At 45.5% G+C, this 1,013,483-nt stretch overlaps 41 protein-coding genes and 7 long non-coding RNA genes across 72 annotated transcripts; 13 read left to right on the plus strand and 35 right to left on the minus strand.

Moving 5' to 3' along the window:
* Positions 1-269: 269 nt before the first annotated feature.
* On the minus strand, positions 270-37,472 carry LOC135368592 (stearoyl-CoA desaturase 5-like). 3 transcript variants are annotated; one of them, XM_064601979.1, is made up of 6 exons: positions 37,313-37,472; positions 17,416-17,574; positions 9,253-9,442; positions 5,781-5,911; positions 2,038-2,243; positions 270-1,391 (listed from the first exon to the last, which is right to left on the minus strand). In XM_064601979.1, the coding sequence occupies exons 1-6, from the start codon at positions 37,364-37,366 to the stop codon at positions 920-922; spliced, it is 1,212 nt and encodes a 403-aa protein (XP_064458049.1). In that variant the 5' UTR covers positions 37,367-37,472; the 3' UTR covers positions 270-919. The 3 variants fall into 3 exon arrangements, with proteins under 3 accessions (XP_064458049.1, XP_064458051.1, XP_064458050.1); XM_064601981.1 differs by lacking the exon at positions 37,313-37,472 and adding an exon at positions 29,364-29,435; XM_064601980.1 differs by lacking the exon at positions 37,313-37,472 and adding an exon at positions 28,148-28,698.
* Positions 37,473-57,153: 19,681 nt separating this feature from the next.
* LOC135367864 (microtubule-actin cross-linking factor 1, isoforms 6/7-like) lies at positions 57,154-60,089 on the minus strand. Of its 2 annotated transcripts, none has more exons than XM_064600967.1 (5): positions 59,938-60,089; positions 59,571-59,630; positions 58,797-58,989; positions 57,410-58,234; positions 57,154-57,292 (listed from the first exon to the last, which is right to left on the minus strand). In XM_064600967.1, exons 2-4 carry the CDS (start codon positions 59,583-59,585, stop codon positions 57,414-57,416), a joined length of 1,029 nt encoding a protein of 342 aa, XP_064457037.1. In that variant the 5' UTR covers positions 59,586-59,630; positions 59,938-60,089; the 3' UTR covers positions 57,154-57,292; positions 57,410-57,413. The 2 variants fall into 2 exon arrangements, with proteins under 2 accessions (XP_064457037.1, XP_064457038.1); XM_064600968.1 differs by lacking the exon at positions 59,938-60,089 and adding an exon at positions 59,743-59,903.
* Positions 60,090-62,388: 2,299 nt separating this feature from the next.
* LOC135368595 (uncharacterized) lies at positions 62,389-64,289 on the minus strand. The gene is made up of 3 exons (XM_064601983.1): positions 64,169-64,289; positions 63,121-63,526; positions 62,389-62,542 (listed from the first exon to the last, which is right to left on the minus strand). The coding sequence occupies exons 1-2, from the start codon at positions 64,178-64,180 to the stop codon at positions 63,125-63,127; spliced, it is 414 nt and encodes a 137-aa protein (XP_064458053.1). The 5' UTR covers positions 64,181-64,289; the 3' UTR covers positions 62,389-62,542; positions 63,121-63,124.
* A 1,271-nt stretch (positions 64,290-65,560) lies between these two features.
* Positions 65,561-67,940, minus strand: LOC135368594 (collagen alpha-2(I) chain-like). The gene is made up of 2 exons (XM_064601982.1): positions 67,869-67,940; positions 65,561-67,090 (listed from the first exon to the last, which is right to left on the minus strand). The coding sequence occupies exons 1-2, from the start codon at positions 67,881-67,883 to the stop codon at positions 66,398-66,400; spliced, it is 708 nt and encodes a 235-aa protein (XP_064458052.1). The 5' UTR covers positions 67,884-67,940; the 3' UTR covers positions 65,561-66,397.
* Positions 67,941-74,759: 6,819 nt separating this feature from the next.
* LOC135367879 (uncharacterized) lies at positions 74,760-212,562 on the plus strand. 2 transcript variants are annotated; one of them, XM_064600981.1, is made up of 3 exons: positions 74,760-74,805; positions 92,093-92,149; positions 211,551-212,562. In XM_064600981.1, the coding sequence occupies exons 2-3, from the start codon at positions 92,123-92,125 to the stop codon at positions 212,487-212,489; spliced, it is 966 nt and encodes a 321-aa protein (XP_064457051.1). In that variant the 5' UTR covers positions 74,760-74,805; positions 92,093-92,122; the 3' UTR covers positions 212,490-212,562. The 2 variants fall into 2 exon arrangements, 1 of the variants encoding a protein (XP_064457051.1); XR_010414561.1 differs by lacking the exons at positions 74,760-74,805; positions 92,093-92,149 and adding an exon at positions 204,855-205,042.
* Positions 79,150-81,164, plus strand: LOC135367865 (acanthoscurrin-1-like). Its single transcript, XM_064600969.1, has 3 exons — positions 79,150-79,340; positions 80,175-80,852; positions 81,010-81,164. Exons 1-2 carry the CDS (start codon positions 79,335-79,337, stop codon positions 80,847-80,849), a joined length of 681 nt encoding a protein of 226 aa, XP_064457039.1. The 5' UTR covers positions 79,150-79,334; the 3' UTR covers positions 80,850-80,852; positions 81,010-81,164.
* LOC135367866 (uncharacterized) lies at positions 81,801-83,324 on the plus strand. The gene is made up of 3 exons (XM_064600970.1): positions 81,801-81,991; positions 82,294-82,829; positions 83,211-83,324. Exons 1-2 carry the CDS (start codon positions 81,986-81,988, stop codon positions 82,825-82,827), a joined length of 540 nt encoding a protein of 179 aa, XP_064457040.1. The 5' UTR covers positions 81,801-81,985; the 3' UTR covers positions 82,828-82,829; positions 83,211-83,324.
* LOC135367868 (uncharacterized) lies at positions 86,747-88,702 on the plus strand. The gene is made up of 3 exons (XR_010414559.1): positions 86,747-86,852; positions 87,618-87,872; positions 88,569-88,702. It is a non-coding gene; the product is annotated as an uncharacterized LOC135367868 (long non-coding RNA).
* On the minus strand, positions 92,661-94,916 carry LOC135367869 (uncharacterized). Its single transcript, XM_064600971.1, has 3 exons — positions 94,807-94,916; positions 93,417-93,799; positions 92,661-92,798 (listed from the first exon to the last, which is right to left on the minus strand). Exons 1-2 carry the CDS (start codon positions 94,819-94,821, stop codon positions 93,428-93,430), a joined length of 387 nt encoding a protein of 128 aa, XP_064457041.1. The 5' UTR covers positions 94,822-94,916; the 3' UTR covers positions 92,661-92,798; positions 93,417-93,427.
* On the minus strand, positions 96,210-104,356 carry LOC135369093 (uncharacterized). Its single transcript, XM_064602755.1, has 6 exons — positions 104,252-104,356; positions 102,985-103,774; positions 101,171-101,298; positions 97,933-98,019; positions 96,798-97,245; positions 96,210-96,354 (listed from the first exon to the last, which is right to left on the minus strand). The coding sequence occupies exons 1-5, from the start codon at positions 104,297-104,299 to the stop codon at positions 96,811-96,813; spliced, it is 1,488 nt and encodes a 495-aa protein (XP_064458825.1). The 5' UTR covers positions 104,300-104,356; the 3' UTR covers positions 96,210-96,354; positions 96,798-96,810.
* LOC135367870 (uncharacterized) lies at positions 107,297-108,375 on the minus strand. Its single transcript, XM_064600972.1, has 2 exons — positions 108,274-108,375; positions 107,297-107,856 (listed from the first exon to the last, which is right to left on the minus strand). Exons 1-2 carry the CDS (start codon positions 108,283-108,285, stop codon positions 107,473-107,475), a joined length of 396 nt encoding a protein of 131 aa, XP_064457042.1. The 5' UTR covers positions 108,286-108,375; the 3' UTR covers positions 107,297-107,472.
* On the minus strand, positions 109,855-111,440 carry LOC135367871 (keratin, type I cytoskeletal 9-like). The gene is made up of 2 exons (XM_064600973.1): positions 111,334-111,440; positions 109,855-110,602 (listed from the first exon to the last, which is right to left on the minus strand). The coding sequence occupies exons 1-2, from the start codon at positions 111,343-111,345 to the stop codon at positions 110,117-110,119; spliced, it is 498 nt and encodes a 165-aa protein (XP_064457043.1). The 5' UTR covers positions 111,346-111,440; the 3' UTR covers positions 109,855-110,116.
* Positions 120,181-122,252, minus strand: LOC135367872 (major centromere autoantigen B-like). Its single transcript, XM_064600974.1, has 2 exons — positions 122,147-122,252; positions 120,181-120,614 (listed from the first exon to the last, which is right to left on the minus strand). Exon 2 carries the CDS (start codon positions 120,503-120,505, stop codon positions 120,203-120,205), a length of 303 nt encoding a protein of 100 aa, XP_064457044.1. The 5' UTR covers positions 120,506-120,614; positions 122,147-122,252; the 3' UTR covers positions 120,181-120,202.
* LOC135367873 (uncharacterized) lies at positions 127,220-128,240 on the minus strand. The gene is made up of 2 exons (XM_064600975.1): positions 128,137-128,240; positions 127,220-127,792 (listed from the first exon to the last, which is right to left on the minus strand). Exons 1-2 carry the CDS (start codon positions 128,146-128,148, stop codon positions 127,409-127,411), a joined length of 396 nt encoding a protein of 131 aa, XP_064457045.1. The 5' UTR covers positions 128,149-128,240; the 3' UTR covers positions 127,220-127,408.
* Positions 128,742-130,476, minus strand: LOC135367874 (ctenidin-3-like). Its single transcript, XM_064600976.1, has 2 exons — positions 130,181-130,476; positions 128,742-129,479 (listed from the first exon to the last, which is right to left on the minus strand). The coding sequence occupies exons 1-2, from the start codon at positions 130,190-130,192 to the stop codon at positions 129,003-129,005; spliced, it is 489 nt and encodes a 162-aa protein (XP_064457046.1). The 5' UTR covers positions 130,193-130,476; the 3' UTR covers positions 128,742-129,002.
* Positions 131,919-137,423, minus strand: LOC135368596 (protein suex-1-like). Of its 2 annotated transcripts, XR_010414827.1 has the most exons (3): positions 137,297-137,423; positions 133,217-136,942; positions 131,919-132,499 (listed from the first exon to the last, which is right to left on the minus strand). XR_010414827.1 is itself a non-coding variant. In XM_064601985.1 (2 exons), the coding sequence occupies exons 1-2, from the start codon at positions 133,226-133,228 to the stop codon at positions 132,050-132,052; spliced, it is 462 nt and encodes a 153-aa protein (XP_064458055.1). In that variant the 5' UTR covers positions 133,229-133,678; the 3' UTR covers positions 131,919-132,049. The 2 variants fall into 2 exon arrangements, 1 of the variants encoding a protein (XP_064458055.1); XM_064601985.1 differs by lacking the exon at positions 137,297-137,423 and having other exon boundaries at positions 133,217-133,678.
* LOC135367877 (spidroin-1-like) lies at positions 140,540-142,365 on the minus strand. The gene is made up of 2 exons (XM_064600977.1): positions 142,256-142,365; positions 140,540-141,132 (listed from the first exon to the last, which is right to left on the minus strand). Exons 1-2 carry the CDS (start codon positions 142,274-142,276, stop codon positions 140,638-140,640), a joined length of 516 nt encoding a protein of 171 aa, XP_064457047.1. The 5' UTR covers positions 142,277-142,365; the 3' UTR covers positions 140,540-140,637.
* On the minus strand, positions 145,650-147,209 carry LOC135368603 (keratin, type II cytoskeletal 1-like). The gene is made up of 2 exons (XM_064601992.1): positions 147,120-147,209; positions 145,650-146,219 (listed from the first exon to the last, which is right to left on the minus strand). Exons 1-2 carry the CDS (start codon positions 147,129-147,131, stop codon positions 145,782-145,784), a joined length of 450 nt encoding a protein of 149 aa, XP_064458062.1. The 5' UTR covers positions 147,132-147,209; the 3' UTR covers positions 145,650-145,781.
* Positions 150,083-153,231, minus strand: LOC135368601 (uncharacterized). The gene is made up of 2 exons (XM_064601991.1): positions 153,125-153,231; positions 150,083-150,641 (listed from the first exon to the last, which is right to left on the minus strand). The coding sequence occupies exons 1-2, from the start codon at positions 153,143-153,145 to the stop codon at positions 150,168-150,170; spliced, it is 495 nt and encodes a 164-aa protein (XP_064458061.1). The 5' UTR covers positions 153,146-153,231; the 3' UTR covers positions 150,083-150,167.
* On the minus strand, positions 155,170-159,353 carry LOC135368597 (hornerin-like). Its single transcript, XM_064601986.1, has 2 exons — positions 159,239-159,353; positions 155,170-157,491 (listed from the first exon to the last, which is right to left on the minus strand). Exons 1-2 carry the CDS (start codon positions 159,257-159,259, stop codon positions 155,728-155,730), a joined length of 1,785 nt encoding a protein of 594 aa, XP_064458056.1. The 5' UTR covers positions 159,260-159,353; the 3' UTR covers positions 155,170-155,727.
* LOC135368604 (ctenidin-3-like) lies at positions 163,022-164,163 on the minus strand. The gene is made up of 2 exons (XM_064601993.1): positions 164,056-164,163; positions 163,022-163,438 (listed from the first exon to the last, which is right to left on the minus strand). Exons 1-2 carry the CDS (start codon positions 164,074-164,076, stop codon positions 163,154-163,156), a joined length of 306 nt encoding a protein of 101 aa, XP_064458063.1. The 5' UTR covers positions 164,077-164,163; the 3' UTR covers positions 163,022-163,153.
* On the minus strand, positions 167,802-169,946 carry LOC135368598 (uncharacterized). Its single transcript, XM_064601987.1, has 2 exons — positions 169,556-169,946; positions 167,802-168,728 (listed from the first exon to the last, which is right to left on the minus strand). Exons 1-2 carry the CDS (start codon positions 169,640-169,642, stop codon positions 167,823-167,825), a joined length of 993 nt encoding a protein of 330 aa, XP_064458057.1. The 5' UTR covers positions 169,643-169,946; the 3' UTR covers positions 167,802-167,822.
* LOC135368599 (uncharacterized) lies at positions 173,587-176,501 on the minus strand. Of its 2 annotated transcripts, XM_064601989.1 has the most exons (4): positions 176,362-176,500; positions 175,355-175,778; positions 175,073-175,312; positions 173,587-173,830 (listed from the first exon to the last, which is right to left on the minus strand). In XM_064601989.1, the coding sequence occupies exons 1-3, from the start codon at positions 176,371-176,373 to the stop codon at positions 175,086-175,088; spliced, it is 663 nt and encodes a 220-aa protein (XP_064458059.1). In that variant the 5' UTR covers positions 176,374-176,500; the 3' UTR covers positions 173,587-173,830; positions 175,073-175,085. The 2 variants fall into 2 exon arrangements, with proteins under 2 accessions (XP_064458059.1, XP_064458058.1); XM_064601988.1 differs by having other exon boundaries at positions 175,073-175,778; positions 176,362-176,501.
* On the minus strand, positions 178,532-180,707 carry LOC135368600 (uncharacterized). The gene is made up of 3 exons (XM_064601990.1): positions 180,605-180,707; positions 179,098-179,734; positions 178,532-178,710 (listed from the first exon to the last, which is right to left on the minus strand). The coding sequence occupies exons 1-2, from the start codon at positions 180,614-180,616 to the stop codon at positions 179,144-179,146; spliced, it is 603 nt and encodes a 200-aa protein (XP_064458060.1). The 5' UTR covers positions 180,617-180,707; the 3' UTR covers positions 178,532-178,710; positions 179,098-179,143.
* LOC135367878 (uncharacterized) lies at positions 185,599-193,611 on the minus strand. 2 transcript variants are annotated; one of them, XM_064600979.1, is made up of 3 exons: positions 193,539-193,611; positions 187,406-187,770; positions 185,599-186,630 (listed from the first exon to the last, which is right to left on the minus strand). In XM_064600979.1, exons 1-2 carry the CDS (start codon positions 193,542-193,544, stop codon positions 187,429-187,431), a joined length of 348 nt encoding a protein of 115 aa, XP_064457049.1. In that variant the 5' UTR covers positions 193,545-193,611; the 3' UTR covers positions 185,599-186,630; positions 187,406-187,428. The 2 variants fall into 2 exon arrangements, with proteins under 2 accessions (XP_064457049.1, XP_064457048.1); XM_064600978.1 differs by having other exon boundaries at positions 187,388-187,770.
* Positions 212,563-215,038: 2,476 nt separating the features above from the next.
* On the minus strand, positions 215,039-224,943 carry LOC135368605 (5-phosphohydroxy-L-lysine phospho-lyase-like). 2 transcript variants are annotated; one of them, XM_064601994.1, is made up of 11 exons: positions 223,658-224,943; positions 222,056-222,177; positions 221,620-221,779; positions 221,458-221,532; positions 221,287-221,380; positions 219,676-219,884; positions 217,508-217,608; positions 217,255-217,379; positions 216,562-216,716; positions 215,650-215,739; positions 215,039-215,563 (listed from the first exon to the last, which is right to left on the minus strand). In XM_064601994.1, the coding sequence occupies exons 1-11, from the start codon at positions 223,729-223,731 to the stop codon at positions 215,248-215,250; spliced, it is 1,521 nt and encodes a 506-aa protein (XP_064458064.1). In that variant the 5' UTR covers positions 223,732-224,943; the 3' UTR covers positions 215,039-215,247. The 2 variants fall into 2 exon arrangements, with proteins under 2 accessions (XP_064458064.1, XP_064458065.1); XM_064601995.1 differs by lacking the exon at positions 223,658-224,943 and adding an exon at positions 222,527-223,651.
* Positions 216,640-391,843, plus strand: LOC135368606 (la-related protein 7-like). Of its 2 annotated transcripts, XM_064601996.1 has the most exons (14): positions 216,640-216,744; positions 248,991-249,097; positions 275,385-275,437; positions 324,051-324,104; positions 385,144-385,285; positions 385,376-385,454; positions 385,558-385,658; positions 385,715-385,960; positions 386,917-386,977; positions 387,573-387,804; positions 389,296-389,587; positions 389,667-389,817; positions 389,933-390,027; positions 390,339-391,843. In XM_064601996.1, coding segments are annotated over exons 4-14 (1,467 nt in total). In that variant the 5' UTR covers positions 216,640-216,744; positions 248,991-249,097; positions 275,385-275,437; positions 324,051-324,102; the 3' UTR covers positions 390,405-391,843. The 2 variants fall into 2 exon arrangements, with proteins under 2 accessions (XP_064458066.1, XP_064458067.1); XM_064601997.1 differs by lacking the exons at positions 216,640-216,744; positions 248,991-249,097; positions 275,385-275,437; positions 324,051-324,104 and having other exon boundaries at positions 385,043-385,285.
* On the minus strand, positions 247,763-252,417 carry LOC135368609 (uncharacterized). Its single transcript, XM_064602000.1, has 5 exons — positions 252,303-252,417; positions 251,980-252,144; positions 251,775-251,868; positions 249,410-249,582; positions 247,763-247,954 (listed from the first exon to the last, which is right to left on the minus strand). The coding sequence occupies exons 1-5, from the start codon at positions 252,303-252,305 to the stop codon at positions 247,868-247,870; spliced, it is 522 nt and encodes a 173-aa protein (XP_064458070.1). The 5' UTR covers positions 252,306-252,417; the 3' UTR covers positions 247,763-247,867.
* On the minus strand, positions 258,717-345,247 carry LOC135368607 (bone morphogenetic protein 2-like). The gene is made up of 6 exons (XM_064601998.1): positions 344,837-345,247; positions 305,518-305,595; positions 283,582-283,727; positions 276,345-276,504; positions 271,559-271,711; positions 258,717-260,494 (listed from the first exon to the last, which is right to left on the minus strand). The coding sequence occupies exons 1-6, from the start codon at positions 345,138-345,140 to the stop codon at positions 260,109-260,111; spliced, it is 1,227 nt and encodes a 408-aa protein (XP_064458068.1). The 5' UTR covers positions 345,141-345,247; the 3' UTR covers positions 258,717-260,108.
* A 448-nt stretch (positions 391,844-392,291) lies between the features above and the next one.
* LOC135367880 (H/ACA ribonucleoprotein complex subunit 1-like) lies at positions 392,292-395,750 on the minus strand. The gene is made up of 6 exons (XM_064600982.1): positions 395,640-395,750; positions 394,922-395,205; positions 394,065-394,213; positions 393,899-393,958; positions 392,917-392,998; positions 392,292-392,532 (listed from the first exon to the last, which is right to left on the minus strand). Exons 2-6 carry the CDS (start codon positions 395,199-395,201, stop codon positions 392,375-392,377), a joined length of 729 nt encoding a protein of 242 aa, XP_064457052.1. The 5' UTR covers positions 395,202-395,205; positions 395,640-395,750; the 3' UTR covers positions 392,292-392,374.
* A 290-nt stretch (positions 395,751-396,040) lies between these two features.
* Positions 396,041-397,953, minus strand: LOC135368613 (cytochrome c oxidase assembly protein COX18, mitochondrial-like). The gene is made up of 5 exons (XM_064602007.1): positions 397,289-397,953; positions 397,046-397,193; positions 396,849-396,973; positions 396,592-396,702; positions 396,041-396,321 (listed from the first exon to the last, which is right to left on the minus strand). The coding sequence occupies exons 1-5, from the start codon at positions 397,748-397,750 to the stop codon at positions 396,142-396,144; spliced, it is 1,026 nt and encodes a 341-aa protein (XP_064458077.1). The 5' UTR covers positions 397,751-397,953; the 3' UTR covers positions 396,041-396,141.
* A 205-nt stretch (positions 397,954-398,158) lies between these two features.
* On the plus strand, positions 398,159-412,113 carry LOC135368611 (piwi-like protein 1). Its single transcript, XM_064602004.1, has 20 exons — positions 398,159-398,324; positions 399,327-399,449; positions 400,595-400,751; positions 401,069-401,192; positions 401,292-401,396; positions 402,169-402,373; positions 402,471-402,670; positions 404,018-404,131; positions 404,202-404,390; positions 405,162-405,246; positions 406,306-406,398; positions 407,299-407,439; positions 407,535-407,648; positions 407,849-408,037; positions 409,497-409,709; positions 409,778-409,972; positions 410,082-410,273; positions 410,576-410,643; positions 410,778-410,955; positions 411,819-412,113. Exons 1-20 carry the CDS (start codon positions 398,322-398,324, stop codon positions 411,903-411,905), a joined length of 2,775 nt encoding a protein of 924 aa, XP_064458074.1. The 5' UTR covers positions 398,159-398,321; the 3' UTR covers positions 411,906-412,113.
* Positions 412,114-412,755: 642 nt separating this feature from the next.
* LOC135368612 (protein spaetzle 4-like) lies at positions 412,756-422,783 on the minus strand. Of its 2 annotated transcripts, none has more exons than XM_064602005.1 (6): positions 421,957-422,783; positions 418,734-418,876; positions 416,945-417,327; positions 415,801-416,134; positions 413,911-414,033; positions 412,756-413,018 (listed from the first exon to the last, which is right to left on the minus strand). In XM_064602005.1, the coding sequence occupies exons 1-6, from the start codon at positions 422,005-422,007 to the stop codon at positions 412,802-412,804; spliced, it is 1,251 nt and encodes a 416-aa protein (XP_064458075.1). In that variant the 5' UTR covers positions 422,008-422,783; the 3' UTR covers positions 412,756-412,801. The 2 variants fall into 2 exon arrangements, with proteins under 2 accessions (XP_064458075.1, XP_064458076.1); XM_064602006.1 differs by having other exon boundaries at positions 418,734-418,872; positions 421,957-422,019.
* A 731-nt stretch (positions 422,784-423,514) lies between these two features.
* LOC135368615 (ragulator complex protein LAMTOR3-like) lies at positions 423,515-425,003 on the minus strand. 2 transcript variants are annotated; one of them, XM_064602009.1, is made up of 6 exons: positions 424,953-425,003; positions 424,480-424,514; positions 424,314-424,372; positions 424,071-424,204; positions 423,946-424,009; positions 423,515-423,809 (listed from the first exon to the last, which is right to left on the minus strand). In XM_064602009.1, the coding sequence occupies exons 1-6, from the start codon at positions 424,959-424,961 to the stop codon at positions 423,736-423,738; spliced, it is 375 nt and encodes a 124-aa protein (XP_064458079.1). In that variant the 5' UTR covers positions 424,962-425,003; the 3' UTR covers positions 423,515-423,735. The 2 variants fall into 2 exon arrangements, with proteins under 2 accessions (XP_064458079.1, XP_064458078.1); XM_064602008.1 differs by lacking the exon at positions 424,953-425,003 and adding an exon at positions 424,835-424,936.
* A 191-nt stretch (positions 425,004-425,194) lies between these two features.
* Positions 425,195-634,079, plus strand: LOC135368610 (cell adhesion molecule DSCAM-like). 3 transcript variants are annotated; one of them, XM_064602002.1, is made up of 20 exons: positions 425,195-425,326; positions 511,563-511,666; positions 608,088-608,492; positions 608,735-608,896; positions 610,185-610,478; positions 614,231-614,350; positions 617,091-617,264; positions 622,408-622,555; positions 623,473-623,621; positions 624,776-624,910; positions 625,682-625,846; positions 626,556-626,626; positions 627,217-627,457; positions 627,842-627,940; positions 628,056-628,241; positions 629,594-629,887; positions 631,183-631,356; positions 631,640-631,801; positions 632,223-632,380; positions 633,244-634,079. In XM_064602002.1, exons 3-20 carry the CDS (start codon positions 608,177-608,179, stop codon positions 633,367-633,369), a joined length of 3,174 nt encoding a protein of 1,057 aa, XP_064458072.1. In that variant the 5' UTR covers positions 425,195-425,326; positions 511,563-511,666; positions 608,088-608,176; the 3' UTR covers positions 633,370-634,079. The 3 variants fall into 3 exon arrangements, with proteins under 3 accessions (XP_064458072.1, XP_064458071.1, XP_064458073.1); XM_064602001.1 differs by lacking the exons at positions 425,195-425,326; positions 511,563-511,666 and adding an exon at positions 521,648-522,142; XM_064602003.1 differs by lacking the exons at positions 425,195-425,326; positions 511,563-511,666; positions 629,594-629,887 and adding an exon at positions 521,648-522,142.
* An 11,914-nt stretch (positions 634,080-645,993) lies between these two features.
* Positions 645,994-646,811, minus strand: LOC135367881 (uncharacterized). The gene is made up of 2 exons (XR_010414562.1): positions 646,704-646,811; positions 645,994-646,556 (listed from the first exon to the last, which is right to left on the minus strand). It is a non-coding gene; the product is annotated as an uncharacterized LOC135367881 (long non-coding RNA).
* Positions 646,812-648,354: 1,543 nt separating this feature from the next.
* On the plus strand, positions 648,355-649,884 carry LOC135367882 (uncharacterized). Its single transcript, XR_010414563.1, has 3 exons — positions 648,355-648,450; positions 649,518-649,755; positions 649,861-649,884. It is a non-coding gene; the product is annotated as an uncharacterized LOC135367882 (long non-coding RNA).
* A 6,570-nt stretch (positions 649,885-656,454) lies between these two features.
* Positions 656,455-658,888, minus strand: LOC135367883 (uncharacterized). Of its 2 annotated transcripts, none has more exons than XR_010414565.1 (4): positions 658,086-658,888; positions 657,925-657,983; positions 657,757-657,814; positions 656,455-656,504 (listed from the first exon to the last, which is right to left on the minus strand). It is a non-coding gene; the product is annotated as an uncharacterized LOC135367883 (long non-coding RNA). The 2 variants fall into 2 exon arrangements; XR_010414564.1 differs by lacking the exon at positions 656,455-656,504 and adding an exon at positions 657,169-657,470.
* Positions 658,889-659,456: 568 nt separating this feature from the next.
* LOC135367884 (uncharacterized) lies at positions 659,457-660,897 on the minus strand. The gene is made up of 5 exons (XR_010414566.1): positions 660,853-660,897; positions 660,685-660,742; positions 660,524-660,581; positions 660,356-660,413; positions 659,457-659,916 (listed from the first exon to the last, which is right to left on the minus strand). It is a non-coding gene; the product is annotated as an uncharacterized LOC135367884 (long non-coding RNA).
* A 7,422-nt stretch (positions 660,898-668,319) lies between these two features.
* Positions 668,320-668,900, plus strand: LOC135367885 (uncharacterized). Its single transcript, XR_010414567.1, has 2 exons — positions 668,320-668,548; positions 668,712-668,900. It is a non-coding gene; the product is annotated as an uncharacterized LOC135367885 (long non-coding RNA).
* Positions 668,901-681,715: 12,815 nt separating this feature from the next.
* LOC135367886 (RYamide receptor-like) lies at positions 681,716-774,898 on the plus strand. 3 transcript variants are annotated; one of them, XM_064600984.1, is made up of 5 exons: positions 681,716-681,834; positions 761,786-761,978; positions 764,001-764,156; positions 769,318-769,539; positions 774,580-774,898. In XM_064600984.1, coding segments are annotated over exons 1-5 (654 nt in total). In that variant the 5' UTR covers positions 681,716-681,832; the 3' UTR covers positions 774,661-774,898. The 3 variants fall into 3 exon arrangements, with proteins under 3 accessions (XP_064457054.1, XP_064457053.1, XP_064457055.1); XM_064600983.1 differs by lacking the exon at positions 774,580-774,898 and adding an exon at positions 770,578-771,148; XM_064600985.1 differs by lacking the exon at positions 774,580-774,898 and adding an exon at positions 770,582-770,749.
* Positions 774,899-804,406: 29,508 nt separating this feature from the next.
* On the plus strand, positions 804,407-907,752 carry LOC135368616 (methylcytosine dioxygenase TET-like). Of its 4 annotated transcripts, XM_064602010.1 has the most exons (14): positions 804,407-804,734; positions 855,912-856,011; positions 857,311-858,539; positions 893,111-893,188; positions 894,027-894,182; positions 894,806-896,480; positions 900,260-900,341; positions 901,323-901,625; positions 902,342-902,486; positions 902,554-902,643; positions 902,763-902,900; positions 903,178-903,300; positions 903,422-903,571; positions 904,075-907,752. In XM_064602010.1, exons 1-14 carry the CDS (start codon positions 804,669-804,671, stop codon positions 906,274-906,276), a joined length of 6,537 nt encoding a protein of 2,178 aa, XP_064458080.1. In that variant the 5' UTR covers positions 804,407-804,668; the 3' UTR covers positions 906,277-907,752. The 4 variants fall into 4 exon arrangements, with proteins under 4 accessions (XP_064458080.1, XP_064458081.1, XP_064458083.1 ...); XM_064602011.1 differs by lacking the exon at positions 894,027-894,182; XM_064602013.1 differs by lacking the exon at positions 855,912-856,011.
* A 1,719-nt stretch (positions 907,753-909,471) lies between these two features.
* On the plus strand, positions 909,472-915,199 carry LOC135368617 (growth hormone-inducible transmembrane protein-like). Its single transcript, XM_064602014.1, has 7 exons — positions 909,472-909,581; positions 911,475-911,687; positions 911,776-911,887; positions 912,198-912,339; positions 912,996-913,293; positions 913,374-913,545; positions 914,961-915,199. The coding sequence occupies exons 2-7, from the start codon at positions 911,489-911,491 to the stop codon at positions 915,043-915,045; spliced, it is 1,008 nt and encodes a 335-aa protein (XP_064458084.1). The 5' UTR covers positions 909,472-909,581; positions 911,475-911,488; the 3' UTR covers positions 915,046-915,199.
* Positions 915,200-920,537: 5,338 nt separating this feature from the next.
* LOC135367887 (uncharacterized) lies at positions 920,538-921,774 on the plus strand. The gene is made up of 2 exons (XR_010414569.1): positions 920,538-920,588; positions 920,655-921,774. It is a non-coding gene; the product is annotated as an uncharacterized LOC135367887 (long non-coding RNA).
* A 1,589-nt stretch (positions 921,775-923,363) lies between these two features.
* LOC135368618 (SH2 domain-containing protein 4A-like) lies at positions 923,364-971,159 on the minus strand. 6 transcript variants are annotated; one of them, XM_064602017.1, is made up of 10 exons: positions 970,987-971,159; positions 951,429-951,485; positions 928,127-928,303; positions 926,519-926,678; positions 926,230-926,440; positions 925,966-926,104; positions 925,382-925,598; positions 925,200-925,318; positions 924,139-924,359; positions 923,364-924,070 (listed from the first exon to the last, which is right to left on the minus strand). In XM_064602017.1, the coding sequence occupies exons 3-10, from the start codon at positions 928,293-928,295 to the stop codon at positions 923,969-923,971; spliced, it is 1,338 nt and encodes a 445-aa protein (XP_064458087.1). In that variant the 5' UTR covers positions 928,296-928,303; positions 951,429-951,485; positions 970,987-971,159; the 3' UTR covers positions 923,364-923,968. The 6 variants fall into 6 exon arrangements, with proteins under 6 accessions (XP_064458087.1, XP_064458085.1, XP_064458086.1 ...); XM_064602015.1 differs by lacking the exons at positions 951,429-951,485; positions 970,987-971,159 and adding an exon at positions 935,667-935,870; XM_064602016.1 differs by lacking the exons at positions 951,429-951,485; positions 970,987-971,159 and adding an exon at positions 928,720-929,057.
* Positions 971,160-976,802: 5,643 nt separating this feature from the next.
* Positions 976,803-989,120, minus strand: LOC135367888 (chromosome transmission fidelity protein 18 homolog). The gene is made up of 22 exons (XM_064600986.1): positions 988,911-989,120; positions 988,681-988,815; positions 988,290-988,582; positions 988,042-988,122; positions 987,735-987,923; positions 987,514-987,657; positions 987,398-987,430; positions 987,189-987,286; positions 987,000-987,123; positions 986,709-986,830; positions 986,519-986,612; positions 986,205-986,303; positions 986,014-986,141; positions 985,861-985,923; positions 985,300-985,411; positions 985,039-985,209; positions 984,704-984,853; positions 983,641-983,771; positions 982,912-982,996; positions 982,650-982,778; positions 982,530-982,587; positions 976,803-977,018 (listed from the first exon to the last, which is right to left on the minus strand). Exons 1-22 carry the CDS (start codon positions 988,975-988,977, stop codon positions 976,912-976,914), a joined length of 2,613 nt encoding a protein of 870 aa, XP_064457056.1. The 5' UTR covers positions 988,978-989,120; the 3' UTR covers positions 976,803-976,911.
* Positions 989,121-990,722: 1,602 nt separating this feature from the next.
* Positions 990,723-1,002,643, minus strand: LOC135367889 (collagen alpha-1(I) chain-like). Its single transcript, XM_064600987.1, has 58 exons — positions 1,002,489-1,002,643; positions 1,002,207-1,002,395; positions 1,002,032-1,002,097; positions 1,001,778-1,001,840; positions 1,001,545-1,001,619; positions 1,001,365-1,001,436; positions 1,001,204-1,001,260; positions 1,001,001-1,001,054; positions 1,000,831-1,000,884; positions 1,000,656-1,000,709; positions 1,000,123-1,000,176; positions 999,980-1,000,033; positions 999,789-999,833; positions 999,641-999,694; positions 999,197-999,241; positions 999,035-999,088; positions 998,877-998,921; positions 998,722-998,775; positions 998,589-998,633; positions 998,458-998,511; positions 998,325-998,369; positions 998,104-998,211; positions 997,971-998,024; positions 997,861-997,914; positions 997,717-997,770; positions 997,594-997,638; positions 997,409-997,462; positions 997,199-997,297; positions 996,361-996,414; positions 996,176-996,229; positions 996,002-996,055; positions 995,814-995,867; positions 995,554-995,643; positions 995,411-995,464; positions 995,268-995,321; positions 995,128-995,181; positions 994,966-995,019; positions 994,816-994,869; positions 994,635-994,688; positions 994,498-994,551; positions 994,329-994,436; positions 994,145-994,252; positions 993,956-994,063; positions 993,767-993,874; positions 993,613-993,666; positions 993,479-993,532; positions 993,269-993,322; positions 993,067-993,174; positions 992,932-992,985; positions 992,819-992,872; positions 992,548-992,601; positions 992,337-992,444; positions 992,217-992,270; positions 992,096-992,131; positions 991,963-991,998; positions 991,856-991,873; positions 990,955-991,641; positions 990,723-990,886 (listed from the first exon to the last, which is right to left on the minus strand). The coding sequence occupies exons 1-58, from the start codon at positions 1,002,525-1,002,527 to the stop codon at positions 990,749-990,751; spliced, it is 4,365 nt and encodes a 1,454-aa protein (XP_064457057.1). The 5' UTR covers positions 1,002,528-1,002,643; the 3' UTR covers positions 990,723-990,748.
* Positions 1,002,644-1,002,689: 46 nt separating this feature from the next.
* On the minus strand, positions 1,002,690-1,004,510 carry LOC135369456 (collagen alpha-2(XI) chain-like). The gene is made up of 3 exons (XM_064603045.1): positions 1,004,297-1,004,510; positions 1,003,027-1,003,218; positions 1,002,690-1,002,937 (listed from the first exon to the last, which is right to left on the minus strand). Exons 1-3 carry the CDS (start codon positions 1,004,463-1,004,465, stop codon positions 1,002,690-1,002,692), a joined length of 609 nt encoding a protein of 202 aa, XP_064459115.1. The 5' UTR covers positions 1,004,466-1,004,510.
* Positions 1,004,511-1,013,483: the final 8,973 nt, after the last annotated feature.

Genomic DNA, 1,013,483 nt, shown 5'->3' on the forward strand with positions numbered 1-1,013,483 from the left:
GTAAAAACAAGGAAGAAGTTTCAGACAGCCTATAAGAGGTGCAAGCTTGTTCCCATGTACTTGTAGTGTTTACCATTCTTGAAGACAGGGGCTTGTGCATCCAGCTTCTGTTGATTGGAGCTGATGAGTCTCGAGGTTTGTTTTAGAATCTTCTGTCTTTTACGCTTCCCAACTATGTATAGACCTGCTCAGGTCTTCCCTATACTGCTACCCCTGGAACTAAGTACTACTACGAAAGCTACGAAATCAGCCAAAGAGTAATTACTCTGTACAGATACGCATATTTATTTCTCTTTTTAATACAACTTTATACTATGTACAAATGAGGCACTAGTCTCCGTTGACCATCTAATCATGTCTGCTAACAACAGATTGTGTAGCCACAAGTGGCAACAGACAAATCGGAGTGCGTTGAACGGGACTCACAATTTCACAAGATCGTACGGCCGCACTACCTGGAGTAGAATCCTGTGAAATACTCAGTGCTAAAAACAACGGCAGTGCTCGCTCTTATTTCAAGAAGAAGAAGAGAAAAAAAATACTCGAGTATTAAAACGTATCATCGAGTTGTCATTTCGAAAATAAAAGACTCTGGGTGCTGTTTTCGAGCTACGCATGTGGCGCAAAGACAACGAACCCTGTACCTTAACTTCCTCTCCCTTTGCAGCGATAGACGACCAAGTTATTCCATTAATTTCCTCGAGAACGCGTTTGCAACCAGAAGGAGAATGCGATTGCCCTTTTCCCCTAAAGTGTGAGGGCTCTGCACGTTGTCGTCATGGGACGAGAGTATAACATGTTATGCAAGGGCGGCACGCTGTCGGTGTTTCACAAGTTCTTTCGATCTAGCAGTGGTATGCCACAACACTATCTAGTGACTTGATATGTGTTGATGAAGTAGGTGGATCGTTGAGTGGTTTCAACCTCGATGCTCAACATGCCCGTTCTGGTGCTGCTGGCTACGATGGTCGTAGCTGTGGTCTCCCGTTCTGGCTTTCCTCTTTTCGACGACGTCTTTCGGCACTGTCTTCAGGTCGTACGCAAGGCCAATCTTAGACATGAAGTCGATGAACATAGTGGTGAAGTTGATCTCCCAGCCCAGTTCGCTCGTGGAGTAGTCCCAAGGGAAGGTGTGATGGTAGTTGTGGAAACCTTCGCCCATGGCGACCATTGACACGAAGCGGTTCTCCACGGGCGAGATGTGCTTGTCGTAGGGCTTCTGGCCCCACAGGTGGGCTGCGCTGTTGACGAACCACGTGAAGTTGAGGGAGAACACGTAGCGTAGCATGGTGGAGACGAAGAAGGCGTTCCAGTAAGATTCGCCGAAGAGGTGATGAGGAACGATCGTTGGCAGGTAGAAGCAAAAGAACGTCGCCAGTAGGACGTAGTACCTGTGAATATAAAAACACGGAATTGAACGCGGACGCACAAGACACAGAGCTCGCAAAGCATAAGAGTGATCTTGCTAATATCAACGGGGGCTGCAAGATGAATCACATTGCACTGTACCCATTACAATAGCGTTATTCTTTCAGACACTTGGTACCAGGTTCACGTTGGTGGCAGAGAATGGGCGATAAGGTATGCAAATGTATTCAACGATGGTGCTGTTTTGACTAGAACTGGTAACTTGTCCTTTGAAGGAACTGTTTAAAATATATTTATTAGCAATAGACTCGAATCGGCGTTTTTCTGTACAGCCCAGTTCCACTGTGGGCTCCAGGTTCGAGTCTTTTCTTTTCGCTCAGATTACTAATACAGAGCTGAGCAGGCATGAACAGTCGTTTTCTGCGTGCGGCAACACACTAATGCGGACTAGCAGGTAGTCACAGCTGCGAGGAACATCTCCGCAACTCACCGTTACATAACTACCTCCCACCGAGCGTTCCAGTGCTCATGGAACGCTGCTGAACCTAATGCTTCTTGTCGAGCAAGTTTGATATCATATACTCTGTTGCATTTAACGCAGTCATCGTGTTACATTCGCACCGAGTAGTTACTAAGTGATGACGGTTCATGGAACTTTAGTGTACTTACTTCTTCTGGAACCTAATGACGGGATCTCTGAGTAGGTCCGAGCAGTCGACTGCCTTGCCCTTCTTCATGACGTCTGGATGCTTCTTGCACATGAGCCAGCCCATGTGCGCGAAGAAGAACCCGCGGTTGACATTGTGAGGATCGGCGTGCGTTTCGGAGAATTTGTGGTGCACGCGGTGATCCCGAGTCCACTCGTACAGATCGTTCTGCAAGACAAAGCAAATATTTTTAAGGACGGTGATGCACGTAAACGAGACTTGGAGAATTGAAATGCGAGTTCACGTCACAAATTCATAGGAACGGACACAGAGCTACAGAAGCAAATGGGTACCATTGTGTTCCTGAACGCCCTTACCCAAGCAGAACAACACCTTGGACCAACCTTGGACCAATCTGTTGTGCTGCTCGGGTACAGTCATTGAAATTTAGATTATGCAAAACCCTATATACTGAGAACTGTGTGCCTAAAAACCACAGAAGTAAGCGTAAGCAAGTTTCAGATGTGAAACACTTGGGTGTGTTGCGCTGTAGTCATGTTTATGAGCCAATTTACACTCGCCATGCCTCTGGATTCTGGATTGTTGTCAAACTATATCCTAAGGGATGACCCTCAGGACGAGAGCCACTACTATTTCGAGACTGTTCTTCTGGGCCAGGAGAGTCAGGAAAGGAAATGATGATCGTTTGATCCCTGGACCCTGCTCGCCGCTTCGCTGTGGCACGGTCCATATTGATGGTGATTGATTGGAGTATTGCGAATAAAACAAACAATGGCGTCGAGTTGGTGAACGTTCGTACTAGAATAAGAAGCCAGGGATTAAGGGGCGCGAAAAGGGCTACTGGACACGAAGGCTTAAAACCAGGCTGGGCTTGAGCCTCCCCCCCCCCCCCCCCCCCATGAACCTTTCCAGTTCCGACAAATGCACCGATGACTTTCTCATACATTTATTGCCAGAAAGTTTGATAGGGAACACCAACATGTCCAAGTTCTAACATTATTTCATCTATAAAGATGATCACCTTCCACGCAGAGGCTGGGAGTGAGTTGGGTTGAGGTAACACCGGCTATGTTATCGAGATGCGTTTCCCTTTTTTTCCGTTTTAAGGCAAATATCGACATAGTTCCCTGTGAAGTCTGCCCAGGACGTACTATCCATCAGAACAATATGCCGCTGTACACGCGCAGGCACTCCGCTCGTTAATAACACGTCACCAACCGACCGAAACGCACATTAAACGAATTTTCTTTAGTCCATGTTCAGTTAACCGTTTATTTACACGAACGACATTCCCCAGAATACTCCAGTGGAAGATGCGCGAAACATCATTTCTTTCTCTTGCGACACGTCCTGTCTTTTCGTGCTCTTCTAACCGCAAGATATTCCGTAGCAGACGACAGGGCCGATGGTGTCTCATGCGAACATGGCAGACGACACCATCGGTCATATCGTCTGCCGTCGCTGTACGTCACTTCCTCCCGATATTCCGGCGGCGTGTGATTGGTCAACATCAGACGCGGCGAAACTTCCGTTCCGTTGCAGATTTCTCGTTTTTCTTCCATTAGAATGTTCCCTGGGGGAGGCGCTCGTGCAAATGTGCACGGATACAAGGCAAAACGCAGAACTGGCTCGCATCGCCTCAGCACTTCGAAGAGGCCACGCGGTTAATATCACGTCTCCACAACAAACCTCCGTCCACCATTGAAGACAATGAATGGGTGACCGTAAACGCCGATCCCGCCTCGTGCAGAAGACGTGACCGCCTGCAGATACGGCGCGGTCTGGCAACCCCGCTTTTTTGGGTGTTCCATAGCTGCGGGAAGGATTCATGCAAACAGCCAACACGAAACCGGATGGAGGGAGGGAGGGAGAGGAGCGGCGACAAGGTCAGTGCCGTCACCGGTCGTTGCCTCACTTAGTATGTCTGACCTACATTCCCCTGCATTCAGACGCACACTGCTAAACGCTTCGGTTCCCACACCGATGTTACGGGATGAACCTCACGCGGATGCTTCAGGTGCATAACACAGCGCACTGCTGGGGTATTACAGTCTATTTAGCGCATGGCGCCGCCGATAATGTAGCTGCATAAAGATGCGATAAAAAGCACAGAGGGAAATCACGCAGTCAGGTTAGTGTACAAAAGTAAAGGTGTAGGAGGGGAATATGTGTGTATTCCAAGACAGAACGAAAGAAGCAGTAATGGTGGTTCAACGAAGGAGAAAGGTGGATCGTTGCCATGCTCTCCCGTGGCTATTTTCTTTTTCTTTTTTTCTTCTTACATCTATTCTATTCCCCGTAGACGTATTGGTCTTTGCGGGACTGCTTTGTTTTGGGAATACGACATTGCACTGTTCGAAATAATGTTCAGTTGTTGTTATGTTGGTGCTCCGGGCTTTGCCTCAAGGAGCAGTCTGCTAAAGAACCCTCAGACTGGGATTACCGTAGTGGTGTAAAGCTAATGGAGAGGTTTCCTTTCTTAATTTCGTCTCTATTGCGAAAGACGCGGAGTGTGTGCGTCATCGTCTGGCGGATGAATGTGCGCGGGACTTGCACAGCGCTTCCTTTTATTTTGAAGTGGTTGGGTGCCCTTCGCACGTTACAGGTGAACGAAGAGTGTTTTGAAGTAATGTTTATGTCCCACAGTGATGAAATGCTTCAGCCATCATACTTAAAATAAAGTATGTTGCTCTTATAGCGCAGAGCTTGAACGTACCATAAAATAGCAGACAGGTAGTTTATGCTGACGGCGTAGCTTAACAGCTCGCTTCTTCTGGAGCCAGCGCAAGTTGCAAATGGACGTCTGGTGGCAAATAATCTCCAATCCGTCGCGCAACAGCACAACCTACTAGATTATAACGAGCATGTCATAATCGGCAACCCCTATGAAGAGCCCGTCCGCACCATCCGCTATGGGCGCTACTCACCGGCCCGCGAGATCTACATCATGATCAGACAATGGAAATTTGAATGCGCAGAAGCAGACGTACGACTACCGTAGCAGACGACAGCAACTCCTATGAAAACGTGTAGAATGATGATGATAATCAACTTTAGGAAGCAACCTCTCTCGTGGGACATCAACCGCTTGTACAAAAATACTAAGGATAGCTGAAGTACAAAGTATTGCAGAAATCGAAGAAGCAATACCCGGGCCGATGAGTAGCGCCCCCACTAGCTTCCCAATGCGGCGCTGGGAAGGGGTGCCTATGACATGGTTGTTATAATCTACTAGGTCGTGCGTAACAGTGACAGTGATCCATGTTCCTGACTGACTGACTTACTGGTCCTGATGGCTACGTAGCCGATCTCTTGCCAGTGTTGCCCGCATGCAATGCATTTTTTCGCCGCACTTGTTGAGCAATGCGCAATGCACCACTTCGACACAGTGTTGCCCATAATTTGAAATTTTAATGTAAAAAAAAAAAAGAAACCGTGCCATATTACGAAAATTGCAAAGTAAGAGTACTGAGGTCTCAGGCATCGAGTAGATGAATCTTCTGTGATTGCACATCGACTGTTTTAAGGCATAATGATTGTCGTGGGGCCCGCTTCACATGAACACGTAGAACTATCAAAACACTTCAAAAACTTGTATCTACCGCAGATGTTGCAACTGAAGAACGAGGATGTTGGGTGCATTCGAAATTGGGCGAGTAAACATCTTTGCACAGACAGTAATTTCTGGTATCAGGCTTCACGTACTACACCGGTAAAATGTTGGCTAGTAAAAAAGATACGTACCTGGCATGCCATGCAGTTGAAGATCATGAGGACAACCCTAAGTGGAAAGCGAGCTTTGTATGCCCTGTGGGACCATAGCCTGTGGGCTCCTGCTGTGACACCCAGACCCGCGCACTGGCCCCAGACGAAAGCTGTAAAGAGGGAGCACAAAATGCCGAAAAACGCAGGAATAGGTAGGAAAATCTGTGTGCACAGTGTTGAAGAAACGAGCATATCAGTCTCGAACAGTGGTCTTGGACATCTCGTACCTCGTATCTCGGAAGCACCGAGTCATGAAAAAAAAATCAGTAGCATATCAGCTTTTGCAGGTCTATTATTAGCCTTGCTTACACATTTGGAACATTGCATTTGGCAAATACGTTTGATGTATAGAAAATGACAAATTCGGACGGACTTCCCGCCACTTCATCATTGGGAAATATAATTGTTGTTGTTTGGACAACCAATGTTCCTCTCACCGCTCACACGCGCTCGAGAAACAACATTATTCTGTACCGACAGGAACATCGCTTGTACCCCGCTCTTAGTAATGCTACTGATGCCTATTACTCGACATTTCAAAACGCATTACACATAGCACATGCCACCACCGCGGTACACCAACAATTGCCACACATTATAGGGTTCTCTCTTCTGATTCGAAGAGGGAGGGAGGGAAGGAGCGTACGCCTTTGTGTCAGTTTGGATATATGATAATTGACACAAAAGGGCGTACGCCCCCTCTCTCTTCGAACGAGAAGCCATAACCCTACACTCTTAAAAATGAGGTGGTGGTGCATTCTAAAAACAGAACTTCACCACATAGCACGCTCTGCGCCAACCTTTATCGCCAACGGTTATCGCTTCTGATTGGAAGAAAGAGGGGGCGTACGCCTTCTTGTGGAAATTTTCATATATACAAATTGCCACAAAAAGGCGTACGCCCCCCTCTCTCTTCGAATGAGGAGCGATGACCCTATCTCTAGCTCTTAGCACGATTCTAGCCAACCGTCATCCCGAATGACATAGTTCTCTCCACTGATTTGCAGAAAACGGAAGGCGTACGCCTGTTTTGGGACACTTATGCAGAAATGTTAATTGTCACAAAAAGGCGTACTCCCCGTGCTTTCCACAAATCAAGAGTGGTAGAGTGGTAGAGGTATCATTCTGTACAATGATTGGCCTTCGGCAGGCTTTGTGGTGAAGCTTTGTTTTAAGAGAGTACCATTCGTGGTTAGAGCACCAGCGTGCTATGCGGTGAAGTTCATTTTTTAGAGCGTGGGACGGACATTTCGGTCATGCTTTCTAAATGTTCATTACTATTAACCTCTGTAATTGATTGCCTTCAAAAGACAGACGTAGCTAATTTCTACAAAGCCAACAGAATCTGATCTCGTTCCATGTTTAAGATGGGTCATCGCTGTTCCCACATGCGATGAATCCCGTGAACTGGGTCCGTTCGCACGCTCGCATTCTTCTCACGTTGAGTTCCTTCAGGAAACGAAAGCTGTCCTCACGTCCGTCAGGCGGCGCGTCATTGTATTCGTGCGTGTCGTGTGCGCAGCTTACTAGCTGCAATCCATGCGACACTACACCAGTGGACCAGCGGCATGGCCGAGTGGGTGAAGGTGTCTCGCTCGCTGGTGTCGTGCTGACTGGGAGGTGGTGGGTTCGAAGCCTACCACCGGCTGTGCTGTCTGAGGTTTTCCCTGGGTTTTCCGAAGACTTTCCGGACGAATGTCGGCACAGTTCCCTCTGAAGTCGGCCCAGGACGCATACTAACCCCCCTGTCCCCCACCCCTTCCTGCTGTCATCTCTCCATCTGTCCTTATCTGTACGCCGCTCATAGCCATAGCTGCTTCCCGGCGCTAACACGAAAGTTAAAAAAAAAACTACACCAATGCTTTACCAACGGGTAATTTTAAGGTTTCAAGCGTTCCATCTTGTATTTCCGGCTTCCAATTACCTCAGCATAAAATTTACGAGGTCCATCACAGAAAACCTGCAAAGTACACTTAAGAAGTAAGATTGCAACAACTCAGGAAAAGCCTCGGCCAAATCTCGTTGTCTACACTTAAGATGCCCGATGGTCAGGGGCGTATGACTAAGCAAGTAACTTTTCCTCGCGCGGAGTTGCCACAACTGCACTTGTGTCCTTCTGGCCGGTAGTGGCCCAGCGTTGCTCTGCAAGATACGAGTAGCTAGTACGCCTACTGGTGAGGTTTGCGGCGCACTACAGAACGCGGAACACCTATTCTTGTTCGTTATCAGCACTTGTCAACTTCATAGTGAGCAGTGATATCGAATCTGTATTTTAGGAACGCGTCCTAGGCATGTGTGGTCGAGTTCCTCGTTCCTGTTATAGTTTCTCGCAATTCCTTTCACTTCTAGGGAATGCAGCTACGCATGTGCAAATACAGTTCGGTGACCGGAGGGGGTGATGCTTTTATCGTTTTATCTTTTCATCTTTCATCTTTCTTTTTCCTTTCTGTGGGGTCCATCCATTTAGTGGTTCTTTACGGGAGTACGGCCGTTGTTATGCGTCGAGAATGTCGAACAGCCGCGTTGTAGAGCAGGTAAAAGTAAGAAATCTTGCGAGTTCCTATACGCCCTAATGTGTCACATCACGCTTCATACGCGATGTCTACGATAAACCCCGAACCTTTATAAACTTGGTTTTGTAGAGTTACGCACTTCGGATAACGAAATACATTCAAGATTGGTCCGAAGTTTCGATAGGGAAACTGGCTGCATGTTTGAGCAACGTAATTTGCAAACTGGCAAGCAAATTTAAACGCAGTGCTATTGTAGGGCCACACTCTTCGAAACGAACTTCACCGCATGGCACGCTCCTCGCCAACCATCATCTCGAATGATATCGTTATCTGCCTTGATTTGTTGAAAATGGGAGGGTACGCCTTTTCTGTGACACTTATGCTGTTCATAACTGTCACAAAAAAGGCGTACGCCTCCCGTTCTCAACAAATCAGGGCAGATAACGATATCATTCGAGATTATGGTTGGCTAGGGGCGTGCTATGGGGTGATGTTCATTTCTTAATAATTGAGGGTTTACGTCGAGAGACAACTGAGATCATGAGCGACGCCACAGTGGTCGGTCTGTGGATTGCTTTTGCCCACCTGAGGGTTCTTTAACGTGCGATGAAAGCCCGTCACACGGGTCCCCGTATTTAACGTCCCTCACGGAAGACGGCGTGTCTAAGCAACTTGTACCCTGCCACCAAGTTGCTGGCGTCCTCGGCCGGGTGATGTTCATTTCTAAGAGTGCATTGTCGACGGTATATTTTCGGTACCGTGGTCCTTAAAGCTATCGACGTACCTTCACGGAGGTGGACCCTATACAGCTAACGCTAAAATAACTGGGACATCCTTCACAGCCCGAGTGTAATAATCATAGGTCCGGCCATATGGCTAGCACAAAGTGAAACTGACGCCTTACATACAAGCAAAAAGAAATGCACATGCGAACTCACCAACCAACCACGTTGTCCACATGGCATGCACCAAAGACACGTAAAAGCCATATATGGCCATGGAGTGCAGGGCAGCGAAGATGGCTACATTCCTCCATACAACCTGCGTTCGGAACTCTTTCTCAGGAACGTCCTTAGGTGCGGGCTTGATAGGCGCCGTTGTCGTTGTCGTCGGCTGGGCATTGATGATCTGCACAGTACTCGCCATTTAGAAAGTCAGGAGGCACACAGCACTGGGGCACTGTTTTAGAGTCCACCGAGAACAGCCACCCGTGGAGGTGGAGAGGAGAGACTGAGGATTGATATTGGTTGAGATTCGATTTTTGAGCGGGTCTCCATCAAATCTGATTACGTATTTGGCGTTGCTGTTCTATGTCTCATCCTCTCCTGCCTGCACCAATTGATCAAGGTAATATCCTCATTTTTCGGAAAAACGTTTGACGTAGGGTTTCCTTGTGTGCAGCGGGATATTGATCCTGGGAAGACTGACCCGGAAGATTTATCATTAAATTAAGATGGAGCGTGGATATTCCGCACACGCGTGTCCATGCGTGTATGGCCGTGATACAGTGATGGGTTTAGAGGCAATTAGTACGCTGATGATGTGAACAATCTTAACGAGAGAGGTTAGTGTTGAATAATTCGGACATAACTGAAGATTCGGACACACAACAACGTTCCAGAAAATTCTTTCATTTGTGTATTCATAATGTGCGGACACATCTACATGAAGTGAAAAAATAAATACGCCTTGAACAGCAAGAGCAGGGAAAGTAAGAAACAACGTTATATTTTTCTCCATATTTTTCTTTTTTACACCAACAAACCAACATTCTATTTTGTGACCGACCTACCATAAGTATGTACTAAGGATGACATCAGACCTCTAGTATTTGCATATATAGGTTAAAGGACCGATTTCTCATGCAAAGTACCTTTTAATCGCCAAGACCTTCCGAGATATTAGTCAGTTTTAGTGCATCGCACTAAAATTCTCTATTATATACTGTCGTATCTGACTTCCCAAGCTGTTCAAAAAAATAAAAATACTGTTGCCTCTACGGGTGTAATAACGGCTGACCCTAGCAGGTTCGCGCTTTCCGAAGGGTGTACCAGTAATCCCAAATCCTCATCTACAGTTGATGATAATCGCAAGTGGTCCAACGCAGTTTATTCGCACCACCCCAAAGAACAAGTGGGTACTCACTTCCTTTTTGGAATCCGATCGCACGACGCAATACGTCTGCATGAGTAATTGGGAATGCATGAGGATCGGTCGGGCACACTCAAGAAGCACGTCAACTGGAACTTAGGTGAACTCGCGTCCGCGCACGGTATTTAAGTCCCCCCCGGTTGAAACGGAACCGGAAGGAGGGAACCTTTACGTGCCGCTATGCTGTGCGAGGGAGAGGAGGATGGCGATACAAACGTAAAAAAAATCAGCCCTGCCAAAAGTGGTCGTTGCCTTCCGACCGCTGTCAGTGCCAAGGTCGACACTTTTCTGAATGGCTTTCCCCAAGGACTAAAGGGACGTCACGTACTTGGGGTCCTACCTGGGAAGCCGAATTTCGTGAGCACGTTGACCGCCTCTTTTGGCCAGCATCGGGGGAAAAATATACCGAGCGTAACAGAGAATGTAATCCTCATTACGTGGCGATTGGAAATGACGAATTTTTTTTTACTTGCGTCGGAAAATGATGGGTTTGCAGGATTTATACATATGAAACGTTTGTGGCCGTGAACGGTGTTTTGGAGTTTTATGGCAAGGGGAACAAGGGGTCAAATAGTGCCGCCATCATACATGACTAGTTGGCACAGTGTCCACTTTGCCGCACGGAATAGTCCGTTATAGGAGATGTTACAAATTTCATGACGTTTCAACGACTGTTTTCACAAATTCGTGACGTCTCAACATATTTCATGACGTTTCAACGACTATTTTCCACAAATTCTCCCGAGCGGATTCCTAATTCATGTGGTGAAAGCCCAATAGGCATTCCAATTATAAGGCACTATGAAACGAGCTTTCCGGGTTGCATAATGTGGCACATACTGTACAGATTAATTGCCTGCTTATACTGTTCATAGAGAAAACTGGAGTGAATCGCTCGTCCTCATCTCAGCCGCAATTTCACTTTCCTCCTTCCTTACTGCCGGACTCACTTCGGACTCAACTCATGCACCAGTCCATCTGCAGAGTTTTATACGATGGATGAAACACGCGAAATTGTGACGGCATCAGCCAAGGATACGCGCGACATCTTCCGCGACGGAGAATGCTTATACTTAGGGGGTGGGGGGGTATGTGTTTATTTTTTTAAAAAAGGAAGGAAATGTTAGCCAGCTTATACTTATAGATCTAGAATGATGGAAATGATCGTGGGTAAAAAAAAAAAAAAAGGAAACAGAGTAAGACATGCGCTCATAGCACCTTGCTTCGTAATCCAATAGTTCGACGTAGTAGTATGTGGCCACATGTGTGCTCGCGTTGTAGTTAACACTTAACCTTTTCTGACATTGAACAGAAAGGAAAGGCGTTGTGTGTGAGCGCGCTGGTCATAGTGGGTAAGTTAAAAAAAGAGAAAAAAGTAACGAATGCCTGCAAAAATGGTAAGGGATATACAGTGACAGTTACTCTTTCTGAAACGAGACTAGTTACCATTTCGTTACATTTTGAAAATGCCGAATATATGGAACTAAAAATGCATTTTAGCGCTTGTACAGTCCAAGCATATAATTATACCGTAAACAGAGGATTTCCTATGGGCCAGTCTAAGGCCATGGGAGTTACTCTAAGGGCCTGGCATGCGTATGAGATGAAAAAATTCGTGGAATTCCTGGTTCAAGAAAAAAAAAAAAAACTTCAGGGCATGTGAAGCCTCGACAAAATGACAATAGAGAAGTGACGCGCGGAAAATATTGCAATACCTCTGTAACTTAGTTACATTTTACAATTACTTTAACCAAAAGCAGTAGCTAGTTAGTTACTCTTGCATAAAAGTAACTTTGTGCCAAAGGTAACTGGTTCATGTTACTTGTAACTTAGATTCCACTGAGGTTTTCAATCGGGGTAGTTGATATGTGATACTAGAACCTGATAAACCTTAGCCATACCATAACCTTAAACTACTAGACCATAAGTACTATCTGATAAAGACAAGAGGGGAAGAAAAATGTGTCAGCACCCCTTTCATAGATTTGAAACGGGAGGATATAAGGTTCTTGAGCAATGATAAGTAGTGGCAGAATTGATGCATGTTGTTCTGCAGAACTGCTGCTGATGTCACACTGGTATCTAAACGTGTCTCAACATTACAGTTCTTTCAGCTGTGAGTATGCAGTAGCGTTGTGCTGGCCTCTTTCTCTATCCGTCCCTGTGCGTTTGCTGCGTGTAACCATAGTAGCTAAATAACTTATTTAATGGTGAAAGATGAAAGTCACTGAAAAGGTTAGCCAGCTGTAGGGATCGAACCCACATTGAGGCTTTGTTTGTATCTGTCCCTTCTATGTTGTTCCAGCCTCAGAACATTAGTTTCTCTCTTATTTAATGGCTCTGCGTGTAACACGTCTAGTGTTAGCTACTACCCAAGACTAGTATAGACATAATATTACGAATATTTTTTTAGGTGGTGCGGTTTACATAGGGTTACAGGTTATGGAACAGGGATTCGCCCAGGATTTTAACAACGTAACAACAACAACAAAAGTGTGACGAGTCACGATTGCGCGTGATCACGTGACATATTTGGTAGCTCTGACGTTCTTCTGCCGAAACATTGCGCACTATCGCAAGTCACAAGGGACGGATATGAATCTACGACGGCAGAGAACAATGCAGTAATTTCTGGTGCGATTGTGCAACGGGTGTAGGCTAATTGGATGGAGGTAGGTTCGTGAAATATCATGCATCCGTTTTCTGTGGACAATACTACTTCCGTGTTTTCGGTAAAATTCAGACAATCCAAGGGCATCCGAAAGAAAGAAGAAACTTTCAGTTTGAGACCAGTTTGGAAACGAAGCAAAGAAACCCGTTTTCCCACAATGTGGATTTGAGGTCCTGCTCAGCGTGGGTCTGACGTTTCGGTTTACCCTAGCCATACGGCAAACTTAATGCATTAAACGGAATGGCAGTAGCTTCACCTCCTAACCAACCATCATCTCGAATGACATCGTTTTCTCAATGTTTTCTCAACGATGTTTTGTGTCAATTATGCAGGACATTATTGTAACAGAAAAGGCGTACGCATTAATTAATGCATTAAGTTTGTCGTGTGGTCAGGGTATAAGTTGCGCTGTTAGTGGAAGTGTTAATAACGTGGGGAACTTCACGGAATAAAATACCGCCTTTTTGTGTTCGGTGTTCACATGAAGTACGTATTATGAGCGTTTTTTTTTTTCTTGTTGCACAAGTACACTTAGCAATCGTGATATATGATAAACACCCGGCCGAGGACGATGGCAACTTGGTGGAAGGGTACAAGTTGCTCAGGGACGCAGTCTTCCGCAAGGGACGAAGAAAAAGAAAAAAAGAAACGCGAAAACACGTAAGCTCAAACTATCAAATAAAGTTTATGGAACAAATATGAGACGAACGAAAGAGAAAAAAAAAGCAGGACAAAAAGAAAGCTTTTCTTTCTTCGTATGTTCGTTCAATATACCTCAGTTGATAGTTTCAGCTCGTGCGGGTTTGTCTGTCCGCGTTTTTGTTTGCCCTCCCTGCGATGATGAACTCCGACCAACTTTCCCGTCTCTCCACATACGGCATGAACTTTGCACTTCGGAACTGCACACATTCTGAGCTTCTCGCGCTTTGAACTGCAGTATAGTCGTACAATTAAGGCTACGAATAGTCCCAAAGCGTTGTGTAGGCATTGTTGAAATCTATTCACTCAAAGCGTACGAATAAACGAGGGTGCGTGCGGCAAACACGAAACTACAGCGTGTTGCGCTACCGTTCTCGTTTAACCGTGCGCCATATATATGCCAAGGACAATCGTATTTCATTACGTCTTCACATTGTATGGTGGTTGCGTTGCAGCAATGTGGGCGAGAACTAGAAGTTGCTCTTGATGACCTACTGCCAGCATTTTCCCGGTGGTGCATTTGCAAGGTATACCGCGCGAGAACTTTTTCGCTCCGTATGTGCGCAACTGCATTCAGCAAACGAAATTAGGTGTGTGAAAAACGTATAATGAACGGGAAAACACCGCAGTACATCATCAGTCATAATTTAATTGTTGTTTAGTAAAATTGTTGTTTCTTCTCAAACTATACTTAATAAGGCTCTAGGACATTTCGGTACAGGACGTTCCGGACCGAAACGTCCCTGTACCAAAATGTCTGTACCGAAACGCCGTTTTTGGTTGTTGTTGAGACAACGAATACAGTTTTAGTCTATCGCGTATGCGTTGTCGCGATAATTAACTAGTCTGGCAAAAAAAAAAATAACAGTCAGCGTTCTGGACTTAAGGATAAATGCGCGAGTGCTATATAGTGTGGCATCATAGTAAACCAAATGTGAAGCGCCGCAGAAAGCAGCCAGCTTTGAGACGGACTTCGTTGAAAGTAAGAATCATATATGGGGTTTAGGACGCAGCCCCTGAAGCGTGGGGTTTGTTTGTCCACGAAATGTGGATATCAGTGTTTTGAACTTGCGCGTCAACGTGCATTTGAGTCACGACAGTTATTTCAACGACAAAGGTGCTCTAAAATGCATAACTAACGCACAGCACTGCATTTCCGAGAAGCGTGTCGTCCCTCAACCTTGAAGGTCGATTACACGCTTGATCTGGTTGTGTGCCACTGCGCTTCTCTCTTCTGCCTGTGCACTGGGGCTGAGCATAGACCAACAAGAGAGACAATTTCACCCAATTGCTGGACAGAGAACTAATGAGCCGTGCTAATAGCACTGTGTAATGAACAATCGACGTACTGGTTGTATGTTAGTTGCGGGGGTTTCAGAAATATAAGCAATAGGCTACCGCTGTCCGAGGTCGGGAAAATGAAATACACGTTTATTTAGAGGCAAGTTTAGCGCTGGGCAGGCTCTGGAACTGGTGGCAAGGGACGGGAAGGTACGGGAATATGCTCGTACAGGGTGTGTGAGAAAAACGTAACCCGCATGTAGGCACTTAGCTTGTTGTCTACCTAACTAACGAACTTCCGGTGGCGCACGATGGCGCATTCATGCGTTCGAAATCTGCAGAAAAATCGTGGAAGCCATACTCAGCTTAAAAAATAAACAGAGCAACGAAAACGTCGGCCTCCGTGCATCAGAATAGGGCAACATGACGGACGCAGGAGAGTTGTGTTCAGGTTACGCTAGGGGAGCTATCGGTGCAGAAATCGAAACGATGTCCCACATGGATGCTCATCGGTAGTGCTCCTAGCGGTGCCTGCACATAACTCTCCTGAGACCGCCATGCACTACCATGCACTGTAATGACCGCCCTATTCTAATGCATGGAAGCCGATGTTTTCGCGCTGTTTATTTTTTGACGCTGAATATGGCTTCCAGGATTTTTTTGTAGCTTTCGCGCGCATAAATACGCCATCGTACGCCACCGGAAGTCCCTCGGGTAAGTAGACAACGAGTTACATGTAAAAATACGGGTTACGTTTGTCTGCACACACCCTGTACATATGTATTCAATATGTGATTAAAGTTCCTACAATAACAAGTTAACTTCCAAGATGAAACGCACGTGACGATATAAATTAATGTAACAGTTCAGTAGAAGTACGCGTAGCCTAATCACCACGAAACTTCAAGGAAGCACGGATAATAACGTCAGCTTGTGTACCAGCATTCTTTATGCACTTGCTTACTGGTCAATACATTCCGTTTGATTACTCAATCCAGATAAGGGTTTCGCAGTGGTTCATCTCGACTTTCCGCGATCATCCCAAGCGGTGCTCAAGGGCAACTGCGAACCGTTTCGCTCCAGAGGACGAAACGGGGCCGCTCGTCTCGCGTCGGTGATCCTTCCTTCTAAAAAGAGTCGTGCTCAGTGAACGCAGCCTTTGGGCAAGGCACTCTCATATGCTTCGCAATGCGGAAAATGGCCGCTCGAGATCTCTGAGGAACGGAAAGCCGCGGTGACGCAATGTGGTATGATACAGGGCGTTTTTTTTTTTTTTTTAAGTATTCGGCGCAGAATTTTAAGAAAATCGCTGCGAGAACAGCGCTGATGCCACCTTGGCAGGCGCACGGTTATGCGGTCAGGCGGGCATTTTGTAGGACGGTGTACGCAACCACTGGACGACTAATTAGCTAAATTAATTAAGTTAGAGGTTTTCTGGGGAATGCGAGGAGAATTGGAGCCAGTCATTATTTAAATCCGTCGTCCTTATTAAAAGGGCCGTAAACAGGCCGCCAAACATTTCACAAATAATGGTACCCCCATGAAAGAATGCGGGTCTTAATGCAAAAATATACATTTCGTTCGGCTCGTGCCAGCTTAGTGACCCATATAAATGCTTTCGAAGATGAGTAACCAGAGCGCCTTTCTCCATCACGCATAGGTCACATGGCTACATAGCCTTTTGCCGTCCAATCGGGGGGCCGAGGTCAGAACATGACGTTTCAACGTACGAGCCAATAAACAGGCTTCATGATCAGCTCCCTTTTTCTGTGTGGAACTACATTTTCCGCTGCGTGGTTCCGAAATTCAGCGTCATGACATCCCCAACATCTTCGGCTGGCGCAAACGTCAACAACTGGGCTGCTATCATATTACGCGACTCGAACCCGGGTACCTCCCAGTCACGACGTGACATGGCCAACAAGCTAACCACTGTGCCACGCGAGCTGACGACGCGATGCCGCGTGGCTCAAACGAAAGTACGGCAGTCCAGTCGTCGGAACCATTCGAAGATGACGAAGATAACCCATCGCGCACCTACCTAAGATTCCGGAACTATAGCGCCGGATATTCATTCGCGCTCGCGTTGTGTTGCGTGCTACTGCGCGGAAAACGTAGTGCGCGTGTGATATCTAAATTGAACGCACTTCTGGAATAGAACTGTGGTGTTTTACTTGCTGAGCGGTCTACCCGCCGGTGTTGTTTTGCCCACCAATAGGACACGACACGTGTGTGACTGTTCTCGGTGGAATGCTTTTGCTTCGAGGTATGACGAAATGAGACTCTACGTGGTGCTTACCTCGCCCTTGAGAAGTTCTCCCTTTGGCAACGGTGCGTATTCGGTCTGTTTGATGAGGTCTATGGTGTCTGACAGGTTGTGGCGCTTCTTCATCCCTGGAAGGTCAAGGTCGATGACGTCTGGGTGACCCCTAGTGATTTCGGTCGTCATTTCAGATTTCTGTCGAAAATAACGAAAGCGATACATCAAATACAACGTCACATTGTAATAGCCAGTGTGAGTGACTGAGAAAAAAAAAGAAAAGAAAAAAAACTGACAGGTGTGAATACGGCAACATATACGTGATGACGATACGGGTGGAAAGGTGCTAGGGCCAGTTGGCTACATTTTTACGCATGTGTTCTAGATTAGGTTCAGATTGAAACTAACGCCTAGAAAATGGCAGTCATGACACAGAACTTTTTTTATTCGCCGTGTTAACGCCGCGAAGCAACTGTGGCTATGAGCGGCGTACAGATGTGGACAGATGGGGAGAAGACAGCAGGAAGGAGTGGGGGACAGGGGGGGGGGTTAGTATGCGTCCTGGGCAGACTTCATGGGGAACTGGGCCGACATTTGTCTGGAAAGTCTTCGGAAAACCCAGCGAAAACCTCAGACAGTACAGCCGGTGGTTGGATTCGAACCCACCACCTCCCGGTCTTCGGCACGACCTTGGCTACAACCAACGAGCAGGATGCCTTAACATGACGAAAAACAAGTCAGGAAAATTGTCTTTGCGACATTTATTTATCATGGTGTAGCCTTGCTTCGTGCAAGGATTTACATCTTCTGCACCTTATCTTGTATCTTATCTTCTGCACATTAAACTATAGCCTATGAATCATGCAAAATGACCGTTTGACGATAGTTCAACTCATGCGACTGATGGAGCTGTTAAGTCCCCATCACGTGCCTTTGTTCCCTTACTTTCCCTTCCCTGAAAGACAGCAAATTACAATTCAATTAATCTCTTTCTATTTATCACTCAATTTAGCAACAGCTTCAATTCGAGGTTTAGCGTCAAATGATGCAAAAATAAGCTACAGGCTGCGCTCATAACCCATCTACACAGTGTCCCTCCAACTCCGAGTGAACGTTGATAACCCTTCCTGCGGAAGACCTTGAGATTCGCCCGCACCTGTAAAATGAGAGAAGCAATTTTCCCTGACTGTTAGGGAAAGCGGTCGTATTCCCTGCCTACGTGACCGAGAGAACGTCCTAGAGAGGGTCCCCTTCACAGTTCTCCAGAAAAATGCTCACCTCGCTATCGTCAGTTCTGAATGACACTCCTATTATCCCCACCCTCGACCTGTTTGTAAACAATCTTGGTATCCCTTCCCCGCGAGAGACAAAGGAAGAGGGTAGCCGCGAGCGCACGGTACCGAGGGTGGTGACCAGAATGGATTCCTCCGTGACTAAAGAAAAAACAGTAATTTTGGTGGATCAAACAGCGCCGCGCAGACCTTCTCTCTTTTCGCTGTTCTGGTAAGGAGAGTGCACGAAACCCCCCTGCCTGTCAAGTTTGCCGTACGGATGGCAGACTTTATGCACAGGAAGCTCATGATAACGTGCATGGTGGAGAGGTGTCCGTAGGGGAAGCCCGTGATTCTTCGTGCCTTTACACGAAGGGGTCCTGGGAAGGTGCGTAGCGAACGGACGCGACATATAAGCCAATATATTTGTAATCTAGTCTGCTTCTCAACGTACATGCGAAAATAAGTGGGAGTAGATTTGCACAAAACCTACAGGCGACCACAATGTGTGTTTTACCGGCCTTGTATTTCAGGGGCAGCTTTTCATGTTTTTCTAGTGGCTTGCTTTGGGTTCACGCGTCAGTAATATATCGGCCGCTTCTTTTTGCTTGTTAAACGCGAACGATTTTTGTCAGATAACTAAATGGAACCACCTCAAGCTAAGGTAAGGAGGGGTTGCTTGTGCAGCGGATTGAGATTAACGAAAGAAAGTTTTAATCCAATTGCACATTGTATTTTCGTATTGCAGTCTAGTAAGCTTTCTTTTTTTCTGTAAAGCGCCGCAGTTTGAAGACGATACTCAAAAGTTTGTAAAATTTTCGTTAATGATCTACGTAGTAAAGCAGGGGAAAGAATATTTCGAAGACGTGTGACTAGCATGCCATTAGTACACCGAAGGTGATATGGTATGAAAAAGAATAAAAATGTGGACAGCTTTGCCCAATATTGTGCAGGCTACTCCAGCGCGCCTACAGTGTATACCATATTCTGTAGGAGGACGATGTATTTTGCACGGGAGTCCCGAGGAAGGAAGTCTGAGATTGGAACGTAGAGCTTGCCGATAAAGCGGTTCCGGCTGGGCCTGTCAACGGGTACTTTCTTGATGTCAGAGGGTAGTCGACCGAAGTAGCTCTCGTCTACACAGTTCCCGGCAAATTAGCCGGCCCCAAATTATTCCTAAAGTACCGACTACTACTCTTGCTTTCACATAAACGGCGATGTAATGAAATACAGTTAAAAGTATGATGCTCCCCGAAGAAATATATGGGCTTTCTAGTTCTTTCGATTGCTTGTATAATAAAGGTTTCTTCGAGGTGCTTGTTTCATAACATCCCGCTACAGCATTATTACTTATTTGTAGGGTTCCGGGTCATCGGAAAAAATCCCAAAAACGTACGCCGGTAAAAAAAAGAAAAAAAAAAGAAAACGTTACTTCGGGGGATTCATCCGCGAAATTCCGCTTTCGTGATGTTAATATCTGAGTTATCAGCAAGAAAGCTGTGCATTGAAGACGTATTTACAGTATTTCGTGCGCTTCGTGTTCCGCCGCGAGTGCCCGGAATCGCGCGTCATCAGAACTTTCTCAAACACGTGGAATCTTCCTTGTACGGAGACACCTGCCACTTTTCCTTGTTCGTTCTTTCTGTGAGTGCCATATGTCACAGCACCAATTTCTTCCTCCGGATTTCAGCGACTAACCGATGTAAAAAAAATATGAAAGCTGAAAAACTCCGATTCATCAGAAAATCGTAAACTCCGAAAAACACCCTCCGGTAATGACTAAAAACAAACTCCGAAACCCAGGAACGCTACTTATTTGTCGCTTCATACCTTGAACTGTATTTCATTTCATCGTTTGCCTTCTGGACTGCGTCTTCTCTTTTATAAACGACGAAGTATTCAGTGGGTCGAAAATGCATGGCTTCTGCTATTTCAGCGATCCACACATGTTCTGCGACACAGTAAACGAAAATATATGGATTGTTTACGAAATGAACCATTTTTCAATAGGTGCGTCTCACGAAGACGAAAGTGAAGCTCGGACACCGGTAACATTGCCGACTTCTTTATATGTGCCGAATGGAGATAGAAATATTTTTGCGGCTCTCTTATAGTCGGGGAAGAAAATCAATCGCGAAGTACATGTCTAAAAGCTAAGTAATAATTTTCCCAAGTCACGATAGACCAACTCTAGGGTCGGTCAACGAGCGGAACCCGACGTATTACTTATCTCGTCCATGCCAAAGTGCAACGTGTCAATGAACTTGTAGTCATAACTGGCGTATTAGGGCACGACTTCTAACAGAACAAACAGGACCCTAACAGAAACACCAGCTGCTGAACACCATATAACGGTAAAGCTGGCCAAGTTTGCTGACGTCCGACTACCAATATTCTGGCAGACCAGTGGTATACATGCAGTCAACGTCTACCCGAACGCATAATTAACCCGGCAACTAGAGAAAAACGTCCCTACCGTGCTCTCAGTCCCCCAGCTGAAGATGCCTGCAAGCTCTCATGGCTTTCATGTAGACTACTTGTACACTTTGCTTGTCATCGGAGCAGCAGAGCATGCGGCATGACCATTAGTAGCGAGGCAACCGCCTTCTGTCAATCTAAATAACTCTGGTCCCGCCATTGTCCACATGCAAACTCAACAGCGTGACAAGTTACTTGCTGCATACATTCGTCATTCTTTTTTCTTTACGTAAGTGGAATGGGCTTCCGGCACACACATGCTTCTTCTCTGCGCCGTACAGATGAGAATGTCGTCGTTTTTGTGTGATGCAGATCAGATTCCCACGTGTTGTTATGGGTACATGTTCTCATCCAGCCTGGTAGTCGACGTCAGCAAGTACAAGAAAGGTGACTGAAACGACGACTTAAGCTTATCTCCATCTTTTTAATGTGAGCTACTGTGACAATACAGTGCTCAGTATGAGATATAAGCTTGTACAGATCTGTAGATACAGATAAGATTGTATAGAGAGGAGGATCCTGCCTGGAAGTTTCAGCCTATCCCAGGCAAACCACTGGATACTGGCACGCAGGGGCGGACCCCCAGATCCCAAGCCGCGCCCCCTTCATTCTCCCTCCGCCACCACCAATTCATGCCCGAGTCCCAAAAATTCAGGATTCGATTCAGGGGAAGGGTTTATGGAATTTTATTCGCATGCTGCACTTGAGGTAACACTTTGGCGCCTCACCTTCCTGACCTCCATGGGAATTTCGCGCCCTCTTCACAAATGGACCTTTTTCACCACGGCCTATGCGCATGCGCATGACCTTGAGGGACCGGATAGGGTTATCTCCGTCTTCACTAGATGGCGGAGTATGGGGACGACAGAAGCGGGAACCAGTGGGGAGAGCTCGCGAACGGCGCGAGCTCGTCGGTCCCGCTCCGTGCCGGTTTTGGCCCTTTGTGCTACCCACGTGGGTCTGTTTTGGCGCGCGCCCAGCGTTCGCGGGAGGGCCTCTAGGACACGACGCGTATGTGAAAAAGGTCTATTCAGGGGGTCTATAGTAATCCCTGTTACCTCCCCCCTACCGCCGCCCCTGCTGGCATGTACATCTGAACTGCCAGCAACATATACTATCTACATATACTACAATTTTCTGAGGAGTCATTGAAGATATACTTGGCCCACCAACTGGCCCAACTCACCGTACTATGAGAAACATACCGGCATGTTTTCAGGTATTCGCTCAGTTGTCGAAGCACAGCACCATTCTTTGCGTATGTCGGTGGGAGCTCCCAAGTAGTATATCGAGTATTCTTCGTTCATCATTTGCTCGATTTCAGTTAATATGGTCAAATATCGTTTCTCTTTAAGAGTAATTCCTCTCACAGAAGTTTGAGTTATGTTCCTTTGACCGTTTCTGCATATACAGCATTAAAAGTGCACTAAAGGGCAAAAATTGCTCCTCGCGAAATGAAAGATGACGTCAAGTTGACGTCAACATAAAATTAACTGGTTTTATTGGTTGCGTCGTTCATGATTTATGATTGATTGATAGATTTGATGTTTGCTGGCGCAACAACAGAAAAAGTCGCGTTATTTATGAGCGAAAGGAACCGCAATATACGCTCTTTCCCTCTCGATCTCCTTCTCAACACGCCCGACAATGCGGACGGCGCTCTCATTGGTCGCCGTAAACAATTTGCCCCAATCATCGAGGGAGATCGCTTGAGCAGACCAATCCGCGAGAAAAAATCTTCTCACTTTAGTTCCCCCCAAGGGATCCGAAAGCATGTTCTCCGGAAAGCTTGCAGCTTTGAGACGCACAATAGCTGTCACACATTGCGTAGTTTTTGAGCAATCGAATTTCAAAGGTTGCTGCGCCTAGCTGGCTCCCTCGCCTAACGACACTGCATGATACCACCTGTTGAGAACACAGGCGATAATGTCTGTTCTTCACAGTTTTTCATTGTACGTATACCATCAGATCAATGTAATATTTTTTTAAATGTGCAATAACGTCTGAACCACTTTTACTCCGATGCACTTTTCTCTGGAATTTCGTGACACAAAACGCCCGTCGCGGAACACGACCGGTTTGGCGTATCCAGAAATACTACAACGTTGCCCACACATCCGGGCGAATCAGCTGGAATTTTTGCACACGGTGTAGACGGGAAACTGGCATATACTTTCTGGTTACCCCAATCATGTCGGATACAAACGAGGCAGTCGGATCTGATCTTCACGACACCTTCTTAGGTCAGAAATAATTACCCGACCTAAGCCAACCTATATCCGCAGTGAACAAGGTCTTCCTCAAGTGCTCCTCACGAATTAAAGCGTTCAAAGACCGGCTGCCAGACGTTGCACCACCACCCCACCCCAGCCCATTATTTACTGATGGGGTACATATGCCTGAGAGCAATACGGTACTTATCTTCGCAAGGTGTTGTCTGCATAGTTTCTCGTCTGATGAAGCTGACTTCGTGAGATCTGCTGAGGATGCTTTCGCAAGAACGAACGCTGGGTGAAACCTGATGTTCGCTTTCTCACCCCACACTTCACTGAGCGAGACAAATACTCCAAAGGAAGGGGAATGCATACTTCATCGTATTAAGGTATTGCGTTAAGCCGGAGTAAACGCAGTTTTTACAGTACTTCAGTGAGTATAAAACATCTGGAGCGACTAAACAACACGAAGTGATGGAAAGCGTAGAGCACTTGAGGCCCTCCCAAATACATACTACACATACTGGTGCAGAAAGTGCGCTTCGACTGTTGCGATGATATTCCTGGTGACTCGCGAGTACTCTTCTTTTTAAGTGTTGAGAGAGGTCAGCCAATATTTGGCTTGCTACTCTTCAAGAAAAAAAAAAAGAAAGCACACACCGATCTTTGATCGACGTGGATACATTATTCTGTGTACGAAATTCTGTTCGATTATTGTTCTGTGTCTGGGTGACAGGAGGCAGAGCTGCATCTCATTGTCACGATTTATTTGTTGTTGTACGTCGGAACACTTTAAGAAACGGTGCTGGTTACTTACTGCTTCTATCCATTCAACAAGGAGACAGCTGACAGTTTCTAAGATCTCACGTTACCTGCTGTGACACTTAACCTCTTTTATCTTTACTTTCGTAATTGAAGTTTGCGGATGGATTATCATAATGTCTGTAGCTACTTTTCGGATACGACGTTGGCTGAAATTTCCGTAGTACGAACCAAGGTCAAGGATTAATTGGCGAACTAAGGTTGGCCATCTTATCTTATCTTGCGTCAGTTACTGTCACCGAAGAGGTTCATACGTCTTTAGAGAAAGGATCTGGCACATCCTATCTATAGAATGACATATCGGATCACTCCCTCACGGACGCTATACCGCAGTGTTACTAGTACCTGTTTCTTAAAAAATACGTGCCTTTTTAGGCGCCTACAACGAAGTTTGTTAGTGCCTAAAAATTCACACTCTCGTTTTCACAGAGACCAATTTGAAATAGTACGTTTCCAGTCTGTCAGCAAAGCAGAAACTAATGGAAATATCATGCAAGAGCAAACTTATGCGCCTTTTGTTGTTATTAATCGGGATGGGAAAATAAAAACGGGGTGAGCTCGGTTTGTCTACCGACGAATAGACGACTGGGTGTTTCTAAACAATATGCGTCACAACTTGTATTTCACGAGATGTCCGCCAGATGTCACGACCCACCGTCGGCAAAACAAAGCCACGTGCGTTGGGTTGTTCCCGATTATGGATGTGCGAAGGACGTACAGCTCCCGTCAACCTTAATAATAACACTGGAAAAAACATGGTCTCACTCCCGAGCGCGATTACAGCAACCCTTGGGGCACTAGAGGAATATTAAGTGAACAAAATTATTGTTAGTTTAACGCAATGATCTTGTTCACTTAACATTCCTCCAGTGCGGCTGTTATCGCGCTCTGAATTGAGGCAGATTTCTTCCAGTGTTATTATTAAGGTTGACGGGGGCTGTACGAAGCAAAACTTCATGCAGATACTACCATGACCTCACCTCACGAAACGCGAAAACGACGAAGCTACACGACGGTAACGCCACCGTGCGCTGAACAGGGACATATTCGCGACCACTACATTTCGCGAGCTCCTGGAGCTCCTCGATCTATACCTCTGTTTTGAAAATTTCCCGTGCCCTTAAAATTCGCGAACTTTCTCGATTCGCGAACATTACGAGCTTGCGAAAGAAAAGGGTTTTACAGTATTGGTGCCATACACCCACTTCCAAATTAACTTGTCGTCAACCTGGCATCTTTGTTTACGATGGAAATTGATGTTCTGAGGCTTGAACACACAGAGAAAGGACAAACACACAAGGCCTCAAGTGCCTAAGAACAACGAACGACGTAGGTTCGAGTCCTGCAGCTGGCTAACCTTTTCAGTGACTTCCTTCCTTCATCTTTCATCTTTGTGTACTTTACAAGTACGGTACATCAGAAGAACGCGCGCTGTCTAATCACGCGGATCTTTTTGCCAAGTGAAGGGTGACAGTTGCCCTGTGAATCCGAGGTAGGGAAAAATAAAATCAGGGAAAGCAACGACCCAGACAAAGCATTCAGAACAGAGGATCATAGAATATGCAACACCGATAACTACGTGATTTTCTTTTTTTTTTTTTTTTCACACAGATGTACTGGGTCAGTGCTTTTGCATGGAAACGTTTCCTGGAGTTGACACCCTTCACGCCGAGTAGGGCTAAACCACGGGCTCTGCGCAACCACGCAGCCAAATACTTTTAAGAGGCGACCGTAAAAATTCTGGTACGTGGAATCCAGCGAGGATCCCTAACCCGCACGAGTCAACCTGCTTGGAGTGGATCGCAGAGGCGCACTTATGGGGACTGGCCGTTCACGCGACCTTGGAAGGATGCGCGTGGTCATTTATTCTTCCGCGTCCGCAGCGCCTGCGGGCTTCTTCTTCTTTTCTTTTTTTCGTTTTGATAGCGCGGGATGTTTGGATACCTGCCGTCTATTAATCGCCCTTCCTTATGCCGCGCCATACGCGAATAAACCGTGCCGCCAGAAACCTAAGCATTTGGGAGCTCTTGATAACAGAATGTGGGAGAGAAATTGAAAGGAGAGCGTTGGCGAAAGCTAGAATCGCGGGAATGTTGTTGAAGACCACCCTGTGACAAAAATAGCCGGAACGTGGGTAACAAATAAATTACTGCTCGCAAACAGCGGAAATATTTGCTTTCAGCAGCTTTCGTGCGCCTTCATTCGTCGGTGTTTTGGTTTCCATCATTAAGAGTGCAAGATAAGGGCGATAGGTCCTACGATAGAACACTAATATCGCATACCATTCGTGTTGCAACAGTGATCATTGCTGGTGCGCCTCCGTGACTGCATTTATCCCTCCTGTGTATGTCCTCCGCCAATGTACATAACCCATGCACGCATTCGTTTCATTATCATGTACGTAGCCACATATTCTACGGAAATAGTGCTCACGAACATTTCGTAACCATGCGACAAAGTTGTATTCAGCGCCAAAATACCATTGTGTTAAATTTCCTTAAACAATTAATTGTGACAATTAATGAATTCATCGCGCTGCTCCAGGTGGCGTCAATAGGAGTTCGTGAAGCATTGTCCAACAAAAACTTGCGTGAGCTATGCTAAAAAAGAGAAATGAGAAGGGAAAAAAGAAGTCATCCAGTATAGGCTGTATAGCGTGTAAAAGAAAGTGGCACAAAGAAACGAGAGAAGACTTCAAATTAGATAGCGCACACTCAGGGCCTGCATGAGCGCCTTGAGGAGGGCACGACTCCTTAGCCCATATTAATCTCTTAGTACATAACTTTTGTTGACAGGGATTTTTCCCTAAGCTTTGTTCCGAAGAAGAAACCCCGCATGCGCGAAACTGGGGTAAAGAGCCATCGGCCCCTCCCTGCGATTCGACGAGGAGAGAAGGGAGCATTCATTGTCGCTAAGAAATGAACCAGGAGACCAGGAAGAAAAGATGCCATAAGGAGCACAATTCCAGGGGAAGATTCACCTTAGCTTACACAACCCAAGCGGAACAATGTATCGAGCATTCAGGTGCATAAGGGACTGCTGGCACATGCCAGTGTCCTTTGTGTGAGCACGTCAGTCGTCAAGAGAATTGATATGGAACATTTTGCAAACTAAAGAGGGATTCGTCCTCGCTTCCCTCAATGTCGGTCGTTCCATTTCACATTATATTATAGCATTGAAGAAAAAGAAAAAAAGTAAATGTACGCTCCGTCAACATGGATGCCACCTGCACTTATTGCTACGTGCAATGAACGGTAATAAATCAAACATAATAATAAGCAAGTTTATTGGAATGTATGCGATTAAAGAGACAAATTGACCGTCCGCCCCAATATCTTCAAGAAATAATATATCGGGCTATCCAGAGCGTGCCGGCTATTGGGAGGCGGCCAAAACTATCAAAATATCCCACCTGTGCATATTTGTATCGTACGTCCCGGGAAGTTTGGATAGTCGTCGCACTTTCTTCTACTGCTCTGTTTCGCGTCCCCTTTCTTTTCCTCTCTCTCTGTCATTTTGCACGATACCTATCCCCCATGCACCCGAATAACGTAGAAAATTTGACTTGTTGGTAGGTCATGATCCATCATCATCATAACAAGCGCTTACTTCCAAACACACACTGCATTGAAGGCCTTAGATAGGCCTTCTAAGGTCTTCAATAAAGGGTGTGTAGTGATCACGATCCACTCTGTGCGTGATCAACATTGCCAGGGCATCGGCGCATTCCTTTTTCTACCGGCTTACTGACATCCACTTGTCCAAAACTGTTTCCGAAGTAAACACTTGTGCTTGTCCATTCTGTCCCTGTCTAGTACTTACGCGTTTCAAGTTACCGCACTTACATCATCTCCATGCAACACGGCCAGTATACAGAAACCCTGCGGCGCACACGATTTAAGTCCACTCTCCCCACTTGACTTCTTCAGATTGCCTTAATTTCGCGTAACAAATGCAAATTTGTTTGTGAGAAATATTTGAACTCACCTGTTTGGTTATATGAAACAGTCCGGGAAAACCACGTGTTTTTAGACCTCTTGCGGATAATCTAATACTCCAACTCGTCACTTTCGAAGAGCACCACCTTTATCACAGTGTAGCACAATTAAAGCTGACCAGCGGAACATGGGACGACAGACGACGTTGCTATGGCACGAACAGAACCGTTCCAGCCGAAAAAACGGTTCCTCGTTTCTTTCGGCTCACGGGCACTGACGGAGGAATGACCCGCGTTAGATCCGGCGGCCGGAAAGTTCGTGGGAGAGGAGGAGATTTCGTGTTGGCCCAACAACTCGGCGAATCTAGGTCTGGGTCGCTTGCTCTCGGCGGCGAGTGCTGTGAATGGATGCCGTCACTGGGTTTTCAGTATGTAGGTTGTGTGTAGAATCCACCCTTACAGGTGACCCGCTCGGTGCTTTTATAACATCAGCCGTAGCCTCGGACCCATGTCACTTGTGGACGTCATTTCTTTTTTGGGGCCACGCAGGCTGGGGGGAGTTTGAGGTTTTCGGGCTTGCTTGCTCTCTCCCTTCTCTCTATCTATCCACCCTTTCCACATCAGGTTTTGTCTACTGTGAAGGTGCGACAGGAAGGAAGTTACACGTTTAACTGATGAAGTTTGGTAGCGTGCGTAATGATACTGGGTGGGGCCTTGGGTGTCAAAATGTACTGGTTGATCCAGTCAATGGTGGTACTGCACACACATCAAGATTGTTTATGATACCTCGATGATATAAAACTATTTATTGCAGTTTGATGTTTCTCCCCCCAACCCTATTTGTACGTTTAGGGGTTTATGCGTAGCAACAAAGGTTGCATCTATGCCAGCTTTTAATGTCATTTTAACCCGCCATCATACTTGACTCATGAATGGCAACGCAGCGAAAACACCGTGTGATGCTAACCATGCCATATACTTCCTCCAATCGTTATTCCACTAGTAATATCCGCGGAGCTGCGCTATACTATACGGCAGAAGGCCACATATTCTCGAACGAATGTAGTGCCGTTAACTTTTCCCACAGCATTTTTGTGCTTCCTCGTGCGGGCCTAATATACAGAACGTTTGGCTATCTACATCAATCCCTCAACAACAAGCGGTCGCAGTGAATGCGAAGCATCGTGATGTTGTATCCTTATGTATCAGAAGAAGAAGAAGTAGAAAAACAATGAAAATAAAACGTGCACACTAACAAATTCTCACCTGAACGCCGTAAGCGTTTCGAAGCAAAACGTAATAAAAGTTCCTTCTTCGAACACTTCACCAAAGCATGTACCCAAGCAGCACAATGTACTCAAAATCGAGTGCAATAGGGGTGGACGGTATGTGTCTTATCAATGTTCTGTAGTTTCATGAATCTGTTCAAGGTCTTTCACCTATCCGTCCACCCCTATTGCACTCGACTTTCAGTGCATTTTGCTGCTTGGGTAGCTGCAGCAACCACACCCCCAAGCAGCACGCTGTAGCAAAAGGGGAAGTGCATAGGAGTGAACTGATAGGTAAAGTTTCTTTCTTTCTTTCTTTTTTTTTTCATACACACGTACATCTACAAAATGATAAGCACCACACCGATAAGGCACCTGCCTGCCATCCCCTTGCACTTGAACTTTCAGTACATGGTACTGTTCGGAACTTCTGATGTTTCGGTCATGACCTGAAAACGCGCAGAGAAACGGCCATCCATCAAACCATTCAGCATGTCCAAGATATTTGGACCTTATTGGCGCGATCCCTCACAGCTGCGCTGGGCTCTTCGATCGCTTATGGATTGTTGTTTGTTTGTCCAAAAAGGGGAAATTGAACTCGCCTCCCGACGTGTTCTGCTACTCCTAACAAAAACCTCCCCCCCCCCAAGAAAAAAAGTAACAGAGAAAAAGTAAAAAAGAGACTATGACTCAGAGTTTATTTGCTCACGGGACTTCTCACAAATCTTAGCAGAGACTTGCCTACAACTTAACTTTCGACCGTCATCATTTCATCATGTCATCTCATTTCATCCCGGCTACAGTCGTGACGCTGCCCACATGAATGAGACCAACAACGACAAGCCGGTCTCGTCACCACCACCACCGCCCTCACCATCACCACCACACTCACCGAGAGTGCTTACGATCTACAAAAACTCTTCTGTCTCTCCCGTCACGTTCAATAATTACCGTCGAGAAGAGTAGTAAAGTAATAAATAAAGTAAAAGATTACAAGTTGGTAAAAGCACCGGCTTGTTGGTGCTAGCCAAGGTCGTGCTGAAGACAGCAAGGTGGTGAGTTCGAATCCTACCACCGGCTGTGTTTTCTGCCTGAGGTTTTCCCTGGGCTTTCCGGCAAACTTTCCAGACGAATGTCGGCACAGTTCCCCCTGAAGTCGGCCCAGGACGCATACTAACCCCCGCCACTCCTTCCTACTGTCCTCTCTCCACCTGCCCACGTCTGTACGCCGCTCATAGCCACAGTTGCTTCGCGGCGCTAACACAGAATTACAAGAAAGCAATAAATTACTCCCACAGAGACGACACATACAGATAAGTTAACCTGACAAGTGCCTGATTGTCAGTGAGGGCAGTTGCATAACAGAAAGAGAGGAAAACCATGACGGCGTAATTCAGGAACCTTGATATCGGGAGTTTTGGGGTCGACGTACGTGCAGTTGGCCCCGTTCACCCTTCAGATAACGCTCAGCTTTACGCAAGCACGGTTTTCCCGTTGTCGTGCAACAGCCCGCGCGCTTCGCAAACTTTCTACCGCACGACTGATGATGCAACCAGTTAGTGCTCTCCCATCACAGCCTCACAGGCCTTAATAATGCTGAAACCTGCGGCTGATTTAACAGCCGGTGTGTCCTGAGACTACATCGACGAACTGCGTTGAACTCTGAAGGATTCGTGACGCATAACGACATGCGTGTATTCCTGCGAACTTTTATAGGTTTTAATGCTATCACTACCTCGTGTATTCCGGGTTTCGAGAACAGGTTCAAACTAAAAATGGCCGGACATGGATTAACGTGTGAATAATCACAGTTCTTACTCGAGTAGCAACAAACTTAGTTTTTAGGTTTTCGGTTTCAGATAATGCTTACTTACTTGCTTCGTACAGTTACTCGTAAAAGCAGCATACCCGACACTCACAGTCGTACACACGTGGCCATTTTATTAAGGCTTGGACAAACTCATCTCGCACACAGCAGACATACGATAAGAATATGATATTCTTATCGTATGTCCATTGAACCACTCCCATCGTCATCGTCATTTTCGAGAGTTTTATCAGTATTGTTTGTCGCTCAATGGAGCTCTGTTGCTTTGTGATGAGGCGTTTTGACCTTTTGTTTGACTTTACAACTTTTTTAGAGACCATAGATGTTTAAATGCTTTGTAAGTTGATATATTTTCTACTATATCATATCAAGCTCTACGTTTTAAACAAAAATGTGCTGGTTTTAATTAAGTCGTTTACACTTGGCTAGCCACATCCCTCATCATATTGTTGGCGCACGATAGTCTCTGTTGCTTGTGCGCCATAAAAAATCTAATCATCATCATCTCTCGTACTCCCTCTCTAGAGTAGGTTACGTCCGCAAAAAGCACAAAATGTTATACTTGGCCGCGCGCACCAGGGCGGACGAAACCACTTCCAGAGAAGGTTACGTCCACCCTGCTGCAGCCAAGAATAACATTTTAAGCTACTATTTGTTTATTTGAGTGTCAACGAAAAGCTATCTGTACATGCGGCTGGTCTCATAGCTAAATAATATCAAATTCCGTTTGCACAGACGCAGCGCTATAGCACGAAATCACCTGAAATAGTGACCGCATGTGATATTGTGACATGCAACGCCAGGAATTTGTTGTGTTAGCTCTGTATGGGTGCAGTAATCAGTCGAGCGCTCTGCGGATATTCTTTTTTCCATATGCATATAAGTATAAAAATTTTACGACGTACTTTGTTGCATCCGAACATTTATTAAATATATTCAGGTCAGAAATTTTAAATAGGCTACTTTCTAGGTTTCTATTTCGCTCTCGTGGTCAATTTTCTTTATCTATTTAACCTTTCTATCCCTTTTGAATTACACAGGTGTGTATTTGGGGTTTCTTTTAGGCAGGTTTAGTACACGCGAATTCGAGGTATATTTCATGTGGGGACACAGGGAAGTTGATGACCCGTCCCATACCATGTAAGTAAGGATGCCACGCTGGTATGTGACCAGTACTACCCATTTCGCTTTTGAGAGGCGAATGGGGACAATCCCAGTGGAGAGTGAAACTCGCATCGAGCTTTGTTCTTCGACATATTGGTAGCGGGCCAGAACGGACCAGCAAGGAAGGTCCCTCCCTTTCCATTGTCATTTTCTTTTTGAACGCAACTAACGACAGCTTGAAAGATAATCGGTTCAGTGTAAGCTCTGTTTGCTAAGTACATTATTTTTCAAAGAAAAAGGAGGAGGGCTGACGGACGGGCATTTTAAAATAAAACTCCTGCCAACAGCTAATAGAGATACGCTTTAAAAGAATACAGTAGACAATTGGACGACTGATGCTCTTGAATGTCTCCTAAATATTTTTGAAGTATTTACTATATTCTACTCTAATTATTTTCATGTCTGAGTAAATACTGATGACGTACTGTATGGTTGAAATATGGCAGTCGTCGAAAAATCCAGACAGCGGCGGGATTTGAACCGTGCATCTCTCGATTAGTGTACTGTATCTTAGCTACATTTAGGGAAGTGCCTCAGGAAGACAGCCGCCGATATTGCGAACAGAGACTACATCTGTTCGAAATATCGGCGACTCTCGTCCTGAGACATTAATAGATTTTCGGATTTTCGATTTCGGATTTTCGACCCTTCTGTCCTGTGAACGCTCTTTGAGTGTGCATTATCTGTTGTTCTTTTTTTTTTAGTTTATTTTGGAGTAGCAAGCCGACCTTTTCTCTGACTGACCTTTCCTGTTTCGTTTAAGGGGGTTTCGTATCTCCCCTTCTACTCAGAATGGACCACGGAATGGATTCGCGTTTATGACGCTCATATAAGTACTTGACCTTTTTATGTCAGCTGAACTTCTTTTTTTAGGTTGCCAAGGCTGCGTTCACACAGGGCAATTTGTTTCAGTAACTCGAACCAGCGTCTTATGAGCAACTTCGAGACTGCGTTCACACGTAACAACTCGGTATAGCTTCACCCACAAGCAGCCTTACGGCAACCGGAGAATGTGCACGGTTTGGAATCCAACAGACGGTGCCTTTTCTGGAGCTGCTATTACTCAGATCGAAGTCCGTTTATTACGCGAAAAGATCATCATTGCCTATTGATATGCTTTTTCTGGAGTTAGTAAAAAAAGAAAGGAGTTATATCTCAGCTGCACCAGCAGGATTTGAACCCCTGCGCCCACGAACGAAATCACATCGCACCATCGGGATTCACGTGGCAATGCTCCCCTCGCTGATTGGTCACACGGTCAACTTTTGAGGGAATTTATTCAACTTCTCAAGTTTTCGCTCGGTGAGCGATCCCCAGCAACTCGAGTTGCTGGATAGTTGCCGATGTCGGCAGACTGCCAGCAACTCCAAAATTGATTTTAAAAAAAAGTTGCCCCATGTGATCACAGCCTAAGGTTGAACGCTTCCCGCAGACGTCTAGTTCTTACATCCATAATTAAAACCCAGGCACGCATAAACGACACTCAGTCTCTGGGCTTTAATTACGGATGTCTGTCATCACCAGCTCGCCTGCGTGCTCGCCATCTTGCAAGTTTGCTAAGCTCTGCTTCCAAAGACATGTGCCAGTTTTGAAACCACATGGTGTTTATTTTATCATCGTAATGGCTTCAGAAGCGGATGCATCTCCCCACGGCTTCTATGTGTCTTGGATGATCCTGGCGATCGCCGCAGGTATGACACAGACGTTTCCGACGTGCCTGCAAGTGGACTACATCTCGCCTCACCCTCTTCACTGGTGGATTCCTAGATCTATTTGAAGCAACCTTAGAAAGCTAAAAAAAGAAGAAGTTCAGCTAACATAAAAAAGTCAAATATATGAGCGCCATAAACTCGAAATAAAATCACATCACATAAAAACGCGAATCAAAATCACAATATAAGTGTGGTGAAAGAGGCCGCGAGCAAGTGGCCGTCTTCAACGGTTCTGTGGTGAGCACTTGTCCGTATTTAATAACCATTCGGATACACCAAAGTACATCGTTCTTGTATACGTTATATTACGATGCGGAACAATACTATGCAAGCAGCTAATACAGATTCAATCGAATCAGCTTTGTGCCCCTCATTTATGTCCGTGTACCGAAATACCCCCCCCCCCCCCCCCCCCCCACACACACACGCACACAGATATTGGATGATGATGAGGTGGTGATGTTCTAGTTCGGAAAAGTAAAAACGGTCTGGGATCGAACAAACATTTTCTCCACAATATACGATATAAAAGAAAATGAGGGACACAACGCTTGATTCGAGATCAAAAATGACTTCCGTCTGAAACGTGTGGTTCCCAACATATAGATAACGCAGTAGAAGTGTCGAGCACGTGGTTGGCTCCCTCACATAATGTGTTTACGGTGTCTTATACTTAATAAAAAATAATATAAAAAATAAACAAATTAATTTATGGTTGGCATGTTCGAGTATACTCTGAACACTGTAAAACCCGGCAGGCGTTTAACAAGGGCACATCCCTGTGCTAAATTTAAGTCCGTACATTCGCTTCCCGGTCCTAATGAGGTGGGCGAGCGATGTGACGATCTTCCTAGATATCGCCCAACACCGCAAAAGCGAAAGTGCATAATATATAGCCCTTTCGCCCAAACGACATCGCGGAAGCGCTGCGCGACACTGTGCATGCGAGGCGTAATTTGGGAGGGTGTTTACCGCGGACCTGCCAAAGTCTTGTTGTCGCTCACTGTATATATGTACAGTAGCGGATTCCTACGCACACACCCCGTGTGTGATTATGAAGGGAGGTCCGCCGGCTTTAAAGAAATATATAACCTCAGATTTATAGTTAGAACACGGATTGGGGCCAAACTTATTTGTCTCCAAGAATTTCAACACGCCCATGAGTATACGTGTGCGCACGGAGTTCTCAGCGCTGTGACGGTACGAGAGGGCTTTATATCATTCGTTGGAGGCTTTAAACGTGTCTTTGAAGTTTTATAGCCTATGTACATTGTACGTGGACACGCTGCAAATAAACTGCATTTTACTCCTTTTTCCTTACCTTTCACACCTTCCATCTTGCGTACGCGTATAAGGAAGGTTCGTGGGGTGAGGAATTTTAGAGCGGCTTGGGTGATTTGTACAACCTTCAAACCATGACGGACGTCACGTACTTTCCTGACCCAAACGGCCCCGTGCTTTCAAGTAAATGCTGTGGGATTATACATAAACTGGAGGTGCATGATTGTAATGTGTGTAATACGAGGAAAGTCTGGTGATAAAACAATACGACCTTCGTCGGAACCACAGCGCTATAACTGCAGAAGCCCAGTTGAAAGTCACCTGGTGCTTGTTGAATATGGGTACAAGGATCCACGTCGCTATATCTTTGTCGCACAGGAGCCTCTTCCTGGGTATTCCCTAGGCACTTCCAGGTAAACGTCCGCATAGTTCTTCGTGAAGTCGGCCTAAATCGCGCGAGCAGCTTGCTTGTCGTGGCAAATGAACATGAGAGATAGAGAGAGACAGGGGTGCAAACCCCCTATGCAATTCTAACACCCCTAAGATGAAACCTTGCGCGGAGCCCTGCTTGCCTAGGACGGCGAGGGACTCTGCCCTCGGTGTTTACGTAGTTAGCGCAGCGATCTGCATTCTGTTTCCACCAAGCAATTGTAGCTGTTTGCGTACGAGACATAATTGTGTCGTTATTAGTAATGTAATTGTCTCATAATTAAGGTAAATACGTTTCATGAGGAAATCAAATTACCAAGCGAGTATCGAAAGCTGGTAAAACTGGTTGTGACATTTTGATAGATATCTGATGGATTGATAGATCATAAACGCATTGGACTCTATACGCAGGAGGATCGAGGAGGAAAAAATATTTTTGTACATGTAGTTGGTCGGCGGGTGACAAACCCCTGAACCTACTTCCGCGTCGAGCTCTGACGTCGGTCGAGCGAGCGCCTCCGTCACACCGATTGGTTCTCGTAAGCACGTGATTGGAGCGTGGCCCCTTACTGGTGAAGCTGCTCGTGATGTCACCGTCAGATGAGTTTAGGCATTCGCGGTGCCAATTTTCTATGCGACCCCCTTTGATGCAGTAACTGGAACGCAAGTTCACGTCGGTCCAAATAGCCGTCTTTTACATTTATTCGCTCGGGGCGCAGTGTAGCTACCCCTTTAATAATCCCGACATCGAGATTAATTTGACCCAATCATAACCTGAATTACTACCTAAAGTACAACCTAAACTTGACTCAACCCGCTAAACTAAAATTCCAAAAGAGGATACGATTAATGTAATTAATGCGGCGGAAATGCGTTAGCATTGGACGTATTCTCTTCTGTATTTTTAATGCGTTAACATTAGAACGGTGGTGGTGGTGGTGTAACTGCTTGCCGTAGTCTTAGTATTAGAACGGTCATGCCGTAGTATTAGAACGGTCATGCCGCATGCGAACCAGGAGAAAACACCAACTACACAACGAATTTTGGCCTCACGCCAACCTCTCGAGGTCCTCCGCGTGACGCCCTTTCCAATCCTCTGTACACCGACGGACGACACCGGGTTTTCGTTGCATGACCGTTCTAATGCCAACGCATTAAAAACATCTGAAGCTACATAGTCACCTAGTCTAGCCTAGCAAAGGAACATCTGAGGCTCGATAGCTTTTATTCCTGCCTTATATCAGCACGACGCAGACAACTCAACGATTAACATTTAAAGCGACGCGGAGACTGATATCTCTCGGTACTATACCGGAAAGTGTATATTTAGTAGTCAAGGAAACCGGCTACGTATTATGCGTGTGATAGCGATTAGAATGCACAAACACGGGCCTTTCGTATAAGGCCGGACTCACGCAAAAGTGACTTTTCTTGCGCCCGTGAAAAGTGGATCTAACAGGCGCCACATTCGTGCACGAACGATAGAAAGCGTTTCTTGTGAGTCCGGCCTTATTTAGAAATCCGTTGGCTCACCTTGAGGAACAGACGACCCATGGCGTATTCTTGGCTAACATAGCGTCCCACCATCACCACCTGTTGCGAGTAACACCAACACTTGCACAATATGCACTTGATGTAACCACAGCCGTCACTGAACCCTTCACATGCGGGCCCCTTGCACTGCCAAAGTATCCGCAAGAACTTCATAGCATAGACTGAGTGATCGCACCTTCCTCCATGAACAGATATACTTCTTATCAGCAAGATTACCCTTTCGATGCCTCGCTAATATTTTTTTGCCGGACGTCGCGTTGCTATTTCGGAAGGAGTTCAGATTTAGAACGATGAACCGGCATATAGTGGCCATCGCTTCCTTTTCAAATCATCGGAAAAAGCGAACGAAGATAAGGATCGGCTGTGCCAGAGATCGGTTATCGCTTCTGGAGGATATCCCCCACCCAGCAAACGGGTTCAGTGTGGACACGCGCTGTTCTAGAAAGTGGGTGCGGAAACCCCGGTGGTGTTTCAGTGCTTTTATAGAATAAGGAAGGAAGGGCCTAGTTGGAAGGAAGTCATTTTGAGACAACGATAACGCTTCGTGTCTGAAAGAAGTTCGACTACCACACGATGGGCAAATTGACAATGTCGCGAAGCAGAGAAAACGCCCTTTGAAACTGAGCAGACTCTGACGATCTCGCACTTCGATTGTGCAGCAGCTATGCCTACAGTATCTGAAAAGAAATCGCCATGTCCGTGGGACTGCTTATCTAAAGGCCCGCTTACATTGTAATACCCTTGTAATCTCTCGTATACCTTCACAGGCTGTCTTCTATGTTTTGTGACTTTTGTTTCGGGTTGGCTCGGCGTCCTTTTTAGAATTGTGTTCGCTTGCGATGAAACCGGATGGTTGAAAATGATGAATTTTCGCGTTTCTCTCTCTCTTTTAAGGAGTATGTTTTGAATACGTGAAAAGTGGGCGTCTCAAAATGGCCGCACATCACAAACTATAGTATATCTCAGGACTAACTGTTATTTTCTTCACAGTTATTCTTCTCTCTGTGCCACGTCACGCTGATGATCCTTCATTGGTTTAATGAGCTCGTGATGCTCACTTCCTTGTGCAATTTTATAAACGAGATTGGCGACTCAGATAGATGGCGATGGAAAGCTAAATGTAGAAAAAAAGGAGACGTAAGTCGACTCATCCTACTTCAACTGGTTAAGTATAGGGCCTACAATTACCATTTATCATTATCGTTATCATAATTATCATTTCCTCGTACCGATTTGTATTCGGCTCGCATATGTCCACTGCTACATATACCACAGGTCTGTCAGTGCTGTAAGTTTAATGTTTTATTCGTTGCAACTGCGCGTTTCGATGGTCGAAGGGTGTATCCGTAGTACACTGAACACCTAACTGGCTGAAGAGAAACAATAAACTTTGTGCTATTGTTTTTGAAATGTTTTAATATTTTTATGATTATGAATTGTATTATTATTATTATTATTATTATTAATATCATTACTAATTTTTATTTCTATTATTAATTTTTCTTTGTTTTTTAATTTTGTAATCGTTGCAACTGCGCGTTTCGAGGGTCGAAGGATGTGTCCGTACTTCCACGTATTATTAACCTCAGCTCATGCGGTATACTGAACACCTAAGTGGCTGAAACTTTGTTTTATTGTTTCTTTTTTTCTTCTTCTACAAACGTGCTTTCGCTTATGATTGAAGAGTTCATTCGTTTCCAGATGCATCACTAAAGAGCAACTATTCATAATTTAGAATGCACTGTGACTGCACACATTTCCTTTCGTGTTTACGATGTTTTCTTTCGTTTTTTTTTTTTTTTTTTTTTGCGTCAGCTCAAAATTCCCGAAACGAAATACAAATATGTCGTTAGGTCTCTTTTGATGCGACGAGTGTCTCACGGGGTACCGAAGGGTTTTATGCAAAATCCCTTTTAGCATCGTAATGGCCCACCTGAAGACCTGCATTTTCCCCAGGATCTGTGTATATGCCGATAACATCTGCATCTGGATTGTTTGGAAATCGAGACCTGCAATTCAGCATCATCTTCAGCACTCCTTAGACAGAAATTGGCAGCACCTAAGAGGAGCAGGCATATATATATATATGTCAGTTGAAAAAACAACAGCGCTGGCCTCTACTGGAAGGGCATGCACCGGTATCGGTTTTTCCTACGTAATACGTCATTTAGTCAACATCAGCGTCATAGGTTCCTGGGTGACACGTCATCTTAGATTTGTCCTGGAAACGGACATATTACCTGGGGACAAAGACGCAACAGTGGACCTATCATCCGTCATCTTGGTGACGTCGATGGTGGAACGGATGAGAAGTCTCTTCTTGCCATCCACGAATTTGTACTTCGTGGAACACTTTTATATGGCCTGCCTGTCTTACACGGGATTTCACAGGCGCAAGAACAGCGGTTTTCATCGTTTTGCACAGCTTTTTCAAATTTCTTTGAACTGATACCATGTCTTTTTTAATTCATTAAAATTTGCGCCATTGACAAAGCGAACACTAAAGTAAAACTCAGCGGTAAAGCTCAATGGTAAAACTCAGCGGTAAAACTCTAGCGAACAAGCTGCGCTCGAAGAAATGAAGCACGAAGTACGTACAAGCATTCACCCTTCTGTGTGCAATTTGATAATGCGAGAGTACGATAGCCGCATAGCCCTCGCATCAACTGTACCCTGCACCTCTCCCTGCACACGCTCAACCTTTTTCCAATGGCAGCACAAGGGTTCTTTGGGTTATTTATTCAAGGCTATGAAACATTATACTGCGTAGGGTAGGCACTGGCACATTTATACTTTTATAATATTTCCACACATCCGTATTTTCCCCTACCACCACAACCACCATCATCGTCAACAACATCCTTCTCCTCCTCATCATCATCAACAACAGCAACACCATTTTGTTCGAAATGTATTTCCGGCAAAGTACGGGTGTTCTGCGAGCCGGCTGGACCAGAGATATGAACCTGCACGTATTAAAGTATCGAAATACCACACGCGGCCTTTGCAGAATAACGAAAATACCCTCATGTGAACTTAGCAAACTTCTTTTGCATACGAAATGAGGCGGAGGAAAACGGACGACGTGCCTTCTTCCTCCAATCGCAACCTTCATCAGCGTCAACATAAACAAGACAACGGACAAGGTTCCGATGCCCGAAGCAATCCGTATCTCTGCTGCTGCGATAGATGCAGCATGAGATAGAGTAACTCCGGTGGAGGTAAGGCACATTAACCAGATAGAGGGTAACAACTTGCTTACAAACAAGACGATCTGGATGGCTGTTCAGGTTTTAAGTTTTTCACACGATTCTGTGACCATAGATACGTGTATAGGCTGCATGCAGTCTCTCTAGTGATAGGTGTTAGTTTTTTTTTAATTCCGTGTTAACGCCGCGAAGAAACTGTGGCTATAAGCGGGATAGGTATTAGTACAATTCCTTCACAATGTTTACAAAATCTGAATTGGTTTTCATGTCGCAATGACGTTATGTGACAAGGCCTGCTAAAGACATCGACGTTGCACTGCTAACTTATTGACATTATTTAAAATTCCCCATTGTCTCTCAACATCTTACTCAATACCTTGCACACATCTTTTATTTCCACACATCGTTCCTATTCCTTTTCGTCATATTCGATGCCTCCACAAGACAGCCTGTTTCCTCATACTGTAGCCTCACGTCTCAGTGCTATCATTCAGTGAGTTTCGCTTGTTCAATATGAGCAATATGGCAGAATACCATTCAATGTCCCTTCTTAAAGACCCTGCTCTGTGTGCGACGTTGTGGAGGATGTGGAGTATACATAGTTTCCTGTGAACGCTACTCTGAAGTCTGAAGCTCATCGCCACCTACAAGAAATAAAGCTGCACAGTGATACTGGTTGAAAAAAAAATTAGGACCTATACGACAAATTATGAGGACTAACGGTATTACTGGAAGAAAGCAGTACTAACCGGCCTTGCTCACTTATCAGCGATTCCATTCTGCCTCTAACTTGTTAACTTTCTTTTTTTCTCCAGTCACCCTTTCTTTAATTATTTCAATTCTATCCTATCCCATCCTATCCTATCCCACCTTCAGCAGGGTGACTTCCTTCAGGTTGTGCTATCACCTGCGACACAACACAGCCTCATTGCGTGCTTTGGCCTTCTGCGCGACACTACCACGTGCAGTTCCGTTGACCCTGACGACGCAACAATAGGTACTCGCAGCGCACACTCGAGAACCTGGAATTCAAAGAATATTGACATCGGTTGACCCGCAGGAAGTCACTTCACCTCCTTACCTTATTGCCCCTCTCAGTAGAAGGTATAGAGCGACTCAAACATATACCCGTTTTCCACGCCCCTGATTGACACTGACGGTTCCGGCAAGAATGCTCCCGGAAAACAGGGGCTTCACGGTCAAGAGTACGGGAAGCTGTAGGGCGTCTGGAGTCGGCATAGGAGCACATTCATCATTGTGCCAGGTGGTAACGGAAGCGACTATGCAGGAGACAATTCCTTGTCCCGAATCCTGTAAGACCGGCGCAATGCTGGATTAGGTTAGGTCAAAGTGGGTGAGGTCAACAAAAGAAAGAAATTACGTTCTCGATCCGGTTGAACTGCGGAATTTTGGAGTCTGGCATCCACACTCTAAAAGCAGAGGTTCACCGCATAGCACGCTCCGCGTCAACCATTGCCACGAATGATATGGTTTGTCGCTTCTGATTCGGCGAGAGAGGGACACGTACGCCTTTTTGTGGCAATTGCCATATACTGTACACGTATTTTTATTCGCGATGTATTAATTTTCTCGATTTTCGCGATCGCTAAAGAATGGCGAAAAATTGTACTCGCGAACACAGCTTGACGTTGATTCCGCGAAAGGAAACAGCCCTGGAATCGCGAAATTAAATGCTCGCGAATAACTTCGCAAGAGACTGAATGCGCGATTCGCGAAAATTAATGCATCGCGAACAAAAATACGTTCACAGTGTTCAAATTGCCACAAACAGGCGTACGCCTTCGAATCACAAGCGATAACCCTATCATTCGTGGCAATAGTTGGCACAGAGCGTGCTATGCGGTGAAGTTCAGTTTTTAGAGTGTAGGAGTCCAGGTCTGTACGTTGATGCTGACGTTGGCGAGAAAAAGAAAACAATGAAAGGGAGAGATTGAATTCATCGCACGACGAATTCGTCTACTCCCACAAACAGAGCGAAGTCTCAGCAGGTCGTTCCTTCACAAGGCACTTGATTATGCATCGCTGTTCCACAGCTACAGACACACTCCGCCGCCACGATAGCTGCCGCTGCTGCACCTGCCGCTGACCCGAGAATGATTTCACTTCGTTCACCGAATGCTTTATTCAGTTACACTTACTCACCGTTTTTCTCGAGCAGAAGTCTTGGTCAACATGACCTTTGTAGGGCAGACACGGTATGCTCTCCTCGTACCATATTCACAATAGGTATTATCAAAAATTTCGAAATTCCTACTCGAGTTATAAAAGTCCCTCCCGCGTTGTTCCCGCTTTCTGTTGCAGGAACGCTGTTTTTATCTATGCTAAGCGTGAACGACTTCTCGCACCAAATTGCGTGCCGAACAATGTACGAATCATTGTTTCCCACATACTATTTGACTTAGATGGCGGAGAAATTTTCGCGTTTGAAACGCGCCCTCTATGGGGAATTACGATGTTCCGTAATAAAGGATTACGACAGCTACAGGAGTGTGTTCGTGTCTTAGCACTATAGAGTGGCCAGCCTTCATCAAAAGCTACAGCCACATTCGGTAAACTTCCTTCCTTTGGTTCCATCTTTTTTCTTCTTATTTTTTTTGTACAGAGTTGCCAGCAACATCATTGCACGTTTGTGCCGCGGTGCCTCGAAACTCAAAACGCGGCAAATAAAAGCCGTCAAGGCGTCGCTCGATTTTTTTCGCCCAAAGATGCAACGTACGAATGCGAGTTGAACTCACAAATGAAGCTAAAATGGGCGTGCGCTTCGTTCTGGTAATGATGCAATGACGATGCAATAATGATGACCCTAAGGAAACGAAAATTTAGGACGTTTCTCTCCGTTGGAGAGGACAGCGAGGTCACGCCGCTGGTAACTTCTAATTTTATGATTTTTATTTATTTAGTTATTTTGATAATTAAATCAGCCAGCTATAATGAGCTAATTATAGAGGAACGCGAATCAATCACGCGAGTTTAGCTATTTATTTCTTCGATTAATTATACACTTTAATTAATTAATTGATTAATTTCATTCATCATCATAAACCTCCGCACCAGCGACACGGCCGCGTAGGACACACCGTCCGCTTTGTCCTGGTAGCTTCAAGGTCATGCCGAATACTGGAAGGTGACGATCTAGAATCTTTCCACTGCGTCTGTGATTTTCTCTGGCAAGCTTTTCGGACGAATGGGACTCCCCTGAAGTACCCCCTGATAATTTAAAAGACTCATACTAGACCTTCACAGGCTATGTCATCCTCAGCATTTGTTGCTATAACCATTTACAACGGTCTGCTGGTAGCTCTTTCATGTGTTCAACGGAAACGGGTTACCCGCCGATCACGACATCATCATCACGGATCACCGTGGTGGATAATCAACGGCATCCTTCTGAGAATGCTTTGAATTCCATACTTCTTGGTGCAGTTCACTGAAGGAGCCATCTGGAATGTTCAGCGGTCAAGCGTGACACGGATGGGGCGAAAAATGGACCTGTGCTAGAGCACTGTAGCCTCCGTGGAAGGTCATGTGTGAATAATCCAGCGCACCGCACAGGGTATCAGAGCATACCCTTCTCAACGAGCACACAATGTGCCGAAAATGCGAGTGCATAGGGGTAGGCGGCTAAGATCAAAGTTGCGTTTTATGTCGTTGTTCTTTTTCCTTGGGCAGATCCGTGAAATGGACCGCGGAGCTGATAGGACGCTTGCCTGTCGGATCCCGGACAATTGCTCACCGGATATTAGGTCCCCCCACAATCCCTCAAAAAAGAATAAAAAAAGTAAAAGAAAAAGGCTCAAGGCGTACAAATGCTCTCTAACCATATCATCCAACTGTTATGCTGTCACTTTATTTGTCAGGTTTCGTGGCCTATATAGCAGAGCAGTTATTTTCATTAATATAGTCCGTTATTGGAAATGAATGAATGAATCAACTTGTGAGATCTAAGTGAATCTGATGAGGAGCTTGCTTCTTGAAGCTGTAGTTTCAATTCGTTTCTCTGTAGCCCTCATACAAATGCAAATGCGGTTACGCACGCTTAGTACAAATGATGATTGTCATCTCTTATTGTTTCTTACTGTTTTGTTTGTCGTGAGTTTTTGTGCGTATCATGTATACAGTATACTTCGGCAGTGATGGACGCTGACAACCTTTTTTTATACGGGAAGTGAAAATTCCCTGGCTGATATAATCAGAGAATGGATGTTTCCAGGAGACCACGGTTTGTGTACGCGAGGTTGGGTTCTTCCCTATGGATTCCTACCCATAACAATGGAAGGTTTTCCCTTCGTTTCTTATGAAAAGGTGAGTGCCTGTGGATGGTCTCGGGAACATTTTTAGGCTCAATACCTAAAAAGAAAGAGAGAAAGAGAGATGAAGAAGTGAGTCGTGATCATGTACTATATAAAAGGCGAAAGTGACTGAGAGCATCAGACATTCAGACCACGTTGATTCTAGAAGAAGTTACCGCCACAAGGGGAAACCGAGGCTTTAGGTTCGAAAAGAGCAGAAACTGCAAGGGAGCCGTCACGAGGAAATCAAAGCCTCAGGGTTGGCTGTAGGGTATCCTATAAAGAGGTGAGCAATTGTCGGGCTTCTGCTTTTCATTAGTGAGCAATCGTCCGGTGAGCAATTGTCCCCGACCCCTGCCCCCCTCTGCCTGCCCGCCCTTCCACGTACTCGAACATTCAGTAGGGCTGGTTTCACACGACCATTATGACTAACCCTCATCATCATCATCACGTGACCGTATTTGTCGTCTGTTTGCTTCAAAAATCGGAACTAAATGCAATAGCTCCGCAGGTTCCGATGGGTCCATTTTGGGGAAAATATTTTGTGGGGAAAACGAAAAAACGAGAAAAACGCTCGTGTGAAATCGACTGAAATTGTGCTGCTTGGGTGCAAACGAGGAGTCAATAGTGAGGTATTGTATCTCAAATCGCGCCCTGCTTTGTGATTGAGTTGCGATTGCAAATTTACGATATGCAGTGAATGGGCAGTGAGAGGAAAGAATGATCAATGATAAATATTCCGTTTCTTGTCCACCTTTGTCCCCAATGTTTCTGTCTACGATTTGTTTCCGACTCTCCTGCGTTTTGCTCCTCGTTCCAACAAGGCTTGTTGGTCACGTAACTCAGTGCCTTCTATTGAAATCTTGTTCGCCGCCAGGGGCTCACATATTATAAAACCAAGGAGGATTATATATCCTCCTTGTATAAAACCTGCACGCTGGATTCGTATAGATTTCGATCAATGCGATGACTGAACAGGCTGTGCAATTCCGATCAGTCATTGTCGTACAGATCTGTTCAATGTAAGTGTAAGCGAGCTTTTTTTGATAAACATCGCGATTTAAAAAAAAAAAGTCTACTATTATAGGTATAATGAACCTTTTGTGAGCCCACGTCAATGCTTTTTTTTTTTTTTTCGTCACGAATAAACAGAAACCATCGCCAACGCGATGATCGCAATCGCATCCGTCCGACCTAGATGCAGAAAATGCATTCAAAAATGGTTCTCCTGGTCGAATGATAAAATCCTTTGCCAGGGGTCACTGGCGGGGACGATTCCCAAACGATTTGCGTGTTGCATTTGGATGAGGCTGTGTTCGTTCTTTCCGCAGTGAGACGCCCGGAAATACTGCATCAGACGCCGAAGCAGTTAGTGATTGACGGGTCCGGTGATTTTTTTTTTCCTTTGCATATTAGAGTTAACGACACGAGATCCATGCTGATCTACGAGAGCTCAGACAAATTAATGGCATTGTGGTTCCACCCAAAAGTAGTAGCTATCGCAACGCGGATTGTGATCGAGGACCCTCGGAAATGCCTGCCCGACATGAGAAGGTATCACATTTTCAAGGTATTAGGTGTTTCTTTTTAGCTGCAACAAATTTTCGTAAAAAGGGTAGTTGCCCTATAGGACGCTTTTACTTTTGTCATTGGATTAGTCGACGGGGCTGCTACTAGGAAACTTTATTTTTTCTCAGTAAAGGGTCTAATTAACATATATATTATAATAAACTTTTAATTATTGGCTTTAGGGAGTACATTGCAATTGCGAAATTAAAGCCTGATCTCCACATGATGCGCTCGACTCACTGATGAAACACAAAAGTAATCACAGCGCGCTACAGACCTATGTATTTTACTTGCGTCGTCTGCTGTGCACGGCAAGTAATCTGCAAAGGAGCGACAGTGGGGTTACAGAAAGACGTCACACGCCAATTCAGGCAAACACTTTCCGCGGTATGCCTCACAATCTTTGCTTTTCTTTTTTTTATTTTTCGCATCACCGCTACATATCAACGCTTATCGCACCGGGAAGGGTGAGAGCCGTGCCCAGCAGAATGAGAGGAGTGATACGGCGAGCGACTCCGAACACGTGAAGGAAGAAAAGAAAGCGAAAAAGAAACACGAAACAAAGATCGTGAAACATACCGCGATAAGGGTACCCTACATCGCGTATGACGTTTTCCTATGACGTTAAGTGAGGGCGGAGATATCGATCTCCCCCTCCCCCTCGGTTTCGTTCCCTTAGAAGTCGGCCCAGAACGCACATTCCCCCCAGGGCGTCAGTCGTGACATTGTGACTTTGTGAGGTCGACAACGGCGAGCGCTTTCACCACCACCCCACGACCACCACCACCATCGGAGTGTACACGCCTCTGAAATCATGCTCCGGAATAGATTAGTTGACTGCATTTGGTTGGACTGTACACGTCAACTCTATTTTCCTGCTGATCAAGTTGAGCAGGTGTCTTGGCTTGGATTGCAAATAATACTATCATATGGAGAAGACATGTCCTGTAGTTACTTTGCAGGCAGGTTTAGTTGATTGGTATGCCATCTCGATCTGCTCCCTAGTAGTATATTCTTACTGTTCACACGCTAGTTGATACAAGATGTTCACTGTCCTCTTATTCTTCCATTTATCATCATTATCACCATCGCCATTGCAGCACTGGATTCCATCCATCCAACCGCCCTCTTGCAGGATGTAGCATGCGGCTGAAGTTCACCACTGACTCACAGTCAGGAACATGTTATTTGCACATAGCAGCCTAAGAACCGCATGCTACACTGCTTCCCAGTACCCAACAATCATATCCAGCAAAGTCTTTCCTCCACCTGGAGGAAAAACGTTCCCGTCTAATAACTTCTCTTTGCGGAAGATGTCAATACGATAGGTCCTGATATTTTGCGCTATTACGCCAAACCTCCTTCGAACTTTTCCCCGCACAAGACTTCTGTCATCTTTGAGACGGAGTACAGCCTTTCTAATAGAGATGGGACGAATGCAGGGTTTCTCTAATCTGAATCTGAATCCAAGGAATGTTCTGAGAATCCACGAATCTTAGGAATCTCGAATCTTTGGAATCCTTTCTTCGAAGAGAGTTTAAAAAGCAAGGAAAAAAAAAACTCTTCTACTGAAAAGTGTCTGGAAGGAGAATTTGCTATATTTGTTTAATAAAAAACAAATTTCGGGAGGAGACAAACCCATCTTATACTTCTTCCTAACTAAGTGTAACTTATTTGACGTGTTGTTCATCGACTACAGGAAATACATAAACTGAGGAGTCTGAATTCCCTCCATAAAACTAAGAAACAATCAAAAGCAAAACCGTGTTACTTTTAAACTTCTAACATCGGAGCTTTATGTTGTGGTTTTGGCGCGCCCCGGGGGCCGCCGGCCAAGCAGGCTTGGAGGCGCCGATTTTAAAAAGAAACAAACAAACGTGGTTGGTGGATTCGAAAGATTCGATTCGCTGTTTTTTTGGGCAATGGGATACGGATTGGCGAATCTCGAATCCCTGCCTAGGATTCGAGGATTCGCGGATTCGGTTGCCACATCCTTACTTTCTAATATTCACGTACTGAATGCCTCATCCGCGTGCACCATTCTCTCTAAGAACGCCGTTTACGTAACGCAACTCGCTGTCGCATCGACATCGCCTCCGTCAACCTGGATTTTAGCTGGCGTTCCTGGCGTCCCTGACATAGTGAGCGGCCAGTGCTCGGTGGAAACTAGTCCAACGCGGCGGATTGCTCCTTCTGAGTGAGGGCCGGCCCGCCCAAGGTCGTTCAATGGCTCTACCATCCCCATTTTGTGATTGGCGTCATCCACCGGAACCCACGTATTTCCTCGGGGGTCAAACCTCGTTGCATCCGTGCTTTTCTTCTTGTTTTGTCACTAATCGACAGCAATCTAAGTAGGTAATGGCGAAATGTACTTTCGTGTATGGCGAAATGTAAGGTGGAGCTATATTGGAAAGAGAAGTACGTGGATGCGATTTGAGCTTACCGGGTCGTTGGTCTTCATTTCCCCCTGTCCTCTTCGTTTGGTTTGACTGTGTTTCTGATGTCATGTACGGGTTACTTTGAAGGAGAAGACAAATGCGGTTGTGGCGGCGGATCAGGGGGTAAGTAGAACAGATAACGAAATGTTGTAAGCGCGTTGTCGTTTATGTAGATCGGTGACATAGTTCGACGCTTGCATTGTTTTGTGGAGCTGGATGGATGCATCGGCGGCGGGTTTCGAAATGATTGTGGCGAAATATCGTATCTCGTGTTAAGATGTCCGGTTTGAAGTTGCGTGAAAAAAAACTAACGAGTTGAACGGCCGTCGGACATGGATTGGACCTGCTTACGCACTAATGTTGATATTATGGGCAATGATCAAAAGGTTACGACGAAGGTTCACCATGGTGGATCTTATCTCTTTCCTTTCTGAATGCTTAACTCGACTGGATTGTTCGGAAGGGTGTAATATATGTACGGTCGCATTAGTGACCGTAATGGTGTTTGTCTTAATTGCTTTCATGCAAATGATAATGTAGGTGCTATAAGGTCATCGTCCGCAACGCTCTAACTTACAGGCCTCAGTACATTTCATCACGGCTGGATTACATACATTTCCGGCTCTAGGATACGTAAATAAATCATTAAAAAAACCATTATGTGACGTATGTATTATGTATCACACGACAAATCCGGCTACTCCCATAAACGCCCCCCCCCCCCACACACAAAAAAACAAAAGAAGAAAAAACAAAGAATCGCTACGTAAGATAGGGTTTTTTGTATCCGTACTATCGTGTCCACTAACTCCATACTTTGAATGATTGTCTCTCCCCTCTGTAATGCTTCCAGACCCTGATGGTACTTTCACTAATATATAAAGGAATAGCGCCCAAATCTTCGTTTTGTTTTCTTATTTTTCTTTTTGTTCTGCTTTTTTTTTTTTTTTTTTTTGAGGTTAATGGTTTGTTTTGGTTCAGGTGGACTCGGTGACAGGGCAAAGAATGTGATGGTGCAGTGATTCACCCAAAATGTGGGTTCCACGTCATGTACTAAGTGGACCATGAAATGTGCGTCACCCGGAATGCCTGAAAACGCGTATGCACAGCGGGATTCCTAGACGTGAGTGTTACGCTACAGCAGAAACTCTGAAAGGGATGCAAGGCGACACGCAGGTATGCACATGCAGGTGAAGCAGGTACGCGCATAAACGCCTTCTGCGATAATTAGTGGGACGAATTCAGGTACGAATTGAGCTACAGACTACACGGTACGTAGAGTCGGACTTTCGCACAACTTAGCTATAGGTGGAGGCCGTATACTGCATAGCACTGTAGTACACTGTCCTGTCCTATCTTCTACGCTTTCCGTGTGTCCTTGGCTGCATCAACCAGTATGTATATAAACTATAACCAACTACCCCGCATCGTCGCTCTACTGTATAGCACGCTGGCAGACTGCACGTATGATCATGGAGTAGCTAGCTGGATTTGGCTACAATGACAATATACGTTACCTGGCTGTATTATTACTTTTTGCGTTTCCACTTCTTTTTTGCTTTTTTCTGCTCTATAGTACGTTTCTCGAACTCTGATGTTTGCAGCTCACCGGCAAACTGTATGTACACAGGACCATAGATAGCGCTTCTGGCGGCCCAGATTCCTGACATTCCCTTCTCATATGTACTTAGCGCCATACTAGCCTCTTTTACCGTCGACGAACTCTTTCCTCCACGCATGTTAAAGTTTGGTGGTGATGAATGGCTAAATAGTGCGGAGCGAAGTTCAGTTTTGCACAGCGAGCGTGGGCGGTCTGCTGTACAGAGTATCACATTTCTTGCTGTGTTCAAGAGTAGGAAGCTTGGAATTTCATGAGTTTTGAAAGGACAATAGACACAGAAGCAGATGCGCAGAAGACAGTCCCCAGTGCCCGGTTCCCAAGCGCCTGGTGCGTCTAATAAAGCATGGGTTTCGACCTAAAGCTTTGGGGGTGGCTTTCGAATATGTTTCTCACTTGGTTACGAGATATTCGGGATGTGACGTCAAGGCCATGTGACGTCACACATGTGACGTCAAGGTCATTATTTGCATCGATGTGACCTTGCGTTCCAACTCTTGTAGCAAAGGGGGTAATAGACGAGCAGAGAACCGGCACCGCGAATACCGAAACTCATGCGGCTCTGACGTCACGGTATGCGTCTCCGCCAGTGAGGAAGCGCGAGGGACGTCACGTGCTTACCAGTACCAATGGGAATGGCAGGAGATGTGATGTCAGAGCTTGACGAAAAGTACGTGTGTTCAGGGGTCTATATCTCGATCACCAAGTACGACACGTAGAAGAATAATTATTTTTTCCTCAATACTCTAGCTAGCGAGGAATACAATGTGTGCCTGATGTAATGAACCACATCTGTTAAATCACAAACCCTTTAATCGACCAATTTCCTTCAAACAGGACCTTTATTATACTCGTATTGTCTTTCTCGCGAACTGTCGAACGCACGCTTGGAATACGCCCGTTTTCCATAACGAAATATGTCGTTAAGAGATCCCCACATTCCCTGCAGATATAATAATAATAATAATATTTTTTTCGCAAAGTTTGTTAAGTATGATAATCCTGTGCTCAATGTTCTTTAATCGTTCTAGGCGAGACTTGTAGTTGGTACTTTTTACTTTGTTGTAGCGTATATTGTCTTTTCACAGGTGCTGCATGTGATTTACGTGTGTTTACATGCGTTTGTTCTCTGATATTTTCATTTCTGTTATTTACGTATTCTAACGAATTGTTGGAGCCTATATAATGCCTTGTAATGCCTCCTTGCCCTCCTTCATGTAACGCCCCCTCTTTTTTACCCTTGGGGTGTAAATAAATAATAATAATAAAGCGGAAAGCAAGGAATATTTCCTTCATAACTTGAAGCACTTGTTTGGAAACCTCTCATTTGGTGTAAGAGAAGTGTGACATATGACTTACCATAAAGGTGCCATACAGGTGGCAAATTGTGCTGAGGTGTGGGACATCTCCAAAAGTAGTGAGGAACTTAATGTCTAAATGTGCTTTAAGTACTGCTGCATATCAAGTAATGTACGTTGTACCTCAAGTGCCTCACATGTAATATTACATAAACATACATTGCCTAAGTCGTACAGTGGCGCAATCTACTCCAGGGAAGTGGTCGGCAAAAGGCCCAGAATGAGTAAAGGCGTCCGTGTTCGTCATCACATACAGAAAGAGCAAAATACGCCAAAGCGAAAAATTTTCCTCCTTTGTCACTCATGTTTTTCATCCGCTGCAGAATATAGTCCTGGCGACATTTGCTTCTTGATTTCTTGCCACGACAGAGCTTTCCTGTGGAGCGATTTATTTCGCAGACGATGTTGGGAAAACTTCTGTAATTATCGAAACTCTGAAACGCTCACTGTATGTCATAGTATCTGTTCGTCTCTCCTCTGTAGTCTACCGAAGTCTGATGGAGGAAAATAAACGTAATAAGATATGCCATGAAATATAAAGAAATGTAGAAATACCATCATCAAGCAACGCAAGTACAGCTCAAATTACTTATTGCGAAACTGTACATCAGGGAAACTCTAAGTAATGATACATTTAGTGTGCCTACAGATGGTTTTAGGAAGCATCTCCGGTGTGCGCGCAGAAATTGCGATCTATTCTTACAGGCACAAGTCCGGTCCTTTGCGTGTGGTACTATTTCTAACCTGACACTAGCTTCGGCTCTGTCGTTCTTGAAACCCAGTACTTCCAACATGTAGTTAAATTCTCTTGAGCCGGTGACAGTTAAAGGCGGATGCATAAAATGAATAAGAATGAGTAAGTGAAATCTGGCTTGGACAGAAACGAAAACCCGAGACGGAGGAACACAGAGACACAACAGAATCTCATTTCCCCGCAGGCGTGCTGACCCTCCACCTCCCCCGTACGCCCATGATTTATTTTTTTGTTGTTGTTGGGCATGTTCACGTGCACGGTGCGACCCCATTGCGAAGTGTCAAAATCTCTCTTGCCGAGTCTTCGCAAAAGAAATAATGCCTGGATTTATATAAACTTTACGCCATTCCTGAATGGCATTCATTGGACCATTACGCTTTTCCAAACCGTTCTCGCGCGTGTATACTTTCACGAAAATAATCCCACAGGTAGGGTACCGCGCCCCAGGGCAGAGAAACACACCGCGCTCATCATGTTCATCTGCACGGTGCTTTTGTTTGGGTTTCCAGCTGTGATCAGCACAAGTTTCACTGCTGATGATCACTAATCTGCATCACTTGCTCAAGTTTGAGCACACTTTTCTTTAGGGTGACGTCAAACGCAGCGACAATCCGGATGTGGCGCCACCTTTTGACGTTTCCAGACACTAACTGCGCTTACTTCCCTTTTGATGGAGCACATCCGCACAAAATACCGTGTTTTTTTCTTTTTCTCTTGTTGTTGTTACCGGCACTCAAGCGACACCTACGGCACAATATTCTTATATAAGTACTTTTTATCAATATATGTGAGTGCAAAAGCTTTCACAGTTCAAAGGGTGTAAACGACTGTTCGAAGGACTCAGGTATATGTATTTACGCCTCCTTGGAGTTGGATGAGCTACCGTCGATGTACAAAAGTGGAAGCGCAACGTTTATTAATGTTTCAACAGGTACAAAAGCGATAAAGAAGTGCACGAATGTCAGGCAGCAGCTGGCGCCCATAGTTCTTGAGTGTCCGAATGTCCGTCTTCCCTGCGGCTGCAAATAGAAGAAGAAGAATGAAAAACGTGTTAGTAAGCGGTCAATATAAAATGCAAAAACAAGGTTAAAATCTCGGCGGGTTGGTGATGCATTCAAAAATCGTTAAAACCCCAGTGCAGGTGAAGAGAATACAGGACAAACACGAGGCAACATACACACTGATCGTGTCTGAGTAGGACGGTCAGTGCGTGTGTTGTCTCTCGTTTGCCCTTTATTGTCTTCCCCTGCACTAGGGTATTAACTATTATGCAGATCACCTTAGATGTCAGCAGACAAGAAGTGAAGACGAACTTCGCTGCTTGTGGACACAACACGCTGACAATAATTTTTACGGGGGTTTTACGTCGTGAGACAATTCTGCAAATTTGACCAAGAACGTTACGACAGAGTGGTCCATCCGCGGATAAACTTTGCCCACATAAGGATTCTTCAACCCGTGGTGCAGTCTCAGCGTTTTGTACATGCGGGATGTGGTGAATGACACGGTGCGGGATCTTTCGTTTTTGTTCTGTGCGTCTTGTTTCCCATCAAAACGGTCTGCATCTCATTAGAAGCGTGTAAAACCAGGCTGCCTTGTTGTAAACAGCATCATTGATGCCTTTTTCAAATTGCCCTGTTGTGTCAGTCTCTTAAACACAGCATGAAATTGGGAGCGCTGTTATATGCGTTACGCTCTGTTTTCTTTTCGAGATCTTTTAGAAATCCCATGGTGAGATCTCTGTCTACTCTAAAAAATAGTCTTGCCCCATCCATGTGCTACGGATACATTCGCACCAGAACGCGCGGAAGTGGGTAGATGGATAACTTGGATGGATAACATGGATACACAACAAGCGCAGCTGGTTGCCCGCGAGCGCGCAAATTGAAATTTGTTTCATTTGTAGCATTCGATATTACTGATTAAACAGCGAACCAGCGGTGCTTCGTAACTAGAACTTCTAAGGAGCCTAATCGAAGTGCCATTACTGGGCGTTTGGTCTCTGCTTCTTCTTGATATTCTTTTTTGTTTGTTTCTTTGTTTCTTTTACTTTTACCACCAAGCACTAACTTTACGGTTAACTTCGTGCGTACATTCGTGTACTTTGTGATTTATATAGGTTCAGTCGCGGTGTGGTGCGTTGTACTCTAGCTAGAATGCCAATGATTATTAATAATTATTGGTATTTTGATACCTTCGATTAACTATAACCGTGAGATACTTCGTCGATCATGGGTTATAAAGCCGAGCAATTAGAGCGTCCGAGGATCAACGTCGCAGGTGGCGGTAGCATACCGCTCCTGTAAAGGGTGCTTTGCCGCAGTATGAGAAACCGCGAGGCGAAGCCTACGGTCTGCATAGTAACCTTGCAGTAGTAACCTTGTTCGCACCATCCTGTGATTATTGACAGTTTTCTCATCTCTATATCTACGTCGTATTTATATTTATTTTCGCTCAATACTACAACCTACGAACACATCCAGCGACGCGTCATTGATAATGTTTGGAACATTTCGCTGGTTCCGTGGGTGTCTCTTGAGAATGTCTTTGTGCGGGCTACGGGTCAACTTCCTGTATTGTAAAGTCGTAAAATTTTACGTATTCTACGTAACACATTCGCACGTAATCAATGCAGCTAAAATCTATGCAGTTTTCGATACAGCAGTGTGGTTGCTGAATATTCTATAATGCACGTGAGCTGTGAGTTGTGTATAAATACACACATTCCTAACTTGAATTGAAGGCTGCTAACATAATGACGGAGCCCACGTAGAGGCAACGTCGTCTACATTTTCCGGCAGGAAATGGCAATGAACGTGATTAATAAATTCAGACCAAGCAATGATCGTAACGCCATTGGCTACGCATCCTTGGAATCGAAGTTCGTTACCTCTTAACGCTGAACAGCGTCTAAATGTCCTGGAACGGACAAGGAACAAAACAAAACAAATATCGAAACAGAAGTGGGTAGCAGTAAGTAATATAGTGCTTGCTACCCCAACAACACCGAATATCCTCTGGATGTACGAATAATGTCCTAACGAATTCGTACGTCCGGGGTATCTAGTGGCGGCCTTCTTCGTTGCACGCTTTTCCGAGGTGAGTCTGGGGGACCTGTTTGCCAACGACGAGTAGCGACATCTGGCATTGTGACGTAGACTGTTTGCAAGCAGCGGATGGTCTATTGGCTTGTCAAGTTTTCGGATACAGTATCGTGAAACTTCTACGTTTTCGTAAAACTCGCCAACATGTGTGACGAACGGTACGAGGAAGTTGCAGTTGTATTCCAAATTAACTTGTATATCACGCAACCGTAAAGTACGCAGTGCGCGCTGCCCTCTGCTGTGGATAGGAAAAATCAACTGGTTCTCGGGGAGCGTGTCGTCATTGTACTACTCCTTGCCAGATGGCGACACTCTACTTATACCTACGAGAAGCCCCAGAAATGCACGGGGGGCATGAAGAATTCCATGTTCTTTTGCTGTCACTGCACCTGTGTAGTATCGCAGTGTTCTGTGACATCTGCACATGCGTGTGCTTGTCGTGAGAGAACTAAATGGGATATATTCGGTTCGTCACTCGTGAGAATGAACTTCGTTTTAATTGTTGTTAATAGCAGAAAGAAAAAGGATAAGTATATAGGGGGATTATGTTTAATAAAAAAGAAAAGGAGATAAAGGAAAGGTTGTCCAGGCAAACAGCCGGCTTGCTTTCCTAGATTATGTGCTCGCCGCTTATCTTGCCTGCATATTCGGTTTTCTTGGTTTCCCAACGCGCACACACATTAAAATATGATGCACATAGAATATGTTGCTTGGTCGAAGATAGAAAGACTGACTTTCCATCCTCGAACCTTTTCTTCTTCTCTTCTTTGCAGTTGATGTTTTTAAACTTGACACTGTTAATGAAAATGTTAGCTTTGTAATTTTGTTTTCACGTAGATTGATTGATTGATTGATGGAGAGTTTACATCTTTCAGATGGTTTATGTGACTGACACTATTTCATGTCACGTTTTGGCGTTACGGTTTGGTGTAGGGATAAATTAATCTTCAAGTATCAATTAGTCAAGTAGTGTAATCAGCAAAATTAAATAAATAAGTTAATTTAAAATTCATAAAAACAAATACTACGACCAAAACCTGGCGGCCTTCTCCAACGAAGGACCCCAAAATTTCTGGTCTGAGCCGTTAATGAGATAAACGTGAAAATTCCTTCATATCTATTTTGTTTTGATTTACAGGACCGGAAGATGCTGACGATATCTGAGCATCAACGTCTGGTAAGTTTGTTCACTCTGACGTATAGTATAGTGTAGTATATAGTATACTAATATATTATCGTATAGTATAATAATAATAATAATTGGGAATACACTTACGCGTAAGTCCTGTATAATAATGCATTATACGAAACAGATCGCATGGAATATACAAATATACGTTAATTATAATAGCGAAAAATAAAGGTGAGCTCTAGGGCAGATGGCCTTTACTAAAATGTTTTAACGCGACGTTGGTGTGTTGAGGTTTGCTCGCGGCATAGACTGTCCAATCCGAAGCGCATACTTTTTTTCATAAATTTCTTTTTATTACCACTATGTTTCATCAAGTTCGCATAAATAACGGTGAAGTATAAGTTTTCCATGCTGTGTCTATACGTGTCGCAACGATGCTGCTCCACAAGGTCCCGCATGAATACGTTCTGAAAAGGTACGAAGAAACAGTTATGATTATTCAATCCAACTTCTGTTGCGCAATTCTTTATGAATGCTGCATCATAAAAATTGTGTATAGACAGCTACATGTGTGCAGAACTAACCTTGCTAGGGCACGAAGCCGTAGTTTAGAGCATTCAGTGCGTTTGGATTGCCGTGCACACCGTAGTTTGTACCATGAGCTGCAACGCCGTAGCTCTGTTCCTCACCACTGCTCTCTTGGGCGTGTCCAGCACTGCCTTGAAAGTTACCGGATCCCCACTGGTTCTTACTTTCGTGTTCGAAACCACCCGTGTTCCTAAAGCCTTCCTGATGGACAAAACCGTGGACCTCTTTAGCCTCGGCACCTTGCGCGAAAGCGCCACTTCCTTGAGCGCCTGCTTGCTCCGACGACTGGAAGTTATGTTGTTCAGCACCTTCCTGTTGAGCGTGTTCCTGGTGAACTACTTCGGCACCTCCCGCTGCTACGGGTACTGTGCCAGCAACCGGCACTACGGGCGCTGGAAGAGGTGCGCCGGCCGCAGGTACGGCACCTGCTGCTAGAGGAACTACAGCTCCTGGCACAGGTCCTCCTGTCAAAACTCCAGCGACGGGTACTGGAAGAGGTGCACCTGCCACGGGTACGGCACCTGCAACTGGAGGGATTGCAGCTCCTGGTACAGGTCCTCCGGTCAAAACTCCAGCGACGGGACCGACGGCTGCATGTCCTTGCGGGAACTGACCGACGGGCTTGTTCGCGAGTTCGCTCCCAACCTCAGCAGCAGGAACGGATCTCGCATCGGGAGGAAGTTCCGGTTCAGGTTCACCAGAACCTTCCGAACCTGACTCTAACTCGTCTGCACTTGGTGCAGCTGGTTCGGGTCCTTCTGGCTCTTGTGATGCTGACTCCGGTTCTCCAGGTTCTTGCGGTGCTGGCTGTGGCTGTTCTTCTGCGTGCACGTATAAATTTTACTTGCATACCGAGATAGAGCAGCAAAAGGACATAGGTGTACACAACTCCACTGATTATCAAGCGATCGCATTGGCTTCGGTAAAAAACGTTTAGTCAGGGCTACCATATTCGCATGAACCGTATTACAAGGCGGTCACCAGTGAGACCGTATACTCAGGGTAACGTGCCTTGTGAATAACGCCAGTGTGTATTCGTGTACCTCAGTCATAATTTACTTCAGGTCTGTTGTAGATTTCTCCCAGCAGCTAATCAGCACTCTCTGGAACCGCGCATTAAGATTTAGGAACATCAAAGTCCCAACGCGACATACTTCTACCCCTAGTTTTGCCATAATACTCTCTACAACCCTGCAAGAGACATGACGTCAGCGACTCAGCATGAACCTTAACTACACTTGACATCGCACGTCCTTGAAATAAAGTTCACTGAATGTGCACGGGTAAACACAGAGCGTATAATTATTCTAATTTTTCATTGAAGCCGACTACGATTCACGATCGCTCAGTGATTATACTTGTACTGGAAATATATCGGGGTACCTTCTGAAGGTTGTTCTTCAGACGGACCTTGAGCTGCTGCTTCTAAGACTTCGTCTCCTTGTGCGGGAGATTGCCCGGATGGTGACGGAAGTCCTGGCTTAGTCTCTTCGCCGACATTTTCGGCTTCTGCAGCCACGCCTTGCTCGTCCACAGGCGCGCTTTGAGCAACGGCTAACAGAACGGCGAAAACCACCTGCAGTCACAATGCGTCACAAGGTTTAGATGAACTTATTAGGTGCCGGATGACGTGTGGATCTATGCTCCTAGTACAATATCCATACATATATACACAAGCATCGTCCAATCAATTCGTGATCAATTTCGCGGTTGTTTTCCCTTTTTGTTTGTTTGTTCCTGTTTCGTTTTTTTTCTTTGCTGTGAATAGCAAGCCGCCGAAGCGCAGGCTAACTTTTAGTAATAAGCATATCCACCCCCCCACCCCCCGCCCCACCGCCCATTCATTGTTCTACACATGCATTGCTTACGAGCGGTCGGTTCCCAGAGCTGCAATGGAAAAGAAGTAAAGGTACTTATTGGACTATGAAAGCTAACATGTACGTATAATGTTCGCAATGATCCGTCACGGCTTCATAGGATAAGGTCAGACAAATGTTTGTATAGCTACTGGAGAAAGGTACGCGTTTGCATGTAACTCCCATTTCTTTCTCTCTCCAGTCAACCAACCTATATGTGTAACATAGAACCTGCTAACCTGAAACAAGGTAATTTGAAAGATACAATTGAACTAAAAACAAAACTGCAAACAACTCTTACCAGAAACTTGAACATGACTTGTGAGTCCACGAATCCTTCCGGGAAGGATCTCCTTTATGTCTGCGTGCACAAAAAGAAAGTGTCAACCAAAAAGTTTAACGAGAGATGCTACACCCACATCAAGATCGCCCTAGAGCAAACCAAAGCGATTACACACTCTCTCTTCTCCTACCTGCTTTCTCAAAAAAAAAAGCTTTTGCTGCGAGACCACTTGAAACGGCTCGAGGTATGGTTACCAGCGCTCAGTGAAATTCGAAGCATGCACACTCACAGGTCTCGGAAGAGTTACAGTAATTCCACACAAAACGTGAAAGACACGGCTCTTTATACTCACAGTGGAAAAATACTGAGATTGATACCAACTTACCATCAAACGAAGCTGGGTTCTAAGAAAAGTTTTTAGTGACGTGCGTACACAGCAGTTGAACCCCCTTTCCCCTCTTCTTCTTTTCTTTTCCGGATGAGAACAGTTTCATTGAGCGGTACCAGCTTGTCTAGTCTATGCAGGAAGCATCTTCCTGTCTCACCGGCAACGGAATGGCACCCAACGGAAAACTTGGGTGTTCCTGTAGTTTTCCTTTGGAGACGTCGGGACTGTGACACTGTGTGCGCCCATTGATAAGAACGCATGTAACGTTCGTCCGGTTTCCTAATACAGGCAGCACGTGAACTAAGCGCGTTCCCAAGCAGCACAATATCCTGGCCCAATATTGGCTGGTCATCGGCAATACTGGTCTAACGTTTGACCAATATCGCCAGTATCGAGCCAATACTGGGCCCAGATGTGGTGCTGCTTGGGCTGTGCTTTGCGCTTCTATTGCGCGTCGTGTTACGAACAGAGATGCATGTTAAATTTATAGCATCACATGTCAGGTGATGATGATTTGTTGCCGGGGAAGCCGGTTTTGCAATCCGGAAAGTCTACCGACAGACCGCGTTGCCATGTCCCTGTTTGGCAAGCTGAATTTGCAAACTAATGATATTATTAAACCCGACTCGCGTAGATCGGTTTATTGAATCTCCTGTACGTATTAATAGCATTGTTCAGAAAAGGTCGTTGAATGATGAGCTCCTTCTGGGATCTTTTAATTTGTAATGAAGAGGCACGAGCAGACATCCGGTTCGCAGCGCTATTAATTCTCGTCTATCATATGCATGTCCTTGCACTGCCTTTGCAACTTTACAACGTAAGCATTAGGGACGTTTTCCTCGTCAACATTTCTTAACAATTAATGTTCAGTGTTAAAAAAAGTTGTTAGCAATAGGAAGTGCACGTCTATCGCGTTGTCTAGATAAGGACAGATGATTGAGATATGCAGCTTCAGATTGCCACACGCCAACGGAACGGTAACTCTGAGACACAGGAAAATACAAGGTCGACATGGACGACAGATTGCTCTATTTCGGGGTTTTCGTTCCTATCATGTTTCACCAGCTAGCCTGCATTTTGTGTCTTCTCCACACACAGTAGTATATTGCGCGGTCCTCGCATATAGCGATTGACGATCGAATGGGTGATAACGTCACCGCGGCGATAATTATTTCCCGGTGCGTTTCTGAACTACATACATCCATCGATGCCAGAACCTTCACCGATGTGCCACATAGAGGTTAATGTCAGCAGGGTATGTTAGATGTCTCTGGAGCCATGCCGGGATAGTGACATAGCGCTTCGACTAAGTCGGTGAATAAAGCATCTATATACAACTGTACGACGGCGACAAGAGATTCAGAAACGTAGTTTTATGAGCCATCTTTCCGGCGTGGAACACCAGGGTTTCTTAGGTTTAGCCTGCAAAGCCGTCTACCAAATCGCGGACCTGATTGCTTGATTAATTAATTGAAAAATAAAAAATATGGAGACGTGAGACCAAAATCACGGACTTACCGGTTGCTTCGGGCACTTTTTTTTGAATGCTACTGCTAAATTTAATCCATCTTATCTACTGTCATCGGCATACTGATTTAATGTTGATGGCAAAGCCTTGAGACGGAATATATAGATTTCATAGACATGCCACAAAAATAAAGCCACAAGAAGATATCTTGCATAATATTTTATTCTACAGTACGAAATGTTGCAGCTTATGCATGCTGGTCGGAATAATTGCTAAACAACACGCTCACTCAGAGGATCTACTGGCAATCTTTTGGACGTATAACACGCTTGACGAATCCCATAGCCGGGTGTACTGCGCGCCCGATAAGCCCGGTCACATTCGCATAGCAGGAGATGGAGAGAGATGGCAATATGCTTAAAGGAACGCTAAAGACGCAGAAAATTCTCGCACAATGAAAGCTGTCGTTACCTTGAAACCAGTACAACAGGAACGGCATTCGCCGGGCGCGTCGTTCGTGATTAATGATTGACAGAAACAAAATACAATTAACGCCTTCCCCCCGTCTCTCTCTCCTTCTCAAGAAGGCCGACAATGCGGACAGGCCTCCGATTGGTCTCTTCAAATGATTTCGCTGGGATGATTGGACAAATCGCTTGAGGAGACCAACGAGAGAGAGCTCCGTATTGTCGGCCATCTTGAGGAGGACAAGGAATGGGAAGGGGTAAACTGCAGGTTGTTTCGCTCATAAATTCTGAACGACGTAACGAATAAATATTGCTCCTTTTGCATTGCCGTCAAGGTAGCAGGATATTTTGTTCCGCGACGAGAAATTTTCGTACTTTAGTAACCTTTAACAATTTTGGTCGGGCGATTTCAAACATGTACCAAGCTTACATATGTTGCCCCCCTCCTCCCCCCCGTCCCACAAAAAAAAAAACAAGACAAAAACAATAATAATAATCCATATGGTGCCTACATACTTAATGAAATATCAAAATGCTTTATTGCACGGTTTTTGTACAAAAGTGGTTGGGGGTACTAATACAATGGGGTGTCATCCATTCCATGATTCCAGCTCATCTTCACATATATGGGATCCTTGTTTCTTGTTCGGTCCGAGTTTCGCACAACCTGGAAAATTATGGCAGTGCGTGTCAACAGAAGGTGTCTTGCCTGGCAAACAGTGTGGCTATACAACGTTAAGGAAGAACGAAATACGGCAGTGGTCGAAAAAGGTATGCAACGGTGGAAATCTAGCCACGCACCTCTCGATTGTCTGCCGAGCGTGCTAAACACTATGCACTTTTGTCGCTAGTACACGCTCCAACCACTACGCTGCGCTGGCACGGCTTGCCAACGAGACACGCACTCACTCTCTTCACATTCTGTCTTACATGTTCTTTCTCTCCCTCTCTCTCTCTCTCTCTCTCTCTCTCACACACACACAAACACAGATATGCGTGTGACACAGGGCCAGGCAAACGTCATCTGATCATGATGGAAAGCTACCGAGGCTTCTGTTGTGTCGGTCTGTCTGTGTGTTCAAGCCTCAGAACAGTTACTCTCCATTACGGGAGAGTGTTAACGTTAGCCCTATACTGCCTGTAAAGTATACGCAAATCAGTTAAATAGGTTACATTCGCGAAGTAGAACTGGTCCTCACGCAACATGTCTGAACAGAGCGGAAGGGAGCAAGAGGAAAGCCGTACCTATTTAGCCCAAGTGTCCGAACTGGTTGCCGTAGCCCTGAGACCCGTAGGCACCACCTGCACCGGCAGCTCCTTGGTTGAAACCACTGGATCCCTGGCTGTGGCCAGCTCCGTAGCGGTTGCTGTCAGCCGAGTTGAAGCCAGAGCTGTGGCGGTAGCCGGTAGAGTCGCTGTAGCCCTGGACGTTCTTGTGGGAACCACCGGCTGCGAAGCCACCGCTTCCTTGCTGGTGACCAGCAGCGCCAGATTGGAATCCTCCCTGCTGAGCTCCGGCACTGTGACCATAACTGCCGCCTCCAACACCTAGGCCGCCGCCATAGCCACCAAGGCCGCCGCCAAGGCCGCCGCCATAGCCAACCCCAAGACCATAGGCAAGGCTGGCGCAGACGCCCAGGAGAACAAGGGACTGGAACGATACACGAGGAATTGTTTTTGCAAACTTCCCAGTTCAATCTTTTTCTTAGGGCAACGTACGAACATCTTTCGAGTCATCCCCATATCATCGTCATCATGTATTTCTCTCTCTCTCTCTCTTTCGACTAATTGCATTATAAATGCTAGGTGAAGTAGCGCGGATAACTGTTGCAAATGCAACGGAAGAACTGTCACCATCACTATCACTATAATCATCATGAGAACGTGGTACGCTTTCTCATACCACAGCACGGGACATATTAGAATAAACTTCACTGTTCAACTAAACTGTTCCTTTCTCAACTAGTCTTAACACTGCCAAAGCAAGAATTAACGGGTTAGCCTGGCAAAACCGGGTCTCTAGTTCCACGTTGGTCGCACACAACTACATACCTGAACGAATCAAGAATTTTACATAGCAGTTTCACTCTGCGCATTTAATGAGCTAATTACTTCTTTCAACTTTGCTGGTTTGTGTTTGTAAGCCTTCTGGCTCTGAGATTACCGAAATTTAACTTTTGTGCCCTATAGGAGTCGGCATTAGTACTCCATCTGCAATGCTGAATGACCTAGCTCAATGAACTCAACGAACTCAGTGACCTAACACTTCCCAGGCTATCTCATGTCAACTTACCAGCTTCAACATTGTCACAGGACCTGACGAAAACAGCGAAGGCTACCTTCTGAGTGGTGTCCCAGAAAGGAGTGCGGGATCTTTTATAGCAAACTAATTAACACGCGGCAGGAACATGGTTCCATTCCTTTCTCTTTTCGATATCAAAATCGCTCAGTTGAAAGAAGGAAAATTCCTCTCCCTCTTCGCAACCCCACTAAAGAGAGGAAGTGTGATGCTGTGCTGCCGCCGGATTTCCAGGATGCAAGGGGAGGTATGATAAGGTGATTGAAGGAAAAGCTGCCTTTCCGAACGGAGGTAAGGAGGCAAAGAAAAAATCAAGTCCCACAGGAAGTTCTGCTGGCGTAGGATATCATGTTTGATACGAGCTGTTGTGATTGAGTAACATGACATTCATTCATTGGTTGGTTCAATGCCCTCCTACGGCAGCCAAATCTCAACCAGATTCTGTTGCTTGCGGTACACTCTAGAAACAGAACTTCACCGCATAGCACGCTGTGCGCCAACCATCGCCACGAATGATAGGGTTATCGCCTGTGATTAGAAGACAAAGGGCGTACGCCGTTTTGTGGCAATTTCCATATATCCAAATTCCCACAAAAAGGCTTACGTCGCCCTCTCTCTCCGGATGAGAAGCTATAACCTTATCATTCGTGCATTCTAAAAACAGAACTTCACCGCGTAGCACGCTGTGCGCCAACCATCGCTACGAATGATAGGGTGATCGCTCGTGATACGAGGAGAGAGGGGGGCGTACGCCTTTTTGTGACAGTTATCATATATCCAATTTGCCACATAAAGGCGTACGCCCTCCTCTCTCCTCGAATCGGGAGCGATAACCCTATCATTCGTGGTAATGGTTGGCGCACAGCGTGCTATGCGATGAAGTTCTGCTGTTAGAGTGTAATTGTTTTGTCTTTTTGTGTTTTCGTCTTTTTGCACTTCTTGCTTGATGTTTCTAGCCTCTTGAACCATTACATAAAATCTAGCGGCAGCAAAGTGACGCGAACAGAAACGTGACCAAACCTTGCCCTTGTTTTCTTTAGATGGGCCATCATCCAGCAGCTTTTTTCTCAACTGTCTGTGCGTTGCTGTGTGTTCACCTCTCATATGTCGGGCTTTTATTCCTCTGGGGAACGTATACTAAATATTTTCTGAGAGCTTGTGATTATCAGCTTGTGATTACCACGCCTTTACAAGGGCACAAACCTGCATCTGCCATTGTATCCAACTGTTACAAACGACTCGTTAAAATCCTCGTTACAAACGACTATTCGCAGTTCAATAACATATGTATGTGCTGTACGGACAGCACAGACACGTATCTGGGAAATACACATCGTTGCGGGAAATAAATACAATTTATTCAGCAAGAACACAAATACGCACGAGTACCGACAAAGTTTTAATTGGAGTTCCCATCAATCAATCAGCCGTCAATGATTTATTTGCAGGCTACGAACTCATCAAGTCGCTATGGTGACCTGACGTTGCTTATGACGTATATATTGCTTGTGTTGCTTATGGTGACCTGACCTGCTTATTAGGTGCACCAGTTCTTATTTTTTAAAGTAATTTGGAGTATTCGGCTCCTGTGTTTTGAGGAGCCATCATCTCCATATATTTCTTCTCTAATTGTAATATAATTCTAATCGTTTCTCCACGGATCGCGGCACAAACTTTTGTGGAAATAACTTTCATTGACTCATAATTCAGTATGTTTTCTGCAAAACTTAGTTAGCTCTGCTACCCACATATGTTTGAAACGTCTAACCTGTTCACCTGAGAAGTGTGAAATATGACGAAACTTTCAGCAAAACGCATCGTTGAAACAAAAGCCTTACCAACCATGTGACGTTTTCCGTTTGGCCACAGTCATGATGTCAGCAAGATAGCCACATATTGCCACTACGGGGGTGTGGAATACATGCTTTTGTACGGGTGGGGGTGAAAATATGGCACGTGCATAAAGCACGTGACGTCACGCCCACAAGTTGCCCACGGAGTGATTCCACTCGTAGGAACAGAACATAATTGTAGTAGTATTCTGAAAATAACATATTGATTCATTTGTTCCATTCATGAATTACGTTAATTAATAATACGTTAATATATTGATCAATTTGATTGACACTCAAGATCGGTGCAGCTCAACTTGAACACCACTCCAGTTATCACACTCGACACTTGGTCCAGGCAGATTCTTGCTGTCTCAGTTCATCTTTTCAGTCATCGTCGTCTCCCAACGCCACTCACAGAACCTCCCTGGTGACCTTTTTCGTTGAACTTTCCTGCTGACTGTTGGTTAAACCCTCCCTGAAATGCTCCGGAACCTGTGCCGTACCGGTTGAAACTGGTCTCCTCAAAGCCTTCAACCGTGCGATAACCTTCCGTCTGTCTGAACCCTTCAATTTTCGTGACCTTGCTACCGGCTGCAAACGCGCCGCTGCCCTGGTTGAAGCCTTCCGCTTGCTTGTTGAATCCTGCTTGACTAGACCCTTGGGCATAGCCGCTGCCCACAACGCCGGGACCTCCGACAACTCCAGGTATTCCTAGAGGACCAGGTCCGCCCACGATCCCACTTGCGATTCCAGGCACCCCAGCGGAGCTAGGGTCTCCAATGGCGTGTTTGCCAGGGCCGTGAACATGTCCTGGGTCACCGAGGTAACCAGGATCTCCGATGTATCCTGGATTTCCAAGTTTACCGTCCTGGCCGAGGCCTCCTGGACCACCTCTTCTGCCATGCCCGTTTTTTCTGCGGCCATGACCGTGTCCCCGACCACGGAACCTGCGACCTTCGATGCCACCATCTTCCTCTACCTCCTCCGCAGCTGCAGTGGAGGCATCCCTGCCAGGCTTGTCTTTAGGTTTCTCACAGCTCACGAGGCAGAGAGCGACAGCCAACGCCACAAGTAGGACAACCTAAAGCAGTGGAAGAATTGTAGAGAAGTCCTACAATTTCAGCTTTCCTCCTTTTATTCCAGTACCGCTGACGTAAAGTTTTTGGTGCATTTTGACAGCGTCACATTTATGCTCCAGAACGAATTCTTAAGTTCCAATTGAAGATTTATTGTGTGCAAGATTTTGACGCTACATTACGTTAACTCACAACAAATAAAAGTGTGTGGTTCACGTGGGACATAGATGTTCAAACTCATAGTTATCTGTGTCCCTCTGGCAGCAGAACTCTGCGATATCTAATCGAAAAACACTCATGTAGAGATAGAGAATCAACATGGGACTGACGGGTATATTATCTGCTGAAGACTTGACAAATCACTTAATAATGTGTATAGGTAACATTTGCTTGCAAAAGCAGAGACACGTAAAAATGTAGATTACGGAGGCAGTCAACATCGACAGCGCACTGTAACCTTTTCTGTTTAAGTTAATATATAACTTTTTCTGTAACTATATCAACGTTGAATCACTAGACGTCCAGGTACCACCATAGCAAAACTCATCGCCACACATAGAGGTATATTTACCGGAATTAGAAACATATAACCATTCTTGCGAAGAGCAGCAATACAGAAGAGTCAGTTATAACGGAAAAAATCTTGTGTACTAATTGTTTGGTTTCGAAGTAGAATAGAAGTTTTCATATATCTCACATTGATTGCCTCGCTGTCTATTAAGAACATTAACGTCGAACTTCCATTCGTTTGAGTTGACAAACAATGCGCTGAAACGTACTTACAAGTTTCCTAGCCATAACGAAGCCTAGCGTCGTCACACAGGAACAGACTGACAAGAACTCGTGGCACGTGGATTTGCTTTTATATGCATAATTCAACGCATGTCACTTACAGGCTAAACCGGTTTTGTAAACGAGAGAAAGTATATCTCCTAGTGTGATCCACGTGCCTAATAGCTACGACATTTTCATGGTCATCTTTCTCAATATGGGTTTCGCGATAAAGGACGTGGTCAGCGCGAGCACGTCTTTTACTACTCATCACGGAAATGCCAACTGTAAGGTGATCGTTCAAGTTTCCAATCTGGTTTTCAGTCAGATGGCTCCGGAGGATCAACTACGCAAAAGGCATAGCGAAACTTTTGTTGAACTGAATTCAACGAACATTCCTTCTCATTAAGACCATCCGCATCATTAATATTCTTTTCTGCTTTTTTGTCTTTCGAGTGTCAAATGCGATTCAAATCGGCATAAAATGGTAACACTTTGTTCCCGCAAATAGTTCGCGCATGTTAGGGCGACCGCACCGTACTGCACGAGTGCGTGCGGTGAAGCCACCTTAACCGCCACAGAATGTCTTTCGAAATAGCTTTGAAATTAACATATTTTTATGTACGATAATCAGTGATTATAAGGGTGAGTAACATTTTTGAAGTAATAACCTGTGCGCACGTAAAATATTGCTGCATTTACAGTAAATCGCACGATGGTTTGTACTCTGGCGGGAAGCTGTTTGAGTTTATGCAATATGAACGTAGTTCACCATGAAAACTCCACCGACCAAGGTTGGTGGAGTTTTAAATTGGGTGCACGGATTTTCTACAGTAGTACCCTAAGTCGTCCTAGCCCCTATATAATATTTATTCTCTCGGGTGTTTCATCGTGCGTTGGGAACTCGTAGTAGGTGAGACCGGGGAGAGATGTCACACGAGCCAGTTGTCACACTCGCTACTTAAAGAAAACGAAGCAGAGCAGCTGTTAGCGGTACGCGCAAGCACTAACTGAAGAAACTTTCATTGTCATGGAAAGTATGGCAAGGTACACACAGCACAAGACTTGTTTCAGTCACGAGTAAGTAAAATTTTCCGTTCTTGCAATTTTCAAATTTTTCACGGCGTACACTAAAGCTCTAAAGAATGCACGTGTTCGTAATGTTTATTCAGCATTCGGATATATTTTCGCGGATTTTCAGCGGAATATACGTTCCACAGGTAAGTCCACTGCTGAGGTAAAGTCACTGCGGGTGTCCTATAGAGGTCAGTTGTCCCATATCAGGTGGGGTAGGTTGTCACGTGCTTCAACCGGTAGAGCGACTGACCGCACGAGCTATATCTGCGCGAAAGTGTTTCAGTAGCGTTTTTGGTACATCTTAGAGATTACATTGTCAATGCCGGTCAACAGCCAGTTATGTCTAGCACGTATGAATCCTGTACAGCTAGGACAGACGTGTAAATATAAAACTGTAAGGCTTTCTTCTCTGCTGGTTTAGTTTGCTTTCCATATGCGCTTCCAATGAGTATTCCATTCGATACACCTCCACAATAGAGATCACGAGAAAATTCAGCTGAAGCAACCTGCCCCATGCAGCCCGTGTGACAACCTGCCCCGCTACTGGGGCGTATTGTCACACTTGACGACCTCCCCGCAAATGCTTTTTATATACTGTTTTTGAGAGCCAGCGTTAGTTTAATATGTGCGTTGTGTAGTCAGAGATCACATTAAAATACAGCGTTGGTTTAATCAACCTGACGAACGTACTCTCGTCACAGCAAAATCAGGAGTAAAAACTGCGACAACTGTCCCCGGTCTCCCTACCGTTCGAAGCGTTTAACGCCACTTTAGATATATTCCCTTTCAACCTTCATGCCCAACAACAGTAACAGTTTGTAAAAAGAGGTAGACACATCGCACGTCTCCTAAAAATTTATTACGCGTGTGACTTTTAGGAAATTGTCACGCTCCTGCCACTTTGTGTTTAGGAGAAACTTAATCGTCAGTCGAATGATTACAATTGGAGAGTGAAACAAAATTGTGATCAGAAGTCAGAAAAAGAATGTTATAACTCGTGACCTGTCACTCTGTACCGAACACGCAATTAAAAAAAAAAGCACAAAGAAAACCTCTGAACCGCATGTTCATGCAGGTCAGTCATTCGTACAAGATCTGCGTAATTATTATTTACATTGTTATTATTATTAATTATTTTCACAGCTAGTAACTAGTTTGTCTGCTGTACCTAACCACTGGGCCCGCTTGTTGGAACGTTCAGAGAATTCCTTAATGACGTCGTAAGTAGCTTCGGTAGTGCTTCCGGCAACCGTTACCATCCTCAATGCTGCTGTTTCTTTGTGCACTGGCAAAACTACGGAGGACGGCAGAGGAATTTCCTCAACGTTCGTGTGAGCTGACACTGTTGCACTGGACATTCCTTCGTCAGCCTCACAACAATGTGATCTTATGACGCTCTTCAAATTAACAGACAAAAAGTGTGTGTATGTGTGTGTGTGAGAGAGAGAGTGATAACTGAAAATGGAAGGATATCAGCTGCATATCAGCTCCGTTCGGTCTCGTTAGTAGAGCTTGTAGTAACCAAAGTAGTGAACAACTTGAATTCCGTACAAGGTGCAGCATTTACAGTCACGCGTTCGATAAAGCTCGCATAAAACTATTTTCGAACTCTTTTCCTTACTCTTGTTGCTCCATCTGTCCTTGAGAATGGCCTTAACCTCTCTCTTCACAGCTGTTGCAGGCGCTCGAAGGCATCTGAATTATGTATCGCGCGAGTTTCACTTTTTACGCGAATAGTGTAACACCTTGTTCTCGGAAAGCGCCAGTTCTGGGCGCCCTATTTCACTGTCTTATTTCGCTAACGTCAGCAGCTTCGTAATTGCATTATTTATCTTGAACTTCGTAAAATGGCGGAGAGCGGTTCCCTTGATGAAGCAGGGAGCAACATTTCCGAAACTGGTTCCCCCGTTGGTTGTTTTTTATTACTGGCTGGTGGCGCTGTTGTTGTGTGTGGTCATTTGTAACACCTGCCGTGCTGTTTACGTTGCATGGGTAGCCACTAAATCGCTCGGTGCTTAATCAGGAGACATTGCTACAGTTTGTTTCGCGTGACTTCACTAATTAATTAATTAATCTTCATAAATTGGTATTGAATTCGATCAGTTAATTACTAAAAAGTAAAGCACGCACACGATTTTTTTTTGTCACTCACAGCAATCATTCTAATGCACTCGATGTAAAGTAAGGCTAAACTGACTAAGGGGCGGGAAGACGGTAATACGACTGGCACCGCCAGGTATTCTCTTAGGTTAAGATGGCTTTCTAGGATCGCTAGCCTTTATCCACTAATCGCAACGATGTCGTGACTGGGTATTGCGCTGACTACTTGTGTATATACAGGGTGCTTGCTCTAACGTGCCCAGAAATTATATTTAAAGCGAGCGATAAAAGAAAGCAAATGGTACTTTTCTGCTACTTGAGTACGAAACAGGTACTGCTTCACTTCTAGCGCCTGTTTCTTAGTCAAGTAACTGAAAAGTAGCGCTTGTTTCTCTTTTATCGCTCGCTTTAAATAAAATTTCTAGACACGTTAGAGCAAACACCCTGTAGGTCGATGCATCGACTGAGTTTTTTTTATTATTTTTTAGGTTAGGTGTTTTGCATAATGCACGCGTTCGAGACTGAGGTTAGATTCAGAATCTTTGGGCATAAATGGCACGCGATCGAGACTGAGGTTAGATTGCTCCCTAGATTGAACCCTCCAGGCTCTGGCGCCTTCTGTGAAATAGAAGCGATTCGATGAAACGGGCGTCACAGTTTCGATGAAACGGCGTTCGATGAAACGTTCACTTTTCGACGAAACGGCGTTCGATGAAATGTCGCGGAACCTCGCAATGTGAACCCACAGTATGAAACACATGAAGGGGACTACAGTTCGCGTCACTGAGGGGCAAGGTGATAGCTTACGGGCAGCGAGGGTGTTGTTACGAACAAAACAAAATGACCTGCCATTGTTTCCATGCAACGTGGAGATCCCACCACAGGGACACTACTTGTCATGATGAGATTCTGCAGTCGCACTAAGAAAACAAAGCAGTTACAGAAAAATCGCTGCAGAGGGCGATTATTCCAGTTTTATCTTTGCGGGACCAGATAGCTCAGTGTAAGGTTGGGTCAGTTCCTCTCTATGTCTTCTTTACAAAGCGAACAAACCTGTTTTATCTTTATCTAAATCACAGAATAATAATCAAAACGCCATTAGCTTGTGGAAAAGTGGCTCCCAGTTATCTTGGTGTATGCGAGAGAGTGAATTGGATTGGGCATATGAAGAAAAATAAATAAATAAATATGCATACATAGCGATGGTGGTTCCACAAATGTGGATCCTTGTGGATGTGGAATCGAGGTACTCCGTGACGCTGAGTGCTCAGCGTCTGCTTGAGACTGTAGGAGAAAAATGTCAAAAAATTAAAATTTGAACAAGTAAAAGGAAAAAGTAACGAAGGAGTAAAGTTACTCTCGCACGAGAGTGTTCGAAAATAAAAAGTAAGGAATAATTAAGCGAAAATATCAGGTGATTTGATGAGTTCCACTGTCCCTCACTGAGGTTCCTATAGCTCCAGTGAAAGTGATTCCAGTGCTCTTACCGTGGTTTCTTTCTCAGATACCGCGACCGCGATAGCATCTCATTTCGGTCAAAGTCTGGCTCATTACGGTCAATGTCTCATAACGGCCAGATGTCTCATTACGTTCAAAATCTCAGTTCGGTCAAAGGGCGGTCAAATTATTGGTCGTAATGAGACATTGACCGTAATAAGGGAGGGGATGACGACGTTCAATAAGAAAGTAAAAGAAAAGGAAAAAGTCCGCAATAGGACATTGAACGAAATGCGATACAATCACCGCGACCTGTTCCGACACGTTTGCACAGGTTTCCCGTATGGTCAGCAGGGCTAGTTCAGCAAACTGTCCAGTGTGTGCAACTGTGGAAGATTACTTGGATGTTGGCGAAAAAAAGAGGGAGGAGCGACTGAATTCATGCCACGATTAATTCGGCTACTCCCATAAACAACCCCCCACCCCCGCACCCCCACTCCCCAAAAAAAGGAAGAAAAAAGAAACGCCACTTTCGCTCGTCCTACGTGGAGGCGATAGAACAAGCACAGACCAAATCACGGGAACTGTGGAGAACACGGAGCACATCCTCATGCACTGCAAAAGGTATGCACCCCAAAGAACTCGTACATTGAAATCTGCTCTCGACCACTTGGACAATGGTAACCTTCGATATAGGAAATGTGCTGGGTGTGTGGGAACCCAAAAAGCCAGATGCAGCGTTCCCAGCACTTGTAAACTTTATAGTGAGCATATCGAAGCAGTCTTTTAGAACCGCCTGCTAGATATACCTCGTATGCGTTGTGTGACTTATTCCAGTTTTAGTCTTTCGCGATTCTGTGCACTACGTACTAGGGGATGCAGATATGCGTGTGCATATGCAGTTCGGGAGGAGTGAGGGGGTGATGTTTTTCTCTCTTTCTCCCTTTTTGTGGGTTTGATTCATTGAGGGGTGCATTATGAGAGTAGCAGAATTCATAAGATGACGAATTCGAATATATATATATATATATATTTGTAAAATTAGAACTGAAACTCAACTATTTCTCTCTTTCTTACCTTTGTCGCAACAACTGTGCACTTGTGCATCAGTAACCCATCGTAACCCATTAATGGCGCCACATGCGCACGGTAATATCCCTGCGGTTTCTTCCCAAGGCTGCTTCCGCGCTTACTCACAACTCCGCTAATCTCCGCTCGACGCTGGCCTTCAAACTCATGGTGCGCTTTGTAAACTGTGGATTTCCTGCAGACTATTTGCAAATAGAAGACAATCAGTGGCCGCCGTGTTTGGATACACCGAGGGAAATTCCCATCCCGCTAGCGCTGATGGAGTTCACAGCCAGATAATGCGGTTGTCACGCATGAGTGCCGAAGTTCTTTCACGTGTTTTTGTCATGTCGCTGGCCCTCTTGGAATAGAATTAACTGGTTGAATGCTCGGAGCCACTTCGGAGAACGCGCTGGAAAACCCCGATCGTTTGCTTCAGGGTGTGGTGTGTGCTGATAGGTTCTTGAACTGAAGCTATTCATGGGGGGGGACAAGGTTCACGTTCGTTTTGTTGCTGGGTGCAGTGCATGTTGTAATTGACAAGCGCTAACGAGGGTATAAGCTAGCAGGGACAAAAATTGATATCCTGAAACGTTTAAGCAAGAAGAATTGATTATATACTGGGACTGGTTATACTTTGAAGATGACAGATAAAAAATAGGGACGTTAGTTGCGACAAAGTCTACGCTAGTAGTAATTAATTTCCAAATACTGTTTTGCTGTATCTTGTCGAGGTGAAGAGTGGTTCACATTTTGAGACGGAACGATTAGAATATTCAACAATAATTATATTTTGTACAAACTACTTCTGTTGCCGCACAGACCGTTATTATAGAACTTGAACAGAACCCGAATTCTACGAACGGCGTTCCTGCATGTACGACCAAGCCAGAAAGCGCACAAGCAACAACTACAACAACAGCTTTATTTAAATGATGATGTGTGAGGTGTTTCATCGCCAGGAGCGATACCATACCCCATTACTGGCAGTAATGTGGTGGAATGGAATATTGAGTCACCTCACAGCATGAGGACAGCAATTCAACAGTACAAGCAGAAGTACGTATACGGTGATAGAGATGTTCACTTGCACTTAGACACTGGTTATTCACACTTGTCGCATTCGGCTGCGTAGACACTTATCTGCAGCACAGAGTATTGTATGCCGGTGTGGATTCAGTGTAGAAAAGAACGAAGAGCGAACGGAACAACCAACGAAGCTTGAGGCACGTTGCACTGACGCGACTGCATGCACATGCAAGTCACTGTAAGTGTTTCTGCACTACAACCACCATTGGAGTTCGAAATAAGATAGGTTTCGTCTCAGAGTGGCCTTCACCCCGACTTTTAACTGTGCTGCGTTTGGCAGATATGGAACATGTGACCGTGGGCTATGATCTCTATCGCAGTGCAAGATAGGTTCTGTGCGACACCTGTCGTGCGTGTGAGTCTTGCGTCCACTATTTGCGCCGTGTCTAGCGAATGTTGAAACCATCTAGCCCAACATACACCCCTTGTGGGTTCTACGAGACCGGTTGAGCAGCATTACTGAGGCACCGTTCGCGCAGGCATCAGTCCCACCTGGTCCAATGTCATGGAACACCGTTCATACACTGTCTTGATTCCCGTTCCTCTCTTAGGGACACTGGTCCTTCTTTACACGCTTTAGTTGGTCTCAACTCATATTGTTACTTTTATGCATTGTGCAACGACGTTACTTGGTCATTACCGAGTTCATGCGGTAACTGTGACGCTACAGATGTTGCGCGGCGTACGTAACGTTACGTCATACCAAGGACGTTGATAGTTACCCAAGCAGCACAATGTACTGGAGGTCGAGTGCAATAGGGGTGGACGGTATGTGTCTTATCAACGTTCTTTAGTTTCACGAGTCTGTTCAAGGCCTTCCACCTACCCGTCCACCCCTATTGCACTCGACTTTCAGTACATTGTGCTGCTTGGGTATTCCCTCATAATCTCATCATTTCATATCACGTACTGTGCAGTGTGCCCCGGGGATGTGAGCCACAAATTAATAGGCACATCTCATTCATGATCATTCTTCGTGTGTCTGTTGTTGTTGCCGCGTTTGGAGAATGGTTTATTTGTTGCCACAAACGGCAGGAAGTCGTATTGGTAAGCGAGCAAATCATGATGCAAGTCTTTTCCGGAGCTGCGAGATTCAGCAGAGCTGCGCGTAAGTGATAAAATTGCCAAAGGAGCTACATCCGCTCTTCAAAGAAAACCTCCAGAAGATATCCAGGAGAAAGCGGAAAGGGAAAGGAAGTGAGGGTGACATTTCTGTCTTGATGGAGAATTACGGAAGTGATATGCCCTGCTAACGAAAACTGCCAGCTTTTATCGAGATTGTGTCACCTTGAAACATTCGGCGGCGTTTTTGTCGGCACGTATCATTGACCAAATAATATTGTTCTTCTCTGATTGGATGCGACTACAAGCCGAGAGAAATTTTGTAGAAGAATCTAGATATTTATTTGATTCGATTTGATTAAGAAAAATAAAACGGATATTTTGGCTTCACTCGTATGAGGCCCGCAACTCCACGTTACTTGCACCAGTTACTTTGGCGGGAAACTCCTGCAAACTGTCCAGTGTGTGCATCTCTGGAAAACACGGAACACATCGTTATGCATTGCACAAGATATGCATCCCAAAGGTCTACATTGAAGTCTGCTCTAGACCGCTTGGACAATAGAACCTTCTATATAGTCAAGGTGCTGGGTGTATGGGAACCTGGGAAGAGAGATGCGGCGTTGTCAGCGCTTGTCAACTTCATTGTGAGCAGTGAGATGGAATCTGCATTTTATGACCGCATTCTAGGCATGTGTCGTCAAGTTCCCCGTTCCTGTTAGTTTCTTGCACTTCAGTTCACTTCTAGGGGATGTGGGTACGCATATGCACGTACAGGTCGGCGACTGGGAGGGGTGATGTACTTCTATTTTTACCTTTTCATCTTTTCAGTTTTCTTTCTCCTTTCATTCATTTCATTTCCTTTGTGGGAGTAGCAGAATTCGTCAGTGACGAATTCAATATCTTCCGTTTTTTTTTTTCATCTCAATACTCATCAAACTCTCATATCTACTCTCATTTCAAACTCTCAAACTCTCCTGCAATGATGATGCCAATAAAGAGGATGATGATTGCGATGATGATGATTAGTAATGGCGGTGATTCGACAGAAAAGAAATGCAAACGCACACTGAGTTGTCACGGAACACGCAAACACGCAAACAGTCCAACAAAACCCACACTCACAAAGCCCTCATAGGCTCAAAACTTGTTGTCTGCTTCAATGTCCCGGAAAAATTTCATTACGGCGGAGAACAGCCGGTGTCTGACACTGCGATGCCAGGGCCCAAGTACTTTTGAGACACTGAGTGACGAGCTTCGGTGTACCGTACGCAGGACATCAAGATGTGCTCGACATCCTCCACAACGTCGCACATGGAGCAGTTTGGGGAGGTGGTTTTTCGATCATATGTAAGAAGCGACGACTATATCGACAACCTGCGAAAGCGCGTAGGATATTGGTACGAGCATGCAACTTGCTCTTGAAGCTTAGGATTTCAGGTCTCCAGGAGAGCGAACGATCAACGATGACTCCAAGGAACCGGTGATGTGTAACTCCGTGACACGGCATATCCATTTACCTCCAGCTGTAACCTCGGCAACCGTTTCCGCGTGAACGGAAGGAAGACCGTCTTTACCGGAGAGACTTCCATACCCCGCTGTGTGAGAAATCTGATCACCAGGTCAAGGGAGCCCTGCAGCCGGGACTGCAATGCCGGCCATTACTTTCCTAAAGTCCAGAGACAGATATCATCCTCATAGAAACTGATTTCCACTCCCCGTGGTAGCAACTGTGGCAAGAACGAGAGTATAACATTGAAGAGCAAAGGGCTGAAAACATCACCATGAGCCACCCCCGTTTCCTGTGCATGATAGTGGCTGTCACCGCTGCCTGTGCGCATGAACACCTTGCGATCCTGCAGATATGCCGCAATCCACCGAAGTGAACGTCCAGTTAAACGCAGCCTATACAAGAAGCGTAGCACATGCACATGTGTGACACTGTCACAGGCACTCTTAATGTCAAGGAAAACGGCGACCGTTAGTCGTCCGTTAGCCCGTTCTTCTTCAATACTTGCAGCTAGGTCGAGTAGGCATGCCATTGCGCAGCGGGACCTCCGGCAACCCTGCCATACAGTCAGGAAGGAGCCTGTTCGACTCCAAGTACCATTCGATTCTGTTGAGAATTAAACGCTCCATTACCTTGCACAGGCAGCTCGTCAGAATGACCGAGCGAAAGGAACCCAGCTCTCGTGGAGACTTGCCTGGTTTTAAGACTGGAATGATCTGAGACGTCTTCCAGGATTCGGGGAGGACACCTTCACGCCAGCTGTTGTTGGTCAATACCAACATCAAGTTTAATGTATGAGGGCCAAAGCTAGCGATCGCTTTGTAGGTAATCCCATCAGGACCTGGTGCAGAGCGTTTTCTATACGAACGGATTCGTTTCATAGAGTAAACAGACGTATTGGTTTGTTTGGTTGGTTTAAAAGAGAAATGTGGAGATGTTGGAACAACTCTATACCAAGGATCGCTACCAAGGATAGCGTTCACCATTGTTTGACACACTGTAGCTTGGTTTGCTTGTGCGCCATAAAAATTCTAGTCACGCTCACCATTGCGAGCCATTTTGACAACATATTGCAATGACAAATACTAAACAAAAGGAACACAAAGCAAAAAAAAAAAAAAATACTGGTTTCACTCCGCTGGAACGACCCCACTGTTGAGACGTTTTGAGCGTATAATTTACTTTGATGACTGTTAAATTCATTTTTAATTGCTTAATTAAATAATTTTATTAATTTATATTCATTAATAACTAGAACTAAGTTATTTACCACATTAATTTAATTAATTTCACCCTACACCGTACCGTAAGACTTAAATGTCCTAAGTGCAAGCTACATGAACAATCGTAAAGACGTTAAATTCTAAGTAAAAAAGTTCCTTTATGCGTCTCGAACGTGGGCAGGAGGGGGATATTAAAAAAGGTCATGCAAGGGATTGGTCACAAAAAATTAGAACTCGCTACTCTGCATTCATAGGCTGTAAAGCCAATCTGCTTTGACTCGCGCCCCCCTGATGTGCAATTCCAGCATGATATACACGCATAGACGTTCCAAGGATCCAACAACTTTCAGACGATTTCCACTGAATCAAATAAATGAAGAAAAAATTATCCCGCACAGTTATCTGCAGGACGCTCTGTTAAAAAAATAATATCACGCCTATAGGATGATTGCAGTTGATGACCCGACCCGGACGACATCTTTTCATACATCCCCACGTAATTTGCAACCTCGAACCCTTCAGGGCTATTAAGACCCCCGTCGCATTCCCTGAAACGACGTTACCGGCGTAAGCTGCAATACTGCTCCGTGTATCGCCGGTGGGAACCAGTTCCGAAACACAGTTGCACTTGCAAGAAAAAGGGAAATGTACCAGCTTAGTTCTCCTGTATTTTTATGTACACAACCTTCTCGCAACAATGTAACGTCATCCGTTTTGTTATAATACGAATTAGTCTCGTGGGAAAGCGGGATGCCTTTTACCTTGTCGTGACGTTGGAACTTTACGTGAAAGCCTGGGAGACTTGGGTATAAAAAGGACCCACAACATGGCAGAGGCATCACACAACTTCAGGTGGATCTCTTACTTGCTACCTCGACTTCTAGTACTCAAGAAGATCTCTCCAGTCTCAGGATGAAGGTAAGATATTATTTCACTATTTTGGGGCGCAAAGTTCCATGGTCCACGTTGGTATAAAAGTCAAAGCACAATGTCCACAAAATTACGCTTTACGGTCTATGGAATAGAGAGGTCCTTCATGCCGAATATGTTCTGTATATACAGATTATTGCATCTTTATTAAATTCTTTATTGGAAAAATCTTATTGAAACTAATTGCCTTAAGATATATTCGCTTGTAAAGCAACATTTGCGAACGTCTTGTAGCTTGACGCACGTAGGTTCTAGGCCCCTAGCGCTGCGAGCGCCAGGATCACCAGAAAAGTTGTTGACAGGGCCTTACTCGGATAGCCGCCAGACTTAGCGGCAGAGATTGTGGCACTTACTGCGAATGGAGCTCGAACTAGCGTGCAGAAAGTGGGTCATTTGTGGTATTCGACATCGAGCCTCAAGTACTTGTCTTCTCAACTCAAAGCAGCCAAACATCACATGAGTCTTGTTTACTCCCAGTAGCGCGATATCATCAAGTTATCTCCGGGTTTTGAGCTTGCCTGTGCTTGTAGCCTATGAAGAGTAAACAGAAAGGGTTGGTTTTGAGAGCGACTGGCGTGTTGAAATTTTGTAGACCAGACGATAACATGTCATGGTACAGGGCAAAAGCAAGTGGGCGGAGCATGTTGTCTATCATCTCGTGAAGGAGCTACCCTTTAAATGATCGCTTTGGGCGTAACACACTCTAGAAACCGCAAATTTGTCACCAGCCTATTGGCCAGGAAGACGTCGTTCCATTTTATATTGGACAGAGCACGGTATTTTATCCTAATGTACCAACTCAAGCCGAACCACTTTTCTCAGGCATTCTACACCGTAGCCCTTTGTGCTCTGCTCTGCGTCGCCTATGCCGAAGAAGCTAAGGTGGAAACCAAGGCTGAGGAGAAGAAGGACGGCAAGGTAGAAGGCCGTGGGGGCCTCGGAGGTCTCGGAGGTCTCGGAGGCGTTGGGGGCTACGGCCCAGGACTTGTAGGTGGCGGGCTCGGTGGAGTTGGACTTGGTGGCGCTGGGCTAGCTGGAGCCGGACTTGGCGGCGCTGGGCTGGTTGGAGCCGGACTTGGTGGTGCTGGGCTGGCTGGAGCCGGACTTGGCGGAGCTGGTCTCGGTGGTGTTGGCCTTGGTGGACTCGGTGGACTCGGTCACCACGGATTCGGTGGTCTGGGCCATGCCGGTAGCTTTGGCCAGAGCGCTGGTGGATTCCAGGGTGCTCAGAAGGCAGGTGCTGGAGGATACCAGCAGGGAGCCGGTGCCTTCTCTGGTGGAGGATCCGCATCCAAAGTTGGAAGCTTCAGCGACTCTCAGGGTTATCGCCACACCAGTGGATTCTCCGCTAGCGACGCCAAGAATTTCGGTACCGGTTTTAACCAGGGCGCTGCAGGATTCAACAAGGGAGCCGCTGGACACAAGGCAGGCTTTGGATCTAGCGGATACGGCAGCAATGTTGGCAAGGCCGTTGGAGGAGTTGGAGGCGTTTACTAAAAAGTACGATAAAGTTTTATCGTGTGTTAGTTGTTGGTGGCAGGATACCCTTAGAGCTTAGTGACAAAGATACAACACCACTGGCTCATGCGTTTTCTGAGTATTGCCTTTTGAAAACGACGCAAAACACATTTATCTAGAGACGTCTCTTTCTCTTTAGATCTCCGAGACCCAGGCTAGTCAAGCTCGCCAAGCACCAAGTTGGAAGATCCTGACACAGCCAACGAACCCAAAGCTTCATCCTTTACCAACTTTTGTTGTTATGTCCTGTTTCTCTTTTGAACCGTGACAATAAACTACGATAACTTTTACTCACTCCTGTCTACCCTCGTTGTACTGCTTTACAGATCAGATTAAACACAGTGCATGCTCCACATTCGAAAGGTGCCGAAGAGAAAGTGACGATTGGGAAAGTGTCGTGCTAAAACGAGCGAAAGGGTAAGATCCTGACTTTTCGTGGATCGTAGACATGGTACGAACGCTGGATGCGCAACTCTTGCTCTATCTGGCTGACTCTCAGGCCTGCTTTGTTAGCCTTTCCTCGTTTGTCACAATGGAGCACACTAAAGTATTAGATAATATATTATTAGTTAATTCTTGCGGCTTTCACAAACAAAGAAACAAGCAAATACGTCGCATCGGTATGAACTTCGCCCTTGTATGCGGAATCTCACAACATCTGACTGTGACGTTGGCATCGTATTCAAAGAAACGGGGGGACATTTCCCAACGCACTGGACGATCCCGCTTCCCCTCCTAATTGAAAGAAAACCTGTTTCTGTAAAGGTGATTTGGCGATACCATCAAACCGCGCTTGCATTTCTTTCTGGCAGAGTGCGTTTCTTGTTTTATTGAGTGAGCTTCCTCCTCTCATGTACGCAAGGTCGACCGCGGTGAGTGTCGCCCAATGTCCGGCAGTCGTGCTGCCTGAAAGGCGGAGAAAGTTGGGGAAGATCACCTGATTGTTTGTTTGTCTTTTTCTAGTCAAACACTTCTCTCTTTCTTATTGTTCTTTGATTTTTCTGTTTGGGCATTTTCTTTCTGCGTTTTCGAAATGGGGTATATATAGAAGACCGACGGCGATTTTTGGAACTGTTCGCTTCGTGTTCAAGACTGTCCTGCCTGCCTTTACAACCATGAAGGTAAGGGTCGCCAGTGTACTATATTTCTGTATATTATAACATATCTGACGTAACAAAAGGCTGTCCTTTTGTGGAAGTGACCCAGCTCGAATTGTATGCAAAATAAACAGTTCTTTGTCAGAAAAAACAAAACCAAAAAACGATTAATTTTACTCCAAAAAGTAAGATGGAGCAAACTCGAGCCATTAACTTTCACAGGTGTGCATTGAACGGCGCCGTTCAAATTGAATAATGATAACGGACGTTGCTTTGGAGTTCGCTCTTTGTTCTATTTCATGCTCACGTTTTTACTGCTTTTTCAGGTGCTCTACGCTGCCGTTATCTGCGCAGTCTTCTGCTTCGCCCTTGCAGAAGAAAAGAAGGAAGCCGAAAAGACTGCAAAAGCTACGGACGAGAAGAAGGACGAGAAGAAGGATGAAAAGGTCGACGGACGTATCGGTTACGGTGGAGTCGGTTATGGGGGAGGCATCGGACACCCTATTGGTGGCGGCGGCTTGGGCTACGGCGGAGGCTATGGCCACAATGCCGGTGGATTCCAGGGAGCCCATCAAGCAGGAGCTGGAGGGTACCAGCAAGGATCTGGAGGATTTGCTGGTGGCAGCGCCCATAGCAACGTAAACCGCTTCAGCGATTCTCAGGGGTACCGCCACAGCACCGGGTTCTCATCAAGCGACAGCAAGAACTTCGGCACTGGTCACCACCAAGGGGCCGCTGGATTCCAAGGTGGATCCGCCGGGCACCAGTCCGGTTATGGACAGTCTGGATACGGGCACCACGGAGGTGTTGGAGGCATTGGACACGGCATTGGACATGGCATTGGACACGGCGGTTACTAGAGGTGAGTACAGCATTTCCAAACGAATCTGTAGCGGCTAAGAAAAGTATTAGTCAGTGCATAGCAGTGCGCGCGCCTAATGACAGGAAAGTTTTTTTTTACACGCTCTAATGGCTTTTTCAATTGTGTCCCTCATTGTACTTCACATATCGGGTCCTATCGTTGAAGTACGTTGATCTCGGACTTTATGAGGTAACGGTAACTTTTTGTCACATAAAGGGCAGCACGGCCTATAGTTTTACACCCTCCGCGTTCTCAGGTTGTCAGACAGGCAAACTACAACTCCTAATTTTTGTCGAAGTTTCAGCAGGTGAAGCTATCATTGCTGTACACACCAGAGATATCAGGATGGAATGGATGTAACATGTGCGTTTTCCATTGCAGGGCCAATATACACACAACCTAGTCACACCACGTCATCAAGTACCTGTTAAAAGAAGCGGTCAAGTTCGTGGCATTGGAAACTAAATTAAGCTTCAATAAAGTATTTATATTATATCTTCCTGTCTTGTGCTGTATTGCTTTGTATCACGTGGAAGTATAGTCTTTGTTGCGTTTGTTTACTTGCAAGCGGCTTTACAGCGTCACCTATATCCTTCTATCATGTGACACAAAGTTGAGAACACGGTTCGCGACAATAGACGCACTGTTGGGCGAGCAGATATGATGGTCGATTCACTTGAAGCTCTGGGCTAGAAAAATGGAAATGTCGTATAATTCGCACTCTTCTTCTTCTTCTTTCTTCTTCTTTTTTTTTTTTTTTGTTGTTAATTGGAAGTCAGCTTAGGATATCCGGGTGTCGTTATACTCAAAAGTTCTACAGGACCGCTTGCACGAAGGTTGAAAAGATTCCTCAGTAACTTTGGTAGTCGTCTACGCACGAGCAGATTGAGGACCGCAGCGCATCTCCGAAGCACTATCGAAGCTACTGAGGACACCGATGAGGAATCTCTTCAGCGTTCGTACAGACTTACCCAGCTGTTATATGTGGGTATCGTACGTTCCCCTCGTTTGACTCTGTGCTCATTCAGTTGGATGAACCATATTGCACTTTGGAAGCATATGTTAAATCTAATTATGGTAGGATGGTGGAGGGTTCAAAGAAAGAATGCAGGGAGATGATGATGAAATGATGCCTGATGCCATATGTAGCCGGCCTGATGCCGGATGAGATAAGTGTGCTTTTCTGAAGCGTTACGCAGTCTAAATACCAGATATTTTCGAATTACATATTAGTGTAATCTGCGTGAGTGGCGTATACAGAGGGTTGCAAATGTGTGTCTAGTAAGGTCTTATTACAAGCTGCAGGCTAATCTGGATGTTATTATTCGTTCCGTGTAAGGTATAGTTTGATGTAGACCAAAGGGGCTTTCCACGTACTTCTCAGCAGTTTACAAAACAGATGACGCGATTGACACCTATTTTGTCTTCGCGTCGGTAGATAAATCTCCTATTGCAATGCTCACAGACATAAGTGAAGTCATTCTAAATACGTGTTCTGGGTCGACTTCACAAATACTGCTTATAACGTCCATTCGTGATCACTACCTTTCATTTTCTCTGGCTTCTAAATCTCATCGGATGCGGCAAATTATGTCGCTTTTACTGCTCAGTGACAATACCACTTGTTCTGAGTGGTCTCTCCTAGATGACAACACTGTGGTGACTTGGAAAATCTGGAACACATCATTCCTCATCGCCCGAACAACGAGAGGCTTTCGAATAACGCTTACAGTGTATAGATGGACTCTCACTCTCATCTGACTGTGACAAAATTACTCAGTCCGCGGTCGAATTCAGCCCGCCAACACTGTGCCCTCAAGGCGCTACGAACCCTCCTGGACAATGTTGGACTTCTATCCCAACTGTGAGGTCCATCATTGCATTATCAGCAAATTTCTGCGAGCAATGGCGTCGAGTATGTATATCGCATGCGGCATCATCATCATCACCATCATCATCGAAATAAAGTTGATGTCGCATTTAGAAGACCTCTTCTCACATGATCGCGTGTAATTTTGTTATTGTTGACTCGTTTCATGAGTGAAAATTTAACAGCAGCAACAACAACCTTGCCTTGTCTGTGTTGTGTCTGTTTCTGAAACAATTTTGGCGCTGTTTCTGACTGTTATTGCGACAGCCTTGCCTGTGTTGTGACTGTTGGGTTGAAACCGTTCCTGAAACAATTTTGGCGGCGTTTTGTGACTGTTTTGATGGGAGGTTGCTTTCCCCTCTGGGTCTTTGTTTCCTGTCTGTTTGTTTGTTTGTTTCCCTCCTGTCTTTTTTTCTTTTTTCTACTCCTTCCCCTTTCCCAATTTCTCGCCATATTTTTCTTTGGTGTTATGCCAAGTGTATACGTGCACCCGTAGCGTCTTTAAGTGAGTACGTGCCATGGAGTAGCTGGTCTCCACATATATGGAGTCAATTTTCTCCATTCTTTTTTATAATCAATCAATCAATCAACAAAAACGTACAACAAACAAAAATGAAATGAATGGAATAGAAGAAGAAAATGAAGTAACGAAAAGACGATCTCGTCATTCTTTACATCTTTGAAGAGGGGTAGGGTTCTGCGACCACAGCGGGGAAGCATTCCATGTCATCATCACTTCTCCTTCATTCATTTATTGTTGTTGTTGTTGTTTACCAACACACTGTCTTTTCCGCCAATCTTCTTTTCTATCGATGACTTTGTCTACATTCGAGTCAACAATTGAGGCCAGTTCTAAAATTCTGCCTCATTGCTTTTGAACTGAAATGTAAATGAACTTCGATCGCCGGTGGTCAGCAGGTCGCTGGCACAGTGCCCTTGTCACAGCCTGCGGCGCGGATATACTGTGGACAGTACGCTGTCAGGCTGTGACGCACCGACGACGTTGCACGCCGTTATTCTTGTTGCTGCGATGGTTGCGCGTTAACCTCGTCAACTTGTCGGACTTGTCTGCGTTGCGGCAGGTCACCTTCAAGCGGCTGTATTGTTCACATCCATGTATTCCTGTCGTTGATGGACGTGTCATCGTGGCAGGCACTTCTCCCTGAATGTACATATTGCACCTCATGGGGTGTTTTGTTGGAAAAGCGTTACTTTGCTGTACATACTGGACCTCTCTGTTGCTGTTTTGTTCGGTGGACGTCTTGCTGTTATATACCTAGTGCTACTGCTGCTGCTGCTGCTGCTGCTGCTGCTTTATTGTAAATGCTAGGCGGAATCGTTGCTGTTGTATTTCGCTGGCGGGGAGGTTGCCTGCTCTGAACAGTACATAGTCTGACTCGTACTGGCTAGTGTTCTTCGTAGTTGTTGTTAGCGTTGCTCTAAATATTTACTTGAAAGTGTTGCCGTTGTACTTCTCAGGCTGAGAGCATGTTCTGAGATGTACTATTCATACTGAACTGTACACAGTCTTATAATAATAATAATAATTTATTTATTTCCACATAGCATAACATGTGGCGGGAACTGTTAAAAAAAAAGTCACCTTGGTGACTTGGCGAGCTCACAGCTCCCGTGATATTCATACTGGTATTGGATATTGGATGATAGTATTCATACTGGTTTTGTGTTCCCGTTGTCACCCTTGTGTGCATGTTAATATGTGCCACATTACATGTTAATACCCCAATTTTCCCCTAACCAAAAATGTAGCATCTGGTCATTTGCTTGAGAAACTCTTTTATGAGACAGACATACAAATTAGCGAAGCAGTTTATTCTGGAAAGGCTGCACAAATGTTTTCTGCCTATAAGCAGCATAAGCATATGCGGCACTGCACACGTTGTCGTTGACAGTGTCTCACATGCAAGGCCATCAGCGTCTCTAATCAAATGTCCGCTATCCAATTGGCATGCAAGGCGGATTAGGAACTCGTTTACTGGTTGCTTGTTGTTTTCTCTCGATGGTGAACGATTTGCATTTCCTTTTTCTTGGGCTGGAAAATGCAATAAAAGTGCAGGCGACCATCGTTTTGTGACCGTCGTTATACCAGCTGTCTACAAGTAACGCTGTCGTCCGCTTGCATCATCATGAAGGTAAGAGGCATTGGTTATCGCTCTAAGCCAATATTGATACTGAGCTTAAAGCATGGACGTTTCTTTGTAGTTATCGCTAACCATGCGTTTTTGCATTCTTCGCTGTGCCGTCTGCTATATCGAGCTGTTCAGTTGAGTTGTGTTCTTGAGTTCGTAACTGCCGTTTTCGATATATAATTACCCGTTTGTTCCTCTTCCATTCATGTTTTGCTACGTTTGTCGGCGTCTATAATTTTCTGGAAACAAGGATTCCTTCGGCATCGAATTTTAGAATAGGACTAACCTTATATTTTTACTAGCACTCTGCGCCGTCAAGGACTGTGTGGCCCAATCGAGATATACTTCAAAAACTAAACATCCGGAAAAGTGAATAATTAGCGTTCGTAGTGAAATAAGTGGTAACAATTATCTGACGCATTTGATAACGCTTTTTGACGCACATTGATGTGTCACGGGAGTATTAGCATGGCAAAGTGAGGCTCGAAAGAATATAAAGTGGAGTGATCAGAGTAAAGACGGAATAAAAGAGTACAGAGAAGAGTAAAAGTCGTAATTACTCTACATTTACTCTCTCCCCCTTTTTTCCTGAAGCTGCAGATACTGCACCAGAAAAAAAAAAGTGACGAACATTCCATTCGAATGTCTTTAGTTTAGTTCAGTTGAGGTGTCGCGACTTAGTCCCTATTTTTATGCTTGTTATCATTATCATCATCATCATTTCATCGGCAATACACCGCAATTAATACTAGCAATGTTTTCTCGCAGGTGTTCTGTGCTATCGCTCTCTGCGTCCTATTTTGCCTGGCTCTCTGCGAAGCAAACAAGAAAACCACGAAGAGCGATAAACCCACGGACCTGAAAAACGACGAGTCCTTCGGAGGACGCATTCTAGGAGGCGGCATCGACGTCGGACAGGACGGTGGCTATGCAGGCATCGGTCACCCAGTCGGAGCCGGTAGAGATTTCGGCCACGAGACAGATGGAGTGAAAGAACACCACAAAACCACCTAAGCGCCTAAGGTGAATAGGTTAAATCCACTCAAATCCTGTTCACATTGGCAAAGCGTAAGGTTATGAGCGAGCATAAAATGAGTCAGTATACTCAATGTATACTCATTACTGCACAGTAGAAACAGATAATTACAGAACTGTCGCAACACAGATACAAAATGATGAGGATGACACAAGTGCGTCCTCGTCATTTTGTATCTGTGTACCGGAATTTTTCCCAGTTACCCCCCCCCCACACACACACACACAGATACAATGGCTGCCAAAAAAAAAAAAAAGCACGAAAGGCCAGCAGATACTGCTGGTACGCACCCCTACGCGTTTCCAACACCATCCTGCCATGAAAATGCTGTGCCGAAATCCCTATTTGTGTTCCTCAAATTCAAGGAAATGTTTGTCTTTCTGTAGCGGTTTCGCACAACACACCAGGTCACTTGCACCGTTTTAATCTATTTATCGACTGAACTGTAGATTCAACTATAGATTGTAACAGTCGATGAACCAGGCACACTGGGAGCATTACAACAAACGCAAACGTAAACGCGGCCAGTATTCAAAGTAGGTTTTAAACGTGATTTCCAAGCGTTGAGTAAATGTAGGGAAATGGAGTAGATTTACGCGTAAGGGTTGAGTAACTGTAATACAGGCTAGTAGATTGGATGCTTGATGTGCGGGTGATTGTACGAATCTATTCCTTCTTTCCAGGGCTTCTACTTGGGGACAACGGGAATGACAGTATAAACAGAGTACCTGCTGGAAAGGAGTTTCGTTTATTGAAGAACACCTTCATGTAGTCAATATGTCAATAAAATGTAGGACTTCTTATGTTGCTATGCAAATCAGAGTGTTTTCTTTGTGTCAGTGTGTGCGTGTGCGTGCGTGATCTGTATAGGTACATTCTTGTGCAGCCCATGATATCGCTTCACCGCGATTTCTGGCTGTCTATGCAGTATTTCAAGAGCACTATGTCGTGTTATCCATTCAGAAATCCGCCATGTATTCGACGGTGACGCGGTAATGGCGACTGCAGGCGATACGAACTCGAAGTAATGCAAGTGCCAAAGGGTTGCGAAATTCTGAAGGGTTGTCGCTGTTATGTTTATTGTAATTGGGCTGTTTACGCTCCACGTGCTCCACGCAACTTACTCGGTCTGTGCTGTTTTATATTTTCAGCAGTTAACGCGTTTCTAGAATTACTGAGGGCTCATCTAACAGTTACGAAATCCCGAGGCTCTCCTCTTGGATTTCATAAGTTTACTACTATTCCTGGAAGCGTTGTGCGCGGTCTTAATATTCACGACGCGTCGCGCAAGAATATCACCCTACGGAAGGGCACAGTGACGCGTCTACATTGATTGTATATGTGATAAAACCAGCAGTTCTTTTGAGTATAGTTTCGCAAGCCATCGCCTCGTGTAACAAAATGCTGGCGACCATCCAGTCTATGGCAAGATGAAATCCACGAAATGCGTATAAAGTGCTTCACGATGCCCTCGTATGTTTCATGGTTTCGAGAACAGACGACATCCTGTCGGAGTTGTTGTTTCTTGCAATGCGCTGTGCACAACACACCGTCACTGTGTATTTCTCAGCAAAGGCAGGGTACCTTTTCGTATGAATGTACGTGTCGGTCGTCAATCGGCTCCACGTCTCCGGATCTATTCCGACAACTGAAGAGAGAATAGAAGATACCAAAGAATAAAGTAAATAAATCAGAAAAGACTCCCCCCGCGGATGCGATGCTCTGGTTCCTGCCTTTCGAGATTAAGCCTACCTTGATATCAGTAACACCTTCCACATAACCGGATGTGTGCTTGACGGATACAACGGATGGTGGCACTCCGGTTTCCGTGTTCCTGGCGCACTTTTTTTTTTTCCTGTGCATCGGTTAATTTCAGAGTATACGATCATGCCAAGCGCTACTTGGTGAACTTACATTCATGACCTTTTTGGGCGGCGTATAAGGGCTCAGGTCCTCGTTATTTCATTTCCCGCATCACCGTCAACACCTCACCACCTCATCACCATCCAATGTACGTGTGTGTGTGGGGGGGGGGGGGGCAGGGTATGAAACTCCCCAATAATTGTCGGACGGAACCCTAAAAGCATCTCTGAACGTTCGACTTTTCAAGCCAAATTCTCCGAGACAAATGCTCAGGGACAGTCGGTACGAAGTTTTGTTTGCAAAATCAGACCTCGGTTTCTCCCATCTTGATTTGTAATGTAAGATAACTTCAACCTCTTAGAGTCAATGTGAGAGCGCAATGTGCACGACAACGCGAGACACTTCAACATTGAAGGTTAGGGTAGCCCAGTTGTAGAAACTGGCTTGTTTTTGCTTTGGGCAGAGCGAATAAACCACCATTTTCTTCCAGGAATGGCGTTCAGACACAATGACCTTGTGTGGAAACTCAGTTGCCTGGGCTTTTGCAGAGAAAAAGATATGCAATGCTAGCGGGCCCTCGTAGCCCAGTTGCCTAAGAATGTCCATTGTATCTCATCCGGCATTGTATCTCACTGTATTTCAGCTACCTGCAAACCTTCCATGAGGACATCATGTCACACTGAGGGGAAGGCACTAAGCGGCACCCCTACGTAGCCACCGTATCAGCCTGATATCGCTAGAGAGGGAGAGAAAAAAAAATCATATACAGACCCTCTTGTTGGTGGTGGTTATTTGGAAGCTGCAGTCAAAACGCTAGTTTCATTCGGGGCACACCTTTGGGTCTCACTCCGTTTCTGTTTTCCGGCAATCGAACTCACCAGTGTTTTTACTTCTGTCACCAGATGATGAACTGCACGTTCCTCACTGAGTCGAGCATGTTGTTACTTTTAACTTTTGCGTGGTTTTATCGTGTGTGTGTGTGTGTTTTTTTTTTATATAAAAAATATCATTAAAGCTACAAAACAGTAGCGTAGCCAGAAAAACGTTGCGGTAGGGGTTCTACGGAAACTTTACATGGGGATTTACATGAGGTCATTTAGCCCCTTCTCCCCCTCGCCAAATGCACTTTCAAGCGTACGATTTCAGGGTGAGGGCGTTCAACCCCGGAACCCCTGCTCTACGTCACTGCTAGAAACCATCAATTGCACCTAGTTTATTTTTATTTCTCTCGTGTCAGCATATCGCGAACGTTTGGCTCGTATGATGCAGGATACGCCGGTGTTCTCTAGCGATAAATAAAACTTATCTCAGATTAGCATTTCAGCAATAACTCGTTCGGCTTATCATTGGCTGCAAAACTTGCATGCGGGTGCATCAAAAGATTCTGAAGGCCGTCCATCTTCAATTAATTCTACTCATTCCTTTTCTTTCTGTTTTTGTTGTATCGCCAATCGCAGAAGGGACTTCCACACTGTCTATGTGGAAGCTACGCCGTGTCCTGAGAGATAATTATTATCATAATCCCGATACGACGTCACCAAGCACGTGCGTCTCGCTGAAAGCTTCGCTTCTGCCAATTTTGCCTTGAAATATCGAGGTTGATGATGGGAACGATAAGCAATGCATAAAGGTTTGCAGCGGGATTAGCCCTCGGGCGGTTCTCAGCGCACGTGTTGAAAACAGCAGTGGAAACAGGAAACAGTTAAGCAAACCAGCCAGAAAACAAGAGTGCGCAGCCAGAAAACAGCAACGATGACCGACTTTATGTCCACGGGTGTTGTTCGTCTACCATAACGTTTTTCTTTTTCCTTTTTTTTTTTCATGAGCCAAGAACGCAGAAGTGTTCTCTTGTGTTGTGCTCTCTGTGAATTACAGTGTTGTTGGAACCATGTGACGTAAGATATCGTCCCTAAGAAACTGCGAAAACATTCTTTCGGGGTCTCGCAGTACTGCTCCATGAGTACGAAGTAGAGCCAGTGTTGTTCCTTATTCCCATGGGAGAGAGGGGAGGTATGTTTACATCCCCCATCCTCCGTACCAACATCATCTAAAAATAAAAATGGCTCTGGACCAGGATGTCCAATACTCGAATAGGAGTCGCTGGATACGTTGTGAATTGTGATGGCTGCCTGATGTTGTAGTGCACACCCCCAAAACAAAACAATCATGTGTTTGAGAATGAGGACTTACACCAGGGACTACAGCATATATAACCAGAGTCGTGGTGTGCTGCTACCCTTGTGTAAGCCATCATTCTCAAGTTCCTGTGTTAAGCTCACACTAGCTGACTTGCTTTTTATTGTTCTTTCTACATTCTCAACTCTCTCCTGTCTTTCTTTTACAGAGTACGGATACGTGCGGAATCATCAGGTAAATGCTGTTGTTGCCAGCACAGCTTGTGGTAAGCCATGTATAGCTCTTAATAATTTAATTGCTTCACTTAATACCCGTGATGTGTTGGGTCGAGGCAGCTCCCATGTTCCTTATCAACGAATGAGAGTGTATGCATTGTCATTGGCCATATGCTCCGCGATAAGGACCTTCAACGCGCACCTCCACTTTCTGGCCCCATGTGGGAGAAGATGGGAGCAGATGGTTTTATCATAAAGCAGATAACAATAATTACTGCCTGTTCGTATTTACACGCAATGAGACTGACCTCTCGAGTTAAAGAAGTCGCTGGTCTTGTTCTGTCCCGGATTTACAAGTCTACGCTTCCCTTGGATGAGAAATTACTTGTGCCACGGAATCCTTCGCGAAGCAGACGTAAATATCCGCGCGGTGATAACTAGGAGAAGTTTACTTTGATATCTTGCTCAACGGAAACTACGTTTATTCTTTTTCTCCTTTCTGATTGACGTATTAACCCTGATTACGTGCGACATATTGCAATATACGTTACTGGACAATGCTTCACCCGTGTAATAAATATTTATTCGTCTGAAAATTATCTTTTGTACAGTAATGTGGGCCATATTATTTCAGTGTAGCGCCTTCCCGACGTCTTGTTCTCGAAACAGGAATGTCGCCGATTTGTGGTTTCCTGTTTCCTGAAAACAAACACACGCAAATATATTGAGATCGTTCTTGCAGCAGTCTCTCAACCCCTTATGGATGAATTCAGATATCACAAGTTCCTCCTAACATAAGCTGGAATGATGAGAATAACAACGACGATAAATTAATGATGATGAATGGGGAAATTCGGCAGATGAGGTGCGGCCCACTACCCCAAGGCACAACGGGAAGGATGAGATGTGTCCTGATGACGAGATGATGAACAGCGCTGAACAGGGGTCGATAGTCAGTGTAGTCTGTGAGAAGGTGGTAGGCAGAGGAGACATTTTTCGTCGAACAGAGATGGAGTGTAGAAAGCATCAATGATTGAAAGAAGACGTAAAGTTTTCATGCACAAGCGATGAGTGAAATATAATAGGTTGGTTGATTGATTGATTGTGAAACAGAAAACATAAAGAAAATTGGATCCACATACACGGAGACCAAAAATAGGATAGGTAGTTATATGAACTCTCAACAGTTCTATGTAGACTAGCTAACATGGCAGTTTTTTTTATATTTTAATGCTGCCGAATGATGCTAGGTGCTTAATATTTTAATGTAGATGCAAGCCAAGCTAGAACATTTGTATAATTTGTCACAATGCTTACAAGGGTGGGGCTTAGCCAAGAAATCCACCACTCTGCTGTCCGTGTTGGTTGAAACGTCCTGCGGATCCCTGGTTGTATCCCGTGTTGAATCCTCCACTCCCAGAGCCGTATCTGTTGAAGCTACTGTCATCGTACCCCTTGTTGGTCCTGTAGCCTTCCCGGTTCCTGAAGCCCTGGGCGTTGTTGTAGCGATTTCCCGTCTGAAAACCTCCGCTGCCCTGGTTATATCCGCCGCGGTTGGTGTTGTAGCCCTGTCGGTTGAAGCCAGATCCGTGGGAACTTCCTCCACCGAAGCCGATACGGCCTTCGACGTCGTCTTCCTTTTTGTCGGCGTCGTCAGCGTAGGATATGGCCATCAAGGTGCAGACGGCAAATATGAGGAACTGAAACGTTGGAAGCAACACGGTGAACATTGTTTACACTAAGAAGTGGCTTGTGGCTGATTATCCTATATTTCCTCTCTAGTGTAACAGACTGTGAGTGATTGTCCTTATCTTTTTCACGAATTATAGGGTTAACGATGATGTTTCTCCTTCTCTATTCGGTAAGAAAGAGAGAGGTAGATATAGGGGGAAAATGGAGACGTATAAGGTCGCTCTAGTGAAATCAACAGCTTCAGAAAACTAGGTGTGTGTACTTAAAAGGGGACATGGATGATTCGTGCACCGAGTTGTCAGGATGTTTAAGACTTACTTCAAGCGTTCTAACGGCTTTGGACTGACTAACAAAACGGTAATAGGCATATAGTAGAAAATGATTGTCATGTCTTACTCTATCTCCGGTGATAAGTTGATAGTCAATTTAAAAATATATATATACGGAGAAATTGAATTCGGCACCCGAGCAATAATGCAACTAAAAACACACACACACACACATACAAATAAATATTAAAAAATAGAAAGAACAGAAACGCGCATCATAGCACACGCACCCACCAAAACATTGTCTCGGGGCCACAATTATGCACAAAGCGATAATACGTGCGCAACATCAACGACAGCGCAATCTCCGGTGAGTTATCTGCGGCTTGTGCATTATAATAGCTTTCAAGCTTTCACCTCCGACCTTATGTGTGGAGCTGTTCCTTAAGGTTCCAAGTTTATTCTACTATATTTGTTGACCAGAACGTACCAACAAAGCTGCCAGCATCTACCAACGAATTTCTCATTCATTGATTCGTTATCGTCCACACAATCCGCAATGCGTTCAAACTGACTACTGCACCTATACGTATATACCGAACGATTACAAAAAAAGAAAAAAAAAAAATCCGCCATCATTTGTTACATAGATTGCGCACGTTCATGCTGTGGAAGGCGTTTCAAAACAAGGATTAAGGAAACGGCTTGGACGCGATATAAAAGCAAGTGGAGCTGATGGTACTCACAAGTCTCCCAGCCATGGTCGAATTTGACGGTTGTCTGAGCACGAAGCGGGCGGCACGGGAGTCAAAGACGTGGCTTCCAATCTGTCTGTTAGCCTTTTATGGGGCAGTTTCCTAAAACATTCATTCAGTGACTGGGGGGTTTCCTTTCCCTCTTTCTCTCTTTCTTTCCTTCCTTCCTTCCTTCCTGTAGCTCAATCCCGTGCAGACCGAAGGAAACGAAACTTTATTCTCTGCCAAGGGAGGCGTTCTTTCTCTCTTTCTTTTTTGCGTTCTTCGAATTTCGGGAATGGCACTGTTCTTTAATATGTTATATTCCACTCCCAATATCAAACAAAAATAAATTCTCATTGCTACGTTACACTCAACCTACCACTAATTTTGTGGCTATAGTAGTGGCTGTGTGGTGCGGTGGCCCGTGATCTAACCTACGCTTTACCAGGTCGGTTCACAGCAGGATTAGCCGCACAGAAGCAATGCGAGACAGAGATGTCACGCAGGGTTGCTGGACGGGTGCTTTTCAGACGACAGGATTATACGAGGCGGTAAATCACCCTGTGGGTGAGCCTACTCAGCGTAAATGCTCATTGCTAATGGTGCGGATGTCTCCATATTGAAGAAACGCGAAGGAGTAAAGATTAGAAGAAAGTAGTACATGCGATACCAGCACCAGGGGACACACGGACAGACATATGTGTCCTGCGTCACGATGCAATACCAAGAAGCCCAAAGATTTGCTCTTTTAAAGCTACTTTTACTTTACTTTAAAGTTACTTTTGGTGAGGTAGTTTTATGGGGTATCGAGTATCATCCCTGGCGACGAAACTCCCCATTTATCATCACGAAATAACGTTGTTGTTGTTGTACTTTTGAAATTACTTTTTAAGCAGTAGTTGTTTCCCAAAACGACTGGTTACTACACGACAATACCGACCACTAAATATAAATTGTAAGCCCCAGGGATTGATTAAGATGGTTGTTGAGCGGCGCGTTTTAAGTCGGTTCAGAAATGCACGTACCTACGCAACAATATAATAATCTTGGATCGATGTGGACTCTAAGGGGGAAAAAAAAAAGACATCTTTTTCTTTCGTATCCAATCCAATCCAATCCAAGGGTAAAAAAGGAGCAATTTTAGTCTCTTTGGTGACCAGGTACTTTATTTTTTATTTTTTATTTTTTGCTACAACAATTAGACCCTTCAGGGACGAAATATGCGCGGATGGATTATGCAAAGTCCATGGACTATTTTCAGTGCAGGGGAGTAAGTTTCAAGGTCAAGGGACTAAAATTTGGAGTAATTGCACTCTGGCGGTACTGAGCCCTACAGTTGTTCTCAAATTAATTCCTTTTCATCTTCTTCTTCTTCTTCTTAGTTGTGTGCAGAGAAACAACTCACAACTCTGTTTGTTTCTACTAATAAATATTTATTTAGCTGGCAGCATTATTTACAAATTCTGTAACAGATGTTTCCAAAAATGACTGTGTCGGTGAAATGTAAATCATGTCGTCCGGGTGGCGTCCGGGTTGTCTTCCCTGGAATTTTTGGTCCTGAAAAGTGAAGCAGAAACATATGAAGTGTGGATATGATACCCAATGCGCTAATGTTGTCATTCACCATCGCTTCATGCTATTCCTGCGTATCTCATACCAGTAAGTATTCGCATTACTAGAATAGGAGCGTGTAAAAGTAGGCCCAGGCTACGCGGTCAACAAACCTCTAGTCATATGCCTAATATAATGACGGCAATTAAGCATACTACTACTTATCCTGCTGTAAGGTACCCCATCATGTAGCTTTTATGCTGCGATATTTGTCGTACTGGTGTCCATGATGTGCACAAACGCACAAAACGAACAAAAACTTGTACTTTTTCCCACTTTTTCCATCCCACCACCAGTCAAACAAAGTTGTCCAACCTCCGAATGACGCCAGTGTCTTTAACCATATAACAATAAAACAGTTTCATGAATTTCGATGTCGCAATGCTTACACTTCATGGCTAATTAGCCGAGGAATCCGCCCTGCTGCCCGTATTGGTTGTATCCGCCACCAGCTCCTTGGTTGTAGCCAGTGTTGAAGCGAGATCCTCCAGATCCATAACGGTTGAAATCGCTTACGTCGAAACCCTGGTTCGTTCTGTAGCCGTCGCGGTTCCTGAATCCCTGAACGTTGTTGTAGCGGTTATCGCGCTGGAATCCTCCGCTGCCCTGATTGTATCCACCGCGGTTGGTGTTGAACCCTTGACGGTTGAAGCCGGATCCGAAGGAGCTGCCGCCCCCAAGGCCACCGTAGCCACCGAATCCAATGCGACCCTCTACATCATCCTTTTTGCCTTCCTCTGGTTTGGCTGCTTCCTTTGCTGGTTTCTCAGCAACGTCCTTTGCTGGTTCCTCAGCGTAGGTGAGGGCGAACAATGCAAAGAGCACGACAGCGAGGGTCTGGAAGATTGAAAAAGGCAATGATTGTTTTTGGTTCATGCTGGAACGTAGATTTTTCAGGTCTGCTTAAGAGGTGCCTGTGTCCACGGAGAATGCTTGTTGCTCCTTGGCACTTTAACGGTATATCAAATTATGACAACTTCCCACGCAACTTTTCTATTATATAGAAAAGCTAAATAGACGGTGGCATTTCATTTACTAACTGTCTCCGTTTTTTGCATTACAGCAATTTACTTGCATTTGACGGCCTCGTTTAACACGGAAAAGTTGTTCCTTAAGTGTGCTAATTGTCATCACGTCTCGATATAATGGTAGTAAACAATTTTGATGGTACAATTTTATTCCGCCAGGTGTATCCGTCGTGCGTACCTATTAACTCAATATGGGTACAGCAACACAGCAATGAATAGAAGTGATGATCAATCAATCAATCAATCAATCAATCACGAAGAAATTTTTCGCTTAATTTGTGGCTCACTACCACAGTGTACACTTGTCAGCATGTGATATGGCATGATGACGTGATCGGTTAACGATGAACCAAATCCTTGGTATATGAGTAGCCTAATAATGCATAGTACGAAACATCTTACTGACTTAACCGTGATCACAGAACAACTCCCGAAAAACTCCGTGACACACAAAACGTAATTAAGCCAGCCATAAGGTAACAATAGTACTACTCACAACTTTGCTTGCCATGACCGAGTCGGCCGGTGGAAGAGATCGACGAGCAACGGAGGAGGAATCAAAGGTGTTTCTCCACGTCTTCTGCTATACTTTTATAGTGTAACTCCCGAAAACGTTGATTCATTGGCCAGGATTTCCTCCCCCCTCTCCCATTTCTCGTAAAGCAGCCTTCTTGCGGAGATATGGTCGGTTGATAACCGCAAATGGAAAAGCAGTTTGCCTCCACGAGGCGGGGAAGGGATCAGGAAAGGGGGAAGGTCGTTCAAGTTCAAGAGAAACTCCTTTGACGTGTTGTTTGTTTTGGAAATTCTCCGCACGCGCTACTGCGTCTCGGCTGCGGCGTTACACGGTTACACCACGGTATTTCCCTCAGTGCGGGACACAGCTGTGGTCGCAACAAATTCCTCTGTAGGACAATTGAAATGTCAATGAGTTGTCTGAAGTAACTTGTCACGCTTGAGCAGGAATACGCGTTAGTGGCGTGTGGCAGCTCGACGTGCAATCGTCTTCGATCAGGGAGGGGTTCGATATTCCCAGTCGCGAAATCCGCGATCTCAAAATTCTGAAGATCTGAAAATCTGATTACTTCGTAAGATGATATGCCGTGTTCGAAAAACGCTACGTCACTACTTAACCACTCAAATTCACGGGTTTTCGATGTCTGTCGTATTAGAGCCGAACCTTCTGCTGAATATTCTGCTCGACCAGAGGTTTTTTTCTTTCCTTTTCAATGAAATAACAAGTCAGCTTTGCGTTCAACTGACTTTTCCTGCATACTTTTTGAATAGGCATATACCTGTGTCATCGTCTCACCATCAGGTCACATCTCATTCCGTCCATTGCACCTTGGGTAGGGCCGCACCTCATGTGGCGAATTTGCCCAGCCGCCATCATTGATTTATTTATTGTTGTTTCCCCTATACTCATCTCCTTTATAATTCGTGTTTTACACCTTTGGATTGGTTTGGATGAACTGACCCAATACCAATTCAACTTCGAAGAATTAGTTCCAATATGTTCAAACAGGTGCTTGTGCTTTAAATACTTTTTCTAGTACTCTCTTATCAAGTACTCATGTACCCGACTGAAAATGCAAAGACAAAGGAAATGGGAAACCTTAAGTAAGCTTTGCGTCTATGGAAGCAGTGTTTTCGAATAAAATGGATAGCTGTCCTCCTTTTTCATAGTGTACCAAGAGATGCAAGGATGAATAAATCAGGAAATGGGAAATTTTTGGCTACACGTCTAAGGACCTATAGCGAGGACTACAGCGAAACAGGAAGTGGACAGGGCTGCGCAGTTTTTCAAGCACTGGTTCATCTTTTAGTGTCAGTAGTTCATCTTTAGAGTGCTAGTAGACCCTAGACCGTTAGTAGTTTTCGTGGTGGCGGTGGTGGTGGTGACGGTGTTAGGGCTTGCCGTTGTCGGCCTCACGTATGTGGGCAACGTCACGACTCACGCCCTGGGGGAATGTGCGTCCTGGGCCGACTTCTAAGGGAACTGTGCCGACATATGTCTGAAAGCGTCTGAGGAAAACCCAGGAAAAACCCCAGACAGCACAGCCGGCACCGGGATTCGAACCCGGGTACCTCCCAGTAGTAGTTTTCGTTAGGTCACCGTACCCGTACCGTAGCCAATGGCAGGGCGCGTGACTCAGAATCTTGTTCATTGATTGGGTACGGTAGATACGGTATACAGAAAGAGAAAGCTACGTTATCACTATCAGCAGTCTGAGAGTTTTAGTGCATCGTAAGCTATCGCCTTTGCGTACGTGAGAGATAGCGTGGTGGTTCTGTGCAATGCGCGAAGCTCTCTTTATATTTTGCGCGTGCGCAAAAGCACCAACGCTATCCCTCACGTACGCTAAGGCGATAGCAGACGATACACTAAAACTTGACTATAATGACCAAGACCCGTGAAGCGACTCGTCCCCGTGTTTCGGCGCTGTAGTGTGCGTGCGTATTCGTTTCCCGCATGTCTCGTGGTGTGTATTTGTAAAATGGCGCGTCAAATTCCTTTGTTTATTTAATAACATTACTTTCAGGCGAGCGTTGACACCTCACACATGTATTTCCTGTCAGGAAAACAACTTTATTTTGACGACAATAATTGGGCCCTGTGAGGGGTCGGCTGCATTTTGGCTAGTGCAGGTTTTGCCATGTGGCAACCCTGGGCGAGTTTCAATATTCACAGTTCCAATTTTCTGGCCTCTATTAGGGTACTCCGTTTGCTGTAAAACTTGAAACGCGCAGGTTCACAACGATGCACATAACCGTATTTTACATCTATCTGGCATCATCTGGGGCGAGTGTCACAATGTCCTTAATTTTAGCCTTACGGTGGTATATGCAGCAACCTGTTTTCCTAAATAGGAAATAGTTACCAAATACTGAAAAGTAAATGGCCTTCCTTTCGTGCTAATCAGAGGTGAAGAGTTCTGAACAGTGACTGAACAAATATTTTCTGCAAGCACCCATGGGTGTACTGAAAGTAGCAATATATCGCACGTCCTGGACGTCAGGGCCATGTCATCATCACTTCTTCTTCATTTATTGTTGTTGATGATGTCAGGGTTTTTATCTTGACAGTAGATGACCGAGCGTTGGCTGATTTATAATGCTGTATATGGGCCATTTAGAGCCCGACAAGTGAATGATTGATTCATGATCGATAAAACAAGTTATCAGGCACAGAGAGGTAGAATATCCAGGGAACCGCCACCGCATTCCGAACAGAGACTGTTCTTCTTCTGGATGCCCTCCCCTTCATTGACATCGCATTTAAGGGGTTAGGCATAGCGTGATAATTTCTTCTTTTTTTTTTGGGGGGGGGGGGTATTATACGCCGATAGCATGCGTATGGGGAGAAATACAGCTCGGATTTTTCTCTATCTACGCATGCTGTGGGCAAAAGAACCATTAACACGTCATCTCCAACCCTCTAAATAGTGATGAGGACGGTAGTGATAGTGATGAGGATAGCCAGTGATGAGGACGGTGTCCAGAAGAACAGTCGTTCTCTCGCTGCCCTCGTCCTGAGGTCCTTCCCTTAACAAGTAATGTAGCAGTTTACTAACTAGAGTTCTGTCACGTGCACATTTCATTATGTCCCCTTACCTTATGAAAAGATGCGTAAAAAAAGAAACGGCTGTTTGGATTTATCCTGAATTAGAGTCTCTAGCACGAGGATTCCCGATAAAGTTAGTTACAGGTGTCGTTTTCTACGCAATGTTCACCTGCATGTGTGGTATAGTTTCATCGACGGGATGAACATCACTACCTTGGTCGTCATAGACTTCAACCAGCCTCCCCAACGGGACGTCACTATGTGCGTCCCGCTTTGGGATTACTGGTAATCCTCCTCCTTGCAGAATATACCCGCTGCCATAATCAATGCGTCAATCGCTGTCATAAGCGGCCGTGCACCTCCTCTCTTATGCAAACTAGCACGTTTCACAACGTCAACGTTCATCTTTTTGCTTGTACAATCAAGGTAAGCCTATAGTACGTTTCTCTTCAGTGACGCAACCCTGGTCAGTTCGCAGGCGACGTGCCATCAAGGCCACCGAGAGTGCCAGAAGGAAATTGCCTCATGCATTTTGTGGAACTTTCAAATGGTCCGACATTTCGAAAGTTTCCATGGCTATGAGCGAACTCGATGGAAATGTTTTGCCTGTAATTTGTGAGGGAGTTTGACGTCGTATAGGACTGACATCGACGCGTTCTCAGGGACATTGGGTGACGGCCGTAAATTCACGAGGCAAACGTAGTCAAGAAGGTCAGGGATGAAAGTATCATCAGGATGGGACATCGGTGTTCGGAATTGAAAGGCGGTTATAGATGTATAATGGACCCCGAGCTTTCGTTGCGTAAATCTAAATGGGGAGTTCTTATATGCCCTATAATTGCAAGAATGGTGGATGAGTTTGGCAATATTTCAAAGCTATAAAGTTGCGGTAGGTCTATTCTGCCTTCTACGCAGCACAAGCTATGAAGGACAGCTAGCGAAGGTACGAAAAATACAATAAGGAGAAGTCACGAAGCGGAATCCAAACGGTTATGGCGTAATGTCTAAGCAAAATAACGCCCGTAATATAAGGGTGGAAATTTTGAGGTCATGTATTTTGTGTGTTACCTCATGATTATGTTGACTAGAAACGAGGCGAGCGCAAACGCTTCCCTCAAGAGGGTTTTCAAGCCAGACAACTTCTTACAGAAGCACAAGCGTTCCATTTTGTTGTAATGCACTGCGGATGACAGCTCTTCTTACATCAGGAGCACACATTCATTGAGGAAGCACAAAACGATTCGTTGGCTTTAACATCCTTAACCTACTACGCCCTTACACTTCACCTTACCTTGAAAGGTGTAATATATACCGTGATTATGTCTCCAGAAAAGCAGTATGGAAGGAAGTGCCTCATTAATAAAATTACAGCTTTTGTTACAGGCTGCTGCCCTCGACAGCTTTTGCCTGAACCACTCGCCACATCTGTTACCGCGGGGATTTCCCCGAGTTAACAACCGAAGACATAACACGTTTCTTCATGAGTCATAATCTGGCTCTCTTCTGGTCAACGGACTGGAACTGTCACTTTATTAGCCTTGCTATAGGATGGTCACCAGACCGTGCAAGTTTCATGTGTATTTTGCACCCACTGCCTTAACTATCCGGTACGAAAAAGTTCGCGTAACGAGTGGAGGGACCTCGAGAATATTTAGTAAATAATATTGCTTTATTTTTCTTTCTTGATGGAGGCAGCACTTCGCATTATCTTTATAAACAGTTGCTTCGATCACAGTTGACACTTTCCAGGTTTTTCAATGCATATTCTTCGTTTCGGCTGTGAGGTTACGATTTCCTCCTGTATCTGCACACAAAAGAACAAATGGTTATCGCACAAAGTGTCAGATAGGAGCATCAACGTTCCAGACAACAAAACTGTTAACGCAGAACTAGAGACTGCATACGTCTGACTCCATGTTCACACTATTGCCGCTAAATGTCTTTATAGTGCATCATTGTAGCAAATACTCACGTTAGATCAACCTAAAACCTTTGTGGATTGTCCAGAGCTGTGACTGGAAGCGCCCGAACCGCCGGCAGCCTTGTTGAAGCTGCTTCCGTGACTTCCCTGTCCTTCAGCTCTGTTGAAGCCTTCGCTCGAGCTCAAGCCGAAGCTCTTCTTGTCACCGTACGCATCGCTGTGTCCGTAAGCCTTATTGCTAGATTCGCCCGTGTTGTACGCGAAGTTTCCTTGGTGGGCTCCTTGAGCCCCAGAGCCCTGCTTGAAGCCGCCTCCTTGCTGGAATCCAGAGAAACCAGAAGATCCTCCTCCAAAACCTCCGACTCCATGGCCAAGCCCACCACCGTAACCGCCACCGACTCCATGGCCAAGCCCACCACCGTAACCGCCACCGACGCCAAGGCCAGATCCAGCGACCAATGGAGCACCAGCACCAGCAAGTCCTCCAGCGAGTCCAGCACCTCCAACAACAGGCTTCACGCCGACAGCTCCGACTCCTCCAGCACCTCCAACAAGAGGCTTAACACCGACTCCTCCGACTCCTCCGGCTCCTCCGAGTCCAACACCTGTGCCTAGTCCAACACCTGTGCCGAGTCCAACACCTGCGCCGGACCCAACACCTGCGCCATACCCAGCACCTTTGCCGTACCCAGCACCTGTGCCATACCCTGTTCCGAAGCTGGATCCATAGCTACCGCCTGCGCAGGGACAGGAACAACCTCCGCCAACAAGACCACGGCCTTCGACTTTTTCTTTCTTCTCCTCCTCCGCCAGGGCAGCCGTGGACAGGAGGAGTACAGCAATGGCGGACACCTGGTGCAAAAATTAATAATCAGTCATGACTAGAACGAAATGTTTGCTTAATGACTCCTGTAACTACTTCACTATACTGTAGCCCATTTTGTCTCATGCAAAAGAGAGCTGCAGTCGCTCATTGCGATGACATTATGTAGCTAAGCATGGTGAATAGACCTGCCATGCTCGGTGCGGACTGTAAAATTGAACAGAATCACGTGGCAGCCGCTGCTCCAGAATAAAATGTGCTTTAGACGCGTTAAGGGAGTGTTTTAAGAACGTGAAACGGTCATGTCAAACTTCAATTCCCCTCCAGTTCACGCTTGAATTTCCTTGAAGCACGCATTACTGAAGAATGTAACCTACAAACGCTCACATACTACCACCCGGGAAATTGGAGTATACGCAGTTGCCGGATGACCACAAGGAGGTACGATGTATGTCAACTGCAACGCAACTAATAGGCATATTGAACAAAGTAATGGTTGTACTTACAAAAGCCTTCATTGTTGAATGCCGAGAGAAGCGATGCCTGTGGTGCATGATTTGCTCATTTTATATTCACCGATTTCGAAGTTTGAGGGCGAGGAGGGAAAGGGACCCGGTCCCTCTTCTTCTCGGAAGCCGCTGTGCCCTTTATCGACCATTGCAGCAGTGCGTGTACAACGGCATCTTGCGACACTTCAGCCGTTCTCTGAGAGCATCCTCCGGATGGACAGCGTGTTTATCGCCAGGTAGTTGACGGCTGCCAAAGGATGTCTCGTCCGGAGACGGAAGACTGAGGTTGCGTGATTGTGCCTGCCACGCGCAGGGCGTCTTTGGTCTGACAAGAGTGTCACTCCTATGTAAGAAGAGGTCGAGCTGATACTTCGTTTGAGTATTGAGCAATGTAAAACGTACGGCCTCGTTTGTAGCCGTGACCTTGTCATTGGTGTCACGTGGTGACACCAATGCCAAGGTCCAATCGTTTTGCAAGAGTGCATGGCACAACAATGGTTACCGTGTTTTCTGAAGCCAGGTGCACGGTTAACTACATCCCCGCTCTCGTTGGCCGCATCCTTCATTCATTCGTCGCTTAACCTCTTCACTCCGCACGTATTATTGATACATATTGTCTGCAGGAAGCATTTGTATAGTGCACTACACTCTAAAAAAAACATAACTTTACCGCATAGCACGCTGTGCGCCAACCTTTGCCACGAATGTAATGGTTTCTTGTTGTATCTCTTGGTCCACATGTTGCGCCCGTTATGGCCTTATTACATTATTATTTATTTGTTACAATACTTGTTAGTATTTGCTTACTTGTTTGAGGCAATTTATTTATTTATTTATTATTACTTGCTCATGTCCTTTTAGTCCAAATATCTGGGAATATCTGGAAAATTCAGATAAACACCTTGCAAATTTTCACACGTGGAGACTTTGAGGGGTCGGAATTATTGCCATTTGGAGACGGCACAAAATACAGGCCATCTAGTGCAGTGTAATCTAGTGCACTGCACTGAAAAGAAAACCCGAGACAGAGGAGAACACAGAATCTGTTGTGTCATCCCTATGTGTACCTCTGTCTCGGGTTTTTCATTTCTTGTGGTTATATCATATAGTGAAACTATGGGTGCTACACACTTGTTTATTGGTAGGGTATCACTGCAGCAACAAAAACACATCCTTTCTTCCTTTTTTGTTGTTGTTGTTGTTGTGTGTATAGTGCTTATGCCATATTCTGCTTAAAGCGATTGCTTATACGTTTTCTGACCACGACCGTTTCAACTTCGCAGAGTTTTTCTCCAGTTTGGAGAGGGGCGTCTGTTTCTCCTTAGAAATCTCACTGGGTCATGAAGTTGAAATTCACTCTCGCACTGATGGCAACAGCATGCAGCTGAAAATTTAGAGGAAACCACGTTATCTCTTCTATTCCTAACGTGAAAAGCCCACTCTAATTATTATTCTTAGCTTCTTCTTCTTCCTTTTTTTTTCGTGTGCCGCATATGTCGTAGCATAAATCTTACAATGGCCACAGGTCACTTTCAATCCTCACCGAAATATTATAATTGGATAATATAATTGAATGAAACGTACACTAGTACTTACTGGTAGTTAGTGATTAAAGCGAATGTGTTGAGAGAAGCCCTATTTGCATGATGTAGTAGGAGGCAAGCGAGTCTGCGAAATAGACTTCGAGGTAACACACTAATTCCTTGAGTAGGAGGAAGAAAACGAATACTATATTGAGATATATCTCGTTGAGTGGCGTCCTTGCGTGTTGTTATCGATGCTCTTCTTCTTCATACGCAAAGCATAAAAATGAATGAATTTTTCGCGTATTGAATGCTTTTATTTGTGTACATTGATAAATACAATGTGGGAAAGTCACAGAACAAAATGATGATAGAAGCAGTTTGTGCAGCGCAATATGTCACTTTATACATCATGTGTACATATCATATATATATATATATATTTATACATCACGTGTCACTTCCTATTTCCGTGTGACTGTTTCTCTTTCTTCTTTCTTCCCTCCTTATTTTAGCATTCCGGCTTTTAAGATATTAGGTAACCAACCATGAGTTTGAATATCGTCGTACCACCACCATGAATTTTTCTCGCCTTCATATAGGTACGCATATCCTTACCGCCTTGGATTTACGTCAGTGGACCAGCGCTCGCTCTGGAGGTCTTCGAGCTCGAGCGAGGTCTCGAGGTCGAGGTTGTGTCCAACGGCATACCGGGCTGTAATTTCAATGCATTTTCTACCGCACAAGTGCCGGTACGTGCCTGTGCGTTGCTGTTGGAGTAGTTACTCCGTGCATATATGATTCTGGAAATACCGTTTTCTTTCTTGGGACACTCTCAATGGACGTTTAGAAATGCTCTCGGTGGTTCATTATGCTTTCATCTCTGGACATGATGTCTTGATAGTAGGCATGCATAACATGCGATAAACGCTCATGAGTATTTAACGTAGAACGGTACGCTGTTCGGCCTGGGGGCCTTTTTCGTTAAGGTAGGCCGAGAGTTCTCGGAGAGACGGGTTTGTCTTTAGCAAGGGTCTTTCACGTTCCGGTGTCCTCCCCTATTACTGTTACCGGACGGTGCTATGCACAAGTGAACGTCCCACGGTTCAGCGGAAATCCTTTCACGCAAGCGATCGCTTCAGCTGCTAAGTCCCTGTGCGACGAAGGTCAACTCTTTCAATATCGTGGGACACACTGTAATAGGACACACTGTCGTCACTTGCGCCACATGTGCCACCTTTAGCATAAGCTCCACGTAGCGATTATATACCCTCAGTATTTCACCAATTCTTTATATTCTTCATGAGAATGCTTTATTCTCTCACTCGTTCATTCCGTCCTTTGATGTAAGTTGATATTGTGAAGATCCCGATCACGCTCATCCCTACCGCTCTCACCATCGCGCCTTACTGCGCGCAATTCATTCCCGTTTCAGCAGTCATCCTAACGGCTCCGCCTGTGACTGCGACTGTGTCTACTTCCTGCCTAAGAATATTAATTAAGAAACACAGAGGCAAGACACGTTTTTCTGAAATAAATTATGCTTTATTGTAACCACATGGCTGGCATAGTCGCCTTCAGAAAACTTTTCATACTTATTATTAGACGTCTGTCCTGTCTTAGTGTCTAAAATGCGGCCTTCGAGAATCATAATCATTCGTCTTAGGAGTGTATTTGAAAACTTCGTACTCGTATTTAGCCGAGGTAACCTCCTTGCTGGAATCCATGCTGCGACCCGCTGGCTCCACCTGCCTGAGTGTTGTAACGGTTTCCGTGGCTTCCCTGTCCAAAAGCCGAGCTTCCACCTTGGTTGTGGCTTAGTCCGAAGGACTCTCGGTCACCGTACGTCTGACTGTTGCCGTACCTCCTACGGTTGGATCCACCAACGTTGTAGTTGAAGCCACCTTGCCCGTAACGGTTTCCGGAGGCTCCCTGGTTGAAACTTCCACCTCGGTTGAATGAACTGCCACCGAAGCCGCCACCGAACCCTATGCGACCTTCGACGTCCTTTTTTTCATCTTCTGGAGCCGGGAGTGCAATAGCCAGGCTGAGGATTGCCAAGGCGGTGAAGAGAAGGAGCTAAGGAGAGATAGAGACAAGCGGATGAGAACGGAGAAGCTTCGATTATGACAACCTAAGGGTTATGAACAGACTTAGATAATACTCAGGAGGGATGTTGTGGAGAACGCCTGGAACGTATACATCACCATGCACTATGTGCGTGGCAGTTTAACCATACTAACTGTCCCTGTCCTCCTTCTCGCTTGCTACCTCTCTATCCTCGCGTTATCTGTCCTGATAGTTTAGTTCATCATGCCTTTCTCTTCTCGAGATCGGTAGCAGATGTCCCAGGGAGGTAAAAAAAAAATTGAGATACAGTCGTCGACAGAGGCGTCGGTATGTTACCGACTCATCGCGAGCATGAACCACGTTTATAGCTATATCCGCTGCAAAAATGGAGTCCTTGAATCCCTTAGGATGAAGTCAAAGACTCACCAAACGGTTCATCTTGCGCAGTTCGACTTTGCCTCTTGATCTCTGAACCAATGTGTGGTGTGAAGCGAGTCTGTTCTCGATATTTTAAAGCGTCCGTCGGAAATTTCCAGGGAAGCAGCTTTGAGCGAGAGAGGGATTTCCGTCAACCCCAGCTACTACAGAAACCCATCGCCTCCTCACTTTCAGTTGCAAAATTCTTCCATTTAAAACTCTAAAAGTGTGAATGGCATCGATTACTTTCTTTTATTAATGATTCCCTTCGAAACGAAACGTCAGTATCATTGCGTTTCGAGATCTCCACATCATTATCCAAGAAAACCTGACGCTCAATAGATGCTTAAAGGTAGTGTAAAGCAGCACCGATCAAATGTCATTTGGTGTGGCTATTCGATAGTCCAAGCCACCAGGACAAAAACTGCGCAAGTTTCATTCCAATCAACGGTGCAATTAATTAGAAAATTACAATTAAAGATTACGGGTAACACTGTACTAGGTATTCGAAATGAATCCGTACTCCTGCCAGATACGGCGGCAACCACATTGCATGCGTAGGACACTGGGCCCGACAGAACAATCCATAAACAGGGAAACTAATATTATGGTTACTAAAATAACGAAGTTCCGATGTAATAGTGTGTAATACCAATTTTCAATGTTGCCCGCTGTACAGGGGGTTGTTTCACACCAGGCGTCGCACCGCTCCACTACGCCGCATTTTCCATGGCAAATTAAAAATATTTATAGCGCGTTGTCGGTCGTATGGTTCCGCATATGGTATTTAGGAGCAACAAAGTCTCTAGTCACATCACCGGCATATCATGCTTGTCTACTGATTTACAGTACCTCTAAATAAACAGGTCACTCATGTCACATGTCACATGTCAAAGCTTTTGTAGAAGCCAATATAGAGTATACATGAGTGTTGCCCGACATTCAATTGTAGTCCCAGTGTCTAGTCTTAAAAGTCCTAATAGAGCCCCAGCTCCTCTATCCCTCATTGAGGTATACATATAAAGCCTATACATACAGTAGGCATTCCATACACGAACTTCAACATCAAGCTAACTTGGATAGTATAATTCTAGATTTAAGACAGAAGACTGCTTTGTTTTTTCAGTCAAATTCTAAAGGGTGTACATAGAATAACCGTACAGACCTATGCAGAACCTGTTAACTCGCGTTCGACGAGACATACTTTCATATCGAGACTTTCAAAGAACCTCCTTCGAATAGACTCTTTCAAATATTATTTCTTTACAGGTACTACATACATGATTGGAATGAAGTTCCTTAGTCTATAACTCAATATCAGGTGCGACAAATTTTGAGTAGTTTCTTGTGGGGATGCACGGCAATTTGCCTATACCTGATGTGAAATACACATTGGACTTATGTGGGCATTTCCCCGTGTGCTCTTTATGCAGCTTACTCCTAGGTAAGCACCAACAGAGGGCTTGTAGTGTATGCAAATAAATGTCAGTAACCACGTCTCCTACGGTACTTGTTTCATGAGGAACGCCATGTGGCCTTATTACAAAAATAGGTACCACACCTTAAAAGAAGTCCGTATAGACACGCACGTTTCCAAAATAAATTAGACTTTATTCAACCATAAAGTTATATGTACAGTCTTTTGTTTTGCGGCTGTGATGATGATGATTGTAAAACAAACAAAAAACATAACATAGAGGTTGTAGTCAAGACGTTTGTACAAATGCCTTTGGAAGGAATCTTACATTCATATTAGTTCACGGCAGTTGGCGTCCCATACACAGTCGTCGTACACTGAAGATTAAAAAGTACACACTTTAGTGCGAGAACTTCAAAGCCGCGCCTCTACCATTTAACCCTGGAACCCATGCTGTCCATATTGAGTCCCAGAGGCCCCTCCAGCTTGAGTGTTGTATCGGTTTCCGTGGCTTCCCTGTCCAAAAGCCGAGCTTCCACCTTGGTTGTGGCTCAGTCCGAACGAATCGCGGTCACCGTAGGTCTCCTTGTTGCCGTAAACCCTGCGGTTGGATCCTCCAGTGTTGTAACCGAAGCCCCCTTGTCCGTAGCGGTTGCCGGAAGCTCCCTGGTTGAAGCTACCTCCACGATTGAATCCACTTCCGAATGCGCCGCCTCCGTGACCACCCCCAAATCCACCCCCGAATCCACCCCCGTAGGGCCTTCCACCGAATCCACCGAATCCAATGCGCCCTTCCACGTCCTTCGCGTCTTCAGGCTTGGTTTTTTCTACGGTTGGTTCTTCCTTGGTTTCCTTTTTTTCTTCCGGAGCAGGAGCCGCGAAGGCGAGGGTGAGGATTGCCAGGCCAGCGAAAAGGACAAACTGTGGGGAGATAGAGATATACAGTTGATACAGGAAACCTTAGATCTTCTCTTTACCCATCCATCCATCCATCCATCCACAGAAAGCCAGATTGAAAGGACAACAAGAAAATGAATAACTCCACTGATGCCTGCACGACGTAGACAAATAATGACAAAAGCAACTTAATGTCCACAGTTCAAGATGTCCTCAACAAAAAGGAGCACTGGCTCGGCAAGGTGTACAAGAATACACACACATAGGCTTGTGATGTTGCGTTCGGTTCCTGTCTTAGGGCAGTTAATTCCTGTCGGTTCCTGTCTTAGGGCAGTAAATTAGGGCAATGGTAAAGAACCAACTGCCAAACTAGACCACGGGTTACTTAGCAGGGACTGGACGCAGGGAACAATACATTTCCGAGCCAACAGTTTGTTGCTAATCTTGACACTTTGGTTTCCGCTGTCTATCACGTAAGGAAACTAACTATGATCGCGACGGTAATACGGATTGTGTTGATCATTGTTCATGCTCCGCCAGTACTTTTCCAAAGCATCTTATAATAATCCCTGTCACTACTATCAATCCTTCTTATGTTAATTTTTGTTTTGTACAAGTTTACTCTTAACACCACCGTATTCAGACTAATAGCTCAAATATAACATGTGCGTAAAAGTCATCAATGATCTGCAACAGTATAAACAACACCAAGAGCTAGCCGTGATAGCCTACCACGCATCAACTTGATAACTCACCAAGCGGTTCATCTTGAGTGGCTCGGTCGATGCCTGAAGTGATGTTTGATCTGCACTGGGCTACGCTCCTGCATTTATAAGCGACCGCTAAAAATGCTCTGGCGACAGCTACAGACAAGAACAGGATTTTCCGAAGACCCTCAAGTGCAGCAACACTTTCTCCCGTTCCCTCTCTCTCTCCTCGGAAGGGTTGCAAGGGCAGATCGGAAGGATTTTTTGTTTTCGGATGAACCAGAAAAATTGCGGACACACGGACACTCGGCGATTTTCGTTAGGTAACTCGAAATATGGGGTGTCATAGTATCCACGAGGTTATGACACGTGGTATTGTCTTAACTACGAACCTGGTTCCAAGTTTACTTTTTCCTCTCCTGTCTGAGTAAGGATAAAATTTTAAGCAAAGAGAGCACTTGATGACTCAATATGAAGTGCGAGGGCGCGTTAACTAGCGGTCCCGGAGCGCATGGATCGCGCTCCTTTTTGGTAAACGGGACATTTCCTTTTGCGGAGTGTGGTGCTCCCGCGCTCCTACCCAAAGGTGACGGCTCTATATAAAGCGCTCTGCTTCTATTGGGAGAGCAATTTTTGCCCCGCGCTGCATTCTAAGAAAAAGTAGGAGTAAAATGGGGAGCAATTGCCGCTTCTAGTCCCCTTGCTTGCAATTACTCCCCATTTTAGTCCCTTAACCCTGACATTTACTCCCCAAGGTTGGAAATAGTCACTGAATTTCGCAAGTGGACTCCTGAATGCAACAGCCTATGCGTAAATGTGTGCTCTTCGATGATTTCGTGGAATGAGGTTACACACCACCAGCTTTTGTTGCAACTTAGCTGACTTAGCAATTTTCCACTCACGCAGAGGAAAAAATAGGTAGAGGTTATTTCTTGCGAAACTGTGCCCTATGCATGTCGAAAGATTTTATATCACTCGACATATCACGGTTGACGGTTTAATTCAAAGAATTTTCATTCATGCACATGGATTATGTATCTACCTATGTATGTATGTACCTCGGACTCTTAGAATAACAGAGCGTGGAATTCAGTCCCCGGCCTGTGGCATTCATTTAGTTCCGTGCATTTACTCCCTAATGAGACTAATTTTTTGTGGCAACGCATTTAGTCCCCAGAAGGAGTGAAATTACTGCTTTTTTCTTTTAGGGTGTGAGTAAAAACTTTGATCCAGCTCTGCTAATGGAATGCGCCATCAGTGATATCGAGGCGCCATTTCGGCTGGACGTCCCCCACGGCCGCGCGTTTCTACGCCGTATCGGGGTAGGTCCGTCACGAGACTCCATCCAATGCGGATTGCTAGAGGACACTGAACATATACTGCTCGGCTGGGAGCGATTCGCAGCAGTCGTGAAGCTACCCGGGATGCCTTGGTCAGACGGCCCTCTTGACATCAAGAAGGTACTCGGTGACTGGCCAGCGGCGCATCGACGTGTTCCACACTCTGTGATCTCCTTCCTTAGGACTTTTGTGAAACGATCATCTTTTTAGACTCCATGGTAGTCAGGCTTCGCTACCATGAGGGTACTGGAGTAACCGGCCCAATGTAGAGTTGAGCCAACATCTCCATGTTTTTCTTTTTCATACCCACCAACCAACCAACACCGAGGGACCTAGGGGCGCTTTGCACACATCACGTGCACACGCAACGGCAGAGGCTCCGGCGCGAGGGGGACAGAGTGGATGCACATTTACACGTGGTGATCGGTCCAGCGATTGGTGGCGACCTTGAAGGGTGCTGGGCTGCTTCTTTTCGTGTTTCCTTTTCTCGGTATGACGCTTTCCAAGTGTGGATTACTGGAAGGGGAGAGGATTTCGAAAGGCTTCCTGGTGTACAAACTCAATTACTTCAAAAAATTAGATATTTGTTAGTGCTGAGTAATATTCTTTCCATCTGTAACGCTGAGAATATATTGCGGCGGATGTTACTTAGTAGGAAATAATGATTTGGAAAACTGAGAAGCAGGAATCAGTGTACAATTTTTGTCCCTCTGTGTCTCTTCTGTACACGCCTTCTGGTGCCATGAAGAGGGTACATGATACCCATTCTCTCCGAGAAAGAGGGGAAGCAGAGAAAGGAAATGAGTAAACGAGGTAATAAAATTATGGACTGCTGAGAAATGTACCGCCAGTTTGAGTAAACACATAAACTGATGAATCTATAATTTATGTTAAGCTTTGAAATGGAGGAAAGAACAATCATCAACCAACCTCCTCATTCATCTATAGCACCCGTCGGTTTAAATACTTCCTTGCTCCTGCCAGGGTACTTTCACGTCTCCTTGTGGGTAGTCACACGGAATCCTTTGCATTCACGCCTGTATTTGTGTATTTCCAATAGCAAATTGTACACGAAAGTGCCCCCACTCCATAGCCTAGCGGAATCCTCAAATATCCGGATCTGGGAAATATTCTCGTAGTACTCAAAGTAATCATAGTACTATGTTTTCCCCGGGCTTGACCATTTTTTGAGAACCAAGTGTAGGTTCATTTTTTTCTCCAGTACCTCAATTTTTTCTTCCCGCGGACTGTGATCGATTGGAATTCTCTTCCCCAGGCATTGGTCAGCATCACGAGTTTCCATATTCCAGAAACCTTGAAACTAAACTAAACCAGAAACACCTTGAAACTATAAGTGCAGCAATGGCTCCTCGCAATGGACCATTTCCATATTCGCGTCGCCCCTGGCGGCGGAACGTCGAACGTCGTGTCTTTCCCCTCAATAAACATGGTGACGCTTTTCGGACTGGTACGTTGCATGGGAAAGTAGCAAGAGAAGATTGGAAGAAGAATGCGGAAAGAGTGAAAGCGCATTGCGCTCATTACCGGTACAAAGTGTTGTCGTAGACCTCAAACGTCCGCGTAACCTTGAAACAGATTATCTCCCCCCAATGAACGTGACAGTCGCCCGCAGCTGGGTCCATAGGGATGTTTTCCATTCAAAGATGGCGGACGCAAGGGCTGGGCATGCGCATACGCGTTGTCGCAAATGGTCCATTCAACATCTTTCTGGCTCAGGATGGGGCTGTGATCAGCGTTCCCTGCTCGCCGTCCACGCGGCGTTGGTGAGGGCGACTGTGCTTTACAGCCTTACTATCCTGCACAGGATATCAACAACATCATTAAATACCCTTCGGTCCCTGTTTGCTCGAAGCCTTCGTCGCTGCCTCGGAGTTCCAAGAATGGCTGAAACACGGCAAGTCCTGGCTGAAGCTGGTGAACTCCCGGTTGAGGTCCTACGTGAACGTGAAACCGCTCGGCACTTCCTACGTTTGAGTGCTCACATTCCCCGTCACCCGCTTCCCAGGAAAATTCGATACCGCCTTGAAAGCGACTTCTATCGAGTAGCGTAGAGGACGCGCCAGACTCTCACTGGCTTTCGTAGCTAAGGACATTACTAAACCGCATCCCCCCACCCCCCACCCCGTTCTCTGCCGGTACCGCCGACTTTCGTAAGCCTTCCGAATCTTCTGGAAATAAAAGATCAGGTCCCCCCTCAAGTCCTTCGAACCAATTTTCACGCTGTGGGAGACGAGAAGTTTTCTACGTTTACAGCAGCATATACAGATGGTGCATCCCGAAACAACAAGTCCGCGTCAGCATTCGTCATACCATCCGAAGGCGTAGTGCAAGGACGACTCGTTTCACATCCAACCTCCTCAACAGCTGCGGAACTCTATGCCATCATTTTCTTCCTACAACACATCGCTCATTTTACCCCGCGGGTATGGGCAGTCTTCACAGACTTCAAATCTGCACTTCACGCTATTGAAAATTCCGGCATACGAGGCCCCTCCGCACCCCTAGTCACGGATATGTTAATGGCCTACCACACTGTCTACGCAGCAGGCCACATGCTAGTTCTCCAGTGGGTTCCAGCCCATTGTGGTGTCGTGGGGAATGAGCAGGCCGACAGCGCCGCAGAAGCAGCACTCTGGTATCGGAAACGGACCAGTATCGTTCTGCAGAGAGGAGACCGCCGTTCCATTCTGCGACGCCTCGTGACACTCCTGGCGTCCCGCCAATGGACAACCGACACTCTCCCCCCATCTATGTTCAGCAGAGTTGATCCAACGCTCGCTTTCCGCGTGCCACGAAACACCTCTCGTCAAGATGCTGCATTAATCCACCGAACGCGACTCGATGTGGACTTTAGAGCTCAGTGGCGTTACTGCTTGAGACAAGTTGACTGTCCCACCTGCTGCCACTGTGGTGCTCTAGAGGATCTGGAGCACATTCTTCTTCATTTCCCCTACTACCAACCTTCCCGAACCGCACTCTCCGAGTCTCTTAGTCAGCTGGACTCTCGCCCCTTCTCCCTGTCGAAAATGCTTGGTCCCTGACCGAATCCAGCCCAGCAACGATCTGCGCTCAAAGCTCTTTTGACATTTCTGGACACCATCGGACTTCGATGGTTATTGTGAAGGGGCTCATTATCTCATTCCCCACATCCCGACCAGCAATGTGGTAGAGTATCGCCTCTGGCGATGAACCTCCCCACACTCCGTCTCAAATTAAAGTTGTTGCTGTTGTCATATTCCAGAAATGCTCTGGCCGTATATTCGTATTATCTAAGTTTTCTCTTTCTGCGTATGTTGTGATATCCCTTCCAGATGTAATGTTGTATGTGTCCTTGAAGCACCACCATAAATAAATATATTGTCTCCGTATTTCGTTAACGACGACGAATGTTTGGCTCCATAAATCCATAACATTTGAAACATATCACACATAGATGAAGTGTATTTCAATAAATTAACATTTAATCAAAGATCTGGCACTGTATGTACAGGTTCGTGGGAGTGTCTTCGGGAAGACTTCCGTAGAATGTCGAGGACATGAGTACGGTCGTTGACGAGGCAGAATGGTCTTCCCTACCCGTAGAAGCCGTGCTTGTACCCGTAACCTTTTCCACCTACTCCACCTGTTTGAGAATTGCAATGGTTCCCGTAGCTTCCTTTTCGGAATGTGGAGCTTCCACCTTGATTGCTGCTCAATCCGAACGTCTCGAGGTCACCGTAGATCTGCTTGTTGCCGTAGACCCTGCGGTTCTATACGCCGGTGTTGTATCCGAAGCCCCCATGTCCGTAGAGGTTGCCAAATGCACCTCGGCTTAAGCGTTCTCCCTGGTCGAACACGCCGCCGTATTCTCCTCCGTATGGACCAACACCATATCCAATGCGCCCTTCAACGTCCGTGTCTCCTTCAGCCTTGGGTTCTTCTTTGGCTTCCTTCTTGTTTCCTTCTGCAGTCGGAGCAGCGAAAGCAAGGCTCAGGCTGGCCAGGCTGGCGAAACAAACAAGCTGTAAAGGTCTACATGTTACATATTCTACATAGGTCTGCATAATCGACATGCTTACTGCTATATATGGTTAAAGCAGAATACGTATAAAGTCGCCGCAAAGAGGCGCAGTAAACAACGTAGCAAAACATCTATCGATGAGCAATACTGCTATGGTGTCTACACATAAGAGTTAATGAGAAGGAACTGGTAATTTTGGTGCTCTCTAAAGACAAACGAAGAAGCGATGTCTCACGAAAAATCAACGACTTTTTAACTGCGCGGTGAATGCTTGTTATACACCGGGTGTTCTTTTTCTTCTTTTTCTTTTTTTTACTGTGAGATGACGACTCGAAGACGCGACACGTGTGTGCGAAGACGCTTCATGAAAGCATACGACCGCAGAACAAACAGGAGCAACACGGCCAGCCCTTTCAATCGTCCTTTTGCGTGCAAGCACAGGCAAGAGTGCTTTGACGACAATGACCCGTATGTGTTGCCAGCAAGTCTAAGTGAGCGGTTGTGGTTGTAAAAGAACCATAAACTGCTAAGGAGTAAGCAAATGCTTTCGCTCGGTGAGGACGAAGGACTGACAGCAAAATCGGTCTTGGAGTGGGGACAACTAGAGTCAGGGCTTAGGAGGTCGCGTGATGTCACCACTAGTTCTCACTCCTATCGTCTCCATCCAGTGCCATCTATTGAACACGGAGATGACCTTGTCCGGCGCACCTACCCAAGCGGCACAACATCTTGGCGCAGTATTGAACCAATATTGGCAATACTGGCCCAATTGGACCAAGATAGCATCAATATTGGGCAAGTAATGCCAATTTTGCCAATATCCAATATTAATTGGGTCAATATGTTGTGCTGCATGGGTAAAGTCATCGGCGCCACCGCGCACAAGCATAAGCAGTTGTGAAAGATGGAAGTCACTGAAAAGGTTAGCCAGCTGTAGGGATGGCTAGCCAGCTGTAGGCTGTAGTTTATCTCTTGATAAGCAGTTGTGTGTTTCTTTGCAAGACACAGCATGACCCTGACAGCAACCAATAAAGTCGCCGCAGGACATAAGCTTGCTCAATCTAAAATAGCAACAGAAGGACGAGTTTCACTGCAACGACTCAGAAGCCTTATCTCGTTGTTGCCAAGTGGCTCCTAATTACTATTTTCTGGTTGCCCATAAAAATCACTTTGAGAGGAAAGGCATCCTATGACGATCACGAGTGCATGCACAAACAGATCCTTAAGATTGCGCAAAAGACTCACCAGGTGCTCCACCTCCTCGCTCGCAAAGACAGGCCCCCGGCTTTTCTAAGCAGTCGCAAAAAGTTGAGATGTAAGAGGAAGATTCTCTTGAACGACACAGGTGCAACAACTCTTCCTCCTATTACTCCTCTTAATAATGGTATTGAGCTGGACTAGTTGTTAGGACATATTACGTATAACAGTATAGCAAAGGACACGGACGATAGGAAAGAGTAAAACGCAAAGAGAAGTCCACCGACTGCAAAAGCAACGTTGTGTGTAGTATCCCCCTGTCCTGCGGGAAAGCATATATGGGACAGACATGGCGTTGTATGAATACTAGACTTATGAAGTACGGTGCATCTTTGGAAGGTATGCCCTCGCGACACCTTAGCGTCCATTCCAAGAGATGCTGGTGCAAGCGGCAGCTCTGTTCGAAATAATAATGCTGCCCTGATGTTACACGTAACGTCTGTCTGCCTGTTGTATGGCGACACGTTGCACGTGCCGCAGGGTAGGACTGCGGATAATTTCGACAGCCTGCGGTTTTTTTTACGTGCACCCGAAATCTCCGACACACGGTGCTGGAAGCCATATGTTTACCGCCCCCACATATCTACTGTCCTCTTTAAATTACCTAATAGTGACTGGTTAAATTAATTAAGTTAAATTAACTACTATTGACTCATTAAATGAATAGAAAATAACGAGAAGATCGGGAGGAAGTAAAAAATACGATACGTAGTTATGTTTGAGACTACGAAAAGTCTCGACCCTGTCAGTATCGAACCCTATCCCACCATTTCCCACCTGTCGTGTGTCATTGAAAGAATCTCCTCAGAAGAGGTAGACCTAGTTGCATTGTTGTGAATCATGACCCACGAAAAAAAAAAAGTAGTTGAACTTAGCCGTTAAAGTTCATGTGAACAAACACTTTGTTCACACCAGTGCACAAACACTCAAGATATCGCACAAAAGGGTGTTTTCTTTTTTCTCGCCCACCTTGTGATCCTGACGGCCCGTGAAGGATGAGCATACGAAAGTGACGGACATCAAGGTCAGCGGGCATTCACTTTTGTGGTAGACCTTGAAAAGTGCAGACACGCAAACCGACTGGTAAGCGGGACGGCCAGGATCGCCATGACTGCTGACGCAGTTGTCTGGACCCTGTTGACAGACGCTCTATCGCATGGACTAATTTTATAATTTCACGGCAATTTGACACCCATAACGAGAGGATAGCGATGTAGCAAGCGAGCTGGTGGTATAGATCCATAACTTAAAAACCCGAGACTAGGGGACAAACGACAACAAAGACAAGGTCTCAAACACAGCTGAAAGTTTACTTAACAGCACAAACATATAAGGAGTTTAAGTGGGTTAGAAAGAAGGGTGAGAAGAACGTAAGAACATCCCCACAACCGGGCTAGGAAGGGGGGGGGGGGGGCTCGAGCCCCCCCTACCTGCCACGGACCGACCCACGCAAATCGTGCAAATCGGAGGCGAACATAATATATGGGGGTGGGAGGGGGACCAGACCGACGATCGCGAAAGTTTTTGCAGTTCATTCCGTCTATCTAGGCAGCACCTTGAATGTTTGAAAGTTTTCGTATCGAACCCCCCCTACCTTGGAGGTCTTGCTACGCCACTGCCGGGGTGTTCCTACAAGTGTTTTCGTTTGGTCGATCGTGTGAGTGTTTCGCAGCAAGCTGTTCCCGTTGTGATTCACCTAGCGATAATATGACGTAAAGCAGGCGCCTCCTTGATTTTTAGGATGTTGTTTTCCGGCTCTCTTTGAGTATCATAAATACCTTTCTCAATAGCGCTTCCTGGCCATCACCATCTGGATCAGTGTCACTTCACAACCAGCGGAATGGTACATAGATTAAACAAAAGCCTCGGGTCTGGAACTGTCGATATTCCAAACAGAGACTGTTCTTTTCCTGAGCACGTCCTCATCGCTGGCATTGTATTTAAAGGGTGAGGAGGTTAAAGAAGTGTAGGGCATTGTGAGTCATCTGTTTCCTTGACGAACAGGTTTTTGCCTTCGATCAATCTTCACCGGGTCTCTGAATTTTCCACTTTCGGAACGGCATGTGGTGCGCCTACGTTTCCAGTGTATGTCTTGTCACTTTCTATACCTACACTACACTGCGCTAATCCAATCCCCTTTGATCCCCTCTTCGGTACACCAGTTCCCCCCACCCTTTTTTTCTCTCTGTCTCTACACTGCGCTACTCAGGTACAAGGACATTCTTTGTACTGTCGTGGACGTGGCTAGACCGTCACAGCCAGGGAGTATATAATGAATGCAGATGAAGTACATTTTATTTCATACTATGTACAAAATTTTCTTCTCGTGCGTCAACAAAGTCCTTTTCAGCATGACTGACTTAACCCCTTCCACCCCGTCCTCCTCTTCCACCTCCTCCACCGAATCCGCCTTGTCCTCGTCCACCGTGTCCCCCGAATCCACCTTGTCCTCCTCTTCCACCTCGTCCACTTCCCCCACCGAATCCGCCTTGTCCCCCGAATCCACCATGTCCACCTCTTCCACCTCCTCCTCTTCCCCCACCGAATCCGCCTTGTCCTCGTCCACCGAATCCTCCTGGTCTTCCCACACCATGTCCACCATGCCTTCCACCGTGACCTCCGCCCCCTCGTCCACCCCCTTGAGCTCCAAATCCGCCCTGTGCGTTGGCCATCAGGGCTGCCACCAGTAATATCAGGGCTAGTAGCAAGTACTGCAAATGAAATGAGAAATATCACCACGTGTTGCATTTGTGCTTATGCCATAGCTAATTTACGGCAAGGGATATACAAAAAAAAACGTGGAGACAGTCGATATGGACAGTGGACATGAATATTAAAAACAACAGTGCTGTGTGTGTGTGTGTCGTCCTCCATAATAAGTGTTACCCTGCACTGCGGTTTTTAGTCATTTTAAAACACGTAGTATTTCGTAACATGTAGATCGTACCACGCATTCATTACACGTTAAAAATGTTATTCAATCAGCCATTTACTAATGCCATGTAGACCAGAAAGATGCTGACATATTTTGACATTATGTGACCATGTTGTGAAGGATGCGAATACACGTCTTCTCTAACCGTGTTAAAAAATGAGCAATGAGGTGACATTTAACATGGCTCGAAGCCCTGTCTCATGTGTCAAGCCGTCCATCAGGAGTTACTATGCAAAATACTTTCGCACTGCTGTGTATTATACCTGCGCAATCGAATTTCCAAAAACAGTCGGAGAAAGCAGAGGCGGACGGCGGACACGATCCTCGCGCGACGTGGAACCGTTTAACATTAATGCACACGCCATTCATCAGCATCATCAATTAATCATAACATCAGTTTATTTATTTGAAAGTGCCAAAATGTAGCAAAGGAAATATACTTCTGGATGGTGCACTATGTCATATACGAACGACATAAGCAAGAAATAAAAAGTCTTACATACGTTGCAAGTCACGTACTACACGATACGAGACAGGTTAGCCAGACATCGTCTATAGGGTACAAGGGCTGATAAATTTCAACACTGAGAATGTTGCATTGCAGACGTGCTGCATACAAGTTATAGAGAACTAGAACTAGAAACTACGTTGCATACCAATGTTTTCAACTTGTTATTAAATATATTCTGAACGGAACTACAATTTTAACATACAAGCAGGGTAGAAGAGCGAGAAGAGGGAGCCTACAAGGACCTAGTTAAGAACCTCGGCACATTCAACGGTTCCATGAGTTGCCTGATGACCCGTACAAAAATAGAAAATCACGTACCGCTCCATATAGAATGGAATGCGCCAGAAACAGAGGCCAAACTGACATACTACAACATATTAGTTACGTATCATCGCACGGTTGTGTCAATTCAAACTTTGCTTGCTATACTTAGTCCGTCCATCTTGCTATACTATCTTTCACGAATCCCGACGTAGCCTAGAGGTTCATTTCATGGCACGTAAAATTTTACAAAATCACGTGTTTGCTGACGCTCCTCCAGAATTCCCGGCTTTAGACGCGTTGAGGGAGCACTTTAAGAATGTGAAACCGGTCATGTCAAACTTCAATTCCCCTCCAGCCCACACTCGAATTTCCTTGAAGCACATATCATTGAAGAATGTAACCTACTAGACCTCACAAAATACCACCCGGGAAATTCCAGTACGGATGCCGACTGACCACAAGGAGGCACAGTGTATATGTCAGTTGCAACGCAACTAAAGGACTATTGCACGAAAGTGTTGGACTGTACTCACAAAAGTCTTCATTGTCGAATGCCTGGAGGAACGATGCCTGTGGCACCTGATTTGCTTATTTTATATTCACCGATTTCAAGGTTTGAGGGTGAGGAGGGAAAGGGACCCGGCCCCTCTTCCTCTCGGAAGCTTGTGTGCCCTTTATCGACCATTGCAGCAGTGAGCTTGTACAACGGTATCTTGCTTACACTTTGACCGTTCTCTGAGAGCATCCTCCGGATGGACGGCCGGTTTATCGCCAGGTAGTTGGTGGCTGCCAAAGGATGTCTCGTTCGGAGACGGAAGACTGTGGTTGCATGATTGCGCCTGCCACTTGCAGGGCGTCGTGGGTCTGATAGAGCGTCACCCCGAGGTCAAGCTGGTGCTTGGTCTGGGCACTTTGCGATGTGAGACGTACGGCCCTCTGTCTAGCCGTTTTCTTGTTCCGTTTCTTGCGTAGCCTTTCTGCACAGTGCAGGTAAATATGCGATTGATCCTACAGGGGCTGGCGAGGGTAGTCTCGACACAGCTGTCGGGGTGGGGGCATGTTCCTCGTAGAGGGACTCTCACCCTTGGCTGCAGAGGAATATGACCTCCGCATGACGCAGTCAACAGTGGCATGACCATTGCCACACCGAAGACACGGTGCCCCGAAGCCAAGTGTATGGTGTCCGAAGACTGCGCTTCTTTCACAGCGCTGTATTTTGCACTCACTGCGGATATGACCCTCTGTGCCACATCTCCCACAGACCTTCTTGGTTCCTTTATTGTCTATGATTGCTGGGTCGGTTTCAACAGTAAAGAAATTGGGTATGGGCTGTTTCATCACGAACTTCACTATAGACGAGTGCCATTTTGAATAGTCGGGACATCTTTATGGGCGGGGAATAAGGAACCCTTCACCGTGCTCTACAGCGCCAAGGCCCAGATGACTAACTCGTCTGCGACGTACTCAGGAAGTCATCTTGATCGTTAAGTACAGCGTTCTTTCAGTGAACACAGGAACGAGAGGAACTTCAACATCATCCGCTACGACTCGACTAGTTTCAAAAACTAAATCTTGAGCACGCTGCTTCGTCACAACCACTTGGAAGGACTATCCACCTTCATGTTGTATGGAATGGACATGGTCATCACCGACCAAGTCACAAGCACGTAGACGGTGTCATGGACCCAGGGGCAGACCACAAGGATGCAAACACCCGGCTTGCAGGGGCTCAGAGAATGCACGTCCGTTCAGAACAACGTCATCGTCGTCCATTAAACGCGTTAACCTTGTCTTAACGTCACGATAGCACATGCTATAACCCTCTTCAAGAGAGCACATCCAACGTTCATGTGGCGCAGGGTGAGGAAATGAACGCACGGATGACTCCGTCAAATGCCTTTTCGAGTTCTAGCTGAATTAAAGCAGCTCTCAGTCTGAACAAACTACAACATTCGAGAAACGATCGCACCACATGTACCATTGTGAAAATTGTACGGCTCCGAATACCAAAGATTTGATGCTCTCCAGCAGCATACGGTATACTATAGCTCTTGGAAGCGAGTAGTCAGTGTTTTCGCGTAAAAATTGTATAGTCCACATTCGCTAGTGTTTTATCGCCCAATATTTGCTAGCAATATGCGGTAGTTAGCATCACGTTTGTTTGGAATGAAAACTGTGCGGGAGCTCGTGAAAGACGGTGGTAGCGACCCTCAAGAGAAAGGAGTGTTGAGGGCCCTAGTCAGTATCGGCGCTAGCAAATCCTTGAAGTGTGGCGCTAGTAAATCTTTGAAGTGCTTGCTTGTAGAATTCAGAAGTCAAACCGTCGGAACCCGCAGCATTTCCCGGCTGCAGATCAGTGATGGCCCTGACAACCTCGTAAACTGTAATGGGACCACGTAGGGAGTCCACAACACTGCGGGGTGCCGTCGGCAACAGCGCAATCAGTGAACTCGCAGGAGAGGCATTCACCAAGGGCACTTCGCACCCCAGTATTCCCGAGAAATAGTTGCGGAATCAATTTAGAATATCCACAGATGATGATGCAAACCGACTACCCACGCTAAGACACAAAATGTGGTTATCCGTCGCATCGCGTATTTCAGCAGCGACATAAAACTTGGAGGTCCGCTCACTATCGATGAGTGTCCTTGCCCATGCCCGCACCGCAGCTCCGTTGTACCGTATATGCACCAGAGCGTCCATGTCTCGCTTCAGCTGCCTAATGTCCTCAGAAAAAACCGTGGAGCTCGCGCCTCCAGCTGCATCAACTCACGACACGTTCAGTGTCTGCAAAAGCTGTTTGTAGTTCAGCAACAGCTCTCTGTATTCACGTGCCGCAGTTACGCCAGCTCGAATTGCCTTCCACTTGAGGACTCACTTGAACTCTTCCCAGCCATCTAGGACACCAGTACACCGCAGCAATGACGCAAGCATACCGGACTGTAGCTCTATATGTATGTGTGTGTGAATGATAAGAAATATAGGAGGGAGTGTGACAAGAGTGAAGGCGTGTACCGTCTGTCAAATGTAGCCCTTGACAAGTGGTCCGAAAAGCAGGTGCCAGCGTGATCGAATTGGTCAAGGTGCTCGACCGGTAATCGAGAGACGCGTTGTTGAAATCCCGCCGCAGTCTCTCGCTTTTTCGATGACTGCCATATTTGAAGTGTTCCTCTGTCTCGGGGGTTTTCGTTTCTATCATTATTGTCATCTCTTGGTCATACCATATAGTAAAGCTGTGGGTGTTACTCACTTGTTTATTGGTAGAGTACCACTACAGCAACAAAACACACATGATAAACATTTCATTATACTTTATTTTTTCGTGTCGTGTTTGTGCCATATTCTGCTTAAAGCGATTGCTAATACGTTTTTTCTGCCCACGACTGTTGCAACGTCACAGAGTTTTCCCTTTTTCCGGAACTTTTTCGCAATGCTGTCGCGCAGTAACAGGCAATTAGTTCGGTGTGTGTGCTTGAACGTGGTTTTGAAAGGGGCGTCTGTTTCTACTGAGGCGTTATTTCAACGCGTGCAACAGAATTAAAAGGAAACTCTGCAAAGTCATTGCAATAGGGAATCTCACAGGGTCATGAAGTTGAAATTGACTTTCGCACTGTTGGCAACAGCATGTGCCGCGTATGCCGTAGCATAAATCTTACAACTGCCACAGGTCATTTTCTATCCTCCCCAAAATTTTGCAATTTCATAATACAATTGAATGGAACGTATACTGGTATACTTGCTGATAGTTAATGGTCAAAAGGAATGTGTTGACAACTGCCCTCTTTGCATAGAGTAGTATAGGAGACAAGCGAGCTAGTGAAATGAACTTAGAGGTAAGACATTCCTTTAACACGAGAAAGAAAAGGAAGATGATATTGAGAAATATCTCGTTGAGAGCCGTCTCTTCGTTCCATCTTTGTTCTTCTCCCTCATACGCCAAGCATATAAATGAATTAATGGATGAATGATATATTGATAAATACAATGTGGGAAAGTCACAGAACAAAAAAGCTGCTAGACGCCGTTTACGCAGCGGAATATGTCAGTTTATACATCGTGTTTCACTTCGTATTTTCGTGCGACTGCTTCTCTTTTTGCTTTCCCTCCCCTCTTCTTTTAAAATTTCAGCTCGTGAGATTAGTCCACTAGCCATGAGTTTCCTCGCCTCTCTATATACCCATATTCTTACCGCCTTCCATTTACATGAACCAGGGCTCGCTCTCAACGTCCATTTTTACGGCACAACGAGCTGTAGTTTAAACACCTTTTTCTGTCGTGCGCGATTCCACGGTATGTGCTGGATCGTTGCTGTTGGAGTCTTAGGGGTTATTCCGTGCCTATATGATCCTCAAAATGCCGTTTCCTTTCTGTTTGAGAAAATTTATTAGACGACTCATACTATAGAGCACACTACGAGTACTAATACTATTATTATTAATTACACACTACTACTACAATACAATACTATTAATATTAATACACGCTAATACACTAGTTGGAATGAGTTATAATGCACAAGATACAATGTATATATGGTTGCATGACTATGGGACTGTACATATATGACTACACAACTGTGACTATGTACACATGACGACCATATTCGTCACTGTGGCTATGTACATATGAGGTGGCCTTTATACATTTATGGGTTTCCTTTCTTCAAACACTCTCAACGAACGTTTAGAAAAGCTATCCGTGGTCCATTACGTTTCCACCTCTGGACGTGCCTCTGGTAGCAGGCATGAATAACATGCGATAAGCCAATGAAAAAATGGCTAGGAAGCAAGCGAGCTGGTGAAGATTTGAGACTTCGTGTTGTGTCTGTCCCTTCGTGTTCCCTAGTCTCGGGGTTTTTACATTATACATTATGCGATAAGCGCCAGTAGCGTAGCCAGAAAAAAATATTTCGTGAGGGGAAGAGGAGGATTTCACCCTCTTTTCCCTCTTCCAAATGCATTACGAAAAGTACGGTTTCAGGGGGGGTTCGAACCTCCCAAACACCCCTCGGGCTATGCCACTGTTAAGCGCTCATGAGTATTTAGCGTGACAAGGTACGCCGTTCGGCCTATGGCATTTTTGGAGAGACGGGTTTGTCTTTAGTCGGTATCTTTCACATGCTCCAGACCCCTGTTCAGTTGTTGTTCCGACGGAGCTACTGACAAGCGAAGAACAAATGGTTCACCGGAAGCCTTTGCAGGCAAGCAATCACTTCAACTGCAAAGTCGCTGTGCCACAGAGATTTTTTTTCAACGACGCTGGACACAGTGTAATACGTGATCGTTTCATATGCCACTTGATGTGTCACTTATGTGTAATTTAATGTGTCACTTTTATTAAGTTCCACGTAGCAATTAATGTGTCGTGTGTTTAATGTGTCATATAATTTTCAACGACTTTGGACACAGTGTAATACGTGGTCGTTTCACGTGTCACTTAATGTGTCACTTTTAGTAAGTTCTACGTAACAATTATTTAGCCTTAATATTTCATCAATTCTTTATATTCCGCATTAGAACGCTTTACGTAATACAGTTTATTCTCTCACTCGTTCATTCCGTTCTTTGAAATAAGTTGAGTTAATTAAGGAACACAGAGGCAAGACACGTTTTTCCGAAATAAAGTATCTTTTATTGTAATCACTCTTAGTGTTCACATGGCTGGCGCAGTCGCCTTCAGAAAACTTTTCATACTTATTATTAGACGATCTGTCCTGCCTAACTGTCTAAAAACGCGGCCTTCGCGAATCACGATTATTCGTCTTAGGAGTGTATTTGAAAACCTCGTACTCGTATTTAGCCGAGGTAACCTCCTTGCTGGAATCCATGCTGCGACCCGCTGGATCCACCTGCCTGAGTGTTGTAACGGTTTCCGTGACTTCCCTGTCCAAAAGCCGAGCTTCCACCTTGGTTGCGGTTCAGTCCGAAGGACTCTCGGTCACCGTACGTCTGACTGTTGCCGTACCTCCTACGGTTGGATCCACCAACGTTGTAGTTGAAGCCGCCTTGCCCGTGACGGTTTCCGGAGGCTCCCCGGTTGAAACTTCCACCTTGGTTGAATGAACTGCCACCGAAACCGCCACCGTACCCTATGCGACCTTCGACGTCCTTTTTTTCATCTTCTGGAGCCGGGAGTGCAATAGCCAGGCTGAGGATTGCCAAGGCGGCGAAGAGAAGGAGCTAATGGGAGATTGAGACAAGCGGATGAGAACGGAGAAGCTTCATGATGACCTAAGGGACATGAACACACTTAGGTAACACTCAGGAGCGATTTGCTGTACAGAAAGCTTGAAAGGTATATACCACTATGTACTATGTGCGTGGAAGCTTAACCATACTAACTGACCCTGTTCTGATAGTTTAGTTCATCGTGCCTTTCCCCTCTCGAAATCGGTACTAGCAGAAGTCCCTGGAAGCTAGAATATCTCGAGGTACATCGACACAAGCGTCGGTATGTTATCGACGCATAGCGACCATGAAATACGTTTATCTAATATTTGTCTGCTGTCAAAAGGGAGACTCACCAAACGGTTCATCTTGCGCAGTTCAACTTTGCCTACACCTCCTGATGTGTGAAGCAATGTGTAATGTGAAGTGAGTCTGTTCTCGTTATTTTAAAGCGTGCGGCGGAAATTTCCAGAGAAGCAGCGTTGAGTGAGGGCAGGATTTCCGTCAACCCCAGCTACTACAAAAGCCCGTCACCTCCTCACTCTCGGTTGGAAACTTAGTTCATTTAAAACTCTCAAAGGGTGAAGGGCATCGATGCCTTTCTGTTCCTTCTATTACTGTTTCCGTACGAATTGAAATGTCAGTATCATGGTGTTTCGAGATCTTATAACATAATTATGCAAGAAAGCTATGTTACGCAAGTCTCCTTGACGTTCAATAAATGCTCAAATAGACAGGGCACACATTTATGCAAAAGCTTTTCTAGAAGCCAGTACCGAGTATTCATTGGTTATGCTAAACTTTCAGTTGTAGTCCTAATGTCTAATCTCTGAAGTCCTAGTAGTCATAGACTGCCATATCGCACTAACCATATCTCTTACGATATTTGTCTCGTGAGGAACATCATCTGGTGTTGTTACAAAATGGATAGTACACACTGAAGGAAGTCGATAGACACACATGTTTTCAAAAATAAATAAGACTTTATTCAACCATAAAGTGGTATGTACAAGTCTTTTGTTTTACACCTGTGATGATGATGATGATTGTATAGCGAAAAAAACAAACATAGGAATTAGTCAAGACGTTTGTACAAATGCCTTTGGAAGAAATTTTGCATATTAGTTCACGGCAGTTGTCGTAGGTCCTTACACAGTCGTCGTACACGTACGATTGAAAAGCACACGCTTCAGTGCGAGAACTTTACAGCTGCTTCTAGCATTTAACCCCGGAACCCATGGTGACCATATTGCTGCCCAGAGGCTCCTCCAGCTTGAGTGTTGTAACGGTTTCCGTGGCTTCCCTGTCCAAAAGCCGAGCTTCCTCCTTGGTTGTGGCTCAGCCCGAACGTTTCGCGGTCACCGTAGGTCTGCTTGTTGCCGTAAACCCTGCGGTTGGATCCACCCGTGTTGTAACCGAAGCCCCCTTGTCCGTAGCGGTTGCCGGAAGCTCCCTGGTTGAAGCTACCTCCGCGGTTGAATCCACTTCCGAATGCGCCGCCTCCGTGACCACCCCCGAATCCACCACCGAATCCACCCCCGTAGGGCCTTCCACCGAATCCAATGCGCCCTTCCACGTCTTTCGCGTCTTCAGGCTTGGTTTTTTCTACGGTTGGTTCTTCCTTGGTTTCCTTTTTTTCTTCCGGAGCAGGAGCCGCGAAGGCGAGGGTGAGGATTGCCAGGCCAGCGAAAAGGACAAACTGTGGGGAATTAGAGAGATACAGTTGATACAGGAAACCTTATATCTTCTCTATACCCATCCATCCATCCACAGAAAGCCACATTGAAAGGGCGAAAAGAAAGTGAATAACTCCACTGATGCCTGCACGACTTAAACAAATAATTAATAAAGCAACTTAATGTCCGCAGTTCAAGATGTGCTCAACAAAAAAGAGCACTGGCTCGGCAGGATGTATACAAGAATACACACACATAGACTTGTAATGTTGCGTTCGGTTCCTGTCTTTGAGAAATTAGGACGGTGGTAAACATCCAACTGCCGCACCAGACCACGGTTCACTTAGCAAGGACTGGATACGTAAGGAGCAATACATTTCCGAGCCAACGGTTTTTTGACCTCAATAATCTTGACACTCCGATTTCCATTGTCCATCATGTAAACGCAGTAACGATATGATCGCGACGGTAATATAATGCCTGTGTTGTTCATTGCCACTGTTCCGCCTCTGTTTTTCCAATGCATCATATGATAACCCCTGTCACAACTATAAATCCCTTTATGTTAATTGTAATATTATAGTATGAGTTACCTTTAACGCCACCATATTCAGAGTAATAGCTCAAATATAACCTGTGCCTAAAAACCGCCAACACCATCGATTTGTATCAGTATAGACAACTCCGAAAGCAAGCCATCATAGGAGACCAGGCATGAACTCACCAGGCGATTCATCTTGAGTGGTGCGGCTTAGAACAGTCGATGCCTGAAGCGATGTTTGTTCTGCGGTACGCTACTCTCCTCCATTTATAAGCGACCACTGAAAAAGCTCTGGCGACAGCTAGAGGCAAGAACAGGATTTTCCGAAGACCCTCAAGTGCAACAACACTTTCTCCCGTTCCCCCTCTCTCGTCGGTGGGGTTGGAAGAGTAGATCGGAAAGATTTTTTCGGCTGAACCAGCAAAATTGCGGATACACGGTCATTCGGCGACTTTCGTTGGGTAACTCAGAATATGAGGCGTCATAGTATCCACGAAGTTTTGACACGTGGTATGATCTGAGCGGGAAACCTGTTTCCAAGTTTTCTTTTTCCTCTCCTTTCTGAGAAAGAACAAATTTCGATGCAAAGAGAGCGCTTGATGACGCAATATGAAGTGTAACCTTTACACGTGGTGATCGGTCAGACGATTGGTGGCAACCTTGAAGGATGCTGGTCTGCTTTTTTTGTTTGCGTGTGTTTCCTTTTATCTGTATGATGCTTTCCAAGTGTGGATTACTCGAAGGGTACACTAGAGAGGGCTTTTCTGGTGTGCGAACTCAATGTCTTAGAAATATTAGATATTTGTTAGTGCTGGGTAATATTCGTATCCATCTAGAACGTTGAGAATAATTGTGGTGGGCGTTCTTACTTTTGTCGCTGCCGCAGAAAATGGTGATTAACGAAACTGCGGAGCAAGAATCAATGTACAATTTTTATCTCTATGCTTCTCTTCCGCACACGCCCTCTGGTACCATGAAGAGGGCACATGGCACCCATCGTCGTCCGAAAAAAGAGGAAGAGACAGAAACGAAATGACTAAACGACTGTACGACATTATGGACTACTGAGTAATGTACTGCCAGTGTGAGGAAACACATCAACTGATGTATGAATCTATAATTTAAGTCAAAATTTGAAACAGCCCATAGGGAAAAACAATAAACCAACCAATCAACCGCCTCTTTTGTTTGGTACGCGTCGATTTAAATTCCTTCCTTGCTCCTGCCAGGATACTTTCACGTCTTTTTGTGGATAGTCACATGGGAATATTTGCATTCACACTTGTGGTTGCGCATTTTCAATATCAAATCAGATACCTAAGTGTCCCCGCCCCTTGTTCTAGCGGAATCCGAAGGGAAATATCCCCCAGACTCGTGTCCGGGAGCCACCCAGAGCAAATCTAAATTACAAGTCCTATGTAATCATGGTACTATATTTCTCGGAGGCTCAAACGTCCTTTGAAAATCAAGTGTCTTCCTAGGAAGACGCAGCAGTACCTCTATTTTTTCTTCCCGCTGGCTGTGATCGATTGGAATTCTCTTCCCCATCCATTGGATACTGTCATTGATTGCCATCTTTTCAGGAATGCTCTGGCCAATTTTCTCTGTATCTAAAAGTGTTTTCTCTTGCTTTGTGTGGTCTCGTATCAATCCCTCATATAATGCCCCATGTGGCCTTGAGGTACTACCACAAATAAAGAAATTGCATTCGTATTTTGCTAACGGTGACAACAATGTTACTAAAATAAAAATTAAAAAAAGCAGTGCAGGGCGACACTTAAAAGACGACACAGCACTGACTGTCGCAACACAGTTTTCATCGATTTTAATGTCACACCAAACAGCCCAATTTTTAGCCCTTTTCAACAATGTTACCTCCACAAATCAATAACCTTTGAAGGACATCACACATAGACGAAGATTATTTCAATAAATTAGCTTTTAATGAACCATCTGGCGGTATGTACAGTTTGTTGGGAGCATCTTCTGGAAGTCTTTTTGTGGAATGTCCTGGACACGAGTACGGACATGGACGAGACAGGATGGTCTTGCCTACCCGTAGAAGCCCTGCTGGTACCCGTACCCTTGACCACCTAGCCCACCGGCTTGAGTATTGTAACGGTTCCCGTAGCTTCCTTGTCCGAATGCGGAGCTTCCACCTTGGTTGTGGCTCAGCCCGAATGTCTCGCGGTCACCGTAGGTCTGCTTGTTGCCGTAAACCCTGCGGTTGGATCCGCCAGTGTTGTATCCGAAGCCTCCTTGTCCGTAGCGGTTGCCGAATGCTCCTTGGTTGAAGCTACCTCCCTGGTTGAACCCGCCGCCGTAGCCGCCGCCGTAGCCGCCAAATCCTCCTCCGTAGGGACCAACACCGAATCCAATGCGACCTTCAACGTCCTTGTCTCCTTCGGCTTTGGCCTCCTCCTTGGCTTCCTTCTTGTCTCCTTCTGCAGTCGGAGCAGCGAAGGCAAGGCTCAGGATGGCCAGGCCAGCGAAACAAACAAGCTGTAAATGAAGGTTGTTTTACAATAGTCTACATCCTTACTGCTATATAAGGGTAGATGTTTTTCACGGTGATAAATTTCACCACGCTTTATGAAACCAAGGCTCGTCTTGGAATTGTACGGTCGCCGAACAAACAGAAGCAACACGTACGGCCAGCTTTTTAGTTGTCCTTTTGCGTGCAAGCGCATGCAAGACGAAGACAATGACCAGTATCTGTTGCCAACACCTCTTAGAGAGTGGTTGTGGTTACAAAAGAACCATAAAGTACAAAGGAGCGGGCAAATACTTTCGCTCGGTGACAACATAACATGGGCCAAAGTCCCTCTGCGAAAAAGCACTGATTGGGGCTAACATGAGGAGCCGTAACAATTAATAGTCAATAAGAGTTATTATCTACACGATTTTAGCGGACTCGAGCATTTTCTAGGCAGGTCGTTTCATTGTGTTTCATTCACTGTGTATGAAACGCAGCGTTACCCTAACCGCTGTTAATAAAGCCGCCAAATGACAGAAGTTTATACTCAATCTAAAATAGCAACAGCAGGACAAGTTTCGTTGCAACGACTCGTAGTCTTTCTCGCGTTGCTACCAACAGGCTCCTAACTAATTGCTATTTTCTGGTCGCCCAAAAAAAATCACATTGAGAAGAGAAACATCCTACAATGACAACCAGCACATGCTCTCATAGATACTGAACGTATTGCTTAAGAGGCTCACCAGGTTCTTCATTTTTCGTATTCCCGCTCGGCTTGCACGTCCTCACTCCGGGAGCGATGTGCCACCCGCGAAGACCGGCCTCCTGTTTTTATAAGCCGCCGTATAAAAAGTTCCGGTGTACGAGGAAGATTCTCCTGAACGGCACAGGTGCAACAACCCTTTCTCCTGTACCTTCTCTCGTTCTCATCTTTTCTTTTTTTTGGTTGGGGATCAGATAAGATGTGCTTTTTGAGTGAACCAGCCGAATCTCGCGCGGGGTTTTCTTTCAGCTATCCCTCTTACGCAAGGCAGGAAATAAGATGTCATTGTGTGGCAGAACTGCGAATTAAATATTGCGGCTACCCGGGAAAAATCCACTTCCCACGTGTATTGTATTTCCTCCGTATGTGCGCAGAAGTGAAGGCTAGAGGAAGCGAACCTACACGGTAGAGCAGGGATGACGTTATCCACTATACTCACTTTACAGACACGCCCTTTCGACGTTTGCGACGTGGTCCAACACTGGTTTTACGTATTTGACCAGCAAGCCTGCTAATATTATAAAAGTTCGTGGCTTTATGTTGCGAAACAACTGTGATCATTACCTGAATAAACAACAACTTTATCTTGAGATGATGCATGGGGAGTTTCATCGCCAGGGGCGATACCCTACCCCATTGCTGGTGGTGATGTGGGGAATGAAATAATGAGCCCCTTCACAATAAGGATCGAGGTCCTATGGTGTCCAAGAAGGTTAAAAGAGCTTTGAGGACAGAGCGTTGGTGGGCAGGATTTGGCCAGGGACCAAGCAATTTTGAGAGAGGGTTTACCTGAGGGTCCTTTAGACGTGCACCGAAATCCTAGCACGCTGCACACCGTATTCAACGTCCGTCGGGGAAGACTCCGTGTCTGAACAACTTGAATGCTGCCACCAAGCTATTGGCGTCCTCGGCCATGGTCGAACCCGCGACCTGCTAATATGGCGTCGATAAATACGCCCGCTAGTCAAATGGCGTAGCGATAAGCCATATATGTCAGGTGCAAAATGCACTTGCTGGTATGCATGAGAAATCCTCCGGCTAGTGGACGACGGGAATTAAGCGAAGTGAAAGAAAAACACATGACTGTGGTTTGACCTGAGTATACAACAGTCTGCTTCATGCCACCTAAAACAAATATTAACTAAATTAATGGAAATAATGCGAAGATCAGGGGAAGTAAAAATATGTGATACGTACATATGTCTGACCCTAGGAAGTGTCTCAGCCGTGTCAGTATCCAGACCCTATTGATGTAATAACATCGGCCCAGCATTTCTAAACTGTCATGTGTTATTGAAAGAATATGCTCAGCAGAGGTACATCAGATTGCATTGCCATGAACCCGCCATTATGACTATAATGAAAGAATTAGTTGAACTTAGCGAACAAACAAACCCTTTGGCCATTCCAGTGCTCGAACGCTCCAGATACCCGAGCTCCCGTAGCATAGTGGTTAGGATGATCACTTTCCTCGCCGCGACTGGGAGGTGCCGCGGGTTCGAATCCCTGCACCGGCTGAAGTTTTCTCTGGGTTTTACACCAGACTTGCCAGACGAATGTCGGCACAGTTCCCCCTGAAGTCGGCCCAAGACGCATCCTATTAACTAACCCCGCTAACTAAAAACGCTCCAGATTCCCGAGCTCTCAAAGGAGTGTTTTCTGACCTCGCCCATCTTCTGAGAGTCCACCAACGACGAGCATGCGAAATAGACCTCTCCCTGTTTGTAAACAAATGACGTCATAGTGTTCGACAGCGCCACCAATTTGGTAGACTTCAATTACGGTGGAAGCTAGGAGCGAACAAGGTCGCGCCCGAAAGCCACGGTCTTGAGGTGATTACGATGGTCCCTGAAAGGGACGCGACCTTCGGCCCTACTTTTCTTTCAATATTGGACAGCGAACAACTGCCCATTCGTGGAACCCAGCTCTCCCCTCCCGATTCGTTTCGGTTTAAGTCTGTCTACCAACGTCATGATGACGTTTCTCGGGTAGAGGTCCTTTGGGAACATAAAGGTCAGCGACCATTCACTTTCTTGGCAGACATGCTTGCAAGCCGACTGGTAATCAGAAAGGCCAGAATTGCCATGACTGTTGACCCAGCGGACAGACGGTCTATCGCATGGCCTAATGTTGTTTATAATTTCACGGCAATTTGACACCTATATGCGGTGCGTCATCAAATACGTAGCAGCTGTATCTATAACGAACGTCAAGGTTCTTTGCAATGCGTGGAACTCTATGACAGTTTCTTCTTTTGTCATAACCATGCAAGACCGCTACCAGTGGAGAACTCCGTTCCACGGTTGAGAAGTTGTATGCAAGGCCTGGCTGTCGCTCAAGCGTTCATAAGGTGTAGGTTAAAGAGGAAGACAAGTGCTGCCGGGTTTTCCCGCAAATGTTTTCGTTTGGTCAATGTCAATGATCGTGTGAGTGTTTTTGAACGGTCCGTTCCGTTGTGATTCATCCGGCGAGCTTTCGCGAAAGCATTACGTAAATAAGCAGGCACTTCCTTTTTTCCAGTATGTTGCTTTCCCGCCCCTTTTTGAGTATCATGAAGACCCTCCTGAATAACCACTTCCTTCGCCTGGTAACCACCATCTAGGTAAGTTCCTCTTTACGACGAACGTCGACGGAACCGTCGACATTCCGAACAGACACTGTTCTTTTACTGAGCACCGTCCTCATCATCGTGATTGTATTTAAAGGCTGAGGGAATAAAGAAGCGTAGGGCATTGTGAGTCAGCTGTTTCCTTGACGAACAGCCGTTTGCTTTCAATCAACCTTCATACCGGGTCTCTGAATTTTCCATTTACCACTTTCGGAATGGCATGTGGTGCTCCTACGTTTCCAGTGTAGGTCTTGTCACTTTCTACCTTCACTACACTACGTACAAGGGCATCCTCTGCACTGTCGCACAGGTCAATATTCCAGCACACTTAAGAGCTACCGTCCCATCTAGACCATAACCACAGCGACTGAATTGCTATAATGAATGCAGATGAAATATTCCCTTTCATACCAAGTACACAATTTTCTTCTCGTTGGTCAACATAAAGTCATTTCCAGCGTGGATGACTTAACCTCTTCCACCTCCCCCGCCGAATCCGCCTTGTCTTCTTCCACCTTGTCCATCGAATCCTCCTCCTCCTCCTTTTCCACATTATCCCCCGAATCATCCTTGTCCTCTTCCACCTTGTCCACCGAACCCACCTTCATTTCCACCGATTCGAACCTGACCTTCGGCCCCTGCACCTGATGAGTTGCCGGAACTGTGGACGCCACCTTGACCACCGAACCCACCTTCTTTTCCACCGAATCGAACCTGACCTTCAGCTCCTGGTTCACCTGATGAGCTGCTGGAACTGTGGACGCCACCTTGACCACCGAACCCACCTTCTTTCCCGCCGAATCGAACCTGACCTTCGGCCCCTGGTTCACCTGATGAGCTGCTGGAACTGTGGACGCCACGTTGACCACCGAACCCACCTTCTCTTCCACCGAATCGACGCTGATCTTCGTCCCCTCGTCCACCAAGTGAGCTGCCGATACTGCCTTGTTCGTCCAAGTTTCCTGGGCCGTGGACCCCACCCTGACCGCCTTGTCCACCGACGCCGCCAATCCCAGGAACACCTCCTTGTGCTCCAAATCCGCCCTGCGCGTTGGCCTTCACGGCTGCTACCAGTAATACCGGGGCTAGTAGCAAGTACTGCAAATTAAATGAAAAATGTCAATACACGTTGCATTCATGCATACATAATTTACGACAAAGAATATAAAACAACATGGAGAACTTTAGAACATGTATAGATCATGGTTATTATGGTTATTAAGTATGTTCTGAACGGTAGAGAGTTCAACTATAAGAAATAACGCGCGAGCCTACAAGCACGTAATTAAGAATCTCGACACATTCAACGGTACCATAAGTAGCCTCGTACAAAAATAGAAGAGCACGCGCCTTATACGATGCAATACATCTAAGCCACACTGATCGCGTAGATGCAGTATACTGCAACATATTACTCACTCATGTATCAATGTCAATACAAGCTGTGCTTACCATTCTGCTTGGTCCAGCCATCTTGCTTTGCTGTCTTTCACGAACACCGACGAAACCCAGTGGTTCATTTCATATATATGCACGTCTTTCTCTTAACTACCACTTGCCTCTCTTGTCAGGTCGGGCAAGAAGGGCAGCACCGATGTAATCTTATGTGCGCATCAAATAGTTTACCTGTTTTTACTTTCATGGTAGCCTTACGTCATCGTCTCAACGTGTTTACTCGTTTACTCAATACGCGTAGTAACGTTCATAGCCTTGTTATTTATGAATCTCTTTCATGTGCTTCTATTCCCTTGGCACTGCTTTCAGAATTCTGATATTGAAGCGAAGTGCGTTACTTTAACAGAATCAATTCCTAAAAATAGAATAAAGCTGGAAAACAAAGAGCAAAGCTTGTTTTTCACGATCTGTAATCAGTTGCACGGGTGAAGTTGTTTACTTCGATTTGAATATTGTGCTCTTCCACCTTCAGTTACGTGCGGCGGAAACCTGTTTCAAGTTAGAAGCTGTTGTCAGAAGCTGTAAATTGATAATATTGGCGATATACTTGGAGTCAAGTGTGGTGAAAGTATTGTGCATATCGTAATTATATTAGCGGTGTTACCTTTTTTTTTTTTTGTTCGTCGTTGAGAAGGCAGACACATATACAGGATACTCTCAGTTAACTTATTAGTAATGGGGAGAGGTACACTTATTATAATCCTGTTGTTCCTTTCGGCTGTGATATACAGGTATAGCCATTAGTTGTTGAAATGGAGGCTCTACGAGAAGTTTCTATCGGCAACATGCTTATACAGGGTGTTCTTTGTTATCTGTTACATAACTTTTATAAAAAAAAAAGCCATGCGAGCAACATAGATATCGTTTTTGCAGTTGAATTCTACGACCAGGCTGACATCCTCTCGAAGAAAGTATGCAACTACAATAGGACTAATTACCTAAAATTAACTCTTTAATTAGGGGATATCGGGCAAAAGCGGGATAGCAGAATGAGACACTATCCCAGTTGAAAGCCATTCCACGTTTAAAAAATCCTGAAACACGCACCTGCGTTAAGATAGCCATCCCTGAACTTTGATATGCAAATGAGCCGAAACTGAAAAAGCGCGCCCGAGAAACGCATCACCTTCGCCGACGGAGGCTTATCTGGGCGGGAAAGCGGTTTATCTGGCCCGAAGGTCGGCACCTACTCCAATCATCTCCGTCGCTCCAAATCACATGGCCCTCTGACGTGAAATGAGGGCTGTACCTCCTGCGTTCCAGGTCTCCGCGGTTTCGGTTTCGGCCTATTTGCATATCAAAATTTGGGGGTGGATATCTTCATGCACGTGCGTGTTTCGGGATTTTTTAAACGTGGAATGTCTTTCAACTAGGATGGTCTCTCATTCTGTTTTTCCGCTTTTGCCCGAAATCCACTAATTAAAGAGTTCATTAATGCATTTTAGGTATTTAGGTAACTAATCATCTTGTAGTTGCATACTTTCTTCGAGAGGATGTCATACTGGCCATAGAACTCAACTGCAAAAACGACATCTATGCTGCTCTCATGGCTTTTTTTATAAAAATTCTGTAACGGAGAAGAAAAAAGAAAAGGACAACACGCAAAGCCTCAAGTGCCTAAGAAAAAATGAAAGGAGGAATCACTGAAAAGGCTAGCCAGCTGCAGGACGCGAACCCACATCTTCTGGATTACGGGTCCAGGGCTTTCCATCGTGTTCAACAGATGCCCCAGCGAATGCCCCGAATGCCCCAGAAGCCCCGTCGAATGAATGTGTGTGCGAGTGAGAAAACATGTAAGAGTGAAAGTGGAGTGAGTTTGTGGACGAGGTTTGTCCCCTCAAATGACGCACTCTTTGAAGTGGCTGGGGAGGTGTGTTAGCCTTAGCTCAATTCGTAGGTCCCTCTTCAACGCGGTTGTGGCGTGACTGCAGTGGGTGTTCACAACCCTTGACTATCTTTAACACCTGCCGCCTAGTTCACCGTCCTACACAATTTAATTTCGTAATATATTTTGTTTTGATGTCTTATGTCTTATATGTCTTGATACTTATTGTCGTCTAGCGTCCACCGCCGAGGCACTCCGAACCACTGGTTGAATGGACTGGGCTGCTGCCGCTTGCAAGACATCCTGGCTTTGCAGTAGGCAACGTGTTGCTTTCCTGGCCACGTCGTTGATTCGCGTGTTCGGTAGAACTCCTTTCCTGGCCTTGTCTAACTTCTAACCCTCTGAGTCTAAGCCCTCCAGGCTGTCCAACAAGATCATAACTGTTGGTACCACTGCTGTGTCCACCGCTAGTATTGCGGCCCACAGTGGAGTAGACGCGAACGAAGCTGCTTTGAGTTGGTTACTGATCTATCGCCAATATCTGTACTGTTGCCACGTGTGCCGCTGCCAAGTATGGGGCCTATTGCCTATTGCTGTCCCATTGCGACTGCCCCCTAGCGGCCTACTGAAACTGTTTTCGAGACCGCCGCTCCTCCCGAGACATCCAGGGCACGAGCGTTTTTGCCGGTACCGCTAGTATCACGTCCGCCGTACCTTCTTTCATGCCTACTGTGGTTTCTGCATCCCATGCGACGTTGGCCTTTGTTCCCGTGATTAGCATTGCGGCTTCCCCTAGCAAAGCCTCTACCAAGACCATTTCCTGTAACATCGTTTCATCTCGCACCAGGACTGTGCTCGCTTAACGTTCCCTCTCACCATGTCCACCTAGACTGCCGTTTCCAATATACTACACCGGATTCCGAATATTCTTCCGTGGGTACCATGATTTCCATATGCTCATATTCCTTGGAAACTCAATCGGAACATGAACATTCAAGTCGAAGGTGTGCCAGTAACCTCGTGTTCTCCGAGTGTTCCACCTCCACTGTCAATGCCAGAGCTTCCTCCTTGACTACCACTTCCTGGCCCACCTACAGCGCCACGATGTCCTTCAGGAGGATGTTCAGTACTGCCCGGAAGTTCAGGTTCCTTGGTGCATCATGTTTGGTCACATCCACCGCCAACACTGCTTGGTCTCTGACTTCTAGTGCGGTCGTGCGATTCAGAGATTGCGTGATGTACTGAATCACGTCCTTCAACATCACCACCCTGAACTTTCTACCTTCTACTTTCGACCTTCACTACACTGCGCTATGCTAGATACAAGGACACCCTCTCTACTGTCGAACAGGTGAATGTTCCAGCACACTTAAGACAATACCGTCCCCCTAGACCATAATCACAGCGACCGCAAGTTGATATAATGAATGCAGATGAAATACATTGTTTCATAGTATGTACAAAATTTTCTTTTGGTTTGTCAAAGCACAGAATCAGTTCCAGCATGGATGACTTAACCTCTTCCACCTTGCCCACCGAATCCGCCTTGTCCTCGTCCGCCTTGTCCACCGAATCCGCCTTGTCCTCGTCCGCCTTGTCCACCGAATCCGCCTTGTCCCCGTCCGCCTTGTCCACCGAATCCACCTCCACCACCTCTTCCACCTCTACCGAATCCACCTTGTCCTCGTCCACCTTGTCCTCCGAATCCACCTTGTCCTCGTCCACCTTGTCCTCCGAATCCTCCTTGTCTTCTTCCACCTTGTCCACCGAACCCACCGAATCCATCTTGGCCTCCGCCCCCAAGTCCACCTAGTGAGCTGCCGAAACTGCCTTGTCCGCCCAAGTTTCCTGGGCCGCGGACGCCACCTTGACCTCCGAATCCACCCGATCCGAGCCCACCTTGTCCGCTGAAGCCGCCCAGCCCAGGAAGACCCCCTTGTGCACCAAATCCGCCCTGTGCGTTGGCCGTCAGGGCTGCCACCAGTAATATCATGGCTAGTAGCAAGTACTGTAAATAAAATTGATGTCACCACATATTAATTTACAACAAAGGATACGAAAACAACATGGAAAACTTCGAAATATCATCGTACGATGCGTTCATTACACGCGAAAAAAAAAGTTCTAGCCAGTCATTCACTGATGACATGTAGGCCAAAAAGTTGACGAACAGATGACATGTAGGCCAGGGGACGATCCAGACCACGACGGGGGACGATCCACGACGACCAGGGGGCGCTACTCTACCCCATTGTTGGCGGTAATGTGGGGAAATGGACTAATGAGTCCCCACACGATGAGGACGTTTAAACTTACTTTCATAGTACTTCCAGGCCAGAGCCTTAGGTGGGCTGGTTGTACAGTGCGGGACAAAAGTTCACGGAACACGCTCTGGCGCATGCCTTCCTCAGCGTCACACGCCAGCAACGAACGGTACTGGACAGACTTGCAAACTGGCGACTGGGTTACCTATAGGCACATGTCTGTAAGCCCGTACGGCCCTATGCGCTGCTAGCGTGCCAGAGCGCGTTCCGTAAAGATGTAATGTATAATTTTGGGTTCTTCGTTTTCCGGTTAAACCCGACTTTTCACCGATAGTCCCCCCCCCCCCCGATCAAATTTTCAAGAATTCGGGTGAAACCCGGTATCTACCCGAAATCCTTGCGGTCCTTCAACTTGTTGTTCACGGTGTACCGTCGGAAAAGTGAATCATAACATCAGTAAAGAGAGCTGTTTGTGGCAACCTATTTGTCCTCGGTTTATGATCCCCTCCTGCAGGAGTCAAAGACGAGCTTTTGTGGAACGCGGGTGAGTGTTTGAATACCGCGGTCATTCGCTATCCCAGTTCTGAGCGGAAATTGTGTTGATTAAAAGGTTATTATTGATAAAAGATTATTGTTTCTCGTTGCAGTGTCACAAGTGTGGTTTGTGTTATATGCCTTTCGCTTCATCCGAAAATTCATCCGGTGACATATAAAACAGAGGTCATAGCGCCCGATTTCTCCCTGAATTCTCGTGTGTAAATAGCACCCGATGTTTCCCTCCTGAATTTGAAAAACGAAAACGAAGAACGCTATATTTAGTCCCTCGCGTTTCATAGCACGGATAGTGCCAATACAAACTTTGCTTACCATTCTTCCTGGTCCAGCCATCTTGCTTTGCTACCTTTCACGAACCTCGACGAAACCCAGAGGTGCACTTCATATATATATACACGTGTTTATCTTAATTACCACTTCCCTCTCTTGTCGAGGTCTATCCAAACCACTGCGCTTTGGCAAGAAGGGCAGCATCGATGCTATCTTATGTGTGCATCAAATAATTCACCCGCATGTACTTTCCTGGTAGCCTTACATCATCGTCTCAACGTTCGCGTACTATACGCGCGTAGTAACATTCATATAGCCTTATTATCTATTGATCTCTTGTACGTGCTCCTATCCCCTTGGCACTGCTTGCAGGATTCTGATATTGAAGCGAAGTGCGTTACATCAGCGGAATGAATTCGTAAAAATGGAATAAAGCTCGAAAACAAAAAGAAAACAAAACTTGTTTTTCACGATCAGTGCGCGGGTGAAGTTGTTTGCTTGGATCTGAATATTACGCTGTTTTGCGTTGAATTATAAGTTCTGCGATAACCTTTTTCTAGCTACGAGCTGTTGTCACAAGCTGTAAATTGATGATATATGTGATAGCTCAAAGGTGATATAATTGGGGTCAACTTGTGGCGGAAGTATCGCGCAATCGTCGTAATTATGTAAACAACGAGAATTAGCCGAGGCAAGCTACAAGCATGGACGACACAAACACATAAGCCTTCATTAGCGAAGTGAGCTTATTTTTATTCATCGTTGAGAAGGCGGACACATACAGGGTGTCCCACCGTAACGGTCGGCAAGCTCTAAAAAAACACACACGCGCACAAAACGCAGCTATCTTCGTAGATGAAACAAAGTGCAAGTTGTTAAGAGTGGCTGAGCTGATAGCCAGTAGTTTATTCGTTTGTGCTAATTAGCTAACAAATGAAATTACTTAATTTTTTAAATTAGTGACTTCAGAACTAACGTGTCAATGAACAGGTTGTAGAGTAAGCTGAGACATTTTCGAATAACGTGTTCTCAATTCGGTACCCTTTACGGGATTCTTTTTCTCCTGCCAAAAAAGAAAGCCCGCGAAATTTAAAAGAGTACCGCGAGACTGCCTGCTCGTGCGTCTAGCGCGCGTCGCTCTTCGAACGCTCTCACGAGTTTGTTAGACCAACAATATCCACCTTATCTCACCATGCTCTGTATAATCTAATTTATCAAGGGCGTTAGTTTAAAGTAAGTAAGTTCAAAGTAAGTTCAAGTAAGTTTAAAGTGTTTTCTGACAAGACCCGAAGTGCCGACAAGTGACCAGCACGTGCTCCTTGTGCTCCAGGGTTCCGCAGGGTTCCGCATGGCGAGGTAACGACACCAATCTTATGAAGGGATGGTGCTGTTAACGAGACGTTTGAGTCGCAGGCGACGAATTACGCATTCGAACGACCATTGCATCTTAGATTGCCCCCTTGGGTTCCAGTTCCTGGCCCATCTACAACGCCACGATGTCCTTCAGGGGGTTCAGTGCTTCCTGGAAGTTCAGGTTCCTTGGTGCCTCCTGTTTGGACACGTCCACCGCGAACACTGCTTGGTCTGTGATTTCTAGTGGGGTCATGCGATCCAGAGATTGAGTGATGTACTGAATCGCGTCCATCAACATCACCACCCTGAATGTCAGGTCGTCTTTCATGACCACCATGAGTGCATGATTGTCCACGACCGTACCTTGTGGTTGATAACGTCCGTTTTCATGACTGCATGGCCGGTCGAAAGACTCGAAGAGTGAACAATGTTTACCTCGCACCCTCAGCGTCAGGCCGTCCTTCGTGACCCCCAAGTGTGCCTGGTACACCACGTCCTCCAAAGCTTCCTGTTTCGCGTCGTCCACTTCCAAGACCGCGATGTTCTCTATCGTCTCTTCCAAAGCTCACACCATGACTTCCACTTGCCGAGCGACCATGGTGTCACACCTGTCTCCTTGATCGCAGTAGACACTGTCTATACTGGGAAGCTCCCGTTCCACTGTACCATCTCCTTCCCCAAATTCTAGCGTGACGTTCCTGTTGGCGAGGTGGCTTGCCCATACTGGTGCCGTTTCACTCCTCGCGCCTGTCTGCTCTGTGTGTCGGAGGAAATATATGTTACGTACGCTCCCAAAAGTAGCATTCCTGTCGTGTTCGTTGGGAGGACATCCAATGTCATCGATATATCTGTTACTGCTTACATTGCTGCCATCGTTTCCAAATGCGGCAGATGAGGGCACTCCGTTTCCACGTCCTTGGCTTTTAGTTTTGTTTTTGCGCATGCCGAGGCCAAATCTAGAGATCTCGTGGATGTGACAGTAGAGATGAAACAGAGCAACTTACTACCATCTCCTTGCATGCGGGTCTGTAGCTGTAGCCAAAAGAGACACTCTGAAGCTACCGCGAAGAGGCAGATCCGTAAGCCAGGGTGTGCCGTATTACTCACTGCACCCTTGCAACAGATCGTTGGTTGGTCTGTGGCATGTTATTAAATACCTTCCTTGCTCCTACCAGAATACTTTCACGTCTCTTTGTGGATAGTCACACGGAAGCCTTGCATTCGAATTGTCAGTTCTATACATTCCGAATACGAAAGCGGTCCCGAAGGTGGCCCCTGCACAATGCCCTAGCGAAATCCGCAGGGAAATATTAAACGGGCAGGCAAGTACTATTACCGACAAATCCCTGCAGGCGTACCGAAACCTCCCATAGCAAATCGAAATTGCGAATCCTATGTGATGATAGCAGCATATCTCTCCCATGCTTGACCATCCTTTCAACACCAAGTGTCTTCCTTGCAAAACGCTGTAGAACCTCAATTTTCCTTCCCGCGAACTGTCATCGATTGGAATTCTTCTCCCAATGTGTTGGTAACTATCACTGATTTTCGCGTGTTCAAGAATGATCCGGCCAATTTTCTATGCATCTAAAGTGTTTTCTTCTCCTTCGTGTGGTCTCATGTAACGCCCTCCAGGCCCTTGAGGTTTTTATTTTTTATTTTTATTCCGTGTTAGCGCCACAAAGCGACTGTGGCTATCAGCAGCGGACGCGGACAGTTGGAGATAGGACACAGCAGGAAGAGTGGGAAGTGGGGCACAGTGGATTAGTACACGTTCAGGGCCAACCTCTGGGGAATCTGGGCTGACATTTGTCTGGGGAGCCTGCCGGAAAACCCAAGGAAAACCTCAGACGTCGTAGCTGTTGGCAGGATTCGCACCCACATCCTCCCAGTCTTCAGCACGAGCTTGGCCGCCACAAACGAGAGGACGCTTCTTACTCATTCGGCGATGCCGCTGGTAGGCCCTTAAATAAATAAATAAGTAAACAAATAATTAAATTCTCCCCATATTTCGTTAACGGCGACAACAATGTTAGCTCCATAAGTAATCAACCTTTAAATGACACCACACATAGACGAAGCGTACTTCAATAAATTAACTTTTAATGAACCATCTGGCAGTATATGTACAGTTTGGTGGAAGTGTCTTCGGGAAGACTTCTGTTCAATGTCGAGGACACCGAGTGCGGACGTGGACGAGACAGAATGGACTCGCCTATCCGTAGAAGCCCTGCTGGTATCCGTAACCTTGTCCACCTAGCCCACCGGCTTGAGAATTGTAACGGTTCCCGAAGCTTCCTTGTCCGAATGCGGAGCTTCCACCTTGGTTGCTGCTCAGACCGAAGCTGTCGCGATCACCGTAGGTCTGCTGGTTGCCGTAAACCCTGCGGTTGGATCCGCCTGTGTTGTATCCCAAACCCCCTTGTCCGTAGCGGTTGCCGAATGCTCCTTGGTTGAAGCTACCTCCCTGGTTGAACCCGCTGCCGTAGCCGCCAAATCCTCCTCCGTAGGGACCGCCACCGAATCCAATGCGACCTTCAACGTCCTTGTCTCCTTCAGCCTTGGCCTCCTCCTTGGCTTCCTTCTTATCTCCTTCTGCAGCAGGAGCAGCGAAGGCGAAGCTCAGGATGGCCAGGCCGGCAAAACAAAAAAGCTGGAAAGGAAGATCATGTGTGCATGATAACTGCTCTATACTACTATATAAGGCAGAATACAACTAAAGTTGCTGCAAACAAGTCTCAGCAAGCAACTTAACAAAACAGCTACTGATGAGCAATAGCGCTATTGTGCCTGCGTAAGTAGCGTAAGAGTTTCGGGAGAACATGGTAGAGGGCAAGAAAGGAAGAACAATTAATTTATTAGTTAATCGGGACGGAGAACAGTTAGGATGCCCTCTGAACACAAACGAAAAATAAACGAAATTTTAAATGCGAGATCAATCCTTATGGTAAATCGGGAGGATTTTGTTATTTATTTATCTTTTCAGAATTCGTCTTGACAGTTTATTTTTTATTACTAGTACGAGGATCTCAGGACTTCATAAAAGTATACGACCACAGGACAAACAGAAGCAACATGGCCAGCTCTCTAAATCGTCCTTTTGCGCCCAAAAGCGCAGGCAAGTCTCTGCAAAAAAGGACAGCTCGTCGAGACTAACATGAGAAGCAGCAACAAATAATGGGACGTATTATGCATACAATATTACGTGACTTCAGCATTTTCTAGAAAAGTCGTTTCATCCAAAACTGGACTGCTCTAAATGTACACCACGCTGTTGTGTAAGCGAACGTCTTCGTACAAGACAGGGCATTATCCGGACCCGGCTGTCAACAAAGCTACCGCATGACATAAGCTTATGCTCAATCTAAAATAGCAGCAGAAGCACCAGGTTCATTGCAACATCTCGGAGTCTTTCTCGCGTTGTTACCAACTGGTTCCTCCTCTAAGTGCTATTTTCTGGTTGCCCGTAAAAATCACGGTGATAGGAGAGACGCCCTGTAATGATCACGAGTACATGCAATAACAGATTGCGAACACTGCGCGAAAGACTCACCAGGGGCTTCATTTTTAGTGTTCCCGCTTGACTTACACCTCCTCACTCCCGGAGCGATGTGCGACCCGCGAAGACCGGCCTCCGGTTTTTATAAGCAGTCGCTTAAAAAAAGTTCCGGTGTATGAGCTTCTCCTGAATGACGCAGGTGCAACAACTCTTTCTCCTGCACCTTCTCTCCTTCTCATTATTTTTTATTTATTTATTTATTTTAATTTTATTTTGTCTATTTCTTTTCTTTTTTGTGTGGGTGTGTGTGGAGGGGGGACGAGATAAGATGTGCTTTCCGAGTGAACTGGTTGAATCTCGGGGGAAAAAAATGTCCTTCAGCGATCTCCCTTGCGCAACGCAGGAAATAAGGTGTCATTGTGTAGCGGGACTGCGAATAGAACGTTGTGATAGCTGGGGAAAATCCTCATACTACGTATACTGTGTTTCCTCCATATGTGCGGAGAACTGAAAGCTAAAGGAAGCGAACCTACCCCCAACAAAATCGAACTGACTTTACTTAACGCTTACTCACTTTACACACACACACACACGCACACACGACCTTTCCGTGTCCGTGAAAGTCCTATTCGACCACCGACAGACCTGCTTGTAGAAGACCTGCGATTGGTCTATTCAAACGACCTCACGCTGTGATTGGACAAATCGTTTGAGGAGACCAATGGGAGCCCGCTCCCCATCGCCGGCCATCTTGAGAAGGAGAAGAAGAGGGAAAGCTTAAACTGAAGGTTCATTTCTGTCATAAATCACGAACCACGCAGCGAATGAATCTACGCCTTTTGTATTGTATTTGCATTTGTTTTTGTATTGTATTTGTATTGTATTTTTATTGGCCCGCTTGAGGGGTTCTTGAACTTACACCAAAATCTCCGCATACGGCACACCGTATTTCCTGTCCTGCTAATACGGTGTCGATCAGGGTTGCGGAATGGGATCTCCTATTCCGTTCCGAAGAATGGAGATTTGCGATAATTCCATTCCTTTCAATTCCTCGGAATGAAAGGTATGGTCAGTTCCCACTCCTGGAATGGCTTGGCAATTCCCAATTCCATTACGTTAATTCCCTCAATAAAAGAAAAGGACCGGTAACCATACTGGCAAGTCCAGCAGTGCTGGAGGAGATTGACATTACCAAGCACGGAAAAAGCACAAAGATAAGGTTATTTCACTCTTGACCGTGTGTAGGTGCGGTGCAAAGGGTGCGAGGGCAGGAACCAGTACGTTGAAACCAAAACTGCCTCCGGGGCACCAAGACCATTCCATTCCCATTCCTAGGACAGTTTCCACCACTCCATTACAATTCCATTCCGGGCTCCGCTAAATCTGGAATGATTCCGGAATCATTCAAACTCCGGAGTGGCAACTCGGCAACCCTGATGTTGATAAATGACCGTTAGTCAAGTGGCGTAGCGATAAACCACGTGTCACGTGCAAAAAGCACGTGCTGGTATAGGTGAGCGACACTGTGGGCTAAGCAGCGCGGACGATGAAGAGAATTGAAGTGAAGTGAAATGAAGAGGAAAAAAACAAACAAAAAACGAGTGATTTAACCAAAGTATAGAACAGTTTGCTTCATGGCCACACAACTTTGAAACTGATGAAATTTATGGAGTAACGCGAACATCGAGAGGAAGTAAACATATAGCACGTATAGATATTTGTTTGAGCGTATAGGAAGTGTCGCAATCATTCTCTGTTTGCAGTCTCTATACGCGCAATAGCATCGGTATAACATTTCTCAAACTGCCATGTGTTATTCAAAGAATCTGTTCAGAATATGTAGTTACGAATACATTGTCACGGAGTGGCCATCTCACTAATGCAAGTGTTAGTTGACTTACTGCCGTGAAAGCTCATATGAACAGACCCTTTGGCCAAACCCAGTGGATCAAACACCCCAGATATCGTTTCGAAGAAGTGTTTTCCTTTGCGGCTACCTCTAGAGAACCCGTCAACAACGAGCATGCGAAATGGGCGAGCCTCAAGGTCAGCGGGCATTCACTCTCGTTGCAGACCTTGAAAAACGCGTAAACCCACTGGTAAGCAGAACGGCCAGAAATGCCGTGACTTTGTTGACCCAATCGACGCAGTGTTGCTAGCCTAATGTTGTTTATAGTTTCACGGTAGTCTGACATCAATATATGGTGCGTCACCAAATACGTAACAGGTATGTCTATATAAACGTCACGGTCGCTTGCAGTGCAGACTGCATGACAGCATAACAGCTAAAACCACTCAATTCTTGTGTCATACCCTGCAAGGCCGCCGCCAGTGAAGAACTCTTTTCCACGGTCGAGAGGTGATGTGTAAGGCGTGCTACCGTTCAAGCGTCTATAAGCTGCAGATCAAAGAGGTGACAAGTGCTGCCGGGTTTTTTCCCCGCAGGTGTTTCCGTTTGGTCAATGTCATTGATCGTGTGAGTGTTTTGCAACGTTCCCGTTTCGTTGTTGTGATTCATTCCGTGAGCTGTGGTGAAAACATGACTCAAAGCAGGCACTCGTTTTTTGTTTCTGTTTTTGTTTTATGTTGGTTGTCGTCTCCTTTTGAGTGTTATAGACGTTTCTGAATAGCACTTCCTGGGCATCGCTATCTGGATAAGTTTCTATTTATAACGGATGGAATGGTGTGTGAAGCAAAAGCATTAAGTCGGTAGCCGTCGATATAGCGAACAGAGACTGTTATTCTGTTGACTGCCGTATGACTGGCGTTTTACATTGACAAGCAGCTTTCCCTTCATTCACCCTTCACCTTATCTGTGTATTGCCCTCTTTTCGGAAGCGTATGTGGTGCACTATATTTGCTGTGTAAACCTTATCACCTTCCACTTTCAGTACATTAGGTAGAAGGACATCCTCTGTTTTGCCCCACACGTGTCTGGGGCCGAAAGTTCCAACATATCGAAGAGTATACCGCTCCCTCTAGACCATAGCTATATAGCGACTACGTTATTATACCAATGCATATGAAATTCGTTCTATTTCACATTATGTACATAGTTTTCTTCTTGTTCGTCATCGTAAAGTCCCTTCCAGCATAGGCGATTTAACCTCTTCCACCTTGTCCACCGAATCCTCCTTGTCCTCCTCGTCCACCTCCTCCACCGAAACTGCCTTGCCCTCCTCTTCCACCTCCTCCACCGTGACTGCCTTGCCCTCCTCTTCCACCTCCTCCACCGTGACTGCCTTGTCCTCCTCTTCCACCTCCTCCACCGAAACTGCCTTGTCCACCTCTTCCACCTCCTCCACCGGATCCGCCTTGTCCTCTTCCGCCTTGTCCACCAAATCCTCCTTGTCCTCCTCTTCCACCTCCTCCACCGAATCCGCCTTGCCTTCCACCGAGGCCACCCTGACCTCCGCCCCCTCGTTGACTTCCTGAGCCACCGAAACCACCCTGTCCGCCCAAGCCTCCTGATTGGCGGGAGCCACCTTGACCACCGAGTCCACCTTGTCCACCGAAGCCGCCCTGTGCGTTAGCCATTACGGCTGCCACCAGTAATACCAGGGCTAGTAGCAAATACTGCGGAAAGGAGAAACGTCACTACATATTGCCTTCGTGCTTGTACGATACTTTGCGGCAAAGGAAATAACAACAACACGGAGAACTTTAGAGCATGTAGATCGTATCATGCTCTCATTATGCACAAAAAAAAAAACAAGATAAAAAGGTCTTCAATCAATCAATCACTAACGGTATGTAGGCCAGAAAGTTCCTGACATATTGAGATGTTATGTAACCTCGATGGGGTGAACGATGCCAACCCACGTTGATGGTATCTTTGTTGGAGCTATGATTATTTCAATTTACGCAGCTCATTTTTCGTAAGATAGCTAAATTGGAGCTGCGTCTATTAATTGGGTAGGCAGGCATTAGTCCTCTAAAAGTCCTGTTTTCATTATTTTATAGTGTGAATTCCCTAGCTTCTATTCCAAGTTTCTTTTTCTTGTTTTTTTTTTTTTTTTTTTTTGTCCTAGTCACACATGTAGTACAGCTCCCGTCAACCTTAATAATAACCCTGGAAAAAATTCTGCCTCATTTCCGAGCGCATTAACAGCCACCCTGGGAGCACTGGAGGGAATGTTAAATGAACAAAATCCTTGCGTTAAGCTAACAGAATAATTTTGTTCCATTAAGATTTCCTCATGGCTCCATAGAGGTAAGAAACGAAGGAGAGGGCTATAAGATCGGAGGGCCGTGGGACCCCTCTAGCGGTCGCTCCTGGCAATACCACGCCCATAGTTGCCCGGTCACGTGGTCCCCGCATGTTTCGGCGTTATGGCTGTCTACGCGGAGGCCTGGAAGTGCACGAGACCACATTTTTTTCAGTATTATTATTAACTTTGACGGGAGCTGTACATATGGGATACATACATACTGACATACTGGTGTGCATGTCAAATACATGTTTCGGTTGAATGCGATTGGAGCGCTTCTCCTGGAATGACCCGCGGGGAAAGGACTGTTTGAAATCTCAGCTTTTGATCTGTGTGACTGACAGTTGCACGTACAATTCCAAGGGGTACTCGGAGTTATGCTGGGCAGGAACGGGAACATTTGCCCCGTTCCGTTTTTTTTAACATCTCTGTGATCCGCGAGAGCGTTCGCGAAGTAGAAAGCGCGAAAAATACTAATCGATAATACCCAACATCAAATTTATAATTCAAATTTCCCAAGGCTTGCACGGAACGCATGCGTGTAACAACATCAGCCACACTGTTCGCACAACTCATGGCGTTTTATTCTAGGTGCCACTATAGAATCTCAGAAGGTATCCTGACAGCTGTTCTGAATATTTGATTGACAACGTTACACTCGGGAATAAGTAACGGACCTAATTAATTACATACATTTTCCTTTTCACTAATACCATAACAATTAAAATAGCGCACCCGTGATGGTTCACCGTTACTGTATATACGAACTATCGCTATTTGTATGCACAAATAACTAAAAGATATGTACAATCAACCATTCATATCTACTCATATCAGACAAGATTCGTCTATACTAGTCGCAGTAAAACTAAGGCCTAATTATTTACACTATTTATACGGTCACGGTGAGGTTCCTCAGGGCAACGTGCCCATCCTTTACGCATTTGTACCACTGGCCACTGACGCTGGAACTGTACTGGAACTCCTGTTCACCTATAGCGAAAAGAGACGGTGTTCAAGGTAGTCACGGAGCAGACTCGACAGCGGCTTGACAATCCCGAGTTGCAGATGAAAGCGAGAAAATAAACTGCGTCGAACTCTAACCCTTGATGCCAATCGATATACCTGAACTCACGCCGTATCAGCACTAGTAAAATGCTCGAGACCGGCTTGTTGGACAGGAGAAGGTTCACCACGAACGCGCTAGCCCATAAGCAGGGTTCCGTGTTTTCGGTTTTAATCGAAAAACACCGAAAAACATACGCCGGGTAAATTTTCTCTCATTCTGTTTTAATCGAAAAACACCGAATACAGAGGGACTTTCCAGGACATGACAGGCATAAATTGCTGCATGTTCCCAGCAAGTTGCTGATGCAGATCAGAAGACCATACAGAAATACGGTGGTTGTGAAAAATTTCCGTTTACTTTTTCGTTAGCCGCGAACAACGCCATGTTGGACGACCGTCATAGGGAAATTACATTGTGATTTCTATTCCCCGATAACTGTCAGGTGAACCATGTACACGCCAGGTAAAACATCGAAAAACGCCGATTAAAATCAATGAACATCAATAAACATCGAAAAACATACGCCGAGTCTGCCCAAAACTTAAAACCGAAACCCCCGGAACCCTACCCATAAGGTACTTGCGTGCAGACGGAATTGAGAGGCTCCAACGGTACCATGAATAATGTTATGCAAAAGTAGAAAATCACGCATACCGCCCTACAGAATGCAATACGTCTAAAATAGAAGCTACACTGACCGCTTAGGTTTAGTGTATACTGCAACATAATAGTCACTCAAGTATCACTGAAGAGTTATGGTCAATGCAAACATTGCTTACCAATCTGTTTGGTGCAGCCATCTTGCTGTGCTATCTTTCACGAATCCCGGCGAATCCCGGAGGTTCATTTCGTATATATACACGTCTTTCTCTTAATTGCCAGTTTCCTCTCATCTCAAGGTCTAACGAAGCGACTCCACTTTGGCTCGAAGGGCGCCATCGATGTAATCTTAGGTGTGCATCAAATAATTTACCCGTTTTTACTTTCCTGGTAGCCTTAGTTACATCATCATAATTGTTTGTGTATTCTTCCCGTATAGTAACATCCATAGCCACGTTATTTATGAATCTCTTGTATACGTGCCCCTGTTCTTTTGGCACCGCTTCCAGAATTCTGGTACTGTAATGAAGCGCGTTCCTTTAACCGACCACGTACATAAAAATCGAATGTATGTGGAAAATAAAAAGCAAAGCTTGTTTTTCACAACATGTAATGAATTGCTCGGTGTTTACTTCGATTTGAATATTGCGCTCTTCTGCGTTGAATCACGTTCAGCTATAACCTGTCTCTAGAAGCTCTTGTCAGAAGCTGCAAACCCATGTGAACCCTGTTATTTCCAGATGGATATAGAGCTGCTAACTGAATTTAGATCAAAGTGACACGGGACATTAGACGAGGAAGAGATACTGTTTTTGGAACTTTGGAACGTCTGGCTCGACTCTAGCTTGTCGAATGTCCAGTGTCACTTTGATGTAAACGAAATTCAGTTCGTTGCTATCCACCTGACCATATAACATATCTGTAAATTGATGTAGTGATATCAATTGGTGACGAGGATAGATCGAATGTGATACAATTAGGATCAACTTGCAGGCGACAGTATTGTATAATCAGTATTCTGTAATTTTAAATATAAGCAATCTATCAACCTATATTATTTTTATATATGTTCTGTTACCTACGTGTGTATAGTGTAAGCTGTGATTGTATTCTCGATTTGCTCTCGGATGCTTTAAACTTTGAGACGATCAGTGATGTTAAACAAGCCCTATCTTCTTTGATGTATAATGATGTGTTGAATGGGGCTGATAATTTTACTGTCTAGTTGTACTACTTTGTTTGCTTGGAATTTTTTTCAGTTTGTGTTTTGCCACGTGACCGCAGGGCTCTGCCCACAAACCTATCACCGGCGATATCACCTATATCGTCGTCACCACCATCACCACCACCAGCACCACCAGCACAACCACCATCATCATCATCATCATCATCATTGTGGCCGTGTGTCGAGATTTCGGCGCACGTTAAACAACACTCAGGTGGGCAAAATTAATCACCACCACTGTGGCATCGCTTATGATCACAGTGTCTCTCGGCGTAAAGCCCCGAATTATTATTATTATTACTATTACTATTATTTTGGTTACATCCCTCTTTGCGCCAGTAACAAGTAATTAGGAGAGGTACACTCATTGACAATACTGTTGCTCCTTTCGGCTGTGGTGCACAGGTAGCCATTAGTGGATGAAATGAATTAACGCTTCACGTGCAGTTTCTATAATAAATATTAATTAGCATGACGTAATGGTACTCGGGAGTCGGGAGTATAGGGTCAGCTCGTGATTGCAGAAGGCGACTAACTGCCAGAAGAAGCTGCAATATCCTAATGCGTTCGTTTGTACTAATCGGGGAATCGTGGTTATCCATATTCTGTGTCTGCGCCATATGGAATCGTGTCAAAAAGTTTCTCGTGAAGTCGGCCCAACACGCAAGATTCCCTCGAGCAGCTTGCCATTGCTACCAATGCAGAGTACACGGTAAAACAAACATCGAGAGGGACAGAGAGAGAGAGAAGCTAAACACAAAAGGACGCACTCGGAAACTGCAGTTTCTACTTTTCCCTTTTTTATATGTCCTTTCTCTGTCCAGTCTCTTAAATGTTTCAAATACTTTATTTCTTTGAGCGTTTTGATAAGTTTTCTTTTAGATCCCCCACCTATACTGCTTCATTCTTCTTTTGTTATACGCATCGTCAATACGTTTTGTTCTGTTTCTTCAAGCAAACTTGCAAGCAGTGAAAGAAAAGAGACATGAAAGCATCAACCATAGTTCTACAAAGAATTTATTTACAGTATTTCGATATTTCATTCTTCTATGGCGGTCCTTCTCTGTCAATTCACGTTAAGTTGAGGAGGAGGATGTATTAATTTTGGCAGGAAGAGTCTGCCACAAAGGACGGCTTGCTATTCCTTGCTAAATAATGCCTTAGTGGGTAGTCAAGTCCCTGTGGTAGTTAGAGTCAGAGGTATGTACTGATTGCAAGACGCATCTCTCGTACTCTGACGGACGTTTTTTCTCTACTTTTTGTTGTTTCTTTCAAGGCAAGAACATCCGAACCAGCTCGGGTTGAAATATGTAGTTAATTAACAGAATGAATGAATTCGAGATGGCTTCGACGGACACATCCGACTACATTCATTTTTCCTATACACTCTTTCATGCCACAATGTGACATTAAAGATCGCTCCACCACGCCGTTGTAGCATGACCACATTGGGTGTCCATAACCTTTGGCTGTCTTTGACACCTACCACCTAGTTCGCGGCCCTAGACGCTTTCGTTTCGTATATTTACATGTCTATTACATATATTTACATGTCGTCTAGTGGCCACTGTCGAGGCGCTCCAAACCACGGGTTGAATGGACTGTGCTGCTGGCGCTTGTAAGACCTCCTGGCTTTCCAGTAGACAATGTGTTGCTTCCCTGGCGATGTCGTTGATTGGCGTGTTCCTGTCCTTGTCTAACTCCTGACCCTCTGAGCCCTCCAGGCTGTCCAACGAGACCATGACCATTGGTACCACTGCTGTGTCCATCGCTAGTATCGCTGCCCACAGTGGAGTTGACGCTGCCAAAGCTGCTTTGAGTTGGTTGCTGATTTCTACCGCCAATATCTGTACTATTCCGGCGTGGTCCGGTGCCAAGTACGGGGTCCTCTTGCCCTGCGGCTGTTCCATTGCGACCTCCCCCTAGTGGCCTACTGAAACTGTTTTCGAGACCGCCGCTGCCCCCGAAACCTCCAGGACTCGAGCGTTCTTCGCCGGTAGTGTTACTGTCACGTCCGCCGGGTGTATGGCCACGACTTCCGTGGTTTCTGCTTCCTATGCCACGCTGGCCTTTGCTCCCGTGGTTACCATTGCGGCTTCCACTACCAAAGCCAGACACAGTTCCTCCAAAACCTTGACCTCCTTGCCCATGAGGACTGTGTTCGCCGAACGTTCCACTGTCGCCGTGTACGCCTAGACTGTCGTTACCAATACTACCCGGGTTTCCGAATCTTCCTCCGTGGGTACCGTGGTTCCCATTTTCTAATATTCCTGGAAAGGTCGTCCTGTTTCCATTAGCATTCGATCCGAAAAGCGTGCCAGGAACGTCGTGTTCTCCGGGTGTTCCACTTCCACGGTTGATGCCAGGGATTACCCCTTGACCTACAGTTCCTGGCCTGTCTACGACACCACGATGTCCTTCGGGATGTTCACTACCGCCTGGAACTTCAGGATCCTTGGTGCCTGCTGTTTGGTCACGTCTACCTCCAACACTGCTTGGTCGGTGATCTCTGGTGGGGACGTGTGATCCAGAGATTGCGTGATCTACTGGATCGTGTCCTTCACCATCACCACCCTGAAGTCCAGGTCGTCTTTCATGACCACCAAGGGTGCCTGGTTGTCCATGTCCAACAGTGCCTTGTGATTGATCACGTCCATTACTTGGCCGGTCGGAAGACCCGAAGAGTGGAGGATGTTCCGAACCGCTGCCTCCGAAGCTCGTACCTTGAGTGTCAGGTCGTCCTTGGTGACCTCCAGGTGTGTCTAGAATACCATGTCCTCCAGTGTTTGTTGTTTGGCCTGGTCCACTTGCAAGACCACGATGTTCTGTATCGTCCCTTCCGAAACTCACACCACGACTTCCACTTCCCGAGCCACCGCGGCTATCAGTCCTGTTACCTCCATCGCGGTGGACACTATCTGTACTGGGAAGTTCCCGTCCCACTGTGCCATCTCCTTCCCCAAATCCTTGCGTGACGTTCCTGCCGGTGGGTTGCTTGTTCACACCCGTGCCGTTCACCCGGCGGCCCTGACTACTTTGTGTGTCAGAGGAGATATTACGTCCACTCCCAAAAGTAGTATTCTTGTCGTGTTCGCTGGGGCGACTTTCAGTCTCATCGATATTTCGGTTACTGCTTCCGTTGCTGCCATCGTCTCCAAATGTGGCAAACGAAGGCACTCCACTTCCACGTCCTTGGGTGTTCGTTTCGTTTTTACGAACGCCGAGGCCAAAATCTGGTGATCTCGTGGATGTGACACTCGGAATATTGAGAGCGACAGCAGTAGAGATGAAAGCGAGCAGGATTGCTGCTGCAGTGATGTGCTGCAAAAGGTTTAAAAACAATTTTGAGTGTTTTGATTAGTACTGCAGGCAGTCATTGCCGAAGATTTCGAAACAATTATTAACAGTTCTGCAGATGAACCCAGGAGCAGGGCTTAGGCTTATGACTTTCTATAGCCAGCCACAGGCCTACTTCATGAATTCTATTTGTCCTGCTACATTCGCATACGTGTCATGTTAAATGCGTGGAACGTTTTTCCAACGGTTTCACCATGCGCGTGCGCACGGCGTGCGTGTGACTTCGGAGAAAACAGTTTTCCAGCGCGCGGGGGAGAGTATCTAACGCGCGCAGAGAGTAATGCGCCGTGTTGACTACAGATATTCGCACGCGTCTGGGCGCGTTTTCCAAGGAGTGAACAGTGCGATGGCCGTCGTGCGGCAAATAAAGTTGCGTATGAGTAGTTCGCAGATATTTTTGGGACAATTTCCGCCACACTAAACTTACTTCTACATTTCAACGATATCTGGAACGAATGAAACGCAGAAACCGTAGAAAGCAACAGCACCGGCACATATCAACAAACGCTTGCGATCGACGAATATTGCAACACTGGTGCGCGTCACTCGCTCTGTAGATGCTCTGTACAGCTGGATTCACACATGCGTTTTTTGAGCGCGTTTCGCGGCGCGTTTCCAGTCGCTTTTCGCGAACCGCTCCGTGCTGCAGCTTCGGAGGGCAGAAACGCGAACGCTTTTCATCCGGCCAGTCGGAGCGCCTTCGGAATGGTTCATTTTGACGCCCCCAGCAAAACAGATATACCACGCGGGGAACTTTTGTCCTTTTGTGTGTGTGTTTGGTGCGACCGTCGTTGTATTTAGCTGTCACCGGCGAGCTGGGAATTAACGCAAGCCACAGAATCGACGAAAATAAATGGGATTTTGAGCGTGACCATGGTGTGTTGGTCGCCGGCAGGTAAACGTGTGCCTCGCATCTTCTGCAGCTCCTTTTTTGCGTATGTATTTGCGGCTTTAGTAGAACGCGTTCACGATAACAGTTGCGGAAACATCAGCAGCTTTGAAGTGGGTGACAGCACATTGCTCAGCTTGGATCTGATAGCTTTCTTTATCGTATCGTTATCATGGAGTTCTGCTGACGTAAAATGTCGCTGTTATATATTGTGTCGTGTCTGTCTGTCGTTCCGATGATTAATGATGCAAGCGGAAACGATTCACAATGTAAATTTGAACGGAGGCGCAAGAAATGCAGGTGCAATCTTGACATAGCAACAACAACGAAACGCCTTTGCACACTGGCGGCAAACGAATGTGTGACCGGCTGCTCTCAGCGGCGCCACGAACGCAGAGGCGGCGGCGCTTTTTGAAACGCATGTGTGAATGAGCCTGCGTGCGCTCCGAGTGCTCGTATCGCGGGCACTTCTTCGCCGCGCGTGCTAGGCCACGGCGTGCACGCGACATTTTGACGTTTCGTGCTTCAAAACAGGGGTGAACCTCTTCGCCGCGTAACATGCTCCCAGCTAACCATCATCCCGAGTGACAACGTTCTCACCCCTGATTTGTTGAAAATGGGAGGAGTACGCCTTTTTGTGACGTCTATATGCAGTCTTCTGAATTAATTCTTTCTTTTCTACGAGTGCACATCTATTTGCGCGTAAATTTCTCGCAACCGACGCCAACTCACATTACGTAACGTGACACAAAGCAGACACCATCCCCCACACGTCAGCCGTACCTCACCAAGAACACTTTTAATAGAATGCGCAAAACGTACCTTCGTCTGAGCGAGTTGCATCTCCAGCGTCGTTCTTTCGAAAGCACTGACCAGAAGAAGAACGATGACAACTTGATAAATATGGCTTTTATAGCCAAGAAACCGTCTCCCGTATCAAAGCCGTTCAAGGACTGCGAATATACGCGTACGCACGGCTCCTCTGCTCGGTCTTCAAGGCTATAATTGTCAGATTGCGTGTACACTGTATTTTGCGTGCAAACTACTCAGTTGCAAGTCGTCATGAATAAACATGTTTACGCATTTTCCTGGAAAAGCGATTGCGTTTTCCGGCGAGCCCTTGTTTTTGTTGTTATTTTTCTCCCCATTTGTATTGCAATGGTGGCGTAATGAGCATAATTAGATGGCTGTTAAAAGTTACTCGCTGTCGCTATGTTTTTATTTTTTATCAATATCTTTTTTTCTTCTTTTTGCGTAACTTTATTCGCGTGAAATGCCAATTACTGGTGCAATGCATCCTATGGGCGCAACTTTGTATGCACGCGCCTGACGTCACACTCTAGCGGTGGCGCTGCAGTCAGCAGATCGTCCGCTTGGCGTGGGCAAAACAGCAATCAATTGCAGTGATTGAAGTGATCATTTTCATGCAAAGTGGTCCTGCAGGAAAGCCGTGTATCTTTTGAGTACACAACCCGATGAAGAAAGGGAGGCGAAATCACTTTTCATCAGTTTCCGCGCTACGCAGAACGAAGTAATCATTTGATCGCTGCAGTTAAACGGCAAGATTCCCTGACATCGCCTTTGTGAGATTCCCTCACGATACCTGTGTACAAATAACGCTAACATGAATCGGTGGACGGTAGCAAATCAGCGCTGTTTTCAGAAACGCCCCGATCAAACAGCTCGCCTAAGGTGAAGTAATATAGTATGCTTTCAGTGACTTGTACGCTTGCACAGTATCAGCAGTGAACTGGCTCGGTGAAAATTAGATAAACTACAATGCGATTCTGATCGGCGGCATGTTTTGTGGCTGGGCTGCCCAGTTGTCGATGTGCAGCGCGAAGTCGATCGTCGTGTTGTATGCCGTTCCGACACTTGTCTGATTCGTTCAGAACTCTAAATTATTAGAGTATTGTGGAAAGAGACAGTCGAGAGCGGTGTAGCAGTGCGACACAGCCGATGTTGCACTTGATTGATTGATTGACTAGTTCTGCTACTCCCAAAACAAAACAACAAACAACCAAAAACAAACAAAGGATGTTGCGCAAGGATGTTGCACTTGCGGAAAGCATTCGTACACTGCGTTCAGTGTGTCCTGCCCACACCAAACCCGCGCATGCACGAATAACGCATCTTGTAAACAGTGAAGTGGTGTATAAATCTACACGTACTTCGATATACAGGTATTTCTTGTGTGAGGGACTTTATAAGTGGGAATAAGTGCAGAAATAGCAAAGTGTGTGTGGGGGGGGGGGGGGTTAACAAAGTAGGTTATAGCACCCCTGCCCCATCTCTTTCTCTCTCTCAAGCAAATACACCGTGTTCGTGTTCTCGACAGTCATTCGTCGGGGAGAGGGGCTGCTGAATTATCGAAACTAGAGCAGTTACTCTTTTGAACCCTCACTAATTCTGTAAAGACATTCGAGGTTGTGCCTTCGTTCTAATCTAATGGTATAAGCGAAGGCACTTGCGCGCAGTGTCGAAATTCGTTAGCAACGACAACAGTTAAATAATGAGTGATAATGTCATGGGGGTGTTTCCACGACGTTCGCTAGAGCGGCAGAAAACTACATATTACGAGATTTCTTATATATATCACAAGCCCGCTTCCCTTGATGTTTTCTGGCCAATTGGTGACATACCGGGCATACCGGGCAATGACCATGCTGACTCTCTGGCAAAAGCAGCTGCAAGAACCAGGCCGAAAGTCAAAGCTCCCCCAAGCAACTTCTGCTGCTCGAAAGCAATTAGGGGGTATGTGTGGATGCTGCGCCCTGACAAGCGCACGGGACACGGATCTGCACCACCACTCTGTGCTACTGGTGGCCTCTTCAGGGCCGAGGCTTCCCTCCTTCTCCGCATCCGTTTTCGCAGTGCCTACATACGGGTCCACGTCTTCAAGCTCGGCCGTACCCCGAACCCTGGATGCCCACACTGTGAGGAAACAGAAACGGAGGAGCACGTTATTATGGATTGCCCAGCCACATCAGATGCAAGACGCAGGCTGCAGCAAGCTGTGCAGCCTACCGGCAAGCCTGAACTCGGGGAGATTGTCTATCCTCGTGGCAACCTCCATCGTCGGAAGCTCATCGAAAGAGCTCTTCTGGACTTTTTCAAGGTCGTCGACCCACAAGGGCGACTGTAGGAACACGGGATGCATAGCAGCAACTAATGTAACTGTTCTCCCCCTTTTCCCTCCCCCCGAGCAACATGCCGCCAGCTAGGCAGGCAGACCGCTCGTCTATCCAACGTTACCCCCACCCCCACCCCCCCGACCCCGGTGACATAGCGTACGCGCCAATAAGCTTGTGGATCGACATGCCGAGCCTGCAAATGGCAAGGCAGCGTTGCTGTTCCAAGGACACCAGCTACTGATAACGGATTCGCACGCATAAAAAATAAACTCCAGAAGAAACTCCACATGTTGACTATCAGCAGACAGATGCAACGTGCAAAGGACGATCCTCCTGCGATCTACAAGTCTAATTATGAACAAGCTACCTAATCCAGCTACTCCCCCCAGCCGACATCCAAGCGGAACATACTCCTCAACTAAACGAAATGGAGCAACAGACCCCATATTCGGGCGTCACCAAGCTCCAAAACGCAGCTACTTCTACTCTATTCTCTCTCTCTCTCTAAAGAATAATACCCGTGCCACACGGGCAGAAAAAAATGACATTAGCGTGTACTGTGAGTCGGGTCCCGAATGCCATTTCTTACGATAGTCGTGCTATACATGTCAGATTGGAATGACAATAAACGCGATGATGCCGGTCTCCCACTAGCGGTACTTGAGGAGCGAGAACATGTTCAAAGAGATTGAGAATGCACATAATATTCCACAAAATGAGAAAATTTGCTTTATTTCATAACCGATGGTCTGTACTATGTCGGAAAACTGTTGTCATCTTGTCTGTCTGGCAGTGTACACTAAAAGCAAATATATATATATATATATATATATATATATAAAACTCGTTACAAACGCCAGTCACTTTGCCAAAAATAATGCTTGTTTTGGTGAAATTTATAAAATGATTGCGCGGTGCGCAGCATAGAGTGTTGCCCCGTTTTTTTCAGGGCCCCAAAGCACATGGGTACCATAAAACTGCTTGGTGTACATACTGTTGAGAAGCTGCAGTAATGCGTATTTTCTATGACGTCATGAGCGGTACACAGTTCCACGATATTTTTGTTGTCATTCTTTCTTTCCACGCCACGTGGATTGACGAATGCGTCCTGTGTGGGAACAAGTCAGGTTCTGTTGATACTAGATTATGAGGGAGGGGGTGCTGTTGTATTTTATCTTAATTTCCCGGATGGGTGCTTCCGTAGCCCTTGCTTTCAAAGACAACAACGTACTTTTGTCGTAAGTTTCAAGGATTCTGAATGGAAGTTTATCGGATAACAACGCGGAAGCCATAGTTCCGTTCTGAAACTAGACATGATAAATCTCGTTCCTCCGCGTGTGTATGAAGACAAATTTTATGATTTCATTCACATGTGTTCGAGAGTTCGAGCATTGTGGTCCACCCTGCGGATGCTTAACAGAACACAAACAAACGTAATAAAGGAACGAAGAAACGAGACTTCGGCAAGATCGCCATTTGATACGATGCAAGTCGATGTTTAATTCCCGGGGAATCATAACAAAACAACACTTCATTTCACAGAATGTCCCTATATTCACAGACTTTCACTCCAAAATAAGTCCGCCTGCGATAGCGTGTATTATCAGTAGAAATCATCATAGCCGCCACCACGGCCGCCACCACGGCCACCACCACCACGCCCTCCGCGGAAGCCTTTGCCTTTGCCCCCACGACCACGTCCCCTGCCTCCTCCTCTTCCGTATTCTTCGCTGCTGTCATAGTCACGGTCGTATCCACCACCACCACCAAACCCTCTGTCATAGCCTCCGATCCCTCCGGGGTATCCACCGCCGTAGCCTCCTTGGCCCCCGTAGAGCTGTGCTTGAACTGTTGCCACAATGACCAGAACCGTCAGCAGAACTGCGAGCTGTGCATGAAAGATAACAGTCACTTATGCCCGGTTTCATCAATGCCGAAGTAACACTTGAACCGATATCGTCGGTCCCCTAACTTGAATTTAAGGCTTAACTCTGTTTCACTAAAGGGGCTTATTGTCACTGAAATGTTCATCACGTCACCAAATATCGTTTGTAAAAAATACCTGACTGTCGACTCAGTTTTAGCAACCCTTGATATCGGTTCAACGTTATCCAGCGTTGGTGAAGTCGGGCCGGGACAACTGATTGAATACAAATGCACGAGCATGTTCTCCTCAATACAAAACTTTTGGGGCGATACTCGTTGAAAATGAAATGCCTCCTAAAGAGCATCCCGTTAATAAATAACGATAAATGCAATAAAGTTTCGATTCTAAAATCCCATTGTTGTGCATGATGGATTACGGCTAAGTTGCGCCGTGAGTCACAAGAGAAAAAGCATTCCAGAAAACTGTCCAACTCGTTCTCTTCCAATTGAAAGAGAGTTGGCTAATAACTACAACATAAGCATTCCGTGTGATTGCACCCGTGCCGGGACCAGGGACACGGTGCGGTTTGGAGAAAAGCCCTTTGGATAAATCTGTGTAAGATGATAGGCAGAACTCACCATCTTCCCGGTGGTAGCCATCCTCCCTATGCTATTGCGGAAACTATTGGATCTTTATAAGGAAGGGCGGTGCTTATATAGGCTTGTCATACAAGAACCAGAATCGTCAAGGACGAGAAAATCGCTCGACCACAGCTCACGTGTATAGTTGCCCAACACAGAGTACGCGATTTGATGCCAGCGTAATAGTGTTATACGTATCGCCATAAGCATACTCGTATAACCCGATGTTGTGAAAGACCTGTCATCGGATATTGTGACAGTGAAATTAATGAATTAACAAATCGTATATTTCTCGGGAAAACCCGGCCTTGGACATTTGGAGGTGGGGACCGTGGGGACAGTGTCGTCTGGGGCAGGTGTGGTCAGCCGGCTCTGAACGGCTCGGTGGACCAGCAGGGGAAAGGGGAAAAGCAGGTGTGAAAGGAAATATCTATGATAGGGAAAGAGAGAGGGGTACACAGTCCCTGTTGCTCTTCGATTCGAGTGTCCTGCAGTGAGTGTTCCAACCACAAAACACGTACGAACATCCCTCACTAGCCGTCATTGACATTAGTTTACCTAGAATCCCAAGCGCGGAGGGGTGTTGGAAATAATTGGGAGGGGGGTCATTATTATAGTTACGTCATTACAGCTTAACATATCATTACCGACATGTGTCTAAAGCTGCAATCGCAAGGGCACCCCCTGTAGACGGTACACAGGTGAAAAGGTTAGGGGAGTGTCACTGAACATTGGGGGGGGAGGTTAGGGGGGGGGGGGGTCTGGATAAATCACTGTCCATTGGGATTCTCCGTGCACTAGGGTTGCCAGATTTGGCTATACTTTGCGCCAAATTGACTACTGTCTGTCGTGGCGCCGGAATTCGGGCAATGGCAACTTGGCTATTTTCTGGCTACTTTTGTGGGTACTTCTTCGTAATACGTTTGAGACTCTTGTGCACCTATATCGCTATAGCTTTCATCGTGCAACCACAGAATGCCGAAGTACGAAGATCGGCTTTCTATCAGACGGTATGATGTCCTTCGGACTACTGTTTCGTTTGTGTGTTACTCGTTAAAGTGTCCCCTCGATCCAATTTGAAACTGGAATTTGTCTACTTTTGTCTACTTTCTCATGACGCGTTGGCGTCTGTTCAGGATCTTGACCTGAGCTATCCTCCTGTCGGCCCGATCTTCACCTTGTCGTTATGACACAACGCGGTGGTGATGGTGGTGGTGATAGTGAAAGGGCTTGCCGTTGTCGGCCTCACAGAGGTGGGCAACCTCACGACTGACGCCCTCGGGGCATGTGCGTCCTGGGCCGACTTCTAAGGAAACTGTGCCGACATTATATCTGAAAGAGTCTGAGGAAAACTCAGGAAAGGAGGCGTGATTGTGATTGAACGGTGCATGCAATTGAAATGTCTTTTCAACCTATCAGTAAAAATATCCTATATACGCAGGACACTGTTTTTCTGAAATCCACTCATACTATGTTGAAATTGAGCTAATGCAGAACTCATCGCTTTTGTCGATCCAATCATGGTGACTGTAGCCGTAGCTTCTACGTTCTTTTGCGCAACACAAGTTGGTTTTATAGAAACTCCTTTACACGTGGAGGGAGTCCACAGATAATATCGACGTCAGATTGCGAAGAGTCATTTAGCCCCTGTAGTAATTGTGCATGCGATCATTATGTGCGCACACACACACGGGCATATTAATGCGGACATTACGAAATCTTTACATCTACATGACCGCAAACGCACCAGACGCAATCTATAGATATATTAAGAGGCAGACTGCAGCTTTTCAATCTCTGAGCTACGATGACTTCATTTTTGTAAGTCCTTCCAAGGCAATTGCGGGATGTATTAAACAATAAAAAATCGTATGGAAATCTGGTGACACATCAGTATGCGGTATCAGGTGGAAATCTCGAAACGCAAAGGACATGTTCTGATAGTAACAAGGGGGACACGCTCTAAATCGGGGCCCACCGATATTCGGGAAGTTTCTATATGTCCCTACACATTCCCCACGCTTTTCACTTGTTTAATATTCCTTACCCCTTCCAATAGTTCTAATCCTTCTTGCATGGAATACCTGCATCAAGTCCAGCTAGGAAATTGCTCCCTTTGGGTCTCGTGTTTGTGTATTACTTTTTATTAGTGTATACGTTCGTAACTATGTGAGTTCCCTTCGTGCCATTGAAGTAGGCAAGAGGCTCAATAAAAGATTCAGTAGACTAAGCACTCGGGCCTGGGGAGCTTTAAACTTTTTTACCCATGCCCGCGAAAAGCAAGGCGTTCTAAATAAACATACTTTTTCAGTGATATTAGTAAATGGAATGAATTTTATAACAAATTGTGCACTTATATGGTACCAGTCATGGTCATTCAGCAGCGCATTTTATATCAGGTAGCGAGTAAATCAGTTTTGCAATAGGTTGGAAACACAAACTATTACAGAAAAGAGGTGGACTGCCATATAATACGAGCGTGGATCAAATATAAACGAGACTTTTGTTGTAGAGCGCGTTCTGTCAATTGGCCCGCGCTGCCGCTTGTGCACGTGCTAGGTAGGGGGGTCAGTAGTTACGTGAGAAGCCAGCCGGTCTCGTTACATTTCCTCAGTAGTCCGCCATACGATGTCTCAGGAAGAGGCACACCCGTCGACTGCGCAACGTATTATTATAAAGTTTCTTGCTCGTGAGGGTGTAAAACCGACCGAAATTTTGCACCGATTGACGGCACATGCAGTTCGCGAATCAAACACTGTCAAGGAAAGGTGTGTTTCCCTGGCATAAGTGAATTTGTGGAAGGACGTGACTAGGTTGAAAAAGCCCCTGTCAAAGCCAAGACTCGGCTGTCAGCTGGCAAGGTGCTTGCAACTGTTCTTTTTTTTTTTTGGGGGGGGGGGGGGACCAGCGCGGCATTTTGCACATTGAATTCTTGTCCGATCGTCGCACCATCAACGTTGCATATTACTGTGAACATTCGAGTGAGGTTAAACTTGCTTATCGCAGCAAAACGCCTGACCAACCAACACGTAAAGCGATTCTCCTCCATGACAACGTCAGACCCCACATTGCAGCCGTCACGTCACATGTGCAAAATTAAGGGATATGGGCTGGACGTCACTGGAACACCCTCCCTATAGCCCTGACTTATCGCCTTGTGACTTTCGCCTGTTTTGGCCACTCAAGCAAGCACTGAGAAGCCAATGATTCGGCGACGATGACGCGGTGGAGGAGTTTGTGCGCATCTGGATGCTGACACAACCCACTTCTTTTTATGAAGAGGGGATAAAAAAGCTACCGACCCACAGGGAAAAGGCATTTCTACACCGGGAGATAATGTAGAAAAATAATGCACACTTGGTTTATTTCTTTTTACTACAAATAAAAAATTATAAAATGAAAGTCTCGTTTATACTTGATCCATCCTCGTACACAGCAAACACCGGGATGGTCCGAAGGCTTGTTGCGCTGTGAGCGCATGGTATACATAACCACCCCTACTAGTCAATGGAAGGGAGAAAATCGATTACCTCTATCGGTAAAAGGTCCGTGTACCACGCCGTACAGCGCAACTCTGAGTAAAGATGGTAGTGCTTCTGTTGCCAACGGCACTTCCTACGCAACCTGACGTGCCCTTCCCACTCACCAGGCCTGATATGATGATTCTCACCTGAACACGGGGGTTCAACATTCCCACTCAGCTATTTCGCGCAAAAAACTGTAAACACTGAACCACACAGCAGTTCGTCACCGTACTTTTCATTTTATTTACCGTATGCTCTGTTGCCACTGTACCCGTATCTAGGACCCGAGAGACCCGTGTCATGAACCTGCTGCACAGAACGCGCTCCGTTGTACCCGAAGCTTGATGGCTTGCCATAGATGAACGGTTGAACATTTGATTCGCCAACGTCAAGATCAAAACCCATGAATCCGCCGTTCGAGGCCTGCACTGACTTTCTTATCGCGTCTACATTCTTTGCAACTTCCGTCTGAATGCCATCAAGGCCAGGGTGTAAACCACTGAACCCAAAGGACGTTGGCTGTGCTGGGTTGTGAGCACTCGGGGAGCCGTAAGGCTGCACATGTGCACGTGGTTCTTCGGCTACGAAGTCACGGTCACCATTGTGTCCTGTCTGTCGCCTCGGCGTGTCGTTATTGTGTCTCGAGTCATGTCCGTTGTGAGAGTGTCCACGATTGCCACTGGAAGCTCCAGAAGCACTATTCGAAGAGCTTGGTATTCTGTAAACGCCATCACGGTCTTTGGAAAGTGGTCTCAGCCCTGGTGTCGTCCCTGAAGAAGGCGTCTGACGGTTTGGAGGGCCACTGTGCCCTGTGGTCTTGTTTCGGAACGGGTCCGTACGGTCACTCGGGGCAGCTGTCGGTTTTTTAAACCCTGATGACGGCCTTTTTGTTGACGTGCCCGCTGATACGTTGTTACCTTCGGGTCCAGACTGTCCTGACTTCGGTGAAGCGAACGCTGGAATCCTTTTCCCACGGGCCGTTAGCAAAGTAGCCGTCCTGCCTCCCACTATTCTTCCGATGACATCTTGTGGTCCTGACTTCAATTGGTCGGAGCTGGCTATTTCGTGTACTTCAGAGGCATCGTCTTTGTCGGGATTGCCCGACGTAGTACAAACGTACACCAGGAGCAGTAGGAGGCATGGGACCTGCGAACATGAACGTTATCATTACTATAAACAAATCTCCGGTCTTCAGAGTTTGTTCGCTCTCATCCCTCCTCCCCAAAAGGGGCCACGCGTGTGCTTGGGCATATACAGTATAAAAGAAATTCCAACTGCGTCAGATGTATATGAGGAACAAAATTGAGGATGCAACATCAGGCTTTGCCACTGCAAACCATAAACGTGAAACGGCTCCCACACACGATCGAGCTGGTTATCGTATCGGCTATATAGCACAATGTACTTCACAAACTCATCGATGCTATACACATACGTCTAGTGTCACTTGCAAAGTTGCACAACCATTACCTCAAGTACGACCTTACATCATAGAAAGAGATAGCAACATAGAGCAAAGCGCATATAGCGAATCAACGCTAATATCATGCTTACACAATGCGCGCACAGGGATCGGGTTCCACACGTCTAGCAGCTCCAGTCAAGTACAGATCACACGTGAAGTACCAGATGTTAAAGACATAGGTTAACTCACCACATTTGCACATATTGCGCTGGCACGTACTAGGGCCTTGGACTGCAACTTCCGACTATACGCTTTAGAGTTGGATTATTCACATTCCCATCAGTCAAGTCTCAATGACTTGTCCCGCCGGAAAATTCCACTTACACAGTCTTACGAAATTTTACAGCTCTTCTAAGTGCGCAGCAGAAAGAGCCCTCAGCTGTCATTACTTTTTGACTCCATCCATCTTTATTGCAACCTCAGCCGCCCCACCTCACAGAAAAAAAAAAAAAAGTCATGAACAGCAAAGCTCGAGGAAAGCCCCGGTGACAAGTATCAGGAAACTTACCGAGAACTTGTGCATTGTCGCTCCGACAAGGTGAAACCGTCTTCCTGGCGAAGGATGTCCCGCAATTTTAGATATTCGGCCAGGCATGGAAGCCAGATAAATACGCTTTCCTGTTTTTGTCCCTTGCAGCCCGGTGTACGCTAAGAGCAGTGGCGGGAGTTTCCAGGGCAGCCGCAATAAGTGCGTGCGTACACCACGACCGGAAGGAGCCCGTCAGACGGACGCTATACGTGGTGTTCCCTGAAAGTGGTTCCATTTCAAATTGCCCTTAGCGAACTGGCGGCGGTCAAGGTAAAGCATGGGGGGTCTCATAGAACTGCAGCTCTTCTTCTAGGGCGCCGATGCGTTGCCGCGAAGAACCTGACCGCGAAACGTGATAATGATGGGGTCATCGATGGAGGCTGGCGCTTGTTGCGACGTTTTCGGAGAATGGTGGGGAAAAAGTATCGGTTTTAAGAAATTTGAATGTTCTGAAGATAAGAATTCGTCAGGGGGGGGGGGGGGGGGGAGGTAGCGTTGTCACCCGTGTGCAATGCGTCTACTTCTGTCGAACTGAGAATCTGATTGACTATATACATGCAGTGGACTCGATCAGTGGACTCGTTTAAAAATGTTGCGTGGGGAGCCCGTAAGGAACGTTAATGAAATGCCGCGACAGCATATAGGAATTTAGTATAAGCAGTACCCTATCAGTTGAAAAGACACGTATGCCTTTGCGAACCCATGGGAGACATCTCGCACATATGCATGAGAAGCGTGTAGCATTATAGTAGACTACCAATATGAAGAAATCGGTGGGGATGTATTCAAATTCTGAATCGAGTATGGATCTATTTTTTCGAAAGTTCTCCGAAGCCGCTCTCGTAAGCCCAAAACACGGTCAGAAGAGAGAGTACAGAACGAAGTGAGTGCTGCTGCATTCAAAGATCCGTATGCACATATAGCACGTATGTATATGTATGCTGCATATCCGTGTAGTGCTCTAATGTGTTCGGTCCGAGTATATTACTATTCGCTTCGTAGCTTCGTATTGCTAGCAACGGTTGCTATTGGCTTCGTATTAGCTTTGGTTACATGACTATTCGCTTCGCATAAGCTTCGGTTGTCAAACTACTTTTCGCACAAGCGTAGAAATTGGATACCAGATGAATCGAATTGGATTGCATTGGATTGGATTTGATGCCGCATAGCGATGTTAAAAATACGGTTGCGAACATGAAGAGGGAGAGAAAGGGTTGAACTACTCACCTGCCACACTCCATGATGATGAATGCCTGAGCCTCAGACTTTTTTCATCATGGAGTTTCCCCACCAGCTCACCTTCGTTTATGACTATTTTACCTGTTTGTTAACTGCTGTAGACTTTGTGTTGGTATATGTGCTGCTGCCGATAGAAAATCTGACAGAGAATGCGACGGGCATGTGTGCAGTTCATTTCCCGCGTGTTTGCACATTCTGAGGTCCGTATCGACCCTTAATTTTCATTCTTCTACATATCAATGGCTCCAGTCGTGGATCGCATGCTGCCATCTATGAGGAATGTCACAGAACTTCACTTTTTCTCCTTCATTTTCTGTTTCGTTCACGCTTTTTGACTCCCTATTTCTTATCGGGAACACCACATTTAAGAATTTTCTAGATGTTTCAGACAGAGTGAAATCCAGTACATATATTTTAGCTTGTGTTAACGGCAGTGTCCTCAATAAAAAAATTCTTAAACGTCCTCCAGCTACTCTGAACGCATACAAATCAGCTAGCAGGTGTGTGCATGCCGTTGTTGCTTCTTCGAAACCTGTATGTGACGTCGCAGAATATTGGGACGAAAGCAGATGGGACACCTTTAAAGCTTTCAGGAACACCAAACAGGACACGGTCTGAAATTTCGCTTGTACATTAACTTCCACAAATGATTACAGATGACGTAAAACTGACGTCATTTCCTGTTCTGAAAGAGGTTAGAGGACAGCCGACAGCTGCATGTCGTTGCCGGACGTCCAAATCGTCGCGGGGGTTTTCCTGATGCGTGACCAGATTATCTAACACCATGGAGCGTGATATCCCGTCTCTATTTATAATTTGGCAGAAAATTTGTTGCTCGGGAGAAAGACTACAGTCACTAAGGTCCTTTTTAGAGTCACTAAATAAACTACGCATAGCTTATTTAGCGATTCTAAAAAAGGCCAACCACGTCGCGTTGTCAGTAGACTTTTTCATTTTGTTTCATTAGTGTTTGACATAATAGTACCTGTCCCATCCCAAACTCAGTTTGGGGCCGCCGTACAATCAGTTGCACTGGTATGACGAATCACTTGATAGAAGAAATATGGAGTTCAACGTTAACATATCACACTATGTTCTGTAGGAAATGCCGACTAACCAAATACTCTAACCGCACGGGGTACTCGCCAAGCGTAAGTGCAACGGTAGACCAGGGACGAAGCGAAATGACATATACAGAGTTTTCTCGATTATCCGGACACCTCGGGAGTCGTCTCTTTTGGTGCGGATGACGAATTTCCGAATAACCGAACCAAGCAGACCTTCCGGGGAAACCCGAAAAATTTGGGAGACCTCCTTATAGTTCCAGAAAAGGAAAAGATCGATCGTTACTTCAGAAAATCCTGTAAGTGAGCTGCTTGAAATTAGTAAGCACGCGTGTGACAGAATTTTGGTCACAGCCACGGCACCCGCTGCGTCACCCTGGCTGTTCAAAGAAGGGTAATATCTCAGAATGTTGGTCCCGAGCACATGTTTCTGTCTGTGTGCAAATGTCTTTGGCATAGGCCAAAAGGCAGGCGTTGCTTTCGGACGACCTGGATTGGATTGGATTGGAAAAAGAAAGAAAAACGACCTGAACATTAACGTTCACATGTGGATTTCTTGCGCTCGGTGGATACAGGGCACCTCTTCCGCTTATTAGTGAGTTTTAGTACATCGTACGCTATCACCTTAGTGTACGTAATGGATAGCGTTGATTGTTCTGCGCATGCCCATAAGAGAAAGAGATCTTCGCGCAGTGCGCAGAACCACCAACGCTATCTGTTACGTACGGTATCACCTTTGCGTACGATGTACCAAAGCTCTCTATTGTCTACCGCCTCTACCGTGTGCCCGCAAACACGAAAAGAGAGTGACTTCTGAAGAAAGCGGAGTCAAACAGTACAGCATGCCCCAATGAGGTGTCCTTTTTCCGGAACAATGCGGACACAGCACATGTCAGGGACATAGGACGTTGCTACTTTTCTACATATGCAAATCAGAACTACATAGGCCCTGGAAGATTGGTCCCCATACTTGCTGTCCGGATACGGCGAGCTTAACGCAGCATTAAACACGCGAAACGCTTGGCACGAACCTCAAGCATATACTGTACTTCGCAAACCTTTTAGTTTCACGATGAGGAATAGCCTGAGACAGGAACGAAGAAAACGACGACACAACGTAAGTTCTATACAAGTTCTCAGTGCATAGTTCATGCCACGACCTAGTACTGTACTAGTATAGAGTAGTATACTATAGAGTAGTATAGAGTAGTAGTATAGTAGGTCATAGTTCATGCACATCATACGAACATGGGGCGCCATCTGAGACCGACTAAGGGAGCTAAACAGTCACCCGGGGAATCACCACCTTAATTACCAGGTATGTTAGCGGTGCGCGTCAGTATGGTGAACTTAACGTGGGGAAGACCTTTCTGACGCCATCGTTCATGGACTGTGAATTCCCCTGCACACGTTTCTTTTTCTTTTTTTTCATGTATGTTTCATAGCTTGAGCATAAGGTCTGGAGCTGACTAAAGTGTTTTTCTGGTGCATGTAAACACATGTTTCGGCCCAAAGTGCATCCAGAAATAATTTGAATACCGAAGGATGGAATATGGCTAAAAAGATGAAATTTGGGGCTGGAATGGGGAAAAAGTACGTAGTTTGGACTTACGCGATTGTATCCCAGCTATATTGATATCGCGAGCTCCCAAAATATCTTTCATTTTGCTTTTTGTGCTACGGATCCCCCGAGACAACAGAGCATGATTGATTGTGTTTGACGTTGTAATTCCACTTAATTTACATGATACATGGCACGCATGGCGAACCAATGCAGCAAATCACGCAGCAATGGTCGTCCCGTTGTATGCTGCACGTCCAGCTGGTAGTCCAGCGAAGTATAACGTAGGAAGCAGGAAACGGGACGTCTTCTTTTGGTTACACAATCCAAGAGGTCGTCCTGGAACAATGCCTGTTGGAACACGATCAGTGCAGGGCCTCTGCAGTGGTCCTGAAATAGAATTGTAATATAATAAACTATTACGTACTTTAAATACTTAAAACAGTCAAGTAAAAACTGCGCTTATCGCTTGTCCCAATGTGTAACCTTATAGGGTTCACATTTCATTCGCTAGAAGGCGGGACAAGCATATAGACGATGTTTAATACCACTGTCACACGGGCAGTCTCGAATGATCGTTGAAACGAATGGACATTGAACATGTGCGTAGCGCCATCTGGAGTGGGACGTGTCAACCTGTCAGGGGGCATTGGATACAATACTCTTTGAGAAGTTGACACGTTACACGCTATGTGGCGCTACGCACATGTTCAATGTGCATTTGTTTCAATGACCATTGAGGACTGCCCGTGTGTGAATGCACATCGTCGCAAACCAGCTGCATGGCCTAGCGAAAAAAAGCTTCCGCTCCTTGGTGGTAGCCAAGGTCGTGCTGAAGACTGGGAGGGGGTGGGTTCGAATCCTACCACCAGCTGTGCTGTCTGAGGCTTTTTCCTGGGTTTTCCGCCAGATCTTCCGCCGAATGTCGGCACAGTGCCCTTGAAGTCGGCCCAGGACGCGCACTAACCCCCTGTCCCCCACTCCTTCCTGCTGTCCTCTCTCCATCTGTCCACGTCTGTACGCGGCTCACAGCCACTGTTGCTTCGCAGCGCTAATAGGGAATTTTAGAAGAAAAAAGAAAACGTCGTCGTAATGTGCCAATCAGGCTGTGACAGAAGTGTCGCTGTCCAGGATTTAATGGAAATGCGTGTTTAAGTAAAAAGAAAAAATAAATTGAAAAACGAACTCTCCCCCGTTCTGTGGCTGTTTTTCATCCTGCACGTTGGGTCCGTGAAGTCTGGGAAAAGTTTTATGTGATTCCCCTTATTACTTTTGTGAAGATAGGTTTTAATATCTCAGTGTGTATCGTTTTTGGTTAAGTATATAAGTTTTCTTATTGAGTTTATCTATCTTGTTTATCTCTAAGGCTTATAGACTGTCAGTTGAGATGATACTGTGTTGATGTACTGTGTTAAACAGACAGCTGTTTATTATGAAGTTACCACTCTTTCCCTTTCTTCGCCTCGTCTTTTCACCCTGCGAACATATTTCTTCGTCTTGTTGCTTTCCCCCCAGTGTCATCGTCTAGCCCGCCGCATAAATATTGCTCTATCACTTATGGTCCATCTTAACCTTGAAATGCAACCTTGGGCCGTAATTGCGGAATGAACTCGATTTACAGTATGCACTTACCTTCTAGTTGTCCTCAGTAATCGTCTCCATAATCGCTGTACCTTCCGCCATGTCCACCTCCGCTAGCTCCTCCGTACCCACCGCCGTAGTCACCACCATAGCCACCTCCAGAGCTACCACCATAACTACCTCCAGAGCTACCACCATAGCCTCCACCGTAGCCTCCACCATATCCACCACCATACCCGCGTCCATATCCCCCACCGAACAAGCGACCAAATCCTCCGAAAGACCCAAGACCTCTAAATCCAAAACCGCCAAAGCCGCCTAAGCCACCTTGACCCCCTAGTCCAAAACCACCATTGAGTCCACCAAAGCCACCAAGACCCAGGCCACCCAGGCCTCCGAAACCTAATCCACCTAAACCACCGAAACCTAATCCACCTAAACCACCGAAGCCCAGACCCCCTGCTAACCCTAAGCCTCCCTGGCCTCCAAAGCCTCCCTGGCCTCCAAAGCCGACAGCACCGAAACCAGGACCGCCGAAGCCTATGCGTCCATCGACGTCTAGCTTATTCTCTTTGCTGGGTTTCTTGCGTCCGCCCTTGACCTTTTTGAACTCTGGAGTGCTTGTTGCAACGTCTTCCTGCCCTTTTTTGTCTCCAACCTTGTCGCTTGGTTCAACGGTGGTTACTGGAGCGTCGGTGGTCACACCTTCAGCGCAGGTTACCAGGCCTAGAAGGGCAGAGCCCACCAGCACCACGATCTGTAGAGAAATATTGTACTTAATGACTATATGGCGTTTCATGTGTGCCACGAATGTCCGCATGGTGTTTCTACGTTTTCATAAGGTTTTGTATCTACAAAAATACTGTCAATTTCTTGCAAAGTTGGAATTCGGTGTTAGAACCATGACGATTTGCGTGACCCTTTCATGGTAGCATTAATTCCTACGACTTACAAAGTAGCATGTCCTAAAACGACATGTATGGTGTTTCTCAAGCATATCCATCAGTTACGAATGATCACATCTGGATCTCTGTATAAGCCGTTCTCCACTACTCTTGGCCACAAGGCATAACGTTTCTTCAAACACACTTTACCACTTTTAGTGCAAGACACTTACGGAGAAGCGTTATACATTATTACAAGACGCGCAGTGCTGCATGTGAGCTCACACAATGTCGTAAAACCAACCTTGACTAAACCGACAAAAAGATCATCATACTTTCTATTTATTTCATCTGCAACGCTACAAAACGCCACAAATGCTTTTCGAAATCAATGCTGATCTCTCAGATCAGTTCTCAACCCTATCTGAAATCAAGATAAAGAGAAACAGCACTCACTGCGAGTTTCATATTGAATCCTTCTTCTGCGGAGCTGCTGTGAACTTGCTGCTGTCTGTAACTCGACTGTCGGATCAGGTTGAGATTTTATGTGTTGAGTTTCTAATGTGGCATCATCGCAGCATAGAAAGTGATGCATCGATGAGATAATAAACGGAAAATCCCGTCTCTCCAGCCCAATATAAATTTGACCCTGTGACGTAATCAAAGGTCGAACCGGTTTTTCCCCTCCCAACATTTGTTTAAATTGGTATGCAGCCTCCAAGAAGGTGAGTCACTCCGTGGCATCGGCTACTTGTAAACAGATTACCAACTGATGGATATCCCGCAGGCTCTCATTACTGCTTTACATTGTACATGAACACATTACAGCGAATCTGTTGTCTGAGCACCTTAAATTACCCGTGCAAGCTCGTGTATTATTTCTCCAGTCGCCTGTGCCTCACCCATTTTCTTTGTTCAGTCAGCAACATTGACAGGGGCACGTGCCATCCACCTTCATGGAAGAAGAAGGGTGTTGACCCTTTTCACTTTTTCTCTTTACGCTGCTGGTGCCTCACCAGTGCTGAAGAGGAAGCGAGAAAGAGAAATAGTTCACAACGTGTTCCAAAATTACCGCGGCTCCAATGCTTTTGAAGCTCTTCAGCGGTTTCGTAGAGTAGTTCTTTTCCGGGCTCTTCGCTTCTTGCGGAGTTCCTCCTAACTGTTCAGTTCATAAAGATTCCACTGTATTCGTTTGCACAAATATTTGGATGGTACATGTAAAATGTTAAGCTCACAGCCCATAGTCGAGGAATTTACCCCCTCCCCCCTTGATTGTCTGTCTTGTCTGATTGTTGTCTGATGACTTGTTTGTCTTTACTGCTCGTTTACTTGCGTCATGTAATTTCTCGACTTCAGTCAACCTGAGGCACCACTCCAATGAGAAAGAAAAAGAAATCGCCGGAAATAAAATCTGAGTGCGGGTAAAGCCCCCTATGGCTCGAACGCCATTGTCATTTCTACTGGTAGTAGCCAAGGTCGTGCTCAAGACTGGCAGGTGGTGAGTTCAAATCCTACCGCCGGCTGTGCTGTCGGAGGTTTTCCCGTTTTTTTCCGGTGGACCTCCCAGACAAATGTCGGCACGGTTACCCCTAAAGCCGGCTATGGACGCATACTAACCCTCCTGTCCTCACCTCCTTCCTGCTGTGCTCTTCCCATCTGTCCACGTCCGTATGCGGCTCACAGCCACTGTTGCTTCGCGGCGCTAAGACGAAATTAAAAAAAAATAATTTTTCTAAAGTGACATCTTGTACACAATCCGTCCAAGGTACAGTGATATCATCAGCTTGTGACACGATAGCTGCTTGGCATGTATAATCGTGTAGACTGTAGAGCATCCAGGAGGCAAAGCATTCAAGCATTCAGGTCCTCACGAACCCTACGACACAAGATTTTCTGCACCCCAAAGCAGACGACAGTCCCGTTGTCTCGGCCAGAAAAGGGTGTAAGGTAGCAAGTTGTGAAATTTGCCCCTGACTGAAGTTCCAGGAAGCCCTTTAATATGATAAACGTATTCCCTCACTAATCCCAAGTATACGGGTTCAATTCCAGCCAAGGACGTCAGCAACTTGATGCTGAGGGTACAAGTTGCTTGGATCGCCGTCTTCCGCGAGGGGCGTTCCATGTGCTGAGATTTCGGCGCACTTCAAAGAGCCCTCAAGTGGGCAAAATGAATCCGCAGACCGAACACTGTGGCGTTGCTCATGATCATTGTTGTCTCGCAACGTTTTCTTTCAATAATCATCATCATCATCGCAACGTAAAGCCACGGGTTCCGAATCGTTACATGTTGCGGAGCCGTGGTCTTCCAAGAAGGATGCGGTGAGCTGAGACTTCAGTCCACAGACGTGTCTTCCATTAGTGTATGACTACGCAACACAGTTTAAACGTTACGAATTATCATCGACACTGCACTGATTAACAATGGCTATGCCCTGAAACGGTGGTTTCTGTATTTACCAATGTATATTTTTATTCATTCCTTTGCAGGACCTTGACTTCTGCGTATGCTCTTACTTTTGCTATATCGCTGGCGCTTTCGTGTGTATCGAAATGTCCTCGATAAACTGAGCGTAGTTGGAGCTTACAAATGAGGATTGCGGGATTGCTGAGAAAATGTTCTTCAAGGTGGTGTGCGAGACTTTATTTACAGTTTCACATAGAGATGTATCGGCGTAGAAGGAGAGTTGGGGTGAGCAGGGAGAGCTTGGAGTTGCATAATAGCGGTCCTTTTTGGTCGAAGAAGTAGAACATTCCCCAGATTGATGTTCCTCACAGAGATAGTCGTTGGGAATCAAAGATGTACACCTGACATAAAAAAGGAGGCATTTGTGATTTTTTTTCCTATTGACGCTACGACGCAGTGGGTAATATAGGATGAATGATAAAACTGTGTGCACTGGTTTCAAACCATTTAAATGTGATCCTCAACAATCGTCAATTATTTCAGATAAATAGATTTTGTAGGCATTTCTTCTGGGACAAGCCTCTTGTTGAAATTTCAGACATTGAGCAAACAAGATAAATATGTAAAACTTTCGATGTCGGAGCTATTTTCCTCGAAGGATATTCGCTAGGCTAGAGTTTCAGGATGACTTCAATGGCTCATGGAGCTCTCTTATACTATTTCTGAACTGCGAATATTCAAGTTATATAGCTTTGAGATAAACGAGAAGCACGCAGCCAGGTACTGACCTGCTATGACTTTACCGTCGGAACCATTCACCGCGCTTGAATGACTCTAGTAGCCTCCTCCGACTCCTCCGTAGCCGGCTCCGCCATAGCCGCCACCATAGTTGCCATAGCCTCCCTTGTTAAAGCCTCCTCCGTAGCCCTGCTGACCGCCGCCGTACGAACCTCCAGAACCAGCAGAGAGCCCGAACGTTGATGAATGGCCATATGACTGGGTCTGCCCGAACAGCTTCTTGTGCGATCCACCAGCTCCGTATCCGTAGCCACTCTGTCCATATCCACCACCGGAACCGAAACCTCCATAACCACCCCCGTAGCGACCGTATCCGAGGCCACCATAGCCAAGACCACCGTAACCAAGGCCACCGAAGCCACCTAGGCCTCCGTATCCGCCACCGTACAGTGGGTAACCTCCGTATCCACCACCGTATCCACCACCGTATCCGCCACCGAAGCCGAGGCCTGGCCCTCCAAAGCCGAAACCTCCACGGCCTTCAACCTTTTCTGTCTTGCCGTCCTTTTTGTCCTCTGGTTTTCCAGTTGCAGTTTCCTTCTTGTCTGCAGGCTCTGGAGCCTTAGCACTGGGCACGTCAGCCGAGTAGACGAGGCCAACAAGGCACAAGCCCAGGAAGAAAATGACCTGCAAAGAGGAGATCTAATTGAATCATACTTATCATACCAGTAAATCATGTTTCTCCTACTGACTGTTTACTTTATGTGGTTAGATTGATGCAGTGTCCAATGCTGCTCATGGAACGCAATGTCTGAACAGTTTATGGTGTTTTCAGTGGGTAATATGTTTTCACGATCGATGTGAGTGTAACGAATGAAAGCGAATGTCAAAGATGATTAAACTGTGTAGTCATGTGATAAAGACTTCTGGTAAGAATGAAAGTCCTGATCTGCAACACCCACCCCACGCTCTTTTATCCTGATCTTGTCTTGCTAATGTTTTCATTATTAACATAAAATGAAATATGCAACGTAATGAAAGACGGTCGTTCTGACATGCTCATGTAAAAGTTTTACGGTCGTTCTCTCAGACTACAGCAATACTGTCGCTATTGTAATTCACAAGTGTGAAATGATTGCAATCTAGATCATTTATTCTCTTCAAGTTCCCTGCAATTTTTAATTATTTAATTTCATTTGACACTTAATCCATCACTTATCACGTGGTTGACGCCGTATGGCTTTGGTTGACTTTGTATCAAAAACATCAGTGAATCAATCAATCAGTCATAGCAGCTGTTCACACACAGCTTTTGAAACGCTCTTTTTGGTATTTCCTTACAAAGCACAACCGAAAAGTCAGCTCTGCTCTACCGGGAACTACATTAACACTAATATAATTCATTATTCAGTAAACGGAAGTACCGACCACAATCCCATAAGATCATGAAGTATATTCCATCCCATACCATCCCACGATACATGGTCCTACATGTTTTCCAGTATGAGGCTTGTATGCCTCGTGATTTTAGACTTCGTAATTCTCAAACGCACTCACCGCAGTTCTCATGTTGTAACGTCGAAGCACACCACAATGAGACTTCTCAACGTCTGCTTGTCCACTGTACACTACTACCTCGTATATATATAGCACTTGTCTTCGTTCTCTCCCAACATGACTTTCATTTATATATCATATCCCAACCTTTACACCCCCTGAGTTTTGCTAATAAGCAGCAAGGGGAAAGCATCCGAAAGGGGAATTCGTGAATACTCCCCCTCTCCCACACTTCGCACGCGGTGGTGGGAGAGAGAAAAATCACTTTCTCTGCTTCAGCTGGAAACTGATAATAACAGAATTTCCCGGTGCAAGAGTACCAATGTATGACGTCGATGAAGGTCGAACCGGTTTTGGTTTTGAAACGATTGTAGTGTCGTCTGTATTGCAAGAAGGGGGATTGGCATGCTACAGTGGCTTTTTTGTTCGTCGTTTCAATGGTATACGATGGTTGGGTGTATACATTAGTAAATAAATTATTGCATCCGTTTGTGACGTGGACATGATCCATTCGTGCCGTCGCCGCCTTGTGTGAGCAGCTCAGTGGCGTGTCCCAAACGGGGTTTACCAATACGTGAAATACTACGTGAAAGTCCGTCTGATCTCACTCCATGGTAGCGACGTTTGGCAGTGCCATGTGAAGGTTCTCAATAGGGTACGTGTTGTGATCTCACCCTACAACAAAGAGTAGGACCAGCGGCATGGCCGAGTGGGTTAAGGGGTGTCGCTCGTTGGTGTCGTGCTGAAGACTGGGAGGTGGTGGGTTCGAATCCTACCACCGGCTGTGCTGTCTGAGGTTTTCCCTGGGTTTTCCGAAGACTTTCAGCGCGAATGTCGGCACCTGAAGTCGGCCCAGGACGCATAATCACCCCCCTGTCTCCCACTCCTTCCTGCTGTCCTCTCTCCGTCTGTCCTCATCTGTACGCCGCTCAAAGCCACAGTTGCTTCGCGGCGCTAACACGAAAGTAAAAATGAAGAGTAGGCTGACTGTGTTGTCCCCTTCTCTGGCGTACATTCGAAGGCGAATTTGAAGGGAGGCGATAAGAGATCAGGTGCTTATATAACGCAAAAAGATTTCTGCGCGGAAACGTGTTCGAGCTTTGTCAAGCTACCAGTTAGCCGTCGAAGAACAGTCTCATAGGCCCGGTTTCACCAACGCCGGTTAACTTTAAACCAAGATCAAGCGTCCCCTAAACTTGAAGCTAGCGGTCAATTCTCTTTCAATAACGTTAGCTAGTGATGAAAGGTGAATTCCAGTAGCACTTTCTAACGTTTCAGAAAGATGGTTGAGTCGTAATTTCAAGTTAAGGGACGCTTGATCGCGGATCAACTCTTAACCGGCGTTGGTGAAACTGGCCCATAGACACATTATGGAAAGTCAGATTCTGGTCTTGGCCATCCCATTCCTGATCAGATACTATTGTATTATACCAGCTCCCGTGGCATATTGGTTAGGATGATCGCCTTCCAGGCCGACACTGGGATGTGACGCGGTTTCGAATCCTCGCACCGACTGTGCTGTCTGAGGTTTTTCTTGGGTTTTCCGGCAGAATTTCCACACGAATGTTGGCACAGTTTCCGCTGAAGTCGGCCCAGGACGCATACTAACACCCCCCTGTCCCCCACTCCTCCTTCCTGTCCTCTCTCCATCTGTCCACGTCTGTACGTCGCTTATAGCCACAGTTGCTTCGTGGCGTGTACACGGAATTAAAAAAACAGATACTATTGTAGTTTCGTGGAACCTTTTGTAGGAAACTGGCAGGCAAAAATGGGTGAAGTCTAGCACTCGCAAGGGAATAAAATAAGTATTTAAAGAGATTGAAACGTTTATTTTACTGGAAAACAAGCTTTCGGTACGGAGTCCGTCCTTCATCAGGTGCGAGGCCCTTAACCCTTTGTAGTGTGCATAATCGGTTTGTCTCCTTTGTTGCTCCTTCCTTTCATTTTATGATAGGAATTAGGGATTATTCAGTCGCGATAGTTTGTGTGTTGAACATGAAGCAAACAAATGTTTATCTAAAAAAACACTTGTTAGAAAAATGGCAACCCAAGGATGCAGGAGGCATCCTCGTCCGGAAACAGTTGTTTATCTCCAGGTGACTTTCTCAAGGAAATGCGCCTACGTTACACTTTGCATCCTCCTGCTCTGTTTATCCCCCTTGGGAAGACTCTCTCTAAAGACGACAACTTCCTTCGTGTTTTCAACGTATGTGACTTCAGAGTACCGCACCTTATTAACCGCGTAGGTAACACTGACATCTACGAAGAAATGAAGAAACGCGCGCATTATTGTTCCGCGGAACACAAGCATCCTGTGCGTCAAGTCGTAGTTTGGATTGGGACCATAAACGGCCATTATGATACTTTCGTCTTAGTCTTTCCTGCGATTCTTTCCCTCTGCTTTTATGTTGTGCACCACACCATCCGAACGACGCTTGCAAATGTATAGAAATGTATTTACATTCACCAGTGTCCGTTTTCTTTCTTTAATAGGGAGTTTTAGCGGACCGTTGATAACGTGACTAGCGTCTCACCGTATCAACCGGAACCAATCAGTGGATAAGATTCTGAGTCACGCATGAGTGCGATTGGTTCCGATAGAGACGATAACTTTATCAACGGTATACTAAAACTCGCTATTTTCTCAGTCTTGCGCGATATACGTACGTCCTGAACGATATCGGAGGAGTGTGGGCTAACGGTTGCCAATGAATGACCCTCACAGCCGTTGACCACTGTCTGGAGCTCCAGTCCTCGAACCGATTTATACTGTTGCTTCGCGTATATTACGCGTATTTATCGTCAGGAAAGAACAGTCAATTTTTTTTATTCCGTGTTAGCGCCACGAAGCAACTGTGACTATGAGCGGCGTACAGATGTGGACAGATGGAGAGAGGACGGCAGGAAGGAGTGGGGGACAGCGGGGTTAGTATGCGTCCTGGGCCGACTTCAGGGGGAACTGTGCCGACATTCGTCTGGAATGTACTCGGAAAACGGAGGGAGAACCTCGGACTGCACATCTGGTGGTAGGTTTCGAACCCACCACCTCCCAGTCTTCAGCACGACCTTGGCGACCACCAAGGAGCGGGGCGCCTTAACCCGCTCGGCCATGCCGCTGGTCCAATCAATAAATGATAGTAAGACATTGGTAACAGTGGTAATTATACGATGGCTAATGGACGATAGTAATGGTACAACATTATTTATGAAGACTATACACATCAATTTGTCCGACCTGTCACAACTAACGCTGCCACGTAAAATTGCCACTTTCTAAGAACAATCACTTTTAATGTAAGAGCTCCAAGAACAACGCTTGGTATACGGCATCGATGCACGTGCATCGAAACGAGATAAGCCTGTAAGTACATTCCACTAAATGGTTTCTTCAGTGTTGTGAAATGTTCTACGAAACATCGGGAAACCCCCGCAAGAACGCAATGGCAGTCAACCTCGACCTTGTTACATCAGATAAAACGGTCGGCTGGCTAGGTCATCAGACTGTGCTACGCGGAGGATAACGTCCATTGCAATACACATGCGACAACGTGACCGAACTGCAAGACGCGGCGCGAACCATTCTACCCGGCTATGGTCATTCTCGAACTAAGCGACTTTCACGAATTCGGAAGATATAGGTGAAATAGGATGCTATTTCTCTGTCGGGTGTTATAGTAATATAAGTAAAAAATGCTTTTGGTCACCATTCCACCAAACTGCATTGGCATTACGCAATGTAGAAACAGAGTATGTACATTAGTATTTCAGCTACAACATTGCCCCTCGTTGTCCTAAAAATGTGTCGAGCTGCGCGCTTTATTTATTTGGTTGTTTTTATTCATTTTTAATGTAGTACTTCATAATCCTTGCGAAATGTGGCACTTAAGGTGTACCGGTGTCCTCCATCTCCTCACTCTGGACTCACCTACAGCCTCATGTCGGCACTCATGGACTAACCGGCATGATGTCACTAATACTTATAGTCAAAGGGCACGACTGGAAAAGTCAGTTAAAACCACCGTTACTTAAAGAAGCCTCTGCAAAGACACCGATCTCGCGACAATAATGAGCGGAAGAAAGCTGCTGAGCGACATTTTCAGAGGCCTGACAACACCTTTCTGTCTTCGGGAACCAGAGAGCTTGCTAAGAGATGTGTTAAGTGCATTGATTCTCATGGGACTCAGTTGAAAAATGAAGCTATGTCTTTGTTCACGTAATGTTTATTTATGGTTAGACTTTGAATTTACTGAACTCCTCTCGTATGGGCGCCGCTGAGCAGCACAGCGTGATTCGTTGATCACTTGGATACTTTTTTTTTTACTTCTGTTCTATTGCCACGTCACTATACGTCACTCACTCACACGTCACTCACTGCTACACGCAGATTTGCAGAACAAAGGTGGTTGGTAACCATTGATTTAGAGGAGGCATGGCTTGCAGAACTATAGTGGACTATCGGTTCTCATCGGTGCACATTTGTTGGCTCAAGCATGGAAACGAAGTTACAAAGCAAAGGAATGATATGCAAGCGAACTGGTGTAATGGACTGGTGTAACACCAACCCAGGTGTTTGTTAACCTGTACTTATGCCGATCGTTCCTGGAGCCGTTATCAACCACAACACTACATTGTGTCTTGCAAAGACTAAAAGAAGAAGAAAAAGCGTCAGAAAGGCCATTCATGGTAACAAACAATCCGGTGACTTCAATTGCTTATCATGAAGAGTCCTCGGACTTGGAAAAGTCCAAGGACATTCGCCCTGACGATCTTTCCACCGTATTCAAGTGTGCACCTCCTATGATTGTTGACGGTTAGACGACCATCAACGTACCATCGCTGCTGCATCCTGCTCTTAACGACAAAGACTTGCAGCTTATGCTATAAATGACAGAGGAAACGGTGCTTCCTTACCTTGAAAGGTGGGCAGAGTGCCACTTCCCAGATGGTGTGTGGTTCCGTTTCCAAGAAATAATGTTCCACACAACCGAATACTATGCAGTATAACAACATTTTATTGGTCTTTTCATGTGAGCTCGCTCGCAGATCCTACGCATGATTGCATCGGTAGGAAACAAAATTACAAACTACGTTACTGTTTAGCTATGTACTGCTTATTGAAGAATACGGACATCTGAAGTATAGTCTGCGCACTGGGAAGAACCCTGTCGTTTCAGGCTCCTAAATAAATTTTCTCCCAGACCAATTCAGTCGAACAATTAGCCGCAAGTTACGCATTAATAAAACGGTCTCTAACTGGAGCCAGACAATGCACATCTCGTTCGTATGATTACCTGCTGAGTGCACTTACATCATTTGTAAAAATTGACGACATTGGCGGCACCAGGACCCGACTCCAAGTTTATCTTTAGTTGTCCCCTTCCCATCTTCCAACAAAAACCCTCGAAACTGGACAAAATGTCAGTGTTACGTTAGTGACGTATCAGGTCTCAGGTCAAAAGTCATACGAAGGTCGCGTCTTCCAACCTTGTCATCATGTGTTACATGGTCCACTGTTCTTGTGCAACTTGCGGGGCAATGATCCGCTATTTTCAACTTCAGCGCTTTTTACTTTTATATGTGTATTATATGTTTACTTTTCCGACTTTGTACTTCCACTTTTATCATGGTCTAACCCGTCTTTACTCTATTGTCGATGTTCACCAGGATAGGTGGCGCTCAGCTAGCTGATAATCCGTCAAGGAAAGACATAGCTTTTTACTTCTCCTATAGTACATTCTTTTACGCCTCTTATGGAGTTTGCCTTCCTCTTCTTTTTTGTTAGCGTGGACTGCCTTCAAAACGAAACTTTGACCTGGGATGATTATTGGGGATGATGTGACAACGTGGCAAAGACATTGCGTCCCACTTGCCTGACATATGATTGACTTAGTTCATACACGTAATGGAAAACAACCGAGGTGATGCAATGTCAAGAGAACTTCACAGAGTCCACTATTGATGGTAATTCCTCGGCCGTTGCTTCAACGATGAGGTAAACCTGAGAGGTGGCTCCATACCAGCAGAGCCTGAAATGCACAAGCGTACATTATCTTCAAATGACATCAAAATGCACAATATTTACAATACAAAATATCTACGCCATGACGTATCCTCTGCAACATTGTACTGGAATTTCACAAGACAATTCTTGTCATAAAGTGCATCAGGGAGTAAATGGTAGCTAGGTCAGTCCATGTGGTAATCGTGGTCATGTCCGCTATAAGTATTATTATCTTTTTTGTTTTTCCCGGCAGCGAGATCAAGGATTCAAGTAATATATTTTCACCAAAAATACCGACTTCACTACATCAAATATAATCCAGTTGGAAATTCTGTAGTACACACCGCACGGTAGAGTGACGGTCGGTCATTGTACTGCCGTAGTAGCCGTGTGTATACCGACTGGCAGATGGTTTCTTCACATGAGGTATATGTACCACTTGGTCTTTTGCCTCCCGATACGTGTTCAATGTATTCCTATGTATACAGGACTGCAGTTAACGACACACTAGTAAGTTCTGGTCGCGTATGCTGTTTACTCGTACTTAACGCGTACAAAAACAGTAACCCTTCCAACTTCGCAATGGAACTACCTATCATAAAAGAGACCAACAACAAATTCCTGCCACCGCAAGCAGCACAACCCTGTTGAACGTTCAGGTGCGTAGAGTGGCTGGCAGATACCTTACCAGTGGGGCTCTAGATGCACACGAACAGCGTTCAGCTACCCGCCCAACCCTATGCCCCTCGTACTTTCAGTGCAACGTCCAGCGTGTGTCTCACCTCCAAGGTTATCCATACCTCTCGACCCTCCTGTCCACCACTCATCCTTGAAGTAGCGCAGGCCTCCGGATGAACGATCCTAGGTTGGCGAAGCTGCCGCTGATCGCGGGCCTGAACGGCAGGTTTGGCACCAGGCTACTCAGCGTGGGCCTCAGGTTGGTCAGGGCAGCCTGAGATAGGAATGTGGGCCGCAGGTTCTGCAGTCCAGGACGCAGGCGGATGATGCTGGGCCGAAGCACGCTGATGAGACCCCCAGGGCGTTGAATGAAATTGAGATTGGGCCGCCGCATCCAGACGCGGATGGCCCCCAGCAGAGGCGTGGCCTGGTTCTGTGCTCGGCTTAGGTCAGCCAGTAGAAAGATGCACAGGGCTAGGTAGACGGCCTACATGAGAAAAGAATGTTTGGTCATCCATAACGGTAGGAAAATGTGCTTCATGGAAGGTTAAAAATAGTGTGCTAGACGTTGGATGTCCACGGCCGTGTGAGTCGGGGCGGTCATTGGAATTATGGGGGTGACAAAGGTTGACCACGAGAAGAAGTTCGAGTCGTAATAATGATAGTTATTACACCCTCGAGCCTCTTCTTGCTTGTTGTGTGAGGAATAGCGAATCGAAAATATTTTTGTTGTTTGCACTTCAACGAAAGCTAGTATTAAGAAGTGTTCTTGCGACCGCAACTATCTGCATCAGTGCAGCAATCCCCAGCTTGTGTATTTCCTCTCTCTCTTTATGTCGCTTCAACTTCTTGCGCCCCATAAACATGTTTGTGGAGCGCATTTGCATCGTTTTTACATTTTGTAGGAAGGGACAAGCACAGGAGTCCAAGGATAACTATCTTTTACGGTCTATTGCTTGTTTATTCCATTGAATAACAATGCAAATTGCCAAGAGCATCTCATCCCGGATAGCAGGCACTGCACGTTGTTAGAGCAGCTTCCTCGGGTCTTAATACTTGCACGACATGCACATGAGATATGGATATGTGTGCTTCCTCCAAGTATCCCTTCACTGATTAGCCCTCTGAGCAGGTTGATTTTTATCTTACTACTGCTTTTTTCTTCTTTTTTTTTTTTTGTGAGGTAGTTTCTGAGTGCATTTGTTCTCTCACTGCTACCGATGAAATGTGTAATCAGCGTCTTCGGAGCGTCACTACAAAGTGAACAATAGTAACAGGAACTGCAGAAATGCATATGAGAGAACACGGCGTGTTACCACAAACTTAGATGAAAGAAGAAAGAAGGCGACGAAATTTGGGTGCCTTTCTTAAAACACGTCCGCAATCTGTCATTTTTTATTGTTCACCAAGAGTAAGCCCCTTTTCCATCAACTGTCAACTATCTCATTCAAGATTTCTTTGTTCATCTGAGCTATTCTTAGACTATTAGCTATTACACTAAGACTATATATTCGCAGACTCCGGAAACTGTTACCAGCAACTGGCATACATGGCGTTTGCAACATATACCTGAGCCTATAGGCTAGCTAGGACGCTATAGCGACAAAGAAAGGCACTGAGCTTGTTCTTATAGTGTTCATTCTGTGTTCTCTGCACTTGTCTTTTCCCCGAGAGCGACATGTTGCTCACGTCAACTCGAGGAGGTCCGCGAGAACTCTGGCGCACATGGTCATATACAGGGTGTTTTCTTTTTCCGTTACAGAATTGTTATTAAAAAACTAGCAGAGCGAAATAGATGCCGTTTTTGCAGTCGAGTTATATGGCCATGCGAACATTCTCTGGAAGAAAGTATGTAACTTCCAGATCACTAATTACCTCAAATTCATTAATTAAGTCTTTAATTAGGGTATTTCGCGCAAAAGCGATGTAGCAGAACGGGAGATATTCCTCGTTGAAAGTCATTATATGTTTAAAAAACCCTTAAACGCACACGCGTGTTGAAATACCCATCGCTGAATTTCGCTATGCAAATGAGCCAAAACAAGAACTACGCACTTTTTTTGCGCCGAAATGAAGCGACCTTCCTTATCTGGTGGTGGTGGTTGTGAAAGGGCTCGCCGTTGTCGGCCTCACAGACGTGGACAACGTCACGACTAACGCCCATGGGGAATGTGCGTCCTGGGCCGACTTCTAAGGGAACTGTGCCGACATATGTCTCAAAGCGTCTGAGGAAAACCCAGGAAAAACCCCAGACAGCACAGCCGGCACCGGGATTCGAACCCAGGTACCTGCCAGTCTCGACTGCAGTCTCCCAGTCTTTATCTGAGTCGGAGAGCGATCTATCTGGCAGCTCCAGATAGCTCCAGGCAGCATCAGATTAGCTCCTACACGAATTAGCTCCATCGCTCCAAAGCGCGTGGCGCTCTCATGTGGATTGCCTGTCGGTCTTTCTGCGCTCGAAAAGTGCGTAGTTCTTGCTTTGGCTAAATTTGCATAGCGAAACTGAGTGATGGATATTTCAATAGACGTGCGCGTTTAAGGGCTTTCTAAACATGGAATGGCTATCAACGAGGAATATCTCACGTTCTGTTATCTCGCTTTCGCGCGAAATCCCCTAATTAAAGAGTTAATGAATGAATTTTAGGTAATTAGGGATCTTGTAGTTACATAGTTTCTTCGAGAGAACGCTCGCCTGGCCATATAAATCAACTACAAAAACGGCACCTATTTTGCTCTGCTAGTTTTTTAATAAAAATTCTGTAACGAATAAAACAAACACCCTGTATGCTCAACAAAAATGTTGCTGCGCTTTCGCAGCCGTTGTCCAAAGCTTGCTTCGAACTAACGACTTTTTTCCTGCTTGCGAGAGTGCTATAAAATAAAGCAAAAGTAGGATTCCGCGGACGAAAAAAAAAGATTTTACGATGTAGAAAGCAAAGCGGGTGACCGAAAAGGAAGGGCGATTTCAAATATCTCGTTTTCATTTTGACTGGGTCATTGGGTCCTGTTTCACGCCACTGGGCATCAGGCACTTCATGCTCGGTTTGAGTGAGGGAAGAAGTTCTGTAATGGAGATTTCGCGTGGCGCTCAACTGAAGAGGTCTTGATGTGCTTCGATTGACAGCTCGTGTACGTGCACGCGGCATCTTTGTGAGAAGGATAATACAGGGGTGCGTTTCACGGGGGACGCTGTGCAAAGGAATCGGGTGGTTGGGAGTCTTTGAAGCGTGGTTGTCTGTATGTCTGCCTAACGGCGAAAGGGTTGTTAGAACGTGACATTGATGGATGCACGGACGCTACGAAAAGGGTTGAACTCTAGGAGATGGATATTTAATAGGGCAGGTATGGTTTGATACGTATGAGAGGCGATGGCGGAGAATGGGCTTTCGATGAGGTTCGACGTCCATTGAATTCAAATTTAAGAAGTGAAGGAGGGGGAAACTGTCTGCCACTTGTGGATATTGATTATGCTGATTATTTTTATGCACTTTTCGTTCTTTCTTCTTTTCTCTTCTTTTTTTTACGTGAGGCAAACATACGAGACGAATGAAAACTATGTCGCACAGACGCCGAGACATAGGACTCTGTCTGAGGGTCCGTAAGGGAATTTTCGTACTGACGTACTCTGAACAAGCGCAGAAACTATGACAACAACCCCTAAATGGAAATATCAAGAGCAAAACGGCTGTATCTATTTATAGGAAATTTACGACTGACGTTTAGTCCGACGGAACCATTTGCAACGGCCAAAACCGCTGCACTGGTGAACTGGCCAAGTAAGCAAATTCCAAATAAATAGATTCCCCTTCCCCACCGCCAGGCTCCTATTATATTGTTACACTTCCAGCTGTCCATCTACAAAGCAAGATTGTAGATGTTATATTATTACGCTAGGTAAATAATGGTATTTTCTAAGAATACTATCGCAATGAGTGTTAGCTAACCCATGTCGTTGAATTTATCTTATTCAAATGAATTATTAGCATCACAACACTCCTGTGTCACTCCTCCGCCATCTGAGTTTCTACATTGAAAACCTTCTGGAACCCAGTCGTAGCCTCGTGTATGTCTCACTTCTTTCCTTTTTTGTTTTACATTACACTGACCCCCCCCCCCCCTCCCCCCCCCAACTCGCGAAAAGCAACACGAAATTTCCCCCGGGTGCTCAGACATGGTACAGACAGGCAGACGACGACATAAGTGGTCCACTTCGTCAGGAATTCGCTCCCAGACATTCTCCACTTTTTAGCTGGGGGTGTATCATCGGGGTACTGTGAGATAGAGGAGCTTTCACTTGTAGATATTATCATATTTGCTCGAGGCAGTCATTGACCTAGAAAAACGGACGAGGTCGTTGGAGCCGAGAGAAGATCGTTGCCGTTGCAGGTAGTGCTTAGTTCTTAGCTTAGTTGGAAGACGAGACAGACGATGAAGTACGACGTGGTGGAAAGACCCTCGCGAGGGCACCGCCCGCCCGCCTGGCTGTTGCCTTATGGGTACATGGAGGTTTTGAGGATAAGATGGTCGGGCGTTGTAAGCTGTCACGAAATTGGAACTGGGAAGATGATGAGAGTCTTGATGGGGGAGAAGATTCGATCGCATCGCTTTTGGGTGTATATTGGTTCATGGCAGGTTCATATATAGTGGGATCATACTGGGTGTGGTGTCGATAAGGACGGCGTTCGACTGGAAGGGCCGCGTGTCCTTCTAGATTTTGTGAGCGTCTTTCGCTTGTGTATTGGGCGTTTCGATATCGATATTTAGCAAAATCACGAAACGAAATGAGACATATACAGACAAAAATAATAACTTTGCACTGTGTGGTGGTACTTTCTGTTTTCAATAATAAGCCTGACAAATATTCAAATGTCTGATCGTCATTTTCTTTCTTTCCTTTCCTTTTCTTTTTTTTTTTTTTTTTTTTGCTGCCTTCACTGCTGCAAAAATGTGTTATCTTTCGATCTATAGTTTAACGGTTTGAAGAATTTCTATTGATTACACAATTTGGTTGCTCAATATCTGCAGTACCTTTATGAACAGTATATTGGTGCTTATTATTTTTATGTGCTGTCGTCGCTTCGCGTTCATCATAATTCATTCTCTCATATTAACCTCTGTGAAATGTGGGTTAGGGTCCTGTGGCTACCACTGGGAAACATCCCATGTCATCATCACTTCTTCTTCATTTATTGTTGTTGTTGTTGTATGTTGGAAACTATTAGCGTTGCTGGTATAATCTAGTGCTGCCTCAGGCTTGGAAATCCGAAATAGGAATCATGACGAAACACTGATGATGATGATGATGGTGGCGGTGGTGGTGGTGGTGGTAGGACAAAAAATATGGAGATGTGAGCCCGCTTACGAAACACTGAGTTCGCAACCACTGTCGTTTTCTCTTCAGTATCTGGGAGATCAGACGACCACTCTTAACAATTTCTTCTACTAACTTCAACATAAGAGACTGAACGTGATGTCGCCGTCTCGAAAAGGTTCGTGTGTCGGAACGGAGACTCCGTAACATGTGCTTTCATTGATGGCATGCACAATTATGAGACTCGCATTATGTGGCTTTCCATTATGTGGATTAGGTGGATTTCCCTAGCGTAACACTAGTTCGGCGGCGTATTTGTCATCGTGTGATTTAACTGCGATTTTGATTCCTTGAAGTGACAATAACCGCTTTCGCGGACACTAACGTTGTTTCGTTCATAGCGTGTGTGAGCTCTTCGCACTTTATAATGTATTGCCGTTATATCTGAACAAGGTACTGTATAATGAAGTTCTGTTTGCACAGAGATGCCGTCGACCGTCACTTTAACTCTTATGCGTGACTCTTCCTTAATGTGTTTCTTGTCACTTCCACTGTTTACTTGCGTCTTGTTTGTTTGTTGTGCCATAGCAATGTCTAAAGCAGACAGGGGACTTTGAACAAAGGCGTAGACGTTCCAATCAACCTTGAACTGAAGGGTTCCTATAAAAAATATCTGTGTCCGAACTCCGAAGGCAATATCTGTGCAAGCCGATTTGTGGGGAGGACTTCTAATATAAAGCATACATAGCAGAAATTTATAAAGCATCTATAGCAGGAGGGTAGCACGATACGCATTTGCGAGTTTGGGTCGCGCCTTGGGACTGCTCAGCCCTATATGCCCGGTTCTGTCTCAGGGACCTCCTAATTTCTTCGTACAAAATACGTTACGATCGGAATCCGTCTGAAAACATACCGGCGCAGTTAATTCAAAAGCTGCGACTCACCTTCATAATTTCCTACCAGTGCTGTGGAGAGGACTCGAGGAGAAGCACTGAAGCACACAGAGACACACACAGCTTTTGGAAGAAATAGGGCGGCCAATGCTGGTCCCTGGCGATGAAGATGGCTTTCTTAGCTCTGTGGAGAGGAGGCAAAAATGCTGAGATACACTGCTCTATAAAAAGCAGTTGGATCCCTGTATGCGAGGGGACGTGCGAGGATTTGGGCCACTTCTAATCAATGCCCACGGGTGCCGCCGAAACACAAAGGAAGGTCCACGATGGATCTCCACATCGGCCGAGTTCATTCGAAGCAGACGACAAGGAAAGTTGTTTCTCTCCTTCTGCCAATGCCAAGGGCCAAAGAGTCAGGAAGTAGAGAATCTCTGCATACATTGCATTGTTCCATGGGAGCAGCAGGAATGTTGAGCGACCTAAGGGTCAGGGTTCGCGACATTTGTACGGGGGATGTTGATGTCAAAGAGCGTTCCGTGAGGGATGCCCTTTTCTGGAAGGGCGAGATTTGAGGGTGCGAATGATCATCTCTGGTATGGCGACAATGGCAAGTGTGACTTTTGTAATGGTTGGTGATCCTGAGCTTGTTATTGCCCCCTCGCAAATGAAGCTACGAATGTCTGCAAGGTAGAACAACTTTAATTTCGAAGAAGGGAAACAGTTAGACCGTTATTGAATGTCATTCTCCTCACTCATGTTATAGTAAGCACATGAACGCTTGACTTGTATGCTATGTTATGGATCAAACTATGGGTTGGCCTGCCGACGTTTGCTTCTTTCTTGTAGAATCTAATAGAGAAAGTCTCACTTTTAGACATATCGACGAACTTACATCGGAACTTCGGAAGACGTCGGCGAACTATACCGTAAACGTACTTTTATTCGCGGTGCATTAATTTTCGCGAATTTCGCAACCGCTAAAGAATCGCGAAAAATTGTACTCGCGAACACAGCTTGACGTTTATCCCGCGAAAGGAAACAGCCCTGGAATCGCGAAATTAAATAAATTTCGCAAATGACTGAATGCGCGATTCGCGAAAATTAATACATCCCGAATAAAAACACGTTTACGGTAAATGTTAAAAGCATTTTCTCACATTGCCAGTCATCCCACCTTGGCGGAAACGGAAGACGTTGCAAGGGGAGAAGAAATGAGGGCTTTCTTGCACTAAATACAAACCTAATGCGCTTATAGTGCAACCACATAGTGGCGGCATAAGACAGGTCCACGATTTTGCTGGAACACGCTATAACACCGGACCTTTCGGCTGTGTTCTCAAATGCTAGCAGATGTCCTTTCACTACTGGAAAAGGACTGAAACCCGTGTTTCATCATCCGGCGAGCTGCTACGAGCACCAATGCCGTTTCACATCATGATAGAGAAGGAGATTTCCATTAGCTTCTAATAGGAATGCGCCAACCGATTCCGCGAATCCTGGAATCCTAAGCAGGGATTCGAGATTCGGGAACCCGAATCCCAGTGCCTAAAACGGCGAATCGAATCTTTCGAATCCACCAAGAAGGAAAAACTTTTGTTTGTTTCTTCTTCAAATTGGCGCCTCCGAAGTCCGCCGAAAGCCTCATTGACCGACGGGTGTTTTCTTGTTTGTTTGTTTACATTGCTCTGGACTGAAAGAGTTCAGACAGGAACTGTTACATTACAAGTTAAAAAGTAACCTGGTTTTGCTTTTTGATTGTTGCCTTATAGTTTTATGGAAATAATTCAGACTCGAGAATTTGTGTATCTCTTGTAGTCGATGAACAACAGTTAAATAAATTACGTTTAAGCAGAGCTATATGGGTACATTTTCTCCTGAAACTGAACTATTATTTGAATTTGATGTTCATTAAACAAAGGTATCATATTCTTATATTATATTCATTATATTCACTATATTCATTAAACAAAGGTATCATATTATCCTTCAAAACACTTTTCTTTTCTTGCTTTTTAAACTCTTTTTGAAGAAAGGATGCGAAAGATTCAAGATTCGTAAGATTCGTGGATTCGCAGAACCTTCATTGGATTCGGATGCGGATTCGGAAAATTCTGGAGTCGTCCCATCTCTAGGTACTAATATTTAGTATCTATACCATATGTTGTTCCGTAAACTGTTAACTAAGTATTGTACTGCTTCCCGGCTGTGAAACACCCCATGTCATATATAGTCAACATTTATATGCTGTTGTTGTTAATTAATCACACTCTTTGAAGCACTTGTCACGAGCTAAGTAAGAAATTACATCTCAATATTTTATCCATCGTCATCATTATCTTTTATCGCCATTCGTCCCAAGAAAAGGGAAAACATAGGCCAAATACGAGGATAGAACAAAGAAATCGTCAATTAAACGCTTCAAAGCCGCGTTTCGCTGTCAAGCGTTAAAGAAAACATTCGGTCATTGCTTGTGGAGTCACACTTTGCACGTCGTCCGTTATGCGTGATTTTGATTATTCCTCCAGATAACCACATGCAGATTAAAAATAAGCGGAGACAGGCCTGTTTTTACTGCTTGTTTTTTTTTTTTTTTTTCTATCCTTATCTTTCCTATCTTCAGCATTTAGCTGGTGCTGCATGTGCAGCGATAATGTGGATCAAACACATGGTATAACCGCATTCCTTTAGACTATTTATTTTAGAGCATTTTACAGTATGTGCTTTTAATACACTTCAATTCATTTTTTTATTTACATGGCAGGACGGCATAGCTAAAAGTTGCCAAACGGCAAGTTGACACGTTGAGTACGTGAGATGACGAGTGAAATGCCAACAACCCCTGCGAGCTCAGAAGATGAACGGAACGCTGTCTTCTGTTTTTGCGTGTTTTTAACCCAAATACTCCTTACTGATATTTCGTCGATAATTAGACAGACGCTAATAATAAACGTAAGATCGTAAGTTCATATCCGCGTTTTCACGAAGATGCTGCCGCTTTCGGTATACGACCAGTCCTTTTTCCTCGGCTGGTACAGCACAAATGCTCGCTCCTCTTTCCATGCGTTAAGTGCACGACTTCTCATGCATGACTCTGTCCGTTTGTATTGAACGCAACTACGCCTGTTTTCTTTTCTTTTTGTTTATTTTTCCTCGTCGCTCGTTTCGTGAGAGTGGCGACACTAATGTCTTTAAAATGTCTTTATAACATAACATATATTTAAGTTAAGTGGCTCGCGCGGCTGAGTGCTTAGCGTGTTGGCTATGTTACGTCGAGACTGGGAGGTACCCGGGTTCGAATCCCGCTGTGCTGTCTGGGGTTTTCCTCAAACGCTGTCAGACATATGCCAGCACAGTTCCCTTAGAAGTCGGCCCAGGAAGCATATTCCCCGCAGAGCGTTAGCCGTGACGTTGCCCACCGACAACGACGAGCTCTTTCAACACTGCCACCACCACCACCTTACTTTACTTTACCTTTTACTTTACTTACCTTTTTACTTTAATTAGAGTAAAAAAAAGGCGTATTTTGGCATTGTGCCAAACGCGTTTAAATGTAGCACCTTTTTAGGGTCATCTTGTCGGTAAATTTTATGCGGTAAATTATTTTTATTTTTGTTTCCGCATACTGTCAACCCATCTAAGGGTCTTAACAGGTGTGCGCGACACTAACACAAACTAAAGAATGCCAACAATAGTACGCAACATAACGTAATACAATGCTGAAACATGCATATGTTGAACGCTTATAAACTTTAAGTAAGAATTAGTGCATACACAATAGAATTATTCATCAGATTGATCTAGAAATAACAGGCTTATCATATTGGGAAAAAAAAAATGTTGTACCTTCGCATCCTACTACTTCCTCTGGAAGCCTGTTACAGCCTTCTATTGTACGGCGAACCAATGTATACTTGAATGCACTGTTACGTGATTCAAAGGGTCCTGATTTATTGTGTTGCAATCAAAAGAAGCGGTAAGTTGGTTTTGATACGTTACCTGTATTGAGTCTGGGTTGGTTATGATAAAGCTGATGGAAAAAGGTACGCTTGAAAAATCAATTTTCTTTTCCGTCTCGTTTCTTTCCGTCTGGAGGAACTTGAGAGTTCCTCCAGGTTATTTTTGTTTAAATTTGTTTACTTGTGTTGTAGGTTAGCTTGGTTTAATTTAATTTAATTTATTTAATAGCTTGGTTTAATAGGGAAGCGACCGGTTGTCTGCGATTGTAGTCGGAGTAAATGAATTGTGCGCTTGAAGACTGAACTCTTTCAAATTTCGTAATGAAGTTGTCAGTGTGTGGGTTTGGTGACGAAGGCCGGCATAACAGAAAGACAGATTTAAGAAGAAAAAAGAGACACAACGACTGCCACCGTTGCCAAACAACTGTGGGTCACATATAATTGTAGCATAGTTAAGAATAGGTCGAACTATTGATTTGCTGGTCAAAATTTTAAGATCTGGGGGTGTTCGTGCTAACTTACGTCATAATCCGTGCACGGCAGCTCCGGTTCTTATTACTGCGTTAACATGTTCCTCCCAGTTGCGATTGTGAGACATTCAATAACACCTAAATATATGTGAGACATCGCTCTTGTCAAATTTGTACCGGGAACGTTGGAAGTGTCGGCCCATATAACCTTTTTGTTGCTTACAGTCATGTAGACAGATTTAGCGTCATGTCATGCCCCATTTCTCGCACCAAATACGTATGTTATCTAAGGCTGCATTTAGCTTGTTTTGATCATGTGGGTTCTCAACTCTATTGTATAATACACAGTCGTCCGCATACAACATTAGTTGCACTTCGGTGGATGCGCAGGAGTAAATGTAATTGATGTACAATAAAAACAGAATGGATGCCAATACTGACCCTTGAGCTACCCCTGACAAAAGCCTCTAAAACTTGGGAGTTGATCCAGGATATGAGCCAATTTTTAAAATGGCACTTTATATTCTTATTGAAGGCCCTTCAGTGTTTTGTGACATCGTTTAATTTCTTTGCGGTTTTACTATAGTGTTACACAATTTCAGCATATCAAATTAAATTAATTAAGTTAAATTTTTCATTATACTAATTTTTATTAAGAGCCCTTCACTGTTTTGTGACATCGTTTATTTTCTTTCTTTCAATCGTTTTAATTCGATTAATTTCTTTGCGGTTTCACTGTGGTGGTTACACAATTTCAGCGTACCGCAGACAAAGTCTGGTGATCACGTGTTGGTGACATGTTATGTGACAGGTCACGTGCCAGGTCACGGACGTACGCCCACGCGTGGTTGTCCCTATAATCCAATACCCCTGTTGCCGCCTGTTCGGTTTGATTTCGTTCATGCCTCTCGCGTCCGCGCCACAAAGCGTGGCGTATCCCAAGCTGCCCCTCATGGATCCTTCGCCAGCCTGATGTTTGCACCGTGGATATCCCTGGTATAACGAATAGAACGAAGGGATCCCCACACCAACACCCCCTTGCTTTTATGCAACACCCCTCTCCTTGAAATTTCTGAGGTTGCTCAATACAGCTCGGCTACCAATGCGTGTACACATAAGCATGTGTCCACATATACCATCCCCCTCTATGGAAGCTCGGTACTCCCCCCCCCCCCCCATGAGGTCGATTTCTATGAAAGTCACTGCACTGTCCTGAACGCCGTCCAGAACATTGCCAACCAAGCAGCACCTGATGAGTGGTCAGTCCTGTCCGATTTCAAGAGCGTTCTTCAAACACTACGCGCATCTGTGGCCTTATGTGGTCTTACGATCATACTGTACATCATCATCTCATACAATGCCGCTGTCGCACAAGGGCACACGACCAAGCTCCAGTGGATCTCCGGTCACAACGCCATTGCTGGGAATGATGCTGCTGACAAATAGTGACTATGTAAATTGTGTACATAATCACAACCAATTTCTCAGTCGAATTTTACCTGATACGTACGAATGGTAGATTGTACATATTGTACTTACATACTTGTAACGATAGTCTGCGCGTAGAACATTTACGTTGTTAGTGTGTTAGTTAAAAGCAAGGTGTAATCTGGGCAGTTACTTGTGTAATTAGATAACTATGTTAATAAAATATTCTGAACAGAAGTACGTGATGCTCACCAACGCGGTCGCACGCAAAATATATACAGGGTGTTTATTTTTATCCTGAACAGAATTTTTAGTAAAAAGCTATGAGAGTAGCACTGATGTCGTTTTTGCAGTTGAGTTATACGGCCAAGCGGACATCCTCTCCAAACTATGCAACTACAAGATGACTAATTTATGGCAAGACGACTACGACTAACAAGATGGCTGCGATTTGCATCAACAATTTGTACCAACTCAACTGCGACGTATATACGCACCTCGCGGTGCAGTTTTATGCGCGGAATGAAATCTAGGCCAAAGTAAGAGCAGTTGGAGGATGTTACAACGCGCCATGAAACATTACGCCATTCATCTCGCGAGAGGAACATCGTGGGCGGGAAAACGAGCTGGGAATTACCGAGCGCGCGACATTAGCGAAAATTAAAGTGGGTCGGTTTACCACGCCGCCTGTGCGCCTCGTGAACGTGCACCCTTTATTTGTGACAAGGCTACGACAGAATTCTCCGAAAAGTCACGAGTACGAACGGGGCAGGGTCGTTTCACCTTGATGAAATTGTTTGCGTGTTTGTTTAACGCTCTGTAATCGTCGTTTTTGCAGCTCGAGCGAAGAAGAATTGAGTCGCGGGTACGTTGACTATCTGATGAAGTCGATGCCATGCTTTCCCGTTCTTTTTTTTTCTACGCATTTTTTATTCCATGTTAGCACCGCGAAGCAACTGTGGCTATGAGCGCTGTACAGATGTGGACTGGTGGAGAGAGGACAGCGGGAAGGAGAGGGGGACAGGGGGATTAGTACGCGCCCTGGGCCGACTTCAAGGGGAACTGTGCTGGACTTCGTCTGGAAAGTCGTCAAGAAAACCCGGGGAAAACCTCAGACAGCACAGTAGGTGGTAGGATTCTAACCCACCACCTACCAGTCTTCAGAACGACCTTGGCTACCACCAACGACGCTCGGCGATGCCGCTGGTCTCTACACATTTATGTGCTTAGAGACGCGTACCGTAATACTTCTTTGTACCTGATTGGTTGTGTTGGTCCTACTTCTGGTGCGTTACCACAAGTGCAGCACCAAAACTAACTGCAATCCGTACCTCCTCCACCCCTGGTACTTTGAGACCATCCTCAACTACGAAGTTATTCTGAGACCATCTGCGAGGATTGCCTTCTGCTGATATCCTGACACAGCTTAGAACATTCTATAATTCATAGTACTGAATTCAGCGCCTCTATACTGAGCACTACATATTGAATATTCCGTCCATAGCTGCCCGGCCCTTTCGCAACGCACTCCTTCGATTTATCAATTTATTAGTTTGAGTTATTAGTTCGTTTGATTGATCTAGTAACGATTCGCACTAGTCCATTTCAAGGGGAAAGATCGTAAGAGATTATGTAAAAAATTTAAACGGTTTTATTGATAAATTAAAGCCCGAAATATACTTTCATTAGATTATAAAGCTTATCCTGTTTTATCAACTGACAGCTGATAACTCATTAATACCTTATTGAGTCTCGTTCTCTTCAACTCACTGCTTCACTTGAATCACTCGCGAAGTGCTTATACCTGCAGGAAGTATACGGTTCGATATAGCAAAAATACCTTAACCATTCGAAACGTGCATTTCATATCTTGATAACGCAGGGCATCCTCTCGCGCACTATACTCACTCCGTTGGTACGAGGCATCGAACTAGCCTTTTGAGGTGAACGTCTTCCCCGTACCTGAGCCACTTCAAGGGGAAAGGTCGAGACGTTGCTCGCTTTGGATTTCCCGTATAGCTCTCTGTAGGTATCGCACTGGGCCAGTTTTCCCCTTCGTCGGCCTTGCTACGCTTGCCTTAGTAGCCGGAAGCGTGGAAGTGACTGCCCTTGTGCTTGCTGATGGCCGAGACGCCCTCACGTTCACGTATTTATAGAATCCGAGAGAAAGTGCCCTGTCCAGGTGAGCTTGATCCCTGGTGTCACCATAGGTGTCGCTGTCTCACTGCTGCCGGTCGGTGCGGTCCCTGGGGGGTCCTTCCAGCATTCTGATCGCGGACACTTTTGTTTCATCGAGGCTTCTAACGTGACGTTTTTCTCGTTACTGTTACTGTGTTGATGTCAAAGTAACGACATCTTTCATACCGCATGGAGAAATTTTTGCACTTTCGTGCCCCTTTAAGAGGGGATACGAGTGAAGCGGTATCTCCGATTCACGATTTTTTCGCGTGTAGATGGCGCCACACGAACGTACGGGTCTCAGATTGGTGAAAGCTGTAACCATTACCCTTTCGTAATGTTTTTAAGCTTTCGTGAGGTTCTTAAAAACATCTGCAAAAGAAATGTTTCCATGTCTTCAATACGAATTGTTTGAAATTCGAAAAGCTATCAAACAAGGCCACTTTTGTCCAAATCGGTTCAGTATAGCTGCGAAAAATCGCATTGTTTCTCCCATAGCGAATACACGGGGCCGCCGGGAGGTCGTATCCCCTCTTAAGAACATAACAGTGACGTACTTGGGGTTAAAGCAAAAAGCATGAGCAGATGTTGATGCTGATGTTGGCGTAGAAAAATAATAAAGAGAGACCGCGTTCATCACACGACAAATTCGACTATACTCCCAAAAACAGACCCCTACCCCCCAAGAAAAAAGAAAAACATGAGTAGAACAGCAGCATAAAAGATAGCTTTCCTCTCATTTTGCCATGTAACAGACCACATCAGACAAAAATAATTAAAAGCCGAAACACACAATGTATATAGTTATGCGCTGTGCGAATCGAAGCTGCATGCTGTACACGAATTTTCACCGCATGCTACGCTGAAGATCTGTGTTTCAACGTATTTCGCACCAGAGCTCGTGCTTAGTAACTCGAACCGTTTTGATCGCGAAAGTCAATAATCGCTTACACCCGCTCCCACAGCGGTGTTCAACCAAACGTGCATGCTTTTCTGATTGCCCAAGTCCACCAATGGCAAGCACCACTGGTTTACAAATTCCCCAACTCTGTCCATTACGATCCAGGAAAGCGTCAAGGTCAAAATAACCCCGTTCGAGAAATTTGCTAGCAGGTATAGGTCGAATTTCCGGTCAAGTGACCGAGTATTCTGTAAAAACCAGATGCTTGGTAATCATTTTTCCACTGAGAAAATAATATTTTTTTGTTAGCAACTTCCTTCGGGTGTGACTTCGACTTTATACAGGACATCCGGTCGTAAGTACAAAAAACCGTTCATTGCGACCACGTGTGACTTAATGCAAGCACTGGTTAGCATGCGTGACCATTAGACCTGATAGCTCCCTCACCCGTGCTTTGTGCTTCTCTTTTATTTGTTATGAGTCGAAATGGCTGTTGATATCGTTTCGGCGTAGGCATGGCGCGGCAAATAATACTAAGGACAAACACAGAGGAAGGCAGGACACGACGTTTGTGTTTCTCCCTAGTCTTATTTGCTGCGCCACGTCCAACTGCCCCAAATATCTACTGCCACCTTGATTGCCCCCTTGATTCCGTGCTTTGGCTTCATTGGATTTGAAATTTCCTGTCAAGAAGATAGGGATGATCAAGCCGCGCCGGTCAACGTTGTTAGTTGTATTCTAAAGTTCAGTTTTAGTCATGTATGTATACAGGGTGTTTGCTCTAACGTGTCCAGAAATTTTATTTAAAGCGAGCGATAAAAGAGAAACGAGCGCTACTTTTCAGCTACTTGACTAAGGAACAGGTGCTACTAGTCAAGCAGTACATGTTTCTTACTCAAGTAGCAGAAAAGTTCCACTTGTTTTTCTTTTATCACTCGCTTTAAATATAATTTCTAGACAAACACCCTGTAGGTCGCCACTGGCTATATAAAATGCCTACGTCTGAGAATGTCTGCACTTGTTTCCAGCGAGCGATATTAGATTTTCACAACAGATAGTCTTAGTAGATCGTACGCTATCGCGTGTGCGTACGTAAGGGCGTACTTAACGCAGTGCGCAGAACCACCAACGCTATCCCTTACGTACACAGAGGCGATATTGTACGATATACTAAAACTCACTAACATGTCCTTGCCCACATCGTTAGGCCTTGGTTCCTTATTGTGATGCATGTATGCAATTGTATATGTATATGTATTTTAATAACCGAAGTGCCAGGTGCCGATAGGAATCACTGACACGTGCGCCTATTTCCGTTGTGTGGCCCTGGCGTATAGAGTCGCATGACACGCTACGTGTTTAGCTATCCTATTCACATCTCATGGAGAGGGCCTACTATTTAGTCAACAGTTTCACTCAGTCGGAACGCACAGGAGACGACAGGAGAGAGAGAGGTGAATTGTCTGCAATTTCCTTGATTCAAACAGCGTGCACCAACGAAGTGTGCGCAATCTCCTCTGCACGAACCGGATCTCTTTGCGCCTGTTCTGGAGCCCGTTGATACTATAGGAGTTGTCTGATGTGGAAGAACTGGCGTGCTCCATTGAATGTTTGCCTTGGCTGATGTGCGTGATATTTTATATCACGGTTTTTGTTTTTTCCGATAACCTAAATTCTTTTAAAGAAATGTGTAATGAACTGTACTTGTTCTAGTTTTGTTGTTCGTGTTGAATTGTTCGTGTTTCACGTAGTCATTTGCGTTATTTTGTGTTTTCTGCTATTGCCTGACAACACAACAACAACAACAACATAGATGAATGGATTGCCTGAACTTCACGTATTTATTTGTACTTACTGGGTTTACTGGGTAGTATTGCGTACTTGCGTAGTTATTTGCGTTATGTTTACGTTAAATTGTTTGTATTCCACCTAGTTTCTGTTTCTGCTTGTACTTCAAGTAGTTATTTGCGTTATGTTCACGTTGAATTGCTTGTATTTCACGTAGTTATTTGTACGACCTTATGTCATCCACATGTGCATCCCCCCCCCCCTTATGTAATGCCGTTAAGCCCTTAAGGTATTAAAATGAAATGAAGTTAAGGGCCTGTTCTCGCATACAGCACTTTGCTTCAGAGCGAGTCCGACCAAAAGAATACAAGTAACGGCTGACTGATTATGAATAGAATGGCGCGCCGAAAGGTAGCAAAAGTATCGAGAAGTAAAAGAATTCACGCGATGACAAAGTTGTGTATAATGTATCTAAATTTCAAGGTTGCAATTAAAAGATGAGGGCGGCGCTTTAGTCGAGGATGAGTCGAGGGAATCCTGCAGAGCTCTGTGGCGCGCACTAGTCGACAGTCTTGTAAACCGTCGTCAGTCGACCTTATAAAGGGCTGTTTGTACTCCGTCGTAACTTCGACGACCGAGTGCGCGCAATGATGATGGCTGCCGTTGTAGTGTTTATACTCGAGCGGCAGAGAACGTGCACAGTCAATCGGCGTGCTCTGGCAGGAGCACGCTGCACGACGGTGGTCGACACTGCACGAGCTGCGCTGTTTGCTGTTGGAGTGTATAGACAGCCCTTAACGACTAGTCGACTGGGGCCTTCAGTCGGACATATCCGTCCGTGTAAAACGCGGCTAACTACTACTACGTTCTAGCTATACCTACTAGTTACGTACTAGCATAGCTTCCTATATACTAGAGGTAGTAGGCGGTATGATATACAGGGTGGGTGCAGATAAAGTAGCCCCACATTTTTGCGTGTATTGTGTTCTCTGCTTACCGCATGAACTTCCGGTGGCGCGGGATGACGCATTTCTCAGATGAAAACGAACAATAAAATCGTAGTAACCAAACTCTACGTAACAAAGAAGTTATCCATGCAAACGTTGCTCTCCGTACATCCCGATTTTCCTATGCAGAAGTCAATATGGCGGTCACGGCACAGTTGCGTCTAGCTACCGCTAGGCGTACCAGGCCTCGTTTTGTTTCTGCGTGAGTGGCACCCCCAGCGGTAGGACGCTGCAACTGTGCTCCACTGCCATGTCCCATTGGAAATACACGGAGCGAAGTTCGCGTTGCTAGCGATTTTATTGCACAAAGTTTGGTTAGCACGATTTTTTATCTCAATTTGTACCGCATAAATGCACCATCGTGCGCCGTCGGAAGTCCGTACGGTATGCAGGGAGCGCGCTATGTGCGAAAATGTGGGGCTACTTTATCTGCATCCAGCCTGTATACATATAGGAGGCTATGATACTACTTGCCTATACTACTTCGTTCTTTTCTTCGTTCTTCGGCACTTTCCCATAATTCCGGCACTTTCCGGAATTTGAATTTATGCTGCGTCTATAGCATATCTGTTGTGCTGGATCCTCTGATACATAGCATAAAAGAATAGCAGTTAAAACCAGCTCACTACAATCAAATAGTCCGATGCTTTCACAGGTACCGGATATCCATGTGTGTGTTTGCTTGTACATCTTTACCAAAACGAAGAGGCCACATATTCTACCATAGTTTTAGCTAAATACTTCGCAGTTCTACGAGTCGGTGTCCTTGCAGAGCCTGCTAGGGGAAAAAATCAGCCGTCGCCTGTCTGACCGGTTCGATCCAGACTGGTAATTACCTCCATAAGTGGTTCAGTTGCACCTGCAAGTGTCAACAAAGGGTCTAGCACGAACCCGATATGACGGTGGCTTGCCCATGGTTCGTTGAAAGTTAGTGAACCGTGTAGGTCAGAGACGGCTGTGGAGACGGCACAGACGGCTGTGTAGGAGGACCGTTTGGCCTTTTTGGAAATTTTCAAACTTACATTCTTTGGTTTCGGGGCAGCTCAACAATACTCTCTGTCAATGTATTTTTTTGTCACAGTTTAGAGCGCAGAAAAGACATGCGCAAAAAATTAATAGAGCTGATGTTATACAGTATTTGGATGCTGGTCTGTGGGTTACCTAGTGCAGGCCATGCACGCAGTTGTGCAATTTTTGAAATCATGTGACCTTCTCGACACCCTCCTCCTCGGCTACTGTCTTAACGACAGGGTACGTTATGCTGTTCATTGAGGGTCATCGCTGTACTTTGTCTATGGACGTTTGAAGTATTGTCTCGTTAACTATGGACTCATTCATTAGTTGGCCCCTGCTTATGGTTTTCCAGTGTTGTGTCCCTTCGGACATCTTGCGGTTGCATTTGTTTCGTTTTTCTACTTTCTCGTCTTACGTGTTCTAGAGCAGCCTGTTCCCGACTTTCCAGATTTTTTTCTTCTCTCAACCAGTCAAACATATACAGCATTTGCACACGCATTCCTTGCACGTCAACGGTGGGGCCGGGTAGATTATGCGTTGTTGGTGACTGGTGCCAAAGGTTGGGACAGGTGGCGGGGTCCAATCCTATCACCTACTGCGCTGTCTGCCGGATATCAGTACAGTTCCCGCTGAAGTCAGCCCAGGAAACACCACCTTAAGTAAATAAAGCCTGGTCGTTGAGACGACATGACAAAGTTATCAAAGGAGCATGGAAGGGTTAAAAAATTGTAGCGGGAGGACTAAAAATTAGGATTACAATCTCTGGGACCCATTCGCATAAAATGTAGGAGTGCTGAGCGCAATCCTGGTGCCCAGGGGAGCTTTCAGTCTCGGGGGTCAGAAAAGCCTCTTCCCTCGGCATCTAGTCTCCGATGCCACGTCATCCGCCGAATAGTGAGGCACGCTGTTTCTTTCTCTTTTTCTCTCTCCTTTCTTTTTTTTCTTTTTTTTGCGGTTGTATTTGGTGCCGCCCGTCCCGCGTCTGACGGTCGACCGGTCGCCATGCTCCCGCGCTGTAGCAGACGATTCTTGGCAGCCAATATAAATGTGCGGATGATATTACATCACAATACACTATAAGGAGCTGGGAGAGGTCGCCGCCGCTCCGCGCACTCCTGTAAGCTAATGTTCTCCGGAGGTCCTAGATCCTACCGCTCCGGCGACAGGTGCAGTGTACGTGGACGAAACTGGACCTTGATATTCCGACGTCGCATCAGAGCATCAATGTCTGATGTAACGTCATCAACCTTCAATTTCGCAGTTCTACGAGTCGGTGTCCTTGCAGAGCCTGCTAGGGGAAAAAATCAGCCGTCGCCTGTCTGACCGGTTCGATCCAGACTGGTAATTACCTCCATAAGTGGTTCAGTTGCACCTGCAAGTGTCAACAAAGGGTCTAAATTAGGTAAACAAAGCAAACATCACACCATTGAGGTCTGATGTCAGGACATTAAGGTCCCACATTACAGCCCCATTTTGGTGTCCCTGGTGTGCCTTGAAGGGTCCCCTGAAGCTGAGAGGTATCTAGCCTGGGAGGTCCCGTCAACCTGAGGTGTCCTCTCAGCCTAAAAGGTCAACCTGAGGGACCCTCTCAGCCTGAGGGGTCCCATAACACATCATACCTGAAGGGTCTTTTCAATAGGGCCGTGCTTTTAGTGGGCGTAGCTATGCAGACACAATGAGCCACATTAGCAGCCACTAGTATCCACAACAAGCCTGTGCTTGAAGTTGTCTGCTGCGATTGGCTCGATGCAGACGACATCCTGACTTGATATGTCACGTTATACAAAGGGGTTGCAGAAGGCACTAATCAGGCCTTCTGCATCTACGTGGCCTCACTAAATAGAGCTTTGGCCCTAGTCTCATACCAACCGTCCCGTCTCACGCTGCATCCTGTTTTGCTCTCCATCTGTGCATGTCTGTAGTCCGACTATGACCACATTTATCCGCGGTTTTGCTTATACCTTAAAAAGAAAACAAATCCCTACCAATGAGAAAAAAAGTAGGGAGCGAAAAGCAATAGTGTACATGAATGAAATACCATGGACCCTTCAGGCCCCGTGGTCATCTCGTTAAGTCACCTCGTTAGAAAAAAAAAAAAAAAAAAAGTCCCATGGCTTAGTGGCTATGATGACGGCATTCCGCGCCTTACTGGGAGGTGAACCGGGTGCGAACCCGGCGCCGGCAGTGCTGTCTGGATGTTTTCCCCGGGTTTTCCTCAGATGCTTTAAGACAAATGTCGGCACAATCAATACCCCGTGAAGTCTACCCAGAACGCACGATTTCCCCCCGAGCAACATGCCGCCACACCGGCAAGCAGATCGCTCGGAAATAGCGCACCACCACCAGCACCACCTTCAGGTGCAGGAGTATACAATTTTGACAGGGCACAGCATGTACCGTGCATCAGCGGCTACAGGGTCGCCGCCATGATGCATTGTGGCCCTGATGTCCTCGTACTGTTCGATTGACAAATGCGCTTCTCAAAATTCGATAGCTGGAATTGAGCAAACTAATACAGAGACAATACCATAGACGTAAACGTAAATGTGAACGAGTAAATCGCATAGGTGTCCGTGGCGACGGAGAACGTTCGCGAGACCATGGAAGTGGGTGAGAGCTTCTTCACTCATTTGGGCCGGAACGTCCCACTATGTTGAAACTATTTGACAGCTTCATTAACCCTGCTACTTCCTTTAGAAATCCCTCTCCATAATGTCGCGCTGTCTCGGCTTCTCCCTGACGGTTTCGTTTTTTTCTTTGTTTCCTCCGATTTTTTTTAGCTAAAGACGAGCATGGTTGGCAAATTGACGCAATCAAAAAGAAAAGAAAAAAACAGGAATGAGTGAATCTTGGCGGGTGCCTAATTCTCTCGACTTCAAAGAATAAAATAAGAAAACAGCACAGGGGTGAGCACGAGTGAGCAGTCGTGGGAGGGAGACCATATAAGAGACAGCTCGACCTAATGACACGTGTCAGACAGCGGAAGGATTTTTGTCTGCCAACATGCGTACTATAGTGGTAAGTACGCTCACCTCAGTAAGTTTCATGAGGCATCTACTTCCGTTTCCTTAACTATGTAACTCTCCATTTTTGTGTGCGTGTACGTATTCTGGTTCCTGGTTCTGTATACTGGTTCAACAAACGTTACCAGCTATAATGAGCTCTTATGATCAACATACCCAACTCTTCTGTGCGTTTCCTGATACGTTCTGTTGCGGATTGCTCGCCTTTACTTCAAAGTGAACTACACTCTTAAAAATGAACTTCACCGCATAGCATGCTCCTAGCCAACCAACGTCTCGAATGATATCGTTATCTTCCCTGATTTGTTGAAAACGGGAGGCGTACGCCTTTTTTGTGACACTTATGCGGTTCCTAATTGTCACAAATAAGGCGTACGCCTACCGTTTTCAACAAAGCAGGGAAGATAACGATATCATTCGAGATTATGGTTGGCTAGGAGCGTGCTATGCGGTGAAGTTCATTTCTAAGAGTGTAGGTTCAGAGAAATGTAGTTCTTAACTAAGGTCGCCATTTTGGGTATTAGTAGTGTAAGTAGTACTTAACACCTACAATGCCTTGTCCTACCTTCACGTTGCTGCAGATAATGGTACTTCCATTCATCTACCTATACTCCTCTGCAAAGAAGTGAAGATGCTTCACACGGAGTGTGGTCACTATATCCTCGATGCTAAAGCGATGCGCAGCATGACGGGCTTCGATACAATGATTCATTGACGGCCTCCAACAGCCATTTTCTGGGTCGCTTAATGCGAACATACTCTTGTTCATAAAGCCCTACGGAAATCTGCTCCTCTTCAATGCTCATCGATGCAAGTCCCAAAGCAATTTGTCCTATTTAGGCGAGTGAGGAACTCGCCCGCTGTCCCTACTACATCGTTTGGCCGGCGGCTTCATGAGCTGCAGAAACCAAAAGCTCGCCAGGATTTCGAGAGTGAACCGAACCTAATTACTTTTCGTAATCCTCGTGTTCCTTCAAGACTTTCGCCCAAACAAGCCCATTTTATCCTCCTCGTTTCGGCTTCCGCGTGCGACCACTTAACGCTTTCATTTCGTCCGGTTCTCTGGGTTTCTCTATTTTCGTTTTTATCCCCAGGAAGGCTTCCCGCTTCTAGTAGCACGTACGTACGCCGGCTTTGGTAGGCCTCGTGCCACTGACGTTGAGACACTGGAGGACATTGACTTCGACGTGTAGACTTCGATTGTTTGTGACTGCTTATCAATGCATCAACCCTTATCCGCCCATCAGCCCTTATCCGCGCTAACTCTGGGCGCTTCTGCCCGTATATCGTTAGATCGCAAAACGTGACCTGCCAAACATTGTTTATCGCGGACGTGCAGCTGTCCTGCGTAAAAGCCATAGACTTACTGAACTGGACTAACCCCTTACCACAGCAGTGAAAGCCTATGATTTTCTTACACATAGCAGTGTTGGATGCGAAAGATAAAGTAGCAACATCACAGTAATACACTGATGGGAACATTCCTTGAGACTGAGGCAAAAAATGAAACAAACACGAGACACCAACTCTGGCTCTCGTGTTTGTTCCCTCCTTTTTTGCCTCGAGTCCTACAGCTGGCTAACCTTTTCCCCAGTGACTTCCATCTTTCATCATTAGTTTCTTAGGCATTTGAGGCTTGTCCCTTTGTATGTACTTGTACTTTCTATATGTGTTCCAGCCTCAAAACATCAATTGTCTCATGTTTTTTGCCCCAGACTCAATGAATGTTCCTTGCAGTGACTTCACACCAGCTCGCTTGCCCCACTGAAGTGCAAAGAAATGCCGTTACCTTAAGACCAACACTAAAGGAACGGGATTCGCCCGTTGCGTCGCTCGTAATTTACGTGCTAAAGAAACCGCAATTTACCCTTTCCCTTCCCGTCACCTTCCCATGCATGCAGTGGTGGCTCTACTATACACAGCTGTCAATACGGATTGCTCATCAACCTCTCTAGGATATCAGCAATACTAGAGAGAAAGTTCAGATGCCTACGACAACCGCGCTTGCGAACAAGCTCTGTGCAAGATGCATACTGGTTGATTTTGAAACAGAATTATTTTTTTAAATGATATCACGATATATCACGATAAACAAGCACGTGCACATAACTTTATTATTCGCTATTTACTATTCGTTATTTAGATTGTTGCATTGAAAGCCGATTCTCAAGAAAGCGTTGCACCCGTTCGAGCTATTCAAAAATCTGTCCGGACTTGAAGCTCGCAATTCAGAGCTGAATGAAGCATACCTGCTCACTTTCTAATACTGAAACCATAAATCGTTTTCATTACCATCAGGTAGCTACACTGGTGGCCACGCTGTGCAGTGGTTCAGTATGTCACGATCCACCGCAATCCACGTTCCCAGTGCATTCATCGACGGCCACCTCGAGAACCTTCCAGGACCGAGGTGGCTTTGCTCACACTCAGATCCTTCCCTCTGGACCAACTTATCACCGACCTACCCATATCCAACGGATCGTCGCCACTGAGGCTCACCACCCCATCATCCACGCCACAGCCCACCACCCTATTCTGCACGCATCACCTGCACAAATTGTAACTGTACAGAAGGCCAGTCCTCTGCTGTACAGCCCTTACCTGACCTACACCAAGTCAGCGTACGAAGCAGCGTACCCAGCAACAGTGACCACCTATAAACAGCCGGCCTTAATTCCACTGACATACAAGCAGCCCATCACGACAACGAAAGTCATTGAATCGCGTCCTCATGTCTCGTCGCACACGTACGTCCCTCCGGCCCCAACTGGGCACGCAATTGTCACGAGTTACTTCAACATTCCTGGTTCTGGCTTTACAAAGACGTCGGACTATTCGGGTTCTTTCGGTAACACTGGATCCAGCTCGTTCGACAAATTCGTGTCTCAGCAAACGCAAGCTCACGATCATGCACAGGGTCAGTACCCTAGCCAGTCTCAAGACAGAATGTATGGACAACAAGGAAGACCGCAACCTTCGTATCAGCGCACGCTTTTCCCAGAAGACAACTACGCTTCAAGTCGGGCGCGAGTAAGCTACACACCACAGAACGACATCTGGTCGAGCGACTTCCGTCAGAGTTCTTCACAGGTGTCATCCGATCTGCTCGCATCATCGACGCGCGAAGATTCCCGGTACAGATCAAGTTCTGTGTCACAGAGCAGTGCCAATGGTGGCGAAGAGCAGAAAAGTGCAGAGTCTGGGCGTCAAAACCGCTCTGGAGGATACAAGTATTGATGTAATCAAGGGTTTTAGGGCCTTGTGCTCTATATCGACGCAGGGAGCAGAAAATAAAGCGTACTGGTCGTTACTTCAGATGTTGTTTTCCCCACATGCCGCCTAGCCGCAGATGTACGTCATGTGGGAGACACCACGTGTCCTATTTGGAGTAGGGAGTAGTGGACGGGAACCTGCGGCCCAGCGCAGACCAAGCGCGCATTGTTGTTGTTTCCCTAACGAATGTTAGGGAAACAACAACAACAAACATACAAAAAACAACGCTGGTAATATGAGCATCCAGCATCACCAAACAATTTCGACATCGCATTGTTTTGACGAAAACGTTCGTCAAACAGTGCACTGCCAAGTATACAGACACTGCTGCCAACGCTTACGGTTTCGGTGTCTAGCGTCCCAGAGGACGCGAGCGCCGCCGCGTGGTTGGTATGCTTGGTAGACGCTTGAGTAACTGTGGCGCGATCAGTGTTCTAGGTCGTGATGGCAGTAGATTACAAGCAAATAGTGAATAAAAGTTAAACGAACCGTAGTTTGCTTTGCTACACATGTTCCAATGGCAAGAGACAGCAGAGTAACGGAAGTCCTGCTTTTTTAAAGGTAGATGTCCATCCTCCATTGTTTCAATGCGCCAAGAGTTATGCTCACTGCTGACAGAAATCAGGAATAGGTCACGATGCTGTTGTTTCGACCGTTGAAAATCAGTCTAGCGGACGAAAAGAATAGGCCAGTTATCCTTCGCTAACCGAAATTTCCCCCCAAGGACATTAGCATAGGAAGGGAACATGGAGGCCCGATGTGTCCCAATATGGCGGACATTATATGCAGGAAACAGGATCAGCAGAGTGACAGGTGAGTCTTTGCTCACAATGATGCTCCCGCATCTGTGCCAATAAACTAGCATGTTGCACAGAAGTTTGGGCGTCAGATAGGATATCTATATCATGGCTGGCGGAGATCTATATCTCCACGTGGCGGCACGCTGCTCGGAGATATCGTCCGTCTTGGGCAAACTTCGCACGGAACTATGACGACATTTTTCTTAAACAGGCTGAGGAAAGCTCAGAAAAAGCACCCAGGCAGCACAAAACGTTGTCGTGTGGAACGTGAACTTGAAGAAATGTATGTTTGCAAGTTTGGAAAAGCTTTGCTTTCAGCCTTTTTTGCCGCACAGACGTGAAGTATCGCTGTCGAACTTCAATTATTTTAGCCGAGAAAAATCTGGATCCACCCCTGGTCTTGGCTGCAGGTCCTCTTGTACTACATAGTGTTGTCGGTTTCAAGGAACGTGAAAAGCATGCCTCGTATTCATCGGACAACAATGCCTGAACTTTGGGAAGTGGAAGAGCTCCTGCGTTACTTTTAGATACTAACAGTAGCAGTATTGCTTTACTTTTTTAACTTTGCAGCAAAGCTAGTATTGTGCTGTTCTCGAGTGAAGTAGCATGTTTTATGTACTCAGTTTCACTAGCAGGTATGACACCAATTACAGTCCAGCACGACATATGCTTTGTGGCAAATGCACGGTGGCCATGCAATATGTGTATCGCAACATGCTTATGTAAGATGGTCAAAAGCAGTCTCATGATAAGACATGATACTGTCACTTCTCTCTGACATGCTGTAGAACTGCGTGTTGAACTCAATGTCTTGTGGCAACTTCGGAACAATATTCCGGCTGGAATGCTAAGTGGCGTGACAATTTTGAAAGGGCCTGAATCACAAAGGGGCATGTGCATGTGGCTTTGGATCTGTCTGCACAATTTTATTAATGCGTTAGCATTAGGAGTGTCAAACTGGAAAAATCTGTGTAATGTGAGTGTATGTGTCCATGTGCGAGATGGTGAAGCCTCAGCGAGGCAGAGGTATAAGTGGACATATAGACGGGATATAAGAGGTTAAATGTAAATGGAGGTAAATGATTTGAAATTTAAGTAGTCAAATGTAATTAAGAGTAATTTAAGGTAATTAGAGTTAATTAAAGCAAGAAAGTTGAGCTTAGAGGCAATGAATGTAAGATATATATGTAATTAAGAGAAAGATTAAATGAAATTAAATATTACAAAAGGTAGTTAACAGCAATTAGAGGGGAATTGAGAGTAATTAAAGCACATAAACATAATTACAGGCAGTTAAATGAAATTCAAAATTATCTCAGATAACCTGCACTTACCTTCGGTAATTGAATGGTAATTACAGGGTAATTGAAAGTAATTGAGGCTAATTAAAGGTTCATTAAATGGACTTACACATGGCAGTTGAAAGTGTGGAACCGGAAGTCAAGTATAGACCGGAGGTGGACAACAGGAAGTGAAGTTCTATCGGGAGTGGACAACCGGAAGTCGGGTTTAGACGGACGATCGGCGTAAGATTAGACCGAAAGTTGACAACCGAAAGTTGAGTTGGACTGGAAGTATAGACGGGAAGTGGACAATCGGAACTCGGGTTTAGACCGTCAGTGAACACCCGGAAGTCTTAGTTTCCTAGAATCATTGTTGCCCTGACACACAACACTCAACCAGTGGATGAGTGCAAAATAATAAGATCGCATGTAAGTAAAACTGCATATTTTATTATGTTTTAATAGCATAATGTGCAGAGTTTGTACGATCATGCAAAGGTCATGCATTACAATGACAGAAATAAAATCTGTTAAAAACCACAGCTGGCTACCAGCTAAAAGAGAAATTTAGAAACAATTCTACGACTGTCTCTAAATATAAAATAAGTTACTGACACAGTGAAGCACGCGTGTCCTCTGTCAGCAAGAAGAGAGTGGCCGATTATCGGGCATTTCGATTGACGAGGCAGACGACAACTCTCCATCCGATGTCAAGTCTTCGAAGGGCCCCGTGGAATCGGATTCAGTGAGGGAATCGGCACTGCCCGCGAGAGCGGCAGAGATACACGTCAACGAATACGTCAGTCCCCTTGCTTTCTCGATGTTACCGAGCAAAACGTTGAGCTTGGCCACAACATCGTCAACATTCTTTTTCGTGAATACCATTGGTGGCTTGAACTTGAGGACGTTACCGTATTTGCCTTCTGTGCTTAGAAGAACGTGCTGTTCTTTCAGCCTGCAATGACATTGTAAATGAATGGTCATTACAATGTGTACGCTTCTAATCTAAGGGGCGAGCAGTTCCGAGGTAGCTCGGCTTACTTCAGTGACAGGTGCTGAGCTTCTTCGGTTGCCGGTTCCTTTGTGTGTCTGTCAAGTACGAGTTCTACCCCCACAAAGAGCCCGCAGCCACTGAAATACAGAACAATGGAAGACAATAAGTTTGTGCATGGTATCATGAACTGTCAAAAGATATCAGTCAATCAATCTTGCCCATCTCGCATAACTAATGTTTAGAGCCTGAAGTTTTAGGGTTTTACCCGATTCTTCTCCGAATTTGCACCCCGAAATGAAGGTTGCCTCTTTAGGTTGAAACCCGATTTTTACCCAGCAAACTGCCCTCACTGGGACGTCTGTAGGAAGGCACTAACTTAATTGTTCCGTAGCAGATACAGTTACATCACCATTTGTACCAAACCACTACAGTTAGTTTGAGTAAATGAGCCTGATTTCTCCACGAATTTATCGTACTGGAAGTTTTTTCACCCGAATTTGCATGAGTTTAGTGCACATGTTTATTTACCCGATTTTTACCCCCCGAATGTAGGAAAAAATATTTCCCGAAAACTTCTGGCTCTACTAATGTTCTAAACACATCTGTGCACCTGGTTTGCTCTTATTTCACGCACTTATACCCGTTTCTGCTGCTCTGTTCTACGTCACAAGTCACATAATAGGCCCTGCCAAGGGGATAGGCGACGTCACGACATACCCTCCTCCTTTCTTTGTTTTCTTACGTGCTTTTGCAAAGAATGGAAATATTTTAAAAGGTGGGGGAACAGAGGCTTTGCACACACACACACTATAGGTCAGTAGGTCTACACTATAGGTCTCTATTATATAGGACACTATAGGTCACACTATTCCTCTGGTATTATAAGGCATCTAAAATTTACGTAAATGATTGAGGTAGAGAAACAATAGAAATGGAAATAAAAAATGACAAACTCTTACCGAACATCTCCAATCAATGGATGCCTGCTCTGCAATTCTTTGAGCGAATTTATGAGATAGTCACCGACTTCTTTCGCATGTTGTTGCAGGTTCTCCTGCTCGATGACATCGAGCACCGCAGAAGCTATAGCCACGGAGACAGGGTTGCCGCCATACTATACAGCCAAAGGAGAAATCGCCAAGGTAAGAATGTTTTCACATTCGCTAATGCCTCGTGTAATGGTAATATATATATAAAATAGGAGTTTGACATTTTCCAGTGAAATGCCTTTCATGAAGAGGTGGTGAGGGGGAACCGGCACTATTTAAGTCTGTAATTCAGGGGTGAAATCATGTGCTATTGATACATTTTGGTGTCACAAGTTATTTTTTTCTTTCAATCTAGCAAGAGGCCCACAGTTAAAAGTGCATTGGCCATACATGCATTCTCGTGAGTTAGTCACAAGCACCACGTGTGGTACACCCAGATGTGCTTCGCATAGTTTAACGTTTCACTCAACTAGTATTTCCATCAGGCATGCATATACTAGACTGCTTCTAAATAGTGTATGTGATACAAAGTAACACGTGATTGGGCGTACAGCAAGAAATCGGATTTAACTCGAATCGTTCTGAAACTGGTTTGTGGGGGAATAATGAAAAGGAATTGGGTTTAACCCAAAAAGGTCACATCTTGTATATGAAGCGACATACCGTGTTGAAATATTCCACTCCCAAGTTTTCGAAGCTTGTGGCAATGTCTCTTGTAGTCACAACCATTGCAATGGGATGGCCATTACCAATAGGTTTACCCAAAGTCACAATGTCTGGGCAGACATCTAGAAAACAGAATAAGGCTAAGCAATTCACACACGCATACGCATATATTGTATTTCAAATGAAGTACATTGGCGCTGTAAGGGCACGCAATTAAAATTGCATAAGTATGAGCAGTGAAAGAGCAAACCTTCTCCTTGGAGTTGAAAGCCCCACATGTGTTCACCAATACGTCCAAATCCAGTCTGCACTTCATCAGCGATACAGACTCCACCGGCATTGCGTACATAGCTGAGAACAGGAGAGAAAGACATAGATCAAGTTATGAAAGTAGTACTCATACATTGTTACATAATAGCTAGAGCCTGAAGTTTTCGGGAAATATATTTTTCTAAATTCGGGGGGTAAAAATTGGGTAAATAAACGTGTGCACTAAATTCGTGCAAATTCGGGTGAAAAAAACTGCCAGTATGCTAAATTTGGGGAGAAATCGGGCTCAGTTACTCAAACTAACTGTATTGGCTTGGTACAAACGGTGATGGAACTGCATTTGCTGCCAAAAAAGCAAGTTAATGCATTCCTACAGACATCCCAGTGAGGGGAATTTACCGGGTAAAAATCGGGTTTCACCCTGAAGGGTGAACCTTCAATTCGGGGTGCAAATTCGGGGAAGAATCGGGTAAAACCCTAAAACTTCAGGCTCTAATAATAGCGAGCACCCGACGTCCACCCAGCAAATGGGATTAGCTGCGTTCGTTGCAGAGTACAAAAAAGAACTGCGGAGCAGAAGTAACAGAAGTTGTTCCCCCTCGACTTCACTTAGAGCACTGCGCGGGTCGCATTCTTAGGCCCAGGCACAGCCTTCCTTTGATATACCTGCCTGGGCCCGGCCCAAGACTGAATAATTTCTACATTTCTTGGCCCGGTCTGAGCCCAAGCAATTTCTAGGCTACCTGGCCCAGCCCAGTGAAACGGGCTGTAAAAGTTGACTGTGGCCAGCAAAAAGTGGGGTTACAGTGGTTACAGGGTGGGGGCTGAGTTCGGGCAAGCCCGAGTCCGTGCGGTGCTTTAACTTCACTCCTACACTCAAGTTCTTCAACGCTCAAAAACAGAGTCTACTGTTTTTGAGTGTTATTCGATCTTCGAGGACCTGACTTTTCCTTCCATGCTGCTATGTCTCCTGAAGTTTTGCCAGCAATCTCTGTCATCAATATATTATTTTCTGATTACAAAATAAGTATTTATTTTTATAATATATTTTTATAATTTATTTTTTCAATATATATTTTCTGATTTGGTCTGCCTTCGTGAAAGGGTGGAATATGTGGCCTTCTAAAGTGCTTTGAAAATGTAAAGCACATGCTTCATTAAATCTTCTTAAAGCACATGAGGTTCTGCATATTTGATGGATTTTGTTACAGTGTGAAACACGACTGAAGTATAGGTTCCCTAATACAGGTTGCCAGGCAGTTGTGCGTTGATTTACAGATACGTGTTGATAATACGGCAGTATACATTCGGCATACGTTACCGCATATCCGGAAATTCGGTTTGAGCGAGTTCGCCTTAACGAGAGTTCACTGTAATCGCACGTGATGTTTGTGCTAACAGGGCCTACACAGTTAGGACAACTGTAATGAACATGACTAAGATGTTGTGACTGTACAGCATGCACCGGACCTCTGTATGCAATTAGGGAATAAGTCGACTCACCCCCTTATTACTATTTTTGCTGTAATGACATCTACGTACCAGTATGTGCCTGCCAAAGAAAATTTAATACCGTATTGCAATTTATTGGTCCACTCCATGAGGGTAAGAAACAGGAAATGCACGTGTGTCAGTGGGATGGGCAATCAGATCATGCCCCTTTTCTCGGTTTGGTATTTTTCGACTAATCCCCTTATTGTGTACAGAGGTTCAATCGTCCACTTAGAGAGCTTCACAGTGGCCCAGCACAAGTCATCTTGTTGTTGGACGACTTCTTTGTAACACAAGGCTGCTTCAGTCGAGAGCTAGCTAAAATGCTACGAATTTTTAAAAAAATATGCATGCTCAGTGGCATTTTAACTACACTTCTGTTAATGCGATCCTGCCTGGAGACTTCGTGAAAGCTTATGTGCAATGGTACACAATAGAGCCAGTCGCTAATGATATTCAAAGGAACGGGATAGCCTATCATTATGAAGGCCTTCCCATACTATACTACAGCTATTCTCTTCATATTTTTCGTTTTTTTTTTAACTGTCTATTTGCGCAGCCGCAATAAATAATCATCCACAAATGCAACAAACAGTCAAATCCAAAATAATCAACATTAACAGCACTCTCTCATAGATGTACAAAATAGGTGCCTACTTGTAAACATTCCTCATGTAGTTCTCTGGAAGAGGAAACTGCCCACCACAGCTAACGAGCGATTCACAAATAAAAGCTGCAACGGAGCGTCCAGCAGAATGAATGCTGTTAATAATGTTCTGCACTTCATTTGCATACAAAAGGCCAATGTCTTTTCCATGATGGTCATCTGCCTTGTATTTTCCCCTGTAGGTGCATGGCAGTGGAGCCTGAAGAAAATTAAATGAAACCCATCATTAAATGTACCCCCGATGTGCTCCATACAAAAATGCTTGATTTCTTAGATGTTGAATGCCCTGTGTGAGTAATGTGTACCAGGTCAGCTGTGCACCTTGGGTTTGACCATCTCGAACACTGCTGCAAGTAGTGTGGCCATGCGCGGAGGTGGTACTTCCAAGTATTCGACTACATTGTACTGCCACACTAAAATGCCCACAACACTTTATATGCCCATAATAGTGTTCACAACTACGGCCAGGCTTTTAGGTATGAAATAGACTGTCCAGTTACTGGGAAAGTCTGACATACGAGACTGTCGTGATTTCGCTATCACAATAATGACCAGGTTATCAGAGCTCTGGACTTTAAATTTTAATGAGATGAAATGGTGATGGGTTCCAGCCCAGTTTTGTCGCCTTGCAACCATGCTCCTGGTCTCGTGAGAGCCTTGGTAGTGACAATGGGCTGGCCGTGGGTGCACGATGATGATTGTGACCAGAGGTTGGCATTTCTGGCCCCTGCTCACTCATCTCAAGCTCAGCTCTGTTTACTCACTCACTCCCTGCTCAACTCATTCGTCACATTGAGCATGAGTGAGCATACTCACGCGTGTGGATTTTGTCGAGTATATCATGTTCCTCCGTGTAGCAGCTGAATGTGTTTTGACCATGACACTGCCCTTAGCCCATGGTGTTGTTGCTGCCATTTTAACTATTCAGGATATTGAGAAGGTCTCAATGGACTATTACAATGTTTAGATTGGTACTGGGGAGGGATCTACTTAGTGGTACTCGTCCGGCTGATCTACATAGTGCCCGCAGTAGTCGGAGACTTTCGTTACCGCTCACTACAGCGTTTGCTCACTCAGTCCCTGCTCAGCTCTTCACATGCTCACTCATGCGCAACTCATTTGCCTCATTGAGCATGAATGAGAATGCTCATGAGTGAGTTTCGCCGAGGTATAATCATAACAGGACCAGGATTTGGCTACAACAGATTTCCACAGAAGTCCGACCCAAATTCACAAGCCAGATTTGACGCAAGTCCGTAAGCTAATGTATGTCCAACATATGAATCAACATAAGATGAATGAACAACCCACATTCACTGTCACGCGAGGTAGATGTCATTGAGTTAAACTTGCCAGATAGGAATATAGATACATGTGTACTGCACTATCTAGTGCAAATCTGCTGCACTTGCCTCAAAGCGATGTAGGGCATACAGTTAACTATTTTTATGCACAGTGGCTGAAGCTTAGCCAATAAAAGTGGAATTTTTTCCTTAAAATAAAAGTTTGGACTGCTGCATAATTATGACAAATCTGTGGCATTTTGAAGTTCGTGAAATCAGTCATTTACCACAATCGTTGAATGATCGAGAAATGCTTACCACATGCACAGACTTCTTTTTCTTGTATCCCCGAATGTGACTGAACTTGTAAGGGCTGATGGCAGTTGTTGACGTGAGGTGACCATGGTATGCACTATGGCATAAGAGGAGAAGAGTGTTTCACAAATTGACTAGATAAGGACATAAAGAAAATACGATGAAATCTCTTACCCATCAAGACAAATGACATCTTTATTCTGAGTGTGAGCCTGCGCAAGTCTCAATGCCAAGTCATTAGCCTCAGACCTGAAGAGAGCAACAAAGGGAGTTTTGTACCATTCGAAACATCATGTTGTTCATTCAAATGGTGAATGAAGTAAGTTGAGACCTTACCCAGAGTTGACAAAGTAGCACACAGAGAGCTTGTTGGGGAAATAATTTGTGATTCTTTGAGCGTATAAGACCAAATTGTCATGCAGGTAACGAGAGTTTGTGCTGAGATTTGCCATCTGCTCCGAGCCAGCCTTGACAACGTGGGGGTGGCAATGGCCGACTGTAACACAAAAAAAGGAAATCCATGTTGTGTGCAGCAAATTTATCAACCGCTTGTGCCACATGCTTGGCTAAACTGTAGAACTCTATAGCGAGTAAACGCGCTTATTTATGCGTCGGTTATCAGTAATCAGTCGAAGTAGTATCAGGTCGAAAATCAGTACGAGAGGTTCCGCAGAGCATTACTATCCTGTTTGCAAGACCAGCTTCGTGTTCTTTGTGTCCTTGTATACAACACGATTAGGGCTGTTGGCTTTGTGGCCTGTTAGTCACTCACCGTGTGCAACGTTGTTAATGCAATCCAAGTACTCGTTGCCCATCTCATCATACATGTACTGGCCTCTGCCCTGGACAATCTTGAGTGGACCATCGTTTTTGAAGAATACCGTGCAAGACGTCCTAGACAGGAAAAATCCACAAACGCGGGCGTGAGTCACAGAGGCCGAAATGGACAAGCAAATGCACTGTTAACAATCTTGCAAGCTGCAGACCCAGTGTTGTAACTTTGCAACAAATCAGAAAGGGGTCCCCTGCAGCAAGCAAAACCAGCACACAGTACGTGACCTGTTTGGGGAGGGGAAGGGTGTCATCTGAAAGGAGAAAACGCTGCTGGAAAAACAAAAACGGAACCAGACAGAGCAGCACTCCGCAGGACCGTCGGCATGTGCCGGCTGAGCTGCAAACTCGCCAGTTCAAACACGCACTGAAAGAAGCACGAAAGGAGGAAAGGAGGAAAACAAAAATTTACCTTCCCCTCTCTGAAAGTTAAACCACGGATGATGAGCATGTGCCGCATCATGATGGAACAAATGCTCTTTAAATCTGCGATTGAAGCGGCTTAAAAGTTCGCCGAGCATGTCACGAGTCCGGCTTGGCGATGCGTAGAAGTCAGTCATCCGTGGCGGAGTCTGCGGAGGCACTTGGGGTCGGGCAGTCGAAGTTGGGTGTTGAGGACGAATCAGCAGCGGTTTGTCGGGGGATTTCATCTTGGTAGTCGAATGTCAGACAGTGGGCAACGTAAGGTGGTTGTTAAGACTTGTGGGGTGCCTATAAGGAAACTAACAGGTTGAAGTCTGGTTAGTGACAATCATCGAAAGATGGTGGGTGGGCAAAGACAGGAGAGCGTGCGATCACTTTAATGGCACAGAAAGAGTGCTCTGGTGCGTGCAAACGGCAACTCTGAAAACAACCATGTGCTTCCTTCTTATCACTTTTTCTGGAAAGGAACCACCTGTGAGATGCCTGTGAGTCACAGAGAGGTTTACTTTTGGCAAAACCGTTTAGCTAGTTGCCGATGGCAGCAGTGCTCGGTTTGAAGATGCTTGTCGGTTCGTCTCAAGTAGTGGTCCTACTTGCAATGCTTTGTCTACGCAGACGAGACACAGATGTTCCACAAGACAGTTCACGATTACTTTTTGAATCACTGTGGGGGTTTGAATCACTGTAAGCTATCGTGTGCCCAAATCAAGCCTGCAATTGTGCCACGGGCATCTGTTAAACGGGGATGTGCACTTATTTTACAATTGTCTCCTCAGATAGTGATCAAACGAAGTAATGCTGGCTATCCACCATTAACTGTGTTAACTAACCTCGACCGATTGCGAAATCTGTACAGAACACCTCTAACGTTTGCCTGACTCTGAGTCGACGAAATTTTCGCAAAACAGTGGCAATTTCTGCAAGTCGATGCACATCGCCGTGTGAAAATTAAAAAAAACTACTGATTGTTGCCATCCGAGGAGATATACTAAAAATAAGATTGGATCCTGCAGAGTACGAGTACTCAAGCAATCACGAAACTCAACGTATGTTCAGATAAAAAGGAGCACATCAGCTTGAATCCACGAGGAGCATGAATGCATGAGGAGATTAGACTTACCCAATGTACGTTTCCCGGAGACGTATAGTCTCATCTTTGCTTATTTTCTGCAACGCAACCTTCGTTGTCTCCATTGTGAGTGGCGTTCAGTTAAGATCAAAAGATCCGGAAGACAAGGAATATGGCGGTATCAGTAAGCACTGAAGACAACGCTTACTCTGCACCACGTACTCGTACTGCCCGTACTGTGTACACGTTTACTGTTGCTTATAATGAAGGCCCGGACGGCAGAAGCAGCCGCGGATTGGCTAATATGGGCCACTCTCCCATTCACAGCCAATCCGATCGCTCTCCCGGATGACGTGTTGTTGCCATGGCACCCTGCAGCAGATCCACTCAGAGGATGGAGAGAAATTTGTCAAATAACGGAGATCACTGTTGTGACAAAATCGTTTCTTTTACATTTTTGATTACCTCAATCTGAAATTAGCATTTTGAGCGTCAAATAACAGGAATGCAAATTGCGGCAGATGTGGTACAGCGCAATGCACGGCAGCCGGTGGCTGTGTTTGGAGTCGGACAGCTGGAGTGGGAACAACACATGCTGTGCACGTGATTAGATCATGACGCGGGCGTGGTTCCCTTGTGGGGGAATGTTCTGCGTTCTGCCTTGCGACCTGCGCGGCGCGGCGCGCGGCTTGCGAGGATATGGATGCGCAGTGGGTGTGGTAAAGTGTAACGAGTAAGGACATAGTAGATAATTTGTGTCTGTGGGGCGCGCAGTCCCATGTCGAAGTGGCAATTTCGAGCGTCGCCTGGAGGTCTAGAAAGAAGGCAACAGAAGAAAATTGGGAAAACGACAGCACGTGTCGGTAGCGGTACGTCAACTAGCTGGGGTCAACAACACTGTCTGAAAGCAGTACAAACGTTCGAAGCACCAAATGTCACTCGCAAACGGGGCAGTGATCTGAACGAAATGTGCATGTGTATTGTATACTTTAAGGGGGTGTAGACATATCGCAGCAATTTAAACTGGCACACAGCACAGAAGAATCGTACGCTGTCACTTTTACGCACGTAAGGGATAGCGTACGATGTACGAAAACTCTCTAATATATAATTGGGCGAACACTATAATGTTATATAACACTATAACATAATATATAAAAAACTATAACACATTCATTGGCTGACTGAAGCATGACGCAACTACGGCATCTGGACTAGTCACACTCCCGATTGATGAACACATGCTACTGTTTGAGAGACTACAATAATATCTAGTTAAACCAAGAAGAGAAATCTACTGAAAGTCCAATTGCATTGTGGTGGCTGGCAGATATCGTATCGCTGCGTAGCACTTCATGATGCCTATAGTCGTACACTTGAGGAACAATCTCCAGCTATCCCTTCTCTCCATGCACTCTGTTAGGTCGTCGTTAGTCGAACGTCATCTCGAAAACGATTTATTAACAGATTAAACTGGATTACAATAGATGAACGTTTCATGCATGCTGCCTCCCATCTTCTTCTTGGCGATGATGATCATGACGATGTCTTCGTCGATGGCGCTTCTCCTCCTCGCCTCCCGACCCGCACCTAGCGCCGGCTAACACGTCCCACCGTGCGAGATTGCGTCCTCGCGATCATCGACCAAATAGTCTGCCATCCAGCGTGGGGGTCGCCGGGGACGTCTCGGTCGTGCTGTGTTAAGAATTTCCTCGGTGTCGGTGCCAACGTCCAGGATTGGTTGGTCCGAATATGACTTCAGTTGTGTAGATATCGCCAGTCTCTTTTGCTTTGCACCCTCCGGCGTCGTCTTTTCTATCTCGTATGCGCCGTGGTTGATTTTGGTTATCTTGTAGGGTCCGTCAAAGGCAGGCGAAAGTTTGCCTTCGCGAATATGCGTACGGTACAAAACATCGTCACCAAGTGCAAAAGTTGGATCACGGTGCCTTTGGTCGACAGTTTTCTTCATTTGGGCTAGGTATTCTGTGAGGCTTGCGCGTGCCGCTTCTCTCCTCTCTGTGATATTTTCATCGCGGGCTTCTTTATCGGTTTCGAGCTCGTTGTCGATGGGGTATCTAGGAGAAAAATTGAAGAGAATTTCAAATGGAGTGATCTGGAGGCCTGCGTGAAGTAGGTTGTTCACTTGGAACGTTGTTCTTCGCAGGTAGTCGCTCCAATTGTGGATGTCTCCATTGACGTTCTTTCGTAGAATGTGCAAAATTTTGCTATTGGCGCGTTCCACGAGCCCATTGGTTTCTGGTGCATACGGGACTGTCAGTACTCGTCTGATGTGTCGGTCTTCAAAGTATTCTTGCGCTGCTCGTGATGTTAGTACCTTGTCATTATCACTGATGATCACTTCTGGTGTTCCAAAAGCCTGTAGGATGTCGTCCTCGATGAATCGTAACAAGTGTTCTGTGGACTTGTCTCTGACGGCCCTTGTGATTATAAATCTCGTTGCCAGGTCTACTGCGGTGATGAAATACTTATTTTCATCATTGGAGTTGATTGGTCCCACGTGGTCTATTGCAATTGCCTGGAATGGTACGTCTGGTGGTTCCCTTGGTAGCAGTCTTCGTGGCTGCACGCCAGTTGGTGTGTTGTATTGCTGGCATTGATCACAGCCCTTGACGTATGCAGTGACGTCACGTGACATTCCTGTCCAATAGTATCGTCTTTTGATTCTGGAGATAGTGCGCTGAGTGTCTCCATGACCGCCGTTGTCGTGGTAGCACTGTAACACTGCTTCTTTGAGAGATGATGGAATCACCATCTGTAGGACCTCTTTCCCATTGAGCGTGGTAACATACATTAAAGTTCCGTTTTTAAGCTTGTAGTCCTTGTGGCTCTCTTCGTCTCCTTCGAGCGCACTCATGATCTGTTTCAGATCTTTGTCATTTCGCTGTGCTATGTTGATGCGAGAGTCTTCAGCTCGTATCACACACACATGTTGGACTTTGGTAGGGATGCGTGAAAGACCGTCGGCCATTACATTATTTTTCCCAGGCATGTGTCGTAGTGTGAAGTTGTATGTCGAAAGGTCTAGCATTATGCGAGCGAATCGTCTTTTCGGATCCTTTTTGGACATTATGTGGCTGACTGCCCAGTTGTCTGTGAAGATGTCGAAAGCAGGCAGGCCTTGTAGATAGTGGTGGAACCGCTCTGTGATGGCCCAGTGAACTGCTATTGCTTCAAGTTCTGTTGAATGTTTATGCTGGTCGGCATGAGGTACCTTCTTACTTGCATACTCAACGACTCTTTCGTCAGATCCGTGGAGTTGAGTTAGGACTGCTCCAAATGCTGACTGCGATGCGTCCACGTACACCTTTGTTGGCAAGTCTGGGCTAAAGTTGGCTAGTATAGGTGCTTCCGTTAATTTTTCCTTAAGCGTGTCCATTGCTGTTTGGCACTCGGGATTCCATGTCAGTGGTGTGTCATTTTTTGTCAAATCGGTTAGGGGTTTAGCGATCCTGGCGAAACCCTTGATGTACTTCCTGTAATGCGACACAAATCCAAGGAATGAGCGCAGGTCCTTCTTGGTTCGTGGTACATCATAGTTGTTTACGGCTGCTGTTCGTGCTGGGTCGATGGCAATACCATCTTGTGACAGAATCAGTCCCAAAAAGGGTATGCTCTTTGACATAAATATGCATTTGTTGATGTCGATGCGCAGTCCAATATTGAGGATGTTCTTGAGCGTGCGGTCAAGTAATTTGACATGGTCTCTCGTGTTGCTGGTGAAAATACACACGTCGTCCATATAGACAGCAACATGTCCCGTTTCGACGAGTTCTCGTAGTCCCTCATTCATTATGTTTTGCATGGTGGCAGGTGCTGTTGTTAGCCCAAAAGGCATTCGTAGTGGTTCATAGTGTCCGCTTTCTGTCACGAATGCAGCTTTGTGAATGTCGGTCTCTTTGATAGGTACATTAAGAAATGCTTTTTTGATGTCAAGCTTGCTGAAGAACTGTGCTCCAGATGTCTTTCTCAAGATGGAGTCTATTCGCGGCATGGGGTATGCTCGTTGAACGGTCTTGGCATTCAGAAATCTGTAGTCGATACAGAGTCTCTTTGGTGTAGAGTCATGATGTGGTTGATCTACAACGATCACCGGTGAGGCGTAACTCGATGTTGAGTGACGGATGATTCCTCTGTGCAACCAGTCATTGATTTCCTTCTCGATGAATTGTCTGTTGGTTTCCGTTGCGCTGTATGGTTGCATTCGTACTGGCTTGTCGTCGTTTAGCTCAATTTCGTGTTGAACCGTGGTGCACTGACCCAAATCGTCGTCAGGTTTCGTGAAGACTGATGAGTTTCTTCTGAGCACGTCCTTCATAGCTTCAAACTGCTCAGTTGTAGCGTTGGAGGCATTTTTGAGATGCGTCACGAGGTGTTCAGCCTCATTTGGTGTCGGAAGTTGTCGAGAGTCTTGCTCGATTTTGATGCTGCCGGGTGACATGGATACTGTTCCGCATGACATATACATATGGGGCAGAGTTTCATCGTTTGTTGTGGGTACTCCTGGTGGTCTTTTGAAGACTTCTATCAGATTTGTATGTGCAACTGCCAGTGCCACTGACTCTTTTTTCGTGAAGTCTGCCTTTGGTATCCACTCAACACTGAAGCTGTTCTCGTTGCAGCGTTCAACATAGTCGAAGGGGATTGCCTTTCTCCAATCGAGTCCGATGATTACTGAGTGCGGTATTTCCCGGCTCACACAAGCTTGGACAGTGGCTGTAGCGCATCCTATTGAAATGAGCGCTTGAGTGACTCCTAGTGGCTGGCTCGTGTTTCCAAATGGTCCTCGCAGCACAGTTTCGTTATCCGGGACGATGTGGAAGTTGTGGCAAGAGGCGAAGTCTTCGGATAGGAGAGTTGTAGCAGAGCCTGTGTCCCACATCACTTCTGTTGCAATGCCGTTGACTGTTGCTGGCAGGACAATGACATTCTGTTTACTGCTTGGGTGTGCAGTCACAACCTTGTTAACATGCTTCTCTGAGGTGATATGTTTCGGGGGTGTGGTGCGATCAGTGCGTTGTTGCCATCGTCTTGTTGCCGCGGCCTTTTGTTCTGGCGTTCGTGTGTCTGGCTGGTCACACTGTCGGGCTCGGTGTCCAGTCTTGAGACATCTTGCGCATGTGTCTGATGGTATTTTCCCAAGTTTAACAGTTGTCTCGGGAACTTGCGGTGCTGGTGGGCTTTTGTGGCTCGGTACCGTATTTGGCGTTTGTTGTTGGAATCGGGGTGCCCCGTTTTGCACGGCAGTGCTCTTGTTGTGACCTCGGTTGTACTGCCCTTGTCTCTCGATCTGGCTTGCATACTGCAGGAACTCACTTAAAGTTCCTTGACGTAGATCGTAGTAAGCGGCAAGAATCGGTTTCTCTGCTGCATTTGACACACCTTGTATTAGCCAGTCGACGATGTCTTCGTTGGACAGATCGTAGTGCCCTCTTCGTATAAGTTCCAAACGAGAGTACATGTAGTCCACTATTGATTCATTCGGCTGCTGTCTTCTATTGTTAACTTGTGCAATCCATTGACAGAATAGGAGAGGCCTGTCAAATTCGTTCTCCAGGGCTGCCACCCATTCGTCCCACTTTTTGTGAGCAATGCCGTCTGTCTTCTGCCACTCCATTGCGCGTCCTCGCAGTCGTGTAATTGCAGCACTCAATGTTGCGGCCTCACTCCATGATGATAAGTCGCGCATGGATTCCACCGCCGCAATCCACTCTTGTAAGTTGTTGTCCGTTCCGTCATACGTGGGTAATGTCGACGTCAAGTCGGGTCCTGTCGTCACGTGGACGGGCCCAGCCTGTCTTTCGAGAACGTGCGCTATCATTGACATTGTGGTGGCTAACATACTGGCAATGTCGGAGTCTGTGTACATTCCTTGTTGAGGTGATGGTGAAGCTGCGGCCTGGGACATAATCGTTTGGGGCTTGGTCTCGCCTTCATTGTCCTTCGTGCCGTGTCGTGGGCTTTCAGGCTCCTCTTGCTTCTTGTCGCTTGATATGTCCATTTTCCTTTGGCTTTTTCTCGTGATGCCCGATGACTGTAGGGCGAGCACGTTTGTCTTGACGAACTGGCTCATACGTGCACCTCGTGGTAATGGCTCTCAGGGTGTCCTCTCATTTTGGTGGTTTTCGATGCTCTATTTGATGACGTGATTGCTTCGTGGTCGTTTTCCTCGTCGCCATGTTAGGTCGTCGTTAGTCGAACGTCATCTCGAAAACGATTTATTAACAGATTAAACTGGATTACAATAGATGAACGTTTCATGCATGCTGCCTCCCATCTTCTTCTTGGCGATGATGATCATGACGATGTCTTCGTCGATGGCGCTTCTCCTCCTCGCCTCCCGACCCGCACCTAGCGCCGGCTAACAACTCGTACACTCGGCGCATTGTGCTGCTTGCATTGCAGCAGCACATCGATAACATATTGTTACAGGTTACAATAGGTCCGAGTTTGTAGAATACTTGGTTCTGAGGATAACAAGTGGCATCCCCCACCAAGTCACGTTATCTGTATGCACACAGACCCAGCAAAAACCGTGATGAAAACTGAGAAGTGAGTTGGATATATATATATATATATACAAAAGCGCTTCTAATGCCTCGATCCAGCAAGGGTCCGTTTGGTCTAGTTTTCCAGGTATATATATATTTTTTTATTCCGTGTTAGCGCTGCGAAGCAACTGTGGCTATGAGCGGCGTACAGATGTGGACAGATGGAGAAAGGACAGCAAGAAGGAGTGCGGGTTAGTGTGCGTCCTGGGCCGACTTCAGAGGGAACTGTGCCGACATTATTCTGGAAAGTCTTCGGAAAACCCAGGGAAAACCTCAGACAGCAGGACCGGTGGGTGTCCAGGTATACCGAATGCAAACGAGTTTCGCCGAACAATGCCGTCTACCACATTCTTTTAGCGTAAGGTTGCGGGTTCGATCCCGGCCGAGGACGCCAGCAAGTTGGTGGCATGGGTACGGCTCGCGTCAAAGTTAGCTTGAACACCGCTCGAGCCTGCGAAGCGGGAAGGGAGTCGCCCAGGCAGCGCCTATACATTCTTAAAAAAAAGCGGTGAGCTGTAACTCCTTTTTTGGGGAGTACACCCTTGCCATATATATCCTTTCGAGAGTAATTGTACACCCCGAAGGGAGTGATATATGTGGCAAGGGTGTACTCCCAAATAAAAGGAGTTACAACGCACCCTTTTTAAGAGTTCGGCAGAAAACAACGGCTACATAACGAGGGTCACCCCCTTAAACATTACCAAAACAGCATCTGCCGTTATTTCTACCAAGCACCACCAGGTTGCGCGGGGCGGAATGGCGTTCAACTTAACTCTGATGCGAGCTGTACGTTGCTTAGATACTAAAACGGCAAAGTGGGGTTAGTTGGTAACTGGCAGTGGCGGATCCGGGGGGGGGGGGTAAACTTTAGTTTATACATTGGGTCTCCTCTCTCTCCCCTCCCCCACTACGCGCTTCGACAAAGAACCCCTCCCCCAAAGTGCCAAAGTGAGGACTGGATCCGCCTTTGGTGACTAGTAGATATGATATATATAAGCAGCGTGAGTTATGAAATACTGCGTAAAATATAGTGTACCGTGTGGTGAGATTTCCGTGCGTGTCAAAGAAATGATCATCGTTGTCTCGCGACGTAAATAGCCACGCATTCTAAATTATCGTTTAGCGGAGCTTTTCGAAAGGGTGTGTTTTTGAACGACGCTTCCCCTGACGCATTTTAGCAACAGATGTTTTTGAGACGTGCAACATTTACTGCGCCGTAACAAAACATCCGCGTCGTTCACGTGCCGAACAAACGACCTCTGTTATCGGGAAGGGCAAAAAAATAGGAGGTGCGGCGATGGGCGTTAACTTCGTTAGCTGGGAAGGTGCCAGCGCTCCCATCTTGCGTCTTCCTTGGGACGCGCAGAAACACTATATCATAGCGTTTCCGAGATAATTCGCGGTCTCACAGGTCTCTGAAACACTATATTATGTGCTTCGTGACGCAAATAAAATGATACAGTTGCATGACGATACGGTGTGCATGTTGTGAACACGTGTACGATATAATAAATAAATAAATGAGGTTTTTACGTCGCGAGACAATTGAGCGTGTACGATAGTATAATGACTGGGATTGCACAGCAGCGCACTGACCAACAGTGTTAACTACTTCCAGTTCTATAGCTTGTAAAGAACGTGCCTCTCATGCGTTGAGAACCACCACGCGTCAAACATTTTGTTTTCCTTTCTTGCAGTAAGTAGTAAGCTCGTACTGACTATGGCTCGCTGTCACCAACGCCGATTATCATTTGAACCCGAGATCAACGGTTTCCACTAAAGAGAGTTACTGTCACTGAAGCATTCATGACGTCACCAACTAACGTTTGTAAAAAAGAATGAGTGTTGGCTTCAAGTTTTAGCAGCCCTTGAGTTCGGTTCAAAGTTAACCAGCGTTGGTGAAACGGGGCCTATATGGGGAATATAATCGTCAATGCATATCTCTGTAGCGTATTACAGTGTACGATCTCTGCGAACTACATACTCGTAATACAAAACGAGCTGATGAGAGTACCACGCTTTAGTGACCCCAATTGACCTGAGTCTCCCCAACTAACAGTAATGTCAGTAAAGTTAATTTAAAAGGTGAAATGAACAAACAGACTCTTTCAGCACGAATTCATTTTCGCCCTTGCAACTGTTTGAATTGCTCTGTCATGGTTTTTGCTTTGCACGAACTTCCTTTGAATTATTATATAGTAGCTACTTAATGAACTCTTTCCACACCCGTGTCATAGTCATCATTTATCTCTTGTTGTTACTTCCTTCCGCACAGCCATTTCTATTGTTCATGTACTGGTAACTGGTAAGTGAAATTGGTAGCTCACCAGCCAAAGAAACAGATTGGTTGTTCACACCATCGAGACCACCTCCAAAATTAGTCTCCATATTTTGTTTATATATCTGACCTAGTCCAAACAGTTAGTCACCTACCCTGAAAGATATGTACGACCAGATGTAATCGACATCAATTAATCATGGACTATATATTCAATCAAGCAATTGTCGATTGACCACGATCGGTGAAACGAAATGGTCTGCCACCACCAGCATCCACTGTCAGCTTCCGGTGGCTCCCCAAGGTCACGAAAATCCATCAGACCCCCCCCCCCCCCTCCCTGACCGTCAATGAAACCCCACCATCGATATCCTCGCCACCTTGGGGTGTACCAGAAGAGCCCATACTGTTGTCGGTTCAGTCAATTCTTTGCTTGTACTTCGACTTTTGAGCCATGAGCGTCGCCAGCTTCTTATCTTTTCAAGTACATACCATAACAGTGGAGAAATTTTTGAAAGAGGCGCCCAAGTCCACTCGTTGAATGGCTGGACGCATATTTCCGTCAGCATTGATAGTACGCGGAAAGAAAGGTCCGCTTGACTCCGTGTTACCTTGCCACGTGTGTAGGGAGTCTAGGGACACTCCTGCACTGAGCGCTGCCCTGAGAATGCCATACTTAGGTCTCCCTGCCACAATAGCGATGGCGGTTATATCGCGCATAAGGCGACGACACAGTTATGCGGAGCACGTGGAATCGAACAGTATATAGGAGATATAAGGCAAACGGCTGCCGAAAGAATTAAGCTTTCATACACGATGAATGAACAACAACAATTACATAAATGACGATGAGAAGAGGTGTCTCACCACAACAATTGCGGTACCATACCTCAGTGCATGTGGGATAATATACGAGTGGAGTGACGATGAAAAAGATGGGGCATACACACATGACACACGCAAATGAGATATCACACACGCGGGTGCGTCGTAACTGATGGGTATAGTAGTTCATCCGGTCGGCCACCGGAGGTGAATGAGGAAGTTGAATGAAAAGAACCAGAAGAGCAGGAATCATATGAATGCTCGGGACATTCAGAGTAGTGAGACGATGTCATGCCGAATTTATCCGATCCGCCATCGCGACGTTAGCATATTTGGTGCAAACACGAGCAACGTTTTGTTACATTCCAGGGTGGGTGCAACGTTTGTCAGAAGTTTTTCTTTCGTTTCCGGGAAGTCTTTCAGGACGGACGTCGGCATAGTTTCCTCTGAAATCAACCCAGGGCACCGCTACCCCCCTTTGTTCATGTCCGCGATACCGCTAAAAGCCACAGTCCCTTTCTCGGTGCCGACAGGGAATAAGATCTCTCAACTCAGGTGACTGCTGGGCGCGACACCCTCCAGCGTCTATGGTAGGGCAGATGAGCCGAAGACGCCATTTTTCTATGTGTTTCTTCCTATTCGGCTCGTCGAACGGTGGCGGGAGCCATATTGTGGCCCATTGTTATCAGCACACACACACACACAAAAAAAGAAAGAAAACTCACCCAAATCTGGCACTATGCGGCATTGGGCCAACTTCGCGGAGCACAATGCATCCTCTTTTCTTCTTTGGCTGACCACTCTCATCTCATACCAAGTAGAAGAACGGATGCACTGTGCTCCGAAGTTGGCCCAATGCCGCATGGCACCGCGACGAATTATTCAGTTTTCAGGAGAATGTGTCTTGGCTGGTATAGATTTCAGTGTTCTCTAAAGCGTAACGAGACTAGACTCCCGGCGCGTGAGCCTTAGAGAACTCCTTCAGAAAAAATAAAATAAAATAAAATGGTATTTCGTGCTTTGTTCACTTTTCTGATCCGTTCACAAAAGAAAGATGCCCAGACGAGAGGTCTAACCTCATTATAGGCACTAGAAAACATGTCTTAAATCAATATATCCACCAATATTTCCTCTGCGTCGAGCCATCTGCCCAGGAAGGCTGGCAAATATTCCGTATTCAAGCTTGGTGCAAGATGCAACATAGTGACATAACAGGTACTGCTTGCGACAATGTTGTCTGGAATCGCCTGTCAGTAGTTCTGCAGCCCATATTTCCTTTGTTGCCCTCGGAAATGTTATTCCAATATTGTACTTAAAGAAAGTCCATATGCTTGCACGTGTTTATTACTAAAAATAAATGATCTTGCAACACCTGGAGATTTGAGATGGGATAAACTACAGGGTGCTGATTTCAGGCAAGCGTGTCGCAAGCAGTACATCACGCCTAAGAGGGTCATAACAGAACCCTGCTATCGTGCGTGGTTGGAGAAACAAGGACGGAGGTTGCATTCTTCCCAGGTTCCTTCATTATTTTGCACGGCATTCCCGCAAACATAAAGACCGCTTTTGCTTTTGTTCCAACCTTACGTAACGTTACTTTATTTCCTGCTTATCGCTATCCTGTTTCTCAGTGTTGCGTGGGAAGGAGCTAAGTACGTGTTCCTACAGTGTCAACAGGATACCGCCTAACGAAGAGACGGCTTGCACTTCCTCGTTACACGACAACAACATGAATGGACATTGCGCATCGCAACAATCATGTGATGGCGATGTGGGCTAAACGTTGAAGGGGAACAAATCATACAGGCAAATGAACTTGTTATTCGAGTCACTGCCTTCCCACTGTGCTATTTATTTATGAAAGGCATTGGAATATTCATCACTTAGCATATTATACGTGGTCACTTTTCTTCGTGCATGCGCGCACCGAAAATCTAACTACTCGACTGTTCGTGCAAAGCCAAGTGGACTAAAGCACGTGTGTACAATACATGTTGAGATTTTGCGGTGTCTCTGTCGGCATGGTAATGAAAAGGGTACAGTACTACACAAAACAGAGTAATGAAACCCACGCTAGCTCTATGTATTTTGAATGTGGCCTCTCTCTGCGCATGTTTGGCACAGAGACAAACGTTTCCTATAATACATGAGCAGTGATATCTTCAGCTCTCGGGTACATCGTTGAGAACAATCTGTAGAGAGCGTGTCGTATACCCTCTCGTGCAGCTATTTTAACACTTTGTGGGCAACCAGAGCACTTCATTTTAATGATGACAATGTTGTCCCATCCTATACAGAGGGTTATACAAACGTGATGTGAAATCAATTTCCGTTATGTCCGCATCTCATGATATTTTCAGCGCAATCAAACCCTTTCGTTTCCGAGAACCATCTTATCTTGCAGCTCGATATTAGCTCCCACTGAACACGCGTGACGGCGAAACGCTGTTGAAGTGGTTGAAGTACGCACGTACTGCGTTGTGAGGGGAAATACGCGAGTCAGACTGTCTTGGTACATGTCCAGCTGTCATTGTAACTGGCAGGTAGTACAATAAATGATTACGGTCCCTACAACCGACCCTTGCGATGAAACGCAGGTAGCAGGGCTCAGTACACACTCTTAACTCGGTACCCTTTATTGTAACTTTTAGCAATGTGTAACCTTTATATAGACGTAGATTTCCAAATATCGTAGAGGTTACACGGCCGATACCTCTATTTAGAGGTTAAACATGACTTGTAACGAGACACTGGAGGAGCAATAGAGGTTACTTCGGTGTTCAACGGAAATTCAATCGTCGTAACTTATAAATGTACCCTTTATAGGAACGTTGTAACTTCTAAACGAATTCCACGTTTGAATTTCCTTCGTTTGTTTTTCTTGTTTGCTTGCAGGGTAACCTGTATAAAAGGTACTGCTCAAAAGTCACTGTGCTCTCGTTCAAGCCGCACATTCAATCATTCAGTACGAGAGTGTCGGATCAGTGTGCGTTACATTTCGGGTATACAGTGCGGGTATTTCTACGGTATGTTCACTACAAAGTGCAGTGAAAAGACCATCACCATCAGACAACGTTGACTATGGAAGTCGTTACAGTGGAAAATCGAATCATTTGGACGGTTAGGAATATGTCAAGAGGTCGCTAAAAGTTATTGGATTCGACGGCAGTGTCAATTCCAAAGGAGCAGAAACTGCAAGAGAGCCCTTGCGAGGGAATGAAAATCTCAGGGTGGGCTCTAGGGTATTTTATAATGACGTGAGTAATTGTCCGGCTTCAGCGTTTCATTTGTGAGCAATTCCGTATGTTGCGCGTGCGGGATCACTTTTTAGTGGCCTAAATGTTATTCGGGTACGGGACGTTTGCGAGTTTCTTCTCGTCAAGAAATTACGCTTTGCGAGTGATGTTTCTTATGTTCAATATTCAGCAAATGTAAGTAGGCATACGACAACACATCATATGCGACATGAATTCTATTAGAATATCCCGGCATTCAGAACTGAATATGACGCGTTTGAAACATAGCGGGTTCCCAATGTTATGTCCAGAAGTGTACTAAAAAAAAAAAAAAAAAAAGACATTTTGTACGAGCGTCACATTAGATGCGTTCATTCGTTTCGAATTTGGCGTCGTCGTAGCGTCTCACCCGGTGACCTTGGTCATGTTATCTGCCAACTCAGAACTGTACTTTCATTTTTCTATGCTTGCTGCTACCCTGATAGAGGGAGGGGGTATGGATGCTATCAAGCTGCTTCATTCTTTTTCTCTGTATTTCTTTCTCCCGTAAAAATAAAATAAACGAAACCACTTTCTAGGAAACGTTACTAACCTAGCATACTAATTCGCTGCTGGCCTCATCGTTATTCTCGCTTACCTCCTTCTGTGTGACCGACCTTGAGCCTTACCCCTTGCTCGTGATCATTCTCCGTATCTCGGCCTTGTCGCTCTAATATCTGGACAAACTATGGATAAACAGAACAAGGGTTGCATTGGCCTAGATAGGTTCCGTCAGTGGTCACCCCTCCCTGTCCTTTAAACGATTGCCACCACTCTTCATGCCAGATTTCACCGTCCTTGATTCTCCATCCTCTATAGACCTCCTCCCTCACCCCCCCCCCCTCCAAAAAAAAAGAGAAAGAAAGAAAAAAGGCAGGAGAGAAAAGGGCCCAGTAGGAAAGATCAGACACTAAAAAAAAAAAAAAAAAAAAAAAAAAAAAGAGCAAGTAACATTTATGTACTCCCTTGGTGCATCCCGCTGGTCGCTTTCGTGCACTGCAGTGTGCCGGTGTAGGTATAATGGTACATAGTATAGGTTTTTCTGCACTACAATGACTTATGGAAAATCCACATATACCTTTCACTAATCTCTGTTTTTCTCCTCTGAGCTGCGGTTTCGTGACCTTGGACGTGGCGAGACACCAATGAGCCTCTGTCCCGGCTTGTACGTATTTGAAGTTTTGTATTTAAAATACCTCTCCCTGTTTGTAAACAAATGACGTCATAGTGTTCGACAGCGCCACCAATTTGGTAGAGTTGAACTACGCTCGAAGCTAGGGGCGAACAAGGTCGCGACCGAAAGCCACGGTTTTGAGGGGATTACGATGGTCCCTGAAAGGGGCGCGACCTTCGGTCCTACTTTTCTTTCAATAGGAGGCAGCGTACAAGTGCCCATTCGTGGAACCCAGCCCTCCTCCTCCGATTGGTTTCGTTTTCAGTCTGTCTACCAACGTCATGATGACGTTTCTGGGGTAGAGGTCTATAATTATTTGAGTATTTAGTATCTTACTAGTTACTTTTTTTCTGAAAAGTATTTTGTACTCTATCTCAAAATACATTCCTTTTTTGTTCTAGTTTTCTACTCGGTATTTTAATTACTTTGTCTCTCGTCTTCGTGCTGCTGCAAACTCTTTTCTTTGCTTTTCCCGTGTCATTGTATACTGTGCTGTTTTTCTTATCTGTCCCCTGGTGTAGCATTCTGACATCAAAGGTAACTTTATGTTGCCGGCTGTTTTCATATGGGAGATTTGTCTTGACTAGCTTTCAGGTCTTTCACCTGTGAGCACGTTGAATCGGGTGATTCATATTGTGCAGTGTTGACTTGCTGCATGGGCCAGTGGCCAGTGCTGACCTTCTTGTCCATTGAGGGATATAAGGAGACCATTTAGTATGGTTGCCATAGGAATTTTATGGAGGCCGTGAAGAGGACAAGAGTGCCAGGCGCGAACTTGGCCCATACAATGGACGACGAAGACGTCACCTAACGGCAATATTAAACTACTCGATACTGCACGAACTCTTCCTGAAGTACAATTACTACTAAGATCAGATTTTCAGCTACATTTCAGCGAGATTTTTAAATCTCGAAACGGTACCCGCGACCATGTCTTCTTTTTGACCGAAACTGAAGTATCTTAAGTGTTTGATACTCTACTTTAAATGGTTTTATTTTCGAGTATTTTGTACTGTATTTTAGTTACGTTCTGCTCTTGATATTTACTATTCAGTTTCAAAATACTTCCTTGCGGTATTTTGTACTTGTCTGACTCTGTCCACGTGTAGCTCCTTGTCCTCTAGAAGTTGAACTGTGAGCTACTGCCATTCTTCCAAACGAGAGTCTGGATCACTTGGCCATCACTTCAGATTCGAGAAGCGGACCTTACGGACTCCCTCCGCTTCATGGAGGTTCGCTTTTTCTTCTTTTATTTTTTTTTTCTTTTGTCTCGGTTAAGTTCTTCCCCGCTGCGTCCAGCATATTTTATATTTGGTGACCCGCATAACGCTGACTTTGTCCAGCAAGTAGTCTCGCCCAGAGTCCGACAAATGCACGAAGCAGCCGATAGAGCACCCGTGCCGCCTTATTTGTTTGTTGCCCGAGCCCAGGCTGTGTTCTCCATGGCCGACATTATGCTTTCACGCTGAGCTCCATCCACTTTCCTTTGCCACCGTGACGGTAACCCACGGAAGCCGTTGTTCTGCCCACCCCGAAACCGTGCATATCAGACGGACTCAGCGACCTGGAACCTCGCAGAGTACATGTACAAACAGAACATACTACACAACTCGTGATATGCATGCTGATTAGCAACGCGGCATCGATTATGCCGCGTTGGCACACGAACAAAAGAGAAACCCCTTTTCTTTTTTCTTTTTTTGCGCATTTTCTTTACATTTCTGATTCGTGCTTCAAATGTCCTGTGGAGGAGGTTTCTATGCACTGAAACGGTGAATGTCTTTCCCGAATTGCCACCGCTAGGAATCCACCGTTTAGATTTAGAATCCCATATGCTGAAAATCCCAAACGGCGCTAGCGTGCCGTTGCGTGCGTGCCCAACTATGGGGAGCCCCCAACGGCGTGGTGAGCTGTCAAAAAACACCTAAATTAACCTATCCTCTGAAAACTAACCTAACCTAACCAAAAGCTAATAATTTTTGCTGCTCTGATGTGCCCGCTATGCTGAGCGTAACGGTCGCCAAAAATCTGGGTTTTATTCACGACAATGACTTCTACTGACGTCGAAATCACGCAATACCACGATGTTTGTCAGTAATATGTATTATTCAACACTATCATTCCGCCATTCTTCATATTATAGCTTTAATTTAGAAATCTGGGATTTTAAACGGTGGATTCTTAACGGTGGAATATCGTGGCATCCCCTTCGAATGTGCTGGTGATCGATCAATTAAAAAAACAGTATACAGATTGACAGTTAGACTCTATAGGTTGCAACGAATTCGCTTCTACTTCGGTTGATGATTCACATTGTGTTTCGCGTGTAGGGGTTTTTTAATTGATGTGATGTTTGGCATCACGTCAACCTCGGCGGAATTTTATTGCAAAGGTCAAACGTTGGATCCAGTCTGTTATTGTCTTCCTGATTATCATTCGCAAATGTGACTGAGTACTAGACTTCGAGTCAGTTATTCGGACAGTCGTATCGAGTCCACTACTCCATTATAAAACGTAGCGCTAATGCCCACACAGTTGACGTCACAGAAGTGACAGAGGTCAGTCATGGAAGACTGCACCTTTCGGACGAGCATGCAAGCAACGGATGCGGTTTCGTGGTGTCAGGATATCGCTGCTCGCAGGGTATGAGCATGCGTCGTGACACGATACTTTGTTGTGTAAATGATCCTGGGGAAACTCCACCGCACTCCCGACGCGTCATTTGGTCAACGAACTGTTGTGCTATTTGCCGTCTGATGGCAAAAAAAAAAAAAAAAGAAAAGACCGGAGTCCTCGTGTCGGAGTATGCACGCTGCGATTCCATGAGCTCGTCAGGAAGATGCGCTGGACGGCAGGCGGCGTTTTTCCAAAGTCCTGATGCGATTATGGTTCGTCAAAAACTTTGTTTCTATCTATCATATTTCCAGAAGATGTGTTCTACCTGCTGCACGAAACGGTACGAGACCGATAGCTTATCTACGGGCGACAAAGGAAGCAGATACAGTACAACTCCGAGAGTGGCCTCTTCTGCGCCTGCGGTGCATGCATTGCCTGAATGAATGGTTCTTGAAAGTGCGTCTGTGAAACGCTTGCTATGCCCGTTATGTGACGAGTCCCCGTTATGTGGATAAGGTTTTTTTTTTTTTTCGAATTTGTGACATCTGTTATTTCCCGTCCAGTGGAATTCAGGAAGCAAACATATGCGTAGACGAAACACAGGACACCCATCCACTCACCCGCGACACTTGCGCTTCGCAGTTGGCACAGGGGCCTTTGATTTTGTTATTCTTTGTGTGAAGTTGGCCGAGATCCATTCATCTGTTTATCACCCGTACGCAAAGCTACTGGGCGCATGCAGGTGTGGTTACGGGAAAGTTGATTTGTGTGCCCAAACGGGGCAATGTTTACCATGACTATTTGTTAGGAATACATATAGTCTATTCAGCGTCTCTTTATGCAGTAGTTAACCCGGGATCGCATGCACGAGGGACGAGGGGGGTTGCAAAAAAAGAAAAACTGAGGGCATTATTATAGTTTTACGTTGTAGTAGCAGCTTTACATGTCATAGCCGACAGCCGTCTGCCGCTAACAGGTAACAGAGTCCCCCCCTCCCTTTTTTTAGGGGACGTGCGCAGGAAAAAAAGGCAAGAGGTGTCATCAAAGATTTGGGGATGTAGGGGGTCCTTGTATACAGTGATTCGCGCAGGACTTTCATTTGTGCGGGTGTAGGTATTGGAATTGTTTTGGGAAGATGCGACACTCGCCTCATTAGGCAGTGTTTTCTTTTTTTTTTTTTTTATGAAAGAGATCATTATTGGAAAATTCTACGGAGTCAGTCAATTAAATCAATGTGTAAAATCAATGGAAGGATGTTGCGGAGTATGTCGGGTGCTGGAAAAATCCCTGTCTGTGTGAGCTTTTCATGAAGGAAGTCCGCCGCCCTACGCGTACGAAGAACATCCACTTCAGCATTATGAGGATAATACTGATAAGGATAATAGATAAGACAAATATGAGAAACATGCACGAATTCTTTCTGGTCCTTGAATGCGCTCGCGGGACACTGCCCACCTATTGTGCATGTGGAGTACATTGTACATAGTAATGGAGTGACGCGTGCCTGCCTTAGTCTAACCTATCTTTGCTTCCCATCCCGTCGTCGAACTCTATTGTTCTCCTATCTTGTGACACGCGCCAGAAGCCTTAGCAAACAAGGAAATTCATTATAACAGGTGCAAGTTCGTAGAGTTCATGCCAGCCACATATGTGAACGTGATATTTATTTATTTGCACATGATACGTATTTATTTCATCACTGAATGGCAGGGACAAAAAGCCAATGTCCGTAGCTTGACGAGGTCACTGGTCCCAGTACAGTAGCAGCGTCATGAGTACATAAACCGCATACTACACAGAACAATACAGTTACTAAGTATTTCCAAAGAACGAAAGAAAAAAAAGTTCAATCTACTAAAATATTTTACGATAACTCTTTTGGGGGGCTTGAGCAGTTCCAGAGCAGTTCTGTTCAAAGGTCGGGGAAGTGTCTGCTGAACCATTTGTGCACACTGCACCATCATATGTTCTGCACCTCCTGACAATCCATTCATGTTTGTGACAGGACGGACAACGGCACAAACAACAACAACTGTATTGTGAGATGATGAATGGAGAGTTTCATCGAGAGAAGAGATACTCTACCCCATTGCTGGTGGTGATGTGGGGAATGAAATAATGAGCCCCTTCACAATAAGGATCGAAGTCCTATGGTGTCCAAAACGGTCAAAAAGAGCTTTGAGCGCAGAGCGTTGGTGGGCTGGATTCGGCCAGGGACCAAGCAATTTTGATAGAGAGTATGGGCGAGAGTCCATGACAATTTCCATGACGGATATATACGTTTGGAAATTGGATGGATTAAATTGAGTGACCACTGGATTAAATTGGGTGACCATTGGATTAAAATGAGTGAGAAAAACTGAATACAACAGAAACATACATTGGTTATCATTTTTCTCATGTGTTGAAATAAGAATTAATTTAATATTTGGCATCAAATAACAGAAATGTCTTGAAATGACCTGGTGGCCTTGTCAGGGTGACCAGCGCGTTGGTGCTCAATTCTTTTTCTTTTTCATTCACCGCAAATACAATATTTGGGCCACCAGCAGTAAAAGCTTTTAGTACCACAGGATTTTAGTTCAAAACAAGCTATTGCTCATGCTTTATTATGCACTTTTCTACTCTCACATACTCTCACATAAATTATTGCTTTCTCGTATGGTGTACTGCAGCAAAGGTAAGCACAGCCTTCTCGGATTGACAATTGGATTAAAGTGAGTGAGAAAACCTGTAGTTCCTTCTTTGCCAATGAAAGAGAGATGCTGTGCTGAAACGCATGTCCATTTGCCCAATCAGAAGCAGTGGTGTAGTCGGTAGGAAATTCAACCCCCCCCCCAAAAAAAAACGTACCTTTAGTAGTGCATTTGGGCGAGAAGAACGAGGTGGAAATCCTCCTCCCCCACTTAAAGTACCCATAGAACCCCTCCCGAGATATTTTTCTGGCTACGCCATTGATCAGGAGAGTCTCCAAAATATCCTTTCCCTTCTGTTTTCCAAAGTGTGCTCTTATCATAGTGCCCCTAAGACCTGTAACCTCTTTACTTATACCCCTGTCACACGGGCATTTTCGATCCTGACCAAACCTGCTTGAACCCAATGCAGATCGGATGGTGCTACACGGCCGCTTCCAAGCAGGATCGAACTTTGATCCTGCTTGACTCAAGACAGTTCCCACTGCTCGACGGCCGCCATTTGCATCCTCGGCCCCGGTGAACTGTCATAACTTAAGACGGACATGCGCGCGAAGCTACAAATGATGCTTACATCGGTATACGATAAATTACCACTAATATCGCTGTTATATAGGAAACGCGAAATTAATGAGTTCCGTTTATTCATTTGCCTATGCGCATCAATCAATGCGCATTGAAAGTGGCCGTGTAGCAGCGTCAAAACTCGAGCGTGCTCGGGAAGTTCGATGCAGATCGGATTCGAGAAGGATCGAAATGCCCGTGTGACAGGGGTATTACAAACGACACTTGTGTTCATGTACCCAATAAGTACGCTGCACGGACAGGGGCGTCGGAATGTGAATGGAAAGAGACGGCCCCTTCCCCTAATGTATCGTTCCCTTATGCCCCTTTTGTGGAAACGAGAAGCTCCATAGAAGGAAGAAGGATCGTAGATGTCCTCTTTTGCACTGTATGTCATTCACGGTAGGCGCAAAAGTCTGTGACGTAGTTGGCTAGGGGATGGATCAACATATATGGATGGATGCAGATTGAAACTGCTTCTACTTTGCTATTAGTGCCAGACGCGCGAGGAACAGACCCTTCCAGTGAAGTTAGATAGAGGACGTAGGTTGAAATGGGATGGAAATACAGTTTCGTAAGTGGTTTACTAGGCCAGAAGCATCGGTCGCGAGGAGAACGACACCTGCGACAAAGTTGGCAAGAGGATGGATGCAGACTGAAACAGATGAATACCCAAGTTCTTGCGTCGTCTGCTTGGCTACAAGCGTCACTCACGTTGAGAATAATCTCCTCGGACGAAGTCGGATGGACGACGGATGTTGGTCTGTATGCCGCCTGCGTGGCCACGAGCGTCAGAGGCGCGAAGAACGGACGTCTCCGATGAAGTTGGAAAGACGATGGATGCAGGTTGGACATGCAAGGGTCATTCAAGATTGACAGAGGCCTGTGCTCGAGAAAAATCAGTGAGTAAATGTAATTGAATAAAACTTTCAGGACAAAGTGCAAACCTTCTCGGGTCAGCAGCATGTGCAGCAGCAGCAGCTGTCATGGTGGCGAACAGTGTGTACTGTAGCTACGGAACAGCGATGCAAAATCAAGTTTTTTTTTTTGCTTGAGTTGACTTCTTTTTTGCCACAAAATATTGGAGAATGTATAAGCTGTGCTACACAATCTGCAGGTTGCTGCAGCTGAAAATCTGGAGTAAAAATTGTGTGCATTTGTTTTGTGAATGCGTATGGTGGTGTGAAGTGAGTAGTACTTTTTAGGGGGTTCCTTCGTTGCATGGTACATGTTCAGTGTAGGATACCTGGGTCACTTCCCACCTCACTAGTATTACACTACAGATATATCACAGACAAGTATTCCTTCCTTAGTGTTTCACAGCATGAAGTTCATGAACATTTTATTTGTAGTGTAATCCAACTGCACACTAGCGTGACCATGTGATCAACTTCGTAAACAACTGGACTAGTAGACAAAACTGCAAACATAGCATACATGTAAATTTCTATGACTGCACACCCTGTTGCTTATTTCACACGTATTTCTCCTCCTTCAACCCATTCTCCAACAATAAATGTATGTTCATACTGATATGCTGTGCACCATCTATGTAACTTGTTTTTTTTCCTGACTGCATGGCTGAACAGATAATTAACACGGTGCATTCGTGGGCAACATCTCTAATCTCAAATAACCACAATTTACGAGTGTGTAACTATACATGCAGTTCTCACATACAGAGTCTTCAATGTTTGTCCTAAGTGTGCGTTATCTATTCGAGGGCACGATCTGGGTATGGTTTGGTTCATGAGGAATGTGGTCCCTGGTTCTGGAACACATCATGGCTGTGCAACTTTTGGAATAGGCATCCATGTGAAACGGTCCCCCTTGAAAGAAAAGAAATAGATGTCCTATGATTTACGTCCTTGGGTTAAACCTGAAGCAGTGAAACGAAAGCGATCAGAAGAAGAAAATTTGTTTGTCGCAGGGGAACATACTTCGTTCTGGCTAGAGGGATGACTGGGGGAAACATCAAATTTGTGTGTCATGTTTTCAACCACACGCACAGTTGAAGCTCCCTAATAGTAATTCATGCATGTGCACAAGCATAGAAGCATGTAGTAGGACTCACATGACAGTTGGTTATGTTGGTAAAGGCAACGCCACTTAGATACTACAGAAGGCCTACTTATTGCCTCCTCTCCCTGCTTCGCTACGTGGGCATATACAGTCAAACTCCTGTACAACGAAACTCAGGGGACAGCAAAAAAAATTTGCAGTGAAGGTATTTTCGTTAAAAAAGATGTCCATTATTGGACCTATAGGGCTCCAGCGGGACCGCAAAAAATTTTGCTGTAGTGGTATTTTCGTTAAAAAGGTGTTCGCTATAAAGGAGTTTGACTGTATAGTCAGAATTGTCTGCTATTGCGATTCTGCATGACTCTCATGACTGATTCGCCGTTCTGCGGAATTCAAGAACTCGGAAATGATTGCAGCTATAACTTTGAACCTGTAGACAAAAAGTGCAACACACTTTCCAGAAAACCAATCTTGAGAAAGATATGGGACCATTTTGAGCTTTATTTTTAAGTCTTCCCATTTAGTGCGCATGGACGTTCCATCACTGCTCGCAGACGACTGTGATTCGTCCTGCTACGACTGCTGAAAGCTCGTTCGTAATTCGCTACCGCTGTTGAAAACACAATCTTGATTGGCTGACCATTAGTTGTTACGTCACGTCGACGAGTAAGCAGGCTTTCTCTATCTCGGTGGTGTTGGTAATAGCGGAGCTTGAGTGTAATACTCGAGGGCATTTATTGGTCGTTGATTTATTTTAAAAAAAATATCTTTAATAGTTCCAAAGCAGACTGGTTTAACTAGTGAAAATTTTGTGTGCCTGACAAGTGCAAAAGCTTATAAAAATAATGCGTATCAATTGTGCTTTTATGAAATGCTGTGAGGGTAATATTGGGCTTAGTGCCAAGTTAGCTAATCCAGCGACAGAGTTTAACCCTAACTTCGCAAAATTGCAGTGGGCACACACATAAGCCCTGTGGACGCTTCATGAAAATATGGTGCCGCAAAATTGATTTTTTTTAAATGCTTCAGCACCTAGTATATCGTGGGACGCTGTCGGATGACTCCATGGCATAATCCTGCGAGGAATGTAAATTCCCTAAGCAACTGAGCCTCGGAAAGGTCTTTTTGTGCTTAATGTCTCAGGGAGTGGTGCTGCTTTGTGTGTGAGGTGGTGTTCCTTCTTCTAGTATTTTCTGTACAGATAACTAACACTGGAAGGTTATGCCCCTTATTTCCTCTTTCCTTGGAAAATCAGTACCACATAAATGCCGACTAAAAATTTTAGGTTCGATACCTTCAAACAACAAAGAAAAGCAAGGTGTGGCCACGGCTATAAAGGGCCAAAACGACTGACAGCTGTCATACCTTCCGTTATGGAAGTCATCACCTCCACCGAGGGAAGTCTGAAGCGTTTTTTTCCGCAGCTGTCGGACGATGCATTTGTTTCTAAAAGGTTTCAAAAATACAATTGTGCTTTGAAAAATACTACGCTTATCATCATTCATTATTTCACACAGTGGAAAAAATGAACATAAATTATGAAACTGTCAGGGTGGGCTCATGGTAAAGAGAACGTGGTGAGCAAATAATCTGGTCTCAGTTCTCGATTGGTGAGCAAATGCCTCGTGAGCAAATGTCCGGTGAGTAATTGTCTGGTGAACAAATGTCCATTGAGCAACTGTCCGCTCCCCATTGTGGATATGCCCAAGTGTGCCCAGGCATGGCAGAATAACCAGTCCTAACAAAGAAGCAGGGAGGGAATAGCAGCGTGAGACAGGGAATATATGCCCCTCTGTTGTACTCCTTCTGTACTCCTTCTGTGTACTTCTGTACTCCTTCATTCCTGGGCCCACTTGCACAAGACTGTTTGAGGGAAATACTCAATGAGCTTTTCACTCAAGCATTACTGCACCTGGTGTGCACTGAGTGAGAAATTCGGTGATTATATTTCCCTCAAACAGTTTCCTGCAAGCAGGCCATGTTCTCCTTTATTCATATGAATGCTTTCTCGGCATACATTGTACTTTTTATGCCCTAACTTTCTCACCATACATCTGAATCCCATCACTTGAGTCCCATTCAGTGCTATTGGGGGTTGTGCTCTTGCAGTGGAGAAGTTTGTTCCATTCCATACCTTTGTTTCCACACTTTGGAATGTGCACTAGTATCGTGATGTCCTCTGCTGAGGTAAGCTGAGTATCAGGGAACCAGGGAGATTTCTCGAGCTTCCCTGGCTGTACTTTAGTCAGTATGGGAACACCATTCGCAGAAGGAATAGTGAACGCTGGAGTTGCTGACCGGCAAGGAAGTGCAGGATTGGCCCTAAAGAATACTGGGAAAAAGATAGACACACATATAATTGGCAAACATGCATCCTGATGGTTGTACATCGTGTAATCAGGGCATGGGATGAGATGAACTGATTGCAGAACCTAGGAAAGCAACACCTGCTATTCAACATTCCACGAAATGTAAACAGAACAGTTTGTCCCTAAATAATTATCTTCGTTAGTTTTGGTAAAATAATGAAGATTCATCCTTGACTAAACTGGAACGTTCATTATCTGGCATATTAACCCCCTGCTGTCACTCCACGACAAACTGTATGGGTAGAATATCTTGATGTGCAAGCTCTGACATGTATGGCACAGCAAAATGGCTACGGAGATATTGTTTTATTGGGACATCATACTCAATATTGTTTTCAAAATTCAACAAAACATTACGATGTCATTGCAAATTGATATCATAGTTTGAACCGTGTAATATATGCCATGCTACCATGGCATTTCTTACCACTATGAGTAAGTTATATGTCAAGCAGCAGTGTAACATCACAAGCTCCTTAAGAGATTAGTATATCATTCATAAAGCAATGCAATAAAAAGCATTATTATTATTATTTAAAACTCCAAGAAATTGTGTCATCATAACTGTTTATATGATGGGCATGTAGTGCATATGTGTAGAATTGAAAACTGGCAGCTACAGTGTGTGCACAGTGATTCATTCCCTCAGTAAGCAAAGCCACATGCATGGGTATGGGTGCCCCTCAACCAGTTGGCCCAATAACCCATTGCATGACCAATTGCCAAGATGGAATCAGAGACATATTAAAAAGGAACAAGCAGCCAATGTGGAACACACAGACATAGAAAGGACAGGACAACTGCTATAGCAGTCACAGTATAGCTACAGTTTAGCACAACTGCTATAGCAGTTGTCCTACCTATGTGTCCTACATCGGCTGCTTGTCCCTTTTCAATATGTCACATCACCATCTACCCAGCCTTGCGACAAATTGTAGAATCACAGAATTAGTGCATTTGGCCTAATCATGTGTGTCATATTGTTTCTTCCCTTTACAGAATTCCTGCCATTTCTGTGCTGATGGCCTTCTTTAGGACCGATCTCAGCCTCTTGTTGAACACAATAACATGAGCTGCAGCAGCTTTGTCGGCACAACCATTGCCAGGTACGATGATTGGAGACAGCTGAGTGTTAAAGTGTAGCCTTTGGTGATAACTGTACCCACTTGCATTGTGCTGTCTGCACCAGAAGATTCGCTCTCGTCTGAGGACTATGCATGAAATCAAACTAAGAAAGTCTGTGCATATTATATAGCTGGCTTGACAAGATTTTGCAATATAATCGCGCGCTACGATAACAGCATAAGCTTTGGCATTGAAAACGGATATGGATGTGTTTAAACGGTGTGACCTTGGAGCAGCCCACTGTGCACGTCAGCCCGCTATCAGTCATGTGTCAGTGTAGAATCTAGTGGTACCTGATAGAGGTAGCTGAATCTCCTGAAGGACAGTCGCACTTCCATTCTGCACTCATCTTCTTTGGTTTCAAAGAAATGAAACTCCACGTGTGGTCTCAGAAAGAAGTCGCTCTCGACAATGACGTTTTTACGTGGTGCATAGTCAACTACCCTGTACATCATGTCGTATTCTCCTGAAAGAGTGAAACGGGAAATTAGATTCTGCTGAACAGTGACAGCAAAGCTTTTGGAACATCTTCGCATAAACAGTGGCAGAATGCTACAAGTCCTGCACTATATGTGGGCAGTGGCTAGACTTGCTTGTGGGATTTTTGTTGTAACATATTGATGGGGTAGGACTCTGATACAGTAAACAATTTGACTGACCACTTGACCATTGGAGCCACAGTTCCAAAAACGGCATTCCCCTTCCACTATTCTTCCTGTACGATGTTACGCTTGTGGACAGTAAAAGGCATACATCTGGTTTGCTGGTGCTGCTATTTTTAGAAGCTTGATAAGCTCTAGTGTTAAATTCCACAGTCTAGCAGACGTGAAAAGATTCAGCATGCTGAAAAGTTTGTACTATCAAGTTGCCACCCCAAAGATGCACAAAGTAGTGTTATCAAATCTTTGCGTTCCTCTGTCATTCAAAATTGTGTGAATGCACTCTTAACTTTCCTGTTTGTCAGCAAGCAACAAGGCCAAAACAAGCATTTTTAAAGCCTAAAAGTAATTTGTAACCAGTTAAAGGTACTCTAAAGCAGCACCGATCAAATGTCATTTAGTGTGGCTATTCGATAGTCCAAGCCACCAGGACAAAAATAGTGCAAGTTTCATTCCAATCGACGGTGCAGTTAATTAGAAAATTACAATTACAGATGACGGGCAACACTGTACTAGGTATTCGAAATGAATCCGTACTTCTGACACATATGGCGGCAACCACATTGCATGCGTATAACACTGGGCCCGGCATAACAATCCACCACAATCCACCATAAAATCCGGTCCTGCAATCCACACAACGATCCACATCTGAGGATAAACGGATAAGCGAACTGAAATTAAATGCTGAGCCGTTGAAAAAAATGTGTCAGACGTTCAGGAAACCAGACAGCGTCGGGACTTGTTTGTTCACAGAGGTTCACAGAGAGAGTTTGTTCGTTCGAAAGAGGCCGCGAACAAAAGGAGCGCGCAGGCGCAGCAGAGAAGTAGGGAGAGCCCCCATCGAACAGCGGCCAGCACTGGGTTACTTCGCAAAAACGGGGGTTAACAGGGGTTTCAGAATGCATAGGTAAACAGGAAAACTAATAATATGGTTACTAAAATAACGAAGTTCCGATGTCACAGTGTGTAATACCAATTTTCAGTGTTGCCCGCTGTACAGGGGGTTGTTTGACACCAGGCGTCGCACCGCTCCACTACGCCGCATCTTTCGTGGCAAATTAAAAATATTTATAGCGCGTTGTCGGTCGTATGGTTCCGCATATGGTATTTAGAAGCAACAAAGTCTGTAGTCACATCACCGGCATATCATGCTTGTCTACTGCTTTACAGTACCTTTAAAAAAGCTCCCTCACAGGGGAAGGGGCAAGTTTCAACTCACAACCACAATAGCCTTAGTGGATGTCAAGTGTTTCAATTATAGCAGCATCAACAGTTAGATAAATAGATTTACCATGTTTGCAAGAAGCAGCGATAATGGCATGATATGGTGAGGGTTGTGCATGATATACCATGGGGCCATATTCCTGAACAGTTATCTGCATACATGGCTATGAACCTCTCTATGTTGTACAACATGTTCATGTATAACATATTCAAAGTACACAAACATTTTTGTTTGCACAGCACATCAAAAACAGCAGTATGTGTGACGTCACAAACCTCGACAACTGTACTTCGAAGCAAAGCCAGTGAGAGTTATAGCCAGTGGCGTAGCAACGGGGGTCTAGGGGGTTCAAACTCTCCAACCTCCCAAAATTGTGCCCTTGGTAGAGTATTTGGGAGAGGGGAACGAGGGGGAAATCCTCTTCCCCCACGTAAAGTCTCCATAGAACCCCTCCCGAAATATTTTTCTGCCCACACCACTGGTTATAGGTCTGGGGTTTTCCTGTTTTCTGGTGTCATTTCAACTATCCTGGTGCGTTTATCCTCAGAGAATAACTGGAGTGTAACCCTGAGCAGCTCATGTTGAGTAAGAAAGTACGATCGTCTTATTGGAGTCCGTGCTTTGCACGCATGCTGGTTGGAAACCGTACCACACTGATTATCTTTCGCGATTTGTGATGGAATAATTGCTCAGTCACAGCTTATAACTTTTTTCTGTATTAGAAAATTATCCCCACCTCTGTTTATATAAAGGCACTCACCTAATACTCACCTAATATAGGAAACTCGTAAGTGGCTCGGTATTTTTTGCCGATGCCCATTTGCTTGCCGTCTGCTTCTCGAACATAGCTGACAAACGGTAACCACTGAAGAAAAAAAAAGACATGGTTAAGACACTGTAGTGGTGGTATAGAGCCAGCTCAGATGCTGGATAATGCAGCTGAGCCACAAAGGGAACGTAAATCGCATATATTTACTTTGTTCATGTAGTCTGCTGTCGTCACAAACGAAAAGGCGTCGTTTAGTTTCGCTTTGAGTGTAATTGATTTTGATGTAACCCATTTGTTTTTCTCGACCTCTATGCTGTAGAGAATTGCGATTGCAGCAGAACAAAGCGATGCGAAAGACAACAGCCTCTTTCCCTGAAAACGACAAAATCAAGGCTGAGGTGTGCAGACAATGACAAGGATTATGGCGGCCCTTCGGCGGCTTTTGATTGCGTTTTTCAGTGCCTTCAGCCGCAAGCATTATTTCCAGTTACCGCGTGCAAAGTAAAGGTTTCAAAATAAATTGATCTTACCATAATACAAGTAAAGTATGGAGAGCACCGCTCCGTTGTTTACGAATCTGAGCGCATCACCATGGTCACGCTTTTGACAGAGGTTGCCAGATGCGCAGAACGATGGCCGCTGGGAACGGTTAAAAATATCGAAAAATTTGCGCTAACTGCCGTGCTATGCAGAGGCGTTTTTAACCTAATGATTTCTGCTATTTAGTACCAAAAACAGGTGAAAAGACCTTGCACTGTATAAAAAAGGGCATCTGTAAAGTTATTTCATTGGACAAAAGATTGACTATTCAAAGGAGACAAATGACGTCATAGTGTTCGACAGCGCCACCAATTTGGTAGAGTTGAACTCCGCTCGAAGCTAGGGGCTAACAAGGTCACGCCCGAAACCACGGTATTGAGGGGATTACGATTGTCCCTGAAGGGGACGCGACCTTCGGTCCTACTTTTCTTTCAATAGGAGGCATCGAACGAGCGTCCATTCATGGAACCCAGCCCTCCCCTTCCGATTTGTTTCGGTTTCAGTCTGTCTACCAACGTCATGATGACGTTTCTCAGGTAGAGGTGTATTGAACACTCATGGGGGAAAAGGAGCCTTGGATAGAGTTCGCCTCGACGAATTTTTATTGTTTATCTTGTCACTGTTTGTACTGTGCTACGTACAGTAGACGCTTGCTCCATCGACGTGAACCCGTAATTAAAGGCACAGCTCGCTTTCCAATCACTTTTTTTGTAGAGTTTTGTATGCATTGGTAGCGCACTCCCTTCACTCTTCCCCCTTGAGTGGATTAATTTATTACCGCCATGAGAAATCGTTGAAGTCCAAAAGGTTTGCAATCACAGCGCAGAGAGACACTTGCGAAACGGAAAGGAGAATCGAACAGACCTTCTCTTGTCCAGGAGACATCGCCTCTGTCCACTCGGCCGATTAGTCGCTGCTTCGGTGGTGTGTCTGCCTATACTGATCCCGAGGACGTGGGTTCGATCCCGGCCGAGGACGCTAGCAACTTGGTAGCAACGAATTATCAATTATGATATTGTCCAACCACGTACCCTTCTCTTGCACCACAGGAGGATACGAGGTCCCGTTCCCGCCACAGACGTAAGCACGCTGTCAACAATTATTTTCAGTTATCTTTCTGTAACCTGTGTCCGTTTCTCAGCATGTGCTGTGTTTTCCTTAGGGCTATGTGAACACATCGGAACATATATGAGCGGAACATCGAACGTGCACGCAAGAGTTTATTTATTTATTGTTATTGTTAGCTGGAATCTTATCAGTACTTTTATGTGTTTCAATCATTTTCGTATCACTTACGTCGTTTCGTGACACTGTAAGGCGACTCCTTGAGGACATGTCGAGGCAATATCTGGAGATCGTAATGTCTATAGATACCCGGCGAGGATACGGAGGCCGTAGTGAAATGGTTGGAAACTCTAAACTTTTACGATCAAGACGTAAAACTTGGCAGCCATTTTTTGTTTGTTTTTCTTTTGTTTAGAGTTTATGTACTGTGCTCGCAAAAGCCGATGCGTTTAATATATACTGTAGCCTCTACGCAAACTGTGACATCATTCTTCTATGCTTGCACTTTCCTATCCTTCATGACAAACGCATCCACCTCTCACACACGTACGTGCGCACACCTGCTCGTTTCCGTACTGTGCATCGTGAGTGTGCAGTGTGTGACTTTAGCTATGTTCCATCGCATACGGAACTGCATCATTTAAGACGCTAATGGCCAACCATTGCACAGAATTAAACCGTTATCACTCCTGATTTGTGGAAGATGCGGAGAACGCCATAGCTTTTTACTCTCACGTAAGCGCGAGTCGTGCACGTGCACGTCCTGTCTTCACGTGCACTATTTACGGTGGGGAATATGCTGCCGACGAGACGACACAGCCACAAGATATTCCGTAGCAGACGACAGGAAAAGGCGCTGACGGTGTCGTCTGCTAAGTGTCGTCTGCTAAGTGCTCAGTAGGCCAGTCCCGATATTCCGGCCCCGCGTGAATGCTCAACATAACACGGGGCGGAACTTCATCTCGTGAGCATTTTTTTGCTTTTTCTTACACTAGAATCTTCCATGAGGATCCGTGTGTGAATACAGGGTAAGTGTCACAAACGCGTTCACGCCTTCAGTTGTCAACAAATCAGGGCATTCGGGATGATGGTTGCCTTGGGGCGTATTATGCGGTGAACTTATCTGCTAAGAGTGTTTTTAAAGCATTCGTACTCACCTCTTGTTATGCATGACAGCAACGAGTACTGTCTCAACGAGAGTCTGTAGCGACATATGTCTCCAGTCATGGGAACAGGAAGAGAGTAGACACACGCAGCATCGATTGCGTATTCGCTTTGTGTGCCAAACTTTATTTATTTATTTATCTATTTACATTTAGTGGCTGAGAGTAAATCGGGCACCGGCAGTAACTAAAAAATAATTCGTGTGCATTCGAGTCATAATCTCCCGTGCGGGTAGTTAACATCGAGACAATCACATGAAACAGAAAAAGGTATCAGAAAACTACGTAACACATCATAGAAGATTCAGTAAGTAGCAATCAGCAGGCTAGATGGCTATCTTCAATCGATCTTCGGTACGAGTAAAAGGAAATGAGTAGATGACCATGTGAACTTTTTCAAACGAAGCAAGTTCTCGTTAAAGGGACTATAAAACTTTTTTTTAATGTTTTTATTCGATAGAACGTATGCCTCTGAGCACATTACAAAATTTTTCTCTTTCGGAAAGCGGATGATTTTCTCACGAACGAAGTAGCGAATGTAATACACGTGGCGCCGCACCGCGGTGACCGCCGGTAGGACGGTCGTGCGGAGAAATTTGACCTCACCAATGACATCACAGTTCCTCGCTTGATACTCCTGTATTGAGAACGCCAGCAACGTAGAGAACCGGAGAAGCTTCATCCTCATCCATTCTTGTTCTTCTTTCTACGAGCCGTGTGCAAACACAACGTAAGGAGTCCCCCTGGACCATGCGAGAGGAGGATCATGGAGGAGAGGTTGGCAGCCGATTTCAACTGCGCGTGGTTGAAATAACGGCGCACTTTAATCGGGGAAAATCTCCGAGCTGCTCGATAAGAAAAAAAAATTCACTGGGGTGTTCACAATATTTCATAGTCCCTTTAATAAGTTAAATTACCAGGGTGCAAACGTTGTGTGTTAGACAACGTGTATTCTTATGTAATGTCGAAAAAAAAAAAAAACGTCTGGGTTCCTCAGAACGTTCGATAGAAAAGTCAAACCGCAGTGAGCATAGAGATGCTAAAGATGTTACAAGAGAGAACATGTGTTCGAGATCAAATTGTCGGGGGAGAGAGTGGCGATTTATTCGCGAGAAGATCCTATTTGAAGAGTGGTCTCAGTTGTACTTTGAACTCACTTCTGAGCTAAGAAGTTTTTCCATCGTCTTATCCGGTCGCGTTTCCAATTTTTAAAGCGATAGCTTCGTACGGCCAGCCAACGCCGACAGCCGCGTACGTTCTTCACGTAGATCTTATTGCGTAACATGCTCCTGCACTCTGAAAACAGAACTTCACCGCATAGCACTCTGTGCGCCAACCATTGCCACGAATGCTAGCTATTAAGAAAGAGGGTTTCACAGGCAAGCCTCAGCCCGTTTCCCCCTACGGCACTCTACTCTACACTCTTTAAAATGAGTTTCACCACATAGCACGCTCCTAGCCAATCATAATCCCGAATGACAGCGTTATCGCCCCTGATTTGTTGAAAACCTGAGGTGGACCCTATTTTGTATCCATTATGCCGGTGCATAATTGTACAAAATATAGGCTCCGCCTCACGTTTTCAACAAATCAGGGGCGAAAACGATGTCATTCGGGATTATGATTGGCTAGGAGCGTGCTATGTGGTGAAACTCATTTTTAAGAGTGTACTAAGAGAGAGGGAGGCATACGCCTTTTTGTGTCAATTTGGAATATGTATGATAATTGTCACAAAAAGGCGTACGCCCGGCTCTCTCTTGGAATCAGAAGCGAGAATCATATTATTCGTGTATCAATTATTGACGCAGAGCGTCCTGTGCAGTGAAGCTGTGTTTGTAAGGTGCAGCCATAGCCTCATCGCGTCATCATCGCCTCATAGCATGATCGCGAGTGACATCGTCCTCTCCTTCGGTTTTTTGGAAACAGGAGGCGTACGCTCTTTTTATGACACTTGTGCGGCTATGTTAATTGTCACTAGGAGGCGTACGCCCGGCGTTTTCCACAAATCAGGATGGATAACGGCATAATTCTGTGTCATGGCTGACCTGCAAAGTGTTATGCGGTGGAGCTCTGTTTTGAGAGTGTAGTTCCGTCCGTAACAGGTTTTGGAGAGGGTTAAGGAAGAATCTAAAATGGGATTGAAGCGCTCGAGAACGGGCGCCCGAAGATCAAGATCGGAAACGCGTTCGGCAGAATGCCAGGAGATGCAGCTATTAAAATTATTATTTGTGTTTTACTTGCCGGTTACAACTTAGCGAATAAGCGCGTTAACAGTGTAAGAGGTGCGCGACAGCAGTCATATTCAGGCACACTCTTGCGCATTCAACCGTGTAAACAATACACGCCCTGAAACTCGCTGTATATACCTTCTGAGAAATTGTGGTCTGCCTTCCGTCCTTATATAGAACACTGACCCAGGACTACACGCCATAATTTTAAATCCTGACACGTCGCGCGACGAGTATCATTATTTTAGCACAATGTGGACGGACCACGCACGTTCTTATCACCTACCGCTCTCTATATACGGCATCGATTTATGTAAAGTTTAAATATTGGTGGGTGTGTTAGGTTCTGACGCGGGGAGCGGCGAGCCCTAAAGCCCGTACTGTCTAAGAATCTTGTGGACTGTTCTGGGACGTATATGCTGCGTGGGTCACGGTTCCGTCGAGACGGAATAAAAAAGCATCGTAACTATTCATGGCCAAATAGTGGTAAAGACAGACTGAAAACACCCGTAACGCCTTCTAGCCTCTCTGTCTGTCTCTCTCTCTCTCTCTAGGATCTGTATGCTGCATATACGAAATGGATATGGATCGCGTTGCTGCCATGCTTCCGATCCGTGACGATGTCTACAACATATGGCAATAATGGGGGCTGGTGGGAACGAGGATCTAAAAAAAAAAACAGTAAAATTGAACTTACTCATTTTCAACACGAATACACTCACGAACATTCAGTGAGAAACATATAAAGTGTTAAACCTGTGCTGTGAGGAAGGCGTTCAGCTACGGCAGAGTTATATAGTGACACAGTTAAGGGAAATGCAGTCTTGTCATGATATTCAATGAGCTATGGCACGTCTCGCAAGCGGAAAGATCGACTACAGTCTATAGTGACAACAATTGTCCACTTGCATCGTTTTTTTTGTCTGAAGAGTTGTGCAAGTTGACGTATAGAGCTCCCGCATTACTTAACATAAACCTACGCGTTGAGGCCATGTTGTAGAGAGGTACGTGGAACCTCAACGCAGGCATCCTTCCGTCTTACAACACTTCGAAAGGTTCAAGTACCTCCACACTGCTGTGCTTGCGAGATTGAAGCTTAAGAAATTGAGCACTGAAAAGCGATTCGCAGTGACGCGCTATTGTATAGTTTTATATGGGCGATACCGCTTTGTATCTCTTAAATGTACACGTTATACTGTCGCTGGAGAATGAACAACGACACGCGCAACCCGTCGCGCAAGGTGTCCCCCAAAGTAGCCGCGTTAGTTCAAGAACCTCAAGTATGCACTCTTAGAAAAAAAAAGGGTGGAGCAGTCACACTTTTTAGGAGGTAATAGTTGTCGCATAGGTTGTGCCTAAAAGGTTGCGAAGTTCTACCTGCTACACTCTTAAAAATGAACTTCACCGCATAGCACGCTCCTAGCCAATCATAATCTCGAATGATATCTTTATCTGCCCTGATTTGTTGAAAACGGGAGGCGTACGCCTTTTTTGTGACACTTATGCTGTTCATAATTGTCACAGAAAAGACGTACGCCTCCCGTTTCCAACAAATTAGGGCAGATAGCGATATCATTTGAGATGATGGTTGGTTAGGAGCGTGCTATGCGGTGAAGTTCAGTTTTATGCGTGTACCTACGAATGCTAGGGTTACCGCTTCTGATTCGGTGAGCGAAGGGGGCGTACGCCTTTTTTCTAGCAATTTGGATATATGATAATTGCTTTTACCACCCCTTTTCCACCCTTTATCAGATGTTATGTTGACCTACACTCTTAAAAATGAACTTCACCGCATAGCACGCTCCTTGCCACCATCATCTCGAATGATATCGTTATCTGCCCTGATTTGTTGAAAACGGGAAGCGTACGCCTTTTCTGTGACAATTATGAACAGCACAAGTGTCACAAAAAAGGCGTACGCCTCCCGTTTTCAACAAATCAGGGCAGATAACGATATCATTCGAGATGATGGTGGCAAGGAGCGTGCTATGCGGTGAAGTTCATTTTTAAGAGTGTAGGTGGCAACTATAGAAGTTACCATCTTTTCACACCCTTTTGCCTTAGAGTGTACCGAACAGACTGACGTCACCAGTCCCCCGTGACATTCTTTTGTACCGCGGGTTGCGCGCCTCGGATGCCAGCAGCGAAGATGAAAGGAAGGAAATTAGGGGAGGGAGGGACACGAAGCGGATTGCTGTGAGGACTCGCGAACAGGTATACGTTAATTTTCAAGCGGTAAAAGCATGGCGTTCAGTGTATCTAACTATATAGAGGACATAGCTCGAAACAAAAGTTGGGCAGCTGACTTGGTAAATTTCATAGTCCTCTGCAGACGGGACACGGCTTCGAGCTCGAAGGGAAGGGGGTCAGGTGTACGCTTTCTCTGCTTCGGTGAACAGGAAAGGGTGGCGTATAATAAATGTATGCGAGGACGCTTCCTGGTGGAACTACAGTGATAACAATAGTTACAGAAAAACTCACGGTATAGCCACACTGACACTACCAGGAACAGAACAAGCATAACATCTGAACTCTTCCGAAGGAAAGTCACGGCGACACTGAATACTTAAAACGGGCGTAATAAGTCTACGTAAATTGCTTGGTCCATCACATTCTCTATCACTACGCCCATTCGCATCTTTGTAACGTATACACATGCAGTCACGCTAGACTTTCATCTCGTTTAGTCTCTGGGGATGAAATGCCGCTGCCAGATATGCTCTAGCAGTTCACTTCGCACTCCTTCGTAACTGAGTCATCTACAGTTACAACAGTGGGGGGTTCTGTGCTGTCATTCGAGTTTGAGTGGCGATAAACCACGAGGTGGCAACGTTGCCCACATGGTAACCATAGAAGTACCACCGGGACGTCTTCATCGATCTTGTAATGTCGTCCTTACTTTCTTGACGGCTCGGGTCTTGAAGGGACGCTAAAGGTGTCTTGAAGACGAGGTTGTGTCTTTGGTACTTTGAAAGAAACTTCCGAACAGTACACCGGTGTTCAAAGCAGAATAGAAGGCTTGGAGACAGCTCGAAGACGTCTTGTAGACTAGTGGTCTTGCACCATCGTGAGACGCCTTCAAGTCAGTCCCTAGACGCGAACCCAGGACTGAAACGCGCTCATCTGAAAAGAAAGAACTTCATTTTCCTGAACATCTTGAAGAAGGCGTAGCTCCATGTTAACAGTGTCTGGAGTCAGCAAGACACAAGGATGTGTGCTGGTAGATATTCTCACTTCCGTATCCAAAGTACGAACTAGTCGTAAATGCAAATTGGACAACCTCGGTTTAGAGATATTTTGAAAACGGCGAAGGTACGATGACTACTATTGATGGCATCATCTAGTGGCACCCACAGCTGGCAGCGACCATGTCGTCGTACTGCTTGAGGACGACGTTATCGCTTTCGTCGAAATAAAGCAAGCTGATCGGATAAAGCTTGTTGGGCACGCAGCAAGGCTTGCCGTAACCGGGATTCAGTTCATTCACAATACTCTGCAGGGTGGCGTGGTTGGTGGGCCACTGGTTTTGGCCTAAAGGAAACGGACACACGCCACGACAGTAGTAGGCGTTGTATCCCATCGGGGATATGATCCACGACGTCCAGCCGATCTGTTCAAAGTCCACGTACATCTCCTGGCGGGTGCAGCTTAGCGGCTCGGTATCTGTGCTCGTCGCCCTGGCGGTGCGGTTGTTTGGGCTGGCTGGTTGCGAAGCAGCTTTGTTACCTGCGGTGGAATAAATATAGTAGCGGGTGAATGGAAGTAACCACGCGGATGTTTTTGTGTGCCTATAGCATGCTAAAGAAAAACCGAACAATGAGAAGCAGTTGAGGACAGCCGCCGATATTACGCCCAGAAGAGGAACGGTACGTCTATGTCCGAAATATCGGCGGGTCTCGTCCTGAAACAGTTCCCCTAAAGGGAGACTTCGGACCGCTCCCTTGATACCGATTACAACATTTGAGTTCATTTTGTGCGAGTAATTAATTCGTAAATGATGACAATACCAAACCGAAACCAAAATGCAAAGCGCGCAGCGGTTCGCCCGGAGGAAGATACTGTGACGTCACCCAGCATTGTCGTCTGCTATGAAGCTTGGGTTGCGTCAACTGAAACAGCGCTGGCGGCAGTTGCAGAGGGCGCTGTTAGGGGCAGCACTTGCTGGTTTAGTAGACGTGTTTCGGTCTCCATTGAGATGACGGCTGCGCTGCAGACGGCGCGTAGGCGTAGTTCTCGAGGTAAATGAAGAGCTTTGCCTAGATGGTGTGGTTTCCACAGTCAATATAAAACAGTCGATTAAGCAAGAAGCTGAGGACCTGTATGCAAATGTGTATCCAAACGAATTCTTGCAAATATGTCTCGTATGAAAATAAAGAAACCATTGTGCTGCACCCCAAATACCATTTCTGCCCCCGTAGCCAAAACTCCAAGGTTGGGGGGGATCGATACCCCCCCCCCCCCCTCACGCAGCCGATCCTAGGGACGCTCACACACTCATACTTGTGCATACTGCGAGATGGGGTATCATAGATATGCGGTGTCATAAGCGGTGAGGCCGCCTCACGCGAGTTCACGTCTCACGGTATTCATGCATGCTGGCTGCCGAGATAGACGCCGGCAGGTGCAAGAACTGTTTCCATCGTCACGCTGAACCCCCCCCTCCCCGCCCCATATAAATTTTTCTTCTCCGATTTGCACGATTTACGTGGGTCGGCCTGTGGCTCGTAGGGGGGGCTCGAGCCCCCCCCCCCCCCCCCCGTGAAACATCAGTGTGACTGTACATTTTTGTAGCACCGCGCTATAATCTAAGCTGGGACGCTTGACTTAACACGCTAGCAGAGAAGCACTAACCAACAGAAAAGACCAACCAACCAACAGAAAAACAAATCAGTTTATACATTCCAGGATTGAGTCATTTTACTTCCCCTGCCGATACCAGTGCAGTGATCAGCAATTCCTCTGGCGCACGTATGCAATCTGTAACCAGCCCGGCGGTCGAAGTGGACGCCATTTTCAAACGACGCGGGTGAAGCTTCTCCATCGTCTGCTAGTGTGACGTCACGCAGCACAGCAGAAGCGCGCATCACCTCCCAAACTTTCCTCTGTACGCGGGTGAGGAAAAAGGCTTCGCAGCAATCTGTCCTCATGCAATCTGCCCCCACATCGTTTTTTCTCCCCGGCATACAGAGGAAAGGAAAACGGGAGCGCTTCTACTTGAGCGTCGAAAAACGACCACCAGATCGTCTTCCATTATTTCCAGGCCCTCCCCTCGTGCTATAACTGTCTCGATTTTTGTTCTGAAAACGGCAATGTTACCAGTGACCCCAACGGACTCGATCTCCCCATTGGGTCAACCGCCTATCTTTCACAATTAAAAAGTTAATTAGCGAAAGTTAATTAATGCATCGCCACACAAGCTTGCCCGTGCCCTCTTAAGGCGGCCCCTTAGACATGGAGTGCATCGCCGTTGGTTAAAACTGGGAAAAATTGATTTTTCTAATTTTAAAAATTACTTCTATAGCTATGGTGCACACCCTGTATATGTATATACGATCTCGACATGAACGAGCACTGTGTACCTTCACACACATTCACTCTGCAGCACGGTGTAAGCTTTGAAATGAAAACAAGCAAACGAATCGGGGATTTCAATACACACATGGTATCCAGAAATCTTCTAACGACGGCTCTTCAGATACATCTGTGTATTTCTCCCATACGGGCCGTAGCACGCTAACGACCCTTCGGTCCTTCCAAGGTTTAAGCAACCGAGATACGACATAATCGATATCCACTCTACCAAAACTGCTTTTCAGACACGAATACGGGAGGGGGTTCCTTCTGAAGACGAGTCACAAACTCTAGTGACACTCAAAACAGAACCGAACGAGCTCGAGTGATATGATACTTTGCCGCTGTTGGGCTGAGGAGAGGCATGTCGTATATACGAGGTAATTGGCTGCACTGTACCGGTACACTTGTGAGGGGAGCAATGGGCCAAATTTCCGCTGCTTGACGGCCCTGCTGTGCGGTGATGCGGGTTAATTGAGGAACGTTCCAATTGAACGGGAATTCGCGAGTGTGCGCGCCAGCTGACGCCAATTAGGAAAGCTCGGTTCCTGCGTGGCCGCCGCCATATAAACCCTCCTGTGTGCGGAACAGTGGTCTCAAGAGTTGGAGAACGCTTTTGTGATATCGCGCTGTGTCTGGAGGGTGTTTTCGATGTCGACGTGCGTCGGTCCAGCGGGCTCGTGGTGGTTCAGTTAGGCGTAAACAAGGGAGAGGAAGAGGTGGAAGGGCGGCAGGTGTGTGCAGTATATATGCAGTATATATTTGTATTCGGGATATGGCGGCGTGTTCAGGGAATGCACACACGCTAAGAAGAAGAAAACATCTCTATATTTTTCTTTCATTTCCAGTCCAGTCCAGAAGAAGAAGAAGAAAAAAGTAATACTTGGGGACTAGGCACATTGCCACGACCGTTCGTCCCTTTCGGGACCAAACGCAAGAAGGTTATGCGCGGTTTTGGGCAGGGAAGGGTATCGGTAATGGTAACGGAAACAGAAACGGTATATTAGCGAATATTGCAGATGGTAACAGAAACGGAAACGCATATCACTGTCCTCCATTACCGGAAACAGAAACGGAAACGAAAATTATCATCCGGTATTGAATTCCGGTAATGGTATTTTACTGTTGTGCGATGACATTTCAGTGACTTTTCATTTTATTTTTGTATTTTGATGACTTTATTCCCTGTAATGATCTAAATATACTACACGACAGCATGGAAACAAAGCGCAATATTGGATATCGAGGGTGCATCACCCGCTTACCTACTCGTGACATTACCTAGCTACATGACATCGAAGACATGAAACTTGCACAACATAGGCTCCACGCACTGTACTCCACCATAGCACAGGGATGACAGCATATGATTTTTTTTTTTTTACTTTCTTCATTTCACCGTGGCTATGGCAGTATTGTTTACTACTGAGAGCGTCCGCCTATGAATGTGACATTGGATGAACGTTACGCCCATCTTGGGTTACTGGACTCAGAGTGACTGAAGACATATGTTCCTACACTTCTTTAAAAATCTTGCAAGATGTGCGCAACCACGTAAAATTACTTGTGTCGTGTGTACGCGTGACACCGAAGCAGCACTTTGGCAAAACAGGGTTGCTGACAGACACTGGCTGTCCTTCCGCCAGCTCTGTAACAGCCGTTCCATTACCGGAAACGTAATGGAAACGAAATTAAAAGCTGGTATCAGAAACGGACAACGGACACGAAAATATAGCAGTAACGAAAATGGAAACGGTAACGAAAATGCTACGGTACGAAACGAAAAAAACGGTAACGTGCTTTATCCTTCTCTGGGGGACTACCCGCATCCTAAAAACAGAGCTTCGCCGCGCAACACGCTCATATAGCCAACCATCATCCCGAATGACAACGTTCTCTCCCTTGACTTGATGAAAACGGGGGGCGTACGTCATTTTTGTGGCAATTATGAACTGCGTAATGCCACGAAAATAGAGTACGGACCCCCCCCCCCCCGCCCCCCTTTTTTATCAGCAAATCGGAGGAAGAACGATATCATTCGAGATGATGGTTGGCTAGGAGCGTGCTATGCGGTGAATTTCATTTTTAAGAGTGTGGAGTGCCAGAGAGTAAGTCCAGGGGACAACAATTTTGAGTAATTGCATTCTGGGGGGCAAGTAATTGTTCTCAATTTACTTCTTTGTTGTCCTTGTTGTTGTTGTTGTTAGGGTGCAGAGCAGTGTTGAAGCCACTGCACAACATGTAGGCATGCGTACTGATGCCATGCACGTGGTACAACGTCCTACAAAATAAAAATGATCTGTCTTGGCGAATAGATTTTATTTGAAACCTGAACAGGTATCTGCTGAAAGGTGCTCCGGCAGTTAGTAAATACAACTGCAAATACAGATGATTTTTTGAATTTTGATTACTGCGCAACCTATAGTTTCTTAACACAAAAAGAAGTACAATAAAAAGCTCGCAGTGCTTTCTATTGTACTTTCTTTTCTTTCATTTTTTTTCTTAGTTATTGGCTCACTATAGAGAGTAGCAGTACTGAGGCGGCCAGTTCGGCCTTGTCACGACTAACGTCCCTCCCTTTAGTCGCACCCTCCCTTTGCCCTTTAGTCGCACGCGAAACACCTGTACTGCGAAGTCACACGCGATTACGATTCGCACACACACAAAATACGTTACTCAATGCCTTCAAAAAAATAAAACGAAAAAATACAACGAGTAAATGTTGCCTAAATGAGTCTAAAAGAGTGCCACCAATCGACAGCTAGGCGCGCGCTCAGAGGCAGATCACACTCAGTATGACCTTTCCCTTTATCTTTCCTTTTTTTTTTTTTTTCTGCCAATATATTCCCCCTCTTCCCGACCCCGTACTTCTGCTCGTTCGTGGCATACGGTATACGGATTTCCCTTGGGCTTTTCTTCACCGTTCATAAGTTAATTTCCTCTTCAACGTCAGTGGCTAATGGCGACTGCTCTGGTGTTCTCGGAAGTAAAGACGAAGCTTTGTCAGATACGAGGAAGATGTGCCTAAAAGAGGAGCCGCAAATAAAACGCAACAAAATCCGATTTTGCTTCTCTTCCTTTGGGCACATTCCTTGTTTCCTTTGCTCACTGCTTGATAAAATCTGTATACGTGGTGTATGTTTTAAGGCTGATTCACATTACAGCGTTTACGGCTGCGTACGGAGTCCTATACGTGTACCATCGTTCCATCCTGAAGGATGTTCCACTGCAATGATTCGCTGTCAGCTGGCGTAACAGGCAAGCGCAACTACAAACGCAGCAGTGTGAATCATACTGTAATGTCCTCATCATCGTCGACGCATTTTGCATTTTTAGCTCGGTCGTAGGTAGAACTGTAGCAGCTCACGTGGACTGGCTTTCGCTTGATCTGCGACATTCTCGCACTGCTGATACTGTCCCGAATATTTCCCCATGCGCTTGACAACACTAACGCGCACAACACACATACGCACGCACGCACGTACACATGCTCACAACCTTTTACACGTCGACACAACCGCATCACACTGCACGATACCACACTCTAAGAAAAAAAGGTAGAATTTTCTACCAATCTCGGTAGAGCTGTATTGCAAGCACATTTCTACTCAAACCAATTTTAACTTTTGGGTATATAACTGCAGAGTAGAAACTGTCATCCTACCAGCCTGGGTAGGAAATTATACCTTTTTCTTCTCTCTCTCTCTCTCTCTCTCTTTTCTTTTTTTGGGGCAAACTTGAGAGAGAGAGAGACAGAGAGAGAGGAGCAAGGGAAAGGGATGCCGCCACCTATACTCGCGGAGGGGAAGGCGCGCGTGGATTGACCTGAAATGATAGAAGTACTATTGTTCTACCAGCTTGAGTAGGAAATTCTGCCTTTTTTTCTTAGAGTGCACCACCGCCACCGTAAGAACTGGCGGCATCGTAAGAAACGCGGTGGCGTACCTGTCACTCCGATTGAGAAGGTGGCCGTGTTACGGACGGACACGACGGGACAAATTGAGCGCACTACCTTCGTCCACAGAGGAGAGAGAGAGAGAGCAAGAAAATAAATGTAATCTACGTTATCATACGATCTGCAGTCGATTAAATGATGGCGCATGATGAAAAGGCACCAGGTAGGGGGCTTCGAACCCCCCCCCCCCCCTCCGATTTCCGGTGAGCGATGCTGCCGGTCACATCATGCTAGCTTCGTCCTTCTATATTTTATTGCCTGAGCTATACAACTGCGTTACTTGAGAATCATCAGTCGGCCTCAGAATCATCACAGAAACTGTCGTGTATGTGACACATCGGCATGACGAGTTCACTGGATAGCTCGATGCCTCGCTAATGCAACACACATCTCGACGACTCAGTCGGATACAGGACAACTTCCTCCTTTCTGAAACGACGCTTAGGAAACGCATCCGTCTATACAGAACGAGACACTGGCACTGACGCATTAGAAAGGCACCCCTTATTTATAATTCAGCTTCAGTCGCACTAAAAGGGACACAATAAAGCACCGGTCAATGTGTTTCGACTTCGCTGTAGAGAAAGGCGGCCTGTCAGTGGTACCGAACGAACTGCACATTCGTTGCCTGTCACACAGAGAAGACTGCGCGGGAAGGAGAAAGGATAAGGAATCCGAAATGCGAGCAGGTGCATATTGTCGTCTATCGATTGCTGCTGGGATCAAGAGGACCCTTCTCTTTATCGCTCTCTCTGTCTGTCTCTCTCCGCTCGGCTCGCACGAACGCGGCTACAAACTTCCGACGCTGTGTTGCAATGAAACGCGAGCATTTTAGGTGAGTTATAGATGAGCAAACAAAGTAGCTCGGCGTTGTCTCATGCTAGTTGTCTCATGGATTATGGAAAGTTCGGATATCTCACAAACTATCCACCCTTTGTGTCCAGGTTTGAAGCTATCGGCGAAAACAGGAAGCACGTGTCTGTATTGTTTTGAAAGCTTATGTCTGTCTGTACGCGGGTGCGTGTACCCTCCCAAGCAGCACAGTGTACTGAAAGTCGAGTGCAATAGGGGTGGCCGCTATGTGCTTTATCAATGTTCTTTAGTTTCACAAGTCTGTTCAAGGCCTTCCCTCCTACCCGTCCACCCCTATTGCACACGACTTTCAGTACGTTGTGCTGCTTGGGCTCCTACGCTCTCGCAATCATGAAGATACATGAAAGACAAAATTGAAAATGGCGGCGGTCGCGTCACGATGCCACTGTAACCGCGCGGCCTCTATCGGTCGTAGTCGTCATGCTTTTGAAATACGCAGACCCGAAATTCGTCGTTATATGTCTCCATTCTTATCTTTCAAAATTTTTGTCTCTCATCCCTTCTCGTTGTGGTAAACATTTTCCAAGTACGAACCATTATAAAGATAAAAAGTATGCAAAATTATCTCCGTATGGATAGCTCTTCTTTTTTTTTCTTTTTTTTTTCGCAACATGCCCTTGCCCATAACCAACACAAAGTACATGACCACACCGCGAAAGTGCGGCATTCTTTACAAGCGGAAAAACAACATGATCCTCTGCGCCTCCCCGTCGATTTCTCTAACTGTCCCGATGGAGCGCTGCAGATGGGGGTCGGCTCTTAGCAAATGGAGCGAATGCCGTCCTAATCATTGCACCATTCGTCTTGTTCCCCCTCTCACGGTATACTCCAAACCATGTTCGAAAGTAAAAGTACTCCCTAAGATAAAGGCTACTGTGAAATGGCCACCACAGGGCCGGCCCCGTGCGAATGGACGCGCGCACCTCTTTCTTTCTTCTTTTTTTTTTCTTCGTTTGCTGGAGTTCATCTACACTCTCCGAGGCCAAGAAAAAGGGTGGTGATGGTAGCTATATCTTCTTCCTCTCTATATACAGCGCTTGGGGCAATCATTATCACATTTTGCTGTATTGTTTCGCTAGCGGTACTGAAAGACGGAGCTGTTGGGATACGAGGTTGATTGTTTTGGTCTTTTTGGTTGACTCCCGATTCATCGATCGATCGCTCCGTCGTGGAAAGATTGCACTCTCTTTGTCTTACGGGTGAGCTGCGGGAGTGCGGCGAAACTTCCTGTGATTTGATTCGACGAGATTTCAGATTTAGCGCGGTGTGCGAGTTAAGCTTTTCCCGGGGACGTTTTCCGACGGTCGGTTGGGATGGTTGTGAGGTGTATTTGGATTTGAGGAAATTTTGTCTGGGAGGAAGTGAGGTCCGTCTAAGAAAAGGAAGCAAGATTGCGTGCTTGCACCATCTTGAATCTGTTTTCGGTATCGGGAAAGAAATCAGTAGAGTAACTTGGTTAGTAATGAAAAGGAAATACGGCGAAGGGCTAAATCACAACACCAATAATAATAACAGAAACAACACTAAGTATCTTGAGTAGCAACATTGAGTAGTCTTAGCATTGACCCATCCAAAAACGGAAAATACGGACAGTTGTGAAAGACATAACTATAGCCATGAGTGACCATATCAAACACCCTCTCCCTCGTATCTCCCTCATGTATCACTTTCAAACAACTTGCATATATACAGGGTGTTGCACGAGAGAGTGACCCCTTAATTATTAAAAAAAAAAAGAAAATCTAGGTGAGATAAAAATTGGAAACTTTCTGCACGGCACTTGTGAAGGTTTTTGCACCCAAACAGGTGTGTTCTATGAGTGTACCTCATTAATTGTCTAATTAGCTTAATTGAACTCAAAAATTTGCCAACGAAAGGTAACGTTTCTTTTGCGTTAATTAGAAAGCCCATGGCCATAACACACCACTTCAGTCACAAATACATGGTCTTTCACAATGTTTCCACAAAAATTTGGCACACGGAACAACCGCCAGAAAAACTGTCGCTCGTCTAGACGCGCATTGGGCCTACACTCTTAAAAATGAACTTCACCGCATAGCACGCTCCTAGCCAATCATAATCTCGAATGATATCTTTATCTGCCCTGATTTGTTGAAAACGGGAGCCGTACGCCTTTTTTGTGACACTTATGCTGTTCATAATTGTCATAGACAAGGCGTACGCCTCCCGTTTTCGACAAATCAGGGCAGATAAGGATATCATTCGAGGTTATGGTTGGCTAGGAGCGTGCTATGCGGTGAAGTTCATTTTTAAGAGTGCACCACCACCACTTCCACCTCCACCATCTGTCTTAAAGAGTAGCGTGATCCAAGCGACTAAACCCATACCAGCGGCATGGCTGAGACGGTAACAGCAAAATAGAATGGTGCAAGCGAGCTGGTGGACTGTAGAGTGAGGGAACATTTCCTTGAGTTTGAGGAACACACAATTCGAAGGACAACACAAGACTCAATGGAGTCTTGGGTTGTCCTCTTCGTGTTCCGCGTTCCTCAAACTCCAGGAAGGTTACCTCATTCAAAAAGGTAAAAGCGTCCGCTCGTTGATGGTAACCAAGGCCGCACTGAAGATTGGGAGGTGGTGGGTTCGAATCCTACCACCGACAGTGCCGTCTGAGGTTTTCCCTGGGTTTCCCGGCAGACTTTCCAGACGAATGTCGGTGCAGTTCCCCTTGAAGTCGGCCCAGGACGCATACTGACCCCCCCTCCTCCTCCCCGTCTCCCACTCCTTCCTGCTGTCCTCTCTCCATCTGTCCACATCTGAACGCCGCTCATAGCCACTGTTGCTTCGCGGCGCTAACACGAAATCTTAAAAAAAAGATCTGGGCACTCATGTTTGGGTGACAACTGTCACGTGTATACCTGGCGCGGACGCAGAGCTAGCAATTTTTGAGCCGCTGCGCCGTTTTGTCATGCTTTCACGAAGCGAATTCGCCATTAGTGAGGTTAATTTATAATACGAAATCAAATAAACGTATCATTTTTTTTCTTTAGCGCCCGGTGGAACTTAAAAGCGGTCTTCAGGATACTCCGGTGTACAGACATCTCACATACTTGTTTCAGATTTAATGCATTGCGAAACTAAACAGGGCTACAATCGCTGTAGAACCACATCAACGTCGTAGAATAATGATGTTATAAAAACAAATTAATTGAACCCAACCGTTGCAGATCGAGTCAAATGCAATAGTACCCGAAGCGCGTAGATGTAAAACGGAAAATGACCGTTACCCAATAAAAGCAAAACTCGCGAATTGACTTCGTTATTCACATCTTCCACGTATAACGATATGCCGTAAAAGAAGTTCTATTTACACAGTTCCTTTCCTAATGTCGGACGGGCTCAATTTAATGAGCTTTGCTCTGCGAGAAGGCTTTTGGCACCCGGTCCCAAATTAAAGCCGACATCCAGTGTAACTGGCTCGATAAAATTCCGAACTAATTACCGTCACTGCCTCCTATTGGATTAAGTATTTCGTTCTCTTCTCTTTTCGTGCCCGTTATCTCGTGTTTCCATTGTGTCGCTAATATCCCCCCCCCCTCCTTTATCGCTTTTGCTCCTGCAGCGATATGAACGCTAGCGCATAGCTGAATCAATTATACTGTACGTCTTGCGCCTGACTTGCTCCTCCGATGATAGCAAAATGCGTTCCTCGCGAAATCGCCTCGTTTCGTCGTCCTTATTGAGCGCACGGCTTTGTGTACATAGAGATACAGCACCCAGGCGATATGGCTTAAAGGAACGTGGGCTCTAAATTCAATTTCCTTTTTTTTTTTTTTTTTTGCGCCTTATGTCCCCTGTGCTTTTTAACACTCTTTCTTAATGCGCTAAACAATAGCGTCGCTAAAAGTCATTAAACGCGAAGGACTATCATGGAACGAAATCGTTCCGTCGCATATATCTTAGTTAGGAAGCGCGAAACGTTTGACGCGATCATTGAGGTTTGAGCGAGATAACCGTGCTTTGAAGTTTAATATTTTATCAGAGGAAGCAGAGGTGTTTAAGAAGATGTGTAACGCCTCAAATGTACATAGCACAATTAGGTGCTTTGTTAGTTTGCTCTGTTAATAAGTGTTACTATAAACAGGAAGGTGTCCTTCTATGAGCAGATTAACGCAGGAAAACTATTTCACTACCACAAATGGAGTGTGATTATACAATATCGTATCGTGTATATAACGACACATGTACGTACCATTATATCAGAATGGTGCATAATATAAAAACAGGCATGGATGAATAAAGGTATGAATGAGTTCGTCGTTTCTCGTTATCGTTATCGTTTCTGATTGAGACCCATTGAATGCTGACTCGCTTAATGAGGTCAATAAACTGAAATATCACTGAGAAGGTTGCGTTGTGCGGATACCCACCTGTGTACGGTAATTCGTGCTTGGGTCGTCCATCGTCACTGAAGACCACTAAGATGGGCTGCTTGTTGACGTGGCCTTGGTTCCGTTTGGCGAACCTCAACACCCCGTCCTCCAGGCGCTTCCCGCTGGCTGTCCGAACCGTCATCAACAGTCCTGCATTTAAAGCGATGAAGTGCATATAAGAAATCGTCCTATCCTTCTGCCGTTGTATACACGCTGAGACAAAAAAAAAAAAAAAAAAAAAAACACAAAGTGCGTTAGTTAGCACTTTCATGATAATGCTTACGTCATCGTCATTTCACGCGCAGCTATTGTCCGTCCTTTGTCGCACCTTTTTCTAAACGTTTACGACTCTTTACCACTCAACGCAGCGGGAAATGTTGTCAAACCAAAAAACTGTAAACAAAATGAGTTGTTTCTTTCGTGGAAATTTCTTGAAAAGTTAGAAAACAAAGAACGCAGTGCCCAAAGTTAATTGCCCCATCAAGAAGGCCAGGCCCCTGTCTCATTTCTTTCGCGTTATTCTCAGAGCCATATCACGAAGGATATTTCGTGGCGACGGCCATTTTGATTGCCAGTCCTTTTCTTATGGGCGACCGCCGTCTTTATACTTCATTCTTGTGTGGCTGCACATCTGGAATCTCTGCCAAGGGGCTTTAGTGCGTAATGACTCGTGCACATAGCCGAGACCCGTCCGTTCCTCAGAGAAAAACAGTTTTTTTCTTTCTATTTCTTTTTACGGCCGATCGTCTCGCGTAGGACGTCCCGTTCTTCCGAGGCATTAATAAAGCTCCATGTGCACGGCAATCTACGGCGGACGCGACTGCAGCCCACAGCGAATGTTACTTGGCTACAGCATACAGCATGGAAGGGCGCATCGGTGTCGTAGAATACTGGGATGTTCAGTAGAGAGCTCTAGTACTACGTACAGAATCGCTTTGCGTACGCATTGAAATATCGGGTGCGCCCTCCGCGTGCATGTGCAGTGTGAACGCGGTACCTCCTCGCGTACGCAACGCTACCGTTTGGGTCTTAGATATGCAACGTTTTGAAAACCTCGCGAATAACTTGCGGATAAGCGCGACTTAGCGGTGGGCACGGATATCGGCAGGTTATCCGCAAACAAGCATTAGTAGTGAGTTTTAGTATAACGTACTCTGTCGTACGGTCTCTGGACTCTGTACTCTGTATAACGGTTCCGCGCAATGCGCAAAGCTCTCTTTATGTTCTGCGCGTGCGCAGTCCGCAGTGCATGCGCAGTTCTGCGCGTGCACAGAACCACCCACGCTACCCCTTACGTACGCAAAGGCGAGAGCGTACGATGCACTAAAACTCCCTATTATATTCCGGAACAGTTTCCGTGCTGAAACGTAAAAACATTTATAACATGCCATTTTCGTCGTGTAGATTTTTTTTTCTACAAACGCTATGACGCGGATGTGCGGATATACTCAATATCCGCGCGGTTATGGGTGCGGATACGGCTACTTTAACTAACGCTGTTGCGGATGCGGTCGCGGATCTTACATGGACGGGTTGCAAATACAGTCAATATTATCGGCGCACCCATCTAATCGTATCATACTATTACTCTTCCCAGCTGAACGAATATACGGTAGAACGTCGTCCCAGCACGATTATTGCAGCACAGCTCCGCATTTCTAAATTAAAACTGCAGGACATTTTCGATCACGGAAATTAAGTGTCCCTCTCCTCCTGAACTGTTCGGAACTGTTATTAAAATTTGCGAAGTCAGTTTGACTTCTAACTTCCCCCAATACGGCGCCGTATTTGCTGTTTTAGGTATATGACTGTTCTGACACAGAATGTCTGAACAAAATTGCTAAGACGATCTAAGATCTGCGTTGGGTAGTGAATCTATGAAGTGAGGGCCTCCATTCTTTGTTCACAAGTAACGAGACAACATGATCGATTGATTGATTGGTAATAGAAAAAAATGGAGATGTTAGTCCCAAACTACGCGAGACTGGCTACTCCAGGCCGCGTTATTTAGGGACAACAAGTTGCACTTTGAGACATCCGTGGAGCATGCATAAATAATATTCACGGAAATTCAAAAGGACGGCTTTTAACCAGCTCATCCAAATTTGTGCGAGCCTTTGTGATCACCGCGTAAATTCAAGCGAACTCGTTTATTGGGTGGATCCTGCAATGTTGTACGTAACGTCCAACGTCTTGACAACAAGTCAACAACCCAATCCGACAAGCAGAAACCGCGAGCATGCTTGGTTGATTCCCCGCGTCTCTCTGCAACGCAGCACCAAATGTCTATATTTGGACGATACCATGTTCGAACGCTAAGCTTTAGACATCCAGTACTAAGCCTATTTTCTGCTCCTTTGCGCGCACCCAAAGTAAAAGGGAGATAACTCGGCTGGAGAAGCCCCGCGTTGGATGGCCACGTTTTGCTACGCTGTCACTATCCCCGGCATGTCTAGCGATCGGCTGTGTATGCTCCTTCGAGTGGAATAGACGTAAGGGGTTAACTCGGGCGAAAAATTTGAACCTGTAAAATCTGTGCATATTTTTCTTTTCCTTTTTTCGGCCCGGATGGAATTGAAGAGGTCCCGTCATTCGTTGTTCCTTTCACGGGAAAAGTTTCCGTATATTTCGGTGCTGGCGTAATATTTTGCTGCGTGCGCTGATCAGATTTTATCCGGTTGTTTACGCATGGCTGTTTCGTTCGTTCTTTCTCGTGGGTGACGCGAAAGTTCTTGGGTGCTACGACGGGGTTGTTTGCTCTGTTCCTATTTTTCGCGATACGTTTTACTTTTCGGGGAGTTTTTAGGATACGTGTTTCTTTCCATCATATATTTCTTACTTGTTCTCCATTTCTTCTTTTCGAATCCAGGGTTTTATTTTAGGTCAGAAGGCACGAGACATGTTTAGCTTTGAAACAGAAAAGGAATGGAGCTTGACACGTGACCTGCTGCCGTGGCTAAATTGAAAACGTTGAATGGCACATGAACTTAATTAGCCTTATTATAGCTTTGACTCACGCGGTTTCCTTAGAAAATATCACAGACGTAATGAACGAGAAAGTAAGATTTGGCCCGCCTAAGCTCTTTCCCGAGGAATAGTAATATAATATTATGCCGAGAATTATTCTAAAGTTTCGGGTAAGAAGCCTTGCGACACGAAATTTGGTTCCCTTGTTTGTTTGTTTCCTTCCTTCCTTCCTTCCAAATCCCTTGTTCCTTTGCGGATGTTACTATAAGGACCACCTGGAAAGTGTTTGAACAACTCTAAGACCTGTACCAACACTGTGGTCAAAGTGCAATTTTGGAGGCTTACTTCTGCCTGTCGCATTCCACGAGATTACACATTAGTGTTTGTGTGCCAGGACGCACCGTGATATCATAAACTCTTGCTCTAGTTAGTACTCAGAATGATGCAACAACGCAACACCCGAAACCTGCATTCTGTTGTCCTTTAGCATCACACGTGCGTAAAAAAAATAGAAGCAATAGAGATAACGAATAACACGAGAGAAATCTATAGAAAACGGTTCACGCGCAAAGTATATTTCCATTTTTTGTAAAGTTGGCTTCACCTCAGATACATCTATACTGCAGGGAAGCACGCTTTACAGGTGAAGATCGAGGGAAAAAATTGCCCTTACATCGGCAGACAAGCAACGGTCGTGAGAAAATTGCCTTATCTTTCTCTTATCTTTCATTTTGAACGGACAGGGGAATTGTGCAACATATTGAAACGCTTCAAACTTATTCGAAACTGAAAAGCGGGCAAAAGCTTTTCGTCCATAGAGAGTGTTGCTTCGCTAATATACACGTATTCGATCCAGGTTCGCTCACTTGTACAAGGCGGTCCTGTCTATAGATTGTTGCAGAAGAGATGGTAAGTGTATTTAGGTCTCTTTTCTAAGATAAAAAAAGCGTGTGCAATTTCCGCATGCTTTCGTTTAGCCTAGCCGGAGTTTTCCTTTTTTCAAAGGTGTCGTAAGGAATATAACGTACCATGTAACGACACATGTCGCCTCATTGAGTGAGAATACTTCGCAGTAATCACGTCAACGAATTTTGCATATCACGCATATTGGAGATCAGTGGCTGCTTTTGTAGTGCTCCTATCACGTCCAGCACACTTAAAACTGAACTTCACCGCATAGCACACTCCTAGCCAACCATCATCCCGAATGATATCGTTGTCTGCCCTGATTTGTTGAAAACGGGAGGCGTACGCCTTTTTTGTGACAATTATGAACGGCATAAGTGTCACGAAAAAGGCGTACGCCTCCCGTTCTCAAAAATCATGGCAGATAACGATATCGTTCGAGATGATGGTTGGCTACTAGCGTGCTATGCGGTGAAGTTCATTTCTAAGAGTGTGTGTTCAAGGTACGACCACTCAACCATTTCAACGCGAAACAGATCACTACCATGGTCACGAGACACTAAAGTTTTTAAACGCAACCTATTTCAATGAGTACTACAATGTAATGCCTCAACGTGTCTCAGTTGCTGAATTTAAAAGACGCGTAACAGGTGCTTTGCTGTAGATCATTTCCAGTGCTTTGCCATTTTTGGCGCGTTACAGCTGTTGGCGTATTTTTCTGCATGTTTACTTTTTTGTACTAGTGGATTTCTTTCTTCAGCACCGCCGTTACATATCTTTGAACTCCCGGTGTGCCTCCGTCACGGCGAAGACTAATTTCTCTTTTATATAGTGACACACGATAAATAAATAAATACTAATAAAATGCGTGCTCCGAAATAGCTTTGAATGGATACGCGTGTATATTCACCTAGATTGGTGGCCGGCTCCTTGATCCAGTCAACGACTGCAGCTTTCACGTAGAACACTTCCCATCCCATAGAATTGTACGTCATTCTTCTGACGTCCAATAGGCGATTGCCTTCTTCTTTGATGGGCGGAGCACCAGGCATCACTTGGTAGACTCGAACCTGTAGAGCACAAGTATTATTATTGCTTATAGTCACATAGTATTTGTCGGCTTCCAGTCATCCATAAAGTCGTGAACTTCTGCTTCTTGTTCGATCCTTTCCGAAGTTGTGTTCCCGAAAAGAATGTTACGACAACGCCGCCAACCAGCATATAGAGCTTACCCTCAAACAACAACCCCCACATACAACTTCACCGCATAGCACGGTCCTACATTCTTAAAAATGAACTTCACCGCATTGCACGCACCCAGCCAACCTTCATCTGGAACGATATCGTTATCTGCCCTGATTTGTTGAAAACGGGAGGCGTACACCTTTTTTGTGACACTGATGCTGTTCATAATTGTCACAAAAAAGGCGCACGCCTCCCGTTTTCCACAAATCAGGGCAGATAACGATATCATTCGAGGTTATGGTTGGCTAGGAGCAGCGTGCTATGCGGTGAAGTTTATTTCTAAGAGTGTACCTATAACTATCGTCCCCAATGACGTCGTTCTCGCCCCTGAATTGTTGAGAACGGGAGGCACACGCTTATGCAGTTTCGTTAATCGTCACAAAAGGGGTGTACTCCCCGCGCATTATCACGCGCGGTTATCACTCCACAGATCAGGAGTGATAGCAGTATCATTCTGTGCAGTGGTTGGCCTTCAGCATGTTATGTGGTGCGGCGAGCCCTTTCATCAGCACCCCCCCCCCCCCCCCTGGTGGTGGTTGGCCTTCAGAATCTAGTCCTCATTGGTTGCAGTCGCTCCCCATTTTAGTTCTTCACCCTCAAATTTACTCCGGAACGCTGCATCTATCGTACGCCTTTTGTGTCAATTATAACATTTCTAAATTGTCACAAAAAGGCGTACGCCCACCTCTTTCTTCGAATCAGAAGCGATAACTCTATCATTCGTGGCCATAGCGCTTGCACAACGTGCTATGCGGTGAAGTTCTGTATGTAGAGTGAAGGCTCTTCCGCCGCAACACGCTCCTGCAATCTAAAAACGGAACTTCACCGCATAGCACGCTCTGCGCCAACCATTACCCACGAATGATCGCTTCTGATTCGAAGAGGGAGGAGGGCGTACGCCTTTTTGTGTCAATTTGGATATAAGATAATTGCCACAAAAGGTGTACGCCCCCCTCGCTAACATCCTTAACATCCTGCGTAACATCCTTTGCCCGAAACATAAAGCAGCATGGAAGGCGAGCTACGCTTGCATCGCTCACCCAAAGTGACATCATAGACCTTCATGGCGCTAATGGAAGGCGAAACTTTTAAATTAAAGCATTATCGGTGCTGCCACGTCATATTCGCTGCAATGCAAACACGATTTTTCGTGTCACACTTTCCGAAACTTTCATTTAATTTCCTACACATCGCACACCCGCCCAGCACTTTACGCGGGATGCAGGCGAAGGACGTCGGGCAAGAGCCTGCCGTTTACGACTTTACCAGAAAAAAAAAAAAAAAAAAAAGATGGAATTTGCGGACACGGTTCCTCTCTTTAGTAACCACTTCGTAATTTTTCCGAACGGCCGTCATCTGTCGTCTAGCGTGGTTTGCTTCCTCCAGCAAAAGTTTACTTTCCGCGTCGTTCTAAAATGGAAAGAAAACGGTATGGTTAATTCCTTCGAAAACGGATGCCGGAGGATAAGAAGAGAGCCCGAGAGACATGCAGAGTTTGTTACTACGTCGGCCCGTTAATCTGGACCGAGAGCTGTGCGATGTCTTTCTAATTAAACTGTCATGCGGGGAAGCGCTGTAATGAAAAGAACACGTAAATCTTGTTTACTAGCTCTGTATATTCTTATTACCAAAAGAAGAGAAAAAAAAGAGAGTGAGAGAGATAACAGAAACGGGCAGTGAGTGAGCGGGGGGAGCAGGAACGGGGGGTAAGCTTGCCGTGTTCTTTGGCGTACGGATGAACGCGTTTGATAATTTGACTCGCGTGTGATGCTGCCTAACGAGTTGATTGCGATTCGCGAGCGGGGTAAATTGGGCTATAATTTAGTGGGAGGGTGTTAATGTTCAGGATGGTGGTGAGACGCTTTAGCCGCCTTGAATGAAACAGGTGTACAAAAGGAAGGCTGCATTTGGTTCTTGGGAGGAGGAGGAGGAGGAGGAAGGGCGTCTTGCTTGGATGGTGCAGTTGTTATGCGGTCGAACCATTCAGTCTGCAGTAAACGGGTCTAGTGCACACTTTACCTGGAATGAAAACTTTGGACCTATACGGTGTTTCATTTATAAAAGTATCGAATAAAACTGCGTCATAATGATACAAGTGTTGAAAAACCTCACTTTGGTCTCTGTGAAGGTGTACGATGCATGATTAGAAAATTATTATAGTGCTTTGTTGTTGTTTTTTTTACTCTTTTAACGTTCTTCTTTAACTCCCTGCGAGATTTAGTCGCTTTTTCCGTAGCGAAAATCGTATCAAAACATCCAGAGATAATATTTTCTATAGCCGTGTTCAACTTAAGAAGGAAAAGAAATCTAGTCCGTCAGTTCTCAAAATATTACTGCGCCGCGGATAGGATGGCTGGACACGCTCCCTCCTTGCGCCAGATAATGTAATCCATCATACTCACTCTGCCTCCGTATTGGCTGCTAAGACTGGCCGCGTGACACTACGCTGCGGCAGAAAGTGCGCTCTCCTACCGATGGCGCATGGTGGCGCTGCAGTATTTCTCCTGGTGCCCTATCGCTTCTCCTTATTTCCAACGGCGTATGTAGTTGACGGACTAGATTTCTCTTCCTTCGTGACTTGAACACGTTGAGCACGATGAACACGACTATAATAAGAACCGTACTCCGCTCTACAGCCTAAACCACCTCTTTTTTTTTCCCGAGCACAGCGATAGTCCTATATTGCCTCCATTCGAAGAAGTGCCACAAGGCGTTATTCCATTGCCTCATCATCATTAATATCTTCACTTCACACGTCATCCTGCTGCTTCATGAAAAACGACGAGAAAGCCTTTCTGCGAGAGAGCCATTTTCCTAAAACAAATTCCCCTCCTTACTGATTAATGTGTGGCAGTTTTTCGCTTTCCCAAAGAATGATAATAGGCGTGGAGAGAGTCTCATATATCACGCGCGAAGGAATTATGACTCCGCGTATACATATTTTCGCTATCCGTCACTTTCTGTAAGAAGCGCTATCGCTATATGTGCACGAGGCAGCGGGATCGGATTCGTATACCGTGCCACGCTTCGCTGCATTTAGTGAGACTTTAATTAAAGTGGAACTTGGGAGCCTAAGTGTTTGCGACAGTTTGGAGTTAGTAAATGACTGTCGTTCATTGGATGGGCGCATTTCGCGGCGAATGGGATTAATTAATTTGCGCGCGTGGATCCCACTACACTCTTAAAAATGAACTTCACCGCATGTAGCACGCTCCTAGCCAACCATCATCTCGAATGATATCGTTCTCTGCCCTGATTTGTTGAAAATGGGGGGCGTACGCCTTTTTTTGTGACAATGATGCGCAGCATAAGTGCCACAAAAAAGGCGTACGCCTCCCGTTTTCAACAAATCAGGACAGATAACGACATCATTCCAGATGATGGTTGGCTAGGAGCGTGCGCTATGCGGGTGAAGTTCATCTTTAAGAGTGCGGGTATGCTTGGACGCATTAAGACAAATGTCGGCACAGTACCCCGTGAAGTTGGACCAGGACGCACGATTCCCCCACCCTATCCCCCCGGCGATATTATGACGTTGCCCTGTTGACTGTTCGTGACCGACTACGGCAAGCAAGGCGTTTTCTTTTTTGAAATCTCTCCCCGAAAACCTGCTTTTCCACCTGATATCGTCCGATTTCAAACCTAGCACCTAAAATAAAGCTCTATATGTTTGCCAACTTAAAAAAAAAAAAAACATGAACCCGAAAGCACAGGGGTCTAACGGCGGTGTCACATTTCGAGAGCAGCGTACGAGGACCTGTTTTCTGCACTAGGGCTTTATCGCTCGCCTCGTGGTATACAGCCATTATCGATTTGTGACAGACACAGGTCGCCTGTCAGATCATAAAAAGGTAACAACACGTTTTTTTCGAAGTCGTTGCTACATACACATCCCAAGCCTTTCGAATACTTGGAGGCGTTGAACCAAAGGACACGGTTTCATAGCCTCTGTATACGCTTCACAAGCGACCTGTTCCCATGCCCCTATTAAAACCAATTTATCTCTGGAATTTCGTATAAAGGTTAGAAAGGAAGTAAAATAAAACGCGTCTAGTTACGGCTATATACAGTAGCATACGTAAAGTCACCAGCCTTGAACTCTGCGCAGCAAGAACACAATTACACGATATAGGGACTTTGTCACTTTCAGTTTCTCGCGTCTCATCTCGTATTCATGTCACGCGTTCGATACCCCGTGGAATGCTTGTGAACTAGGCGTCCTTAAGATTGCTAGCGTATATAGCTCACGTATCTATCTCCTCGATGAAAGGAAAAAAAAAAAAAAAAGAATCCCCGGGACGAACGACTAACACAGTTCGTGCCGTGAATTGATGGGGCTCGGCCAATTATCGACACTGAAGGCAGACAAAGCCAGACATCAGCCTCAGAGTACAGCGGCCGCTATTGTTGTGTCTTCGAGAAGGGTAAACAACCCCCCCACCCCCCGACACACATACACACACAGCGGGTATTGCCTGCTTTCGACACCGTACGTGTCGATGCATGCATGCACCGCGTGCCCCGTTTATGTTGCATTATGTGCTGATGGTAGCGGGTGCGACAGATGATGTCGATTATGCTATATTGGCTGCTAAGACTGCGCTCCAGAGCTCAATGCAGAAACGCTTTTGTTTTCGTGTTCGCGACCGTACGACCATTTAGTAGCCTCGAGCTCGCGTGCTTAATTTAATCGCACCGTGTCCACGTATCCTCAAATTGGCACTACGGGGAGTGTGCCTCGCGGTCACGTGACCGCCGCAGGGCGTCGCCCCTTTGGAAGGTCTCCTGCACTGCAGATCTTGTAAGAAGCATTGATGGTGCAAAACGAATTTAATGACTAATTTAATAAAGGGACCTCTTAAATCGTGACAGCCACACCGTATAGCATGAACTGTGCTACTTCTCCAAGGTGTTTCGTTCTACGGCCTTAGAGATGCGTTTTAATGACTGTAATGCTGCTGGAATTTGCCAGTTGGAGAACGCTTAACTGCTTAACCACTACGAAAGAATAGGTAAAGCGGTTTTCTGTCTTGCGTAGAAGGAAAAACAAGAAGATGTACGGCCCGCACAGGTATAGGAACCTTCGAGGTGGTGTCTGCCTTTCATAAAATATGCATTGTATGGGGGCGCAGTTCTATAAAAGCGCGTGTTCTACCTGCTTTTCGAACAGAACCATTCGTGGGAGTGAAGACAGATTGTTTGTCCGATTGTCTGATGCGCTCGCTTTGTTTGCACTGCGGCGAAACGAGATAAAAAACGACGTCTGTTTGACGTTTCTTTCTGTATTCTTTTCGTGTTGCTTTTTTATTCGGCCTATATAGGTTCAGTTATGCGTGTGTACATGGGTTTTCATGTTTCTTTCCTCGATGGCAATCTTTGCGCCCCGGGGCACAAGGTAGGGGAGTCTGCAACAGCGCCAGCTTCGATACAGTGCTGTCATGTTCATCTCAATGTAAACAACGGTGATTTTAATCCAGTCTCCCGACGTGATCAGGCGGAAAGCACAGCGCGTACATTGGGCGGCGGCACTCTATCAAAGTGAACGCCATCTAGAGTATGCGGAGATGACTTGCAGATGATACGACATACGGTTGCGCGTTGGTTAAGATGGGGCGTTTGCACTGCCTCGCGATATGGTGGCATGTAGGTCGGGAGGACTTGCGTCATGGGCCGACTTCACAGGGAAGCTGGACGATATCTTACTTTACAGAACTTCAAAAAAACTTCAGAAAACAAAACTTCGCCGCATAACATGCTTCTAGACAACAATCATCCCGAACGACATCGTTTTCTCTCCCCTGATTTCTTGAAAACGGGACGCGTACGCCTTTTTGTGACCCTTCTGCAGTTATGTTAATTGTCACAGAAGGGCGTGCGCCCCGCGCTTTCTACAAATCATGAGTGATAACGATATCATTCTGCGCAATTACTGGGTCAGCCTTCAGCGTGCTATGTCTTGAAGTTCTGTTATAAGAGCGTGCAGCGTCTGGGGAAAAGTACACTATTAAAAACTGAACTTCGCCACATAGCACGCTCCTAGCCAACCATCATCCCGAATGACGACGTTCTCGCCCCTGATTTGTTGAAAACGGGAGGCGGAGACTATTTCGTTGCCATTATTCACGGCACAGAATAGGCTCCGCCTCCCGTTTTCAACAAATCAGGGGCGAGAATGTTGTCATTCGGGATGGTGGTTGGCTAGGAGCGTGCTATGTGGTGAAGTTCATTTCTAAGAGTGCTAGACAGCAGAGCATGCAACGGGATTCGAACCGGCGCCACCTTCCAGACACGATATGAGAGGCGGGTATCTTAACCCCTACATAGAAGGTCGCAACGTGCTGAGGTCGTATTGCGGCATAATGTTCTAAGCGAGCATCTTCATCACGTCAAAAATCTGTATCGTCTTGAATGAAGTTTCAACGCGCACTCCCCAGCAAACCTGATTTGGACAAATTCTGTGTACAAGGCTACACCGCAGAGCAGCCGTTGTTACATCCTTGTAACTGATATAGTAATTTGCTTCTGAGATGTATAAAACTTTCTTTTAAATTTTCAAATTCATTGTTGTGTCGCTACTGATCAGCACGTGGGAAAACATTAACCCTTTTTTTAAGTTTGAGCCGAAAGTTTTAAACATGTCCTTCTTAAAGCGCCAGCGAGCCAGGACTGTGAACGTCACAGGCAGGAAACACACTCCAAACAGAAGATACGTAATTCTGATACACCACCGCTGCGCAAATATATTTCTCTTACTGCTTCCAGTGCACCGAGACCGCTATACGATCCGTTGTGTTCGTCGGAATGCCATAAAAGCGCGCGAGGCGTAATATTTGAGGCGTCAGTTTTGAGTCCTTTTATCAAATGCATCAAGAGGAACCCCCGGATCTACCGAACGCTCTTACCTCGAGCAGATGGGCAGCTGCATCTCCCATCTTGTCCAGCAGTTTATGTCTAGGCTTGAGCTTGTAGAGGTGAAACTCTGCCTGGAGCACTTCTTCCTTGTCTGACTCGTTCGGGGTCACGTTGAAGAAGAACCGCAGATGCCCCTCTGTGTAGAGAGAAGAAGTCAACTGTTATATCGAAGCGTTTCATTTAACGCAGGATAATCACCAGTATACACTCTTAAAAACTGAATCTCACCGCGTAGCACGCTCTGCACCAACCATTGCCACCAATGATAGGGTTATCGCTTCTCATTCGAAGAGAGAGGGGAGCGTACGCCTTTTTGTGTCAATTTGGATATATGATAATTGACACCAAAAAGGCGTACGCCCTCCCCTCTCTCTTCGAATCAGAAGCGATAACCCTACACTCTTAAAAATGAATTTCACCGCATAGCAAGCTCCTAGCCAACCATCATCTGGAATGATATCGCTATCTGCCCTGATTTGTTGAAAATGGGAGGCGTACGCCTTTTCTGTGACAATTATGAACAGCATAAGTGTCACAAAAAGGCGTACGCCTCCCATTTTCAACAAATCAGTGCAGATAACGGTATCATTCGCGATGATGGTTGGCTAGGAGCGTGCTATGCGGTGAAGTTCAGTTTTTAGAGTGTATCATAATCACCGCAAAAAAAGGAGAAAAGAAAAGGTCGTTATTGCATCGTAATGGTATAATGTGAGTCGGGGGGGGGGGGGGTATGTCTATTATATATAAAAATAGGAGGGAAAGGTTAGTCACCGCTACGGCGGCTTGCTATCAAAGTCGGGGTAAACAAAGGGGCCTATTAGTAAGATCAGAGGGGCGTTAAGACGATGCAGACACACCTGCTTCGGGTCAGTATTTTTTAAATATTTTTTTATGTACGCTGCCGTCTTCCCAAACCAATTCTACATATCAACTGACGAAAACACACACACACACATACAAAAATTACAGGACGTTTAGGATTGTGTAACGCAAATTTCAGCGCGGTAGCTGTTGTGTGTGGATGTTGACACTTTTATTGCTGATACATGCACAACTACTGTACAGTGACGAGTACTACCTTGTGAAGTGAGTGGTGATGTGTAGAGCTGGGATTAGCGGGTCAAAAATTGTACTAAAATCGGGACAAAAGTGGTACAGGAAACGCTGAAAACTCTGGACACTTTCTGGAACAATGTGTCCATATCTGAATATGTCAAAACTGCTGTTATTAGCTTTAGATTATTTTAACTTGTTTTGCATCACCGAAACCGAAGATTTTGTGATACAGTCACATTTCCGGAGACCTTCCTGTTAACAGCTACCGCTGTACAAAGATAAGTAAGTGTGTCTCTATGCCTAGTGTTGTGGAGATATATCACATAAGAGCCATGCAATCCTGAACTTAACCCAACAAAAATTGTCATTTCAACCACAACCACGCAGGTTGGACATTTCCTTTAAATATTTCTCCGAAGCTGACAGACGTTACATGCAATATATCCTCAATCGCGGTCCTGCCCCCCGGCGTCCCTGTGACAGGTACTATACATTTACTGAGACATTCCATTTCGCATGCACCACAAACGCAATAAGCACAATGGTATAAGGCCTGAGCTCTCCGCTCCACGCGCTCAATAACGGAGACTCACTCCAACGACATGGTGTAGCTCGGTCTCGATATTCGAGGACCAATTGCACGCCGTTGTTGTACCTATCCTCTCTGTACGCATTTCGCTGGCGTTCAATCAACGGTCCTCCTTTGAAATTGCTTATTGATCCGCGAAAGAACTACCTGAGAAGGTCGTTGCAGCTATTTTCGGCCAACGAGACCCCCTTTCCCCCTTTTTACCCGTCGTGCGGGTGACGTCAGGCCGCGTGGATGTCGTGGGTGTCGGTAATTAAAGGGGAATAAAAGCAGAGTGGTGTGTAGCGTACAGTGTCAAATATCCCTCGTTTTCAATTAGCTCTCGCGCGTTCATTAACGGGGTCCTTATGGGTGCGTATCCGGTACCACTTTCCCGCCCAAAAGTGGTTCTTAGTTGGAGCACGTGATGCGAAAGCTATTAGGTGTATAGTTACTGCTATATACGTGTATATGTACCTTTGCTGACGCTGCGACGGGAAAATGCGAGTCGCGAATGGCAGCGCGGCAATTCGAGTTTTATATACATATTGAAAGTGAAGTGTCTAACTTTGTGTGCTCAAAACTGAAAATGACAAAAAGAAAATAAAAAATATACAGCGAAGATGCTCTCTAAAAGTTCCAGTTATTCACGGTGGATTGTTCGTTATTCATTCGAGACCTCACGCGTGCAATTTACCGGCGGAAACAGATGCACCTTGCTTGAGGACGTCTACATAGTATCTTCCTCGTGTAACGTTGTTGTGCACTCTTAAAAATGAACTTCACCGCATAGCACGCTCCTAGCCAACCATTATCTCGAGTGATATCGTTATCTGCCCTGATTTGTTGAAAGCGGGGGGCGTACGCCATTTCTGCGACACTTATGCTGTTCATAATTGTCACAGAAAAGGCGTACGCCCCCTGTTTTCAACAAATCAGGGCAGATAACGGTATCATTCGAGATAATGGTTGGCTAGGAGCGTGCTATGCGGTGAAGTTCATTTTTAAGAGTGTGGATGTGGCCATTAAATATATAGGACAAACACGACGCGAGCCTCACAACACCCTGTTGCAGAAAGGGCGGCGTACGCCCATTTTTATCAATTTGGCTATATCACTATTGACACAAAAAGACGTACGCCCCCTGCTCTCTTCTATCTCAGAAGCGATAACCCTATCATTCGTGGCAATGGTTGGCGCAGAGCGTGCTATGCGGTTTGAAGCCCTGTTTTAAGAGTGTCACGGTTTCTATTTAGGGTGATGTAGCCGGATGGGCCTTCACTCTATACAGTCACAGCTTCACCGCATGGCACGTTGTGCGGCAACTATATGGCCACGAATGATAGAGTTATCGCTTCCAATTCGGAGAAAGAGGGGGCCATTTTTGTGTCAATTTAGGTATATGATAATTGACGCAAAAATGCGTACGCCGCTCTCTCTCTTCGAATCAGAAGAGATAACGCTATGATTCGTGGCAATGGTTGGCGAACAGCGTTCTACGCGGTGAAGTTCTGTTTTTAGAGTGTAGAATCGTTTGCGAAGCTTTTCAAGATTACAGAAGTGACAAGGCTGCTGATAAACAAACACGCATCTCTCTCCTGTTGCTTTTATCGTATCACGCTAATTTCTGAGCTGGCACCAACGGCCCTTCACAGCAGCCCGTCCGTGACCACCCCAAAAAAAAGGGAAAGACCCATTCAGCTAAGAATTTTTCTATGACCCTTTAATTACAGCACACTCCACTGCACAGAGAGAGAAGAAAGATCAGCACCTTTTTAACAAAGCGCCTCTTATTAGGAGCGGGGCACACTATCTTCCGCACTAACAAAGTTAACCTCGGAGACCCTTAAATTTCCACGTCAAGAACCGTAGCTTCTCGTGCGCGCTGCCGAGACGGAAAGATACCGTCGAGCTTTCTTTTTCTCGGTACTGCTAACAAGTACACCCACACATTTGGTCCGTATATTTGAAGTGCAGAACATGGAGTCTGTCACTATTACGCAATTTCGCCCCAGTCAAGCAGCGCGCGTTTTGACGTCTTTGTTCAAAACGTCGCTTTCTGCGAACCTCATCATTTGACAGGTACCGGCTTTTATGACAACATCAATTTGCTGTAGCTGTAGCAACTTGTGAAAACTGGAATAGGTAATTGGAAGGAATCACAATAGCAGATAGCAGACGCTGAGAACAGAACTTCACCGCATAGCACGTTTTGCGCCAACCATTGCCACGAATGATAGGGTTACCGCTTCTGATTCGAAGAGCGAGGGGGGCGTACGCCCTTTTTGTAGCAATTTGGATATATGATAATTGCTAGAAAAAGGCGCACGCCCCTCCCTTTCTTCAAATCAGAAGCGATAACCCTATCATTCGTGGAAGTGGTTGGCGCAAAACGTGCTATGCAGTGAAGTTCTGTTCTGATTTGAAGAGAGATTTGAAGGAAGAGAGGGGCGTGCGCCTTTTTGTAGCAATTATCATATATCCAAATTGCTGCAAAAAGGGCGTACGCCCCATCGCTCTTCGAATCAGAAGCGGTAACCCTAGCATTCGTGGCAATGCACTCTAAAAACAGAACTTCACCGCAATGCACGCTGTGCGCCAACCATTGCCGTCAATGATAGGGTTATCGCTTTTGATTCGAGGAGAGAGGGAGGCGTACACCTTTTTGTGGCAATTACCATATATCTAAATTGACACAAAAAGGCGTACGCCCCTCTTTCTCCTCGAATCAGAAGCGATAACCCTATCATTCGTGGCAATGGTTAGCGCACAGCGTGCTATGCGGTGAAGCTCTGTATTTAGAGTGTAGTTGGCGGACAACGTGCTACGCGGTGAAGTTCAGGTCTGAGAGTGCATAAAGCGTCATATTTCTATCGCAAACGAGCACTCTTGAAACAGATGGCGCTGGTGGTGATGGTGAAAGGGCATGCCGTTGTCGGCCTCACATATGTGGGCAACTCACAACTGACGCCCTGGAGAATGTGCGTCCTGGGCAGACTTCTGAGGAAACTGTGCCGACATATATGTCCTCGGAAAACCGAGGAAAAACCCCAGACAGTGCAAGCCGGCACCGGGATTCGAACCCGGGTACCTCCCAGTCTCGACGTGACATGGCCAGCACGCTGACCACTGAGCCACGGGACCTCTTAAAACAGACCTTCACCGCATAGCACGCTCCTACACTCTTAAAAATGAACTTCACCGCATAGCACGCTCCTAGCCAACCATATTCTCGAATGATATCGATATCTGCCCCGATTTGTTAAAAACGGGAGGCGTACGCCTTTTTTGCGACAATTATGAACAGCATAAGTGTCACGAAAAAGGCGTACGCCTCCAGTTTTCAACAAATCAGGGCAGATAACGATATCATTCGAGGTGATGGTTGGCTAGGAGCGTGCTATGCGGTGAAGTTCATTTCTAAGAGTGTAGCCAACCGTCAGCCCGAATGACCTCGTTCTCTCCCCCGATCTGTTGAAAATGGGAGGCGTACGCCTTTCTTGTGACACTTATGCAGTTATGATAATCTTCACAAAAAGGCGTACGCCCCGTGCTTTCCACGAATCACGTGTGATAACGGTATCATTCTGGGCAATTGTTGGCCTTCAGCGTGCTATGCGGTGAAGTTCAGGTTTAAGAGTGAGGATGCGGCGTCCGCGGGGATATACTCGTATAGCCGCACCCGCGCACACTTCTACACTCTAAAAACAGAACTTCACCGCATAGCACGCTGTCCGCCAACCATTGCAAAGAATGATAGGGTTAGATAGAGAGAGGGGGGTGTACGTCTTTTTGTGTCAATTTGGATATATGAAAATTGCCACGAAAAGGCGTACGCCCCCCTCTCTGTTCGATTCAGAAGCAATAACCCTATCATTCGTGGCAATGGTTGGCGCGCAGCGTGCTATGCGGTGAAGTTCTGTTTTTAGAGTGTATGCGAGTAGTAATGTAACCGAACCAAGGACACACACAGATATACACCATATGCATGATATACCTATACGGAGCTTTATATGAAGCGACACTGACTTTGTTTTGTATACGCTCTTAAAAATGGACTTCACCACATAGCATGCTCCTAGCCAACCATCATCTCGAATGATATTGTTATCAGCCCTGATTTTTTGAAAACGGGGGGCGTACGCCCTTTTTGTGACACTTATGCTGTTCATAATTGTCACATTTTTGGCGTACGCCCCCAGTTTTCAACAAATCAGGGCTGATGACGATATCATTCGAGATGATGGTTGGCTAGGAGCGTGCTGTGCGGTGAAGTTCATTTTTAAGAGTGTACCATCTCTTCTGACGTTCTTGGACTATTGGAGTATATTCTGTTTGGGAGAGACATCGGTTCGATTCGGAATTAGAATTCAATACTCAATTACTTCGCTTCGGTATTCTAAAAATCAGAATTTCCACTAATTGAAAATCGACTACGAGAATCTAGTATATAGGGCACGGCCCTATATAGTACGGGATATATTTCTCTTTCGAGAAGCATCCTCCCATACTGTGAGCAGTTGTCGCAAACGTAGCGTACACGAGAAATGCGAGGAAGGCGATCCATTTTTTGTAAAGTATATATACAGTTTTGTCAGGGATACTTTTTAGGTGCCAGTAATAGTGATAGTTCTAGACATGGTGACGACATACGGGGGGCGACGTTGAATTGTTGCATTGTCAATGACCGGTGGCCATTCTTGCAAGTTGCGTTTCCCAGTGCAAAACTGATAAAAAAAAGCATGGGCTCTATACAGCTGGTACAGCCAGAGTTAATAGAACAACGATACAACAGTAGTTACACAACACAGAGTAGATATCGCCTTTACTTTCGAGTGTGCTTCCTTTCAGGAGATAACTAGAACATGTGCGCTATCATGATTACCCGTCCGGTCTATCATAGTCCTTTTCGCTCCCCTTTTAAACTCGGTCCCATTCCTCATCACTGTTGTCGAAACGGGCATTCTATCACTTAATTCATCCTGTCACATCTTCGAAAAAGCCTCCGACAGAGGAACGGCGGATAACTCGATAACCGTAACCACGTGACCCTCATGTCTCGCTCAAGTGACGTCCACAGAGCCCCCACGTAGCAACGCCACCACTTTATCTTCGTATTATCTGTCTCGAACTTCTAACATTACTCTCTCCTTGACCAACTGGATGACAATAAGGAAGCAGGAGTCTGTGCACCCCAGGGACGCAGAGCGTGCTTTCTGGTGAGTTCTTCCCAATTTGAGCTCGTCGCACGCTGACAGTTTCTCATGACGCAGTGGGACGCAATTCCTCCCCTGAGATAGATAGAGAGAGAGAGAGAGAGAGGGAGATAGATCAGGGTCTGTCGAGTCTCCTCTTTTGCTCGCAAGAGGAAAGAAGTTTGCCTTTACCATTTCACCTTGCCTCACTTTGGAGATCAAGGAGGAGGTCGCTGCACTTTGGCTCGATTTCTTCTTCTTCTTCGTTGTTTGCCTTTTCGTTGTCGCGGTGTTTTGTATGGCGTGACGGAGGATGTTTACACTTGGCGGCTGATAGGAGCGGGTTCACTGTTTGTGAAAGCAGAAGTTTTGAAGTATTGAAGCATCGGTGTATGTTCCCCGTTTTGTAGGGATGTGGCGACTTTTGTTGTACTGCCCTGAAAGGCGGCTGTTGATATTAAAACCAGCTTTTGTGCCGCATACGGGGTTCTGGGTCTGAATATTATGAAATTTTGCTCGGCATCTGGTAAAGATTTGATGCCGCGGCTCCTTCTGTACAGGGACCAGCAGTTCGGGAATCACACGCCTCTAGTATGGCTAACCTTTCCCCTTTGTGTGTGTTTTTTCTTTTCTTTTCTTTCAGCCATTAAATATATCCCCCCGAAAATAAAAAAGAATACAGGACAATTACGATTGTGTAACGCGAGTTTCAGCGGCAGCTGTTGTGTGTGGATGTGGACACTTTTACATATGACACTGATATATGCACGGCTACTTTACAGTGACGAGTACTGGCTTGTGATCTGTGAAGTGAGTGGTGTCGTGTAGAGCTGGGATTAGCGTGGTCAAAAATATTACTAAAATCGGGACAAAAACGGGACAGGAAAGGCTGAAAAATCGGGACACTTTCCTGGACGACGTACCCATCTCTGAGTATGTCAAGACTGCTTTTATTAGCTTTCGATTATGTTAACTTGTTTTGCATCACCGAAACCGACAGTCAGCAGACAGAAGAAGAAGACGGAAGGAGATAGAGAATATAAGCTGAAGTTTTTGTGATACAACCACAGTGATTTCCCGATACCTTGCCGCTACCAGGTACCGCTGTAAAACGACCCGAAGCGACTTGAAAATTTCTATACGATCCCTAATGTCACGAACCATCCTGAGGACGTCACGATCTCTCGCGATCATTCAAAAAAAAAAAGAAAAAGAGAAAAGAAAGAAAGCTCGCTTTATCAGTTTATAGACAAAATATTCTTGAACGAGTGCATCGTAACCAAAGGCCTTGCATTGAGAGTCGTACGAGACCGATTTTGCAGGCACGCAGAGCGCGAAGTAAACAGAGTGGAAGACGAACTCTGCAGAAAACCAACTTTACGCTTTGAACCTATTTCCTACGCGATATATACCTAAGAACAAAAATATTCCGAACGCGAGAGAATAAAAGCACCTAGCCGAACCGTTACCTAACGCATCTGCCCCAATCTCATAAGTCATAACACAACACAAAATCTTTCTGCAAGATCGAGCTGTCTCAATGTAGAAAAGGCTTCGGTAACAATGCGCATAAATTGTGAAAATCCGTCCTAACACAACAAAACGAAACTGTAAAGGCCGAAGAAAACCAATCCTGCCAGCTGCAACCTCGTGTACTCCTATCGAAAGCGATGGATTTGGTTGGCAATATAGCGTTGCCTACGTAACTGACGCGAAGCTCTCTCGAATAAGAAACAGGCGAGGCTGGACACTGTCCGCCAGGTAATATAAGACGACACGGGCGTCAGACGCTCGGGTCGATAGTGTTTTGTGATTATGCTCCGGGAGGGGACTCTGACGCAAACGGTAAACCTCAGGAAAATCTGGAGCCCCCCGTGAAGAAACGCAGGAAATGAAGGTTTAGTAAGGTTCTTGGACGGTGTTGGTGGGCTCTCCGTGTATTTACACGAGAGGCCTGTTTGCACGACGTTTGGGGGCGCTCCGAACCGTGTAGAGGTTTGTCCGTACACAGGCATGTATCGCCTACACTGCGGCTCTGAAAAAAAAAAATAAAAAAAAATCGTGGCACATTGATTTCCACAAATAAGATGACGATCCCGGTCAGGAAGGGAACACGTCAGACACGACTGGCTATATAGTATGGACGCTCTGCTGAGGAGGTGTTGGCGCTTCGGTCGCCGGGCGAAAAAAAAAATCGGGAGTACACTCTTAAAAATGAACTTCACCGCATAGCACGCTCCTAGCCAATCATCATCTCGAATGATATCGTTATCTGCCCTGATTTGTTTAAAACGGGAGGTGTACGGCTCCCGAAACACAGGGGTGACATTCAATATATTGCTCCATAGACGAAAGCGTGCTGGGCGAACGCAATACATTCTGGACAGGTCCTGTTCGTACGTCACAGCAAACGTCAACGCACACGTGACCTTAAAGATGGCCGCGCCCGTTATCGGCTGCAAAATCGTTTGTAAACAAAGCATTTACTGTCTCTGTGCACCGTTTCGGGCGTCTTTCGACCCCGGTAATTATTGTCATCAGATAATCTCGGATTAAACGCGCAGTTTTGTACATGAGGCCTCGTACTGTTGACCACTTCCAAAGATGCGATAACGACCCGGCATTATGACACACTGAGCCGATGTTATTTAATTAAATTGGGGAGAAACGGGCTACCATGTCGCGGAAGAAGCACCGTATGGTTTACGCTGGCAAAATACGTTCGTCTCTTTGCTTTATGCCGATCGGAATATGTTGGCAAGCGCTAATTAAAACGATAAAACAAAGTCACATGACCTCAAAATGACGTTTCCTATGACGTATGGCCAGGACAAGATGGCAGTTTTGCGAAAAGCACCCGCTTGAGGATAGTTACAACAATGGCAGGTTTGTGTCACCCCCTGCGCCACGAAATAACCACCCGAATTCGCCATTAACGAATTCGTCACGTTTGAGTGATTGCGCTTTGTTTACTCTCTGTGATGTTGGTCGAGTTTTCCTTTTTCTTCTTTTCTTTTTGGTATAACTTTTTTCTGAGTTTATAAGTTTGGGTGCGTCACCTCATATTTCAGCGCATACACTGTATTATTGTATCATATTAGTTACTGTTGTTTTGGGAGTGTATTTTCTTTTTTTCTCTCTCTCTCTTTTCTTTATTTGTTCGTCAGTTCGGCGGACAGGAATCGTCCAATACGGGGAGGGCACGCCGGGCTCTCGATTTGCTGCCAAGGTAAAATACAGCTGAGCAAGTATATAACATTGAAGAGTGTCCAGGTGGATTTTGCCGGTCTAAGCCGCTTCTTGCTGTCGTTCGGCTGCGAAGGAGGGCTTTCGGAGGCAGCTTTTCGTCAACGTGGCAGCAAAGACAAAACAGAGAGAGAGAACTGACCTAAGCTACAATACGGGTCGAAGCCAACGAGGGAAATAGATAGAGGGAAAGCTGTAATGGTCCCACCAGTTTCGTTATCTTGTTGCGCGAGCCTGACAGTTCTGCGGGGCATCTGTCAGGTGTCAGGCGCGTAAAAGATCAAATTAATCCACTTCTCCTTTTCCCATCTTTGTCTCTGGGATCTCCAATGTGAGGACGTGTGACGCTCTGTCTTCGATACCTTGACCTGCCGAGTGAGTTAGAAGGGCTACAGCGTGCGGTTATATTGACCTTTTTAGTTTCAGTTGAAAGCCTGTATATTGACGTTGTTAAAAAAAGAAGGCGTTACCTTTTTATATATATTTCGTGATCACATTGAAAATTCATGGCTTAAATGCGAAACAAGAACGCTAATGTTTAAGCAATACTCGTACGTATGTTATGCTTCTTGTTTTCATTTCGAGTCGATTCCAGCGTATTCCAGCGATTCTAGAGTAGCAGGTAGAACTTTGCAACCTTTTAGGCACAACATATGCGAAAACTATTACCTCCTAAAAGGTGCAACTACTCCACCCTTTTTTCTAACAGTGTAGCGGCGCAACAATGCGAGCCGGCGTCCCATTGGTCTCCCAGCTCGCGTTGCTCAGTGGTTAGCGCGCTGCTCATGTCACGTCGAGACTGGGAGGTACCCGGGTTCGAATCCCGGTGTCAGCTGTGCTGTCTGAGGTTTTCCTGGGTTTTCCTCAGACGCTGAGACCTCTGTGAGGCAGTGTTGTACGTAGCGCCGCTACTAGTAACGGCGCTACCGTATCCGTTACTTTTTTCGGTAGCGGAGTAGAGATCGCGCTACTTTTTTAAACTGGTAACGAAAGAAGTACTTCCGCTACAAATTTGCGGTAGCGCAATCTTTGAACGCTACCGCTACTTTCCGAGCTGGGGTTCGCGACAACTCGACTTCGACCTATCATCAAACCTCCACTCTGCCTGCCTTCGATCAAGCTTCCCGATATCACAAGTTGTGATATCGGGCAGCTTGATCGAATAGCCGAAAGGAGGGCACAGAGGCTGTTATCTTACAAAGAGGATGTGTCATCCACGTGTTCCCTATTTGGGATAAACCTTCTTGAAGATTTGGTGCATTGTCGGAGTTGTCTGCAAACTGACGTCACTCCATTCTGGAGCCGTCCTCGCCAGCTATGAGTCATGACATTGCACCACGTGCGCTCAGGTGCTTGACAGTTGCCATTTCTTGTCCGCTGCAATGGAGGGACCATGGCCTGCTACAGTACAAAACAGTAGCGCGGTGTTCAGATGTCTACTATGCGCCTCGGTGGGAAAGCTTTATCTGTGCGTCAAGGAAGTCAACGTCCAATTTGAAAAAGCACACCATGGTATGTTTACTAACTTCTCGTTCCGGGCAATCCGAGTTCTTTTTGTGACAAAGCTGCTGAGCCTTTTATCGGTAGACTTGCTTTGTGCTTTATTTGCTTTAGAGGAAGAAAAAAAGATATGCAGGATACCGAGTAGGCTTTAGTAAATCTGTAAAAAAAACGGTTTTCAAAATTTTAGCTTTCAGGCAACCTACATGTAACCTCCATTGGACGTCGATTTATTATTTTGAGATATTGTTTTATTTTATGATTTTAAGACGTTTGAAGTACGTCATCAACGATACTGTTTGTTTCTTTCTTAAAAAGTAGCGCATGAAGTATCGCGTTACTTTTTACGGGTAACGGTAGCGGTATTCCGCTACTTTTAGGTACGTATAACGATATCGGGATTTCATTACTTTTTGCTCAGGTAGCGCGTATCGGTATTGCGCTACCTTTTTCGGGTAGCGGGTACAACAATGCTGTGAGGTCGACAACGTCGAGCTCTTACATTAGCACCATCACCGCATCTTTCATACCGCGAGGGGGAAGTGTTACACTTTAACGTCGAATGTGTCACGTGGCATATAAACGGGCATATTCGCTAGAACCATTTGAGGTGGCACGTGAAAAATAGTTCCGAACGAAAAAGAGAAGCACTTCTACAGGGGTGACTTCTACAATATTCCGACTCCAACAGCAAAGAAATTGTTATGTTTTATCAAACCACAGAGTCGCGTGCACTTTCTTACTCTTAACCTTCGCTACTATGCGTTGGAACCTGCCTCGACGATCTTTTTTTCGTTTCTTCTTGCTCAAGTTACACGAGGAAATATGCACCTCGTACCTTCTTATTCGACTGTGCGTCCTTCACATTTCACGCTCCATATCCGTATTCAGCGTACGGTCGCTATACGCTGTGAGAAGACAGCCGCTCATGTACGCGTGACAAATGCATGGAGCCCTACGGTGTTCCACTGCCGTGGAAGGACGAGTTGCGGTGTTTCAGTGTAAGGAAGAATATTCGAATATAACACCTCTGAGAAAGCCCCGGGCGCAGCTGCAATTGACGGCTCTGCCTCACAAAAAAGGACTGCATGCATGGAAACTGGGGAAGACGACTTTGCCGAGGGCAACTTGGTCGAAAGGATGGAGACGTGTCGAAAGAAGCGAACATAGAACATGCGTCACAGACAGACAAGACATCAGGGCAGGATGACTCGTATTTTAAGAGAGTATTGGACAGTGATGGCCACTAACTACTTCTAGAGTAGTTTAACTATAGCTACTAACTACTTTGCGATGGAGTAGTTTAACTAGTTGTTCAACTACTTTTCGGGGGAGGTAGTTAAAACTACTTCTTTAACCACTGCAATGTGTTTTAACTACACCTCTAACTACTTAACGTTGTCCATCAACACCAATCCCATTCTATAGTGTTCTTGAACACCTAAATATGAATCCCAGGCAGTGATAAAAGTGAAGATTTAGTACACATGCGCGGCACAATTGCTCTGCACCTCCGTTCTCATCAAACAAGTAGCTCAAGGTAAAAGTCGGAAGCGCGTGATGTGTCCTGTGTGTGCCCCCGGTGATTCCGCCACTTTACTCTAACTTGGGCGCAGCTCTTGAACTTTTGACCTACATGTTGAACTCCATTATCATCTCTGTTCGTCTCTGGACATCATCCTTTTTCGTTTTCATCATCTCATCATCGGATTGAACTTTCTGTATTAAGTGTAGTGGGGTAGCCAGTTTGACTTCGTCGAAACTTACATCCCCATTTTTTTCTTTATTCACATCACATCACATCACATCGGAAGCGCAATCGTGCCGTAAAGCTTCCGGCAAAATCGGAAGTAGTTGGCGCCTGCAGTAACCTAACACCTGTAGTTAACAACTCGAAATAGTAGTTTAACTAGTAGTTGCACACTACATTTCTGCAAGTAGTTGATAACTACTTTTTACTACAATCAGGTAGTCGATGTCAGCGCCGCGAAGGAACTGTGGCTATAAGCAGCGTACATATGGAGAGAGGACAGCAGGAAGGAGTGGGGGACAGGGGGGTTAGCGTGCGTCCTGGGCCGACTTCAGGGGAAACTATGTCGACATTTGTCTGGAAAGTCTTCGGAAACCCCAGGGACAACACCAGACAGCACAGCCGGTGGCAGGATTCGAACCCACCACCTCCCAGTGTTCAGCACGACCTTGGCTACCACCAACGAGAGGGACGCCATAACCTGCTCGGCCATGCCGTTATGGTGCATAAGATTGCTCGCAGGTGGGCAGCTCTCCGTCGATCCTTAACCGTTCACAATATGAATGAGTCAACAGCCATTATGATATTATCCTAATGACGCAACATTATTTAACGTATAACAACGACGATGAAGCCCATAAATAACAGAGGGGATTTGTGGTTGCGCCCTCAGGCAGCGTCAATTGCTCTTCCGGTTCAGAATCTGTGCTGTCTGAAAGCGGCGTTCCCTAAAGCGTGTCATCTATTATCTGTTGATTTCGTGTTTTTCCGCGTAGTTCGGTAAAGAATGCATTCAACTATAAAGGCCTGTTCCGACATATAGCGATTTGCTATATAGCGCTAGAAAATGGCGCGATATTTTTGTCCTCGCAGTGCTCCAAACCGCTAAAAATTAGTCCAGTCACGGAAAACCGGCAAAATCCAATCCAACCGGCAAAATCCAGTCACGCTTGCCGGAGTTCAGCTCGTGTCAACTTTTTCAGCGCTAATGTTGGCACTACATTCGTGTTGGCCAATGAGGAGGCCCCTCAGCGATGACGTCGCGGAAGTCGTGGAGCTGTTTTGCTTCCGCATTTCACGGCACAGCGATAGCATTGGAACCGATGGGTCTGTCATCCAAAATGTCTGGTAATTTTTCGTTCAGTCAGTTCATCGAACTTGTTCGTCCGCATGCTGTCGAACCCGGCCAGGAGGTGTAATGATGGGGAAAAACAGGAAACGGCCACCAAACTTCCGCTAAATTATAGCGCTAGCGCCGCTTTGCAAGTGTGAACCGTCCAAGGACAGCGCTGTTTTTACGCCGGCTGCTATACGGGGTGTTCCACCTAAAGTGATAAAAAATTCGAACTGCCGACGTGCTCGCCGGAGGATTGTGAGACTTTCGGCAGTTACCCTCTGGAAACTTTTGCCACCATGGAGGAAGGCTTTGGACAATTTTTAATTGCGGGTAATTTATTTTTGTCGATTGAACTTTGAAAATTGCCAAGCGAACCTCACCTTTTTTTTTTTTTTTTTTACAGGAATATGAAGCCTTCCACGGATAACCCCAGACCTAACATAAACAATGCACAGTATCGCAACAGAAATAGTCGAAAAAAAGTGAAAATTACGCTTTAGCCCCGCATGCTTGTTTTTCGCAAAGAAGCGCGCGCGAAATGTGCGTCTAGAGGAGGAAGTGTCCCCGCCTTCATATGTTTTGCTTTCTTTGTGATAAGATGGTTGTCACCGCTTCAAAAAAAAAAAAAAAAAAAAAAAGAGAAAAACAAGAGGCGGGAACACTTCCTCCTCTCCCCGCATCTTCCGTGCGCTCTTCTTTGCGACAATCAAGCAGGCGGGGCTAAAGCGGAATTTTCACTATTTTTTTTTTCTTTCGAGTATTCCTGTTGCGATACTGTGCATAGTTTTTGTTGGGTCTGCGGTCATCCGTGGAGGACTTCATATTTCTGTAAAAAGAAAGTGAGGTCCGCTTGGCAATTTTCAAAGTTCAATTGAAACAAATAAATTTTCCACAATTAAAAATTGTTCAAAGCCTTCCTAAATGGCGGCAAACGTTTCCAGAAGGTAATTGCCGAAAGTCCCAGTACGTCGAGTATACGTCGAGTAAGTCGAGTACGTCGCCAGGTAGAAATATTTTTATCACTTTAGGTGGAACACCCTCTATGTCGAAATAAGCCAGCCATGCAATATAGGACGCGATAGCTGTAAGCCTTTTGCTGGCAGTAGTGTTCCTTTTCAAGAGACGCATATGACGGTATTCTTCTGTGTTACCTTAGCCTCGAGTGGTGATGTAATTTATGAAGAAACGCAATAAATTTTGGACTATTCGGTGGCGTTTCCTCGCGTTTCCTTTCTCCGTCGCTGTGTGGGATTCGATTGTCGGAGCACACATCCAATGCTACGTTCAGAACGGATATGACTTCGTTTCACGGGCTTCTTTCGCAGGAAATAACCTCCACGCAGACGCTCCTGCGCCAATAGCGCCTAGTTTTGCGGAGGAGCAGCAGGATAGCGTAGTAGTGAGGCGCAGATCACACGCCATGTCATCGTCATCATCGTGTTATTCTCTCCTATTTCGTTTTGCTTCTACTTACGAAGTGGGTCGTGCAAAACTGAGATTGTTCTTCATTCCAGGTGTTATTCTTTTTTGTGGTTGCCTATACACTCTTAGAAACGAACTTCACAGCATAGCACGCTCCTAGCCAACCATCATCTGGAAGGATATCGTTATCCACCCTGACTTGTTGAAAACGGGAGGCGTACGCCTTTTTTATGCAAATTATGAGCAGCATAAGTGTCACGAAGAAGGCGTACGCCTGCCGTTTTCAACAAATCAGGGCGGATAACGATATCCTTCCAGATGATGGTTGGCTAGGAGCGTGCTATGTGGTGCAGTTCATTTTTAAGAGTGCAGCGCTTCACTAGGGGTATTACACTCTTAGAAATGAACCTCACCGCATAGCATGCTCTGATTTGTTGAAAACGGGAGGTGTACGCCTTTTTTGTGACAGTTATGCTGTTCATAATTGTCACAAAAGAGGCGTACGCCTCCCGTTTTCAACAAGTCATGGCAGATAACGATATCCTTCGAGATGATAGTTGGCTAGGCGCGTGCTATGCGGTGAAGTTCATTTTTCATAGTGTACGTCTCCTGTCACGCGGCTTCCGAATTCAAGCAACTCAGACGTCTCTATACGGAAGAGGACATCTTTGAAATTTACTTCTGCTGTAAACGGTGATACTGTTCGAGAAGTAGGACGTTCATGATTTACTTGGATTGATCAGCCAAATACTTAGACACGAAGCATTTTGTAGAGTCATACAACATTATTGCCAGCCGATGCATTTCTCTAGCTTGCAAAAACCGTAAAGTAAAGCGTAAAAAGTAAAAATGTAAACGTTATTCGAGTATGTGTATGAACATATGTATGCGTGCGACTTTGTGCATACTATACATTTTAGCTATTCTATTTATGTTGCACATCGTAGCGCACATTTGCAAAAGCAAACAACAACGCCGACATCTTGATGATAATGAGCGGAGTGCCTCATCGGCACAGGCAATGCTCTACCCCATTGCTCGCTGTAATCTAGTTAAGATAAGAGGTTCACAATAAGGGCTGAAGTCCTACAATGTCCAGAACATTGAGCTGCACTTTCAGTGTATGGCGTTGGTGAGCTGGGTTTGACCGTGGACCAAGCAATCTTGTCTCACTGACAACGCGGGAATCCAGCTGATTTAAATCCTACACACCGTGAGTGTAGTCCTGAAATTTGGCAATACGGACAATGGAGATGGATGTGGTCCAGATCCACCAATCAACCACAGCGGCGGCAGCTCGGACAGTCCACCTGTCGCGAACGATAAGCAATAGATAGTAGTGATGACTCACTTCACTGCGTAACGTCATACCGATGCGGTGGCGCTGCTGCCCTGTTTGATGGGCACAGATCGCACGATCATCAATTAAGTCACCGGGTGTTTTCTGTCATTATTACAGGCATGACGCAAAGTGGCGTTGCTATTGGATGTGCTACGCGGTAGAGAAAGGCCAAATATGCCGTACACACAATGCAGTTTCATACCGCCTTTGGCCACCAGCGATGTCTGTTCTATGCGCCCTCTTGTTTACAAATAGTAGAAGTGGGTCTATGGAGCAGTAAACACGATATTGGGTCGCAACCGTATTTAAAATCACCTTCCTATTTTTGCTCCTTTCGTAGCAATCGCAAGCAATACTACAGAGTTTCCACGGCGGCTTCTGTTTCCACATGTTTACCAGCGATGGCTGCAGCATGCAACCGCCTTTCTGGCACGAGGCACGCAATCCGCGAGCGGGCAAGGACGGAGCTGGTCGAACGCCACCGCTCTCTGCCAATTATCGCCATTCGCAGTGTATTCCCCAGCTGTAGCTTGGAGCCTCGAATTCCTCGCCTCTAAATACAGCGGGAAACAATGAAGGCGGCCGAAAACATTGCTCGTGTTCCTACGCGAATTGATCAGCCATATCCGGGTGGTTTCGATTTGAGCGGGCCGTGTGGTGGGTGGAGATCGTTTTCTGGAGCCTCTCTTCCACAGCTGAAAAATTTTTTCGAACTGTTTTTGCGCGCCACTAAGCGGTGCGCGCAATTACAGGGGAGTTGGCTTCGCCCCCACGGACAGCTATTTGTCTCTATAGGTGGTGGCCGAGTCAAGTTTGCCCCGCGGTGGGCTTCAGGTTCTCGGTTTCGAGCGCGCGTGTGTCTGTTTCGTCAATATCCGGATGCATAGATTGCATTTAATATGTATAGTAGACCATGGAGGTGAAAGTTCACGTGACTTCGAGTTTTCAATGCGATGTAGACCACATAGATTGGCCATGTGACTGCATGCTCCGCGTCCTGAATTGAAACGCTTTGGGCTATGTGAATAATTGGCATTTTTCAAATACGGAAGCGAATAATAACGGCGCATTCGATTCGAATTTCTGAACAAAGCGATGTCACTTCCAATCCGAATGTATCTGAATACTTCCGAAGCAGCACTCGCAAGCCCAAAAAACGCCAGACGAGAGAGTGAAACAAAGCGAGTTTTAAAAATGAACAAAGGGAATGAAATAAAGTGCGTGATACGAAGATCCGTGTGCACACATGATCACGTACATATGCTGTATAGCCCTTCATCTGCTCTATGTGTGTTCGGTTCGGTTATGTAACAATTTCACTTATATGTATTAGCATTCGCTTCGTATTTACCTCACGTTATGGCGCACTATGGGCTGTCCTTGCGCATTAAAATTTCCAATAATCATCATCATCATCGTATTGGTCTCGTGTATATAACTAGCAACGATTAATACACTGATATTCAAATCTGTGAAGAGTAAAATGCGCGAATGTCGAAAGAAAGCGAAAGAAACTGCACGTGAGACAGCACTGCTAAAATAGTGCAAGTACAATTGTAAAGAAGATTCTCAATCCATGGAAAAACATAGCACACGCAAACCCAATATGTAACAAGCGACTTCATGCTAGTCTTTCTACAAAGCGCGAGTGAAGACAACGCGTGTGTCCATGCTGGTATCATGTAATGTGCTCTTTCGGTTCCCCTCTCCACTTCCCCTTTCGAAACAAGTGACGAGCGACAGCACGAGTGGTATCACGTGATGCGCTTACTTCGGTTCCCATTTCTATGTCGGTTCCCCTCTTTACTTCTCTTTGCGGCGCAGGTGGCGAGTGATATCAGGAGTGGTATCACGTGTTGCGCTCCCCTTCGGTTCCCCTCTGCACTTCTCCTTTCGGAGCAGGTGGCGAGCGATATCAGGGGTGGTATCACGTGATGCGCCCACTTCGGTTCCCCTTTTTACTTGTCCTTTCGGAGCAGGTGCCGAGCGATATCAGGAGTGGCATCACGTGATGTGCTCACTTCGGTTCCCTTCTCTACTTCTCCCTTCGGAGCGGGCGGTATCAGCAGTGGTTATCACGTGATGCGCTCACTTCGGTTTCCCTCACTGCTTCTCCTTTCGGAGGGAGCAGGTGACGAGCGATATCAGATGTGGTATCGCGTGATGCGCTCACTCCGGTTCCCCTCTCCGCTTCTCCTTTCGGAGCAGGTGGCGAGCGATATCAGGGGTGGTATCACGTGATGCGCCCACTTCGGTTCCCCTTTCTTTCGGAGCAGGTGCCGAGCGATATCAGGAGTGGTATCACGTGATGTGCTCACTTCGGTTCCCCTCTCCGCTTCTCCCTTCGGAGCGAGCGGTATCAGGAGTGGTCATCACGTGATGCGCTCACTTCGGTTTCCCTCACTGCTTCTCCTTTCGGAGGGAGCAGGTGGCGAGCGATATCAGATGTGGTATCGCGTGATGCGCTCACTCCGGTTCCCCCTCTCCGCTTCTCCTTTCGGAGCAGGTGGCGAGTGATATCAGGGGTGGTACCGCGTGATGCTCTCATTTCGGCCCCCTCTCCACTTCTCCTTTCGGAGCAGGTAGCGAGCGAATCAGAGCTGGTATCGCATGATGCTCTCACTTCGGTTCCCCTCTCCACTTCTCCTTTCGGAGCAGGTGGCGAGTGGTATCAAGGGTGGTATCACGTGATGCTCTCACTTCGGTTTCCCTCTCCACTCCTTCTTTGGGCGGCGCGGTGTAGCGGGGCCAACAACAACAGCACTTATATTCTGACGATAAAGTGGGGAGGATTTCCACTCTAGGAGTGGAACGCTACCATGGCAAGCGAGGCCATGCGCTTGCTTCAGTCTCCAATTCCCGACGAAATTGCGTTACAGGAACTTCTCAAACTTGTTTCTCGAAAAAAAAAAAAAATTTCCCCCTGAGCTTTCATCCGTATAATGACTCATCACAAGGGCAAACACATAATTCTCCATTGTCGCTTTCTTTTCCTCTCCCGCTCACTTAGAACCATTTGTATTGGGTATAGAGGGCGACGGAAAACATTGATCCGTGCGTCATTCAGTGCAGACACGCTTAATGTCACCCGTGGGCTCATGACGGAAAATGTCATCGACCACTTTGGACTCACTCAGGTGAGCCATGCATGTCAACCCCTTTCTTTCCACGGATTTCGAGCGATACCCATAACAGCGTCGCAGTATTCTTCTTTCTTGTTTTGTGCGCTCGCATCGTTGCGTATTGATCGGTTCTTCGAAATGGGAATCATAGACGGGAACCGTTATAGTTGTTGTATACGTCACCGGAAAATTTTCGAGAAGAGACAGGTGAACGGGCTGCGAAATCGAGCTGGGATTTTTGCGTGGGCGGCCGTTGATTCATAGTAGGAGTATGCTCTGAATAATTATGAATCTACCTCCGAAAGCATGAATGTGATATGCGAGCGGTATTTTCCGAGGCTGGCTGGATCGTTTTATGGTCAGAGCTTTCGTGCTAGCTACGGGCGATACATAAAGTAAAGTACTTTAATATTAGTACTTTAGTATTAGTAGTACAGTCAAACTCCTTTACAACGAAACTCAGAGGACAGCAAGAAAAATTCGCAGTGAAGGTATTTTCGTTAAAAAGGATGTCCATTATTGGACCTATAGGGCTCCAGCGCGGGACCGCAAAAAAAAAAATTTGCTGTAGTGGTATTTTCGTTAAAACGGTGTTCGCTATAAAGGAGTTTGACTCTAATTGGGGGTAGACCTACACGTAAGGTATATGTCAGCCTATTTATGTGGCGACATGGTGCACGTGTCGCAGGGTGGGAATGCGAGTAATTTCGACCACCTGAGGTTCTTTTGGCGTGCGTCTGAAATCCCCGACGCGCGGCTCTGGAAGCAATGTTTATCTCCCCCACATTACTATACCGTCCTCGGCCGGGTTCGAACCCACGATCTTAAGCTCAGCAAGCCAACACGTTATCGACTGAGCAGCATATTAGTAAAATATAAACAAAGCGATTTATTTGGATATTAGTAAGCTCTTTGGATATTAGTAAAGATTCCATATCCTTCGCTTTTCGTATCACATGTACAGTAAACTCTCGTTATAGCGAAATCGCTTTCTTTTTTTTTTTTCCCCCTTCGAATTATTGCTTTATTCGAAGTCTCACGCTGGCCGGACCGAAATGAAGGCTTTACGAACCCGGTTATTCGAAGTGTCCTGCCAGCCGTCTCTGCTTGGTGCGATGGGCAAGCCGGCGAAAGTCTGTGCGCCAGACCCAGCTTATGTCTTATCTGTCTCTCTTTGATATGCTCTCTGTCTTTGATATACTAAATGAGAAGGCTGTCAAAGAGTTCACCAGCAAGGTTCCCTTTTTGAATAGTCTTTGAAGGCTCTTGCGGTGTTTCCGATGCCACTGTGACTGATTCCCTGGTGGTAACTTTTGTCGAATTGCCGCTTATCAAACTTCTGGTCCCGTTGGCTTCGTTATAACGGTGGCCTATACTGTGTATTGAGTCACATAATAGCAAGCACCTCTAGCTTTGGCCCCTGCTGACCGACATGCTGGTCATTCCTAATTTTAGTACTCGGGACAAACTTAGACCACCAAATCTCCAGCACACGGCGCTGGAAACAGCGTTTTCCTCCCCTCTATTGCAACCGGTAAAAAATGCATCTAACGAAGAACTGTGCTCTGTCATCCATCCATAATGCGTGAGTACAGAGATCGAACTCACCTTTAGGTTTCTGGTCACCAGACTTCGTTGGCTTCACGTCTTTGCTCTTCTTTCGACCTTTCTTGTAATGCCGTCGAACTGAAAGGCAACCAAATGTACCGCATTATTATAAGCGGATATGCAACAACAACAGCCGACAACAGTTTTCGATTGCAAAGCGCATACCATTGAAACGCATCATCGGACCAGCATCTTGCTACATAAATACAGAGCTATTTGTTCGCAACGCTTTGAGGGGCCCTCCCATAGTTCAGCTGCTATTGCTGCGTGTTTGACGATGACGAATTGCATGCTGAGCGACTGCTCCTTACTTCTTCGTAGCGCCAGCGCTCTCGTACATAGAGTGAGTTCCATGCTCCGCCGTTAGCTAAAGCGGCAAGCTTTTCTACGTTCTTTCTTTGTCTTTTCTCGACGGTGATAAATCATGCTCTGAGCCATACATTTTGCGCGTTCCTCACGGTTCGTGAACTGCGTTTTGTTCCAACGACATTCATCAACAATAGCGTACGAGTCTTTGTTGGAGCGGTTCATTTTATTGTAAACGTTAATTTTCGTTGTATGGCCGTCATGGCGGAGTTAATCCTGCGCGATTGTTTTGCCGTTACTTTGTCTGTTATGAACGTGTGTTCGAATTATTCGTTATTTCCTTCGTTGTTTTCGGTACTTTACTCGTGCTTACTGTTTCTCTCTTTATTTACTTATTTATTTATTTGAAACACGTTAAAGGTCCTAGAAGGCATAACATAACGTATAGGAGGGACTCGTCACTAGCTGTATTACGATTCAAAGCAACAATACATTGTTACACGGTATGCTTTTTTGCAGAAACTACAATGGAAACAATAATGGAGAAAATACGCTTAATTATAAACAGTGAAATAATAGAAAATACAAAATACATAATGAAGCAAATGCACTTAGTCACAAGTAGAGTGAAAAGAAGTTAGCATTCGATAGTGTAAAAGTTACGGTGTTACAATTTGTAATAACATTAATTACCCAGAATATGATTAGACACAGCTGTCTTGAATTCGTGGTGGTAATAAATTACAGCAATGCTGCATCGGGAGATCATTCCAGTACTTCGGGATTCGGCATAAAAAAAGAAAGAAGGAGTTCAAGAAATAATCGAGATATGGCTGCGTGGTCACGTCGCGTTGAGACAAACGGTGCTGTCGCTAGCAGGTCCGTGTCTAACGTGCTGTTGAGAAAAAAATTGTGAAACAGACAGAGTCCGTCAACCTTACGTCGTATAGACCTATAATGGGAGGAGTGAAAGGAGGAATTTCAATGACGAGATACTAACAGTGGGGTCGTAATTATGGATAGCGCGCTGCTCGGTTCTGCACCTTCTCCACTGCGCGGGAAAGGTTCTCGTGATAATGATCCCATATAGGTGAGGCATAATAAGCGCTCTATAAGCAACTTTTTTAACAGGCGCTGGGCAGTAGCCGAGGTTGCGGCGGGGGTATATCCGAGGGGACGGCTAGCACTTGAAACGACTTGGGAGATACTTTGGGACCAGGACATGTCGCAGGTGAAATGCATGTGTTGTAATGTTTTAACGTTGAACATGTTTTAAGTACGCGCCATCCATCTTCGCCTTTGAAACCAGAGCTTATTACATCATTTTCTTTTCGCTAGGAGTGTATACTGTTGATGGATATTCACCCGTTACAGTATGTATACTCTATACTTTGTGCATGCTTTATACTTTCACAGCTCCCACCACAATCGCTTTTGTGGAAATAATAATAATAACAACAATTATTATTTGAGTTGATAAGAAAAGAAAAAAAAAAACGAGAAATAGGCACTCATTACGCACATACGCACAACTGTACCTATTACAGTAACAACAATTATTAATACTGTAATAGGTAGAGTTGTGCGTATGTGCGGGGATGTCCGCGGATCCACGCGGATATTATCCGCTCCACGTCCGCGTTTGTGGATGAGGAATATAACGTTTTGAAAATCACACGCCTCTGCGGTGCGAGCGGATATCCCTAAAAAAGTATGTGACCCGGATCTTACTTGCGCGGATACCAAACAGATGCGGATAGTTCGCGCTCTCCTCTGGTTATAAGCGTAGACGGGTCACCATCACATTTGTTTCGTTATCCATCCGGTGCTATAGGAATCCCTCTATCCAAAAATACTAGCACAGTATCGAAAAAGTCATTTCAATTACAAGAAACACGTCCATGTAAATTTCACAGATTACCCCTCGATTACTTTTTCCCAGACGTATATCATAGTTTCCTTTTTCCGTCGGATTGGGTTATTACCATTTCCATTTCGTTGGCTGTTGAAATTCGGACGGTGCGCTATGATCATGCGCGATAGAAGCAGACGATAAGACCGGGAAGTTTGTCGGAGAAATGGGAAATCGACTCAAATGGCTTTCACGGTGATAAGTAGAAGAGCTTTTGGGCCTTTAGAGAGACAGCGCACATTATGAGCGGATCTTGCCAGCCCATCTAAATAGCGTTGTGTTATTGCGGACGTCATTATTAGCGACTTGCAAAGAACGCGATACTGTGTCAGCCATGCTGATGGGCTTAACGTGTCGTCTGCAAAAGAAACTGGCGATCACGCGGTAACAACGCAAAGAAAAATGTAGAAGTAACTAATAGCGAATTCGGGTGGTCATTTCGTGGCAATACGGCCTAGCGCTCGGAAACTGCTAGGTCGGCGCCCGCGCTGGATCACGTGACCGTTGCCATCCGAACACGAGTGCCAGGAATCTGGCGGTTTTAGTCGCTTAGATCACGCTAGGGGCATCGCAGTCGCTCGTCTACGGGTTCCGTCGTCTGCTAACCCACGTGAACTTCTACGTGTGGGCCAATCAGAGCTCTGGGGCCAATGAGGGCCCTCGCCACCCTCGCGGTGTGGACGTGTGTTAAACCAGATTTAAAACGCCTTTTCGTGTGATTTTTATTTTGTAATGCTGTAAGTGTCCCGGATGTCCTCCCACGCTGCACTGATGCTGGATTTCGAAGATTCCTGTGCGCTCTAAGAAAAATGGGAGTCGTTTTAACCCGCTTGGGAAATGAATACATTGCCACAACCATTAGTGCATGGGACTAAACGAATGTCACAGAGTCAGCACTACTTCACGCTTTGTCCTCAGTCCTATATGAACATAATCGCTGTGCATAAGTGAAAATGTGCTTTCACTTTAAATGATATGTCAAGTTATAAAACCTTGTGACATACTTACGGCACAGTTTGTCAAGAAAGGGCCACTAGCTGTTTCTTATTCTATATTCGCTGTGAGATCGACCTATAGGGGGCGAAACAGTCACCTTTCTATTGTGGATATCACGCCGGCCGACGTTCGGAGTTGATGGTTCTTTTCCGTAATTCTTGTGTATATTCACCGGAAGATCACTTGTGTCGCGATGTTACGATACTGTTCGGTTCCCCAATGCTCCACCTACTGCGCTGAACGCGGAAAATGAACGTGTAGAAGCAGACGACGCAACGAAGCTACCCACACTACGGTAGTTCATCGTTTCTCCGCAGCGCGCCGACACCGTTCGATCTCCGCGCGAATATTGCTTAATACAGTGTTTCTCAAACTGTGCGTGCCGAAGGGTACGAAGGGCCTACATCATGGCTAACCTTTCCCTTCTTTTTCTTTTTTCTTTTTTATCAGCATTAAACATATCCGCCCCCGAAGGGTAAACATTTTCCTATATTGTTGCATTCAGGGGAGACCATTTGCGCAGTTTAAGACTATTTGCAATGCTGAGGAATAAATTTCAGTGTCAGGGGACTAAAATATAGGGAGTAATTGCAATCTAAGGGCCTAGAAGCTGTAACTGTCCCCCAATTTGCTTTTTCTTTTATTTTTTCCCCATAGTATTGTCGCGGCTCGGACAAAACTGAAGCGCATTACGGATCTTTTTTTTTTATCATTATTCCGTTAGCGCCGCGGAGCAACGGCGGCTATGAGCGGCGTTCAGATGTGGGCTGCTGAGTACAGCAGGAAGGAGTGGGGAATAGGTGGGGGTTAGTATGCGTCCTGGGCCGACTTCAGGAGGAACTGTGCCGACATTCGTCTGGTATGTCTTCGAAAAACCCAGGGAAAACCTCAGATAGCACAGCCGGTGGTAGGATTCGAACCCATCACCTTCCAATCTTCAGCGCGACCTGGGCTACCAAGTTACAGATCTATAGAAGGAAAAGGTTTCAGGAGACGTAGGCGGAATTCAAAACAAACTTCGCATAGGTGTGCTTTATTTTATTGTATTTTTATTGTTGCGTAGTACAGTGAACCCTCGTTAATATGACCCGCGATAATCTGACATACGCGCTTTACGACCATACTCTTGGGAAACAATGTAGTGAATCCTCTGCAATATGACCCCCCGTTAATATGACCATTCCGCATTATGACCAAAGTTTTCGGGAACGACCATTGTCATAATAACGAGGGTTCGCTGTAGAACAAACACTGGCGATTAAAAGTAGTTATTCGTACTACGTCAAATAGTGATCAACGTCCACTTTATTTTCTCTGCATAAAAGTGGCAGACCATTTCGCAAAAGTCCTCTTCACACTCTTCAGTCCCGATACACAGACGCGACCACGAGTTCCCGATGATCCAACGGTGTCCCCGTGTTCCAGCGAGGTCACGAACTCGCTCGTACACGCGCCTAACACCGCCTCGCACCGGCACAGCAAACGTATCAATATCCGAAGTATCGTTTTACCCGCGCGCTGGACGTCATGAGATATCTCTCTTTTGGGTGGTAGGAGGGGAGTGTTGCCAATGATTGGGTCACGTGACCTGCACTAATCGTGCCGGGTGGTGTCCGAAGCATCTGCTGCGGTTCAGCGATCAAACAGCGGCCCCGTTTACTGGAACCCTTGTATCGATTAGATCGGGTTCTATACTACCACCACTACCGTCAGTGGGTGCCGTGTGCATCTTCTCTTGCCTCCTGTTCCCTCACTCACTCGCTCACTCCCGTCCTTCCTTCATTACTAGCACTTTCACTTTCTCTCTTTCAGCATGTGTGCGAGGAGGAAGAACGAATTCTTCTAAGCAACGCCCTGTAATTTGCTGTTCCGCGGGCCTCGAGTGTTTTATCGGAACGTGATTTCTATTTCCGCTGGTATTGTATGCCGTGTCTGCGTGAATAAATTTCGTTTCGACGAAATTTTGTTTCAGAAAAAAACACGGAAAAGTTTCGCTCTTAACGAAGTAAGTTATGTGTCGGGTTAAAAAATATATGTATAAACCAACTCATTGAAAGTAAAGGAGGAGTTTTTTGTTTGAGGAAAGTGAGGAAAATCGCTCTCAGCAGCTTTCAGAAACTGTGTAGATTTTTTACGGCAATATTCAGCTTGCGTATTATGTCGTTCGGGTAGCTTCGCGTGCCATGTTTGAATGAGGTAGGAAGGAACAGAAAAAAAAAAAAAAAAAAAAAAAACGTTGCATTGCACGGGGTCTTCAGTCACTGATGTATCATTAAGTGGTATTTTAAAGTAAATACTTTCTTAAAGAGGAAAATGTAGATCTTGATACTTCTGAGAGAGCGTGGTGCCCTGAAAATATTACTTTGGAATGCGCTCTATTTGGGAAGCGACTGTATAGTGTTCAACATTTCATGATTCGTCTCAATCTAGTATAGCGTTACCGTACCGTCAATACTGCTTCAGGTAGTTTATGCAAGCTCCACCTGCGTGTTTATTTCAGCATGTGTCTAGCTGTTGTAACTAGCCAATCAGCATTCCTCTTTTTTTTTGCAACGGTATGCGATTCTCGTAACTTGAACCTTGAAACAGATTTTTCTTTCGCAGACTGATTTTCAAGAAGGCATTACCTCGCTAGTGCTCGACAGCGTCGCAGATTTAATTTCCTAGTTTTCGTTTTATATTTCTTTTATATTTATCGAAGCTCCCGCTGCTGTATAACGAGCCTACATATCAGGGCGGTCGTGGTTTATTCGAATCCATTTATCACATACTTCTGCGGGAGGCCCTTCGACGACGTTCACTTTATTAAACGTATAAGAAACTGGCACGGCGAAACACGAACTGAAGTAATACCGGGTGCAGGCAGGTACGATTCTAGCATATCCTCATGCGGAAATACAGTAAAGCGCCGTCGCCTGCAATATCTGCCGATTTCGCTCCCGTTATGGAATTCAGGGACTTTGCTTCGAACTTTGTGATGATGACAGTGTGTGTAGAGGAAAATCGGGGTGTATAGCCTGTAGGGAGTGACTTTTTCGGGTTAAATGCCTTTCTCAGACTCGGTGGGTCTGAGGGTGGGGGCGCCATTTTTAAATCTGTAATTTGGGGAGAATTCGAGCGATAATTGTGCCTTCGGGTGTTTTTGTTTCTCCTCTTGTCTATTAAGTCTCTTCCATTTCTTCCTTTCTTTCTTTTTTTTTTGTGACCTACCAGTGCTAATTCCCGAATGCATAGACAGTGCTGACACACATGGGTGTATTTCTGGGAGCGTAACGTAACACATTCTTACATGTGTTACACGTGGTGACCTTGGTTCGTCTTCAGTGGAAACGTCACTTGAGGATTTCGTAGTGAATGCAACTCGGGTAGAAATCGGGTTTAACCCGAATCGGTCGGAGAGGTCAGTTCGGGGGGGGGGGGGGGATAACCGTGCGGAATCGGGTTTAACCCGAAAAAGTCACTCCCTATGTATAGGTGATTCTCGAATGGGCCGCAAGGCGGCTTAATAGGGAGTTTTAGTGCGCCCAACGAATCGTGTTCCCGTCCATAACTGCCCCGAAAAAAAAAGGAAACGACTCATGATTCGGGAAGTAATTTCCGCGACTCCCCATTTCCGTGGTTTAGCTGGCGGCGCGAAAATTCTCCGATAAAGCACACACGACTCATTCCAGCCAGCGTAGCACAGAGCGCTATCTGTCGTGAATCTTTTACAGAAGATTAACTACTGTTTCGGCATTAAAACGCCCGTAGGTGACATTAGATACATTTTTGACGTTTCATGCGACTATAGGGTGAATGTTGGTGATTGGGAACGGTGACTTTTCCTGCCACAACAGTACCGGGCACACTGTTCGCCATCTTGCTTTCAAAGTTTTCTGGTGACGGAGACACACACGAAAGGCTTCCGATAAATCCCGGTAAATTCCGATAAATGAGTCGGAGTGCGATAGCCTTTCGTACACGAAAACCTCTCCCGCTCATCTGGTGCATGCGCAGTCGCGGCGGCACTGAGTTGGATCTGAAGTGGTAAAGGGGACAATTTAAACTCCCCATTATGTGGTTGCATTTGATAGTGCCATTTGGCATTTTTAGTGAACTTAACGAAAGTGCATGATGTCCAATTTATTTTCTAACGGCATTTTGCACGTTCATCGCATGTACTGTATACATGTCTTGGAAAGAAGAACTGACCAGACCAGAACAAATTCGGTGACCCTCAGTACAAAGAATTGGACACGGGAGCGCTGTCACGGCATTACGTGATGTAAAATTTATCCGATGTCTTCCTGAAATACTCACGCACTCCTTGTATGAGCCAAGCGTCACATACTGTACTACAGAGTTCATTCACTGACGTCGCACCTCTAGAGGGCACTAGCTTTGACGCGAGATCGCCGCCGTGATGCAAGTCTGGCGAAGCTTGGTTTCGGTTTTCTCTCGGTGCCGTATACGCTATTTAGAAGACTGTTATGAATGAATGAATGAATGAACGCATCTTTTATTCACATTAGTCACCATCTGGGGAGCTCAGAGCAAAAAGCTATTAACGTTGAAAATGTCATGGAAGTTACTGGATATGGCAAAGATAATATTCGCGTAGTAAAAGAACTCAGAAAAACCACATGAAGGACGAATATGATGACGATGATGAAGGTCTGGGCTGTCAGGATCTGAGGCCCTACATCATGGGGGCAAATCCGTTAGCAACTGTGCCCCCCCCCCCCTTCCTGCGAGTGACGTCATGTAAATAAACATTATTGCCCGAAGCTCTAACCGAGTGCCTGAGCAGCTGCAGCTGAGCTCTGTCAGCCTCACGCTTTGAGAACATGCTGGAAGCATAGGAGGCTTTGGAACGACTGCCAAGCCGAGTCTTTTGCGCATGCGCTGATGTAAAATCACGTGACGCATGCTCGGACTGTGGAAACTGGTATTGCGAGCCCAACGAACGTATTCAACGCTTGATACTCCCATTGTACATTTTCGTTTTCCAACGTTTCTCGCTACGTAACACGAGTCTCCTGCGCATGCGCTGACGCAAAATCACGTGACGCACACTCGGACCGTGGAAACTGGTTTTGCGGGCCCAACGAACGCACGAATTCTACGTTTGATGCTTCCATTGCACATTTTCGTTTTAGACATTTTTCGCTACATAACACGCGTCTCCTGCGCATGCGCTGACGTAAAATCACGCACGCACGCTCGGACGGTGAAAACTGGTATTGCGAGCCAAACGAACGTATTCTACGTTTGATGTTTCCATTGCACATTTTCGTTTTCCACATTTTTCGCTACATAACACGCGTCTCCTGCGCATGCGCTGACGTAAAATCATGTAATGCACGCTGGGATCCTGGAAACGGGTATATTGCGAGCCCGTATTCTAAGTTCAATGCTTCCATTCTGCATTTTCCTTTATTCTTTCCTTTTTCTGTACATTTGTGTTGAGTGCACTTCCCCTACACATTACACGCAAGCCTCTGCAATGCAAATGCCACAATGCGACTCCTTTTCAATTACTCACGGGCGCCGCTCTTCGCTTGACTCCGCAGCAGAACTTCGCGGAGACGACCTTATGGGAAAACAGGCCTTCCTCATTCTTGTAGAAAGAGGGATATGTGGAGTGCCGTGTATCGTATAGCACGAGTCTTTCGCTGCCATAAAGCGCGATTTCACGTTACGACTTCTTGAAGTCCAGTCTCTATTCGAGATTTCTCGCCGCTGCTGCTGCTAGCAGCGGCCGTTATGGGAGGCCTGGGCAAATGGCAATAAATTCGGTGCCGTCATAAATAAAGGAGGCAATAAAAAGGGGGCAGTCTTGGGAGCAATCGCTTGTCGTCGTGGTCAGGGTTCCCCCCCTTTTTTTTCCTTCAGCTGCCACGCGTCTGGTGTGGATGAATTTTCTTTTTTATACACATACATTTCTTTATTACGTAGGTCTCCACATTTTATATGTTTTTTTTTACGTTTTGTGTTTCTCCCTTTTTAAGAAATTCTGAAGTTGCTTCCTTGAGAAAGAGAGAGAGGGAGAGAGAAAAAAAATGTCGGGTTTCGTTTCGTTGCAGACTTTTGGGATAGAGAAGCAGGATGTTTTGACGTTCTGAATACATATTTCTTTTAGGATGAAAACGTAGAAGAGGTCGTTGAATAGAACTCCGTAGATTGACGCGAATATCTCGAAAAGAGGTTTCCTTCAAATGGCAGGACTTTTGTTGTGGTGCGTGGTGGTGGTGGATTCGAAATGATAAGCCGAGGTTGAGTCCTTTGGCCTTCCAAGGAAATTTAGGTATACAACCCTGCTAGGATGTCCTGTAATGACCAGCGGCAAAGGAATGCTAATTAAGCATCGTGATGTGATGTGATGTGAATAAAGAAAAAATGGGGATGTTAGTTTCGACGAAGTCAAACTGGCTACCCCGGTACACTTAATACAGAAAGTTCAAACCGATGATGAGATGATGAAAACACAAAGGGATGATGTCCAGAGACGAACAGAGATGATAATGGAGTTCAACATGTAGGTCAAAAGTTCAAGAGCTGCGCCCAAGTGAGAGTAAAGTGGCGGAATCGCCGGGGGCACACAGGACACATCACACATGTCATAGGATGTCCATAAGCCCGGTTGCATGCAAAAAGTCTTCAAGTGCCCTCAGCGCCTTGTCGGACGGAGGAGGACCTAACAGTTTCGTGATGTCGAAGGCTCGGGAGTCCACACGAGAGAGGCTTGTGTCTAATGTCCTTCGGCATCGACGTATTTCTGACACCTGAGAAGGATGTGTTCTACATCCTCTACAACGCCACACTCACTACAGTTCGGAGAGTCTCGCTTTCCGATTTTGAAGAGGAGACGTGCGCTGTACGGTACATTGAGCCGTAGCCTATGCAGGACAGTTGTCGTTTGTCGCGTAAAGGAAGGTGGTACTCGAAGGCGTAACCCTGGGTCGACCTGGTTAAGTATCGTATAGCGGGACCACTCGCATGAACAGGCTAGGGACGCGGTACGGAAACGATAAAAAAGTTGGTCCGACCGACAAAATGGATTTCAGTGCAACCAAGCCACAGAAAAAGAAAACAAAATGACTGTGCTGTCTCCTGCAATGACCTATTTGAATAAGTGATGACTCAATGCACAGACTCTGTTAGGTTGATAAAACTGAAAGGAGGACGATTAGCTGGTAAATATGCGTCTTAGTAGAAACCTTGAGCTTGAGGACCAAAATAGAGTGAGGACACGACACTGGTCCGCTGGAAAGCGCGCTGTATTGCACTGAAAGCACCACAGTGGAGTTCGTGCCGACTGCAATCTGCGGATTGTTCCTGTCACCTTTACATTTCTGTTCCGTGCATCTTGTGTGGGGAAACACGTGACTCGATATGGGTATTGCGGTGTAGCCAGGCAGTGGGTCAAAGGGAGTTACAATGTTCATATTTTCTTCGTGCACAGTAAGTAGGTAGCTTCTGTAACAATGCGATACGGACGGCCACGAAGAAAAAATAAATTGCATGCGGACAGCAGTACACTCTTAAAATGGTCACTTCCACAGACAAAAAATGTATATGCGTTTTTACCTCTAAAAGTTGAAGGTATGCGATAACCACGGCATTGCACAAGATCGCGTAATACTGGGACGTGTTTGACCGTCAAGATCGAAAGCGCGCCGAAAATACACTGAAACTAATTAAATTAATTCTCAAGTCCGCTCTTTCTCTGCACTGTACGCGGTAATGTTTGTTCACATAAATTTATGAAATAGGATGTGACTACTTCGTCTCGCCGCACAAATCTGAAAGTATTCCGCTGGCACAGTGCACATAAAACCATCATAAGCGTTACCGGTTTATATTTACGAGTAACAATTTGTTTACGGATTACATCCACCACATTCTCAGCGTGTAACCCATGCGGGTTATCATGACTCTGCCTGTACCCTCTGGCCACCAGAGAGTTTCGTCTAAGCTCGTTACCCATTATGTAACTTCTACTGCAGGAGTTATCCGTTTTCAGAGGTAACGTGTGAGAATTGGCAGTTTTAAGACTGTACCTTTTACTTTTAGAGGTAAAAACGCATATACATTTTTTACCTCTACAATAGTACAACTAACAAGTAACAACCTATTTATTAACGAAAAAATTTGCTGGTCGTTTTCGTGAAAAGCAGGGTAGTATGCCAGTGATGGTGGTCATGGTGATGGTACGAACGAACGAAGAGCGAATAGGTACGACCAATGAAACGTCACCCACTTTGCACTGAAGCGACGAGTGTATGCACACACACTCTTAAAAGTGAAATTCACCACATAGCACGCTCCTAGCCAACCATAATCTCGAATGATATCGTTATCTGCCCTGATTTGTTGAAAACGGGAGGCGTACGCCTTTTTTTGTGACACTTATGTTGTTCATAACTGTCCCAATAAAGGCGTACGCCTCCCGTTTTCAACAAATCAGTGAAGATAACGGATATCATTCGAGATGATGGTTGGCTAGCTGCGTGCTATGCGGTGAAGTTCATTTCTAAGAGTGCAAGTCGGTGTAACGTTGTCTGAGCTACAACGACCAGTTGAGTTTCCCATAAGCGATAAACCATGTATAAGCAACTGCTAGCGGGCGAGATAACAAAAATTTCGACGTCGCAGCGGAGACTTCACCGCTGCAAAAGCCAGCACGTTGATTACTGAGCCAGGCACTATAGCATAGCTATAAGGATGTCTAATATGTTCCCCATATCGCCGAGGAAATCTCCAAACTATATGTACAGCTCTATGTACACACTATGTACGGGGAATATGCCTGTGTATGTGGGAAGTAACAGGGTAATATAGGTTTTCGATAGCCGATATCTTCCTGTCGGTTCCGATCTTCGGTGTCGTCTCTCGTATTCGACGCGCTAACGACGGAGAAAAGTTTGAGCTGGCAAGTCGAAAAAAAAAAAAAAGCGAGATCAATAGCGAGCTTTCGGCGAGCTCATCATTCATAGCTCCCTCCCACCCCTCCTCCTCAATTTTCTGCTTGGTCTGCTGATGACAACCGCGATTTTCAAGTTCGAAAACCTCCCGTATTCAATCTTACTCTTGGGAGCGCCGAATATTTCGATGTGTGCGGGGAGAGAGCGAGAGAGACTCATCAATGCTTCGGGAATTATTTCTCGCTTCGCGGAAACTTTTGAGCGCACCTAATCATCGGTTCATATCGACTAGCTTCTGGTTCATTTGAAGAGTTTTAAGAATATTTTGAGTTCCTGCTAACTGTAGTTACGGGAAATGAAAACGACATGTGCACGCCCTCGTAGAGGTGCGTATAATTGCGGTTGTTTACACCTCGGTGTGAAAGGTGTATTGATGTATTTATTATTATTTCACGCGAAGGTATAAAACGCTTGATACACGTGCGACAGAGGAACTAGTGGGAAATCTAACGGTTACAAAAAGTATTAATGCGACGAGTAAATTACAAAGAATACAACAAGCACAACAATGATAACTACATGATACAGCAGCAATATCAGTGGGGTTACATACATATGATGAAACGTTGCACTTTTTTTTTCTAAACAGTGAAAAATGTGTACAGTTGTTTGTCTCTGGTGGCGGGATCCGTTCAGTTGCGCTTCGAAAAAGAAATGTAAGTTTGCCCAAATCTGTTTCAGAAATTGATAACTTTAGTATGTACAATCTGTTCACTCTTAGAAATGAACTTCACCGCATAGCCCGCTCCTAGCCAACCATAATCTCGAATGATATCGTTATCTGCCCCGATTTGGTGAAAACGGGAGGCGTACGCCTTTTTTGTGACAATTATGAACAGTAAGTGTCACAAAAAAGGCGTACGCCTCCCGTTTTCAACAAATCAGGGCAGATAACAATATCATTCGAGATGATGGTTGACTAGGAGCGTGCTATGTGGTGAAGTTCATTTTTAAGAATGTATTGACTTGTTTTAAATTCAATACAATTTAGTACGGATGAAGTGAATTAGTTTTACATTGTAATTTGTAAGATATGCTTCGTATGCTGTACGTTGCGTTAAGTGTGTTAGAGCTATATACAATAAGGATGATGTATGTGATAAATATGATAAGTGGTTTAGAATATGTAATGTAATATGAATATGTTAGAACCGTACACTCTTAAAAATGAACTTCACCTCATAGCACGCTTCTGGCCAACCATCATCTGGAGTGATATCGTTATCTGCCCTGATTTGTTGAAAACGGGAGGCGTACGCCTTTTCTGTGACAATTATGAACAGCATAAGTGTCACAAAAAGGCGTACGCCTCCCGTTTTCAACAAATCAGGCCAGATAACGATATCATTCGAGATGATGGTTGGCTAAGAGCGTGCTATGAGGTAAAGTTCATTTTTAAGAGTGTATATCGGAACATCCCAGCGCATGTACATGCCCATTGCAACGAACCTGCTGGTAAAAATAAAGAAAAAAGACCCTTGTGCCCAAGCGTAGGTCCACCCTTTTATCACGCGCCAAAACAGAGCAAGACGTAATCTGTATCAGATAAGTAGAAGTAATTATTTGTTATATTGGCGTCTTATAAGCAAACAATACGCAAAAATTCAGTTACGAAGATAGTAGAAGGTATAATACTAATAGAGTATCAATACGCGACAGCATCCCGGATATACCTCAGGTAAATAAATGATCCTCGTGGTGATATGACAAATGATACTCCGGGATCGTTATTCTATTCCTCGGCGCTACCAGCCGGCGCTTTCTAATTGCTGATATTTTCATTACTTGCCTTATTCGATTAGTATGCTAATTTTGATCGTTATAGCAACACTTATCTTCGTAGAATACGAAAGCTCGTATTATCTTTGTAGTTTTGAGATATAGACTCACACTGCATGGTTGCTATTACATTCTCGATGACAAAACATTTAACGTCGTACGTCATTGTCATGTCAAGTGAGAACATGCGTACAAATCGTAACGATCGTTTTCTATAGCTCTTATATATAGCTATATAAGTAGCTAATCTAATATAGCTATTATAATATAATATATAATAAACAAATATATATGAATATACCCAACAATTCGGTAATCCAGAAGATGTAGGGTTCGAGTCCTACAGCTCACTAACCTTTTCAGTGACTTCCATCTTTCATACCCAACTGGTCCGCTATTCCGTTTCAGCTCAATGGGAAAGAAAGAGAGCAAAAAAGAAACAAACAAACAAAATGTGTCATGGCACGAGCACGTCCGTTCGAGGAAATTCCATATCCAGTCTCGCACCATCCAATTAAAAGCGGCGTCTGAGGAATGCAACACGCGAAGAAAAGCTCATTAACGCGTTTTCAAGAGCACGAAACAGACATAATGGCTCTTTACTGCCCCCCCCCCCCCCTCCCGTCTTCTCTCTCTCGCGCACATTGTGGATATCTCCCGGACGACGTGCTACTCGGCCCCCCCACGAGAGATAGAGGAGAAAGAAACGGATTCCGTTACCGTATGGGCTCGTACCTTCCTTTTTCTACTTAGCTCAATTTTACTTTGTTTCGAAGTGGGTGAGGTGGGAGGGTAAGCTGATCACGAAGAAAGGCATATAGTCTGAACCGGCAGGTTCGAAAGTGATAAATGATGTGCAAGCAAGTGGTTACAGCAGGGGGTCTGCGAACGAACTCTGACTGTGCGCGCGCTCCGGTGAATATCTGCCGATGAATTTCCGTTCTCTGATGGGTGTTCTGTTTATGCTTTTTAAGGTTGGTTAGCTATAGCCTATCGGTGAGTCAAAACGTCAGATGGCGTGATTTCCTCGCAACGTTGTTTTTGCCCACATTCATTTGCTCGTCTTATTTAAGTTTCTTGTAGTGAACCAATAGCCGACGGATGGGTGATCAACATTTTGTACCGTAAGATTAAGCGTGCACGATAGTCTGAAGTACACCGAACGTGTGTGTGTGTGTGGGGGGGGGGGGTATGAAGATATATAAAGAAAAAAGAGGAAAGGTCAGCCACACAGAGGTCGGCTTGCTATTCAAAAAAAAGAAAAGAAAACGAAGGAAGGAAATATAGAAATAATAATAAGAAAAAAAAAACTGAAAAATCACACACACGATCACAAGGCCTTGATAAGGTCCGAGCGAACGTGGAATATCACTGTTCCCTATGCGTTCCCTAATGCTATGGCACAAGTCCTCAAGGGGATGCGATTAGGGACCACATGGACGTGACACAAAAAACGCGTTGTTACGGATCATGCATAGGATGTTGTGGTGTGCTCATCTTAACTATCGAATTAACTCAATCACGTATTTGAGGGGTTAATTGTTGATTAATTGTTACTTTTAATTGTTTCAATGTATTTGTACACGAACAAAAAGGGATAAGACAGCGTCAGGACCCCCTGCTCCGCACTCTTAAATCAGAACCTCACCAGTACTCCTTTTTGTGACAATTAACGTAACTGTTTAAGTGTCATAAAAGGGCGTACGATGTCATCCAGCATGATATTAGGTTAGGGGCGTGTTATGCGGTGAAGTTAAGGGTGCAGTGTCTCTGCTCCAACAAAACAGAAAAAAAAAGAGAAAAAAGGTTTGTCACTTGCCTAAATTATAGGAAAGGTTTTAGTCAGTCCAACAAGAAACAGCAGATGCATCCGTGACGCAGTGTATGCATTTAGGGGGCTTTCCGCACAACTGCAGATAGACATACTATCCGCAGTATCATTCCGCAGTGTACAAAGCTTACTGCAATTATTGTTCGGGTCGACTTTTGTTGCACATGCCTTCGAACTTTTCAGCCAACTGAGAAACTTGTGACACGTGTCGTTTGGAGCTTTTCTATCTGTCTGTCTTCTTCTTCTTTTTTGCTTTCTCTTTTATGGGCGCCTGGATACACAGAAATATACTGATTGCTTACTTCTCCACTCGTGCTGCAAAATCGATTCTGCTTTTTCCGGTAAGGGCCGGTATTAACGTCGGATGGCAAGAGAAACAGACTGAACGTAACCTAATGCTTTTGCTTGCGTTCTTTCCGACATTGCAAAACCTCCGGTTCACAAATGAGAAATGGTTTTAAAAGGCAGTACGTATTGTGTTCCCATCCTATACCTGACATAGGGTGAAGCATCATTGTTTAATTTTGTAAGATTTTGATTTGTAAGATTTGTAAGATAAGTGATTTTGCGAATCACTCCTGTGAGAACTATATATAGTTATCACAGGAGTGATTCGCCCTCACACTCTTAGCCACAAAAAAGATGCCACAAAATGGCACATTGACGCCTTTTGTGACACGCAGTTATGTCGATTGTCACAAAAGGGTGTACGCCCTGCGTTTTCCACAAATCGAGAGGGATAACGTTAGGGATAGTTCCTATTGTGGGATAACGTTACCTTGGGCAGTGACCTTCCGCGTATCATGTACAGTAAAATTCTGTGTTAGGGACGCACACTCTTAAAACAGAACTTCACCACATACCACGCCAACCACACTCTTAAGAATGAACTTCACCACATAGCACGCTCCTAGCCAACCATCACCCCGAATGGCAACGTTTTCAGCAAATCAGGGGCGAGAACGTTGTCATTCGGGATTATGGTTGGCTACGAGCGTGCTATGTGGTGAAGTTCATTTCTAAGAGTGTAGGAGCGTGCTGTGCGGTGAAGTTCATTTTTAAGAGTGTGGGCCAGATTATCTTGTCCCAGATATGCGCCTCCCCCCTGTTTTGAACAAATCAGGACACAGAATGAGATTATTCGGAATGACGGTTGTTAAGGAGCGTGCTATGTGGTGAAGTTCTGTTTTTAACGGTGTGTATCATCACTGGGGCGAGGTGTATGGCAAATTAGTCGTAAAATGATTACAGGGTACAGCGCCTGCAGATTCCCACCTCGTCTCGCATTTCCGGTGTATTCAGTAGCGATTTTTTTTCCCCACGCACTCCTAAATGTTAAATGCCGCAATGGCAACGAACGCCCGTTCCAACGAAGCGACGACAAGCGTGTGGGCGAGAGACCCGTGAGCCGACAACATTAATGACCTCCAGACGAAAGAGGCGGCCCGCAAAAAAGTAAGGGTGGCTCACGGGGCAGCCGTTTTTCGACTGGGTGGGCCCTGCTAGAAGCACGTGCCACGCAAGGGCGTCACCCTGTACAGGCGAGGACTTTGGTGACATGCGTTGCTTAAAAAGAAAAAAAAAAAAAAAAGAAATAGAGAAAGAAGAGAAATACATCGGTGTTTAACTCAAGGAGTAGCTTGATGCGGTTTAGCCGTCTCTTTGTACTAAGGCCGCGAAGCGACGTCTCTTCCAAACCGAATATATGTATTCGAATTGTTCCAGAGCTGTACTCGTAAGCACCAAAACAAATTAGGTGCCGCTGCGTACATGTTCTGTATATCCGTATATTTATTCATTTACGCATCCTGTGGCCTCGAAGGCTATGTAAAACATAACTCTTGTGCTATAAGATCAAAGCGTAGTGTACACTCTTAAAAATGAACTTCACCGCATAGCACGCTCCTAGCCAACGATCATCTCGAATGTTTTAGTTATCTGCTCTGATTCGTTGAAAGCGGGAAGCGTACGCCTTTTTTGTGGCACTTATACTTATTGTCACAAAAACTGTGTACGGCTCCCGTTTTCAACAAATCAGGGCAGACAACGATATCATTCGAGATGATGGGTGACTAGGAGCGTGCTATGTGGTGAAGTTCGTTTCTAAGAGTGTAGGATACATTGTGTGGAGTTCGCTGCTTCGGGTATGTAATTGCTCGCTTTTTATTCGCTTCGGTTTAAAAATTACTATTCTCACAGCCCTACTTTGTTGCCTTACACTTTGTGATCTTAAACGCTCCGCATCAGGCTATGCGAAACAGTAAAGGCGCAGATATAGTCCAACGTTTTTGGCGTCGCAGTCAGCGACAGCCGAAGTCAGGCACGCCAAGCAAAGCGATCGGGGAAATATGGGTTTATAGTCTGACACGCGTCAGCAGTGGCCTGCGACCGTTGCGCATGCGCAAAGTCGCTGTGACTGCAGCAGCGCGACTGCGACTGCGCTGATCTGACTGCGCGAACGCGGTCGGCGAAAAATAGAACATGTTCTATTCTGCGCGGGCGACGTCCTAGCGCGTTGAATGCCGCCGGCCGCGCTAGCCACTGGACTATAGAGGGTGTGATTTCCCCTGGCGTAGCGCAACTGTGCAGCGCGCGTACGCGCAGCACAGTTACGTCGTACTATAAATGCGCCTTGACTCAAGATTTTGCCAGACTGCTTATGGCACTGTCGATGGAGTAATCCATTCTTGTAGTACTACGCAAAGATAAAGTGATCCATCCTTTTTTCTTTTTCTTTTTGCAGATAAGAAGACTGTAGAAACATTGCTCAATGTCACACCGTGGACTTTTCAACAATGTAAGTTCAGCTGCAAGTGTTCTGGAACAGCCGGCTTCACATTCAGAGAACCACATCTCCATATTATTTTCTTTTCAACTCAACTCAACCCAACTCAACTCAACCCCACCTAACTTAACTAGCTCAACTTTTCAGTTATGAGAGCTGCACAGCACCAAAAGCCAATTTGGTTGGAGTTCCAACGCAAACGTTCTTTAGATTGAGTACGCCCAAATTGTCATAATGAGGAAATGAAAAGCTTTCACTTGTAACGTGGATATGCTCAGCGGTGAATCCCACATAAGCATGTTTTAGAGCCGAGGTACCTTCCTTGCTCAACACTCTAAAAACAGAACTTCACCGCATAGCACGCTGAAGGCAAACATTTGCACAGAATGATACTTTTATCACTTTTGATTTGTGGAAAGCGCTGGGCATGCGCCTTTTTGGGACACTTAACATGACTACATAAGTGTCCCGAAAAGGCTTACGCCTCCTGTTTTCACCAAATCCACAGTGATAAAGGTATCATTCTGAACTCTAAAAAACAGAACTTCACCACATAGCACGCTGTGCGCCAAACATTGCCGCGAATGATCGGCTTATCACTTTTGATTCGAGGAGAGAGGGAGGCGTACGCCTTTTTGTGGCAATTGCCATATATCCAAATTGCCACAAAAAGGCGCACGCAACCCGTCTCTCCTCGAATCAGAGGCGATAACCCTATCATTCGTGGCAATGGTTGGCGCACAGCGTGCTATGCGGTGAAGTTCTGTTTTTAGAGTGAGCTGCCTGACGCGTAGCGCTGTCACCGCTACGTTACTAAGGACGTAAAAAAAAATCAATGCGACATGAAAAGAGAAAACGAGCAAATACGCTAATCACTGAGCACGGTCGATAACAATGGCCGGCTGCTTGCGAGCTGGTTTTGCCACACTTGCACTCGAGTTGCGGGAAAGTATGCTTTACGGGCTTGTGCTTTCTTTCTTTCTCTTGTCCTTTTCATTCTTCTTTGTACACTTTTGAAAGTGTTGACGAACGAGAAAAAAAAACGTAGAAGCGGACTCTGTATACATATACTAGAGACACAGTAACTGTAAAAAGAAAACCAAATCAAATTACATGCGTACCACCTTACGATGCGACAAAGTGTTGATTTACACCGCGTACAACGACGTTTTGTTTCTGAATGTCCCGCATTCCCCTCTTATTTACTGCCGTGCGGAGAAGGGAGCTGCCGTCGTACGAGCGCGGAATTTCAATGAGAACGCGGGACAAGCATGGAACCCCCGACGACGACGACGCATAGGAACTCATTTGCGTAAAATGTTGATCTTGCGAGTTTGCTTTGGCGGTCTGGAAGTCGACTGCCTTGTGCGCGCCGGACCCCACACACGACAGAGGATGGGTATATACAATGGCTCCCTCCGGTCCATGGAGTTTCTGCGTAAACTCAACAGCGTCGCGTCGCGATAACCTTTCGTTCCGTGTTCAGCCTATATATTGGTAGGGGGGGAATGTTTGGCTGGTACGTGATGAGCACTATGGCCCGTATAGTCCTATGCCGTGAAGCTTCGGGAAGTTCACAGGTTCTTTTTTTTTTTTTTTTCAGAAATATGGTTGCTCCGAAAATGGTTGCTCTTTTTTTGGCCGTTTTTTGTTGCCAAACTTGCAGAGTAGCTGCAATAAACGGGACAAAAAGCAAAAAAAAAAAAGAAAAAGAAAACCGCCGCTAATAATTTTTTTTCGAGTTTATATGTACATGCTGCCTGTATTCGTCCTTTCCTCGATCTCTCATGTATGCGGTAGACCAAAATTTGTCGTTTTTCTCTCCCTGCCCGTTTATTACGCCATTTTACCTCCCTCCTGCGCAGACTCCGATTTTCTTGTTCCTATCATCATCAGAAATGTGTGTGTTCTCCTCACTTCAATAACAGCAGATTCCCCACCACTCTGGTTCCTGCATACGTGGCAGCACCAAAGAGGTTTTCGCAAAGCGTTTCATCTATTTCTGCATGTTCCATGTCCCACCGCGTATTACATATCACGATGCGAGCAAACGGGCACTGGAAACTGGAATACAGCGAGCACTACGGAACGAGAAACGTCGACGTTCTTGCCTTGAAGCGAAGTGTAGTTACAGCAGGGAGAACAAACAGGCGATTCTCGCGTGCCGGAGGGAATCGACTGATCAAGCTGCCAAATACTCTCGTCGACTATCCGTTCGCCCTGTATAGGAGCATGACAGCGTCTGATCAGGTACGGCCTACGGGCAAGCCTCTGTTCGCGATATTGCGCTGTGAAGTTCGCTGTCGGTTTGGATTCTGAGTGATGCACGTTACGTGTTGCCCTTTGCAATAGTAGCTTTCCTTTTTCCTTTTCCTAAGCTTTGATTACATCTATACAAAATTTGTTCTTTTTTTACAGAACTCGGCATGCGTACAATTTTCAAAGCACAGCAGTGTGATCCTCAGTGTGAGTCGGTATCACTCTAAGAAAAAAGGGTGTGAAAAAGTGGTAACTTCCATAGTTACCACCTACACTGTTAAAACGGAACGTCACCGCATAGCAAGCTCCTAGCCAACCATCATCGCGAATGATATCGTTATCTGCCCTGATTTGTTGAAAATGGGAGGCGTACGCCTTTTTTGTGACACTTATGCTGTTCATAATTGTCACAGAAAAGGCGTATGCTTCCCATTTTCAACAAATCAGGGCAGATAACGGTATCATTCGAGATGATGGTGGCAAGGAGCGTGCTATGCGGTGAAGTTCATTTTTAAGAGTGTAGGTCACCATAGCGTCTGATAAAGGGTGTAAAAGAGTGGTAAAAGCAACTAGTATATATCCAGGCTGCTACAAAGAGGCGTACTCCCCCTCCCTCGCTCACCGAATCAGGAGCTGTAACCCTGTCATTCGTGGCAATGGTTGACGGACAACGTGCTATGCGGTGAAGTCCTGTTTTGCGAGTGAGGTAGCAACCTTTTAGGCACAACGTATGCGACAATTATTACCTCCTATAAAGGGTGCAACTACTCCACCCTTTTTGCTAAAAGTGTATATAGCGCGGCCCCCTGGCTGATCCCAAGATCGCGGGTTCAACCCCTGCCGAGGATGGTGGCAGCTTGGTGGAAAGGTACAAGTTTTGCTCAGACACGACGCCGTCTTCCGCGAGGGGCGCTAAATGTGGTGTGCCGTTTGTCGATATTTCGGCGCGCGTTACAGGCCATGGTTAAAGGTGTCGCTCGTGATCGCAGTTGTCTCGCGACGTAAGGCCCCGAATTATGAACTGGGCAGATGGCCAGCCGGACGAACATCGCCAGTGTCTTAAAACAGAACGCCTCACCTTTCTGCATTATCATCATTCGTCGTGAATGTGTCTGTGTGCGTGACTACAGCCGCTAGCGCGGATCGTGTGTCAAAGAGGCACTAAAATGCAAAAGCAACTTGTTCTGAAATGAAAGTCTGCGTTTCAATTAGTTATGATGCAAGCAAAATTATAGTTCATACAGCGCTACCGTTTAGAAGAAAGACGCAATGAAAACTGAGCCGGCAACGAATGGATCCTGTGGAAGCAGAGATTGACGGCATCCAATCAGACAGCAGGAGAAGCGCGCGCATGCCTGTCGTGTGCGTGTGGATTTGGAACGGATCCGGTCGTATACGTGACATTCTCGGGTAAACATAAACAAGCCCCCATCACAACTTCCGGTGCCGCGAAGATTTTCGGTCCTTCCGCGACTAAAGATGCTCGGAACCAGCCACCATGCAGAATGATATCGGTCACTTCCCTGATTTGTTGAAAATGGGAGGCGTACGCCTCTTTGTGGCAATTTGAATTGCCGTAAAAAGGCGATAACTGCCCTCTCTCTCCTCCAATCAGAAGCGATAACTGTATGAATCGGCATTGTGGTTGGCGCAGAGCGTGTTTGCTGCGAAACCGGATGTCGTTTTGACAACAAACCGGAAGTGGTGCAGAAAGGCGTGTATAGTGTTGTGTACATGCGCGGCATGACGCGCATTTTTGCATCTTTCAATATCGATTTATTGAATTGTAGCCCACAACAGTAATCACAAATGTTCTAGTGACAACAATATTATATTCGCGTCCTTCGGACAGCGACATCACCAGTTCCCTTGGTAGTCACACTATGTTCTTCGCCGAAACCTACACTCTTAAAAATGAACTTCACCGCATAGCACGCTCCTAGCCAACCATCATCTCGAATGATATCGTTATCTGCCCTGATTTGTTGAAAACGGGAGGCGTACGCCTTTTTTGTGACACTTATGCTGTTCATAATTGTCACAGAAAAGGCGTACGCCTCCCATTTTCAACAAATCAGGGCAGATAAAGATATCATTCGCGATGATGGTTGGCTAGGAGCTTGCTATGCGGTGAAGTTCATTTTTAAGAGTGTATATACCGGAACTGCTCCATGGCGTGGAACGCGCAGCATGGGCTAAAAGCACCGATGTACGAGCTGAAGCGACGTTCACTGCTTAGTGCCGAGGCAAGAAAGAGCTCGGAATAATTCTGATTGTATAGCTTCATAACGGAATCAAAATTTATGAATTACGACAACAAGTGCGAAATTAACATAGCGTGTAACGTAAATTGAAGTGAACTTGTGCGAGCATTTTAGTGCCCTTCGCTCTAATAAAAAAAGGAGTAATTTTACTCCCTTCACGGACTAAATGCATTGCCACAAAAAATAGTCCCTTTCGGGAGTAAATGCAGGGGACTAAATGAATGCTACAGAGTGGAGAATGCATTTCACGTTCTGTGTTAAGAGTCCCAGGTACATAATTCGTGTGCATGCATGGAAATACTTTGAATCAAACCGTCAACCGTGATATATCGAGTGATATAAAATCTTGCCACATACATAGAGCACAATTTGCGACAAAAGAATACGCTAACTGTTTCTTACTGTGAGTGGGTGGGAAATTGCTAAGTTGGCTGAGATATACAGCCTTATGCCATCAAATTGATGAAAGAACACATATTTACGACTGTTGCATTCAGAAGACCATTTGCGCAGTTCAGCAACAATTTTCAGTTCTGGGGAGTAAATGTCGGGGTTGGGGGACTAAGATGGGGAGTAAGTGCAGTTTAAGGGACTAGAAGTTGCAATTACTCCCTATTTTGCTCCTTTTTTTTTTCTTAGAGTGTTGAACGCCATTTTTTGTGTGTAATACACTGAAACCACCTCCGGCATTCCTGCGTATGTGTATACGTGTAATGTTTTCACCAGACATCATTGCAACAACAATAACAAAGGACAAATGATGACGATGTCTATAACGAAAACCCGAGATGACGGTGACCTGGGGCGTTTCACCGGTGATGCTATCGCAGAAACTTTAGCAACGTTCTCGCAGTGCATCTGGTCGTAACGCTGCTGTTCAATCCGTTCCCACACCATATCCCAGAAGAAACGGGCATCACGTGCCGGCACTCAGCTCTATTCCTCGTTAAGGGGCATCCCCCCACACACCGATATCTCTCCTGCAACGGAACTCACCAATACACGTTGCGACAGCCCGCACGTTGTCAGATATAAGTTATAAGGCGGAAATTGCGACCCTCGATGCCCTCTTTCTCCCTTTCTCTTTTTCTCTTTTGGCGTCCGAGATGAGTGTCTGCATTGGAGCTGATTTATATCGTCACGATCTTCCTTTAGATTTGTCCTTTTCTCGGGCGACTTAAGCCGAAAAGTGGCCTGACAACTTTTACGGCAAGGAGCCGCTGTCGATTTTGATGCGGCTCAAAGACGTGAAAACGTCCCCGCACGATACAATACCCCGCTGGGTGGGAAGAAAGAAAAAAAAGAGCAGACGTGGGAAAAGTGCCTCCGCCAATCGCGGCATTGTTGAAACATATGACGCAAGGTGAGTGCATTTAGAAGCGTCGAGATAAATCCAGGTGTAATTAATAAGGCACGCGTGCGTTGGGTTTTCATTGGAAGAATATCAGGTTTTTGCGGCCGGAAGAGGAATATATATCATATGAAAGGAGAGCGCCTTGGCTTTTGAAGTCTTGTGAGGATGAAAGGTGAAGCATGGTAGGAAAGGGCAAGCCTGAAGTGTGTGAGATTGGTCGAAGTTCCGGGAATTTCGATATATATATGAAGGAAGATGCCGTGAGTCGTGACTATGCACTTTAGATTGTTAGGTTATTGCACGTAACGGATTATCAGTAGTCGTTCCTTCTTATTTCTTTTTTTTTTTTTTTTGTGACTTCCAAATTATTTGGTTCTCCCGAAACATATAGGCGCATTTTAGCCACATACCATATCTATTTAGATGGAATGGATGTTAGACATTTGCAGCTGATTTTTAACGGGTACAGCTTAAACGTAAGCTGTTCCAATGAAAGACGAGAACTGATAGCCTCGGCTGTGTTAATTTTTCCGTCGCCGATTTAAAAGCACTCATTTCCGACACTGGTGTGCCTAATTTATATTATTTACTAGAACTGCACTCGTACTGTGACTTTTGTTGAGACCGTCTGTGTGTGTCCGTTTTTCGTCGCCTCTATAGTCTCGTTTGTTTGTTTGTTTTTTTCATAATCTTGTTATCATGTGACCTTTATGTCTTTGCGCACCGACATTATCTGGCTTCATGTCATACCAAGGACTTGGATGTAGTACCGTCACTCACCTATCACTAATCTCATCGTTTCGTACCTGATACTGGTGAGCGACAAATTAAGCGGCAGATTTGAACACTCATCGTCACTATGTGTTTATTGCTTGTTGTTGCTTTCCATCTTCTACATTTCGCGATAGCTTGACGACACGACTAAGAACCACCCATCACTCCACACTCCAAACTTCTTGAGGCAGAATCCATATTCGCTGAAATGATAACACACTGTACTTCCATATGCCCAATCCGCGACCTCTGCGTGGGATGTCCACATAATCCCCCGAACAAGATCCCTATACATGTAGCCGCATTCATCATATTCCTCTACATCCATTCATCCCAACGCATCGCATCATGAAAATACATATACAGGGAAAGAATATCGTCTTGATACAGAGCCACCGCAAACAAGATCACTCATGTACCCTGTTTTCTCCGCGAGCGATGGGCATCAAAGTCCGAAGCACTAGATGCGTTTTTGCTTTTCGCTTCCATGCATGGTAGAAAGGAAAAAGGCCGCATCGTCCGGCCACTGCATATCAGTTGGTCCTCTAGCCACACAGGATTTGCTTGCATCTTCTTTTTGTTACTGGTGAAAAAAGAAAACAGCGTTTGTCTTTTGTGTACAGCGACGAGGAGGACCAAGTCCGTTTTGCATGAATACTTCGTGGCGCCGCTACGCTGTCTTTGAATGGATGCCGCCACATACAAACCAGAGTTGCCCGCTCGTGGCTGCGATTTAGTGCCCGCGATGGATTGCCTGCCCGCGTTTAGACCGAACTGATATTACATATGCAAGGATGCTTTCGCCCTTTTAATCCGAGCCGTCCGCACGAAATAAATTCCCGCGGAGAAGGATTACGCGGGTAGCGTGTTCTGTTAAAGTAACAAGGGGGAATATATGGGATTTACTAGTGGAAACACTAATCGTCTCTGTGTGTACTTCCGGATGGTGCGGGGATTCGAGCTGCTTGCCTTACGTGCTGTGTAGACATAAATTTAATTGGGAGGACGGGATTATTATAAGATAATACTTGTGCGACGTGGAAATGTATGCTGGGAGTATTGCCATATACGCTTTGCTATTAAGTCGATAAGGGTCAAACTCGATAGCGCAGTCCGAAAGGCTACTTAGTGTGAACCAGACGGAAAATTCTTGAGATAAAACTCTTCCTTTTCTTTTCTTGTTATCTTATAATAACGCTGCGTTAAGCGCCATGCTGAAACGTGATTTACGGGGAAAATTTTCAATCTACGGGTACTGAGTCTATATCAAACTCAAACATACTCACGAACAACCATATCGATGTATGTATCTCCTTTTGTGATTGAGCAAGCAGCGGCATAGTTTGGCGAAGTTTGTGTAATCCAGCGTTTCTTTAACGTGTTAGCGTACTACCAAATATATCACGTTGGTAAAGAGGTTCCCCCTCGACAAGCGAAAAAAAAAAAAAAAAAACTATACTCGTGTTCAGTTTAAGAAGAAAAAGAAATCTAGCGCGCCACCACGCAGTGTAGTGTCATGTGGGCAGTCTTAACAGCCAGTACGGAAGCAAAGTGAATACGATGGATTACATTTTCTGGCGAAGGAGCGAGCGTGACCTCTCTGTATCGTCCAGGCCACGTGGTCCAGGCATCCTATCTGCGGCGCAGTAATATGTTGAGAGCTGCCGGACTAGATTTCTTTTCCTTCTTAAGTTGAACACGACTATAGGTGACTAACTGTCAAAAGAACGAAAAAAAAAAAAAAAAAGAATGTCGTGTGCAGGTTAAAGGTTACCTCTAAAAGGTAATCGAAGGGACATCGCTTGAAACGAAAGTAAATTATTCACGGTTAATGTCTTTTCCATTTCGACAAATGTTCTTTTCGCTGCACCTGCGCCGTTTCGTCAATGAATGCAGCAGAAGTTATTTGGAATCATTTTATTTATTTATTTCGTAGGGGAGAGGCAGGTGCGCTACGCATTTAGAACAAGTTTGCTCAGTCCAAACAATTTTCAACGGATCTTATACCTCGTGAACTCTGGTACTGAGACGCGCACACGTAGATATTACTGAGTTAACGTACACAGTTGCTCGCCAATTTTCCAAGTGTAACTTATTGCGAATAGACGATTTTAAAAAGATGCGCGCGCCACCACGCGCGCGGCGCAAAGCAGCGTGGGAACTTTGAGGTACACTTCTCTGTCGTCTGCTTCGGTTATGGTTTACCCCGGCCTATGTTGTTGTTTTTCCTTTTACCTCCGCCTCTGGCCGTCTCGTTCCCATGTTTCCAAGGGCTCAGTTCAGGGCTCAGTTAGTATACGTCCTGGGCCGACTTCAGGTGGAACTGTGCGGACATTCGTCTGGAAAGTCTTCGGAAAACCCAGGAAAAACCTGAAGGCAGCACATCCGGTGGCAGGATTCGAACCCGTGTCGCCTCCCAGTCTCGGCGTGGAAAGCCATCATTCTAACCACTATGCCACGGGAGCTGGTATAGAAAGTAACGTGACGACAGGCTACTCGGTCGGGACCGGAGGTTACGAAGGCGGTGTGCTTTTTGTGACAACGCACGTGTGTGTGTGTTTGTGTGTTTTGAGGTGGGTGGGTGCAGCAACCCATATTGCAGTCAATTCCTCTTACTTAGTTACTCTTCAATTGCTGTTTCGTAACACTAAATATTAAATATTTTCTGTTTTTGTGACGACTTGCCACAACAAGCAGAGCCCTACACTTTTGGTTAAAAACGGGATGCGTACCCCTTTTTGTGACACTTAATTGTGCCGTTCTGTTAATCGTCACAAAAACTGTACGCCCCGAGCTTTCCACAAATCAAAAGCGATAACGTTTGATTCGTACTAAGAGTGATAAGTTGATATGTGAAGGGTTCCATTTTAAGTGTGCATTGCACAGAATGATACCTTTATCACTGCTGATTTGCTGGAGACGGAAGGCGTACGCCTCTTTTGTGGCACTTATGCAATTATCTTTATTGTCACAAGAAGGCGTACGCCCCGAGCTTTCACAAGAAGGCGTATGCCCCGAGCTTTCTACAAATCGCGTGTATTAACTGTTCTGTGCAGTAGTTGGCGTTCGGCGTGTTACGTGGTGAAGTTCCATTTTGAAGAGTGTACATCTACACTCGTAGAAATGAACTTCCCCACATAGCACGCTCCTAGCCAACCATCATCCCGAATGACAACGTTCTCGCCCCTGATTTGTTGAAAACGGGAGGAGGAGCCTATTTTGTGCCATTATGCACGGCACAAAATAGGCTCCTCCTCCCGTTTTCAACAAATCTAGGGTGAGAACGTTGTCATTCGGGATGATGGTTGGCTAGGAGCGTGCTATGTGGCGAAGTTCATTTTTAAGAGTGTACACTCTAAAAACAGAACTTCACCGCATAGCACGCTCTGTGCCAACCATTGCCACGAATGATAGGATTATCGCTTCTGATTGGAGGAGAGAGGGGAGCGTATGCCTTTTTGTGTCAATTCTCATGTATCCAAATTGTTCGTGGCAATGGTCGGCGCAGAGCGTGCTATGCGGTCAAGTTCAGTTTTTAGAGTGCATGCCGTCCTCGCGTCAAGCCGACTGCTAGGTTATGAGGCTCCTTTTCCGCGCGCATTCGAGACGTGGGCCGTCGCTTTTTTAACGATAGAGAGAAGAGATGAGAGAAGCGGAGGCAATATAGGCAAAACAGGCTATATGACAGTACATGGGATGAGGAGACGGAGAGTCACCCTTAACGAAAAACTTTGAAAATAAGTGAATGAGTTCCATCGTCAAAGGGCCTCTCCATAGTGCCTTCTGCTGTCGTCCTCAATTCGCTTGAACGCAGGAGAGCACTATGAAGGCAAATTCAGGATATACCGCGTGAAAAGGGAAGCAAAGGTTTCCTGACAGAAGGAAGAAAGAGCACGGCTGGCAAATTAATCCGGTCATTCGCTATATATTGACACTGTTGTTAAGAGTATTATGAGTTGTTATGAGTGTCGATATTATCGGTTATTACGAACGATAAAACTGGCATATATAGTAGAAGAAACATATTTGCGAGCTCCGACGTTCATTTCGCCTGAGTTTGATTACTACCAGAAGATACAATCATATTAGTGCGCAGTGCTAAAACAGAACTTCACCTCATAGCACGCTGAAGGCCAACAGTTGCACAGGACGGTACCGCTGTCACTCCTGATCTGTCGAAAGAACGAGGCATGCGCCTTTTTGTGACGGTTAACATAACTGCATAAGTGTCACAAAGTGGCGTACGGCTCACGTTTTCAACAAAGCAGGGGGCAAAGCGACGTCATTGGGGATTATGGTTGGCTAAGAGCGTGCCATGTGGTCAAGTTCCGTTTTTAGAGTGTATAGGTTTGATCACTATCAACAACAACAACAATAAATGAAGGACAAGTGACGGTGACATCGGACGTTCCCCGTGGTAGCCACAGGACCCTACCCCACTTCACAACGGTTAATCCGAATATTACATAACCATACTTTTGTAGGACACGCTTTCAAGGGTCTGTTTCTTTCCGAAACCCGCGGGCGCGCGCAGGATCCTAACCAATCAACATCGGGAATGACGTTCTTCTTTCCCCTGATTTGTTGAAAACGAGTGGCATATGCATTTTTATGACACTTGTGCAGTTACATTAACTGCCGTAAAAAGGCGTACTCCCAGTGCTTCCCACAAGTCACGAGTGATAACGGTAACACTCTGCCCAGGTCACCTTCCACGTGTTATGTGGTGAAGTTCTGCTGCGAGAGGGTGGGATATGCTCTATATCGGGTGTCAACTTGTGTTGAGAAATACCTTCTGATCATGCTTCTTTCTGTCGTGTGTGCTATATACGTACACTCTCAGAAGAGAGAGAGAGGGTGGCGTGCGCCTTTTTGTAGCAATTATCATACATCCAAATTGCTACAAAACGGAGTACGCCCACCCTCGCTCTTCGAATCAGAGGCGGCAACCCTATCATTCGTGGCAATGGACGGCGGACAACGTGCTATGCGGTGAAGTTCTGTTCTGAGAGTGTATGAGAAAAAATGAGTAATTTTAGTCCCTTTGGTGACTATAGATGCATTGCCACAACCGTATAGTCCCTTTCGTGGCTAAATGCACGCAAATTCATGTGATGTTTAGGGACTATGTGCAGTGCCTGGGAGTAAATTTTAGGGTTAAGGGACTAAAACGTGGAGAAAGTAAAACCTAGTGGATCAGAACCTGTGCTTCCCAGCTTACTTTTTTTTTTTTTTTTCTTAGAGAGTACCATTTAAGAAATTTCTCTTTTCTTGTCGTTGTATTATTTCCTTTGCTATATACCCCGCTACCGTAATACCATTGGCTGTATGTAGCGTATGAACATAAATAAGAAAATAAAAATTATCTTTCGTAATAACTCCTTGGAAATTATACCGCAATCAGTGTGCACACAAGCATTGGGGAACGCTCCTTTATTTTCGTTCCATACGCATAACCGAACTAAGGAACACAAACGTGTAGCTTAACGCCGTAGCGACGTAATCCACGTTAATTAATTATGGCTGTCCGTACGTCCCGCGTCATTCATTCTAAAATCTGCATCGCGACAGCGCAGCGACGACATGCTGGGTAATAGATAAGTATATAGCGAAAGTCCTATCTCGCATGCACATCCATGTCCCGTGAGTAATGAAGTTTGCCCGAATAAATAAACATTGTAAAGCCTGAGCCCCAATGCGCAGCTCTTTTGCTTTTCTTTCCGCCGATTATTCACCGTGTGAATAAATTTGTTGAATACACGAGCGCTGTCCGTTCGCGCGTGAACGCGCAAACGATGTTTTGTTAATTCGACGGGCGCTGTTGCGGCGACGACGACTTACGTACAGCAGAGCCCGGCTCGGTATAGCTCACTCGGTAACGTATTGGCTTTAACGTGTTGGCGGTAACTTTCACACAGCGATCGTTATCGTTAGTGTATTTAAAGTTCGCGCGCTCGAAAGCCGCTGTGGTATGCTCGCGCAAGAGGTCGTGGCGAATCGCGGGCCGAAGTGAAGCCTTGAACGCGCGTTATGGGATAAGGACGAGTTGAAGATCGAGGCCCCTGGATCGCGGGTTCAATCTCGGCCGAGGGCGGTATAGCAATGGGGGGGGATGTAAACGTGGCTTCCAGCACCGCGTGTTGGAGATTTCCGGCGCAAGTCAAAAGATCCCCGGGGAAATTATCCGCAGTCATACTTTGTAGCATGCCGTCACATTGACTAACACCTTACGTGTAAATCCACTCAAATTACATATTTTTTTTATGTACAGCAGATTGAAGTAAAGTTAAAATGTTGAATAGCTGAAGTGGTTTGCTATCACCGTATGAGTTCAATCGGTAACGTGTTGGGTTGCTGAGCCCAAGATCGCGGGTTCAATACCGGCCGAGGACGGTAGATCTGTGGGGGAGGTAAACATGGCTTCCAGCACTGTGTGTCGGAGGTTTCCGGTGCACGTCAAAAGAACACCAGGGAAAAAGGAATGTCACGCGAGCTCTTGATCCTGCAATCTTCGTGATAAAGTATAGATAAAGCATGAAGAGTGCAGGACCAAGGGCTCCACTATTGGTTGAGGGCGCGTGACATTAATGACCAATGACAGGCGAGACACAAAGTGATCGAGGTCCATTACATTGACGAGAGTGGGGCCCCAGGCAGTCGAAATATATCCGCATCAGTCCTGCACTCTTAAAAGCGAACTTCACCACATAGCACGCTCCTAGCCAACCATGACCCCGAATGACAACGTTCTCGCATTAGATCTGTTGCAAACGGGAGGAGGAGCCTATTTTGTGCCGTGCATAATGGCACAAAATAGGCTCCTCCTCCCGTTTGCAACAAATCAGAGGCGAGATAGTTGTCATTGGGGAAGATGGTTGGCTAGGAGCGTGCTATGTGGTGAAGTTCATTTTTAAGAGTGTACCCTGCGACCCGCACTCTTAAAAATAAACTTCACCGCATAGCGTGCCCCTAGCCAACCACCATCTCAAATGATATCGTTATCAGCCCTGATTTGCTGAAAACAGGGGGTGTACGCCTTTGTTGTGACACTTATGCTGTTCATAATTGTCACAGAAAAGGCGTACGCCTCCCGTTTTTAACAAATTAGGACAGATAACGATATCATTCGCTATTATGTTTGGCTAGGGGCATGCAATGCGGCGAAGTTCATTTTTCAGAGTGCGTGCAGCATCTCGCCGCACGAATAGGCTGACACACTTTATGTCAATGAAAAAATGGCTAGGAAGCAAGCGAGCCGGTGCATAATGTAAAAACCCCCGAGACTATACACTCTTAAAACAAAGCTTCACCACATAGCGCGCTGAGGGCCAACCATTGCCCAGAATGATACCGTTACCTTACCTGATTCGTGGAAAGCACGGGGCGTACGCCTTTTTGTGACAATCATCATAACTGCATAAGTGTCACAAAAGGGGCGTACGCCTCCTGTTTCCAACAAATCAGGTAAGAGAACGATGTCACTCGAGATCACAGTTGGCTAGGAGCGTGCTATCCGTTGAAGTTCTATTTTAAGAGTGTATAGAGAACACGTGTTCCCTATTCTCGGGGTTTTTACATTATGCAACACTTTATGTGTAAATTTACTCCAATTACCGCCTGGTTTCGCCTCATTTGCATGCCAAAGTTTCGCGATTGTATATCTCAAAGTACGTGCTCGTTTCAGCGGATTCTTGAGAAAGAGGGTGGATTCCAATAATGGACGCCTCCAATCCTGCTGTCTCGCATTTTCACGAAACTGACGTCTAATTAAAAAGTTAATTAATGAATTTTAGGTAATTGGTCGTCCGAAATAGTTACATAGTCTTTTCCACAGGACGTCCGCATGGCCGCGCGTAACCCGACCGCAAAAATGTCATCAGTGCTGCTCTCACAGTAGCTTTTTTTTTTAAGTCTGTAACGGATTTTTTTTAAAGATTCACCTTGTATATTCAAGTTGACACAAAACGGCGTACACGTCCTGTTTTTAACAAATCAGGTATATAAAACAGAACGATGTCATTTCGAATCATGGTTCATAAAGAGCGTCCTGTGCCGTGAAATTATATACAGGGTGTCCCAGAAAACGTATCATTGAATTATAATAAAAAAACTACACCACCTAGAGTCATGCGGTCAATGGCATTTGTCTTTACTGGGTTTTTGCCACCTCCTCATGTGAATGTCGTGTAACGTAAGTTTAATTATGTAAATTTTTGCGAGCTCAAGTCGGAAATTTGCCTAGTAAAGGTCACTTTTTTACCCCAACAATGTGAAGAGCGTGTCTAATTTAGTCAAATTAATGGTAATTGACAGCGAGAGCGATTGCGCTCAAAAAGTCATCGCGCGCTATGGTCCGGTGCTCCGAAAAGCATGATATTCGGCTATTCTTTCCGATGGGATAGCTCGTAAATATCACTGTGAATTATCATGAATTTGAGTGAATTCGGCACGCTCTTCGGTGGGGTAAAAAAGTGACCTTTACTTGGCAAATTTCCGAGTTGAGTTCGCAAATATTTACATAATTAAACTTGGAGTACATGACATTCACATTAGGAGGTGGCAAAAACCTAATAAGAACAAATGCTCTTGACCGCGTTATTCTACATGGCGTAGTTTTTTTTTATTATAATTCAATGACACGTTTTCTGGGACATGCACCCTGTATACTTTTAGAGATGGCAAGGGGGCCGACATCGTTACCACAACCACGTGTATTTAGAGTATAGGAAAGAAAACATGAAGGTCTGCATGAATGATGATTCGATATATAACCTGTTAATAAACACATCAATGCCATCCGTCCCCATGTTGCTGGGAGAAGTTTCACTTAGTTATAGCGTAAGATAGCCCTATTCTTAAAGATTTGCACTATTTGCGAGACGTGCTCGAGCATCGAAGTGCACAGGCAACCATGCACTTTGAGAGGCTTTAATCGTAGATCGCTAATTAAATTACTCGCCGCGGAACCGCCATGTCCTCCGCTGCCCGCCTGCACCATGGGCACGTTCGAAAAGGAAAAAGCGACGTGCATCAGAACGCAGGCACATCGTATATATTTTTGCCTTCGTGCGCGTTGCGTGCATCCATACACAGGGACAGCGGTCGTCGGTTGCGGCGGCGACTGTGGCCTGACACGCCTTTCATTGATTTGTGCCGTGCACTCAATGCGACTATGAGCGACATACGCCTCTTCTGCGTGCGCTGGACATGCTTTTCGTCTCCCAGCCCTCGCCGGTCTTCCTCTGAATATGTCTACCCTAGTATACGCCGAGTATGCCGTCACCATTATTCGAAAATGCGAGCGAAAAGTGCACAGTATACATTGTGCAAAAGAGGGACTATGCTAGTCGGTGGCTCATTGGCTAACTTTTTTTTTACTCCGTGTTAGCGCCGCGAAGCAACTGTGGCTATGAACAGCAGATGTGGACAGATGTAGAGAGGGCAGCAGGAGAGAGTGGGGGACGGAGGGGTTAGTATGTGTCCTGGGCCGACTTCAGGGGGAACTGTGCAGGGGGGAGTGTATATGACGCTGTATTTGCTGTGCACCATATATCATGCTATATTTCTAAGAACGTCGACGAGGGTTTCCATTCTGCCAAGTTGTCGTCCCCATTTCTGTACAGATTCTAATGTGTATACGTATGATGACGACAAAACAGATGTACCCCAGAGTCTAGTCTTCGACATTATCTCATCTCAATGTCTACACAAATATGCTGTGTTACGCAGCCAGGTTCACTTTTTCAAAGGTAACATTGTACCACTAATCCGAACCTCCTCGCTTCGGCGATTTTCTCACTTTGTCCACCTCGGGGTGCACGCAGAGGATGAAGCGAGCCTCATACAGATGACAGCACCGCAGTACGGAGCTCTCTATATTTTCTTGTTTCTTCTTTTTGTACGCGTATGACCGTCATGGTGTGTACATTGGACTTGTCGAGAGATGCATTCTGAATACGTGTGTAGACTCCAAGTTCCTTCGCTCCTCGCTTTACATTTTTTCTTCATACAGGAGCTCCATCGCCGTTTGTGCACTGCATTCAAAATATGTGTCTGCGTGCATATAAGACGCTGCTTCGTGACGCACTCGCGGTTCGTTTCGGCGCGCGTCCAGTATAAGCGTACAGCATAGTGATAAAGGTATGTTTCCCTATCGGCTCTACGTGCATGCTGTGCTAAGCGAGACGACTCCATGGCATTCAGATCGACACTTGATCTTGATACAAACTGCGATTGAGGTGGCAGTGATGACACTGCACTGCACTAGCCTCACAATCTGTAACACTTCACTTCGTTTGGAGAAACTATGCACTCTCGAACCAGCAGGTCCCACAGTGCCGAATTCCGGGAAACTTTTTGATGTAGTTCCCAACGTACCTTAAGGGACGCAAAACAGCAGCAAAACAGGAGAGTGGGCTAGCTGGTAATGATCACTAATGAGGTCCTCTCGTTCTTCCCTTTTTCTCCCCTCTGCGTCCGGTCTTCTAACCACAAAAATGAAGTGGAAATGGAGCAAAACGCCTTCGACTGCTGATTACATGGTGCACAACAACAGGAGTACAACGACGATTGTAGCGTGTACAGGTGCATGTACAGAAAGGTCATACTGCACGGGACATAATTTTTGTTTTTGTTGCTATCATGAAGAAGGCGGAGGCTCAATGTTAACATCCCCGGTTTTTGTTTTAAAATGGCTGTTCAGTTTTTAAACGAGTTTTTTGCTTTTTTTCCCATTCTTGCTGTTCGCAGCTCATTTATTTTCTTCTTTTTTAGTTATATCACTTCTTGAACGGCCGACCGCGGACTTTCTAACACATTTACGTGAACATTTTTCTTCCGTGCATTTTCTTCCCCAGGGTAAAATCTATCCGACTGATACACGCGCGCATCGAGGTAACGCAATGCCCACACAAAGCTTGGAGCACGCTATTGCCAATCAGTCGGGCGCAACACGCTCCTGTCACATAACAACAGGCCCGAGCACCTCCCTCCACAAATTACAATAGCAATACAAAATATTACAGTATACAGGGAGTCGTACACAGGGGCGGACGTAAGGGGGGGGGGGCGGTCCGGATGTCCTGACCCCCCCCCCCCTCAATTTCAGTCGTTACGTAGAGTTTCAATTGACATTGGTAGTGTAGTAGCATACTGTCCATGTGTACACCCTCAGAACGGAACTTCGCCGCATAGCACATTGTCCGCCAACAATTGCCACGAATGATAGGTTTATCGCTTGTGATTGGAAGACAGAGGGGCGCGTACGCCTCCCCCCCCCCCTCCAACCACCACCACCACCACCACCACCACCACCGCCTCTCCCTTCAAATCAGAAGCGATAACCCTATCATTCGTGGCAATGGTTGGCGTACAGCGTGCTATGTGGTGAAGTTCTGCTTTGAGAGTGCACTCTTAGAAATGAACTTCACCGCATAGCACGCTCCTAGCCAACCATCATCTCGAATGATGTCGTTATCTGCCCTGATTTGTTGAAAACGGGAGGCGTACGCCTTTTTTGTGACAATTATGAACAGCATAAGTGTCACAAAAAAGGCGTACGCCTGCCGTTTTCAACAAATCAGGGCAGATAACGATACCATTCAAGATGATGGTTGGCTAGGAGCGTGCTTTGCGGTGAAGTTCATTTTTAGGAGTATGTGTGGTGTATAGGGTTACCGCTTGTGTCTCGAAGAGCGAGGGTAGCGTACGCCCTTTTGTAGCAATTTGGATGTATGATAATTGTTACAAAAAGGTGTATGCCTCTCTCTCTCTCTCTCTCTTCAAATCAGAGGCGATAACACTATCATTCATGGCAGTGGTTGGAGCACAACGTGCTATGCGGTGAAGTTCTGTTCTGATAGTGTATAGACAACCGTCATCCCGAAGTGAGAAGTGCTTGCCATCATCCCGAATGACAGCGTTCTCTCCTGTGATTCGTTGAAACCAAGAGTGCAGTTGTCGTAGATTTTTGTTAGTCATAAAAAGGCGTATGCCCGCGCTTTCCACATATCAAGAGTGATAACAGTATCGTCCTGTGCAGTCGTTGGCCTTCACCGTGTCTGGTCAAGTTCTGTTTTGAGAGTATAGGGCCAGTTTAATGACGTGTGATGGCGTTAAGTTACGTGAAACGACGCTCTTTGTATAGAAGTTACAGAATCGTTTACAGAAGGCTCAGTTGTGAAGTTAGCAGAATTTTTCGTTTCTGGTTTATCATCCTCACGTGAACAACAACAACAACTTTATTGTAAGATGATGAATGGGGAGTTTCACCGCCTCACGTCGGAGCCCATAATTAAGCATCAGTTCCAATGAAATCTTGGTATATATGGCGCACAACCCGCGGCATCATAATGTAATTGAATTGTCTTTGGCAAGGTATTCAAGAGTATACTTGGTAAATGTTATCGCTTCCAACCGAAATGATGTCGATAAATCCCCGTAGGCAGTGGTAACAGTAAATCGTATACTTCAAGAACCTATACTCGTTCAACTATACAACTCGTTATACATCAGCAAAATACGAGGTAGCTAAATTGACGCCGCGATTTACTCTCACTAGCCCCATCGTATAGATCCCTCCACCCCCGTGACAAAATAACGACGGATGACTGGGAAATGGGATCAAAATAGGAAAGAGCCCAAATGATGCACCTTCTATCATCCATCACCAAAATCTCTTTCGGTACTAAGCTACTCGGGATGGTCGAAAGAGATGTAATATTCATAGTATGAATGCTCTTATATGGATATTATCTAATAATCAGATGTATATAGGGAAGTAGTAGTTACGTATCACTAATTTCCTCTGCACGCGCGCAGGCCAGCAGGCTGTGCGCTGCCCCAGTGCCATTTGTAGATAGTGAGAGATGATAATGGAGATGAGGATTCAGCACAAAATAATCACCGTAGATTGCATAATGCAGTCTTCCATTATATCATTAAGTATTAGGACGTTAATAAATATCGCGAGGAGCCTGTAGAGGGCGTACTCATACTATAGGCGCTTATTCTTGCTGCCTCAGCCGCACCAGACTAATAGGCCTCCTTCCCTATAGGATGAACGTGCAGGGGTATCACATGAAGCCTCTCGACGAAGCTGAAGTTCGCGTACCGCTGTATCAACTGGATGTATTACATTATGATGTATTAGATTAGACGGATCTAATCTAGATGTACTCCCGGGAAAATTGTAGTATGCGTGAAGGATCGTTGTCTCGCTACATGAAACGTTCACTATTATTTACGTTTTCGTGTACCTTCGACTTGAATTTGGACATTGCCTTGCATGTTCGACAATGTCGCTTCGCGGTCATAGCCTCCGTAGCGCGTACCATTATTGGGTTTATGCCTCCACACTTTGATATGACTTCTAATTTAACGAAAATGTGAGGTCTGATAGCCTTAACGTACCGGTAAGTTCTCTGGTCGACATACCGGCTCCGTGAATACGGTCCACTTTTGTTAAAAATACACGTACACAGCAGTATTTTTAGTACTAATCACACGCACTTTTCTGTAAGAATTTGAATGTTGTTGTACAACTGTACATCATTTGAGATATTCAAATGGTTGGAGCGATTGCGATTTATCATCCACGAAAATGTCATACGTGCCAGTGACACCCGCACTAACATTTCCGTCATCGCCCAGAAGGGCCCTTGAGGTATTATTAATAAATAAATAAATAAATCGCGAAAGATGCAGAAGCAGGCGAAACACTCCTGTACAAGAGCGGTATAGTTGTTGTTAGATTTCCTGATTGATTGATTGATTTCCTCCTTTCCAGCCTTTCCCCTCTCCTCCTACGCACTTTTAAAACTTCACCACATAACATTTTCCTGGCCAATTAACGATCGTCCCGAATGAAATCTTATTATCTCCCCTGATTTGTTCAAAACGAGAGGCGTACGCATATTTGTGACACTGATGCAATTATGTCGATTGTCGCAGAAGGGTGTACGCCCCACGCTATCATTGTCTGCGACGGTTGGCCATTAGCGTGTTATGTGAAGTTCTGCACCTTGTCTCGAGTTATGCTTCCCAGTCACACCTTGCACTGAACACCAAGCGCACGAACACACAACATGGCTCACCTTTGTCGGGAAAGCTCCTCACGAGATTGGCATTGTAGGGGTTTGCCGTGCGGGTGATACCGCTGGCTCCCGCCGTCGCATTGTACAGCTGGAGCATGTAGAGTGGCGGTAAATGGTGTCTCTCTCGGCGCCGATGCCCATGCTGCTCCCGCATACCAAACACCTGCAGCAACATGCGGGACACGGCCTCCGACGTATCTTCGCTGGACGATACATGTGGTTCGGTGGGCTGAAGCGGCGGCGGGGCCGTCCGCCCGAGGCATAAGCCCAGCACAAGAAATAACAAGACCGGTGTGAACCTCATGCTGCGTGCTGCCTCATGGCTGCGGCGAGCGGAGGGAGGCTCGACCTCGCCCTACACACGCTGGATGGAAACTGCGCGGACGGACGGCGAGCACAACGGTCTGGGTAGCGCGCGCGCGGTGGTTCGGCGGCGGCGGAGCGGGCGGACAACCGCTGGGAGAGGGGGAGCTGAGAGGAGGGGTAGTTTATGTGGTGAGTTCACGGCTTGGTGGACGACTGGGGGATATTTCGTTGTTGTTTTTTTATTTATTGTTACTCATTCTTCCTCTTTCCAAAGAATGACATCGTGTCATCATTCCCAAGGTGTGCACTGGCACACCTTTTGAGGGTGTGAGGTGCGACACTCGTCTTCCCTGCCTAATTAGGCGGTCCTCACAAACTTGAAAGGGTGCAACGGGCTGTGATGAGGGCATTTTAGAGGTCGCTGATAAAATGGCACAGTTGCAGACCAGCTGGTGGATAAAGTTCACACTGTAACAAGCCCGAGTGTGGGCACACGAAAAATATGTATAACGCAGTGCAGACGACTCGAACCAGCAAAACATTTGTTGTGCTGGTTAAGGTGCGCCCATGCTCAGAGGTTATTATAGTAGGGAGTAGTTTAAAGTTCTTAAAATTCGCTTGTTAGTAGGCTATAACCAGCGTAGAAACCTTAGTGGTACCAGCGTACTAGATATCCAACGTAGTTGAAGTGCACTTACGGGGGGTGGGGTGGGGGGTATGCATTTCCATCACCATCCAATGTATGTGTGTGTGTGTGTTTAATATCGCACCGAGGGATTAGCGCCAGTTGATAGAGGGCGCTTCTGATTCAAAGAGAGAGGGGGCGTACACCTTTTTGTTGCAATTATCATATATCCAGATTAACACAAAAAGGCGTACGCCCCCCCCCCCTTCCCTTTCCTCTTCTCGAATCAGAAGCGACAACTGAAACAATGTAACAGTGAAACGTTTGTAACAATGGTAGGCGCACAGCGTGCAATGGGGTGAAGTTCAGCTTTTGTGGCACAGCCGATTGCGTGTGCGCGCAAATGCAAATTATTCTGTCTGCCTCATTCAATACGTATGGGAAAGTAGACAACTATAGTCGTGCTCCGAAACCAACGCTTTCAAAAGATGCCACTCAAAACAAACATACATACACTGCGTTTGGCCTGCTCCACCTTGTTTCACGCTAAACAGTAAAGCCTGCGGAATGATACAGACTATAAGCTCTGGGATGCATCGGACGAGTATCGTACTCTATTTCTGTTTGTATACTTCGTACTAAAGCACATGTGCGGTATGGTACTTCGCATTCTGCTTGAAGTACTGGATGTTGCCATGAACGTTCCGAGTTTTATTTATTTGTCTGTTATTATTTATTTATCTTTTTGTTTCTAGTCCAGCTCTCTGCTTAAATTAACCACGATGTCTTTGTGCCTCGGCGTGCTTTCGCGACCACTGGTGATTACGATTTATGCGTGTGCTTAGCTCACGGAAATGACCAGGTCCAGCGTGCTCTCGCACGCTCATAAAAAAAAAAAAAAGAACTCCGCTCTCACACAGAGCTTCACTACATAACATGCTGTGCGCAACCATAGCCACAAATGATAGGGTTAATTATCGCTATTAATTATTAGATTATAAGAGAGAAGGAGGGGACTTACGCCTTTTTGTGTCAATTTGGATCTATGATAATTGATACAAAAAGGCGTACGCCCCCCCCCTCTCTCTCTCTCTCTGTCCGAATCAGTAGCGAGAACCCTATCATTCGTGGCAATGGTTGGCGCACAGCGTGCTATGCAATGAAGTTCTGTTTTTGGAGTGTTGCCAACCGCCATCTCGAATGATGTCGTCCCCTTCCCTGATTTGTTGAAAACGGTACGCGTACGCCTTTTTGTGACATTTACCCCGCGCTTTCGACAAATGAGGTGTCTTAACGGTATCGTTTTTGCGCAATGATTGGTCCTCGGCATGTCATGTGGTGAAGCTATGTTTTGAGATGTCGGCACAGTTCCCTTAGAAGTCGGCCCAGGACGCACATTCCCCCAGGGCGTCAGTCGTGACGTTGCCCACATACGTGAGGCCGACAACGGCAAGCCCTATCACCACCACCACCACCCACCACCTATGTTTTGAGATTGCGTTCGATGATATCCGAAGGTAACCGGAAGTCTTCTGCCGTTAGAGGATGTTCTAGTCATCTGAAACGTGATCGCAGATTTTCTTTTCATTTTTTTTCCCCTTTGTTACTGTGTAAAATCGGTTTATATCCCTTTTATATGCAAGACCTCTCAACGCGGTAGAAAACTGAAGTTGCGACATCTGAGAAAAATAAAACGAAGCAGGTGACAAACTATGGGGGAAAGAATACATGATATGCTGGACACGACAACGCGGAACGTGGAAATTCAGCAGCGTTTTTATTATTATTATTTTTTATTTTCTAAATGTCGCTATATAGTTTACTGCGTGGCCAAACAGTTAGAGTGTCACTTCCTGCGCCCAGGCTGCCGACGTGACACGAGTTTGAATCTGAACGTGGCTGTGCAGTCTGCCGCGTTTCCTGTGTGTTTTCGGCAGACACTTTCAGACAGATCGCTAGCCATGCATATGGAAATGGAAGCAAAAAGAAAAACACAGAGTTAGTTAGGCTCCATACATCGATGTCTAACCCTACTTCGCGTATATAGAGCTGTTAAACGTTAAGAAAAAAAGTACACTTATACACTAATAAGTATAGTATACTTATGAATAAACATAATTACAGGCCTGGCCTCGTGGTCTCGTATTTTTTGTACTCTATATTGAGACACAATAAACCTATCAGTATCAGTAATTGAAGAGGTGTGTGTGAGAGACCGGGACTCTGATCAGTTGCAGGTACCGAAAGCAAGCGTATCAAAAAGTACGCCGTAAAGACAGAACTTCACCACTTCACCGGAACTTCACCAAGTCGAACACTGTGGGGGCGAACCATTGCGCAGAGTGATTATCACTCCTGACTTGTTGGGAAAGCGCGGGGCGTACGCCTTTTTTGTGACAATTAACGCAACTTCATCAGTGTCGCAAAAGGGCGTTCGCCACTCGTAAACCGTCGCAATATCACATGGCCGGCTATCCAGTGCCGCGAGCGAAGATGGCAACACACATTCGTATCGAACCTATATGGGGCCGTAACGTTTACTCTACAACACGATAGATTCGTTATGTACGATACCAGTATATATACGCATATATGCACGCGCACGATATATTATTTATTCACAACCTGAGTCTGTGTGAAAGTTTCATTGGTCATTTCTTCAACTGAACGACATACACGCGCCAGCAGATGACATGCATTGGTTGACTCTCGATATCCGTGGTTTTCCTTACTCCGTTCAACGGCAAGCCCTTTCACCATCACCACCACCACCACCACCTTACTCCGTTAGCCCTTTCACTTTTATACCTGAACGTGCACCCGTTGGCCCTCTCATTTGCCTCCGTACCTTTCTTTTTTATTTTTTTTTTATTTCCAGTATTACTTGTTTGTCCGGACTTCCCCGTACTGAGTTTGCCTGTTTATGGTTCCTCGTAACCCGTAGCAACCGCCCTTTGGAACGACAACATATCGGCGCCGTGCTCACTCTACTACATGTACAATAACACCTTCGTGATTTCCCGCTTCACTCCTTCTTCGTATATCTCTCTCATTTATCATTCGTGCGGCAGTTACAATCCGATCTCATCCATCACACGTATATCGAAATGGGAACTTGTCGTATACATGGCCCCATGAAGGTGTGTCTCGTACAACGCTATATACAGTGTGTCGTTGCTGCAGAGAGCTTGTGTCATTGCAAAGAGAGCGAGAGAAAACGCGCGTTCCATTTTGTGTGGCTCGTTCTGATCATTCTTTTGCTCGTGCAGGCTTAGAAGCGACGGTTCTTGCGATATCAACCCGAATGGTCAGAAAGAAAGGACTCAAGGGTGTAGACTGTTTTTCCTGTACTGCTCGCTTAAGGGCATCGTGCACAAACACATAGTGCATCGATGGTGAAACACCTCCATGTCGTCGTCACCATCTCCGTGTTGTTCCGAAAATGGGAGCTCAACGCGAGGCAGGGAGGGGTGCAGCACAGTTAAGTAGGCTATTTTATAAACAAAAAGAAAAGAAAAAACGGTCCAATTATATTTTATTTATATTTATAGTATATATTATATTTATATCTTAGTTTTATTTATATATATATATTTATTATACTCATATTTATACTGACTTAAAGGGACGGTCGCGTCCGTTCCAGTCGATTTCGAAACTACAGTGTCATTTTATTCCTCGTGGACCACTGGCTACGGTATCGAAAATCCCACTGGAAATAGTGGTGTAGTTTGACTGTTATTGGATGGAGTACATAACAAGAGCAGACGCCGGATGTTGAGAGTATGCCGGAAGTCGCTCTCTGGAAAAAGGAGAAAACGTCGCTCCCTAAGAACCAATGAGGGCCTTGACCTTGAGAAAAAGACTGCCGCGGCCGTGCGTAAGGGCGACTCAGAGTTCCGGGGCGTCTGGACGGCGCCTTTCCCCAACTGCGTCACCTGACAGTGAGTTTGTGTGTACGTCGTTGCACGTTTCGCTTCTGGTGAGTCCTCGTGTCCCCAGTTACGGGCTTGTGATTTAGCCATAGCGAAACCTCTCCCATGTTTTTCCAAACGCCAACTGTCCGACAGGTCAATTGCGCATCACCATATAAATCACGCAACTGAGCAAATATAAGAACAAACGAACCAATCAATCCTGGTGCAAATCCGTGTTCCACGCATGCCGTGTGCCAAACGGCTCCTGCGTGTGTTTGTGCTCTGTGTTGACTAAATTGACGGCTACGAAAAGATCGCCCGCGTGATGGCAGCACATTTTGAAGACCACGGTGCAGCATCGTTTCAGTGCCGGCGGTAACCGAATATAAACACACTCTCGTGGCGTACTGGAGGCCAAACCTTCTTTTTCACTTGTTTTGTCAGCGGCAGAATCGCTTTGGCAGCCACCCAAGACAAGCAGGCCAGCCGTCCCTCGGTTCTTCCTATTAGCAGTGTACGTTTTACTGGTTTCCAATTTAAGGCAAGGCAAACAGAGGGGTATGTTTAACAATGTTGTACGAACATAAACCACCGAGAGAAGCCGCGGAGCTTTAAGCTCTAACAAGCCTCGATAAATTGACTCCCTAAGTACTTGCGCGCTCTTCTGGAAGTTGTGTGCTCTCTCTCTCTCTCTTTTTTTTTTTGCCCTACATGTGTGCGCGTTTGTGAAGAGAAAGAATGTATATCACGTATGTACATATACTTTCAAAGGCTCTTGTAACCACGCTTACCTTTCCTCTTTTCTTTTCTTTCTAATAAACATATCCCCCCCCCCCTCTTTCTTGTAACCATTTCGTCTGGGAGAAGTTGGAGCCTCGGCCTCAAAGTCGACATCTCTAGTTTTTTTTTTTCCTTTTTTTTTTCATGAATACTACGTGCACAGTGTTGTTCGCTTGTTTCCCTAACCCGCAGCTTATTTATTTTTTTACTTACATCTGTATTATGATCTCAAATACCACGGAGTGATATGCTGAGTAACACTAATAAAAATGAGTTTCACTACATAGCACGCTCCTAGCCAACCATCATCCCGAATGCCAACGTTCTCACCCCTGATTTGTTGAAAACGGGAGGCGGAGCCTATTTCGTGACACTTATGCAGTTCATAATTGTCACAAAAATGGCGTACGCCTCCCGTTTCCAGCAAATCAGGGGAGAGAACGATGTCATTCGAGATGATGGTTGGCTAGGAGCGTGCTATGCGGTGAAGATCGGTTTTAAGAGTGTACGGCTTATACGTCTAGTGCGGGGATGGAGCTTTCATTTTCTTTAGTTGTTTATTTATTTATTTATTTTTACTGTTCGTGGAAAACTCTCTCTCGATATCGAATGCTTAGAGCTCGCATACCTCGTGTGGTTCTTGGCGATAAGCTTCCTCGCGTGCAACCGTTGTTAGTCAGGAGACAGCTGTGACGGAACGTACGAGGGCAAACTTGACGTACTTCAGCCGTACAGCCCAGATTCTCGAAGCCCATGTCAGCGCATCACATATGATTCACTCGCGGCTGTGTCCTCCGCTGGCAGAGCTATGACAGCTGCCCACTCCATCACCATTCGTCTGAGCACTGTACAGCCGGTATGTATCACATGTATGTAATACATGGCAGAGCGTGCGGACGTCGTATACGTTTGTCTAGTGTAGGAAAAACGCTGTGATGCCCATTAGCTTTCGCTCTCTCCACTGAAGGAAGAGAAGGATTAGAGGATGGATCGTCAGACCGGACAAGGTGTCAAGAGGAAGAACTCCATTTATAGGAAGACATCAATCTTACGCAAGGGTTCATAGCGTCGGTGGTGCACTTCTTGGTACGTTTAAGCCTGCAATGTAGGATCCATATCCGTTTCGTGTGAGATCCATCAGGGAATACTGGGAATAAGACGTGGGAGGGTTCTGGAGCGGGGATCTTTTAGGTTCTTTCGGCATGAGTGCGCGATAGCAACCATGCTTGAATGCGCTGTTGGAAAAGGGAAATCTACGTTGGAAGTCATTGTTACCTTTTTCTGCGTACCCATATAGTCATATGTCCCCAAAGCTCCAATGAAGCGATGCATGAAAGTAACACGTCGCCATGCATGTTGGTTAACGGCTCTGTAGCCTTCATATAGAACTCTCATAATACCTAGAAACCAATGTGGCGAATAGGGACATATCAGCAACTGAGCCGCTATATAGATACAGTATAGCGTGTAAACTACGTTCCGAGCTATATTTCCTACAAGCTCCGTACCCCGTTGTCACATGTCGCAGTAGATGGTTGACACGTTCAGTACCGCTTCATTACGGACTACAGGAAACAATTCAAGCACGTCCGATTATAGCAGACACGAGACGGACACACCTCACGCACGGAGCCCAGGACAAAAAATAATACATGGATTGGATCGGATACCAGAAATGCCGAGGAGGAGTAACGGTCATGCGTTCAAATGCCGTATCTATCATGGTGGCTCCATGACTTGCACTTTGGGGGAGAGCAACGCGCATCCCTTACAGGTCCTTTGCTTTTCCCCATGTCTCTCTCTCCCCCAGCTTTTCTCCTAGCCTGTCTCCTTGTGGTTTCTATATGGTAGCCCTACAAATCGTACTCCCACGAGGACCGTCATGCCCAACTCTTCCTATACTATCTTTCCTTACAGATTACTTCCTTCTGTTCCTCTTGGCTGCTGTGCATTATTACTGGATGGGCCAGTTGCGACGTTTCCGGGATTTGCGGTGCATTTGGTATGCACGTCTAAAAGACACTGAGGGCATCGTCTCGGGTAATCCGAGCGCTGTGCGCCCGCATTGAAGTTATACGTCGCTCCAAATGAAGGCTTGGCCTGGGATTAGGCTGCGTGTTCCAGAGCTTTACTGTTCCGGACGCATTGACCGAACGGATGACCACTGTGATCCCTTTTCCTTCACCGCGGATTCGAGGAATGGTACGCTCTCTGGAGGCTTGAGTTGTTACACTGCATCCCAACCGGTCCCGGGTGTGGTGCTGTGTCTCCTTTGCATACACGCGGGCAGAGTTCGTGGATTCCCGCTGCATCCATTAATTCTTCCATTCTTCAAGCTGAGAGACTGCCGACGCGGAAGCATAGCATGTCTGCACTGCGGACGGCAAAGTCAACGACTTTTTATGTCGGGAAGGAAAATGGACCTCTCGTGGAGGATGTAGGTAGCACAACAGCACCGAATATCCTTTGGATGTACGCATAATGTCCTAATGAATTCGTACGTCCGATGGATATCCCTCAAATATCCATCGGACGTACGAATTCGTTAGGACATTATTCGTAGGTTCAGAGGATATTTGATGTTGTTGGGGTGATAGTCTTCGCGAACCGCGCTCGGAATGGGAGCAGAATGATAAGTTTCTCCACCGCACTAGGTTGACTGTTATGTCGTACACAGTATAGAAACAGAACTTCTCAGCATAACACGCTGGTAGTCAACAACGCTCTCCCCTGATTCGTTGAAAACGGGAGGCGCGTACGCCCTTTTGTGACACTTATGCACTCTAAAAACAGAACTCCACCGCATAGCACGCTCTGCGCCAACCGTTGCCACTTCCAATCATTCATCCGTCAATGAATCAATGGCAATCATTCATCCAAATTTCCATAAAAAAGGCGTACGCCATTTTCTCTCTTCGAGCCAGAAGCAGTAACCCAATCGCTCGTGGCAATGGTTGGCGCCGCGCGTGCTATGCGGTGAAGGTCTGTTTTTAGAGTGTGCGATGACGTTAATTGTCATAAAAAGGTGGCATCCCGTCTGGTTTCCGAAAATCACGGGAAATGACGGTATCATGCAATGGGCGATGATTGGCTTTGAGTGCGTTACGTGGTGAAGTTAATCTATTATTGCGGCTGTACGCCGAAATAAATATTTTAAAATAAAACATTAAAAAATCCACGCTTAAAATCCCACCCTTCAAGATCCATTTTCTGGAATAAACCGCTTACAAACACACGCCGTCGAAATAAACGCTGATAAAATAAATCATGGTTAGGCTTAGCAAGGTAATGTTCCGTATGATAGTTTATGGGCGACACGTTGTCCTTTTCGGCGGAGCATGCTATTATGATGTTTCTTCCTCATGTTTGTACTGTTATCAAGTACATTTCTTCAAATAACTTTGGATTTCTAAATATCCAGTTTAAAAGTGATGAGGACGACGCGCGTATGAATACAGGAGCAGGACACACACTCTTGACCCTTGAACCAGCTGAGAGCTGAGCTGTGAACGAGGATAACAGGCTTTGGGGTGGGGGGGGGGGAGATGGCTATGGCGGTGTTGTGAACGGATTGCGCGGCGACGGTCATTCGCACTGGATGTTATTATGCCAGAGAGAGAGAGATAAAGCCAGCCAGGATACAGGACCGATAAAATTCGCCAGCCGCCTAATCAGAAAACATTCCCTCCACTAAGTTAGGAACGCTGGCCACGGGTCACATACAGAGAGACAACCTACTTCCGGTGTAGAGAAATCCGGAATCACAGTTCTTGCCCCGGCTAGCCCTAAGCGCGAAGAGCGCACTGTTTTCCGCGGCGGACGTAGAGCCGTCGGCTGTCCACCAATCAGGGGCTGTGGATTTTAAAAGATTTATTTCGAAGCGTTTATTCTTCAAAGTTTATTTTTCGGCCTTTATTTTGACAGCGTGGATTTTCTCATGATTTATATTGAAGAGTTTATTTTGAAAGTTTGATCTTTACGATATTTATTTTTGAACGTTTTATTTTTACATGATTTCTTTCGGCGTCATCCCGTTATCACATCATCTCATCTCATCCTGGCTACAGTCGTGACGCAGCCCACATAAGTGAGGCCAACAACGGCAAGCCTGTTTTCGTCACCACCACCACCACCACCACCACCTGTTTTAAGGTGACCGTTTTCCCGAATTTGTTGAAAGTGAAAAGCTACACCTTTTCGTGATATTGTCCACTCGTGTGATTGGTCGAAGAAAGGCGTGCGTCCCGCTCTCTCAGGAATGATGAGGCCATCGTTCTATTTTATTGGAGCGGTTTATTTTAAACGGAGTACTCCTTTAATCAAACGAATAAGCCCTAAAGTTGGACGTCGACCGAGGCACCTGTGAGCCCACTTGCCACGAACGTTGATGAAATTCTTGAGTGCCGTCCTCAGTAGCTTTGGCAGTGCCGTACGCGCGTGCAGCGATGAGGACTCTATAGCGCGTGCCACAAGCACTACTGGAGCTACTCAGCGCACCAGTGAGGAATGTCCACAACGCTCGTGCAAACGGGTGTAGTTCCCGTATTTAAATTTCATCTTTTAAAAACCTTTGCTTCTTCTTCCTCACTTGCGCAGTTTCTTTCGTTTTACTTTGTTCTTCTTTACGTTTTTGCTTTTCATTTTCTTTTTCTAATACCCATTCCTTCTGCTCCAAATGCGTGTGGAAAGTCTTAATCCTTTCAGTTTTTTTTTTTTTTTTTTCTGTTCGTGATACTTTGCATTCCTTCGCGGGAAACTTTTAATCTCCACTGAAATAGCCAAGACGGTCGTGAAAGGAACAACCTCATTTCTTAATGGGTCCGGGTCTAGAATCCAAGAGGCTTTCACCACATAACAAATAATAGGATATTGGAATAATATTGGCACAGTTCTTTCTCTCTCTCTCTCTCTTCTTTTCCTTTTTTTTTTTTTTTTGTTCGCGAGAAGTGGAACATAGTACGTTCTTACTGCTCCTGCATCCATGTTTGCTCGAGAGAAACGTGTTCTCGAACATGATAATCTTTTAATGTGCGCAGGCCCTTATACTCTTTGGAGGTGGAGAGTGCTTTTCTCGTATTCCGGAACATCTCTAATTCGGCCTTAAATCTGTTACTGCTTATAGGCATTTCGATGTCTTCCACTTTCGACTTTGAAGACTTAGGACGAAGCACTCGGAAACATCTGATTCGTTGTGCGCTGTCGTCATCGAAATGCTGGCTTGTCTTATTCTTCTTTCGGTACACATACGTATGAAGCTCCCCATTCGTCATCTTAAAAATAAAAAGTTGTTGTTTCTAAACATAGTTGTTCTTTCTCTTTTTCTTTTTTTTACTTCCGTGTTAGTGCCGCGAAGGAACTGTGGCTATGAGCGGTGTACAGGCGAGGATAGATGGCGAGAGGACAGTAGGAAGGAGTGGGATTCGGGGGGGGGGGGCTAGTATGCGTCCTGGGCCGACTTCAGGGGGAACTCGTATCACCTCCCAGTCTCGGCGTGGAAAGCGATCATCCTAACCACTATATACCACGGGAGTTGGTAGTTGCTTATTTGTTCAGACAGCAACAGTGTCACGCGTGATACAGAATGCGCTGTGATAGGAGAGTTGGGAGCATCCCATGAACTTCATATGTCCCAGTCGTACGTTGACAGTGAGTCGTTGACTGCAGATCGCTGTCAAGCAGAAATAAAGAACAAACAGGGTCCGTTTTCCCGTGCATATCACATTTAGACAATTTCAAAAGACGCAGCCAAAAACGCAGGCAAAAGAGGCACGCGACGAACTGCGAACTCGCAGTTCGTCCCGTCCCTGTGCGTGTCTCTTTTGTCTGTGTTTTTCGCTGCGTCTCTTGAAATTGTCATGTACCGACTTTCGCAGCTTAAGACTCTTAGTATCACATTTAGCCCGCATTAGTGTTTGATAATAAAAGAACGAGAGAAAGCATCTCCACTATACTGTATACTCTGATACAGAGAGTGTACGTATATGCGATAGGTTTGACAACATGCGCGAAGTCAGAGCGTTCGCGACCGAATCCTTCAGTCGGAGCACCACCGTTTCTACATTCTCTCTCTCTCTCTGTTCCTTTTTCTTTTTATCCTGGGAATATATGCAGTACTCTCGGCAGGGATGCGAAGTGGGAGAACACACCTCACGTCTGCCTTCTCTGCCAAACCTCTCCATTCCAAACTCAGCGGGTGGCGACAACCGGCCCTTCGTACGCATGTTTTTTTTTCCTTCTCTCCCCTAAGATGCTCCTACACCTCGCATCATTTACCATGCTCACTGCCGTTTTTCTTCTTTTTATCTATTCCTTTTTTATTCGTTATTATTCGTTGCTTTCTTGGCATTTTCGTTGTCATTTCTTTGTTTTCCTTCTTATCGTTCGTTCGTATTGTATCTTCGCTAGTCGACATTCCAAGCTTTTGTTCCCCGGGACAAAGGCACAAGTGTGTACGTTTCGTTCCGCATTTTGCCTTTTATTCTCTCTCTCCCTTTCTTTCGGGACGAGAAAGCGACAGTTGTATAGTAATGTAAACTTTGTGGTTTCTCTGTGCGTTGAAACTGGGAATCATCGCTGTCATTGTTGTTGTTGTTGTTGTTGACGTTCGATGTAGGTCGATGGAGGCTCGTTTGCTCGTCGAAATCGAATTAATTGAAGTACACGGGAGTGTGATTTTTGTGGGGACAGGGGAAATTGTTTCGTCATGTTAGCAGAAAGATGGAAGTCACCGTTTGAAGTTCAAAGGTTGCGCGAACTAGAGTCACTAAACAAGCTGCCGTTCTAAATAAGCTAAGCTGCCTCTAGCGCGAACATGTCTTTGAACTGTGAGGCAACAACAACATCAAATACGTGTCACTTAATTTATGGCTCGCGATAAGGCCAAGCAAGCTCTGTGTTGCGGAACGAACTATGTAAGGTATTATGTAAAGTAGTTTTTATGATGGGTAATATGAAACCTTGCAACACAACTTCAAAATTCATTATTTCATTTACACCGAGTAGTTTTTTCCTATAGCACTGTTTAATCGTTACCTAATCCGCCTCGCACTGCTATATGAACGCCTACATTTTCCTCGCAGGAAAAGAAGGATAGGAAAGGCAAGGCAATAAAAGCGAGCAGTTTAGAAGCACCTTTTTTTAATTATTTTGCCCGCGCTCACCAAAAGAGAACGGGGCTTTGAGATCGCCAGACGAGTGCTTTCAAACGTTCAAGTCGCGACAATCGGGAAATGACACTTTCCGTTTCGTTTAGCTTTTGTTTCCACGTTTCTTCAGAAATTTCTCGCTTGAAATATTGAATCTCCTCTTCCGACGACACTAATGCACACAACGCACAAAGCACACAGAGAGCGTCACTGCTGCAAAAGCGGCTTAACAATACGTCCTTTCACGCCTCACATCTTCCTCGTTTTCATCTTTAACCACCTCAAAGAAACGAATTTAACGTCGCTCTTTGAAACAGCGGCACCGTTCCCCATCTATCACGTACACCATCTTCGCATCCATTACCGTCGACCAACTCGCGGGCACGACGAAATCCCCGATGCTTGCGCAAACGAAGCGATCTTTTCATCCTCTGCAGCTGTTGAGCTCGCCTGAATTGAAACCACTTGCCAAGAGGATTCCGTTACATTTCACGAAACCTTTCGCCATGCGCATTCGACTGGAAAGAAACTCCGCACTCGTATCTGCTACGCACATTCGATGGGATTCCAAAGCAGACGACGGTAAAAAGTAACATGTTTGGAAAGCTTTAAATCCTGCGCAGTTGTTCCCTGGCATTGGGATTTTCGTGGAGCGGAACAGCCAGCCTTTTTCGGATACAAATTGCCGGGCGTGCACGGTTCGATGGGGTGGGGGGGAAATGCCGATTTCTACGGCGTGTTCCGACAGTGATTTGTGAGGATTTGAGTGCGTCTTTTGTTTTATGAACAGTATATAATGCCTGCGTCCATTGACGAAAAATGAGGTACAGCGGCAGATAGCCGTGTTTGTCGCGTTGTACGCTGCGGCCAGCCTGGCGCAGATGTTTCGAAGATAAAATGTCTTTAACGAATAGTAATTTGGATTTCTGACTGAGTGTGTACTCGGTAGCAGCAGCAGCAGCAAAGAGACACTGTGAAAGCAAGCAGTAATTTTAGTCCTTCTGGAGGCGATGCATTGTCATAATTCGTATTAAAAGGGATAAAAGCGCGCACAGAATAACACGGACGACACAAACACCAGCGCTTTGTGACCAGCAAAGACAAACGCAGTGTCCTTTGTGTAGTCCGTGTTATTCCTTGTGCTCTCTTATCGCTTTTAATATGAACTTGTACCAATAAGCCCAATTTTATGTCCTTCTTTGTCATAATTATTTGTCCCTTATGGGACAAAATGCACGGAAGCGGATATGTGGAGTTTAGGGACAATTTGCCGTGCTAGGGAGCAAATTTCAGGGTCGGGGAACTAAAATGGGGAATAATAGCGATCCGTGGGAATAGACATTGTAATTGCTCCCTAATTTACTTAATATTTTCCTGGAGTGGATAAGGATCTCAATTTTTGACAATTCTTTCGTTCATAACAGTATATTTCGAAATGCATGCTGGAAGTTGTCTGTACGATTCGATGCCATCAAGTTTTGGATTCATGTCATCGTGAGGCTGAGTCTATACTTCACATTCTGCTGTACTTGAATAAAGTACCAATTTGGGCCTGTTAGTCATACATAATAAAATCGCTAAAACAGTGCTAAAAACAATAAGGAAACTTTTGATGAAAACCTATGACCAAAACCTTTGTTGAAAGTGCAGTGCGTCCGTCCTGTACGTGTCGTCCTTATTGTTTTTAGCGCTGTTGTAGCGATTTTATTCCGCAGTACTAATACATCAAAGCGCGATAGCATTTTAAAGTTTCCGCAGTATATTCCATTGCACCAGTCACATTCCTGTAGTATTCTACGCGTATATCCTGTAGTGCCCGTGCAGTCCACATTCAACCTGATTGATCAGTCTACATTGTCTGTAATACAGCGTTACATTTCGATTTCTAAGTAGTGTGTCTGGATGTCACTTACAAATACACGGGAACGAAAGAATTTGCATTGATACATGGACGAAACGGTCGACCTGCGCATTTGTCATACAAGAATCCATCCAGTGCACAGACGTTATGTTGTCAGTTTATCACACAATTCCTGTGCTGTCATCATCACCACCGAAACCCCGAAAGCTTTCTCATTTCGCTCCAGCGCCGTTTGGCCATCAGTTTGAGAAAGCTATCAAACCGCCGTTGGGGATTATAGCCTAAAAGCTTAATAATGCAAGCTATCGCTAAAACTCTAGTCATGAGGCAGGCGCTGCGTCATTTGAGAATGCCCGAGATCGAAGCATCCATAACCAAGAAAGAAGAGAGGAGCATGAGAGAAGATCAAATATTGCACACGGTGCTTATCTTCGAGCCACAGGCAACAGGTTGGCGCGCGAGCAAACTGATACGAGGGGAAGAAAAAGCTATTTTCCTCCACAATAAACTCATCCCCAACAAAAGAAAAGTGAGGCGACGATTGAAAGCAAACTGCTTCATATAAATGATAATGTCGACCCTGTACCCCTCCAAAGGTATTTATGATATCAAGTTGGCTACTATAAGATGGAGCGCCCAAGAAAGGTTAGGTACTCCTTTGAGAAAGTGTACTTTATATATTTCATGAATCTGTGAGGGGATAGGTCCCTTTCCCACTCTTCGGGTGAAATACACTTTGGTTTCCTTGAAAGCCCGGCGGTCATCGCTTCGTATATCGATCGGCTTAAAGGTCGAGAGGTTCACCTGAGAGAGCAGCTCTTGTCGATGTACACTATAAAGAAAGTGGATGAAGAAAGTTGGACAAAGCGTGGCCTTCCTTTTGTTGCAGTTGAGTCCGGCGGGCCGACCATTGCACGTGTTACAAAGCGGAGGAAAGAGGGGCATCGTTTGTTGTCAGATGATGGCACTGAGAAGTTATCTTACGGGGGGAGAGAAAAAAGCTCCCTTTTTCCTTCTCAGTTGTTCCTACACTCTTCAAACAGAGCTTCACCACATAACACGCTGGAAGCCGACCATTGCACGGAATGGTACGCTGTTATCAATCCTGATTTTTGAAAAACGTGGGGCGTACGCCTTTTTGTGACAATGAACAAATCAAGAAACTTTATTCGCTTTCTGCACGAGGCGGGTCTTGCCCCCCAACGACCCCTCTAGCCCTTTGCACTCCCCGACGGACTCACGCACCCCCTACGCATCTCTACCCTTAATCCTCCGTCCGTTTTTTTTTTTGCGTATTTGTTTTTTTTGTGTGTGTTTTTGCTATAGTCGTGACGATGCCCACTTCTGTGTGACCAACCACGGCGAGCCGATTCAAACATTACCCCCCCCCCCCGTCCCTTTGTGACAATGAACATTAGTGTTACAAAAAGGCGTATACGCCCACCTCTCTCTCTTGGAATCAGAAGCGATAATCCTAGCATTCGTACGGCAACGGTTAGCGCGCCACGGGCTATGCGGTGAAGTTCCGTTTAAAGAGAGCATGCGCGTTGCGTAAGAAGAGAGATAAACCGGGACGACCACGAACAGCGTCTTTCTTCCAAACACATATCCAAGCCAAGAAACTTGACTCCCGCCTCTCATTCGTCGCCCTCACTTTTCCTTCCGCGGAACCTCGTTTTCAATTAACTCTACCGAAAACGGCATCCTCTTTCCTCTGAGGCAAACCGCATCCCGCAGATATAGGAGGAAGCAAACCGACAGCGGAAGATCCACGGCTAGACTGACTCGCGTGCATCTGAAAGGGATGGTGGGTGGGGAAATGGTTTAGAAATAATGAATTAAACATGAACCAAGCGTCGGTTTGCCACAGCCGACGACATTTGGCAACTGGGTGGGATGAAAGCCTCCGTCAGCGAAATCGCCAAATCGATAGAACGGTCCACCGCGAAGGGACGCGGATGCACCACCTTCTATATCTGGGGGAACTACTATTCTGGCCCCAACGTTGTATGTGTTGTGTGGCTTTGTGTCCGTTGTTAGCGGGGCTCGCTGCTTTGGAAATGTTTGCGCTGCGTGTTCGTGGAGACATACCGCCAGAGCACCTGTGTCCCTGCGTTGTTGCAGATCACATGTGGAAAAGAGGGGAAAGTGTGGTGTTTGCGAGCAACAAATTGCTATACCGTATACGAAAACGCAGTGTTGTGGACTCATGCATAGGGAGCTTATAGGATCGACAATTTACAGCGAAGCCTATTTCTATAAGTCTGCACATATACCGTATTTTTCTGTGTATAACGCGCACTCGTGTATAACGTGCTCCCCTAAAAAAACGGGCCGAATTTGAAAAAAAGTTCGATGTATGACGCGCACCGGTGCAACATTGCGGTGCGCGTTATACATCGAACTTTTTTCCAATTCGGCCCGTTTTTAGGGGAGCGCGTTAAACACCGAAAAATACGGTATTCATAAATCATGCTTGCAGGTATGCATGCACCGCGGTTCCGCCTGGCAAGTACTATAGGATTGCGATAGAAGGTGTATGCTACATATTTAGATCGAGGCATTCTACAAAAACGTTACAATAAACAGTGCTGTCAAATCGATTTTTTTTTATTTTTCAATCAATCAATCGATCAAATCGAAGTTCTGCAGTGTGATGTCATCCACTTTAAAGGGGTATAATGTTTTGCTCTGCAACGCGTCGACTAACGCCAGTTCAGCCTTGCCAAAATTCTCGGGCCATGATCGGACCCCTCACATCAGATGCAAGGCCTATGCGAGTTGTTCCTGAGTTCCTATCCAGCACTGGAGTAATGGACGAACCCTAACAGGACACTTTTCCATCATCATCCCTTTCTCATCCCTTACGCAAGAGCATTGGGGCACTGTACCGCCATAGTGGATGTGAATGATCCACCACGTCATCATCCTATTTATGTGTGTGTCGTCGTCGTGTTTTCGGAACCGTTATTGTGAACGCCTTCCGATCTACTTCTTACCGGGTGTATTCTCCGTATCCTCGCGATTTGAGAGCTATCGATATGCAGCCCATCAACTGCGAAATGCTACCCCGGGAGGTGTGGCGAGCGACCACGACTATCACATGGTCCGGGAGAGTGTGTTCCGATGTATGAGGGGAAAGGGCAGTAGCACGTAGGAAGAGAGGCGTTGTGAGTGAGGAGGTATACTGTTAAAACAGAACTTGACCACATAGCACGCTTACAGCCAACCATCATTCCGGATGATATCATTTTGTGTATTGATTTATTGAAAATGGGCGGAGGCGCCTATCTGGGACACATTATGCATGTCCCAGATAGGCGCCTCCCCCTGCTTTGAACAAATCAGGACACAGAATGATATCATTCGGAATGATGGTTGGCTAGAAGCGTGCTATATGGCAGTGTAGAAGCGTAGCGGACGGGTCGGGACACTCTCACAATATTCTTCCCCTTCATACACTGTAAAAAGGGGAATTGCCCTGCTCTTCGCACATCCCCATTTTTTTCTTTATCACATCACATCACATCACATCGCACAGGTGGATTGTGTATGGATTGTGCAATGAAGGGTACCCTGAGTGTGTAGGGTACCAGCTATAGCAACAGCAGTGTTTACCAAGACCAAAAAGGGTCTTCAGGTACCCCGAGACCCAAGGCCACTGAAGAGAGGCGAACATTCCATACATGCACAGGCTGCCACATAATTTAAATAAATAAATAAAGACACTATATGTCCGAGTGGTTCCCGTAACTGTTTTGAAACTGGTTACTGAAAACTGGTTGAAGGGGGAAATTGAAAAAGATGGTGCAGCAGATGCCAAATTATCGACACCAGCAAGCTCGTATCAACCGACAAAGGGTTTGTATAGTGCTGCTTACATGCGACACATTGTGGATCGGGTAAACAGGAAAGTGTCGTAATGTGAAGCTGAGGAAACGTTGAAAGATGAAAGTCACTGAAAAGGTTAGCCAGCTGTAGGGATCGAACCCACATCTTCTGGATTACCGGTCCAGGGTTCTACCAATTGAGCTAAGGAGGAAACGTGCTGTGTCAACGAACACAGCACACCAGCAGGGCATCTCCTAATGCTCGTATATTATCGTGCGCTATTTGGCTAGAAATTCTTCGTGTGACATCGTCGAAAATCCACAAGAAGCAAACTCAATATTTTCTTTCTCTCTTTCGCATTCTCTCTCTCTCTTCTGCTTTCTTTTCGTTCTCATTTCTGTGCTGTCCATTGGAAAACGTTTACTGCTTACTCTGTAAAACAGAGCTGCGTGTTGGAGCTGACGTTTTCGCCTGTTTGTTACAATAGGATTTCGTTTCCTTTGAATTCCCAAAAGGATTCACGTGGCGCGGATCCATTAGAAAAATTGCTTCCTGGCGTTGATATCCGCCGTGGTGGTACCGCTTGTGCAGCATGAATGCTATTCATCGTACAATCTATTGTCATGGAATGCTTACTTCATGACATTAGCTTAGGTTTTCACTGCGTACTTTCGTCGTCTCGTGTTCACGCTTTTACGACCAGTGACGTGACCTGGTGGTTGCACCCATTCGTATAGGTGGCACAGCTATATGCGTCAACGGGGATAATGCAGGGAGTTGGTGGATTCGAATGCCATTACAGGCTGTGCTGTCTGACGTTTCGTTTGGATTTTCGTGCATCATACTTTCGAGACAGATGTCCGCCACAGTGTCCCTTGAAGTGGCCCCAGGACGTACGCTTGCACTCACTCTCTCCCACTTCTTCCTGTTTCCTTCTCACCTGTCCACATGCCTGGCTCGCAGCCACAGTTGCTTCGCGGCGCTTACACGGAATTAAAAAGGAAATACGTTTTCAGACGAAAGTGTGTGGACATCTCTTTCGCTTCTTCCACTTCATCTTCCTTTCTTTTTTTACTATGGATGTAGTGCTGGGCATCGCAACCCCCTTTTGTTTGTTTGTTTGTAAGTCATTGTTTCATTTATTAATTAAGACCCTTAAAGGCCCGAGGGCATTACAAAAGGGCTGCTACAACAGAAATAAATGCACATATAATTAATAAATTTAAAAAAAAAAACGTTCGAGCAGCTCTTTCTGGAGACGTGACATTTGTAGAAAAGCTGTCATCTTCCCTATATACGTATAACTGTATAGCACCATGAGTGACTGTTGTGACGTTTCTCCAGCGCGTTTGTGTGTGAAAGGGGCGCTCACTTTCTTACGTTAGTAATGACAGCCGTGTAGGAATTTCGCTTGTGGCGAGAGAGAAAAGAGAAGAAGAATGAAGAAGTTACACAGTGACACGGAAACGAGCCAGCGGGCGCACGAAGATCAGGATGGGAAGAAGGCTCTATCCCTGTATTCACACGAGCGACATTCCCCAGGATATTCCAAGGGGAAGATGCGAAAAACGTCATAGGTTTGTGCTGCCACGTCAGCGCGAGCGGTCAACGTCGTGTCTTCACGTACACTGCTAACCGTGCGGAATATCCTGCGACACTGTCACAATATATTCCGTAGCAGACGACATGAAAAGGTGCTGACGGTGTCGTCTGCGAAGTGTCGTCTGCTAAAGCGCAGTGCGCCACTCCCGATATCCCGCACCGTGTCCATGCTCAGCATAACACGGGACGGAACTTCGTCGCTCTGAGCAGTGTGTTTTCCGGCTTTTTCTTCCACTAGAATGTTCCGCACTCTAAGAAAAAAGGGTGTGAAAAGGTGGCAATTTCTATAGTTACCACCTACACTCTTAAAAATCAACTTCACCACATAGCACGCTCCTATCATCTCAAGTGATATCGTTATCTGCCCTGATTTGTTGAAAACGGGGGGCGTACGCCTTTTCTGTGACACTTATGCTGTTCATAATTGTCACAAAAACCGCGTACGCCCCCCGTTTTCAACAAATCAGGGCAGATAACGATATCATTTGAGATGATGGTTGGCTAGGAGCGTGCTATGCGGTGAAGTTCATTTTTAAGAGTGTAGGTCAACATAGTGTCTGGTAAAGGGTGTAAAAGCGTGCTACAGGAAATTATCATATATCCAAATTGTTACAAAAAGGCCTACGCCCCCCTCGCTCACCGAATCAGAATCGGTAACCCTATCATTCGTAGGTAGGAGGTAGAACTATGCAACATTTTAGGCACAACATATGCGACAACCATTACCTCCTAAAAGGTGTGACTGCTCCACCCTTTTTTTCTAAGAGTGCGAGAGGATGTCACTGGTGTGCATATACGGATGAAGCGTTTGGCAGGAGTCTCATACTTCTTTTTTCTTTTTCACTTCTTTTTTTTTCTTCATTTTTATTGATGATCTTTCAGCGCTTTCCCTCCTGTCAATCCAATACTGTCTGGAGAAGACGGGCGCGCTTATACTACACTGCATTAAAACACTCGCACACATAATCAGGATGTCCCGCTTTCCTGCGTATACCACTTCTTTAACGAATCAGGACGGTTGTGAACGTTGATTACTCTGCGGATGGTGAAGTTCAGGGTGCATTGACTCGCGCGAAACCTATTTGCGCGTCACATTATGAACTCGGTGTCTCAGGCGGTCAAATTTTCGTTGCCCGCATGCGTCACGTACGGGATGATGAACGCTCGTCGTCTGCGCTTAATTGCTCACCCCTCACCCCCACCCTCTGTACACGTTGAGGGAGGTTTCTGGGCCCGCCGAATCAGCGCTGGTCCGCCCGTCTCAATTTAGAGCGCGGTGAGGCACAGTTAAAGTCGGCAATGAGTGTGAGTGACTGTGTCGCTTCGGCTCTTTTCAAATGGCCACACCGAAAATGTCTGGCTGGTCTGGAGGTATAGTAGTAGTGGCCGTAAAACTTTCTAATAGGGAGTTTTAGTGCACCCATAATCTGTAGTTTCCGTAAAACTTCCTAAGAGGGAGTTTTAGTGCATCCATAATCTGTAGTTTCCGTAAAACTTCCTAAGAGGGAATTTTAGTGCATCCATAATCTGTAGCTTCCGTAAATCCCCCTGATAGGGAATTTTAGCACAACCGCAATCCGTACTTTCCGCGAAACCCCCTGATAGGGAGTTTTACGGATACTATGCTAAAACTCCCTGATATAGGGATCTGTAGCACATCCGTAATCGGTAGTTTCCGTATCTCCCCAATATGTGAGTTTTAGTACATCCGTAATCCGGAAAACGACCGATGTGTAAGAAGTTTGAAGAAGTGTGGGGTAAATGAACCATCATGGTGGTATACGGACGATTTTTCTTCAGCTTCCCTACTTCTTCTTCTTTTTCTTTTTTTTTCTCTCAGCCGAGTCCGATGTAATCCAATCATATTACGTTCGTGGTTGAGCGCAATCGACAGGTTCATCTGTTAATCCGTTCCAGGTCGGAGTGAGGTTTGGTTACAGGAAAACGGCAGAACATGCCGTTCCGAATATATGCCGAATATTTCCCGGGGCCAGTATAAACACACAAATAGTCTTTTTTTTTTTAGGCAGACTAGGTAATGAAAACCATAATCCTATTGCCAGGTCTGCATGAATGTTTAGATAAATGATTACCTGCGTCATAGTACTGAACGAGCCATCATAAAGATATCCACGGATTAGATTAGTTGTGTCTGGGAACACGATACGGAAATTTACCTAGGACAATTCTAATGGTAATATGGATCACGGGCGGTCGGAAATCCAAATAGACGGGCAAATACGGATACGGGCAATTACAATACAGGCAAATACAAACAGACATGCTGAAAGACAGGCAAATACAACGTTTTATATTTGTTTCTTTGTTTCTCATAACATTTCAACCGCATAGCCTCGGGTGCTGACGAATACAACAAATTACCGAACCGTTTGGTGGGTTGCCGTGTTCGCGAGAGAGAATAAAGCGAACCATACTACAATCGAACTCGCCATTTCCCTTTACTGCGTCGAGGGCCCGAAGAACAGTCGGTGTACAAATATGGAGGGTATACGAACTATGATTGTACGAAAACATGCGCACACGCGTGTACTGGTAAAAGAAGCAAAATACATACGCACCGCGGCCTCTATTCTTGCGCTTCCATGTGTCCCCGGGCAACTCATTAGCATTCCCTAGAGCGCCTCATCACCTTCGCTGTTTGCTCTCTTCTCTGTGTTTATACGTATGTGTATATAAATCGAAGAGCTCAACTGTGGGGAATAGTAACTTTCGCAGGTCGCGGTGGTAGCTGTCAAAAGATGTTTTTTTTTCTTCTGATTCTGTTGGGTTATGGAATAGGTCGGATAACGCGAATTGCAGACACTGTCAGCAAACCCAAACAATGGTACACACCCGTGTTGAACACAGAAGTAAAATGCAAGCGAGCTGGTGTATACTTGACTTTGGCAGCATATCCCTGAGCTTTGGGGAAGGACAAAATAGCCTTTTTGAGCCTCGTCTTGTGCGGTTCGTTTGTGTGTTTTGTCCTTCCTCGAGCTCTGGGACATGTTGCCAACGTCACATCTGTATCGTCGGGTGTATGCTGAGGTGCAGGAGAAATCCGGAAAACACCTCGGACACGGCAGGGTGGAATTGTACGCTGGACTTCCCGCGGGCTCTCTCACTCAAAGGTATACTCAGAAACTCACAGCCTAGTCTTCTTCCCCCAGGGAGCGTGACCCACCCAAAGACTATGACCCAAATTTTACACGGTCAGGGGAATTGTCACTAATCCTAGCAGTGACCGGTCTACAATTCGGTTCAATTTCTTCTCTCTTTTTTTTTTCATTACAAACAAACGAACAGAAAGCTTTACTTTCGTCCATCATCATTTTAACATCTCATATCGCAACATCCCATCTCATCCTGTCTATACAGTCGTGACGCTGTCCACATGAGGTAGGCCAACAATGGCGAGCCGGAATCGTCACCACCTCCACCCCTCTGCTGTAAAGGAGCAGGGATGTGACATTCAACATACTCGTAGAAAGCAGCCTCGGACTGACGTCATGATCTCCTCGCGTGACGTCGGCAGCTCCCCGTTCCTTTACTCTCAGCTCACGCGATTTTACCCTCTTCCGCTGCTCCGGTCTACGTCACGACTCGCGTGCGGACTCACCCTGGGGGTGCGGTGGGGGGGGGGGGGGGTTGCTCACGTCACGAAGTACCCTCCTGCTTCCCTCTGTCTCTTACATGCTCTTTCAAAGAGTTGAGGTTCAAATTTTTTTAAAGGTGTGCAGAGAAGAGGCCTCGGAAACGAAAAACAAGGAAAAGAAAAAGAAACGAAAAATGGAGGGTCGCCCTACTGCTGTCTTTGTTGTTGGCACCCACACGGCATAGTTGCTGACAGCACAGCTACAACGATGTGCTTTCTACAGCGGCATCTAATCTGCATCGGGCAACCTCTCCTCTCTCTCTCGTGCACGATGTTATGAAACTGCACCATACAAAGAGCAGCAGAAGCAACGTGGTAACATTTTCTGTCATACCGAGGGGGGGGAGAGAGAGAGAGAGAGAGAGAGAATATGTTTATTAAAAAAAGAAAAGGAAAGGGTGTATGCTGCCAGCAACCGTGTGAGGGCCGCAACTCTTTATGTTGATACTTTCACTTCTGCATATTCTACTTCTATAGCCGAAGCATAGCAATGTTGTTCGCCTTGTATATAAAGAATGCGATGATGTAAGCAACTTTTATGCATTCTGGCAAGAGAGAATGAGAGGGAGAGAGAAAAACTGACAAACACAGGCATAGAGAGAGAGAGAGAAAAAAAAACGAAAAGAAATGCGGAATGGAGCATTCCTTTCCCAGAAATGTAGCTTCTCTTGATGCGGGTGCTGAAAGAATTATAATTCAGCTCATCCTAGTACCGGAAATGACTGCAGATTCTTTTTCTCTCCGCTCCCCTCCTCTCTCTTTCGCGCGCTCAATGACATTTTGGTGTTTGCACGCATTTACCACTCCGTCAAAAGAATACGCGGGAGTCGGGGAGAAGAAGAAGAAGAAAAAAAACTTTGTGTGCACACGGGCATTAATCGTGTGGAGCAAACTGCACGTTTCCCTTGCTTTCCGTCGTAAACGTGTGTTCCTTCTGACATTATAGTAACGCGTTGCGTTGATAATAAATTGTGCAAAGAAACATTACGCTTAAAGATTTACGCTGCGGAACTTGACTCCGTTGGACGCTGTGGATTTTGATTGATTGTCTGGATGTTGTAAAGGACTGGAAGTTGTAAAACTTGGCATAAACCAGACGAAAAAGTTTAGCGTCAAGAGCTCCCTTTTCTTGTTTGCTCGAGAAAGTATACTGGTCTTTAGTCTGTTCAGCATAATATTGCGAGCGAGCAGTAAAGGGGATAATTTGCGTACTTGTAAACACAAAGATATGAGCGCGGACCTTGTTGCCAACTTTTACAACACCCACTTATCCTCCTTTCCTTTTTCTTTTTGTTCTGGCACAAAAACTACTCTACCAATTATCCGCAAGGACCTTTGTGGTGTTACGAAATACATCGAACAAACAAATACTATCAGTGCAGTGTTTCTGGCTTTTTGGCATTTATTTTTGCGTAAATTTGGCTATTATTTATCGGTAGTTATATCGCATAGAAAAAACGGATTTTTTCGACAATGAAGTTTAGACTGAAAAGAAGATGAACGAATTCAGGTGTTGTACTATATTACGGGCAAAAAAAAAAAAAAGGTCACGAGTTGGCCTTTCGATGTAAACAGCAGAATACGAACAAAGAAAAAGTCACGTAATGCATTTACACTGCGGAAAATGCCAAACGCAAAGAACTTGTTGTAGTACACACGTCATAGTGCTGCCATCCGACATGGCAGCGCGCTTCTTCCGGTTAACAACAGGCAGTTTCGAAAGCGCGCATTCCACATTTGCAATAGAAACTGGAATGTAAGGAATTGCTTAGGGGCACATTTTGACAATTCGGTGCTTATGACCACGTTCCGGCATGGAAATCTCAAAATCGAGTGATATAATTACATTGTCTGGGAGAACATAGAGCAGGTAGGTAACTGAGAACCTTCTTTTCTGTACAAAATTGGCTAAATTTCTCCCCGAGACTTCCCATCGCTGTCAAAATATTCGGGATACACTTCACAACTGGAGGGGACACATTCTGACTTTTTGGAAAACGCCTGAATTCCAAGAAGAAGAAGAAAAAAAAAGGCGTTCGTCGGCTGCTATGCGGCATCTTTCGGCGAAGGCCGCCGACTACCGACAACCAGAAGCATTACATATGTGTATTCACATGAACGACATCCTCACGGAATATTCTAGTGGAAGGAAAAGCAAAACCACTGCTCACAGAGACGAAGTTATAACGAAGTTCCGTCCCGTGTGCTATGTGAACATTCTCACGGTGCGGAATATCGGGAGTGGCGCAATGCGCACTTAGCAGACGACACTTCGCAGACGACACCATCACCGTCTTTCCTGTCGTCTGCTACAGAATATCTTGTGGCTGTGTTGCAGGATATTCCCCACGGTTAGCAGTGTACGTGAACACTGGACGTTGAGCGCTCGCGCTCAGAAAGCTATGACGTTTCTCGCGTCTTCCACTTCTGAGGGGAATGTCGCTCGTGTGAATACACGGATATGTGAGGCTTCTACTCATACGTACATACATACATATCGATAGTAAACTATAGTACGCTCATATTGGTACATGGTATAAGTATACAGTGTAATGTTGTTCGACCTCATTACAAATTCTATCGGCACATCTCGTTCCCAGTGTTTGGCAGAGTGATTATTCCGCCCATTTGAGATCTCTTCCTCGTTCCATAGGCATATGACAAAATCAACATTTTGTTGGGTGAGAGCCCGCGTTACCCAAGGAATCTACGCGGGGGTATGTAACGTGTGTAGGTAATCGCTTAAGAGCCACGGTGGACATTCCGCAGACTGTCTCGTCTCCCTTAATGTATGTTTATTGATCTGTTCGTGAGCAGACAGCGCTTGCGACATCCTTCGCGAAAAGGATATGAGCCTCTACGTGTGCCGACGTGGAATCGTATGGATTTCTTCCAACGTTGCATTGAGTGCCTATAGTATTGATATCGTTATCTATACGCTTGAACTCTGAATAAAATTTAAGTTCTGTCCAGCACCGGTACTTCTTTTTTCTTTTTTGATGGCGGTGTGTTTTTTTTTTACTAAATTTATTTGTTTTGTAGAAGTGTTGTGGGGAAGAATCCAAAGAGCTATTTAGTTCCCCAAGGACAACACTGGTAGATAAGCCGTGAAGGAGGTTTATGTTTCGCGTGTTATCTCCATATATCTGTGGTGTTTGGCTGTAACATGTTTATTTATTTATTTATGACAAAACCTCAAATGCCCTCCTGGGGCGATACATGAGGGGGGGGTGGAATGCATAAATATGCGTACAAACTTAATGCTGGCTTACTCTCAGCATTCAAGAAATTCAACAAGATTACGACGAAATGAGGCAAAATTAGTGATAGATATGAATGACTGCGGCAGGTCGTTCCAGTCCGGTTTAGCTTTGGGAAAAAACGAGTGCATGAAGTTGGAATTGTGACAACGGATGGGCTCTACTTTACAGGAATGATCTAGCCTCGACGAGGTGTAGTTAGCAGCAGGACGTATGAAATGAGGGCGAATGGAAGAAGCATAGTAGAGTTTGTGAAAGAGACATAAGCGGGGGAACATTTCCTTCGTGATGAGAGTGAAGGTAAGAGTAATTGGAAAGGATAAACCTGGTGGCGCGATTTTGAACAGATTCTAGAAGACCGATGTGATTAGCATGATGAGGGTACCAGATGCTGGATGCGTATTCTACTTTGGGCCGAACTAATGTCTGATACGCAAGACACATGACAGAGGCTTGGGTGCTGATTTATAGAGTAGTAATTAAAATTTCTAAAAACTCTGGATAAAATTGTGTGGATAAAAAAAAATCCATAGAATATAATCTATGTGGATTAAATCCAAACAACCCTGTGTAGTAGTAGTAGTAGTAGTTGTTGTTGTTGTTGTTCATAGCGCGTGCGCCTTTCGTATCGACGCGTAAGGGAGATGGGTCTTAGATGAAAAATGCCGAGAATAAATAAATAAATTTACGTACATACTATGCGTATAAGAAAGGTACACCCACGCTGAAGTGCAGACAGCGAAAGACAGTTTTATCCGCCACCACCGTCAGACCGGCATCATTCCGTTAATGCGTCGAGACAGAATTTCAGGCAGTTCAGGTATATATGCCTTGCTGTGCTGTTTGACGGCATATATTAGTCTATTTCATCGGCCTCTCGGTATCAACCTTCTGAACATCCAACCACACGCGAAAAGGAGAAAGAGCTACCCGACGGTAAATTTAATGAAAATGGTGTCTTCGTATACACAAGAAGAACGTACCCAGCAACAAACACGAACCTCAGCAGAAATTTACTACGCTTTTCATTCGTATCAGAGAGTGCAAATAAAGAAACGTGGATCGTAACTGTAGCCTCGGCAGAGCAACAGTTAGTGCGCATTCGACGCCGCCTAAACTGTAGGTCGTAAAATTTTATATACCTTTTTTTATTAGATGTATACTGTCCGTGCACGTCACTGCCTATATAAAAAGAAAATAAGGTTTTGCAACGCGACTTCATTTAAACAGACACATATGTGCCCTCTCTGCCTGTCTGCTTTATCTTGTTGCCTAGTCGCGGTCCAGGTATAGTACTATCCGTCACCTCCATGCGCACAAAGATGTGATTGATTGATTGGTTGATTGATTGGTTATTTGGTTAATTTGTTTGTTTGTTTGTTTGTTTATTGATTGATTGATTGAAATGGAGACGTTAGCCCCAAACTACTCAGGACTGGCTCCTCAGGACGCGTTATTTAGGGCTCATTATATATGTAAAGCAAATGAAGGGAAAGGGGGAAAGAGGAAAGGGAAAAATATACAAATCTATACACTTTGTGAGGCACACATGCCGAGACGCGAGTTCGAAAAATTCAACAACAACTACAACAAATAAGTAATGAAGATGTAGTGGGATGTTTCGCCGCTGACGCGGTACCCTATCCCATTGCTTGAGGGGGAGAAGATGGTGAATGATGATGAATGTTCAGAGTTCACGCATGAGCCCTGTTGCTACTAAGAAGGTGATGAGGGCTTGAAAAACTCAGTCAAGTGCGAAAGTGCGAGAAACTCAATGCACGAAGATATGCATATATGACAGGTGGTACTCTATTGCGTGGCTTCGTAAACAAAACCGTGTTCGTTAACTACAACCTGAGGGTATTATGTACGCGAGCATTTTGTTGTTGTTTTTAGACGAGCTCTGTGTCAGCCGCAGGAAATGCTCACTATGCCAAGCAGCACCTGATATTGTTACGATAAATAGGGGAACACGAGGTCACGAAGTCCTGACGACAACGGATGTGACAGAAATTTCCAGAGCTAAAATATCGATTAATGCTTATATCGCCGTTCCATTCGAATGCGTATTATTATCGAATGTCGTTCGTCCAGATCGACTTGACCATACGCTGACGTCTGGCGCAGTTACAACATGTTATAACATTGAGAAAATTAAAATTACTTTTTCTCGACTATGGAAATCGAATGAAATAGAGAGTGATTGTCATACGGTAGGATATATGGCCTGTTTCTGCACAGTCTTATACTGGTGTCCGCCCATTTCATCGAACGTCGTTTCGTCGAAGCCGTTTTATCGAACGACTTTTCGTTGAACGCCGTTTCATCGAAGCCTGACCAAGGTTAGGTCAGGAGATCCTTTTCCGTATTTCACACATTGCCGCAAGAAAAAGCGGGGGGCCACGGATTCGATGAAACGTCCATTTTCGACGAAATGGCGTTCGATGAAACATCGTTCGATGAAATGTCACGGAACCTCTTATACTGCATAATTCGCATGTGAATGCATTGTTTCACGTCATAGCGACGCGATCGAATCTGTATTCCGCATACAGATGTACGCCAACACGGAATTAAAATGAAAAGCGACTTCCCTCGCTGCCTCCCGCCGCAGTTTCCTGGACATTTGTACGCACTAAACTTTCGCACTATACATCATAACACGAAGGCTCTGAACGATAGCAATCAGCTCGAGAGTTTCCCTCTGTTGCTTCGCGGGTGGCAGAAAGCACCGATGGAGTGAGTACCTTGATCGCGATGAGAATCTACTACCTGTGTGCCGTACGGGCTGGTTTGCGGTGCATGGCACTAAGCCGCCGCTCTTCTTGCTGCGCTCCCCTGAGCCTCGTAAATTCGCTGCCGGATTGAGTGCGACCGAGCTAGCTGGGGTGGTCTCTGCGGATGACATGCGTGACCCCGTGGCATGGCCGAGACGGGTGATGCTTCATTGCTTCAGGTGGAAGCATTAGAGGAAATTGAAAACTGTGCAAAACTATGTTTTTTGTGTAGGAACACACCGAACGCATACGAAGAGTCAAAAGACTATATAATTTTTATGGTAATTATAATTTTTAACCTGTAATCGACAGAACAAGAGCCGTTTTTCACTAAAAAGAAGATAACTGATTGATTAATTAATTGATTGACTGATCGATAACACAATCGAGGCCAACCATTGCACGTGAATGACACCGTTATCACTCTGGATTTCTAGAAAGCGCGAGTCATGCGCCCTTTTGTGACAATTAACAGAAATGCACAAGTGTCACAAAAAGGCGTACACCTTCCGTTTTGAACAAATCAAGGGAGAGAACGACCCAAAGGAGCACGATATCTTGGCACAATATTGGTTGGATATCGGCTATAGTGGTTCAAGGCTGGTTCAATACTGGGCCAACGTCCAGCCAATATTGCACCAAGATGGGACACTTGGGACGAAGGTTTGCTATGATCGTGTTATGCGGTGAAGCCAAGACGCTGCCACTCTCTGATACGAATGAGACAGCAGGGCGCTTCATGAACCAAGCCATGCCAAAGGTATATACACCGTATTGCAGAACATCGTAATAAAGGCACGAGCGACTGATTGACAGTTGCCATCTTAGAATCACAACGTGATCTCTAAAAGAAATAAACACAGCCAACGAGCTGAGACTAGGGAAGTGTATAATTTGGCTGGAGTGGTTGGAGCGCAGCCAGTAAATGACGTGACAGGTTCCCGCAACGCAACCTCGCCAGGGAAATAAACACGTACAGCTCTCACACGACTCAAACCGTGTTCCGCGAAAATGAGAGAAAACTGAAGAAAACCCGGGGTGGATGAAACCAGGAACTACTTGCACTCTGGGATACATCGCGGCTGATCCATTGACAAACGCGAGACAGCTGAAAGGAGAAAAATAAACTTGTACTTGAGCGACTGTTTAGACTGCATCGTAACGCTCTGCGGAACGTTGGCCCTCGTTTTGATCGGCACCCGTAGACTGAATTGAAATGTCCGTGAGAGATTGATGCTGAAGGTGCAGTGGTGTTCAACCTACGAACGGCATCACGGGTGCTGAAGGAGAACTTGAGAATATATTATCATTACATCTAATGGGGTTGGGACACGTTCATGGATGTGGTTCATTACATTATGGACGCATTGCGCGGCACGCCAGAATACTGAGGAAAAAAAGAATTATTATTCTACGTGTCGTACTTAGCGAGATACAAGCCGTTGAACACACTCCCGAGTAAAGCGCAGACGACAGGGAGCTCAGAGTTGCATCCATCCCCATTGGCAGCCATAAGCACGTGACTTCTCGTACGCCGCCTCAGTGGCGGCGCCTCGCGGCTGTGATGTCAGAGCCGCATGAGTTTCGGTATTGGCGGTGCCCGTTTTCTCCGCTTCTGTTACCCTCTTCGCAGTCGAATTTTCAATGCAGGTTCACATCGGTGTAAGGAACCGTCTCTTACGTTTATCTGGGATAACGTGGGATGACCTGTCGCAACCCCTTTAACTGAAAACAACCTTTGTCAAACATGAGCATGACTCCAAGAAATGTTATAATATAACAACGTTTCAAGCAAGTAATGGACCGGCAATCAGAGGATGTGGGTTCGAATGTCACTGCTGGTGCCTTCTCTTCAACTGACATCATTCAATTGCCGTTCTTCGGTGGCACATGACTATGGAAACGTTACATGCGGAACATTACATAGTAATAGCTTCCTGTATTCATTTTTCCCTCCTCTTCAACGCATCGCGTAATAATGGGGCTCTGGACTGTACCTATCCTTTAAACATAAAAGGTTGGGCTCTTTCATAAAATTGGCCGGATTTGTATACTTTTCTTCTGCATGTCTGTCTGTGTGTAGGGGTGGGGAGGTTGCCCTTCACGCTATAGGCCTTGGGATGTTTTCTTTACACTTAACTGTGAGCCACCTGTCATAACTGGTGTGTCTGTATGTGTATGCGTGAAATGTCAACCCGAGTCCGACCACGTTACTCAGTTACGGACGGATTGCTCAAACGGACCTGCATGGGCGAATATTCGAGTTGTTGGAATACCGCAGTGTTTTAATAGAATTATACCGGTTTTAAAATAATTATTCGCACATGCCTAACTGCACCATTGAAATAAGGGGGGGGGGGGGTAATGGCAGGATCGGCTCGCCGTTGTTGGCCGTTGTTGGAAGTGGGCGTCGTCACGACTATAGCAAAAAAAAAAAAATTGATAGAGGACCAAGGCCCTTCTAACACTTTGCTCTCCTCGACGAACTCATGCACCCTCTACGCATCTCCACCATTGAAATAGAACTTCACCACATAACACGCTGAAGGCCAGTCATTGCGCAGAATGATAACGAACGCTGTCACTCTTGATTTGTACAAAGCACCTTGCGTATGGCTTTTTGTGAAACTTAACCTAACTGCATGCGTGCCATAAAGAGGCGTACGCCTCCCGTTTTCAACAAATCAGGGGAGAGAACGATGTCATTCGGGATTGCGGTTGACTACACTCTTAAAACGAAACTTCCACGCACAGAACGCTCCTAGCCAACCGTTATAACGCCTTTTTGTGACACCTATGCAGTTATGGTAATTCTCACAAAACGGCGTACGCCCGCGTTTTCCACAAAATACCCCCCATTCTTAGAAATAAATTTCACAACGTGGCGCTCCTAGCCAACCGTTATAACGCCTTTTTTGTGACACATATGCACTTATGATAATCGTCACAAAAAGGCGTACGCGCCGCGGTTTCCACAAATCACACTCTTAAAAATAAATTTCACCACATAGTGCTCCTAGCCAACCGTCATCGCGGGTGACATCGTTCTTTCCTCTGATTTGCTGAAAACAGGAAGCGTACGCCACTTTTATGGCATTATGCAGTTCATAATTGCCACAAAAATGGCATACGCCCGCCGTTTTCATCAAATCAAGGAAGAGAACGTTGTCATTCGGGACGATGGTTGGCTAGGAGCGTGCTATGCAGTGAAGCTCTGTTTTTAGAATGCAGGGGTCATAACGGTATCATTCTACGCAATGGTTGGTCTTTCGCCGTGCCATGCGGTGAAGTTCTGTTTCAAAAGAGCTTGTCACGTGATTAAGTTTGTAGAAGTTCGCTAATACAACCTACTAAAGAAGGACACGTGGAAGCAGGGGCGGACACAGCCCCGCCCCCAGACATACCTCTACCCCCCATTCCGGCAGATTTTCCTGCCGCACGCTCCGATATGAAAGCGTGAAATGAAATATGAAATGAAAAATGAAATATGAAAGATGTGAAATGAAAGCCCAGCAGCTCGCCGTCTTACATGGCGACCCCCCCCCCCCCCCCGCCTTCTCTATTTTTTGTTTAGTGCCCCCCCCCCCCCCCGAGGATCTTCCCTGGATCCGCCCCTGCGTGGAAGGAGAGTACAGATCACTATCTTCTCCGCCGTGTCCGTTATCACAAGTATGACTTCTCCTTTTCATATCTTCAATCCTCCCAGTGAAGAGAAACCTCAATTCACTCTAACTTTGTCTCGTTGTCGTCGCACATATTTTTCAACATAAACGCGCTATGGAGTAATGAGCCAGTGCAACACTCTCGTCATTTTAAAATTCGTTCGCACGCATCTATATGACTTGTGCACGCGGCGCACAAAAATATGAGGAGCACTTCATCAGGCTAAACCAAATTATCAACCGAAACTTTCTGCGTCCCATAAATCTAGCTGACATGCCACTTCGCCCGTTCCTGATTAAAATTCATCATGGACACTCGGACGGCAAAAACTCATAAATACGAGGACGGACGCGAAGCAGCTTTTGAAATCTCCACGCCGTTGTAGCCGCTGCCAGACATGCAAATGCATTCGCTATATCGCTCTGCGAATAGTGCACTCAACTTCTGCGAAGAGGAGAAAATTGAGTTACACGAATTTGTCACTCCTTAATGCAATTGTACCGCCGCTCTCCGCTGATGTGCAGAACTGCTCTCCGTGCCGGTTTTTCTATGACTTCCTCCTTTTCAGCTGGTGATCAGTGTGAGGAAGGAGAGCAGGTGGAGACTACGATTTGCCTTCCCAATCATGTGGCTGTCGTTGCTCTTGAAATGTACATTGACGTAGGTTTTCAGGTCCGGGAATTTTACTTTTACTTTACTTTACTTTACTTTTTTTACTTTTAGAAGTCATCACTGCATTCACATAGCTTGCTCCGTTTCAACGTGCTCGCCTCTACGTCGTCATGAATTCAAAGCTATAGGGGGTATATCGTATATATCCTCTTCTTTGTTACATCTGCTGAAATGGTGACAGAAAAACGAGGCACGTGGTTTCCCTCTCGCTCTTTTACGCTTGCTTCTTGCCACGGACGAAGACAGTAGACGAGCGATCTTTTTCCGTCTTCTATTATTTTTTTATTTTTATTTGTTTGCCGTTTCTCAGCCGAAGAAGCGCGAAAACTCTGCTCAATTATTACATTATGTCCTATGAAGCAAAACGCCTTGCGTTTGGTTGCCGTCTACTGCGCATTTTAGCTTTTTTTTTTTCTTTTCTGCGAAGCCGCATTTCTGCACATATTTTTCGTATCACCCAGCCTAAGGCCTCTCCAAAACGTTACCTCAAAATCTGCTCCTGCTGGATGATATAGTGCATCGGACTGCACTAGCTCAAGGATATTTTCGTGCGGTGTGCAATGGGGCTGGAAAGTCTGTTTTGACGCAGGATGGTTTATGAGGGCTGGCTGTGTGATAGAAAGTAATGATGGGTTCAAGCAGGGGAGCGAAAGGCCTGGCGTCGGGACTGTATTTCTGTTTCCTTTGCTGGAATTGGACGCGGAAGTTGCAAGTTGGTCTATTTCTACATATCTGCATGGCACAGCGACGAGAAGAAGCAGCTTAGTACGTGTCGGGGCATACGCCGTTACTTCTCATTCTGGCGCAGGCCGTTTCACGTTTTGCAGAAGCACGCTCCCGATATTTTTTTCTTCTTCTTTTTTTTTTTTTTTTTTCATGGACGCGCGAATGCAACATTATATATATAACGGGTACTAATATTACTTGTGCGGTACACAATGCAGGAAACGGGAATGATACTATAGATTTCTGACGAATTCTCACTTTCTCTCTTATTGGCCCAACTACGTCATCGTATACGACCATGTCTTAAAGCCGTTTACGCAGGCCCACCGGTCTCGTCCAAAACATCACGTGTCCTCCCACTGTATAGTTTTTGCCATAAAAACAGTTATAAGCTGTCAACAGCGACTGATTTTTTGCCCCAAAAGGGCGCAGCTTCGTAATCAATATTGGCTATTCATACGTCCGTAGACTTATAGCGCATTTGCTGCCGGGTATAGTCCAAAGTGATTTTCTCTGGTCACCCACTGTCGGGAACCGAAGCGCTGCGCGGTCAAGGCACCTGCGGCTAACTAAGCGCTTGTTCTTTCCATGCACTTTGTGGTTATATGGTGTAACTATGCCTGTTGCACACCGAACAACGGCATACAGCGCCGTTCAAGCGCGCAAGTCTCTATCAGTTCACGTGAACCTCAAATCCTCGTCGGAGCTGCCATTGCAGACGTACCATCTGCTGACGAATGTCCATGGTTGCCAGTGGAATTTTCTCTGACAGGCTCTCACGTTGGATCGACGGTATATACTTCTCCTGTGCCATCAGCCCGAGCTCGCCCTGGTGCAGAAGCTGCACCTTTCCTCCCCGGCAGCACATGGTGGTCAGTAGATGTCTTTTGGACGGATAATTGACATTTGGTCTAGGCCTAGCCATTCTATAGACATCCCTTTTTTTATATATATATTTAGACGTCATATAGACGTCTATCCCACCATGTGCTGCCTGGACTTGCGCTGTGTGTCCTCTGATCATGCGCAACACGTTTTCCAGTTACTGATCCTATACTTCCACGGCGACTTTGCCCTTATAGGGTCTATGCTTACTGCGATGTTTTATATTTCGCACTAACCTAGCACAACTGTGTTTTATTGTACGTCGAAGGAATGGAGGCCTTTAATGTGGAAGGTGAACAACTATACAAGAAAAACGACGACCCCACGCCAGAGCCGTAGCTGACATATACTTCGTGCGTCCGAATATATCCCTTGATCCAAGTTTTCGAGCAGCGCGTTTCCTCCCCCATAGGGGAGTGACCGGAAGATATCGAAGACTCTGTAATTGGATTCCAGCTGGACTTCCTCTGGCACCTGTCCTAATTACAGTGATTCTTTCCGTGATGGCTAGAGAGGGCGCGTTTGTTTGTGCAAGATTAATCCTCCTCACGTTCGATAATACAGTTCTGTCCAAGATGGGCTTAAGAAGCCAGAGCAGCGTCTCTCTCTCTCTCTCTCGCTTCTCCCGAGACAAGCTTACGCAGCGGAATCACCTGTATTGATCCAGCATGGCAGACACCAATATATGCGTCAACACATGTCCCCCTCCATCATGAACATCCTCACATTGAAAAAAAGAAAAAAGACGAAGAAGAATAAGAAAACGAAGACCGCATAACATGTTCCCATCCAACCCTAATTCCGAATGATGGGATTGATTTGATTTGATTGATCCGCCTATTTTTGGGGCACTTTGCATGTTGCATGTGTCCATAACACTGCGGGTGTCCCTGAAGGGGGAATCACTTCTTCGCAAGACAATAGAGAAAGTTTGTTCGCACAGCGCTCAGAAACGGCGTAAAATATCGTCAAAACAGAAGTACTGGCGTGTTCCCCTTGCTTTGCCCTTGTCAATGACACATTTTGTAGAATTCCAGGACTATCCATTGATTTGTATTGAGCCCGAATTCGCAAATGTTTTAGTGCGCGACACTCTATCGAGATGGCAGCACATGTTCGAGACGCACCAAACTTTAATGTATTAAAAATAAACGGCTCAACCTTGTCCTCTAAAAAATACGTCATTGACGAGAGAAAAGCTAGGGGAACACGCAGTACCAAGAGTAGAGCGTTCATGTGTCTTGTGCGAACGAAAATCACCCATAGATTTCTGAAGGAGTGATTTCCCCTTAAAGCGGACTCATGTGGACTAGTTAACGTTCGCTTCCGGAAAGAGTTGGCTGCACAGTCCCAAAATTTCTTTCTTCGCTTTGCTTTCCTCCCGCACTTTAAGGAAGTAATGTAGTCGGCGCCAGCGTGCATAACATGACAGCAAACGACAAAGCCATTATTTTCATTCGCAGGGATCTGGACAACCGCAATAAGCTTGTCGAATTTGTTGATTGCAATCAATTTCCCGACTGCTACTGTAGGGAATGACATCATTTTGGTCGAAATATCGCGGGCAGGCGTGCCGAGAGAAGCGATTTCGTTGCATCTCTCACATTCTCCCATGTATTGAAAATTTGACAAACCTTAATTCGCCAAAAATCAGTGGATCGCGTCAGACCTTCAAGAATTCCTGTCATTCGCTAGACAAACTCGAGGGGAACATGCCAGTACCTGTTTCGTGTATAGAAATTTAGCGAGGTTTATGAGAACCCTGCGAACAAATATTCCCCATAGAAGTAAGTCCGCCTTAAGCTATTCTGGTCTATTCTTCATAGCCTTCGACGGGATGATTATATCACCTTTGCTCGGCGCAAAGCGCACTTCGAGTATCCTAAGTATGTACAACAATATAGGTTTCGAACAAATTGTTTTGATTTTTTCCTTTTATTTTTCCCTTTGTATCCATGATTGGAATTCTCTGCCATCAGAAGTCATCGCATGTGACTCTTTGTCTTCATTTAATGCAGCCATCTTTGCTTACTTGGCAGGTCAGGGTGGGTGACTACCTTCGCTTTCTCGTGCTTATTCTTTTTCTCTCTCTCTCTCTCTCTCTTGAGCTTCATTGTATAGTTGCACTGATGTTGAACGTGTTGTACTTGCCCCTCCTTCTATGGCAACCGCCAGAAGTATTATAAAGAAAGAAATAAGCAAAAACTTTATTAGTGGGACCAAAGCATGGAAATCCTGTTGGCGAGCGCACGCGGTATAGTGCACCCTTCGCTCGGCAGGTTACCAGTGCTTTGGAATTGTTTGCACTACCTAAACGAATAAGTAGCCACGCTATACAACTCTCTATCCCTTTTTTCTTCTTCTTCTTTTTTTTTTTCTTTGCCTGACATTTTTCGAAGGAGAAAGAACACGTACGCCAGCGGCTTAACCACACAGAAAGCTTCGCTACCTTGTGTTTGTTTTCCTCAGACCAGAAAGCCTGACAGATAGCTCGAATGTGCAGACTGGAATGAGGAAAGCACAGACGGCACGTCTGCGCTCTGCTGGGGATTTGCTTAATCGGATAACGCAGACTATATTAGATATAGAGAGTACCCCCCCCCCCCCACCCACCCACGCGATCTCAAATAAAAAGCCAAGACACAACTGAGAAATCTTTGCGAAGAACGCCGGAAACGGGGGTTGTTCGCGAGGGATTGTTTAATGCTGCATGAAGTCGGGTAATGTGCTGAGAAACGGAAAAGTATTTCGATGCTGTTTGGTTTATTTTAGTATGCATGTATCGTAATGTTTTGAGCGTGCTTCGTGAATGGGCGTGATGTTTGCGTTGTCGTCAAGCGCGCGCAGGGATTCTCTCCCCCCCCCCCCCCCTCGAAATTTATGAGATTGCGCAGTACCGCGCGGATCGGTGCAAGCTGCTAGTTTGTGTATGCCATACTTTGGCGATTTGTTCTCTGTTGTTACTCATTCTTACTCTCGCACTCTAAGAAAAAAATGTAGAATTTTCTACCCATCAACGGTAGAGCTGCATTGCAACTATACATTTCTACTCAAACCAATTTGACCTTTTGGGTATAACTGCAGAGTAGAAACAAACTACAGAGTAGAAACTGTCGTTCTACCAGCTTGGGTAGAAAATTCTATGAAATTCTACCCCCCCCCTTTTTTTTTTCTCTCTTCTTAGAGCAAACGTGAGAGAGAGAGAGAGAGGAGCAAGGAAAAGGGACGCCGCCGCTTATACCAGCGGAGGAGAAGGCGCGCGTGGATTGTCCCGAAATGGTAGAAGTACTGTCGTTCTATACCAGCTTGAGTAGGAAATTCTACCCTTTGTTTTTTTTTCTTACAGTGCACACTTTATTGGTTTAAACAATTGCTTTGTATACTTAGTTCTATTATTAGTTGATTCAAATGCTACGTTGATGCCTTGATGCTTACCACTCGCCCATGTAATGTCCAGTAGTATACCCTTGGGGTTTAACGAAATACATTGTGGGGTTTAACCATATACAGAGCTTGCGGTTCTGCGCACTCTAGCTCGTCCACCGGGTGGAGAAGGCACGTGTGCGTTTAACCTGCCGAGGTGACCAAGAAAATTGTTCAGGTTGGTGCGTTCGGGTCCAGTTGAAAAGGCGTGGACCACTACACGGTCTGTGGCTTACGCAAGAATGATCCATGCGTGTACTCATCCCGCTCCTTGTAGTCAGGGGCGGATCTAGGGGAGGGGGGGGGGGTCCGGATGTCCTGACCCCCTGTCAATTCCTATCGTTACTAGGGTTGCCACCAGGCCGGTATTATACCAATTATACCGGCACGGCCGATTATTTGCTTCCTCTGCCGGTTGCCGGTAGGAAGGTGATACCGGCATCCTTTTGCCGGTATTTGTGTGTCAAGACCTTTCATAATGGCTTTTACGGGGTTTTCCCTTCAACATTCCACTACAGCTTGAATAAATCTGGAGCACAGACCCAACTCCGTAGTCACCAGTCGTTTTCTTAGTTATTCATTATATTATTATTATCACTGTTGTCTTGAGCGAGTACGCTTGTTCTTTCTTTCTCTCTCTCTCTCTGTATGCTCTCCACCCCTCACCTACTTTCTCTTTCCTGCGAAAACTTCCTCCTTTCCCTCTATTCCACCTCCTCTGCCTCAGCCGGTATTTTTCACTACGAAAGGTGGCAATCCTAATCGTTACATAGAGTTTCAAATGACCTTGGTAAAGTAACAGTATGCTGTCCAAGGCCGTACCCCCCAAGAAAAATACTGGATCCGCCTCTGCCTGTGGTTGACAGGCCGGGCCCATACAGGTAAATCAAAGGAAGGCCATATTTTCAATTGAATAAGGGTCCGCGTTCCCTTCGTCTCTCCGTAGGTACGGTAGGTACACATTTCCTGTTTTTTTTGCCGATCTGTTCTAACTGTTCAATACTCAGTATCTGATATCGCTGATATCCAATGTCCGATAGGCTCGATTTTTATACGCTCCGTTTCTGACGGAAACGACAAACGCGTCTGGCAACACATATGGCGCGCATTATGCGTTTCGTTCATTTTCGATGAACAGCGAAGTAACAGAGTGAAAGTATCTCAAATATCGAATTGCAGGCCACGGTACGCGATTATGGGTGACGTATCCCAGCAAGGTGTAACGTTTGAAGATCGTCAGTCTCCTGCCACTACCACAAACAACCAGAAGAAACGAGACCGAAGGCGCAAGAAGAAACTTTACAAAGATATTCGCGAACAGGTGATGCACTGTTACTCGTGTCATCACTGTAGCAGCACCGCTAGTTTCTTGAAATTGCATTCTCTCATCTGACTTCAAACCTTTTTTCAGATGGAGTTTTACTTCAGTGACGCAAATTTAAGGAAAGACAGATACATGTCTGAATTAGTCCAAAAACGCGAAGACGGCTGTAAGTGCCCACGAATTTTAGAAAAATTTCTTCCTCGTCATAGAAGTATGGTGCCCAAAAAACTAGATCCATGAAGTGTGGAATGCGTGTTTGCTTCTTTCAGACATTAATCTGGAAGTCTTCTTAACGTTCAGCAAAATAAAGAGTCACACAAATAGCGTCGTCGATATAGCCGCAGCTCTTGCAAATTCGACATTCCTTCAGGTATGTGATCTCTAAATTTTACTGTAGCTCATTACCTTGTTTTTCTGAAATGCCAGTTAAATGAAGATAAAACACAAGTGAGGAGGATGACTGCTGTCGAAGATAAGGAGGACACAGATGACTGCACGATATATGTTGAACGTCTGCCACCCACAGCTGATCATAGGTGGTTGAAGACCACCTTCGACAAGCACGGGAAGGTGGTTTATGTAAGCTTGCCTAAGTACAGGCACAATGGAAAAATGAAAGGGTTTGCATTCGTGGAGTTTTCAACTCCTGACGAAGTCGAAAAAGTCTGCCAGGTGAGTTCAATTACATATCTGGTGGATAGACGTTCCTTCAGTAGAATACATTATTGTTATGTATATAGGGTGTCCCAGAAAACGTGTCATTCAATTATAATAAAAAAAACTACTCCACCTAGAATCATGTGGTCAACGGCATTTGTTTTTACTAGGTTCTTGCCTCCTCCTGATGTGAATGTAATCTAATTTGAGTTCTATTATGTCAAATTTATGTCAACTTACTAGAAAATTTGCCAAGTAAAGGTTGCTTTTTGTCCCACGAATGTGAAGTTTGTGCCAAATTTACTCCAGTTTATGATAATTGACACGGATATTGAGGATACGGAGGAGCTATCCCATCAGAAAAAATGGCCGAACATCATGCTTTTCGGAGCGTCCAGAGCATACTGCTGGACGAGTTTTTGTGTGCCCTCATTGTCATTCCCAGGAAAGGAGGTTGCTAAACTGAGCCCTACGCAGGGATAGTAGAAAGAGATAAGACAAGGATGGGCTTATCGCATCCGGAATCATACTTTCCCTCTCCCAATTTCAAGAACTGTCACTTTTTCTACATCCCTCTGTGGGCTGGGTTTAGCGTAAGGCGACCGCCTTAGGTGCCGCGCACGAAGCCCTCAACCAGGGACTAGTTTTTTTTTAAATATCAAGTATGCACTTGAAGCAGGCCCCGCACACCCCTGGCACCGGCCCTGACCAGCGTTGTAGTCAATGAGAGTCTTTAGTTGGGGTAGTCGGTACACAATAAATCGAAACTGCAGCCACGTTTGCCCACAGATTTCGTCTGGTGTCTCGTGGCTGCGTTTTCGGTTTATTTGACATTGCAGTCACGTGACTTGCCCTAAACCTGAGCTTGCATTTTCACCCAGTGGGTTGCAGGCTGCAATTAAAGTAGTGCTACTTTTACAGTCTATTGTCATCATCGTTTAACCCTGTTTCCCTTTTCTTTTTGCTTGCAGGCATTTGGCTTCGTCAGCCCATGCGTAAGAGAAGTAGATTTACCCGAAGAGCAGGACGAGTGTAAGCAATACCACCCATTATGACAAAACGGCTTTATTCTATTCACACTTCCTCCGTGCACCATAATGTGGACATCCCTGTGCGGTGTCTCAGTTAGTGGCATAGCGAGGGGGGAGGGGGGGCAAGGTTTTTTGAGGCGCAAGCTATCGACAGAGAGAAAAAAAGCGCAGAATAACAATGGTGAAATTGCTTGTCACTTGAAAACATCTGCTTTTGGGCGCAAATTATCGACAGAGAGAAAAAAAGTGTGAAATAACAACAGCGAAATTGTTTGTAACTTGAAAAAAATTGCAGTTTTTTAACATTGGACGTTGTTGGAACGATCTTCTGGGCGCCTCAACGAATGAGGCGATTCAAGCAAGGTTCCACATACCATGCCGGTGTAAAACTGCATCCTGTGTGCTTCGGCAGTAGACTGTGTGTGTGTTGAGAGAGCAGCGCATATTCTCAAAGTGAAGCAACCGAAACGTGTTTGGGGGCGCGATAGTCGTTTCGCCCTGGGCGCTCGGAAGCCCACGCTTCGCCGCTGGTCTCAGTATACTATACCTTCTAAGGTATACGCTTGACCCTAAGACCTTTAATTTGCTCTTTGCAGCGCACTCACGTAAAAGGAAACTGAGTGAGACACAGGAAGATACAAAGCCACCTAAACTACCCAAGGGCTCAGAAAAGACAAACGATGAGAGGGAACGGTTGGAAACGTTGGTCGAGGAAGGCAGTGCTACAGAGGAAGGCAAAGCGTCAAACAAGAAGCTTAAAAGGAAACGAAAGAAGAAACTCCAGCACCTGGATGCCAAGGAACAGAATCCGCTGCTGGTCATGCCAAAGTGAGCACTTCATCCTTAGAACCTGAAGTTTTCTGGAAATATTTTTTTTTTCTAAGTTTGGGGGCCAAAAGTCGGGAAAATAAACATGCGCCCTAAATTCATGCAAATTCAGTGAAAAAAAACTTCCAGTATGCTAAATTTTGGGAGAAATCAGGCTCAGTCACTCAAACTAACTGCACTGGTTTGGTACAAACGGTGATGTAACTGAATTTGCTGCCAAAATTGTCCATTGTGTGCATAGTGTGCATTTCTACAGATGTCTCGGTGAGGGCGACTTGCCGGGTAAAAATCAGGTTTCTCCCTAAAAAGGCAACCTTCAACTTGGGGAAAGAACAGGGTTAAACCGTAAAACTTCAGGCTCTATTCATCCTATAATATTACGAATGGGGCCTTGTATTTTAGGGTTAAACCAAAGTGCAAAATCACCTTGGGCACTGGACAGCGCTAGGCACTGCATCTTTAGCACAGTCACTCGTGTTCGTCTTAAGGCTGAACCGCATGGCACGAAAAACTGTCCGAAAACTGTCCGAACCGAAATCTGGACCGAACTTTTTTTCTGTGCATCACCGCATGCTACCGAAATGCACCCTGAATTTCGGCCGAAGGCTTCTGACCTTGGGGGACATCGCTTTTCATCCATCCAGTTCAATGAGATAATCCCTGTATTCATAGGGGTAGAAGTCGCACACACGGTAACAGTCGACCCGATTGCTACATCATCATTGTTGGTTGCTACATCATCATGGTTCTCCTTCCGGCTGAATAGCCATTGGATGCTTCTACTTTTTCGGTTGGCGTCACTTCCCATTTCGGAGGAGAAATCTGGTTTGGCCAAATTGGGCCCAAAATTCTGTTCTCCGAAAAAAGTTTGGTCCTGAATTCGGTTCGGAAAGAATTTGGGCACTTTTCGGGCCATGCGGATCACGTTTAAGATGCAAGAAGTGCCTATGTTCCACCCACAAATCTGCTTTTCCAACCAAGATTGCTTAATTTTATCCTATTTTGCAGCTCCTGAAATAAAACCCAACTTTCGCCTCCCAATTTTCAGAAACATTAAAACACGAAGACACAGGGATCTGCTTAGGAAGTATTTACGCTTAGAATGTGCTTCGTGTCAGTGGGGTGGCGATAGTATTAGTGAATACCGTAAGCTCATGTGAAGAGATTTCCCATACATGGCAGAATACTACCTGCAGTAATTGAAATTCATTCAGAATGCAAATTGTGTAAAGATCTACCGTATGAAGAAGGGTACCAGACACACTGTCCGATTTCTATGCATGAATACATGAAATGGACCCCCAGAGCCTGAGCTGAAGAGCAGTAATGTCCCCAGAAATCGACTTCTCAGGGGGGAACATGTTTGTAGGTATGTGCATTGGTAGCTGAGCTGTATTGGGCAACTTCAGGGGGAGGGAACAGTTGCCCGCTCACAGTTGCCCCTGGTTACAGCTCCACAGGAATGACTATCCCAGCATGCCTCTGTTTTAGGTGGGAGTGGAAGAGGTTACGCAACAAGTACCTTGCGCTCCAGAAGCAGACGATGGCGCAGATCAAGAGGTCGCTTCTACCAGCAAGCAATGCATACCACTCACCGAGGAACGTGCCCTCTCCATCGTGCGCAAGTCCAGCAGACGACACGCCCGTCCCTTCTGCTGCTACTGTTGTCAGTACGGAACCCGAGGGAAACACAAAGCTGCCAGTTCCTCCACTGGAATTCCAGGCAAACGTAATTGTGAAACTGACAGCGGAAAAGCCCATTACCAGTGCTGTGGAGTTCAAAGTATGTCAGGGAGGAGTTTTTGCGGGGCAATATTGCGCTAAACTCTTCCACTACTAGAAACTGTGCTTTTGTTCCGCAGAACAACCTTCGGCACTTGACGTATGTGTCGTATGTGGACGTAATGGAAGGAGATACAGTCGCGTACGTTAGGTGCCCCGATGAGGACAGTGCAAAAAAGTTCATCAGAACAGAGAAGCAGTCCTTCTGTGGATCGCTGGCATTGTTGTCTGGTGAGTGCTTTTCTTGTTCCGCTGTTGTACAGTGATGTACTTCCTTCATTTATCTTGTGGACTTTTCTTTGGTCCATGACTGCACTGCTGCACAATTTTCTTCTTGCCTGAAAAGGTGATGAAGAGCGAGAGTACTGGAAGAAAATAAATCAAGACCGAAAAACAAGACGTAGCCAGAAAACGAAACAAAAGAAAAGAGGAGTTGAAAAGGTAAGGTCACGACAAAACTTCGTTTTGTCGCGTTTCCTTGGCCCCAGTCTCTCGGTGACATCTGTGCCATGCCTACAGGACGAAAGATGAAGGGAAATGTGAAGGTTTCCATTATATGGAAATGGTGCATGAGCTGCTCCATGATTATTCAATGTCTGTGTTATTGATCTCAATTGCTGCAGTATTGTGATAAAGCTGGTTTATTGCAGGCTACAGATAGCCATTGATATGTGATGCTAGAGTTGATGAAGCAGTTAGGAAACTTGTGTCTTGTTCCTGTTTGTAATTTAGGTCGCACAATTGCATTTCAGGTCATGGCTAAAGCACAGAAATTGATGGAGAAGAAGAGTAAACACACACATTTCGAGGACCTATAAGTCACGTCGCAGTGGTGTACAGTTTGACAAGTCTTCATTTCAAGCAAACCATATCCCATACAAAACACAGGTGATGATCACACTTCATTCGCACCCCAGCCAGTTGTGCTGTGCTCATTGAAGCAGTTGTGTGGTGTCGCAAAATTGCGGAACGTATGCAGTTTTCAGAAATGTAAAGTTAAAAAAAAAAAAAGACATCCTTCCTTCAACAATATGGTGTTTACTCTGGTGGCCAATAGTGCTGCAAATGGTGCTCCAGTCTGAGAGGGGCAATGGCATATTGGACAGTTGCTATCATGGGGATGTAAAAACAAACAGTTTTGTGGACAATAAATAGGGTCTGTAGTTAACGTTTCCTTGGGTATGGGTAGAGCCCTGTGGTGTTTTAGGGCAGGAGGACCGGGGAGCAGTTTCAGTTCAAGGAGACCGGGGAGGATTCAGTCCTGCTTTGATCTCTGATCCGCCTTCGAGCACATATAGCAACAGCTTGTTCCCTAGGAGTGCGTGGATCGACGCCATGATCCACGTGCACCTCGGTACACGCAGCGCATGTCGCACCAGAGGTCGCTGGCATGCCCTGCACCCCAGAGCCGTATATTAAAAGGGAGTCTGGCCACTGGGAGGAGTCACAAAAAGAGGCTCGACCTGTCAATCACAGTTTCGCTCCTCTGATTGGTTTGCTTTCTACCAAGGGGGTCGCCATGACACCATACTGCCACCCAAAATGGCGACGAAAACAGACACTGTGAAGCGGGGATTTCGTGACAAAAAATTTGACCTTGTCAGCCAACCTAGTTCTATAATTTTTGCACATTTCTTAGAATATGTTTTCTGAGGTACGTGGCATTCAGCCTTGAAATTTTTATCCATGTAAAATCGGCAACCAGTTAGGTATAGTTTTGGGGAGTTAAAGGGAGACTTTGCGAGGATTTGAAAAAAATTACGAGACCATCATACCGAACACAAACCACTATCTCGATACTAAATACAACATTCGCATTCACTCCACGCGAGTAATTAATTCAGAAATGATGATAATAGCAAACCAAACTGGGAAGAGCTCCATACTACGGCGGTTCGTCCGGAGGAGGATACCGTGACGTCACCCAGCATTGTCGTCTGCTTCGAAACCTGCATTCTCCCTTGCGTTTTGAAGGAAACAAAAAAGGACATCCCATGTAGTTGCCGTTTCCGTCGTGTAGCAAATCTCTTGCCGCAACCACTCATGCAACTTATTGAGCCGACCATTACAGTGTCGATTGCAATGGGACAGAAGGGAGTACGTCTTGGAAAAAGGTTGTATCCTTCCAAAACACGAGCAGGTCAAATGAAGTAGTGCCGGGAAACGATGCCGGATGATGTCAGCAGTGTGTTGCTTTCAGCACCCTCTCGCTTTGTAATAAATTCATTTGAATAAAATCTGCGCAGTTTTGGAATGAGATATTTCATACACATGTTCCCGACATCCCAAAGGTTACGGATATACCGAACCTTTGTGGTGATTTTGTTGAGGGCACATTTGAATCGTGCAACTACAGTGCCTTCAGTTCAATGAAGGCTTCAAACATCGTTCTTCATTATGGCTCGGGAAGAGAAGAGCACGCCCACAAATAACTTCATTTTTGCGTTCTAATTGAATGATGGCAGTATGCAATTGGGCATTGCAAGGTCTGTGTTGTGTTTGTCCTTATAAGCTTAATTGACTCATCCGCTACAATGTTTGGTGTTCTAGTTTGACACCCTACAAATTACCCAATACGCAAACGAAGTGTGGGAGAGAGACATTTGCTGTGGTAGACAACAATGTGCATCCTCAATATGTGGCACCTGTCAGACCTATTAAGGATTCTTTGCACTATAGGTTTGAAAAACATGACTATGTCTACCTAAATATAAAAGATGCTTTACTCCACTGAAACAGATGAGAAACTTTGTACATGGGTCGTGAGGCAGCATTTATGTTGTGAAGTTTAACGGAATGATCGTCCTCGTCCTCGAAATCCGCCGCCGCCACCTCCCCGTCCCCTGAACCCTCCTCTGCCTCCAAATCCACCACCTCTGCCACCAAATCCGCCTCCGCGGCCTCCAAATCCTCTGCCTCTTCCGCCACCACCGCGGCCTCTGCCACCTGGAACACAAAGTAATAATTTTACTTTGCCCCTACAACACCAAGCACTAATTCTGTGGCCTCTTAGATATGAAGCGTACACCATGTACTGATTAGTACTCTGGTTGTCGCGGAAGGTTGAAGCCACTGCCCCGCTACATAAAAAGGTGACATTTGGTATGGTATGGAACGCTTCTTCATGCAGTGATTTTGGGCCATAATTAAGGCCCTTCTTTTTCTGCTCCGGCAAATCCTGAATTCCGCAGCAGTACCAATTACTTTATTATTATTTATTATTACCAATTTAACCGGGGCTTGGACTTAACCAATATCTCATTCGCGGGGCAGTAGCTTTCATACAATCATGCTACAGTACGGCAGAGAAAAAGCAAACGACCAACGTACCGCCACCTCGTCTGCCAGCTCTGTTTTGGTTACCGGGCAGAAACCTCTGCAAGGGCATTAGCTTGTTTGGGTCAATGTAAAACTGAAATTGAGAAGACAGAGAAGTGAGAAAGCACATCCATGTTGTCTTACAAATCTATATATAGGGCCTGACTTTTTCGGGTTTTATTTTTGGCCAAATTCGGGGGGTAAATATCGGGTGATATTTTTGATTTGAAAATTCGGGTGTATTCGGGTTAAATCCCGTTACGGCATATTCTGTCGTCAGGAATTCGGGTGTATTCGGGTGATTTTTTTTGTTTAATAAAAATTTGTCTTAACATGGAACTAATGTTTAGCAATGTTATCAAAGTTTATTTTAATGCACGCTTATGAGTGTGCCACGCGACCCGGATGTTTTCGGGTAGATTCGGGTTAAACCCGAATTTTACAGATTTCGTTCGGGGGGTAAATATCGGGCAGATACGGGTTTAACCCTAAAAAGTCAGGCCCTATCTATATACTGTCTGTATTGGAATGGACCTTTCCAGAAAAAAGCACCTGTGCCCCCTAGTGAGCGGCGCAAGCAGTCTTGGGTTGTTTGAGAGACGCTGTCTGCTTTTTTTTGCATCCTGACGGACCACGTGGGATGTGATACATTTAGCGATTGTTTTACTTTGTGAACAATGTTGTGCACTGCTGCTCTCTTTTGAGAGTTCAAGGCATACCAAGAGTGCATGGCTTGCTCTTGAGAGCCCTCGCTATCTCTTCCATGTCCGTTACAACTGGTAAGTTCTAACACAGAACACAATAATCGCAGCAAATGATCACGTTCCACACAGAAATGCAACCAGAGAAACTTCTGCATGGCGTCTCCTGACTGGCGCTCCAATTTCCCATGATACCTCGCGTGCCACAGGTGGTGCTGGCTTTTCTCAAAAGGTCTATTGTTACAGAAGACCGGAAATGTGTTTTTCAAAGTTTGAGTTTTTCTCTTGCTCACCTTTTGTTTCTCACTGAACGAGTGAACTTTGACTTCATCCTGAAGCTTTACGGACACAAACTAAAATGTACATCAAGGGCAACATAACTGGTAGAGATGAATGAGTACTGTAATTACATGACAGCGGAATAGCAAATATAAAAGAAACATATTCTCGTAAGGATACATAGTCCTTAATAGGACCAAAAATCTCGTCCACTTTCCCAATCTGCTGCTTGTTTTGCAAATAGAGTGGGGCGTTGAAGAACGGAACCCTTTCTTCCGTCACTTTGCAAACCAGGTCATCTTGACATGGGTGGCTGAAGAAGGCAAATTCTGTGGGGGTACAAAGGAAGTTGGGTACAAAAACCAATTGAGGAAGCTTTCTATTTGCTAATCTTGCATGTACCCTAGTCAGACAGCACAACCTAAGGCCTCAAATGTTACAGAATAACAGGACCATTGACAGCGGTTTTTGGAGTCTGTGATTCCTGGTAGTTCCTCCTGATATGCTTTGAAGGCTCTAGCCTCCGCTTCCGTCGACGAAGCTTTTCGTTGTCAAACGTTAAAATTTTAAGCTGATTGCTAAACAGTGCACTGTAAAGTGCCGTTTTCCCTGCAAAGACAACAAGCATGCATGGGCAATTACATCTGGTGTCGAGAGTATCCGAGTCCGCTTGCACAAACCTTGAGGACATTTTTCAGCGGCATCCTCAGTAGCTGTGGCAGTGCCTTATACACGAGCAGCCATGAGGACGGTAGAGCGTGCCCGAAGAACTGCAGAACCTACTGCGGACATCACTAAGGAATCTCCTCAATGTTCATGCAAGCAGGCCCTGGTTTCTTCCTACATTCCAAAGTAGGCAGTTTGGAGGCTACAGAGTTTCGGGAGCTCTGTAGCTTTTGTATCTCAGTTTCTCCTCGAAGGCCCTGTCGCTGATATCTGGCGTGACTTCACTCTCAGGTTTTGTTTATGGCCTTAGCATTTTGAGGCCTTAAATGTGCCTGTCTGACAGGGATAATACATGTGCATAAAAAACTTACCAACTACTTCCTCCGGTGGACCCTGGTCGTACCCACCGTATCCCCCTCGTCCTCTGCCACCTCGGAAACCTCCTCCTCCTCTTCCTCCCCCGTAGCCGCCACCACCACCTCTACCTCCATAGCCTCCATTACTACCTCTACCTCCGTAGCCTCCATCACCACCTCCCCTTCCCCAACCGCCGCCTCGGCCCCCTCGGTCACCACCACCACCATACCCTCGGCCTCTGAAGCCTCCACCCCCACCATAGTTTCCACCTCCGCCGAAGCCCCCTCTGCTCATGGTTCTGGAAGGAAGGAAGACAGAGTACAAATTGTGTTTCTCATTACATTATCTAGCACGGTTTTGGTTAAATGCAGTCTCGAGAGAACTTTAGCTTGAGTCGTTTGAGGGAAGTTGACCGAAAAAGATGTTGTCACTATATATTTAATTACCTCATCCACTCCAAAGTTCGTCCTCCTTGGAGTCCGTCGATATTTGGATTCGGGATTCGATTACCACTGATTACCAACCGCAAGGTTACGTTGTGTATATGAAACGTTAGACAGCTGTCAAGAAGCCAATAAAAATGCTTTGTCATTTTGTTATTCTATCAGACCAAGTGGGGATACCGATTCTGCTGTGCCGGTATAGCATAATGATAATTAACAGGCACACGAGGTATTGTCTGAAGAAACAGTACCCGTGTATCTTTTGACAGATTCAGTGTGTGGTGCTTACCTTTCTGTTAATCTGTTTCTTAAACTATAAGTTACGTAAATCCTCTCAAACTTTAAACACACGGACACGTGCCGGCCCAACTCACAGCGCCCTTAGTTGCCAGACAGGAATGCTATTGCTACTGCCGCCGTTTGGGAACGCACGCGTTTTTCTAGGGAACCTCAGTCGTTCCTTTTGGCCAACTTCGCGTACAACTAGGATTATACAGCTGATAAATTTAGATACAAAGATTTGAACAATCATTGTACACGCACATGTGGGTGCAGCAGCCAGCAATTCCTACGAAACTACGCCTTCAATTGTTCGGTTTCGCAATGGCGGACAGTTCGATTCCGGTTTTGTTATTGTCGGGTTTCCTGCATGAGTAGCTCTAGCTCGTTATCAAAGTCAAATCGCCGCAGTCTCTATGTACAACTTTATTGTGAGAGTAGCTATTGGATGGACTAAATCTGTATGCATAGCACACACCTCTACATAAGGAGGCATACAACTAACAAAAGGACTATGTAACAGCCTTCAATCTCAAACGTTTCTTGAGATTCTGACAAATGTCTTGGAAAGGTGTCTGGCTTTCTCCTGCAACCACTGGAATTCTACAGAAACGTCTAAATGACGGAGATGTCAGGGCAACATTCTGTCCCAGGGCAAAACCACTTGAGCACAGCCAGTACAGTGCAACATCCTGCAAAAGAAAAATGTAACGTGCAATGCAACAATATATAACAATGCAAGCAAGCTGGTCTTGATGTTGGCAACTTCTTCCCGAGTCTGAGGGAACGGCAAATGTACAGAACACAGAAACGGACAGCACAAGTTCATTCTGTGTTCTGGGCATCTGTCTTGGCCAAACTTGGGAATACGTCGCCAAAATCAAAAAGACAAAATTTCTCGAGAAGGCAGCGTGTGTATTTAGACTCACAAAATATGTAATAGAAACCTTTTTCACACTTACCGAGGGCATCATAGAGGCAATGGGAATCATGACCAGGGACAAAACTCTGAAAACATTGGTAACCACCTTGGCATATCTTGTTATGTTCCCTGCTCTCTTCAGAGCATTCATCTGTGACAAAGGAAGATCACAAGTTGCAGAAAGCATATTCCTGTGCAGTAAGTTAACCTATGAGCTGCTGGGTAGCATGGCACTTATCCATTCTTAAGAAAATGTGTTGCCATTCAACATCCCATTTTCTCTGAAAAGGCTATTACCTCAATATTAAGCAAGTTGACTGCTCCAAGAAGAACTGGCATAATAAAGAGTGGATCAGGTACAGTCAGATTTGTAAACCATAGTGCTCCTCCAACAGAAAGCTCTAGAAAGAGGGCTTGAGCAGCTGAAAAAGAAAAGAAAAATAAATTTGTATAGGTGTGCAGTATCTTTTATGGCAGGAAATAGAAATACATACCCATATCCTGATAGGGCATCATAAAAGCCATGTTTCTTAGTGCAACGGAGAAGCTGATCCACACTGGAATCTGGACCAACATAACAACTGTAGATTTAAAAGGATGACAGTTATCTCTGATGATGAGCTTGTTTATTTGTTTCTTGAGCTAGAGTAGGAGACATAAGAGTGTGAAAACTCTGAAGCCAACGTGCCAAACATGAGCACAACAAACCCCTTCACACAACACAGGGGCCAACCTACGCTGTGCTTGTACAAGAGCTTTGCCCGTTTCTCACTGAGCTTGAACATCTTGACAGCAAGATTGGTTTCATTCCTGAGCTCTGGCACAAGTTTTGCAATCTCAGGGTTCAAGTTCCTGAGTCTAGCTAAGACATGATTCTGGTAAATTGCCAATGGAAAGGTGGTGACTGTTCGTAGCGCTAGCGATGTCAGTATAATAGTATGACACCACGACATTCCTGTGGTCAGGTGAACGTATTCCAGTAGCTGTTGTGCGAATGCCACTGGCTCCGAGCGGGATAGAGCCAATGCCCACGACTCAAAAGAAAACCGACGGTGTACATTATTCTTGCTGTTGCTGGACGTGACGGGAGGGTTGAGCAAGCACGAAGCCTTCCTTGACGTTACAGCAGAAAACTGCCGGTGCAAGTGCACGCACTTGCGCACTTGACACAGTCCGTCAAACGTAACTGTTCTGTACATCTTTGCAACATGCAAAGGACAGGCAAATGCAGCTGCAGCTTCTGTAGTTGCTTTTGCCTCCGCACAGATTTATGTTGTATTATTGCAGTATCGTTCTAACATGAATCTCTGCACAACTCATTGATCACACAACAGCAATTCCAGGAATTAATTCAATATAAGGCGCCCGCCATGGATCAAGTAACCACCGGCAATGCTTCCGCTTTGACTTGTACCGTCAAAGTTTTTGAGCGCTCGTTGAGGTAATTGATAGACACCTCAGAGTTTTATAAGCATTCTAAACACTTCTGTTAAATAATTTTTCCGCAAGGAACACCACAATTCCATTATAGAGTTCATGTTTATAATATTTTTGTGCCGTCGGCATGGTAGACATACAGCGCCGCCGCAGCCAGTGGCTAGTTCTAAGTCAAGTTCAAGCCCATCTCTCCCCTGCTTTCATTTGTTTTCAAAAGTTGTTCCGTGCTTGCGTTTTTTGTTGAGTTCATTTGGGATTCTTGCATGTCAGTCACAAAAACGCGTGCGCGGTGCTTCGTATAATAGTGGCAGCCTCGAAGGCAGTTTTATACTCATGGTAAGTACACGTGTTGCACAGTCGTGTTGCAAAAACCATGCTGAACATCGTCGCCTCTTTCATGTTGCCATTCGCTGTCAGATATAGACACGTGATACACAAATATAGTTTGCAACTTCTTTTTGTAACTACCTTGTGTTACAAATGACATCACAAGTCACTCCGAGCGAATTCCAAATTGGCTTCGTTTGCTGTTTTAAGAGCAGGCATGTAAAACACGATGCTGTGCCAACACGGACGCCAAACTTCTGGCGTATGTTTAATGTGGCAAGAAGCCGTAAACTTGCGTAATTCCTGCATAGATGTCTTGTACGGTGTATCTGAAACTACTAACTCGGATTGATGTAGTCACCATTTGTTGAACTCGGCACCTGCCTTCAAAATCGAAACTAACATTGGGGTCACTTTTACCTAGACGTAGTTGATATTGTACAGGGTATGTGCAGAAAAACGTGACCCGCATTTTTACATGTAACTCGTTGTCTACTTCGAGGAACTTCCGGTGGCGTACGATGGCGTATTTATGCGTGCGAAAGCTACAAAAAAATTCTGGAAGCCATGCCCAGCCTAAAAAAATAAACAGAGCGCGAAAACATGGGCTTCCATGCATTAGAATAGGGCGGTCATCACGGTGCATGGTAGTGAATTTCAGTCTCAGGAGAGTTATGTGCAGGCACCGCCGATGAGCATCTATGTGGGACATCGTTTCGATTTATGCACCGATAGCTCCCCTAGCGGTACTTGAACACAACTCTCCTACGTCCACCATGTTGCCCTATTCTGATGCACGGAGGCCGACGTCTTCGTTGCTCCGTTTATTTTTTAAGCTGAGTATGGCTTCCACAATTTTTCTGCAGGTTTCGCACGCGTAAATGCACAATCGTGCGCCACCGGAAGTTTGTTAGTTAGGTAGACAACAAGCTATGTGCCTAAATGTGGGTCATGTTTTTCTGCACCCACCCTGTAGAATACCGTTTCACCCCCCTATGACTCTTGATACAGGAGGAGAATGAATTCAAGTCATGTGGCCGGGGGGGCCGAGGTGCTCGCCTCCTTGCAGCTCTTCAGCAAGTGCGCCGTCCTGGAGAAATACCTTCAGACGGTTCTGGGGACGCTGCACCGGCAGTAAGTTATGTCTCACAGAGTTGTACTTTTCTCAGTGCTGCCATTTTTTGCTGAGAGATTGGAGACCTATCATCTGGCATCACATGCTAACAGGTGCCCTATATTCTCATCCAAAGTGATCCACCAGATTACATTACATGTCAGATTACACCATATGTAATACAGTCATGCTATGTACTGGTCCTGACAAAAGTTTCTGGAACACTCGAACGGGGCATTTGGTCCTCCATGCGACATTCTACTGGCGAGCGGAGATGGGCTCCTTTACTAGTTCAGAGGGGTGAGTGGGTGCGCTGGTAGTGACACACTGCTGTAGTTTCGGTATCACTTGAATGTGATCGTATCGTGGTTTGAATTGGTGTCGCTGTCGGCACGCTCCTCTACCCTTTTGAACGAGTGAAGAAGCCCGCTTCTGCAAGCCGCTAGGGTGTCGTAACCGAGTGGTAAAATATATATTCGCGTGTTCCGTAAGCTTTTGTTGGGACCTGTACCATGTTTGAATAGGCTGCAAAAGGGGCGCCACACCGTACGCTGTGGCTTCTGTGAACAACGTTGCTTGTTCTAGTTGTCCCCACAGTGCCCCTAGATTTTCCCTAGCTCACGGTCTCATGTTAAGACGTACATAATTTTGACATAGGTGGTGACGTAGTAGTTACTTTTTGCACTGAAAAGTAGTCGGCGAAAGAGGGCCGATTACCATGAACAGGGACAGCGGCAGCAATGACTATGGCACGCATGCCTCGGGTAATGACTTGTTCCTAGCTTCAAATCCCTTTCAAGACGTTGGAAATGGTGCAGGGTGTGTAACTTTGCATTTCATCGGAATAATGATTGCATTTCGTTTGCAATGATCTTTGCATTTAGTTGTTTATATCTTGTACGCGTCAGTTGAGGATCTTGAGTACTGGACACTCCTGTCTATCTTAGCGATACCCGATACCCCAATATCTCACCCCATGGTTGGTCAGGAGGGTTACCTGATACACGAGATACCCATGGTCTTATCTTGGGAGCTTTTGTGCATGTGTGTTTTCTTTTGGTGGAACGCGTTATGCACAAGTCTGCACATGCTGTACCAATTTCAATATTTTACTTTGCTTCGCTTTTTGCCAGATATGTCTTCTTTAATATTTTGTCTTGCGCAGCAACAACAACCCAGCACATCTACTGCAGAGGCACCGTTGAGCAGACCCAGCCCCACCCTCCCTCCTGTGGCTGGAAGAGGTGCCCTCCTGGAAAAGCTTATGTTACAGTCTCGCTCTTCATCTGCGGCGTCCAGTGACTCTGGTACTACAAAAGTCGGTAAGTTTCTCTTGGGCATGCTGCGGTGATGTTTTAGTTGTAAAGACTGTTTAGAAATTTTGGGTTATGAAACACCAATTCTCGTATGTGGACACATTGTTTGGGCACACGATAAACGTTTTGAGACAAATATGTTTTGTTTTGGACGTTGTGTCATATATTCTGTGTTCCCTGGCACTGGGGTTTGACTGATTTTGCTATGGATAACCGAACGGCCCAGTTTTTAGCAATCTTACTTTTAGTTACTTAGTTACTTTTTGTGCATGGGTCATGTTGCAAATGGTAGGGCACTAATGTGACACAAATGTACGACACAGCCCCTGGAAGAGGCCTGTTGACTGCGTTGGGCAGAAGCATTGCGCACACACCTGTTGGACGGGGGATTTTGGCACAAATTCGACCACCGTCTGAAGTCGGGTCGACATCGTCTGTTACGACAACGTGAGTGGAGAAGTGCACATCATAACTTGCGGATCAAAGATGATTTTGGTTCGGGGATTTGTATCTTAACATGACCACCACCACCACCACCCATTCTAGGCCTGCTCCCTCTGTGACAGCTTCTTCACGAGCATCACCAGAGCCTCCGGTTGAGGAGATGCAACAGTTAGTCGTGAAAGAGTTTAGAGGCAAATCTGGAAAGCCGTGAGTAAACCCTCGCTGCTGTGCGCTGCCCAGACCTTTGGTGTACATTCGCCCACCGATATTTCAGACTTCAAAAATTTGGGCCTCCCAATTTTTGGGACAAAACTTTTTTGCACCGTCAAACGCCCAATAGAGCGCCGACGTATTTCAGCTTCCAATATTTCGGACAGACTGCCCGGTTTTTTTCGTGCTCATTTCGCTCCGAGCATGCCTATTTTTTTCGGACTTGTTGTCTTCCATGAGGCAAAACAAACGAGAACCTACGAGAACAACAACTGAGAACCTACGTGTGTCGTCTTCTGTGTCCGTGTCTCTCGGTCTTCTTCATGGAAAACAAACGTGCTACAGTGCGTTTTGGGAGTCGATATTTCGGACCGCGCCACAGAGGGAAGTGCACCGACCCTATAAAGTTGTGCGTGTGTTGCCCCTTTGTTTCAGACGCATTTCAAAACTTCAAGATAGCTGACAGAACCTCGTCGTCAAATGAAGATGATCAGACGAGCTCGCGGAAGCGTATCACGACAAGGCGATGCTAGCAGAAATTAGCCGTGATGCATTATCCTGTGTCCGCGCCGCGAAGCAAACTCGTGTCGACAGCTATTTCGAGCCGGTGTGAGTGCTCAAACGAATTTAAAAAAAAAAAACATTGCGGATTTAAGCCTTTGTCTAAAAATTCGGACTGATTTTGTGGCTGCATCAAGTCCGAAAAATCGGTCGGGCGGTAGTATGCCGTTGCAGCTAAAACGTGATTTGACCGCTATTTCCGCTTCAGCGTCCCAGTAGAGGTGAACTATGTGAGGTTAGAGACCATGCCTGGAATGGGAGTGTACGAATACCATGTGGACTTCAACCCGCCGATGGACTCCAAAAACGTGCGCTTCCAACTCATCCGTAGTGACCCAGTGGTGGAAGCGATAGGGCGTACAAAAGTGTTTGACGGGGCGAAGTTGTACCTCCCGGTTAAGTTGCCTAACAAAGTAAGTACCTTCGACCCTCCCAGCTTACTTTTCTTAACGGCGCACCTGGTGATTGTGTTGGAGAGTTCGCTCACGCGCCTTTCGTGTTTTCGTGCAGGTTACGAGCATAGGGTCGCAGCTACGTTCAGATGGCAGCGCTGTGATGGTGCACATAAAGTTTGTAAAGAAAACACCTCCGAGCCAGTGTGTACACCTCTACAATGTACTCTTCAAGAAGGTGCTGCTTTGCCTGCAGCTGACACAAATTGGGCGTAATTATTTTGATCACAAGGGAAGGATTCCGATACCACAGCACAGGCAAGTAACCAGGAGATAGCAACAAGCACTGCATTTTTTCTTTATTTTTAATTACGTTAATTTTTGCGAGAGCAGAGAAACGCATTTTGAGCATTAGATGCACATACAGTTGAACCTCGTTGCTCTTCCCTTTCAGCGGCAAAAACGACCATTTTTGGGTGGTTCAACAAGTATGGTTTTTGTGGCTGACAGTATCGCTTCAGAATAGGTTGCGACAGAAGAAATTGTAGCTAAATGAATGTCCTATCGAATGATATAGGTTTTAGAAAACCAGCTGTCCACGTATTCCCCAAAATTAATTTGGGGACAAAAAAAATTTAAGAAAGAACTCGTGAGGATACACTTGTATCTTGAACAAAAATGTCAACCTTGAAGTTCCAAAATATATAAAATATGGGAAATTTTGTCAGAAATAATGTCTGAAAATATCAACGCTTTTGGTCAAGAAGTTATTGAGTTGTGGAAAAAAACGCTGACACTCATGCAGTACATGCCATTGTGTGATGGAGTTGCTTGAAGGAGTAAAACAGGAATGAACATCCTAATTTCCAGAAAAGATGTCAGTTTCATGCTCAGCTTTCCTGTTCTTGTACCACATTTTGCTGTGTCACTGCTTTTCCGTTATTTTCTGGTTAGTTTCGAGGCAAGAAGAACAGCACCAGTGCAAGTTCTACGTATCCTTATATTCGGGACAAAAATCCGGTTATCCGACATCTTCAGAGTCATTGTTTGCGTTCTAATAAATTAAACAGATCCCAAATATGTTTAAAGTGTGAGTATTGCGCACTTGCGAATGAGGTGCGCTGCAGGAAAATGCTGCTGTGACAATGACAAAATCTCCATGCCGCCTCTTTGGCGCAGAGCCAGTTTCACAAATCGCTACCATGAGGACAAGTTTAAAACAAAACTAAAACTGAATCTGTAGTGTTTAGAGTATCCACCAAATGTCGCCGCTTGTCCATATGTGCTCTGGAGGCTGCGTAGCGCGGCTCGCAAACTGTTGCTCACTGGTGATCAACGCTCTGTGGGCAGGTAAGGAAAGAGTTACCTCAAAGTCGGATATATATAAATAATATCAGTTAAGTCTAAGGTTTCTTGAGTCGTGGAATTGTCTCCTATAGTACTTGCCGTGTGTTCACTGATGCTTATCTCGAAAGGTTTTCGAGACCAAGTTTGGATATCTCGAAATTTCATCAGCGAAAATTTCACGCTTCACATACTCATGCCCCAGGCAGTACATAGTTCACGTCAGGACGGCTCCGATTTAGCTTGATCAATCGATGGTTGGTCAATTTGAGGTCAAGTTATCTCCTTTCGTGATGACTAAAAACATTTGTTGCTCCTTAGGTTGGAAGTTTGGCCAGGCTACATACAGTCTGTTGGAGAATATGAAGGTGGCCTGTTGCTTAACTGCGATGCTTCGTTCCGCGTACTCCGCACCATAACAGCACGAGATATACTGTACGTTCATCTTTTTTACTTTCCCTCGATGCAGCCTCCTCAACTGTGACTCACGTGTGACTTATTGTAGGTTCGAAATCTACAATGCAGCACCAAAGGACTACAAAACAAAGGCTGTTCAGGCACTTGTAGGAAGCATAGTGATGACACGCTACAATAACAAGACATACCGCATCGATGATATCAGTTGGGACCTCAAGCCAACGTCATCTTTTAGTGCACGGAATGGAGAGGAGATCACTTACATGGATTACTACAAGTAATGTCCAGATCACATCGTGGAGTTGTTGCTGTAGAATCCTCGAGCTAGAGATGATTTTTAAGTATTGCATTAAGGTATCGTATCATATATGCTGTCAGATCACAGACACCTTGGATGTGTCTTATTAGTTACCTGATAAGCTTTGTAAGCGGAACTAAAATTTAATGTGGTGGAAGTTCCAGTGCAATCCAGTTAATTTGAAATTTAATATGAACTGGTGCTCTAATCCCATCAAAGTCACACGTATATTTCAATAGGGGAAAACGGCCAGTAAATCGGAACTTAAATACAGTAGAACCCCTTTGTAGTAAACTCTCTGGGACCATGATGAAATTTTACTATATCAGGAGTTTTATTATATCAGGTGTGCCATTGAATGTATGGGATTCTATCGGGACCGCAGTTCTCGTTTATTATAAGCAGAGTTTCACTACAAGAGGAGTTACTATAAAGAGGTTCTACTGTTGTGCACATAAATTTATTTGAAGTGCCTGTTCAATACATACAGGTGGAGTATTCTGCATCCGCTTTCCTTCTTAGAGCCCGATACACAAACTGGGTAACCAGCGATTAAGCTCATGTGGCACATTGATTTTACTTTAAGATGTGCAGCGCAGATTGTGCACATGCATGTTCACCTAAAAGTCTGGGCTCCTAGAGAATGAAAACCAAATTTCTAGCTTTTATTTAGCTGGGGACTGGTTGTATTTCAACTTTGGATTGTTGCACCATCTTTGTTGCCATAACACTGTTCTTTAATGCCCCTAGGAAAATGTACAACATCCAGATCAGTGATACAGCACAGCCCCTTCTTATTCACCGGCCAAAAGAACGGAAGGGAGTTGAGGCACAGGTTAGCTATGGATGCACATCCTGTTTTTTTACTTCAGCATCGTACAGCATAATGCGTTAAGGGAAGATGTTAATCCGATACACTATGCAAGCATGTCAGCTGTTCACACCACTCCCCAGTTTCTCTCTATCCCTATTGGGCGTGGAGTGACCTGATTGGTCCCTCTCCCAAATAAGGAGGGTATTTCGAGGTTGAGGCGCACACGGTTTCTTTGTGGGCCCATGTCTGTCTATGAATACCCCCTTATTGCTGCCTTGTAATTGGACAGACACTCTGTCACATGGTTTTCAAAAACTAAACCCTTTCCCACTGTCGTAACGTATTGCTTCACAACATTTCTGTGCGCCTCCATTGGAAAACATGATTATCTGGTAACTGGACGATACCTGGCAAGGACTTGGTTTCCCCACGCTTCAGTCAGTTTCATTTAAAGCATTAACAATTTATAGCCCGATTTATAGCATAGCCCGATGTCAAAACCAGCTTGCAAATCTTTTGTGTATCAACTTCAACTGCTACTTCAGGGGTTGTCAAATGTAATGTCCCAATACGGTTAAGTTGCCATTTGCCACTGTTATCAAATGCAGACAACGATAACCATACGTTAAGTCTTCAAGCGTACTCCGCATCGCGCATGGCTGCAATGAGGAAGCTCCGCGAGGAAGTGATGCGTGAATTTTACTGTTTATTCCGCAAATAATACATTAAGTACAGGTCCACGCTTCACAAAAAGAATGCACAATGGGGTGTTTGTAGTGGGATTTTAGGGAATAGCTGTATGAATGTGCACAGGGCCTATGTTGCCAGTGGGGGGGGGTTCCTTGCTATGCCAACAAACACAAAAGGGTTCCCTGGGCTGTCAAAGTTTGAGAACCCCTGTGCTATGCTAGTTGTCAATAGTGTTGGAAAATACAGGTGCGTGACTGGCCAACACGATTATTAGATGTGTAGATTTTGATGAAATAGAATCTGGAGAACACCTTAGGGAGTCAGCTTTGCACAGCTTCTTTGTTTTCAGTGCTAGAATGCTATTGCTAATTCCGAGATGCTGTCATGCAGGCGGAGGAACAAAGGCTAATCTGCTTGGTGCCAGAACTGTGCCTCTTGACTGGCCTCACCGACGAGATGCGGGCTGACCACAGGATCATGAAAGTAAGCACCGAGAATGTGGCGCCACTGTTACGGCCTCCGGCTTAGGAAATTCTCCGGCTTAGGAGATCAATTCAAATTTTTCCGCAACATGTACAGTCAAACTCCTTTATAGCGAACACCTTTTTAACGAAAATACCACTACAGCAAATTTTTGGCAGCTGTATCGGAGACTCGTCATGGTTCGCTACGCCTCGCCACGCCTCGCCGTACGTTCGCGCCGGAATATGATGGTGGATGTGCAAGAGGCTCATTCTTTCCAGAATATTTATTTACATGCAAACATCAAAACATCTCTGGGGCAGAAAATAATCTGTTACACGTACTTGTGTTGATTGCTTCAGCCGTGACTATGAATATCGTTTTGACGTCAAGTCCAACCCAACCCGGGTTTCACCCTAAAGGGTGAACCTTCAATTCGGGGTGCAAATTCGCGGAAGAATCGGGTAAAACCCTAAAACTTCAGGCTCTAACCATTGGTGATTCGTCCCTTGCTCAAGTTCCCTCGGGCAGAAGTGATTATATTTTCAAAGGTATTACAAGATTGGGTGGAGATATGTGACAAAGATCAGTTGGCCTGGTATTTTGTCATGTTATAAGCCCATTCAATCTTGTACCACTGTAATTTTTTTTTAAGTATATGCCGTGTTTCGGGGCGTCTCAAATTATAATCGCGGAGAACCCTGCTCATAAGGAAACTTAACGCTTAATAAATAATAGTCGCTCTCCCTCCGACACGCGGCTGTGCGCTTCCAAGCAGAAGCGAAATCTGGTGAAGCACGGCATTGCACTGCATTTTGGTTTTGCAAGTTACTGCAGCAAGTGAGCTGATCTCAATTTTTTTTTTTTTTTTTTCAAAAATTGTGACAGAAGAAATACTTACTTTGCTGCTCTTGGTCACAGGACATTGCAGGTCACACACGGGTAAATCCAACGCAGCGCCAGCATGCTCTCATGCAGTTTGTGAAACGTGTCAATGATTGCCCGGAAGCAATGAAAGTCCTCGGAGACTGGGGTGTCAAGCTGTACAACAGCGCTGTCACGGTAAGCCACGTGCCATCACCTGTATCCCGTCAACATGTTCCAGTGTAGTTGTAAAGCAATTGCTCTCTCTCTCTCTCTCTCTCATTTCTTTCTAGCTGGACGGCAGAATTCTCCAAGAGGAGAAAATAATGATGAAGTCGAAGAGCTACTTCCATAAAGGCACTGCTGACTGGGGACGTCTGTTGTCACAAGACTCTGTCATACGCGCGGTAAGTACTGCATGTCTACTGTATTTTGTATTGCTGTTATGCTGACAAGGAGAAAGGTTTATCTTAGTTAAGATTAAGATTGTGTTCTGCACAACTTTATCGCTGTTGTCAGAACACCGAAAATTGCGGTTCACATCCTGAAATGCCAGGAGCAAAAGTGCAGCAATGGCTGTTACAGTGTCGTGCATTTACTCATATAGGTGAACCTGGAGAGTTGGGTAGTTATATTCTCCAAGAGGGACACCCAGCGTGCCAAGGGATTCATGGAAATGATGTCTCGCATCTGCCCGTCCATGGGAATTCAAGTCCAGCAACCCCTCACTAAGGAGCTTCCGAGTGATAGTACAGACAGTTACTTAAGGGCCATCAAAGATGTTCTCAGCCAAAGGGTATGTACATGCATGCACACAATACATATGCTCTAATAGCGAGACTGGTCGAGCTAGAATGAGCACCCTTGTTTGCTGCACAGCAACAAAATCTTGTATGAAAGGAAAGACAGTGCAACAGAATTGAGCACGAAGGGACTGCATTCGAACCCACAAGGGAGAACAGTTGCACTACAGGCTCCCAGCCAAGAGCTTGACAAGACATGTTACATGTTGATATTAAAATTGCCTTGAGTTTGAGGGGAAAAAACACAGGACGAACACAGGACGAGATGAACAGATAGTGTGTTCGTCCTGTGTTTTTTCCCCTCAAACTCAAGGCAATGTTAATATCAATTCAACACCAGCTAGCTTGCCTGCTCCTGCTATGTTCATGTTACATGTGTCTGGCAGTCAACAGGCCTGTCCCACGCATGCTGTTGCTCGGCCTTGCACAATGCACAAGTGATGGTGGTGCATTGCTGGGGTTCAGGCTGAACCTGAACATTCCTGTTGTTAGTTGTTACTTTTCGTTGTTGGCTTTGTTTTGCAAAGACTTTTGATGCTGACCCCTTTGGCATCCTTTACCTGCTTTTCCACCCTCCATCTCCTCGTACCGGCTCCGACGCTTCTTGAGGTGGTTGCTTAATGGAGTTGTCATGCACGGAGTTTTCATTCGGGCATTACACGTGTCTCATATTGCCTCCGAGGGAGAGAGCTTCATGAAGAAACGCCACACAGAACTCATGCTTGATGTTACAGCCCAGTGTTGATTTGACAGTCTCAGATTGACAGGCTCTTGGTAGAGCTGATATTGACGTTATCACTGCATTGTGCAAGCACGAAAGAAGTACCCAAATACCGCGCAACCACAGACACTCGGGAGGCAAAGTGCCAGCTCATTACTGCTCGTATACCGGTGAAATGCGTCGAGACGCTGCTGAAAGGTGCCGCTAGTCGCACTTGACAACCGAAAGCACGCTATGTTTGCCAGCTTTATTAAGGCTTATTTGTTGTAAGGCTTGCCCTAGTGTGCTTGTCCAGCGTTTCTTTCCACACTTTGTAGTTCGAGTGACAGTATCGCCCATAGCGTCAGTGGACCATCACCCGAAGGTGTGCGCAAATTAAACAAAAGCACCGCAATAACTTCGGTAGCACTAACAGCATTGCGAAAAGCAATCGCCCACGGTCGCTGAGACGCGCGTGAAAACGTGGGTGCGCAAATTACGCGATTTTTGTTTTCTTGTCATTTTTTAGTGCTAAACTATGGGTGTGCAAATTCTGTGATGGCGCAAAATATGTGAGCAAATACGGTACTTCGAATATTTGCTGCTTTTTATGTGCTATCTTAGACGGTACGGGGATTCTTACACGCGCGTGCGAGCCTCTGGCAACCTGCTTGCTAAAGGTCAGCAGATTTTCTAGACAAGGTTCAGGAAATTTGGTGCACTTAACGGCAAATTGTGTGTATCTTCTGCAGACGCAAGTTGTGGTGTGCATCTTCCCCACTAGTCGAGATGACCGCTACAGCGCTGTGAAGCGCCTCTGCTGTGTGGACATGCCCGTGCCGTCGCAGGTTATAATTTCCAACACTATTGGGAAGCCGGACAAACTGAGGAGCGTGGTGCAAAAGATAGCTTTGCAGATAAACTGCAAGCTCGGTGGAGAGCTGTGGGCTGTGGAGGTGCCAATGGTACGAAGTTTCGAGAATTCGTGCCCAGTCATCGGTGCAGTCGTACAATTGGATTGTCCTTTTTGCAGACCAACGTGATGGTTATCGGTGTGGATGTGTACCACGACACCACAAAGGCCAACAGATCAGTGTTGGGGTTTGTGGCGAGTCTGAACCAGCCTCTGACGCGATGGTTCAGCAAATGCTCATTCCAGGACAAAGGGAAGGAACTTGTCAACTGCCTAAAGATCTCTATGCTTGAAGCTATTGTTAAGTACTACGAAGTATGTATAACTTTGTATACCCTTCGCTTGTGCTGCGCTTAAGACTAGTTGACATATAGTTACACCATCTCAAGTGTGATATTTTTAACTAAGTCTTCCCTTGAAACAGGTCAACCACAAGCGACCCGACCGGATTTTCTTTTTCCGTGATGGGGTGGGTGACGGTCAGCTCAGCTACGTGAGCGAATTTGAAGTGGATCAGCTGATACAGTCGTTTGTGAACATCAGCCCCGACTACAGCCCAAAGGTGGCAGTCGTGGTGGTGCAGAAACGCATCAACACGCGCATATTTGCCAAAGTGGTTGGTGTCTGTCTCATTTCTCTGGTCTACTTTTTAGTTTCTACTGCTGTGTAAATGTATTCTGAATGCCTGTTGCCATGCCAGGACCTGCTGACTCGATATTGTGTTAAGTGGGTTTTACCGTGATTAACGCTAAAACACAAGGCTCTATGCACCAACAAGCACTACCAGGAGCTATTGTATGCTTGATCTGGCATATCCATTTTCGTACTTCCTGTTCGTGTTCCTAAATCAGCCTCTTCAGTTCCATTATGAGACCGTACACTGTGCGGGTTGTGAGTTATGACAACCTTCTTCTGCAGAACCGCGGAGAGCTTGACAACCCAATGCCGGGCACAGTTGTTGATCACACAGTCACTCGCAGGGAATGGTAAGGATGGATCTTTAATTTTTTTAAAATATATTCGTGACTACTTAAAATTGCATTTGTGCTTATTGAGGAAGGCTGTCTTACAGTGATGCTATAGAGAAACAGAACTCATTGCTCCCGCCTTGTGGTTGCAGGTACGACTTCTTCCTCGTTTCCCAGAAGGTCAGGCAGGGAACAGTGACCCCAACTCACTATGTAGTTGTTCGGAATACTACAGAGCTTTCACCAGACCAGATGCAGCGCTTGTCCTACAAGCTTACCCATCTGTACTACAACTGGCCAGGAACAGTAAGGGTCCCTGCCCCTTGTCAGGTGAGAGCAATCATGGTGGAATACTGGTGGTATGATATCTGTGGTCAGCGTTTGTTTTGCGATTCATATGTGCAGTTGCAAAGTGGGGTCAGACTGGGACCAACTTTCTTCTTTTCCCCTCTTCAATTTCCATTTCACTGCCCAGAGAAATTGCTTCTCTAGGTCTGTAAAATGGTAATGCAGCCGGGTGCGTTTGACGGGCCGATGGCAGGTGTCAGCGATACGAGCTGAGTGCACCGAGCTACTTGGTGAAAGGGATTGTGTATCGATATGGGTTGTACTTGCTGTAATCATATCATATTTGCTCACAAAAAGTTGGCTCATGAAGCTTTTGAGCATCTAGTAAGAATCGGGTCATGTTTTAATGCACACGAAAATTAAACATGAAGCAAGGAGCAGCTATGTAACATGCGATCCCCAATCAAAGCCAATTTTTGCAGAAGCTAAAAAATATTGCAACATTCAGTGTGATACTTAGTCCCTGAAACAGATTATCGGCGATACACTTGATAATACATTGCAGCAGCATTTTCAATCTACAGTGTGTGAGCATGCTGTCATCCTTGTGAATGTCCATGTGCCCCTTTTACCATGTTCCCATCATTTGTCACGTCATAGCGCATGACACTTGACGTTGCATGAAAAACAGAGAGCTTGGACAGGGTCAAACGTCCCTTCTGCACCCCGCAAATTCTTGTATAACGCCGCTATGTAGAGAGAGAACATCGTACCATAATCGGAAATAGATCTGTAGAGTGTTGCATTACTGCTGTAAGTTTCGCTTTGGCACATGCTGGTGAGCAACATCTGAGACATGAGTCAAGCGGCTGCAAAATAATCTGTATATTGTGCATCCTTCACAGTACGCACACAAGCTTGCATACCTAGTGGGTGACAACATTCACCGGGAGCCTTCCTCACTGCTCTCGGATCGCCTCTTTTACCTCTAGGAGGCTCATCTGTGTTCACCTTTAGGGAGACTTTTTTGTGGTCGTTGCAAAAGTCAGCGTCATTGTGCAACGTTTGTGTTTTTCGTGAGCGAGTTGCTGTCCTGGATCATTTATTCACTCACAAAAGTGTGACTTACATGAGAGACCCATTTTCATCTGTACATACTGGCAATAAAACACGTTTTTTGTTAATGCTCCTCCATAAAAATCACCGGCTGTTCACTGAAACGACTGTGTACACCGTACGTCTGCGTCGACAGCAGGAAATACTGCGAGAAGTTCTGTTATGTGATACAAAAAGGGTTAGTTTGACAGATTTGTGGAGTGTCGAGGGTTGGAGAAACATTGTACATATAATTCGTCGGGAAAACTTTACCCACACAACTCGGTCACCGGTACGTACCTCTAACAGTCCATGACAAGGGCAGCTCCTTGTGTCCTGGAAGCTAACAATGCAGTGTATGGCTATGAAGGTTTTTCCAGTGTTTGCATGCTGCTTAGGGCAATTGCTTAACGCACGTAGAGTATTGTGTTTTCTACATAAAAAGCTCCGAGTGTGATTCAATTCTAATAACTTCCAAAGTGAATGAGCATCATGGTGCAATCTTATATAATGTGAAATGTATGAACCCCGTAGTCCAAACTTTGCAAATGGTGGCATTGCGAAGAGCAACTGAGCTCTGCAAAAAAGTCCCTATCAAAACCTTCTAGTGTGCAGTGCCCCAGGTTTGCTTCCTCACTGGTGGATGATGATACCTCTAGAGACTTAGAAGTGCACGAGTTTGTTGCCACACGACAAAGTCCCATTTTTTATCTAAATATGAATATTGTGCAGGATCATGAGCACACCTAAAAAGAAACTAACTTTTATTAAAACGCATAAATATTTTCTGGCACTAGTGGTGGTTTTCGGCGACAGTCTGCCTGCCCGACCTGTACATGGAAGGAGTTCCGATGTCGTAGCAGATACAAACGCAACATGATGGGAAGCGAAACCAATCTGCGAAGATTCCGCGGCACTCGTTACGGGGGTCGAACGCCAGCAGCCGATGAAGACGGTATTGTTGCTCACACCGACAGCCCTCGCGGCAGAACATCTTGTGGTTCTCGAACCTACAAGCATAACAGGAAGAGGTCAACGTGAATTTTATAATGGACCCTTTGTAGCAGGTGTACGCGAACATCTGAGCAGGCCTGTGCAAGATACTCACAAAAAGTATTTAAGTTATGGAGTACCTGGCAAAGCAGTAACTGAGTAGAGCATAGGTGTTAAGTTTTCAATCTGCCTGAGGGGGGTCATATCCCCCACCACCCACAGAAATGATACCTTTGGTAGTGCGTTTAGGAGAGGACAACGAGGGGGAAATCCATGTAAAGTTCACATAGAACCAGTCCCGAAATATTTTTCTGGCTATGGCACAACGTCCCCTCCCCCTTCCCGGCAAAAATACCTCTGCAGTGATCTATTCAGACCCCTCCCCCATTGTTTTCGATCCTGGATAAACTACTGTGCCTCAGGTTATGGGGTATTGGCCCCCCTCCCATGCTCCCATGCACAGCGGTTGGGCAGGGTGTCAGGGCTTCTGTGTCAGTAGGCAAATTTTTGCAAGCTTTTCAAGTTCACTTGCACAGCGCATGCAATTCGTCGGATATCCCTTGGAACGATCATTTTGAGTGTCAGCTGGGTGTCCTCTCGGAGAGGGCGAGCAAGCCCCGTTGAACTACATCTATTGTTTTAATCAACTGTTCATTTCAAGTATTAATATTTATAGCCGTCCTCGCTCACTAAAAAAAACACAAAAGCGAGTATCTGAGGATGAACTCGGGAAATATAGTTACACGTTACTGAAAAACAAAAAAAAGTTTAGATACTAAATACTGAATTTAAAGGTATTTGTAAGATTCCAAGTTACTCCCAAAAGTATTTAAGATCGGGTATTTGAGGTACCTACAAGTTTGCATCAGAGTATGCGTGTACATCCAGGTGTTGAAGTAGAGAACTTACGCGCATTTTTCGACGTGAATGTATTGCTCGAAGGGGTACACGTTGAGCAGTGCCAGCACTTCTCCTCGTGTATTGTTTGCCCAATATGGTGCTAGAACTTCTTGCTTCACTGGACAGGCATTCCTGAAAAAAAAGGAAAAAAATCAGCTTTGGGCATTGTGTTAGATGCGTAGCCTTATGGCTAGGGTTCCTCGTTTAACCGAAAAATGCCGAATACAAATTAATGTCCGAGGAAAATTGGGGGCGATAGAGGGCGTTCTCGATGTTGCGCGTGTAAAGAGCGTGCAGCGACGTCAGACAAGAACCTGGGGCAAGTATCCCTGCGTCTATTACAATAAATTTAAATGAACTCTGCTTTCAGGATTTAGGTACCGCCACTTCTCTGTGGAGCAATAAACTTTTCCTTTTGTGTTGTATCACAGGGGCTAATTTTGTATCGGTTTTCGGTTGTAAGGCTGCGCTGAGACGCACTCTGTTGAAATTACGTTGCGATTTATATTCGCCGATAACTGAAAACATGAAAACCGCCGAAAAACCCCAATTTCACGAAAATAAACACCGAAAAAAAAACCCCACAGAATCCGCTCGTAAATAAAAACCAAGAGCGCGGAACCCTACTTATGGGGCTATAGTTCGGCGGTAAATTATTGCCAAACTCTTTGAAATGCTATTCAGTTTTTGAAGAAAGCATTTTGATGATTTATGAAATAGTTTTTGAACTTTTATCTTTGCGTTGTTACTTTCGTTGTCACACAGTTTCAGCCTACCGCAAACAGAACCTGGCGATCACGTTCGTGGCGGTGGCACTTTCACGTGGGGTCACGTGACCCTATAAAACAACTGACGGACCTACACTGTCGTAGACCCTATAAAGTGGTCGCTTTAAAAATATATAAATAAATCGACTTGTCTCGCAATGCCTTTTGGAGGACATTCATTGTAATCTCGCGAAGCAGAAATCGTTCGGATCGCTTGCATATGGGACTGGTTGTATATGGGACTTCATGGGCTTGTATATGGGACAGGCTTGAAGTGTTGCCAGTACAGAACTCGTGCAGCTTTCGTTTCTCACACGAGACAAAAACAAGGGCGTCCAGCCGAACTAGCGAGCTTAACACATTTGTTAGCACATCACATTGAATGCATTGGCTACCTGCCAAAAATAATCATTTGCACGTTATCTTTCATACCCGTCCTTGATCACACCAGCCAGCACTTTACAGCCGCGTGAGATGGAAGTAATGAATGATAAGGCCCAACAGTATAGTCCTCTGTATGGAGTAATTGAGAGGGTACATCAGGTCAAGATCACATGCCCATAACCTATTTCGAGCCGTAATGTGTCGTGGGCATTCGCAAGATTTTTTCCGGGAGGGGGTACACCCTTACCTTTTTTTCTGGAGACGCACACTGCGTCTGAGAAAAATGACGCCCTATGATACAGAGTACACAATTTTCATGAGTGACTATGAAGCTACAGGGGTGTGATACTGCCCCCCCCCCCCCCCCTCGGTACTCCCATAGTTGTAATAGAGTCAACCCTCGACTTAGGAATTTCCTCGCTTTATCAACTGTGCCCTTGGGGCATTAACTTTCCCTTCTTCATTCCAAACCGTTCATAAATCTGTCACAGTATTAACGCACAACATTTTCCAAACTTGTACAGTGGCAAAGTGTCAACAAAAAATATGACAGAAGTTAAGTAACGTTAAGCTGCAAGACATTGTTGAGCGCAAAAACGTCACACTGCACATGACTCTACGCTGTAGCAGTTTTTCTGGCGCAATCGTCGAATTTTCTTCCCTGCTGTATGATGCAGTTGCTTGGCGCAAAAAAAAGAAAAAAATGAAAACGAAAGACAGCTACGATTATCAAACTGCAGTTACTTACATTCCTTTCCGAAGCGGAACTCCTTCCGTGCTACTCTCCGTCTTAGCATCCTCGGCGGCAACCATTTCGTCCTCCTCAACTTCTACATGAGCGTCTCCGTCAACCATGTCAATATGATTGCTGTCCACAACTGGCGTTCGCTTAGGCTCGAACGGGGGCTCTGTCACATGAACCGCAGGACCGGGATCTTGCGTCAGGGGAACGCCTGCGGCATACGATGGTCCGTCTTCTTTGTCAGCGGCCGTGGTTGCCTCGCTCGAAGGCATTGTTGTGGTTGTGGCGTAACCTGATGTTGTCGTCGGTTCGCGCTCTGCACTTGTGTTTATATTTGGTCCTAAACACAGTAAAAAGGGATGATGTAGCTTAGCTGAGTAGCTCCCGGAGCCAGTGGCGGATCCGGGGGGGGGGGGGGGGCGATTGCCCCTCTCAAAACGTCAGTTTATATATTGGATTTCCCTCCCCTCCCCCACTACGCGCTCCGACAAAGAAACCGCCCCCCCCCTCCCCAACTGCATCCGACCCTGCCCGGAGCCCCTCTTCTTATTGCACCGGCACCGTCTAGGTGTAGTGTACCCAGCACTTTTTACACCCCTTCCCACCAAACCCATCCCACACACACCGGCGGGGGCGGATCTAGGGGGTCCGGATGTCCTGACCCCGCCTCAAGTTCTGTCGTTAGATAGAGTTTCAAGTGACCTTGGTAGTGTAACAGCATGCTGTCCAAACAAGGACCCCCCATGGAAAAATCCTGGATCTGCCTCTGGGCACCAGATAGAAGGTTGCGAAAAGGCAGCCGCAGCCTTATGTCAGCTCGTCCGGTCTCCTGCACTAGAACCACTAAATAAGCTTCGCTTCAGAATATCGACACTGAGGTCGAAGGGAGAGCAGGAGCGCCATCTTATTTCCCCACCACATCGGTACGATCCCCAGTTGAGGATCAAAGGGAAAGCAACATGCAAGAGAAAGGAACATTTCACCCGCGCACGATAGATGGCATCGTGCGCTAAAGTGCGCGTGGGTAGCGTGGCGCGGAAACAAGATGGCGCATGCTCGCTCTTGGAACTCAGTGTCGATACTCTGAAGCGAAGCTTATTTAGTGACTATATCCTGCACAATACGGGACATAATCCTAAACAATACCAACCTGTTTCACCTTCATCTGGACGTGGACCCGCCGAATATGCAGGAGTTGTTGTCGTAGCCTTCCTGTCTTCGCTAGCCGTTGTCAAGACTAGAGAGGGTGACGGTGAAGTAGAGATCTCAGAAGGCGTGGTCGTCGTCGTCGCCGCAGACGAGGGCTGTGGAGAAGGTCTGGGCGTTTTTCGCCGTGCAGCGTATCGACTGTTTGGCCGAACTCTGGACACCGATCGGCCAGCTGCTGAGCGATGGCTGACTAGAGAGAGGGAATTGTCATATCGCAGTCTCGCCTCCTCGATCTCGCTGGAGACGATGAGGCTGTGACGCTGTTCGCCGTACATACGACGCATCAACCCTTGGTTTTCGAAGATGTAACGTCGCACGGCGTGCCTGGAAATTTTTTTTAAATTAAAAATACGCATCCTCCATGCTAACGAAATAACTTACTACTCTATGCAGTGTAGGACGCTATCAAACAAGTATATATATATATATATATATTTTTTTTTTTACTATTGTCTGGCACATCATGGCCACAGTAGTCTTGCGCCATTTAACCTCATCATCATCAACGCTTTTTTTCTCCACGTATTTCTGCAAGTTCCTTGGAGGCGCCTTCTAGGTCATATCAGTATTTATTCTATGTTGATTGAGATTACGCACTCCAAAGGGGAAGAAAAGTAATGAGTTTTCAGTAATGTTAGTTCCTTTCTGGACTAAATGCACGGCAGTTTGTGGTATTTTTAGTGGTGGGAAGTAAATTTCAACTCATGGGACTAAAATAGGAAGTAATTGCAGTCTAAGGGACTAAAAGCTGTATTGCTCCTCAATTTACTCCTTCCCTTTTTCTTAATGTGCACATACACTGTCAAAAGAGATGGTGGTGGTGGTGATAGGGCTTGCCGTTGTCGGCTTCACGTATGTGGGCAACAGAACTTCACCACATAGCACGCTCCTAGCCAACCAGCATTCCGAATGATATCATTCTGTGTCCTGATTTATTCAAAACAGGGGGGAGGTGCCTATCTGGGACAAGCATAATGTGTCTCAGATAGGCGCCTCCTCTCAACCAATCAATGCACAGAATGATTCATTCGGAATGATGGTTGGCTAGGCTATGTGGCTGTGATGGTGGCTAGGCACCGTGCTATGCGCGGTGAAGTTCTGTTTTAACAGTGTACATTCGTCGTAGACTCGAAGTATTTTTCCAACTTAGTTTGCTAAATTTAGATTTTCAAATTTTGTGATCTTCGACCTGTTTTCCCGACACTACGGGCGTGCTTCTTTTTTCGTTTTTCTTCTAAATATATCAAACAGTATGCTGAAACAACTCGCTTGCACAACAAGCCATACGCAGGGCCCAGTACGAGAACGGTGCAACATAATAGAGAGTTTCAGCAGACCGTTGATAACGTAGCTTGCGTCGAACCGTATCAACCGGAACCAATCAGTGGATAAGATTCTGTGTCACGCACCACTGCGATTGGTTCCGATAGGCACGATAACCTTATCAACGGTATACTAAAACTCACTAATAGAGAGTTTTAGTACATCGTACGCAAAGGCGATAGCGCACGTAACTGATAGCGTTGGTGGTTCTACGCACTGCGCCAAGCTCTCTTTCTGTTATGGGCGTGCGCAGAACCATCAACGCTATCCCTTACGTACGCAAACGCAATAGCGTACGATGCACTAAAACTCTATAATGAAGAACAAAAGCACCGTAAAATGTAGCAGAGTAGCGGAAGACTAGGAGCTATACGGGGCGCAAAAACTATATCATCACGAGTACCTACCAGGGATAAGCGCTTCCGGGGACGTTGCAGAGGTTGTCATGGCTCATGTCACATGGAAGGTCCAGGAGAAACCTCGCAGAGACGCGTGGCCCACAGCTCTGACCGGAGCACCATCGGAGGCCGAGGACCGTCCAGAGGACTGCCTGGAACAAAGCACTCTGGATACCGTGCCTCATCCGACACAGCACTGTTTCTACTGCCACTAAGTGACCACCCTTTTGTCAATGACCGGCGGATGACGAACGCGATGCAACCACGTGCGGAGCTGGGCGCGATACGTACATTCCTTCCTTCCTTCGCGCTGCTCTAGAGGTAAAGTCCTTCTCAATCCTAGAGAACATAGCGAATATGGGTAAACGAAAACGTGTGCTTCCACTGGGCAGTCTACGTTTTGGATCTTTGTGGACAGTTGTAGACGCCGGCATGCAGCACCTGGAGTGTAACTGTCTCAAGACTCATTTGCACAGACAAACCAGTTCGTGCATACAAATATCGAGCTTCGTAAGTCGTGTTTCTTGTACTACCCGTCCACTTGTGCAAGCATGCCAAGAAAATCATTTGATGCTGGACGGTTTTGGACCCCTCACGTGCTTCAAGGCCGCTGTGTTTTGCCATGAGTGCACTAGGAATCGTCAAGAACAAGACCACGAGTAACTGCCCACGAAACAAGCATAGAAAGTTATGGAAGCACGAAAGCCGCCCCTCCTCTTTTCATGTTTTCCCGAAGTAGGTCTGTCGTTCCGCATCAGTTTGTCCGTGACTAAGGTGGGGCGGTCGCCTTCCAGGTCGTTCACCCTTGACTCCCACTGGAAGTAAGTGTGTCAAGGACACTCACATGGGCATTCCCTTTGCGTGAGTGCTGCTTTCCAACACCGCCCGCGACCTACCTTGACGCAGCGGCCTATTGACCTCTATTACGTGGAGTAAACAATCCGGAGGAGTGATGTAGCTGTTAAACTGTTGTGGTTTATGCCAGGATGAATGCATGCATTGAGTGCATGTTGGTGCCGTTTGCGTTGACATTCTGAGGCTTTGTGTTCGCTTATAAAGGTATCATTTATCCATGCGGAGATTGTTGGAAGAGTGGTTTGCGCAGTAATTTTTTTTGCGCCGGCCCAGTGCGAGTCTGGAATGTGCCACGTCCTTGTCAGAGCACTATGTCTTATACAGCGCTGCGCCTTCCAAGACGTCCAGGTGACCCCCAGCGCTAAAGAAAAAAAACTTTCTATTTCCACCGTCTGTGCCGCCTGCAACCTGCCATGTTTTCCTTTAGTGTTCTTGTTTTTTTCTTTATACAGGGCGTTCAAAATTAAGCTTTCACTAGCACTTTATAAATAGGCGAACAAAAGAAAAGTGGTGCTTATTTTTCTGTTCCCTGAGTAAGAAACAGGTGCTACATAATTAGCAGCACCTGTTTCTTACACAAGTAGCGTAAAGTTATCATCCGGTTTCCTGTCATCGCTGTGTTTGCGTAGCGCTCGTGAAAGCTTAATTTTGGACACCCTGTATACGTCTTCCAACCCTGACGAGGGGTTTCCACTGAATTTTGCGAAAAAAATGCTGTTGTCAGACCTTAGTGTCAAGTGGCACATCCTGGACTGGTCCCCCCCCCCTCCCCCAATTTCTCAGATTGGGGAACACAGTTGGGCTGCCAGTACATATACTCATGAACATCTTCCCAAACACATGTTCCTTTTCTTCTTTTTTTAGTTTTATTGCGGTACAGGGGAAGAGATACATAACACGGTACCCGAAGGGAGGTTACAGGAGGGAATGAGCATGGCCGCACCGTGCTCGTTAAAGTACCTACACCTACGTGACTGACTCGATCTCTTCAAATAATCTCTTCAAAATTCAATCCATTTAAATACTTCTCTTAAATATTGTGATCGCTAAAAATGAAGTGGCGGATGTTATCCTGACCCGAGTTGAACCCACACGCAAAGCCACGTCGCCGAAACTAACCCAGAAAGTTGTAAGACAACGTTTTTGACCGTAAACAACGGGGACACATTCAACTTTCGAGGGACTGTGCTTCGTTTTTCTTTTCTCTTCTCTGTTCTTCTTTTTTCTTTTTTTGTCCGATATATTTAGACGAGCAACGTGTTCGACAGTGCCTCCAAACAGTTATGGGCTGACATGTGACAATACAGATACACATGCTGAAGCACTGAAAAAAATAGAAAATGGCACAAGGCGCAGGAGTCGGAGTAAACATTCCCGCGAACCGACGGACACCACCCAGAACAAGATTATTACGGCACTGGGGATTTCACGACGAATCAGATGTACCTCATTGAAAAGCGGACGTGCACGAAGTTCGCAATTTCAAGGCCGGCAACTGTACCGCCTCACTGGCAAGCATGATCACCATATAGCAGCATCACCATAACACACGGAGCAGTTGTGTTATCTCGGCTTCGAACCCGAGAAACTCCTAAAAAAAAAGGTGCGCAAAATTTTTTTCAAGGCCATCTGACAAAAACAGGCAGCAACATGAGGAAACTTGTTTCCGCGTTGGTACGCTCTATGTGGCCATTGGTCAGCGACTGTGCAATTGCCGTGATTACACATGTCGTTGCCCACCTGAGCGAGGCGGACTACGGCAAGAAGTTCCATCACCACCACCTACGCATGTGAAAGGGCGAATCATCCACGCTAGTTTCGCGAATAAACCGCACGTGGTCATGTAGATCCTGCTCAAAGTAACAATCATTTCCTCCTCTTTTCGTATGACGCAGAGTAGGCACAAGATCCCATTCATGCAGGATCTCCTCTTGACGCGCGTACCATGTACCCACAGTGTTTGTAGCCACACCTAACACAATCTTCACCTTTATTGTCATATTTTGTATTTATTTTTTACGAATTAGTTGATCGGGAAAAAGATATGAAATTGCCACACAGAGATAGTCACCCACTAGTACTTCGGATACTACACGGGGCGTGAAACTTGCAGGACTATAGTTATGCGACAGATAAAGGTTACGTTCTTTTTCTTCTTCAAGTTTGAGGAAGCAAACATTGACACAAGCAAAGTGGACAGTTTCGTTTTTGTCCCAGCGTTTATAGTTATCGAGAGTTGATGTGGCTTCTATCCGCAGTACACCTGCTCACCTGTGCCCTCTTAATTTGATCGTCTGTTGCGTAAAGAGCAGCCATTGCGTCACTCCCATGACCCACAAGTCCTCGCAGACGGGCAATTTCTGCCCCATTCACTTACCCAGTGTAGCGCAGAGCGCGGGCGATGACCGCTATCCGGACGAGCCTCCATGATGCACCGAAAGAGTTAGCGAAGCGCGCAGTCCAGCAGGACCGGGTCACTTGGCGAAGTCACACACCGGCCGGGTTAACCAAACGCCGACCTCTTCCACATCGGGTCCACGGACGACGAGTCACGATTCGTAACCCAAAAGACGAACTCCGAGGCACAAGAAATCCAAACTGTCACCAGGCGATTCCGCAAGTTCGTCTGTGCTTCGACAACCCAGTAACCGTTCGCCGGCGGGTGACTGTTGGCCGCTGGATCTCTTTTCCTTCCTTCCTCATCCAGAAGCTGCTTTTTGGTGTTGTTTGGCAGGCTGCCTGTTTGCACGAGCGGAGGAGAGGGAAGAAATGTGCCAGAAGGGGAACGAGAGGGGCGATCGGCATGAATGGTGACCTTGTTTTACGCTAGCCAGGAGGGGACGCCGCTGCCGGTCTTGGTTGATGCCGAAAAAAAGAAAAAGAAGGATCGGTTTCTGATGGCAGGTTCTGTTCTTCGTACGCACTTGTCGGAAGTTGACATGCGCGCTGTAATAGGTTAGCGTCTGTGGCAGAAGCGGTGATGTTGAGGAAGATGTGCAGGCAGTTCTGACAGGAGAACGTCATCGCACGCGTTCGTGGACCTAGTGTACATATTACTTACCACTAGGGGTAGTTTAATTTTGAAAACTATGGGATGAATTGCAGTTTGTAACATCTGGGAGCTGTTATTTGTGTGGATTATCATTTTTGTGAATATGGAAGGGAGGAGGTTTCTTTCATCAGTCAGTCTTGCTGAAGAGCACTTTGCCCCCTTGTCTCCAAGTCATAGAAAGGTACTCGAGTGCGAGACTCTCAGATTCCAAGTCATAGAAAGGTACTCGAGTGTGAGACTCTCAGATGCATAACTAGTAATTGGCTAGCTATAGATCGAACATGTTTCTTGTAGAGGGATGCAAAGTATAGGGAGGAGAGATATCAAAGTAGAGGAGGAGAGCATCAGAGCTTGTGTTTGTTCCTGCTCAGAATGCATGCGCAGGAGTGTGCAGCCCAAGTTTTTGGCTATGAGTATGACTGAATGTTACATAACCGATTATACGCACCCTCTTTCTTAGTGAGCGAGCATTCCATTATTCCCAATTGTGGTCGCAACGATTTGCTATTGATCTTCATAAGAAGACGCGAACAGTGGTATATCCAGAATCGAAAGCATGGTGTGGTGTTGCAAAAAATGAGAGGTGGGGGGTGTCATTATTACAGTTATGTTATAACAGCTCAATGTACCGTTACCGACATGTGTCTAAGGCTGAAATAGCAAGGGCCCGCACAGGAAAAAACGGTAAGGGGGGTATTGCCAAACATTGAGGGGGGGATGTCTGGATACATCGCTGGTCGCAATTGTCTGTGATGTTGTAAAGATTGCCTCTATCAGCAATGCAGCTAGGAAGAGAACAAGTACTCAAGGAGAGCATAGAGGCTAACTGATTGATTCTTTATCCCGAGGTGTAAAACAGCGGCTGTAGAGAATGGCGCATTCAACAAGTTTGGAATATTTTATTATACAATGCCACATGTGGATATATAATTTGTAATGACAGAGTGCACAGCATTACGGCAACCTAAAAGCAAAGACTCTCTGCAGTGCGAGCCTTTCTTTGTTGTAGACTTCAATGCAAAAATTTTCACTTCCCAAGAACTAACAACATAAAAGAAAGATAATGCTGTGGACTGCAATGCACAGACTGACACTATGCAGAAGTCAAGAGGTCTCTACAACATTTCGAAGGCCATGTAAGATTGGTTCCAGGTCCCTTTCATGGTTCAGGATCATGCCTAAAATGACAATTCACAATCATGACAATCAACAAGAATGGTGAACTTCCACGAGACAACGTTCACACTACCTGTGAAACAGGCCTGCATCGTTCTCAATCAACATGATACCTGATTGCAGTTTTCGCTAACCCACCTGTATTGGCACCGTTGCTAGCGAGGAATGTCAGTGTGAGAGGCTGCTGGTTGATGCTGATCACCTAGCAGCCAGTAAAGACTTTTAGCATTTGTGTTCAGAACCAAAAATTCTACGGGACTTACTTGATAGTTTCCATAGGATGATATCATTTTATTGCACCTTCCTAACCCAAGCTTATTGGCTTGAGACATCGCCATTCCCATCGTGGACAGGAAACCAGGACGCATTGCATGCTCTGGGGCACCTTCGTTGCTTGCTGCACAAAATTGGTGACTGAGAATTGGTGACTATTGAACAGAAACACAAATGCGACCGTGCTGCAAAGTGACAGGGCAACATATTACATATGTGTATCATTTTCTCACCTTTTAATAACGGAACGCCATCACGGTCTGTGATTATAATCGCATGTAGTCCTGGTGTCCTGAAAATCACAAATTTTATCTTTCTGTGTGCCTCTTTTTTTTTTGGTCGCGTGAAGATAGCTTAAAAGCACGGACATGCGATTGTGTGGGGTAGGCTGGAACTTACCTGGACATAACGCCGAGAAGATGCTTCCGCAATTCCTAAAATACAAAATGACATATCATCAGGAAATCTCTGACCGAGTTACATATACAAAGTTTTCAGCCTGCGGATCCTCTATTTTCAAAATTCGCGCCAACAACATGTAGGAAAGCCGAAGAGACCTGTGAATTCCCTAGCCTCACGTTCAGAAACGTTTCATTACATCACACGCCGTACAAGAGAGAGAGAGAAAAAAAAAATACGTGACAAACGAAATAAATGTCGCGTTAAGGAGTTTGTTGTTACACGGAGCAGTTCTGTCACACAGCGTTGTTTGGCGGTTTTCGAAATGTGCAGCTGCTACAGCTGGAAAACTCACGCTCCCTGTATCAGCAAAAGGGAACGTAGACATGCCATGCTGTTTTCCAATCCCCATGACTCAGACTAAACTATTACGCGAGCTTGTAGTCAGAATGTTTAAAAGTCATATGACTTACGTCCGCCATGATGTTTACCACCCTCTACGCTTGGCGCGCCACAACACGGCTACTTGAAAAACTATCGCTCGCAACGAAAACTGAATTGTGCTGAATTGTCGAGTCGTAACAAAAAGAATAGCAGCAAAGACGAATTTGAAAGACGAATGTCCATAGAAGTGCGCTAAAACGCAACGTTTACAGAAACACAGATAGCATAAAACCAAAACCTAATTTTACCGATTTTGCCTCTCGGTAGGTGGCAGGACCTGCACCGAAGGCAACGTCATGGCAGTTCTCGGGCGCGATGCTTGACTTGCAGCGCGACTTCTCCTTCGTGTGTGCAATCGCACCTTTTCAAAGTTGGCTGTTAAGAAACTGAACATTGAGAATGAGTAAGTATATGCGACGTGCATGATGCGTTATTAACATATATAGTATTTGCTGTATTTCGAATGCTCTCTCGCTTACATCAGGTTTTGTTATCATGCCGTGAAGCATTAAAGCTGGGCATTAATGTCCCCAGAAACCGACATTTGGGGGAAGGGGGGGGGGGGGAGGCGCATATGTTTGTTGAAGTCCTCGTCTGCCAAATTTTTGTGCGAACGGAGAACACCACAGCACGTTGATGGCATGTCAACCATGACCTCTCATGTCATCATCACTTTTCGATCATTTATGGTTGTTGTCAGTAAGGTACTTCTTATATATATATATATATATATATATAAAGAGGGGAAAAGCCATTCAAAAAATAAGTAAATGATGCTAGACGTGTTTGAAATTCAAACATTATATATATATATATATATATATATATATATATATATATAATCTGAGGACTCGTCGGGACGGATGAGTCCCAAGTAGGACGAAACGGCTGTCCGCGGCTGGGAGTGTACGATCAACTATTGTGAACATACTATTTACGTGCAGCCACAGAGCTCCGGCTATTTTTCACTGTGTATATTGTGTGTTCCTTGTATCTCTCTCTCTATATATATGTGTATGTATATATATATCCGCACAATATATTACGACAGCGGCTCTACAACGAGTACTACAATTGACTAGATGCATGCAGTCATAAAAATACAAAAGGAACACAAGATTGTCTCACGCGGCTGTGAAAATTAGATAGCCTACGATGAGAAGAACAGCAGAAAAACGAGAAAAAGAGCGGTGGTGATTGCGTAAAGGTGTGCAAATGGTGCTTCATATTATATGCGGGTTAAAGGCGTTGCAAAAGTTTGTTCCAAATTATATTGGAACAATGCACGATACGGTCATTTGCATGGCTATGAACTTGTCATTCAAGTTCTGAATGTCGTCTATACAGCACAGGATGCTCGATTCGAACGTATTGGGCAATGTCAGAAATTTCAGGGGGGGGTTGCAAAAGATCTAGGGGGGTGTAAGGAAATCTCTGACCCCGGAAATGAAATAGTCTGACAAAATCACCAATGCTGCTTTTGTTGATCATGTACAGAAAAAAGATTTGCAAAAGTATCTGTTGTAAGAAAGCATTTGATCTTGTGGAATCTGTACCGCAAGCTTCCGTAGCCTTCTTACACTCAGTGCTGCGGACTACTACTGGTGCATGCTCTGCACCGCTGCTGCATTGTTTTGTTTGTTTGTTTGTTTAAATGTCGATCCTGCAAAAGGCGATCAAACCCCCGTCTAGGCAGGATCACAATAAAACACTCTCAAGCTAGTGTCGCCGTCACAACATGCGCAACTTTTTACCACGTTTAAAAGTTGATTCTGCGTGGATTACCTTTTAGAAGTTTCGGGATATGGCGGAAATAAGTACGATTATACAAACGCAGACAGTAAGAAATCAGGCTGATTTACATTGCTATCATTACATTGAAATCGCTGCCCCGAGCTTCATAGTTTAATACCTTTCACCTAATATTCTGCGATATACAGACGGAATTAACAGTCATGCGGAAACCACTTTATCCAATCACCAGGCATCCAATATCTCGCAATTTCAGTCGCTGCTAGGAGTAAAGCAAATAGTAAAGATGTCATCAAACCCTTCACGCCCTCAGACTACGTACTAGCGTTCTTGTCGTCTGCCTTTCGGTGAAGGGGGCTTGTTCCAAGAAGAATTGGAGTCCCCTCGCTCGGAAACTTCAATCTCGGCGAATCGTCGATTGCCGGTAGAGCTGAAGGACTCGTATTCAGTGAAGCAGACGACGCGAAGATAGGGCGTCGTCTGCAAGTGAGGCTGCACCCTGCTTGGTCGCAGTACAAAAGACGCCTGTTTCGTACATATAACATTTGTTGTTCCTTCTTTCACTGCGTCTGTCATCATGTTATAATGTAAGCGTAGACTCGTAGAGTTAGGAACGGGTCTTTTTTTTTTTTTTCGTCCAAGAGGTTTGTTCGGTAAAGAGAGTTGGAATTGAATGTTACGAGTTAGCCTGGAGAGATCTACTGTGCGGAAGAAGATACCGAAATAACCGCCCCAAAGTGTGTTTTTGCTGGGAGGGCCTGGTATGCGCCTCGTTCTTTCAATTTACAATGCGTAGAAAGAACCAGAGAAATGCCCTGCTACTCAATAGATTGAGCTCATGTTGAACTTCATTATCATCTCTGTTCTTCTCTGGTCATCATCTCTTTGTTTTTTCATCATCTCATCATCTGTTTGTACTTTCTGTGTGTAAGTGTACTGGGGTAGCCAGTTCGACTTCGTCGAAACTCACATCCCAATTTTTGCTTTATCACATCACATCACATCACATCACATCACATCAATAGATTGAAAGATACATCACTACTATATTCTGAACGAAATTCTTTTTTGTCCACATGGATGTCTCTGGTCCGGTAGCGCAGCCAGGAAAATATTTTGGGAGGTATGGGAACCTTATATGAGGAGGAGGAGGAGGATTTCACCTCCGTTTTCTCTGTCCCGAATGCACTACCAAAGGTACGATTTTGGGGAGACGGGTTGGTGGTGGTGAAAATCCCCCTTGCTACGTCACCGCCCTCGCCCAAGAGGTTCCCTGTCGACCCGAGTAAAGCAACTGCATGTCATTGGATGGTACTACCACAGTGTGCCCTTGAGTCGGGCCACCTAACAGAAAGCATCGGTTTACTCCCACGCCACGGCCCCTGTATACCTTCGTGGTCATTTGCGTCATATTTCCCGTTAACCATCGTGTTTCCTCGTCTTTTGCTCATTGGGTCACTTACGTGCATGCCCGAGAAGTACGCGGTAAAAGCGCAGCTCCGTATGATGCGTAATGAGCACGGGGCAGCGAAGCCGTTCGCCGTTAAAACGCCCGTAAACACATGGGCTCCCATCTCCAGAAGGGCCTCATCAGCTTTCCTGTAGTGGCTTATGTTTCGTCAGGAACCCAGTGTACCGGGTCGAAACTACCGTCCGATTAGGGAGGCCTTCATTTGCCTTGCCTGACGTGGGATGGGGTCTGACAGCGTGGAGTTGCGTACTCGTAAAAAACTAAAAACTAAAAATAGAAAAGGAAAGAAAAGGAACTCGAGATAAACGCTTGTACAAGCGTCGATCCGCATATTTTTCGTTGCTGTTCAGTTCTACACACGTCGTTTACCACCTTTGTTTAGCTTTTGGATCAACTGATCCATATGGCAAATCATTATCTACCCTGGCGACCCATGTGTTACCAGCAAGCTCATATTCGCACGAAACTGTCTTTGTCCCCCCTCCCCCCCCCCCTCGTTCCCCTCTCGTCTCCTCTTCTGCATCCTCTGCTCGAGCCTGTCAGCGACAACATCCTCTCCCGCAGAACATTCCACCGAACTGTCATGACAAAACGTTCACTGCGATACGCTAATTAATCATTCAGTCCCTATATTACTGTGTCTAAAATTCCCATCATCGTGGCCACTTTCATCACCCGATAGGGTGCTATGTACCTTGCAGTTGCAGGCGATCCAGGAATGCCTTTATTCCTCCGATTTTGTCGACCAGCTCAACATTCGTAACGTCCGTATTGGGACGCATCTGTCAAGTGTCTTCAGATTTGTTTGCGGTAATTTTCCGGTTCTTGAACCGCATTGTGTCTCTTTCAAGGATGAACATGCGTTGCTCCGCACAAGAAGTGTTCTGAGGTGCCCATCCATTGAAACCTCAGGACATCACGAAGTAGCAGAGTACGAACTACGTTCCAATCCTTAGGTTATGAAGGTCCAATCCAGGTCCAATCCTTAGGTCCAATCCTTAGGTTAGGTTATGAAGGTTATGCATCGTCTGCCCAAAGAAAACAACAGTAGGCGTTTTGAGAACAAAAAACCGTTCGATAGGTCGTCCGCAAAAAAAATTTGTGAAGGAAAACTTTTTCTTCTTTATTTTGTTCATTGGGGGGGGGGGGGGGCGCATCTTCCGAGACGCGTCTTCCCCTCACCCCCGGTGTGAGAGGGGGAAGGAGCACAGCGCCGCCTCATGCGTCGAAGATGAGCTTTAACTTGCGGAAGCGAAACAAAAACAAATGTATCGGGTGACGCTATCAGAACTGCCCTTATCTTGGGTTGCATTTTCTATTTTCTTTTAATCTTTTTCCAGGACGCTCCTTCACCTTCTCACATTGCGGGTGAAGGGAAGACCCGTCTCTGAAGATCCGCAATGAACAAAATAAAGAAAAACGTTTTCCTTCATGATTTTTTTTTTTTTTTTTGAGACGACATATCGAACGGATTTTTGTTCTGAAAACGGCAACGGAATCAGGAGACCGAAGGGATCCAGATGTTTTCATTGGGACAACCTCCTAGCTTTTATAATTGAAAAGTTAATTGTCGAAAGTTAATTAAGACATTGCCTTAGGAGTTTGCTGGTGCCCTCCTAAGGAGCGCCCTTCTGCGTATACTGTCGTGTCCACTGTTAACCAATCTCCCGTTTCCGCGGCCCCGCTCCGATAAGCGCTCGACTATCGGGGAGCAGTCAAAACAGCATTGGACCGGTCGATCGTCACTCTGGGGGTAGTCGGTTGCAGGTATGGTATCGTTTATTGACAAAACCTGTAAGAACAACGGCCCAAGCGCTGTGAATGAGGCCCAGGAAATCATTCAGGCAAATCTCAGATAAGCACTCTTCTTTCATTGCGCTTCAGCCGCATATTCTTTTACTCGTGTTGTCAACAAGTGATACCGTGCCAGCACCCGGCCACCCTCAAATTGACAATAAACCGGTCCAGTGCTGTTTTCACAATTCCCGGATAGTCGAGCGCTTATCGGAGCGAGGCCACGGAAACCGGAGATTGGTTAACAGTGGCAACGGCATTACTATATTGCAATTGATTTCATCTCGGAAAAAGTGATACATATATGCATTTTTTTAAATTCTGTATACACTTAGCCGGGACACCATAGGCTATGTCAAGCGGGATAGATACTTGAGCAACATACCCATTATGAGACTTGAGTGTAGTGATGCAAAACTATCGCTGGACTGTCTATCGATAGTACTATCGATGGTGTAAGAACTATCGATTGTTGACTATCGATAGTGTTGAAAAACTATCAATATTTTTACGACAATTGACTATCGATAGTACTGTTTTTTTGTTTTTCTTTGCTATCGACAGCTAGATTTGGTTCTCACTATCGATGCTTTCGTTCCCGTCATCGTTTTCGCACTGGCACAGTGACAATCACGTGCGACACAAGTTCTTTCCATTTAGCTGCAATGTAGGAACGATGCACCGCAAACAGCGAAAGAAGATGCTCATCATAAAACCGTACGCACTCATGAGACTGCTTTGCCAGCCGATCCAGTGCAGAGAGTATCACGTGACCTTGCGGTTGGTTTGAGCGGCATGAGAAGCTCAATGTCAGCGTCGGAGGTCAAGCTGCTCTGAGTTGTCTTGTAAAACTTGTAGGAGTGAGGCATTCGTTTTCTATTTTTATCTGCTCCCCCAGTTTTCCGATAGCCGTCTATCGATAGTACTATCGATAGTTTTGCATCTCTACTTGAATGTCTTGATTTTTAAGGGACATCAGTGCCGTGCACTTGGCGCTTTTCTTTCCTTTCTGAGGGCCACCGGCCTCCTTCACGAACTGTAGGGATTCCCTTCCCTCGTCATCCTCTCATATGAACCTCTTTGGAATGGGGTAGGGTCCTGCACCCAACGCAGGGAAACATCCCACATCATCATCATCCATTCATCTATGTTGTTGTTGTTGTTGTTGTTGATTTTTAAGGGGTTTTGACACGCGCTGTATTGCACGCCAGCGTATTGAGGAAAAGGCATTATTCTTCCACGCGCAGTACTTGCCGACATATAAACACTTGAACACACGCACGCGTCAAGCTTTGACGTCAGAGGAGAGAGAAACCTACGGCCGTTCCTATTCGTAACCGTAAGCACGTGACCTCGCCCTGGTTACTCCACTGGCGGAATCGGATGGCGGCGTGGAATGTCCCTCCGGAGGCCAGTGCCAGTGTCCCGAACCACTTCGTCAAGCTTTTGTACGCTCAGACCGTACACCTGTCTTCTGCTGTGGACGGCGCGCCATTTTACCCACGGAAAACATTACAAACCCAGAAAGCTCAGCATCAGAAATAACGCGATCATAACCGCATTCAATCACACGTTAAAGGCCGCCTTATCGTGCGTGTACTAGCGCATTTCAACCCAGCCAGAAAACCATACTCTCCAAAGTACAAGTACAAGTATCGAAGTATCGAGCGCATAGACGCTTTGGTCTGTAAAATATCTGTAAAATTTGCGTTGCATTTTGTTGCACTTTTCAACAATATTTTTGCAACAACATACTCTGCACTTAAATTTGCACTTGAACTTTGCAACAGCAAACCTTGCACTTAAATTTGTACTTGCACTTGCAATTTGCTCTTGAATTTGCACTTAAGCTTTGCAACAACAAACTTTGCACTTACATTTTTAACTTAAACTTGCACTTGAACTTTGCACTTTGTTGCACTTTGCAACAATATTTCTGTACAATAGAGATAATAAGCTTTGGTATCACGAACGGCATTTCTGCGTTCGATGGTAATTTCGAATGCACGTGTGATATGCTTAATCTGGTTAGCATTTTGTGCAATGCCTTCTATGGCACGAAAATTTGGGAGTTGTGCTATACGAGAGCTTGCTTATTGTCACCCTATATTCTAATAATCTAACGCTCCGGTTGTAAGCGTGAATGTTCGGCGCAAAGTGTATTTTGCGCGCGTGGCGGAGTGCATGCTATAGGGATTAACCTTTTCGGTTCGTTTATTTTTACAAAGTCAACTGAAAGTTGACGCTCTACATTCTTTGGCTATAAAGCGATGCGCTTTCTATAGAAAATGGTGAACGAGGTCGGTATTTCGTAAGCAATGAGGTGTGAAGTTTATGAGTTCGCGCCAGAGCGGGTTAAAGCGTCTAATCGCGTTGGCCTACAAAATCAATATGTTGGAGCACGATTTAATCGACGTTTTTCTATACGAGACAGCTTCTCAGAGCGAGGTGGACAACCTGGTTTGTCCCAGATTATGGCGTCTAACGTTATACTGATTTTTTAGGAAAGCTGACAGCTTTTTAAAGAACTTAACTCGCTCGGAGACAGTCGTCACCCTGCAGAAACGTTCGCTCTATCTCCTATTTTTTTTTAGAACGTGCGAAAAGTGAGGCCTTTTTGTAAACTTTCCGGTACTGCAGTTTCAGCCCTGCTGCAAACTCATCTGAAACAGCTGCTTTATACTTCAATGTGTATATTAGGAACGGCTGTTCGAAATATTCAGTGTAAAACACACCCTGTATATGTGAAAACATTTGACACACACGCAACACAGAAAACAACGAACATCGATGAAACCGAAGTAAAATCATCACATAACCTGACTGTCCTACATAGGCTACGGCTCAATGTATACTGTATAGCGCACGTCTCCTCCTCAAACTTGGAAAGCGAGACACTCCTAACTGTAGTGAGTGTGGCGTTGTAGAGGACATAGGACACATTCTTCTCAGGTGTCGGAAATGATGAGACGGGCCTCTCGTGTGGACTCCCGAGCCCTCGGCATCGCGAAACTGTTAGGTCCTCCGTCGTCCGACAAGGCGCTCAGGGCACTTGAAGATTTTCTACATACAACCGGGCTTATGGACATTCTACGATCGCAGAATGTGTGCTGTGTGTGCCCCCAGCGATTCCGACATTTTACACTCACTTGGTCGAAACTTTTGAACTACACGTTGAAGTAGATCATCATCACTATTCATCTCTGTTCATCATCTCATCATCTGTTTGTACTTTCTGTGTGTAAGCGTACTGGGGTAGCCAGTTCGACTTCGTCGAAACTCACATCCCCATTTTTTTTTCTTTATCACATCACCATCACCATCACAAAAACGACATCGAAAGCTCAAAGCACGCATAGGTACACATCCACTGGAGAAGGCCTACCAGCGTAAAACATGCCTTTAACACAGTTTCAAAGTATAACGAACTGCTTGCACGGGTGTTAAAAAGCTCAGCACGGAGCTCGTCGTATTTCACCCGACGATGATTGATGCGGACCAAGAGCTAAGTATACACGGTTGTGCCGTCAGCTGGCCTCTGATCACGAGTCAGAGACACGTTCCCCCGTTCGATCCCCCGTTTCCCCAATTCGATCTGCCGTGCTCACTCAAAACGTCGTCGGATGAGCGCGCATAAATTATTGAATAGCGATACAGTGCACCCTGGAAAGGCGCGGAGGCGGAAACGTTCGGGCTCGAAAAATTGCGCTAAAATCGTGCATCATGCTACAACACGCAATGTCGAGCTCTGCGTGGAAAAAGGGTCCCTTCCTGTCGTTCTCTCGCGTAATGGTAGGGAAGTTTTAGGGCGCTTTAAAATTATAATTCGTTCGTTGTGTTGGTCGTAAGCGCCTCTGTAGCTCGAACATCGTCTGATGTTCCTGTCTGAACAATGATGTTCTTTTACGGCGAATCGGGAAGACTGAAACATGGCAGAACGCGTTTGGGGCTGCAGTGAGTTATCGGGGAGGAAGTTGCAAATTGTAAGATCCAACTTTTTGGTTTCATCCGCCTGGAAGTTGTGCTCTTGCAAGTTGAGAGTTGAGTTTATTCGCATACTCGAGTCCTGACTGATACTGATATGTTTATTGTGTCTCAATTAAGAGTACAAAAAAAAAATACAAGACCACGGGGCCAGGCCTGTATTTATATCACTGACGATTCGAGTGTGACATGTATTGGGATATTGCATGGTGGCATTTTCTCTTCGCCGTTACGTAGAAAAAAAAAAAAAAAAAGAAATTCAAAATGAATTGAGCTTTACTTTACAGGGAGTAAGGGAGGAAAGCAAGTAAAAAAGGTAAACAGCTTTGTCCTAACGAAAAATCCAACTGAACGCAGAATACGGGCCTTATTGGATTAGTCAATTGTTTGGGTTTTGGAATGTAAATTATATTGTATACACTCTAAGGAAAAAAGAAGAATCGAATTCAATTTCTTCCCTTTTTTAGACATTCAAATTCAAATTCAGAAGAAGAATCGCGGACCAATGATAGCTTCTGGTCCTCTAAAGATTGTTACTCCCCGTTCTAGCCCTTTCATCCTGAGATTTACCCTCATCACTGGAAATATAGCCCCTACACTATATTGGGGGGGGGGGGGGGGACTATCTCGCGGTCACCTGCGTCGACATTTTTTTATTTTAAATGTCCTATAGTGGCAGCTAAAGGTGCGAAATTTTAATGATTGACGGAGAAAAAAAATCTCCAGTTATCGCAAAGTAATTTATTGCTTGAGACTATTTCCGTTGTAGTGATCCTCGCGCCGCAAACGATTCTGTAGGTGTTACATAGAGTGACCCGACGTCCTTGGTAACCGAGTGGTATCAATAGAGAGGTTAGTACTGCGTATGCAGTCGCTTTGGAGTTTGGATACGCTACAACTGGAACTGTCTAATGACAGCTACTACTGGAGCTGGGGTCATTTCCAATACATGTGCCATGTTTTTTTTTGTTTTTTTTGTCTTTTTTTTTTTTTTGTGGGGTGGGGATGGGGGGGTCTACGTCGATCAAAGCGCAAGAATTGCGGTTTTGCACATTCGTCGCTTTCCTGTGTGTGTTCCAAGAAAGTGTTCTGCAAACAAGGCCCATTGTACGCACTTTATTTCGATGCCTTCAGACGGCATGCATGAGAAACTGTCACGTGCATTCCGATGAAAGATTCGACCGCGGGTGGCTGCTCTTATCTACCTTCACTATGACGCAGTTTGACTTGACTATCTCGTGGTGCTGGCTGATAAGTGCGCGTGCGCACTGCAGCCATGTCTGGCTTGTGCGTTCGAACAACCGGCGTTTACATAATAGAACCAAGGGAGGCAAGTGGCGTCGAAAGATATTGAAGTGATTTTATGCGAAGATTTTCGGAGCTGTCTTCCTGCCGTTTATGTTGGTGCGGTCCGACGGCTGTGATGGTGAAGCAAACGGGAGTATGCGGTGACCGCACGCAGTTGTGAGGTGGAATGGTGGAGCTTCATGATGTGTTGTGTGACAGAGTGCTGAGTGCTATGTGAGAAGTGGCTTGCGTCCTAACCGAACGGCTTTGTGGTCTGTATGAGCTTGGGAACCATATATGTCGGTGAGTACAGAAGCTTGCTTTTTATCATACCTGTATAGCGTTATCACGTTATCAGGTATCGTTAACCGAAAGAAAGAACAAAAATAAGAAAGAGAGGGCGGCCTGCCTGTCGAAACGGGCGGCAAGTTGCCACAGAATAGAGAGAGAGAGAGAGAAAATGGGAAAAACGAAAGACGGGACACACCAACCAGACACACGACACATAGCAATGGGCAATGGTCCGTTCAGTGCAATGTCCGGTGGCTGTGCCATCTGGTGGTCACATTCGGTTCACCATACAGTTCACCATAATAGCTTTCGGTTGGTCACGTTTGCTAAACAGGTCACAGATTTGTTGGCCACATTAGTTGGTCACGGGTTTGCTGTTAATAGTTAGTCACAAGTTGTTAGTCAGCCATAGGTCACAGCGTTGTGTATTGTGTTGTCAGACTATCTATGAGGTTATTCTTCATGAAGTCTAGGACTACGCTTTGTGTTGCCTGCCGTGTCGACATTTGTCCAGAGGGGTAAATGAGTGACTCCAAAAAGGGGGTTCGGGTGACCTAGGTTCTTCATTCTTTCCATTAGACGTCTCCTGTGTTGTTTGTATGTTCTGCAGTGAAGCAAGATATGTTCTTGTTTAGGATATTTAATATAACCAAGTAAACGTGTGTAGTACAAGTTCAATACAGTTCCAATATAATGTAGCACAAACTAATTACACAAAATGCTTACACAAGAGAAGTCACACTCTAAGACAAGCTAAAACAAGTGTAATATTCCCAAAGAATCCCACATGTTCTATATTTGTTCTATATTTGCTTCGACATTACAGTGTTGCACAGCGCATCTTTACTTCGTCCTGTGATGTAGGGGACGTCCTCAGACTTGGCGCTTCGAGTTCGCAATCTCATTAGAAGCGAAGTTTCTTCCCTTGTGAAACCCCTTGTGATGCAGAGGGAGGGGGAGCTGTTTGCATCGATGTCCTGGCATCGGGGGGAAAGCGCCATACATATTTATTTATAGCAGTTTGCGCTTGAGCGTTACCTGGAATATCGGGGAGTGTAGGCGGAAGTCTTGCGGCCTCCTTGGCTAGTGTGTCGGCTCTTTCATTTCCAGGTAAGCCCTTGTGCGATGGTCCAATTGCAAGGCGATTGTATTTCTCCTGATCATTTATAATTTCGAGAGTTTGCAATGCAACAGGGTGGTCTTCGTAGTTGTTGGATATTGTTTGGAGGGCGGCTTTTGGGTCTGATATAATTACCGCGGGGGTAGGTTGTCGATTCATTTATTTTGTTTTCATTAGTGCAGCCAGGATAGCGGTCATTTCAGCATCTCTAGTCGACGTCGTCCCATGGAACGCTTCTACCCAATCTACTTGCAGAGCTGGAATGCAGGATGCTGCTGCACTGGTTCCCACATTTCTGTCTATTGATGCGTCCGTGAATATTTGTAGTGAAGCACGGTGGTGTTCGTGTATGTAGTCTTCGGTTAGCTTTCGAGCAACTATGTCCGATGTTTTCCCCCGTTTTTTTTTCTTTTTTTTATGCATGGAATCGTCGTCTTAAAATGTGATGTGCGTACAGTCCAAGGAGCTGGCCTTTGTGGCTGTCTTGCTGTCTGGATTCCGATCAACCAGCAAGTTCTCAGCGCTGTTATAAAGCGAGAGCGTTGTCTGTTATTAAGTCTGTTAAGGGAGAACTCTAACTGGTTTTGTCTTCTCCAATCTAGTGATTTGTTGTAGCAGTTGTTTGGTAGCGAGCAGGAGAAGAGGCAGTGATGGGACTTCCGCATACGTTGCTACAATGCCATCATTTTATCATTTTCGTAGTGCAAACGTTGCAAGAACACACAATGCCAGCACAGTTATTATTCGTTGCAACTCCGTTCTTCTGCTCTAAGTTCTTTTTGTGCATGCGCGCTACGAATTATTCCACGAACCGGCCAGCTGGTAGCCTTTCCGCCTACACTGAACCTAGGGTTGTGGGTTTGAACCTCGGCAGGGTTAAAGGACCCTCAGGTGGGCAAAATTCATTCGAAGACCGACTACACTGTGGCGTCGCTCATGATCCTAGCTGTATCGCATCGTAAAGCCTGGAACTATCAACAGGTCACCGGTTATTTCGTGCGGAAATGACGTCAGTGTCCTCACTTCCGTGCCGAGCGAACGCCATCTAGATTACAGAAGGCCTGCTTATTGCCTCCTCTCACCCCTTCGCTACGTGGACATATAAAGTCAGAATTCGTTTGCTACTGCTACGATTAGCCGTTCTGCGAACTCAAGGACTCGCAGATGATTGCACCTAACTTAGAACCTGTGTACTTGAATCTGTAGAGAAAAACTGCTACACGCTTTTGAGAAAGATATGTGACTGTTTTGCGCTTTATTTTAAAGTTTTTGCCATTTAGTATGCGGGGACGTTCAGTCAACCGCTGAAAACACGTTCGTGATTGGCTAGGCCGTTGAAAACACGATCCTGATTGGCTGACTCTTAGGTATTACGTCACGTCGACGAGTGATCAGGCTTTCTTTATCCAGGTGGTGTTGGTCGAGCGCCTCACAGGTTCCGATAGGCAAGGTGCTTTGTGATCGCTGCGTGTTTAAAATTGGTTTCCCAGTCGCTTCCGAAGCAGTATGAGGTGGCTGTTGCGCTGTTGTGAAGGGCTGACTATTCCCTTCAGGACTACAGCGCCAGGTATTGATGCAACGACGGTAATGCTGGTACTTCTCCTACAAATGAATGTATGGAAGAATATGACGCCCGCAACATCAAAAACGATTTTTTTTATTGTAACGTATTTTTTGTTTTCAGCTGCAGCTGAAAATCGCTGCTAACACACGTGACGCACGCTTGAAGTTTGCTTCTGGCGGCCGTTATACTCAATGTTACATTACGTGCGTGCATACCGCCAGTATATTAGGTTATGTACACACACACACAAAAAAAACGCAGTCTATTAGCCAGGGTCTGACAGTCGCGTTTTACCGCTTCCTAAAGATGTTTCTAGCGCCAGGCACATCCACCTCCAGCACCCATAGCGCGCGTCGTCTGCTAGCGTAGACTCGGAAGTCGAACCTTTTCCCATGATTCTCAGAAAGTACCGGTCACCTATTATCCCACGGAGAACGCTGTTTCCGGCCCAATTGCATCGCAGACGCTGGTAGGCTTCTGCTCAGACGCTAAGCTTCACGCTTCCAATTGGTTGCTTACCGTTTTTTTTTTTTCTCTCTACAGGAAACCTAACTGACGGTTCCCTCTTTAGCTGAAGACTTGTTCTTATAGATACTCGCTAGCTAGCTCTACCATCCATCATCCTTAAATTTCAACTTTCTCCTCTTGCTGTTGCCTAATGACGAATTCGCGTGGTCGCGAATTTCCGGACAGCTTTCTTTGCCAGATTCTGAGCAGTCGATTGCGTTTTCTGGGTCAAAACGTGGCAGCTGCGCATGTTCTCGTTGCGCTTTCCTATCCATCAGGAATTTGTCAGCTAGCGCTTTTTTTCGCGCGACCCCAATACATCCGGGCAGCGGGTTGTCCAACTATATCCGGCGCGGTCACATCCGATTCGCGAGTACTACCAACGCCACCTGGGTACAGAGGGCCTGCTTATTGCCTCCTCTCCCCCCTTCGCTACGTGGATATATATAGTCAGAATTCGTCACCTATTGCGATTCGCCATTCTGCGAATTCAAGAACTCGGAAATGATTGCCGCTAACTTGGACCCTGTAGACACGAATCTGAAGACAAAAAGTGCAACGTTCTTTCCAGAAAATCAGTCATGAGAAAGATATGGGACGGTTTTGAGCTTTATTTTAAAGTTTTCCCGTTTAGTACGCGGGGACGTTCCGTCACTGCTCGCAGACGACGGTGGTCTGTCTCCATGGCTACGACCGCTGGAAGCTCGTTCGTGGTTGGCTACAGCCGTTGAAAACACGATCCTGATTGGCTGATTATTAGCTGTAACGTCACGTCGACGAGTAAGCAGGCTTTCTCTATCTAGGTGGTGTTGGTACTACCCGTCGGAGTTAGCAGACGACGGAACCGGAACACGAGCGACCGCGACGCCCCTAGCGTGATCGAAGCGACTAAAACCGCTAGCTTCTAGGCACGCGTGTTCGGGTGACCACTGTCACGTGACCTGCCGCGGGCGCAAGGCTCGCAATTTCCGAGCGCTAGGCCGTGTTGCCACATTTTGGGCAAGCGAATTCGCCATAAGTAAAGTATCTGTCATTACGAGCGGACAAGAAAAGACGGTGGACGCGATCTTCCTGCGTCTGTTTTAGTCTGCGTTAGTGTCTGCTTCGCTTTAAACTCTTTCCAGCCTTCAGACCTTCACCACTCTTCGCAGACACGTGCAAAAATAGTTTGCTAAAACTTTTCACATTTCAACGCCTTCCCGGTTTTCTACCCAGAACTCGTATGACGAAAGGTCTTGACGCCTCCTGCTGCCAGGATCCTCGAGCACTATACCGGATCCCCGTTATACGAATTCAGAAAACAAAAGCGACATCGCAAACAAAAACACGCACTTTTTTTCGCGAACGAACCACGCCTGCAGCCCGAAGAATATATTCGCGAGCACTTCCTCGCGACAGCTCCTTGTGTCACCACCTTTGGGCGAAAGACGGTTCGAAGTTCACTTCTGAAATTCGTTCGGTGTGCTGGGGCGGAAGAAAGCAATTGGAAGTCACAGATGCAGAAGGAGCAACGTCTGCTGCGTCGGCTGCGCTTTTGACTTTAGGTTGGTTTTTAAGTGTCGCGGCGCGAAAGCTGGATTACTAAGAAATAACAGAAGGACAAGTGGAAGTCGCAGAGTGACAGTCTCATCTTGTGTTGCTCGGAGGAGTTCAAGGAGCGCTCGGATGAAATTTGACGTGTCAGCGCTCCCGTGTTTCCTTCTGCGTCTTTGCCTGCTGGGTGGCTATGGTGAACTGAAATTGAGCACAGTTGCAGGGCGTTGAATGGAGCGGACTGTGTTGTGTCTCTTTGTAAATTCAATTTGGAGTGGCAGAGACAAGTCGCTACTGCAGGGCAGCAAAGGACTGTTGCTTGCCTGATATAGGGTGGTGGAAGGAGTTGAATATTTCTTACAAAACTAATGGTGCCGCGATGTTACACGCGAGGTGTGTCTGCCTATAGTATATGGCGACATGTCGCACGTGGCGCAGGGTAGGAGCTCTTAGACGTGCTCAGACGTGCCTAGACGTGCTCAGTAGAAGCTCACCTGGAGCACGTCAAAAGAGCTCCAGATCTCCGACACGCATTGCCGGAAGCAATGTTTCTCGGCCGGACTTGAGCCCGCGATCTTGAGCTCAGCAGTCCAACAGGTCACCGACTGAGCTACCGAGGAGGACGAATAGTTCTTACAACGTTGTAACCAGAGAGAAAGGTTTTCGGTTTAAACCGGGCACGGTCGAGTAAGGCGCGGCCGAGTTTCTGTTAAAACCTGGTTGGGTTTAACAGAAAAAAGAATAGAAGAAAAAAAAAAAGACACCGATTGCACGTGTCCAGTATACCAGCATAGAAAACAAGTATTTGTCCTCAGTTTCCAAACAGCTTGGGAGATACATGGCTGACCCTGACTGGAATCTGCTACGATATTTTGTTCATACTTCTTATGTACCAGTCCCACGTTCTAGGGGTTACATGCCATGGACAAGCCTTCTCCTTCGTCATATGCCTTAAGGATTTTAGCCTTCATTGCATGAAGTGAAAGCTTTGAGAATGCATTTTCTTTGCTTGGCTGGCCATCGCTCAGTCGTTTCTGACGAGGACTTATATATGCTTGCATTTGCTAAATCTCAACTTGAAATGCTGGATCAGAGGCCATTCAGCATCTGCAAAGTTCTCGGCCCATGGAGTAACCCTGGACACCAGTGCCGTGCACTTGGCGCTCTTCTTTCCTTTCTGAGGGCCACCGGCCTCCTTCACGAACTGTAGGGGTTTCCTTCCCTCGTCATCCTTTCATGTGAACCTTTTTGGAATGGGGTAGGGTCCTGCACCCAACGCAGGGAAACATCCCACATCATCATCATCCATTCATCTGTGTTGTTGTTGTTGTTGTTGCATTTGCTACGATTTGCTCAGTGTCAGATTAGATCACGCTGCTGTCCGTGCTAAAAAAAAGAAAAAAAGGATTAAGAATCTCAGTGTGTAATCCGCCGATTGAAAACGCGTAAATATGGACTAGACGCCGCAACATTACCCAATAAACCGCGACTTCTCGGAAACCAATTAAACACCAAAAAGCATACGCCGTGTTCTTCGCATTGTATAGATGACTGTAACAACATGTAATAAGAACAACAACAACAACTTTATGTCAAAGATGATGATGATGATTTGTATACAAATCATTTCATCAGCTTTGAAATAGTTCTAAATAAAGAAATACAAATATATTTGAATTTTTTTATTTGTTGCGACGAAGCCGGGGCAATAGGTAAGCCAGTTACCTGACAAGGGCCTCAGCATTTGGGCATCGCCACAGACCGTAGGTATTACTGTGTAACACATGATTGTTTTTCATACAAACTAACAATTATTTGTGCTTGTGCTAGCCAAATCGAAACCCTGTATCATCTTTAGATTATTTATTATGAGCGCTACTTAGCGAGCTCTACCCGTGCGGCGGTCGCGTGGTGTTGCACAAGCAACATTGGTGTATTTTACTGCGCGTTGTGAATATTCACCATATTCGCTTTCACACTCAGTGCTTTCACATAAAACCAACAATAACAATATTTCTAACTTCTCATTAGAAAGGTCAAACTGCGAGCTGGTTTCAGGCGATGAAATTCGTTTTTCTCCGGTGCTATTTTGGCGAACCACAGTCACCTTTGCAGGGATAATCTCCGCGGATAATCTCTAATGTACGGAATGTTCAGGTCCATGGGATCGGCTGCCAGATGTCTTGTCAGTGAGCTGTTTCATTTCACAGGTCTGCCCAAGAACACAAGAACCTTGATTTACCACCACCGTGGTGAAACACCCCATCTCATCGTCGTCATCTATTGTTGTTGTTGTTGTTGTTGACTTACCCCCTCCACCCCTGCGCACTCACACTTATACAGTACATTGCACTGTTCCGGAGTATACAGCGTACTCTCGGCTAATCTTAAGTGATCCGCTAGAAGCGCACACGCTGCAGAGATAACGAACGTTTATCATTTGCAGAGGGCGCCACCAACGAGAATTTATAAGGGCATTTGCTGTCATTTGTCTTCACCTAATAAACGTAGCGTACCCACAAAAGAATGAACCAGCCGGTATAGACCTCTGCTTTGTTTCATTGATCTGCTTCCCTCGTGATCAACAAACGCGCCCTTATCTCACCGTAGCTGAGAGAGACCAGCTCATTTTTGGTGCCATGAAACATTTTCTTTCGTGTCCAGCACCGGAAGTTTCTTCTCTGGGCTAATATGGGGACACAACACGCAGTATCGGAGATCGACAGGGAAGATACCGACGACCATGTCGAGAAGAATCCCACTTTTTATGGTACTGTCGGGAACGAACCTCTATCTGGACAGTATGGACGATTACTTAGTTTAGTTCGGACCCGTTAATGCTATGCTACCGTACTGCATGATCGTTATCGCCTGTACCGGCAGTATACTTCCCCCTAATTAGGTTGACGCGATGCCTACGTTTACCTATCCCTGCGATAAACCACTTTCAACATAAAGGGAAACAATGCAGATGTTTGGGAATGTGGCACTAGTTTGGCAGGTTGTACCATGAACCTGATGATGAGTCATCTGTGGGAGTCCCAGTTGGGACTCTTTTGTCTTTTTTCACTATGCGAGATGCACAGAGAACACAGAACTCTCGACCCCTATAACCTATTGCAACTCTTGTGCATTCAAGAGCTCCTGTCAGTCTTGTACGGAATACTATCGGTGCCACAATGATGTCGACGATTTGCAGTGACTTGTGGCCGTGGTTCTGAGCTATCTGGCATGTTCAAAGCGGTGGAGAGAAAGGACAGAAACAACACCTTGTTCAAATGCCTGCTGTGTCTCTCTCAAGAAAAATTCCTGTCAGCTTTGAGCTGTAACTCATGCAATTTCTCGGTGCCTCGCAGCTTGCAGTACGCTCGCGGTTAAGCACGACGGCGTTCAGACACTTCTGTTTGTATTTTTCCTCTCAGATATCGAAAGTAATTGGCAAAGTAACGCGTTACTAAGAAAACAAAGGTTTTCTAGACGTTACCTCATTAGTTGTTCCGGCGAGTAATTTATAACGGTAAAAATTACTTTTTCGTACAGGGTAACGGTAATCAATTACTTTTTTAGTAACGTTTACAAGTCTGGGCACTAGTGAGTACTTGATTGTAATTCAATTCATTTTCCTCTTACTTCAAAATCGGATAAACAAAATATAGAAGCCGACACTGAAAATCGGGTGAAGCTAACTTAAGGCAACGGTCGAATCCCGCTACCCTTTTCCTCACACGACTATGGTTGTTTTTTTGGGCATCTAAGAAAAATTTGTACATTGTTATCAGTCATTGTAAATGCTCCTTACCTATAGCAAAAGTTCCCAACTTTCGGCAATTTGGAAGGGGGTTTCACCTGAGTACACGTATGTGATGCAGACGAAGCATGATTTACAGACATACCACGAGGATGTTTATCGACAGCGTTGTTTTGTGACATTTACTATTTGTTCGACGCCCTTCCCCACAGCCCCCAAGAAAAAAAAAAAAAAAAAGGAAAAGGAAGGAAGAAAAATGAACATTTCTTAATGTAATACTTACGTGATCCGATACTACATGATTCACATTGGCAGTTTGGTGTCCCTATGACGTATCGAATATATAAGGCAATATTACTAATACACAGAGTATATGTAACATGAAAGTATAAAGATAAGAAAATATTCATCATGATTCCGAAGTTTACGTCGCCGGACAGCTATTACCAACGGTCCACACCCGAGATTAATGTGGCCCTCAAAAAACAGGGAATAAAAAGTGTCATTTTATAAGTGAAGGTAAAAAAAAAGCACGGATCGTGGAAGGCTACTTACTAATATGCATCAAGAGCCTCTACATTGTAATACTTGTCTCGTGAAACGGCTTTCTTCCTTTTTTTTTTCTTCTACACATTAGCAGTTGTCTGAGTTTACGTCCTTTAGGGCGTATACAAGGGACATGATTGCGAGCAGCAAATGTTCGATTTCTAGGGGGAACATTTTCCTCGTCTACACTCGGGGTAGCATTACTGGACTCAAGCCAACTGACACTCCTGAGTAAGGATTATGAGGACATCAAAGGAAGTGCGCGGAAATGCGCCATTATAGTTGCTTCTACTCTTCTCACAAGTCACTTACTGCACTCGTCTTCCAGATCACACACACACAGACACACACACGACAAAAGGCGGCCTATTAAGTTAATGTTCGACGCTCGAGATAACGTAGCACGTAACAGTACTCTATCCGTCGCTTCCAACTAGAAACGCCCGTGTGGCTTCAATCGGGATAATTTATACCCGCGAGATTAAGCGGGATTAGGCGATAAACCTTCATCCAGCGCGCTTAAGCCTACACGGGCGTAATGAGATACGGGCCACATTAATCTGGACGAGGAAAGATCGGTAGATAAGTCTCGTCGCCTTCCGACTGCTGTTTACAGCGGACGAAGGAAATAGTGTTGATGAAGTGTCGGGCATTAGGGGGCGCGACGGTGCTTGCTTACTTCTTGCACTTACTTCAGGTGGCCGAAAATGCTATATAAGGAAGTTTATCCTGGAAATGTTTGATTATGGCTAGCTTTCTTCGCCGAGACACAAAGGTGGTCTTAACGTCGCTGCTGACAGAAACTCGTAGAGGATTCATCTACCTAATTAAGGCCTAACGGGTGCGTGACACATTCGGAATCAGACTTGCGCGCCTTTCGAGAGTGTGAGAAATAGAACGGCATTAATTTTCCTCTCGACAGAGCGGCAGTTAGGCGGAGACGTTTTCATAATTATCCCTTTGAGTGATTAGACTGCGCGCGTTAAAACGGGCTGGTGTTTGTTGAACAGCGTGTGCTCTCGTGGGTTGCAGCTCTGTTAATCATCGTGCTGATTGGAAAGTGCTGACGTGTCAGTTTCACACGAGAGTGATTAATGAACGAGAATGATAAACAAGGGACTAAGTTAGGATGTCTTCGGCAGACCAAGCCGTGCTGGACTGCTTTACTATGTCGCAGAGTCTCCGTGGCGGTATTTTGAGGACGTGGTCGAACGCTGCACACAAAGCGCACGGTTCTCGGGAATGTTGCTAGACGAAGTTGTATAGCGTAGTCCTCTTTTCTTGCTGTCTAATCATCTCCGAATGCAGGGGTGTAACGGTAAGTCTCGACGACCGGGATCACACCCACTTAATCTCTGCACGTGTGATTTATGAATTTATGCGCATTTATGAATACGGCCTGGATTTTTAGGCATTTGCCTATACATACCTATAAACACCTAAGTGCGACATTATCGGGGTTGCTTGCCTTTTTATTGCTTAGGGCCTGTCTCTACTGAAATGTAGCCTTTTTAAACATTTTAGGCGCCATAACAGCCTTTTTTTTAGAGGTGTAAGTGCGAGTGTGCCTTTCGGGATCGTGCTGAGTGCTGCATTTTGCTTTTCGTTTCTGCGAGTTTGCGCCTTTTGTTCCTTCTTTGCTTATTGATTTCCTTCAGTGTCTTGGTTTTCTAGACGGGGTTCATGTACATTTGATCAAAAGATTTGGCCTCTCTGGGCCTTTCAAGACCTACGGGGGCGGAGAACTAAAAGTAAGTAGGCTTGGAGCCACGCTATATTTAGCGTGGCTCCAAGCCGTCTCAGCATTTGTGTACCAGACGTCAAAGCTTGTATAGTACCGTAGCCTTTAAACGAGCAAGTTTTCGTTGATGGAGCATTCTGAAACACCAACAAAGCCGAAGAGTGTACCAGATTAACGTGCATAGTTTTGCTTTTTATTGCCTATTTTGATATTTTTGAGGGCCAAAATGGTGCCTATTTCCATCGTGTTTAGTGCCGAAATTTCCGGGCCCTATTTATGAATGTATGCCTTGGCCTCCTTTATCAAACGTTCCAGGCAGTAGAACCAAAGAGTCCTGGCGTCCTCTGATCCAGGTCAGATTAGCACCGACATTCTAAAACGAATCGTTTAATAGACATCCGAAACCGTTGTGCTAGGACTGGTTCCCGGAACGAACTGGATCTCGTCACTGAAGTGCAACAGGCGAGGGCTGAAGGGAGACTCACCGGTGCAGTGTCTCTCGTATCTCGAGGCGGATCAATAGCGGCCTTCTACATGTCACACGAAAACATCGAAGTGGCGCAGAAACTTCCCCACGAAACGTCATCTATCCAATCGGAACTCACCTAATCGCCAAACTTACCTAGTTGAACCACATCGCGGGGTCAGCACCTGGTGCGTGAACTGTGTGCATAGACTGTAAGGCGGCGTTGGAGATTTTGACACCTTGGTGTACCAGAAGAATCGGCGGCCAACACACAACCAGCTTTTGCTAAACGTGCAATCAGCTAAACGTGCCATCTAAACATATCAGCTAAACAAAGATATCAGCTAAATTTCAACACACAGTAAAGAACCCTCAGATGAGCAAAATTAATCCAGAGACCGACCACTGGGGCGTCAATCATGATCATGGTTGTCTTGCGACGTAAAACCACGAATTATTATATCAGCTAAGCCCACCTAAACATCAGCAAAACATATAAGATAAAAACGCCATCTCAACATGTCAGCTTATCAGCTACATTTCAACACACAGTAAAGAACCCTCAGATGGGCAAAATGAATCCACAGCCCGACCACTGTGGCGTCAATCATGATCATGGTTCTCTCGGGACGTAGAACCACGAATTCTTATATCAGCTAAGCCCACCTAAACATCAGGTAAACATAAAGCTAAACACGCCATCGAAATATATCAGCTAAACATGCCATCTAAACATACCAGCTAAACAAAGATATCAGCTAAATTTCAACACACAGTAAAGAACCCTCAGATGGTCAAAATTAATCCACAGACCGACCACCGCGTTTTTGCGGTTCGTTCCCTGAAAATCCGTTCATAGCTCGTGAGTCAAGGGTTCATAAAACGAGGGTTGACTGTAAATTGATTATCATTCTACAAGTTTTCATGGTAACTGTTGCCATCGTCTGCTTCTGCATGTCCGCTTCTGCACGTTCAAAATTCAAATTTCCATTATCCAATCATGGAGATCTCGCGGGCAAATGTGTAGCGCCCCTAGCGGATAGTGCGGACGGGCTCCTACACAGGATTCGCTGATTATGACATGGTCGCTATGATCTAGCAGGTCGTGGTGGAATATCATGGTGCGCAGCCACAAGATATTGCGTAGCAGACGACAGGAAGAGACGCAGACGGCAACTTTCTAGCTTTTGTTCCAGCAGAATATTCTGTGTGGTTGCAGCTCGTGCGAATACACGGTCATTCACCATTTATCACCACGCATTTTGCTGCATTGTCCCGTTATACCTTTTAAGCGGTAACTTTCTTTAGAAGCGACGATTAACAATGTCGGCAATATGGACTGCCGAAGAACTAATCCCATAATCCTGGCAGGGCGTAATTACAACACCTACGTTTAATCCAGAAACCCAGTAGCCTTCATTAGCGTAATTCGTCAAACAAGTCTCTCGCAGCTAAGTCATCTCAAGGCCTTCTAGAAGGAAATCTTGTTCTCCCCACTCTAATCGGCGAAAGTTATTTCTGCAGACTTTGTCAAAGCGTTTTCTATTATCCGTAATGAACTTCTCTGAAAGACGATGAGAAACGTGAAGGGAAAGAGAAAGTAAATCACAGTGCCTTCCAATTAAATTCAACACGCCCTCAAAGGAAAAAAAAAGGGTGGTGGGGCAACCTCTTGACTTCTTTCTTTGTCAAATTTTGAGAACCCGCCGAGCTGTTCGAGATAGAACAGACCTTGGTAATTAGTAGCTTGTTCCTATCGCGCGTTCTGGATTACAGAAGAAATGTTGTCACTCGAAAAGAAATATGTTCGAGGTTAAATGTTGCTCCCAGTGTTAATGTTAATGTTACAGGATAAATATCCTATTGCACTAACCTATGCAAGCACTAACGAACTAAGGAAGCACTAACGATGCAAGCACAACCTATGGTACACTAATTACACCCTTGAATACAGTACTGTACCTTATCAACAGCGCTAAATGGAAGCTCCGACTGAGAATGCTTCCTATTTAGAATACATTTAATGAAAAGTTCAAAACACTGACATCCAACATAGCTTATAAAAAGAACACAGTCAAACAATAAAACCACAAAGCTCAACCACAGTGTATTCTTTCTGTGAACCTCAACCGGCTCGCCTCGTTTTGTGTCACTGTGCCCATGTGTACCCAGCATTGTTATACAAATTTAGAACTTCAAATTTCGTTTTCACTTATGTCACATGTGCATTCATAGTCTTTTACACAAAACTACAGTGACGCATTTTGATGAAATATAATAACGTAGGTAACCAATGGCAGGCAGTAATGTCTTGCACGCTTTCTCCTTAAAGCGATAGGTCCCATAGGTACGTGACGCATAGAGTTTCGGAAAAAAAAAAAAAAAAAGACGCAAACGACGACCCTATAAAGCTTGTTGTATCAATGTATGTATGTATAAAGCTACAATGCCCAACGATGCAGCTTTTTTTTTTTTTTTTTTCGGAATCTCAAGGAAACAGATGTTATAATTTGTCTGCTTTCCGCACCAAACGTGTTGTCTCCAATTGGCTATGCACAGACACATGTTTCACCAGGTGAAGCAATGCCATGGCTTATGTCGCAGCGAAACGGAAGGATTAAGAGTTCAGTTTGGTCGTTGCCGCAGTTTATGAGCGAGGAACGTCCGAAGTTTTTACGTCTATGCGTGGATAAAGCAAACGACTGAAACCAGGCTCACGATGGCAACTTTCTCTGGTGGAGCAGTTCAGAATGAAGGACGGCGATGGCGCTGAGAGCGTTCATTGTGCCCGGTCGTATCTCGTTCTGAAATCGCCATCTCCTTGCTACCTTTGTTGCAGCAGGTGACGCGCGTGCAGAATAATGGAGAATTTCGGGGTTAGGAAAAAAAAGAAAGAAAGAAAAGAAGTAGTTTTTTTCAAGGCTTCTCACATAAGAGACCATTGTATGGGTATGCTTCAATACTTGAGTTAGGGCGCTGCTGCTTCTTCTGCTCAGCGGATGAGGGTGTATGTTTGATGGAAGAACATCCGGTATGCCGTCCTGTGAAAAAAAAAAGAGAAAAAAAAATCACTGTGATGAATAACGGTGAGGTGCATGAGCGCAGGGGCCTTTTCAAATAAACACACTCAATGAAAATGATGTACATGTATTAGCCTACTGGTTTTTGCATGAAAGACATACTTGGATGAGGCCCATCACTGTTGGGGCGCATTGTGACCTCAGTTGTCGATGAAAAAACGAAACAAAAAGGAAGCAAACAAAACTCGAATTATCATAAACACCTTGAATGAAGTGACGAACCTGTGGCATCCGTATAGGCTTCCGTTTAAGTCTCCGTTTGTAATTTCAGAGAACACAGCGTGTATTTAAACGCAGAATAGATTCCTGTGACACATTGGAGAAAAAAAAAAAAGGAGCAACCTATGCACGGCGCAGCAGAACACGAAGCATCGGTACATTCTGGGACTACGTGCCTGCGGGTTCAGGAGTGGCTTGTAGAGTGTTACAGCGGTTATCTAGACTGCGTTTTGCTACTAAAGGTAGTCATGGGACGACCAAGAAAACGGCCTCTCACTGAAGCAAAAGGAAATTTACAAAAGGAAAACTTACAAAATTTACAAAAAGGAAAATTACAAACATGTGTGCGTGTAATCTTTTGGCGTGAAACGTAATGGTAGCTTGGTATTCTCTCCGTCATTGCAACGCGACTCAATGCGATTCTGCTGCTAAATTTCAGCAGTATTTCTAACCTTCGCGCGCAGAATCCTAAATTATCCGCATAATTTCTTGGCAGCAATGCTATCGCATCGCGCCTCGTTAGCTGAGAAACCGCCAGTTTGTTTCTTTTTTCTTCACTCGAATATGGTCTGCTTCAAATATTACAACTTCGCGCAAGAATACAGATACACGCTTTTCTGAGCGTCAAGTGAGTGTGGGACCATGATCGATCATGTGACCGTTCTAGCAGAGGATCGATTGCTCAGCGTTTTCCGCGCGTAGTAAAAAAAGCTAAGCATACGACAATCAAAACCTCGGGGGAAAAAAGAAAATAAGTAACGCTACAGAGTATCGATGACCAATTTGGAAAACTTTATATCTCGCGAACTGCAGTATTTGAAACGTAAGGAAAAAAAAAACAAAAAACGCTCAGGCAGGAAAAAGGTAACCGTGAACAGCAGGTCGTAAGACTGTTCACCGCTTATTGAAGAATTCAGCTTAAGTCGCAAAGAGAGAATGTTACTGCGTATTGTGGTAGTAACAATAAAGACACACGGACGCTTCATATGGTTTATTCAGGTACGAGATTGCGATTCTATTATTATTGCTTGCTTCCATCTGGACTAGACTGGACTTTTGGCATTGCCCCGTTGCATATTGTTGCGCTCAATACATGGAAGTAATTTCTTTGTGAGTAGATACACGACAATCTTTTTTTACGATTGGGAGTAGTAAAAAAAATCAAAAATGGAAAGAGAGAGCGAGATGGAGCTGTGAGAGCAAGATGAAGGAACGGGTCATTATTCGGTCATACGGGTAATGATTTCCTAATTCTGCCATCCGAGCGAAACAACGCATACTTAATGTGGATTTCTGCTATTGCATCTCCCACCATTTGTAGTCGGCGGATTTAGCTTTTTGTGACCTCCTTTTTACAAAACAGAAAATGACGCTCAGGAGGCGACATTTTGGCCCGTTCAAGAGATCAAGGCTGCAGATCCCAGAGTGCATTCGAGATGCTACAGCGGCATATTTCCAGGGGGAGCTTGAAGCGCGTAGCAGAAGTCACGGGGGTTGCAGTAAAAAGGTAATAGAGCGCGGGTTTTCATGCAAATGCATGTTGTTTTCTCGGTATGGTTTCGTATCTGGACGACGAAAAAACGCTTTTGGTCTTGGTTTGGGACGGACCTGAAGGGTTCTATGGTGCATATACAGTCGAAACTCGTTAATATGACCACGGCCGTTCCCACGGATTTTCGTCACCAATCGAATTGTCATATTAACGAATACCACGTGTTACGAATCGTTACGTAAGCTTCGAAACGTAGAAAATTATGTGATCTGGTAACAGAATATGAATTATAAGGCATTTGAATGAATAACACTTTATTATTTATTGAAAAAATCTGACAAAGACATTTATTGCTTAGCGTAATTCTCAATCGAACGCATATCCGCTTTTTTATTCCAGCAATCGGCTCTATTCGTTTGCGCTTCTTCTCAGACATGGCCGATAAATACCGTATGGCTGCGGCAGGTAACTATGACCAAGGACACCGCACGGACACTTTTTCAGCACGTCAGACAGGGGCATCATGTGTCACGCGGAAACGCTGTCACGCTGTCTTCGGGTTCTGTTACGTGTTCCGTCGTCTGCTGAGCCACGTGAACTTCGACGCACGGGCCAATGAGGGCACTCGTCACCGTTGGAGCGCGGATGTGACGACACCAGATATAGTTGGGCAACCCGGTGCTTGGTCGTTTCGGGACCGGGTGACAAAAATGCGAACTGGCAGATTCCGGGCGCTCGGAAAGCTCCACGCGAACATGCGAGATTGCTTCGCTTTGACCAAGCGAACATTACTGCTCGGGATCTGGCAAAAAAAAAAAAAAAGTTGCTACGGAATGACCACCCGAATTCGCCATTATTGATCGTCACTAGAAACGCTAATCAAAGTCAATAACAGTGCGGATATCACAACACGTATAAAATTCGGCACATCCAAACAGCTGCAAAAGAGACTGTGAGAAACGCATTTTCTAAGCATAATATTTGCGCATAGTCAGACATCCGATAATTTGAAGTGTCAGATGAAGTGGTTCCCACGGAAGAAGCTTTTATACGATTCGTAACTGAAATGTTTCCTAGTCGAAACCAGTTGACGGCAAGTAAGGATATGACCCGCGTACTAAGTCGAGTAAACTCGCAGACTATAAACAATATCCGCGTTTTCGTTGCAGCAAAGACGCAAATGCGCTATGCGTGACATTTCGACGAGCAAGTGTTGCGCTGTCTTTCTAAATCCTTTTGCATTTCTGAACCGAACGATAGCAGAAGACATCGTTTTCTTTTCTTTGCTTCTCTCTCTCTCTTCATCCGGGATCCGCCGGTGACGGGGCGTCTTACACGTGCCGCGTAGATTTGGCTCGGCGTTAGTTTACGTCTGGAGGAAAATCCGAAAGGAATTGTTTTTGAAGCTCTTCTTCCGAACAAAACGGATAGAGAGTGCCACACCGCATTCCCGTTGCTGCGTAAGAAACCGAGAAGTAGGGCTATGCAATCGGAAGCATAGTTTTGAAGCACTTACTTGGAAAACAAATCGAAATGTCGATCACGTTAAAACGGAAACCAAGTTTCGACGGGGAGAGCAGCCAGTTGAACGAGAATGCCGCGAGAACAAAAAGATTTCGCCGTGCCGTTTGTGCTTCTCGTGTGTATCTGTGGTGCGACGTGTATGGATTTAAAAATGCGGACGGAAATCGTTCTAAAGAAAGTGTTTGATGCGGGAGGTAGCTTATGGCTTGTGAATGCGCGCGGTCGAGCAGCAGCTTTTAGAGTTGCCGTTAAAAAGCAGCCAATGTTTTTTTGTTTTTTTTTTCTACTCCTTCGTGTTTTATCATTGAGTGTACAAGAAACGTGTCGAAGGATTGTGTCAGACTGGAATTTAAACAGGCACTAATGTGCAAGTATTTCTCCTCGCGGGATGAAATATATCGTTTCCTTGAGAGAAGCACGGGACAATTTTGCTATTCATGTTGCATGAATGGTATGTGGGTTGTACGCTGTCGCGATCACTTACGCAGTAGCAAACTTTCGCGATTCCTTTCTGTTCACACTGGAAATTGCCAGTTGCAATTAGGAATTGCAATACGACAACAATGAACCGTGACGCCTGTATCTCTGTTTGAGCACTATATCTACATGCCCTGCATGATCTGCATTCAGTTTGGTTTAATCTCTTTTTGTGTTTCAGATATTTTCTGCAGAAGTGACCTATTCGATTCTGGTTGATTATTATTATTATTATTATTATTTCAAATAAGGCTATCTGCAGTCGATGCCGCCTAAACCGATTGGCTACGCAGTCGTGTTCAAACGAAGGTGGCAACAATCAGCAGCAGCAACAACATGTACTGTTGGAGACACGGTTAGCTAAAATCGCCTGCCAGCACTTCGCCGTCCCGTATTACCTCTGTTGCGCTTGAAAGTGTTGTGGCGATATTGTATTTGAAGGTGGACCGTGTGCTGCACGTCTTTATTACTTGAAAGAAATAGTCTGGCAACACCTGGCGAGTAGCGATGAGATAAACCACGAAGTGCTGATTTTAGGCTGCCGTATCCCTTACAGTACATGATGGTGATGACATCCCTTGGTACCGAACGGTACCGTATCCCATTACATGTGGATTAATATATGAGTGAGATTGAATTAAATGGGTGGAGCGAATACACGCATACATGACAGATGAGACACACACGTTTTGCATATACGCCACCGCAGTGGCATAGCCAGGGGTGTTCGACGGTTCAAACCCCCCAAATCGTACCTTTGGTAATGCATCTGGGAAAGGGAAACGAGGGGGACATCCTCTTCCCCATAGAACCCCTCCCCAATCGTGCAATACAGATGAATACGTACATATTAACTCGTGTCTTCACGTCGCTGTACAGCTTTGATCATGAGCGACGCCACCGTCGTCTGACTGTGGACTAATCTTACTCAGCTGAAGCTTCTTTAACGTGCGCTCCAGTTTCAACATGCGACTACCCGACCTTTGACGTCCCTCGATGACGTGTCTCAGCAACTTATACCGTGTCAGCAAGTTGCTGGCGTCCTCGGCCAGTATTGCAATCGCAACTTTGGGTTCAGATAGCGGAAACGTTACCAATTGATCATGGATCCGCCGAGTAGCTATACGTTACGTAGAGGATATAATAGAAGAAGGAATGAAAGGGAGGAAGCGGCTCCCGTTTATTCTTCACTGTACTACACCGATACCTTCGCTACATTATATTTTGTTAAGATTTGTGATTTCAACAGCCGTACGAGAAGGGTGCCGCGGGACACAGATGAAAAAATGTAAGGAAGAGGAAAAAGAAAGGGTACGAATACTACTACTACTACCATGATAGGCAAGCCTGAGCGATGGGCAAGACACGTAAACAAACACATCGCTCAGGCTTGCCTATCATGGAATTTATCCACCAGCTAGCCTGCATTTACGCCCCATTCTGTCTACTACTACTAATAATAATAATAATAATCATAATAATAGTTGTAGTAGTAGCAGTAGCAGTTATAATAATAATAATAATAAACCAAGGCGAGCGTTTGTTTCAGAGCACCGCCCCTGTGACGTACACTTCTAAAAATGGGCTCCACCGCATAGCATGCTTCTAGCTAGACATCATCCCGAATGAAACCGTTCTCGCCCCTGATTTGTTGAAAACGGGAGTCGTACGACTTTTTTTCTACCAGTTATGAGCTGCATGAGTCCCACAGTCCCCCCTCCCCTCGCGGTGCCCCAGTCCCTACGATGGTCGTGACGCTGCCCGCATAAGGAAGGCATGGGTTGCAGTTCCATCATCATCATCATCATCACCGCCACCACCAGCACTGCATAAGTGGTACAAAAAAGGCGTACGCCTCCCGTTTTCAACAAATCAGAGGCGAGAACGATGCCATTCGGGATGATGGTTGGCTAGGAGTGTGCTATATGGCGAAGTTCATACAGTCGATAAAGTAATCAATTTTCACCATGTTTCTGCGCATTTTACTCGGGACCTCTAGCGTTCTTTGTGACAAGCGAGACTTGCATTAGATTAGATTAGAAGTACACTCTTAAAAATGAACTTCACCACATAGCACGCTCCTAGCCAACCATCACCCCGAATGACAACGTTCTCGCCCTAGATTTGTTGAAAACGGGAGGAGGAGCCTATTTTGTGCCGTGCATAATGGACACAAAATAGGCTCCTCCTCCCGTTTTCAACAAATCAGGGGCGAGAACGTTGTCATTCGGGATGATGGTTGGCTAGCATCGTGCTATGTGGTGAAGTTCATTTCTAAGAGTGTACACTGTTAAAACAGAACTTCACCACATAGCACGCTTCTAGCCAACCATCATGCCGAATGATATCATTCTGTGTCATGATATGTTCAAAACAGGGGGGAGGCGCCTATCTGGGACAAGATAATCTGTCCCAGATAGGCGCCTCCTCCCATTTTCACCAAATCAATGTACAGAATGATATCATTCGGAATGATAGTTGGCTAGGAGCGTGCTATGTGGTGAAGTTCTGTTTTAACAGTGTACACTCGAAAAACAGAACTTCACCGCATAGCACGCTGTGCGCCAACCATAGCCACGAATGATAGTGTTATCGCTTCTGATTCGAAGAGAGAGGATGGTGAACGCCTTTCCTCGAATCAGAAGCGATAACCCTATTATTCGTGGCTATGGTTGGCGCACAGCGTGCTTTGCGGTGAAGTTCTGTGTTTAGAGTGTAGGAAAAAAACAAACAAACTTATCAACGATCTTTCGATTCCTCTGGTGAAAGCAATTTGGGCGGAACGTCACGTATTTTGGCTCCGTGGCCTATTGGTCAACTCATCATCAGTGCGCTACCTTGTTCCCCAACATTACTTTGTTGCACACGAGTATAACATCAAACACAGGCGGAACTTCACGCGAGAAAGACGCGTATTTTTTTATTTATACAAACGATTTCGGCACAGAATAACAAAAGGTCTCCCATATCGCGCACGGAGCCCCGAAGCCGTCTGTCACACGGTGCAGTTATCAACACTAACGAACTCCATCGTTTGCCAGGTAAAGGAAATGACACTGATAAAAGCCTCCGCTGCGAGGTCGGTCGAACCATTAAAAAACCCATCATGTAGTTCATTAGCTTCGTTAGTTCCATCGGCCGATAAGAAACCACGTGATCATCCCTCCCGAATCGTACTGCGCTCTTCTACTCCTTTCCTCGCTTTCCCTTTTGCTCCCTGCTCCCTTTCTTCTCCCGCACAGGAAATGAGACCGCTGGCTCATTTGCATTCCGCTGCCGAGACGGGACAAACGTTCTCTTTCGAACATCCGTTCTGTCACTTGGATTCGATGCTGGGCGCGATAGTCTCGGGTTAAACAGCCATTTTATTCGCCGCTAAAAATAACTCCGATAATGAATTGCGTACTTTTGACAGCGTGCCGCAAATAACATTTTTTTCGAAGTTTAAATTGATGACTGTGGGTATCGGTAGCCCTTATCTATACGTAGTAGCACGTATAGAGGGTGTTCGCGGTAACTATGGATATAGGATTTAAATAAAATAGGGAAATACCTTCTTTCAGCTAGAATATAAACGAGGATATAAATTCTAATACTCTTGTCAGACGGCAGAGTTAATCCCGTTAACGCTGTTACCGGAATGACCGTCACTTCACCGGTAGGCCAACCATAATTTCGAATGACATCGTTATCTGCCCTGATTTGTTGAAAACAGGAAGCGTACGCCTTTTTTGTGACAATTATGAACAGCATAATTGTCACAAAAAATGGCGTACGCCTCCCGTTTTCTGCAAATCAGGGTGGAGAACGATGTCATTTTAAATAATGGTTGTGATACCGATGAAGTTACGGCCGTTCCGCTAACGGCCTTAAGTTTTGCCTTCTGACTAGGGTGAATTCGGCAAAGTGTATAGATTTGTATATGTTTTTCCTTTTCTTCTTTTTTCCCACCCACCTTTCCCTTCATTTGTTTTACATATATAATGAGCCCTAAATAACGCGCCCTGAATAGCCAGTCCCGAGTAGTTTGGAACTAATATCTCAATTTTTTCTTTTACCAGTTAATAAATCAATTCGGCCACATTATGACAACCTAGAATCAATAACTAAGCTTATTTAGTGACTCTGTGGCAACCTACACTCTAAAACCATAGCTTCACCTCATAGCACGCTCTCACACTCTTAAAAATGAACTTCACCGCATAGCACGCTCCTAGCCAACCATCATCTCAAATGATATCGTTATCATCCCTGATTTGTTGAAAACGGGGGGCGTACGCCTTTTTTGTGACAATTATGAACAGCATAAGTGTCACAGAAAAGGCGTACGCCCCCCGTTTTCAACAAATCAGGGATGATAACGATATCATTTGAGATGATGGTTGGCTAGGAGCGTGCTATGCGGTGAAGTTCATTTTTAAGAGTGCAGCCAACCATCATTCCGAATGAAAATTGATTGAACTCCCTTGATTTGGTAAAAACGGAGGGGGAGGGGGGGGGGGGCACGACCTTTTTGGGGCAATTATGAACGACATAATGCCACAAAAATGGCGTATGTCTCCCGTTTTTAGCAGATCATGGGAAAGACCGATGTCACTCGGGATGGTGGTTGGCTAGGAGCGTGCTATGCGGTGAAGCTCTGTTTTGTAGAGTGCACTGCGGCGTTGTCCTAATTAATTTTGAGTAATAAACTTTTTAGTTGATGAAAGATAGAAGTTCGGAGCAACGACCACATCTGTTCCGTCTGAGGCGCCGTTAAAAAAGGCCGATCCAATATAGCGCAAAAAAATGCCCCCCGAAAAAAAAAAAGAGCCAGAAATGCGCTTTCCCTTTCTCTTAAATGGGAGAGAAAACAAGAGCCCCCTCTCTCGACAAAAATCACCTCAAAATCTGCCCGTGGGAATGGGTTTCCGGGGGCCAGTTCCTGCTTACTGGCTCGTTCTTTCTTTCTTTTTTTCTGAAAACTGCACCCGCACCAGAAGGAAGAGATGTTGTCATTGCGGCGAACTTCTATATCTTTCACAACTACAAAGATCATTACTCAAAATTAATGAGGACAAACGCCGCAGGAGGTTGCTAGTGCGGTCATATGATGCGACCGGCTTGACTTAGAATATATCACCGTTTATGGTAATCAAAAAAAGAAAAAAAAAGAAAACATACAATACAAATAGAAGACGGTGGTGGTGGTGGTGCTGGTGAAAGGGCTCGCCGTTGTCGGACTCACAGAGGTGGGCAACGTCCCGACTGACGCCCTGAGGGAATGTGCGTCCTGGGCCGACTTCTAAGGGAACTGTGCCGACATATGTCTGAAAGCGTAAAAAAAAAAAAAAAAGAAGGCACTTACCTATTTCAAAACATTTTGTCCATTGTTAGGGAGCGATATCCCGCATGTTCTTTCCTTGTCTTTTTTTAGTATCCCCCTCCCCCTCCCGCATGTGTCTTGTAGGGTTTCGTGCAGGCAGCGTGTTGGGCGTGTCCCCTTGGCACGTAATGATTAATTAATAACTCGTGGCTTTACAAGGCGAGGCAATCATGATCATGCATGTTTTACAGCGTGCAACTGAACCTCAGCGGACGACACCTCGTTGTTGGTAGTATTGAAGGACCGTGGTGGTAGTCAAGGTCGTGCTGAAGACTGCACTCTTAGAAATGAACTTCACCGCATAGCGCGCTCCTAGCCAGCCATCATCTCGAATGATATCGTTATATGCCGTGATTTGTTGAAAGCGGGAGGCGTACGCCTTTTTTTTTATTATAAACAATTTAATTATGAACAGCATAAGTGTCACAAAAAAGGTGTACGCCTCTCCTTTTCAACGAATCACGAGAGATATCGATATCATTCGAGATAATGGTTGGCTAGGAGCGTGTTATGCGGTGAAGTTCATTTTGTAGAGTGTGGGAGGTGGGGGGGGGGGGGGGTTCGAATCCTACCATCGGCTGTGTTGTCCGAGGTTTTCCGAAGGGTCCGGGTTTTCCGAAGACTTTCCAGATGAATGTCGGCACAGTTCCCCTGAAGTCTGCCCGCAGGACGCGTACTAACCCCCCTGTCCCCCACTCCTTCCTGCTGTCCTCTCTCCATCTGTCCACATCTGTACGCTGCTCATAGCCACAGTTGCTTCGCGGCGCTAACACGGAATAAAAAAAACTATAAAGAAATGTCTACGAAACCACATCTCTTTATTACTTCAGCCATAACGAACAGCGTCCGTTATTAAGTTTAGCGTCATACCTGGAAGGGCCTTGTGGCGCACCGGCTCGTAATGTTTCCACTTCAGTATCCGGCTGAAAGAAATATCCCTGCAAAGCACGCGCCCGCAGACAGCAGCAGGTAACTCGACCGGATGCTTTTAAGGACGCAGAAAATGTTTGCAGGGAATCCTTTCGAATTAATTATGCGCATAATGAGGAGCGCCATCTCTGCGTGCGTGTCGTATATCTACTACAGCTGGCATCCAAGCGGTTTCCTATGCTTTCGGGGTTCCAGATGTGGCTGTCAAAATTCTGTTTGCGAAGCGCAATTATTCCGGGCTGCGGGTATTCCGAAAATACGTCCGTGATATTCTAAGAAGGTTAGGCAGCAAGGGGAAGCACTTTAGTTTTATTTCGCGTTCAGAGCTGACTAAGCTGTAGAACAGTTTTCTACAGCTTTATCGTTGATGTGTCCCGATGCTGCCCTTGCTTGATTCTGTGCTCACCCCTACTTAGGCTCGTCTCTGACGCCTATATGCCTTGTGTGCGGAAGATAGTGTCATATGCCAACGTTTTGAACTGTTTATTAAATATGTTCTAAAGAGAAGAACTCCCAATCCACGGGAGGACAAAAAGACAGGACTAAAAAAGACGAGACGATGCTGGTGCTAATGAAAGAGTTCGCCGTTTTTCGGCTTCACAAAGGCGGGCAACGTCACGACTAACGTTCTGGGGGAATGTGCGTCTCGGGCCGACTTCTAGGCGAACTGTGCCAACATACGTCTGACAGCGCCTGAACCAGCGAGGAAAACCCTCAGACAGCACAGCCGGCAGCGGGATTCGAACCCGGTACCTCCCAGTGTCGATGTGACATGAGCCACGCGAGCTGGTAAGACGAGAAGAACACAGCACTGGACTACAACCAAGTGAAGGTTCACCTGGTTGTAGTCCAATACAGTGTTCGTCTCGTCTTTTTTAGTCCCCTCTTTTTGTGTTTCCCGTGCATTAGGGAGCTTTAGCGATTTTAAGGAATGAACAACCAACCAGCCCGCATTCTTACAGCCTTGAGAACATAATTTCACGCATCATTGAAAATACGTACCGCAAAATTCTCATTGTAATAGAAAGACAGTAATGAGCCGCATATAGCTATAATTTCTAACGTTGCGTGAGAAATTATAGCTATATGCGGGGCGGTCCCAAATTCCTTCGCAATAGAAGTAAAGTGAGCTGTCTTGTCCAGGATTCTTAAGAGCGTAGACTGTCTTTTCGTGAAGGACGTGCGAGAATGTCTTACCCGTGGGAGAACCAACCGTGCGGGCTAATCCTTCCTGTAAGAGAATTACGATGTATGACGGGGCTCAGATTTCATATACTGTTTTGTATAACAGCGCATATACTCTCTGGACCGGAAACATGCGCCGTGCACTTAATTTGTAATACTCGTTCCGTTAACCGCATCGCACTACATCACATGTGACCAACTGCATGAACTGCTAGCACCGACAGTTATACGACGCCCCCTTATACGTATAGTCTCTCACTTGCTATGCGTATGTGTGTGTGTGTCTCATCTTTTTCATCGCTATCCCACTCATATATCAACCCACGTGCACTGAGGTATGGTATCGCAATTGCTGCGGTGAAACGCCTCCTCCCATCATCATTCATGTAGTAGTAGTTGTAATACTCGTACTTTTGTGAAAAAGATGTCGATGTTAGGGAATCATCGACTCCGTCTTGTTCAGTAAATACTGAGCCGCCTCTCTGACATGGTCAGTTGCGAAAATCGCTGCGCGGTCATAGTTGATCATATAGAACATTCTTATGTTCAGGATTATCCGCCCCACAATCAACTTCTTGGAAGCCGAATAGTTTTCGGCACGTCTTCGGCGAGTATATTACATCCATTAGTTATTAGGAATTTAAAACGATGCGGATGAAATGGGAGTGATATGATTTTTATTTTCCCAGCACCGATACTACATTTAGGCCGCCGAACAATACCTTTCAAGGGACGGTTGACCGAATTCCGCAATCTGCATGTAGGTGCAACGGGACTAAAGGCAATTCACTGCACACTTTTTGTGTAAAACAACGTTTTTCATCGCGACGCTTCGGTTGAACATAGCGAATGGACTGGTACTGCTTGCGACAGACTTGTCTGATGTCTTCATTCAAAGGTACAGAAGCCCGGCTTCACCGCTCATGAAGGAGCTGTACCATTGTGTTTGAGGGTGGGCGGTATGCCGTACGAGTCTATAAGTCGGAAGGAACAATCCTGCAACACCTGGAGATTTCAGACAGGATAAACTCCGAGCTGTCGATTTCAGACAGGTATGTCGCAAGCAGTACAAGCAACAGCACTCGAATCTCGACTTTGTTTTTTCTCCGTCTAGCTGTGTTCCACAGGCACGGTCATTTAATTGCGGGTTCTAAGAACACCATGTATCGCGCTATAGAGCTTTTAAGCGCGGCCTTTATATACCGCGACTGTCCCTTCGGAAAAGGCTGGTTTTGATTAATTAGCAGTCTCTATAGCGATCTTGGTGGTCATTTATATAAACTCTCCTTTTCAACATGGACTTCTATGTAGAGTATGTGATCGTGAAGCGGTGACCTCCACATTATTACTGCAACTTTACTTTTTCTCGCTGCTCTGCAGCGTGGAGTCGATCATCAATTATGCGTTTCCAAGTGACTATGTAGTCCGGGATTGCAAGCGCTATGAAGCTGGAGCCAGATTAATGGATGCGTCTTCTGTCTTTTATTAACTTGTACGAGTATACGCCGTCACGGGGTCGTCAGCACGACACGTGGCATGCAGTGAAAGAAATTTCGTAGTTGGTACATTTTAATGTGTTTAGAGATTTACACATTCACAAGACACATTCACAAAACGATGCTGACATCATGCAGCATGTCCCAGCGTAAATGGATGACAGGATTAAGGAAGGAGTCAACGCGTCGTTTTGAATTTTCTACCAGTAGGCACATTATCATATGCTACGGGGCATCGTATGTGTCCTAACTACGCTTTGCTAACAAACGCCGTTTCATCTTAAAGGATTCAATGACGCTTCAGTATGTCATCGTCACTGCCCATGCGGGTACAAACCAATCTCCATGATGATGATGATTTCTCACTTATCTTTCTATTCCTGGTCTGTGAGCAGGTGGTGCATTTGCTGGGCGCTGGACGTTCGAAGATTTTTTTCCCCCGATATAATGTATCAACTAACTACGTACATAGAATGTTCGTTTGACACGTACACTCCCCGCAGAGACAAACTTCGACAACGGAGGATGAACCCGCAAAATGAGAGCTCGCTGCGAAACGGAGGAAGATAAAGGACGTCTGAATTGGTGATCGTCGGGGCTTCAAAGGGCGTCACAGACTCATAATACAGTCTACGGTCGCTTCGACGCAATTTTCTCCTATGCTAGAGCACACTCAATAGTATGCATTGAAGCCCCTTTTCGCAGCTCGTGTAGGCGCACAGCCATAACCTAAAAGGGGAACGCACGCAAAGACAGGGTTAAATGGAAGGGTCTTCAGACAATCCAGCGCGGTTTCTTGATCGGTACCCGGAACTTTTCTCTATGAACATGATGTTTCCCGCATGAATAAATGATCGGCTGATGCGATGTTCGCGTGCAACGACTTCGTCGGTAAACAGCAGCGCGGCCGACGTGCCAACTTACCTAATGCAGGGAGCTCACGAACGGAGAGTACAACTCTGGAACCGCACAGATACGCAACTCGGATCGAACGCCGTGTTCCTGCGGGGCACATTGCTTGCTCCGGGAATTGGCTGTGGAAGTTTGAAGAAAGAACAAGAGATGGCGTGATTTGTGTCTGGGATCTATGTGCGACTGGTGTGTTTATTGTTTTTTTTTCTTCTGTTTTTGCGAGGCTGGGAGGAGCTTCAAAGAAGTTTTCTACGCAACTTAAAAATTGCGATTGTTTTATTATCGAGGTCCACTGGGAAAATGGGCGGGTGAAACTTGATCAGAGTCAGCAGTGTCAGTTTGTACATGGAGAGTTTGTACATGGGATGGTTTGTACATGGACCTTGATTATGGTCACACTGGTTCATGTTACAGGGGTTGCGACACGACATCTCAGGTTATCCCAGATACGCGCAAAAGACGGTTCTTTGCACCGATGTGAGCCTGCGTTTCAAGTTTTACAGCGAAGAGGGTAATCGGAGGGTAGAAAAAATTGGCACCGCGAATACCGAAACTCACCCTGCTCTGACATCACTACGCGTCGCCGCCAATGAGGCAGCGCGAGGGAGGTCACGTGCTTGCAGCTACCACTGGGAGCTCTGACGTCTGTGCTTTAGTCGGCCATGTGTTCGAGGGTTTGTATCTCGCCAAGTACGACACGTAGAATAATATTTTTTTCTTCTTGAGTACTCTGGGGTGTAGTTCAATGCGTTCGTGGTAAAAAAAAAACATATCTATGAAAGCGTCACAACCCCTTTAATGGCCACAATTAGCCATTCATATCTACTCCATTTCGATTGATGACCGTGTAAAGACAGAACAGCGCATCTTCTAAAACCACATGGACAGAATTGTGTTCATGGCTATACGTCCATACCTGCGAACTAAACCGAGACACAAGGGGTACAGAGGAGTACTCCTTGTCTCGGGTTTAGTTCGTAGTCATGCACCAGCTTGTCATCACCATTTCGCTTTTCACGTCTATACATACGTAACAACGACCCGGGTCACTATGCTTTCAAACCATTACGCAGTTTTTAAATTAAATTATGTTGAATTCTTTTTGAAATTGCCCGGCCGAGGACGGTGGCAACTTCGTGGAAGGGTACAAGGGTACCCTGTCTTCCGCGAGGGACGTTGAATGTTGTGTTGATTTAGTTGTTGTTGTTGTTGTGTGCTGTGTGTCGAGATTTCGGCGCACGTTAAAGAACCCTCAGGTGGGCAACATTAATCCACAGACCAGACCACTGTGGTGTCCCTCATGATCACAGTTGTCTCGCGACGTAAAGCCCCGAATTATAATAATCTTTTTTTGAAATTGCGCACATTAATTCAGCTTATGGAGGGATTCCTTCATTCCTTACATATCGTATGGGGTTTACGTGCATGGTAATAAGATTCGGAAATAAGGCTGCAATCAAGAAGCTATTTTGGAATGCATTCCCTCAAAATCTGACGAGCAGAAACCGTGCCGTGCTTTAAGGCTGGCAGGTGAAAGGCACTGGAATTTTCCCTCTAGGACACAGCCGTATCCCGTGCAGTTTCAGTGATGAGGAACGAGAGTCTCTTTGTATTCAGGGATGAGCGTACGTAATATTCTATCACGATGCGTCAATACTACGTGTTGCTAGGCACGTTGTTGGGCGCGTCAAGGAGAATCATTATTCTTATTACGTCACTGTTCCAACTCATCCTATATAAAAAGAGGGAAGGAGGGAATAATCAAGAGATGGGTTTAAATGCAATTCACAGGTAGTTGTTAAAGATTCAATTAAAGATGTAGTGAAGTAAATAAAATGGTGAATGGTACACTTGTAATATTACTGTGATGCATTATAATACAATGCAGGGGGGGATACGTTATGAGCCCCCAGATCGGTACTAAGACCTCCACATCTTTCTTTTTTGTCTAATCTAATCCTCTAATCTAAGGAATGCGCTACCGAAAGAATTCTTCTTCTATGCATTATATTGAACGACACGGGCGGATATCAAACCCATTTCCTCCCCATAACGAGATGCAATACCGTTGAGACGATTCCTAAGCATAAATGAAAGCCATGTAGAACTGCCTTAAAAAAGAGAAAATAAGAAAAAAAAAAGGAAAACACGGGAGGGACAACTCGTATATCCTTTTAAAAGGGCGCTTGAAACGAAGGCATAGGTGGTATTTCGATTACTGCAATCGCAGAATGATACTCCCTATGGGGAGGGAGACGAAATTACCCGAAATGTTTCGCACAAGCCCCGTAATTCCCGCAGGAAGGGAGTGTAAAAGCTGAAACGGGTCGAATAAAAAGCGTATTCATTCAATCCTTTCTTTTTTCTTCTTACTTTATATTGAATGTCGTTCTGGAGAGCCATTACGAGAAAGGAGATCAAGAGAATGTTGCCATCAAAAGCGTATTAAGTAGTTAGCGGAAATATATGCAGATCCAGCTCGGCTTCATTCGGATGCGTCCTTGATGGTGGAAGGCGATTGTTAAGTAGGCGTCGTTATGATACTAGATTTTTTTTTTTTTTTTTGTGGTACAAATCGCGTTACGCAGGATTTCTTCTGACACACACACACACAAATAGAGGTACGATGATGAGATGGGGCTGATGCCGGCCAGCAGGCTGGGCGCTGCCCCAGTGCCACTTGTACGTGATGAGAGATGATGATGATTATGATAAGGGGTCCGGTAATCAAAGCAGGGTGGAGAGGCCTGTTGATGACAAGAAGTCCCAGAGGTGACGCAGACCTTGGCGTGTATGAGCTGGACTGGACCATGGGCCCAGCACCTTGCCTATGGTAAAGGGGCGATGATCGATCGCATGCAGTTCGTGCTGCAATATCGCACGCTCCCGCTGGTAGTCCGGGCAGTCCATAAGTAGGTGGTGCAGGTCTGCACGCACACTGCATGCTGCACAAAGGTCCGAGGGCGCACGGCCAAGACGCTGCCTCATAACTGGTGTAAATGCAACATTCAGCCGCATGCGGTGAAGCAGGGATGCGTAGTGTCGCGGAAGGCGATGAGGAAGCGACAGTGAAAGAGAAGGATCCACTGCGTGGAGCAGAGAGTAGGGTGTAATGTCATGCAGCCACTGTGATCTTGTCTTGTCTGCAGAGAGAGCACGGACGAGGGCCTGACGATCACCTTTGGGCAAGATGATAGAGTGGGCTGAAGCTATATGATGACCCCGCAGGGCCGCCCGGTCGGCCTCTTCATTGCCGGGTACGCCGACATGACCAGGTACCCACTGTAATACTACGCAGTGGCCCAGGTCTAGCAGCTCCTTGTAAGTTTCAAGCACGTCAGCAACAATGGACGCGAGAGGACCTCGAATGCCCATTGTTGCGAGGCATTGGATAGCAGCTTTCGAGTCTGTGTAGAAGACCCATGGCCGAGATGAACACTGCAGGATCTTGCGCATGGCAAAGAGCAAAGCATGTAGCTCAGCACATGTTGACGACGTCAGATGCGAGAGACGGAAGATACCAGTTATGTCTTCGGACGGAATAATATAGGCGCATGCAGAGCTGGATTTTGTGGACGAGCCATCCGTAAAAACAGGAGTAAAGCCTGCATACAGCTCACTCATCATATCCAGTGTGAGCGCCTTGGACACACCTGCAGCGACATCATCCTTTCTCTGCAGCCCGGGAACGGATAGTGAAGCAGATGGCAGAGGGAGGGTCCAAGGTGGTGTTGAACGCGCCTGGGGTTCAACTTGAAAACGTGGCAGGTGAGGCTTTAGCTGTTGAATGCAGGGCCTGAACTTGTTATTCCTGCGACGGGAAAGCTGAATATCTTATGATTTGTATTGAGTTCATAGCTTTAAAAAAACATACACACCGAGAGAGAACAAAAAAAATCGGCGACGGTATTCTGTGTCAGCAGATACGTTTATTTCAGTGAAAAATGATGTAAAAGACGCAAACATAGGCGAAGAAAAGGCGAGAAAAGGACACTGCGTCGAGTACGTGGAAGTTTTACCCTATAGTCAGACGGCAAACCTAAGGTCGTTAGCGGCCACTAACGGTTTGCCGTCTGACTAGAGTATTAGTGTAGTTAATGTGTATGTGTGTGTGTGTGTGCGTGCGCCTAGCTATGGTGTAGCGTTCCACTCCTAGAGTAGAAAACCTCCCCACTTCAACGTCAGAATATCATTGTTGTTGTTGGAAGGGAGTTGCCTCAGAACAGAAGTCGCCGATATTTCGAACAGAGACTGTTCTTCTTCTGGGCCAGGAGAAGAACAGTCTCTGTTCGAAATATCGGCGGCTTCTGTCCTGAGGCAACTCCCTTCCTACATCTCTACCGGTTCGCTGGATTTCTACCCATCTACAATTGTTGTTGTTGTATATGTTGGAGTTACTGTGAGAACTGCGACAACACCACCAACAATGATGACGATGTCATGGGTGTTTCTTAGTGTGAGAGTATGCTTGCTGATTCGGAGAAATTAGCAGCCCGAAACACTATTGTTGTGGTGGCTGAAGAAAGAAAATACGGATTTGGGTTTTTCTACTCCATCTAAGTATATCATCTCTATGACTCTTGTCCTCTCACTATAGTGAAGTTGTTTGGTGCATGGTCAATTCTAGCCTGCCAACGCCACTACTCGCCATTCTGGACACCTCGCGCTAATGATCATCATTATATTTACCAATTATTACCAATTTACCAATTTATTACCATTTACCAATCAAATTACCGCGATCAATGGGGTTAGAGCGTCGCTTGTTGCGGTAACACACCACTGATCGCAATTAAAATAAAGCGCTGTGCTCTGCATTTCTTTAATTTCATCACCGTATGTCCCTGGTTAAAATAAAAAAAAGATATTGAAAGCAGATTTGAATAACAAAAAGAAAAGTTTCACAAAGCTGCGATATGGTGGGCTGGAAAGACCATTCTAACTTCATGTTCTTCTCCTTCAAGGGAACGAAGGGCGTAATTTTTCTTTGAAAAGTCAGGAATCTACCGGCGATTCTTCTACCTTAGCGTCAGGTAAAGTTACGAATGAAGATCTTGTATGGCAGTCAGAATTTTCCACGTTTATGTTATTTTTTTTACCACGAGTACCCTCTTGTCATACGGCTGTGCCTGTTAATAATCTCTGCAGAACGCAACGCACAGGGCTTCGAATTTCTTCGAGCGGAAACTTAATTTCCTCAAGCATAACATTAATGTCAGTCTGTGAAATTTATGCAATTAGTGACGAACGTCGCCGAATCCCGCTCCGGAAGGACCTTGATGGACACCTGAGAATTATCAACGCGCATTCTTAATTTTTCTTTTCGCGCGTTGTATCCATTAAAACTTCACGTCAGGTCGGAAAGGTACGTCAGTGTCTTCTGATCTGCTGTTCTTATCGCTGACGCTAATGCCCCGGAAAGACATCAATATACGCGTGATAGACGCACTTCGAGCCAGAGCCGATACGTTTAAAATAGCCCCCTCTGTTTCCGTGATCGTTACTCATCAAAATTGCAACCATGACAGCGAGTTATTCAGTCGTTCCTGCACGGGAGCGTGCATTTTTCATGCGAACATGTCGTTCAATGAAGGATCTACTTACGCGGCCCGCTAATCTGTCATGTCCCGAAAGAACATTCCGTAACTGCCTGTATAAATTTACGTCAGCGTACGGGAAGTGTCTCTCACACGTGTATCTTGTTCAGGCACACTTTAGTATCCAAGTTACGAACTTGATGACGTCTCACCGACAAAGCTGGGTATTTCGGGCCGCGGGACTCATGATCGGAGTCATCTGGACGACATGGTGTCTCCGTGAGCTCGATCATGTGTGAGCTGTGTAAAAAGAAATCATCTGTTGCGTTGCCTTTCATCGGCGAACTTTGAGTTTGAGTTTGAATGTAATCGGTGAACTTTCTTTGTTTGTTTGAAATTTGAGGAGAAGGAGTTGAACTTTCTTCTTTGTTGCACTACCTGTTTGCTGCATCAGTTAGAAAACCATGCGCTGTTTTTAGGCAACTTGATAAAGGAAAAGGAAATGAAATGCCGCATATTAGCGCACTCAGCGGATAGCATCAACGCTTGTGACCAGAGCCTGGGTTATTTTGTCGAGATCTGGCCACAGGTGTGATGTTATCTGGTGAGTGTGCTAATATGCGGCATGATCGAGTTCAGGGACACGCCATGTCGACCTTCACGTGAGTTCGTATCACGCGAACTCATGCCTTATGGGATGACTGTGATCGTGAGTTTCGCGGCCCGAAATACCGAGCTATGCTCACCGAAGAGGCCTTCTCGTTTTAAAATTTTAGATGGCAGGCCTCTCATTTGCCTCGACAACAGCAACAACAAATAGATGAAGTGACATAGAATGAGGAAATTCATTTGTTTTTTCTTGCCCTCCTTTTCCTTCATTTGTTTTACATATAACGAGCCCTAACGCTTCCTGGGGTAGCCAGTCCCGAGTGGCTTGGGACTAACATCTCAATTTTTCTTTTACAACTCAAATCAAATAAAATGGGGAAATTTACGGCTTAAACTGCGGCTTACTAACCCGATACTCACTGGTCAGCATGTGATACGAATTGTTGAGGCCTCAGTCGTTACTACGTTCCCAGGCAGCGCAATGTACTGAAAGTCGAGTGCAATAGGGGTGGACGGGTAGGTGGAGGGCCTTGAACACACTCGTGAAACTAAAGAACATTGATAAGACACATACCGTCCACCCCTATTGCACTCGACTTTCAGTACATTGTGCTGCTTGGGTTACATGAGAAAGCTGGCTAAGGTCACTGACTAAGGTCAAGGTGAACTGTGCGCCGTACAGCCTAGCCTAGTCGTCTCTCTTTCCTTGTTGTTGTTTTTCATAGCTTTTTCTCGGAGTAGCAGAACTTGTCAGGTGACAAGATCAACCTCTCCGTATTTTCTTTAGTCCGTCTAACTCCAACTCCAAGGTCAATTTTTTTTTTTTGCGCGAACGTGAGTGCGACTGGCAACAGTGTAAGCGAAATTAGAAAGGTCTTGCAGAAACAGAGATGCGTTTCATGCGGCACAAACAGTGACCCCTTAGTTAGGAAACGCCCTTGAAAGCGATATACTGCAGAGCACAGCACGGAAATGCTACCTTCTATACGTTATATGCACATGTCATGTGTATACAACGGGACCCATTTCTTCATTGGACAGCCAGCTGGACCCGCTCTGTCGCGTTCATGTAAACGCGGCTAATCAAGCAAAGAAATAAGAAGAAATATATGTACAAAGATTTACGTGACTCTGAAAACAAAAAACTGTCTGCCAAAAGACTGACTTTGCCTTTTTGGCTGTTGTGGAAGGGAGAACCGAAGATCCTAAAGATTCAAAATACATTCTTTTTCAGTGTACTGTGCGTGGCTACTGTTTTTTTTTTCTTGTCCAGTCAAACATTACTGCGCGTGTCTCATTAAGTAACGTGTGCGCTTGTTTAGGCCCGTCATAAAAGTTCGCACGCCATTACATGGCTCCATAGCAGTGAAGCTCCATCTTTTACACGTCTACCTGGGGGAAAAGAACTCTATAAAATGTCTTTTTGATCCCCCGCGACTCGCGCAACAAAATAAATTGAGCCTACACCCTTGTTTAGGCCTCCTTTCCCAGCTCAAAAGAAAATATAGCATAAAGTTAGCAAGAGCAGTCTTAATGACACCGAGGGAACTTCATGCTTCGTTTTGTCTCTTCTGTTTTCTACATGCCTACTTTCCTACTGCAGTGTAAAACCCCACAAAAAAATAAAAAGCATACTGGAAAGCAGGAAATAGAAAAAGGAAAGAAAGCGTGCACGGCAATTTGAACATTGGTCGCAAAGAAAGCAATACAATTCCCATTTAGCGGGGCAAGCGAAGATGGATGGCTCGAGTAATTTCTTCAGGAACCTAACTTGGGAGAAAGTATTGAGCTCCATTTCCCGTTGAGCGTTTGCTAATAAATTTATTTCCCCATTGCGTTTGTCTCGGAATTAATTCGTACGACCGTGTACCATTGGAGAAGGAAAAGGCTGGCTGCGTCGTCGTAGCACACGTCGTGCTCAGTCCAATTTCTTTTGTAGACTGAGATGAATGGTTCCGATCGTATACAGCATGTCCCGTCACGCACGCGCGCGTATATATTTCCACCATATTAAAAACGTTAAGGACAGACAGACAGACACAACCACCCGTTGCCCGGTGGTTGCGTCTCTGTCTTTATGTGGAATTTTAGCATTTTTAACGTAGTGGAAATGACTCACCAATAAGTCCAAAGGAGTGTTTTATTGCAAAGGAGTTTAAAATCGTGAAGCAGAACAAGCCGGAGACACGAGTAATTGGAAGAGGAACAAATGAACAAATAAATGTGCGCACAATTCAAGAAACACAATGCGCCGGGAATTAAAATGTTTATTTCTGCTGTCCCATGGCAAGTTTTTTTTTTTTTTTTTTTTTTCCTGCACAATTAAGATATCGATGCGATGTCGCGGTCGGTAGGAGTTACTCCAGCTGGAACGTTTTGACACGCAATTGTTGCAGTGTGACTTGCGCTTTGCGGGGTTTTCAAACTGGTGATGCGGAAAGTGGGCTTCTGACGGCTGGAGTGACTGAAGTAGTGTGGGTTGGCTTAAGTGTAGACCTAAACAAGCAACACCAACTTTGTTTTGGTGACGATTATTGCTGACTAAAAAGATTAGTAGTGCGTCTAGGGCGGAACATGGTGGGCTGGAACTGGTTATGGACCAAGCAATTTTGAGGCCGCTTCATATTGAATTACCGTCGAATGTACAAAAAGTTTCTATGTAAAATAGAGAATTTTAGTACAACGAGATAGCGTGCAAATGAACGTGGAGCATAGCGCGTGCGCAGTGTGAACACGCTATTTCTTTGCGACGATTCGGTATGTTGCGACTAAAACTTTCTAAGATCTGGCTTGGTTGCCTCTTCTGCGTACATTGGGTCACTGCAGTCAAAGCACGCTTTACAGGAAACCACCTCGGATGGACGGGAACTCGCTGAGGCAGTACGGTTTGGATGGATGTCTCACTTCACTTCCTATAGTCATAAAATACGTTCTGCGTTACGTTATAACAGAGCGGTCGACTTTGCGCCTTGAACACCAAAGTAGCAAGAATATACGACATTCGAAAGCATGTGTTTCTTTGGCTACCCAAGTCATGAAAATGCCAGTCCTTTCCCACCCTGCAACCCGTACCTCTCACAAAGACTCATCCTCCAACGCCACTTGCGACAGCTTGGCTACCATAACGTCACTTTGGCCACCCTGCTCGACCCGGTCCTCCACAACCAGGGGGCAGATACGACTACCCTCTTGAGCTTTCTACGTGCCACCGGCCTCTCGACCGGCCTCTAAGGACCTTGTGTGTGTGTGTGTGTGTTTCTTTTCTTTATTTCTTTCTTCGTTTTCTTTTTATGGAAGGAATAGCAAGTCGGCCTATGCCTGACTAACCTTTCCCCGCTTTTTTTTCAATAAACATATCCCCCCCCCCCAATCCTTTCACAGCACCACATCATCATCATCTAACATATGTATGATATACAACATATACATCGACATCTAACATATATATAACATGTAAATGTATGTATATATATATATAACAGATAACTCACGCATATAACATGTGTGTGTGTGTGTGTTTTATCACACTTCACATTTTAGCTAACGTTTTTCTTAGACGTAGCTTCCATATACTTTTTTCTGAGACAGTACTGTTCGCTGTAGCGCTGTAGCGGGCCCTGCAGATATAAGACTTCTAAGACTTTTCCGAAATCTTGATATAGACTACGAATGACCTTGCGAGCATGTTGGCAATTGTTATCACACAAATTTCCTTATTAGATTAGTTATTCCTAATGGTAGAAGTTATTTCGTATCTAGTCTTGCATGGAGTTAAAATAAGGAGCAGCAGCAGGCATTCGTTTTTCTGCTTTCGAACATCTTCATTTTTCATAAATCAGATATGGGAGACGTTCACAGTGTATACAGGGTGGTTCTTTTTACCTGCAACAAATTTTCATAAAAAAGGGAGTTGCTTAGGACGCTTTTATCACTGGATTGCTCGACGGGGCCACTACTAGGAAACCGTATTTTTCTCTCAGTTAGAGGACTAATTAACTGAGATATTTTAATCAACTTTTTAATTATTGACTTTCGGGAGCACATTGCAATTGCGATATTAAAGCCTGATGTCCACATGATGTGCTCGAGGCACTGATGAAGCACAAAAGTAATCACAGGGTGCGCTACGTACCTAAGTATATTTGACAGTTGTCGCCTGCTGTGAACCGCAAGTGGTCGACAAAAGAGCGTCAGCGACGTTGATATATCTCCGCCGTCACCTAACGTCACAGAAAAACGTCATACGCGATGTAGGGAACCCTTATCGCGGTCTTCACGATCTTTTTGTTTTGTATTTCGTTCCTGCTTTCTTTTCTTCCTTCATGTGTTCGGAGTCGCACGCCGTATCACTCCTCTCATTCTGCTGGGCACGGCTCTGACCCTTGCGCTGTACGATAAGCACTGATATGTAGCGGTGATGCATAATGATCCTTGCAAGCAAAAAATAAAAAATAATAATAAATAAATAAATAAATAAAATAAAACAAGAAAACAAAGCTGGTGAAACATACCGCGAAAACGGTTTGCCTGAATCGCATGCGACGTCTTTCTGTGAAGTTAAGTGGGGGCGGAGACATCAACGTCACTGTCGTTCCTTTGCCGCTTACTTGCTGTTCACAGCAGACGACGGAAGTAAAATACTTAGGTCTGTAGCGCGCGCTGCGATTACTTTTGTGCTTCATCGGTGGTTCGAGCGCATCATCCCTATCACCAAACTTGTTTGCGCTTCATCGCGGAATAATCACTACACCTCGCAATGCTCAGCAAGCTCTGAACTAGTATAGTCATCGAACGGAGAAAGCTTTTGAATATCACCAAAGTGTGACCGAAACTATGCCGTCCCGATATTAGCTTTTCCCCGCGCCGTGCTCCCCCCTCGTTCCTTCCGATAATGACCCAACGATGCCACCGCTAGCAGCGCAACAAAATCCCAGGTAAAAGCATCGTGCTTAAAGCCGTCAGGCCTGAGACTCGTCTTCAGAGAAAACCCTCATCAATTACCAATTAAGATGCCTTTAATGAATATGGATACGGGGCCATCTCCTAACTTGCATATTCCTTACACTTTACCGCTCACGTTAGGGACAAATAGAAAGAGAGAGAGAAGGAAAGAAGTATAAAATTCTTTCGAATTAAGTGGAGATTTCGTGCTTTTGTTGTTTTTTTGAAAACGCGAGCGTTTTCTTTTTTTTTTAAATCGAAAATATATAGGAAAGCGGAGGTGACCTAATAAATTCAACTGCGTGTATAAGGACCCTCTCAACGTCACACGTTTATAACGTGGTTCTCCCATCCTTTTCGTCGCCATAGCTAGTTCAGCGAAGCGCTCAAGAGGTAATCGGGAGACATTAGGGCATTTAGTGCTTTCGTCCAATTTACGCCGCTTCAAGTGAACGCCCCTCATTTGCTACACTTGGCTGCCGAATGGAATAAGGTAAATTTATGTTGTATTTGAATAGTATAGAGCCGATTAAACCACTGCAGTGATTAGTGGTACCGTCGGAATTAATTGTTAGCTGACTTTAAAGTTTTAAGGAGGTTACCGCGAAAAGTTAACAGCGAACACTTCGAGGAAGCGTTGGGATTGGCTGCTTTATTTTATTCTATAGCAGTTGGTGTTTGAGGCCTAAACAGAATTTCTTGACATTTTTGGAGGCTCAGGTTTGGTCTTACCGGTCAGACTTTGTTTATACAGGTGGCGTTTGTACAATTCGAAAAACCAACCTCAGTACGCTCTGCTGTAAACGAACTGTGTATATTTACCGAGCTTATCAGTTCAGTCGTTTCGCCATATAGTCTTGCGCACTACAGCCCAAATTGCTTTTGTGCTATTAAAACCTGAGTCATCATCATCGTCAGTACATTCGTTAAATCATTACCAAACTGGTTAGTGGTGGTGACGTGCGCAGCTTGCTGCAGCAAAATGTGGAATCCCGGACATTTGCTCATCCCAAAGGATCAAGGCGGACTTATGCTAACTATCCGTGTCGTCCAGCTGTTATTTTGTCACTTTGTTTGTCATGTTTCGTGACATATATAGCACCACAATTATTTCCATAAATATATTCCGTTATTGAAAATCAATGACTTAACTTGCAAAATCTAAGTGCATCTGATGAGGTGCTTGCTTCTTGAAGTTCTTCTCAATTCGTTTCTGTATGATTGAAAATAAGCTAAAAATGCAAATTAGCGCGCGGAAAAATGCCAACAGTGAACTTAGACTAAAATGCGAAAACCGAACGTGGACAAACCTGATAATAAACTAACATACTGTTCCGGTGTGTCCGCCCTCGTAAGCGTAATGTCTACTAAAACGTGGCTCTCATTCGCTAAAACAGCTGCGACAGACATCGAAAACTCGTGAAGCTTAGAAGGGGGGGGGGGGGGGGGATATGTTTATAAGAAGAAACAAGAAAAACGGGGGAATAAGAGGAAAAGATCAGTCAAACGGAGTGTCGGCTTGCTATTATGCAAGTAAACAATCAGAAAATAAACGAAAAATTAAACAGAACAAAACAAAAGGGGTTAAGAGGGGCTGAAAGGTTCATTAGTGATATCAGGTTTTTAAGCGTGCGACATATCATCTTACGAAGCGATCGAGCATTTTCTTTATTTCGAGACCGGGAATTTCGCAACCGGGAATACTGAGGCCCTCCCATCTCTGCCAGGGGAAGACCGCAGCTTCCTTTGGACGGTGACGAATAAAGTTCGCTAAAGATGACTGGATACGGTGACAGTGTAAGCTCCAAAGGAGCAGAAACTGCAAGGGAGCCCTCAAGAGGAAATGAGAATCTCAGGGTGGGCCCCAGGGTACTTTATAACGGGGTGAGCAATTGTCCGGCTTCAGCGTTTCATTGGTGAGCAATTGTCCGGTGAGCAATTCTCCGCACCCCCAAAAAAGTGTCAGTGCACCAACACGTGAACGTACAGTGTCCCAGAAAACGTGTCATTGAATTATAATTTAAAAAATGCACCACCTGGAGTCATGCGGTCAATGGCATTTGTTCTTACTGGGTTTTTGCCACCTCCTGATGTCGTGTAACGTAAGTTTAATTCTGTAAATTTTTGCGAGCTTAAGTAGGAAATTTGGCTAGTAAAGGTCACTTTTTTACCCCACCAATGTGAAGAGCGTGTCTAATTTACTCAAATTAATGATAATTGACAGGGATACTCAGGAGCTATCCCATCGGGAAAAATAGCCGAACATCATGCTCTACGGAGGTCGCACAGAATAGCGCACGATGAAGTTTTCAGCGCAATCTTTGTCAGTCCGACGAAAGGAGGTTGGAAACCCTGCCCACCCCGGCACCGCAGAAAGAGATAACACAGGCATGGCTTATCACGTCCGAGTTTCGCTGGGATAATGCTTTCCCTCTCCCAATTTTAGGAACTGTTACTTTTTCTACTATCACTCTGTGGGCTGACCTTGGAACCTCCTTTGGTCGGACTGAGAGCGATTGCGCTCAAAAAGTCACTGCGCGTTATGGTCCGGTACTCCGAAAAGCATGATATTCGGCTATTTTTTCTGATGGGATAGCTCGTGAATATCACTGTCAATTATAATGAATTTGAGTGAATTCGGCACGCTCTTCATATTTGTGGGGTAAAAAAGTGACCTTTACTTGGCAAATTTCCGAGTTCAGTTCGCAAATATTTACATAATTAAACTTTGAGTACGTGACATTCACATTAGGAGGTGGCAAAAACCTAATAAGAACAAATGCCGTTGTGCGCATAATTCTAGCTGGCGTAGTTTTTTTATTATAATTCAATGAGACGTGTTCTGGGACACCCTGTATATACGTATAGGCGAATACAGCAGCGGTGAAAAGTAACTACCGGGAAATGTACGCAGCAAGTACGTACCAACTGTGCAACATCACGAATATACGTATGACTAATATCAGCCTTATACCACTTCCACTATTTCCCCCAACAGCTCTTGCCTCCCCGAATATTTCTTCCTTTTTCACGGTATACAGCGCACGACAATAACCTGCTTCATCCGGAGTTCTCCCCTTGTTCCTCCAGCGCAGCCCACACTTTTCATTCTACAGTTCAGGACTTGAGAATACAGCACCACATTGTTTTGGAGTCTTCCTCCAAACTCCGTTGCTTCTTTGCCTTGCGCTTTTCTCTTGGTGCGTGTACAAGTGATAAATTGTTCTCCACGCTACGTTTCCTTTCTATTCTGCTTCCTCGGACGACCATTCCCATTCAAGATACACGACCTCGAGCTCAGGTCTGAGCTCCTCTAAGGCCGCATCAGGTCGCGTGACTGATGATGGGTTGCGCGACCCAATTGTTGGCCCTGGATGCTCAGCCGGGATACCTGCCGTGACGTGCTTTCATCCGTCGGATCTCTGAAGAGCTGACGGGATCTATACGTGCGTCTCGCGTGATTTACGTTACGAAGCATTATGCCAGCTTTCGTGTGTGCTGACGGTAAAATATTGTACCACGTTTTCGAAGCGTGAACGTTTATTTTTGTATTTTTATTTTTTTTATTTTTTGGCACGTGAGAAATGGTGATGTGACAGTAGTGGCGTTGTGATTGAAGATTTCATCATGGGCTATGTTGTTCCTAGAATCTGAAAAGTTCCAACAGTCCTTCAGCGTGCGAGGACGCTTGCAAGGTAGCCGCATATGGCGTCATAAAAGTTGATCTGGACAGATTTTATTTTTCTTATCGGATCTTCAAGAATTGAATATTTCGATGATATTTTGTAAAAGTTTCAAGCCAGCATTTCGCGGGAATTATATGATCTCTGATAGTTTATGCTTAACGGCGTATTTCAATTATTTGAAGCCAGCTGCATTTTCTAACGTTCCATCTATTTCTTCGTTTTCCTTATTCATTTTTGTGTTGTCTAATAAAACTGTCTGTAATAAACTCTTCGACAGCTAGCATGGTGTGTATGCGGCCATGTGGTCTGCATACTCGTGAATATCCAACAACAACAACAATAAATGAAGTGATGATGACATGGGATGTTTCCCCGTGATAGCCACAGGACACCCCACTTCACAGTGTGAATATCCAGTAGATTAGGTTAGAATGTAAAAGTACAGAAAGCTCTTTGCTTTCTCACAACTGGGTAGCAAACTCATTTCTAATTCTTGTGTTTCGGTCTCGGCAAGAATAAATGCCTTATCGAACTTCCTTTCCAAGTGACATCTACTGTTTAGAATATGCATTCCACGAAAAAAGAAGAAAGATTGCAAATTTAGTCAGTTTTAGTCATTTTGAGATTGGATGCATAGCCGTATGGAAATTTATGCGGAGCTTATGGACCTTTTGGGGTGTTGGGGAGTAAATTTCGGAATCCAAGGACTAAAATGTGGAGTAAGTGCAATCTGTGGAAGTGGCTCTACTTACTCCCCAATTTAGTCTTTTTCTTTATTGGAGTACAGTAACTATTTCTTACTCTGTAGTTGGAAAATTTCTTAATTATGTTGCGTTCTTTCGTCAAATTCCGCAGAGCACATAATTACGTAGACTGGTGCATTCAGGGGCAATTTGCGAAGTCTAGGGACCATTTGCTGTGCTGGGGAGTACATTTCAAGTTCAGGGAGCTAAAATGGGGACGTAATCGCAATTCTGGGGAGTAGAAGCTCTAATTGGCTCCCCGGTTTACTTTTTTTTCTTGTACATGTATACTACTTCTGCCTTCTGTTCAACCTGCCGGATTTTTCGGACATTTCCCCGAGCGCGCTGTTGTTGAATAGACAGTAACACACAACACCTTGCTTTTCTCACCGCCTCAAAGGAAACGATACCGTCATAAAAAAGACAAAAACGAATAGACCTAGACCATGACTCATCCAAGAGAGCAACCGTGTCTCAGCACGTATAGTTAACCAGCGTACGAACACACCAAGAAGCATGCGCTGAAGAAATGCGGGCCCCTGAAGCAGACGCACTTACACATTATCGCACTTATTATTTGATAATAGAGACATAATTTCAAAAAGAAAGAAAACCATACTGACACAGCCTGCGCCCTGCGAGGTTTTATTGAAGGCAGTCTGGTACGGGCGCCCTTATACGTGTTCTCGAAAAGTTCCAGTTGCCTCGATCGGATTTGCTGCCGATTACTTCGATTGGGATTCTTTTTCGTCTCGCTTTGCCTGGCTATTACTTACATGAAGTAAAGAATGCCTCCGAATGGGAAGGACGAGGTGCATTGGCGTGATTGGAAAGATGCGGGCCAATGGCTTAAGCCGTGTCTTGATAAAGTCAGAAGGGAAGTTATAATCCTGTTAAGCAATAAGGGGGAGACGGGACTCGTGTAGAAATAATGCCGACTGAGTGCTCAGGATAGGGGGTGTTGTTACGTTCGCTGTGCCCAGCAAGTTGGCTCGGTGCTGTCTGGTTAGACCCTAGAAGCGAGGTTTTATATATCATGACTGTACGGCTACCGGCACGAGCGTATATAATTTCTATACGCGACACATGAGCGACGCTTAATATTTTACAAAGCTCAGCAGGGTTAATACATCCTTATGGGATAAGACCGTAACATTCACGTTAGATAGGGCTAGTCCGCGACTAACGGAGATGGCGGAGGATGGCACGGCGGTATTAACGCGAAGGGATTCCACACAAAACGACATGCAACAGTCAGGGCTGTTAGCTTCCTTAAAGATCAGCAACTTACATCGTTACGGGCTTGTTTTCGCGAACTACTTTGCAGCGTTGCAGGCGTCCATTCCATAGCCACTATATGCAAGGTGTATATTTTTAACCTTTACAGAGTTTTTATTAAAAAACAGCTATGACAGCAGCACAGATGTCGTTTTTACAATTTAGTTATACGGCCTGGCGAACATCCTCTCGAAGAAAGTATGCAACTATATAGATGACTAACTACCTAAAATTCATTAAATAACTATTTCATTACTGGATTTCAGGCAAAAGCGTGATAGCAGGGGGGGGGGGGGATATATTTATTAGACGAAAAGGAAAAAAAAAACGGGGAAAGGTCAGCTAAACGAGACGTCGGCTTGCTATTCCAGAAATAAGAAATGATAATAAATAAATAAAAAGCAAAGGTAAGAATTAAAGAAAGAAAGAAATAGGAACGAGTAAGAAATAAATAAAAAGAAAAAGAATTAGGAAATAACGACAAACTAACAAATGATGAAAGAAGGATGAGGTAGATTACAGACAAAGATGACAAAAAAAAGATGACTAACAAACGGTGAAAGAATGATGAGATGTATCGCAGAAGATGACTTTAAAAGGAAAGCATGAGGTTAATGCGTTGAGGGTGAGAGTGGGGCACAGAAGAATGAGATTGCACGACTGAGTTCACAGGCTGTTCATAAGACCTGAATCTCTCAAGAAAGCAGGATGAGAGATTATCGTCGTCGACAGCCATTCCACGTGGAACAAATCCTGAAACACGCACGTGCGTTAAAATATCCATCCCCTAATCTTGATAAGGAAATGAGCCGAAACCGCGGCGACCGGGAGCGCAGGGAGCACAGCGCTCATTTCACGTCAGAATGTCACGTGATTTAGAGCGATGGAAATGATTGGAATAGGTGCCGAGATAAATCAGTTTCCGGTCTAGATAAGCCTCCGTCGGCGTAGATGATGCGCTCTTGAGGCGCACTTTTTCGGTTTCGTCTCATTTGCAGTATATAGCTCAATCACAAAAACGATTCATTGATTGATTTTTAAAAGAAAAAAAAAACGACATCCGTGCTGCTCTCATAGCTTTTGTATAAACATTTTGTAAAGGGTAAAAATACCTCTCTGTATAGTTTCCCTGATGATCATCACACCCACAGCTATAATCACGATGATAACATATTTATTTATAAATGGGTTGACTGCGCTAAATATGCCCAGGTTTATAATGTTTATAACTCAAAGGTCGGCACGCCAGCATTGGACAGCTGTCACAGCTATACTCCACTGGCTTTGCGCTGGGTTTTCATTTATTTATTTATTTTAATTTATATAATACTGCCAGCGCCTGACAGGTCGAAGCAGGGTGGTACAAAATAAGAGAAAAATAACAGCACCAGTTATAAGAACGGAGGACACAATCCAAAAATGTGCTTCTGTCTAATACTCCAATCTAATCACTTACGTCTACGTAGCATATTTGGAGAGGCTCTCACGCTGACAGGAGGACATCACGTTCTACGTGACCCTCTGATGCTGCCCTCTCGAACGTTGAGCTTTGGCTTGTTTTTTTCCCTAAATATGTGCAGAATGTTATAAAATAATGCGTTTCTTTTTAATTACAGCGAATGACGATATATTCTAAGTCAAGTTGGCTACTATATGGCTGCACTAGCGACCTCCTTGGGCGCGTCACGCTCGTTAAAGAGACGGTCGCATCCAGAAACCCATCTATGCAACGGATACCACAATGTTCGGAATCGGCCTACAATCTATCGGGCTAATTTTGTCGTCCGGAACGTGCTTAGATATTAAATAAACGAATTTTATCGATCGCCGCTGCTTCCGCGGCTGCAGAAGCTCTGGCGGCGTGACGTCACTCCCTAAGCGGAGGAGTTAGAGAGTGGTGCTCAGAGGAGGAAAGGCGACGCCCGCACGGCCGCGGCATTCCTTTTCTCAAGGTCGCGCGCTCATTGGTTCTTAGGGAGTGACGTTTTCTCGTTTTTTCAGAGAGGGAATTCTGGCATACTTTGAACATCGGCGGTCTGCTCTCGTCATGTATTCCGTCTAAAAAATGACGCTATAGTTTCGAAAATCGACTGAAACGGACGCGACCGTCCCTTCAATTCTGAGTAATGGCTAAGGGACTTTTTAACTGTGAAAAACTGTGAAAGGAAAGTTTGGCGCAATGACAACATGTCTTGCTTTTGGTGAGATGTACTCCACACCTACCGTTCAAACCTGAATATACAACTTCTGCTTCAAGTATACCCATCACTTCACGAAGCGCTCTGCTCAACGCGAATGTCGCCCTTTCATTCTGTGTATATTCGGATAACTCTGAAAGACATTTTTAATTTTGTAAATCCCCAACATATGGGTTTCTCCCCTTTGTACCTGATCCTCGTTTCCAATGGAAATGAAATAAAAGGCACACATACAAAAAAAAGGCATACATATCACGATCTCATTTAGCGGGTATTTGAGGACTTGCACGATTTGAAAAATATTTTAGTGGCATAATTTACTATATCGGTCTTTTTCTTTCTTGCTGAACCACTATAGCGATCGACGCTGGAGCAAGATGATCTGCGCATTTCACGTAGTACAAACAAGCAGCGGCAATTTATAACCCATATGCAATTCAAATAGAATTCGCAAACATCGTTAGAAAATCTTCGTAGAAGCACATCGCAGCGAAATGGTAATCTGGGCGCACGGTCGTTTGCGCGACTTCTTTGCGACTACATACTGCAGAAAATCCACACGATATGAAAACAGCGTACCCGTAATCACATTTCAACATATTAGTGAGCTTTAGTGCATCATAGGCAATCGCCTTTTGCGTACGCGAGGGATTAGGATTGGGCGAAGCCCTCACGTTTTGCGCGTACGCAGAGCCACCAACGCTAGTTACGCAAAGGCGATAGCCGTACGATGCTCTAAAACTCGCTATTAAAAGGTGTGGGGTGGTGGTGGTGGTGGGATGGTGAAAGGGCACGCCGTTGTCGGCCTCACAGCGGTGGGTAACGTCACGACCGACGCCCTAGGGAATGTGCGTCCTGTGCCGACTTCTAAGGCAACTGTGCCGACATATGTCTGAAAGTGTCCGAGGAAAACCCAGGAAAAACCTTAGACAGCACAGCCGGCACCGGGATTTGAACCCGGGTACCTCCCAGTCCCAGTGTGGGGTGCCACGGGAGACAACAAAGAAGCAAGACAATGGGGCACGAGCCTCAGTCTGTTCCTGACAAGGGAACTGTGCACCTCTGTTCTTACAAGCGGTATACTACATTAATGTGAAACCGATAATTTAAAGGCTGTCTTACATAATGTTCCCATCGCCTTTTTAAAACGTGTATTCGATTTTTTGCCCGTTATGTTTCTTTCTTTTTTTTTCTCTTCCAGAATTACAGTTTCATTTTATAGGAACAGTTGTCTTGAGAAGTGAGGGTCGCTATCAATGAACACACGTTAGGTTTCTCCAATTCACTGGCTTACGAGCAGGAGTAACGAAAATCAATCCACGTTTCCTATTGGTTTTCAATGTTGACATCATTGATACCATCAATAATGAGTCTGTTGAAACTCAGCGCCATAGAATCAACTGCAGCAGCAATAGAATCAACTCATCGAATCAAGTAGAAACTCTTACCTAGATAACTTTTAACTTATCTTACTCTAGTTTACTCACGCAACGTCGCCACCTTTTTTTCTCTCTCTCTCTCTCTAATTTACCGAACTGCCTTAACTGACTTCACTCCCATCACGAGTGAGGCATCACCTGTCATGCAGGCAGCTTTTGCTGATCGAACGATCAAAGTTAAGCACGGGGGAGGCATAGATAAATTATTTCGTTCACGCTCGCAAATTAACACCAAATAGAAGTGAAGGAAAGGGAGGGATGTAGCCTCCCGGAACTGATTGGGTGCTGCATATATTAAGAGCTTCTCGTCTATGCTGTACGCAGCGAAGCTCATTTCATTTTTCACTTCCTTCTCTGTAGCACCTCACGGATCACTAAGGACGTACATAAGGCAGGCATAAAACGTTGATAGGATCTGCCAAGGTTGCGAAATTTATAAAATGCGATATTGAAGGGTGTCTAATTTAGTTTTTCATTATCGTATTCCGTTATCCGGCAACCAACGGAGTGAACGTAATATTGAGCGATTAAACAGCAACGCATCCCGTCGCTGACGTGTGAGCCTGAGCGTCCCTGGCGAACGGAACCCAGACGTGGTAATTATGTGTACTAACGCAACGTTATAGCGAAAGTACCTGCGCGTTTTTTTATTCGCCAGCAACGCATTCATCTTCCATGTCAACTTATAGCCTAGCCACACGGCAAACTTAATGCATTAAACGGAATGGCAGTAACTTCACCTCCTAACCAACCATCATCTCGCCTTTTCTGTTACAATTATGTCTTGCATAATTGTAACAAAAAAGGCGTACGCCTACTGTTTTCGAACAGTTATATCCTGCATAATTGTCACAAAGATATGCGTGCGCCTACTGTTTTCGCAAATAAGGGGAGGGAACGAGGTCATTCGAGATGATGGTTGGTTAGGAGGTGAAGTTACTGCCATTCCGTTTACAAGACAAGACATGTTTAACTGGGTTATGGTGTATTGGAGATGGGCGCCTACGGCTCCAGTTCTTACGCGTTAAAATATGATAATTGGGAGGGATGGCACTTAGCAGCTGTCTTTTATACTGAAGAAAGCGCAGAGCGCTTTCAGTGCTTTGGATTCTTGTTGCTTTGTGGGCCATCTTCCGGCAATCTTGCAAAAAGAGAAGAGCCTGTTGTCCCGCGCCGCTAGAATCTGTTGGAGTTGAAGGCTGGCTTGGCCATATTCTGGGCAGTGCATGATTCGGATAGCCTTAGCAGGTGGTTTGTAGTTCCTGTGTGCAGCGCTCCGAGTCGTGTGCAATGTATAGCTGTTTTGACTGATCGTTCAATTCCATTTGGAATTATGCTGTCTGCTTCAGGGTCGATGAATGCAAGGTAGTCCTTTGGCCACATTGTTTGTTTCCATATTGTGCGGGATCTTAATGCATTAAGTTTGTCGTATGGCTAGGGTATTAGAGGCGATGCAAAAGTAACTGAGTCGATTGTGGTAAACGGAAAGCCGTGTCTGATGCTCAGATCAGTCCTAAACAATTTCCCACCAATCGGGAGCACCAGCAGATTTGACTTCTTAAAGGAGATAGCAACCGCTTTGCGTTTTCCGTAGAGTGGACGTGACCTGGGTAACAATGCGAGGGCATATGGAGCTGAAAAACGTTTCGTTCGATTACATAAATACCATGGTTTTGCGATAGAGATATCTCCGTGTCTGGCGGTACGGTTTTCGTAACCGTCGAGAAATTCATCTGCCATCCGTCGGCGTACATGAAGGGCCAAAGCGGTGAAGCGGCCAGTGAGTTATGGCTCGGATCCAACTTGCCTTATCGCCCTTCTTTATTGATCGGAGCCTCCTTGCTACAGTGACACCTTCTTCTCGGCTTGCGACAGCACCCATTCCGTTTCCCTAACTTCACGTCTGGGTCTTCACGCCTGAGCTGCGGTCGTCTCATATATCCAATTTTTCCTCCTGTCTCATATGAGGAGCGCAAGAGGGCGCTGTCCGTGCAGCTTCCCGGCTACAAATTTGTACGTTGTGTAGCATAGTGAGCTGCCGTTGAGTGTCTCTGTCACCCGGACTAGTTCGGTGAAAGTATTATGTACGACTGCCAAAATTTGGCGGCTGTGCAAGCTTACACTGTCAAGCGTTCAATCTTGGGCTCGTACTCAGGTTGTGTCTACAGAGCCTACATTAAATGGACGCACGTACTTATTAGGAACATAGACGTGTCCTATCGCTACTTAGACGAAAATTATCTAGACCAGTTTGTTCTTACGTCTTTCCACGTTTCAAGTTTTCCATCGATTATAAAGCAAAAAACCACGAGTATAAAAAATCGGTGTTATTTGTGTGGGGTTTGTGACTTCTGGGTACAATGCGAACGAATAATTCGTCGCTAAGTCTACAAAATTCGTCTGCGATCTTCACCTCGCATTCAAAGCCACGCTGCGCACAAGAAAAAAAGTTATCTTTTCATACACATCGTTCTGTACCTACTACTACAATACAGACGCACTGTCATCACGCGTTGTGAACGACGAAGAGGGTTCACAAGAACTAGCGACGACGACGAAGTTTGTTCTATGTGCGCATGGGGTCATTCGTTCGATTATAGTTCGATAGCGTTAAGGAAGATGGATTCACTTTTTTTCGTGATCCATCGATCAGTCAACGTTGCAAAACGCAGTTCTTCCAAGTACATTGCCGCGAATCCCCTGAACGTCAGCAACCCGGCATATACAACGCAACACTGCAACGGGACGAGGCCTGTTCGACGAGGCATCACTGTTGCGTTGTATGGAAGTCGGATGACTGACGTTCAGGGGAGTCGCAGCAAGGTACTTGAGAACTCACGTTTGTTCACTCGACATACAGAACGCTATCGAACGAATCACCCGCAGCAACGCCACCTAGCCGCCTCTTGCGTCCTTGTTCTCCTTCACCACGTGATCATGTGCTGGTGGCGTGCTATTTCCGAGCGGCCCGCCTGCCGGTGTGGCGGCATGTTGCTCGAGGGGATCGTGCGTCCTGGGCCGACTTCACAGGGAACTGTGCCGACATTCGTCTGAGGAAAACCCAGGGAAAATGGCCGCGGACGATTTCAAACACAGGATTTCTGTGGCTGCCATTGGCTGTCCATGCGGCTAATGGTGGCTCGTCTCTAGCGCTACGGTCGTAATTGGAGGACTCTTACTTGTTACGTCACGTCGCTCAAGCGACCAGGCCTTGTCTCTACAGGTAGTGTTGGTCATGGCCGCCGAAAGCACGGTCGTGATCTCGTTTAATATAGCAGGCATTGGGCGCGTTAAGTACCTGCTCTCTCACTCCTTCTCTGGCACTCGAGTTTCGTGCACCTGGAGCAGCTATTAAACGGCACTTGAACGCTTGAACATGCTCGCCGTGCTGTCATTTCTCCCTTTCTCTTTTTTTCCTCTCGCTCTGCTCTGCTGCCGTCCCGCGTCCTGCGTTCTCTTTCTTCGCTTACCTGGAGAGGAGGAAAGACGTCACGTGACGGATCATGATGCCCCTTTTCGTGCACCCTCCTAAAGCAGGAGCGTGAAAAGCGCTCTCGCGGACGAAACTCGGAGTTCGAGTGTTACCACTTAACGGTGGGTGGTGGTAGTGCTGGTGAAAGTGCTCGCCGTTCTCGGCTTCACAGAGGTGGGCAACATCACGACTGACGCCCTGGGGGAATGCTGTTCCTGGGCCGACTTCTAAGGGAACTGTGCCGACATATGTCTGAAAGCGTCTGAGGATAACCCAGGAAAACCCCCAGACAGCACAGCCAGCACCGGGATTCGAACACGGATACCTCCCTCCCAGCCCGCACAGAACAAACTTTGTCGTCGTCGTCACTTCTCGAGCACTTTCTTCGTCGTTTAAAACATTCCGGACAGCAGCCAAAAATAGAAACTCGAAAAAACCTCTCGCTCATCTTGCCGACCTGTCAAAGAGCCTGCGGTCGTCCAAAGAAGCCGCTCCCATACATCAGCAATATTGCATTGTTGTCGTCGTGGTTCATTTGGAATGCGGCGCGCGCAAACCAGATTCACAACCATTGAGAAGCACCCCCTCCTTCTTCCCCCTGCACACACACACATACACACGGCACGGTATTATTCTTTCTGCTCAGTCAAACGAATCCAGCGTTCACGACTCTTCGCTACCTGCGTGTGCTTCTTTTGTGACATTTCACCGCTGTATAGTGACGGCGCGAGAAGATATATTAAAAGCCCCGCTGGCTCGATTTCCAATTTCGTGTGTCAGGAGGCGCAGTCATATATCGGTAAAATGCCTACATGGCACGCCTCTTCTCTCAGTGGACCAGGTATACGAGAGAAAGAATGAAACTTTACAAGAAGTAAGGCCAACCATGTTATTGAGTATATACAACACATAGTATATATACAATAGAGTATATACGATAGTACAGCTTCGTATGACCCTCATCTACAAGGAGATACCAATTAGGTTGAAGGTGTGAGAAGAAACTAGCGTGAAGAAAAAAAGAAAGAAAAAAAGTTCCTCTAGAATAATAACTCGGCGTATACGTTGCATCCCAGTTGGGTTCACAAGGGATATACCAGTATCAACGTGTTAGATACATGAACGTAAATGTTTCTCCCAATATCTGGTCTAATCTTTTAAACGAAAGGAAACTTGTAAAAAGAAGATGATGGCGAAATTTGAAAAGTAATGCAGTATAAGAACGCTCTTGTTACTGTGTCCACATACACAAATAGATAAGATAAGATAGCGATTACTTCGTACACGAGGTGTGGGGGGAAAATCAGGGCAAAAAAAAAAAAAAAAGCAGCATGACATAGCAGATGTGCTTGAAACATTTACAATCAGTTATATAGGTGCAGCAATGTGCACTTGTCGAATATCGAGTTCAATTAATTATTTACTTGGAGAGTACTGCAGGCTCTCAGGACCCAGTGCAGACGTGCTGACAATAGTACATAATGTTTAATCGGTCTTGCCGCACTAGAGAGACAATATTCTTAAAAAGAGAGTAACATATGCTGCACACGGTTCACAAGAGAAATAACCACGTAAAAACATAATCAAATAGCTAATAACTAAGAAGCAAATTCAAGTGTCAAAGAAGTAGTTAAAAGCATTTTAATACCTCTCCATGCGACAAACCCTCATCTGCAAAACAAAGGTATATCCTTTGACTTTTGCATGTTGAAGCAACAGCACATCGAGATGTGACTCGAATCTGTGCGCGACCTCCAGTGTATTTCCTGTGATCTCTACCGTGCTGCTTTCACTTGATCTGATTGGGATACAGACGTGAAATATGATACATTTACTGTCGGAGGAGGGAAGGCTTCCTGGACAGTGAAGGGAAGAAAAAGAGACTCAATACAGAACACACAGTACACATCATGCGTCTCACATGTCTCTTTCGCCAGACCCGAGGAAACGGCACCATATTCGAATGCACACCGGCCTGCTTACATCCTATACTTGCCGTAAATCAGTACGTCTGCACCTGCACTTCTGGTCACGTCAGAGAACGAGTCAAAAAAGATTCTGGTCACGTCTTGGACTATTTATTGTGCTCTTTTATTGCGTTTCAGCAGTTCTTGCTTTGTTTAGGTGGAAATTCAATAAGGGGCTTATTCGATATCGAAATCACAACGCGCGTGTTAGCAACACTACAGTCCCATTTTTTATCTTACAGATACGATAGGCACATTCCACAATGGCAACGCCTTGTGTGAAAACGTGCATTATTTCACTCTTTCATCGCATCCTAAGGGCCCATGAATGTGAATTCTAATATTAATTGTGAAAACTCTAGTGTTAGTTGAACGATGGGAACCGGGAGACAGCGGCAGAAAGGGACAGACACAACCCAGATTCTCAAACACAGCAAAGTTTATTAAACGCAACACTAAATACCCCCAAACTCCGAAAACCTGAATACTCTCAACTATGTACCAGGTAGCCTGCGCTCTTGCCCTTCTGTCGACTCTAATATTAAGAAGCCACAGGCTATGTTAGAGCGTACGTAGATTTAATGGACGACTGAAAGTCGGAAAGTCGCATCGAAGACGATGCTAACGATGCTCCTCGAGTGGGCGATTGGGATGGTTCTTCCTCACATTATATTTATATATGGATACTGATATTAATTGTAAAGTAAACCTAATGTACCAATACTAAACGAAGAATCATCTTTTGGGGACACAGAGTGGTAGGCAGACCTTTCCTTGTATGTGGCGCTTTGTGAGATATTCATGTCTCTATCGGATCATGTGCTTATGTACTGACAGCTATAGGGGCGGAGTGTCCGCAGGTTGTTCCGCTTTTGGCACATATCGGGTTCTGAAACTTGTACACAGAGGGCTCGGAGGGTCACAAAGTTGCGTAGAGACACAATATGTCCGGCAACCTGGTAGAAAATTGTCGCCTGCACGACGGAAAGGAGTCGCGATAATCAAGCTTTAAAGCCGCGTTAAAGGGACAATCGCATCCGGAAACCCATCTACAAAACTCATACCACCATGTTCGGCATCGCCGACAATCTACTGGGCTCATTTTTTTCGTCCGAAAAGTACTTAGATACAAAATAAACGAATTTTGCAGATCAGCGCTGCTTCCACGGCTGCAGAGGCATCGGCACCATGACGTCACTCCCTAAGCGGAGGAGTGAGAGGGCGGCGCTCAGAGGAGGAGAGGCGCCGAACAGACGCCCCGTAACTCTATGAGACGCCCGCACAGCCGCGGCATTCCTTTTCTCAATGTCGCGCCCTGATTGGTTCTTAGGGAGTGACGTTTTCTCGTTCTTCGAGAGAGGGAATTCTGCATACTCTCACCATCCGGCGTCTGCTCTCGTCATGCATTCCATAGGATAACAGCTAAACTGCGCCCTATTTCGCGTGGGATTTTTGATACTGTAGTCAGTGGTTTATTTATTTATTCATTTATTTAAATAAATAAATAAATAATGAAAAGTGGTTCACAAGGAATAAAATGACTCTATGTTTCGAAATCGACTTGGGCGGAAGCGACCGTCCCTTTAACATGGGTTTCCCAGGGAACTTCAATAGAAGTTTGTTGCAGTCGAAACATGGCAGTCGTCGAAAAAGCCAGACAGCGGCCCGTATCGGACCCGCCCCTCTCGATTACCTGCCAAGTGGTTCTCGGAAGACTGCCATGTTTATATATTTCATGTTCCTAGGCACCTCGAGCTTTTCATCTGTGTGTTCAGGCCTCGGAACAGTAGAGTCTTAAAAATGAACTTCACCGCATAGCACGCTCCTAGCCAACCATCATTTCGAATGACATCGTTCTCTTCCCCAAATTTGCTGGTAACGGGAGGCGTACGCCATTTTTGTGACAATTATGAACTGCATAATTGTCACAAAAAAGGCGTACGCCTTCCGTTTTCAACATATCAAGGGAAAAGAACGATGTCATTCGAGATGATGATTGGCTAGGAGCGTGCTATGCGGCGAAGTTCATTTTGAAGCTTTCTTCAGGCAACGGGCCTAGCGGAGAGACCACTCTAGTGCACCTCTCACCTACAGTGTGCTTCCGTCCCATCAGTACCGGTCATCCTGCCTCTACATCACTTTGAAGTCCTCAACTCCCCTTTCTCCCACTTTCTTTTCCTTTTTTTTGGCTATAGTCGTGACGATGCCCACTTGAGTGCGGCCAACAACGGCAAGCTACCTCGACCCCCCCCCCCCTCATTTTGAAGGCTTTCTTTTTTTTTTGGCTATAGTCGTGACGATGCCCACTTGTGTGCGGCCAACAAAGGCAAGCTACTTCGACCCCCTTCCCCTCATTTTTAAGGGTGTAATTCACAAGAGGAGCCTTACATTTGAAAGGTAAAAAGAAAAAAAAAACATCTGCATCATCACCATTCCTGCTACAATAAACAAATAGAGCAACATTGTTTTGAGTGATAGAATTGAGTAACATAAATTTTAGCCGTCGTGGCGTAAGTTAACCCTAAGCCAGCACGTGACCCTCTTAAAACTGTGGATAGTTTGTGAAGTCCGGAGCTCCGCAGAATCATTAGCAAAGTTGTACATGAACATCGGCGTGCGATGACAGACACAAAATTAACTTCTCAATGAAACAAACGCGAACACAACACTGTTCTTTTTCTTCTTTGTTCTTTGCGCTTCAAGTTGAAGAAAATAAGTTGCTCTAAACAACAGCACTTAATCCAAAAAAGAAGCGTAATGGTCCTCAAATCCTTCAGGATGGATCTCTTTTTCTTCGCTCCTCTTTCTCTCTCCTTCTCTCTCGCTTCGTGTGTCATTAGGAGCAAACTCCCAGAAAGACACAAGCAGCTCTGAAGTCCAAAGAAGATATTAGGATTCGGTTAAATGTAAAGGAAAACAATGCCAGCGAAGAGAAAACGGATCTTTAGGAAGAAGTATTTTCTTCTCCTTTCGATGAAGAGCTTCGCGGTTTAGCGAAAACGATGTTCTAGATCTCGAGAAATGGCCTCTGCGCTCTCCCCTTCTCTCAGAACTGCTGACTGGAAAGGATTTTTCCAGTGTTTACTGGCGTTCAGATCGCTCTCAGAACATAGCACTGAAGTATCGTTGCCGAACGTAAACCTGGTATACATTTTCTTCCCGTCTTCGAAAGCGAGAGAAAGAGAGAGAGAGAGAGAGAAAGTACTTTTTGAGACTTATGTGGCCTCCTCTCCTGGGGGAGGTGCGAACGGCTCTCAGCTATACTTGCCTTTCTTTCTGGGCCGTAATCCAAGTTTGAAGGACATTTCGCAATGTTCTGTTGTTTCTCCGCTCAAGTCAGTGAGGCACGTCGTGACCTCTGCGGAAAGATGACTAAGTTCACGGAGCAGCGCTTTATTTTGATTTATAGGCGCATTATACAGGACGCCGGCACGAAGTTTTTCGTGTTATCCGTGAAACTACAGTTCTGCCCAGATTCGTGTTTTGTGTGTGTGTCTGTGCGCGTTTGTTCGTCAAGGAATGAAGAAGAAAAGTTTTTCTAGCTACATAGAGGAATAATCTGGTTAGCTCCAAAGTAATGGTTTTCGGGCGACGATCTTTGCAGTTGATTTTTCACTCACGCATTATTGAAGAGGACGGCGCTTACAGTACTTCTCGAAAGGAAGGAACAAAAAAGAATATTAACGACAGAGGTAGCCTGTACTCATGGAATAACGCTGCTCATGAATTTTGTATGAATAACCTATAGAGGACTCCGCGAAAAGGCAAGGTTCTCGCAAAATTTTCTCGAAGTCTAGCTGTTAGCAAGTCTAGCAGACTTGATCCCTTGTAGTAACTAATATGCACGCTCTGTCACAAGTGTAATGAAGCAACATTTATTTATTTATTCACTCGTTGTACCTTAAGAGTCCAAGCGCATCACGTAAGGGAAGGACACCTACATCGACATCCAATAAATATAGTACAGGTCAGACCACGCGAACGTGAGTTTACAATACGAGCGCTATAATAAGAATGACTATGGCAATGACTATGTGCAACCTACATTCCCACAATGCGTCTCAAAATGATTTAATGTCAACTATCGTTACTGTACTTACAGCCACGGTAATTTCTTCCATTCTGAGATGACTGACGGGATCGGTGTCGAAGCCGAAGTACGTACTTGATCTTGGGCACAGAGCATGATGCAGCTCGTGAATGCGGCTTAGTCGACAAAGGTGGAGACCTCAGTTCTAAATCCATAAACGATGATTACGTGTAATATAATTCACGTAGTAAGCACACCTGAGCTATTTTGCGACGAACTTCGTGTGAATAAATGCCAGTATCCGTTTTAATTCTGGGTAACGCCTGGGAACATGGAGTACACTCTTTAAGCAGGTGGTGGTGGTGGTGGTGATGGTGAAAGGGCTTGCCGTTGTCGGCCTCACGTATGTGGGCAACGTCACGACTGACGCCCTGGGGAAATGTGCGTCCTGGGCCGACTTCTAGGGGAACTGTGCCAACATATGTCTGAAAGCGTCTGAGGAAAACCCAGGAAAAACCCCAGACAGCACAGCCGGCACCGGGATTCGAACCCGGGTACCTCCCAGTCTCTTTAAGCAGGACTTTACCGCATAGCACGCTCCTAGCCAATCATCATCTCGAATAACGTCGTTCTCTATCTTGATTTGCTGAAAACGGGAGGCGTTCGCCATTTTTGTTACAATTATGAACTGCATAAGTGTCACAAAAAAAGCGTACGCCTCCCGTTTTCAACAAATCATGAGAAAAAACGATGTCATTCGAGTTGATGATTGGCCTAGGAGCATGCTATGCGGTGAAGTTCATTTTTAGGGGTTTTCCTCAGACGCTTTCAGACATATGTCAGTATAGTTCCCTTAGAAGTCGGCCAAGGACGCACATTCCCCCAGGGCGTCAGTCGTGACGTTGCCCACCTCTGTGAGGCCGAAAGCGGCGAGCCGCATCACCAGCACCAGTACCTCATTTTGAAGAGTGTAGTTAGATGATCGCAGCGAAAGGAGGTGGTGGTGGTGGTACTGATGAAAACGAGAGGAGGAGTCTATTTTGTATCATTATGCACGGCATAATAGGTACAAAATAGGCTCCTCCTCCCGTTTTCAACAAATCAGGGGCGAGAACGTTGTCATTCGGGATGATTGTTAGCTAGGAGCGTGCTATGCTGTGGTGAAGTTCATTTTTACGAGTGTAGCGTCTCAACCAGCACGCATAATAATTAGCCTATAGATGTGAACTCATGAATATCGTTCATGAATTTCATTACAGATGGACAGTTGAAAACAGGGTCGACGCATCACTTTGCCTGGCGATAAGTTGCTATTGAAAGCCGGGGAAGTGCGAACCAGAACGTGGCGCAGAGACGCGTTAAATTTTGCGCGAACCCGTTGCGATGATCGAGAAACGGATACAGCGTCTTTCTCTTGCGTCTCATAACAAAGACGGTTCCGCACAGCATACTGGGCCTCTTCTTTTGCGCGGCGACACAGGATCATCGTAAAGGGTGGGAACAAAGCGGAAGTGTCCCATTCAAGAAGAAGCCACACGACGCAAGGGGGCGCCACCGATTCATTCTCACGTTGTTTCGGCTTAAATGGAACAATGGAGCGGGAGATGCGGAATGCCGGATGCTTCCCCGACGCAGCTACGCGGAAATTTTTTCGAGTTTTCGTTGTGTGCCGCTTCCAATTTTTGTACTTCATTTTCTGTTCTCGCGATGGCGATTTCACGAACTGTGAGTGCTTTCGCGTGCTTGAATACGTGTTCGTCGTCTGACCTATACAGCTGAATCGTATATTCTGAAATAAAAGAATATTTCGTTTTAATCGCCTCAATTCACTATTACGAGGCAGCTGTAGCTAATGCACTTTCGTAGTCTTAATATATATATTTTTGCTTCCTTTCCTCCATGTCCGGTCCGAAAGAACCGAAGGAAAAGGAAAAATGGGAGGGGATCAGCAAGAGTAGAAAATGTCCAGGATCATTTGCGCGCACACACATACACACACACTCACACACACACACACACACACACACAAAATAAGAAATGAGAGACAGCATGAGACAACGGCATAACGCAGGGATCTTCCTTCTGTTAATATCATATTCCTCCATCAGATAGAAAACTAAAGCACTAACTATGCAAGAACGAGAAATGCCCAATTCTTGCAGATGGAAACAGAATAGAAAGAATGAAAGTCTTTCACTTTACTGGAATCGTGAAAAAAAGAATTACTTGTAACAAAGTGAGGGAGAGGCAAGGAGAGGGTGAGAAAAGTGTCGGACGCGCGAGTGCAGCCAGCTGCTCCAAAAACTACTTTGAAGATTTTTTTTTTAATGCAAACGTATGTGCGAAGTCAACCATAAGGCCACTGGTTCGCTGGCCCTGGAAAGAGAGAGAAAGAGAGAAAGAAAAATGAATTGAGAATAAGGCCACTTACTCATTTGCTCCTCACTCTGCCCACCGGACCTACTGGTTGCGATGATACACTGGAAAACTGTGATATATTGGAAAAGCTAACTGTGACGTTGGCCTACAGCATGCATCGAGATGTACGCGCCGTCCCTGTCCCATTCCGCATGTATGCTCACCTCACTGACCTCGTGTGCAGTGTATATATTATGACAGCCTGTTATCTTTCCATTTCTTTTGTTATTGTAGTCCTTATGTTCTCCGCAAGTTCCACCGTTTTCTCTCAATCCACGTATCTCTGGATTCAAGTGGTGCGCCTCGGTGTTATTCAGACATTTTTCTTCTTGATATTTTGAATTCTGCGACATACCACTTCGCAGGAAACATTCGTTCGATCGTGACTTGCCTTCTTTCCCTCTGAGTTCCTGCTGTGACATCACAGCTGGAAAGAAAGCTAGGACGCATGCAGGTGCCCTTGGTGTTCGCCGATCCTTCACATTACGACCTCAGTTCCGCCTGCCAAATAATGCATCCTCCCACTGTTTCGCGTAGCTCTCACAAACAAAGTACTCAGGGAACAATAAAAGCTGCCAGTCACTATATTAGGTGGTGCTAAAGCACATCTGACACAGAGAGATAGAGTCGGTGGCGTATGTTCTTACCTTTTTATATCTGCAACGCGATTTCTCGGCATTTTATTGGCTCTCGCTATTTTATTTCGTCTGTATCTCAGTGTTCATTGCCGGTGTGCTGCTATTTCGGGCCCGGACTTTTCCTTTAAGGTTGGACCACTTTATTTTTCCCGCAGCGTAGACCCAGACTTTGTTTCTACTCTAAGCAGAGATGAGATGCCATTGGTGTGTCATATTTCAGATCCCAGCTTCCACTAATGCCGTCAGGCCAGATGTCGAAGACGAACATAAATAGACGTCTTTGAAAACGCGGATGTGAAAGAACGCGGATGTCAAGCGTCGTTAGTACATTTCTTTTATAGGTACAGAGCAATAATAGCTCGATTCCTTTCCGTGCTGTTTCTGGAAGAGTAATGGCTACTCAGTGGGGCATATTCGCTGTCAAAAGCTGTCATGGTGGAATTTTGGATGAACGAGCACACTCTACTAAAGCTCTCTATTATGATCGGAACCGAACGCTGGTGCAAACGTGTTGCTAAGCCGTATTCATACACAATAAAGAGAATACGGACAACTTGTGCTTTTTCCTGAAAGTCAGAACATTCTATATTAAAAAAAAACAAGGATTAAAGATGTCATAACGCGTGAGTAAATACGAGAACGAAAGCGAGAATTGAACTGTAACACGCAGTACCGTCTAATGCAAGTAACAATCTCCATCTGGGGACGACAGAAACCTTTACAACCTGAATAATTTGCTGAATAATCGACTAATATGAGGAATATTATGTCGATCTCGTGTACTCGGTAGCATTCTTGGTCGGAGATCGAGAGGGTCCAGGTTCGCGTCCTTCCATCGGCACACTTTTTTTTTTTTTTTTTTTTTCAGAGTTATTTTGAATTACGACGCTGTCTGTTGAGCACATCCATAATTACCTAATGCCTATATTTGAACGTTGCACAGTAAAGGCCACAAGAGTATAAGTTACATATCTGTGGAAACATTTGTTTATAATATATAATTTGATCAAAAATGTACTATACGCTAAATTACGATGCAACGCTGTGGCCTCACTGCTGCTGCAGGCACGTGACCGCCAGTTGTTGACACCAAACTACCTATAGCTGTTGCGTTACAGTGCCGCTTTGGTTTTGGAATCCGCTGTGCAGCTCATATTGACAGTTTTCCCTCACATTTCATCTTGAACGATTCAAAGAAACAGCAGCCCATCTGCTTTCTTTTTCTTTCTTCAGACCTGTGCTTCAAGTCTTGTTACCAGCGCTCCAAGCAATAAACCGGACGAAGCAGCGAAAACGCAAGCACGAAGTCAGCGCTTTGCAGTCAGTGCAGAAAAGGACGTTACAATTCGTTTCCCAATTAAGCTCATAGAGCACCTCGCCTGCACGACCCTAGGGGACGCGGCTGTCACAGACTAGGCTTCACAAAGAGGGGACTCTAATTTGGAGCCACTTGCTCCTCCGCTGTTCGTTGCCCGTTGGGGAAAAGCTCCCTTTTGAGCGAGCTCTTATTTCGGCTTTTCCTGCCGAGGTTTCTGCAGCCGCTCTCATAGAAAGACGCCGAGTGTGTATTGTGTGTTCTCTACCGCTGCTCAGTATCTCGCTTTGGAATCCCGAAGTCTTTGTTGCGTCTCACGGAGAGAGTTATTACACACTTTATATACTCCGGACGACGCGCTTGTGTTGGCTCTACAACGCCGGCGATGACTTCCTGTGAAAAGACAAGCGTTTACTTTTAGTTTCCTCTAGTTTTCGGGAGATACAGATGTCGAAAAAGAGCTCGTGATCGATTTCAGTTTTTGAATTAAAATACAGGCTGGATATCGCAACGATTACCCACTTTCTTCGAGGCTTCATTATTGGACATTTTTTTTGCAGACGAGTTCTGTGGCATTCTTTCTCATAACCTAAATCTAATGCTCTAAAGAAATTTCTAGTAAAATTTCGACCGGTGTCATACTTTCAGAACTTTGGATGCAGCAGTTAAAAGTCAAACAGTTCACAAAGGGGGGGGGGGGGGTGAAGCCTGTGGCGTAGGCTACTCGTTTTATGCCAAACTGGATAAGTGTAAAGGTCTCAACTATTTGCGATTAGCTAACAAGTATGTGATATACTAAACTAAACAACGGGTTGATATAGTGTGTGAAATCCCAATTATGATACAAGAGCGGTTTGGAGCACGTACCCACAAAAACTGACGTGGTCCATTGAAGTCATGCTGTCAATATCAGTAGGAGGGGTTGTCTGTGAGAAGGTTACGTGTTTCGGAGACCGGGAATTGATAACATGAAAAAAACGCTGAAACTGCTGTTTATTACCGTAAAAACACTGAAACTGCTGTTTATTAACGTACAAGGCTTTCTTGCAGTAGTCTGCATTTCGTCAGGTACAAATGTGTTAAAGAGCCGTGAAAAAGAGAAAAGAGGAGAGAGAGAGAGAGAGAAAGAAAGCACGTACGCTCTGTGCGACCGGGAATTGTAAGACGTGGTGTCATGGTGGGGCGCGCGAGAGGGTCTCTCTATATGCACTCTTGGCGTACGTGAAGGAGCAGTGGGATTGTTTTGCGTGTTACTTTTCTACATCTTCACATTATGTAAATTAGCTGCGGTAAGTAAGACGCTACTCCCCTGCCACTCTTTAAAAGCATTCTGTTTTTCGTTGAATGAATATAAATATTATAAACTAAGTCTTAAGGAGATTTGATATAAAACTTATAATGTATAGAAATACAATATATTATATATATAATCGACTACGCAAATATAATAATATATAATTTCATTAAAATATCAAATATTTAAAAAAATGTCTCTGTGGCCTGCCGTTTTCCCATTGTGTTTTGTAGAATACTGTTTTGATCGTGCGCAAAATTGGGTAGTGGATCTGAAAATGTGATGCTCGAAAGCATCTTTGGCAGCTGTTTGGCAGAAGAACTAGAAACAACCATCTAGTCATGGCGTGCGCAGCCCCCACTCTTAGAAATGAACTTCTCCGCATAGCACGCTCCTAGCCAACCATCATCTCGAATGATATCGTTATCTGGCCTGATTTGTTGAAAACGGGAGGCGTACGCCTTTTTTGTGACAATTATGAACAGCTTAAGTGTAAAAAAAAAAAGACGTACGCCTCCCGTTTTCAACAAATGACGCCAGATAACGATATCATTCGAGATGATGATTGGCTAGGAGCGTGCTGTGCGGTGAAGCTCATTTTTAAGAGTGTAGGATGGAAGAAAAAGAATTTCGTGATTTTCGTGCATGTTGCGACGAAGAAGCACTTATTTTGTCTTCGTATAATCATCGAGCTTTGTTCCGACTTTTACGACGGCAGCTGTTTGTTCACTTTCATTAGATGCACGCTCATTTGCGTGGCCCAATGCAAACTCAGCACGGCGTCATGCCGCGTTCGGGACGAATGATGACAGTACACAGTGGTCTCGAAACCATAATCGCGTCGTAGAAGCTCACAACTAAATTATACGAAGGTTTAGCAAATATTTTTGCACATCTAATCACATCTAATCACGCAGGTGGGGGTAAGTTACAAACAGGCGACGCCAATCCGTTCCTCGAATAATCGCAACCTTGGGGGCCAAGCGAACGACCGACCTTGTGGAGTTCGGACGCAGTAGAATTAAAGACATGACGTTAATATCATAACGTAGTCTTTCGTGTCAGACTCATGTTCACGAGCTTTTTAAAGGAATTCTCAATTTACAACCCCGAGGGAATTTACTCTAAAAGAAACCTTAAGACCATAAACAAGGCATGTCGAAGCTAAATAGGAAGCTGCTGAAAGGACTGAAGATAAGTGTAACATCGTGATTCATGAACGCGTCTGGGACGTTTTTTTCTCCTGCACAGCAGCACAGCCTATTCCTTAACATCTTGCCGTAAACTCCACAGATCATTAACCCTTAAGATAAGAGCGCTAAGCCAGTAACGCTTCCCATACTAAACATGCGATAGGGAGAATCAATTGATATTATAAGAAGACCGGGGGACTTTTATGAAACATTATCTCTGCCGCAATCTACGTAATAGCTGCAGCCACTCCTTCAAAAGAACAAGGCAGGAGAAAGCCTTAAAGAATTTGGCGTGAGGACCATAAATTTGCAAAATTGAGAAACGGAGTGAATTCTCGGTAGCGAAAACTTAATCGCGGGTAACATTATACTTACAGATAGTGCATGGTTGAGGCACAGGCGATCAATGGGCTCGGCCATAAAGGAGATTAGCTCATCTGAGAGTGGGGACAAAAAAAATTATTGAAGGAAAAAAAAGGAAACAAAGAGAGAGAGCCTTCAAGAACACATCGATAATCGATGCAGCGAAACTTTATACCCTGTCAACTAGCCCAGGCTACGTTTCTGAAAGCAGATACGTCGGTGTCCGCGTATAAAAGGATAGGTTGGGGAAGAGAGGAAAGATAAAAATCGAGTGCATGGTCTGACTTGGTGTATTTGGAGAGATCGCGGAAATTTGTATGGAGGAAGGCGGTGCTTCCTCTTGATGGTTTAGGGAAAAGTGCGTTGAGTGCTTTTTGCTCTGTGCGTGTGTGTGAGGCGGGGAGGAATTTGGGGAAGTCGAGGCATGCTGGTCTTGGCATTGTGCTTTCTGCTGTTATTCAGCTAACGGTTGCAACAGTTGCGACGGAGATAGTTTGGAACGTAGTGTGTTCGAAGGCAAGTTTGTAAGTTTTTGCTCCGTTAAACAAAGATCCCACAATACAACTTGTTTCACACTGTGTAACGCAGTCGTCGTAGTTTTATTGCACCATTTTTGGCGTTGAGGACTGGCTCCAGGCTGCCCAGCTTCTCTTTCGTCGTCTTCCTCTTCGCCTCATGGCCTCTACTCAACAGATCATTGCGGAGTCCGCGCACGACACTTCGGATGGTTGCGAAGTTCTTGTCTCGCACCGGTCTACTGAACGAGCTCTAGCAATGCACTTTTGCATAGTCGTCCTTCCCTAACCCCTTCCATAAAAGACACGGAGCAGTGAACCGCCATAGCGGCAGTGAATGACTAATCACGTTATCATCTCACGCATGTGTACGTGTATACGAGAGTACATAAAAAAAGCAAGCGTCATTGTAAATTTTATTGTGAACCACGATCGCCAATCCCACCAGATGCGCCCTTAGGGGTTTTCTCCCAATTTCTCAATTTTTCATGGCCTCTCTTACTCCGATCATTAACAAAATGAGGAGGATGAGAGAGAGAGAGAGATAAAAGGGAAACTCGCGCATATTTATCAAAATTATGCACCGTTAATCCGAGCTTCTTCCAACACGGTCTCGTCGTTGCTCTTCAAAGCCTCTCAAATCTCTATCCTCGAGAACGAAAACAAAAAAAACAAACAAAAAAACAAAGCCACCACTTAGTCGGGTTTTTTTCCTCGCGTTTCCAAATCGTCCCCTTACTTTCGCTAGTCATCTTTCTATTTGCTTCCTGTACGACATAATCCCAAGCGGGTTTATGGCCCGTGGACACAAAAAGAACGGTAAAAGCGTTCCCTTCAGTGCAATCCATACATACGCCGCAGGTGGGCTGCTTGTATAAGCAATCTACAGATGCAAGAAGAAGAAGAAGAAAAAAAGGCGGAATGACCATTAAGCTAAAACGTAATCCATGTCTTCGACCGAGGACCCGTACCGGGAAGCTTTTCTATGTGTTCGCAGCTTGCTCTCGGACTCCACAGGAATCGCATTATAGTCAACGGAGAACGAGGAAATGTATTTCGAAAAGTCTCAAGTCCTGCCCCTTCTGTGTAGGATGCGACTCACACAGAAGTAGGAGTAGTAGAAGTAGTCGAAGAAGAAGGTGAAGAAGAGCGAGAGAGAGAGAGAGAGACACTTAAAAAGAAGAAAAGAAAAGAAACGAAAACTCTGCGTATTTTTGGCTGCTTTTGGACTCGAGGGAAACAAAGGTTCGCGACAATTCCATAGTCCTCTTATTCCATTTTAGTTCCGGCTTCTTGTTTCCAGAAACGTTTGAGATTGTTAGCGTGCATTCCTTTTCGTTGTCGACGCTGAGTTTCTTCTATATTTTCGTTTTTTTTTTTTTAGCGACAAAATCTGAGAGAGAAATGGAAGAAACAAACGTCGTCGTCGTCGTCGTCTTTTATTCAAAATAGGACATCGCCTACGCTCGCCGTTTCTCGCGTATTCATTCGGCGTTGGACTAGACTTCACGTATTCAGCTCTCCTTACCCTACGTTTATGGAAAGAAAGACAGAATTGATTCTTCTCCATCAAATACACTAGCGCATGAAAAAGAAGAAGAAGAAAAACCCTGCGATATCTCTTCCTCAATGGGAATGTCTCACAGTGCTAAAAGACAAAGCTAAAAATAAAAAAAAATCTGTCAGATAAGCAAGAACAGGAACAAACACTTTGCTGTCGTAGCGTTTTACATGCGCGTTTTCTTTTGCATAAATCCCTACCTATCCCACTTATAAGCTTGGCATCATTTTTTTTTCTTTCTTTCTTACTACAAGAAGAGAGGAACTGCGCTTGTACAGATGCTCGCGAGGATTTGCGTTTCTAATGTTCTCTAGTGGGTTGCTTCTGCTTCCGTGCTGCAGGGACGCGGATCCCGAAAACGTGATCTCGGCCGGAGAGCTATGTCTGTGCGTCGGATAGTATTTCTGCTGAAATAGGATTACGTCTCCCCAGCGCATTATCGAAGCAGCAAGTGCAGATGGTCATGGTTGAGTGTATTCGCAAGCAAGAGGCTGTGCATCTGCATTTTGGGTGTGCGCGCTTTCTGATGCATATGGAAATGACGCTTCTGAGGTCTTTATCCAGGGAGGTATCGTAGCTCGTATGTAAGGCTTCGGGGGGTTGTGCTCTGCGTGGAGTGGTGCTTTACTGCATGCGTGAGGAGGGGCGCGTTTGAGGGGCAGGAATCCTTTTAAAGTCTCGCTGTCGTTTAAAAGAGAAGATAAGGAATGAGAAGAGATCGCAAGAAGCAATTCCGGTTTAGCCAAGTGTAGCGTGCTTGTTTATGAAGCCTAATTAAGCTATTAAGCTTAGGAGTTCGAGTGTACGAGCTCGTGTTCGTCGAACTGGCTGATGACGATAATGATGTTAAAAGACATTTGGTAGAAGAAAGAGGAAAAAGAAGGACAAAAAAAAAAAACGGTAGCAACGGAAGAAAAACAAATCACTGGTAGTTAGTTTAGCGTGCTGCAGACACGGCTGCTTTCGTCCTAACTTTCCTAGAAGTGTGGTCCACCACGCGAATGCTAGTACCGCAAATAAATGTAGAAATCTTCGGTGTTTGCTTTTTTTTTTTGCGTTGTTTTTCTTATTCCTCCTAATATGAGCACTCTTAGCGACTCGGTTGCACAGCAGGCAGCCCGTCAGTCACTTGGTTTGTTTACATCTTTTAGGACGTCGTAGCAGCTTTTGTCCAAATATACATGGTGTCACTGCACGTTCTGGCACCGTTCTGCACGAAGTATTCTTGTTGTGGCACAGTGTTCGGTGTTACAGGATTCTGTCGATTGATTCTCCTTGTAACGTTGTACATTGTATATCATTGTATGCGTCATTGAGCATTGTATACATATAGATGCGCATATATTTTTTTGTGCATATTGCTATTCTTTACCTAGATGCAAAAGGTATAACAATTTGCTTCAAGTTTACCCACCTCATTTCATCGTCGTCACGTATATGTTGTTATTTTTCAATTACCCAGCATAGTTTTGGCGCTCTATGGCCTTTGTTGCCTTTGTGCCATTAAACACATAATCAATCAATCAATCAATCAATTACCCACGCACTCACCTCGGCTAGCGCATCTAAGACGAATATCAGCGCGTTTATTCTTTGTTGTACTGATTTCATGCAAAAGATACCGAAAAAAAAAAATGAAGCGGTCTAAAAACACGAGCAATTCGAGGAACGCCCACTCTTTTCAACTTTTATACCATATAGCTCCGTAGTACACCCAACGTCGCCAAAACCAATTTAACGCTCTATGAAACTGAGTCCTACTACTAAGTCATGGGATGATCCTGAATGTACGTCGCAGTACAACTACGCGCGATATGTCTACCGTGCCTCTGTCTGCTGGGACGCATTCGTAAACATACTACCGCAAAGACCTTACTGAGTTGAGACAACTCTTTGAAGTTTAATATGTATTCTCCCCAGAGAGTCGTCATGTTCAACCCCGGGCAAATTCTTGAAGATCGCCAAATATTTACCTTTCCGTTGGATCCTAATCAATTATGCAACGCCTGAGGGGATGACGTAGAATGCGAACGCGACCGCATAAACCATTCCACGCAACCTAATTATCGATACGCTTTTGCTCTATATCGCACCTGCTCCCCGAGCAATCTTTCACAGCTTCGCAGAGACATTGCGCTACTTTCGGAAGATGAAAACTTTCAACAAAATCGGCGAAATGGAATTGCTTCGAGAGGTCGAGCGAGATTTGTTTTCGAGCGAGGTTGAGGAGAATGGGTGTTGCGAGTTTACGGCGCTTAGAAAAGGTTTGTGATGGGTACGTCTGGCGTTATTTCATGCAATTTCCAACAAATGTTGCATGTACAAAAAAAACATTTTAAAAATCGTAGGACTTTTGGTTTTCCCAACCAAAAGAGCATACAGAGTGTATTCCATCGTACTGTGCACGTGTGAAGGACAAAGCCAATATGCATGGTGTTCAAGTCGTACATACTGCTCGGTTGCTCCTCCTGCGTACGCTAAGCCAGTGCAGAGAAAGCACACTTTACAGGGGACATGTGGGGACGGACCCAGGCTTTGTCCGAATTCACTCCCGATTTGTAGAACGCGTGCTACATTAAAAGTGAAACAGCGCTGCACAAAGCAGGAAAATAAAGGCACGGCGAAGCGGGTTCCATACTCGTGAGCTGCTGGAAGCTGCAGCATCATTGAATATGACAATGTAAAGCCTGTTGGCGTTACCGAAGTCCGTTAGCGGTGTCGTGCAGCTTCCATCGGCGTTTTCCGAATCATGTTACACTTTCCCGATGATATTACGACCCTGTTACATGACGATGTTACGTCCTGTGTCTTACCGAGACCTTAGCGCACAGAGGCAACTAAGCAATAGCTCTTAAAAATCGTGCAGCAGGTAGATGGCTCAATGGAGACGAAATCTTCTTCGAATGTACTGTATTTTCCTAACGCTTAATGAGCTTAAAATTCTCCATTGAGATATCTTTATTTTGAGGAGCGATGACACAAATTGAACGAAGCGTGGAATACGGCTTTTTGTTATCTTCTGAAGTGCCGTAGAAACGTTTCTACGGCCGAACACAGTAAAGCTAACCTTATTAAGCGCTAGAAATCAGCAACCTACAAGCGAAACCTATACTACCATGTGTTATCAAGCACTCGGTCACTATCTTCGGACTACCAGCTCTGTGGCGCAGTGGTCAGCGTGGCCGCTTTCCACACTGAGACTGGGAGGTGGCGCGGGTTGCGCTGTCTTTGGTTTTCCCTGAGTTTTCCGGCAGACTATCAAGACGAATGTCGGCAGAGTTCCCCTTGAAGTCGGCCCAGGACGCTTACAAACCCCCCTGGCCCCTACTCCTTCCTGCTGCCCTCTCTCCATCTGTCCACGTCTATACGCCGCACGTAGCCACAGTTGCTTTGCGGCGTTAACACGGAATTTTAAAAAAAGCTACAGAAAGATGTCATACAATGTTGGCAACTGCTTTGTTACGCGAAATGACCGCGTTAAAGTGACTGCTACCTCAAGTTCTCTGCAGGGATAAGTGCTGTTTTGTTGGGCAACATGTATTTATTGTCTATCCGTGTTCGTCTTATAGTCTCAATTTTTATCTCCCCCTCCCCTAATAGCGATTGAGGTACTCTATTTTTTACAGACAGATAATGTTTCTGTACAGAAAACTCATGGAAATGGAATTTCGTAATAACAGCTTTAAACGCCCTACTTATAATATATTATTTTCGAAAGCGATTGCATCTTTCCTGTCCTGGGACTGTCCTGGGACTGTCCTGGAACTGTCCTGGAACTATCCTGGGTCTATAACACTCTTATTAAGCAATCATAGATTTGGCATTGTTTGCTTAGTAGTTGACATTATCGGGAACTCGCCTACGCCCAAAGAAAATGGAGCCCCACGGCGTACTTAAACTATACGTATTTTTTTTGCAACTTCTGTCATTATGTAGCCACCAGCGCCTATTCATTATCTTCCAGTCTTATTCCAACTATGTCCCTAAAATTACGGCACGGCCACATGAGACCGTCATTGTATCTGGTTATTAGGTTATCTATCGCAGTCGCTTGAGTTGAAATCAGACTGACGTCTGAAGCCCTCGCACGATTGGATGTGAGATAGCAATACACGGAGTGTAACGACTTTCGACGGCATTGTGCCCAGGCTATGTAATCTAAAGGGCTCGGGCGCGATATCTGGGCGGAACCCATAAGACCCTGTCCCCTTCTCTCACTCTCCACCAATTCGTTGGTAAAAGGAGAGAGAAGCGTTTTGCAAGTTCGGGGCCCCAGCGGCTGACGCCAATGCTACATGCAAGCTCCTGGCACTTGTTCTTCTGTTAAAATGTATTTAACAGTTGATACTACAGCTGTACGGATCTTTAGTGTTCTTTTTCGCGGTTCCGAAAATCGTTTTGTGGTGAAACTGAAATAGGAACCCCTGCATATTCGTGAGACATTCCTTTTGGAGTGATTCTCCGGCACCTCCAGTACCGAAACTCATGCGGCTCTCACGTCGCGACAGGCGTCTCCGCCAATGAGGAAGAGCGAAAGAGGTCACATGATTACGACAACCAATGGGAATGGCCGAAACTCTGATGTCAGAGCTTGACGAGTACGTGTGTTCGAGGCTCGACACGTAAAAAAGTAATGGTTTTTACAGGGACAGCTGTATATATGCGGGGTTAAACATCGGATAGCGTGGGTGCGCCGTGTGTTCCAGATATCGCGTCGGGGTGAGTCACCGAAGAAGCGCGCCGCGAAGGTGGCGGTATGCGACGTTGGGTATCACGTGAGGTGCAGTGAAGTCGATGGTGGCGGTCCATGGCTCCGCCGAGGAAGATTCTTAGTGAAGTTTCTTGACTTTTGTACTTGGAATACGAACTCCTTCAGAAAAGATATAAAGATTCCTAAGCATCTGAACGGGGTTCGAGTTGCAATGCATTTGTAAGAGGTAATTCTGAAGAACTCTCAAACAAGAATCGTGTTAAAGTCTTCCCACAATTCGTAGCGACACAGCCGTTACTGTATTTCAGCTGCGGGTACCAAAGGTTTACACAGCTACTCGGAATTTTTCCTCTATACCATAGTGTGCACTACAATGTCTGCATGATGTAATGAACACCATGTATCGACTAACATCTCCATTTTTTTTCTTGCACAAATCAATCAATCACATGTATCAAAATGTCACAACCCCTTTTACATGATGTGTTTGCAAGGCACCATTTGCGGAGCATTGTATAAGCATCAGCTATGAGGACGTATACGACCGTCCCATTAATACAAGGATACCGGTACGGGTGCACCGAATCGGCGACTTTCATAGTCGTAAACGACTTGTAAATTATTCAGCGTATTGTTATGCCCGTTCGTAAGCGATCTCTAAGCAGCACAGTACTTCCACGTGCGTGTGATCAATCAGAGAGAGAGAGAAGCTAGTCATGCGAGAAGTGTTACGACTTCTGTACCTTCTGAAAAGCTTCGTCTCCAGAACTTTCCTTTCACCGCTTCCATACGGACCAAAAACGGCCAGACAATACTCCCGAGAGAAACGCAATAAGGATTATACATTAGGCGACTACCGCTTTAGTTTCGCTCAGAGAACAAAAACAAAGCATCAGACGCCCGCGCACTTTTTAAGTGTATTTCTGCCCCCTTTTATGCAGCGGGGTCTTTTAACAGAGAACTCAGCTATTCATCACGTGTCTCCTTTTCTATAGCGGAATCCCTTGGCTTCTATTTATTGTTATTATTATTTTATGTTGCCCCCCGTAAATAAACGACCTTTTCCCTTGCATGCTCCTTTTTAGAGAAACCTGCTGATTAATTATCATTCTCAGAGTCAGTTCCTTTCAAATGAAGAGCTTCCTCCCTTTCCCAGCCCGACCTTCTTTCCACCCTTTAGAACTTCCGCGGGGCATTAATAAACTTCTCCTCTTTTGGCTTGGCTTCCCATACAACACTTTTCTTTCCCGTACAGAAAGTACGGGAACAAGAAAAGCTGGTAGGTTGTTTTTGCGCCCCTCAGTCGTGGCTCGTGTTTCGAGACGGAACTCTCCAACGAGTCACGGCGCTCGAGAGGCTGTATACGCGTAAATGGATTGGTCATCTTTGATAGGAAATCATGATTAATCGAGCTATGTATTCATGTTCGTTATAAGGGTACGTACCGTGTTTTCAGTAAATAACCTCGGTTAGAATGGGGGAGGCTGTGTGAGGAAGATGATTTTTCATCAGAGGAGTTCGGTTTGATGAATGTGCTCGGTGGCATTCAGTGATATCCTCTCTTATGGTTTACAGCTGACAGTCTGATGTGTGGAAGATTATTAGTGTTCGCGCTTATCACGACACTCGAATAATGATTGTTTGGGCTACGTCTATAACGTGTTGGGGCGCTTGGCAACAACTAGGTTAGCATTTTTTATGATCTGTGCGTTTAATTTTGGTCCCTTTGTGTTTAAAGGAGATTACAGTAAAACATATTTCATATTCTCACGATTCAGCACAATTAAATGTATTGTTCCGCGTGATATCAAACGGTAGCTCCCGCAGGAGCTACGCATTAAGAATGCACCCCGCATGAGTTAGCAACGTCTGGATAGCAGATGCTTCGCCGTGACGAGTTCCCTCGGAGTTCTCTGAACGTTGTAGGCAGTATGTTACGTTTTAAAGAAGCCTCTGGAGGGCAAGTTTAATGCATGGGCTGGCTATTGCAGAACCGTGCACCGTTTTAAAACTTACCTGTCATGCTGATCCACCGGAAAGCACGGCAGGAGCGCGACGAGTAGTTGCGGAACTATTGCGCAAGTCTAACTGCAAGAATGGAGTGACATAGGTACTGCTCACTACAGTGTGTTTAACTTTAACGAAGCATGCATTGTACAAATAGAGAATGAGCATACGACAAACCGTGCGTCTGCCAGTCAGTTCGTCCGTGGCGGTCTCCTGTAAAGCGTGCTTTCACTGTACTTGAGCAATGTACGTAGGAGAAGCCAGCAGACAGTATCTCTCTCACGGGTTGTCTTTGCGCGCAGATGTAAGGTGGCTGCCCTTGCGTTATTGTGATACGCTTACCGGTGCTCCGAGAGCTTGTCGCTTGTATTACATTGCATGCTGTATACACTGTGATCAATGTGTTTATACATACACATCTTTATGTGCCCAGCATGCTATATACAATATATAAAGATGTACAATATGGCGAAATTTTTGTTATATTAAGAAATAGTTGCTTAATATTGTATGGCAACACACATTGAATGCATTTATCGAAACATTTGATGTGAACATATGAATTCGAATCAATGTGTTTATACATACGTAACTTTATGTATCCACTACATTGTATACATGAAGACAATTCACATATTCACATAAAATATTTCGGTAAATGCATTCAATGTGTATCGCTATTCAATATTGAGCCGCTCTTTTCCAATCTAACAATTCTCGCCACGTTGCCTACGCTGTGGCTGTGACTCGTATTTCGAAGTAAGCTGACATGCATGTATCCACGATACCTGCTTTTGAGAATAAATCTATCCTTTCTGCCGTATAATTCGCCGGTGAAGCAGACGGAAGGGGATTACCCTGAGTATCGAAACTGCCTCTCCAATCGCGTTTCCTATTATTCTTCGTGGAAACACAATTTTATGCGAAGTGGTTGCACGGGTTCTACAAGGGCTCGCGTGCCGAGATGGAAAGTGCTCGGAGTTGTATTTTCACCACTTATTTTTCTCGGCTACAAATTGAACTGTCGCGAACAGCAGCACATTCTACTTCAGCGGCATGAGCCGCAAACGAGAGGTAGTTTTCAGTCTAGATTGGTTGCAATAGGAAAACTTCGAAGAAGAGAATATGATTCGAATAGCTACTCGAGCATTTTTCTTTGCAATTTTTAGGAAAGATTATCGGTTTTACAAATTACCTTAAAAACTTAATTTTTTTATTCATCTGAAAACTGTAAGTTTAGTCTGGGCTACGTTTAGAGAATAGTGCGCAGATGCTGTGCAATCGCGTGCAGTTCCCAAAGGTTTCTTACTATAATGAATCACTTGGAATTTTCCAAGTGAGTCACAATGACCGGTTCACGACCTACAGTACATGCGAGAGGTTGCAATAGGAAGGTATTAAAGTGTGCCGGGGGTAGGGGGGGGGGGGCGGAGAAGTACGAATACTCATGTAATTTCATTTTAATTTCATTTATTTGTTGAACCAGCATAATGGTTAGGTCCCATAGAGCAGCAGCGGCAAAACAAACATATGACACAGTAACACAGTATAACTACACATATAAGTAACAAACACGTAATCGATGTGCTGATCACTGTATAATTCTAGAAACTAAATTCATAAAAGAAAAGAACGAGCAAACATAATTCAAAATTATTTCAATTGATACTCAATCGCGCATGTCTGGAGCACTTCAACAGAAAACTGAGCATTTGCATGTCATCATTTTATTTTTTCTTAAAATCAAATAAAATCATCCATTATTTGTACAATAGCTATTTTGTATTTACTTTGATTTATCTTCACGATTTCTTTGCACTGCGCTTTGATTTTTTAGAAAGTAAGTGTGTGACTATGGCATTGAGTATTGCGAAATTTTTTTTAAAATTAATTAATTAATTAAGAAAGTGTTAGCGCCGCGAAGCAACTGTGGCTATGAGCGGCGTACAGATGGAGAGAGTACAGCAGGAAGGAGTAGGGGGTTAGCATGCGTCCTGGGCCGACTTCAGGGGAACTGTGCCGAGATTCGTCTGGAAAGTCAGGGAACACAGTATTGTCCTTGGTACTCCCTTCCCCCAAAGTAACGTCAAGTATAAAAGCAGGCTTTACCTCGCTGTATAATAGTTACTTGGATCATGTATTACTACATTTACCCGTAGATGGAGCATGTCATTTTAGCAGGCACATGAGGGGATTCTGGACATGTCACCAATTAAATAATGTTTCTATTTATTTTACAGGTCACGAACTTCATCATACTGGACCGCGGCTGCTACAGTCTGATATCATAATCTGCACCTCCGATAACCTGTCAGTAAAAGCTGTCTGCAAACGTGCAAATACGGTATGTTCTCTCTTGTTTCTATCTGGTTTTCAGCAACCTGTGAATGAAAGCAAAAAAATAAAATAAAAATAATAATAATAATAGCATTCACGATGATACATTTCTGGCATACAGGCGCGTTGTTGAGTTAAATGCGTCAGAAGACAACGAGAGTGAAATAGTGGAACTTTCGCGTCCGAATATTCGATCAATAGATGCATTTGCGAAAAACTCCTAGCAGAGACCCGCTTATCTTATTTTCTCTTGTCTTGTTTTGTTTTGTCTTATTCGCCAAGCTATGTAACTACAATAATTTTATGTACGTGCCACAGCTCTCACCTCTGTGGTGAGAAACATATAACTTATAATTGATAATATATTGAATAATATTGAAACATATGATTTTATTATTTAGTAACTGTATCTCATTGCTCTTTCTCAGTAATGTTTCTCAGTAACTCCGATGTTTCAAAGCAACGAACTGTAACTTCATGAAAGAACTGGGGATGTTCTGAGGTTGGAACAACATAGAAGGGACAAATACATACAAAGCCTCAATTTGCCTAAGAAATTAACGATGAAAGATGAAAGTCGCTGAAAAGGTTAGCCAGCTGTAGGACTCGAATCCACATCTTCTGGACCGGCGATCCAGAAGATGTGGGTTCGAGTCCTACAGCTGGCTAACCTTTTCAGCGACTTCCATCTTTCATTGTAACTTCATGTTCGTCAAGATTTGGAAATAGTATGATGTTGTACTCGTCAAACCTTGCCCGGCAGTGTGCATGAGTAAATTTGAATGGGCATAGACCGTTCTATTGAAGGTAGATTCAGATGTCCTCATTAACGACGCGATACCTGTAGCGAGGGGATCGTGCCATTGTCAAACGTTATCCGACGCGCTCTTGTCGTCAACCGCCCGGCTATGGCGAGGATACATGCATGCACTCCTGATGACGAATGGTGGACCACGAATGCATTCACAATTAGCACAGCAGGTGGTGCACGAATCCGTAGTACGCCAACTGTACCGCTCTCAACAAAGGGAGGGGGGGGAGGATATATTTATTAGAACAAAGAAAAAAAAGGGACAAGGCGGCTTGCTATTCCGCAAAGAAAAAAGAAATAGAAGAATAAAGAAAATAATTGGGGAATAAAGGATAAACTAACAAACGGTGGGAAAAGGATGAAATCGATTAAAGACAAAGATGACTTGAAAAAAAAAGATGATGATAAACGGTGAAAGAAGGATGAGATAGATTTAAAAAAAAAGATGAGGTTAATGCGTTGAGGGTGAAGGGCGAGGGTGAAGTACTGAAGAATGAAAGGACACGACTTGAGTTCATAGGCTGTTCATGAGACCTGTATCGCTCAGGAACGTTAAAACCGCTGTATGGGATGTCGTACTGCATCATACACTCTCAAAACAGAACTTCACCGCATAGCACGCCCCTTACCAACCACCATCTCGAATGGCATCGTTCTTTTCTTCGTTTTTTTTTAAACGAGATATGTACGTCTTTTTGTGACACTTACCGTGTATTCACGCGAGCAACATTCCCCAGAATACTCCAGCGGAAGATGCGAAAAACGTCATAGCTTTCTGCTGTGTCACGTGAGCGCGAGCGTTCAACATCCTCCTCTCTTCACGTACTCTGCTAACCATGGGGTATATCCTGCTACACATCCACACGATATTTCGTAGCAGACGACAGGAAAAGACGCTGACGGTGTCGTCTGCTCGGTGTCGTCTGGCAAGTGCGCAGTACGCCACTCCCCATATTCCGCACCTTGTGGATGCTCAACATAACACGGGACGAAACTTCGGCTCTATGAGCAGTGTTTTCGCTTTTTCTTACGCCAGAATCTTCCCTGGGGATATTGCCCGTGTCAGAAACGAAATGGTGACCGTATCGTTCCGCGCTGTGGTTGCCTTTCAACGTGATGCCTGGGGAGGTTCCGTTTCAATAGTGTAACGCGCATAGCGCTCGATCGCTGTCATGACAACTGCAGCTTCAAACACAGGACTTCATTTTTAAACCTCATGCTTTCCTTTTAAAGTCACTTTCTGTGATCCATCTCATCGTTCTTTCACCGTTTGTTAGTCATCTTTTTTTTTTGTAATCTTTGTCTTTAATCTACCTCATCCTTCCTTCATCATTTGTTAGTTTATCCTCTATTTCCTAATTCTTTTTCTTTTTATTTATTTCTTATTTCTTAATTTTCTCTATTTATGTATTTCTTATTCCTTCCTATTTCTTCCTTTCTTTAATTCTCTTCTTTTCTTTTCTTTCTATTCATTTATAATTTCTTAATTTTCTTTCTTTCTTTCGTTCTTTCTTTATTTCTGGAATAGCAAGCCGACGTCTCATTTGGCTGACCTTTCCCCCGTTTTTTTCCTTTTCGTCTAATAAATATACCCCCCCCCCCCGGGGGGCTGCCGTGCGCGCCTGAAAATCAGTAACGCAGTGTACGATGCGCAGTATACTAAAATACACTGGTAACATTATGCTGGAGTAAAATTCGCATATTCCGCATAGCGCGTGCATGCACGTATGCATGTATGCTTGTTTCCCACTGTAAACGTTGAGGGGACATGAGGCAAACAAGCACCAAGGAGCTCGACTAGGCCTCGGTCTTTAAATACCTCAGCCATAGCTGTGCGGAGAAAGAGAAGGCCACCCTCTCCATCGACACCACCTCCTGCCTGTGCCAACCACAAACTGTTTCATTTGTCGAATAAATACGATCTGCTGTGATTGTTGAGCTGACCAACTTGAACCTGTCGCCGTTACCGTAACAATAGTACAAAAGTAACAGGATCCATCTACGCGGAGAAAACCGCAGACCGCGTTCGCTGCTTTTCAAGAGGCGCGACAGGGCGGTGCGGAACCATCGCGGGAAACCGTTTGCGGATACGCACCTGTTCCTCTTGAGAGTGACAGGAAAGGGAAAACGCAAATTGTCGATTCCTTCGCGCATAAATCACAAACAACGCAACGGATGAATGCCGTTCCTTTTGCACTGCTGTCAAAGTAACACGTCTTTTCACGTCGTGATGAGTTGTTGTTACGAGTTGATGAAATGTTAGCTGTACGGCATGGCATCTTTTAAACCTCGTCGTTTCTTCTTCATCTGGAAAGAAGTGGTCGTTTGAGTTATTCTTCTGACAACACGGGCAGGTAAAAACTCATTTCCCTGGCCCAATCCAGCCCAGCAACGATCTGCGCTCAAAGCTCTTGTGACATTTCTGGATACCGTCGGACTTCGATCGTTATTGTGAAGGGGCTCGTTATTTTATTCCCCCCATTCTAACCAGCAATGGGGTAGAGTATCGCCTGTGGCGATGGAACTCCCCACTCTCCAAGGTCAAAAATAAAGTTGTTGTTTAACACTATACTTTGAAGGACTCTGTATTTAAAGGGGTTTCCGCCGCAGACGCGCGGCTCTGACGAGCTCCCTCAAGTAAATCCTCTCAGCACCCGCCTCCAGAAATGTAGAGCTACTTCTTCGGACGAGATGTTATATGCATGTACAACATATTTGCAGTAAAGCAGTAAATTTACGGTTAAAATTACAGAACTGTAATTTTAACCGTAAATTTACTAAAACGTATAGGTTTGATTTTTTTTATGACTCGTTAAACCAGTTTCGTCGAGTTAGCAGAGCCTCATCAGGGCTAATGCGAGCGGTTTTTAATTCAGTACTCCCACACGAAGGAGATCAGTATCCACCGCGTCTCCAACACGACGCTGGAGACTTCTGCGACGAATTATAAACTTCGCTGCCAGATTCACCGCTGAACTATTAATAAAATGTGGTCAGTAGTCTAATAATAGTCACGCATACGTAAACAACGTTACGTATGCGTGACTGTTATTAGACAACTGAAAAAATAGTATATGCGCATTTTATTAATAGTTCAGCGGTGAATCTGGTAGCGGAGTTTATAATTAGTCGCAGAAGTCTGAAGCGTCGTGTTGGAAACGCGATGGATACTGTCCTTCGTGTGGGAGTACTGAATCAAAAACTACCCCTATTAGCCGTGATGGGGTTCTAATAACGTTACGAAACCGGTTCAACGAGTCATAAAAAAAATTCAAACGTAGGCGTTTTAATCTTGCATATTCGTGAGATAGAAATAACTGATCTCCTGTTCCGAAAACGACCGGAACCAAAATCCAGATTCTTCGGTGTCGTGTTTTTTAATTTAAATTCTATGTTATCGCCGCGAAGCAAAGGTGGCTACGAGCGGCGTACAGATGTGGACAGATGGAGAGAGGACAGCAGAAAGGAGTGGGGGACAGTGGGGTGCGTCCTGGGCCGACTTCATGGGGAACTCTGCCGACATTCGTCCGGAAAGTCTTCGGAAAACCCAGGGAAAACCTCAGACAACACAGCCGGTGGTAGGATTCGAACCCACCACCTCCCAGTACCTTCAGCACGACCTTAGCTACCGGCTACGAGCGGAACGCCTTAGCTCGCTCGGCCATGCCGCTGGTATTTTCGTGTGTGAGTGAACAGAAACGCAGTTAGGATAGGTGTCCTTCTCTTGAAGGGCCCTTATGGTACTCGTGTGTCAGAGGTATCAGCTGATTGTATTTATAATGAAAGCGCGGTACAGGCCGACAAAATCGAGTTTCGGGGGGGGGGGGGGGGATATGTTTAATGCGAAGTAAAAGAAAAAAGAGAAGGGAAAGGTTAGCCACGGTGTAGGCTTGCTATTCCCAAAAAAGCTATCAAGCAAACAAAACAGGATACAAGCAAGTGAGACACAGAAAATTATGAAAAAAAATACAGAATAAACAGCTCCTTCTCTAATCGAGTTTCGGGTTCATCCCCTTCCACATGTACATCCTTTCCACCAAAGTGTTCCTCTGCGATGTACATGGATAATCATCAGTAACCGCTGCTTTAACAACCTGAAAGCAGAAGCAGTCTATCCATGCCACTGAGGACACTTATTCTGCGACTCTGTTGTTTTCTTTATTTTGCCTGTCTTCTTCTTTTTTTCCTTTTTTACATCCAGTGTAACTGCATTAATTACGACAAGCCAGTGACACGGAGAGTACATGAAAAAGATAAAGTAAGTTAGTACGTGAATACTTGGTGCTTCAAGTACCCTCCATCGCTCTGACAAACGTTGCTTACCAAGCGCGCGAAAGGTAGCTCCTTAGGTACCTGACTCCAGTCCAGGTACCAGGAATGATGAGCAGGAATATTCGTCATGCATCTACCTTACATCATGTAGACAGCCAATAGTTTTCGCGTGATGAGAAAACAGCTCGTTGGGTTTATCGTGTTCCACGCGAGAGAGACTGTTATGTCGATTGCGAAGACGAGAACAAATTTACGGCGAATCAAGCTGTCGTGAGTCTGCCTCCTTCGGTCACAAGTAGGGACGTTGGTCAAGTCATTTTTCTTGACCCTCCGACCTGCTGGAACGTGCAACCCGTTTCTATTCTCTGCTATTTCGCGAGGGCTTGAAGGAAAATAACGACCGTACGAAACCGGCGCACAGTGTCACATTGGTATGACAGACGCTAAAACTGCAGTCAGCAGAACTTTTCTGACAAGGTGACACATGCCAAAGACTCCGGATTCGAGATGAAGGGGAATTCTGTGTGTCACGCTGAGGTGCCACGCGCTGTTGTGAACGCATAGCACTAGCGACTTCGTGAGGCTTGCTTCAAAATTAAATATTTGTTACATTCTTTGAACTGGCGCGAAACCGATATACATCGAATGAAAGGGAACGGGAACAACAAATGGGATATGTCGTACGCATTAGGCCCTTGCAGAATGCACCGATACTTCTATATCAATAAAAGCAGTTCACAATACAACCTGGTAAGTCGCGTAAAATGTGCAAATAGGCACAATCTAAGACAGAGAAGGGCGCTTACAGGCAAATCATTGATTTGTTGGAATTGCTCTTTCTCATCCGTATCTGTAACCACCCACCCTAGGATTCCGTTATTGTTTCTTATTTGCCTCTTAACTAACGTATTGTGCCAGATTTGCAATGCGCACTGCGTACAGAACCTATAGTAATTACTTGTGGCTTGTAAGTAATTAACTTAATTATGTTCTACCCATTTTGCTGAAACACGATGCACGCGAAAGAGTTCTGGCGTTGCTTTTCATGTTTTACTCTGTGACATGAGATTAATTAGAAGTATGCTTATCAGATTTATGCACATCAGCTCCACGCACGGAAAAGGAGTTCGACTCCATACTACGCTTAATTTAATTTAAATTAGATTGCACGGGACGTGATTTGCATCTTTGTCCAGCTTGATGATGCCTGCGTCATTCCCACCAACTTTTTTCACTTCCACGTCTCGTGAGCAGTACTTACTCAAACTGCAACACTGCACCGTGGAAATAACGTTTCATTTAATGCAGAATTCATTTTAAAAAATTGAGAGGGAAGTTATGCGAAAGCGCGTGTTCTTTCGCCCGCCCATCTGTGGCCGTAATCCTGTAAAGCGTGCTTTCACTGCACCAGCACTGTGTGCGCAGGAGAAGCCCATGTAAGCGGTACCCTTTGTCCTTTCGCGATTCTCTCAGCGAGCAGATGCAAGGTTGCTGTGCTGTTATAGCCGAGCATGATGACAGTAAACCGGGCAAGTCCCCCCCCCCCCCCCACACACACACACTTTATCTTTCTCGACGTAATCGTGTGCACAGTACAGTATATTGCATTCTGCACGCGTAAATTCCGTCGGTATGACCGAAACACGCCTACAAGATTTTTGCTTCGAACAAGTAAATACGTTACTTGTACTGACTCTCACGAGTGTTCCCGGGCGCGAGGACAGGGAAACTGGAAGCCTACCGGTAAGCGTTCACAGTAACAAAAGCTGAAATGCAAGGAAGGGTCACTGAACGCAGCAGTCTCATCGTCCGCAAAAGCCAATACGTCCGACTTCCGGGGAGAATTTCGCCAGACCATTTCCGTTTTCCTGTCCGCGATGACTGTGTGTTGCTCAGTAAGTTACATTCGTCGAAACTGAGCCCTTGTATCTTTTTGAGATGCCGAGTCAATATCATTTCGATTCTGGTACGTGAATTTGAGCGGTGCAGAAAGGTCCTTCGAGCAGAGCAAAGAAAGGTCCTTCGAGCAGAGCAAAGAGCAAAAAATTCAGCTTCAGTGAGGACAGGTCTTGTTCTCAAGCTGCATCTCGGCATTGTGGGATGTGACACACATGCGCAGGAAATGCATGAAATGCCGGTGACTTTACGGATCCAGAGAGATAATCTAAGTGTACAATGGACTGGTGGTAGCGTTTTTTCAGCGGGAACTCCGTTATGATGGTTGTCGGCAGGTTGCTACAAAGCTCTTAGGTAGAGCAGGATTCTATATCAGCGACTAAAATTTATAACAGAAGGGATGAGAACTGCTGGACTGCTTTTCGTGTCGATTGCTCCTATTTTGTTCTATTATACGTATTAATTATTCATTCGTTGTCATAACCTGTCACAGGCGCTGAGTTACAAAAGCACCAGGTATTGGAACTAACACCAGTGTTGTTTACTTTATGATTAACGCAACCGCTTACGCTAAACGTTGAATGATGTTCGGATAAAGAAAAAAAAAGTTGACTGCATATTTGGCAATCGTGCCACACGCGTCATGTATTATGCTACACGTATGAAAGCGAAATGTGCATAATGCACTTAAAGCAGTACGTGAGTGCTGGGTACACCAAGTACCCCCCCTCCCCCCTCCCCACTATGACAAACGCTGCTTATCCGATGCGCTGGTTAAAATGCAGTAGCTTTATGGGGCCATCGTCCGCCGTAAATTTTTCGCGAAACTCCTCTTAAAAGTGCTATTAAGTTTTTATTGAAAGCCTTTCAGTGCTTTGTAAAATCTCTATGCCTTTCAATCCTCTTGAAAAGGTAGCTACCTAAAGACACGGACACACCTACAGGGGTTGGCCCTATAAAGATATCGTTTTAACTGAATGCTATAGTGAAAGGGAGAAAATGGAAGTCTGATTCAAATACTGGTATTGCAGATTAAAGTATTGTCTACCTGCATGAAGAAAAATAAAGGCAAAAATTGCTGCGCAGATTGTCATTGAAATGCGACAACATTTATGAGCTCATTCTGTCATTCTCCGACGAGGAACAGTAGAGGCCTGTAGAGGCTGAAGTATAGCTGACGTACTTGGCAACCACTAGCTTGGCAACACTTCCCGTACGCGCCATGCGAATTTTATCGTCACTGGCTAGATTCAAATCGAAAACTTCCTTCATAAAGTCCGCGAACCATTTATTCTGGGCAGGGATATTCCCAGGATTTTCATCTCGAGTGGGAGGGACGCCCATATCTACAGCTTTTGTGGCGTATGTGGCCATACTGTCCGGTACTTTTTTTTCTTGGGGGGGGGGGGGGGGGGGGGAGGCATTAGGGGGTGCGGGGGGGGGGGGGGGGTGCTGGAAAAATTATTGATTCTGGGGCTTTTTAATGTCTGTATTGAAGTCTCCCAAGACAACCATGGTGTGGGGTGTGTCGAAACAGCTCACCGTTGCTGGCCACGCACGAGTGGGCATCGTCACGACTATAGCAAAAAAAGAAAAGAAAGGGGGAAGATGCGAGTTGAAGGGTGAGGTATAGGCAGGATGAACGGTACTGCTACCCCAGATCTAGTAGAGAGAAGAAAAAAAAGGGAAGTAAAAAAAAATTCGAAAAAAACAAGAGCTCTGCTATGCTCTTAACGAAGGTGATGAGTGAGCGCTGTGCACCCTGACGTTCCTTCATGTTTTCTACGAAGGGGTTGATGATGTTGATGTTGATGAAAAAAATAATAGTAGGAAGAGATTGAATTCGTCACACGACAAAAGGCGTTGCTTGCAGAGTAATCGAAGAGTTTGGCTGGGGGGAACCTCTTGATCTTGTCTGTAGAGGACCCCGTGTAATGTATGCCAGCACGATGAGGGTGGGGGCATCCTTTCCGACGCATACGTCACCAACTTTGTCTGCAGCGGCTAGGGCATGTTCTACCTTGTCTACCTTGAGAGTGGCTGTGTCTTGATCGCTAAGATAGTTCCGTCATTTCTCGAGTAGACGGCAACACCGGCACTTCCACCGCCCTCTCTGTTAGAATGGCAAGCGCATAGGAAGCTTTCCATATCTCGCGGTAGGTTGGTCCAGGTCGCCGAGAGGGCGAGGACGTTGCACTTGGCCAGTACTTGTAGCCGCGCTTGAACACGTGGTCTCCCAACAGCCAATGAGTGCAGGGCTTACACTCCTACATACCCCCAATAATGTTACTGTGATGTTACACGTAAGATTTGTCTGCGTGCCGCAGGGTAGAACTGCGGATGATTTGGACCACCTGGGGTTCTTTTGACGTGCGCCGGAAATCTCCGACACACGGTGCTGGAAGCAACGTTTACTTCCCCCAAATTGCTACCGCCCTCGACCGGCATCGAACCCGCGATCTTGAGCTCAGCAAACCAGCACGTTACCGACTGAGTTACAGACCCCGCCTCCCGAAAACGGAGACTTCGCTCATAAATGGTTATCGCATTTAAAAGCGTAATTTTCTACAATTGATTTCCAAGATCTTGACTCATCTTTGATGCCTCAAATCTGGCTTCTAGATTAACGTGCACATTCCGCTGTCAAAAGAATTTCAGTCCTCCTCCTCCTCATCATCATCGACTCACGAAAGAACAAAATGCGTTTCCCTGTCTGTCGTAAGTGTTCGTCGCCCTGACTATGCGTGAACGCAAGCTACTGTCACATCGCAGCGATTCCCTGAACTCTACCCGAAATATACCGAAACAAAATCACCGTCGCCGTATACCTCTAGCTCCTTTATTTCTCCCCTCTCGTCGTCCTCCTCTTTTCCCTCCACATCCTTAAGCGCTGATTGCCAACCAAGCAACCTCTAGTGCGCAAGCGCAGTACGCTTCGATTCTATAACACGTGGGGCGCTTCGGGGAACCGGTCTTTTCGCCATTCGTAAGTTAGACGTTGAACGCGCGTGCTGCTACTTGTTGTGTGCGAAATTCGACGCTCCGGCGCTGTGACTCATGGTGCAAAAGTGAACGATTTTGAGCCTGACGCTTATGGATGTATTGATCGAGAGTATCGGAAACCTGTGTGCGAAGTGATTTATCGAATCCTTCTGGTGTGCCTGACATGGCAGAATTTTGCGGAACGTTTCTTCGCCCGTGAAAAAGAAACTTTTATAACCGTTAACGCGACGTAAGATGCCTGACTCTATGCTGATGCCCTGGGCTTTGTTTGCACGGAGAACAATGAGAGAAAGAGGTTACGCTTTGTGAACAACCCCGTGTGCGTTTTGTATAACTTAGCGACAGTGCTGCCGCGAGAGTTCTTCGTTCGAGTAACTGCTGGTTGACATGTGAGCGAAGTCTGACTCTGCCTTCGTAGTTCTAGAATGGAAATGTACTCCGTGTTCAGCGTTCTGGTGCCGCTGCTGGTGGTGCAAGCGGAAACGGTTTCTGGATTACAGAGTAGGTGTACGTCTGTGCATGAATGTTTGGTGTCGTGCCTAGTCGTGAGTAGAGCTGGGAAAAGCATGCACTAAATGGTGTCAGACAACGGTTACAGTTGAATTTCCTAGATCGGAAGACGCAAACGGAGCACTGTGACTCTCTTGCTTGCACTGTTAGAGCACCGGTATGCTGGTCGATGTTCTAAGCACTGTCTTTGCACACGACGCTAACCAAGGGCACGGTTGCTAGTTCATGTTACGTATGAAGTTCATAATCTGGTAGCAAACTTGTACGACTTGTACTTGGAATCATACGTCGGCAAACTACAGTTTGTGGGTACAGGTCGATGTCCGGCACACGTCGGTCGCATTTTCGTCCTCTTTTGACGTACGAGGTCTTCCCGAACGAAGCTTGTCGATGACGCTCTCACAACCCTCTAAAATCATCTAATTGAATTACGTTTTATCACCAGCTCTGCCCTCGATACGGCGTTAAGGTTGTGGTCCCTTGGTCTATTGTGAAGCGAAACCCAATTCGCTCCATCTAGTAACCGAAGAAATCCGGTAGAATTTATGAAACTAAAAAAAAGTACATCAAAAGCCAATAAAATTCAATGAAAAGATTCAGGGTGTGATCCGCAACATGCCAAATGGATAGCACTAACCTGCATTGTAAGGCATTGGTACCGTATATCCTCGAACATACACACACATAAATGGGATGATGATGTGGTGGGTCATTCCCCGCCGTTATGGCGGTACACTGTCCCATTGCGCCCCCCTCGAAGTGCACTCAGCAGCAACGAAGTTCCAAACACACATAGCAGTAACAGTTCAACAATCGCAGTAACGACACTGCGCTTTGTCTCTGTGCGAAGCGTGTGCTAACTCATCTTTTCGCTCCAGCTGTTTTTCTCTAACGGTCCAAAATGACTTTGTGTAACTTCGCAATACACATTCTTCTGGCCCTTCCAATACGGATCTTCGCGAAGTCCACGCAAGAAATACTGATTGGTGATAAGTGAAGAAGAATAATTAGCTTGATGACCATATCTTCTATTCGTCTATACGTGCATTCCGTAAGAGAAACGGGGACACGAGGGATATATACAGGGTGTTTGCTCTAACATGTCCAGAAATTTTATTTAAAGCCAGCGATAAAAGAGAAACGAGCGCTGCTTTTCAGCTACTTGACTAAGAAACAGGTGCTACTAGTCATGCAGTACCTGTTTCATACTCAAGTAGCAGAAAAGTACCCCTTGCTTTTGTTTTATTGCTCGCTTTAAATATAACTTCTGGACACGTTAGAGCAAACACCCTATATATATATATATATATAAAAGTGAAATAATAAGACTTGGACTACAGATTACAGGAACGTTAACAAAAACTAATTTATTTAATGAGCAATTTAACACATAGATTAAAAGAAGAATGGTCGACGTTTCGACAGTGGCACTGTCTTCGTCAGGACCATTCTTTTTTTAATCTATGTGTTAAATTGCCCATTAAATAAATTAGTTATTGTTAACGTTCCTGTAATCTGTAGTCCAAGTCTTATTATTTCACTTTTATTCAACTTCGTAGCCGTCTGATATATTAACCTATTTGTCCTATATATATATATATATATATATATATATATATATATATATATATATATTGTTTTATATCAAAGTACTCACATCGCATGACTGCTTTCACTGAGACATTACGGAAAGCGTCCTAAGCATTCGCCGAATAACGAGACCAAAGTTGTGAGTCCGCCGGTGTAACAAGCAAGATAAACAGCATCGCGGTAAACTCCTTTCTCTGCTGCAAATGCGCGAAGCTACGTTTGCAACAACCGCATGAAGAAGGAGCTCATTACGCGTATACCACGTCTAGCGCTAGAACCCTGTCATGTGCAGAGGGGTTTCGCTGACAAAGATATCCAGGATCAAGGATTCACCGCGGCGGCACTGTACCCCTCGAAACACTGGCGACGAAATTAAACGCCATCCATCAGATAAGCGCTCTCGCTCGCGACTCTTCACTTCGCAGCAGTGGAGGGAGAACTTTGCGGAAGTTGCCGCTATGGCAAAGCAAGCGGTGCTTGGATGCCGCGTGGTGGATCTTCAGAACTCACTGTCTATAAAAGCATCGTTCTTTGGAATTGTTGATCACCGGTATGGATCATGCAGGTATGCAAAAATGACATTTGAAAATTTGAACCGCTAAAAAAAACTGATTTCTTTCATTTTTGTCGATAAATTAAAAAAAAAACGAAGAAATTATAGCTCTTGCGCAACTAGAACTAGCGAACTTTGAGAACAAATCGTACTGTTATATCAATTATGAGTATAGATTTTATTTCTTTAGAAGCAAGGTAGTGGTATTCATATAAAACGAGAAGGACAGCAGCCACGAAACTTTATTGATTGCTCAGTGCAGGGTATCCAACGCACGATGAATGCCAACATGATTAGGATGACGATTGGTTAGTTTGTCTCGACGAGGCATGTGTTCTGTTGACATTTTGTCTTCATTTATGCATTATCTTTTGCCGCAACTTTATATTTTTATTTTCGGGGTATGATATATTTTAGGCAACTTTTCCCACGCTGAGGGTAAAAAACGGACAAAAGCCTGTTTTTTTTTTCACCAAAATTTTCTGTTGTTGTTTCGAGGCCTCGCATCTCTATGCGCTGGTATTCAGCAAGGAACGTTTGTAATACTTGGAATGACATCATATGGATCAGAACCCTTGGCCGAGTGAATGCCACATTTGCTCGTTGGTTGTACCTGCAAGCTGAAGACCGCAGAAGAAGCTGAAGATTTGCTGAAGACCTGCTGAAGACCGGGACACCAGCGACCTGGCCGAGCGGGCTAAAACGTCCGCTCGTTAGTGGTAGCCGAGCTCGTGCTGAAGACTGGGAGGTGGTGGGTTCGAATCCTACCATCTCCTGTGCCGTCTGAAGTTTTCCCTGGGTTTTCCAAAGACCCTCCATACGAATGTCGGCACAGTTCCCCTCGAAGTGTGCCCAGGACGCATACTAACCCTCCCTGTCCCCTACTCCTTCCTGCTGTCCTCTCTCCGTCTGTCCATGTCTATATACGCCGCTCATAGCCACAGTTGCTTCGCGGCGCTAGCACGTAATTAAAAGAAAAGACCGGGAGGTGGCCGGTTCGATTCCTTGTACCGGCTGTGCACACTTTACAGACTGGTGTCGGCACAGTACCCCTGCAGGCCGGTCCAAAAGGCATACTAACCCCCCCTCTAGAGGTCGCAACTGTCGCTTTGCACACAAGTATGAATAAAGGCTGTATGTGTGTTATATTAGACTCACTTTCTGCATTCATCGCACAAACCCTAGCAGGATAACTTCACCACGGTGATCGTCAACGAGCGGAGTGATATCGCTCCCCCTTCTCTCAATAGCCAATTTCGCTGATGATGTTGATGATGTTGGAGGTTCCTATGCTGAACGACCTACAAAAACTCGCAACCTTGTACGTTTTTTTTTTTTTTCAGGAAAGACGGACCTTGCACAAAGGTCCCTCTAACGTACCTCCCCATCCGCAGTGCACATCGGACTCATTCACCCTGTACTTACCTCACCTCCAACCCTTCGTGCCTTTCTGACTATAGTCGTGTCGATGCACACACGCGTGTGGCCAGCAACCTTGCACTAATTACCCTACAATTACGCTATACAAGTAGGTCAGCATTTCGCGCAGCCCGTCTGCTTTAGAGTCACTAAATAAGCTACGCTTCAGAGTGTCGGCACTGAGTTCCCAGAGCGAACATGCGCCATCTTGTTTCCGCGCCACGCTTCCCGCGCGCACGCGCATTGTGCACTTTAGCGCACGTAGCCATCTGTCATGCGCGGGTGAAATGTTCCTTTCGTTTACAAGCAGCAGTTGACGGCCTTGAACTCACCTTGACATCTTCGGGAGCTCTGGTGGACAATACATAGATTATTGTACAACAATCACACATGCTTCTCTATCCCACAGCGAATCATTACGTTGGCCGTCTTTGATCCTGAACTGGGGGACGGTACCGGTGCGGTGCTGAAACAAGATGGCGTTCCTGCTCTCCCTTGGACCTCAGTGTCGATACTCTGAAGCGAAGCTTACTTAGTGACTCTACTCTGCTTTTCTCTTTACCCTCGTGCACGTAGAACGGTATCATTGGATGGCTCCTAAATATGGCTCCGCAAAAATTACACGTGAGGTACACTTTCAGACAGGTATTTCCTTTGGCTGCAATGACTTGTGTTTTTTGAAATAAAACAATGTGTGTGTACATATGAAGTCACAGTTCCGTTAGATGTTGGCACAGGACGCGCATTCTCTCAGGGCGTTAGTCGTGACGTTGCCCACCCCTGTGAGGCCGAACACGGCGAGCTGTTTCAGCACCACCACGTTGCTTCATATTTTTCACCTTAGTGTTGTGGCCCGTCCGCGAATGCCCCCTTATTGGTGCTTTCTGAGTGGACAGCCGCTTTGTCACGTGCTTTCTCCAACCTTTTCTTTCTCTCATGCGCAGAGACGTACTGTCGTAGCGTATGTCGACACTCCCCCCCTTCTCCCGTCCTTCCGATATTCGTTCGAGTTCGATGATGAAAGTGATGATGCTTCGCCCCGCAACACTGCTTGGCGCCGCCCGCTGAGATATAGTAACAGCATGAGTGATGAGATGGTACACTCTTAAAGCGGAGCTTCACCGTATAACAAGATCCTATAGCCGTCCATCATCCCGAATGGCATCGTTCTCTCACGTGATTTGTTGAGTACGGAGACGTATTTGTGACACTTATGCAGCTAAATTAATTGTCACAAAAAAAGGGGCGTACGCCCAGCGCTTTCCGTAAATCACGAGGAGTAACTGCATCATAACGGTGCATTGGATCACCTTTAACGTGTTATGTGGTGAAGCTCTGTTTTAACAGTGTAGCAGTGTAAAGTCAGCGACATAAAGGATTCTGTCACATGAAAGATTAGCAGCATGATGAGAGCAAGGGTAACCGATAATGCTTACATATTGTATTATAATACAAATACATAATACTTGCCAGGAATCAGCATTGAAATACTAATAAACAACTCCTTTATTCTGAGGTATTGTAGTATGTACCGCTATTAGTTCTGCGCACTACGCGAATAATACTAGCAATACATCGATACTCAACCCGCGGGTTATCAAGAAAGAAAGACAAACAAAACAAATATACGACATCTGTGTGCTGGAGTGCAGACGAGCTGGTATACATTGCAGACAAGGAAAAACCCGAGACAGGGAATACAAGGACAAGAGTTGCTGTGTTTGAGAACGTGTTGTGTTCTCTCCTTGTGCTGCCCGTTTCAGGTTTTCCTCCGTTTGCAAATACTGGATCCCTTGCTTGTGACCGAACGTTTGTGGGATATGGGATTCGGAAGATTAACGATAAAGTGCACCGGCGACACTCCGTACGTATGGTTTACAAAACCTCTGAGTAAGTGTTACATCTGGTAGAATATTATTGTTGTGTTGGGACGTAGGCGACAAGCAAGCAACGAGAAAGGTGACAAAGTCAACAAAGGTTCAGCTCGTTTGCCTGTCGTTTGGTTTGTACGAGTAGAACAAAGAAAAAAAAAGGGGAGGAAAGGTCAGCCAAACGACATATCGAAGAAAGATGTTTTAATGACCAAGCGGTCAGAAGGCCAGAGCAGAACGAACAGTGGTTTCCGCGCTGGCACCGATACATAGGAGGACCCTTGGCCTGGCATAGCCAGGGGTGGGGGTGGGGGGTTAGGGGGTTCAACCACCCCCAAATCGTACAATTGGTAGTGCATATGGGAGAGGGAAACGAGGGTGAAATCCTCCTACCCTACGTAAAGTCCCCATAGACCCCCCCCCCCCCACACCCCCCCGAGAAATATTTTTCTGGCTACGCCGGTGCCCTTGGTAATACGGCTGCCACAGCCGTAATAGGCATTGCTGTTTGCAGGCACTTTATTCAATACAGTATTAGTATTATACATCCCAATCTACTCCCCATTATTATTGATGTTGATGATGAAGAAAAAATCCCAATTACTACTATTATTATTATTATTATATATGTAATACAATTCCGTGTGTATTATAATTCAGATACGAACACATTTAAAGACTGAGTATTCTAAAACAAAAACTCGAAAAGTATTACAGAAATTGTCTTCTCGTACAAAGCATTACTAGTAGCGCCGACCTTCCTATCTTTCGTTTTCTTTTTTTTTCAGCTGGGAATAACAAGCCGCCGCAGGCTAACCTTTCCCTCCTCTATTTTTTTCATAATAAACATATATCCCCCCCCCCACACACACACACACACTTGAAAGGAATATAAGGCGACTAGCTTATCATGCTTTATCGTGAGCACCTTCAGGACTACATAAGTTCGCTAGTATAAAGGCGCGGATGGTTAAGGTTTGAGTGTTTAAAGAAATCTTTTTTTTTAACTGCCTTACACGCGTAATGTTTCCACGCGACAAAATGGCTGTGCCATACTGTTCTTTTGAAATACCTTTACACCCCTCCCACTTTCTCTCTCTCTCTTGGTTTACACACTTCCCACTACTTCTTTCATTCGCCGTGGTAGTAACGTTCAGCTTCCCATTTCTTTCACCAAACCAAAGTGTGCCATAATTTACTCAATTTAGATAGCGGAAAGCACAAAGAACAAACACTTTCCCAGATCGACTTCTGCTCGTTCCATTTGCGCCTTAAAGCCCCTGCACAGCACGTTACTTACTTTTTACCATCTCTGTAATGCTCTCGGTAAAGAGTACGAGCAAATGCTCGTTGCCTAAAATAGGAGTAATAGCTCTGGCCGTTTTATCGCTGCCTTCTAACATTTTTTTTTTTCTTCTTCCTTCCTTTTTTTTTTAGGGGGACGTCAAAGTATCGACCGCGGGTAGGAAACGAAATTGCCACATGGTAGCGACTCATACTCTATCGACTTGCATAAAAAAAGGGAGGGGTCGGAAAGGAAGAAAAGAAAGAAGTCTCAAAGAAGAACGTGGTACACTTTGCTGAGACAGGCAGGAAAAGAAATGCAGGTAATGATGTGATTGGAAGGTATCGTTCTGCCGCGCAGAACAGGATGATACGACGTTAAAGGAAAGCTGAAATTCAGCCTTATTTTGGGTATTTGCCAGCCGCTTGTCAGATGCTTACGAACGACGGGTCTGCCGTTTCTAACTCGTGAGGTTGCAAATCCATGGAGAAATTCTACATGACAAACAGGGGGGCAACGGTAGCGCTTCAATAGGGCGGGACTCGCTATGCATTTTCATGGCGGAACTCTATTTTTGACACGATGTCGAGAGCGTCAAGGCCCCGGGTTCCAACTCCTATTCAGAACATTCTACATAATGGGGTATTGTTCCGAGTTTCCGTCGAACGAGAACGTGGTATTCAGCTATGTTCAGTATTCGCAGACACGAAAGGACTGGTTTCATTGTGCAGTTCCCAGGTTACTTCACCATGTTGATTCACAATGACACGCCACATCTGATACCACAGGCTACAAGGTACAAAATCGGTAGCGTTTTGAACTCTCCAGGTAGTTACCGTTAGAACGACGACCTGCGCTACTCGAACATTTTCTTCGAAAGACGCCGCGCAGAAATAAAGTTGCATCCATTGTCATCCATACGCCTATTTAGGACGTTAACCATAACCGCAAATTCAAATATATGTAATGTAATATCCGGCAGGAAGAACTGTGAATAAAGCTATGTGGCCAAATAACATTTAGAAGAACATTTGAACGCGACTACGGATGTTCTTAGAGGCCACTGAACAATATAATTGGTGTAAGACACTGCTTTCATGTGTCTTGTAATTGCAAGCTGGCAATTTAGACTACACCGCAGTCTTGCCATTGCAGCAACCTAATTCATGCAAGCAGACCTTAACGCGCTAACTTCTCTAAGTGAGTAACTTAGTTAATGACACAAATGGACCATAAATACGGACCCCGTATATACCCCTTCGACGATGTCCTTTCCAACAATATCGAAGTAACCTCCAACTCCACTTCTGCGCAGTGCCTACGACGTCGCCACGACTCCGAGGAACCGAGAAATGGAACAATCGTAGCGACCCTAATTCCAACCAGTATAGGTACAGTACTACAAAGCAGAACTAGTGTGGCGTAAATGGTACGAAACGGCTCCCTGGGGCTGCACTTGCGCCCTCGAGGCATTGTGTTGTGTGTCCACGGCATGAAAGATTCGGGCTATGCTGCGTGGACAATTCAATTTAGAAGAGGTTGCCACTACAAAAGCGTCACGTCCTCGCAGAGTGTCGCAGATCTACGAAGGAGAAACAAGCTCGTTTCTCTCAATCCACGCACGCTATACGCTGAGTGGGCCCTACTTTTGTTTTGTTTTGTTTTGTTTTGTTACTCGATGGCTATAACGTTAAGAAAGTTTGTTGTGACAGTCTTTGTTATCATTCACGCAGCAAGTTTTGCTCGTCCTTCTCGTTTATCAAGACGCATCTGTATCAGTGATGTGGACAGCAGGGCGTAACATGTGAGCAGATAAGTTCCCCGCGTAATACGCACACGTATGCTTCACGTTTACAGGACACTGATTGTTGGGAAAGTGACAAGTCATTGGGAACGTGACATATACGGTCGGCATTTGTATTCAGGAAGGACGTAGGACTCGAAAGGAATACGTGTGAAGGAAATAAATGTGATATGACAGTGATTTGACGGTTATTTGACGTGATAAATATACATTTTTTGATCAGATTATTCCGATGTACATATTTAAAGAACGCAACAAGGCACAGCGACGGACTACACAGGGACAGCGATCCACTATTCAACTGCTGTGTATGTGTGACATACCCAACACGCCCTCCTATAGTATTGTCCTTACTCCGACGGTGTTAGGGAAGTTTTAGAACAGACTTCAGACACCTGTAACCAATAGAGTAAGCTTCATAATATTACTCATTCGCAAGGCGCTACCGTTAATTGATATGAGGCGTTTCTCTGAATTCCATGCAATCTTCGTTTTTAGCTTTCTTTCTGTTTGACACTAACCTTAGACTGCAGTAAATGGACGCTTATTTTAATTCTCAAAAACCCCATTCCCGCTCGAAGGCGATAACTGTTAGCTGGTGTCCCCATGGGCCACAGCGGAGGCCTTGACATGTGAATCACGATATCAGTGAATTTCATTACATGTGGTGAGAACAGAAACTTCGAACTGCCTGGGTGAGACGCTAGTTGGTCAAGTTAGATTTATTAATCCTACCTTTTCACAAATTAGCTCAACAATGAAAACTACATACAACGCGCAACGCGGCGTCTTTTGTCGCACCTGCGGGCCATCTCAACAACAACAACAACAACAATAAATTAAGAAGTGATGATGACATGGGATGTTTCCCCGTGGTAGCCGCATGACCCTACCCCACTTCACAGCGGTTAATATGAGAGGATGAATTATGGTGAGATTGAAGCGACGACAGGTCGGAGTTCTGTTTAGAGCTCTTCGAGGAGTCCAGTGGCTTGCATGAAAGCAAAAAGGGAGCGAGGAGCCCGGCACTGATGCGCCATCCCAAATTATTCATGTGCCAATAGACTCGTCTGCTGTATGCTTCTCGCCCCATTGCAGGGCACTGTGGGAAGCTACCGTTAGTGTGTGTGATGCCGTCGTCACCGAAGAAACCATCACACCACGATCACAGCTCGTCGATTGCGATTGCGAGCACAGCATTCAGACTACTAGTCAGGTTAACACTGTTGAGAACAAAAGAAATAAGCAATATATTATTATGTTATGAGAAGCAAACGAATTTGGGAGCATAATATACCTAATATACAGTGGCAAATGCAAATGCACAGTGCGCAACACAATTTGGCATGCAGACTAGCAACATTAAAATCGCATTAGATGTTTACGGTGCTTATTTTCTTCATGCTGTCCGGCTTCTGCAGCCCGCCCACCCACGTGCATTAGCAATATTAAAAGGAGCGCTAATTCACGTTCTGTTTCTGTCCTTTCAGTCCTGCCTTTGCAAGGACGTTAAAATGAAGCGCACGTTTCAAGCCCTGCCTGCAGGCCGCAACGATATGCGACTAAATTTCTTGCAATTATGCAAACGAGGGACGACATCAGGGTAGAAATTTGCGTCCGAACCGAGCTGTTCCTCAAGCGAGGAAGAGAGGAACGGGAAGCAGTGCAAGGAACCGTGACTGGCCGCGCTAAGAAAAACCGAGAACCGCCGAGAAAGTCACCTAATTTATTTGTGATTATTACTTTGATGTAAAGGCATTACAGAAACCCGAGTACTTGCATGGTACTGGAGAATTTCAAATATAATATATATATATTTTTAGAATGAGCAATGGCAAAAGCTCCCGGTCTGGCTGTAATTTGACTCGCACTGAGCTTCAAAAAGTTGTACTGCGTTTCTGTCCCCGACTATATTCGAGTAAAGAAAGACTAGGAGTCAGACATGCATTTTTTCTTTTCTTTTTTTCGGGTTGGGGGGAAGCAGTGAATTTTGCAGGGGGGAAGTTAGCATTGTTTTAGTACACATATCGTGTCTCATTGATTGTTGAAAGAAAACTGGTGAGTGGCTAGGGTGGATGTTTACAACGATTGCAGTTTGATGCTAACACAGGGTTAGGACGCACCAGTTTTTGACTAGGTACAAAGCGCGCATTTCATCATCAGAATATATACAGTCAAACTCCTTTACAACGAAACTGGGGGGACAGCAAAAAAAAAAAAAAAAAAATCGAAGTAAAGGTATTTTCGTTAAAAAGGATGTCCATTATTGGACCTACAGGGCTCCAGCGGGACCGCAAAAAAATTTGCTGTAGTGGTATTTTCGTTAAAAGGGTGTTCGCTATAAAGGAGTTTGACTGTATGTTGTTCTTGTTGTTGTGGATCATCACTTCATCATCAGATTATATATGTTGTTGTTGCTGTTGTGGTTGTTGCCTGACGTCACACTACAGAATACACGGTGTTACGTGTTGTACGGAGCGATTTAATGAGCTGTGAGAACCCTCAACTCTTCGGTTCGTTCAATGATTGTAGTTTATCTCTCGCACGCGTAACAGGTCTTTGATCTACAGCCCCCTAGGAATCCCCCCTCTCCTTCAGAGAGCCAGATGTGTGGTGCTGACGTCACTCTATGACGTCGAGAGTCCGCCGCGCATGTTGCGCCACGTCGTATACGTAGCTGATGAATCTTCAATCGGAAAGAGACATCGTGGCTGCTCGCTGCGGTGATGCTACGTCACGCGGGCCTGACTACGTCACACCAGGAGATTGCGCCACGCTTTCAAGGTCACCTTGCACTGCTCATAGCTGCCTTATCAGAGCGTTTTAGCAAAGTTAATTGCGTACTCACGTGACACTGCACAGGGTAAATATTGCGCACGACGGTCCCTGAGCAACAGCCTTATGAATGAATTAAACATGGTTTCGAGCACTGCTAAATGTCACGCCACTGCCCCTTTAAAACGACAGCATTACGGGAAGGCGGCGATTGTTTCATTGCATCTGCTTTGATCGCGTGCCTATTCTTTCCGTTGCTCGATTCGTTACATTGTCAGCGAAGAGATCACATCGAATTCGCTATAATTATCGGTGGCGAAACCCAGGAGAGGCACTTAATAATTCCTGATTCAGAATGACAAGATATTAAAGCTGTCCCCAGGGCAGTAATGTTCCTCTATTTGTAGCTTAAGATCGATAATCCTCATTCGGGCAGCCAGAAGAGAGAGAGAGAGAAAAAAAATGAGTATCTGTCGGACATCTTTGGGTCTACCGTCAAAGCAATTTCCCTTTGATGTCAGTCTGCCCATGTGCAATGAAATCGGATTACCATCATAGTTTAGTGCTCTGTTCTTTGATGCTTAATCGGCTGAGCATCTCACAGGCTTAATCAGCATTAGCGATTATCATCCTCGGTGTACACGTCTTACGAAGTCTTGAGTGCCTATACTGAAGGTACACTCTTAAAAATGAACTTCACCGCATAGCACGCTCTTAGCCAACCATTATCGCGAATGATATCGTTATCTGTCCTGATTTGTTGAAAACGGGAGGCGTACGCCTTTTCTGTGACAATTATGAACAGCATAAATGGTGGACGAAGCAAAGGGCATTTGAGTGACGTGGGCCAGGTTGAATGTCCGTCTGATAGCAGTACTCAACTGAGCACAGATTTGCCGCCTCTCCGTTTCGTAGAGCGCACATTTCGTTAGGACGTGCTCAATGTTCTCCACGACGCCACATTTTGAGCATAGGCTGCTGTCACAATATCCGATCCGGTACTTGAATTGGGGAGTGAATGCCACATGGAGACGAAGCCTGTGCAGGAGGCAAGTAACATAGCGTGGTAAACGGTCTGGAACTGAGAAAGACAAATTTTGATCCACCGAATACATGAGAGACCTGTCAGTGATATCCCGACTCCACTGCTGGCGAGCTAGTGGCTGGATAAGCTCAGTCAGAAGTGATCTCCTGTCTCCTCTCGACAACACTATTGGCACAACCGTCCGAGACTGTTGGGCAGCCGTTGCCGCTCTGTCAGCCTCTTCGTTTCCTCTCAAACCACAGTGACCCGGGACCCACTGCAGGGATATATGGTGACCGTGATCGCTTAGACGCTGAACTTGATGGAGGATATCAGTGACGACTGTGGCGAGCGATTCACGAATCCCGATGTTGGCTATACGTTGCAGTGCAGCCTTTGAATCCAGAGATGAAGCTCCCCAATCATCATCATAAAATAAAGTTGTTGTTGTTATATCTCGTTTACTGATCTATCTACACGCACGGTACGAAACGTTTCGAAAGCATCAATGTTCATTCCATCCAGCAGTATGATTGCGTCGTTTTATAAAATGAGTGAATGGATGTATCCGTTCGGTACTCTTCGTCGTTGTTGTGACAATAGCAATGTAGGTTCCCATGCTGGAGACAGCGAGATGAATAACGCGAGTAATTTGATCAGGTTGAATTCTGAGGCGCAGCGTTGTGTTTCAAATCGAACTCTTTCGCAAAAAAGTGTCTCATTTGTGTACAATGTTCGGGCCGTTCAAAAACAAACTAACGAAAAGTTGCACGCAGAGTCGAATAACAGGAGGTCTTTGTGCGGAGGACACGTTTTGTTTCGGACTCTATTCATTTGACGAAAGGAAAATGAGCCTGCTTTGTAGAAACGTGAACTTCACTGAATAATTTCGCGGTCATTCCATGCAGAATGCTTTTGTCGAAGTCTGCACGAATTCGTTGCCCGCATCACTTTTGTTTTGCAATGACTGGAACTGTGAAGGAAACGGAAGTCGAAGACACAGGATTACATTATATTTCTGAATATCCTGTAGCGCTTTTGTTACCACAAATGCAGACTTAGTTCTTGCATGCGTCTTTATGACTGGTACAGCGTTGAAATTTTCATTTCTTCTGGGGTTGCGGAGGCTTGTAAACGTTCGTCGATGCATTGGTATCTGTCACAGTAATGCAGGGCATTGTTCCAGAAAGTAACGTTTTATAATACTTCATACCCTATTCGCTGGTACTTACCATGCTTCCAAAGTGAAGTATAGTAGAAGTATCACAATTTGTGCGAAGCACGACATGTAGCTCCGGAGCTCAGATCATTTCCTAGTTTCATCTGGGAATGAGGTTGGGTTGCTCCAAAGCGAGCACGCTACATACGGGGTACTAAAGTTTATTCCTTGTTCTAAGTACACAATTACTGCAGCGTCGCGGGAAACAGCATGAAGAGAAGCACTCAAAGGGGTTGCTTTATGCGCCCGGAATTCCGCGGACGGTGTCCAACATTTAATGCTGTTTGTGTCCTTCGAGGTTGAATAATGCACCGCAAATGACAACGGCAAGAGCGACGGCTGCTTCGAAAATTATTGGGCCACCAGAAATACAGAGAGTAGGATGGGGTTCTGAATTCAAGTTCGGAGGCACGTTTCAAGATGGTGTTGTGGCTGACAAGTTTTAAGTAGTATTTCGCCGAGAAATATAGCTGCCATCTCAGATATGAGACCTCTTTTGGATGATTTGAAGAAGAAGAAGAAGAAACAATATCCTGTTACGAGAGCATCATCCCGAAAAAATTCTCGTGATTTGTGGAAAATGCGCGGACCTATTGAGAATCGTGCTCCATGTATGTGCAGCCTGTTTTCTCAATTTTTTCTTTTTATAATAAATCAGTCAATCAATCAGTCGTGCTCCTCGCTGTCGTCAGAGAAGTATTTCACGCGTGAAAGACGGATTGAGCCGTGTTTTTAGACTACCTCGGAAAGATTTGTAATATGCCACGATATCCTTTAACCCATGCATCTGCATTCGTACATATCTCCCGTGACGGCGTTATTTGGCTGTTATTTAAAAGCCGGCAGCTCCGAACAGTGCTGCGCAACCTACCGCAGCGTGTGTGAGGCAGCTACCTTCGTAACGGGGCTATCACTGCGCCACGTGGAAGAAAAGTGGCGAGTCTCATTATTGTGTTTTCTTTACTTCATCCATTAGGATTAGTGTAAGCAGGCGAGAGTGCTCTCATTATTTATTCCAAAAGGGGGCGGGGGCGATTTTTGGAAGCGATATTTACCTGTCCATGCCGGAACTATTCTTGGGGGAAACGAAAAACTGCTCAAAGTGACTTCTTCGTTCTTGCAAGAATGCTTGCGCGCCATTCCTCAAACGTAAAGCGGGCTTCGCCGCAGTAGAAGTATCAAAGAGGGAAAGCACGCTTTACAGGAGGGACACGCCTACCGACCGGCACTCACGGGCACGCTCTTAAAAATGAGGGGGGGGGGGTTCGAGGGGGTTAAAAATGAACTTCACCGCATAGCACGCTCCTAGCCAATCATCATCTCGAATGATATCGTTATCTGCCCTGGGAGCTTAATCGCTTCATCGTCGTTACGGTCGTTACAAGCTAACGAGTGGCGGAAATACAAAAAGGCGGGCGGGAAATTTAAAAAGGTGGGCACGTGATAAAACACGTGCACGGCGCTCTTCGCGCGATATGTGAAGGCCGTGGTACACGTCACGCGCAATGTGTCACGTGCCCACCTTTTTGAATTTCCCGCCACTCGTTACCTTGTAACGACCGTAACGACGATGAAGCGATGAAGCCCCCTGATTTGTTGAAAACGGAAGGCGTACGCCTATTTTGTGACACTTATGCTGTTCATAATTGTCACAAAAATGGCGTACGCCTCCCGTTTTCAGCAAATCAGAGCAGATAACGATATCATTCGAGATAGTGGTTGGCTAGGAGCGTGCTATACGGTGAAGTTCATTTCTAAGAGTGCATGGGCACGCTCGAATTCTATTCAGGGTCCTATATACGTGCGCTGGAGTAACTTGTCACAACTTTGTCCCGACTCACATTTTCATATTTTTCTTATTTCAATCAATCAATCAATTCAGTGTTCGCCCTCAATGACGTGATGCAGATGTACAGCGGGTCTTTATATTAAAATATTCATTATTGTTTGTTGTGCACATTAATTTTTGTGTTGCTTCCGTGTCAAGTACGCCGATTCTATCACGAATAGGAGCAACGAGATCAATTTCTACCCCAGTTTTCCGTCTGTCAGGTTCACATGGAGTGCCCTCATTAAACCGGCGTTGAATCCGATAGCCCACTATAAGTAACCTAATCAACGAACCGAATAGTGTGGTAGCGTGAGCTCCCGCTTTCGTTAACGAGACTCCGTCCTCGCTCTGCCATATTTGGTTGGGTCTTCCAAGCTTTTTCTCCTCCAGTGGCACAAGGAAAACGCAATCTGTCCGTAGGCAAAGTGGCCAGTGTGATGAATTTCTCATGGAAGAATCGCTTAGCTCCCATTGAACATGAACATCGAATCGAACATTCCACTAGACGGCAACAGCTCGAGGAGAGTATCGTTGTAACTAAGCTACACATAGTAGATAGCATTTTGTTGGTGTTGAACAGGCTTTAATAAAAGGTAATTTGAGTAGAACGGGCTATGATGGCCGCAGTCACATATTGGGGGCGAATAGAGCATAGTTTAAAACCGATATCTTGATAGTGCAGATCAATGCGTAGGTTCGTTTGTAGCTTCATAGGATCACGTGACGGTGACCACGTGAACGAAATAACCCTATAGATATTTAGTTAGTTAGTAAATTTGTAAAATAAAGTAAACCTTGCACTCTTAAAAGTGAACTTCACCGCATAGCACGCTACGAGCCAACCATCATCTCAAATGATATCGTTATCTGCCCTGATTTGTTGAAAACGGGAGGCGTACGCCTTTTCTGTGACAATTATGAACAGCATAAGTGTCACAAAAAAGGCGTACGCCTCCCGTTTCCATCAAATCACGGCAGATAACGATATCATTTGAGATGATGGTTGGCTAGGAGCGTGCTATGCTGTGAAGTTCATTTTTAAGAGTGTAGAGCTTTCAGCAACCCACCATGAAATGGTGGAAGCATGGTGGAAGCACCATGGAAGCATTAAACCCTATAAAGCTCCAGCATTTAACCACATTTTGCGCGATGCCCAAAGATGCATTTCCATTTTCGCCCATGTCTATTTGCTCGTCAGGATTTCCCTGCATACTTTCCATACAAATATCCGCATGGCTCCTTCTGAGGTAGGCCCAGTATGCGCACACTAACCACCCTGTCTCCCACTCCTGTGCCCATATCTGTGCGCACGTAAATAGCGTCTTCGCGCTGTTAAGATAACGTTTTTAGTTATCTTAACACCGCCAAGACGCTATTCGTCCGTTTGTCGCAAGGAGAAACTCAGAAGCCCGAAATTTATCGACGCATACATTCGTTAATTGGAGCGCACGATCGACCGATCGATTGAATGCGGTTTTATTTTAATATGATAAACACATGGACAGATGAAACGATTAAAGTGATCAACATAACTAAATCGAAAGTGGGCCCAACTAAGCAATTTCTAATCCTCTTAACGGTGGGCGAATCACAACTGGTCTCTGGCTTATGGGAAAGACATTTCGATCGCGGCTCTCGCATATTAATTTATGCAAAACACACATTCCGACCATACGTCTTGCTCTCCTCTGATCTGGCGCATAATCGAATGGCCACAAAATCGATAGTTAAGCATAACTTACCGAGAGGGAGGGAGAGAGAATGGGAAAAGAACATATTGGGTTTGCGAAAACGAAATGAATAAACGGTGACTGCAGGGCTTCATCTATAGCTTGTCTGTAATTTCTGCTTGTGACGCTGCTAAAAGAAATCCCATAGCACAACACTATTGTTACACAGGAGCATGGGTACCGTGAACTAGGTTCGACAAGCATGTTATCACAACTATCCCTCCCCCCCCCTCCCCTCTGCGGTTTCGGGCTGATTTCGCAGATAGATGTAGGTAAAGTTTCCAGGTGAAGTCGGCCCCGGACGCATACTGACCCCCGGCCACCCCCTCCTTCCAGCTGTGCTTTCTCCATCTGTCCACGTCTGTGCATCGATACATAGTTGCTTCGCGGAGCTTCACCAGCGAGAAAAAAAAAGAACACAATCATCATCGTGTGCAGCAGCAGGTCATCACTCTGCACGCATGCAAAAGCGAGCAGTAATGACTCAATGACAGACAGCGAAGTCAAAGACTGAAGCAGAGAGAGAAAAAAAAAATCGAAGGACCGTGATCGACATAATCTATAACTGCACTTAGGCGCTGTCGAAGCAAATTGAGGCAGTATGCTAGCAGGGCCCAATGATTTTTTTCTACCCTGTAAGTAGCACCGTTCATCGAGGAGGGCTTGCGGTTGCGGCTAATGCCGGCTACGCTGATTGCAAAATCGAAACTAATGTATTCCAAACCGGATCACCTGTACAAACATCGCCACTGAGGTCTACTTAGTCCGATTATTTCTGCGCAGAGGATCGTCACAGATCCAGCAAACGGACCACTGCTTTCATCGGAGCTTTTTATCAACGCATCAATCAATGCAACATCAACTGCATTTTTCACGGTCAAAGTTGTACGTCAATGAAACGCATTCGCAACCGCGAAATGTCACGGAACAATAATAAATAATGGTGCCGTGATGATACACGTAAGGTTTGTCTGCCTAGTGTAGCGACATGCTGCACGTGCCGCAGGGTAGGACTGCGGATAATTTCGACCACCAGGGGTTCAAATCACGTCACGGAAAGTGGCAACTGCTTTGTCTGGCTTCCCGTCAATTGGCAGCTGACATTCTCCCCCCCCCCCCCCATCTATGCTAAGAGTTGATCCAACGCTCGCTTTCCGCATGCCACGAAACACCTCTCGTCAAGATGCTGCATTAGTTCATCGAATGCGGCTCGATGTAGCTTTTACAGCTTAGTGGCGTTACCGCTTGAGACAGGTTGACTCTCTGCGGTGCTCTAGAAGATCTAGAGCACATTCTTCTTTATTGCCCACACTACCTACCTTCCCGAACCGCGCTCTCTCCGGATCTCTTAATCAGCTGGGCTCACGCCCCCCCCCCTTCTCTCTCTCTCTCTCTCAAAATTGTTTGGTCCCTGGCCAAATCCAACCCACCAATGCTCTGCCCTCCTTTGACCTTTTTGGACACCATAGGGCTTCGATCCATATTGTGAGGGGGCTCATAATTTCATTCCCCACATCACCGCCAGCAATGGGGTAGAGCATCGCCCCTTGCGATGAAACTCCTCATTCATAAGTTGTTGCTTTGTCACGTCAAATGACCGTGTTAAAGTGACGAATAATAATAATAATAATAGAAAGAGCGCTGACACTGTTTACTGCTCTGTGAACAGGCTGTACGTGCTAAGTACTAATTCTAACTTAGAGGATTCCCAATATACCGTACCACAAACAATTAACGTTTAAGAGAGGGAGAAAGAAAGAAAAAAGAACAGACATACTGCAAAATCAGTTATCCTTTCTGCAGCTTACTTTGTTATCCCCTTGGTCCTTTTTCACACGCCAAATGGAATAACTTAAAGAAAACACACACACACAGATAAGCAAATGTGATTTACTGAGCAACGGAGAGTGCCTTTATCGTGATATGCATCTAATGAAACCGTAAATATAGTTGTAATAAATATCGCTAGGCGTCTTATAGGTCCTAAAAGCTGTGACGCGAGAAAAAAGGAAGAGTACGGGACGAGAGAAGGTAAAAGCTGAGAGGAGCGTAACATAAATTATGAACTTGCAGAGGTTTCGCAAGTAATGGAGTGCTTTTTCACCCCGGCTGCTCCAAACTACTTGGTGTGGCAAGAAAATCATCAAGAATACATGAAATCGTCTCTTTCCTTTTTTGTTCTTTCGGTAATCCCCCTGGCTCGTAACATTTGGCGTCGTAGCTGCTTTGGTGCCGATAAATAACTCCCAAGGCTCGTCACATGGACGATAAATTGGCCAATGTATGGTGTTAATTCTTTTATGGCCATACCTGGGAGCAGTAATGTGCTATGCGTAAATGGACCTTGTGTAACGGTCACCTGTAGTCGTACGTCAAGCGTTCCGCCCACACGTTTGAAAGGCGAGAAAGCGCACAAGAGAGGAACAGAGGGAAGAGGGATGCAGGAGGAAGGCTTGTATAATAAGAATAGTGGCTATAAAGAGCAAGTAACAGAAAGAAAGCTGTTTCCAATCTTCAGTGCGAGGTCGGGAAGTACCTGTATTGCAGCTGTATAGTGTGTATGAGTAATTAGCTTGTGGCGTCCATTGTTTAGGATGTATAGTGGACGTGGATGTAGAAAGTGCCAGTAGGTGATGTCGCAGAGTAACTTCTGAGTTTCGACGAAGAGTCATGTAAAGCATACAGATATTTGCCGGCGAAGTTGGAGACATTATCGAGTATTAGTAGATCCAAAGGTGTTCACGATAACGGTTTCAAAATTAAGTGTGATAAGCCGATCGCCCTGTTTCCTCGAAGCGGGTGACATCAAACTGCAAAACTTGGATTTGATCATTTCTTTTAGCGTATCGTTTTCGTAGAGTTCCTCCGATGTACCAAAACCCGCTATTATAATGCAGAACAAAGCGCGTCGTCCGCTTGATTGTCACTCAGTTTTAAATCACTCAATGCTTTCACACATCAAGCGTCATGAAACAGCTGGTCGTGCCAGTGCGACCTATGTTCCCATTCTTTTCTGACCACTTCTAATCTAATCTATCCGCAAAGAACGGAACCTTTACTTGTGAATGAAGGGTCTACCCTCATCGGTCAGATAGTGACATGTTCGCTGACAACTCGGAGCCAGACACGAAAGAGAGAGAATGAGAAAGGAAAAAGAAGAAGGCAAATACGATGAACTTAATTTCAAGCCAACCCCCCCAATTTGTTTCGTTTGTCGCTGAGTGGACTATATCTCCTGATTACGAAGAATAATTCAGAAGACCTTGAGAAACTGTATGAAAATCAAAATTCCGTATCGAAAATAATCGTATGAAAATCGAAAATTCCAAAGGTGTCACAGCAAGCAATGACACGTAACTTTCGTAAGCATAAACAACGAACATATTTTGTAACCAACCACTTCGTATGACAAAACACTGACAAAAGTGCACAGAAAATCTCGTCCTCCAAACCGAATGCCGCGTCTCTTGCTGTGTATCAGCCGTTCTGCAAACAAACACATCGTCGTCTCCCATACAACCTATCACTCTCCATAGCGTTGTCGTTTCATTCTTCATTCTTCGTAGCTATTTTGGACGGATGCGACTGCGTGATCGATGCCTCTTTCACGTTGCCACGCCTTTGGCCCGTGTCTACGAAACTGGCGTTCCGATTCAAGATACATGACCTTCGGCCCGGACCAGAGCTCTGCCTCTAGCCGGCCGGTGAGCGATGATAACACGGCCACACAGCTTTTTCGCTCCCCTTCCTTCGACGCCTTCCCAAACGTACGCTTTATCCTACACGGCGACCCTCCAAAGGACGCCAAGAAAAGAAACGGCGTAATGACCTACATGCGCTTCTTTTTAGTTTCGTTCTCTTCTCTAACGGTATATATCTTCCTCGAGAGAAAGACAAGACGAAGTGACCCAGACGGGTGCGCAATGTAGCATCGTGAACTGGATTGGCTTGAAATGGAAATATAAAGAAAAAGGAAAAAAGACGCACAACTGAGAAATTATACTCATAATTTGGGGTACTAACGAAACAAAAATGAAATTATGAATGATGATGTCATGGGGCGTTACCCCACTTCGGCCGCGTGACCCTGCCCCAGTGCCTGTGGGTTAACATGATTTGGTGAGTTAGCATGACATGCACGCTCAGGTAGCAGAACAAAGGCTGAGAGTTCGTACAGTAGGCCTGTGGCTACTAGAAAAGTCAAAAGTGATCGAAGAGCCCGGCGCTATGGTAATGTTAGTGTAACCTGTTTTCCTTAATAGTGGCACGTTATTTCATTATTCCATTTCACCACATTAGTGCCAGCAATGGGGTACCCCTGGTAATCACCCCTGGCGATGAAACTCTCCAAGAATTTTCATTAAAATAAAGTCGTCGTTGTTTGGGATGTTATCTCGTTGAATTATGTCTGCACATTTAGAAGAGACAACGTGCATCAGCTCATGTGTTGAAATCTGAAGTTACTCGTTTCTAGAGTGACATCTTCTTGCAGACGCCAAGTCATGACCATAGGGTACGGCCTGCGAAGAATTCTGAAGATGGCTATTGCATTTATTTTAAGTATGCAAACCACAGAAATGCCGAAGTAATATCTACAGACTAATTGTGTCACATACAGCAGCCCCGTACCACCATCTGCCCATAGGCAGCGGCCGTTGTTAAAAATGTAAGAGCAATAATAATCACAATATATGCAAAACAAAACAAAACACTGGGCTTGGTCGCACAAGGCAGAAAATATAGGTCACGCTACATACACTCGATAATGCGAACACTCATTCGATAATGCAAACGGTAACTAATACGGAATTACGGTGATAATTAATACGGTGTAAGTGTACTCGGGTAGCCAGTTCGACTTCGTCGAAACTCGCATCCCCATTTTTTTCTTTATCACATCACATCACAATACGGAATTCGAGATTCAACCGAATGCATTAAACCACAAGGATACGTCACAAGATCCTCCTCGTAGTAACCTCCATTTTCTACGTCGTCATTTCCTACACGAATAATTTGGAATCCAACAAAACAAAAGCCCAGCAGACACCCGACATTTCCCCGCCACGCTCCGACCGGTGCGACCCAAGTCCAATTTAGCACCATTCTCGACGTCTAAAACGTCTGCTTCGCTGCCAGTGTTTTCTACATTTGCTACATGAGGTCTCGAAGAAAGCGTTCATAAATCACCTATTCAAATTTCTTAGATCACAGGCAAAAAAACGCCGTCGTATATATTTAGAATGGAAGACACTGCACTATTTCACTCGGAAACCCTCTCAAGTCGCCGCCTGGCAATCGGGCAGCAATTACTCCGATTGCAATTCTTTGTCTCCCGTCTTGGTTTTCTTTCCTTCGTCGCACTTCTTTGTCTTACGTGCAGTAGAGAAGAAATAACTTAGAGGGCCCTCTTGGCGTTTCTGACAGTAGAAAGCCGGGCTTTGAGAATATTGCGAGTGCTGCTTTGTGTGCAGCGGCGGAAATGGTTAAAATGCCAGAAGAAAGAGGAAAGGAGGGCTAGAAAAACAGGTAGAGCGTCGTGCGTGGGTTGTTTCGTGTTCCCACAAAAGTGTGTGAAGTGCCTCCGTAGAGGGTAAACAGAGAGACTCCTGGTTCCTCGCTTTTGTTTTCCCTCGCTTAGGCTTGTAATTGGATTGTACGAGTATAAGAACTTCGTTTCGTCGGCTTGTTGACATCCCCAAAAGCTGTCCTACGCGACATACTCTCATGTATCCCCCATGGTTAATGCGTGCTTCCTGAATATTGAAGGTATGGTTAAGAGAGTTCGCTGTGATGTCAACGCTGTGTCTATACGAAACAATACCCTCTGAGGAGTTCGCGAAGGGCTACCGCTGGTAACTGATGATAATTCGTGATTTTACGTCGCGAGACAACCGCGATCGTGAGCTACGCCACAGTGGTCGGCCTGTGAATTAATTTCGATTAATTCGAAGCAGTTTATACCAGGTGTCACGAAGGCGCTGGCGTTCTCGACCGGGTTCCAGCACGCGACTTTCGCCGCCAAAGAGCTGTTGCGTCGTTAGTTTCGGAGGACGCCTGTAGCACCAACGCACGAGGTACCTTTTTATGTCTGAAATTCCTTCTTAAGCTCCGCGAGGTAGCTAATGCCGTGAGATGTACTCAGACGCAGACAGATTGAGCGAGGACAGCAAGAAATGGGGAAGGGCGTATGGGAGGGAGAAAGTTGTAGACTGCCGATATGATAAGAGTGCCTGCATTTATTTTATTTTATTGTTTTCATTTTTGAACGACCGAAGGCAGTCCCTGTCATAGTGGAAAACCACCCGCTCCTACAGGGTATGGTGTATGTGATGCATGGTGGGGCGGTGTATAGTGGGGTAATTATGAAATATTCACTAATATGAACTAAGTAATTTCATTGGCTTCTAACGCGAGACAATGTGTCCTCTAGCAACATCACACAGCCCTTGCTCAACCGAGACCACTTGTAACGCACCGATGGTAACCTCACTGAGTATACGCAGTGCTGGAAAGTACTTTGTCAAAACAGTGCGAGGGACAACCAGAGCGCATCGCCGGCGGTACAAACAACAACAACAACAACTGCATGCATGACGATGAGATGAGGTTTTTCACCGCAACAATTGAGGTACCATCAGCTCTTGCGTGTGTACCAAAACAGCGGGACATAATGAACGTGCATGTACATGTACAACATTGTGCTAGTACATTTACAACATGTACAGCTTTCGCTCATACTTTCGGTACACTGTACTGCTTGTGCAGTCCCCTTCTCCATGATAACACGCTGCCATGTAGTTGTTATAGGAAAATTTAATGACAGGTATGAGACAGGTATGGTCACATGTTCAGGGGCTGCAGGATGACGCAACGATTATGTACAACGGTTATTTACAACATGGTGATCGATGAAATGATATGATATAGTTGCGATCAAAATGTATCCGTGTCTACCCATTGGCATAAAGGCAGATATTTATTCGCGTGGTTGCAACATGGCACCTCTGACGTGCTCATCTCTGAAATGGTCACCTTTCCATGCGGAGCAAACAATTCCTCGTTGACCCCGTGCTGCCCGATTCTTCAGTGCGTACACTATAGTGCACTCCTTTCAGCCAGCGTGGGCTTGCATGCATTGCGACGCAGCTACAAGCCTGGTCAATTGCGATGGATCGTGACTTGGCATAGATTCTATCGCAAATTCCATTCCCCTGCACATATCGCTACGAAGAGGTTGATCCGACAGTCATCTAAAAATGGAAATTTGATAACATTCTCTAAATTCTCCTCAAAGTTTTATAAGCCGTCGATCCTAAAGGTAGAATATTGTTTTCGCACCTACGGCGGTGGAAGGGAAGTCTGTAACCTAGAAGGAAGTGTACAATTAGTCAATTCAGTGAAATTTAAGTTATTTATGTCGTACTGATTTGTTAGTCAGTAGTAAACTGCTGCCAACACTGGGATCGAAGCTATGCCTTTATACAGTCATTTACTCAGGCGCGTTTATTCATAATATTGCCATGGAATTACCACGTCTCTTGACAAACTCGCTCAGATAGTGCATACAAGATTAGGTGTTCGCTTATTCATATTCATTTCCTTTAGGTAATTTAGTACTAGCATCCCCCTGTTCGTATCGTCGATGGACATGTCATCGTGGCAGGCACTCCTCCCAAGCTGTACATATTGTACCTCATCGTAAGGTGTGGAAAATCGTTACTTTGCTGCACGTGCTGAACCTTTCTGTTGCGGTTTCGTTGCACATAGTATGGGTGGATGTCTTGCTGTCGTACATAGTGTACCTTCCTGTTTTTTTTAAATTCCGTGTTAATGCCGCGAAGCAACTGTGGCTATGTGCGGCCTACAGACGTGGACAGATGGAGAGAGGACAGCAGGAAGGAGTTGGGGACAGGTGGATTAGTGTGCGTCCTGGGCCGACTTCACGGGGGAACTGTGCCGACATTTGTCTGTAAAGTCTGCCAGAAAACCCCAGGCAGCCCAGCCGGGGAGGGGATTCGAACCCGCATCACCTCCCGCGGCCTCGGCGTGGAAAGCGGTCATCCCAACCACTACGTTTTTTATTTTTTTATTATTTTTTTTGTAAATTCTCGGTTGAAAGTTTTGCTGATCGTATTTTGCTCTCGGAGAGGTTGCACGTCCTGAACTGTACATAGTCTTATGCGTACCGAACTGTCCATGGCCTTATTCATCCTGGTTTCTGTGTTGTCGTTGGCACCCTTGTGTGCGTGTTAATACCCCGTTATATTAAATTCTCCTGAAGCAGCCGTGCACCATCGGAAGCTTTTCTGCTTTTCTTTTTAAATACATCTTCCGTAATCCATCTAATCATTCTTTCACTGTTTGTTAGTCATCTTTTCTTTTGTCGTCTTTGTCCTTAATCTGTCTCATCCTTCTTTCACCGCTTGTTGGTCTATCCTTGAGGTCCCAGTTCTTTTCTTTTTTATTTATTTTATTGTTCTTGCTTCATCTCCATCCTTCTTCTTTTCTTTTTTCTTCATTTTGTCTTTTATTTATTGAATTCTTCTTACTTCATCTCCATTCTTCTTTTTTCTTCATTCTTTTCTTTTATTGATTTTGTTCTTCTTTCTTCATCATCATTAATTTTCTTTTTGTTGCGGAATAGCAAGGCGACGTCCTGTTTGGCTGACCTTTCCCCCGTTTTTTTTCTTTCCTTTTCTTCTTCTTCTTTTCCTTTTCTTTTCTTCCCCTTTTTCCTTTTTTCGGAATAGCAAGCCGACACCGTATGGCTGACCTTTCCTTTCATTCTTCTTAATAAACATATCCCCCCCCCCCCACACACACACTTTTTATCCCCCATATAGCTGACGTCCGATTCCTCTTTCATCTCCTTTCCGTCTGAAGAGTAGGCAAGGGGCAATAAATGCTGATATTTTTCAGTCATAGCAATTTATTTTTTTCCTGATTACACTTTCGTAATTTTCATCGGAGTTACAGAGTTAAAAGAAGAAGAAGAAGAAGAAGAAGACAAATAACGGATCTAAAATGAAAGACGCGACCTGGTTCTATTGATTACGTAATTATAACAGGCGGAGTCAAAAGCAACGCTGAATAAGCAGCTGTTGCAAGATTTTTTTTCTTTCTTGTCAACATTAGTTAGTACTGTATGTGCGAGTTCATCCCGGTGATACCAGAAAATCAATGAGTTTTGTAGCGAAATCGATCTATTTTATGTTTTGTTTCTAGTGATGATACCGTTTCTGATTAAATAATACATTATCCTATCGATTACAGTTCACGTCGTCCCTACAGTTATGCATGAGCGCTAGGTTATGTTAGCGTTATTTATGAGCTCTTAACTTGCTATCATAGTTAATAAAGTTTTGAACTTTTCAAACGTTTCACACTTCCAAACTAAGTGCGAGAAAGAACAAGAAAAAACGAAAGATAACAGTCTGTTACGAAGTGCTTCAGTCTCGCTCGATCCACTATATAATCGTTCCAGTGTAACGATTTTCATCCTGCTTGCCTCTTCGAAAAAATTAAGAACGGGAGTAGCAGATTGTTTCCGAGGCTGAGCAGAAATTTTTGCATGGCCAGCAATTATGTGAAATGGGCGACAGCTAATGGTCTGAAGTGCCGCAGCACTTCTTCGAGAATATCCGCATGCTGAAGTTCTTTTTATGAAAGTGAAAGAAGAAGGTGATGTGAAACAAATCCGCTAAACACCAGCAGGCTGCTTTTAATTTCGCATAGCCCTATCATAGGAATTACTACACGGAAGGCTACGCGGGTGAAGACCCGCCAGACGAAGACGCAATATACAATGCGTAAAAAAATAAAGCTAAATAAAAAGATAAAAACATGAAAAGAAATACCGGAAAAATAATATTGCATAATACAAGATCATAGAGCATTCACATTAAGTGGAAAATCACAAATGTCATAACATCACGACTAATTATTATCATTGTTATTGTTAGAATGCTAAATAGGAAGTATTGTTAACATACTAAAAGAGAAGATAACAAAATAGAAAACGGACCGCGTTGGAGATATCGGCTGCTCGAGACTATAAGTTCGTTCAGTCTTGAGATAATTTGATACGTCGAGAAAAATAATCGGAACGCATCTATTGGACAGCGGGCAGCACCGTGCGCAGCGTTGTCAAATAGGTGAGTTCCGTTTCCTTATCTCGACGCACCAAGTTATCTCTACACTGAACGAACTTAGCCTCCCTGAGGTTTCTACTTCGATCTAGTTTCCGCGGACCGTTGCATTTTCTACTCTTCAGTGCCACCGCATGGTGCGAACAGTGCGACAGAAAAACAGTCGTTACACCAACACACGCACACACACGCCTCGAGAGAAAGACAGAAACTATGGGACTAAACGGCACACGAAACGGGAGAGAGAGAGAGAGAGGGGGGGGGGGCAAGTGTCGAGTAGGGGAGCAAATTGGAGCAACTGTCATTACACTAGCACACATTTTTTTTCCTCCTCTCCGTATAACAGAAAACATCGCAATCGAGTCGAAAAACAACACTTCCCTGCTGACAGCAACATGAAAAGGAAAGAAAAAGAAAAGGAAGGAGACTGGCGATATACTTTGGCAATTCCGACGCACTCAATACCACCCGCATAGTGTGACTCTCTTGCGTCGACAAACACTCCGAACTCGTTTCTTTTTTGCCCGACACAAAACTCCATCATAAACAGAGCCGTCCCAGGCAGGAGACCGAACGTCTCCACTGATGCAGGACGAGCGAAGCAGGACCGGGCGAAGAGGCGCTCACTGTTTTAGTCCGTGATGGAACTGCGCCAACTCGTATTGATCCCAACATCTGCTTCTGTGACACCTTCGCCCGTTCAGCATCCCATTTTCCTCCCCCTTCATCTTTTGCCACGTCCCTCTTCCCACGCTCGATTTCACCTCTTTGATGTTGAGTTTCGCGAGCAAGACGAATAAAAAAAAAAGAAAAAGGTATGCGACAGCATAGTGTACTCGGAAAGTGGCCTCGTATACTTACTGCCGCCATGTTGTGCGTCGGCAAAGAACGAGTGTAGCCAAATTGGAAACGTTTCGCGAACAAGGGCCGGGAAAGATGTTTTCTCTTTTTTGGAAACTCGCGAAGATCCGCAGATGATTGTTGCGCAAAGCACCGCTATTATATGAACAAGAACTACACGAATTTTTTAAACGCGTCTATTCGGTGAAGCAGTTTTTTTCTTTTTTTCAATCGTAAACACGAAAGAGAATTCAATAATTCTAAACTGAAAATTCGTAGGGTGCTTGCATGTGACATTGGAGCTCATATTCTTCCTTGGCCCCTATATGTACTTTACCCCAAACAGTGGGAATAATTTACCAACGGAACCTTAGGAAAACGAAACCTTTGGAACCTTTGTGCGAAGTATGCGAATACAGTACCAAAACTTGTGTTTGTGAGCAATGAAGTCATCGTCGTAGCATATTTCAATCCCTAGCTCAAGTCCAATCCAATCCAATCCAATCCAAATGAAATGACAAAGAAAGGAAACGACACAAGTGCCACGCGAGCTCATAGTACCTATAGGCGGTATCATGTTCCTGGAAACGCAAACATATAGGAATAAGCGATCAGTATATGAGGCATGCGTCGCGCATTCATATTCAAGGCATAACACCGCGACTCCGCCCTGTCTCGTGAGGCGCGCGCATGCATCCATTTTGTGTCGCTGACGCCCTCATTTGGTCCTTCTATATATCCTTAGAAGGCCGAGCACGGCATGTCGCGATTGAGTGTATGGCGTCTATACAGGATCGTGTAGCGTATTAGATTTCCTCGCCAGAGAAGCGGGCGTGCTATTCCTATGGGGCGACCATACGATGGGCGATTACATTTTGGCCCCCGGGACATTTAAGAGGCGACAGGCTGAAGGAAATGGAATAAAGAACGAACAGTCGAGGCTGGCGAGAAAAGAAGAGATGGAGACGCAGAGATTTGGCGTTTAGATTAATTTAAAAAAGAAAAAAAAAAGGTTTCGCTTATTCCGTTGTGCGCTTTTGTTGCCGGTGCTCTGTTGTTGTCGATGTGTGTTCCTCGCGGCGAAAGCCGTGGAAGCGAACGCGAAAACATCGGCATGCTACGCCACCACTAGAAACGATATTTCAGATTTCTTCAATGGGAGCAGCAAGAAACAACCCAGAAACGGTGGCACTTTGTTTTTGTAGAATGATATAGGTGACGCAATGAACGGTACTTTATATGGACGATCTGAGCCCCTTGCGTCATCGATTATACGTTTCGCCGTCGCGCAAAGCATGCTCGTGGGCGTTATTAGCTTTATCAGCCTATCAGTCGACGCGTTTTTCCCGCTTTTTGCCCACCGCAGCAAAATATAGCCTCGAATCGGTCCTTTCGTGACGTCACATGTATGTAAACAGAGGGGGGGTTCGAGCAGAAAGTGTAGCCGCTGAAGTTAGGGTTGCCGCCTTTCATCACGAAAAATACCGGCTGAGTGAGTGAGACCAAGAAAGAAGAGGAGGAGGAGTCGATTGGGCGAGGGAAACACAGAAGAAAAAACAGGTGAAAATGGGAAAGGAGTAGTGTATCAAGAGAGAAAGGGCGCTCATTCAGGAGCGCATACACAAAAACGTAGTTTCATTTAGACAGTTCGCATCACAATGCGCACAGAGAACAACACGGACTAAGCAAGAAACAGTGCTACCTGAAATCATTATTTTCTTTTAAAGATGTACCTTAAAGGAACGCCCTCTGAGGTAAAATGAAGTAACCGGTCGGTTGGCAACCCTAATCTCAGTTGCTGATTGCAAAGGAACATTGAAAGGCTATACAGGCCTGGAGCTATACATGACGCACAGAAGATGCTCGTACGTATATTGTCATCAGTGCAGCGTCGTTGGAATCTTTATCCTCTTTTTTTTTTTTTTGCAGTTAAGACTTGGAGAAATCTCACCGACATTTAGTGTAACCCCGTTGTTTTATTGATATTAAATGTTTCATTGCATTACTTGTTGTTCCTGACACTAAGCGTTGTATCATAACTAACACGTTGTTACCGTGCCTCGTTCAACCGACCAGCTGCAGTTTCTAAAGGTAGAACTTAGCTACGGCTATCCCTAAGAGCATCTCTGTCAGGCGTTCTGGGGTAGCCCGCAATCTCTTTGTCGAGTATCGTAGTTGTATCATTTTTCATCCACGACCTGGTCTGTAAACATCGCTTCGGACTTCTGGCTACATATTGAGCGTGTACAGGAAATGACATTATGTAGTGCATACACAAGACGATCATGCATCAGACGTCCGTGATATACCTAACTGCTGTGCTAACACACGCAGCACAGCGTCTCCCCTAAGCGCATCATCCCAAGCAAGGCTCTCCGATCATCCACCAACTTATGTACACATGCACTTTTCTCTGTATCAGATATTCATGGACTAGTGTGCAGCGCGAGCATTCGTGTCCGCTGTATGTTTTACCGACAAATAAAGCAACACGCTCCCACCTTTGTATTTATGAGGGAATGCTCCGCATCGCGAATCGGCATAAAGCGCGCTGGGATCGCACGCGCACAGCCAAGTCACGCCCGCGCGCTTCGACGAGTTATTATTCACTGTGCTGCCATCGTACTTGTCTACGTGCTGTTCCAGCGAAACAGGGAATTTCATGCACCGTATGGGTGGGCTGCCTAGGTGAAAAATATTTCTCTCGTTAGGCGTTGGGCTCGACACGAAAAACGTTGCGCCTCTCTGGTGTTTGCCACGCGAGGGCTGAGCTCGCGTGGCCCAACACGCATTCATTTGTTTTCCGCACGCGAGGTGATGTACTGAGCGTTGTAAACGGTTGTCTCCCGATTCGTCACGCTGAAGGGCGTTTCTAAATGGAAATGAAAGTGGTAAATGAAAGAGAACAGAACAGGCCGTAGGTGAGCAGCGCGTTTTACACAATCTCGAATGCCTGTAGAGATTTTTGACGTGGGTAGCTATTCAAAAATCCCGTCTCACGCTGTCAGTGGCGATGCTTTGAAGCCCATCCCCCACCCCCTCCTGTGTTGACCTTTGTGCCCACTTCGAACAAAATTGCAACAAACAAGTATTTTGCTCCAGCACGTGCATTGTATTTGTTGTTTTTTATTGTAAGATTGACGTCAATGTGAGACTAGATTAACTTATACAAAATATAACTTCAGGCATGTTTCTATTTTCATGCGAGCCCCCGCTCAGCGCACACCGTGCGAAAGAAGAAAGAAGAATTCTTGCATTACTGCAGGGTGAATTTGACCCGAATGAACACACACGTATGACACTGTGGCAGAAAATTCGTTCGAGTTATTTTTCCGCTACCAGTATTAATTCAAATAATGCCGAAGCTAAATGACAGCGATTGCTGATGCTCTACAGTGGGGGTGCCGAAGTGGCGGTCCGCGGGCTGCATGCGGCCCGCCTGGGGTTGCCATGCGGCCCGCGTGGGCCACGAGCAAAAACTACAAAAATATTCTGTCCAAGCTTCACGATCGGTCGTAGCGTTATGATTGGGCTCTGTACTCGTGCAGTTCATCTTGCGTTGGTTAGTGATAGAAAATTGTTGCCATTGGCCTGTAGCAGCCGGTGACTCTCTAAATAAAGGGCGAACGGGGCTTGTTGGCACATGACAACAGCGAAGACAACGAAAGTACGGGAACACAGAGTCAGACAGCGAACGTCGAACTGTCAACTTTTGATCATAATCAACCTCTAATCATATCTAAGACTGAAAGTTGGACGTCCCCTTTCGGTCTCTGTCTTTCTGTCTTTCGACGTCTTTGCTGATGACTTTCTAAACTTGCGCCTGCGTCTGATCTTTACTTGATTGATACTGTAGTGCATTCCTACCAACATTTCTAATACACCGTCGATTTGTAATATTTGTGCCTTCAATGCCACCAGAAACGGACCGGTTCAGTCTCAGTCTCAGGCTTTGTGATGGGACATCACAAAGCCTGAGACTGTGTGAATTGTGAGACTGTGTGAATTCGAGCAAATATTATTCGAGTTCAAGAGTTTTGAAACGAACTTTTCTGGCTCGCCGTTTTCGCAGCTGTGCGCAACGCTCCTGATGACGTACAAATGGAACTGATTGACCTGCAGTGCAACGCACTGATCAGAACAAGTTCGCTGAAGTTGGTGCGGCTTCGTTTTATTCGTTAGGCGAAAGCATCCGAAGACACGTGTATGTGTATGTTGTAGCGGACAAGCCTGTCCATGCACGGTAAAACATACGCCTAATAACGTTAATTCGTGGCTTTATGTCGCGTGACAACTGTGTCAACATACGTATGCGCGCAGGCGTTTTCTGTGATGAACCTGAATAAGTCAAAATTACGATCACAACTAACGAACGTTACCATTGCGCAATCACCTTCATACGATGTTGACACAATAGTTAAAAACAAGAGGCCCCAAGTTTCCTCAATACACAGCAAATAGCAAAGGATTGCTGACCACGAGACTGAGCAACGCTGAGTAACGCAAATATGTACGTTTTGTGTCGTTTTAAGTTCTGTGTTGTGTCATCTGTGTCAGAAACGGGCTACCCCAAACCCGTGGTATGCGGCCCGTGGACACAAATGAGTTCGGCACCCCTGCTGTATAGAGAAGCTTACTAAATGAGTTTACCTTAGCTGTTATAACTAGCAACGCGCCTGCATGTTTGCTTGTTCTTGTTCTTTTTCTTTTCTTAGTGCTAGCCGTCCAGCACATGGGAAAACGTATTCCCATAAAAATGTAAGAAACGTTACTATTTCTTGCTCACGCTATAACGTATGCTCGAAAAAGATGAAAATAAATGACAGAAAAATTCTGGAAAGAAGTTGACTCTAAGGGAAAAATTTTAGTCATTTCTGGAACTAGATGCATTGCCACACCCATTCATCGTTTTCGAGACAAAATGCACGGAAGTTTCTGCAAAGTTTAGGGACAATTTGCAGTGCTGGTGAGTGAATTTCAGGGTCCGGAGGGGGAGGGGATATATTTATTAGAACAAAGAAGAAAAAAGAGAGGAAAAGGGAAAGGAAAGGGAGGAGGATTAAAATGGGGAGTACCTGCAATCAAGGAAAAAAGGTAATTGCTCCCCAATCATTATTCCTCTTTTTCTTATAGAGTGTTCGCAATGACAAAAGAAGTGATTCTACACTTCCTCTGCGTCGTTCGTACTCTACGCCGTCACACTACTCAACAGCACGGGCATTGTGTGAAAGGTTTTCTCCATCGTCCCGCGTTAATTTCCAAATGCCCGCTTCCCATCGGGAAAGATGCGAAGGCAATCGGATTGTTGCTTAGATGATTATTTGGGCAGCCTCAGATGGGCAGAGAATTACACCCCCTTCTCTCTCTCTCTCTCACCCTCTTTCTTTCTTCTTCCCTTCTCCTGTATCTCTTTTCTTCTTTTGTGTGCGCTCGGTAGTTCGTGTATAGAGGTAGAGCCATTTCCTGTCCTCCGGGTCCTCTTAATGCGTACCAAGCGCTTCCCCTGAGGTTTCCTTCGTGATGAGGAAGATTTTTGTTGCCGTGGGGACCTACTTTGTTCGCCCTACGCATTTTTTATTTTATTTTTTTCTCTTCACACTTTCTTGCCTTCGTTGGTGCTTATTTTCGCTCGTGCTGGGTGTTAAGCTGCGGTCTGTTAAATAATGTTTATTGTTACTGTCAATCGTTCTTCCAGTAAAATGTGCCTCCAAGGATGAGGCGTTAAACTGTTACGACGTATATAGCGAGTGATAAATGGAAATGGGTCGTTTTACTCACACGCGCTGCTATAGAATGTGAATCTGTGCTACGGGTAGCACGCGCGATTCATTCTACTTAACGGTCACAAAATGACGACTACACTCAAGTCTTGTTCGTAACGTACACACAAGGGTAATATATTTTGTATTGATGCTGCTGCTGCTGCTGATGGTGGTCGGGAAAAAATATGGATATGCGAGCCGGCTTACCGCGGAACAAGCTAATCCAGACCTAGTAAAAATAGAAAAAGAAAAACTTCTAAAAAGACGAGAGCTCTGCGATGCTCTTAACTAAGATGTGAGCGAGAGCGATAAGTGAGCGTTGTGCACCCTGACGATGAATCATAGGCCATTCGCTCAGCACATTCAGGACGGCAAAGCGTACGCTGTTTGTACGTATATTGCATAGTAGTAGTCATTATCCTCATAACAGTATAACGAACTTTTCTTTCTGCTTTTAATCTAATCTAATCTAATCTAATCTAGCATAACTAACAGCTGTAGCCAACTACGTCCAATTAATGTTTTGTAGTGTTAATAAATTTTCCTGTAAGAAAACAATAAAACGGAAAGTGTGACCGCTATGGTCACCGAACTTTTGCGGGTTACACGTTTCCCTACAACTAAAACTAGTCCAATTAATCGAATACACTGCATTCACCGCATTGGAGGGAAAAGGAAACTCTTCATCGAAGCCTCGTCCACACACTCTAGCTGAACTTCCGTTTTGCGTTGGCCAAGCAATGTCGATTGGAAGACGCGCATAAAGAGAGAGGTATCGTGTTTTCTTTTCATCCCGTGATAGCGCCGCGAAGCAACTGTGGCTATGAGCGGCGTACAGATGTGAACAGATGGAGAGAGGACAGCAGGAAGGAGTGGGAGACAGGGAGGGTCTGTTGCGTCCTTTGCCGACTTCAGGGGGAACTGTGCCGACATTCGTCTGCAAAAGTCTTCGGAAAACCCAGGGAAAACCTCGGACAGCACAATCGGTGGTAGGATTCGAACCCACCACCTCCCAGTCTTCAGCACGACCTTAACCCGCTCGGCCAATGCCGCTCATAGTGGTTTCGTTAAACTTCCCGTCGTACGTTTGGCTACTTTTCTTTCACGAGTTCTACGTAAATTACAGCGTCCCGGTCGTTCTAAGCACCCACTCTCATATCATAAAGCTTGTGGCCGCTATACAAGCAACAGCCGTGCTCCAGTCATCGCGCTTTTCCCGTAGTGAAGCCAACACCTCTACCCCCCTCCCCCCCTCCTCCACAAGAAATTACTTCCAGCGAACGCATCTTCTCTTATGCCCTTACTACTTCCCAACTTGGTCTCTACTCCCTAGCGAATAAAAGCAACATTTACCTTGCAGGCTTGCACACACTATATCCGATCACAACCCGTCCTCCTCCCCATCATCATCATCATCATAACCTCGCCTACTCCTCTTTCCCGCTCATTTCCGGTGCCACATATCTCCACAGCAGCTGGCTGCTTTCCCCGCGTCACTCATTTTATCCCCTTTCTGCCCATTCACCATATCTTTCCCTATATATATTTATATTTCTGACTCTATCTTCTGCTACAGCAACAATATTTTTCTTTCTTTCTGTTTTTTTTTCCCTCTCGATCTGAGTTGATCCTCCAGATATATCCAGACACGTTTTTTTTCTTCTTTTCCCCTCTCCCAGCATAACGGGGTATTGAAGCGGTTGCTTGCCCGTCTTGGGATTACGACGAAGGCATACACGTTGAACGAGACAAATTACGCTGCCGGATGTTCGGTGGCCGGAGGTTATCGCCACTGGCGCCCGCGTTTTTTCCGCTCATCCTACGCCTTTGATCCGAAATTCTATCTTTCTGATTGACTGGACTCTATGATCCTCGACAGTATTCTCTCTGTCTGGCTTACTTAAGAGGGGAATGGACACGTCAGAATCGATGGCTAAGGCTCCGTCTTTGTCTTTGGCTTTTGCTTCGATGCATACTGGGAGTTGTGTGCGATGAGCACGATGGAGGCTTTTTGAGGTATGCCCTGTGTAACAGAGCAGGAACAGTCGAAAAAGAAGTGCCGCAAAGGTTAACAGGAATAAAAGGCTGGCCGAAAACGACCTTCCATGTGCTGTTTTTAAGAAAAAAATCTTCCCGGAAACTGCACCGCAAAGCATGTGCTGACCTTACGACGTGTTGTGTAACGATACTCTTTGCAGATTCTTGTTTTGCTAATCTAAAATCTTTAACGTATGGTGCTTTCCGATCCACACGAACTTTCTGGTGCTGTACATTGGCACCAGTATTTTTGTCGTCAAAACAGTTCGTATAGAATTTCGTTGCTGGTCAGTAATTTCGACAATCTTGTTTTAATATACGATCCCTGGGTACGTTCTTAAACCTGATTTCTTACACAGGACTTACACAGGCTACTCAATGTTACTGAGGGTACTCAGGCTTCCTTTTTTCTTTATATTCACATTGTGCGGAGAGCAATTTCCTCGCAATATTCTTAGCTGCTCTGGCGTAGTTGGCCTCTCAGAATAGTCTTCGACGTGCGAATACAAAAACGCGTATTTTGTTCAGTGTAACGATATTGCTTGCACGCAAACTGAAATAGTGAGTTTTAGTATATCGCACGCCGTCGCCTTTGCGTACGTAAGGGATAGCGTGGATGACTCTACGCACTCCCATAACAGAAAGAGAGCTTCGCGCAGCGCGCAGAACCACCAACGCTGTCCCTTACGTACGCAAAGGCGATAGCGTACAATGTACTAAAACTCTCTAATAGTGAGTTTTAGTATATCGTACGCTATCGCCTTTGCGGACAGTGTATACGTTATACTAAGACTCGCTAATATCCTCTGAGTTGAAATCTGTTGCGTGTTATTGCCAGCTCTCGACATTTGCGCTTTGCTGCGATCGACTGCCAGGTTTCTCTCTGTTGTTCTCGAACGAGGGTCCGGGGTTTAATTAACTGATACGAGGAGCGCCACTGCTGGAACGATGTGGCGATACCACCCAATTTATTGCGCTACCCACATTATCTTCTGCCTTGCGTTACTAGGGCGACGCAGTGTATTTTTCATGCTGCCGTTCAGTTCAGAATGGGATGGATTCTATTCACGCCACTTCCTGTCAAGTATCTGTGGCATATTGCGGCTCATGTAGTTTGTATACTGGGATTGAAAGTAGTGGCAAGCAAAACGGTGTCCTTCTGCTTTAGCAGAGTGAAAGCAAACTATATATTCTTACATTGAGGAATGCAAACAGTAACTTAAAAGAACAATGTGCGCAATTGGAAACGTGAGAATTTTCATGGTTGACTACAAAGAGCACACATAACAAAAGCGAACAACACAGCAGGTTTCGTATTTGCCTTTTCTGCAACTATGGACTCCAACCAACTTGCCGGTTGGCATATGGATTAGGGTGGAGTTAAAAATAGCATGAACAGAGATGTGAAAGGCTTAGAACAATACGCGAATAAGTATTTACTGGATGGCTAGGGTGGCACATCGCCAAATGGGCAATTTTCTGCAGATGGTATACGACATCAATACAGGCGCGACAAATCTGTCGTCCCCATTGGTTGAGTGCAGAAAGTCATTGGTTGAGTGCAGAAAGTAAGCAAGCGAAACGCAGTTGGTAGCTCCCCGTGTCAGATTCTCTTTCTCTTCTTTTCGAATCGGGTACCACTTTTTGCCGTTGTACTTCTTGTAGAAACAATCGTAGCTCGAAAACTATAGGCTCGTTCTTGTCTCTAAACAAGATCCATCCGCATTCATAACAGCCGTACCATTTCGTAAAACATGCTTTTCTGCTGCGTTTGATCAATGCAAGGTCCGAAATAATTGCAGGAGATACAAAAGGTACATACCTCAAGTAACCGTCTATCCCAGCTTCACCTTAGCAAGGTAAGCAGTGAATGTTTTTGACCTACTGCATCGTTGCAGTTGTGCAGAAAGAACAAAGAGGAAGATCGCGATTGGCGTTCATATTATCGGTCACTACACGTACATTTATTCACGCCATTGTGAACCTCCTACTCGCATACTTCTAACGGTGCAGAAAATACCTAGTAATGCCCGCTAAGCTCCCAGTTTAAAACGCGTTGATCCTAAACAGGTTGCAAATTATGCGCATTCAATCTTGCGCGGTGCGCAAATTTGCACCGTTCGTTCGCTGCCGGCGAACTTACTCGCCGTCGAAAAACCGGCTCCGCGTTTGCTGAAAACACATTTCATAACACATATTGCTCCAGTGTCACCGTTAACGACGTCAGCGCATTTAATAAGGGCGTAACTCACCCTGTGTACAGTTAACAAAATTCGGCGCGCCGTTCGCAGATGTTACGCGGATAATTAATCAAGCCGACCTAATTCGGCACGGACCAGGGTTCATTAGATTCTGCAGCTCGCTCCCACTGTGAAGTAATTAATAGCGAGAGCGCCTGGCATAGTGCAGGTATACGTTTAGTGGACCAGGCAGGATAACGGCGAATAACACAACCGCTGCGATGTTTGCGAACGGATGTGGTCTTCTAAAATGAGCGAGATAAATCTGTCGGTGAGCAACGTTTGACTTGCTCGAGCTGGACACTGTATTATGGGGACGATCGAGCGAAAACTGCGCGTCTCCAGAAGCAGGGAGCACATGTCGCGGACAGCTATGGCCTATGTCCTATGGGCCAGCTGGTAGAAAGACTCCGTGCCTACTAATAAAACCGTGGTCTTGGGCACACGGACTACACCATTTGTGGCATGTCGTACTTCCCGTGTATTTTAGTAGAATGGGACGGCAATAAGTGGGCGGCGGACAAAGCTTTTATGAAGGCGATGTTCGCATGATGTCAACGATGGGGACGAATTCATGTATACGACTGGTAGGAGGATAAGTTGCCAATTTCTTGTGACGCACCCAAAACACGCTACATCGCCTTAAAAAAAGAAAGAAAGGCGCCATTGCTATGACAGCAGATTGAAAAGTACGTCTGCTCTCGCAATATGCCTTTGCCTTTAGCATGACAGTTATGCGTAAGGTGACTGGTATGATGCGTCACCTTCAGTCGCAAGTGGGTATGGTTCAGCTTTAGAAGTTGAGTTCGCGCGCCTGTCACAGTTTAGCTCGAACAAGAAAATAGAAAATTAAACTATTATTCGGAGTAGATTCACACGTAAAGCTTTGATAGTGTGTGCGACGACACGTTGGACGTGGAGGACTGCGGATAATCTCGACCTCCTGAGGTTCTATAACGTGCGCTAGAAAAGCAAGAGAGCGCAGTTTTCGACATATTTGCTATAGAGGATTCACATTGTTTCGCGAGCAACGCCTGGTCTATTAACTTTGTGATTAAGGCGCTGCGAGCAAGACCCATCTATCATATTGACATCAGGTTTCTTTGATACGCCTTACACGCATTAGCAGACATACGTGTAAGGAATGATTAGAATTGGGTGGGACTGTCCTGAGTGCCTAACTTCCGTTTAATTTATTTCGTGACAGTGTTTGGCTTCTGGTGCCAACGCAAGGTGACGTACGAGCGCACAGGTAGCTGTACTTGCATATGGGTATATTTCGGCACATGGGTATATTCTACATGAAACGAAGGAAGTAATATTTGTACAGAATACAGGATATCGCGTAGCGTAGCAATTCCTCTTCGCAGGCCCTCTGTGCAAAGAGAACTATAACACGTAACGTAAATCAGCAGGAAAAAATAACCAATGTCTCACCGTGCTCCCCCCCCCCCCCTTCCTTAGTTTTCCCGCGTTATCCAGGGAGACTGGTCGTTTCCGATGGCGGTGCCCCCAACCCTAATTCAGTTGGTCATATACTTTTCTCCACGGCTTGTGCTTGATCCGCGAAAGTGGCGATTCCTTATGGTTTGTGCTCTCTTTTTTCCGCGCAAATAAAGAGAGAAGGAGTCAATAGTCGTAAAGAAGGGGGAAAAAATGAGAAGGCACCTTCCTGTCACGAAAAGGTGCGCTGGGTAAACACGGCTTCGGAAATGGGAGGCTGTTACAGCAATGCGCCATTTCGGGACATCTGTTTAGCTCTCACTGCCGTTTCCGTCTTGGCAGCCAGCGGTGACAGCAGATGCGTAGACGTGTGTGTTTCTTTCTTTCTTTCTTTCGTTTTTTGCTTCTCTCTTTTTCTCTTTTCTCGCCATTCTGTCGATTGTTAATGAGAACAGCGCTGCGAAATAGTCTTGCCTTTCGGCGGTGTTTTATTTCTACGTGGAATAGCGCGTGGCACACGTGAGAGAGAAACGAAGAGTGTTTGATTTGCAGATTTATGTCTGTCGTGAATCAAAAGGTTTCCTTTTACGGATAAGAGGAAATAGTTTATGTTTGTCTTAGCTTCTATGAGTCTAGACTGCACTTTTGTTTGTTCGAGGTAATCGTTTTCCTTTTCTCACAAAGGTGTGTACATGAAGCACGACCTGGAAGGAATACGCTTATTCTGCCTCGAATTTTGCGTCATGTTAGAGAGACCAATGGATAACATGGAGAATTCAAAACGATGAAGTAACAGAGAAAGTTTCTTTAGTTTCTGTGACTTTTGTTTTCGCAAAAGAAAGGGAGGACAGCGAAATGTCGTGTGCTAAGGATAAATTTGGCCGGAGATTGAAAAAACGAAACCAGGCTATCAGGCAAAGTCTTTGCTAAGATTTCTTTGAGTGTTCTGGATGGATTGGACCGTGACGTCTTAAGGTTTTCAGAGATACATCCACCAGACACGCACATCAAAGGTGCAAATAACTTATAGCGTTCAAATCCTAAAATATAAATATATGCGCTCAAAAACAAAGTGCATTGGATACAATTCTCTGTGTTGGAAACACGTTCACTTCTTCCTTTGACCGCTCATAAATACTTCGCAGTGCCGGTAGCATGCACTGTCTTTGCGATCTTGCGTGTCCCTGGGATCTTATTTATTCTGCGCATCCCTGCACGACCGGGAAATTCTTCGGAGACAGAAAACAGGAAGGTGAACGAGGATCTTGTTGTTGAGGTTGTCACACAATTGTGATGTAGGTTCTGCTCAATTTAGCACGATTAACGTTCCTTGGGCAAGTTTTAAACGTTAATTCTCCAGCTAAACAAGGGGTCGTTCGAAAGTGATTTAGCTAGACACCGGCACTCTCTCCACCTTCTTTGTTTTTTCTGTTTTGTTTGACAGCACCCCCTTTCAGGTTCCTGCAAATCTCTGAAAGTCGCTCTCGTGAACCCAAAGTGTTGAACACAAACATCTAAGTCGCTCGTTTCGTTTTCTTTTCGACTTTGCTTTCGGTTGCTCTAGACCGCTTGGACAATAGAACATTCGATATAGTCAAGGTGCTGGGTGTATGGGAACCCGGGAAGAGAGATGCGACGTTGTCAGCGCTTGTCAACTTCATAGTGAGCAGTGAGATGGTATCTGTATTTTAGGACCGCATTCTAGGCATGTGTCGTCAAGTTCCCCGTTCCTGTTAGTTTCTCAGCTCACCTCAGCTCACTTCTAGGGGATGTAGCTACGGATATGCACGTACAGTTCGGTAAGTGGGAGGGGTGATGTCTTTCTATTTTTACCTTTTCATCTTTGCAGTTTTCTTTCTCCTTTCATTCATTTCATTTCATTTGAGGGAGTAGCAGAATTCGTCAGTGACGAATTCAATATCTTCCGTTTTTTTTCTATAATCAAACTCAAACTCAAACTCAACTTTTCGACTTTGTTTCTCTTGGGCGAGCTTACATTTCGAGTTATCGGGGGAACACTGTTTCCGCTTCCGCTTCCTTATACGGCGGATATATAGGGCTGAAAAAATATTTAGTGCTAGTTCGGACGTCCTCCCTCTTCTATCTGACCTGGAATGCTGATGGAGTGGACTCACACACATCAGTGCAGTGTACTTCCAAAGGGGCCATCCCCTTTTGGCGGCATAGCAGAAATTCCGAAGGCTCCTCCCTGCGACACTTGCTGTAACGAACGGCTCATGAAACTGATGACATTCTTCCAATTTTGTCTAGTTTTCGTTTGTTTTTATTTTAGATGTATACTATGACGTCATGTCGTCTCAGGTCACCGGCTGGAAAGGGCAAAGGGGAGCTTTTAAATGAAAACTGCATATTCTGTACGATATCATATCTTGCAGTGAGATCGATACGATTAACATCGTGAACAGAAACACGCGAATTTTTGTGTTTTACCCAGGGATATTATTTTTTGACAAGTGTCATAATTTCGTTCCTCCTCGCGTTTTATTTAACTTAAGTTAAAAATGCCTAAGGAATTTTTTTTTCTCCGCAGCGCGAGAATATTTTGCAGAATTTCCACCGGAACAACAACAAACAGTTGATGGCCACGTGTCATTCATGGCACTCTCACGCAGCTTGGTGTCTATGACGTACGTGCAACAACTCTTTGAAAAAGGCTTGCATTCTTATATGGGATGTATTCTGCTTAAAATATAAACATATCTGTCATACAACACGTTTTAAAATTAGCACCGCAATACAAAGTCCACTCTGTCTGTTGTAGGCTTCAACCGGGTATTATACGCACGCGTTATGCGAAAGCAGGCAGCACACCATCATTGGCCCAATATCGGTCCAACATTTGCAGGCAACAAAGGTCATATTAGACAAATGTTGGCCGTGCAACACGGTTCGATATTGATTGAGCCAATGAAAAAGATGAGTGCCTGTAGCTGCCATATTTCACGCCTAGATTTAACGCGCAGCACGAAACAGGAACGCATCATTACTATAAGGCCCTCACTAAAACACTTTTTGTTTTCTTAGATTTTTGTGTAGATGCTCCGAGTCAGCCAACATTCGCATGTGAATCTGGTATTGTTGGATCCCTCTTGCTCTGGAATACAGGTAGTCCTGGTCCCACAGAACTACCCACTACCGCGAAGACATGCGAACACATGTGCCACTCTAGCAGCCAAGGTGACTTGCAAAATTAGCGAAACTCACACAATCCGCTCCTAAGTACACTGTTAAAACAGAACTTCACCACATAGCACGCTCCTAACCAACCATCATATTGAATGATATCATTCTGTGTCATGATTTGTTCAAAACAGGGGGGAGGCGCCTATCTGGGACAAGATAATCTGTCCCAGATAGATAGATAGATCTGTCCCAATAGATATATACGTCTCAGCAACTTACAAAGCATCGGTAATGCCTTCAAGACGCCTAACGTAGAACAGCGATATTGTTCCCTATCAAACATTGTTTTTTATTTGAGCTGCCGCTTCAATTGTCATTATCTACTTCGCGGCCCATAAAACTGACATCTTTTATGCGTGGCTTGAAGCGTGTTACTCGAATAATTTCAAAATTAACAGCATGTGAACCAGTATATAAATCAGGCACGGCAGAATATCTCGCGCGACACCATGTTAAATTTTATCACTGCTATTCTGTTTAGTCTTCACTTAACACATTTTGAGAACGTTAAGGTAAAGCCATTATCTAACTAGTATTAGCGATGAGTTGAAATGTGGTGCATTGGTTGAAAGCTGGCTACATTGGTACTTTGGTTCGATGGCAGACCAATGTAACGCCAACGAACCGCCATCCTTCATTGAGCAATTGCGTAGCGTAATGATTGAGCGATATGGCTTCAAACTTCAATAACAATGCATTCTGCCGCTTTCTAACGACATGCGCTTTCCTTTGTTCAGTTTTGTATACTTGCAGTTGAGCGAAGATAACACCAACATAGCAATAAACTGCCATTTATTGGCTCTTCATTTGCTTGATTGGGACTCAGTGAAACTTGCCTAGTGCCAATATTGGACCGATATTGTGTGCTGTTTGTGAATGTTTACAGTTAGCATTTGAAAACAACGACTCTGGAATAATTTTGTGTTATTAACTGCATATTTTGCATTAAAAGCATTTTATAAACGCACGTTAACCCTAGGAAGTAGAAGCAGGGGAAACAGTTGACCAGGGCACGGCCCTCGCCGAAAATTTTAGCTAAGACAGTCGCACAAGGTTACAGTGCACAATCCGGCTGTATTATGTACGAGCTTATGTAACGATAACGCGAGTTATATAAATTCTACATACGATAGTTATTTTTCTTCATCTGTATATACGTACATACCATCGTCTCATCTCTCTAACATCATCGTACATCTCATCTCTCTAACTGTCCCAATAAATGGACTCTTCACAATCTTTGGTTCCTGAAACCAGTACTGATCGAGCACTAATAAGGATACACAAGCCGCTTATATGTAGCGTTTGATGTGCCACTGATTTTCGGTGTTTACGATTTATTAGGGTAGTAAATTTGACTGTACAGCTGTACAAAAAACGTCCTAGGACGTTTTTTTATCCTTTATATAATTTTCATAAAAAAGCTATGAGAGCAGCATATGTGTCGTTTTTGCAGTTGAGTTATACGGCCAGGCGGACGTCCTCTCAAAGAAAGTATGTAACTACAAGATGACTAATTACTTAAAATTCATTAATGAACTCTTTAATTAGGGGATTTCGGGCAAAAGCGAGATAGCAGGATCGGAGACAATCCTCGTTGAAAGCCATTCAATTTTGTTTTAAAAAAGTCCTGAAACGCGCACGTGCGTTGAAATATCCGTAGCCGAATTTTGATATGCAAATTAGCAGAAACCGAAACCGTGCCAACCGGGAGCACAGCGCTCATTCCACGTCAGAGGGCCCCGTGATTTGGAGCGATGGAGATGACTGGAGTAGGTGCTCATCTGCTGGCCTGATCGACCGCTTTCTGGCCCAGCTAAGCCTCTGTCGGCGAAGGGGATGTGCTCCTGAGGCGCACTGTTTTGGTTTCGGCTCATTTCCGTAGCGAAATTCAGCGATGGATATTTCGCGGCACCCACTCGTCTTAGGATTTTTTAAAGGTAAAATGGTTTTCAACGAGGAATATCTCCCATTCCGTTCCGTTCGAGGAATACCTCCCACCACTGTTAAGCAAATCAGTCAGCATATATTTTCTAGGTCCATGTAATTTTTGTAGCAATGTATTTGTATTGTATTACTATTATAGGCCACCATTTCGTTCCATGTTGTACTTGTTACTGTATATTGGTTCATATATCGGTATCAAAGGTCTGTATCCTTTTATTTGTACATTTAGTATATGAATTGTGCTAGTATTGTTTTTTCTTGACTGCCCACTGACATTGAGGGGCTTGGAGCCTCGTCAAGCTGCATGCGACAGCTTTTTGCTCCAGATGTCCCACATTATACGTGCAATGTATAGAATAAATGACATGAAATGAATGAAATTCTGTTATCTCGCTTTTGCTTGAAATTCTAGAGTTAATTAATGAATTTTAGGTTGTTAGTCATTTTGTACACTCTTAAAAATGAGGGGGGGGGGGTGATGGCAGGATAGGCTCGCCGTTGTTGGCCACACAGAAGTGGGCGTCGTCGCTCTTAAAAATGAGTTTCACCACATAGCACGCTCCTAGCCAATCATCATCTCGAATGACAACGTTCTCGCCCCTGATTTGTTGAAAACCGGAGGCGGAGCCTAGTTTGTATGTATGCACGTGCATAATGTACCAAATAGGCTCCGCCTCCCGTTTTCATCAAATCAGGGGCGAGAACGTTGTCATTCGGAATGATAATTGGCTAGGAGCGTACTATGTGGTGAGACTGATTTTTAAGAGTGTAGTTACATACTCCCTTCCAGAGGATGTCCGTCTGGCCGTATAACTCAACTGCAAACACTACATCTATGCTGCTCTCATACCTTCGTATAAAAACTCTGTAGATCATAAAAAGAAACGCCCCGTATTTTTAGCAAATAGTCATCGAACAGCCAAGACCGCAAAAAAAGGTGACAAGAATGGATCAACGAATCACGGAAAGAGTAAGTCCCCTTTTATATCCCGGTAAGCAGCCTTCTCCAGACGCAATAGTGGTATTAAGACATCTCAGCAATGAGAGTTTATCCCGAAGAATCCCAGACAGTTTGGGAAACTCTCAAGTGTCTCGGAAGCGCTTAGTCAGCGAGCGCCGACGACATATCGTCCTTAATCTCCGTGCTCCCAGCTTTTCATTTCTTTGTACTTTACCGGCGAACTTTCAAGTGAGATTTCTCTCCGTCTCGTTCCGCATATAGTGGCTCGCTGTACTGAGAAAGGTGAAATGTAATAGCACTCGAGTTCAGTAATGTCAGCGCTAACAAACAAACAAACAGTTCCTTTTCCCCCTGCTTTCTTTGCCGCTTTTGATGGCAATGGCGCGCCGTTATAGAGGTCGGTAGGTACACTGTTAAAACAGAACTTCACGACATAGCACACTAAGAGCCAACCATCATTCCGAATGATATCGTTCTCTGTATTGATTTGCTGAAAATGGGAGGAGGTGCCTATCTGGGACACATTATCTTGTCCCAGATAAGCGCCTCCCCCCTGTTTTGAACAAATCAGGTGATGATGGTTGGCTGGGTGCCTGCTATGTGGTGAAGTTCTGTTTTAACAGTGTAGAGTTGGTCGGGATTTACAAGTACACTCTTAAAAATGAACTACTCCTCCTCGCGCTCCTAGCCAACTATCATCTCGAATGGCGGGAGGCGTACGCCTTTTTTGTGACAATTATGAACGGCATAAGTGTCACAAAAAAAAAGGCGTGCGCCTCCCGTTTTCAACAAATCGGGACAGATAAAGATATCATTCGAGATGATGGTTGGATAGGAGCGTGCTATGCGGTGAAATTCATTTCTAAGACTGTAGTCGCGCATATTCGATTCAAGCGAACACACTAATGTCTAAGGAAGTGCATTACTTCAAACGCGTTTTTTTTTAAATTGAATTTCCTAATAGAACGCTACATTATATTCCCTGCTTATTTAGCTAAATATGCTGGAAGTGTTGTGGGTATATGCAATACCGTAAAACGACTATTTCGATGTAAAGCCACGTAACCCATTTTTTCCTTCATTATTCATTACGCATCCAATTAATTATATTCCCCCTAAGATAAGCACTATTCTTACTAGTTGCACCCTCACCAGGCTGGCTTTTCCTATCTTAATCACCGTTAATCCTCACCCTTATCCTTTGGCTTTTTCTTTTCTTTCACATCCATTTTTGCTCCCTTCAAGTAGGTGTAACGAGTCTTAATTACCCATCACGTGTCTGTGAATATTTTATTTGATTCCAATAAGTTAGTCGTGTAACGTTTCATAATTCAGGCTGAAAAATATGAACGTCTTCTTTCCTTTTTTTTTTTTTTTCGACGAACACAGATTTAGAAGAAAAAAAAAAAACGCATTGCGGTGCAAATATGTTTTCACTCGGAAACGGATCCATTTGCATAATTTTCGTTCGTTTCTCTGCCCTGCACGGTATATTCTCTTCTATCATTTACTAAGGTGTAGACCGGATTATGAGAACGTGCCGAATGAAATAAGCCATTTGAACGTGGTCCTGTTCGCGAAACGCATGCTGAGCAGCGGTAATTCATTTACTGTGTTTCATAAACAGGGCAGTAAAAATAAAAGAGAGAAAGAGAGGCAGAATTGAATTTCGCTGTTGCCAATGTGAAGAAATGGAGATGCGAATAACGTGCTAGGTAATATGGTATTCATGTGATCCGAGTGTATCTTTTTCTTTTATTTCTTTAGAATAGCCAACCGGATCTTTGCCTGGCTTAGCTTTCCTTTCTTTTTTTGATAAACATATCCTCCCGAGTGTTTCGTTTGAGTGCTGAATGCTACTTCGGATATTGCACAGTACCGTTCTGCGCTGTCGTTTTTTTACCAATGTTTTTGTTTTTGACAGATCGCGTTACGTTTCGCTAGCTTATAGGGCAAAGGGCTTAGTTTTTCTTTCCACCGCTGTTTGTTACAAATGTGCTTTATTTGACTACCCAAAATTGGCAGAGAGTTCTCAGCACTATCTTAACAGGCAACACGACGGTACAAAAAGAAGACGACGAAAAAAGAAACGAATGGCAGCTACTCTGTATTGCAACGATTACTTCACCCACGGGTCATCAAGAAAGAAGTGGCAGAAATACACACCATTTTGTGTACTGGCTGAGACAGCAAATCTCCAGCCACGTTTTATTTTCAGCAAATACCAGGTGCCTTGTTTATCACCAGATGTTTCACAGACACTGTCTCGGGAAACTTAGTAATGAAGTGCACCGGTGACACCACGCAGGTCTTAGGACCTATCACCAAGTATTACCCCTTCTTTTTTTTTCTTTGTTCGAATAAATATATCCACCTTCTAGAACACCATAATACAGATGCAAATACATTCACGGGATAACTATCTTAATACAAACACTAAGAAGCATTACAAAATGGTATGAAAGTACGTACTACTGCCCATCCTTTTAACAAGGTAAGGTATTCGTAAGCCTTTCGCGCTGCCTCCTTGTGTACACATACCCCTGATACGGTTACTGTCGAGAACTAAGTCCACTCGCAAACTGTAAAGGACACCTTGTGCCACAATAATTATTGGCGAACGCCTCTCCTCCAGGGACGCGCAGCCGCTCGCTTCCACGACCATTCGCGAGGCCTGCTTAGCGTCTCCCGCGAATCGAACGAGACCGTCTGCAAACTGCGCGCGAACCATAATTTACTTAACCGGCTTCCCTTTGTTCTCCATCGAGTGCAGCCCAATACCACATATCTCACTCGACAGAGGAAAGACTGTAGACCTTAGCGCAGGGGAAGGCGCTTCGTTCCCACAAAATGGTTGCTGTAAACGCTTTTGTGAACGTCAGCGTTCTCCCGCCGCAGTAATCGAGTAATCAAGACGGTACAACCACCTTAGCAGCCCTAATTAATGGACGTCCCTTCCCTTCCCCCCTCTCTCCCCTCACAGTCTCTGAAAACATACGGGTGCCCCCTCAAATTACCCCCTTCGCCCTGGCCGTTCCGTTCCTTCGAGTTCGAGGTTAGCTCATCACTTTTGCTGAGTTATCCTTTCCAATTATCTCGAAGGATTGCGAAGTTGCAGCGATTCGTCGGTGCTGTAATACGAAGCGCCTGGGCTTTATTAAACACTAATATGTATATTAAGTGCAAACGTTGCTAGCATAACATGTTCGAAACACGGATATTTACGAACATCAAAAACTGACGAATGACGAGACTACTGAGAGAATAATATTTTTGCGTCTTCCCAGCAGCAGTAGTCCTCCTCTACACTCTTAAAAATGAACTTCATCGCAGAGCACGCTCCTAGCCAACCATCATCTCGAATGACATCGTTTTGCCCCTGATTTGTTGAAAACGGGAGGCGTACGCCTTTTTTGTGACACTTATGCTGTTCATAATTGTCACAGAAAATGGCGTACGCCTCCCGTTTACAGCAAATCAGAGGAGAGAACGATGTCATTCGAGATGATGGTTGGCTAGGAGCGTGCTATGTGGTGAAGTTCTGTTTTAAGGGCGTAGTAAGTGCGCATTCCTGTGCGGATGTTGACTGAAGAGGGAGCTCTGCCTCGAGCGAAGTCTTACTGCGGTGAAGCACGCTTTACAGGCTGCACCCTCACCAACGGCAAGTTTTTCATGCTGCCACCGGGGCATCTGTGCGGGGGGCCGATCTGTGTATCCTGGGCCAGCTGAGTAGAAAATGTCCCCAAAATTAACTTCAACAAATGCATTACATCGATCAGACCTTTGATTTCTGCACTGTAAAGGGAACGAATTGAGCACAAAGGTCGTCGCATTTGATAACAATGCGAGCGTAGTATTATGGAGTGTAGAAATATTTTATGAGATCTTTCAAAGAGCAAAAGTAAAATAGCAAGAGCTCCCATCACGACGACTATGTGGGCTGACTCTTGTAGCATTCGGTATTCGTGTTTACTCAAATGTTATTATGTACAAAATTCGGCGTACTCGCCGAGTTTCACTACTGTTCGCAGTCAAATGTCCCCTTTCGAATCCCTGTCCTTTCCCGAAGAAGTAGTCAGATGTCTCCTTTGCGACTGAAATGCTACAGCGTAGAACGCTGGACAGCCTATGATTTTCAGCTCACGAATACCTGAAAGAAACACGCTGAGAAGAACACTTAAGGGAGATCGACAGAGCCGCGTGTCAGCGACTCAGACGTCTTACCATAAGTAATCCTTGAAAGTTGTAAAGGACCCCTACTTCAAAGGATTTCTAGTCTGTCCGTGTCGCAGGGAACTAGCCTGTAAAATAAGTCGTTCAGCTTGTAATAAGTTATTTATGCAGACATATTTTTCCTCTCGAATGATACTCAATAGTATCTGCACTACATCACTGTACTTGATAAGCATGAGATGTACCGTCCTTCGATAAGCGTGGCTTTTAGTGCCGTTTTTAACGCTCATTCGTTCTCGGTCGCAGCCAGTTATTGAAAATATCCCAGCTCAGTCGGAATTGTTCGCTTCAAACTAAAAGCGCGTTATTGGCGCACAGAAATTCCTATCTGAAAATATCTTCTATTTTCAACCAGGCTACGCCTTTCTCGGTTCCAATCACAATGTATGCATTTATATGTCTTTTCTTTTTCTCTCTCTCTCTCTCTCTCTTTCTCTCGATTCCGTGTCATTTCCCTGGTTGACACCCGTGGGTCGGCTCCGAATGCAGTTGATCGCTGTCAGCCGCAGACGTCTCAAGCAGCAGGGCTTTGTCCCCAGCGTGTTATAGATCTGCCCTGAAGGGAATGCTCAGCCTTCCATTACGTCCCAGGAAATCCGGCTTTGGCCTCCCCAGTTCGATGACAGATCCGCTGCTGCGATTCGGCGCAGCCAAGTGACGCATGTCTCGCCATGCCTGATAGCTCGGCCACGTTCGAAAGAAAAAGAGCGGAGGGCGCTGATTGGACTGAACTATTTTTGCCCTTCCCTGCGTCCCCCTCCTGGGTAAGTCCATCGCGTGACCGCGAACGCGTTGAACCGCTTGTGTGTTATGCGTGTACGCGGGGCATTGGTTCTATCGGAACCTGAAAGGTACTTCGTAAAGAATCTACAGTCAAACTCCTGTATAGCGAACACCTTTTTAACGAAAATACCACTACAGCAAATTTTTTTGCGGTCCCGCTGGAGCCCTATAGGTCCAATAATGGACATCCTTTTTAACGAAAATACCTTTACTGCAATTTTTTTTTGCTGTCCCCTGAGTTTCGTTGTAAAGGAGTTTGTATTTTCTTTAAAGGGACCGTCGCATCCTGAAACCCATCTATGAAACCGATACCACAATCTCCTGAATCTACTGTGCTATTGCCGGCTGACAATCTACCCGGCAAATTTTTTCGTCCGAAAAGCGTTCCGACATTAAAGGGGCACTAAAACGCGAAAACAACTTGCTCTCAAACGAAAGTCCGTGTTTCGATTGGTAAAATCCAAGTAAAATTAGTTCACACGGCGCTACCGTTTAGAAGGAAAATGCAATGAAAAGAGAGCCGCCTTTGGTGGTAACGAATGAGATCCCCAGAAAGGCAATGATTGACGGCATCCAATGAGACAACAGGAGAAGCGAGCGCATACCTATCGTGGTCGTGTAAATTTGGAACGGGTCCGATCGTAGTGTTCCGTATATGCGCGGCATGATGCGCACTGCTGCATTTTTGAATGTCGATTCACAGAATTGTAGCTGATAACAGTTTTCGCGAATGTTCCACTGAAAACATTTATCTTCACGTCCTTCGGACAGCGACACCAGTCCGTTTCGCAAAGCGAACTATGTTTTTCACCGCGACTGCACCCTGACGTGGCACGCGCGTACACGCGCAGCATGGACTAAAAACACCGATGCACGAGCTGAAACTACGTTCACTGCTTAGCGCCGAAGCAAGAAAGAGTCCGGTATAATTTCGATTGCAGCTCCGTACCGGAATCAAAGCTTTGAATTACGATAACGAGGTCAAAATTAACATAGCGTGTAACGTAATTTGAAGTGAACTTGTTTTTGCATTTTTGTGCCCCTTTAAATAAACGAATTTTCAACATCAGGGCTGCTTCCGCGGCCGCAGAAGCTCCGGCGGCGTGACGTCACTTCCTAAGCGTAGGAGTGAGAGGGCGGCGATCAGAAGACGAAGGGCGCCGACCAGACGCCCCGTAACTCTATGAGACGCCCGCACGGCCGCAGCATTCCTTTTCTCAAGGTCGTGCCCTCATTGGTCCTTTAGGGAGTGACGGTTTGTCGTTTTTCCAGAGAGGAAATTCCGGCTTACTCTCAACATGCGGCATCTTCTCTTGTCATGTATTCCGTCGAATAACGGTCCAAACTACGCCACTGTCTCGCGTGGGATTTTGGATACGGTGGTCGGTGGTCCAGGAGGAATAAAATGACACTATAGTTTCTAAATCGGCGGTTTTTTTTTTAAATCGAGAAGCCGAACCTAAACAAAAGCAAAAACAAACAGTGTCACGTGCTTTTTTGATAATGCTCACAGACACCGTTCTAAACGTTCCGAATACAATCGTAGCCGGGTAAAATTTTAGAACCACCGCTTTTGCAACCGTGACGTCACTGCAGGCAACTTCCGCTACCGTGACGTCGCTGTAGGCAACTTTCGGTTATCTGTTCCGCCGACCACTCAAGCAAACGCTTCGAGAACAAAATGTGCTGCACTCTTAAAAATTAACTTCACCGCATAGCATGCTCCTAGCCCCGATTTATCTGCCCCGATTTAGTGAAAACGAGAGGCGTACGCCTTTTTTGTGACACTTATGCTGTTCATAATTGTCACAAAAAGGCGTACGCCTCCCGTTTTCAACAAATCAGGGCAGATAACGATATCATTTGAGATTATGGTTGGCTAGGAGCATGCTATGCGGAGAAGTTCATTTCTAAGAGTGTGGTTACTTTTGAAGCATATCGCGGTCGCACAACCTTGTGACGTCCGCCAAGGCGCAGTAGCCCATGCTTGCGTCATCGTCTAACCGAAATCGGATATGATGTTTTTTTTTTTTTCTTATGAAGAAAGGTTTTTCTCGTTTAACTAAAAAACTAGGGCGTTGCGTTAGATAAAATTTCGCAAATTCGACTCTACACGTAACTTATAGTGGAATACAATAATATCTCTAATAGTACTAAGTCCAATATAAGAAAACTGTGGACATCTCCTAGCTTGTCGCTATTGGTCATCTCTACCATACCGGAGGCTTAAAATAGGTTGCAAGGATTAAACTCTGAAGATGGTACCATTTCCTTGAGCTTCAGGTGGTGGTACTGACAGGAACACAAAGCACAAGTAGACAGGACCAGACTCAACTAGACTCAATATAGACTCAATAGACTCAGGCTAGACTCAACATATTCCTGTTGATATAAGTCAATGTTAGATATAGTGTGATGTTTTAGTGTCGTGGATAAGCGTAATAGTGTCGATATTGATTCTAAGAAGCAACTGTCGCACATTGACAATTAGGCCTATTGAGCGTAGCCTGCCCGACAACGCCGAACACCATAACGCAAGTTATCCGTACAGTGGATTTTCACCAGACCGTGGCCACACAAAAATGTTAACACACGCGTTACCTTTAAAGCCCCTCCTTTTTTTTGTTCACTTTGTTGTTCACCTTTTTTGTTCATCTTGTTGACAGCTACCTTCTTGTTCGCTTTCGCACTACGCAATCATTTCTCAACTGAAAGAAGAAGGAAAAAAAGAGAGAGCAGCGCAGCCACTACACTGACGCGAAACAGTAGCGCCTGCAGCTTTGATGCGGCCAAATAAGGCAGCTTCTTCTAGGTAATTTCACCCAAGAACGGATCACTGCCTTATTATTCCGGATCCTCCTCTCAGGCGCAGTTTTTTTTTTTCTCCTTCTTCTTAATGTTTCATGTTTCCCTTTTGTGCCGCATCGTTGCTAGATGACTCTCCTACGAAAACTTTTCCCTGGAGTCCTATTTTTCTTCTTAGCGCTCGTGCCTCTGAGAGGAAGGCTGAAGACTCTCTGTCGTCCTTCTGTACTTTTTCTTCTTCTCCGTCCGCCTAACATGATGGATCTTCTTTAAACGCATCGTGACTGCATTAAACGTCTGGTGTCCGCTCAGTGAATAAAAGAAGTCGTAAAGGGGGGGGGGGGCGTCCTAGGCTTCCCGAGAGCATTCATACTTCAGGTTCCGAGAATGTCCACTTTACTTCTGAGGCAACTGGTGAGCTTGCCGTTAGCTGTAGAGAGCAGCTGTTTTTGTGCTAGTCTGCCCGCAAATTGGTACCGGCCATGAACGCGATTCGTGATGGCAGTGACAGCGATGGCATAATGCAAGTGAAACTGGGAGGTACCCGGGTTCGAACCCCTGTGCCGGCTGTGCTGTATGTTTTTTTTTCTGGGTTATCCTCAGACGCTTTCAGACATGTCGCACAGTTTTCTTAGAAGTCGGCCTAGGACGCGGATTCCTCCAGGGCGGCAGTCGTGACGTTGCCCACCTCTGTAAAGCCGATAACGCCGAGCCATTTCACCAGCACCACCACCCTGACTGAACTGAAACGGTGCAGTTTTATTATTCTTTTAACGTACTTCATAAGTTGCAGTCAATATGCCTTCATGTCGTACAGGCCTACTTGGGGGACTATAGATCTCCCCGTGTACACTCTCAAAAATGAGGGGAGGGGGGGGGTGTCGAACTAGGTTGGCCATGGGGGGGGAGGGAGGATTTATTGAAAATTGGAGGAGGAACCTATTTTGTACCCCGTGCTTAATGGGTACAAAATGGGTCATTCGGCATGATGGTTGGCTAGGAGCGTGCTATGTGGTGAAGTTCATTTTTAAGAGCGTACTATCTGTGCACATCCCACACACATCTGCATTTCATTCATACTAACCCACGGGCACTATATCATCGTCATCACTGGAGAGCGGATTCTTAGGCATCAACAGGGGGCGCTCCCGAGCTCATAGGGGGGATATGTTTAATGCAAAGTAAGAAAAAAGGGAAGGGAGAACGCACAGTATGTCAGTCATTATCGCTGGTGATATCGCTCTGTCTCCCGATAAGCTGAGAGAGGTGGCGCACACCTTTTTTAGTGTATTAACTTTCCTTCCAATCGGAAAGATCGGAAAATCGGAAGATAAAACGATACGATCCTGAAGGTTGGTTGGCCTAGAACGATTTATGCGACGAAGAGCGCTACCCAGGCAGCACAATGTACTGAAAGTCGAGTGCAAGGGGGGTGGACGGGTAGATGGAAGGCCTTGTACAGAACCGTGGAACTAAAGAACATTGATAAGACACATACGGTCCACCCCCATTGCACTCGACTTTCAGTATATTGTGCGCCCTGGGTACCTGTTAGTGCCTCAAAGTCAGCTCTCTAGTCATCACATATCTCATTGAGTCATCATATCTCATAGTCATCACATCATTGAGTTGTTGTTGTTGTTGGTGGTGGTGGTGTTATACACCGTCCATCATAATGGCCTTCGTCTGTGGACAACCGCATTCTCTACTTCCAATAAACGTGAGTAAACAGAATAACACAGTACATGGGTGCATAACATTACCATATGAGTGAAACTATATAATGCCGTCAGACAGGACGCTAAAAGCTGCAGCTATACTCGGTGGAAAGTTAAAATCTCTACTGGGAACAACTATCCCCATTAGATCCACGTCTGAGTGGAATACAGTCCGACGGAACTGTCTGTCGCCCAGACAGCGCGCGAAAACGGAAGTCGTTTCTGAACCGGAAGTCGCAAATTTATGTGGGTTGGTGACGCGTAGTCGGAAGGAAGACGGCGCAAGGAGAGACGATATGGTGTATGCTCTATCGGGATCGCATAGGGGCTAAGCGAGGTAAAAGTGTTTGGTGTGGAGTGTCACCCGGCGTGTGTAATGCCTGAGTGATTCAGATGATGATGATGATGATAAAAAAATATGGAGATGTGAGCCAGCTCACCGCGGGACAAGCTACTCCAGATCTAGTAGAGAAAAAAAAAGGGGGGGGAAAATAAATGTCACAAAAGAGGAGAGCTCTGCTATGCTCTTAACGAAGGTGATGAGTGAGCGCTGTGCACCCTGACGATGAATCGCAGGCCATTCGCCCAGCACTTTCACGACGTCAAAAAGTCGGCTATCAAGACGGTTCAGGGACCTCTGAAGTTGCAAACGGGCAGTGCGAGACCGCGCACATTCGAGGAGAATATGTTCCGAATGTTCACGGACACCACATGTTGAACGCAACGACGAATGTTGAGTGCCTATCTTGAACGTAAATACCTTGGCCAATGGGACATTGTGTCGAAGTCTGTGAAGTAAAGTGTTTCGAGCGTCCCGGACATCTGTGATTCGGTAAGAAAGGCTAGGGTCAATAGTTGCGACGTCGGCTCTGCGGAACACTACCACTGCCTCCGAGTGATTCAGTCAGTCGCAACGCTGGTACATACAGGTAACGTTGTAGTGGATGAGGCAATTGAACATCGAAGGACAAACAGAACACAAGCCTCGCAATGCCCAGTTGCATATTTCATTTGTATGATGGCCCCATCCCAGCCTCATCTCATCATCATTTCTTTATGTGTGTGTGTGTGTGCGTTGAATGATGGCAATTGAAGCAAAGCTTCGAGCAGTGGGATTCGAACACACACTTTCTGATTGCGTGTGGGTTCGAACCCCACTGCTGGCGCCTTTTCTTCAACTGAACTGCATCATTAAATCGAAGTATTACAAGTGCATCTCTTGTCTCCAAAATGTCTCCTTGTCTCTTGTCTCCAAAATATCGCCGACCTCCCGAACCAAGAGAGCTCCGCAACTTTTTTTTTTCAATTGTTTTACATTTCTCACCTCTGCACTTCCAGGAAAGACTACGATCATCGTGACCCCCTATAGGAATCGATTATGTAACATCCATTAAGCCATCCCAGTTCATGTTCAGTTTGAAGTGGGGGGGGGGGGAGCTTACGAATGAAGGGAAGCAAGATCCTCCTTTATCGAGAAATGTCCACATCCCGTTGTGTGAGGCACACGACGATCTTGTCGATTGCATCCTGTAGTCTAGGTTGTAATGCCGACCACTGTTTGCCCGGCGACCAAATACAGATATCATCGTCGTAGATGCTCTTTCGTATGCCCTGAGGTAAAATGTCAGGGATGCCGGCCATTGCGATGTTAAGTAGCTTACGACGAAGGATTCCGTCCCTGGGGGACTGTAACTCTATTACTGTTCGTACTACCAGCGGACGTTCACATAGAAATTGTCTTGCTCCGCAAGCATACCCAAAAGATCCATCCTATGCGGCGACACAGAGTTTGTAGGATTAGTTTGTCTTTCTTCTTTCTTTCGTCTGCCTTTCGGCGCCTGCATGTTATGCATTATTTCACCTGCAACCCTTACGACCGATAACTTGAGCGCTTTCGAGGCAACCTCAAGCGTTTTCCCGTAATGCCCCTCTAATTAATCGAGAATCATCGAAGACCTACTTCTTTGTGTCCCATCGGTTTCCATTGCCTTCGAACTTCAACATTTAAACTCGTCCATCATCTTAACTATATTTTTTCCCCTAACTTTTTCATCGCGAAAGATGACGAGATTTGCTCATGTTCTAAATGACGAACCCTCGTTGCTAAGTTATCCACCATAAAACGCCTCGTCTTATAAGAATGGCTAGCTTAGTTTGGTGGGAGAAAGAAATAAGGCCATGGAGAGGTCCGGCTATTTCAGTTCTCATAATTGGAAGTGGTGTGAGTAAAGAAAAAAAAAAGAAGTAAGAGGACGAATGGCCTTAAGAATGATCAGATACCCTCGGCACCTTCTTTTTCTTTGTTTCGTAGCAACTTTGACACGAACTTCTGCGTGCTTTCCTTTTCCTTCCTTATTTTTTGTTTCAGTCTGGGGGAATACTACTAATACTAATAAAGAAGACAGGATTTCTGTCGTCAGAACTTGCCGTGTCGTATTTTCTCTCGGCAATCCGGCGCATCTGGGTCCTTCAAGTCCGAGATTGGTAACAAAGGAAACTATATGAAGCTCCATAAATGAGAAAAATGTCCGCCAGACCGCGACGACAGTATTGCGTGTTTTGCTTACGGTGGGTAATCCGAGCGGTAAGAGAATAATACAGAGTGTGCTGGTAACGCGTCCGTCCACGAGAAACACTTTTCGCGTGAAGCGGGGACGATGTGAACGTCTTTTGTCTTTTCACTGCGCAGTTCCTTTTGAAGCTCTTGTAAGTAATGGCCGTAGCTGTCTCGCGGCGTAATGTCACGTATTATCGTGTATTGTAGTCCTAAATTACAATCGCTGTTCTAAAATGGCAACTTATTAAGTTCATTGCAAAAAGTGGTCAATACAAGGAGCAGCTTAGCGCAACGACGCTACCGTGCTTGTTGAGCATCCTCTCCATTGCACATTATTGTCCGCAGGACAATAATAATAATAATAATAATAATAATAATAATAATAATAATAATAATAATAATAATAATAATAATAATAATAATAATAATAATAATAATAATAATAATAATAATAATAATAATAATAATAATAATAATAATAATAATAATAATAATAATAATAATAATAATAATAATAATAATAATAATAATAATAATAATAATAATAATAATAATAATAATAATAATAATAATAATAATAATAATAATAATAATAATAATAATAATAATAATAATAATAATAATAATAATTTATTCAGTTTATTCACACTACTGTGAAAAGAGGTAAGCAAAAAGCCGCGGAGGCGGCTTGACGAGGCTCGCCCCTTCAGTACAACAGTGCAGCAGGAAAAATGTAGTGCAAGTCGCTCTTAAAAAACAAACAAACAAAACATAATAATAATAATAATAATAAAAGAACATCACAATTATAGGTATAAACGACTCAAATCACCACGCACCGACGTTGCGAAGACGCCCCGCGTTGCGCCCGGACCTTGGGGCGTTGCGAAGAGCAGTGCTTCGGATCCTTGTTTGTGTTTCTGTGTAGTAAAGACGTGTTGGAAATGCGCCTTGTGTTCTGTCTAACTTCAGCTGTGTCTTTGTTTTTCGGCGCGTTGCAGTGGCATCATGTACCAACAAGCCTATATTTCTCCGTCGTCCAAATAATAACAATCATGTGTTAGTCCCAACCTTTACCCCCTTTTTTTCCCTTCCTAATCTAGTATATCCAATCTAATCATGTGTTATCAAAACAGTTCATTAGACAGCGTACTAGGCATGCGTTATCCAGTTCCTTGGATTTTTTTTTCGTGTTAGCGCCGCGAAGCAACTGTGGCTATGAGCGGCGTACAGACGTACATAGATGGAGAGAGGACTGCAGGAACGAGTAGAGGACAGGGGGGTTAGTATGGCGTCCCGGGACGACTTCAGGGGGAACTGTGCCAACATTCGTCTGGAAAGTCTTTGGAAAACCCAGGGAAAACCTCAGACAGCACAGCCGGTGATAGGATTCGAACCCGTGTCACCTCCCAGTCTCGGCGTGGAAAGCGATCATCCTAACCACTATGCCACGGGAGTTGATCCTTGGATTTGTGTTATTGCATTTCGGTACACTCATTGTGCATTTATGCAAATGCATTCATCTATGTTGTTGTTGTTGTTATGCAAATGCGGTTCACGACACTTTACGAGCGTCCGCATGCTATCAAGAAATGTCGGTTGGTCCCATATCATCATCGCTTCTCCATCATTTATTCGTGTTGTTGTACGGTCGGTCGGCACTCTTCGAGAGCTTCTTCAATCACCCGGTGATGCGCTGACCACGAACCCAAAATTTTAAGGACTTGCGAGACCGAACGTCCAGAGGAGCCAAAGTTATACTTCCAGAATGCTCGCAATAGATTGATCCTATTCGTAGTTTCGCGTTTTGAAAACATGTCACGATTACTCCACATGATCCACGTTTCTCCCAGTTATCGAAATACATTGCGCGCACTAAAGATAAGTGTGCTGTTAGCTGATGCGGAATCTGTTCCTTTTACCCCGAAACCTTTCCATCGCAGATTCATCCCTCGCAAAAGTGTCAATCCAATTTCGCGCATCAAGTGACAACAATGACTCGTAATGCTGTGCGTCGTCGAAAGGAACCGTCGAAATGAAAAGCAAAGATCCGAGCCTTTACAGCCTCACGCCTTAAATCGCTTTTCGTGTCGTCAACATCGCATGTTCCATGCACTCTTTACCTTCGACGGTGGCGAATAGTGTAAGAGGAACCGATCGTTGACTTTTATTCACGATCACCCAAGCGTTGCCTGTCAGTTCCTCCCCTTCCCTTTCGTTTCCCTTCACGCGCCTATTTCGCAACACGCATCACAAGGTCCAGCGAAGCCACTTGTACTCTTCTTTTTCGGGCGCGTCTTTTTGAGAAACCGGATCTTATTTCCGCGCTAAAATCTAGTGAACTGCACCACTCTCTTTGGGAAACGTGGCGTAGAGCTTGTTCTTTTTTTTTTTATGTTGTGGAAATGGGGAAATAGGAGTGGCCTGCAAGCCGGAAATGATGTAATACTCCTGTATAAGTGATTGTGGTCGACATTGAGCTTGCTGAGTGCCCACGCGCCTCCTTAAAGTGTGCCACATACGCCGACGGTCGTAACTATCTCGGAAGTGTGTCCGTTAGACGTACTTCAACGTGGTTTAGGGATATTCTTTAGAACTGCACGCTGCAGTGAAGTTTCAAAGGGCAAAGGGAACAGTGTAACGTTATATTTTTGTCTTCCCTAGCTCTACGGAAAAGAAATGAGTAATTTTAATCCTTTCAGGGAGTAGGTGGATTGCCGCAACCATTACCGCACCCTCTCGGGACTAAATGTGTAAAGTTTTATGCGGAGTTCGGGGATCAGGGATTTCCCTACAATCCCAGGGAACGGTAGGGGTAATGGTAATAGGAATGATATGTTACCGAAATTGGAGAATGAAGTTAAAGTTGTGTACAAGCAAAACAATTGAGCTGTCCTCCACTGGCCTGCGCTAAGGACACTTGAATACTTTTTGCATGCAACCGGGCTTATGGACATCCTATGACACGGTGAATGTGATGTGTCCTGTGTGCCCCCGGCGACTCCGCCACTTTACTCTCACTTGGGCGCAGCTCTTGAACTTTTGACCTACATGTTGAACTCAATTATCATCTCTGTTCGTCTCTGGACATCATCCCTTCGTGTTTTCATCATCTCATCATCGGTTTGAACTTTCTGTATTAAGTGTACTGGGGTAGCCAGTTTGACTTCGTCGAAACTAACATCCCCATTTTTTTCTTTATTCACATCACATCACATCACGCTGCTGCGCTACGCTGCTCAAAAGAAAGATGATGAAAACACACATACACACACACACACACACACACACACACACACACACACATGAAAGAAGCACCAATGGTCATTGAGGTACATTGAGACTCAGGTATCATTGAGGCCAACGGTCATTGAGGTAGGCCTCTCAGCTGGGAATATAAATACAATAGTTTTAACAGTATGGTCGGAGTGGCGCGCCCTGGCATCTTCCTCTTCGTCGAGGCATAGAGAAAAGAGCCGCGAGAAAGCGAATGTTTTATTGGGTCCTTGTTGCGAGACGTTGAGGTGACGAGTTAGAGGTTGGGTTGGGCACGAGGAAAAGGGAAGAGACGCTATACGTCGTCTATTCGGCGGACGAAACGAAATGACTACGAGATATAGTTTCTGCGCGCCGTTGTACATCATCTGATATAAATGCTTTAAAACGAAACTTGCCGTAAAATATTTGCGCTCTTACGTCAAGAAGGCGCACATTCTCAACGAAATATCGGTTCTGCCTTCTACCATTGATGATGCAGTTAAATCCAAGACACATAAAAGACAAACGCGTGAGCGCACAACCTTTATACTATTATCGAACACTGACTGCTGGTTTGATCTATATGTTGAAACCGAAACTTCATTCGCGGGAACGGTGTTCTCTAAAACGTGCCCCCCTGTTCTCCAAAGCGTAATTCGATAAAACGAGCCTTCCTTTCGCTGAAACGTAATTCGATAAAGTGTAACCTCTTCTCCATAAAGTTATTCTCTAATACGATGCTCGCGAAAGCGCAATACGGGATCTTCAGGATGCATCTGTCGCTCGCTTGTGCCGGCCCGCATAACACATGATGTAAGCACATGCATAGATATATCCACAGAACAGACTCCATGACATAGCACAAAGATCAGGGACTATTTTCATTCCACCGTGGCTATGCCAGTATCGTTTACTACTACTAGTAATGATAGCGCCCACCTGTATTATGACCTTGGATGAAGGTCTCGTTGCGCTCATCTAGGGTTAAGCTGGAACCGGATTTCCAACCAGGGCACTCTACAGGATGAAGACATGTTTCTTGTAGAGATGAAATACAGCTTGAAGAGATGTATGCATCTGACGCTCATGTGCTTGAGAGTAGTACACGCGTTGTGCGCTCTAAAGCATCACTTACGCAAAAGGGGTTGCCGATAAAGCTTAAAGCATTGTAGTAAAGGAAACAAAGTTGAAATGCTTCCTTTGCCGGCTTTTTAATTTTTTATGCGTTAGCGGAAAAAGCTGTATGTGTGTGTGTGTGTGTCCGTGTGTAAGATGGTGAAGCCTCACCTAGACAGCGGTATAAGCTTTCATGCAAAGGGGATATAAGAGGGTAAATGTAAATGGAGGCAAATGATTTGAAATTGAAGTAGTCGAAGGTAATTAAGAGTAAGAGGTAAGAGTAACTGAAGGTAATTAGAGGTAACTAAAGGCAGTTAAAACAAGAAAGTTGAGTTTAAACGTAATGAATGTAAGATATATGTAATTAAGAGAAAGATTAAGTAAAATTAAAGAATACCGGAGGTAACCGCGGGTTATACCGGAGGTAATTAAATGTAATTAAAGGTAATTAACGTCAAATGGGAATTGAGAGTAATGAAGGCAAGTAAACGTATTTAAAGATAATTAAGAGAATTCAAGATTACCTCAGGGAACCTGCGGTTACCTAAGATAATTAAAGGGTAATTACAGGGTAATTGAAATTAATTTAGGCTAATTAAAGGTTAATTAAATGGACTTCCATATAGTATTTGAAAGTGTCAAACCGGAAATCAAGCATTGACTGGAGGTGGACAACCGGAAGTTGGGTTCAGACTGGAAGTGGACAGTCGGAAGTCAAGTATGGACCGGAAAAGGCGGTTAATGCTAACGCATTTCTCTAGTATTTACCACTAAATCGCCAGTGATTTTTTTTATTAGTTTAGAGTGCATGCGAGGCGGTACAGAGAAGACAGTTTGTCATACTGGAGAGCGCCATTCCCACTCTGCTCTTTTTTTGTAATAGGTGTCTGCAGTGACTGTGCAGCCGTAAAAAGTATGTTAAGTACTAAAAAAAAAACGAATTAAAAAAATTCAGTGGAGGTTCTCTCGGTTGGTGATGTCCGCGAGCTTGAGGGCATATAATTTACTGTGGCGATTTTTAATTTATTTTATTTTATTGTATTAATTAATAAAATTTGACGCCTTGAATTTAATGAATTTAATGGTACACAAAACGATCATAACGATTTTTTTTACATCATGAATGCATCTCAATTCAACGGCACCGAATACTAATTACTCTCACTATACCCCGCAGGAAAAGCACATGGAATGTTACAGTATCTGCCTCGTGGATGTCTCACGTATTTCATACGGTTATCAAAAGTTACTATGTGAGAGAAACGAATAGACAGGGAACACTTCGGTATCATTCAAATATATTACTGGCCTTTTCTTCTGAGGTTACTCTTGATCTAAAGAGACCCACAGTAAACCTTCATTTGAGCTTTTGTGCAGCACACGAATTCGAGAGCAGACATCATTTTTTTTCTTTTCGTTGTGTCACCCCACGTATAGCTCACATTCCGCTGCACTGGTTTCACCCGCCGAGAAAATACAGGACTTACGTTTATATTCTCGTAATGTGTGGATCAGCGTATACTGACACACACTCGCTTTGCAAGATGTTATGTATGGAGGGGAATTTTGTGATTTCTGGCAGCGAAAGCAAGGACCCAGAGGGGGAAAAAAAAGTCCCTGGTACGTATGAGGAAAGAGGTGCTCACGGCTTTTTATGGCGAGCGTTTGAAGCAGACGGGAACCGCGGTATTTTGCGCCAGCTCTATATTTTACACATGTATTTCCCTGGTGCTAACCTTTTTATTTTTTATTTTTTTCATGATTCACTCTATATTAACTTTTGTGTTCCTTTGAAGTTTTGCAAAGGGGAGGAACAACAGCGTAAATGGCAACGCGGTCCTTCTCTTCCAGTTTTCTCGTCTTCGTTCTTTTTTTTTACTTTTGGATGGCCGAAGCGAGTACAGGGCTTTGTCTTTGCACGCTGCATGTTCCTCTTTTCACTGAGGACCAGGACACTAGAGAGTTTGGAATATGTTCGTCGTTTTATCGCCCATAAATTTTGGTAGCGTGGGAACCGCTTCCTAATTTTTTGTCGGAGAACAATCTCTAGTGTGAAAACATCGCGTCACGCAGACGAGAAGAAGTCCTACTTGTGCCACGAATGAGTCCTTAGGAGTGTGAGTACGCTAAATATCAGAAGAGAGACATAAGAGAAACGTGACTTATGTGAAAGAAGCAGTAAAAGGCCACCTCAACGTAAGAATACGGTGAACTAATAAAGGACGTGATTTGATGTATACTGTATTCGATCTAACCGTCAGGGGTACGAATAATAACGAGAATAATTTTTGTGATGATGATGATGATGATGATGATGATGGTATGAGAAAAAAATAAGGTGATGTGAGCCCGCTTATCGCGGGACAAGCTACACTCTAAGAAAAAAGGGCGTGAAAAGGTGGTAACTTCTATAGTTACCACCTAGGTCGACATAGCGTCTGATAAAGGGTGTAACAGGGTGGCAAAAGCAATTATCATATATCGAAATTGCTACAACAAGGCGTACGCCCCCCTCGCTCCCCGAATCAGAAAAATTGAAGTGACGACGCGGTAACCATATTATTCGTGGCAGAGAGTGAGGTAGCAGGTAGAACTTTGCAACCTTTTAGGCACAACATATGCGACAACTATTACTTCCTAAAAGGTGTAACTGCTCCACCCTTTTTGCTGACCCCACAAGTGTACCCCACTGTGTACCCCACAAGTACATTTTTTGTCTCTCGACGTTTCGTAATGTGTCCTTCAGAATGAGAATATACTGGCCTTACCTTTGCTGTTGTCAGTGATATGTAGAGTGTAGCGATATGCGCGGATGGTCCTATAGGCCTCATAACACAACAGGGTCTGTGAAATTCCGGACTGTATTGTATAGCTGCCGTGTTTCGCATAGAACTGCAGCGAACGCGTAAGGCTCCACCTTATGTGGCGAATTTCCCCATTCATTATCATTAATTTATTTGGTGTTGTTGTTGTTGCGTAAGGCTCTGCTTCCATTCATCGTGGCCAAACTTCTAAGTACTTCGACAGCACTTATATACACGTGTCTCGACCATCTTCTGTGGCATAAACAAACATTCTACTATGCAACGGGGAAATAGCTTCACGCTTTCTAAGTCCGGTGCTTGGTCATGTTTCATCCAGAAGCATTGAAAGCCGGCAGAAGGAGCATCTGCCAGTACCGTTCCCATTATACTGAAGTCATGATGGAACGCTTGGGGAAACAGCTGCCTTTCAAACATCCATTTCTTCGTGCCATCTGGTGGAGGCACGTCCCAAGAACACTTAGCTCTAATAAGACGAAGGGACACGTGGAGCACTCGAGAGCAAAAAAGACCGCTACCTATACCATTAAGAAGGAGCCACATCTCGTAGCGTCAAAGGGAGATGGCTGTCGACACTACAGCCGGCTTCTATCCTCCAGCATATTACAGACACATTGAGCTCAATGTTTTATACCGTAACATAATACTCTGATCTTGATTCGGGCTACTCTACCTGGCGTTTTCGTAATACACGTATATTTGCCGGCGGACCCTGTCTCAAAGGAGAAAGTATCGTAATGCACCTTCCCTGATGGCATTGGAAGTCCATTATTGCTGGTGAGAGGTTGGGGTAGTTCTTTGACGTTGATCACGTTTCCGTGGCCTCATTTTGACCTGGCAACACTGAGAGGGTAACCCTTTCTAGCTGGGCGGTACAAGTGCATGGTGATGATCTTTGTAACGAATATATCTTTCTCGTAGGTACTGCATATATAGGTATTGCACAGTACGACAATCAGTGTCATATTTGGGTATGCCGATGTACATATTCGACTTTATCCAAGCTGTGTGGCAAATCGTAACTTGGCCATGGTTAGAGATGAGTGCGGGTGTGAAAATTCGTACCCGCACCCGCAAGCGCAGCGATGTCATTGGTGCGACCCGCACCTGCACATCCCGAAGCGTACCCGTATACCCGCAGAGGTACCCGCAGCCCAATGCGTACGCAGGTTTCAGTTATGCCACGTGATCGTCACAGCACGATATGATTTATTGATGCTGGGGACACTGTCCGTTAGCGAGCTACTTTCCGAACGCGCCAGACGCTGTGGCGACTGTTGACATGGTTGCCATCTTACTAACGCGAAGCGTACCAGTCGTGGTGCCGAAAGGTAGCCAAAATTAGCCCCATTCGTGAAACATAGTCAAAGAGTAAGACTAGAACGCGGTGGCAGTAAACGACAAAGCTGTCATCATCTCACACACCACGGAAGGTCTGGATATGGGGGGGGGGGGGGGGGGGGGAGGCGAAAAACGTATTGGAAAGTATTTTGGGCCAAATATTCGCAACGAATCGGGTCATGCACCGAAAGCCGACGGGCTGGCTTTGCGCCTGCGGGTATTGCCGGTATACCCGCGTAATCCGCGGAGGCAGTGCGGGTCTACCCGCTTCTTACCCGCAACCCGCGATGTCACGGAAATGTGTATCCGCGGAGAACAAACTCGCGCGGATATACCCGCATTCATCTTTAGGTATGGTATCGGGAGTTTATGTTGCTTGCACCGCTGTTTCGAGTCGTGGAAAGGCAAGACCCATATACAATTTCGTTAACTAACATTTCGCGTAAACGAAAAAAAATGACATCCATACTAACAATGCCTGAGCTACGGACACAACAGGAAAACGACACGAAGACGACGTTGAGCCTTCGTGTTGTGTCGCTTTACGGTTGCGCACATCGCTCAGGTTATCTTGGTATATCGATTTCGTTCACCAGGTCGCCTGCGTATATGCTGCATATTTCATTTCATTTCATTTATTTACTTTAAGGACCCTCGATGAGGATATTACATAAAGGGAGGAGTAAGCATACAACACAGTGCAAGCGCGGTATGAGCACTAAGAAAAATTTTCAAAACACAGTGCTATAAAGGAAGGCAAGTCTCTTTCCAATGCGATGTGAGATGGTAGGTTGTTCCAGGTGGGCACCATGAATTGATGAGGGGAGAACAGGAACTTGTTAGTACGCACCGAAGGGGCAAAAATTTTATGAGAATGATCAAGCCTGGGAAAAAGTCTGTGAGCCCGTGGGCAGTAGATGGGATGTGGGAGGTCAGTGGCGTAGTATAACCTATGAAGAAGTGCAAGGCTAGATATCATCCTTCTGGTCCGCAAAGGATGTAGAAGGATACGTTGCTTCATCGCCGTAGCGCTAGAGAAGGTACTATAATCGTGAGTAATGAAACGAGTGGCCCTATTTTGGACAGCTTCCAGTTTGTCAACTAAGTACGACTGAAACGGGTTCCATACAAGCGAAGCATATTCTAATTGAGGTAGGACTAGCGCTACCTAGCGACTTATTAGCTTTGCGGACCACATTATTTATGCGGGCATTCCAGGACAGGTTGCTAGTCAAAGTTACCCCAAGGTATTTGTATTCACTTATCCTTTCCAGATGTGAGGATGGAGTATGGTACTGGTGGACTAGGGGAGAAGCCAGTGTTGAAAAGGACATGCATTTTGATTTATCACAGTTTACTTCCATCAGCCATTTCGAGCACCAAGAAAAAAGGTTAAGTAAGTCTGCTTGAAGAACAGCACAGTCGGACGGAGATTTGATGTTGCGATAAGTCACACAATCATATCTGCGTAGAGTATGACTGATGATTGCAAGTGGAGTGGATAAGCAGGCATATAACGGTTATGTGCCATCTTATCCATCCAACGACATCGTCATTCATCAACTAATTGTGGTTGTTGAAATCGTAATGACGAAGTTGCCCTGCTTGCTCAAGTATGCGCTATGCGATCGAAAAAGTCATTTCATTTGTCATAGTCCTATAGAACGTGTCGCAAGTGATATTGCGAGCGATATAGTGGAAATAAATTAAAAAAAGGAGGACAAAGAATGTGTGGCGAATGAAGAATTTTCCTATTTCACACTGTGGCTACGAACGCCGAATTCTTTTCTTTGTAGTTATTTTATTCTTCTCTTCTTTCTTTTTCTTTTTTCTTTGCGGAATAGCAAGCCGACGTCCCGTTTGGCTGTCCTTTCCTCCCTTGTTTTTCTTTGTTCTAATAAATATATCCTCTCCCCCCGAAATACCTGTCGACCGCAACGATATATTATTAAGGCCCGGTTTCACCAACGCCGGTTAGCACTTAAACCGAGATCAACGGTCCCTTAACTTGAATTTAACGCTTAACTGTGCTTAAAAAAAGGTAGTTATTATTACTGAAACATTCATCACGTCACCAACTAGCGTATGCAAAAACGAATTGAGCGTTAACTTCAAGTTTTAGGAACGCTTGATCTCGGTTCAAAGTTAACCAGCGTTGATGAATCCGTGCCTAAGAGATCCAACGAAACCGCTCTATATTTGTCTCGTTAGCGAGGTACACGGTGTACGTTCATTTCGGTACACGGTTGGCGCGGATACATTTGCCCGTTACCGCTTCAAAGCCGCAACGAGCCGTTGCCATAGCAGTGTATCTGGTGCGTTCCATTCCTTGAAGCTGCCGTTGCTTCTGCTTCGCTGACTCTGAGGGTCCCAATGGGGCAATTTGGAAGGGTTTTACGTGGTGTTGGCTTTGTTTGCGGTCTCGATCTCCCCGGCGATATCGCTTAGCTTTCGCGCACGCTGCTTTATCTCCTGTAGCCTTCGAAATCCCCTGATTTGTCTTTCGCCAGTTAGGAATTACGGTTGTTAACTCTCGGAACAACGCAGCCATGTTTGTAAATAGGATATGATGGTGGCGGCAGTGGTGGTAGTGATAGAGGATTACTGTTGTTCGCGTCACTCATGCTGCCGGCGCTACGACTGTAGTAGGCATCGGATGAGAAGAAGAAAGCTTGTAAGGATATCAGCAGAATGGGGTACGAGATTAACGAGGAAGATATACAAAAACTATATAGTCAACTTAAGAAGGAACAGAAATCTAGTCCGTCAGCTCTCAAAATCTTCATGCGCCGCAGATTGGATGGCTGGGCACAGAGACGTCACTCTCCCTCCTCCGCCAGATAATGTAATCCATCACACTCACTCTGCTTCCGTATTGGCTGTTAATACTTGCCCCATCACACTACGCTACGATCACCCCATGGCCGCGTTGCAGTATCTCTCGCGCTATTGTGTCTCCTTATCGACATGCGTATGTACATGACGGACTAGATTTCTTTTCCTTCTTATGTTGAACACTAGTATAGCTTCTACCCAAGCAGCACCATGTACTGAAAGTCGAGTGCAATGGGGGTGGCCGGTATGTGTCTTATCGATGTTCTTTAGTTTCACGAGTCTGTTAAAGGCCTTCCACCATCCGTCCACCCCTGTTGCACTCGACTTTCAGTACATTGTGCTGCTTGGGTATTTCGTATATCCTCCTTAGAGGTTATTGGAACTCTTTGGGTCCCTAACGTACGTATGTAATATCTGTGTTCTGGGGCGTCTCCCTTCAAATATGTGTGCCCCGTTTTCGGGGTCATGTTAGCAATGTGAAACTCGTTAGAACGTGTTATAATAAAATGTGTGTCGAATAACCTCGAATGTGTTTTTTGTGTTACATATAGCGTGTCTTGCAACTTGTTTAAATGTCGCAGGGCGAAAAGTACTGAACGTATTGCCATTCTGGAATACTTCTACACCTATTGTGTCTTTTCTGACTCGTTATGTTGTACGCCCTGCATGCAGGGTCCCACGGGGAGCAGTGGTGGCCGTGATAAGGTTATCGGTGGGTGGTAGTGGTGACAGGCCTCGCCGTTGATAGGGTTATCACGATCATATTGTACGCCCAAACGACCAACCAACAAACAGTAGAATACTTATGAATCCGCGAAAGGGTGTAGAGCGTATTGGTTGGTACATTGAAACATGATGAGGCAACGCGACGGAGACACGGACAGAGGACACTTTTTTTTTTGCTTGTAACCGAGCTTTTAACGCCCGACTGTCCCATCACTAAAAGGCTTGACCCGGAAGTCATTGTATTAAAAAATAGAATGGTATACAAGCGATAGTATAGCACTTGGTTAAAGCAAAAATCACTTTACAATACCCGAATATATGTCTTCTGTAGTAGCCAAGTGTCAATGCGTTGCTCCCCGTTCGACAAAATCGCACTTTTGCAAATGCGTGCTGAGCCATACGAATTAGAATTTTTTTCTTTTCTAATCGTGTCTCCAATGCATGTATGCAACACTTACGCGCCTCTTGTCTGGGGGGGGGGGGGGGCATGACTGTATCAGTTTAGGAACCGTCTTCGCTGAAGAATGTATGCGATACTGTTTGCTTGCTTTTTTTAATCATCGTTGTTAACAGTGTCAAATATTAGTAATTTCATTTTTTTAAACGCTCATTAACGCTCGCATTTAAGGAAACCTGCTGTGGATAATGGAGTCGTTGCCAAACCGATCATGACTGTGGAGCAAGCTCCGAATACGCTTGGGTAACGCTGTCCGTGTGTGTCCTCTGCTCGTGTTTCCGTCGCGTTGCCTCATGACGATTTCAACTGATGGATCCATTCCACTGCACTCTGCGAAACTCTCGCAACTGCTATATAAGCAGTTGCTTTTGAAAAGTTGGAGTTGGGTCGGACGGCTACGTAATTATAGTGAACGTTGAGATAAATGGGAGACAGAAGACGAAAGTAGGGGAAGTAACAAAAAAGGGTTTATTAAAACTTTAAAGTTATAAAAGTTAGGAGCGACGTCTACGTTACATATACATTATACAGGGTTAGCCTAACAAGCGTTACACATTTCGACTGCATCGTAAAAATAGGAGACGGGGTTTAGCCAACTCCAAACTTCGCAGGCTGATAGCCATTTGCATGAAAGTTTGTTAGAATTTTTTGTGAGCGTTATGGTCTTGTAGAAGAATAATTAAAAATCGAGCAAAATCTCACTCTATTCATTTTCTATGGCCTATCTCACTCAGAAGCCGCCATTTCCTCCTGTGTGCGCTTCAATTTCATTTCACCACACACAGGTGGCGCCAATATACAGAAGAAGAGGATTGGTGCATAACGTCAGAATGGACATGTGACATCGTAGGGAGCCTCCATGGGTTGCTGCGGCTTCTCCGCTTTTCATGTGACAAGAAATGTGACATGTCACATTTCCATGTCACATGTCATATGATATGATGACATGTCACATGGCATGATGTCTTGCAGAGACACAGTGTTTGCGCCGACCCAAGAGCATGTCACATCCCTACGGTGTGCCGATGAGAGCCAAGAAGCTCGAAACGGCCGTCCACAGCTGGGATTGTGGCACGCTTGATTTGTAAACATATATATATATATATATATATATAATCAGTGGGAAAAAGCCATTAAAGAGACAAGTAAATGACACTGGACGTGCTTGAAATTCAAAATTACAGAATAAGATGGCTTCTATGGCTGCACGCAGACAAACAGATACTCATGGAACGATGCGACAGCACCAGAGGACACGTGTTTCGCCGTGTTTGCGGCTCGTCAGCTCTGGGTTGCTGCGCATCGTTCGGAATTGGCAAACCAGTGGTCGCTCAGCGAGCGATATACACCTGGGAGGGTGACTGAGCACTCCTCAATGCCACAATGCGAGCCAGTGAATTATAATCAGCGGAAAAAAGCCGTTAAAGAGACAAGTAAATGACAATAGACGTGTTTGAAATTCAAAATTACAGATTAAGATGGCGTCTATGGCTGCATGCAGACAAACAGATACCCATGGAACGATGCGACAGCACCAGAGGACACGCGTTTCGCCGTGTTTGCGGCTCGTCAGCTCTGGGTTGCTGCGCATCGTTCGGAATTGGCAAACCAGTGGTCGCTCAGCGAGCGATATACACCTGGGAGGGTGACTGAGCAGTCCTCAATGCCAAAATGCGAGCCAGTGAATTATAATCAGCGGAAAAAAGCCGTTAAAGAGACAAGTAAATGACAATAGACGTGTTTGAAATTCAAAATTACAGATTAAGATGGCGTCTATGGCTGCATGCAGACAAACAGATACCCATGGAACGATGCGACAGCACCAGAGGACACGTGTTTCGCCGTGTTTGCGGCTCGTCAGCTCTGGGTTGCTGCGCATCGTTCGGAATTGGCAAACCAGTGGTCGCTCAGCGAGCGATATACACCTGGGAGGGTGACTGAGCACTCCTCAATGCCACAATGCGAGCCAGTGAATTATAATCAGCGGAAAAAAGCCGTTAAAGAGACAAGTAAATGACAATAGACGTGTTTGAAATTCAAAATTACAGATTAAGATGGCGTCTATGGCTGCATGCAGACAAACAGATACCCATGGAACGATGCGACAGCACCAGAGGACACGCGTTTCGCCGTGTTTGCGGCTCGTCAGCTCTGGGTTGCTGCGCATCGTTCGGAATTGGCAAACCAGTGGTCGCTCAGCGAGCGATATACACCTGGGAGGGTGACTGAGCAGTCCTCAATGCCAAAATGCGAGCCAGTGAATTATAATCAGCGGAAAAAAGCCGTTAAAGAGACAAGTAAATGACAATAGACGTGTTTGAAATTCAAAATTACAGATTAAGATGGCGTCTATGGCTGCATGCAGACAAACAGATACCCATGGAACGATGCGACAGCACCAGAGGACACGTGTTTCGCCGTGGTTGCGGCTCGTCAGCTCTGGGTTGCTGCGCATCGTTCGGAATTGGCAAACCAGTGGTCGCTCAGCGAGCGATATACACCTGGGAGGGTGACTGAGCACTCCTCAATGCCACAGTGCGAGCCAGTGAATTATAATCAGCGGAAAAAAGCCATAAATATATATATATATATATTTGTAAGTCAAACGTCGCCATGCCAGTACTGGACAGCTGTTTCGGCCTTCTTGGGCCTCATCAGCAGTACGCAGGCAGGCAACGTTTGAGTGGATGGCGTCAGAAGGTCACGTGGCACGTGATGCCTCCCGTCAGGGTGTCCTAAGACACCTCTGAAAGCCCAGTGCAAAGCCAGTCAAGTGTATAAGGGGGGAAAAATTAGCAGGAGCTCTTTGGCTGCACGTATAGCATATGTTTGTAAGTCAAACGTCGCCATGTCAGTACTGGAATATATATATATAATAAGAATAAAATAAGCAAACAAAAAAGTCAAATTTCGTCGCCTGACATCGTCAAGCCAATCACTAACCCGTTCCATTCCAGTCGTTGACGCATTTGCACGTCTCAGGCGTATAGCTTTTTCATCCTCGCACGCGAGTGACAACGTCGAAACGTTTCGGACGAAGCCAATAATCACATGATGTCTCTCTAAAGCGAAAAAAGAAGCGAAGCGTGAAGGCTGATCAGTACAAAGCTGGAAATATTTCGCTTCGCTTCACACGCAATAGATGAAGGTGTCCTGATATATAGTGGCGGTTCCTGATCGCTTTTTGATCTGCCTTCTGTTTTTTATCCTTCTTTTCCAACAGCTCATAGGTCCCGATGTCGTATCGCGCTTTGTGATTAATCGAAAAGGGCCTGCTGCAGGAACCCGTCCAAGACTCTCTTCTTTTGTTTTAGATTAATATACAAACGCGTCTACGCTTTTATTACGTTATGTTTCTCCTCCTTTCATATCTTTTTTTTTTCTTCTTCTTTCTTTTCTGCCTTCAGAGCGCAATGTGGCAGCCGTTCTTCATCTCGCTTTTGGAGGAACTGTCACGATAACGCATGGTTGTTGTAGAAGGCTCTTCATGCGGCCAATTTTGCGCCCTTTATGAACGACGCTCAAGTGGTACGTGCCATTGTTTCTCGAATCGATGAATCCTTCGCAGCAGATAAACATAATGTGCGGGGCGTTTGTTTCAAACTTTGAAGATCTTTGTGTAGTTAAATCTTCCAGTGACAAAGAGGAAAGTAAAGGTGGAAATGGACAGCAAAGTGTTTCAAAGACGGCGGGAACAACGTCCAAGACAACTGAGATTCGCTGCTCTTCGACCTTGGCGTGGGCTTGCATTATTACGTCACTCCTTTAAGTGACGTTATTGATAACATATATTCTGGCTTAAAATTGTTGTTGTGTCACGACATCACCCGGTGGTCGCTTCTGTATGCTGTTGACCCAACACTATTATTTGAAATGCCAGGCTGTTCCCTCGCCTCTTTACCTCTCTCGTACGTCGTTTACGACTCAGCGTCGCATTCACCCCTGCACTCCGGTATACGCTGGGCCACAGCAACACGGCGCTGTGTACAACTTGTGCTGTCCCGGCAGCAATCCGACACATTTTAGAAGACTGCAGCCAGTACGTATGCGAGCGACGGGCCTTTAAATGTCAACTTGAAATGCTCGATCAGAGGCCATTCAACATCTGCAAAGTTCTCGGCCCATGGAGTAACCCTGGACATGCCGTGCACTTGGCGCTTTTCTCTCCTTTCTGAGGGCCACGGGCCTCCTTCACGAACTCTAGGGATTTCCTTCCCTCGTCATCCTCTCATATGAACCTCTTTGGAATGGGGTAGGGTCCTGCACTCAACGCAGGGAAACATCCCACATCATCATCATCCATTCATCTATGTTGTTGTTGTTGAATTTTTTTTAGGGAGGAAGGAACAGGAATAGTCGGAATCCCTGTTTCAAAACTGATTTCATTGGCGTGTGTTGTTCAGGTGCTTTTCATCACACGTGATAACGTAATACTATACGGAACAGCGTGACATTCCAGTAGACAAGTTGCGTTTGGGGATAATTTATATTTTTATAGTGAGGATCGAGGCCTGTCACTGTTAAGAACCCGAAATGGCGCTGGTCGTGCATCTAAAAAGAAAGCAAGAGAGACAAAACCATATCCCCTATACGTGTGCTGAATGCATGTTTACGCCGGTCTTCCCATAAAATCTATGGGCGTTATGATTCGCCCAGCATTGACTGATTATCATTAGACATGGATATCGGGCAAACGTATCTACCTATATGCATGTAGATGTCTCACGAAAATGGCTGTAATTAACTCCCTAACAACTCCTTTCTGCTCGGAGTGAGGCGGTTTTACTGCGCAGAACTACCAAGGAGCAAAGCCTAGTCCTACGTGTGCTGTTACCTAGATTATATACGTAATACGCAGATGAGACTAATTATAATTAGCGACATCGCGTGTACAACTCAGCATATTGAGGCGCCTTACACGGTGCCTAGTGGAACGATTACAACCGGTCGTTATGACACACACACAACATACAGGCGAGCACTCTCGCATTAAACTATCACAGCCGCCACTTCCCATGCCGAGTGCGTTGCCTAATCACTCTCATGGCCAATAAAGCCGGCTTCGGAGGAAGTAAAGTGTTGTTCAGCTGTATAAAACCTTCTTTTATCGTCCGCCATTTCAACTACTATGCTGTGAGAGCTTTGCCATGTATTCCTGCTGCAAATGCAGCGAAGCTCTTCATCGCGCGCTTCCATACTGGTAGCGCCCCCTTCTGCACACAGCGAACCCACTTTTCGCAGTGTCGGTAGATTTCTCTTTTACGCGAGGGAGCAAAAATGAAAGACATTTTCCTTTTATGCTACCGCTAGCGACGACGCTTTATTTTTTTTTTTTTTTGTGTGTGTGTGTGTGTCCGATTTTTTTTTTTACTTCTAAATTAGCTCTTACCGCTTTGCCGTTGTGTTTTGTGTTCAGCGATGCGTTATACGCCGGTAATAACGCGGCAACAATAAAGTGCGACTTAGCAACGCAGCGGAAGACACCCTCTATTGTCGTCTAAACTTAAGTATGCGTATAGGGAAGGAAGCAACGGGACGGGCGAAAAGATTGGTGTGATTGCGGTTTAACGTGGTTGTATATGTGGTCGCGAAGGGAGTATACAGTCGTGTCCGCCCGCCTCAGACGTCGTGAACGATGGTCGCTCCCTGCTTGTATATTACAGTCGCTCTAAGCAAAAAGGAGTAATTTTAGTCCTTTTGTGGATTAGATGCATGGCCACAACTACTTGTCCCTTTTAGGACTATAACGTGCGTGGTAGTCTCTGCAAACTTTATAGGGACTAATATGCAGCAGTCGGGAGTAAATTTCAGGGTCTGCGGACTAAAATGGGGAGTAATTGCAATTTAAGTTGTAATTGCTCTCCAGTTTGCTCCGCTTTTTTTCTTAGTGTTTGAGTTGGAGATGATATGATATGGTCTCACAAAAAAAGAAAAAGCAGCCAAAAGACGAATGCGAAAGGAAGTATGCACCACAACACTTACAACTGATAGATTTATGATGTGACAAGACACGTTTAAGTATGGCGACACAAGGGAAAAACGTATTATCACGCCAGAGGAATTTAGTGGCAAGAAAAGAAAGGGGTGGTATACCAGTTCGTCCTAGGCTTTCAAATATCTAGTCTCGCCCTCAGTCAAGAGTCAAAGCACCATATCAGTCCGAGGCCTCCAGACCCACACTTCTACCATTCTGATATGATATGGAACGCAATACTGAGGAATGATAGCCGGTTTCCTGGTTGCGTTTGGTGAAGAAAACTACGCCAGTTCGAATGCGACAAATCTTTATTTATTTATGTTTTTTTCGATGGGAACGGAAAGCGTGGCAGATGGCGATGGTGATGGATGATGGAACTGACGATACGACAACACAAGGCACGACTGTAAAATCTTCAACACACACAATCCACATGCCGCCATGTCTGCAGGCAGGCTGCTTGGCAATAAAGCGCTATTAACCAACCACAATCGGCATTTATTGATTGGTGAGAATAAGTACCGAGAGGATGGAACTTTCGGAAAACGTGCATGCCGGTAAACAACTTACGAATTTGACAAAGGCAAACGCTCGTAATCACACAACTGTGGTCGACCTAAAGGACGACGTTTCCCAGATATCGCGTCGTGGTGAGTCACGGAAGAAGCGCGCTGCGAAGGTGGCGCGATGCGACGTTGGGTATCACGTGAGGTGTGGTGATGCAGGTGGCGGGTTTGGAAAGCACAACTACGCAAGGCAGCTCTTGGCGACTTCAACAGCAGTCACAAGGTCCATAAGGGAGTCAACTGAGCTACGGTGCCGACGGAAGCCCGCCATCTCATCAGGGAAAACGTGATTCCTTTCCAACCACCATTCCAGCCTGTGTAGAACCATCCGCTCCATCACCTTACCAACACAACTGGTAAGGCTAACTGGACGGAAAGATGACAGGTGCGACGGATGCTTGCCAGGCTTCAGCAATGGGACCACCATGGCTTCCTTCCAGCAGAGCTCTGGCAGAGAAAAATCCGCATCCAGCTGTGCATTCGACGGGAGCGTTATACGATCAGGATCCTCGCGAAGTACAAAATGACAAGTTAACAATACAAAATAACAATATACAAAGTAACAAGGCAACAAAATGAAATACAATGAAGATAAAGTTATTATTATTGCTAATATTATGTGTACGTTTTTTTTTTTTCTCGCAATTTTCGAACCCAAGCAATGTAGATGCATGGGCTTTTTTTTTTTCCGCAAAAAGCTTTCACTGTCACTTCTAAATGTGCTGTTGTTTTACGTTCTAGGATGGGTTTTATCTGTTCCTTTAATATCGCATGATGCATATAAGTATACCGAACTAGGAACGCTCACGAAGTGTATACGTGCAACCTCGAATAGCTAATGCACGCAACCTTTCCAGTCTACAACACAGCGGCACTGAAATAATTTGCGATTTGCCCATTCACTCGTCGCACTCTAAATTGCAGGGCTGGCGGCCACTAAAATTCTCTCTAACACAATGCCTGCAGTTTTGCTTTGCGACGTTGGTTTCTGCGCCTGTCCCGAATGCTTATCTTTCGAAAGCCACTCAGCGCACAATAATTAGTACTCGGGCTGCGAGGGCGCGCTCGCAGAGTGCGACTGTCTCTCGTAAGCCTACGACATTGGAGGGAACGCTGTTTGTACACTCGGTTGGCGATCATTTGTTCCTTATCTCCAGCACCGCAGGAAACACATTACACATAATTTATGCAGTTCTCGTTAAAAGAACGGCATCCCTTTGAAAGGAAAGGCTGGGTCTGCCTGGCAGAAATGATAGGTAAAAGGGAAGAATATTGAGGGAAATGTACGGATGCTACTATACATTAAATAATTTGTGCTACCCACCTACCTAACTACAGTCATAATTTATGTTAAGGTAACGATTAACAGGAATCGCAGAAGTTCCTACTATTAAAATGGTTCGTTCAATGTCAACACAGAAAACAAGAGCAATAATTAAGGGATGAGTGATGATGTCATGCTGCCTGACAGGAGCCGGATTTTACTACACATTCATGCATTTTTAAATAAGAAAGGCACTCTGACGTAATTATGAAGCTCATTGCGATGCATGTTACGTTATATTGTAATGTTACATTGCGTGTAGTGATATTATAAGGTTGCGACGAAATATGCATTGCTTCTGTACGAAAAATGGATCCGTAAAGCAGTATAGATACATTTGTTGACAAGGAAAGAAGTTGTCTCGCTTCGATGCCTTTGAAGTGAACCATACACAAACTCTTCATGTTGCGAACACCATCTTTCTACACATTTTCCCGACAGATGCAGCTTTATGATGATCTTGCTCTGGATTTTAAAAAAAATATTGAAGGAAAAACGTCAGGGGAACCGTGTTGGGAAGGAAAAAATGTTCATCGCGCTCTTTTTGTTTAGAAAGGTGCGAGCAAGAGATAGCGGCACACATTAAAATATCATCAAGGAGGACTCAAGCCAGAAGCACAAATCTCAATGTGAACTTAAGACTCCCTCCGCTCCTGCGATGAAGATGTTTACTCAAGAAGTTCGCTTATGAGTTTCATCTCCCGACTCCTCTTTTCATATCGACCTTATTTTTCACTTCTGTTTTCTGTGCCGCGGACGGGATATTTTCCGTTGAAATGCTTTCGCAATTTTTAGTGATACGTATATGTACGGAAGAGGATCATGCTAATCGTTCTGGCGAAATGAAAGTGAAATATTGACACATGCCACGGAGGAGCTGCCGAAATGAGTCCGTAGATAATGACACGCGTATCTTTTAACGCATGTCATTAATATGAGCCAAAACGAGACTAGTTAGATGGGCCCTTCTTGAAAAGACCATGTAGGCTCCAACTGGGCGCTCCCTGACGACGTTATGGTTCTTTCTGTCATATAACTGGAATGCTTAGGAGGGTACCGTTTTGGTGTTTATTTACATTGTTTACTTCTGTAAAAAAAAAAAAACTGCGCGAAACAAAAATACCTGAAAATGAGGATCAAGAGCTCTCAAGAGTCCGTGTCTCTTTTTGTGCGCTTCCGCGTCGAGGAGGATATATTTCACGCGATTCGTCCCGTCGCGTCCGTCCGTAACACAGTTACCTCCTCACTCTGTGCAGCACACTGGTCTTGAACACGACTGAGGCGCTTGCGAATACTAAACTTTCAAACTTTTCGGTGAAGTTCTCCTGGCGCTCAGATACGAATAAAGAATACCACATCAACACCTCACCGCCAGAGGGCGCTTCACAAGTCCATTACACGGCTGCAAAATTGCTTTAACGGAAGGTAAAATAGACCATTCTCCTGTAACTCGCCCATCGCACAAACTCTCAACGTCCACCGAACGCCTACCGCGGTTTTCAGCACACCGTCACGTGCAGAAGAAAGTATGTGTCACGAGCAGTAGTTTTATCCTTCGCTAACTCGCGCACGCGGTCGTTCAGAATAACGCGTCAGTAACAGCGGCGTTTATTCACCGCAATGCGGTCCTGGTAGATCGGGTTTGGAAAAGTGTTTCCGACAACACAAAAGGCAGCCTGCTAATCTCCAAAGATTCGAAAAAGGGAAAGAAAAAGAATTTCCGAATACATTTCCTGGATTCCCTACGAATCACTATTGTTCCTTTGAAACCGCGTCCTCACCATGCTTCGTTCACTCGCCGCTCGAGGGGGCTGCGAATTCGCGGCTGCATTGTGATACTACAGTTTCGGTTTCGGGGTTTCTCTGTTTTTTTTTTTTCTTTCTCTTTGCGTTTCTCTCCCCCCGCCCCTTTTCAGACTCGCTCTCGTCCGCAGAAGTGTCGGGTTCTGCCGAGCGAAATCTAATTCGATGCTGCCAAAGCGTTTTGTAGAACGTATACCGTGTTTGGGAATGTGCAGGCGAACATTTCGTGCTTCTAGTTCTCTGCTTGAAGTCCTCTGTTTATTTTTCGCGCGAACGGGATTAAACGGGGTTGGCGCGTGTAATACTGCCCCAGGAAGATACGTTTTCGATTGGATTGCATTAAAAAAAAACATAAAAAGAAGCACTTTGGCATAGCTTGACCGCTATCGCGTTTTCGATTACACGCATTACGGTCTTTAGAACAGCTTGTGAATGGAAAGTCAAAATGAACTGAGTCCGTATTGCAACGACACTTGAGAGCTCTTACGTGAGCAACCTCTGTTGTCTTTCGCCTATTTCATCGTTCCTGTCCCTTTTACTTATCTTCATTGCCCTGTCCGAATGTATACGGTACGCGTTTAAATCGCATGACAGAAACTATGTTCCCCGTCGCATTTGACTGGGAAATAATGGCTAAGATTCCTCGTCCGCATTCGCAGAGAATACCCATAGAATGGCCGGGCCTTTACTGCCTAACATATATTTTCCCAAGCAATAACACAGCAGCGTAACGCCAGCGGGTACAGTACTAATAACGTACTAATAAAGTAACTAATAAGTGCTAATAAAGTAACTAATAAGTACTAATAAAGTAACTAATAACGTACTAATAAAGTACTAATAACAAAACCGTTGTAACATGCAACGTTGAAGCGTACACACTGTTGTACCATCATACACTGTTGCACCGGTCATGCTATCGGCCCTTTCGGGTTGAAATTAATGTTACCGTAGAGTGAAAATGAAGTCGGCCCACGGCGTGCGATCACCGCTCCGAACAGTATGCCGCCAATCAATAAGGTAATTGGTTCAGTAGCAACACAACCACCACCACCGTCGAATGCAATTATTTCCATACCTTACACGACTGTAGCGCCCATGTATAGTAACTGTACTTAACTACACCTATGCTAACTAATAGTACGATTAGTTGCGGAACGACCCTTAGAATGCCCTCGTGGTTGAGTGAAATGTTCCAGAAATCCTTTCGGGTATCCATGAGCTTGTCGTGGCACGAGGGCGCCAGTGAAGACGTGCGACGTCTTCTTTTAAATGACGTCCGACAAAATGCGTTCCTCGTTGCAGGAAGACGAGCGTTTAATGCTTCTCATTAGGAAGTCTGGCATTATAAGCATCGGCTAATTAGCTGCGATCTCGTCCCGCGGAGGATTACGAAACGACAGTGTATGCGTGCGCTGTTACGACCAAAGATTCCAGTGGTTGCGAGTCGGCATTGGCCCTATCAGTCACAACGGTTCGGATTTGGGAAAAATCACCATTATGTATGTCTGTAATACATATGTAAAATCGCGCAAATAGTTCGCGAGTTGTCAAAACTTTTCATCGCTCACGAAATGAGCGCAAGATCATGGTACGGGACTCGCAATGATATAACGAAGGCACATTTAAAGAAAAACAGTGTAATGGTCCTTAAAAAGTCTATTGAGACGGGATTATATGAAAATCTTCATGTGTTCTTGCAATGAACAATGATCGTATCCGATATGTAGTACCCCTGTTCTTTTTTTTTTCTTTATCTTTTTCGTGTGTTTTCGGTTTTTTTTTTCTTTTTCCTTTCGAATAGCAAGCCGGCTCTTTGCCTGGCTAACCATTCCTTTCTTTTTTTTTTGTAATAAACATATCTCCCCTGTCACACGGGCAATCTTATGTGAAACCAACGGCCATCGAACATGTACGTAGCGCCCCCAGGCGTGTACCGTGTCAACTACACAAAGAGCATTGGATCCAGTGCTCATTCAGAAGTTGACACGTACGTTACACGCTAGGTGGCGCTACCTGTTCAATGGCCATTGGTTTCGACGTTCATCGGAGACTGCTCGCGTGACAGGAGTATAACACTTCCTAGAAGCACATAAGAGAAGGAGTGAGGTTCGCGTCGCTCCGTGACGTGTCTGGGTGTGCCGGTAATGTTTTGGTGAGCGCCGCGCCGTGTCCGTAGCAGACGAATTTGCAGTACCAAGTGACATCTCTCCTCTCTCTCATACGCACACACACACACACATCCTAGGTGTCAACTCCCCGCGCGTGTCTCTTCCACTCGCACATAAATCTAGCATGCGCATCCCTAAACGATGCGCCCCCTACATTTATGCGCACATAAATGTAGCATGGGCTCGTCTGTGTCTGTCGTCTTGTCGCCGTTGTAGCCTTATGTCGTCATTCCATGCTGCTTCATTTTGTCACTGGGATGAAGTGATCCATTCAGGTTTCGTCACAATAATTTGTCCCCCTTGGATTGAAACCGGTTCAGCAACTGCTCAGAGACTGCCATGCGCGCTCCCTTATGGTCCCAAGTGGGGTGTCGGGGAACCCATATTGCACAGACTTTACGGAACGAATAAGTGCTTGTCTCCACATTGCCGACACTAATATTACGATTGGCCGCAATGTCCCGAACTGTTACTCGCCTTTTCTCGAGGATGGCTTGCTCAACGCCTGCGATGTTCAGCGTAACTGCAGTCGGACGAACGGGTCCATGCGGTTCATTCGTGACATAGAGCAAACAGCGGTTGCAGTTGGAGTTGGACGGACTAAAAATAATACGGAGAGGTTGAACTTGTCACCTGACAAGTTCTGCTACTCCGAGAAAAAAAAAGAAAAAAAAAGCGGTGCTTAGATGGGCATGGATGGCTGGCGTACTTGGAGTGGTTTGTATACAGCATACAGGACAGTTTGTATATCTGAATGGTACTCTGATAAGGCGACTGTCGACATCACGATAACCGAGCACAGACGCATTGTGGCGCTCGTACGGGGAGAGGAAGCTCCTGAATGTGAGATGAAGGGCTATCTGATTTCAGCGGAAGCATTATTGTCCTAATAGGCACAAAACCCCTATGGGCATCTGTTAACGGGCCTGGGAAAGACAGAACCGTTTCGATTTTTATTTATCTCATATATATTTATCTCACGTTTGATATCGTGACACTCATATTCTCAGTGTCCAGGACATAATAACATATAGTGTTCTTGGTTTGGCTTATCGCATTTTAAAACTTAATCTGACTTTCTCTAAGATAAATTTTTGCAACTTTAATTCAAGCTCGCGTACTAGGGCAGGAGCAGGTGGAATGTTGAATCTACCAAAGGTCAGTACAAACTACGGCAGGCTATCGTTTTCGTTACGTGGGGGGAACGCGTTTTGGAGCAGTCCTGACTGGATCGGGACTAACATCCATATTTTTCGTTCATTTCCAATCCAATCCAATCCAATCGTTTCGTGGGGTATGTGATCGGAACCTTTTGCCGCCTGATATAAAAATATTTATGTTCTTATTCACCTTTTAGAACACAGGTAAAAATGTTTTGTTCATTAACGGTTCCTGATAACTTCTGTTTCCTGTCATGTACAACGCGCTATAGTTTTTTTTTTTCCTTGACTGTATTTTATTGTATTATGATTTATGATCTGTGCTCTTGTTGTAATTAATGCACTTTTCAAGAACAAGCCTTCAACCGGGTGTTTCCCTCTGGCTCCTCCATCTGTATCATTTCCTGTTAAGCTGTATCTTGGGTACAATAAAATTAAATGAATGAATTAATGAATATCACCGATCTTCGCCACGGTGGTTCGTTGAGATCACCAATAAATTAATTTTAAGCACGATCAGCCTATGTGTCTCAATTACAACATGCGATCGGATGGTGGTTTCTTTCTATATGTAGGAAGAAAAAAAAAATTATATGTAGTTTCTTTCTTTCCTTCTTTCTTTTTGTTACATATTACGGCAACACCGTTCCACTGTAACAAGTAGCTCGGCCATATATCTACCGTCACGCGAATGCCTCTCACCCGAGGCAAATAAAGCGACCAGGAACATTGCTTTCGACCCCATTTGGCGGTCTTTTATTGCCAGCCATTTTTCCCCCTTTGCTCTATCCACCGAACGGTATTTCTCGGCCCGTCGTGCTTCAGGCTCGGCGTCGTCCACTCTCATTTGTTCCGTATACGGAGCGTTGCATCGCGTGCTGTTATTCCATCTTATTCCATCCAACGTGGGCAGTGCTTTCGACCGTTGAAGATGTCCAACATGCACATTCATAACGACTTTTCTAACTCCGAAGTGGCACGAGCGAATGTCAAACTTCTTCTTGGGGGTCTGTTTGACCCTGGAAATGGGAAATAGGTCGATAACGTTCTTAGCTTCCGTTTGGAGCACATAGCTTGTAGTGCCAACGCGGGTTTTTTCCATTGCCGCGCGAAATAGACACGTTGGGAGGTGGTTTTGAAAGGCCTCTCCGCGGCAGAGTGTACGACGCGCGTTCGACGCATGGTCATCATTGAAAGGGACCGGAGTCAGTGAATCGATTGGTAACGTGTCCGCTCACAAAGCGATGGATGCGAACCTTACAGATGACGGTACAAATTGTTTAGACACTAGTCCACCGCAAGGGCTATTGAATACGTGATGTTGGAATTTCGTGTGTTGAATTTCCGGAGCCCCCCCCCCCCCCACACACACAACAACAACAACTAATAAATCGTAACTATGACCTGGGGTGATTCACCACACACTACCTCACGCACGTTACCACCGCACCTTACCGGCGAACAACAACTAAATCATGACTATGGCCTGGGGTGATTCACCGCTTGGGAGCAGTACACTACCCCATTACACGAGAAGCGTGAGATGTGAAATATGAAAATGAAGTTATGTGCAAGTACAACTCTTGAACTCCCGTCCGGCGCACGTTATGCATTGAGATGGGCAAAATTAATCTACACAGCGGCCACCGTAGTTCTGTTCGTGATCACAGTTGTCTCGCGACGCGAGTGAGTGAGTGAGTGAGTGAATGAAGAAGAAAAAAATTGAGAAACTTGGCACCACCAACGTGGAAGACGGCTACTCCATACCACGTAAACAGCTCGGAACACAGGAACGTACTAGACACTTGGAGTGCAAACACTCCACGATAAGAAGAGTCACACAAAATCACAAGAGTAAAAAAAAAAAAAAAAAAGAAAAGAACACGCGACGCGAATCCACAAATTACTTTGTACTTTGTATGTACTTTGTATGTACCTACTGTATGCACTTTGGTGTATGTAACAAATTTTAACTCTTCGTCCTGTCCGCTTCGTGTACGTCCGGTCCCTACTGCACCCGAATCTCTCAATAATGTCACAGGCACCTAGCTTACATCAGCTCGCCTGCATTTTATCTCTATTGTTCTACCTGAATTATTGGTGTTGAAAGAAGCGGTGCTTCATACTGCTTATTGTAAATACGTTAAGGTCCCGCAGATGCGGGAACAACATAATGGGGGTGTACACAACACAATTGGACATTATTTGACACAACTTCAAATACTACAGACTTCTAGAATCAAAGCACTTGAAGATGCGGAAGAAAAACTGCTAACAGCAAGATACATCGAAAATCTCGCGAAGCATTAAATACTCATCAAGCAAAATAACAGTGACTATGGGAAGGGGAGCTATCTGGCATGCTACAGCGACTGTGGCACAAAGACGTTGTAGCAACATTATAAAGTTCTTCGGCTGCTTCTTTTTGAACCTGTATGTTGTGATACAACGTCCTTAATGGAAGTACAGCGGAATATGACGCAAATATGTCATGCCACGGTGAAGGGGTATTAGGTCAGCACGCTTTTTCCTGCAGATGCTGTTTTCGCAGGTTACACTGCGCATATAGGTAACATTGACCTTTCATTCTTCCAGGTGAAACTGTGAAAGTATGGCACCTGAGCCCCACGTACAGAGTTCTGCTTGTGACGAGCTGTCAAGAAGCTGGTGCGCTGCACTGGAGAATGTACAACAGAACGTGGTCCCCAAAGTGCTTACAACCCCACGGGTCGACGTTGAGCTTCTGTCTGTGCTTGTTAAGGACTAGTACGCCCGCTTTTAGGACTCGACGGTCGCTTGAAGGGAATTCCGCAGAAGAAAGTGGAGGCAACAACTTGGCCACTGTTGTATCACCAAACAGTAGTGGAACATTCGCATTTTCTTCAGTTATGAATCGTCGTGTTCGCGATGTGAGTTCTGTGACCGCACTGAAGGGAAAGTCAGTGAACCTCATATGTCCAATGTACGTGACAACGTGGGGCTCCGTCTCCTGGGAGAAAGGTGAGATTTGATTGAAAAACTGGATCTATGTTGATTGAATTTGGTGTTCTGAATCCCAAAACGTGTTCGTATTTGTCTGATCAGAAAGTTGCATCACCGGTGTTCTTTGTGTCATTGGCTAAATTCTGTAGGCCCGCAGGACCTGTGTCTAGTGGGTCAAGAGCGCAAAATTGTAGCGATTGCAAAATACGATGCGCAGTGTAACCGCAGCCTGTGCATGACTGGTTGACGTTTGTGTGTAGGAACCAGCAGAATTCCGTTCACGCACCGGCAGCGGGTGCAGCCGGATGGAAGCCTCTCCATCAGAGACTTGCAACAGGCCACTGACGATGGGGACTATGTCTGCAAGTTTACGGATGCTCGGAACCAAAAACACACGGGCAAGGTGCTTCTTCGAGTATCAGGTGAAACCATGCTAACATTTTCGTGAACAAGTGTGAATCGATAAGAACAGTTAGAGGAACATCTATAGCCACAGTCTAATCACTGAAAAAAATTGCAGAGCCTTTGGGTCATATCAAACATATATCTGCATGCAGATTGCATCCTACTATACACTAAACGATGCGACTGATAAAAACACAAAGCCAATACGCGTTTCTCTTTTTTTAACGCTCGCGGTAACTTTTCTCGACGCGGTCATAGAGAACCTTGCGTTAGAGAGGACTTACCGCTGCTGGAAGCGCCCGTGGAACGTCCACCAGGCTCCACGACGCATTTGGTGCTGAACGAATGGCGCTTCGGGAATATTTGAACTGATAACGACAGATAACGGCCTTGTAATGTCTGGAATAAGTGATGTGCTCTACACAGGCTCAGGTGCCTGCCTCTTCATTTAGTCGGTACCGTCTTGCTCGCTATGCTTCGAATTGTTAGTTGTATCACTGTGCAGTGAAAGCGTGTACCACAGTCGACCGTCACGAACGCACTTCACCCTCTGTTTGTAGAATGCATTCGGCATTGAAACAGCCGAATCATATCTCAGTTACGCAGTGTTCATTTGTAACAATCCACGTGGCAGTCTGTTATGTACTACAACGTAGTATCTCACACGTAAGGGGGCGTTCACATGGGCCGATTTTCAGCACCAACTCAGACCAACTCGAAGCAACGTCTTTGGATCAACTTCAAGACGGTACCGTCTCCACGTTCACACGTACCAACTCGTTAGCTCCGCCCACAACCAGCTTTACGGCAATCGGGGTGTATGGGTTCAAGTCCCACCGCTGGTGACTTTTTTTTTTAACTGTCATTAATCAAAACGAAGTCATTTTATTTCGCCAGAAGGTCACCAGTATCTCTAAAAATGCCTATTGATATGTTTATATGGCGCTAGCAACCAAAAAAAAAAAAATAATAATAATCATGTACCCCTGTAGGGTTTGAACCCATGCCAGGCAGTAAGACAGGAACGAAATCGTTTGACGCCCCGAGGGTCACGTGGCAATGCTCCTCGCGTTGATTGGTTAGACAACCACCAACTCTCCGAAGTTATCGCTCGGCGACCGATTCCCACCAACTCCAAAGTTGGTCCGAGTTGGTGCAGAAAATTGGCCCGTGTGAACGCACGCTTAGGACCGACATGGCCTATGTTATTGTTTCCTTTCGTGACTCTTTTATGCTCGTGCACTTACAACGCACTTTGAAACAAGTTACTTAGTGCAAGTGTGCGCATGCGCATTTATCTTGCAGCTCCCCCAGAGATCTCTCCGTTTGATTTTCGGGGAGACATGAGAGTGGGCATGAGGTTTCGCGTCTTCTGCACTGCCACGCAAGGAGACCCCCCCTTTGTCTTCAGCTGGCTCAAAGACGGCGTCACTGTGGATGGACCCCTTGCTCGAGTGCTGGGACTAGGTGTGCAGAGCCAGCGTGACTTCAGCATGCTGTCTACGGACAGCTTGAGACTGGAACACTCTGGAAACTATACTTGCATGGTGAAGAATCAAGCGGCCACTGCCACGTACTCGGCTGTGTTGAGAGTTAATGGTAAGTTCGCTTTATTGGTCTCCAATCTGTCGGTTTTGATGCGATAGCATTAGAAGGCTCGTGCCAAAGGGAAAACGGCGGTGTCCATCTGCGGACACGAGAAAGAAACGAGAAGGAAGGAAGGAGCAGCTTGAACGACAAGCGTCTTGTCTGTCTCTGCGTCTCTGTCTGTCTTGAACGAAGACAGCGGGAAACAACACGCGAGTTTTTAATGCGTTAGCAGTAGAAGGGTCATGAATGGTTAGAGGTGGTTTAGGAGGATGAGTACACAATCTTCTGTGGCTCGTCTCAGTCTAGTACGAGTGCCGTGCCAAGTAGGCGACAAAGGAAAACAGAATACGATCGACGGCGACGGGCTGCCGAGACTGAACAGCAACGTAAGCGGCGCCTGTGTGTGGACGCCACGGCTCAACGTCGAAAGCACGCAAACGAGATTGTGGAAGCACGAAAGCAGCGGCTTGCACGGCAAGGTGAAACGCGCCGCAAGAAACGTCGAGCGGACGCCGAACTTCGGACTACGAAAGCAGCGGCAAAACGATCTCGATGGGATGCAAAGCCAGCACTTCAAGCGGAAGAGGTAGCATCCAAGAGGGCTAAGCGGCAGAAGCAAACCAAATCATGTCACGGCAAGACTCGTTCGTGATAGCCGCGGTGAACGTACTCTGCTGGGCTGACGTAGCTTAAGGACCCCTGGGCCCAAGGGCTTCTCCTACATCACAGGAGCCAAACGCCCTGGAAACCGAAAGGCCGGAGTTGCCATCTACGCTAAGGATGGGGGGGGGGGGAGATTTATTGGCAGAAAAAAACGAAAAGAAAAAAGGATGGCATCAGCGTTACACCTCGAGAGATTCGCAGCAACGTTCACGAATACGGTGAGTCCTGTGCCGTACGCCTTCCCTCCCACAGATCTCAACGTCGTTGCTGTGCACCTGCAGCCAAGGATTACACACAAGCACGCGGCAACCGATGTAGACGACATAATGGACTGCGTTATGCTTACTCAGGAATGGGTCGTGGTGGGAGACTTCAACCAAGACGATGCTGGAAGACTTCCAGTTCGCCTTAGATGTGCGTTCTCTGTGCGTTGTCTGTTCTGCCGTCCCCAAAAGTTCCATCTCCACTGACCGAGGAACGTGCGTGGACCACGTCTACCAAACGACTCCTCTGGTTGACGAGGTGTGGTACATGGCGTGCCACTTCACTGACCACAATGCCCTTCTGGTGTCTGTCGATAAGGACCCTCCCGCAAAACAAGTCGTAGACGGCATTTGGACACCAGAAATGCAAGAAATGCTCCTGAGGACAGAAAGGAGGAAGTAAAAGAAAGAATCAAGGGCTTATGCTAACTCATTTCCAAAGGATCCATAAATGGATCATCCTATTTTTTTTCTCTTTTTTTATGTTCCTATCCTCAATCATCATCATCATCGTGCCAATCTGGCCTGGTATATGGAGGTGGTTTCTGCAACGGAACTAGAGTCGTAGAGTTGTAGGTGACACATAGCACTGAACGTCGTCGGTATTGTAGTTGGGTTCCTCGGTTTTGACGACCTATTTATGTAGAGATGCTTTTTTTTTTTCAAAAGAAAGTTGAGCACATAGGAGAATGATCGACTGCGGTGACAACTAGGGGTTGAGAACACGCGCGTATCGGTTGAAGAAAATGTCAATTGAAAACACTAAGCAGTGGACATTGCAGGGTACCCTCGTTTTATGTCTTAGTATTTTGTTGTCATTTGTCACCGTATTGTATTGTATTGTGTATTCTCATTGTTGTCATCATACATTTTGTCAGACTCAAGTAGTGGAGTAGTCTGTCCTGACACACAGACACAGTCTGGTCTAACTACTCCACATTTTTTCTTTTTCCTACATTTTCACACTTTATGTCACTGAACTGGATTTAAAAAATAACTGTAGTTGGAAATTCATGCTCTGCTCGTACTGCAATGCTGCGCGAAATGTTAAAAGCAACATATCTTTCGCACTTCTCTTGAAACGTTCCAATAACAGCTCGGTCGACGCGCGGAATATACAAAGCGCCTCTTCAACGAAGAAGCTTAAAAGTTTTCTTGCACTTCGTGGCTCTTAAATCCGACTTCTTATTCGCAGACGTAGACCAAACCATAATAGCAACGCAGTTTCATCAAGTTCATATCCCAACCAGAGGGCTTTCCCGTTACTCCCAAGCGAAATCAGTCGAAGCAAAACAACAGGTGAAGGAAGCCCAGCCTGCAGGAACCCTCACTCTCTTCTAATCTGATGGGTCTTATACGAACGCTGTTGCACAATGATGACGCCTCCCCCCCCCCCCCCCCCCCCCGCTCTCCCTTCCCCGTGAGACGGTTTCGTCTGGCTCCCTCATCACGTTCTCTCGTGTACCGGTAATGACCTCTATGAGAACATGGCGGTAACGTTTCCAAATACACTCAGCATTTGTCCAACGCTGACGCGACCGTCAGCCCAGTGGTCTCCTTCGCGAGAGCTGGCGAATCGACGTGATGGGACTGCATCGCTTCCAAATATTCACGGGTGAAAGATACCCACCTGCTCTGAGCATGAGGACAAGTGTTGACGTTGCATTTACAAAGGCTGGAGATGGCTGCAACTTTCTATGCAGGATAGGGCCGCACAGAGCCGTGTATATAAAAGAAGGGAGTCTGATCATTAATGGGACGTGCCTGTACCTGGAGCTCTACCTACTTTTTTGAGGTGTCTGGCCAATGACCGGCCGAAATACGGTATTATTAGAGGCCTTATTTACTGGGCGCCACCATGTTGGGGAAACTGGCTTGGTTCGGATTGAAACGGCGGAATATCCCTGCCGACCTACCTGCGGCCACTTTTATCAACGCCATCTCGATCGAGAGAGGCATGTCGCGAAGACGCGGAAGCGGCAGCAATGGTTGCTGGCAGAACTTATTGGCCAGGAGAGCGGCAGAGCCGCTTCTTCGTACACAGGCAGGTGCCGGTATGGACTTTTAATCACGTAACATAAGCAGATGGAATCAACATTGGACAGAGACGCATGTATAAGGAAAATTCAATGATATAATGCAAAATCTTACGCATCAGTGGCGTCTTTCTCGGGATCGCGGTCTTCACTAGGCCTAACGTTAGTGACGAAACATGTCATTTTCGCGTAAATAATGATGGCGGAGCTGATGTATTCTCAATGAATGAAATTAAAGTACTGTATGAAAAAAAAAAGGAAGTCACGAAGACCTCGCTTCGCCGTTCCAAGCAACACCTCCATGATGGGGAAATTTTTGGTGTCATGGCGGCCCCCATAGGAAACAGCAACCGATGAAATGCGTCCAAGTTTGATTGACAGGTCGAGCCTCTTTTTTAGGCTCCTCCTAATGGTCAGACTCCCTTTTTTTTATGCACGGCGTTCGGGCTGCAGCGATAAAAAGAGCCAATTGCTTGTAATGCGTCAGAAATATGCTACATGGTTTGACTGAACGTCGTGCTTGAAGGATGCTCAGATTGCATGATGAATGATGCGCATAAGTAATATGAGGAGGGAATCGAATAAAGCGCGTATCAGAAGTGATATGCTGGGACTCTGCGGGTTTGAGTGGAAGCATAATGCACTAGCGTCTGAATCAGTGATGCACGTCGTGCTGAAACGTTTGGCCCTCTCTCTATACGAGCGCCATTGTTGTCGTTTTCGTTTGTTTCTCACGAAGGAAAGTGGACTAGAAAGGAGATCTGCTCAGACATGTTTATGTGTGCGTTGATACGTGCAGACCCTCCAAAATGGAAAGTGGAGCCTGAGGATGTGGCTGTGATTCAGGGAAGGAACGTCCAGCTTCAATGCAGTGCAACCGGAACGCCGCCACCTTCAATATCGTGGATGGTAGCAGCAGGTGAGAAGGAAGCGTGAATGAAATATTACGGGTACGGGGATATACTTTTCGGTTCAATTGCGATAGGCAATATGTGACACTCCTCCCATGAACGCGGTACAGCTCAGGAAAAGATCGATTGCTTCTACAACTCATTGAAGCTTAACGCGTTTGAACCTGCGGCCATGCGTTTATATCGGAATATGTGCACGCAAAGCGTCCATCCATGTCGCGTTAGAGTATATACTATCATTTCGAGTGGCAAGCCAGGTTTTCCTACAATGACCATTGTTAACCCATCTAGGGTTCCGCGCTTTCCTTTTTTTCTTTTTAGGGCAGATTCGGCGTATGTTTTTCGGTGTTTTTTTTTTTTTTATTTTCGTGAAATCGTTGTTTTTCGGCGATTTTTCTGGCGTGTACATGGTTTACAATGCAGTTATCGGCTAATATAAATCACAACGTAATTTCAGAACTGTGCGTCTCAGCGCAGCCTTAAATTCGAATGCCGATACAAAATTAGCCCCTGTGAGACATCACAAAAGGAACACGTTATTGCTCCACAGCGAAATGGTCGTATACCTAAATCGTGAAACCAGCTCTCATTTAAACATACTGTAATAGATACAGGCCGTACTTGCCCAGGTTCTTGTCCGACAACATCGAGAACGCCCTCTGTCGCCCTAATCTATCTTCGGACATTCATTTGTATTCGGTGTTTTTCGGTTGAAACCGAATTGTAAAAATTTACCGGCGTATATTTTTTCGGTTAAAGCCGAAAACGAGGAACCCTGCTACCTAGCAAACGAGTAAATCGCGTAGTAGGCAACGGATTCGACTCTGAGCTCTGTAGCGTTATTTAATAAGGTATATAGTGAATAAGCTGCTGAGGCAAAATCCCGAAACATGCAATTTTAGTCTGGCTGCGCCGAGCCACAGGTTGTTGAACATGTATGAGGATTAAGTTGGCGCGAGTTGGACTTGAGACGAACGTTTGCGTTCTCTAGACCTGTAAAGTTTGTAAAGGCTTTACAGTTTACGATTTTGCGCGTGCCGCAACTTCAATGCCGAAGCAACCGCACTTGTGTGGAGTCCCGTCTTGTACACCGCTGGGGGATCGCGGTTTTGTTCGGTTGTTTTTGTGTTCGCATTTCCAAGCGCTTATCAATTTATCACGCCTGGAGAGGCTTTTGCGCTTGTACTCTGAAAAATTCAACGACTCCGCATAGCGGATAAACTTCACGCGTCACGTCAACCACAGGAGTGGCTTAGCAATCTGCTATAATACATTTGCATATGCTATCAAATACGAGAGTATAAAGTTACTATGTTAGAGTCCTGTTGTGCACAAACAACGGGCTATGTAAAAGACAACGTTCGGAGATGCCGTGCTTTGTGTCTTTGGTAAGTTTCGCTCGGGTGTCTGGCGTTATTGTAGTAAGCCTATGCACTATTCTGTGACGTCAAGCTTTCGGAAGAAGCAAAAAACTTGATTTTCGTGCAGCGTACAATTATACGTATTTCGTTCAGATTCTAGGTTTTGTTTCTAGTATAATGTCGTCTAGTTTACGAGCAAATTTCGACATCCGTCGCATTTTCTTTGTTGATCGATGTTTGAATAAAGATTATGTCACGCACGTCTGGAATATGGAACTAATCAGAACATGTGAATAGGAGTGCCATATTTGAATGGCAATGTATTCATGCGTGCACGGGATATGTACTTATGCGCATACGGGAACACACGTAACGCAGACATCGATACAAATGAAAAGTACGGGCTTGGCCTTAAGCCATTCCCATATCTACTTCGAATTCTGCGCACAATATGGAGGAATTCGAGAGCACATTCCGGGACAAAAAACGGAAAAAGGCTAGGAACTCGATATGTGCTAACCACCTGCTCGGTGCTTGCTCAAAAAAAGAAAAAAGTAAGCGAGAAAAAGCGACTTACATGGACGCAGTTTCGAAGAACGCGGAAAAAGAACAGATGTGTATAGGACTTCATGGCTTTCGGTGGATCGATACCAACTGGGTGGACAAAGAAAACATGAACACTTCATGTTAGACAACGACTAAGGTAAAGGCAAAAAGAACTAGAGAAGGGGAAACAGTTAAACAGCAAGCGAACGAATCAATATTCCGTCCGTGACCAGTAACAGATCAGCACTATACACGATGGCGCGCACTATGCCGGGCGTTCAAAGGTGAACTTTCTGGGGAGAGAGAAAAGAATTGCAGACGACGAGCAATGTACATTTTGTCGTCCTTTTGGATACTACTACAATATTGTATCGCGTGTGTTTAGAGCTGCGGAAATAGTGAATTGTTGTTGCTCAAAGTAGGGTGCCTGAATACTAGCTCCCTCTGCATAGAGTGAAGACAACCGCGTCGTCTGCTGCGAATGTCCGCCATTTTGACTCCCACACACAGCTCGCGATGCGCTCACACAAGTGTAGCTATACGCTTAGCTACACACTACATTTTGGAGTTGAGTAAATACATAGCACAGGAGGTCCAAAAAAGTGGGCGAAATCGGTAAACAGCATTCATGCATGGTAAGGATGGGCGTCAACATGGGGACTTTGCGGCATTCGCTTCTACTAAGGGTGACTGCGCCTTACGCAGAGGGAGCTAGTATTCAGGCACCGTAGCTCAGAGAACCCGACTGCGGTATCTTTTCCGGAGACGGGTGGAGGTCCTGGTTTGAAACTATAAGAAGTCACGGAATAAGACAGACCTGGTTGACTCATTTTTTTTTCAGACCTGAACCGAGAAGAATTCCTGCCTATATATAACAGCCACAAATACGTCGTTTTTCCCAATGGAACGCTCGTCATAAACAACGTCGAGCAAAACGAATCTGGCTACTATCTCTGCAAGGCATCAAATGGATACGGCGAGGTTCTCAGCAAGTTAATCTTCATTACTCTCAAACGTAAGTACTCTCACTCGACTCGTTATCTTGTCTGTATGAGGACCCCTGCAAATAAGGGTTGTGCGTGTAAGAACAGACGATAAACTATGTGACTTTGATGTCCTCGCAGTTGATGTGACACCGGGGATGTATGGACATCAACTGCTGTGTATATCATACACAAGGACCTCAGTCTAGGAAAAAAGTGACTAGGTTGGGGAGCAGTTACAGCTTCTAGCCCCCTTGAGTGCAATTACTCCCCGTTTTAGTCCCCTGACTCAGAAAGTCACTCCCCAGCATTGCAACTACTTCCTAAACTTCGAACAAACTTACATTTAGTCCCGAAAGGGATTAATTGTTCTGCTAGTGCGTATACTCCTTAAAGGCTCTAAAATTACTCATCCACCCCTTAAACTATAGCAAGTATATGTTATAGCGTTATCCTTGTCAAAGCCACTAGGAACCTGAGAGGTACCCTACATCGTATCCACAGTACCTCTTCCATTGCTGTATATTCTAATAGCGTACGTCATTTGAATCTAGTCACTCCCACGCGTTGTGTCGTTGCATCGCAACCGTTCTGAGCGTCGAGTGCAACTCTATTCATCATTCCCTATGCGCTATCTTTCGCGCCGAAGTACGCCACCAAAAAAGTAGCGAAATATTGCCGCGATCGAAGAGTTATATGCTTGCGCCCATCGATAGAAACTACCGTGCCCTGTCATCGCCCTTCCTGAGTAAACAAAGGCTCTTTCTCGGACACGGGCCATTCTGCGTGATGGCCTGCGGGAAATAGGAGAAGGGACGCCGGTGCGAGACATCTTTCGCTCGCGTCCGTATGTGAAGATTACCTTTCCCTTGTGGTGACAGTCGGGGCGACACACTCTGGCTGGTGAAAGACGTGGAGGAAGACCGTAATTTTGTGAAGGAGGAGTGCGGGTGAATAACGGAATGCTCGCTTCCCCACGAAAGAAAATAGTGCGTTCATTTGCCATCACTGGAACACTGTGGCACATATGAGAGGTAGAGTGATGAAGATGAAGCAGGACCGAGATGGAGGTGGAGTAGGACAATTACTCCCTGGGTGGCGCTGTGATCAAAATATCTTTCGCGCAGAATCTCTTTCCCACTTTTTCTTTTTTGCTTAGTTGTCTGCTGATCTTTACAGTGCTTCAGTCCACTAGACATAGGCTTTTTTTTTTTTGAACCAGTTTGTGAAAATCGCACGCTCTGCCACTTCCATGTGGCTGAGCACAGCGTTTCACTTCTTCGAAATCCTCTGTTTCAAAATCCTTCCGTTAGGAAGTGCGCAAACCACAAGGCTGTTTCTGCGAGCAACTCTTCGTCTGCTGTTATGTACCTTCTTCGTTTCCTACGAGAAGATCGCTCTCATTTCTGCGTTTTATCAGCACAAGATTCTCGGCATCTTGCTTTGCTTTCTGGATTTCAAAGTCCAGTGACACTTTTCACTTTACCGTCCTGTCGACCGAGTGCTTTCCTGTTCCTGTCAAACTTTCCTGAATCTTTCCGCTCGTAAGGAAATTACAGCGACGTATTTTAACATGGCTTGCTTTCTGCATCGTTTGGCTTTAACGTTTGTAATTCAATTCGGACTCGCGATGCACGGCCTTTCTTTCACAGATATTGAAAGAGATTCGTTGTGAACAATCTTTAACTGGCAATGTGTCCGGTACTGTTTCTTGCCGATTTATTGGAGCGTTTCATTAGCGCACGTTTCTTTTTCTTTGGCATGCCAGTATAATACTACGTTTATCGATTGATTTCATTCGAAATAACGCGGACGCTTAGATTATAAAATGCGAAGCGGGAAATTAGGGACTGCTGCGATGAGGCAGTTATTGCTATGGATGAATTTATAGGGGCTCACACAAGCAGGTCACAGGAGCTCAGAACACATTCTTGTCTTCTATAAGATTTTATGAATATTGGTAGAAGTGAAAAAAAGGGGGGGGGGATAAATCCACTGAAACTACTGTCTATTAGCGCACACGCTTACATCCGGTGGACTGCATTTCATCAGGTACTGCTTGCGACATACTTGTCTGAAATCTCCAGCCCGTGGACCAGCGCCCCCTATCGGTGGTGTCGCGCGCGAAGGAGCTACACCATTATCGCCTGAAAGGGGAGGCCGTGTATAGTGCTCTTGTTTCACACAACGCCACCAATCGGGAGATCATCTGTGATAATTGGGCGTCGTCTGCTAGCATTCTTTCCTCCATGTTAGCCAGACGACGCCCAAGTATCACAGATGATCTCTCCCGATTGGTGGCCTTGTATGACACGGCCTCCCCTCGCAGCTCCTTCGCGCGCGACACCGCCGATTGGGGATAGCTGGGCCACGGGCTGGCGATTTCAGACAAGTATGCCGCAAGCAGTACATGCAGTCCACTGCCTGAAAGCTTATTCGCTAATAAACAGTAATTTCAGCGTTTTTATCTTTTTATCACATGTGTTGACCCTGCTTGACTCAAAGTTTCGACGTTTCCCGATTGCCAACATTTATGGAAGGGAGATCGGGCATGACCATTGAAGCCGACGGCTATTGAACATGCCTAGTAGCGCCACCTAACGTGGAACGTGTCAACTTCTCAAACAGCATTGGATCCAATGCTCTTTGAAAAGTTGGCACGTTCCACGCTAGGTGGCGCTCGGCGCGTGTTCAATGGTCATTGATTTCAATGATCATTGAGATTATTGGTTTACTGTTATACCCCTGTTACACGGGCAGTCTTCAATTACCACTGAAACCAATGGCAGTTGAACATGCGTTTAGCGCCACCAAGCGGGTAACGTGTCAACCTGTCAAGGAGCATTGAATGCAACGCTCTTTGAGACGTTGACACGTTACCCGCTTGGTGGCGCTAAGCGCACGTTCAATTACCATTGGTTGCAATGATAATTGAAGACTTCCCGTGTGACAGGGGTATTAGTGTTCCCATCCAGGGGTATTGGTCTAGAAGCGAATGACATTGACAGACAGCTGGCGAAAGGCACAATTTACGCGAGACACGCAAAGAGGTACGTTATACTCCGTATCTGATGTTTTTATTCTACGTCTCGGGTATTACGTCGATTCCGGAGAAGTTCAGAGAACAAGATTCCCGATACTTGAACACAGAAATGTCCACGAACAAAGTGTCGAGTCAATGAGCTTAAAGGGGTGGTCGCATCCGGAAACCCATGTGCGCAACCGATACCACCATGTTCGGCATCGACCGACAATCTGCCTGGCTAATTTTTTCGTCCTAAAAGTGCTTAGGTACTAAATAAACGAATTTTAAAGACCGGTCCTGCTTCCGCGGCAGCAGAAGCTCCGGCGGCGTGACGTCACTCCCTAAGCGGAGGAGTGAGAGGGCGGCGCTCAGAGGAGGAAAGGTGCCGTCCAGACGCCCCGTAGCTCTATGAGACGCCCGCACGGCCGTGGCATTCCTTTTCTCAAGGTCGCGCCCTCGTTGGTTCTTAGGGAGTGACGTTACCTCGTTTTTCCAGAGAGGACATTCCGGCATACTCTCAACATCCGTCGTCTGCTCTTGTCACGTATTCCGTCCAATAACAGTCAAACTGCGCCACTATTTCGTGTGGAATCTTTGATACCGTGGTCAGTGGTTCAAGAGGAATAAAATGACATCATACTCGTAGTTTCGAAATCGACTAGAACGAAGCAACCGGAGGGAGGAGAATGGCCACAATATTTCAGAATTTTGAGATGATTTCGAATTCGAAAGGCAAAGTCCAATCCCGCTTTTATGGAAGTGAAAAGGGCTCTCGCGCCCTCGCATAAAACGGCATGAGCTGCGAAATCTCTCGCGTGTTGTTTACCCTTCCTGACGGAGCATATTGGTCGACCCCTATCAACTCGAAACTCAACTCGAAACGGTGTCGCACACGCAAAACCATCGCGCGCTAAGCAAACAGTTTCCGCTCGCGAAAAAGCACTGTTGGCTGGTCGATAGCTATCCCGATCGAATGTTAATTAAGTCGGTCCCTGTATCCACACAGACTCCCCGCTGGGCGCTTTCAAAGATAGCACTTTAGGCGTGCCATGCATCTATAGTATGGCGGCGTGTTGTTTCCACATGGTTTGTTGTGTGCGTGTTGGGAGGGCAGAGCTGTTGCCACTTAGCAGATTGTATTGTGAGAAGGTGTGAGGGGTCTAGGGCGTTAATTTGATTAGCGAGAGGAACTAGGCGGCATGGATATAGCTGCAAAATAGGAAGTGAGCGTCGCGCACTTACATCCGGAAAGGACCGTGCGTAAAATGCTACGTGTGTTACGCGCGCTCAGCTTACCTTAAGTGTCTTTTGCAAACTGGATCAAGAGAATTAGTGAGTCTTTGTGTATTTGAGTAGTCAATGACGGTGTAAAACTTTTGTCGTGTGTTCGAAAAGTGTGCACTTGCATAGCACTGGCGTTTTCGATAGTGGAAACAGCTAAGCTGTCGCGTTCATCGCGAAATGGACGGAAGCAGGTCGGCCTGGAATGGGAGGCCTCTACAGAGAGGACGCGGAGAGGACGCGGAAAGATACTGGCTTCCGGTTGTGCACGCGAACATGGTCTTGCACACAGTTTCGGGCTACGTTATTTAATACGTGTTTAAACTCATGTAGAGCCGCGAGGAATTGTTTAAGTTCTGTGAAATATGTCTTGGCAGGTAGATTTTAAGTGATTGCTAGCGCTCAAGGAGGCTATATGTTTTCAGTGTGGGTCTTCGAAACGTTTGTACAGTCTACCTTCGTTTACAGCGCTGTGATGATGACAAAAAAATCGCATTTCGTGCTTCGTTCACTTCTGTGATCACTCACACAACAAATATTTCTCAAAGGAGAATTCTAATCTTATTAAACACTAGACAAACAAAATGTGTACAAAATCAATATATCTAGCAATATTTCGTATACGTTGAGCCATATAACTCCTACATAATTTTTTTTCGGCTATGATCAGTCGAGATAGCTCGCTTATAAGTTCACGTACCACCTTGGTGGAAGGTGCCACATGGCAGGTGACATGGCAGGGTCGTACCAGAATCTCCTTATCGTGCATGGTTAGAAAAACAAAGATGGCGGGTGCAGTACCACCTTCATGCAAGAAGTACCACACAAATCTAGGCCGGCTAATGTTTATTCGTCTACTTTTCCTTCAGGGCCTCCAAAATTTGACGTGAAATTTAGAGCACACGCAGTGAAGGGCGGAGAGAAGGCTCGTCTGCAGTGCACTGCAGTGGGCGATCATCCGATCGTCCTTTCCTGGGCAAAGAACAACGAGAGAATTCTTGATACCAGCAAGTACAGGTAAACACGTTCCTCCCAACTAATCTTGGTCCTTTGTCGTACTCAAGGCGTCGATGCACTTAGATGTCGGAGTCGTCTGAAGAGGAAAAAGTCGGTGACATCCGCGCGGGTGTTTTAACGTGCTTGCAACAGCACAGAGGGTGCCTATAATGTTATAGAGTGGCAGAGAGTGACCCACTTTTATACGGGCAGGTCTCCTCCTGTTTATTACTCTGTCCGTGTATTCACACGAGCGACATTCCCTAGAATAAGCGAGTGGAAGATGCGAAAAACTTCATAGCTCATGTGAGCGCGCGCTCAACGTCTTGTCTTCACGTACACTGCTAACTGTGAAGAGTATCCTGCAACACCGCTACGAGATACTCCGTAGCAGACGACAGGAAAAGACGCATACGGCATCGTCTGCTAAGTGTGGTCTGCTAAACGCGCGGTACGCCACTCCTGATATTCCGGCACCGTGTGAGTGTTCAGCACAACAGAGGGCGAGACTTCGGCTGCGTGTGCAGCTTTCTTGCTTTTTCTTCCACTAGAATATTCCGTGAGGATGTCGTTCGTGTGAATACACAGTGTCGGTGGCAAACGACAGATGTTTCTACCAAATCCCGAGTGCAGTATTTGCAAACGAGTGAAACGACCACCCAGTTCAAGTGAAATTTTGGTTGCATAAACGTACGCTTAACGGAGGAGAGCGTTTCCAACGCACGAGTATCGTTATCATATTTACGCATCTCTAACATCAATTCTCAAGTTTAACCACAGTGGGACGTCAGTTTTAATCCCCAATTCCCGTTTTAACAGCGTGGTTCGGTTCCCGTGTTCAGTTCCCTGTAGCGGAACTTTGCTGCCGTTCACAACGTCCATGTTACCTAAAGCATTTCCTTGAAGCTCTCCTTACGGCTATCTTTGTTATACGTCAGAATTTCTACACTGAGCAACCAGACATCCGCAATGACAACTTCGACATTGATCGTCGCGTCTGACACTGTCGAGGACTCTGGAATCTACAGTTGCTTCGCCAAGAATCACTATGGGTCGGATGAAACCAGCATGCGACTGCTCGTCCAGGGTGAGCGGTGTTTCGTATCTAACACAATAGCTTGTTGCGTGACTTCATTGAGACCCAGAGAACTTTGGGTTCCAGTGGTTTCCAGAACAAGAGATTCGGCTCGGAGCTCCTGTAAAGCGTGCTCTGCCTTCGAGAGACTATCGCAGCGGCAGAGCACCCTTTACAGGAGACTCGACTGGAGGTATGGTTGGTATGGTTCCTGGGCGATACGGAAAAATATGATCCGGAAATTAAGCAAGTAGGATGCAGGTTTCAATGTAATAATGAAGCTTCGGAATACTAAGCTAAATACTAAAGTCTTCGACTTCGAAACAGAAATATGAACATAGCATTGAAAGCAGCCTGTGGAGTCAAATTCATTCGAACGAAAAGCAAATATGACATTTTCTTTTCTTCGTGTGCACAACGTTCAACTCGGTAATAAGGATTATGCAATTCTTAGAAGTTGCATTCTTTGCATTTCATTCGTTGCATTCGCACGATAAATGGTAAATGGCTGCAGCCAAAATTTTGGCGGTTCTGGTTGCACCATGTGCTATGAAAAAGAAGTGAAATCATTCACGCTGTTCCTAAGCACTGAATTGTTCGTTTCCGAACTCAATCCCCTAATGAAAAATTGTCTGTCCTTTTCGTCTTGATTTTTTCAAGCAGTAAATGAGTTCGACAACGACACAAGAATGGAGGTCGATACGAAATTGAGTTTCTTACCTAACAGAAACGGAAACCAAAATTCGTAGGTGTTCTCAGTGCTTTCCATACCGATCTCATTCAGCAGGCCCAGTTGAATACTTTGGGCAGAAAGGTTCTATATCTCCGTGCTTTTCCTTCAGGTGACGATGTCAAACGTCCGCATTAGGACAATATGACGAGTGTGTTCCTGGATAGAGAAAAATGAACTATCCGCTCATTTCGCATGATGCTACAAAGCTTTATAGTGCCAACCAACGCCTTCACCGCTCCGAAAATGAGAAAGGGCAAGATAAGCGGGCATTGCAATCTTGTATGCGAACTAAGAGATAATAATGGAATGAAAAATATATTGCAGGTTTCCAGATCGGCACGACGTTGGCTGATCCTTGTAAAGAAAATGTGCATTATTTGATGAACACGGACAATGAAATGCTGTTGTGTCAGTTATGTTAGTGTCTTGTCAGAGGTACCGGGATCGCCGGCGAACCTGACCGTCACCAACGCCACTGCCAGCAGCATCACATTGACGTGGATGGAACCGTTTCGTGGAAACAGCGCCATCACAAGGTTCCTTGTGCAGTACAGAGAAGCGGGCACAGGTATGCCTATAAGACCCTGATATAGATAAGGTCTATAGATATAGATAAGGTATCTATAAGACTCTGGTAAGGTCTTCATCCACTAAACATGCAACTGTGCTAGTTAAATTATGTCGTCCTCTTTGTTTATCTGTTTATCTTCAAATACTCATAGGGCTCGAGAGCATTCCTTGTGGAAAGGAGGCGCCCCTGCTAGAAAAAGGAAAAGTAAACACAAAAAATACGTCCTCACGCAATAAAAATAAATAAATAAATAAGAAAAGTACAAGAATGGAGGAACTGAATTTTATTCATCCAAAACATAAACGTTGCCATATAATGATCTGGCAACACACTTATTACAATAGGAACAATGGGAACAACTTTAGTTCTGTATATGCTTTATGTGCACCCTAGTCAATTGTAGTTTGTGGTTATTGCTATCATTACTATAATTCCTCTTTTCCTACGCAAAATATTAGTATGCGAAGTCCCATTAGAAGCCTCACAAGAGTTAATGGACACAGTCCTCACGAGATCAGTACGTAAATGAACTGCTACCTATTTGCACGTTAAAATATGACTATCATTTCACATAGCAGTTAAGGAAGTGGCAGATTACGCGTGATAACAGCCCCATTTATTCTGTGCAAATTTGCTTATCTGAGGACTCAAGGTACAGTGTGTATGAGAGGCCGTGGAACACGCTCCTATCTGTATATTGCATAAGTGCAGTTTTTTTCGATATGTTTTTAGTAACTTTTTCCGTTGCTTCGCTTCATTGTTCCGCAGATGATGCGTCGGCTTTAAGAAACCAAACGACGGATGGCACGCATAACTCAACTATAATCTTGGGCCTTCGTCCTTCGCGGGTGATAAGTCTAAGAGTCAAAGCCGAGAACGGTGTTGGATGGGGACCTTTCAGCAGTTGGGTTACTGCCAACACTGAGGAAGACAGTAAGTTTTGCTCTCTCTTTCTCACGTTTGACTCACTACCATTCCCGTGTTCAAACTAAGAACGGCACGAAATGTAGTCCATCAACTCTAACAGAGTTACTCCGCTCGCGAAATTAGGTTCTGGTTCAGGTAGAGGATCAGGTTCACCTACTCCTTCTTGAAGCATGGCAGGTATCCTGGGACACCAATACCAGGGGACACCAATACCAGGGGACACCAATACCACATGATACTAGTTACACTGCGGCGCCGCCAAGTGCCACCTGCCCTACACTTTCGGTGTCGGTGCACTACTTGTCGCGGCGAAGTGTGATGCAGTTAGCTATTGCAACCAATAGGAACGAGCGTAGGGTGGGGCTTAAACGTGCCATTCTTAGGTTGAGCACGACAAAAAATGCTTTGTTCCCGAGCAGTTCTGTACAGTTTGACAGCAGGTGCTTCGTTTGATACAGCTTCCATCACATGGCATTTGAATAAAAAGAGATATTTCGTTGCAGTTTTGGTTACCCTCGTCATGTAAAGCCATCGCCATAACTTAACGGTAACGCGCAGTCGTGCGTTACGGTTAACTGTCGCGACGGCTTTACGTGCATGAGCCCTTTGTAGGTTCTGCATATAGGAGGGTATAAAACTTCTTGAGAAAATATAGTCTGTGTTGTTTGTCTGGCAGCAGTTTGCACAGAGTACACATTCAGTTTCAAATTTGCAGGCCCTGCCAGCGCGCCCGTTAACATAACCGCAAGACCTACAGGACCAAACTCCATCAAGATAACTTGGCAGGTAAGCAGCTGCAAGTTTCTGGTCGCGCTGGCATAGCACGACCTGCACCCGTGATGTACTATCTTCATATTAGTTAAACCTCTCGCTGCATTTCACTGAAACTTTGCCTTAAAGAAGCACTGAAAGTCCTCTCCATGAATTTTTCATTCTTGGCTGCAGCAGGTTGTACGACAAATATCATGCCTTGTTGGTATGTCAAGCTGCAAGACGTTCATCAAGAACCATAGTGCATATAACGGGTGTAAACACCAGATCCATCCTAGCGTGGTTCTTAAAAAGCATTAGAAAGCATACAGTGCATACTTCCTTCATTTGTTAACATAATCACCCTGCATTTGCTTCCTCGTTCTCATTCATCATTCCTTCATCCCACTTTACCAAGTGCTTTGTGCTCCACTAACTAATTTATGCATGTGAGAAGATATGATCTGCATCTAATGTCCTAGTCCTATCATCGTGACACGTAATGACATACACAATGTGTTGCAGTTACAGAGAGGACATTATGAATAAAGTGGAACAGTGCCTGCACCTCATTCCTACAGCATGCAGTTACAGTGCTCACTGGCAATAAAATTCACCTTTTGCAGCCTCCAAAGGAAGAAGATTGGAATGGACATCTGAAGGGCTACTACATCAGCTACAGACCTGCGGGCTCGAATGAACAGTACTACCACAAGACAATAGACGTACATAATCCACACCAACGACAGGAGCTACACCTGACCAATTTGCGCCTTTCGATGTCCTACGCCGTAGCCATCCAAGCTTTCACAAGCAAGGGGGCTGGACCGAGGTCGGAAGAGTTTGTAGTCAAGACACTTGACGATGGCAAGTAATTCATCAGACATAGAGAGAGTGAGGTAGCAGGAACACGTCCGGAGCTATTGTGGTAGCCTCCTTAAAGGGTACTGAACATCTTGGACACAGTTATGCATGGCTTCAGGACTTTCAGAAGCATTTATCTTCACTGTGCCAAAGTAGCAGATTCTTTTCCTTCAAGAAATGCCTCATCTCATCTGATCCTTCAAATGTGACGGCACCAAATTGTATTCTTCGCAATTTTGCATCTCTTCTTTCCTGTTGCTGTGCAGCATATTTTACAGCACCCTATTGAGCGACAGAATTTCAACACAAAGTAGAATACATATCAGTATTAGGGTATTCTTGCAGTTAAAGTGTATATTAAACCGTTACAATTAAATTGTCTTCCAGTACCACCCAGCCCGCCTACTCTGGAGGTGATGTCCGTCACTGCCGACTCTGTAACACTGGGGTGGACCCTAAAGACGGCCTTCGGCAATCCCGTCACAGGTAACCTTAATATAGTGCTGCGATTTTAATGTGTCCTCAGTCGTGGAAGTTGCAATGTCTTGAAAGTAATTTTGCAAGGACTGCTTATTAACATCCCACGTCACCCATTGTTTAGAGTACATGCTTTACCGCCGCAAGGATATGGAACATTGGCTTGAGACCCCCATATCAACCGTGGAGCCATCATACACAGTGCGTGAACTGGAGTGCGGCACTACGTATCAATTTTACATGACTGCGCATAATTCTTTGGGAAGAAGTGAGCCAAGTGATGTCATCCGAATCAAGACTGATGGAGCAGGTACAATTTTCTATCTCGTTTTGATTGCAGCGTGGTTGCGTAGGTCTTAGATATAAAGAACTGTCTTCTGTTTTGGATGGGACAACAAAACTTGCTGCACACAAGTTGAATGCCTAAGAACATTTTCGTTCAAATTGTTTCCCCCGCACATTAGACAGATGTTTGGTATTTTTTGTGCGTTCCACAGTACCACATGTTTGCTCAATGTGCCATCCACCTAAAGTGCTTACCATTACTGGCACATTGTTCCTTTCAGAAGACAAAGATCATCAATCATCAATCATATCGCGACATAATAGGACTATAAGCGGGCCCCACTGACATAATCTGCAGGAAGTATGACTAAATACACCCTTGGAATTTGAGTAATTAATAGAATTGAATAATAATGTGTCGGCATCAATGTAAATTGAATACTGCTCCACTCTGTTCAGTTGGTATGTTGTTTGTTAACTAATATTAGCTGTTGTCACATAAAACAGCAAAACTAAAGATGGTAAGAATGTGCAAACATGCTAGGCAAAACTCCAGGACGTAAACTGCAGCAGCTGAGTGAACAATTATCATAAACCCAACATTTAAGCCTTACCAACTCAACACGCAATGACCTGAAGACTTGTTCATGCCATCCTTCAGAACACTAAGGCACCACAGAGAAAATTTCTCAACATTAGTCACGATTATTATGCTGCATCGTATTAGGGTGTCGATCACAATAGCGCTATCAGTAAAAATAACTCTGCTCCGGTATTTGAGAGATAGAAAACCACTTTTTTCAAATACGGATAATAATAGATGGGGAAATGATCCGAGGCAAACTCCATCTAGGGACAAATACCCATAGGGACCATAGAGCCTCCAAGACCCTAAAGGACAAAGTCAACAAATAATTCACGAAAAAGTCAATGAGTGCCAGCAGCCGGGGTTGAACATGCACCCTACTGACTATTGGTCAGGGGCGGTGTAAAGGTATATACCAGTGTGGTGTAACGGTAGCATCTCTGACTGGTGATCAGGAGGGCTCGGGTTCAACCCCTGGTGCTGGCATTCATTAGCTTTTTCGTGAATTACTTGTTGTCAATAATAACGCTTTGTCACTCGACTCTACTCATGTTCACGTTTTTCTTCCAGAGTGTCATCCATAGTGTCTATACTGTATCACCAGCAAACAGACATGCAGGAAATCCAACAGTGAAGGCTTCACTGTTGCATTTCCTGCATATTATTACTGTTCTGGACGCTGGCTGTTTTCTTCACTTCCCTCTGTGGAAAATAGACAGCGAGATTCGATTACAACACTACTGTTTAACACCTTTCTTGCTCTATCCCATTCTTATCATTCCCTTCCAAAGCTCCACTCTCCCCAAGCAAAGACGACTTCATTCATCCAGCTCAGCACCACGCCACTTTAAATCTGCATAGCTGGAAAAGTGGCGGTTGTGAGTTGCTTGAATACTCCATTAGAATTCGCGATGGAAGTGGACAGCCCTGGACCACACTTGCTGAGAGTGTAGCTGCAAATCAGAGCCAGTTTTTGATCAAACACCTTACGCCTGGAGTGTCGTACAGCGTCCACGTCGTCGCAAAATCGACAGCTGGAGCAACTGAAGCACAATATACGTTCACCACATACAACGGAACTGCCCGTGAGTTGGAGCGTCTATTCGGCCTGTACGCACAGCATGCTGTAACGCCAATATATCTTGTTCCCCTACACACTTGATATTTTTGGTATTTTGACTGTTTTGGTATTTTGTATTTTACTTGACACTTGGTATTTACCTGGTATGTACTTCATGCACGGATGCAGGAAACCACGCAACTGAAACTTAGACGCAAAATTTAAGATATTCATCATATTTGCTTTAACCGCTTAGATGGCATTCTCTTGTGTCATCCACTCTCATCAACAATTGTGCTTGGTGGTGCTCAGTCTAGCTTAAAATTAGGGGTTTGCAAATGTGAATATTTGAAGTCGAATATCGAATAGATTATGGGAAAATACCGTGGCTTTAGTGTAGGCTTTCTGGCATTAACCGTCACAAAAGAGAGACACAAATATTCTGTCAGAAGTCACTACCCTTTAATTTTGCAGGGTAGTGTTGCCTGCTTTTCAGGTGAATCGACACTTACAATTTCAAAATTTGATGTCAGACAGTGGCATGTTACACAGGTGAGGCTGTAATTGTTTCTGAGCATCCACAGGTCACTTGTGAAAGAAACAAATTTGCGTGCCTCAACTTTGCCAGGAATGTCGTTTAGCTTCTTTGCTGGAATGTGTATGTCTCGCTTGGGGAAGTTGCGTTACTGAAATTTGAATGTGAGGGACATTTTTAAGACACCCTTTTTGTCGCTGAGCCGCATTAAAAAGTCTTAGATATTCAAAGGCAACATCAAATCAAAATTCCCCACCCTCACCGCTGAAGTGCACGTTAGAAGGACGCCGCCTCTTCCTCAGCCGAAATACACCAAATACAACCAATTACCTTGGGGTAACGTTGTCTTAAGCCAAACAACAACGGTCCGTCTGTGTTGGTCTTGCAGCGCTGTCAATTTCCTAAAGGAGGCTTCACCTCATGCTGGAAATCATCAGGTGAAGCCCACTTTCGGGGTGGTGAATATTCGGAAAACAGATATTGGATATGGGATATTCTTCGAATGATTGATATTGGTTTCCAATTCGAGAACTCGAACATTGGCACACCCCAACTTCAAATAGAAGCAGCATATGAAGATAGTGTGTGTTTAGACATTATTCATGAACATTTTCATCTGCAAAAGGGTACAGTGCACCCTTGGCTTGTAGTTCAGTGTCTGCAATCACGACTTCAACTACCATCTTGTGATTTTACTTTTAGTGGAGTGTATCTAACAACACCTTAAAGCCCTATAAGTTACAGTAATTAATAGGTGACTCATTCTGTTTCCATTCAATCTCCAGATATCGCATCCGTTGGAGCAACATCATCTCATTCCAAGAAAACATCCTTGTCAAGTGTCACGGACTTGGAGATTTTGATTCCTGTTCTGGTATCCAGCTTCGTTGTCGTCGTTGTCATCATCGTAGGATTCATTTTGTGCTCTCGGGAGTCACTATGCACCACAAATAGACAAGGTTAATATGATGTGCATGTGTTTCCATAGAGCTTTAAACACTCTGCTCTTTCCACGCCTAAAATATCACTCTTCGTCTGCATCTAACTGACTGATTTGATTCACGGTGATTCACGGGCATATCTGCAGCATTGAAAAAGCAATGTTGTACACTGTGTAGTCAGTGGATTTCCAGTTAATATTTGTTCAGGAAGTGCTGGGTACAGTGAATGCTCCGCTGGACGTTTTGACTGCAACACTCCATTCATTCATTCATTCATTGAACTTCACTCATTTATGTGCAGGTGCCCCAGCTGAGTACCAGTGGAACTATCCTGAAGAAATTTTAGCCATGAAAGACATGCCCAATGGTTCTGAGTGCACACCCGAGGAAGGAATCCGTCGCTCAGGCTCACATGCTGGCTCTCCATACACAGCCAGCCAATCCATTTACGAACAGAGGGCTGGTAAGGTTAGCACACACCCCTACGTCTGTGTCAGCTCTAGTAGAGGCCTATAGATAACAAATATCCTGCCGTAGATCGCAGTAGTACGGATCCCTCTGCTGTAGGCTCTCCTGTTGCGGGACATGTATCGAAATTTCATCACCTCAGAATTTTGGTAACTGCAAGTTCCATAAATGTAAATGATCGGTATGATCACTCTTTCATCTTCACCTGTCAATTAAGCATTTTGTAGTTTGGCCTTCTAAACTAGTACTTGCACGAATTCAAGCAAGCGGAGACATGATTTGCCTATGTGCAGGAATATGTAATGCAGAATGATTCCCCAGAAATATCTTTGAGATGACATGCTCCGAAAAAGAGACACAGAGGAAGAATGTTTTTTCTATGAGGACAGAAGCTAAGCATTAATTTTTTCTGATAGAAATCGACGACGGACGACATCCCTATGCCATGCCATATGATATCCGGCACAGCAATTCATCACAAGCATGTGGATGTGAAGACCAGGCAAACTCAAGCACGCTAAATCGACGCGCTGACCAGAAGCTACATGGGTCAAATATCTACATCAGTCGACAGGTTGGTAATGTTGATGTTGGTTGATACGTTCAATACCATACAGTTGACTCTAGGGTGAAGATGGTCTAACTCGTAAGACGACAGTCTGATTAATTTGCCTCGCCCCCCGCCCGGGTTGATTTATGTGCTGGTAACATATACATGTAGATTTAAAAACGCAATGTCACAGCTGTTGTTGTTGGCTATAGGTATAGGAGAAACAACAACAAGGTTTAGGAATACATAGGGCTCTGCACAGTGCATTTGAGCTACACAGCCATCTTTATTTTGGTTTATTAGTTGGCTGGTTTATCTTGGTTTGTCCGCATAACATAGGAATACATTGTGTTCTTACACTGGAAATGAGTTCTTTCAATGCAACATCACATTATGCCTACTGATGAAACAGAAGATGTCTTCATTCCTCTTTCAGCTCATACATATCAACTTTCTTTTACTATATTTTAGAAAGAGTGTTATATGGACAACTCAGTTTACAATCAACTAAGCATAAGTTGTGTACACAAATAAAGCAGGAAGCTGGAAAATCTAGCAAAGTAAAAGCTCGAGGCTGTGAGCCGTGACTGTTCAATATATTGACGACACTCAATCCCAAGGCTTTAGTTTTGATCTCTGTGTAGAGAGGTTACGCTAGCACATACTTTGATATTACAATATCAAGCAGTACTGGATTTTGTTATATTTTCTTTTCTCTTATATTAAAGCTAAGGGTTTGACTTGAGCTGCAGGGGACACATAAATCGTTTTTGACTGTTCAGTGGATATTGCTCTTTTGGTTCTACTCCAACTACTTAATACACTCGTTGTCTATAAAACTGTGTGTACACATTGCCGACCCTGTCAGTCATGCCGTGTGATTACAGAGCCTGTCACACCAGAAGCAACGGGAACGACCTTATGAGCCTTTAACTGTGAAGTTGAATGCCTACGAGCCCAATGGAATTACCCCGCTGCCTTCCAGGAAAGACCACGTTGACGTTGACGCTTGACGGTCACTCCATGGTCCGAAATGCATTCAAGATGAGTGTCCATGCTTCAACGGTGCTCTCGATACAGAAAGAGAAGTTCCCAGTGGTTCGGGCGGGGGACATCGTAAAGCCGCCAACATTTTACACACCTTCAGTGCTCCGTCTAGAACATTTGAACGTGACATTCCGCTGCTCCCATGACGATGATGGGCAAGGCATGGACTGTTAATACTGAGACGTCCACAGGTGTTGTCCAGAACTCACCAGGTATTCATGTTTGTATTCACGGACGTTATCACCCAGAAGGGTGCGTGGCGTACTCACACCCTGTGTTGCGCAAGACAAGAGCCAGGTAAATTTTGCGGATACGAGAAAGGTTATCTCATATTCCTGATGTTGCGGAAATGTTTTGAGATGTTCCGTGGCATGCCCACTGTGATTCACTAACATACTCGTACATCCATCTGTGCTTTGAAGTTTCTCTGGCATTGTGTACTATCAATGTGAAGAACGTCTGCTCAACCAAGAGGATCGTCGGTTGCTGTAGTAAAGGGAACACAGAAACAGGACTGCGATGGAAGTGTTCCTGATGGGAAAAAGCCATGTGGTCGTCACAATGAAGAAATATAAGACTGAAGGACATTGCATGCACTCTAGCAGAATGTCACAGAAAGGGAATGGAGAACACAAATCCCTTGATGGGTGTGAAATAAAGCCCACAGTTGATGTTATGTGCCTCGTGTTCATCGTCAACTTTCTCTTTGGTGAACCTGGTGAGTACCTGATAAGCATAGGGTAAGTGTCAACAGAGGTCAAATCAAAACACTATATTTTCTCCATAATGACAAGGCACAGAAGGACGGTTTTCCAGGCCATTAGTTCTTGAAACCCATCATAAAATACCAAAAATTGAAGTGTAGCACTGCTTGATAATCGAGCTGCAGAAGTCATTTGGGAATACTTTTGTTATCTCCTCAGTGATGACGTCTTTGACTATGCTGTGGCTTCCCCCCTTCTTGAGGTTAGAAGGCTAATTATACAAGCCAGATGAACAGAAAGTAAACTCCGAGTAGCTGTGCAAACTTTGGTGCAAGCAGCTGAAATACAACGACGGCTGTGTCGCTACGCATTGTGGCCAGACTTTAACAGTGTTTTAGAGTTTCTTTTTTTAAACATAATACATTAATATTTCAACATCATCTCTTACAAATGTATTGCAACTCGAACCCTGTTCGGATGTTTAGGAATGTTTACAATCTTTTCTCAACGATTTCGTATTGCAAATACGCAAAACAAGGGAGGCGGGCCAGAACGTAATCCATACAAGAGCCCGTCCTGCATGTTGGTTGTGTGACTTAAGAGACAATACTAAAGTCTATATTTGCCACACACCACGTGACGCCCAAGGTTACATCACCCAACCTTCGCAGCGCGCTGCTCGCGACGGACAGCGCACGCACTCTATCAGATGCTAAACTCGGCATATACAGCTCTCGCTGTTAAAGAGTTCATAACATCAGTTTTGAATGCAGGATCATACAGCTCGCATCAGATTTAACGTGAACGCCATTCCGGCCTGCGGAGTCTGGTAGTGCTTAGTAGAAACAACGGCGGATGGTGTTTTGGTCATCTGTTTACATTTCTTCTTTTCTTTTTCTTTTCCATTTGCATTTTCTGCTAGGCACTGCCAAGGTGGCTCGGTGTTGAAGTTAACTTTGACGCGAGCCGTACACGATGATGGGAAGTTTTCAGTATCCACTACAGCGCAACCCCGTTAATTCGAACTCTCTTAATTCGAACTTTCAGATACTTCGAGCCGACGCTCGGGTCACGTCAATGTCATGTGTATTCCAATGGGGGAAAACGCCGCGGACCTCCCGCTCTGTAGCGACGTATCCACAGGCCGCCAGCGGCCCTTCGTTCCATCCGTCTACCGCCGCGCGATCTCCAACGCCCTGCACGGTCTGTCTCATCCCGACGTCCATCTTACCCAGCGTCTCATTGCAGTGCGTTACGTCTGGCCATCGATGAATTCAGACATACGTTCATGGGTCAGAGCCTGCCTGGCTTGTCAACGGTCGAAAATAATGTCACGCCGCTCGGCATGTTCGCCCTGCCCGATGCCCGTTTCGATTCTCTCCAAATGGACATCGTGGGACCTCTTTCCCCGCTCTGGTGGACGTCGGTATCTCCTGACTATAGTCGGCCGGTATACCAGATGGCCAGAAGCCGCGCCAATGGCGGACAGACCGCAGAGCAGAGACAGACACACAGCAGAGACCGTCGCCTCCACTTCCCTCACCGCTTGGGTGTCCCGCTTCGGCGTCCCATCCTGCGTCACCACCGACAGGGGGCGCAGTTCGAAAGTGGTCTTTTAGCCGCCTTCACCAATCTCCTGGGCATAACACGACTACGTGCGACTTCGTATCACCCTTCCTCGAACAGTTTAGTGGAAAGGTTGCACCGCCACCTGAAAGCTGCTTTGATGGCGCATGATTGCTGTGCACATTGGACCGCCATTTTGCCCCTCGTGCTGCTTGGCATCCCCACCGCCTTAAAGACTACCTCGGTTGCAGCTCCGCGCAGCTTGTCTACGGCTGCTCCTTGGGATCCCCGGCGAGTTTCTGGCCGCACAGGAAAGATCCCCAACGGCGCCTCAGCTCCTCGATCGCCTGCAGCACGTCTTCGACACCCTCCGTCCGGTGCCGACCCGTACCTCATCATCCAACCGTCTCTATATTCCCCAGGAGCTGGCCACTGCCACCCATGTGTCCCTCCGGTCCGGTGGCCTTCGGAAGTCATTGTGCCCACCCTATTCCGGCTCCCACCCCGTCCTCCAAAGATCTGACAAGACGTTCCGCTTCTCCGTTAACGGAAAGGAAGCATCGACCGCCTCAAATCCGCGTTCCTCGAGGACACGACCGTCTCATCGATTCCTCTGCCCACCAGCACCGGCATGTGCCCGCCACCTTCGACGTCGCTGCCTCTGGTTGGTTCCCCTTCAGGAACACCAAAGAACGTCAGTTGGTCCGACTGCTTCTCGCAGTTTTCAGCGGGGGAGAGGGGGGAAGGCCTGTAGCGCCCCACGGCGGACGACGAAGTGGTCGCGCCTCCAGCATCGCACTGCGCGAGCTTGAGATTCTTCGATCATTCGGATCTCAGTTTTCGGACCTGACGGCTGATGCAATAAACAGCCTTCTGCTCCTGCCTTTTGGGAAATCCTGACTCGATTCCTCATTCCCACAAGTAAACTCCCCAAAGGGACGAATTGGCCCAATTACTCCCTCAGAGGGACGAATTGGTGCATTTACTCCCGAACGGGATGAATGCAAGTACTTGCTCCCGAAAAGAACAAATTTGCCCATTTACTCCCCAAGGGGACTAATTGGACATTTACTCCCAAAAGGGACGAATTGGCCCATTTACTCCCCAAATGAAGTAATTGGTGCATTTATTCCCAAGAGGACTAATTGGGGCATTTACTCCCCAAAGGGACGAATTGTTGCATTACTCTCCTAAGGGACGAATGCAAGTACTTACTCCCCAAATGGAAGAATTGGGGCACTTACTCCCCAAATGCAGTAATTAGTGCATTTACTCCCAAAGGGACGAATTGGGGCACTTACTGCTCAAAGGGACGAATGCAAGTACTTACTTCCGAAAAGGACGAATTTGGTCATTTACTCCCCAAATGGAGTAATTGGTGTATTTACTCCCCAAAGGGACTAAATGGCGTACTTACTCCCCAAGGGGACGAATTGGTGCACTTACTCCACAAAGGGAAGAATTGGGGCATTTACTCCCGAAGGGGATGAATACAAGCCAGGTTCACTATATATGCGTGCATATATCATTATTATCAGCATTTGGACCAGTGGAAGAAACATCAAAACCATCCAACGTGCAACGTGACCATGCCGTCAGTATAGTCACATCATGCTATAATGACGATTGCCTTGATGTTGATCGATGTTCTTGAAGAACGAGCTATGGATGTATCAATCGAAGAAAGTCTATTTACTTTTTACTCGGAAAAGGATCAAGGACTTTCGCCTTGCCGTCTACGGACGGCCGACACAACGAGTACGAAAGCGCAAGTTTCTTGGCGTCGTGGTGGACAGCAACCCCACTTGGGCAGAAGAGGTAATAGCCCTCACAAACACCACTAAGAGATGCACCAACGTGATGAAGATGCAGGGTGGTCACCACAAAGGCAACGGAAAAGCACTCCGCTCTATACACTCTCGATTAATTCGACAAACCCTAGCCTGCAGCATTCTGCACCTACACCGCCCCTCCAAAACCCAAGCGACAAACTTGCAGCACAAACTTGAGCTTGCAAACAAACTTGCGCCTGCGAATATGCCTCGGAGTGCCTAGGACTGTAGGGACAGGATTCCTCTTTGCAGAGGCGCGGGAACCTCCTGTCCAAATACTAGGAAAACAGGAGACAGAACGACACCTGCTACGTCTCCTCACTGGACACACTGCACTCCCGCTGGTTGAAAGGATTAAGAACCGACACAAATGTTTCCCCGTTATTGTGAACACGTTCCAGTCTACTAAAAACTCCCATCGACTACGTAGGCTTCCCAAAGTGCGCACAAAATGTCCGATAACGCCCAGAACAATAGAAAAGCGCTCTAGCACACGCTCTATTCGAGGTACGGTAATGTATCCCGCATAAATGAGTCCAGGGAGGTATTTTAAGCCCATTCCACCCAAACTTCTCGGTATGCATGCAATACCTTTCGGTTCCCCAGAGACAAACTTTCGTGCTGGAAAATATAGGGAATTTCATGCAGTAAACAACTTATTCGCTTACTATCCCACGCTATGCGTGATGCATTGTAATATTCCGTGAGAGGTGAGGATTCATAATTAAGCAAAGGTGTCGCAGCCATTATATATCTGCTACGGTTGCCTGGAGCGAGAAACTGGGCCCCGGTGTGAACTTTGGTATGAATAATGTGTTTATCGCGCTATGGCGGTACATAGCAAGTAAGTTACATTTATGCCCTCATGCTTTCGCTTTTGGTATGACGTTGCTGGCTTCTTTGTTTCTCTCTCTCTCTCTTCATTGCTATTTACTGATCGTTCGTATGCCGTGTTTTCGTATTGAACACAATTCTGAGAGCATGATTCGTTGCGAATTGACGGGCACGACTGGAAACTTGGTGTGTTATGTCCCCGTTTCATGGACGTTGGAGACTACAATCACCCCGGTTGCAAATTGCGCTGCCGGATGATGGCGTGGAACAAGATTGGCGTTTTATGTTTTCAGAAGCGTTTTCGTGAACGACTTACGACCAATTAAAACTCCTTGAGTCTTGCTGCTTGCCCATTTCGTTTCCGCAGTGGGCCTTCTGGTTTATGAAACTGACTAGTTCTGCTCTCCTTGCTAAAAGAAATGCTGACAAGATGATGAAGCTTACGATTTTCTCTCTCTCTCTCTCTCTCTCCTTTTTTTTCCGGTACCTTATCAGCGAGACTCGAAAGCCTTTAGCGATAGAGATTTAGTGCTCATTTACGTAGAAGGATGTAAGAGGAAAGTTTTGCATAATTAGGCACAAAAGCGAACTCGAAGCAAATGCTCGTGTGCATAGTGCAGCAAAAAGAAGTATCTTAATATTGTCGGGATAGGATTAGATCATGAAAACATTAATCTCTTTAGGGGATTATGTAGGCTATTGGGAAAGAACAGGAAGTGAGAGAGAGAGAGAGAAATAAAAAAACGAAGGTTGTCGGCCAACACGAAATGATTGCGACTATCTTTCTATGTGAAAGTGGCAAGGCTGATGAATGCAAGAAGCCTATATTTTATATGAACGCAGAAGAAAGACGTCAAGAGCATTAGCATAAGAAAAACACCTTTGCGCTATAGCTTATTGCTCTCACTTAATGTTTTTATTATTAGCTCCCTTTCGTGAACGTAACGCTTTATCTGATGTGTAGTAGTACATGCGGTACCGAAACGACTGAAGTCCCGACATCGTCTGCAATGTACCCAAAACATCACCGGCGAGACACACTTTGTGGCTTGATGTGAGACTCGAAATGCGAACGCCGCTTCTTGCGAAAGGAAAGAACGTTGTCTTGTAGCACTTGTGAATACATGTATACTCACTTTGGAAACGCGCTCCTCGTCAATGTTCAGTTCAGTTCAGTTCAAATGTTTTATTTTACAGCTTGTACAGAGGTAATGCCATACAAAATGGGGTAAAGAAATTGAATGCATTATACGGCACGAATTAGAAGGATCAAACGCCATAGGCGTGGAATTGATCCAATATTGTATGAATACAACTCAAGCTGACATACGACAGTGATCGCTAGGAAACACAAAATAAAAAATAAAAAATAATTAGTATTACAAACGACTCATACAGGACCAGGACCTTTCAATCAAAGAAGAAAACACCAATATCAACAACATGAAGAGTCAACACCTGATATGTAAAGCACCAACGACAATTACACAGCGCTTTCACCCATGAAATAATCATGAATCATCTTCCTGAGAACCACTAACGAATTACAAGTATGAATATAAGGTGGAAGCGAGTTCCAAACTTTGGCCGCGAAATACTGGAAAGAAAAGTAGCCATAGTTGGTTCGAATACTAGGCAAAGTCAAGACAAATGATCCCTGATTCCTTAATGGGATTACGCAGGTCTTGGCCTGTAAACTTACAAACGGTACGGAAATTAGACTGTGCCGCAGTTTGAAAACAATTACACACAATCTACGCATAAGCAAAACCTGAACCGACGGTATATTGAAAACATGATATACAAAAGAGACACTTTCTTGAGGCGATAGCGATAACATGGCACGAAGCGCCTTATTCTGGGCTATGCGCACTGGATGTGTCGTGGACCGGTATGTCAATGCATAACATTCAATGCCATAATATATATAACTTTGAATATGTGACATGTATACTGTTCTGAGAACTGATAAGGGAAAGAGATATCGAAGTTTGACAATAGCATATATACCTGAGTATATTTTTTGACAGATGTGCGAAATATGTTCATGCCATGAGAGATGTTCATCAAACACTAAGCCTAACAGTTTAACTGACGAACGTCTCTCAATGATATGTGCACCTAGGGCCAGAGATATCCCGTGTGATCGAATGTGCACTTGTGGTGGCTTGAATAAGACATAGGATGATTTGGCTGGACTGACTACGAGTTGATTGTAAGTTAACCAGGTGTTTAACCTTAAAAGAACGTTATTAGCTTTTGCATACAAGTCCACAACGTCATGACTCTCAACAAAGATTGATGTGTCATCTGCATATAAGATTGTTTGAGAGTTAAGGTATGAAGCCAAGTCGTTTATGTAAACAAGAAATAAAAACGGTCCCAAAATGGATCCTTGTGGAACACCAGTAGAATTGGACCCAAGAAATGAAGACGTTTCCCCGAGTTGTACAAATTGTCTTCGATTCCGGAGATAATTACGTATTAAACTGTGAGCGACGCCACGGACTCCATAGCGTTCCAATTTTATGCACAATAGAGAATGATCTATAGTGTCGAACGCTTTTTTAAGATCCACAAAAACGCCCATGGTTAACAATTTTGATTCTATATTACGTTTAATTAGTTCACTAATGGAGAGGGCAGCCAATTCCGTTGATTTATTTCTACGGAATCCAAACTGAAAGTCTGACAATAAATTGTGTTTCTGAAAAAAGTCCTCAAGTCTAGTAAGCAGTAGACGTTCAAATATTTTAGCAAGTGTGGGCAAGATAGATATTGGCCTGTAATTCTCCGGTTGTACTCTACTACCTTTTTTAAAAATAGGGCAGACCTTGGCAATTTTTAATTCATCAGGAAAACATCCTTCGCTTATCAGCTCATTAAAAATACACGACTTTGCAGACTCCATGCAATGCTTTCCAGACTCCATGTAACCAGTAGAAGTGCGGCTCACACCTCAGCGTGTAACAGCACGAAAAGCAGCCACCAAGCATTAGACAGCATAGAGCCCCTTGCGTCCGCCCTCTGACCGTCATGTCGTGCCTATGCTGCACTGGCAGTTTTTCTTTCTTTGCCCTTTCGTTTATGTTTAGTTTTTAGTTTTTTTTAATAGCAAGCCGGCATATTTCCTTTTTTCTTTTTCTTCCTTGTCTTTTCTTTCTAGTAAACATACCCCCCCCCCCTCTTTGTACCTTCATCTGGCATCCCTGTGGTAGGGCCGTACCTTCAAGGGTTCATCACGCTTGTACCTGTAAGCAAAGTCCTCGGAGATAGCGAATACGACTAGGAGTGTCAACGTTCCCTTTACATCTAGAAAGTATACTGCCAAGTTTTCACTCATCATATGTTGACATGCGTGTCCATCGTCCAACCAGGCAGACGCATCAGCTGCACGACTGGTCACAAAAGCAATTGGAGGAGTCTATCATTCAGACGTATTCTCCCGATAACACACACATATATATGTGACGTAACGACGTAGAGACCGAACTCACGCTCTTGCATGGGCAGGGATATTCATTAAACTGACATTGCTCGGGACGGATGTTCCTGTGTTCATCATATATATATATTTGCAATGCACTGACTTTGCTGCAATTACACTGACGAGTGCAATATATATATATATATATATATATATATATATATATATATATTAGAAAGCAACATTTTCCTGAGTCTGGGGAGTGCAAGGGACGGGACAACAAACAACGTATCCGATTGTCTGCTGTGTTTGGCTTCGCATATTGTGATGCAACAGTTACATAACAGTTGTTACAGTTATTGTAATGTTTGCATATTAGTTTCGCCTCGTTATCGTTCGTGCCGTTATCCACATTGAGCCGTTATCTCCCTGTTTGGGAGACGGACCAGTGAGGTTAGGAAACTGAGGACTTACAACGAATATAAGGCCCGCCAACAATAATCATTAATCGTATTCTTTGAAGGAGGATATCCCCAATTTTTCATTAGCGACGTCACTCTTCAAATTGCCTCATTCTTTTCGATCATGTATGCCTCGTATTTCCCTCTTCTTCTCCTGCTTTCCAAGCCACTTATCCGTGGCATTGTACAGTTTGGAATTGGGATGAGGTCTCTTAACCAGTTGCGACGTAACCTTCATTAGAATTCAGAAAACGGCGCGTCGCAAGCGTCCGCCAGCTATGTTTAAGTGAAACTCGCGCTCCAATTGCATTCTCCGGATGATCGTTAATTTCTGGCTAATGTGACGACCCACTTTGTCTGGCGCCCGCGTCCGCATTAAGCTTTCTCTGCGGCCACTCGTCAAGAGGAACTGTTACACTCCGGTCCACTTGCAGATGAGTCGCCCACACGGAACCGTGGACGTGAATTCCACCCGGTGTCTAATGCGAAGCAAACTCGAAGTATCGTTAACCTTGGCCGTTACGAGCGTTTCATTAGGCCAACTTTCCAGTCTCGTGCGTGCATTGGATACCACGCCGTGCTCTGTTTAACTGGCATCGGTGTAGCCGGTATCTAAGCACAGGTGTTGTAACGCCGCCCAGTTTAAAATGAAGTATGGAGAAAAATGTGTACATTCGCGGTTTGCGAGGCTTGTGAGTAGAATGAGTTAGATTGAATGGGTGCGCTCTAATATTAACTAAGAAAAAAAAAAAAGAGTCGTTTTAGTCCGTCTATGTTTGGCCGTATATTAGGAGACCCGCGGGTGATGTTCATCATAGTGACGAGCCAAACATGTGAGCGTGAAACGGATCAACACTTGCTACGTTTGCGTGCGCTCAACCCCGTCACCCACTCCTCAGGAAAATCCTATACCGTCCTGAAAGCGATTTCCATCGCGTATAGCGCAGAGGACACACCAGGCTCCCGCTGGCTTCATAGCTAGGGACATCACACGGCCGTAACGCACCCTGCTCTTTGCCTGTGCCACCCACCTTCGCACGTCTTCTGGACCTCCAGGATCGCAGATATCAGGTTCCCCCTCAAGTCCTCAAGTAGTTGTGTGTGTTCAGCAGATGATGTTGATCAAGGTTGTTTAGGAAAGAGATGAGGAAACGTGTGGATTGGGCTCCATAGTTCTATCAAAGAAATTGTATAGTTCGTGCAATTTCAAATGGCATATCGGGAAAGAAGATTAGGAGTAATATCGGTCGAGCCGGTACTGCAACATTGTATGCTTGCCTAATTTGAGTGCAAACATGTTGATTGTGGTAAGTATTTGGTCATCCTTGGCTACCCTGAAAGAGATTGAGTGTGTGCGCGCGTGCATTTACGTCCAAGACGTAACAGAACAGTTTTGTGTGGTGTTGCCCCAGATTAAACAACAATGGCATAATTTTGAGTATACTAGAGAAATGTACAGACACCTTTTTTGTCGAGGCTGAAGTAGGCTTGGAAGTGATGGAAAAGGTATTCGCAAGGCAGGCAGGGATTACCGCAATGAGTGAGATGGGATTCATAACAGTATGCCTGTCTATATATATAATAGTACACTGGACATCGCGAGATACATTCAACATCAAATACCCATGTATTGTGAACGTCTTTTTGTTTCTTCTTTCTCTCGCCTATGGTCGTGGCGCCCTTTCCTGTCTTTCTCCAGCAAATGCTGCTGAATGGTAACGATTTCGCAGAAATATACCGCTATCACTCCTGATTTGTGCAAAGAAAGGAGTGTACACCTTTTGCTGGCAATTAACATAAGCGCATATTAATGCGTTATGTGTGTGTGTGAGAGAGAGATATTGTGAAGCCTTGCCGAGGCACAGGTATAAGTGGAGATGTAAAGGGGAGGTAAGATGGTAAATGTAAATGAAGGTAAATGATATGAAACTGAAGTAGTTGAAGGTAATTAAGTCTAAGAGTAATTAGAGGTAATTAAAGCAAGAAGGCTGAGCTTAAAGGTATTGAATGCAAGATATATTTAATTAAGAGAAAGATTAAATGGAATTAATGATGACCGAAGGTATCCCCAGGTTACCGGAGGTAATTAAATGTCATTAACGTCATATAAAGGGAGCCGGGCGTTGGGTCATAAATGTAAAAGACAAGAAGAGGCGCTTAATGCTAACGCATTTCTCTCTAAATCGCCACTGAATTTTTTGTCGTTCATTCAAGTAACGGTTCTGACCCAAGCAGCACGATGTACTGAAAGTCGAGTGCAATGAGGGTGGACGGTATGTGCCTTATCAATGTTCTTTAATTTCACAGGTCTTGTTCAAGGCCTTCCACCTACCCGTCCACCCCCACTGCACTCGACTTTCAGCACATTGTGCTGCTTGGGGAGGCTAAAACGGACAACAGACGAACACACAACACATGCCTCAATGCACCCAAGGGCACGAACAATGAGTAAAGTGGTAGTCTGCCATTGTTATCTATTCAAACTCTTCCTGTCACTCAAAGTTGAATGATACGGCAATGAATAATGTGATATCTAGACTCAAATAGAGCTTTGTTTAAAATATTCGCGACCTTCGGCAAATTATCACGTGCTAGCGATATGTCTCATCCGCCGACATTTAATAACGTATTAAGCAGTTCTGACGTAACGACGACCGGACAGTAATTAGAACTGCCGCCGCGGAGGAGTCCGGGATTTTGAAGTGAAAATACCAATTTAATGTTTCGTCTGCACTGGTTTCGAAGGTTCCGCATAATATAAACCCAAGCAGCCAATCTCGAAATAATTGCGTCTCAGCTCATTTACATGGAGAGACTGTAATAAAACGTTGACGCGTATTTCCCACGAACGGCTTACAGCTTTGCTGATCCTTCTCCCTCGCAAGTGGAATACTATTCTCTCAGAAATGGGACACCACCTCGGATTACCTATCTCAAGTCGAATTCCAGAAATTGTTGAAAGAGGTAATGGGACTTGTACGAATGTCGGCGGTATTTGTTGGTAATGAGATTACCTTTTAATTCGGTGTATTCCTCATAAAACACCCTTACAAAGTGAGTATTCTGTTGAAAACAGTTTTTAGAATGGGGTGTTTTGTGGCAAATACTCTCCGAAATTGTGTAATGCTAACTCCCGGAACAGCATGACCAGCCACGAAGTCTGACGTTTCAGCGCAAAGCGCCACAGGCATCCGGCGTTAGCTCGGCAACACCGTAGGGCCAGCTATGGACGTAGTTTGTATTACAAACTGCAGGATGGGACAAGCGCAATGCCTGCCCACATCACATCTCAAAAACTGTACTGCTCTACACCTGAAAACGAAGAGCAGGCATGCACTACTTTGTCTCCCTCCACGAGGATCACCGATCTGAAGTCGCCGCGAGGTTAGCCCTGCCTGTCTTAACACTTTCAGCAAAGAAATGAAAGTTTAGATTGCTCTAAGCAAGCACACACACTCAGTATAGAGGGGGGGGGGGCTCTTTATTTCGCAGGTAGCATGGAAGAAGGACCTTCAGAATTTGACAGCAGAGCATCAACAGGTAAGTCTTGCCTGTCTTCGCTTTCAGCAACATAGAAGTGGTGAGGTTGAGCTCAGCTTCGGTGGCAGCTCTGGAATGGAACTGTAAGGATGTCTCTCGAAATCGAAACTCAAAAATCACTAAGAGCAACGAGCCGAGGCGAGCTCCATGCACAGTTACGTAGGTTCTTGGGACCTGCGCCCGTCCCGAGCTGTCCAGCTGCAGCCCCCAGTAACACAAGCAACGCTCAGGTTCAGCATGTTTATTTGCTTACACTGCCATTTCCTGCAGAAGACTACTGCGTCGTAATCTGGCTGCCGCCGGGAACAGTCACTGTTAGATGCATTTCTTTTCCGCGCTGGCAGCGTTACGGGTTAACAAGCTTCAGGTTCCAGCACAGTATCAAAAGGAGACTACACGTCTAAGGTGACTATCAGCGATGAACGCTTGCCATCGCCACACTCCCACCTTTTCAAACGTCTGACAAGTGGAAAATGTCAGAGGGAAGGACAGCCAGGCAGGAGTTGCGGACAATACTCTACGCCGGACGGTCTCGTCGGTTTTGCAAGCGTCCGAGTCGATGACGAAATCTTCTGACCTGGGTCGCTGTGGCCGGAAAGCGTCGGTAGCGTTAAGTTCGGGCAGAGCAGCAGGGTGTCCGGTGACGGCGGAGGTGCTATCGAGACAGCATAGAGTACCGAGTGATGTCACCTGCTGTAGCAGGTCCTGTGCCGCTAGCGCAGGTTAGTCCACGGCACTGTCAAGGGAATTGGAGTTCCCCTTGGGGAGCATTGCCTGCAAGCAAACAAACTGCGGGAAACAGCAAATAAGCAAAACACAAGGATGAAACACTAGCGAAAACCGCTAACAACTACCCATCATATATTCCCTGGACAAGCCAGGCCCAGAGAACACAAGCAACACTCAGGTTAACTAGCAGCAGAATTATTCGCTTACGTCGCAGTTCCCTGCAGTAGACCACTGTCGTAATCTGCCGGCTGCCGAAGGTACCCGTTCACCGCTCGCAGAGATGTTGCTCACACCGGTCGTCAGGATGGCTCTCCTTTGTGCGCTGGTACCGCTACGGGTTATATAAGCTTCAGGTTCCCTCGCAGTAAAGAGGGAAACAGCACGTGTGAGACCGCCATCGGCGATAACACCTTCATATCGCTACGCGTCTTATCTAGCAAACGATAATTCTAATTTTTTTTTTTTTTTTCAGAATAAATGCGCGTACCATTTTGCCCGCACGGCTCTCCTCGCAGTACCACCCCATTCCCTTATGGGCTGGCCAACGGTGAAATGTTAGGTTTCCAAGCGATGCAAACCATGCATAATATTTTTCTATATAGTTCATAATTTTTCCATAAGGAATTGCCGATAATCATACTGCTCTATCATCCTTATGGAGGATAAGTCTGTGATAGGTATTTTTATTTTCTGTAGCACTACCTCCTGTAGTATTGAACCTACGTCGAGAAGGCAAGGCAGGGCACTACTACCTACTACTTTGCCTGATTGTGCGTGGTTGATTTTAGTTCGTGTTTCTTATTTATTTCTTTAAGCCCACCCTTCCCGTCGTTATTGTGAAGATGGTGGCTGTGCTCTCAGTCTTTCTTACCCTTCAGCTTACTGGCTGTTACTCGTACAGTTCCCCAGCTTAGCGTTACAGTTACAGTGCCCACTTCTCTGTGGACAACAACGGCGAGCCGATACTGTCATTACCCCCCCCCCCCCCCCCCCACTTTTTTTTTTCCTGGGCGAACAAGACTAGAAGTATCAAATAAAAGATCAAACGGACGCTAGCTAGGGCGCCATTAAATGCCCCTAAGTCCATATATCCTTACACTGTTTGTCTTCCTCCGTTCTACTTTTGTCTCCGTAAAACAGATCTGGATCTGTTAGTACACCGTTCGCCAACTGTTTCTAAGGGCGCCGGTAATATGGTGGCCAGATTGCTGATAGCCATGGTTCTTTATTTTGATGCACTCGTAGTCCTACGGCGCTGTGTGTTGGTCCAGTTTGATGTCTAAATGTTTGATGTTTCATGTAGCTGCATGGAAGCACTTATTGCTTGTACGTATGCTGTATCAGGCTATTGCCTGCTTATTTCCTCATAACGCATACACACTTGATGCACGCACGGAATTGAACATTGAAAACCATTCAGCGTCTCTTGGCATCGTCATTGCAATGAACCCAGCTGAGCAAAAACATCGGAAATGTATCCCAAGCAGCACAATGTACTGAAAGTCGAGTGCAATAGGGGTGGACGGTATGTGTCTTATCAACGTTCTGTAGATTCACGAGTCTGTTCAAGGCCGTCCACCTACCCGTCCACCCCTATTGCACTCGACTTTCAGTACATTGTGCTGCTTGGGATGTTACAGCCAAGCATATTTGGCAAAATTCAGCTCTGACAAACCATTCCATCATTTTCGCTCCATCTCTTTACGCAGGCTATCAGCCCCCGGGTTCACCTGAAAGTTTTCACAGGGCATTGTCAGGTTGTTATCTAGACGTGCGTAATCTGAATTGATTTGACAGGGCGTATTGCGCGATTCGGTTATCTTTTTTTTTTCAGTCTGACAAAGAACGGGTCGTTGGAACATGCGCAGTTCATATGTTTGTAGTACAGCGAACAATCCTCTGCACTGCCTCGGCGCACCCCCCAGCACAGCAGGGAAAGCACTGATGTTTAGAGGTATTTTCCCGCTATTTTTTTCGCACAACGAACATGGAATGGTCCGAAAGGCCTTCCGGACGCCAGCACGTAATCGCCCTTGTTCGCCTAATGGCTAGGTATACCCTGTTCACATGCTGTCTAGACTAAGCCTAACGTGAACCAATGCTGACATATCAACGTTGGTCATCCCATTTCGGAAAGTACTCTGTGTACCAAACCAATAGTAGGCGTAACCATAAAACTTATGCCAATAATAATGTAACACTGTGCCAAACGCACTCAAATGCAGTCATTTATAGGGCTGTCAGGATGGGCAATATGCGTCATAGGGTGTCACGTCGTGGTAGCTGTCCATAAAAGTACACCTGTCAAAACCAGAATTCAAAATTGAAACCTAAGAAAGTAGGGCTATCAAGTTAAGCCCCCAAACTCAAGGAAATGTGCTGTTTATTCCAGGGGTGGTACTCAATCCCATTCCTCGCTGTGGTTTGGTTGATGAGTCGGACACTGAGGACCAATGTATAGAGTTTCCCAAAAGGTTAGCAGGTGCTTCCAGGGAAGAGCGTTTGCGGGCTACATTTGACCATGGGACAAGCGTTTGCTTCATATAGCGAGAGGGCCGGAGCCTGGTCGATTTAGAGGCATTTTGAGTGTGGTCGAAAAAGTTGGTAGTGTGGGCGATGGAGAAGCATGTGTTCTACATTTTCCAGATCGCCACAGTGACGGCATCTCGGAGTGTCAACTTATCGCAGGCGGTAACGCCCCCGAGCTGTAAAAGCCACGTTTGAGTCGCATCCGATGAATTAATGCAGCATCTTGTCGGGAAGTATTTCGTGGCATCCGGAAACCGAGAGTTGGATCAACTCTTGCATGCGTAGATGTGGACAGGGTATCAGCCAGGGGTGACACTAATCGTTGAACAATGGGATACATATCAGAAAGTCACACAACTAATAAAAGTAATAAAAAGTCAGGACCCTTGCGGGAAGCAGTACCAGCAGACAGAAAACTCTGGAAGTAGAAATAATAAGGATATTGAAGTACAGAATAAAAATAAGTATCCAGAGGTGCTCTTCATTTTGCAGGTACAATTGGACAGAAAGAAGGACTTTTTTATTGAGCTGAAATTAACCACATATACTCAGAAAAGGATGCTCCTTATTTTGCAACTGGAAAGGAGCTGGAAGAAGGTCCTTCGAAATATGTCCTCAGGAAGCATTGCCTTCTTTTCCTTTTTCAGTCAAAAAATAAAATGCTCTTACTGAGCTGAAATTAAGCAAATAATACTCAGTAAGAAATAATACTCTTTATTAACACCAAGAGGTGAGCCTTACCTTCTTTTCCATAATCAGTGAAACAATAAAAATGCTCCTATTGAGCTAAAACGAAGCACACACATTCAAAAAAAAGGTGCTCCTTATTATGCAGGTGGAATGGTACAGGAAAAACAACCAGCGAAATTTGGCCTGAGAAAACACCAAGAGGTGAGCCTTACCTTCTTTTCCATAATCAGTGAAACAATAAAAATGCTCCTATTGAGCTAAAACTAAGCACACACATTCAAAAAAGGTGCTCCTTATTATGCAGGTGGAATGGTACAGGAAAAACCACCAGCAAAATTTGACCTGAGAAAACACCAAGAGGTGAGCCTTACCTTCTTTTCTATAATCAGTGAAACAATAAAAATGCTCCTATTGAGCTAAAACGAAGCACACACATTCAAAAAAAAAGGTGCTCCTTATTATGCAGGTGGAATGGTACAGGAAAAACAACCAGCAAAATTTGACCTGAGAAAACACCAAGAGGTGAGCCTTACCTTCTTTTCTATAATCAGTGAAACAATAAAAATGCTCCTATTGAGCTAAAACGAAGCACACACATTCAAAAAAAAAAAGGTGCTCCTTATTATGCAGGTGGAATGGTACAGGAAAAACAACCAGCAAAATTTGGCCTGAGAAAACACCAAGAGGTGAACCTTACCTTTTCTATAATCAGTGAAACAATAAAAATGCTCCTATTGAGCTAAAACGAAGCACACACATTCAAAAAAAAGGTGTTCCTTATTATGCAGGTGGAATGGTACAGGAAAAACAACCAGCAAAATTTGGCCTGAGAAAACACCAAGAGGTGAGCCTTACCTTTTCTATAATCAGTGAAACAATAAAAATGCTCCTATTGAGCTAAAACGAAGCACACACATTCAAAAAAATGGTGTTCCTTATTATGCAGGTGGAATGGTACATGAAAAACAACCAGCAAAATTTGGCCTGAGAAAACACCAAGAGGTGAGCCTTACCTTCTTTTCTATAATCAGTGAAACAATAAAAATGCTCCTATTGAGCTAAAACGAAGCACACACATTCAAAAAAAAGGTGCTCCTTATTATGCAGGTGGAATGGTACAGGAAAAACAACCAGCGAAATTTGGCCTGAGAAAACACCAAGAGCTGAACCTTACCTTTTCTATAATCAGTGAAACAATAAAAATGCTCCTATTGAGCTAAAACGAAGCACACACATTCAAAAAAAAGGTGCTCCTTATTATGCAGGTGGAATGGTACAGGAAAAACAACCAGCGAAATTTGGCCTGAGAAAACACCAAGAGGTGAACCTTACCTTTTCTATAATCAGTGAAACAATAAAAATGCTCCTATTGAGCTAAAACGAAGCACACACATTCAAAAAAAAGGTGTTCCTTATTATGCAGGTGGAATGGTACAGGAAAAACAACCAGCAAAATTTGGCCTGAGAAAACACCAAGAGGTGAGCCTTACCTTCTTTTCTATAATCAGTGAAACAAAAATGCTCCTATTGAGCTAAAACGAAGCACACACATTCAAAAAAAAGGTGCTCCTTATTATGCAGGTGGAATGGTACAGGAAAAACAACCAGCGAAATTTGGCCTGAGAAAACACCAAGAGGTGAACCTTACCTTTTCTATAATCAGTGAAACAATAAAAATGCTCCTATTGAGCTAAAACGAAGCACACACATTCAAAAAAAAGGTGCTCCTTATTATGCAGGTGGAATGGTACAGGAAAAATAACCAGCAAAATTTGGCCTGAGAAAACACCAAGAGGTGAACCTTACCTTTTCTATAATGAGTGAAACAATAAAAATGCTCCTATTGAGCTAAAACGAAGCACACACATTCAAAAAAAAGGTGCTCCTTATTATGCAGGTGGAATGGTACAGGAAAAACAACCAGCAAAATTTGGCCTGAGAAAACACCAAGAGGTGAGCCTTACCTTCTTTTCTATAATCAGTGAAACAATAAAAATGCTCCTATTGAGCTAAAACGAAGCGCACACATTCAAAAAAAGGTGCTCCTTATTATGCAGGTGGAATGGTACAGGAAAAAACACCGAAATTTGGCCTGAGAAAACACCAAGAGGTGAACCTTACCTTTTCTATAATCAGTGAAACAATAAAAATGCTCCTATTGAGCTAAAACTAAGCACACACATTCAAAAAAGGTGCTCCTTATTATGCAGGTGGAATGGTACAGGAAAAACAACCAGCGAAATTTGGCCTGAGAAAATACCAAGAGGTGAGCCTTACCTTCTTTTCTATAATCAGTGAAACAATAAAAATGCAACTATTGAGCTAAAACTAAGCACACATATTCAAAAAAGGTGCTCCTTATTATGCAGGTGGAATGGTACAGGAAAAACCACCGAAATTTGGCCTGAGAAAACACCAAGAGGTGAACCTTACCTTCTTTTCTATAATCAGTGAAACAATAAAAATGCTGCTATTGAGCTAAAACGAAGCACACACATTCAAAAAAAAGGTGCTCCTTATTATGCACGTGGAATGGTACAGGAAAAACAACCAGCGAAATTTGGCCTGAGAAAACACCAAGAGGTGAGCCTTACCTTCTTTTCCATAATCAGTGAAACAATAAAAATGCTCCTATTGAGCTAAAACGAAGCACACACATTCAAAAAAAAGGTGCTCCTTATTATGCAGGTGGAATGGTACCGGAAAAACCACCGAAATTTGGCCTGAGAAAACACCAAGAGGTGAACCTTACCTTTTCTATAATCAGTGAAACAATAAAAATGCTCCTATTGAGCTAAAACTAAGCACACACATTCAAAAAAGGTGCTCCTTATTATGCAGGTGGAATGGTACAGGAAAAACAACCAGCGAAATTTGGCCTGAGAAAACACCAAGAGGTGAACCTTACCTTTTCTATAATCAGTGAAACAATAAAAATGCTCCTATTGAGCTAAAACGAAGCACACACATTCAAAAAAAAGGTGCTCCTTATTATGCAGGTGGAATGGTACAGGAAAAACAACCAGCAAAATTTGGCCTGAGAAAACACCAAGAGGTGAACCTTACCTTTTCTATAATCAGTGAAACAATAAAAATGCTCCTATTGAGCTAAAACGAAGCACACACATTCAAAAAAAAGGTGCTCCTTATTATGCAGGTGGAATGGTACAGGAAAAACCACCGAAATTTGGCCTGAGAAAACACCAAGAGGTGAACCTTACCTTTTCTATAATCAGTGAAACAATAAAAATGCAACTATTGAGCTAAAACGAAGCACACACATTCAAAAAAGGTGCTCCTTATTATGCAGGTGGAATGGTACAGGAAAAACAACCAGCAAAATTTGGCCTGAGAAAACACCAAGAGGTGAGCCTTACCTTCTTTTCCATAATCAGTGAAACAATAAAAATGCTCCTATTGAGCTAAAACGAAGCACACACATTCAAAAAAAAAGGTGCTCCTTATTATGCAGGTGGAATAGCACAGGAAAAACAACCAGCGAAATTTGGCCTGGGAAAACACCAAGAGGTGAGCCATACCTTCTTTTCTATAATCAATGAAACAATAAAAATGCAACTATTGAGCTAAAACTAAGCACACATATTCAAAAAAAGGTGCTCCTTACTATGCAGGTGGAATGGTACAGGAAAAACAACCACCGAAATTTGGCCTGAGGGAACACCAAGAGGTGAGCCTTACCTTCTTTTCTATTATCAGTGAAACAATAAAAATGCTTCTATTGAGCTAAAACTAAGCACACATATTCAAAAAAGGTGCTCCTTATTATGCAGGTGGAGTGGTACAGGAAAAACCACCGAAATTTGGCCTGAGAAAACACCAAGAGGTGAACCTTACCTTCTTTTCTATAATCAGTGAAACAATAAAAATGCTCCTATTGAGCTAAAACTAAGCACACACATTCAAAAAAGGTGCTCCTTATTATGCAGGTGGAATGGTACAGGAAAAACAACCAGCAAAATCTGGCCTGAGAAAACACCAAGAGGTGAGCCTTGCCTTCTTTTCTATAATCAGTGAAACAATAAAAATGCTCCTATTGAGCTAGAAACTAAGCACACTATATTAAAAAAGGTGCTTCTTATTATGCAGGTGGAATTGTACAGGAAAAACAACCACCAAAATTTGGCATGAGAAAACACCAAGAGGTGAGCCTTGCCTTCTTTTCTATAATCAGTGAAACAATAAAAATGCTCCTATTGAGCTAGAAACTAAGCACACTATATTAAAAAAGGTGCTTCTTATTATGCAGGTGGAATGGTACAGGAAAAACAACCACCAAAATTTGGCCTGAGAAAACACCAAGAGGTGAGCCTTGCCTTCTTTTCTATAATCAGTGAAACAATAAAAATGCTTCTATTGAGCTAAAACTAAGCACACATATTCAAAAAAGGTGCTCCTTATTATGCAGGTGGAATGGTACAGGAAAAACCACCGAAATTTGGCCTGAGAAAACACCAAGAGGTGAACCTTACCTTCTTTTCTATAATCAGTGAAACAATAAAAATGCTCCTATTGAGCTAAAACTAAGCACACACATTCAAAAAAGGTGCTCCTTATTATGCAGGTGGAATGGTACAGGAAAAACAACCAGCAAAATCTGGCCTGAGAAAACACCAAGAGGTGAGCCTTGCCTTCTTTTCTATAATCAGTGAAACAATAAAAATGCTCCTATTGAGCTAGAAACTAAGCACACTATATTAAAAAAGGCGCTTCTTATTATGCAGGTGGAATTGTACAGGAAAAACAACCACCAAAATTTGGCATGAGAAAACACCAAGAGGTGAGCCTTGCCTTCTTTTCTATAATCAGTGAAACAATAAAAATGCTCCTATTGAGCTAGAAACTAAGCACACTATATTAAAAAAGGTGCTTCTTATTATGCAGGTGGAATGGTACAGGAAAAACAACCACCAAAATTTGGCCTGAGAAAACACCAAGAGGTGAGCCTTGCCTTCTTTTCTATAATCAGTGAAACAATAAAAATGCTCCTATTGAGCTAGAAACTAAGCACACTATATTAAAGAAAGGTGCTTCTTATTATGCAGGTGGAATGGTAAAGGAAAAACAACCACCAAAATTTGGCCTGAGAAAACACCAAGAGGTGAGCCTTGCCTGCTATTCCATGCTCAGTGAAATCATCAAAAAATGTTCCTGTTCAGCTGAAACTAAGCACACATGCTCAGTAAAAGGTGCTCTTTATTCTGCAGAAGGAATTCGAGAGGAAGGACGACCGCCGAAATCTGGCCGCAGCAAACACCATGGAAAGGGACAGGACGGTGGTACTTCGAGAATTTGACCCCGGAAAACTTCGAAGCTTCGTGTCCGGTGTCAATTCGTTCGTTCTTCAGTTGTATTTAATTTGCGATTAAACTTTGTTTCTTTGATTGAATGTGTAATAAAATTAATTCTGGCTGTATTCATAGTTTTGACGGAAAAGTGCAGAATGTATGGTAAGCGATGAAACGTTGGTAGGTATCTTAGGGGATTTGCAGAATTTAATAAGGAGTACTGGTTATAGGAAGCTCTTACTACACTTTCTAAACATCTGGAGTGCCCTGTAATCAAATTGTGTACCGTCTACCCTTACGAAACTGCAGCGCCTCCTTGTACCAAAATGCTCCACAAAGTCCTACAAAAGCAACGCGGAGAAATGGACTCTTCCAGCAGCAGGTGCACTCCTTGGACGAGTCCATTAATGGACTCGTCCGGGGAGGCAAGGGACACCCCTCGGACGAGTTCATTAATGGACTCGCCCAAGGGGGGTCCTTTCCCTCCCCGGACGAGTCCATTCTCTAGAAGTCACCTTGATTGACCTTGAACGACCTCTATTTGACCTCTATTCGACCTCTAAGACGACCTTCAAACTCGGACCATTTTGTTGAAAAACGGCCCAAAATTTTTAATCCCCTTTGACCTTGTTTGACCTTGTTTGACATTGATTGACCTTGAATAACCTTGATTGACCTCTAACGTGGCCTTGAATTAGTTCCGGACGTTCCCGCTAGGGGGCGCTGCGCTTTTCCCAAAAAATACAGGATTTTGGGTGAGAGGACTGCCGTTTGCGGAGTAAAACTGAACATATCAATGGACTCGACCAATGGGGGTGTCCTTTACCTCCCTGCAGGACGAGTCCATTTCCTTAAATGGATTTGAGCAAGATGTTCAGGTTAGAGGAAGTCTAGAATGTCGTATGGTGGAGGGTAGCACTATCCCTCTCGCCCTTTTCGTAGTTTTTTTTTACGGGGGCGAATTTTTCAAGAATAGTTTTAGCGCCATCTAGGCGAGAGACGCTTACCTTTCCAGCATTCTGAATTATGCACGTTTTCTTCCGCTTCACGGTGTTAAGAATAAATGTTATTCAACACTGGAGAATAAATCGGACAAATGAAGTTTGTAATGGCCTGTGTACGCAGTCCTTCCTGCGCCATTCCACCTGCAGAATATAGAGCAAGATAGAGCTCTTGGCGTTTTCGGATGCCAGATTTCCAAGGTCCTTCACCAGTGTTGAAATGGGGTACTTGGTATGTGGGACACATTCTGAAGGGTGACAGAGAGCAACAACACAACTCCCGTGTGCCAACTCACATATTTATTCATAGACTTCAACATATGCATACACACGCTTCGGAACAACTGAAACACTAACCAATAGAATCAAAAGAAAACACAAAAAGGTAAAGGAGAAAGCATTATAACTCCCTTCCCCTCCCATCCTTTATTCCACAAACCTGTAGTCTCACCATGTGCACCCAAGGTCCTTGTTCCCTTCATCTCCACATGCAAAATAAAGAGCACCCCCTACTGAGTTACGTGTGCATGATTGCAGCTAAATCTAAGCACTTAAAACCTGTCGTGGTTAAGTTACTACTAAAAAGTACCTCACTACTAAAATGTTAGTTACAGTTAGCCTGCAAAAATCATTCAGTTACAGTTACTGTTTTTGAGATGCAACTAGTTGTAGCTACAGTTACCACGTTAAAGTATCTTACTTATACCCTAGCCACATGGCAAACTTAATAACCCAGTACAAATGCAAAAACTAAGTTTTTGAGGGGCTACATTTATTCGACTTTTTTTTTTTCCTTAGAAGGTAACTGTAAACTAATATCTTAGCCATTAAACGGAATGGCAGTAGCTTCACCTCATGACCAATCATCAGCTCGAATGACATCGTTCTTTCCTCTGATTTGTTAAAAAAACAGGAGGCGTACGCCTTTACTGTTACAATTTTGTCCCTCATTATTTTCACAAAGAAGGTGTACGCCTCCTGTTTTTAGCAAATCAGTGGAGCGAACGATGTCATTCGAGATGATGGTTGGTTAGGAGGTAGTTACTGCCATTCCGTTTAATGGCTAGGATATTAGTTTACAGTTACCTTCCAAGGAAAAAAAAAAAGTCGAATAAATGTAGCCCCTCAAAAACTTGGTTTTTGCATTTGTACTGGGCCTAGCATACTTATAAACAGATATTTTCCCATGAGCCTCAACAACACGGTCTTCAACGATGAAAGATGAAAGTCACTGAAAAGGTTAGCCAGCTGTAGGGATCGAACCCACATCTTCTGGATTACCGGTCCAGGGCTCTACCAATTGAGCTAAGCTAACACTTTCGGGGTGCGTCATCTTGTATCTATCCCTTCTATGTTGTTCCAGCCTCAGAACATCAGTCTCTCTCTTGTTCAACACGGTCTTGGTCGTTCTGGCTGTGTTGAAGTGACAAAATTCGTAGAATTGCTGGCTAGGAAAAATGGCAATTTACTTGAAGCCTCGACAAAACGACGCCAGGGAACTGGCGTCGTCCACGCGAAATATTAAAAATTACTAAGAACATGTTACAAAATGTTACTAAGTTACTCAGGTATGGACCTGAGTAACTTAGGTATGGACCTGAGTAACTTAGTAACATTTTGGAGTTACTTTAATCGAAAGCGGTAGCTAGTTACTGCAAAGAGTAACCAGTTACAGTTACGTGTTACTTATAACTTAGTTACTGCCCAAGACTGCTTCAAGCAGATATGACTTACCTATTGGTTTTCTCCGAGACCAAATTTCGAAAGTCCTTTTTCCAGTCCGGTACGCTACCTGCGAAATTAGGGCTTAAGGAGTACCTCCTACTGAGTCTGTGTGCTTACTCTAAGCAATCTAAGCACTTTTATTTCTTTGCTGAAACTAATAAAATAGGTAAGACAGACCTATTGGTGTTCTCTGAGGCCAAATTCCAAAGGTCCTTCTCCTAGTCGTCCCATGTTACCTGCGAAATAAGGAGTACCTCATATTGAGTGTGTGTGCTTACTCTGAGCAATCTATGCACTTTTAGTGCTTTGCTGAAAGTGTCAAAACAGCTGAGACTGACCTATTGGTGTTCTCTGAGGCCTAATTTCGAAGGTCCTTCTCCCAGTCCCATATGCTACCTGCGAAATAAGAGAGCTTCTACTGGGTGTGTGTGCTTACTCTGAGCAATCTAAGCACTCTTAGTACCTTGCTGAAAGTCTTGCTGAAAGGCTGACCTAGTGGTGTTCCCTCGGGCCAAATTTTAAAGATCTTTCTTGCAGTCCCATGCTACATGCGAAATAAGGAGTACCTTCTACTGAGTGTCCGTGCTTACATTGAACAATCTAAGCATTTTATATTTCTTTGCTGAAAATGTTAAAACAGGTAAAACTGTCCTATTGGCGCTGTCTGAGGCCAAATTTTGCAAGTCCTTCTTCCAGTCTCATATGCTACCTGCGAAATAAGAGCTTAAGGGGTAAGTTTTACTGAGTGTAGGAAGGGCTGAGACTGTTCTTCTTCAGAAGAAGAACAGTCTCTGTTCGAAATATCGGCGGCTTCTGTCCTGAGGCAACTCCCTTCCTACATTCTACCGGTTCGCTGGATTTCTACCCACCTACGTTTTACTGAGTGTGTGCGCTTACCCTGAGCAATCTAAGCACTTTTAGTTCTTTGCTGAAAGTGTTAAAACAGGACCGGCGTTCTCTGAGCTCAAATTTTGCAGGTCCTTCTTCCAGTCTCATATGCTACCTGCGAAATAAGAGCTTAAGGGGTACCTTCTATTGAGTCTGTGTGCTTACTCTAAGCAATCTAAGCACTTTTAGTTCTTTGCTGAAAGTGTCAAAACAGGTGAATCTGACCTATTGGTGTTTTCTGATGCGAAATTTTGAACAGCCTTCTTCCAGTCTTATGTTACCTGCGAAATAAGAGCTTAAGGGGTAACTTTTACTGAGTGTGTGCGCTTACCCTGAGCTATCTAAGCACTTTTAGTTCTTTGCTGGATGTGTCAAAACAGGTAAGACTGACCTATTGGTGTTCTCCGAGGCCAAATTTTAAAGATCCTTCTTCCAGTCCCATATGTTACCTGCGAAAGAAGGAGTACCTCATATTGAGTATGTGTGCTTACTCTGAGCAATCTAAGCACTTTTGTTTTTTTGCTGAGATTATTAAAACATGTAAGGCTGATCTACTGGTGTTCTCTGAGGCCAAATTTCAAAGGTCCTTCTCCCAGTCCCATATCCTACCGGCGAAATAAGGGCTTAAGGGGTACCTTCTACTGAGTCTGTGTGCTTACTCTAGGCATCTAAGCACTTTTAGTTCTTTGCTGAAAGTCTTAAAACAGGTAAGGCTGACCTAGTGGTGCTCTCTGAGGCCAAATTTTGAAGATCCTTCTTCCAGTCTCATATGCTACCAGCGACATAAGAGCTTTAGGGGTACCTTCTATTGAGTGTCCGTGCTTACATTGAGCAATCTAAGCACTTTATATTTCATTGCTAAAAATGTTAAAACAGGTAAAACTGACCTATTGGCGTTGTCTGAGGCCAAATTTTGCAAGTCCTTCTTCCAGTCTCATGTGCTACCTGAGAAATAAGAGCTTAAGGGGTACCTTCTATTGAGTCTGTGTGCTTACTCTAAGCAATCTAAGCACTTTTAGTTCTTTGCTGAAAGTGTCAAAACAGGTGAATCTGACCTATTGGTGTTTTCTGATGCGAAATTTTGAACAGCCTTCTTCCAGTCTTATATGTTAGCTGCGAAATAAGAGCTTAAGGGGTAACTTTTACTGAGTGTGTGCGCTTACCCTGAGCTATCTAAGCACTTTTAGTTCTTTGCTGGATGTGTCAAAACAGGTTAGACTGCCCTATAGGTGTCCTCTGAGGCCCAATTTTAAAGATCCTTCTTCCAGTCCCATATGCTACCTGCGAAAGAAGGAGTACCTCATATTGAGTATGTGTGCTTACTCTGAGCAATCTAAGCACTTTTATTTCTTTGCTGAGACTATTAAAACATGTAAGGCTGATCTATTGGTGTTCTCTGAGGCCAAATTTCAAAGGTCCTTCTCCCAGTCCCATATGCTACCTGCGAAATAAGGGCTTAAGGGGTACCTTCTACTGAGTCTGTGTGCTTACTCTAGGCAATCTAAGCACTTTTAGTTCTTTGCTGAAAGTCTTAAAACAGGTAAGGCTGACCTAGTGGTGTTCTCTGAGGCCAAATTTTGAAGATCCTTCTTCCAGTCTCATATGCTACCAGCGACATAAGAGCTTTAGGGGTACCTTCTATTGAGTGTCCGTGCTTACATTGAGCAATCTAAGCACTTTATATTTCATTGCTGAAAATGTTAAAACAGGTAAAACTGACCTATTGGCGTCGTCTGAGGCCAAATTTTGCAAGTCCTTCTTCCAGTCTCATGTGCTACCTGAGAAATCAGAGCTTAAGGGGTAACTTCTACTGCGTGTGCGTGCTTACTCTGAGCAATCTAAGCACTTTTAGTTCTTTGCTGAAAGTATTAAAACAGCGGAAACTGACCTATTGGTGTTCTCTGAGGCCAAATTTTAAAGATCGTTCTTCCAGTCCCATATGCTACCTGAGAAATAAGGAATCACCTTCTACTGAGTGTGTTTGCGTACTCTGAGCATTCTAAGCGCTTTTATTTCTTTGCTGAAATTGTTAAAACAGGTAAGACTGACCTATTGGTGTTGTCTGAGGCCAAATTGGGCAGGTTTTTCTTCCAATCTCATATGCTACCTGCGAAATAAGTGCTTAAGGGGTACCTTCTACTGAGTGTCTGTACTTACATTGAGCAATCTAAGCACTTTTACTTCTTTGCTTAAAGTGTCAAGACAGGTGAGACTGACCTATTGGTGTCCTCTGAGGCCAAACTTGGAAGGTCCTTCTCCCAGTCCCACGTTAGCTGCGAAATAAGGAGTACCTTCTACTGAATGTGTGTGCTTGCTCTGACCAATCTAAATACTTTTATTCATTTGCTGAGAGTGTTAAAACAGGCGAGACTGACCTATTGGTGTTCTCTGAGGCCAAATTTTGAAGATCCTTCTTCCAGACCCATATGCTACCTGCGAAATAAGGGCTTAAGGTGTACCTTCTACTGAGTGTGTGTGCTTACTCTGAACAATCTATGCACTTTTATTCATTTGCTGAGAGTGTTAAAACAGGCGAGACTGACCTATTGATGTTCTCTGAGGCCAAACTTTGAAGATCCTTCTTCCAGTCCCATATGCTACCTGCGAAATAAGAGGGTACCTTCTACTGAGTGTGTGCGCTTACTCTAAGCAATCTGAGCACTTTTATTTCTTTGCAGAAAGCGTAAAAACAGGTAAGTCTGACCTATTGGAGTTCTGTGAGGCCAAATTTCGAAATTGTTTCAAAATTTCGCTACCGGCGAAATACGGAGTACTGCTCGCGAGACGGTTTTTCTGAAATCGCCTGTCTGTAGTTCTGCAGCTCATATTTCCTTGAATGCCCTTGAAAATGTTGTTCGAATATTGTATTTAGAGCTAGACCACATGCTGCATGTGTTTCTTACTCGAAATAAATTATCTTGCAACACCTCGAGGTTTGAGATGGGATAAACAACAGGGTGTCGATTTCTGACAACCGTGTCGCAAGCCGTACCTTGTACTGAGCATGTGTGCTTAGTTTCTGCAAAATAGAGACATTTTTGTTGTTTCACTGAACACGGAATAGAACGTAAGACCCTCTTCGTGTTTTCTAAGACCAAATTTCGCCTGTTATTTTTCCTGTACCATTTCACTTGCAGAATAAAGAGCTGGGGATGTGTGCTTAGTTTCAGTTCCATAGGAGCATTTTTGATTTCTTCACTAAAAATGGAACAAAAGATAAGACTAACCTCTTGTTGTTTTCTGAGGCCAAATTCCGTAGGTCCCCCTTCCTTAAGTGGGTCTGCAGAATAAATAGGAGCTTTTATTAAGCATTGTGTGCTTAACTTCAGCCCAATATGAGCATTTTAATTACTGTTAATGTTCCTAGGCAACTTGAGGGTTGTCTTGGGTTTGTATGTCCGTTTGTATGTTCCAGCCTCAGAACAATTACTTTCCGTCGAGGTAATTATAATAAGACTGACCTCTTGGTGTTTTCTGAGGCCAAATTTCGGAGGTCCTTCTTCCTGCCCACCTACAGAATACCCTGAAGTCGGCCCAGGACGCATACTAACCCCCCTGTACCCCACGCCTCCCTGCTGTCCTCTCTCTATCTGTCCACGTCTGTACGTCGCTCATAGCCACAGTTGCTTCGCGGCGCTAACACGCAATAAAAAAAAACCTACAGAATAAAGGGTATCTTTTACTGAGTACGTGTGTTTAATTTCAGCTCAACCAGTAGCATTTTTATTTCTTTTAATATTTCTCATAAAGGTCGTCCTTTATGTCCAAGTGTACATGCAAAAGAAGAGCACCTGCTGAGTATGTGTGCTAAGTATTATCTCAATATCGCCATTTTTATTTTTGGCTTTTAATTCCCAAGGCACTTCTGATTGAGTTTTAGTAAATTAACGCATTTCCCTAGAGAACGGAGCCAAAATTGCTTATTTTGCGTTCGAGAGGTTCGTATATTTTCCCTTTCAAAATGAAACGAAATGCAAGATTCCAAACGACTCGTTTCAATGGAAAAAAAAAAGAAAGAAGGAAGGAACCAAGTAGCTTTCTAAGCAGGTCTGAAAGGGAACATTTCTATAGCTTTCTCATATATCTGACATGTACGTGGCACAACCTGGTTGTATAGGAGAAAATGCCCCAGGTGAAAACATCGCACAGCAAAAATGTCCCCAGAGGAAAGGTCCCCAGAGGAGAGGTCCCTGGAGGAAAGGTCCCTGGAGAAATGGTCCCTGGAGAAAAGGTCGCCAAGAAAAAAAAATGTTCCCAAAAAGTTTGAGCTTATTAGCAACACATTTTTTAATACCGTGTACACAGTGTGTTCACTAAACTCTCATGAAAGAAACGGATAAATTTACGTTTACATCCAACCTTCCCCTTACTAAGCGTAATTGTTTCGACAAAATGGCTGACGCTGTATCCGTCAAGCTGTGTTTTATGCTTAGTACCCATAAACGCGCCCGCTGTAAGCGTAAAGGGCGGAGTTTTGTGCGTAGATGGCACGGGGAACATGATTTACTCTTATTCTGACGCATAATATTTCGCCTTGAGGGATAAGCTGAGGCTCTCCGCCGCAATATCAGTAGTGTACGCCTATATTGACGCATATTGTTCTTCCTTTGTTATACGGGCCCTGAGAGCGCGTGCACGTAGTGCCGTATATGGTATGCAAACCATGATGCAAACTGCCAAGCGTCTCTTGTCTTTCGCTGTGATAATCGACACTCTAGTGGCTTCTGGCGTCTCATGGCCTCACAACATACATCATCCTACAGCAATGTAAGTCGTCAGGTTTTGGGCTCGGTGTCTTGAGTTCCATTAAATTTCACACTTATTTTGTGTCAAACGTATGACAGGAAGAAATTGTATCGAACGAGACAACTTTTGCACTATTTAGTCAGCCAAGCCGAAACAGTTATGATTGTCCCGGTTATCTCCACGCTGCAAATTCGTATGCGTACGCCCATTGTCCACCTGGCTGTTGCCTTATGTGTGGCCATCAACAAGCACATCACGTTGTTATGGGTGAGTCTCCTCTCTCGTTTTTTTTTTCGATATGCGTTTCCCGCGTTGAAGCTCCTGTGTTAACGATTCCTTAATAAGCTGGTTCAATTCCTCAATTCAAATTCCTTTTTGTAATTGGAGTTGAAATGATTACTGCAGATTAATGCGCAGCGCGGCGCGTTGATAGGAAGCAAATGTGATTCTTTTGACTCTTAAAGACCGGCCACCCGTGATTTATTCAGAAGTCCCCTACACCCCCTAAGTCCCCCCACCCCCACCCCCACCCAAGGACGAAATTCTGGGTAAACTACTGCCGGCCACGATTTTTTATATAGTGGTATTGGTGGTGCAAAGCACGTATGGAATGCTATTTATAAGAGAGTTCAAAATGATTTATGCGTTTAACAATATTCAGTCAAATGTTACGTTTGTGTCTATTTCATGTAGGAGGTCTCTGGGGAGATGGGCCCAGGTCTGGCGAAGAGCACCTTACCAATGAAAGACGGAAAAGGTTAGAAGGCTATAAGACTCGAACTGGAATCTGCTGGATTACAGGTGCAGGGCTCTACCAATTGAGCTAAGCTAACACACCTCCCCAGCGACTTCCAAGGGCGCGTCCCCCCCCCCCCCCCCCCCAATCTGACGGGACAAATCAACCACTCTCTCTCACTCAACCCCTTACCGGCATGATTTATTACGGCGCTACCATATTTTCGAGGTTAGCTTTCTCATCGAAACACTTGAAACAGTATCCTTTCTGCGGTATATACTGCTGCACTGCCATGTGAAGCCATTTGACAATACCATTATTCCAGACAATACCAGATATTCCTTGGTAAAACTTGGAAGGTGCTGATTTGCCCTGACGCCTTAGTTTTGTTGCTTTGGGTATACTATGTGAGGGGCCTTTTACTTACTTATCGGCACATCGATAGCTGCTTGGGCAGCTGCAAGTGTTCCTCGTGAAGGGCTATTCAATGTTCGAAAAATGTTACCGTAGTAAGAGACTACAGGACCTAACAGATGCCTATCATCACACAAAATGAGATGAATAGAGCGGTGAATGGTAGCACTGGGAGGTGCACTCCTTCTTGTCAGCCGAATCAGCCGAATGCAAAAACAAACAAAAAATTTCAAATGTTCCGTAGCCAATGATTTCTGCCACTTAGATCGTGCAATATCGAAAGCCATGCATTTCGCAAAAAAAATTGTGGCACCTTTATTCGCATAACTATGGTTGTGAAAGACGTGACCAAAATGGTATTTTTGACTCATTGTGTTTAATATAATATATACTGCATGAACAATTTTGCCATTTAACGCTGCCCCCCCCCCCCCCCCCCCCCCGCCGTTTATTTTAAACAACTGCATCCATCTCTGTGGAGTTTGCGGGATCTAGACTGTAAGAAAAATTGCCGCAATTTTACTGCACGAGTGACTGCTAACTCTATTTCCGGCATTTGTGCCGCATGCTGCACAAAATCCATTCCTAGAGCACACTGTACAGTCCGGGACTGGGCTTACGCAGTTTATATCCGTTTAATGCAAGTGCCATTCTCTGCACTTATGGGAGCTCTGCAGTGTGCACTCCAAACGAATTTCGTGCAATAATCGGGTTACGGCACGTAGGCCGGCAACGAAGTTAGCAGTGCACTTGTGACTAAAATTACATATTCTTTTACAGCGTTAACAAGAGCTCAAGTTGTGCAAGGAAGCATATTGTTGGTACAAATTCAACAAGTGTCATTTGGTGCTATTTTGTTATGTACTCACCTCTGCCAGCATCTAATGATCTGTTACAGTGCAATATGTAACTGTCTTTACGTTAAAATAATAAAAACAAACGTCGGAGAAGTACGAGAACCTCTCATTTTACTCATACAGCCTTCTACAACCACAGGATCTTTTTGTGAAATTACAGGTGCTTGACGGCTAGAATAAGCGTCAACTGCAAATTCCTAAAATAAGAGTTAAAAAACGACTAGATTTTTTTTACCTTTACTATCCGTAAACGCAGTAAGCGAGAGTACATGACGCATTGAGCGAGAGCAAAAACAAAAAACGCACCTTTTTTTACGCTTACTGTCCGTTTCTCTCGTGAGAGTGTACAGTGCAGATAGCTGCACTAAGAGCTCCAGAAATAGGCATGCAACTATGAACAAAATTTTTAAAGCTATGCAATATATTTGCTTGTATACCTGTTATGAGAGCACGGCACCGAATGCACATAACCTGACACCTTCGTATTATAAGCATTCTGCTCCGAAATCCTTCCATGCCGACCTCAATCCTATGTGTCTCATATTCGTTAATGGCCCGTTGATCATACTACAGGCTACTTTCTGACAGCACCAGTAAAATATTTCTGACTGCTACTACAACATTAGTACAGTCTTTTGAATGTTATCTCCGAGTACTTCGAGCAATTTGTCCTACTCCTTTTGTTTACAATTTTGCCATTAATGTACTATTCAGTGTGACAATTTCTGACGATTACTTCGAACTGTTCCCGATATTTTAGACCTTCTTGCATTTCCATGACCTCTTGGCTAGTAATACTATGGATAATTTTTTCTATTCTGTACTTCAATATATCCTTACTAGTATGCTTTATATCCTTACTAGTATTTCTTCTTCCAGAATTTTCTGTCTACTGTTTCTGACTTTTTTTTTTTTTATTGCGTGTTAGCGCCGCGAAGCAACTGTGGCTATGAGCGACGTACAGATGTGGACAGACGATAGCAGGAAGGAGTGGGGGACAGGGGGGTTAGTATGCGTCCTGGGCCGACTTCAGGGGGAACTGTGCCGACATTCGTCTGGAAAGTCTTCGGAAAACCCAGGGAAAACCTCAGACAGCACAGCCGGCGGTAGGATTCGAACCCACCACCTCCCAGTCTAGAGCACGACCTTGGTTACCACCAACGAGCGGACGCCTTAGCCCACTCGGCCATGCCGCTGGTGTTTCTGACTTTTATTACTTGTGTGACTCTCTGGTATGCATATTCCATCCCTCGACTATTAGTGCCACCAACGCTCCTACCAGCGATCCAACGCTCGCTTCTCGTCAAGGTGCTGCAAAAGTGCCTCTAAATCAACTAGGCTCCCGCTCTCTCGCTATCACAAAATTGCTTGTTCCATGGTCAAATCTAGCCCCCCAACCCTCTGCCCTGAAAGCATGCACTGCTATCATCATCAGCATCACCATGCATAAACGGTCGACATTTCCTTAACTTTGGGGGCTCTTTCATATCGCTACTTTCGTCGGTTTCAATTTTGAATTCTGGTTTCGACAGATACTTTTATTGACAGCCACCACGACGTGACATCCTATGACCACGTGACGCTGTGACACATATTGCAATTCCTGAAAGCCCTATAAGTTACTGCGTGGCTCAGTGTTACCTTATTATTGACACAAGTTTTATGGTTACGCCTACTATTGGTTTGGTACACTGATTACTTTTCGAAATGGGATGGCCAACGTCGACGGAAAGTCAATAAACAATGTTAGGAAGCGTAGAGCCGTAACGTTCCTCGAACTTTGCTCTGCCATGTTACATGAACATTGCTGAATGTCAAGCAATGTTGGTCCACTCTTGATAATGTTGCAGGAACGTTGTGAAATGTTGATATATGTTGCCCCAGCATTGGTTCACGTTAGGCTTAGTCTAGACAGCATGTGAACAGGATACCTTTCCATTAGGCAAACAAGGACTATTACATGCTGGCGTCCGGAAGGCCTTTCGGTCCATTCCGTGTCCGTTATGCGAAAAAAATAGCGGGAAAATACCTCTAAACATCAGTGCTTTCCCTGCTGTGCTGGGAGGTGCGCCGAGGCAGTGCAGAGGATTGTTTTCTGTACTACAAACATATTAACTGCGCATGTTCCCACGTCCCGTTCTCTGCCAGACCAAAAAAAAGATAACCGAATCGCGCAAAACGCCCCGTCAAATCAGTTAAGATCACGCACGCCTAGATAATAACTTGACAATGCCCTGTGAAAACTTTTAGGTGAGCCCGCTGATAACCTGCGTAAAGAGGTGGAGCGAAAAAGATTAAATGGTTCGTCAGCGCTGAAAGTTTGTCAAGGCCGTACCATATACATTTCCGATGCTTTTGCTCAGATCTGTTTATTGCAATGACGGTGCCAAGAGACGCTGAATGGTTTATGTTCAATTTAGTGCCCGCGTTGAATGCATAAAGCCTTATAATGGCATAAGCGGGCAATAGCCTGATAGAATATACTATACACACGATAACTGCTTCTATGCGGCTACATGCTAGCATATAGAACACGGCTTTACACGTCACACTGGACCCACACATGTCGCAGTAGGATTATATACCAGTGCGTAATAGGATAGTGCGTAATATAGGTAATAGGTACTTGTGCGTAATATAGGTGCGTAGGATTACGAGTGCGTGAATATTGATTGATTGATTAATTTTTTTGTCTTACCATTTTCTTACATGATGCAGTGACAGGACCGCTGGGCAACCCTGTAATGAACCCTATATATGAAACAAAATTAAAAGGAAAAATATGATGTATTGTTTACATCGCTTCGAAACCTGACGTTTCATCCTTGGGCAACTCACGGGAGGGGTGGTACTGCGAAGAGCGCCGTGTAGAGAAAATGTCATGCGCATTTATTCTGGAAAACCAAAATATCTCCTAGAACTATCTTTTACTAGATAAGACGCGTGGCGATAGCAAGGTGTTATCGCCGGTAGTGGTCCCACACGTGCTGTTTCCCTCTTTACTGCGAGGGAAGGTGCAGCTTATATAACCCGCAGCGCAACCAACTCTGAAAAGAAAGCCATCCTGACGACTGGTGTGAGCAACATCTTCGTGAGCGGCGGACGGGTTCCTTCGGCAGCCGGCAGATTACGGCAGTGGTCTACTGCGATGAACTGCGCTGTAAGCGAATAATTATGCTGTATGTTGCTGGTTAACCTGAATGTTGCTTGTGTTCTCTGGGGCTCGCTTACCTAGGGAACATAAGCAGATAGTTGTTAGTTTTCGCAAGTGTTTCGTCCTTGTGTTTTTCCTTTGAGTTTTGCTTATTTGCTGTTTCCCGCAGTTTGTCTTTGCTTGCCGGTACCGTCCAAGAGGAATTCAGCTTTCTCGACAGTCCCGTCCACGTACCCACGCCGGTGGCACGGGACCTGCTACAGGAGAGACGTCGCTCAGTACGCTAGTCTCAACAGCTCTGCAGTTCCTCCGCCGTCCTCGGACACCCCGCTGCGCCTTAACTTGACAGTGCCGACGCGACCAGCCACAGCGACCCCGGGTCAGAAGACTTCCTTATCGACTTGGACCCTTGCCCAACGGCGTCTGAGTCTCCGACGAGGTCGTCCTGGTCTTCAGCTCCTGGCTGACTGTCCTTCCGGTGACATCTTTCACTTGCAAGACGTTTGAAAAGGTGGGAGTGTGGTGATGGCAAGGTGTTACCCCTGATAGCCCCCATTAGACGTTCATTGTCGGTTTTCTACTGAGGGGGAAGCTTAAGCCACAGAGCTACGAGCGCGGAAAAGAAATGCATCTTGACGACTGTTGGTGTAGGGAGCAGCGGTGTATGCAAATAAACATGATGCTGTTAGTTCTCCTGAGGGTTACTTGTGTTCTCTGGGGCATCGGCTAGGCACGTCGGAATGGGTGAAAGTCCCAAGAACTTTATGAATAAGCACTTGGAGGCTTTATGTGTTGTGTATGTCCCCAGATGGAGCTCGCCTCGGCTCGTTTACCCATCTGCTAACGTCTTGGTGTTTTCTGAGGCTAACTTTCGGGAGTTCTTCCAGTTCCATTCCTGATGCAAAAAATGAGAACTATCTTATTGCTGAAACTGTTAAAACGGGTACGACTGACCTTTTGGTGTTCTGAGGTTAAGTTTAGAAGTCGCCACTTCTACGCTATCGGAGAAATAGAGTACGTCCTAATGAGTGTGTGTGCTTACTGTGAGCAGTCTAAGAACTTTCATTTAGCTGCTGAAAGTCTTAAGCCAGGGGTGCTAGATTCGTCGCAACTTGACAACCGACCTTTTAGGGTTGAGAAGATAGTGGGGGAGCTGGCAAAAGCAGCAGCTGCCTACGCTGTATGCACTGGCGAACTACCTCAAGGAATAAGTGCTGAAATCTTTTAAATCATATACAGTGCTTCCACACGTCAAGCGTCCTGGAACAGTTGGTCGCACCATGCAGTGCGACCGAAGTCTTTTTTTTTTTTTTCTACTTCTGTTCTATTCCTTGCAAAGTTCACAACTGAAGAAAGTTCAGCAGATCCGGAGAAGCGCTACGTGGACCGCGTGACTGAGTTCGAAAGCAACAGTAAAGGTGTCTTTTGAACTTTCGGCGTGACGTCAAAATAACGTTGCTGAACTTATTTTGGGCTCTGATATCTTTATCACGGCACTGTGTTGATGGGTGGGGAAACATGATTGGACTGTTAACGTGACTGACGTTGCAGCGCGGGGCTGTAAAATCAAAGTTCAAAGCGACAGAAAATGCGCCTTTTGAACTTGTGCGTGGCGTTAAAATGACGAGAGGACAGAGAGGTAGCAAGCGAGCTGGTGGTATAAATCCATAACTTAAGAACCCGAGACCTTGTTTGTGTTTGTCGTATTTTTGTCCCCTAGTCTCGGGTTTTTAAGTTATGGTTAAAATGACGTTTTGAATTTATTTCAAGCTCGGCACTGGACCGTGACATTGAAGTTCATGAAAGAAGGTCACTCGCTTTTGCTACTTTTTGTTTGTTGTTACGCCAGCGCCGCGTTTATTATAAGCATGTTCCTGGCGGCATTGCCGGCTGCATAAAGGTGGGTTCCCCCTTCTTTTATCACATCACGTAAAGCTGGGTTCTGTGCGGCGGTGGCTGCCTTTCCCCGGGAGGGAGCTTTCCCCGAACATCGCCAGCAGAGGCTGAATAGCAACAGCAAGTGGGTCTCCCCGGAACCCACCCGCGCCACGAGAGCAATGACAAACCCAACCGAGAGGTGGCGAACGTTCGCTAGGCACGAGGCCTTAAACCCAGGAGCATCCGTTACGCGGCGCTGGCGTACATGCAGGTCATGCGCTCCCGCGATACTCTTATGTGTGTCCGACCCTGCATGTGCTCAAATTTACATTAGCTTACGTGTGTTCATTTTGAAAAAGAAGCCAACACATGTATAGCCAAAGGAAATACGAAGAAACTAGTTTTATAGCTGAACCGAATACGAAGGGAATCGTGTTCACTGACCCGAATAGTACACGTACATTCCACATGACATTCCACATGACATTGCACCACGTACGCTGAGGTGCTTGACAGTTGCCATTTCTTGTCCGCTGCAACAGAAGGACCATGGCCTGCTACAGTACAAAACAGTAGCGTGGTGTTCAGATGTCTAGTATGCGCCTCGGTGGGAAAGCTTTATCTGTGCGTCAAGGAAGTCAACGTCCAATCTGAAAAAGCACACCATGGTATGTTTACTAACTTCTCGTTCCGGGGAATCCGAGCTTTTTTGTGACAAAGCTGCTGAGCCTTTTATCGGTAGCCTTGCTTTGTGCTTTATTTGCTTTAGAGGAAGAGAAAAAGATATGCAGGATACCGAGTAGGCTTTAGTAAATCTGTAAAAAAAAACGGTTTTCAAAATTTTAGCCTTCGGGCAACCTACGTTAACCTCCATTGGACGTCGATTTATTATTTTGAGATATTGCTTTATTTTATTATTTTAAGACGTTTGAAGTACGTCATCAACGATACTGTTTGTTTCTTTCCTAAAAAGTAGCGCATGAAGTATCGCGTTACTTTTTACGGGTAACGGTAACGGTATTCCGGCGGGTGTTTCATTATTTCTTTCTTTCTTTTATTTTATTTTGTTTTGTTTTTTGCATGTTGCAAGTACATTTCAGTCAGAGGATGCACGACAGGTTGAAGGGGAACGTCTAAAAAGCACAACTGAGAAGCACGAAAAAGAGCGTTCGTGCACCGGTTGCTGAGCCTTATCAACAAAAGCTAATATTAAACGTTTTAGTTGGCTTTGCAGCGCATTTTCCACGCTACTCATACTCTCCTCGTTTTCAAGAAATAATGCAAGACCGGTTTTATCGAAAGACAAACAGACACCCTAAGAAGCACAAAACAAAATACTCCTAGCCTCCTTCATGGGATGCATTACATATCGGATCACGTCCAGCGCAACACTGGAACGCAGAATGTGCACCGGGGAAGTGTCATTTGGAACCGTTTGCTTGCTGCAGTGCAGCTCGTAAAAGATTGATTTGTATTCATACTCATGCCCGGCAACAGCTACTCCACGTATTGCACGCGTTGCTCACCAGAAGAGCGCGAGTCGAGTCCGTGACGAGATTATTGGACTGGTGTAGCCTGTATTTGTTTTACGACATAAAGAAGAAGAAGACAAAAAAATACGCTATATTTAGCGTGATCGTTTGCCCCTGAGTTGGAGACACAAACTCCTATACATAGAACACTTCTGAGCATTTCCGTCTTCATTTAAATTTCGAGTATCGGAAACTGCTAGGAGCGTGCGAATATGTGAAAAGATATGGGCCCTCATATTCGTCAATCGATCTTGATTTTCGCTTTCATCTGAGTGGGAACTTCTGCTGCACGACTGCGTGAGCGCACATTTCGTTGTCAATAAGTGGCACGTTTCCGGAAGCGTGAAAGTGTCAGACCCGACGGCCCATTTCAGACTATACAAACGTACCCGAAATGAAGACCAACAAGTGCTATGAGTGGGTCGTCAATGAGGGAAATGGGGATACGCAAAACATAGCGGATAAGGGGGAGGATGTCTCGCGCTTGTGGCTGCCATTTGCTGCTTTGGTTGTTGATTGATTGATTGATTTGTTTTTGTTTTTTTTTTAATGATGGAGATGTGAGCTTTTTTATTGTTTTATTGTTCGAGACTGGGAGGTACCCGGGCGGTCTGCTGCGTAGACGGAGGTAAATCGCATGGAGTTCGGTTCGCATCGTAACTTTCGGCCGTCATCATTCCTTCATCTGTTATCACATCATCTCATCTCATCCTGGCTACAGTTGTGACGCAGCCCACATTCGTGAGGCCAACAACGGCAAGCCGGTTTTCGTCACCACCACCACCGCATGGAGTTCGGTCGAGCTTAACTCTTGCGGTGCGTATGCTTTTTGGTTCGCCGTACTTCGTTGCCATGACAACCGCGCCGCGTCCGTAATGAGTGAAAATGCAACAGTGTGAACCGAGCATGGATCAGACATAATCCGTCCGCGGCTGGCGCAGATTGATGCTGGTAGCAGTGGAGCGCCCGGGTCTCGACATTCTTGGTCTCATCTTTGGCTATATAGTGCATAGAGATCTGCGATATTGCGTCCAGCGATATCTGCGCTCTCCATACCGTCCAGACTGTCCGTATACTTCCGTAGAAGACGTTTCAGATGATTTCGAGAACAGCACGCAGAAGTCCTCCAACAGGCTGGCTTCTTGTGTCTCATGCTGTAATGCCATCGCTCGGAAAGAGCGCTGTTGAGTGACCGGTGAACTGAGGTCTACTATTGATTTTTTTTTTACGCCCAGTATGGGTGTAGGGTGACAATGATGCGCAGCAAGACTGCCAAGCACTGTGGGCAAGGCGGCCATCGCGGATAACTCATGCTTCGATGATGCAGTGAACGTGCAGCCTTTATCTTTTATACAGGCGTTATGCCTGCTTCGGGTGTCTGGAGGCCTTTCATACTCAACATCCACTATTGACAGATCTTTCGACAGAGTAACGATGATGATGATGATGACGTGCAGTGCGAAACCGCGCACATTCGAGGAGAATAACGGACAGAGTAACGGTTGTGGTAGCACCGGTAAGTTGTTCGGCTACACTGGCACTCGACTTGTCCAGATCACCCACTTGAGATATTTGTCTTCGAATGCCGCAGTAAACTGCCCCCAATTTGTCAGTTGAATCTATTTATAACCTCGTTATGTCTAACAAAGACACGTATGACTGATGAATATTGTGGTACGATCACGACCTACGAACCCCATGTCCGTTGTCGTCGTCACGTATAATACTGATTTCCCCTGTTTTGCATGTGCATGTGCTTTGAGAAAACGCAAACGTTCCTCAGAATATGGTAATTACTTTGCGTACCCTAGACGACGATGATACGGGGCCCATGCCGTGGTGCAGGCTAGGCGCTGCCCGAGTGCCAATTGTAGAGAATCTCAATGACATCATTCATTAACAAGTAAATACAAGGCGGCAGTTACGTGCCAATAAAAGAAAGAGAACACTTATTGTGGACTTCACGTAGTTCAACAGGTTATAACCTTTGAGTCTTCTTTTCCTGCTGTGTCTCCTTCTTATGACGTAGCTTGGGCCAAAAGTTTACGGAACACTGAGGTGTCGCTTTTTCCCCCTTGGAGTGATGCCCTAGCAGCAAGCAAGAGCGGGCGCACATACTGAGGGGCTGATAGCACAGCCGGTCGTCCGTTTCTTGTTCGACATCTTCCCGATGTCTAGCACGGGACGTCACGCCGTACCCTGAATTGCAGGGTGCAAAACGCCACAAGTAGATATATTTAGCGTAGCTTTAGCAAAGGAAGCAACTTCCTGTATTCTTTAGTAACAAATAAGTCCCAGGAGAGAATCCGATACCAACGCTCGGCCTTGCCTTGTTCTTCTCGCGTTTCCCAAGACAACAATTTGTCCTGCAATTCCTGACGTATTGATCGTTGCTGAGCTCCTTCTGCAATCACAACGGCGCAGCACGTACCCGCACCTGGGATCGTTTAGTGTAAGCACTGCTTTGTTTGGACAGTGAAATAAGGAAAGAGCAACGGGGAAGATATACGTATACAGCCCTCAGGGAATAGTACACATGCGTTCTGCTGAGACTGCGAGTTTCTGGACACAGATAATGAAGAAAAAGCAAGAGGCGATTCTATTAGGGTTCTTTCTTAAAGACTTCCGACCTTGCAGCATGTTTACTATACCATCAGCTTTCTTATGTTGTCTTGTCAGCTTTCTTAGGCTACTCTCAACCTTCACCAGCTCGCTTGCTTCTTAGCTAACTCTATACCGCTAACTCTGTTGCCGGCATATGTGCCGTAAGGGAAAAAGAAAAAACTGAAAAGAAAAAGAAGGAAACAAAGGAAAGAAAGAAAGAAGAAAAGAGACACTAGAACAACGTCACATGCAGTTCACGAGTCCTGAGACTCGGAGAAAACCGAGGAGAGCGGCAGTGGACAGCCCACTGGTTGGGGTGCAGAACGGGGCTCAAGGACAGCGGCCAACGGAAAGTCGTTGCAGCCAATCTGGAGCAGACGGCAACGGAGGGTGTTCCTATATGGTGAAGGTGCTGCTGACAGTGCAGGAGCCGGTGTGAGATGTCAGCTTCGACGCCACAGACATTGCAGTTTGGTGAATTTAGCCGACCCATTTTGAAGATAAGTGAGGGTGTACGAGCAACATTGAGTCGTAGGCTGTGGACAAGGGATTCTTCTTTAAGACTGCGGTGGCAAACGATGACAAACTCCATCAATGGGTCGACAGAGTATAGGAATGGGTTGTAAGTCGTATCTTCGGCCCGGAACTGCCGAGCACATGTGGCGCACCGACGGCGAATATGTAGACGTCATGCGGAGGCTGTAAGCGACAGAGGTGCGAGGACCGAAGTGTCGTCAGACCCAGCTCGTCCAAACGGATTTTGTGCAGCGCATATAGGTTACGGCACATACGCCGGCAACAGAGCTAGCAGTCACACGTGCATTAAAATTACGAAAATTTTTCTTACAGCGCAGCTCTTGAAAAGGGTTCGAAATACCCTCCGAACAGGTCCTAAATGTGCGCATATTGCGCTCGCTTTCAACAACCCGTATTGAAATATGGGGATTACGCGACAGATGAAGCATGTATTTCGCAATAAACAGGAGAGGTCGGACGCAAGATATGCATAAAGGCAGGTAAGTATTCGCAGAAAAGCACAATACTACGAGTAATTGGTAAGAGGCCGGGAGGAGGAGGAGGAGGGGGGGGAGGCAAACCTCTCGTCCTCTTTCCCGAATGCGCGAAGTTCCATCGCGAAATGAAAGCGCTTCATGGAACGAGACTGCTACTATGATTTAAAATAGAGAATTCAGACTGGCTATCGCCAGATACTCTGCATAGCGAATGAACTTGTTGTTTTGTGACGCGTTCGCATTCTGGTATGAGAACCCTTGCGCTCAATCATCATCATCATGTATTTGTTATTATGTTGTGGAGAAATGTATTCATTCATTCATGCATTTTTCTTTGCTTATATACGTATGTTCCATTCCGCTCGAATTCGTGGAAGAGTTATGAATTCCGAACAATATGCCACTTACTGTGCATTCTGGTGCACAGACAAAAAGAAAGAGAGAGAGAGAGACTGCACATATTGGTATCGGATATTTGGACATAGCCTAGGCAATAATGGCACGGGAGTAATTGAAAGGAGAACGTTGCAATCCAGAAAGAGCAACATTCCATAAATGAGTGTATTTGTACTTCCAGCGATATGACTGCAAACCTCGCCAATGTTGCCCAGCGCATAGGGAGTCGATGTCACCAATACTGTAAAGAGGAACGCAGATGCCATCGAATAATGCGTTAGCGGCAGAAGAGGGTATATCCTCATGTATGTATTCGCGAAAGCGGATTTGTGGTGAAGCAATTTTCCCAATACTTATATTCCTCCTATGCTTCCCCTTTCCACATGTTGTATCTCTTCCTTAGTGAAACAAACGTACAAATAAATCCCAGCTAAACGCATGCGTAGCGGAACGCACCGTTGTGGTTGAAAAGCAGAGACCGGTGAGACCTGATCAGTTTGTGGAACCACTCAAAGCACGTTCATGGGAATAAGCCGTGTACTCATCCAGGCCCCTCGCAACAAACGGTTCAAGTCACCGAACGTCTGCACCAGTGAAGGCTGCGACGATTAGGGTACATTACGTGACAAAGCTAACAATCAACGATGAACTTGTAAAAGGATATCGTCCCGGTGAATCTTTAACGCATGGCCTCCGGTTTTGTGTATTGTCCACACCATCAGCATAAATTACAACAACAACAACTATACATGAATGACGAAGAGATGAGGTGTTTCACCGCAACAATTGCGGTACCATATACCTCAGTGCATGCGAGGGGGGGGGGATATGTTTATTGAGAAAAAAAGCAAGGAAAGGTTAGTCAGGCAAAGGCCGACTTGCTGTTTCTTTCGTAGAGAGGAGCGGAAAAAGAAAGGGGACGAAAGATGGGAAGAAAACGAAAAAGGGAAACAAAGAAAGCGAAATAAAAAAGGAGAAAACGAAGAAAGGAAAGAAAACGAAAAACGAAAAAAGAAGAAATAAACGAAAAAAGAAAGAAACGAAAAAAACGAAAGAAGAAAGAAAAAAAGGAAAGAGAAAGAAGAAAGAAAAGAAAAAAGAAAGAAACGAAAAAGGAAAGATAACTAAAAAGGTAAGAAATCGAAAAAAGGAAAGAAAACGAAATACACACACACATACATACACACAGACAGATACACAAAACGGCCTTAGAGGCTGGTCGAGAGACCGGTTGCATGCGGGGTAATATATGAGTGGGATGACGATGAAAAAGATGAGCCATACACACACGCACACACACGCACACACACATGACACACGTAAATGAGATCTTCATTAGTTATGAACAATTGAATGATTTTCTGCAACAGTGATATGGCGCCCCACTTACATTCCTTACAGCATCATAATAAATCAATAACTCATAAAAGCGCTAAAAAGCCCCATTGCAGGGCACAAAGAAGCGACAAAACACAACACGAGCACTGGAAATAATTCATTATTTAATTGTTATTCGTGTCGTCTTCAATAACTTTGTTCCAGTGATTACACATTGCGCTTTACTGAAACACTGTACCTCTGATGCAATATACTTCCTATACATTCTAAGCGCTGTAAATCTCAAAACTCCAGCGTGGTCCAGTCCAGCCGCAGCGCTTAGATTACAACTGGTGAGCAGCGAATAACTTCACTTGGTATGTTGTCACAAATAGAAACAGCGTTATGAGGCTATATGTTCGATGTATCCCTTGAGCTGAAATACTTGTTTACAATGGTTGCTACGGCGTTCCCCACTAACCTATGAGCCGATCGGGGAGGACGCAATAACGGATAAATTGCATAAAGGGCACGACAGTTGTTGCCCCCAATGGGGCATGTTCCAGTAAAAAAAGGGGAGAATATGTTTATTAAGAAAAAAGAAAGGAAAGGTTAGGCCGGAGGTCGGCTTGCTATACCCAAAAAAAGGAAAAATGGGGAAGAAGAGAAAAGGAAAACAAAAAGAAGAAAAGAAAAGAAATGGCAAAGGAAAGAAGCAGGAAAAGAAGAACAGATGAGGTTGCTAATCACTGAACTATCAACACAATCATCGCTCGAGCTCATTTCGGTCACCGATCTGCGCCACGTGCACGAAGTCTACTAATGATTGCGTCACTTCAATGCTAATGCTTCATGTCACCGGACGACTGCGAACAGGTGGTTTTTTATGTTAATCTCGAAAAGTACTAGGCCTCGCTGGATGTAATTCTGCACATACAGTACCTTCGTAGCAGTTCGCTTGCCTCGTGGCAACTGTTGGGCAACGTTTAACGTGGTTAGGAAACGAAGCTCCTCATTTTACTTCTCATTCTGGGACGTACTAAGGGGATATATTTTTTTAATCATTCGCAAGGACGAGACTGATTCGAGACATCCCCAGGTAATTCGTGCTAGTGCTTCTGGAGCTACGTACCTGCTCAAGAGACGCTGCAAAATTTATTCCGTGCTTTTCTTTATTTTTTCGTTGGACATTAAGTAATGTTGGACAGAGCACAGCAGAGAAGACAGCAGGAAGGAGTGGCGGGGGGACAGGGGGTAAGTATGCGTCCTGGGCCGGCTTCAGGGGGAACTCAGCCGACATTTGTCTGGAGTGTCTTCGGAAAACCCAGGGAAAACCTCAGGCAACGCAGCCGGTGCTCGGATTCGAACCCGTGTCTTTTCCCAGTACCGGCTTAGAGTGTATAAGGAGCTATCATATCCCTAAACTGCCAATATACGGTGTAAATCCTACTGAATTTTCATGAATTTTTATGGATTTTTAGAATTTCTATTTTTGAGAAGTATGACGTCGTGAGGTGCCCGCCCTACCCACACGTCTGGCAACAGTGCTCCTCGATGGTCGATTTCCGCCTCCTCGCCCATATAACCCGTTATAATAACAACCATGCAAGCAAGCGAAGATGGGCATTTCAACGAGTGTGCCGCCGGAGAAAACGGAGGGCTAGTCCGTTGGGCTATAGCCTATAGCTGACTAGTTTTCAGATGTTCCAGCGTAAAGTTCTTTTTCTAGTATTCCTTTTTTTTTCTTTTTTTTTCAGTTCTACAAGCGACTGACTTCCCGGAAGGAGAGCGCACCGAATAAAATGAACATCTTCTTCTTCGTCAGAAAATCTCTCTGTCGGTGGTGGCCTTTTGGGAGCTGCTGCGTAAGGGAACGATTGCTAGACGCTGTGTGCGACGCATAATCTTTTCTTGCATCGCTGAACAATTTGCATTTCGCCATATTTCTACTGATTTCGATGGCAGATATACGGCGTTGTTGTTGTCCAAACCGAAACGATGCTCCCACGTGGTCACTCGGTGTGCATGCTCCCGGTCGTCCACAATTGGCTAAGAGGACTGGACGTTGATGACGTATTATGCCGGCTTCGAAGGGATGTATTTGGCGGTCACGCCCCGCTGTTTTTGCGAGGTAGCTGCGCTCCCGGTGCACTGAATACGGTTAAAAGTCGATGTGTGCATGCTAGTGAGGGATCATGATAATCGTTTCCGGTAGAGTACTCGGAATTCTCGAAAATCATTTCATGGACTCTTTAATAATGACTGCCTTCAATTCTGCTATCTCATATTTCCCTGAAGGCATCAAATTAAAAAGTTAATAATATCTGTTAATTAGCCGCTTCACTGCAAAACCAAACTTATTCCTAATGGCCGCCAAGTCGGGTAAGCTAATGACGAAACTGAAAGTATCCTAATGAAATTCTTCTTTTCCTAAATTTGGTGCAGCTAAAAAAAAAGGCACCCTGTGTAATAAAAGATTCCTATCTGATAAAAATGTTTTTATACAGGGTTCAATAACCTAACGCTTCGTACGACAAAGCGCACCACTAGAAAATGAGCCAATTAGTGGCAACCAAGTAAAGAGATAGAAAGTGCTTTTGGTGTCATCGATCGGGCAGGACGGTATGATCGAAAAACTAACTAACAAAAAGCTTGCCGTCTTGAGACGATGCATCCTCTTCCATAATCGCAAAGTTGGCTCTGTGCATCTTCGTCCCATTATGTTTCGTTCGTGTTCAGCCCATCCGATAATGATGGCTGGCGCGGATTAAAACGAAGTACTACAACGGCAAGAGCTCGCGACTTAATTTGCTGCATACTATTCCATCTCCATAGGGCTTACCCCGTCACACTCAACGAAGAGGCTATGCGTGGGCCCTGCACACATTTTGTACTTTCGTTCGTCGCGACCCCATTCATGTATAAAACAGGATCATTCGTGGAGTTAATCTCCGCTACTTTATGCCTTCTTTTTTTAGAACGATGCACTTCCCTTGAATAAGTAATATTAACAAAGTGGTAGAAGTTCGGCAGAACTCGGGCTCGTCGGGCCTTTCGTGTATTCACGCTTGGAGGCAGACGCTTACCATCGCCAGATGGAATGAATGGTGCGAACAGCAATTTAGACTAATTCCGGACATTCCTTCCGATACGACTTGTTTTCCCGAATGGCAACGCCCTCTACCAAAACACTCCCACTTTCTTAGACGAAGGTCTTGTCTCTCCGTGGTAATATTGGATAGAAGACATTCTACGCTTTTGTATATATCTGTCTTCCCGTTGCTGTCTGTGCGAGGAAATATTCCTGGTGGAATGCCAATTTCCCCTGAATAGGTAAAGCCCGAAGAGAAAAAGTGAAATAGAACACAGAGACGTACATTGCTCCTTCGGGTGTATAATCTCATTTTCAATCCTAACACCGTCAGTACTGGCGTTACCAAATTAAAGTTTGATGCGTTAAATTTTAGGCAATAGAACCGCATGATGGTATTTTGTGTTGTGACGTTGGGAGGCATCGAATGGCCATGCGCGTCTAGGCTTGTTTTCGAAATTAAATTCGTCAGACACTTCCGTGTCAGGAGAATTCAAACAGCAAGACACCGTGATCGGAGTCCTGAAGACGACGCAACCGCGGTCGAACAGTTCAGGGTTGTGGGGGCTGATCAAGTTTCGGTTTCAGTTTTGTGTTTTCTTTGCGTAGTGATAATGAGATGCAATTATAACTATATCAAGTGCTTCTGTCGGCAACACGCGTCCAGGCAGTTGCATCACACGCCTCAGCTGCACGTGAGACACGTGGAATTCTTAGATAGCACTAGCAAACGGAGCAGGTCAGTGTCAGCCTATAGTTCACGTGTGTTTCACGGGAACCTGTGACCAACAAATGTGACCAACAGCTATGTGACCTGCTGTAACAAATGTGACCAACTGAAAGCTATTACGGTGAATTGTGTGGTGTGAACCGAACGTGACCACCAGATAGCACAGCCACCGAACTTTGCACTGAACGTATCATCGCTGTGCGTCGTGCCGTTTTTTTTTTTTTTTTTTGTGTGTGTGTGTTTCTTTTTCTTTCTTATCTCTTTTTCTTCTATCTCTCTGTCGCAACTTCCCAAGCAGCAAAATGTACTGAAAGTCGAGTGCAATAGGGGTGGACGGGTAGCTGGAAGGCCTTGAATAGACTCGCGAAAGTAAAAAAACATTGATAAGACACATACCGTCCACTCCTATTGCACTCGACTTTCAGTACATTGTGCTGCTTGGGTTGCCGCCCGTCTCGGCAGGCAGACCGCCCCCTCTTTCTTTTATTTTTTCTTTCTTTCGATAAACGATACCCCCCCCCCCCCCCCAATAGCTTTCTCCGCTATTTACGATATTTTCCTCTATGACATAGCGATGTACCAATACAAGTTCTCTAATCTCTTCACCAATCGTTCATTGCTTGTGTTTCGACAGGTACCCTCATCTTATAGGGACGGAGCCGCAACCGTGAATTCTTCGTGCCTGGCACACTTCTCTATACTGTCATCAACAGTGTCTCTCTCTACATAATGTGAGTTTTTTTGTGATAACTTCTCATTTCTGCGACCACAAATCCTACGGTTTCCCGCAACTGTGCTCACCTTGAAGAATGTCAAGAGGAAAATGGGCGGTTGTGAAAACATTTACTATATCATGCCCTCTGTGTCCCAGGACATAAGGTAGCGGAAAATGAATGTGTCCCACATATTACATGTATACGTACTCTCTCTCTCTTAACGCAAACACATCGCTGTTGCAATCGTACGTATACAGGGTGTTCAAAACTAAGCTTTCACTAGCACTTTATAAATTGGCAAACAAAAGAAAACTGGTGCTATTTTTCTGGGTAAGAAACAGGTGCTACATAATTAGCAGCACCTGTTTCTTACACAAGCACAAGTAGCGTGAAGTTATCATACGGTTTCCTGCCATCGCTGTGTTTGCATAGCGCTCGTGAAAGCTTAATTTTGAACACCCTGTATAGTGTAGTGTTATACCTCAGATCAGTGATTCTGAAGTTATCCCCCTAAAATGCACAAAGATGATGATGATGATGATGATGCATTGAAGAAGAAAAATGGGGGAATGCATGAAGATGTTTCACAAGCTTCGCTTGTTGGAGTTTATGGACAGAAGAGGAGGCATAGCAATTCCTAATTGCGCATGTTACAGAGTTGTTACGAGTTCAAAGTTTTCTGCCTCATGCCTTATTAATGGCGCAACATTTTAAGAATGACACTTCATGTATCAAAACAACTCCTGTGAGCATTACGACGTCTGCTCTGCATTTGTACAACAGGTAGAGCCGGTACTACGAACGCATGTACAGCAGGTGTTGCTAACGGGGTGTTTTTCGCGTTTTCCCACAGAGAAAATACCCCACAGTGCAGCAGCGTTATTAATAATTAGCACGCAGTTAGACACAGACAGAAAGCAACATGAGCAGTGAATGTGGCTGGTGTGGCGAAATACGTTGCTGGCGCACGACGAAAATTGCTATAATTTCATTTTCCTATCGTAGCTAGGCGTTTCGCAATGGTAAGTCGATCTTGCATGCCATGCGCGTTTGCGGCTTGTGCTGCATGATAATAGTACCAAGAAGACAGTACTGATGGTGCGTCAAACAGCACTGTCGTTGTTGTCGTGCAATATGTGACACGTGTAATAATAATGTCGTGCAATGCGGTGGAAAATACATAGGAGCCCCTAGTGGCGAGACCGTTTGTTATCCCTGCTCCAGAGAGGAAATGACACATGATACTCTTCAGCATCCGCGTACCCGGTCTCAAGGTCTTGGTTTGACATAGTCTCAAGCTGGCTTATTTATGCTTGCTCTGGAACTAACTCTTGAGGGTACTCAGGGTACTCACTTGGGAGGCATTGCCCTGCACACGGTCGATCTCGATATAGCACTCACTCACGATGTCACTGTGCGCCAAATGGTTGTGCGTCCCCTGGTACCATAAGGCTTGCCCCACGGACTTATTACATGGATACTGCAACGCAGACGAGAATTGGACTTCCATACGGCAGGTGGTAAATAAAGGATGTGGGGGGAGAGATTTACTGGACGAATAAGGACATTGCACAGATGTCCTCAGGAAGGGCCCACAGCACTGGAAGAAAAAGAGCCCCACTGTCGCCGAATAGGGACATCGTACTACATAAAATCTGTGGGAGCCATGCGGAAATTCAATGCTGCATGATAATGATTGACAATAATCATTGATAATCACGAGAGGCATCCTCTTTCCTGCGTAAACTCCGACTCACTTCTTGGTGTAGATCATGACAACACACACAATAACTACAACGTCCGACGCCGATGGTCGATCAGGCGACCTAGCCTGGTTCTGGAACCCCGGCCGAACGCCGCGGTACTATATGTAAGAAACTTATTCAAAGCTATACTGGACCATAGTGTACGGTAAACAACGTATCCGACATTAAGTATAAACGGCAGAACGTCTTGAGCGCTCCTATGATAAATGTTGTCGCTCACGAAAATCATGGGCGCTACGTCCTCATGAAACCTATACGCGGACTCTTATTCCTTCACACTCACTCAAACAGAGTGGCCTCCATTGTGGACCGGAAACACAGCGCAGAACACCACACATTTCCAGTGGTGGACGTATTAAGCAATTCAACGCAAGCTTTGACCATTATTTGACCAGTATTCGTGCAGCTGCATCTTAAATGTGATATGATGTGATGTGACGTGATAAAGAAACAAAAAAAGGGGGATGAGCTGTATCTTAGAGATGACGCTTGTTCTCGTCATTTCAGAAGTAAATGGAACCGCTTCGGGCGAATAAAGCGACTCTTAATGCAAGCGACAACAACAAATACACCTCGTGACAATCAGTGAGGAAATGACAGCTCTTTTTCTCATGCCTGGTTTTCGCGATGCTCGCGAACATTGCATAACGTTGCTCTCCGCGTTTCTAAACATGTGCGCACCCTGCACCGCTCATTATCTGTCAAATCCTTTTTCATCAAAAATTGTTCATGTGCATAAACGAAATAAGTTTTCGTGTTTATAGTGTTGTTCGTGTTCTTGTTATTGTTGTTATCGCACTGTTGTTGTCGAGTTGTCGCGTGTAGCAGGATCTCTTTCGTGTGTATACAGGATCAGATAAATCATCTAGAGTAAAGAGAGAACAGAGATTATTCCATCGCTCCTGCATAAATGATATTTCTCTCAATGTACTCGCATATGAGATAAACTTGACAGAAAAAAAGGAAAAAGTAGAACAGAAGAAGCATTACCTAACCGGTAAACGCTGTTTGTTAAACATGTATGCACTGAATGTAATTGTCCCCCTTTTGATAAACACGCCAGGAGCTTTGGCAACAAACATGAAACCAATTCCTATTCGAAAAACAATGGCGAACGTGTTCGTTCTACAGAAATAGCCTCTTAACGGGATTCCGCTGTGATTCATGCATGACACCCAGCAAATAAATGTTTTTCCTTTTTTTTTTTTTTTTGCCGTAATGAATTATTGATGGCGAATACGGCTTCACGTATAAGTCGGCGAGTGCTTTGCTTTGTGCACGCCTCAAAATATTGACACCGCCAAAGTGGACTGGCTGAGATGGAAAATGGAAAGAGACTGCAAAGCGCTGTTTATTTTTGTCGAAAGTGTTCAATGCGATGTTTAACACAAGCCTAGGATGCAAAGAACCCATCTAATCTAATCATCTAATCAGTCAACAATACAAAGAACCCTGTGTGGATTCGAAGAAGGCAACATTTTCAAGCAAATGTTGCCTTGTTGTATTCACTATGATTCTGCTACTATAAACATATTTTTCCAAGCCCATCCATTCATCCATCGTTTCGCCAAGCCCATCGTCTCATTTTCTCGGCAGGCAGGCTGCCCTCTCTCTTTCTATTTTTTTTTTTTTCTTGCGGTAAACGATACCCCCCATACAAATAAACTTTTGCAATGTTGCGCGTTTTCGAGAAGTCGACTTGGTTGGCTCATTGGATTACGCTGCTAAATACTAAACTCGCTTAATCAGTAACTATTTGCTATGTATACAGAGAAATCACACTGAAAACCCATGCATTCAGTCAAATTAATTTCATGGAAAAGCTGGTTTGTTCTCAAAGCAGAATCGGCAGTCTATGCTACTGAGGATGCCGGTAAGGATGCTTCTAATAAAGTTGCTGAGGATACCGCTGACGCTACTACTGAACCGAATAGTCTTATTAGTAACCTAATATTCAGTGTGTGTATCGTAAAGGTAATGCAGCTTCCTTTCAACTAGTCGCAATTTCACCACTGTTTAAGCGCACTATGTCCTGCGCCATTAAACCTCCAGCCATCATTATCATCATTACTACATCAGCCTACGACCAGGGCACTCTTCAGAGGTTGTCACTAGATGTGAAGCCTCTACAGTACACAAGCAGGTGTTCCGCATATTGTTGACAATTCGGTGGACCACAGACGATGAATCACGGACTCGGACGACCGTGGTATCTCATATGGGAGATGGTAGGTAGAATTGGGTCCGTATTTGTGCAAGGAAATCATCTTATAACAGTGTACTTTGCGTTGAATTTAGAAGCTCTTTTCTGGTGCGCCTACTTGTTTTCGCTGATGCCACTATGTCACGGGGTCCACCGGAACAGATTATTCACATTATTGCAACTGAGTTGTACTCGGTAATGACGTCGGTTGTTGGAGCTAGACAGTTTGTCGTCGCTCTGTGCCCAGGTGCTTTGAGGTCAGATTTGGGGTATGAGAAGGTAATCCACTACGATGGAGCTGCTATTGATGCAATATGTAGTGGGGCTTTCTCTGTGGCGTATAGAGCTCAGCAGCAATTGATTACTTTCTGCGCGACAGGTCTCCTTTTCCGGTCTATATACTTGACTTCCGAGTGTCCACTTCCGGTCTAACCTGACTTCCGGTCTATGTACTTGACTTCCCGTTCGACACTTTCACTTACTATATGCATGTCCATTTAATCAGCCATTAATTAGGCTCAATTACTTTCAATTACCCTTTAATTACCGAAGGTAACTAAAGGTTACCAGAGGTAATCTTGAATTTCATTTAATTCTCTTTAACTGACGTAAATCGCCTTTAATTACATTTAATTACCTCCGGTATCCTGCGGTTCCCTTCGGTAATGTTTAATTTCATGTAATATTTCTCTTAATTATCTTACATTTTATCTTGTATCCTTTATCAGTTCATCTTATCTTACGCCTTACACCTTTAAACTCAGCTTTCTTCCTTTAATTACTTTTACCTCTTACTCTTAATTACCTTCAACTACTTCAATTTCATATCATTTACCTCCATTTACATTTACCCTCTTATCTCACCTTTACATCCCCACTTATACCTCTGCCTCAGCAAGGCTTCACCATCTAACACACATACACACACATACATAATACAGCTTTTTCCACTTTGACACTCCTAATGCTAACGCATTAAAAAAAAATGAACCCAGAAACACGGCCAAATAGACGCAACCACAACAAAGTTTTCAGTGGTTGCGTCTATTTGTCCGTGTCTCCACCTTCCGTGTCTTTTTTCCACCTTCCTAATCACGCACCGGTTAGTCTGCGCTCTCTCCTAACTATCGATCATTAATAAGGTCCGTATAATACTATAGGCAGTGAAAAGCAAGCATGTGTAGGGGCAGAGCAGAAGCATCCGGTGAAACGTCAAGATAACCGCTAAATGCCCAGCAGACACAAATAAACTTCCGTTTGCCCTGAAGCTTCTAAGAAGAACACGAAGATATACTAGCTGTCACAGCGGAGTGTGCTTTCGTCGGGTTCAACTGCGTGAGAGGAACTTTTTTGGGCTCTCGAGAGAGAAAATAGGAAGAAGACTTTAGGAGAGGAAGCGTTTTTGCTCGCTTTTTTTTGAACTGATATATTTGAAAGATCGTAAATGTGGGAAGATGGAACAAATGCACTGCACAGGTGTGCGCGTAAGTTGCACGTAATAATACCTTTTTTTGCTTTACTAATTACGTTCTTTCGAATTATATTCATCCTTCTTCGGGTATGAGGATTTATGAACGTGGTCCTTGTCCAGTTGTATGAAACCATGCGTTGTACGAGCGCGTTTCTTACTCTGGTGCATGAAAACGTGCAAGGCTGGAATCAATGACGCTTCCGTGCTTTTTGCTTGCTTGGTGATGCAGGGCTCAATCTTGGCGAGCTGTTTAATTGCTCCTAGACCTGTGCGTCTCTCACAAAGGGGCCTCTCCGATGGGAATTCTCTTTCAAGTCCGTAGAGTTCTCGCAGCGGCAAGTAAACAGGGCCCGTGTTCGTGCTCCCTCCCCGTAAACAAAGGATTTCAAAGAATTCTGAATCGTTCTGTTCATACTGCGTATTTACTGTGACGAACTGAGCTTGAAAGACAAATCTACGTCTTTAGCGTCACCCTCCAAATGTACACAGTTAGGAAAATATCGTCACGTATTGAGATCCTATTTCGAACGTGTTTGCGACGAAAAATCCTTGTGTGCATGCAAAATTCTAATACCGTGCGGTACAAGGTCTATTTCATGTGAATTATTTGCGACTCCAATTTCTCAGAAAGTTCCGCGGTACGACGGTGTCGCAACAATTCCTCCAGTGCTATACCAAATAAATGCGAAAGACAATTGTTCGCATCGATTTGAGACTGAGCGCTACCACGAATACCGTCGTGCTCTGACATCGAGCCCCCCCCCCCCTCCAAAGAAAGGGGGGGGGGTTCTAACTCGGATCTTGAACTCTGACATGGATGGCAAGCGTTATCGTTGTGTAAAAGTTCGCGCGCTCCAAAGCCGTCTTTGGTAGGCTCGCGCAAGAGCTTGTGGCGAATCACGGGCGGAAGTGTCGCATTTAACGGGACTGGGAGATACCCGGGTTCGAATCCCGTTGCCGGCTATGCTGTTTGGTTTTTTTTCTGAGCTTTCCTTAGACGGTTGTCAGACATATGTCGGCACAGTTCCCTTAGAAGTCGACCCAGAACGCACATTCCCCCGGGACGTCAGTCGTGACGTTGCCCACCACTGTGAGGCCGACAATGGCAAGCTCTTTAAGCACCACTACTACCATTTAGCGCGTGTTCAATGGCAAGTTGAAGATCGGGGTCCTGGAGTGTCCGACAGTCAGGCGACGCTGAAGATGGCACTTTCCTCTGGCTGTACCAACGGGAATGGCCGTCCTAATCGCACCTCTGACGCAAGAGCAGGTGACCCAAGCTTATATTGCGAAACATCGTCAAACGACTGAAGCCACCTTATTATGAATGACGTCCCCTGGCGGAGATCTCAGTGGTTATAACAAATAAGAGTTTCTGAAATGAGTGCATAAAACACACTGTTGAGGCGTGCGGCGTGCTTTGTACTGTTCCTGTAGAGCGTTTAAACGATTTAAACCGATTGTGAAACGTTCTGGCTATAGCTCTGGCTACGGCGGCTGCGCGCGAGGTTGGACTTGGATTGACTTCGTAGCACACTACAATCTCAATCCGCTGGAACAGCGGCATGGCCCGGCAGGTTAAAGCGGCCGCTTGCTGGTGGTGGTCGCGCACCATAGTGGTGCCCACAAGGTCGTGCTGAATAAAGACTGGGAGGTGGTGGGTTCGAATCGTACCACCGACTGTGCTGTTTGAGGATCTCCCTGAACTTTCCGGCAGACTTTCCAGGCGAATATCGGCAGAGTTGCCATTGAAGTCGGCCCAGGACGTCACTTCTTCCTGCTGTCCTCTCTCCATCTGTCCACGTCTGTATGCCGCTCATATAGCCACAGTTCCTTCGCGACGCGTGAACACAAAAATAAAAAATAAAATGAAATCCACTGTGAACCAACTTCGGGGCACACTGCATCCAGACAGTACTACTTCAACCTAGATTTTGGTGCGGTATTTTTCATGCGGATAACACTGGTACAGCATATGGCTACCGCCGGCGTTTGACGCGCCGAATGGGAACGAATACATGAGAAAATGGCGACCAAGGCCCGCCTGCCTCATAGCGTGGCGCTTTCGTGCCTTCGAAATATGATGCGTAGAAAAACATGTTCCGTTTCCTTCAATACTTCGGTAGACAGAACAATTTTGCATGGCTTCCGATCTCAAGGTTGCGGGTCCGAACCCGGCCGAGGACGCCAGCAACTTGGTGGCTAGGTGGTGTGCCTTGTGCTGCACACTGCTGTAATACACACACCGACCATTGTGGCAGTATCTCGCGATGTAAAGCCCCGGATTCACATTAAAATGCGTGCATGACGTAATGAAGCACATAGATCTTTCGTAGTGATTGTGTATTGTCTGTATACTCAGAGAACCCTGGTTAGAGATTCAAAATTTCCGGATATTTTGAGCTAATGGAAAAACAAACGGTTCGTTCTACGTTTTCTTCAGAAAAATTGAAGAAAGTACGAAATTTTCACCCTTGTACAAACTAGATTTATTAGCGAACATTAAAGAATAAGCCTTAGCAATAGATATTATACGTTCGTTTCATTTGTCTGGCACAGAAATACCAAATATAATAAGTTCGAGTCAACCATTAGCACAAGGCTTGGCAAGAAGTCGGCCTTAGTTCCCTTAGAAGTTCCCTCAGAAGTCGGCCCAGGACGCACTTTCCCCCAAGGCGTCAGCCGTGACGTTGCCCACCTTTATGAGGCCAACAACGGCGAGCCCGTTCATCATCATCACTACCACCACCACCAGGTTTGGCTTGAACTAGCAGACACATAACGTTATATGCACATTCCCTATAAGTTTGACTCCCCTGTACTAGATTTTCTTGTTATGATGAATCTTTAGAACAAACGGAGATAAGATACACTTTTCGTGGTTACTCATCAGAGTACTGTAGTAGTATCTATCAGAGTATTTACCAGAGTACGAGCGTTTACCATATAAATAAAAACTGGAATAGCTTTAATTTGATCCAACTCAAAAAGGGGCATGTGTTGTTGATCACATGCATGCATTATGTTTTGCCAATACATTCGGAATACTGTTTTTTAAATGTTATGTTGTGGATTGGAAGTTTTTGACAGTTTTTCCGGCGTTAAAGAAACAACGGAAGGAAACAGATTATTTCTTCCATTTTTCCGTTTTATCCTTGTTTGGTTTGTTTCCCTCAAGTCCTCGCATTTCTACACCCAATGCACACGCCATTTTAAGCCATTCAACCTATAACAAACATGGACCCAGGAATATGAACCGCGTATATAGAGATAGGCACAACACGCAGGGGCTAGTATTCTGCGTAGCATGCGGTCATGTAAATGACCCAGAACTTATCGGTGAGTAAATATTTATCCAGAGAGTCAGGTCTGTCGATGGCACACTTTGCGCAGCTCCGTTTACTCCCCCCCCCTCCCTTCTGTAGTCAGCACGTACTTTCCAGTGTAGGCCTAACCAAACTGCTGACCAGATGGCGATAGCAACGCACGTCACGAGCTCCATGCAACGATCCTGATAAATAATGTCGCAGGCGAAGGCACCGTTTTTCTGCGGGCATGCCATCTTCAGTGGTTTATTCCGAGCACGAGGAAGAAGTTCGCGCATTACCTATTTGGCCAAGGTCCGTTAAGATGATTTATTAACGGGACCAACTTTGAGCTGATATATCGCGACGTCAACCACAGTTCTCCTGAGCCATACTGATGATCATCAACTGCGCTCGAGAACAGTTTGTGGGATCCGGAGATATATTATGTGGCAATGTGATTTGCTCTGTGCTAGTAAGCAGAACAGACAGCCAGATTGCGGCCGTACCTAACATAAAGAAGAAGAAGAAAAAACTTTACCGTAATGTAAACGTGTCGTAGCCGCCAGCAGTTCAAAATTACGTGAACGGCTTGTGACAATCCTGTGTTTGAACGTCATGAACCCCATCTTTTAGTGTCCAAACGTGTATGCAACACCACTGTTCCCTGCAAAACTCTTTTGCTTCCTATAAGACGTCGTGGTAGTGGTGGCGGTGGTGGTGATGATGATCATGACGAGACCTATATAAGATGTAATCTTTGTAATCTTCTGTCCTGTCACGACCTGCTCACAGCTCCTGTTCAAGCTCCCTTCTTGCTCGTCCCCCTCGTCACACCAGATAAGATAGTCGCCATATTTCTCGTAGTCTCGTTAGTCGCCGATAAGTTCTCACGCGTGAAAGAAGAAGTAGTAGAAAGAAGAAGTCTAATGTTTTCGTCAGTGGATCTTTTGCTTTCTAGACCTCTTTGGCCACGAGAGCCACGGGTACCCATATAGGTTGCCTATCTTCGAACTACGAGTAGTATAGCCGGAGTATAGCAGCATCAACATCGCAGGGAGGTAACGCCGATACATCAAGTACTCCGGCTATCTCACTATCTCATTCACCTTTATAGTCACAGGTGCTCTTGCGCCAAAAAAAAATAAATAAATACATCATCGTCATCATCATTGTCACCAACATTCATCTTACCGGAGATAAGGTGTCTTCTCCGTTAGGAAAAATTGGTGGTGATAGTAATGTGACAAAGAAAAAACATGGAAATTTGAGTCTCGACGAAGTCGAACTGGCTACACCACACTCTTAAAAATGAACTTCACCGCATAGCACGCTCCTAACCAACCATAATCTTTAATGATATCGTTATCTGCCTTGACTTGTTGAAAACGGGAGGCGTACGCCTTTTCTGTGAATAATTATGAACAGCATAAGTGGCACAAAAAAGGCATATGCCTCCCGTTCTTAACAAATCGGGGCATATAAATAACGATATCATTAAAGACGATGGTTGGCTAGGAGCATGCTATACGGTAAAGTTCATTTTTAAGAGTGCAGGACGCTTACACAGACAGAGAAAATACAAACACATTCACGAGTTAAAGTGATGGAGGTCAACGTGTAGTTCAAAAGTTTCAACCAAGTGAGTGTAAAATGTCGGAATCGCTGGGAGCACACACAGCACACATCCAGCGAGTCGTAGAATGTCCATAAACCCGGTTGTATGTAGAAAGTCTTCAAGTGCTCTCAGCGCCTTGTCGGAAAAAGGGGGTACCTAATCGAATTTCCAAGTTGTTGGGAAGAGGGGAGGGATTGTACAGTGCAATGTCACTCAATGTAATCGTGGGTGATTTTCCCTCTTCTATCCTGTCTCTCAACTGACCTTCATCAAACACCAATCTCTCATTTCCCTTCTCCAAGATGTCTTCCCATTCGCGAAATTGAATTACGTCATACTTTCTATCTAATTTGCCAGACTTTTTTTCTTTATTATTCAAGATCACGAAGTTCCTCGAGCACTTTTGGTGTTTTATTTTATGCATTGTATTTTATGACCATCTTTTCTTGTTTCCGCCAGCTCGCAAGCGGAAGTTGTTCCATGAGTGAAGACTTCTCTACGTTTGAAAGTGTTGCATGTCCATTTCCCACACTCTTCATCAAGGTTTTCACTTTTCAGGGTTAATATTAATCAGTTTAATCAGGTTAATAAGGTTTTGTTTTGTTTTTCGCTACAGCTGAAGATCTGCTTTCATTATACCGGTTACAACCGTAAATATGAATACGCTGCTTTACCGTCCTTTAGAGAGAGAGAGAGAGAGAGAAAAAAAAAAAAGAAACATGGCGCTCTCATAGATTCCTGGCACATTCAAACGATGTTTTTGCCGAACCGATAGGAGGATTATTGCCAAGCGTAGCCTCGCAATTTAACACGCGGCATATTTTCCAGGTGAAACAAGTATTAGAAAGACTGTTTCGGAGTTCCCTCAGCATTCATCGCACAATATAATTCGCTTGTAAGTAAAGCTTGACAACGCTGCTACCTGATACCAGGATTGCGTGATACGCGCACGCTGGAAATGGATTTGAAATGTTTTCACGCGGAACTTACCGGCGTATACAGGAGTGAAAGGAGTATATAGTGCATACCTCATTTCATCTTGACATTAAATATTGAAAGGCAGTGCTATTTGTAGGGTTGTACATGTCAGGATGCTCCTAGTGTTTGATAGAATGCTTCTACGTTTTCAGTTTTCACATATAGTATCCAGTGTTTATTTTATTTTTATTCGTTACAAAATTTTTATAAAAAATCTAGCAGGGCAAAATAGATGCCGTTTTTTCTGTTGGGTTATATGGCCAGGCGAACATTCACTCGAAGGAAGTATGCAACAACAAAAATCACGAATTACCAAAAAATCATTAACACTTTAATGAGGGGATTTCGCGCAAAAGTGATGTAGCGTGCAGAACGGGAGACATTCCTTCTGAATTTCGCTATGCAAATGAGCCGAAACAAGAACTACGCACTTTGTTTCGAGCGCAAAAATGACGCGACCTTCGCCTTATCCGGGTTCAAAAGCGGTGGTGGTGCTACTGCTGCTGCTGAAATAGCTCGCAGTTGTCGGCCTCAAAGACGTGGGTAACATCAACGACTAACGCTCTGGAGGAATGTGCGTCTTGGGCCGACTTCTGAGGGAACTGTGCCGACATATGTCTGACAGTGTCTGAGGAAAACCCAGGAAAAACCCCAGACAGCACAGACGGCAACGGGATTCGAACCCAGGTACCTCCCAATCTCAACGTGACGTGGCCAGCACGCTAAGCACTCAGCCACGTGAAGGCGTCCTACCTGGCCAACAGATTAGCCCCTACACCAATCAGCTCCACCGCTCCAAAGCACGTGGCCCTCTAACGGGGATTGCCTGTCGCTCTTTCTGCACTAGAAAAGTGCGTAGTTCTTGTTTCGGGTCATTTGCATAGCGAAGTTCAGCGACGGATATTTCAACAGAGGTGCGCGTTTAAGGGTTTTTTTAAACATGGAATGGCTTTCAACGAGGAAGATCGTGTTCTATTACCTAGCTTTTGCCCGAAATCCCCTAATTAAAGAGTTAATTCATTATTTTAGGTAATTAGTGATCCTGTAGTTACATACTTTCACCGAGAGAATGTTCGCCTGGCCATATAACTCAACTGCAAAACGGCATCTATTTTGCTCTGCTAGTTTTTTTAATAAGACTTTTGTAACAACTACAACAACTTCGGGAACATGAACGTATTTTGTTGATTTGCAAGCTAACAATAAGACGGAGCACGCATCGATTAAGGTTGCTATACTTATATGTAAATCACTGTGTAAAAAGTAACGTAGACTTATATACTCAATCATTTCAGCAACGGATTCTCCGTAATGCTAATTCAAGGCATCTAAGGCAGCTCAACGACAGAATAGATTATTTCAAGTACTCTGTTTTTTTGTTTTTTTTTCTCGCGCTATATATCTAAATGAAATGCACTGACAGATAGTGTTGTCACCGCACCTTCGATTGCTGCATTTTCATATTGATCTCATCCGCCAGAATGACAATGATTTGGATAGAGACGTTTGCTTAGGCATACACTCTTAAAAATGAACTTCACCGCATATCACGCTCCTAGCCAACCATCATCCCGAATTATATCGCTCCATCGTCGTTACGGTCGTTACGAGCTAACGAGTGGCGGGAAATTCAAAAAGGCGGGCGGGAAATTCAAAAAGATGGGCACGTGACACATTGCGCGTGACGTATATCACGCTCTTCACGTATCGCGCGAAAAGCTCTGTGCACGTGTTTTACCACGTGCCCTTGTCGACAAGTGCCCCGCCCCTCGTTAGCTAGTAACGCGTGCGAGCGATTAAGCCCCCAGATTCGTTAAAAACGGGAGGCGTACGCCTTTTTTGTGACACTTATGCTATTCATAATTGTCGCAAAAAAGGCGTACGCCTCCCCTTTTCAGCAAATCAGGGCAGATAACGATATCATTCGAGATGATGGTTTGCTAGGAGCGTGCTATGCGGTGAAGTTCATTTCTAAGAGTGTAGGATACACTAGCAGTCGCTGTCAGCAGAACAGGAAGAGTAACAATGTTGAATAACGGGCTACCTGCACTCTTAGAAATGAACTTCACCGCATAGCACGCTCCTTGCCAACCATCATCTCGAATGATATCGTTATCTTCCCTGACTTGTTGAAAACGGGGGGCGTACGCCTCCCGTTTTCAACAAATCAGGGAAGATAACGATATCATTGGAGATGATGGTTTGCTAGGAGCGTGCTATGCGGTGAAGTTCATTTTTAAGAGTGTGGTTACGACCCAAGTTCATAGCGCGAATCAACAGACTAGAAGCGGAACCGGAGAGAGACCGTTGTCCCCGAGGCGCGTGTCTTTATTCTCTGCTATTATCATCTGCATCTTTATTCTCTTCTATTATCATCTGCAACTTCTCGTCATGAATATAGTTGGGAGTAGAGTTACACGTTAAGTTACACGTTAAGTTACACGTTAAGTTACACGTTAAGTTACACGTTAAGTTACACGTTAAGTTACACGTTAAGTTACACGTTAGTTACACGTAAGATTACAGTTACACGTTACAAGTTACGTTACAGTTACACGTAAGTTACACGTTACACTAAGTCAGCCTATTTGTGTGGCGACACGCTGCACGTGCCGCGGGGTAGGACCGGGGGTAATTTCGACCACTTGGGGTTGTTTGACTCGTCATGAAGTTATTACTTGAGTAGACAGGACAGCAGAAAAATGAGCCTTTTTCATCAAGTTTTTTCTTTCCTTCTTCTTTCGGGTTAGTGGCTACATGGGAAGGCGCATTATGTGACGTTGGCCTTCTTCTATGTGAATGCATTCGTACATGCGGCAATGTATTAGTCATTAAGGTACTAGGCAAGCGAAAAAAATTCATCTACAAGCAGGATTACAAAAAATGACCGTGAGAAGGCAAACGTACACCTGGAAGACAAATACTGCTAATGCTGATTGGGTACTCGCTATCTGTCGATACTCGACAATTTGTTTCTGTATACTTCTGTGAGCTCTTGGCTCAGGCATCAGCGGAATGCATACAACATATTACATACACCGTCTACGGCAGGTAAGCTGCATGTGAGAGCGCGCAGAAATCTTCACTGCACGCATCCAAACTCGTTTGCATTGATTGTTACTGAAGAACCCCCGAGATGAGGGACACGGAAAAAAGGGGACAAACACAACGAAATTCACCAGCTCGCTTGCTTCCTAACTATTCTATCAGTATTGTATTCATTGATTGGCCACACTTACCAAAAAGCTTTGAGGCCGAAAAGAAGACTCTGTGTCGTCATTGTCATTTGTATCGATCCTTGTTGCAGGGCTCCACGCAAATGATGCAAGCTCTAGTATGGGTGGTTGACCAGGGAACCAGCTCCCGTGTGATAGTGGTTAGGATGATCGCGGTCCACATCGAAACTGGGAGGTGAGGTGGGTTCGAATCCCCGCACCGACTGTGCTGCCTCGGGTTTTCCCTTGGGCTTTCGGCAGACTTTCCAGATGAATTTCGACCCAGTTCCCCCTGAAGTCGGCCCAGGAGGCATAACTAACCCCCCTGTCCTCCACTCCTTATTGGTGTCCTCTCTCCATCTGTCCACGTCTGTACGCCGGTCATAGCCACAGTTGCTTCACGGCGCTAACACGCAATTTTAAAAAAGTTGACCCGTGAAGGAAAAATATGGCTCTGATGAGCGCCTAATTAAAAATGCAAAAACTGCAGAAGCTATCAGTTCGTCCGTTCGCTTCAATCTCATCGTCATCATTTATTGTTGTTGTTGTTGTTGTTTTGCGTGTGTGTCGGTATCAGATTGCCATATATTTTCGCCGGAACAATTCATATCGATAGGTGTACAATATCGGTATGGCGACAGAGTGTCACACTATGCAGCCATCCTCCAATGGTAAGATCCATCCATTCGAAAGAAAGCTCTACCCTGCAAGGTCCCAGGGACACATATTATTTTCCACTGAAGACTGCCACACTGTTTTACGATCACTAGTAAACTCTAAGCCTTTCGCAAAGGAAAGCAGATGCCTAATCCTTCTTAGAGGAAAGCTCCCGGCTATAATGCTGTAATGAAGCGGACGAGCCGGTGGTGACCAAGATCCGAAATTGCATTCCAGAGCCATCCAAGCAGCGCCTCGTCAGCGACTCGGCCGTCCAATCTCGGCTTCTAATTATAAATGCAGCTCGCAGGCGTTTTGTCCAAGCAGATCCTACCAAACGTGAACTTCAACACGAAGTTTTCAGGCGAAGCGTTTCAAGCTCTTGATTCTTTGAACATGAATATCAACATTTGTCGTTTTTTGTCGATGCTGTCGCAGCATATAGTAAACATCCAGCTATATTGTATCGCAAGAGGCGAATACTAATGTTCCGAGTCGGAAGTTCGTGTAGGGTATATATACAATGTATATAGCGTGTTCTTCCGGTCATGCCTTAAATTTCCTACTAAAAATGTCTGGGAGACTACAATCGGGTCATGTTTTATTTCATGTGAGCTAAATGGTCGGGCGTTTTTCTTTTTCTTTACGACCATCCGATTTTATTTTATCCTTGTCATATACAGCATGGCGTATTCGTACGTGATACGAAGACAAAGGTCAGAAGCAGAAATGTTTCTCCATAAAGCTCTTGCGCATCTCTGTATGCAAATCAAGTACGAGTATTACAGTGGCGCTCAGTCAATGATTGACGACCTTGACATTGAGGTTTCCGGGCTAACCTCTCTATGTATATATATATATATATATATTTTATATATATATATTCAATCCAATCCAGGTTTGCGATAGTTCGTCCACTCACTCCGTCTACGGGTCAGCGCGTTCTGTCAACACCTCCTAGATAGGGAAAGCCTACTTATTCGTGGACGTGACGTAACAACTAAGAGTCAGCCAATCAGGATCGTGTTTTTAACGGCGGTAGCCAATCAGGAACGTGCTTTCAGCGGTCGTAGCCATGGAGACGAACCACCGTCGTCTGCGAGTAGTGATTGAATGTCCCCGCGTACTAAATGGGAAACCTTTAAACTAAAGCGCAAAACGGTCCCACATCTTTCTCAAGACGAACGTAGCGAAGGAGGGAGAGAAGGAAAATAAGCATGCCTTCTGTATCTATAGGTGGCGTTGGTTGTCTGTATTCCTTGCTGTTCAATGTGAACGAAATCGCTGCGTCACAAACTCTTAGCCCTTCCTAATTAAGACTTCCAAAAAGAGAAATATTGCCCAGCCATGAACACCGGCCTTGTCTGCCGAACTGGCGACAGGGTGTCCCTCTAGCGGCGACAGACGATGGAACACAAGAACTACGTTTCGGATGTTGCATAGGAGTAGAATGAGTTATTTATTTCGAAATACTCTGAAATACTTAAAATGCCAACCGCAGCTCGTGCACAAAGTCGTCGAAATTTGTGACGTAATTTATGTTCCCGCTCATGTGCCTCCTATTAACTTTCTCCCTCCCCCACCTCTCTCTCTCTCTCTCTCTCTCTCTCTCCCTTTTTCTTCCATCCCATTTCTCCTGTTAACTTTTTTAGTGTACCCCCGGCCGATCGCGTTCGACACTTGGATGCCTCATGACACAAGCGACCTATACTTCTGGTGGTACATCCAAATGATAGTAACACGTATCAAACTCTACTAGACAGGTAAACAATGAGACAATCACAGATCAGACTGTCAAAGTGTACCGTACACGAATTAATCGTGAAATTTTCGGACGCCAAACTTGCACTGAAAAACTGCATCTCTATTTCTCTTCTACCAGTCCGTTTTTACAAGTCACCAAGACTTTTTAATCTGTTTCGTGGCACTCCGATAGAGACCTTGTAGCTGGAGCTCAACATGAACATATTCTTCCACAGGAGAGAACGAAGTGAGAAGGATGACGATAGGGAGAGAGAGAGAGAGGGAGAGACGCCCCCTTTCCTCAAACGAGGCGCGCCGGAGCCCCATCAGAACATCCGCTTCGCCTCTGGCAACCGGCAGACCGCAGTCCTGCCTCGGCCGGCCGTGCCGTTCACGTTCTATTCGAAGCGATGATTGAAGATGATCAGCCGGTTATGACCACCACCAACGAGAGCGTTATTTCCAACGACACCAGCTATTGGACCTACTTATATATCAACAGTTCTTCTCGAACTTCACTTCTCTCCAGTAATGTTTCCCTGCAAGTTCAAAACATCTCCAATACGGACTACCCGCCCATGCACGCGCTTGGATTGGAAATGCAAGCCTTCCTCATCACCCTGTACAGCTTAACTGCAGTTTTGTCGCTGGGGGGAAACATTCTCGTGATTGCCGTGCTGTTATTGGGTAAGAGGTCGTCGCGCGAACTGAGATTCTTTTTGGTGAACTTGGCCCTGTCGGATATTACTATGGCAGTGTTCTCCATACCGTTTACGTACACGGATTTCATGCTCGGTAGATGGATATTCGACCCCTTGTTCTGTCCCGTGGTGCTGTTCATGCAGCACGTGTCTGTGATTGTGTCCGTGTACACGCTCACGGCTATTGGAGTCGATCGGTGAGTTCCTTTATTGTTTATTTACACAACAGGTGATGGCGATGCTTTAGTGTTTCTTGTTCCATCTTTACATTGTCTTGAAACAAAGCTGCTCTTTATTGAATCATATACGCATAACACTGGCGCAAAAGAGTTGGCGAAAAAGGAAGGTTGGTACTACGCTCAAAACGAAAGAGCGAATGATGAATGGTAGTTTCGTTAGTTCATTCGAATTCATTGAACTATCCACTGAGTGTTGTACGTCATGTTTCCAAATACTGGGTCTCTAATTCTACATAAAGATTAAAAAAAATTATTTTCCATCATATTTAAATTTTTTCTTATATTGAAGAGACCATCCACCGTAGATATACGCGATCTACAAGACGCGCAATATACGTGAAGTGGTTACAGTGTTTCAATTAGATCTCTTTTTGTTTTCCGTATTGTTATTGTAGGCAAAAACTTTAATTTACGTATTGATACGGTAATGGGTTTAGCAACGTCATACTCTAATATTTTGCGGCTCGACAGTGCATTATTCGATATCTGACTAAATATGTGAAGGTTATGTCGCGAGCTATAGTTTCGTACTATTTCTTGTTCGGAAAGACTATCCGTGGGCCTCCGGATTTTACCAGAATTACGCTCTTCAAGGCCTGGCGATAAGGATGGCAGAAAAAGAAGCAATGTTAATGTTGTGATCGAAAACGTTATACCTAAATATCATGGCGCTCTATACAGAAGGTCGATATACTTATACTTAACAATAACAATAATAGAGTTATACTTACAATACTTCTAATAATACTTATAGAATAACAATATATAAGAATACTTATGCGCTCCTTTATACTAGATGTGCCACCAGCGGCATATGGCCGGGTGGGTAAAAGTATGTTCGTTCGTTGGTGGTTACTCCGAGGTCGTGCTGTAGAATGGGAGATGGTGGATTCGAATTCTACACCATCTGGCCGAGATTTTCCCTCCGTTCCCCGACAGGCTTTAAAGACGAATGTCGGCATACAGTTGCCCTGAAGTCGGCCCAGGACGCATACTAACCCTCCTCCCCTGTGTCCCGCTCCTGCCCGGTGTCCCTTCTCCACCTGTCCACGTCTGTACGCCGCTCACAGCCACAGTTGCTTCGCGGCGCTAACACGGAGTTTATTTAAGCTACCTATATCGTTTTCCAGTGCCCGCACTTGTTGATATGTTGGTTTCATATAGTATCATTATTTCTTAGGATTATTAATTATTTATGTAGCTATTTTGATACGATACGTATTTATTATTTAATTTACTATATTTTCTTATTTAATATTTCTTATCTGACTCGAATATTTTCATTTCTCACAGCATTACTATCGATACGATGCTCCCTTTGAAAACGAGCACTTCTCACAGATCCATGACAGGGGTGCACAGTTATGCTCATATTTTGTATTATAAAACTAACACATAATATTTCCCGACAATCAGTTTTGTAATACTAATACGTAATACTTTGATTCTGAGGCATTATAATGCATAACACTAATGCTTCTGTGTATCACACGTGTAATACTAGTCATACATTGATGCATAACATTGGGAGGGGGTTCTTCAAGAAAGGAAATGCAAGAAGATGATGCAGAGCTTGTTGGTTAGCCTGAAACATGACGTAGCTACACGAAGAGGACAAGGACGGATGTTGAACAAGAGAGAAACTGATGTTCTGAGGCTGGAACAACATAGAGGGGACAGACACAAACAAAGTCTCAATTTGCCTAAGAAGGTAGAGCCCTGGACCGGTAATGCAGAAGATGTGGGTTCGATCCCGACAGCTGGCTAACCTTTTCAGTGATTTTAATCTTTCAAGGACGGATGTGTTGAATAAACCAGTTGCTTGCGTAACGCTGTCCGCGTTCGTCCTTAATTGCCTTATTCGCCTTGCTCCGTCATATTTTAAGAAAAAGTAGAAATATGTATACAGTTTGTGAACTATTTATTCAGACAGTCATTTTCCAATCACGTTTTATTTCAAGTGATCAGATTTTAGCTTGTTTTCAAAGATGGGAAGTGCAAGTATGAATGCCGGTCATTAAGTCTTAGCGCGTCTTGACGTTTAATAAATTTCAAGGGTAAAAACCAGGACCACTGTACCCAAATGGGGGAGGGGGGGGGAGGGGGAGGACGATACCTAAGGTGCTTGACGCTTCGAGCGGACGCTCTTCATCAGAAATAGGGGAAACAGAAAGCTGTTTAAAAAGCTGTTTACTGTTTAAAATTGAAAGTTTAATAAATTTTCCTACGACAAAGGAGGAAAACTCTAGTGCAAGCCGGTTTCTTGACCTTTTTTTTTTTTCTTTATCACATCATATCACATCACGCATGCCGGTCTTAAGAGAAGGCTGGCAAATGAGAGTAGCCTTTCCGATCTCATCAGTAGGGCCCGTTTAGGCGCAGCAAGGGCCACAAATATAGGCAGGCATTTAAGCCCATAAAAGCACAAAAGAGGCAGTAAAACGAGAAAGGCAGGCACGTCCTCCTGAGGATGTATATTGACTTTCTTGTGAAGCTTTTCACGATATGCGACGCTGGTGCTTGCGCTCGTTTAAATAATATGATACTATACAAGCTTCAACTCATCCTCATACAATTATGAAACCTAAATAACGCGTCCTTTACGCGTCCCTAACGTAGCCAGTCCCGAGTAGTTTGGGACTAACATCTCAATTTTTTTTACCAATCAATCAATCAATCAATCAATCCTTGTACATGAATACCTCTACAAATAAGGCCGATCCCAGGATGGCACCACCACTCACTCTAAAAACTGAACTTACAGCATAGCACGCTCTGCGCCAACCATTGCCCGAATGATAGACTTATCAGTTCTGATTCGAAGAAAGAAGGGGGCGTACGCCTTTTCGTGTCAATTTGGATATATGATAATTGACACAAAAAGGCGTACGCCTCCCTCCTTCCTCGAATCAGAAGCGATAACCCTATCATTCGTGGCAGTGGTTGGCGAAGAGGGTGCTATGCAGTGAAGTGGAGTTTTTAGAGTGCTTTTACACTGATATTTTAGCCGCTCATTGTCCTGAAAGTACACTACACGCTTAGAAATTAGCTTCACCGCATAGCACGCTCCTAGCCATCCATCATATCGAATGATATCGTTATTTGCCCTCATTTGTTGAAAACGACGGGAGGCGTACGCCTCTTTTGTGACACTTATGCTGTTCATAATTGTCGCACAAAAAAAGGCGTACGCCTCCCGTTTTCAACAAATCAGGGCAGATAACGATATCATACGAGATGATGGTTGGCTATTGTTTGTGTCTGAAGGTTTGTGGATAACACGGAGAATTACTGATACATGGAATACCTCAATTTTGTGTATTGTAATACTGGTACAAACACTTTCAGAGATTGAGTTTTATAATACATAATACAAATACTCAAAAGTATTAAAGAAATAGTGTTATAATACAAAGTATTACTATTATTACCCACCCCTGATCCATGTCCCGTTACTTGAATCCACCCCACCAAGATACTACACTCTTAAAAATGAACTTCACCTCATAGCACGCTCCTAGCCAACCACCACCTCGAATGATATCGTTATCTGACCCGATTTGTTGAAAACGGGAGGCGTACGCCTTTTTTGTGACAACTATGAACAGCATAAGTGTCACAAAAAGGCGTACGCCTCCCGTTTTCAACAAATCAGGGCAGATAGCGATATCATTTGAGAGTATGGTTGGCTAAGAGCGTGCTATGCGGTGAACTTCATTTTTAAGAGTGTACGTTGCCTTCGACGTCGGTCTGCCGTTTCCTGGCGACCTTGTCGTAAGAATGAATTTCTTCTGCAATCTTTGAAAAGGAGCTTAGTCGTGTGTACCTAGCTCTTGAGCGAACAATAACGCATTCGTTGATGCCAAAGAGCATTGCCTTTGTGCCAATATCTTACAGCGAATAGCGCACAATGGCTTGTTTGCTTCGCCGCAACATGGATCATTGTGCGGTAGAGCACCCTTTACAGGGACGATGATCGTGATCCAGTGCGACAGTGGTTGCCGGCGTATTTGATCACATAAGGAACATACTTGAGAAAGTGCTTGAGAACTTATCCTCCACGAATATGCTACCGCAATAACATGCGATACAATATTGAATTGAATTGAATATTCGAATTGTGCAACCTTAACTTAGTTTAGGAGACTAAAAAGCCTTTAGAATCCTTTACTTGTAGTCAAGGTATATTGCCTTGTGTTTCTTATTCAGTTCAGTTTTCACCGAGCTGAGCTGCTCTAATATTGGTAGAAATTTTTATTTTGCGATTAATGGCGTTTACCCTTACAAATACATTTACTAGTGCAGTTAGAGTTATTATTTCTAGAGAAAGCTGTGCCAGATGAACCACGTTTAGGACTAGGACAAGCTGAGATGATTCTGTCAACTAGACCATTTCCCTTGCTGGTGACCTACTCTATACATCAACAACTTATGCAGGCTAAAAACATAACTTCACCGCATGGCACGCTATGGGCCAACCGTTGCCACGAATGATAGGATTATCACTTCTTATTCGAAGAGAGATGGGGGCGTACACCTTTTTTTATCAGTTATCATTAGAGAGCGGATTTTTAGGCACTGTTTGGTAGCGCTCGTCGTCGCATAAATTATTCTAGGCCAACCAACCTTCAGACTCGTATCCTTTTATTTTCCGATTGGAAGGAAAGTTGCTACAAAAAAAGGTGTCCGCTCCCTTTCTCGGCTTATCAGGAGACAGAGCGTTATCATCCGCGATGGCGATTGGCAAGCTGCGTGCCATGCGGTCAAGAGCATCTCCTGTTAGTGCCTAAAAATCCGCTCTCTATAGTTATCGTATATTCAAATCGACCACAAAAAGGCGTACGTCTTCCCGTCTCTTCTAATCAGAAGCGATAATCCTATCATTTGTGACAATGGTTTATGAGTTGAAGTTCTGTTTTAGGGTGTGGAAATGACTGAACAACATTGAGCCAACTGACATCGAACTAACCAAATATGTTTCACATATCAATGAAAGCAGTTGCATGCGAGAAATCTTGTCACTCCCGTCGTAAACATAACCGCCGATTACCGAAGTACCTTCGAGTGTTTAAAGATATAACTTACATATACTTTGGAAGCACGACACCCGTGACCGCAACAGAATTGCCTCCGGGAAGGAAGGGCACAAAGGGATTTGTGGCCCAATCTTGTACCACATGCGCTGGTTTCCTTACGATAATCTTCTCGAACGTAGTTCTCTATTACTAGAGGAGCCTTGACAGGACGTTAAACTGCACCAAAAACAAACAGGGCATCATATTAGAACCCACATACTTAGCTGAAGGGAAAACGGGCAGCCGTCGCTCAATGCATTAATACCGTAAACATCCTGACCCGTTTCTTTTTTTTTTTTTTTCGTCATATGATCCTCTAACGCCAACTCCTCCGCCGGTTATGAAAGATATGAGGCAGGCAAAGAAATATGGCATGTCTTCAGCAAGAAGAGCATGCAAGTGATAAACGACATTAATTGCTCCTTAATGCTACAGGCCACAAAAATGGAATGTGACGACGTCCAGACGCTGCAAAAAGCGGCAGTCGTTCGTTCATCCCTTTCCACACCGTGCCCTTTCGTCACAGCGTAGATAAATTATGTTTAATATGTGGCTCGGTAATGAAGCTCATATAGCAGGGTTGATATATAACGCAAACTCGATTGGCGTTATTGTTGGTGTTTGCGAGCGGTATTCGACGCGTGGAAAGGGTCCACGTGACTCATCCCAGAATGATTGCCAACGGCTCTGCGTCAAGGAACGACGCGAGTGGGACATGAACCTGGTCCTCCACTTTTTTCACGATGTTTCTGCTCGTAACGGCAGCAAAATTACAACGCTAGTTATCTGAAACAACAGTGAGAAGGAAACAGGAAGAGGCGGGCCATCGCTTTCTTCCGCCGCTAATTTCGTTAATTTCCCGGACAAGCGAACGCAGCCCAACAGTCACGTTTCTCGCACTCTTAAAAATGAACTTCACCGCATAGCACGCTCCGAGCCAACCATCATCTCGAATGATATCGTTATCAGCCCTGATTTGTTGAAAACCGGAGGCGTACGCCTTTTTTGTGACACTTATGCTGTTCATAATTGTCACAGAAAAGGCGTACACTCTTCGAAATGAACTTCACCGCATAGCACGCTCCTAGCCAACCATCATACTGAATGATATCGTTATCTGCCCTGATTTGTTGAAAACGGGAGGCGTACGCCTTTTTGTGACACTTATGCTGTTCATAATTGTCACAAAAAAAGGCGTACGCCTCCCGTTTCCAACAAATCACGGCAGATAACGATATCATTCGATATGATGGTTTGCTAGGAGCCAGCTATGCGGTGAAGTTCATTTCTAAGCGTGTACGCCTTCCGTTTTCAACAAATCCGGGCAGATAACGATACCATTTGAGATTATGGTTTGCTAGGAGCGTGCTGTGCGGTGAAGTTCATTTTTAAGAGTGCAAGTTTCTGTTTTTGTTTTTTTGTTTTTTTTTTAGCTGTTATCATCGCAGTAGGTAAAGCATGAATTCGGTTGGATATCGGTAAATCTGTAATGTACTTCCTCATTCTGGCGAGAAAACACGTTACCCAATGGTTACCTCAACTATAGGTGAATTTCAGAGCTCAGTTCACGAAGTTAAATTTCTGTTCATTAAAATTTTACGAACGTTGATTTTAGATCAATAATGAGCGGTTCGCAGGCACCAGTGCCAAAATAAAATATCAGTCAATCAATCAATGCCGTTGGTTGGTTGCATACGTGACGTCAGAGCAGTTTCGGTTTTCGCGGCGCCAATTCTACGCTGTTGTCTTCTTTTTTTTATTTTTTATTCTGTGTTAGCGCCGCGAAGCAACTGTGGCTATGAGTGGCGTGCAGATGTGGACAGATGGTGAGAGGACAGCAGGAGGAGTGTGTGGGGGGGGGGGGGAGGGGGGCTTTTGCCTTCGTCGATGCAAAACTTGCAATGCAGGTTCACATTGATGTAAATACGGGTGTAGTATTTCACATTTATTTGGCATAATTTGTGAACGAAGAGTCGCAACCACTTCAAGTACGTGAAATTCAACTTGAATTCGAAATTTAACTTTACAAAAGCCATTAAAATTACAATAGCCATTGTCTGCTGAACTTGAGCCGCCGATAATGTCTGTCTTTATACTGACGATATTTACGCGAATTTCCATTCGCCTTGCAATGACGACCAGCTGGAATATTCGTTGGCTTTTGGAGTTGGAGTTAGGAGAGAAAAATATGGAGATGTTGGATTTTATTGCTTTCTTTTAGCTTCGCTACCTATATGAGAAGTAACAATTCCGTACTTTCCGTAACAATCTATTACTCTCATTTTGGGACCATGGGACAAACGAAAGCAGATGTCCGTCTTGCGACCCTTTATCAAATTCCTGGAAACTACCGGCCTGATCGACTCCCTCTAAGACCCTGTCACCGTCGTCAACATCATCCTCATCACCATCCTCATCATGTATCTCTCTCTCTCTCTCTCTCTATTACTCTGAGAATAAACACCTGCGTAACAAGCGTGATATTGTGTGTAACAAATGTGTTATAAATGTGTTATGTGTTCAATAACCTTGCTATGTCGCAAAACCTGTAGTAAAAAAAAAAAAAAAGACATTAACCTCATCTGTTGGTCGGACTTTAAACTTTCTCGTGCGGTGAAAGAAACTCCAGCGATATTGCTATGTTTCGACTAAACTCGACAACAAAAAAAAAAAAAAAGGAAAGAGACAAACACCTGGACGAGGTTACATATGATGCACGAGACACTGGCAACTTGACCTCAAAGGCCCTTCAACTCTCCGGACGTGGGAACGTTCCCCACGCTTCCCTTTCGCAATGACTGCGCAGTCCAAGGCAGACACGCACTCCCAATCAAATCTACCGTCTGGGATAAACAGAAATAGCGGTAACTTACTATTATTTCCTGCCCACTGAATACGGAGCTGCCGCCCTGTCACCGAGCGTACGTGGGCTTCGGGGCTACATCGGCAGATACTGATTGGGCTCAATACGATGGAAATCGTCATGGCCGGGCGTTGAGAGTGGGGCCCGTGAGAAACGCAATTTGCTACACAGACTATAGACTTGCTACACAGACTATACTATATAGCAGATGTACCCCCAGGAGGCTCCTTCGTCTGTCTTGCAGTGTCGCCGCCTCCGTTTGTGATTCATCCGGCGAGCCTTAGTGTACCTCTGGAGGGGATGTTAATACAGTCTGGTCCACGAAGGATTTACAGCAGCCGACTGCCTGACGTCACAGACTGCTGGTGCACTTACTCGCGCTTCTTCGTTGGCGCTTCGGAAATTTACTTATCAACTTCTCCACTTATCAAAAGTAATGAAGTGACACACGCTACATACCATGCGGAACGCCTCGCAATACACTCTTAAAAATGAACTTCACCGCATAGCACGCTCCTAGCCAACCGTAACCTGGAATGATATCGTTATCTGCCCTGATTTATCGAAAACGGGAGGCGTACGCCTTTTTTGTGACACTTATGCTGTTCGTAATCGTCACAAAAAAGACGTACGCCTCCGATTTTCGACAAATCAGGGCAGATAACGATATCATTCGATATTATGGTTGACTAGGAGCGTGCTATGCGGTGAAGTTCATTTTTAAGAGTGTATGCTAAACCTGCTTCGCCTTACAACATTCGGTTACTTCACTTTAAAAACTGCACTTCACCGCATAGCACGCTTTTCGCCAACCATTGCCACGAATGGTAGGGTTATCGCTTCTAATTCGAGGAGAGAGGGAGGCGTACGCCTTTTTGTGTCAATTATCATATATCGAAACTGACACAAAAAGTCGCACGCCCCCACCCCTCTCTTCGCATCAGAAGCGATAACCCTATCATTCGTGGCAATAGTTGGCGAAGAGCGTGCTATGCGGTGAAGTTCAGATTTTAGAGTGTTGGGCAATGGCTGGTCTTCCTCTATGTTATTATCGGGTGCAGACATATTTAGGCTTGCACTCCTAAAAATGAGCTTCACTGCATAGCACACTCCTAGCCAACCATCATCTCAAATGATATCGTTATCTGCCCTGATTTGTTGAAAACAGGTGTGTGTGCGAACAAGAGTGTGGAGTGTACCTCCTGTCAGAGGGGTAGTGACAGCAGCAGTGAACATGCTCGTGTGAACAGATTGATTGATTGACTGGTAAAATTAAATAAAAATTGTTGGTAGTTCCAAACTACTCGGGACTGGCTACTCTAGAACGCGTCAGGTCTCACAGAGGAAAACGTAAGCAGCTATGAAAATCCACTCGTAAAATCCTACCTCACAAGACAGGGAAAAGCAGGCACCCCGTATGATTCCTATGCGTGAAAGGGGGTGAACCGCGGAGGTCCGAATACCGGCACCAGCTGTGTTGTTGATGATGATGATGACTGGAACGAAAAAAATGGGGCTGTGTTGTCTGAGCTTTTCCGTAGACTTCCCAGACGAATGTCGGCACAGTTTCCCCTGAAGTCAGCCCAGGACGCATATTAACCCCCCCCCCCTGTCCCCCACTCTTTCCTGCTGTCCTCTCTCCATCTGTCCACGTCTGTACGCCGCTCATAGCCCCAGTTGCTTCGCGGTGCTTACACGGAATTCAAAAAGAATATATTTTGTGCAAAAACAATTCCGAGTTGCGACAATACACTGGTAAAACGGGACACATAACATGTTCTAGCCAAACGCATGCTGTCATTCTGTGTCCTGATTTTTTTTAAAAGGAGAGGAGGCACTTATTTTGGACACATTACGCATGCCCAAGATAGGCGCCTCGACCTGCTTTCAACAAATCAGTTTAGTACACTTTGATTAAAAAATCTAGCATCGATTTTGTGAAGAATCTACTTTGCGAGATGCATGGAACAACGCGGTACATCCGAATTCGCAAACAATTGCGTATATTTTTTTCACCAAAGTGCCTGGAAAAGCACGTAGCGTGAGCTGAATTCCACCGCAAGTGGCAACAAGACGCGTGGGATTGCAACTGGGTGAACACGAAAACATGGTGCATAAAGGGCCTGATTTATCAAGTATTTACATCAGAGATGTATTTAAAGTGGAATACAGCGGGAGGAAGGACGTGTCGACGGATACATGCATAAAGGAGAGGTTTTTGTCTGCAAACCGGAACTTTGCACGCACACGCACACACACACGCATACGCAGGGATATTCGGGGCTTCACAAAGACAAAGTATTGCTTGCTATTGCTTTCGCTCTGTGAAAGGAATCGCTGGCACGGCAGGCGTCGGAAGCTTTCGTCAGCGATGTATATAGAGTGTTAAAAGATGTCGATTTTTTCTCCAAATAAATATTGCAAATCACTCTCCCATATATAGAAATAGAGTTTAGAAATAGAAAGAAAAGATAGAAAAGAAGATAGAAATTCCATAGAAATATGGAGTTACCTTGATTGATTGATTGGTTAGTTACATGGGACTATGTTCTTGATTGATTGATCTGTAAAAGAAAAAAGAGATGTTAGTCTCGAGCCACTCGGGACTGGCTACTCCAGGACGCGTTATTCAGAAAAGAAAGGGAAACTACACAAATCTATACACTTTGAAACGGAATGAAAACGGAATGGATGAAAACATCACCACAAAACTTGGCACCAAAAGCCATACTGTAGGAGAGTCCACGTGCGAAATCTCAATGCACAAAAAAAAAAAAAAAGAAAACAAAGAGCGTCACTATGTTCTTCTTGAGACCACTCTCGTCGCGGCGATGTATTGCAAAACAAAAAGGCAACCATTGCAAAGATTCTGGGTGCATGGTCTATAGACGACAATTGCCGCAAGGCGGCAGGCTACCTGCTACAATTCATCAAGACCGCAAACCTGCGAGACCTGTGACACGTGCTTCCGCGCATCTTCGTTTCCCTGTGTCTGTTTTTTTATGTGTGTGGGTGTGCGTGATTTTTTTCTTCTTTTTTTTTGTCTTTCTTTTTTTTTGTCCGGGTGAATCTTTCCTTTTTCTTTTCTTTTTTTTGAAAAGTTCCAAGCCAAATATTGATTGACCTCTCTCAACACTTAAAAACAACAACAACAATAAGGGCCAACATGTTTTTCGCGAAAAGCCTGCAAAAAGCACACAACGTATACTACTTTCTCTACGGTTTAGCTTTATCACATCATACGAAAAGAGAAGAAGAAGAAGAAAGATGTTGATGTTGGCGAAAAAATGATAAGATTGAATTCGTCATACGATAAATTCGGCTACTCCCATAAACAGACCCCCCCCCCCCATCCACACACACACACCCAAAGGGAAAAAAAATAGAAAATAAAAACCCGCCGCTTCATCTTTTAGTAAGTGTATACATATCAGACAGAAACATAATAACACGTCGTCGCTGCTCGCTGGCGCTCGCTGATCAGTCTGGCGCGACATCAACTGGAGCTATAATGTTTAGAGGACACGTGGCTATAATGATGTTTGTTTTTCAAGCTTCTGGTAACTGTAGGGTCCCAATCTCCAGGAGGCCCCAAAAAGTAAGGGCTTCGTTCGAAGCGTTTCTGAAATTTCACCCAAGCAGACAAACTCATCTGCCCCTGGAAGTACGAAATTACGGTGCAGATAAGAAAGCTGATGGACCCCTTCTGCTGTTACTGAAATCTGCACATAGACTCGATCATGCCGGAAAATTGTTCAGATAATTGGAAGCGAACGAGCGTACTTGAGGCTAACACACTTAGAAGAAACGTGGTTTTGGCTTTAAAAAGATTTTAAAAAAGGTGGGACGTGGCATTAAAATGAATTTGAATTTTTAGAGAGAGAGAGAGGGGGGGATGGGGGATTGAACGGGTCACCCGTCGAACTCTGCGACGCCCAGACTGAAACCCTCTTTCCACGTTCCCGTCGTTCCTCAGCAACTCAGGTCCCGTGAACTGAAGTCCTCATTCCTCATTGTCCTTCCCTCACCTTTCACCTCACCCTCATACGCATTACCCTAATCTGTTTTTTTCTAAGTCATCTTTCTCCCTAATCTGTCTCATCTTGCTTTCACCTTTATCCTTTATTTCGCAATTGTTTTTTTCTATTTATTTAATTTTCTTTTGTGCTTTTCGTTCTTTCTTTTTGCGGAATAGCAAGCCGACATGCCGTTCGGCTGACCCTTCCTCCTTTTCTTTTTCCTTTGTTCTAGTAAATATATATCCCCCCCCCCCTCAGTCCCACACCGACGTGAAGAAATCTATGCGGTTGTGCGATTTTATGCAAGACGTCTGTTGCAAAGAATACATACAAACAGAAATACATTCAGATTATAACGGAGTCCTGAATTTGAATTTTCAGCTGGGCCAAAAAAAAAAAAAGAAGAAAGGAGGGGAATTGAACGCGTCACCCGTCGAATTCTGCTTCGCCCAGACTGAAACCCCCGTTCCTCACCGACGTGAGAAATCAGTCGTGCGATGTTATGCAATACGTCTCTTGTAAAGAACACATGCAGAAATGCATTCAGATTAAGTATACGCTGTGGCGGTATATGAAAGTTACGTAAGTGGCGCCAGCATGCCATCCCCAGCAATTGATCAATGAAGAGAGAGAGCATAGCGTTGGGTAGATTATAAATCTCTGCGGGAGGTTCAGTTTTGGTTAATCTCAAAACGATCGAGATTAAGCATCGGAGTGTAAAGTTGTGAAACAGATGAACCTTGTAGCGAAAACAAAAAATGTGAGCTATGATGCGCATAGCACTTCGACGCTACTTCTGGCTAGGACCGCAGAGTAGCGAGATCTCAGCACCTGATACCTCCGTCACTTCTTTCTTTTTTTTTCTCTTTTTTTTATACAAGAAGAAAACCAAGAACAGGCAGAAAGATGCAGGCAGAAAGCATGCAGGAGCTTAGCAGTAGACAGCGAAATTTTCACGAACAACATCCAAATTAATTAATGAACCGTTGGAAGACACTGTTGGGGTGTGTCGCACTTGCCCAAAGCCCGTGTTCGGACTCTATTGAATGCGCTACATTGTAAATTGCTCCTTATGTAATGATCAGTTCCGGCCGAACAAAGAAACAATATAAAGTGCAAAATGGTTGGTTGCAAACGCAATGTAGTTAAAAGGATGCCTGTCATCTTCCACTCGCCTTTATCGTACTTGTTCCAACATGTTCCTGATGCTGCGATGCAAGTCTACTGTTCCTGTGTGGCCGTTGTTTTCCAGTATATTAAACCCTTCGCCTAGAATTATGTGTGATAATTGCGAATAGATTTGCAAGTGAAGTAAGGAAGTGAGAATAGTGTAAGGCTGTCCTCAAGACATGTCATTGTTTGAACCCTAATTAAAATCGTGTATGTACTGCTTGGGACAAAAGTTTACAGAACACAGCACTGGCACATTTCTTCATCGGAGCAGCCCCCTGTTGGAGTACCTGTTAGTGTATCTGTTCCTGTTTGCTGCTACACTCTAAGAGAAAAGGGTGTGTAAAGGTGGCAACTTCTATAGTTACCAGCTAGGTCAACGTAGCATCTGATAAAGGGTGTAAAAGGGTGAATAAGATAAGTATTTAAAAAGATTGAAACATTTATTTTACTGAAAAACAAGCTTTCGGACGGAGCCCGTCCTTCGTCAGGTGCGATACATTGAACACTTGGTAGAGACATTCGTACTACACTCTGAAAACAGACCTTCACCGCATAACACACTGTGCGCCAACCATCGCCGCGAATGATAGGATTATCGCTTTTGATTCGAGGAGAGAGGGGAGTCGTACGCCTTTTTGTGGCAATTACCATATATCCAAATTGCCACAAAGAGGCGTACGCCTTTCTCTCTCCTCGAACGAAAAGCGATAACCCTATCATTCGTGACGATGGTTGGCGCACAGCGTGCCATGCGGTGAAGCTATGTTTTTAGAGTGTAATGTACATCAGAGAAAGGGGACAAAGAAGGTGGCGAGGAGGAAATACACATTTTTATTAGTAAAAAAAATTATCATACGCAAAAAGTTATCATATAACAAATTGCTACAAAAAGGCGTACGCCCCCCTCACTAACCGAATCAGAAGCGATAACTCTATCATTCGTGGCAATGGTTGTCGGACAACGTGCTATGCGGTGAAGTTCAGTTTTGAGAGTGAGGTAGCAGGTACACTCTTAAAAATGAACTTCACCGCATAGCACTTTCCTAGCCAACCATCATCTCGAATGATATCATTATCTGCCCAGATTTGTTGAAAATGGGGGCGTACGCCTTTTTCGTGACACTTATGCAGTTCATAATTGTCACAAAAAGGGCGTACGCCTCCCGTCTTCAACAAATCAGGGCAGATAACGATATCATTCGAGGTGATGGTTTATTAGGAGTATGCTATGCGGTGAAGCTCATTTTTAAAACTTTGGAATCTTTTAGGCCCATCATATGCGACAACTATTGCCTCCTAAAAGGTGTAACTACTCCACCCTTTTATCTAAGAGTGTAGGGCGTCGTCCCAACAGAGATATGCGACACCCCGGTGTTCCGTAAACTTTTGTCCCAAGCTGTACGATCCGTTTCTCAAACAATTTTGTCAAATACTGCGGTCACGTAGCTTTTAGGCCCAGTTTGCGTGGTCATCGTGCTTGCCGAACGTCTACCAACTTCCTAATTAGGATGTTACGGCACAGTTCCAGTAACGGAGGAACCTGCAAAGCGGAGTAGGGCAGATTGTAACATCCAACACTTGCTAGACCGCAGAGGAGGAGGGAATACTGCCGACTACTACGGTGCAGGCCTTACAAGAGGTGAATACGGTGATGACTTTCCCTCTGCTAATTGGTCCTAATGGATGGAGAATGCTAACACTCCTTAATCCTCCTGATAATCCCTTACCGTACACATCGCCCTCTCCCTCTCTCTCGCATTGTTTAGCTGTAGCTGTTATCGGAGCTTTTATGCAAGGAATTTTCCAAATACTAACGCCAGTTAAATGATTGGCACTTGGAAACTCGATGTTTAATTGGCTCATTCACCGCAACGTTGCTAACGCCACTTTGGTGCTTCCAGGAGAGATACCCCTCGGTACCTCGGAGCCTCAGGCAAGGATTAGTACCTGAATTTACGTTGCAATTAATTGAATTAAAGCGACGATGCTAGCCGGGCTTCCAAATATAATCATACGGCAGTCTACCGCGCAGATTTTAGCGTCGGTTATTCTCACGTCAAGCCTATAGATGCATTCTTGACGCAGCTGCTTTACCGCATCCAATTTCCCCTCGAAACACTCCACGTGATTCGAGGACACCTTACGATTATCGGAGACTGGGTCCACCGCAAGGATCCCTAATCCTCTTAGCGGGCTCTATCGACTCTATTACCCGAGACAGAAACTAACGTCTCAACTAAGCGCACTCCCAAAACCCCCAACTGCATCTTGGCACTTATCCTTTCAACGTGTAAAGTTCTCCCCGCTATTTTTTGCGTCAACATATCACATCAACGTTTAAAGTTCCGTTTCTTTCCTGTTTTCGCTTCGTCGCTTTTGATAAGCGCGTATAAATGAGAGTGGCTATCTGCATATTTTTCGAATCCTAAGCTGACACCGCAGCAGGGCGTGTGAGAATTAGCTTAATTACGCATGCGGGATTTTAATTGATTCCTGTTTGTGCGGAACCAGCTAATTAATTACACTCGCGCACCATTAAGTTCGTGCAAAGTGAAAAAGATAGTTCTACAGACGCTTGCTTTCTTGTTATACAAGTCAGAAATCATGTCACCGTGGCCTAGATTGGTATGGAGCTTGTCTTGACAGCACGACGAAAAATTTAGTCGAGCATATATTGATGTTGATGTTGGCGATAATAGGGAAAAAATAATAGAGAGAGATTCAATTCGTCACACGACAAATTCAGCTACTCCTATAAACAGAACCTCCCCCCCCCTCCAATGAAAAATAAATAAATAAAAACACGCCACTTTCACGATAAATGTCGGCCAAAGGCCTAATCATCGGTTAATGTAGCACACGATGGATCACACGATCCCAATACACTGACTCCAACGCACTGCTCTGAATAAATGTCGCAAGCGCTGACAAGGCATCATCCCTCTTGTCAGGTGGCCAAGGACCGAGCACTTTTACGAGGTCAAAGTTGCGGTCGTCCACTCGGTCGTGAGCAGATTTCATGGTACCCCTTTGAGATGTATATCTAGAACCGAGCATATGTAATAAGATGCCCTCTTAGAAAAAAGGGTGGAGCAGTTACACCTTTTAGGAGGTAATAGTTGTCGCATATGTTATGCCTAAAAGGTTGCAAAGTTCTACCTGCTACACTCTTAGAAATGAACTTCACCGCACAGCACGCTCCTAGCCTACCATCATCTCCAATGATATCGTTATCTGCCCTGATTTGTTGAAAACGGGAGGCGTACGCCTTTTCTGTGACAATTGAACAGCATAAGTGTCACAAAAAAGGCGTACGCCTCCCGTTTTCAACAAATCAGGGCAGATAACGATATCATTCGAGATGATGGTTGCCTAGGAGCGTGCTGTGCGGTGAAGTTCATTTTTAAGAGTGTACCTACGAATGATAGGGTTACCGCTTCGGATTCGGTGATCGAGGGGGCGTACGCTTTTTTGTAGCAATTTGGATATACGATAATTGCTTTTACCACCCTTTTACACCCTTTATCAGACGCTATGTTGATTTAGGTGGTAACTATAGAAGTTACCACCTTTTCACACCCTTTTTTCTTAGAGTGTGGAGTACAGGCTAATATTCGTTGTCCTTGCGCCAGTAGATTTCAAATCAAATACCACACTGCTCCATTCGCAACGATGTCATTCTATCTTGTAATGAAAACTGCACGAAGGATATACGTCTCTAGCGGTATCTGTTAACGGAATCGTTGTACACGATGCCGCGACTGCCACTTCCAGCTATATGGAGTGAAGTTCGGATAAAAGGGAAAGGGTGCACGGACATGATTGGCAAACTACAACTAGGGTTAGCGTATGTGCAGTTCAACCATCATTAATTTACGTCTCGGATTTTCAGCGCCTCAGCGGGACAACATCTGGTAGAGACAACCCATCACACTGACTACAAGTGGATCCCAGATTGGAATTTGGTTCTTGTTTGATTACAGGTAATGTCATGTTCGTTCGATGGAAACGTCGGCAGCTCTGTATGGGTTAGTCCAGCGCAGAGAGGGAGTGCATGGAGGGAGTGCGCGGGAAGAGAAGAAGACGTGAAAAGGCACGAAATGGGTAGCAAGGGTGCAGCAGCAGAACAGATGCGCCAATGATAAAACGGCGTAGATGCAGGGAAGCTGGTGGACGCTCGTTCTTCAGAGATGCGCCAATGGAAGCTGCCAATGACAAACTGACACAGGATGAAGTCAATTTGTGCAAGTGCCGCCTTCAGTCCGAGGGAGGCTCCTTCACCTGACAGGTCCCTATGCGGAGACTCTCAAGCCCTTTCCGTTAAGGAAACTAATGAGATGTGACATGACGATGACACTATGAATGACGCTGAAGTGAGTGGTCGACAGTGGTCGGATCTACAGTCGGCGAGTCAACATTAGAGGCGGTGAGAACACAAACAAAACGCTAGGAAAAAAATACACAAAAACACACAGCACACAAAGGTTCGCAGGCACATCGTAGGATAGAGAGGAGACCGGTGTCACGGGCAAAGATAAGCAAATACTGCACATCAGTCGCATGCGATAGTGGTTCTTGAGGAAGTAATGTCGAAAAAATGTTTAATGTTGGCAACCACTGCCCAACAACACTTTTACTTGTAGACTGCAGCAATATCTTGAGGGGGCAGAGCTGCACGGGTATGCTTTGTGCTTGACTCGCGGCATCGTACTTTAAAGGAGGAATGAGGTGACATTTAACATCCTGCCTCGTCTTTCAAGCTGTCCACCAGGAGTCACCACGCCAAATATTTTCGTTCTGCGGTGCGTTATAGCTGTGCAATCGAATTTACAAAAAAACAGTCAGAGAAGGCAGCCGCGGACGGCCGACACGATGCTCTCGTGACGTGGTGGAGGCTCCGTGCTTTGTTTCTTTGTGTTTTTCTTCGCAGCTCACGCGTCGCTTATCCATGCTTGAGCTGTGCCGCTGTACGTCATTGGTCACGTGAGGGGACTAGCATTCGTCACGACGTCTTGTCGTTCCGCCATGCGCTGTTTTCACGAATGAGAAAAAGTTTTCAAAGGTGTGCGGAAAAGAGCCCCCGCGCTCGCTCTGTAGGTCACCTACGGTCGTCATTCTTTCGCGGGAACTCATTTCATTCGTTGGGGAACACTCTGCCCCGAAAAACGAAAAAATTGTGGGGGTCACCTAAAAGCTCCTTTAAGGGGACATCCTCCTCAAATACACATTTTTGCCAATTTTCATGTTAGCTGACTGATAATTTCACAGTTTATAGATCTTAATCTCATCTTTTCAAATCTACCATTAGATTCCACCTCGCTTGCTTGGCTTATTTTCTGCAGGTCATTCATTTAAAAACAGAGGTATTTTTGTGCACTTATTTGTCATCACTGCACATATCAGGAAGCATTACAAAATATGTCATTTTGCTGCTCATAATCCTCTAAATGCAAAGAGCTACAAATGTTGTGTGCACAAAGTGTTTTTTTTTAATTGAAAATACATGAAACTCACCAGGATCTATTTTTTGTTGGTACTGAAAGGTTCCTCTAAATTTGAATGACCTTATTCGTCATATATACAACGAAACTGATATAGTTGCATTCTGCACGTACTGGAGCACAACCATGCCAAATTTCGTTGTGATGTGATGACATTAAGCAGCTCTGTTGGCACATTAATATCCTGCTCAATATATTCGCTGCAGTTTTTCATTATTTTCACTTACTCTGCCATATTTCAGTTAAGTATTTTCATGTTATTACTATACGTGCTAGATTGATATCTCTTCAATGCTGCTCCGGCTCACTAGGACATTACCTCGCTGCAGCACCGACGGCGCGATAAACAATTCTGGGCACAACAATGATCGCCGGCCTCTGTGATGGGCACCGAGGTGCTCTGTAAATGGCAGGCAATTCCGACGGATGGCGCTCCAGAGTGTTGTAGTGAGTTATACCCCTGCTTAATGAAATTGTCCTAACGTCATACAAGCTTTCCGTCACAGCACCCCTAGCAGGCTATTAGTCAAGCTTCAAGTTTCGTCCTGTCTATTGTCAAAAGATAATAGTCTTCCAAAGCACTTAAGCTGCATGATAATGAATGATAATAATTAAAGCAAAACGTTCGCTGACTTCTAGAGATCGTGCATAATGAGACAGCAGCGACACGTTTGGGTACCCGCGTTACAATTAGGGCTGCGCGAATATTCGAACGTTTCTAATATCGAAGCGATTAGTTGCGTATTCGATTCGAATTCGGAGTCAACGTCTCTTCCAAACCGAATATATTTGAATACTAGTTCTGAAGCTCGTCATCACCGCTTTTATTCCCACGGGGGATTATGTGGTGGGGGACTTGAAGAAAAAAAAGTTGCCAGAGGCGATTCTCGTAAGCCTAAAAACGCAAGAGGAGAGAGTATAAAGCAGAAGCGAGTGCAGCTTCACACAAAGATATATGCCCCACGCTCAGGCGGGCAACGTTACGACTGTCGCAGTGCGGGGCCTCGCGCGTCCTTGGCCTACTTCACAGGGAAGAGTGCCGACATTTGTCTAAAAGCGCCTCCGAGGAAAACCCAGGGAAAACACTCAGACAGCAGAGCCGGCTTTAAAACAGAACTTCACCGCATAGCACGCTCTTAGCGGGACGGTGTACGCCTTTTTGTGACACTTATGCACAAATTATGCAGTTATGTTAACTGTCACAAAAAGGCGTACGCCCCCGCGCTTTTCCACAAAGCCAAGAGCGATAACGGTATCATTGTGCGCAATGGTTGGCCTGGCCTTCATCGTGCTATGAGGTGAAGTTCTATTTTGAGAGTGTTACGACAATTCGCTTGCTAATCGTACACTGTTAAAACAGAACTTCACCGCATAGCAAGCTCCTAGCCAACCATCATCGCGAATAATATCGTTATCTGCCCTGATTTGTTGAAAATGGGAGGCGTACGCCTTTTTTGTGACACTTATGCTGTTCATAATTGTCACAGAAAAGTCGTACGCCTCCCATTTTCAACAAATCAAGGCAGATAACGATATCATTCGATATGATGGTTGGCTAGGAGCGTGCTATGCGGTGAAGTTCATTTTTAAAAGTGTATATCCCCACTTTGGTTTTAACCCTTTGAGGCCGATGGGTCACATGTGTCCTCAAGTATTCAAACGATTATTAATTACTAAAAACATACCGTGTAAAGGCGACATTGCAGACGACGTCTTTACTTAGTGAAGTACACACGCGGTGACCCGGCAACGTTGCGCCAGTTGGGCAATAACACGCAGCTGCAAAGTTTCGTTTTTCATGGGTGACATCGCTCACACGATAATTTCATTTTTCTAAAAAAAAAAAACGTTATTTTGTGTAAATTTTCATGGACGTACTAAAAATGTGTTAGCGGTAATGTTTACATGAAAATTTTTCTCTCCTGGTTCATGCGTGCAACTATTTCTGTAGAATTCTGCATGTGGGACACCATTGTCCCTATCGGATTATTTGGAAAAATCGACACAGTGAATCGCCTAAAGCCAATGAATGCAGATTTCGCTCATTTCAATCGCGCAGTACGTTTGCACTTGAATAAAAGTTAGTGCAATCAGCTATTTGCGTTCTTGACAGCAGCATAGAAAGGAGATTTCTTGACAAGGAGGAAGAAATTGGGCAGATTCTGTTTGAGGATGACAATGGAGATCAAACAGCACTTCTTGATGGCAAAGAGGAGGAGTTTCTCGAAGAAGATGCAGACAACATGGGAGCTGGAGCTAGCACAGGCACTTTTTTGTGACAATTATGAACAGCATAAGTTTCACAAAAAAGGCGTACGTTTTCAACAAATCAGGGCAGATAACGATATCATTCGAGATGATGGTTGGCTAGGAGCGTGCTATACGGTGAAGTTCATTTTTAAGAGTGTGTCTCTGACTTTTGGCTATACCAGTTCGCGGGATGGTGGCTCGACAATACACTCTAAAAACAGAACTTCACCGCATAGCACGCTGCGCGCAAACCATCGTCACGAATGATAGTGTTATCCGCTGGTGATTGGAAGATAGAGGGGGGCGTACGCCTTTTTGTGGTATTTTTCATATATCCAAATTGCCACAAAAAGGCGTACGCCCCCTTCTTTCTCCGAATCAGAAGCGATAACCCTATCATTCGTGGCAATGGTTGGCGCACAGCGTGCGATGAGGTGAAGTTCTATTTTTAGAGTGTACAGTGTCACTTTAAGCTATTTGCTTCATGCTGTTGATCCCTCGCTTCTTCTGACGCTTTACCCGTCTTGTCGCTGCGCTCGCGTCGCGTCTTTTTTTTTTTTTTTTTTTTTCAGGTATCACATAAACCACACATATTTCTTTCTGCAACTGGAATTACAACTAAGGGCAAAGACTTGCTGGGAAAGGTCGGCAGACTCCAGAAATCGATCGGCGAAGCGTCTTCTCCTTGGACTTGGATTTGTATCTTTAGGGGCAAGTAGAATCAACACGCCGGTGAAAACGAATATACATACCGCTGGGTAAATATTTTCGCAGGCCAAGACTTTGAACGTGCAGAGCTGTTTTTCCTAGTCTCAAACTTACAGATCCGTTCTTTGTGCTTCACTTCCGTGGAGCAGAACCCAGTGGATACATCCGTTAGTGCTGTAATAACGCACGCAAAGACCGTGACACGAACATTACATTTCTCTCTTATGATGCAAAAAATTCCGCGACCTAAGGTCAGGTACCTCCGGACCTGGTGGTGGTGGTGGTGGGTGGTGATAGGGCTTGCCGTTGTCGGCCTCACGTATGTGGGCAACGTCACGACTCACGCCCTGGGGGAATGTGCGTCCTGGGCCGACTTCTAAGGGAACTGTGCCGACATATGTCTGAAAGCGTCTGAGGAAAACCCAGGAAAAACCCCAGACAGCACAGCCGGCACCGGGATTCGGACCTCCGGACCTGTGGCCGTGTGCTCATCGCTGCCTGCATCCAATATGCATTGTTTGTAGCGTGTGCAGCGCGTGCAACATAGATGAAATGGAACATGGTCGCTCATAGTTACGCGGTGGCGATGGGGTGTGTTTTTTTTATAACAATAATAATTATTATTATTATAGAACGTCATCGCCCCCTCCCCGCACCCACTTGAACTCCACGACGCCGAAGCGACATCACGGCGCCTAGAGACGCCTTGAGAGAGCCCGTTTATTTGTTTATTTATATTTTTTACTTTTTGTTCTCACTATGCGCGTTCTTTTAAGTGGTTCTGCTTCGTTCTCTTCTGTTCTGTTAAGTTCTGCACTCGCTCCGCGCCTGCGGTCATGTGTGTCACGCGAGGAGTAGAGGCAGCTCAGCTGGTCCGAGACGTTTACATGCACCTGCGCTATAAAAACAGGTGGTGGTGGAGGTGGTGGCGAAAGGGCGAGCCGTTGTCGGCCTCACAGAGGTGGGCAACGTCACGACTGATGCCCTGGGGGAATGTGCGTCCTGGGCCGACTTCTAAGAAAACTGTTTCGACATATTTCTGAAATCGTCTGAGGAAAACCCAGCAAAAACCCCAGATCACACAGCCGGCACTGGGATTCGAACCCGGGTACCTCCCAGTCTAAAAGCAGAGGAGGAGGGGGTGTCGCGGTAGCTTGCCGTTGTTGGCCGCACTCAAGTGGGCATCGTCACGACTATAGCAAAAAAATAAAAAATAAAGTGGGAGAGGGGAGTCGAGGAAACAGAAATTCACCGCATAGCACGCTGTCCGCCAGTCACTGCCAGGAACGAAAGGCTTGTCGCCACTGGTACGAACAAAGAGAGAGTGGAGCGTACGCCTTTTTGTGGCAATTTGGATATATGATAATTACCACAAAAAGGCGTACACGCCCTCTCTCTTGGAATCAGAAGCGATAACCCTATCATTCCTGGCAATGGTTGATGCACCGCGTGCTATGCGGTGAAGTTCTGTATTTCGAGTGTGGTGCTTTCTACTGCCACCAAAAAAAGAAAAAAAACTTGCGGTCTTTCTGGTGATGCAACTTTGCGTGGTGCGATAGGAGTTCTGGTGATTCGCTGAACAGCTGAGAAATTACGCGGATAATTTAAAATTCTCGAAACCCTTCACTGACTGCAGACGCACACTCAACTCACACTTTCTCAACATTAATAGCGAACCACAAACCATCGCATACTATAAACACGGTGTTCCAAACGGATCGCTCACGAACTGCTGTTGAAACTGAAGATCCGCTCCCACCTACGACACGGAATTGTCTCTAGTTGCTCTCGGCTGCCGCTGCGCATTGGCATCATTTCTCTTCTGCTCCATCTTCTCTTTTTCAGTGAGAAATAGTTTTCATGGTCGCCCCATTACTACCATCTGTGGTAAGTCATTATTCAAATAAAGTTGGTAGCAAAATGCCGGTGTTAACCTGTATTACCGGTGTCGGCGGTATAACCGCTGTTATACTCTACCAGCCACTCCTGAATCCGCAGCTGCGAGGTCTAATATTCTGCGCCGTGAGTCACGCTGGCAGTGCATTCGCAGGCCGGCGCCACGCGTCGACTGTCTGCGCCCTGCTGCGCCGCGCATAGGCTGCTCCAGTGCGGTACCCGTTGCGCTATCTATCGCAGCTGAGCGCTACTAGTGAGTTTTCGTACACATCGCACAGAAAATCCTGGTGGGTAGCACAATAATGCTACTGCCTTAAAAGAATGATAAAGCGCAAATGACAGGTCCTGTCGCGTGCTCCGGAGTACAGTCTGCTACGCGCACCGTCTGGACTTTTCTGCTGCACGACCTGGATACGCAGTACAAGAAAACGGTGAAATGACCCCAAAATGGCATTTTGGTGTCAGCATTCCTCAAAAAAAAAAAAAAAAAAAAGTGGAGACGTGCAGGCGCAGGCATGTGCATGATAAAAAGAATGCGGAAACCCTGCACTCCTTGAACTATAGTTCAAGAGGCGATGACGAAAAAACAAAACACGCCTACTAATACGGGGCCCTTTCGTCCATTCCTTTTCAACACAGTAGCCGCGGTCCCATGAACCCGACAGAAAGGGGTCCAGTTCGACTTATTGCACCTTTTCACATCAACCCACCCTAGAAGATTGTTTGACATGGCCTGATGGGAGTGGATTTGCTGCGATAAACCAACCCGACCCGCTTTTGTCAAGTTCATATAAACGAGGCTTATGTGTTTCGCAAAGTGCCGAAGTAATTTCAGTAGCGTGAATGAACCTGAATCGATTTTAATGTGGTTCGGAAAGCATGAATGGCTCTCCCGAATATTAATGAGGGGGCGACCTGAATATACGCACGCTAGTTACCGGACGGCAATCGGGTCCTCGCTACTAATTGGATATATCTGATTTGCGCTCTTTCAACCATACATGCATGTCTCAGAGATCACGGTTCATTGTAGACGATAAGTGTCCCTTTCAGTACATACACGTACTAATTACTGGTACGAGAAAGTTCGGCTATTTGAGTTCAGCCTTCGCACGAATTCATTCCACACTCTTAGAAATGAACTTCACTGCATAGCACGCTCCTAACCAACCATCATCTCGAATGATATCGTTATCTGCCCTGATTTGTTGAAAACGGGAGGCGTACGCCTTTTTCTGTGACAATTGTGAATAGCATAAGTGTCACAGAAAAGGGGTACGCCTCCCGTTTTCAACAAATCAGGGCAGATAACGATATCATTCGAGATAATGGTTGGCTAGGAGCGGGCTATGCGGTGAAGCTCATTTTTAAGAGTGTACGCCTTCTTGGAAACCCAAATTGCAACAAAAAGCGACACGCCTGCCGTTTTGAACAAACCAACAAAGAGAAGCGGGTACAACGGTTTGTGCCGAGTGCGCTATATGTGGTGAAGCTCTGTATGCGGACTACACCCACTCGCATGTACCTAACAACTCTGAGTCAACATCGCCACCCCCCCCCCCCCCCCAAGGCTGCCCGATCGGAACTCACGCTCTTAAAAATGAACTTCACCACATCGCCCGCGCCTGGCCAACCATCATCCCGAGTGACATCGTTCTTCCCCTGATTTGCTGAAAACGGTAGGCGTACGCCATTTTGGGGGCATTATCTAGTTCGTAATTGCCACAAAAATAGCGTACGCCCCCCGTTTAAATAAAATCAAGGGTGAGAACGTTGTGTCGTTCGGGATGACGGTTGGCTAGGAGCGTGCTATGCGGTGAAGCTCTGTTTGTCTTTCTGCAAGAGGCGGCTCTTGCTCAACGACCCCCTAGCACTTTGCTCTCCCCGACTAACTCACGCACCCTCTCCGCATCTCCACCCGTCATCATCCACCCGTCCTTTTCTTTTTCCTTTTTTTTTTGCTATAGTCGTGACGACGCCCACTTCTGTGTGGCCAACAACAGCGAGCCCATCCTGCTATCCCCCCCCCTCTGTTTTTAGAGTGCAGAGGCCCCGAGGCGCTTTGCACACGCAACGCTCTCTTGACTCAAAGCCCCGTTTAGTAAAGGCTCCGGAGCGAGGGGGACAGAGTGGACGGAGCGCGCGCTCTCCGCAGAGCCGCTCTACTTAACGCGCCCAGTGCCTTTCATGAAGCTACAGTCAAGAGGAGCTACAGTCAACTGTCGCATCGTTGATGCCCTTCTCCTCTGTTCCCACATACGCGTTTGATTCCTTTTTGATTACAACCGCGATGCAACTGTAGCCACAAGCGGTGCATGGACGCGGCCATATGGACACAGAACAGCAGGATGGGATTGCCGAGGTGACGAGCACGTTAGCATGAATCCTGGTCCACTTCAGCGGCAACTGTGCCCGACACGCGTCCGTCAATCCCTCCGTGAAAACCCAGAGAAACATCCCGGATAGCACTGCCAGTGCCGTATAAATAAGACTGGATCCCAGAAGCTCCCAGTCCCAGGCATGGCCACGAAACTACTTCCAATGCTCTGTCTACCTATCCGCGCTGGCAGTTGATTCCTTTTAATAATCATAAATTACAATTTGCAACCGAACATGTGTCGTTCAACGATGCTGTCAAAATAACGAACTCCGAGCGCTGTCCTTTTCATCTTTTAGTAGCGTCTGTGTCGCAATTCCCGCTGCCGCGTTTTTATTTCTCTTGCCTCCTCCCTATACGGATCCTTACTTATTTAAACGCTGTTTGCGTTCCATTATCCACGCGAGTTGTATCGAAAGAAAGGTGGAAAGAGAAAAGCAAAGTGAGACGCCAAATTTTCGGGAGCCCAAAATGCATTACGTGTAAGTGTGAATGTCAGTACAACAGGTCCCGCGCAAAAAAAAAAAAAGAAAGAAAAAAGTAAATAAATAAATAAGTATCGGCTTGCGTTAAGGATTATTTCACCGCTGCCATTAACGGATCGCTAAAGCTTTCCCCGTTCTAGTGGTGTCGTATTGCTTGTTTCTCTATAAGTGTCCTTTTACTTTTTCTTTTCTTGAATCAGAGCTCTGTACTATATAACCATGCTTCAGCTCTCACTGGTACCATTCGTAAAAGTTTATTTCTAATTCTAAATGTTTGTCCCTCTCTAAAGCTGCGCGCGAAAGCCCTGTCGCAACATTGTTTCCGTTACTTCGTCCTGGACGAAAGCGCCTTTCGCTTCAACCACCGAAGTCATATAGCACTCTCCACAGTCTCAAGGGCGCGAAGCGTAATCCGGGGTAGGCCGGCATTTCTCAGCAGCGACTTAATGCACCCGCGTAAAGCGTTAGTGCTACACCAATAAATAAATAAAAAGAAGAAAGAAAGATACGTAAGTAAGAAGGCTTGTTAAGAACGCAGGGCGTCTTATCACTGTTGCAAACCTTGGAGCTCTTAGCACGGCTACTAACGAAATGGGTGCAAATAGAGCGATACAAAGAACTACTCGCTAGGCAACGAGGCTATAGGTTCAAGGATACAGAGCAGTTCAATGGACAGCTAACACCACATGGCGACACACGCAGAGAGCCCGACATAGCCGATTTCTTTCTGTCCTTTTTTTTTTTTTTTTCGTGAACTAAAGTTGGGACGAAAACTGGAAGGAGGGATATGTGATAAAATGATTAAACGTTGATACTGCTGTGTTTATTATGATACAAGCTTTTATGCAGTGGACGGCATTTACTGAGGTACAAAAATAATGAGGAGGTGACATCTATGTACAGGGTGTTTGCGCTAACGTGTGCTGAAATTTTATTTAAAGCGAGCGATAAAAGAGAAACGAGCGCTACTTTTCAGTTACTTGACTAAGAAACATGTGCTACTAGTGAAGCAGTACGTGTTTCTCACTCAAGTATCCGAAAAGTGCTACTTGCTTTTCTTTTATCGCTCGCTTTAAATATAATTTCTGGACACGTTAGAGCAAACACCCTGTATAACGTACGGTGTGGACACGTGATCCAGAAGAGGGGAGAAGGAAGAGACACACACACACCACACATACAAAACGAAAAAGTAAGCACATGATAGGGAATTGATGTTCTGAGGCTGGAACAAACAGAAAGGACAAATACATACAAACCTTCAAGTGCCTAAGAAATTAATGATGAAAGAAGGTAGTCACTGAAAAGGTTAGTCAGCTGTATACTCTTAAAAATGAGGGGGGGGGGGGGGGGGGTGTCGAGGTAGCTTGCCGTTGTTGGCCGCACTCAAGTGGGCATCGTCACGACTATAGCCAAAAAAAAAAGGAACCGAAGGTGGGAGAAATGAACTTCACCGCAGAGCACGCTCTTAGCCAACCATTATCTCGAATGATATCGTTATCTGCCCTGATTTGTTGAAAACGGGAGGCGTACGCCTTTTTTGTGACACTTATGCTGTTCATAACTGTCACAAAAAAGGCGTACGCCTACCGTTTTCAACAAATCAGGGCAGATAACGATATCATTCGAGATAATGGTTGGCTAAGAGCGTGCTCTGCGGTGAAGTTCATTTTTAAGAGTGTAGGTCTCGAACCCACATCTTCTGGATTACCGGTCCTTTGTTGCAAAACAAACGGGAGGCGTACGCCTATTTTGTGGCAATTATGCTGTTCGTCATTGTCACAAAAAAAGGCGTACGCCTCCTGCTTTCAACAAATCAGGGGAAGGAACAATGTCGTTCGAAATTATGGTTGGGCTACCGGTGAAGTTACGGCCGTTCCGCTAACGACCTTAAGTTTGCCGTCTGACGAGGGCATAAGATAACAAGCACCGTGTACCAGCTTCGTATCCCATAAGCAGGGCCGTCGAGAGCAATTACGGGCCCCGGGGCTCCGTCCTCGGCTGCCCCCACCTCTCTCCGGCCCTGCCCATAAGGCATTACTTCTGTGACCTGCGCGGCAGATGAAATTTTAACAAAGAGTGTTACACCTTGTGCACCCTGCAGGGGGTGCACAAGGAACAGCGGGGATTCTCAGAATTGCTGTGAAGGGTTTACATGTGTATCTCTGCCGGTGTGGAACAGATTTCAGGGGAGGACAACTGGAACTCCTGAAACATTCCATTCCCTTCCGAGAACTGCACATTGGCCCTCCTCACCGTTCCCGCAACAGCAACGTGCCAAGATGTTGCGAATCAATGTAGTGCAGGATATAGCAATACAACAACAATTACATTTTGACGATGAAGTGGGGGGGGGGGGGGTTCACTCTAGGAGTGGAACGCTACGCCATATAACTAAAGGGTCTAATAATGAGTGATGACAATGATGAGAGATGACGATGATAATCGGAGTGGCGATGGCGATCCTGATTGTGATGGTGGGAATGTCCGAGGGTGTTGTCGAGGTCACAATAAGTCCTTTAGACCAGTCGCTTCAAAAAGACCACTACATGACGTAAGGCCGCGTTGAAGTGGGCCGCGGTGTCCCAAGGGCCGAGGACGCACGACAAGTTGAAGGGGCGGCTGCCAAGGGTGGCAAGCTGTGATTGCAGTGTACGCCTCTGGTTTATATAAGTCCAACAGCGGAGGAGTATGTGCTCTACGTTGGCAAGTAACACCACACTCGTTGCAAATTGGGCTAGCTTCGCAGCCTATAGCTATAGTACCGATAAAACGGAGTGAAGGCCTCGTTCAGACGTAGCCTGTGGATAAGCGAGTTCATGGGACGAGGAAGCTTTGCAGGCAGACGGTATGAAGCGTTGGGTCTACGCTTCGCAAAGGGGACCTGGTTGGAATTTCGCGTTGACCAGGGTAGACCAGGAATCAGACAAATGCCTGCAGAGGGATCTTCTGTCTCCTCTCGAAAGTGTAATGGGTGTAGAATGCCGTTGTTGATATGCAGCGGTAGCGACAGCGTCGGCCTCGCGGTTCCCAGTTATTCCGCGATGCCCTGGAGGCTGGAACCCACTGAAAGACAGCGAAGTGAAAGCGCTCTTGTAGAGGCTTCAGGGCGCACTGGATATCTATCACCACTGAGGATAGGGAACCGCGGATGCCCATGTTTTTAGTGCACAGGAGAGCTGCGATGGAGTCGGTATCAATTACCCATTGCCGCGGTTCACATCCTGCCGCATATGTGAAGAATAACAAGATAGCATAAAGCTCAGCGGATGTCGATGAGGTGCGGTGAGACAGACGACATGCACGTGTAACGGACTCTGACGGAATGGCAAAGGCTGAACATGAAGTGTCCCTGGTCGACGAGCCATCCGTGTATACAGCGGTACTGTTGTATTGAGCCTCGATGAAGTCAAGGGTAACTTTCCTAAGGATAACATAAGGATAGCTCTTTTTGTGGTTCGTGAGGCCGGGTATAAAGACAGTGACCAGCGGCGATGGCAACGTCCATTGAGGCACTTTTGGTGTCGTCGGGTCTACTATAAATTTGGGAATATAAGGGCTGAATTATGCTATAGAAGCATAAACCGTCGCGTTCCGTCTAGCGTGAAGCTTGCGAATCAGGGGGTGACGTTTATGATGGGCACGTAGACACAAATAGTGACGTGGAGTTTCCCGAGTATACGGAGAACCTCAATGGGGACGCCCCTGGCCTCAGCAAACTTCTAGGCGGGTTTCAGCGCCTCACGGGAGACATACCCGAAGGCTTCGCGCGAGAGAGGCTCCAATCCTTTATACAGCACCGCTTGCGCACAAGCTAAACTACGAAAAGTCGACAAACTACACTCTTAAAACGGCCACTTCTAGTAGAGGTAACAAATGTGTATGCATTTTTACTTTTAAAAGTAAAAGGCACACTCTACAACGGCCACTTGTCACGTTACCTCTGAAAACGGATAATTTCTGCTGTAGATGTTACATAATGGGTAACGAGCTTAGTCGAAACTCTCTGGTGGCCAGAGGTTACAGGCAGCGTCATGATCACCCGCAGGAGTTACACGATCATAATGCTCTCGATGTAATCCGTAAACAAACTGTTACTCGTAAATAGGCATAAACAGGTAATACTTATGAGGATTTTATGCGCACTGTGCCAACGGAACACTTTCGGGCTTGTGCCGCGAAACGAAGTAGTCACATCCTATTTCATAAATTTCTGTGCACAAACATTACCGCGTACAGTGCAGAGAAAGAGCAGATTTGACAATTAATTTCAGTGCATTTTCGGCGTACTCTCGGTCTTGACAGCCACAGTCTTGTGCAATGCTGTGTCAGTTCTCGATTAGCTTGTGAGACGTTATCTTATACCTTTACTTTTAGACGTAAAAGCACAGATATACGTTTTACCTCTTTTTGAAGTGACCATTTTAAGAGTGTAGATATGAGGCTGACGAGGCGATCTCGCTCCTGGTAACGTCCCCTCGCAGGTTTCCAAGTGGTTTGATACCTGATATCTAAAAAAAGACGCGTGTGCGCAATATGCTGCTCATGCGGGGGTCAAAGACTCCAATGTGAAAACATGATCTGAGCACCGTGCGTTCGTACGTGCCCCGAAATAGTCCATACGGCAAACGAAACCGTGCACGCTCCCGAAACCTAATTAAGTTTATTCCCTCAATTTGATTACTGCTTCTCTATCGGGTTGTAAAAAGAGGACGTATTACTTCGTCTTTTGGAGACTTGGTGCGTAATTCAACATCTTGTAACAGAGATGTGTGGGTGGTGGTTTTGTGTATGGACGGGGAGAACATGGTCTGGTTTCGCAACGAAATCTCGACCCAGAATTCGAAGGCCGATCGAAGCGCGGAGAGTTCAAGTGCGGTAACAACTGCTGACAGAGGCCCGGTTTCACCAACGCCGATTAACACTTGAACCGAGATCAACGGTCCCTTAACTTCAATTGAACGCTTAACTGTGCTTCACAAAAGGGAGTTATTGTTACTGAAACATTCATCACTTCACCAACTAACGTTTGCAAAAAAGAATTGAGCGTTAACTTCAAGTTTTAGCAACGCTTGATCTCGGTTCAAAGTTAACCAGCGTTGGTGAAACCGAGCCAGGGTCTTCTATATGTGTACGGCGTGCGAACGCAACTTGTCGAGTGTATGCAAATCCTTTACTATCATGCTTCATGAATATCAAAGACACATTCCCCGTGCAAAACAAGCCCAGAGACATAGAAGCAGTGAGCGGGACTCTAGAACTGCAGATTACTGAAACGCTTCCGACAGAATGTAGTACTTTTCGCACAGTGTCATACGTGCTTACCTCTCTGAAATGAGCATCGTCCTGCAACACTAAAGAACGTTTTGTTGGTGTTCACTCGGGACACCGAGTATGTATTTTTGCACCAGCGATGTACAGATGAGACAGTGTCCTGCCACAGTATTACAGTGGGTTCAAGTTTCGCGGTGAAGTATTGGTTCCTTATTCCTTCTCACTAAAAGACTTTGGGGGAAAAGGTGGGAAATTTTTACCACATGAAATTTCTGACAGTTTATTTGTAGGTAATCCGTAGGCGTTGGCGCCGTGAAAGAGCCTGCACCACTAGTTTCAACCAACTCGACATTTTTAATTATCAGTATCATCCAACCATTATCTCCTTTTTTTCCTTCTATCCATCATCATCATCATCATCAATTATCACCCAACTTGCACTAAAATGTTGGAGCAATCTTAAAGCATATTGCTAAGATATTTTGATTGATTCTGACTTTGCGCGTCCGACGAGTAAGCAAAGGGATAGAGCCACCACAATCCTTGAGTATTACCAACAACAACGACATTAGTAACCAACGAACACACCATAATCAACAACCGGGCAGAATAAAAAAAAAACATGTCAGGTTGACGAGACAGGCAGAAGAGAAAATGATGCTCAGGATGACTTCCTACAACACAGGCTGACAGCGTGAGCTTCTACTTGCCCTAAACCTAGAAGAACTTTCTATTGACTCTCGTGACATGTTGCTTCGCGTTTTTCTTGGTAACGTCATCAAACTGAATTCACTGCATGTTTTCAATTATGGGTAGGCGACATCGGTACGGGTTTTCGAATAAGAGAGGCATATACCGGCGAGTACCTCGGAGGCGGTACTATCCGCGTGCGGTGCGGTTTTATTCGCATTTTATCCGAGCAGATTTCAAAGCGTTATGTTTCTATCCGCAAACGAGAATGTCGCACGGTTATCCGCACGGATCCGCCGACGCAATTTCGCATGCCGATGGTCATATCTCTTCAAAAGCACGATAGTTTTGGACTATTTAGTTTAGTTCCTGTCTACCACTAGACCAGGAATGTCCGGTCCTCCTATATGTGGTTACGTGACCTGTAACTTTGTAACCACCTCCTTGCCAATGGTGTAGCGTGTACATGTAAACGCGGTAGACACTATGGAGTCTGCAAAGGCGTGTCCGTTAACTAAAGGTGTCCGTTAGTACCCCGCGCCTCCCTACAACTACTCTTATTGTCCCGAGAGCTATCTGAAAATTCTCCTGTGAAGAAGTCCTTTCTTCGTTTGAGACGGGAGTGCAGATAGGGTAGTAGTGTTCTTTCAAGCGTCCATCACCATTACCTCTCAAGTGCACCTCACATACTCCCACGAGTTCGATGCTTGCAGGACATAAATCACGACACTCTTTACCGATAAGCATTGATCCAAAGAACACTGCTGACCTCTTCCTCCGCAGTGAATGAAGCGTGCAGTCGTAGATAGTTTTCCGCTTATTTGGTCTCACCGAACAATTCGAAGGGCACATATACGCCGTCCTTGTGTCACCCTATTACCCTTGAACACTTTGCTTTTCAAGTTGGGAACGAGAAGGAGAAACGTACAAAACCAATGAAAAGCGATAAATAGTAACTTTTCTTCTAGCACCGCCATCATCATCATCATCAGTCGCTTCTTCACAGTCTCCACGTAAGGCGGCAGAGAGTAACAAATGTTGTTATATGTAGGATTATAGTTTCACTTGTGAGCGTACTGGGGTAGCCAGTTCGACTTCGCCGTTACTCACATCCCCATTTTTTTCTTTATCACATCACCATCGCCATCGCCATCAGTTTCACTAGAAAATAACTGGGGAAAATATGCGTGCATTTGCCGAATACCGCAGACATCTTGAACGCTATCCCATTACGCAATTTCTCTCACTTTTTCTCATATCAGTCTCATTTCTAACCCCCATTCCCTCGGTGTTTTTCAATATCAATGCTTCCCGTGTGCTAGCTTGGCTCAATAACTTGCACTTGTAGAACTTTGACGTAATTATCTGCTTTCACTTCATGTTGACGTAGTTCTCGGTCTCTCTCTCCCTTGCTTTTTTCTTTTTTTGTGTGTGTGTTCTCTCTACCTTACAATAAGGGCTTCAACGTCTCAAGCAAACCAAAGAAACGAAGGCGTTCAGTCGTACGTGTAAAATGTCACGAATAAACAATTTTAGTGTTGTGGCCATCGCTGATCACGTCCTTACAGAATGTGATCTCCACGAGACGGAGAGACGAGTGCTTCGTGCTCCGTTGAATAGTGCAGCGGGAAGCCATCCATTCACCCCGGCTGCAATTATAGGTCCTTGTCAGAAGCCTGTGGACGTCTTCAAATGTTGATGGAGCTCCTGACGATCATTGCTTTGCTCCAGAGGCTTCACTGTTATGCTCTGTTTTTCCGATGACATTCGAAGCTCCTTTCGGTGCTTTCATCCCCTTTTTGCTCTATATCGCACAGCCACCCAAGGACATCCCAGTTGTTCGGCGAACGACTAGTACTTAACTCACTTCAATTCATCTCTTCTCCCTCCCCCCCTTTTTTTTTCTCTCTACGGGACCTGGAGTAGCTTGTCCCGCGGCGAGCGAGCTCACATCTCCATATTTTTTCTCCTACCCCCATCATCATCATCATCATCATCACATCAATCCTTCACGGATCACATCATAATGTCATGCGATCGCTACAGCGAATCCCGCGGAACGCCCAAGTTAGCTCGGGTGGTCGAGTTTCGCGCGGCGTGGTTAAATATTTCTGCGACATAGAACCGGACAAACGGTTTTCGTGCACGGTATCAGCTCAAATACTCGCCGCAACCCACCTCTTTGCCTGGCTAACTTTACCTCTCCTTTATTTTAATAAACATATCCCCCCCCCTCCCCCAGTGGATCGTATACATATAGCACACCCATGGACCCATGCACCCATACTGGTCTTCTAAAACTTGTTTTATCTTCTACACTCATTATGCTGCCATCACGTTATCGTCCTCACTATATATAGCCCCCAGCAACGCTTGGTCATCTGCGATATGAACTTCATTCTGGCGGTACAAGTGCACTAGAGTAGCCAGTTCCATTTGTGGAGCCACAATCTGCATATATTCCTATTCCTATCCCTAACTCCCTAATTATGCATATTACTTTTCCTTCAAATCCATCCATCTACTTCATCCTCAGATTACCCATCTTATGTTTGATATGTACTGAGGAGGGTACCGCCCCACAGCGGTGAAACACCCCTTCTCATCATCATCATTTATTTGTTCTTGTTCATGTTTCCCGCTTTCCTGAATAGAATATTTATTTCACCCGTCTACGAAATGTCCCGCTTTCCTTGTCGCTAGAAGGAGAAGTTCCATCTCCTCCAGGAGTGCAAAAGGCTTCATCAAATAAACTAGAGTACCCCGTGAATGTGTAGCATCATTCAATATTACAAGATACAAAAGAGATCCACTGTCCCATGTTGGAATCTTTTCCACGTCAAGCCCCATCTTCCCCAAGGGCGAGCCGCCTTACGAATACGCCGGAGCACATCATAGCTCTACAATCCATCTCTGTCAGCCCAGCTGCCAAAAAACGCGCTTTTGGTTGAGCCCCGATACAGGACTGCCCGTGTCTTTAGCAGCTCAGTTTGAATGATCCAAATGATCTAAAAAAACTATGTACCCTTCCTTTCACGACATCCTGCAAGGTCACCAAAGTTCTCCTTTGCAGCACATGTCATTAGAGAGTAATCTCACTCTCGTTCTTGCCTTAAGGAAGAAAATAATGAAGGAGAGGGTCGTGAACCCGTTCTTTTTCTCTGAGTTCATCATTATTTTGCTTTGAATGAACAATCGGGAGCTATAGGGCTTGGTTGTTTCTGATATACGGCAGCAGCTGTCGGATCTTACTATAATGGCATGCCGTTAGAACGATCGCCCAGCTGCGGTCGTATCTCAGAAGCAATGCTTTCTCGGTTTCTTTCCCGTTACTTTCCTTTTTTTTTTTTTTTTTACTGATACGCACCTGATATTTAATACTTTTGAAATCGAATTCATCTTTTCGATTTTTCGTAGGTTTTCATTTGGCACTGCGTTGCATACACGGGGGTTATCGTTTATCTAAAGAAATTTAAAAAATAAGAGAGAGAGAGAGAGAGAGAGAGAGAGAGAGAGAGAGAGGGCGGTCTGCCTGCCGAGACGGGCGGCAAGTTGCCGCAAAGAGAGAGAGAGAAAAAAAAAGGCAAGAAAAAAAAACGGGACACAGCAAGTAGACACACGACACATGGCGATGATACGTTCAGTGCAAAGTTCGGTGGCTGTGCCATCTGCTGGTCACCTTCGGCTCACACCATACAGTTCACCATAATAACTTTCAGTTGGTCACAGGTTCGTTGTTTTACAGTTGTTGGTTGTTGGAAACTCAGTTCACAGCGGTGTCTATTTCTTCTCTGCTGTCAGAGAATACTTAGGAGGTTACTCTCCTTCATGAAATCTAGGACTATGATTTGTTTTGCCCGCCGCGTTGACATTGGTCCAGTAGGGTAAATGAGTGACTCCAGAAGGGGGGGGGGGGGGGGGGGGGCTGGGTGACCTAGGTTCCTCATTCTTTCCATTAGGCATTTCCTTTGCTGTTCGTACGTTCTGCAGTGAAGCAATATATGTTCTATATTTTCTTCGACATCACAGGTGTTGCACAGCGCATCTCTACTTCGTCCTGTGATGCTGAGGACGGCCTTAGTCTTGGCGCTTCGAGTTTGCAATCTCATTAGGAGCGAAGTTTCTTCCCTTGTGAAACCCCTTGTGACGCAGAGGGGGGGGGGGGGGGAGCTGTTTGCATCGCTGTCCTGGCATCGGGGGGAAAGCGCCATACATGTTCATTTATAGCAGTCTGTGCTTGAGCATTACTTGGAATAGCGGGGAGTGTTGGAGAAAGCCTTCCAGCCTCCTTGGCTAGTGTGTCCGCTCTTTCATTTCCAGGTAGGCCCTTGTGCGATGGCACCCATTGCAAGGCGATTATATTTCCCCTGATCTCTAGTTCTTTTATGATATCGAGAATTTGCAATGCAACAGGGTGGTCTTCGTAGTTATTGTATATTGTTTAAAGGGAGGCTTTTGAGTGTGATAGAATTACCGCGGGGCCAGGTTGTCGATTCATTTCTTTTGTTTTGAATAGTGCAGCCAGGATAGCGGTCATTTCATCATCTCTAGTCGACGTCGGCCCATGAATGGCTTCTGCCCAATCTATGTTCAGAGCTGGAATGCAGAATGCTGCTGCACTGGTTCCAGCATTTCTGTCAATTGATGCGTCCGTGAATATTTGTAGTGAAGCATAGTGGTGTAGTCTCGTGTATACACGGGAGCAATATTATAAATTCCTAGTCACGTAATGGTTTCGAAATGAAACTGGGGCTCAAATATCAAGGCAAAGGAAGCGTCAAGAGAAATGTGTACACCTGAATACGGACGTTAATACTGGGCAACACTGCTGACATATGTATACTTAGAAGTATCAGTCGACAGCGATTTATTTTTGGGAAATCTGAAGAAAATAATGCACATAAAACCTGTAAAACAATTTCGGAACTTTAACTTGGCAACGCAGGCGACACGTACAGATGATGGGCAAGGGTGTTTTTTTTTTTTTTTTTTCTGCGAACTATTTTTTTATGTATTTAACTCTCTGTGCTGTTGGTAGTTTCATATCTATGGAGTTGTCAACGTTGCAGAATACTGTGCAACACTTTATTGGATGCTTCTAGGTTTCTCTTTTTGTTTATCAAAACTCCAAACGTTTTGTTTACCTCGCTTCTTCAGAAGGCGGAGGAGTAAATGAGGAGGAGGAGGAGGAGGAAAAGATGGACAACTTACAAATATTTGCACTTTACTCATTTTTCTGTATACTCATACATATTCAGTGTATATTCATGTATCAGGGATAAAAGTGCTTTAAAAGGGCTTTAAAAGTGCTAATCATCTGCCGTATTTTTGTAAAAAGTTTTCAATAATCACAGACCGACAGAGTGGGAGACAGAAAAAAAAAATACAGGACGGTTACGATTGTGTAACGCAAATTTCAGCGGTAACTGTTGCGTGTGCATGTTGACACGTTTATATATATATATATATATATGACACTGATATATGCACAACTACTTCAGATTTACGAGCACTGCCTCGTGATCTGCGAAGTGAGTGGTGATGTGTAGAGCTGGGGTTAGCGGGGACAAAAATATTACTAAAATCGGGACAAAAGCGGGGCAGGAAACGCCGAAAAATCGAGACACTTTCCTGGACAACGTACCCATCTCTGAGTATGTCAAAACCCTCTTATTATAGCTTTAGATTATTCGAACTTGTTTTGCATCACCGAAACCGACGGTCAACAGAGGAAAGAGGAAGACAGAAGGAGACACAGCAGAAGAAGACAGAAGAAGCGAAGGGTCTTGTGATACAACCACGGCAATTTCCCCATACCTTCCCGTCAACAGCTACCGCTTGTAAAACAGCAAACTGTCATTCTCTACTGTCCCCGCGCACTTCTCCCTAGCTGTTTGCCATGTAACCTTGACGTCATACGAGAAATATCCGTTTCAGAACACGGTGCCCCGTGATTTCTCTCGAGTGAAATTTCCTAGACTTTGCAGAGCGCCTCAAGAAGAAATAGAGTAACGCCGTTTGTGTTTTCAGCGGCGGAGGAACCTGCCAACGCGGTGTCAACGCGGTCATTTGCTCTCGTCTCAAGTTCTGGAGAAATGGTCTTACGTTTTGTGTGTTTGGGAGTTGAGAAGAACTTCAAGTTCGTGTGAGTTTTATAACACGAAGCTCAGGAAAGGAAAAAGAAAAAAACACGCACAGAGCGCAAAAAGTTGTCTGTTATGCGTCAGGATCTTCAAAGTTAACGCGTTCAATAAACTTTCCTAGTACACACTAGGCAGAACATGACGTGATGCTTCCGTTACTCACTCATCTTCGTTTCCGTTTCGGTAAGTGTCGACAGATGGATTTATGGCAACTCCCCCCCCCCCCCCCCACACACACATACACTACACTTATATAAAAATTATCTTTTGATTAAATATTATTATTCGTTGCTGTGCCTTAATTATTTGTCAATCTACCGCGAAAGTAGGACTAAAAAGTGAGTAACAGGCAGTTGGTTATTAAACAGCACTTCACCATGTAACACGCTGCTAGAGAGCCGCTATTCCGAATGATATCATTCTGTGATATCATATCATTGTTGAAAATGGCAGAAGGCGATTATCTTGGACACATTATGCATGCGTACATATTGGGACTCTCATCACGGTCTATGGCTCTCTTCGGTACTACTCTTGGACACCGATTGCACGTAGCAGACAGTTCTCCGCAGCCGCGACACGTGCATGTACTTTTGGCACTCCTGACTGCCATGTACAATCGCGCACTTGTAGAACATAGAAAGTCATATTTGTCGTACTACACACCGTATACGTCATTCCGGTGTACATGATATGTCTTATATGGCGTGCACGTTTGCGGTGTAAGTTTAACACCATACAGAACGGATGTCTTCTACATGGTGCATGCTACAAAAAGCTTGCAGAGCATATTCTACAGAACATGTCATTTCATGGGGTGTACGCTATTTAAAACACTTTTTCGGATGAATAAAAAAGGGTTGCGTGTTTACCTATAAAAACACCACTTGTACAGCTCCGGTCAACCTTAATAATAACACTGGAAAAAATGTGGTCTCATTCCCGAGCGCGATTAAAGCAACCCTTGGGGCCCATGAAGAAATCTGAATTGAACCAAATTATTCTGCTAGTTTAACGCAAGGATTTTGTTCACTTAAGATTCCCCCACAGTGCCCCAAGAGTGGCAGTTATCGCGTTGGGAAATGAGGCCGAATTTTTTTTCAGTGTTATTATTAAGGTTGACCGGAGCTGTACATGCTGAAATGTGCAAAAGTAACGGTGCAACGTTGCAAAAGTAACGTTCTCTTACTGGATTTGATGAAAACGGGGGGGGGGGGGGCGTACGCCATTTGTGTGGCAATTATGAACTGCATAATGCCACAAAAATGGCGTACACCCCCGTTTTCATGAAATCAAGGGAGAGAACGTTGTCATTCGGGATGATGGTTGGCTATAAGAGCGTGCTGTGCGGTGGAGTTCTGTTTTAACGGAAACACCACCACCACAGTCTGTTTTAACAGTGTGTTCTGTCTCCTGACTTTGTTTTCGTTTATGATGATGCGAACAAGAAAGAAAAAAAAAGTGGACGTAAGCCTTAGGGACAGGGTCAGACTCGATACCCAAGCACACTTGCAGAACACTGTTAAGAGAAAGGTAATGCGTGCAGTAATTTGCTAAGGAATGCCCGTTCTATAAGGAACACCTTTTCATTTAAACCAAATGTTCAACCTCCGAGCAAACTTCTACGATTTGAGCTCTCCGTAGAATGCTTTGCGATCGATGGCGTCATTAAAAAGAGCACGCAATGAATTTCCTATCGGCGTAGAACCGGATCGCTCTGGGGAGGGGTTCATTAACGCTGCATACCGCCAGAGCTTCTCAATTATAGTTTAATTTGACTCCTGAGACGTCCGAGATGTGCCCGAAACCTGCAAACGGCTTGAAACCACGCTCCCTGCGTTCTTCTATTCTTTTTTTATTGAGCAACCCGAAGCACGGAAACCTGGGCCCATTTGCACAAGAAAATGTCCTAACATAATGGAAATCCCTTAGCCACAGCGATGGTGGTGGTGGTGCTGGTGAAAGGGTCGGCCTCACAGAGCTGGCAACGTCAAGACTGACGCCCTTGGGGAATGTGCGTCCTGGACCGACTTCTAAGGGAACTGTGCCGAGATATGACTGAAAGCGTCTGAGGAAAGCCCAGAAAAAAAACTTGAGGGAGGGAGGGAGTGATGTGGCGGACGGTGGACGACGAAGAGAATGGACACGCGCCTGGAGCACACGCTCCTCAGTTCCGCCGGCGCGGCCATGGAGCTAGACCACCGTCATCGCCTCTCCGTGGCATACCATCAGGAGGTGGTGAGGAACACCACCTCCTCTAGATGCTTAGACCTGTGTCACTGAGGAACCTCAAAACTTCTTTGGTCACAGACCGCTGTGTGGGATGTCGTGCTGGGCCAAACAGAGTAGCCAAAGAAACGTCTGTGTACCGGAATTCGAGTAGGCGTCGTCTGAGCGTGGTTCGAGGACTGTCCAATCTGCGGCAGTCGAGGAGAAGATATTAAATATCAGCTTCAACAAGTTTAGGGTCGCAGCTTGCAAAAATTCCGCCAAAGGAAGTCCCGTACAGTTAGGCTCCTCGTACAGTTTTTATGCAAGCGGGCCCTGGGCACGATGTGAAGGAACTGCTCTGAGGTTGGGACACACAAACCGACTAACACCACACAAGTATCTTGTAAAAAAATTGCTTGTAAGTGCGATTGGCCGAAAAGAGTCGATATTGTGAGGGGGACTGGCCAGGTTTAAGGATAGGCACGATCATCACGGACTTCCAGTGCGGCGGGATGGAGCTGGCCTGCCAAGTTTCGTTGAAGAGGCCCAGAAGGAGCTGGTGGCCACAGAGCGGGAGATACCGCACTGCTTTGTAGGTGACTCCGTCAGGACCCGGCGACGTGTGCACAGGCGAGAGCCTTATAGCAGATTCGAGCTCGGTAAGCGAAAATGGGACATCCAATGACGGATCTGCGGAGGACTCAAGGGCTACAGGGATGTCAAGGGAAGACGCGAGAGGAGCGGCAGGTGTCGATGTCAGGCGGGCACAGTACTGCTCTGCAACCTCGACTTCGGAGCACCCAGTGGCAAGCGATAGTGAGCGGGAAGGATGCCTTTGGAGAACGGGAGTGGCGAGCCCTTTGAGCGCCGACCAAATTCGAGACATGGGTGTTCTTGGAGATAGTGATGTCGCGAAGCTTCTCCAGCGGTCGAGTGTCAGCTTGCACAGATGCCTATGAATCGCCTTCAGTAGTCGCCTCGCTTCACTTTTGTCGACTGGGAGATGTTTGCGGCGGGCGCGTCGCTCGGCGCGGCGGCAGATAGCGCGCAGCTTCTCATACTCCGCGTCGACGGACGTGAACTTGGCGGGTAAGCGGTGCACCTGGGTCGTAGCGCGTGCCGCATTAGCAACCACGTCGCAGAAGTCAGGGGCATTTTGGGGGCTCCAGTCTAAAAGAGAAGATTCGAGCATGCATCTGTAGGACTGCCAATCCGTTCTTTTAGCGGTGTGGGAGTGGGCTCGTACTCGCGCACCTTGCATGCTGATTAGGACAGGAAGATGATCACTTCCAAGGGTATCAGCGCCCACCTGCCATCTGAAGCGACGTACAATAGGAGCTGACGCAACTGAGAGGTCCAAGCAGGAGGAATGGTACGTTGTCTTCAGGAACGTAGGGGAGCCATCATTGAGGATTAAAAGGTTTCGCTCCTCGAACAGGGCTGCCAGTCGCTCCCCTCGCGTGTCCGAGCGCGCGCTGCCCCAGATGACGTTGTGGGCGTTGAAGTCACCACAAAGAAGATATGGAGGCGGGACGTTGTCCAGTACTGCGGCCATGTCGCCAGTATCGTAAGCGACCTCCGGAGGATGGTAAAGTGATACTACAGTAAGGACGAGGTCGGCTATGCGCACGATGCAACATACGTATTCGCCCTGTCCGACCGTAATAATATCCTTCTTGATGGCTGGAATGTCGGAACGAACAAACAACGCGGAGCGGCATCGCCCGCCACGGGGACTGGAGGTGAATGTCACGTAGTTCGATAAAGGAAACTCTACCGGAATTCCGCATTCCGATACACATAAGAGGAAACTTGTGTCGCCAGGTGAACTGACGGAAGTCGGACACTTTGGACAGGAGGCTTCTCGCATTCCATTGGAAGACCGTTGTCTCTTGGAAGTGCGTTGTCATTCCGATGTTATGTTCTGACCGGTGAGGCCGAGGCTGGATGGAGCTCAGTTCCTGCTCTGATCCGCCAAGAGAATGGGGGCGATGAGGTTTTCAAGGCCTAGGATCGATTGAACATCTGGGAGAACGGTGCAGTTAGGGCACGCAGTAACTATGGCCTTAAGTGCCGCGAACAGCAGTTTTAATATGACCGATGCGACGTCATCCCCGCGTGTTCGGTCTAGCGCGGCACGGGATGAGGGGGACGGGGATTGGGTGTTGCTTGGCATGGCAGGTGCAGGATGCTTAACCGCTGTGCGCTTTGAAGCGGCCCCTCGAGGATCGCGCGGCAGGAGCGGAGGGTAGTCGCTGTCCGCCCACGATGGATGCTTCTCGGAGGCAGGGCTGTTGGTAAGCGGATGGCGTGAACCCCGTTATACTTGGCGGGGTAGGCGCACGCTTCTTTTTTGGCTTCCTCTTGCGTTCAGCCTTCCTGACTACTACCAGGGCTTCTTTGTAGCTGCTCGTAGAGCGGGAGCGCACCCGGGCTACGCGTCTTTGTTCCCTGCTGTACCCGTCTTTGTTCCCTTGTTGACAGTCTGCCGACGTGGCAACATGACTCCCCTTGCAGTTAATGCAGAGCGATTCTTCATTGGGGCACTCAGCGTTGTCGTGAGACGTTCCGCACGTTGCGCACGTCCTCTTTCGGGTGCAGCACGCAGCCGCATGGCCATATCTCGGGCAATTGTTGCACTGTACTGCATGGGGTAGGTAGCTTTGGACCTGCATCGTGAGGAGGTGAAGGCTGATTTGGTCTGGCGGCTTCCAACCAGGGAAAGTGAGCCGCACAGCTCCCCCATCATTTCTGACTCGTCGAGCCGCGAGGACCGGAGGTTCAGATTCGATGGCGCCCAGTATTTGCTCGTCCATAAGCGAGGGGTCAATCCCTAGGAGCACACCGTAGCACGAGTTCGATGGCCGTGGTTCATAAGCGCGCACAGGGACGGAGCAGATTCGCCCCTGTTGTATAGGAGTGATGGCTTTGCGGACGGTGAAACAGCGTCCACTGCGATTATGTTCTTCGAGTAATTGGGGCGAATCTCTCTTATTCGCCCTGGAAACTCGGAGGTGAGGAACTCGGAGACAAGCAGTTCCACCACCTCTGTTCTAAGCGTGTGCTCCAGCCCACTTGTTGCACTAAAGGGTGCACTGTTAAAACAGAACTTCACCACATAGCACGCTCCTAGCCAACCATCATTCCGAATGATATCATTCTGTGCAATGATTTGTTGACAATGGGAGGAGGCGCCTATCTGGGACAGATTATCTTGTCCCAGATAGGCGCCTCCCCCCTGTTTTGAACAAATCATGACACGGAATGATATCATTCGGTATGATGGTTGGCCAGGAGCGTGCTATGTGGTGAAGTTCTGTTTTAACAGTGTGGTTAATAGCTAGAGAGCAGGCTCATGCACACATGCGTTTCAAAAAGCGGCGCCGCCTCAGCGTATAGCGCTCTTCGTCGCATAAGTTGTTCTAGGCCAACCAACTGTCAGAATCGTATCGTTTTATCTTCGGACTGGGAGGAAAGTTGATTCATAAAAAGTTGTGCGCCCCCCTGTCTCAGCTTATCGGGAGACACAGAGATATCATCTGCGATGATGATTGGCATACGGCGTGCTATGCGGTCAAGAGCGCCGCCTCTTAGTGTCTAAAAATCCGCACTCTATTAATAGCACAGACCGCCACACTCTTGAAACAGAACTTCAACGCATCACAGCGCTCCTATAGCCAATCATCACCCCGCATGGCGTCGTACTGTCATCTCGTTTTGGTGAAAACGGGAGGCGTACGGCTTTTTGTGGCACTTGTGGAATTATGTTATTTGTCACAAAAAAAGGCGATTTCCTCAAATCAAAAGTGATATCGGCATCCTTCCGCGCATTTATATCTGGTGAAGTTCTTTGTTTAAGAGTGCAGGAGTTTATGGGAGGGGGAAGGGGGGGATACGTTTATTGAACGAAAAAAAAAGAAAGGGAGGAAAGGTTAGTCCGGCGTAGGCCGACTTGCTATTACTTTAAAAGCAGAAAAAGACAGAGAAGAAGAGGAAAGAATAAAAGGCAAAGGGAAAAGGAGATAATCAAAACAAAAAGAAACACATACACAAAACAAACAGTCTCGCCATTGTGTCTGCGCGGGTGTTACCAAGAAGTGTCCCGGGATCCACTGAGCCGTGCTTATGGGGTTAATGATGACAGCATAAGGAACGAACAAGTATCTCAGGATGTGTTCAGTGGGTATCTGGTTGACGACAGTGCCTGCTGTTCGCATCATCTATCGAGAAGATCTTACGTAGCAGCTTTGTGCGCACTGCTTGTGTGTTTATTGAGTCCTTATACTATTGAGCCGATGGGTTGCCGTATACAGTCATCGTATTGTCTACATCGGTATGTATCATTTTCCAATGCACGTTGGGGTCACCAAATGTAGAGGAGATGGTGTTCCATGAGTTATATCGGCAACATCCAGGAGCTGAGAAGCTCCCTAATCACATCCAGCCATCCGGGACATACTATCATCGCTGATCAGAAACATGTGGAGGAACATAATCTCCTCTGCAGTATCACCAGTGGGTGATACTGTAGAGGAGATTATGTTCCTCTACAGTATCACCCACTGGTATCGCGCGGCGTGCTGACCTCTAGAAATAAGCCGTAGCCACATGGCGATGTGATCTAGAAGTCATATAAAAGGTATAAGATACAAGGATGTAAGACATACAAGGTGATGATAATATAGTGGTGTAACGAGGAAATCCGCCTCATCTTTACCAGCACCATCACAATCATCGTCATCATATTCATCACCTTCATCTTCACCCCCATCCCTCGCGGGGGCGTTGGGGGTAATGTTTATTGGGGAAAAAAAAGAAAGAGAGAGCTGACAGGTTAGTTAGGCACAGGCCGGCTTGCTATTCCTTTAAGAACAGGCTAAACTTAAGAAAGAAGGGGCTTAGAGGCTGGAGGAATGCAGGAAACGCAGGAGGCTATCCGTGTCCCCTGGTTGTGCAGGACTGGGCCGAGCAGAGTGGCCAAAGAGAAGTTGAGGTATAACCAAGTTGCCGTAAGTGGCGTTGGAGGACGACTCGTTGAGGAAGATATTGGTTGCAGGATAACAGATAGTGCTGAGTGTTGGCTTCCACGCAACATCTTGTGCAGTTTCGGGAGTTCGACTGGCGCATTTTATACAGGAGCGATGGTGTGCACGTAACATTCATTCGAAGGCGATGGAGAAGTGATGCTGTATTGCAACGACAGGCAATAGTAAAATCCTGCGGGGGTCAATGAGTCGTAAGAAAAGGGTCATATGAGGTAGACTCCGCTCGGAACTGTCGGGTGTACGGACACAGGGCCACCGGTGGATGTGCAGGGAACAGGCAGAGGTCGTTAGGGTAAGAGGGGATCCCCCCTCCTCCCTCTCGGATTCGGTCTTCGGCGAACCTTCATCGGATTAAGGGCTGTCCCTTAAAATCGCCCGTTTCTGCGCTGTTAAAACAGAACTTCACCACATAGTACGCTCTTAGCCAACCATCATGCCGAATGATGTCATTCTGTATCATGATTTGTTCAAAACAGTGGGAGGAGCTTATCTGGGACAAGTATAATGTGTCCCAGATAGGCGGCTCCTCCCATTTTCAGCAAATAAGGAGACAGAATGATATCATTCGGAATGACGATTGGCTAGGAGCGTGCTATGGAAGTTCTGTTTTAACAGTGTACCTGTCACAACAGTAGAAGAAATATCGTGTTTCTACACTCAAAGAAAAGAGGGTGTGAAAAGGTGGTAACTCCTATAGTTACCACCTAGGTCAACATAGCGTCTGATAAAGGGTGTAAAATGGTGGTAAAAGCAATTATCATATATCCATATTGCTACAACAAGGCGTACGCCCCCCTCGATCACCGTATCAGAAGGGGTAACCCTATCATTCGTAGGTAGCAGGCAGAACTTTGCAACCTTTTAGGCACAACATATGCGACAACTACTACCTCCTAAAAGGTGTAACGGCTCCACCCTTTTTTCTGAGCGTATAAACGGTTCATTTTCACGTTTCATCGGATTAAAAATCTTTTGAGAGCGCCACGCCCATCTGCATCGTCTTCTTCGTTACTGTTTTAAAACTCTTTTAGGACAAAAGGAGCAAACACAGAAGAGACTGGGGCGTAAGGACAAAGACGTTTCATAACCGCTGTTCGGCGCTTCATTGTGTATCGCTGGTCACACCTAAACAGAGAAATTAAATTCATTAATTATAAGAAGCCATCACCGCCTTGAAGTTCACACTGTCTCTTTTTTTGTTTTCTTTTTTTTTCTATCTGGCCGCTCTTACCGCGTCATAAAAGACGGCGCCGTTGCGAAGTAACAAATTGAGCCCTCTGGGCGCCTGTTCGATGTACAATTATACACTGATTATCCGCGGCACAATACGCAGCCACGTAAAAACGAGTGCCCGGAATGCCCGTCTTCCGAAGAATCGAATTGTACGGAACATCAACGAAAGGAACGCACGGATTGCCGTCTGGCGGGCGAGAAAGCAAGAAAAAAGACGACGTAGTCTTTTTGATAATGCCAGAGGGAAAATGAGAAAGACAACAGCCCACCGGAATTCCATGCATATTGTCTTACTGGCGGAGCACATTGCTTCCTTTCACTTTCGTATTGCTCGCTTCAAGGTACTCCATTTGTTCAGCCTCTCTGCGTCTAACCGTTTTTTCTTCTTTTTTTTTTTTTTTTTTCATTGATACTGCCGGTCGACAGTTGAAGGCCAAGGCGCAGGACAGAACGTATAAAATGTGTCATGCGACACACAGCGGGTCATCGCATTAAAAACATTAGCGTTAGATCGAACATTCACACAAAAAAAAAGAGGAAGAAAGAGAAAAATATACAAGCTTATATAAAGGCTTATATAAATATACAAGGCACGAACTTTAAAACTTTTTCCACAGCTGCAGAGAACAAATGCAACCTGTTGATCTTAGTTACAGTTACAGGAAGAAGATTCCAATCTCGCACGGTATACGAGGATAAAAAAAAAAGAGTGGTGAAACACACCGTTTCTAGAGCCAAACTCACATATTAACTTGTCATGTTTCTGCCGCGTTGAACTTTTACAATTTAAAACTTGGAACTTGAAAACTTTAACGCTTGGACAATTTAAAATGGAATCGAGATGATGGTGTTACATAATAAGCCAGTATTGTAAAGCTGTAAGAATGGTACGTGCCAAATGCGTTGCCTCCTCTATCGCTCACACTAGCGCTGTTAGCGTATCGGCCCTTCACCTCAAAACCAGTCGCGGCTCAGACGGTATTAGCTCTAGCTTCGCGCGCTGACTGACCAAGCGATCAGCGAGTGTTTGCGATACCGCGTCAACCACCCCTCGGTGCGGGCTACATGTTATATATGTCCCAAATACAAGACTGTTTCACACCCAATAAAGTGCGAACTGTCACTTCACCGCCGAATGCTGGCTCAGTGCTGAGGGATCCCGTGCCCAATGCATTGCCAAGGCTATATACTGCGAGGGACCCACGAAGTCCCTCAGGGATGTCTCAGGGCAGAGCAAGCATACGGCGGTAACTTTCGCTGAGAAGCACTTCGGTACGATACTATTTTCCTTCTTCTACTTCTTTTATTCTTTTTCTTTTTTCCTCTTTTGTAAACGAAAATATGGGAGATGATGGCTGTCGGGTTCCGAGAGCAATCCCCTCATAAATTCCGTGGGAAATATAGAAAGAAAAAAAAAAAAAAAAGAATAGCTTTATAAGGAGAAGGCGGCAGCTGTAAGCATCCTGACAGCTGCATCGATTAACATCGTGTCTCCGGGCAGTGACGCTAGTACGTTCAACACTTGACGTTGAGTTGGCCAGCTGCCAATGGTTTTACATACTACGTCAAGAACGCACTCTCCAGTCCAGCACTGGACTTGCTCGGAGATGGGAACTTGTATTGATAGTGTGGCGAAATGTACACTTGTATTGCACAAACGGTTCAAGAGAATGGGCTTGTGGCGGCTAAAGTAAGCGATGTAAACTGGGTGAGGCTAAGGCGTTTTCGTTTAATTGCCCGCTTGGCTTGCTTCATTTTAAGCTGCGATGCATTTGTGTTATCTTCAGTGCCTTATTGAGGTGTGTGTCTATAAGCGGATCCGAAGGGCCCACTTCAAATGTCACCACACTCCATTACAATAGCGAAGTCCATTACGTTTGCATGCGATACGAGAACCGCGCACAAGACATACCGCTTAGATGCTTCTCTTGCGTACACTCTGACATGACAGTGTAAGCACGCTATACAGGACACCGCCACGGGTAGACGAACGAACAGACAGACGATATATCTAGCTACTATTTGTAGAACGTATTTCGCCATAAAACAGTCGAACCAAGTGTAAGCTACGAAGTGGTAGTCTGCAACAATCCACGTCGCTGCCCATTACGCGCTACATTTTATCCCATAGTTTTAGTAATTTTAGGATCTACACGGATTACAAATGAGGTTGCGCATGCTGAAGACTATTATGGAAACTTCTAAAGCCGTTGCCACGAAAGTTTCCGCTCACTGCACTGGGCATAAGCTGACGCAATATTCATCAATATTTTAAACTCCTTCGTAAGGCCTCTTCACCAGAGGGCGATTTAGAAGCGCTGGAATGTGAAGGCAACCGACGCGCGCGGTTCATGCGAATCCGTCACTTCATTTAAAATGAAAATTAGGCTGCCAAAACAGGAACATAGCAGCGGTGCGGCGATTGGGTATATCACGTTAGCTTCTAGCGGGGCATGATGGGAAGTCCTGTAGCTTTTTTCTTTTTCTTTCTTTGTTTCTCAGCACGTCCACCTTGCGTTTGATTTAACGTTCCTGTATACTATTTTCGAATAAACATGCACGCCCCCCCCACACACACACACACACACACGTTAGCCAAAACGTATTGACATTCTACCATACAAAAACCTGATCCCCTTTCCTCAGTCCAATACATAAGTATTTCACCGCACAATGTAAAATTCAATAGACAGGGTCGTTACGAATACTGTCAACGTAATACTGGCTGAAACGATAAGTAAGATATGACGCAGAGAAATGCCTGGCCATGGCGATTCAGGTCATGTTCTTCATCCTCATAAAAGATCGTATCATATTCGTACGATATAATTTCTGGAAAACCCTAAATTGTTGGCGTTAACACATACCACAAGGCAGATGAAAGTCTTTCACGAAACGTTCTTTTTCACTTAATTAGTAGTAAGTAAGAGTAGATTAAGATCAAGTAGATTAGATTAAGAGTAGATTTACACGTAAGGGTGAGTCAGCAAAATTCTGGCGCATGCTGCACGTACCGCAGGGTAGGACTGCGGATAATTTGGACCACCTGGGGTTCTTTTGTCGTGCGCCGGAAATCTCCGACACACGTTGCTGGAAGCAATGTTTACCTCTCCCACATTGCTACCGTCCTCTGCCGGCATCGAACCCTGATCCTGATCTCAGCAAGCCAACACGTTACTGACAATATCCCAAGGAGCACAACATCTTGGTCCAATATGCGACCAATATCGGACCAATATTGGGCCAGCATTGCCAATATCGGTCCAATATTGGGCAAAGATGTTGTGCTGCTTGGGTAAGAGCTACATTTTTCTACAGACTTCTACATACTTCTACAGACTTCTACATTTTTCTACTACAGATTTGTTCTACAGATTTCTACATACAGACATTTTTACATACTGCAGTGAATTCGTTTCTTACCAAATGGCTCGCATAACGCTCCCCTTTTTCGAGCGCGAGATATGAGTACGGTTTATGGACTTTCCCCATAACTTGTTCATAAGATGTCACCTTTCCAGATACGAAGACAGTATTCCATCTTTCTACCAACCATTAAATTATCTTGCGCTTCATTAAGAAGAAGAGCGGTTCAGTACAACGGGCTCAAAAGCTTTGCATACGCTCTAAAAACAGATGGTGGTGGTGGTGGTGGTGGTGACGGTGAAAGGGCTCGCCCTTATCGGCCTCACGGAGGTGGGCAACGTAACGACTGACGCCCTGGAGAATACGCGTCCTGGACCGACCTCTAAGGGAACTGTATCGACATATGTCTGAAAGGCATTACATATATCTGAGGAAAATCCAGCAAAAACCTCAGACAGCACAGCCGGCACCGGGATTCCAACCCGGGTACCTCCCAGTCTCGACGTGGCATGGCCAGCACCTCTCTACACATCGAAAAACAAAGCTTCACTACATAGCACGCTCTTAGCGAATCACCATCCGGAATGACATCGTTCTGCCCCCTGATTGGTTAAAAACGGGAGGCGTACGCCTTTTTGCGACACTTATGCACAAATGTTAATTGTCACAAAAAGGCTTACGCCCCGTGCTTTCCACAAATCAAGATTGATAGAGGCATTACTCTGCACAATGGTTGGCCTTCACCGTGCTTTGTGGTGAAGCTTTGTTTTAAGAGTGGAAGGGGCGAATATACAGGGTGTTTCAGTTAAATCCCCGGGCTAAATAATTCGCGAACCGGTGCACCAATCGAATAACTTTCTTTTTTACAAGTATCTGTCCAATACCGCCTACAAGATGCGCACCGCGTGAATGAGCGGGAGGCGCTCATTATTTAAATAAAAATGCAAATGAGTTTCGTAAAAAAGCGTAACTTCTAAAGCAGGGCACTGTCGGTATTAAAATGGGTACTACCCCTTTTGGGACCTTCAGTGGACACCTTTCAGAGAAAAATCTGCCACCGAAGCGGGTCATTTGTTGCAGTAATTAATTGGTTTCGGTTTACGTATTTTTGTCGCGGCTGGTCGCGGCGAAGCGCAAAAGGACGTAATTCATTGGTGTAATTCATTGGTGTAAGGACGTAATTCATTGATGGATAAGGGAGTGAAAGAGCGTCTTTTTGCGCTTCGCCGCGACCAGCCGCGACAAAAATACGTAAACCGAAACCAATTAATTACTGCAACAAATGACCCGCTTCGGTGGCAGATTTTTCTCTGAAAGGTGTCCACTGAAGGTCCCAAAAGGGGTAGTACCCATTTTAATACCGACAGTGCCCTGCTTTAGAAGTTACGCTTTTTTACGAAACTCATTTGCATTTTTATTTAAATAATGAGCGCCTCCCGCTCATTCACGCGGTGCGCATATTGTAGGCGGTATTGGACAGATACTTGTAAAAAAGAAAGTTATTCGATTGGTGCACCGGTTCGCGAATTATTTAGCCCGGGGATTTAACTGAAACACCGTGTATATTTATTGAAAGAAAAGGTCTGCCAGACCAAGAGTGTAGAGTACAATACCATATAGTATGCGTGTAGGTTTACTACGCTCGCATTATGTCCCACTAACAATACGGGCTGACTAGTAATACGCGGCAACTCTATTGCTTCGACTTATTCCGCTGGTTATTACACGCTCATTCCTTATTTATTCACAATGCACTTCTTCGGCGTATCTTCGCTATTGCGAAAAAAAAATGAGAGCACAGACTCCGCAAACATGATACGCTGCTCATATTGAGAGCCACCGTCGATGAATGTGACAGCATGGAATGGGGAGGAAAAGACCAGAAATGAGCCGAAATAGACTGCGTGCTTCAAATAGGATGCCGCCCACGGAGGTTATAGGGAAGACACACATCCTCCCATTTCTCAACGGTTATCGCCTCCTTGTTTGTCTCCAGGATTTAAGTTGTCAGTCTTGATTCACACTCGGCTTTAAAGGGAAGAAATGCGTTGGAAACTTCGATAAAAACAAAAAATACCGTAGCTATTTCTTTGTGCAGCCCGCCTCTGGCATCGGAGTCGCATTGCGCAAGAAACTACACTAGCTGGACATCCGTTTCGGGCATAATCTAGCGAAATGGCATCCTGCCGTATAGGAATATTAGGTATGCTCTTTCCCTTTCCTGCGCTGGGGCTCCCATTATTTATTTATTTATTTATTTATTTATTTCCTTTGTAGTATGCAACTGACTGCGTAGAGGTCATTTCGGCAGATATCAGTTGACGTGCCCTCAGTGATGGGCAGTCGAAAATATCTTTCGAAAAGACGGCAACCAACTGTTACGTGTGCAACTGTCAGAGACGGCTATAAAGCAGGTAATGTGAGGTGGGCTAATAGTATACTATAGATACGTATGTCAATCGATAGAACCGCATATTGTCCACACGTGTACGTCAACATCAGTGTCAGTCAATTTCTCCGACAAAAGCGGAAATTGCTTTCGCGATGGATGTGGAAGGATTATGTCTTGTGATGAAGCCCTATCACCATGAAGGAAATAGGAACGAGCTGCTTTCCTTCATAACCGTTCTGGATATTAGGAATTACTAATGTAGGTATTATGATGTCATCTCAATGACGTTTATTTTCGTAAAAAGCATCACGTGGTGGTGGTGGTGGTGGTGGTGGTGGTGGGTGGTGAAAGGGCTTGCCGTTGTCGGCCTCACGTATGTGGGCAACGTCACGACTGACGCCCTGGTGGAATGTGCGTCCTGGGCCGACTTCTAAGGGAACTGTGCCGACATATGCCTGAAAGCGTCTGAGGAAAACCCAGGAAAAACCCCAGACAGCACAGCCGGCACCGGGATTCGAACCCGGGTACCTCCGCATCACATTTAACTTGCACCCGTCCTGTACTCCAACCAGTGAGCTGTCACTGTCGCTCTCCTCAGTTTCCTCAGAGCCTAAAGACTCATGAACTGCATGTGTGACGTTGTTATAGTGTCGCTTTCCTTCTTTCTTTCTTTCCTTCATTTTCTGCTTCTTCTTTTCCGTTTTTCTTTTGTATGTGTGTGGAATAGCAAGCCGGCTCTTTGCATGACTAACCTTCCCTTTCTTTTTCCTTAATAAATATATCCCCACCCCCCGCGCTATGTTTTAGCTGCCCATTTCATGCTCGTAAGTTTTCTCCGTACCTATCATTTTCTTGATTTCCCTCTACTTAATGGCACACCACTTCTTGCACCAGCATCACCACCGGGATTAAAGAATAGCGTCCTTCTATGTTTCATTAAGTCGGCCACAGCTATATTACACAGCACCACAGCATTCCACTAGGCACCAGAAGGCGTGTCCTGAGCCAGTGATCAAAAGCCGATTCTTTCACGTCACGGGGCGGTCTAGATTCCAGCCAGCTGTTGCAAATTAGACTACATGCAACGTCAGTATCGCCTCAACGAAAAGTACGAACCCCAGAAACTCCAGAACGTGCCCTTCAGCTAGCTTCTGAAGCACGAGGGCGCTGCCTCGATGTGAAGAGGTAAGAGAAAAGGAAATGGAAAGGAAGAGTGAAAGGCGACGACTTACTTCTGCTTCCCATATATTAGTGTGGTTCACGTGCGGGGGGGGGGGGGAGATGATGGTTCATTGAAGTAGCCCCCCCCCCCCCCCATATGATTCGATGTTATAAGTTTGTTAGATCTAGACGCGACTTTAACCGTTTCAACGCCAGTTCCTCTAAACTTTCCGTTGGCAGAAGCTAAAGTAATACAATAATTGGTCAAATACACCTCTTTGTAGAACGGTGGAGAGTGGCTTATTATCGGTGTAGCCCTGAATTAAAGTGAATTGGAAAAAGTAAAACATGGAGATGTACTGTAGTCGGTGTAGTTTCGTAAGCCGTAACCTAGTGTAGCATAGAACCGTGCTGACGTTCCAAACATTGTGGATATGTGAGTGTGCTGCAATCAAAATGCTGTAACACAACTATAAAAGAGATTGCATGACGGGATAACTTTCACCGCCCATTTTCTACACTTTCATTTCTTCTGTAAACTCCCCAAGAACAAGAAGGCGCGGCTTTCAGTGTTCTGGAGTATATCCCACTGTTGATCGCAACTCAGTGTGGGTGTCGTCAAGACCAGCTTTTTTTTTTTTTTTTTTGTGGCCGCACATTCATTTCAGGCCTGTTAGCAAAACGGCAAAAGCAGCTTGCATTTCAACCGTTCCTTTCAACCTTTTTACTTCGGTCCTTTACCGGCTGGGACTACATATAAAACATATAAGCCAACCCCTTTGACATTACGCTGCTGATCTTTGATTTGGCAGTCTTCCTGTATCTTATCGTTTTCGTGGAGTGCTTACGCTCAGCTAAAGCTCCCTAGTTTCTCTGTAACGGACATTCGGAAATGGCGCCTCTCATTTTGATGGACCTGCACATGATTAAGCAAAAAAAAGAAAAATAGTGAACGTTATTTTTTGCGCACGGTTTCGACAAGGAAGGGCCCTGGGGAAATCACGAAACGGCGTCCAAACAAATGAAATGCTCAACATATTTTGTTTATTTCTTTTCCTAAATATGAACCTTCGTTTAAAACTTTAAAATATATATATATATTGACAAATAGCCGCTACGATTTTTCTTCTCGGAAGCTCATTTTGAGACTGCTCTGTCGAAGTAAAGAAGAGAAAAAAAAAAAAGAGACAGAACAGAACGGTGGCCGCAATACCCATTGTGCAACGGAAACTGTTATTGCTTCCACGACTTTTTTATTCGTCTCATGGCACATTTCACGGTGGAACAGCGCGCTTAAAAAAGTACACAGGAACAGCTTTCACTTTGACTTAAACAAGCACTCAGTCTCCATTGCATTGCTATTGTACCCTGCAGTGCCAGCGAAAGAAAGAAAGAAAGTAAGTAAGGAGGCCATTCGATTCCAGCACGTCAGTTCAACGTCTGAAATTTTCCCATTCTTATTCTGCGTATAATTTTCGTCAGAAATATGACACGTCGGTGCAATTTGAATTCGATTGTGCCTCTTCGTACGGTATGCCGAGAAATTTATGTACGTTTTCCTCATGCAATTTGAATTGGATTGTATGCCGTGAAATTTATGTACGCTTTTGCTTCATCACAGCTTCCCGTTTCATTTATTTTCACATAAAGTTCAGTCCATTAACTCCTAGGAACTTCTACTGAAAATGTCCCCATCACTTTCTTCTGCGTCAGTATAGGGGTCCTCGACACATTTCTTAGATTTTCTGTTCTCTTATTCCTGTTCAGTTACGCTGTAAGTGTTTCGTTGTGCGATGTTATATAAATGACTTGGATCAGTATTAACCCATTGCCTCGTCATTTTATTTGCCCATACTGCCGTACCATGCTGCCCTGAGGAAGTGAATGGCAAATTTCCTCATTCGTTGGCATTTCATGATGTACGTATTTGTTGTTGCGCGATGTCGGCGCAGTTCCCTGTGAAGTCGGCCCAGGACGCCCCCGCTTCCAAATCCGTGACGTTACCCGCCTAAGCGTGGCCGACAACCGCAAGCATTTCCATCATGACCACCAGCGTTCGCGATTATCTATGACTCTATTTCACGTCACTGTCTTTCACATAAACCGGTTCTCTCAGCGTCATGTGAGCATAATTGGTTACGGCAGGTGTACATTTACCGTGAGGTCCTGACGTAATGATTTTACAAATCACTAGCAAAACCGGGGTACTTCTTAATTCTTCAAACTTCTTATTATTCTGATTCTACTCCTGCATTATTCTAACTTCTTAATTCCCATACGTAGATCGTTATCTTGACAATACGCGTGCAACTACATTTGTGGTATTCTTCTCAATTATATCTTTGGAATATGGTGCTGGTTATAATTATCCCGAGTAGACGTGGCCGTCCCTCGTTGATATCCTAAGACCATTTCCTGAAAGAGGTTCGCATCACCAGCCTCCGTAGCGTGACCCGTAAACAATAGCGACATGCACATGAAATCGTTGTCGTTATAATGCTACTTAAATGTGCGCAAAACAATCAGAATTCAGCCCTGTGTACGCACCCACACTCTTAAAAGAGAACTTCACCGCATAGCACGCTGAATCATTGCACAGAATGATACGTTTATCAGTGTTGATTTATTGAGAACGGGAGGCGTACGCCTTTTGTGACACTTTATGATAATTCAATGAACTTCATTTGTTCATTTCACTACACTAGAACGCTTCACCACATTCATCGCTCTGAGCCATGAGACATTTCGCCGCCTGTGTATTAATACAGAACGAATTCTACAAGTAGAGAGTGAAGTCAAACAAAGCATGCGTCTGGCCGCGGCGTTTTCTGTAAAGCGTGCTCTCACGGCATTGCTTCGGTGTACGCAGGAGAAGCAACGAAGCAATTAATGTCTCCCGAGCTCTCTTGGCGAGCAAACTGCCTTCTTTCATCAAACCGATGGGCTTCGCTGGAACTGACTACATAAATCTCATTAAGTTAGTGACTCGTGAATAGAATAAAGAAATACTGCCTGGGGAACATCTGCCGGGCTCTAGCTGTGAAAGTAGGTTATTTTTCTTGTTACGACAATTAATCAGCGTGAACTAAGCGCAAACGATATTGCAGATTTTTGGCAGTCATACGCGTTCACACGGGGTATATTCTGTACAACCAAATACATTCAATTGTAAGCCAACTGATCTTCGCAAAGCTGATCTCATATGGGGTTAATCAACAAATGGCCACTGATATTTCCAGAATGCAAATGTTACACATTGAAAAGTATTACTTCCGTGTGAAAGCCACAACGCATACAGCATAGCTTTAGAGAACAGCCGCTTTAGCGTTGATTAAAAGGGGAGCCTCTTAAGAATATTGAATAGAAGTGGTAAAAGCATAAAAACACTGAAACTATTCTGTTTATTAACGTACAGATCTGCATTTCGTCAGGTACAAAAGTGTCAAAGAGCTGACATCTCTCACATACACTGTTAAAACAGAACTTCGCCGCATAGCACGCTTCTAGCCAGCCACCAACCCGAATGATATTATTTTGTCTTCGGATTTGATGAAAATTGGTGGAGGCGCCTATCTGGGACACATTATGCATGTCCCAGATAGGCTCCTCCTTCTGTTTTCGACAAATCAGGAGAGCGAATCATATCGTTCCAGCTGGAGGTTTGGTAGAAGCGTGCTATGCGGTGAAGTTCTGTTTTAACAGTGTACGAAGTGGTCACGTGAAAACAGAGAGGCGGGGACAACAAAAAATACGAAGAGAGAGAGAGAAAGGGAACGATTATGAACAATACTACGCGTCAAAGAGGAAATAACCGTGACGTAACTTGTAGAAGGAAACGCGCGAGAATATGAAAGATTCCGTGTATTCACACGAACGACACCCTCATGGAATATTCTAGTGGAAGAAAAAGCGAAAACACTGCTCACAGAGCCGAAGTTCCGTCCCGTATTATGTTGAGCATTCACACGGTGCGGAATATCGGGAGTGGCGTACTGCGCATTGAGCAGACGACACTTAGCAGACGACACCGTAAGCGTGTCTTCCTGTCGTCTTCTACGGAATATCTTTTTCCTGTGTAGCAGGATATTCCCAACGGTTATAGCTTTCTGCTATCACGTGAGCGCGATCGTTCAACGTCGTTTCTTCACGTACACTGACGCTTTTCGCATCTTCCGCTTCTGGGGGATGTCGCTCGTGTGAATACACGGATTGAAACACGGCGGTTGCCGAAAAAGCCACTGCTGGGTTCGTCTGTTTGTGTGTTGCAGCCTCGGAACAGTTACTTTCCGACATAAAACAGATTGAACGGTAACAACTCCTTGAGTCTGAGGAGCAACATGGGGACGAAAACAGGACGAGCACAGGACGGAACAAGAACCGACGACGACGACGACGTTCCGTCCTGTGCTCGTCCTGTTTTCGTCTCCACGTTGCCCCTCAGACTCAAGGAGATGTTACCGTTCGATCACATACGTACACCAGCTTGCTTGCCACTTCTTCTTATGTTCAACAAATAAAAAATAAATTTGAGGCTTGCAATTGGATTGGAAAATAACTTACTTAAATAACTTATAATCACTCTATAACGACGGATTGGACACGTCAGACACCTCCGAAGCATTTCTATTTCTATTCCGTGTTGGTGCCGTGAAGCAACTGTGGCTATGAGCAGCGTACAGACGTTGACGGATGGAGAGAGGACAGCAGGAAGGAATAGGGGGCTTAGTATGCGTCCTGGGCCGACTTCAAGGGGAACTGTGCCGACATTCGTCCGAAGAGTCTGCCGGAAAGCCCAGGGGAAAACCCCAGACAGCACAGTCGGTGCGTGGAGTCGAACCCGCGACCTACGGTGTAGGAGCGCGAAACCAGACGAGGACCTTTCTGGTATATCAGATATAAGATGGATGCAGAACGGCTGCATTTCCAAAATGCATCTCGTTCCTTTCTAGCGCAAAAACAATTTGCCGTATACGGATCACCCCGAGGGTGGATCACTGCTCGTATTTCTATTCCGTCGTTGCAGTCGAAGCGATATCGCAAATTATGTTTTGCTCTCTACGGAAGAACTCTTACGCGAAGTCTTCCAAATCCCGTTTCCTTTGACAGGTCCTGAGATCTCACGCGCTTCGGTCATAAATTGTTTAGGATATTCCTTCGCTATGACGACTGGCTGCATCCGAGAAAGTTTATTTCGCGCACGGCGTTCAGAGAAAACTTAACGACTGCAGGTTGGTTACGACCCAACGTTAGAAGTGCAACTTGCATACAATGGAAGCGTCGGCACGTGCGCTTTTGTTGCATGTACTGCAAGTCCTTGCGGAGGTCTCTCGCTCGATGGGAAGCGTAGCATATGCGAACGAAGTTTATATTCGCCCGGCAAGTAATTCCACGTGGGGAAGTTTCTGTTGCCCAAGCGGTATAGCCTGCCTACACAGCACGCCACACTCTAAAAGCAGAATTTTCCCTTAATACGCTCAGCGCCAAACTCTGTCCAGAAGGGTTTTTCGTTCTGAATTTATCGCGCAGCAATCACGCCGAAGAAGTTTCCGCAGCACAATTGGAAGATGTTCCTTTCTGTCTGCAGGTTACTCGCATATTTTGCCGATAAACTAATTAGTCAAGAAAAAAATAATAAGAGAGTGACCCTGAAATTTACCCCTCAGCACTGCAAATGCTCCCTCAAGTTCGCCATACGCTTCCGCGCTTTCCGTGCATTCCGAAAGGGACTAATGACTGCGGCAATGTATATCGTCCCCCAAAGGATTAAAATTACTCCTTTTTCCCTATACCGTAAAGTCAGCTGTGGAGAGCCTCATCCATACACTCTTAATACGGCAGCCTCTAATAGAGATAAAATATATATACATGAGTTTTTACCAACGAGATAGAGAGGGAATAATGTGTGCTACCAACACCTCCTAGATAGTAGAAGGCCTGCGCACTGCCCAACTCACAGAGGCCTGCGTGAGCTTTGCGAGCTGCTTCGAGCTTTTCTCTTGTCCGCTCTTTCATTGACGTCATAGCAGCATCCACAGCAGGCCTTCATATGTGACGCTGTGTCACGTGGGGCGCAGGCCTGATGCTATCTAGGAGGTGTTGGCGCAACCTCCTTGGTGAGGCTCCAAGCTTTGATGCCAGTATAGGCGACCCTCCCCTTTCTCTCTCGCACTCCTTCTGTCAAGGCAAAAACGAACGAAGAGCGAGCCGAATGACCAATGAAACGCGAGTGCGCAAGGCAAGTTGGGTTGAAGCGGGCTTGGGACATGCACGCTCGAGCCAGTGCAACTTTTTCGGCCTTAAATGCCACAGAATTTCAAAATGTACGCGCGTAAAGTCGCTCACCGCATGATTTCCTAATGTCCGTCATTTGCAAACAAGGCAGGGTGAGGTCAACGTGGCGCCATCCAGGTTGGCTTCAAATATGGCTGCCGGTTTATCTCTCTATAGTACCCTCTCTATCTCGTTGGTTGTTACCTCTAAAAGTAAAAGGCATAGGATAGCCTCTAACTAGCGTAACCGAGCATTGACACGGCATTGCACAACGTCGCGTAATACCGGGATGTATTTGGCTGTCAATATACACTGAAAATTATCAAACCTGCCCTTTCTCTGCGCTGTGTACGCGGTAATGTTTCTGCACAGAGGCTTATGAAATAGGGTGTGACTACTTCGTCTCGCGCCGGATATCTGAGACAGTGCGCACAGAACCGTCATAACCGTTACCTGTTTACGGGTAACAGTTTCTTTACTGGTTACATCGAGCGCATTGTAATTGTGTAACTCCTGCGGGTGATCATAACGCTGCCTGTAACCTCTGGCCACCAGAGAGTTTCGTCTCTGCTTGTTACCGACTATGTAACCTCTCCAGCAGGTGTTATCCGTCCTCAGTGATAACGTGAGAAGTGACCGTTTTAAGAGCGTACCGTTTACTTTTAGAGGTAAAAACGCAAAAATCTTTTACCTCTATTAGAAGTGACCATTGTAAGAGTGTATAGTCAGAATTAGAGCACTGCACGGGCCGACTTTTCCGGGCCCGACCCGGCCCGGGCGCATCGAAAAATGGCCCGGCCCGACCCGGGCCCGGACCTTCATATTTTTATGCGGCCCGGCCCGGCCCGGCCCGGTGACCCACTGACTAGAGTGCGGCCCGGCCCGGCGTCTAAGCAAATAGAGCCCGGCCCGGCACGGTGACCCGGCGAGTAGATCCCGGCCTAGTATTTCCAGCCGCGACGTACGCGTTTCTGGCGATTATCAAACAAATTTATAAGTAAATTTATAAGGAGAGAAGACAAACATACAAGTGATGGCGGTTTAACACCGTAACCGCACGAGACCAAATTAAATCCAGAACGCACGGGGCGTTATCGTTACACTGTCAAGATTTTGCGGAGATAGAGCATGCTGTCGACAAACTGCTTCTCCCAGTCCCTATCCCTCTCACCAAGCTTTGCCAAAGTGATTGTGAAATATGTGAGGAGTGAGGAGCAATGTAAAGTGGCTTGGAGAATGTTCTAGAGGGTCGAATCATATGCATAATGCAGTACCCTTTGCTTGTCTTTGCAAAATATGCACAGGAATGACGCAAGCGCATGATGATATGAACTAATGCATCTCCAATGTGTGGAATTAGCTGCGTGGCCCGGCCGGGCCTGACTCTCGGGAACATATTTGTCGGCCCGGGCCCGGCCCGGCCCGCGGTGGTGGCGTATTTTAACGGCCCGGGCCCGGCCCGGCCCGCGGTGCTGGCGTATTTTGTCGGCCCGGGCTCGGCCCGGCCCGGAGCACACAGCCAATAACAAGCCCAGCCCGGCCCGGGCCCGTGCAGTGCTCTAGTCAGAATACCAGCTCCCGTGGCTCAGTGGTTAGCGGGCTCGCCCTGTCACGTCGAGACTAGGAGGTACCCGGGTTCGAATCCCGGTTTTTCCTTGGTTTTCCTCAGACGCTTTCAGACATATGCCGGCACAGTTCCCTTAGAAGTCGGCCCAGGACGCACATTCCCCCAGGGCGTGAGTCGTGACGTTGCCCACATACGTGAGGCCGACAACGGCAAGCCCTATCACCACCACCACCACCATAGTCAGAATTCATGTGTCATAGCTCCCTATGTGAAGAACCTAGTTTGAACTCCTTCCTCGTGTATACTTGCAGCACAAAGTGTCACACCGCACGCAAGCCCGTAATACATTTGCACCTCATTATTATACGCAGGTACTATGCCATCATGTACCCTTTGAGCTTCCGATGGACACGGAAGAGGGGGCCCCTCGTTATCCTCTGTATCTGGATCGTCGCTGCCCTGCTCTCCAGCGTTCAGTTTGTTCACGGACGAGCTACCGAATTCACGTGGGCTGGTGGAACTTACTACGACTGCAACGAGAACTGGGAAGAGAGCTCAGGGAAGGTAAACACGTAAGATTCCTAATGCAAGATTTACGCGGCGCAAACAATGGCCGTGGAACGCCACACTCTTAGATCTGGACTTCACCAAATATTAACACGCTACGCTAACCAAACGGGACGACAATTTGTCTCCGCGCGGGCGGAGAGGGTAAAGCTCGGAAACACCACGTGACTAAGTGTCTGTCCAGTCACAAGGCAGGAATAAGGGGGAGCATGCGTAAACGAGCGAGGGTCCGCAGAAGCGACCACGTCCGCCTCCCATTGAAATGTTCTCCCTTATTTCGGAGAGGGATATCAAAGATGTCGCCCCACGGGCAATAGGGGAGGTAGGGAAACTGCGGAGTTGGAGATAGTGGACCTGGTTGCATAGCGTATTGCCCGGAATGATCTCGTTGTCACTCGTGATTTTTGGAAAGCTCGTGTCGTTCGCCTTTTCTTTTCTTTTTTCTTTTTCTTCTTTTTTTGACAACATAACTGAATAAGTGTCACAAAAACGCGTAAGTCTCCCGTTTGCAACAAATCAGTAGTGTGAATGATGTTTTTCGGGATCATGGTTCGTTAGAAGCGTGTTATGCAGTGAGGTTGTGTTTTATGAGTGTATAGGTGTGAGCTGACCCTACCTAAGAGGAGGGCACCATGAATCAACGTGGGAACACGCCTCAGGACGATTTGCACGTGCTGTAGTCTCCCACCAAGGTGGACAGATGTGTAGAAATGAATTTGAAGAACAATGTGTTGCACCATTCTGGCGTTGGCACGTGTGTAACGCTGTACTATATTTGAGTGCTTGTCGAACAAAGTGCGCCAAATTGACAGACAACCAGTCGAACGTGCTACTTCCAAGAGATAGACGAAACAACGAATAAAAGACAGAAAGTTATCTGGAGATCTAGCAGATTTTAGAACATACTTGAGGAGAGCGATCACAGTTTGCATTCTACCCTGTAAAGGCCAGTTCCCACATACAGCGCTTCGCTATATGGCGCTGGAAAATAGCGCTCAAAATCTGGCGCTGTTTTTCCGGTTGCCGTTCTCACATACTATACCGAGCACAGAGCGCTATTCTGCTGCAGTCACGGGATATCTCGTGGCGACGTGATGCACCGGTATCACCGTGATCGTTTACTGTCCTCGCCGGATATCCGTAGCATGAACGCGGATGACACTTTCGATGCTGTGATCGCGATACCGAACTATAGTAACCAAACAGCCATGCAGATGCACGGGTATAGCACGGGCAGATGAAGCTCGTGTCGTCGCCTTCCCGCCTTGCTACTTCGAGTAATCGGAAGCAAAACAAACCCCAGCTTCCGCGACGTCACGGCTGAAAGACGCTCACGATTGGTTAACGCAGACTCACCGCTCAATATAGCTCTAGAAAAGTTAACCGGGGCTCTACTTCGACAAGAGTGGTTTTATAGCGGTTCGCAGCAATGCGAGGAGGAAAATATAGCGAAATTTTCTAGCGCTATGTAGGAAAGCGCTATATGTGGGAACTGGCCTTAAGAAGAACTTTGAGCCTTTGCATGCCTTTTGCTTTGCCCACCCCTAGATTTAGTTGATAATTAAAGTTATGGTTACTATGGTGAAACCGTGTGACCCAAGCGAGAAGAGGAGGTGTATTCCAAATTAATAGTAGCGGTATTACGTAGCGGTATACGGAAAGCACGGACTGAACCTTGCCTGAGACCACGTTCCCAACTTGAAGATGCATTCTGCATCGGTAGTAATAAATAAGTGCAATGGCTCCGATAGTAAGCCGAGCGTACTTGAAAAGCGCGCAATGATATTCGCGACAAAACGTGATGCAGAATACTGAGGCTGACGGACGCCCCGCTCAGGTCTCGGCAAAATGGAGATTACTGGAACTCGAGCAAATCGATCTCACCCCCACGTAGCAATGTGATAGTTATTTGCAGAACTTCAGTATTTTCATTCATTCTACAATTCAAAGCACTGCTATCGGGGAGCGCGCGCTATTGACCATTACGACGATACTGATAATCCCTGTTCCATCGCGCAGGTCTACACTGCAGTGATCTTCACAGTGACCTTCATGACGCCTATGCTGATACTGACGTTCACCTATACGTGCATAGCGTGGAAGATGTGGCGACACACGTCACCGGGCAACGCTGACGTTCAACGTGACCAACAACAACTGAATGCTAAAATGAAGGTATGGGCCGTTGCGTCTCTCACATAGTGTACGTTTCACATACACGAGAGAAAGATAGGCCGAACTACGAGCAGTATATACGTTGAAAAGTTTTGTTTTGGTATTTCATATGCACTCCCGCGATTTTTTTGGCATACGATGCCACCGTGACGTTTTCTGGGACGCTTTCGATTAGCCGGCAACAGAAAGGTAACAGATGAGACTGGGAAGTGACATATATAGGTTCGAACCATTCTCATCGGCTGTGCTGTGCTGTCGGGGCATTTCCCTTAAGTTTTCGTTAGTCACGCTGAGGAAAATGTCGGCACAGTTCGCTGTAAGAATTGCCAGCAAAAGAAGCAAAGATCCCCCCCCCCCCCACACACACACATTAGGTCATATCAAATAGCTCCGATTTCGAGATCGCGACTCTCATTTTATATATCCCGTATATTCCCATGTATATGGGATATTATATGCGGTATATACTCCCATCTCATCCTCATCATCTATTGTTGTTGTTGTTGTCCCATATATTCCATATCAGAACTCTCATTTTTTTTCTTCCGAGACTGACTTCGTGCACTGACCAAGGGCGAATCGCAGACAGTGATATGTCCTGGTAGTACCGGATGACAAATTTAAGGGGGGAAAAATAATAACGCAAAAATTTATGTCCAGAGTTTTCAACTGGGATTGTCCGTGCGCGCGTCTTTTAGTGATTATTTTTACACCTGTGAAGGTTGAGGTTTCTCCTAATGGACAGAAAGTCACCGAAAAGTGGGAGTGTCCTAACAAAAATGCCAAATTTAGCCACATGGGAGCAACAATGCCGAGCGCTGCTACGCTATGACCGTATGAACGGCGCGTATACATCAGTGGTGACCCAGTGATAGGTAAGTCGGCCCAAAAGTAGCATTTCATGCGGCATGTCACTGTCAGGTAAGTAATTCACTATGTGGCGGAAATACAGAGCTTCGAATGTGCTCGACTCAGCTTGGAACTCTTAGCGTGGACCTTTATGCTCACACCTCAGCACACAGTGCCACACTTGTTGCCCGTTATGACACTATTTATTTATTTATTTATTTAAACATACTGCAACCCCTTTAAGGGGTTATTGCAAGAGTGCATCAAAGAAGCATTCACCGGAGATTTGGCGGACAGAACCATACAGAGCGTTCCAGTCTTCAGCGCAACGAGGAAAAAAGCTATACTTAAAAACGTCAACACGGGTACAAATGGGGACAATATTTAGCTGATGAGAGCTTCTGAGTGAGGATGTTCCAGCGTATGATAAATATTTGCTAAAAGGAATTCTTACTTTACCATTAATAATAGAATGGAATGTTCTAAGGCGAAGAGCACGCCGTCGAACCTTTAGTGGAGTAATGTCAAGATCACGAAGTGCTGCACCTGGTGAAAACCATGGATCGTAACGCGATAATATAAAACGTACTGCCTTATTTTGGACCGAGTCAAGTTTAGCAATATCAGACTTATTGTATGGGTCCCACACGTCGCTTGCATATTCCAGGACCGGGCGTATTAACGTTTTGTATGCAAGTAACCTAATTTCAGGTGTAGCAAATTTTAATGCCCTCCTCAAATAGCCAACCTTCTTCAGCGCTTTGGAACAGATCATTTGTATACGTGGTAGACCAGGACAATTTGGGGTTAAGGATAACACCCAGGTATTTGTAACTGTCGACCGATGCTATAACCGAATGGTCAATTTTATAGTCAAAAAGGAGCGGAGAATAACGGCGTATATATAACGGCACTACGAGGCTAGGTGATCGGTGTTCATGAGACACTATGTGCAGTTCTGCAGGACATCCTGTTAATGTGCGAAACCCCACTGGTACAACGCGTCGTGACACAGCCGTTCAAGACACGCAAAATGAGTACAGGGTGTGGGCTACACATGCCGTTTTCGACGCTTCCGGTTTGATGCCAACACGACATCCGGTTTCACAGCAAACACGCTCTGCGCCAACCACTGTGCCGATTGATACAGTTATCGCTTCCGATTTGAGGAATGAAAGGGTCATATACGCCTTTTTGTGGCAAGTCAAATTGCCACAAAAAGACGTACGCCTCCCGTTTACAACAAATCCGGAAAACGAAAGATATAATTCTGCATGGCCTGCTGATTCCGTGCGTCCTTAGTCGCGGAAAGACCGGAAGTTGTGGCGGGGATTTGTTTATGTTTACCCGAGAATGTCATGTCCACATTTGCGCTCGTGACGCGATAACTACTTGACGGACTGATTTTCGCTGCTACACAGTGTGGCAGCGGAAGTCTATCCGTCAAGTGGTTATCGCGTCACGAGCGCAAATGACCTTTTATAGCACACGGCCTGTAGCTTAAAAGTACCTGATCTCCGGCCGTCACGATGCCTTTTGTTCTCACCACGAGGCTTATGCTTTGGCACAGGTTTCCCCCTTGTACGCAACTTGGTGTGTCCAATAACGGCAGTGTATGGCTGTGTGCCACCGTAGCTTGTAGCTTTTGGGGGCAAAGAAGAAAACAGTGACATTTCATTCAAGCGCTATAAATCACAAACACAGCAAGTATTCACCACCATACTCTAAAACAGAACACACACAGCACACGAAATGCGTGACATAGAATTCACCGTTTACCTCCCTGCTGCTGACGCGCAAAGTTAGGAGAAGCGTTCGGAGACTCCGTAGTGAGAGCACGGTACGTTGGGGGGAGGTGCGCTGCCTCATTTCGTTCTCTCACCCGCGCTGTTGCCCTGAAACGCGTTTGCGAGATGTACGCGATAACGATAGCGTTCCGCGGGTGATTTTCTTTCTATGACCTATGACGCAGCATTTTTACTCGAGACAAGAAACGGTCCCAGCCGGCGTGGGATGGCATTGCGGTGCTAGCTAACAACGAACGGAGAAAATATGTGGCAATATGAAGCGACTTGAGCCGAATGCTTCGGCGGGTGCGACGATCAACTCTGACGGGTTGAAACATTGCGAGCTCCCGCTTCTCTGGGTGTGTCCGTTATACGGATTGCATGGTGGTCCACGTTTTCGCCGGTTTATGCTAACTTCCATTGGCCCGTACCAGAGTCCACCACCACCAGCACATCCAAATACTTCAAGTTACTTTATCTTAAATATTCTTGAGAGTAACTTGGTATCGTACAAATATTTTTAATACTCAGTATTTAGTATCTTAAATGCTTTTTTGACAGTAACTTGTACTCCTTTCCTAAATTACTCCTGAGATACAACGTGATGTTCTGAAGAGAACAATAAGAACAAAGAAGGGCAAAAAGGGCCCCTTGTACTTCTCAAGCACGTGCTTCATTATGAAGAAGCCCCCTCCCTGTAGTAATAACAGCGCCTACCTGTACCACTTAGCTTGAAACAAGCCGACATGCAGCTCACTCTACTAGCTAGTTTCATTGCGACTTTTTCACGGCATGATAGCGCCACGCCATTCGCACCGGCAGACGTACGGCACCAATCCTAAGGCGCCCACAGTAGAAACCGGAGTAGGCAGTAAAACGGTTAATCCAATAGAGCCCACTGCCTCTACAACTGCTCGGCTGCGTAGTATATAGTCCTGCTCTAAATGCACTTGGCGTGCTTGTTGGGAAAAGTTGTGTGCTCCTTGTTGTGTAGTTGCTGGGTGTCTTCTTCGTACATTTATTTAAGAACGCGCGTACGTAACCCAAGCAGAGGTTGACTTTTCCTAGGCAAACTTGGCGCTTCATGTCGCAGTATAGCGTAGGCGAGGAACACGGACGAAATAACTTCGCACCGCGCGTGCTTTCGTCCACGACCTACTACTATAGGTAGGTCTATCTGTAGTAGGACAGGTCGTGCCTTCAACTGTTTCGCAGTATTCATAGGCTGACACTCTTGTCAGGCACGTTGTTGTTTGTTGGATGAAAGTTGGCCCTGTACCCTGGACACTGCCCTGTAAAGTTTAGAGAAGCAGTAACTGGTGTTAAGTGCAACATTGTGTTGTAACTGTCCAGAATACGCTGTGCAAGTATCAACTCTCGTAGGCCAACTGCCTGCGTAGATCCGCAGTCTCTCACTATTCCTGCGTGCCTGGAGAGCTACCTCTTTGGTCCTCCTCCCAATCAAGGGATAACGTCGCATCGTGAAACGCGCGTAGTCTTTCCTTCGAAGGGTCTTTTGAAGCGACCCCTACCAACACCCTATTAACGGTCACGTGATTTCTCTACGTGGGTTCTCCTCTAATGCGTAGAGACACGCTGTCACAACGTACGACGTAACATACAAGGTTGGAGCTTCGTTGTCAAGAAAGGATGGACTGTCTTTGAATGAATGTCTTTCCCTTCCTTATTCCGTCACTTTCTTTCTCCTTTTTCTTTTCCTTTTCTTTTTTTTTTTTTTTTTTTGTGAGATCACTTTCGTGTCAGATATGGGCCTTCATCATTTCCATGATCCTTGCATGTTTCCCGCTGTAGGGTGCCCAGAAGCTTAGGTTTCGTTAGCTTTAATTACAGCCATGTTCTGTATCTCATCGTACACTAGCGCATACTTTGCACACTGGCTTTTCCGCCGTTTTCGGTGGTTATGGAAGTGGATTAGCATCAAGATAGATTCGGTCATTTTTTCAGTACCTTCCTCCATACACGCGAATCATATTTTTAGTCTCTCTCTCTCTCTCTCTCTCTCTCTCTCTCCCTCAAACCGCCTTTTAGACTCTCCTTATTTCACTTTCTTTACGTCTTTCATGTCTGGCTCGGCTCCGAAAGCAGCAGTTCTTTCATCACGCACGTATGTGGGCTAATGGAGTTAGACATTTTTAAGGCTCTGAAGTTTCTCCGCTGCTGCAGTGTCACCGAAATGCGTCTTGGCACTTTGCGCGGTTAACCGTTCCAAAGAGTGAAGTTGCGATAATTAGATGATTGACAAGGCCACTCTTCATTTGAGAACACTGGTCGACGATAAGGAAGGTGGAAGACCGCGTGATAAATTTGCCGTCCTCCCAAAGTATACATTAGCCTGCGCTATCGCCTTACCATCGACGATAAAGCAAGAAGAAACTTTGTTCTTCGTCAATTGGTCAGTTTGACGAGGTAGAGAGTTTCTCTTTGCTATGTGGCAAGGGAAACGGAAAAGCGTGAACGATGTTTCTGACAGATTCACGCTAACAGAACGTACGCTCTCATTCTAGGTCGTGAAAATGCTTGCAACGGTGGTGCTGATGTTTGCCGTGTGTTGGCTGCCTATTCACCTGCTCAATCTGATCCTGTACTTCGATCGGGAGGCCATATTCCCGAGCACGGATACCGGGGAGTATCTGTACTACGCTGCCTTTTTCAGCTGTCATTGGTTTTCCATGGCCAACAGCTTCGTCAACCCTATCATCTACTGCTTCATGAGCGACAATTTCAGCGTAAGTAACGAGTCTGCTTTGCCGCGCCCCTGTTGAGAGCCTATGGTGCGCTATGAGCTATGCGTCTCTGACACTGTCAACTGGCGCTATTAGCCGATGTAGGGTCCAAATTACATGAAATCACGTTGTTAAGTTATTTCTCTTGCCATTTTATTCTGCGTTTCTCTTTGGCTTTTATAACCATTTACCGTGAAAAGAAAAAAAAGCGTGTGACTTTTTTAAATCTCGAACATGGATGTAGACCAGTTACGTTCCCATGTGTCATCCTTCTTGCAAAAACAAACAACGAGAGCTGAGAGAAAGCTGGCCCCCTGTCGCCATTGAGTATCTCATAATCTGTACTGGGCCAACCACGTGTAGCTTTGCTCCATGCCGTCCATTGCTTTATAGGGCCACGTGACAGCAGCCACGTGACCAACAATTTACCGACAACGATACGCACTATAAAGTTGAAACGCATTCGGCACAATGCCCAACGATGCAGCCAACTCTTTTCGTACGTGTTCGTCCCATTTGTTTGTTTGTTCTTTTCTCTTTCTTTCTTTCTTTTTTTTTTTTTTTTTTTTTTCAGGCAAACTGCACTTTATGTCTCTCTGTATCGCTGTCTTGCGCCAGCCTTTCCCAATGATGAATTTCTGTACTCATCTAGTAAATATATTGGACCATGTATTGTTCCGTAACGACGCTATTATGAAGTTATGTTTACGTTTTAACATCGGGCTGTCGTTTTCTGTTTCGCATTGGCGACGCAACAAAGTATGTTGGCAGTCTCTCGTATTCTGCAGTTCGTAGTAAAATCTGTGTTGATGCAAGGGACATGTAATTTCTTTTTGTCACGGCAGATCATCCGGATGCTCGGGAATAATAACTACTGATGGTTATAATTACATGTGCTTAACGGGATCACTGTCGTTTTAAGTACATCACGCCACGGCGATATACCTATCGTCATTTTGTAGACTTACCGCTGTCTCTCCTTTCTTCTCTCTAACCTTCGCCTCTCTCTTCCCTTTGTCTTTCTTTGCAAACCCCGTCCAGGCAGACCTTAAGCAACTGGTTCGCGGCTGCTGCCCGTCGTTCCAAACGAAGAATGGCAAGAGGAGGGCCCTAACGAAACATAACTCTTTCGGTGGATCTTCAGTACGCTTCAGCACATCACTCAACAACATGACTTCTGTGTCTGCTTCGCGCTACTGCAATGTCTCTGCTACTTCCTCATGCTCTGTGGTTCCTCTCAACGCTATTGGCCATCCTCCGGCGATAGGGGCTCGCATTATGTTCATCTGCTAGCGCTGTCACACTTTGCATCACTGCAGATGCGACTGTAACTGTCCAGACGAAGGAGAACACTGGACTGAGCACGGGACACGGTCATTGCCGAAGGCGTGTGAAGTCGGTAAATGCACGTGACGTTCTCCATCGTGCAGTATTGTGACTGACTTGTCCTTTTTTATGGCGCAGGAGCGATATATTGTGTATTTTTGTGCGGTGGTCTTTCGGGAGCACTGCATCGTTCTACCGCGCTTGTAATTTTCTCAGGTGCTGAGCAAGGTTGTTCGCGTCGCTAAAGTGCCACTACGGTAAAAAAAAAATTTATTTATCAAAAGTATTTTATTAGGTCAACCACGCTCAAAAACTCAGTACGCAAAATACAAACGCCGTCTGTGAACATTATGTATCTTCGACGGATTTCCGGGAGAACCCGAGGAACTTCATAGTTTCGGATTCTCCAAGAGTCGATGACGTCACCGAGACCCCTGGCGTTTGTCTCCTAGCAACAGCGCGCGCGCGGGCCTTCCCAGTGTCCGCGCACTCCGCCCCCACGTTGGGACGTTGCCAGCGGCTGTGGATGAGGAGACGGAAAAATCGACTTTGGAGGAGCAATGTTGCCAGACGCGTGACAGATTTATTTATGTATTTATTTATTTAAGTACGTTAAAGACCCCCAGGGGGTATTACATAACGGAGTGGAGAGAAGCACATAAGAAAAGTACAATAGAAACGCGTAACAAAAGTATTAGAAAAAGTGAAAAATGAAATATCAAGTTGATAAGGGAAGAAGACCATGTGTACCATGGTAAGAGTATGATGAACCTGAAGCCCTAGATTGGAGATTGCGCACGTTATGACATCATACTTCTCAAGACTAGGTGTTAAGTATGATTAATGATTAATTATTAATTTTATTGTACTTTCGCGCCACATGGACAATGTTTTGGGCGAATACAGTTCAAGACACGTGACTTGCCCCTTAACGTTTCGGTCATGTCTTGACGTTACGTTTCGGTTACGTTTCAAACGCATGTACCCGCGATAGCGATGACAGTGTGGCAAAGTGGTGGCAGCGGTGGGGTGGTTTCTGAGCTGTGGGTACTTTTACTGGTATCCGGCACGGCTTTTAACAATCACGGTGCCCCCTGACATAGGTCTCAGATATTGTTTCGTAAATGCCAAATGTTTCATGATAATCTCTTTGTGACAAAAGTCGTTTCTTTCTCATGAGAAGGTTGCTGTGTTCGAGGTTGTGTTGTGTTGTTGTTGTCTTGTTTCTTTCCCTGTGTCTCTCTTATCTCCTGATTGGGTGCGGCAGATATATAGAGTACTTCGAAGGCCACGTTATCAACGGTCTACTACGGGCACGTTAAGTGATGGCTCCAGAGCGGAGAGACAGCACCACCTAGATAAAGAAAGCCTGCTTACTCGTCGACGTGACGTAACAACTAATAGTCAGCCAATCAGGACCGTGTTTTCGACGGTGGCAGCCAATCACAAACGTGCTTTCAGCGGTCGTGGCCATAAAACCGAACCACCGTCGTCTGCGAGTTGTGATTGAACGTCCCCGCGTACTAAATCGGAAAACTTGAAAAATAAAGCGCAAAACGGTCCCAATCGTTCTCAAAACTGATTTTCTGGAAGGTGACTTGCACTTTTTCTCTAAATATTTAGGTCTGCATGTCCCAGGTGAGCTGCAATCATTTGCGGCTTCTTGAATTCGCAGAACGGTGAATCGCAGTAGCAGACGAATTCCGACTATTAATGCCCACGTATCGAAGGAGAGAGAGGAGGCAATGAGTAAGCCTTCTGTATCTAGGTGGCGTTGGCAGAGAGAGAGAGAGAGCTCCTTCTTACTAAACGGTTTCGCTCCTTTTCCGGAGCGTGGCGCTCTTAATGAGCTCTCCCGCTCCCGCTTGCAGATCGGAGCGCGGAAGTGTTGCTCTGGCTCCTTGACGTATGGAGAAAGGGGAGGCCGAAAAACCAATGAGCCGCCTTGGAAACTTCGCTGGGGCGCGTGTCGCGCTCGTGACTCTGAAAGACCGTTTAGTAGGAGTACCAGAGTACGAGGGACAGAGTACACCTAACGCGTTGGGCGCCCTAAAACTCCGTATTGCTAATGCAGCACCCTCCAGATTGCGAAGTACGCGGTGATTTATCAAGACCCCCCCCCCCTACACACAAAAAAAAAATCCAGAGGAGACCCCCTAAAATTGTGAGATTGCGCAATATCTTGTCAAAAGCAGGTAAATACACCCCTTGGCAAAGCCCCTCCCCCCAGGACGAAGTTCTGGGTAAACCACTGGTATGTCACCAGCGCATAGTGTTCTAGCCCGATACGTAAGACAAGTCTGTTACGATCTTGTGCCAGAAGGAAAGGCGAAGGCTGCAATAGATTCCCTCTCGTGATTGGACAGGGGTGAATGAGAAGGCAAACTAGTGGTGACATCGCATGTCGCGTCAAATTACGTCGCACTGCTTCGGAGGCCAGCGACAGAAAAATTGCAGTAATACACCTAACTCCGGTCCCTTCGGCGGGAAGCAGAAGGAATCATCAAGAGCACGAGGCATCCCATATCACACGTCATAGAGAGGTGAAAATATGACACTGCTGCATGGATTCAGAAGTAACAAGAGGGCTTTGAAATGGTGCCATTGATCGCATCTACGTCGTCATAGGCGGATCTGTAAAGTAAGTAATTACAAGTCACCCAATTACATTCCAAGATAACTTTCGACATTATGTAATTCTGAATGTAACTTATATATTTTGGCGAGTAACTTGCAATGCACTTGAATATTTAAAATTACTTTATATGTGATCTGGGATTCAAATTCATTTTAAATCCTGGCATACTGGCAGTTCTGGCACAAGCAAAAATGGCACTTTTTCTGCATACTACAGTGACACGTTTAAGACATTCGCAGCCTCCAGTTCAGGCATGTTCTTATGCTCCCGCTAAGCATAAATTTCTAGTCATCGTACTCAACTACAGTCATCTCATTTGTCATTCCAACAAATAGCCCCATATCTGTACTACATTCATCGGGTAAGAGAAATAAAGTTAAACGTTAAAAATCCTTATTGAAATTAATGTAACCCACTCTTCAGAGTATAGATATAACTAATTGAGTTCCAATTATGGCTTTGCACTTCTGATTGTAAGTATGTTTGTTGCTATGTGATTGTAATTCAGTTACTTCTGAAAAGTAATTTTTACATGTACTAAGACATAATAACGCATCCTGGGTTTTGCTGCGCAAGTGAAGACATAACCAAGCTGGAGTGGTTCAGTCTCAGTCTTATTAATGGAGACATACTCGTATCTTTCCACTTGAGTGAAAAGTTCCCGTACTGGATACGCAATCCGAATCGAGGTCGCTTTATATTTACTTGCTGTTTTCCTCGCCTGGTTCAAATATGTCAGGAAGCTGCCCTACCACGAGGAATGTGTTGTATTCCCTTTCACGTTATCTTGTATAGTTATTTCTGTGTACTATCACGTACAAGGTGTACCCTTGCCTCGACATTTTTCTACATAGCTTAAACTACACATTGCCTCATGGGGCAACGGCATGCTTTTTAATTGTCCTACCCAAACCTTGGTCCCACCTTTCATGCATAGGACGTGTGCAGATAAACCTATGTCGCATTTCCACGTGAGAGTATAGCCTGTGGCCTGGGCATTGATAGGGGCGCCACCTGTTACAAATTCTGCACAACAGAAATGAGCATCAATATGAGACAACGTTTCGGTTTCTGCACAGGTGGCACAACTAGCGGTACCTGCACGCAACTCTCAGGAAACCGTCACGTTAACAACAACATGGCCTATCCTAATGCACTGAGGCCCAAGTTTCCACGATCTTCCAGTACTTTTAGCTAGCATAAACGCGCTACCTGAAGATCGTAGGCAGATTAAGTATATAGGCAGTGGATTACGCGCGCAAATGTAACCTAGGTTCATCCGTACACAGCCTGCATACGACACCACCTCCGGGTATCCTTGTATGTACTTGAGCAGTGACATGTAGCTACTATGTAACATGTATCATACCTCCAACCAGCACCACTGTACAAACTATTTTCGGGCACAGTGCTCTGTAAATAAAAGCGTCTGTTGTTAGTCTGTTTCTTCTTTTTGCGTACCTGTAAACGTGCTGTGTGTGTGTCGTTCGCTTCCTCCACAGTTTCTCATTTCATTAAAGGGACGGTCGCATCTGCTCCAACCCCACGCGAAATACTGGCGTGGTTTGACTGTTATTCGACGGCATGCATGGCAAGAGCACACGCCGGATGTTGAGTGTATTCCGGAATTCCCTCTCTGGAAAAAGCGGGAAAAGAACACATCCTCAGAACCAATGAGGGCGCGACCTTGAGAAAAGGAATGCCGCGTCCGTGCAGGCCTCTCATGAGCTGCGTTCAGATGAATACGACAAAAGCGTATGGTATCAACTTATAGCAACAAATCCTCTCCGACGGGGCCACATCAACCAATCCACCGGCAGGGATAGGTGCGATAACTGGATAAGACACGCTTCTATCACATTCATGTAACCGCGGCTATGAGTTAAGGCTGGTTCACATTACAGTGTTTACGGCTGCGTACGGCGTCTTACGTGTACCTTCGTTCCATCCTGAAGGATGTCCCGTTGCAATGATTCGCTGTCAGCGGATCTGACACGCAAGCGCAACCGTAAACGCAGCAGTGTAAATCAGGCTTTACTTGGCGTCTGCACAGCGCCTTTCCTCCTCTGAGCGCCGCACTCTCACTCCTCCGCTCAGTGAGTGACGTCACGCCGCAGGAGCTTCTGCGGAAGTAGCGCTGGTCTTCAAATTTATTTAGTATCTAAGCAGTTTTCGAACCAAAAAAATTCCGGGAAGGTTGTCAGCCGATGCCAAACATAGTTGGTATGCACACAATGTATGCCAATCATTAAACTGCCCTTAAAAATTTGCCCAACACATGAGAATACCCACCCCACATGAAGAGAAGTGCAATGAGCGCAGTCAATGCAATGCGCAGTCAAACAATTCGATTGGTAACATAGACGAAAGTTCAGCGAGCCCTCGCTGAACACTGTGGCTTTGTGGTGAAATCCTTCGTAAGCTTTGTTGTGTACCACCCAATATACGTTTCAATACAACCCGTCACGGACCCGTTACTCTCGTTGTTGTGAGGGGAAACGCGTATTTGGAAGTGTCTGTTCGTATCCTATTAACCGCAACTCATTGCGCTTGTCCCACTTTATAGTTGGCAATATAAACTCCTTCTTACGTCTCTGGGGGCCAAGTGCACAGAAACTCCTTTAAGGTAGATGTTTACCCAAATATTCCCATGGCGTTCCGAAGAACAAAGCCACAGTTAATGAAATATGGCCTCGTGTGAATCTGACCTTGACAAATAAGGGCACTTTGGAAACTCTCCTGTCTCAAGTTGCATCATAGAGATTCACTTGCAAGGTAATTTGCATTGCAGCCGCCGGACAAAGCCCAAGCGATCTGAATTAGGGTCGTGCCTGGAGCCCGCGCACTTTCTCTCGCAGAAGCCAAGGCCGACATCCTCAGCGCGGCGGCTTAACTTAACTAAATGGCGGAGGAAGCGCTTATACTTTCTCAAGGATATTAGCACATATTTGCATTCGGTAGCGGGGCAGCACTAGGTGAAGGCGCAAACTTCAGATTCACTCTTCTTTCTTGAGCTGTAACCGCAAAGCCGTGGAGATGTCTAAGGACGGAACAAGCTGGAAAGCTGGGATTTAAACAGCGTCGGGTAACTTCTGTAACGGTGTATCTTTACAAATCGGGCAGTTTCCAAATGCAAATGAAATAAAACAGATGGACCGCCATGCGCAGTTTCATAGCAAAAACAAAACAGGTGACCAAGGCACGAAACTCAGGAATTACGAAGCTAATGCCATTCGAAAGTGGCGTTACATCAGAATGAGGATTATAATCGAGATCGAACTGGTGTGCACACTACAGGGTCAGTCTAGCAAACGTTACACATTTCGATCGCATCGTAAAAATAGAAGACGGGCTTTAGCCTACCCCAAACTTTGAAGACTGCTGGCCATTTGTCTCAAGTTTTACTGCAATTTTTGTAAGCACTATTCTAATGTAAAAAGAAAATTCAAAATCAAGCAAAATCTCGCCCCATGCATTTTCAATGGCCTATCTCACGCAAACGCCGCCATTTTTCCGTGTGTCTGCTTCATATTCACATCGCGTCACACAGGCGGCGCTGCCTACAACGATGCGACATGCCCATTCTGACCATGATTCTGACGTTATGCACTCATCCTGTTCTTCTGTACAGTGGCGCCATCTGTGTGCGGTGAAATAAAAATGAGGCGCACATAGGAGAAAATGGCGGCTTTTCAGTGAGATAGGCCATAGAAAATGCACAGAGTGAGATTTTTCTTGATTTTCAATTTTTCTTCTACAGGACCATAGAGCTCACAAAAAATTCCAACAAAACTTAAGACAAATGGCTACCAGTCTTCGAAGTTTTGGGCTGGTTAAACACCGTCTTCTATTTTTACGATCCACTCCAAATGTGTAACGTTTGCTAGGCTAACCATGTAGCAGTGGCGCTACTAGGGGGGGTGCGGGGCGGACTGCACCGCTTCCTGCCATGTAAACCGTCGAAGGCATACCTTGAGCTTGAGGGAACGATAACACACGAAGAAGTAGACAAGACGAGGCTCAAGGTATGCCTTCGTCGAACTTTCACCAGCTCGCTTGCCTGCTCACCCTTATTTCATGTAAACCGTCCCAAGTCGATCTTTGCGATCAGTAGATTGTTGCTTTCAGTCGACGTGCGCCCATGTAAACGCCCGTAATGGGGGCATGTGGTGGGGTGGGGTGACGCAAAGAGCTCCCGCACCGCGTACCCTAGCGACGCCACTGCCCTAGATTCCAAGGTGAAGACAAGCAACATTGTTTTTGTCTTCATTTGTTTCGCTGCATTTCGCTTTGATTGCATCAGCAAAAGCTCCGCCTGAAACGTCCGATGCCGGGATTCGAACCCGGGTTTTCTGGGTTAAAGCCAGATATCGTAACCACTAGATCACACCGGACCGATTGAATCGTGCAGATAATAAGACTACATAAGAAGCAATTTATAAGCAACTAAGAATACGGCGAAAATGTAATGTGAATATGAATTATGTGCATTACGTCTGACAACATCACGCAGCGAAGTATTGTCGGCCTAAGAATATGTCAGCCTGAACCACTAAAACGTGCAGTGCTAGAATGTTACAATATCTTTTTATCTGATGTAGGGAACTATTACTGCAATGGGCAAAACCTCAACCTAGCAACAATGACATTCAGATTTAGGGAACTCTACGCAAAAATTTTGGAAATGTTTCGGAATAAAGTACTGGGTACGGGTGAGACTTTCATTACAGTGCCTGTTTCAACGACACGTGGGTTGGCGGCGCCGACTGCCGAGAAGCCATTGAACTGCCTAAAATACGCGCCATCTCTTGGGAGATATAGGAAGCACAACATGTTTAACGTGCTTGTTTGTGCTATGCTACTGCTATGGTGCTACTGCATAATTTTTGCACCGGTACATTACAGTGTAGTAAACGCAGGAATGGGTATTCTCGTTTATTTTTATTGTTTATTTACCTTTTTACCTTAACAAATTTTATGAACTTTTCATGATAGCCATGATAGCGTAGTGTGAGCGTTTCAAACACTTTTTCAAAAGATATGCTTCAGAATATACAAGCATACTAAAATCGTGTTTACTATTACTTTTCCACGACGTAGACCCACATTACCCAAGTCTACGAACTTTATCGACCGGCGTGGCCATCGGCCGCTAGGTGCGTAGGTGATCGCAGCATCTTCGCACTTTGTCTTGTTCAATTGGTTCTTTGTTAAACTATCTCTGCAGATTCTTTGAGCTCGCAAATTACAAATAACCTTCTCTGCAGTATCCACGGCCGCTTTATGTATAGGTGAGATAGACAGTGTTCATGGGACAACTTAAAGATAAACTCTAGTTCAGGACGCCACCGACAGATGGCAGTGAGTGCATGCCGCCTGGTTTAGATAAAATCAAACAAAAAGGTCAAAATGACGGGCGCAAGCCGGCGACAGATGGCCGAAGATGAAAAGCAGGCAGTGTGTGCAGAGCGTGTTTTGTGTACGTTAACGCTCAGTTTCGAAAAATGTCCATGGTCTTGACAATGTCGAGGACACGAGTTTCAAAATTCCATGTTTTGTAATTATAGCTGTCATGTGAAAAATGGCAATGGTGACTTCGAAAACATGACGGTTTACAAATAATAGTCCGTATGAGCCGTACACGGCACCACCACCGACCACAACGAATACTTGCTCGACCAGCAAAACAATGCAACACCTACAGCAGCAAGCGTATCGCAATTATGAAGACCCGCGCATTACAACAGAAAGAACAAAACTGCACAACTTTTTTCTGTCATCTTTACAATTGGTGACACCTGAAATATGAATTCATAAAGATCACCGGCATTGTCGAGACAAGTCGGGAAAAAGTCCAAGTTAAAGAGCACATCAGCTTGCTCCAGGCAGGGGTTGCAAAAAGCGCTCATGCCCCTGACTTGTCATTGCAAAGGCATCATTCCAAGAGATTCATTGTGAAGGATATGACATAGAAGACAGTGTTCTCAACCGTCCTGCGAAAAACAGAATGTCCACAATGCATGAGACAGCGGGGCTCTTATAACGGCAAGGGCAAGTCGGATCGCGCATAGTATTATTGACTCGTCCATGGCCAGATGGCGCTAATCCATACGGGGACAGCTTTTGTGAAAGCACCGCCGAAGTCTCCAAGCCAGGCAAAGTCTTGTACTCGAAATATGGCAGTCGTCGAAAAGGTCTGCGGTGGAAATAGAGCCTGCAAGTCTTTTCCACCGCACGTGCATGAACCGAAGTAGAAGGCGAGCAAGATGATGTAGCGGACTTTCAGGCATCCTATTCCTCGAGTATGAGGAGCAAATCTTCTTGACCTTTATATGCCCACACATTAGAGGTTACACACGTGAATCACGTGATACAAAAACGTGAAATTCAGTCTTAATGGGCACAATAGGGTTTGATATGGTACAGATATTTGTGTCAAGCCTTTCTTTCTGGAACATCAACTTAGTAGCTGATGAAGAAGAAGTTGGGCTGATTGGGACGAATCCATTGGATAAGCGACAAGCAGACAAGAGACGTGGGACACACAGGACGAGTCGCAACTTCGCAGTCGCCTTTGTCGAGTCTGGCGAGTCGCAATCAACTTAGTAGATGTCCTGACTGAAACTGAAGAAAGATACTGGCTCCAAAGCACGCAGACACAGCCACATGTCGGCATTCCTAAAATAGATGTTCCCGCATCGTGGGCATCGCTGAGTCGTGTACGTCCCTGGAGGATTCTTGCTGTTAAGGACGACAACAGTTAACATCATGTCCCTGGGTCGAGCAAATAATGATGTTGTCGTGTGGTCTGAAGAGTTGTTTCAATGATGAATGCCCGGTTCAATTGCACGTTGTTGCCGTAATGACCTGTATTCAGTGCATGTGCAGAACGATTTTTGTGGTACTAATTTAATTCACCGAAAGAAGAAAGAAAAACGTCAGAGGGAGCGCAGTTCACGAGGACCAGTAAACGAGAAACTTGTCTGAAACTGAAAACCCGCCCAAAATCCCGACAAACTGGCCAAGCCCACTAGCTAGCAGCAGGATTTTGTTTACTGGAACGCACGCACAAACATTCCTGACGCGCAGGTATCAACTTCCAAACCGCGGAAGAGAGAGAGAGAGGGGGGGGGGGGGGCAGAGAGAGCAAGCCTTTTGTTGAGCAGATATCCCAAAAGGCTGTTCCTTGAGCTGTCATCCATCAGATGACCAGAACCATTCCAAGGAGCGGTTCAACTAAACTAGCAGACTCGCAGCTAGGCCTAAACCTTGCCGTTGTTGTCGCACCAAAGATCTCCTTTCCCTTCTCCTTCCTTCCTGTCTTCGACAAAAGGGGCGCTTGTGTCCGTGCCGCTGCTGCTGCCATTCAAGCAGGCCTCAGGAAAGTGAGAGATGGTTTAAAAGAACGTAAAAAGTAAAAAAAAAAAACGAAGTGGCAAGAAATGTCGTCGTTTCGGACGTTTTCTCTTCTGCTTTTGCCTCTCCGTCTTTTGATGCATTGTTGGTTCCTTCCGTTGTCGACGATTTCAAGGGCTTTGCTGTCTTTAGTGCTCCGTGGGAAACGTTACGTGCTGATTTCTCGTGTGGAAAACTGTTGTTGAATGTAGTGTGATTGGATATTTGGTACACGTTGAGAGTTGAGACACGGATTATATAGACTTAGAGTTATCAGACTGTGAGGTGTATAGTAGTCCTTGTATGTTCAGGCGGAAAGGTTGTTGCGTATATAGCCTGATATATGTTATGGAACTTATTATGCCTACCCATTTTCAAGCTGAGGCATAGTATAGGTACTGTTACACACTACGGCATGGGTTGAGGGAACCGACTTCTCGAAGTGTTGCGCAGTTCGAATGCTGCAACACCGTTGGAGGCAACAACTTGCATATCGACCGTCTACACACGTTCCTTGCGCGTCCTATAATTGCCGACGCGAGGGGTGGTTAGCGAAACGCCTCACCACACTTCTTTCCCGAATCTGGCGCACATATTACGCTTGGCCACAAATGATTGTTCATTATTTGGCGGATTATGGTGAAGTAATGGGAGCCCTGGTATCCAGCGCGCAAGTCGTCACCCTGTTCGCCAACCTACGCCAGCTGCGCGAAGATGCCACGAAGATGTCACACGTTGAGCTCAATCGAATTATAAATTGGAAAAAGAATAACATGGATTGGATTGGATTGGATTGGAAAAAGAAAGAAAAATATGGAGAGGTTAGTCCCGACCCAGTCTGAACTGGCTACTCCAAAACGCGTTTGTGGGTGAAAAAATAGAGCCAGAAAAAAAGAGAAGAACAAACAAACAAACAAACAAACAAAAACAGAAAACAGGAAAGAAGTAGAGTGGGTGTAGCAGAATAAAGGCATAAAGGAAAACGGGGGAAAGGAAAAGGGAGACGTTAGGGCACAGGAAACACTCACTGGTTCATAATGTCAGATAGCCGCGCGAACACAGTGTCACAGAAGTTGTCACAGAGTGTCAAGCAGGTTCGAAGCGGTAAGGAAGACCACAAGAGCCACAAGTCCACAAGGAGAAGAACATCCATAGAGATTAAAATATTGGATAGATACATTGTTAACTGAAACGCGCAAATCCATGAAAGCGATGGTGAGCAACTGCTCATACATGGGAGTTTGATAACTATATGGCAGAGGTCCGTGCGAACACCTGAGACACCAGGGCCGGGTCGTATAAAACCTGAGTACGAGTCTTTTCTCAACTTTGATGCCCGTACGGGCCCTGTAATACCTGAAGCGTTTAATAAAATCTACATAACGTCTCAAAATAACATCAATAACACCTTCAAGGAACGAGAGTACCTTGAAGAAAACAACATATTTTCGTACTACTTTTACGTACTGGTGTTACGCAGAAGACTGTTCGCTCGCTTCTACAGCCTATTCCTGCTGTGTCCCATTGGCACTGAAATGAGAAAAGTGGGAGAGAGCACAAAAAACGCCAATTAAAATGGTCACACATTTAATACATTACATTGCTGCAATAAAGCTCAAATCATATGCAGTGACACACTTCTTGCTAGCGCAGCTGTACGTGCTAGAAGCTATACACGGGCGTCCGCGTCTCCCCTACAGCTACGGTAGCCCTCGCGAAGCGTGCCAACGGCTGACTCCATCTGTGATCCCCTTCAGAAGCCAACCTGCTCCGTCCATTCCCTGTTTACGTCCTACCACTCCCATGCGAGTTAACAACCGCAAAAAGACCTTCCCTTCAAAACGCCTCCTCAGCAGGGTGAGGCAAGGTCGTCTGTTCGCTCCACTTCCGCGTCCTCACTGGGTCAATCTTTTCGAGTTTTAATCGGGGACCCTAAAAAAGACCCACCCCCACCCTTGCCGGGGGGGGGGGGATCGCCCTGAAGATTCTCCCCGCGCGACCGCACGCCCCAGTGGGGGAACTCCGGGAGACCAGAGGCAGGAGAAGAAGGCGGACGAACAACTTCTTCCGGGAGGGTGTCCCTCCTAGCAGGTGGAATTTCTCCCCGATGTTCATACTTGCAGGGGGAGGGGGGGATGATGATGACCCGTCGAGACAAAAATAAAATACCGTCAGGTTCGCGTGCTGAGCGCGTGCTGACGGAGGCTACGACTACCCCTCGAGGGATCCCCTCCTGGTAGAATTCCGTCAGCCCCCAACCGCGGACCGGTTCGACCCCTATCCCTCACGTGTGTAAAACTTGTTATTTATTGTCGGAAGAAATGGTTCCTTCGTAATGGGCAGGTTGTACACGGCTGAGAAAGCTGAAAAGCCCGTATAGACAGTACAGATTGTAGCAGGGAACCGTCACGGGCCCCACGCTAGCTCCTTCGATGTTCCGATCGATCATATACACGGGATTCTTACACATCAAAATTTTTATTCGAACTGCCTTCTCTAAGAGGAGATACTACTACTGCTAAAGAGTCTCCTTATTCAGTAGCAGAGCCCCTCACTGGCATGTCTTACTTCCCGTGCGGTTACTCTCATCAAACCCGCAACGTTCAATCCTGCGCACGTCTTCCGTCATGACTCTCTATCCAGCGCTCGGGCCTTGGACATGTCCCTTCTCGTATGGGGCGTGGGTATACTTGAAAATCGGCTCTCGACCTTAGTCGCGACCTGCCCTTCGACATAAATTACGTAGGTACAACGTTGAGCCATCGGTGTGCTCGCCTTAAACTTAATCGGCAGTTGTCGCGGACCTGAACTTGGGAGATCCTGCCATGGCCCATTATCAAGCTGATGTGTATGGAGAAGCTGTACACGCTTCGCTCTGTTCCTCTGTTCCTGTTCCGTATCAACAACAAGCCGCTCAGTCTTGCAGCAATTTTGGGTCCTTGTGCTAACCCTGTGCAGCACCGTCAATGCCTGCACTCATTCTGTGTGTTCCTGACGTCTTCTAACCTGCTTGAACTCCTCTGACCTCAGAGCTGTTGCCATGAATGCGGAGATGTGATCTCCACAGCACTTCATCTCCGGTGGCCAACCGGATGAACTACTATCCCCATCAGTTACGACGCACCTGCGTGTGTGATATCTCATTTGCGTGTGTCATGTGTGTGTGCGAGTGTGTATGCCTCATCTTTTTCATCGTCACCCCACTCATATATTAACCCACATTGCACTGAGGTATATGGTTGTTGGTATGTGTAGGTATAAGTTGGTATTGGAGAGTTGTTGTTGTTGTTGTCTCCTTGAGAGATATTGCCCTTTCTATGGCGTTCTACTGTTTAATTCTGGAAGATCAAACATGATCTTAGCTCCTTCCTGTGTTTCCCCTGGAAAGCTTAGGCCCACTCCGGATCGTGCACGTCCCTAGAGATGCCAGGCCGCGAGCTGAGGCTCCTGCTAATCACATCAACAAATATCCTGGCAACTGGCAAGGAGTAAAAAATGGTAGTGGTATACACATAAGGTTTTTTTTTTGCCTGTATGTAGGCAAGGAGTGAGCCGTAACGTAAACAGTCACTAGACTGCAAAAAGCCGTAAACTGCAATCAGCCACTACTGGCAACTTAGCTCCGCGTATACGAGCACACCCGCGTCCCCACACAGTCCTCTCGAACTTTCTCTTGAACGCTTCCCCGTCCAAGCCTTTCTCAGCCATATCGCTTGTTGCTGGGTGAGCACTTGTATTTCCTCGATTCTTTCTCGCTACACTTTGTTCCCGAAGTTATCTATGGCTGTTTTATACGGTACTCTTTGGGGGAACCCGGTAGCTCATTCTGTAGCGTGCTGACCTGCTACAAGCCCAAGATCAAGGGATGGGCGCGCACTCTTAAAAATGAACTTCACCGCATAGCACGCTCCTAGCCAACCATAATCGCGAATGATATCGTTATCTGCCCTGGGGGCTTAATCGCTTCATCGTCGTTACGGTCGTTACAAGCTAACGAGTGGCGGGAAATTCAAAAAGGTGGGCATGTGACACATTGCGCCTGACGTGTACCACGGCCTTCACGTATCACGCGAAGTGCGTCGTGCACGTGTTTTATCACGTGGCCACCTTTTTAAATTTCCCGCCCGCCTTTTTGAATTTCCCGCCACTCGTTAGCTTGTAACGATCATAACGACGATGAAGCGATTAAGCCCCCTGATTTGTCGAAAACGGGAGGCGTACGTCTTTTTTGTGACAATTAGGAACAGCATAAGTGTCACAAAAAAGGCGTACGCCTCCCGTTTTCGATAAATCAGGGCAGATAACGATATCATTCGTTGTTATGGTTGGCTAGGAGCGTGCTATGCGGTGGAGTTCATTTTTAAGAGTGTGAGGTAAACATTGCCTCCAGCGCCGTGTGTCTACTGTCTATAATGTCTATATGTAAATCTACTCCTTGTTATTGTGAATATGGTAGCCAGATATGAGTCGTGTGCAAATTCCGTCACTGCTTATAGCGTATAACTTGTGCTTCTTATACCCTCTGAGGTTCGAAGTGAGCTCACATCCGCAGGTATCCCAGAACATTCGAGAGCGACTGCACGAGACATCGGGCGGATGTGAAAACATTCTCGCAGCATGCTATGTTTTCTCAGCGCTCCAGCGGGCTCTGCTGTTCTCTGGTCTGCACCATAAGACAAACACGGGCGCTGGGGGGGCCCTACCTCTCTTAACCTTATTTCTCTCTGTGTACAGTGCGTGTAAACACTGCCAGCTGGAAGTTGCCATGCATTCGCCACCATGCATATAGTACAAAGTTCTCTAAATGTATACTTTGAGCAAAATATACCGAAGCCTAACGTTACGCTCCATCCGTTACGCTAACAACGATCGTATAGGGGTGATTATCGTTGGCGATTATTCTTGGAGGAGGTCAACGACTTTCGCATCATGCCTGGTGTATACTTATCCTCGTGTAGCGTTTATGAGCTCGAGCATCGCTTCTATCTTGCGCGTGTATGCCAGTCGGGGATAGAGTCAGTCGGGGACAAACAAGTGCATTTTTGCACAATACGAATCTGCACATCATTCGCTGCCATTGTTTGTATGTTCAACGATGTCTTCCGACATTTATCAACAGACAGAACAAGGCTATGGTGTTGCTCTGGTGACGAACCCCGGAGGATTGACATCCGTCGACTGCGTGTGAGTGTCTTTACTCGGAGAACTCTTAGGCCTTGCAGGTGACAACATTGGGAATTGTCCGGTTTCGGGAGGTGCGCGAGGAGGAGGGAAAGGCCACGAGGGGGTGCGGTAAGCGATTTTCTTGAAAGAACAGACAATACCAACATAAAAACCTTGGATTTATTGTTTATTACCGTGCAAGTTTTCATGCTGTGGTCTGCATTTCGTCAGCTCAGGCTACGGTGTATTTTACTACTACTAAGTAATATTAACCGTATAGAGGAATGGAACAAAATACCACTTGATATATGTAATTCAGCTTCTGGTACTTTATTCAAGTATAGAGTCTCAATAAGCATTTCTCGATCCGAGGTAGTCATGAACCATGATGAAGCGAAAAATAGTTGAATACGTATCCTTGAGTTTGTGCATATATTTGTTACAGTGATTGTGTATGATTTCACTCTGCCGTGTATATGTTTTATATATATATATATATATATTTGAAATAGAAAGGATAACATGACTTTTTAATTGCAAGACGTGTAATATGCGGTGATGAACCTAGAAAGGAGTAGAATATATATTCCCTCTTTCGCAGTATCTTCGCATTGCAGCATTCGACGCATCACGCGTCGACTGTCGACGCGACACACACAAATCAAAGAAGCCGGGTAGGTCCAAACACTTGCATTCCGTCGAGGCATATTCTGCATTCGTGCATGCATGTACTTAGCCTGAGGAACGACAATCCTGGCCAATCGTCCTGTACCCCTGCCTATATACGTCAAGCAAGAAAGACATGCTCGTCACAGCAAACAGTTTCCATGCGCACTTTCTGAGCAGTGGGATATTTATGCGAGACATCGAAGCATGTATTTATCGGTCGTTCCGATAGGGATCATTAGGACCTATAACTGTCCCCATTCCGGTAGTCAATGACACTGGAGGCTACCGCACGGGAACGCTCTCATCATTGCTATCAGGCACCTCCCTCTCACGTGAGCCGCATGCCAATTGCCCGTCGAGGAAGCCTAATTGTGACATGCATAGTTGCTTAGCCCTGCCGCGTATTTGAACTATTGACTCCTAATTACGTGACATTACACAAAATTTGAAGTCATCACGCCGCGAATTGTTGTCCGGGCGACGGTCGCAAACATGTGGAAAAGTTACGCAACGTTCATTATTATACAGAAGACTTGACGACGCGGGCGCAACCTACGGGAAGTTCATTCTCGACTTTGTCATCATCAGGGGCGGATCCAGACCCTCGGTTTGGGGGGGGAGAGGGAAATCCAATGTATAAACTGACGTTTTGGATCCGCCACTGGTCATCATGCGATACAGCACGGCACTTGTCGAAAGTTATAGATTTTTACAGGTTTTAGCCATTCCTTGAAAGAAATCTCGAGTTGTTCGAAACCTGCATAGACAAAAGCAAAAGAACTTGAGACACCGCTATAGGGTAGTCGTGTTAAACTTAAGAAGGAAAAGAAATCTAGTCCGCAAGGCCTCAAAATATTACTGCGCCGCAGATACGATGGCTGGACGCAAGAGAGGTCACGCTCCCTCCCTGCGCCAGATAATGTGATCCATCATACTCACTCCGCTCCCGTATTGGCTGTGAAGGCTGGCCGCATGACACTACGCTGCAACAGAAAGTGCGCCCCCCTACTGAATGCGCATGGTGGCGCTGCAGTATTTCTCCTGGAGCGCTATTGCGCCTCCTTGTCTCCAACGGCATATGTAGTTGACGAACTATACTCGTCAACTACGTACGCCGTTGGAGGTAAGGAGACTCAATAGCGCGCCAGGAGAAATACTGCAGCGCCACTACGCAGCGTAGTGTCATGTGGCTAGTCTTAACAACCCATACGGAAGCAGATGTGAGTATGGTGAACTACATTATCTGGCGGAGGAGCGAGCGTAAATTATCTCCGTCCAGCCACCCTATCTGCGGCGCAGTAATATTTTGAGAGATGACGGACTACATTTCTTTCCCTTCTTAAGTTGAACACGACTATATAGGTTGATGTTTCAAAGTAGTACGTTCTCGCCCCTGATTTGTTGAAAACGGGAAGCGGAGCCTATTTTGTGCGTTATGCATGGCACAGAATAGGCTCCGCCTCCCGTTTTCAACAAATCAGGGGCGAGAACGTTGTCATTCGGGATGACGGTTTGCTAGGAGCGTGCTATGTGGTGAAGTTCATTCTTAAGAGTGCAGACGACGCGTCCACACAATGGTAGTTCATCGTTTCTCCGCAGAGCGCCGACACTGTTCGATCTCGGAGCGAAAACGTCAATCTCCTTCGGAAAGCAATGCAACGTGAATGCGCGAAATGCCATCGGAGACGAGAAAATGTTGGAGTCGTTTACAATAATCCGTCGGTCATCGTAGGAAGCGAAGTAGAACAATGGCGAGCAAACGACACGCACCCGCTCGCGGGGCGAGGTATAGCTTGCGCGAGAAAATTCATGAGCGACCCCTCTTCGACATAATGACGGCGAAATATGCGCGCAAGCGTCGGTCTTAACGGCGGTCCCACTTCTTTTCTTCACTCCATACATAGACCTTGAGTACGCAGCTGCACCAAGGCCTGGAAATGGGCCCGGGTTTCTTAGATTAAAACGATTATTTCCGCAGGTCCGGGGAACTGAGCCTTATTACTTGGAATATGCGCGCGCGCGCGCGCGCACCGAGAATTTCTATAGATTTTAATACATTTCGTTTTGTCCTTAGTTAATTGCCGCTTCGAGTGCGCCTCGGCTCGTTGGGTTCATTATTGGAGTGAGGAGCTCCCCGCAATTTAGGGGTTGGGGATGCCATGAGAAAGAAAAAGGGGGAGCTTTAATGTCGTTGCGGTACGTTGGAGATAGAACTCGCTATTGACGGATGTTGGACAATGTGGAAAGGGTGTGCGGTTAAAGTGGAGAACGTGAATAGCTCGCGTAATGTATAGGTTAATTTGTTAACGCGGTTGTGCAACTGTGTATCTCGTAAAGTCAACTTGCAAATACAAGTATACGTGAAGATAGTGAAGGCCCCCGCGGGAGGCCAATTATTCTTTGTTTCAACGTTTTCTTTCTTTCGACGTCGTTGGAGAGCAGATCGTACGGAAACTGTTTGCAACATTTTAAAATTATCTGATCTCCGGATTTTCCTATCATGACCGACACGCGGGCCGACGTGGGAAGTTCTCCTTTCAGAGAGCACACTGCGTAGCTTTTTCGCTTCTGTGCTACTGTATATGTCCAATAGTCGGCGGTCAAACTTATTTCCAGGGAAGGATAAAGGTAGAGCCTGAAGTTTTAGGGTTTTACCCGATTCTTCCCCGATTTTTCACCCCGAATTGAAGGTTGACACTTTAGGGTGAAACCCGATTTTTACACGGCTAATTGCCTTCACTGGGATGTCTGTAGGAATGCAATAGCTTATTTGTTTGGCAGCAAATGCAGTTACATCACCGCCTGTACCAAACCAGTACAGTTCGTTTGTAATAGAGCCCGATTTCTCCCCAAATTTAGTGTGCTGGAAGTTTTTTTCACCCGAATTCGCATGAATTTAGTGCACATGTTTATTTACCTGATTTTTACCCCGCGAATTTAGAAAAAAATATTTCCCGAAAACTTCAGGCCCTAGATAAAGGACGCATTTTGGTTACCGTGTCCATTTTCGTTACTGCTATATTTTCGTTTCCGTTATCCGTTTCTGATACCGGCCTTTCAATTTCGTTTCCATTTCGTTTCCGTTACTGTTTCCGGTAATGAAACGGTTGTTACACAGCTGCGGGAGGACAGCCCGTCCGGCTTTATCAGCACCCTGTTTTGCCCAAGTGCTGCTTCGGTGTCACGCGTACACACTACACGTAATTTTACGTCGCTGGGATGCGCGCATCTTGCAAGATAAAATATATATATATATGTAGGAACATGTTTTCAGTCTTCAGTCATTCTGAGTCCAGCAACTCAAGATGGGCGTAACTTCCATCCAATGTCGCATTCATAAACGGACGCTCTTAATGGTAAATAATACTGCCATGGCCAAAGTGAACAGAAAAAAAGTACAAAATAAGTAATTAAAAATCATAGACTGGCATCCTCGTGCTATGGTGAAGTATGGTCAATTGTTGATGTCATGGAGTCATGAGGACTGGGGCGAGATAAGTGAGGGATGCATCCCCATTTTGCGCTTTCTTTCCATGCTCTCGTGTAGTATTTATAGCATTACAGGGAATGAAGTCATCGGAATACAAAAACAAAAAATGAAAAGTCACTCAAATGTCATCGCACAACAGGAATTAGCCATTACCCGAACTCAATACCGGACGATAAATTCGTTTCCGTTTCTGTTTCCCGTAATGGAGGACCGTGGTATGCATTTCCGTTTCCGTTATCGTCACCAACTTCAATTTCGGTAATATACAATTTCTGTCTCCGTTACCATTACCATTCCCTGCTTATTTCATTTCATTTTATTACGTCACAGGTACTTGTAGAGTACATTACGTGAGGAAGGCAGAATACAAGAGTACACAAATAATATGAAAGAATCAGCAAGGGATATGTGGAAAATAATAACGTATAATACTAATAATAAGTCGTAACAATACCCAGAACGTAGTAATAACAAGGCAATATACAAAATTAGGCCGCAAAACACATAGATTCGCAAATGCATCTAAACTTGGCAGGACCATTTTCAATCGCGTGAATGTTCAATGTTCAAGAAGCCCATTCCAGTCAGCAATACGTGTCAGTAAAGGAGACAATCTATAGATATCTGTACGGGAATGAAACAGCATGACTTTGTGACAATGTTCACACCTGGAGATGTACATATGCCACGACCAACTAGATTATAACGACCATGTCATAATCGGCAACCCTTATGAGGAGCCCGTCCGCACGATCCGCTAGGGGCGCTGCTCATCGGCCCGCGAGATCTACATAATGATTGGACAATGGAAATTTAAATTTTGAACGCGCAGAAGCGGACGTACAACTACCGTAGCAGACGACAGCAACATCTCCTATGGAAACGCCTAGAATAATGATCATGATGATAATCAACTGCAGAAAGAAACATTTCCCGTGGGACATCCACCGCTTGAACAAAAATACTAAAGTGAGCTGAAATACGAAGTATTGCAGAAATTGAGGAAGCAATAACCGGGCCGATGAGTAGCGCCGCCGCTAGCTTCCAAATGCGGCGCTGGGAAGGGTTGCCTATGACAATGGTCGTGATAATCTAGTAGGTCGTGACATATACGCGTACATATAGATTATAGGAAGCGTTAGAATGAAAAGTCCTCATACTGCTAGCTACAACGTTGCAACAGGACTGTCATTCACTATTTTATCCAGACACCCTTCACCCCAAATGTTTGCCGACACCCCCTAACTTTTTTTACCTGCGCACCCCCACACAGGGAGACTCTTGCTATTTCAGCTTTAGACACACCCGACGTTACATGGACGATCGTATCCGTTCCAGTCGATCTCGAGAGTATAGTGTCATTTTATTTCTCTTGGACCATTGACCACGGTATCGAATAGCCAACGCGAAATAGTGGCGCAGGTTGCCGTTCGTATTCGACGGAATACATGACAAGAGCAGATGCCGGATGTTGAGAGTATTCCGGAATTCGCTCTCTGGAAGAACGAGGAAACGTCACTCCCTAAGACCCAATGAGTGCGATACCTTGAGAAAAGGAATGCCGCGGCCGTGCGGGTGCCTCGTAGTGTAATAATGACCCCCAAAATTTTGTAACCCCCCTCACACACACACACACACCGCGCTTGAGATTCTGGATAAACCATCGCTGTCACTCTCACGATATAGTGACAGGCAAGCTTACGAGTTCTAGCAAATACAACGCACCATATACAGGGTGTCTCAGTTAATTCCCCTGGCTAAATAATTCACCTCACAGATAATCCGATTAGCTGCGTTCGGCGATCTAGGATTCGACAGATTCGTAAAACAAGAAAACAATACTTCCTGTGTGTCTTGAATTCGTGCTGCCAACTTGAACAAACAACTCGAGAAATTTCCTGACCTGTCTCCGTCCTCACATATTAGACAGAGAACAAACGAAAGATGGAATACACGAGACGCTCCACACTGAACCAGAGCAGGAGGTCATCCAAACGAGCTCTTCCTGTCTGTTGTGACGTCATTTCCGCTCTTTATTATGTTGACAGCCCTTCCTGGGAATGCCGCGCGGCTTTGTGGTGGTGGTCGCTAAAAAGGAGGGAAGAAATAAAAAAGGCCATTCTCCCGCGGCGTTTCTAACGGTTCCAGACGGCGTGGCTTCTCTTCCCCTCCCCCCCCCTCTGCTCTCGTTTTTGCTCTTTTCTTTCCCTCGCAGCGTCCGAATAAAGAACAAAATCGAGCTCTCTCTTCTTTCTCAGCTTAGGCCGTATATACGTCGGAAGATGCAACAGCTCCCTGAGCATCGTGCTGAAGAACCAATAAAGCGTTCACTGTGTTTCTTCCTCGGAGCAATTGAGTCGTTCTGAGGAACAAGGAAATTGGGTTGGGGTGTCGGAACGTTTCCGTCGCTACAGTGTCTCTTTAATATTGCGTGTATGTCTTTTTTTCTTTTTTTTTTTCTTTTTTACGTTTTATGGCTCACATTCTTTGTATTCCGACTGATTGGGAGTGAGTGCAATGGCCTATAGGCCCTTTGCAGTGCTGTTCCCCGGAAGATTTCTTCTAAAATTAACTTGGACCAATGTCGCGAAGCGACTACTTGGATGTACCAGTTGCCGTGGCATAGTGGTTAGGGTGGCCGCTTTCCACGCCAAGACTGCGACGTGACGCGTGTTCGAAACCCCCGCTGTGTTGTCTGGGGTATTCCGGCAGACCTTCCAGACGAATGTCGGCACAGTTCCCCGTGAAGTCGTCCCAGGACGCACACTGTCCGCTCTGTCCCCCACTCCTTCCTTCTGTCCACGCCTGTCCGTCGCTGATAGCCACAGTTGCTTCGCGGTGCTAACACGGAATTTAAAAAAAAGAAGATTACTTCGATATGCGTTATGCAGAGCTTGATACTAAACGAGGTAAAGTGCAGGTTCATGTCCTGTCCGCCTCTGTGGCGCAGTTGCATTTTTTTTAGCCAACTGTCGTTCTTTATATTCAATGTTATGCGCTAACGAAACGAAGGCAGAGGAAGTTGACAGGACAGAGCTAGCGGAACGGGGACGGGGGAGCTTGTCCTGTCAACGGCATCTGTTGGTCCGTTTTAGCGCTTAATGTTGAAGCATGAACCAGTAGCAAAGAGCTCGATTTATTGTTCTTGTACTTTCCTTTCACTATTCCTTGTGCGCAGAAGGCTCTAAACGTTGTGCATGTTGCTCTCAGTCGATGATATCCTCGGAACGCCGATAATTCGGACTGTCAAAGAAAATTACACGATCACCACCACCACCGCTGCGGTGCTACGGATGGACGCCGCGGTACAAACCTCACCGAATGCCTCGCACCTCTTGGAGTAAAAAATGCACTCTACGTTATTACCAGATAGCATTTCCAGAGCTTCCAAAACAAACAGCATCTTTAAGAAAGCAGACGTTAGAGAAAGAAAATCACTTACCTATCATTTATCACTAAAAAAAATCACTTATCACCTTTCATATCCGCGTTCTTTCATGTATTTTCGCCTGGGAGGGAGACGAAGCAGTAGGTTCCTTCTCTTCGTTTAGAAGGCGAGAGCAGTATACTATTTTGACGCGTGATGTGGGCGAGGATTGCGCTTGTCCCATCCTACAGTTTGCAACACAAACACTAAGCAGCGAGGTAACGTCCTCTGTTGGGGAGCTGCTGTATATATATATATATATAATTAATGATAACATGTAAGAAACGCGAACTCGGAAGCTATTCCTCAACGCCTCTAAATGACTGTATCTTGCAAGTTTCGACGTTAGCAAAGTTGCAGCCATAGGCAATGCCTTTCTGCCAGGTGATACGCCTTATGCGTATCATAATGCGAATATGACTCGAAGCTTATGCAAGCCGCTTGCAGTCGAAATACCCGTATTATTCCCACGCGTGCTTTACGTAATAAACCGAGATAATCGTATAGGAACTGATGTACACACGCGCGCGTCGCAGTATATGGATGCTGCCGTTTTCGCGAAGCGCAATCTTTCCAAGCATGAACTTAAGCCTCACTCAGGTCACGACCCTACTTTGCATTGCCGACGGCGACCGTTCTCTGCATCGATTTCCCTGATGAAGAGCGCGCGTATCGTCGCTTCGGCTGTGTGGCTCGCGTGGAATGCCAACGAAGCTCCTACAAAATTCGACTTGGCTCACCAGAAGAAAGCCAATTGTCGAAGGCACGACTTCAGCCTGATTTTCTTATCTGTATTACCAGGATGGAACGATATATTGGTCTGGAATTGAAACGGTGTTTTGTTCCTGTAATGAGAAAGATTTCTTTGTCTACTTCAGTTGAGACAGAAAATAAAAGGCAGGCCGGACCCAGATCAGGGTGTGCTGATGCTAGAACGGGCACCTGTACATCGCAAGAACCAAAAAATCTTGTGCCAGAAAGCACCAATCATCATCATCATCATCATCACGTGTACCAAAAGAGAACGGAAAATTTAAAAGACTTCCTTCCAGGCTGGACAATATCTAAGCAGATTCAGACGCCTAATACGTCTTCGAGGCCAAACTTGTTTACGGAACTGGGGATATTAGGTGTTGGCATAATTCCCTGTGCGCTGCATTGGCGTTACCAACGCGAAGTTTGCGTACGCAAATACCGTAAGAGTCGTTTTGGTCAACTGGTCGTTGTGAGGCTCGTGTTGTGTTTGTCATTCTATGTATAATTGCCTCGTCCACTACAACGTTTCTCTCTCTTTTTTTTTCTTCTTTTTTTTAGGTTCTCGCGTTTTTCACGTGCGCGAAAAATGAAAAATTCGCGAATTTACGTACCCGCAAATTTGATCTACCGTTTACGGTGTTAGACCCTGAATATGAACATTGTGAGCCACCTGGACGACTGAAGCAAGAACGTGCGAATGCGCGGTTACAATACCAAACACGACACTGCTTTGCTCATGAGTTACGAACAAAGCAGTGTCGTGTTGGGTCTCATCTCAGATTACTGAAATTACTGAAAATCTCAGATTAATGAAATGAGAAATGGAGAACTGTTCTTCACGTTTCGGTTTCGCTGGCTTGGCACCTCGTGGTCAATGGGCCGAGAGAAGAAAAACCGAAACACTTTGGAGACCTTCCCCTCCTTTGCCATAAGCAAGTTCCCAAAGTCCAAAGCGGCGCTAAGCTCTCTGGGATTTTTTGAAGTCGTCTATTCGGTGTACCGTTTACGGTTCTATAGACGGTGAATATGAAAACTGTGGGCTGCCTAGACGACGGTAGCAAGGGCGTAACAATGTGGCATTACAATACCAAATACGGTGCGGCTTTGTTCATAACTCGTTTCTGAATGACCAGTAATTCCACGCTGAGGTGGGGTTGACCTCTGAAGTTTTTTTTTAATTCCATGTTAACGCCGCGAAGCAACTGTGGCTATGAGCGGCGTACAGACATGGACAGATGGAGAGAGGACAGCAGGAAGGAGTGGAGGACAGGGGGATTAGTATGCGTCCTGGGCCGACTTCAGGGGGAACTGTGCCGATATTCGCCTGGAAAGTCTTCGGAAAACCCAGGGAAAACCTCGGACAGCACAGCCGGTGACAGGATTCGAACCCGTGCCTCCTCTCAGTGTCGGCGTGGAAAGCGATCATCTTAACCGCTATGCCACGGGAGCTGGTAACCTCTGAAGTGACCGAGGGATATGAGCCCGCGAATTTAAGTTCCCGCGAATTGTTTTTTTCACCCAAACTTACCCCCAAAACGCGAAAATATATTCCACGCGAAATCAATGACTTTCAGTATAAGCAACGCGCTGGTGTTGAAAACGAGCGTCTGTGGCCTTGGACCCAAATAAAGCTCGAAATGGATAGAGCGCACCTGGCGCTTACGACATCCAAATGGCTGCCTGTGTATAGCCCTAAGGCACTATAGAGAGTTTTACCAGACCGTTGATAACGTGGCTAGCGTCGAACCGTATCAACCGGAACCAATCAGTGGATAAGATTCCGAGTCACGCACCTCTTGCGATTGATTCTGATAGGCACGACGACCTTATCAACGGTATTCTAAAGCTCACTAATATTCTCGTCAAACTAATTCACCTCGATTACTTTTTGTCTCGCCTGTCAGTAGACCTAACGTGAAGAAGGCGTGAAGAACAGGAATGAATGTCACGCGCCTTCAACCAGTTGTCGAGCTCTTGATCCTGCAAACTTCGTGATAAAGTGTAGATAAAGCATGAAGAGTGTAGGATCAAGTGCCAGACTATTGGTTGAAGGTGCGTGACATCAATCTCTGTTCTTCACGCCTTCTTCACGTACCTTCCAATGACGGGTGAAACACAAAGTAATCCAGTTCGATTACTTTGATGAAAATATAGGGACCCTGGCTGATTTCATCTGGCCTGCTGGGTGTATTAAATTTTCAGAAGGTACCTCGCGTAAAACTCGTCACAATGGTGACGAAAACCTCTTAAACACTGTTCTTCTATTCATGTTGTTTAATGGTATGTTTTGTGAAACTATAACTACGGGGTGAATTTAGCAAAGGTTACACATTTCGATCCAGTCGTAAAAACACAAGATAACGTCTCTGACGCTTCAAACTTTGCAGAGTGATAGTCATTCGCCTCAAGTTTTATCCAGATCTTTTCAACTGCTATCGTACGCCTTTTTGTGTCAATGATCATATATCCAAATTGACACAAAAAGGCGTACGCCCCCTTCTCTTCGAATCAGAAGCGATAACCCTATCATTCGAGGCAATGGTTGGCGCAGAGCATGCTATGCGGTGAAGTTCAGTTTTTAGAGTGCAGGGTTTTTCGAGGCAGCGCCACCTATTCGTGGTGGTGTGAACGTGAAGCAGACAGAGGAAAAAATGTCGGTTTGCAGGTCGTATACAGGCCATTGGAAATGCATGGGGTGAGAATTTGCTTTGCTTCTAACCTTTTTTCTACAAAGTGACATTTGACAAAAATATGGATATGGATCATCACTTCAGGCGAATATGGCTATCAGTCTGCAAAGTTTGAAGCGTCAGAAACGTTACTTTCTATTTTCATGACGCGATCAAAATGTGTAACCTTTGTTAAATTCACCCTGTAAAAAACAAGCGCTTCGTCACAGAATTACCTTGAAACATTTCTTAACGCCGCAAGTCTCGCGGTATTACGCTCTCGTGATATCCTATATCCTACGTCCGCTGCTTTGAATACACATTATCATCCTTTCGTTTTATGTATTTTCTTCGCCTTCTATCAATCCAGTTGGAGTATGCGCTGTAGCACACTCTCGCTGTTTGAACCCGAAATAGGAAGGGCCAAAATCAGCTCACTCCTCTTCTAGAACGAGAGCAGCTCACACAGTGAAGATTCCGTCCCGAAATTGATTTTCTTTCTTCAGCAAGGAATATGTAAGAAACAAGTGTAAAACACAAACGCCAAAAAAGGAACTTCGCACATATACCCCTTTGAAGAAACATCGCCAGAGCACGGACAACGTAAAGTACACATACAAAGGGCGATACTTCGATCGGCAGCCATCTTTCTTCCATTTTCCAATCCATGAAGCATCGAAGCCGTCATTTTAATAGAATGTGTCAACTCTCGCGAGGCAGAACAGGGCCTGCCGCTTTGAATTACTAGACGCCAGGGGGTTTATAGATGCAAGCCAAGACGAATGCGTTATATACTCTCGCTATATCGTAGACGGCGCTGCACTACTGCTAGGCTTGCACTCACAGACAGACGCACGCGCCAAGCGGTGTCAGCACTTTCGCCAGGAATTGCCCCCGCCGTTGCTGGTCAGCAGCCGTCATTCATCATTCGATAAAAATCCTCCTGCAAGCCACGCTTGAGCCCCATATAGCGCTTTTCCGTTTTTTGCCGTTTCGCCGTTTCGCTATTCATCGCGACGACGGTTTCGCGGAAATAAATAATAATAGCGAAAATGTGCGAAGTAGCGAATTCTTTACGCTGAGAGTGCTAGAAAGCGAGAAAAAAAAAGTATTATATAAGTGGATGGATGTATAGAATACGTGAAAACAGAAAGTGCGAAGGTCTTGCAATCAGAAGGGCTTCTTGTGTGGGTTTTAAGTATATAAGGCTGAAAACGTTGCACAATGTGTTCTTCTATTTTCTTTTTTGCTGTACTTACCAAATCTAGAAAAAAAAAAAAAGAAAGAAAGGAATGAACGGAGAAGAGGCAGAAAGGGTGGGTTCATGGAGCACGTGTTAAATGAAGTTAAAGAAAAATCGGCATGATCAACATACAGGGCGTAGTACCAGTGCTTACGTATTCCGCAGACGACAGCGGTAAAATACGTCGTAATTCTGTCACCTGCTTCGGAAGCTGTAAGTAGCCCGGGCGGCATTCTGCTCGTAAATGCAACAGAAGGATACCGTGTACGTGGATTTTACAGGAGCCTTGCATTTCATAGGCACAGAGCTAAACGGATGCATTACATATAGATATAAACATTGATATTCTACATAACCTCCCACTGCTCCATATTCGGGATTCTTCCATTAAGGATTGCAATTTGTATACTGTAAACAGTAATTGATTTCGAGGTATATTTTCGTGTTTTGGGGATATAGGTTTGAGTTGAGAAACCTCTCGGGAGAACTGAAATTCGCAAAACACGCGGGCTCATATTCCTCGGTCGCTTCACAGGTTGACCCCAGATCAGGCTGGAATTACTAATGATTCAGAAGCTATAGTTATGAATCTCCCAGGATGCAACGCGTGCGCATGGAGCACTGGGATTTCCTGAAATCGGCTATTCGCGGTTTCTTAACTTGCAAATTTCTCCCGCACGCGAAAAATGGGAAAAATAGTTCCACGCGAAAAAAACAACAACAGACTTTTAGTTACAAAAATAGGTAATTGGAGTAGTACTGTAGACGTGGTCTTTTTTCTTTTCTTTTTTTTTCTTTTTTTGCGAGGAACTATTTTTCGCGGTTTTCGCGAGCGCCAAAAACTGGCGAATTTAAGTATCTGCGAAGTAGATACACTGACATCACCGAAAAACATGAGTTTGCGCTTCTCGCAAATTTAATCTCCCACGTCAACAACGGCCTCCGCAAAAACGCGAAAATATGTTCCACGTGAAATCAACGACTTTTACAGTATTCCCCTATACTATAGTCAAAACAGCCTTTTATGCTTCACAGCTTTTTACCTTTCCTTTCTTTTTTTTTTTCTTTTCTTAATAAACATATCCTCCCTCCCCCGCCCTTTTATGCGGCAAGATCCCATGAGACTCGGCCCTCTTTTCGGCTTTATTTTCTTCATTTCATCGTCCTGTTTTTGTTCCGTATTGCACAAGCACACAAAAGACCCCTCAATTGTTCTGTGAACTACTTAACTAATTTCGTTTCGTCCTCACATCACTCATCTAAGGCCTCACATCTAATGGGGTAAGGATACAGCACACAGCGGTGAAACACCCTTATGTCATCTCAACGAGTTGCCTGGCAACGTAAAACCACGAATTATCAATTATTATCATCGCCATCATCTATTTCTTGTCTTTGTTGTACGCTGCAAGAATTGCGTTAATTAAGTTTGAGAGAGAGAGAGAGTTGTGAAAGAGGCCTATCTGACGGCTTCATGTCGATGTATACCGTATAACGTTTACGTTCTGCGCCTTTGCGTATATACGTAAGGTATAACGTGGTGGTTCTGCGCAATGCGCAAAGCCTTGTTTATGTCTGATGCGTGCGCAAAACCACGAACGCTATCCCTTGCGTACGCAAAGGCAACAACGTACGGTATACTAAAACTCACTATTCTTGTATGTTGAACGAATGACCAGGAAAAATTTTCTTGCCAATCCTGATCATGATGATGATGACTGAAAGAAAAAAATGGGGCTTGTAGCCCTGATATCTTCACGAAGGTTGATGCTTGGCATCCTATGTACTGTTCACGTATTCTACGTCCACGGAAACTCACGCGTGTTTCCGGCAAACTGTTCCATGCAAGCAAGCAATGTCCCTATCGGACACCGTGCCCCGTTGAAGGACCTCGCTACGGTTGAAGTCGTAAATTGCGAGACACATGCATTTCTTAGCAAAGAATGTGCTGTTGTCTTTCGATTGGATGCGAGGTCACGTTCGTCGCGCCTTCGATAATGTGTTCACGATTCCATCGGCTAACGTGCGTTCGGCGTCAACTAGAAGGATTAGTAGCCTGTACGCAACGCAGCTTCACGGTTCAGGCTGTTCTCGCGAAACTGTTATGCGGATTCTATGAACGTTTTATGTAAAGAAGAAAACAACCGCTTATTTGAACACAATGTTAGGGGTGCCGTATCTCTAGGTTGAATTATTTCGTATCTCCCTCTACATCTGTTATTGTACAGTAATCATTATAGTGCAACACGAAAGTCTGCAATTGTATAAATAAAGATTATATGGACATATTGAAAGAGAAACATGGAGGGCGGTGCTTTTTTTTGTGTGTGTCTGCAAACTTTTTTTTTTTAGTTTTGTTGTAAGTATTTTTAACGGTGTGATGCGTAATTAGGTCGAACGTGTGGCGAGCAGTGCGTATTAAAATAGTTTTTTTTTTTTTTTTGTTTGAGACAGTTTCAAGAATGTGTGAATTTCATTTGTTCTGTCTTTCTCGGCATATATCTCAATTCTAAATGCACAATTTATTCTTATAGCGGCGAAAATGACGTTACTATCCTTTCCTCAACCAGAGCCGTGCCCTCAACTGCCCAGAGAGTGGCTTTCTGATGAATGCAGGACACATCCTGAATATAAGTGCACCGGGTATTCACAAGCCCAACACGGCCTACAATTGAAGATGGCAGCTCTGCACGATCGGTCTTTCATCATTGAAAGGGTCCTCGGTGCGTGGTACCCACAACGTCTCGGGAAGTTACTACATCCCCCCCCCCCCCCCCCCCCCAGATACTGACACAGCTAGTTTGAAGCGTGAAAATAGGAAGTCCTGTGCCGGTGCTATACTTTGTGTATGGTTCTTCCTCTTTGCCTCAATGTCTCTTTTTCGTCATCTTACACTCTTAGAAATGAACTTCACCGCATAGCACGCTCCTAGCCAACCAATCTCGAGTGATACCGATCACGATCCTACCGAACAACGTGACGCCAGACCGGCCGGCATACGTACTCGCTTGGAATTAGCACGTCGCCTTACCAGCCGGTTCAACCGGGTTCGGGCACGTGACACCACGTGACAGTGTCACCACCACGTGATTTCCCCAGAAATTCACTGCTGGGGGGGGGGGGGGGGTGCCGAGCTTTCAAGGGGGGGGGTATGCTTGGTGAAGGTTCCACTTATGGAATTTTTCTTAGTCACGGAAAGAATCGTAGCACAGTGGTGGCTTATCTGCGCAGCTTTCCCGTTTTATTTGTATATGTTATTGCGTTAGAGCGCAGTACATTAGAATACAGATTCATTACGAACGGCATTTTAACATTAAGGTGTATAATCGCACGACCAACAAAGAAAAAAAGACTAGCACCTTGTCTCACGAAGCTCAATAAATACCTAGCAAGCGACGGTGAAAACCTTAGACGAAAAAAGCAGAATACCTCGCTTGATTGGGCGCAAATGGTTCTTGATGATCCACATTGGGTTTGCGTGGTAACAGAGCGTTATGGCTTTTCGTGCGCTACTAACTGTGGTGAACACCCTGCGACACAACCACGACGTACGTATTTCGTAGCAGACGACAGGAAAACACGCAGATGGTGTCGTCTGTTAAAGTGCGCACTCCTGATAGTTCGGCAACGTGCGAATGCTCAACATAACAGGCGGCGGAACTTCTCCGTGAGCAGTTTCCCGCTTTTTCTTCCACTAGAATATTCTATGGGGATGCCTCTCGTGTGAACACCCGGATAGTGCTGTTTTCGGTCTCTTTCACGCTTTCGGACGCTACGCTACTTACCTCTATCGCAAATATATTCGTACATGCCGCATTGGCCGTGCCGCGCTGCATTAACGGCGAAATCGATTTGGCCAAATGACTCCCGCAGATGGAGGCCGCATATCATTCGTATAGACACAGTGTATCACATACTTGCTCTATACACGTCGTTCAGCTGTGTTCCACACGTCACGGTATCTCGCCTTGGATTTCTGTGCTTTCAATAATAGTGCGTTCCAGAATTTAAGGTATCTATATAGGACCATACTGCTCGAATCGAATTTCGCGCTCCTTTTGTGCAGTATACTTGGAGTTTGCAAACAAAAGGACAAGTACTTTAGGTATCACGTGATAACACTGCGGAGCTCGGCTGTTGAAGTTCCAAGTATAGACGACGTAGCCATCTTTTTAAACTACTCCGCCCATCACCAAATCACGACATGCTACAGGGGCGAATCTATATAATTTCCCTGGGGGGTGTCCGCCCCCGGACAGCATGCTACATACCTAAGGTTCATTGCAGCACCATGTGACGACAGAAATTGGGTGAGGGGTCCAGAAACCTCTAGATCCTCGGATGACATAGTGTACATACGTACGCATATAAGCGACGCAGGTATGCCACTTTTTGTTAATTATGTGCGTGTTTGAACCCTGGGTCCAACTCTGATTGATTCGGAACCCGCTGGAAAATTCTGCTTCGCCCACGCCTAGTAGCATACAAAACGTGTTCCTGCATTCAAACTTCTTTCCGATAAGTATAAAAAAATAATAATAAGAAGAAGAAGACAGAAAAATGGAACTCTTTCCGAGCGAAAGAAAGCTTCGGAAAATTTTCTTGTTATTTCTGGAAAATTATTCATTCGTGAAGCTTATTTTATTAATTTTATTTCTGATTTCCCATCTTATTGTCGCCTTTTATTTCCGCTCCAACAATCTTCAGTGTCGGTTTCTGTATTTTGTTTATGTGATCTACAGGACTTGACTCCCCTCTTCGTATACGCTTCTCCAACTTGGGCCAGTAATGCCAAGTAGTATGCCCCGAGTAAATAAATAGAATATAAACGACATGCGAAACGTCACGGAATTAAAACAGTAGAGCGCGGAACACCATCTGCGGCATATGCTACAATCCAGTAAACTGTGCCGCAAGTCTTCGCATCGAATACCCCACGGAGGAGGTTTCTCTGCAACACACCGGAGCGTTGCGCGAAAGCAATCTTCACAGGAGGAGTTCCGTCTTCGCGATGCGTATACATATATATACGCAGTGCGTACTCCCGCGATCTCCGACGACGACGTGGCGTCCCTTGAACGCCACTTTGGGGGAAAATCGTCGAGGATCATGGCGAGCGGAAGTGGCTGCATCTTCTCGTGGCGCGCCATCCCCTCTGGAAGCGTTCCCCAGGGCGCGACCCTATGAGACTCACTCAACGAACGGGTGCCCGATCAATAGGACAAGAGGCCGAAGAGGAATGACGTCTCATTCTCCCCGCTCTGCCCTTCACCTTGCTCGCTGCATGTTTATGGTGGATCACTCGTCTGGATGTTTTTTTTTTTCTTGATCTTTTTTCATTCATATTGGAATGAGCTATGTTTTCGGAATTCTGCGGTGCGTTTGGACTAAATGCAAAAGGCGATCAAAAAGACGGGTACGTTTTTCTTATCGATACTGACGAACACGACACGAATTCGTGTTTTGTCGTGTTAGTCAGTATGGATGTCGAAATCCATCGCACACGACGAGCATACGGACAGACACGACAAAACATGACACGAGGTTTTGTTGCGTTCATCCCTTAATTTCACATTTTCATGCATAGATGTTCCCCACTACCATCTCCGCTGCTTCCACGTCGTTTTATCTGTAACGTCTTAAGAGGACAATGTCGAAACGAGCTGTCATCTAAGGGCCGACTCTTGCCCTGAGTTGTAGAAGATACACATAAAGAAAAGTCGTTCCTCTTTAACCCTATATGTGAACATGACCGCGAATCGACGTCGCTGCTAAAACGTTGAAAAATGATAAAAATTGCTAAGATGAGTCGTGCCGAGTGGGCAACGCAGAACGGCACGCGCTCTCTGGAAAAGAATGAGATTTAAAAAAAAAGAAACTTCGCATATCTTTCTCGATCATGATCGGCTGGCGTGCAATCGCGCACTCGGGAGAACGGAGCATAGTGCACACCATCATCGGTGACCCTGCCCACCCGTAGAAATCGGCCGTCGGTTGGCCCCGGTTGTGGCGAGGGGGCGCTGGCATCGGGGAGAGGGCGCGTCCCGCGGCGCCTCCCTTCATCGCGGCAGTCTTCAGTATGCCGCGGCCGTCTTCCAAGAGAACATCCGCCGCGGGAGGCCGCCACTGGATCACGTGACCAGTGACGCCATGTGACCCCCCCTCAGTGGACATTTTAACCCTTCACCCCTTTTTTTTTTAATGACAGCATCGGTGAAACAAGTCCTCCGTTGTAAATAAGTGCAAGTGGTGTCGACTCTGCGAGAGACGTGTGCGTGCGTGTGTGTGTGTGCGAACTGTTTTGAGGGACGGTGACAGCTATTTGGAAGCCGTGGACGTCGTGACGACGCATTGCCATGCGCGCTTGGATTCCCACGGACACAACGGCGGCGTATGGTACTCGCGGGATTTCGGATAACAGGGTGAGTCATCGGAACGCGTCACGCGCGTCATCCGGCGCTTGCGCTTGTTCACATCGCGCGCTGCTCAGCTTCGGGCAGTGTTTCTCCGCCTCCATTTACTTTGAATGTTTCAAGTTCTTTAAAAAATAGTCAGCGGTGCACATTTCGTTCAGCGACGTGCACTCGAGGTCAATAATCAACGTTGCCGATGGTAGAACTGCGGCGTGGAAATGATGCGTTGCTGGCGTACGCGCGTTTAAAGAAACAGCATTATTGCCTACTTATTGTCAGTGGGCAAGCGTTCACCGCTTCAGTTGTGACACTTACTTGCGTGGAGAGGGAGGGTAAAGTTAGGGCATAACGTGGAACAGTTTCGAACAGTGGAACAGCAATGATATTACCTAAGCGCAGTGCGCCCTCATCCGTGTTTTTCTTCTTTTCTCGAGTCAAAACAAGCATCCTCATCAATGTTACGTTAGATAAAAGCACGCGCAGTCTCCGACCCAAGCGACATCACATGACAACCATGTGCGCTGCTACGTCAGAGTCTCGTCCCAACAATCACATATTTATTTGGTCATGACACCTCTGTGTCGTCGTTGCCTGGCGGTCCTGGCAGCGGTAGAAAAAAGTTTTAGTACATCGTACGCAAAGGTTATAGCGTACGTAACAGATAGCGTTGGTGGTTCTGCGCACTGCGCGAAGCTCTCTTTCTGGGCGTGCACGGAACCATCAACGCCATCCCATACGTACGCAAAGTCGATAGCGTACGAAAAACTAAAACTCTAAAAACTAAAGCTCTCTATTGTCTCTAACCCGCAACGCGTGACTGTATGGTGGAACATGCAACACGCACCCAAGATCGTTTCACGAAGTTCGACAAAAAAAAGCAAAAAGAATACGCGCAGTGTGCACAACAGCACAGTAAGCTACGGCTCCACCGACTACTAAAGGGCTCGTGTCTACAGTGTGGTACAGCTGAAACGGATCTGTAATTAGCACGCCAGATTATGAGGAGGACAGAATCGGAAAAACCGAAACCGAAACTGTCTGCTTTCCCACAAGGCCAGGAACCTACTGGAACACAATCCGGTTATCCACGTCGCGCATTTTCTTGTAAGCCTCCAAGATATCTGTCACAAAACTGATCTCAGACCCGGAGATACCCATAGTAGCATGGCACTCTATAGAGCACATTGAAACTCTGCTTGAAACATTCAGGGCCGTACAGAATGATCATGTAATTCCCTGTGGACGAAAACCATAGCTCAGACATCGCCACACGTTGCGGTCGTCAGTGGTTTATCCAGAATCCCAAGCATGGAGAGGTGTGGGAAAAAAAGTGGGGGGGGGGGGGTCATTATTATAGTTATGTCATTACAGCTTAACATATCATTACCGACATATGTCTAAAGCTCATATTGCAAGGGCACCCCCTGTAGGGGGTACACAGGTGAAAAAGCCGGGGGTGTCACTGAACATTTGGGGGGGGGGGGGGGGGTAGGGAGGTCTGGATAAATCACTGGCGGTCATCTTGTCAGGCAATCGAAACAATGTGCCTGACGTTGGCAACGTATCCTTGAGCTTGAGGAAAAGACAAATGGACGGAACACAAAACGATCCACAGAAGATAGTGACCTTTTGAGCCTTGTCTGGAGCTGTTGGTTTTGTCTTCTGTCCATTTGTATTTTCCCCAAGCTCATGGACATGTTGTCAACGGTAAGTATACACCAGCTCGCTTGCATATTTGTGTTCAAGATGCATAGTTGTTGTCACGGGGAATTGGGCATGCTATCGGCGACCTGTCCTGGATGGTGTGTACACTGAGGTGTGTGCGACACGCATGTATCATGATCAGGGCACGGCCCCTCGAAGTGGGCGGGCATATCGGGCGAATGATTGTTTCTCATCTTGAGCCCAGTGAATGAAGGGAAGGCGCGCTCTTAGAAGAAAGGGTGGAGCAGTTAAACCTTCTAGGAAGTAATAGCTGTCGCGTATCTTGTTTCTAAAAGGTTGCAAAGTTCTACCTGCTATACCTGGTTGAAGTCGGCACAACAGATTAGCGCAAAAACCAAAACAAATTTTAGTTGCTGTTATCTTCGTTGTAGATAACGTGCTCAATGTCCACTGCACTGCCAATGCTGGGAAAACAACACTCCCTGAAAGTGCATTGCTTCTGTGGCTGTAAAAACAGCTCTTACACACATTTTGTGCTGCACCTGCAAAGAGGCGGTAACAGGCAAGGTTACCACCCTTTTACACCCTTTGGTCAGACGCTATGTTGACTTAGGTGGTAACTATAGAAGTTACCACCTTTTCACACCCTTTTTTCTGAGAGTGTGGTTGGTTCCGCAAAAGTCCAATGCAGAGAACAATTCCTGATTTAGGTATAACGTCTGAAACAATGAGATATTAGCTCTTGAATGGTAGCCATTGAGTAGCCATTGAGCCATTGAATGCACCTATCCCAGCTGCAGGCTGCCGTTTGGCCCCAGTATAGCGTTCTTCAGTACAGTGCATGCAGAGGAGTGACATTCACTTACATCCGACAGTACACTTTCATAATCTTATTAACGACTGGGGAACTTCGCAGAAATAGTCCACAGTTCATCAAGAGGAAAAGAAGACGAAGCTCAGTGGCTCCCCGTAGTGTATGTGTGTTTGCTTATCAATCATCAAGCACCTACAGACTACCATTACTAAGGCTCTGGGGCTCTTCAGCACAGCGCAGGGAAGTGACATGCTGGATGCATGGTCGGCGCGAACTGCGCCGAGAGATCGGTGTTCCGCAATGTTAGCACACGTGTGTTAGACCTATATGGTGACACCAGTGGAAGTCCGCTGTGCCAGGAACTGTGTCTGCGCACAAGAAGAAAAGAAACCAAAGCTCAAATACCTCCAGATGTGCTACTATAGCACCGTGGAACACTGATCTCCCGCTCTTCTTATCCTTGTGACGAAATTTCTTCGGCACTCGACACGTTTTCTCATCTAACCGCAGATAGCCGTGTCTGATATGTGATACGTTTGGTTGTTGGTTTTCTGCCAAGTGTGGCTACCGTCCCACACACAGACGAAGTCACTGCTCCCGGCCATCTGTAGTTTTTTTTTTACGCAACAGAGAACATAATTGTACAATACGCGTAATTTTCATGTAATGTTGCTCAGCGACGTCGATGACATCGAGGCTGGGCGAGGATAAATCGATTACTGCATGCGCACTTCGTGCAGCAATCGTAAGAAGTACATAGCCCCCCATACCAAATGGCGTACTCCGCATAGTATACCCACTGTAGTCATCGAATTTTACGGACCAAAAATGACAACTCGGTACCCTCGTTGTAGGTGGAGCGAAGCTTATTTAGTGACTTTGTAGATGAAAAAATAATTTTGATAGACCAAAGAAGACATAGAAAATGAACAAAAATAAATCAGCTGTCACGACAAGAGCTGTTGCTTTTCTCCCACGCGTTTAAGGGCAAGTGAGAAAGCGCGTTTCTAGGGGAGCGCAAGAAATGACCTCTAAATCATGCTGTTGTTTCGTGGGCCTTTTCCTCGCGGGCTATATTGGTGCAATCCTTTCAGGACGGCAATGGGATCAGCGCGCCAAAAACAAAAACAAATATGTTGCCAACCTTATAATTAGTCATTCAGGACAACGCTGCAGGAGACTGCTAGTGCGACCATAAGGTGGCATACTTGACCTAGGACATATCGACATGTATTGTAATCGAAAAATAATAATAATAATTTCCATATTTTATAAAGTTCCGTAGTTAGTACTGACATCTTTTACTATACATAAAATCGCGTGTCCTCAAGTCACTGTACAAGATTTCACAACTTCTGTACTCTTTATTCGGCTCTGCTTGGCTTACAGCAATATGCGTCCGCGTTATTCCGGAACGGGACTTCGTTATGAACATCCCCCCCCCTCCCCCTTTTCACACACACCGTCACCCCACCCGGCTTAACCGGCTGCCTTCCAGAGTCGCATGGCACAAGCGGCGTCTATAGTTGGCCGTGATAAATTGGATCGCGAGCGATAGAAAACCAGCTTCGCCAGCACTGAATCATCACCGGTGACTCACTGATTAAAGACGGCCCAGAGGGTCGCCATTAATTCTGATCCCGAAATGGCGACGAATCGCTAGCGCGCTGTACGAACGGCTTGTACCTCACTCACGTCGTTCTGTTTGGGATACGCAGATTGCGTATGGCTCTCAGCTTATGTTATACCGAAGAACCCATGATAGTGTCAATAAGATGTGCCTTCTGTTAACCTTCGAGGAACCTTCACATGGTGCAGGATAGAGTGAACTGAGGTCGACAAGCAGCATGTTATTAAATATTATTTCATTATTTATTTTGAGGTTGGATTGTCGGATGAGCCAACCGGTGTCGACGGTAGTTGCTAGCTCTTCATTCCCGACGATGAACGTCAGCCGCGACGTACGGCGATGTCGATGGCAACCCGGCTGGCCGAAGGCAAGCCTTGGCACGCACTGAAGTGTCACTCGTGGAAGCTCGAGCTCCTGAGATTCTCGGAATATTAGGATAGGGTTCACAGGACCCTTCAGTTCAGTTCAGACTGTGGGAGGTACCAGGGTTCGAATGCCGGTGCCCGCTGTGCTGTCTGGAGTTTTTCCTGGGTTTTCCTCAGACGCTTTCAAACATATGTCGTCACAGTTCCCTTAGAAGTCGGCCCAGGACGCGCATTCCCCAGGGCGTTAGTCGTGACGTTGCCCACCTCTGTGAGGCCGACCACGGCGAGGCCTTTCGCCGCTACCACCACCTCCTTCACTTCATCCGGCTCTGACGTCACTGCGAGCGTCTCCGCCAATAGGACTGCGCGCGAGAGGTCACGTGCTTACGACTACCAATGGGAATGATCGTTTCTCGCTCCTCGCGTCTCGCGAACGATCTCGCGTGGAAGCAGAAAGCTAGATGGCGTCTTTCGTATCTTCCGCTGGCAGAGTATACTCCGGGGAATGTCGCTGATGTGAGTACACGGGTAATTGCTCAATAAGGCAACTTAATTCCGAGCGTATAAGTGACAATAGAATGGCGTCCCTGAGACCCTCGCGCCCAGTCTGTATGACACCTTGCGAAACATCCTTATACCCGTCCCTTACCGCCACTCACTTTCTTCAAAACCCCCATTACGCAGCCCATCATCTCACCAGTCACCCCTCCAGTCCAAAGGTGTGACCCACACGAACTTGCCGCGCGTATTTGTGACGCACGCGCGCTCTCTCACCTTTGCTCTTATATACCGAAGAATATAGGGACACATTATAAGGAGCGGAGAGTCGAAACGTCGTCTCCCCTCCATTTAATTTGCGGCCGTTTATCGGGCGAGTAGGCAGCGGTGGCACGCAGCAGAGATGCGCCGCTCCCCGGAGAAGGACCCCAGGGTTTCTAATTTTAAAACCCCCCGCATCGGCCGCTTTTCCAAAGATGTCAATGCGCAACTCGGCGCTCGGATCTCGGCGCCGCAGACGCTCCTGACGCTATTTCGGGATTTTTGCCGCCTGACAGACCGGCGGATCCTATGCACGAGCCTTTGTGTACATTCACAGTTGTGTGATCCTTCAGTCGGTGTGTTATGCCCCGTTATGTCCCATATTTGATTCTATTCAACGCTGCAAATGTTTAGCGTGTACGGAGGATGCGTTAGGTGGTATTAGAAGATAATATGGGGAGACGGCATCGCAGTTTTGTTCGTACATGCAAATGCATGGTACACAAATGGTATACTATTCGCAGGTTCCTTTTATCGACTTAGAACTGTGTGTTATCCCTATCCATGCACTTATCCGTACACAGCATCCTCGCTATGTTGTCTGCCGTTGAGAGCGAACTTCAAGTTTTTTCTAAAATCATCTATCCGATTGACAATCTCAAAATGGAACAACTTACCACCATTCATAGTTTCTGTATCCGATTCTGTTCAATCCAGAGTTGCTCCATGTGATATACTTTGTCATTGAACGTATGGTACTACTGACATTATTCTTGTGTTCTCTCTCTCTCTTTTTTTTTTTTTTTTTGTCCCTCCTTATATATAAAGCCCCTTTGGGTCCTTGAGGTATAAGTGAATAAATTAAATAAAAGACGAAGAACCGTTATGACCTGCGCTGTACGAATGTCGTGTCCACCTACACCTCGTTGCTCGAGAAGGCGAGGGTGTGTTTTTCTTTACTTTCTTCCTGTTTAGTTCGAACATTTAATTAAACGTATACTTTATTTGGCCAGAACTGAAGTAAGACTGCGTTTTATCGCAATTCAAATGACTCAGATAAAAATGCAATTTGCCCACTCCAGGACTGGAACCTAGACCTCTCGACTTTCGGTTACGGATTACACTACATGAAGAGCAAAAAAAGAAAGCGGGGGGGGGGGGGGGGGGGGTAGAGGGGCTCGCGTTGGCTTTCAAAGTTCATTGTTCCTTGGACATTGGAGGCGACTATGTTTTTGTCGTCCCCCTTAATGGAGCTCGCCTCGGCAGACTCTCGTAAGTCTCGTTACTCACATTTCATAGCTCGTAGAAAACATTGCCAACGAATAATGGCAACTTTTTCCCCTGTATATAATATCAGGGAATTACAGCCCCATATTACTACACTCTTGAGTGTATTCGTGTGTTATTTGCCGCCAGGTGTAGCTAAGATAAACATTTCGAAAAATAAAAAATTAAAAAACGCAAACTGTTTGTTCACATGAAAACGTCTGTTCATCCGCTTGAACCAACTATCCTCTCTCTTTCCCACCTGAAATAACACTCTCTAAAAGATACAACGTCCCTCGCACAGAGACGTAACGCAAGCGTAGCAAGGCAGTACCACACTGTTGTCGAGCAGGCAGCGCACGTCCTTAGTGTGTTCAGTTCCGCCACCTGGCGACGTCTCCGCTGAGGCCGCCCACCGGCACTCATTTCAGCCCAGCCGCCGCCGTCGCTTTGCCCAACGGGGGCAGATGGCAGCCCTCATTTTTCTTTTTTTCGCCCTTTTATACGGGTTTTATGACGCCTTCTCTTCTTTCGTAGAGCGCACACACTTCCGCTTGCCACGATCCCTATTCTACGGCTCAAACCGACCTCTACAGCATGTCACGGCCTTGTGCTGTCTTAACGTTGTGAAAAATGTTGCTCGATTTCGAAATCGTGATGAGATATCGTTCTTATTATCCGGGTATCCTCACGAGCGACTTTATCGCGCGAGATGTTTGCGGTGACGGGAGCGCGAAAATGGCAACGTCAGAATTAGTCGAGAGCACGTGATCGTATCTGAGCATTACGTCACGTCTTCTCGCCGTATTCCCAGCGACTCGAAAAGATTCGGTCAGCTCGCCATACAACACTCCGTCTTCTGCTGCTCATCTGTTTTTGTGTCGTCTGCTAGCCTTTGTGTCGTCTGCTGCGATATCTTCTTGGCGCCAGCTTTCCTCCTCGTTCTCCTCCCGCACAAAACAACAACAACTTTATTTGAATGATGTTAAGTGAGGAGTTTCGAAAAAAAAAAAAAAAAAACTCTGATACCGTCTGCGAGTATAGTCTGCCAATATGTGGTGTGAGCGAAAGACCAGCGGCGGTTCAGGTGATCACTGTGCCAAACTACGCCACAAAGTTAATGCATGCAACGCAGGACATAAGTATTCTGCTCTGCGTTTATTACGGGAGCGCTACCGGAAGAGGGCACAAGCGAAGAGCGTGTCTTCCTCGTTTTTCTTCTCACTAGTCGCTAAAAATCATGCCAGTTATGTTCATGATGTGTGTAGGAAATTACGACTGAACCCCAGCGCCGTAGTTCAGCGGAGTCGAGCGTTTTTTGTCTGCCTCTCAAAAACGATGGTTTTTCAAATGACTTTCTCTCAGACTCGTTCCACGAAAACGCAAAAGTGTGCTCAGAATGCGAAAGATAGAAGCTAACGACAACAACAAAGTACATGAAGTGACGATGAATGAGGGAATTTCCCACTTTGTTGCTCACTATACCCCAGTGCTCACTAGTCAGTACGTGATATGAAACGGTAAGGTCATGGGTGAATAATGATCCAAGTAATTGGTGTGAAATAAAGTTCCCTACTCCGCGTATTATTCGTATAGCACTAATAGTTACCACAGGAGCCCCACATGACAAGGGGGGTGGGGGGATATACGTTTATTTCGGAAAGGTCAGCCTGACCAAAGGTCTAGCTTGCTGTTCCTAAAAAAAATTATATATATTGTACGAAGATGAAGCAAAAACAAATGTAAGATAACGAGGACGGGGTGAAGTGTAGATGACATGAAATGCTGCTGGTCAACTCATAATTTGTTCATGAGGTCTGTCGTCTGGAGGAAGTCGAGCAACGCTCGAGTGACGCACCACTGACGGGAGTGCCACACAGGGCCATATAATGCAGAAAGGTATATGTGCGCGTGTCCCAGAGCAGTCAGGCGTCCTTTGAGGGTGTCGAGGGCGGCGTTGTAACGTCTACAGTGCAGTAGTAGTACAGTGCAGTAGTACATGCGCTGTGTCTGCTTCCACATGACAAGGTAATGTCATTGCACAAGGCGTAAGCGTCACAACGTGATTTGAGTTTAGCTAAAGCGTGTATATAGGAGGGGGAGACTTGTGTCCCTTATAAAAGCCGCGGAGGAGGCCACAAGCAAAGTGGAAACCTGGCAGAATGTCCCACGATGCCGTGAGATGCGACCGACTTAATGCATCACGCGGGTTACAACGCGGGCATGTGAGAGACCACAAGCATAGCACCCATGTCGGTTGAGGCACGAAACTCGTAGCCCGGGGCAGAAGTTAGGACGGTTAATTACCCGACATTATCGATAGCCGAATCGGGATTATAGTTCCGCCAAACCGCCGCAGATGTATCGCTCCCTCTCTCTCTCTCTCTCTCCGTGGAATTGTTACAGAGGAGCACAATGGCGATCGTTTCTCCAAGGACGAGGACGCCGGCAGCTGTTTTCAATATCGTGGGAATAAATACGTCTGTGCGCGCACACGCGCTCTGTCTTACGCGGTACAGAACTCATTCCGAAATACACATACCTGTGGGAATAGAGTTTATTCACTGACGTCATCCCTCCAGAGGGCACTATAGTTTCGAAAAAAGCAAAATTGCCGCCATGATGGTAGGCCCCTCGAGGTTTGGTTCCGGATTTCTTTCGCTGCCATATGCTATTTAGAGGTTCGCCAACGTTGACAGTTTGAAAACAACTTGAATATGGTAAAAATAATATTCACGCACAATATTAATATTTTTATCCGGGACATAGAGGCGGACCAAAAAGTTTTGAGCCTATATGAGTGTTTGGTGGGTTTTACTGTTCGACTGTTTGCGTGTTCCGTGACAACTCAGTGTGTGTTTGCAATTGTTTTCTGTCGGAATCACCACCACCACCACCACTAATCATCATCATCGCCATCATCATCCTCTTCATTGTCATCATCATTCCAGGAGTTTTCCACCAATGTAACTGGTGCAAGTGATGTATGGAGTTGCGGGATTCACACCATACTGAAGCCAAAATCTCTATTTTATTTGTTCCAGAAATCAAATCACATCAAATCAAATCAAATATTCACAAAGTACAATAACTTTGAAACACCAAATTTATGGTGAATGCGATGTGCGTGAAGTTGGACAGTCAAAACCTGAGGGACCTACATTATGGCTGCAAATGTGCTAGCGACAGCACATGATGTCGCCCGCAGGATGACGTAGTCTAAGCAGCATACAAAAGTATTTCCAAATTTAGTCCACATGAACAGAATGGCACTTATTGAATTGCACAAAACGAACCGAACAAATTGCACATATACGTAAAAATGAAGGGTTTTAGTCTATATTAGAGAGCAAAAAAATGAAAGCACAAGTGCACAACATGTAGAATGGCAAATGGCTATGCAGAGAAATAATCGCATATACACTTCTTAAATTGCGTGACGTCGGTAGTGGAGGTGATGGTACCGGGAAGGCGGTTCTACTCCAACGATGCACGAGGAGGCGGAAGGAATCGTGAAATGACCTCGTTGAGCATGAGGGAATGCCCAATTTCTCAGGGTGATCGTTGTTGCCTACCTAATCATTATTGAAAATAAAAAGTAAAGAATAATCTTATTTCCCCCCACCCCTTTCTTATAGCATACATCTACGTCCACTGTTTCCATATAAGTTAAAAGACGCAGAACTCTCTCTGCCACATTTGATACGACGCGATTGTCTTCACTTCACGCGATCTGATAACTCCCCTTACCTTTCTCTCTTTCCCTCTTGTGCCTGTTTTTTTGTTTTGTTTTATTCCGTGTTAACGCCGCGAAGCAACCGTGGCTATAGGCGGTCTACAGACGTGGACAGATGGAGAGAGGACAGCGGGAAGGAGTGAAGGAGTGACGCATAAAATGTTAGTACTGCGAACGCCTGGATAACATTTCATGTATCATCAATAAGTCGCGTTGTCAAGTAAATGATTCCATATAACTTATTACAGTATCGTGAACCATCACATGCAAACGTACAGCTGAACATTTAATGGTTCGACTGGCCGCGGCGTGGTGTTAACTTTACAAAGCGTTCGATCTGAAAGCAGGTGGGGAAGCTATGGTGTGTGTGTCTTGCCTAAATGGGCGTGATTCACGTTTGGGAACGTTGGCAAACACTAGATGCTCTCAAAGGCAGGGTGAGCGGAACGTGACCTTCCATTAAAATGCTTTCAGAGCCGCTAATGAAGTCTTCGGCCAACAACTTTTTTTTTCCCTTCCTTACACACCATCCTCTATAGCTCCGTAAAGCTTATAAATTGGAGCGCTCGTCTTTTGTAAATAAGCCACGAATCGACGGAATTTCAATTCAGTTTTCAGTGTGCTATATAGGTGTATGCAGTTCAGGAAAACGGATCGAACTTGTGATTTATGTCGATATTACGCGTCTTTTCTCCGGGATTTTCTGTGAGGGTTCTGTCTTTTTTTTTAGTTCGTTTCCAAAACTGTGAACGAAAGCTCGTCTAACGCAGTTTGTGGGCACTTTTCTGCAGAGCACACACTCTTAAAAATGAACTTCACCACATAGCACGCTCCTAGCCAACCACCGTCCCGAATGACAGCGTTCTCGCCCTATATTTGTTGAAAACGGGAGGTGGAGCCTATTTTGTGCCATTATGCACGGCACAGAATAGGCTCCACCTCCCGTTTTCAACAAATCAGGGGTGAGAACGTTGTCATTCGAGATGATGGTTGGCTAGGAGCGTGCTATGCGGTGAAGTTCGTTTTTAAGAGTGCAGTTCTGAAGTCCACTGCGAAAGATCAAGATTGGCACCCTAGTATATTTTAAAATGCTGTTACTATATTCAATATTTTATGATGAATATATTTTAAACTAAGTTCACGTTCAAATTATTTTCACGTCCAGTTACATTAAACGTGGGTGCATGGCTGGACTTATAGAGAAGAATGTGCACGTGGTATAATTCCACAAATGTGGATCTGTCTCCTCCCGGACGCTTGAACCTGAGTGGTTACACAGAGAGACAGAGAGAGAAATGAAGAGACAAACACGTGTACACACAAACACACACACACACACTCTCTCTCTCTCCCTAAAAACAGAACTTCACCGCATAGCACACTTTTAAAAATGAACTTCACCACATTGCACGCTCCTAGCCAACCATCATCCCGAGTGACATCGTTGACATCGTTCTCTCCCCTGATTGGGTGCAAACGGGAGGCGTGTGCCATTTTTGTGACAATTATGAACTGCATAAGTGTCACAAAATAGGTTCCGCCTCCCGTTTTCAACAAATCAGGGATGAGAACGTGAAACTCATTTCTAAGAGTGCAGTGAATCAGACTTTAGGGTTACCGCTTATGAGTCGAAGAGGCGGGGGCGTACACCTTTTTTGTGGAAATTATCGTACATCCAAACTGCCACAAAAAGGCATACGCTCCCCTCTGTCTTCGAATCAGAAGCGACGACCCTATCAGATTCGTGTCGGTGGTTGGCGCAGAGCGCGTGCTGTGCTATGAGGTGAACTCCTGTCTTTGGAGCGGTAGTGCCCCTTTGACGACAGAAGAGCAAAGATGGCGTCCGTAACAGGAGACCTCGCGAGCTCGTGTTGGGAACAGCTGCCCTCCCTCTTGCAGTGTGGGCACACGTGTGGCCAAGATGGCAAAATTTGGACGGCAGGGGGTGACAACATCGATCGACCCCTGCGTTTCCTCTCTTCGCACTATTTCCTCATCGTCCAATCGCTGTGTTCGATGTCCCTCTCCCCGTCATTTGCTTTGCGCGCACCTTTATATAGGCCAAAATAGAACGAGCGCCTTCGGCCACAGTATATAGCGAAGAGGAGAAACGAGCTGGCGCTCGCACCATGTTGAACAGCGGCCGTCGTTACTAAAACCGCTGTGCATCAGAAACTGGTCACTCGGTTATACAGGGTGTTTCACTTAACGTGATAAAAAAATTCTAACTGGCGACATACTCGCTTTTGCACACACTTTACACTTTTATACTTTTTATACTTTACTTTTATACACTTTTGCCACCATTCAGGAAGGCTTTGGGAAATTTTTGATTGCGGGTAATTTATTTTTTCAATTAAACTTTGAAAATTGCCAGGCAAACATCACATTTTTTTACAGAAATATGAAGTCCTCCACGGATGACCACAGCCCCAACAAAAACTATGCGCAGTATCGCAACAGAAATAGTCGAAAAAAAATTAGCAAAATTTCCGCTTTAGCCCCGCTTGCTCGATTGTCGCAAAGAAGAGTGCACGGGAGATGCGGGGAGAGGAGGAAGTGTTCCCGCCTCTTGTTTTACCTTTCTTTCCCCCGCTTTGACCTTGATGCTGGTGACAACCGTCTCATCACAAAGAAAGCAAAAGGCGGGGACACTTCCCCCTCTAGACGCACATTTGGCGCGCGCTTCTTTGCGAAAATCAAGCAGGCGGGGCTAAAGCCTAATTCTTACTAATTTTTTTTTCGACTATTTCTGTTGCGATACTGTGCATAGTTTTTGTTGTGTCTGCAGTTATCCGTGGAGGATTTCATATTTCTGTAAAAGAAAGTGAGGTTCCCGGGCAATTTTCAAAGTTCAATTGACAAAAATAAATTTCCCTCAATTGAAAATTGTCCAAAGCCCACCTAAATGGCGGCAAAAGCTCTCAGAAGGTAACTGCCGGAAGTCCCACAATCCTCCGGCGAGTACGTCCCCAGTTCGAATTTTTTATCGCTTTAGGTGAAACACCCCTGTATACGTTCGGGGATACGATTATGTTCGATTATGTAAACGGTTTGTTTTCATGGGGCAGTTATGTGATACTGACACGCGTACTATACATTTTTCCTTGAGAATTTTGGGGAGTAATGCCGTTATAGTTCGAACCACGCCAGTTCCAGAAAATAGTGTCTTCCGTATAGTTCTAAAAGCGCCAAGCAGACGAAGACAAGAATGTACACGCGACATTTACGTTACAAACAGGCTCAGCAAAGTCTTCCAGGAAGCGAAGATTTATTTCCCCTTATAGGTAAAGTTATATCGTGGGTCAAACATCGTCAAAGGCATGGCCGAGATCAAACGTGATGGACCTATCACGTGTCTTAAGATTAAAAATCCTGAGTGATTTCATGTTTGTTGCTGTAGGGCAAAGAAGCGTTTTAAAGAAATCTTCATTTCGTCGATCTTCAGTAAAGTTGCCGTCATCTTCTTAGTCCGACATCTGTATGTTTCAAACTATATGAAGGATACATAATTCAAAGTTGGTTGTATTATATTGTATTGGATATTGAAAAAGTTGAGACAACAACAAATAAATCGTGACTATGGCCTGGGGTGATTCACCGCTTGAGAGCAGTACACTACCCCATTACACGAGAAACATGAGATGTGAAATATGAAAATGAAGTTATGTGCAAGTAAAACTCTTGAACTCCCCTCCTCTGGTTGCGCAACGCTACGTCACACAAAAGGAAGAAAGAAACACATGAAAGAAGCGCCAATGGTCCTTGAGACACAGGGGAGGACCCTACAGCGTCTGGAGCAAGCCGGTAGCCAAGAGGAACTCCAAGAACATCAGAAGACCTCGACGGTGTTGCACATGGCTCTGACATGGGCCAAGAATTGCAGCCAGGTTGAGTTGAGACAACAGGATTACATGTTGCCCATCAAAATTGTATTGTATCTTTAATTTTGTCATTTTTATCCCATTTATGTGTGTGTACGCGTGTGTTTGTTTCACTTGTACAAGGATTTGGCACGTAGGTAATAGCCCGTACAGGTATCAGAAATGTACACGGACGACCGGCGTTTTACTGCTCTCGCTTTTCTGTGCAGAAAGTCGTTTTCTGTTTATTTGTATTTGCTTCGTATAAGCGTTACGAGTATCTTATCACTTGGTCCAAGTACCGTTTTTGCTGCATAACGTATTACGATGTTGTCATCAACACGCACGTAAATTCTCCGCGGACAAAATAAATAAACAGCCATCTTCCAGCCGTCCTCGCAGTCGTGAATTCGTGCTCCCAGTTCTGGCCTGGTGGGTTCCGATCATGTGAAAGGTTCAGCATCGCCCCCCCCCCCCCCAATTGTGCCAATCGTTGGTCCCTGTCCCGTCGCTTACAGTTGAACAGAAGGCAACGCCGCTTGCCACAACAAGGAAACTGAAGGCATGAGTCACCCTTATGTGTGTACACACACGGATGGGGAGCTCTTACATCTCATCTAGAATTGTTCGTGCTTGGAATGCATGAGCAGGCACTATACACGTCCGTTGGACTGCAATTCTGTTTGGGAATTTTTGACACGTGATGTACGATATATTTGCTTATTTGTGTCGATGGAATGCAGCTTCCTTTCACTCTCCTGAACCCCACCCACGCTGCCGGCTTTATTTTTACTTTCGTGCTGTCGAATTATATTAGTTTTATTATAACAGTCTCGTACGTCATGGGATAACTACACGCCACCAGGCTTTAGCTGTTCTGCGGCACTTGAGGAAATAAAGTCATGTTTCGCGGACGTGCAATAGATTAGCCCAGAATAAGGTTCGTACTGCTGCACATGGAATCCAGAGGTGACAAGGGAGAACCGAGGGAGAACACGGAAAAACAAAAGCGAAGATCAGACGGTTAAAGGGGTCGAGACAGATCGTCCCATGTTATCCTAGATAAAGGCAAAGTACGCTTCTTTGCACCGATGTGTGACCTGCATTTAAAGTTTCACTGCGAAGAGTGTAATAGAAGCGGAGAAAATGGTCACCACGAATACCGGAACTCGTGTGACGTCACAGTCCTCTCCGCCGCCAGTGAGACAGCGCGCAAGAAGTCACGTGCTTACGGCTGCCAATGGTGATGGACGCAACTCTGCGCTCCGTGACGTCTGCGCTTCGCTCAGGAGTGTGCTCGAGATCTTGTATCTTGCTAAGGACGACACGTAGAGACATAATTCTTTTTTTTCTTTTTTTTTTTTTGCTCAGTATTCTGGCGTGCAATACATGACATTCTCTGGTCAACATAAACAAGCCCCCGCCACAACTTCCAGTGCCACGAAGACTTCCGGTCCTTCCGCGACTAAGGACGCTCGGAACCAGCCGCCATGCAAAATTATATATTTCGCTTTCCCGATTTGAACGGGAGGCGTACGCCTTTTTGTGGCAGTTTGAATTGCCACAAAAAGGCGTATAGGTATAGGACCTTCTCTCTCCTCAAATCAGAAGCGACAACTGTATCAATCGCCGCAGTGGTTGGCGCAGAGCGTGTCTGCTGTGAAACCGGATGTTGTTTTGGCACCAAACCGGAAGCGATGAAAACGGCGTGAATACAATACTTCCATGATGTAATGAATGAACCGCATCTATGAAAGTGTCCCGACCCATTTAACATTCATTCTCTCACAACACCTTTCCCTTGCATGAGCCACTCACAATCCCCCCCACACACACACACACAGTATATCCCCCCACTCACAACCTCAGTGATTTATATCTTATTGATCCTCGATCTAACCAACAATCCAACCACAAACAGAAAAAGTGCAACAGTCTTTCCACGTACACATGCTGAATGAAAAGGAACATTCTTTCGCTACGCTCTTGATTACCCAAAGCTCATTAAGCCACTGAAACCCTATAGCGGGAGCCAGTATCGTCTTCTTTTTTTTACCGCCCTTTCCGTGGGAAACCGCGATCTCTTTCTCAAAAAGGAAGACGCCCTCTTTCGACGATTTCATTGTCAAGGGCGGTCGGGGGCGTAAAGGACACAGACGGGGGGGAAAAACAAAAATTACAGCATCCACAAAACATAAGACGACAGCGATAGTCCTATCATAAAAAACAGACATCGGCGAGAGAGCGTTGGATAGCCCTAACGGGCAACGTCGCTCTCGTTCCCTTTCTCCCCTTCCCTCTGGGATGCACTTGATGGGGGAGGGTAACTACGCTTCCGTTTCGGACTCTCTTCTTTTTTTTTTTCTGCCTCGTCTTTGGATAATTCTCTTCTGCGCCGCGTGTGTTTTATGGGACGGAGAAAAGAGGCAGTGGGACTCTAGGTGAGACTGATCTGTCAGGGGGCTGGTGATACGATGTGTCAACGGACTGAGACAATGTTGGAAAGAGCTTGTTGTTTGTTGTGTTTGTAGCAACGCCAACGGGAAAAGTAGGCACGGCGAGACGTGAATGAGTTGTAACTTTCGTGACCATATTTTTGTGACCGTTGCGGGTTTGCGAAGCTTCTTATGAGCAGGTCGGACTAACTAAAATAATACTAGAGCGAAAATGTTCCAGGAAAAGGCGTTTCTCAATAGATGTCGCCGTGTACCCTGTGTCAACGCCCGTATTGTGCATGTTGACATTGCTCAACCATTCTTTTCATTCTTTCTATTTCGCCTCGCAACTCCCCTGCCCCCCGGCGGAAGTTCCAGCCCTCTCTCCTGCACGTCGCAATGGCTGACTCTGCGTACGTGTAAATTTACTTCAAATTGTACTCATCACACACACGTTACACACATGAACATTCGGTAACATGGTATGTTGCGAGACGTGCAAGTAAACCTCACGTGCATCACCTGAAATTCATATGGGATTCCACGACGTTGATGTCCTCTTCCGTGTGTTTTGCTTTGGGTACATATGAAACAACGTAAGCTTTTTTTTTTTTTAAATGCTACCATGATCCATGCAACAAAAGTAAGTCTTGCTGCCATTTCCCTTTGTCGCTCCTCGCAGCTACACAGAAAGTAGTGCAGCAACATAAACTATTGAGCAAAGGTAGCCTCTATTTCCAACTCCAGAAGGTCCTCAGTGTGAAAACCTTCTCAGAACCGAAAACTACAGCGACAAAGAGACACGAAATCATGGAGAACCGACCAGACATTTTTCCTATCCTCTTTTACACTTTTCTTTTTTTAGCATAGATGTATACCACATTGTATCGAGTTCGAATGTGCCAGCATTGGCATCTACGCATTTTCAGGCGTGGGAAAGAGGCCTCAGAGTAGCAATGGGCGATTGTTAGCTGTGGCACTTGTCCGTATAGTACCTCATGTGCAGGGATGGAGATTTACAATGGAGATCGTTTCTTCGTGCTACTTTTTTTCTTCTTTTTTAAGCCGACTGTGACCCCGCAATGAGGGAGGGGTGGAGAAGGAAGTATAAGACGCTTTACGGATTGGTGGTATCGTTTTGAGAGGCAGGGGGACATAGTCAGTTGCAGGTATGTGTGTGTCACGTTATTTATTTTGTTTCTTCTTTGATATTAAGCGTTGCCGTAATACTAACTTTATGGTGCAGCAAGAGGAAGGCAGATTCATGTTCATTGATGAAGTGAATTTTTATGTGTTTTGCATATACGCATGTCCTGCTGCTGCACTGTTCGTTCGCTCAGCCATAACTCTTCAAACGTTCACTGGCCCACTGGACGAACGCTAAGCCTTTACCCTGCCACGTTCCAATCCAACCCAATCCCTGCCACGTTCGCGTGCGCACGTCAGCAAATGCTACGTCATCAAATCATATCAGTCCGCATGCGCCGTGGTAGGGTCCTGCAGGCTATAAGCGGGGGGGGGGGGGGGGGGGGGGGACACCATATGACATCATTATTTGTTGTTCCTTGCACTATTGCACATCCTGCCGTTACGTAGAAATGTAGGGAATGTGCCAGTTCGCAGTGCAGGAGAATATGATACGTATATATATATACAGAGAAGCGACCTATAAAAGTTAAGCCAACATGGCTTCCATCTTGATTGTTTTCTCATAGGGATTAGGAGGTTTTTGGTTGTAACTTTGTATTGCGATGTTGAATATCGGTTTGAAATTTACCACGATGAAACGTATACCACCTAGAGTTCCACGCGGACACAGTAATCTTCCGCCTGCATTGAGTAATTGGCGAGTACGACGCGCGTAACCGTAACATTGCGCGTGGCATAAATGTTGAAGTTTTAGGGTGAGAAGAAAGCAGTCTGTTTTGGAAAAATCAACTTTACCCAAATCAATATAATAATATACTCTTAAAAATGAACTTCCTGAGTCCAGCCAGAACTGACTGGGTCGGGACTAACCTCTCCATATTTTTCTTTCTTATCCAATCCAATCCAATCCAATCCAAAAATGAATTTCACCACATAGCACGCTCCTATAGCCAACCATCATCCCGAATGACATCTTTCTCTCCCTTGATTTGCTGAAAACGGGAGATGTGCGCCTTTTTGTGACACTTATAGAGAAATTGTAATTGTCACAAAAAAAAGCGTACGCCCAGCGCTTTCCACAAATGAAGGGTGATAGAGGTATATCACTCTGTACAATGGTAGGCCTTCAGCGTGCTATGTGGTGAAGCATTGTCTTAAGAGTGATATCAACTATATGACGTCACTTTGTAAGAGCTTTGCAACAGCAATAACGGCTGCAACAGCAAACCTTGCGAAACACAGCACAAATCACAGATATGGCGAGTTCGGGTGGTCATTTCATGGCAACACGGCCTGACGCTCGGAAATGGCCCGCGCTGGGCCACGTGGCCGTTGCCACCCGAACATGTGTGCCAGGAATCTGGCGCTTTTAGCCGCTTGGATCACGCTAGGGGCATCGCGGTCGCTTGTTTTCGGGTTCCGTCGTCTGCTAACCCGCGTGAACTTCGACGTGCCAGCCAATGCGGGCCCTCGCCACCCTCGCAGTGCGGATGTGACGACACCGGATATAGTTGGGCAAGCCGCTGCTCGGTCATTTCGAGACCGGGCGAAACAAGTGTTGTCTGACGAATTTCGTGCGCTCGGAAAACGCCACGCGAACGTACGAGATTACTTCGCTTTGACTAAGCGAACATGACTGCTCGAAGTCTGACAAAAAAAAAAGTTGCCACGCAATAAAGTAGGTGAGAGCCTAACACGCGCGCAAACAAACGAAAAAGAGTGATTCCATAGAGGTCAGCCTGATCAAACCTCGCGACATAATCGACGGGGTAAGTGGCTAATGCGGTATGCCGAACGCCAACAATACCACAAAATCTTGTCGAATATTTGCGAGTACGTTTCACTTAGCCAGCGCCATAGTATCAAGTCATAGAAACTGCTGGAAGAAGCTCGCGTGAGAACCTTTCGCCGACCACGGGAGAAAATTCATTACAGAGGAACAGCCGAAGTGGAGAGACAACTCAACACAATTCAAAGAGACCTTGGTCGGAGAGGTATCTCTTCCGTCAGGTCCCGAAATTAAAGGGCGCCTTTAATTTAGCCCCTGTACAGCGAAAGAGTTCGGAAGAGCCCGAACAAGGAATAAAGACGCGTTGGAGCGGTACATAGCAGCAGCAGCAAGCAGCACTGCGAGGAACTGAGCAAGATCGCTGAGGAAAGAGAGTTTGAAATGAGCTCGCCACTTCTTTCGAGCAAGTCGAGCGTGATATTCGGACGAAAGGCTGGCGCTCTAATTACCACTCCTTTCAGTGCCGAAGAGCGCGGATCTCAGGAATCTGGATCCGAATCTTCCTGTGGTGACGGCGAATGAATGCGGCGCGGCGGGATGTGCTTAGGCAGACAGGAAGTTAAGATTGAGATAAAAGGGAAAAAGTCGCATCAGCAGGACCAACTTTCCTACAAAAGGAGAACCGGCGAGGCGCCTAGTTGGATGGAAAAGCGGACGGTAAATTAAATTCCGCTAGGGGTCGCCGAGGTAGTCGAAAGGAAGAAGTCGGCATGGGCGCTGGTGCTCGTCTCGGGGTATGGTATGGACATTTGGAGACACAACAGACGCTAAACTGTTAAAATAGAACTTCACCACATAGCACGCTCCTAGCCAATCACCATTCCGAATGATATGATTCTGTGTCATGATTCGTTCAAAACAGGGGGAGGTGCCTATCTGGGACATGCATAACGTGCCCCAGATAGGCGCCTCCTCCCATTTTTTGAGCAGATAAGGACACAGAATGATATCATTCGGAATGATGGTTGGCTAGGAGCGTGCTATGTGGTGAAGGTCTGTTTTAACACTGTAGGGGCGTTCATCTGCGGTAAACACTTTGCTGGTGTGGCTATGTGACTGCGTTTATTCAGCCATCGATGTACATAACTTATGCAAGCCATTCATTATATTAATATGTACGATAGCCACATACGTGGGCGCCGTCACGCCGACCCCCCCCCCCCCTCCCCCCGTGGCTTTCAGAAACGTAGGGCTTCTGAGCCAAGACGATGTTCAGTTGCGGGCACAGTTGACAGCAACGCCACCCCAAACATTCTGCCCTGCCTCTCCCCCCCCCCCCCCGGAAAAATATCCTGCCGGTGCCCATGGCCATATATTTTGTGTAAATAGTGCTTAGGAACATTTCGCCCTCATGTGACCAAGTTGTGTTTAGTGCCAAAATAACATTCCGGATTATGGTGCGCCGCCATCGCCATCTCCACCACCGAAAATGGTTGAATGTAATTTGCGGGTGGTGAGGGAGGAAGATCTGCGTTTCTTTCTTTCTTGTTTGTTCTTTCTTTCTTTTTTTCTTTTTTTAGGCCACTTACGTTGCTGTGGTTCCGATACTTGTTGAGGGACTTATTTTCGCATCAGATTTCTAATACTTCTCTACCAATTACACAACTCTCTCTTCGAGTCTTACCGCCGTATTCCCGTTCAGCCCTCAAGTATGGTCCGCTTCAATAGCCTTGGCAGCGCTTCATGCACGCGCAGCGAGCGCGAGTTCAATGCAATGCCAAGACTACCGATAGAGCCCCTCGAAGCTCGAGGGATCCCTCAGGGCAGAGCCAGCCCTGCGGTAAGTCTCAGGTTTTGCGCAGCGAGCCGTCTATAGGGAGGCCAGATGATATCACCGCGCAGCGGTATAAAAGTCACACTATGAGTCCCAGTTCCAACTGTAAAGGAGACCAGTATCCCATACGTAGCAGTGGCAGCAACAGGAGTATAAAATTAGCATATAAGATGATGGAACAACGTCTCTGCGTTGCCTCCTATATACTGCTTCGACACAGGGAGGACGCATTGTGCGCTGGCAACACTGTGTCAACGTACCAATTACGTAATTTTTTTTTAAATACATTTCTTGCCGTTCCATCATGTCAAAGCTTCAGGACGAAGTATACCGTCACACCTATATTTCCATGAAAGACCCGTCTAAAAAGTGAAAATCACATACTGTAAACAGTGCCGTATATATTTGAGCTGTACTCTCTTCCTGAAAGAAGCCACCAGAGATTGATATGCAAATTTGGTGGAAATACGCGCCACCGATGGGGGCACTTGGCACCAATCGGGCTGCAACACACAATGGTATGTAGGGACATATATATCGCTTCCCTTTTTTCCTCCACTGCCGTTAACAATGGCGGATCACAGAGGCGTGCCGACCCATAATGCAAGAGGCCTCTTTCTTCTGAAACGCTAGAACTATATCGTCTTATCGAAAGCAAACGAAGCGTGGCTGGCAGAGCAACTTAAAAAAAAAAAAAGAAAGAAAGGATCTTTGATTATTGTGGAAGAGGGACTATATGCAGAGATTGCGAAATGGGAATCAGTCAAATTTCTTCTAATCCCGCGGGTAAATGGCATGGAGAGGAGTATGGTGCGTCGTTGAGTGTTCTTTCCAGGCGGCTGTCAGATATTATGACACAATCTTTTTGTATCTTCGATACGCATTGCGTTGTTGGTCCTCGCATGAAAGAAGGTGAAATGAGAGAGAGAGAGAGAGAGAGAGAGAAAAAAAAGGAAAGGAACGTTAGCAGTAACAAAGCAGTAACAAACAACTTGACACAAACAAGTGAAAAATAAAATAAAAATCGAATCGCTTTGCAGTCGAATGAATTGAGTCGGAGGGCTGCCGACTAGCACTAGAAGGCAAGAGAAAAAGCCAGCAATATGTAATAAATGCTGTGGCTACATATAAACCTATTTAAACCACGACACGGAGTCGTTGACTTTTACCCTGAGAGAAGAGGAGCTTACACCAGAACGTCGATGACGATGAGTGTGCTTTTGTAGCTTGTGATTCGTTTTTAATTCTGAGAACCAGCCATTACCTCGGCTGATTTAATAAAATGAAAAAGGTTTAAAACTTGGGCTGGTTCGTGATTCATAGTTAAAAACGTTAAACGGGGGACCACTTATTAACATGTGTGGGATGTCAGGCAGAATTCCAAAAAACAAAAAAAAATTGTTTGGGTGTAAAAAACAAGGTAGCCTTCTCTTTCGAGAGGCGCATAGATAAATTGAAAGGCAGGTAGTAACCGCATCAGTAACCCCTCTATTTATCTTTCCCAAAAATATCAGCATTCATGTCGACCACTTAATGATAACGGTTGTGTGTGCAAGAGATAGTGGTGTAAACAGGAAGTCCGACACGAGGGGAAATGAAGGGGGAGAGGTGGGCTCTTATGTATTTAAGGCCTCGTTTCGCGAAATAAAAATTCTTTGGTTGGCAGTTCAGTGCGGTGTCTTCGTCTTCTTCTTCCTTTTTTTTTTTTTTTTTTTTTGTTTTGTGTGTGTGTTCCGTCCTCGTCTTTCCCTGCAATGAGGGTTTTTAACTATGATTTAATAAATTACTATCGCTTTAGTTCCTTTCATATAACTTCCGTCTCCGACTCCCTTATTCATTAGTGTCTGTTTTTATACTGTTTTATACTGTTTATACTACATGGTACACGTACAGACAAGAAGAATGCTCAAGCACGGCTCTCGTGCGATTAGCAAGAAATTCCTAACAAATCTGCCGGTATACACATAGCCGGTATATACTGCATACTAGGACCCACGGCTGCTCTTGTATTGTGTCTGGTCTCATGAGCTGAATTCTACTCTAGAACATACACGCCATATATGAGGAGTGGTATTCACTTAGGCAAGTCAATTCAATTCACCAGGCAATTCAATGAGGCAGCTCCACTACACAGCTCCGCCGGCCGACTGCTGAACAAATTCCGGACGGAAATGCAACCTTCATGGAGACAGAAACAAGATGGAGCAGTTTCGAAACTTTTAGAGTCAGTATACCCGAACCCATGCAGATACGTGATAAAAGAGAGAAGTCACTGAAAAGGTTAGCCAGCTGTAGGACTCGAACCCACATCCCCAGCGACTTCCAAGGGCGCATCATCTGATGAAACAAACCAACTACTCTCTCACTCATCCCCCTTTCACTCTTACATATTTGCTTACCCATACACACATTCATATGACAGGATCGACGCAAGCGGCAACTGTTGAACATGAGAAATTGATGTTCTGAGGCTGGTGGGGGGGGGGGGGGGGGGGACATACTATGTATTTGTCCTTTCTATGTGTTCCAGCCTCAGAACATCAATTTCTCATGTTCACCAGATACGTGTTCGTGTGAGGTGCTCTGTTCGAAGTCATCGCATTCTATAGAGTGTCAGACGTATACGTCAATGACGTGTCCCCCTTACCGATTCCAAGGTAGCGGGTTCGTACCCGTCGTTGTCACTTCCTGTCTAACCGATGTCATATCTGGATCTTCATTGACTTTCAGCCCTCCCCGCCCCACCTTCGAGTTTCATAATTTCAACGTCCCACATTTCAGGAATACATTGGCGCGTCCATGCCTTACAAGTTCACCTCGAAGCGCAATACGCCACTTCCTGAATACTACATGGGTTACATCGCGCAGCATATGTGGCCGCAGTATGTCGTCGTCATACTTCAGTTCTTTCACCAAGATGTTACTCTTTTCGCTTGATCTTAATATATCTCGCTCTGTTCATCGAAAGTGGTATTTTGTACAGCTATGCGAATATTCGAGTTTTTCGAATAACGAAGCAAATAATTGTGTATTCGATTCGAACTCCGAATCTAATATTGAATTAGGTATTCGAACTGAATCAGATTTTCTTGCAAACCTGAGTATATATTCGAATCGTTCCGAAGTTGCACACGTAAGGCTTGAAAACTGCGCAAGAGAAGAGTATATATCGCGCGTGTATGCTATAGATTCATATGTTTATATCCGTATTTTGTGTTCTATGCGTACTTCGTTCGGTCGTACACTTTTAAAACGGTCACTCCTAATAGAGGTAAAAAATTTATATGCGTTTGTACCTCTAAAAGTAAAAGGTGCACTCTTAAAACGGTCACATCTCATGTTACCTCTGACAACGGATAACTCCTGCTGTAGAGGTTACATAATCGGTAACGAGCTTAGACGACACTCTCTGGTGGCCAGAGATTAACAGGCAGCGTTATGATCACTTGCAGGAGTTACACGATCGCAATGCCCTCGATGTAACCCGTAAACGAACTGTTACTCGTAAACAGGTAACGCTTATGATGGTTCTGTGTGCACTGTGTCAGCGGAATACTTTCAAGTTTCTGCCGCGAGACGGAATAGTCACAATCTGTTTCATAAACCTCTGTGCACAAGCATTACCGCGTACACAGCGCAAAGAAAGAGCAGATTTGAGAATTAATTTCAGTGTATTTTCGGCATACTTTAGATCTTGACAGCGAAACACATCCGGGTGATTACGCGACGTTGTGCAGTGCATGCCGTGTCAATGATCGGTTATGCTAGTTAGAGGTTATCCTATACCATTTACTTTTAGAGGTAAAAACGCATATATTTGTTTTACCTCTATTAGAGGTGACCGTTTTAAGAGTCAACGAAGATTTGCTTCGTATTCGGTTGAGTTATGTAACGCTTCGTGGTTGCTCCGTCTATGTATCTATTGGTTTTGTTTTAAAAATATCAATTCGCACACACTCAAGGGTGGAGCAGTTATACCTCTCAGGAGGTAATATTTGTCGCGTATGTTGTGCCTAAAAGGTTGCAAAGTTCTACCTGCTACCTCACCCTCTGCCACAAATGGTAGGGTTACCACTTCTGATTCGGTGAGCGAGGGGGGCGTACTCACTTTTACACCCTTCATCAGACACTGTGTTGACCTAGGTGGTAACTATAGAAGTTACCACCTTTTCACAGCCTTTTTTCTGAGAGTGCAGGCCTAAGTATTTTTGCGTGGGTTTGGTTTGTTAGAAGTCTATAGAAGTCCCACTACAGAACCAACTAAGATGTAACCTAATCTCCTGTCTTCCGCCTACGTTACGTAAGGAAAGAATACACGAAAGGGTTGGCTGGCAGCAAGACGTACTTCTTTTTATTAGCTGGCGGATGCGGGCAAGGAGACGGTAACGGTATTCCCCGCAGAAAATAAATAAATGTTGTCGTAGAATACCCTCGCGCGAGTGGGGGCAGCGCGTGCTCCTGACGGGGACTCTCGGGGAGGAAAATTGGTCTTTTTCTCACCTGTCAGTGCCCTTAGCACGTTCCCCCCACCGCTCACACAACCACGTTTGCGGTTAGCGGCGAAGGGCGAGGTCCCATCCCATTGGCCACACGACACAGTTGGCAACCTGTTGTCTCTCGTGTAACCACTTTGTGTGAGGGGCCTTACTATTGTTCCGTTGAGTATTAGCGCAGTTTTGGATTCCTCGTCAGATGTTCTTATAGTGTGGTCGGTAGGCTTCTTGGAACACCTGGTAATGGAACCCTTGGGACCCATATGCCTTGGGGCCGTGGAAATTTGAACCCTAACCGAATGAACCGAGAAGAACCACGAACGAAATCCACCGAAATCCGAAAACCTATCCGCCCTGTACGATATGTGCTATGTAATATGCTGGACATATAGGATCTAACGTATGAAGCAAATGAAAGCTGTAATCGTATCTAGCACAATCTCGGTCCTGCAACTCCACGTTGAAAAACGTAACGCGTGAAATCTCATGTAAGACACGGTATTGGCACACATGAACGCGTGTGGTATACGGCTACGGAGGTCATAGCATTCTTCGTGTCAGGTCTATACACGACAAGCAGACAAGGACGTATTTAGGCATTTGATAATCATTATGACTTTGAAAGACGTCCACAGCTTCACCTGACTGAAGCAACCTCGAATTAGGCTCTCCCATATTATCATTAGGCTCTCACAAGGCTAAGCATTCTGCACGCGTCGATGTGTCAAGGGGCATGCGAGACAGGGGCTAAGCTTCAGGACTTGTTAACGGATTAACCGTTTTGCACAATCGCATGAACACACCTGCTCGCAACAGACTCTGAAACCTGAAAAGCTGTAACGACCCCGAACTTGACCTTGAGAGCGCAGACTCCGTTCAGAAATGCTTCGCTCGAGATGGCCCCGCTGTTGAACTTTTCTTGGCTAGAGGCAAGCTATTTTGAGATTTTCGTTTTCTTTTTTTTTTTTTTCGTTGCATGAAATGATGGCACTAAGCAACGGCGTCCTAGTCCTAGCAACTAGTCCGCATTCACCGCGTTAAACAAGACAGCAGGAAAGAAACCTGTCATGCGATACTGGAATTTTCCGTTTCACGGCTTTGGTTAAGCGAATAACCCCAGCTGCTGACCTCTACAAACTGAAACAGCACGACGAAAGGAGCCATTCAGAAGGATATGCCAACAATGCCGTTTCCAGACGTGCATACAGAACAAGAAAATAAGAAGAAGAAAAAAAAGCTGCAATCAGCAACAACGAGCGCGCAGGCAGCTTGCAGCTGCCGTTTCACTTTTTCCACTTTCCGGACAGCCCGAGATAATTTGGTATGTTTCCTCCCTCTCGCCGTTTTCTTGTTAGTCTCCGCTTCTCTCTCCCACCCACTTTCTCTCTACCATTACGTTTCATTCTTGCGTTCCGTTTGTGTTTTTCTTTTCGCTCTCGCTTCATCCAAGCTTTGGAGCGACAGTTGCCGAAAATAGAAACTGCTGGACCGTCCTCAAAATGGCGGCGGACGCCGCAAACAACAACAGGGAGCACACAAAACTCGAAGGTTGCGCCCCCTGACCGTAAGTTCCGCACCTTTGCAGCGGCACCTTCCTCCCCTTCGCCCACAAAAAGGAAGCGGTCCATACCTCCTTTCCCTTTATCCCAAATTACCCTCACCCTCAACTTGTGATCCTCCGTTTCGTGGTTGAGGGAACCTTCTTTTCGTCGAGGCGCGTGTGTGCGTACGCGGGCCACGCATTTTGACAGCAGGCGAAAAAAAGTTTTCGAGTGGACACTTTTGCAAGAACGTTTGGCAGACGGACTTTGTGGGATTTTGTGTTGTGTCATTACTTCGGTGCCGCGCGGTCAAAAGTGACAACAGTGCTAGGTTGTGCAGCGTGGAGGACCAGGTAGTTCAGGTTCGACGGCGTCCGCGAAACCATGGTGGGCGCAGGACAATTTTCTGGCGGATAACTCTGTGATGGAGGTGAGTCACTTGCAAGGGAATTAACGCAGGCCTGAGGATGAGGGCTTCGATTCGCGGGACGATATCTCTGTTGCAGAAGACTTTTGCGTTAGTGCTGTCACATGTGAAACGCATGACACAACGCTTACCCTAGTCGAAAGTGCCATTTCTTTTTGACGTTCGCATATTTTAGGGCCATATATGTCATGCACAGGATTAAAATCGCGAGCGTTTGGCAGATGTGACGGTGCATAAGTAGAAAAAGTTAGGATGTGCAACGCATTTTGTCAACTGCTGCGGTGAGTTAGACCTGCGCATCGGTCTATTTCTGCACAATGCTTGTTTTCGCCAGTGCGGTTCACGCTGCCTATACGCATGTGCGCTAGCATAGGTGTCATAACAATGTATGCATATTCGCGTAGATCAGCTTGCTACACAGTCATTCATCATCGTTCACCATCCTCTCCCCCTCAAGGAAAGGGATAGGGTGCCGCCTCAGCGACGAACATCCCACTACATTGTCATCACTTATTTGTTGTTGTTGTTGCTACACAGTCTGTCTGTTTTGACTGTGAATCACAAATTATGCGCATGAGACTTTGCCACCATTACTAGAATGAAATTCGAGGTAGCTCTGCCTCCAACTGCAGTGTCAGTCATGCAGTTGTAATGTTAGGCTTGACTTGCATGTCACCAGAGACGCCTACTTTGAACACTGGCTTATTCATCCTTATCTCGGACACACTTGGAACACACTATTCTTACTGGATGGATACACCGATCGTATACAGATGTGTGACAGCAGGGAGCTCCCTTTTGTTGCGATGTGTCTTGCAGGAATTTGTAAGCGTATGCAAGAGAGCCGAACACCATGCTTACTCTTTTCTTTGTGATCTAAGTCTTTCCCAGTGATGAGGACCTTAGTACAAGCTGTAGAACGATATCCTACCGCATGAACCAGCTATACGCATTTTATAACCTATACTTTCGCATCCGACGAGGTTAGGTTATACTTGTCAAAGAAATAAAGTATGGTGACGTTAGACCCGACACACTCAGAAGTAGCCATAATGCTGCATCTAAACCAAACTTCTCAAGAATATTTGGATTTCTTCGTTATCCTGTGAAAGAGGGAGTTGTTTAGTCTTGAGCTGGCACACGTGGACCCTTGACTTTTCTCGGAGAATCTTCGGGCAGGTGCACCAGCAGTAACATGCGTGGAGAGTAATACGGAGGCGCAGATGTTGGTTGTCCGACTTGGCAGCTTCAACGCTTTGGGGTCCATTGCCAAAATGTTGGCCCTGTCTTCGTTTATATATAGCGCCGCTTTCAGATGTGAAGGTCAGCAAAAGTCGACAGACGCGAAGACAGCGACGATATTGCAGACAAGATCGTCTGAATGCCGCACGTCACGATATACAAGATGGTCTTTTGGAATTCCTTTTATTTTTCTTCTTTCTTTTGTCGTTTGCTATCACGGCGGCATCCTTTTTTTTATGAGTGAAAAAGAGTGACTGAACTTGTTTCGCGATAAGGACGGCTACAGATTAATAGTACACAACGTTACTTGCAGCACATCTGTCGTGTTCATTTTCCGGTACATAATTTCTGTTCTAAAATCATCTCATTGTGAAATCCGCAGGATGAAATCGTGTTTCGCATTGGTTGCAACTGATCGTAAGAGATACAAGTCGGGAACATCCCCAAGCAGCACAATGTACTGAAAGTTGAACAAGAGATACGCAGATGACGCACCCCGAAAGTCACTGGAGAGGCGTGTTAGCTTAGCTCAATTGGTAGAGCCCTGGACCGGCAATCCAGGAGATGTGGGTTCGATCCCTACAGCTGGCTAACCTTTTCAGTGACTTTCATCTTTCATCATTACTGAAAGTTGAGTGCAATGGGGGTGTTATCAACACTCTTTAGTTTCACGAGTCTGTTCAAGGCCTTCCACCCCTATTGCACTCGACTTTCAGTACATTGTGCTGCCTGGGTCGATGCATGAGAATACTACGTTTTTGTGATGAGGACCACTGCCGGTGATTTAGTGAATACAGTTTTCATTCAGACCGTTCGCGAGCGGTTCCGCCGTTGCCCAATCAGAGGATCACCCGAGGTATACCGCACGCAAACGATTTGAACAAAAACTACTCACTACCAGTATAGGTTGAGCTGGTAATTCCGTATGACGGCAGCGATTCGAGCTGGTCTATGCTTTCAAGTTTGCGCAACCGTACCCGATTCATCTCTTCCTTTGCCTTACACCTGATTGCACGCATTTTGCTCTCACAATCGCATTCTTCTCTATTATCCTAGTCGTTAACGAAGACGAATGTTCGTTCTACGTGAATCCAGCGAGAAACCCTTTTGTAACCTAACAAACAGCACATACTGTAGCAGTACTGGAGCCTTCTTCCGTGGCTGTAGCCAGAAAAAGGAGACTAGGTCCTAACGAACCTGCATTCAGTAGTCTGCGCGATTGTCTCTGCGAGCAAATTCAATCGCTGTGCCGACCCGATCAGAATTTGGGGGAGACGGGAGGGGAACTCCGTTATCCTGCCTATTCAGCAGCATGCGAGAAGGCGCTCTTGGTCATTGGTATGCTGGGAGCGGTAGCGAGCACTACGTGCGAGGGTATATAGCGTACACTGGCCCTGACGGACCTCCGCCTTCCCGGAGTGAACTCCAGGGAGAGCCAAGAACGTGTGACGCATGTTAAACATGGACACAGGAACGTCTCCTGGTTCTTAGCGGAACTCGTGGTAGTGTGCCGAACGCACCTACAATATGTTTTTCGTGTCCTCGTCAAAGAAAATAATCCGCTTTCGCGTCTGCGCATGAAAATGGAATGTAGCTGTTTTCGGTGGACGGATGGACGGGTATACTGTGATTTTTCGCTTCGTAGCGGACAGTATAGCTTTCGCCGCCTAGCCTGTGTAACCTATGTGCGTTATCGCTGGTCTCAGGAAACGCCTCCCCATAGTGTGTGCAATTCAAATTTTACTGTCATACACAGTCACCGCGGTTTGTTCCTGCACAAGTTTCTCCTTACACCATCACACGTTCAGCTGACCTTCGGTGTTCTATACTAATTTGATACTATACCTTCGGCTCTGTCGTTGGGAAAAGTCAATGCATTCCTACGTATACCGCGCTGATGGCGGAAGGCCCTCACATTTTAACATAAAACGCTCCACAGCCAATTCTTCTTGCTTACCCCTATCAAACGTCTTATCTACGGTTCCTAAATATTTATCACGTGGGTCCACCTGATAATATGCGACGAGATTCATCTCCTTTACCGTTCTTTCACGGTACCTCGTCTCATTTACTTTCGGCGACATGGATCTCGCCGACTTTGCATATTATTGACTCAGAACCGTGCTGTTCTTCTTCTTCTTTACTGTAGCTTCCGGCCACGCTGCTCACCAGCTGTGTTTTGAGTACCCTCCTGGATGCTGCACATCATCTTACGCGTGCATCTGGTGCTGTCTCAAACATAGAACACTTTCTCCACTACATGTCCCTATATTCCCGTGTTCTGTTTGCGTTGTTCTGTTATTTTGCCCCGCTTCTCGTGCCTACAGATCAACAATGTAGACCTTATATCGCTTCAGGATGTGCACACATGCCCTCTACCGGTGCATTCAGAACGAATGACAGTGTCCTGCATTTTCTTCTTTGTACAACCCTGCCATTATACCGGCGTTGTTTCTCGTCCAGTGGATACATGCACCAGTGCAGCCACGTCTGCGTGACTGGCTCGACCTTGGAGCACGCTAATGCTCGCTTTGCGAGAGGTACATCATGTTAGGTGGGTGACACTGATAGGCCGGGCGAAGACGGCGAACGTTAAAACCTACATGCGATGCGCGCATCTTTTCGTGCATGGGAAGAAACGTTACAGGATGTAATGCGCTCGATACCTTTGTAATATTTGCTTCCGATTCGAATGAGATATCCGGACGAAATGATGAGTGTTATTACGTCGTTAAGAGAATCGTGTGCGAGAGAAAAGAAAAAGAGTTACGAGGGTAATTCGAGGAGGTGATCGAACAGGAGGCCTCCCGGTTGTAGCTGTGGTTGTTATTGCTTGAGTGGCAAGGCTGGGAAGTGGTGTAGAATATATCTACGTAAGACGAAAAGCAATGAAATGGTATATGCGTTGATATGTTTTATTTCGTAGCTCCCAGTTCTTCTTTCTGCGTGCAGCTTTGATTTTCACCGATTGAAATCTCCCTCTTCCTAATTTCCCTAATACCAGCTCCAGTGGCATAGTGGTTATGATGATCGCTTTCCACGACGAGACTGAGAGGTGAGGCGGGTTCGAATCCCGGCTTAGGTTTTTCCTGGGTTTTCCGGCAGTCATTCCAGGCGAATGTCGGCACAGTTCTCCCTGAACTCGTCCCAAGACGCATACTAACCCTTCTGTCCCCCTTTCCTTCCTGCTGTCCTCTCTCCATCTGTCCACATCTGTACGTCGCTCATAGCCACAGTTGCTTCGCGGCGCTTGCACTGAATTAAAAAAAAAACTAATATTTATCTCTTTTCTTCTCATTTTCCTTCTGTTACCCTCTAAGTCTCTCTAGTTAAAAGGACGCGCGCAAGAGTAGCTAATTCTTACCTTGTCTGAATTGCCGTTCCTGCTTCTTTTGGCAGTTATACGTAAACATATATACTGAGCTTTACGATGTTTACGAATTAAAAGCCAGCACGAAGTCGAACACGCCGACACCTGTCACTCATTACAATCTGCTGGACCGACAATTCGAAATAACCGCTAAGCAGTCACGATATCTAACAGGGTGGGTGGTGCTGTTTCTAACAGCCCTGGGGATCGTTTAACCCAAAATATTTGACCGTGCCTCACAATCAAGAGATTTCCACGCACGTTCTGAACATCTTTTTCAACTTTTTTTTATATTATTATTAGGTTTTCGCAAGAAATTATTCATGAGGAACGCGCGCACGTATCGCAAAAGCTGACAGTAAAGCCTCATAACTTTGAAGAGGGCGAAAGATAAGCGAATTTTCTGACACATATTTCTCGTCGCGAAGCGAACACGGCTCGGCTTGGACGTGCCATATCCGGGTTACAAGACGGTGGCGAAAAAGAAGGAAAGTAAAACGGCAACGGCAGAGCCAGCGGCGCGTGAACTATAACGGAAACACTTTCGCATAATTTGGGCAGGAAGCAGGGAAGATCCGTCTTACTGGACCCCGACCTTCCTTCTCCTCCTCCTTGTGGTTCTTCCGCCTTTTCCTCCACCAGTTCGCTTGATTAAGCGACAGAGAAAAATATGAGTCACGCGACTGAGGGATGCAACACAGTCAGTGCAGAGGGAAAGTTGTGGATGTGTGTACTGTTACGTTTACAAGCGTTCTTTCGATTATGTCCAGCGTAAAAAAAAAAAAGAAAGAAACTGTGGAATGTTTGGAAGATTTTCGTCCTTTGTTGTCCCCGTGGTCGTATGGAACACAGTCGCTTCTGCAGAGTGAAATGTGTCGTGGCACAGATTAGATTATATTAGAGGAGGAAAGGAAGGAAGAAGCGGAGTTGTTAGTCTGAAGAGGGGTCAGGACTGGCTACCTCAGTACCTGTATGTATGAACTTGTATGTATCTGTTGTCGTGGCATGCATGCATTGCGATTTCCTTTATCGCCCTTGTTGTTTAAATACAAATCCCCTTGTTGGATGCACACTTGTGCAGAGGTCTCGATAGACTCGTTCTCGTGCCCACGCATGTCCTGAAATGGCGTCAGGTATAAGCGAGATCATGTCGTCCCTCGTCCTGTAGTCATTCATGTGCAGAGTGAAGAAAACATCAGTCGATTTTTGTCTTCCAATCCAATCAAACCAATCTCTCCCAATCTGTGACGTCGCTGCGTCCTTTTGGTCGTGATGTGGGTGGCCTGTTCCCGTAGGTATTTGACCTGCAATCGCGTCTAATGCATGTAACCGATTGGAGCACAGCATCATATACTCGCCGCGACTGACCACTTTTACTGTCACTACACACAGTACTGTCACATAGCACGCGATAATATCGCTACAGTAGCACAGAGAAGTATATTTTGTAAACCTAGACAATTCTTGGCCGTGATATAAAATTTAGAGAGCGATTTACAAAGGTAACATGTGAGAAGTAGAACCTTGTCAACATTTCGCAGCACATTGCTCGGAATCTTTCATTGCCCTACACAACTTCCAAGACCGTCACCACGAAGTCGAACTCAACCGGAGCTGGAATCTAGGTGGAATCTACCGTGCTGGTTCTGTTACCGTGCCCGCGTGAGGTCCCCCGCTGTGACCTTGCCCAAGGCGGCTGCCATTGTGTGTCCAGTTGCAGCTGCAAAGCTGCTCGGCATACCTCCGTGCTAACTCGCTGTGCCACCCCCTGCGACCAATGGGCCGTCCAGTTGCCATGGGAACGTGTGAAGCAAGGTTTTCCCCTTTTGCCTGGTCTTCCTCAATGCTGACTACCATTTATTCATTTTGACGGCCTTTATGCGCCTCTATCGGTTGACGGGTGTCAATTAGCTTTCACGTTCCAAGTGAGAGCTTTCTGAATGCCTGTGTCCTGCCTTTTGAAAGGCTGCTCTCGGCTGTTTCTCAGATGAGGTGGCTCTTTCACGCGCTCGTGAATACGTTGCGAGAAGTTCCGTTAAAACTGTGGTTAGTAGGAAAGAAAAAAAAAGAGGGGGTGGAAGGAGACGCGCTCTTCGTTTCAATATGTCGCTCAGGGTGCGGTTTTTCACGTTACTTCGGTCTGACGAAACTCGAGCTTATTACTGCGCAGGCTATGGCGTCTACGGAATGGGCCACATCTCGGAACCAATCTTGAAAGGGCCAAGCTGTTTTTTCTGGCCGTTGTCGCGTAGACACAATATGGTCTCTCCCAGATGTGGCGCCAGTGTACCAGCATCTTTCCGTCATCAGCAGTGAACCACATGCAATCTGTCGTCGGAGTAACCGACATCTTGTCTCCTGCTACGTTCTTCCATCTTCCTTACTTTTTGGTGCCATCAATCCATCGAGTCGTTGCTGACATGTCAAAGTTCTGAAAACGTATCTCTAATGGAAAGAGATCTGCCAAGGATATTTACCCTGTAAACGAACTTGTGTTCTTCAGCATAGCATTCGTCCCCTCGTTTTTGGGTTCTTTTTCTTTTTTTTTACCGTGTAACACACATGTTGAAGGAACTTCCGCTAAACTTTTCGTTTTTTATGCCGGCCTTCTTTCAGATGCGCTGTGCAGAGTCAAATGCTTGAACGTCTCGTTCTGTTCTTCTGACAGAGCGCGTGATAACCCTCCATATGGCTTCAGTGCGGTTGTAGCTTACTCCTGTTGCTGTAGCTTTTTCTGTTTCCTGTTGAAGCACCGTTGTTATTATGGCTGTAAAGAGACGAGCTGTACTATATGTCAACGTTTTTAACCGCCTTTTCTTAAAGCGCTGTCGCAAGTCTTGTAGTTTGCTCATTCTGACGTGATGGATGTGTACAAATGAGGGAAGATAAGTAAAAACGGCTGGTCCACAGCAGAGCATACTATAAAAAAAAAGAGTAATTTTAGTTACTTTAGGGACTGTTAGTCAACCGTCAGTCCCTTTCTGGACTAATGGGGTTTATTCACATGACGTCATCCGTAGGAGACCGCCACTGTCGCTAGCAGGCAGATGTGCTCCCGTAGGCCGCCATATTGTACGTCCCATCCAAGCTGTCCCCCACATCGCACTCAACCATATATTTGGTGCTTCAAAGTTATTGTGCTGTGTGATTTGTAGCATATGCAAGTAATTTATATGCTTTCGTCATTAATAGTCATCCAAAAAGCTTATGGCAGGGAACGAATGCGGGAACATAACTTCGAGGGACATACAGTATGGCGGCGACGTGACGTCAGTGGATAAGCCCTATTGGACAAAGTTTAGGGACTATTTGCAGTGCTGGGGAGCAAATTATTTGAGGGTCAGGGACCGAGTTCGGGAGTAACTGCAGTCTAGGAGACCAGAAACTGCAATTACTCCTCAATTTACTCCTTTTTCCTCTCTCTCTTCTGAGAGTGTACGTTACGTATAATGTCGTGTCTTACAAACGCACTCTGCCGTCTGATAGTTCACAGCTGACAAACTATTGGACCTGGTTGTACCGCTGAAGCATGCACGAGAGACGTTCTCTCCAGTCCTGAGTTGAGTTGAGTTGAGCTGATAAGAAAAGAATGGAGAAATAGGCACTCATTACGAGAACCGGCTACTCCAGATCACTTAGAAAAGCCAAAATGGCTAACTACAATAAGAACAACGAGTGACAAAGACACTCAGTCAGTCACTCAAACACACTGTTCACACATGCTGTCACACACACCGTGTCCGCCAACTTGGAGTCCGCGCGAAATCGCACGAATGCCTGCATGACCAGTGCATTTGGCTACATTACTCATCTATCTACGCTGTCTGTCGCGTCATTTCCAAAAACGCCGTCGTTCATCAAAGCACAATGCCGGCCACATTTGGGGAAGATTGCGTCCGCCTCGTTCCGTCAGTCCCGTCCTTTCGAAAGGCGTATTCGGATTAAAAGGACAATCCATCTCTAATCGCACGAGCGAATTTGCGCGCCACGTATCCATCACGGCACAAATATGCATGCGGTGCTTCTGGGTAACAGGCTTTCGTTCCCTTTGACCACTCGGAAGCAGCACGGTTTTTCAATGCGTGCTTAATGGCCTGCCAGCGCACACACTTTCGCTTCTTCTTTTTTCTTCTCTCTTTTCATTGCCACGTGGCGCTTTGTGTTCACTTGGGCACCAGGTGAAGCATAACCAGCACGTTTCGGGTTTTCGCTGCAGCTGATCGTCGAACGTGGCCCGCTCTTTATTCTGAGCAGAAACTGTGACATTATTGGTGAGCACGTCATAGGGGGCCGCGGATTAACGGTCGTCGCGATATTTTTCTTGTGTTTTTGGAGGAGTGGAAGCACCAGGGCAGTAGATGACTCATGCGTTTCTGCTGCCGAACAGGTATTTCAGGAAGGTACTACACTTTAAGAAGTGAAATAGCGCGTCACTTGAGGAGCAATTACAGCTATAGTCTCCTAGAATGCAGTTACTGCGGTTTTTTTTTTTTACTCTACTGGCGCTGAAATTTACTCCAGAGCACTGTAAATGGTCCCTAAAACTTTCCACAAACGTCAGCGCGTTTAGTCCCGAAAGCGATTAATGGACATGTAGTGCGTCTATAGTACAACTTGGTACACAAGTTTACGGAACACCGGTATGTCGCATTTCTCCGTTGGGGCGACACCCTAGTAGCAAAAGTAGGAACGGACACGCATACTGAGAGATGAATAGAATATCCTGTCACGACACGTTTATTAGTCGACATCTTCCTAATAGCTAGCAGGGGGCTGCTTCGATGAAGAAATACGCCAGTCACGTGTTCCGTAAACATTTGTCCCAAGCTCTTCACCAAAAGGGCTAAGATCACTCTCTCTTACACGGGACGCTAAAAGCGATGTCAAAAGTGGCACACTGTACTAATAAGTCTGCAGCTGTTAGACTGCGTGGTTCCACAACATACCGCCTTAACTGTCGCATCACCTTTGGCACAGTGTTTTTGCGCCACATCTACCGCCGTGAATCTACCGGTTTGCAAATAATTGTGGGACACTGTCAGAGCAGTGTCAATTCAGAAAAGAAATCTTCTGAAAGCCCTGGGATGGTTCTCGATTACATTTCGCCGCCGCGCAAAGCATGCTGATGGGCATTATCAGCTTTATCAGCCTATCAACCTACGCGTTTTTCCCGCTTCTTGCCCAGCACAGCAAAATATAACCTCGAACCGGTCTTCTCATGACGTCACATGTTTGTAAACAGAGGATCGTCTATTCGCTCCGAGATCGAACGGTGTCGGCGCGCTGCGGAGAAATGAACTACCGTACTGTGGATAGCTTCCTCGCGTCGTCTGCTTTGACACGTTTATTCCGCGTTCAATGCAGTAGGTGGAGCATTGGGGAACCGAACAGTATCGTACCATCGCGGCACAGATGATCTTCCGGTGAATATACACAAGAATTACGGAAAAGAACCGGCAACTCCGAACATCGGCCGACGTGTTGTCCATACTGGAAAGGTGACGGTGTCGCCCCCTATAAGTCGATCTCGCAGCGGATACCGAAACGACGCGGCCTCACCGCACTTCCGGGCCCCTGTTAGCAGTTATCGTTATTTGCCTTGCCACATGTGATACACGAGATCGCCTATTTGTGTAAAAAAACGGCGCAGGAATACACATGAGACGTTGTTTATGGTGTTCCTTGAAAAACAAACATGCCACCCGTTTGTGACGTCATATGCCATCCGCCGCGTCGTAACCCTCTTCGTAGCGATATTTGTGGGGCAATACCGCGTTGAGTGACTGCTCCCGTCCGCATCCCCCGTATAGTTGTCAGGGGTCAAAAGCGTGGTCATATTTCATTACTACGAAAGCCGAGAGGGTTTGGGGGGAACCCTTTCTTCACGCTTACAACGAAAGGAGACCGCCAAGCCGTATTCCATTGAAAGCGGGAAGCATTATGCTCTCTTGGATCGGCTTGTCGTTGGATTAGCGATCGCGGATTCGTTGAAAAGGGAATTTTGGACAGTACACTCGTTTTCAGCTTTCTTTTTCTCGTGCGTTCCAGAGAAGGAAGTTCTGTGCTCTCCTAGAGATTAATCCGCGATTCTGCTCTGCGTGGGCTCGTTCACTAATCCGCGCCAGCAAAGAAAATCGTGATCGGATTATGTATTCGTACTTCCACAGAGGAGTGGGAAATGTGTGTGCCTGCACCAGCATTTCGTGTGCGGGTTGTTTGTTTACACGTCTAGTGATTGTGGCATTGTGCGCGGAAACCCTGAAATATGATTCTCTGCTTGTGCGTTTCTGCCTTGTTGTGTGCGTTTGTGTTGGTTACCTCAAAACACGTTTCTTTGAAACGGGTATCAAAAGCACGACCCAACACTCAATAATGAACAGTATTCATACATAGGTGTCCGTGACGAAAGTGGTCTACCTCTCTGCTCAGCAGTTACTAACAACGGAGTTACAATAAATAAGATGTTCACTTACCACCGCACACTGCTTTTCTTCCTGTCCTTTCCATAGGAAACACTGGTCTCCTTTACAATCTTTAGTGAAACAGGACCCATATTGTGACTTTTATGCCTTTGTGCACTCACATTATCTGGCAATGAGGGCTTGAATTCCCATATCAAGGGCTTGAATTTCGTGCCTTTATTCCCATCTACACCTCATAATTTAATCTCAAATTAAGTGGCAAATTTCTTCACTCGTCGTCACTACATGTATTTGTTGTTGTTGCTACGTAAGCTGTGTTTGTCATAATACCGGAAGTTGGGGTCAAACGGGCAGCTCATTTCAGCGATCAAAATTGCGTTCTGCAGGAAGCGGGCGAACATCGTATTCGCTATGGACTCCGGGAACGATGCACTATACTTCACCACAAGTGCTACGTGTGCGTATTGCATGATATGCTCGCGACGTTGTCACGAGACCGAGAGCGTCTTTAACAACTCTACGGAGTCTACGAGGAAGCAGAGATGGGGAGCGAATCGTTCGTTTGGGTTTTGTCCTTCATTCATAACTCCCATATAGACCCAGGGAAATATCACCACAAAATGCGGGTCGTTTAGGGAGGCCTATGTGATGCCAGTGTTCTTTTCTATCTCCCTCTTTTCCTTCCGGGTATGATGACAGGGTTAGTTTTGGTATGCTCCAGAATCGTATGCCTCACTGATACTACTGTGTACAGGGTGTTTCACCTAAAGTGATACAAAATTCTAACTGGAGATGTACTCGCCGGAGGATTGTGGGACTTTGGGCCATTACCTTTTGAGAACTTTTGCCACCATTGAGGAAGGCTTTGGACAATTTTTAATTGCGGGAAATTTATTTTTGTCAACTGAACTTTGAAAATTACCAAGCGAACCTCACTTTTTTAGCAGAAATACGAAGTCGTCCACGGATAGCAGCAGACCCAACAGAAACTATCCACAGTATCGCAACACAAATAGTCGAAAAAATTAGTGAAAATTACGCTTTAGCCCCGCCTGTTTGATTTTCGCCAAGAAGCGCGCGCGAAATGTGCGTCCAGACGTGGAAGTGTCCCCGCCTTCATTTGTTTTGCCTTCTTTGTAATAAGACAGTTATTTTGTTTTCTTTATGATAAGACGGTTGTCATCGGCATCAAGGTCAAAGCGGGGGAAAGAAAGGTAAAACAAGAGGCGGGAACACTTCCTCCTCTCCCCGCATCTCCCGTGCGCTCTTCTTTGCGACAATCAAGCAGGCGGGGCTAAAGCGGAATTTTTACTAATTTTTTTCGACTATTTCTGTTGCGATACTGTGCATAGTTTTGTTGGGTCTGTGGTTATCTGTGGAGGACTTCATAGTTCTGTCCAAAAAAAGCGAGGTACGCTTGGCAATTTTCAAAGTTCAATTGAAAAAATAAATTTCCCTCAATTAAAAATTGTCCAAAGCCTTCCTGAATGGTGGCAAAAGTGTATAAGAGTAAAGTATAAAAGTGTAAATGTGTGACACCCTGTTAGGTGAAACACCCTGTATTTTATTTTGTGATTATCATAGTAGCTACTATTTTTACTGTAGACTTCAATTAGGACGTTCTTATCGACAACTCTCAACCCTCCTACACTTGCACACTCTAAAGAAGAAGAAGAAAAAGAGTAAACTGAGGAGTAATTGCAGCTTTTAGTTCCCTAGGCTGCAGTTACTCAAAATTTTAGTCCCCTGAAGTTGCATTTTACTCCCCAGTACGACAAATAGTCCCTACACTTCGCATAAGCTTCCGTGTATGCAGTCCCGGAAGGGACTTACGGTTGTGGCAATGCACCTAAGCTCAAAAAGTGCCCACTAAGGAACTACTTACTAAGGAATAGCATCCGTCGTTCCTGGCTGAGTTTTCCTGCCAAAATAAATAGATCCTGCCCTCCAAACGACTAAAATAACTTTTTATTATGATGCAACTTGAAGGTTGATAAGAAAGCCTGCCAATCCAAGGGTTTGTCGGTCTGTATGAATAGGACATGACTTTTTAGGGTTATACCCGATTGCGCTCGATATCCCCCCACGATTCACGTCAGCAAAAACAGGGTTTAACCTAATATTTTCCTGAAAACTGCTGGACTAGGGGGGACCCGAAGTCATCACAACCGACACAGAACTTTGAAAAGTGTTGTTGTAAATACAGAAATATGCTTATACAAACTGTCAAAAACAGAGACCCTGCTACCTCTTAGGTGCATGGACTAAATATTGATAATAAAAATAAATAAGTATAATGTATAAGTAATGTATAGTGTAAGTAAGTATAATGTATAAGTAAATATTGATACTCTGTTTTTTTTGTTTTTAATTCTGTGTAAGCGCCGCGAAGCAACTGTGGCTATGAGCGGCGTACAGACGTGGACAGATGGAGTGAGGACAGAAGGAAGGAGTGGTGGACAGGGGGTTAGTATGTGTCCTGGGCCGACTTCAGGGGTAACTGCGCCGACATTCGTCTGGAAAGTCTTCGGAAAACCCAGGGAAAGCCTCAGACAACACAGCCGGTGACAGGACTCGAACCCGTGTCACCTCCCAGTCTCGGAGTGGAAAGCGATCATCCTAACCACTATGCCACGGGAGCTGCTTATGCTCTGTGTCTACTGGTGTGTGTTATGTCGAGTAAACGGAAGATTTACACCTGATTCAATCCGATTCAATGGGAATTGGGTTGAATCAGGTTCAGTTCAACCCGATTACCCCCGAATTATCGATGCAAAATATATCCCGATATTTACCCTCCGAAAAATATAACCCGAACAAGTGATGCCCTACGTAGGAAGCACCTTACACGACATCTGTCCTTCCGCAAATTTGTACGTGCGTTGTGCCTCGGTAATAACTTCACCAACAACAACAAATATCCTTTGGATGTACGAATAATGTCCTAATGAATTCGTACGTCCGATGGATATCCCTCGAATATCCGTCGGACGTACGAATCCGTTAGGACATTATTCGTACATCCAGAGGATATTCGGTGTTGTTGGGGTTGGCATTACAGGGTAACACGCTGAGATATTCCTTCAACGCGTTGCCTTCAGAAAAATCAATTTGGCGCTGTCCATTTCGTGACCATCGTGTCCGTGCAGACTCAGCAGCGGCGCCATCAAGTTGCGAGGCACCTCTGTGTACTTACTGGGCCCAATATTTGCGACCGTATACGAAGTCCCGCGAGAGCCGGCATAATTTGAACGAAACTAATTTTGATGGAAGGCGACTAGATATAAAAAGGGCGAGGGGATGTGTGGCAGTGAACGAAAATGACGATGCTTCCGAGAAGAGACGAGAGCGTTTGCACGAGGGTCCGCCTTTCCAGGAAGCAATAACGGCTGCACAATGAGGAAAATGGGCTTCTCAGAATGACGAATCCATGATAGCGCTGCTGAGCGCACAAAGTTTTGGCGATATAGGCATGCCGGGGTTCATCCGAAAATGTCCTGTCGTGTAATGGGTTTCGGCCATGGTGATGATGAAGAATGTTTGGCATCGTGTGATGCATGAGTATCTACTATAGCTGTTATACTCTCGTGGTCACGAGATGGCTGCAAGGTGGTTGTCAACGTTGTTGTAGGGAACGGAAGAGAGGGAATGTCCAGTCCAAAGTTGTTCTTATTTTCCGAGTCTGAAAGGTTACCCAGTTATTGAGGTATACACCGGCACAGAACCATAATGTAGTAAATCCTGCTATATTCGATCCAATACTACACTCGAGTAGCGCCTACATACATACAGATGTGAACGGGAACAGCGCACACTTACGTGCAGATACCAGCGCGAAACAAAATTGTTGCGCTTGCTTTCTCTTACTAATCCAGCTGTCATTTACCGCCTATTTTCATTTCTTAATGACAACTGATGGGAACCTGCGCACTGATAAATTTCGTATCGCGTAACTCATGTCACGCTCATATAACACGCATCATCATGTAACACGCGGTCCACGTGCAAGGTAATCTGCCTTCAAAATGTATCGCAAGTTCCCCCGATATTACAAAATACGCTTTATGCAAACACTCAAATATTGACTGCATCCTTTTGGCATTCTATCAGACGCGTTTAAATGCATTAGCTCCATATAGCGTTGAACATATGCGGCGGTTACGGCATCGTTATGATTATATAAAACTAGCTGGTTATGAGACTTGTCCTGTCTGTCTGTCTGTCGTCCCGCAATCTCAAGGAATGGCCAGGAATATCCAGCTTTACAGGCGCCATCGTTGCCGGTGGTCACGTGGTCCTATAAAGCTACGGACGGACCTACACTCGCGGATTTTTCCAGCACCCCCTAAACCCCCTCCCTAGTAAAAAAAAAAAAAAAAAGACCGGCTAAAAAGGCCACAAAAGCAGAAGCAGCAGATAAGGGCATCCCAGCTCCCGTAGCATATAGTGGTTAGGATGACCGCTTTCGACGCTGAGACTGGGAGTTGACGCGTGTTCGAATATTCGCACCGGCTGTGTTGTCTCTGGTTTTCCCTGGGTTCTCGTGCAGACTTTCCAGTCGAATGTCGGCACAGTTCCCCATGAAGTCAGCCCAGGACGCATACTAACCCCCCTGTCCCCCACTTCTTCACGATGTCCTCTCTCCATCTATATGCAAGTCTCTACGCCGCCCATAACCACAGTTGCTTCGCGGCGCTAACGCGGAGTAAAAACATGATATATGGACATCACCTCTCCCCATCGAAATGAAAATCCTGCCAACATCCCTGGCCTACACTGTGGTTGGCCCTGTGAACCTATATCGCCTCCAAAAAGCACACCCCCGCAGCGCAACAAATTGTTCGTAGTGCATGTCATCGGTTGGAGCACGACACTCCGCCGTTACAAGTAAGAGGTGTCGGCAGATGAAGACAAAATTAAGTCGCAAACGGCATCGGCCCGTGATTCCGGGTGCTCGACGATCTTCGCCATCTGCCCTTGAAACGGTACATTGACGCGGGCCCATGCCGCCGCCGTCGCGGCTATCCCAGTTGAGAGCGCATGAAGCCGGTTTGCTTGCAGTCTCCGGAGCCTCGCTTGCGTTGAGCCAACACAAAACAGGCCGCCAACTAGTATTACTGGGAAGTTTTGGTGTATGAGTTATGGATGTGGTAAGATTTGTAGCGTATCAGTCCATTATCAAGGCGCAAGCATTCCTCCGTGCGCGCTCCTGGTACAACCTATGTGGAGGCACTTGTCTGCAATTGCGGCGTTTGTTGTTTGTTGCGGTGTTTATGGTCGTGCGCTTGGTGCGCTTTGTGCTTAACCGACAAGATTTTGTTACGTACGAATTGCTTGATACACGTAACTTACGTCTTTGACGCCGAAACGTGTGACAAACCTGTGCATAGCGCTGGTTGTACGCTAACGTTTGTGCTCATTTTCGTAGCATGAGTGTTGCAAGAAGAATGACGCTGCACTAACATATTTTTACCACAAAACAAAACGAAATAGAAAGAAGACGTGGCTTTCTTCTGTCAAACAATATTTCTAAGCGACAACGATGGCTGTGTCACTCGCGGGCGCAACTTGTGCATTTCAAAGCGTTGAATACATCGTTGTCTCCCTATGACAATGAGGCCATATGACATCTGATGATGTGCATACATTATAGGCCCGTTCTTTGGGATTATACCAACCAAATATTTTCCAATCCAATCCAGTCCAGTCCAGGTCCAAAGTAAAGCCGCTTCACGAGCCATAGCTTTGCTCTAGCCTGTGGTACCCAGAACGGGAGCAAATATTTTCCTCTTCACTGCGAGCTGACACCCCCAAAAAGTCTCTTGATGCACCGTCTGTTAGCTCCAAATGCCGTCTGTAGCAACGAACCGGTGTGGGAGGTGCTGAACGCCCGCCACACACAAGATTCGATCAGAAACGAACGACACGCCTCTGCGGCGTGCGTTCTCTTGGTCGGCGGCGAGCCAGAAGATTCCGACGACGAGTGCAGCCTGTTTACCCACATTCGTGTGAGAAAGACTCTTAAAATACCCTCCGGCATGTTCGTGTTTTCGGCATGTTTCCAGAGCGATGTGTGGCGCGAGGAGAAAGTTGTAGACCCAGTGGTGGCTTGAACCCTGCGACGTGTGCAGTTCGCTTGTTTGAGAAGTCAGTATATGGAAAGTTTCAGATGAGTATAGTCAGTGGGATGATCGCTTTTCCGTTGGCTTGCAAGAGTATAGTCGATTAACTTCAGCAGCGCCCTGGATAGTCTGTTTCCCTGAAGTTCGTGGGAGTGGCGAAGATGTGTTATACACGGCGAAGTTTAGAAGGGAATACCTGTCTCATTAGGTCCCTTCAACTGACAATTACCGCGTGGAAGACGTTTCGGTGACGAATTATAAATAAGCTACGACTTTTTCGGGTTAAATGTCCTTCCAGGATTCGGGGGGAACGGGGGTACCAGATGCTATTTCGAAATCTGAAATCGGGTGCTATTGATAGAATCGGGTGTGCTCGGGTTACTTTTTTTTTTTTCCTTCTGTCCAGCAAGCGGCCCGTAGTTAGAGGTACATACGCCGGTCAAACGTGCATTCCTAGCGATTTATAGCCACAAACGGCACATGATGTAACATTAAATGGGTTTCGCATAGTTGGTTGTTGCACTCCGATAATATTTTCATCATATGTGTGCAGAGATTGCTCCTAAGTCGTGTACGTGATAGTGGTACAACGTGATTAGAATTCGGGGAGAAATCGGGTTTAACCCGAATTGGTCAGACACTGATTCGGGAGGGAAGAATTGGGCGGAATCGGGTTTAACCCGAAAAAGCCAGACCCTAAATTGATAAAATAATCTTTCCCTGAGACACCTTCTTTCTTTTCTTTTTTTAAAAAAATAATTGTGGGGTTGTCGCGAGGAGTGAGAAAGAGAACTGCACAAAGTAGTAGAAAAAAAAAACAAGAAAAGAAGTAGAAAAAGAAGAAGAAAAAAAGAACGTTAGCAAAAATAAGTCCACTATACGGTTTCCATTACAGCTCATATTCACCGAACAGCCGAGAAGTAATTCGATAAAAAATCTTTCCCAACATTGTTCATGCGGAAATCCCTCCGTGCCAGGGGGTTTCTGTCGTATACACAGGTTGTACAAGACAGCGCTAACGCAAAGATACCCAACGTCTCAGTCTTTCGAAGGCCTTCTACCGCATACATGCACCCTACACCACCAACCAAAAGCGCATTACACATGGCCATCGGTTGTTCACCGTCCAATGTACGGCAGATGATTCCTCACATCCAACAACTCAGCTTCAACCGAACACCGTGAGAGAGCGCTGCCATCTTCCAGGCCGCCCATCCTTTTCATTAAGATACACATCCCGATACCCACAGCAACAGCGCATGGCCAGGTGTGTCATGTCAGAAACGCGCGCGCACACAGCAGATGAACTGGCCAAGTAAAAGGAAGCAGTACACGAAACGATCACAGAGAAGCGAGCACACATACACATACAGAGGCCGATCATAAAAGAGGCGAAGAAGAAGAAAAAAAGAACGCAAAGAGAGGTTCGTTGTTGGAGTCCGCACCTGGCGTCTAAAAACGCTGCTTACTTCCAACGACAGATGGCGGGTCAGTCACCGTTTTTTTTTTGTTATTATTATTTTTCTGTTGAGAAATATGTACGAGCAAGCGGGCATTATCCCGAGTAAATAAAAGAAGAAAGGGCCACGGAAAGAAAGGGCACAGGAGAAAGAAAAAAAAAAGAAGAGAAAACTTTGTTTTGGATGGGCTCGATAAAGATTCGTAACGGCGGAGAAACACTACTGCTGGACGAGCCTATTGTGGTGTTTTCCTTGGTTCTTTTTTTGTGGCGCGTGAATAAATAAGATACAAAGGTTTCTCTGTGTGCGTGTGTGTGTAGATGCAAGCTGTTATTTACGTTCGCTTTTTTGTGCTACAGACGTATGATATTTGATTTCGTCTCGTGTGAATCAGGTCCTTGCGTGATTCACATAATGTCAGTTGCTGAGGGCACGAATACGCGTTTGTGATTCAATTAATTTGGAGATTAAGGCTTTCAGGGAACGTGTAATACGATGGTGTCGCAATACAGGTGGCGGGACAGGCATAGCGGCTCGAACAAAGACGCAACGTTCGGTTCGTTTTAACAGGAAATTCGTTATAAAAGTCCGTGTTGCGATTTTATTTAAGTTGACCTAATTGCGTTCAATTTAATTTGCATGGTTCAATTTAAATTTACCGATTACCTGCCTTAATTAGCTTTTCGCCAATTTCGGGAATAATAATATAAAAATTTCTTTTCTGTTTGTTCTTACAGGAAATTCGTTATAAAGGTGCCCGCGGCGATTTCATTTAATGTGACGCGACTTCGTTAAATTTTACTTTATATGCTGCTCCAGCGCTTCGTAGTGTAATACTTTTTCAGCTGATCCATTGCGATGATCGCGAGAACTTATTTTTATATCGACAACGAACACTGTACTCGTGCAGTGCTTGACATAGCACGCTCGGTATCTTCCGGATATAGGATTGACTGCTGTGGGGGCCTGCTCGTATGGAAAGATATCCCGCTATGAGCTGGATAAAAAATTGAGCAACAGCATGACCCTTCGTGGACGTGCTGCGAACTTAAAGCGTGAATGTCACCGTCTAGTCGATCGGAAAACGTCGATACCACTCCGGCCTGTATAATTTATGCCGTACGATGGTCAGTTTAGTATCATCTTCTTCGTGGAAACTACGTGGGTGGGCAGCGGAGCATGGAACGCTACGGGGGACCCGATATGTTACATGGACGTTATGGACCATGGAATCTCCATGAAAGACAATAACGGCGCGAGGACCAGAGGGTGATCATTTTTGGTCGGTGAAGGGTCCTGTATCTCCGCCATATTTCCTTTAGCGACATCGCTCGATTAGACTTGATTACTATACGCTTTAGGTCGGTGATTGTGTGATGTTGTAGTGCTGCTGTCAATATGAGATAAAATGTAGCCTGTAACTAATGTGAGTAACGGGATGGACTTATCGGTATGAGATACGGTTTCAACAGTTTAAACATAATATTGTGTCATCTCGTTGTGGTCACGTACCGGACACAGAGTGTAGTGGTGGCGCACACCAACGTGATTATGCAATAATACTTGATAACTTTTCTTCTTCTTTTTTTTTTTACGTGGAAGCGCTACGTGCTGTGGTTCACTGATAAACAGAAACACAGTTTGATGATTAACATCATCATTTTTTTAGAGTGATAGTCGGAAAAGGATAGAAACTCGACGGAAGCGCTACTATTGCACGGCGTGGCGAGCGTTGGCGATGCCACGAATGTGGGATTCAGCAGTTCTTGATGGTGTACGTCATTTCGCACGCATTTGGAGGGATTGTGGAATAGGTGCTGCGAGGTAAATCTGTGACAGTTAGCCATCCTTCCAGGGTTTTAGAAAAGCCAAATCCTTATGTATTGAAATATACACAAACACACACACACAATGTAGGAAGCCTGAACATGTCCGACAGAACCGGAAACGCGTCTTCCCGGGAAGTCGTGACGAGGTTAACGTTTCTCCCTCTGAAATCTGGATAAAGCTCGAGATAACTGATTTTTCACACGGATGGGCCTTCTGAAACACCGTCGCCAGCTTTATTTCGTTTTTTTTTTCTTTTCTTTCAGCAGTAAGTCCACACCGTTCGTTTGCGTCACAGAGCCCAGCGCGTGTACATTCAACACCGGAAGTGAGCGAGCTCAAGGCCGGAAATCGGCTCCTCGATGCCCGGATGTTCGTCTGCACTGTTTCTTTCAGCCGCCCGTGTGTACATCGCTTTTTCTCTTTCCTTTCTTTTTCTTTTGTAAATTTCGGTAAACATGCGGTTTTTTTTTTTCTCGCGATGAAAACCTGGAGGCAACAGCTCGCGTCAGTGACTAAAGAGCAGAATGCGTACTTAGTGGAACGTTCGGCAGCGGGCACGTCGTCTCCTATGCTTGCGGCTTCCTTTCGACTCTGACTTGGCGCGTACCACATGGCTTTACTGTCACAGTCCTCAGCGGCTGTGCATGCGAGGTTCACTTCATACGCTGAGGATACGGGCGCACGAGAATTCGATGGCTTGGGCATCACTTCTCGCTGGGGACGGTGGAGACTATCGACTAGGTATTATCAAAAGTTCGATCCGCATTGTTTCAGATGCTCAACCACAAATGGAAATGACTACGTTATAGTAAGTGTGCATGACGATGTCATGTCGCACGTAAAAAGAATATTAGTATGTTGGCTGCCACACCAGAGGAACGGGCTTTTAGTTTTTGCGAAATTTTTCTTTTTGTAATAAATTAATCAACGGGCTAACTACAGTATTGATGATAATGATGATCTCGACAAAGTCCAGCTGATTACTCCAGTACACCTATACACAGTTGGTTAATAAAGGGGGGGAAAGCGCGCACACAAAAGAGAAAAGGGGCAAAAAAAAATCTAAACACGGAAATGAAGTAGCAAAGCCATTGGGAAACACTTGTCGTGTATCGACAGTCCCAAATATCCAGAACAAGGTTAAAACTTGGGCGGTTAAAACAAATATACAGTAGCTGGGTTTCTTCAAGGAAGCGTTGGAGAGCTTTCAAAGCTATACCACTTGATGATGCGATCGATGGCAAAGAACCCAGAGGACCATTTGACGAATGTAGTAATATGTTGCAGCTCGCCGTAGCCTAGCTGCTATGACTGAGCATGACATAGTCGTACTGATAGTCTTACTTATTCAGCGGCATTACATATATATATATAGCCACAATATGCACACGGTGTTCAAAGAAATCCCCACTTTTTTTTAAACTTCGATTGGATGCTATAGGAAAATAAAATTTTATTTTGCGTTGTCTTGTCATCCGATATGTAAAAAGTGCTGTAATACACCACAAATGATTTCAGAGTGCACCAGTAACGCAATTGTTTGGAGCTCACCGGTCGTTCTCCGGTTTGCTTGTGGCAAAAGACAACTTTTACCTCTAGATAGTTGAGCGAGTTAACATGTTACTGGAGGTAGAGAATGGCGCATCATAGTGGTGCGAATAGGGGAAATACCGAACCAGGTAAAAGAAAAACTCTGTCTCACGTACTTGGCTCTCCCTCTGGGTCATGTGCTTCTCGCTCAGGATGCTCAGTATGCTGTAGCGACCACGACCTCCACACACAGCAGACCATGCACATACAAAACACGCACCACATATTTGACAAAGTGCACTGCTGCTATAGATTTAGTTGGACGAAGAAAACAAAGCACCAAGCTCTTTCTGAAGTACGTCGTGTGAAACGCACGGACGGTTTTTTCACGCCGCTTCAAAATAATGACACACGGTTGCCGAACGAGGCTTTGTCAAATCTGCAAGCGCGCAAAATTTAGCTACGCGGAGGTTTCTGTGGTCGGCGTGTCGGCGTCTTCGTGCAAAAGAAGGTACTCATGTATGGATGTAACGAGGGATGCAGTGATGAATTGTACTTCATGGAAACTTATTAGAAGTGTTGTTTCTTTTTTTTTTTTTTTGTGATGAACTAAACATTGCTTTGTTTTGGTGAAACACACCATCTTATCATCAACATCTATTGTTGTTGTTGTTCGTTTTGGCATATTCGTTCTGGATATGTTCTCGTATATGTTTCGTTCTGGAATATTTTGCTTCGTTGAGTCAAAAGAGACGAGGCAACGGGATCAAATTTGTGAAACGAAACTGTCCTGGCAAAAACGAGGCGTCTTCCAGTGCAACCCTTCAGCCGCTGTGTATGCGATTCACGCGCATGATTCATGTGATTCATGATTCATTGCTGGAGGTGTGGCGTACCGTTATTCGTAGTGTCGTACGGCTCTACATGTGGGGCCGTGTCAATTTTTTTAATTAACAGAAAGTAATTAGTGTTAATTTTATTTTATTCAATCGCGTGAAGAATTTAAAGTCCATCTTTCATGTGTGCCGTGCAGTTACATTTTCACACGAATATGTTTGCTTCAATCTGATTGGTTGATTGATTGATTGAAAAATAAAAATATATGGCTTCAATCTACCTTCGCCGAATCAATTGATTTTCAACAGTTTGATATCCAGTTCTTGGTGCGTCGGGTGTGGTTTCACTTTACGTTGAACACCCTGCATGTCGGCGAAAATATGTTGTGGGATAAACACAGTATTGCTTTGATAAGTCATATGCACCATTACACTCACTGCTTGCATCACCCACATCTACGCTCACGCTATAACCGAAACTCACTCCCAAGCCTTCGCAGTTGTTATCGAAGCTTTTTGCACTTGCAACTGTTTCTGCCCTTTCTTGCCTCAATACTATACAATGCTTTCATTCACACTAACTGGCACTGCAACTAACCGCAATACTCTCTCTTTCCTCCTCTCCCTTCCTCCCTCCCTCTTTTCACTCTCTGGCCACTGCCGTGTAGAGGGGCCTCTTTCGGCCGGACACGGGTTCACCCCTGTGCACCAACAGCTTCAGGCTGGCCGGGGGTTGCACCCCCTTTGCACGAACCCCGGCTTCTCGTGGTAAGTACTTTCTTCCGCGCGGCAGGAGTGTCTAGACGCTGAATCGTTTCTCGCTCGTCGTTTTGCATGAAGCACGTTTTGCCTGTTGATGCTCATTGCTTGTACATTACAGGTGGTGTTATTGGTTCTTTGGTAGAAGCCCAATTAATCACTAGTTATTTATAAATAATGGTGGTCTTAGAAGATAAGATATGCTTTATTTTGTTTTCTACTTTAATCTCTTTTATTATTTTTTTACTCTTACTTTACTGTCACCCTGTTTTACTCTTGCGCGAATGACTTGGTTTTGCATCCGGTACGTTTTGAACCTATGTCAGATGAATGCAGCGTGGCCTGTTCATAATTAAAAATGTCATTGGTGTTCAAAGCTCAGTAGTGTCATCTATCTTGTGTCACGCTTTCCGTCACACTGTTTTCTTATATTTGCGTCTTTGTGTGTATTTTATTGGAAGATATGCCACCTTATCAAAGCGTTATTCCTTTCTTACCGCGGAAGAAGAATAAAAACTGCCTTTTTTTTTTTTTAATGTCATTTACCTACTGCACGCCGAGGCAATTTGGAACACCTACCACAATCCGAATGACCAACATGCATGGTGGAAGAGCGAGAGGATGGGAAAGAAAAAAGTGTAAACCGGCTCAATTTTTCTTTACGCTTTCCTTGTGCCACTACATTTCGAAATCCAAAGTCCTCTAAGGATGAGGTGCAGCTGCGTAGGTCGCGTAATATGTAACGGTTCGACACTTTGAAACCCCCAGTGTGCGCTATGCTCGCCGTAATTTTGCTCAGCTGTCTGCTGATTTGTGTTTGACAGAACCGGTTCTGAAAACAAAGCTTATCCTGTCGCTGTGTGGAAAGAACGAGTTTTCTCGCTGCACGAGAAAGAAAAGCGATCTGCTGCATCCGTATGTTCCTACTACTATTGACTGGAACACGGCGGCCATTTGTTCCGTTTCGCCGTATCGCTTGCACGTTGTGTAACGGAAAAAGAATTCTGGTTTGGATTTGAGTAACTTGTTCCTTATCTCGTTATTCTATTATAGTTGTTCTTCTTTGTAATGACCCTTATACTAACGTGGTCGCATTCGGAAAAATGATGGCAACAGATCAAAATTAAAAATATTAAAGATATCTGATAAATTTACTTCAGGTTATTGGGTACATCGGAAGCAGTATGTCGTGTTCAAATGTAATTCAAATTCGAATTCTTGAAGAAGTTCGAAGCTGAGAATATCTTAAATTTTAATTTGCTTATGCTAACTTCTCTCTAAGACAGCTCTTGTTCTGCCTTCTTTCAGATGTCCGCAGCCTGACAATGAGCGAGAGGCAGCCCGGGGCCCTGCACGGAGGCTGCAGCCCCTTCGAGGGGCCCCCATCCCACCACCCGAGCCCCACTGGGCCCGGCCCAGGTCCTCTTCTGGGCCAGGACGGGGGCTGGATGGTGGGCGGCGGCCCTCCTCCCCCGTACCCTCTTCTCTCCGGGCACTCACCATCGGAGTTTCCCTTTGGACCTCACAGTGGTCATCCGCCGTCAAACGGACCTGCGCATGGCTTCGGACCCCCTTCCTTCGACCCTATGGCTCAATTTGGCAAAGTTCCTCCGGGCTTCCCACCGTCTTCCAGCTTCCCATTCGCAGCGCCGTTTTCCAACACCAACTTCAAGGAACAGCCGACGGAAGACTCTTCGCAGTCTAACGGGAAGGATGAAGGACTCAGTGCAAGACTAATCGACAAGAGCGAGAGCAGTTCAGGTCCATCACCGCCGTCCCGTGAAGGAACCCCGGCAGGTAACGTTGGTTACCGTCCGTGGGAGCAAGAAGGCTACGAAGGAGGTCGTCCACCCAGTGCTCCGCCGTCGAAAGACCGACCGTTTAGCAACGGCGGAGACAAGGGTCCACCGTCTTCTCCAGGAATGCAGTCCCAAGACAGTTCCCAGTCGAGCGAACGTATGCCGACACCAGTCGACAAGATGGCAGCGCAGAACCCGGCAGCTCACTTTGGCAGCCCGATGCAGCATCATCCCTTCGCCGACTTCCCCCCGCACCCTTCAGCCGTTTTCCAAGGCTTTCCCGAAGCGAAGCGGTCGTCCAGCCCGGGCGAGCCCTCCTTCCAAGTGCCTTCGGTGTCATCCACCACTACGAGGTGCCACACGCTCATGCCCATGGTGCCGCCGCAGGAACCTTCACCAACACCTACCCCAACGGGACCGCCCGGTGGGTGGCACGGTGGAGAACACCTGGGCCCACCTTCCAACGGTGTGGCGCCTCACCATCACCATCATCATCATCATCACCCTAATCATCCGGCACCCATGATGCCGCATCATCACCAAGGGGTTGTGGGCGGTGGTAACGCAGTGGCGAGTGGCGACGAGAAAGGCACCAAGAAGAAGCGCAAGCGCTGTGGCGAGTGTCCAGGCTGTTTAAAAAAGGATAACTGCGGCGAGTGCGGGCCGTGCAGGAGTGTGCGCAGTCACCAGATCTGCAAGATGCGGAAGTGCGATCAGCTCAAAACGAAAAAGGAAAAAGTGAGTAGGCATCCGTATTTCTTGCTTGCATCCCATATTTTATTGTCCATCGTGGCCCATGGGTCCTGGGCGTTGCATACCATAATGTAGTGAGCAACGTCCACGTGCTTCAAGTATTTGGAAGACAAATTACTGACGAACTTCGCCGGTCGTTTTCGTGTTGTGGAATGTGGTGTGCCGATATGAGTTCAGTGTAAGAATGACCAAAGAGCGAACAAGAACGGCTAATGAAACGTGACGCATGTTGCACTGAAGCAGAGCAATGTAACATGCACACTCAAGCCAGTGTAAGCTTTTCTCCACTACTGCGACGAGCGGAATTCGCCACAAGTTCAGCCAATTCCAATGCACTATACTCGTGCCTGACTAGTTGCAATGTGGTCCCGTTAAGGCGTTCTTAGCATGTGCGGGTGGGAAAGACTCAAACGCCCATAGTTCGCGGACCATCTGGTCTGGAGGAGTTTCATACGGTAACGGTCTCTGTCGTAGATGATACGCGGAGAACGCAGCTTTGGGAATGGCGTGCTTGTGCGTCTGTAATACGAGGGACTTGGATCATTATGGGCTTGGGCTCAATCATTATTCACCCATCACCTCGTTACTTCGTATCTCATGCTGACCAGTGTGTCCTGGGGTGGCGAGCCACTAACCATTTTCCTCGCTCATCTTCACTACATGTGTTTGTCGTGATTATTGATCACATATCGATCGGCGACGTATTATGTCACTCGACAGCTGAAGTGTTTTTGTTTTGTTTTGTTTTTTCGCGTGTGCGTGCAACTAACCAGTAAGTTGTAGAGCCTTGCGGAATAGGGTTACCCGTTCCATTCCAAGGAATGGAGGTTTGGGATAATTCCATTCCTTTCATTTCCTCTGAATGAAAAGGTATGGTCAATTCCCACTCCTTGTCCTGGAATGGCTTGGCAACTCCGTTCCATTCTTTTAATTCCATCGTAAAACAGGAGGGATCGGTAACAGTACTGGGGCTAGCCCAGCAGTGCTAGAGGAGATCGACATTACCCAGCACGGAGACGAGGTTATTTCGCTCTTGACCAAGTGCAGGAGCGGAAACAGGAGTGCGCGAGGGCAGAAACAAGCCGGTTGAAACAAAGACTGCCACGGGCGCACCCAGACCATTCCATTCCAATTCCATTCATGCGAAAAAAATACCTAATTGCATTCCCATTCCATTCCTAGGACAGTTTCCATTCCGAGCTGGAATGATTCCAGAATCATTCCAACTCCTGGAGCCTTTATACCCCACTAACTTCTAGCGGCGCCTAGCGTGAGGCGAGAGAAGACGTGTGTACTCAATGGCGCAGCAAAAGTGTTTTGCCGCCGGGCACTTCCTGCAATGCGCAGACGTGCACATAAAGGACTGGTTGTTGCATACACAACTGAGACACTGAGATTCCCAAATTTGCAAATGGCGAAGGCGCGCTTTCCATTTTGGTCCGTTTGCTGACTCCAAGCACTTTGCGAACGCGCAACAGGGCACGTCTGTGCGGGGCTGGTTTACATTTTTGTGTTTAAAACTCTGCCACGCCATTGCCAGCCCTTGTAAATATTATGCCGTTCTCCGTATAAAGATCAGGAACACGGCCGATTAAGGGCCAAAGTCAGGGACACGCTCTCGGTATACTTCATTATTTTCTGTAAATATGGCTTACGTGGTCCGCAGCAATGATGCGGCAGAAAGGCATATGCCCTGTATTTGTTACAAGAGGTCCGTGCTCTGTAATACCCCTGTCAGATGGGCACATTTAAGGCCTTACAAGGCCTGATAAGGCCGTAAGCAAAAAGTGAGATGGAAGTCATCCCAGACGAACGGAAATACAAAAGGAACGGAGTTCTGAAAGCTCCGTAAGTTCCAAGCTGCCCACTCTCGAACGCAGAAGAAAAATGGATTCTTTTCGACGGCAGGCACAATCGGTCGTGCATGCCTGTTGTTTTGCCGGCAGAACTGAACTTCGCTCCGCACTTATTTAGCGACCAGGTCCAATTTTTAACATGTGGGAAGGAAAGGCTTGGTCGGCAGAAGCGGAGGCTGGCGCGTTTAGAGTATATCGGGAATCGCGGACTCCGAAAGCGTTATCAGTGGTTCTACCCGGATTACGTGCAGCCCCGCCTGCTTGATTTTCGCAAAGAAACGCGCACGAAATGTGCGTCTGGAGGAGGAAGTGTCCTCGCCTTCATTTGTTTTGCCAATTTTTTTCGACTATTTCTGTTGCGATACTGTGCATAGTTTTTGTTGGGTCTGTGGTTATCCATGGAGGACTTCATATTTCTGTAAAAAAAAGTGAGGTTCCCTTGGCAATTTTCAAAGTTCAATTGTAAAAAATAAATTTCTCTCAATTAAAAATTGTCCAAAGCCTTCCTAAATGCCGGCAAAAGTTTTCAGAAGGTAATTGCCGAAAGTCCCACAAACCTCCGGCGAGTGCGTCGCCAGTTAGAATTTTTTATCACGTTAGGTGAAACACCCTGTATACGGCCTTCCCTTACGACTGTACCGTTTAGAAGACCTAAAGTTGTGCTGTGTGTTTAGCGTACAAGCGTTATGGTCAGGTTCGATGGAACAAGCTACGCATATTGACGACCTTCAGGAGCTGCTCGGTCAACCTATAGTCGTGTTCAATTTAAGAAGAAAAAGAAATCTAAGTCAGTCATCTTCATACGCCGTTGGAGATAAGGAGACACAATAGCGCGCCGGAAGAAATACTGCAGTACTGCAGCGCCACCATGGGGAAGGGCTCGCGTAGTGTCATGCGGCCAGTCTTAACAGCCAATACGGAAGCAGAGATGGATTACATTATATGGCGGAGGAGGGAGAGTGACGTCTGTGCGCAGCCATCCTATCTGCGGCGCAGTAATATTTTGAGAGCTGACGTACTAGATTTCTTTTTCCTTCTTAAGTTGAACACGACTATATAGTCTATCCTGTCATCTCTTGTACGCAGGCTATCCTCCAGAATAGTACGGCGCCTTACAGTGGCGAAACGAAGTGGACTAACCACTCAGGATGTCTTGTCCTTATCCCTAAAGCCTGCTGGTATCTTGCATACTTAGAAGCCCAACTTTCGAGCATTTCCGATCTACTTTCCGCGAACTTATGTCAGGTATACCTTTTCGGGTTGTTTTCGTTTCTTTTTCTCTTTTTTTTTACGGAACTATTATACCGCTATTATCCTTATTTCATCGCCCACGTCCCGCTTCCGCTGTCGTCACTTCCGGCGTCGAGCTGCGTCCTCCAGCTGTTTTGCAGCTTGCTGTTGCAATGCTCGTGTCTTCCGCAGATTAATTATTGTTTTCGTTAGCTTCTCAAAGGCTAGGGTGTGCGCTCTCGTTTCAACATCGTTAGGATCGTTTCGTGGGAGGTAAATAACGGGTCTGTACCGCGAAGAACAAGAACATATGGCGGCTCCACCGAAATAATGGCCGGTTGCAATGATAACGTGTTACGGAGGATGCGGTATAGATTGTTTCCTTCGGAAGGAGATGCATTGTTCGTCCGGGATAATGAGAGAGCAGCAATTAATGTGTGTGACGGGCCGATTCATATTGCCTTAAAGCACACTAACTTATTAAATTAATTTTTCTGTTCTTCTCGTCATTCATTGCAGATACAGATGCGGGCACTTCGTGATGAATGACGTAGTATGCAATATGCATGAGTGTTCGTGGCAGAACCGACAGCTGACAAGATCAGTTTATCCCGTTTGTTTTTGCATAATTCAATCTAATCCGTCGTGATTCCTACACTCAGGCGGCAAGCTAGTGACTGTAAATGCGGGTCTTCCTGTCGATATATGCCAATCCTGGTAATTATTTCTTTGTTGTTGCGCTATTAAACATCAAATCATATCTTAAGTGTTTCTAATTTTCTACAGCCTTTTTTTTTTTTCTGAAGGTTTTGACATGAGCAAAGCAAAAACAGAAAAAAGAAGAAGAAAAAGAAAGAAAAAAAACGCCGCGCGTTGATAGGGACTTTTAGTAAATCGGAAGCTGTTCACGGTAACAGTTCCGAAAATACGATAAGCAAATCGCGGCACTTCGTTGAAGTGGGTGACATCAGGTTGCCAAGCTTGGATTTGATAACTTCCTTTATCTTATCGTTTTCCGTAGAAACAGCGAGTGTTAGTAGATCCGAAGGTGTTCAGGATAACTGTTCCGAAAACATGATAAGCCAATCGCCCTGTTTCTTTGAAGTGGGTGACGTCACACTGCTAGGCTTGGGTTTGATAACTTCCTTTATCGTATCGTTTTCGTAGATTTCTTCCAATGCACTAAAACTCCCTAATAGGGAGCTCCAAGTAGACCGTAAGGACTGTGCGAAAACCATACGATACAGGAAGCGTTCAAGTCGAAGATCAGCGACGTGATGTCATCGTGCTTCAAATGATAAGGCGATTAGCTTATCATACTTTCGGAACCATTATCGTGAACACCGTCGGTCTTTCTTTATTTTGTCTTCTAATAACTATATCCCCCTTCGGTCCGATCTACCAAAAGCCGCTGATATTTCGAGTTACACGACCGTCTGCGACTCATCGCACATTGTTGCGGCCGTTCAAGCCGTTACATCATCACGGAGGACTAATCTTTTTTATTCTCACATCTTTGTGCGCTACGTTCAGCTCATAACCACAAATCTATCCTAACAGCGATATAAAAGATACTGAAAAGTGTCGGTAGCACAAACGCTCTGACGCAGCGATCCGGAAGATATGGTCAGCTTGTCGATTTCCTTGCGCGTCCCCCAACCACACTATAACCACAACGAAAAAAAGAAAAACGTATCCGACGGAAGAAAACAAACACGTACGAAGAGGAACCTGGCGACACATAAATTCGAGACACCCTTGCGAAGATGCAAAGATGGGCGAATATCTTCCGGCGAGCCTCTGTGGCTGGATCTCCCTGGAGGAGGCCCAGCGCTCCCCGACGCACGATTTTATAAATAGAGTGGGCTATTTCGATGAGAGCGGTGTGCTCTTGCTTCTCGGTTGCTCGCTCATTTCGTTCATACCTACCTACGCTTCCGTCATTTCCACGAATTTTACCGTTAACGTTGCCACGGCTCGCGTTAGGGAGGTCGAGACAATGTGAGACAGCCGTGCGACGGTTACCCACTCAGAAAGTGACGGAGTGGTGCAAAGAATTTCGTCGGCGCCCGTGTTGGGAGAGTCTGCCCTCGAAAGCCCGGTTCACACTATATGCGTTCCAATGTGCGTGCGGGTTGCCGTGGTAACGAACCTGCGCGTCGCCCCCTCGCGACAGAACGCGAGGAGATGCAATCAAAGCATGGGCGACGTACTTGTGTGTGAAAAATAATATAATAATATTAGGCCGCGCTCCAGGTAGAAGAAGCAGAATGTTTGCTGCCCTGAATTTTGGCTGCTGCTTCATCCTCTACCTCGTGAGGTGACGGAAGATGGTCATTGGTCGGTGCTTGCCGTTGCTTGCGGTGCTTCGACGTAGTTCTATCATCACCATAGCGTTAGTCGTGATGTTGCATAGCGTACTGTGAGGCCGGCAACGGCGAGCTGTTTCAGAAGCTCCACCACCACCGCCACCACAACCACCACCATCGCCACCACAACCACCACCAACATCCATCATCATCACACCAGCTCGCGTGGCTAAGTGACGTCGAACCTCGGCGTCACCAGCGCTGGCCATGCCACGCCGAGACTCGGAGGTGCCCTGGTTCGAATGCCGGTGCCGGTTGTGCTGTCTGGGGGTTTTTCCTGGGTTTTTCTCAGGCGCTGTCAGACATACGTCGGCACAGTTCCCTTAGAAGTCGGCCCAGGACACACATTCCCCCCAAAGCGTTAGTCGTGACGTTGCCGCACGCATTGGAACGCAATAGTGTGAACCAGCTTAAGAAAAGAGAGAGACATTTTAATCATTTCGTGGCCTAGATGCATTGCTGCAACCGTTAGTCCCTGTCGGGACTAAATACACAATAGTTTACGCCAAGGTTAGGTACCATTCGCACTGCTGGAGAGCAAATATCAGGGTTTGGGGGGCTTAAATAGAGAGTAATCGCAATACAGGGGGCTACATAGAAACTGCAATTTGCTCACAAATTTACTCCTTTTTTCTTAGAGTGTGTATACTTGCGACGGTGCACTCTAAGATATGGCGGTACTATAAGGTAGTGGCGTTTAGTAGGTGTTCTCAGAAATTGAGTGTCGAGTGCACTTGTCGAACTTCAACGTTGAAATATTGTGAGTAGGTTATTTGCTGCGGTATGCGAAGGTGATTTAAATGAGTTAACTTTGCTTTGTCTGTGCAAGCGCGCAAGTCGTCGTTAGCTGTTAGGTAACTAGTAGGTTTTCTGAAGGCGAGCTGACAGGACCGCGGGTTCCGTCCAACTGCTTCAAATGAGTAAAAGTATAGGTATTGTTTGTTAGAGAAGCTCTCTCTCTCTCTTTCAATCTGTCTTGTCAAGTCTACAACACTGTATGTAATTGATAGAAGACATGTTCGCTTGTTTTTGGCTTGAAAAAGAAGACAAAGAAATACAGGAATATGCAGAGGGCAGGCTGGCCCAGCTTGTTCAACCGACTGGTAAAATAAACCCAAACTGGTAAAAGCATGTCGTTACCGCTGTTTTTACCGCATTTATGCTCAGTACATTAGATATGCGTGCAACAGATCCGTTTACAGCGAGCTATGTCTAAAAAGACATGCGCTGTCTTAAGGTTGGTTTGGTCATGCTAGTAAACACAGTGAAAAAAATGTATTTGAAAGGAAAATAAATAAAATAGTGCGCACCCGTATCCAGTGAATAACCATTACGAAAGATCATAAAAATTCTAGAAATTGTTACGTGGTTTTGTAGCTAATTTAGTAGTCATTAATGTTGGTCTGCGATCACGCACGCACGCAAACAAACGTTTACACGTTTCGCGCGCAGCTGAATCTGTGTTCCGAGCACACAATAAAGGTAACACTAGAAGTCCGTGTCAGTAACTAAAGATGGTGTAAGAAACGACAACCTTACCGACGAATTGCGATGAGCTTTGCTGTATGCTGGCCTGTCTAAGGCTATTGGCTAAGTGCCATACCTTCCGGTGAACAAGAACAATACTAATAACAACTTCTTGTGCAACTGCCAAAGTCGCACACTAGGGAAGCGTTAAGAATGTTTGCTTTGGCTTTCCTTTCACTTTTTCCCCCTACCTCCCGTTTCGACGTGGAACAATGAGAAAGGACTAGAACAGCGCTGTAGTACAAGACTAACAAAATAGTAAACAACAATACGTGGACCAAATGTGGGAAGCTATCCAAAGGTGTCAGAACGTGAATGGTAGATGGTAATGCTCTACATATTTCTGAGTATACACAACGTATCCCAAAGAAAGGCAGGCCCCCACGTTTTTTCTAAAAGCTGCGGTGATTTCTCACGTCGTACGTGCTTGCGTGCTATAGCATTCCCATAGTTGAACAGTCGTGTGATTACGCATTAGTGTGATTAGGCTGATCTCGTGCACGTGCTCGTCACGTATCTGTCGTTGGCTTTTTCTTCGTATAATAATTATGATTTGGTATATAGATTTACAGTTTGGTTGTCTTTGTCGGAGCTTATGTGCAGCGTCATGTACTCTTCTAAGTGGTCCCTTATTTCCGGCGTGTCTAGAGGGGAAAACTTTACAGCTGTTTGTGTCCTTCAGAATGGAAGTATGTTCTTCAGACAACGACGACGACGACGAGAAGAAAAGTGACACTTGCGCCGTCTGTTCGAAAAAAAAACTGCGAAGGAGCACTGACCAGATGTTTGTTCGCATCTTGCTCGAATTCGGGGGAAGTGTTTGTAGAGCTATCGAAGCAATGTGTAAGAAGAGCACAACGTTAGATCTCCTGCTTCTTCGGCACGCGCTGAGGTACGTGACGCCAGGGCCAACACGACCACATGTGTCACGCTCTGCTTCTCGAGTGGATTCCTGTAGAGTGTGATGTGAGCGTTGCATTGTTGTCTCACTTAATGTAGTGCTATCGCTTCGCTGCTAGTAATACTTGATTAACTTGAATCGACGTACACCTGAGGCAACAGTCGAGATCAAGTCTCTACGACGCATTCTGGTGGCACCGGTGTTTAACCAACGACCATGTCATAATCGGCAACCCCCTATGAGGAACCCGTCCGCACGATCCGCTAGGAGCGCTACACATTGGCCCGCGACATCTACATCATGATTGGACAATGGAAATTTGAATTTTGAACGCGTACAAGCGGACATATACGACTACCGTAGCAGACGACAGCAACAGCTCCCATGAAAACGTATAGAATGATGATGATAATCAACTTTAGAAAGAAGCATCTTCCGTGGGACATCCACCCCTTGTACAAAAATACTAAGATAGGTTGAAGTATAAAGTATTGTAGAAATCGATGAAGCAATAACCGGGCCAACAAGTAGCGCCACCGCTAGCTTCCTAATGCGGCGCTGGGAAGGGGGTGCCTATAACATGGTGGTTGAACCATTGCCTGCATGCACGAGTTTGCCGAATGAATGACGATGCGTGGTAAACCTTCTCGTCGCTCTCGGTCAGTTGCTCGGAGCAATGGCCCTGTAGGTGCCAACAGCGGTGCTTCTAAAATCTTTCATGGCGGCGTCTTTACTGTGACACATTCGAACGCCGTTCACGGTTAAGTGCACGCTTTAAAACGAACCAGAAATGCAAACATGCTTTTTGGGACAGTCTCTAAAAAAGCATCAAGAAAAAGGAATAAAATGGAATACAGAAAAGCGTTGTTGCTGCTGCGCGTCGCGGTTCTACAGCAGCACATCCAGATGTGGTGCCTTTCTTCTGGAGGCCATCTGTTCGACGCTCTGAATAGGCAGCGGCTGGCGCTCATTGCGCATGCGCAGCCTCTCTCTGCTGCTCTGTTACTCTTCGTCAATGGAGTGAACAACGCGTCCCCGACGGCAATTCCAGCAACTGCCCAGGAAGTGACGTAGTTACGTATCCGGCTGATTGGTCGTGCTAGCCGATATTCGGAGCAGATGTTCGTCCGTAAGACGACACCAGAAACGTGAGGTACAGTTTGAAACATGGTGCACATTTTGAAAGAATCCGTGACTGCCGAAGCCGTACCTAAATGGCACAACTTTTGCTGTACATATTATTTGGCTGTTTAGAACGTAACAGCTCGTGGGGGAAAAAAAAAGTAAGTTTGTTTCAGTCTACCCACATACACAAGATGTTGCGCTAACAGTTGACCGTGCATTTTATTTATAATACAGGTCAGGGGCATCTGAACATTAGCACACACGATGAGACCAGAATTGGAACATTCCTTAAAAAAAAAAAATCGTGCCGTCCAATATAGCCTCAGTTCAGAGACGATATCAACATGTGGGTAATAGTACACGAAGACTTGGGAGCACTATTCGCGTTTGTGAGAACTTCTAGAGCTCTACCGTGAACATGTGAATGTGTATGGAAGTGGAAAACATAATTGCCAAAGTATTGTACCGAGTGCGAAAATGTCGCCGTCGCGCGTTGGTCCAGTTATCTCCTTTTGGGGAAATAACATATGGCAAGCCATGCCGTAGATGCAGATCAACGTTGTTCGTTAGTTTCGTACACCTTTGTTTCTCACAGAGGAAAAGGAACGGCCACAAATGAACGAGACAAGACACAAACCAACAATGCTTCTTGCAACAACTTGCATTTTCCTTGCATTTTGTTTCTTTGTTCTACATTGTGAGTTTCTCAGATACACGGTTAGTCATTACACATTTGGATCGCATCGTAAAAATAAGACTGGATTTGTTCCGCCACAGACTTTGCAGAGCGATAACCATTTCTCTGAAGTTTTATTGGAATGCTTTGCAAACGTTAGGATCCTGTAGACAAAAAAAAACAGCAAGATCTCTTCTCATGTATTTTCAATGGTCTATTTCACCCAATAGGCGCCATTTTTTTTTTTTCCTGCGTGCGCTTTGTTTTGATATCACCTGGCACAGGTGGCACGACATACAGGAGAGGATTAGTGCATAATGTCTGTACATGGCATTGTTCTAGTCAACGCAACCTGTGTGTGGCGATGTGAACGTGACGCAGACACAAGAAGAAATGGCGGCGTTTGGGCGAGATATATAATCGAAAATGCGTGAGGTGAGATTTTGAGAGATTATTTTTAGTTATTTTTCACGGGACTATAGTGCTTGCAAAATGCCCCATCTTCTGTTTTTACGATGCGATCGAAAATTGTAATTGTTACGATTGCTAGACTAATCACCCTCTATCCTGGCTAAGTCGACTGATCCCCGTGAACATTTCTAGACGAACGAGATCTACAGAATAACACGAGCCGCAAATAGACAGCAGCAGAGCAACATACAGAATAACGCACCTGCCCGTTACGTCTGCTAAGGCCACGCGCAATGAATTAAAAACAAAAACGAAAAAGAAAACGAGGAACGCGTATACCTTCCGGTTTTCGAAGAGTCGACGCCGGCTCAGCCACCATCTTGTCTTTCTCAGAAAACTGTCGTCATGAATCTTCTTTCAGCTGAATACGTGATGGCTGCAACCACGCCAAAAAGAAAAAAAAAGTGAAACAGACACACAGGAATTTCCGCATTGCGCAAGCAGTAGGTCTCGTTTTAAGGCTCTGTCTTCGTTCGAGGGCGAGGACGACATACCGATTTTTTCTCCGTTTTTTTTTTTTTTTCTTCTTCTTTTGTTTCTCAACTATAAACGTTACTTGGTAACACTCTTCGAAGAAGTCTTGCGCCTACCGATCTTGTGTTCGGCAAATGCACGACGTCACAGATCTCTGAACATAACTTTGGTTTGAGGCCTGCTGTTCAATTGGAGACAATCGGAAGTTAATTCTCTGTTAGAGTAAACGACAGAGTACTCCAGCTGTTTCTTCGTTTGGGCACACAGGAACTGCCATACGCGTAGTCACCCTCACGTGTATTCTCGAGCTCCAAGAAGAGGCGCGACCATAACCCCTTGCAGCTCGCCAACATTTCCAAAGCAGACGACACAATTGCCCATCTGCAAAAAGCACGCCTCTCCCGAGGTGCTCGAATAGATGCAAAGCTTGTCTCGCGATGCTGGCGGGATATGCATATTTATATCGTGTCCACAATACAAGGGGACACGCTGGTGCTGTGTGTGATTTCTTCGGCGAAATAGTCACTGAATGTATTTGTTGTTATACGCATCGGTCTCATTTTTGTTCTTTTCTAATAGTATTATTTTTTGTTAAGTTACGAGCTTTTGCTCCAACATCAAAAGAGTCTACCGCTACCGTGACAGGCAATTACCACAAAGCTCCAACTGATCGAAACGTAGTTATTGCAAATATCTCTACGCAGAGCGCTTGACTGCAGGAGGTGTCTCATTAGCTATTGCTCCTTGTAGGTCGCACCCGCTTATGGTCAAAAGATCCAACCCGGTCAAAAGATCCAACGGGTCAAAAGGTCCACTGTTGGATATTTTGACTCGTTTGATCTTTTGACGCTTTGGAGCTTTTGACGTGGAATCGGAAAGCTGTCGACCAGCATGCTATTAGAACTTCACCTCTCCCTGAAGAGAAACATGGATCCCCCTTGAGGGGAGAAAAGCCACTTTTTCTTCTTGATTTCACTTTTGAACTTCTGGTCGTGAGATTTATAAGCCAGATGGGCATTCGTTATGTGCACCTTCCTTAAAAGGTGTTTGAGCTCCAAATATCCTAGGTATTGTTCAGACATCAAGGAATGGGTAGGTCGTACGGTCCGTGTTTACGCTTATGGTCCTCCTGCGTGTGACGAGCTTTTCGATTGGTTCTTGTCGATAATTAGCAAGGCGATGAAGGCTGGTCGAGCGTAAAACTAAATGTTGAAGCACACCTGTTTTGTTACGTTACCATTGCATATCGTTGCACTGACCCACTGCTTCACTACGAACGACATGCCCTGCTGCAACATGGCTCGCTCATGTAGTTATATCTCGTGTATGGTATCCATGCAGATTTATCGTGCGGATGTCGTCATCATCACGTACACTCTAAGGAGAAAAAAGAGGGAGGGCGAGAGAGAGAGAGAGTACGTTTAGTCCACTGGCACAACAATTATAGTCTCCTTCGGTACTAAATTCGCGGAGATTTGTACGAAATGTTTGAACAATTTGTTGTACTGGGGAGTAAATTTTAGGGCCAGGGTACTAAAATGGGTAGTAATTGAGTAGGCGGCAGCATTCGACCAGGTGGCCCCATGAAATATGCGGTGCCGTGACCTCTATGCGCACAGCCAAACAAATAATTAAATAACATACCCCAAATAAATTCACCACAACAGCGCATCACCTTCGCACATATACGTCACTGGATGTATAGCAGTAGCATAAAAACAACTCGGAGGTGTCAGAGGGCGAGAACGAAACGAAGGAGGGAAAGACCTTGTCCCTCCTTGTTGTTGGATCAGCGATAAGAGAGTGAGAGGATCTGAGGAGAGAAGTAGACATCGCTTCCGCGGACGCGCAAAAAGAGAAATCGATGAATGTGGGGGAAGCAGCAGACAGAGTTTGTGGGGGGGAGGGGGGGTCCTCGATGAGTCAGAGTGTTTTCCTCCTTTAGTATAACCCGTGAATCAGCCATATAGGTCTCTCACCCCCATCACTGGAGAATTTTCCAGGTCTCTGGACCACGCTCTACTGACTGCGATGCTTATGGGAAAACGAAAGCGGCGTCCTCTACCGTATTACGACGGAAGTGCTGTTCTGTATCGTCTGCTTGTTTACGACCGCAGTCGTCTGCTAGTTTTATGTCCGAGGTAGTGTCTGTCCGCCTGCATCGATGTGGTTTTATTTCTTTAGTGTTTTTTTTTTGTACCTCTTGATTTTTATATTACATAGGGTACATTCCACGCTTTTTGTTGTTTTGTTTTTTCTCTCTCAGTTTTGTCTTGCTTTTCGACGGTAGTGAAATAGCCGTAACGGATTTTTTTTCATAACTGCGCTCGCATAATTTCATAGTTCAACTACTACTTACTACAAGTGTAAATGGTTTCTTCGGGTACACGCTGAAATCGATCGGATTTTCGTATAAAATGTACATTTCCGTGTAAGCAGAATTAGATCACCGTGGGGTCACAAAATGTTGCATTGCATGGAACCGTAGTCGTTTTGTTGTTGTTGTTGTTGTTTATTACGACAAGTGTAGCATGATCTCGAATGAGCAATGTTCAGTGACTGAATGGCGAAGCGGTATCCGTTTCGCGTAACTCCGCTACAGCGCGAACGAGATCATTGATATTAAATATACATTCTACCATCACAGGAAACATGTGTTCACATAAGTGTGCATTTGCAAATCTGTTTAACAACCCATTCGGCGTCTGACATGCCCAAAAATTTGACCACTACACTACCTTACACTACCTACATTACCTTCCTCCTCGAATGGTCGTCGTGTTAACCGGATAACAAAACCATAAAACGAAACTTGCCCACGCGAGCAGGTTTCTGTACACAACTTTTACGATTCCTCAGGGAACGGATATACCCCCAGCTCCAAGCGTCACCCTATCGGACCACGTGATCGTACCCCCCTCTTCCCACCGTCATCTTGCTCTAAACCGAATTTTCCCTGGAAGCATCCATTTCCCGATTATAATTCCCTCGCATTCCTCCTTTTCCTTGTGCGTCACTCTCCCTGCCTTGGCCATATTATAGGATGTCGTGATATTGTACGACACGCGGCGGAATGCGCTAAAGGCGGCTTATCCCTTTTGGCGTTCGCGCATCTCGCCGCACTTTGCTGGCGCCAACTTGTGATTTGTAATTTACATTTACGGTTTATACAGCGCTCCAATGTTCGTTTCGGTAGTGACTGGCGCTTCTGTAATGTTTTGTACCGATTTTTGTACTGTTCTCACGTTTGCGCGGTAATAAAAGGCAAAAAGAAATATTTGCAATGAAGAATGTCGAAACGAGGATAAGGCTGTAGTGAAGAGGCTTCCACACGTTATTGAAAAGGCCGAGAAAGGACGGAGGAAGAAGGAGGGAAAGCATGGGTAAAAGAAAAACAAGGTGGGACGTAACCGTTCTGAGTTTAGAACACACAGAGAGAGAGAGACACACACAGGCAAACACAACACAAGCCTCAAGGTGCCTCAATCTCAATCAATCAATCTAAAAAACAAGAGTGAGGTGGAAACACGTCTACAAAACCCGTCTCTGAAAATGCACGCATTCTCCCCTTTTGGGCGATATTTTTACATGTGAGCAGCACTCCGCATATGAGAAAGGGTGGTGTATATACAGTATACCCAGATAAAAATCAGCACGTGCGATAACATGGAAATGCATGCATTATGAACGACTGCGAGCAAAACAAGAAAAAAAGGAAAAGAAAGGGGGTTTTATAGTGAATTTGAGCTATCGTAGTCATAGAAATAATAATCGGATAAAAAAATACAGAGCGTGTAGTCTTTGTGCCTCACGCGGTACTATAGAGACAAAACACAAAAATTGCGGAAGAGGTTGCCGGGAGATTTTTGGGAAAGGGACCGAGGGGTGGCGTCAAAGAGTGCAGTGGAGCCATAATCGTTGTTGCTTTTTAGGAGAGGAAAAAAGAAAACAGTGAAAATTGATGACTGTCTCGCTTCCCTTTTGCAAGATTACTTTGCTGAGGGGGTTGCCCAAAAATGCGCGCGTGCAGCTTTATTATTTTTATGGCGCGCGTTGTTTGTTTTTTTCAATCGATCTACTTGCAACGCAGTGTAAACCCGACTATAGTGATCGGGGTTGAAACGTCTGCTGCGCTTTTAGGGGATTTGGGTAAAGGAGAACGAATGTTGCGCGGCTGCTGTTGTCTAGAAAATACAAAACAAGATTTTCTTTTCTCTCTCTCCTTCTTTTTTTTTTTTTTTGCAAGAGTCGCTGGTCTAGACGCGCATATGATAAATGAAAGCTTCCATTACTGATATCGAGGCGCAATAGGGTTTTGTGATTCGATGTGATGTAGCTTTGTTACGGAGAAGAGTCACAGCAACGGGCTTATTATATAGGACGCGTCTTGTGGTGATTCTATATGCAACAAAAGGATCGTCTGATCGGCATATAGTCCTTGCTTGCAATTTATCTTTTCCAGACCTATTTGTTTTTCCGTGCGAAGCGATTAATACGGGAAAAACGCGTTTGAACGGGTATTCGAAACTGTCAATGTAGTCAGCCAATACAATTTATCAGTAACTGGTAGATAAGAAAATGATAAAGTCGGACTTCCGCGCGTGGTTAGGTGAAGATGCTTATGGCGAATTCGGGTGGTCATTTCATGGCAACACGGCCTAGCGCTCGGAAATTGCTAGGTCGGCGCCCGAGCTGGATCACGTGACCGTTGCCACCCGAACATGAGTGCCAGGAATTTAGCGGTTCTAGTTGCTTCGATCACGCTAGGGGCATCGCGGTCGTCCGTCTTCGGGTTCCGTCGTCTGCTAAGCCACGCGAGCTTCGACGTGCGGGCCAATGAGGGCACTCGCCACCGTTGCAGTGCGGATGTGACGACACCGGATATAGTTGGGCAACCCGCTGCTCTGTCGTTTGGAGACAGGGCGAAAAAAAGTGCTAGCTAGCAAATTCCGGGCGCTCGGAATGCGCTCACGCGAACGTGCGAGATTGCTTCGCTTTGACCAAGCGAACATGACTGCTCGGGATCTGGCAGAAAACGTTGCTCCGAAATGACCACCCGAATTCGCTATTAGGCGACAGGTTGGGCTACCACAGCTCCAGCGGTCGGACGCATCATGTCGTCGTCGTCATCATCATCATCATCGTCGTCGCCATCATCATTCGTCATCGTCATGTATTTGTTATGTATTCCGTTGTAGCTTGAAACGGATCTGCCACCATACTCCTAGTTTCCCCCTTTCTTTGTTTTTCTGCCTTTCAGCTACGTGCTACTATACATTATTCTGTTGTACGTACGATGTGATTTCACTCTAGGGAAGTAGACCGTCAGTGTCGTCGCATGTTATTGACACGAATCTTCAGGACTTCCCTCCATCGTTTGAGTGTCCTTGCCCACTAGAACCATCAAGTCTGCGACTGCGGCGCCCAAGATGACAGATCCCACGTCAGATAGCGTTATACGGTCTTTCGTTGTCGCTTTGGCCCACCCATGATTCGTCACCTTTAATCCGTGTGTCCACCTCTCGCACGTGCTCACACATCCCACAGCTGGCTGTCGTCAAACAAGTTGCCCGTCCATCCCTTGTCCACTCGGCTGAAACGTGCCAGAGAGAAAAGCTTTTTCGGACGTTTGCACGCGCAAACAGAAGCGCATGCATTTTTGCTTGGGAGTGATATATCATCTCCAGAATCAACCCCTTGGATGAAGGAGGGCGACACAGCAGCATCCCACTTCAATTTCTCTCTCTCCATTCTCGACAACTCTTCGACAACTAATTTGGTTTCCGATGCATACAGAATGAATGTTCCTCCTCTTGTCCGCACCTTTTGTGTGCAAGCAGTGTTACTTTCATACGACATTACATCCCGAAAACATTGTACTGTAGCGCGTACAGGGCTGAACGAAGCTGGCAATCTTACCTTGTTCAGCCCTGTAGCAGGGCTATACGGGGTCTGAGACTCTCGGGTATAATTGGCGCCACAAAAGAACAATCAGGAGTACATGTTGAAAATGTGTTACCGGAAACTCTTCGGGGGCTTTTCGCTTTCTTTGTAACGATTATGACGTCCCCGTAACCAGGGGGAAAGTTCCGCAAGTATTTCGACTCAGCAAGAGCAAAAGAACGTACGACATGCAGCAACATGCTAAAAAGCTGAAAGACAGAATTGGTGGCTTACACTGAAGCCAATTGACGTGCAGATTAGCGCTGTGCCGTGTTCTGGTATACTGCCTCAGTTCTAAGGCAAGTAACATCGTATAACATTTTCAATAATTTTCGTCTGCTCCGTCCTCAAGCAATGACATAGAGTCGTGTACCATCATCCAGACAGGAAGCCACCCTAAAAAGGAAAAAGAAAAGAAGAGATCGTCTTGACAGGTCCACTTTCTTAACGCAAGGGGGACCATTGATGATAAAAGAGTAAAAAGAATGCCAGTTGCTCCTTCTGGCTCTTTCCCTTGTCGTCGCTGACACAAGACAGCCCATTGGTCGAAAGGGGGGATCTGTATGTTCGATGACATGACAACTGAAATCGGACAGCTCGTCTTTGGTAAGGCTTAGCGCTAGGCCTACATGTTGTGATGGTTGGCCGCGCGTAGATTTTTCCCTCACCTTCGCTGTTTTCTTTTTTTTTTTCTTCTTCTGCTTCTTCGATATCGCTTTCCGATTGTACTGTGCTGGTCTGTTGCGATTTTATCTCGTTTTGAAGAAGGACTGGTTCTGCTGCTGCAGACACGTCAGAGTCACGGATGTTTTCATAATGTCGCACGACAGCCCTTCATTATTTTGTTTCTTACTTCCTGTGTGTCACTACATATGTGTCTAAGTATAGCGTTTACAGGGCAACAGAAGTACGAAACCACCTAGCTGAGCTGGAAGATGTAGTTTAAATAACATATATTTGAGTAAAACTTCAAATATAACTAGAGAATAGTACATTGCCGACATCGGCAAATCGCATTCTCCTTAGCTGGCACAACGTTGGCTATAGGTGGTATCAAGAATACGTGGATGCGTAATTTGTACTGTTTCACAGAGTTCAAACAACTTCAGCGTTCAATCTATTATGCCCTATATCGAATGCCCTGCTCTTCCGACGACTACAGCCGTCCTGTACCATTTCTATCTTACTCGACGTTACGTGATCTTTTCTCCTTTCAAGAACATTCGTTTTGTGTCCATCATTGGAGATTGGGTTCCGCAGCAAAGCTTCATGATCTGTCCGTCGTTCCGAAGACATCTTACCTCATCAGGCAGCCGCCCGTTTGATCCCCATCTTTCCTTTCTTTCGTCCTGAAAAGGAAGGTCGTTATGTACGGAAAGGGAGAATTACTGCGTCCGAATAGAGGAGCGAGATAGGCGATTTTCGACCCCAGTGCGTCCACAGAACGAAGCCGCTGGCTCGGAACTGCTCTCTATACTCGAAGAGCGAAAGGCTGCCGTTCTATTCCGCAAAACTCAAAAGGTCACTTCGCGTAGACGAGCTCCCATTTTGTAGTGGATGAGAGCAGCGCGCTGTTCGATGTGAACCTTTCTGCGGCTCTGTCTCACTCGGTGTGTCAGTTATACGTGCTTTGCTGGTTAATTTACTGTTTTGTACTGTCGCAGAAGCGTGCTACGACTAGCAACGTTGTGAAGTTTCTAACTCGGCGAATGATATTGCGAGCGAATTATCTAGCGAAATGTAAATAATATATGTAGCGAAATATATTGATGAGCGAATGCGCGACTCGATATTCTCTTCCGCTTGCATATCAATGCCCAACCTGCTCTGAGAAATGTAAATAGTGTCAACATGTAAACAGTGTCCTAGAATATGTGCGTATGCGTGCTCGCCATGTCTAATAAATTTCCGTGTAACAGAGTGTGCGACTGCGTAGTTCGGCGAGTTGAACTCTCAATGCATGAACCATACAATGTAAGGAAAGCATGCGTCCTTTTGCGACTGGCCAAATGTAACAGTTGAGAAACAGGAATCCTTAAGGTTAAGAACTGTAAAAGCCCAATTAGATGTCACTCGCCAAAAACGAAACTAAACGTTTTATTCTAGCACGTCTACTGTAAAACGGCATAGCGACGAAATCGTGCAGAAGGTCGTGCTCATGACTGTGTGCTCATGACGCTCATGACTACTGTTTTCTTTCTATGAAACCGAAAATTATCAAACACTCAAACAGGGTGTGTTCAAATATAAGCATACTAAAGCTATAGACTACTAAGACCAACTAATAAAGTCGACAGCCGTGTATGTCTGTCCGTAGCAGTCGCGGAGAGAGAAGGGAAGAAGAAGAGAGAATGAAGATGTAGTTACAGGGAGAGGTTTTTTGCAGTAGCTTCCAGAAGGGGAGCCCGCTTTACTGACCTAACCGGCGGCACAGTCACTTATACTGCTAACCGTGGGGAATAGCCTGCGTCACAGCCACGAGATATTCCGTAGCAGACGACAAGTAAAGTCGCTAACTGTGTCGTCTGCTAAGTGCGCCACTCCCGATATTCCGGCACAGTGTGAATTCTCAACATAACATGGGATGGGGACTTCGGCTCTGTGAGCAGTGTTTTCACGTTTTCTTCCACTAGAATCTTCCGTGAGGATATCGCTCGTGTGCAAACACGGTAACGCTACCACGTTTAAACGTATTTGGCAAAATTCCAAAGATGCAGTCAATTTTATTTGTATTAATTAATTATAGCCACCTACTCTATTTCGGATTAAATATGTGTAAAAAAAAAAGGCAACCGGATGCGCATCTCCTCACTCTCCTCTCGGTCTCTGTAATGTTACGTCCACGTCCGCATGAAGTGTATCGGTGTGTATCCTTGTTGGTTAGCTGCGAGGAAACAAGACTTGTGCACTCGTCAAGACTCTTTAATGGGCGCTATTGAAGAGCACGACGATTAAGAATCCGATCGGTTGTTCGTGACGCAGCTGCGGCACATCCTCTGCCAACATCACCACCCACAGTGCTGCCGCCCATTCCGCTTTCTAGTATCCAGTAATATAACAGAGAAAAAGAAGAAAAAATCTGCTGCCACACACACCTCGAACGGATACTGTTTTCGCCGAGAGCTTTTGTTGTTGTTCTCCTAAGCTCGGCGTGTATGACCCCTCCGATCTCGTGCGTTCCAGGTGCTCGATTTTTATAAATTTTTTTTTGATTCGTGATAATACCTCTCCTGCGGCTACCTTTCTTTTCAGTTCTTCTGTGCTTCAGACCTTTCTGTTTCTTTTTCTTTTTTTTTCAGGATTGTTTTTGTTTAATTAATTTGGACTTGGATCTCTTCTTTGCCTGACCTTCCCACGGTTACTCTTTGATTCTTTGCGGGCAACGTGTCGCTCATTATTTTGTTTTTATTATCTACTTTAGTGTAGTGACAAGTGCGGTATATGATCGTGAGAACTGTTGTGTAATGCTGTGCGAAGTGGCCTAGCAATATTAAGAAATGCATCTGAGAGGGATCGAACCCCCTGCAGCGTGAAGAAGCAAAAGATCAGAAGCGATCGAGGTGCTCGACAAATCATGCCCTCTTTTTTTTTTTTTTTTTTAAAGAATAACGGCTATACGCTGCCGCCATATGTTGAAGGCAAATATCGGCACGGTTCCCAATGAGGTCTGTTGAAGACGCCAAACAGAAGGAATTCAAACAGCTCAGCAAATAACGACACGGGCAGTTCCGTGTTTTTTTTTTCTCTCTCTCTCTCTCTTTCTTTCCTTCTGTTTTCATGTTAGTGTAGGGGGCATGTGTTTAGAATAGCAAACGAAGTGAGAGAGAGAGAGAGCAGAACATCACACACAAACTATACGCCTTGAGGTTACCTGTAAGTAAATAAAAGCAAATAAGAAACGCGAATAAGTATCTTTTCAGTCCGTGAATGGCTTTTAACTTTTGTAACCATTAAAAACAAAACATTATCTTGTTTGTTAACCCTTTGGCGAACTTACTTTCCATACTTGATGAATAGAGGGCGGATATATGTTTATTCGAAGGGGGAAAAAAAGAGAAGAAAAAAATGGAAAGGTCTCTCAAACGCAAGTGCTACTGGTTTCAATATTTTTTTAGAAGTTTGTTTATATAGGACATAGGACTCAAAAAGCAAGCAAGCTAGGCTAGTTGTCTATAACATTTCCATCAATCTGGGGAGGTATACAGGAAGGACAGACGACATTCAAACCAGCAATGAAGTTAATTATGTGCTGGTTACATTTCCCAAGCCTGCACAAACAGCACAGCAATTTCATTACATACCTGCCTCTCTGGCACGCACAGGATATCACGCTGAAAGCGTCAAGCATACAATCTGCTAGTTTGCTACAAGGGTAGCTATACCACCACGCAGCCTGGCTACCGAATATCTTTTCGGCTCTTCTCGGCTTCTCCTCTCCACGCCCCCCTGCGTAGCACGAGACACAGTCAGTACACACGAGTCTGCAAAACACCATCCAAGGTCGTTCGCAGTTAGCCTGCAATTATGGCGCCATTGGCTCTTCAGACCAAAGCTTCAAATTCTCCATAGCCGATGCTTTAGAATGCCCTGGTCTTTCAAAGTGGCCTTTTTTTTCTACCTTCGAGAGTTGCTTAATGGATAACACTCCGAAGAAACTATTCTTTGAAGTTTTACGTGCCTCGCTTCCAGGCACAAACCTTCGAAGAAGCGTCAGCCATAAAAGCAATTAGCAAGAAGGAGAAAAAGAGAGAATTAAAAACAACGCTTCGCAGCCACAGAACAGAGCAATGATGTGTGTTATAGTTGCCTGACTCTTGTTGCGTATAGGGGTTCAGGATGAGTGTATTGCGATGAAAATAATTTGGAAATATCGATACCTTCTCAAGTTAGCATCAGTTATGTTCCATAATATTCGGCGTAGAACAGGGTGATTGACTTGGGTCAGTTAAATTCAGAAACTGGCAGAAACTGAAAAAGCACATTCACTGCGCTGTCGCGCTTCAGTTATGGTTATAACACATTATCGTTAGGTTAAGTGTAGTAAGAAAAATAAACATGTTATCGTATTTCTATTGGTGGCGGTGATAAAATGACATTCGCTATTACAACTAGCTTCGATAGAATAAAAAGCGCGAGTTTGGCGCAATGTTTAGGACAAGATAAACAGCTGATATGTTTTTTGTTAGCTTCACAAACGTGGTCATTTAATTGGTCATCACAATGTTTAACGACAGGTGGACGCGCAATACATCGAATGGAAACTTGTCTGTTCTCTAGTAGTCAAGTGGGTTTTATCAATTGCGTTGGTGCCGAAGCGTTGCCTCTGCAATACGTTATCTTCTGCGAAAAGCTAATTTGTCAGTGGAAATTTACTCGACAATTACCCATACGCTTTTTTTTTTTTTTTTTTGTATCGAAAAGTTGAGAATTCAAGGGTCCGGTGAAGGAACAGCCTGAGATCGCGACCCAAGCTGAGGAGGTTTTTGCTCCAATAAACTTTGTTTTTAAATGTTTTGCACCTGAAATAGCACGAAATTATTCGAGCAGACAAGGCATGGCGTCATACACGCCTCTGACTGTGCATTGAAATGAACTACGGAGAGTTTCTTCGATGTTTTGAGATCGTGCCCACTCGCAAGGGCTTGCAAGGGCTCGCGTGCGGCCGTGGCGCAGGACAGCAAGAACGGGATTCGCAGCTGAGCGCGCTGAGCTACGAACGGGAAGGGAGAGGGTGAGCTTGCGGCAATGCGGGTTGGAGGGAAGGAAAATGCGAGTCTTTGTTGGACGGCCCCCGTCAATAGCATGGTTAGTCACGCGCGCGCTCCTAATGGCTTCGGCTGGCACGCACCACGCTGCTGTCGCGGCAATAAAATTTCTGCACGGCCCCTGGCTTTCTCCCTTCCACCCCAGGTTCGATAATGCACGCGCGTCTTGCCACGAGCACTAAACAACGCAGTGCGTTTCGTGACGCTGTTGTAGATCGATCACGTGATCAGTCGAGGTAAGAAAATGTGAGCAGGTACTGCGGCGAAAATGCCGTGGACGTCAGTCACCACGTAGTTCTCAAAATGAGCAGTGCTTGACCCGCCTTTGGTGTCAGCGGCAAAATCCGGGAAGCCTTTCGAGGCATTCCTGTATAAGAACGACCTACGCCAACGCCACCTAGATACAGAAAGCCCGCTTGATTCCTCCTCTCACTTCTTCGCTATACGCGGACAGAAAGTGTCGTCTGCTTCTGTCGTCGTAAAGACGTCTGCTTCAGCCAATCGCCGCAGACGATTTCAAGCACTGGCTTTCGCTGGCTGCCGGTGGCTCCCCATGCGGCTGAAAGCACTGTCATGGCCACCGCCACCACGTTTAAGCGAGCAGGCTTTGTTCGTATACGTGTCCAACCTAGGAACGGCACGAAATGTAGTACGAAAACCCTAACAGAGTTATGCTGGCGGAAAAATGGGAAATTATATTGCAGTGCCACCGGGGGGGGGGGGGGGGGGGGCTGCACTTGCCACCCAAAATGGCGCTGCCCATCTAGGATAGGGGGGCAAATAGTGAGGATAGGTTGGTTGATAGTGCCACCTATTTCAAGATGTCATTGGTCAGAAAGCTGAAAAAGTGGGTGGAGCTTCAGGTATAGGCATGACCCATTAATGGCCAGACTCCCTTTTAATATACGGCACTAGGGTTCCTAGAGTTTCGGTGTTCGCACACTTACTTGTCGGAACGTAGTGATGCGGCCAGCTATTCCAGCCAATGGGAACAAGCGTAGGATGGGGCAAAAACGCACCTAGGTTGTACAGGACTTTTATATATAGACGATATAGGTGTCATAAGGCTCAAGTTTGTCAGGTCACCACCAGAGGGCAGCACCGAACGGTTCAACGGGTGCTGTCGATGTCGATGCGAGGTGCCGATCAATGAGAGGCGCGAAATCACAGGCCGGACCCTTGTTAAAGAGACCCTGCGATGGAACGCCCTTGAGGGCCTCCCCCGCCCGTCACTTTGATGGATTGCAATTATGATCCACAAGGGCGCCTTCAGTGCAACTGCTTCAGAGCGTTACTCCCTTTCTATGCGTGCTTTGTTTTCCATAGACCTAGTCAGAATGACCCAAACACTTTTTTTCACCGGGGAATAATGTTCACATGTAAGCAGCTCGTTGCCTAGACTCGCGAACTCTCTATAACAATACTGAGCGATAAACCTGTTTTCTCATGATACTTTCTCATGTGTTTACGTAAAAGTATGTAAAGGTAGTGCTGTGTGCCAGACATGCAGTTTAAAAGACGATAGTCTCGGCACCCATCCCAATGGTACATTCCAAACGGAGAGGCCCACATTCGGGGCGACCATAACATCAGGTCAGAGTGCAACTCCGCTGTCGGGATGGACTCTCACCTCGCTTGGCAGTCGGTTTCCTTCGAGCATCGGAGCCACTCGCTCGTACTCGACATGTAGCCTTATTGATCAGTATTAAATGTGTTATGTTGCTGTAACCCACTCGGATACACTTCAACTGGCGACGAGGATGGGATACTGGTGACGCAGCGGCAGTACACGACGACACGTCAGTCACCGCACGTCTGAAAACATCTCATCCGACGACACTGCATTTCCCTTTCTTCTCCGGAGCGAGGAAGCAAGATGGCTACTTTCGGAACCGCCCCAGCCTTCGACGCAGACGTGGAACCATGGAGTCACTACGTTGAAAGGTTAGAACAGTACTTCGTCGGAAACAAGATTACAGACGGGAATCAGCGCACCGGTATTTTTCTCTCGGTTGTGGGACCGAAAACCTACGGGCTACTTCGGAGTCTCCTGGCCCCGGCCAAACCGAGCACAAAGACTTTCGTGGAACTAGTAGCAACACTCAGCAGTCACTTCGCCCCGAAGCCGTCTGAAATTGTGGAACGTTTCCGTTTCAACTCTCGTGTCCAGCACGAGAACGAAACTGTATCTACATTTATCGCTGAATTGAGAAAACTATCTGAGTTCTGCGAATTCGGAACCACTCTGGATACGATGATACGGGACAGGCTGGTATGTGGTGTCAGGGACATTGGCATACAAAAGCGATTGCTTGCTGAGCGGGAGTTGACCCTGGAGAAAGCTACTACACTTGCGTGCGCCGTAGAAATGGCAACCAAGAATGCCATGGAACTGAGTCAGCCTCCGGACAACTCAGTGAACCGAATCATCAACCGAAAGGGTCGACAACGTCCGGTTGGTCAAGAGCCTAAAGGAACCCCACCAAGACAGGCAAGTCAGAGATTTAAGTGCATACGTTGCGGAAGAAGCGATCACGGAGCACCAGCATGCCCATTTAAGACTACTGAGTGCCACCGCTGTAAAAAGAAGGGACACCTTGCAAAGATGTGCTTGTCAGACTCACAACAACCAAGACCACGAGCCCATGGTCGGACGAATGCTATTTCAACAGAAGGGGCGACCTCAGAGGCAAGCCTTAACCTGCATGGAATCCATAGTGTCGACACCCAGGCAACGCCGCGTCCGTGGATCATCACCACTCGTTGGATGGACATCCCGGTCGACATGGAAGTTGACACAGGTTCGTCTGTTACGTTGATACCTGCTAGCACGTACAGGAAACATCAAGCCTCCTGGCCAACGTTATTGCCATGCCAACGCAAGTTATCGTGCTACATGGGTCAGCTACCAGTGCTAGGCGTTCTGAAAATGGAAGTCACTTACGGACACTGCACGGCAACAGCATCGCTTTACGTCGTTGGCCGTGAGGGCCCAAGCCTATGTGGTCGTGATGTAATTGCAGCGCTGGATCTGCTTACCGTCAACGTGAATGCTGTTAACAGCGAAGGCAAGGTGACCAATCTGAAGCAAGAATTCAAATCCTTGTTTGAGCCAGGCATCGGTCTCATGGTAGGTCCACCTGCTCATCTACATTTGAAGCAAGGCATAACGCCCAAGTTCTGCAAAGCAAGATCTCTTCCGTACGTAATACGCGACAAAGTGTCTCCGGAACTTGATCGGCTGTGTGAAGCGGGAGTGCTCACACCGGTGACCCATTCCGAATGGGCGACACCTATTGTGCCCGTCATGAAGAAAGATGGCACAGTAAGGATATGCGGCGATTTCAAGGTTACGCTGAACGAAGTCTGTGATGTTGAACAAACTGAGGAAGAACTCGCAAATTCAGAAGCGGCATGTTCTATCCAAATCCTAGAGGAGGGGCCACTGTCAGCAAAGCAGCTAGCCGACTTGACAAGCCAAGATGCTACCTTGTCAGCACTCAGGGATGCCATACAGCGGGGATGGCCACATAAGCTGCAAGACAAGGCATTGCAACCGTATTGGTCTCGAAGAGATGAGCTCTCGACGGACCAAGGACTGATTATGTGGGGAAGGAGGATAATAATCCCAACAAAAGCACGTCATGCGATGCTACTGGAACTCCACTCTACACACTCTGGAATGGCACCAATGAAAGCAGTAGCAAGATCACTATTCTGGTGGCCCGGAATAGATGGCGACATCGAAAGCACGGCACGGCACTGTCTGGAATGTCAACAGGCACAGCCAATGCCAGCATCAAAGGAACCTCTGTCCTGGCCAACGACAACTATAAGATGGTCACGCGTGCATATTGATTATGCCGGGCCAATCGAGGGAATAATGCTACTCATCGTAGTGGACAGCTTCTCACGTTGGATTGAAGCAATTCCGGTTAAGAATGCTTCGTCTGAGCAAACTGTGAAGGAACTTCGCAGTGTATTCGCACGTTTTGGAATTCCACACTGCGTAGTGTCAGACAATGGCACGCCATTCACAGGAAAAGCATTCCAGGATTTTGTGAAAGCTAATGGGATACGACATATTCGTACAGCCCCATACCACCCGCAATCAAACGGACTAGCAGAGAGGGCGGTACGCACGGTGAAGGATGCGTTGAAGAAAATGAAGACTGTGGATTTGCGCACAAATGTGGACCGCTGGTTGCATTCATACCGTCGATCACCAAACACTGTGTCCGGTAATTCGCCATCGGAAATGCTACTTGGGTACAACATCAGGTCAAGATTGGACCTCATCAGCGTCCGAGAACTGAGCAATGAGGCTATCTCAAAACCTGACCGGGCACGACCAAGCCCAGAAAAAGAATCAAGTTCGGAAACAGGTGTGCTTCGGCCAGGGACGCACGTGTTCGCTCGAAATTACGGGCGAGGACAAAAATGGATTCCGGGAGTGGTACAGAACCAAAAAGGATCCCGGATGGCTGTGGTGAAAACGGCAGTCGGAGACATGACGCGCCATGCCGACCAACTGCGCCGACGACCTGCGTCGCGGATCGCCACAGAGGATGACACCTGGATGTCTGACGTGGAAATTCACAACCCAAGCCTCCTGACTCCAGTTCGTCCACCTAGGAGATCAGGACGATGCAGGAGGTCACCACTACGCTACGGACAACCGGTGACATACTAAAGGGGGAGGAGTGCTGTGTGCCAGACATGCAGTTTAAAAGACGATAGTCTCGGCACCCATCCCAATGGTACATTCCAAACGGAGAGGCCCACATTCGGGGCGACCATAACATCAGGTCAGAGTGCAACTCCGCTGTCGGGATGGACTCTCACCTCGCTTGGCAGTCGGTTTCCTTCGAGCATCGGAGCCACTCGCTCGTACTCGACATGTAGCCTTATTGATCAGTATTAAATGTGTTATGTTGCTATAGCTCACTCGGATACGCTTCAGGTAGCGTAAAGGAAACTCTTGTCGATAGATTTTGTAGGTGTGTCAAGTTTATAAATTAGGACGGATCTCACATTTGTGGTAACAGTGTAGAGAACAAAGCAGACGACAGCTTCGACAAATCCGTGGTTGCTGTCGTCTGCTTGTTGCCAAGGGAGAAATGCTCAGTTGTACGAAGATGTACATTTAAATTTTTCCAGTGAAACGTATTTTCTTCGCCTCATGCCAGCCTGCTTAAACGCGTTTTATACAAGCACTCTGTCCATTTCTTTCACCATTTATTTTGGCAACGCACGAGGAAAAGGAATTGCACAAAATTGCTTCACATCCGGTAACGGCACATAGTGGTATAAAACGAGTCGTACAGTGGTACGTGACATCGATTCTGGTAGAATACGAATTGGATCAGCTCTTTTTAATTCGCTCCCATGCCCGTGTTCTGCAAAAGGGGTTCACCGCGCAGTGTTCCAATCATCTTGGAGGGGTAATAAAGTTGCGCGGGCCGGAAGCAAGTCCCAAATCAGGTCATTACCATCGGAAAGGAAGCTGCTCTGTGCCCCCCCTTCCCCCTTATTTCATCTTGCTTTCATGGTCCAACCTCCTCTGCTTTCCGTCTTGGAGGTATCGACCCTTCACGGATTGCGCTCCGAGCCAATGACTTCTGGATTGGATTGGATTGGAAAAAGTCTATGATTTCTGCTTTGTGCACTCCCATTGGCATCTCTTATGTGCCACGGTGGTTCTGATGGTGATGGAACTGCCATACGTGCGATGGAGATGACGCTAACCCTCGAATTCACACATGTGTCTTGGCTTGAAGCCGCACCTTGACTTGTGCAAGTCTGCGCCAAGACCTGTCTTCGCTCAAGACGGTTTGCTTGTTTCATGAACCTTCCCGCTGGCTTACTTCGTCAAGTCGCAGCCTGCTAACTTTAACTGCGTCTGGGAGCGAGATTTTCGTACAATTTTGCACTTAAAAATTTGCTTTGCAGTATGAAAACACTACATTTCTTAGCGTCAGGGCTCACGATATGTGCTAATACCTGTCGCCCTGCACCAACACTTGTGCAAAGGTCCTGTAAACAAATTGACGACGCATTAGCTCACGCAAAGCCAAGACAAGGTGAGGTTCTGAGTGCCGTGTGGCTTCCCGAGGCTGCCGTAATGGAGCGCTATCGAAGTCGGGTTCAAGGTAGCCCGAGCGCTAACTTGAAATTTTCGCCACACCTGTCAAGTCGAGCTCGCTGCGCAAGAACGCTTCAAGCCGAGGACGGTTTCGGAAGTGCAATGACACTCTTCCAAGGCAGCTGCAAGTCAAGTCCAGATCAAGTCACACCCATGAATTCGTGGGCGAGGCACGGTACCCAACAATACATTTAGTCCAAATATCAATGGTGGCAATGTTTATATTTATTACTGCTTTGTCGGTATAGCCTGTTTCCCATAGCGTGACATGATAAAAGTCACCAGTAGAGAACATTTTGACCTCCACAAGGAAAGAACTGCCTTTCTTGCATCCTTTCTCGCGCCCTATCACCCTTTCTTGCTGTGAGCGTATTGATTACAGGTCTACTTTCGCGCAGCGCCGTTTTAATATTCTGCAGTTTATACCCATTTCTGACTTCCTATAACAAACATTACGGCCCATGCCTTATCATCATGCGCCACCCGCATATCGCCATCGTCGAAATCCTCGTAGAATGTGTTTACCGTCTTTATATTTATATTACACTTTCACATTCACCCTTTCCACATTCTCTCTCTCTCTCTCTCTCTCCTATCGCCTGCACGCGCCGAGCATTACGTCACGCGTTCTTCGTAAACATTGGAAATGCGTCGTCGTACATGCAGCGTGTTTTGAGGCAAAGTGAGGAAAAAGGAAACTGTGGTGCAGTTCGTAGAAATTTCGTTTCCGCGAATCAATAGGGCGCTTTGCTTGACAGCTGGGCGCACGTGCGCACGCGCTGACGACGTCATCGGACACGATCTATTTATCGGATGAGAGAGGGAAGAATCGGGAGAGGATTCTTCCTCCTGGGCCTCTCGCGATTTGCATCGTTGCTATATACGCGACAGGGTGCTTGACTTGCAAATCAGAACCGAGCGCGCACACACACACTCTCTCTCTCTATTCTGATCCTCCAATTCCTGCGCGCGCCGGCCGCTTGGGCACGTTTATATCTGTCGCTCACTATTCGACGCCATTGTGCCAGGCTCTACCGTCGTTGCTATATGCTTAAGATAGAAGATATGTTCTAAAGCGCGCGTATAGAGCATTTTTAGTACAGGAGTACAAGTATTTAAAAGAAATATATGTGCACAAATTTTGTTTACGTGTCCTGCAGATGTGAACGAAAGGGATGATGGAATGCAGATGGAACATACAGTGCTCAGTGAATCATTCAGTGCTACACAATCTTATAATCGACAGCATTACAACGAGGAAAGCAATCAGTATAATACTATAACACTATAAATGTAATATACTACAATACTGTCAGAGAAAAAATTGTCTGCATCTTTAGCTCTGCGGTAGCTCTAGAGCCCATCTACCGACCCTGATCTTCGGGTTTTCGGGCTGAGAAGGCTTTCGCTTTTATACCGTTCCGCTACTGTTATGTGTCACTGGACGTTGTCACCGTTCCCTCAAGTCACAGACACGTCCGTCAAACGCGGACACCGCGACCCCTGTCGCTACAACGCTCGTAATAATAATGACCTATTGCAATATAGAGCCATCGCGTACACTTTCGATTAAAGCTGGTCTCCACTGAGACTCTCATTCACGCATAATTTCACGTCAGAAAGAAACGTGTCTGCTCTGCCCCGCCACCAGCACTTGACCTTTTCCTTAGCGGACCACCTGAAAGCATACCTTTTGTCTGTGTATATTTTAAACTTTTTTTTTTTTTTTGTGAACGTGTCTATACATGATTCGCGACATTGAAACATACCATATAGCCAACGTGATGCCTCTAATAAAGGCCCCGGTGGCCATGGCTAGTCACGATCTATGTGGCTCATACACGAGCCGGAACTTTCAGTCTGGCTACACCCTCCCCCCCTCCTCTCTCTCAATTCCTACACTCTCTCTACATTGCACGTTTTAACTGCTGCGGTCTACCAACGGAGAAATGAAAGAAGTGTGAGAAAGAAAGACGTGTCGAATTCGTAGAGTCGTGTGATGGTATGCAGTATTGCAACGACGTGGTCTTTGTCGATTGCAATGTCAAAAAGAGATGACTGTGTGGAATGAGAAAGCCGTCTGTGTTCGACTTACATCCAGTACAACGTTACACGAGAAAAATGTCGCCCGCCACGAGTGTTTTCGCCTGTGCGGATGTGGGAGTGAGTTGCAACAACGTAAGAATGAATGTGTCGACGTTGTGAGGCTTGTGTTGTGTTTGTACTTCTCTTCTTGTTTAATTGCCTCATCCACTACAATATGTTCAACGTATGGCTCCCAGCATCCTCTATACGTGTACTTCCTCAATATACGCCATATTAACCTTCTCCACTGTTTTCATACGAATTATTATTTAGCTAAGCTTTCACTTTTGACCTCAGAACTCGTCAAGGTGGCCATGATAATAAGCGAGGTGCAGCGTTCACTGTGTGGCCTACATTGTATAACACAAAAATATTACCATAGCAACGCCTCCACTCGTGATTGCAGTGGGCAAAATAGTATTCCACGTAAAAACGAAAAAAGAAAAAAAAAACACTCCCTTTCCCCCATGCGCAGATATGGAAGCATATCATCGTTTACGCGACATGGTGCGAAGGTATGCTTCCAGCAGAACGTGGTAGTAATTATTTGCACGGTGCCGTTTCCCGCGTCGTAGGGCAGACGGTAGTCTGCGCTTCACCGCGGCGCGCGGTGGGGCCAACCTCACTCTGGACGACAGGAATGCTAGCGTTCTTTTTCGATCTTGTCGGCACGCGAGGAACGCGTCCTCAGTCGATGCGAATCGATAGCAACGGCGCGTGCTGACTGCTCGCCCAAGTATCGACATTCATATCGATTCCGTCAAGACGACCGGCGATGGAGAAAGCTTGGGGGCCGCCCAATAAATACCCTCTGAGCGCGTCCAGTTTCCAGCAGACGACATCGTTTCCGCGTCGTCTGCAAATCAAACAGGTAATGTTTACACGAGAAAACGATGAGTGATGAAACGGCGCGGCATTAGAAACTGAAATTCAAACTGAAATTACATTATAGAAACAGTAGCTTAAATAAATGAGTTTTTTTCACTGAGGAAGAGAAATAGGTGAATAGGTGAGCATGATCATGGCATACAGCGACCTTGTTGCTGATTGGATTAGAAGGCAAAATGCAGGTGTTCCTGTTTGGGGGCAGCCTACGCAGATTCAGGATAAATTTTTGAGAGAAAACTAGCTTGCATTTTCAGGGAGCACGTCACAGGAACTACTGTATGACAATCAAGATGTCGAAAATACCAGTCGATTTCAGATTTTTTTGTTGGTGTGCAGGCGTGCACACCAATATTCAGTCGCCAACCACCGTTGTGAAGCAAATATGCATCTTCACCCTCGTCACCCTGCCAAAGCCGGGCACTTTTCTCATAAAAAAAAAGATATAATAGACATGCCCCCATTCCAAACGCAATTCAATTCAAGTATCGTCCACCTTGTAGAAACAATGACGTCAATTTCTGCACGTTGCATCATCACGACCCTGAAAACCCAATGACCGAGCAAGCGCTCCATGGTGTCAAGAAGCAAAAGGGTGCGCAAGGGAAGAGAAGAGAAGAGAAGGCCCTGACGTGCACAAGTCTGCCACAGGGAGGCGCGTATGTCGGAGAATCCATTCCATCCCCTCCCGCTGGCGGCTCGCTTTATACTTGTGTTTTGTTTTGCTCATTTTTAATGGGCGCGGGCGTAAAAAGAAGACGTTCAACCAGAAACACTCGTGGGATATCCCCCGCCTGTGCTTTTTTTCTCGTCTGCTAGCGAGTGGCGTCAAAATGACGTCACACAGGCGCTTCTCGAGCGGAAAGGAGAGCACAGCCAGGGGACATATTTTTTGTTCACAGCCTGCCGGAAAACGTTACGAAGTGTTACTTGTTGCGAAGTTGATATCCAACGTATTGTTTATACCCAACACGGAGGAAGTGGTCGGACCATGGAATTGAAGAGGATACTCATCTATGGGGGAGCGGGAGGGGGTTGTAATTCCCTATTGGGGGGGGGGGGGTGACACCCGTATCTGCTTGCTTTTCGGGGTTATTTGGCTCTTTTGGCAGGTAGTTTGACCCAATTTTTGTGTGTTGTGCTATCATAATAATTTTGTGCCGTGCTTGTCAGAAATGACTCTGATATGATGTCTTTCTTATTTTGGTAGTAGTTATTTTTCCTGCTTACGTTCCATCCGTCCTTACGTCGCAGGTTATTCAACCTGGTAGCTCAACGCCACAATAAGGTGCCTCACTCCTAATATATTGTTCACCCAGTCGATCGCATAGAAATAACAATACTGAGCGCCATACATTTCGCTGTATGGATGTACAAAACGTCTTGGCGGGCTTGACGTTTCGGCGTCTGCTTCTTTTGACGGTCGACTCGCTGAATATTTCCTCCCCGATTCGTAACTTCTGCCGCCTCTCCTCCCTTTGCGCTACGTTCAGTATTACCTTTATCGACATCTTCATTCCCAGCAGCTGTTAAATTAGATGCAGGTCAGACTACTACAACCGAACAAAACCAAATGATGCACTGTATCCTAACGCGGGAGTCGAAAATCGAAGCCGCATTTTGGGTTCGATCTCACTCGGGCCTCGGAAACGGATCGACTTCGTGGAAATTCCGATCGATATTCTTCCGAAGGAAAGAAATCTATATATATACATATAGAAAAGTACACAGGGTAGCTGATGTGCGAGAGGGAGAGAGGAGGCACCTGACCTTCTCTCTCTGCTTTTGACCTTCCCTATATACCGCGGAGAGTGCTTCCGTAGGTGTGCTGAGCTTTGCGACATTTGGAGGGTGCTGGCGGGTGATTGAGGTATTTCGGCGGAGGCGCCGACACAGTCTCACCGCTTGCGACAGTCGGAACACAAGAACATCTCACGTACCTAAACTTACGTAAATACGGACTTGATTTCGAAAGCTACGGAATGTGGTAAAACCGAGCCTTGCGCTTTGCAGAAGTCTTCACGGTTTCTCAGCAGTGTTACTGGGGGCTGACACTCTACATGTTGGAATATTCTACCGCGTACAATACACAGTCAATAAGGGACAATCTGTTGCAGAACCTTTCCGGTTTCTAGCAAGTTCGAGAATAGCGAAGCACGCAATATTACAGGCAATAATTGGTCCCTACAGCTGGCTAACCTTTTCAGTGACTTTCATCTTTCATCAATAATTGGTTGTCTGCATGGTGTCGAGTTGAGGTCGTTCTTCGTTTGCCGCTGTCGAAAACGGTCTACCTATAGGTGTCTCGCGACGACCAGCGGTTCACGCGCTTTTAGACGGTCCTTTCTTTCCGTATTGATTTTCTACGAGTCGTTCCTCGTTCGTCTCTGATAGGCGGACAAGGTCGGATAAATTGGGAGGAATACCGAAAATATCCAATACGTTTCGCGCATGCGCGGGAGTGGCAATCATTATTTTGGTGCGTGTAAACCCGAAAGAGCGGTGCAAAAGTCTGTTTAGGTTTTAGCGTAGCGGGCAGTACACCCTGGAGCACGATTGCGTTTCAGGGCAATGTTGCCAACGGCCCAAAGGTGTCTTTTCTTTGTGATTTCTTTGTTTGTTTTGGGGTGTCATTTGTGCTTTCTGCGTTTCACACGTTCCGTTTGCCACAATTGTGGCAAAGGTCCTTCTCGTCCGTGGCCCTTTTTCGGTTTTCGAGAAATAGCAGAACTACATAAAGTGCACACTGGCGCTGAATCTTTCCGTACAAGCAGTCTAAACGATTATGCGCTGTGTGTGGTAGGGTGGCGACCTCTCTCAAGCGCGTGTTGAACTATCGACGGATCGTTGCGAGCTTCCGTGGAGCTTCGCTTTCTCCAGCACGGTCGCGGCTGCCTGCTAGTCACCTATAACATGATCGTCTCAGAAAGCATAGCATCTGGTTTTAGATTACAAAGCTGAACTGTTTCGTAAGTGCTGCAAGTTTGATTGTTTGCATTTTTGGCCGACTCCTGCAAAAGCGTTTCGTATTCTATACGTGCACACCTGTAGAAGTGAATGTTTCTGGACCAGCTGTGTGAAATTGCCATGACTATACCTTTCAGGAGCGCTATGAGAAGATGATGCATCAGATGCACGAAAGGCGCCGGGGCACACCAGATGAAAATAAAAATATGCAACAGGTAAGTTGTGCAAGTGCGAACCCCCTGTTTCAATTTTGGAAACTAACATGCATCGTGTTTTGCTGTAGAGCGCCTTGCAAAATTGCAGTGCACGCTGTTTCTCGTCGAACAGAGGTAGCATGATCGCCTGCATGACACGCTTCGCTTGTTCGCACCGCTCAAGGTGTGCTTGCAGAACGATTGCTATTATTCGTACCAGAAATTTGCGACCGCCTGCGCAGCATGTCATTCAATAACAGCAGGAGATTTTGTAACAGGTCTTCGTAAGGACGCGTGATACTTGATATATGTGCGGTGGACATTTAGGTCGCGCGTACTCTAAAAAGGAACTCAACGCGCCCGCGCGCGCATCATCTCGCAAGCTCCATTCTATTGGCGGAGAATCATCGGTAAGCTCGGAACGGCGGAAGGTCTCGCCCACTTCCCCCTATCGCCGTGGTTGCCTTAGCAACGGGTGCTTTTCCGATTGTTCCGCCCCGAAGTTACAACGTCCACCATTTTCAATATTTTCGATCGACATCCACGGCGGGTGTCCTTAGTGGACGCGTGCATTGCAAAACGTTGGACAACCCGCGTGGAACAACGGGCCCATCTGTGAAGCCGTCTGCTTTGCGGGAGAACGTCACGACACGTGAAGCGTGTTTCCGTTAGGTCGACTCCCGCTGTGCATGCCTGCGATCATGGCTCGGTGGCCTTCGTCCCCCAAGGAGTGTGTGTGCACCGCCTGTTCGTTCGAAAGGACAGGCGACCTTTTGGGATGTTCATTGTGGGGGCCTTCGCAGTGATTTTTGACTTGATCTTGAGCGGAACCTCAACTTGAAGCGCTGATCCGCTGCAGGTTGCGAGCGCCATTTGCGGAAGCGGTGTGGTTGGAAAAGACGGAATGGCGTCCTCCCCCGGCAACAGAAATAATCTCAATGGGCGGACACTGAACGGAGGGCCAGTACCACCGTACCATTCTCAAGGTGTACCCGATCACCTCGGCCACCCCGGGGTGAGTGTGATTGTTTGTTGTTTGAAAGCGGGCTGACGAACGGACGCATTTCTGTGTTCGTGGGAGTGTCTGTTTTGAAATATCGCCTGCGCGCGTCCTTCGTACCCGTTACATGTGTTTTGCTTGCTGTGGCTTTTGTAGCTTCGCGGGATTTCATAGGGCGCGCGCGTTGGTGTATTCTTACGTACAACTAACACGTGACTGACCTCTGCAAGTTATTGCATTTTTGATGCTGTTAATCTGTGTGCTGTCTGCTAATGTACCCGTAGTTTTGCATGTCGTTTTATGAGATCGGGCTGAGCGTAACTATATGATCTATAAGGGAGCGCGAAGAAAATACACCCAAGTAGCATTTCGCTCAACAAAAAACGCATTAAAATAAAATGTTTCAAATAAATTCGAACTAAATTACTCTGTGTACGTGCTATCCAGATGTCGTTTATTATCAGGAATTGTTTGCCACAACTGAAGCAATCCACACGCATATACTGTTTAAATCCCGTTTACTTGACAACTAAATGCTGAGTACACAGCATTGTTGCTGCTAAAATGATTTGGAAGAACAAAAGACATTTGGACCATTTATTCAGTAGACTAAGGTAACTGTATCCATATTTAAACAGGTAGGAGGATTTGGACCTCCCAATGAATACCACCTTGCCCAGGGGCACAAGAACATGCAGGGGCCTCCAACGAACCAGATGTACGAGATGGCGCCTCACTTCGGAGGCTTTCCTCCGCCTCAACATCACCCTCAGCAAGGCATGGGAGGTGGCCCTCCCTTCAACGGCCACCTACAGCAGCCCCCGCAACAGGAGAGTCGGCAAAGTGAAGATGCATCGATGGACTTTGGCTCGCAGCAGGCACGTCACCAGATGATGAACAATCGTCTCAAGACTCTGATTCAGACTAGGCAGAGCCAGAAGGAGCAAGGACCTTTCCATGGCCTCGAAAACACACTGGGACCTTCGCTGGGGGGCAATTTCGCGCACCCGCAGCCACCGCAAGCCTCCGACGCTCCCTCGGACCCTTCTATCGGCCATCAGCCGTTCAGGCCCGCACAGCCCGACGGGGTGGTGAGGGGCTTCCCTCCTCCGCCGCACAACGGTGGCGGCAACACCGCACCTCCTTCGTCGAACAACGAACTACCCCAGGACGTGTGGCGGGACGTGAGTCCGTCCTCGGCAAGGTCTCAGAGCAGAGGCGGAGGCCACGAACTGCAGGAGTTCACCAAGAACAACGGTTCTTCCTCCCAGAGTAGCAACAACCACTCCGAAGCAGAGTTCTCCCAATCTGAGGATCAGAGTCGCGAAGATGAGTTCAACGAGAACGCCCCTTCGGCCGCAGGCATGCAGCAGGCGGCGGCAGCGGGGAACGGGCCGCTGAACGGAATGATTCAGTACGGTGCCTTCTACGCGGGATCCCCGACGGAAGGCAAAGTGGAGGCGAGCAGGTTGAAGGAAACTGGGAAAGAGATGAGGACTGAGGCTTCGACGGACGGTCAGGGGAATGTGTCTTACCAGTTTACGTCTGCACCCTGCTCGTCGCTAACGACAACTACTACCACATCCACCGTGACGGCCCTCAAAAACTGCAGTGCGCCTGTTCCCGCGACGCGGCCTCCGGACACTGGAAACAGCCTCCAACAGCACCAACAGGGTCAGGTACCACCGTGTAGCGACGTCGAAAACAACAACAACAACAACGAGGAACCCACGGAAACGGCCACCCACACTCAGCAGCAGCCTTTTTTATCCAATACGACCACATCTATGAATACATATACAAGTATTATCAGTACATATAATAGCTTTGCTGCTACTTCTGCGCCCTCCTACTTTGAGCACCATCCGCACGGCGGGACATCTCAGCCGAAGTTCATTGGGCAAGAAGCGGCGGCAGCGGCTCGGACGGGGGGAGATGTGTCAGACGTAGATGGTGGTCGTATTGCAGTCGGCGAGTTCCGTGGCCTCGAGTTTGGGCTAGTACCGCTCCAGGGGGGCCCCGACGGAGGCCCCCTCCTCCCCCCGTCCCCGAAGACGTCCAAGGCGTACGGAAACATGCCTTACCAGGGCTCGTTCCCGCCGGTCGAAGGGCCCTTCCAGCCCTACGGCGGCGTCCTGCCGGGCATGTCGTCTGCGCCGCCGTTCTCGTTGCCGCCAATGCCCGCGGGCGGCTCGCCCTTCGCCCCAGTGAACCTTCCCGGGGTGGATCCGTGGTGGGAACGGCTGGAACGGCTGCGAAATAATACGAAAGCCGAGGCGCCCAATTGTGACTGCTACGGCAACGAGGAATCACGTGAGTACCGTCAGCCAAGCCCCTCGTCCTCTCTGCCATCCACGCTTCCGGCGGCGATGTGACCGTGAGAGTCGCGTGAATGCACGTGACCGCGTTTTTTGACGTCGTTCTACGATGATTGTGTCGTTTTGGTGGACAGTGAAAAAAAAAGGGGGGGGCACATCTCTTGCAACGAAGACAAAATTCTCGTTGCGAAGCATAATCCCCTGTTCCTCACTCCTGTCGTCCGGCAAGTATCGTCTCCTAGCAGCCGAAAGTCACTGCCACAAAAGTCCCCGACGGGCCTCCTCGGAAGGGGGAATAGTCATTTCACGGGGACAGGCAGAAAATCAGGGGCCAAAAAAAAAAAAAATTCAGCAAAACACGAAAGAGGTGTGTGCTGTGTTCCCATATTCATCTCGTTTTCACGCCATCGGTGTTTCGAGGCTTTCATCAACCATCACAGGTCCTAGATTTGCTCCTTTAGTCTCCTTTGACATTGTCATGTACGTATTATAAGCTATTTATTGTTGGCCAGGGTGACACTGGGCATTTGAGGCGCAGGTATCCTCTCTCGAAGGGAAAATATGTGTCTGTGGGGGTAGCTTACCATTCTATGCAGCTGTACGTAGTAGTAACGACGTAGAGCCTTGTACATTCGCAGTTCGTAGTGGCTGTGAATAGCTTGCTGTAGGTTCAAAGTATAAAGCCGTGCCTGTCCGTTCCAAACTTGAGAAGGCGCAAATTTGCTATGCATTTCCCAACGGAGGCAGATCTGCCGTGCATCTTCTTCCTTCCAAATGTAACGCGATGCAGCGCAATCGAAATGAGAACGTCGCTTATCTGAGCCCTCTTGCTGTAAGACATTGTAGAGCTCATCCGAGGGGAAAAAAAAGGAAGAAAAAAAAAGCGTGACCAAGCGGACTATTTTTGTATTATCTCAGATGGGAAAAAAAAAAAAAGAAACTTGCGGGAACGTAACGAACTGCACGACTCCTAGAGCCTGTTAGAACATTCCGCATATCATAATGAGTCGCCCTTGATTTCGTTAGCTTTATCATCTCTAGCGTTGAATGTCGCGGAAGTGGTGGATGAAAACGTGCCAAAAGAATTTGCCAGTGATGCACAAACTCTACTTTCTTTCTTTCCTTTTTTTTTTTTTTTTTGTGCATACTAAGTTAAGGGCATTCTGCGATTATGGAGAGATTATTGTATACAGTGTGTGGTTAGTTTTTGTTGTGTACATCAGTGCCGGCTCCGCGTGTGGCCGTGCTCACTTCCTAATTTCGTGCACGTCTGCTTCCTTGTGTGCCACTGTGTTTTGCTTCTTTGCGGACGACCTCGAGAGTTCCGTGCTCGGTGCGTTTTTATTTTGTACATTTTGTGTGGTGATCTGCGTAATGTCTTTTTAAAAATGTTCTTAGAAGATTGAGATTATTGGGAGAACGAAAGTTATGGCATTCGCTTGAGTGAACTTAAGCCTCCCCACCTGTGCACCGATACATTTAACGTTATTCTGCGCACTTTTTTTTTTTTTAACCACTTCTCATTTTGGGGGCGTTTATTTGTGTTTGTACATGTTGCATTGTGTCGCATTGTGAGCAACCAGTTGTCTTCAATCTTTTTTTTCTTTTTGTTTCGCATAAAAAAAAAATCTTTTGTGCACTCAGGGAAAATTGAGAGCCAGGATTGTTGGAAGTGATAAATGAAGATATGCAAAAACGTCGAAGAGCATTGAGCAGTGTCTATTTTGGAACAAGGGGGTATTTTCTGGTTTTACTGTGGAAGTACTGTGAGCGTGTGGATTACTTTTGTGTCCCTACTTAATTGTACTGCAGTATAGCTTTTTCTTCTTTGTACACACGAGATTGAAATCAGTTTTATGCAGTGAGTGATTTTTTTGTTCTCTATTATTATTATTAATAATGAAATGAGAAGAGATGTACAACTATATCAATACTCTTTGCTACTATACAATTTTTTTACACTGTGCCATAGATTTTCTATCTATATAGAATCTCAGGTTTTGAAATGTGTGAGAAATAAACCCTTTTCATTTCAAAACACGATGACACAGTCTGTTTTTGCTGTTCGTCCTTTGTTTGCTAGTTTTTTCACGAATAACTCGTGACACGAGGCAAACCACCTCTGTGTTATGCTACCACATGTAAGGCTGAAAGTATGATGCCCACATGCCTCAGGCAACTCTTCAGAACCATTTATGAAAATTTATTGCAAAAAAAAAGAAAAAGAAGTGAACGTTCCTCCATGAACATTGTGCTCTAGGTGATTTCGTCCTCGCCAGCGGCACAAACGGACTTACCGGGAACGAGCTAAGTACCTTTCTGGGAGATAAACTTGCTTTCTTCCCGATTCGGCACAGTTGCTATGGCATTGCGAGAAATTGCGCTCGACAGCAGTGGGTAACGTAATTGCAGCCTTCAGAAGAAGCAAACTGATACATATCGTTTGCTCAGGTTAGTAAATCTCAGAAAAAAACAAAGCTTCAGCAGACAGCCTGTGTTATATGCAATACATGTTCTGTGTGGTGATGGAATTTTTTGCAGCAATCCTCTTAATGCTTGCACCCATTCTTTTGCATGTGCGTTCCTCTGAGCTCTTCTACTCTCTTTCTCTCTGATACCCTCCCACAAAAGTTTATTCTCTTTGTTTCCTTCTCCCTGTTGCTTTGCATGTTCTCTACACAGTTCTGTTATGTTCTAAGAAGGAAAAAGAAAAGAAAAAAAAAAAGACTAGCAGAGCTTGAGTTTTTCGTAGGGGACAAAAGTGATCCACAGCTTCACAGTGTACTCAATTGTTCGAAAGTCCTCCTTTTCCACTTCCACCAGTCTCTGTTCAGATTTCTGTCTCTCAGTTGTGCGAGGTATTGCAAAAACAAAACGGAAGTTGCAAATTATTGCATCATCACCAAGTTGTACCATGTATTGTTCATATTGCACAGGGCTTTCATATTTGGTTCTGAAGAAATGGTACAAAAGTGGATGACAAAACACTAGGCATTAAGTAATGGGGGAAGAGCGCATCAAAATGTCCTATTTGAGAGATAATGGCCTTAAATTTGATTTATTGTTGCATCAAAAACTTGCTCTATTCATCTGCACAAGGTACAGATGACAGTACACATGATGGAGCTTTGTTTCTTTGCTCGGCGTATTTTATATCTTCAAATTATCCTTTGGTGCCCAAATATGTGATTCTTCTTTCTGTCAATTGAACAAAATCACTAATTGAACGGGCATACTAAGTCACCTGCAAGCGCAGCAAAAGTAATGCAGTGAATGCACCCAGTTGGATTCTTTTTTGGAATACACAGCGATTTCTAGTCTACGAAAAGCAAAGAAGGGGAAGCTTTGTGCTGCTACTTTTATACCTCAAGTGTATATGGTACGTAAAACAACGCACAACTGGAACAACGACGTTACCCACCCTTTTTGCGGTAGCAATACCACCTAAAAGCCTCTTCAAGCCTATGTTTGCAAGGTGAGTTCGAACAGTCTTGCACTATTAAGTGAGCTGCTGCCACTCGTGCTATCTGCTCATATTAAATACGCAGTCAGGAGATATTTCGCGGAGTACAAGATATGGAGATTACAACCGAACTGCCTACTCTTAAGAGACCCTCAGTTTTAAAACTTCATCGAGCTATGCAATATGTGCAACTTCATTTTGGAATGCCTCGCACTTGAGAATAGGGTGGTTTGCTCGTGCAGTCGCTGTTTCGGGGTTTGTGCTTGGTTGTATCGCAACTGCTGCAACAGAGAAACTGTTTCCATTCACAGCCCCCATGGACAAGGCTCCATACTACACGCATCTCGGCTCCGGTCCCAGTGTATCGTCAGTTAGAGACATGCTCGAAAAGAGGTAGTGGCTTGTTGACAGTTTTTGTCTGAAGTGAACACACAAATCGAAACACCCCTGCTCCTGTTCCTGTTCCATAGTAAGGTTAGCCACCAGAGTGCCCACCACTAATGAGTAGAGCCTGAAGTTTTCGGGAAATATTTTTTTCTAAATTCGGGGGGGGGGGGGGGGTAAAAATCGGGTAAATAAACGTGTGCACTAAATTCGTGCGAATTCGGGTGAAAAAAAACTTATGTTACGCTAAAATCGGGGAGAAATCTGGCTCAGTTATTAGAACTAACTGTAGTGGTTCGGTACAAACGGTGATGTAATTGCATTTTTCTGCCAAACAAGTAAGTTGGTGCATTCCTACAGACATCCCAGGGAGGGCAATTTGCGTGGTAAAAATCTGGTTTCACCCTAGAGAGGCAACCTTCAATTCGGGGAAGAATCGGGTAAAACCCCAAAACTTAAGGCTCTACTAATGAGCTATCATTATGATCAATTAGCTGGCCTTACCCTGGCGGTGTTTGAGGTGGTGGCACCAGAAAGTCATGTGGAACTTTCTCTTGCGATGAGAAACCCACCAGAGGCTCACTCTAAAGTATCCAGACTACAAAAATGTGAAATAAAAGTCTGATGCTTATACCCATGTTGAACCTTGTGGTCCCCTTTGAGAATCTGTATATTTCTTTGGCAAGTAAACAAAATTTCTACCTAACAACCTAGGTATGGCACAAAATATAGTCCATCAACCTTAACAGAGTTATTCTGTTGGTCTGTCCTACACACTGTGATGCATTCCTATTCCTTTGATAGGAACCCCACCCTCCATCTGATATGGCGGGCATTTCTGCTGTTGGTTAGCAACTATTTTCAACACCCCCCAAAATATATCCTGGTAGTGTGTTGTCCTTATTGTTTAATGTCCTTTAACGGTCATTTATTTACTGTTGTTACATTAAGGTGGTTACAGTCCAACCATTCCTGCTTGATCTCGTGTAGGTTGAATGAGAGAGGACCGGCTCTACGGTTGGAGAAAGTATTGTATACGGGCAAAGAAGGCAAGACGAGTCAAGGGTGTCCATTGGCAAAGTGGATCATACGGCGCAGTGGTCCAAGCGAGAAGGTTCTGGCAGTACTGAGGCATCGACTGGGTCATCGCTGTTCCTCGGCTTATATTGTGGTGGCAATTGTCGCTTGGGAGGGAGTAGACAACAACATGGCTGATGACCTTTACCGAACTGTAGTGTACAAGACTGTGCAGTTTGGCCTGCCTACTCAGAGGAGATGTGGCACTAATGAACAGTGAGTAAAATATTATGCTCCCCGCACAGTAACGTGTCGGAGCCCTATTCTGCCATGTTCTTCATGCTGGTTTATCTTGAAACAAGCACTACCGCTTGTCATCAGAGATGAGATAAATCAAATCTGTAACCTGATCATATTCATCAACCAAAATATGCCACACAATCAGTGTAGATTTTAACGATGCTAATTAAATAAGGATCTCAGTAATGCTTGAAGCAAATATCAGAGCCTGCATTAAACTGAATTTACTCCAAAATCAAATGAGCTAGTCCCTCATGACAAAGAGAAACTCTGTGCTTGCACTGATCGTCAATCTAATTTCACTTGCACCTTGTGCTGCCCTGTGCTATGTCTTGTGGCTAGTACTCGTGACAGGTATCTTCATCGAGAATTTCATTCTATGCTCATAGGAAAACATTTCTGCAACATTTTTGCAATGTCCCCCCCCCCCCCCCATGAAATTTCTGAGACTGTCCAATACAGCTCAGCTATCAATGCACATACCCACAAACATGTGTCCATATGCATATACCCCACCCCCAGAGGTCGATTTCTGGGGACATTACTGTCCATGGCCAGCGTCAAACCCACTGATGGTCCAGGAACCACAAAGATCTTGAGTGGTCGTGTTGCCCCCATGCAGTCCATTAATATCCTGCAAGAAGAATTGCATCAATGAGTTGACTATTACCTGCGTTCCTGTTGTCTTCCAGGCGCACGTGTGCATGTCAAGGCAGCGATCCAGACACTTGTGGGGCATCTTTCTCGTTTGGTTGCTCTTGGAGCATGTACTACAATGGCTGCAAGTATGCACGCAGCAAAGCAGTGAGGAAATTCAAACTCTCGGAGCAGCCAGAGGTTAGTCATCTCATTGTGCGTGCATCGCGTAACTTTTGATTAAGCTCGTCAATTTTTTGCTTTTTAGGAACAGGAACTAGAAGACAAGTTACAGGTTCTTGCAACGGAGATGGCTCCCCTCTATTTAAAAGTAGCTCCAGAATCATTTAGGAACCAGGTATGTACCACATGTGAAATTTCCCTGTACTTTTGATCAACCTTTGCACAGTTACATTAGTAAATCACACGTGTTTTCTTCAGGGTAACGCTTTTCTTTTTCTCTCTCTCTTTCCCCAGGTGGAATTTGAAAGTGAGGGGTTGTCCTGTAGGCTGGGGCTAAAACGAGGCAGGCCATTCTCCGGTGTGACAGCCTGTCTTGACTTCTGTGCCCATGCTCATAAGGATCTACACAATATGAACAATGGCTGTACTGTGGTAGGTGCACCGTGTTTTGCTCTCTAAAGAATGAGTGTGAATTGCTGCACGGCAGTGTTGCCAAGTCTGCTCCTGCTGTCCGTCCCAGAAATACCTCCGTATGATGAATTTTCCTCAGAATCCTCACTATCATGGTAACAATTTATAAAGATATTGACGTGCATATACTTTCGTCAAATACAGCTTCTTGAAAACACTCGTTGCGCATCTCAGCGACAAGAGACTTGATTATATGCATTCACTCTGCTATCCTGCATCCACACTTTTTATTCTGCAGGTCGTTACGTTAACGAAGTACCGACAGAATGAGAAACCAGATGATGAACAGCTCCATGTGCTTCCATTGTACATATTGGATCCAACGGATGAAAACGGAAAGAAAGACGGAATTGATGAAAAGGTTGGGAGTGTTCCATCTAATCAATATGTGTACTATGCACTAATTGTAATCAAATTTTAATCTAATTCTCAAGGCCCCAATATTACTTCCCCATTTTAATCCTCTAATTTCCTCTTCCAAGGTCAGGAATGGTGCACTTGAAATTCTCAAGAAGTACCCAACAAAAGCAAGAGTACGGAGAGTCCCGCTAGGGCCCTGCAAGAAGCGCGGCAGGAAAGAGAAAGCTACAGAAGAGGGACTTCAGTCCCAGTGTCAGCCAATGTCAGGAGAAGTAAGTGATATACGTGCTATAAAACTCGAACAATTCTTTTTAAAAAAAAAGTTTATATGTGCTGACCCCAGGATTCAAACCTATAGACCCACCTGATTTCCGATCAGGATCCTAACACAAGATTTGATAAATTACTGGGTAAACGCAGACATAAAAGTAAGCTACACCAGTCATGCTTTGAGTGTGCTTCTTGCATCTTTTTTTCAGAATTTCGATTTGGAGAGGGTACGCCTCCTCTATAAAACGCTTGCCAATGCTTGGAGAAAATGTACCACAGGGCAGCAGCAGCAATACAATTTAAATTGTTTTTTGTAATTGAAGTACCCACAGAAAGTCGTCCATTACGCCTCGTGGCATTTGCTATACGTAGCGTGCAAATTCTAACATTTGCTTGGGGCTTAATATAGCTTAAGCGTACAATATTGCATGCCATAAGTGGGGCTGAGAGAAACATGACCAACTGTAAATGGAGCACTCAGTGGATCTCTTTTTTTTCATCTTAGTTGCAGGCAGATGAAGGCTACTCTTCTCAAACTATGCCATCTCCAGTATTCAGTCCTGGTGCTGACATGCCACAGATGCGGAAGTCACCTTTCGAGGAAAGGTACCGCAAAGGTGCGATGTCGATGAAGCAAGTGAACGATTTTCCCAGCCCAAAGCTCGATCAAGCAAGACATTTTTTCCCATCGCAAGGCCATCAGCAAGACCGCAACCATGTCGTAACGCCAGATTCAAATAACATCATGCCAGGGAGGGTGAAGGATGAACATAGCATGCAGACCGCCTGTCAATACCAGCAAAATAAAGAATACAATTACATGTGCAGCACACCTGCAGGGCCGCAGTCACATTATACTTGTCCAGAATCTCAACACATGGACATAGAAACACAGAGGCATGAGACAACAAATGTTCACATCAAATCAGAGTTCAGTGAAGTAGAAACCTGCATCCAGAGTGGCACAAGTTTGGAAATGAGGAAGGACATGACTGTGGAAGACGTACGAAGAAGAATGCCTCAAGATCTTCCGCTACGTGAGCAGCATCCCATCAAACAAGAAATAGTGAATTCCTATGGATCGGGCCACAACCATTGCCCTCCTCATCATTACAACAACCACTTCACCAACCACCGTGTTCAGCAAAACAGGCAGCCCACTTACAACCATGTTCCTCAAAGCCCACAGGAAATAGGTGCTTTAGATACACCGCCGGATGACCACACTGTCTTCGGTAGTTATCACGTGCAGGGAAACCACCTTTACAGTGCTAGTCCGGGCTACCACCCTCACACTACCAACCAGAACTTTGAACAATCCCATGGCATTGACCACTTGCAAAACTTGGCCTCTGTTTCAAATCATCACCTGCAAAATCTTACCCAGCAAGGAGAAGGCAGTGGCCTGTGTTCACCATATGGAAGTCCGACTCAGCGCCATCCTTACCACCCGGCGCTGAATAATTACGCCTACCGCCACCCATCAACACCTCCGCCACGTGACTCGATGCCACCCCCGTCACCGTTGCACATGAAACCTGCATCCCCTCACGTGTTGATGAGGAGCCCTACGCAAAGGTATAGCCCCGTACCTTACCCAAGAAGCGGTGGCGGCTTCTTTTCACCTCACCACGAAGCCTATTCTCCTCATCCGAGTCCGCCAGTCACTCCTATGACACCCCCGACTACACCACGGTCAGCAGACCTTCACCACACACCGGGATCACCTATGCACATGCGAGAACCTTACTACCCAGCAAACCCAAATACATACAGCAGCACGCAGATGAGCACAGGCTACCACCCTGCAGCCAGCAGGTGCCACTCAGTGGGCTGGCAGGCTCAACAGGACTATGCCGTTCCCCACGCGTACTATCAGAGGCGTCCCCCGTACTTTCCTGCCCCTCCAACGCCACCAAACTATTTTGCTTCCCATCAGTGTCATCCATTGCATCTTCCGTCGTCCGGTGTGACGCCGCCTCCGCATCGAGCGTGCCTGCCGTCGCCCGAAACCGCCAAGCCATCCAGTACACTTCCTCCATTCAAGAATGCATTTCTTCCACCACAGTCAGCTCCCAATGGGTTTGAACGCCACACGCAGTCTTTCCACTCCGCGCTGGAGCAGGCGCAGCAACGGATGCAGTGGCCCACATCACCGTTCTATCCAGGGCATCAAGTTCCTCATAACAGGCCTGTTAGTCAAGAGAGGTCAGCAGCAGTGCAACACAGGGTGCCACAACTCAGCTTCTCACCCATGGAAGCCATATCGCCGATCGAGCAAGAGGACATCTACGAGGTGGACTCTGACAATGAGTCAGCCTTTCAGGACGATGAAGTTGGAGGGGTCGCGATTGCACTGACCCACGGTTCTGTTCTGTTTGAGTGTGCTAAACATGAGCTCCACGCAACGACAGCTCTGAAAAGGCCTAACCGGAAAGACCCCACCCGCATCAGCCTGGTGTTCTACCAGCACAAGAACCTCAATTTCAGGAACCATGGCGAGGAGGAGTGGGAAAAGAAGATGGAGGTTCGACGGCTGGAGAGAGCCAACGGTGAACGGCCTTCAAAGAAGAAGGCAAAGTTTTCAGACGCCAGGTTGGATGAGGGTGGGCTTCTGCCATCAGTTCACGTCGACGACGCAGGCCAAATGTGGACACCTTCTCCTCATGTGCCACTTCCATCCATGTTTGCCATGAATCCCTACTAGGGTTTGAATTATTAGCATGATTTCACACATCGTTCATCCATATCAGGCCATGGTACTATTACCAGGTTGCAAATGTCAATTGCAACTTGTTTTCTCATTGACAGTATTAGATTATTTAAGATGGACACATCACATGCAACTTTTATTTGTTGTACGTATCTTACTTTTAGGTTGTCCAAGTCCCTGTGCCCACCAGAACAAAGTTCTGAAAGCAGTAACAGTGAAAACTCATTAATTTTACTACCATCTCTCGATTAATTTAACCCTATTAGTCAATTTCTTGTAACGAAGACATATCTAAAGCCAAAGCATTTGTACCTGTTTTTGATGCGTCCCTCATCTTGTGACAAGCAAAACTCTGTGCTAAACTGAGATCTCAATTTTTAATGACGTGTTACTTGTTAATTTTCTTTCACTGAGAGTTGATTAGCTTCTTGAGTTTTACATTTTTAACTTGTATCATGTGTGGAGCTGAAATTGATGAGGCTTTACTGGCCAGGGCACATGATTTTTTAAATGTGGGATGTGCAAATAATTTGTGTTGTACTGCTATAAGCAGGAGATATTCACTCAAAGTATACAATCAGTTGTGTGACATTGATGATGTAACAGGTGTGATGTTTTGTCTATCAGATTATACAATAGGATGGACTTTGTTACACAAAGCAGTCATGCATAGGATGCAGAAAAGGCATAGCATACGAAACATGGAAATTTCAGTAGAAAAAAAGTTGTCAGTAGAACATGGCAGTAACCACGGATCTGGTGTGCAAGAATGAATTTGGGAAAGATCACGTGAATGATTATATCACTGTACATAGAACGTAAAATACGGCATATACAACCGCATCTGGAAACTTTTAGCTTTATTTATACAGGCATGGCTGTAAAGTTATGCAACACGGAAGTACAAAACGACGTTCTGTTTAGGTTCCATCTCATCAATGCATTAGTATCTAAGAATTTAGTCCCAGTTGAAGTGCAGTACTGATTCATTCACAAATTCAAATCACACCCTTTTACATAAACTACATCACATAATAAATTATTGATTTGCAGACATCTACCATTTTTTCAGAGTTGTTCTGAATATGAATATATATTTTATCATCTCATATTTATGAGATAGTTTTGTTGTCTTCTCACTAAAGCTACATATATGCATTGTCTGTCGAGGGCAACAGAAATCTAATGGGTTTTAATTGAAATTGCCATAATTTTTACAACATCACTGCCATTTTTTATTTTACAACTGTATTGGTGTTCAGCCTTCTTTGGTTGCATGTTTTGTTCTTCATAAGAAGTCATTATCATGAAACTTGTCATTGTACAGCTACTGTATATAGGTTGTTAGCCAACTACAAATCAGCATCTTTACATGATGTCATAGGTCATAGTATTATGTGTTGAAATATATTGTTTGCCCATTGATTCATGGGGTCTATAAAATAAATTGCACAATGATATTTAAATCTTTTTATAGACTGTGCGTTTTCCTCTGCAGTTTTCACCAAATGTGACCTTACTGACATGCGAGGTAATAAGTAGAGCACAGATAAATGTGCACTAAAAACTGTTGAAATATGCAGACAACTATGCACTGAAAATCTTCAAAATATGCAGTATAAATTCTCAATATATGTTGGGAGTAGGGTTGCCACCAGGCCGGTGTTATACGGGCACAGCCGGTTATTTGCTCGCTCTGCCGGTTGCCGGTAGGAAGGTGATACCGGCAGCCTTTTGCTGGTATGTGTGACTCAAGACCTTTCATATGGGCTTTTGCGGGGTTTTCCCTTCAACATTCCACTACAGCTTGAATAAATCTGGAACATAGCCCCAACTCCGCAGTCACCAGTTCTTTCCTTAGTTATTCATCATTATTATTATTATTATTATTATTATTACACACAGGAACATATGTTTCCTCGTATTATCTTGAGCTCTCTCTCTATCTCTCTGTTTTCTGTGTGTGCTCTTCCACCCCTCACCCACTTCCCTTTCCCGCGAGCCTTTCCCTCTATTCCACCTCCTCTCCCTCAGCCGGTATTTTTCACTACGAAAGGTGGCAACCCTAGTTGGGAGTGACGTCTTCGGGGTAAACCCATAGTTCCGCCAGTTTCATTCTGAGTTATACACAAGATGCTACATTTAGAGACTGCACTCATGCCACAACTGTAGTTCAGATGGGCGGATCCAGACCCTCGGTTTGGGGAGGGGGGCGGTTTCTTTGTCGGAGCGGGTAGTGGGGTAGTGGGAAATCCAATGTATAAACTGACGTTTTTTTACCCCCCCCCCCCCCCCCCCACCCGCGAATCCCCCACTGAGTTCAGGTAGTGGCCGGTTGGGGCTTGCTGGTGTAAAAATTGGTCAGTGGAGTGCAGCTGTAGCTTCTACAGAATTTGGCACTGGAAAAAGAACAAAGAAAGAAAAAGAGAGAGAGTGGTATTGTTGATGCGGGGGGAGGGAGTATGGTAAGGTGCTGTAAGCCTGCTCAAATTTGGCGGCCAAGTGCATCAAGGGGAAGGGTGATGGTTGTACAGGAGAGGTAGAGGTGTCCACAGCGTACGTGTTGGGGGCGAGGCCGCGCGCATATGGCGAACTGGCGACTGCAACATCAAAGCTCCAGTCCAGTGAACTAAACTGCTGAACTATCGGTTTGCTCACTGGTGAACTAGTTCGTTCAGTTTACCCGAATGACTCGTAAAGTCTGAACGGTTCATTCAGGAACTACACATCACTATGTCCAGTCCTTGATTCGTGCAGCCTGTCACTGCTGTCACTGGACAATGGACACCTGGATATCCGTTGCATCGTATATGAATTTTCCCCAAACAACCCTCCCTGAGCTCCCTCTCTCCCAAAGGTCGTCTTACAACAAGCTTCGCCATCGAAAGAGCCCGAAAAGCTAGCAGGTAGGTGCGGCAAAGCCTGCGTCGGTCGCAAAAGGAGCGAGGAAAATGCATTTGGTTTCTTGTTGTCGATCAGAAAATGTATTTACCGTCTACGTAAGGAAGTCTGAACGGCAATCCGTAACTCGCGTACGTCCCGTACACCAGACCCCAGGAGTCCCAGGAACCCAAGCTAACAAAGCGTCGACGGCTTTGGTTGACTGTGGGCGTTTTGGTCTGGCAACGCTGATATACATTGGCTACTACTGGCTTTCTGTCGGTCGCTGTTCATTCATTTTAGTCAGTCTGGTCCAATCGTGAATCGTCCAATCCACTCCAATCCAGGAGTGCGCAGGATCTTTTGCGTTGTTCGAGAATCGTCTGAAAATTGCCATTTCAAACCTTCCGCACTGCCCGGTAAATATATTTCGTTGACAACGAGAAGCAGTACAGCCAGTATTAGCAAACGTGTTTTCGTTACAAGCCCGTGGGACGGGACTCGATACCGGTCTTCATACTGCGTACGCTCGGTGCAGCCTCAACCTTCTGTGAAGGGATACTTGTACTGCTAACAGTTACTTTTTGTGCAGGAACTGGCCATTTGTGCAGTTATTGACGAATGTACGCATCGAAACTTAACGCGAATATTCAATATAATTTCACGAAGCGCGCACGACCCGGACCGGATGGCCGCAATATTTGTCAAGAGTGTATTTGTGAACAGCTTAACAGTTTATTATCAACAGCAAAGGCACATATATTTCAAAGACAATTATTTTGATATTCGTAATTATGAGTAAGCACTAAGCGGTGGTATGAAGCCTCTGTGACTGGCTAAGACTCTGACGTCTTGCATGTACAAGTAATTCGATTCGATTTGAAGCGTGACCTCTGCGTAGTACTGCTTAAGGAACGCTTGCCAGAAATATCTAGCTACACAATGAGTATTTCGTGCCATGTTTTTCACCTACTGTAAGGCTGTAAGGAAGGCTGGGGCTGACTATTAATTAGCATGCTGTCTACGACTTCATTCTTTGCACTGTCTTCTTTGTGTGTAGTGTAGAAGTTTCCTCAATTCCTCGTGCATCATATCGAAATATAATCGGCATAGCATAGAATACGGGCATTTCAGCAACGAGCACTAACGTGTTATTAACATTATTGTACTTGTAAAGCTAAATATACACCAGCGATACTTTTTCTAGTGGTAGGCTAACGTGGTGCAAAACCTCTTCCTTCAAGTAAATTGAGCAATGCAAGTACATACAATAACAACGGACAAGGCAAGCATAGCTCACACATAGTCACTCAGAGGAAACACAATTTTTGATTGGTTGAGATGGCAGGAATGCGAAACATTGCTTTTCTATCAGCTGTCTATCTATTGTGGGTGGCTTCCAAACTTGGATGCTTCGGCCTCCAAGAGGCCACCATTTCTCTCTTCCTGCGTCCGTTCTAGCCATTGTCCTCGTGATTCCTGTGGTCACTACACTTGCAGCATGATAGCCTCCCCTCGGTGTCAATAGACCTCTCCCTGTTTGTAAACAAATGACGTCATGGTGTTTGACAGAGCCACCAATTTGGTAGAGTTCAACTACGCTCGAAGCGAGGGGCAAACAAGGTCGCGCCCGAAAGTCACGGCCTTGAGGGGATTACAGTTGTCCCTGAAAGGGACGCGACCTTCTCGTGGAACCCAGCCCTCCCCTTCTGATTTGTTTCGGTTTCAGTCCGTCTACCGACGTCATGATGTTGTTTCTCGGGTATAGGTCTATTGGTGACACTGTCAACAGTTGATGCTTGTGGAGTGGCCCAATATTTCAAACCAGTGTATTGCAACCTGTGCATAAACGATGCAGCCCATGCTGAAACCATTGTAAAGTTTGCTTTAAGTTTGTAACACTATGCATGGGAGCAATAGACGATTACACGAAGTTAGGTGTGCTCTCAAGCAAGCCACGCAAGGCACTGTGGGCATCGAAGGGCGAAGCAGCGTCGTCTGCTTCTCGATGTGACAGTGTACGTGTGAAGCTGCAGAGTTCTAAAATGTTGTGATGCAACGTGTTGTTTGTGCATTACAGCATGTTTGCCCGCCGCTTTTCTTCTTCGTTGGCGGCTGTGGTAAACCATGTAGTAAAGCGTCGGCTACTGCAACTATCGGCTGAGTGAATGGGCAGGCTCTCTCCCTCAAATATCCCCCAATCGCTCGCTCCGGCCGCTCGCGGTGCTGCTGCATGTAAAAACATCTGTTCAGAATTATCTGTGTAACAATTGCAATCAATGACTGTTTCACATGTTTTCACGTGTACCCAGCGTGACACGCTACCATGTTGGTGATGTGGAAGTGCTGCTCGTCGCCCGCAGCAGTGGTACCCATTAAAACATGGGTCAGCCATACCACGCGTGCTCCAGCATTGGTCCAAAAGACCCTCGGCATGTCGACTCGTGCAAGGCCGAGGTTTCAGACCGCAACAGCTAGGCGAAGGACTCTAAAAGAAATCATCATGGCTCCTGCAGGTGACACAGGCAAGCAGTGTTTTTACATTATTATTTCCGTTATTTTGTCTCAATTTTTTTAATTGTGAGCTTATCCTGTTTATGTTCCACCAAATAGCATTCAATGTCGGAAAAGCAGCGCTTGCTGGAGCTTCCGCATTTGGTGTCGGTGCGCTTTGTTACTATGGCCTCGGGATGGCAAATGAAGCAGGTGCTCTGGAGAGATCTATGTAAGTGTTATAGTGTGATGAGCTGAGATGTGAATGTTTCGTTCTGCTTTCAGTCGGCTTTCTTAGCAGGTCATTGAAGTGGCTGTGGCTTTTTTTTACTTGAGTGGCGCATAAATAAATTCCATGTCTTGGTCATGGAAATGAACCACATTGAAATTTGGGTGGGCTATTTAGTCCACCCAAATTTCAATGTGCTTCATTTCCTGCCTTATATTTTTGGTGCTTACATTTTTAAAACTGTTAGTTAGATATCTACAGCCACATGGTTTCATTTCATTTCCCTCAAGTGAAAGTAAACTGATTTGTACAGGTTGTGGCCTGAGTATGTAAAGCAGAGGGTACGCAGCACGTACATGTACTTTGGTGGCAGCATCGCCATTACCGCTGTGTCTGCTCTTGCTGTCAGTCGGAACCCGGCTATGCTAAACTTGGTGATGAGGAACTCGTGGCTGGTGAGTATTCCTTTTCTACTTTACCAATAACATTATAGAGGTATCATTTCATGTCTCAGAGAATTTATAAATGTGCCCCTCAGTGTGACTTGCGTATGTCGTGAAGACATGAGCCACCGTTGTGGCTGTCATTCCTGTTTCACTTTCAGAACAAGTCAACAAAGCCGCAGTCGTATAAAATCGTAGGACGCAACATTGGAGTTGCGAGTTGTGGTTTTTTCCGGATTTATGAAGTGTTTTTCGTGTTGAGTTTTTAAACGCCCGATGTTCCATCCGTTAAGCACTTTATGGGTGTCCGCGTGTGGCTTTTTGTGGATGCAGAGCTGTTCCATCTATGCTGGAACATTGTGTGAGGGAAGAGCAAACACAAATTAAGGGAAAGCACGTTCAAACTACGTGTTCATTGAAAGCAGCACAATCCCCTTGTTCACCCCCTTTCCACGCCCCTGAGAACATTGCTGCGAACTACGACAAACTCGAAAACAAACTTGCATAATCCCAAATTTTCGGCAGCGTACGCGTTATGTGGCATCTTAGGAAACTGGCTGCCTTGTTGCAACCAGATAAGCTGCTGCATGTAAACCGGCGGGGTTGTGCTCAGTATCATTCCCTTTATTCTGCCGTTGTTGCAAGAATGACTGTTGCAAATTTGACAGGCAATCGGGGCCAGCTTTGCAGCGATGATCGGCACAGGAATGCTTGTGCGGTCGATGCCATACACCGAAGGCTTTGGTGCAAAGCAGGCTGCGTGGATGTTGCACAGTGGAGTCATGGGAGCGCTGGTGGCCCCCATATGTCTCTTGGGAGGACCCATTCTAGTACGTGCTGCATGGTACACGGCTGGTGTGGTTGGAGGGCTCTCCTCAGTTGCGGCCTGTGCTCCAAGTGAAAAGTTTCTTAACATGGGAGGACCCCTTGCTATTGGCCTGGGACTTGTCTTTGCATCATCTATAGGTATGTCCCTCTCTCTCTCTCTTTCCTTGTGTCTTGCTGGCCAAGGGCATGTGCTACAAAGAGGTATTTCTCTGTCGCAGGTACAATGTTCCTGCCAGCGTCAACTGCCCTGGGTGCAGGGCTGTACTCCATGAGCATGTATGGTGGTCTGATCTTGTTCGGAGGCTTCCTCCTCTATGACACCCAAAGAATAATAAGGATGTCCGAGATGTATCCTCTGTATGCAGTCAAGCCGTACGACCCAGTCAATGCGTAGGTTTCTTACTGTCTTACTGTAAGTCTCTTAAGTTACTGGCAGGTGAAGATGAGGCGGTGTTTATCAGAACTGAAGAAAAACACTGGTCCCCTTAGGAAAGAGTGAAGAACCCTCACGTAGAAGGGGTAAAATCTGTGTAAAGTGTTATGATGGGAGCATAATAAGCAATTTCAAGAGATCCCAATACTCCTTGCACGCAAATTTCGTTCTCTGTGCTTCACCCAGGGTACAGTAGGATAAGCCTTCATGTTTCTTCTCTCACTAACTTTGGCACCTCATGGACTACAGGTCGTGAGCGGAGGAATTGAAACAATTTGGACACTTTGTCCCCCTTCCTGACAACAAGCTCTCTGAAGTGACATTATGCTCTCCTATATTTTGCTAAAATTGTCAATAGTGTGTCCCACTTGAAGAAGCCATGAACAGGGGCGCAGCCAGATATTTGTTTCAAGGTGTTGGAGGGGGGGGGGTGCCGCCCACACGAAGTAATCTGTCTGTCTTTGCTCCCACATTCACGAGGCAGAATGTTGATTTTGCTTTGTGATTTTGCATTTCTTGAGTGCGTCATCAAACCAACCTGAGCCACTGTGACACTTTGGGATTTCGGGGGGCCTATCTGTGCCTACCTGACCATGATGGTAAAGATACAGGGCATATTTTTATCCTTTAGTACAGATTTTTTATGAAAAACTACAAAAAACGAAACCTTTTGAAGTTGAGTTTCACGACCAGGCTTTGACAGTTGAAGCCTCTTGAAGAAAATATGTAACTGCAAGATGACTAATTGCCTAAAATTAATTAATTCTTTAATTAGGAGATTTTAGGTAAAATGAGATAGCATGATGGAAGGCTATGATGAAGGACGGATGACAAGCCGTTTGGCTTAAGCAGGTGTTTTTGACTTGCAAAAAATTGTGATGAAAAATAAATTGTTATTATTATTATTATTATTCTCGTATAAAAAATCCTGGAACACTCGTGTGCACTGAAATATCCATCAACGAATTTTGATGTGTAAATGAGCCAAAACTGCTGCGTCCGGGAGCGCATGCTTTGAGACGATGGACATGATTGGAGTAGGTGCTGATCTGGTGACATCAACTGCTTTCCGGCCAAGATAAGCCTCCGTTGGCCAAGGTGATGTGCTTCTGAGGTGCACAGTTTTGGTTTTGGCTTATTTACATAGCAAAATTCAGCAATGGATATTTCATGGCATGTTCTCCTTACAGGAGCTTAAAAAGATAAAATTGCTTTCAGCGAGGATTGTCTCCCATTCCGCTATTGTGCTTGTGCCCAAAAATTCCCTAATTCATGCTCTTGAGGCTATTTGTAGTTTGGGGAGAACTCGATGAGAATTCCATTGTACAGGTACCTTGTTCATTCTGGTCTTACCTTCCATTTTGTCTTCCAGCTCCATCTCCATCTACTTGGACACGTTAAACATCTTCATCAGGATTGCAGTGCTTCTGGCTGGTGGTGGCTCCAGAAGGAAGTAGAAAAATGTTTGAAGAATTGGAATGTTCAACGCAACCTAGGGCACTGACAGCATTTGTGTAAACTTTCTGAATGAGTAGATGCATGAAATTGTTCCCCCACTTGTACACCATCAAATATATTTATGGGCATAACAAAAAAGATATCATTCTTTCACTTGCTCTTTGTATACCCACCTACTCAAACATTCTGGTCAACCATTCTGATATGACTGAAATTCACTTGAAATGGAATACTGGAGCTAACTTGAAAAGAACAGTTGTATTGATTTATTGGGGATGAACTGTTTTCTGGTTGCTCATTGTGCACGAGATACCATTTGCAGATAAGTTAAACTGCCCATTCAATATCGTAACTGCAGCGGAGGGAGTAGGAACTAAAGGCGCTGCTTTCGGATCTTTCTCCATGTCCTGTACATCATTTGCTACAGCTGCAGAAGACAATGCTGTGTCGTAAATCTATCCGCACTTAATTATTATGCCTCGCTTGTTGCAGAATGGCCACCTCCTGAGCAGAGCTGTAAAAGTGATCTACTCTAAGAACATTGCTCTTTTTTGGCGGCCATCGAAATTCACAAAAAACGCCTTTCGATGTGTTAAGCCCCGGAACACACTTTGCCCGGCGGCCCCTCCTCCCTCTCTTGCGTTCGAGTGGGGCGTGGGGCCCAGTGAATATGATCCAATACGATGTTATCTTTTCCAGTTATGATAGCTGAAGTAGGCCATGAAGCTCATCACACCAATCATAAATTCATTATGTGTGTGACACCAATAGCAAATGTATGGTCTGGAGTCAATATAGAATAGTCTTTTTCAGCTTTTCAGTCAAACGTGTTACATCTAGATCACCTACAAGCGTCTCCAATACGTCCATGTGATTTAGAACTCCCTGTAAATTCCTCTACTACTGGTGGCACAATATACTAGGCACTGGTTTTAGCTCCTTTGGCTACGTGTAAAGTCGGAATTCCGCGGCACCGACCTGTAAATTCCGAGATTTTCCGCGGCGAACAGTCAATTGCTGCTTGAAACGGGAAACACTTTATTTTCTTGGATAGTATGGGAACAAAAAATATTTTATAAAATTACAGGTTCAAAGCACTGTTGTGTCTCAGCATTACATACATGATAACTTGTGTTCTCCCCTGATGCGATCTGTCGCCTGCAATCATTTTATACCTGCTGAAAGATCACCCAGCATTTACAGAGTTTATAGGAAATTTATAGGAAGGAGTTTAGAATACATGCCCTGGGGAAGTTGCATCTCTAGGACGCCCTTTTTGTTCCTCGGCTGTAGGCATTATTTAAAAGTCAAATCAAAATCCCCCACTGTCACCGCTAAACTGCACACTGGAGGGACGCCGCCCCTTCCTCAGGCGAAGCATGCACAATAAACTTGGCCTAACGTTATTCAATCTGTCTGTGTTTGTCCTGCAGCATGGATAGTTTCGTAGAGCAGGCTTCACCTCATGCAGGGAAGCGTCAGGTGAAGCCCACTTTCGGGAGCTGTCGTTCGTATTCGGCGAATAGTCGGAAACCCGAATATTGGGTATTCGATTCGCGAATGGGATACTTCCGAGTGATTGACATTCGATTCGAATTCGAGAACTCGAATATTCGCACACCCCTAAAAAAGAAGGGGTTCCGTGTAATTCAGTGCCAAACGAAGTATTCCGCGATTAATTCCGCGGAATCGCGGAAAACCGAGGGCCTTCGTGATTTCGGGTGGCGGTTCTGTCGCCCCACTCTCTTGATCACTTCTCCCTACCTGCCTGCACTCTGCTTCGGCCCGCCCCTGGGACCCGCCCGATCAGCGCTTGTCCGTACCATTGGTCCGGTACTTCTACCCATCGAGCACAAGACGGAAGTCCAGCCGTCCCTGTTCCACGTGTCGCCCCTCTTTCTTCTCTTCACGTGTCGACGCGAACCTCAACCACTAGCACTACACCGCTCCGCGTCTGATGGGGGGAGTGATGTGGCGGCCCGTGGACGACGACGAAGACGTGCCTCTGCTGGCGTGCGCAACTGCGCCTGCCAGCCAGTTCTACCGGCACCGTCATAGCGTGAGGCCATGCACATCTGCCCGCTGGGACATTCCATCATCGCCGATCAGGACTCTCGTCCACGGGCCGCCACAGAGGTATTCGAAGGTATCACTATAGCAGCAAATAAAAAAAAAATGTGACCCCTGAGAAGTGGACATTCCAATCAGTGGTGGTGACAGTCACGTGTATAATCAGCCCTTTACTAAATGAGCTCTGTTCACCGCCCTATGTGCATCAGTTGATAGTGTGTCCACCGACCGATCCCAAGGTCGCGGATGGGTAACGTTTGAGTGGGTGGCGTCAGGTCACGTGGAGCGTGATATCCTCCCGTCAGGGTGAGAGACTCACCACTGAGAGCCCGGTGCAAAGCCAGTGAAGTACACATACAGGGAGGAAAAGTAGCCGAAGCTCTTTGGCTGCACGTAGAATAATGCTTACAAATCCCAAACGTCGCCGCACCAGCACTTGACGGCTGCTACGGCCTTCTTGAGCCTCTTCAGTAGTGCGCACGTGGGCAACGTTTGAGTGGGTGGCGTCAGGTCACGTGGAACGTGATATCCTCCCGTCAGGGTGAGAGACTCCCCACTGAGAGCGCGGTGCAAAGCCAGTGAAGGATACAGGGGGGGGGGAAGTAGCAGAAGCTCTTTGGCTGCACGTAGAACATGTGTTTACAAATCCCAGACGTCGCCACACCAGCACTGGACAGCTGTTTCGGCGTTCTTGGACCTCTTCAGCAGTGCGCAGGTGGGCAACATTTAAATGGGTGGGGTCACGTGGAACGTGATTTCCGCACTTAAAAAACGTGATGGGATCTGAAGTCAGTGTGACGGGTTTGGAAGCTGAATGATGGGCTGATGATGTACCCACAAGAGACTGAAATTATTCCGTTTCTTTTTTTCTTCTTCTTAAAGTGTAAGTGTCCAGTCGAAATGATCCCTTTCTATTTGTAGGATCATGCTCGGGTTTCGGTTTACTCTGCGGACATATAGAATGCTGTTAACGTTAAAAACAGAATTGTTTATGCTTCTGCCAGATGTTTTGGTGAACGCAGTATGAACGCAGTCATCAGGAATGGCAGTAAAGGGGAATCCACGCAGGGGAATGGCGGACAGACATAACACACCTTACGTTACGGACCTTGCGTTGTATACCTTACGGTGAACACGAACAACAACTTTATTTAAGGTAGTACAGAAGTCATTTAACACCCTGTTTTCTTTCTATAAAACTGCTAAGTAGGTCAGTAAAATGCACCATGAGAAGTAATTCCCCCCACAGTGTCGTAATTATCGCAGAAATTGAATTTGAAGTACGCCGCAAAAAGCGACAGTGCGCAACGGTGGTGGAGAGCAGTACCAGCCTCTGACCTTGCGCTGACGCTGCACCGTCCGCGCTCGCTAATTGGTTGAGAGTATCGTCTGCGGCTCAGCTGTACAGGGCTGTGAAGGAGCATTGCCCACAGGGAAACTCCCGCAGGACATTCAAATCCTCCATGCCCACGGCCACCCTTTCAATTCCTAATCCCCCCCCTCCCCCCAAGGGAACAAGTTTACCGACTACAAAAAAAAGAAAGCCCTCACACACACAAACATAAAGGCAGGCGCTGACCTCGACTGACCAGGCAAACGTAATGACGTCATAGATCGTCCCTCTCCTCCTTGTTACACTCCGGGGGGGGGGGGGGGCGAGTCGAAAGTGAACGAGCGTGGCTGTGTTTGTGGGGAAAAAATGCGTATAGCAAAATCTTTTGCGCTGTTCGGCAAATTGACGCATATGCTTTCATCAGATGAAAATATTTTGGATGGCCCTCTGTGCTCCTTTATTAAATGATGATGGGTGGGGAATGTCATCACCAGGGGCGATACCCTAGTCCATTACTGGAGGTAATGTGGCGAAGTCGCCTCACAGTGAGGAGCAAAGCCCAAAACAGTGTCGAAAAGCTTCAGGAGTGCTATTAGGGCAGAGCGTTGCTGGACGGGCTGGATTCGGCCATGGACCAAGCAATCTTGACATAGCGAGAGAGCGTGAGTCCTGCTGATTTAGCTGATGGCAGATTTTGCCGGCGCCATCACCTTTACTCGCAACCGCACAGCCACCAGCGTGTGGTCACCGATCATGCATCAGTGCACCCCCACCCACATTGAATGCGATGTGTACAAACAATAATTTTGTTTAAAAACTGCCGATTGACCATCCTAATTATGGAGCGAATTATAATGCCAGTCAACAGAGGGAGAAGACCTATCGGATAGCTTTTGCAGCGTCACCTTCAAGTAGAAAGCAGAGAAAAAAGGAGTACACAGTTAACAGCAAAAACACCGGCACGGCTAAGTGGACGAAAGCATCCGATTGTTTGTGGGACCTAGAAGGCCATGCTGAAGACTGGGGAGGAGGTTGCTTCGAATCATATCAGCCGACTGGTGCTGTATAGGGACTTCCGGCAAAGTATCCTGACGGAAGTGAGCCCGGGGACGCATATTAACCCCCCGTGTCCCCAACTCCTTCCTGCTGTCCCTTCGCCATCTGTCCACATCTGTGGAAGACACATACATAAAGAGACGATGATGAGATTTGGGGCCGTGGAAGAAAAAAAAGTGCCATACCGCAAGTGTATGTGGTGGTGGTGGTGGTGGTGATGTTGAAAGGGCTTGCAAGGGCAAGTGTATGTCCACTTTGCACAGACAATTAGTCAACCAATCATGTCGAATAAGTCTTTTTTTTTAAAGCAACTGCATCCTCAATCAGCTGCCTCTTAAAATCACCCCTTATTTTTGTTGTTACAGCAGTCCCGGTCAGCGGGATAGCATAAAAGATTATGGCGATCACCTGCTGTCTTTTTAATTTCTCCTTCCTGTTCTGATGTAGGGTACCAATGCAGCTATTACAGCAATTCGGGTATGTACATAACCGTAAGAGGGCATAATAACTTTCCTATCTCATAATAATGATTAATGCATGATACCAATCCGTGATTGGGCTTCTTCCTTCCGTTTGTTTTAAATAATTGTTGTTACTGTTCCTTAGTAATTCCATGAGACTGGCGTTTGGTCATGGGAACCGAACGAAAAAATGCGCTATCGTTTTAAACATATCTTGGAAAGGTACTGGGACACACGCACAACAACAACAAAAAAAAAAAAAAAAAAGAAAGAAAGGAAGAGAGAGAGGCAGAAAGAAATGCAAGGAAGGGCTGTCTGGAAAGGGAGAAGCGATATTGGGAAGCGAAGTTTCCCTTTCTGGCCAACCCAGTAACGCAGTGGCTCATTTGAATAAATAACTGACAAAAGACAGCAGAGCTAAAGGTACTCAAGAATTACATAAAATTATTTTCAATTTTTTTCTTTGCTTTAAAGTGAAAATCCACTACCGTTGCTCAAGAATCACATTGTACACCTAGCACGACCATTTCTTTAAAAGCAACGCGCACGCTCAAGAAGCCACCAGTCGCTTCTGGATGTGGTGTTGTGAGCAACTCCCACAGTTCTCGACTCGAGATAAGTGGTGAGTAGTCTTGTCGGTAATATCTATTATCTGTCTTGACCGTACGCCCTTTGCTAATCGTTTTAGGTGACACGGAAGGCATCTGGTTCTACGCAATTACGATAAGGCGGATTTTTGTTCTTCAACGTACACGGACTGGTAGACGAAGCCTACGAATGGTGAGCGTGATCTTCTTTCGCAGTGACCGTCTGGGCTTTCTCATTCGGCTCTGCAACAAGGGGCCTCAGTTAAGAGTTCGTTAGCGAAACGTTAGCGTTCCTAAACGGTATAGTTGTTTCGCTGTAGCTATAAGCTAGACAGATGAAGATGGCAGGCTTCAAGAGGAGCTACGCGCATTTGTCTTCGAGCAGCTTTAAGTTAGGCTTAACTGAGCCCCCATTCTGTTCGTCACAGAGCAACGGTCCTTGTAACGTGCTGACGCAGTTGGGCTTTGACGAACGGAATGTTTTCTTTTTCTTACGCCAACCGAAGAGGAACTTCGCGTTTCAGTTCGTAAGCCAAATGGGTGTTACGCCAAAGGTAAGCGATAAACTTCTGTATCCACCTTCGATTTCCAATTCCATCGTGGTTAGGGTTAGCTTATGGTCGCGCTGCTAGGTGTGATGCGCGAGGTATCTCTTCGGCTTAAGTTTGTAACTCGGCCACTTTTCCTAATAAAATGGTGTTCCTTTGTGTGTTTCTTCACTCGTACCCCTTTGACGCAAACATGCACTAGCTTACTGGTTGAGGCAGGTACATTTTGGGCTGCCCCCTTTGCCTCGTCCTTTTGCTTTGTCCTTTTATTAGATTTGTGTCTCTTGTATTTTCCCGCCATTTCAATAAAGCCTTGCTTCCTCATCTTGACTTTTTCTTCAATCCCTGATACGCAAACATGCACTAGCTTACTGGTTGAGGTAGGTACATTTTCACTACCCCCTTTCCCTTGCAGAGACTATAGTCATGTACTGCAGCGCAGCCTAGTTTCCCTGGTTCATGGGAGGACACCGTCCGGCAGTGCCATGCCCCCACTGGAACCTCGTGAAGTATCTCACTTTGTTCAACTAACGACACTGGCTAATTATTTGCTTCTTTCTGCAGGTACTGTTCCCTACGGTATGGAGACAAGGGGGCGAAAAGAGCCTTGAAGCCTTTTGTGTATTGTTCCTTTATTGCTATTGCTTGTTGCGAAATAAACACGTTTCTGAGAATTTTCGCAGTTTTCTTGCGATGCTGACACACGAGACAGTGCCTGTCTGCCCTTTCCAAGGTATTTTTTTCCCGTCATATTAAAGCCCGGTTCCTGCTGAGTGGCTACGTGAAATCCTAGCTCCATTTGAGCACTTTTATTTTTTCCCCAAAAATGGAAAAAACGGTAAGCCTAACCCCTTGGTGTTTTTTAGGGCAAAAATTCGAAGGTCTTTTTTCGTCGCAAAATTTGCGCTCGTATTAAAGCCCGGTTCCTGCTCAGTGGCTACGTGAAATCCTAGCTCCATTTGAGCACTTTTATTTTTTCTCCAAAAATGGAAAAAACGGTAAGCCCTTGGTGTTTTTTAGGGCAAAAATTCGAAGGTCTTTTTTCGTCGCAAAATTTGCGCTCGTATTAAAGCCCGGTTCCTACTGAGTGGCTACTCGAAATCCTAGCTCCATTTGAGCACTTTTATTTTTTCCCCAAAAATGGAAAAAACGGTAAGCCTAACCCCTTGGTGTTTTTTAGGGCAAAAATTCGAAGGTCTTTTTTCGTCGCAAAATTTGCGCTCGTATTAAACCCCGGTTCCTGCTGAGTGGCTACGTGAAATCCTAGCTCCATTTGAGCACTTTTATTTTTTCCCCAAAAATGGAAAAAACGGTAAGCCTAACCCCTTGGTGTTTTTTAGGGCAAAAATTCGAAGGTCTTTTTTCGTCGCAAAATTTGCGCTCGTATTAAACCCCGGTTCCTGCTGAGTGGCTACGTGAAATCCTAGCTCCATTTGAGCACTTTTATTTTTTCTCCAAAAATTGAAAAAAAAAATTGGCAGAAAAAATTGGCAGAAGAAAAAAACCCTTGACCGCATGTCTCTCCGGGGCCTACATTTTTTACTATGAATTGAATGAAATGCAGCTTTCATGGCATTTTATGCCATAAAACGTGATATTCAATCAATGACAGTATTCTATTCAGGAAGTAATAACCGCTGCCATTGAAATGAAGCTGAACCATCTTGTGCCCACAGGGAGTAAGATGCAAAGCGTTCGAATTGTTGGACATAAATGAAAAAGATCTAAGCGTGTTGCACTCCTCTGCAGGCAACTCAAGGTCTAACTCAACTGTTCATGTGCGCTGCACCTGTGTAGTGCTACTTTGTGTCCGAAGTAACTTGGAAGTAACTCGTTTTTTTAAGTAACTCCGTAACTGCAAGTTACATTTCAGGCTGAAGAACTTCGTTATTAACTTACATTTTTCACATGGTAACGGTAATTTTTGGTTTTCACATGGTTTCAATTTTTCACATGGTAATTTTTGACGGGTAACTTCTCGATCTATGGGTACAATTAGGCCCAGAACGTTTGTACAGTGCTGGAATGGTTTACGGAAAGTTTATGGCACCTTCCTTCCTCAAGAGTGACAGCAGCGAATGGGACCGTACGGACTAGGTAATCCGGTCACATGTTTGGAAGTGTGTACTGTACCATTTGCTGCTAGTGTGCCACTCTGAGGAAGGAATGGAGAGGAGCATGTTCTGTAAACTTTTGTCCAGCACTGTACTAGGTCCTATTTTCTTTTCTGCTATAGTATGAACTGACAGAACAACTTTGAAGTGGTCTTGGATAGTTGTAGTAGACAGGTTTATTCCATAACCTGTGGCACATTCATACGCAGTTCTCCCAGCCCGCTGGGGCAAGCAAGATACGTACCATTGCAGCTCCCTGAGCCACAGGTACAAAACAAGAAATGGTACATCATCATTCGTCCAACAATCATTCTGTTCACGTTTGCGCGTTAAAATACAAAATCAGTATCACATAAAACTGGCTAGCAAAAGCTGACTAATCTGTTGCCAAATGCAGCACGGATCGCGAGACAAAATGCACTTAAATTAAAATGTTGCATGCACAGGCAGGGGTGTGATCGAAAGTAAAGGACACTTGTCGTTTGCTTCTCACGTAGATAGTGAACAAGAGGTAAGGCATGCATCTATGTACATAATATATTACAGTAACCTTCATGTAGACACTGATGCACTTAGTAATCCTTAAAAAATCACTGGTGTTCGTCGTTTGCAGAAGATTAACTGCAGATTAGCCGTGATTTTCCACTGTGCCTTTTCAGGATACGCACTCCAAGGCAGTACAAAGTGTGTAATGCCCTTCAGGTTCATTTTCGAGCACATGCTCAGGCAGTACGTTCGCTTTTTATGTTGCAGTCAGAGCTTGACAGATGACAGTACAGAAAGCAAAGTATTGCTGTTGTTTCTTGGGCAGGGAAGTAGTAATTGCTCCTGTCCACCTGCTGTGATTGGGTTATTCTGCAAAGAGAGGATCACTGATTTCTAGCGTGCCCTGGTGGGTGAAGACACCAATAACGTGTACTAACCACGTGGTAATCGATAAGATACTTCAGGCGAGCAAAAACAGTTTGGTTGGCGCCGAAGAACTGGCAGTGGCCCAAGGAAGCATCGATGAGGTAGTGCTTGCATTTCTCACTTGCTCGGTATGAGATGACATATCCCTTAATGCGCTCGTGCACACGGACCAAGAAGCTGCCTTCAGGTTGATGCATCAGCATCTGCTCAGACTCTGGGCGTGATATAAACCCTAAAGAAAAAAAAAAATCAGTGGCGATTTAGTAGTAAATGCGAGAGAAGTACTTTAGCATTAAGCGCCTTTTCCGGTCCATACTTGACTTCCGGGTATAAACTTCTTGTCTAAACCCAACTCCCGGTTGTCCACTTTCGGTCTAAACCCGACTTCCGGTTGTCTACTTCCCGTCTATACTTGACTTCCAGATCAACACTTTCAATTAGTATATATAAGTCCATTCAACGGACCTTTAATTAGCCTCAGTTACCTTCAATTGCCCTGTAATTACCCTTTAATCGCCGAAGGTAACCGCGGGATGCCTGAGGTGATCTTGAATTTCATTTAATTCACATTGATTACATTTGCTTCATTTAATTATGCTCAATTCCCCTTTAATTGATGTTAATTACCTTTAATTACATTTAATTACCTCCGGTAATCTTTAATTTCATTTAATCTTTCTCTTAATTACATATATCTTACATTCATTACCTTTAAACACAACTTTCTTGCTTTAATTACCTCTAATTACCTTCAATTACTCTTACCTTTGCTTTTAATTACCTTCGATTACTTCAAGTTCAAATCATTTATCTCCATTTACATTTACCCTCTCAAGTCCCGTTTACATGTCCACTTATACCGCTGTCTCGGTGAGGCTTCAGCATCTCATACACGGACGGACGGACGGACGGACACACACACACATACATACAGCTTTTTCCATTTTGACACTCCTAATGCTAACGCAATTAAAAACCATAGCCCCTCAATAAGCCCTAGTATGTAAGCAGAGAGGAATGCTGCTCCAAATGGGACCCTATTGTTTTGAAAAATAATCAACAGGGTACATACCATGGAACCATAGTGCAGGATTGTTTCCATTGTTGTCATCAACAGCTCCTAGTGGATATTCTTCATTGAGGAACCAGTTCATAATTTCTGACTTTGTGAAGAGCTTGGCATCCTTACTCCTGCATTGAAGTACACTTATTTTGTTAGCACTGATAGGCTGTGTGTGCCCAACTCACACTCACCTAGACGTAGAGTGTGAAGGCAGGATGGTTCCATTTCTCTGATTGTTCAGGTACAGTGGCTTCTCATTGAAGACTTTGGGTGGCACACTTGGCTTCAGTAGTTCCTCTTTGCCATTGAAGGTCCCATTGTTCACTCCAAAGAGCGCCCGTTTATGCTCCTCCCGTGCCAGGCGCGCGATTTCACGAATTTGCTTCTCAACTTCCTTTGCCTTTTTCTCTATGGGTGAAGCCATGTCCACTATGTAGTACAATTCCTCTAACGTTCAACTAAGTACAGTAAACCCTCGTTTATATTGGCTTCACTGATCCAGATCCTGCACTACCCGTGCAGGAAACATGGGGATAGATTTCAGGCTATATGCTGATTGCCTTCATTTATGTGGGCTTCGGTTTCAATCGGAGACAATTTACGACCTACATTTCGTGCCAAAACTAAGATCAACAGCTGTGGATGACACCACAGTTTTGGGGTACGTCAACGTTATAGGTCCTCCGACATTTAGACATTTCTCACCGGAAATGGTCGGTGCCAGATGAACGATGGTTGGCCGTAATAGGCGGAACATATATTAAGACTCGCTTACCCTGCTCCATCCAAAGTTCTTCCTGAGCCACACTCTCCCTCTCAGCAGCCTCTAAACTCTTCCGTTGTTGTGCTTTGATCTCCTGGTAAATTTCGTTGGACCTCTGTTCGACCATGTGTTTTAAACTTTCTTCCCTGTTCTGGACACACGAAACCATACAAAAAAAGTTACTATTAGTCTGATTGACACTGCACTCACGAAAAGCAGCACCACATTCTTGCACGTTCTACGATCAGCATTGTACACCCATTTAGAAATAATAACCTTGATTTCTTGCTGCTTCTGTGACAACCACGTGTTGCGGTCAACGGTAGTCTGAACCCCTGAATCCTCGAGCAAGGCAGCCACTTCTCTTTCTAAAGAGTACCCTCCAACAGCCGCATTCTTCTTCTTCCGCCTCAGCTGTACAGGTTGGTTGTCAATCTTGATTTCCAAGTTGTTTTCAGGTTGAATTTGTTGCGTGTTTTCTACATTCCTGAAGAGGATCGGGGAAAACTATCTTACAGCCACTGCATGCCTCCCTGTGTTTGACCAAGTAATACTTCCTACATACTTTATCTGCTCTACAGTCTCCAGTGTAGCTTGCTGCCTTGCCTTGTCTTTGGCTTCTCGCTCCAGTATCTCATCAATGCTGGGGTCATTGGGATGCTCCCCCATTACCCATGTCCAGGGTTCGCCATCCTCTCCAAGAAGGAAATTCACCCGCTTTGACCCTACGTGTGTGTCATTTTATGCTTTTGTCAGTTTGAGGCATGAATGTGCATTAACGTAACTCTGCAATAACACAAACTCTTTCGTAACTCTATACGAATGAGGAGCGTGGACTGTTGGGCTAGTTTGTACATGACCACTGAAGCATTTAGTGTGAAAAGACGAGAAGAGAGCTTGTTGGGTCTGTGTCTCCTTCTATCGTCTCGTCTTTTTGCGTTAAATTCTTCAGTGAAATATACTAACGACCCGTGATATTTTACCATGTAAGTTGTATCTGCTCCCTCGAGTTCATAAAGTCGTATTTATGCAACCACTCTTGTTACTGTTGGTGGCATTCAATTGAGACCCTATACATCGTCGTCTGGCTTTCCATAGGACTCCGATATTTTTGTTACTGATCGAGTGTCAAGTATTCAGCGTCCCCAATTGCCTCAGTATGCTGATGACATCAAAGCTGTTCACAGTAGTTTCATCTCTGTCTGATTGCGCTTTATTAGAATACAATATTGTCAACAATATTGACAATATTCCTCTTGGTGTCTGAGGAATAACTTGGCAATGAACTCCACTAAAACTAAGGTTGTACCATTTTCACGTAACATTAACATACTAGCTCGCTTCCATTACTTTTCAGATGGCAAAGCAATTTGCTGCGATAGTTTTGTATGGGACCTTGTATATTCAGTACAGTTTTCGGCACTGTGTACACAAGGTCTCCTGACATACAGGTGCAAATTATTCCCGAACCAGGATGCTTTTGTTTGCGTACATAGGGCCTACGTTTGACCGCCTCTCGCCAATGCGTCCAGCCATCCAAAGCATAACTGTTGCAGCCATACTGATTCCCAAGTTCCCAGTGCATTGAAGCTGTGCATCAGAAAGCAATACACAATTTACAAATTGTTTATGTCCAAGAGATGCATTGCCCCTGGCAATGGAGCTCCCCACTCATCATCATCATTCGAACAAAGTTTTTGTTGTTTATATTTGAGACTTATTCCAGAACTTTCGTCTTTACAACTTGGGCACGAAATAAAAAGTGTTATTATTATTATTATTATGATAACAACATTCACTCAAATAAACACAATTAAAATGAATATGAAACAAAGTTAACATTTGGGCAGGTTGATACGTTATTACTTTGAGAGTGACAAAACCTTTGATGCTGGGTAGCTCGTCTTGTAATTTTGTTGCTCTAATGTAATTTTGTTACCGTTGTGAAGCCTAACTCAATTAAACAGCTGATAATTTCACACAGTCATTTCACTGACAGCTGAACGGAGGCAGGGTGTGTACAAACAGTGCAAGGTTTTCTGTTGTCATTTCTGATTACCTGAGTACCAGAAGGGGCCTTATGCATTATTTGGAATGCAGAATTTAACGGCTTTAAATAAGGCATGCAATTCGGTTGAAAATGCTGTTAAGAAACCGTTGAAAAGTTACATACCTGGTCTTGGTGCAGTCCTTGTAATTTGATCCATCTTATCCTCTTTCTCCTTCCACCGGCGTACCTGTTCTTCCCTCATCTTGCAGAAGAGAATGTGCTTTTGCTCTTCATCGAGTTCAGCCAGGAGCTGGGGGTCAATGTACATGTCCTTCAAGATCTGCTGCAACATCTTCAGGCCTGCAAGGAAAGACCGAGTGGTCAACGCACATTACATCACTTTCGTTGACTTAAAAGCAAATGGCAGAATACACACTTAACCACGCAAAGTAACGTTAAAAGCCGCTGCGCGCCAAACAAAGGGAAGGCAAACCCTGGAAATCTTTCTTATCCAAACGCTGATATAATGTAGAGACCGACTGAAATTGGAGCTTTTTCACTTTTACCGTTCGGTTCTTTCACGTAATAACCTGATCGGCATGAACAACTGGTGCTGCCCCGATTAGAATTTGAAGTACATAAAAGACCACAAGTCACCCCGATGTCATCCAACAACGAAAACACATTCAAATGCCAACGCTCCGCTTACCGCTGTAACGAAAAACCCCTCAGCAACTAAATTGCTGAGGCGTCGACGTACCGTACCGCCGTCTCACCTGATGCACAATTGGCGGTGCACGCTACTTCCATGTGCAGATAAGCGCCTCGATTACATTTATCAATTGACGCGATTCTGACGCACGCTTCAGGAATGCAGGCTCCATGGGTGCACGCCGCGAAATACGTAGCCCTCCAGGTAAGCTGTCACGGAAGCACAGACTTTCCGCAGCTTCCCCAGAAACTCACGCCTGACGGTAACACAAGGCCCACGATATACGAACGTTGAGGGAATTCACTAGCAAAGTCGAAAACAAAATGTCAAGTTGTAATGATAAGGAACGACACGAAAAGCCCGCTCCCGAGGTAAATGCCGCGCCTACGCACACACAAAGTTGCCAAACTGTTCACGGTAAACCGCGAAATTTGAAACAGCAATCCTCGCTTGCCGAAGTCGCTTCTGAGAGCTGCGCCCGTAGGTACAACATTCAACTTCGTGGAAAGTGTGGATAGGCGCGCAGTTTCAGAAGGTCGAGGATCGCCCTGCGTGACTGAAGGACTCCAGACAAAGACTGCGGCATGATATTAAGAAACAACGAGAAATAGCAGAGGCAAGCAGGAAACGGGGACGAGCCTATCGGTCTTGAATGGACCTCTCCCTGTTTGAAAACAAATGACGTCATAGTGTTCGACAGCGCCACCAATTTGGTAGAGTTGAACTACGCTCGAGGCAAGGGGTGGGTGAACAAGGTCGCGCCCGAAAGCCACGGTCTTGAGAGGATCGACCTTCGGTCCTACTTTTCTTTCAGTAGGAGCCGGATACGTGCCCATTCGTGGAACCCGACCTTCCCCTTCCGATTTGTTTCGGTTTCAGTTTGTCTACCAACGTCATGATGACGTTTCTCGGGTAGAGGTCTATTCGGGCATCAGCACCTTTCTCACCCGAGTTATTTCAAAATTCCGAGAAATTAAGACATATGCATGAAGACGCTACGGCGTGGAGTTCGCATGCCTTTCTATTATTTCGCTTAGTTCCGTTTCATCTAATCTGAAAAGAAGAAGTCCTGCTTTTCGACCCCATACATAACCCGTAGTCAAGTAGAGTCGCCGGCTGTACTTTTGGGGAAGACCACGCGAAAGTTATGCCAATTCTCTCTCTCTCTCCGTCTTATTCTTTTAGCGGCACCTAGAAATAGACGTCGCCCTTTGTTCATGGTATCCCACTGGAGGTCTGCTCAGCGGCTCAGCTGCGTCAAGATCACTGTCAAGACTCCCCCCCACACACCCCGACATGTCCAATCGGCTCCCAAGCCAAAATACCCACGCGCCATTCTTGCTCGCCCATGAAGACGTCGACACATGAAAGCGCAGAGCAGTAAAAAAAGAAAAAGAAAGCAACAACCATGAGTACGTTACGAAAGTAAGTTCAGGGTCAGGGAACGCTCGGGGACTTTAAGTGTGGCGCTGTCTAAGAACTGCCGTTTTTAGCTTTAGCTCAACTGGGGGGGGGGGGGGGGGGGGGGGCATTGGCTACGTTGGAGATACATCGCGTAACGGGAGAGAATAATGAGAGAACATCATCATTCAATGCTGACAAGTCGTCCTGTGGCGGAGGAGGAGGAGGAGCCGACGAATACAATGTGCGTTATGAAGATTCCTGTACTGAAAGGCATCGACTCCCAATAGACGAGTTCGCAAGATCCCAGAGTGCTTAGTGTCGCTTTGAACTGTGGGAATTTACTAATACGAAAGACACGGGTGACATCTAAACTGTTCCGATTTCTCACTACCGGTCGATTGTCCACGAGGTGTCAAGGTCAGTGAAAGCGAAATGTGAAGGATTATTCTTTGTTCCCCCGCTCAGCAAGTGCCCAGGATGCAATGCGTGCGCAAAGAGCACTAGGATTTTCTGAACTCGTCTATTCAATGTCTCGCTGTAGAAAAAAAAAAAAAAAACGAAAACGCTATATTGCTTCATAAAAACAAACTGCTCGACAGAACTGGTGTCACAACTATGCAGGCACTTCATGAAATAAAACAAATGTATCATGAGTAATCTTCTTTGGATATGGTACCACGTACGCTTTCGCCAAGAGATTAACAGTATTTTGATTGAACATTCTTTTCGTTTCCACGTATATGAGAGTATTCACCAGCGGCATGGCCGAGCGGGTTTAAGGCGTCCCGCTCGTTGGTGGTAGCCAAGGTCGTGCTGAAGACTGGGAGGTGGTGGGTTCGAATCTTACCACCGGTTGTGCTGTCTGAGGTTTACCCTGGGTTTTCCGAAGACTTTCCAAACGTATGTCGGCACAGTTCCCCATGAAGTCGGCCCAGGACGCATACTGACCCCCCTGTCCCCTATACTCCAACCTGTTGTCCAATCATCATCTGTCCACATCTGTACCCCGCTCATAGCTACAGTTGCTTCGCGGCGCTAACACGGATTTTTTTTAAAAAAACGTATGATAGTATTTGAACACTACAACTGTTGAGTGAAACAAAACAAGCAAGCGAAGAAAAACGCCAATCACTCTCTAGCCTGACTTGGCCTTGGTTGACTGTCTTGAAATTCACCACGTGGTTCGGAAGACTATTTTGTGTGCCGCGTGCTTCTCGCGCGCCAGTCAGTACGATGCCTTTCACCTGTTACGAGACCTCGGCAACGGTGCCAAACACGATATATCGCGTCGAGGAGTTGGCACTTGTTGTAGCAGAAACAGTTGGCGACAAGGTTTCCACAGCTTCTATCCCGTCCGCCGTAAATGAGCGTTCATGCAGTCAGCCAATGATCGAGAATGAAATTATTTTTCGCGCTGTCCTCGTTAGCGTGTGCCGTTTTCCAACTTTTCGTCGTCTGTTTATACAGGGTGTTTATTTTTAGCTTCTACAGAATTTTTATTAAAAAAATATGAGAGCAGCATAGATATCGTTTTTCCGGTTGAGTTCTAACGGCCAGACCGACATCCTCTCGAAGAAAGTGTGCAACTACGAGATGACTAATTACCTAAAATTCATTCGTTCACTTTTTAATTAGGGGATTTCGGGCAAAAGCGAGATGTGGAGATTGAGCGACTATCCTAGTTGCAAGCCATTTCACTTTGAACAAATCTCGAAACACGCACGTGCGTTAAAATATTCATCCCCGAATTTTGATAGCCGAAACCGCGGAGACTGCTGGGAACGCGTGGACTACAGCGCTCATTTCACGTAAGAGGGCCACGTGATTTGGAGCAGTGAGGAGATGATTGGAGTAGGTGCCGCTCAGCTGGCCAGATAAACCGCTTTCCGGTCCCGTCCGTCGGCGAGGGTGATGCGCTCCTCATGGCGCGTTTTTTTTTAAGAGTTTTCTTCTTATTTGCATATCAAAATTCGAGGATGAATATTTTAACGCACGTGCGTGTTTCAGGATTTTTTTTAAACGCGGAATAGCCTTCAACGAGGATAGCCTCTCAATCTGCTATCTCGCTTTTACGCGAAATTCCTTAATTACAAAGTTAATTAATGAATTTCAGGTGATTAGACATCTGGTGGTTACATACTCTCTTCCAGAGGATGTCCGCCGGCCGTAGAACTCAACTGCAAAAACATCTATGCTTTTTTTTTTTAATCTCATAGTTTTTTTTAATAAAAATTCTGTAAAGGCTAAAAATAAACACCCTGTATTTTGCTTTCTTCGCCGATGACTTTCGAGAATGTAGCACGCCCAACCACTTCGGCTGATTAGTTATGGTGCTAATGGTTAACTCCTGCCGGAAGACACTGGTGCCGCCTTCGTCCGCGCACGTCTAGCGTCACGATCGTTACTTACCTGTCTCGGAACAAATACTAAACGTTGGCGTAGTATACATATGTATACGTGGTATACATATGTATACATATGTATACGTGGTATACATGGTATACGTGGTATACATGGTATACGTGGTATACATGGTATACGTGGTATACATATTGGCGTAGTTCTAAAGAGTGCAGTGGGTGCGAAACCTCACGTCCCTGTAGACCACGAGCAGTACAGTCGGCCTGAGCGTGGTCCTGGTGGCTATAGGTCAGAGCCAAGCGGTCAGACACTCATGTGTCGTCCCACACAAGTGAGCGTCAAAACACACAAGTTTGAAACTAAGGTAAATACTCCTGGACATGCATGCTTTCGCTGGTGCTTGAAATAACTGTTGCAGTTCGGTCAAGCACCACGTCAGTTCCGCCGTAGCTGCTGCATGATACGCTCGGACAACATATGTTGTGATGTATGATAAATGTTGTCATCCTCGAAGATACGTATATTACGTATCTTCGAGAATGACACAGAGAGCTTCGGTTTGACGCGTTCTCTCTTGCAGACGCCACAGAGTTAGTTTGCCGTAAAGAATGAGGTGGGGTAGGTTTGCATTATCGAGTTATTTGCATTCTAATGTCATGTGTAATGTTTTACAGGCTCGATGAAGCATGCTGCCACAGAGCAACTAGTACATGGGTTAGTCTCTGTCCTGGTCCACTGCTGGCTCGACTTCAACGTTAGCTACGCTGTGTAGAACTTTCTGCGTTGGAACCACTTTTTTTTTAATTTCCAGGCCCCGTCCACATTCATTTAGGACACCATACTTTATTTACGCGTTTTGATTTTATTGTGTTACAAGACTGGACAATCCCCAAGGGCATGGATGATCTAGACAGTGCGGCAAATGTGGAGCCACAGTGACCCACGTAGAAGAAACCGTCTGTCCGCCATGAGGCAAACGGAGTATATATTAGCCGTCAATTAGGCCCACTTGGCTCGTGCTGAATACTATTGTGGAGCAAGGTTGAGAACATGTTGCCGCAGAAGCACTATACGATGATTCGAGCAGTCGACCTTGTTTATCTGGTTTCTCGGGGCGGCAGGTCCGGGTCGCGGAAACTTTCGTTATTTTTAAGAACCCCGGAGGGAAACCCACGCGGGCTGTTACTGTCGATCAAACAAACGCGGGTTGGTTGGGTGGGCCAATTCTTTCTTCGTCAGGGCTTTGTTTTCGCTCTTTGTTACCAGCCAGTTTCTCCCAGCACTTTTACGATCGTGGGTGGTAGCTGGCGGAAAAGGAAAAAGAAATACGAGTAAAGGGGGGGGGGGTATATGTTTATTCACACAAACGAGGGTGTAAACAACAAGTAAAGGGACGGATTGGAAATAAGCCAATAAGCTGTCGTTCAGAAATTTCGAAAAGAAAAAAAGTACACCGTATAGGCAGTTAAGGGCTGACCTTTACGGTTAAACCCGATTTCTCTTTTTTGTTTCTTGTTTTCTTTCCTTTTCCTTTCTTTTTGTTGCTTTTTTTTCTTTCCTTCCTTTGTTTCGATTCCTCCTTTTCTTTTTCTTTCCTTTTCTTTTTGATTCCACATTTTGTTTTTTTCTTCCTCCTTCCTTTTCTTTTTCGTTTTCCCCTTCCCCTTTTTTCGGAATAGCAAGCCAGCTCTTTGCCTGGCTAACCTTTCCTTTCTTTTTTTCTTAATAAACATATCCCCCCACCCCCGATTTCTCCCAAGTATTCCCTTCGGAATCAGTTTAAACCACCAGCGGCATGGCCGTCCCGCTCGTTATTGGTAGCCAAGGTCGTACTGAAGAGTGGGAGGTGGTGAGTTCGAATCCTGCCACCGCACCTGTGCTGTCTGAGGTTTTCCCTGGGTTTTCCGAAGACCTTCCAGACGAATGTCGGCACAGTCCCCCCTGAAGTCTGCCCAGGATGCATACTAATCCCACACTCCTTCCTCCTGTCTACGTCTCTACGCCGCTGATAGCCACAGTTGCTTCGCGGCAGAATAAAAAAAAAAAGTTTAGGACCAGTTCGGGTTAGACCCGATTTCTCCCCGAATTCAAATCACGTATGATAATTGTATCACGTGTGGACGTGCACTAATTAGTAGCACATTTTATGCGTGTCTGATGTAAATATCGTGGGAGTGCAACAATAAGCCATGCGGAGCACATATGAGGGCGGCATGCTGGACTGAAAGGGAAGAAAATCGACAACACCCGAATGTATCTGTAGCGCACCAGATTTCACCCTGAATTTCGGATTTCAAGGTGACACCCGATTTTCCTCCCTTTCGTGAAAGGCATTTAACTCGAAAAAGTCAGGCCCTGCCTATAGTACATTGAAATACAGGGCGATTCCTCTCGCTCTATTTAATGTATCGCAAAAACTCTACCCTCGTCTTATAGGTCTCGTCATTAAAAAAAAATACAGATCCAGCAACACTGCGTGGCCGGACGGCGCCGTGTTGTCTTCTTTTCCCTTGTGCTTGACCACTGTTATGGTAGGCGTGTAGGTATACCAGTGTCCTTGTCGCTTCCGTACTGACAAAAAACCTGTGTCTGTCTGTCCTTTTGACCGCATTCTCAATTGGACTTTTCATGGAAAAGTTATACAATTTATATTACATCCCGTTCCATGATTCCTCCATGTTTTTGATCAGAATAGTATTGAAATCAACTCAATTAATTCAAGAAGGCTCGTCAGTAAGTGCAGATTGACGACACTAGATACCCCTTTTGTAACAATACATCTACTTATAAGATGTGATCTCGTGTATTAGATTAGATCAGAATAAAAAAATAATATGGAGGTGCCAGTCCCGACGTGATCGGGTATGGCTACTAAACAATGCTTGCTGACTGAGAAAATACACTGGCGAGTACTCAAGGTGCTAGTTTTCATATTTTTTCTGCTCATGTGTTGCCAGCATTGCGAATGCTGTCAGACCCGTTTACTTTTTGTGACAGCCTCCGCGTTGGTGGGATGCCCTAATCATGTCATGCACCACCCGATCAAACGTACGACCTTTATGTTTATGAGTTACATGAATCGCACATTTTTTATAATATCGTGTTGCCGAAAGCATACTCATGATGGTAATGGTACGAGCAGTTTCGCTTCACCGCTTCAGTCTAGCAGATTTAATAAATCCGATTAGTACATTTCGCAGTTCATCGATATTTACAGAAAAAAAAAAAAATGAGATGAGAGCCTACCTTTGCCACTACCCCAAGGTTTGTCCATCCTTATGATAAACATGACTCGCGATTATTCCAGTGGGGGTCGTTATGAAATTGAAGGCACTGTTCAGCACACCACCACTGTGAGAATGCACTCCGACACTTTTCTACACATCGGCGACAACCAGGAAAAGTTCTCAACCGCTAAGTAGCAAAACTCCGGGCACTGTGGCCTTATTCCAAGAGCGGGGCAACTGCCTCTGAGCGTTTTAGCTAGGCCACGGCACAAGCCACGATTTGGAAACCAGTCGGCAGAGTTGGCAAAGAGGGCGCTACGAGGTTGCCTCCCCCCTTCCCCCTCCCCTCGCCACCGTACAGTCAGTTGGTTCTAACCTCAATGAGGGAAGGAAGGCCTTCCTTCGAATGGTTTCTAACCTCGGCGCTAAAACTGAGGAGAAATAATGTAATTTGGCATGTGCTTGCGTCGAGGACTAACAAAGACGCACAACACAAACGTGCGTGTTTGCGAGTAAGGTATACTGATAGGGTTCCGCATTTTCGATTTTTTTATATTTGGGCGGATTCGGCGTACGTTTTTCGGTGTTTATTGATTTTAACGAAATCGGCTTTCTTCGATGTTTTTCCTAGCGTGTACATGGCTTAACCGGCAGTTATCACAGAATAGAAACCACAATGTAATTTCCGTATGACGCTCATTCGCTGCGGTGGCGTTTTACGGCTAACGAAAACGTAAACGGACATTTTTCACGACTATCCCATCTACACTCTTAGAAATGAGTTTCACCGCATAGCACGCTCCTAGCCAACCATTATCTCGAATGATATCGTTATCTGCCCTGATTTGTGTAAAACGGGAGGCATACGCCTTTTTTGTGACAATTATGAACAGCATAAGTGTCACAAAAAAGGCGTACGCCTCTCGTTTTCAACAAATCAGGGCAGATAACAATACCATTCGAGATGATTGTCGGCTAGGAGCGTGCTATGCGGTGAAACTCATTTTTAAGAGTGTATGTATGGTTTTCTGATCTGAGCTCTTAAAAATGAACTTCACCGCATAGCACGCTCCAAGCCAACCATTATCTCGAATGATCTCGTTATCTGTCCTGATTTGTTAAAAACGGGGGGGGGGGTACGTCTTGTTTGTGACAGTTATGAACAGCATCATTGTCACAAAAAAGGCGTACGCCTCCCGTTTTCAACAAATCAGGGCAGATAACGAGATCATTCCAGATGATGGTTGGCTAGGAGCGTGCTATGCGGTGAAGTTCATTTTTAAGAGTGTGCATCAACAACTTGCTGGGCATGTGCAGCAATTTATCTCTGTCATCGTTCCTGGAATGGCCCTCCTAGGTATACATTACTTTTTGCATGCCTTCCGAAGGCATGCGAAAAGTAATTTATACCAAGCCATCAGTTTCGTTGGTGCGTAGAGCAGTCCCTGTCTAACAAATTTAGATAACTGCACGATGTTTATTAAATACATTAAATTGTGCAACGAACAGTAAACACGAGCCGCGTGCAAGCTAACAAGGGTAAATGCTGATATAGCATTGTGCTGTTCACCTTCTGACCATTGCGGCCTATCCCAGAATGTGTATACGTCCAGACACATATTTACCTCAAGTGTCAGTATGGCTCAAACGAATGGCGACCGTGAAGTGGGCGTATTCTTAAAAATAAACCAGCGCGCAGAATTTCCGCCACGGTTTACGGCTCTCTTTAGGAATGGTTTATTTCCTTTGCTAAATGGACGCTTTCGGTTGAACCTGAATAGTAAATATAGCCCACCGAAGAGAGCTAAAGCATCCCGCTTTGTTAAACGACTCGAATAATCTCGAGGCCCCACATAACCCAGTCTAGTTCCGGTACGTATAACAGCAGTTATAACAGCATTACAACAGCAGCAACGTATAACAGGTCAGTGAAATGAGGTTGGCCGTCACGTTCAGGCATCAGCATGCTTTACCCAGCCCAAAATCTATGTAGTGCTTTATCGGAGAAAGCGGATGTTTTGGCCAGTTCTTATCAGCGTAGAGAGTGGGGTATAGTTCACGACGCGGAAGCCCCGGTAGAAAGCGACGATACTGGTAAACAGTGTACATGCCGGGTTAAGGTAGGGACAAGTAAAGTAGATAAAAATTAAACAAACACAAGCCACCATGCTAAGGGTCATGTTTCTCTACGTTAGATTCGCGCACTATTTTTCATTTTAGTTAGCTTACAATAACAATCATGCCAACTCTATAACCTCAGTCATCATTAAATACGCCGAAGTAAAACGCAGCAGAAAGCAACACTTGTATATGAGTGGTGGCGAGTTCCTTTGCGAAAATCAAGCAGGCGGGGCTAAAGCGTAATTTTCACTGTTATTTTTTTTTCTTTTTTCTATTTCTGTTGCGATAGTGTGCATAGTTTTTGTTGGGTCTGTGGTTATCTGTGGATGACTTCATATTTCTGTCAAAGAAAAGTGAGGTTGGCTTGGAAATTTTCAAAGTTCAATTGAAAAAAATAAATTTCCCGCAACTGAAAATTGTCCAAAGACTTCCTCAATAGTGGCAAACGTTTCCAGAAGGTAATTGTCGAAATTCCCACAATCTTACTGCGAGTACTCGCAAGCTAGATTTTTTTATCACGGGTAAAACACCCCGTATACCTGTCAGCATCCGAACATTGTGGTATGGGTCTCATACACACGTTCCCAGATAGCTATAGACAGCAACGTGAATAACATCCATTCCTTTGCTTCTTTCACTTTACTGCGTTAGCTCTTGCAAGCCATTCAAAATAATTGTAAGTAAATTCAACTCGTTTATTTGTTTCGGCAATGTCGATATGTCGTTATTTATTTAAGTCATTATTGTCTTCGGTGACAGCTCCTGACAAGGTCATGCTCCATCCCAATTTATTATTTAAAACTATTTAAACTATACAGACGAGGGAACCTCATTTTAAGATTTTAGCCACAAAGCTGCAAATTCTTCTGGATTAGCCGGGCACACGTGTAGTGGGACCCTACTAGACGCCTATATTTAATGAAAAGAATGAAATAAAAAAACAAGAAGAAGAAGAAGCCCACGTATAATCAAGGCTATCCGCAGTCCTACCCTATGTCATGTGCAGCATATGCATGTCGCCACACTAGGCTGACACGCCTTACGTGTAAATATATTCCAATTACCCATATTTTTCTATCATCATCATCATCATCTTCCTCTTCATCATCATCCTCCATTGCGTCTGGGTTCCACACAGCGCAAAGACGACAGCTGCTGTCTGGGGCAAATTCTCACGTAGCAAATTCTCATGAAACGAAATTGAAACGATAAAATAGAAGCAAGAGAGGGGAAAGGACGTGTAATGAAACCAAGGAGTACCGACAAGTGAACCAGGCCACCAGGTTTGTCGGTCGGAGTTTCGACTACAGGGTCCCCGCGGTCGGAAACTGCGATGCAGCCGTTTCGAAAAACTCCGCTATCGCTGCGGGGGAACACAACGGTGCTTTTATTTTTGGCTTGCCTCTGTCATTGCTTCAAGTGTTAAGCCTTTTTTCTTTGGTACCTCCCCCCTCCCCTCCCCGCGTTTTTACGTGGTACCGTTGGTGTAATTCACGCGCTCTCCAACCGAGACTGAAAGGTGAGGCATAGGGACGTGAAGACACTGAAAGACACGTTCGAAAATTGTTACGTTTTAACGAGCATGTTTTCATGCAGAGGAACGCGCAGGAATGTGCACCGCAATGTAGTTGGGTCATTACTTACGTGTCGCGCTTCGCATCGCGTTGTCTCTGCGTTGTATACAGGTCACGGGTCGTCTGCTCAAGGTGGAACCAGTACACTCGACTGACGTACATGTATTAAACTGATCGCACCTAAACTTCTTAGCGACAGCTTGGTGTCAGGGATGTTAATAAGAGAAATAAACTGGAATACACACGAGTGAAGAAAGGAAACAAGAGTGCAAGGGTATACTATATGTAAGACCGGTAAGTTTCACCGGCTAAGTATAATAATAATAATGGTACTGTGATGCCTGCTGTTGCGTCTGAATGCCGCAACTGTGTAGGACCAATGACCGACACCTTTCCGATATTGTATTTTTAGACCTCTGCTCGCGGAGATATTTCTATACAAAACGCTTACGCCACGCGTACGTCAAGGAACATGCGCGCGAGCCAGTACCAGCACGAGCATGGATTATTACCGCCAGAAGTCCTATACAAGCATTATCATGAGCACTATTCGCGGTCCTTTTCAATGCTGCGTAGATTCTTCGTTTGTATGTCTGCTAGAAGAAGATGGAATATTCAATCGGCCTTGTGGACAATGGCCATCACACGAGGAGAGTAGAAGGAACGTGCAGCAGTGAACGGAGTGACAGAGAAAGGTGCAGCCAATTCTCCAGGCGCTGGTACTATCGGATGGAGTCGTGACCGCCAAGAGTTTCGGGGCGGCAATTTACTCAAATGAGGTCGAGCAATTTGTACACTTTCACCAACGTTGGAGCCTGAGAACGTATAGGAGATGAGTTTCCGTTGCAAACAGCGTGGCGACACACATTTCGCTGCAACCAATGGATCTAGGTGGATGCAGGCATGCTCGTAGGATGACCTCACGACGAAAGGTGACGCATACGGCGCTGTCCTCAAAGCAGTTGACGTCAACGCATTTACATCCACTTACAGCCGTCCTCCCATCACAGACGGTAACTTTCAATGTGAGCAATCTTAAACATGAGGTATGTAGTAACCTTCGTGTAAATCTACTAAATATTATGAGGTATGTAATGTATAGCTGGCCTACCTGTAACGTCTAGGTAGTGTGCCTGAATACTAGCTCCCTCTGTGGGAGCTAGTATTGAGACACCCTATACCTATATAGCTCTAGGGAGCTTCTTCTTCCTCACACACGCAGTGGACGTGACCTACGAAGGGACATTGGTCAGGAGTAGAAACAGAATGAAAGCGGTAAGGCGGATGAAAGGAATCCTATCGGGCAGAAATGACAGAAAAAAAAAAAAAAAAACGGGCGGGGGGGGGGGGGGTGCTAATTTTCCCTCTCGCCTTCCTCCTCCTCCTTTTACATGTAGCTCAGACGGAGGAATAAATAACATGTCCCAGGGGTTCAGCGAAAGATGGCCAATCTAGCTGCAGTCAACGCAGAAAATCCTGTTATGGTTGAGTATATGTAGTACACTGCCAATGTTCTCCTCTCATGGAACACTGTTTAGAACCTGACGTGCGACCAATCGGCGAACTGCGCCATGTTCACTCGCATCAAGGCGACTTTTAAAATTGTAATAGCTATGTGCTGTTATTTAATCGCACTTGAAGTCGATGTCCGAGATGTGCAAGGGGCTTGAGACCGGGAGGGAAGTTGTAGCCCAGCTCCCAGCAGCGCTCCTAAATACACATCATCGTGAGATGTTGACATCAGCTATCTGCTGTAGTGCCGGTTGATATGACGATAACGGCGAAGAAGCAAGCCAACGGCCTTAATTTGTTGGCATCGGCATAGAGTATAGATTGCGACAAGAAGACAGATCGCCCAGGTGCTCGTATGTAAGTGAGGACGCGCGCGCCATTGTTCCGCTAGAGGCGATCTGGGAACAGAGCCAAACGAAAATCGTACGGGCGTCAAGCTAGATGCAGCTGGAGCATCTGTTACCCAGCAGACAGCGCGTTACTTAGCGAAGGCTGACACGCGCACGGCGCTCAAGTGTACACAACGGACTAGGACTGGTTAGGACTTTGAAAACAATTTGCGACGGAACAGTTCTGGTTTGGATTATACGTCACTCGTTTCGTCTGCTATTCAAGAGCGGTACTGCCCTGGACTGAATGTCCGTCCAACAGCAAAAATCGCGCACGACTACGTTGACCTAAGTACCTATATAAGAAGGAATGAGGGTAACCTAAGTCTTGTCCAGCATACTGAACCCATATACCGAACCTATTCCTACACTCTATGTATAGCTGCTTCGTGGATCTGATTTGATTTTCTATGTTCTAATGCGTCTTATCTATAGGATCATCGAATGACCTCAAAGAAGATACCCCGCCGTCCCCTACACGAAGGTCAACGAATCTGCGGGCAAATGCGCCGCGGCACACGCAAACCAAAAATAATTTGCTTACGTCCGCAAATGCCCATGCAGTCTTTTTCTTTATTCTTCTTCTTCTTTTTTTCTTCGAGTAATGAGCCATACCAGCTTTGCTCCCTTTTCCTCCATTTGCTGCTTAGCTGTCAGCCGTAGTTTCTTTTCTTTTTTCGCAAAGCGAGCATGTTCAATTAAAACTTTTTTTTTTGTTGTTGTTGTTCAGCGTAGGAAGCTGATTCTGATAATTCTGAGAATAAAGCTCTGTTGGAAAGCGCTATACAGCCCTCGTGAATTTAACTGATTAACTTCTCCATAGGGACGCATATTTTCAAACTTCGTGCAATTCCTTTTTTGTTTCTGTAGGGGTTTCTTTTGTTTTCCTTCCACCTTCATCCTTTCATGTGAATTTTTGGAATGGGGTAGGGTCCTGCACTCAACGCAGGGAAACATCCCACATCATCATCCATTCATCTATGTCGTTGTTGTTGTTTCTCGACCATTAAACATAGCCCCCCCCCCCCCCCCGGTCAAGGTGACATTCGGTGAGATTGAGGGACGACGGCGAAGAGACATGAAACAAGCATAGACTCGTCCTGTTTGCTTTATGTCCGTCCGTTGTCGTCGCACAGTCTCAAGGCATGCCACCGTGTCCAGGTGTATAAACCATCCCGTTCTTTCAAAGACGCTGCACTTTAAGTCCTCGCCCGAATAATTAGCGGACCTCCTCTCACTTCTTTCGTCCTCTTTGCACTTAAAATAATTATTTCGCCCACGCAACTTGTAGGTCACACTACACTTTTTCTTTCCTCGTGCTAAGTTTTTTCTGAATTTCACGGACTTGCGAACACAGAGAAGACAGGGTGAGACCAGCGGGTCAGGCAAGGCCTTCAACGCAAGACGGATGTTTCTGTTTTAAAAAAATGCGAGCACGCTCAATAAATGGGGGTGGTCGTCTGTCAACGTCTGTCTTATTGCCTCGCTAGCACACTGGGGTAAATAACAGGAACATTCGCTGGGAAAGGTAGGCGGCAAGTTATTCTTAGACAGCGTATATAAGTTTCGTAAATTGTTCCTCCTCTTCTTGAAACGACTCCACTGAGCCCGAAATGCTATTGGCAGTATTTTTTTTTATGTGTTTCGTTTGTAACTGCCTTGTCCTATAGCAGAGACATTTTTGGTGTAAGTCTGACATCGTACAGGGTGTGTCGCAAAACACCCTTCTAAATGGCGTGTTCTACAAAAAGCACCGTTTCAAATGACATATCCTGCAAAAAATAGAATTTTCGGCGAGGTTTATGTCCCATTTAGAGCACTCTCTCAGATGGGTGCTGTGCAAGCATGTTTCCAGTTGAGCCTGCAGAGTATAAGGAGAAAAAATAAATACGAGTTCGCTCCATTGGATAGATTATTATTAAAGTCAGTAACGAGAGTAATTAAAATTAAACTAATTGTGTTAGTTTAAATTACCCCGTGACAAAAGAAAGGAGAAGAAAGAAAATATAACGCCAAAAGATTACACGAAACTCTGCGAGACACATGAAAGATGCAAATTCCACGTCAGAAGTGTGTTCACTTGCACAATTACTGTATTCCATTTCGAGAAGGTTCAACCTAAAATGCTAACAGTCGCGAAAGCTAAACGCCTCGATCTCGGCGGTGTGCCGCTTTAGACAGCGGTGCCTCAAAAATCCCCCTATTTTTTTCCCCCGCAAAACGTTATTTCCACACGGCACGAAACGCGGCGCAACTCCAAGAACCCTATCTGCCGCGTGCCTCTCTTCCGGAAACAGCTAATGACATTCACTTCCTAACCCTGCCTCATAATGACAGACGAAAGCGAATCCCCAAGGTCATTTGAAACGCCATTGTTCTGCTCAAGACGTGACGGTCGCCATAAAAACAATGCAGAGAAACGGCAAAAAAAAAAAAAAATCGTTCATCTTTTTGCCATCTCCTGCACGAAACAATAGGCACAGGTAGCAGATAACCTGGCGGACAATATCCCGCGCGGACAAGGCGAACGTGCGTATGCGAGGTGCACGATCAGTGCGCCGTTTGCCTTATGGTCTCTCAATGGATTCACATTGTGTTACAGTATCGCAAGCATTGAAAAGAGGCGTACTGTTCTATGGACTGCAAGACGATGCGAATGGCGGTATACGCTGCATCGAGACAGCATAAAGATGGAAGTGATGCTCGTACGCGTAGCCTTGAGAAAAAGATCGCTCTCGTGTTGAGTGAAAGAGTAGATGTAATTAGAATGCGAGGCGTTCTCTGCATTCCACTGGGTATAGAATAACGTTCATCTACCGCGAACAGAGCACGCCTTGTCTCGGAGTATGTGCCGGCCGTGTTCCAGTGAGCAATCAATGTTGTGACTCAAGGCATGCCTCTTCTGTATAGGAGGTTGACGAGTTGTTTTGAGTTGCTACTCTACATAATGAAAAGCGGAGGGAAAGGTCTCATCCGTGCCCTGTGACTTTTCCACTGCCACATGTTACACGAAACTGGTGGATTCGTTTTTGTCGCCCACTCATGAAGCGAGGAATTACCGTATACTGTAAATAAAGGAAGTACAGTAGGGCAGTGGGTGAGCAAAAACAACAACAAATGCATGTAGCGATGATGGTCAAGGAAATTTGCCCGCATAATCTGTAGCTCACTCCCCCAGGGCACACTGGTTAGCATGAAATATGAAATGATGGTGAAATGATGAAGTGATGGGGTAATGGTTGAATCATGATAATCGTGATAAGTGCACGTCAAAAGAACCCCCAGGTGATCGAAATTATCCGCTCTCCTAGCCTGCGGCATGTGCAGCGTGTAGGCACACAAATGTGGGCGGACTCACCCTACGTGTACTCCCAATTATTATTATCATTATGATAATAAGTCTAAGTCCTTGAACATACACAGCTATAGTGTATATTTGATGTTGGCAACATGTCCCTGCGCTTGAGGGAAAATATAAATGAACAGAACTGTGCACAAAACTGCATCAATTTTTACAAGACTGTGCAGTTCGTTTTGTTCTTTCCCCAAGCTTAGGGATACATATCGCCAACGTCAAGTCCACGGTATGACATGGAACCCTCCTGGCCAGATAATGCCGGTGCACGAAGACCATAAATGTCACAATATAAGTCCAGTTCTACTAAAGCGCGCAAAGAAGACCACAGGGTTATAGCAAACGACATTTGCACTTGCCATTTTGTCACTTCCAGGCGGTGTAAAGCTAATCGACAGAGTAATGGCTCGGTAAGACTTTGTGATTAGAGGATAATTTTCATCTACTCGAATGAATTTTCTCAGGAGCTGGAAAGCTCCCGAACTCGAAGGGGACAATGACCGCATGTAACCTTCGAGACGTTTTCAATTTAAAATCACCGACGATAGTTACGGGGAGGTATAGTGCAATGAACATTCGACTTCGTGTAAAGTCTATTCACTTCGACGTTTCACCCTTATACCTCCACTTTCTGCAGTTCGCAGATTGCGTTCACTCTCACGTATGGAAGGCGAAGGAACAACCATCATTCCATCCCCTAGGAACAGTTTTTCTCTTCAAACAACAATGATGATGATAATGATGATGATTGGGGTGTTTCATCACCACAGGCGATACTCTACTCCATTGTTCGTGGTAATTTTGGGAAGATACAATGATGAACCTCACAATGAGGACTGGAGTAATACGTTGTCCAGAGAGGCGGGTTAGTTGGGGGCAGAACGTTTATGGAGTGGATTTGAGCATGAACCAAGTAATTTTGTCATGGTGGCCGGCATCAGCCTCATCTCATCATCGTATCTTTATGCGTGTGTGTGTGTGTGTGTGTGTGTGGTAGGATTCGAATTCCCACCACATCAAAGTCTTCAGCACGACCTTGGCTATACCACCCTTAGTTGATTTAGATACACTATAATACTAGTAGCTTGGCAGTAGATGCAATGGAGTACATAGGACGTGCTCCATATTTTCCAAGTAGCCACAGTGACGGTATGTTGGAGAGTCAACTTTTCGCAAACGCTGACTGAGCTGTAAAAGCGATATGGAGTCGCATCCCATGAATTAATGCAGCGTCCTGACGAGATAGGCTCTGTGGCATCCGGGAAGCGAGCGTTGGATCAACTGCTGCAAGCATAGATGTGGAAGTGCAATACTCGACCAACTGCTACACGAGGTTTCAATACGTCTGACACGCTCACGCCTTTTTCGTTGTTGAGCTGATTAATGAGCCATAACAACTTGAACATGATTTTTGGCTTTGGCTCTTGTTGTCACTGTAGAATCGACTTCTTTCATTCGTAACTTTTGGTAAGCCCGGAAGCCCAAGGGCGACTGAAAGCAGAAAGAGAAGAACGTTGACCAGTCCACTTCCGCGTGTCTCGTCCGTATAAGGTCCTGCCTAATGTAGAAGACGAGCATGTAGGGAAGGGCGATAAGGCAGTCCAGCGTGACCATATGTGCGTGTACCGTGCCTTTAAATAAAAGCAGCTCGCTACGGTCGGTTAACTCCTCTGGGAGCATCAAAGGACTTCACTGCACGCCTCACTTAAATACCGTTGATAGAATCTCACGTATAGGCTGTTTAAAAGCAGTTGTTCAATGTGTATTCTGCCCACAGAAAAAAAAGAAAAAACGTAGGAACACTATTCTATGCAAAATTGGTCGCGATGATAAGCAATTGTTAGTCAGTGGCTCGAGGCAAACATCAAGCTCGATCAAGGTAAAAGCTGAACGTGTTGAACGTGTCCTGCGTGCGGATACCAGTGAAGAATGATTACAGATCTCTCTTCGTTTTGGGGGCAAATACACCTGAGGGCCAAACCGCAGTTCACAACTAAAGCAATGGGCAATGCAGCGCAAAACATGTACCACTTGGATCTTTTTATCTGTCTGAATAATGCTCTCATGGATTACTACTGCATCTGATGTGTGCTGAAGTTTACGTCACAGCAGCAGAGCGGGTAATCCCTAAACTTCGCATAAGCGTTGTGACAATGCATCTAGTCCACAAAAGTTCGAGTGGAGTAGACTCCGTCCATAAACGCACAGCTGCGGTGGGGAAGGAACCACGTGACGTAGATCGTATAACGTCATCGTCTCTCCGCGTTGCCCATGCACTATATGAGTATAAGAGCAGAGTATAAGAAACAGAGTATTCAGATGAAATGAAGAGCGGAACTGAAATGGAATAAGGACTATGGGGTTTCTCCTATCGTCCACGACCTCGACAGAAAGCATGAGATTACAAGGCTCTCGGCCTTCATGAAGGGCATGATCGATGGCAAATGATAACGGATGTATAACGGAAGACGCGACACGTAACGTACTGGCTTTTCTTTTTAAATACACGTCCTTCATTTTGCATCCGTGACACATAAACGTCCATAAAAACGCGTACCACTTTCCTAAACCGTACAATCTCAGAGCTGAACTTCACCGCTCAACGCGTTCTTTGCAAACCATTAGGAGCAGTTTGCTCTTTTGTGATAATTATACAGTTGTGTTAATTGTCACAAAAAGGCGTAAGCCTCCCTCGTTCCTCAGTTAACTATATTATTCCGCGCAGTCATTGGCGAGGTTCTGTTTTCAGAGTGTAATTACCATTAACGAGTACTTAAAGGGTCGCGGTCTTACTTAAAGCACGTCATCTTACAAGCAGAGCAACGTCCCCAATAGTTCTGTGCCCGACAGCGTGGAGACTTTCTTCCGTGTTCAAAATAAATCACAGCCCGGCAAGCGCATTTTCAAGTTCACCCCCAACACAAAGAATAGTAAGTAACGCCCTCTGTGCAAAAGCAAATAAAAAGGGTGCGTCGTCCCACGACTGAGTCGTGCGAGGAGCGGACCCATAAATACGCAGAAGTCCACGGCGGCGCCTCGCGTGCAGACCGGAAGAGTTGGTTATCAATGTGCAGAGAAGAAAAATAGAAAAAGTAAAAAGTGAGCGAGGAGGTTAATATGAAGAACTGGGAGCCAGACGTACTGGCTCCTGAAATGAGATAGTGGGTTGGACTGTGCATATTCACGTGGGCGGCCTAATATGTTGCCGTCTGCTGGGTCGCGCTGGCAGACGACGATTGTACGACGCATATGTATGCGTAGACGAGAGGAAAAGATGGGAATAATTCCGTGCGTTGTCGTCTAATGCTTCCGTGTTGACATGCGGGGGGGGGGGGGGGGGGACATTGAGAAGTATAATCACGATGGAGATGTTCATTGTGGAAAATCTGATTTACTATGCCCATATAGGAACTACCCAAACAGCTACCGCCGCCTATAATATAAATGTAAATTGGACTCATTCGTTACTAATGTTATGATTGTTGTTGTCCTTCTTCCTTTTTATGGGAATGGCTGCTGAAGTGTAATTGCGGTGAATAGTGATTAGCGAGATAATAAATCAATTCGTACATCACTAAGCTCAACTGCCCGACTCTCATCGTCACTTAGATGTATTTGTTTTTGTTGTTGTTTCCCGAAAGCTTCGGAGTTTTAGATGAATGTGATCGGAGCTGTTTACAAGTTTAGAGTGGCATTTTTTTTACTTCAGCCTTGTTTCTACGAAAAGAAAAAAAAACAACAATAAAATGAGATACGATTGGGAGGCATACTGGCACCGAGTAATGCTTCTCATAACCCCGAAATCGCATCACTTGGGAAAAAATAAGCGTCCCAACTGCTAGCAATCCGTGGCTGCTTTTCTGTCTACAATGAGGTTCTGAAGAACACAAGAACCAAAAGTAAAGCTCGATCTGAACATGACGACTGCGATGACATTGACGATATCGACAACAGAGCAGGGAAGTACTGTGAATTCTTGTGCGTTTTCTGCAATCCAGATAATTTCACTGGATAAGATTAAAAATGCCCGCCAAAAGAAGCTCCGTAATTATTCCGAGACACTTCACGAACGAAACGCTTTCGAAGGAACTGCAAAGTGAAAAACACGGTACATCTCGAGCAACGTCAAACGAAGTGAGACCAATAATTCTGGAAGCAATTGTTTGTCCCCTTCCGTGTTTCGGCGTCGACCGTTGCTGTGCTGGCGTGGCGACCACGTTAATCAGAACAAAGCATAAATCGGAAGAAAGTGGGGCACGACAAATTCGTACAGAGTGGATCCGCTTCTAAATGTATAGCCGGGGATACCGCGATGTTCAAAACCACAAGGAAAGGAAAATAAGTTCGGGTCTTACCGTTCCTCCATGTACACTTTACCTTAATCTGAGGGGAACTCAACGGACGTCTAAGGTGGAATTTCCGGTATTACAAGCAAAAAAGGCCCAGAGAAAGAAGAAATAGAGTGAGAAAAAAATCGTTTTCACGATTTCAAAACGCCCAGAACTTTTACAGCTTTATAGCTCGTTCTCTGAACATGACGAATTTTCTCATCCTCAGAATCCCGTCGGTCTTTGCGTCACCAAGACCAAATATGTCCCATCTAGTTACGTCACAAATGCAGAGTGACACCAACACACGTGACGAACATGAAAAACTTTCTCCTCCTCATTGATTGGACGAAAACGGGCGTCCACACTCAATGACTCCGTTTTCCGGTTCTCACTGGCAGGATTCCAGACGTTACGCAACTGTTTTACGAAGCCCGCGCGAGCCACCTGACCATAGCGACAGCCTTTGCCAACAGCTTTTGGCTCAGATATATGATGACATCCTTTCCTTGATCTTGTACGGAACCACCCTGCAGAATCGGGCGCTGAGCAATGTCTGACTTGCGGCCCCATCTACATTGTAAGAAGGAAAACAAATCTAGTCCGCCAGCTCTCCAAATATTACTACGCCGCGGATAGGATGGCTGATAGGAAACGCTAGGATGATGTAGGATGGCTGGACACAGAGAGGTCACGGTCGTTCCTCCGCCAGATAATGTAATCCATCATACTCATTCTGCTTCCGTATTGGATGTTTAGACTGGTCACGTGACACTACGCTGCGTGGTGGCGCTGCAGTATTTCTTCAGGCGCGCTATTGAGTCTCCCTATCTCCAACGGCGTCTTTAGTTGACGGACTAGACACAATCATTAGTCCCTTTTGGGTACTAAATGCACAGAAGACTATGCGAAGTTTAGGGACTATATTTGCTATGCTGGGATGTAACTTTCAGAGTCGGGGGAATTGCTGTCTCGTGGGTACAACAGCAACCTTATTGAAATGATGATCGAGTGGAGAGTTTCATCGGCAGGAACGATACCCTACCACATATTGCTGGCGGTAATTTGGTGAAATGGAACACTGAGTCGTGTCGCCTCAGAGTGAGGACCGAAGCTCTACAGTGTCCAAAAACTTTAGAAGTGCTTTTAGGGAAGAGCGTTAGTGGGCTGGATTTGAGAGTTGAGCTGATTTAGAGTCTGCCCATCGCTCTGGTTTATCTTGATGTAGTTTGTCCACCAGCTTGCCTGAGTTCATGCCATACTCTCGGCTGCAACTGCTTCCCGGTCGAGGAACTACCCACTGGTGGACCTTGCAAAGCGTACATTCCGTCCTAAAACCCAAATGGAAATCACGAGCACAGTAGAAGCAAGGGAGAGAGAGAGAGGAGGACATCTTCACAGGAAGCCCATCCTATAGACGCAGCTTGAGAGGATAAACGGAGCTCCATTACCCGTAACGAATGGTTAACGACAGCCTTGGCATCGCCCTCGTGTTAAAGAAGTACTAATCAACCCGCTTTTGTTCACGTACAAAAGAAAGAGCAGCGTCGCGGAGTGATAGATGCGTGGTGGTAATATTGAGGGGTGTTCACACGCGCATCCGTAACCTACATCGTCTCTTACGACATGTATACGCTCGCCTTGGCAGATGAGTTCATGCAGGAGGCCATCATTATGCTGTCCGAGAAAGGCGTATGAAATATGACTCATGGAAGAGAAATACGCTGGAAGGAAGAGAGAGTTGGTGCCGTTCCAAGGCTTGCTTCTGTGTATGGCCATCACGAGGGCCTCTAATAGGCATGTGACTGTTATTGATGTCAAAGGAGTTGTTGATGCGCTTTTTACGACGCTACTAAAAAGTCTTCACTTTCTGATGTTTCGACTTGACCTTGTAGGGAATTCGCGGAATGTCGGTAACTTGGGGGGTCATATATTAATGATGTCGAAGGTCTCACGGTGTGATGGGGCGCGACGTTGGCTCGACTCGTCCAGAGAGCATACAGTACAATGCGAGTCAAATGCGGGGTCGTGATACGCGCTGGTGAAGGTGGTGTGCAGTGTTTTACACTGACGAACAACTCGACAAAAAGAAAAGGGGAATGACGGACTAATATGAGACATTTGTGGAACGAAGTAAGATACGAGCGTATGCCCATTTTCAATTTTAAAGTGCTACTAGTTTCTCTTCACGCAAAGACGTTCGAGCAGAAACTCCTCGTAAGGCGCGCACCCACAGATAAGCACACATTTTATTCCCAGCACAGCCGGCTTGCTTCCGTGGGCGATTTCCGGGGCACGGGAAGCGCAACACGTGCCGGTCTCTCGTCGTCTTTATTCCACGGATTTCTGATTTACGAAACACAAACTACTATTACGTGAACGATATTCGCCATGTGCTCACAAAACCGTGAAAGCTGACATAGAAAAACGTTGAGAGAGAGAGCGAGAGCGAAAGCAACAATATTATCGTAGGCAGGACAAGGCTTTGGTAATTTCACTCACCACGGACCGCCTGGTGCTGTTACATACACAGCCGCCACAGGATCGTTTGCCTCGAGCCTGTGAAGAAAACATATTCAAAGTTAGCCTGAATCACCTAATTTCACACTGCGGCGATTTAACAAACATGACAGGACTGTAAAAAAAAAAAAAAAGCGAAGAAAGGAATGAAACCTGTCAGGAGGAATAGAAGTTAGAATCACAAGCTCTAGGACACATATTCACGTATGTCTTGTTTATTCTGTCTCAGAGCTCAGAAAAGCGCCTTCCCTCAGCTGCCAGGCTGTGACGTCACGTCATTCACCCAATAGTGAGGCGCCTCCCCTTCCTTTCTTTATTTCTGTCTCTCTCTTCTTTTTGCAGTGCTACGTGGCGCCGCCCGTCGCGCGTCTGAAGCAGAGCAGTCGACCGTATAGCAGACGATTCTCTGCCGCCAATAAACGTGCTCCACGGATCTGACCTCACAACACTCCAGAAGGAGCTCGTAAAGACAGCCTAAATCACTAATCAGGAAATGCGCCCTTGCTAAAGGAAATATTCTGCGTGACAGTTTATATATCACGCGACAAAACAAATCTCCCTCTCCCAGGTGCACTACCAAAGGTACGATTTCGGGAAAGGGGAGGGGGGGTTGAACCCACTAAATTTCCCCTCTGGATACGCTACTTCATATGTTGTCTGCGAAGTATCCAACCGGGCAACTCAGATGGTGGTGGTAATCGTGAAAGGGCTCGCTATTGTCGGCCTCACAAAGGTGGGTAACGTCACGACTGACGCGGCGCCGCCCTGGGGAATGTGCATCATGGGCAGACTTCTAAGGGAACTGTGCCGACATATGTCTGAAAGCCCCGTCTAAGGAATTCACAAGGAAGTCTAAGTCCCGTCTAAGGAAGGATTCACATTGTAACTAACACGGGGTCCCATACTAGCTTGCTAGGGACCCCCGTCTGTTTATTACGATTTGTACTACCTGCAAATAACAATAAAAAACCTGAAATCTAAAGAAAACCCCATACAGCACAGCCGGCGCCGGGATTCGAACCCGGGTACCTCCCAGTCTCGACGTGATATGGCCGGGACGCTAACCATTGAGTCACGCGAGCTGGCGTCTGATTCAGAGCTGCTCTAAGTGATGTATTTTATCATTGAGTATTTGCTTTTACTGTATTGTTTTTCGCCTCCCCCCTTCTGTAATTCCCTTAATGTACGAATAAAGAAATAAATTTATTTATTGGATTGCAAAAGCGTACACACACTACAATTATAAGCTGGAACTTTCAAAGCAAGCAAGGGCAACGCCCAGGAAAATTTCAGCCTGGCGGCGCCAAGTATCCACACAGTAAAAGTACAAGATCACTGAAGACAACAAGGAACACAAGTGTGTCCTACTTGATCGGGTAATATGCGTCATGAACCAGATTACGGTGACATATCGCGGGTTACATTCTGACATCCGGCTTCCGGGTGTTCCGGCGAAAGGAGTGAAAACCACCCAATCAAGACCTAAGGCGATCGCTTCGCTGAAAAAGAGCAGGGAATACCTGGAATCTGAGTGGATTTGACCCCCTTTCTGCAACGTACCAACTTAAAAGTTTTGACAAGCTGTCAGCGCGCTTCCGACAGCGGCGCACTACATGGGACAACAAGGCCTCTGAGTCATTAGACAGGGCGATGTCCACAACTATACAAGCCTATTCAGCTGTCATTGCGCATTTTTATCCGGGGTTTTCCAAGCATATAACTAAATGCTGATTGGAGTGTTGCATTACGTGTTCTTCTGTTAAAACGCACTTCTGTACCTGTACAAGTGCAAAGACGTGAAGAAAGGGGAGTACATTCCCTATGCATTCGTAATATTAATCAATTCAATTAATTAATATTAATTCAGTTCTTAGTGCTTTTAATGCACATGTTACCGTGGCTGGGAGGCCCAATAGCAAACTAGAGTTGGGGTCCGACAGGTTAATTACTATTTAACGGAAGTGTTAGTGTAAAATGGCTACAGATGACGTTAAATATAATAATGCGATTAATAAGTATAATAATGCCAAGCTGATGCATAATGATAGAAAATATAATAACGTCACAAGTAAAACAGACCTCAAGTGAAATAGGTCTTGACATCAATTGGAAAATGAAAGAGTTTGAGGGGTCCATGGTATGCGGTACACCCATGCATATACAGTATTCCCTTTTTTTTTTTCAATACTTCGAAAACGAGAAAATCAAAAACATCAGCACAAGTTCAGTAGGGATCCCCAACAATGTCGGCCTCTAATGTTCACCTCTCTCATTTTTATTCTTTCTCTCGATGTCTCGATAGTGATATATCGCTTTCCAACCCAACCACGTTCCATAGCTCAAATCACACTCTCCCGCGGTTACTGCAGCATGAAATGAGAGTCACGCGGAGAGAGCAATGTATGCAAAAATTCATCTCGGCATTTTCCGCTGTCACTTTCCTTCGCCTGGTGCTCTTAACCTCTCGCCTCGTCCTGACACGGCAAAGATTGTAACAAAAAAGAAGAGAGCCAAATGCAAGTAGTGCATCCATCATGCGGAGTCACCTATCCCGAAACCTGACTCGAGACAGAGTAACATTCTTGAGATCCTTGGCTTTTACATTCTTGCTTCGCCTGGGCCGTACCTTCCCACATTGAAATACCTCGAAGTGGTGCTGCCACTATATAAGCACTCAAGAAAATGAAACATCCTTTTAGAGATAAATCCCCCGTAGCGGCAGCAGAGGAAGGTCAAAGACCTTGCACTGAAGCCAAGGTTACGCGTACGAGAAAGCAGACGAGATTTACCCAAGCAGACGACGGCAAAACAAAAAGCCTTGCCGATGCAAAAGACGCGCTGGGGTCGAATCTCCAGCCCCCGGACATGCTGTTCCTGTCGTACTTTTGTGTCGCTTTCTTTTATTTCTGATCTTTTTAGCTCGAAGTGCGTGCGTGCATGAGTGGCTTATCTCTTGCCCTACTCTGAGGAAACCAAACGTTGCGTATATGCGTCCCGTTTTTCTTGTTAACCTTCGACAGTCCCACACTTAGCTTCCTCGTCATGCACCCACGCTGGCATCGATAATACACGAAGTTCAGATGCAGATGAGGACAAAAATTTGTATTGCATTGATCTATATACATATGTATTCTGCGTAAACACCGCGAAGTACAGAGTCAGACGTGGACAGAGGGCAGTAGGAAGGAGTAGGGGCCACCAGGAGCGGTACGGAACGTGGTTGGACTCCTGACGAACTGTGATTTCGCAGGACATCTGCCTGGAATGTCTCGCGGAAAACCTAGGGAAAACCTCAGACGGAACAATACGCAGCAGTGGAATTGGATCCTAGTGCTCTAGTCTTTAGGGCCCTTGTTTTTAGCATGAGTTTTGAGTTGCTACACTTCCCTGCGGATGCATTACCCCGTCGTCCACCCGCGGTGACATATTGATCTATCCGTGCATGCACACGAGCGACATCCTTACGGAATGTTCTAGTGGAAGAACAAGAAAAAAAAAAAAAAAACTTCTCACGGGGCGGAAGTTCGGCAGCGTCTTGTGTTATGCATTTCGCGCGGAGCCAGAATATCTGGAGTGGGAGTCCACATAGCAGAAGACACTGTCGGCCCTGTCGTCTGCTACGGAATATCAGGATAATCCCTGTGAAGAGCACGAAAAGGGATGACGTTGAGCGCATCTTTCGCTGGAGTATTCTGGAGAATATCGCTCGCTATATGTGAATACACGGTGCGTCTACTATAGTGTACCAGCGTTCAGGAGCGCGTTTTCAGTGAAACGATTGCCGTTTACATGACAACAAAGGCAAGCTATATGTAAAACGAAAGCAGACGAAAAGTTTCTAATCCCCTCCAACCTCTCTGCCACCAGTGTTCTTATAAGGCAAAAAGGCATTGCACGTTGCAGCTCGGTAAACTTCAGAAGGTCGGAGGGTGGTGCTGGTAGTAAGGTTGTCCGTTCTACGTTCTATTCTTGGCCATTAAGATGGGGGGTTCTTCGTAATACTGTTTGTTGACGAGCAATGGTCCCAAAGACGGTCCATCCAAGACTCTCTACGGCGCGGCTCTCGTCAAAGGGGTATCCTCCTTTTAAGCCTCCATCTCTTCTGCAAAGGCCGTGAGAACTTTCCCACATCAAGAAGCTCTTACAGGATCGCATCTCACACAGAATTACCCGTATCATTCATTCTCTGCATCATGACGTTAAGAAAAAGGGGTGACACATTTTTTTTTTTTTTTCTGTCTCGTTGGAATATCGCTTCATTCGAACGAATGGAACAACTTGAGATCCACGACGCAGGTATTCCCTCAACTGCGTCCGTCTGCTTGTGTGTGCATGAACCTGAGAAAGGTACAGGTAAAAATGTGAGTGTATCCGGTTCACGACATCTGAAACGGCCGCTCGGAATTCTGCTGCTGCAGAGGAAAAAGCGTATCCTGTCAACACAGGGCACACGTGACCAGACGGCCCAGCAACAGAGGAAGATGGAACACAAGTCAAATGTTGACATCCGTCACTTTCTCGAGAAGTGTTCCAGCAATGATTCTCGTGTTACCAACCCACAAAGGATCTGGGAGCGTGCTGAAAGACACACGAAACATACATCTTGGAACCACCTTCGTGGAATTAGCCGTCCATTAGAAGAAATTTATTGTTTCCGTGCGAACCTTCCCTGTCTTAATTGCTGCTGGACGACATGATCTGAGGGAATAAGAGATATCGTACGGGAAAGGCTACATAGCAGCGAGTGGGGATGCGTGAAGGAAACTGATCAGGAGGTTACACTTTTCTCGCACTTTAGGACGATATGGTTTCGGACGATATGGTTAGGACGATATGGTTCGATATGGTTTCGGACCTAATGGTCCGAAACGAAACAGCACTGTCATTTTGTCACTCCGTTGAGGCAGCTGGGTCCCATGAAACACCACTTAGCAACCGTCTGCTATAACGTTCAGACCTCGAGTTCCACCACGAACACGACACGGAAAACCCCCGCGATTCGCAGAACCCAGGTTGTGTCCGCGTCGATAAAGTAGTACACAACCCTCCAGACGCCAGAAATGTAACATACAAAGTGTGTGCATTACGCATCGCCTCGTTTGTTTGCACACATTCCAGACACAGCCGTTATTCGTCATTGCCAAATACACCTTCATGGAGCAAACCAGAGCAGCAACTTCCCTCCGTCGTCGTATAAGGGAGCACTCCGTCTGACCGATGGTCCAACACCGAACAACCTAGCCAACGCCCCTTGGACCACGCAAAGAAAAGCACCCCCTAGTCCTACGTTTACATCTTCCTCGTTGTCATTTCTCCTCCAGTCGCCTGCGCGTTCTGTAAGCGTTTCGCAAGCATTTTCTGCCCTTGCAGGCTTCCGTCTCAATCCAAAACAAAAATAAAATGAAAGAGAAAGTACAAGGTCGAAAACAGCGCGAGCCTAGAAGCCAAGCTGCCGTTTACGGAGGTTCGCAACCCTTCATCAGCAACATCACCTTGCACTATTCGGTCAGGCACAACACCCCGGTAAGTGTTTATGTATCCGAATACGTGTTGGCAGGCATATGGCATCTAACCGGTTGTGCAGGCGTGTCCAGTCCAAAATTAAACGAGGCTCTCTGTGGGCTCTGTCCGTCCTCAAGCAAATCGAGGTCATCACGCTGCGTTATGTACTTTCGCTTTTCGGTCCTGGGCGGAACCACGATCGTCGTGTGACGTCACGAAAACAGATACAAACGGCACCATGGGAATGGGAACATCGTCTGCTAATATTATGCATGCACACCGTCTCATCTTTCCTTGAAGAGTTCTCTCCTCCTACCTATTCACTCACTCGTGATACGAACGGACCAGCGCGCGGCCTGGTGATTTCGAATGCTATCATTTGTACTCTTCGTGAATGACTTAATCACTTTACTTCACGAAAGAGTCGAGGGAAAATGTTGAGTTTTAGTTTATTACGTAATTAGGTATAAAGCTTAGGACTCCAATTATAATGCTTCACTAATTGTGCCTCATTGAGCTCTCATGCATTTAGCTAGTTTCGCACATACAAGGAAGCCGTTTGCACGTGGACTACTTTCGCCAATTTCCATTCTGACTTGTAACATGTTGTGAAATTTAATACGCCACATCAGAGAGACCTTAATGTGGCAAAATATGGGTTGCCAGGAGTCAACGCAGGAATAAAAGAAAACACAGTACACGCACAAATCGATTATGCGCAGCATCTGATGAAGTGATAACATGCACGTGTGCATAGCAATACTTGCTTCTATAAGAGGATGCAGCTGGGAAACATGTGGACGTTTCGACAAGTGTACGACTCTATGTTCGTCCAATGCTGATGCACGTTATTTTTTGGTCGGTATGTGCACATTGGAGCACATCTGCAATGGTTCTTATTTAAGCTTTCCACACGAATTTACAAGTTTTGACACTTGCTAAAGTATATATCGGTCCTACATGTAATGATAACAACCTTATTTCGAGACGATGAATGGGGAGATTCATCGCCAGGGACGATACTCCACCGCATTACATGTAATAGCATATGAAGCCTAGTGAATCTGTCCAACGGCTTCTGTACTACATCTTCCATCCCTTATCATAAATGTATGAATAAACATGCAATCCCGTACAATAAATAATGATACGAAGCTTTACTACCATTCGGAAAAATATATGCATATAGTTCGGCAGTTGGAACGAGAGGCTCTTGCGTGTCGCAGCTCTCGCGATGCGGCTGTCGTTCGAGAGCACATGTAAGAGCAGTCGTGAAAACAATGACGGTTCCTCCTGCCTTCCAGGAATATTTCTTTATCGTGTAGAAGCGAAGCTCACGAGCTTCGTGCACGTGGTATTATGTGACCGTTGCATCATTTGTTGTAAGACCTGGCCTCTATGTCCTTCCTGTTTATTTCTGTTTCTATGTCCTTTCCTATGATCCGGATTCCTGTTTCTATGTCTTTCTGTTCTCTATGCCCACTTTTTGTAGAGTCCGTTGTTTGCAGCACTCTCCTGGACACTTGAAGATAATGCCGACAGCTCCCCTTTCGAAGTGGCAGGCTTCTGTCATCTGTCCTGTTGTTCGGAGCACACCTGAGTTTGCTGTAATCTCTGCTACTGTAAATGGGCCCTGCAATGTTGGGTTGTACCAAGTAGGTCCTTGACCTGCAGGCTGCAGCCCGTGGTTCGTTACTCTATACGTAACAGAACCACGAAGGCGCAAGTTTGTCAGCTTGTAGCAGGGGTGAATTGCTGTGAACTGCAAGATGAGGCGAACAGCACAAGATGAATATAGAAGTAAAATGCAAGCTCGAGATGTTTGATGTAAGATCTGGTACGCGGTTTAAACTGATGATTGTAAACATGACCGCCATCCACGTAACAAACAAGATGTACCAATCGGAACTGTTTTATCGCACCATGATGCCGGCGGCAGAACGTAACGGAGCCGCTCAGGTTTTGAGTGCGTCGCGTGTCCAAACTGCCAAGCGGTAGCTGGTTATTCTGGGTTCGTTGTCACGCATCATGATTTTAACGTCCTCGAGTACCTATCTCTTGAGGAGAGCAACCATATGTGCGGTGCGTCTTCCCCGCGCCTGCTCCTGTACATGCCGCTCTGGTGTATTGATCGTCTGCCAGGATATCAGATTGGACAAGGTAAAGAGAGAGAGAGAGAGAGAGAAAGAAACGGAGACGTTGTAGTCCCGATATGCGGTCAAGACTGGATACTCCAATTCTCGTAGTCTACAGAGAAATAAAGGTGAACAGATGAATAGCAACCAAACGACGTCGAAAAAGCCCAGATGGTCAACGTCACGACGCAGGGAAGTGAGACGATCTGACGGAGGGCAGGACGCGATAAAGATTGACTTCGACAAAATAGAAGTAAAGAAAAACGATAAAGAAACAGATAAAGGAGTATAAGTGACGAAAAGTGGATCAATGCTTGTGTCCTGGTATAGATGGCCACTAGTAGGTATCTGTACATAGACAAGGTGCAGTACATATGTGTCTGTCAGTCCTCCTATCCGCCTACTACTGACATGATGCCCCTCTACACATGCCGCAGACCCTATAGCTTTTTTTCCCGTTCAGCAAGTCCCCCACTGGCTGAGCACAGACTATATCACAACGTCACTTACACAAGTTTAACTCTTCGCTCAAACATTCCATCCGTTCCGGGTCTAAGCAACAAAGCTAGCAAGACACTATTTTCAGAACCGTGATGACCACAAACAATGTCTCCAGCCACTACCAAACAATAATAATTAACTGTCAATACCAACACTGTCTTCTTTTTCTCGCACTATTATCCTTCCCAGATTCACTCTTGCATCAAAGTACTGCACGCGACGTCCAACGCCACAAAAGCGAATGACTTCATCACGCTCAGGGCGTTGCGACAGCCCAGCATATGTCCAACCTCGAACGTGCCTTGTCCCTCACCCGGCCACCTGATTTCACGGATTCTGACGTCGCGTCTGCAGGCGTTTTCTAATGCGAAGTCAAGTGCGTGGAACAAGGCCGCCCCCAAGCTGCGACTCAAACGCGCAGGGGACCGTTATCTGAAGAACCGGAGCGTGTCCGTCCTTGGACCCAAAGGAGCTGGTGCACGCAGAGAAACCCAGATGTTCACGGAACGCCGTAAAGAACCGTGCACATTTCGCGCCTTAGGCTGTGAAGGAGAACGAGAGGAAACACGAAGAGGTGACTTTCGGGCCACTTGCGGTATGCATGTATGCAAGGATTTGGTTACCTTATCCGTGCATGGCCACCGTGATGGTCTTACCAAAGTGCACGTCTACTGCGCGGTACATGCAGAAAGGCATCTCCGGGATCTTCAATTGGAGTATACGAATGAAACCAAGTGGAGAAGACAGAAAAAGAAAGCGAATAAAATTGTGGTGCCATGCGCACCAGCGCAATTTGAACCGTGATCTGCACAGGGGGACATTTTTTCTTTTTGTCACAGAGCTCAAATCGTACTTGGCTCTCTCATCCAGATGTACATAAATAAACTTTGAATGTTGTCATAATGTGTCGTTAATGACTATAGACATTTAAAAAAGGCCATGCGAATGTGAAGATTATGATGAAGGTAGTATGTTGTTGTATGTTCTTGAACCTAGGAAAAGGGGCATCGGGAACAGAGACGGAGACACGCAGAAGGAACCAATACGTAGGGACTCAAGAACCAGCAATGGAAGTTTATTAGCACGAAAGACAGGGTTCCAACAAGAGACAAGATACAAAGCATTTTCTTTGTCTAGCTTTGATTCTTGTGCCTTGTTAAACGCTGTCTTTGGTTCTTGGGTCCCTCCGTGTTGGTTCCTGGTGTGTCTTCGTTCCTGTTCCTGGTGTCCCCTTCCAGGCTCAAGGAAATGCTCCTTTCATCGCGATTACACCAGCTCGCTTGGCCCTAGCTGCTGTTTTGTTCAACGTAAAGGTTATGTTTACTTACACTGGAGCAAAGTGGGGTATATTATACATAAAGAGGTCATACAGAGAGGTAGGTCACACTGAATTAGGACCTGCTGCTATATGAATTCATGAGCTGTTAGTGGAAGCGGGAAAGTGTCATTACTAACGGTTAAGACACATACTGAGCCATGAGCGATAGAGGTTTGTAGGGCAGTAAAATGAAGCGAAGTAACTTGGAAGCAATTGTTAACTAGCATCAAATTATGACACATTTTCGAACGTGCTTCATGACAACGCAGCCAATCGCTACAACAGCATACATCGAATGTGTACACAGAGCGTGGTTTCACCCGGATTACTCGGAAGGAAATCCATCACAGTAAGTGACGTAAGTATCGGGCATTAAATGTGAGGGATTCTACCGTGTACCCCTTGTACCCTCTGCCGAAATGAAATGGGCAAGCGCCCCATACAACGTGAGAGAAGAAACAGTTCCGCCCTCCAAGAGAACAGCAGTTATCTCGTTTCGCGGTGTGTGGTGAGACGCAAAAGACACGAAGAGTATGGGTCAGAAAGTGTTGTCTCGTGTCCGCCCTACATTTGAGCCAATTTCTTCAGAGACACCGCAGCGACGTGTGAACAATGCTGGCAACTTTTCGCAAGTCCGGAAGCCTCTTTCCTGGACAGGAACACTGGTCAAATTACCACCCGTTTAAAACGGAGAAAAGGAGAAAACTCCTCGGACAGCAACGAGTGACTCGCACTGTCATTTTCAACGGCAGATTTTTTTCGTTGCTTACTGATGCATGGCCGCCCTCACAAGAAAGAAAGAAAGAGCCGTGGAGAAAAATAACAAAGGGGGGCTGATATGCGAAAGCCGCTTATTTTCTACTTCCGCAGGCCAATTCAGTTTGAGGAAACGTCAAAATAACCTTGGGCGGGTGTAGTGCATAATGTGAGGCGTAAACGAAAATATATATACCCTCCTGTGTTGCAGCTTCCTTGCTACTGCACCTTCGTGACTCATCAAGAATAATCCAAGTTTAGATGGGTCCGGTATGTTCTGACAAACTCGTATTTATCCGATAACCTATGTGTATTACGTTGTTATTCCCATGCAGCGTCCTCTCAAACTTTAGCCTGTTCGAACATTTTCTAGTTCGTCCCAAACTTCGAACTCAATTCGAAAGCCCATTTGCCTCAACGTCATTTTCTTTGAGTTTGTCATTTGATTCCTCCCCGAACTCCAATCACGCGTGTCACATTGCATAATGCGAACAAATGGCACTTATGCACAATTGAACTCAGGCACCTTGAGGCTTGTGATGTGTTCGTCTGTTGTGTTTCAGCCTCAGACTGCTTTCCACCATGCATAATGTACCTCGCACATTATTTCAGCCAGTTCAGCTCAGCAAAAATTCTCGGGCCATCACATCAGATGCAAGGCCTAAGAGTTGTTGCTGAGTTCCTCTCCAGCACTGGACTAATGGACGAACTCTAATAGGACACTTTTCCATCATCATCATCCCTTTCTCATCCCTCCCGCAAGAGCAATGGGGCAATGTACCGCCATAACGGCGGTGAATGACCCACCATATCATCATCCTATATATGTGTGTGCGCGTGCACATTATTTAGTAACAATCTGTACGCATGTCTGATGTAAATATTACTTGAGTTGAGTGCAACAACAGACTATGCGGTATGCGAAGCACATTGGATGTTACCACGTGTGGTGCTTGTGACTATAATTCGCGAGGAATGCATGTTTGACCAATACCGTATATGCTCCTTCAACTGCGGACAGACATGTACAAGATACTATTAAAAATAACAATACTTAACTCTGACCCAAGAACGTATTTGAAATGCAGTACAGATACTTGGAAAGGAAAGTAAAGTTGAGTAGCTAATACTTCGAAAAGTACGTAAGATACACTTAAGATACAGTACTTGAGTATCGGACATGAAGCCGATTACGGATATTTTATTTAGACATAGTCGTTTCTGGCAGCTTGTCAGCGCCATTTCGCTTCTGTCGTTGCATAGTAGTTGCGTTTCGCAGTGTTCGTCAATCGGCCGTCTTCTCTTTGTTTGAAAAATAACCTAGTCGGTCAATAAGTTGTTGTTCCTTTGCATTGAAACCAAGAAAACGACCGTGAAAGCAAGGGTATACCTTGTTATGAAACCAAACATGGCATGGACACAAACTGACAAACGAAAAGTCGTTGGAGTGTCAAGCAGAAAATGACGAAAACTAGAAGTATTTCAAATAGAATACTGAAAGACACTGAATAAAATACTAAAATACTACCAAATGTACCTAAAATACAGTATTTTGAGTACCGTACTACAGGACTAACAGCGGGTATATACTTGCTGAACAACGAAAAAAAAGAAAACCCGATAACACCCAAATGTATTAGTAACATCCGATTTTCCTCACCCCCTCCCTGCTTCGATGAACACATCAGAACGAGATTATTGTTCGATTCACTTCGATATTTACAAACAGCGCCAATAGAGGTGCACGAGCAGTGCATCACAGAGAAGGTCTGTACAAGGAACGAAGACTCACTCAACGGCTTCTGAAAAATCACTGAACCGGCAACGAGACGCACTTGTGGCAGATCGTAATCCAGGATCGTTAACCGATCTTATAGCGGAACAGTTCAAACGGTTCGCGGCCAACTTTACTGCCAGACTGCGTAACATTGAACCGGTTACATGTCTGGGCAACGTGTAGTCGTCAGAGAGACAGCGGCTGGAAAATAGGTTTTGAGGGTTCCGAAAAGCTAAAGAAGCACTGAAGGGGCCGCATATACAAACGTGTGGTGTATCAATCGGGGTAAATAGATGACGCTGCTTTCCTATAACCAGTATGTATAAGCACAAGGCAATTGTATTGATGAATACCCCATGATTTTTTTCCCCTTCCTTCTGTTCATATTCTATATGAAAGGACACATAATGGAGAAACTTGTTTTGTTCTTAATTTTTCTCAGACGTGTAGCCGCAGACCGAAGACACTGTAAAACTAAGAATGGTACGTTGATTCCCTAGCGCTTTTGCTGTATACGTAACCACAAAGTTCAACTGCGTTGGTCAAGCCTACTCGATGCTTGCCTTGTCAGCAGACATATTAATAAGCAAATAATGAATAAGTTTTGTTGCGTTTGCTGTTAATGCTGTTGACACGTCCGTTCTTCCCAACATTCAGAAAACCTCTAGGGTTGCCACCTTTCGTAGTGAAAAACACCGACTGAGGGAGAGGAGGGGGAATAGAGGGAAAGGAGGAAATGCTTGTGGAAAAGGGAGAGTGGGTGACGGGTGGAATGGCGCACACACACATAGAGAGAGAGAGCGTGCTCGCTCAAGATAATACGAGGAAACATATGTTCCTGTGTGTGGCTGTATCATTGATGCTAGAAATAACAATGACTAATAATAATAATGAATAACTAAGAAAACGACTGGTGACTTCGGAGCTGGGTCTGTGTTCCATATTCATTCAAGCTGTAGTGGAATATTGAAGGGAAAATCCTGTAAAAGCCCTTATGAAAGGTCTTGAGCCACAAATACCGGCAAAAGGCTGCCGGTATCACCTTCCTACCGGCAACCGGGAGAGAGCCCAAATAACCGGCCGTGCCGGTATAATACCGGCCTGGTGGCAACCCTAAAAACCTCCCATGTAATTTTCGCCCACGCCAAAGACCCACTATTGGCTTTGAGACATTAGTATATTTTTCTGGCTGCGCTCTCGAATGCGTTCCTTCAGTAAAGCTCCACGAAAATTTGTGTTGGCATGACCATATCACTTTTGTTCAAACCAATACCCTCTCTGTCCTATATGCACTTCGTAGACTCAAATTCTTGTTATGGGTTTACCAAACACTAATGCATTCAGATAGTTCTTATGCGTTGAAGTATACGGTCTTACGCACTTATTGCTCTAATCTTAATTCCCTTTTTATTATCCACAAGAAATCCGGTTTATTACGGTTTATTCTGTTTACACCTCTTTGTGATTCTGTATCTTTTGCCTTTCATTGCTTGTCTGCTTGCAGGTATTTACACTCTTGGGAGATATAATGTCGCGCTACTGGTATATAAATTGTATCATGATATGGTCATACACCATTTGATCTCAATCAATCATTGTTCAAACACCTTACTGTCTACGTCGTCAGACTGCCATGCATGGTGCAGCTTGGGACAAAGGTTTACGGGTGGCCCCCTGGTAGCTATCAGGAAGAGATCGAATAAGAAACGGGTGACCTGCTATTCTATCTATGTCTCAGCATGTGTGTCCGCTCATGTTTGCTGCTATAGGGTGTCGCTGCAATGGACAAATGCAACACCCAGGTGTTCCGTAAACGTTTGTCCCAAGCTGTACTACCGCCTCAGCCCAGAACGTACTGTAATGATTAATTCCGTGTTTTATTTGGGCTCCAAAATTTGGAATTCCTTACCGGTACATCTAAGGTTATTAACCAACTTTCTCCATTTGAAACAGTAAGTAACGTGTATTTCTAGATGGCTAATATGTATTCTGTTCATGAGTTCGCATTCGTTCGTTCGTAAGGGGTTAATGAATTTCCTGTTTTCGACATGTGACCCATGCACGGACATTTTTCTGTATTCTGAGTTTGTTCTTTCTCTTTTGTGTGTGTGTTTTCATTGTATGTATACTTTGTAATATTGTTTATTGATAGTGTGTATGTACGATAGTGTACCATTCGGTACTGTATAACAGGGCTTGTTTTCACAGTCCCGTTTTGTATTCGTTTTTCTGTACGCATTTTTCAATAAAGAACCTTTGAACCTTACATCCATGTCCGTTGTAAGTTTCGATCTCCCAAATGTTTAGTTCTTCATTGTCGTATATTGTACGTGGTTTTTTTTAGATGTTTGTCTATTTGCTGTCCATATTTCCTCCAGACTAGGAGTACAAGGGTACCAGGTCTGACAGTGTCCGGACTAACATTCCGGCGTTTTTCTTTTTAATTTTACAACATAATCCAATTCAATGTAATCTAATATCTTCCCAGGGGGCACAAGATCCCGTTCATCCGTTTGTCATCTACACGTTTTTCTTTTTCCATCGCAGTCAATCGTTCGCGAGAAAGCAATACTTCACCAACGCATGCACTCCGCTGTCAACTTCGAACAAAGAATTGGTTTCTCGCATGAAACAAGCACACAGAGAAAAACCCACAATGTCATAGGGCAAATGCTTCGGGGGCGTACCACGCCGCCACGGCGTGCGGGGGGAAAAGCCGAGGTTTTGTCTATATATGTAGGAGACACGACTCCTACCGGATCTCCATTTAATGCACAGTGTTCTACAGAAGATGGTGTCGCATTGTGCCTCAGTAGCAGAGCGAATTCTATGCAAAAGAGAAACGTGGTGATATGGTGATTCATGACGTTATCATGTATTTCGATATCTTCCTCTTTCAGAGAACACACGTGAAGATAGCGGTCACCACCATTAAAATAAGGTGTTTTTGCTGTGATCACTGGTCGATCTCTTGATTACACAGATTTTTGCGGAAATGACAGATAATAACTGCACTGCGCTTCACAGTGTCTTTCTTGATGAAATTCTTTAAAGTGGCAGTGGAAGAGTTCCAAAAAGAAGTACCCCGTTTTCGATTGTGGCGGCGGTGCCACTATTATCGTTACTCCTGATCATAGGGACAGCAGAAGCATGGATAACTCAAGGTTCCCTCTAGTTCGGGATGCTTGTCTCCCGCCCCCAACTACTGGGTTCTTTTTTTCATCTAACTGCGGCTAAGTGGTCTGACAGTCTGACTTACTAAATACCCATTTTTTTCTTCTTCTATCACATCACATCCCATTCCATCAAGGCCATGTTAACGTCAAGTCAACAGCAGATATAGCTTGCCTACTCCTGTTATATGCTCAATAATAAAACGCCACCACAATAATCACACTCATTCGATTTGCATCGGAATGAAACGATATGTTATGTATTGACAAAGAAAGGAATAGCATGCCTGCACAACAACAACAACAATAAATGATGACGATGAGATGGGGTGTTTCACCGCATGCCTGCAGAGCCTGTCGTAAAATACTGCATTGCTATCACTTTAATATCAAATGAAATGAGAGAGACGCGAGCAAGAAGAAGAAGTCCACTACTGATTCAGTGAGTTTGAGTTTGATTATAGAAAAAAAAACGGAAGATATTGAATTCGTCACTGACGAATTCTGCTACTCCCACAAGGAGAAAGAAAAGGAGAAAGAAAAGAAAAGAAAAGGTGAAAAGCTAAAAATAGAAACACTTCACCCCTCCCAATCACCGAACTGTACGTGCATATGCGTAGCTACATCCCCTACAAGTGAGCTGAAGTGCAAGAAACAAAACTGCAACGGGGAACTCGACGACACATGCCTAGCCATGCGGTCCTAAAATACAGATTCCATCTCACTGCTCACTATGAATTTGACAAGCGCTGACAATGCCGCATCTCTCTTCCCGGGTTCCCATACACCCAGCACCTTGACTATATCGAAGGTTCTATTGTCCAAGCGGTCTAGAGCAAACTTCAATGTAGCCCTTTGGGATGCATATCTTGTGCAGTGCATAACGATGTGTTCCGTGTTTTCCACAGATGCACTGATTCATTATGTTGTCCTTTCCTTTGTTTCTTAATAAACACATATCCCCCCTCTGCAACTGTTTGTTTGTGTCATATATGTACTAATATGTTCCATTATGACGTGACCACCACAAATATTTACGAAGTGACGTGTACGCCAAGACGAAGGAAACGTTTGCTGAAACGTTGTTCTCCGAAACATTTTTGCAATCAGTAAGGACGTTGCCTATTATCTGGAAGGCAGCTCGCTGAAACGTATACTATTGCGCGGGCGAGCTGCCAAAACCAGTTGTACAACTTCGCGCCATTCAGACATATATCTGCAAATTGCCGTTGCGAAGATTAACTTATACGAGCAGAAGTACCTGCCAACAATATTATGACGCCCAACGGAAGCAGTTCCTCTGATCTTGTCTGTGTTTGTTTACCCACAGCATTTCTCCCGCTATTGTTGCAGCATCCTATGGACGATGGGGTCCATTGATTTGGGACAACGTTACCTTCAATACGAAGCTTGTCTCTGTTTTGGTTGATTGACTCATTTGAAAATTAACTGGCGCAAGGATAAGCTTGTCTCAGTTTTGTTCCTTTTGTTCCGTCTGCGTATAGGGCAATGCTCCACAATTCTACAGCTGCTAATCCACAGTGCCCCATTGTGCGAACGCACATTGACACATCGTCAAATGCTTTATATATAATTGGGCACTGCTGGCTCCAGTGGTGTGTTTATCAGGTAACCGTAAGAGTTCAACGGAAAAGACAGGACCGTGTACAGGTTTGTAAGTGAGTGAAAGCTTTGCGGGACTCGTTGTATCCGATTCGATGGCATAACGAACAGCTGACGAATAATGCGCCGCCAATAATTGAATTAGACATTTCTTTGTACTTTGCATTAAAGCTTTATTATCGAACAAGTACTCTTCCTACGCTCGTTGAAAAGCTTATTCGCCGCAACATAAGCGAGACATCTTGTAAGCAAAGCCAACATTCAAGGTTCGCAGTCCGAAGTATGCGTTCACAGCATAGCCGTGTTACTGGAACGCATAATTCACTTCGTCCGATTATTCGAGCCGTGCGAATAGTAATTTTATAACCGAAAGGAATACGAAGCGAATAGTTATGTAATCGAAGACAGATACAGCATGCAGGCCGATATACAGCATGTATACGTGGTATGAAGCAGAACTCGCTGTATAATGAAGAAAGCTTGAGCTATGGGCGAAGACGCACAAATTTGAGCGGTTCGTGTCGTGTCTGTTGTTTTTTCTTCGCCCATAGATAAATAAATAAACAACTCAGGCTTTCTTCATTATGGAGTTCTTCCACCAGCTCGCCCGCATATATGCTATAAAGCACTCACTCAGTTTCAGAGCTGTGGAAATTACATTTATTTTGTAACGCATTACCATTACAGTTTTGTAAAGTAATGCATTACGTTACTTATTACACGGTCTTTAAAGTGCTGAGTTACATTACTCATTAAAATGTTGTAAAGTAGTGCAGTGCATTATTTACTACTTTTTCATGGTTAGTAATGCATTACTATCATCAAGTAATGACACAACTTTTGCATTACGTTTTTGCTCACGGTAAAGAGTCTTACTTTGTTACACATACCGGTGATAGGTTCTGCAACATCGCTATACGCATGAATGATTCCATTGAGAGATGGGAGCAGTATGCATAACCTAAATGAACAACCACAGATAAGATTAATTGCAACATTAGAACGAGTTGGTGCTCGGAGATTCCACTTGGACTCTGTCCTGGTCGGTGACAAAGGCGACTGGGAAAAACCAGCTTCGAGCTGTTAGCTAACTTGGCAGCTGACATAACTTCATAGTGCTATCAGTAACGAACCTGTACCAGCCACAATATGCGTAACTGATAGCTATATAGACCATATTTGAATTTTCGACCCAAGTAATAAGCCAGTTAAGGGTAATCACGCATTAACCGAACAAAATGTCATATTCCATTCAGAATTGGAATAGAGCACACAGTTATCCATCTCGGTATTCGAAATATCAGGATATTCGCACATCCCTACCAATCGCAATGTGTACAAAAATAAAACCAATCAATCAATAAAAAGAAGTTTCCCTCTGTCTCCTCCACCCTATGTATTTCTGTATACAATGTGTGCATAAAAATAAAATTAATCAATCAATCAATTATAACAACTATGAAGCACAACTGCCCTCGCGCTTTACCGTTTACTTAGAGTAAGCTCTTGAATGCCCGTCTATAATCCGAAATCATATTCTAAACCGAACTGACTGTTTAGAGCAGGTATGCACGACACGCGTCATAATGGATAATAAAGAATCTCGCTAAGTCAGCTAACTTTGGCAGCTGACATAAACGCCTAGTGCTATCAGTAACGAGCCCGTCGACTGCTTTATCGTCTGTCGCTTTACGTAACGTGCACAGCGACATCTGTTGTACCGCTACAGCGGTCATTTATTTTCTTTCCGCTATACATTCTTCGCGACGTCTTATGTGCAGGTCGTTCCACCTGCGCGTAGGTGGTTTTTCGTTTAAGCCAAGGATGTGAAGTACGTAATTTGCGGAGCAACTACAGTGCTTGGAAGGACTATTTGCCAATTTGCTTGTGTTCAAGGAAAATATCTCAAGGCGCGAAAGGCCAGTCTAGAGCCAGGTGCTATATATATATATATTATACATTATATATATATATATATAACCGCCCATTAATAAAAAGATAAAGAAACAGAGAAATTGGAAAACTGGGGGGTTGCACTGTTTCGGTTTGTTCTGACATTTCGCGATTTGCTTCTTCTCTGTTTTAAAACTGTAACACTACTCATCCGAAGTGTGACAAGCGCGTATATAGTGCTCGAGGTGACTGGTATTTGTAACATGTCGATAGAGGTGGTGGAAAGTAGCAGTACAGTAAGCGAAAGGGAACAGAAAACAAATGATACTAAAACAAACTCAGAGGTTCTACAGCTGCGGAGGAAAATTTAAAAACAAAATAATAATATCGCCGAGGTTGTCATTCCCGCCGCGGTACGTAACGTTACCGTCGGTCGCAAACCAAGAAGACTACCAAAACTACCTAAACCAAAACTCATTCCCTTTTGTCACTCCTTGAAGGAACAGTTTTCACGTGCTACTGAAGCCGCTGTCCCGTTGTATCAATAAAGTCACAGCTCTTTCTCACACAAAGCCGAGCAATCTCAACGGACGTCTCATAATCCTACGCGAACGACAGATCGAACGATCGCTTGAAAATATATTCGCCTAAGAAAAAAAAAAAAAAAAAGAACGAAAACACTACGTGCTCTTCGTGTGCCGAAACTGGAACAGACGACTCTCAAAGCAGTACGCAAAACAAAGAACGGATCTTAAATTTATATAAGCCAGCCGGTGCTCTGAAGCTATTCAGCGCGCTTTGCAGTTTCTTGCCTTTTTTCTGTCTTCGGAGACCGCACGGAGGCAACAACATACGTCCATACCTTGAGAGGTTATCCAGCAGAGCCGCCAGAGCGTCGAAAGTACGAGCTCAGAAGTTGTCGCCCCTGGAGCGAACACACACGCGAGCGAGCGCACGCGTTCAGAAATCCAAAATAGGCAGACGACGCTGCATGCACGACGAGGAGAGTCGAGCATGTGAGAATATCAGGAAGGCACAAAGAAAAAGAGCCAACTACGCGTCATCATTGAATCACACGTGAGGGAGAGGAAATACCGAAGGAGAGATGGAGCATGCGCAGAGGTGCCCGTGTAAGACCGCAAAAGGAGAAGGAGCGCGAAAATTTGTACGGGGAATTCGCTGCCAAAAGGCGCGCATGATTTCTTCGCTATTTCGTTGCGAGTAGATGGATTCCATCTAGATTCAAACGTGCGGGAACTCTACGAAACTGTCGAACGAACGGAAGACGTGGACACATTCAGACGTGGACACAAAAGAAAAAAAAAAGCCAAATCGAGAATTATTTGGGGTGCGGGGAGGATGGCAGAGTAGACACCGTGGTGCCCGTGGGAAGGGATTATCATAGGTAACAAAAAAACAAAAAGTATAACAGAAGCACCACGGGAGCAAGACGAAGCCTCTCCTCCCTCCCTCCCCTTTTTCCAAGTTTGTCCACCTCACCGTGCTTGCACATCGAAAAAAAGAAAGGAAAGAAACAACGAAAAAAACTATCACCCCAAGTGCAATTTTACCCAACAGTGGGTCGCGTCATCTACTACTGATCATCTCATCATCAAAATGCCCTATCTCATCATCATAAAATCATCACTAAGGTCTACTAAGGTCACTAAGGCCAACTTAACGAGGGAAAATAGGATAAAGCAAACAAGTCGTATAGTACACCATTCAGATTGCGGGATAATATTGCAGAAATATTTTTTATTTCCTGTGATATCTCTGCCATCCGTATCTGACATTCATCTGCAGTGCGAACAAGATATTTCCGAAGAGTTTGTCCGCCAAAGGGGCTGACATATTCGTCTGGCGCTTCCTTTTTTCTTCACCGACGTTAGCGAGATTTAGCAAACAGTTGATAACGTGGTTTGCGTCGAACCGTATCAACCGGAACCAATCTGTGGATAAGATACTGTGTCATGCACGGCTGCAATTCGTTCCGATAGGCATGATAACCTAACCAACGGTTTGCTAAAACTGTCTGATGACCCACCCTATAATGTACAGCGTACATTGTTCGATAAGAGTGGGGACAATAACCTGCAACACTGGGTTGGTACGAAAGGCGGACAATTACAGTACGACAAACAGGACAGTACGATAGATACTTAAGGACAATATGATACGCATTATCGCGCGGTATAATTATGCAATGTTTTATTTGCAAGTCAAGAGGTCCGCGCCGTAACGGCCATTACGCTTCAAACTTCTTATCACCAGGTGCATGAACTGGCTTTTGCGAAAAGTTTATAAAGGGTCAAGCTATCTATTGGATCTACACTTCTTTGAAATTACTTTCCAATGAAACCAGCCTTCAAGCTAAACTCTAGCACAGCTCTGCTACGTAGCCGATCTTCTCAGGTGCTGACACGTCCAACGATTCCGCGAAGTTGAAAGCGCTCGTCAACAAGGCAACCGCATCGCAACGACAACATTAACTAAAAAAACATAGGAAGACACGAAGCTGTGTAGGTAGAAAAGCATTTCGTACCGAGAAAACCCTTTTTCCACCTCATAATCTCACGGCCAATCATTCCGCTGAAAACAGATTTCCTGAGATATACAAGCGTGTTTAGTACGTTGATCTTGAACAGGATTTGAATGTATAAGGAGAGTACACGTAATCTACGACGCGTTCATTCTTTGCACGTATACAGCAGCATGGAACAAAGGGAATGGAAAGTGGTTGCGCAATAGGACCATTCCGGGAGGTTTTATATATATGGCGGGTGTGAACTAAGCGTCGAGTACCGTCGCAGACAAAATGACACGTGGTTCATGCTATGGACTGCAAACAGGTCGACAGATAAAACGTACCGAGAATGAGATAACGTTAACTGCTGGGCTGTAATGCACGGTTTTGTGGCCCTCGTGAAGCAAAAGAGGCAGACAAAAAAATGACAATACGGTACACACCCTCGTACTTTGTGTACACTAGATTATATGATGTTGATGATGACCGGCGTTTTTATGCCTCACTGGCAACTATAAGGCTATAGTGCACCAAAACGGCGGTGACTGGTGTGACTAGGTAAGAGTAGAACTGTTAGATTAAATGCAACAAGTCATAGCAATTCAGACATCAAACTTGGTGTGATATGGTGAAAACTTTGTATAAAACAATGTAGCATTCATGGCCAATGTCATCAAATGCTATCAACCCTTATACCTCTACCGGACGGGCACACATACGGCTACGGCATTAAGAAAAGGTCGTAGCTCCGTGAAGGAGTTTTGCCGGTGATGTCTACGCCGATAAACACATCTGCGAACGTTGAATGAAATGTAGTTAAATCACATTTGTTCTCACTTTGGGTACTCGGAAACAACGTTTGGTTTGCACTTAGCCAATTTGAGAAACAGCAAACGATATTAGTTTTGAAGTAATTTCGATGCTTTGTTGTGCGCGCACAGTTTTGGATGCAGACGACACGGAGTGCAGTCAGTGGTTCGAGGGTATCACTACGAACTGACGAGATATAACGAGAAGCAAGGGCAAATATTCACCAGAAAAACTCAAGGCGTTGAGCACGAAAAAAGTTCGCAGAACATTACGTCTCAAAATAACATTTTATTTCGAATTGAAGGAAATCTGCGCCATCTTGTTCACGGAGTTTGGTAACGAGACTTCGACAGTTTCGGGGGAACGGCCGTAAACTCTCTTGCGGGAGCTCCGTTGCCCTTACATCTTAGTTTTATCGCAAAAGCCGTATGACAGACCATCTGGCAAGAATTTAATTACCGTATCCACTTAAGACCGTAACCGTTAAGGCCGTAAGTGCGCCCGTCTGACAGGGGTAATATAAAGGGTAACGGGAGCTCATACTTATGCAACTATAACGGGGGGGGGGGGGTTGTAAGTCAAACGTTGCCATGCCAGTACTGGACAGCTGTTTCGGCCTTCTTGGGCCTCATCAGCAGTACGCAGGCAGGCAACGTTTGAGCGGATGGCGTCAGAAGGTCACGTGGCACGTGATGCCTCCCGTCAGGGTGTCGTAAGACACCTCTGAAAGCATGGGGGGGGGGGGTATGAAAGTTGATCAAGTGAAAACGAAAGGTCCGCATGCTATTAAAAAAAGGAAAGAAAAACAAAAACTAGATAAATCACGATCAAAGAGTGGCAAACAGTATGGGTAAAACTCTTGAAAAGTGACGGTGAAACTCGTGTTACGGACACGTGATGAGGACGTGCAGCATAGAGAGTTGCTCCCCGCAGCATGTGCATTAGGGTGGCTCCTCTCTGCGAAGTAAAAATATATGTGTCAGATACGTGTGCCTATTCCGCCCAAATAACATATACAGCAACACGCACCTCATGTTGCTGGTTTCTGATACTCTTCGCATGTCTTCCTGTGAGAAGCTTGACAAGATGGCGCTTATTCTTCATCTGCTTCAAGGAAGCAGCAGCAGTGCGGTCGGCTTGCTCGCTGCCAGGTACGCCCATATGACTGGGCACACAGCAAACGACTACCATCGAGAGGAACATGAGTAGCTGGCATCGATTTCATAGTTTTGATGGCTACGCCTCCAGACGCATCCGACACGTCGGCAAGACAAATGTTACACCGACGGAAACGGTTCGAATTTTGTGCATTCAGATAAGTATCTTCTAAGCAAGCAGAAACCTTGTTGTCTTTATCTAGAAGATCAGTAATTTCATCTATCCTGGAGGAGAGCCAGCGACAGTTCCATTGTAACATTACCTGACTCATACTAGAGGCAAAAGTCACGATAGATAAGGATTCCAACATTAACAATGCAAGGAAGGCACCTCGGACATGTTGTTCTCTTTTTTCTTTACCGCGTGATTAGAACATACCACATTCAGGAACCGTCGTGGCATCTGCGACAACTTCTGTAACACTGTGTTCGCGCGGTCCCTGACATTATGGACCAGTGAGTGTTTCTCGGTGCCTGACCCTTTCCTCCTTTTTCCTTTATTCTTTCTTCTGCTTGACCCACTCTACCTCTTTCCTGTTTTTTCCACTCTCTCCCTCTCTCTTTCTGGCTCTATTGTTCCATCGACAAACGCGTTTTGAAGTGGCCAGTCCTGACTGGGTCCGGACTAACATCTCCATATTTTTCTTTCATTTCCAATTCCTCGCAGCACGCGCGAGAGATTCCTGAACAAGAATGCCGACGCAATCTTTCTTGCCTCCAGATGAATCACGTTGCGTGCAATTTTGACATGCAGGAACATTTTTCTCGAATTTACATTTTGGCCAGGAGGGGTGAGTGAGTGTGTTTATTTTTTTGGTGATGGTGGGTGATCACCGGAACAGTTGACACAGTGATCAGTCCCTCTACACTCTTCCGTTTCATGACCAGCAGGCTGACTGCATCGTGCGCAGCAAGAACCACGGCACGCACCGGCCGCGTGCCAAAAACTGTTGCTGTCGGAAGCAACGAAGCGTGTTCGGGAGATACGGCTCGGACAGATACCAAACTTTCAACTTATCTGGTAGTGTAGGCCGGTCAAAGGAAGCATCTACGCTCCTGGTCCCATGTACTCATTACGTACTGTGCCATTTTATTTTTATTTTTTAGTTTCCTCACATCAGGGACACTCCTAAATGTAGCCCACATTTCATGTTCGCACACGCGGAAAAGTCTATGAGCCGTTAGAACCCGTCGGCTGGAGTTTGACCAAATCCCGGACCTCCACCCGTAAAGGCTTTTACGCCTCGGCTTTCATCCCTGCGGCACGGCACGGCCAACACCTTGGGGCTGGGGCCGTGGTGTCGCTACTCGTCAAATATCATCAAAAGCCTTGATTCCCCCTAGGGGACAATGTGCAGCACATGGTCTGCACATGGTGCGGCGGCACTGATATTAGTTGATAAGAAAAAAATGGAGAATTAGGCACTCATTACGAGAGCCGGCTACTCCAGATCACCTAGAAAAACAAACAAATGGCTAACAACAATAAGAGCAATGAGTGACAAAGGCAGTCAGTCAGTCACTCACGCACACTGTCAGTCCCTACATGTTTCCCCGTTTTTTTTTTCTTTATCACATCACCATCATCATCCTACATGTTGCTTGTCCAGATATAGCGCGGGATCCAGATAAGTGAAGCCCAGGTATACGGGGGTCGAATGTATTTGTGCTAGATTTCAGCTCGGTTTGGAAACTTATCTGTGGACACATAACCTCACTCAACAAACAGTTTGTAGACAATCATCTCAAGCAGCACAGTATAATCTTTGACCAATATTGGCTCGATATCGGCAATACTGGACCAGTAGTGCAAATATCCAGTCAACAATGGCTCAAGGTTGGTACATCATATGGTCATTTTTACCATATGAAAGACACTGAGAGTTGCTGTTACATTGTGCCATCAATGCTAATAGTCAATATGCGAACAATCTAGCATATCAACACTTGCACGACAACCTTTCATTATGCAGGTCACCGAACTCGATCGCGGTAAAATCTGCAAGAAAGGTAAAGGATTGAAGGTAAAAGTAAAGGGTGTTAAAGTAAAAGTAAAGGTGTTAAAGTAAAAGTAAAGGTGTTAAAGTAAAAGGTAAAAGTACAAATTAAAGGGAAAGGCAAAAGAAAGACACGAGAGATTTCGGACGAAAGTACGTCATAAAAATGGTCCAGAGGCCGGGAAAATATTCAACAAAGCACGTCCACCCGCGTTTTATTCTTTGTGGCACTGTTAGTCTTCCACGTTGAAACTTAAATTACGTGTCCGTTAACGAATTGAGACACCTTGATGCCCTCAGAGGAGGTCCTTCATCCGTACTGTCCGCCGAACCGCGTTGCTGTATCCCTCCTTGAACTGGTACCAAACTTGGGAAGAGTGACTGGATGCTGTCCCTGATGCCTCTGCAATCATGGAAACAAGTCGAGGTCGGTCACTGACGTATTGCTCGTCTCTTCAAATACAGATGTTCCCAACGCAATGTCTGCCAGGAAACCCAGGGAGCACCTCAAATGCGGTAGAATAATAACGTGCAGGACCTCTGCCTCGAAATTTATATTTTGGACACGACGGCTGATCACCGGAACAGTTGACGCAGTAATCATTCATTCTCCATGATGTGGCGGTGAATAATGTCCCGTCGACCTGTGCCATGCACCAAGCTGCTCGTGTCCTCGGCCAGGCCCGCTCGCAAGAACGCTGAGAAGATTCTTCAGTGGTGCCTTCAGTATAGCTTCGGTAGTGCTTTGCAGTCCTCAACTCCGCTCGTGCGTGAAGCACTGCCAAAGCTACTGAGGACGCAACTGAGGAATTTGCTTTGCTTTGAATACGCAAATGTACACGGCTGTTTCGTGTACAAAGTTCGTGTCACGAAGGACCCTTCAGGAAGTGGACGATATAAATGCAAATGTGATACATTAAGGTTATAAGGTCAATCGTCCTTCTGATTGGGCTACAGAATGAAGCAAAAGCTGGACCGGTACGTACGAAACCATCTTGCAGACAATCACGAAAGACGAATAAGCTCACCAGGACAAGTGGTACTCGTCCTTGCGGGCCTGTTGTGCTCTGTGATCGCCTGCAGGATCAGCTATACCTATACAGAGAAATGGCATAACCACTCCAATTAGGTCGTTCTTTTTTTTTTTTTTTTTTTGCGAGAATCCTGAGGCTCTCATGCCATTGTTTTTTCTCTCCGTCGTCTCTGGAGCGGAAAGTTGTATTAGTGCAGGCAAATTTTATTCTCGTCGACGATCTTTAGTGAAAAGGAAAGAGAAAGCAAGACGATGTGAAACAGACGGACTGTGAAGTCGTCTTCGTCACCTCAGGGCAGAACAAAAATGCCTGCCAGGCATTTCGGGAAAGGAAGTTGCATTATTGTTAGATTCAATATCTGGAGCATGAAACAATGTTCGAGCGCGGAATGTTGGTTACGCATATATGGAAAGGTGAAAAAATGCTGCCGCCGAAAGATACAAAGGACTCACCGACAAGCAATGATATGGTTTCCAAAGAGAGATATATATAGTACTCAGTATAACACCGGGCGGCAAACACACAATCTCAACTGGCACGGTTACATTTTTTAAGGACCCTCGTCCTCCTTTTTATGCCAATTCATGAAAATATGCCAAATTTTGTAGAGAAGAAAGTGTATGTGGCCTCGTTAGATCATAATTTTTCAGATGGCAGTCTGACAGTGATGCTGCTCCCAAAATACAGGACATGTTTTTTAATCATTTACAATTTTTTTAAAGCTATGAGAGCAGCATATACGGCCAGGCGGACATCCACTGGAAGTATGCATCCTCTGGAGTATCCTCTAGTAAGTTAGTAAGTAAGTATCCTGTGGAGGGTATGTAACTATACAAGATGACTAAGTACGTCAAAAGTTCATTAATTAACTCTTTATGAAATTTCGGGCAAAAGCGAGATAGCAGAACGGGAGACAATCCTCGTTGAAAGCCATTCTACCTTTTAAAACTCCAGAAAAGAGCGCGTGCCATGAAAAATTCATCGCCGAATTTCGGTATGCAAATGAGCCGTAACCGAAAAAGCGTGCCTCGGGAGTACATCACGCTTCGCCGACGGAGAAAGCGCTCGATCCGGTCAGCAGATTGGCACCTACTCTATTGCTCTACTCCAATCTTCTCCATCGCTCCAAATCACGTGGCCCTCTGAGCGCTGTGCTCCCTGCGTTCCCGATCGCCGCGGTTTCGGTTCCTTTGCATATCAAAATTCGGGGATGGTTATTAACGCACGTGCGTGTTTCATAAAGCGCGGGATAGCTTTCAACGAGGACAGTCTCTCATTCTGCTATCTCGCTTTTGCCCGAAATCCCCTAACTAAAGAGTTAATGAATTTTATGTAATTAGTCACCTTGTTGTAACTGCATACTTTCTTGAGAGGATGTCCGCCATGCCGTACAACTCAATTCGGAGAACGATATCTAGCTGTTCTCATAGCCTTTTTATAAAAAGTCTGTGAAGGATAAAAATAAAGACCCTGTATAATGTGGACAATTTTGAAGCTCCTTGGAGCCTAGAAATAAGCGTTTTGGAGCAACTTGGGGCACACAAATATCAATTATCGGAGTAGAGGCTTTGGTAGTAGTACCACCATGCCTTTCTACTAGCGTCGCCATTTCCATTCCAGCCCTTCCAACAGACATATGACCAATTGGTAACAGATGTGCGGTAAATGCGGTTCGAAGATCACATCGGATTACGAGTGGGGCCGATTTTCTTTCTTCTTATATCTGGATGGATTCTGTGGATGGATGGATTCTACGTGGCTTCCCTGGTGGGCACCTGTTAAGCTTCCGCGTTATCGCGAAGAGGTAACTTCTACGTGCGTCACTGTTTCCTTCAATCTCTCATTTTCATATCAGCTACCGACGACGATGATACCGCTTGTCTTTTAAGAATGCGCAGAGGGCTTTCATTATTTTCACCCGCTGCTGTGGGCAGCGTCGTGGGCGAATGTGCGTCCTGGGCCGACTTCTAAGGGAACTGTGCCGACATATGTCTGAAAGCGTCAGAGGAAAACACAGGAAAAACCCAAGACAGCACAGCCGGTACCTCCCGATCTCGACGTGACATGGCCAGCACGCTAACCACTGAGCCGCGCGAGCTGGTGCCTGTGTGCTCTCAGTGGCGTACAGCACGGAGTTCGAGTATGTGAACGCTGTTCACACACGGGGAGCTAAGGTCGATTATGTTTTGGAGAAAGAAGAAGAATAACAAAGTTCTCTGCAGAATGCATTGGTATGGTATTAAAAATATCGATGCAGACTTGCTGTTTTCGGAAGCGACACCCGGCCGTATGTACAGTGCTGGACAAAAGTTTACGGAACATGCTCCGGCGCATCGCCGTCTTTAGCTCGATTAAGGTCTGTTCATACACATGATCGCCGGTAGGTGTTTCTCTTTTTTTTTTTTTTTTTCGAGTAACGTGCAAAAACTAGCTTGGAAGTAGCATGCAGTGCAAACAGTCAACGAACATTGGTGTATATTTCGTGAAGGGCATTGGAAGGGCACTGAAGGGCTCTGGATGAAGGGCATTCGGGAACCTCCCTTGGCGCGGTAGTGGCGGCTTGGACGTTCTTCGTGAAACTTTGGCACAGCGACTGTACGGAAATCGTCGGTACATTTTTTATACTTCCAATGCGACCGGAAGGTCCGACAACTGTCAGGATCCACTTGCGAAGGGTACCTTCCGCTTCATTTGCGGCACTGCTGATCCCGTATGCTCTGTCCCCGCTCTTCTTGACAGCACAATGTCTAGCTGGAGCAGTGAAAACACTTCTACGCTGCATGATACCACCATCAGAAGAACTGTTACGGGGATACGCCATAGCCCATGGACGATGGGGAAGGGAGCCTGACGATCAACGGAAAGGCGCTGGCTGTGTCGGTGTGACTGTCACGTGATCTAGAGTGTGTTTGGGAAGGGACATGAAATAATTGATGTTCTGAGGCTAGAACAACATAGAAGGGACAAGTACATACAAAGGCTCAATTTGCCTAAGAAATTAACGATGAAAGACACTGAAAAGGGTAGCCAGCTGTTGGACTCGAACCCACATCTTCTGGATTGCCGGTCCAGGGCTCTACCAATTGAGCTAAGCTAACACGCCTTCTCAGCGACTTCCAGGGTGCGTTTGGGAAAGGAGGTTGGCGGTGTTACGGATGGACGCAACGCAAATATCAGCGAAACCGCCACCCTCTCCGTCATATAAAAAAGCCAGGTGTGCGCCAACTCCGAAGTTACAAGCCATAGTAGCTTTTTTTTTTCGCCATTAAAACAGTGCGAGGAATGGTTCTCCTTCTGCTTTGACTGTTCCTGACTGCGTGTTAGAGACACTGTAAAAGGTGTCGTTTGTCCATGCGTTTATCAAACGAGTTTATTAGCCTCAGACGCCAAGCGCCCTCTTGTAGTGCTGCTCCAAAGTTCAAACTGAATGATACGTGAACGCGTAGCGCGGCAAAATACGACACAAGTGAGTGCAACCACGCTCTCATATACTGTCACGTGTGTTCACGACCAGTTTAAAATCAAAGTTATTTCAAAAGTATAGTAAAAACAAGCTTATTTGATATCAAGTTGCATGTGTATTGCTTAGGATTGAACTAATATTTTTAACACTACTCCACTTTAGCCATTTAAGCACTGGAGTAAGAATACACTTACACCCTGTCACACAGGCACTCTTGAATGATCATTGAAAGTAATTGTAGAAACTTACACTCCTGTCACACAGGCACTCTTCAACGATCATTGAAACTAATGGTAGGAGACTTACACCCCTGTCACACAGGCCGTCTTCACTGATCATTGAAAGTAATGGTAGGAAGCTTACACCCCTGTCACACAGGCACTCTTCAACGATCATTGAAACTAATGGTAGGAGACTTACACCCCTGTCACACAGGCAGTCTTCATTGATCATTGACACCAATGGCCATTGTCAACTTCTCAAAGAACAGTAGATCCAATAAACCTCTACCCGAGAAACGTCATCATGACGTTGGTAGACGTACCAAAACCAAAACAGATCGGAAGGGGAGAGCTGGGTTCCACGAATGAGCAATTGTTCGCTGGCTCCTATTGAAAGAAAAGTAGGACCGAAGGTCGCGTCCTTTTCAGAGACCGTCGTAATCCCCTGAAGACCGTGACTTTCGGGCACAACCTTGTTCGCGACTAGCTTCGAACGTAGTTCAACTCTACCAAACTCGTGGCGCTGTCGAACATTATGACGTCATTTGTTTACAAACAGGTAGAGGTCTATGCTCTCTGACAGGTTGATACGTAACACACTTGGTGCCGCTACGGACGTGTCGAATGGCCATTTGTTTCAATAGTCAGTACTTGGGTATGCTTGATCCATTCGCGTAGGATTCAATCAACAAATTAGGAAGCATCCAGGAAAAAAAAAGCACTTTAGTTCATTTGAAATGCTTATGGAAGGAACTTCTCTAAGACAAGCCTATGCAGGGAATCTGGCTCAACATCTTGAATTAGCAGATTGAAGCAAATTAACAGATTGAAGTTGTTCTACAATTAACATGTGACAAGTTCACTGTCAGAGCTTCCTATTGCCTACTCTCTTTGACCGATTACCGTAAAAGAAAAGACCACGAATTACAGTTCAGACACTTTTCACTGTGTCATGACTGTTTTAAATTCAGCTTTTTTAAACGAGAACAACTTGTTGGCACATGTTATCAATCTTACCAGTGTCGAGAGCTTTCTAAATACCATAAGGTCATTGTTAACCGCATCTGTTATGGTTTACCTTTGTTTGTGCTCTGTATGTACCCTTTAAATGGCACGCAAAAATACACTATGTAACCCATGAAGCTCCATAATCGGCCTTTCATAGCGGAATAAATGAATGTTGAAGATGATCTTACGTGAAGTAGACTCTACTTCTTTCTTCTGTATTAACCTTCCGAAGAAGTCTACAGCAGGCTAGAAAACAATTGGGAGCAACATAAGCTTAATGTTCTCCGTGGCAAAGAGAGGCTGTGTACCTTCAGAGGCTCTTCCTTAACAGCAGGTCGTGGCTTGGTGACTGTAGTGGCAACGGCAGGCTTTGGCGGTGCCACCCTTCCAGTGGAGGTTTCTGGCGCATCACTTCTTCGCATTTTTTCTAACTCGAGCTATACAGAAACACCATACGTGCAAATTCGACAAAGTGAATACAACTCCATAATGCATCTTTTGCATTACTACGGTAAGAAAATCAAGACATCAAATCCGTCCCATTGATCCTGCACCAATGTAATGCTTTACCTCACGAGCTATCAGTTGCTTTGTACCGTACGTAAGGGGTTGAGGTGCGGCAATCCCTGGAAACCTCACAATATCTTCTATGTTCCTAGAATGAGCAAGAGAAACGGTGGGCAACATGGTTCATTTCGCTTCTCTCTTGCAGCGGCTGTCTGCGAGCCCTGAAGCTGACGACATGCGCATCGAATCAAAAAGGCTGGTAAGACATGCCAGAGAATGGCTACCTTGGATGCATCTGCTATAAAATGAAGGTGCAATGCAAAATCCTTTGTCCTTATTTCATTATGATTACTATTGCAACAAATTATCTTTTCTGTTGTGCCCTGAATGATGACATAGGGAGGGCATTTGGCACAGGGCTACAATTGAAAGTAACACTGCTTTTCAGAGATGAGACAAATCTTTTCAGGGATGGTTCATAGTTCATATGCACTGCCCTCCAGTAAAATATTGGACACCTAGTACACAAATTATCAGTGTCTCACACCAACTACAAAATACGGACTATACAAATGCAGAGCTACCAGATTATGTAATTACGCAGCTTCATTCTTAATTACAAAAGAACTGGAGCAAAAGCTGGTGTCAGCTTTGCTCCCAAGGTCCTTCCTAAAGTCCCTGCACCTAAAGTGTTTAACCTCCAGAATTCCGCTAGCATCCATACCACTTGAGTTATAAAGGACAAGACCAATAGCAGTGCCACAAGAAGGATGGCATACTTATAATACTTACGGCTCAAGAGCATATTGGTATATCCCATCAGCATTCCTTGCTTGTTGATATACCAAGTTGTACGAAAGCATGACTGAGATGACCTGACGAAGCTGCTTTTGCTCTTCTGCATTGAACAACTGCACATTCACCTTTAAAGGAGCAAGCACACAATTAGTTGGTCTACTGCAAGACGTATGTAGTTTTGAAAATCCGTAGGCGCCTCCACTTCTACTGTAATGATCCTTGCATGAGTTTGCGCTGAGATGTTCTGCCTTTCAATTAACATCACCACATAAAATTTAAACCAAGCAAGATTAGTGAAAGATGTGGCAAAAGAAGTTTGTGACTTGCATGTGTACTTGCCAAAATATGAGATTCAAATAGATGGTCTTTTTCTTTTTTCAAAAGTTTGCTAGAATTGCTTTTTACAGGAAAGTGCGAAGGGAAACTTTGACATACCATAATCAGGCAAACATGCAAAAGAAATTATTTGCGTATTATTATTCTAGGTACATATATCTCTAAGGCTATATTCACAAGCTAAAATAGATCACCATATTTATATTTTATTTTTCACACAAATCGCTAACGACTGTGCACAGTGAAGGAAATACATGATGTCCTTTGTGGTATCAAGAAATCGCTCATAAACAGTAGTAATTATGCAGCCAGCTAAAAAGTATTATATGTAGCACACAAACACTGAAAGTCTGTTCTATAGGAGGATACAAGAAATCAGAGGAATAACGTCAAAACCCTGAATAACAAACATACAATATGTTGCCATGTGCAATACCTTTGTGTAGTAACGTGACATACTACATCAACTCTAATAACTTTGTATTACCTCGTGTGTGTATCTTAAAGCAAACAATTTTACATAGGACTAGTGTTTCCAAATTATTCAGAACTGCAGCAAGTATAACTTCATGAGTAAGATCATATTTTTTACATTTACATTTTGCCCAAGAAGATATTCCGCTACCTCTCTGGAATCTGTGCACACCAGACATGCCCAGACTGCAGATCGTTTTCAATGAACATAGCAAAATAAAATGCCAAAAATGCAAAGTACGCTCACAGGACGGATTGTTGGTTGCATGATAACGACAAGCCAAGGGAGAATATCAAGAGTGATAGTTTGCTCGGTAAGGAAACAGGACACCTGGGGAGCCATCTCGGCTGACAAGGAGTTCAAGGTGTTATTCAGCTGCGACCGTTTCATCCTAGCCTAGAGAGAGAGGGGTGGGGGAAAGCATTATATACATTAAAAGTGAAAAATTACACGAACGTTTTGCATTGTACAGCTCGTGCTTTAAAATGTTCCAACCATCCACAAGAAAAAAAAATAAAAGGACTTTGAGACAGCATGTAGCATATTTTACGACTAGTATATCAAATGAAAATGAACAGTACCTCAATAAAGGAGTTCTGAAATGTCATTTTGGTGTACTGTACAACAGCAAAACTGCTGAAAAATGCAGGTGCCACAAAGGGAAGGTATGTGTACAGGCTGTAATTCTGATGGTGCTGAACAACATGCATCATTTGATCGACAAAACATAACCATTCTGGCCCCAGTTGTATCTAGAATGAAACAGATGAAAGAATAGTTATCGCTACTTGATGAGACAGCAAGGTGGATGAAGCAAACTTAAAACAGGCAGAACTGCTCACTGCTTCAAAGCGAGGGTCCTTGAAGTTGATGTGGACATAATTATCAAACAAGCCCTGAACTAATTTTTCGTAGTCCCCAAATGCTTGCGCACAACGAACGAGAGAATCAAATCTGAAACACAAGCAAAGAACATTCTTACAAAACTGAGTGCACAAAATAGATTGCAAGGTCAGTATGGATTTTGCAAAACTGTGAGCTCCAGTGTAACCTATCATCCAATCCTATCTCTAAACGAACTTCTTAGGCTATACATCGCCGAAAGATGACATTTGGAGAAAATATTTGTATTGCGTACTGCATAACACAATGATTTCTTTTGGGACAGTGGAACTATGTTAGTGCAAAATATCTGCATCACGGTATGAACCAAACACGCACTGCTACTACAAGCAAGGAATTTGTCATGATGGTAGTCACCGCTATACATTTCTAAGCTACAGTTATTGTGACACAACAACATGCCCCACTGCCAGAGAGGAGGACGAGACCTATACAAGTGGGAAGTATGTCGCTCCCTTAGGTGCTGTACAGTATTATATAAGCAATGCAGGAGTTCTTACTTGAGGGCTTCCTTGGTTCGGCTGTTGGCTACATCCTCACTGTACGAGCTTCCAAAATCTTTCCTATTGCCATAAATTGAGCGAATTAAACTAAGCTCTTTCTGCTATCCTCAAACTCTCGTACGTAATGAACATAGATAAAGGAGGACATACTTTTGTTGCCTAGGTTTCTGAAACACATCCTGCAGCACAGAAAGCAGTCCACGCTGTACATCCTTCTGTCCGACATTGAATGTTTCGATGTCTGTCAGGGTTAGCTGTTGCTTTCTGCTACGTATGAACTGAATGGAAGAGGCAAGCAAACTATGTGTAAACGTTATTCTGCATATCAACCTGGTCATTACCTGCAACGTGGAAAGGCAAGATCGGACATCATTCGCAGCCTTGTTGCAAAGTGCAACGATTGCGGCTTGGTCGCCCTTCATCCTTTCATGCCTCATAATCTGTAAAAAGATTCAAATGAACACAATTTATACTGCCATGTGGGAGAAGGAAGCAGTTTATTTGTGTTACAAGGAGAGAAAGAAAATTGGCATACAATTTTGATGTGCAGAGCAGATCATAGCACACTCTAGTTTACTCAAACCCATGCATTTGGACAAAAATTCGTTTGTTTGCTCCCCCTATGGCTTTTGTGTAGAACTGGAATAATATGTACCTCATACAGTCTGCTTGCAAGACGCGCTCTGTGCATTTGTGGGAAGTGCAGAATTAGGGCAATCTGCCGCAGAGGCCTCAAAGCTGGTACGTATCTACACACACAAAAAAAATAAATAAATAAAATAAAAACATTGCCAAGCGATAAATTATACAAAAGTGTTCAGTGGATAAGCACATGCTATCCTTACAAATCATTGCAGATGCAGATCACTGGCCGTAGAAGAAGAGAGGGCTCTTTCTTCCTCTTTTTTGCTGCACCAGCTGGAGGGCCACCAGACTTGATCATGTTCACCAGTACATTTATAGATGGCTTTGGAAGAAACAACACATAATAATTGTTACGACTGCAATATTTATGTGTATTTAAATCGCAGTTTCACACGAATGTGCTGTGCACCGCGATAGCATATCGCAAAGGGAGGAACTACTGTGGGTTAGTAATAGTAATAGTCACTACACACAAATCAACATCAACTTACTGCAGGCGCACCATCAATTTCGTCGATAACGAGACAATTTGGTCGGGGGTCCTGACCGAGAACTGCTTTCATTTGAGTGGCAGCTTCCAGTGTAGTTCGGAAGACTTCGGGGCTTCGGTCATCACTAGAAGATGAGGAGAGTTGCTACATGCAAGGCGTACGTAAAATAAAAGAAAATGCGGCAATTACCTCGCGTTTAATTCGACCACGCAGTAGCCAGCGTGTTTGGCTATCACATGAGCAAGCGTTGTTTTACCAAGACCAGGGGGACCACACAAAAGGACAACCTAGGATAAGAGAACACACCATGCCTTACTAGAGTCCCATACAAGACAATCTGAACAACAGCTACAAGATGAACGCTTCGGGACACTACAGGACCATTCCATATACTGTACCTTCTGCTGCGGTCTTTTGTGTTCATCGAGTTCCTGAAATTTTAATTATAATTAAGTTGCTAATTTAATTTAATAATTTGTCACTAGTCATAAAGACACAAGTGTAGTTATATTACCTCATTGACCTCAGGTAGAAGCTTCCTCACAAAGTTGCTTTGTTGCTGTTGCTGATTATCTTTCAGACGTTTTATTTTGGGTTGTCGTCCAAAAACGACAGTGTCCCACAGCTTCAGCCAGTGCAGAAGAGTCCGGTTAACACCCTTTTCAAAAGATTCGACGATGAATTGTAAAAGAGTGACCAGTGATTCCTTACGAGTTAAAAAATCGCAACACGTACATCATCGCTCAGAAGCTCCATGAAACGTTTTGGACGATATTTTTCCACCCAGAGAGCAGCTTCACTACGGTCTTTGTCATCTGGGTCCCCAAATCCACTTTCACGTATAACACCTTCAGGTAAATGTTCCAGTGCATGATTTATTATAATTTCACTTGTCTTAGCTTCAGCCTTTTCTCGCTTCTCCAGCTGAAACAATAATGCAAACAAAATCTTCAATGTGTGTTTCAAGTGATGCCACCTCTACACTACTTGAAAAAGTATACCATCAAGAAATGTGTCAGGAAAAAGGTCAAGGAGTTCTTACCTCGTCCTTTGCTTCTGTCCACAAGTCCCAAAATGGCCTTGACAGGAGGTTTCCTCTGTGCTTACTTCGATTATGCAACTCCTGTGTATATGAAGGCATACTTGGAATTGATGGACTGTAGATATCCAATAAACAAGCAATTCATTTGAATAAAGATTGTTAGGGTTAATTTGTGTATTTTGGGAAAAATCAACACTACGTAAGCAGTCGACATTATTAACGAGCTTTAACCTCTTACATACACTGACCTCTTCATCATCGGCCCAGTCTTCATCTCGAAGTCCCAGAAATGTAAGACGATTACCAGCACCTCTGACAGAACAACTCATAACATAAGAGGATGTTTCAGTAAACACTGGCTCTGAAGCATCAAAGTTATCCACTGTTGTAACCGACTCTCCTGGGCCAGAGAAAGAACACAGGCCAGACGGTCCAGCCTCATTGAGATCCCTTTCATCAATGACCAGCGGCGGCGGAGGTGACGGAAGACCACTTGACTGTTGTGTGTCGTCATCAAGCTTAAGCTTCTTTCGTGCAGATTCTAGAAAAAGAACAGAAGTTCCGCAAAGTCTGTCCCAAACAAATGTAGCCCGAGGATACAGCTGCTTATGTCAAAAATAGACAGCCCAAGAAGCATACCAACTGTCGGAGTCTTGTACGTTCCGAAGTCGCTTTCAGACTGACTTCGTTTTGTGCTCCCCGAAAATGGAGTATCACTCTCGTGTGCATCATTGCGTTTCTCTAGCACTCGACTTGTTGGGTGATGTGGACTTCCTGCGAACAGAAATCGGTCAATTTCGTTCCTTTCGGATTCAGTTCTGCCGTACCGCATTTGTGAGAGACGAGAGAGGGCAATGTATGGAACTCACCGTGAAGTTCATCTGCGAGTTCGAGCTCATCTGCGTAGAGATCCTCAAATTCATCGTATTCATACATGGCACTACTTTATGTTACATTCTGCGCGGCATAATGTTACCCAGACTGATAAAAAAAGCTTTAAGAAACGCAAAGTGAGTTGCACGGACACAGATGCGAACTTCGCGCGTAGTTATTACGGAAACGGAAACATGTGATCATTGTGGCCAGTTGTCGCTTTCAATCTCGCTGAGTTTGGGGCGCCGGCGCTGGGACGTTACCGTGATCTGTCCATTTTTATGGTTTCTATGCTGTGTCTTACAGATAGGTTGATTCCAACGTACACTGTCGATCAACTAAAATTTTCTGCTTTTTATGCCCATCGTATGGCTAATGCTGTCTGCTAAATAGGAGAATGGGTGGGTTGCATCGCCGGAGAGGCGGTGTTACTACGTTACTACATTGCTACTGAGGGTCCGAAGTTGGGGAAGTCGGTACATGACAAGTTCACACTGTTTCGTCCTGTTTTGTGTGTGCCTTTTGTCTGTGTTTCTGGCTGCGGCGGTGTGAACTTGTTACTACATTGCTACATCCACAGCAGCGAAGGTCTCCGTTTGATTTGAAACTTACACTGTTGTCCCCATTATAATTCTATTTTATCCCTCGAAACCCAAAATTTCATGCCCCAAAACTGAGAATCTGTTACATTCGTTCATACATGTGTGAATTATTGCCGATTAGCGTAACGGGAAAATGGGAGGAGTTCTTTGGGAAGATTACAATGGGGCAGGTGGTGCTAGGGGTGTGCGGGGCCTGAGGCAAAGGCACATCGCGGGGGCCTGTTTCACATGTTTAAGTGCATACTTGATATTAAGAAAAAAAAGTAATCCCTGGTTGAAGGCTTCGTGCGCGGGGCCTATGCAAGCGCTGAGCCTAAGGCGGTCGCCTTACTCGCCCCCCCCCCCCCCCCCCCATCGCCGGCCCTGCATTGAGGAGGAGGATTTCACCCGCGTTTCACTCTCTCAAATATACTACCAAGGGTACCGTTTCCGGGGGGGGGGGGGAGTTGAGCCCCCAAACCCCCTTCTTGCTGCGCCACTGGATTACGGCATTGAGAGAGGTGCACAAATGCAACAAGCAGCCGTACCGCGCGCATACGACTGGCTGCACCGTATAGCATATAGAAAGAAATACGAAAAATGAAATGAATGAAAGTTATCTATGGTTCTAACCGTTCCCTAAAAATGTCTGGCTGTGCTAGTGCTGTGCTCGCTCAACGATCACCGTACATCCGCTATAAGGGACATTGCCGTAGCGTCACTACCATAGCGTCACCGCGCATTGTCAACTGCCTTGTTGGCCACACAGCATAAACTCTTGCGAAAGAACTAAGGGCGCAGCTAACATGCAGCTCACACGAGAGGCGATCTGCAGACCCGCTAGAAACCCTTCTCTCCTTCAAAAGGGTGTAAGAGAACGAGGGAAGTAGGCGTCAGTTCAAGGCGTTCGTATTTCCTGCTGCTTCTCAACACAGGGCTATGGTGACGTCACAGGAGGAGATCGGGCTGTGCCGATGGCTGCTTTCTCCAGGTGTTTTTGTAAATTTGATTGTGCTGTGACAATACAAACGGTACAGCAAAAATATTGTGCAATGCGACTCCTCATTGAATACTTAATGTATGAACTGTGCTACATGTGCAACGAACTTGCGCTCGCACAAGAGAGCCTGGCGTTAGCGCAGAATTTTCATGTGCTGAATATAATACACGCCAAATTTGCTGTATTTCAACGATACAAAATGCAGTACCTTTAATAAACAACCAGTGCACAAACAAAACTCTATTCAGCATTACTATCTGAAGCATACAGGCCCCGTTTCGAAGCCGAAGGCTTGATGTACTTTTCCATAGTCTGAGGGTAAAAAGTCTATAATTGGTAGTGTGGCTGGCAGTTTTGTCTTGAAGTCAAACATAGTTTTCCCGTCTCCGTACTGCGAACAAAAGACGCAAACGTCAAGCTATCACAATACCCAACAACTGACGAAAATGTGTGCCTCACCTGACAATCATCCAAGGAAACAGACAATCCGCTCTTTTTCGTGAGGAGCACCTGTTCTGACTGACTCAGAAACTGAAACGCGTGCCTGTAATCCTTACTCTTCTGGCTATACCAAGCATTGGAATTTGTGCAAGTCACCGTAAAGTTCTGGTACGCTTCCGAGCTGAGGAGTTGTATGAACCGCATCTGAACCGCCCCGACCTCTCCGTAGCCGATTCTGAATCCTCCCTCCAGTTCGCTAAACCAAAGCTTTTTTTCTGCATACTTCTTCCATGGCCCTACTTTCGCAGAAGCGGTTTCCACGTCTGGAAAGATGCACGTCTCGCCCGTGGCGCAGAAGACATTGACGGCGTCGTCCGCTACGCCTAAATTAGGATCGATCCAATACCAGCCGTCTTCAAGGCTTGGGTGAGAGTAGTGAAGGTCTTTACAAGTTCTCGCTGGGTTTGCTTGGGTCCCAAGAGGCTGCCGCAAGTGAGATATTTCTTTCCGAATAATGAATACATTAGCGTAGATGTTTGTCAGTGTGCTGTCTAGGACGCTCGAAGAACTATTCTTGTCCTCTGGAGGCTCCGTTACGGGTGCAGGTGTTGCCGATTCTTCTGGGATAGATCGCTTGCTGATGCGGAAACTATCCCTCTGGAAGAGGAGTTCCGGTGGTATCTGCGGGCCTTCTCCCGGTGGGCCCTGAAAGAACAAGGTGAAAGAAAAATAAATAAAGGTTATAGCTCGAAAGAACGACATCACGGTACAGCTGGCGACTTTTTCACTGTGATGTTACGCAAATGGCTGTTAGAATGATGCAGCGTGCAGGTCGTTCCCGTTTAGCCCCGAGGAGGGTGGAACCTCTTTGGGAAAGTCATGAGTATTTGGGAAGCCATTTGAAAGGATCTGTACTCACCGGGGGACCCGGTAGCCCCTGAAAAATAAATTGTAAGCGTTGGTTTACAAACCACCTGCTAAAATGAATACAGTAACTAGAATGTGGCAGGACTTCAGAAGACTTACGGGAGGTCCAGTTTCTCCTTTCAATCCTGTTGTCCCCTAGAGAGAAAATAGCACAGACACGTTCCAAGAGTGCAAAAACAACATAGCCCACGTATAGCTTGCGTTTTTATTTCATTTCATTTGCATTGCTCACCTCGACCCCCTTTGGTCCCATAGGTCCTTCTGGGCCCTTGACAAAGAAAGGGAACGCATAAGTGTAAGTAACATCTCATGCCTCACAAATATATGATCCGTATTATCAGCGCGCGCCTTACTGGTTCTCCTTCAGGTCCATCCACACCTTTCATTCCTTCCATACCAACAGGGCCCTGTGAGAGAAATTCGTACCTTGCAGATGGAAGACACATCTGGCACTATGAGCACACTTCACAAACCTGCGCGCCAGGTGGACCTGGAAGCCCCGTATCCCCCTTGTCACCTCTTTCTCCTTTCTCACCGGTATCTCCCTTGGCTCCAGGTCGACCAATGAGACCTCGGTGGCCCTGTAGTGGAAACATGGTTATTCGCATCGTTGCGCGTCTTACGTTTAACGTAAGTCAAATATGAAATAACCCACAAATTACTTACAAATTACAAATTACTGACCTTGATACCTCGCTTGCCTCGGTCGCCTTTCATGCCTTTGTCACCTTGCGGGCCCTATCACACGTACACAAAAATTAATGTTGATGCAATAATCCTGAAGTTAATTGTGGGCACAGTCATAACAGGTGCTTCTAATTTATGTAACGAATGAGTTCTCCTCGTCCGTCTTTTGTCCCATAGATGTGGCGGACATCTAAGAGATCGACTGAGTAGATGGTTGAATTTTAGATGCGTTAAATGAAGGAATCACGACCATGAGCTTGAAACGTACTGTGCTTCCAGGCAATCCAGGAGGGCCAACAGGCCCAGGTGATCCGACGTCACCCTGCATAAGATATTCAGCATCACATACATTCACCTTAGACAATTCAGAAATTTATATACCGCAGTTCCAGGTGATCCGCGAAGTCCAGATGGACCGGATGGTCCAGGTGGGCCCTGCAAAAGAACAGAAAACTCGTCAGCATAATATTCGGCTGAGTGCTTCGCTCTACGAATGTGAATGTGAAAAATGAGTACCGGAGGCCCCGTCGTGCCCTGTATTCCTGGAGGCCCTACTTGTCCCCTGTCTCCTTTCTCACCAGGAAGTCCCACATCGCCTTGAAGACCCGCAGGACCCATTGGTCCCTTGTGCGGAAACAAACGCGAATTAGAGCGTTGCGAACATTTTACGACAACAAAGATAATAGAAGGATGTTTTTAATTCTCTTTATATACGTACAGGTTTCCCAGGTATTCCAGGCCCGCCCATTTTGCCCATTTCTCCTTTGGAACCCTGAAAAGAATGTCAAATTAGAAATTTAAACACCTGCAGGAAAATGTAGAAAGCCTATAAGACACTATACTATTGCACTACCATAATGCGTACGTGTTGCATAGCAGCGCACTGGTTTACTAAGTTATCGTGCTACCTGCATAGCAGCCGACTTACAGAGGGGCCTGGTTCGCCCTGTTGTCCGTCCGAACCATCTGCTCCTCGTTCTCCCTAGGAAAAGTGTGTACAGTTGTATCATGACTGATGTTTACATTTCGAAAGCATCAAATACAAAACAAAAGTTCAGTTACTTTGATGCCCGGTAGTCCTGCTTCGCCAGGAGGGCCGGGGAACCCCGGGGCACCCTGCAGGAAGAAAAATTCTGAGTCCAACACAGCATCCCTTCTGGGAAGAACAGACGCAAGCGAAGGAATGCCACGTGTTAGACATTCATTTACAACATACTGGCAATCCTTTAGGTCCTTCGACGCCAGTTGGACCTTGCACTCCAGGTGTGCCTTGAAGGCCTGGTTTGCCTTCTTCCCCTTTTGGGCCAGGAGGCCCGCGTGGACCCTGAAAACATGTCGCAAGTAAATTAACTTTCTATTCCTCGATCCGGGCGGTGACTAATAATGAAAGACGAAACGGCAATACCGGCTCTCCGTCTTTTCCTGCGGGTCCAGGTGCTCCTGGTGGTCCATCGTCCCCCTTCTGTCCCTGAGCTCCTTCTGGTCCAGGAGATCCAGGAATTCCTTCTCCACCCTGCCGTAACAAAAACGATGTGACCAAGACGCTTGCTCCTTGGTACGTTCACATTATGTTCTCAGGAGGACATACGCCTACCTTTTCGCCTTTTGGACCAGGTCCACCGGGTTGACCTGCTGGCCCCAGCGGTCCTTTCTTGCCGACGTCTCCTTTATCACCCTTGCCACCTCGCGGTCCTGGAAGACCCTATTACGTAATGGATAATAATCAATTATGTCTTCAGCGCAGGGATTAAAAACGCATGAATGCTGAACCGTCTCACCTGCAACCCTGGAGCGCCGGTGATCCCCATTGGCCCAACGGGCCCGTCCTCTCCCTTCGGGCCTCTTGGCCCCGTAGGGCCTGGAGGGCCTTGTTCTCCGTCAGGCCCCTAAAGAAGCAGTAATTATATTTCTGTGTCGTATGATTGCATGTTGAGTAAGTGTACTTACACGTTCCCCTTGTTCACCTCTTAGACCGGGGGGTCCTGCAACTCCTGGAGGACCCTGTAGCGACGTGACAGCATTACGCACGCTATTGCTTCCACGGACTAACCGAAATGACTGCGTGGCAGCATACAAGAACTTACAGCGTCGCCTTTGCCACCCTTAGAACCCTTCTGACCAGGAAGTCCAGCATCCCCCTGGAAGAATCGTAAAATGACGCACCGCAGCTGAGATTATGCAGATAAAAAACAGCGCCAATTGCGATTGTAGTGCTAATCTGCGAAGCCTGAATGAGAACGTCCAGTGACTATCGTGTGTACTTACCTTATCTCCATCCTCCCCTGGGGTTCCAACTGGTCCAGGCGGGCCTGGAAGGCCCTGCGCGCAAGTAGAACGTAGAAATATTAACGTCGAGCGTGCTCCGTAATTAACAGCGTATACAAGCACTGTGCCATATACCACAGAGTGACGTACCCTAGATCCTGGAAGGCCGTCTCTGCCAAGAGGGCCGGGTACACCCATGTCGCCCTTTAGAACAGAAAAAGTAAAATAAGTGTTGTAAGGATTGTAAAAATTAAAATAAAATAGAAGTTGCGGGCATGGGTAGCTATTTTATGTTCTTATGACCTAACGTACCTTGTCTCCTTTGGGACCAGAAGGACCTGCTGGACCAACGCCACCAGGACGACCCTGGCACGATACGAGTGTTATGAGGGATTATATGATGCCACGTGTTTGAGGATGTGGTACAGGCAGTGAGAATGCGATAGGTATACCTTTTCACCAGGAGGGCCCGGGTCTCCTGGCAACCCCAAGTCTCCTTTTTCTCCCTAGAACGCCCAAAAAGTGCGAGCCGGTAAATTTTGTGCGTGTGCCGCATTGCTATCACTGCATTACTGCTACATGCACGGTATCTTACAGCTGGTCCAATGGCTCCGGGAAGTCCAATTTCTCCTTTGGGTCCCGGGAACCCCTGTAAATATAATGCAGACATTACAATACTGTGGATCGAATAAAGATTGTGGCACTGCAGAGTTGTGGGACATAGGGAATCATGCTTACGGGAGGTCCCATATTGCCTCTCTCACCAGGAAACCCTGGTGGACCCGGGGGTCCAGGTATTCCTTTTCCTCCCGGAGATCCACTTGGTCCCTGTAAGGAAGTGGAATAGGCTCTTACTCGTCTTCATATAAGGGAAGCTGTGGCACACTTATGGGTGATAAAAAGTGCGTATGTACGCGTAGATTCTAAATACTATATGAAGAAGACCTGGATAGACGGAGATAAGAAAAGCGACAGACAACAAATGAAAATTGCCGTACCGGTAAGCCATCCTTTCCTGTGAGTCCTGGAAGACCTATTTCACCTGGCAAACCCTACAGGAAGCGAAAGCCAAGTTACACACAGAAGAGACCGACAGCGGGCTTCGATGTTCGATGCAAATTTCACGCAGAGCATGTTGACGAACACATAAACGATCAACATATGATTGTAAAATTGGGAAGCTCACCGGCGGTCCCGGGGCTCCAATTTCACCGGAAGACCCAGGTTCCCCTGGGGGACCCTATAAATATTTAAAGAATGATATGACGTGCAGCTACGAGTATATGTACAAAGTATCGAAGGAAACGCCAGTAAGACGTTCAGGAAAATGTAGCCAGTAGAGACAACATTGAATTCTTACCACTGGTCCTATCACTCCTGGAGGCCCAGGTGGTCCGGTAGTTCCAGCCTCCCCCTTGAGAAAGAATTTACTACGCGTAAAACTAGCAGAACAATCTAGCTATGTCTAGGCCTAGAACAGCATGCAGAACTCACGGGCTTGCCTAACAAGGCCTAAGTTCACTTCTGGCTCAACGTGAAACTTACCGCAGGTCCTCGTTCCCCTGGTGGCCCTGGATGCCCATCCTTTCCCGGAATACCCTAAGATAAAATGCGGTATATTAGAACTGGTTCACTGCATACGTAAGTATATCGCAGTATCGTATCGCACTTCCGGTGCCCAGGTGGTCGAAATTCATCCGCAGTCCTACCCTGCGGCAAATGCAGCATGTAGCCGCGCAAGTGTGGGCGGCGGACTCGCCTTATGTGTAAATTTACTCCCAATTATTATTTTTATGTAACAGAGTTCAGGTTATTGGTAGATAACCTGATGACCTCGCTTTCCGCATGCCACGAAACACATCTCGTCAAGATGCTGCATTAATCCACCGAATGCGCCTCGATGTGGCCTTTACAGCTCAGTGGCGTTACCGCTTGAGACAAGTTGACTCTCCCACCTGCTGCCACTGTGGTGCTCTTGAGGATCTGGAGCACATTCTTCTTCATTGCCCTCACTACGAACCTTCCTGAACCACACTCTCCGAGTCTCTTCGTCCGCTGGACCCTCGCCCTTTCTCCCTATCGAAATTGCTTGGTCCCTGGCCCAATCCAGCCCAGCAACGCTCTGCGCTCAAAGCTCTTCTGACATTTCTGGACACCATCGGACTTCGATCGTTATTGTGAAGGGGCTCGATATTTTATTCCCCCCATTCCACCCAGCAATGGGGTAGAGTATCGCCTGTTGCGATGAAACTCCCCACCCTCCAAGGTCGAAAATAAAGTTGTTGTTGTTTTTGATTGGTTGGCAAGATAAAGACACGAATAAAATCTTAGCAATAGTGGTATGCTGTCGTACGAGAGACAGAGGTTTCCGCAGAATACTCACAGGTGAACCAGGGACACCCCGGAAGCCTCGAACGCCTTCTGGTCCTTGCGATCCTCTTTCCCCTGGGATACCTGGGGATCCCGGTTCTCCGGTGCTGCCCTACGCCCGTGAAACATCATAACGTACGATGAAACGACACCGAACTGTGCAGCACAACGTCGTGGTGCAAACGTACCCCGCAAATCAAGGGAAAGCACGTCAGATACTAACTTTTTCACCCTGTAGACCACGCTTGCCTGCTCGGCCCCTCTGACCACGATTTCCCTTCAAGAACGCACGGAATAAATAATGTCAATACAATGCCAAGAGCATCTGGTGAACGATAGCCAACATTTCAATATGGGGAAAATGCTTTACGCTTTCCGTAAAATAATAAGAATAGTACGCTTACTTACACGTGGACCTATTTGACCTCTTTCGCCCGGAGGCCCAGCAGGACCCTATAAAATAAGCAGCAGAGCTTTACACTCCACAGACAACTAGGTCCCATCTTTCTACCTCAAATAAAGAATACGTACTCTGTCTCCTTTGAATCCCTTTTCACCAGCTTTACCATGAAAGCCTTTTTCACCCTATTAGAAGAGAGAGTGGGGCAGAGAGAAAAAAGAAGCATTTACCTTATCTCCGAAATCCAAAATACTCAGATTTCTCCTGCGTATTACCTTTGGGCCAGCTGATCCAGGGTATCCAGGAAACCCAGGTATTCCCAATTTACCCTAGGAGAACAACCTTCATTGCAGCGCACTTGCGATTTGCAACACAATGTACTGACCTTTTCACCTGGTGCTCCAGGCGGGCCCTTCTCGCCTCTGGGGCCATCAAAGCCCTGAGAGAAAACGACCGGGTTAATATGTACGGGGCCATCTGAATGCGCGAGATTAGAAGTCCCGTGATCTTCCTCGTACCTTAGGCCCTTCGGGGCCCTCAATACCTGGAAGCCCTTCGACACCAGCCGGTCCTTTCTCTCCAGGCAAACCCATATCTCCTTTCTGACCATCTGGTCCTGGAGCTCCCTACAGGAATAGTACAAGATGTGTACCACTGAGACCGATGACAAGAAGCTGACATTTTGGGTGCCGTTAGGCCTAAGCGACATCAGGCAAGGGAAAGGAGGTAGATTACGTACCTTATCCCCTTTATCCCCGAGAGGGCCTCTCGCGCCATCGTCACCCTGTTCAAATGCATCCATCGGTTAAATCGTGTGTGCAGTACGCTACAGTCTGCTGCATGTATATATATTGGCTTAGTGTCGTGCTTGCCTTTACGCCACGGGGACCCGGGAAGCCAACTGGGCCAGGATGTCCTGGTGAACCCTGAGAATGTGATACATCGTTATTCACAGCAAGTTTCTGGTAGTGCCAGTTGTACGAATCTCAGCGCTAAAACTAACCGTGTCTCCTTTGTTTCCGGGAGAGCCGGCATTGCCTGGATGACCCTATACACGTGCAGTGAGAAACATGTTGATAGTAAACAAGCAGGACACCCCTTGAGGAGCGGAGCGTCAAATAAAATACAATACGTACAGGAGCACCATCTGCTCCAGGAAGACCTGGAAGACCGGACTTCCCCCTTGGTCCCTACGAGCAAGTTTCATATATAAAAAACATAAATGTACCAAACCAGATGACTATACAAACATTAATTTATTTCAATTGCGATTATTGTGTGGTAGACGTACCGGTGGACCCAAAGGTCCTGGTGGACCCTGAGATCCAGGTGACCCCTAAAAAAGAAACGCAAGAAACCTCATTATCATGAGATGTGCTGTCGCGATTGCGTCTCAGTACAGCAATGTACCAACAGGCTCAGTATATAGAGAATGAATGCGTATCTCACCACTGGACCCGTGAGCCCCTGCTGTCCTGGCCGGCCAGCTTGTCCAGTTGGTCCCTAGAGTTTTTTGTACATTTTTGTCTAATGACTGTCTGTTGCCTAGCAAACTCTTAACTATTTGATAAATAAGAACAACGAATGCCATAGTTAGGGTTACGTACATACCGGATTGCCCTTTGGTCCAACAGGACCTTCTGAACCTGGGATCCCCTGTAATATTCCAACAAATATTTCGTGTACTGCCGTAACGCTGCCAACAAAATATTTCAAATACAGTTGCTTCTATTACATTCAGCTGGTCTTATTTCATGCTCTACCTTATGTGAGCCGAAGTTAGCAACAGAAAAACAAATAAGACAAGTCTCGCTTATCCGGAATTCAGGTATCCGGAAAAATCGTTCGGACTACATTACCGGGAACGAACTTGCTACAGAATTGACTTTCGTGCTTCGTTGACTTCGTTATACGACTTCGACTAATTGACTTCGTTATACGGACGAAAAGGGACGACTCGCGAGGTGTCCGGATAGGCGATACATGACTATATACACTGGCTGCATGCGTAAGAGTACGCGCGTGCAACAAGTAAACAGCAAAAATCATTCTCACAGGTGGGCCAGGTAGTCCTGCAAATCCCCTGGGACCAGGAAAACCTCGTGGTCCCTATAATGAGGAAGGAGAGACTAAGACGCGCATGCCGAGGTCTACTTACACGTTTTTTTTTGTTTTTTTTTGCACTATCTTGACAACCACGTACCATTTCTCCCGGCAAACCAGAAAGACCAGGTTGTCCCTCCTCTCCCTAAAACCAACACCCGAACGGCAGTGAAGCAAATTATATCAGAAAAATTGATTCTGTGCGTGTTGTTAACAGTGTCTCTGTTGGATATGACACGCAGAAAAATAGAATAACAAAAATAGTATAGCACATAAGACAAAAGGACGTACCGCTGGCCCATCATGGCCAGGAAGACCTTGCTCTCCAGTAGCCCCGACGTAGCCCTAAAGATAAGCAGAGCTTGGGTCCAGATAAAAGCTTTACACGCCGGTGACGGCAAATTGAGGACAGATAGGCTGTTGGAAATGCTGACCCTTTCACCTTTGTCTCCCGGAAGTCCAGGTAAGCCCGGGAGACCCATTTCGCCCTGTACGATAAAGAAAGAAATATAGGTATTGGATCCCAAGGCACGGGAAAGATGTATGGAGTGCAATGAAACCTTCCTGTCCGCAGATTGTAACATAGAAGAACGATATCTAATCCACGATAACATACCCTTACACTCTATGTAAGAGTATCCTTACAAAAATATGCAAGTGTCAGTACATAATAAGAATAAGTGTAGCGGTTAATTAAATCTTGCGGGTATAAAAGCGTAATGGTCACACGGTATCATCACTGGTTTCTTGATATACGATAAGCTTGGTAGACGCAACAGCTAGATGGAGCTTTAAGGACACTAGATACCTTTTGAAAGATGATTCAGCCGTGTTTGACTAGACTATTATAATTCGAAAATTAAACACCAAGCTGTGGCGACTCTGAATGGTAAGCGCAATCAATACTGCCAGCGCAATCAATTATTGAGGACTTTCACCCAAGCGGCAAAAGAAACCAGTGTCTTACCTTTGGCCCAGGGGGTCCTGGTTTACCTCGCTCACCGTCTTTACCACTCCGCCCCTGGATATTCGTATGATAAATGAAATATATACAAACAACTCCTCTTTGGCTATCAATGCCAAAAATTTAGATTCTAAACGCAGATCACTACAAAATACATTCGCATATTTCTATACAGTACCCGTCTTCCTGGTCTTCCAGAGGTTCCCTGCTGGCCCCTCATGCCCCGTGGGCCCTGAAAATCAGAAAACGTAATTTACAGTATAAGATGGTTGTCACATACAACTGATGTCAAAAATTGGATAGAAAAAAAAAAGGAAAGAGGAATATATTTCATACAAAATTGCCTACCATGACACCAGGCTCCCCAAGCTCTCCTTTTTCTCCTGGTGGCCCCATAGGACCCTACGTTGAAGGCTCCCATCAAGCAGGTTACATTAACAACAAAGCAATTTCAACTCAATTCAGTCAATTAAATTGAATAAATTCAAATCCATTTCGAGCCTTTAAGAAGCTATGCACACACCAATATAGAGGTGGAACGGAAGACATACCACTGGACCGTGAAGTCCGGTCAATCCCATCGGACCTGGAGCTCCTCTCATAGCCAACTATATAATGGTAAAGAGGGGCATCTTTTAGTCTTCCGGAAGCGTTTACTGAACGCTACGAATAATATACAAACACTGATTATCACAGTAACCACATTCCGTACCATGTGTTCACTAAGCATCTGCCGAAGGGCTTCCATGTTGTCTGGACCCTTCGTGTCTCCAGCAGCTTGATACTGTTAACACAAAGTGTGTTAGTATGCTGGGCATCTCGTACTTTAGTTAACAATGTGTATAATTATAGAGCGTGTATAATACAGGACGTATTTTCAAACCGTACGTACGGGTATCATAAAAACGTGTCCGGGAGCCCCCGGCTGCCCTGCGGAACCATACAGGCCGTCTCTTCCAGGATCCCCCTGTGGGCGCAAATTTTAGAAGGCAGACATAACTGGGAAACAACAAATAACACTGCAGTCGACAGACTAAGACATAAATAAGTATGACTAGATTGACAAGTAAGACACATCGAAGGATGATCTCATAATACTCAAAAATCGCACTCGAGGTGACGAACCTTTTCGCCCTTTAATCCTGGATGTCCTGGAGGTCCTGGGTAGCCCTGTGCACCAGGAGGACCCTAATATTTCGAGGAAAAACAGTTACGTACTGACACTAAAACGTGGGTTTAAAAGATATGTCTCGTGTTTTATTATTGTTTTCCACCTAAAAGTTAATTGCTAAAGTAAATTAATGAGTTAAGCTAAAATAAGTTAAGCTATGTAAAGTACGTTTCCCTATTATCTATAACGTGACCGAAAACACGTTCACCTGGACCTGGTAATAATGGTATGTCGGAACGTTGCCCTCGTTGTCCGGAACTGTTGGGATCGGAGTCTGCAATGTTATACACATCGATGCTAAGCTGCAGTTGTGGATACAAGCTTGTCAAGTGGCTTGCAATAAAATGCCACATTCAACAAGCGTCAGGATGGGAGGCACCTACTGTCTCGTTGCTGTAAGGACCTTCAAGTCCGCCTTCGCCGTCCACTTCAGATTCTGTCTTGTTATGATCGGTGACAGTATCAACGGCGTCCAGAACTGGCAACGGTACATCACAGTTGGGCAGGTAAGCCGTACAATGGTCGTACGCCGCATCAGGCGTTGGTACAATTTGCAACTGCTGAATGTCACCCTGAGGGTATCAAAATGCCTCATTGTGAACAACAAGAGCATGAGAGCCGCACTTAAGAAGGAGATTAAATAAAAAACCCAGAGGACGTCCTACCTCGAACACGTCATCGTTGTAAAACATTTGTCCGACCATTATTAATCCGGTGTTATCGATAACTGCCTCTTCAGTCCTATTGAGTGCCTCAGTGTCAAGCACCTCGCAGTCTTTGATGATGGTAACTGAGTCTCCTTTAACGCTAAGGGCCAGTCTATGCCACCTGCAAGAAACAGTTGTACTAGATCTGACCCAAAGAAATTAAGTATCAAAAAGAACAGAGAAGTGCGGAGAGACTTGCTTTCCGTCATTGACGGCTTGCGGAAAAACTATTTCCGAAAGGGCACTGTCGTTCCCGTTGCTGCTTCTTATAGACAGGGTAACGTTGTAGCCGATTTGCAACGACAGCTGTTCTTCACCCGATGTGTCGTAGATAGCAAATAAAGGAGCTACGGAATTCTGTTCGGGTCGAACTGCTGCCAAGATAGAAAAATCTGTGGGGAACTCATCTGTAAAAACCACAAAAAGAGATCCAGTTTCAGGGGCACCGTACTTGATAGCATCCTGTTAAGCTGAAGGTGTGCATCCGTAAATCTACCTGCGAAGGCTTCAACAGTAGGTACGGAAAGAATGGCCTGTCTAGTGACTCCATAGGCGGTGTCTGGACCTGGAAATTTCGGCTGGCCTTCGTCGTCTATCCAAGCCGGGCGCTCTTCGCAGATGCCCGTGCGGACCTCGATGCCAAGCGTGGTGATCGACATGTCCGTTAAGCTTACCAAGTCCACAGGTCCTGGTCGCAACGATTCAGACAGGGTGTGGGTTATCCGGTCCACGCGTATTCCAGTTTGCGCTAAACACACATCTCAGCGATCAATCAATTGCAAAAGTTTCAAGCTCCACATGCAGCGCTGGGAGTGTCCTCTGCTTCGTCGAATATTCTTTACGCTGTATTCCTCTTGTAAAAGTATGTACCCATTTGTCCACACTGCGGCCTTAACCCTTACTCACTGCAGTGCACTGCAGTGCACTCTGCTGTCCAGGGTCGTCCTGCACAAGGTGGGCATTACGGGTATACCGTGCCTATGGGGCTATGGCCTATGAAATGTACGAGGCGAAACTGACGGAAACGTATGTTTTACATAAAAGTAGGATGCAACCGAGCTGATGATAATCTGGAGGTGATGACATTCCGTGAGATTGAGGGAAGACGTGCTCTGTTGCTCCTTGTTCGTCGTTGCCTTCCCTCAATTTCAAGCAATGCCTTATGTCATCTCCAGTATGTAATGTAATACGACGATAACGGACGACAATGGTGCTAAACCGTTTTGGGTTTCGCGCTTTTAGACCTTCGTTAGACCTCGGTCAGTATACCGTTACGCCCCTCTCTGTCCTAACATTCATAACAGTCCTTGTTGCTTTGACTTCTATAAGGTCACCATTAATGTCACTCTTAAGCTACCCCAGTCTTCGTCAGCGATACCGAAGCAAAACTGTAAGTACCGGGGTAACGGACAAATATTTTGTGAAAATAAAAGGTATTGCTAATTCGTCAGAAGCTTGGAATGAAGACAGGCAGATATTCGCATTCAAATTAGAAAATTGAGGTAATGCCGGAAATGCAGCGTACCATGATGTGCTATTATTAACGTTCTTGACATTTTCAAAATATATTAATAACTACAAATGTTCTTTTTTCTCTCAGAAGCGAAATACTGATTTTCATGAATAACAGAAATAATGAGACTGAGAAGCGTAAACAACAGACGGCTCAGAACCAGTGATTAAAAGTTGATCAGTAGAAAAGGAGAGCGCCAAAAGTTTCGATGAAACCATAACAGAACAACCCGAACACGGTTTCTGGTACGTACGTGGCTTCAGTTGAGCATTAGCTGGCACCAACACCAGCCACATCACCAAAGCAATCCTGTAGACGACCGAAGCCCGCTGGATGTTCTTGCCCCAGGATCGCACTGTGCGCATTGCACTGGGGTACGCGTGAACCCGGGGTCCTAGGCCAGAGGCCCATCGGGCACTCATGGCTGAGACGCTAGAGGGAAGAAAAATCGCTAGCTGCAATCCGAGGGCGCATCACTGCACAATGGCTGACTCCAGTGACCTCTCGCACGAATTGCCGCTACTGCTTATTTGGAATGAGGCTGAGGAGAAGGGAAGATTTGATGACAGCACGGCTCGTTCTCGCCGCTCTAGACGTCGACTTATTCCAAGATGGTCGCGCACACATCGTGATTCAAGAACTGGCCGCTGAGTAGAAACCTGCATGGCGGTCAAAAGAAGATAGAGAGAGAGAGAAATACCGACAAGACACAACGGACAGTTTACAACTTTACTTTGTAAACGCCTTGCCTCAGAAATCGAGTCACTCTATATATTCATGTATAAAACTGATGGAAGATTTTTTCTTGCAGAGTACCAGATAACTTCGCCCACATGTGAGATACATACATAAGAAAAAAAAAAAAAGAAGAAATCTGAGTAACAGTTTTCATCTGTCTCGTTCGGAAATTACGGTCCCGTAATAGGCCTAGAAGGGGGTAATTTTTTAAGGGAACAATATATAATTGTCTTATTATTTTGATTCGCTTCTGAACGAACGCAAACAGTGTGGTGTACTCATGGTGAAGGACACCGAGAGACACGGTTAAATTGTTGTCGGTCTTTGTTTGACCATGTCTCTCGGCACCCTTCACCAGGAATTCAACCAGCTTCCCTGCACTATCTCCCTTTCGTCTTTAGTGTAATGTATTTGCACACATTTCTTACTGCTCGACTTTACACGTAGATTCAAACCAAATACCCTCACATCAAAGGTACTTTGAACCGGGTTTGTGCCTGGTCGTGTACCTGAACCTGGTCTTGAGCCATGTTTGTGCAATAGCGAGCCCTCCCACCCTGCCACTTCATACTCTGCGACAATGTGCGAAACGTGCGACATATATTCCCCGAAAGCACGAGTGGCGAGACCTCCGCTATAAAGTCCGTCCGGAACGGCTGCTGCCGGGCGGAAGGAAGGCCTTCTCGAACATATGAATTCATCCCAGATGCGTCGCGGAATTCTCCCACTTGCCCTCCTATTTCTCGAATCTCGACAGTTGACGACCGCGACCCTGCAGCAGATGATTTCAAAAGGGGGCGAAGGCAGCAGCTTTTATGCCGCACGGTTCCGGGACACGGCGGCTCCCGCGTGTTTGTCGTCAAGTCAGGGACCTCTAACAAGCGCCATGGCCGCGTGCTGATATGTACTTTTGTGGCTCGACATCGTAATATAGCAGTCACCTGGTCACGGCGATTCCGCAGAACTGTTTGCGGGAACGGACGTTGTATACGCATTTGCTCGTGTGAGGGCTTGGTGCTGATGTTTGCTTCCATACCCAGACATCTCCTGCGGACGTCCGAAATAGATCCCAATGTCCATGTCCTGAAATAGATGTCAGGTGGACACTTCTGGGAGCAACGTGGATGGGCGTCCCTTGCCGTACATCCGCAGGATGTACCGTAACGGCCGTTTGAATAATTGTCCGAATAAGGTCCCTGACGAGATGTTACATGGAGCATTATCGCAGGCGAGAGTGAAACACGGCAAGGTGTGTCGCGGCGTGAGTTAGACTTTCGACGAGCCAAATGAATCCCTCAAACCAAATGCAGTAAGAAACACAGACGTTATCGTCATAGTGAGTTAATTCCGCAAGCAATAGCGTCATTGGTATACGCAATCGCATGAAGCTTAAACACCTCACCCTTCCGTTTGACTTGCAGGCAAACGGGTCTCTCGAATTTGTAGAACCTCGCGAGACAAGCAATAAAGTATCTGTTTTCGCTTTGGAAAGGTATGCCCCTGCCTTTCTAAGTGATCATCATGGTTCTAAGAGCTTATATATGTACGTCTTTATTTTTGCTTTTTAAAACTTCGTGCTTATTGTCCGTAACGGAAATACGAGAGACAAACAAAGAGGAGCACCAGAGAAAGAATGATGCAGTGGCCGAAGCGGAAACAAACTGGCAGAAAAAAAAGAAAAAGAAACGCCTACATGCCTAGTAAGAATCTGTCCACTTACGCAGCAGCTCAATAAAACAGTATCAATAATATTGAGAAAATACACGGCCCTGAGCACGTACGCAAGTAAGCCCGTGCAACGTCCGGGCATCTCCGCGTAACTTCCTCTTTGGACAATCGACGGATATTTGTGGGAAGTCCAAACCGTGGCCACTTCGGACGTGTGGGGGACGTCCATCGGGACAATGTCTGTCTCCCAGAGAGATCCGAATTTCCGGGAAAGGATATCCCCAGGAACACCACAGGAAGTTTTGTTCCGCTTGGGTAACGATGGAAGTATCCTGATAAGTTTTGAAACTGACACTTTCGCCGGAGTTGTCGGCGAGTGTATTTTCGAGAGCAGTTGGCTGCGAATATGGGAAAAATTATTGACTCGTCTTGCCGTGTTTTGTTAGAGGGCACAGAAATAACAGACAATGGAACACTGCAGTTCGAAATCGTTTGTCAAAACTAACGTTCCTGAAAACTTGGTTTCGTATAGCAAGTCCAAGACTAGCTCGAATAAGATATAATACAGTACCGGAATAAGGCGAATCGTAATAACGCGAGACTAATGTTCATTCTTTTATGGTGCATCTGGCATGCATATTAAATTGTATTGCGTCACAAGAGTACAATTTAAAAATTATGGCAGATATATAATATTATATAACTACACACCCGACAGTACGATTCTTCCGACAGGAGGATAGATGCAGGTTGAAACGCAATAGAAACAGAACCGTAGTCGTCTGCTTGGGAATGAGCATCGGTCAGGAAAGGCACGAACTCTGCCGACGAAGGTGGACAGAAGATATAGGTTGAGATGGGATGGATATCCTGGTTCGGAAGTGGTCTGCTCAGCAACGACCGTCGCTCGTGCTAAGAACCGCCTCCTTTGGAAAGTTTGCCAAGAGGATAGATGCAGGTTGAAACGCCATAGAAACAGAACCGTAGTCGTCTGCTTGGGAATGAGCATCGGTCAGGAAAGGCACGAACTCTGCCGACGAAGTTGGACAGAAGATATGGGTTGAGATGGGATGGATATCCTGGTTCGGAAGTGGTCTGCTCAGCAACGACCGTCGCTCGTGCTAAGAACCGCCTCCTTTGGAAAGTTTGCCAAGAGGATAGATGCAGGTTGAAACGCCATAGAAACAGAACCGTAGTCGTCTGCTTGGGAATGAGCATCGGTCAGGAAAGGCACGAACTCTGCCGACGAAGTTGGACAGAAGATATGGGCTGAGATGGGATGGATATCCTGGTTCGGAAGTGGTCTGCTCAGCAACGACCGTCGCTCGTGCTAAGAACCGCCTCCTTTGGAAAGTTTGCCAAGAGGATAGATGCAGGTTGAAACGCCATAGAAACAGAACCGTAGTCGTCTGCTTGGGAATGAGCATCGGTCACGAAAGGCACGAACTCTGCCGACGAAGTTGGACAGAAGATATGGGTTGAGATGTGATGGATATCCTGGTTCGGAAGTGGTCTGCCCAGCAATGACCGTCACTCGTGCTAAGAACCGCCTCCTTTGGGAAGTTTGCCAAGAGGATAGATGCAGGTTGAAACGCCATAGAAACAGAACCGTAGTCGTCTGCTTGGGGATGAGCATCGGTCAGGAAAGGCACGAACTCTGCCGACGAAGTTGGACAGAAGATATGGGTTGAGATGGGATGGATATCCTGGTTCGGAAGTGGTCTGCTCAGCAACGACCGTCGCTCGTGCTAAGAACCGCCTCCTTTGGAAAGTTTGCCAAGAGGATAGATGCAGGTTGAAACGCCATAGAAACAGAACCGTAGTCGTCTGCTTGGGAATGAGCATCGGTCAGGAAAGGCACGAACTCTGCCGACGAAGTTGGACAGAAGATATGGGTTGAGATGGGATGGATATCCTGGTTCGGAAGTGGTCTGCTCAGCAACGACCGTCGCTCGTGCTAAGAACCGCCTCCTTTGGAAAGTTTGCCAAGAGGATAGATGCAGGTTGAAACGCCCTAGAAACAGAACCGTAGTCGTCTGCTTGGGAATGAGCATCGGTCAGGAAAGGCACGAACTCTGCCGACGAAGTTGGACAGAAGATATGGGTTGAGATGTGATGGATATCCTGGTTCGGAAGTGGTCTGCCCAGCAATGACCGTCACTCGTGCTAAGAACCGCCTCCTTTGGGAAGTTTGCCAAGAGGATAGATGCAGGTTGAAACGCCATAGAAACAGAACCGTAGTCGTCTGCTTGGGAATGAGCATCGGTCAGGAAAGGCACGAACTCTGCCGACGAAGGTGGACAGAAGATATAGGTTGAGATGGGATGGATATCCTGGTTCGGAAGTGGTCTGCTCAGCAACGACCGTCGCTCGTGCTAAGAACCGCCTCCTTTGGAAAGTTTGCCAAGAGGATAGATGCAGGTTGAAACGCCATAGAAACAGAACCGTAGTCGTCTGCTTGGGAATGAGCATCGGTCAGGAAAGGCACGAACTCTGCCGACGAAGTTGGACAGAAGATATGGGTTGAGATGGGATGGATATCCTGGTTCGGAAGTGGTCTGCTCAGCAACGACCGTCGCTCGTGCTAAGAACCGCCTCCTTTGGAAAGTTTGCCAAGAGGATAGATGCAGGTTGAAACGCCATAGAAACAGAACCGTAGTCGTCTGCTTGGGAATGAGCATCGGTCAGGAAAGGCACGAACTCTGCCGACGAAGTTGGACAGAAGATATGGGCTGAGATGGGATGGATATCCTGGTTCGGAAGTGGTCTGCTCAGCAACGACCGTCGCTCGTGCTAAGAACCGCCTCCTTTGGAAAGTTTGCCAAGAGGATAGATGCAGGTTGAAACGCCATAGAAACAGAACCGTAGTCGTCTGCTTGGGAATGAGCATCGGTCACGAAAGGCACGAACTCTGCCGACGAAGTTGGACAGAAGATATGGGTTGAGATGTGATGGATATCCTGGTTCGGAAGTGGTCTGCCCAGCAATGACCGTCACTCGTGCTAAGAACCGCCTCCTTTGGGAAGTTTGCCAAGAGGATAGATGCAGGTTGAAACGCCATAGAAACAGAACCGTAGTCGTCTGCTTGGGGATGAGCATCGGTCAGGAAAGGCACGAACTCTGCCGACGAAGTTGGACAGAAGATATGGGTTGAGATGGGATGGATATCCTGGTTCGGAAGTGGTCTGCTCAGCAACGACCGTCGCTCGTGCTAAGAACCGCCTCCTTTGGAAAGTTTGCCAAGAGGATAGATGCAGGTTGAAACGCCATAGAAACAGAACCGTAGTCGTCTGCTTGGGAATGAGCATCGGTCAGGAAAGGCACGAACTCTGCCGACGAAGTTGGACAGAAGATATGGGTTGAGATGGGATGGATATCCTGGTTCGGAAGTGGTCTGCTCAGCAACGACCGTCGCTCGTGCTAAGAACCGCCTCCTTTGGAAAGTTTGCCAAGAGGATAGATGCAGGTTGAAACGCCATAGAAACAGAACCGTAGTCGTCTGCTTGGGAATGAGCATCGGTCAGGAAAGGCACGAACTCTGCCGACGAAGTTGGACAGAAGATATGGGTTGAGATGTGATGGATATCCTGGTTCGGAAGTGGTCTGCCCAGCAATGACCGTCACTCGTGCTAAGAACCGCCTCCTTTGGGAAGTTTGCCAAGAGGATAGATGCAGGTTGAAACGCCATAGAAACAGAACCGTAGTCGTCTGCTTGGGAATGAGCATCGGTCAGGAAAGGCACGAACTCTGCCGACGAAGTTGGACAGAAGATATGGGTTGAGATGGGATGGATATCCTGGTTCGGAAGTGGTCTGCTCAGCAACGACCGTCGCTCGTGCTAAGAACCGCCTCCTTTGGAAAGTTTGCCAAGAGGATAGATGCAGGTTGAAACGCCATAGAAACAGAACCGTAGTCGTCTGCTTGGGAATGAGCATCGGTCAGGAAAGGCACGAACTCTGCCGACGAAGTTGGACAGAAGATATGGGTTGAGATGGGATGGATATCCTGGTTCGGAAGTGGTCTGCTCAGCAACGACCGTCGCTCGTGCTAAGAACCGCCTCCTTTGGAAAGTTTGCCAACAGGATAGATGCAGGTTGAAACGCCATAGAAACAGAACCGTAGTCGTCTGCTTGGGAATGAGCATCGGTCAGGAAAGGCACGAACTCTGCCGACGAAGTTGGACAGAAGATATGGGTTGAGATGGGATGGATATCCTGGTTCGGAAGTGGTCTGCTCAGCAACGACCGTCACTCGTGCTAAGAACCGCCTCCTTTGGGAAGTTTGCGAAGAGGATAGATGCAGGTTGAAACGCCATAGAAACAGAACCGTAGTCGTCTGCTTGGGAATGAGCATCGGTCAGGAAAGGCACGAACTCTGCCGACGAAGTTGGACAGAAGATATGGGTTGAGATGGGATGGATATCCTGGCTCGGAAGTGGTCTGCCCAGCAATGACCGTCACTCGTGCTAAGAACCGCCTCCTTTGGGAAGTTTGCCAAGAGGATAGATGCAGGTTGAAACGCCATAGAAACAGAACCGTAGTCGTCTGCTTGGGAATGAGCATCGGTCAGGAAAGGCACGAACTCTGCCGACGAAGTTGGACAGAAGATATGGGTTGAGATGGGATGGATATCCTGGTTCGGAAGTGGTCTGCCCAGCAATGACCGTCACTCGTGCTAAGAACCGCCTCCTTTGGGAAGTTTGCGAAGAGGATAGATGCAGGTTGAAACGCCATAGAAACAGAACCGTAGTCGTCTGCTTGGGAATGAGCATCGGTCAGGAAAGGCACGAACTCTGCCGACGAAGTTGGACAGAAGATATGGGTTGAGATGGGATGGATATCCTGGTTCGGAAGTGGTCTGCCCAGCAATGACCGTCACTCGTGCTAAGAACCGCCTCCTTTGGGAGGTTTGCCAAGAGGATAGATGCAGGTTGAAACGCCATAGAAACAGAACCGTTGTCGTCTGCTTGGGAATGAGCATCGGTCAGGAAAGGCACGAACTCTGCCGACGAAGTTGGACAGAAGATATGGGTTGAGATGGGATGGATATCCTGGTTCGGAAGTGGTCTGCCCAGCAATGACCGTCACTCGTGCTAAGAACCGCCTCCTTTGGGAAGTTTGCCAAGAGGATAGATGCAGGTTGAAACGCCATAGAAACAGAACCGTAGTCGTCTGCTTGGGAATGGAGCATCGGTCAGGCAAGGCACGAACTCTGCTGACGAAGTTGGACAGAGGATATAGGTTGAAATGGGCAACGCAACCTCTCTATAGCACAAGCCTCGTGTGTGGTACAGGGACGGATCCAGGATTTTTCTGGACGGGTCCTGCCTCGGACAGCATGCACCACACTCCCTAAGGTCAATTCAAACACAATGGAACGACAGAAATTTAGTGGGGTCAGGACACCCGGACCCAGATCCGCCCGCGTCTGTGCATACGTGCACGCCACCACACATCCAAACTGTGTTCACGGACATTGAAAATGTAATATAGGTAAGGCCCATAAATTCCTGCGGTGGAAATTTTGTTTTCTCGCGACCTATACGTTACAAATCCGTGAGTCTCAAAGAAAAAAAAAGGGGGGGGGAAGAAAGAAATCCGCGGGTATTTCTGCGACTGTGTAGCTGAACAAAGGATGCAAGGGACAAATGATATATTGTTTATTTTCCGTGCTTTCTTTGTTTTTGTTGTCTTTTTCTTTTTCCAAGAGTGATAGCAAAGCATTCTACCAAACCAACAAAAGACAAACAAGAGATGACATCGGATACGAATACAGTGGGCAACCACCAAGCCTACAGGATGAAGCTAGCTATTGTGCTTCAGCATCAGGTAATGTGTAGTATGTTCATTGACCAGTGAGTAGCACTTCTTAGACACAATGTCCCCATACTTGCTGAATGACCTCTCAGCATATAAGCTGAGTTAGCTGGCGCAGGAATGTACCGCAGAGCAATAGAGGCTAACGCTGGTGTCAGTCTCTTCGTACCACCCCAGAAGCCGATAATATTAAAGTCTGGACCAGAGTGTTCTTCCTTGGAAAGAAATCTAACGAGGTGGGTTCTCACCGACGCACAATTCCCCTGCACTCTTGAGATACAGTTGACATTCAGCAGCAAGGGTGGTAGACTGGGTTGAAAAGGCCAGAAACGTTAGTGTAGAACACTCGCCATTGCGTGCGGCAGCTTACCTGAACGTTGAAAACCTTCGTAGATGGGCCGCCAAAAGAGTGCTCCTCTTGTTTTCGCTTTGCTTTGTCCGCGTTCGTGCTATGTTTGAAGCCTGATATGTGTTCGTCGAATATCAACCGATTTCGCGTATGCTCGGCAGAAAAGAACCCCTCCGTCTTCATAGAACCTTGCGGATTTGTATTCGCGAGCGCGGTCCCGCGCAGTCTTCTTGCTTAAATGCAGAGATCGAGGTAACTCGTTACTGTAACTAAGTTCCTTTTTTTGGTAACTTGTAACTTAACTCGGTACTTTTGCGCCGTGGCAACTTTCAGGGGAACTCGTTCCAAGTTACTTCTAACTGGCTTTTCACTCACGTCCACATATTTTCTTGCTTTCTCTCCGGTTCCTTCATGGCATTTTGCCATAAAACGTGATATTCAATCAATGACAGTAGTTTATTGAGGAAGTAAGAACCGCTGCCATTGAAGTGAAGCTGACCCATTGTGCGCCCACACGGAGTAAGATGCTAGCGTTCGAATAGACCTCTACCAGAGAAACGTCATCACGACATTGGTAGACAGACTGAAACCGAAACAAATCGAAGTAACTTGGAAGTAACTTGTTCTTTTTTTTAAGTAACTCAGTAACTGCGAGTTACATTTCAGGCTGAAGAACTTCGTTATATTAACTTAGTTACATTTTGCACACGGTAACTTAACTTGTAACGAGTTCTTTTTGACGGGTAACTTCTCAATCTATGCTTAAATGTGACATGTAACGTACTAAAGAAAGAAGGGAGAGGGTGCAGGCAAGGGTATAGACTCATGGTAGGGGACCGAGAGACACGGAACAAGGACGGACGGACGGA

The sequence above is a fragment of the Ornithodoros turicata genome, chromosome 9 (genome assembly GCF_037126465.1).
Source record: "Ornithodoros turicata isolate Travis chromosome 9, ASM3712646v1, whole genome shotgun sequence".
Taxonomy (NCBI): Eukaryota; Metazoa; Arthropoda; class Arachnida; order Ixodida; family Argasidae; genus Ornithodoros; species Ornithodoros turicata.

Coding starts and splice junctions, on each gene's coding strand:
- LOC135368592 (XM_064601979.1), bottom strand. CDS start 37,366: ATGGTGGGACGCTATGTTAGCCAAGAATACGCCATGGGTCGTCTGTTC. Junction 17,575..37,312: donor TGGGTCGTCTGTTCCTCAAG/GTGAGCCAACGG, acceptor TATTTTCGACAG/AAATCTGAAATGACGACCGA. Junction 9,443..17,415: donor GAGAACTTCTCAAGGGCGAG/GTAAGCACCACG, acceptor AGTACTGTGCAG/ATCATCAATGCCCAGCCGAC.
- LOC135367864 (XM_064600967.1), bottom strand. Junction 58,235..58,796: donor TGAAGAACAACCTTCAGAAG/GTACCCCGATAT, acceptor ACGTGCACGCAG/AAGAACAGCCACAGCCAGCA.
- LOC135367879 (XM_064600981.1), top strand. CDS start 92,123: ATGCTGTTGTTGCCAGCACAGCTTGTG. Junction 92,150..211,550: donor TGTTGCCAGCACAGCTTGTG/GTAAGCCATGTA, acceptor CATTACCATCAG/GTAGCTACACTGGTGGCCAC.
- LOC135369093 (XM_064602755.1), bottom strand. CDS start 104,299: ATGCACCACAGGCATCGCTTCTCTCGGCATTCAACAATGAAGGCTTTT. Junction 101,299..102,984: donor ACAATCCACAAAGGTTTTAG/GTTGATCTAACG, acceptor ATATTCTGCAAG/GAGGAGGATTACCAGTAATC. Junction 98,020..101,170: donor AAACTATACCACACATGCAG/GTGAACATTGCG, acceptor ATAAAAGTATAG/CAGAAGACGTGGAGAAACAC.
- LOC135367872 (XM_064600974.1), bottom strand. CDS start 120,505: ATGGTGGACATGGTGTGGGAAGACCAGGAGGATTCGGTGGACGAGGAC.
- LOC135367877 (XM_064600977.1), bottom strand. CDS start 142,276: ATGGCTGGACCAGGAAGAATG. Junction 141,133..142,255: donor TGGCTGGACCAGGAAGAATG/GTAAGCAAAGTT, acceptor TTTTATTTACAG/TACTTGCTACTAGCCATGAT.
- LOC135368601 (XM_064601991.1), bottom strand. CDS start 153,145: ATGGCTGCACCAAACAGATTG. Junction 150,642..153,124: donor TGGCTGCACCAAACAGATTG/GTAAGCAATGTT, acceptor TCCTTTCCGCAG/TATTTGCTACTAGCCCTGGT.
- LOC135368597 (XM_064601986.1), bottom strand. CDS start 159,259: ATGCAACTCGCTCAGACGAAG. Junction 157,492..159,238: donor TGCAACTCGCTCAGACGAAG/GTACGTTTTGCG, acceptor AACCTTTTGCAG/CACATCACTGCAGCAGCAAT.
- LOC135368604 (XM_064601993.1), bottom strand. CDS start 164,076: ATGGCTACCACCGGGAAGATG. Junction 163,439..164,055: donor TGGCTACCACCGGGAAGATG/GTGAGTTCTGCC, acceptor TTTCATGCACAG/CTCGCAGTTCTGCTGACGGT.
- LOC135368598 (XM_064601987.1), bottom strand. CDS start 169,642: ATGCCTGGCCGAATATCTAAAATTGCGGGACATCCTTCGCCAGGAAGA. Junction 168,729..169,555: donor CGACAATGCACAAGTTCTCG/GTAAGTTTCCTG, acceptor TCATGTTCGCAG/GTCCCATGCCTCCTACTGCT.
- LOC135368605 (XM_064601994.1), bottom strand. CDS start 223,731: ATGGAGACAACGAAGGTTGCGTTGCAGAAAATAAGCAAAGATGAGACT. Junction 221,780..222,055: donor CATTAACAACGTTGCACACG/GTGAGTGACTAA, acceptor TTTGTGTTACAG/TCGGCCATTGCCACCCCCAC. Junction 217,609..219,675: donor TACATGAGGAATGTTTACAA/GTAGGCACCTAT, acceptor TCCTGTTCTCAG/CTATGTACGCAATGCCGGTG.
- LOC135368609 (XM_064602000.1), bottom strand. Junction 249,583..251,774: donor TTACGAGTTTCCTATATTAG/GTGAGTATTAGG, acceptor TCACTCTTTCAG/GAGAATACGACATGATGTAC. Junction 247,955..249,409: donor GATTCAGCTACCTCTATCAG/GTACCACTAGAT, acceptor TCTTTTTCCCAG/TATTCTTTAGGGCCAATCCT.
- LOC135368606 (XM_064601996.1), top strand. Junction 385,286..385,375: donor ACAAAGATATTCGCGAACAG/GTGATGCACTGT, acceptor ACCTTTTTTCAG/ATGGAGTTTTACTTCAGTGA. Junction 385,659..385,714: donor CAAATTCGACATTCCTTCAG/GTATGTGATCTC, acceptor CTGAAATGCCAG/TTAAATGAAGATAAAACACA.
- LOC135368607 (XM_064601998.1), bottom strand. CDS start 345,140: ATGAGGTTCACACCGGTCTTGTTATTTCTTGTGCTGGGCTTATGCCTC. Junction 283,728..305,517: donor TGGTGACCAGAAACCTAAAG/GTGAGTTCGATC, acceptor CTCTCTACACAG/AGGGGCATCTGCGGTTCTTC. Junction 276,505..283,581: donor CAGCTGCCCATCTGCTCGAG/GTAAGAGCGTTC, acceptor TGTGCTCTACAG/GTTCGAGTCTACCAAGTGAT.
- LOC135367880 (XM_064600982.1), bottom strand. CDS start 395,201: ATGAGCAGAGGGGGCTTCGGCGGAGGTGGAAACTATGGTGGGGGTGGA. Junction 393,959..394,064: donor TTGGTCCTATTAAGGACTAT/GTATCCTTACGA, acceptor TGTACATTTTAG/TTTGTGTCCGTAAAGCTTCA. Junction 392,533..392,916: donor AGCTGGCAGACGAGGTGGCG/GTACGTTGGTCG, acceptor TTTGTGTTCCAG/GTGGCAGAGGCCGCGGTGGT.
- LOC135368613 (XM_064602007.1), bottom strand. CDS start 397,750: ATGTACAGAACAGTTACGTTTGACGGACTGTGTCAAGTGCGCAAGTGC. Junction 396,703..396,848: donor TCAACTTGCTTAATATTGAG/GTAATAGCCTTT, acceptor CCTTTGTCACAG/ATGAATGCTCTGAAGAGAGC. Junction 396,322..396,591: donor TTGCCTCTATGATGCCCTCG/GTAAGTGTGAAA, acceptor TTTCTTTTGCAG/GATGTTGCACTGTACTGGCT.
- LOC135368611 (XM_064602004.1), top strand. Junction 400,752..401,068: donor CTCTGGTACTACAAAAGTCG/GTAAGTTTCTCT, acceptor TGTACGACACAG/CCCCTGGAAGAGGCCTGTTG. Junction 404,132..404,201: donor ATAACAGCACGAGATATACT/GTACGTTCATCT, acceptor GACTTATTGTAG/GTTCGAAATCTACAATGCAG.
- LOC135368612 (XM_064602005.1), bottom strand. CDS start 422,007: ATGGAGGCTCGTCCGGATAGCGGTCATCGCCCGCGCTCTGCGCTACAC. Junction 414,034..415,800: donor GTTCCGCTTCGGAAAGGAAT/GTAAGTAACTGC, acceptor CTTTTTTTTCAG/GAATGCCTGTCCAGTGAAGC. Junction 413,019..413,910: donor ATTCACGTCGAAAAATGCGC/GTAAGTTCTCTA, acceptor TTATGCTTGTAG/GTTCGAGAACCACAAGATGT.
- LOC135368615 (XM_064602008.1), bottom strand. CDS start 424,891: ATGGGGATTGGAAAACAGCATGGCATGTCTACGTTCCCTTTTGCTGAT. Junction 424,515..424,834: donor CTTTTGCTGATACAGGGAGC/GTGAGTTTTCCA, acceptor TTTGTATTTTAG/GAATTGCGGAAGCATCTTCT. Junction 423,810..423,945: donor TAGCAACGGTGCCAATACAG/GTGGGTTAGCGA, acceptor TTGTCATTTTAG/GCATGATCCTGAACCATGAA.
- LOC135368610 (XM_064602001.1), top strand. CDS start 522,067: ATGGAAATGTACTCCGTGTTCAGCGTTCTGGTGCCGCTGCTGGTGGTG. Junction 627,941..628,055: donor CTTCGGCAATCCCGTCACAG/GTAACCTTAATA, acceptor CCCATTGTTTAG/AGTACATGCTTTACCGCCGC. Junction 631,357..631,639: donor ATGCACCACAAATAGACAAG/GTTAATATGATG, acceptor ATTTATGTGCAG/GTGCCCCAGCTGAGTACCAG.
- LOC135367886 (XM_064600983.1), top strand. Junction 764,157..769,317: donor AACTGAATGCTAAAATGAAG/GTATGGGCCGTT, acceptor CTCTCATTCTAG/GTCGTGAAAATGCTTGCAAC. Junction 769,540..770,577: donor TCATGAGCGACAATTTCAGC/GTAAGTAACGAG, acceptor AACCCCGTCCAG/GCAGACCTTAAGCAACTGGT.
- LOC135368616 (XM_064602010.1), top strand. CDS start 804,669: ATGCGCGCTTGGATTCCCACGGACACAACGGCGGCGTATGGTACTCGC. Junction 894,183..894,805: donor ATCACCTCGGCCACCCCGGG/GTGAGTGTGATT, acceptor ATATTTAAACAG/GTAGGAGGATTTGGACCTCC. Junction 903,572..904,074: donor GTCAGCCAATGTCAGGAGAA/GTAAGTGATATA, acceptor TTTTCATCTTAG/TTGCAGGCAGATGAAGGCTA.
- LOC135368617 (XM_064602014.1), top strand. CDS start 911,489: ATGTTGGTGATGTGGAAGTGCTGCTCGTCGCCCGCAGCAGTGGTACCC. Junction 911,888..912,197: donor GGTGCTCTGGAGAGATCTAT/GTAAGTGTTATA, acceptor TGATTTGTACAG/GTTGTGGCCTGAGTATGTAA. Junction 912,340..912,995: donor TGATGAGGAACTCGTGGCTG/GTGAGTATTCCT, acceptor CAAATTTGACAG/GCAATCGGGGCCAGCTTTGC.
- LOC135368618 (XM_064602015.1), bottom strand. CDS start 935,709: ATGTTTATCATAAGGATGGACAAACCTTGGGGTAGTGGCAAAG. Junction 925,319..925,381: donor CCTTCACACTCTACGTCTAG/GTGAGTGTGAGT, acceptor ACTTCAATGCAG/GAGTAAGGATGCCAAGCTCT. Junction 924,071..924,138: donor ATCTTATCGATTACCACGTG/GTTAGTACACGT, acceptor CTCTCTTTGCAG/AATAACCCAATCACAGCAGG.
- LOC135367888 (XM_064600986.1), bottom strand. CDS start 988,977: ATGTATGAATACGATGAATTTGAGGATCTCTACGCAGATGAGCTCGAA. Junction 987,124..987,188: donor GTGGTCGAATTAAACGCGAG/GTAATTGCCGCA, acceptor CTCATCTTCTAG/TGATGACCGAAGCCCCGAAG. Junction 985,412..985,860: donor CGAACCAAGGAAGCCCTCAA/GTAAGAACTCCT, acceptor CTTGTGTTTCAG/ATTTGATTCTCTCGTTCGTT.
- LOC135367889 (XM_064600987.1), bottom strand. CDS start 1,002,527: ATGGTCGGACAAATGTTTTACAACGATGACGTGTTCGAG. Junction 1,001,841..1,002,031: donor ACCATTATTACCAGGTCCAG/GTGAACGTGTTT, acceptor TCGAAATATTAG/GGTCCTCCTGGTGCACAGGG. Junction 993,667..993,766: donor AAGGACCTAAAGGATTGCCA/GTATGTTGTAAA, acceptor TTCTTCCTGCAG/GGTGCCCCGGGGTTCCCCGG.
- LOC135369456 (XM_064603045.1), bottom strand. CDS start 1,004,465: ATGAGTGCCCGATGGGCCTCTGGCCTAGGACCCCGGGTTCACGCGTAC. Junction 1,003,219..1,004,296: donor TAATGCTCAACTGAAGCCAC/GTACGTACCAGA, acceptor CGTTGCGACCAG/GACCTGTGGACTTGGTAAGC. Junction 1,002,938..1,003,026: donor TACTGTTGAAGCCTTCGCAG/GTAGATTTACGG, acceptor TGGTTTTTACAG/ATGAGTTCCCCACAGATTTT.